Below are 959,186 nucleotides of genomic sequence, written 5' to 3'. Positions count from 1 at the left end.
TGGACTTTCTGTAATGTTCAAGGCATTTTGTTACTTTTCCAAGTGGCTTTTTCAGTTCCAATAGTTGTCCAGAACCTATCCCAGCATTTTTAGCCACATTAGTAACTCATGGAATGTGTAAAGGCAGATGCTGACATTCCAAGAACATAACAGAAGGTGTGATGGTTTGTAAAATGATAGTGTTCTAACTGCATAATCTAATCATCATGGGGCCATGAAGTCTGAGCTTGTAATTGTTTGTTACATGACTGAAGGTGTACATGGTCATTGATATAGCCAATGATTAAAGATGTTAAAACAGTAATATACTTTGTGTGTGACAGATGACAAATGCTCACAAACCCTATTTAGTATTTGACTTAGATGGCCTCTTTTACACTTCTTATGAACCAGCTGCCCTCTCTGTCCAAAATGTACACCCCACTGGCTTTAAAAGAATGTCCCTTTTCCTTAAAGTGAAACGTTACTTAACCACTTCTGCCCTGGAAGATTTTACCCCCTTCCTGACCAGAGCACTTTTTACAACTTGGCACTGCGTTTAACTGAGAATTGCGCGGTCGTTCAATGCTGTACCCAAACTAAATTTGCTTCCTTTTTTTCCCACAAATAGAGCTTTCTTTTGGTGGTATTTGATCACCTCTGCGGTTTTTATTTTTTGCACTATAAACAAAAAAAAGGGCAACAATTACGAAAAACAATATTTTTTACTTTTTGCTATAATAAATATCCCAAAAAGTTTTTTTAAAAACAAATTTCTTCATCAGATTAGGCCGATTTATGTTCTACATATTTTTGGTAAAAAAAAATCGCAATAAGCATATAATTGGTTTGTGCAAAAGTTATAGCGTCTGCAAACTATGGGAAAGATTTATGGCATTTTTATTATTTTTTATTTTTTACTAGTAATGGCGGTGATCTGCGATTTTTAGCAGTGCTGCAACATTGCGAAGGACAGATTGGAGACTTTTGACACTTTTTTTTTTGGGACCATTGGCATTTATACAGGGATCAGTGCTATAAAAATGCACTGATTACTGTGTAAATGTCACTGGCAGGGAAAGTGTTAACACTAGGGGGCGATCAAGTGGTTAAATGTGTGTTCCCTCAGCATGTTCTAAAAGTGTGGGGATGTGAGTGGCTAGGAGAGGAGCCATATCGTTTTTCCTACTTCGTAGGAAGAAACGATATGGCTCCACTCGGACAGCACAGGGATTTGTGTGTTTACACACACAAATCCCTGTGCTGCCGCTCATGCATGTGATCCCACGTGGCCAGCGGCGATCATGTCCGAGCGCCCTCTCTGATGGTGAAAATGGGTAGGACGTACCCGTATGGGATTTCGGCCAGGAGAGCCATTGTGCCGCAGTATATCGGCAAGTGGTTAATGAACATTGATTTTTTGTTTTTTGTTTTCTTTAATCCTTAGGCCCCTTTTCACACGGGTGTTCCGTTTTTCCGATTTTCATCCATCTGTTGGTGGATGAAAAACGGACATCAATGCATCTCTATGGAAAAACTGGTATAAACAGATGATCATCCATTTACATTCGCTTCCCTTAACATCCGTTTTTTTGGAACGGATCAAAACCCAGAAAAAATGGATCGGGCAAAAAAAAAACCCAATGTAAACTGACAAATGATTCATTTTTGCATAGAAAAAATGGCTCGGGGAGATGTAAAAAGATGGATGAAAAACTGATGTAAACTTCATCTGTTTTTGCGTTGAAAAAAACGTGACTGAACGGATGAACTGAACAGAGCAGCCATGTGAAAGGACCTTTTATGCTGTTAGCATTAGTAAATAGAAAGCAAAGTATATCATATTTCCTTTTAAACTTTTTTTTGATTGCTTTCTGGTTCCCAAGACTAGGCAAATGTTATACATCCCAGGAGACTTCAGGAGGCAAGGAGGGGTTTTCTCAGCTAGGCACACCCTCCTGCCTGCATTCCTCAGCTAAGGGCAGATGGATTCCAGTTAGTAAATGCTACATGAATCATTTGCCCTTACTCAAGATGGCCATGGCCCGATATGCTAGGGGGATTGTTTTTCAAAGAGACTTCTCTTGCGTTTGCTTTGAATATGAAAAATGAATTAAATTGTGTTTTTGGTTTGTGGTGCTCAGATGCAGTATAGTTCTGCTTTAAGGTGTAGGAAGACTGCCAAGTTATACCCGCAGAATCGTCCTCCTTCATTGGACCATGTATTTTCTGAGAGGCTGTGTTGTTTCCAGAAATTACAGGTGGTCCCTGGGTTACAAACAAGATAGAGTCTGTAGGTTTGTGGTTGTAAACCCTTACAGACCACTTTAACCTACAGGTAAGCCTAGATTAAGACTTACCTGTAGATGCAAGAAATATCTGCTTAACCCACACAGTTAAGGAGATATTTTCCTAAAAACAGGCACCAATTTCTACAGTGCATACGTGCCATAGACAATGGCACAGGCACACTGAGTCACTGACGGCGTATGCGCCGGAGTGACGTCATCACTGCTCTGGCCAGTCACAGCGTCGGAGCAGCGATACCCGGAAGTCACTCCAGGTATCATGGCGGTGACGGAGGAGGTGAACAAGGGTCGCTTGGGGGCTTCGATCTCAGGTAAGTAATTCATAATGAGCTAGTATGCTATGCATACTAGCTCATTATGCCTTTGTCCTGCAGGGTGTTTTTTTTTTTTTTTTTTTTTAGAGAGGGTTTACTTCCTCTTTAAGTTGAATCCATTTGTAAGTTGTAACAGGTACATTTTTAAAGTTTTTAGCTCCATCCAAAAAAGTATTTTTAAGCTTTTTGGCTAACATAGGGAAGGGTTAACACCCCTGTAACGTTTGTTTTGCTGTCTGTGCCTCTGTTCAGAAGATTTCACCTCACTTTCTGTCCCAATGACAATTGGATTTTGAAAATTTTGGGTTGTTGTGGATTAAGCCTTGGTGACAAAGCATCACTGGTACCTTTTTCCCATAATGACTCTTACAGGAGTGAATTTCCCTTCCTAGGGACAGATTTCCTCTCACTTCCTGTTGTCTCCCTCCGTTTGTAAGTCAGATATTTGTAATTAGGGGACTGCCTGTACAGGTATTTGCATTCCTCACTACACCACACTGGGGTATGTTACTAACACTCATTAGAATTGAAGAGGCCACTTGGATGAGGGTCAACTCAAAATTGTTGAACAAGTCCAGATGACCCACTACCATTAGCTATACCCTCTAAGGTGGACAGTAGCCAACTTAATCTAAAACTAAAATATCACTTTCTGGTGACTGATCTTAAAATGGTATATTGCCTTCACCCACTTCTGGACCACCCGGTACATCGCTTTCTGTTTCCGGGGTCTAGGATTGCACACAGAGGGAGTTTGTCAGCAGGTCTTGGCCAATGATTCATGCTAATTGGGTCTGTCCAATCACAGCTCAGAGCCCTGTGTTGACAACACAGGGCTCTGTATAAAGGGAATAAGCTCTGTTACTTCGTGAAAAGCAAGGAGAAGAAACAAAGAGTTCTTTAGTAAAAAGCAGCACCCATTTCACACAAAAACACTTGTTAGGCACACCTTTAACCCCTTGATTACCCAAGATGGTAACCCCTTCCCAGCCAGTGTCCTAAGTACAGTGACGGTGTATAGTATTTTCACTGATGTATTAGTGTCACTGGTGATGTCTGGCAGTAAGTTCCCACTGTGTCAGATTGTCCGCTGCACTATCGCAGTGCCATTATAAGTCGCTGATCACCAATATTATTAGTATAGAAAATTTAAAAAAAAAAATTCCAGTGTATCTATCAGTTTGTAGAAGCTATAACTTTAATGTAAGCCAAACAATATACACTTATTGGGATTTTTTTAATTTATTTTTTTCTTTACCAAAGACATGTAGCAGAATACATTTTGGCCAAAATTTATGAAGAAATGTAGATATTTTTTTTCTTTACTGGATATGTTTTATATTGGAATGTAAAAAATATTGTTTTTTTTTTATTGTTTAAAAAAATGATATAAATTTACTTTGGGTACAGTGTTGCATGACTGTGCAACTCCCAGTTAAAGTAGCACAGTGCTGAGTAGCACAAAATGGCCTGGTTGTGAAGGGGGTAAAATCTTCCGGAGCTGAAGTGGTTAAGCAAGTTTTGCTTTTTTGTAGAACCATGCTGATATTTATATTTTATCTTTCCACTGACGAACCCTAAGAAGAAAACAAAACTCCTTTTGAAAAATGCTGTTTGTGATTATTATTACACAGGATTTATATAGCGCCTCAGTGCTTTACAACATTAGGGCAGACAGTACAATTATAATACAGGAGGAATCAGAGAGCCCTGCTCATTAGAGCTTACAATCTAGGAAGGAGGGTCAAGTTATACAAAACGGTAATAGCTGTGGGGGATTGGCTAATGGAGAAAATAGTGCAGTTGTTATATGGAGGCAGGATAGGCTTCTCTGAAGAGGAAAGTTTTTAGGGATCGCCTAAAAGTGGATACGTTTGGAGACAGTCTGATAGATTGGGGTAGGGAATTCCAGAGGATGGGCGAGGCTCGGGAGAAATCCTGGATGCGGATATGGGAAGAGGTGATGAGGGAGCTAGAGAGCAGGAGGTCTTGGGAGGAACGAAGAGGGCAATTAGGTTGGTATTTTGAGACTAGGCTAGTGATATAGCTGGGGCAGAGTTGTGGATGGCTTTGTAACTTATTGTTAGTATTTTGAATTTAATTCGTTGGGCGAGTGGCAGCTATGAGTAAGCATCATTTGATGTGAAACACGTTAGCCATTTATCTCTGTTCCATCCACTTTTTGATATGACTATGCTGGATTTTTATTATTTATTTTTTCAAAATAAAGATGCCCTTTCTATGGAATGCGGCAGTCCAGGATTTTCTTCCTTTTTTTCTTGGCAGCCAATGGAGTGATTGGCAGATAAGGGTAGCAGACACTGCGGTTTGTAAGGTGGATGAGTCTGGCAGCAGCATTCATGATGGACTGAAGGGGGGATAGTCTATTTAAAGGTAAGCCAATGAGGAGGGAGTTGCAGTAGTCAAGGCGAGAGATAACCAGGGAGTGAATCAAGAGCTTTGTGGTTTCATTGGTTAGAAAGGGACGTAGTTTAGAAATGTGGAGGTTGAGGCGGCAAGCTTTGGAGAGTGATTGGATGTGGGGCCAAAAGGAGAGTTCAGAGTCCAGGATAGCACCTAGCACGCTGACATGTGGGGATGGGTGGATGGTTGTGCCATTGCTCTTGACAGATAAGTCAGGGGAAAAGGCACGTGGCGGAGGAAATATTATAAGCTCGGTTTTGGTCAAGTTGAGTTTGAGGAAGTGGTGACATACAGATATGTCTGTTAGTAAGTTATTGATGCGTGAGGAGACTGATGGAGTGAGTTGAGGGGTGGAGAGATAGATTTGTGTCGTAAGCGTAGAAATGATATTGAAAGCCATGAGAGGCTATCAGCTGACACAGGGAAGAGGTGTAGATTGAAAATAAGAGGTCCAAGAACAGAACAAGGGGGACCCTGACGGAGAAGGGAAGAGGAGTGGAGGAAGTAGAATTGTAAGTGACACTGAAGGTGCGTTGGGATAGGTAGGATGAGAGCCACTGAAGAGCACAGTCACGGAGACCGAGGGAGTAAAGTTTTTTGAGGAGGGGGTGGTCAACCGTGTCAAAGGCAGCTGAAAGGTCCAGAAGTAGGAGTACAGAATAGTGTCCGTTGGTTTTTGCAGTTGTGAGTTTTAAAAGAGCAGTTTCTGTGGAGTATTGAGGGAGAAATCCAGGTTGAAGGGGATCAAGAAGGTTATTCATGATGAGGTGGTCAATCAGTTGGTTGTAAACCAGGCGTTCAAGGAGTTTAGAGGAAAAGGGGAGCAAGGAGATAGGGCGTAGGTTGTTTAGATTGGTAGGGTCCAAGGACGGCTTTTTAAGTATGGGGGTGACCAGTGCATGTTTTAGAGCATTGGGGAAGATGCCAGAGGTGAGGGAGAGATTGAAGATGTGGGTTAGAGAGTGTAGGATAGAGTCAGGGGGTGACCGTAGTATTTGAGAGGGAATAGAGTCCAGGGGACAGGTGGTTAGGTGGGAGATAGAAAGGAGTTTAGCAACTTCGTCTGTAGTAGCAGATTTGAATAAGCGGAGTGTCAGTTGTACCTGTTGACATGGGGTCTTAACTGGGGGAGATACCTGTAGAGTGGAGTGATTAGCAATCTCCTGGGCAGTGAGTGAGGCAGTGGGTGGAGGACGAAGTAGAGAAGAGTTTACGGGGACTGGATGAGAAGGTGTTAATAAGAGTTGTAAAATAGGTCTGCTTGGCAGTGTGTATTTTTGGAGGGCAGATTTGTATTGGTTGAAGTCTTTGAGAGACTTAGTCTTGTGCCACAGACGCTCAAGAGCGCGACTACGTTTTTTGAGAATTTTAGTGTCATCTGTTTGCCAGGGTTGTAGGGGCCTGATTCTGCGTGTAGTGAGGGGAGCAAGCTTGTCCAGGCTGGAGGACAGGGGATTTATTGTAGAGGGACAATGGCTTGGGTGGGGCAGGACAGGGGAGAGATTTTGTCATAGAGGTGGTCAGTAGCAGAATAGAGGAGAGAGAAGTTGTGAAAGTTTCTATGGGTGATGGTTAGGCGATTGGAGGTAAAGGTGGTGGAAGATAGGGGGAGAGATACTAATAAGGTGGTGGTCGGAGAGAGGAAAAGAATTGTTTGAGAAGTTGCATGGAGTGCATAGGTAGGAGAATACAAGGTCAAGGGTGTTGCCATCAGACTAAGTAGAAGTGATAAACTGAATACACTTATTAGTTCTAAAATCAATATTTCTTGGGAAAGGTTGTGACCATCTTCCACAGCCTGGACATTGGCGTCCCTCCATGCTCCATCAGCTAATCCTCTGTATGGTGTTAACCCCTCCACGCCCATGGGAATCATAGTAGTATCCTTGGCTGTTTTACCTTTTTAACCTATTACTATGTCCATTGATGAACTAAACAATGCCTACATACATGGCTTAATAGTTCTCCCACTTGATTTTCTAGTCCATGGAGCGCTGTCAGCGAGTTGTTTTTTCCTTTTATGCCACAGGTTATTGGTCAGCTGCACTGGGTCTGAGTCACAATTCCTTGGATGCTTCATATCATCCCTTGATCCACAGTTCTCAGCGCTTAAGGAACTATGTTTGTTAAGCTTTTAACAAAGTATAACTAAAGGCAAAACTTTTTTTAGTTTTTGATAGAAGGGAGAGAGATTAGATCATATGTCAATTTTTATTGCTGTCTGTGTCCCCATTAAGGAGATTCACCCTATTTGTCCTGTTTACCATTATCGTGTGTGGCACCCTCTAGTGTGCTAGAAATGTAGTACAGTAAAACCTTTGATTGCATGCATAATGCTTGTAATCCAAAGCACTTGTATATCAAATTTCCCCATAAGCAATAATGGAAATGCAGATGCTTAGTTCCTCAACCATTTATTCATAGAGCTTTCAGTTTATAGTTCATATAAAAAGAATTATAGCAATGTGACTAAGTTGTGTAACCATAAAATGTCCATCCACAAATGGCAGCCTCCACAAGGGGATTAGATGCTAAATCCAGCAGGAGCTACAGAGTATAAAAGAGAAGAGAGGCGCCTCTAAGTGTAGAAATATGATTACATTTAATATAGGTATAACATTTTGCAACTCACATGGTTGATGATTAAGAGGCACATCTAAGTATGCAGGCATTTGGGGTAAAGCTGTCCACATAGACGTTCCTCCACACCGCTGGCTCTCACCGCTGTCAGTCTGCAATCGTGACTGGGAAGACTATTCTGCAGTAGATTGATCTGAAATCAAGGCTCGAAACGCTCATGGAGCGCAGTGTGGAAGGGATGACGTTGTGGGTGGTCGAAGGACGGTCTATGTGGACAGCTTTACCCCGGATGCTTGCATAATTAAATGTGCCTGTTTTAATTATTAGTTGCTAAATGTTGTACCTTCGTTAAATGTAACCATATTGCTACACTTAGAGGCGTCTCTCTTCTCTTTTATACCCAGTTTTGATTTGACTTTTACTTGTATATCCAGACATTGCTTGTTTATCAAGTCAAAATTTATTAAAACATTTTGCTTGTCTTGCAAAACCCTCTCAAACCAAGGTTTTACTGTAATGTGTTTTGATAGAGTAGGTAAATTTCCAGGCCTGGCTGGCAGCCAAGTCGGTGTGTTTGATCTAGGTCTGGGAGTGATTCAGGGTAGAGCTGGGTGATTCACAAGCGGCATCACCAGGACCTCCCACTTCTGGTGTTTTCTGGAAGGAGAGGTGGAGCTGCTTGGGGTATTCAAGGAGCCCTGACCAAACCCCAATGTGGATTGGCAGGGGGCAGGCCTCCTTAAATACCTAGGGTCAGCCCAGCTGGGGAGGAGTTTGGGAGGAAGCTGGAGATGGAGTGCTAGGTTGTCCGTGGCCTTTGAGGCAGCTCCCCAGGCTGGTGGGGGGAAAGGTGACCTTGGACCTGGGCTTAGACCTCTGAGAACATGTTGTGGTGTCCTGGACTAGAGGCATGCATAGTTGCCAACATTGTAAAAAAAAAAAAATGTGGGACACTTTTGTGGCTGTAGGCAGAGCCGTACAATAATTAAGGGGCGGGGCATTCGGCAACAAATGGGCGTAGTTTACGTGACATAGTGGGCGTGGCTCAAGAGGTTAGAGTCTGAGATGAATGAGGGATAGAGAGGGGGAGAGGGATTAGAGGGGGAGAGGGAAATGACGGGACAGCAGCCCCAGATCCTACACAATAAAAATATGTGTATTCTAGAAAGTTTAACAATTAGCAGAGAAAGATACTTCAAACACCTGGTGTTAGCACTTCAATCATCCCGGCACCATGGTTGTTATGGTGTCAGGATGATTGAAGTGCATTATTTCTATTATTACATTGTAATATAAAATGAATCAACTCACCATAATGCAGAATCAGTGGGATCCCTGAGCGTGTCACTAGCCACGTCGCCTGCCACCAGCCGTCCATCCTTGCATCAGGTGACCCAGCGGAGCCCCCCTTACAGCAGATATCCCCAGCGGAGCCCCCCCTAGCATCAGGTGTCCCCGGCGGAGCCCCCCCTCGCATCAGGTGTCCCCGGCGGAGCCCCCCCTCGCATCAGGTGTCCCCGGCGGAGCCCCCCCTCGCATCAGGTGTCCCCGGCGGAGCCCCCCCTCGCATCAGGTGTCCCCAGTGCAGCCCCCCTTGCATCAGGTGTGTGTCCCCAAAGGAGCCCCCCCTCACATCAGGAGTCCCACAGCGGTGCGCCCCCCCTACCTCAGAGGTGTCCTAGTAGTGTCCGCAGCATGGCTAGAACCCCCGCCCCTTCCATATCAGACAGAAAGATGGCGGGGGGGCTAGACGGAGCTCCTGCGTCGCCGCCCACCCCCCGCCCCGCTCCGCCTACCCCCCGCTCCGCTGCCAGTCTGATATGGAAAGGGGCGGGGGGTAGGCGGGGTGGAGGGTGGGCGGCGACGCAGGAGCTCCGTCTAGCCCCCCCAGCCGTCTTCCTGAACTTCATCAAAATGGCGGCCGCGGAGACATTGTCTCCGCCGGCCGCGGACCTCTAGCGGCAGCGAATCGTGAAGAACCGGATTTCTCGGGACATTTCCCGGGACTTGGACGCCATTCCCGAATTTCTGGTGTCCCGGGAAATCCGGGACAGTTGGCAACTATGGGCATGGGAGCAAGGAGAGCACAGCGGGAGCACTGCCAAGCAAGTCTCTAGGGAGAAGCAACGGGTCGCAGCCAGGAGGACTGGGGAGGCACAACTGAGAGGAATGGACTTTGGATGTATAGGCAGTAGAAAGAGGCAAACAGGAGGACTGGCAGGGCCTGAAGAGGTGGTACTGGGAGCAGCAGCCACGTGTAGGACAACTAGCACCAAGGACTGTCATATTTTTGCTACACTATAGGGATCCTAGGTCCCTACCCACAAAGGGAACTTGTAAGGCCTAAACCTGTGCTAGTTGGTCCTGGAAGTACAAGCAATTGATGTGCTGGAGGTGTTGAGGAGGAATAGTCTGCAAGCAAGTGTGCTGGAGTGTATATACAAGTAGTGTATATCATTGGTCCCATGTAAATATACTGCAAGCCGGTGGGCATCCCATATTCCTTTATCCCATCCAAGTTAATTCCCCTCAATAAATAACAAAACAAAGTGCATTGACTGTTTTATGTCTAAAGAGTGACTGGAAATTGTGTGCCTGATTGGGCAGGGTGACAAGTGGACTACAACACTCAGCAGCCCTCACGATGGTACCGCTACACATGGAAAGTGATAGTAAAAGAAAATCACATATTTTGGGTTGTTCCCAGAAAAGTAATAGAGGGGAAATCTTCCAATGGGGACACTAGTTCTGGTGACCTGGGGGTCCCCAAGAGATTCCTTTAAATTGCAGAGATTTCCTCTCACTTCCTGTTTTGTCTATGGGACAGGAAGTATAAGTAAATCTCCCCAATGGGAAAAAGATGCCAAAAATAAACCTTACAGCAGGGGTCTTCCAACTGCGGCCCTCCAGTTGTTCAGGAACTTCAATTCCCATCATGCCTAGTCATGTCTGTGAATGTCAGAGTTTTACAATGCCTCATGGGAAGTGTAGTTCTGCAACAGCTGGAGGGCTGTAGTTTGAGCATCCCTGCCTTACAGGGTTTATAACCCTCCCTAAAGCCTAGTACACACGATGAGATTATTGGACGAATTATCATCCGCTTTTTTTATTTTTTTTTTGCATGCTGTCTCCAGATCAAAAATGAAGAGGTTACTAAAGTACGAAAATTCTGATACAACAGAATAAAAAGTTGTAAGTGATATGTGTTGTATTGTATTTTTGGATGATAACTGTACTGATTAAACAAGAATCGGACAAGAAAAAATTTTGTGTTTGTCCCTTTCGGATGAAAGCTGTTTGCTAACGATCATATTATCATACGATCGATTCGAAAGCAGTATTTTTTTGTACGGCCTTTACAGCAGCCAAAATGGAAAAAAAAAAAAAACGTTTTGCCTACAGTTCTACTTTAACCACTTGCCAACCAGCCACCGCAGTTATACTGCGGCAGGGCGGCTCTATCGCGCGAATCGCGCCTACCGGTACAGCGCTTTGTGTAATAGATATAGTGGGGTGCGCACGTGGCGCCGGAGGCCGCAATGTCCGCTGGCCACCAGCAATTGCTCCACAGAGAGGCAGAATGGGGATCTGCCAATGTAAACAAAGCAGATCCCCGTACTGTTAGGGAAGTACAGTGTGATCGTCTGTTCCTAGTAATCAGGAACAGCGATCTCTCTGTACTCCCAGTCAGTCCACTCCCTCCACAGTTAGAAACACCTCCCTAGAGAACACTTAACCCCTTGATCACCCCCAAGTGTTACCCCCTTCCCTGCCCAGTAATTGGTGCATTTTTATTGCTGTATAGATGTCACTAGTCCCAAAAAAGTGTAAAAAAGTGTAGGATCTGTCTGCCGCAATGTCGCAGTCCCGCTGATCACCGTCATTACTAGTAAAAAATAAATAAATAAATAAATAAAAATGCCACAAATCTATTCCCTATTTTGTAGATGCTATAACTTTTGCGCAAACCAATCAATATTCGCTTATTGAGATTTTTTTTACCAAAAATATGTAGAAGAAGCAGATACAAACTGACAGGAAGACTCGATGAACTACTTCAGCAGTCCACAGAGCCGTGGTAGTTCACTGAAAATGAAAATCTGACAGTGGCAAAGGCTGTCGGGGCTTTCCATTCACAGAGGACTGTGAATGTGTGACGCTGCCAAGAGGGTCGAGCTCTGCTTGGTGTTTTTTTTTTAAATTGTGACAGCTAGCGAGGAGGGGGAAGATCCCTGCTAGCTGTCCAAGCAGGGGATTGGGGGGAGCGGGGGCTGGTCTGTTCATAAAATGTTATGTTAAACTCTGAATATGGGTGTAACATGTTAGGAAAAGTGACCTTATCCTTTAAATTTGAATTTAGCATGCATGAAGCATACAAATAATGCCCAGTGCTCTACTGTATATGAATGCACAGTGACATCTAGTGGGAATTTTTCAAACTGCAAGCTTTGAATTTTTGACTAAGAAATTTTAATTAATCTTACCTAAGGGTCCTTTTCCACAGAACAATCTAATTAGCTTGGCCTGTCAGTTTTTTTGGAAACTCAACATTCTAAAGCCTCGTACACACTATTCAATTTTCTGAAGATTTTTGTCTTCAGATTTACCAAAACCATGTAGTGCAAGGGCCTGCCTGGTTGCATACAATTGAAACTCTTAAGGTTTGACCTCATATTATATGGTTTTGGTAAATCTGAAGACGTAAATCTGCAAAAAATCGAATAGTGTGTATGGGGTCTAAGAGTAGGTGGATACAATATGAACGTAACCATTTGGGCATCTGTTCTCAAAAACAATATGGGGGAACTGGAGAGAGAGCAGAGAAGGGCAACCAAACTGATAAGAGGCATGGAGGAGCTCAGCTATGAGGAAAGATTAGAGGAACTGAATTTATTCTCTCTTGAGAAGAGGAGATTAGGGGGGATATGATCAACATGTACAAATACATAAGGGGTCCATATAGTGAACTTGGTGTTGAGTTATTCACTTTAAGCTCATCACAGAGGACAAGTCGGCACTCTTTCATTTCCAAATATGGAAAGCGTTCTTCACAGTAAGAGCTGTGCAAATGTGGAATAGGCTCCCTCCAGAGGTCCCTCTTATCAGTTTGGTTGCCCTTCTCTGCACTTTCTCCAGTTCTTCAATATCCTTTTTGTGAATTGGTGCCCAAAACTGACCTGCTTTGGAAATCGCAGCTTGGCATTGCATGCTAATATTAAGCTTATGATATACCAAAACCCCCAGATCCTTCTCTGCCATTAATCTCCCCCGTTGTACTCCCCCTAGTATGTATGATGCATGCACATTCTTAGCCTCCAAGTGCATAACTTTACAGTTATCAACATTAAACCTCATTTGCCACTTAGTTGCCCAATTAGACAGTGCATTGATGTAAGCTTGTAAATTGGTCACATCCTGCAAGGACATTATTCCACTGCATAGCTTGATGTCGTCTGCAAAAACTGAAATGGTACTTTTAATCCCAGACCCAATATCATTTATAAAGATACTAAAAGGTAAGGGTCCCTACACTGAACTTTGGGGTACACCACTAATAACCTTGGACCATTCAGAGTAAGAATCATTAACCACTACTCTCTGAATTCTGTCTTTTAGTCAGTTTTCTATCCATTTACAAACAGATCTTTCCAAGCCTGTAGATTTTACGTTAGTTGTATGTGGGGAACTTTGTCAAGCTCTTTTGCAAAATCCAAGTATACCACGTCCACAGCCACCCCTCTGTCCAAGGTTTTACTTACCTCCTCATTTGTTTGACAACTTCTGTCTTTCATGAATCCATGCTGTCTGTTGCTTAAAATATTTTTTTTACAGCAAGAACTCATCTATGTGGTCTTTTATTAAACGCTCCAGTTTCTTCCCGACTATAGAAGTTAAATTAACAGGTCTATAGTTACATGGAAAAAACTTTGATCCCTTTTTAAATATAGGCAAAACATTGGCCTTACGCCAATCCAGTCGTACTATTCCAGTCATTTTGCAGCGGCAAACACGGCCGAAGTGGGAGCGGGTACCTGTCAAAACCAGGTACCCGCTCCCAGACCCACAAAAGGTGCCAAATGTGGCAGAGGAGCTTCCCCTTTTGGGTGGAGCGCTTCTTTAAAGAGGGGCACAGGCTATGTACTGTACAGGAGGAACTTCTAGCAGCTCCTCATTTGGGGGAAAAAAAAGTGTTCTCTCCTCCCTCACCTTATTGATCATTGTGGGAGCCTTGCTGCTCGTAGTTCAGTAGCTTGTCTGCAGGCAGGCTTCTCCCCTCATCAGAGCTGTTGCTTCATCCCACTCCTGCACTGACAGGAAGTCCGCAGGACGAACATTTAATGGTAGGGATGAACAGCACACTTTGCCAATTTGCTGAAGAGGCAGTGGGAGGAAGTTTCCATTATCTTTCACATGTGTAATATATGAGGAGATTGGCTTGTGATCAGCTTGTGATCAGGAGGAAGGAGTGATCTTTGTAGCAGCATTTAAGCCATAGCTAACCACTACACGAAAGAGGAACCATAGGAGGATCTTCCAAAGCTGATAATATTATTTATTACAGGCTTTTTTAAAAAGCCCTTAAGGTGAGGGTACACCTGGTGGGGGTGTGTGTGCACACCTGCATGAAGACATCACCATCATGGTTTATTATGTTTGGACTGTTGCAATACTAAGGTTTTTTTTGTGCAATACACGGAGCATGCATACTTTCCTTATATATAGTTTTTGTTTCAATTCTGATTTTATTGAAAATTTTCAAATTTACATAACAAAAAACAAAACAAAACATTATCCACATCCTATAGGTAATAATAAAGAACATATCACATTATATTAATATATAAAACATAAGACATATAAACACAGACCAACATACTGCAGGAGTCCCTACGAAAAAAAAAAGGGGGGGAAGATAGGGGGGGGGGGAAGAGAAGGAGAAAAAAAATGGTGATACTTCAGACCAGTGATGGCGAGCCCCAGCACCCCAGACTCCCCGGCCCCGCACCCCCCACGATTCCCCCACACTCTGCAGTGTAGTTGAGCATCAAGGGAAGTGCAGCCCTGAAGTAACCGCTGCAATATACAATCTAATACATCCTATATAACTATTGCATACATGTATCAATTTGTCTAATCCCTATAATTGCTAGTCTAATCTATCAGAGTCTGGTAAGCACAATGATTTAACAAATACATCTGCTTCGTAAACAATGTTACATTTATTTCCCAAGAAAACAGGAAACTAACATAAAAGTATTAAAAGGTATTACAATGTTACATAGCTTATAATCAGAACACAATATACTAAACAGCAGATATCTACAACATATAACAACAATCAAACATATAATACAAGAATATCAAAGATACTTATCACACATGGTTTCATTGGCTGGTTCTGGATGAAAAAAAGGGGTCTGAGCCACATGGAGTTTAGACCCAAGCCCTCAGTCAGAGCAAAGTCCCAAGATGGCAGAGAGACAGCCTCATGGTAAGGCTTTTCAGTGAAACAGAGAAAGAGCTCTCTCTAACAATCCTTTTTTTTACAATCACACACCATCCAAACCCCCTCCCATTGCCAGCCCAACTCGATTTTGGCAATTCCTGGGGCGTTTCCTCAACAGGTTATATTACTGACTGTCTTGCCATAATTGGCCTCTGGGGGCAGTGTTTGTCCATGAATCGCCATGATCCGACTGGGGTCAAATCTTGGGTCTTCGATCTTCTGTATATCAACTCATCCATTATCTAAGTTCACAAGTAGAGCAGTTAATCAGGAATTCTCATAGACAGCTCAGAGTCATTATTGTCCGGCTCTCTTTGAAGATCGCTTGCAGAGCAGCTAATCAGGAATTCTCATAGACAGATTGGAGCCTCTAGTATCATGTAAATATAGAGGTTTAACTGGCTACATTCCAACTGGGGGGACATCCTGTCCTCCAGGACACTGCAAGCCTCAGTTTGGCTGACTGTTGGGGATAGAAACCGATGTATACACTCCAGAAATGTGATATTAATTCATGTTGAATTCCAACATATCCCGCTTTGTGCCTAAAGGGCGGATACCACCCTTCTTCAGACACAGCTCCTATTGAACAGTCCATCACCGACTTAACGAGTGTCGCTCCCCAACATGTGTTTCCGAACCAGCACCTATGGAACAGCCCTTAACTTTCTTAACGTGTTGCATTTTTCAACATGTGCTTCAGAAACAGCTCCTATGGAACAGTCCATGATGGTCTTACTGTGTTGCGGTTTTCAATATGTGCTTCGGAAACAGCTCCTACGGAACAGTCCATAATGGTCTTACCATGTTTCGCTTCCCCGCACTTGCCACTTTGTTACTGGGTGACACACCAACATCACTCTTCCGTGACAGCTTCCATGTCACCATTCTGTGTCTTCTTCTTTCCGATATCTTCAGGACGTGGTGCAGTACAGGCAAGGGGTGTAAATTCACTCACCATTCACCAGCACACATTCAGAGCAACATATCAACCAGCTTTCAGATATAGAGTCTTGAGGAGGGCCTTTTGCCCATATTACTAGCCTAAACACCTTTATCACACTATACCATAACATGAATCAACCCCTTACCATAACATATACCCATATACATAGGATCCATCAAATTATGCATCCCACGCCCAACCTCCTATAACTCCTCAGTGTAGATACGGGCCAGGATTAGGCAGGTTCGCTCACAATGGCCATCCCTACCGCAATTCTGGCACGTCAGTGGTATTTCAGGGTTCTGAACTGGTAGCAAAGCCTCCACCGTATATGAAGAGACCTTACCGTCAATTCGCCCCTCCACTCGCATAGATAAATGCAAGACCTTCCTATACAAATGTCGAGAACCAATGACAAAACTGCAGCAATAATGAATAATACTACAACGGGATGTATCAAATAATTCAAAATACTGTTGGCCTTACTGGAATGTCCGAGTATTACCTTCCACCAAGACTCTCCCACATCATTTTCTAGTTGATGTACTACCTCCTTTATTTCATTCTCATCATTGTAGATGGCTATAGTAGCATTAGCTCTCTCTTGCTGCAGCATTCTCATAAGGCTCTCATCTCTATCCCAATCTGTTAACCATTCCTGTATCTTCCTTCCCATACCAAGGTTCAGGGCTCTCAGATTAACAGGGCGGTTCTGGTTGATATCCACAGACAGATTGGCAATATGCGGTACCACATAATTCCATTCCTGTGTCTGGATTTCAGAGACACCGCCAAGGGTACACCATGCTCCTCTAGCTATTGTCAGGTTCACAGCACATCCTAGTTCCATGACTAATGTTACTTTAGTATCCTTTAGGACAAAGAAACAAACTCTCCTATGTCTCAAATAATACACCGGCGTTTCGTTCCCGACAATGTTCTCCCCATCCAGAACACAGATGTTGAATTCCAACAAGCCCCAAAACATCCGGGGCGCCAAGGTCCGCCACCACTGCCCAAGACCACCCACATCCTTAAACTCTAATAAGAATATCCCTGCCTTATCTCCCTTCATCCAATTAGATAAAATGAAATATATAATTTCCTACTCCCTATCTTCAACTTTTTTTTTTTTTTTTTTTGACAACAAACATGCAAATTACCTGTTTTAAGGCAACATCCGACCGTGTGTAGGCTCCATCGGACAAACTTTTTCGGTTTTCATCGGACAAATGTTGGCTGTGCAAACAGACAAACTTTCCAGCAACAAAAGTCCTATGGTGCAAAATCTTATCTTGTGTACACAAGTCCATAGGGCCTTAGTCCAAAGTACAAACACGCATGCTCAGAACCAAAGCAAAAGATCAGACAACAATACAGAAGTTGACCAACCGCTCTTGCAGCTGTCAACCAGTGTCTCAAAAGGCCTTTTTTAATGCTTTTATTCGAGCCGGGAAGAATAGATAGCAAAGTAATTTGTGGCGTTTTAGGAATAGTTACCAATGACGAAATTACCATTTACCTCACACGAGTATGAAGCTGGAGTATCATATCCCAAAAATTATGTACAGAAGGACATTCCCACCAAATATGCAATAACGAACCTTTGGCAGAATGACAGCGCCAACACAGGTCTGAGACATTTGGATATATCCGGTGAAGCAACAACGGACATCTATACCACCGAGAGAGAAGCTTAAAATTCATCTTGTGCGCCTTGGTTGCTAATGACATACTATGTGTAAAGATAAACGCTTTTTCCCGTTCCTCTGGTTTAATTTGGACATTCAAGTCCATATTTCACGTATTTGTAAACTCCAGGAGACATGAATAGAGTCTAAAGGCCCATACACACGATCTGACTTTTTGACAACAAACATGCAAATTACCTGTTTTTTAGGCAACATCCGACCGTGTGTACGCTCTATCGGACAAACTTTTTCGGGTTTTCATCGGACAAATATTGGCTGTGCAAACAGACAAGCTTTCCTGCAGCAAAAGTCCTACGTCGGCTAGTCCGATCATGTGTACACAAATCCATGGGACTTTAGTCCAAAGTACAAACACGCATTTTCAGAACCAATGCAAAAGATCAGACAACAATACAGAAGTTGACCAAAGGGTGGCATGAAAGAGCTGAAAAACCACGTGATTTGGTGAAAGTTGGCTGAAAAAGTCCTGCCGTGTGTATGCATACCAAGTTCACGGCCAACGCCCTTTAGACAGAAATCCACAGAAAAGTTTGTTTGAAGTCCGATTGTGTGTATGAGGCTTAAGAATAAGAACCCTATACACTGCATACAAAATATGTTCTGGTACAGTGTCTTGTAGCAGAAGAGACTCAAAGGTTTCTGGCTCTCTATTAAACACCTCTATGAAAGGGAAGGAAGAAAGAAAAGATGTTAATTGCCGATATTCCAGCCAGTGTTTAATTGATTGCTGCTATACAGGGATCAAATTTGATAGCAATGGAAGTTCTCCCTGACAAAGAATTTGAGATATTCAACGATTTGACTCCTTACTCCATACGAAAAAAATGTCTCCGTGCCGTTGCCTGAGGGAACCCTGGGTTACAAAACAGGGATGTAATTAATCCCACTTTAGGGGAAAGTCCTAATTGGGTTTGCAATTTATCCCATGTATGGGTGCTATAAGAAAAGAAAAAGAGGACAGTGGACCCCGGGCAGAGATATCTAGCCAGGGAAGCGCCTGGAGATCAAAAGGGGCAATTGACTGTTCTATGTGTACCCATCGTTTAAGATGAGAATGATGGAACCAGTTTACTAGTCTAGTTAACACCGCTGCAACGTGGTAGTAATATAGGTCGGGTGCCCCTGCACCCCCCTTTGCTTTAGGGAGAGATAAAATTCTCCTTTACAGTCTAGGTCTATTGCATCCCCAGATAAACCTTGTAAAAGCAGATTGTAGAGTAGTAAAAAAGGAACAGGGGGTCACTATAGGTATAGTTTGGAGAAGATGGAGAAAGCTCGGTACTATATCCATTTTTAAAATATTAATCCTCCCAAACCATGAATAATGGGCTCGATCATACTTTTTAAGATCTTGTATTGTATGCTGCATAAGAGGTAATAATTTTCTATATATAGCTTAGTAAGATCTTGTGGAATTTTTATGCCCAAATATTTAAGTCTCGAAGTACAAATCTTAAATGGGAAATTATTCCCAAGAGCCTGAACCTGATGTGGTGACAGACATACATTAAGAATTTCTGATTTGGACAAATTTACTTTAAAATTGCTCAGGGCTCCAAAACGCTGAAATTCATACAGAATAGATGGTATGGATAAATGTAGGTTGGTGACGTAGAGTAACAGATCGTCAGCAAATACTGCCAACTTCACCTCCTGGCCGTCTAATGGTATGCCTGTAATACAAGAATTTTGTCTAAGAGCAGTTACCAGATGTTCCATTACTAGAACAAACAGGAGGGGAGACAGCGGACATCCCTGATGCGTACCATTTTGAATAGGAAAGTTAGGAGATAACGATTGATTGATCCATATTCTTGTTCTTGGATTAGTATAAAGTGCCATAATTTTCCTTAACAGGACTGGTCCTAGTCCTATTTGAATCAGGGTTTGTTCCAAAAACGTCCACCCAACATGATCAAATGCCTTCAAATGATCATTGAGTAAAAGGGATTTAAGTGTGTTATCACGTGCTTCTCTCCCCTACACAAACCCAACTTGATCTGTATGTACCACATTTGGAATATGGGGTTGAAGACGTGAGGTAATCAATTTAGCATAGATCTTGATATCTACCCTGATTAGAGATATAGGACAATAGCTATAACACAAGTTTAAATCCTTATCAGGTTTAAGAAGTAATGTGATGTGCGCCTCTAGTGTCTGGGGTGCAAACCCATTAATAGCAGATATGCTATTAAACACCCGAAGCATAAACGGTGTAATAGAATCCTTATAGATCTTATAGAATTTCGATGTAAAACCATCGGGACCGGGCCTTTTACCCGATGGTGTATTAGTAATCACTTCCAATAATTCCTCAAGTAGAAAAGGGGAATCCAGAGAATTCCCACTTTCTTCTTCTAATATTGGGATAGCAGTTTCAGACACATATTCCTGTATACGACGGCCAAGAGAATCTAAGTCGGAAGATGATGGGGCAGTAAGATTGTACAAAGCTGTGAAATAATCACAAAAGGCTTTTAGAAGAGAGAGTGGATCTGAAGTAACTTCCCCAGATGGTAACGCAATACTAGGTATAAAAGTTGCTGAGGAGTGGGGATGCAAAGATCTTGCAAGTGGTCTCCCAGACTTGTCTCCATATGGGTACTTTACCAGGGCATATCTATATTGACTTTACAGTGAGAAACCTCTAGAAACTGTAGTAAAGATGACCGTACCAAAGATATATCAGCCAACAGCTCCGGGGTTGGAGTATTTTTATGTGAAATCTCCAAAGCCCGAAGCCTTGACAAAACATCCTGTATAGTCGCTGATCTTTCTTTCTTTAAGCGGGCTCCATGTTGAATAAGCAGTCCTCTTAATACCCCTTTCAAGGCTTCCCATTGTATAGGTAATGGGGTCTCGTCGTGCTCATGGGCTCATGGTCAGCGAAAAAATTCTTAATCGCTACCAAAATTGCCTGATGACATAGTGGATCTAACATAAGAGTTTCATTTAAACGCCATGACCAATTGAAACGTGGGGTCTGGGGAGGTTGTATTGTCAAAAAAAGAGGTGAGTGATCGGACCAGATAAAAGACCCAACGTCCATAATTGGATTCCATTCCAATAACTGTGATCCCGTGAAAAAATAATCTAGCCTACTGTAGGATTGGTGAACTGAAGAATAGAATGTATAATAACGCTTTTTAGGATTTAAGGTATGCCATAAATCGGTGTCCAAACAACTCTTTTTTAAGGGCTCTCAACTGACTGTAAGAAATATTTGATCGCTGAGAGGAGGTGTCCAGTTGGGGTTCTAGAGCCATATTAAAATCTCCTCCTACAAGAATTGTGCCCTCTGCAAATTCTGTCAAGAGGTGAAGATATTGTGTAATTGCCGTTATTTGATCATAATTAGGAATATAGAAATTGGCGATTGTAAAAACTCTATTCCACAGCCTAAATTTAAGAAAGAGATACCGGTCATTGGAGTCAGTTACATGCTCCAAGGCCAATATCGGTGAACGTTTATGGATAGCGATGGAGACTCCCCTACTCTTGGATGAGGACAAGGTACTATGAAACCAACTCGAATAGTATCTTGCGAGCATGCTGGAATGCAATTTGCTTTAAAATGGGTCTCTTGAAAAAGAATAATATCTACCCTAGCTTTATGTAGAGCATATAGAATTTGACCTCTTTTTGATTGTTTATTGATACCCTTAACATTATATGAACAGAGTTTCAATGAGGATGGGGAGGATAGTTTGGTTGCCATTTCCTGGCTAGCAAGAAAAAAAAAAAAAAGGAGGGAAAAGGGAAAGACAAGAACAAAGTGATGAGAGAGATAACTCTCTCTTTGGATCTTGTCCTAGCCAGATACCAAATCTAAGTAAAAAATAGTAAGCTTTACAAAAAAAAAAAAAAAAAAAAAAGGGGGACAACTCGAACCAATCTCTACCAGAGGGCTGGTATACCTATGAGGGGGAAGTGGATACACACAAAGAAGGCCCTATAATGGGACCCGAGAGAAGGACCAACTTTTATTACAGTCAGCAATATATATGACAATGTAATCAAACTATTTCTGCACCCAAAAAAAACAAAAAAAAAAAAAAAAAAAACTAGACATGAAACTTGGGTGCTTCCTGGAGGTAGTTAACATTACTAATAACCAAGGTGGAGGAGAGAAAAAAAAAGACAAAAATTAAATAATAAATCTGTTTTCCTATAGGGGAAAGTAAAAAATTTGGTACTCATACATTTTATATGATATGCCTTTCCACCCTTGAATCCCCATATCCATATACATAGGTGTGCACACGCAGTGCGTATCCTACACCTACACGTGCACACCCCACGTATACACATCATGCACCCTCTACAGGAACCCCATTAATTATCACCGCCAGCAGGTTCCGCCAATATTTATTTGATGTATGCTGGTGACACGGTAAGGGCAACAGGCTAATATATACGCAACAAACATCAATTATCTACCTAGTACCTATCCCCCCTCCCCCCACCTAACAAATACTCATACTGCAGCTGTATATTGTACATCTAAAATTTTTCTCTCCCCTGCCTTCCACCCTCCACCAGGTACAGCCACCCCTCAGAAGGAGTGCCCATCCCCATGGGGGGAGGGAGAAAAGAAAAAGGAGAGAGAAGTGAAGAGACGAAAAAAAAAAAAAAAAAAACAACAAAAACAAACAAACAAACAATCAAAAAAAAAATGTTCCTATATGGGAAAGTAAAAGGTTGGTACTAATACATTTTATAAGATATGCCTCTCCCCCCCTTTGATCCCCATATCTATATGCATATGTGTGCCCACGTAATGCGCACCTCAACACGCATAACCATATAATCATGCATCTCTACTGGAATACCAGTAGCTATCACCACTGATAAATTCCACAAATATTTATTCGCCATGCGCAGGTGACACGGTCAGGGAAACATGTAGCTATATGCACCACAAATGCTACTGCTATATATAGTTTTTGGACATTGCATTAAGAGTACATTTTTTGTTCTATGTTTATGTTTGTATAATGGACTTTTTATATTATTGAGGATTTGTGTGCATCACATGAAGCATGCGCACTTTAATTCTACAGAATAGTTTATGTTTTTTTCACATTATAGGATATATGCATGAGTTATTAGCTTTATATTTATTTTTTTTTATTTATGTTTAGCGTGGCACATTTGGTATATCAGTTTATATTGTCACATTTGGGAAGTGTGGGTAGTGTTGGCAGCTGTTTATTTTTAATTTTATTTTTATTTTCATTTATTTAGTCTCTATTTATTTTTAGTTTTTTATTGAGGTTAGTAGTGTGGCAGCTCACAAGGTTATACCTACTTGCATTAGTTTCCTGTTTTCAGGTTATGATCATTTTTTAGCAAGTACAGACAACCTTGCCAAAGATGCAAAGTCCCTGTCATGTACAGTAAGCTGAAAAAGACCACATAGACAATGTTATCTCTCTTTTGTAAACTAATAGTCCCATCAATCCACCACATAATGGTAATTAGCAAAGGCAAACGCATTTGAAGGCCTGTGTCACAACCATGACTCCCCCCATAGACTCCATATGAGTGTAAACACAAGGGACAGGTAGTGTGTAAAGCCGGCCATAGACGGTTCGAATCTTGGCCGGTTCAGCAGGGACTGGCTGAGATTCGAACCATGTATGGCTAGGCTGATTGTACCCAAGTTGATCGATCGATCAATCAACTTGGGTACAATCAGCCTGACTGATTTTTTTATGCGATTATTAACAGCGGCTTTAGCCGCTAGCAATAATCAATGTGCTCTCAAGGCAGGGTTGCAGGGAAGAAAATCTCTCCGTCTATGGCTGGCTTTACTTGCAGCGTTACCTGTTGAAAATAAATGAGAAAAAAAACATGAAAAGAAATGGATTCGCCACATCCACGGAGTGTTAAGCTGTGTAGTGCTCACCCCTGCAAGGGCTGCTGATTTGTTTCCCGGGTTTTCACCCACTAGTGATACGGCAGCCAGGCAAACAGCAACATTCACTCCTCTGGCTCAGTAAACAGTCTAGGGGTTGCCTTTTTTTAAAGTTTATTGCAGATTAACTTGGATGGGGCTGAGAGAAACTGTGGGATACTCCAAAAACTGCTTATTGTCTGTGTATGTGTGTGAAGCCTTCCCTTTGCAGCTACTTCTTAGAACAGTCCTTTCAGCAGTAGGACATAAAGTGGACAGCATTGGGACACCATCAGCAATGTTCCAGGTCAGGCAAGCCTTAATACTAATGTACCAGGAGTTAACCGCAGCAACAGTCACTAGGATCCTTCTCTCAGGTCTGTACTCACAGAGTCCTTGGGACATGGATGTCCCACTTAGACTCAGGCACAGAGCCTTCTCTGTGATCCCCAGTGAAATCCCTCTCTTAGCCTCACAGGAATTCGTAGCAGGATAGCCCCCCCCCCAGCTATGCACTGATGGGACCTCCATGAGACTAGCAGAATCTTTAGCTGGACTGTCAGGAAGGGCAGCAGGCCTTCTGACTGAGAACTTCTCCTCCTTGGGAAGAACTCTGTTCTACCAGGCTCTAAACTATTTATGCCCCTTCCAAGCCACCATTTGAGCAATTTCCCCCCAGGGATTGGTTAGAGCCAGGGCCGGACTTACCACTGGGCTTGACTGGGCTCAAGTCCATGGGTCCCGGCCAATAGGGGGCCCCGCCTGTTTAGAAAGCCGCCGAGATACACAGGACGTCCGGCTCTGTATTTCGGCGGCGCCATTTTTAAACTGAAAGGCTGCAATGACAAGGCTGCAATGACACTGATGCAAGGCTACACTGACAAGTCTGCAAATGACACTGACAAGGCTGCAGATGGACACTGATAAAGCTGCATTGATGGCCATTTAAATGTAAGTTTTTTTCCTTAAACTTCCCTCCTAAAAGTTTTTTTTTCCTTAAAATTCCCTCCTAAGCTTGGGGTGCGTGTTATACGCCGATAAATATGGTAATTATCATTTTATCCATTTTTATTGCTTTTATTAATCGTGGACCCAGGACAAATACCAGTACAGTATCCCCCCACTTATACGCTTATATATTATCTACTTTTGTGAGTAGCCATTTGGCTGTTTTGTCTTGTCCAATTAAACAGAAGTTCTTTAATACTGCACTGAGTCTGGTGCACCTTGTCCTTTTCAATTTCTGTTTTATAGAGCTGTACATATGTATAGAAGGTAGGGCCCCGAAAGTGACTCAAGCCCAGGGGCCCCCCACCACCCTAAGTCCTGCCCTGGTTGGAGCTGCATAGATATTCAGGCTGCTAGTTTGACTCTCCCACCCACTACATTCTGGAAGCTCCCAGAAGACAGGGGGAAGCAATCAAACATGCAGCCTGCAGAGCCCAGAGCAGACCAAAGAAATCACATGCTGCTCTGTTGATTACAGTAATCACATGGTACAGGTAATGTGATCCTCTGTGTCGGGGTGGGGGGGCACATTGATCACCGTGCTCACTAGTGCGCACTCTGTGAGCCTCGCACGAGCTCTGATGCAAGGTGACGTAGAGGTAATCCCTGAATGGGAACATAGCGGAAATCTTTCAGTGAGGACACTGGTTCTAGTGAGAAAAGTTTCCCTCACTTTGGATAGATTTCCTCCCACTTCCTGTTTTGGCAATGAGACAGGAAGTGAAGGGAAATCTCCCCAACTGGACACAGAAGCCAAATAAAAACATCTGACTGGGGTTATAACTCATCCTTACTCTATCCAAAATGAAAACTTTTTTTTTTTTGTTCTATTGTAAAAACTAACGACAGGAGTGTCGGCTCCCATGGTCTGTGATTCACACACAGTGTACAGTCCGCTACCTGTTACTATAAATTAGAGCCACTAGAGGGCGCGTACGCACCCTCTCGGTTCATTATAAGAAGGTGGCGCACCGCAGCAGAGTCGGTAGCGGAGAGCGGCTGTTTGTGTCCCCCGGCTGAGCACAATGAGAGCGATCATCCAAAGGGTGACTCAGGCCAGTGTGACTGGTAAGTGGCCGGACACAGCGCACAGGACAGCGGCTGCTGGTGACAGGCTGGGGGGAAGTGATGACATTCTCCTCCCTGTGCAGTGCACCGGCTCATCCGGGAACTTCCTGTCCACACAGAGAGCTCAGGAGACCCCCTCCTCTATACACCTCAGTATGGATGAGCCCAGAGCAGTGTTCACTCAATGGATCCCTCACAATACATTATTGTGCTGTACACAAAATCCCCCATACATGATACAATCTACACCAACTCTATGAAAGATGAAGACCTACCTAATCTATCAGTATGTATACAATTGGGCAGGCCCTCGCACTACAGACTTGCTGGCCATACATGCTTCGATTTTATCATCCGATTGAGTCGATCGGCCAGAGGGCAGAAAATGATCAACAGTTTTGTATCTAATTGGCAGCCTAATTTGGTCATTATTAGGTATGAGTTCCAACCCGTCTGTGTTATCCCACCAGGAAGATGTCACAGCCAATCATAGGTGGCGGAGGCATGCTGCATTTATGCAAAGGTCCGGCGTGTTCGCACACTCCACGTGCCGAGCCCACCAGGAAGTTGGCACCTGCGCTAATCACAGGCAGTGAGACATTTCCCGATCTCTGGAGCCGCACATCAGGAAAATGTCTCACTGCCTGTGATTAGCGCTGTGCCGTCATGACTTCCTGGCGGGCTCTGCATGTGGAGTGTGCGAATACGCCGGAGCTCATCCTTAGTCATGGATATGTGCAGCTACTGGGCAGGGGAATGCCTGTGATTGGCGGTCGACTGATAGCTTCTCAGACAAGTGTGAAATCAGTGGTGGTGTGTCCATAAAGACACACGGGCACCGCTCCCTCTCTCCAGCCACCCCCTCTAGCACCAATAGATCGATTCATGCAATGCATGAATCTATCTATGGCTGCCACCACCTATACAGGCGCCCGTTCACTTTTTGGTGCCTGAATTACAGCGGCAGGTTTTTTTTTTAAGCACCTGATTAGAGCCATAGGCTCTAATAGGCATCAAAAAAGGTGACCTGCGAGCGCCATGTTCGGCACGCGCAGGTCACTCAGCTGTGTTAGAAAAGCAAATGAATATTCACTTTTCTAACTCTCCGCCAATCAGGTGCTCGGATCTGTTGCCCGTCACCTGATTGGCTGAAATGACAGGCGCTGTGATTGGACACCTATCAGGCCTCCAATCATAGCAGAGGGTGGGAAGAGAGGACAGGAGAAGACATTGAGGAGCTGTCCCACCGCCACCGAGACAGGGTAAGTCCAGACAGCAGGCACACTGGCAGCATTTGATGGGGCACAGTGGCTGCGTTTGATGGGTACAGTAGCGGCAATTGATGGTACAGTGGCTGCAATTGATGGTACAGTGAGGCTGCAATTGATGGGGGTTTTTTTCAGAATTTTTTCTGTTTGTTTGGGCCCCCAAAAAATTTGAGCACCAGCTGCCACTGGTGAAAATGTTGGTATTTAAAGCGGAGTTCCACCCAAAAGTTGACACTTCCGCTCATCTGATTCCTCCCCCCCTCCGGTGCCACAATTGGCACCTTTCAGGGGGGAAGGGGGTGCAGATACCTGTATTAGGTATCTGCATCCACTTCCGGGAATAGACTCCCGCAGGAGTCACGCACACACCCGCTGTCTCCTGGGAAATACACAGGTCCCAGGAGATAGCGGGGACCACTTAGAACGCGCAGTGCGACTTGCACATGCGCAGTAGGGAACCCGGGAAGTGAAGCCGCAATGCTTCACTTCCTGATTCCCTCACAGAGAATGGCAGCCGAGCGATTGATCGGCCTCGGCTGCCAACATCGCTGGACTCCAGGACAGGTAAGTGACCATTTATTAAAAGTCAGCAGCTGCAGTGTTTGTAGCTGCTGGCTTTTAATATTTTTTTTCTAGGTGGACTCCCTCTTTAAGGGAGGAATGGTGCTGCATCATTGGTGTCTGTGGGAGGAACGGTGTCCCGTCGTTGGTGTCTGTGGGAGGAACGGTGTCCCGTCGTTGGTGTCTGTGGGAGGAACGGTGTCCCGTCGTTGGTGTCTGTGGGAGGAACGGTGTCCCGTCGTTGGTGTCTGTGGGAGGAACGGTGTCCCGTCGTTGGTGTCTGTGGGAGGAACGGTGTCCCGTCGTTGGTGTCTGTGGGAGGAACGGTGTCCCGTCGGTGTCTGTGGGCGGAATGGAGCTCTGTTGTTGGTGTCAGTGGATAAGATGGGGCCCCGTCGTTGGTGTCCATGGGAGGAATGGAGCCCTGTCATTGGTGTTAATGGATAACATGGTGCCCCGTCATTGATATCAGTGGATAACACGGTGCCCCAGTGGTCGGATAAAGGCAAGCAAAGTGTCACATCTGACCGTGAACTGCGTAAAACCTAGTGAGCTGCTATGCTTTTTCCAAGAATCCATAGAGTGTCTTTATATGTATGAAAAATAGTGAAGAATAACGTGCCTGTCCACTATATATATTGAAAAAATGATTAAACTAATCAGATGACTATAGATGAAACCAAACTCTTCACACACATCCACTGCTGTGTATATTATCAGATTCCTTGTGCTCCCTTCACCAGTTGTGCCCTCACCTCATATACTTTATAAATATGCCTTTGTAAACGGTTAATCCTCCAGAGCTTTCCTCCTTGTATTCCCCCTCCTTAATGCTGACCGTGAGCGTCAATCACATCGATCACCACTTGGTATTTATCCTCCTTATTGCTGCCCATGAACTCCAATCACAACGTCCACATGCAAAGCAATCAGATCTTGCAATAGTGCTTTATCATTGAATTTTTTTTTTTTTTGAATGTAAAACGTCCTATAAAACAATTATACTAAGAGCTTTTGGAGCCGAGAATCTGCCTGGCACACCTGTCCTAAATCTCTGTTGTTTTTAACTATAACACTATGGAATGTTAACTCATAGAGGTGTCCGTTTATGAAGCAGTGAAATCTATTCACTGCTTCGTTCTCCGGCATTCACAGTGAAGATCTTTCTCCTCTATGTGCCTGTTTATGAAGCTGTGTAGATCGCTTCACCTTCGGAGGAGTGAAGAGATCTACAAATGCTTCAAACAGTGGAGAACGGCCCCTGATACTGGAATCTCGTGAGACTTTACGAGATTACAGCACCAGAAATACAGAGATGTCAGTTTATTAAGCGGTGATAAATTATCACCGCTCAATACACGGACAGACGGCATGAATTACTGTTAATAAAATAATGAGTCCCCCTACATTATATACATATGTATACACACACACACATTATATATACATGTATATACACACACATTATATATATATATATATATATATATATATATATATATATATACATATACACATTATATGTATATATGTATATATATATATATATGTATACACATAAATATGACAGGGGGACATGCTAACAGTGTTGGGGGGTCTGAACGAGGCATAAGGAAGTTAAAAATCTTCCTCCTTCCCCCTCAGATCCCCCCAGATTTCCTCTTCACTCCCCGATTCACCACCTCTGAGCTGGTGAACCTGGGAGTGTGAATTCTCACTCAGATCGCCAGTGAAGCGGTGAGATCACCGCTTCATAAACTGGCCCTTACTGTGTCATTCATGAGAATTCTCCGCGTGTAGAGATAATCGGCGGGAGAACAAGTTCAAACATGTTCTCCCCCGATTATCACTGTTTCATAAACTGTTTATGGACTGTGATCAGCGGTGATCCTCGGGATCACCGCTGATCACTGCTTCATAAACGGACACTAGACTCATCGCAAATACAATAGAAATCTCTCTTGCTAATACTCACCCTGAGGAAGGAGATACGTGTACTCCGAAACACGTTGGGTGCAAGAGTATTGTATACTACTATATGTACATTGGTGACAATGTTGTAAAGGCATTCCTTATGTTACACGTTTAAACCCCTTTATACTACATATTTAATAAAATATTTTTGTATTTAAAATACTCTTTTACCCTTTATGTGCCTTTAAAGTCCACCACTAGTGTTTTTCTCTTTAGCTTTAAATACTGGATGTGGCACTAAAAAATGCATTAAATTGCTGTTCTATATAAATTTATTCACCGCTCCTAAAGCGCCCCTGCCCATTGAAAACAACGGGGCAGCGCCGCCAAAGCTTTGCGGGCGGTTTGAACCCTTTTTCGGCCACTAGCGGAGGTTAAAACCGCCCCGCTGCTAAAACTATGGTAAAGCTGCGCTAAAAATGGCGCCGCTTTACCGCAGGCACCCGCCCGCCCCAATGTGAAAGTAGCCTTAAAATTTCAGTTCAACAAGACATTTTTTTTTAAAATAATAAATTAGTCTTAGGCCAGATTTGTTTTCAATCTTTCTCTACAGGGGTGTTCTAAAATATTTCCAGAAAGGTTTTTGCATGTTTGCTTTAACCGACTATCCAGGCTGTTCAAAGTGCAACCAAAGTTAAATGATAAAAAATTGGTAGCAGGTAGAGGTTTATGGCAGATGAGATTTTGTATGTCTTGTGCCCAGGGCGGATAAAAAAAAATCAGATTTTTTTTTTTTTTATTATTTAAATTTGATTTTTATCATATTTATTTTAATAAAATGATTTGGAGTAAAAATCTATCTAAAGATAGTTTTCTATTTAGGATACATTAATAATATAGTTTATTCAGCATGAAATGGAGCTTAGTTATGTAGAATGAGGCTGTATATTCTGCAATATTTACATTTTTGGTAAATTTATTCAATGAATGCAAGCTGGTATAACATGCACTGCATTGATGCATTCACAGAATATTCCCTTTTCCCATTGTTTTGCAAATCTATGTACACTACAAACTGTATGATTGTTTGAAGAGAAATGCATCTGTACCAGACTCTAAGTGTGAGGAGGAAGGAAAAGCAGTAAAAATGAAAGTGAAACCTTCTACTCAGCTTATAAACCTTGTGATCTTTATGCACATAGCTTGAAGTGCTTTATTCTTATCCTTGCGAAAAATGGCAGCAGGCCGTAAAAGAGACCCAGTTTGGGAATATTTACTAACCTGACAGATTATTCTAAATAGAAAACCTTCATTTTGTTTTGCAAAAATAAAGATTCTAACTACGAGCAAGAAAAAGTCCTTACATTTAAAGAGCGCCTGTCATTTCAGATCCATCATAGCAGCCCCTGTTAGCGGACTCCCACTGCCGCCATGTTCCTCACCTTGTTGTTTTACTTGCCGCATCACCAGCCGTCCCATTAAAGTGAATGGGACTGTCGGTGAGTCAACAGCGGGTCAGAGGAGGAGCCGCTGCAGGACAGAGAAGAGAGTTCCTCTTTAACCTGTTCCCATCCTGCGTATAGTCAAATGATGGCTGCAAGGTGTCTGTTATCCTGGGCGGCTGTCATATGACGTCCTCGGCTTCCTGGCAGCAAGGGGGCGCGCTGGCTACGTCGCTCGGGAGCTGATGCGCATGCCTGGCAGCCGTTTTGTCCGCCAGGCACCCCTGTGGTTGCCGGTCACAGAGCAGGGACGTGGATCACACAGATCCACGTCCTGTCAGGGGAGAGGAAACCGATCGTGTGTTCCCAGTACAGAGGAACACCGATTGGTCACCTCCCCCAGTCAGTCCCCTCCCCCCACAGTTAGTCACTCCCTAGGTAACACATTTAACCCCTTGATTGCCCCCTATTGTTAACCCCTTCCCTGCCAGTGACATTTATACAGCAATCAGTGCATTTGTATAGCACTGTTCGCTGTATAAATGTGAATGGTCCCTAAATAGTGTCAAAACTGTCCAATCTGTCTGCCGCAATATCGCAGTCCTGACAAAAATCGCTGATCACCGTCATTACTAGTAAGAGAAAAATAAAAATGCCATAATTCTATCCCCTTTTTTGTAGGTGCTATAACTTTTGCACAAACCAATCAATATATGCTTATTGCGATATTTTTATTTTTTATTTATTTATTTTTTTAACCAAAAATATATAGAAGAATACATATCAAATATTGTGTTTTTTTTCCAAAATTGTCAGTCTTTTTTTGTTCATAGCACAAAAAATAAAAACCGCAGAGGTGATCGAAGAAAGCTCTATTTCTGGGAAAAAAATTATCAAAATGTCATATGGGTACAGTGTTGTATGACCGCGCAATTGTCATTCAAATCGTGGCAGCGCTAAAAGCTGAAAATTTGGCCTGGGCAGGAAGGGGGTGAAAATGCCCTGTATTGAAGTGGTTAAAAATTGTGATTTAAAACCAGTTGATTTAAATCAAATCCACCCTGCTTCTGCCTTATGACCCTTTTTCCTTCCTGCTATCAATTTTTTAAGATAATTTTACATGTAAGCCACGCATCTTGCAAATGCCGGGAGCAAGAGCCAGGTCGGGGAAATGCAGCTCCTTTGCAAATGCATGCACATACAGAAATGGCCGCCTATTGACTGAAGATTCCAGACATGGAAGAATGGGAGAAAATGGCAGCTGAATACTGGTAAACTGCAATGGATTACCTTTTAGATTGGCTTTATCTGTATGTTGCTTTTTCATATAACTGCAGGCCTAACCCCCCCAGTTTCCTCCTGTTACTCCGGTTTCCTCCCGCACTCCAAAGACATGCTGGAAGGATAATTGTCCCTAATATGTGTATGTATAAATGCAAGTTAGGGACCTTAGATTGTAAGCTCCTTGAGGGCAGGAACTGATGTGAATGTACAATATATATGTAAAGTGCTGCGTAAACTGACTGCGCTATATAAGTACCTGAAATGAACCTCCCCATCAATCTACTAACAGGCTATTTTTACATTTACAGTGGGAGAAGAACAGGTCAGCTCCATCGGACGGGGAATCTGTGTGTTGCTGGGTATTTCAGTAGAAGACACACAGAAGGATATTGATTATATGTAAGTTCTTCACCATTTTTAGTAGCATTTGTATGTTAAATGTTCCCCCCGTTCCTGTGTTTGTTTTCTATTATTTGTATGTGGATGTGCATTTATATTGATACAAAGGCTGGGGGGGTGGCCTTTGTGGATCAGGTCTCATGGAAGCAGCCATTGTGGTTGGCGTCATATTCTAGTTCTCAGTGAATAGGTTGAACTTCACCGCTTCAAAACTAAAGTCCATCACTTAGATTAGGGAATGGCTGCTTCTGGTTGAATGTGAGCACATGCAGAATCTGATCAGATATTTTGCTTCATGACAGGTTCACTTTAAGCTTTAACTCCAGCATAATCAAACTCCTGTCTAACTAGAGACATTGTTATTCTTCCTTGAATCTTGGGGTGCTTTGTGTATTTTTTCCAGATCTAAGCAGTAATCCAGTGTGAAATTTTGCCTTTCTGCTCAGGAGCTTCCTGTAATAAAGACCGGTCACTGCTGCTCTCTCTCCTTATGCTGGGTGACTGGTCTTGTCTCCGCCCCTTCTGCAATTTTCTACAGGCAGCCTGCAGTGGGTACTATAATTCGAGAGGCAAGGAAGGGGGGAATGGGGGACGGGGATACTCGTTATAAAGAATAACGAGGGAAAAAAGTAGTTATTACAGCAATAGTTGGTCAAGAGTGGTGGTATCAAAAAGTATCAGTTTATTGAATAGAAAATCAATGAAACATACTGAGGCTATCAATAGGAACATGCATCTTGTTAATACAGTTTCGTGAATACAAAGACTTAAGACAGGACAACATAAATGTTATGTAATTTATGTTGTCCTGTCTTAAGTCTTTGTATTCACTAAACTGTATTAACAAGATGCATGTTCCTATTGATAGCCTCAGTATGTTTCATTGATTTTCTATTCAATAAACTGATACTTTTTGATACCACCACTCTTGACCAACTATTGCTGTAATAACTACTTTTTTCCCTCGTTATTCTTTATAACGAGTATCCCCGTCCCCCATTCCCCCCTTCCTTGCCTCTCGAATTATAGTACCGCTTTCTCCAGTTAAAGCAATAACACCACACTCGGTAGTTGGTCAGACCACGATCAGCTACTGCACTGATCGTTAACTAATACTGTATTTGCATTGTTTCCCCTCCTTTCCCCCATTCCACATTTCGTATATAGCCTGCAGTGGGTGGAGTCTGCAGGGTCCTTCCCACAGCTCTGTGCTCTGCAAAAGCTATGTACAACACAGTGATGTCACTGCTACTTTTACAAGGTAACATCTGATTTTACAAGGGCATTTGGTGCCCACAAAGTCGATTTTATATAATTTTTGGCTATTGGGAAAAGATTTGAAAAAAAGTTGTTGTGCTTGGAGTTCAGCTTTACTCTTGCACTTCGGTGTTGTTTCATCGTGACAAAATAAGGGAATAAAGCATATAGTTTGCACACATCTTCTTAATTTATTCAGGGAATAAAAATAATGGTACTAATTTTTTGTTTTAAATGTTAAGTAAATATTGTGCTTTTGAGCGTTTTATATTAAGGCATACATTTTAGAAAGCGAATGTGAATAGCCTGTGCTTGTGAACACACGTGCCTGGCAGGATGTCAGTTTACACATTTGCATCCTAAAATAACTTCAAGTGATACTAAAGCTAAAACCGTTTGTTACCTTAATGCATTGCTTGCATTAAAATTAAAAACATTTTCTATTTTTCTGCCCCCAACACCCCCACCCCCCCTTTCTTCCCTGCGTGAAGGGGAAGAGATGGGAGAAGAGATCCAGTGCTGTGCACGGCTGCGTCCCTTCTCCCCTCTCTTCCTCTTCACACAGCACCTGAGCAGCAGCAGAAGTCATTGGTTCCTGCTGCTGACAATCAAATACACTGAGGATGGAAGTGGAGGGCGGAGCTAAGTCCCAATGTGTAAAGTCTGGTACACACGATGAGATTATCTGACGATTGATTGTCCGCTTTTTTTGCATGCTAGTCTCATCGACAATGAAGAGTGTACTAAAGTTACGAAAATGTAACGTATTGTAGTGTATTTGTATTTTCGAACGACAATTGTACTGATTAAACGAAAATCGTACGATCTGGTATCGTGCGAGAACAATTTTTGTGCTTGTCCCATCGGATAATTTCACATAAATTGTTGTGTTCGGCTCTCGAAAGCTGCGTACTAATGATCAGATTATCGTATGATCGCTCTGAAAGTGGTATTGAACTGGGTAGACTTGTGCCTTTTTCAACCAGACTATGATTTTATTTTCTATTTTTTTACCACTTAATATTCAAACTGTTTCTTGTTTTCATATGCCTTGTTTGTTATTTTTTTTCCAGTGTCCCATTTAAAAAAATGTGCAAAATTTCAAAAGGAAAAAACTTTTCATCTGCAAATAACTGCTACGTGTTCTATCAGAAACATCGTTTTAATGTCATTGTAGACAGGGCAAATTCTACAATAACATGTATAGTTTTTATTTATAGTAAAACTACTTTTTAAAGCCAACACTGCTTGAAACACGAAAGTAAAAAAACTATTTATTTATTTTTATGCCTTTTTGTCTACTGAGTGCATAGAGAATAATAATTTTTTGCAAAACAACATTGTCTACAAGCCTGAATTGTCCTACATTCCCAACCAAAAAAAATTATGTATTTCTTTGTTATGGTAAATATTGCTCTGGTTCATAATGGGTATAAATGTAAAGAGCTGGTCATTTTTGAAAATCTAGATTTATTGTATTCATAAAAAAAAATTTTTTACCTGGAGCATCAGGTCTCACCCTTGCTGCTTGTCCTTGCAGGGTGAGAAAGATTCTGAACCTTCGGATATTTGCGGATGACAGTGGCAAACATTGGAGTAAAAGTGTTATGGACAAGCAGTATGAAGTGCTGTGTGTCAGCCAGTTTACTTTGCAGTGCGTCTTAAAAGGAAACAAGCCTGACTATCACATGGCGATGCCTTCCGAGAACGCTGAACCATTCTACAAGGACTTCTTGGAGCAAATGAGAAAGGCCTACAAACCGGAACTAATCAAAGGTACTACTTCATAGTAAAGTGTTGTATGCCTCATCTTAAATACTGTGCTACAACACACTGTATATTTATGTGTAAAACTATAAAGAAAAGTCAACACTATGGGTGTAAGGGAATTTTTTTTCTTTCATAATGGTATCTTTTAAAGTGGTTGTAAACCCTTTATAACCACTTTTGCCAACAGGTAAGCCTATAATAAGGCTTACCTGTAAGTACCGTGAATTTCTCCTAAACTTGCACAGTTTTTAGGAGATATTCACTGTATCTACATGTGCTGACGTCATCGGCACATGCGCACTGAAGAAACGGCTCATTCGTGCCATTTCTTCAGTCCCTGTTCCATGACGTCATCTCTGGCCAATCACAGCGCTGGTACCCGTGAACCCGGAAGTAACATTCCGGAGACATGTCGTCCGCCACAGCTGTGTACTGAGACAGCTTCGTTCTAAGGTAAGTCTTTCAGAATGAGCTAGTATATGATGCACACTAGCTCATTATGCCTTTGTCTTGCAGGTCCGCCCCCCCCCCCCCAAGTTTACAACCACTTTAACCCTTTCACTGCCAGAACTGTTTTTGCAATTTTTTTTGTACACATTTTAAAATGCACATTTTAGGCCTGAAGGTTGCTTAAAACTTCAACGCACCATATATTTCCTGAAAGCAGAGACCTTAGCAAAAAAAATTGTTGGTCGATTTCTTATATCACATGATATTAGCGCAACTGTTTATCAAGTGCTTATATTCAGTTAAAAAAATTAATAAATAACATTTAATTTTAATGCACACAAAATAAATATATTATTCTATATTTCTATACTTGTGTGTGTCAGATCATTGGGTCTTGTTACACCTATTCATGGATACAACACACCATGTGTACAATGTATGTATTTTTTCTCTCCTCCCCTATTCTGTCTTGAGGACACATTTTAAAGTTTTCTTTTTCTCAAATTAAATATATTACCTAACATTTTTAGGGGGAAAAGTTTAGATTGCAAGAGTAAGCAGCTACCCAACATGTCAAGCCTTAGACTTGCGCTAAAACAGATTGGTGATCATACACATCATCACCAAACCAATTATTTTATAACAGGCATGTAGCGGTGATCAGGGACATTGACCAGTGACAGTTCGAAAAAAAAATTAATATTTTTTTTTTCACATTTTTATTATATATATTTTTTTCCTTCTTTTACAATTTTTTTTTTTTTTAACAAACTTTGACCAGAGCAATATAATGTTACCACAGTAAAACTGTACTACTCTGGGGAAGTGATCAGTATTTTATTTTTTTTTTCCCCCATACATTGTCTGCATATAGCAGTGCATTACATTGCTATATGCAAGCATTTTACATAATTAAATAATTAAATAATTACATAAATTAAATAATTTCATTCAGTTTGTTTTGTTGTGATTAACTGAGATTGGTCAGAGCTAATCACATGGTACAGATGGGCTGTGATTGGCCCAGTCTGTACCATGTGATCACACTGACCAATCACAGCTAGCAACACAATTGTATACGACGGAATGGATGGCTTGAAAGGAAGCCATCCATTGTTTACAACTGTCATGTGACCTGCTGTGATTGGTTACAGGGGTCACATGGTACTGGCAGTGGGCCGGTACAGTGATCAGTCATCCGGTGGACGCAGCCAATCACAGATCGCGCCACTGTGCGGACCCGTGTCTGCGCGCAGGGCACGTTCTGACGAGAAGTTCCTGCCTGTGTCATTATACCATATACCATAGGAGGGGGAGAGGGGACAATAAAGTATTGCTAATGGATAATATTGGGTAGTGAAGTTTGTTGACCTTATACAGGGGCACATAAGTCTAAGGCTTGATAAGAAAAATGAGGGGAATAACTGCGCTACGTTGAAATACATAAACAATAACAATTATAGCCAGGATTCATCTATGTAACACAAACGCAGTGAAATTAACCACTAGGCGCCCGCGCTATAGCCGAAAGACGGCTACAGCGCGGACTCCAATTGCCGGGAGGGCGTCCCTGGACGTCCTCCTGTTTACTTCCGCATTGCGCGCTCCCGCAGGCGTGCATCGCAGAAGTTTTGTGCTGGCCGTGTCCCTCGGACACGGCCAGTCACAGATCGCCGTAAACGGCCAATGACAGCGGCCATTTACAGTGCGATCGCTCTACCAATGAGAGAGGATCTCATATATAAACATATGAGATCGTCTCTCATCGCCGGCTCTCCCTCCTCACACAGAGACAGCGTGTGAGGAGGGAGAACGAACCGCTGCTGCAGTAAGTGTAAAAAAAAAAAAAAAAAAAAAAAAAAAAAAGAAAAATAAAAGTGTCTCCACTGTTATCTGTCCTGCCATCTGCCCCTGCCAACTGTCCTGCCATCTGACCCTGCCCTCTGTCCCCAGTGCCATGTATAAATGCCATCTGTCATCAGTGCCACATAGTGCCATTTGTCATCAGTGCCACCTGTCAGTGTCACGTGCCATCTGTCATCAGTGTCACGTGTCATCAGTGCCACGTATCAGTGCCAAGTGTCATCAGTGCCACGTATCAGTGCCATCTGTCATCAGTGCCACGTATTGGTGCCATCTTTCATTAGTGCCACGTATTAGTGCCATCTGTCATCAGTGCCATTTGTCATCAGCGCCACATGTCATCAGTGCCACATATTAGTGCCATCTGTCATCAGTGTCACGTGTCATCAGTGCCACGTATTAGTGCCATCTGTCAGTGCCACGTATTAGTGCCATCTGTCATCAGTGCCATGTATTAGTGCCATCTGTCATCAGTGCCACATCAGTGTCAGTGCCACGTATCAGTGCCATCTGTCATCAGTGCCACATCAGTGCCACGTATCAGTGCCATTTGTCATCAGTGCCACGTCAGTGTCACATGTCATTGTCCTGGTTCTCCAGGGCCTTCAAAAGTGTAATAGGTAGTCAACAAGTCAGATGTGTAATTTATGCTCCTAGAACACGTGATGGCGCTCCCTGCATGTTGGGCCTCTCTATGTGGCCAGGCTGTGAAAAAGTCTCACACATGTGGTATCGTAATACTCAGGAGGAGTAGCAGAATGTATTTTGGGGTGTCATTTGTGGTATACACATGCCATGTGAGAGAAATAACCTATTACAATGACAATTTTGTGGGGAAAAAAAAAAAAATCTTCATTTTGCAAAGAATTGTGGGAAAAAATGACAACATCAAAAACCTCACCATGCATCTTACTAAATACCTTGGAATGTCTACTTTCAAAAAAGGGGTCATTTGGGGGGTATTTGTACTTTCCTGACTTGTTCGGGTGGCAAGAAATGAGATAGGCCACCAGTACTTCAGATGTGATCAATTTTTTATGATTTGTACCATAACTTGTAGACTCTCTAACTTTCACAAAGACCAAATAATATCCACTAATTTAGGTTATTTTTACCAAAGATATGTAGCAGTATAAATTGTGGCCAAAATTTATGAAGAAAAATTACTAATTTGCAAAATTTTATCACAGAAACAAAGAAAAATGCTTTTTTTTTTTCAAAATTTTCGGTCTTTTTTCATTTATAGCGCAAAAAATAAAAAACCCAGAGGTGATCAAATACCACCAAAATAAAGCTCTATTTGTATGAAAAAAAGGACAAAAAATTCATTTGGGTACAGTATTACATGACTGAGTAATTGTCATTCAAAGTGTGAGAGCGCTGAAAGCTGAAAATTGGTCTGGTCACGAGGGGGGTTTAAGTGCCCAGTTGTCAAGTGGTTATATAAGAAAAAAGGGGGGTTGAATCGTGCTAAAACAGATTGGTGATCATACACATCATCACCAAACCAAATATTTAGAACTAAGTGAAGAGTTCCCCTTTAGTGTATACATAATATACAAAACACATGTCAAATTAATAATCAATCCAAAAATAAAATGTTCAAAGTGATAATAAAAAGTCCATGTATAAAAAATAAATCACCCAAGTGATATAAAAGTATCTTAAAAAAGTTCCAAAAAACATAAATTCTTGCTGTGAGAAGAAAAAAGCGTGCTTGCTCCACCACTGTGAAATCAGACTGGCCGCCTACCAGAAACTCATGATCCCCCGTTACAGAGGATCAGAGAAGGCTGTTTGTTAATACTTCTTCGAACCACAACCAATGGATCAGAGACCTTATACCGTGATGGGACATCAAAGACTGCAGGGTCAGGCTAAAGATGTTCACACTGACAGGTACTCAGACATCAGCCCACAGCATTGCAGATATGGTCATAGAAGGAAAAAAAGGCTCCATATAGTGTAAAATCATTCACTTTATTGGATAAGTAAAAGGTTAAACTCACATGTTAGTAGACAATAGTAGGCATGTAGTGTAGTCTGGAACACCGGCCGGAAGCTCACAGACAGCCCATCCTACTGGAAACAACAGCAGCAATGGGAGGTGCTGAGAACACGTCGCTCTGCCCTACGCAGTGTTTCGTGATAGAGTCACATCATCCAGGGGCACGGGCGGCGCATCTCCTCCCCTTATAGTACTAAGAGCCTGACCAAGCCTCGCTTTGAATTCCCTTCCATCGGCAGACTTGCACAAAAAATTGAAAAGTCCCAAGCGCTGATTGGTGCCTCACTAAACCAAGCCTCACTGTGAATGCCGAATTATCAGCGAGCCTACCCAGGTCGGATAATCCCAAACACTGAGTGATGTCAGGTGCACAAGTGTGTCCACAATCACTGGAGAAAGAATTAATCATGAATTGCAATAAACCGCTGGCTGGAAGGGGGTATGAAGTCAGGTATCTGGGAACCATAGAACGCATATGGAGACAGGTACCCCAAAAAAAACAATAAAATGTCAACAAATTACTAAAATTATCAAGTCAACCAGTGTGATCCGTGTCACAGACCGGACATGAATTGACTTGAGCATAAGGGGACATTCTAAAGATAAAATAAACAAAGGCCACCCGGTGGCCATGTTAAATATTGCAAAAAGATATATAAACGAAAATAGAAAATAGAAATAAAATAAACTATAGGTAATAGAGCTGTGTATCCTTACGAACACACAGAAGTCATACCTATATTGTATAAATAAATAAAGGCAAAAAAGCCTCAAAATAATCCTAAACAAATAGGTCCCATCTAGCAGCATGGTCCATGTCACAGACAGGAACCGGCTTAAAAAAGACATAAGGAGACATGTCAATGAAAAGCACGGTGGCCACCTAGTGGCCATATTCAAAATGGCACAGCACTATAGAGCCATGTCAGAAATCTAATCCCAGTGGATATATTAAATCAAATGGAACCAATGAACCTAATCGTGACTGTAATAGGACCATAGCCCCACAAATTCGTCTTGAGGAAAATATTGATAGAAAACATTCCAAGAATAGGTCCGAAAAGAGAAATAAACAATATTTAATAATAGTATTGATATTTATAAATGAATCCTTATTTTTAGTTTATTAAGGAAAAATCGGATGGGCCATAGAAAGATAATAAAGGACGGTATGTTTACCCTGCCACCTCATTAATGGGGCTATGTAGGTGGTCTAGATGGATGGGAAGTCAAAGCATAAGCCTTCAAAAAATTCACCAAGGGCACAGTTTGAACATCGAAATACAATACCATCTCTCAAACGCAGCTCATCCAAGCACCTAGAGATTGGGCTGCATACTTCATGTATATTGGTTAATGGCAAAAAGTTGTATCCCTCCTTACGAATTAATAAAGGCATTTACGTCCAGGTCGAAAATTCATGCCATGTGGTACATAGCTTTTGAGCCTGTGGATCCAGGACATCTCACTCTTAGAGATCTTCTTGACCAACAGGCTACCCCACCAATGTGGTTTGTACTTATCAATACCCACAAACAGGGTATTGGAGGGTTCCTGTTATGTACCTGGTCGTAGTGTCTGGACACAGGGTGCTTGTCATAGCCTCTCTTAATATTCCCTATATGTTCGTTTAGACGAACCCGCAATGCCCTTTTGGTCCTCCCCACATACTGAAGCCCACAGGGGCACTGTAAGAGATAGACCACCCCTACCGAGGTGCATGTAATAAAGGGTTTGATATCATATGATCTTAAAGTGCTAGTAGATGTAAACTGGGTAATTCGCCTAGCCCTATTGGCATTTAAAGCGCAAACTTGGCATCTTCCACATTTATAACAGCCAGTAAGGTTTTGGAGAAAGTTGCGATTCTCACCTGGAGGATCTTGGACAGAGGGAGCTACCTTACTCCCAAGGGAGGCCACCCCCCTAAAGACCACTCTAGGTCTAACTGGTAAGATTGAGCTCAGAACTCTGTCACTACCCAGCAGATGCCAATGTTTCTGTATCAATTGTTTAATATCACGATGCTGTACCGAATAGGTGGTAATAAACGGCACAGCATCTGATATAGTAGCATTATGTCGGGGTACATCAGACAAAAGTGAGAGTCTGTCTCTGTCTCGTGCTGTTTTCACGGCCAGAGACAGAGATGCACGGTCATATCCCTTCTCGATTAACCTATCCATAAGAATGGATGCTTGTTCATCAAAGGTAGTAATGTCTGAGCAATTACGCCTCAGATGTAAAAATTGGCCCTGGGGGATAGCTCTGAGCCAAGGCTCATGGTGACAACTATCCACCGGGATGTAAGAGTTTCTGTCAGTCACCTTGAAGTGAGTTGATGTCACAAAATGGTCCTCCACTATCTGGATCTTCAGATCCAGAGAGTGGATAGTGTCACGACTGGCCTCAAAATTGAACCTAATACCCCTGTTATTATCGTTTAGAGATGTCATGAAGTTCTGTAGCTCTGATTCACAACCATCCCACAGGAGGAGGACGTCGTCAATGTATCTGGCCCACAGGAGCACCTCCGATCTCCTGGGTGCATCAACGACGTCCTCCTCCCACTTGGCCATGAAAAGGTTGGCCAAGCTCGGAGCATATTTTGCCCCCATGACCACACCGCGATCTTGGTGGTAAAACTGGTTCTCAAGCCAAAAATAATTATGGCTAGCGGCATAGTGCAAAAGTTCCATGATGAAATTAATTTGTGCAGGAGGTAAGCCAGAGTCACGGGTGAGAAAAAGCTCCACCGCTTGGAAACCCAGGTGGCGAGGGATAATAGTGTACAATGAAGACACATCGGCTGTCACCATCCAAAGTCCCTCCTTAGGGGAAATGTTGGAAAGCAAATTAATCACATGTTTGGTGTCCTTGATAAATGAAGGTATCCTAGAGACCAAAGGTTGCAAAAATGGTTGATATATTTGCCCACCCGGGACGTGGTAGAATCTATCCCACTCACAATGGGACGTCCCGGGGGGCAAACGGGATCCTTATGGACCTTCGGGAGGTAGTAAATGACCGGAGTGCGAGGTGCACTGGGAACCAGAAATCGGCTTTCCTTGTCATTTAATATACCTCTCCGGAAACCAACCTCTACGATAGATTCAAGCTCCTTTTTATATCTAACCAGAGGGTCTCTTTGTAAAACCGTGTAAGTCTCTGTGTCATCAACCAACCGATGCATTTCCCTCTGATAGTCACAACGATCTAGGATTACAATCCCCCCACCCTTGTCAGCTGGTCTAATGACAAGGGATTTGTTGTGACAAAGGGATTCCAATCCAACTTGTAGATCCTTATGCAAATTTGCCCTCTTGACCCTGATCTGCTCAAGGTCGCGGAGGACAACATCCCTGAATACCCGAATGGCCGGAGCCACGGGGCCAGGAGGATTGAAGAGAGAGGCATTAGAGAGGTTGGAATGTTGGTATTCTCCTCTCATTATATTACCCACCCCATTCATAGGGTTAGATAACATATAACGTTTAATGTGCAACTTTCGAGTGAATTTGTGCACATCCATAAAGGTTTGAAACTTGCTCAAGCTCCTAGGTGGAGCAACTCCTAGCAAATCGCAACTTTCTCCAAAACCTTACTGGCTATTATAAATGTGGAAGATGCCAAGTTTGCTCTTTAAATGCCAATAGGGCTAGGCGAATTACCCAGTTTACATCTACTAGCACTTTAAGATCATATGATATCAAACCCTTTATTACATGCACCTCGGTAGGGGAGGTCTATCTCTTACAGTGCCCCTGTGGGCTTCAGTATGTGGGGAGGACCAAAAGGGCATTGCGGGTTCGTCTAAATGAACATATAGGGAATATTAAGAGAGGCTATGACAAGCACCCTGTGTCCAGACACTACGACCAGGTACATAACATGGACCCCTCCAATACCCTGTTTGTGGGTATTGATAAGTACAAACCACATTGGCGGGGTAGCCTGTTGGTCAGGAAGATCTCTAAGAGTGAGATGTCCTGCATCCACAGGCTCAAAAGCTATGTACCACACGGCATGAATGTCGACGTGGACGTAAATGCCTTTATTAATAATTCCTAAGGAGGGATACAACTTTTTGCCATTAACCAATATACATCAAGTATGCAGCCCAATTTCTAGGTGCTTGGATGAGCTGCGTTTGAGAGATGGTATTGTATTTCGATGTTCAAACTGTGCCCTTGGTGAATTTTTTGAAGGCTTATGCTTTGACTTCCCATCCATCTAGACCACCTACATAGCCCCTTTAATGAGGTGGCGGGGTAAACATACCGTCCTTTATTATCTTTCTATGGCCCATCCGATTTTTCCTTAATAAAAATAAGGATTCATTTATAAATATCAATACTATTATTAAATATTGTTTATTTGTCTATTCTTGGAATGTTTTCTATCAATATTTTCCTCAAGACGAATTTGTGGGGCTATGGTCCTATTACAGTCACGATTAGGTTTATTGGTTCCATTTGATTTAATATATCCATTGGGATTAGTTTTCTGACATGGCTCTATAGTGCTGTGCCATTTTCAATATGGCCACTAGGTGGCCACTGTGCTTTTCATTGACATGTCTCCTTATATCTTTTTTAAGCCGGTTCCTGTCTGTGACATGGACCATGCTGCTAGATGAGACCTATTTGTTTAGGATTATTTTGAGGCTTTTTTGCCTTTATTTATTTATACAATATAGGTATGACTTCTGTGTGTTCGTAAGGATACACAGCTCTATTACCTATAGTTTATTTTATTTCTATTTTCTATTTTCATTTATATAACTTTTTGCAATTTTTAACATGGCCACCGGGTGGCCTTTGTTTATTTTATCTTTAGAATGTCCTTAGAATGTCCTCAAGTCAATTCATGTCTGGTCTGTGACACGGATCGCACTGGTTGACTTGATAATTTTAGTAATTTGTTGACATTTTATTGTTTTTTTTGGGGTACCTATCTCCATATGAGTTCTATGGTTCCCAGATACCTGACCTCACACCCCCTTCCAGCCAGCGGTTTATTGCAATTCATGATTAATTCTTTCTCCAGTGATTGTGCACACACTTGTGCACCTGACATCACTCAGTGTTTGGGATTATCCGACCTGGGTAGGCTCGCTGATGATTCGGCATTCACAGTGAGGCTTGGTTTAGTGAGGCACCAATCAGCGCTTGGGACTTTTCAATTTTTTGTGCAAGTCTGCCGATGGAGTGGAATTCAAAGCGAGGCTTGGTCAGGCTCCTAGTACTATAAGGGGAGGTGACGAGACGCGCCGCCCGTGCCCCTGGATGATGTGACTCTATCACGAAACGCCGCGTAGGGCAGAGCGACGTGTTCTCGTCACCTCCCATTGCCGGCGCTCCAGATTACACTACATGCCTACTATTGTCTACTAACATGTGAGTTTAACCTTTTACTTATCCAATAAAGTTAATGATTTTACACTATATGAAGACTTTTTTTTCCTTCTATGACCGTATCTGCAATGCTGTGAGCTGATGTCTGAGTACCTGTCAGTGTGCACATCTTTAGCCTGACCCTGCAGTCTTTGATGTCCCGTCTTGGTATAAGGTCTCTGATCCATTGGTTGTGGTTCGAAGAAGTATTAACAAACAGCCTTCTCTGATCCTCTGTAACGGGGGATCATGAGTTTCTGGTAAGCGGCCAGTCTGATTTCACGGTGGTGGAGCAAGCACACTTTTTTCTTCTCACAGCAAGAATTTGTTTTTTGGAACTTTTTTAAGATACTTTTATATCACTTGGGTGATTTATTTTTTATACATGGACTTTTTATTATCACTTTGAACATTTTATTTTTGGATTGATTATTCATTTGACATGTGTTTTGTATATTATGTATACACTAAAGGGGAACTCTTCACTTAGTTCTAAATATTTGGTTTGGTGAAGATGTGTATGATCACCAATCTGTTTTAGCGCGATTCAACCCCCCTTTTTTCTTATTTAATTTCACTGCGTTTGTGTTACATAGATGAATCCCGGCTATAATTGTTATTTATGTATTTCACCGTATCGCAGTTATTCCCCTCATTTTTCTTATCAAGCCTTAGACTTGTGTGCCCCTGTATAAGGTCAACAAACTTCACTACCCAATATTATCCATTAGCAAAACTTTATTGCCCACTCTCCCCCTCCTATGGTATATGGTATAATGACGCAGGCAGGAACTTCTCGTCAGAACGTGCCCTGCGCGCAGACACGGGTCCGCACAGTGGCGCGATCTGTGATTGGCTGCGTCCACCAGATGACTGATCACTGTACCGGCCCACTGCCGGTACCATGTGACCCCTGTAACAAATCACAGCAGGTCACATGACAGTTGTAAACAATGGATGGCTTCCTTTCAAGCCATCCATTCCGTCGTATACAATTGTGTTGCTAGCTGTGATTGGTCAGTGTGATCACATGGTACAGACTGGGCCAATCACAGCCCATCTGTACCATGTGATTAGCTCTGACTAATCTCAGTTAATCACAACAAAACAAACTGAATGAAATTATTTAATTCTGTAAAATGCTTGCATATAGCAATGTAATGCACTGCTATATGCAGACATAATGTATGGGGGAAAAAAAATAAAATACTGATCACTTCCCCAGAGTAGTACAGTTTTACTGTGGTAACATTATATTGCTCTGGTCAAAGTTTGTTAAAAAAAAAAATTGTAAAAGAAGGAAAAAAAAAATATAATAAAAATGTGAAAAAAAAAAATACTAATTTTTTTTTCGAACTGTCACTGGTCAATGTCCCTGATCACCGCTACACGCCTGTTATATGATGATGCTGTACTGCACTGGTGACAGTATGTTAACAAAAAAAATAATTAACTTTCTTAATTTTCCAACTTATGACAAAAAACAACAACTTCAAAAAACTTGCCATGCCTTTTACTAAAAACCTTGGACTTGGACCTTGGACTACTTTCCAAAAAAGGGTAATTTGGGGGATATCTCTACTGTCCTGATGTTGAGATAGGCCGCCAGTACATCAGGATTGATCAATTTTCAGATACATACCATAGTTTGTGTACTTTATAACTTTCCTACTGATTAAGGCCTTTAGCACACGATACTCCTGTTTGAGCATCTATTTTTTCAGCCGTTTTTTATTTTTGTATGCATTTGCTGTTAGCTATTCTCGCATTCACAATATGTTAAAGGACATTTGCACACATGAGGCGTAAATTACTGACCAAAAATGCAGATTTTTCTATTGTGAAAAATGCGCGCAAATACATATAAAAATAAAAAACAGTGCTTGTAACTCCCCCCACCGCCGCACCGATCACTCCTGACTGTCCCTGTATCCTCCTCCAGTCCCCCCTCTGTGTCCTCCTCCGTGCTCCTCTGCTCCCCCTCTGTGACCTCCTCCGTGCTCCTCCGGTCCCCTCTCCGTGCTTCTGTCCCCTCTCCGTGCTCCCCCCCCCCCCCCCCTTTGTCCAGGATCTGTCAGGATGGAGAGCAAAGGAAGGAGCCGGTAAATCTGTCATTTACCATCTCCTTCCTTTTGCAAATGAACAGAGTCAATGATCTGAGCATTGTAAACTGTCTTTACAATGCTTCAGTTTATGAATGGACAGGAGCCTCTGTCTCCTGTCCATTCATCTCCAGTGCAGCTGAGGCTGCAGAGAAAGGAACCGGGGAATCTGTGTCCTCAGTCGCTCCCTGTCTCAAAGGGGAGTCAGATTTCTCACCAAAGCCCCCCAACAGGGCTGATTAAAAAAAAAATGAATTGTAATACATATTTAAAAAGTTAAATTGTAAAAATAATAAAAAATACACTTTTAAAAAACACACTGACCGCCACCCCCCCAAAAAAAAAATGTAAAAAAAGAATTAAAAAAAATAAATTGTAAAAAAAATAAAAAAATAAAAAAACTACTGACACAGTCCACGCGTTATTAGTGCTGCATATTAGTGCCATGGTCACATGACATTAAAAAAAAATAGTATCGATAATCAGTATATGGCAAGTACCTAAAAAAAAAAAAAAAGTATCAGTACTTGTACTCTGTCTTAAAAAAGTGGTATCGGGACAACCCTAGTTATAACAGAAACAAAGAAAAACAAACATTGTTTTTCAGAATTTTCAGTCTTTATTTCACTTATTTAGCAAAAAATAAAAAGCCAGTGATGATTAAATACCACCAAAAGAAAGCTCTATCTGTGGAAACAAAATGGAAATTTCATATATTTACAGTGTTGCATGGCCGCGCAAGTATCATTCAAAGAGTGACAGCACTGAAAGCTGAAAATTGGCCTGGGCAGGAAGGGGGTAAAAGTGCTCTTTATTGAAGTGGTTAAAAGCCCTTACAGGTCATCAGTCTAGGATGAACCATTAATAATAGACCTAGAATTATTGTTCTCACTCTACTTTACACACTAATACATAATGTGTAATGCAATTGCTGCTTTTGTACATAGATGCCAAAGCATCTGTTTCCATTCATATTGGCGAGGGGGGGTTGTGCTTCAGTTTAACTCAAATTTTTTTAAATTGTATTTTTCACTAAACTTTACTATCACACAGGGGACCAATAGCCCCTTATATGATCTTTATTAAGACACCAGGGGTCTATTTGACCCCTGATGCTTCCGCTGCACTCCACGGAGGATAATTGAGTGCTCCATTAGCTCTTCTTTACTGGTCACAGCAGCCAAGGAAATTGACAGCAGAAATTGGAATGGGTGGAAAACACATTGCTTCCATGTTCTTACTAGCTCGGGTTTACTGGTCTCCCTCCCCCTACCAAGCAACACCTGCCATGTGGGTCCTGGGTCCACAGGTAAGACAGTGGAGGAATACATGGCAGGGGGGTCAGGCAGCACTTCTGGGGGTCCGTGGATATGATTGGGTGGCTGTGCAGCTGTGCAGTCACTTCCATCTCAAAGCCAACAGTTGGCTTGTCAGATTTATACACAGCTGGGAGTGTGTGTACAACCTCCCGCTGCTAGGGTTAAAGTGGTCTCTGTTATTTAAAAAAAAAAAATGTTATACTTGCCTCCTCTATGCATTTGGTTTTGTGAAGGGCATCCCAGATCCTCCTCTTCTTGGGTCCCTCTTTGCTGCTCCTGGCCCCTCCCTCCTATCGAGTGCCCGCACAGTCAGCAGCTTCCTATGGGGGCACTGGAGCAGGGTCACAGCTTCGTGTGTCCATTCAGACACGGAGCTTCGCCCCCTCTCTCCCCTGATTGGCTGACTGACTTCGATAGCCGCGGGAGCCAGTGGCACCACTGCTGTGTCTCAGCAAATCAGGAGGCGTGTCCTGGACGGCTTAGGCATCCACGGACATCGCTGGACAGAAATGGGGCTCAGGTGGGTAATTAGGGGTGCTGGGGAGGCTGCTACACACAAGGTTTTTTTTATCTTGTTGCATTAAGATAAGATAAAAAAACCTTCTGCCTTCACAACTCCTTTAATTCACCCACCTAACATTCGCAAGAATCTTATAATCCTCTTTCCATGTTCCTGACAAAATCATGCTGTGTGGCCCATGGATAGCCTCCAAGTTGCCCTTGCAAACACTCCCAGGCAGTCCCTTGTTTCTGCCCATTCAAAGGAGAATCCCATTTACCCCTATGGAAAGGTTGTCCGTCGTTGGAATGCATGATGTAGGGAATTTCTAACAAATTAATGGGATTTTCCATACAAGTAGGGGAACAGCCGAGATCCACAGAGCTAAGACTGTATGGCTTCCCATGGACCACACACTTTAGGTTGATTGGAAAAAAAAAAGACTAAATTCCCCCATATGGATGGGGGAATCCTCTCTGCTGAGGTATTGCATTCAGTTACCCACCAGTAGATTACACTGATCAGTGCTGCTGGCTATAATGATCAGTGCCAGCGGCAGTGATCAAGCAGGGAAAATCCGATGCCATGGTTGTACAGAAGTCAATTGGTAGATCATAGATCATCAATCATGTAACGAGGTAAACAATGATCTTCACTTTACCTGTCAGTGGTCTTAATGTTTTGGGTGATTGGTGTATAGTATAATGCATTAGTGCCACTTTCACTTTATCAGTGGGGGATCATTCAGTCTAGTTGTACAGAGCAGTGCTGTCACAGATATTGCTCGTTTCCAAATGAGATCCCACCTCCAGCCCACATATTAGACTTCCCTCAGTGAGATGCCACCCCCACCACACATATTGGTCTTTCCCCCGTTATGTCCTACCTCCATAACACACACAGTGGCTTTTTTTCCAGTGAGATCCCACCTTCAGCACACACAGTGATCTTTTCCCAGTAAGGTCCCACCTCCAGCACACAGACATTGCTCTTTCCTGTGTGTCCTTTGCAGTTCAGCAGTCATCTCTACCTTCTCCTTCTCTACAGTAGTCTCTTCAGGAAGGTTTCTCATTGCTTTTTACTAACTGTTTTTGAAGATAAGAGGAGGCTGGTGTGTGTGTAGGAGTAATGGTTCATGCACACAGGGCTTTTATAGGCATATTGTATGTCTAACCTAATTTCCAGATGCTTTCTGAACCTGCAACATGCACGATTAAATGCCAATACAAAGGAGCATCTCATTTACAAGAGCATGTCAACGTACATCCATTCACTTGTATGGCAGGCAGTACGCTACATGTGTGGCTCTACAGGTGCTGGAAAGCGTTAGGAAGTTATCCTAGGAATATAATATGCATAGAAAACTCCCTTGTGCATGAACCTATAAGAGTCTGTAGTGTAGGAATGTGTGTAGTGCAGGATTGTGCATGTGTGGTATAGTACTTGAAGACGTAGGATGGAGAGCTAGCAGCTTGTTCTGAATATAATGCTTTATTTATACAGGTAGTGTGTACAAATTACAGCTGCCTACGCGTTTCAGCTGTTGGTTTTGGCTATTGATGGTTATGACTAAGGCTAACAGCTGAAATGCGTAGGCTGTTGTAATTTGTACACACTACCTGTATCAGTAAAGCATTATATTCGGAAGAACGAGTTTCCGGGTCTCCATCCTACTTCTCCATGTTGTGCTTGGGTGCAAGGAGGACACCATTGCCTCCACGGAGATTCCATCTGGGCATTGTCTTTTTTGCCACACAAAGTGGTATAGTACTGTGCCCAGAAATCTCAAATCTTACTTGTCTGACTATTTAATTTTTGATGCGATGCTCCCTAAGGTTTATTCATGTTTGTGGGCATGCAGATACTGCAGTTTTTCTTTAATTTTAACACTAGCATACAGTATGCTCCGGTGATCATAATAAAGGCTGACCCCACCATTCAGAAAACAGTCTAGAAAGGGCACAGGACATAGCAATTTTTTTCACTACATAAATCTGCAAAAATGTTTGCTAAAATCCTGTGGTTTGTACAGTTTGCCCAAAGGGCTTTTTATTTTTCTAATTAAAACTGGAGTTAACCTTTAAATCCAGCTAATAAAATGTTCATAACATTTGTGCAGCACATTGGTTTAATGCAGGGGTGTCCAATCTTTTTTCCAAGAGGGCCAGATTTGATGAATAGAACATGCTTGAGGGCCGACCATTTTGCCTGACATTCTTAAACCATTAAAATTTGGTCTAAGTGTGTCCATCCGAGCACTAATACACGGCCCAACAAGAATTCTCTTGCCTTTGTGCTGTGTGTGGTGAATAGATGAGCTTGGGCGTGTTATTTGGATATACCGGATTTAATCTGCTTATAACACGCACCTTCACTTTAAAAATGAAGTTTCAGGAAAAAAAATCTTAAATTTTAAATAAAGAACTGTGAAGCAAAATAAGGGTCAGTGCCCATCAATGCAGCCTAATCAGTGCCCATCTGCGGCCCCCACTCCATTGCCATGAATGTGGCCCCCACTGTATTGACATGAATGCAGCCCCCACCGTATTGACATGAATGCAGCCCCCACCACATTAACATGAATGCAGCCCCCACCACATTAACATGAATGCAGCCCCCACCGTATTGACATGAATGCAGCCCCCACCACATTCACATGAATGCAGCCCCCACCACATTCACATGAATGCAGCCCCCACCGTATTGACATGAATGCAGCCCCCACCGTATTGACATGAATGCAGCCCCCACCGTATTGACATGAATGCAGCCCCCACCGTATTGACATGAATGCAGCCCCCACCACATTGACATGAATGCAGCCCCCACCGTATTGACATGAATGCAGCCCCCACCGTATTGACATGAATGCAGCCCCCACCACATTGACATGAATGCAGCCCTCACCACATTCACATGAATGCAGCCCCCACCACATTGACATAAATACGGCAGCCCCCACCACATTGACATGAATGCAGACTCACCATTGCTGTCAGTGCAGCCTGATTCATGTCCATCTGCAGCCTTGGAGGAGACAGGGAGGGGGCGGGACGAGCGCCAACAGATATACAGGAGAAATTCCTGTTTACACGGCGGCCTCTTTAATTGAAAGTCCCGCCTCCTATGATGGACAAAACAATTGTCCAATGGCAGCGCAGGAGACGGGACTTCCTTTTACACAGGACGCCGTGTAAACAGGAAATTCTCCTGTATCCTGTACGGCGCTTGTCCCGCCCCCTCCAAGGCAGCCAGCATATCTATCTTTTATGGCCCCCGGCGCTCGGGGATTCGTTGGGGGCCACAAAAGATATATATGTCAAAATTACCAGGCGGGCCGTCCGAAACCGGACCGCGGGCCGCGATTGGCCCGCGGGCCGGACTTTGGACATGCCTGGTTTAATGTATAAAAGGCGTGCACATTGACTTTAATCGTACAAATAATAGGATATTGATTTCTAGGTAGAGAACAAAACAACATTCTGTGTTATGTTACAATTTATAGTTGTAACGGCAAGCATATTGACTGCATTAGATCAGACTTGTAGGTAATGCTTTTAAATGATGTTTTGAACGCACAGCTTACAAGACGTAGCCAGTGACCGATACATCTAACTTAGCAGTAGACAAACTTTGGAATTCCTGATTGAGGCATTTAGTCCTGATTTATTGAGTGCTACTCATCCTCAGCAGACAGAACCCATTCCAATTCTGAGGGTACAGCATACTCCGTCAACATGGGGGAATGAATTTTGTCTCATTTGGAAGCATTTTATATCTTGGTGGGCCCAGGAGAAAATGTAAGAAAGTCGTACAATCAAACTATTTGACATTTTTTATTATACTTTGTCTATCAACAGTTATAGAAAATGTATGCATTTAGGGCTTATCCACACAGTATAAAATGCTGTATTCAGAAGCATATAGTTTCGTACGCATCACTAATGAAGCCTATGGGCTCATACACACAGCAGCGTCTTGAGTAAACTTGTGCTGCATTTGGCTGACGCGAGTGCATCCAGAGCCACATATCTGGCAGTAATTAACAATGTACGCATATAAACATGAAACATTTCCACGTGTAATAGCATACAGTATGCAGCTCCCTTATTGGTCTCTGCCACTGCTCAGGGCCAAATGAATAAGTCATTTGTTCTTTGGCCATGGTGGGGGAGTTGCTAGTTGCTATCTGGTTAGTACAAGACCCTGTGACAAGGTGACAACACAGGTGCACAATAGGAAGGCAAGGACAGGACAAATTGCATTTACATGTTAAAGCCCAGCCTCCTGCTCCCCCTATCCCTCAACCCACACACACCTATTTTTTTTTAATTCTTTACATACATACCTTTTGATCCAGCTGTCTGGGTGTTAGCCCAGTGTAATAATCTAAAGGATGGGTAAAGGTTTTAGTGCAACATAAACATCTTTTAGCAGTTGAATATGACGTTTATTAGAGGTGTGCAACTTTACTGGTCTCAAGATTAGATTACGACTATCCTGTCAATGATTCGATTAGATTCCGCGATGCATCACGATTACTGCCCATAGGTTTTCCTCAAAAACCCATCAGTGCCCTTCAGTTCACCCTTAAATGGGGCCATCGGTGCAGCCTTATTAGTGCCTATCAATGCAGCCTATCAGTGCAGCCTCATCAGTGCCTATCAACACAGCCTCATCAGTGCCTATCAACGCAGACTCATCAGTGCCTATCAACGCAGACTCATCAGTGCCTATCAACGCAGACTCATCAGTGCCTATCAACGCAGACTCATCAGTGCCCATCAACACAGCCTCATCAGTGCCCATCAACACAGCCTCATCAGTGCCTGGATCACACAAACTGGGGATCTCCCACTGTGAAACGGAGCTTTGATTTGAATTGCCTGGTGGTCGCTATCAACAAAGTCCCGCCTCCTAGACTGGCTCTTATGATACACATCACACTGATTTAATTTCCCAGCATTGGATCAGTGTTCCATCTGTTATAGAAGCTGGTCTAGGAGGCAGGACTTTGTTACAGCAGCTGCCGGGCGTTTCAGATACAAGCTCTGTGTCACAGCGGGAAAACCCTGCTCTGTATGACATACATATTAAGAAATTAAAAATAGAAGAAATATCTGCGCTATGATGGACAGTAACGTACAGCAGCTGAGCACTATAACCCAGATAGTAGGCACATAAGCAAAAAGTGCAGCGCTATAAATTGATAAGTGTGTGTACCACAAAATATTAAAGTGAAAATATCAATGGTGTGAACCATAAGCATGAAAATCAATAAAACAGTCAAAGTGCACAACAGCAATTGATTAAACAAATAACCAATATATCAATAGTGCAAAAATACAAATGTCCGTATTGAGATTAATGAGTGACTTGAATTCATAAACTAAATCCTGGTGCGCTGTGAAGTGAATCATTCATAGATAGTGGGACATGAGATGGACTTGACCGCGTGAGTCCACCACCACAGATAGACAGGAGACTTACCAGAAAGCCAATGACCGCCCTTATTCAGGGGGGTCATACAAGGCTTGTTGCATCTGAGATCCTACTGGAGATGTATCCTGATAACTGGAGCCTGGAGAGATGTCCCACTGTACTGGGCCGTCACCACTGGATGGTTCCCACAGGCGCTTACAGCTATTCCACAGAATATTTCTATAAAAACTGCGTAGTAGTAGCAGGAACCTGCTTAACGTTCCCGCTCACTCTCCGCATTCCTTGTGGCTTCTGCTGACTGAAAACCCCGCTCCGCCTTCCTCTCTCTGCAAACGGGCAGACAGACACATTTAGGCATGGAGGGAGAGGAGGACTCTGACATGGGGCCGATGACGTCATTGATGCAATGGCGATGTAGCCATTCTTTGCATCGATGCAGAATCGTTTAAGGTTTGTGGAGAGGCAACCCCAGGTCACTGTGTATATTAGCAATTTCAGCTTGTTTTTTTACAAAGGAGGACATGCTGATTGCACACCTGTGGGCTGGGTTTATAATCCTCCCAGGAAGAGAGTTCTGGGCTCAGACTTGGAGACAGCTCCACCCAGCAGACAGGAAGTCTGGCCAAGGAGATCGGGAGGGTCCCAGTAGAAGACGGCTCCAGGATAGGGTTTCTACCACATCCCTTTAAACCCGAACACCTTTGAATTGCACAGGTTCTGAGGCTAATTAAATTCAGATAAGGCACCAAGTGAGTTTAATTACCACCTTAATCAGCCACAGCACCTGTGTAATAAATGTGTTCGGGTTTAAAGGGATGAGGTGGCAACCCTACTCCAGGAGAGAGACAGGAGGTCTTGGAGTCTAAGGCTGCAGATGGCAGCCTGTGTGTGCACGTCGTTAGCAGGCAGACGTGGCCCGCGACCGAACAATATGAAGCTGACAGTGGAGATTGCAGGTGGCAGTTTAAAGCTTGACCCACGCATTCAGGTCTGAGGAACAGACCTATTGCCTAGGTGTGAGGCCTGAAGCAGTGGTTGCATTATGAATAATAATAATGCAATAGTGGAACCCCCTGCGAGGGAAAATTTCTATTTGATTTGAAATTTTTGCTTCCTTTAAATAAGAGTGGTCAGCCATGCCCTTGAAAATGCAGTCTGCACTGACATTTGTTTCTTCAAATTGCATACACCACTTGAGCTGAATCACCCCTCTATTTTACAATTGTTGGAGGAATTGGTGTTGGGCACAGATGGTGCTGGTCCAGATCCTCCCATGCTGGAAACCGTGAGTGTCAAGAGACTGTGTGTAGCAAAGTGATGTGTGCTGTGTCTCAGCCTGAAGAAAACAGTACGCCAGATTTTTTTTTTTTTTTTTTCTAAAAGAAACTGTCCCTATCTGCAGAGATGGGGCAGTCAAGGGGAAAAAGTTCTGCAGAGAGAGTGTGGTCTTCCATATCAACAAGGGACGAAATGTCATCTGGATGGTGGGGCTACTATGAAGAGGTAGCTCACTGTTCCCACAAAGAGGGCTGGGCTGCCTGAAAGTCTGTTGTCCGTGGCAACGAAGGAAGGATTCATGTATTGGATTTCTTACAGCCTATGTTTCCTAATGATCACATTGAGGACTGTTTGGCTATGTTTGAAAACATGGCTGCAGTTAAAGCGTGTGCCAGAAGGCGCTGGGTTAAATAGGTGCAGCCGCTTCTTGCAGAGGAGTACCGAGAAGTGTACAGGTGGATGATTCATAACCGAGATGATTATGACAACTACAAAGCAGCAATCCAGTCTAGAGAACGCTGGAAAAATTCTAAAAGGAGGAGCTACAGTGAAAATGTTTTTGGGAAAATTGTCTGCTGTTACAACTTGCAACATGAAATGACCTACAATGTTGCCCTTCAACCAGGCAGGGCATTGGCCTGTGAGAGCACAACCAAGGAGGGACAATGTCCTAAATTTAACTTTCAGACACCTGTTACCGGGATTGGTAAGACTGATCATGTGTTTGATGCCGGTGAAGTGGTGGCAAGTCCGGTAAGGAGATCCGCTTCTGAGAAGGACATGTTGCTGTGCAGTCTAACAGATGAATTACTGCATGTGATGTTGAGAAGTGTAAAACTGACAAGAGCAGTGTTTCAGATGCTGTTGAGCCTCTTGGTCTGTCTAGGTCTCATTGGGCGGATGTAGTGCGACCTATTGGGATGATTGGGCCAAGAGACTAATAGAAATGCTGGAAGAAAATTCTGTGGCTAAAGGTGTAGTGGACACTATGGCTGCTGTGCCAGGAGAGGCGTCTGCTTAACAGCCTATAGGTCAGGCTGCGCTGGCTGTTACAGAGATTAACCCTCCCATTTCTGAAGGGCCGACTGAGCGTAAATGCACAGCAGAAATCTTGCCCACAACGTATAAAGAGAAAATTGTGTGTTTTGTGACAGACATGCTTAACCACTTCAATACAGGGCACTTTCACCCCCTTCCTGCCCAAGCCATTTTTCAGTTTTCAGCGCTGTCGCACTTTGAATGACAATTGCGCGGTCATGCAACACTGCACCCTAATGAAATTTTTATCATTTTTTCCCCACAAATAGAGCTTTCTTTTGGTGGTATTTGATCAACTCTGCTGTTTTTATTTATTGCACTATAAACAAAAGAAGAGGGACAAGTTTGAAGAAAACACAATATTTTTTACTTTTTGCTATAATAAATATCCAATTTTTTATTTATTTATTTTTTTTTAAACAAATTTTCCACAGTTTAGACCGATATGCATTCTTCTACATATTTTTGGTAAAAAAAAAACGCAATAAGCGCATATTGATTGGTTTGCGCAAAAGTTATAGCGTCTACAAAATAGGGGATAGATTTATGGCATTTTTTTTTTTTTACTAGTAATGGCGGTGATCTGCGATTTTTATTGTGACTGCAATATTGCAGCAGACATATCGGACACTTTTGACACATTTTTTTTGGGACCATTCACATTTATACAGCGATCCGTGCTATAAAAATGCATTGATTACTGTGTAAATGTGACTGGCAGGGAAGGGATTAACACTAGGGGGTGATCGAGGGGTTAATGTGTGTCCTAGGGAGGTGATTCAAACTGTGGGTGGAGGGGACTGACTGGGGGAGGTGACCGATCGGTGTCCCTATGTACAAGGGACACACCATCGGTCTCCTCTCCTCTGACAGGACGTGCATCTGTGTGTTTACATACACACAGATCCACGGTCCTGCTCTGTTACCCGGCGGACATCGCAGCCGCCGGGCACGTGCACCGGGTCCCGAGCGACACGGCGGGCACGCACGCGCGCCCCCGCCCCCTAGTGGCTCAGGAGGGCGATCACGTCATATGACGTCTGCCCAGAACAAGAGCTTCCTTGTCCCGCCGTCATATGACGGTGGGCGGTAGGGTAGTGGTTAAAGAAATACTAGATTTATGGAGTGTACAGCCAGTATATATCTTGCCATCCTCTCCTACGTTTGGAGAACTTGTACCACGGGGTACGACTGATTGGAGCTGGATATTGCAGGCTGTACTGTGCAGAAATCGCAAATGGTGGGATCATTTGATGCAATGTTTTGTGCTAATGTGGAAAGCACAGTGTGCTTGCTTCATACAGAGTTGTGTATTGAAAATTCCAGTAGTAACAGAAATGGTAAAAGAAACTGGTGTGGAAAAAATGTGTTGACAAATGCTTGTTGCAAGAACAGTCGCTGAGGGAGTGTTGGACAACAGGGGGCAATGTGAAACTGTGGGAAGGTCCCATAGGAGGTAACTACTACCTGTAGGGTTACCCTTGGCAACTGATTTCTCAAAAACGCACAATTCAGAATTGTCAATACCACCAGGAACTCCTGTCCCATCGCTTGCTAGGACGGTGTCTGAGGAGGGACCAAACACAGGCCAGCAGTTACTCCCTATGGGACCTTCCCACAGTTTCACATTGCCCCCCTGAAAAAACTAAGTGCTCATCAAATAAGTTTTTAATAGGTGGCCATAGTTTTACCTGAAAGGATAATTTTATGAATGTACAGCTGATCGTTAAACCACCTGGGGCTTTTTTCACCATTACTAGCCATTATGTTAAAGCAAGCCAGTGTAATAATCTGAAGGATGGGTAAAGGTTTTAGTGCAACATAAACATCATATTCAACTGCTTAACCACTTCAGTACCAGGCACTTATACACCTTCCCGCCCAGGCCAATTTTCAGCTTTCAGCGCTGTCGCAATTTGAATGACAATTGCGCGGTCATGCTACACTGTACCCAAACAAATTTTTTATCATTTTGTTCCCACAAATAGAGCTTTCTTTTGGTGGTATTTGATCACCTCTGCAGTTTTTATTTTTTGCGCAACAAATAAAAAAAGACCGAAAATTTTGAAAAAAAACAAGTTTTTCTTTGTTTCTGTTAAAATTTTTTGTAAATAAGTAAGTTTTCTTCTTCAATGACGGGCACTGATACGGTGGCACTGATGGGCACCGATGAGGTGGCACCGATGATGGGCACTGATAGGCGGCACTGATGGGCACTGATAGGTGGCACTGGTAGGTGGCACCGATGGGCACTCAGGCGGCACTGATGGGCACTCGTAGGTGGCATTGATTGGTACATATGGGTAGCACTGATGGGTACTTATGGGTGGCACTGATAGGTGGCACAGATGGGCACTGATATGTGGGCACAGATGGGCATTGACAGGTGGCACCGATGGGCAATGACAGGTGGCACTGATGACACTGATTGGTGGCACTGATAAAACGTATTGGTTGCATTGCTGGGCATAGCTGAAACATGGTGCCAATCAGTGCCCATTTGTGGGCACTGATTGGCACAGATTGGGCACATGTGGATGGCCATGGGGTACATACCTGGCCATCCACATGTTGCCCCTTCCCCGGTGGTCCTAGTGGCGATCCCTGGTGGTCCAGTGTGGTGATCTGAGGGGGGGGTTGCGCTGATGAACAATCAGCACAGACCCCCCCTGTCAGGAGAGCCACCGATCGGCTCTCCTCTACTCGCGTCTGTCAGATGCGAGTGAGGAAAAGCCGATCAATGGCTCTTCCTATTGACATCGTAATCAGCCGTGATTGGACACGGCTGATCACGTGGTAAAGGGCCTCCACCGGAGGCTCTTTACCAAGATCGGTGGAGCGGTGTGTCAGGCTGACACACCACTCCAACGATCGCCGCGATGCGCCCCCCCGCGGCCGCACGCCGGCATGTTATCCTGCTGGACGTCATATGACGCCCAGTCAGGATAACGCAACCACTTCCCGGACGTCAATCCGCTATAGGCCGGGCGGGAAGTGGTTAAAGTTGTTTATTAGAGGTGTGTATCTTCCCTGGTCTCACGATTCGATTCGATTACGATTATCCTGTCAATGATTCAATTGGATTTGATTCTGCGATGCATCATGATTACTGCCCATGGTTTTTTTATCAAAAACCCATCAGTGCAGCCTTATATGTGGCCATCAGTTCAGCCCCATCAGTGCAGCCTATCAGTACCCATTAATGTAGACGTATTAGTGCCCGGATCACACAGAGCGGGGATCATCCGCTGTGAAACGGAGCTTGGTTTGAATTGCCTGGAGGCCGCTATCCTGCCTCCTAGACTGGCTCCTATTATATAGATTACACTGATTCAATTTCCCAGCATTGAATCAATGTGCCGTCTATCATAGGATCTGGTCTAAGAGGCAGGACTTTTACAGCGGCCGTGGGGCGTTCCAGATCCAAGCTCCGTGTCACAGCGGGAGATTCCCACTCTGTGTGAGATACACATTTAGGCATGGAGAGGAGGACCCTGACATGGGGCTGATTACGTCATTGATGCAATTTTGATGTAGCCATTCTCTGCATCGATGCAGAATCGTTTAAGGTTGCATCGTAGTGCACCAATTACAGAATTGTTTTCAACACCCCTAATGTGTACAGCTCTCTTCACCACAGCTAAAAGAGGGTCATTTAAAGAGAAAAGAGGGATAGACCGATTTGGTTCCGAAGGAGTGACAGTTGAAAATTATGTAGATTCATAATAATATTTACATTTACTGTTCTCTTTTACATACAGTACTGCATATATTAAACAAAACATTGAAAAGGTTATGCATTATCATTAATCCTTGATCAAACCTGTACAAGAACTTTTATTTGAGTTGTTAACGAGTGGCGCAATTTAAACATTTCTGGTGGTGGCAGCTGCACTTGTTTTACTTATTTCTCGATTCAGCAATCATTTAGGTGGAAGTTAGAGCAGCTAAGGCCGAGGGAACATCTTGTCTTTTGGATTTATCATGTAACTTGCTGATTGCAATTTTCACAGGATTACTGTATTTCTGATCCCAACGCACTCAAGTTTAATTTTTGTTAGCACAGTTTCCATTCAGGCAACCAATTCAAGATGATTGCTGATGAGATGGTTTTATAATGGCTGGATGTAGGGATTTGATTAGTAAGGAGGGATTTGATTAGGAAAAGACAGGAAACTTTGGAACATAAGCACCAAAAATATTTAAGTGATTGAGTGATATGGACATTTGTTGTTCTTTATTCTTGGTTATTTTTTCACTTCTAGATACAGGAACTATATTATACTTAAGAAAAAGGGGGCCCTATATTTTTACAATCGAATTGCATGATCTCCTTTAATGCATCACCGAAAATGTATGCAACGCTTTAAATACTGTACATTTACATTAGCCCCTGCCCTCAAGGAACTTACAATCTAAGATCCCTATCTCACATTCATACATAGGTAGGTGCCCCAGTGCTGCAAAGCAGAAGTACTAACCACTAAGCAACTGTGCTGCCCACAATACTCTTTTAATGGTAACCTACCAACATCTATGCAACACAAAGGCTGGCCTGATTAAATATAATTTAATAAAATGTTCAGGTAGGCCCTCACAATTAGATTGTAATGGTAATGCCCCGTACACACGGTCGGATTTTCTGGCGGAAAATGTGCGATCAGAGCGTGTTGTCGGAAATTCCGACCGTGTGTGGGCTCCATCGGACATTTTCCTTTGGATTTTCCTTTGGATTTTCCGACACACAAAGTTTGAGAGCAGGCTATAAAATTTTCCGACAACAAAATCCGTTGTCGGAAATTCTGATCGTGTGTACACAAATCCGACGCACAAAGTGCCACGCATGCTCAGAATAAATAAAGAGATGAAAGCTATTGGCTACTGCCCCGTTTATAGTCCCGACGTACGTGTTTTACGTCACCGCGTTCAGAATGATCGGATTTTCCGACAACTTTGTGTGACCGTGTGCATGCAAGACAAGTTTGAGCCAACATCCCTCGGAAAAAATCCATGGATTTTGTTGTCGGAATGTCCGATTAATGTCCGACCATGTGTACAGGGCATAAGAATTACTTAATGCATATCTAAACTCTAGAACAAAATGTAATATACCACATCATAGCAGATGTTTGTTTTCAGGAATGCTGTCTTTGTAACTTACTTTGCACTGAGCTTAAATCTTAAATGATTTTATCAAACTTCCCAGCTGTCATCTGTGAAGTATTAAACACGGTTTTATCACGGATACGTTATAGTTTACATTTTTGGGGTTGTATTCGAGCTGTGCAAAGAGATCACACAAATATATTTAATTACCTAACGATGGATACAGATAACAAATGTAATAATATTGGAAAATATAACAAGAATACTTCACTAAAGATGCCTTTTCGCCATGGAGTCCTGCCTGCTTGCACGGTGTGGCACAAATGATCACACCAGACGCATGCATAATACAGCTCTGGAGATGGGACTGAATACTCAAAGTTTTTAGCTGTGTTATATACAGGACTTGTATGTAAGTAAATAGCCAACATCCCTTGCAAGCAACATGACATTTTAGGGATTTGGTCAGTTTGTAATGACATTCCTTTGGTACAAAGTCAGCTAAGGTGAACAGGCTTTCGAGGCTTCTTAGATATTGTGAGACAACTTTAATAAGCAAATATGACATTTCCCCATCAAACACCTTCCCCCATTGTTATGGTGATGAGTAGAGGAAGGTGGTCTGTAGTCCCACCCTAGGCTGACAACTCTGCGCCTTCTTACAGCACAGTGCTTGAGTGTTGCTACCCTGGGTTATGAAGGGCTTACTGGCAGGATCACCAGGTGAAAATAAAGTAAAAGAAGCCTGAAAAGAAAATGCATACAGCTACTGTGTCTACGAACTGTTGACAGGCTGAAATATATTACAGTATTCATCGGCGTATAGCGTGCACTTTTCCCCCCTGAAAATTGAGGGCAAATCGCGTGTGCATGTTATACGCCGATATATTGTACCTGGCTGCCTCGGAGGGGAGGGGGGGCAGGAAAGTTCTTTATTTAAAATGTAAGTTTTTTTTTTTTTTTTTATCCTGAAACTCGCCTCATAAAATTAAGGTGCGTGTTATACACGAATAAATATGGTACATCTTTGTTTTTTGGTTTAAATGTGCTCAGAAAACAACAACTCAGTTTTGGTTACCTGCTTTGTAATTTTCCTGCAGTAAATGTTGCTGTGCTCTCCTCTAGATGGCAAGTTTGGAGCATACATGCAAGTGAACATACAGAATGATGGCCCAGTCACTATACAATTGGAGCCTCCGGCATCGACAACTGACCCAAAATATGTAAGTATGTCATTTACACATAGGGGGTTTATAGAGAAAAGCTCAGTTATTAAAACTGATGCAGTGGACAAGGAAAAGGGGTTGTCCTGGAAAAAAAAACCTGTTTTAAAAGAAAAACATAAGATGATTTTGCTGAATTCCCTTCTGACATGCTTGATATACAGTTGTGCTCATAAGTTTACATACCCCGGCAGAATTTATGATTTCTTGGCCATTTTTCAGAGAATATGAATGATAACACAAAAACTTTTCTTTCACTCATGGTTAGTGTTTGGCTGAAACCATTTATTATCAATCAACTGTGTTTTACTCTTTTTAAATCATAATCACAACAGAAACTTTTCAAATTACCCTTATCAAAGGTTTACATACCCCAGTTCCATGTATTGCCCCCTTTAACATCAATGACAGCTTGAAGTCTTTTGTGGTATTTGTGAATGATGCTCTTTATCTTCTCGGATGGTAAAGCTGCGCATTCCTTTTGGCAAAAAGCCTGCAGTTTCTGTAAATTCTTGGGTTGTCTTGCATGAACTACACGTTTGAGATTTCCCCAGAGTGGCTCAATGATATTGAGGTCAGGAGACTGAGATGGCCACTCCAAAACCTTCACTTTTATTCTGCTGTAGCCAATGATAGGTAGACTTGGCCTTGTGTTTTGGATCATTGTTATGTTGGAATGTCCAAGTAAGTCCCATGCGCAGCTTCCTGGCTGATGAATGCAAATGTTCCTCCAGTATACTGCATTCATCTTGCCATCAGTTTTGACCAAATTTCCCCAAAAAAATCAGCGGTCCAACTCCGTGTTTCATGGTAGGAATAGTGTACCGTTCGTCATAGGCCTTGTTGACTCCTCTCCAAATGTAGTGTTTTATGGTTGTGGCCAAAAAGCTCAGTTTTGGTCTCATCACTCCAAAGGACTTTGTATCAGAAGGTTTGAGGCTTGTCTTTGTTCTGTTTGGCGTATTTCACCTGAAGTTATTTGTGAGTTTTTTTCTTTGCATCCCAAACAATTTTCCTGGAAGTTGTGGCTGAAATTTTGGTTGGTCTACCTGACCATGGTTTGGTTTCAACAGGACCCCTCATTTTCCACTTCTTGATTAGAGTTTGATGCTGATTGGCATTCTCAATTCCTTGGATATCTTTTTATATCCCTTTCCTGTTTTATACAGTTCAACTACCTTTTCCCACAGATCCTATGACAATTCTTTCCCCATGACTCAGAATCCAGAAACGTCAGTGCAGCACTGGATGAAACATGCAAGGGTCTGTCGGGAGTCCAGAAACTCATTGACCTTTTATACACACACACTAATTACAAGCAAACAGATCACAGGTGAGGATGGTTACCTTTTAACCTCCCTGGCGGTATGATTCTTTCTGATTTTAGGTGCTGAAAGCGGTACAATTATTTTGCATGGAAATTTGGCGTTTTATATTGTAGGCCTGTAATTCTTAACAATAACACACTTAAATCTGTCCAAACAAGAGTCTAGTAGATATCCCGGGTATGATAAAGTTTGAAACACAAAAACATAAATTATAATATAATAAAAAAAAAAAAATAATTAAAAAAAATAAAAATAAATAGTAATAAAATACATTTCCACACGATTCACTATCGCTCAATTCTGCAAGTGTTCTAATTTACTATCGCTGTTTTCTAGCTGGTCTAAAGCCGTTTTTGACATAAAGGGACACTTTTTGGTTGCTATGGATAATCTCCAGTTTCCAGGCAGAAAGAACAGTATATGCAATATAAAACTGCATGCAGGGCATGGGCCAGAGCACTGGGGACAAATGGGATGTGAAATGATTTCATACAGTACTGTAATCTGTAAGATTACAGTACTGTATGTGTTATGCTTTTTACATTTTTTTGAATTTGCCGCCAGGCTCCGCCCCCGTGCGTCGCGACGCTCGCAGGGAACGGAGCCTGGCACGGAGAGGCTTCGGAGGAGGACGGAGCCCACGGACACTGCGGGGGACATCGCAGGATCCCGGGGACAAGGTAAGTAAGGAGGCACCAGGATCCTGCGATGCAATCCCGAGTGTGGCTCGGGGTTACCGCTAATGGTCCTGAATTTTAACCCCGAGCCACACTCGGGAAAACCACCAGGGAGGTTAATAGCCAATTCATACCCCTTTGTGTCAACTTTGTGCATGTTATCAGGCCAAAATCACCAGGGTATGTAAACTTTTGATCAGGGTCATTTGGGTAGTTTCTGTTGACATTATGATTTAAAAAGAGTAAACACAGTTGAATGATAATAAATGGCTTCAGCCAAACACTAACCATGAGTGAAAGAAGAGTTTTTGTGTTATCATTCATATTCTCTGAAAAATGAAAAAGAAATCATAAATTCTGCCAGGGTATGTAAACTTATGAGCTCAACTGTACGTTCAAAAATAACTAAAATCGGATCCTTCAGTCTTAACGTAACATACAAGTAAGCTGTACTTTCTCTCATCTCTCCCCCTATCATGTCTGTGAGTTAAAGGGAACATGTAGTGGGAGCCATATGAACGTACCATTGCTTACCGTTTTTTTGAAAATGCTAAAGGCCTGGCGATCTGGCTTTTAAAGTTTTCCTGATCCAGAACAAGCATGAAGTGAGTAAAATCAAATTTCAGTCAGAACTCCTAATCAGCACACTTGTTCCAGGTCCAAGACTCTGAAAGTATCAAAGACTCTGAATCGCAATGGCAGCTGGGCAACTATCATTTTCTGAAGAATACATCAGCAATGGTATCCCCAATATTACCTCACTACAGGATACCTTCACAAATAACTGCATAACTGTTGGTTAGCCAGAAAAGCACTCTTCTCCTAAGTCCTGTTGTGGTCTGATAACTCAAAGGTTTTTTTTTGCTTTTGCTAGATACTCAGATCACCCATCCTCTCCTATCTTTGCAACATAATAGGTAATCATTCTGTAATCCCAGTATAACATCTAGAAGGGCTAATTCCCCTCTTTGAGATGTGCGCAGGACAGCTCTGAATTTCTGTACTGTTTAGATGGTATTGTTTTGCACTTATCGAATATAACAATGACGAAAAGGGAGCAAACAAGAGAAGTTTGTTGTTGGGGTTTACATACACTTTAACAGTTTTTTTTTTTTTTATTGATGTCTTGTTAAATTTTAGGCACTATTTAATAATTATCAACTTTTCGGTCAGTAAAAGCAACTTACATAACTTTCCACGTTTTCCTGGGTTTACTCAACCCAGCTGTGCTTTTTCCTTCCCATGCCTTCTTGTACTGCTTCCACATTAATATATGTCAAGGATACTGTACATTTTACCTTGTTGGTGATATTCATTATATCAATTCTCAGTGTTAGCCCTGGTTCACACTGGAGCGTTTTGACATGTGATTTGACATGTCAAATAGCATGTCAAATCGGTGGCAATTGTCGTCAATGGCACCGTCCAGAGACCTGCTGAGATGTCTTGGAAATCATGGCTGAAATTGGGACTGACATGCGGGAGTGAAATCGTGCGAGTTCAGCTGAACGTGCACAGCTTCATTCCCGCAGCTCAGTGTGAACCTGGTTTCAAAGAGACATTTACTAAAACTGGAGAGTGCAAAATCTGGTGCAGCTGTGCATGGTAGCCAATCGGCTTCTAACAAAAAGGAAAAAAAAAAGAAAAAAACTTGGAAGCGGATTGGTTTCTATGCAGGGCTGCACCAGGTTTTGCACTATCCAATTTTAGTAAATCAACCCCTGTCACTTTTTCCTGAATGGTCAAAGTGTCCATGCCTCCTGATAACCCCCGCCACCATTTCCTTCTTCCATGTCCTTTTTTCCTAGTATAGGAGATCATGTAACTCCCCCTTGTATGACCGTGCCCGGCCCAAAACCTGTCAAGTGTGGGAGAAGTGACCTCATCCAGCCATGTAAGCTCCGGCACTGAAGCTTACCTGGTGTGGACTCCTGCAGAGGGTAGACGGCAAGGGACCATTGGTGAGTGTGTATACTTTTCTTGTGGGGTCTCTATCTTGTGAACTGCCCTGAATAGGCAATGTCTTTAAAAGTGACTAAATTTGGTATTCTTTCCAAAGTTATCAGTCTGTGGTTACCTGACCTTCTGGAATTTGACCGTACAATTTTTTTTTTTTTGTTTGATAATGCCTCTGAACAAAACTCTATCCCAGCCAATATGTCTATGCACATTGTGGCATTTGGGTTTATACTTTAGGACCACAATCAAGGGCATAAAATAAAAATGCCCCAAACCTGTGTATAGAGAGGAGCCTATTGGCATAAAGGCGCATAAAAATGTGTGTATGCGCATAAATTAATTCCAGTGGCCAGAATAACGAAATATTCTTGCCAATAGAATGAGTTTACGTGCATACACTTCTAAATGCCATATGCATGTAAACACATAAAGGTGCATAATTGCGCATCAAAACAAGCATTTTTTATGCTGTTTTTTTATGCTAGCTTCTGGTAGAAAGATTCATCGTAGATGGGAATATTTTAATTCACTTTGTGTATGAAGTCTTAAATGAATGTAAAGTCTTTTTTTTTTCTTAAACAACAAGCATGTCATATATATCTGCTCTGTGCAGTGGATCCCCCTCTTCTTGGGTCCCTCTTCGGCTCTCCTGGCCCCCCCCTTCCTGACAAGTACCCGCACAACAAGCAGCTTACTATGGGGAGACCTGAGCCCAGACGCAGCTCCGTTTGTCCATTCAGACACTGAGCCCCGGCTAGGACCGCCCCTCTCTCTCCTCATTGGCTCACTGACTTTGATTGACAGCACCAGGAGCCAATGGCGCTCCGCTCCTGTCTCAGCCAATGAGGAGGAGAATCCCGGACAGCAGAGTCTCTCATGCAACATCGCTGGATAGAGATGGGCTCAGGTAAGTATTAGGGGGGCTGAGGGAGGATGCTGCACAGAGAAGGCTTTTTATCTTAATGCATAGAATGCATTAAGGTAAAAAAGAACCTTCTGCCTTTAGAACCACTTTAAATTCACACATGAGGTTGGGGGATGGTAAAACCATGCGGTTGAGCCACATCTTTACCACCCCAACTGCTCTGCCTTTTAGATGCAGATGCAGCAGCCAGGGTCAAACACATGCTGTGGCCGCAGCAGGTAGTATACCCCCAGGTGACTGGTGCTGCACTGCATCCGCTCTGCAACTGCATGCATTATGACCACTTACCATAACATTATGATCATCCACCTACTTTCGAGTAGGTTCCTCTTTTGCCACCAGAACAGCTCTAACCTGTGAAGGCATAGACTCCTCTAGACAAAGCATCAGACTACCTCCTTCCGCTTGCCTTCTTCCTATACTGCATTCTGGTGCCACTTCTTCCTTAGGGAAGCGACAGACACGCACCCAGTCATCCACATAATGTAAAACAAAATGTGATTTATCAGACTAGGCCACCTTCTTCCATTGCCAGGGACTTGTGGCTGTGGACACGGGTCAGCATGGGCACCCTAACCAGTCTGCAGCTGCGCAGCCCTAAATTGCGGTGCACTGTATGTTCTGACACCTTTCTAACCAGAATCAGCATTCCCTTTTTCAGCTATTTGAGCTACAATAGCTCTTCTGTTGAATCAGACAGCATAGGCCAGCCTTTGCTCCCCATGTGCATCAGTGAGCCTTGGCTGCCCATGACCCTGTTTTCCTTCCTTGGACTACTTTTGGTAGGACCTGACCAGCGCAGACTGGGAACATCCTACAAGAGTTGCAGTTTTGGAGGTGCTCTGACCCAGTCGTTTAGCCATTACATCAACTTCAGGGACGACATGTTCACTTGCTGCCTAATTTATCCTACCCACTTTCAGGAGCTATTATAACAAGATAATCCATGTTAGGTTGGTTTCACACTGCTGTGCTTTAAAAAGCATCATGCGTTTTCAATGTGTTGTGTTAAATTAGCGCAACGTATATACAGTGAATAGCTGGTTGTTAAGGACACAGGCAGGTGCTGTCTCCTTAACAACAAGCTATTCACTGGTTGTTAAGGATGCTGGCGGGTGCCGACTGCTATTTACTGGTTAAGTAGCTGGCACCTGACCACTTTTTTTTTTTTTTTTTTTTTTGGGGGTGTGTATGTATAAATGTATATATGTGTGTATGTATGTGTGATTGATATATATATATATATATATATATATATATATATATATATATATATCAATGTATATTTATTCAAAAAATATTATGGGCCACCGTTTAACATTTTCCATTGTTATCATTTTTTACTTTAATATGCTACCAAAGGTTTGGTTGTATTTTTATAACAGTTCCTTCTTCATTCACTTTTATTTAAATTAAGACTCCTTCCATATTTACTTTCTATGCATAAACTGTATATTTAGCCGGATAGCTTCTTGATATATTTGAGTTTCGTTGTAAGTAAAATTTGGTTGTGGTGTTTTAAAGTGAGCAGTGTGCTCTCCTGTGGTTTGAACAGTTTATGTTTGTTTCAAGTAAAACAAATGTTCAGGAAGTGCAGAGAGAATTAACTTTCCTGTTCAGCTTGTTCATTAAGTGGGTAGACAGGATTGTGCAGAGCCGTTTTGGTTCCACCAGGGGGCAGTAATCGTACATAGGAATTTTCAGTTTTTATGGGCTAAATTCTCTGTACTGTATTTGAAATATGCAAGAACTTTTCCTAATTAGTTTTCTTAGTTGCTGTGTCTTTTTCAACAAGATTTTGAAGGTACCATGGCTTTTTAAACTAAATTATTCCTTGGCTTTTTAATCTGTATATTAAAAAAAGAATACCTTGTATCATGTACTGAAGCGCACTTCTATCCAATTCTTATCAAATGTCTTGTGCATGAAAAGGAAAGCCTAATGGCATAAATCAGGATGCTACAAGGAATTACTTTGTGTTTACTGGGTATAGGAGATTTGCTGTGACTATTTAAAAATGGATCAAGTCTTTGCTTTTTTAACTCTGTTCTTGAAAATTAGCCTGTTTGGTGGTTCAAAGTGTTGCAAATTTTATATCGAGCACTTTAACTTGCTGCTGCGTGCTTGTTTTCCACTTTAACCATTTGAACCCCCAAACACTTTTTAAAATGGACAATAACTGTTTGTCCGAAAGCTGTTTTAAAACAACCCTGGGAATCAGTAGATCGGGTGGATCCATGTGTGATATTCACTGATCAGCCATGACTTTATGACCACCCACCTAATATTGGGTAGGTCCCCTTTTGCCACCAAAACAGCCCTGACCTGTTAAGGCATGGACGCCACAAAAGCTCTGAAGGTATGCTGTGGTATCTGGCACCAATATATCAGTTGTGGAGTGGATCCTCCATGTATCGGACTTCTTTTTCCATCATCCCACAGATGTTTTATGAATTAAAATCTGGAGAATTTGGAGGCCAGCTCAACATCCCAAACTCGTCGTTGTGTTTCTCAAAACCATTCTTCAACCATTATTGCAGTGTGGCAGGGTGTTGTTAACTTGCTGAAAGAGGCCACTGTTATACAGGGAAAAGAATCACCCTCTTTAAAATAATCACATTTTGTTGCTTTGCAGCCTGAAATGAAGACAGACACAATGTTTGTTTTATCCAACTGTATTTAGTGCAACTTATAACATCCAAGTGAAAGATATAACACCAAAAAATAAAAATAAAAAACAGAATTACTGAGTTGGAAAAAGGATCACGACCTCCTAAAAATGACTTGTAAACTCAAATCAGGTGTAGCTAATCACCTTCTCAATGGCAATCAAAACCATTCGACTTTCAGCTCTGATCAGCTGTAGTCATTTTGATTAGCTCAAAAGCATGAAAGGAGCGTTCCTGGAGCATTTCAGTCTCTGGTGATGCAACTGAAGCGAACGATAAACTATGGTTGGCAAGGCAGTGTCAGACGGTCTTCCTTGTTAGCGGCCATCTGATATATTTCACAGAAACTCTTAGGCATGGATATATAGTCTAAATATGCCCAGATATTTAAATCAATTACTGGAAAATATTGAACTGGTATATAAATAACATCTATGCAATGCTCATTAAAGCAGAACTAAACTGTATATGAGCACCACAAACACTATTTAATGTATTTTTAGTATTCAAAGCAGTCACCTATCCATCCATGTCTCCATGCTTTATGAACATTTAAGGCCTGATTCACACTTATGCATTTTTTGTGCTTTTTGCATTATGCAGATTTGCACTACAGCCCATTTAACATGGTTTCCTATGGAACACGTGCAAATCTGCAAAATGCAAAAAGCACAAAAAACGCATAGGTGTGAATCCGGCCTTAAAAATGAGTTTGAAAAACACCCCCTAGCACGCTGAATACTTTTTAACCTATTTTCTAATATTCTTCCTGCAGGTTTGTTACAGTCTTCACACAAGGATATAAGAGATTTTTTTTTTAAATTGGATAAATGTATATCTACTGTCTTATGCCATAAAAACAAAAAAGTTACCTAAAAATTGATGACAGTTTGCTGTGTGGTGATGGCTTAAATATAACCTGATTTGGTATGCCATCCACAATTGATACTTTATACAAAGACATGATGGAGTGGATTGCCAGATATGACTATTTGGAGAGTTGGCAATGCATGCTCTGTATATTTTCATGTTCGCAAATATTAGGTAATTTGCAGCTGTTGGCTGATTTCCCAAGGCGAAGGTGTTGCTTTAAGCAATCAGTGCATTTTCTAACCTGAATTAAGAAGGATTGTCAGGACATACCTGGCTGCTGTGTTCAGCCCCCACCCCCTTACCCCCCAAAAAATAAAGTAGAACTAAAGGTAATACTTTTTTATTTCAGTTTTGGATAGATTGCAGATGGATTAGAACACCTGTCAGTTTTTATCACTGTTTTGGTAAAAAAAATATCCCAATAAGCTTATATTGATTGGTTTGTGCAAAAGTTATAGCATCTACATACTATGGGACATTATTATTATTATTATTTTATTTTTTTTACTAGTAATGGCGGCCACCAGCGACTTGTAGCAGATCTGCGATATTGCAGCAGACAAATCGGACACCTAATTGACACTATTTGGGGACCAGTGACACGATTGCAGTGATCAATGCTAAAAAATATGCACTGTTACTGTACTAATGACAGTGGCAGGGAAGGGGTTAACATCATGGGAGATCAAAGGGTTCAGTGTGTTCCTAGGGAGTGCTTACTAAGCACATTCACACTAATGTGTTTTTTGATGCATTTTGAAGAAATGCATGGGAATTTTTTAACATGGGTTCCTATGGAACATGTTCACATCAATGCATTTTTGTGCCTCTGCGTTTTTGGAAAGGGTCGGGGACTTTTTTTCATGCAAAAAGCAGCGTCTTGCATGTAATAGAATTCAATGGACCCGCATCCAAAAACGCAAGTACCACGTTTTTACCGCTTTTAACACTGTATACAGTATAAAAAAACTGAAAAAAAAAAATGCAAAAACGTGGCAAGCCCTGCAAAAAACACTGCAGAAACGCTCAAAAGCAACATGCATAGGTGTGGCTTGATTCACACCTATGCATTTTTAGTGCTTTTTGCATTTTACAGATTTGCACTACAGCCCATTTAACATTGTTTTCTATAGAACACGTTCTGTACAGCAAATCTGCAAAATGCAAAAAGCACTAAAAATGCATAGGTATGAATCAAGCCTAACTGGGGGGGGGGGTAAAGATCTGTGTTCCTGCTTAGCAGAAACACAGGATCAGTACATTCCCCTCTGATAGAATGGTGGTCTGCCTTGTGTACATAGGCAGAACAAAACGTGTAGCGCTAAAGAAAGACAAAAGGAGAATAAAACACCTACACACTAATAAGGTATGGAGCCAGTATCCTACAAACAGCTAAACTGAGACACAGTTGGATTTCTCACAATATGTATGAATCAAAATACAATACGGAGTCCGTGAGTGAGAAATAATGGAATAATGCTTGTAAGTGATATGTGAACCACCTTCACCAGCATGGGATCCTATAGTCTCTGAATAGATGCTAAACACCAGATAAAATTCAAATTCCAGATTAGATGATGTATGGAATGAATCAGCTCTAGAACGTCACACCACAGTGTCTTCACACACGTGCAAATCACTCTAACGGAAAAGTTGGTAAAATTGGAGGCTTACCGGAGGGTTTGAACCCAAAACAGTGTATACTGTGAGGGTCAAACCAGCTTTTCTTGCATAATGGCAATGGTGGGAAGACCTTGGCAGCGTGAAGGGATCACAAGGGGTTCATAAAGATGTATCTTCTCCAATCATGACATAAATAAACTACATGATAAAGTTGTTAAAAAAGCGCTTGTACATAAAAGAAGGCAGCAGTCTTTTATGTACAAGCGCTTTTTTAACAACTTTATCATGTAAGTGTATTTCCTTTTAAATAAACTACGGTTTTTATGGTATCACACTATGTGGCCTCTTTTATATTCTCTATGAGCTGCAAACGGGGAGATCTTATGTCATGATTGGAGAAGATACATCTTTATGAACCCCTTGTGATCCCTTCACGCTGCCAAGGTCTTCCCACCATTGCCATTATGCAATAAAAGCTGGTTTGACCCTCACAGTATACACTGTTTTGGGTTCAAACCCTCCGGTAAGCCTCCAATTTTACCAACTTTACCGTTAGAGTGATTTGCACGTGTGTGAAGACACTGTGGTGTGACGTTCTAGAGCTGATTCATTCCATACATCATCTAATCTGGAATTTGAATTTTATCTGGTGTTTAGCATCTATTCAGAGACTATAGGATCCCATGCTGGTGAAGGTGGTTCACATATCACTTACAAGCATTATTCCATTTTTTCTCACTCACGGACTCCGTATTGTATTTTGATTCATACATATTGTGAGAAATCCAACTGTGTCTCAGTTTAGCTGTTTGTAGGATACTGGCTCCATACCTTATTAGTGTGTAGGTGTTTTATTCTCCTTTTGTCTTTCTTTAGCGCTACACGTTTTGTTTTCCATTTGATATATGTGCAATTTTCTAGTGCTGTGTTAGCGGCTTATTATTATTCGGGAGTAAGCGCATATTTGCCACTTGGGTTGTGTTTGTTTATACATAGGCAGAACGCTGTGCTGCCTGTCTCCCAAACAATTGGCCGGGCCAACTGATTGGCTCCCACTGTGTTCAATCAAAGCTGGAATGGGTCGCTGGCAACGCGCGTATCCGCCTAGACCCTGGAAGTGTCGGCTCACATACTAGGTATGTAATCTGGCACAGAGCGGCCGCCCTGCCGCAGTATAAGTACATGGGGTGGCCCGCAAGTATTTAATTTGCAGGGATTTCTACTCACTTTCTGTTTTGGCTATGGAACAGGAAGTGAAGGTAAATTCCCCCCCCCCCTTTGAGACAAAGATGGCAAAAAAAATTTACAAGGGTTATTATAACCCACCTCTTATGCCCCGTACACACGGTCGGATTTTTCGACGGAAAATGTGTGATAGGACCTTGTTGTCGGAAATTCCGACCGTGTTTAGGCTCCATCAGATTTTCCGACACACAAAGTTTGAGAGCAGGATTTAAAATTTTCCGACAACAAAATCCGTTGTCGGAAATTCCGATCGTGTGTACACAAATCCGACGGACAAAGTGCCACGCATGCTCAGAATAAATAAAGAGATGAAAGCTATTGGCCACTGCCGCGTTTATAGTCCCGACGTACGTGTTTTACGTCACCGCGTTTAGAACGATCGGATTTTCCGACAACTTTGTGTGACCGTGTGTATGCAAGACAAGTTTGAGCCAACATCCCTCGGAAAAAATCCTAGGATTTTGTTGTCGGAATGTCCGAACAAAGTCCAACCGTGTGTACGGGGCATTACTCTATTTAAAATGAAAAAAAAAATTTTGCCTATAGTTCTACTTTAATTTGCTGCAGCAGGTCCAGCCTTTGTGCATTTTCAACATCCCCCCCCATCTACTTGATCATCTTCAATTATATGTATGAAAAACATACATTTAGTACATATATATTTCATTACAATGCTGAAAATACAGAAAATAATTCTGTTGATCCTTCCAGAAATCTAGTGAGCTCCTTTCTTCCTATTTACAATGAAGACTGCCTCTGCTGCACTGAAATCCCTAGCATGGTTATCATCCCCGCCTGCGTTCTACCTGTTGGACTGCAGAACACCTCTATCTAATGTTTGGAAGATTAGGAGGTGTTCTGTAGTACAGCCGACAGATCTGACTACAGTTCGCAAGAGTTGGCGGTTTGGGCTTTAACTTGTTTGTCTTTACTTAAAGAGGCACGTCACCCCTGCTAATCCCCCAAAAATTTAAAATCTTTAACACTTGTCCCTGTTCTCAAATATGAAAAATACTAGACCGTTTTTTTCCCTTGCTTAAAGCAAAATGTTCTCTCTCTCCTGCGTCATCATCTTTAATTGAGATCCTGTTTTACAGGACCTGGCAGAAATTCTCTCCACATGTCTGCGCATACACCAGATCTCCCACGCATGCACAGAAAGAGCAAATGGCTCCTGGGACAGCTATGTCACACCAGAGAACTGGCAAAGACCCATGATGTGTCTGTGCATGCGGAGGGAAGTGATGTCATCCTGACCTAGGCCAGGATTTTGCAAGAAAAAAAAATCCAAAATTTGAATACTTTTTTTTTCCACTAATGTGTAAGAGGGAGGTGGGAGGAGGCAGGAGAGAAGAGCTTGCAAAAATGGGTAAAGGTTCGCTTTAAGCAACTGCACACCCATCTATGGCTATGTTGTCCACAAGATGACAGTGCTGCTATGTGAATTTGCTGCAGAACAGACAGCGTTGTTACCCTATTACAGGAAGTGAAAAAAATAACAAATTTTTTGGCAGGATCAACAGGTCATTTATTTATTCATTACAGGTACTTCAATAGCGCTAACCATTTATGCAGCGCTTTACATATATATTGTAATCCTAATACAGGAGGGGACTCAGAAAAACAAAAATTGCAAGTGAAAGGTTGCATCATGTATGTCTTTTTTGATTATGCCCATGGATGCACTTTAAATGCTTTGTCAAAACAATTTTGTCCAGTAAACAGAAGACAGAGTACGTCACAAAGGAGAAGTATAGTTATAGAGCTAGTCTGTTGCAAAGACTCAATTTAGGCGCCACATCCCTTATTTGCAAAGATAACATAGAAAAGGAGGAAATTGGGACTTTTCAAGCGCAAACATAAACAAAAATTAGAAAATATTTATTTCGATTAAAAATACATAAGTGAAAAAAGTAAAACCACAGTACATTAGTAACAAATATCAACAGAAGTATAATTGTATCTCTACATGTTTCGCCATTCACGGCTTTTCTAAATTGAGGTTTTCTCTGATTTGTATATTTTTCTATTGTAGTGATCATTCTATGCATACAGAGTTTATTGTAACGGAATGTCCTGAAGAAGCCGTGAATGGCGAAACATGTAGAGATACAATTATACTTCTGTTGATATTTGTTACTGATGTACTGTGGTTTTACTTTTTTCACTTATGTATTTTTAATCTAAATAAATATTTTCTATTTTTCAAATTTTTGTTTGTTTGCGCTTGAAAAGTCCCAATTTCCTCCTTTTCTATATTCTAGAACACAGAGTACGTGTTTACTGGCAGTTAGTCATTATTGTCTGTCTTGTCTTGTGTTCAGTTTGTCCTGCTCATTTCAGATGTATAAGGCTGCTTTCACACTGTGGGCGGGCGTTGATGGTAAAATGACGCTAGTTTTAGCGGCACTTTACCGTTGTATACACCGCTCCTTCATCACCCCAAAAATGCTGCTTGCAGGACTTTTTTTAACGTCCTGCAAGCACAGCATCCCAGTGTGAAAGCACTGAGGCTTTCATACTGGGGCTGCATGGGAGGCGTTTTTTTAAGCACTTTACATGCGCTATTTTTAGCCCAAAAGTGCCTGAAAAACACCTCAGTTTGAAAGGGGTCCAAATGATTTATAACTGTTTTCTTTTTTTTTTTTTCAAATAATAATTGGAAAATAAATGACAATTAGAGGCGAAACTCCAGTGTGTTTACTGATGAGTGAATCCTTTTGTATATAATGCTGACAGCTTCATAATTTCTGGATTTGTGTATTATGATATTTTGAGTAGTGGAAAAATTGCGTATGCAAGCCTGAGCTTTGGAGTCAGGAATCAGGAAAGGGATGAAACTACAAATCTGCCTATTCCTCTATTAAATGTTGATCTCCACATAAGATCAATTAGAAGAGAGAGTTGTGGATGTTGCTTGATTTTTAAAGGGAATTTTAAATTATGTAACGTTGTTACAATCATTAAACAAATGCAGAAACTAGCAATTTTTTAATGTCTTTTTTATTAGGCAAATTTATTTGTAAGGAGATATAAGAATATGTACAGAACAGGCCTCCTTTTGCATTGCTGTCAGGTGGTTTCCCTCTGTGCACTTGACTTTTGGTGTCTACTACTAAACGTCAGCACACTATCCTGGAATGCCAGTTAAGTGATGCCGTTCTGCCTAACCTACAGAGCCTTGAAAAAGTATTCATACCCCTTGACATTTTCCACATATTGTCATGTCACAACCAAAAACGTAAATGCATTTTATTGGGATTTTATGTGATACCAACACAAAGTGGCACATAATTGTGAAGTGGAAGGAAAATGATAAATGGTTTTCACCATTTTTTTTACAAAAAAAATATATGAAAAGTGTGGCGTGCATTTGTATTCAGCCCCCTTTACTCTGATATCCCTAACTAAAATCTAGTGGAACCAATTGTCTTCAGAAGTCAACTAATTAGTAAATAGAGTTCACCTGTGTGTAATTTAATCTCAGTATAAATAGAGCTGTCCTGCTTTTAAACTTCTCCACAACTTTAACCCAGACAGGTCAGGGTTAAAGTTGTGGAGAAGTTTAAAGCACGGTTAAATTCTAAAAAAAAAAAATATCCCAATCTTTGAACATCTCACAGAGCACTGTAAAATCCATCATCCAAAAATGGAAAGAGTATGGCACAACTGCAAACCTACCAAGACATGGCCGTCCACCTAAACTGACAGGCCGAGCAAGGAGAGCATTAATCAGAGAAGCAGCCAAGAGGCCCATGGTATCTCTGGAGGAGCTGCAGAGATCCACAGCTCAGGTGGGAGAATCTGTCCACAGGACAACTATTAGTCGTGCACTCCACAAATCTGGTCTTTATGGAAGAGTGGCAAGAAGAAAGCCATTGTTGGAAGAAAGCCATAAGAAGTCCTGTTTGCACTGTGTGCAAACAGGAAAATCCGGACAGCCGCACTCCAGGAGTTTATAATCCAAGTTGCTTTATTATAAAATCAGGAACATGTCATACAGGACATCATTGACAGGGTGTACAGGCAATCAGCTAACGCGTTTCGCACTATGTCACGTGCTTACTCATAGCTAAGTCCTGTTTGCAGTTTGTGAGAAGCCAAGTGGGGGACACCGCAAACATATGGAAGAAGGTGCTCTGGTTAGATGAGACCAAATCCTCTGGGATTTAAAATCTTTTTTAAACGTTATTACGCTATTGCATGCCTCTGTCATTTTTCGCATGTAATGTATATGAGGAGAGTCCCTGAACATACCAGGAGAAAATAGTGGCTTTTGAGCTGGGCTATTACCAGGAGGAGCAGGTGCCTTGTGGTTCATACCAGTATTCCATAAATCTGCATAGGATAAAGGAAACAAAAAAGGATCGTTGCAAGCTATTGCTATCAAATTACAGGCTTATTTTTTAAGCCCTTAAGGTGAGGGTACACCTGGTGAGGGTTGTGTGCACACCGCATGAAGACACAATTATCACACGTCAAATGTTTTTTGGACTTTTTGATTCAATACCTAAATAAGGACTTATTGTGACTCACGGAGCTCGAGCACTTCATATCTATTTTTTAGATAGAATGTCACGCTTTATATAGGTTTTATGTATTTATTTTATTAGCGCTGCACATTGTGTCATACCAATTACACCAGTAATGGGGCCAATGACACCAATTAAGGGCACAATTCCTCCTAATTTTGCCAACGATGGGGCACAATTCCTACCAATGACATCAACGAAGGGGCACAGTTCCTCCCAATGACTCCAGCAACGGGGCCAATGACACTAATGATGGGGCCCAATTCCGCCCAATGACACCAATGATGGGGCCCAATTCCGCCCAATGACACCAATGATGGGGCCCAATTCCGCCCAATGACACCAATGATGGGGCCCAATTCCGCCCAATGACACCAATGATGGGGTCCATTTCTGCCTAGTGACGGGGGACTATTCCTCCCAATGACACCAATGATGGGGCCCAGTTCCACCCAATGACACCAATGATGGGGCACAATTCCGCCCAATGACACCAATGGTGGGGTACAATTCCGCCTAATGACGGGGCACTATTCCTCCCAATGACACCAATGATAGGGCACAATTCCTCCCACAGACACCAATGATGGGGCATTGCTTACTCCCACTGATGTTGGGACATTTTGTACTCCCATTGGCCATAGTCTGGCCCCCCTAAAGTCTGAAGGACAGTAAACCGACCCTTTGTTTGAAAAGTTTGGAGACCCCTGGTGTAGAGCCCGGAGAAGGAGTGGAGGGTTAAAGTTTTTGATGCTGAAGATCTACTTTAAGGTGGTCATTTTGCATTAGATTACATATACACCCCACTGAGATGTATTCTGTATGTGAGACTATGACACCATCTGGGGTTTTCATTGGTGTTCTCCAACGGGGGCACATAGCTCTAAGAACAGGGCGTACACCACTGTTCACATTTTCTTTGTGTCTGTGTCTCCTTTGCAGATTTCACTTCCTTTCTATATGGTGAGAAGGTTGTCACCAGGGCAGGAAGTGAGTAAATCTTCCCAGTTACACGTCAGAAATCAATAAAATCATTGATAGATGTTCTTTTTCCCATTGTATCCAAGAAAACAACAAAAAATGCACTGGTTTTCCTTAATGGCATATGGAGAGGGGTGAATTTGTATATGTCTCCTAGAATCTGCCCTAACAATACCCCATAATAAATGACAGCATCAAGAAACGGTCCGGGAGGAGGAGAATTCACGGATGGCTCTAGCAGTTCACATTAGATGCTGGCTATACAGCTCCATTTTTTGCTTGGCTCACTACACTAAATAGACTTATTCAGTAAGGCAGTGCTGACGTGCAAAGTTAAATAACCCACAGCTAGCATACCCATTTCCATTTTCTATAGTTAGGTCAGTTATGAGATCATTTCTGAGAGGGTGCATCTAATAAGTACAGTATATCTCGATGTGCGCGTTTTATATTAGTGGAGCTGCCCTTCAATGTCTTTGGTAGTTGGTCAAAAGAGCCTTTTGTGAAATACAGCCTTTTCTTTCCAGAGTGAATGCTGAAAAGGATACTGTGGGGTTAAACTAAAATAAAAAATACAGATTTTTATGGCGCAGCGGTTTGTTGTGCTTCGTTTCCAGTGCTGTGATTACCACACATGATTTAAGGGTTTCTTCTGTTGTTTGCATTTGCATAAATCATGATGCCTGCAGCTCCATCATACATTTAAAAGTAGTTATGCCTTCTGTCCAAATGTAAATGTTAAAAAATATGTAAGCATCAAAGTGTTGCGATTGAGGGAAAAGTGATGTATGCTTTTTTTTTTTTTTCTTTTTCTCCTTGTTTATTCTTTATGTACAATATTTTTATACAGTACATGTAGGTCAGGGTTGCTAAAAATGTTGGAGACCTATATGCAGCAATGAGGTGCTGTGTCGTATTCTTTCACATTATGGATGGGGGAGCAGTGTTCCTATGCATATGCAAGTACCAGATTTCAGAAAATCAGTATTTACTTCTGTTATTATGTCACATAGATAATCGCAATGTGAAAAGCAAGGCTTGTCTCTTTTTTGGCTCTGGCGGTTAGCTCATATTAATATTTTCTCTTATACACTTACATTTTAGGCTCCATTCACGTTAGCGCGTCTCCAAAGTTGCATGATTTCCAGTGTGACTTTGGAGCGCAGCTTTGATGTAATTTTTGGTGTGATTTTCAATCCGACTTTATGTTCTATGGATCATAGTCGCACCAAAGTAGTGCAGACACCTTTTCAAAGTCCCACCAGTTTTAACGGGTGCCATTGAAAATAATGGGATGCGACTTTGCCCATAGTCGTATGACAACTCGCATGTGTGAACAGAGCCTAAAAGTGAATCTGTGCTTTGACAATGTGCACATTCTCAGACCCTTCCTTCACTGCTGCACTCATTTACCTTTTATTTGTTCTCTACTGTTCTCTACTGCTCCATTCAGATTCTGGTAGCAAAGTAAATAAAATATATATATATATATATATATATATATATATATATATATATATATATATATATATATATATATATATATATAATTGGAGTTTGCATGTTCTCCCTATAGCAGCCGCTTGCAATAATTGGAAGCGAATCTGGCAAGCTAGTTGTACCCAAGTTCATCGATTTAAACTTGGTACATTTAGCCTGCCCAGTATTGGTTTGAATCTCATCCGGTTCAGCAGGACCGTGTATGGCCGGCCTTAGATTGTAAGCTCCTTGAGGTCAGGAACTGATGTGAATGTATGATAAATATTTAAAGTGCTGTGTAAATAGACGGCGCTATACAAGTACCTGTAATAAATACAGTGCCTTGAAAAAGTATTCACACCCCTTGAAATTTTCCACTTTTTGTCATGTTACAACCAAAAACGTAAACGCATTTTGTTGGGATTTTTTTGTCATAGACCAACACAAAGTTGCACCTAATTGTGAAGTGGAAGGGACACGAGAAATAGTTTTCAAAATGTTTTACAAATAAATGTCTGAAAAGCGTAGCATACATTTGTATTCAGCCCCCTTTACTCTGATACCCCTAGATAAAATCTAGTGGAACCATTTGCCTTCAGAAGTCACCTAATTAGTAAATAGAGTCCACCTGTGTGTCATTTAATATCAGTATAAATACAGCTGTTCTGTGAAGCCCTCAGAGGTTTGTTAGAGAACCTTAGAGAACAAACAGCATCATGAAGGCCAAGGAACACGCCAGGTCAGGGATAAAGTTGTGGAGAAGTGTAAAGCAGGGTTAGGTTATATAAAAAAAAAAAATATATCCCAAGCTTTGAACACCTCACGGAGCACTGTTCAATCCATCATCCGAAAATAGAAAGAGTATGGCACAACTGCAAACCTACCAAGATATGGCCATCCACCTAAACTGACAGACCGGGCAAGGAGAGCATTAATCAGAGAAGCAGCCACAAGGACCATGGTAACTCTGGAGGAGCTGCAGAGATCCACAAATCTGGCCTTTATGGAAGAGTGACAAAAAGAACGCCATTGTTGGAAGAAAGCCATCAGAAGTCCAGTTTGCGAGAAGCCATGTGGGGGACACAGTAAACATATGGAAGAAGGTATTTTAGTCAGAGAAGACCAAAATTGAACTTTTTGGCCTAAAACCAAAACGCTATGTGTGGTAGAAAACTAACACTGCACATTTCCCTGAACACACCATCCCCACCATGAATCATGGTGGTGGCGGCATCATGTTGTGGGGATGCTTTTGTTCAGCAGAAAAAGGGAAGCTGGTCAGAATTGACGGAAAGGTGGATGGAGCCAAATGCAGGGCAATCTTAGAAGAAAACCTGTTAAAGTCTGCAAGAGATTTGAGACTGGGGCGGAGGTTCATCTTCCAGGAGGACAACAACCCTAAACATACAGTCAGAGCTACAATGGAATGGTTTGGATCAAAGCATATTCATGTATTATTAGAATGGTCCAGACCTCAATCCAATTGAGAATCTGTGGCAAGACTTGAAAATTGCTGTTCACAGATGCTTTCCATCTAATCTGACAGAGCTTGAGCTATTTTGCAAAGATGAATGGGCACAAATTTCACTCTCTAGATGTACAAAGCTGGTAGAGACATTCCCAAAAAGACTTGCACATAAGTGCAAAATCAACAAATATGTGCAAAATCAACAAACAAATATGTACAAAAACGATATATCCTCAACATGCATGGTTTGACATATATCAAATAATGAATGAGAAAGTTGGAAATGTACATAGAAGATGATATTCAATAACATTCCATTGAGAGTGAGTCCTTCAATAAAAGGCCGATGGTTCTGTCCACCATATACTCCCACAAGACAACCAAATAAAAATGAAATGCCAGAGGGCCGCTTACCAGATCTGTAGGATCTCTATTATGGAGACCTTATGGGCACATACAGGAGGGATCATTCAGGGAGGGGCAGTAGTCTCACACATCCATCCATGTCCTCTCCTCCACCGATGATTTCAAATGCTGCAATGCACTCCATGGGACCCGTACCAAGGTAAGAACACTCGTGGAATATATTATAAAAGGAAGAGAAGGGGATTCATAGTGCAGTAGGTTTAAAATCAGAAGCTCCTTTATTCCATATGATGGATTATAACTCCGCCTATAGTCCTATAGCTCCACCTGACGCAGCGTTTCTCCGTACTAGGCATCAACAGGGAAAAGAGGCTAGCACCAGCTGGCTGGCTTGAGCTGCGGCTGTGTTTTTTGTTTGAATTTTTTGCTTTTGCTTCTTAAAATGTCAGTTGTCCATCATATGGAATAAAGGAACCTCTGATTTTAAACCTACTGCACTATGAAGCCCCTTCTCTTCCTTTTATAATATATTCCACGAGAGGATCCGGATGGATGTGTGAGACTACTGCCCCTGCCTGAATGATCCCTCCTGTATGTGCCCATAAGATCTCTGTAATAGAGATCCTACAGATCTGGTAAGCAGCCCTCTGGCATTTCATTTTTCTTTGGTTGTCTTGTGGGAGTATATGGTGGACAGAACCATCTGCCTTTTATTGAAGGACTCATTCTCAATGGAATGTTATTGAATATCATCTTCTATGGACGTTTCCAACTTTCTCTATTCATTAATTGATATATGTCAAACCATGCATGTTGAAGATATATCATTTTTGTACATATTTGTTTGTTGATTTTGCACTTCTATGTTAGTATATTTTCGGTCGTGCATTTCAATTTCATCTTACACACGCCACACTTTTCACATATTTATTTGTAAAAAAAATTGAAAACCATTTATCATTTCCTTTCACTTCACAATTATGTGCCACTTCGTGTTGATCTATCACATAAAATCCCAATAAAATACATTCACGTTTTTGGTTATAACATGACAAAATGTGGAAACTTTCAAGGGGTATGAATACTTTTTCAAGGCATTGTAAGTATATAGATAATTGCCCTTTGTAAAGCAGTGGTCCCTGCTGTGAATGCTGTCAGAAACAGCGCTTGCAGCCCCTACTGCACCTGTGTCAAGCAAGGGAAAAGGTGGCAGGAGCGCATATGTCAGGGGTTGCACCAGGAAGACACTGTAGTCAAAGGAGAAACCATGTAGGCAAACGCTCAACAGAGGGAACTAGGTGGGTAATGCTGTAAAGACTGCACAAAACTGTGTACAGGACACAATGGTGACATTGGGTATGAAGCTACATTTGTTCAGGTATTCACAACATTTTTTCAAGATCACACAGGTCTGAGCACTTTCCCCACCACTGTGTGATGGCCCTTGTCTGATTATCATGCACCAGTTTTTACATGAAATGGGTCACATGCTCATCCAAAGCTAGGTTTTTACTAGGTACTAAATATTTACTTTACTCCTGCCAGTCAAAAAGAACATTGGGGTAGGTAGAAAAGAAAAACTGAGTATATGTCTCTCAGGGCAAAGTTTTCAGGGCTTGTGTAGACAGGCAAATAAGACCTCCCTTTCTGACCTGCTTTTCACCTCCTTCTAGGTCAGCCTTTCTCAACATTTTCAATACGGAGGAACCCTTGAAATAACTTTTCTGTGTCAGGATCCCTGCTACAAATTACTATATCTACAACTCATGATACATTAGTGTTATGGTCATTTGGAAGAATGCTGCTTACACTTGTGGCCATTGGGAAGAATGACCTTCTTACATAGAGCTAAAAAGATCAATTATGTCAGTGGGAACTTAACTGAGAGGCAGGCATTGCTCGTTGCTGAGAAACCCTCTTCTAGGTTGTATGAAGCTGCTTTGGCATTTTCATTGACATTACTGTAAAGCCTGTCTTATATAAACAAATGCCCATGTGCACAAACCTTAAGGGAGAAGTTAATTTAAGACTAAAGTCATTTGTGACGTAACTTAAAGTGGAATATAAGGCTAAGTATTACTATTCTTAAAACCATCCCCCCTCACCTTCTTTCACCTATCCTGCTCCTGATCCAGTAACTCTAGTTCCCCTGTGTCAGAGACCGCTCTTACAACTTAAAGTGTTACTGTAAACCCAGTAATATGAAAATAGTTCATCTGCCCCCCCCCCCCCCACAGTGCCCAAAGCTTATAAATCTTCTTTTTACATTAAAATATTGCCACTATATACCTTTTTGGCTGAGCTGTATACCACGCTCAGTGATAAACTGCAGAGTTTCTCCAGTGCTGAGAGTTCAGTAAGGCGGAGATTTCCACTTCAGCCTGTATACACTCCCACATGTGGGATGCCAATATCATGTGACCTGGCTAGCTCTGATCAACAAGTAATTATTCTCTCCTGCATAAAAGACAACAGAGCATGTGCAGGTCAGCTATTCTGCCTGTGTTAGCCGGCTTTCCCCAGATAGACAGTGCAGGAGGGAAGGATCTGTGCACACAGGATAAAACAGCCTTTTTACACAATGCAGAGGATTAAACCCTTAAGTTCCACAGTGAGTATAACAATCATGCTATGCTGCATATAGAAACCGTATTTATTGTTGTGGGTTTAGTAACACTTTAATATATCCTCCATTCCATGTCCTCCTCTAGTTCCATCTCCTCCTCCTCTAGTCCCATCTCCTCCTCCTTCAATTCCATCTCCTCCATCCCACGTCTTCCTCCTGCAGTCCCATCTCCCCCATCCCATGTCCCATTTTTTAATGTGGCTATTGCTGTATGCAGGCAGCCTATGTTACGATATGGGGATGCAGCATCAGTGCGAACACAGCCGCAGGTCGTAATTTGACAGTTGTGTGGATGCAGGTGTACGCCTCCAAGCACAGACAGTATGCATTCGGGCCACTCATCTGCTCCTGCACACCTGGCAAAGGTGTGTTCATATAGCTGCTGCATCCTCATGGAGTAACAGTCAGCTCCAGCAAACTGCTGATTCACACTGTATGGGCCAGAGAACCCGTGTGAATGAGCCCTTACGTTTTTTACAATTTTTAAAAAATGATTATTTTACAGTGTTTAGTATTTTTTTTTTTTTTTTTTTTTTTTTTACAATTTTTTTCACATTTTTTAAATACATACACAGATTTCTTCAATTCTTTTCTCTGTAGCCTTAGCTGCACTGCAGATGAATGAACAGGAGACTGAGGCTCCTGTTCATTCATAAACTGAAGTATAGTAAATATAGTTTACTATGCTCAGCTTTTCGATGGACAGAAGAGCGATCAATACCAATTGGACAGTATGTCCATTTTACTAATGGAAGGGCCTGGTAAATTCCATATTAATCAGCCCCTTCCACTGCTCTGCATTCTGACAGATGCTCCAGTGTACCCTGTGCAGCCGCTGGACAGGGAAGCCAGCAGAGGGGGGGCCCCTTGCGCACAGGGGGTGCACATGGGATGGAATCTGATGTAGACAGGACAGGGAGGGGGATTGATGCGGCAGGCCGAGGGGGGAGCTATTATAGGAACTATGTGTGCCCCCCCCCCCCCATCCAGCAGCTGAAAGCCGGAGGGATTAACCAGCTTTCAGCTTAGCTGCCGCAGAGAGCCAGAGAATCGTTACTGTAATAATTAATCCCCCTCTCTGTTAGGACCCCCTGTGTCCCTGGGCTTCTTACAGGAGGACCAGTGGTACCCTTCTGTCGGTGGCCCTGGTTACAGCTCTGGGATTCATAGCCATTGTTGAGTGCTAAATCAAGTGACTGGACCAGATTAAAAACAGGTAAATACATAACCCTTTTTTACAGGGTGTGCAGGATAGGTTGGAGGAGGGGGGAAGGTAACATTTTTGAAAACGGTTATAATTAGCCTTTACTAACCTTTTAAAATCCACTTATATCCACTTGATATTGCCAATTAAATACAATTCAAATTGTTCATGGGGAGGGGAAAACTGGGCAGAATTGACCATTGGGAGATTATTATGCCCCTTTAACACAATAGGATTTTCCGACAGAAAATGTTCTATGGGAGCTTGTTGTCGGAAATTCCGACCGTGCGTAGGCTCCATCGGACATTTTCCATCTGAATTTTCGTCACACAAAATTTGAGTTCTGGATCTCAAATTGTCCGACAACAAAATCCGTTCTCCTAAATTCTGATCGTGTGTACACAATTCCGACGTACAAAATTCCATGCTTGCTCGGAATCAAGCAGAAGAGCCGCACTGGCTTCATTTTTCGCGGTGACGTACGACGAGCGGAGAAAAATTAAGTTCAATAGCCAGTGCGGCTCTTCTGCTTGATTCCGAGCATGTGTGGAACTTTATAAGTGGCCATAACCCTGCATTGGTCATGATGGCGAGGCGTATAGGGGAGTCGAGGAAGGCACCAGCTGCCAAGGGAGCGGAGAATTAGGCAAGTAAAACTGCTCTTTCTGGCCCCCAAGCCTTGTGGTAAATGAACCCTTGCAGTGCAGGGGCAGACTCATTACAAGGGGGGGGGGTCCTTTTCACGGAGGTGGACTTTAAAGCCACCTCCTAGGAGTTATAGCGAGACAAATGGAAAAGATGAGGACAATAATTGGTATGCATGAAAATGCCATATGTTTATTTTTAGAAATTTAGTTATTTTTTTATTTTATAACTGGTTTATATAGCTTTTGCTTAGGTAAGCTAACCCCTGTATCTGAATTAAAGCTAGGGATTTTTCTTTTGTAGTATATCTATCTTGCTTTTGTTGTTGACATGACATATAATTCTTGAGTATATGTCAGAAGCCTGGGCTCAGTATGTCAAGCATGGACATGTATCACAGACATGTGGTCGAAGATGAGACTAAGTAGATTTGTACCCAGCCTGCTCCAGGGCGTTAATGCCGTTTGCTCAATACATGGTGTTCAGAAACACAAGACGTTTGGTGTGCTATTGCTATTTTAGTCTTCTCTTGTCAGTGCACTACAGGATGGATGAGATAGAAGCCACAATGTAAAACTTTGATGATGTTTGTATTTATGGCACATGGGAGCAGCTGCATTGTACTTCTTATTAAGCCACCTTTTGTCAGTTGCATGAAAAGGCTCTCAGTCATCAAGAGAGGTCATTTCATTAGGGTTTTTTCCCTTCTTACAAATATGTAGTTGAGTATTGCTGGAGAGAACTACAGAAAACTGTGACGGCAATGGTTCACTGATTGACATTTAAAAAAAAAAAAAAAGAGATCTTTTTAAAGGGTAAGGAGAACCTTGTTTGCCTTCCTTTCACTTAGCTGATTTAATCTACCTTCTGCAGCTGCATACTTATGCCCCGTACACACGGTCGGATTTTCCGACGGAAAATGTGCGACCGTAGCGTGTTGTCGGAAATTCCGACCGTGTGTGGGCTCCATCGGACTTTTTCCATCGGATTTTCCGACACACAAAGTTTGAGAGCAGGCTATAAAATTTTCAGACAACAAAATCCGATCGTGTCAATTCCGACCATGTGTGGACAATTCCGACGCACAAAGTGCCACGCATGCTCAGAAGAAATTCCGAGACGGGACAGCTCGGTCTGGTAAAATTAGCGTTCGGAATGGATAGAGCACTTTCGTCACGCTGCAATGTTTAAAATTGTTTAATACAGTGCACTCTCTTCTTCTTTATAATGTGAGAAGAATGAAGTAGTTTTGCTGCTCCTATTCACACAGACTTCTCACAAACTTCTTTCTTTATTATTTATTGTGATTCCCTCAATATATTTTGATTTGTCACATCTGATCCAATTTGTTTTTTGTTTTGTATTTTTTTCAAGGCTGTTTTTTTTTTTTTTGGGGGGGTTTGTATTTGTTTCAAAGCTGATGTTTTTTTTTTTTATTGGTTTGACTCCATAATATTTTTGTGTGTGTTTTGTGTGTCAAGTTACCACAACACCATTGGTATCTTGTATTATTTAATCTCAAGGAGATTGCTTGGTGTCCCTTGTTAATTTCACATTGTATTTTTGAAATTTACCTGCCTACTCACAAACAAACTGTCCTTTTTGAAGGAAAACACATATAGGCGAGTATAATTGTAACAAAAATTCCTTTATTAAGGGCTCAGAACCAAACAAAGAGGGAGGCAACCCTGGAGAAACATCATATATTGGCGAAGCCTTTGACCCCCAGGGCACACATCAATTATTTTACAGTAAAATTGGTGGCCTGAGGAGTCCATATGTAAGGGAGTGCAGTCTGGTCCAGAAGTCCCAGAGATCCGGAAAGCAGCAGATGACATGTATTGTCCCCAGGCTGTGGTACTACAAGAGGCTGTATCTTTGGCCAGACCAGACTGAACCCAGGGTCATCACTCTCTGGTCTTCCTTCCATGCTTCCTTCCCGGCTGTGGCTCTGGTGTTGGAGATGTGGCAGGAGGAAGAGTAGGACCTGGAGGAGGAGGACTATGTGTGAGGTCACAAATGTGGGTAGCAGATGTTATTTGGCCCCTCAACCCCTTATTGAGAGCTTCCAAAATTAAGAACTCACACAGGAGTCGTTGGCCCTCCTCCATCTGCATCATTTTGCATGCAGTTATGCCAGCAAAGTCCTCCTCCACACTGTGGGGTGTTCTGAGGGCCTCAGTAGCCTTCCAAAATAGGCCTATGGCAGCCTCCTCTTCCTGCCACTTTTTCTTTGAAGGTGGAGGGGAGGGACCTGGATATCAGGCAGCCTGCTTGGCCCGGCCACCTCCTGGCTGAGACTTCCCTGTGTATGAAAAAGGGACATGGTTTTAGTTTTTGTTTCATCAATCACAATCATAAATTAGCAATACAAACTAACATCTGTTTAAAATCATTGATTGGACAACCAGAAATAATTAGAAGAATGCTATACCTGGCTCAAGATGGGCTCCTCCACATGTTGCTGCCTGGAAGGACCAGGTTGGGCGTCAGAAGCCTCAGCTGGGGGGGAAGGAAGCGTGGAAGGAAGACTGGAGAGTGCTGGCCTGGGTTCAGTCTGGCCTGCCAGAAAATGCAATCTGTCATAGTACCACAGTCTGGGGACATAAATGTCATCTGCTGCTCCTGATCTCTGGGAATCCTGGACCTTCTTGTGCTCCCTTAGATAAGTGCTCCTCAGGCCACCAATTAGGATCTTCAAATAGGTGATGTCTGCCGTGGGGATCACCACCTTCACAAATTCCTACAAATTATCCAGCGCTACCTTCCTCTTTGTTTGGTTCTTATATTCAGGGTGGTTTATCTGCCACAGACAGGGCAGCTCCCTGAACATATCTATGAAGATTGGCATAAAGGCCTTATCTTTCAAGATATCCATTTTCACGGCAAGACACAACACAAGACACACCCTAATGTCAGCCTAAAGTCTTCTAAACTTGTGCAAATATAGGCCTCAATCTAGAAGCAGTATAGACCCAATGTTAAATCTAATCTTCGCTATCACGAAAGGCGCCTCCGTTACGCCTTCCTCCGCTCACAGATCGTACGTACTATGCACGCGTGTTACGCTTTATAGACACTGCGCATGCGTGAAACTCTGCCCGCCCCTGACGTTCTTTCTAGTCTATTCCCTGCCCCTTCTTGTTCGGCGCAGCGGGGAAGAGCATATGGCGGAGACAGAGCAGGTGTCTGTTAATTACAGCGAGGAGGAGGAAAGCCCAGAGCCTGAAACATCCCGATCCAGAAGGAGACGATTTAAGGCCTCAAATATGTCCTTTGGGGAGATGTTGGAGATGGTGGACATCCTGAAGAGGGCCAACTATGATGGGAACTATGGACCTTACCCCAACCCCAATGTCAGAAAGGCCAAGATCATGGCGAAAGTGGTCAAGAGTCTGCACGGAATTTTGGGGTACGACGATCGAAAGATCAGCTCAGGAAACAGTGGTCAGACCTCAAATTAAGGGAGCATGAGCAGTACAGAATGATCCGGAGAGTGCTGCAAAAAAGTAAGTAGTTGTCCTGTGTTCCTATTCTTTATGTTTATTACGTTCATGCTGCTCCATGTGCTTTTCTTAACTGTTATCCAGTTTAAAATGGCAACATTCATGTTCATGAGCATATTATTCGTTCGTATAAAACATTGTTCGTTCGGAATAGAAAACACCATTGTTTTGGCCATATGCATTTGCCCACATTTTTTATGGCCTACTTGTCTGAAAAAAATGTGGTTGTGTAGATGGGTTTGTAACTAGAATGAAATGCAAACTAGATTCTGTGTAAGGAGCTGTTTACACATCTGGACGCTGTAGCACTAGTGTGGGACACCAGAACACCCATTTTATTAGGGGCCCCACACAAGTGCTCCAGTGTATACTATAGGGGTGTCTCCATCTGTGAAGCTTGTACAAAACAGGTAAAGTATTGAAGCTTGACAAAGGACAATAAAAATTCTACATCTTGTAACTCTGCCAAAATATACAATTGTACCCCACTTCCAAGCAATGTTTCATATTTATAGTTCTGCCATCAAATATCTGTGTGCTAAGTATACCTATTTTTTTTTTACATAGGGGAGAAAAGACTCGGAGGACACCCCTCATCCGAGGAGACCACAAACCCCCCACCTCTGGAAGAAGGGGAAATCCACCCAAGCCAAGCAGAGCAGGAGGAGGAAGACATGGTGGAAATTGGCACCACAACAGGTGAGTGTCTGCGACCACAGGCTCAGGTAAGAGATGGATACCGGCAGATTTATAATACATGGTGTGTTTTTTTTTTTTGTTTGTTTCTATCTTTTTAGGAGATCGTGATGTTGTGGATCCAGGGCATTTCACCTCGGAAAGTGCACAGATCCTGATCGGGGAGATCATGGGGTGTAATAGGGACTTGGAAAACATCCTTAAAAACATCAATGATGTTCAACAAAAAATGAAGAACATCATTGATGTTTTAGGGAGAGTTTAAAACCCCTCCAAATCCCTTGGGTTTTTTGTGTGCTAAAAATTTTTACCATTTTTTGACATATTTGCGAAAAGCCAAATTTTGAAGATGCACACAGTGTGTCAACATGTGCTATCTGCCATCACGAGAGATCAATGGACGCATTTTGGGGGAGTAACCCCTTCCTCAATAAAGAAGCTGTGAGGAAGGGATTGCACCCCAAAAACTCGTCCCTTGATCCCCCATGATGGCAGCTAGCACATGTTGACATTCGGCAATTTGTGTGCATCTCCAGAATTTAGCTTTTCCAGGGGTGACTTCACCCCATCTGAACGCAATATCAAACACAGTTTCTAAATACTCATGTCTGATATTGCTTTCAAGTTCTACCAAATGTGAACTTTGTAAGTTCAAGATTTGTGTCTTTATTGTTGGTTTTAAACATGCCTGTTTTATCTTAAATGGACATTTCTACTTTTTCTAACGTGACCCCAAAAATTGTTTTACAACAAACATGTTGGTTTGTTTTAAAAACCTTTTACAAATGCACATGTGATTGTGCTGGTATTAAAAAGATTGTTAATCAAGAATGTGTGGATTATTGTTTCAACGCTCCAAAACTTTTGTTGTGCTCTAATTGGTGTTTTCAGTGACAATGGGGGTTATTTCCTAAGGGCAAATCCACTTTGCACTACAAGTGCAGTTTCAACTGCACTTGTAGTGCAAAGTGTCTTTGCCTTTAGTAAATAACACCCAACAGTGCTTTGTAAGGTTACACAATCACGCCATTTTCGGGACTCACCACATTTCTGTCAGGGTCAGCTAAAAGAAACACAAGCAGTAAATGTCACCAAAGATTTGAGTAGTTATTTTTTTTTATTATTTAAAAAAGGTTTCAGACATTGGCATATTGATAGCCCCCCTACCCGCAACGCTATCTTAGCTGGACATCCCGGGCACTCAGGGGGGGCAAGCCTGGACGGCCACTTTCAAGCGCTGTCAGGGTTGTTTCATTAGAATTCCGGCCTCAGGCCCAACTGAGCCAGTATAGTTGGCAGAATGTTGCCATAAAAAGTTGTGTAGAACACAGCACGCCAGGATAATATGATTCAGTTTATACTCCGCCATGTGTATGGGTGTAAGAAATAGGCGGAACCGGCTGGCCATGATTCCAAACGTTCTCCACCACTCTTCTGGCTCTGGCCAGCTGGTAATTAAAAACCTTCTGGTCCGAGGTGAGGGTCCTCATCGGGAATGGCCGCATAAGATGGTCCCCCAGCACAAATGCTTCATCCGCAACGAAGACAAATGGGAGTCCTTCCACATTGTCTTCTGGAGGTGGCAAGTCCAAGCTGCCATTCTGGAGACGCCTGTAGAACTCCGTCTGGGCGTTGACTCCACCATCGGACAAATCAGGCCATTCTTCCCCACGTCCACATACAGGAATTCGTAAGTAGCCGACACCACCGCCAACATCACAATACTATTGAACCCCTAATAATTATAATAGTATGACCCCGAGTTGGGTGGTGGGACGATGTGGACGTGTTTCCCATCAATTGCCCCTCCGCAGTTAGGAAAGTCCCATCACTGGGCAAAGTGGGAGGCCACAGTCTGCCATTCCTGTGGCGTGGAAGGAAACTGTGGAGTCAAACGACAACAAAAAATTAGTTATTTTGCACATAAACAGGGAAAGCAGATTAGACACAAACATTCTTGGCCAACATCCAGATAACATTTATTTGAGGGAGTTTTTAAAGACCAAAGTCTAAGGTACACCTATCAGATTCCCACCCCCCCCCCCTCATGGGCCATTTTTAACATTTTGGGGGGGAGCTCTTGGACAGGTAACCCTCTCCACTTCATTGAGAGATGAATGCCTAAATAATGGGTATTACTTTGGCCAGCCCCTCCTTACTTACACTATTGGCAGCCCACTGGACAGGTAAGAAGTGTCATAATACAAAGATATAAATACACATTGTACACATTTGAGCACATTTGGAAATTCTACTATTACCTATCAAGATAAAAACTTTAAACAGTACCATTTGAAAGTATACAGGCAGGCCCTTGCACTACATGCTTTGGGGAATTCATCCATAAATCTGACCACTAAAGAGATGGTTATAGTGTGTATGGGTTTGGCAAAGTCAGCAGATAGATGATTGAGAATAGATAGAGAATTGGTATCAGCTGACTTAGCAGTTGGGGGTAGGGAGGTTTCCAAATGATTTGGGGACCCCCAAAAAAAGCCTCTGGCACTCTGCCTGAATTTAAAGCACAAATCACATTTTAAAACTTTTTAGAGGGTTTTTAGGGTAAAGCACTACTATGGAGCTGATAAAATACATTAAGTGACTACATGAGGTGAATATAGGGCCAGGAGACCATGCTGAGGGGGTAAGTGAAGGCAAATATGTATGAAGGAGAAAAAAAATAATTACATAAAAATCCAGCATGCATGAGGACCAAGGGGACATTCACAGCATATTCCAATCATGGTAATTAAGGAATGAGGAAAGAAATACAATATATTATCAAACATCAAATACAACAGAACGCACTGAAGAACAGCAAGGCCTGTGAAGAGCGACCTGAAAAACAGTTACGAACGAACAAGAACACAATGACAAGAGTCGCACGTAACTCGCTGCACGCACTGAAGACCAAATACAAACCCACAAGCACAAACTGAACAGCAGAAAACGATCTGAAAACCACGAGTCTGAAAAAGCGCGAATCGCCTCTCACCAAACTTTTACTAACACGAGATTAGCAAAAGGAGCCCAAAGGGTGCCGCGCTTGGTTCGGAACTGCCCTTTTCTAGTTTCGCCGTACGTCACCACGTTCTTGGCGATCGGAAATTCCGACAACTTTGTGCGACCGTGTGTTCGCAAAACAAGTTTGAGCCAACATCCGTCGGAAAAAATCCATGGATTTTGTTGTCGGAATGTCCGATCAATGTCCGATCGTGTGTACGGGGCATACCAGTTCATATTATATTACCTACCCAGTCTGCCATAATGTTTACCGATGGCCGGCAGCTTGTACATGCTCAGTAGAACCCCATAGATCTTTGTGGGGCCGGGAGATGGGCAAAAGTATCCAAAGTTTTCTTATCCTATATAAAGCAAGGTTTCTCAGCCAAGATTCTGGGAAACTCTAGGGTTCCTCTAGAGGTTGCTAGGGGTTCCTTGAGCAAAAAGCCTGTCAGATGGACAACCACAGACACCAATGATCTTTTTAGCTCTGTAGTGGGATTATTCCCAATGACCACAAATGTTGGGAGCATTCTTCCCGCTGACCATCACATTAAAGTGTTTCTAAAGGTTTGTTGTTGTTTTCTTTGTTTAAATAACAAACATGTTATACTTACCTGCTCTGTGCAATGGTTTTACACAGAGCAGCCCTGATCCTCTTGTTCTCGGTGTCCCCTGTCTGCAGTCCTGGCTCCTCCCCCTACCAAGTGCCCCAAATAGCAAGCCTCTTGCTATGGGGGCACTCAAGCAGGCTCGCTCCTGAGCCATACTCCTGTGAATGGACATTGTCCATTCACACAGAGTAGTGCTCGGGCCAGCCCCTCGCGATTGAATCACTGACTGATTGACAGCAGCAGGAGCCAATGGCTCCCACTGCTGTGTGAGGCAATGAGGAGAGAGCGACTCGGGAGAGCCGCTGCTCCCATGCACATTGCTGGATCTAGATGGGGCTGGGGGAGGAGCTGCACCCAGAAGTTTTTTTTGTTACCTTAATGCATAGAATGCATTAAAGTAAAAAAACCTTCTGTCTTTAGAACCACTTTAATGTACTGTGAGCTGTAAATATAATTATTTTTAGCAGGGGTTTCCTGGAGCCAAAAAGTAATATCAAGGGTCCCTCCGTGTTAAAAGGGTTGAGATAGGCTGCTTTACAGAAACCTCTAGTCTCGTTATTTGTTTGCTAAATTTGATTTTCATGATGCCGCAAAAGTTTTAAAAACTGTAAGGGCCTGTATTGATGGGCGTTTGTTCCTTTCAAAATTGTTTCTCACTTCTATGGTAGTGCAAAAACAGCTTGAAGAAGGTCAGTGTCCACTGCTGGCTCTCAAACAGACAGACATTTAGAAACATATTCCTAGGAACGTTGCCAAGAGGCATTTATTTACAAATTTTGGTCAGGAAGGAGGGGGGTAATATTTTTACTGGGTTTTGCACATCCTCGTTGCTTGTGTGCATTTTTTTTTTACTGAACAAGCCCAATTAAAGAGTATGTTATTGCAACATTTCATATTCCTGATATGTGTCTGTTGTATCATGTACTTGTGTTAAAAAGTATCCTGTTCTCTTTGTATTGCTTCCTTTTCTGTGAAATGCCTGGTGACCCTGCCAGTCCCCCTGCTTTCCTATTTTAAACTAACCATGCTAGGCTTGACAACGTGGTCAGTTTTCTGGCTGTGCTGGGGAAACAGCCTTCCTGACACGTCCCCCATGCACTGTTATTCACTTTGATCAGTGTACTGCTATTTATCCCCATCTCCCTAAGCCCCTTATGCACCTGTTATCACTTATATTATACTAAGGTATATAGATAGAGAGATAGATAGATAGATATATATATATATATTGAGATAGAGAGATAGATAGAGAGAGAGATAGATAGAGATATAAATATATAACTAAAGTAAAACCATTTTTTTTTTTTTTTTATCTTTGGCTCGAGGAGAGATGGATGGCACCTGACAGTTTTTATTGCTGTGTCTGCGTTAGGGAGATTGACCCTATAAGTTTTTTTCAGTTTACCAGTTCCTTTGAAAGTGAAAGTAAAAGGAAATCCCAATCCCAAATCGTCCGATGGGGTCACTAATCTGGTGACCCCAAGAGATGCCCCTAATTTGCAAGGATTTGCTCTCACTTCCTGCTTAGCTATGGGACAGGAAGTGAAGGTAAATCTCCCCAATGGGAAAAAGATGGCAAAAACAGACTTTACAGGAGTTATAACCCTGCCTTACTCTATCCAAAATAAAAATAAAAAGTTTTGCTTATAGTTCTACTTTAACCACTTAAGATCGGACCATTTGGATGGCCAAAGACCAGAGCACTTTTTGCGATTCGGCACTGCGTCGCTGTAGCCTCCCTGGCGGTATTCCAGAGTGTGGCTCGGGGTTAAATTTCAGTGCCATTAGCGGTAACCCCGAGCCACACTCGGGATTACATCTCAGGATCCTGGTGCGGCGTTATTTACCTTGTCCCCAGGATCCTGCAATGTCCCCCCGCTGTGTCTGCAGGCTCTGTCTCCTCCGAAGCCTCTCCATGCCAGGCTCCGTTCCCTGCAAGCGCTGCGACGCACGGGAGGCGGAGCCTGGCGGCAAATTAAAAAAAAGTACAAATCATAACACAGTACTGTTATCTTACAGATTACAGTACTGTATGAAATTACCGTATTTATCGGCGTATAACACGCACTTTTTTCCCCTTAAAATCAGGGGAAAATCGCGGGTGCGTGTTATACGCCGATGCCCTGCGATCCGGAGCTGCCAGATTTTCAAAATCGCCGACCGCGATTTGAAAATGGCGCCGCCGGCGCCGAAATACACAGTGCCGGTCCTCGGCTCTTCTCGGCCACTTTCATCTTCACTCGAGCGCCGCCCGAACCTAGCCGAGTGTACTCGGCTAGGTTCGGATAGCTCCGCTCGGGACTACGAGTGGAGCCGCAAGTAAATGAGAGCCGCCGAGAAGAGCCGAGGACCAGCTCTGTGTATTTCGGCGCCATTTTCAAATCGCGGTCGGCGATTTTGAAAGATCACGAGATGCGAGGCTGCACTGGGGAAGGCTGCACTGGGGAAGGCTGCACTGGGGAAGGCTGCACTGGGGAAGGCTGCACTGACATGACTGCACGGACATGGCTGCACTGACATGGCTGCACTGGGGCAAGGCTGCACTGATGGGCATTTACATGTAAGTTTTTTCCTTCAACTTCCCTCCTAAAAGTTTTTTTTTCCTTAAAATTCCCTCCTAAATTGGGGTGCGTGTTATACGCCGGTGCGTGTTGTACGCCGATTAAATATGGTATTTCACATCCCTTTTGTCCCCAATGCTTTGGCCCATGCCCTGCATGCAGTTTTATGTTATATATACTGTTCTTTCTGCCTGGAAACTTGAGATTGTCCATAGCAACCAAAAAGTGTCCCTTTATGTCAAAAGTGGCTTTAGACCAGCTAGAAACACTTGCAGAATTGAGCGATAGTGAATCGTGGGGAAATGTATTTTATTATTATTTATATTATTATTTTTTTAAATTATTTATATTTATTTATTATATTATAATTTATGTTTTTGTGTTTCAAACTTCATCATAACCGGGATATCTACTAGACTCTTGTTTGGACAGATTTAAGTGTGTTATCGTTAAGAATTACAGGCCTACAATATAAAACGCCAAATTTCCATGCAAAATAATTATACCGCTTTCAGCACCTAAAATCCGAAATAATCATACCGCCAGGGAGGTTAACTGTCAATTGCGCAGACGTGCGACGTGGCTTCCAAACAAAATTGACGTCCTTTTTTTCCCCACAAATTGAGCTTGCTTTTGGTGGTATTTGATCACCTCTACGTTTTTTTTATTTTTTGTGCTATAAACAAAAATTAGCGTCAATTTTGAAAAAAATTATTTTTTACTTTTTGCTATAATAAATATCCCCAAAAAATATATAAAAAAACATTTTTTTTTTTCCCTCAGTTTAGGCCGAAATGCGTATTCTTCTACATATTTTTGGTAAACAAAAATTGCAATAGGCGTTTATTGATTGGTTTGCGCAAAAGTTATAGCGTCTACAAAATTGAGGATAGTTTTATGGCATTTTTATTAAAATTTTTTTTTTTAACTAGTAATGGCGGCAATCAGCGATTTTTAACGTGAGTGCGACATTATGGCGGACAGATCAGACACTTTTGGCGCTATATTGGGACCATTCACATTTATACAGCGATCAGTGCGATTAAAAATGCATTGATTACTGTGTAAATGTGACTGGCAGTGAAGGGGTTAACCGGTAGGGGGCGCTGTAGGGGTGGGGGTGGGGGGGCGCGCGTGTGACACGACACTGATCACCGCTTCCGATTACAGGGAGCTGTGATCAGTGTCCTGTCACTAGGCAGAACGGGGAAATGCTTGTTTTACATCAGCATTTCCCCAGTCTTCCTCTCCGTGAGATGATCGCGGGTATCCCTGCGGATCCGCGGGACCCGCAATCCCACTCGCGGAGATTTCGGTGGGCTCCTACTTAAAGGGCAACGTACAGGTACGTTAATATGCCTGTACGTGCCCTTCTGCCGACGTATATCAGCGTGAGCCGGTCGGCAAGCGGTTATGACACATCCTGTGCCCTCAGTGGAGTTCAACTGGAGGAATAGCATCCCGAGGAAATAAAGGTAGGAGAGGCAGGAGAGAAGAAAGGTACTGCATACAGGCAGTATAACAAAATCAAAGAAATTCCCAGCTCGACTTACCGACCATCCTGCTAACCAACCGAATTGTCCGGTCTAACAGTATGCGTTAAAAACAGGCAATATGGTGGATGCAGCACATGCCATACCCAGCTCATAGGACACAGCACACATATCCAGCACAGTGGAGACAGCACACATCATAGGGAATCCCGTCACAACACTGGAACGTACAGTAATTACTGGCTCACCCTGCATCATTATAAAAGTCTCAAATAAAATATTGAGTTTTAATCCTTGTTTCTATAGCGTCTCTTACTGAAGATCATTCCATGTATTAACATGCAGAGAAAGATGGAAGCATGGGTACCATAATGCAAACATGAGTCTTCGCTATACTTTTACATCCCGTTTTGATGGATGGCGTAGTCCAGGGATACGCAATTAGCGGACCTCCAGCTGTTGCAAAACTACAAGTCCCATCATGCCTCTGGGTGTCATGCTTGTGGTTGTCGGAGTCTTGCTATGCCTCATGGAACTTGTAGTTCTGCAACAGCTGGAGGTCCGCTGATTGCATATGCCTGGCGTAGTCTCTGTTTGCACATTATTAAAACCTATATGTGTTGCTGTCTAGAAAATCATGTAAATAAATTGCTTGAGGACAAACATCTGCTGCTTTTGTGAAACATAATACATGTTGTCTTCCCTGGTAACAAGTGATAAAGCGTATATTCTAATGCCAAAATCTCACCAATTATTTAGGAAGTTTTGTTATGCGATATAGATGCTGCTAAACTCTAAAAACATTTTTAACACCGAAATAGAAGAAAATACTACTTCATATAACAACTCACACTTATGGCCAATTTACATGGATGATTCTGCTAAGGTGTCAAGAATCCAGCTGCAACTGACACCTTCAGTAAAAGATATCGCCTGTTACTGGTGAGGAAACGGTGTTGGAGTAGACATCTGGCTGTATTGTTCAGTAGGGAATCTACTCCATAGGGGAAGGTAAGAGGTCCTGTTGCTGTAAGCTGTCATCGGGGGTATTATCACTCATGTGACATAGGCCTTTATATTTGAATATCCTCATTCAAATTTAACAGTTCTGGAATTACACACACATTGATGGTTACTATACTTGTATGAATTTGTATTTTTTTTTTTTTTTTTTGCCATTTTTATTGTAGCCCACTATTCGAGGTTGATAAAACAAATATGCAGATAAAGAATTAATTTTGCACTTATTAGTGATTAGACAGACACATGTCCAGGATTAAAGTGTTACTAACCCCACAACAGTAAAATCAGTCTGTATATGCAGTAAAGTATGTTTGTTCTACTCATTGTGAAACCTTATTGGTTAATCCTTTGCATTGTGTAAAAAGGCTGTTTAATTCTGTCTTCTCTGATTCTCCCCTTCTTTTACTGTCCCCAATCCATCTGCTGATAGTAGAGCCCTAGGAGATGCTCTGCACATGCTCAGTGTGGTGTGTATTGCTAGAGAGTTTTTTTTTTTTTTTGAGGGTGCATGTGATCAGCACAGGACCAATAAGCGCTGTCCATACAGAAAGTCAGGGGTCATGCAGCCTCATCGGATAGTCAGAGGAGAATGAAAACCCTCCTTCAAGCTTTAACCAATGCTTACCTGGACATTGATAGAAGTCATAAGACTATAGGCTATATACTGCTGATGAGAAATGGTATTTAGCAGTTTATAATTACTAAAATGATTGCATTTCCATGTTCTGTGTACTGTGGGAGACCAGGTATAGTGAATGCAGGGTCCTCTGTTTAGTAACACTTTAATCTCTCTCTATATGGTTTCACATATGTAAATGGAAGGTTTTGGCTTGGTTCCGCTGCTGGTTGGGATTTATTAGTTCAAGGCTACTGAGTTGGATTACAAACTTTACATAGAGAAAAAGTTTTTGAAACATTGACACACTGATGATGATTTTTTTTTCTTCATGCTGAATTAGAGCTGCACGATTCTGGCTAAAATCAGAATCACAATTTTTTTGCTTAGAATAAAGATCACGGCGTAAAATCATCTTTCGCATTACACAAAAAAATTGGGCTAACTTTACTGTTTTTTTTTTTTTTTTTTAAATTCATTAAAGTGTGTTCTTTTCGCTGCACAAATACAGTGTGACATAAAATATTGCAACGACCAGCGTTTTATTCTCTAGGGTCTCTACTCAAAAAATATATATAATGTTTGGGAGTGCCAAGTAATTTTGTAGCAAAAAATACAGATTTTAACTTGTAAACAAGTGTCAGAAAAAGATTTAGTTTTTAAAGCAGAGTTCCACCCACTTTTGAGAGGTGGTCTTAAATGAAAGACCACCTCTCCACCGCTCGTTTTTGGATAGTTAAAACATTTTTTTTTTCTTCTAACCTTTTTATGAAGTGCAGCCTGTACTTCCGATCCATCCGGTCCATGGCGCAGGACGTCATATCCTCTTCTTTTGCGAGCCCCCCGATGTCTTCTGAGACATAAGTGTGTCCCAGAAGACAGCCGGCCATTCACAAAGCGTCGTGTGACTCGCGCATGTGCAGTAGGAAACGGGCAGTAAAGCCACAAGGCTCCACTGCCTGTTTCATTTAATTAGCATGGCGGCACCTGCACCCGATCCAATGGACGGATTGGCCTGGGGGGGGGCGACATCGCGGGCTCCCTGGACAGGTAAGTGTCCTAATTAAAATTACAAAATTTTGTGGGTGGAACACCGCTTTAAGTGGTTAAACTGCCCTCATCTACAGACCTAAATTCTTCCCTTTTTTTTTTTTTTTTTGTCAGAAGTGAGCAGAGAACTCTGCACTTGTTACGTAGAATCGGGAAATGCCGTTTTAAGATCGGGAGGGGGGTAGAATCACAATTTTGATTCTTTAACGATTAATCGTGCAGCTCTATGCTGAATACACTCTCTTATGGAAGTGATATTGGAGGCTATTTTTTTGGATTTTTTAAAAAATGTTTTGATCAAAATGATGTTATACATACTTTCTCTATGCAACAATATTGCTCAGATCATTCCCTTACTTTCTCCTTCTTGGTTCCCTACTGGCGTTATTTGCTCCTTCTAAATGCCTCCTCAGCAAGCGTGGTGCTCAGGGACACCTGTGCAGGCATGCCCCCGATCCGGGCTGTGTGCGTCCATAGACACATACAGTGGCGGTAAGCCATACCCTGATTCCTCTTCACTGGAGTTTGACTGATCAGTGGCTAATGGCTCCTGCTTCCCTTGGTGTCCTGTGGGACCGAGAAGTGAGAAGAGCGGTGTTGCAGCCAGGACAGCAATGGATCAGTGAGAGGTGTCAGGTAAGTGTATAACAAATAGTAGAAACTTGTGCGCACACCAAACAACATGATAGATGGAAAGAAAACTAAAAAAGGAGGGGTTAATGGATGTAGCTGCCAACATAAAGGTGTTCCCACACCAATCAAGAAAAATTGTGATAATTGAAATATGCGGCGCTTACTAAAATCAGACAATAATAAATAGTAAAATCAAAAAATGATAATGCGCCAACCAAGAGGCAGAGCAGCCAAACACAACAATCAGACAAAATTGTAAAAAAATATATAAAAATAAGTGTGGCGCTAAAAAAGATGTCCTTTATTGGGCAGGGCCAAACAGAATGGTATCTGAAGGGCAGTGTGCACAACAAAGAATATTGCTGAAAATAGGTCCTATGGGACTGTTATTGTCTTCAACAAAAACAAAACAAATGATAAGAACCGCAAGATATACAAATAATAATATATAGGTGAAACGTATATAAACTATTGTAGCCCCTGAAGTGACAAAACAATACCTGTGCATATATTCCAATATACAAGGAACCACCTAACCCAACAATAGGGAAAAGTGGTTATGTGTAAAAGAGCAAAAAAAAAACGTGAAAGTTTAGTACATCACAAATGTGTATTACACACAAATAAAACGTGTAAATGAAAAGTCCATCCGGGACTTCTATAAAATCAATGTGTAAGGAACCACCTAACCCAACAATAGGGAAAAGGGGTTGTGTGCAAAAAAAAAAGGAAAATTTTTTTAGTACATCACAAATGTGTGTTACACACAAACAAGACGTGTAAATGAAAAAAATATCTGGGACTTCTATATAAATAAAATGGGTGACCCGAGATCCAAATAATGTGGTGGGAAAACAATCAACAGCCGCCAAGATCAATGCTGGAGGACCAATGGATCCAAAGATGGCATCCACAAGATCTGGTGATAAACCTCTGTGTGAAAGGTGTAGGCATATGTACCCTTACCGGAGGTGGTGGACTCCCAGTCAGCGACTTGGGAGTCAAACGGACTTGTATTGAAGAAGGGGGGGTAGCTCCTGGATCCCAATAGCTGCTGATGGTGAAGGAATGGTGACACTGACCGACTCTATCGCTTTTAATCTCACCGACTTATCCCATCAAAGTTGTCAGTGCTTGTTGTAGATAGAACTCCATAGGCAGGAAGTCAATCCTCAAAGGGAAAAAAACGAAGGCTTCCCCATAGTGTGAATTGACTAAGAACCAGCTTTATTAAAACGAATAATAAAAACACTATTGCTCTTCAAAAGAGGACAATAAAAAATAGCGCTAGAATTCAAATGGTGGCAAGACAGGCATAACAAACCCTATGCGTTTCGTCCGAAGGGACTTCAACTGGGGTATATACCTGTCAGCCACTTGTGCCTGTATATATGTATAAACAATTAATAATCAAAAAGTAACAGCTGTTCGCGCCATGTATATCGTCATTTCCGGATTACGGGAAAATGACATCCGCATCCAACATGGTCCAATCATAGTGATGTTAAAATCGGCCTGTAACCAAGCCTCAATGTGGGTGGCCCAATCACATTAAAGCTGGATGTCGCATCACCGACCACGTGTCATAGAGAGAGTCACATGGTATCCCTCCTCCAGTAGGGCCTCGGGACAGGCAATGCAACATCCGGTCACACTCGTCAGTACCTCCAACCTATCCCCAACAACTAGGATGGAATATAACATCCAATCCAAGAGAACGGTGAGGGCGTGTGACGTCACTCCGTCATGCGACCGGATGTGACGAAGACAGGAACAGTGGTGGAACGCAAATGCGTGTCACGTCCTGTTCAGAATTAGTGAACGGAAACACTGGAACTTGGAGCGCAATGCGATCCAACTATAGCAAGAAAAAAAACAAAACTATAAGTGTAATTTAAAACGCTGACATGGCACGAACATTGTTAATTTCGACAGCAAAACAACTGTACAATAAAAAATGGACAGTGTACTGTATCCCTACCAACAAAATCAACAGTAAAATTTGCAAATCACTGTCATCATATCTAAAACTTATAAGGTAAAAAAGGGGACTCTAAATGTGAGCATTTAAAATAAGAATACCCAAAAAAAATTTACAGAGATAAGATAAATGATCAAAGAAATATTTAAAATATGTATGAAAAAAATATATATAAAAAAGAGATAAACCATGAACTATAATCAAAATCAAATGGGTTAGACAAGAGACATCTATGGTAATTAGAAACTGGCATTAACTGGGTGGCAGCAAAGCCAAAGAAGCCATGGGGACTATGTATCAAAGTATTCGAATATGTTAAACGTAGAAATTCATCCTTAAGGGATACAGGACTGGTCAAGTACCTTAAAAGGCAATAAGCCGAAGGGGAATTAGGACTGATTGATAAAGGAATTTATGTCCCATTCGATGTTGAGGCCAAATGGTGAATAACACTTTAATTGGTGTATGCAAAAAGTTTCAAGTCTAGAGACACCCCTCTTCATAGACTCACCCCTCCAATGAGGGGTGAATTTATCAATGACTTGGAACTGAGTTCCATTAGGATCTTGGTTATGGCAATGCCGGAAATGTTTGGGTACACTGTGATTTGTAAGGCCTTTTTTGATATTGGCTATATGTTCATTCCCTCTAATTGCAAAAGTACGTATAGTACGCCCCACGTACTGTTTCTTACAGGGACACGTAATTAAATAAACCACGTATCTAGTGTCACATGTCAGAAAATGTTTAATCTGATACTCCTTCCCGGTGATAGTGGAGACAAATGTCTCGGTCTTCCTACGTCCACAACTACTGTGTGTGCAGACGTTACAACGCTTGCAGGGAAAAAAAACCTTCATATTGTGGAAGAAGGAACGAGTCGCCGGGGGATCAATGGTGTTGGGGGCAATTTGGTTCTTTATAGAGGGAGCACCTCTATAGATAACACCACCACCATAATAAATCGTAGAATCCACCAAAGTTGTAAAGATAGCCTTTGAAAAAGTGACGTGACAGTCACGCAACGCGTCAGGGAGGAGAAGTGGGCTTCATTCCACTTCCCGATCACGGCCGGATCAGGTAGCAGTTGTTTGTCTGGCTTTTGTTGAATCGTTCTAAATGTAAGTGCAATACTTAGAATAAAATTGATTGTTAAAACTACTACACTATGGAGTACTTCACCCTTTGTCTTATATTGCTGGGCTGACTGACTGGGCGACCTGAGAGCGGAGTGCGGTCTGTGAAAGGAGATCCCTATAGGAATCACCACTGGGGGGGATCGTGAAATCAATTTAATCATCCATGGTTGATTTTAGGGCTGTGATTGTTCAGCCGCGAGGTGAGAGGCTGGGGAGACCACAATTATCACACACTTGGGATTTATTGTCGGCACAGGGCACTTTTTGATGAACTATTTCTTCACAGACTCTAATCGGGAGTTGCATGATTTGGATTGCATCATATATGACTTGTTTATTGAAGATATCGATTCTTATTCAAGATTCTTGTGAACTTCTTGGTTTTTTATTTAAAATATTTTTATTTTTTTACACATCTATGTGGAATTTTTATATAAACTTTCTCTAATTGCTCATACACAATTTTTGAAATTCTGCATGTCACTTATGGTTTTTGCTGATTTATTCACTTGATGTTGCACAGACTGTTTATTTGCATGTTTTATATTATTTATTAATAATTAGTATTATGTAATTTTTATCCATTATTCTATACACTTATTGATGCTGCACTTATTTATTTACACATTTGTTTAGTACGCCCTGGCTAGGGCTTATTTTTTAGGAATTCTAAATCGTTCTGTCACCTATTAATTTCCCCTCCTGGCTATTTATTTGTTTCTTTTTTGCGAAACTCCTGTTGTAACCCACCGGGGAGTGGGTGAGGCTATATTAATTTCGTTGATGTAACATTGGCTTATTATAACCTTTGGTTGCACAATGTAATGGAAGAGCAATGTTAAACACAATTATTATTGGACTTTCGGTTATGAATTTCCTGAATATTTGGTTGTTTTACAACTTTGGTTGATTCTACTATTTATTATTGTCTGATTTTAGTAAGCGCCGCATATTTCAATTATCACAGGTAAGTGTATAGGGATGGGGGGAAACAAGTACCGTATATACTCGAGTATAAGCCCACCCGAATGTAAGCCGAGGCACCTAATTTTACCACAAAAAACTGGGAAAAATGATTGACTCGAGTATAAGCCTAGGGTTGGAAATGCAGCCGCTACTGTAAGTACGAAAAGAGGGTCAACAATGCCCATTTGCAGCCTCACTGTGCCCATTTGCAGCCTCACTGTGCCATCACCATGCCTCACTGTGCCATCTGCATGCCCCACTGTGTCCATCTGCAGCCTCATGTACCTGATCTCCGGTCTCCAGAACACCGGCGCTGTGACATGCAGTCTAGTCAGCGGCCGTGCAGTGTAACAAAGCTCCGCCTCCTCATCCGTGAAGAAACACTGATTCAGTTTCCCAGCAGTGGGTCAGTGTTCAGCCTATTGAGGACGAGGAGAAGGCGGGGCTTTGTTACACTGGACGGCCACCGACTAGACTGCATGTTACAGTGCCAGGAGATCAGGCGCATGAGGCTGCAGATGGACACAGTGACTCGAGTATAAACTGAGGGGGCTTTTTCAGCACAAAAAAAAATGTGCTGAAAAACTCGGCTTATACTCGAGTATATACGGTAATAGAGAGTTTTTTAACCTCTATGCAGACAATATGTTAAGGTTAAAAACATTTAGACTTTAGAACCACTTTAAATCTGAGGCAGGTCAAAGATACTGGTTTCACTTTAATACTTGCCCTTGCAGCAGTTTACTGTATATTCACTTTCACTTTGCTACCCTACCCATTTAACGCGTCTAGTACTTGCCAGTTGGTATGTTTGTGCACTAGTACTGGTGGTGGGAAAAAAGGTTTTGTCCTGTGTAAACTGTAGTAGGATTAACTCAGAGCTTACATCTTGCTCCTGGTGGCAAACGGAGTGAAGGGGGAGCAAAGGGAAGGCAATCATAAGCTGCTGAGTAGCTGGTTTTAATGCAAATCCATTGCTTTGCCATGAATGGGTGACTTTGCTTTGAATATTAAAAATGAATTAAAGCGGAGTTCCAGTCTGTAAAAAAAAATAAAATAAAAGTCAGCAGCTTCAAATACTGTAGCTGCTTACTTTTAATATAAGGACACTTACCTGTCCAGATATTCCACAATGTTGTCACCCCCAGCTGATTCGTCATTCAGCTTTGGGTGCAGGGCCAGCATTTTCAGGATGGGAAACAGGAAGTGAATCCTTGCGGCTTCACAGCCTGTTTCCTACTGCTCATGTGCGAGTCGCGCTGCACTTTTTGAATGGTCTCCTGTCTATTGGGACCTGTGTGTCTCCCAGAAGGCAGGCGGGGGGGAGGAGGGGCCGGAAATGTCATAGATCGCCGCAATCGTGTGGGAGCGGGTACCTGGATTTGACAGGTATCCGCTCCCCCCAAAAAAAGAGCCACTTGTGGCAGTGGAGGGGGGAGGTTGCAAACAAGCAGAGTTACCCCTTTTGGTTGGAGCTCCACTTTAAATAGCATTTTCAGTTTGTGGTGCTCAGATATAGTTTAGTTCCGCTTTAAAGTGATTGTAAAGTCTTGTCTTTTTTTTTCTATTAAAAAAACAAACATGCTATACTTACCTGCTCTGTGCAGTTGGTTTTGCACAGGGCATCCTCCTCTTCTCGGGTCCCTCCCTCCTGTTGAGTGCCCCTACAGCAAGTAGCTTGCTAAGGGGGCACCCCAGCCGAGCTGCAGCTCAGACATGGAGCTGCCATTTGGCCCTGCCCCCTCTCTCTCCTGATTGGCTGAGTTTGACAGCAGCGGGAGAGAGAGTTCTGGATGGCTGAGGCATCCGTGGACATTACTGGATAGAGAGGGGGCTCAGGTAAGTATTATGAGGGCCGAGGGGGGGCTGCTGCACTCAGAAGGCTTTTTAAAATAAAAACCCTTCCGACTTTACAACCCCCTTATGCTGTTTGTCTGGAGTTCAGCTGGAGCTTTATCTTTAAACATTGCTGTTGGCGTTATCTTTTATTCCCCTACTAATGCCATTTAAAGCTCAAAAAGTTTTTAAAGATCAGAAAGTATACAAAGTCTGTATCAGAGCTTGTAGTTAATAATTGATGTACATGGCTAAACCTCAATTAAAAATCTAATTAGCATTTGAAAGTTTATAAAGATAGTACCTGATATCATTGATGTTTTATGTCTCATGCTTCAAACACTCTAGTATTGCTCATCTAGGAACCTTTGTTCTTGAGTGAAATAAACACAGAAGGCAATATAATGTAGATATTTTATTTTCAGTTCAAATGTTTATTTTAATATTTGTGTGTCTGCCAAGATTGTTATATTAATATCCCACACTTGGCTACCAAAGGAGCAAAACATGGTAGAATTCTGTAGTCTTCACTTCTGACCATTTATTTCTAATAGCAATTCTTATTTTCTGCCGTATCTGTTCAAATGTCCTTTTGGGGATGATTATCAAAAAGTAAAGCACAGAAAAGTCGAGCAAAATTTGACCATGACAACTAGTCACTGCATTAAAGTAAACCTGACTTGGCCTAATTTGCTTCTAAGGTACAAAATATGAAAAAAAGCCACTCAAAAACAATATCTCTTTCAATATCAACTTACTACATTGAGACTCTGGCCTCTAATTACAACTAGCAAAATAAATATTTTCAAAAGGCTTATGTAACCCACCCATACAAAACTATATTAAAAAAAAAAAAAAAAAAACTTTATTCATCAAATGATTATATCACCCATATATAAGGGGACCCCACAATGCACGGCCCAATAAAAACATTTCAAACCTCCTTGCAATGGCCCTCATCTTTTTTCTTGTATCTGAGGTATAATATATCTGCAAGTACTTGCCCTCTGCCCACATTGACTTTAAAGTGGACCTTTATCCAGAAATATGACTTTCTTTGAAACAAATTCATACTAATTCATACAAAAAATTACAGTATTTATCGGCATATAACACGCACAGGTATATAACACGCACCTGAACTTTAACTTAAACTTTCAACAGCCCCCTGCATGGTACACAGAGCCCCCTGCATAACACACAGCACCCTGCATAGTACAGCATTACCAACATACTCTAAAGTATAGAAAACGTCACTGCCAGCTCCTTCTAATACATCGCTCCTCCTGTGTAAATCAAAGCTTCTAAATACCTCCATTAACGCTGTGAACCCAGTCATGTGACTGCTCTCCTCTCTTTCATTGAAGGTCACATGACCGCTCTCCTCCTTCAATCAAAAGCTACACTCGAGGAGGAGGTGGAGCGGGAGGAGGAGAACGGCCAGAACGAGCAGTAATAGAGGGATTTAGAGGCTTAGATTTACATTGTTAGTGACACAGGAGGAACGGTATATGAGAAAGGGCTGGCAGTAATGTTTTCTGAAGTTTAAAGTATGCTGGCAGCGCTGTCCTAGGGCCAGGAGAGGTGGGGCGGACGGCCTGACATCCTCCCAATGGGTGAAACCCAGGGCGGGCCGCCCGATCCCCGCCCCCTGTTAGTAAAAAAAGAGAATGGATATCGGCGTATAACACGCAGGCACAATTTACCCTCTGTTTTCAGGGTAAAAAAGTGCGCGTTATACGCCGATAAATATGGTAATTAAAAATATATACAATTGTGCTTGCATAAAAATGCATGTGAAAAAAACGAGAAATTAATTTTGAATAAAAATGCATGTGTACCTTAATTTCATCACAATTTGACATACAGAAACAGTTGATAAATGTTACAAAAGCTAGTGACCATAAAACCAATCAGTGCAAAAATATATTATTTTAAAGCAGTACGTGATATGCACTCCGCCCTACGCATTTCTCACACTTGCATGTCCTCAGAAGCTCATCAGATGCATTAAATGAACTTACATAGTTACAACTTGAACTAAAACTTGAACTTTTACTCCCACTGACCACCAAGCCTGAGACATTGTCCACTCCTAATGACCCTGGGACATTTTCTACTCTCACTGACCACGGTCCAGTCCCCAAAATCCGAAGGACATTAAACTGGCCCTTTGCATAGAGGACAGGCTCACTTTTTACCACCTGTCAATGGCAATGAGAGATCTTGCAGTCTATCCCCCTCCTTTGTATTTCCCCAATCTCTCTGCTGTCCTTGTTTAATTCCACATTCTCAGCGTATCATTAATTTAGATGCCGTTGATATGGCAAGTGCTATGAACAGATTAAGTGTTCCTCCGAGAAGGTAAATAAATAAAAGCACTGGCTAATCAGGCAGATGGAAAGACAAAGTGTGATTAATGAATTAGTCATCTGTGTTTGTGTTATTCATTAATCGCCTAACAGGCCTGGTCTGACAGCATTAAAAGTTGCCGTGCATTTTTACATGTAATTTTTCATTGCAATATTCCAGGCACAGGGCTGGGTAAAGGGTAAAGCAAGAGGGGCAGTTACCAAAGGTATTGCAATAAACAGGATCCTTGTTTTATGAGTTATGAAGCTCCTGAACTGGGACAAACATGCTGCCAGTAAAGTGTTGGGGTCAGGACACCTGGGGGATAGAAGGATTAGAATGACAGCTTACATCATGGTGGTTGCAAATCTGTTCTGACAGGTTCCTCTCAAAGGCCTCAGTAGTGGTTTGCATAGATATCAATCAGCACTGTGAAAATGTTGGTACTGTTGTGTTCAGGAATACAGTTCCAATCTTTGTCTTTCTGTGGGTTGTTGTTTAGTAAAATGCACCTTTTGGGTATAAAGAGACAGACTAAATTTTAAAAGACATTTCTCATTCATGGACAAATAAAATGGGCAATGACGATTGGGTCAATCCAGATTTTCACCCATCTATAAATCATTGCCGAGCTCTATCCAGTCTAAAGAGATTTTTTAAAAAAGTGGCCTGTTCTGGTAGTTAATCCTGCTGTCTTCGCCTTAAACAAACATCTCCCTGTATCAATTTGAAGACGTTCATTCAAAGACTCTGCATATAGGAAGTCTGAGATGCACTTATAGGCTCTTATTACACTTGCAGGCCCAGCTCTGCAATTAGCTATTGCTGCAATTTCTGTCTGCCAAACTGCAGATGACTGGGCTAGGGCAATGAACAACCAACAAAATCCTGTTTTCCAGGACCCTACTTTAACTGAGCCATTACAGCAATTATCTCCTGCCCTGCTCTTTTGTGTGGACGCCTTGGAACAAGGAAGGACACGAATTTCCAGAATGGCTCTAAACTCCATTCACATGCTCAATATATTGTGGCTCAAAGCCTGTTCAGATGAAGCTGCTTGTAAAATACACCCCATATGTACTTGTATGTCCTATGAAAGAGGATGTCTCTCTGGTGATGCACTTGGAAAACTAATCAAAGATGTTACAGGAGGGAAGTTTCTTCATCCACAGTGGAACATTCCAAAAAAACCCTTCTCATTAGTCTCTACCTCCTTTTTAAAGTGGTTGTAAACCCTTTCACTTACACTTTTACCTACAGGTAAGCCTATAATAAGGCTTAACTGTAGGTACTGGAAATACCTGCACGGTTTACGAGATATTTACCATATACGCTTGCGCCAACGTCATCGGCGCATGCGCACTAAAGAAAGGGCACTACAGTGCCGTTTCTATAGGGCTCGTGCCACTTCCGACTCCAGACAGTCTCCGAGCCGGAGTCTGCGGCTCCGGAAGGAAGAGGGGTGAAGATGGACGTGGCCACCAGCGGGGACATCGCGGGCTTCGTTTTCAGGTAAGTGGCACATAATGGGCTAGTATGCAATGCATACTAGCCCATTATGCTTTTACTTTGCAGGGCAGTAAAGAGGAAGTAAAACCCATCAGGGTTTACTTTCTCTTTAAAACTCAGTGCACCTCAATACTCTACCCAGGCTTCAACTTCAAAACCTAAGTTCAGCCTTTCCGTTCAGTGTAAGGCTTGGCCCACAAAGTCCACCATATCTTCTCCAAAGACCTTTCCCAATGAAGGTTCACTTTCAGTCCTTAGAGTGGAGGGATGTCTGTTACAGTGTGTCTCTTTATGGGTCATAGAGGGAGGTCTTAGACCCATTGGTTCAATCAGTGGTTTCAAAACGTATAAAATAGAATTGAAAACGATACCCCCTCGCCTCTTTCTTCTTTCATTTCAACCAGAATCTGCCCACGAACAGTAAGATTTGCAGAATGTCCTAAATCGTCTTATATTATAAACAAAACAAACGAGGGACCATTGGGAAGCACAATGGATGCTTGTTAACCCTAAATGTACTATTATTATTCAGGATTTATATAGCGCCAACAGTTTACGTAGCGCTTAACTACACTCCCGCATCCCAGAAGATTCTATATGTAAAGCAAAAAATATTTGAACCACAGTTCATGGACTTTATAGGCACAACTACACCAAATAAAATACAAAACTTTATTGATGCACAATAAAAATTCAAGACCATACAAGTTTACACAGTAGCATTCTGCACCATATGTTGCTGAGGGTGGTGGTCCAGATATATTTGTAGTGTATAATGTATTATTAGACTAAAAGTCCAAGTTGATAAAGGGCTCCACCACCCTTTCACCGAAGCAAAAGTTGCTAACGTAGAAATGCTACCTAAAAGGAAATCTGAAAAACCCAATGATGGCGCATATATAGTAACAATGTAATTCATTCCAACAATAGCGTAAATATTATATAACTATACAACTTCAGTGAACTTGCAATAACATTGGTTGGAGACAACATCCTTTTTTTTTTTTTTTTTTTAGTGGGACTTTGAATGAGGCACGTCACTAACACAGACACTGCCTACATCACTGAAATACAAACACATTGACAAATTCAACAACGAAACACATACTGTGGTCACAACATTGCTACAGCAGCTCTGTTGCATATTGTGTACCAATGTTATGACTACAATATGCACTCCACTATCGAATCCACCAATGCATCCGCATCTGCACCTGACCAATAAAACATCCATATACAAATAACCCATGCAACATCTGCATTAGTGACGTTCCCCATTCACAATTTCTTTATTGATTTTTCTGTATCAAAAATATAACACATAGAGTGGATGCAACCTCGCTGTATCATCAGTATACACAATTTCTTAACACAACCCCCCACTCTATCCCTCTCCCTCCCCATCTACCTTTCTTGCTCCAAATCTATCCTATTCTTTTCCACTGATCATCCTCTCCCAATGTGTATCTATCTTATGCTTCCTCTGCTATGGTTTATAACCTATGCTCCCATTATTTCTGCAAATCTTATTGTTTGCTTATAATCAACCCATTCCCGCCGTTTCGCTTCAAATTCCTCTATTTCCTCTCCATCGCTGAACCTTAAATATTCTAAGTTTTGAATGTCGTTAATTTTTTTACTCCAGCTCTTCATGGTGAGTTCCTGCCAATGTCTGGGTATAAGGCTTTTAGCCACGTTTAAAAGCTGCGGGAGCAATGTTCTTATATATTGCTTAGTTGGCATTCTTATCCCATGGAATAGGCACCCCCACGGGTTGTCAGGAACCTCTATGTTGCTTATCTCTCTAATTATTTGCCTGATCTCCCCCCAGTATTTTTTTATTTCAGGACAATGCCACCAAATATGGGCCATGGTCCCTATTTCTTTACACCCTCACCAGCATAATTGTGATTTTTTTTCATTTTGACATTTATGTGCCTTATCAGGGGTGATGTACCATCGGGCCAAGCACTTATAATTTAACTCTATTATGTTGCTAGTGACCGAAGTAGCATGTACCTGCCTCAATAATTGCCTAATCTCAGCCTTATTTACTGGTGCTCCCAATTCCCTCTCCCACGTCTCGATGTATGGCGGTATCTCCGGCCCTGTCCCATCATTCAGCACTCTATAGTTCCTAGAGATCGCCTTCTTCCTCCCTTTATCTACGCAGATTTTCTCCAAAGGAAGCATATTTTCGCCGATCTAATGGGCTGTGGCAGAGTCTCGGTGAAGTGTTTCAATTGGTTATACCGCCATACATCTATTGCCATCAACTCCCTTTTATTTTTTAGTTCTTGATAAGTAAGTATTTTACCTTTTTGCATTATATCTTTTAGTGGTGCGTTCTCCTGTATTATCCAATTACCAAACAGTGTCTCAAATCCTGGTGTGAAATATTCTGTATTATTATTATTATTATTATTATTATTATTACTATTATATTTTTCAGTAGTATTAAAGGTGAATTATATTCCCACTTCTCCCTTTTATGTATATTATCCCATATTTTTAGTGCATTACTCGTGATGGTGAGTGTATCTTTACTAAGATTCCTATATTGTGCCGGGATCCATATTATTTTACCCAGTGTGACCGTACTTATTGTACATTCCATCTTAACCCATCTCTTTTCCTTATTATTTTTTACCCATTCAATTAATCGTGACATTATGATTGCGTTATAATAGTTTCTAATGTCCGGTGCCCCCCACCCCCCTCTCGCCTTATCCTTAATTAACTGTGTCATCTTTATTCATGATTTTTTTTTCCTCTCCATATAAACCTTGAGAACATTGTATTGTTTTTAAAAAAAGCCAAAGGGGAAGGGATCAGGAGCATCTGCATCTTATACATAATTTTAGGCAGAATAACCATTTTAAAGAAATTCATTCCCCCCCCCCGGACAGTTGTCCTGGTGTAATTTTATTTAACTCTGTTTTGATGTCATTCCATAATGGGATGAAGTTTACTTGATATAGTGTCTCACTAGAAGTTGTTATCTTGACGCCTAGGTATTTCAATTCTTTTTTTCCCCAGACAAATGGAAAATCTTTTTGGTAGGTGAGCACTTCTTTTTTTGGTATATTAAAAGTTAAGGTTTCTGACTTGGCCAGGTTCATCTTGAAATTGGAAATCTCCCCATACTCTTTCAAGGTTTTCATTAAGTTTGGGAGAGATATCGTGGAACATGTTATGTAAAATAAAATGTCTTCCGCGTAGGCCGCAATTTTATGGATTTCCTCCCCTACTTTTATCCCCCTGATATCTGTATTCTGCCTTATCCTCGTCAGGACGGGTTCCAGCGCCAACACAAACCACAAACAATAGGGGAGATAATGGACACCCCTGTCTGGTGCCATTATACATTTCAAACCGTCCTGACACTGTCCCGTTTACCTTCACCCTTGCTGTAGGTTTATTGTACAGTGCCTTTATCCATCCGATCATTTTCGTTCCCAATCCTATTTATTCCCACGTACTCTGCGTAAAGCCCCAGTCTACCCTGTCAAAAGCTTTCTCAGCATCAATTGACAGGAGTAGTCCTGGGGCCCTACTGTCTTTGATTTTCTGTAATACCAGTAATGTTCTGTTCCATTGTCCCTCGCCTCCTTTCTGGAATGAAACCTACTTGGTCTGGGTGTATTATATCCTGCATTATTTTTTTTCATCCTACCTGCCAGGATTTTCGCAAAGATCTTATTGTCCGAGTTTAGGAGTGAAAGAGGTCTGTAGCTAGAGCATAACGTGCTGTCTTTCCCCTCTTTCGGGTTGACAGCAATGACCGCTTCCAATGCCTCTTTACACATCTCCCACTTGTGCCTTATCCCATTCATGTAGGAACACATTTTAGGGATTAAGATGTCCCTAAATTTTTTATAATAGAAAGTCGTCAGACCATCAGGTCCAGGACTTTCCCTGACGGGGATTCTTTTAAAGTTTTTATTATCTCCTCCTCTGTTATAGGGGCTTCTAGCAGTCTTAGTTGATCCTCTGAGATTTTCTTAAATCTGGTATCCTTAAAAAAGGCTTTTATTTTCTCCTGTTTCCGTTCTACCTCTTCCGTTCTACCTCTACCTCTTGTTCCAGCAAGTGTTTAAGAGTTCCTCTTCTAGCTAAGGTCTCCGCGGCCAGGTCTGGAAAAATTTGTAGGGTGGTCTTTCCATATTTAACGGGTTGGTTAGATTTCATATATGCCCTGATCTGATCTTTATCCTGAAAATTATGGAATCTTGCAATGACATCTTTTGGGACATCTCCTGTCACTTCGGCGGGCTTCCTAATCTGATGGATTCTTTCAAACTTGATTTTAGTGCTTACTCCAGGTGCGTTTACAATGTGGCCAAAAATTTTGTCCATTTTTTTTCTTGTAGTTCTTCTTTTTCCCCTCGCATCTCCGGTAGACCTCTAATCCAAAGGTTTTTCCTTCTGTTTTCTTGGTCCTCGATTTTATATAGTATATTCCTTTAATCTCTCTGCATCTCGGCCATCTGTACCTTAAGCTTTTTTTTATCTCATCACCCTGTGTGACCAACCTTTCTTCTGTATCCTCAACTCTTTTTAATATGTGATTCATACCTTTGTGTAGGGATGCTATCTCTCCTTTTATTGACGTTTCCAATTTCGCGAACATTTCAGCCATTTCATCCTTTGTTGGTAACTGTTTTTTAGTCTAGTTTGCATTATGACTTCTTCCTCAGTTACCTCCCTTCCTCCTGTGCAGTTATCTGTTTCTTCTAACTGTTTCCTCAGTCCGTTCTTTTGTATGCTCTCTGAGGCTATACTCTTAGTCCCGGTATGTCTCCCTGGGCTTTCTTTTGAACCCTCCTGAGTCATGTATTTTTTAATAGTGCCCGGGCTGGCGCTTATTCTGGGTGGATTTACTGCTGCCCCCCGCACTGATTTACCCCTCATTTCCCCCAATGCTATGCGCGATTATGGTCGCTGAAAATCGCTAGAGTTGCGCATATTATATATATATATATATATATATATATATATATATATATATATATATATATATATATATATATATATATATATATATATACAGTTCAAGTATGTATGTAATAAACATATATGTGTAAATGCGAGCCGACTGATAGCAAGATGGGCATTCAAGAGTTTATCTTCTACGTATTATTTACTCCCACACAATTTTAGCTGCTGTGACTTATCTGCTTCTACTGTCCATACGGTTTGCTTATTGTGGGTCACGGTAAATCACACATTAGATCACAGTTAGGGTTGCTGTTTTTTTTTATAAAAAAAAAAAAAAAAAAGCACATTAATAGGCTATCTTCCTGTACAGATCTGCCGCCACCTTTATTTGTGCTAGTGATGGTTCTTTAATGAAACTTTATGCTGTGGGCTGTTCCGTTGCTGTGATTTTGTGCAGCTTGTTACACTGTGGGCTGTCCAAAGTCACAGTTCAAGATCACGGTTCCCAGGCCTGAGTACGTTATTACAGTGTCAGTGTGCAACTTGTTACACTGTGGGCTGTTCACGCTCACAGTTCCCCATCCTGCATGCGTTATTGCTGTATCAGTGTGCAACTTGTTATGCTGTGAGCTGTTCAGAGACGCGGTTCACAGTCTCAGTTCCCAGTCCTGTATACGTTGATGCTGTGTCAGTGTGCAACTTGTTACGCTATGGACTATTCAGAGTCACAGTTCACGATCACAGTTCCCAGTCATGTATACGTTATTACTGTATCAGTGTGTCCCTTGTCAATTTGGTAGGGTTGCTGTTATGTCCGTTAGCTGTTTTACAAAAATTCACATTAATGAGCTGTCTTCCTGTACATTCCTGCCACCACCTTTGTTTGTGCTAGTGATGATTCTTAGATGAATCTTTGCGTTGTTGGCTGTTCAATTTAACAGTTCAGTCACAGTTCTGAGTCCTGTATATGTTATTACTGTGTCAGAGTGCCAGTATGCAACTTGTTACACTGTGGGCTGTACAGAGTCACCGTTCATGATCACAGTTCCCAGTCCTATTCACGTAAATTGCTGTGACAGTGTGCAGCTTGTTAGTTTGGTATAATATGCACTCCTTGGTTGGAGACAACATCCTAAGCATAGCATGCCACATGATATACCATAAATCGTATAGCAAGAGGTCTTTGTTCATGAGATGTCAGTCATTAATTAACTCTATAGTTGGTCTAGAGGCAGGAGAGGGTAGGGGGATCAAAAAAAGAGAAAAAAATACCAATTACTTCACAGTTCTAAATCCCAACCAATCTGGACACACAATCAACGGCACCATGACCTACCTAAGCGTGAATAAGGATTTAGCCTGTATAATAAATCTGTATAATAAATCTGGTAGTTTTTATTATTCCCAAATAATTGACAACCTGACATATATCAAAATCTATCCACACATATAATTGTACAGCAAATAGAAGAAAAAGAGGAAGTAACTACATCCTCTAAACAAAAAACAAAAATAAATACATCGAGAGACACACAATGGTCAGCACAAAGGAGGATACACAGGCAGTTAGGAAAAACATCCCGAATAGTACAAATGGTTCTCACCAAACAATTTTGCAACTGCTCGTGCCATGAGGGACCTCCAGGGGCATGGTAATGGACAGGCCAAGGGTATATCCCAGTTAGAAGAAATGTATTCTGTACACAAAAAAAAGGATAAAATCAATAGCCACCATTGACTACATATATTCTTCATCCCTATGCTTGCCAATCTATCCCACGTGTTTCTGGAGGTATGACCATTGTTTACTGGGATGGATACCCTGTATTACATCCTGCTTTTCTATCACTGGCTAAAATAATGTGACTGTTAAATCCCAGGTAAGGGACAGAGAGGTCACTGAGTCTGTCATTCCAACTTTACTGAAAGCAAGAAAGATCACTTCACTTCAGTCCAGAGTGATTACACTCTGCCTCACATTCTGGCCTTCCTACTATCAGGACTTGACCAGAACTTGTCCTTAGTCACTCTAAACGGACAGGTTTCAGCCTTGCTCATTATTTTTCAGAAACCGTAGGCTTTGCTCTCCTTTGTCAAACCTCTATTCAAGGTGTTTCTCAGATCAGGCCCACTTACAACACCCCTTGCTTCCATGGGACCTCTCTGTCCTGCAGAAACTACCCTTTGAACCCTTTTAGGAAATTCCCCTTATTTTTAGCATTTTAGCGCTAAAAATAGCGCCTGTAAACCTCCTCCCATGCCACTCCAGTGTGAAAGCCTGAGTGCTTTCACACTGGAGCAGTGCACTTGCAGGACAGGAAAAAAAAGTCCTGCAAGCAGCATCTTTGGGGTGGTTTGGGAGAGATGTATACAGCGCTCCTAAACCGCCCCTGCCCATTGGAATGCATGGGCAGTGCTTTTGAAGCGCCTGAAAAGCGTTTTGGAAGCGCCGTAACACGGGCGGTTTTAACCCTTCAGCTGCTAGTGGGGGTTAAAACTAGTGGCGCTTTATCACTAACGCAGTGCGATCCCAGTGTGAAAGTAGCCTTCGTTATAGACGTGTTCTTATTGTGCTTGATCTGGTTGGTTGGCAGCAGCTTCACAAATAATTTATGTTTAAGATACTTTATAAATGATAAAGTCCACAGAATTCGGCAATGTGGTTTAATGATTAGTTAAACTCATGAGGGAATAGCGATAGTGTATAGGACCTAGTACATAAAAAAACCTTGCCATCTTAAACCATGTGCTAATATTTGCTACTTCCGATCCGATGTGTTTGGGGGTGTACATCATGTCACTAGTTTGCACCTTGAAGAGGGTGTTCAGGAAGTCATGGGGTGTAGAACGGTAGGGTAAAATTGGGAGACTGTTCTGCAGAAAGAGGGACTATTGGAAATGATACTAAGGACAATTTTGACTACTAGCTAGATAGCCTAATAAATTACTTTAGAGGTCTGATTCCTAAAGGTGACGTATAGTGTTTTTGTGCATATTCCTTACTTTATATATTATGCTTGGAGCTAAAACAAACATTTTTTAAATATGAAATCTTGTAAGTTTTTAGGATGTAATCTTTTATTCAGCCAGCACATGAAGCTTTAGGCAAATTTTCAAACATGTACTTTTCTCTACTTAAAGCTTGTTGGGGAAAAAAAGGTTTGTTTACAGGTTTCATAGATTAAGCTGCAATTCACAGACTGAGGTGGCTGACTCCTCCCCTTATGCAGAAATCAGTTGGAAGTTTCAGTCAGACAAAGTAAGTCACAAAGCAGGCAGCTACAAAAAACATTATACTGTAGCTGTTTCTGAAACATCCACTTGAAGCATATCTAGCTTAAAAAAACGTTTTCAAAATGTGTAAAGCTATACTGTACATTACCTAACATGCATGCATTTCATATTAAGCAGCTAAAAATGTTAATACTTGAGGGTGTATTTATAAAAAAAATTCCAGTCCCGCAAAACTGCATTTATATTCGTTCCGTGGAAATAGAGGCAAAATCTGTTATTTGGCTATTTTCCATCAAGGAAAATAAAGGAGTGAATCAGGAAAATACCATATTATGGTCATTAGATGTTGCTGGGAAATTATAGTAAATTTGTATTAATTTCCTATGATTATCCACTCCATCTAATGGCCACCCATGGTGGTAATTTCCTGAGTCACTGTATTCTTTTTGAATGAATAACATTCAGCCTGGAGAGAAAATGGGGGGTGGAAAAAAAAATGCAGCGCTAAGAAGTAATAGAAAGTTAGGGTGTAGTGAAACAATTAAGTAAGAGATGCTGTACTGAACAGTAAAGCATATGTGCAAAAACCATAAGTGAAATGAAATGAACAAACACAGTATAAAGTGTCCACATATGGTAAATGGATGATTCCAAACTCAAATTATTAAGAGGAACTGGTATGGACCAAAAAATGATGTGAAACTAGAAAATAAAGTCAATGGTGCACGGTGTGGATCTGTGACTGTGAGTCAACAACGGGGTACAGAACTTCCGTAGCTGTAAACCAACATCTCGATATGGGGCATCAGAATGAAAACATCAGGAAGTAAGATAAGATGGGTACTCTTACCAGATGACGTGGACTCCACTGTCATATGACATGGAGTCAATGGTGCATGGAGCCAAACCTAGGCTGGAAAACGATATCCGGAACGGTGGAACCTCTGTCTCACTTCTCGACTTCTCTGGTGGGGTGAAGAAACATCAGAAAAGGGCCGCCAACTGGATATCAGCCAATAGACCTCAAGGATGTGTTCCAAGGAGAAGCCGGGGACAGATTTGATCCAGACCCCGTGATGGAAGTAGGGCTACTGGAAGGCAGTTTCTTGCATCGGGATAATATGCAAATAAAAAATAAAAAGCTTCTGCATAGTGCAGGTAAACCAGGGATTTTTATTTCTAAAAATACCATACAAAAAATGGATAAAAGTGATCACAATTAAAATAAAATCTAAGCAGCGTAAGGAAGGGGAGATCGACCGACGCGTTTCGACCAAGGGGGTCTTCAACAGGGGCATGTCGGGCGATCTCCCCTTCCTTACGCTGCTTCGATTTTTATTTTAATTGTGATCACTTTTATCCATTTTTTGTATGGTATTTTTAGAAATAAAAATCCCTGGTTTACCTGCACTATGCAGAAGCTTTTTATTTTTTATTTGCATATTATCCCGATGCAAGAAACTGCCTTCCAGTAGCCCTACTTCCATCACGGGGTCTCGATCAAATCTGTCCCCGGCTTCTCCTTGGAACACATCTTTGAGGTCTATTGACTGATATCCAGTTGGCGGCCCTTTTCTGATGTTTCTTCACCCCACCAGAGAAGTCGAGAAGTGAGACAGAGGTTCCACCGCTCCGGATATCGTTTTCCAGCCTAGGTTTGGCTCCATGCACCATTGACTCCATGTCATATGACAGTGGAGTCCACGTCATCTGGTAAGAGTACCCATCTTATCTTACTTCCTGATGTTTTCATTCTGATGCCCCATATCGAGATGTTGGTTTACAGCTACGGAAGTTCTGTACCCCGTTGTTGACTCACAGTCACAGATCCACACCGTGCACCATTGACTTTATTTTCTAGTTTCACATCATTTTTTGGTCCATACCAGTTCCTCTTAATAATTTGAGTTTGGAATCATCCATTTACCATATGTGGACACTTTATACTGTGTTTGTTCATTTCATTTCACTTATGGTTTTTGCACATATGCTTTACTGTTCAGTACAGCATCTCTTACTTAATTGTTTCACTATACCCTAACTTTCTATTACTTCTTAGCGCTGCATTTTTTTTTCCCATTTACCAGTTATTGTTTGTCACAATGTATGCAGCTGCTGGCTCACATATATTTTATTTTTGCTATTAGAGCGCAGTGTTTTCTTATTCTCCTGGAGAGAAAATGGCCTAGTAACATTCAATTTTGCCCACGTTTGTACAGATTGGATGGACCTGCAGTTTCGCAGGATGAATAGTTATGCATTTTCTTTTTTTACAGATGCACACATTAAAGTGAAAGTAGCATCAGATATATATTATGTTATATCATGTTTTCATGTTTTTTTATGCATGCAAGTAATGTGTAAGTGTAACCCTGGTATTTTTTTTTTTTTTTACCTCTTCTATTACTTCCTATTTACTCTTGCCTTTGTCTCCAAAAGGACAGTGCCTTCCTGGAATCATCCATGAACACACCTAAATTTACCATCCAATATAAAATAAATATCGTTATTGCTGCTTTGCACATTGTGATTCAGTTTTTAGTAGAGACATATGACTTATTATCAAACAAGACAGAAAAAAAAAACAAAAAAAAAACAAAAACCCCAAATACAAAAATTTCCCTATGGCATTATTTAGGTTCTCTCGCCCCCCCCCCCCCCCCCCATAATGACCCATCCTGCTCTCCGAGCGCATAACCGTACTCCCTGGTGCAGACCAGGAGAGACCATGAATTCCATTTTTTATTAAATTTCTCCACCTTACCCTGTGTAATCACAATGCCTTTTTCCATGGTGTATATATCTGCTACTTTTTTTAACCATAGTGAGATCGAGGGGGTGATTCTTGCTTCCAAACGGCCGGGATGCAGGCCTTTGCCGCATTCAAAAGATGGGCCACCAGAGAATTCCGATATGTACACTTTGAGAGGTCCGAAAGATGAAGAAGATATTTTGCTGGGTCGGACCCCGGGTCATACTCTGTTAATTGTCTTACAGTATCTCGTACTTTAGACCAGAAATCTACTAACTTTCGACATGACCAAAAGATGTGGAGCATATTACCCTCTGATTCTCCACATCGCCAGCATTTATTTGTCTGCTCTGGATACATTTTTTGTAGCAATGATGGAACTTTATACCACCTTGTAATAATTTTGTAGCATAACTCTTGGTATTTGCTGGCAGTTGAGGAGTAATGAGCAAAGTGTAAAATATAGCTCCTTTGCTCTTTGGAGAGTGTAATGTCCAGATCTCTTTCCCATTTCGAAAGAAATCTTGGGACAAAGTCTTCAGGGGGATCTATAAATATTTTATATATCACCGATACTCCATTTGCAGAAGGCTCTTCCAAAAGGCATACATTTTGTAATGGTGTATTTAAGCGGTCTGATCTTTCCCCCCTATTAAGGGAGGTTAGGAAATATGTAAGCTGTTGCATCCGCCATGGATCCAGTGGCAGACAGAACAGCGATTGCATTTCCGACCTTGTCTTCAACCTTGATGCTTCAAGAAAATGACCTAATCGAAATCTGCCATGGCGCATAATTTGCTTAAAACGGCTGTCTGTGTAGCCAGAGGGAAATAGTGGATTTCCCAACACAGGATGGAGCCGAGTGATTTCCCCGTCAAATCTTGAGAAAAAGTGGCTCTGTTGGATTACTTTTAAAGTTGCCCCTATCAAGGGGTGTTGTCTTAAAGTTCCAAGAGTTTTAAGTTGTAGCCATGATTGTTCAATCGCTATCCAGGTTTTGTGTCCCTCGTCTCTGCACCAAGCAAGTACCCTAGCAAGGTGTACTGCTTTGTAGTATCTTATCGGGTCGGGAAAAGCCATACCTCCTCTAGCCTTTGGCATAGCCAGTAGATTGAAAGATAGACGCGGATGCTTTTTTGCCCAAATACATTTAATAAAAATACTACGTATTGATTTCAGAAAGGACTCTGGAGCTTTATGTGGCTTTAACGTACTGATTGCGTTCATATATTCGTCAATTGATATTTAGTGCCTCCGAGTCATCGTCGGAGATTGATGGTAAACCTGAGGAGGCAAGGTACACTCGAATTAATTGTTGCTTTTGTGCCGTTTGGTCTGACGGGGTATTCGTCTGTAAGTTATATAATGACTGGTAATATTTTCGAAAAACCTCTGCGATTTTATTAGATTCAAAGAAACGGTTCCCTCCGTCAGAGTCTATATGTGGGACATAGTTTCTACGTGAGTTTTCCCTAAGTGAATGTGCCAGGAGTTTGCCTGATTTGTTCCCTTGTTCGTAGTGTACATTTCTAGCTCTCGCTGTCTGTATGCTGGCCTCCTGTTTCATCAAAGAAGGGAGTTTTTCCCGCTGTATCCTGAGATCTACTGCTACGGTTTGTGAAAGTGATTTTTTATGTTTAGTCTCTAACTCTGCTACCAATTTTAATTGATCCTGAAACACTCTTTGTTTTTTTTTTTACTTATTTCCGTCGCCTTTTTAATCAATATACCTCGCATAACGCATTTATGTGTTTTCCATAGAATGAGTGGGGAGATTTCTTCTGAGTCATTTTCATTAAAGATTCTAATCAGTTCGCTAGAAAGCTCGTTCCGAAGTTGGCCTTCTTGTAGTAGCGATTCATTAAGTTTCCATGTCCATGGTCTGTTAGCCGGCTTAGACAGCTGAAGATCTAAAGACTCCGGAGCATGATCTGATACCGTTAATGTCCCGATGATCGAGTTGACCACCGCTGGTAGTAAAGATTGAGATATTAACACATCGATTCTATAGTAACTATTGTGTGGCTTTTTTTTTTTTTTTTTTAATGATAAAAGGGTACACTTAAAAAAAAAAATGGTTGCTGTATATTGTTTAGTTTAGAATTTATAAAATTGTTGATAGGTCCATTTTAATCAAAAAATATATCATGCTAAGTACATTTTAACTTACCATTGCTTCTCAAGTTAGCTGCTTTATCTCAGTTTGTTATTTTTTTATATTTAATAAAAGCTAAAATGCCTTTTTAAATAAAAATCCAAATGGCATGATTTACAATTTGGATGACAGTAGGTATTATATTTTTGCACTGAATTGTAGCCTACAAACACTCATACATGAAAAATGACTTGCTTTATCGTTTGTCTAAACATGAACCTAAAATAACTAAGGCTGTTTAAAAAAAAAAAAAAAAAAAAAAGTGATGTACTGTGCTGAAATGACCTTAAAATCCACATGCTGTTAAGACATGTAGTATTTGCATAAGTTGACTTACAGTATATATATATCATACATGAATAAAAAGACCAGTGATATAGTTTGTACCACAAAAAAATGTGTATAGTAGCAAATTAAAGAAGTCCAAACAGAGGCACTAACAAAGCGTTTAGGTAGCACACAGATTTCGGGCATGTGTAGGTAGAAAGCCATAGCTGAAGGTGACAATGGCTGGAAATGTAGTATATTAGAAGGTGATCATGGCTCAGAATTAAGCGTAGTGGGAGGTGATCATGCCTACAAATGAGGCATAGTGGGAGGTGATCATAGCTGGGAATAAGTCATAGTTTGAGATAATCATAATTGTTCAAAAGGCATAGTGGGAGGGGATTGTGACTGACAATAAGGCATGGTTGGAGGTGATCAAGGTCGGGAAATAGGCTTATTTGCCACAATTGTAGCTGGGAATAGACAAATTTGGCTGTAATCGTTGCTGAGAATAAAGCATAGTGGGAGGTGATCGTGGCTGGAAATAAGGCATAGTGGCAGGTGATTGTGGCTGGGAATGAGGCATAGTGGAAGGTAATTGTGGCTGGAAATAGTTTATATTTGGCTGTGATCGTGGCTGGGAATGAGGCACAGTGGGAGTTGATCTTGGATAGGAATGATTCATAGTGGGAGGTGATTGTGTTTTAAGAATGAGTCATATTGGACTGTGATCATGGCTGGCAATGAGACACAATGGGAGGTGATCGTGGCTGGAAATGAGGCATGGTGGAAGGTTATTGTGGCTGGGAATGAGGAACAGTGGGAGGTGACCATGGTTGAGGTGGGTGAGGAGGACTGTTTATGGTAGATGAGGAGTGGGGGTAAAATGTGAAATTTTCAAGGTTGGGGAAAGTGGTAGATGTTCATGGTGGGGAAGGGAAAAGGACAGGAGGTGATTGTATCAGTAGGCAAGTAGTTTGCAAGCTGATTGTATTGGATAAGTATGGCAGAGTGGGAGCTGATCGAGTAGTGGGAGGCAGGGAGGCAGAGCAAGATCTGATCACATGAAGGGGGATGAGGTAACGCAGCAGCTGATTGGAACGTTAGGCATTACTCCTTAAAGCCCAACTCCAGGAAACTCTCACTTGCAGTAAGGCGGCACCCACACTACAAATGTTAACTACTTTATACTTTGTAGTGCTTTTACCATCCCCTTGAATAAACAAGCAGTTATCCCTTGCAATCCGAGTGGAATTTTTCAATTTCCCATAGTTGGGCTTTAAAATATCTCTAGCTTCAGCCTTACAATAATGGCAAGACTTCATGAGATATCAGTTGAGGAGAGCAGGAAAAAGAACCACCTTAGGGGGAAATAAAAGTACAATTTTATGAGAAATCTCAGCTTCCATAAGTTAAATAGACATTTCATATATATAAAAAAAATACCAATTACCCAACAATTCTCATGAGGTAAACTTGGCCACTGTAGTGTCCCCCTTCTATCAACACGGTCTGTGAGATCAAACCCACAGTTTTGCTGGCACCAGATTTTAGCTAGATTTGTCCAGGCCATGTATTGAATTGCAGCAAGTGTGGCTCACTTAAGCTCTCAAACACCTAAAAACCTGGATTGTAGTTTTATGATGTCTTTGAACAAACCAGCTGCCTGAAATACAAAGTAGACTTCTAAAGTCTAAAGTGTAAAGGCATGAAATCCAGGATAAGGATGTGTGTTATAAGCAGTAATCTCTTAAATGTCTCAACAGTTGAATATCATTTTTTTTTCACTGAATTTTCCAAACCATTTTATATGCAAATTCAGTATGTAAACAAGCAGATGTCACTAAATTATATATTCAAATTGTATTCCTGAACTGCAAGTAAATATGTGTTACTTTTACATATTTGTATCACATAATTTAATGCAAATTACATAGTTTAGTAGTTAATAAAATTACCAAGACAGGAAAATGTTTTACAATCAGAGTGACAGATATATACGTTGTACTTTCCAGTTGGATATGCAGTAATGAATGCTTTAAAAACATTTGATTGAAAACTTCTGGACAGGGTACAATAGTAAAGAAACATTAGCAATAGTCCAGAGACCTAAACAAATAACAGGTGCGGTTGGTCCATCAGCATCACATCCCTAATCGAATACATTGGGGAAAATAATTATTTGATCACCTGCAGGTTTTGTAAGTTTGCCCACTTACAAAGAAATTAAGGGTGTATAATTTTTATCTTAGGTGTATTTTAAATAGTAGAGACAGAATATCAACCAAGAATCCAGGAAAAGCACATGATACCAAATGTTATAAATTGAGTTGGAGTTCAGTGAGTAAAACAAGTATTTGATCCCCAAGCAAAACATGACTTAGTACTTGGTGGAGAAACCCTTGTTGGCAAGCACAGAGGTAGGGCGTTTCTTGTAGTTGATGACCAGGTTTGCACACATCTCAGGAGGGATTTTGGGCCACTCTTCTTTACAGATCTTCTCGTAATCCTTAAGGTTTCTTGGCTGTAGCTTGGCAACTTGAAGGTTCAGCTCCCTCCATAAATTTTCTATAGGTATAAGGTCTGGAGACTATAATCCTAATGTGCTTCTTCTTGAGCCACTCTTTTGTTGCCTTTGGGGGTATGTTTTGGGTCATTGTCATGCTGGAAGACCCATCCATGACCCATCTTCAGTGTTCTGGCTGAGGGAAGACGGTTCTCATCCAAGATTTTACAATACATGACCCAGTCTATTGGCCCCTCAATGTGGCAAAGTTGGCCTGTACCTTTAGCAGAGAAATAGCCACAAAGCATAATGTTTTTACCTCCGTGCTTGGCTGTAGGGATGGTGTTCTTGGGGTCATAGTCAGCATTTTCTTTCCCTCCAAACACGGCGAGTCAAGTTAATGCCAAAGAGCTCAATTTTGGCCTCATCTGACAACAGCATTTTCTCCCAATTCTTCTCTGAAACATTTAGATGTTCATTGGCAAACTTCAGATGGGCCTGTCTATGTGCCTTCTTGAGGAGGGGACCTTGCGGATGCTGTAGGATTTCAATCCATAGCGGCGTATTGTGTTACCAATAATGTGTTTAGTGACTGTGCTCCCAACTGCCTAAAGATCGTTCAAAAGCTCCTCCCGTGTAGTTTTGGGCTAATCCCTCTCTTTTCTCATGATCATTCTTACCCCATGAGGTGAAATCTTGCATGGAGCGCCAGACCGAAGGCGATTGATGGTTATTTTGTATTTCTTAATTATTGTGAATAATTTCTCCAACAGTTGTCTCCTTCTCACCAAGTTTCTTGCCGATGGGCTTGTAGCCCATTCCAGCCTTGTGCAGATCCACAATCCTGTCCCCGACGTCCTTTGACAGCTCTTTGGTTTAAATGGAAGAAAGATTCTGTGGACAGGTGTCTTTTATACACCTAACGAGTTGCCATTAGGAGCACCTTCCTAAATTGACAGAACTAATCTGTGTACCACAGGAGCACATACTGTATCCAGTCTGTGGGAGCCAGAAGTGTTGGTTGGTGGGGGGGTCAAATACTTATTTTACTCACTGAACTGCAACTCCATTTATAACATTTGTATCATGTGTTTTTTCTGGATTTTTGGTTAATATTCTGTCTCTATCATTTAAAATACACCTATGATAACAATTGTAGACCCTTAATTTCTTTGTAAGTGGATAAACTTACTAAATCTGCAGGAGATCAAATAATTATTCTCCCCACTGTAAAATGCTGTGAAAAAGTAGTTGCCCCCTTTCTGATTTTTAATTTTTTTGCATATTTGTCACACTTAAATGATTCTGATCATCAAACAAATTTTACTATTACACAAAGATAACCCAAGTAAATACAATATGCAGTTTTTAAATGATGGTTTCGTTTATTAAGGCAAAAAAGCTGTCCAAACCTGCCTGGCTTTATGTGAAAAAGTAATTGCCCCCTAAACCTAATAACTGTTTGTGCCACCCTTGGCGGCAACAATTGCAATCAAGCATTTGCAATAACTGGCAATGAGTCTTTCAAATTGCTGTGGAGCAATTATGGCCCACTCTTCTTTGCAGAATTGTTTTAATTAAACCACATCGGAAGGTTTTCCAGCCTGTGTAAGGTCATGATACAGCATCTCAATTGGATTTAAGTCCGGGCTTTGACTAGGTTACTCCAAACTTAAATTTTGCTTTGTTTGAACCATTTGGAGGTGGACTTGCTGTTGTGTTTTCGGATCATTGTCCTGCTGCATAATCCAAGTGCTCTTGAGCTTGAGGTCACAAACTGATGGCCGGACATTCTCCTTTAGGATTTTCTGGTAGAGCTTAGAATTCATGGTTCCATCAATTATGGTAAGTCATCCGGGTCCTGAAACTGCAAAGCAGCCCCAGATCATCCCACTACCACCACCATGTCTGATTGTTGGTATGATGATCTTGTTATGAAATGCTGTATTAGTTTTATGCCAGATGTAACGGAACGCACGCCTTCCAAAAAGTTAAATTTTTGTCTCATCAGTCCACAGAATATTTGCCTAAAAGTCTTGGGGATAATCAAGATGTTTTTGGTAAATGTGAGATGAGCCTTTGTGTTCTTTTTGGTTAGCAGTGGCTTTGGCCTTGGAACTCTCCCATGGATGCCATTTTTGCCCAGTTTCTTTCTTATTGTTGAATCATGAACGCTGATCTTACCTGAGGAAAGTGAGACCTTCAGTTCTTTAGACGTTCTGGGTTCTTTTATGACCTCCTGGATGAGTCGTCATCATGCTCTTGGAGTAATTTTTGTAGGCCGGCCACTCCTGGGAAGGTTCACCACTGTTCCAAGTTAACAACATTTGTGGGTAATGGCTCTCCCCATGGTTCAGTGGTGTTCCAAAACCTTAGAAATGGCTTTGAAACCCTCCCTAGACTGATACATGTATATTACTTTGTTTCTAATCTGTTCTTGAATTTGTTTAGATTGTGGCATGATGTGTGACTTTTTGTGATCTGTTAGCGTGCTTTATTTTGTCAGACTGCTTCTATTTATGTTATTTCTTGATTCAACAGGTCTGGCAGTAATCAGGCCTGGGTGTGGCAAGTGAAATTTAACTCAGCTTTTCAAAAAATTGTGGTTAATCACAGTTCATTCACCATTCAGCATGTGAGAGGGCAATTACTTTTTTACAAAAGCAAGCAAGTTTGAACAGCTTTATTCCCTTAATAAATGAAATAATTTAAAAACTGCATCTTGGATTTACTTGGGTTATCTTTGTGTAATATTAAAATTAGTTTGATCTGAATCATTTTAGTGTGAGAAATATGCAAAAAAAATCAGGAAGGGGGCAAATACTTTTTCACAGCACTGTATATCAAAGAAGAAATTAAAGTATATGGGAATTTTAAGGTGCTCCCTAAAATTACTCATACATCAATTTTATTTTACAAAAATGTAAAACCAGGGAACACACCCATAAAATCAATAAATAGATGAAATATAGAACATTCAGCACTGTGAACCCCAAAACACCTTCCTAAATCTAAGAATTCTGTATAGCATACAATAGTAATAAAGGAGGAAGGTGTCATCTCCCACACCTTCCTCCTCTGTTCCACCTTCAAAGTTCCATATACTTTAATTTCTTTCATATACAACGTGACTGTGCCAAACAGAGAGAGAATGTTTGATTTAGTCAAACATAGATAATGTCTACGTTCTATAAAATTTTGTAATCTGGGAGGCATTTCGTTTATACCCAAGGCTGGCCATTTTAAAAATGTATGTATGTTTTTTGTTTTTTTGTTTTTTTGTTTAGTTGTTTGTTTCATGTGGTGATAAACTGGCAAATATCAAGCAAACTAATTTTTAAACAGGTCAAATGTTAACTAGATATTTTATAAATCCTAATAGTTGCAGAAGTGGGCATCTATTTACATACCAGTTATAGTTTATCTAGAAATTAAACAGATCAGACTTACAGTGAGCGAGAGCTTTGCTGATTGGAGCACTGTAGGTCTAAGGCAGGCCATAGACGGTGCAAATTTCTTTCCTGCAACCATGGTAGTTCCTGCCAGGAGAAGACCGCGATTATCGCTAGCAGCTATAGCAGCCGCTTGCAACAATCGCAAGTGAATCTGGCAGGCAGGTTGTATCCAAGTTGATTGGTCGATTAACTTGGTACATTCAGCCTGCCCACTAATGCTTGAACCGGCCAAGATTCGAACCATGTATGGCCGGCCTTAGTAGAGGGCACTTTGGAATGCCGCTCTCACACAGAGCTGATCAGTTGTTTTCTAGTACATACTGTCAAGCATTTGACTTTTCTGCTGGGGCTTGGGCACCTTTAAAAAAACAACAAACATTAGGACAACTGTGACTTGTTTAGTACAATTTTCGTTTATTAGATTTTAATTTCAGATACAATAAAATAGAAAACAATGAAAATAGTAATCAAAGCCACATATTGGCATACGTTGTAGAGCAGTGATTCTCAAACTGTGTGCCGCGTGAGATTTGCAGGTGTGCCGTGGGAATTTTGAATTTTTTTTTAAATTGCTATCGTTTTGAAACCTTGACCATATCGAAAAATGGAATGGTAAATCAATGTCGCAAAAGTTAAAAATTAACATATATAAAAACGCAATGTCTGTCATTCATTGGATTCTTTCGTAACACGAGACTTGTGTGAGATCTTGGGAGAACAAATCAGTAAGGATTAAAAAAAAAAAAAAAATCTTTAGCTCTAATGGCTATAGAGAGTTTATGTGAAACAAAATGTCACTTGTTATTTAGAACCATCATGACTTTATTCTGTTTTTAGAAATTGAGTTTTAAAATCTGTTATCCTTAACACGTAAGACTACAAAGATTCAATGCAGAATTGCTGAATGTGTGCCCAAAAACCAAAATGTAATATATTGCAGCGTACCAGTCCTACGAGTAACACACATTCTGTCCATACATGTCTACACTTGTATCTTCACTGTATCTATGGGGGGATCCACATGCTGGACAAGCATGTCTGCCTTAAAGTGGTTGTAAACCTCAGACATGAAATTAACAAAGCATATCCATCTATAGTGTGTACTTGTCCCAATTAAGAGCACTAAGTGTCACTTTTGTCTGCTGCTTCGTTCCTCTGATATCAGCATGAATCACTTCTAACCACTTTTCTTGACACCAAGAGAAAAATAGTGACAGGGGAGGGATCTCCAGCTGATTGACAGCCTCAGCTCTGTTCCTGTGTACTGCGTGGAGGGGGTGTGTCCCTTCTCTCCAGTCAGCTTTCAGAGCTCTCCTCACTGAGCTCTGCAAAGTGTAAGACTGGCCATACACGGTTCGAATCTCGGCCGGTTCAGCAAAATTGGGCAGGCTGAATTTACCAAGTTGATCAATTGATCAGCTTGGGTAGAACCAGCCTGCCGGATTCCCTTACGATTATCGCTAGCGTTTGCTATAACCACTAGCAATAGTCACTGTCTTTTTCTGACGGGACTACTTACATCGCCTGCCCCCGCCCCCCCCCGCCGGGAGCAGACTATTGCTCACCAGGAGGGATTCCTCTGTCAGCACTGTCTGTGTTGAGGAAGTCATGGGAATAGGTTGCTGGAAAGAAATTTGCACCGTGTATGGCCTGTCTAACTTCAGCTCTCTGTCCTCTTTTTTCTGAGCTCTCAGACAAGCTTTATAATTCAGCACTTTGAATGGATGTAGAGAAGAAAGGGGCTGCAGATAGAGAGGTAAAACCTTTGTAGGAGGATTTGTTTCATGTGTGTCACCTGAGGCCAGTCACTTTACTGGGTATATGTAAGGATAATTACTTTAATTCTTTTCCAATACATGTTGGATTGATGGGACTAGTAGTTTGCACAAGAAAGGCAAGAATGTTTGTAATTTCTTTCTAGCTCACAGGATATGGCAAGGATTTCTAGCAAATTCAACAGGTGCTTTCTGTGTTTGCTGAAAATGTTCTGGGGGGGGGGGTGAATGCAGCCATCACCTCTAAGGACTGGAAAGCTGCGATGTCTTATATTATGTTTTGGGGTTTAGATACGCTTTAAGGCTCACATAGTGGTAGCTTGCATTTTAACGTTCCATTTGGATGGTTACAATTATGTAGGTCTTTATTCTTATTGTCAAATCGTTGTCATATCAGATGAAGAATTGTCATTGAACAGCCTAAAGCAATTTCCAGAAATACTACCACTTGTTTGATTTAACATGCTTGTAAGGACAAATCTATCATTTCTGAAGGCTTTGATTTGTCAAAGAAATTGATTTAGAATGCAGTAATCCCTATATGTATACACTTGGCGAGAAACAAGAACAGGAACCTCTTGGAGCAGCATTGATCTGACCACATGAAACATAAAACAGGCAGAACACAATATACATTGTGTTTTGTGTCTGCACAAAAACTGGCCGGATTATCTTTTTTTTTTCTGTCCCAGCTGTTGAGCTTTATCCCTAGAAATGATTACACATTCTCGATACCCCCCCCTTTTTTTTTTCTCTCTCTCAAGCCTAGATCTAAATTGCAAGCTTGCAACGACCTACTTTTCTTTAATGTGTTGCATAAAAGCAAGAAAAGAAATGACCTCTTTTACAACCAACTGCCTCAGTATTAATTATCTTGTTAAAGTAATTACGTGCAGCAAGATGTGGAAATTACAAGTTTCGGGAAGAGCTAGCAACTATCAACCCAGCCCTGCAGTTCTGTATCTTCTTTATTACAAATGCCTCTGGTTAAAGCATGCATGGTAATGAAGATAATACAGAACTGCGGATTGTATTGTAGGGATGAGTTCAGAGTTCCTAGCAGTTCTGCTGGCCATACGTGCAGTGATATTGGAAGCTTTCCATCAGCTTAAATGAAAGAAAACAAATTGCATGGCCTTGAACCCTCCACATTGTGTCTGCTAGTCTTGTTTCAACCACTTCCGGACTGCCCACCGTCGTTATACATCGGTACTTTGAAGAGGACTATCGTTGTTACGGCAGCAGCTAGCGGCCATAACCCCAGTATCCTCTTCTTCAGTGAGTGGTCCGGTTTCAGATAAAAGTGGTCCCCGCCACGCTCCGGTGCCCTCCGCCACTTACCGGAGCTGTCGGCAGCGGCGGAGGCGATCGGATCCTTCTTGTGGCCTGACATGGAGACGAGTGAGGGGAAGATGACCCCCACCCGTCTCCATATCATTGCAGGGCGGAAGCAACATCAAAACGACATTTCCGCCTATAGCTCTTAAAGGGCCTTTTTTTTTTTTTTTTTTTTTTAACCACTTGACGACCGCCTCACGCCGATGTACGTCGGCAAAGTGGCACGGACAGGCAAAATCACGTACAGGGTACGTGATTTGCCTTCCGCGGGTGGGGGGTCCGATCGGACCCCCCCCCGGTGCCCGAGGCGGTCGTCTTTTGTCCAGCGGCGATCGGTGATGAGGGGGAGACCATCCGTTCGTGGCCCCCCCCTCGCGATCGCCGCCGGCCAATGAAAACACTCCTTTGCTGCTGTATGCTAAACAGCAGCAAAGGAAGTGATGTCATCTCCCCTCGGGTCGGTATTTTCCGTTCCGGCCCGAGGAGAGAAGACATCTATGTGAGTGCACAACACACACACACACAGTAGAACATGCCAGGCACACAAAACACTCCGATCCCCCCCCCGATCCCCCCCCAATCACCCCCCCCCCCCTGTCACAAACTGACACCAGCAGTTTTTGTTTTTTTTTTTTTTTTTTTTTTCTGATTACTGCATAGTGTCAGTTTGTGACAGTTACAGTGTTGGGACAGTTAGTATTACCCCCCTTTAGGTCTAGGGTACCCCCCTAACCCCCCCTAATAAAGTTTTAACCCCTTGATCACCCCCTGTCACCAGTGTTGCTAAGCGATCATTTTTCTGATCGCTGTATTAGTGTCGCTGGTGACGCTAGTTAGTGAGGTAAATATTTAGGTTCGCCGTCAGCGTTTTATAGAGACAGGGACCCCCATATACTACCGAATAAATGTTTTAACCCCTTGATTGCCCCCTAGTTAACCCTTTCACCACTGATCACCGTATAACCGTTACGGATGACGCTGGTTATTTCGTTTATTTTTTATAGTGTCAGGGCACCCGCCGTTTATTACCAAATAAAGGTTTAGCCCCCTGATCGCCCGGCGGTGATATGCGTCGCCCCAGGCAGCGTCAGATTAGCGCCAGTACCGCTAACACCCACGCATGCAGCATACGCCTCCCTTAGTGGTATAGTATCTGTACGGATCAATATCTGATCCGATCAGATCTATACTAGCGTCCCCAGCAGTTTAGGGTTCCCAAAAACGCAGTGTTAGCGGGATCAGCCCAGATACCTACTAGCACCTGCGTTTTGTGCCTCCGCCCAGCCCACCTAAGTGCAGTATCGATCGATCACTGTCACTTACAAAACACTAAACGCATAACTGCAGCGTTCACAGAGTCAGGCCTGATCCCTGCGATCGCTAACAGTTTTTTTGGTAGCATTTTGGTGAACTGGCAAGCACCAGCCCCAGGCGTCAGGTTAGCGCCAGTACCGCTAACACCCACGCACGCAGCATACGCCTCCCTTAGTGGTATAGTATCTGAACGGATCAATATCTGATCCGATCAGATCTATACTAGCGTCCCCAGCAGTTTAGGGTTCCCAAAAACGCAGTGTTAGCGGAATCAGCCCAGATACCTGCTAGCACCTGCGTTTTGCCCCTCCGCCCGGCCCAGCCCAGCCCACCCAAGTGCAGTATCGATCGATCACTGACACTTACAAAACACTAAACGCATAACTGCAGCGTTCGCAGAGTCAGGCCTGATCCCTGCGATCGCTAACAGTTTTTTTTGTAGCGTTTTGGTGAACTGGCAAGCACCAGCCCCAGGCAGCGTCAGATTAGCGCCAGTACCGCTAACACCCACGCACGCACCGTACACCTCCCTTAGTGGTATAGTATCTGATCGGATCAATATCTGATCCGATCAGATCTATACTAGCGTCACCAGCAGTTTAGGGTTCCCAAAAACGCAGTGTTAGCGGGATCAGCCCAGATACCTGCTAGCACCTGCGTTTTGCCCCTCCGCCCGGCCCGGCCCAGCCCACCCAAGTGCAGTATCGATCGATCACTGACACTTACAAAACACTAAACGCATAACTGCAGCGTTCGCAGAGTCAGGCCTGATCCCTGCGATCGCTAACGTTTTTTGGTAGCGTTTTGGTGAACTGGCAAGCGCCAGCGGCCTAGTACACCCCGGTCGTAGTCAAACCAGCACTGCAGTAACACTTGGTGACGTGGCGAGTCCCATAAGTGCAGTTCAAGCTGGTGAGGTGGCAAGCACAAGTAGTGTCCCACTGCCACCAAGAAGACAAACACAGGCCCATCGTGCCCATAGTGCCCTTCCTGCTGCATTCGCCAATCCTAATTGGGAACCCACCACTTCTGCAGCGCCCGTACTTCCCCCATTCACATCCCCAACCAAATGCAGTCGGCTGCATGAGAGGCATTTTTATGTCCTCCCGAGTACCCCTACCCAACGAACCCCCCCAAAAAAGATGTCGTGTCTGCAGCAAGCGCGGATATAGGCATGACACCCGCTATTATTGTCCCTCCTGTCCTGACAATCCTGGTCTTTGCATTGGTGAATGTTTTGAACGCTACCATTCACTAGTTGAGTATTAGCGTAGGGTACAGCATTGCACAGACTAGGCACACTTTCACAGGGTCTCCCAAGATGCCATCGCATTTTGAGAGACCCGAACCTGGAACCGGTTACAGTTATAAAAGTTAGTTACAAAAAAAGTGTAAAAAAAAAAAAAAATATGAAATAAAAAAAAATAGTTGTTGTTTTATTGTTCTCTCTCTCTCTATTCTCTCTCTCTATTGTTCTGCTCTTTTTTACTGTATTCTATTCTGCAATGTTTTATTGTTATTGTTATTGTTATTGTTATTGTTATTATGTTTTATCATGTTTGTTTTTCAGGTGTGTAATTATTTACACTTTACTGTGCTTTATTGTTAACCATTGTTAACCATTTTTTTGTCTTCAGGTACGCCATTCACGACTTTGAGTGGTTATACCAGAATGATGCCTGCAGGTTTAGGTATCATCTTGGTATCATTCTTTTCAGCCAGCGGTCGGCTTTCATGTAAAAGCAATCCTAGCGGCTAATTAGCCTCTAGACTGCTTTTACAAGCCGTGGGAGGGAATGCCCCCCCCCCCCCACCGTCTTCCGTGTTTTTCTCTGGCTCTCCTGTCTCAACAGGGAACCTGAGAATGCAGCCGGTGATTCAGCCAGCTGACCATAGAGCTGATCAGAGACCAGAGTGGCTCCAAACATCTCTATGGCCTAAGAAACCGGAAGCTACGAGTATTTCATGACTTAGATTTCGCCGGATGTAAATAGCGCCATTGGGAAATTGGGGAAGCATTTTATCACACCGATCTTGGTGTGGTCAGATGCTTTGAGGGCAGAGGAGAGATCTAGGGTCTAATAGACCACAATTTTTTCAAAAAAGAGTACCTGTCACTACCTATTGCTATCATAGGGGATATTTACATTCCCCGAGATAACAATAAAAATGATTAAAAAAAAAAATATGAAAGGAACAGTTTAAAAGTAAGATTAAAAAAGCAAAAAAATAATAAAGAAAAAAAAAAAAAAAAAAAAAAAACCACCCCTGTCGCCCCCTGCTCTCGCGCTAAGGCGAACGCAAGCGGCGGTCTGTCGTCAAACATAAACAGCAATTGCACCATGCATGTGAGGTATCACCGCGAAGGCCAGATCGAGTGCAGTAATTTTTCCAGTAGACCTCCTCTGTAAATCTAAAGTGGTAACCTGTAAAGGCTTTTGAAGGCTTTTAAACATGTATTTATTTTGTTGCCACTGCACGTTTGTGCGCAATTTTAAAGCATGTCATGTTTGGTATCCATGTACTCGGCCTAAGATCATCTTTTTTATTTCATCAAACATTTGGGCAATATAGCGTGTTTTAGTGCATTAAAATTTAAAAAAGTGTGTTTTTTCCCCAAAAAATGCGTTTGAAAAATCGCTGCGCAATTACTGTGTGAAAAAAAAAAATGAAACACCCACCATTTTAATCTGTAGGGCATTTGCTTTAAAAAAATATATAATGTTTGGGGGTTCAAAGTAATTTTTTTGCAAAAAAAAAAAACTTTTTCATGTAAACAATAAGTGTCAGAAAGGGCTTTGTCTTCAAGTGGTTAGAAGAGTGGGTGATGTGTGACATAAGCTTCTAAATGTTGTGCATAAAATGCCAGGACAGTTCAAAACCCCCCCAAATGACCCCATTTTGGAAAGTAGACACCCCAAGCTATTTGCTGAGAGGCATGTCGAGTCCATGGAATATTTTATATTGCGACACAAGTTGCGGGAAAGAGACAAATTTTTTTTTTTTTTTTTTGCACAAAGTTGTCACTAAATGATATATTGCTCAAACATGCCATGGAAATATGTGAAATTACACCCCAAAATACATTCTGCTGCTTCTCCTGAGTACGGGGATACCACATGTGTGAGACTTTTTGGGAGCCTAGCCGCGTACGGGACCCCGAAAACCAACCACCGCCTTCAGGCTTTCTAAGGGCGTGAATTTTTGATTTCACTCTTCACTGCCTATCACAGTTTCGGAGGCCATGGAATGCCCAGGTGGCACAAAACCCCCCCAAATGACCCCATTTTGGAAAGTAGACACCCCAAGCTATTTGCTGAGAGGTATAGTGAGTATTTTGCAGACCTCACTTTTTGTCACAAAGTTTTGAAAATTGAAAAAAGAAAAAAAAAAAATGTTTTTTCTTGTCTTTCTTCATTTTCAAAAACAAATGAGAGCTGCAAAATACTCACCATGCCTTTCAGCAAATAGCTTGGGGTGTCTACTTTCCAAAATGGGGTCATTTGGGGGGGTTTTGTGCCACCTGGGCATTCCATGGCCTCCGAAACTGTGATAGGCAGTAAAGAGTGAAATCAAAAATTTTCACCCTTAGAAATCCTGAAGGCAGTGATTGGTTTTCGGGGCCCCGTACGCGGCTAGGCTCCCAAAAAGTCCCACACATGTGGTATCCCCATACTCAGGAGAAGCAGCTAAATGTATTTTGGGGTGCAATTCCACATATGCCCATGGCCTGTGTGAGCAATATATCATTTAGTGACAACTTTATGAAAAAAAAAAAAAAAAAAAAAAAAAAAGTGTCACTTTCCCGCAACTTGTGTCAAAATATAAAATATTCCATGGACTCAATATGCCTCTCAGCAAATAGCTTGGGGTGTCTACTTTCCAAAATGGGGTCATTTTGGGGGGTTTTGTGCCACCTGGGCATTCCATGGCCTCCGAAACTGTGATGGGCAGTGAAGAGTGAAAGCAAAAATTTACACCCTTAGAAATCCTGAAGGCGGTGATTGGTTTTCGGGGCCCCGTACGCGGCTAGGCTCCCAAAAAGTCCCACACATGTGGTATCCCCATACTCAGGAGAAGCAGCTAAATGTATTTTGGGGTGCAATTCCACATAGGCCCATGGCCTGTGTGAGCAATATATCATTTAGTGACGACTTGTTGTAAATATTTTTTTTTTTTTTTTTTTTTGTCATTTTTCAATCACTTGGGACAAAAAAAATAAATATTCAATGGGTTCAACATGCCTCTCAGCAATTTCCTTGGGGTGTCTACTTTCCAAAATGGGGTCATTTGGGGGGGTTTTGTACTGCCCTGCCATTTTAGCACCTCAAGAAATGACATAGGCAGTCATAAACTAAAAGCTGTGTAAATTCCAGAAAATGTACCCTAGTTTGTAGACGCTATAACTTTTGCGCAAACCAATAAATATACGCTTATTGACATTTTTTTTACCAAAGACATGTGGCCGAATACATTTTGGCCTAAATGTATGACTAAAATTTAGTTTATTGGATTTTTTTTATAACAAAAAAGTAGAAAATATCATTTTTTTTCAAAATTTTCGGTCTTTTTCCGTTTATAGCGCAAAAAATAAAAACCGCAGAGGTGATCAAATACCATCAAAAGAAAGCTCTATTTGTGGGAAGAAAAGGACGCAAATTTCGTTTGGGTACAGCATTGCATGACCGCGCAATTAGCAGTTAAAGCGACGCAGTGCCAAATTGGAAAAAGACCTCTGGTCCTTAGGCAGCATAATGGTCCGGGGCTCAAGTGGTTAATGACAAAATTTTTTTTTATTTATTTATTTCTCATTTTAGTGTAAATATGAGATCTGAGGTCTTTTTGACCCCAGATCTCATATTTTAGAGGTCCTGTCATGCTTTTTTTCTATTACAAGGGATGTTTACATTCCTTGTAATAGGACTAAAAGTGACACCATTTTTTTTCCCTTTTTAAACAGTGTAAAAAAAAAAAATTAAAATAAATAAGAAAAAACATTTTTTAAATTCGCCCTGTCCCGCCAAGCTCGTGTGCAGAAGCAAACGCATACGTGAGTAGCAGCCGCATATGAAAACGGTGTTCAAACCACACATGTGAGGTATCGCTGCGAGCAATAATTCTAGCCCTAGACCTCCTCTGTAACTTAAAACATGTAACCTGTAAAATTTCTTTAAATGTCGCCTATGGAGATTTTTAAGGGTAAAAGTTTGTCGCCATTCCACGAGCGGGCGCAGTTTTGAAGTGTGATATATTGGGTATCAATTTACTCGACGTAACATTATCTTTCACAATATAAAAAAAAATTTGGGCTAACTTTACTGTTGTCTTATTTTTTTTAATTCAAAAAAGTATATTTTTTCCAAAAAAAGTGCGCTTGTAAGACCGCTGCGCAAATACGGTGTGACAGAATGTATTGCAACGACCGCCATTTTATTCTCTAGGGTGTTAGAAAAAAAAGTATAATGTTTGGAGGTTCTAAGTAATTTTCTAGCAAAAAAACAGTTTTTAACTTGTAAACAACAAATCTCAGAAAGAGGCTCAGTCCTTAAGTGGTTAAATCGTTATGCAGTTTTGCACAATCAAAAGATCAATGGTACAATGAAAATTCATCAGGTCGAGTGCAGTGGAACTTAGACAAACGAACCACAATAGTAATAAAAAAGGAATATTCAGTCCATCCCCCCCCCCCCATAATATCCATCTAGAGTTGGTTGCTCAAAGCTGGTAAACCTTTAATTTGGACTAATCAAATCTATATGATTATTTTGTTCAATCAAAACATGTGGTACGTATATATGGGCATCATTAGGTTACCCATAGATGTGAGATGGCAATCCAGAATATCAAACAATTGTGCAAGTTTTCTTTAAAAGAGTTTGTACAACAGTCATGACAGACTTCTGATTATTGCAGCTGAGTCCACATATTTATGCACAGAGCAAAAATTCCTGGTGCCAGCCTTCTCTTGGAGGGAGCAGTAGCAATCAATCGAGAAAATCCATTGCAGGCGATTGATCTCTCCCCTGAGACCTGACAGCCATAAGATTTCTGTCACTGTATTGCCCAAGACCCATCACATGTTGCTCCTGCACCCATTAATGAGTGTATTACGGTGTACTAAGGATGATTTTGGCAATACTGTACATTGGGCTTGCATATTATAGTGTAACGCAAAATCTATTATTAAAGCGGAACTAAACTCTCTCAATCAAAAATAAAGTAAGTTCTGAAGCCAAAATGATTTTTATCGTAAAGGCTGCCTGTCCATGCTACAACCGAAAGACGACTACAGTGCGGCGCACTAGTTCTTAAGGCGTGCTGTGACTGCTGTGTCCCTTGCACACATCTGATCACAGATCGCTGTAAAGGGCCAATCACAGCTGCCCTTTACGATGTGATCAGCTGTGTTCAATCACAGCTGGTCACATGTTAACAGACTTGCTGGTTATCTTCAGTCACACTGACAGCGTGTAAGGAAAGCAGAGCTCTGACAGGGCACAGTGAGTACATTGTTTATACTGGAAAGTATATAATAGTTACTTGTTTCATTCGGTTACTTCCTGGTTTCTTACCCAAGTAAATTATGTCATACATCCCAAGAGTCTTTAGGAAAGGAGGAGGGGTTTTCTCAACTAAGCACACTCTCCTGCATGCATGCTTGAGCTAAGGGCAGATGGATTCCAGGAAGTAAATGCTACATGAATCATTTGCCTTTGCTAAAGATGGCCACAGCCAGAAATGCTAGGGCAGTGATGGCGAACCTTGGCACCCCAGATGTTTTGGAACTACATTTCTCATGATGCTCAACTACACTGGGGTGTCAAGGTTCGCCATCACTGTGCTAGGGGGTTGTTTTTCAAAGCGATTTCTCAAGAAAATATAGCATAGAGCAGGGGTAGGCAACCCTTTGAGCACAGTGTGCCAAAAATTTTTTTCAAAGAAATCGAGCGTGACGATTTTATAACAAAAAAATGTCAACTTCACACTGTCAATCACGAAAAGGATTTTTTATAAAGTAAATGCTGTCAACTACTTTAGTAGTGAGAAATTAACTTTTCTGCACTCACGCCTCAGATCAGCCCCAATTCCTGCAATTCCACACCTCAGATCACTGTACCCCCCTGCTCATCTGCCCCACCACTGTACTACCCTGCACTTCTGCCCCACCACTGTACCCCCTCTACACATCTGCCCCACCACTGTACCCCCCCGCTCATCTGCCCCACCACTGTACCCCCCCGCTCATCTGCCCCACCACCGTAACCCCCTGTACATCTGCCCCACCACTGTACCACCCTGCTCATCTGCCCCACCAATGTACCCTCTTTCTCATCTGCCCCACCAATGTACCCCCTTTCCCATCTGGCCCACCAATGTACCCCCCCCGCTCATCTGCCCCACCACTGTAACCCCCTGCACACCTGCCCCAACTCTGTACCCCCCTGCTCATCTGTCCCACCACTCTACCACCCTACTCTTCTGTCCCACCACTGTAGCCCTCTGCTCATCTGCCCCACCAATGCTCCCTCTTTCTTATCTTCCCCACCACTGTACCTCCATGCACATCTGCTCCACCACTGAACCATCTTCTCATCTGTCCTAACACTGAACTTATCTGCTCTTCTGCCCCACCATTGTACCTCCTGCACATCTGTCCCACCTCTGTTCCCCCGCTCATATGCCCCACCATTGTACCCCCCCGCTCAGCTCATATGCCCCACCACTGTACCCCCCTGCTCATCTGCCCCACCACTGTACCCCCCTGCTCATCTGCCCCACCACTGTACCACCCTGCTCATCTGCCGCACCACTGTACCACCCTGCTCATCTGCCTCACCAATGTACCCCCTTTCTCATCTGCCCCACCAATGTACCCCCTTTCTCATCTGCCCCACCAATGTACCCCCTTTCTCATCTGCCCCACCAATGTACCCCCTTTCTCATCTGCCCCACCACTGTAACCCCCTGCACATCTACCCCACCTCTGTACCCCCCTGCTCATCTGTCCCACCACTGTAACCCCCTGCTCATCTGCCCCACCACTGTACCCCCCCTGCTCATCTGCCCCACCAGTGTTCCCCCTTTCTCCTCTGCCCCACCAGTGTTCCCCCTTTCTCCTCTGCCCCACCACTGTACCTCCATGCACATCTGCTTCACCACTGAACCATCTTCTCATCTCTCCTAACACTGAACTTATCTGCTCATCTTCCCCACCACTGTAAACCCCTTTCTCATCTGCCCCACGACTGTACCTCCTGCACATCTGTCCCACCTCTGTTCCCCCTGCTCTTCTGCCCCACCACTGTAACCCCCTGCTCATGTGTTCCACCGATGTACCTTCTTTCTCTTTTGCACCCCTCTGCACATCTGCCCCACTTCCGTACCCCCCTGCTCCTCTGCCCCACCGCTGTAACCGCCTGCTCATCTGTCCCACCAATGTACCTCCTTTCTCCTCTGCCCCAACACTGAACCCCCCCCCCCCCCCGCTCATCTTTCCCACTGCTGAACCCACTTCTCATCTGCCCCATCACTGTACCCCCCCTGCTTTTCTGTCCCACCGCTGAACCCCCTTCGCACTCCTTCCACCACTGTACCCCCTTGCACTTCTGTCCCACCACTCTACCCCTTGCTTTTCTGTCCCACCACTGTAACCCCTTTTCTCATCTGCCCCACCACTGTTCCTCCCTGCACATCTGCTCAACCGCCGTATCCCCATGCTCTTCTGTCTCACTACTGAATCACCTTCTCATCTGTCCTAACACTGAACCCATCTGCTCATCTGCCCCACCACTGTAACCTCTTTCTCATCTGCCCCACCTATGTACCTTCTGCACATCTGTCTCACCTCTGTACCCCCCTGCTCTCCTGCCTCACCACTGTAACCCCCTTCTCATCTGCCCAACCAATACACCTCCTTTCACATCTGCCCCACTGCTCTACCCTAGTGAAAACAAAAAGATAAGCTGCGCTTGTGATAAAAAAAATATGTACAGCTGCAGCAATCTAGGGAGATATTATCACAATGCAAGATAAATAAAAATGTATGTTGCGCTAAAGAAATAAACCATGAATGAATATAAATAATAGAAGTGAGTCCAAGAGTCACAAACGTGACAAAAAATTAAAAGTTTTGATGATTAAAAACAGTAACACAATAGTTTCCAAAGGTGTATCCTCCAATCCCGATGACAGGAAATGACGCTAGAAAACTATGACGCTTGGAAACTATTGTGTCTGGTACATGCTGTTTTTAATCGTCCTTCATGTTTTACACTATTGTGGCGTTTGTCTCTCATTTTGGGTATATGATCTGATGTCACAGTTGGAGTGAAAGAAACCTGATCTCTTCCCTGATGGTGGCTTGGAGCTTTTGCTGAGTGGACCTCTTTACAGACCTGGAATATCTCAGTTATACAAGTCTAGGTTGACAACCGTAATAGGTGGTCAACTCTCTTTGGTAAGGGCACATCCTGTTTATTGGTGGTGGTCTCACAAGGTGGAGGAAGTTGGTGACACAACAGTCAAAACTTTTCACTTTGCTTGGATTCACTTGTTTTAGTTATATTCATTTATGGTTTATTTATTTAGCGCAACATACATTTTTAATTTATCCACTGCTCTACCCCCCTGCTCATCTGGCCCAACACTGAACCCCCCTGCTCATCTGGCCCAACACTGAACCCCCCTGCTCATCTGGCCCAACACTGAACCCCCCTGCTCATCTGGCCCATCACTGTACCCCCCCTGCTGAACCCCCTTCTCAACTCTTCCACCACTGTACCTTCCTTCATTCTGCCCCACCACTGTACCCTCCTGCTTTTCTGTTCTACCTCTGAACCCCTCCTGCTCATTTTCCCCACCACTGTACCCTCCTGCTCATCTGCTCCACCGATGTACCCTCTTCTCATCTATGATATGCGTTATGTGAAGAGTGGTGAAAGGAAGCAGAGATGAGACACATCTACCTATCCTGGCACACTCATCCTGCTGATCCACCTCTCACATCCAGCCGACGAACTTGTGTGTGATGTATGTGATGTCACATACAAGCACCTTGAATGGATACGCAATGATGAGCTCAGGTCAGGGGCATTTTCTGAAAGCGTTGGGCCTCTGTGCAGGATCATAAGTTGGGCCCTGGCAGCTGAGAAAAATTGTTTGGGTGTGATTTTCATTGCGCTGAATACTGGCTGTGGCTTAAAGGGACACAGAGTGCAGAGGGGTTCAGTAGTAAGTGACGCAAAGCTTCAGGAATCATTTCAGCAAAGTTCCTAGAAGCTCAACAGTAATTCTACAAACTGTCACCTGATTGAGAAATCCACAATAATAGTAAAATCCCTTCTTTCTGAGTAAGGATGGGCTCGGGCGTGTACGCACACTCCACGTGCAGAGCCCGCCAGGAAGTCGGCACGGCGCTGTGCTCATCACAGGCAGTGAGACCTTTCCCGATCTCTGCAGCCGCACATCGGGAAAATGTCTCACTGCCTGTGATTAACGCAGTGCCGTGCCGACTTCCTGGCGGGCTCTGCACGTGGAGTGTGCGAACATGCCCGAGCCCATCCTTATTTTTGAGATTGGTAGTGGCAACCAAGCGAGTCATCTTCTGCCAGATCATGGGCAGGGCTAGCAGGACTGTGATTGGCTTTAGCAGTAGCCAAGACAGTCCCCCCCTCCCCATGGAAACAGGGACCCCCCCCCCCCCCCGCAGAACTGCACCCAATCTCTTCCCCATCAAAAAAGCTGACGATCACAGCTACAGCAAAGTTAGAGAACCAAACAATGTTTTCCATCGTTTACAATGTGTGGGGGCACAGTGCCTCCCCCTCAGTGCAGGTGCGGCGTGGGGAATTCTTAAACTGTAATGCCGCGTACACACGGTCGGACTTTTCAGCTACAAAAGTCCGACAGCCTGTCCGACGGACTTCCGGCGGACTTTCGGCGGACTTGCAGCAGACTTTCTAACGAACGGACTTGCCTACACACGACCACACAAAAGTCCGACGGATTCGTACGTGATGACGTACACCGGACTAAAATAAGGAAGTTCATAGCCAGTAGCCAATAGCTGCCCTGGCATGGGTTTTTGTCCGTCGGACTAGCACACAGACGAGCGGAATTCGGGGTCCGTCGTAGTTCCGACGTAAAGATTTGAAGCATGTTTCAAATCTAAAGTCCGTCGGATTTGAGGCTAAAAAAGTCAGTTGAAAGTCCGGAGAAGCCCACACACGATCGGATTACCAGCCAGCTTTAGTCCGTCAGCGTCCGTTGGACTTTTGTAGACGAAAAGTCCGACCGTGTGTACGCGGCATAATACATTAGTGTCTCACTCACTCTTCCCTGCGCTGCTCTGCTGTTGGGGAGGGAGTCGAGTGCCGGCAAAAGAGGCTTCGCGTGCTGCTTGCGGCACCAGTGCCGGGGGTTGCCTACCCCTGGCATAGAGACATGGATGGATGGGGGCGTTTGCTTTGAATATTAAAAATGAAATAGTGTTTTTGGTTTGTGGTGCTCAGATGCATTGAAGATCCACTTTAGGGGTTGATGGATTCCAGGAAGTAAGTGCCACATGAATCACCTGCCCTTAATCAAGATGGCCGCAGCTAGAAATGCTAGGCAGTGTTTTTCAAAGTGATTTCTCAGCAAAACAAAGAATTTGCTTTGAATAAAAAAAAAAAAGGAATTGTATGGTGTTTTCGGTTTGTGGAGCTCAGATATAATAGTTTTAGTTCTGCTTTATAGTTTGACACCAGCCTTTCACAGTTGTAGAGGCGCTTCTCCTGTACTGGAATTTCTTAACCTAATTTCACTGCACACTGTGATAATTTCACAATGTGCACTAGAAGCTGCAAAAAATCAGATATTTCATGGCCAACATTATCAAGCCATTTCCTCGTCAGCCTTACTGTCTCTGGCCCACCCCTTTTATTTATTAGATTTCATTTTTTTTTAGATCATGAAGGCCAAATAAAGCCCACACCTTCAGACTGACATCTAGGCATTTTGATATTTACATAGAGGATATAGTAGTGACCAAGGAACCAGTGGATGGGGCCTTAGTGAGCAGTTGAGGATACAGGCATCTAACACTCCCAGAAGTGTCAGAGATGATTTTTGTAGCTGTTGAATAAAGTGAAGAACAGAGAAATGGATGGTGGGACGGGTGAGTATAAATTGTGTTTTTTATTTTTTATTTTTTTACCCACTTCCGGACTGCTCACTGTATATATACGGCATTACTTTGACATCATATACCATTGTTATGGCAGCAGCTAGCTGCCATTAACCTGGTATTTTTTTATACAGTGGCCGGTCCTCTTCCACATAAAAGTGGTCTCGGCGGTGGATTTGACACAGGGTCACTTTTCTGGGCAGCGGGAGAGGTGCACCCCCCACCCCTCCTGCCGCTTCCTGGCCGTTTTCGGATTGGATCGTTTCCCCCTTTACCGGAGCCGACGGTAAAGGGGGAAACTATCCGATCCCCTGGAACGATGGACAGGAAGTCGAGTGAGGGCAAGGTGGCCCCCACTCGACTCTATGCCCTTGGAGGACCGGAGCGACGTCTGACCTTTCTTCTGCCTATCGGCCTTAACCGCTTCAGTACCCAGCCATAGTCAAATGACGCCCACAGATAGGATCTCCCATCTTGGGTGGGCGTCATATGACGGCCTCGGCTTTCCGCCGCTACTGCGGGCCCCCGGGGGCCCACAGAGCGGCGATCGGGGTTCCGTCGTGTCCCTCGGGACACACCCGTTCCCCGATGGAGGTATTGGAGCGGCGGGCAGCGGAGCCTGGAAAGCGGTGTGCACGGTGCCCGCGCGTGCCTCTGGTGGCGCGCAGAGCGATGATTGGGGCTGAGGCTTTTCCCTTGGATACAGTTCAACCCCGATTAGTGTAGCCAATGAAATGGCTCTTTACCACGTGACCGGCTGTGTCCCATCACAGCCGGTCACCAAAGTAAACAAAACACTGTGTGCAACTGCTGTTGCTGGGTTCTCCTCTTCACACACTGATCCAGTGTGAGGAGGAGATCAGCTAACAGTGAGTTACACATTGTGCTATACATATATGTACTACTGTGCCCAGATTACCCCCACTGTCATCTGGAGTACCTGTCATCTGGAGTACCTGTCCATCAGGAGTACCCGCCACCTGCCACCAGAGTACCTGCCACCTCACCACCGGCCACCAGAGTACCTGCCACCTCATCACCAGCCACCAGAGTACCTGCCACCTCACCACCTGCTACCAGAGTACCCATCACCTCACCACCTGCCACCAGAGTACCTGCCACCAGAGTACCTGCCACCTCACCAGAGTACCCGCCACCTCACCACTTGCCACCAGAGTACCTGCCACCAGAGTACATACAGCCAGTCAACCACTATGTCCAGAAAGGTGTACACCCCAGAAGAGGCATATCAAATACTCAGTCTGACCAATGAGAGCAACGGGGAGCTCTCACCGCTCAGTTCTGATTCCGATTCTGGTTCGGAATATGAGCCCCCCCGAAGGCAGCACATCAGGATCCGAATCAGGAGGAAGCAGTCCGTCCAAAAAGACGACGGTCTGAACACCAGGCAGCTACCAGTAGTGCCAACGGCGGTAGACCCCAGGAGGAGGGGCCCAGTACAAGCGCTGCTAGACCCCAGGAGGAAAGGCCCAGTACAAGTGCACGCCAAAGAATTAGGGCCCAAACCCAGCTTCCAGATGCCTTGGCAAACCCATTGTGGCTGCCTTCTACCACAGGGTCAGCCACGATCCCCCCCTTTTACAGCACAGCCAGGTGTGCAGGTCAACACTGCAGGTTTTTCCCAAATGGATTTTTTAAATCTTTTTTTCCCTGATGAATTGATTCAAGGCATCGTGGACCAAACCAATCTCTTTGCCCAACAATTCATTGCAACCAACCCCAGCTCCAGCTATGCCCGTCCTTTTGAATGGAGACCCCTAACAGTGGTGGAGCTTAAATTGTTTTTAGGCCTAACGCTCAACATGGGGCTTTCAAAAAAAATGAAATGCATAAGTATTGGTCGACCAAACCCATCCACCATATGCCAATTTTTTCATCGGCCATGTCCAAGTCCCGATACGAAATTATAATGCGCTTCATGCTTTTCAGTGACAACCCACAGTGCCCCCCCCCCGAAATCTCCCAAACTTTGACAAACTATATAAAGTTCACCCCTAATTAATTTTTTTTTCCAAGAAGTTTGCCGAACTTTATGTCCCTGAAAAAAATATATCTGTGGACGAATCCCTGGTGCATTTCACAGGCCGGCTGGGAATCAAGCAATATATCCCCAGTAAGAGGGCGAGGTATCACAGATCTTACTATCACAGATCCCCCCATTACAGACCCCACTCCATCACAGATCCCCCCATTACAGACCCCACTATCACAGATCCCCCCGTTACAGACCCCACTATCACAGATCCCCCCCCATTACAGACCCCACTCCATCACAGATCCCCCCCCATTACAGACCCCACTATCACAGATCCCGCCCATTACAGACCCCACTATCACAGATCCCGCCCATTACAGACCCCACTATCACAGATCCCGCCCATTACAGACCCCACTATTACAGACCCCACTATCACAGATCCCCCCCATTACAGACCCCACTATCACAGACCCCACTATTACAGACCCCACTCCATCACAGACCCCACTATCACAGATTTTACTATCACAGATCCCCCCATTACAGACCCCACTATTACAGATCCCCCCATTACAGACCCCACTATCACAGATCCCCCCCATTACAGACCCCACTCCATTACAGACCCCACTCCATTACAGATCCCCCCCATTACAGACCCCACTATTACAGATCCCACTATCACAGACCCCACTCCATCACAGATTCCCCCATTACAGACCCCACTATTACAGACCCCACTCCATCACAGATCCCCCTCATTACAGACCCCACTCCATCACAGATTCCCCCCCCATTACAGACCCCACTTCATCACAAATCCCCCCATTACAGACCCCACTATCACAGATCCCCCCCATTACAGACCCCACTATCACAGATCCCCACTCCATTACAGACCCCACTATTACAGATCTGGCCTCTGTATGTGGCCAGGCTGTGTAAAAGTCTCCTCACACATGTGGTATCGCCATACTCAGGAGGAGTAGCAGAATGTATTTTGGGGTGTCAGTTTTGCAATGTACATGCTATGTGTTGGAAATAACTTATAAATTGACAACTTTGTATTAAAAAAAAATGCGTTTTCATTTTTTTTCCCACATATTCCAAAAACTACTGGAAAAAAATGAACCGTTCAAAAGACTCATTATGCCTCATAGATTATACGTTGGGGTGTTAGCTTTCCAAAATGGGGTCATTTTGTGGGCATTTCCATTGACTTGGTGCTCCAGGGCCTTCAAAAGTGTGATAGGTTGTCATCAAATGAGATTTGCAATTTATGCTCGTAAAACGCCTGACGGTGCTAGTTGGATGTTAGACCTCTGTATGTGGCCAGGCTGTGTAAAAGTCTCACACGTGGTATCACTATACTCAGGAGGAGTAGCAGAATGTATTTTGGGGTGTCATTGCAAGTATGCATGTGCTGTGTGAGAGAAATAACTTGTTATTATGACAATTTTGTGCAAAAAAAAAAATAATTTACAAGCATTGTGGGAAAAAATTACAACTTCAAAAAACTCACCATGCCTCTTACTAAATACCTTGGAATGTCTGCTTTCAAAAAAGGGGTAATTTGGGGGGTATTTGTACTTTCCTGGCTTGTTAGGGCCTCAAGAAATGAGATAGGCCATCAGGTGTGATCAGATGTGATCATTTTTCAATGATTTGCACCATAGCTTGTAGACTATATAACAGGGGTACGGAATTAAAATTCACGGGGGTCCGGTCAGTAAAATTTTCTTCCAGCGGAGGTCCGAGTGTCATATTGGTGATGACTCGTCGCGTCATGATTATTTTCTATTATAGATCTCTGCACAAGTGTGAAGAAGCCCTTACATCAGTGCCCTCAGTACCCCCTTCACAGCACATCTCTCCCTTTTACATCACAGTCCCCCATCATAGACCGACCCATCAGAGACCCGCCAACCCATTACAGACCGTCCCATCACAGCGTGTCCCTTTTAAAGACACCCTCCATCACAGATCCCTCCCACCCCAATTACAGACCCCTCCACCCCCATCACAGTTCCCCCAATCACAGATTCTCTCCAGCACAGACCCCCCTCCATCACAGATTCCCCTCCATCACAGACCCCACTCCATCACAGATCCCCCCCATTACAGACCCCACTCCATCACAGATCCTCCCCTATTACAGACCCCACTCCATCACAGATCCCCCCCCATTACAGACCCCACTCCATCACAGATCCCCCCCATTACAGACCCCACTTCATCACAGATCCCCCCCCATTACAGACCCTACTGTCACAGACCCCACTATCACAGACCCCCCCCATTACAGACCCCACTCCACAGATCCCCCCCATTACAGACCCCCCCATTACAGACCCCACTCCACAGATCCCCCCATTACAGACCCCACTCCATCACAGATGCCCCCCCCCCATTACAGACCCCACTCCATCACAGATGCCCCCCCCCCATTACAGACCCCACTATCACAGACCCCACTATTACAGATCCCCCCCATTACAGACCCCACTCCATCACAGATCCCCCACTATTACAGACCCCACTCCATCACAGATCCCCCCCCCCATTACAGACCCCACTATTACAGATCCCACTATCAAAGACCCCCCCATTAAGACCCCACTCCATCACAGACCCCACTCCATCACAGACTCCACTATCACAGATGCCCCCATTGCAGACCCCACTATTACAGACCCCACTATTACAGACCCCACTATTACAGATCCCCACTCCATCACAGACCCCACTATCACAGATCCCACTATCACAGATCCACTCCATCACAGATCCCCCTCATTACAGCCCCCCCATTACAGATCCACCCCCCATTACAGACCCCACTATTACAGACTCCATCACAGACCCCCACTCCATCACAGATCCCCCCATTTCAGACCCCACTCCATCACAGATCCCCCCCATTACAGACCCCACTATTACAGACCCCACTATCACAGATCCCCCCCATTACAGACCCACTATTACAGAACCCCCCCATTACAGACCCCACTATCACAGATCCCCCCATTACAGACCCCACTATCACAGATCCCCCCCATTACAGACCCCACTATCACAGATCCCGCCCATTACAGACCCCACTATCACAGATCCCGCCCATTATAGACCCCACTATTACAGACCCCACTATTACAGACCCCACTATTACAGACCCCACTATCACAGATCCCCCCCATTACAGACCCCACTATTACAGACCCCAATCCATCACAGACCCCACTATCACAGATCTTACTATCACAGATCCCCCCCATTACAGACCCCACTATTACAGATCCCCCCATTACAGACCCCACTATCACAGATCCCCCCCATTACAGACTCCACTCCATTACAGATCCCCCCCCATTACAGACCCCACTATCACAGATCCCGCCCATTACAGACCCCACTATCACAGATCCCGCCCATTACAGACCCCACTATTACAGACCCCACTATCACAGACCCCACTATTACAGACCCCACTCCATCACAGACCCCACTATCACAGATCTTACTATCACAGATCCCCCCATTACAGACCCCTCTATTACAGATCCCCCCATTACAGACCCCACTCCATCACAGATCCCCCCATTACAGACCCCACTATCACAGATCCCCCCATTACAGACCCCACTATCACAGATCCCCCCATTACAGACCCCACTCCATTACAGACCCCACTCCATTACAGATCCCCCCCCCATTACAGACCCCACTATTACAGATCCCCCATTAAGACCCCACTCCATCACAGACCCCACTCCATCACAGACTCCACTATCACAGATCCCCCCCATTACAGACCCCACTATCACAGATCCCCCCCATTACAGACCCCACTATCACAGATCCCCCCCATTGCAGACCCCACTATCACAGACCCCACTAGTACAGATCCCCACTATTGCAGACCCCACTATTACAGATCCCCACTCCATCACAGACCCCACTATCACAGATCCCACTATCACAGATCCACTCCATCACAGATCCCCCTCATTACAGCCCCCCCATTACAGACCCCACTCCATCACAGATCCACCCCCCATTACAGACCCCACTATTACAGATTCCACTATCACAGACCCCCACTCCATCACAGACCCCCACTCCATCACAGATCCCCCCATTACAGACCCCACTCCATCACAGATCCCCCCCCATTACAGACCCCACTATTACAGACCCCACTATCACAGATCCCCCCATTACAGACCCACTATTACAGAACCCCCCCATTACAGACCCCACTATCACAGATCCCCCCCCATTACAGACCCCACTATCACAGATCCCCCCCCATTACAGACCCCACTATCACAGATCCCGCCCATTACAGACCCCACTATCACAGATCCCGCCCATTACAGACCCCACTATTACAGACCCCACTATCACAGATCCCCCCCATTACAGACTCCACTATCACAGACCCCACTATTACAGACCCCACTCCATCACAGACCCCACTATCACAGATCTTACTATCACAGATCCCCCCATTACAGACCCCACTCCATCACAGATCCCCCCATTACAGACCCCACTATCACAGATCCCCCCGTTACAGACCCCACTATCACAGATCCCCCCCATTACAGACCCCACTCCATCACAGATCCCCCCCCATTACAGACCCCACTATCACAGATCCCGCCCATTACAGACCCCACTATCACAGATCCCGCCCATTACAGACCCCACTATCACAGATCCCGCCCATTACAGACCCCACTATTACAGACCCCACTATCACAGATCCCCCCCATTACAGACCCCACTATCACAGACCCCACTATTACAGACCCCACTCCATCACAGACCCCACTATCACAGATTTTACTATCACAGATCCCCCCATTACAGACCCCACTATTACAGATCCCCCCATTACAGACCCCACTATCACAGATCCCCCCCATTACAGACCCCACTCCATTACAGACCCCACTCCATTACAGATCCCCCCCATTACAGACCCCACTATTACAGATCCCACTATCACAGACCCCACTCCATCACAGATTCCCCCATTACAGACCCCACTATTACAGACCCCACTCCATCACAGATCCCCCTCATTACAGACCCCACTCCATCACAGATTCCCCCCCCATTACAGACCCCACTTCATCACAAATCCCCCCATTACAGACCCCACTATCACAGATCCCCCCCATTACAGACCCCACTATCACAGATCCCCACTCCATTACAGACCCCACTATTACAGATCCCACTATCACAGACCCCACTCCATCACAGACCCCACTATTACAGATCCCCCCATTACAGATCCCCCCATTACAGACCCCACTATCACAGATCCCCTCCATTACAGACCCCACTATCACAGATCCCCCTCCATTACAGACCCCACTATCACAGACCCCACTATCACAGATCCTACCCATTACAGACCCCACTATTACAGATCCCCCCATTACAGACCCCACTCCATCACAGACCCCCTCCCATTACAGACCCCACTCCATCACAGATCCCCCCCCATTACAGACCCCACTCCATCACAAATCCCCCCATTACAGACCCCACTCCATCACAGATCCCCCCCATTACAGATCCCCCCATTACAGACCCCACTATCACAGATCCCCCCATTACAGACCCCACTATCACAGATCCCGCCCATTACAGACCCCACTATCACAGATCCCGCCCATTACAGACCCCACTATCACAGATCCCACCCATTACAGACCCCACTATTACAGACCCCACTATCACAGATCCCCCCCATTACAGACCCCACTATCACAGACCCCACTATTACAGACCCCACTATCACAGATCTTACTATCACAGATCCCCCCATTACAGACCCCACTATTACAGATCCCCCCATTACAGACCCCACTATTACAGATCCCCCCATTACAGACCCCACTATCACAGATCCCCCCCATTACAGACCCCACTCCATTACAGACCCCACTCCATTACAGATCCCCCCCATTACAGACCCCACTATTACAGATCCCACTATCACAGACCCCACTCCATCACAGATTCCCCCATTACAGACCCCACTCCATCACAGATCCCCCTCATTACAGACCCCACTCCATCACAGATTCCCCCCCCCCATTACAGACCCCACTTCATCACAAATCCCCCCATTACAGACCCCACTATCACAGATCCCCCCCATTACAGACCCCACTATCACAGAACCCCACTATCACAGACCCCACTCCATCACAGACCCCACTCCATCACAGACCCCACTATTGCAGATCCCCCCATTACAGATCCCCACTATCACAGATCCCCCCCATTACAGACCCCACTCCATCACAGATCCCCCCATTACAGACCCCACTATCACAGATCCCCCTCCATTACAGACCCCACTATCACAGACCCCACTATCACAGATCCTACCCATTACAGACCCCACTATTACAGATCCCCCCATTACAGACCCCACTCCATCACAGACCCCCTCCCATTACAGACCCCACTCCATCACAGACCCCACTCCATCACAAATCCCCCCATTACAGACCCCACTCCATCACAGATCCCCCCCCATTACAGACCCCACTATCACAGATCCCCACTATTACAGATCCCCCCATTACAGACCCCACTCCATCACAGATCCCCCCTCATCACAGACCCCACTATTACAGACCCCACTCCATCACAGATCCCCCCCATTACAGACCCCACTATCACAGATCCCCACTATCACAAATCCCCCCATTACAGACCCCACTTCATCACAGATCCCCCCATTACAGACCCCACTCCATCACAGACCGCACTATCACAGACCCCACTATCACAGATCCCCCCATTACAGACCCCACTATCACAGACCCCACTATTACATATCCCCCCCATTACAGACCCCACTCCATCACAGATCCCCCCATTACAGACCCCACTCCATCACAGATCCCCCCCCATTACAGACCCCACTCCATCACAGACCCCCCCCATTACAGACCCCACTCCCTCACATATCCCCCCCATTACAGACCCCACCCATTACAGACCCCACTCATTACAGACCCCACTCCATCACAGATCCCCCCCCATTACAGACCCCACTATCACAGATCCCCCCCCATTACAGACCCCATTCCATATCCCACTATCACAGATCCCACTATTAAAGATCCCCCCATTACAGACCCCACTATCACAGATCCCCCCATTACAGACCCCACTTCATCACAGATCCCCCCCCATTACAGACCCCACTATCACAGATCCCCACTATTACAGACCCAGCTCCATCACAGACCCCACTCCATCACAGACCCCACTATTAAAGATTCCCCATTACAGACCCCACTATCACAGATCCCCCCATTACAGACCCCACTTCATCACAGATCCCCCCATTACAGACCCCACTCCATCACAGACCACACTATCACAGACCCCACTATCACAGATCCCCCATTACAGACCCCACTATCACAGACCCCACTATTACATATCTCCCCCATTACAGACCCCACTCCATCACAGATCCCCCCATTACAGACCCCACTCCATCACAGATCCCCCCCCCCCATTACAGACCCCACTCCCTCACATATCCCCTCCATTACAGACCCCACTATTACAGACCCCACCCATTACAGACCCCACTCCATCACAGATCCCCCCCATTACAGACCCCACTATCACAGATCCCCACTATTACAGACCCAGCTCCATCACAGACCCCACTCCATCACAGACCCCACTATTAAAGATCCCACTATCACAGATCCCCCCCCATTACAGACCCCACTCCATCACAGACCCCACTATCACAGATCCCCCCATTACAGACCCCGCCATTACAGATCCCCCCATTACAGACCCCACTATTACAGATCCCCCCCCCATTACAGACCCCACTCCATCACAGCTCCCCCCCATTACAGACCCCACTATCACAGATCCCCCCATTACAGACCACACTATTACAGATCCCACTATTAAATATCCCCCCCATTACAGACCCCACTTCATCACAGATCCCACTATCACAGACCCCTCCATCACCGGACTCGAATCCATCGGAAAGATTTGAAACATGTTTCAAATCTAAAGTCTGTCTGATTTTCGACCGAAAAGGTCCGTCGGAAGTCCGATGAAGCCCACACACGGATGGATTGTCCGACGGATTCGTTCCGGCGAACGAGTTTGGTCGAAAAGTCCGCCCGTGTGTACACGGCATTAGAGCGAGAGCAATAATTCTAGCACTAGACCTGCTCTGTAACGCTAAACAGGTAACCAGTAAAAATATTTTAAAGCATCACCTATGGAGATTTTTAAGTAGCTTAGTTTTTTTGCCATTCCACAAGCATGCACAATTTTGAAGCATGACATGTTACGTATTAGTTTACTTAGCGTAACATCATCTTTCATATTATACAACAAATTGGGCTAATTTTACTGTTTGTTTTTTTTTTAATCATGAAAGTGTATTTTTTTCCCAAAAAATTGCATTTGAAACGCCGTTGCGCAAATACAGTGTGACATAAAATATTGCAATGACCCCCATTTTATTCTCTAGGGTCTCTGCTAAAAATAGATATATAATGTTTGGGGGTTCTAAGTATTTTTCCAGCAAAAAAATACTAATTTAAACTTGTAAACAACAAGTGTCAGAAAAAAGCCTTTTAAATCCGAAAGCTCAGTGTACTTTTAGGCTCGGTACTCACAGATCACATCAGTAAGTAAAGCTATTTTGAACTGCCTTGTTTGCACTTCAAAACCTAATCTAGATCTCATTAAGTTTGACATCTGCATATTTATCAGATGGGATGTTTTGGCGCAATCACTGCCTGCAACTTCATTGCATCTTATGAAGCTATTAGGGGAGGGTAGGGGTAGGGGTAGGCATCCTAATGATGAATGCTCATTGGTTAACTTTTCTCTTATGACGTGTCTGTACTTTGGCACAGAAATATGTAACTCTGCAAGTTAATTATTTCAGTGTCTGGATCTAACTTTTGTTCTACTGCAATTTAAAGCAATATACATTGGTCAAAGACCACCCAGTCTCTGACTGGATAATGAAGGAGCAGCAATACATCAATGAGGTTAACCTTATGCTCTCCCCTCCTGTTTGCCAGCAACTTGTATACTGTTCAGTGTAGTAAAGCCTGGTTAACTTGCACGTCTCCCCTTTTCTCTCCCACAGGTCAGTTTTACCCCTACACAGGGTGGGTAGTAATCTAAAGATAGACTTTGGGCACACAGTACCACATCCTTTGGTCGTGTAGATCTGTACGATCCTTCTGGAATAAAATCTTTTCCATAATATCAGATATACGCAACCAACGGGTAGATCCGAATCCCGAATTAGTCATATTACACCTAAATATCCACGAATTGCCACCCAATTCACGAGTAGTGGTTATATAACTTTTGTTAGCAGCGAAACTTATGCCGCGTACACACGACCGGACTTTCCAGCAGAAAAGTTCAGACGGAACAAATCCGTCGTACATTCCGATCGTGTGTGGGCTTCATCGGACCTTTTCTGTCGAAAAATCTGACGGACCTTAGAAATAGAACGTTTCAAATCTTTCTGACGGACTCGATTCCTATCAAAAAACGTTCGTCTGTATGCTAGTCTGACGGACCAAAAACAACGCAAGGGCAGCTATTGAACTTCCTTTTCTAGTCCGGTCGTACGTCATCACGTTCGAAACGATCGGACTTTGTTGGGATCGTGTGTAGGCATGTCCGTTTTGTCGGAACTCCGTCAAAGTCCTTCGGAGTTCAGTCCAACAAGAAGTCCGCTTGTGTGTACACGGCATAACAATCACAAGACTATGGAATACACCGGTCTCTCCTACTAATGCCATCCTCACACTCAACCATCAGTGTGAAATGGAGAAATTGCTGGCAATCACCGACCTTAAGCTCATGCCATTTACAATTAAATGGGACATTTGGCTATCCAATTCAAAATGCACAGTCAAAATATTATAACTTGTACAATATGACCTTACCATGACCCAGTCCATACACTTTCATAATGTTTAACATATGGTGACTATCTTGTCTCTGTCCTCGTTCTCCCCCCCCCCCCCTTTTTTTTGTCTCTTCTCTTTTTTTTTCTCTTCTCTTTTTTCTCTCTTCTTTTTTTCTCTTCTCTTTTTTCTCTCTTCTTTTTTTTCTCTTCTCTTTTTTTCTCTTCTCTCTCTTTCCTTCTCTTTCCCCCGCCCCTTCCCTATCCCTTCAAGGGCACCTTATCTACCCTCATAAGTTCCCTGTATGCTTATTTTAGTATGTTATTACCGACAACAAAAGAAGGGCCATATGTTATATTACCTCTATTCCCAACAGGTTTCTCTTGTCACATTCTTAATATACTTTGTTTCTTGTTTCTGTTTTACCATATTTTGTACTTTATAAGAAATATCACACGGACAGAGAGGGGTGTTGTCCCCCCCCCCCCCCTTTTTTGACACAGTTTGCTCACATGTGGGGTATCTGGAGGGGTTGGGTAATACCCTTGCCTGATAAGTGGCAACAATATCTTTCTACCGTTCACTTGTTATTACTATGTTCTGTCACTTGAACTTAATTAAGTGATTCCTTCTATATTGTCAATCTAAGACAGATACTGTTTTCATCTTGTTTTATGCAATATAATTCAATAAAAAACATTGAACATAAAACAATCCTACTCAGTGCCTATAGGCATATTAAACCAGCAGGGGATAGAATGAAAAAAAAAAAAAAATAACATCATTAAAGATAGACTTTGGTACTAATTAAAAATACATTTTAAAATATGTATTCTACATTGCAAAATGTTTTCCACCTCTCTGCCATAAGTCTGAAAGAGTGGTTAAATCATCTCAAGAATCTGGATACTAATTTTATCCAGTTTTATCTCACATTAGCTAATGCAGTATGGAATGCATGGGGATTAAAGCCAGCTGTGAACAGACTTCAACATGTGTAGCAATTAAATTAACCTGATTAAATTTTATACTTGAAAGCACTCCTGAAGAATGTATAGCAAATGTAAAACATGCATATAAATAGTTTCAGAATCATAAACTATGTGAATTACATGATATTAGTTAAGCAATAAATACATGTTTATGACTCAGGCCAAAATTTTTTTTTTTTTTTTTGAACAACCATTTTTCTGTTAAGCAGCTTATAAATGAGACCTTTTTTTGTTTTTGTTTCAAAATGTTTGTAGGCCTTATTCAGAGTAAGGCAATGCAAAAATTGGCGATAGACTATAGTAACTATGGTATCCACTCAGATTTATAGCTGAACTCCAGGAAAACCTCTAAATATAAAGATGAATTACATATAATTAAGCTGCTTTATTTGCAAAAGGATTTCAATTTTTGGCCATTCACTGCTATTTTTGTTGTAGTTTCAATTACAGTTCACCTCCCCATCCTGGGACTGAACAGTGAAATGAGAAGCAGCACACAAATTAGCTCATCTCTGTCACACTCTACTCTTTCCTCCTCATTGTGCTGCTCACCCCCAGTCTAAGCTCTGCTGTACAAGGACTAAGAGAGGCTGCAAGCCCGCAGTGTCAGCACCCCCTAGGAGTAGCAACCCAGGGGTGATCCTAGTATCACTATGGGTTTGGGATCCCACTATGAGAATAAGCAATAGAACACCATACCAAAACTTTTTTTTTCTGCATTATGCCTTATGGGCTAGGCCTTTTGGCTGAGACTGGAACAATTTTTGTTACCTGGCCTCAAGGTATTGCCATTGTCTTGCACATGGACACTTTTAGTTTGTTTCTTCACGTTTGTCACAGCATTTTATTATGTCTTTTTTTCAGGCCTACCCTGAAGGGTCTTCAGGACTACCTTGAAGTCTAGAGGGAGAATGTGTGGCCATTAGGTTTCTCTATTTGGAAGAGGCCTTAACTTAATACTCAGTGGTCGGCTTTCAGCTTGCTACAAAGAGAGGAGTTTGCCTGTCTTTTTGGCTAGGTGGAGCAGAGTGCTTTGCCCTTGTCAGGAGTCTGTATCCTAGGGGGTCAGGGAGGTCCTTCCTCTTCAGAAGGGGACCAGTGAAACACACTTTTTTGTGTGTGTTTTACATGTACTTTTTTGGTTACTTGGTGTTTGTTTTTTTGCGCACCGAACCGCAGGCTTAGGTTAAAAAGAAAAAAAAAGTACTGGAAGAAGCTGTTACCAAGACACATTCAGGTATTTCCGCTGCTTGCATTTAAAAAAAAAAAATATATAAAAAAGAATACAGAGCTGCATTAACATTTTGGCTTTATATCTGCCCTGGAGCCCAGCTTTAATTTTACTGTAACCACATCGGAGAACGATGATTTCTGGTTTGTTGCTGTGGCGTACCCAATGACCACATTATCCAGTCTGAAAAACGAAACTCTAGAAGCTTAAAACGCATCTATATGTGATGGTTACCTTAATAGATAATGATTTCCCACACGTTTTTCTGCCTTAATTTACAGTGTTACTTTTTTCATTGGGCTGTTTTACAGTTGGCCTAAAACAGAGGCTTCAAACTCAATTTCATTACGGGATGCATCAGCATTATGGCCAGTGGTATCTGTAAGACTAGATGTCCAGAGCACCCCACCCCCCTGTTTTATCGGTTCTCTAGAGCTTCTAAAACATCAGAAGTCAAGAGTCCCTCACCCTCCTTCACATCTCAGTGCACCCCCTTATCTTGTGCAGCTGCAGGGAAGTAGATGGGCTGTAGCTGGGAAGCAGAATCTGCAGGGTCTGGAGGAGGGATGGAGTCAGCTGCTGGAGTCTGCTAAATGCCAAGACCAGGGGGTGCTGCGGCTGCACAGAGAGCTGCAGAATCTGTAGGAGGAGTTCTGGCCTGCTCTCTTCTGCCAACAGAGAAGCGCAGGATCTGGCAGAGGAGTCATCCTCTACGCTGCCGACTGCTGAGACAAGGTGGGGCTGAGACGAAGGGAGTTCTGCAGGAGCAGTGTGAGGGCTACATAAAATTGCCTGGTGGGCTCAATACGGCCTGCGGGCCTTGTGTTTGACAAATGGTCTTAAACATTACCCAACCACTAAAGAATGTCGGTTAAACGGGTACTTTGGGTAAAAGAGACATAAAGGGGGTTATTTACGAAAGGCAATCCACTTTGCACTGCAAGTGCACTTGAAAGTGCACTTGGAAGTGCAGTCGCTCTAACTCTAAGGGCTAGATCTGAAATGAGTGGAAGCTCTGCTGATTTTTATCATCCAATCATGTGCAAGCTAAAATGCTGTTTTTTATTTTCCTTGCTTGTCCCCCTCGGATCTACAGCGACTTTACTTCCAAGTGCACTTTCAGTGCAAAGTGGATTTTCCTTTAGTAAATAACCCCCAAAGTGCAGTGTCACTGTGTAATCCTTTGGTAACGTTTCTGTCCATATAAGAGTGGTGGGACACAACTAAAGTTTCACTGACCATTGAGATTATGTAGGTAAGTGCAATAGGCACGCTTTTATTTTCCTCTACTATCCATGTGGTGCTCTCATTGCATTATGTAAGAATTCCTTCCTAAAAAATCATTTCGTTTTTATTAAACCTGTAGTATTTATTTGAAAATAATGTCTACTTCTTGAATGTAATGACTCTAAAGCCTTGGTTTTCTTGTAAATAACAAACATGTTATAATTACCTGCTCTGTGCAGTGGTTTTGCACAGAGCAGCCCGGATTCTCCTCTTCTCAGGTCCATCTCTGGCACTCCTGGCTCCTCCCTCCTGCCAGGTGCACCCACAGCGAGCAGCTTGCTCTGGCGGTACTAAAGTAGGCACACTCCTAGCCCACAGCTCTGTGTGTCCATTCACCCTGCCCCCTCTGTCTCCTGATTGGCTCACTGGCTGTGAATAACAGCAGAGGGAGCAAATGGTGCCCGCTGCTACCAAAAGCCAATCGGGAGTGCGAGTCCCAGAAGAGGCAAGGCTCTCGTGGACATCGCTGGTTCGAGGGGGACTGCTGCACGCAGAAGATTTTTTTACTTTCATGCATAGATTGAATGAAAGTAAAAAACCTTGTGTCTTTGAAACCACTTTACATGTGGTGGCTGCATTAGTTTTCTTTATTTTCAGTTTCCTTCATTTTCACTTGGTTATCTACCCAGTAAAGCTTGGCCATACACTAGTAGATTTTCAAATGTTCGTACAAATATTCATACGGAAAATTCTTTGCACATTTTATTAGACAAATGCCATTCAAAAATACTTCAAAATTTTCTTTGCTTTTTCCATTTGATTTTGAAATGAATGTAATTTCACAAACAAAAATCACATACACTGTTAGAAATTAATTCAAAAAAAGTTTTTATTCCTGCTCTGAATTTTCTCATCACTGTGGTCACATACAAACTACGATTTGATCCCACTACCAATTAGAATGAAGGTTCGCAAATCAAGATATTTAGTTTATGATTTTTACTCCACTTCCTAATTTACAAGACAACTAAGAAAATACTATGATTATGGTTTATCTAGTTGGTCTGTGTTTTTCCTATACAGCCCCTACCTCTACACACAATGTAGGTGTTACCTATGCCCAGCGAAGAGTTGTATCTCTTCTTTATATAAAATAGAAATATGCATAGGTCTCTAAATTAACCATGGTATTTAGTAGGGATGCTCAACCGCTTTTGGGCAATCATCATTAGTACAAAGTCTTATTGTCGTACTTAAACTAATCATTCAAGGGCGGCAGCTCTAAACATGGAATTGCAGTTAGAAAACTAACATTGTATTGGAACATTTGAACAATATACAGAGGTTATATTTATGAGCTGCTAGTAGAGATCAGGCACCTAATCTAGCAAAATGAAAAATATCCAGCTATTTTTATGAACTAGGGTATGGTCTACTTTTAAAAAGAATCGTGCTTATTCTTTGCCATAACAACTGAACCTTGTACATGCATAGCCAATGCAGTTTGTAAGTACCAAACAAATCAGTGCATGCTGGATGCTCTACAACAGTGCTGTCAGATAGAAGGGTGGCGGATATTGGCATTTGTACATTAGGGAAGTATTTATTCAGAAATGCTTTAGGGACCACAAAACTAGGTAACGTGCATATGTGCAATGTGGTTCTGTTTGTTTTTAATGAACCTTGCCAACATATCTGTATTCTTGCACACGACAAGGCAGGGTTGGAAAAAAATGTTTAAAAAAAAAAAAATCAGTTATTTATAGGTGAGCCAGTTCAAGTGATTATGACAGATACTTTAAACTTTAAAGTTTGCATAAGATACTGTCTGAGACAATGGGTCTGTGACAACCATTATTTTTCAGGATTTATATAGCGCCAACAGTTTGCGCAGTGCTTTACACTAAAAAAGTGAGTCAGTACAATTACGATGCATCACCCATGGGACTTTAAAAGAGTTGCAAAGTTCAATTCCTAAGGAAATAGTACAATTGAATGGAATATCTGCAGAGAAACCATGTCATTAATATATTACAATAAGGAGAAAAGTACCGGAGGAGCATATCCACAACAAAGAAAAATCTTTAAAATAAATAAAAAGCTTTTTATAAATGTATGCTTTTTCTTTAATGTGAATATGCTTCTCCGGTACTTTTCTCCTTACTATAGTATATTAATGACATGTTTTCTCTGAAAATATTCCATTCAACTGTACTACCACCTGAGGAAGTGAGCTTTGCAACTCTTTTGGCTGTCTCAGCCAATGAGATGGGAGAGTCTCCGGAGAGCTGATGCTCTTGTGCACATTGCTGGATTGAGAGGGAGCTTAGGTAAGTATTAGGAGGGGCTTCGGGGGCTGCTGCACACAGATGTAAAAAACCTTCAGCCCTTAGAACCACTTAAGCCCTGGTTCACATTGATGTGATTTGGCATGCGATTTGACATGTCAAATCGGCAGCAATTGCCTGCAGTGGCAGCGCCCGATGCCGCACTGATTCCCAAAAGTAGTTTCTGTACTACTTTTGGCGATTTCGGGGTGCGATTTCCATTGACATCTGTGCAGAAACCCATACAGATGTCTCTGAAATCATCCCAGAAATAGGGACTGACATGCGGGAATGAAATTTCATTCCTGCAGTTAGCGTGCACCTAGGCTTAGGGGTAGAAGTCTGTCTGTGTAATTTCCCTAGACACCACTAGATGTCATAGGTCCTTAGGTCATTCTTCTAGGCACCAGTGTAGGACCTTTTCAGGGTTGGTCTCTGTTAAGGAAGTCTTAAAATTCCGTATAAAATTGGATTTCATTTTGTATGTTTTTTCTATGTATTGCACACTGCACTCATTGTGCACACGGCACTAATAATGTTTTCATTACATGTTTATATCCTTTCGAGTTCTGATTAGAATTAGCCTGCCTATATTACGCCCCTTGTTACCATACAAGTACAATTGTAATAATAATAATGTGATACTTACGTAATCATGTGTAAAACCTTCAATTGCGTCAAATAAAACAATTATTTTGGAAAGATGCTGAGTGTATATTTTGTGTCTGTTCCCTACTGCAGTAGCTATTATTAATTTGGAACCACTAATCAATATGAGGATAGGAGTTGCCTATCTATAGAAATTCCAGAACAGTCTCTGAGTTGCTTACCAATATTCCCCAACATTCACTGGTGTTGCTGCTAAGTTGTAAAAGGCCAACTGGTGGAAGCCACTTCCTTGGTCGGACAACAGACAGGATACCATGTCTGCACATAGTGTTTAGGACTTGTGCTCCTCTGGGGGTCGTTTGGACTGCTGTCTTTGGAGAGGGTGAGTGAACTGTACTGTAGCATTTATAAAAAAAAATGCTTTACAGTCCAACTCTGGGAAACGTAACAGCTGCTTGTTCAGTCTAGGGGAGATGTGAAGCAGTTTAGCTTACCTGATCCTCTGCTCTCCCAGCCAATCTCGCTCACTTGTGCTTCGCCGGTGGACTGTCCCTCGACATCATGTCCAGCGCAGGGATATGGATTCTGCGTTGGTCTTGATGACGTCAGGACCTTAGACCCCATGAGGAAGAAGACACTGCAGGAACTGGTCTAGCAACACAGAGGAGCTGAGGACCAAGTAAGTTAATCTACTTCAAAGTGGTTGTAAAGCCACTTGATAATGAACATACAACCCACTGTGTTTAATAAGGATAATGACAATTTCAACCTTCTTTCACAGCACCTCCCAGTGCTCATGTGACTACTCGGCTCTCTCCCGGGCTGACAACTACAGCAGGAGGGGCCGAGAACTCCTACTGACATCAGCCAGGGAGGAGAGAGCTATATGGTCACGTGAGCGCTGGGAGGCGCTGTAAAAGAAGGTAGAAATTTTCATATTTATCATATAGCACAGACACTGGGGCACATATCTTTATTAAACACGGGATTTTATGAAAATATTAGTTATGAAAGCAGCAGGAGGGGAAGGGGCTGGAAGCAGAGCGGCACTGTCACGAGCTGATGGGGGGGGGGGGGGGGACAGAGCAGAGCTGCAAACGACGGAGGCATGTAAACTGACCACGGTGTCAGGGCTCAGTAGCCATAAAAAACCGTGGTCAGTTTAAAGGGGGGGTGGTAGAACCAGGCAGGATCAGCCAGGTATTTCAGGTGATACAGGGGGACAAATTACACAGCACAAGCACTGTGCTGCATCACATGCTTTAAGGGAACAGAATCTTTTTTTTTTTTTTTTTTTTTTTTAGGGTAACAAACGGTTTAACAAGCCTGAGTTCAGTTTGAGTGGATTGGACGCTTGTAACATTTACCTTATATTTGTAATCTTCACCAAACTATGTGCCTTCAGTGATTTCTGTGATGTAACAGATGCCTCTGATGTATTTGATGCTTAAAGTGGTTGTAAAGCCACTGTATCATAATCATACAATCCCCTCTGTTAGTTAACATTGTGTATCCCAGTGTCTGTGCTTTATAAAAAAAGCAGGGAGAGGAGGACAGAGGAGAGCTGCGGACGACGAAGGCACGTAACCTGATCATGGTGTCAGGGCTCAGCAGCCCTGATAAACCATGGTCAGTTTACAGGAGGGAGGGCAGAACCAGACAGGATCAGCCAGGTATTTTAATTGATACAAGGGACCAAATTACACAGCACAAGCACTGTGCTGTTATGCATGCTTTAAGGGAACAGGATCATTTTTTTTTTTTTTTTTTTTTTTTTTTTTTTAAGGGTTATAAACACTTTAAATAAGATTGATTTTCATTAACCAAGCCAGCCTAGATTCTGGATATTTATAAAGAGGGGGAGTTACTCTTGAATATAGATCTGTACATGGGGACAAAGGAACTTGTGTTGGCTAGAGAGGGAGAGCTGAATAGTGGGTCTGTATCCTAATAAGGTCAGGCTGGGCCTTGCCTAGAATTCCCAAGGGGGCTGATGTGTCCGAAGCAAGAACTCTGTAGAGCCCAGGGTAAAAGGATTACATTGGCACCACATTGTCTGCCCTGAGTAAATCCCTATCTGGTCTTGCTATGTTATACTAACTGCTCATAAAGAGAGCGCAAAAAACAATGATTTGTTTAAAAAGCAGGCTGAGCAGCAAGGGAAAGATGCTTTATCGCCATCTCTGAGGAGTGCAGCACACGTTCTGGCCCTGACCCATAAAGAGTGGGAGACTCTAATGGGAAATAAAAAATTTAAAACCTTTGAAAGCATTATAGATAATTATGGGAATTTTAAATTGGACATGCTTATTATTTCTGTAAAAGGATTGAAAGGAAAAGCTTTAATGTTTAATGTACCGTCTATAATAGAGGACTGAATTGATCTCTTTGGTCTCGTTTTATTTCATTACTGTCCAATCAGAAATAAATTATATTCTATTTTAAACCCTCCTTTTGAGCAAAACACAATTGAGTGAGAAATATGGGGATACATTCAGCAGAAGATTTAAACATTTATGTAGTGGTGCAAACTTAAAAAACCTGTGTCTTTACTGTTGTGTGAACTTCATGTTAAAACATGTTGGCTGAGGCAGAGACTTGTTGGAGCTACAAAACCACAAAATTGTAAGTCATTTAGCTTTCCTCTAGCTGATGTTTTAATGAAATGGCAAACATGACTTCTAATTGAAATTTATATAGTATGTATGCATATATAGTGGACAAAACGGTGTTAATACGGGCCCTCTATCACACCACTCAGCGCCAGGACACGATGTAGCCTCAACCGCAAACAACAATTGGAACAAATAGATACATTATAACCGTCCAATTTGTTAAGTACAAAGAGGCACGGGAAAAGACAAAGGATAAAAAAGCAGCTGTTTAAAATTTAAACATCAAACATATAAAAAGTGGCATAGCATAATCAAACATACAGACCATAATATCCCACTAAACAGCGCTAGTGTTGAACAGAAAGACATGCATGCGGCCAACTACACTAGAGATAGATAGATAGCACGGCGCCCGGGAGAGGTCACAGCCGGGCATTGCTGTCAGTCTATCCTGGCGCCCTGAGTCATCTCATCGCCCAAAGTATGGGGAAGTGATTTACAAAAGGATTACGCTATGTACCTTTTTCTTTTGTTGTTGATTTAATTTCGGTCCTTGATCATCTGAGAATCCTTTGAAGTGGTGGTTGCAGCAGTGTATGGCTTGGCTGTTTTTGTCCTTGAAGGCTTAAATACTACCCAGTTTTGGTGAGTTTAACCCCCTGAGGGGAGTGTGTCATCACATGGTGGGATCTGATTGACTGGTGGAAGGTGCACACTGAGAATCAGCATTACAAACACCTGGTGGACACTGTCTGAACCACACTCTGAATCTATCACCGTTTTTTTATAAAAAGGACTTTTTTTCATGTGTTGTTGGCCGCATGCATGTCTTTCTGTTCAGCACTAGCGCTGTTTAGTGGGATATTATGGTCTGTATGTTTGATTATGCTATGCCACTTTTTATATGTATGCATATATAATATACAGTATCTCACAAAAGTGAGTACACCCCTCACATTTTAGTAAATATTTTATTATGTATTTTCATGTGACAACACTGAAGAAATGACACTTTGCTACAATGTAAAGTAGTGAGTGTACAGCTTGTATAACAATGTAAATTTGCTGTCCACTCAATACACAGTCGTTGATGTCTAAACCACTGGCAACAAAGGTAAGTACACCCCTAAGTGAAAATGTCCAAATTGGGCCCAAAGTGTCTTAACCCTCTTGGGCATAGATTTCACTAGGGCTGAAACAACTAATCGATTAATCGACAACTAATCGATTATGAAATTAATCGATTAATCGGCTAGTAACATAATGGGGTTAAAAAAGCTAAAATTAGCCCTATATAGTACAAAAAGAGCAAATAATCTCTACTGTAAATATTACTTTCACTGTTGCACAGTAAAAAAACGAATTTTTTATTTCTTTTTTTTAACTCCAATATGTTACTAAATGTCTTAGGTCTGGTTCCCACCTATGTGTTTTTTGGTGCTTTTTGCAGAAATGCACTACAGTTCATTTAACGTTCACATCTATGCTTTTTTCAGCTGCTGTGTATTTGGAAAGGGTCAAGGACCTTTTTCAATGCAAAACAGTGCTTTTGGTTCATAATACTTCAATGGAGAAGCTGCAGAAAAGCATGTAATATTACAGTTCTGTTTGAAAATCTGCAAAACAGTCTAGAATGCATTTTTCTTTAAATAAAAAAAATTTGATCTGAGTCTGATGATATTTACCAGATTCAACCTCTAATAGTATATAGAGTATATCTCTTCTGTCTGTTATTCTCAGAGAGGATTAAATATTTTTTTACTCCCTAACCATATAGTTATTTATATTTACCCCTGCGTATAAAGATATTTAGGAATAAATTGCCTTTTTTTAAACTTTACATGTTAACTAAATTATACACCACACTTTTTTTTAATGTTATTAACCGATTAATCGAAACAATAATCGGCCAACTAATCGATTATGAAAATAATCGTTAGTTGCAGCCCTAGAGTTCACCAGAGCTTCACAGGTTACTGCTAGAGTCCTTTTCCACTCCTTCATGACGATATCACGGAGCTGATGGATGTTAGAGACCTTGCGCTCCTCCACATTCCGTTTGAGGATGCCCCACAGATGCTCAATAGGGTTTAGGTCTGGAGACATGCTTGACCAGTCCATCACCTTTACCCTCAGCTTCTTTAGCAATGCAGTGGTTGTCTTGGAGGTGTGTTTGGGGTTGTTATCATGATGGAATACTGCCCTGCGGCCCAGTCTCTGAAGGGAGGGGATCATGCTCTGTTTCTGACACACACTTGTCTTTGTCTTCCTCACCTGGTTGCCGCCACACATGCTTGACACCATCTGAATCAAATAAGTTTTTCTTGGTCTTATCAGACCACAGGACATGGTTCCAGTAATCCATGTCCTTCGTCTGCTTGTCTTCAGCAAACTGTTTAGGGGCTTTCTTGTGCATCATCTTTAGAAGAGGCTTCCTTCTGGGACAACAGCCATGCAGACCAATTTGATGCAGCATATGGTCTGAGCACTGACCCCCACCCCTTCAACCTCTGCAGCAATGCTGGCAGCACTCATATGTCTATTTCCCAAATATGACGCTGAGCACATGCAATCAACTTCTTTGGTTAACAATGGCGAGGCCTGGTCTGAGTGAAATCTGTTCTGTTAAACCACTGTATGGTCTTGGCCACTGTGTTGCAGCTCAGTTTCAGGATCTTGGCAATTTTCTTATAGCCTAGGCCATCTTTATTTAGAGCAGCAATTTTTTTTCAGATCCTCAGAGAGTTCTTTGCCCTTAGGTGCCATGTTGAACTTCCAGTGACCAGTATGAGAGAGTGGGAGCAAATAACACCAAATTTAACACACCTGCTCCCCATTCACATCCGAGACCTTGCAACACTAATGAGTCACATGACACCTGGGAGGGAAAATGGCTAATTGGGCCCAATTTGGACATTTTCACTTAGGGAGTACTCACTTTTGTTGCCAGTGGTTTAGACATTAATGGCTGTGTGTTGAGTTATTTTGAGGGGACAGCAAATTTACACTGTTATACAAACTGTACACTCACTACTTTACATGGCAAAAGTGTAATTTCTTCAGTGTTGTCACATGAAAAGATATAATAAAATATTTACAAAAATGTGAGGGATGTACTTACTTTCGTGAGATACTGTGTGTGTATGTGTGTGTACGTATATATATAAATATATAATATACATACTGTGTGTGTGTGTATATGTATATTATATATGTAGGAAATAAAGGGTCTATCATTTGTATCGTAGGTACATGTTAAATGATAGAGACAGAATATCAACCAAAAATTCAGAAAAAACACATGATACAAATGTTATAAATTGAGTTGCAGTTCAGTGAGTAAAATAAGTATTTGATCCCTTACCAACCAACAGTAATTCTGGCTCCCACAGACTGGCTACATATGTGCTCATGTGATACAGCTGAACTCGCACAATTTCATTCCCGCATGTCAGTCCCAACTTCAGGAGTGATTTCAGAGACATCTGTGCAGGTTGCTGCACACATGTCTATGGAAATTGAACCCGAAGTCGCCAAAAGTAGTACAGAAACTACTGTTGGAGCGATCATTCACAAATGGAGGAAATACAAAATAGCTATCAATCGCTCTCGGTCTGGAGCACCATGCAAGAATTCGCCTCATAGGCTAAGAAAGATCTAAGAAAAAATGAGGGATCAGCCCAGAACTACATGGGAGGAGCTTGTGAATGATCTCAAGGCAGTTGGGACCACAGTCACCAAACAAACCATTGGTGACACAATACGTTGCCATGGATTGAAGTCCTGCAGCACTCGCAAGGTCCCCCCCCCAAGAAGGCACATGTACAGGTCCGTCTGAAGTTTGCCAGTGAACATCTAAATGATTAAGAGAAGGATTGGGAGCAAATGCTGTGGTCAGATGAGACCAAAATTTAGCTCTTAGGCATTAACTCGACTCGCCGTGTTTGGAGGAAGAAAAATGCTGATTATGTGTCAGAAACCATGAACTAGACCGAGACAGAAGTACAGTAAAATCACACTTGTTTATTAATAAAAATAAAAAGGTAAATAGAGTAAGCGTAGTCAAAGTATAACCAGAGTCCAGTAACCGGATCGGGTAATCAGCCAAGCCAAAGTTCAGTAATCAGCCAGGCCAGAAGTCAGGGATCAAATAAAGTAGTAAAGTGCAGCGCTGATGAAAATGAAATAAGCAATAAAATGATACCAATATTAAGTGAATAAGATAAATGAATATTCAAAACAAAAATACACAGCAATAAAATATCACAACGATAATGATAAAATAGTGTAAACCAACAGTGTCAGTGCATATAAAGTGCATAACGTCCATATATGACATCAAGTATAGTGACTGTGAATCTATGTGAACTGGTTGTAGATAATCCACCACCGTAAGGAAAGGGGCTTACCAGACAGGTTGAACCCAACTAGGCATATGCCTGATGAGTCAGCCAAGCTTTTGGTGTAACACACCCAAGGAGGTACAGCAACCACGACTTCTAAAATAGACCAAATCAGATAGGGATCCGTGACCGTTTTGACATCAGTAGCTGTCTACCATAGGAATAGTGACCGGAATTCGTGAACGATTCCTCTCAATATGACATGGCAAAAGGAGAAGAAATAGGGCCACATAGTGTAATACCGTAAAATATAAAGCATTTATTGAAAAGTGATAAAATGGTCACTCACATTTGAGAAGACAATAAAAGCATTGGATAAAATCAAAGCAAACGCAGTGGCATCAGCAGAGCCCATCCCGACGTTTTGTCCTAATAAGGCATCCTCTGGGGAGCCACCCCAGAGAATGCCTTATTAAGGCCTGACAACTGAAACGTGTTGGATGGGACCACCGTTTTTGTAATAAAAGATAAAAAAATTATCTGTTATCCCGGAGTTCCGGTGTTCTGCCAAATAATGCAGATCAACGGATAATGCCTCCGATGACCTGCGCATGCGCAGTAGTAACGTCACTCCAACTGATCAGCTGGCGTGACATAAACACTGCGCATGCGCAGATCGTCGGGTGCATTAGCCCGTCGATCAGCAAAGTGCGGAGGCAGAATCTAATCATCAGATTCTGCCTCGCTCTCTCTCTGCAAGTGGTGTGTTTGCTGTTTATAAGGTCCTTCTTATTACTTTTATTGTGTATATATACTCGATGATGGAGCCTGATATATAATTGGACTGGTTGAGTCATGACACATGAGCCATTGCCGCCCAGCGTTGGCCTGGTTCATTATACTTCAGAACTTAACACTCTGCTCTCATTCTCTTGTTATGAGGATTCCCTCCATTCAGAAGTGTATCCATTCTGTTTTTTTCTAAAAGGAGAAATTTGCGCTAGGTGTAAAGTGAAAAATATAAATCAATGAAAAATGATATTGTGCTCAAGTGTGCAAAAATATTGATAATAATAAACCTATGAGGAAGTATCCTGCAGCTATGCGCTATAACCCTGATAGGGGGCACCACTAAGAATATATACAAAGAGCGCAGCGCTGGATTTGAGTATACAGTGAAAAATATTCAAGCAGTAAAATTATTTTGTTCAAATAAAAATGTGCATATTAATCTTCAAAAAATGTCCATAAAATACAAAATTATAAGTGATTAAACGTCCGTGAGGTACATGAAACACCAATCTGGATATCTGACTTCCACCGCTGTGAGCCCCGTCACCAGAAAGATTGAAGGCTTACCGGACCGCCTCTTTAAAAAGGCATGAATCAATCACCAACATGGATGCTGTCCCTCTCCTGGCTGGATCCTGCTGTGAAGCACTAGATGGTTGATCCCAAATCAGTCAACCGTGAAGGAGCGCCAATCCCAGTAGCATAAATATCCAAAGAAAAAAAGGGGGAGAAATGCTCCAATGGTGTAGTAAATTATTGGTTCCTTTATTAAAAAGCCATGAAGGCGTTTAACAATACAAAAATCCTTGCAAGGAGTGATAAAACAATTCCGATAGAAAATGAAAGTCCGCGCATGCGCAGTCCGTGCGTACGTGTCTACCCTACGGCCGTTTCGTCAGAAATGACATCATCAGGGGCACGCCTACACGTCCGCGCATGCGCTTTAAGTACCCGAGCGGCGAAGACACTCAGCCATTGGTTGTCTAATTACTGAAGTTTGGAGACAGCTGAAGCATCACCACTAGTGTTGATACTAATATGCTTCCATGAATCTTATCCGATGCCATCTTGTGGACAATTTGGATAATGCTCCAAGTTTAAATTAGATCTGGTATTTTAAGCCTATTTAAATAGAAAAAATATAGAAAAAATATAAAAAGGAAAGGCTGAAGGACAATTCGCATCCCCCCTCGAGCAAAAAACATTTCTTATTATAATTTCCATCGTTAAAACTAAAAAAGTCCCGGTGTTATCAAGGCTTAATATAACTAAACAAAAATTAAAAATTAAATTTAAAATTAAAATTTAAAACATCAAGGAAACGTAATGTAACAAGCCAGAAATGTAGTCATATCACACAAATTATTTTACTAGAAGCTGAAACATTTTAAATGAGAAAAGTCATCCAAACATAAGATGATAGCCCCTACATAGGAGAAACTTGGTACAAGCTAAATGACCCAATAGCAAAAAAATGTAAGGTCATTTCTTGTATAAAGAAGATAATGTTAGCCAAAGAATGTGGAGGGGACATCTAAACCAAGAGGGGGCGGGGAGGGGGAGGAGTTAAGGGCTTATTAGCTATTGTTAACAAAGCAATTAATGTCCCACTCCACATTCAAGCCTGTAGGGACATGACAACCCAATTTATATATCCAGTTAGTCTCACTTCTGGAAATACTACGTTTACCGTTACTCCCTCGCCAATGAGGTATGTATTTTTCAAGGGCTAGAAACGTGGTCCCCGTAGGGTCCCTTCTGTGTTTAAGGTCATAATGTTTTGAAACATTATGTTTGTCAAAGCCCCTTCGAATATTGGCAACATGCTCCCCTAGTCTCACCTGTAGCTTTCTGGTAGTGCGTCCTACATATTCTAACCCACAAGGGCATCTCAAAAGATATACTACGCACTTTGTAGAACAGGTGATAAAGGATTTTATTGGATATGTAATGCCTGTTCCTGTGGATGTAAATTCCGTTAACCTTCTGCCTTTAAAGGTATTTATGCTGCAAATTTGGCACTTTTTACAGGGATAAAAGCCCTTTAAATCACCAAAAAAGGAGGGTCTTACTGGTGGATCTGGAACATTAGGTGCTATGAAGTGCCTAAGGTTGGAGGCTCCCCTGAAGAGCACACAGGGTTTTTCTGTCAATAGTGGTCCTAAAACCCTATCATTCTTTATGATGGGCCAATGTCTTTTTATTATACGTTTTATAGCCCAATGCTGGCTTAGAGTAGGTAGTTAAGAACGCCAGACCAAAATCATCCCTTTGCTCCACTTGTGGTGGTTTATCAATCAGGAGGGTTTGACGATCCCTATTCCCCACTTCTGCTATTAATGTATCAAGAACTTGGCCATCATAGCCTTTATTCAGGAATCTAGCTCTAAGTACCTGTGCCTCCTCTTTGAAATCTTCCAACTTGGAACAATTTCTCCTGAGCCGTAGAAACTGTCCTTTCGGGACTGCTGACAGCCAGGAACGGTGATGACAGGAGTCCAGAGGGATGTAACCGTTTCTGTCTGTCGTTTTAAAGTATGTGGATGTGGTGATCACCCCATTTTCTATAGTTATTTTCAGATCCAAAAAATGGATTTGAATGGGGTTAACCTCATGAGAGAGGACGATCCCTCTGCCATTATTATTCAAAAAAGACAAGAAGGTTGTAACAGATTCAATGTCACCATCCCATATGAAAAGGACATCGTCGATGAATCTTTTCCAAAAAATTAGTTCATCGTGTCTATTGTGTAATACCACGTCCTCCTCCCACTTGGCCATGAATAAGTTAGCCATGCTGGGAGCAAATTTTGCTCCCATGGCTACTCCCTTTTTTTGTAGATAATAGGTTCCATTGTGCCAGAAGTAGTTATGTTTCATCGAAAAATCCAACAGCTCGACCACGAATTTCTTTTGCGTGATCGAGATGTTGGAGTCACGATGTAAAAAAGATTGGACCGCTTCATGACCTAACTCGTGAGAGATGGCCGTATAGAGCGAAGCTACGTCCGCAGTTACCAGTAGATAAGTTGGTTTCCACTCTATCTCCCCAAGCAAGTTGATGACATGCTTCGTGTCTTTTAAAAAGGAGGGGGTTCCCATCACCAGTGGTTGTAAATACTTGTCAATGTATTTCCCGACTCTGGAGGTGACAGAGTCAATCCCACTGATGATGGGTCTCCCTGGTGGATTGATCAAGGTTTTATGTATCTTCGGTAATATGTATATAACCGGCAACCTCGGCGCCAGGGGTACCAGAAATTCCTTTTCCTTCCTATTAAGGATACCCATGTCAAAACCCTTTTGTACAAGTGTTTTTAATTTCTGTTTGAACCTAGATGTAGGATCTGCCGGCAAGGGGGAGTAAGTGTCAGAGTCAGCAAGAATCCTCGACAATTCATTGGAGTATGCCTCCTTATCGAGGACGACAATGGCACCCCCCTTGTCCGCAGGTCGAACCACTACATCTTTTCTCTTACAAAGTGATTCTATTCCCACATCAATATCCCGCTTAGATTTAGCCTTTCTTATATTTAGACTAGCCAGATCTTTGATGACCAAGTCCCGAAAGATACTGACATTGGGGGCCAAATTCCCCGGCAGGTTAAAAAGCGAAGCATTGGCCAAGTTGGAATGTACAATAGTAGAGGTTTCCCTCATTTCTTGTCTGGCGGGATTGCTCATGATATACCTTTTGATATTTAATTTTCGCGTATACTTATGTATATCTATAAAAGTTTGGAACTTATTAAGGTTCCGTGCGGGAGCATATTTTAATCCCTTACTTAAAGTCAAAAGTTCGTCCTTGGATTGTTCCTTATTGCTAAGGTTAATAATGCCACTAGTGTCTAAATTCTTCTTCTTTTTGGAGTAAAGTTTCCTCCCCCCTCTGCTCCCTCTCTTCCGTCCCCATTTCTTTTTTGGGGCCTGTGTTCTGACGATTACTACAACACACCACTCACAGAGAGAGTGAGGCAGAATCTGACTATCATGTTCTGCCTCCGCACTTTGCTGATCATCGGATAATGCCTCAGATGATCTGCGCATGCAGAGTGTTGATGTCACGCCAGTTGATCAGCTGGAGTGACGTCACTACTGCACATGCGCCGATAGTCGGAGGCTTTATGCGACAATCTGCATTATTCCACAGAACACCGGCTTTCCTCTGCATAATGTCTGAGTACATGTCTGTGGGGCATATACCATCTTGCCTTTCTCAAATGTGCCTGAAATGCTGGTGATATAAATGCCACAGGAAACAACACCTGTGGGATGGAGTAGATCCTTGAGTGACAGCTCCCCTCTGCTATGCATGACCTGGGGAGGAGGGCCTGAAAAAGCTCTGGCTTAGTCCTGACTTGGGCCAAGCTGATGTAGGAATAAGGGATTTCCTCCAGAGAAAGCCATGGCATGGAAAGCCATATACATAGTATATTCAGCAGAAGAAAGAGCTTTCAGGACTGCCAGGGTCAACAGGTAATTCATTTATTTATTAGGAAAGATTTTATAACTAATCAAGGGCCACAGAAACCTTATACTAATTAGGGGGGAGGGGGTGTACGACACTTTAAAGGATGCAAAAAATTTAAGTGGAACTACCGTACACTGCATCTGAGCACCACAAACCAAAAACACTATTTAACCAATTTCCTTAGGGGCACTGTTAGTCCCCCCCCCCCCCTTCCAGGTCAATTTTTAGCTTTCAGTGCTGTCACACTTTGAATGACAATTGTGTGGTCATGCTACACTGCACCCATATGAAATTTTTATAATTTTTTTTTTACACAAATAGATCCTTCTTTTGGCGGTATTTAACCACCACTGTGTTTTTATCTTATGCTACATAAACGAAAAAAGCCTGAAAATTAAACAAAAAAAAAAAAAAAGTTTTTCATAGTTTGTTATAAAATTTGCAAACAGGTAATTTTTCTCTGATCAATCACTGATTGATGAAGCTGCATTGATGGGCACTGATAGGCAGCACTGATAAGTGACACTGAAGAGGAGGCACTGACTGGCAGCACTAATGGGCAGTGATTGGCAGTGTTTGGCAGCGCTGATGAGCATTGATTGGCAGCACTAGTGGCCACTGGTTGGCAGCACTGGTGGCCACTGATAAGCAGCAATGATGGGCACTGTTGGGGCTGCACTGATATCGAGTGCCCTGATTATCAGTGTAGATGTCCCCTTCACACAGGCCGGGTCACCGTCTCCCCCTTCCTCAGCGCAACGAAAGGAATGCAATAACTGTCTTGTGTTTACATCGTGATCAGCTGTGATTGGACACAGCGGATCATGTGGTAAAGGGGCGCTGTGATTGGCCTTTTACCCCAATCTGTGATCAGCTGCGTCCTAAGGTGGGCATCATATGACGGTCTCCCAGAACTGGACACCCGCGCTGTAGCCGTCATTCAGCTATAACGCGGATGGGAAATGGTTAATTCAGTTTCAATATTCAAAGCAAACTCCCCCATCCATCGATGCCTCTGTGCTTTATTTTGCTGAGAAATCACTTTGAAAAACACAGCCCTGGCATTTCTGGCCGTGGTTATCTTGAGTAAGGGCAGATGATTCATGTAGCATTAACTTCCTGGAATCCATCTCCCTTTAACTCAAGCGTGCAAGCAGGAGGGTGTGCCAAGCAGGGATAAACCCTCCTCCCCTCCCGAAGACTCCTGGGATGTATGACATCATTTGCCTAGCCCTGGAAACCAAGAAGTAACTGAACAAAATATATTTAAAACAAGTAAATAAGGTATACTTATTTATAGTACAGTATATATGTACTAGTGCTAGCAGCATAAGAATTAAAAATAGGCAATGCTGATTGAGAGAGTAAAGTTCCGCTTTAAGTAGGAAAGCTACTGTTTGACTGTATGACCCCCCAAACCTAGTTACCGGTTTCTCTGCCTCCATCGCTCCCCATGTTATAGGGCTTAAAATAAGAACGTCGTGTGTTGCCTTGTAGCAAAAAAACTGAACTTCACTGGAAGATTACAGATGGAGAATGGAAGCTTGAAGCTTACAGAAGATAAGATACTTTGCTAATTTATTTGACTGAACCCTTATTTTTCAAACATAGTCATAGATTATTCCAGACATTCTTTGTTTTGTGTAGAGCAGGGGTCTCCAAACTTTCTAAATAAAGGGCCAGTTTACTGTCCTTCAAACTTCGGGGGGGTCGGACTGGATAGCCAGTGGGAGTAGAAAATGACCTGATGTCAGTGGTAGTAAACCATTCCCCATCTTTGGTATTAGTGGGAGGAATAGTGCCCCATCCTTGGTGTTGGTGGGAGAAATAATGCCCATTATTGGTATCAGTTGGAGGAATAATGCCCATTATTGGTTTCAGTTGGAGGGATAATGCCCATTATTGGTATCAGTTGGTGGAATAATACTCATCATTGGTGTCATTGGGAGGAATAATGCCCCATTGTTGGTGTCATTGGGAGGAATAGTGCCCATCATTGGTGTCAGTGGGAGGAATACTGCCCATAATTGGTGTCAGTGGGAGGAATACTGCCCATAATTGGTGTCAGTGGGAGGAATAATGCCCCATTGTTGGTGTCAGTGGGAGGAATAATGCCCCATTGTTGGTGTCAGTGGGAGGAATAGTGCCCTATCATTGGTGATAGTGGAAGGAATACTGCCCTTCATTGGTGTCAGTTGGAGGAATAGTGCCCCATCACTGGTGTCATTGGGAGGAATAGTTACAGAGGGAGTTATTCCAAAGGAACAAACAGGCAGCCTCTTAGCAATCCTGCCACTGGCGATTTTGACAAATTCTTGGCACCAGGATCACTAGTGGCAGAGTCGCCCATCTGACAATTTGTTGGTGTCAGTGGGAGGAATAGTGCCCATCAATGGTGTTAGTGGAAGGAGTAGTGCCCTTCATTGGGGTCAGTTGGAGGAATAGTGCCCTATCACTGGTGTCATTGGGAGGAATTGTGGCCCATTGTTGGTGTCAGTGGGAAGAATACTGCACCATTGTTGGTGTCAGTGGGAAAAAAAAATGCCCTGTCATTGGTGTCAGTGGGAGGAATAGTGTCCCATTGTTAGTGAGAGAACTAGTGCCCCATTATTGGTGTCAGTAGGAGGAATAGAGTGGCAGCAACACTGGAGGGAATAATGCCCCAAGGGCCGAATAAAAGCAAGTAAAGGACCACATCCGGCCCCAGGGCCGCAGTTTGGAGACCACTGGTGTAGAGCAACAAAACAGAATTTAGCTTTTCCACTTACTCTCAAAGAATAGAAAAAATATAAAGATATACTTGGCTTCTATGATAATCAGTTATAGTTATAGATAAGTGCACAAATGAGAGCTACCATGGATTTGCCTGCCACAGGCTGTTGTCAGATGGGCAACTTTGCCACTAGTGATCCTGGGGCTAACAATTTGTCAAAATCGCCAGCAGCAGGATTGCTAAGAGGCTGCCTGTTTGTTCCTTTGGAATAACTCCCTCTGTAACTATGGCAGCCAGCTGTCATCCCCATCGCTAGCGATCGAGCCAGTGTCTGGCTACATGGGACAGACAGACAGTTGCTTTAGTGATCCTGCTGCTGGCGATTTGGCAGTCAGAATCGCCTGACTGCCATCAGCCTTACAGTAAGCATGGACTAAAAAAAAATCTGTTTTCCTTGCATTATGCACACTTTAAATCGGTGTATTATATACACATCTTATCTTCACTGTTGTGATGCTGTATTTTATACTGGATTTTTTTAAGGCACTTCCTTCCTGTAATCACTTTTCTTGTCTATGCAGTCAACCCCTAAAATTCCATCGAGCTACTCCCCCCCCCCCCCCCCCCCAATAACATTTCACTGCTAGATAAAAGCATCAGTATGCAACATAAATCACATTTATCTCACAGCAAGTATTCTTACACTAGCTCCTCTGAAATATGGATTTGGAAATGCAGCACATGTACGGTCACACAAAAGAGATTTATTCTCCTTTTTCCACTAAAAAAGGAAGTATGACCTTTTTTTTTTTTTTTCCAGTGGAGGGGGTACCATTATTATACTATACCACTTATTCAATACCCTAGTGTAACTATTTTTGTCAGTGGTATCATTTTTGGGACAGTTTTCATTGTCATTGGTGTCCTTTTTTTGGGGACAGTTTTGATTGCAAGCACAATATGGTCTCAAAGAATGAATAATTGAAAAGTTTCAGTCAGAGTCAGAATGTAAACCACTAATTCCAGGCCCTTAGTTGCAGAAACAGCAGGAAAGAACAAGTGCTTCTGACATTTCTGGGTAATGTCGGAGCAAACAAGCTCAGGCACAAATTGATAAAAGAAAGGGACCAATTCTAAGAGCTCTTTTTTATTTTTTCAGCACTGAGTTTGTCTATATAGTTTTAGGTAAGTCACAGACCGGATTTAACATTTGCAACTTGCACGCCTTAGTTTCAGAAGCATTCCTGGATTCTTCTCCTGGACTCTTCTCCTCTCTTCTCCAATGTACGAAGGTGTGAGGTCGGTGTTGTAAAATAAAAAAAAGTGCCAACATTGACTTACAGTCAGGTCCATAAATATTGGGACATCAGCACAATTCTAATCTTTTTGGCTCTATACACCACCACAATGGATTTGAAATGAAACAAATAAGATGTGCTTTAACTGCAGACTTTCAGCTTTAAGTTGAGGGTATTTACATCCAAATCAGGTGAAAGGTGTAGGAATTACAACAGTTTGTATATGTACCTCCCACTTTTTAAGGGACCAAAAGTAATGGGACAGATTAACAATCATCCATCAAACTTTCACTTTTTAATACTTGGTTGCAAATTCTTTGCAGTCAATTACAACCTGAAGTCTGGAATGCATAGACATCACCAGACGCTGGATTTCATCCCTGGTGATGCTCTGCCAGGCCTCTACTGCAACTGTCTTCAGTTCCTGCTTGTTCTTGGAGCATTTTCCCTTCAGTTTTGTCTTCAGCAAGTGAAATTCATGCTCAGTCGGATTCAGGTCAGGTGATTGACTTGGCCATTGCATAACATTCCACTTCTCTCCCTTAAAAAACTCTTTGGTGGCTTTTGCAGTATGCTTCGGGTCATTGTCCATCTGCACTGTGAAGCGCCGTCCAATGAGTTCTGAAGCATTTTGCTGAATATGAGCAGATAATATTGCCCGAAACACTTCAGAATTCATCCTGCTGTCAGCGGTCACATCATCAATAAATACAAGAGAACCAGTTCCATTGGCAGCCATACATGCCCACGCCATGACACTACCACCACCATGCTTCACTGATGAGGTGGTATGCTTTGGATCATGAGCAGTTCCTTTCCTTCGTCATACTCTTCTCTTCCCATCACTCTGGTACAATTTGATTTTGGTCTCATCTGTCCATAGGATGTTGTTCCAGAACTGTGAAGGCTTTTTTAGATGTTGTTTGGCAAACTCTAATCTGGCCTTCCTGTTTTTGAGGCTCACCAATGGTTTACATCTTGTGGTGAACCCTCTGTATTCACTCTAGTGAAGTCTTCTTTTGATTGTTGACTTTGACACACATACACCTACCTCCTGGAGAGTGTTCTTGATATGGCCAACTGTTGTGTTTTCTTCCCCAGGGAAAGAATTCTTTGGTCATCCACCACAGTTGTTTTCTGTGGTCTTCCGGGTCGTTTGGTGTTGCTGAGCTCACCGGTGCGTTCTTTATTTTTGAGGATGTTCCAAACAGTTGATTTGACCACACTTAATGTTTTTGCTATCTCTCTGATGGGTTTGTTTTGTTTTTTCAGCCTAATGATGGCTTGCATCACTGATAGTGACAGCTCTTTGGATCTCATATTGAGAGTTGACAGCAACAGATTCCAAATGCAAATAGCACACTTGAAATGAACTCTGGACCTTTTATCTGATCCTTGTAAATGGGATAATGAGGGAATAACACACACCTGGCCATGGAACAGCTCAGCAGCCAATTGTCCCATTACTTTTGGTCCCTTAAAAAGTGGGAAAGCACATATACAAACACTGTTCACCTGATTTGGATGTAAATACCCTCAAATTAAAGCTGAAAGTCTGCAGTTAAAGCACATCTTGTTCGTTTCATTTCAAATCTGTTGTGCTGGTGTATAGAGCTAAAAAAGATTAGAATTGTGTTGATGTCCCAATATTTATGGACGTGACTGTATGAGTGCCAATCTACGCAGCATTCCACTGGGAGCCCAGGCTACATGTTGATGCTGAGCTGGGAGGGGGGGGGGGTGTATCATTGATAGTCTGGGTTCAGACCAAGGGGTCCATTGACACTGGGTGTCATTCAGCCCAAAAGTGGGCTAGCACCCATTGGTAGAAGAAGACATTTAGAGCAGTGTTTCTCAACTTTTATGGCCAATCTCGAGGCACCCTCCAAAATTATGGACAGTCTTGAGGCGCCCCATTCTAAAATGTAAAAACTTTTCTAATAGTTTTATATAATATAGCAACATCAATACATGTAGGATACCCAATGTTAGAGGTGATTTATTCTTCCAAAGCAAATACACTTTTGCAAACTGGTACTGACTAGCATTCCATTGTTTTTCTCCATCACTTCGCCAACGAGACCCCAAAGCTGATGAAAAGAGGCAGGGGAGGGTCAAACAAGAATGATATGCAAGCAACTGACACCCTCCTTAACAACTGATGATGTTGTTTGGAGGTTGGCAGCTAGAAAGTTGTAATGGTGTACAATGAAAACCTGTGCTTTGTGTAACTAAAGGGCAGCCTTCATCCACCCTCTGGCTTGTATACAATTTTTAGGCATTTTACCAAGGCATCCCTGAAGAAACCTCAAGGCACCCTGGTTCAAAAAGTCTGATTTAAAGCAACATTAGAGTATGGGGTAGGTAAATAGGGCATTTAAACGTTTTGGACCAGGAAGCCTAACAAAATATAGTTCTTTAAAAAATATTAAATTTGGGCTTTAACTGATTGACATTGGATGTCACAGTTGGGTACAAAAGATAAAAGCTGGGCCAGCTCAGTAGATTGTTTAAAAAAAAGAGCTGTATGCATTCCTAAAATGTACAAAATATAACTGAATAGTAGGGTTGTCCTGATACCGAGCATTTGTGCAAGTACTTGTACTGTGGGGGAATGCGGGAGAGGTCAGCAGGCGGAAACCGGAAGTCAGCAGGCGGAGCAGAGAGCGAGTTAACAGGCTGGAAGCAATGGAACTAGGGGTAAGCTGGCCAGGGCAGGGTGCAGCCGCATATTCTGTCAAAATCGGTGACTGGAGCCGTCACATTTGGTAAAGGAAGTGACGTTCCATCTCCCCGTCGGAGGTTAAACATCACAACACCCATCTTGGTACACCCTGCACTTGGCCGCAGTAAGCCAGCAACGGTCATCTTGTTACACACAGCCCATATAGTTCGGGCTGGGTGTAACAAGATGTCCGTTGCTGCTTACTGCGGCCGAGTGCAAGGTATACCAAGATGGGCATCGCAGCATATAGTATACCATATAGCATTGCAAAATCCTTCCTTTCCTCTCCTCATTCATGTCATTTATTATGCCAGGCCAGCAATTGCCAATCAGTGCTGCTTTTAATGCCTGCCCATCCGTGCCCATAAGTGCCACCTATCAGTGCCAGCCATCAGTCAGTTCCCCCCCCATCAGTGGCAGCCATTAGTGCCAGCCATCAGTCAATGCCACCTATCAGTGCTGCATAATCAGTGCCGCCCATCAGTGCTACTGTCACATGACATTTAAAAAAAAGTGTCGGTTATCCGTATCGGTGAGTACTTGTACTTAACTTGGTCTTAAAGTGGTATCGGGACAACCCTACTGAATGGTAACATTAATTACCACCAGAGATTGCTGATCCAGGAAAAAACTGGGGGTTTAGCAAGGATTTTATTTCCCCCCACTGCAGCAAAATGGATCATGCTTTATAAAGGTTTGTTTTCACCACCTTTTAGATTAATTGTGAGTATAGGGTTCTGTATATGAAGGTTTTCTGTTTATTTTTTACTATAGACTAAACTAGATTCATGCTAAAAGTGCTTACTCATAAATGCTCTTAGCGTGAAATGCGTCAACTACCCTGTCTGTCCACAGAACATGGAAATTCAATTATTTTAGTAAATATAAACTGCTAAAAAGACTTTTCTCATCAGAAATATATAGCAGTCTTGTGACTTCTATCAGTGTCCGCCCGAGCACTGGTTAGAGTTTGTAGGAGGAGTGTTTATTCTCCTCTGACTGTCTTATGAGGCTGTATGACCCCTGACTTTCTGTCTGGACAATGCTGATTGGACCTTTGCTGACCATATGCACCCTCCTAAAAAAGGAAAACTCTAGCCGTACACACCAAACTGAGCATGTGCAGTGTGTCTCCAGGGCTCCGTACTATCAGGAGATGGTTTGGGAACTGTGGAAGAAGGGGAGGATCAGAGAAGACGGGTTCAAACAGCCTTTTTACACAATGCAGATTGACCCCTTAGGTTCCACAGTGAGTAACAACAAGCATGCGTTGCTGCATACACAGACTGATTTTACTGTTGTGGGTTTAGTAATACTTTAACTGTACAAAAAAGGTAGGGGGTAGGGAAAGGCCGCAGTTGGCTGCTTCTGTCGGCCCATCTCTCGACCCACCATACAGGGGGAAAAAAGGGGGAGGGACTATTGCGGTACTTGATATTGCTAATATTCAATAAGAAAAGATAAAGAGGAAGATGGTAATCTGATAAAATACAATTTTAATAGAAAACAATGTTAAAAATGGTTTTTTAACATTATTTTCTATTAAAATTGTATTTTATCAGATTACCATCTTCCTCTTTATCTTTTCTTATTGAATATTAGCAATATCAAGTACCGCAATAGTCCCTCCCCCTTTTTTCCCCCTGTATGGTGGGTCGAGAGATGGGCCGACAGAAGCAGCCAACTGCGGCCTTTCCCTACCCCCTACCTTTTTTGTATATTTAGACATTTGGGATGATGGTACTTTTATTTGGTGATTAAATTCTTTCAATCTAGGCGTTTTTCCCTTAGAATACTTTAACTGTGTCTGAGCACCACAAACTGAAAGTGCTATTTAATTATTTTTTTAATATTCAAAGCAAACTCACCCATCTATTTATGTCTCCGTGCTTTTTTGGTTGAGAAATCGCTTTGAAAATTGCCCCCCTAGCATTTCTAGCTGTGGGCCACCTTGAGTAAGGGCAGATGATTCAATTACTTCCTGGAATCCATCTGCACTTAGCTCAAGCATGTGGGCAGGAGGGTGTGCTTAAAATTGGTTTGTGCTGTTAAAAACTAAACAAACTAGATTTCAGTAGCTGGTATTCAGGATTGATCTATAAATCTGTCAAACATCAGCAGTACATTTAATTCAGCTTTTCCACAATATTACCATAAACAACATAAAACCAATTTGTGCAAAACGAATAAAAGTCCACGCCACTTTAACTTTGTTAGTGATACCTAAGTATAACACCCACGTATATCAACCCCATGCAGCAGTGAACCTCATGTGCAAGCCCATCTCCGACAATTAGAAGGCTTACAAGCACCAGCAGATATTGGGTAGGATACCCCCAATCCTCTCATCCTTATCAGACATCCCCAATATAATACATATAAGGGGCAAGCAAAAACTCTCATAGTGTAGTAAATCCCAACATTTATTTGTGTAAAACATGTTGGGTGCACTGTTGTGCACTCTATGGGGGGCGGGGGGGGGGTTCAATAAAGCTGCTGTGCCACATTTGTGCCAAACTCATGAAGCAGTTGTGACACTTTTGGTTTTTTGACAGCGACTTGTGCACCAAATTCAGGTAGTGCTAAAATGCAACACTTTTACATTGTGGCACAATGAATGTGCCAAACTAAAAAAAAACATACTGACAGTTTGTATCTTATAAACCAACTCTCTTTTGGAATACAGAGAGAGAAACTGGCGTAGACAAATTTTGCGAAAGTGTCTCGTATGCATTGTAAAAGTGGCGGTACATGAACTACAGCACTCTTATGCCCTGTACACACAATCGGACATTCCGACAACAAAATCCATGGATTTTTTCCATTGGATGTTGGCTCAAACTTGTCTTGCATACACACGGTCACACAAATCTTGTCGGAAATTCCGAACGTCAAGAACGCGGTGATGTACAACAAGCTGAGAACAATGAAATTCAATAGCCAGTGTGACTCTTCTGCTTGATTCCGAGCATGCGTGGAACTTTGTGCGTCGGAATTGTGTACACACGATCGGAATTTAGGACAACGGATTTTGTTGTCGGAAAATTTGAGAAGCAGATCTCAAATTTTGTGTGACGGAAATTCCTATGGAAAATGTCCGATGGAGCCTACACATGGTCGGAATTTCCGACAACAAGCTCCCATCGAACATTTTTCGTTGGAAAATCCCACAGTGTGTATGGGGCATCAGAATGTATGAAAAATACTTTTGCAAAATCTGTCAGCACCAATCTTTTTGTATTCCAAGTTCTTTTTGAGCTTTACTGTACGCTGTGTTTCTGATACCTGAGCGTGGATTGTATTCCTATATATTCCGTAAATTAGAAAAAATCTTGCCATTTATTTGCTAAGGCTAGCAACATAAAAATTAAAAATAGTTGATGTTGACTAAGAGAGTTTAGTTCTGCTTTAACCAGAGAAAGAAAGAAATAAAAAAATTTGTAGATTTTTCACAAGTTGAAAAAGATCTGGAATATTTTGTGCTGTTCCCATTGTTCTCTTTTTATTTAGCCTAACTAAGGCATCCCATACAGTAATCATATGATCCGATTCCCTCATCCACACATTCAAGGTTGATGCAAGAATCCCTTCCCCACTGTGCACAAGAGCAGAACACAACAGCACAGCAGGAGGGATAGGGGAATCCCTCCTGCTGTGCTATTGTGTTCTGACGGTGGGGAGACATCCCCACCGTCAGAATACAATGGTCAGTGCTGCCAGCTATAGCCTGTGGCACTGATAGATCGGGAGAAACGCAATACATGGATCAAAATTAATCTCTGCTGATTTGGCTGAATTTCAGTACATATATGGCCGGCTAAAGCCACACACATGAGTTGTAATAGAGCAATTGTCTGACTGTACAGATCAATATTTGAGGTGTGTCTAAAAGTTTGATGAATGGTATCAGAAAACAAACCAAATAGAAGATGCAAACAAATTACCTTTATTGGCCTTCCTTCACAACACACTTTTGGCAGCATTCATAATAGGGCTGTTGAAAATAATCGTAGCATCGATGCATCGCGTTTCGACCATACACGATGCGGCATCGATGCTACGACTGGAATAATCGATGTTTGGATGACGTCATCCCCGCGCCGCGTTATGCCCCGCCTCCGAGACCGAATGAAGCCAAAAGAGCCGTGGGAGTAAGCCACGCCAGTTTTTCCTGCATACTGCTGCCGTGCGTCGAGGAGCGACACTGTGTGCACGTTGGCGGGGACATGGAGCGCCGGTGGCTGGAGCTGCTGCTGATAAGAGTGGCGGCAGCGGCCGGCTTGTGGAGCACGGAGCTCAGAGGAGGAGAGTGGAGCCGCGGCATGTCCAGCCAGGTGTGATGGATGAGGCAGAGCCAGGTGAGGGGGCCGCAGGGAGGACACCGAGGGAGGTGGACGTGGTAAGAGAGGTGCCAGACTGTCATATCCAAGCTGACCAATACCCCGCCCCCCTCACCACTAACCTATCACCATATAATACTGTTTCATTACCATAGCGCTCCCCTGCCTAGTGTCACCACAGATCAATTCCCATCCTTCTCGACCAGCATCCACACAGTCATCTGCTCCCCCCCCCACCTCTACACAGTAAGTATGCAGATAGGGCAATTTCTGGTGAATTATTTGAACACAGCAGAGCACACTTAGCACTGGAATTACTTTGAATACACAAAAGATTTCTTTTAATCAAATCACAGATTTATATATATATTTCAGGACTATATTTGTTCACTACTTAATAAGACTCTATTGTACATTTATCACCACAAAGCACTGCACACAATTTTTTGTTTTATTGCCCTATCTGCATGCTTACTGTGTAGGGGTGGGGGAGAGCAGAGGACTGTGCGGATGCTGGTCGAGAAGTATGGGAATTGGTCCGTGGTGACACTGGGGGAGCGCTATGGTAATGAAACAGTATTATATGGTGACAGGTTAGTGGTGAGGGGGGTGGGGTATTGGTCAGCTTGGATAGGACAGTCTGGCATCTCTCTTACCACGTCCAGCGGGTCTTCTGTCTCGGACCATCTCCTGTATTATGTCTGCTGTCTCTGACCATCTCCTGTATCATGTCTGCAGTCTCTGACCATCTCCTGTATCATGTCTGCAATCTCTGACCATCTCTTGTATCATGTCTGCAGTCTCTGACCATCTCCTGTATCATGTCTGCAGTCTCTGACCATCTCCTGTATCATGTCTGCAGTCTCTGACCATCTCCTGTATCATGTCTGCAGTCTCTGACCATCTCCTGTATCATGTCTGCAGTCTCTGACCATCTCCTGTATCATGTCTGAAGTCTCTGACTATCTTCTGTAGTCATTTGGGGGCAGTCTGGACCAGATAATCGGAATGAAATCGAATCGTGAGGCCAGTGAAGATGCGCACCCCTAGTTCATAAAGCTTCTGTAAACTGTCAGAAAAGGGCTCTTGGCTGATAGTTTCCAGAACCGCTGTCACACATTGTCAGAAGGTGACCAGCATTGTCTTGACCCTGGACTCTTGCAGGCGACTCTTTTTGGGTTGCGGAGAAGACGGTGAACGCCATTCCATCAAGTGTCGCTTGGATTTTAGATTGAACTGGTAGCACCAGGTCTCATCCCGTGATGATGGTTTGCAGAAAGGATGGATCCTGGTCACACACGGAAATGAAATCTCCATAGATTTCCATCCGTTTTGCTTTCTGGTTGTCTGTCAGCTTGTGCACCACAAACCAGGAACAGATCTTCAGCTGATCCAGATGTCCTTGCTAATACCCAATTCCTGCACCATCAATTGTATAGTCAGTTGCCTATCTCGTGCCAGCATTTGTCGCACTTGCTCGATCATTGTCAACGGCCAGCCCGAACGTGGCTCATAGTCATTTGTTTCCGGCTTCCGTCCGTACACTTGCAACAACATTTCATGCATCTCCGTTTTCCCAAATTTGTAGCAGAACTTGATGTTCACTCTTTGCTCCATTGCACTGTGACCCTACCTCTCACACGGGCTACGTTCAACTGCCCGCAGCAGGTGTTCGCTGATGGTCATGTGTACTAGCTAGGTGGCGCTTCTCGACGTGTCTCTGGATAGCTATGTGCATCCACGTGCACCTGGCCCATGTTGTCATTGAGATATCGGACCATTCACCCAACTTTTTAGACACACCTCGTATATCGGAACAAGATCATCTGAGATGCTGGATGGTTTTCGTATCTATTTCTATAGTCATGTTGAGTTTTTGCTCAGATAAGTTTTCCTCTGTGATGGCTTGTTCAATTTTTGATAGGTTCTTCCATGCTAGACATGGCTCAGAACCCTTCACTAGCTGAACAGGACAAAGTGAAGGCTTTTTACAGCTTTATTTCAGTGACAAGTATTGCAATAGAACTAGTGCACCTAGCAGTTAGACAGAAAGTAGAAGCTGTAATGTTTCATTACAACTACTGACTCACCTTTCTTTCTGGAACACACTGTCCTTGAACTAAATTTAACTAGTGTCGAAGCTACCAGCTACTTAATCTACAATTCTTCTAGAATATATTTCCATCTTTGATCAGCCTTCGGTTCTGTCATACTGTTTACTTAGGTGATTCTTGAAGGATCGCTGAGTGCCTGGAGTAAGGGGCAAGTGCAACAAGACACACATTTTAAAGAGAACCAGTCATCTATATAACTGCATTTATAATAATAATGATCTCCACACTTCAAGTATAAAAGTGCAACTTTTTAGGGAATTTTTGAAATTGTTTATTTTTCCATGATCAAACAGAAGTATCAAGCTGTCGTACACCTTGTCTGAATTTAGTACTGGTAGTAAAATCTGCCTCCTTCCCCTATGAAATATGAAAGCATGTTTTAACATATCTGGAACATTTATTTAGCCTGCAAGCAGAGGAGACAATTACAGACCAGGGGATCAGAGCTGTGAGCCAGCTGCCACCAGGAGACTTTAGGAATGGAAGATGGGGGTGACCTGGCTAGTTCCTCAGCAGTGGACAAGGAGTTTGGTGGCTGATGGGGGTCCTCAAAGATTAGGGGGCCCTAGGCAATTACTCCAAAATGCCAGCCCTGCAGACACAAAAAAAACTTTGACCTGGAAAGAACATGTACATCTTGGTAGTACTAACACCTGATATATACATGCTTCTTTTAAATCAGTGTCTCAAAACTAGTTAAACAAGAGTAAACAAGTCAGCAATGGTAATTCCCATAGGTGCATTAAGATGAGTTTTTTGTTAAGCACAGTGTAGCGTACGAGTTCTGCAGCTACATCACTATAGATACTGGCATGATCTTTCTGATGGCTAAAATGATGTTTCTGACAGAAGTGTATTACTTTTTTCTGTTTGTGCTTGCAAAATGAATCCAGAAATAGGAATCCATTTCCAACAAATGTTATTGAGCTGTAACTATTTTTTTTTATTATTTGATGTTTTTTATACAGCGTAAACCAACCTAATCCACCTTTCAAGAGTGGACTGCCCTGACTCTTACATCCCTGCCAAGAAATATTTGTTGTTTGCTTTAAATAACCTAATTAGGATCTTAAAAATTCTGTTGCTAGAAAAGCATGTATCCAAAATTTCACTATAATAGGTTTGCATTTTATCTGGGTTCTACTGAATGTGTATTTTGATTGGAATGAAAAACTGCAAGTCTTCTGCAGTGTAATGTATTTCTAACCACTTCTGGCCTGGCCTATAGCAGAATGACCGCCAGGAAGTGGTTCGGTTATACTGACTGGATGTCAAATGATGTCCAGCAGGATAACAAGTCAGTGCGCGCCCACGGCGATCGTGGTGTGGTGTGTTGGTTTGACACACCGCATCTCCGATCTTGGTAAAGAGCCTCTGACGCACTCTTTACCATGTAATCAGCTGTGTCCAGTCACAGGTGATCTCAGTGTAAATAGGAAGAGTTGTTTATCGGCTTTTACTCTATGTCCACTGACAGACACGAGTAGAGGAGAGGCGATGGGCTGTTCTGCTGACAGGGGAGTCTGCGCTGATTGATTATCAGTGCAGCCCCCCCCAGGGATGCCAACCCAGGACCACCAGGTATGCCCATCAATGCCCAATAGGGATGGCACTCAGTGCTCATCAGTGATGCCTGCCAGTTCCTCCTGATCAGTGCTGCTTAACAGTGCCATCTATCGGTGCCACCTTATCAGTGCCAATCAGTACTGCCTCATCAGTGCCCATCAGTGAAGGAGAAAACATACTTCTTTACAAAGTTTTGTAACAAAAACACAGAAAAACTTTTTTCAAAATGTTCGGTCTTTTTTTATTTGTAGCGCAAAAGATAAAAACCCCAGTGGTGATCAAATACCACCAAAAGAAAGCTCTATTTATGGGGAAAACAATGATAAAAATTTTGTTTGGGTATTTATCTATCCTGGAGTGCTCAGAATCTGGTTCAGCTGTGCATGGTAGCCAATCACCTTTTAACCTCGGTTTGTTCAGTTAACCACTTCAGCTCCAGAAGGATGACACCCTTAATGCGAAACGGCACTGTCTCGCTTTAACTGACAATTGGAAGGTCATACGACCTTGTACCAAAACAAAATTGCTGTCCCTTTTCCCCCACAAATAGAGCTTTCTTTTGGTGCTATTTGATCACCTCTGCGGTTTTTATTTTTTGCGCTATAAACAAAAAAAGACTGACAATTTTGAAAAAAAAAACAATATTTTTTACTTTCTGCTATAAAACAAAATATATCCCAAAAAAAATAATATAAAAAAACAAATGTATTCATCAGTTTAGGCCAATAAGTATTCTGCTACATATGTTTGGTAAAAAAAATTGCGATAAGTGTATATTGATTGGTTTGCACAAAATTTATAGCGTCTACAAAATAGGGGAAAGATTTAAGGACTTTTTTTTTTTTTTATATATTTATACTAGTAATTTTTAGTGGGACTGCAACATTGTAGCGGACAAATCTGACCCTAAGTGACACTTTTTGGTGACCAATGATACCAATACAGTGATCAGTGCTATAAAAATGCACTGATCACTGTATAAATGGCACTAGCAGGGAAGGGGTTAACATTAGGGGGTGTTCAAGTGGTTAAGGTGTTTCTAACTGTTAGGGGGACGGACTGACTGGGAGTAGAGCAAGATCACTGTTCCTGATCACTAGGAATAGCTGATCTCTCTCTCCTCCCCGTCAGAATGGGGATCCGCCTTTTTTACATAGGAAGATCCCCGTTCTGCCTCTTCACCTTGATCGTGGGTGGCTAGCAGACATAGAGTCCGCAGGGCTCGCGGGCTAGCTCACGCAGTGTGCGCCCATGAGCTTGCAGTACCACATGCACAGAAGGGGTTAATGCTCTGCATTGAATAAAAAGGCTGTTTGATCCTGTCTTCTCTGATCCTCCCCTTCTTCAACTGTCCCCAATCCATCACCTGATAGTACAGAGCCTTGGGGGCACTCTGCAAATGCTCAGTTTTGGTGTGTGTTTTAGAGAGTTTTTTTTTTTTTTTTTTTTTTTCTTGGGAGGGTGCATGTGATCAGCACAGGGCCAGAGGGTAAGGGCGCCTGCAGCCTGCAGAATGAAAACTCCTCCTACAAGCTTTAACCAGACACTGATAGAAGTCACAAGACTGCTATATACTGCTGATAAGAAAAGATATTTAGCAGTTGATATTTACTAAAATAATTGCATTTCCATGTTCTGTGTACTGTGGGAGACCTGATATAGTGAATGCAGGGTCCTTGGTTTCGTAACAGTTTAAGCTTTGACCATAAAACCTTAAGCCCTCATTCACATTGGAGCAACTTGTCATGCAATTTGACAGGTCAAATCGCATGACAAGTTGCACCCTATTGTCAGCAACAGCACTGTTCAGATCGTTGCGACGCTGACTTTGCGGTGCTGCATCAATTTGAACAAGTAGTTCCTGCACTACCTTTGGCGATTTTGGGTGTGACTTGCATAGACATCTGTGCATGAAGCCGCATAAATGTCTTCTAAGTCACACTTTGAAATCATGTGATTTCATATGAAGTTGCACAATTTCAAAGCTGTCTCTTTCATCCACTAGCTGCATTGTAAAAGTTTTTTTCTTTTTTACTGCTTCACCTGGTATAACTTAAAATAAATGTAAAGCCCTATTGAAGCTTACATACAGTTTCTAATACTGTAATGCATTCAGGCTGCATATAAAATATGCTTTTTCAGGAAGCATGGGCACTGCTGGTTGGAGCACTGGGCAAGGGGTATGTCAAAATGCTGAAGGCCCATGCCGCTGTGTTCTTTGTTGACTCTCAAGCATGCTGCTAGCCAAGGGTATTTTAACCCATGCTGCAGTACAAAGTAAGAAAAGAAAAAAAAAAAAAGATGAGTATATCACTGTATATATGCATAATATTCCTAATATTATGTTCACATTGGGAATTGGTTGTTAGTAAATCTTTTCAATTGTTAGTAAATCTTTTTAGTTTCTAAATCTTGTAGTATTACTTGAATATCTATATTTAATAGTGAATATCTCGAAAATGGCTTTTTTCCAGTCATTTTTATGTCAAAGGTCACAATGATACACCAGTGGCAAACCTTGGGGATCGTCTTTGGAAATTATTTACCAGCATAAGCGATAAGGTCTTTGGTTTTGAAAGTATAAAATGCTATCTTTTTTTGCAAAATGCATACATTATTTGGTGTTTGCAGTGATAAAATGTTTTAGACCAGCCTTTTTCAAACTGGATGCCTTGGGGTTTCTTCAGGGGTGCCTTGGCAAAATGCCTAAAAATTGCCCAAAAATTGTATACAAGCCAGCATGTGGATAAAGCCTGCCATAGTTACACAAAGCCACAGGTTTTCATTATGCACCATTAAATTCTTCTAGCTGCCAGCGTCCTAATGACCAATGGCATCATCAAATGATATTGAGGATGTCAGTCACCTGCACAGCATCCTTGTATCCCCCTCTTCACCAGCATTGGGGTCACATTAACTAAGTGATGGAGTAAAACTGCAGGAGAAAAGAAACATTGGAATACTAGTCAGTACCAGTTTGCAAACGTGTATTTGTTTTGGAAGAATGAATCCCTCCTAATGTTGGGGGTGTGGATGTTGCTGCATTATGTAAAACTATTAGAATACTTTTTTACATTAGAATGGGGTGCCTTGAGATTGTCCATAGTTTTTAAAGGATGCCTTGACTGAAAAAAGGTTGAGAAACACTGTATTAGACATATTCAGTATGGGCAACAAGGGGCATTAAGATACTTGACCATATATGTGAAAATGGGGCTATCCTTCCCTTTAATGCTCTCAAACAGAAATTTGAATTACCCAATCATTATTTCTTTAGATATCTTTAGCTCAGACATGCCTTTTCTTTCCAATTTGGGTCTCAAACAGTACTACTCCTACACTCCAATCTAGAATCCCTACTCCAAGATAACAATCTGGAAAAAACCTTATCTACATATATCTACATATATAAGGCACTACTGCCATCAATGCATTTTGGTCTTGAAACTCTACAGACTAAATGGCGGGTAGATTTTCCTGAACTAGATACGGAAGATTGGGAATACCCTTTTCTGCAATTAGTAGCGTTAAAGGACCGCTTAATTCAATTTAGGATTCTACATCGGGTATATTTAACTTCTCAACGGCTAAATAAAATTTATCCTGGGGCCTACCCTAGCTGTTGGAAACGTGGTAATCTTGAGGCAGGATTCTGTTACATGTTGTGGTCTTGTCACAAATTGCACTCTTTCTGGGAGGAGGTAGTGCAGTTTATAACCTCGCTGTTAACAATTCCAATCCCACAGACTGTATCGGTTTGTTTGTTTTGGCCTGGTGGGAACCCTGGTCCACCGCACAGCAACCAAAACCCTTATAGCAGTGGTCATCAACCCTGTCCTCAGGGCCCACTGTCAGGCCAGGTTTGCAAGATAACTGAAATACATCACAGGTGGTATCATTTGCTGCTCAGTGATTGCAGTATTCTAGTCTTCATCTCCCCAAGGTAATGCATAAAACCTGGCCTGTTAGTGGGCCTTTAGGACAGGGTTGATCACCACTGCCTTATAGGACTGTTGCTATTTTATGCCCCTAAGGCAATATTATTAACGTGGAAACAACCAGAGGCTCCCTCCCTGAATTTTTGGAAATCTCTGATTAATTCTGCAATCCCTTTGTATAAAACCACATATCACTCTCGTGGGTGTATTGCTAAATTCGACAAAGTGTGGAAAATATGGCTGGAATCTCTCTGCACTAATGCTGCTTAATAATAGGGGCTGTATCTGATGTTCTCTAATTACTCTCTTTATACTATTACCAGCTAAAACTCTCAAATTATTCCTCTGTTTTAATCCTTCCGTATACTAGGCCTAATATAACTGTTCCCTCCTGGGACATTTCATTCCTATTGACCAATTGTAGCATATTTTAATTTCATTGTTTTATGAAATGGAGAGACTGAGCAGTTGAATTTTAGGTTGGTATATTGTCTTGTTTGGTAGCTAACCTGTTGTTATGTACCTGTTTATAAGTTTGTATTTCTCTGAGCCGGGGAATGTCCAAAGGCTCTGTATTGTAACTTTCTTACTTCTTTGGAAATACCAATAAAGAATGAAAAAAAATAAAATAAAAATAAAAAGAAGACATATACAGTATAATAAACGCATCATGAAAAAAAAAAAAGGCCTTCACATCTGTAGATTACTTCTGGACATGTATAAATGTTTTTGCAACATCCTTTGTAATTCACGCAGGATGTTCCTATGTTTTCTTTGGCAGAGCCTGTAGAGCAGCGCTCTGCATATGTGGGTCTTAGTGTATAACATTAATGACTGATAATATGCTAGTGACAGGGTACTATTGGCTGTGTCAGCTCTTCTAATCAAATGATATCAACACATGACAAATCAGCAATGTATTGGGTCAGACATTACATTAAAACCCCATTCTGTTGCCTGTCTGAGATTGTGAAGAGAGACCAGCTGTAGCCTACAGGTTACATGATTATGCAAAAAGTCCCCTGTGTTTGATGAAGCATTTTGAATCCATTGTGTCATACTAAGGAGAGATGAATATGAAGCACTGGCAGCTGCATGAAATATATAAACGGATCCTGCTGCATAACGTCAGTATTCAATAGATGAATATACTTTTTCTAAAAAAGCTGTGTACGGTGCCCATAGACTGTAAATCTCAGAACGGTAATTACTTAAAGAAGTAGTTGCATGTGCTTTTGGGAAACTAGTGGTGAACTAGCTTGATAAAGCATAGCGACCCCCAAAAGGGTGTGTAGTTACTTTTGGTTTTATGACTGTTTAAGAAACGTTTGCGTCATAACATCATTGCTTTATGTGTTGAGACAAGGAGGACATAGACATTCAAGTCTTCCCTGTTTGAAAAGTATTGCCAGGAGCAGGGGTAGATAAATAATGTCCCCAAGGGGCCATTGAGAAACTGGAACTGTTATGGAGGGCTAAACTTAATTCTTCCCAATAATATTTTTGGACCTAAGAAGCTCTTCAAGTAGGTAAACATATAGAAAACAAACACCTAGCACAGGGAATAATAGATACAGCTGATTCTTCAGGCTGCACACCCGAACTGTAAAGTAACAGCTGGATTGGGTTGTTCACATGCTGTGGCTGTGATGCTTTCCTTTGGAATTTTTAATTCGGGATGCAGAGTTTGACAAGTGGTACCACTTGTCAAACTCCCCCTACAGAGTTCAGTGGGCCTGCGCCACAACCGCATTCAACGCACGGGACCGTAGAGTGGTAGTGCAGCATTGTAGGGTTAAACCAGGTGGTGAGGAGACGATAAAACCTCCTCATCATTTGTCAAATGAAATTTGAAAAGCACTGCGACTAGAAGACTGAGATTGGTATAGCAGGGAATTCTTAAGTGAAGAACAGGTGCATGACTCCTTGGGTTTGCAGCGTTCAGGCACAGGAAGAACAGGCTGGGTAGCTGAGTAGTGGGAGAGCATCAGGACATCTCCTAGGTAATGCTCTCCTACCAAAACCGAGCCGTCCCACTGTACCGATCAGTTCTTCGGGCTCTCTCCTTCCAGTTTTTGCAGCTCTCCGCACAGACATCTATCCTCTTTCTCACTGAGAAAGCGGACAGGCTTAGAGAGGCATGCTGACAGTAGAGGCTCGAAGGCTGGGTAGGGACAACCAAAGGGCCCAGATGTGGCAGAGGCCACAATTAGGTCAGGTCTGGCCAAGAGAAATGTTAGATTGCAAGAGCTATTTTAGCTGTGATGTGCAACTAGATATAACAAAAAGCACAGCGCTGGATATAAATGCAAAAATACAACAAAAATTGATATTACTATTAAAGCACCAACAACTTTCATATGTGATAAAAGAAAAAAATAGAAATGAACAATAACATGAATGCTTCACTATAGTGATATATATGCATGAACAATAACATGAATGCTATAGTGATATATATGCATGAACAATAACATGAATGCTTCACTATAGTGATATATATGCGTGACTATTCCCAGTTTTTTATCCACACATTTAGAAAAAGTCCAAAGATGCAAAAATTATGTCAAAACAAATGTCCAAAAAAGCAATTAAATGTGACTTTGAATAATAAATCCGTGACTGTCACCGTGTTGAAATCCCGTCACCTGGTATAGATTGAAGGCTTACCAGATAGCCTCTGATCAGAGGCATAGAGCTAACAGCTTGGAGTTTGCCCTCCACAGCGGCTGGAACTTTAGCTGGGATGATGGATGTAGATCCACAAACGATCGCCACAGGCTTCCAGACAGCGGTACAATCAGGGAAGAGAGCTCTCACTGATATGGAAGCGTTTAAAAGAAAAGAGAAAACTCCAATGGTGTAGAACGTTTTATCTCTTGTTTATTAAAAAGTCGCCTCACTGGCATCCATAAAAACACTTTTCCTTGCAAGGAACCAATACAGCTTTAAAACAAAAACTCTGCGCATGCGCCGTCGGTGCGAGCGTGTCTATCCTACGGCCGTTTCGTCAGAAATGACATCATCAGGGGCATTTCTGACATTTCCTGATGATGTCATTTCTGACGAAACGGCCGTAGGATAGACACACTCGCACCGACGGCGCATGCGCGGAGTTTTTGTTTTAAAGCTGTATTGGTTCCTTGCAAGGAAAAGTGTTTTTATGGATGCCAGTGAGGCGACTTTTTAATAAACAAAAGATAAAACGTTCTACACCATTGGAGTTTTCTCTTTTCTTTTAAACGCTTCCATATCGGTGAGAGCTCTCTTCCCTGATTGTACCGCTGTCTGGAAGCCTGTGGCGATCGTTTGTGGATCTACATCCATCATCCCAGCTAAAGTTCCAGCCGCTGTGGAGGGCAAACTCCAAGCTGTTAGCCTCTGATCAGAGGCATAGAGCTATCTGGTAAGCCTTCAATCTATACCAGGTGACGGGATTTCAACACGGTGACAGTCACGGATTTATTATTCAAAGTCACATTTAATTGCTTTTTTGGACATTTGTTTTGACATAATTTTTGCATCTTTGGACTTTTTCTAAATGTGTGCATAAAAAACTGGGAATAGTCACGCATATATATCACTATAGTGAAGCATTCATGTTATTGTTCATGCATATATATCACTATAGCATTCATGTTATTGTTCATGCATATATATCACTATAGTGAAGCATTCATGTTATTGTTCATTTCTATTTTTTTCTTTTATCACATATGAAAGTTGTTGGTGCTTTAATAGTAATATCAATTTTTGTTGTATTTTTGCATTTATATCCAGCGCTGTGCTTTTTGTTATATCTATTTAGTAGTGCCCTTATCAAGGTATAGTGCATAGCTGCAGGATTTTCCTTCACGGGTGATATTCACTAAGTTACTGTTTGTACACCTAGCGCAAATTTTTTCTTTAGAAATATTTATTCACTTGTGATGTGCAACTGCAGCTAGAGGAGCATTGTCCTACTATAGGTTGATGTGTCGTATTGCCAAAGAGATGTTTGGTGTTATAAGAGTACCTGATTGTCATACAGCAAATCATCAAGGTGGGCTGTATGCAGGGGATCCAGATCATCTCTGTTACTTCAGTTATCACAAAATATACTTCCTTGCTGCCAGTTAGTATGCCACAAGCACATATCCAGGTGTAGTAATAAGGCAGTATGCAGGGGTTTTGAAATCCATTTAGGGCCCCTTAACACTTCTGTGTTCCCCTCTCCATTCATTTTGAATGGGCTGCCAATGCACAGTTATGGACAAAAACTGGACATGCAGTATTTTTTCTAATACACCACAACACGGAAGTGCAAACACTACAGTATTTGCAGCTGATTCTTTGTGCCATTTCTGCAAGCCAAGTTCAGGTACAGCAAACTTGTGAGTTAAAAAATATCCTGGTGTTCATCCACTGAAATCTGTTGTTGTGAGTTAGGGCTGTTAGGCAGGATGCACAAGAACATCCACACAAGGATTGGTTGTTGGAGTGCGGTGAATGGGAAGTGCATATCCAGTGTATGTCTACTTGCTCAGTTTGAACTTCAGCAATTTGTTTTCAACATGTCTAAGATGCCTAAATGCATTGAATTGCTGCCATGTGATTGGCTGATTAGCAATTCATGTTAACAAGCAATTGAACAGGTGTACCTAATAAAGTGGCCGGTGAGTGTATATACAGGTGCTCCCTATAGCTTTGAATAATTTCTTTGTGTTGCAGCAAACAGTTCCCTTGGAAGTAAAAACATCCAGCCTTTTTATTCTGTGAGGAGTCCTCTGGTCTCCTCATATCCTGTTCATAAGACCGGTGGCTGCTGTTCCCTCTATTCCCCCAGCTAACAGTCTACATTCCCTCCTGTAGTTCTCAGTAAAGCGGGCTCTTGCTACAGAGGGTGGACACCATAGTCTCAGACACCCGGTCTGACCCACCCACTGTACAGAATAGCTCAGGGGTCTGATTCATCCCATAGACATTTATCTCATACACGCCCACACTGCCGCTCATTCACATTGTGGTCAAATCAGATCTGGAGTCTGAGACTATCTGGTCTGCTCACTGCATCAAGAGCTCGCTTTACTGAGAACTAGAGTCTGAATGGACAGCAGTGTGGGCGGGACTGTGGGCGTGTATTTAACCGGTTCAATACAGGGTATTTTCACCCCCTGCCTTCCCAGGCCAGTTTTTAGTTTTCAGCGCTGTCCCATTTTAAACGACAATTGCGCGGTTGTGCGACGTTGTACCCAAAACAAATTGATGTCCTTTTTTTCTCCACAAATAGAGCTTTCTTTTGGTGGTATTTGATCGCCTCTGCGGTTTTTATTTTTTGCGCTATTAACAAAAGAAGAGTGACAATTTTGAAAAAAAACACAATATTTTTTACTTTTTGCTATAATATTTAAAAAAAAAAAAAAAAAATTTTTTTTCCTCCGTTTCGGCCGATATGTATTCTTCTACATATTCTTGGTAAAAAAATCGCAATAAGCGTATATTGATTTGGTTTGCGCAAAAGTTATAGCGTCTACAAAATACGGGATAGATTTATGGCATTTTTTTAAAAAAAAAAAATTTTTTTTTTTTTTTTTTACTAGTAATAGCGGCGATTGCGATTTTTTTTTTTCGTGACTGCGACATTATGGCAGACACATCGGACACTTTTGACACATTTTTGGGACCATTCACATTTATACAGCGATCAATGCTATAAAATTGCATTGATTACTGTGTAAATGTGGCAGGCAGTGAAGGGGTTAACCACTAGGGGGACACGAGGGGTTAAATATGTTTCCTAGGGAGTGATTCTAACTGTAGGGGGCGGGGACCTACAATGGGAGGAGACTGATCAGTGTTCCGCTGTACTGGGAACACAGATCGGTCTCCTCTCACCTGACAGGACGTGGATCTGTGTGTTTACACACACAGATCCACGGTCCGGCCGCCGGGTACACGCACCGAGTCCCGAGCAACGCGGCGGCCCAGGCCGTCATATGACGTCCACCCAGGATGGGAGATCCCATCTGTGGACGTCATTTGACAATGGCCGGGTACTGAAGTGGATAAAGATTAGGTGTATGGGATGAATCTGACTCCTGGATTGTCCAGCTAACTATGCTGTACAGTGAGTCATTGGTTGTACTTTGATTCTCTTTGTTCAGTCTATCTAACCAATAGAAGAGAAGGATGGTTGGAATGTGTACAGACGATTAGGAGCTTTTAGCATATTCTGCCAGAAAACTGCTCTTAAAAATGCAGACAGAAGTTTTTTGTTTTTTTTTTATGCCTGAGCTTAAAATATGCTTCTAAATGTCCTAATGTACATTGACACATCAGATAACATTGAGATGCCTCTATAGGCAAAATGCTAAACTCCTCTAGAACCAGCAATTTTTTTTTTTTTTTTTTTTTTTTAATAAGCCAGGGTGCATGGACCCAAAGTATGGAAAAACTAGATAGCTACAACATTTGCACTGTGAGTACATTCACATGCCATCTTCATCTTAATAGACATGAGGTGGTGCAAGGTCTCTTGTAGACTAAATTAATGCAGAATGGATGCAGAGTAATCCATTTCATTCAGCCCCAGCTGCGTTTGTACAATAAAATTATTTTGATTTCCAGGATAGCCAAAGACTAAGATATGATCCATCCAAAGTTCTATTATGTTAAAGTGGTTGTAAACCCACTAACAAAAAAAAAACTAAAAAAACCTGCAAGACAAAAGCATAATGAGCTAGTATGCATAGCATACTAGCTACTTACCTTGGATCGAAGACCCCGTATCGGTCCTCGTACACTGCTCCGGCCGATGACATCACCCCTGGAGTTACTTCCGGGTATCGCGGGCTCCAGCGCTGTGATTGGCTAGAGCCGCGATGACGTCACTCCCGCACATGTGCGCAGGAGCAGCTGGTAACGGCACACTAACTGAAGCAACAGCACGTACGTGCCGTTGCTTCAGTGCGCATGTGCCAATGATGTCAGGACATGCTGATGCAGAGGATATCTCCTAAACCGTGCAGATTTAGGAGATATCCAGGGTAGCTACAGGTAAACCTTATTATAGGCTTACCTGTAATAAAAAGTGGTTGTAAAGTGTTTACAACCACTTTTAATGTTGGTTATTCTATGGAAAAAAGTTTATGTTGACAATCTTCAATCAAAACTAATATTTCAGTTTTAGGCATGTAATTGTGGATTAAGCTGCCCTCCAGCCTCTAATACATCTCAGAGGTTTTCAATGGGGTTTAAGTCTGAGCTCTGACTAGGCCATGTAAGGACATTCACCTTTTTCTCCTTCAACCGCCGTGTTGTCATTTTTGCTGTGTGCTTTGGGTCATTGTCATGTTGGAAGGTAAACCACCTTCTCATTGACAACTTTCTGACAGAGGGCAGCAAATTCTCCTCAAGAATGCTTTACTGTAGGAATGGTGTTGATTGGATGGTGAGCTGTATTGGATTTCCGCCAGACATATTGTTTGGTGTTGAGGCCAAAATAATTCAATTTAAGTCTCATCTGACTATAAGGGCCGGTTCACACTGCTGCAGTGCGAATTTAGCGTGATTTTGATCCGAGTGCGTTGCAAATTTGCATTGCGAATTCTTTGTGTTCTTGCCATTCTACTGCAAATTTTGCAATCTATGGAGCTGAATTTGCATCGCACTCGGATCAAACTCGAACAGGACCCTTTTTTTTACACAGCTTAGATTCCCAATGCATTGATGTGAACGGCACTCATGGAAAACGATGTTATTAAAATGACTTGCGAATTTAAGCGATCACAATGGCTCAAATTCGCAATAGAATTCGCAGCAGTGTGAACCAGCCCTAACACCTTTTTCCATGTGGCCTCAGAATCTTCAAGGTACGTTTTGGTAAAGCTCAGTCGTGATTGCATGTGGCCTTTCTTGAGGAATGGCTTTTTTCTTGCAACCCTCCCATACATTTGTGGAGAATTTGTGATATCATTGGCACATGCACACAATGATCACTCTTTGTCATAAACTCCTCCAACTGCTGCAGAGTTGCTGTAGACCTCTTGGTAGCCTCTCTGACCAGTTTTCTCCTGGCTTTTTCATCCAATTTGGAGCACTGTCCAGATCCAGGGATGGTCTTTGTTGTACCGAAAAACTTCCATTTCATAATAATAGACTTCACTGTGCTTGATAAAGCCTGTAAAAAATGTTTGTATCCATCTCCTGACTTGTGCCTGTGTGCAACTTTTATCTCGGACATGTTTTGACAGTGCCTTGCCACCCATAGTTGATTGCTTCAATTGCACTACCAGGGACTGAAATGCTCCAGGAAAGCCCTTTTCATGCTGAGCTAATCAAAATGACCACAAGTTGATAACTGTGTGTGCTATTGAGAAGGTGATTAGCTATACCTGATTGAGTATACATGTCACTCTTTGGAGGGGGTGATCATTTTTCCAACTCAGTGATTGTTTTTTATTTTTTTTTTTTTTTTTCTGACATGTTGGTGTTTATATCTTTCACTTGGATGTTATAAGTTGCACTGATTTAAAGTGATTGTAAATGGTCCCCTTGTAAAACAACCCATTCAGTTTAAAACTGAAATGAAAGTCAAAATATTTGTGTAGAGATATAAAAAAATATCAATACTTTTTTTTTTTTTTTTCCTTTTTTTATAAGTGACCAAATTTCCCCTGTTCTCAGCTGCATAAGAGCTGGGGGAGGAGAAGCAACAGTACACTGAACTCTCCAGTGAATCGCTGTGCAGGTGAATGGTGTCAGGACATGTCTGATCATTGGAGGAGAGTGCGCTGAGTTCCCAGCATAGCTAGAGAACTGACCGCAGTGTGCTCTCCTGCTTAGTGTGGTCAGTTTCTAATAGGAAAGCAGGGACACTGGCAGGAACACCAGGGATTTCACACAAAGGAAGCCATACAAAGTGAACAGGATACTTTTCCATACAAGTACATGATACAGCAGCCACATACCAGAAATATGAAATGCCGGGGTAACAAACACTTCAAATACAGCTGGATAAAACAAAAACTGTGTCTGTCTTCATTTCAGGCTTCAAAGCAACAAAATGTGATTATTTTAAAGGGGGGGGGGGGGTCCTTTTCTATACCCACTGTATGTCTGCAGTAGTTTGTATTTGCACCCTTCTCACTATACCATACCTAAAGTATGCCTTTCTCACAGCTAGAGTCCAATTTTTTTCATGCTATTTCTTGCAGAATCCATTTGTGTGTGTGATAGCACCATCATCTAACTTTGAAATAACTCTTGTGTATGGGAAAAACTAGGATTTTTTTGCAATTGGAGTCCACAGGAGATATAATAGTATCCAAGTATCAATTAAAAAATATATATTTATTAATAATTATTATGGGTGAAGTTGACATTTAAAAAAACATTGCAAAGGTGTATGAAAAAATCCCATATTAATATGTATATTTTTACTCAGTATTAACATTTTACAAAATGTGGATGAAAGCCACTTGTCTGATTATAGTGCAGTCGATATTGGTGTGGTTTTGTATGTGAGAAAAGAGTGAGGATGGAATAGAAGATGAAGTAGTGTTACGAGCGGGAGAAGATTCATTTCCCTTGACAAGCAGTTTACACTGCACAAGTACAAAACTGAGTATCTGTTGGGGTTGTGCTATTTAAATCCCCAGTTAGAATTGGTATGTAAGGATAAAAAATCATATACATTCTATTAATATCTAGTGTATATAAATGTAGTCTCCATGCTTGTACTGTATGTACTGTAGAAACAGTACCAAAAATAAAAGCACTGGGACTTTCAGTCTATGTAAACTGCAGACAGTCACTTAGTTGTAGTAAAAAGGCCGAGTGAAGGGTTTCAGAAATTGAGTTACTTTACATTAACATAGAGCTGCATGATTAATGGTGAAAAAAATCGGTATTGCGATCCAACCCCCCCCTCATGATCTTAATACAGCATTTCCCCGATTCATGTTTAACAAGTGCAGAGCCAAACAGAGCTGTCAAAAGGCAAAAAAACAACTCAGCAGGCAAATGTTTATCAACAGTGATAAAGAGAGACAATGTATCTCTTGTCTCTTTTAGATCAAAGGAATGAACTTCCATCTGTAAATGAGGTCAGTTTAACCACTTAAAGACTAAACCTTTTTTGACACTTGTTGCTTACAAGTTAAAATCTGTATTTTTTTGATAGAAAATTACTTCGAACCCCCAAACATTTTACAGTATCTCACAAAAGTGAGTACACCTCTCACATTTTTGTAAATATTATATTATATCTTTTCATGTGACAACACTGAAGAAATGACACTTTGATACAATGTAAAGTAGTGAGTGTACAACTTGTATAACAGTGTAAAAAAAAAAAAGGGTTTACAACCCCTTTAACTATCATTTTCTTGGAATTGTTCCCCCGAACCAATATATATGTTTAGTTTTTATTAGTTTTGTTATTCTTTTTAGTGTTACAATAAAAATGCATTATAAAATAAAGGGACTATCAGCGCAAACCAAATTTAAAACTAATGCAAGCTGAACACTAAGAGGATAACACCAACCTCAGTGACATTCAATAAACAAAATAAGTGCAGCGCAAAAAATAAAAGGATAATGGATAGTCCAGTCATAAATTAGAAATAAAATAGTTCATTAGTAATAGGGAATAACTCTCTTCTGGGGACACTCGTATAGGGCACTTATCCAGGCGATGTAATAAGAAGTAAGATTGTGCTTACCAGATCCAGTTGACAAAATAGTTTTCAGATCACAATAAGGCATACATTGTTTTTTAGGACAAAAAATGCTCTTTTTTGGTGATATTGTCTTACAAAAATGATTTTATTTTTTATGCAATCTTTTTTGAAATCCAAAAAAAAACCATAAACACAAATGACAAAAATGGAACAAAACTAAAAACCAAAAGAAAATGGATTTTTTTCTACCTTGATCAGTTTTAGGCTCCTTTCACATTTGTGGATCTGACCAGTCTCAAGACGTGAAATGCCATGTATCTCTCTGAGAGCCGTTTCGATTGACACAACTGAAGTCACTGCAACTTCAGAAATGGTTCCTGCACTACTTTGATCTGACTTTGACACGACTTCAATGCCAGAGAGTGTAAAAGTCTTACCAAAGTCATTTCAAAGTCGGTCTCCAAAGTTGCACTAACGAGTAACTTTTTTCCTGACTATCCTAATCTACGAATTAATTCCAAGTCAGTGATTAACCACTTCCCGCCTGCCCCATTGTGGATTGACGTCCGCAATGTGGCTCTGTTATCCTGACTGGGCGTCATATGACGTCCAGCAGGATAAGCCGCGATTGTGCACCCGCGGGTGGCACGCAGCACAGCGATTGGTGGTGCTGTGTGTCACATTGACACACCGCATCTCCGATCGTGGTAAAGAACCTATGAAGTAGGCTCTTTATCACGTGATTAGCTGTGACCAATCACAGTGTGTAACCAGGAAGTGCAGGTAAACGGCTTTCCTCGATTCGCGCTGACAGGGAATGCCTGTCAGAGGCTCTCCTGTAGGAGGGGGGGTCTGCGCTGATAATCAGCACATTGATTATCAGCGTAGCCCTCCCATCAGAGGTGCCCACCACAGCTGCCAGTCAGTGCCAATCAGTAACGCCTGTCAGTGCCCTTCACAGATGCCAATCAGTGCCCATAAGTAATGACTGTCAGTCCCTGATCAGTGCTGCCTATCAGTGCCATTTATTAGTGCCCATCAGTTCCACCCATCAGTGCCGCCTATCAGTGCCCATCAATTCTACATACTAGTGCCTCCTCATCAGTACCACCTTATCAGTGCCAACTCATCAGTGCTGCCTCGTCAGTGCCTGTCAGTGAAGGAGAAATCAAAATTTTATAACCGAAATAAAGAAAAAAACTTTTTTTTTTTTCAAAAATCTGTCTTTTTTTTTTAGTTTGTTTAACAAAAAAAAAAAAAAAAAAAAAACCCAGAGGTGATTAAATACCACCAAAGAAAGCTCTATCTGTGGGAAGAAAATTATAAAAATGTAGTTTGAGTACAGTGTAACATGACCGTGCAATTGGCATTCAAATTGTGACCGAGCTGAAAGCTGAAAATTGGCCTGGGCAGGAAGGGGGGAAAGGGCCCTGTACTGAAGTGGTTAAGAAAGTCCTGCTTCTGGTCATTGAAGCAAACATCTAGTCTGTTAAAGCCAAACTCCGGGCACATTTTTTTTTTTTTTCACCATGGAGTGGGGCTGTACCCACACTGAATGGATCACCTGCTCATTATTTCTAGGGGTGAGGAAAAAGCTCATATTCACCTAAACCATCGATCCTCCGGAAAACCACGCTCCTCCACAGTCCAGTGTTGGACTGTTCCTGTCTGTGGAGTGTGCTCTGAGCATGCTGACGTCAGGAACAGTCTGTTTTCAAGGCACCAAAGGGACCGGTCTTGTGTGGGGATAATCGGCGAGTGAGGTAAGTATATCTCTGCTGTCCTCTCCCATAGAACAAAACGAGACATTAACCCGTGCAGTGCGCACACAGCTCCACTGCACAGGCAACGTTTTTTTATGACTGTAGTTCTGCTTTAAGATTTTCAAAAATAGTTCCGCTGTGGCTGACCCTGTAGTTCTTCAACAACGGGGTTATATTAGGTTCTTATGTGACGGCCACAGATGGGATCTCCCATCCTGGGTGGCCATCATATGACGTCCTGGGATTCCCGGCCGTCTAGGGGGCGCGCGCCCGCGGCATTGCTCGGGACCCGGTGCGTGTGCCCGGCGGCCGCGATTGCCGCCGGGCACCCGCGATTGCCCGTTAACCGAGCAGGACCGTGGATCTGTGTCTGTAAACACACAGATCCACGTCCTGTCAGGTGAGAGGAGACCTATCTGTGTTCCCAGTACAGAGGAACACCGATCGGTCTCCCCTTCTACGTCCCCGCCCCCTACAGTTAGAATCACTCCCTTAGGAAACATAATTAACCCCTTGTGTCCCCCTAGTGTTTAACCCCTTCACTGCCTGTCACATTATACAGTAATCAATGCAATTTTATAGCATTGATCGCTGTATAAATGTGAATGGTCCCAAAAATGTGTCAAAAGTGTCAGATGTGTCCGCCATAATGTCGCAGTCACGAAAAAAAAAAATCGCAGATTGCCGCTATTACTAGTAAAAAAAAATAAATACATTTTTTTTTAAAATGCCATAAATCTATCCCGTATTTTGTAGACACTATAACTTTTGCGCAAACCAATCAATATACGCTTATTGTGATTTTTTTTTTTTTTTTTACCAAAAATATGTAGAAGAATACGTATCGGCCTAAACTGAGGAAAAAATTTTTTTTTTTTTTTTTTTCATTGGGATATTTATTATAGCAAAAAGTAAAAAATATTGTGTTTTTTATTCACAATTGTCGCTCTTCTTTTGTTTATAGCGCAAAAAATAAAAACCGCAGAGGTGACCACCAAACGAAAGCTCTATTTGTGGGGAAAAAAGGACGTCAATTTTGTTTGGGTACAACGTCGCACGACCGCGCAATTGTCGTTTAAAGTGCAACAGCGCTGAAAACTAAAAATTGGTCTGGGAAGGAAGGGGGTGAAAATGCCCTGTATTGAAGCGGTTAATATGGAAAGAGCAATGTTCAAAGGCGAAGACCATAATAACCAATCAGATTTAAACTTTCTTTGTGCAGACCTCCATAAACTGAAATATAATTGGTTTCTGTATGTTCCTGTACTTTGCACACCTTTGTCTCGCTCTAATTGTATGCCCATATAGGTTGTTATGGTCAGAAAAGAAAGGTACTACTCTAAATTCATTCGTATGTGAAAAGCTGGCCGTACGTGAGTATGTTTGTATTTTTTGTTTTTTGTTTTTCAACCAAGAGGTTGAACGAAAAAAAAAGATCCATTTTCCCCATCCACAAATTTGAGGTGGAGATGGAAATCTTCCTCGCTGCACTATTGTGTTCTCACACTGAGGAGAATCCTCTGCTGTCAGAATATACAAATCAAAACTGCAGCCTGTTGCCTGCAGCACTGATCGAGTGGCTTTTATCCAAGATGATGGTTGAAGTTGATGGGTTGATCGACTTCTGTTCAACCACAGTGGCCACCCATGGATCGAAATGTAGGCAGTCCTTGTCTAACTAGGCGAATGTTAATCCATGTACTATATGTCTGGCTTTAGCTTAAGGCTATGGGCTATACTATAACCAACAGGGTATTTTATATGGTAAAGTCTGGGAAAATTGAATGTAAATAAAAAAGTATTCATAATAATAAATTAAAATTACAATATTGTTAAATGCCAATCTTTAATTCTGGTAATAAAAAGGCATTTACAAAAATACTATACATTTTATTTATTAGTCAGTCGTATTCTAAATTGAATACGACTGACCATTTCTCTTCAGAAGAATGTTGACATAAGCTGTCATTGGCAATGTATCACAAAGGACCCTAAAATGATTTCACATATCAGATTCATCCCTGGCTATTTTTTTTTTTTTTTTAATAATTTTACAGTTTTGTTGCTTTTGGTGTAGTTATAGGATTTTATTTAGTGACTCCTCAGTATGCTCTTTATACTTATTGCGTGCTTCACCATTTCTTTAGTCCAATATACAGTACTTTTAAAACTAACTGCAAACACTTAAAAGCACTAAGTCTTTATTATTCTGTCAAAATTACTATGATTACAGATCTGCAGTCTTTATGATAACTTAGCAATTACAAATAAGCACATTTCTAGTTGCATTTTAGTAAGTGGGAAAATTAACACTAATTTGTACTTATTTTTATCTTCAATCTAAGTTTATTAAGGTTTTACACAAGGTACAAAGAGAAAAAAATGACCAGTAAGGACAACAACAAAAATCAAAATACAGTAAAAAGAGCACAAGCATGGGGAGGGGGGTAACTAAACACATGAAAAGAAATTTACAATAATGAACAAGTCAAACAAACATTAAAGACTAACCCCGGACTGGAGCCCACGACAGTACAAAAAATTATGTATAAATAAATAGGCCATCGTAGAACACGTGCCTCATAGGTCAGTAAGGACAGTAATGGGGGGGGGGAGGCACACGGGCTGCCTGATCAGGTCCGCCTGGCTGTTTTTCAGGCAGACCTGATCGGATCCTCCAGTCTCCTCTATGGAGCTAACATCTTCAAGCTGAGGTCCGCAGGCGTGAACCACAAGGTTTGTTGTTGGGTTAAAAACTGGTTACAGGGGCGTATCCAAAGGGTAGTAATAAATAATGTGTACCCAGACTGGTCTGGAGTGGTAAGTGGAGTGCCCCGTGAAAGGGGACGTGATGGCGATTTACAAATATCTCCATGGCGATCCCAGCATAGAAAAAAAACTATTCAGTCACAGGGAGTGTAGGAGGACACAGGGAGGAGGAGGGGTTTAACCTTAAACTGCAAAGGGGGTTTTTCACTGTCAGGACAATAGGGATGTGAAACTCTTCCACAACTGGTGGTGGCTGCGAGGAGTATTGATAGTTTTAAGAGACTCTTAGATGTGCATCTTAAGGAACACGACATACATGGATATGGGAAATGTAGATACTGACACACATGCACCTACACAGGTTGAACTGGATGGACTATTGTCTTTCTTCGACCTTACTTACTATGATACTATGACACTCGCCTCCATCTGATCCGCTCCTGCCTGCAAAAAACAAACAGATGGTGGTCCTATTTTCCATCTGTCCAGCGGGTCGGATGGAAATGGACAGGCAGTCTATTTCCATCTGATTTTCCCATAGAGGAGAGAGGAAGCAGAAACACAGTGGACCGCTCTGCACAGCGGAGCGGACATGGACCTGTCATTTGCCTGTTCAGCGGGAATCAGCGGAGAGGTCCCCCCGCTGAGCAAGCAGGATCCGCTACACGGAGTCGCCCGTGTGAAGGGGCCAAACAGAGTGTATCATTTTTTTAACCAGTAGATCATACTCTGGCTCCATTTCAGCACAGTGGTGTACTGGTTAGCACCTTTGCCTAGCAGCAAAAGGGTCGCTGGTTCGAGTCCCAAACACGACACTACCTGGTTGGAGTTGGTATGTTCTCCCTGTCCCTGCGTGGGTTTCCTCCGGGTACTCTGGTTTACTCCCACGCTCCAAAGACTTGCTGGTAGGTTAATTGGATCCTGTCTTAATTGACCCTAGTATGTATGAATGTGAGTTATGGACCTTAGATTGTAAGCTCCTTGAGGGCAGGGACTGATGTGAATGTACAATGTATATGTAAAGTGCTGCGTAAAATTGAAGGCGCTATTTAAGTACCTAAAATAAATAATATGTGGTGTTCTCTTAATGATTGTTAAAAAAGCATGCTGTTTAAAGAGATCAGTAGCTTAAGTTGATGATTTTATATTCAGAAGTGAATGATTGATTAGTTGCAGTGACTCATCCCTCATTGAGTAGCTCAGGGTTTTAATGAGATATTATACAGTTGTGCTCATAAGTTTACATACCCTGACAGAATTTATGATTTTTTTTTTTTGGCCATTTTTCAGAGAATATGAATGATAACACACACATTTCTTTCACTCATGGTTAGTGTTTGCCTGAAGCCATTTATTATCAATCAACTGTGTTTACTCTTTTTATATCATAATGACAACAGAAACTACCCAAATTATGAATTATTTTGGCCTGATAACATGCACACAAGTTGACACAAATGGGTTTGAATGGCTATTATCTGTGATCTGTTTGCTTGTAATTAGTGTATGTGTATAAAAGGTCAATACGTTTCTGGACTCCTGACAGACCCTTGCATCTTTCATCCAGTGCTGCACTGACGTTTTTGGATTCTTAGTCATGGGGAAAGCAAAATACTTGTCAAAGGATCGGTGGGAAAAGTTAGTTGAACTGTATAAAACAGGAAAGGGATATAAAAAGATATCCAAGGAATTGAGCATGCCAATCAGCAGTGTTTAAACTCTAATCAAGGGGGGCGTGGTTTGGCTATGCAGCGGTGAGGACGTGTCTCTCTCGTGCTCCGGCGCCGACACACTATTATCAGCAATTTTACTGATCTGCTCACTCCCAGCCTTCCTATAAAGATGCGGAAGAGGTCCGGAAAACCCTTACCTAAAAAAGGAGCTGCCGTGGGATCGATCAAACGGTTCCTGTCCGCAGAACCAGAAGATCCGGAGGACATGGACGGCCTAGGCCGCTCTCCTGGCGGCGTGGGCTCTGGTGCGGGATCCGCCCCCCGACGCAGGCCTGAACACAGACGCCGCTCTCCGGTATCCTCGGCCGGCTCGGATGGAGAGGAGGACTCCCCCAGACGTTCAGGGGTAGAGGCACTGGTAAGCGATCTCCCAACTAAGGCTGAACTGGCCTCCATGTTATCAGGCCTAGAACGCGCCATTAAGAAGGAGGTGTCCGCAGTCCGCGCCGACCTCTCACATGTCCTAGAGAGAGTAGAAGAGTCGGAACAGCGTCTTGATCGCCACGCGGCGGCCATTAGACATTTGCAAAACTCTACCCGCGCACTTACTATAGCACACAGAATGGCGCTGTATAAAATCGAGGATCAGGAGAACCGCAATAGGCGGAATAATATCCGGATCAGAGGCCTACCGGAGGCTACTGGGGATGAAGATCTTCTCCCTTCCATTCGGGGCATATTCAACAGCTTACTGGGCCAGGCCGCAGACTACCCATTGAAAATAGATCGAGTGCACAGGGCCCTCCGACCCCGGAATCTCTCTTCAGATGTCCCCCGCGATGTCATTTGCAGGATTCACTACTATGAAGAAAAAGAACTCATCATGAAAAAAGCCAGAGATGCTACCTCACTGGATTTTGACGGCGCCATGCTATCTTTTTTCCCAGATCTTGCTAGGGAAACTCTGGAACGCCGCAGAGCCCTGCGCCCCTTGACAGAGAAATTACGTTCCGCCTCGATTAAATACAGATGGGGGTTCCCGGCTGCACTGATCGCTAACAGGGATGGTAAGACTGCAATTCTCCGATTCCCCGAGGAACTGGAAAAATTCTGTATGGATGTTAACATCTCCCCACCGGAGCTCCCTGGATGGCAAGATCACATCCCACCCCTGCCCGCGAACGCCGAATCAAGATGGCAAAAGGTCGACCGTAAAAATCGCTCTTCAGCATCTGGAGGTTCGCCTGAAATGGGCTGACACTATGAAAAAGATGGCACAAGTTCCTGGCCCACTTTACAGTTGACCGACCAGAGTCACATCTGCTTCTTAGTGGGTTTTATGTAGCCTGGCAATAACACAGGCCCTGCTGATTATGGTTCTGACCCACAGCCGTTTGTTTACACGGCGTGGCAACGACAATTTTTTGCCACGTCCTTTATATTTTAAATCTTCTTTTTTTGGGTCCTTTTTTCCTTGCTTTTCCTGTTTGTTTTTTATATACCCATGTTGCCCCGTTATGGGATTTTTCTTAATTTACATGTGTTCTATGTGGAATCCTCCGGGTAGCTGGGCGTCCGGCCTGGCATGACCGGGCTACTCCGGTCATGGCACGCCAGGAGTACTTAGTCGCCTGCACCTATCACCTCGGAATGTTTCTGTGTTGGCGCCGGAGCAATCCGATGACGTTCACGCCAAACTTTGTCTCCGTGTGCATATGCACGGAGACCTTCACCCCCCTGTTTATGGGGTGCAGTGTTGGCTGACATCCCCATTCCCCAGCTCTTATTTGGGCGACGGGTGTGGGGGTGTTCGGCCGTCGGTGTGCCCCACCATGCACCGCAGTTCTATGCGTGCACTTTTTGACCACCCCCCTGAGCGGTCTACATTTCATTTGGTAATGGATGATGTTTGTTCTTTATTCCTTCTCTTTCTCATAACTTTACCTGTCTTTTTCTCCCATCCCCCCCCACCTTGCCCATCCCCCGCTCCAACTCCTCTTACCCAACCAGGTCCGGCCCCTCAGAATACAGTGAACGTGGGCTCTCTCGCTGGTCTCCATGGCTAAGGTAAATCTTATCTCTTTTAATGTACGGGGACTGTATGCACCGGGGAAGAGACACAACTTATACAGGGAGCTGGGGCGCCTGCGGGGAGACATTGTTTTCCTGCAGGAGACCCACCTTACTCACTCCACACGGGTGAAACTCTACTCCCCACAATACCCCATGTGGTATTATAGCCTATCGGATGTACATAAAGCTAAAGGTGTAGCCATTGGGCTCCGCAGAGGCACCCCGTTCACATTTGAAACCATGTTAAGCGACCCACTTGGACGTTTTCTGTTCATTAGAGGCAGCTTGGGTAGTATGACATGTACTCTGGCAACCCTATATGCACCTAATCGCGACCAAGCAGGCTTCATTGCCTCCACTCTCACAAAACTTAGAGATTTCGCACGCGGGTGCATCCTCCTTGCTGGCGATTTTAATATCCCGTTAGAACCTGCCATAGACACATCTAAAGGTAGAACCAATATCTCACATAAACGTTTACTGTTTATTCGCAAACGCCTACACGAATCCCAGTTGGTTGACATTTGGAGAATTATGCACCCGCGAGCGAAAGACTATACCCATTTTTCGCAGGTCCATCACACCTATTCTAGAATAGATTTTTTTCTCATTGATCACCACCATCTCTCGCTCCCTATTAACACTCATATAGACTCATCACCCCTATCAGATCATGCCCCGATCACACTAACCATTAAAATCCCCTCCCTACCTCACAGGTCCCCCAATTGGAAGCTTAACGAGCACCTCATTGAAGAGGAAATAGATCGAAAACAAATAGGCGAGAGTTTATCCCTTTACTTTGCTGAAAATAAACATCCTGACATTTCAGCAGGCACACTATGGGAGGCACACAAGGCCCATATTAGAGGGAGGCTCATAGAAATGGGGTCTAGGAAAAAGAAGGAACAATTATTCCAACAATCTAAGTTGCTAGATGAGATTAGAGACCTCGAACAATTACATAAAGCGAACCAATCTCAAGCGGTATTTCATAGCTTGACTCTGAAAAGGGAAGAATTAAAGTCCCTCTTCCACACGGAACAAAAACAACAAGCCCGCATAGTGGCCCAAAGTTTCTATGAATGGGGTAATAAACCGAGTAGACTACTGGCACGTTCACTGCAACAAAAGAAAACAGCCACCTTCATAGCTAAAATCAAAAACTCTGCAGATGATCTGGTCCATGATACACCTTCAATTGCCAAAGAATTTCGGGAGTTTTACCAACACTTATATCACGTCCAACACTCAGTAACAGATCAAGACACTAAGTCTAAGCTCATTAGGGAATACTTAGCACAAGCTAACCTACCCAGGCTGTCACCTGATATACTTGACACTTTGGATGGGGAGCTCACTATTGCAGAATTACGCATTGCATTAAAAGCCATGGCAAATGGTAGGGCTCCGGGCCCGGACGGCTTTACTGTAGCTTACTACCGTAAATTTGCAGATATTCTACTCCCGCACTTAACCTCTTATGCTAACGCGATTCCCGACGGTGAGTTCCTCAGGCCTGAAACTACCCATGCACACATAACTGTTATTCCTAAAACTGGCAAAGATCCTAGTGCATGTGGCAGTTATCGCCCCATTTCATTGTTGAACATTGATGCCAAAATTTATGCTAAAGCTATAGCGAACAGACTCCTTCCCCTGCTCCCGCAATGGGTCACTTCCGACCAGACGGGATTCATTCCGGGTAGGGAGGCAAGGGACAACTCCCTTCGTACCCTATCGCTAATAACGCACGTCCGCGGGTCGTCCCAGCCCACCCTCTTATTATCAACAGATGCTGAAAAAGCGTTTGATAGGGTGGACTGGGACTTCCTGTTGGGAACACTGACCCACTTGGGCATTAGAGCCCCCTTATTGTCCCAAATAAAGGCTTTGTATACTTCCCCTACGGCCCAATTGAGAGTGAACGGCACCCTTAGCGCCCCATTTACTTTACACAACGGCACTCGACAGGGTTGCCCTCTTTCACCTATTTTATTCGCCCTATCGCTTGAGCCCTTTTTGTCCACGGTGAGACATAACCCCTCTATACACGGGATTACTATAGGACCAACCGAACATAAATATGCCGCATACGCAGACGACATTTTGTTCTACGTACAACAACCTCTCATATCTCTCCCTAATCTCATGTCAGAATTCGCTAAGTATGGAACCATCTCCAATTTTAAAATCAATATGTCCAAATCAGAAATACTAAACATATCTATCCCCGCACAGACTGCTTTCCAATTGAAAAGTTCCTTTCCCTTTAGCTGGCAGGCACATAAAATGAAATATTTAGGTATTTATCTCACCCCGAACCCTGACGCCCTGTTCCGCTCAAACTTTTTACCTCTTTTAAACACGATTAAAACTGACTTACAAAAGTGGTCTCAGATGGCCCATTCCTGGCTAGGGAGGATAGGGGTTATTAAGATGAATATACTACCCAGGTTGCTGTTTCTATTTCAAATGATCCCATTTGGGATACCAATAGGTTTCTTTACAATATTAAGATCGCTGGTTAGCAAATATATATGGAACAGAAAGCGCCCAAGGATTGCCAGACTCCTTCTCAACAGATCTAAACGAGAGGGAGGTCTGGCCTTACCAGACTTTAAAAAGTATTTCCTGGCGATTATTTTATCCAGAATCTCTGATTGGAGATTCCACAAAACATCTAAGCTTTGGGTGGAACTGGAAACTGAGTTAAGTGGCTCTGATCTCTTTACGCAACTATGGGTTCCTTCGAAATGCAGAACCTTATCATCCAAGACCTCCCCGCTCACTCATTCCACCCTTGCGATGTGGGACACTCTCTGCAAAACAAATAATTGGCCTTATAACTCCCCCCTCATGCTTTTGACAGGCCACAACTACTTCCCGCCGGGGAACCCAGACCCCAAAACCCATACATGGTCCCTGGGAACGGCGACTCAGCTACACCAGGTCACTACATCGACGGGAATTACCCCCATGACTACAATTTTACAAGACTCTGTGGCTACTCCTATGGATCACTGGAGATACAGGCAACTTGCGGCCTTTGTTCACTCCCTCCCTAAACCCTTTAGGCCTCTCACTGAACTGACACCCGTTGAAGCTGCTCTGGCAGAACCACAACCAGTAGAGAGACCTATCTCCCATTTCTATCAAATATTGCAAACACAAAACTCTGCAGAAGATCCAGCTTTCCTATATAACTGGGAAAAGGAACTTCAGAAAGAACTGTCTCCAACCCAAAAGTCCACTATCCTCATAATGTCTCATATTTCTTCCTCGGCCACAAACACAGCTGAAGTAAACTATAAACTCCTAACAAGATGGCACTATACGCCAGCACTTCTTCATAAATACTTTCCCCACATCCCCCCCCTATGTTGGAGGGGCTGTGGGGAACATGCGACCCATGCCCACATCTGGTGGTCCTGCCCGCTGATACGACCATTTTGGTTGACCATCCTTCACTGGATCAAAGAGATTCAAGGATATGAGGTTCCTAATGATCCATTCGTTGTATTATTACATTGTACAGGCAAATCAGTAGGGTCGTATAGGAAATCTATAACTCCTCACCTTCTTAATGCTGCTAAAGCACTTATCCCCAGATTCTGGAAACAAAAAAATATACCTACTCTACGCCAATGGCTAATGGAAGTTGATCGCATATATTATATGGAGGATCTCACCCTCTCCCTTAGAAATAAATCTGATTATGTTAGAAAAATATGGTCCTGCTGGTTTGCCTTTAAATACACATCTGCATTTGCGGAAATTATGTCAGACCCTAAGTAAACTGTTTTGGTAGGTTAACAGTGTATAACAGAAGCCCGGACCTGGGATAATCCCCCCCCCTCCCCTCCCTACCCTCTTTTCCCCACCCAACCCTACTATTTTTCCTCTACTCTTTCTACACTATTTTTCTGGTACTCAACTGTTATTATGTTTCAGATTTGTATTGGTACTCTGTCAATTTATAATCATAAGGAGGCCAAGACACGAATATTCATATTATATCTGATGGGACAAATATTCTATTGATAACTTATTAAAAGTCTTGTACACTTTGTGTAACGCTAGTGGTTACAATATCCTTATAACTACTTGCTGTAATAAGACATAACATGCTTCCCCACTTATATACTTTTTCCTTGTACTGTTTGTAATACATTGTACCGTGTACTTCCAATTTTTACTCCTTAATAAAAACAATAATTAAACACATAAACTCTAATCAAGAAGTGTTAAATTAGGGGTTCTGTTGAAACCAAGCCACAGTTAGGTAGACCAACTAAAATTTCAGCCACAACTGCCAGGAAAATTGTTCGGGATGCAAAGAAAAACCCACAAATAACATCAGGTGAAATACAGGACTCTCTGAAAATGTGGTGTGGCTGTTTCAAGATGCACAATAAGGAGGCACTTGAAGAAAGATGGGCTGCATGGTGGAGACCCTAGAAGAAAGCCATTACTACGCAAATGCCACAAAGTATCCGGCTTACAGTACACCAAACAGCACAGAGACAAGCCTCAAACCTTCTGGCACAAAGTCATTTGGAGTGAGGAGACCAAAATTGAGCGTTTTGACCACAACCATAAACACTACATTTGGAGTGGAGTCAACAGGCCTATGATGAAAGATACACCGCTCCTACTGTGAAAAACGGAGGTGGATCGCGGATGTTTTGGGGATGTGAGCTACAAAGGTACAGGAAATTTGGTCAAAATTGATGCAAGATGAATGCAGTATGTTATCAAAAAATACTGGAGGAACATTTGCATTCATCAGCCAGGAAGCTGCGCATGGGACATACTTGTTTATTCCAACATGACAATGATCCGAAACACATAGCCAAGTCGATCTGTCATTGGCTACAGCAGAATAAAGTGAAAGTTCTGGAGTGGCCATCCCAGTCTCCTGACCTTAAAATCATTGAGCCACTCTGGGGAGATTTCAAACGTGCAGTTCATGCAAGACAGCCCAAGAATTTACAGGAACCGGAGGCTTTTTGCCAAGAGAAATGAGCAGCTTTACCATCTGAGAATATAAAAAGCCTCATCCACAAATACCACAAAAGACTTCAAGCTGTCATTGATGTTAAACGGGGCAATACACAGTATTAAGTACTGGGGTATGTAAACTTTTGATCAGGGTCATTTGGGTAGATTTTGTTGTCATTATGATTTAAAAAAGAGTAAACACAGTTGATTGATAATAAATGGCTTTAGCCAAACACTAATCATGAGTGAAAGAAAAGTTTGTGTGTTATCATTCATATTCTCTAAAAAATGGCCAAGAAATCATAAATTCTGCCAGGGTATGTAGAACTTATGAGCACAACTGTATGCTTTGTGGCAGGAAACATTTGCTCTGATACCACAGTTGGAGATCTTATAAACTTAAAAAAAATGATGATATCTAATACATTTTTGACAACACCGTTATAGCTTACCTTTGAGACCATGAACTAATCTGGGCTCCAGACTACCCCACTTTTGGTACCAACAGGTGTATGTTACGTTTATTTTTTTCCAACGTCTTCAGACCAGTCACAAGATGCCACAGGGGCTTCTCCAGCATCAGCTCTTCTCCGTGCTGGGTGGTCCTTATCAATGTAGAGAGCACCAGTGCAGTGGTATTAAAAGGTGTTGTGGTAATGTCCCCTCAGATAGATGCCTCAGTCTTCAGAGTTGAGTGATGCTGGGCATCATTCAACCTGGATTAAGAGGACATCTTTTGGCCTAGAAGAGGTACTGGTTGGACAGCATCTGGAGGACTTTAAAAAGAAAAAAAGTGCAATTCAAAAGCTTTTTTTATATACAGTGCATTATATCTAATTATTTATTTCAACCAGCGTAAAAAATAAAGAAAAAAAAAACATGCTTCAATTCCAAGTACAGTATAAAATTTGGTACATCAGGAGTCAAATAGACTACAGAAATTCCAATATGTACAATTTTATTGACAATGCAAAGATGACACAAAATTGGCAACATAAAATACAGTATACATATTGTAGTCCCATCAAAACCATAAACTACTCTGGGAACCCCAACTTTTCAAGCTTTTGACATGGAGCACCCTTAAAGGGGTGCAGGATAGTCAATGATTTATCATTCCATCACCTATCTAGCAGTACCACAGGATGCCATTAAAATGGAATGTCTGGATATCCCCATGAAATGTTTCTGTTATTTATAAAAGTCCATGTGAAGATGGATAAAGCCAATTTACGCAAAGTTGATCTAAAATTTGATCTTTGCTTTAACTTTTCTTCTAGTAGAAAAAAGGATCATTTTTAAAAAATACATGCAATCAGCTGAACTAATTTTTGTGTTTTTTCTTTTGACACATACCAGCAGAGGCCAGTACAAAAGTGTCAATGTTCAATTGCTTTTTCTTTTTTTTTTTTTATCTTGCCGACAACCAGAATATTAATCAAATGAATGAACGCCAAGACTAGCAGTTTTCTTTCAGTGGTCCTCTAGTTTGCTTAGTGCTCTCAAGTGAAATGGATTCCACCCACACATAGTTCAATGACACAGGTTTTGTGCTACGAATGAAAATGATTTGATGTACTTCCACAGAAACAGGTTAGCCGCTTTTGGAGGACTTCTGCTTTACATTATATCATTAACAGTGGACATGTATAAGCAATAGAAGCCTTTCATATACATTATGGATGAGGTTTATGTTACTAATATGTTTGTCATGCACAAAATGATCACTTTATAAACACTGGAAGAATTGGAACATAAACCAGTGCTGGGAAGCTTTCATTTGAGGCTGCAAACCCGCAGTACAAACTGTTCTGATTGTCTGTAAAACTTGCCAGACTTACACAGTTTAGGCTTCCGAGTTTATAGCTGCCAACAAGTTAAAATCAAGTTTAAATCATGATTAATGATTGGGAGGGTTAAAGACAAAGCTGTGTGCACACCAATGCATAAAGATACCCGTATACCCTTACATGGGCACAGAATGTCATATGAGCTGTACCATTGCCAGAGGATCATATAGCATTTTGACAATGTGCAAAAACAAATGACTGTAGCACAGAAGCACCGACTGATAATGAATGGACAGGCTGGTGAATATAGCGATTCTTATGGTTATCTGCTGATTTATGCAGAGATACCCCAATTCTGTTCAATTTCCCCTATAGAAAGCTTATCCAACATGTCCTCTTCATTGGATATACATGGACTCTCCATTATATGAGTGTCCAAAGAAAATGTCATCATTTGCTGGCCTGATTGTAACTGATGGAATAATCCACCTTAGTGTATGAGGGTGCTTTAGGCTTCCAATAAGTGGGAAGAAGTTGTTTTACGAGGTAGTAATTTTGGATAGTTATATTCAACTCTGTGTATGTGATAGCAATGGTTGTTAAAGAGGAACTGCAGTCTGCTCACATAATTTGTAATAAAAACATCTTTGCCATTCTGAAGCTTCCCTCCAACCACTTTGCATATTATTTTAGATATACTGCGATGCTGTACTTGCCAAATATGCTGCAGAAATCTCCCACCACTGAGTCTGGCTGCAACCATTTTAACTGTGGGCAGCTGAAGCTGCTGCTTGTTCACTTCCTGAATTTACACAGACATGCAGAGACACATCTCCAGCCTTGCAGCTCTCATTGGCCCTCTTATGACTCATCCCCCCCCGGCAAACTCTCACAAGAGTGAGAGCTGTGCATGATGTCATAAGCCTAGGCTAATGACCAGACAAGAAACAGAAAGTGGGCTGTATAAGGTACAGTATTTACTGGCAGAAAAAATATATTTTACTATCCAAAGTTAAAACCACAAGGGCAGAAGATTTAATAGATGCAAAGTTGAAAAAATTACTGAAGGTTTGCTTTAAGTGGCTACATAGGTTTGGCAGATTAAAATTAACGGCCAAGTTTACTTTTCCATAGTTACATGGGTAGTCTGGTTGAAAAAAGACACTAGTCCATCCAGTTCAACTCAGAGGAAACAAATAGACACAAATAGAAAACCTCCATATACACAGTCCTTTGCCTACTGTTGATCCAGAGGAAAGCAAAAAATCCAATAAAGCGTTTTCCAGTTTGCTCCAACAGGGGAAAAAGTTTCTCCTCCAATGATCAGACTAGGGCTGAAACAACTAATCGATTAATTGACAACTAATCGATTATGAAATTAATAGATTTTTATTTTCATAATCGATTAATCGGCCAGTAACATAATGGGGTTAAAACTAAAATGAGCCCTTTATAGTACAAAAAGAGCAAATAATCACTACTGTAAATATTACTTTCACAGTTCTACAGTAAAAACATGAACCCTTTACAGTAGTGATTATTTGCTTTTTTTGTACTTTAACCGCTTCAGCCCTGGAAGAATTTACCCCCTTCCTGACCAGAGCACTTTTTGTGATTCGGCACTGCGTCGCTTTAACTGACAATTGCGCGGTCGTGCGACGTGGCTCCGAAACAAAATTGACGTCCTTTTTTTCCCACAAATAGAGCTTTCTTTTGGTGGTATTTGATCACCTCTGCGATTTTTTATTTTTTGCGCTATAAACAAAATAAGAGCGGCAATTTTGAAAAAAACGCATTATTTTTTACTTTTTTGCTATAATAAATATCCCCAAAAAATATATAAAAAAACATTTTTTTTCCTTAGTTTAGGCCGATACGTATTTTTCTACATATTTTTGGTAAACAAAAATCGCAATAAGCGTTTATTGATTGGTTTGCGCAAAAGTTATAGCGTTTACAAAATAGGGGATAGTTTTATGGCATTTTTATTAATAATTTTTTTTTTTTTACTAGTAATGGCGGCGATCAGCGATTTTTATTGTGACTACGACATTATGGCGGACATGTCGGACATTTTTGACACATTTTTGGGACCATTGTCATTTATACAGCAATCAGTGCTATAAAAATGCACTGATTCCTGTGTAAATGACACTGGCAATGAAGAGGTTAACCACTAGGGGGCGGGGAGGGGTTAAGTATGTCCTAGGGGAGTGATTCTTACTGTCAGGGGGATGGGCTGGTGTGTGACGTCACTGATCTCTGCTCCGATGACAGGGAGCAGAGATCCAGTGACACTGTCACTAGGCAGAACGGGGAGATGCTGTTTACAATGGCATCTCCCCGTTCGTCCTCTCCGTGAGGCGATCGCGGGTACGCCCGCGGCGATCGAGTCTGCGGGACCCGCGACCGGACTCACGGAGATCGGGGCAGGCGGGCATGCGCGCACACGCCGGCAAATTCAAAGTAACGTACAGGGCTAATTTTAGTTTTTTTAACCCCATTATGTTACTAAACGTCTTAGACCTGGTTCACATCTATGTGTTTTTTGGTGCTTTTGCAGAAACGCACTACAGTTCATTTAACATGGTTTCCTATGGGACACGTTCACACCTATGCTTTTTTCAGCCGCTGTGTATTTGGAAAGGGTCAGGGACTTTTTTTTAACGCAAAACGGTGCTTTTTTGGTTCAATATACGTCAATGGAGAAGCTGCAGAAAAGCATGTAATGCATTTTTGCAGAAATTTGTGTTTTTTAATCTGCCCAACAACAAATTGGCCAAAAAAAATGCAAAAACGCAAATCGCAGCAAAATCACGTGCGCAAAAATCAAAACACACAGCAAAAAGCACTGCAGAAATGAATCAAAAGCAAACTGCATAGGTGTGTACCGAGCCTTATGCTGGTCACACGAACCAATTTTCAGATGAGAATATTCAGATGAAAAATCTTTGTACATTCGTGAATGAAAGAATGTTGTTTGAAATTTTAACTTGTTATTAACATTCTGTTTTTAAACTGAATGTAATTTCTGAACAAAAACCAAATACACTGTCTGAAAATTCCTTTGACCAAGAAGTTTTCTATTATTTCCAAATTTTCCCATCACTGTGGTTGAAAATGAATGTCGATTTGACCCCACTAATGATTAGAAAATCGAACGAACATTCTTAAAATGACATTTTTTCTGAAGGAAGACAGTGTTTGTTTTTTGAATAAAAAAATTTGATCTCTGAGTCGGATGATATTTACCAGATGCACCCTTTAAAAGTATATATCCTCTAATAGTATATACAGTATATCTCTTCTGTCTGTTATTCTCGGAGTGGATTAGATTTATTTGCTCCCTAACCATATAGTTGTGGTTATTTATATTCACCACTGCATAGAGATATTTAAGAATAAATTGCCTTTTTTTTTTAAACTTTACATATTAACTAAATTATACGCCACACTTTTTTTTTTAAGGTTATTAACCGATTAATCTAAACAATAATCGGCCAATGAATCGATTATGAAAATAATCGTTAGTTGCAGCCCTACTGCAACCCCCCCTCCCCTGCGCAGCCTTTCACTTTTATGTTACTAGGCTATTTTGTCTTCTATTTATTTTAGTTATTACAGGTATTTATATAGCACCATCAATTTACAGAGCGCTTTACATATCATTTTACATTCACGTCAGTCCCTGCCCTCAAGGGGCCTACAATCCAAGGTCCCTAACTCACATTCATACATATACATACTGGGGCCAATTTAGACAGGAGCCAATTAACCTACCAGCATGTCTATGGAATGTGGGAGTGCCCAGAAAAAACCCACGCAGGCACAGGGAGAACATGCAAACTCCAGGCTGTTAGTGTCAGGGTTAGGATTAGAACCGACGACCCTAGTGCTGCTAGGCGGATGTGCTATCATTCTAGGTGGATGTTCTTCATAAGAATAAACTGGATCAGAAAATTACCACAATATGGCCAAAAGCTAGAACTGATGATCAAGGATATAAATGCTTGTTTACTAACCAACACCATCTGGTGGCCATAATGCATTATTTTGCTGATTCACTCTATTGTTATTATTATTATACAGGATTTATATAGCGCCAATAGATTGTGCAGCGCTTTACAATATAAAGGGAGAAAATACAGCAACAATACAATTCAATACAAGCGAGTTAGGAGGGCCCTGCTCTTGCGAGCTTACAATCTAATAGGGGCTGGTGTAACAAAAGGTAATAACTGTGAGGGATGAACTGATGGGAGAAATAGAAGATTTGGTAATTAGCTGAAGGCAGGATAGGCTTCCCTAAAGAGATGAGTCTTCAAGGATTGCCTAAAAGTGGACAGAGTAGGAGATGGCCGGACAGATTGGGGCAGGGAGTTACAGAGGATAGGAGAGACCCTGGAGGCGAGCATGGGGCGAGGAGACAAGGGAGCTAAAAAGCAGGAAGCCATGGGAGGAGCGAAGAGGACGGTTTGGGTTATATTTGGAGACAAGATTGGTGATGTAGCTCGGGGCAGAGTTGTAAATGGCTCAGTATGTTATTGTTAGTGTTTTGAATTTTATATGTTGGGCAAAGGGAAGCCAGTGGAGGGATTGGCAGAGAGAGGTGGCCGACACTGAATGGATGGTAAGGTAGATGAGTCTGGCAGCAGCATTCATGATGGACTGCAGAGGGGATAGTCTGTGGAGAGATAGGCCAATGAGGAAGGAGTTACAATAATCAAGGCGAGAGAGAACAAGAGAGTGAATAAGTTGCTTAGTGGTTTCAACGGTTAAATATGGGCATATTACGGAGGTGAAGTCTGCAAGATTTGTCTATAGGGTTCAGTTTAGTTTTTTGAGGAGGAGGGGATAGTAAATAGTGTCAAAGGCTACAGAGAGGTCTAGTTGTGCTGTCCCCCCTCTACAATGTAAAGCGCTGCGTAAACTGTTGGCGCTATATAAATCGTCAATAATAATAATAGTAGTAGGAGTATGGAGTAGTGGCCATTGGTTTTAACAGTTAGTAAATCAAGTTGTAAAGCGCTACGTAAACTGTTGGCGCTATATAAATCCTGTATAATAATAATAATAATAATTAGTATTAGTAGGGCAGTTTCAGTGTAGTGGTGCGAGTGAAAGCTGGACTGTAAAGGGTCAAGAAGATTGTTGTCGGTGAGGTAGGAGCTCAGACGGTTGTGGACTAAGTGTTCTAAACGTACGGGAGCAAGGAGATGGGTCTTAAGTTGTTCAGGCTGGTGGGATCCAGTGAGGGCTTTTTAGGTATAGGGGTGATCAGCTCATGTTTTAGAGGGAATGGAAAAGTGCCAATGGAGAGGGAGAGATTGAAGATGTAAGTGAGGGAGCATAGGATAGAAGAAGAGGGTGACCATAGTAGTTGTGAGGGAACAGGCTCCATGGGACAGGGAATAAGGCAGGCTTCTGAGAATGCTTTAGCGACCTCTTCAGTAGTAGCAAGGTCAAATAGGAAAGTGAGGGTGGTTTTGTACATGGTATGTTAAGTGGGATCGATGTCTGTGTAGTGGAGATGCCCCCACGAATATCATCAATCTTGTTTGAAGAACTGCCTGAACAGAAAATTGCATAGATTTCACCGGCATTTGTATAGAACAGGTCAGTCCAGCCCCTTGAAGCCTGAAGTACAGTAAACTGGCCCTTTGCTTAAGCCTAGTGGCCAGTGGGAGAACACAATTCCCCATTGTTGATTTTACTGGAAGAAATCATGCCCCATCGCTGATATCAGGGGAAGGAATAGTGCCCCACCGCTGGTGTCAGTGAGAGGAATAGTGCCCCATCAATGGCTTCAGTGGAAGGGATAGTGCGTTGGTGTCAGTTGGAGGGGTAGTGCCGGAGAGCCAGATAAAGGCAAGCAAATGGCCACATCCGGCTCTCGAGCCACAATTTGGAGACCACTGGTATAGAACATGTACTTTCTCAGGACAAATGGCTCTGCAAAGTTTCTTATCTCTACTACCCTTTATGTTAGAGGTCAGGGACATTTAGAGCATTGTATAATGCATTTGTTGCCAGAAAATGTGCGCCAGGTACTACAGCGGTTACACACTACTGTCCTGCCATTTCAGGGGTGAATAGGTTAATGTATGTCATTATCTCTTCCCATAAAGTAGCTGGGAACAAAATTCCAGATGTTTTTTAGGATTAAAATCCCAGCACATAGAAAGTTGCATTGTACCGCCAGAGGATGTTATTTTCCAGTTTATTATTTATCTCTACTATGCATGCTGTTAAACTATGCTACAGCTGGTGCCCCATGGAAAAGTAGCGATATGTCACAGCAGCAAGTGCATTGTACAACTGCAAGACTAAAATTAGTTTGAATTGGTTCAGAGACAACCAAATGCCATAAACATAAATATTTCACCAGCTACATTGTTGTAATGTGCGTAAATAATTACCAGAAGGAATCAGCACGTGTAATAGTGATGCATTGAAGCAGCCTAACGCCTTTTTGTGCTGTACATGGATTTCCGCTTATAATTGATTGCACTCTTTTACTGTTACATTGTTTCCAGGCTGCCGTTGTTATTTTTATCATTGAGGCCCCTTTTTTTTCACAACGTGATAAAGATTTGTATTGTAATGCCCTAGTTACAGGGAGAAGGTGGGCTTTTTCTTTTTGGCTGGATCGAAGAATGCCACACATACATTGTACTTTAAGTTTCCTGCGGAGTGCATTGTAAATGTATTATTGATGAAGTGTGCTTATTTATAGAAAGTGCTAAGATGTTAGAAGGCATTTCTGGGATGTATTGCTCTACCTACACCAATGTAAGAACTCGGCAGGCTTCCCTTTGTTAGCCGGGACTGAGCTTCTTAGCATTTCATGTAGGTTTTCTGTATAGATCTGGGAGTTTTATGTAGTGTTAAGCTCTAAAGTTGACTGGCAATTATGACAATGGTTTTATCTTTAATACACACATTGGCAGCCATAAAGTAAGTCATATTTGTGGGTAGCTGAAATATTTTTACTTTTCCTCATATACAGAAAATGGCTCTATTATAAGTGTTTACATACAGGTGGCTGATAACATTTAAAATGTATAGTCTCTTTGGGTTTTTGTTTTCTTTTATTTAAGGTAAACCTGTAAAAGAGATAAGCCTGCTGGAAATAATCTTCTTAAAGCGGTATTAAAATGGAAAACGGAAATGTAATATACACTATATTACCAAAAGTATTGGGACTCCTGCCTTTACATGCACATGAACTTTAATGGCATCCCAGTCTTAGTCCGTAGGGTTCTATGGAATTGGCCTACTCTTTGCAGCTATAACAGCTTCAACTCTTCTGGGGAGGCTGTCCACAATGTTTAGAGTGCGTCTATAGGAATTTTTGACCATTCTTCCAGAAGCACATTTGTGAGGTCAGGCGCTGATGTGGACAAGAAGGCCTGGCTCGCAGTCGCCGCTCTAATTCATGTCAAGGGTATTCTTTCGGGTTAAGGGCAGGACTCTGTGTGGGCCATTCAAGTTCTTCCACCCCAAACTCGCTCATCCATGTCTTTATGGCCCATGCTTTGTGCACTGGTCCAAATCATTTGGTGGTTTTTCAGGGGTTGGACTTGGCCTTTTAGTTCCAGTGAATGGAACTCTTAAAGCGTCAGCATACCAAGACATTTTGGACAATTTTATGCTCCCAACTTTGTGGGAACAGTTTTGGGATGGCCCCTTCTTGTTCCAACATGACTGTGCACCAGTGCACAAAGCAAGGTTCATAAAGACTTGAGTCCTGACCTCAACCCAGTAGAACACCTTTGGGATGAATTAGAGCGGAGACTGCAAGCCAGGCCTTCTCATCCACATTACTGTCTGACCTAACAAATGCGCTTCTGGAAGAATGGTCAAACATTCCCATAGACACACTCCTAAACCTTGTGGACAGCCTTCCCAGAAGAGTTGAAGCTGTTTTAACTGCAAAGGGTGGGACAACTCAATATTGAACCCTACGGACTAAGACTGGGATGCCATTAACGTTCATGTGCGTGCAAAGGCAGGCAATCCAATCATTTTGGTAATATAGTGTATTTTAGCTTACCAATACTTAAATGTGGTAGCAACATTAGGTATTTTTGGTTGGCTAAAGATGCCCCAGAGCTTTGAAACACATAACCACACCCATCGGCTTCTGCTTCTAAAGACGGTGACATCACATCCAGTTCAGTGTCCTTGTACATCCCAGCTTGGTTCCTAGGACCTCCTGGTGTAGCACACAGCGAGAGATCCTACTGCTAGCTGCCTACATAGTTTCCACTCTCTTCACTGACAGTGAACAACACTGGAGTGGGTCACTTATACATGAAGATATGCCTTGTATGACACATCAAATGTGAGTGGCCAATTGTCTTTCTCTAGTACAGTTTTCTATGCTACTGCACTTATCTGGTGCCCTCTGCTGTCCTATTTGCTTGTTTCAGAGATCACTTATGCCGTGCACACGCGGGCGGACTTTTCGACGGACTAGGTCCGGCGGTCTTTTCGCCAGACTAGGTCCGGTGGACTTTTCGACGGACTTTCCGACGGACTTTCGAATAAACGGACTTGCCTACACACGATCAACCAAAGTCCGACGGATTTGTACGTGATGACGTACGACCGGACTAAAATAAGGAAATTCATAGCCAGTAGCCAATAGCTGCCCTAGCGTTGGTTTTTGTCCGTCAAACTAGCATACAGACGAGCGGACTTTTCGATTGGACTCGAGTCCGTCGGAAAGATTTGAAACATGTTTTATTTCTAGGACCGACAGACTTTTGGGAAAAAAAAGTCCGCTGGAGCCCACACGCGGTCGAATTGTCTGACGGAGTCCGGTCCGCCGGACCTAGTTCATCGAAAAGTCCGCTCGTGTGTACGCGGCATTAGTCTGGCGCCCTCTGCTGTCCTATTTGCTTGTTTCAGAGATTGCTTCATTTTTTAGAGGTGCAGCCTTGGAAAATTGTGCAATTTATTGACTCACACTGGGACTTTTTTATGGCCACTGAGGATTTTAGATGTTTGGGCTATACTATTTAAGTGACATTCACTGATTTTATTTGTGTGGTAGCAGGGGATCTCTAAAGTGCACCATTTGTTTTTTTGCCCCCTTTTTTTTTTTTTTTGACTTTTCCCCCTTCATTTTCACCTGGTGATCTGGCAGGTAACACACTTTCCTGTCTTAGGGTGTCTCCACTATGGATGGAGGAGCAATGGAGCCATATTGGGCAGCCTATTGTCAATCTAGGGAGTGGGCAGTGTTAGATTCCCATTGTCAGCACCCCTGTCCATGGTAAATGGTTTGTCTCAACTCTCCAACGGCTACCTTTGCTGGGTTTGTTAAAGGATGTTGACTTACTGGCAGGGGAAAATAAAGGGAAAAAAGTGTAAAAAAAAAGAAAACCGATGTAGTCACCTCATCTAAGAATTGGTAGGCTGCAAAAATAATACATATTTGTTTTGGGATTTAATACCTCTTTAACCTCCCTGGCGGTCTGATTATGTCAGTATTTTTGAATATCAAAGCGGTACATTGTTTTGCATGGAAATTTGTTGTTTTATATTTTAGGCCTGTAATTCTTAGGAATAACTCACTTAAATCTGTCCAAACAAGAGTCTAGTAGACATCCCAGGTATGGTATGATAACATTTGAAACCTGAAATCATGAATTATAATATAATAATTATAAATAATAAAATGTAATAATAGGGGGCAGGAGGCGGAGCCTAGCAGAGCAGACATGCATTGTTAGAGCTCCACACCGCTGAGGAGAGAAGAGAAGGACAAAGCGGAGCCTGCAGGCTCAAAAGGTATCCATTTGAACCTTTTGGCCCCAGGGAACAAACTGTGAAAGTTTGGGAAGGAAATATGGTACTAAGAGGAAACCGTGGCAGAAATAAAAATCACCTCACAAAGAGCTCACAGGCACTCACTGCAGCTGAAGCAGCTCCAGTCACCTCACAAGATACAGCATCAGGGCGCTCTCACAGACAGAAAATGTCACAGCAAGACTCTCCATTTGAGTCAGATACAGAACAAATCCTCTCACAAACTTCTCCACAAGCCTCCTCAGTATCCCCAGTAATATTATTACAATTTGAAAAGATGCTTCATAAGGCTTTAAAACAAACCTCAGACCAAATAACAAAAAGCCTAACCAAAGAAATAAGAGAGCTGGGAAACCGCACCGCAGCCTTAGAAATAAAAATGGATGAAATTGAAATTACAACCCAAGAAAATATAACAGAATTGGAAAAATTAAAAAAAGAGAATTTAATACTTCAAACTAAGCTCGAAGATTACGAAAATAGAGCCAGACGTTCAAACTTGCGCATAAGGGGAATACCTGAAACTGTGACAGACCTGCAATCTACTATTACTGCTCTATTACAAGAACTAAAGCCAGATATCCCTATTGAACGTTTAGAACTGGACAGAGTACACAGAGCCCTCACAGCCAAAAAGAAAGATGGACCCCCACATGATATAATCACAAAATTTCATTATTACAGAACGAAAGAACAAATACTAATTGCTGCAAGAGAAAAAAAGGAACTTAATTTTCAAGGACACAATTATCAAATTTTTGCTGACCTATCCCAACTTACTATTACTAAAAGACGATCCATGAAACCCCAACTAATGGAACTGCAACGCCACAACATTATGTATCAATGGGGCTTCCCCTTTTCAGTCAGATTTAACTACCAAGGTACAATTTACAGAAGCAGATCAGCAGATGAACTACAACAAACCCTTTTAAAATTAAATCTGACAGAACCCACAAGCAGCAACACTCCCACACGCAGAAGAATGGCATCATCTTCACCTTCAGGCAGCACTCAGAAAATTTCAGAACAAAATGGGAATCATCATTCTCACAAAAGAGGCCGTTATGCCACATCATCCATGGACCAAGAAGATTCAATGGACTGACATCCTAATTCCTGATATCTCTTCATTTATTATACTAAGAGATGGTTCTCTATAAAAAACCTATATTTATAACTGAATGTAACTGCATTCTGATAGTCACACACTGTGTGGGATCATGTTACATTCCAGTTATATTTCTTATTACTTCTGATTCATATAGCCTTAGAATATATAAGTGAAATAAGAAAATTCTTGTTCAGTTATATATTATCAGGTAATAACAATAGATTTATTACTTTTTAGGACAAATATGTTCAATAATCCAGAAGTAATGGAAGCTTTTTCTTTCTTTTCTTAAAACAAATATATTATTACCTAACTAGTTCCTAGAATTATGTTTTTGTTTATTCTAATCTGAAGCAATACAACCTCAATTTTATGAGTTAACATATCTAAACAGTTTCATATGAATAAAATATGTAATTGTTTGCTCTAAAAGGGTTAAAATCCCAAAATAATTCAAACTATCTTCATCAATACCAAAGTTATTAACAGTACCTTTCTAACTGAATTATTTAGCCTAGGGCAAGACTAACCATATACAACCACCCTGGAATAAATAATTTCAACAAAAACTATATTCTGCACTCCAATTAATGAAACATCATTTTGATGTCTTTTGACATAGCACTTCTCTCCTGTAAGCGGAAGATCCGTGTACCCCCATTAGCCCTCCTCATTCTCCCAACCATATTATGTGGGAGTGTGACGAAGGCACTTATTCCCCTGAGAGAGATATTTATTCTCTTTCACGGGTAAATTGTGATTACTTGCAAAAAATAATTTATACAATGTATCATCTAATCTCATATGTTTTTTGTTTACTCTTTACTCCAGAATTCACTGGTTTCTTTTCTATCTATTCATCTCTTCAGTCCACACAGGTTGATCTGCGCAGTCAGCTCTGCATAACAAAAAGTAAGTCAAAACTATTTGATCTATTGCCATGGCACCACTGAATATACTTTCCCTGAATGTTCAGGGAATAAATGTCCCTCAAAAAAGGACCAAAGCCTTCCGTACTTTCCATAACAAGAAGGCTCACATAGTATGCCTCCAAGAAACACACTTCACCAAAGATTCTACTCCAAAATATATTTCTCCTTTTTATCAACAAATTTACACGGCTTCTGCCTGTACCAAGCAAAGGGGAACTCTAATTGCATTTCACCGATCCACACCATTCACCTTATCATCAGAAATTAAAGACCCAGAAGGTAGATACCTGATACTCATGGGTTATATAATGGATACAGCAATCACGGCGATTTCCTACTACGCTCCTAACAAACAACCTACACCATTCCTCTCACATATATTACAAGTGATTAATACACACAAAATAGGAACAGTGATAATGTGTGGGGATTCGAACCAGGTCCTCCTCCCATTTCTAGATAAATCACCTTTTACACCATCCAAAATAACCTCTAGATTACCTTTTTCTCAACTTCTTTCCAAATACAATCTTGTAAATTCATGGAGAGAAAGTAACCCAATGAAAAAGAAATTCACTTATTTCTCGCACCCTCATCAAACCTTCACCAGAATAGATCATATTTTTCTAACAATAGGAATGATACCAGAAATTATTGCATCAGATATAATTCCGATTCCGTGGTCTGACCATAATGCAGTATACACTACTATAGCCTCAGCCATACCAAAAGCGCATGACCCAACGTGGTACTTACCGGACATAATGCTCAAACACCCACTACATCAGATGGCCATTGAACAAGCTTTAAAGGAATACATATCAATTAATAATACAACAGACATCTCCCCAATAACACTGTGGGAAGCTCATAAGCCTGTCTTGCGTGGTACAATACAAAGACAAATGGCACTATTTAAACGGGAACGCAAAAATCTAGCAAAAAAACTAGAACTCAATTTTAATGCAGCCTACATATCATTTCAAGATAATCCATCTCAGAGTACAAAATCTCATCTGGAAAAATCTAGATTGGAATACGATCTATTTCTCACTGAGTCAGTTGATAAATCCCTCAAACGCTCCAAACACAATTTCTACATGAATACAAACAAACCAGGTACATATTTGGCTCGGGCATTAAATTCAACTAACAAATCTTTCAAACCAATACGTTTGAAATTATCAAAAAATGTTTACACTTGTAATCCAGTTAAAATAGTCCATAAATTTCACTCACATCTCGCAACTTTATACAAGACAAACAATGAATTTAATCCTACAGAAGCTTAATCCTTCTTCTCAAAAATAACCTTACCTGAGTTATCTCAGAATCAAAAAAGCAGTTTGGATGAGCCTATAACTATAGATGAAGTTGCGAACGCCATAAAAGACCTAAAACTTAACAAAAGACCAGGCCCAGACGGCTACTCGGCTTTATACTATAAAACATTCTCAGAAATACTCTCTCCCATTCTCACTGAAACTTTTAACAAACTTCTAGATGGACATTCTTTTCGGCAAGAAACACTAATGGCAATTGTTTGTATGATCCCAAAACCCCTTTCTGATGATACTTCCTGTGTGAATTATCGGCCTATCTCTCTGTTAAACCTCAATATTAAATTATTAGCAAAAATAATAGCAAAACGCCTCAATAGCATTATAGGAAAGTTAATACATAGAGATCAAGTAGGCTTCATGCCAAATAGACAGGCAGGCGATAATATACGCAGGGCAGTGTTATTGGCACATATTGCTAAAAAACGGAAAATCCCTTTATGTTTTCTATCTCTCGATATTAAGAGGGCATTTGACACAGTATCCTGGCAATATATGCAATATTCATTACAAAAATGGGGTTTTGGACCCCACTTTTTAACATGGATCAAAGCATTATATAATAAACCCAAAGCCTATATAAAATATGCTGGATACAAATCTGAAGCCTTTAATATCGAAAGAGGTACCCGACAGGGTTGCCCATTATCTCCCTTATTATTTGCCCTTATACTCGAACCCATGGCCCAATACATCAGAACAAACCAAACTATAACTGGCATTGAAGTAGGAGGTATTACACACAAATTATGTATATTTGCAGACGATATATTACTTTTTCTATCATCACCACAGGTCTCTGGTCCTAACTTAATACCAGCTCTTGATGGATTTGCAGCCCTATCCGGCCTTATGATTAATCCTAAGAAATGCCTAGTGCTTAATATTTCACTCACAAACATGGAATTGATCCCGGCTAGGGCTGCACTCCCATTCACATGGGCAGAAAAATCAATCCCATATCTTGGAATTCATTTAACAGCATCTCATTCTGACTTATCAACCAATTATCCTCCTGTATTAAGACAGATCACAAATCTAATAAAACAATGGTCGCAACTTCCTTTATCCTGGATAGGGAAGATTAATGCAATCAAAATGACTATTCTACCCAAATTGCTTTATCTATTCAGAGTCCTCCCTATTCCAATTCCTTCCTATTTTTTGAGAATAGTACAAAAAAGAGCAACTTCGTTTATATGGGGCTCTTCTAAACCACGTATACCTATACACACACTACATCTTCCCAAAAATAAAGGAGGCCTGGGATACCCTAATTTTACTAACTACTACAGAGCAGCACATTTGGCCAGTCTGTCCAAATACCATGCAAAACAGGAAATCCCATTATGGGTATTTATAGAGGCTTCAGAAAATGACCCTCTATTAATATCAAATTTATTATGGCTTGATCCTAAAGACCGCTTTAAAATTCATAATCCCATAACTAAACACTTCTTATCTCTCTGGGATAAACTAAAAACCAAATATCAGTTACAATCTCCACACAATCCTCTCCTTTCTTTTATCAGAAATCCGGCCTTTTATCCGGCATGGATCTACCCAAATTCTTTTAAAGCTTGGACAACATCAGGCATTCAGACACTAAATGACTTCATAGCATCTAAATCATTCCTTTCATTCCCATCGCTTAGAGAAAAATATGATCTACCAAACTCTGAGATATTTAGATATCTCCAAATCAAAAATTTCTATACACCATTCCTAAAGGGGGATACACCATTATCCCAATTATCCATTTTTGAATCAATCTGTACAAAAGATCCCTTTGCTAAAGGTACAATTTCATCACTTTATAATCAATTATATGGAGTAGCAAATCTTAATAGACCCTCTTACGTTCAGAGGTGGGAGGAGGACCTGGGACGAACTTTAGAAGACACGGACTGGTCTAATATATGGCTCACATCTAAGTCATCTTCACCCAACATCTTGGCACTGGAGACAAATTATAAAGTCCTAACTCGCTGGTACCTTGTACCCGCTAGAGTGGCAAAATATTCACCTAATACCTCAACTCTTTGTTTTCGAGGATGCCCAGAAATAGGCACATATTTACACATATGGTGGACGTGCCCAGTAATCCAAACCTTCTGGAAGGAAGTCTTCGTGATTGCATCTAAAATATTTAAAAAAATAATACAACCAGATCCATATTTAACTTTACTTAATCTAAAACCGGAATAGTTAACACTCTCTCAATTCAAACTTATGATCCAACTAATAACGGCTGCAAAACAAACAGTGGCCAAGGCATGGAAATCTCCTACATTGGTACTAGCAGAAACAATTCACAGAATGAATAATACAATGTCCCATGCTAAGATGGTAGCCATCGATCAAAATCAAATTCCAAAATTTGAAAAACTTTGGCATCCTTGGATAAAACAACAGTTCCTGTCAAATTTCAATGACTCTGTCCTGTTGCCATGATAACAGATTAAATGACTTACAGAGACACCCATTCTAAGGCTTCAAAGAGAACTAAAAAGAATAATAAACTGACGAGCGGGACAACCTTGTGGACCATACCTCTACCTTTCAACCCTTTTTCTTCTTTCTCTTTCCTTTTTCTCCACCTTACGATTAAAGCTCATTATCAGAATTTATTTGACCTATATACACTCTACTTGTAAACAATATGTATAGTAGGTATAAATCATTTAAATACCTACAAAAGTAACTAAGGAAATGATATATATCTTTAATTTAGGTTTACGTGAACCCAATGTTTAATATTTGAAATTTCATGATATTTACCTATATAAACCCTACTGTAAAACAATGAGCTTACTTTATAGATCCTTGTAAACTTACTTTATGTATCTTTATGTATCTTTATAACATTGTATACTCAATAAACTTCTTTTGACAAGGAAAAAAAAAAAATATATAATAATATATTAATACATTTTATTCAATAATGTAATCAAACCAAAAGCACAGAAATTTGTCTAAACAAGGGTGCAATATTACTAGTCACTGTAATAATAGACACTGCATATTGGTTTAGTAAACATCCCAGGTATGAAAAATTTTTAAAAATGGGACAACACAAAGTCCGACGTCATAATCAAGACAATGGAACCTGGTTTCCTTTCTGATTTTCTTTCCACTGTCATCTTGCTTCGAGCAACAAACTACGCACATCCTTGTAGGTGCTGACTTTTTCTTGGTTGGTGGGATGTAGTCTGTGAAGTGACAACCAGTCAGGCATTCCAGGTTGACAACATCAACAGCATGATGTCCAGCTCCATTCACAGCCATTGATGGTTTTGGGTGGTTCACAAAGATATGTTCGGCAACTTTCCAAATAAAGTCAGAATGAATCACAGGCTTGTCACTCTTATGTTTTGAGCAGAATGGAGGCATTCCACAATCATTGCTCAAGAAGATGCCTGAAGATCTTCTTGTAGTACTTCTTTTGCTGTTTCCTCGTTGCTGGGTAGAATGTCATTGCTTGGTCTATCACTACTTGTGGCTTCATGATTTCTTTCCCACCTTTTGTGCGTACCATAACAGTGGAGATATTATGAACTGTACTCATTAGACATACATCTTTCTTGTCACGCCATTGCAGTGCCATCATTTTGCCTTTCTGTCGGGCAAACATTTCTCTAGTCTTCAGCTTCTTATTTCCAAACATTGGCGGCATGTCACGCTGGATAGCCCTAACGGTTCCATAGGCATCTGTTTTGTTTTGCCATTCGATAGTTGCTATATTTTGGATTGAATTTTGTTCCTTTTCCAGTGTATATGACTGAATTCCAAATGTAACCAGTTGATGATTCGCATAGCATGTAGGATAATATGCCAAATCGTGCTCTCTTTGATGCAATGTATTGTAACCAGCTGAGCCTTCCCTTGTAGGCCATTAGACTTTCATCTATACTGATATCTCTTTCTGGCACAAAGCTCAGTTGGAAATTCTTTAGAATCATTTGAGATACTTCCCAAATTTTCTTTCCTTTTGGTGCAGGATGAGTAGTTTCATCAAATTCTTCGTTGTTTTTGAAGTGTAAATATTTCATGATCAGGGAAAATCTGTACTCTGACATGACCATGCCAAAGAATGGAGTGGCAAGTAATTTATTAGTTGTCCAATACCACTTCTGCAGGCCCACCACTCCCTAAAGTATTAGTAGGCCCGGAAATTTCCAAATGTCATCTTTGGTCACTGGTTCCCACTTTCTGCTTCATGGAAACTTCTGATGCATAGTAGCTAATTGTTGCTCTTTGTACTGGTTTGTCTCAGTAACAATTTTTTCAATACCCTCATCGGTCAGAAATAATTGTAAGTATGCTAAGGGATTGTCGTGTTTAACGTCTACTTTCATAGCAGATGCTCCAGTAAATGGGAATCTTGGGGGCGCTGCCTGATGCGTACCACAGTCAATCAAGCACCAAGTTTGCACATCACTGAGCTCAGTCGCAGGATTGTCTCTGTTGTCACTTTCAGTGTCTGATGACGAATTTCCCCATGAATCACGTTCGCTCAATTCTGCAAGTGATTCTAATTCACTATCGCTGTTTTCTAGCTGGTCTAAAACCGCTTTTGACCTAAAGGGACGCTTTTTGGATGCCATGGACGTTCTCAAGTTTCCAGGCAGAAAGAACGGTAAAAGTGCAAGCAGGGCACTGGACAAAGCACTAGGGACAAAACTGAGGTGAAATGGTTGGATACAGTAATGTAATCTACAGATTACAGTGTATTGTGTGTATGTTCTGTTTTGAACTTTTTAAAATTTCCCACCAGCTCCGCCCCCCTGCGTCACGGCGCTCGCAGAGAAAGGAACCCAGAAAGACAGATGCGTCGACTGGAGGACATCGGGGGATGGTAGGGACAAGGTAAGTAAGACTACAGGGTTACTACAGTATGTGGCTCAGGGTTATCGCTTTTAGTACTAAAAATGAACCCCCAGCCACACTTGGGGTCACCACCAGGGAGGTTAATAGGTTTTTCACATCACTAGACATAATGCACTTCCTAAATGTGGGTTTTATTTTATCTCAATTGTAAATAGAGAGTAATTCCACTAAGCCAATGAGCGTTCTCCCTAGTGACCAATCTATAACTCTGTACATTTAATGTGTATGTCTGGGCAAAATAAAAAATATATATGTAGTAAATCTTTGCAGTAGCATTCACAATACCCAGTGTTTTATCTGTATAGAAAAATACATGTTTATCCTGCCAGGATTCTACTGAACTCCTTACTATCTGTTTGAGATGGCAACCTTATCTATACTGTTATACAATCCCAATCTGTGTTGTCAACCGTGCCTAGCTGTCCCTTCTGGACTACAAGATACCACCCCTCAGTGTTATGGAGAGGGGGGTTGGTGATTCAAGGGAGACCTTGGCAGGGTTGACAACACTGCTTGGAATTTCAGTGCTGCTGGGCAGCTTTGTCGGCTCACTACAGGAAGTAGGAATTTCTGACAATCAACAGGTATTTTTCTGTCCTTGTAGCGTTTTTTTAAATGGATTTTAATAGACAAAACGTGGGAAAATGTGCATGAATTACAGAGGTGTACCAAATATGTTTTTAACACTCTTAATACAAAAACACAAAAAAGCAAGGGCAAGCCTGTAAAATGTAAAGGTATAAACTGTACATGCATTGGGAATCTGTTACTGGCCATTCCAGAGATGAGGATGAGTATTATTTATATCTATGGCCAGACCTGGCACACACCCAGTGATTTTAGAGAACGTTGAAACCCTGTTCAGTATATCAGGCAGTAGGAGCTTTGCTTGGTCTGTATCTGAAGCTTGTACTTCTATCAAAGATATTTATGATAAGGGTGAATGTTGTGCCCTGTAGTTTGAGTAGGCAGAGTGGTTACAGTTGAATTCCTTTAGGCATCCATAAAACACATGCATCCTTCTGGGTATATCATAACAGGGACTGGAAATAATTTGTACGTAGTAGATAAAGTATCATAGATGCTATAAAAAACCTGTATAATAATAATAATAATAATAATAATGTAACAGTTGTAAATAGTGGATTACACCGTTTATATAAAAGATCTATCTTTTATTTATACATATAAAAAATATAAACGAATATGCATGGACAAAAAACAGCATTTTGTTTAAAACCATGTATTCACATATGTGCAAAAATCAGCCCACAACGGTTGAGTACATGTAAAGTGTTGTTGCATAATGTCGGGTAAATGAGCACCTGTGCGTCAACGTGTTTTGCTGGTCCTCTTCCTCAGGAAACACAAAGGGGTAGTACAGGAAAAACAGGCCTCACTTGCCTGAATATGGATATGCAAGCATGTAAAGTCTCCGTGGGTGGGCATCTGAGCAACAGGATAAGCCAGACATTCTAACATCCAAGTGATTTAATATGGTCAAATTGTTGATATTAGAAAAACATGTTTGGAGACGCTGTCCCCCTGGGTCATTTTGTTTTTGCTGCACCGATCGGCCCTGCTGGTCTGGGGAGACAGTAATGTCTCATCCCTTTCAACTCCATTCCCATTCCAGCTACCAATCAGCTCTTTTACTGATGTAAAACTATTTTAGCTGGTGATCTTTTTAACCTTTTACTATTGTTATCTGGTGGAGCAAAAATACTATTTTTGGTGCAGCTATGACCCTATCTTCAGTCTCTCTGAAGGGAGCCTCCAAACATATGTTTTTCTAATACCAACAATTTGACCATATAAACCATGTGTGGGCTAGACTGTCTGGCTTTTCCTGTTGCTCCGTGTCTGCCGAGGGAGACTTTGTATGCTTGCGTATCCATATTCAGGCAAGCGAGGCCTGTTTTTTCCTGCATCACCCCTTTGTGTGTCCTGAGGAAGCGGAACAGCGAAACGCGTTGACTCATAGGGGCTCATTTGCCTGACATTATTCAACAATACTTTACAAGTACTCGGCCATTGTGGGCTGATTTTTCTACATATGTGAATACATGGTTTTAACCCAAATGCTGTTTTTTGTCCATGTCTATTCTTTTTATATTTTCAATGTATAAATAAAATATAGATCTTTTAAATAAATAGCGTGGTCCAATTTGCCTTCAAAGTCTGACCCTCTGGTCTTTTCTGCTCTCAAAATCTAAATTTAAGTATGTGGCAAGGGAGTGATTCCAATATTTGTAGTTGTAATTAGTGAAATCTACAGACCAGAGGCATGAACACCACACTGGATTGTGGGATTTCTTAAAGTGGTAGTGAAGTCTCGTAAGACATTTTTACCTACAGGTAAGCTTATAATAAAGCTTACCTGTAAGTAAAATTAATATCTCCTAATAATGCACCATTTAGGACAGTGCTTCTCAAACTGTGTGAATTGCAGGTATGCCGTGGGATCACTCATGATGTTCGCAGGGCTTGACGGTGGCTGTGCCGGCTCCACACCACGAGGCTCTGCCAGTATAGTGCTGACTGTCTGTCACTCACTGAGCAAGTGTGCAGGCCTCACACGGACACAGTCATCTGTGCTGCCTGACCTGTGCGCAAATTGGATTGGTTGATGTTTGCCGCCACCAGACCCCGCCAGTCCTTATCACAAATACGATTAGGCCAGCAGTGTGTCAGGAGTCCAGGTTGGAGTCCAGGCTGAGGTTGCCCCTCTATTCACCTCTCTAGGACATCTTAGATGGGCGACTTCCAGGGGCTACCCCTTTCTTGAATCCAGATGTTCGACATTGTGCATAAAAAGCAATACATTATCAACTATACTTGACATCAAGCTAAGAAATAGAAATGATAAAGCAATAGAAAGATTGATAGTAAAAACCTCTCAAATAAGAAAGCGTAAGCGGAAAAGTGGGGAAACAAATTCTAAAAGGACCCTCACCTTGAAAACCACACACAGAGCCCAAAATGTCACTTAGCCACACGACTGGGAGATGAAGTGGCCCAAACCCTTCTAAAAAATGGTGTTAGGAAGGTTACTTATAGTAACCTTAGTATGCAGTTTGCGTCAATTTTATTATTATTGCCAGGCATTGGGAAGGTAGGAATGAAGAAGAAGAAATCTATACCTCTTAGCCGTAAAAAGTAGGCGCTCCACTTCTAGCACCAACATGTAGGTAACATGACCCACAGTAGCAGTGCATTGCAGGAACTAATTTCAACAGAATCTTCTTTCACTTTCACCAAAGACTCTGATGTCAGCTCCCAAGTAAAGCCCCATCATGACCCAAAACCATAGCACCGCAAGACCTGATATTTACAACAGAGAGTAACTTCAGATTTTACCCCCTTTATCCTGCTCTGTTACATAGGACCTAACTTTACAGTGTAGGTCTGCTATAAGTGCACTTCAGTTGCCTGATTTCACACACTGCACTGTACTTGTCAGTGTAGATAAAATAAAGATTGCATACACATGGGAAAAATATAAAGTACTCTGAAGTAGGAAGTAATAAAGGCAATATGTGGTGAGTTTCTTTCTTTGTCTATTCCACCATATTGGACTAGGGCAGTGTCAATTAGAGGGTGAGTTCAACAAAAAGTGTCATTTTGTCTGATATTTCAGGCTTAGTTCGGCATCTTTCTATTTGGGACTGACTCCATCAGTAGGAACTCCTTACCACATGTTATGGCTCTGTTATCTGCCTTAATAGTTCATACTTATTAATAAAGAATCTGCAAAAAAAAATCAAGGGGAATAGGTATAACAAGTGCTCAGAAAAAGTAACTCATGTGAAGAAACCTAGCACTAGTCCTTAAAGGATGTAAAAAAAAAAACTTTTTTGCTCTGTGGGATCTGACAGAGACTGAACTGGCCATTCTAGGTGGGCTGCCCTTTGAAAACCATAATGCCGCGTATACACGATCGGAAAATTCGGCCAGCAAAAGACCGGTGAGAGCTTTTGGTAGGAAAATGCGACCGTGTGTATGCTCCATCGGACTTTTGCTGGCGGAACTTCCGCCAGCAAAAGATTGAAAGCAGGTTCTCAATTTTTGGGTCGGAAAAAGTTCCTATCCGAAAATGCGATCGTCTGTACAAATTCTGATGCGCAAAATTCCTACGCATGCTTGGAAGCATTGAACTTAATTTTCTCGACTCGTCGTGTTGTACGTCACCGCGTTCTTGACGGTCGAAAGTTCAGAGGACTTTTGTGTGACCGTGTATATGCAAGGAAAGCTTGAGCGGAATTCCCTCGGAAAAAACATCCAAGTTTTTTCAGATGGAAAATCCGCTCATGTGTACGCGGCATAAGTCTCCATAAGACCATAGTTTGATGGGTAATGTTGGATGGATGTCATGCTCAGATTTCCATCTCGCACCATTACTAGGATGCAAAGCACAGGAATCCTACACCTGACATTTACCAATATAATCATCAAAGTGGAAAGACTTTTAATTGAAATGGATTTAGTAGAGAGGTTTATTTGACACTAGTTAAATATTTAGAGTAGTCTTTTTCTGGATTGCCTCTGATGCATCTCTCAGTGGTTCGTAGGTGACTCTGTAATGGAATATTAGTTGGAATGATTATTGTTTATTTGCTCTCTCTCCATAGCACTTGTCACAAATCTATCTTTAGGAAAGAGTCCTAGAGAATAATTCAATTTTTAAAAATGGTTTGTACATTTCTTAAAGAGGAACTTTGGTTTGGTTTTTTTTTCTTTTTTCAATAGTCGGCAGCTACAAAAAACAAAAAAAAAAAGTACTAGTGGCTGCAGTCCAGCGCGGTCCTCCTGCAGTTGGTTCTTCTTACTTCTGTGGGTTCCCTTTACCACCATCTTGGATGTGGGAGCCGGCTGTGGCTTCATGAGGAACCACAGCCAGCATCCCACTGCTCATGCGCAAGCTTGTGTGGAGCGTTCTGAATCGTTCACAGGAGACTGCAGGAGGGAAAGGGGCAAGGGGCATCCTACTCACCCCATAACAAAACCTCTAACTTTTCCGGGCTGGGGGGAACCGGGTGGACTTTACTTTTTGAGTGAAGTTCCGGTTTATTCATGCAACAACCACTGGTAATATCTATAAAAGATTCATTGTGAAAACATTTGCATCGTACATAATAATAATTTCTTCTATTATGGAGCAAAACATTTATACTTACAGTAATTTCAATGTTTGATTACAGTCCAAGCATTCAGTTAAAGCAACCGGCTAGCAACTGGGATGGGATGGGCACATAGCAGGACAAGAAAGCAATAAAAACTACACAGGGGTTCTAACGCTTCCACCGTAGACTAAAATATTTTGTTAGTCTTTGAATTAGACCTCATCTGGAATATTCAGTTCTGTTTTGGGCACCAGTTCTCAAAAAAGATATCGGGGAACTGGAGAAAGTGCAGAGAAGGGCAACCAAACTGATTAGAGGCATGGAGGAGCTCAGCTGTGAGGAAAGATTAGAGGAACTAAATGTATTCACTCTTGAGAAGAGGAGATTAAGGGGGGATATGATCACCGTGTATAAATATATAAGGAGTCCATATAGTGAACTTGGTGTTGAGTTATTCTCTTTACGGTCAACACTGAGGACAAGGGGGCACTCTTTATGTCTAGAGGAAAAGAGATTTCATCTACAAATACGGAAAGGTTTCTTTACAGTAACAGCTGTGAAAATGTGGAATAGATTCTAAATGTACATAATTTAACTGGGTACTAACATTTATAGGTAAAGCTGATCCAGAGAAAATCTGATCGCCTCTCTGGGATCAGGAAGGAATTTTTTCCCCAGCTGTAGCAAATTGGATCCTGCTTTTCTGGGGGGGGGAGATTGTATGATATTTTTTATTTTATTTTTATTTTTTTATGGTTGAACTAGATGGACTTGTGTCTTTTTTCAACCTGACGAACTATGTCTTCAGGGAAGAGATTTGCCAAAATGTCCTTTCTCCATAAACCCTTTGACTGGGACAGAAAGTGAAGAGGACTTTCCCTGATGGAGACACAGATTATAGTACACTGCTGCAAGGGTTCTAACCCTTCCACACACTATACAGACCAAGCAAAAGTTTTGTCTGGAATGATTTAATTTTTACATTTTTTTTCACCTAACATGTATATTTGTTCATGCACCATTTATCCGGGGCTTTTTACATCACGGTGGCCGTGCCACTCCTTCTCCAATAAGATCGCTTCTCCTTGCAGCCAATCTGGAAATGGGTCTCAGGACCCACTTCCTGATTGGCCAGGAGGAGAATCAGTGTGACAATAGCGAATATTCATTCACTTTTGTAACATAACTGGCTGGGCTCAGGGTACAGTGCTCTGCACCCCAAGCCCACCCTTTTTTTGAAGCCTATTAGAGCCTCAAGTTCTAATCACGTGCTTAAAAAAAAAAAAAAAAAAACCCTGTTTGAAATCCATGGATCTGGCGCCCTGCATGTAGATTAGGGGGCCGGACACATGGATGGGGGGCGGCGCCCCTAATGGATGGGCCGACACTGATTAATTTCATGATCTGGGCCTCCCTGCAGACCCCTCCTCAATCTGATTCTCATTTTAAACATTTCAACAGTGCATAGGTAAAGGCTGTATTTGTGAAACAGAAGAATTAAGGATTGCTTAAAATACATGCAGTACATGTAGAAGTCTTCTTTCTAATGGATGACTACAATGGTGTTATTTCTCCATGACAGCTGCATTGCATGTTTTTCTTCTGATTCCTAAGTATTGTTAATCTAGTGTCAGTAATACTTGCAGAGTCTTTAGTTTGGTGGGGACGTTGGCGTTTGATTTGACAGCTGTTTATCCTGTTACTCTGTTGTACAATACAGTCTTGCCAATTACACATTTTCTTCTTTTGTTAGCAATCTGCGATGACTTCATGGTAATCCTTGCAAATATAAATTCCCCTCATAGATCATTTTAAAGCAAGGGGATTTGATTCAAAATGCTCAGTGTAACTCACTTTGATGTTCCAGTTTACAGTTACATTTTTAATATGCTATTGTCTTCTATATCTTTTCTGTGAGAATATGAACATCCAGATTCCAGCCACATTTATTCATTTCTTAATAACTCTTACATGGATAATGTAACACAAGATGGACACATGACCGAATTTCACATGTCAAGTAAAACAGTACATTCTGGGCTCAATTCACTAAAGAATATCTCATGAGATACAGTACCTTGAAAAAGTATTCATACCCCTTGAAATTTTGTCATGTTACAACCAAAAGCGTAAATGTATTTTATTGGGATTTTATGTGATAGACCAACACAAAGTGGCACATAATTGTGAAGTGGAAGGAAAATTATGAATGGTTTTCCAATTTTTTAACAAATATGTGAAAAGTGTGGTGTACATTTGTATTCAGCCCCCTTGAGTCAATACTTTGTAGAACCACCTTTCACTGCAAGTCTTTTTGGGGATGTCTCTACCAGCTTTGCACATCTAGAGAGTGACATTTTTGCCCATTTTTCTTTGCAAAATAGCTCAAGCTCTGTCAGATTGGATGGAGAGGGTCTGTGAACAGCAATTTTCAAGTCTTGCCACAGATTCTCAATTGGATTTAGGTCTGTATTCCCACAGGTTCTCCACCCATCCGGGGATTTGATATCCCCGCTCTTCTTCATGCAGCTCTTCCGGGACAGGCCAGATCGATTCATTGTGACTGCCCTGTCCAATCAGATTTGATCTAGTCTTTCCCGGAAGTGCGGCACAAAGTAGAGGAAGAAGAGCAGGGTTTTTACATTCCTGGACCGTTGGACAGGCTGCAGCAGTGCTGACAACTCAGGACCCCGGAGGTAAATAGAGTGGGGACTGGGAGGGTGTCCAGTGTTAGTTCACCTTTACATTTTTTTCTGTAAAGGTGAACTAACCCTTTAAGCTGGCCATCCCTAGTAGAATTTAATTTGAAAATGATCGTTTTCTAAACATTCTATATTCTAATGGTTAATGGGAACAAATCACCATTTGCTATTGACCGCATGGACAAACCGCTGTATTGTAAGTGGGGTAGCTGAAGGCCCAGACACAACCCGGAGCATCAAAAAGAAGAGGTGAGCACCTGCTATATGGGGAGCAAAGGATAGGGTAAGTTAAAATCATTTTTCCTGGTACCCCGAGCAAAAGCAACCATTTAATCCTTGCAGAGGAAGGAGGGGGAGCCCCACTTTAAGGATAATTGTTCCCAAGTGTTTAACTTTAACGTGACATTAAACCCCTTCATTTTTAAGCACTTTTAACAGCTGAACCATTTACTGAGTATGCAGCTTCCATGTGTTTAATGCTTGCTTATGTTTTTTTTAAAAGCACACATCGCTGTAGCCTAGAATGGCAAGGCATTCCCCTGCCCCTTCCTTCTCCAAGTCAACATACTGTCTTAGATACTGCCATGTCCACTGTTAGCACTTTCCTGTAAAGATTGGAAGTTCAGGGAAGTGGCACTGAGAGAGCAGGAGCCATCAGCATTGAAGGTTGTAAACTGTAAACTCCAAGTTGTGATATTTAGTTTACACGAGGCTCAGTAGTAGTGCTGGGTGGTTGCGTAGGCCAAACCAGTTCGGTCACAAGGTAGAAATCCTATTCTCCTCTATACAGAAGTGCTGGTTATTTATCATTGTTCCCAGTGGCTGGACTGATTGGCAGGGTAACTAAGGAAAGGTGACTATGTAAATAAGGGGATGATGGCAGTGAGTGAACCAGTTTCTTTGCTCTGCATGATTCACTTTTTAACCACTTGCTGACTGCCTACTGCACTTTTACTGCGACAGGTACGTCATTTCATGCAATAGACACTAGGGGGGGCACACGTGCCGCCGGAGGCGTGATCACGTGCTGATTGGACACAGGGGATGCCAATCAATGGGTCCGGTCCGCCTGACATCCGCAATTGTTCCCCAGAGAGGCAGAAACAATGTAAACAAGGTAGATCGCCGTTCTGACAGGGAAGAAGATAGAGATCTTGTTTACCTGCTAAGCAGGAACACTGATCTCTGCCTTCATCCAGTCAGACCATCCCCCACACAGTTAGCAAACACCAGCTAGACACACAGTTAACCCTTTGATTGCCCCTGTTAACCCCTTCCCTGCCAGTGTCAGTACAGTAACTAAACCGCTAAAAATCACTGATCGCTGTTATTATTAGTAAAAAAAAAAAATGAGGAAAAATGCCATAAAAATATCTCATAGTTTGTAGACGCGATAACTTTTGCGCAAACCAATCAATATACGCTTATTGGGATTTTTTTAACTTAAATATGTAGCAGAATACATATTGACCTAAACTGATGAAATAAGATTTTTTGCTTTTTTGTAATGAATGTGTCCTGTAGCAGAAAGTAAACAAAAAAAAAAAAAAATATATATATATATATATATATATATATATATATATATATATATATATATATATATATATATATATATATATATATATATTTTTTTTTTTTTTTTTAAATTGTCGCTCTTATTTTGTTTATTGCGCAAAAAATAAAAAACGTAGAGGTGATCAAATACCACCAAAAGAAAGCTCTATTTATGGGGGAGAAAAAAGCATACATTTTATTAGGGTACAGCATCGAACGACCGCGCAATTGTCAGTTAAAGTAACGCAGTGCAGTATTGCAAAAAATGGCCTAGTCATTAAGGGGGTAAAACCTTCTGGGGCTGAAGTGGTTAAAATATATATCAGGCCAAGAGAAAAAAAATAAAATAAAAACAAATCTGCAATACATGCACATTTTCCAAGACATGCCATGCAGCCATCATTTGCAGATGGAGCTCAGGAATGGCAGCCAACATATTTTACTTTGTATAGGTTTCCTTGAAGTGCCCTAGGGACTGCATTGTACTGCCCAATTCTCTACTTTATTGCTATGTACTTACTTTGAAAAACAGGTTGGTCTCATTGATTCCACTGTTGTGCATTTACAGCTTAAGCACAGAACAGGTTATAGATTTTTTTTTTCATTTGAAGAAGCATATTCACTGGTACTAAATTCCCTTTTTTATACATAAAATTCACTGCGTCTGTACATTTAATTCCAGTTGTTGATTATGTAGGAGTAGAGAAGCAGAAATGCGTGTTAAAATTTGATTAAAGCACAAGAGTATATGATGAAAAAGGAGTGTCGGTGGGCAGTAATGCCACAGAGACTTCCAGTTTGATTCGTAGCATTACTTATCACATATTATTCAAACTTGGCTGCTAAAGTGTTCTGTACACTTCCACTGTTTAAATTACTTTCGGCAGCTTAAAGCGGAGCGCCACCTAAAAGTGGAACTTCGGCTCATCTGATTCCTCCCCCTCTCCGTTTCCACATTTGGCACCTTTCAGGGGGGAGGGGGGTGCAGATACCTGTATTAGACAGGTATCTACACCCACTTCCGGTAATAGACTCCCGTGGGAGTCACCCCCCCCTCCCGCACCCCCCCCCGCTGTGTCCTGGGAAACACACAGGTCCCAGGATATAGCGGGGACCACTTAGAAGGCGCAGTTAGACTCGCGCATGCGCAGTAGGGAACCCGGAAGTGAAGCCGCAACCCTTCACTTCCTGATTCCCTCACAGAGAATGGCGGCGGCAGTAGCCGAGAGCCGAGCGATTGATCGGCCTCGGCTGCCGACATCGCTGGACTCCAGGACAGGTAAGTGACCATTTATTAAAAGTCAGCAGCTGCAGTGTTTGTAGCTGCTGGCTTTTAATATTTTTTTTCTAGGTGGACTCCCTCTTTAATTTAAACACATAAAATGAATTCCCAGACATTATTGTGTGAACCCAATATAGAGAACACAGCACATACACCGATCAGCCACATACTTTTATGACCACTGGCAGGTTAGGTAAATATCTGGTTGCAAGGGCATCTGAAAGACACTGGGATACATTAGGTAACAAGTAAAATTGTTATCCCTGAAGTTGATGTGTTAGCAGAACAAATGGGCATCGCCGTTTGTTGTATATGGGGCAGAGTAGCCGCAGACCAGTCAGAGTACCCCTGCTGACCCATGTCCACAGCCAAAAGCCCCTAAAATGGGCACATGAGCATCAGAACTGGACTACGGGGCAATGAAAGAAGATGGCCTGGTCTGATAAATCACATTTTCTTTTACATCATGTGGATGGCTGGGTGCGTGTGCGCAGGCCCGGATTTACTCCCTTTGCCGCCCCAAGGCCGGGTCCTTCAATGCCGCCCCCCCCCCCCCCCACACACACACACACACACACACACACACACACACCACCATTCTCGTCCTTTATCGATGACTGCTACAATAGATCAATTAAAAACATATCTCCATACACGAGAACACTGAAAACAACTGGCTTTAATTGTACAGACTAAAAATACTTCAGGGTATGCGCGCGAGGGGTAAGGATTTTTCGCTGGCAATTTGGTGTTAGTGCCTCAATCATCCCCGGCACCATGGTTGGTATGGTGTCAGGATGATTGAAACACATTACTTCTATGATTACATTGTAATGTAAAATGAAATAGTTCAACTCACCATAATGCAGAATCATTGGGAGCCCTGAGCGTGTCACTTGACACTATGCCTGCCACCACATGGGGATGTCACTTGCCACACTGCCTGGCTGCCACCAGATGGGGATGTCACTTGCCACGCTGCCACCAGATGGAGATGTCACTTGCCACTCTGCCTGCCACCAGATGGGGATGTCACTTGCCATGCTGCCACTAGATGGAGATGTCACTTGCCACACTGCCTGGCTGCCACCAGATGGAGATGTCACTTGCCACGCTGCCACCAGATGGGGATGTCACTTGCCACACTGCCTGTTTGCCACCAGATGGGGATGTCCCTTGCCACGCTGCCTGCCACCAGATGGAGATGTCACTTGCCACACTGCCTGGCTGCCACCAGATGGGGATGTCACTTGCCACCAGATGGAGATGTCACTTGCCACACTGCCTGGCTGCCACCAGATGGAGATGTCACTTGCCACGCTGCCACCAGATGGAGATGTCACTTGCCACGCTGCCACCAGATGGAGATGTCACTTGCCACGCTGCCACCAGATGGAGATGTCACATGCCACACTGCCTGGCTGCCACCAGATGGGGATGTCACTTGCCACACTGCCTGGCTGCCACCAGATGGAGATGTCACTTGCCACTCTGCCTGCCACCAGATGGGGATGTCACTTGCCACACTGCCTGGCTGCCACCAGATGGGGATGTCACTTGCCACACTGCCTGGCTGCCACCAGATGGGGATGTCACTTGCCATGCTGCCACCAGATGGAGATGTCACTTGCCACACTGCCTGGCTGCCACCAGATGGAGATGTCACTTGCCACATTGCCACCAGATGGAGATGTCACTTGCCACACTGCCTGGCTGCCACCAGATGGGGATGTCACTTGCCATGCTGCCAACAGATGGGGATGTCACTTGCCACGCTGCCACCAGATGGGGATGTCACTTGCCACACTGCCACCAGATGGGGATGTCACTTGCCACACTGCCACCAGATGGGGATGTCACTTGCCACGCTGCCACCAGATGGGGATGTCACTTGCCACGCTGCCACCAGATGGGGATGTCACTTGCCATGCTGCCACCAGATGGAGACGTCACTTGCCACACTGCCACCAGATGGGGAGGTCACTTGCCACGTTGCCACCAGATGGGGATGTCACTTGCCACGCTGCCACCAGATGGAGACGTCACTTGCCACACTGCCACCAGATGGGAATGTCACTTGCCACACTGCCACCAGATGGGGATGTCACTTGCCACGCTGCCACCAGATGGGGATGTCACTTGCCACGCTGCCACCAGATGGGGATGTCACTTGCCACGCTGCCACCAGATGGGGATGTCACTTGCCACGCTGCCACCAGATGGGGATGTCACTTGCCACGCTGCCACCAGATGGGGATGTCACTTGCCACGCTGCCACCAGATGGGGATGTCACTTGCCACGCTGCCACCAGATGGGGATGTCACTTGCTACGCTGCCTGTCTGCCACCAGATGAAGGAGGGCGGAACAGCGGTGCTGGCAATGAGAGATGTCATCTCTCTCCCCCCGCCGCCGCACCGCTGACATTACTTGTTAATCTTTTCAAAAATGGCGCCGGGCGGCGCAATCACGCTACTGCACATGCGCCGCCCGGCCGAGCGCGTATGAGCTTTCCCGAGCCCAGCCGCTTCAGAACTGCGCATGCGCAGTAGTGGGCGGCTCGCGGCCATCTTTTCTAAGGGCACCGGTGCCCTTAATCAAATTTAACGGGCAGCCTGAAAGGGGGGGGCGGCCGCGAAGTCGCCGCAGGAGCGGCGCCGCCCCTGCACCGTTGCCGCCCCGAGGCCTGGCCTCGGTGGCCTTATGGCAAATCCGGCCCTGCGTGTGCGTTCCTTAGCTGGGGAAGAGACAGCAGCAGAATGTAGAATAGGAAGAAGGCAAGCTGGTTGAGGCTGTGTGATGCTTTGGACAATGTTGTTCTGGGAAACTTTGGTGTGACGGGAGTCACTTTGGGCGGGGTGGCCCGTGGAACCCAGAATCCCTTGGGGAGGTTGGGAAACCCTTGTTTTAGCTCCCCATGCACCTCCTATGTCTAAGTCACCCTGTGTCTCTAATAGGGGCACAGGGTGACCGAGAAATCCAGTCTGATCTGTACTAATTGGACTCACTGTACAACCACACTGGAATGTTGTGTGTGTGTATGTATGTGTGTGTGTGTGTGTGTGTGTGTGTGTGTGTATATATATATATATATATATATATATATATATAGTATATTGTCTCATTTTGTTGTGTACTCTTTGCTTGGTTGTTTGGGGTGTGGCTGTATTTGCTGTAAGGAGGGAGGGGGGATTCCTCCAACAGCTCTCCCTGCTGATTGGACAGTCTACCCCACCCGGGAATGCAAAGGGGGGGGGATTGTCCTGAGTATTACCTGTGTTTCAATAAACAATTCATGTTGAGCAACCAAACGAGTACTGCCTACTTTGTGGTTGTCAGCGGTTGGAATATCTGATATCTATATTCAGACTGGGAGGAAGCGGTATATGACGAAAGCACTCAAGCGCAGTGTGGGACGTTTCATTACATTTGGGTCCTGCCATTCATATGAATGTTATTTTGACACATACCACCTACCTTATTGCTGCTGACCGAATACATCTCTTCATGAAAATGGTATTCCTTGATGACAGTGCCTTCTTGCAGCAGGATAATGTGCCCTGCCACATTGAAATGGTTTAAGAATGGTTTGAGGAACATAACGAGTCTGAGGCTTGGCTTCCAAATCCTCCTGATCTCAATCCAATCGAGCATCTGTGGGATGTACTGGAAAAATAAGTCCAATCCATGTACTGTAGGTCCCACCTCATAACGTAAAAAGACTTAAAGGTTCTGCCACTGACAACTTGGTGCCAGATACAACATCATAATTTCAGAGGTCTAGTGGTGTCCATGGCTCAACAGGTCAGTGGTGTTTTGGTGGCAAGAGGGGACTTACTCAATATTAGGTTGGTTGGTCAGAAAGTTATGGCTGGTCAGTGTATAAAGTAAAATATATAGTAGGTATTCCTGCGCTGCGATGAAAAGGAAGCGGTAATAACTGCTGCAGAGCACTGGGAGGTTACTCCATAACCACAAAAGAAAATCAAAAACAAAAATAGTGCTGCGCTGTTAGGTAGTACTAAAATATAAACTAGAGGGCACATGTGTGGTAGAAACACCTAGTAAATCTACATAAACAATAACATGCAAATGAGCAAATATATCAATGTGTACTGTACAGATCACATGGATTTCTTAATGTAATAATCAACAAAAATAAAAAATGAATAAAGTCCTCTGAAAAATGATAAATATTCCTCTGAAGACTGATAGATAAAAAAGTGCAAAAATAAAGGTGACTTTCTTTCTTCTGTGCAAAAAAAAAGAGAAGATAAAGTGCAGTATGATTTTTTTTTGCTGGTGACACCCATTACAGCGGCCGTTCTCGGGTGTGCCGCGGGATCAGGGGAGAGAAGGGCTGTCAGATGAGCCTTATCTCCCGATCCCCTGCCGAACTGTACATCGGCACTGTGAGAAACTCCGTCAACCTCAGCAAAGTGAAAGAAAAGTGCCAGGGGAGTGTGGTGTGCTCTCTGCTTCCCCCTACAGTGCAGTACCTGGCTAAATGAGGAAACTGGAAAGGTACTGTGCTAGAAGCTAGATTTGTTTTAAAAGTGCTTTATACATGTGTCTGTGTGTGTGCATGTGAGTGTCTGTCTGTGTGTGTGTGTGTGTGTGTGTGTGTACATGTGTCTGTATGTGTGCGTGTACACTTGTCTGTATGTGTGTGTGTGTGCATGTGTCTGTATGTGTGTGTACACATGTCTATAAGTGTGTGTGTGCATGCGTCTGTATGTGTGTGTATGTTACTTTTAATCCTGACACCTCCACCCCCCATTCCTGTACCATCAGAACTGCTTTTGTAAGGGCTTGTTTGTGATAGCAGCAAGGACTGCTGCACCTCTGAAAAACAATCCATGCACAGATCGCTTTTCAGAGGCATTTGACAGGTGGTAAAGAGGCATTATGTTGCCTCCTCACCACCTGTTTTAATGCAGCATCACTACACCACAACCGTGCAATGCACAGTTGCGGGGTATTTGTAGTGCAGCCCCATTCACCCTGGGTATACTTCCAGCTGCAGCCACAGCATGTATACACCCCCAGCTGCTGCCTCTGCAGCTAAAGGGGGAAAAGTTGGGGGTGGTAAAAACAGTTCAACCATGTGGTTTTACCGCCCCTCCAACCTGACATGTGAACAAGCCTTTGGTTCAGGCCCTGCGTGTAGGGCAGCCCATTCATTTTAATGGGCTACCCTACCCGCAAAAATGCCGGGAAAGTAGTCCCCGACCTTTTTTTAAAAATTGCACTCCACCAAAAGCACCCCACATTTTCCAATGTGTGGGGTACCATTAACAATTAATGGCACCCCTAAAGAGCAGAGCATTTGTTTGTGTGTCAGGAACAAGCATGACTTTGCATGTGTTCCGCGACACACAGTAATGTGAACCAAGCCTTGGACTGTGGTGCTTCAAGACTGAAAATACTCTTTAAGGGCGCCCCGACTGGAAAAAGGTTGAGAAACACTGCTCTACAGTACACCTCTGTCCATGTGTGTCCAATTTAGATTTGTAGTGCAAGGTGATGGCCTCTTCCGTGCGGTGCACTATGGTAATAGATGGCCTCTTACCTCATGGCTGTAGGGTAACAGCATGTATGTAATAGTCACAGGTAATTTGTGCCGGTGACCAGACTCGTATACATGTGTGTTTTCAATATGGAGATGCAAGTCTGCTCCTTTGCGATCAAATACCGATATCGCTTCCACAATTTCACTTGTGACTCCCGCAGTGAAAGTATATGTAAGATGGCATAGGGAAGAAGAAGGGGATTCCAGAATAGTGTAGTATGTATTATACAACTTGATTTATTGAATAGAACAAAAGATACAAGGTATTCACATTTACAAAATGACATTCAGTTTAAAAACCACGAGCGCCGAGCTCGCCAGCTTCACTTCCGGTGCCTCTGTATACCTACGCGTGTTGTCATGTTTTTTTATTTTGGCGTGGGGTTCCTCCTCAAGATCCATACCAGACTCAAAGTATGATCCCGTTCATTGAAGTCACTGTTTTTTTCTGTTTTAGAAAATTATTTATTTGTTGTAAGACCCCTTTCACACTGGGGCGGGTGGGCGTTAGCTAGTTTTAGTGGCGCTTTACTGCTGTTATAGCGGCACTTTTCGGCCGCTAGTGGGGAGCTTTAAACCCCCCGCTAGCGGCCAAAGAAAGGGTTAATAGCGCCCGTGTTGTGGAGCTGCTGAAGCACTTTACAGGTGCTTCGGCATTCATTTTAATGGGCAGGGCGTTTTGGAAGCAGTGTGTACAGTGCTCCCACACCGCCCCAAAGATGCTGCTTGCAGGACTTTTTTCCCATCCTGCAAGCGCACCTCCCCAGTGTGAAGGCACTCGGGCTTTCACGCTAGGGGTGGCTTAAGATGCGATTTTCAGGCACTTTACAGGCGCTAATTTTAGCGCTAAAACGCCTGAAAAGCACCCCAGTGGGAAAGGGGTCTTAATGTTTGGCAACCATAAGACACAAATTCTGGAAACAAAACATGGAAGTGAATGCGGTCATAGTTAATTTATGAATAACTACTCTAAGAACATGAGTTAAGAAAATAAAGAACTTCTAATATATACAGTGTATATATGTGTGAGTGTGTATATATACTGTGTGTGTATATCTATCTATCTATCTATTATATATCATGACAAGGCCATTTTTTTTTTTTTTGCTTTACCGCACTGAACTGTTCCTCGTCTAAGGCACAACAATAGACAAGCCCAATGTGCTTAAGCTGATAACAAACACAATTCTAATTTCTCATGTCTTTATTGAACACACCCATTAGACATTCACACTGCTGGAGGAAGAAGTAAGTGAACCCATGGACTAAATACTTTAAAGAAAGCTAATTGGGGCCAATTAATTAAATGAGTATGGAGGTGGGGTTTAGAGCAACTTTGATTGATAAAAGACACTCAAACATTTTAGGATTGCTGGTAACAAGAAGCATTAGCTGATGTGAACCACGCCTTGCTAAAAGGAGCTTTATGAACAATCAAAAGTGGTTGATCTGCATAAGACTAGCAGGAGATACAAAGCAATCTCAAAGTGTTTAGGCATCCATTGGTCAACAATTAGACAAATTGTCTATGAATGGAGACCGTTTAGCACTGTGGCTACTCTTCCCAGAAGTGGGTATCCAACCAAGATGACTCCTAAGATATAATGCAGAATCCCCAATGAGGTAAAGAAGAACTCACAAGTAACAGCTAAGGGCTTGAAGACATCACTGAAACTGAAACATTCCTGTTCATGAGTGCCATACGTAAGTCTTTGTACAGGCAGGGTGTCCATGGCAGAACACTACAGAGGAACCCGCTGCTCCAAAAAAAACATTGCTGTGCAACTGAAGTTTGCCAAAGAGCCTTTGCAAACTGCTAAACTACTGGAAAAATGTTTTGTGGACTCTTGAAACAAAAGTTGAATTGTTCTGGAAGAATACTCGGCACTATGTATGGCACAAAAAAGCATAGCTAACCAACTTCACTTCATCATCCCAATGGTGAAGTATAGTGGAGGAAACATCATGGTTTGGGCTTGCTTAACTGCCTCGGGGCCTGGACCACTTGCAGTCATCGAGGATAAAATGAATTCTCAAGTTTACCAAAATATCCTACATAATGTCAGGGTGGCTGTCCGCCAGCTGAAGGTTAGTAGAAGTTGGGTGAGAGAAGCAGGACAATGATCCCAAGCATCAAAGTAAATGCGCCTTTTGGAGTGGCCAAGTCAGAGCATTCCTCCTAAAAGTCATGCAGGTCTGATTCAGAGCTCACTTACCAGCCTGCAACAAACCGAATTGACCCTGTCTAACAGTTCATGTTAAAACCAAGGGGTTTAATTTGCACACCTTTGCAAATACACATGTAAGCTGCAGTCCTAATGCTATAATTTTGAGTCACCTGAGTTGGAGAACATCTATAATAATGGATAGATTAAGCGCAGGTATGCCTGGAGGTAGCCCATCCTTCCTTAACCGGTTCCCGACCGGCGCACGCCGATGTACGTTGGCAGAATGGCACGGCTGGGCAAATGGGCGTACCTGTACGTCCATTTGAATTGCCCGCCGTGCCATTGCGTGCGCGCCGGCCGGGAGCTCCGTGAGTCGGGTCGTGGGTCCCGTGGACTCGATCGCCACGGGGATACCCGCGATCGCCTCACGGAGAGGGACGAACGGGGAGATGCCGCTGTAAACAGCATCTCCCCGTTCTGCCTAGTGACAAGTGTCACTCGATCTCTGCTCCCTGTCATCGGAGCAGAGATCAGTGACGTCACACATACAGCCCATCCCCCTACAGTTAGTAATCACTCCCTAGGACACACTTAACCCCTCCCCGCCCCCTAGTGGTTAACCCCTTCACTGCCAGTGCCATTTACACAGTAATCAGTGCATTTTTAATTGCACTGATCGCTGCATAAATGACAATGGTCCCAAAAATGTGTCAAAAATGTCCGACATGTCCGCCATAACGTCGCAGTCACAATAAAAATCGCTGATCGCCGCCATTACTAGTAAAAAAAAATTATTAATAAAAATGTCATAAAACTATCCCCTATTTAGTAAACGCTATAACGTTTGCGCAAACCAATTATTAAACGCTTATTGCGATTTTTTTTTTTTTTTTTTTTTTTTTACCAAAAATATGTAGAAGAATACGATCGGCCTAAACTGAGGAAAAAAAATGTTTTTTTATATATTTTTGGGGGATATTTATTATAGCAAAATGTAAAAAATAATGCGTTTTTTTCAAAATTGTCGCTCTTATTGTTTATAGCGCAAAAAATAAAAATCGCAGAGGTGATCAAATACCACCAAAAGAAAGCTCTATTTGTGGGAAAAAAAAGACGTCAATTATGTTTGGGAGCCACGTCGCACGACCGCGCAATTGTCAGTTAAAACGACGCAGTGCCGAATCTCACACAGAGTGGTACAGATTTTGCTCAAGATTTTGCTCAAGAATATTCCTGTATTTAGCACCAGCCATCTTTCCCTCAGCTCTGACCAGTTTCCCAGTCCTGACCGCTGAAAAACATCCCCACAGCATGATGCTGCCACCACCATGTTTCACTGTGGGGATGGTTTTCTTTGGGTGATGTGATGCGTTGGGTTTTGCTGAAAGTAATGCCATAAAGCCCAACTCGATGGAGCGTACGGCTTATTGTCGTCCTATGTACAGATACTCCAGTCTCTGCTGTGCAAGTCTGCAGCTTCTTCAGGGTTACCTTAGGTCTCTGTGCTGCCTCTCTGATTAATGCCCTAGTTGCTCGGTCCGTGAGTTTTGGTGTGCGGCCATCTCTTGGCAGGTTTGCTGTTGTGCCATGTTCTTTCCATTTGGTTATGACAGATTTGATGGTGCTCCTAGGGATCAAAGATTTTGATTTTTTTTTTTTTATAACCTAACCCTGACTTGTATTTCTGTACATAATTGAATCCCTTACTTGTTTAGAGAGATCATTGGTCTTCATGGCAGTGTTAGGTTAGTGGTGGCTCTTGCTTAGGTGTTGCAGCCTCTGGGGCCTTTCAAAAAGGTGTGTATATGTAATGACAGATCATGTGACACTTAGATTACACACAGGTGGACATACTTTCATAAAGGGATCCCCTTTATTAGATCAACCGAGCACAGAGATCTCACTGCCCTACGTACCCCCCCAAGAAACCATCATCAATCCAAAGTTGAAATTCCTTTTGTGAATGGAAGGATTCTGTATCATCTTCATTGGCTGAGAAGGTTCATTCACATTGCAATTTGTGCGTTGAGCCAATATGATCCACTAGCTGGTGACACTAGGAATCATCACTTGGAAGCTCCGAACACTACCTAGGTTTTGGGGAAACCGTTAAATCCCTGTGCTGGGCGAGACTACTGTGGCAGTCATCGCCATCTGCTAAGCAGATTATTATATCACCTTGTGTGTGAAAATGATATTGCTGCTTCATCCCCTATTTTCATGGATGGACTCTAAACAGACACCTATGGATTTTCTTATGTGACGGGACTCTGCTTTAGTTTTTCTTTTTTCACTTTTCTTTTTCAACTTGATATTTCTTCATTTTGATCAATCCCCTTTTTATAAGTCCTGTATTTCACCTGAAGTTATTTGTGGGTTTTTCTTTGCATCCTGAATAATTTTCCTGGCAGCTGTGGCTGAAATTTAAATTGGTCTACCTGACTGTGGTTTGGTTTCAACAGAACCTGTCAAGTCTCTAGTGTGAGGCCGGGTTGCTGAGAGGGCATCGCTTTCGGCTGAGTGCAGCGCTCCCCTGGGAGTGATACAGGGAATACGGTGCCCAAAGGTGCACGGGTTGCCAGAAATGCTGCAAGCTGGCTGGTTGGCAATAGGTGGCTGGAGTGCGCTGGGTAGCAATGTGGGCAGCCGTGCGAAGAGAAGTCTTGAGCAAGAAACAGCAGGGTAAACCAGAAACAGGGTCTGCAGCCAGTCCAGGGGTCATATACCAGGAGACAGTCCGAGAGGAGTACAGGAACAAGCCGGGTCATACACAGAGGGCAGAGGATCGAGGAGTAGTCAGCTAAACTGGAGTCAGAGCGAGGAGATAGACAGGATCGCAGGCCAAGCCAAGCAGAGGTCAAGCCAGGGGTATACAAGGCACAGGAACACAGGAAGCTGTTGATAATCCAGCAAACTGCAGGTGGCAGGTTTAAATAGGCCGGGGGGTGCGTCTACAATTGTCATGGTGTGCGCGCGCACAGACTGCCGTGTCCTGGCTGTCGCGCATCTGCAAGCGCATGGAAACTCGTCTCGTGCAACCATGACTGTTACTGGCGGGATTGCCCACAACACTGCCATTTCTCTGATGGTGCCCCTCTCAAGGGGGGAGCCTCTGGATGCCCAGCCAGGCCTATCTTTCGGGGTAATGGACTCGAAATCTCTGAAGAAGTCTAGGAGCATGTATATTGGCTGCAGGTTCCCAGGAACTTTCTTCTGCTCGGTAACCCACTTTATAAGAAATTGAATAGTCCTACCTCTCCTGTGGCAGTCCAGGATGGCTTCAACCTCGAACTCTGTCTCATCTCCCAGAAGCTGGAGACTGAGGATCTTCCTCTCTTCCTGGAAAAGGGCTAGAGATAACAGTTTTAAGTAGGGAAACATGAAACACAGGGTGAACTTTATAAGAACTTGGAAGTGACAGTTCGAAAGCTACTGGGTTAATCTCCCGTCTAATCCTAAATGGGCCGATAAATCTTGGTCCCAATGTCCGGGAGGGGCAAGGAAGCCTAAGATTTGCCGAGGAATGCCAAACCTCATCTCCAACCTTAAAGCTAGGACTTTCACCCCTCTTCTTGTCATATTGTTTTTTGTAGTCCTCTTGAGCCTTTTGCATGGTTAGCTGGAGGGTTTGAAAATTAGCCTGAATGGAACTTATCCTGTCCTGAACTGCTGGGACTGAGGTCTCCGGAATGACGTTGGGTAGAAATGAAGGATGGAAACCGTAGTTGGCCCAAAACGATGATTGATTGGTGGTTGTGTGTACTGAATTATTGTATGCAAATTAGGGTTGTCCCGATACCACTTTTCTAGGACCGAGTACAAGTACCGATACTTTTTTCAAGTACTTGCCGATACCAATTACCGATACTTTTTTTTTAATGTCACGTGACAGTTTTTTTTTGTTGCTATTTTTGGGGGGGGGGGGGGGTTGAACGTTGTATGTGTGTGTGTTTGTTTTTTTGTTTTTTTTTTTACAATTTTTATTTTAATATTTTTTTATTCTTTATTGGTTTTTTTTTTTGCTTTTTTTTTTTTAATCAGCCCTTTTGGGGGGCTTTGGTGAGATATCAGGGGTCTTAACAGACCTCTGATATCTCCCCCTTCAGACAGAGAAAGAGACAGAGGATAGAGATTCCCCAGTCCCTTTCTCTGCAGCCTTAGCTGCACTGAGAATGAATGGAGAGAAGACAGCGGCTCCTCTCCATTCATAAACTGAGACATCGTAATCACAGGAGATTACAATGTTTCAGTTATGTGAATGGACAGAATCAGCTGGCTCTATCCATACACAAAGGAAGGAGGAGGGGGACGGAGGAACTGAGGGGGAGAACGGAGGGGACAGATAAGGAGAGAGGAACGGAGGGGGAGAACGGAGGGGGACAGATAAGGAGAGAGGAACGGAGGGGGAGAACGGAGGGGGACAGATAAGGAGAGAGGAACGGAGGGGGACAGATGAGAGAGGAATGCAGGGGACAGCGGAGAGGCACAGAGGAACGGAGGGGGCACGGAGGAGGATGCAGTGACAGTCAGCTGTGAGCGATCACCGCTGTATGTCACTAAAGCTGATGAAAGCCGCTGGGGGAGAATCTTGTAACTCCCCCACGCGCCGATCACAGCTGACTTCCAGGTATCGGGGGAAGCATCGGGAGCATTTGCCCGAGTACAAGTACTTGGGCAAATGCTCAGTATCGGTGCCGATACTAGTATCGGTATCGGGACAACCCCAATGCAAATTCTGCACAGGGGAGTAGCGAGATCCAGTCATCCTGGGAAAAGGAGAAGGAACAGCGTAGATATTGCTCTAAGGTCTGGTTAGTCCTTTCAGTCTGACCGTTGCTTTGGGGGTGATAGGCTGAGGACAGGCACACTTCAATAGACAGGGCCTTGCAGAGCTCTCTCCAAAATTGGGAAGTAAATTGAACCCCTCTATCAGATACAATGCTGTCAGGAAGGCCGTGAAGTCTGACTATCTCCTTTATGAAAATTTTTGCTGTGTCTGCGGCAGAAGGAGTACCTGTCATGGGCAAGAAGTGTGACATTTTGGACAGACGGTCCACAACTACTAGGATCATTGTGAACCTTTCGGAGGGAGGCAGCTCTACTATGAAGTCCATAGATATATTTTTCCATGGTTGTTCTGGTACAGGCAAAGGACGTAGCAGACCCCAAGACTTAATGTTAGACCTCTTGTTTCGCTGGCAGGTGGTGCAGGAGCTAACATACTCCCTGTAATCAGATTTCAAGGTAGGCCACAAAAAGGATCTCTGAATAAGATCCATGGTTTTCCGCACTCCAAAGTGGCCAGCAAGTTGGTGGTCATGTAATGTTTGTAAGACCTGGATTCGGGCTTGTTGCGGAACTAAGATCTTGTCCCGGTACCAGAGATACTCCCCCTGCTTTCTTAAAGAGGAAGTCTCTGATTCCTGGCATTGGAGGGAAGCCTGTTTGAGAGAAGACCTTAGATTGGGTTGAATCAAAAGAAAATTCTGTGGAGACAAGATTGTGCTAGATGTTGTTTCTTCCGAAGTATCGGGGATTCGGGATAAAGCATCGGCCTTTCCATTTTTGGAGCCAGGGCGGTAGGTGATGTGAAAATTGAATCTTGAAAAGAGCAGAGCCCAGCGAGCCTGACGGGGTCTCAGGCGTTTGGCAGTGCAGAGGTACTCGAGGTTTCTGTGATCGGTGAATATTATTATTGGGTGCGTGGCCCCTTCAAGAAGGTACCTCCACTCCTCTAAGGCTGTCTTAATGGCCAGAAGCTCACGATCACCTACATCATAATTCCTCTCAGGCTGGCTCATCTTCCGAGAGGAGAAGGCCACAGGATGAAGCAGAGACTTGGGTCCCGGGCGCTGTGAAAGTACTGCCCCTTTAGCTACCTCCAAGGCATCGACCTCCAAGATGTAGGGCAGGGCAGGATCAGGATGTTGAAGAATTGGTGCAGAGGTAAACAAAGACTTCAGTTTCTCAAAAGCAGATTGGGCTTCGGAGGACCACAGGAAACGAACATGTAGGCGGGTTACTTGGGCTATGGGCGAAATGATGAAAGAGAAGTTACTTATAAACCTTCTGTAGAAGTTTGCAAAGCCTTCAAACCTTTGTACCCCCTTCTTATCTGACGGAGTTGGCCAATCTAGGATTGCCTGCACTTTCTGTGGATCCATAGCTACACCGCCAGTGGAGATGATCAACCCTAGGAATTGTATTGATTTCTTTTCAAAGTCACACTTCTCCACTTTTGCGCAAAGTCCATGTTTCCTTAGTGTGAGTAATACTGTCTTTACATGAGTCCGGTGGAGCTCCAAGGTGGCTGAGAATATGATGATGTCATCCAGATGATGACGAAGTAGTCAAGGTATTCCCGGAAAATGTTATTTACTAATGTTGCCGGAGCGTTACAGAGCCCAAAAGACATCACCAAATACTCAGTGTCCGAACCTCGTTCTGAATGCTGTTTTCCATTCATCGCCCTCACGGATGCGAACGAGGTTGTAGGCACCCCGGAGGTTGAGCTTGGTGAATACTTGGGCTGTACGAAATCTCTGTAAGAGTTCAGGGACCAGTGGAAGTGGATAACATTTTTTTATGGTGATTTTTTTCAGTTCCCTATAGTCCACACATGGTCTTAAGGTCGTGTCTTTCTTTTCGACAAAGGAAGGACGGATGAAGCCTTTTGCCAAGTTTTCGTCTATGTATTGTCGTGTTCCTAATTCCATTTCAGATAGGAGGAATATACATCCAAATGGAATCTCGGCCCCTGGAAGCAATTTGATAGGACAGTCATATGGCCGATGCGGTGATAGAACATCAGCTTTTCTTTTATCAAAGACATCCAGGAATTCGTGGTACGCCTGGGGTGCATTCTGGTTAGTGGTGCATATAGGCTGGACTGTCAGACAACTGGTGGTATCTCTGGATTCAGGGATGAGGCAATGTTGCTGGCAGTAGGGAGAGGTGAACAGGACTTCCTTCTTGATCCAATCGATCTGGGGGTTATGGGCTTGGAGCCAAGGAATACCCAAGATAACTGGAGACATAAGTGAGCTCAGAGCGTCAAAACGTATGAACTCCCGATGGCTATCGGGAGTTGTAATAAGGAGAGGGGTAGTCTCTTGAGTAACAAGAATTAGGCAATGTGCCATCTGCTAAACGAACTTTCAGACCCTGTTTCTTGTGCAGAAGGGGCAACCTAAGGTTTCTTGCTAGGTTCAAGTCCACAAAGCAACTGCATGCTCCGGAATCAATTATGGCCTGGAGCCGGACTTCCTCTTTTTCCAACTGCAGCGTGATGGGGAGAACAAGGTGTGAGGGAGAAGTTCCAGAAACCTGGAAATACACTGGAGAGTAGGTGGGTGGCTTCTTGGGCCTTCTGGGCAGTCACATAGGAAATGTCAGTTTCCTCCACAATAGAGGCAGAGATTGGCTAGGATATGATAACGTCTTTCATCAGGGGTTAATGCGGAACGTAACAGGCCAGCTTGCGTAGGAACTGATCCAGAGTTCGATGTTCTGGAGGGCCTGGAGGTCTGTGATCGTTCAGACTGTGTCTCTCGCAAACGTCGATCCAGTTGGATGGATAATTGGATGAGACCTTCAAGTGTAGTGTGGACCCCGATCCTGGCCAACTCGTCTTTGAGAGATTCAGAGAGTCCTAGGCAGAACTGGTGTAGTTGAGCCGCCTCATTCCAGCCTGTGTGCAGACCACCGATGGAAGTCCACGGTATAGTCCTCTACTGGTCGCCTACCCTGCTGTAGTGAATGCAGGGCGGCTTCAGCGGTGGCTGTATGCTGGGGGTCCTCATAGAGTTGTGCCATAGCCTCCAGGAATGTGCCCACCATGCTAATGGCTCTTTTGTTCCCATAAACTGTGAAACCAGACCTGAGGTTTATCGGACAACAAAGAAATGAGGAACCCGACCTTGATGCTCTCTAAAGCAAAAATCTGGAGCTGCAGAGCTAGATACAATAGGCAGGCATTCTTGAAGGATCTGAACTTTTTCCGGTCTCTGGAGAATCGCTCAGGAATGGGAACTCTGGGTTCTGGAGGAGGGAACACCATCATAGGAGTCACAGAGGATACTGTGGAGCTGATAGAAGCTAGAACCGGGTCCACAGGAGCAGATGACTCTGACAGGTGTTGCAGCCTATCTTTCAGCTGGAGGTAGCCTTCATGTAACTTCTGAATTGCTTGGGTCAGGGTAGTGGTTTGTTGACACAAAGCCTCTAATGGGGACGCACCTCTGCCGGCCTCAGTCATGGCTGGATTATACTGTCAAGTCTCTGGTATGAGGCCGGGTTGCTGAGAGGGTGTAAATTGCGGCTGAGTGCAGAGCTCCCCTGGGACTGAAACAGGGGATACGGTCCCAAAGGTGCACGGGTTGCCAGAAATGCTGCAGGTTGGCTGGTTAGCAGTAGGTGGCTGGAGTGCGCTGGGTAGCAATGTGGGCAGCCGTGCGAAGAGAAGTCTTGAGTAGGAAACAGCAGGGTAAACCAGGAACAGGGTCCGCAGCCAGGCCAGGGGTCATATACCAGGAGACAGTCTGAGAGGAGTACAGGAACAAGCCAGGTCATACACAGAGGGCAGAGGATCGAGGAGTAGTCCGCTAAGCCGGAGTCAGAGCGAGGAGATAGATGGGATTGCAGGTCAAGCCAAGCAGAGGTCAAGCCAGGGGTTTACAGGGTATACAAGGCACAGGAACACAGGAAGCTGTTGATAATCCAGCAAACTGCAAGTGTCAGTGGCAGGTTTAAATAGGCCGGGGGGGTGCGTCTACAATTATCATGGCGTGCGCGCGCACAGACTGCCGTGTCCTGGCTGTCACGCATCTGCGTGCGCATATGCGCACGGAAACTCATCTGGCGCAACCATGACGGTTATTGGCGGGATCGCCCACAACACGGCCATTTCTCTGACAGAACCCCTCATTTTCAACTTCTTGATTAGAGTTTGCACACTGCTGATTGGCATTCTCAATTCCTTGGATATCTTTTTATATCCAAATCCTTTGACAATTATTTTGCTTTCCCCATAACTCAGAATCCAGAAACGCCAGTGCAGCATTGGATGAAAGATGCAAGGGTCTGTCAGGAGTACAGAACTCATTGACCTTTTATACACACACACTAATTACAAGCAAACAGATCACAGATGAGGATGGTTACCTTTAATAGCCATTCAAACCCCTGTGTGTCAACTTGTGTGCATGTAATCAGGCCAATATCACCAGGGTATGTAAACTTTTGATCAGGGTCATTTGGGTAGTTTCTGTTGTCATTATGATTTAAAAAGAGTAAACACAGTTGATTGATAATAAATAAGCTCAGCCAAACACTAACCATGAGTGAAAGAAATGTTTTTCTGTTATCATTCATATTCTCTGAAAAATGGCCAAGAAATCATAAATTCTGCCAGGGTGTGTAAACTTATGAGCACAACTGTGTATGCGTGTGTGTGTGTATATATAATATATATAGTGTATATTATTATTAGATTCGCTTCAAAGCAAATATTTAAAAAATATAGAGTTAACACCCATTTAAATAAACTTTTTATGATCTGTATTTATTTTCTCATTCTTCCTCACAGCTTTCAAAACTTGAAAAGCAGCAACAAAGGAAAGAAAAGACCAGAACTAAGGTCCCCTCAGAATCTCGAGAGAGGAGCACACCCTCTACCAGGGATGACCCTAGTGCAAGCAGTGGAGCAGATGGAGATGTTTCCTCCGAAAGAGAGCCCTAGTGATTCTGGAAAGAATTAGCAGGTGAAACAAAATTGATTATGAAGATTTACAGCAATAAATAACTGTTTATATATGACAATACATGTCCAAAATAGAGAGAATGCCAGAGACTGCACTATAGAGAGTGACTGCCAGAAAGACTGCAGTATACAGAGAAACTGCCACCATGACTTCACCATACTGCGCCATGCAGACTGCCATAGATTGGGCCATGCTGATTGCTATGGACTAGGTCATGCAGATATGGTTATCACTTTTTACCTAGGCAAAATACTATCCTTATGGTCTTTTCTTTCTTCTCTGTTGAGGAACTCAGGAATTCTTGGGTTATACTGCCACAAGAGAATTGAACACTGGCAACAAAAAATGTTGGCCAGCACAGGATAATCTGCCCACAACCATCATGGCTCAGTTTTTTTTGCTAGTGTTTTCACAAAAGTGGATGTGTCTTCTTCAGGTCTGCTGTTTCTTTGTTTGGAAGATTTAATACTATTAAAATCTGCTGGTAGATTTATGCCGGATTAAATCCTGGGAATCTGTCTAGTCAGCCATCAAGCTCAAGTTTTCCCAGTTCATACTGGTGTTCTCTGCATCTTAATTTCTGGAAACTTCTCCAGTCCTCTACAGCGCAAATTTCCAGTTCATTATTTATGCTGCTGTTCTTTCTGTGACAGTCCTATGGTCAATAATGACTACCTGCCTGTGTTCCAGTTTACACAGAAACTTGCTTTTATAGTCAGGCCAGAATTTTTGGGTTTCCCTGTGAAGTTATCGGTTGAGAGTTGACGCAGTTTTTTTGTCCTGGTCTTTGCAGCTCACAGTTGTAAGTTATTAGGCCTATGCTAGGTCTAAGTTCCTCATGAAGATGGCTCAAATCAAGTCATTATCACATCTACTACTTTACTATTCTTAAACGTATTACAGTAGTGAAGTGGTTAAGTTACTTCTTGAGTATGACAGAATAAACAGTAATTTTTATCTCTTCAATGTGTATACCTAGTTCTCAGTGTGATATTTTCTCTACAAACTCACATGCTGTATGCTGATGCAGACTGCTTATGGTCAGATTGTACTGTATGCATACCCTGTGCTATGAGGGCTCAGTAACAGCCCATGGTCAAATTGTACTGGGAGAGTTTAGTTTTGTCGTTAATTTACAACTGTTGTTATGGATTCTTCTGTGCCGGTTTTTCCATTCAGCTTCACTTACCCTGACGCAGATGTTCACTGTGCATAACCCTCTAATTTCTGAGCGACCATTGAATTCCCTTCTAACTATTTCTGTGTGGCCAGAATGTATTTTTAGAGGACATAGTTCTGCCCAAAGCCCTGTTGCCGGCCTTCTCCTTGCTTTTGGTATTCCAGTACATATGGTCATTTGCATGATTCATTGGGTTTTAGCTTGGTTAGCTTTGGGTTCTTTAGCTTTATTTTGTTTGGCCCTCACTTCTATGTCTGGTGAGAAGAAGCGGGGTCACTTTGCATATGTGAGCAAAGAGCAGGATTTAATGCCACTTGCTCTTTTGTGAGGGGGGCTCCTTATGATCTGTTTCAGCTGTCTACTGGGGACCATCTCTCACCACGGGTCATTAACGTTTGTTTTTCCCCTTCTCTAGTAAATCTGATAGGGACACATTGGACTTCTCTGGTTTAGTCAGGATCCCTCTGTGAATCTGTTTTTAAATGTGGACTCCCTACCTTCTCTGAAGAACGAATTCAGACCGAATTAGACTTTGTTTTTTTCCCAGTTGTGGTGGTCTGCTCTACCCTTGGAACAGTGAAATCAACAGCTTCTTCTTGCATTTGTATCTTGTCAATTCGTGACTAGCTAGTTCAGTTTGCTTTAACCACTTCCCCCCTGGAGTCATTTTGTTTATTTTGTGCACACGTTAAAATCTGCATTTCTACTTATATGATTACTTAAATAATGCATGATACATTTTCTGAACGTAGAAGCCCTGTAATAAAAAGGAGGTTGTTGCAATTTCGCATGATACTTGTGCAAATCAATATTTTCAGGAAAAAATAAACTAAAATGTAGTTTAGTGCAGATAAACACAGTTTAATCTGTAACCAATTTTTTATGTATATAGTGCCACCCCTAAGGAGCCACTTGGTAATTTTTGGGTTCTCTGTTCTGTGCCTCAACTCCAAGAACAACCTTGGGCCCACTGGCACACCTGGTTGAATAAAATCACTGTGAGTACAATGCAAAATACACCAAACGTAATAGTAGAGATTGCAAGATAATATTTTACTAGAGATTATTAAGTGAACAGGAGACAAAACTGTAAACTGTGTGTAATGCCCAAATTCTGGGGTTTAGCATTAAACAGATCCACAAAGATGTGCAATAAAATGACTGTAGGGCCAACAAAACTTAGGTGGACCTATGATCCCAGGAGAAAGAGAAGGAAGGAAAGACTTTGTCAATCAGCTCCCTCTAAGCTCTGATGCCACAGGCAAAAATGACGAAGCGCAATATGTGAATCCTGGGTAGTAGTTCCCCTTTACGATACAGTTGCTACACTAGAAAAAAAGGGGTTAACCAAATTCTGCAGGCTGAATTGAGTGGAGGAGTCCTTGAGGTAAGGGTGTCCTTGGTCTTCTGCAGCTATGAAGGGGTGTATTACTGTGCAGTGGCAACCAGCAAAGTGAATAGAATAGACAAGGTGTTTCATAGCATAGGGCCCTTTAAGTATATAAGGGGGTAAAGGTGTCTGCATGCAGTGTCTGAGTGACGTATTAAAGGGTAAGGTGGGCCTCCACCCGCTCACAGATGCTGGAGATACCAAGGCTCTTAGAAGGAAGCATGTCCCGGAACAGGCTCTTGAAGATCTGCAGCCAGGTGAAAGATGCCTGATATGTAGCCTGATGATCTAGGGGCTCAACGATGTCTGCGCGGGCGTATCTGGAGGTAGCCCCAAGTTGCCACATCGCTAATGAGGTGCCTGTGGCTGTAGATCTGCACCCAGTGATGGAGCTTGCTGGCTGGAGGGCCTTCACTCTGTTCAAGCCACAATGCCCGCACACAGACAGGCAAGGGGGATAGCCTCTTGCTCCTGCAGCTGTGGATCCCGCGTCCCCTCCTCATTGTCCTTTCTTTCTCTCACTCTCTCTCTCTCTCTCTCTCTCTCTCCCCTGTAGCCCTCGGCCGTGCGGTTCTTCTCCTTCCTCTGGGCCTGTTCCTGGGCTCCCAAACTCTCTTCCTTCTGCTTTTGCTGGGGCATGCTTCGGGCTGTAGTCCATGCCTGTTTAAATCCTATGGGCTCCACTGTCTCTGGGATTGCATGTCCCATGATCCTCCTCTGGTCTCTTCTGATTGGTCCCCCTGTGGCCAATGGAGAGCCAGCACACAGTCCTCGGCCGCTAAACGTGGGGAGAAAGGAGAAAGAACAGGCAGGAAGCGGGGATTATGCAGAGCTCGCAGCCACTTTCTCCATATGCAGCACATCCTCTTCACTCTCCCACTGCTGACTGCCAAAGTTGAAGGAGGTGGGGGCACAGTTTCTCCCCCTCAGAGCCATTCCTGTCATTTGCTGGTGGGAAGAGCACGCGGGGGGATCGCTGCAACCCTGCTACACCTAGAAAGTAAAAGATGGGTAAAAAAGCCTCTATTACGCTAGTATTGGGGGGAAAAAAGTATTTGATTCCCCTGCTGATTTTGTATGTGTGCCCACTGACAAAGAAAGGATCATTCTATAATTTTAATGGTAGGTTAATTTAACAGTGAGAGACAGAATAACAACAAAAATATCCAGAAAAACTTATTTCAAAAAAGTTATAACTTGATTTGCATTTTAATAAGTGAAATAGGTATTTGAGCCCTAATCAATCAGCAAGATTTCTGGCTCCCAGGTGTCTTCTATACAGGTAATGAACTGAGATTAAGGCCGGGTTCACACTGGTACGACACAACAGTTGTACCACTTTGGATCCGACTTTGCCCTGCGACTTTAAGTCCGACATCCATCCGACTTCAATGAACGGGGATCCAACTTTGATCCCCGACAATACCAGGCACTGTGTCTGGTATGAATCTTTAGGGGGAACTCCACGCCAAATAAAAAAAAAAGGGGGCATGTGTTCCCCCTCCAAGAGCATACCAGGCCCTTCAGCCTGGTATGGATTTTCGAAAAAATGGCGTGGGCGTTCCCCTGAAAATCCATACCAGGCTGAAGGGCCTGGTATGCTCTTGGTTCCCCCTCCAAGAGCATACCAGGCCCTTTGGTCTGGTATGGATTTTCAGGGGAACCTCCACGCCAAAAAAACGGCATGGGGGTCCCCCCAAGATCCATACCAGACCCTTATCTGAGCACACAGCCCGGCAGGTCAGGAAAGGGGGTGGGGATGAGCGCGCACCCCCCCCCCTCCTGAACCGTACCAGGCTGCATGCCCTCAACATGGGGGGGAGTGAGTGCTTTGGGGCATGGGGGCCCTGCCCCCCCACGGCAGAGCACCTTGTGCCCATGGTGATGAGGACAAGAGCCTCTTCCCGACAACCCTGGCCATTGGTTGTCAGGGGGTATGTGGGCCTTGGCTTCTCGGAATCTGGGAGCCCCCTTTAATAAGGGGGCCCCAGATCCCGGCCCCCCATCCTATGTGAATGAGTATGGGGTACATCGTACCCCTACCCATTCACCTGAAAAAAAGTGACAAAAATAAAACGCAACACAGGTTTTTAAAAAAATCTATTAAGCAGCTCCGGTGTCTCTTCCGATTTCTTCTCACTTCTCTGGCTCTTCTGCCTTCTCCGCTGATGTCTTCTGCCTCTCCGGTTCTTCTCCCCACTCCGGCTCTTCTCCACTCTCTCTCTGGTTCTTCTCCCTCTGTCCGCTGTCTTCTGTCGGGTCTCCTCCTGCTATCTTCTCGCTCTTTTGCTGGCTCTTTTGACGAGTCTTCTCCGCTGTCTTCTGCCTCTGTTCTTCTTCCGATGTTGACTCAACGCTCTCTCCCACTCTAATGCCGGGTGCGTGGTGTGCCACTACTTATATTGGCATGTGACGGTGACCCCGCCCTATGCCAATATAAGTAGTGGCACCCGGCATTAGAGCTGGAGAGAGCATTGAGTCAACATCGGAAGAAGAATAGAGGAAGAAGACATCGGAGAAGAACCGGCAAAAGAGCGAGAATACAGCAGGAGGAGACCCGTCGGAAGACAGAGGGAGAAGAAGCGCAGAGGCAGAAGAAATCAGCAGAAGAGGCAGAAGAGCAGGAGAAGGGAGAAGAAGTCGGAAGAGACGTCGGAGCTGCTTAATAAATTACCTGTGTACTAGGTTTTATTTTTGACGCTTTTTTTTTTAGGTGAATGGGTAAGGGTATGATGTACCCCATACTCATTCACATAGGGTGGGGGGCCGGGATTCCGATAAGCCCACCGCCTGCAGACCCCAACAACCAATGGCCAGGGTTGTCGGGAAAGAGGCCCTTGTCCTCATCAACATGGGGACAAGGTGCTTTGGGGTGGGAGGGCCCTGCCCCAAAGCACCCAACCCCCATGTTGAGGGCATGCGTCCTGGTACGGTTCGGGGGGGGGGGGGGGTTTCGCTTGTCCCCACCACCTTTCCTGACCTGCCGGGCTGCATGCAGGGATAAGGGCCTGGTATGCTCTTGGAGGGGGAACCCATGCCGTTTTTTTTTTTTTTTTAATTTGGTGTGGAGTTCCCATTCAAGATCATCAGAGCACAAGTCGCATGCCAAAGTCGGATCAGTCAAGACGGCGATCTGACTTCAGTGATATTCAATGAGCTGAAGTAGGATCAAAGTCAGACCAAAGTAGTGCAATTAGCATTTTCAAAGTCGGACCGGCTTGTGTCGGACCAGTTAAGACGGCTCCCCTAGGGAAACACCGATTTTCACACATCATGCGACATGAGCTCCCAATGTCGGAGCGTTTGTTGTACCAATGTGAACCCAGCCTAAAGGGAGTTCTCCTAATCTCAGCTTGTTACCTGTATCAAAGACACCCATAAGCAATCAATCTCTCCACCATGGCCAAGACCAAAGAGCTGTACAAGGATGTCAAGGACAAGATTGTAGACCTACACAAGGCTGTAATGGGCTACAAGACCATCGCCAAGCAGCTTGGTGAGAGGGTGACAACAGTTGGTGCAATTATTTTGCAAATGGAAGAAACACAAAATAACTGTCAATCTCCCTTTGTCTGGGGCTTCATGCAAGATCTCACCTCGTGGAGTTTCAATGATCATGAGAACAGTGAGTAATCAGCCCCGAACTACACGGGAGAATCTTGTCAATGATCTCAAGGCAGCTGGGACCATAGTTACCAAGAAAACAATTGGTAACACACTACACCATGAAGGACTGAAATCCTGCAGCTCCCGCAAGGTCCCCTTGCTCAAGAAAGCACATGTACGTGCTCTTCTGAAGTTTGCTAATGAACATCTGAATGATTCAGAGAAGAACTGGGTGAAAGTGTTATGGTCAGATGAGACCGAAATCAAACTCTTTGGCATCAACTGAACTCACCGTGCTTGGAGGAAGAGAAATGCTTCCTATGACCCCAAAAACACCATCCCCATCGTCAAACATGGAGGTGGAAATATGCTTTGGGGGTGTTTTTCTGCCAAGGGGACAGGACAATTTCAGCACATCAAAGGGACAATGGATGGGGCCATGTACTGTCAAATCTTGGGTGAGAACCTCATTCCCTCAGCCAGGGCATTAAAATGGATTGTGGATGGGTATTCCAGCATGGAAATGACCCAAAATCAAACTCTTTGGCATCAACTCAACTCACTGTGCTTGGAGGAAGAGGAATGCTGCCTATGACCCCAAGAACACCATCCCCATCGTCAAACATGGAGGTGGAAATATTATGCTTTGGGGGTGTTTTTCTGCTAAGGGGACAGGACAATTTCACTGCATGAAAGGGACGATGGATAGGGCCATTTATCGTCAAATCTTGGGTGAGAACCTCCTTCCCTCAGCCAGGGCATTAAAAATGGATTGTGGATTGGTATTCCAGCATGACAATGACCCAAAACACACTACCAAGGCAACAAAAGAGTGGCTCAAGAAGAAGCATATAAAGGTCCTGGAGTGGCCTAGCCAGTCTCCAGACCTTAATCCTATAGAAAATATGTGGAGGGAGCTGAAGGTTCGAGTTACCAAACGTCAGCCTCAAAACCCTAATGACTTGGACAGGATCTGCAAAGAGGAGTGGGGCAAAATCCCTCCTGAGATGTGTGCAAACCTGGTGGCTAACTACGAGAAACGTCTGAACTCTGATTGCCAACAAGGGTTTTGCCACCAAGTATTAAGTCATGTTTTGTGAAGGGGTCAAATACTTATTTCACTCGTTAAAATGCAAATCAATTTATTACTTTTTTGAAATGGAACATTTTTCTGGATTTTTTTTTTGTTATACTGTCTCTCACCGTTAAAATAAACCTTCAATTAAAATTAGACTGATCATTTCTTTGTCAGTGGGAAAACGTACAAAATCAGCAGACATCAGGTGTCTGTTATATCCCTAATGTTTCCTTTGCCATTTGTTTCAATGGATCCAGCAATGGGCTTGATCTGCTGAATCCCTGGCTTTTCAAGCTAGGATTATGACAGATGAATTGGAAATGCTCAGTGTTGAGTGCTTCCATGTTCACACCCAGCAGTAAGGATTTCAGGCAGCTGCTATCGTGGTGTTCAGGAACCATGGAGTGGGGGGGTTGGGCCTTGTGGACTGACAGGAGTCACTTTGGGAGGGGGCTTGTGGAACCCAGCTTACCTTAGCGAGCTCTGGAAACCCATTTCCAGCTCCCCCCGGCCCTCTTATGTGTAAGTCACCCTGTGTCTATTTGGGGCACAGAGTGACCTAGAACCCCAGTCGGGTCTGTACTAACCAGACTCCCAGTACAAACACACCAGACTCAACATTTCGTGTTTCCCATGTTATCCAGGTTTCCATATGTGTGGTTTGTGTTGAAGGAATGTTGTGTTGAAGGAGCTCTTTCGCTTGGCACAGTAATATTTCTGAACAATCTCCCTCAAGAAATATATGAAGATAAATAATTCCACCTTTCAGACTGCTAGAATATTGTATGAGCTTGGTCTCATAGACTTTTGCAGACTTTTTATCAGTTCGTTTGAGGTGGTCGAGGTTGCCATGTGTTTTTTGTTAAAGTGGCTGTATTCCATTGTTCTATTGTTTCTGTCTGCCTTGGGAGCGACCTATTATGGAATGTGGATTAGCTGCTAGAGGGGAGGGGGGAATTTCTCCTGCAGCCCTTCCTAATGGCTGTCTGTCTCTTATTACTGAATGTAGTTTACCCCGCCCTGTGTCATTATGCAAAGAAGGGGGATTGTCCCCTGAGTGTATATATCTTTGTACCTGTGTTTGAATAAATAGTCTTATGTTTTCCACCCTACAGTGATGTCTCGACAAGTGACTGGGTGGGCTAAGGGATCTTGGATCGTGCTGGTACTGGACAAGGGAAGCTTATAGGGCGGACATACTCTTCTTGAGTACATGGGTCCGTCATATGGACTATCAGAGACTGGATTATATAGACTGCTAGAGACAGGGCCATGCAGCCCAACAGATACTGGGCCATACAGACCACCAGAGACTGGATGATACAAAAAAGACTAGATTATGCAGACCACCAGAGACTGGGTCATATAGACTGCTAGAGAACGGACCATACAGATCACCAGAGACTGGGCCATATAGACAACGAGAACCTGGTGTATTCATTTGTTAGGGATTGATGAAGCACTGAAGACATGGTAGAGGATATGAAGCTAAATGCTAGGCTGACAACTACATATACAGTTTGAAATTTATTTAAGAGAACGGTCTTACTTGCTGCAATTTTTTAATTCTGTTCAGCCACTCTTTAACAGTGTAGCTTGGTTGGTGATCTTAACTCCCAAAAGCCGTTGTTTTTTATTTGTTTATTTAGGGTTTTTTAGTCTTCTGGCCGATACCCCACCATCATTGTTGCCTAAGCTAGAATAATGTGTCTCTGGTCCTGCTCCCTCCTGAGATACTCATGTCACATCTCCCAGGAGGCTGCAGTACCAGGCACATAGAGCAGCCAGAGTGGAAGCCCAGCATATCAGCTAGTTGTCTGACCGAGGCAGGCAGCTGAAGAGGATCAGGATGGTGGCTAAGCACCCAGGCCATGTCACCCCAACAACAAACTACAGCGGGACAAAGCTGGTGTCGCTGTGGTTGTGACTGAGTATGTGTTTTGAAAATAACCTAGCAATACGGGTAGGAGGGGGAAAATGGTAGAATTTAAGTCCTGCTTTAAATAGCCTGGTTGCAACTTAATACAATGCTTTTGCATCCCCCCATCCTTGTAAACATGTTAAGTAAGGGAAACTGACAGCATTTGGGGATTACTATAATGTTGTTATCGAACCAGATTTGGTTATGTATGGTAATGGTATGAAACATTTATGTAATTTTTTATTTATTTTTTATTAATTCATAAGTAGGTGTTTTAATAATCTGCCTGGAGTTCAGCTTGAAATGTCAGAGTTAATTAAAATATTTAGTGTTTGACAGTAAATTGCCTACCAATTTCTGACATGCTAAAAGCAAAGATTGTTCTTTAAAGTGGTTCTAAAGCTAAAACATTTTTACATTTTTTTTTCTTTTAAATAACAAACGTGCCTCTTCTTACCTAGAATTGATAGAATTAAATAGAATTGCACAGAACGGCCTGAACCCCCTCTTCTTGGGTCACTTTCCGGCACTTCTGGCCCCTCCTCTCTGTCCTGTGCACCCATGGGAAGCCGCTTCCATGGGGCACTCGTGTGTGCTCGCTCCCGAGCCCTGCTGCTGAGTCCATTGACAGACAGCGGGACTCCGCCCCACCCCGCGCTTCCTCATCACTGGTTTTGATTGACAGCACTGAGAGCCAATGGTGCCCAAGCAAAGCCAGCAATACCCAGGAGGGAGGGGAGAGAAAACATGCAGACGTACACAGCACTAGATCGAATGAGAGAGAAAACATGCGGACGTACACAGCACTGGATCGAATGAGGGCTCAGGTAAGTACAAGAGGGGGTGAGGAGGAATGCTGATGTCTAAACATTTTTTACCTTAATGCAAGGAATGCATTAAGGTAAAAAATGCGTAGGCTTTAGAACCACTTTAAGGTAAAAAATTTTTGCCACTTGCTATCCCCCGTCCCCCCAAACACTTACGTACCTAAGTACTTATTGATCCAGCACTGTGCCCAACTGCAGCTCTTCTCCCTTCTCTTTCACTACTCACAGAAGGAGAATCAGTAAAATCCTGTGAGCAGAGAGCTGGGCCGAGCGTTGTGCCTCTATGGACGCACGCAGCCCGGCCCAGGAGCGAGCCCACACGTCTGCCCCATAGCAAAGCAGAGAAGAGGAGGAGCCAATATTGCCAGCAGGGGACCCCAGAAAAGGAGGTTCAGGGCCGCTCTGCACAATGCCATTCCACAGAGCATGTTAGTATAACATGAAATGTTTTAAAGTGAACCAATGTACAGAGACTGTCATTATTAACCTCTACCCAAAAATGGTAGCCTACATGCTTCCCCATTATAGGTTTCCTAGTTTCCTTTTAAAGTCAACCCACTCCCCACTGCCAATGACCCCCACCTCTCAAATCTTGACCACATTTTACAGAGATCTGTGCTGTTCGGCCTCTGATTTTTCATTACAGTACTGTACTTTTTTTCATTCTAATCTAAGTAGTAGACCTGGAAAGTACCACACTCATGTGCATACTTCTAGGACCCGCTTACTACATCCTTATTTAACCACTTCAGCTCTTTTTTTTTTTATACCCCTTATAGAGCTGCATGATTCTGGCTAAAATGAGAATCACAATTTTTTTGCTTGGAATAAAAATCGCGATTCTCTCACGATTCTCGCAGCGTAACATCATCTTTCAAATTATAAAAAATGTTTTTAATTCATTAAAGTGTATTGTTTCCAAAAAAATTGCGTTGGAAAGACCTCTGCGCAAATACAGTGTGACATAAAATATTGCAAGAACTGCCATTTTATTCTCTAGGGTCTCTGCTAAAAAAAGGTTTAGTCTTTAAAGCAGAACTCCGGCAAACATTTTTTTTCCATGTCCTTGTTGCTGATCTCCTACCTTTTTTTTACCAACTCTGCCATCCTTGTTCTTCTGAGCTCTGTAATTTGCTGCTGAACTTGCTGAAAAACCGTTATTGCCTGCTGACACCCTGTTTGTAAGACCGCTGGCTTCTATTTCTCTCCTAAGCTCAGCCAGCGGTCTGACATGCCCAGTTGTAGTCCTCTGAAAACGAGCAGGGAGGAGGCAGACATGTAGTGGGCGGAAGGAGTCTCACAATCCCCGGTCTGTGCCGCTCATGGAGAAGATGTCCTCCTCCTCCTCTCTCCTCCTCCTCTCTCCTCCCTCTCTCCTCCTCCTCCGGATTGCCAGCAATCCGCCCCTCCACTCCGCCCCCCCCCCACCTGCTATTTCTGTGCAGAGTGGCGATTATCATCAGTAATTACTTGTATGACACAGCGGGCATCTCCCGCTGTGTCAGGTATTGTTATATGAGAACACCGATCGCTGATCCCCCCCCCCCTGCCGTTCTAGGAACTGTGCGCTGTCAATCATAATAACGGCAGGGGGGGCGGGACATCAGCGAGCGGTGGTTCCTGACATGCTGCACTGGTGGTCCCTGACAAGCTGCACTGGTGGTCCCTGACATTCAGCACTGGTGGTCCCTGATAAGCTGCACTGGTTTGCATTTATAATAAATGCATTCAGTTTATTAATTGAATTTAAATGTATTTAAGTGTTCTTGCATAGCAAGACCACTTACTGTTATCTCACATATATATTATTCTTATTATTATAGCCAAATTTACCACCCTAACTCCTCCCACAGTTTTTACACTACATAGACAAGTAATATACCGAAACGTGCGGATTGTTCCCGAATGGTGTGCTATTACTTTGTGGAACGTTTCGCCGAATGGTTCACGAAATATCGTCGTTTTTGCGGCGAAATTGGTCCCATAGGAATGAATGGGGAAACTAGAGTGGGAGATGACAAAAGCTGGAAAATCAGAACATGATTTCTAAACTGCCGCCACTCCCTCATTTTCAAGCCCACCTACACAAATCTTATATCAAAACGTTCAGCTATCCCTGCTGCCACTAAACATGTCCACGGCTAAGCCATAGTCCTGATAGTTTTCACAATATGACCATTTGTTTGCAACTCACGCCGTCCATTGACATTCATTGAAACTACACTCTAGCCCCCTCCAAATTTGAAGGGCAATTTCTAAACTGCGACTGTGCCTTCATTTTTAATATTTCAGAGACATACTATACATCAAAATCTAGGTCTGGGTCTTGTGATTCTCACAATATAAAGATCTTTGCTGTAGGATGTATAGTTTTTAAAATACAGCCATTTGTTTAGAGGTCATTTCAGGAAATTTTAGCCATTAATCAGAGTGTACTGTTAGTGTTTGTTTTGTTGCCATGGTTACCAAAGCTTCTGTTATACACAGGGGGGAAGGTGGCTGGAGCATCTCAGCTGATTACAGAGCCCGGGGGAGGGGACAGACACACCATGTACTGATTTATAATAGAGGAATATGATGGGGCAGTTTTGATGGGGTAATTCTGATGGGGCAGTTTTGATGAAGCAGTATTTGGGAAGCATAAACAGGGCATGAGCGTTGCTAGGAAACAGTGGTTGTAAACACAAGATGCTGAGACACTCCAAATGCATGTGACTTCATCTGCTAGACTTGATAATGCTTGTAGACTCCTCCCACAGTTTTCACACTACAGAGACAAATAATATACCGAAACGAGCGGATTGTTCCCGATTGGTGTGTTATTACTTTGTGGAATGTTTTGCCGAATGGTCCACGAAATGACGTTTTTGCGGCGAAATTGGTCCCATAGGAATGAATGGCGAAATGTTCAAAACTAGAGTGGGAAGTGACAAAAGCTGACAACCCCATGATCAGCCAAAACATTATGACCACCCCATGATCAGCCAAAACATTATGACCGCCCCATGTAAAAAAAAAAATATTTTTGAAAAAAAAAAAAATATTTTTGAAAAAAGTAAAAAAAAAATTTTTGAAAAAAGTAAAAAAATAATTTTTGAAAAAAGTAAAAAAATAATTTTTGAAAAAAAAAATCATTTTTGAAAAAAAAAATATATATTTTTGAAAAAAAAAATTATTTTTGAAAAAAAAAATATTTTTGAAAAAAAAATTTCTTTTTAAAAAAAAATTATTTTTGAAAAAAAAATATATTTGAAAAAAAAAAAATATTTTTGAAAAAAAAAAATTATTTTTGAAAAAAAAATTACTTTAAAAAAAATAATAATTTCGAAAAAAAAATTATTTTTGAAATAAAAAAATTCATTTTTGAAAAAAAAAATTACTTTTGAAAAAAAAAATTACTTTTGAAAAAAAAAATCATTTTTGAAGAAAAAAAAATCATTTTTGATTAAAAAAAATTCATTTTTGAAAAAAAAATTTACTTTTGAAAAAAATGTTCAGCTCTTTCAGCGAATGATGGAACTTTTTTACTACTATTTATACTTTTTAAAATATTAAGCTTTTTAACACTTTTCACAGTTACTCAAGCCACTCCACCCCACCCAGTTACTCCGCCCACTCCAGTTGTAGAGGCAAGAACACTTTCACAATTTCCCCAGAAATTGTACCTTTTCTAGTTATTAAATGCAATATTATATTAATATGCATTTATATTAAAATGCTTTGTATTTATAAGTCTGTAACCTATCATACCATGTCTTATATATGGCTTGCTGGCTGCAGAATAAGGGGTGTGATTTATGTTGAAGAGGGCGAGTTCACATTTACATGTACAAGCCTAGTGTGCCTCCCATATTCACTCCCATCCCAAAGATTCATGGGAAATGTAGACTGATTACAGTTAGAGAGAGAGAAGATGATATGATGCAATCCCTGTTCTAAGAGATCCTCCCTGCCAGAAAAGATGATGCATTTTTTGAATCACAGAGCTGACTTCCTGAAAATTAAATCAGACATATCTCTTAAACAGTAAGAAATTTCACAAATGTAATAACTGTTTAGTGTTTTGTGGGGGGTGAACTTATGGGGAATTTTTTGAAAATCCCAGAGTTCTGCTTTAACTAGTTAGGGACCAACCGCCGTAGTTGTACTGTGGCAGGTTAGCTCGCCATCATTGTACGTCGGGCGCGTACACGGCAATTTGTGGGCGCCCGCTCCCCCATTTGCTAGTGGGGGAGCCAAACAGCGGGTTTGGAGTACTTGATGTCCACCGGCCACCCACAGTCGCTCCAGAGACAGGCAGAATAGGGATCTGTCAGTGTAAATAAACAAATCCCCATTCTGTCAGGGGAGTAGAGTGAGATCTGCTGTTCCTAGTGATTAGAAACAGCGCTCTCTCTCCTCCTCCAGTCAGCCCAGCCCCCATACAGATAGAAACATCTCCCTAGGGAACACTTAACCCCTTGATCGCCCGCTAGTGTTAACCCCTTCCCTGCTAGTGAAATTTATTCTGTAATCAGTGGCTATTTTTAGCTCTGATCCCAAAAAAGTGTCCGATCTGTTTGCCGCAATGTCTGCTGCAATGTCGCAATCCCGCTAAAAATCGCAGATCACTGCTATTACTAGTAAAAAAAAAAATGATAATAAAAATGGTATAAATCTATCCCCTATTTTGTAGACGCCATAACATTTGCACAAACCAATCAATATACGTTTATTGCAATTTTTTTTTTTTTTTTTTAAACAAAATCTGTAGTAGAATACATATCAGCCTAAACTGAGATAGAAATTTGTTTTTGTTTTTTTAATATTTATTATAGAAGTAAAAAAATCTATATTATTTTTCTAAATTGTCGCTCTCTATTTGTTTTTAGCACAAAAATAAAAAACGCAGAGGTAATCAAATACCACCAAAAGAAAGCTCTATTTGTGGGAAAAAAGAAGACATACATTTTGTTTGGGTACAGTGTCACACAACCGCGCAATTGTTGGTTAAAAACAAAGCAGTGCCGTATTGCAAAAAATGGCTTGGTCATTAACGGGGCAAATCCTTCCGGTCCTTAAGTGGTTAAAGAGGAATTGCAGTCTGCTTACATAGTTTGTAAAAAAATACATCTTTACCATTCTGAAGCTTCCCTCGGACCACTTTGCATATTATTTTATATTAACTGTTATTCTGTAGTTGCCAAATATGGTGCAGAAATCTCCCTCTACTAAGTCTGGCTGCATCCATTTTAACTGTGGGCAGCTAAAGCTGCTGCCTGTTCACTTCCTGGATTTACACATACACACAGAGGCACACCTCCAGCTCTGCAGCCCTGCAGCTCTCATTGGCCCTCTTATGACTCACCCCCCTCCCTTCCAGGCAAACTCTCACAAGAGTGAAAGAGAGAGAGCTGTGCATCATGTCATAAGCCTAGACTTTTTACCAGACAAGAAACAGGAAGTGGGCTGTAGAAGGTATTTACTGGCAGAAAAAAATGTTTTGCTATCCAAAATTAAAACCACAAGGGCAGAAGATTTAATAGATGTAAAGACGAAAAAAATGACTGAAGGTCCACTTTAAGTGGTTAAACTGACCTAATTTACAGACCGAAGTTCATTCCTTTGATCTAAAAGAACAGAAGATACAATGTTTCTCTTTATCTCTATCTAAGCCATGTTGTGATAAAACTTGGCAGGCTGCATAGATTTTTTTTTTAGCTGTCAGAAGTGAGCCGAGAACTCTCTGCACTTGTCACATAGAATCGGGAAAAGGCTATTTTAAGATCGTGATGAGAGTTGAATCGCAATCTCTATTCTTTAACGATTAATCGTGCAGCTCTAACCCCTTATGGACCAAAGCAGTTTTTACGTTTCCACTCTGGGCCTGTTTATTGGATTATAACTTTGTAATTATTTAAGTTAACAAATTAATATTATTTTGGACAAACTAGGCTTTGTTTTGCCAATATTGTTTTGCATTTTTTTTATTTCTATGTAATTTATACACAAAAAGATGCATAAAAAATGAAAAAAAAAACATGTTTCTTAGTCATACAGTACTGGACAAACAAAGCATCCCCTTTATAACCCCTCACGTTCATTGCTAGCATCAGTTTTTTTTTCTAGTATTAGGACCTCTTCTCTCTATTGAGAAATGCTTACCTTCCTTATTTGGAGGATTTTCTTGCTCTTTCTGACAATCCTTCTATCAAAATGATTCTCCTATCAAGATTCCTATTTTCTCTTTCAGGTGCAGGTCTGCGGGTGGTACTGTGCTGACATGGGGTCTCTGAAGCCATGGCCTTAGGGGCGGATGATAACTACTTCCATGAGGCCTGTTTCAGCCTCCACAGCAGCAGCAGAGGTTGTAAGTACCTCTCTAGGGACACCTTGCAATGCACATACACATAGAAGATCCAAAGTGCAAAAGAAAGAAATGGCCAGATGACCTCACTAGCTCTAGCTTAGCCCATGGCTGAGGGGTGTCGTAGTTCATTTCCACAGTGCGCTAGTACCCCCCGTTTGGACAGTTGCCCCACTCTGATTTCTTGTCTTCACATAGGCACACTTCCTCCTTTTTATCAAGAGAGGAATTTTAAGCCGCAATGTCCAATTTTGTGGTCAGAATTTTGGGCTGTATAGAGGCTATTCTCTCCCCCCCCCCCGGTCAGTCTTTGCCCTTAAGGAAGACATACAACCAGAGGAGTTGATGGACGAGTAAAATCCTCCCTCTTCTTTGGAGAAATTGAATCAGGGTGAGATGCCTTCAGCTGAAATTTCATCCAAACTTCATTCAACGTATACCATAGCTACCTGTACTAATGTTGTATGCTCCTGCTTAGCATCATAGCAGCCTGAAACTGCTTACCCCAAGGTCTCCAGTCAAGCTGGCCTTAACTTGCTAAACCTGCTAAGATTTTCCCAGTCCAATCAATTGTGGAACCTGTCCTAAATGTCCTAAACTGACTTCACCTGGAAAAAAATGTTCACTCCTCCAGAAGGCTTTCCACAGCAATAGCCTAACTTGATGAAAGATTCTTGTGAAAGTGGACAGTTTCATTAGTTGACTCTGCATCTTCTGTGTCAACAAGATCCTCAAAGCCCCTGTAGAGGATAATCCCATGTTCAAGGACTCAGCAAACAAGAGGTTATATGCCTTCTTTAAGCCCCTCTTCTCCTTAGCAGGCTCTGCCATTCCAATTGCAGTTACTTCTATGGCAGTGTTTCAGACCATTGCTGTCTGGATGAATGCTTCAGTCCACAGTCATTTAGATCTTTTACTAGTGCCCTTATGCTCCAGCATGAACAGCTTGCCAGATACACTTTGCCAGATCTCTATGATGAGTCTCTCCATCCACATGCACAGGATCATTTGGCACAAAACTGGTGAGCGGAACTCCCTTGTAAAAAATGCCTTGAACGGCTGCCCTTTGAAGATGAACACCTGTTTGCCCCCGCCTTGTATAAATATATGAAGGAGATCACAGGGGGCAAGCAGAAAAAGAAGACTTGTGCTTCTACAAGTAGGCCTTTTACACCTGAGTTAGGAAATGTTCCTTTCATCCCTCCCAGACCTCCAGCCTCAAATCTAAGCCAGTAACCTTCTTTTGTAGAAAGACATAGCCCTCCAGACCAAGCCAAGTCTGACATCTGATGCCCTTCTGGTCCCAGGAAATTTCAGACATGTAAGTCCAGAGTGTCATTTCCAGAAGCTACAGACAGAAGTTTCGAACTCTCCTTCCTCCCTGCGTCATGCTTTCCAACTTGCCTTTCTGCATGCAAGGATGGATAGCTCTTCTAACTGCCATTCTGCAGCTTCTGTCTCAGAGGGTCATTAATCCTGTACCAAAAGAGAAACACTTTTAAGGCTTCCACTCACTTTTTTACAGTTCCCAAATCAAATATATAAGACCAGCCTGGGTCTAAAGACTCTCAACTTGCTCTTACAGTTTCAGAAGTTTTGCATGGAAACTGCCAAATTGGTTATTTCCTTCCTCCTTCTATGAGACTTTTTGGCTCCTGCAGGCATTCAGATGCCTACTTGCACATTCCCATCTTTCCTAATCATCAACACTATATGCAGTTTGCGGTGGGCAATCAGCATTACTAAATTGTCTCTCCTTCCCCTTGGCCTGTACCTGACCCCGGGGTTTTCAAAGAGGTGCTTGTCTCGATCTTCGCTCTGCTCGTGTTCAAGGGATTGTTGTGGGGTACATAGATGATCTTCTGCTGAAAGGTCAGTCCCCCCTATCCCTGTTAGCCAAAGCCTAGCGAACACTAGACTGTGCAGAGTTCAGTTTCCAATCTCCCAAAGTCATTGCTGGAACCATCTAACAGGTTAGAGTACAAACTGTCCTTATGCTTTCAGGTCCAGGCCTTCGGGGGTTCAAAGGTGACCCACACTTCATGCCTGCATATGTTTCTTTTTGTCTTATGGTTGCCTCCTTTGAGGCTGTACCATACACCCAGTTTCATTCTAGACTTGATCTTGTCTTAGGCAGAACTGCACATTTCAAACCTGTCCACCTTCCACATCCCAGGCATGGAAAACTGGCAGGTGGATTTTCTTAGTCTTCAGCATCTGGATCCAGCAAAAGGGTTCTCCATATGAAGATATTCCTAGACCTTGGCCTTTGCAAACATGGATATTCTCTGGCATCCATATTCAACAACAAACTGGACAGGTTTATCACCAGGTCCAGGGACCCTCAGGCATTTGCAGTAGATGCTGTGGTACCCTGTGAGATCAGTTCATGTTCTAAATTTTCCACCCCCCTCCCACCCAGATCCCCCCTCATCTGCTGCACAGGATCAAGGTGGCGGGCATTCCGGTGAATTTCATCTCACCTTTTTGCCCAGGAGAATGTGGTACTTAAACATACACAAATTCCTGATAGACTCTAAGTGGGCCAAAGCAAGGAGTAAAGGCCAAAGGCCAATATACCCTCCTGCTTTCCAGTCACTGGTTTTGATGGTATGTTTGTTAAAGCCCAGGGGCCTTTGGGATTGGTTATCTATATCCTCTTGAAGGCTAGGAAATTACCTTCCCAAAAAGTCTACCATTGCACCTAAAAGGCATATTTTGCTGGGTACAAGGACATTTCATCCTAGGAAGAGCTCAGTGGGTTGCATTCTGTCCTTCCTCCTCTCTGGTCTGGATCAGTATCTGGCTTTCAGTACTTTCAAAGGGCAAAGTTCAGCCTTGGCCATTCTATTTAAGAGACTGTATTGGTCTCTCAATCTCTAGTTAAAGTGGAGTTCCACCCACTTTTACAACTCTTCAGCATCCCTCACTAAACTGTGCACTGTAAACAAATTGCATATTTTTTTTCTCAGCACCTACTGTATATCTGCTGTATTCATTTTTCACTTCCTCCTCCCTGGCCGTGGCCCATCGCATCATTTCCTGTTTGCAATGCCTTCTGGGAAGGGGCGGCAACTTCCTCTGACACCGCCATTGCTATGGAAACCTGACCTGAAACCTATTACACTGCTTGTGCTGCACTGAGCGTGTGCGAGATCTGCAAGGCTGAGATCCAGGAAGAAATACAGTCTGGCTTCAGATGCCCACACTTAAGATGGCCACGGCTTGCTGTAAGTTTATAAAATAACAAACTACTGCTATAAACTATAGACTAACTTTACTAGAATACATTAAGCTTGTGTATTATAGGGGTATTTTTATTTAAAAAGTATAATTTCGGCTGAAACACCACTTTAAGGCCTTGCTGGGTATCACACAATTTTCTTCTCCTGTACACTCTTCTGTGTTTGTGGAACCTTGCACTGTTTTTTTCAGCTCTTTAGAAGCCATTCTTTGAACCTATTGGGGATATTCCCTTACCTGACCTTTACTCGCAACATGGCCTTTCTCATTTCTATAGTCTTTCCTGTACACTCTTCTGTGTTTTTGTGGGACCTTGCACTGGTTCTTTCAACTCTTTAGAAGCCATCATTTGAATGTATTGGGGATATTACCTCATCTGACCTTACAACTTGGCCTTTCTCGGTTATATCGTCTTTACATGGAGGGTCTATGAGTTGGTGGCCCTAACCTGTAAAAAAAGCATTTTCTAGTGTAACACAAGGACATGTTTGACCTAAAGCTTCCCTTCTCTTAGTCCTCCTCCAAAACATCCAGTAGTAATTTCTCTCCACTGTCATGGCTGTTATATCTCTCAGCCACTCTCTTTTTTTTGTCAACTGGATTCCCTCTTTGTTCCTCCAGAGGGCTTTTGCAGAGCGCTCCCTGCATCTTGCTTCATCATTGCTAGGTAGATAAGATTAGTCATTTTTCAAACCTATAGTTTAAAGTATAGAGTTCCTTCCTTCCTTGCTAAGACGCACTCTGCAGAATCTGTTAGCCCTTCATGAGCTACTGGCTGTCAGAATACAGCATCTGCATCTCATTAGATTCAGCTGCTATTTGGTTGACCATTTACCGCCTAGTTTATTTCATTTTTCAATTAAAGGATGTCTGCTGGTATGGGCAGAAACCAGATGAAATTAGCATTTGAAAAACTTTTTTTTTTTTTTACATATTTTTGGCGATTTTACTGGTGAGCCAATAATTCTATTTTTGTTTTGACCAATGTTAGTTTAAAAAAAAAAAGTATTTTTAGTGTAAATGACAGTATAATTTTTATTCTGTATTTTGACCAGTATAAAATTACACTAAAATTATATTTCTGGTACAAAGTATGGTTATTTGCAAATTTAAAAAAAAAGGTTCAGTTCTATAATTTTTATGAAAAGAGTAACAAACAAAAGAAAACAGATTTAAAGCGGTTGTATCCCCGCAAAAAAAAAACAAAAAAAAAAACTGTAAGGCAAAGGCATAATGAGCTAGAAGTATGCACTGAATATTAGCTCATTATGAAATATTTATAACCTTAGAACGAAGCGCCGGCATCACCTCCCGGTCACCTCCCGGTGACTTCAGCGGCTGCATGCAAGATGAATATCTAAACCGTACAGGTTTAGGAGATATTCATTTTACCTACAGGTAAGCCTTATTATAGGCTTATCTGTAGGTAAAAATGTGAAAGCAGGGTATACAGGTATACAACCGCTTTAAAAAGGTTCATGATAAAAAACCAGCAGAAAAAAAAGCTAAGGAGAGGAAGGAGTTAAATAGGGCTAATTAGGATTAAAAAGGGGTTAAATAGGAATAAAAAAGGAGAAAAGCAGCGCCAACCTAAGTGCAGTATTGAAGCATAAACATTTTGTTACAAGTTGAAATGCACTCACTCAGAGTAAGGTAGATACAGGAACATCAGGTAAAAAATCCGTCCGGTTAGGCTGTGTGGTGGGCAGCAGGGCTCCACAGGGGGCGATCCTATGTGCTGGAGTTTATCACAATTGTCTCTTCTCCCGTCTTGCGGCGCCAGTGGTAACCAGTGTCACAGGCTGGGTTGAGACAGGCACAGTGTGGATCGTCTTGTTCGTTGCTGTATTTCCCGGGTTACAGAGACGCTGGGGGCGTGCACGCGTTCGGAGCATGCGTGCTCCTTCATCAGGCATGTTAAATAGGAATAGATTTTATTTTTTTGATTTACATGTAAATTAACCATCTCAATACAGTGCACTTTCACCCCCTTCCTGTCCAAGCCATTTTTCAGCTTTCAGCGCTGTCACATTTTGAATGACAATTGCGCGGTCATGCAGCACTATACCCAAATGAAATTTTTATTATTTTTTTCCCCACAAATAGAGCTTTCTTTTGGTGGTATTTGATCACCTCTGCGGTTTCTATTTTTTGCGCTATAAACAAAAGAAGAGTGACAAGTTTGAAAAAAACGCAATATTTTTTACTTTTTGCTATAACTATAATATATAGTTATATAATAACTATCCAATTTTTTTTTTTTTTTTTTTAAACAATTTTTTTCCTCAGTTTAGGCCGATATGTATTCTTCTACATATTTTTGGTAAAAAAAAAATTGCAATAAGCGTATATTGATTGGTTTGCGCAAAAGTTATAGCGTCTACAAAATAGGCGATAGATTTATAGCATTTTTATTTATTTTATTTTTTTTTTTACTAGTAATGGCAGCGATCTGCTATTTTTATTGTGGCGGACATATCGGACGCTTTTGACACAGTTTTGGGACCATTCACGTTTATACAGCGATCCGTGCTATAAAAACAGATATACGGTCCTGCCGTGTTACCAGGCAATCGCGGGTGCCCGGCTGACATCGCGGCCCCCGGGCATGCGCATTGGGTGCCCAGTGACACAGCGGGCGTGCGCGATTGGCGCCGGTGGCACGCGTGTGCCCCCTGTTGGCCCGGGAAGGCGAGGGCGTCAGAACGAGAGCCGCGCCACCTGGCCGTCATATGACAGCCGGCGGGCGGCAAACGGTTAAATAAATACGGTAAAATATAATAATACAGTGCCACACTGTAATACTCATTGATACTTGTAGATTGCTTGAAGAGATCATTGTACAAAGGATTGGCTGCATTTTTACTGGCATGTTGATAGCGTGGTGGGGGTAGCGGCAGCAGAGGAAGAGCTGAACGTAAGAGGTATGTCCTAGAAACTTTGTTGGAGGACAATCCTCAAGTCTTTAACATAAAATATCACTTAATATGTGTTTATGGACAAACATATAGTACAATATCAAGTACACCCCTCAGAGGAAGAAGTGTGCATTCTGTGATGATGGCCTCAAACTGGCGTTCGAATGTGCATACTCTACCTAGCTAACACATTCTGGAGAAAAAAAAACGGGTATGGAGGCATGCTCTGGTTTAGTTCTTTGACATAATGTTCCTTAGGCTTTTGTATCAAGACATTTGTTCAGGATCTTGCAGAATGTTCTTATTCTGAAATTGATAACCCTATCAAATAGGCCACATCCTTGTTTTGCCACAGCAAGCACACTGTACTGTATTTATGTTCCATTTTCTTTGTATGTTCTAGAGGTGTCTAGTTTTGGCCATAGCAAAGGATGGCAGCCATATCAGTGAAATGTTATATTTGTAATGCTAACAGGAAACTTTGTTTTGGGCATGTGCCCTAATAGAAGTACAGTTAAAAATGTTATAATTTTTACTAAGAGGGGTTAGTAATTGTGTATTCTTATATTTGTATTTCTCTTCCAGGAGACCACCAACTGGAAAAAATTTCCTTAGGGACCAAAATATTGGTGTTCTTATGGAATAAAGCACAGAATATGCAATATCTGTTTGTGCTTGTTGCCTGTTCAGACTGCACAGTGTCCACAGCAGTCATTCTTTTGTGTGATTTATATTTGATTATTTATGGTATGTTGTACTTAGAACTTAATTGTCAATTGGTCCTCTTTAAGCTGACCACAGGCCCAGAAATCTGTCCATTCACAAATAACAGGACACACCCAAATTCATAATGCTAAACTCCAGGCAGATATAAAAAAAAACTCTCCATGTTACCCAGTGTCAGTGCTTTGCCTAAGGCCTCTTTCACACGGACTGTCCGTTCAGGTCCGCCTGTCAGTTTTTTAGGCGAATCTGAACGGACCCTCCATAGACCTCTATGGAGCGTCGGATGTCAGCGGTGACATGTCCGCTGACATCCGACCCGCTCAGATCCGAAAAAGTGTAACGGAGGAAAAACCTACTTTTCCATCCGTTTTCGGATCGGGTGACGACGGACTCTACGGTCCGTCATCACCCGATCCCCATAGGGGAGAGCGGCGCTCTGACAGGTCCGTCGTTGCACAGTGTGCAGCGACGGACCTGTCATTTTCCCCGCTGAGCAATCGGATGTTCACGGGGCGGATCATCACTGATCCGCCCCATGTGAAAGAGCCTTTAGTGTAACTTCTGCCACTGTGGGGTACAGTGAATATAGTAATTAGCGCTTCTAATTATTTAATCATTTGGTAATAGAGTACAGCCCTACATTTCATTTAGTTTACTGTCTTTAAACAAAGTTCTCTTTAGTTTAGAAAATCTTTGGGGAAACGCTTTGTTTAGAATTTTTTCTAAAATACCAACTGTTGCAGTAAGGAAAGAATTTGTCCTTTAATATAAATTGTCCTTTGGCAAGTACCAGACTGTGGTTCACAATGAAAAGAAACTCATAATGAGGAAAACATATAAGCAACTATTGCTGACCACCTTTTGAAAGTGGTAGTCTCTTACTTTAATACTTTCAGTCACTTGCCCAGAACAAGTCTCCATTAGGTGGGTAAAGGTGAAGTCAAAACTCCCAATCTGCATACTTGTTTTATAGTATCTCAAAAAGTACTAAAGCCATTGCACCAGCCTGACAGCCAGCCAACTAGCTTTTTCAAAAGGAAAGGTCAATCAGAGTGATTTACATATTCAAGAGCAGTAACCCTATAGGCCTCATGCACATGGGTCTTATGAAAATACTCCTAGCTCATTTTGAAGCGTACTTGCGCATACTTATGACCATTTACATGGGTATGACGTTGAGTGTAAATTCATTCTACTGCCCAGAATACAAATTTATTCTGGCCATCGTAATAAATTTACACACATATGTGTGTTTAGTCCTGTTTATGTACGTTTACACGCATACGCAGGTAAATAATGCTCATAAGCTCCCGTCTGAATGGAGCTTTGCAGCATTTTTTTTTTTAATGCTTCTAAACACTGTTCCTAAAATACTGATCTAAATGTCTGATATGCATGGCCACATAAGCTATCATAGAACTGTGTTTTTAAGACCTAAAAAAATATGCTGTACACCTGTAAAAGTGTTGTTTTAATGCCTGTGTGCATGAGGCCTTAAAGCTCAAATCCAGTTGAATTTTTTTTAAATATCGTAAAATTCTACCAACAGGAATTTTAGAATTTCCTTAATGTGTCCAAAAGTAATTTAAAATATTGCAGTAGCTGGGCATGAAAATAATGTTGTGTTTCCTCACTGTTGTACCCCCTGAGTATTGTATCATATCACATAAGCTTTCAATAATAGCAAAATATTTAAAGTTTATATTCTAACTATTTCGATTAACAGGAAATGCAGGCTTTCCAAACACAGGTTTTATAGTTACACTTAACAAAATAATGAAGCTATTTATACAGAATAGAACCAAGAAATACAAAGCAAATAATCTTGATGATTATGAGTGGTATAAGCGTTGCTAAAATGTAGGAAATGCAGACATCACACACATGCATGGGGTGGAGGTGGTTCTTGTCGTATTATAGTCTCACAGAACTATGTGATTGGACAACAGATTACAACCTGATTGACTACGAACAACTATTATTGTCCTCTGGTATTGTATGGTGGACTGATAACATACAAGTCAAAAAGGGACACATGCAACAAATTTTATTTTATAACACACAGATTACCTTCCTAATATCCATTTAATGTTATTGTTTCAGGGAACAAAAGACCATGGAGGACAAGGGATATTGCTCTGTAATTAATTTCATAATGAAGTCCTGTTTCTCTAACACTGTGTGTGTACTTGTATGAAGATCATAGCTTGTATTCAGCCTTCTGTGTAATAAAAAGTGTTATATTTTGAAAAAAAAATCCTTCTTGTCTTTATTTAAATGGACATGAACATTAATAAAGGTCTGCGCTCTCTATTGGAAGTTAATCTTAGAGATGTGTGTTGAAGGAAGAGGTGATTGGGTGAATAATAGTTAAATGAATGTTGTCAGGATAAAAATGCTATTTGTATTGTATATAAAACACACCCTAGGGATTCTTTTTTTCTCATTTAAAGATCAGTCTACCCAAAAGTGATAAAGTATTTTACTTATAGGGAGAGTATGAATGGGTTGAGATACCCTTGCTACTCATATTTCTTGGGAAATCAGTTAGCAATAGCTCTCACTACCCCTTATCCTGACTCTGTTCCCACCAGCCATTTAGTTTAGGGTGTTCTTACTGTTCCCTTTTCCATAATACTTTACACCTTGGCATCTGCCCCTAGTGCTTAAAGGAGGACTTTGGGTTGCAAAAAATTAAGCATATATATTCACCTCTATGCAGCTGTCCCACGTTGGCTCTAACACCGAGAACTGAGAGATCACATGACTACTGATCCTTCAGTTTGTCCAGATTGGAGAGCACTGACTGTCAGTCACCGTTCTCGTCTCTGCCCCTCCAGCACTCACTGGAGTTTCGGGGAGGGAGTGGTTACAGCTGGCTCCAGCCCTCAGCCTTGCATTGAGAGGTGGAGCTAGCTGTTAATTAGACAGTTGAGTGGATCCTGACAAAATTGTCAGCATCTTTCCAGAGCCTGGAGCGTGTTAAAGCCCAATGTCAGTTGACTCTGGGTCACAGGAGAGCAAAAGTAAGTGCACTTCTGTGACCCACAAGAGAAGTGTGGCCAAAAAAAGCTTTGGCTATACTTCTCTTTTAAAGGATAAGTTAAGCTTCAGGAACATGCTACATGTTCCACATGTTTTTTCCCACTCCTGCAGCTGCTCGGCGATTCGAGCCCTGTGTGTGACAGCAGTACAAGGAGAAGTTCCCCATACCAACTGTCACTTTTTGAAAAGAGCGCAGCTGCGTGGGGTTCTGCCCACACGGCCACGTCATTCATTCACAGGGTTCTGTGAATTAATGAATTATAAGAATTGACACCTAGGACTGGCACCTTGTAGTTCTCAATGAACTACCATGGTGCTGTTGAGTGCTGTGGTAGTTAATTGATTCTTCCTGTCAGTGTGAAACTGCCTGGCTGTACAAGATGCTTTCCAGGCTTCAGCAAGTTGAATGGAAAAAAAACAGACAGCTCCAATTGGAGCCGCTGTACTAACAGTCCGACGTTAGTACAGAGATCTCCCCCACTGAGCTGTTGTGCTCTGACAGGGGGATGCCCCTGCCAGAACACTCCAGTCAACGCCCTCAGCTATTGGCTGAGAGCCCTGATCCGGGACCGATCAGCTGCTGGGCGGCTTCTGTCGGACCGGCTGACAACTAGCCGACTTCTGTTGGACTGGCTGACATACATACAGGCCGAATGTCATCAGGTTTTTATTGAACCAGCTGATGTCTCTGACATTCGGCCCGTGTGCACTAGGCATAAAATTTTATCGTTCAATATAGTTGCGCTTAAAAGGTATAACATACAAATGTGAAAATCCTAGAGATATAACATTTGTAAAAAAATATGAAAAAATATAAAAAAAGTTCACAAGTGAATTTATCCAGTAGTCCAAGTGAGTTTTTCACCACCATCCACCACCTTGAAAAGTGGTCCTCTGAATAGGCACCGCCACCTAAGGCTGAAGGACTTGCTTACCAGATTATGTGGACCTCTCATTACAAAAGGTCATATAACGCCTGTGGCTCCATACCCAGCCAGGGCCTTTATTTCAGGATAGAAGTAGGGACATCAATCCTCCCATACAATAATCATTGGAATGCACCAAAATAGAAAAGACTTCACATGGTGTAAAATTCCCAAAGCTTTAATATATTTGAATGATGATGATTACACTTACAAGATCGTAATGTAAAAAACGCCTTAATCTGCATGCGTAGGATGGCACACCTGCATAAAACCCGTCTTTCTGAGACACAAAAAAACTTTGTCAACTTGGTCAACAATTAGAAATTGTCCAACAATGGAAAGGCAGATCATTTAATTTGTTAGTACTAGCTAGTGAAAAAGGATGGTTAATCTTCAAGTTTCCTTTCTGTAGTTGTCCAGATTGCTTCTCAGTATCCTCATCCCAAGACAGCTCAAGATATTACTGGAGGTCTGTATGGGTCGCTGATGTGACAGATAGATAAATGACACTCAGACGTTAAAGCACTGAAACCAGTAACTCTACAAATACATAAAATACTTCTACAAGGTGATAGCAAAGTAATTCCTGGTCACTTGGTTAAATGTCAAAATAAATATTTTCTTAACCACTTCAGCCCCGGACCATTTGGCTGGCAAAAGACCAGAGCACTTTTTGTGATTCGGCACTGCGTCGCTTTAACTAACAATTACGCGGTCGTGCGACATGGCTCCCAAACAACATTGACGTGCTTTTTTCCCCACAAATAGAGCTTTTGGTGGTATTTGATCATCTCTGCGGTTTTTATTTTTTGCGCTATAAACAAAAAAATGGTGACAATTTTGAAAAAAAATGCATTATTTTTTACTTTTTGCTATAATAAATATCCCCAAAAAATCATATAAAAAATGTTTTTTTTCCTCAGTTTAGGCCAATACGTATTCTTCTACATATTTTTTGTAAAAAAAAATCGCAATAAGCGTTTATTTGGTTTGCGCAAAAGTTATAGCGTCTACAAAATAGGAGATAGTTTTATGGCATGTGTATTATTATTTTTTTTTTTTTTACCAATAATGACAGCAATCTGCGACTTTTATCGTGACTACAAAATTATGGCGGACATATTGGACATTTTTGACACTATTTTGGGACTATTGTCATTTATACAGCGATCAATGCTATAAAAATGCATTGATTATTGTGTAAATGACACTGGCAGTGAAGGGGTTGACCAGTAGGGGGCGGGGAAGGGGTTAAGTGTGTCCTAGGGAGTGATTCTAACTGTTAGGGGGCGTGGCTTATTGTGACACGTCACTGATCGCTGCTCCCGATGAGAAGGAGCAGACGATCATTGTTTGTGTCACTAGGCAGAACAGGGAGATGCCTTGTTTACAAAGGCATCCCCACGTTCTGCCGTTCTGAGACCCGATCGCGGGACACCGGCGGACATCGAGTCCGCGGGTTCCGCGGGCAGGGTCACGGAGACCGCAGCGTGTGTGCACGCGCCCACTAGGGGGCAGGTTCAAAGCAACGTATATATATACACGTTGCCTTTTCCTGCCCATGCCATTCTGCCGACGTAAATGTGCGTGAGGCAGTCGGCAAGTGGTTAAAGTAGTAAAATGCTAATCAAGGTGTAGAAGAATATGCACAAAATATGGTTGATTTAGTAAAACTGGAGAGTACAAAATCTAGTGAAGCTCTGCATAGAAATCAATAGACTTCCAGGTTTTTTTTCTGTCAAAGCGCAACTGAAAAAGCTGAAGTTAGAAGCTGATTGGCTACCATGCACAGCTGCACCAGATTATACACTCTCCAGTTTTAGTAAATCAACCCCAAAGTATTAAAGAATGAGTGCAATTTTAAATGTATTTAGGGACTGGGCGACAAGAGAACAAAATTCGGTACCACATCCCATTTGTACAAGAAAAAAGAGAGAAAGGGCAGGCGGGACTTTTAAGGTACCAACGTGTAGAATAAACAATCAATTTGAAAAAATAGAAATTTTATTTAAACAATTCTTTAAAATCGCAATAAACATTTACAAGAATCAAGTATTATTTCTTTGGACATATGCAACCACTTCTTACTCTACATGTTTCACTCAGAGGAGTTTGCAGTTTTAAACCACACAGCCTAAAGTAATTGTAAACGATCAATTTGTTAAGCAACCCATTCAGTTTAAAATAGAAATGAACGGCAAAACATTTGGATGTAGATATAAAAAATCATATTAAATACCTTTTTTTCCCATGTGTTCTCAGCTGCATAAGAGCTAGAGCAAGAGAAGCATCAGCACACTGATCTTCCCAGTGACTGGCTGTGCAGGGGAGGAGGAGGGGGGGGTCTGATCATTGGAGGAGAGCAGGCTGAGTTTTCAGCACCAACTGACCACAGTGTGTTCTGCTGCTTAGTGTAGTCAGTTTTTGATAGGAAAGCAGAGGGAATGGAAAGAACACCAGGGATTTCACACAAATGAAGCAATACAAAGAGAACAGGATGCTTTTTCCTAAAAGTACATGATACAGCAGGAACGTATCAGGAATATGAAGGTGTTGGGTTTACATATCCTTTAAAGTGGTTGTAAAGCTCAAATGTTTTTTTACCACTATGCATTAAGGTGAAAAAAATGCCCACTAACTGTTCCTTACCCTGCTTCTACCCTAAAAACCTACCTGACTTCTCTCACAATCTAGTGCTGTCCCGGCTGCATCACTACTGCTCCTTCTTCCAGTTTTCACAGGACACACTGGGAGCATAGGTTCCTGCTGTTGTCAGTCAAATCCTGTGAGGAGAAGAGCAGGTCTATGGACACACGCAGCCCGGCTCTGGAGCACACCAGCATGAGTGACCCCTCTACAGTCAGTTTGCTACCCCTCTGTGCACAGTATAGCATTTTTTTAAATTTAATAAAAAAATAAAAAAAAGGTTTACTAACACCTTAATATAAATATATATATATATATATATATATATATATAAACACCAAGCAACTGTGCCAATATAATCTTTCCCTGTGCTTTGGAAGCTACAATTACAGTCCCAGGCTAGTGTAAACATTGCTCCTTTTATATTCAATTTGTCTGTCTACATTAAACTGCATACAAGGAGAAAGAACAAGAAAGGCATCTGCTCCACACTCCTGCTTGATTCAACAAAGCTGATATACTACATAAAAATAAAGAAGACCAGAGATAAATTATATGAATGGATCGTGTTTCCACATCTGAGCGAATGTGTGCCAATGTTCACGCTCACAGGCGTGATAGCCATCTATGAACTTACTAACTGATTATGCTCTGACGTTCAAAGTTTATGGTGTGTTCCTAGTTTGGCATACAACATCCAAATAATGTTTCTGTTGATGCCCACTATTTCCTCCAAGGTGCACCTCTGAATACACACAGCAAAAAATGTTTGAAAAAAGATCTGCAAAAAAAAAAAATTGTTACAGACTAACTATATAATAAAATGCACATTATTCAGGCTAAAGCCTCATACACGTGATTGGATTTTCGGCAGGGAATTGTGATGACAGACTGTTTGCCTAAAATCCGACCATTAGTTTGCTCCTTCAGACATCTGTTGTCCAACTTTCCGCCAACAAATGTTGGATGGCAGGCTTGTAAATTTTCGGTGGGCAACGGTCTGTTATCAGATTTTCGTATTGTGTGTACACAAGTCCATCACACAAAAGTCCAAAGTACAAACGCGCATGCTTGGAATCAATGCTCACCAAACACGACATTAGCAGAAGGTGCCCAAAGGGTGGCGCTCAAGAGATGAAATTCCATGTAGTACGTGACTTCGTTCGTGTCTGTTGGCCAATTGTGTACCGTTTATATGCAAGTGTAAGTTCCCGGCACACGCCCTTCTGACAAAAGTCTAACACACTGTTGGCCAACAATTCGATCGTGTGTGTACGAGGCTTAAGGCTCCATGCACGCTGGGCTTAAAAAAATGCCAGTTCCCTTGGAAGAAAGAAAAAAACTCTAATATAGAGCACCTTTGTGCACATGTTTGGGCACGTTTAGAAGTGTTTCGTGTTTTTTTCTGCCAGAAAGGTTTTTTTATTTGCAGCTTAAAATATGCCTCTTAACGTCCTAATGTGCATAGACACATAGGATAACATTAACCACTTGAGATCCACGCTATAGCCGAATGATGGCTACAGCGCGGACCTGCTGTGCTGGGACTACGTCCATTGACGTCGTCCCGTGGATGAACGGCCTGCGCGCCCCCTGCAGGGCACGTGCGGCGCAATCTGTGATCAGCGAGTCTGAGACTCGCCTGATCACAGATCGGAGTAAGGGGTCGATCCCGACCCCTTACCACATGATCAGCTGTCAGCCAATGAGTGCCAGCCATCAGTGCCCACAATCAGTGCCTCAACAGTGCTGCACATCAGTGCCATCTATCAGTTCCCATCAGTGTCACCTACCAGTGCCCATCAGTGGCCATCAGTGCTGCCTTAACAGTGCCCACCAGTGCCGCCTCATCAGCGCATATCAATGAAGGAGAAAAATTACCTGTTTGCAAAATTTTATAACAAACTATGAAACATGATCTTTTTTTTTTTCAAAATTTTCAATTTTTTTTGTTTGTTTAGCAAAAAATCCCAGCTGTGATTAAATACCACCAAAAGAAAGCTCTATTTGTGGGAAAAAAAATGATAAAAATGTCATTTGGGTACAGTGTTGTATGACCGCGCAATTGTCATTCAAAGTGCGTCAGTGCTGAAAGCTGAAAATTGGTCTGGGCAGGAGGGGGGTTTAAGTGCCCAGTAAGCAAATGGTTAAGCTGCTTCTACAGGCAAAACACAAAACTCCTGTGAAAGCAGCGATTTTTTTTTTTTTTTAAGCCAGTGTGCATAGACCCTAAAAGTGCATGGAAAATATGCAGTATGCTATGCTATTAGAAAGTCAGTGTACATGTAAGTATTTACCATTGGAATCTGTATTTCAAGTACCAACATATAGAATGTCATATACTGGTGCTTAAACTTCTGGGCATACAGATAAAAGATTTCCACATGCACAGTAAAACATCCCCACACTGGGCTGTTGATAGGAGGGTACAGGCAACCCACCTGTATTGGCCCCAAACCCCGTAGCGTCAGCATGGGGATCCAGCCTGGCAGAAGGAGGGGATGAGCCTGTCCATCAAACTGGTTTGCTGAGTAGGTGGACCATCCACTGATCAGAGCCTATTGGGTTCCATCAAACTGTTCTGGTGAGTGGGTGGACCAGCCACTGATCGGGCCTACTGGGTTCCCATCCACTCCTCACGGACTTGTCTATACAACCCCTAGGTGGGGGGGGGGGGTTCAGGTTATCAAGGAGCAAAAAAGAATAATATTTTCATCAGCATTTTTTTGGTTCATTAGTATCCAACACAATTCACTGACTAATATTCAATTGTGGTGCCAAATGTATATCCTGTTAAAACAAGGCCTGTGAATAAAAGCAAAACTGACTTTGTGTGGACCCTTCTTGGACACGTCTGCTCTACAACATCTCTTTTTTCTTAGATTCTTGTAAAAATAGTACAGGTTTCCTATAAAAGCTGGCCACTTATTAGATATTGGGATGGTGGGTGGCATGCCAGAGCTCCAAAGAAGTAACAATGTGGAGGTCTGCTTGAAGGATGTGGATAGTGAAGTACAACCTACATAGGTTCATGCATTGAGTGAGCCAAAGTATATTTTGTGTAGTAGGTAGCAAACTTCTCCATGCTACAAATATAATGCCAAAACTGGGTACATATGTAAAAGATTTTTCATCGTTGAAGTGTATTTACATGCATTTTATTTCTATGTTATCATTTATATTCTTACTAGCTAAAGAATGGCCATTGTCTAAATTGCAAAACCGTCTATGTTTTTCATAGGTTTCTGTAGCCCATTAGCCTGACCTTATCCCAATTCCCTGTGGCTTGGTCTGCTAGAGCCAGCAGATCTATTTGTGTAGCTTCCTCCTTTGTTCCAGCCTTCTGAGACCACTGTGCTCTCTCAATTTCTCATTACTATTATCTTTTTTTCTCTTTTGTCCAGACATTCACTGGAATGGCACTACAAAGCTTTGCAGTTTTTCTGTCTCATTAACTGCATGTCATTATTTCAAGGTCTATGTAACCTTTGAACTGACTTTACAGTTTACTACAAATACTGTCTGGTATGAACTGCAATGTTTCTCTGACATATTATATTTACCATTTTGCAATAAATAGTTTACAACACTGCTCATTTCCTGCCATGTCAGCCAAGCTGGCCTGTAACTGAGACCGCTGGTGTATGACACTTTGTTAAGGTGGGCCTATGCCTTGTACATTCAAAACAATCTAACAGGTTCTCTTGGCAGCCTGCCCCCATCTGTTGCTGATGCTCTCCTTCCTTATCCTTACCTGCCTCCCTGTTTGCTGGAACCCTATGAAATATCCAGTACATCCAGATATAAATGAGCATGAGACTCTTTTTTTTTTTCTTCTACAATGTAGCACTGGGTGCCTCAGTGGTCAGTTACCAGGCCTGTGTTCTGTTATCCGAAGTCCAAATACCCTAGGCACCATTCCACCTTGGAAACTGGCAGCATCTAGTGGCGAAGTAGTAGTAGTACGAAGTAGTACTGTGGTGGACAGCTCTGGATTGAAGGTGTGTGGGCACTTAACCCTTGCATAAGCTAGCACCCTCTCCTGGGGCCTGGAGTGGGCAAGAGCCTGATACCTGTTAGCCGCACACACTGGCTGTTTTTTCAGGAGTGATACCATTTTGGAGGGGGAAAGCCTGTCAAAAGACCCTTGCCAGTGTTGAAGAACATGCTAGCTGGTATAAGCATAGCAGGGAGCCACATGCTCTTTTTTCCCCTGCCATGAACATATTTGCCTGCATGTATAGTGGGATGAGCTAGTACCATAGGGACATGCTATTACATAGTTGGTAAGGCTGAATAAAAACACCAGTTTAACCTGTGTATGTGTTTAAGTCGCTATCATTTCCCATATTCCTGTATCATGTGTTTGCTAAGATGCCCATCTAAGAGTTTTTTGAAACTATCAACACTTTCCACTGACAGCACTGATTGTGAAAGGAAGAGCCGCATGCTTACTGCTCTGACAGTAAAGAACCCTCTACGCAGTTTAAGGTTGAACTGCTTCTCCTCCAATTTCATTGAGTGGCCATTTGTCTTCTTAAGCCCCCAGAGACTGAATAGTTCTCTATGCTAGAATCATCATTGAGGCATTTGTATATCGCTATCATATCTCCTCTCCAGGGAGAATATGTTTAATGTGTGTAGTCCCTCATAACTGAGGTCTTCCAGTCCCTTATTTGCTTTTTTGCCCTTCTCTGGACTCCATTTCCAGAACATCATTCCTGAGGACTTATATACTTAAGATTCATTTGGACCAGAGCCTTATAAACTGGTAGAACATTAAACCTCATTTGCCATGCAGTTGCCCACCCATTTATTTTATTGAGGTCTTCCTGTATAGTTTCTCTATCCTGCCATGTGAGCTGTCAAACCAGGTTTTTGATATTCCCACGAAGTTGAAATCCCTCTTGTGTATCAGAAGATTCAGTTCTTCCTTTTTATTAGCTAGACTTCTAGCATTTGTGTACATTCCTTTTAGCTTTGTACAGGTGCAAATTATTTCCTCCTTAGCTGTTGTGAGGCTGCAGTTGGATTCTGCCAACCTACTCCCCTTTTTAAATAAAAAAAACATTTAAAAACTAAAAAATGAAACATTACATTGATATTAAACCTTTATTTATTTTCAGAAGAGGAGGCCTAAACTAACATAGTAGATAATCTGGCTGCTAAGGATACACCTGTGCGTATGAACATCCAGTGAGCGCTATGTGCGACGACAGATGCCCGGGATGTCACACCCCCTACTCCCTTCTTCCCTTTCCTCCCAGCAATGCAACTTATGGCAGCCAGAACCTATCACTCCACTGCCCTCAGTACCTACAACTCAGAAGATTAAAGTAATACTAAGCACACACTGTTTAATTTACATTGTCCCTTCTATTTCTGTATGTGGATGATGGCACTGTAATTATTTGAAATAAAAAAAAAAAAACATGTACCTTTTTCCTAATCAATACAAAGCAGTCACATAACCCAAATCTTGCCAAGCCTGTCTGCAGGGAAACATAGGCAGGAGGAGCTTCTAGTCCTCTACTGCTGGTTACATGTTCCAAAAAAAAAAATACAGAGTAAAAATAAATAAATAAAATCAATTAACTGTTTTAAATGGTCATACAAATATATATTTAAAATCAAATCTTTATTATTTTTTGCCAATAACATGGTGTAGGTGGATTTCTGCCAGTCACAGGCTGTGTCACGCCTCTCCAGCCTGTGTTTTAGAATAAGAGGAAATTCAAGCCTGTTAGTGGGCACTCAGGAGGAGGGAGGGAGTGGGCTGTCATTTACCACTGGGTATACAGTACACCCACAGGTGTGACTCTATAGTTACATGGGCTGCTCAGATGTGATAGGGAGAAAATGCTCAGCATAGAAACTCACTGAAAACTGAGCATGTGCAAAGTTGCCACCACAGCTGCAAAATCCTTAGCTAAATTGGGAACATGGGTGACATGAACAGAAGGTGGAGATAGAGAGCAGCAAGATCAACCAGGTTTTTTGCAGAATACAAAAAACAAATCTTATAGTGACTGAATATGAACAGCATGTAATACAGCATTTATTAATAGTTTTTTATGATGTGGATTTAGTGATACTTTAACCACTTCCCGTCCACCCTATAGCAGTTTTACTGCTATAGGACGGCAGCTGTGCACTGGATCACGTATATATACATGACTCAGCACTTCCAGGTAGGGAGCGCCGGGCGTCCGCTGTGATTACACACAGCGGAAGCCAATCGGTGGTTGCCGGGTACTCGTTCTCCTCCGCTACCCTCTGATCATCAAGCAGAGACACAGAACTGCGATCTGCCTATATAAACAAAGCAGATCATTGTTTTGACGGGGGGGGGGATGACGTTTGTGTCCCTCACGCAGTTCACATAAACACTGGTTAGGCAGTTAACCCTTTGATCGCCCCTGATGTTAACCCCTTTCCAGCCAGTGTCATTAGTAAAGTGACAATGCATATTTTTTTAGCACTGATCATTGTATTAATGTCACTGGTTCCCAAAAAGTATCTGTTAGTGTCAGAATGTCCGCCACAATATTGCAGTCTCGCTATAAGTCACTGATCGCCGCCATTACTAGTAATACATTTGTAGACGCTATAATGCCCCGTACACACGGTCGGACTTTGTTCGGACATTCCAACAACAAAATCCTAGGATTTTTTCAGACGGATGTTGGCTCAAACTTGTCTTGCATACACACGGTCACACAAAGTTGTCGGAAAATCCGATCGTTCTAAACGCGGTGACGTAAAACACGTATGTCGGGACTATAAACGGGGCAGTGGCCAATAGCTTTCATCTCTTTATTTATTCTGAGCATGCGTGGCACTTTGTGTGTTTCGGATTTGTGTACACACGATCGGAATTTCCGACAACGGATTTTGTTGTCGGAAAATTTTATATCCTGCTCTCAAACTTTGTGTGTCGGAAAATCCGATGGAAAATGTGTGATGGAGCCTACACACTGTCGGAATTTCCGACAACAAGGTCCTATCACACATTTTCCGTCGGAAAATCCGACCGTGTGTACGGGGCATTACTTTTGTGCAAACCAATCAATATACGCTAATTGGGTTTTTCTTTCTTTTACTGAAAATTATTGAGATTTTTCAGTAAAAACAAAGGAGGTAAAAGCGGTACATAAACAAAGCGGAAACATGAATTATCAATACATATTTGCTCCCCAAATGCAAAAGTAAGACTGGCCTGATAGTGTGAAATGATATTGGTAAAACAAGACTTATTGAATACCTATTTGTAATTGCAAGTTAAGCATCTGTAACATAAGGTCGTTTGTTCACAAACGTTGCTAAAAAGGACAACATCTAGGCAATCGAATCAATATCAAGCAGCCCAAACCACTGATATCCTAACGCTATTATGACCCAAATGAAAAATATGAAGAAGGAGCCTGGCACAAACAAACAAACAAAGAAAAAAAAGAAAAGAGGGGGAGGAGGGGGGTTTCGAGGAATAATCTGCCACGGCCTGCGCTGTTCATCCAGAGCCTACAGGAGCTCAACAAAGAGGGAAGGAAGCAGGTAAAGACAACAAGAAGATAAAAGAAAGAGAAATAGAGGGAAGAGAAATGGGGAAGGGAGTTAATCAGGCACCAAAGATTGGGATTTTTTTTACCAAATATATTTAGCAGAATACATAATGGCCTAAATTTATGAAGATGTTTGATTTTTTTTCAATGACTTTATTGAATAGGTTTTATAGCAGAAAGTAAAAAATATTGTTTTGTTCAAAATTGACAGACTTTTTTGTTTATAGCGCAAAAAATAAAAGACGCAGAAGTCTTCAAATACCACCAAAAGAAAGCTCTATTTCTGGGGGAAAAAAAGGACATATATTTTATTTGTGTACAGCATCACAGGACCGCGCAATTGTCAGTTAAAGTAACGCAGTGCCGTATCACAAAATATGGCCTTGTCGTGATGGGGGTAAACCTTATGGAGGGCAAAGTTGTTGTCATCTTGGACCACATGTGTTTGGAAACAGGGGGCAGAGAAGGAACTGAGCATTTTTTTTTTGTTACCTTAATGCAGGGAATGCATTAAGATAAAGAGCACACACCACTTAGTACAACTTTAATTAAAATAATTATTAAACAGGATCAGCACTATGCCCAGTGGACATCACTGCACTGTGAACAAGACCCCTGAACCACGAGGGACAACAAATTTCATTAGCATTCAAAGGTTGCCAAAATTACAATCCTAATCTACAACAAAAACAGAGAAATGTGCTTTACAATATGCAATGAAGGTAATCACAATCAAAATTACAATTATAACTTCTTTCATAAACTGACTTTCATCGAAAACATAATTTAGTTGAAAACGAAACCGTTCAACATCAAGCCCCATTGTTAGATTGTACACAGATTTATTGCCATTTACATTCCTATAAATCATTATTCATATAGGCTCTCATGTTGTAAAGCTCAGCGCAAACTGTTGGCACTATGTAAATCCTGAAGAGTAATAATAATTATAGTAAAAAAAAAACTATAGGCGTTCTTAATTTAGTACGTTTAATATACCTTTCTTTTATACTGTACCCAATGGTGGTTTAATCAGTACATCTGTACTAGTGATGGAAAAAAAACAAGACAGTATTTAATATCTGCCTGATCAGCATTTGTCAGCAAAACACATCCTGGCAAGTGCACATTGTGAAGGTCACCTACATGCAGCTTTCCTTTACAGGGCAGCGGAGATGAGTGTCAGACAATATGCAGCTGGGATCAGCAAAATACATATCAATAGTAACAAGATTGATCAGTTTACTTAACTTCTGCTGACCAGGAATGTATATATTAATCCTGTGCAGGAATGCAGTGGTGGGACCGAATGTCATCACATTTAGATTTACTGCCATACAGTGTTCAAAGTCACTGATGTGTTTTATGCCATTGCAAATTGTTTTTGGTTGTTTTGCCTCTATTTTCCTAATCATTTCCTACTGTGTTTTTCTATCTCCTTGTAGTATTCTCCATAACGGTGGGTGGCAAATAATCCACCCACCACCACACCCTCCGGTCGGGTCACCCCGCGTCTCCTCCTCCTGGTGTTTCACGGTGGCTTGCCCTGTGTCTCCTCCCTCCTCCTTCTCAGCGGCCAATAAGATCTCTTCTCTCAGCCAATCGGGTGAGGTTTGGCTGGGAGGAGAATCAGGAAGACAATAGCGAATATTAATTCGCTATTGTCACACAACTGGGTGGGCTCGGGGCACAGAGCCCACCCTTTTTTAAAGCCTACTAGAGCCTCTGGCTCTAATCACGTGCTTCTAAAAAACAAAAACAAAAAAAAAAAACCCATTGGAATCTGCATGTAGATTAGGGGGCCGGACACATGGATTAGGGGGGCGGCGCCCCTGCGCCCCGTATGGCCAGACTGCCACTGCTCCATAAGCTCACAAACCTTTCCTCCCTCACTTCCATACCTTTGGAACAGGCAGTGCACGTTAGTGGCGGTCATGTGTATTGCTCTATGTACACTACAAACCCCACAGTCCATAGTCCATCTCAAGAGTGAGAAAGAAAGGGTGGTTACACTTTTATTTACAGTGTGACCATGGAAAATGATAGTATCCTTCTTCTAACAGGCAGTTGTTTTTGAGTCAACAGTACATACTTGAATAGAATATATATATTTTTAAACCAGAATTTTGTGTCACTTTAAAGTTTGCTAAATCCACAACAGTAAAATCAGTCTGTATATGCAGTAAAGCATGCTTGTTATACTCACTGTTAAAGGGGTTAGACCTCTGCATTGTGTAAAAAGGCTGTTTGATCCTGTCTTCTCTGATCCTCCCCTTTACTGTCTCCAATCCATCTCCTGATAGAAGAGAGCCTTGGAGGCACTCTGTGCATGTTCAGTTTGGCATGTATTGATTGATTTTTTTTTGTTTATTGGGGAGGGTGCATGTGATCAGCACAGGGCCAATCAGCACTGTCCAGACAGAAAGTCAGGGGTCATGCAGCCTCATATCAATCATGGGAGAATGAAATCTCCTCCTACAAGCTTTAACTAGTGCTCAGTCAGACACATACACTGCTGATGAGAAAAGGTATTTATCAGTTTATATTTACTAACATAATTGCATTTCCATGTTCTGTGTACTTTGGAAGACCAGATATAGTGAACGCAGGGTCCTGGGTATAGTAACACTTACATTTCTTGTCCCTCACCTAACCTGTGAATGGACAGTAAAAAGAAAAGCAGCAGACTGATGAGCTCATCTCTTGACACTCTCCTCCTATCAGCATACTTTTTGTGCAGTTTTTCCTTCCCCCTCTCTGAGCTCTGCTGTATGGTAGACCTCTAAAGAGATTCAGAAATATCATGTAGGTATCCTGAAGGTGCCTCCAATACAAAGTGAAAGACATTTGGGTAACTTCTTTCTGACCAAAGGTATATTTTAATGGAGATCTAATGTATCTGTCCTTCTTATTGCTACTGTGGGAGGTAATGCTGTGAAATATGATAAGCAGATATTCCTTGCAACTGTACCCAGTAGATAAAAGGAAGCTATTCATCAATATGGTTTTTATTCAAAACTGGCATTCCTCTGAGAGTACCTACCCATGAATTAAAACTGAATTTTATATTTGCATATCTGATACGTACTGTTACTGTTTGGTACTGTTTTTCTATGACTACATATAAGGTCCCAAAAACATGTAGGTATTCTCAGAGTATATCCGTTAAGGTACAGGTCTCTAAACATTCTAAAAGAAGGGCCAGCTTACTGCCTTCAGATATTAAGGGGGGGCAGTGTCAGGGCTGGGCTCAGCCCTTCCTTCTCTGAGCTGGCCGCTCAGCTGTCGGCTAATTGCCAGCTCCTATCTCTCCACAGGTACCCAGCTGTTGATGATATCCTGCTCGTCAGTCCTGCCTACTTAAGCCATCCAGCCCAGAGGATCTCTGCCTTCGCCTTAGTCAACATCACAGAGACGCTCTCCTGCATTCTTGTTAGTTAAGACTTGCTTGGCTGATGTCCCTTCTGTGTCCAGATCCTGCTTGCTCTTTTACTACGCTCATCTCCGGCTCCCTGACGTTTGGCGTGTCTGAGTATCCGTTCTGGTTCCTGAACTCTAGCTATGTTTTAACTACGTTTGTTCTATTTACTTTTATTATTAAACAAGTGTGATTTAACTATACTTCTGTCTTGAACTGATTTCATGGTTTCCAACAGTAGGCGAAGGCCATGAATTCAGAAGATACAGTCAATCCACTTGGTAATATTTTTTCCAGATTGGATGAGCAAGATCACCGCATGGATCAGTTTGCCATGGTGTTACAAACACTCCTGAGTCACACGGCTCACCTGAAATCTCCCACTGTAGCTGCTCCGGTTCAACCTGAGTTGCAGGCCGTCCCTGCTGCTGCTCCAGTCTCTGTGCAGTTACCCATCTCGAGTATTACCTCTATAAGAGATATGTCTGGTTCCGCTCTGCTTCCCCAGCGATTTGGGGGCGATCCAGTTCAATGCAGAGGGTTTCTCAACCAGGTTGAGGTACACTTTGAGATGCTGCCCCAGGCGTTTTCCACGGACAGTAGCAAAGTAGGTTTCGTGATATCTGTGCTTTCTGATAGAGCCTTGGCCTGGGCAAACCCTCTATGGGAGATGCAAAAACCTGTTGTCTTGAGTTATCCTGAGTTTGCGGCCTCCTTTAAAAGGGTATTTGACATTCCCACATGCTCTGCGTGTGGTCTCCTTTAAAAGGGTATTTGACATTCCCAAACGCTCCCCTTCTGCTGCCAAGTGCCTCATGTCCATCAAACAGAGTACAAGAACTGTTGCCGACTACGTCACTGAATTCCGTACTCTGACAGCAGAGATTGCTTGGAACAATGAGGCCCTCGTGGCTGCTTTTTCTCATGGTCTCTCGGATTCCATCAAGGATGAGATAGCAGCCTGAGATATACCCACTGAGCTGGAGAAGTTGATCACTTTTGCCATCTTTATTGACTCCAGACTCAGAGAAAGACTCTCTTTTAAGGAAAGCTTGCGGAAGCCTCCTGTATGTTTGCCTCCGAACTTTGCAGTCCCACCCATGCCTACCTCACCTGCCATGCCTCCTGGTACTGAGTCGGTCAGTGAAGATGAACCCATGCACTTGGGCTTCACGCGTCTCTCTGCGGATGAGAGAACCTTTAGGAGGAGGGAGAGATTGTACCTTTATTGTGGCCAGGCAGGTCACTTTTTGAAGTCTTGTCTTACCCGTTCAGGGAACGCCCGAACCTTGAGGTCCTGTCACGGACAGACCTTAGGTGGCATTGTTTTGTCCCCAGTTATCCAGAAGGATAAGCCCCTGGTTTTCGGTCACCCTTTCTTGGGCTGAGTCGTCCGTCGAGATACAGGCTCTAATCGACTCTGGGGCTGCAGGCCTGTTCATTGATGCTGCCTTTGTATCGAAGCACTCAATTCCGCTGCAGCTACGTGACACCCCACTTGCCATTGAGGCTCTTGACGGGAGACCCCCACAGCCTGCCCATGTGACTCATGAGACGGTTCCGTTGTCCATGGCCGTAGGGGCTCTTCACCATGAGATAATCCAATTCCAAGTTATTTCCTCACCTAAGTTTCCGTTGGTTATTGGTTATCCTTGGTTACAGAGGCACAACCCCTCTTTTGATTGGCTCCGTGCTGAGGTTTTCTCCTGGTCGCCACAGTGCAGTAGGACATGCTTCCAGAAGGTAGCCTAGGTCCTGTGCACCTCTTCACTCTCCTCCCGGCCGGAGGAGTACCGCTATTTTAGCGATGTCTTTGACAAAGGTCAAGCCGGTAGTTTGCCTCCACACCGGCCGTATGATTGCGCAATTGACCTTCAACCTGGTGCCATACCCCCTCGTGGCCAGGTTTACCCTTTGTCTGTCTTGGAGGATAAGGCCATTGAGGAGTATGTTGCAGACGCACTTTCTCAAGGTTTCATCTGCAAATCTTTGTCCCCTGCTGGTGCTGGTTTCTTCTTCGTGAATAAGAAGTGGTGAACTGAGACCCTGTATTGATTATAGGGGTCTCAATCATTTCACGATTAAGAATGCCTATCCGATTCCGTTGATTATGGAGTTATTTGACCAGCTCAAGGGAGCAATGCTTGATTTGAGAGGGGCATACAATCTCTCGTGAGGATTAAGGAGGGCGATAAGTGGAAAACTGCGTTTAATACCAGAACAAGCCATTATGAGTACCTCGTAATGCCTTTTGGCCTTTGTAATGCCTCAGCAGTTTTCCAGGAATTCATTAACGATGTTCTCTGAGATTTGTTGCAGTTATGTGTGGTGTTTTATCTGGATGATATCCTCATAATTTCCAAGTCCCTGGAGAGCCACCACACAGATGTCTGTCGTGTGCTTCAGAAACTAAGAGAGAACAATCTCTATTTTGAACTGGAGAAGTGCGAATTCCATCGTGAACAGGTTAAATTCCTGGGCTATGTCATTTCCACTGCTGGATTTTCGATGGACCCAGAGAAACTTTCTGCAGTCCTGCAGTGGCCCCGACCCATGGGTTTACATCCTCTGCAGCTTTTCCTGGGCTTTGCCAACTATTATCGGAATGTTATTCATAACTTCTCATCTCTGGTCAAGCCCCTGACTGATATGACCAGAAAGGACGGTAACCCACAGGGTTGGTCTCCGGAGTCTGTTAAGGCCTTTGCGAGTCTCAAGGCTGCCTTTGTTTCTGCTCCTGTGTTGGTACATCCTGATCCTACGTTACCTTTATCTTTGAGGTTGATGCTTCTGAGACTGGAGTAGGCGCCCTTCTGTCTCAACGTCCTACCTCTGAGATCGCTTTGCATCCTTGTGGCTACGTTTCCAAGAAATTGTCACCTGCGGAGTGCAATTACGAGATTGGTGACAGACAGCTGTTGGCGATCATTTTAGCCCTGAAAGAATGGAGACCTCTTCTTGAAGGTACCACTGTGCCGGTTCTCATTCTTACTGACCATAAGAATCTCACATTCTTGTCTGAGGCTAAACGCCTCTCTCCCAGAAGGGCGCGATGGGCTCTTTTCTTGTCAAGTTTCAATTACTTTGTCTCATTCTTACCCGGTACTAAGAATGTAAGGGCTGACGCCTTGTCAGAAGCTTCGTTTTTTTAGATTTTTTTAGATTTATTTGTCTCCATAAATTTTAAATAAAGTAGCAAGACTGTTCTACACTATTGGAGTCCTTTTTTCTTTTGGGGCAACTGTGGTCAAATCTTTGCTGCATCCTGTTTGGAAGCCCCTCTTGGCTTGCCACAAGAATACCTGGAGAATACCTGGATATTATTGGCGAGATCCTCCTGTGTAACCGGTGGAATTTCCACAAAGCCTTCCCGGGAGACATCTTTTGGATCCACACATCCCCACTGAGCCTGTTTTGACCACCCTGAATAAGGGTGGTCGCAGGCTGTCCGGTATGCCTCCAACTTTAATCCTTTGGTGGTGGGCAACAGCTGTGGTGGAATATTGAACCAGAATTTGTGTTGGAGTGTCACTACGTTTTGGGACTTTTGTTCATAACTTTTGGGACTGTCCTAATTTATTTATTTCATTTTTTACTTTTATTTTTTGTTGTGATCACTAAGTATAAGGATCAATCAACGGTACATAGGTCGATAGAGTTTCTTACCATATGTTGATGTAATTCATTTTTTTGGTTCACATAACTCACTTAAGTCAACTATCTTCATATACATTTTCACATCACTTCTCATTTTTAGGTATACACAGGTGCACCTGATTAATTTTTAGTGTCACAAATTATACATATGGACACTGGATTGCTTTAGATTAAGTGGTATATGGTTTTTCTTTTACATTATCCACTTATTTACACATTTATGGGTCCTGGTATACTCGCATATACCAATATATGCGTGTTCCTATTAGTCCAGCGCTACACTGTTTTATATATTGTATTCTGGCTACGGTTTGCACCAGTCTCACTTCTTCTTTGGGTGACAAAATTCTTGCTGCTCAGGTCCATGCTCTTCCTGAGAAACCTTGTGACTGCTGCTTTTTCCCAGAGTCTTCTTACAGCCTTGCTCCAGACTTACCATTCTCCCAAGGCTGCTGGCCACCTTGGGAAGAATCAACTCTTTTAGGCCATTTCCCAACAATTCTGGTGGCCTTGTCTACGTGCTGATGTAACCGCCTTCGTAGCTGCCTGTTCCGTGTGTGCTCAGAGTAAGACTCCACAACATCTTCCAGTGGGCCTCATACAACCCATACCCAATGGAGAGATGCCCTGGACCCACCTGTCTATGGATTTCATTGTGAAGTTACGCAACTCCCAAGGCAACACAGTTATCCTTATGGTGGTTGACCGGTTCTCAAAAATGTCTCATTGTATTTCACTTCCATTTTTGCTCAGGAAATCTTTCGCTTCCATGGGCTACCCAAGGTGATTGTCTCGGACAGGGGTAGTCAGTTTGTGTCCTGGTTCTGGCGAGCCTTTAAGGCACAGTTGGAAATTCAGCTTGCTTTTTTCCTCTGCATATCACCCGCAGTCTAAATGGGCCGCAGAACGAGCCAATCGGTCTTTGGAGCAATTCCTACGTTGCTATATTTCTGACCATCATAACAACTGGTCAGACCTATTACCTTGGGCAGAGTTTGCTCACAAAAGTGCCTTAAATTCTGCTTCCCGATTGTCTCCGTTTATGGCAAACTATGGTTTCCAACCTTCCATGTTGCCTGACTCATTTGTTCTGCAGAGTATTCCTGAGGAGCATCTCTGTGGTCTTCGTTCCACTTGGGCACAAGTCCAGGAGGCTATGCGACATGCTAATGATAGGTACAGACTCCATGCTGACCACAGACGCCTGCCCGCGCCTTCCAGGTTGGGAACAGGGTCTGGCTGTCATCTCGCAACCTCCGACTTCGTGTTCCCTCACTGAAGTTCGCACCTCGGTTTATTGGGCCTTTCCCTATACTTCGCAGGAATAACCCAGTGGCTTACGCATTAGACCTTCCTTCTAACATGCTTATTTCAAATGTATTTCATGTCTCCTTATTAAAAACCTTTGGTCTGCAACCGCTTTACCACCTCGGTGTCACATCCTCACCCTGTACAGGTTGAGAACAATAAGGAGTATGAAGTACAGTCCATTGTTGATTCCCGTAGGTTCCGTGGGTGCATACAGTACCTGGTACATTGGAAGGGGTACGGTCCGGAGGAATGCTCTTGGGTCTCATCCTCGGACGTACATGCCCCTGTCCTCCTCCGTGATTTCCATAGATGTTTTACCCTCAAGCCTGGTGGTCCTCCTCCGAGGAGGGCTCGTTGAGGAGGGGGTACTGTCAAGGCTGGGCTCAGCCCTTCCTTCTCTGAGCTGGCCACTCAACTGTTGTCTAATTTCCAGCTCCTATCTCTCCACAGGTACCCAGCTGTTGATCCTGCTTGTCAGTCCTGCCTACTTAAAGTGGAGGTCCACCCTGTAAAAAAAAAAAAATGCACCAAAAAATACCTAAAAAAATAGAGGAAAAGAAAAAAAAAATGTTTTTACTTACGTGAAATGGCTGTTGCTAGGCAGTCTTCCTAATCTGCCTCTTCCTACACCGTGGTGATCTTCAGTCTTCTCCTCCCCACGTTGTCTTCTGGGGAATGGGGCGCGGTGTGTTATGGGAACTGTGTGTGTGTCCCACAACACATTGCGTCCCATTCACAAAGCGCCGCGCCGCTCGCACATGCGCAGTAAGAAACTGGCAGTGAAGCCGCAAGGCTCCACTGCCTGTTTCCCTTACCTAGGATGGTGGTGCCGGGACCCGAGAGCCGAGGAATGGGTCGGCCTTGGGCGGCCGACATCACGGGCACCCAGGACAGGTATTTGAAGTCAGCAGCTACAGTGTTTGTAGCTGCTGACTTTTAATTTTTTTTTTTTTAATGACGGAATCCCGCTTTAAGCCGTCCATCCCAGAGGATCTCTGCCTTCGCCTTAGTCAACATCACAGAGACGCTCTCCTGAAGTTAAAAGACTTGCTTGGCTTACATCCTTTCTGGCTCCAGGTCCTGCTCGCTGTTTTACTACGTTCATCTCCGACTCCCTGACGTTTGACTTGTTTGACTATTCATTCCGGTTCCTGAACTCTGGCTATGTTTTGACTACGTTTGTTCTATTTAGTTTTATTATTAAACAAGTGTGATTTAACTGTACTTCTGTCTCGGTCTGATTTCACGGTTTCTGACATCCAGATTGTGGCCAGTATGGGTAGCAAATATCCTGGATTCTGCGAGAAAAAAACAATGCCTCGGGCTTTATGGACCATGGGAGTATAGAAATTACATAACACCTGTAGTCATTAAAAGGAAACGGGCCGCATCATTGATATCATGTTGGAGGAATGGTGCCCCATCATTGATATAATGTTGGAGGAATAGGAACCATCATTGATATAATGTTGGAGGAATAGTGCCCCATCATTGATATAATGTTGGAGGAATAGTGCCCCTGTCACGGTCTGGAGTCACACTCGGAGGCCAATAGCTATAGCAGTGGAGCAGCACTTACTGACAAACAGGACAGGTATACAAGCAGGTCACCCTGGCTGATGGCACGGATTCACCTGAGGTGTAGGGTCTAAGTACTAACCAGTATTCACCAGAGCTCCTGATGGTGGAGGTTTTGCTGGTGTTAGTACCAGGTCATGGTCCTCAAGATCATCCCACCAGAAGGTGAGCAAGCCGGGGGCCAGTAGCAGATAAGCAGGTAGGGATCAAGTAGAAGCATAGTCAGCAAACATGGCAAAGGTCAGTAACGAATGGTAGCAGGTTGGGATTAAGCAGAAGCGTAGTCGAAGGAACAAGCCAAGGGTTGGTAAGGAATGGTAGGGAAGATACGGACGCCAGCAGGAGAGAAAAAAGCAAGATGTTGGCTGGAGAGCACAATAATCTGGCAAACAAGAAGTGCAGGGATGTGGCTTAAATTGATAAATTCATGGGAGGAGCAAAGAGTTTAAAGTTCAAGACAAACAAGGTTCATGGCAGGATCATTCAAGGAATTGTCTAGGGAACTGTCCAGCATTCCAGGTGGCTCAGCAGAGAAGAGTCATTGCCAGACACAGCAGAGGTCCCAGGTTCAAGTCCAAGCCCTTACAGCCCCATCATTGATATCTTGTTTAACCACTTCAATACAGGGCATTTTCACCCCCTTCCTGCCCAAGCCAGTTTTCAGTTTTCAGCGCTGTCGCGTTTTGAATGACAATTGCACGGTCATGCGACGCTGTACCCAAATAAATTTTTTATAATTTTTTTCCCCACAAATAGAGCTTTCTTATGGTGGTATTTGATCACCTTTGCGGTTTTTATTTGTTGCGCTAAACAAAAGAAGAGCCATAAGTTTGGAAAAAAACACAATATTTTTTACTTTTTGCTATAATAAATATCACAAATTAAAAAAAAATAAATTGTTCCTCAGTTTAGGCCGATACGTGTACTTCTACATATTTTTGGTAAAAAAAAATCGCAATAACCGTAAATTTATTGGTTTGCGCAACAGTTATAGTGTCTACAAAATAAGGAATAGTTTTATGGCATTTTTATGAATTATTATTTTTTTTACTAGTAATGGCAGTGATCTGCGATTTTTATTGTGACTGCGATATTGCGGCGGACACTTCGGACACTTTTGACACCATTTTGGGACCATTGGCATTTATAAATCGATCCATGCTATAAAAATGCATTGATTACTGTATAAATGTGACAGGCAGGGAAGGGGTTAACACTAGGAGGTAATCAAAGGGTTAACTGTGTGTCCTAAGGAGTGATTATAACTGTAGGGGGAGGGGACTCACAAGGGGAGGAGACCGATCGGTGTTCCACTGTACTGGGATCACATGATCGGTCTCCTCTCCTCTGACAGGACATGGATCTGTGTGTTTACACACACAGATCCATGGTCCTGCTTGGTTAACGGGCAATCGCGGGTGCCCAGGGGACATCACGGCCACCGGGCACGCGCATCGGCTCCCAAGTGACGTGGTGGGGGCGTGCGCGCGCCGCCCCCCCAGACGGCCGGGAAGCTCAGGACGTCATATGACGCCCGCCCAGGATGGGAGATCCCATCTGCGGACGTCATATGTACATGGGCGGGTATTGAAGTGGTTAAGAAATGGTGCCCCATCATTGACAACATGTTGGAGGAATAGTGCCCCATTATTGATCTCATGTTGTAGGAATAGTGCCTCATCACTGATATCATGTTGGAGCAATAGTGCGCCGTTGGTGTCAGTGGTAGAAAATATTCCCCACTTTTGGTGTCAGTGAAAATAATAGTGCCCCAAGGACCAGCTAAAGGCTAACAAAGGGCCACATTTGGCCCATGGGGCACAGTTTGGAAACCACTGCATTAAAGTGGTTCAAAAGCCTAAACATTTTTTACCTTATTGTATTCCTTGCATTAAGGTAAAAAATGCTTAAGCATCAAATTTGGCCCCTCTCCTTACTTGAGCCACCATTCGATCCAGCGCTGTGCATGTCTGCAGCTCTTCTCTCCCCTCACTTCTGGTCCTCGCTGGCTTTGCTGGGGCACTGGGAGCTATTGCTGTTAATCAAAGCCAGTGACGAGGGAGCAGGGGGTGGTGCTGAGTCCCGCTGTCTGTTTCAATGGATGCAGCTGCGGGGCTCGGGAGCGAGCACGAATGAATACCCCCCATGGAAAGCGGCTATCCATGGGGGCACTGGATAGAGGAGCACCGGCGGTGGGAGGGACCCAAAAAGAGGAGGTTCACGGCCGCTCTGTGCAATTCCTTTGCACAGAGCTGGTAAGTATATACATGTGTGTTATATATTTTTCCTTTACAATCATTGTAAGAGGATGGTGCTCCCAGGAAAATATATATAGTCTGGAAAAGGATGCAGATTCCACTATCATTTGTATTTATTGACCAGAACTGACATTACTTTACATGGAGGCTTTCAGTGAAAAAAACAAAACCACTCAGATATTTTTGTTACTATCAATATAGAGTGCATTTACACTTGAGCTGAGTGTCTTTCATCATTTTTACAGACTTTTTGTTCGAGTGTTTGTATGGGAAATTTAGTTTTTTTGCATTGATTTTTGCATCAGCGTCTTTTTTTCATTCTTTTTTTAGCCAATGGAAAGCTAGTTTCTATGGGATTAAAAAAAATGGATTTGCATTTTTGAGTGTTTTTACAAAGCTACCTGAAGTTCGAACCACCTTTTAGCTAAATAGAAACTCAAATATTTTTTGAGCTACAAGTTTCGAGCTCCCTGCTACAAAACTCTCAGGAATGGGGATTCAAAACAAAATTTACTATTCAGTACGTCATTTAGAGTGATGAGAAACCTTGAAGCAAAGTTAGATGTGTTTAAGATAGCAGTCATTACAATTTTTCCCAATAAAGCACAGTGATGATAAAGTGTTCATACATGAAAGGAGCAAATAACTTCATAACAAAGGACACTTCATTATATGGATTAGTCTTTGTAGACCTGTTTAAACGAGTCTTCATTTTAAACTGAACTACTAAAATGTCACATAATTTTCAAGTTTATATACACAGCAAGCCATATAACGAATATTTAGAGATGTAAACTATAGTGTTATTTCTATATAACAGTACTGACAAACATACTTAAACATGTTCGTATATTGACAAAATGCAGAGTATTTCAGTTTGTATAACTCATATAATAAAAAGTGTAGTGCTTCTTAATAAAAAATCATAACATGATAAGTTTACACCTAAGGCCTCTTTCACACGAACGATCCGTTCAGGTCCGCCTGTCAGTTTTTTAGGTGGACCTGAATGGACGCTCCATAGACCTCTATGGGCGTCAGATGTCAGCGGTGACATGTCCGCTGACATCCGACTCGATCCGAAAAAGTGTGACAGAGGAAAAACCTACTTTTCCATCCGTCTGCGGATCGGATCGGGTGACAACGGACTCTACGGTCCGTCTTCATCCGATCCCCCACAGTGTGCAGCGATGGACCTGTCATCTGCCTGCTCATCCATGTGAAAGAGCCCTAAGTGAATATCAAATTATTGGTTATAGTTACACTTAAAAAAACCATTCTTAATCCACATGCGGTGCTTGATACATGGTATGGAGTATAGGTGTAGCCAGAAGAAAAAAGTGTAGCCAGAAGAAAGATCTTCCACCACTCAGAGAAGCACACAAAGCTGGTATTGACCACCTCATTACAAGCGGTCAAAAAACTTGGAATTGGAATCCAAAAGAGGGGGTAGCGGGGACCTGATCCACCAGCACACACCATCAGCTCTGGTCCTCTCCGCATCAAAACAACCAGACAATGGATAACAGCGTGATGACAACTGGACAAATAGATAACAACGTGATGACAACCGGACAAATGGATAACAGTGTTTGAAACACTACTTTTCTTTTCACTGTTATTACACTGGTTTTACATTCAATCTATGTGTGTGTTATTCCTTTACTAAATAAACAAATTCACTACACTATGAGAGGGCCTTGCTTCTTCTATTGATTGATTTATATTCCTTGGAGAGCCATTGTCTGGTTGTTTTAAAGCGGAGATGTCCAGAGTTGATGGTGTGTGCTGGTGGATCGGGTCCCCACTACCCCATCTTTTGGACTAGGAGACATGCAGACAACCCCATGTATAGATCGGGGCTCCTGCATAAATGGTCATAAAATCATGTCATCCCTCAATATTAATAGGTTGGGAAAATCGCATTTCCTCAGTGACAGATTAGGTATCACAACAATATACCCCAACCCAAAATCAAAATACTTTATGGAGGTACCGCGGTAAAGATGAAATCGAAGGTACCCAGTAACTAAGGGGTATTGTGTGGACTCCATACATCAAGACTGGACAAACAAAACTGAAAAAGATTCACCATCCCCCACCCCAAAACAGATCATGTGTGCCCACTGAATAATAATAACAAAAAAAACTCAACATGTTTGGCTCTACAAAAACAGAGCTTCGTCAGGTGTGCATAAAAAATAAAAAGGAGAAGCAACCAAAAAAAACAAGAGTGTGCTGAATAAAGTGCAAGCTAGAGCCACAAGCACATACACAGAAGTTTATATACATGTAGCAATAACTCACGGTGGAGCTGATGGTTTAAAGCGGGCTGTTGCCGTCACCTTTGTTACCTCAATTTCACCAGAACCGGGTCTAGGGTCCCATTGAGTTTAATCCCAGACAGTGTAGACACCAGACACTTGAGTATCTTTTCCAATGCTTTAATAAAGAGTAACTGAAGGAAGTAGCAGGAAAGAGGTAGAAGAAGAGTTGCAGGGAAGTTCAAATACCTTTCCTTGATGTAGTATTATGAATTGGAATCTCGTAGATGAATGTACTCTCCTTTTAGAGTTAAATCTTTGCCCGCCCGGATAGGTTTCTCTCACTAACCTAGCAACCGGCACGCAGCACGAACAAAAGTCTCTGCCACAGACTTGAATGGAATAGAAACCCGTACGATCCTCTGCCACAGGATGTAATGATTTACGATGGACAGCAAACACAGCACTAGAACCTTTAAACCGACCCGGCAGTACTATGCGGTAGGTTAACCTTAGGAAGCGTCCTCCAACTGAGTCACCAGTCCCCTCTCAAAACCAGCACTCTGCATGATCCTTCCATGATGGGTCCTCCCCTGGGATCTTCTCAGTTGTCCAGCTTCCTCCCGCAGGACAGACAGCACAGGACCATTCCCTGGCCGCTGTGGTAGGCCCCAGACGGGCTTCTGGGCCCACCCACATGCTGCAGCAATGTGGTCCTCCCGGTCGGAGGACCACGCGGTAGTACTCCTAACACATACCTGTCGGCCAGGAGGGCCAGCAGATAGAATGAAAAACAGCCCTAAAACATGGCGTCTGTCCCATAAATACCCTCTCCCAGAATGCAACTCAGAGGACAACCTCCACCGAGTTATCTCCGGGACAGAAGAGCACCCATACGCTTCAGCGCGTTGCCTTTCCAACAACGACCCATGGCGACAACGACACCTACAGGCACAGTGTGAAACTACATGCAACACAGCCAAACTGGAACAGAGGCTAAATCTGACTATGTATAAAACAGATAACTCACTAAATTTACCTATAAGCGGTAGATGAAAATCTACCAGCGCTACATACATTTTGTGAAAATCCTGAGAAAAGGTTAAGTTTTATCCAGTGGCTATTGGTGCGTAAGGAGAACGCATCCTCGTCCTGTAGTAATACATACCAAATACATGTAATGTTTTACCGCTCTTTCTAGCTTAAAGAAAGTCTTTGGGTTTGATTGGGATACATTCCCTAGGAACTGATAGATCAGAATAGAATTTGCAGACAGATAACAAGCAACAACATGTGGGCGAGAAACGGGCAATAGATAGGATGAACAGGAAACAAATGGGCAATGGTTATAATATATAGTCAACAAATGAGCAATCAGTATAATCCACAGGCAACATATGGGCAATCAAGATAATATGCAGGCAAAAGGGTAATTATTACAATGTGCAGTTAATAACAATTAGACGTGTATTCATAAATAAATAAAACTTTGCAGAGCTTTTCATCCAGAGAAAATGGAACTACGTTAGTTCTGTGTGAATGGGTGCAAAATCAAATGTTATAAGGCTAGTTTCTCTACAAGCCAAATGTTCTTCAAGGGGTGAATCAGGAAAAAACTGGGTAATGGCCACTAGATGGAGCTAATGATCATAGGAATAGAATACTTATTTACCATGATCAGTAGTTCCATCTACTGGCCATAATGCAATTTTATCTTACTAGCACCACCATCCACACATAATAAATGTACATCCAGTTTATTTGGATGAAGAACTCTGCAGATTTTTTAAAATATGTTTTCTCTATTAACAGTGACAAAACTTTGAACCCAGTCAGTTGGACACAGTTATCTGAAGTACATTTTGTTTGCTAAAGCACTGTAAATTCCAGCTATGGTTGCATAGCATTTCTGAGGGGAGGCTTCCTGATGGTGTTAACAGTGGACCATGCCTGTGTAATGTGTGTTGGAACCTTTACTTGGAGAGTTCATCACACGTCTGTGTGAAAGTCTGACAGTGCATAAGATCATTTGGGAGTGTTGTCAACGTATACCAAAATGTGCCTGAATAAGGACCTTCAAGACAGGATCACCATGTATTGGTGAAATATTAATATTGCAAAATTACTTTTGAAATTACAATAATATGTTAAAGCCTTTTTAAGATGGTAGTGACTGAGCTTACATATACTTAACATCATGTTAATAATTTTCTTATATGGGCCCCATCACAATTAGATAGGGTCCTGCCTTGGACTTACAGTCAAAAATATTGGCATCCCAGATAATGCACCACTTCGCCAAGAAAATTGTTGCAATTGCAAATGTTTAGGCATACTCATGTTTATTTCTTTTGTTTGTATTGGTATGACACAAAAAGGTGAGAAACAAAAAGCCAAATCTGACACATTTCACACAAAACTCCAAAAATGGACTAGACAAAATTATTGGCACCCTCAATTTAATATATGTTAGCACGCCCCTTGGAAAAAATAGCTGAAATTAAACGCTTCCTGTAACCATCATTGAGTTTCTTACACCTTTCTACTGGAATTTTGGACCACTATTCTTTCACCAATTGCTCCAAGTCTCTTGGATTGTAAGGGTTCCTTTTCCAAACTGCTGTTTTGACATCTCTCCACAGGTGCTCTATGGGATTTAGATCTGGAATCATTGATGGCCAGTTTAGTACTCTCCAGCGCTTTGTCTTAAACCATTTCTGGGTGTTTTTTCACATTTGCTTTGGGTCACTGCCCTGCTGTAAGACCCATGACCTCAGACGGTGACCCAACTTTCTGACACTGGGTCCTACATTGCACCCCAGAATTCTTTGGTTGTCTTCAGATTTCTTTGGTTGTCTTCAGATTTAATGCCATGCACAAGGTCAAGACATCCAGTGCCTGAAGAAGCAAAGCAACCACAAAACATCAGCAAACCTCCACCATGTTTGATTGAATGGTCTGTATTCTTTTCTTTAAAGGCCCCATTTCTTTTTTTGAAAACAGTAGAATGATGGGCTTTACCAAAAAGCTGCAATTTTGTTTTGTCCACAGCACATTGTCCCAAAAGGATTTTGGCTTCCTTGGGTAAGTTTAAGCAAACTCTTTGATCAATTTTTCTCTTTCGTCCACAGAGATTATCTACAGTGCCATGGGCTGTAAACTTCTTGACAATGTTGCACACAGTGAACACAGGGACGTTAGGATCTCTGAAGATGGACTTGTAACCTTGAGATTGTCCATGCTTTTCCACAATTTTTGTTTTCAGATCCTCAGACAATTCTTGGCTGCTCTCTCTCTTCTCCATGCTCTGTGTGGCACACAGAGACAAACAACAGAAACGTTGAGTCAATTTTTCACCATTTTAACTGGTTGCTGATGTGTATTCTATATTGTCAGCACCTGGTAATTGATACAGGAGAGCTTAATTACAAATAACAGGATCATCACAAACTTGAAATGCAATTATTTTTTATAATTTTGAGAAGGTGCCAATATTTTTGTCTAGTCCATTTTTAGAGTTTTGCGTGGAATGTGTCAGATTCGGGGTTTTTTTTCTCCACTTTTTTGTGTCATACCAATACAAACAAAATATAAAAAAATGAGAATACCTAGACATTTGTAATTGCAACAGTTTTCTGGGTGAAGTGGTGCATTATCTGACAGAAATGCAGGGGCGCCAATATTTTTGGCCATGACTGTATCTGTAATAATGAAAATGTGTGTTTTGTCTGCAGCACTCCAGTCTGATGAAACTTGTTATCATGACAGTAACTTAGAGAAAATCTCCCCAGGAAGCCCTAGATAACAGTAAAATTCTGTCACACTCTATACAAAACTGGCTGTATATTAAATTGGAGTTCCACCCAAAAGTAGAACTTCCGCTCATTGTACTCCTCCGGTGCCACATTTGGCACCTTTCGGGGGGGAGGGGGGACAGCATACCTGTCTTTCACAGGTATGCTTTCCCCACTTCCAGAAGCCACAGCCACGGGTATTGATGTCATGGCTGGGGCTCCCTCCTTCTACCTCCTCCTTCCCCTGTCACCGGGCCAGTAGGAGAGAGGAGTGGAGCCTCGCGCATGCGCAGTAGGAATCCCGGCGTGAAGCCAAAAAGCTACACTGCCGGGTTCCCTTACTCGCAATGGAGACGGCATGCGCATAACAGCTGATGGAAACATCAGCTGCGGTTCCGACATCGCTGGACTCCAGGACAGGTAAGTGTCTGATTATTAAAAGTCAGCAGCTGCAGTATCTTTGCAGCGGTGGGCGGACCTTCACTTTAAGGATGTATTAAGGTTGTATTAATTAAAAAAATACATAGCTGTTCATCTAGCAAAACTTCATGTACATTTATTCTGTTCTCAGGCTATATTCTCTGCAGATTGAATGTTATTCATTAAAAAAAAAAAGCGAAGGGAGAAAATACCACATTATGGCCACTAGAGGGAGATGAAGAGCATACTTAGTTCATCAGGTGGCCATAAAGTGGTATTTTCCCCATGCACACTTTTTTTTTTTTCAATAATTATTATTCAGTCTGCCAATAATATAACCAGAGAACATTTAATTTCATCCCATTCGTGCAGAGCGAATTTACATGCAGTTTCGAAGAATGAACAGTTATGCAAATCTTTTATAAATATAACCTTAGGTATTCATGAACATTCACAGGGAGGTGAACAGGAGCATGACAAGTAGGAACAGCTACTTGTCAGCGACTGTGTTGAAATGTCCCAGCATGCATTACTAATAATTTTTCCCATGCAGTTTACTGTAATAGTAATAAGTATGTCTACACACCCTAAGGAAAATATAGGCATTAGCAGTGCTAAGCTTGTATCAATGCCAAGTGTCCAATAGTAGAAAAGTTTTAGTTTCAAACAATAATTGAAAAACAACACAATTTCCTCAGCATAATAAAATTGGAAAGTCTGTGTAGAGTAATTGTCAGAAACCGTGAATCAGACTGAGACAGAAGTACAGTTAAATCACACTTGTTTAATAATAATAAAAAAAGGTAAACAGAGTAAACGTAGTCAAAACATAGCCAGAGTTCAGGAACCAGAACGAATAGTCAGACAAGCCAAAACGTCAGGGAGCCAGAGATGAGCGTAGTAGAACAGCAAGCAGGATCTAGAGCCAGTCTTTATTAAAAAATAAAGAAATAAAAATGTCCCACGATGTCCATTCATCTTCTTCTTCACGATGTGACGGAGCGAAAAAGAAAAAAAAATCCGCCACTGATCCTCCTCTATGAAAGGCTCCCGCCGTGTTACGCTTCTTTGCTGATGACAGTTCTTATATAACTGAGGGCGGGGCCACCCGGTGACATACCTGGGTGACCCCGCCCCTTCTAATGCCATGGGGACTTTTCCATGGCTTCCCCGTGTCGTCAGAGGGGCGGGGTCACCCGTTTACTTAACCGGATGGCCCCGCCCCCTCTGACGCCACAGGGAGGCCATGGGAAAGTCCCCTAGCATCAGAGGGGGCGCGGTCACCCAGGTACATCACAGGGCGGCCCCTCCCTCAGTTATATTAGAACTGTCAAAGGCAATGAAGCGTCACACAGCGTGAGGCTCCCATGGAGGCGGATCGGTGGCGGATTATTTTTCTTTTTCGGTCCGTCGGCAGAGCAATACAGGAAGATTAATGGACATCGTTGGACATTTTTATTGTTTTATTTTTTAATAAAGGACTTGTCCCCAAGCTGTGTCTTGTCGTTTTTAACATTTTGACATTTGTACCCCCTTACCATTTCACACAGGGGGGATCTGGGATCTGGGTCCCCTTGTTAAAGGGGGCTTCCAAATTCCGATAAGCCCCCCGCCCGCAGACCCCCACAACCACCGGGCAAGGGCTGTGGGGATGAGGCCCTTGTCCCCATCAACATGGAGACAAGGTGCTTTGGGGGCTACCCCAAAGCACCCTCCCCATGTTGAGGGCATGTGGCCTAATACGGTTCAGGAGGGGGGGGCGCTCTCTCGTCCCCCCCCTCTTTTCCTGCGGCCTGCCAGGTTGCGTGCTCGGCTGAGGGTCTGGTATGGATTTTAAGGGGGACCCCCACACATTTTTTTTTTTTAATTTTGGTTCGGGTTCCCCTTAATATTCATACCAGACCCAAAGGGCCTGGTAATGGACTGGGGGAGATCCCATGCTCTTTTTTTCAATGAGTTTTATCTATATTGCCGAGACCTGACAATTCATTATAGCAGCAATCAGTTTTATATGACAATTTTTCCTTTAGAAATGTCACTTTGCTGTGGTATTGTTCTAAACACGGGAAAAATCTGCCACTTTACAGGCATACTATAGACACCCAAAAGATAGAAGTCTTGCGAGCCACAATAATCCTATGCTCAGTATACAAGCAGTAACGAGTTGTTATATACCGAGAATATATCAAAGATAAATATCTAGCAGCAGACGCAGTCCACGTACTTATAACCGTGCAGAGAATATACCATAAGAAGATTTGCGTTGCGCTTGATTAAATATCATACGGGGAAATATCCAAAATCACTTGTGAAAATAATGTCACTGCTCACATATAATGTGCATAATTGTGCAAAAAATATATATAAAAAAAGGTTTGCGTTGTGCTTGATTATATATCATACGGGTTAATATCAAATTCTATTGTAAAATTTAAATAATTTATATCACTCACATGCAATATGCATACAATATATATATAAACCTGTGAACAGTTAAAATATGAAGTGCACACATGCACCTTGAATGGTGCTAAAATATAATTGTGCGTAAATTATATATCAAATGTAGTGACAAAACTTGAAAAAACATGCAATGCTCTTATAACGTGCAACATGCAAATATCTATTGAAATATTAAACATAAAACGCACACTGCGTTTGTAGAGATGCAATCAACAATTCTCATATTAGTGTCCCAAAATAAAAAGTGCTTCCATATCCATAAGAATCAAAAAACTTCCAAATCCTCCAATGTGCTGAATTCCAGTGCCATAAACAACCGTGATGTGCCTCTGTGCCCCCCCACAGTGGTTGCGCTCACCTTGGAGCGTGTGACACAGTGTTTAAATTGTGTCAAAACACGCTGTGTAGCCACCCCCTGGGCTATGTATGGTTAGCTAGATCGATCTCCACTCTGGGTCAGTTTGGCTCCATAGACATCATTCATAAAAATGAAAAGAGACTATATAGTGTAATCCAATTTAAAGTATTTATTCGAACGACAATTTTCCCACAAAAGGGTTACTCACATTTCCTTGGTGCTATTGTGCACCAAGCAATCCAAAGCTCTGAAGGGTATACCGAATGGTCTGCCGCGGGGTATGCGCTTCTCCCGGGAAAAATCTGCCACTTTACAGGCATACTATAGACACCCCCCAGGCACGATATTTAAAGGAATATTTAATTTTTATTGTTTCACTTTAACCACGTCCCACCCGGCCACTGCACATAAACGGCCGGGTGGGCTATCTCTCCTTCTGAGTGGATGTTCAGGAACGTCCCTCAGAAGGAGCAGGATCGCGCATGCGCGTGCCTGCGCAGCGGTGCGATCCCGATGCGCTCGTGTCGAATCACAGCCGTCATGTGATGTAAACACATAGCCGGTTGCTAGGCAATCGGCTCTCCTCTCCTCACACGGAAGTTGTCAGTGAGGAGAGGAGAGCGGATCGCTGCAGCTGGCTGGTGATCAGTGAGTATGAGCTGTTTTTTACCAGTCTAGTGACCCCACACATGTAAAAACACAAAACAAACACTAAGTAAACACACAATGTCCCCAAAACACATGTCCCCACATAGTAAAAACACATGTCCCCCACATAGTAAAAACATATGTCCCTCACATATGTCCCAGTAAAATCACATGTCCAAATGACACATATGTCACCTGCGCACATCTGTACATGATCATTTGCGCACATGTGTCCGTGATCACACAAGCCAATTATTATACACTTAACGGGATTTTTTTTACCAAAAACATGTAGCAGAATACATTTTGGCTTAAATTTATGACAAAATTTGATTTTATTGGATTTGTTTTAAAATAGAAAGAAGAACATATTGTTTTTTTTTTCCAAATTTCCGCTCTTTTTTCGCTTATATCGCAAAAAATAAAAAACAGAGTCGTGAATAAATACCACCAAAAGAAAGCTCTATTTGTGTGAACAAAATGATAAAAATTTAATTTGGGTACAGCGTAGCATGACCGCACAATTGTCATTGAAAGTGTGAGAGAGCTGAAAATTGGTCTGGGAAGGAAGGGGTCGAAAGTGCCCAGTATTGAGGTGGTTAAGCATTAAAAAAATCATTGCTCCCGAAAAAATGGACGTTTTAAAAAAAAATGTTTTGCAGTGATACATGTCCCCTGGGGCAGGACCCAGGTCCCCAAACACTTTTTATGACAATAACTTGCATTTAAGCCTTTAAAATGATTTTTCATGTGAATGTCCCATAGACTATAACGGTGTTCCGGCGGCTTTCGAATTTGCCCCGAACACCGCATATTGTTCGGAGTTCGCAAAACATCCGAACAACCAAATTTCGGCCCGAACTTATGCTTAGGCCGTACCGTTCTCCCATCCCTACTGCTAATGCCTATATTTTCCTTAGGGTGTGTAGACATAATTACTATTTGATTCACTTAATAGCAGCAGCTGAAGGGTCTGGGACCTTTTTAATTTAACAGGTTTAACAGGTTCATGAGCGCTGAGGGAAAGTGGACATTTGCTATTTGAGTGACTATTTGCTTTTATTGTTTTGGAGTTTAGTGTAATAGTTCTGGTTAAAAAATGACAACATAAAAGGAAAAAAGGATCATTTGTCACAGCTGATATTTTTCATGTATGTGAGTGTTTGTTCATCATACATTGCATTTTTTTTCTGTACCTGGCAGACTTTGACATTTTTCACAATAGGCCATGTTTAAAACTGCCCATGTGCAATATGACTTGAGCTCCTTGCCTCAGTATCAGTTCTTTTTAGTGTCACAGAAAAAGAAACTCATAAAATACATCCTTAATGCTTGCAACTTTTTTTCTAGGAAACCTAAAAATTCAAATCCACAAATCATGTACATGTATCAAATTAAAGCTGAACTCCAGCATAGATTTTATTACTGCCGCTGCAGTGCTTGCTGCTGTCTTCCAGGTCCCGGGGTTACAGTGCTTGCTGCTGTCTTCCAGGTCCTGGGGTTACTCTGCAGCAGGGCAGCTGTTTGCTCAGTATGAGCACCAATTATAAAATGCCTTGCATTTTTCTCAATGAATGCATAACATTCGCTGATTGGATGAGGTTGGAGGTTGGGCAATGACTGTGTGAATTTCCACTTCATCCAATCAGAGGACGCTTTGCATTCACTGAAAAAAATTGATTGATTGGCACCTGTTCTGAGTGAGATGCTGCTCTGCTGCATAGTAAACAGTGTGGGTCGCTTGCTTGGCACGGGAGCCATTTGCATAATGCTGGACATTTTTCCAAAGAATGAATGAATGCAAAGTGTTCTCTGATTGGATGAGATGGGACTAAGAAGGCAGCGGTGATCATTGTAGTAGCAGCCACTACTACAGTGATTGTCCCCTTCACAGCAGTCACACAGGTATGCCATATGCAGGCTTACATTGGTCCATTTTTTGCCGATGTACAGTATCTCACATTTTTGTAAATATTTTATCTTTTCCTTGTCAAAAGAAGTTTATTGAGTATACAATGTTATAAAGATACATAAATATACATAAAGTAAGTTTACAAGGATCTATAAAGTAAGCTCATTGTTTTACAGTAGGGTTTATATAGGTAAATATCATGAAATTTCAAATATTTAACATTGGGTTCACGTAAACCTAAATTAAAGATATATATCATTTCCTTAGTTACTTTTGTAGGTATTTAAATGATTTATACCTACTATACATATTGTTTACAAGTAGAGTGTATATAGGTCAAATAAGTTCTGATAATGAGCTTTAATCGTAAGGTGGAGAAAAGGAAAGAGAAAGAAGAAAAAGGGTTGAAAGGTAGAGGTATGGTCCACAAGGTTGTCCCGCTCGTCAGTTTATTATTCTTTTTAGTTCTCTTTGAAGCCTTAGAATGGGTGTCTCTGTAAGTCATTTAATCTGTTACCATGGCAACAGGACAGAGTCATTGAAATTTGACAGGAACTGTTGTTTTACCCAAGGATGCCAAAGTTTTTCAAATTTTGGAATTTGATTTTGATCGATGGCTACCATCTTAGCATGGGACATTGTATTATTCATTCTGTGAATTGTTTCTGCTAGTACCAATGTAGGAGATTTCCATGCCTTGGCCACTGTTTGTTTTGCAGCCGTTATTAGTTGGATCATAAGTTTGAATTGAGAGAGTGTTAACCATTCCGGTTTTAGATTAAGTAAAGTTAAATATGGATCTGGTTGTATTATTTTTTTAAATATTTTAGATGCAATCACGAAGACTTCCTTCCAGAAGGTTTGGATTACTGGGCACGTCCACCATATGTGTAAATATGTGCCTATTTCTGGGCATCCTCGAAAACAAAGAGTTGAGGTATTAGGTGAATATTTTGCCACTCTAGCGGGTACAAGGTACCAGCGAGTTAGGACTTTATAATTTGTCTCTAGTGCCAAGATGTTGGGTGAAGATGACTTAGATGTGAGCCATATATTAGACCAGTCCGTGTCTTCTAAAGTTCGTCCCAGGTCCTCCTCCCACCTCTGAACGTAAGAGGGTCTATTAAGATTTGCTACTCCATATAATTGATTATAAAGTGATGAAATTGTACCTTTAGTAAATGGATCTTTTGTACAGATTGATTCAAAAATGGATAATTGGGATAATGGTGTATCCCCCTTTAGGAATGGTGTATAGAAATTTTTGATTTGGAGATATCTAAATATCTCAGAGTTTGGTAGATCATATTTTTCTCTAAGCGATGGGAATGAAAGGAATGATTTAGATGCTATGAAGTCATTTAGTGTCTGAATGCCTGATGTTGTCCAAGCTTTAAAAGAATTTGGGTAGATCCATGCCGGATAAAAGGCCGGATTTCTGATAAAAGAAAGGAGAGGATTGTGTGGAGATTGTAACTGATATTTGGTTTTTAGTTTATCCCAGAGAGATAAGAAGTGTTTAGTTATGGGATTATGAATTTTAAAGCGGTCTTTAGGATCAAGCCATAATAAATTTGATATTAATAGAGGGTCATTTTCTGAAGCCTCTATAAATACCCATAATGGGATTTCCTGTTTTGCATGGTATTTGGACAGACTGGCCAAATGTGCTGCTCTGTAGTAGTTAGTAAAATTAGGGTATCCCAGGCCTCCTTTATTTTTGGGAAGATGTAGTGTGTGTATAGGTATACGTGGTTTAGAAGAGCCCCATATAAACGAAGTTGCTCTTTTTTGTACTATTCTCAAAAAATAGGAAGGAATTGGAATAGGGAGGACTCTGAATAGATAAAGCAATTTGGGTAGAATAGTCATTTTGATTGCATTAATCTTCCCTATCCAGGATAAAGGAAGTTGCGACCATTGTTTTATTAGATTTGTGATCTGTCTTAATACAGGAGGATAATTGGTTGAGAATAAGTCAGAATGAGATGCTGTTAAATGAATTCCAAGATATGGGATTGATTTTTCTGCCCATGTGAATGGGAGTGCAGCCCTAGCCGGGATCAATTCCATGTTTGTGAGTGAAATATTAAGCACTAGGCATTTCTTAGGATTAATCATAAGGCCGGATAGGGCTGCAAATCCATCAAGAGCTGGTATTAAGTTAGGACCAGAGACCTGTGGTGATGATAGAAAAAGTAATATATCGTCTGCAAATATACATAATTTGTGTGTAATACCTCCTACTTCAATGCCAGTTATAGTTTGGTTTGTTCTGATGTATTGGGCCATGGGTTCGAGTATAAGGGCAAATAATAAGGGAGATAATGGGCAACCCTGTCGGGTACCTCTTTCGATATTAAAGGCTTCAGATTTGTATCCAGCATATTTTATATAGGCTTTGGGTTTATTATATAATGCTTTGATCCATGTTAAAAAGTGGGGTCCAAAACCCCATTTTTGTAATGAATATTGCATATATTGCCAGGATACTGTGTCAAATGCCCTCTTAATATCGAGAGATAGAAAACATAAAGGGATTTTCCGTTTTTTAGCAATATGTGCCAATAACACTGCCCTGCGTATATTATCGCCTGCCTGTCTATTTGTCATGAAGCCTACTTGATCTCTATGTATTAATTTTCCTATAATGCTATTGAGGCGTTTTGCTATTATTTTTGCTAATAATTTAATATCGAGGTTTAACAGAGAGATAGGCCGATAATTCACACAGGAAGTATCATCAGAAAGGGGTTTTGGGATCATACAAACAATTGCCATTAGTGTTTCTTGCCGAAAAGAATGTCCATCTAGAAGTTTGTTAAAAGTTTCAGTGAGAATGGGAGAGAGTATTTCTGAGAATGTTTTATAGTATAAAGCCGAGTAGCCGTCTGGGCCTGGTCTTTTGTTAAGTTTTAGGTCTTTTATGGCGTTAGCAACTTCATCTATAGTTATAGGCTCATCCAAACTGCTTTTTTGATTCTGAGATAACTCAGGTAAGGTTATTTTTGAGAAGAAGGATTCAGCTTCTGTAGGATTAAATTCATTGTTTGTCTTGTATAAAGTTGCGAGATGTGAGTGAAATTTATGGACTATTTTAACTGGATTACAAGTGTAAACATTTTTTGATAATTTCAAACGTATTGGTTTGAAAGATTTGTTAGTTGAATTTAATGCCCGAGCCAAATATGTACCTGGTTTGTTTGTATTCATGTATAAATTGTGTTTGGAGCGTTTGAGGGATTTATCAACTGACTCAGTGAGAAATAGATCGTATTCCAATCTAGATTTTTCCAGATGAGATTTTGTACTCTGAGATGGATTATCTTGAAATGATATGTAGGCTGCATTAAAATTGAGTTCTAGTTTTTTTGCTAGATTTTTGCGTTCCCGTTTAAATAGTGCCATTTGTCTTTGTATTGTACCACGCAAGACAGGCTTATGAGCTTCCCACAGTGTTATTGGGGAGATGTCTGTTGTATTATTAATTGATATGTATTCCTTTAAAGCTTGTTCAATGGCCATCTGATGTAGTGGGTGTTTGAGCATTATGTCCGGTAAGTACCACGTTGGGTCATGCGCTTTTGGTATGGCTGAGGCTATAGTAGTGTATACTGCATTATGGTCAGACCACGGAATCGGAATTATATCTGATGCAATAATTTCTGGTATCATTCCTATTGTTAGAAAAATATGATCTATTCTGGTGAAGGTTTGATGAGGGTGCGAGAAATAAGTGAATTTCTTTTTCATTGGGTTACTTTCTCTCCATGAATCTACTAGATTGTATTTGGAAAGAAGTTGAGAAAAAGGTAATCTAGAGGTTATTTTGGATGGTGTAAAAGGTGATTTATCTAGAAATGGGAGGAGGACCTGGTTTGAATCCCCACACATTATCACTGTTCCTATTTTGTGTGTATTAATCACTTGTAATATATGTGAGAGGAATGGTGTAGGTTGTTTGTTAGGAGCGTAGTAGGAAATCACCGTGATTGCTGTATCCATTATATAACCCATGAGTATCAGGTATCTACCTTCTGGGTCTTTAATTTCTGATGATAAGGTGAATGGTGTGGATCGGTGAAATGCAATTAGAGTTCCCCTTTGCTTGGTACAGGCAGAAGCCGTGTAAATTTGTTGATAAAAAGGAGAAATATATTTTGGAGTAGAATCTTTGGTGAAGTGTGTTTCTTGGAGGCATACTATGTGAGCCTTCTTGTTATGGAAAGTACGGAAGGCTTTGGTCCTTTTTTGAGGGACATTTATTCCCTGAACATTCAGGGAAAGTATATTCAGTGGTGCCATGGCAACAGATCAAATAGTTTTGACTTACTTTTTGTTATGCAGAGCTGACTGCGCAGATCAACCTGTGTGGACTGAAGAGATGAATAGATAGAAAAGAAACCAGTGAATTCTGGAGTAAAGAGTAAACAAAAAACATATGAGATTAGATGATACATTGTATAAATTATTTTTTGCAAATAATCACAATTTACCCGTGAAAGAGAATAAATATCTCTCTCAGGGGAATAAGTGCCTTCATCACACTCCCACATAATATGGTTGGGAGAATGAGGAGGGCTAATGGGGGTACACGGATCTTCCGCTTACAGGAGAGAAGTGCTATGTCAAAAGACATCAAAATGATGTTTCATTAATTGGAGTGCAGAATATAGTTTTTGTTGAAATTATTTATTCCAGGGTGGTTGTATATGGTTAGTCTTGCCCTAGGCTAAATAATTCAGTTAGAAAGGTACTGTTAATAACTTTGGTATTGATGAAGATAGTTTGAATTATTTTGGGATTTTAACCCTTTTAGAGTAAACAATTACATATTTTATTCATATGTAACTGTTTAGATATGTTAACTCATAAAATTGAGGTTGTATTGCTTCAGATTAGAATAAACAAAAACATAATTCTAGGAACTAGTTAGGTAATAATATATTTGTTTTAAGAAAAGAAAGAAAAAGCTTCCATTACTTCTGGATTATTGAACATATTTGTCCTAAAAAGTAATAAATCTATTGTTATTACCTGATAATATATAACTGAACAAGAATTTCCTTATTTCACTTATATATTCTAAGGCTATATGAATCAGAAGTAATAAGAAATATAACTGGAATGTAACATGATCCCACACAGTGTGTGACTATCAGTTACATTCAGTTATAAATATAGGTTTTTTATAGAGAACCATCTCTTAGTATAATAAATGAAGAGATATCAGGAATTAGGATGTCAGTCCATTGAATCTTCTTGGTCCATGGATGATGTGGCATAACGGCCTCTTTTGTGAGAATGATGATTCCCATTTTGTTCTGAAATTTTCTGGGTGCTGCCTGAAGGTGAAGATGACGCCATTCTTCTGCATGTGGGAGTGTTGCTGCTTGTGGGTTCTGTCAGATTTAATTTTAAAAGGGTTTGTTGTAGTTCATCTGCTGATCTGCTTCTGTAAATTGTACCTTGGTAGTTAAATCTGACTGAAAAGGGGAAGCCCCATTGATACGTAATGTTGTGGCGTTGCAGTTCCATTAGTTGGGGTTTCATGGATCGTCTTTTAGTAATAGTAAGTTGGGATAGGTCAGCAAAAATTTGATAATTGTGTCCTTGAAAATTAAGTTCTTTTTTTTCTCTTGCAGCAATTAGTATTTGTTCTTTCGTTCTGTAATAATGAAATTTTGTGATTATATCACGTGGGGGTCCATCTTTCTTTTTGGCTGTGAGGGCTCTGTGTACTCTGTCCAGTTCTAAACGTTCAATAGGGATATCTGGCTTTAGTTCTTGTAATAGAGCAGTAATAGTAGATTGCAGGTCTGTCACAGTTTCAGGTATTCCCCTTATGCGCAAGTTTGAACGTCTGGCTCTATTTTCGTAATCTTCGAGCTTAGTTTGAAGTATTAAATTCTCTTTTTTTAATTGTTCCAATTCTGTTATATTTTCTTGGGTTGTAATTTCAATTTCATCCATTTTTATTTCTAAGGCTGCGGTGCGGTTTCCCAGCTCTCTTATTTCTTTGGTTAGGCTTTTTGTTATTTGGTCTGAGGTTTGTTTTAAAGCCTTATGAAGCATCTTTTCAAATTGTAATAATATTACTGGGGATACTGAGGAGGCTTGTGGAGAAGTTTGTGAGAGGATTTGTTCTGTATCTGACTCAAATGGAGAGTCTTGCTGTGACATTTTCTGTCTGTGAGAGCGTCCTGATGCTGTATCTTGTGAGGTGACTGGAGCTGCTTCAGCTGCAGTGAGTGCCTGTGAGCTCTTTGTGAGGTGATTTTTATTTCTGCCACGGTTTCCTCCCAGTACCATATTTCCTGCCCAAACTTTCACAGTTTGTTCCCTGGGGCAAAAATGTTCAAATGGATACCTTTTGAGCCTGCAGGCTCCGCTTTGTCCTTCTCTTCTCTCCTCAGCGGTGTGGAGCTCTAACAATGCATGTCTGCTCTGCTAGGCTCCGCCTCCTGCCCCCCTCATATTTTATCTTTTCATGTGACAACACTGAAGAAATGACACTTTGCTACAATGTAAAGTAGTGAGTGTACAGCTTATATAACTGTGTAAATTTGCCGTCCCCTCAAAATAACTCAACACACAGCCATTAATGTCTAAACCGCTGACAACAAAAAGTGAGTACACCCCTAATTGAAAATGTCCAAATTGGGCCCAAAGTGTCAATATTTTGTGTGGCCATAATTATTTTCCAGCACTGCCTTAACCCTCTTGGGCATGGAGTTCAACAGAGCTTCACAGGTTGCCATTGGAGTCCTCTTCAGCTCCTCCATAGTGACATCACGGAGCTGGTGGATGTTAGAGATCTTGCGCTCTTCTACATTCTGTTTGAGGATGCCCCACAGATGCTCAATAGGATTTAGGTCTGGAGACAGGCTTGGCCAGTCCATCACCTTTACCCTAAGTTTCTTTAGCAAGGCAGTGGTCGTCTTGGAGGTGTTTGGGGTCATTATCATGTTGGAATACTGCCCTGCGGCCCAGTCTCCGAAGGGAGGGGATCATGCTCTGCTTCAGTTTGTCACAGTACATGTTGGCATTCATGGTTCCCTCAATGAACTGTAGCTCCCCAGTGCCGGCAGCACTCATGCAGCCCTGGACCATCAAATTTCCCACCACAATGCTTGACTGTAGGCAAGACACACTTGTCTTTGTACTCCTCACCTCGTTGCCACCACACAGGCTTGACACCGTCTGAACCAAATACGTTTATCTTGGTCTCATCAGACCACAGGACATGGTTCCAGTAATCCATGTCCTTAGTCTGCTTGTCTTCAGCAAACTCTTGTGCTTTCTTGTGCATCATCTCCTTCTGGGACAACAGCCATGCAGACCAACAGGCTGACCTCCCTCCCCTTCAACCTCTGCAGCAATGCTGGCAGCACTCATACATCTATTCCCAAAGACAACCTCTGGATATGATGCTGAGCATTTGCACTCAACTTCTTTGGTCGACCATGGCGAGGCCTGTTCTGAGTGGAACCTGTCCTGTTAAATCGCTGTATGGTCTTGGTCACCGTGCTGCAGCTCAGTTTCAGGGTCTTGCCAATCTTCTTATAGCCTAGGCCATCTTTATGTAGAGCAATATTTTTTTTTTCAGATCCTCAGAGAGTTGTTTGCTCTGAGGTGCCATGTTGAACTTCCAGTGACCAGTATGAGAGAGTGAGAGTGATAACACCAAATTGAACACACCTGCTTCCCATTCACACCTGAGACCTTGTAGCACGAGTCACATGACACTGGGAAGGAAAATGGCTAATTGGGCCCAATTTGGATATCTTCACTTAGGGGTGTACTCGCTTTTGTTGCCAACGGTTTAGACATTAATGGCTGTGTATTGATTTATTTTGAGGGGACAGCAAATTTACACTGTTGTACAAGCTGTACACTCAATACTTTGGTTCAGTGAGACTTATTATATTCCAACTTGTTACGCAATTTGTATCCAAAACTACATGTTTTTGCTTTTGATGTATCCAATTGTACATATTGTTTATATTTGATTTGTATATTTTGCCAATTTATTGTCCTTTTTCGATTTTTGTAATAAAAAGTATTTTTGTATTTACATCGTATCATTCATGGTAGTGCCTTAAAATTCCCGCCATAGGGGAATGTCTTGGTCTCTTTTAGTCTCATGGGATGTGGCACACCTCTTTGCAACTACTCTCTGTCACTCTGTACACTCAATACTTTACATTGTAGCAAAGTGAAATTTCTTCAGTGTTGTCACATGAAAAGATATAATAAAATATTCACAAAAATGTGAGGGGTGTACTCACTTTTGGGTGATACTGTAACTAGGCTATAAAATCTATAGCTGGAATACAGCTGTAAAGCAGTATTAAACCCAAAAGCAAACATTTATTATATAGTAGCTTACCAATTCTTAGATGTGATGACTGTATTCGTTTTCTTTTTTAGGTTTTCTTTCTTCTATTTTTATGTGCTGATCCAGCCAGCAAGTCTGGATTTTAAAAGCACAAGCACTTTAGCAGAATGTATCAGTTTATATGGATGAGACAAACCACTTAGCACTGGCAGGGGTGGGAAAAAAAAAAAAGATCAGCTTTTATTTATTCATGCAAAACCTTTATCCTAAAAGGAAAAAACTATTTGCTGCAAATGATTATAAAATGCGAACTGGAGTTTAGCTTCAGTTTGTTAGTGTATCTAAATCTGCTAATACATTTAAAATGTTACTAAACCCAGGACCCTGCATTCACTATATCTGGTCTCCCACAGTACACAGAACATGGAAATGAAATTAATTTAGTAAATATAAACTGCTAAATCCTTTTTCTCATCAGCAGTGTATAGCAGTCTTGTGACTGTCCCATGAGGCTGCATGACCCCCGACCCTCTGTCTGGATAGTGCTGATTGGCCCTGTGCTGATCACATGCACCCCCCCAAAAAGAAAACTCTAGCAGTACACTATTAGGAGATGGATTGGAGACAGTAAAAGAAGGGGAGAATCAGAGAAGAAAGGATCAAACATCCTTTTACACAATGCAGAGGAGTAACCCCTTAGGTTCCACAGTGAGTACAGCAAGCATGCTTTCCTGCAGACTGATTTTACTGTTGTGGGTTAAGTAACACCTCCCCCCCTTCCCATACTGAGAATATTACTGACTGCTGTGCCTCCTGTTCTCGTTCATCCAGAGTGCTGTCTCACTAATACAGGAGGCTAAATCACCGGGTGAAAACAAAGGTAAAAAAAGCCAAAGAAAGAAAACTGATGCAGCCACCACATCTAATGATTGGTAAGCTGCAATATATACATTTTTGGTTTTGGGTTTAATTCTGCTTCAGTTTCATCTATAAAACATAACGTCAATATAAACTTTTATACTTAAGTTATGTTTCCTAACCACCCAGCAAGCAGTACCATCAGACATGCTTGCTCATTACATCATTGCCGGACATGACATCACAAGATTGTTTATGCTGTGATCTCAAAGGCACTGTATCTGCGTATGTGATGTTAAACATAGTCTCGTGTTCTGACCCCTTCTATAAATTGCAGACTGTGTACCTGGTGGTTACCTAGCAACAACAGCATCCTTACGTTGTATTGCTCGATATCAAGAGCTCTGGAAACGTTCATCCTGACGATAACCATGTCCTTTATATAATGTAATAGTCATGCCCAGACAGTTACATGACACTTTTCCAAAACAATATAACCCGGGACGATTCTTCCCCAGGAAAGAACTGGCTTTTGTTCATCTTTGCATACATTTAACACATAAACTGACTGTATTATTATAGGAAATATATATATGAAGGATAAAAAAAATGGATCTTCTTTTTATTATAGAAAAATAACGAGAGAGGCATGTGAACGTATTTTAAACAAATGAAGTTTATGCTATTTCAAAATGTTTAAATAGGACATTTCTTTCACTATTTGCTTGCCAAGTTCACAGGGAGTCAATAATAAAATTGCTGCCTCCTTGCAAGACTGTCTGAAGTAGTTACAAAAAAGAAATCTTGATATAGCAATTAAAAAAAGGAAAAACGCAGAAAGGGGAGAATGATAAATGATTGCAAAGTTATTTCCTATATAATCATTTATCCTATATAATCATTTATCCCATTATTTGGGCAATTTTATTCTTCAATACGATTAACCAATGGCTAATATGCTGTGTTTATGATTATTTATTCATACTTCTGTGGAACAGTGTATGTGTCGTATGGGTGCATGTGTTGGGGAAGGCAAGGGGGGATATCAGTATCCAAATAGTTTTTTTAGGGGAAAGTGAGTGTCATAGGGCAGCTAGCCTAGGGCATGAAAAATGATTCAGCCCTAGGGACAGCTGTAAAAAGACAGTTTCTCCCAAACTAGTAAAGAGGCTGTCTGCCACTGACACAATTCTAATCACACTGGCAAAACAGGTCTTACTCACAGTGTCCCAAGAGCTGTCTGCCACCCAGCTTCCACATGACACTCTTCAGTGAGGGAGACAAAAGATCCTTCTCCAGACTAGGACTTCCCAAACAATGACCTCCAGCAGATTACTTTACCAATTTCCTCCAAGCCCTCATCCACACCAGCTAAGGCCTAAACTGCAACTCTTATTTCAAACTCAGGTCTTTTTTTGTTAACAATCAAGAGTGCTTTATTAAAGGAGAGTATATCACATTACAATAAGCCCCGGTTCACACAGGGGTGGCACGACTTGCAGGTCGCCTCACCGAGGCGTCCTGCACACGACTGTCACGGCGACTTGCAAAAGGACTTCTGTATAGAAGTCTATGCAAGTCGCCCCAAGTCGCCCCCAAAGTAGTACAGGAACCTTTTTCTAAGTCGGAGCGACTTGCGTCACTCCTATTAGAACGGTTCCATTGTACAGAACGGGAGGCGACTTGTCAGGCGGCTAGGTCGCCTGACAAGTCGCCCCTGTTTGAACCTGCACTTAAAGTAAAGAAAAACTGTTTACATGGCATAACATAAGAGCACATTAATGCTTACATATAAAATACAAAAACAAACAGTACAAGTAACAGGTATAATCAAGGTTCACAAGTATAGCCAAAGGACTGATCACTACCAGCAATACTTAGGCAAAACTTTCTACTGGGAAATCCACAGTTGCTAGACCTTATCGAATTTCCAAGGACATCCACGATTGATATACGTGAATTTATATAGGGGTAACACAGCATCAATCATGTGTTCCCAGGATGATACGATGGGGAGAATAGAAGATGACCACTTACTTATTATTTTATGCTAAAACGGAAATTCTAAGTAAGATATCAATAATTTGATATGATGGAATTACTAAGGATTATCAGGGATCCCAAGTAGGGCCAATTCTAGCATTACAGGAACCGCTAGTTGGAGCCTAATATTAAGGGAGTCAAAGACCTCCACCCAAAAAGCATGAATTGCAGGGCACTCCCAAAACATGTGAAAGTAGGTACCCAATTCAGTTTTGTCATCTAAGACAATGAGGGTCTCTATCTGGATACATTTTATGTAGTCTCACTGGGGTATAATAAACTCCATGTAGGAATTTATTCTGGATTAAATTATCTCTGGAAGAGATTACCAGTTTAGGGCAATGCTCAAGAGAGTCCTCCCTGTCTAGTGAGGGAATGTCCTCTTTTGACTGCTCCCACAACCGCTCAATTTTAGGAGAAAGTGGTGACAGCAATTCCTCAACAGGATCTAGCTGGAGGAGAGGCTGAGTTGGGAACTGAGCTTTGGCAGCCTGGCGTAGTTGTAAATAACGGAAATACATTCACCCTGGCAGACGAAACGCCCGAGAAAACCAAGGAAAGGTCAACAGTGTACCCGTAGACATAATATCACAAAGCGTTTAAATTCCAAATCGTACCCACGCTTGGGGATGAGAAAACGATCAAAAGTGGGCCAACTGAGGATTACCCAATAGGGGTTTAACAGGGGACCAGCGCTCCTCATGTAAAAAAAACGACCCCTAGCTGTCATCCAGACTCTTAACATTGCTTTGGTCGGCCCCTGGCACAACAGCGTAAGCCCCAGCCTCTCTACCAAATTTTGCAGGTCAGACAGATTCCAAGCAGGCAGCCTCCACACATACTGCAGCATTAGCCCCTGAACCACCAAACCACCAGTAGGTTGTTACCAACACCACCGCCCAGTAATAGACATGGAAATTAGGTAGGGCCAACCCCCCTAACTGTACAGGAAGGTGAAGAGTCTTCTTAGCCAGACAAAGGAGGGTACTGTTCCAAATGAAGGAGCAAAGGCACCGATCCACTCCTGAAAAACCGGAACTGGGATCCATATTGGACAATTGTGGAATAGGTAATTAAATTTAGGTAAAAGCATAATCTTAGTGATGTTACTTTGACCCAGGAGATTCAATGGGAGCCCAGACCATGATGTACATCTTTCTTTAAGGACAGAGAGCAGGGGAAGTCAATTACGAACATAATACTGAGAGACTTCCTGTCATGGTTATGCAATAGAGTTTCTCTGTCAGCTTACCTGTCTCCATGTGTTCATCTCTAAAGACCAGCTGCCTCTCACCTGACTGGTTTTATAACCTCTCCTCTAAGCATGGCCCCACCCCAGGCCCTATAAGGGAACCCTATATTAACCTGTGCACCGCAAGCCTGCAGTGCTGATCAACCATTGTGTGTTATCCTCCGTGTGTACTTGCTGTGTTTCCTACGTCTGATTCCTGTTACTGACTTTGGCCTGTTCTCGACTCTCCCTATTTGCTTGTTACCCTGACCTTTGGCGTTTTATGTTTATCCTTGTCTGCTAGTCGCCCTGACCTTTGGCTTACCCCTTACTTCCCTGTCGTTCCAGCCTGCTGCCTCCTTCCTCTTCTCCTTTAGTCTACGGTGAGCGTGAGCTGTGAGACCCTGGGGGCGACCTGGAGCCAGACTGCAGCGCAGTCCATCCTCACCACTAGAGGCTCTGGTGAACACCCGCTGGCTCTTAGACTCCGCTCCCTGGGGAATCTATGCTCTAGCTCCCACTGGGATCCATGTTAGTTATCCTGTAGACCTGCTTCCTGAACCTTCCAGGGTTCAATCCGCAGCAGTCAGTCCTAGGGTCCACTACCTTAGCGGTGCACTTCTGACTCCTACAGAGTGCATCTCAGGTGACCTGACACTTCCCTAGTTACCTGGACCCCTAAATAACAAAATTCAGTCACCCATTTCAGGGAAAAGGGCTCAGCGATGGCAAATGCGGGGGCATCAAGGGGAAACAATACATAGTTAGTCCAATTCATGCAGATACCAGAAAAAGTGTCAAGCATATTGAATAGCTCCAGGGTAGCCGAGAGAGAGGGGCCCGCATCATTAAGATACAATAACGTATCATCGGCGTAGAGGGGTATCTATTCCTCCAGATTCCCAATACGTAACCCACAAATTGCCGTTCATTCCCTGACCAAAATCGCCAGAGGTTCCAAGGCTAGGGCAAATAAACTAGGCGATAGAGGGCAGCCTTGTCCGGTACCCCTATGTATGGGACCGGCTCAGAGAGACAATTATTGGTGTGGACCCTCGTTCCCTGTACAGCATTTCCAAGCCAACGTAGTAGATTGGGACCAAATCCAAATTGGCCCAGAACCTCCCAGAGATACACCCATTCCACCAAGTCGAAGACCTTCTCGGCATCAAGAGAGGCCACCACCCGAGAACCAATATTGTTGTGGGTCAGGGATACATTCAGGAAGATTCTTGAATCAGGAAGGCTGGCAACTCAGATGCTCTCAAATAAAAGTACTTTATTTGTTACATGGGTACACAGGTACAGGCTATATGTTGACATGTTTCGGCTATGGAGCCTTCATCAAAGCACACATATAAAACCTGATATTTATAGCAAAACAAGCCCTCAAAAGAGGAGTGGGTATATCCTAATTAGAAACAATCAAATCAATTAAAAACAAATGGAGAAAAAAAGAAAGAAGAGACACAGCAGGATCCATTCGGGAAGAGGCATCTAATATTAAGATCAGTGCCTTTTCCGGGTATGAAAGTCTGATTAATCTGAGTCAGATCTGCAAGAACAGTAGATAATCAAGAAGCTAGGATCTTGGCAAGAACTTTGGCATCTACATTTAATAAAGATATGGGCCTGTAGGAGGCACAGTCCTGCAGAACCTTGCCCGGCTTAGGCACCAACACATTTATCACCTCCTCCATCGACTCAGAAAGAGACTCCAATGGACGCAAACTCAGAAAACAGAGTTGTAAGTCTAGGGGTCAATAGTTCTGTGGGTAACCCATCTGCACCAGGAGTTTTCCCATCCTGTAGACCACCAATAACAATCTGAACCTCTTCCAGAGTAATAGCCTCCTCCAATTTAGACCTCTTAGAGTCCTCAAACATAGGAAAGGAGACACTATCCAGAAACTCCTGTAGGTCAGAGTGGGAAAAACAGGCTCTAGCGGTGTATACCTCCCTAAAAAATTCCAAGAACCTGACGTTTATCCCCTCAGGAGATGTCAACAGTAAACCCCTCTCGTCCTGAACACCCACTATATGTGTGGAGGCTACCCGATCCCTAGCCAGCCTAGCCAGCCAAGCCAGCAGCCGACCATTTTTATCACCATACTCAAATATTCGCTGCGTGGACTGCAACATTGATTTTTTGGTTTGTTCGATTCCTAAAATAGAGAGCTCCCTCCTGCTGCCAGGTCAGGTAGCTACCCCCCCTGGAACGTCACATACACCTCTTCACACCTCTTAGCCTCTTCCTTCAGTGTCACCAAAGAGCTAGCTGCCTCCTTCTGAAGAGTAGACATACGGGAGATGTATTAATCTCTAAGCCAAGCTTTCAATGCATCCCATGTCACCTTAGGGTCCGCCAAATTCCTGTTAAGTACCCAATAATTACAGATAGCTGCCATAAGCGGTTCCTGCAACCTAGTGTCTGTGGCCCAGAACCTGGACAGGCGCCATAATATCAGCCCAGGGGATTTAGAGACTGAGATAGTGAGACATAAAGGACCGTGATCAGAGACCCCCCTAGACAAATGGTGCACCTCCTGTACCCAACAGAGAGCAACAGAAGAGGCAAAAAACAAAATTAATACGGAACAGCGCTCTAAAAGATATAGAATGACACCTATATTCTCTACTGGTGGGATTGAAGTGGCACCATACATCTGTCAATAGAAATGTAGAAGCCCATTGTTGCAGATCAGCAGAAGGGCGAGTAGTGGAGTGAAGCCTATCAATCTCCGGAGCAGGGACCATGTTAAAGTCCCCAAAAAGGAAAACTTCAGGGGTATCATATTTCAATAAGTGTTGCATTACAACACTCAAAACCTGAACAATAGTGGGGGAGGTAAGTATAACTCCACCAAAACCAAACATTTGTCATAAAGAGCATTCAGGATCACATATCTGCCCTCTGGGTCTATACGCACATCTAGTAATTGAAATAAGAGGGGTTTACGAGTCAGAATACTGACACCTCTAGCATAATTGGAATAAGTGGAATGATAATGAGCTCCAACCCATGCCTTACGAAGGCCAAGTATTTTAGACCCAGTGGAAGTGGAAGGAAAATGATAAATGGTTTTCAAAATGTTTTACAAATAAATATCTGAAAAGGGTGGCATGCATTTGTATTGCATTTCTATTCAGCCCCCTTTACTCTGATACCCCTAACTAAAATCTAGTGGAACCAATTGCCTACAGAAGTCATCTAATTAGTAAATAGAGTCTGAAAACGAAAGCCTCGTACACATGATGCGATTGTTGGCAGGGGATTGTCTGTTGACAGACTGTTCTAAAATCTTACTGTTAGTTCCTCCTTTTGACAATTGTTGTCCAACTTTCGACCAACAAATGTTGGATGACAGGCTAGTAAATTTTCGGCGGACAACAGTTTGACGTCAGACTTTCGGCGGACAGCGGTTTGACGTCAGATTTTCATATGGTCACAAATCCGTCACACAAAAGTAAAAGTACAAACACGCATGCTCAGAATCAGTGCTCACCAAACACGAAATTATCAGAAGGGGCCCAAAGGGTAGCGCTCAAGAGCTGAAATTCCTCGTAGTACGTCACAACGTTCGTGTTTGTTGCACGACAATTGTGTATCGTTAGTATGCAAGACAAGATCCTGGCACACACCCTTAAGACAAAAATCAGACTCTCAGTTGGCCAACAATCGCATCATGTGTACGAGGCTTAACACTGCACATCACCCTGAACACACCATGCTTTTCTTCAGCAGGGACAGGGAAGCTGGTCAGAGTTGATGGGAAGATGGATGGAGCCAAATATAGGGCAATTTTAAAAGAAAACCTGTTAGTGTCTGCAAAAAGACTTGAGACTGGGGTGGAGGTTCACCTTCCAGCAGGACAACAACCCTAAACATATAGCCAGAGCTACAATGGACTGGTTTAGATCAAAGCATATTCATGTGTTATGCCCTGTACAGACGGTCGGATTTTCCGACGGAAAATGTGCAATCGGAGCGTGTTGTCGGATATTCTGACCGTGTGTTGGCTCCATCGGACTTTTTCCATCGGATTTTCCGACACACAAAGTTTGAGAGCAGGCTATAAAATTTTCTGACAACAAAATCCGATTGCGTCAATTCCGACCGTGTGTGGCCAATTCCGACGCACAAACAATGGCCCTGACCCCCCCCCAACATTATGCTGTGCCCCACCATGTGCCCCCCCCCCCCCCCAATAAAAAAAAAATAAAAAAAAAATTTTTTTTTTTAATTTTTTTTTACAAAAAATAAATGTCTAAGAGGGAGAGAGTCCCCAGTCAGCTCCTGCGGGTGATTCCTCCCCCCTCCCTCTGCTTGCTGACACTGCATAATGTGAGCGCTCACACAACCACGGCCGCCCAATCTGCTACTTCCCCTGCATCCTCATTGGCAGGGAGAAGAGCGAGTTGCAGGAAGGACTCCACCAGGACTCTGTTACTGAAAAAACAGACTGATTTCTCCCATCCTTAGGACAGGAGAACCAGCCTGTAAATTCCAAGAGATGCCAGACCAGAGCAGTCAATAGCAGGGGCAGGACAGCAAGAGGAGGCTGGGAAACCCCACAGTGGCAGAACACCAGGGCCCGGAGGCAAGACAACCTTTGCAACCCTGATAGTTCTCCCACTGCTTTGGATCCTTATATTTTCTTGGTATGCTGGTGACATATATATCTTGTTTTCTGCCACCCTGGGGGACCCCAATACAGTAGGAAGGGAGCTCACTGCAGAACATGTGAAAGGGCCCGTTGTGGGATCGTAGTAAAGAGCCCCAGTATATATTTATATATATATATATATACATTTTATAGTTGCCCCCCTACTTTTGTCCCCCCATGTGCCCCCCCTAAATATGAAAGCTGGAGACGCCACTGCGCACAAAGTGCCACGCATGCTCAGAATAAATTTTGATACGGAACAGCTCGGTCTGGTAAAATTAGCGTTCGGAATGGATATAGCACTTTCGCCAGGCTGCAATGTTTTAAATAGTTTAATGCAGCGCACTCTCTTCTTCTTTATAATGCTAGAAGAATTAAGTAGTTTTGCTGCTGATATTCACACAGACTTCTCGCAAACTTCTTTCTTTATTATTTATCGTGATTTCATCAATATAATATTTGTATTTGTCACATCTGATTCCAATTATTTTTTGTTTTTTAGTTTTTTGGTTAGTATTTTTTTCAAGCCTGATCTTTTTTTTTTATTTTAAACTCCAGAATATTTTTGGGTGTGTTTTGTGTGTCAAGTTACCACAACACCATTATTATCTTGTATTATTTAATCTCAACGAGATTGTTTGGTGTTGGTGTCTCTTGTTAATTTCACATTGTATTTTTGAAATGTATCTGCCTCCTCACAAACTGTCCTTTTTGAAGGAAAACACACATAGGCGAGTATAATTGAATCAAAAATTCCTTTATTTAGGATCAGAACCAAACAAAAAGGGAGGCAATGCTGGAGAAACAATTATGTAAAAAACCTGCGCTCATGAGAAGAAAAACCAAAAATTGAATATTAAAAATTAGATATTAGATTTTAACCACTTCAGCCCCGGAAGGTTTTACCCCCTTCCTGACCAAAGCACTTTTTACAATTCGGCACTGCGTCGCTTTAACTGCTAATTGCGCGGTCATGCAATGCTGTACCCAAACGAAATTTGCGTCCTTTTCTTCCCACAAATAGAGCTTTCTTTTGATAGTATTTGATCACCTCTGCCGTTTTTATTTTTTGCGCTATACACGGAAAAAGACCGAAAATTTTGAAAAAAAATGATATTTTCTACTTTTTGTTCTAAAAAAAATCCAATAAACTCAATTTTAGTCATACATTTAGGCCAAAATGTATTCGGCCACATGTCTTTGGTAAAAAAAATGTCAATAAGTGTATATTTATTGGTTTGCGCAAAAGTTATAGCGTCTACAAACTAGGGTACATTTTCTGGAATTTACACAGCCTTTAATTTATGACTGCCTATGTCGTTTCTTGAGGTGCTAAAATGGCAGGGCAGTACAAAACCCCCACAAATGACCCCATTTTGGAAAGTAGACACCCCAAGGAATTTGCTGAGAGGCATGTTGAGCCCATTGAATATTCATTTTTTTTGTCCCAAGTGATTGAACAATGACAAAAAAAAAAAAAAAAATTACAAAAAGTTGTCACTAAATGATATATTGCTCACACAGGCCATGGGCATATGTGGAATTGCACCCCAAAATACATTTAGCTGCTTCTCCTGAGTATGGGGATACCACATGTGTGAGACTTTTTGGGAGCCTAGCCGCGTACGGGGCCCCGAAACCAATCACTGCCTTCAGGATTTCTAAGGGCGTACATTTTTGATTTTACTCCTCACTACCTATCACAGTTTTGAAGGCCATAAAATGCCCAGATGACATAAAACCCCCCCAAATGACCCCATTTTGGAAAGTAGACACCCCAAGCTATTTGCTTTGAGGCATGTTGAGTCCATGGAATGTTTTATATTTTGACACAAGTTGCGGGAAAGTGACAAATTTTTTTTTTTTTTTTGCACAAAGTTGTCACTAAATGATATATTGCTCACACAGGCCATGGGCATATGTGGAATTGCACCCCAAAATACATTTAGCTGCTTCTCCTGAGTATGGGGATACCACATGTGTGGGACTTTTTGGGAGCCTAGCCGCGTACGGGACCCCGAAAACCAATCACTGCCTTCAGGATTTCTAAGGGCGTACATTTTTGATTTTACTCCTCACTGCCTATCACAGTTTCGGAGGCCATGGAATGCCCAGGTGGCACAAACCCCCCCCAAATGACCCCATTTTGGAAAGTAGACACCCCAAGCTATTTGCTGAGAGGCATGGTGAGTATTTTGCAGCTCTCATTTGTTTTTGAAAATAAAGAAAGACGAGAAAAAAAATTTTTTTTTTTCTTTTTTCAATTTTCAAAACTTTGTGACAAAAAGTGAGGTCTGCAAAATACTCACTATACCTCTCATCAAATAGCTAGGGGTGTCTACTTTCCAAAATGGGGTCATTTGGGGGGTTTTTTTGCCACCTGGGCATTCCATGGCCTCCGAAACTGTGATAGGCAGTGAAGAGTGAAATCAAAAATTTACGGCCTTAGAAAGCCTGAAGGCGGTGCTTGGTTTTCGGGGTCCCGTACGCGGCTAGGCTCCCAAAAAGTCCCACACATGTGGTATCCCCATACTCAGGAGAAGCAACAGAATGTATTTTGGGGTGTAATTTCACATATTCCCATGGCATGTTTGAGCAATATATCATTTAGTGACAACTTTGCGCAAAAAAAAATAAAAAAAATAAAAAATTGTCTCTTTCCCGCAACTTGTGTCACAATATAAATTATTCCATGGACTCAACATGACTCTCAGCAAATAGCTTGGGGTGTCTACTTTCCAAAATGGGGTCATTTGGGGGGGTTTTGAACTGTCCTGGCATTTTATGCACAACATCTAGAAGCTTATGTCACACATCACCCACACTTCTAACCACTTGAAGACAAAGCCCTTTCTGACACTTATTGTTTACATAAAAAAATAATTTTTTTTTGCAAGAAAATTACTTTGAACCCCCAAACATTATATATTTTTTTTAAAGCAAATGCCCTACAGATTAAAATGGTGGGTGTTTCATTTTTTTTTTTCACACAGTATTTGCGCAGCGATTTTTCAAACGCATTTTTTGGGGAAAAAACACACTTTTTTACATTTTAATGCACTAAAACACACTATATTGCCCAAATGTTTGATGAAATAAAAAAGATGATCTTAGGCCGAGTACATGGATACCAAACATGACATGCTTTAAAATTGCGCACAAACGTGCAGTGGCGACAAACTAAATACATTTTTAAAAGCCTTTAAAAGCCTTTACAGGTTACCACTTTAGATTTACAGAGGAGGTCTACTGCTAAACTTACTGCCCTCGATCTGACCTTCGCGGCGATACCTCACATGCATGGTGCAATTGCTGTTTACATTTGACGCCAGACCGACGCTTGCGTTCGCCTTAGCGCGAGAGCAGGGGGGACAGGGGTGCTTTTTTTTTTTTTTTTTTTTTTTCTTTATTATTATTATTTTTTTATCTTATTTTTAAACTGTTCCTTTCATTTTTTTTTTTTTTTAATCATTTTTATTGTTATCTCAGGGAATGTAAATATCCCCTATCATAGCAATAGGTAGTGACAGGTACTCTTTTTTGCAAAAATTGGGGTCTATTAGACCCTAGATTTCTCCTCTGCCCTCAAAGCATCTGACCACACCAAGATCGGTGTGATAAAATGCTTTCCCAATTTCCCAATGGCGCTGTTTACATCCGGCGAAATCTAAGTCATAAAATGCTCGTAGCTTCCGGTTTCTTAGGCCATAGAGATGTTTGGAGCCACTCTGGTCTCTGATCAGCTCTATGGTCAGCTGGCTGAATCACCGGCTGCATTTTCAGGTTCCCTGTTGAGACAGGAGAGCCAGAGAAAAACACGGAAGACGTTGGGGGGGGGGGGGCATTCCCTCCCACTGCTTGTAAAAGCAGTCTAGAGGCTAATTAGCCACTAGGATTGCTTTTACATGAAAGCCGACCGCTGGCTGAAAAGAATGATACCAAGATGATACCTAAACCTGCAGGCATCATTCTGGTATAACCACTCAAAGTCGTGAATGGCGTACCTGAAGACAAAAAAATGGTTAACAATAAAGCACAGTAAACGGTAAGGTATAAAAAATTGCATACCTGAAAAGCAAACATGATAAAACATAATAACAATAAAACATTGCAGAATAGAATACAGTAAAAAAGAACAGAACAATAGAGAGAGAGAATAGAGAGAGAAAGAACAATAAAACGACAACTATTTTTTTTTTATTTTATATTTTTGTATGTGTTTTTTTTTTTTTTTACACTTTTTTTTGTAACTAACTTTTATAACTGTAACCGGTTCCAGGTTCGGGTCTCTCAAAATGCGATGGCATCTTGGGAGACCCTGTGAATGTGCGCCTAGTCTGTGCAATGCTGTACCCTACGCTAATACTCAACTAGTGCATGGTAGCGTTCAAAATATTCACCAATGCAAAGACCAGGATTGTCAGGACAGGAGGGACAATAATAGCGGGTGTCACGCCTATATCCGCGCTTGCTGCAGACACAACATCTTTTTTGGGGGGGTTCGCTGGGTAGGGGTACTCGGGAGGACATAAAGAAAATGCCTCTCATGCAGCCGACTGCATTTGATTGGGGATGTGAATGGGGGAAGTACGGGCGCTGCAGAAGCGGTGGGTTCCCAATTAGGATTGGCGAATGCAGCAGGAAGGGCACTATGGGCACGACGGGCCTGTGTTCGTCTTCTTGGTGGCAGCGGGACACTACTTGTGCTTGCCACCTCACCAGCTTGAACTGCACTTATGGGACTCGCCACGTCACCAAGTGTTACTGCAGTGCTGGTTTGACTATGACCGGGGTGTACTAGGCCGCTGGTGCTTGCCAGTTCACCAAAACGCTACCAAAAAAACTGTTAGCGATCGCAAGGATCAGGCCTGACTCTGCGAACGCTGCAGTTATGTGTTTAGTGTTTTGTAAGAGACAGTGATCGATCGATACTGCACTTGGGTGGGCTGGGCTGGGCCGGGCGGAGGGGCAAAACGCAGGTGCTAGCAGGTATCTGGGCTGATCCCGCTAACACTGCGTTTTTGGGAACCCTAAACTGCTGGGGACGCTAGTATAGATCTGATCGGATCAGATATTGATCCGATCAGATACTATACCACTAAGGGAGGCGTATGCTGCGTGCGTGGGTGTTAGCGGTACTGGCGCTAACCTGACGCTGCCTGGGGCTGGTGCTTGCCAGTTCACCAAAACGCTACCAGAAAAACTGTTAGCGATCGCAGGAATCAGGCCTGACTCTGCGAACGCTGCAGTTATGCGTTTAGTGTTTTGTAAGTGTCAGTGATCGATCGATACTGCACTTGGGTGGGCTGGGCTGGGCCGGGCGGAGGGGCAAAACGCAGGTGCTAGCAGGTATCTGGGCTGATCCCGCTAACACTGCGTTTGTGGGAACCCTAAACTGCTGGGGACGCTAGTATAGATCTGATCAGATCAGATATTGATCCGATCAGATACTATACCACTAAGGGAGGTGTACGGTGCGTGCGTGGGTGTTAGCGGTACTGGCGCTAATCTGACGCTGCCTGGGGCTGGTGCTTGCCAGTTCACCAAAACGCTACCAAAAAAACTGTTAGCGATCGCAGGGATCAGGCCTGACTATGCGAACGCTGCAGTTATGCGTTTAGTGTTTTGTAAGTGACAGTGATCGATCGATACTGCACTTGGGTGGGCCGGGCAGAGGGGCAAAACGCAGGTGCTAGCGGGTATCTGGGCTGATCCCGCTAACACTGCGTTTTCGGGAACCCTAAACTGCTGGGGACGCTAGTATAGATCTGATTGGATCAGATATTGATCCGTACAGATACTATACCACTAAGGGAGGCGTATGCTGCGTGCGTGGGTGTTAGCGGTACTGGCGCTAATCTGACGCTGCCTGGGGCGACGCATATCACCGCCGGGCGATCAGGGGGCTAAACCTTTATTCGGTAATAAACGGCGGGTGCCCTGACACTATAAAAAATAAACGAACTAACCAGCGTCACTCGTAACAGTTATACGGTGATCAGTGGTGAAAGGGTTAACTGGGGGCAATCAAGGGGTTAAAACCTTTATTAGATAGTATATGGGGGTCCCTGACACTATAAAACGCTGACGGCGAACCTAAATATTTACGTCTCTAACTAGCGTCACCAGCGACACTAATACAGCGATCAGAAAAATGATCGCTTAGTGACACTGGTGACAGGGGGTGATCAAGGGGTTAAAACTTTATTAGGGGGGGTTAGGGGGGTATCCTAGACCTAAAGGGGGTAATACTCACTGTCCCAACACTGTAACTGTCACAAACTGACACTATGCAGTAATCAGAAAAAAAAAAAAAAAAAAATACTGCTAATGTCAGTTTGTGACGGGGGGGGGTGATTGGGGGGGGATCGGGGGGCGATCGGGGGGGGATCGGGGGTGTAAAGTATGCCTGGCATGTTCTACTGTGTGTGTTTGTGTTGTGTGGACTTACATGTCTTCTCTCCTCGGCGCTGGACGGAAACTGCCAGACCGAGGAGAGATGACATCACATCCTCTGCCTGTGTGAAACTACACACAGGCAGAGGAGGATTCCCATTGGCTGGGAGCGATCGCGAGGGGGGGGCCACGATCGGATGGTCTCCCCCTCGCCTCCCGACGCTCCCAGTCAGATGCCGACCGCCGATGGCACCGGGGGGGGGGTCCGATCGGACCCCCCGCCCGCGGGAGGCAGATCACGTACAGGTACGTGATTCTGCCTGCCCGTGCCATTCTGCCGACGTATATATACGTTAGGCGGTCGGCAAGTGGTTAAAGATGCATGGTGCAGCTGCAACAAAATTACTTCAAATATCAATAAAGTGTATAAAACATAAAACCTTAAATTGTGCGCTAGCATAAATAAAGTAGCAATAAAACAAGGCTTCCTAAAAAGCCACCCAAAGCTGTAGTATATACTTCTAAATCAAACCACAGTGTTGCAAAAATGACAAATGACAAATTATAATACATCTCCGTGACAGAAAATATATCAAAAGCCAGAAAAAAGTGAAAAATTTAAAAATCGTGATTGAAAACAAAAAACGCTATGAAAAGCGCCACATTCAGTTCGTGAGGAACGAAGTTTACAGGACAGAACGTGGATGAAGAGGATGAACCGTTCCTTTAGTGTATCACATCAAGGTTAGAAAAGGTGAGAGGTATAAGGACACTTCCAAGCCACCAATAGTTGCAGGAGAGTAGTAATGGATGTACTCTTACCAAACTTGCTGGACCTCCTGTATAGCGAGGTCATACGAGCTGGCAGATATAGCCCTCTGCAGGGACAAGTGGAAGACGATGTCCTGGTCCTGCTCACAAGCGCCACCCGCTACAACATCAGGGGGGAGATTCCTTACACAGATGATCCATGGATAGGAGAAAAAGAAGGGGGAAGGAAAACTCCGATAGTGTAATACTGGTAATCATAGGAGTTTATTGCCTTAATTGACTATAGGTCTTGTGCAAATTACAGCATATAAAAAGTAGAAATTTAAAAAAAAAAGCCGGCATAAAACAAAGGCTGAACGCCCGTGCAAAGGTAGGATGCGTGATGGTAGGCACTGCGAGGCCACGCCCTACATGTTTCGTCATACGTGACGTCTTCTACGGGGCACGGGCGACGCAATGAACCATCACCTTTTATAAATAAAATACAACCAAGCCTCGTTTCCGCATAAACCAGTCACACGGCTGGGCATGCGCAGAGGAATACTAGGCTACGACCTGGCTGTCATTAGAAACCTCCTATAGAGGCGGGTCGTAGCTGAAAACAGGAAATACATAGACGTGTGTCTCCAAATGTAGGAATGAGACTTAATAGACATAGACGTCCGGTATCCTGCATATAAAAGTGTCATGTTAAAAGGCCGTCATAACGCCAAAGAGTATGCACTCTATAACGTGTGTAGTATGTAAAGGGTATATAACAAATATATAATTAAGCCACTAGAATACACTGAAATTTATTGCAGCGAATGAAAGGAAAACAATCAATTCTAATGAGGACCCAAAGGGCTCCCCAAACTTAAAAATAATAATGAAAAAGTTAAAAATATATTTAAAAATATATAAGAATAAGAAAATGAGAAAAAAATGAGAAAAAATGAAAATAGTGAAAATAAAAAAACTTTTTTATATAGAATCTGAGCATATTATGTATTAAATGTTAATATAAAAATAAACGTGACAGCCATGTCCAACCTCAGTATCCCCCTGTACAATCCTTGACATGAGGAATAGACAATAATATATTGGACATAAAAAACCTCAAAAAGCAAAAAACCAAAATACAAAATCTAAATTCAACATCCATATCTGGATTCGATATCCATATACAAAATCTAAATTCGACATCCATATCTGAGGCTCTAAGTCCTCCTTGTTCTTTATACATAGATATAGTCACCCGTATTAAATAGAAAATTTTTTCTCTCTGACATTATACCCTGTCCGTAGACACATTGATTATCATATCAGATATTTCTATCATGCGTTATCAATAAACGCATTGATTTTGATATCGACATTGAGCCCTCGTGGTTTAAGACTTCTGATTTTGTATATCCATTCCATTTCTAGTTTGGATATAGCTCGTCTTTTGGGTCCTCCCCTCCAGGGTACTTTTAGTCTGTCGATACCTATAAATTGGTTGCCCTTGGGATCTTTACCATGCACATTAAGATAATGTTTGGACACCGGGTGGCCTATAAAGCCTCTCCGGATATTCCCAATATGCTCGTTTAACCTAACTTGAAGAGGGCGTACCGTACGTCCCACATATTGGAACCCGCATGGACAGGTTAAGAGGTATACTACATGAGTGGTGGAACATGTAATAAACGATTTAATTGGGAATATCTGTGAAGTGCTAGTGGAATGAAATCGGGTCACCTTCCGATCTTTAATAGCATTAGTAGTGCAAACCGCACATTTTCTACATCTGTAGAATCCTACAAGATTCTGAAAAAACATTGGTTTCTTTATCGGGGGATTGCACACACTAGGGGCCACAGATGTTCTAATAGACGGCACCCCTTTGAACACGATCTGAGGCCTCTCAGGGAGTAAAGGGCCCAGTATGCTGTCGTTTTTCACAACATGCCAATGTTTATGTATCAGCTTTCTAATTAAAGTATGTTGATAAGAATATCGAGTTACAAACGGACAGGTAAAATCTTTATTTGTATTTGTCCTTATTCTGGTTTGATCTATTAATAAGGATTCTCTGTCCAGTTTTTCTACTTCCTCCCGCCGTTCCCTTAGAAAAGAGGCATCATAGCCTTTTTCAATGAAACGGTCAGTAAGGACTTGGGACTGGATTCTAAAGTCACTAATAGAAGAACAATTACGTCTAATCCTGACGTATTGACTTTTAGGGACTGAGTCAAGCCAAGCCTTGTGATGGCAACTATCTCGCGGTATAAAAGCATTTCGGTCCGTGGTTTTAAAATAAGTGGAGGTCAATATTGAATCACCTTCTCCCCATATTTTAAGATCCAGGAAATTCGCAGTACTTAAACTGGCCTCGTAGTTAAAATGAATTCCTCTATCATTTTCATTCAAATGTTCCATGAATCTACATAGAGATTCATGGGTACCATTCCATAGGAGGAGGACGTCATCAATATACCTCACCCACAGAACTAATTCGGGCCTACATTGGGCATAGATGACGTCCTCCTCCCATTTACCCATGAATAAATTAGCCAGGCTGGGGGCAAACTTAGCCCCCATGGCTACCCCCTTCTTCTGAAGTAAGAAGAGATTCTGGTGCCAGAAAAAATTGTGAGTAGTAGCATACTCCAATAGGTCCATAATGAACCTCTTTTGTTTTCTTGGTATTGTCAAGTCTTTATATAAATAGTATTTTACGGAAGATATACCCCAAATATGGGGAATCGCCGTATATAAAGACGTGACGTCAGCGGTGACAAGCCAATATCCATTCTTATACCCACAATCTTTGAGCAGATTGATGGCATGTCTACTATCTTTAATATAGGCAGGTAGCGATTGAACAAGAGGCTGGAGAAAGTTATCAATATACTTGCCGGCCCTCGAGGTGATTGAGTCTATGCCGCTGATTATCGGGCGGCCAGGTGGATGGACGGGGTCCTTATGGACCTTTGGCAAGTAATATATAATCGGTATCCGTGAAGATACCGGTATCAAAAAAAGCTTTTCTTTTTTGTTTGCAACACTGTGGTTTGATTTAGAAGTATATACTACAGCTTTGGGTGGCTTTTTAGGAAGCCTTGTTTTATTGCTACTTTATTTATGCTAGCGCACAATTTAAGTTTTTATGTTTTATACACTTTATTGATATTTGAAGTAATTTTGTTGCAGCTGCACCATGCATCTTTGAAATCTAATATCTAATTTTTAATATTCAATTTTTGGTTTTTCTTCTCATGAGCGCAGGTTTTTTACATAATTGCTTAAGCCTTAACTAATATCAACCTACCTGCAGCTGGAGTGTTTTACTAAGGGTGGTGTTCCGCACTTAGGTCTGTGGTTCACTAATATATTGGTTGTTTTGAGCGAGATAGAGATATTTTCTTTTTCGCCTATATTATAAATAAACTTTTCATTATGGATATATTTGATTACCGTTCCAAGCGCACTATCGTCAAAGACGGTGTGTTTGAGGGTAACAGCGAACCTGAGAGCGATCTCGGTGGCCTTTTTATGAGACTTAAAAATCTCATGGTCTCCGAGATACATACTCAGTGGGATGTATTCTTTTTAGAACATTATGTATCGGTATCAATGGTTCCAAGAAGCCTTAGGTGGGAGGTCAGCCCCCAAAAAGGTGAATCTGACCTTCAAGAGTGGTATAAATATTTCAATGAGGCGGGAGGAAAGTTCCTTGATTTTTTGATTCCCAGAAAGAAAGCCAAGCTGAATAGGTTGGACATGGAGATCAAACTTATAAAGGAAAAATTATCTCCTTTCAGTGGGAGCGAGGAATACAAGGAGCGATCCTCCAGTCTTAGAAAAATATTGGAAAAGGAAGAGATAGAACAGAAAAATAAAAAAAGAAAAAAGTTTAATAGGGACGTAGCAGATTATAAAAATGGATCTGTATTTCAGTGGCAGATAAAAATCGCAGCGGAGGAGGCTGCAGCCAATGATAATATGGAGGTGTCGGTTCCCTCAGATTTGGGTCGGGATGGACAGCCCAGAGAACCAGACAGATCCCTGCTAACTCATAAGCAATATCCCAAACCCCTGAGAAGGGTCTCTTATCGTTCCCCGGGTAGATCTAATTCTACCCCTTACACACAGTCCCCAGTTCGGAATGTGAGAGTTCCTACGAACGGTCCTATAAAGAAATCAAAGAATCAAAATTCAAAGAAGAATATCTACCATAAGAACAATCAATACTCCCAAGTAAGACCAGGAGGACATTTTGACAATCATTATGATGGTCAGTATGACTACCCCGATGCACCGTATAGAGATGTTCGGTCTCCAGGATACTCTATACCGACCTATAATCGATTCCAACCGTTTAGGGAACATCAAGTGAGAGAGGATGACAATTATAGAAACTCCAACCCTAGATACCAAACCCCGAGGAGGGGAAATGGTTATGATAGGGCATCCTGGCACCAACCTCCCCCTCCCCCGCAAAGGAATAGGCGTATGGACGAACATAGTCCTTGTCAACCCCATTGGGATGAATACTCCCAACCCCAACATTGGGGTTTTCCCAGGGGAGAACAAAATTACCAAAGGTCAATAGAAGAAAGAGAGGAACTAGAGGGGGGAGGAGGACAAGGAACAAAAAGAAAACGGGTGTAACCGGGCAGGGTATTTTCAACCTGAGTAGTACCCCTTTGACCCCTAATGAAACTGCCATTCTTGATAAGGGGCTTAAATTTGCACCCCCGAAGCCACTTAACAAATTCCAAACATATATGGACATACACAAGTACACTAGGAGATTGAACATCAAGCGTTACTTGTTGTCCAATCCTATTAGCACTCAAAGCCAAGACCATACGAATATCAAACATTCGGGTTTGGCAAATGCATCATTGTTCAACCCCCCAGGGGGTTTACCAGCTTCCATTAAGGTCTTCAGAGATCTTCTTCTGAGAGACCTTGATGGTATAAAAAGTAAAAACATTAGAATGACAAAAGATCTAGAAACTGGTTTAGACCAACTCTGTAAACGTAGGGATCTAGTTGTAAGACCAGCTGACAAGGGGGGTGGGATAGTGGTTCTAAATAAGAATGATTATCTCCAAGAACTAGATAGAATAGTGGGAGACACCACTACCTATATTCCTCTAAAGTCAGACCCCCGGATTAAATATAAGAGGGAACTAGAAAATATTGTTGAACATGGCTTCCAACTAGGTGTTATAAACAAAAAAGAAAAGCTTTTTTTGATACCGGTATCTTCACGGATACCGATTATATATTACTTGCCAAAGGTCCATAAGGACCCCGCCCATCCACCTGGCCGCCCGATAATCAGCGGCATAGACTCAATCACCTCGAGGGCCGGCAAGTATATTGATAACTTTCTCCAGCCTCTTGTTCGATCGCTACCTGCCTATATTAAAGATAGTAGACATGCCATCAATCTGCTCAAAGATTGTGGGTATAAGAATGGATATTGGCTTGTCACCGCTGACGTCACGTCTTTATATACAGCGATTCCCCATGTTTGGGGTATATCTTCCGTAAAATACTATTTATATAAAGACTTGACAATACCAAGAAAACAAAAGAGGTTCATTATGGACCTATTGGAGTATGCTACCACTCACAATTTTTTCTGGCACCAGAATCTCTTCTTCCTTCAGAAGAAGGGGGTAGCCATGGGGGCTAAGTTTGCCCCCAGCCTGGCTAATTTATTCATGGGTAAATGGGAGGAGGACGTCATCTATGCCCAACGTAGGCCCGAATTAGTTCTGTGGGCGAGGTATATTGATGACGTCCTCCTCCTATGGAATGGTACCCATGAATCTCTATGTAGATTCATGGAACATTTGAATGAAAATGATAGAGGAATTCATTTTAACTACGAGGCCAGTTTAAGTACTGCGAATTTCCTGGATCTTAAAATATGGGGAGAAGGTGATTCAATATTGACCTCCACTTATTTTAAAACCACGGACCGAAATGCTTTTATACCGCGAGATAGTTGCCATCACAAGGCTTGGCTTGACTCAGTCCCTAAAAGTCAATACGTCAGGATTAGACGTAATTGTTCTTCTATTAGTGACTTTAGAATCCAGTCCCAAGTCCTTACTGACCGTTTCATTGAAAAAGGCTATGATGCCTCTTTTCTAAGGGAACGGCGGGAGGAAGTAGAAAAACTGGACAGAGAATCCTTATTAATAGATCAAACCAGAATAAGGACAAATACAAATAAAGATTTTACCTGTCCGTTTGTAACTCGATATTCTTATCAACATACTTTAATTAGAAAGCTGATACATAAACATTGGCATGTTGTGAAAAACGACAGCATACTGGGCCCTTTACTCCCTGAGAGGCCTCAGATCGTGTTCAAAGGGGTGCCGTCTATTAGAACATCTGTGGCCCCTAGTGTGTGCAATCCCCCGATAAAGAAACCAATGTTTTTTCAGAATCTTGTAGGATTCTACAGATGTAGAAAATGTGCGGTTTGCACTACTAATGCTATTAAAGATCGGAAGGTGACCCGATTTCATTCCACTAGCACTTCACAGATATTCCCAATTAAATCGTTTATTACATGTTCCACCACTCATGTAGTGTACCTCTTAACCTGTACATGCGGGTTCCAATATGTGGGACGTACGGTACGCCCTCTTCAAGTTAGGTTAAACGAGCATATTGGGAATATCCGGAGAGGCTTTATAGGCCACCCGGTGTCCAAACATTATCTTAATGTGCATGGTAAAGATCCCAAGGGCACCCAATTTATAGGTATCGACAGACTAAAAGTACCCTGGAGGGGAGGACCCAAAAGACGAGCTATATCCAAACTAGAAATGGAATGAATATACAAAATCAGAAATCTTAAACCACGAGGGCTCAATGTCGATATCGAAATCAATGCGTTTATTGATAACGCATGATAGAAATATCTGATATGATAATCAATGTGTCTACGGATAGGGTATAATGTCAGAGAGAAAAAATTTTCTATTTAATACGGGTGACTATATCTATGTATAAAGAACAGGGAGGACTTAGAGCCTCAGATATGGATGTCGAATTTAGATTTTGTATATGGATATCGAATCCAGATATGGATGTTGAATTTAGATTTTGTATTTTGGTTTTTTGCTTTTTGAGGTTTTTTATGTCCAATATATTATTGTCTATTCCTCATGTCAAAGATTGTAAAGGGGGATACTGAGGTTGGACATGACTGTCACCTTTATTTTTATATTAACATTTAATACATAATATGCTCAGATTCTATATAAAAAAGTTTTTTTATTTTCACTATTTTCACTATTTTCATTTTTTCTCATCTTTTTCTCATCTTTTTCTCATTTTCTTATTCTTATATATTTTAAATATATTTTTAACTTTTTCATTATTATTTTTAAGTTTGGGGAGCCCTTTGGGTCCTCATTAGAATTGATTGTTTTCCTTTCATTCGCTGCAATAAATTTCAGTGTATTCTAGTGGCTTAATTATATATTTGTTATATACCCTTTACATACTACACACGTTATAGAGTGCATACTCTTTGGCGTTATGACGGCCTTTTAACATGACACTTTTATATGCAGGATACCGGACGTCTATGTCTATTAAGTCTCATTCCTACATTTGGAGACACACGTCTATGTATTTCCTGTTTTCAGCTACGACCCGCCTCTATAGGAGGTTTCTAATGACAGCCAGGTCGTAGCCTAGTATTCCTCTGCGCATGCCCAGCCGTGTGACTGGTTTATGCGGAAACGAGGCTTGGTTGTATTTTATTTATAAAAGGTGATGGTTCATTGCGTCGCCCGTGCCCCGTAGAAGACGTCACGTATGAGGAAACATGTAGGGCGTGGCCTCGCAGTGCCTACCATCACGCATCCTACCTTTGCACGGGCGTTCAGCCTTTGTTTTATGCCGGCTTTTTTTTTTTAATTTCTACTTTTTATATGCTGTAATTTGCACAAGACCTATGGTCAATTAAGGCAATAAACTCCTATGATTACCAGTATTACACTATCAGAGTTTTCCTTCCCCCTTCTTTTTATCCTATCCATGGATCATCTGTGTAAGGAATCTCCCCCCTGATGTTGTAGTGGGTGGCGCTTGTGAGCAGGACCAGGACATCGTCTTCCACTTGTCCCTGCAGAGGGCTATATCTGCCAGCTCGTACGACCTCGCTATACAGGAGGTCCAGCAAGTTTGGTAAGAGTACATCCATTACTACTCTCCTGCAACTATTGGTGGCTTGAAAGTGTCCTTATACCTCTCACCTTTTCTAACCTTGATGTGATACACTAAAGGAACGGTTCATCCTCTTCATCCACGTTCTGTCCTGTAAACTTCGTTCCTCACGAACTGAATGTGGCGCTTTTCATAGCGTTTTTTGTTTTCAATCACGATTTTCAAATTTTTCACTTTTTTCTGGCTTTTGATATATTTTCTGTCACGTAGATGTATTATAATTTGTAATTTGTCATTTTTGCAACACTGTGGTTTGATTTAGAAGTATATACTACAGCTTTGGGTGGCTTTTTAGGAAGCCTTGTTTTATTGCTACTTTATTTATGCTAGCGCACAATTTAAGTTTTTATATTTTTAATGCTGGAGAAACAGCAGAAATTGGCGAAGCCTTTGGCCCCCAGGGCACACATCAATTATTTTACTGCAAAATTGGTGGCCTGTGGAGTCCATATCTAAGGGAGTGCAGTCTGGTCCAGAATTCCAAGAGATCGTGAACAGCAGCAGATGACATCTGTGTCACCAGGCTGTGGTCATACAAGAGCCTGCATCTTTTGTCAGATCAGACTGAACCCAGGGCCATCACTCTGTGGTCTTCCTTCCACGCTTCCTTCCACGCTGTGGCTCTGGTGGTGGAGTTGTGGCAGGAGGAGGAGGAGGAGGATGGTCCAACTCACACAGGTGGGTTTTGTCTGTGATTTCGCCCCTCACCCCCTTAGTTAGTGTTTTGTAAAGAAGGTCCTCACACATGAGGCGTTGACCCTCCTGCATGCCCTGCAGTTTGGTGGCAGCCATGCAGGCAAAGGCCTCTTCAGGAGTGGGGGTGGCTCTGAGGGACGCAGAAGCCTCCTAAATCAGCGTGAGTGCTGAATCCTGCACGTTACTCCCCTTCCTGGGTCTTTTGTTTGGAAGGCGGAGGGGAGGAACCTGCGATTCGGTCAGGCTCCTACTGGGCCCAGCTTTCTCCTGGCTGCCACTTAGCCCTGCCTCCTCTTGGCTGCCACTAACCCTGCCTCCTCCTGGCTGCCACATTCCACAGCCTCCTCCTGTGTGCCACATTCCACAGCCCCCTCCTGCCTGAGGTCTTCCTGTGTATGAAAAAGGGACATCGTTTTAGTTTTTTCTTCATCAATCACACACAATTTTCACCTCATGACTGTTGCTAATTGAAAGTTAACAAATATAACAGACTATCATTCTGAGCCCAGCATTTTTCATTGGTGTCCCAATTCTTTTTGCCCACTACTGTCTATTGATAATGTAAAACACTTTATTAAATCAGCAATTAGTGATCAATAATAACATCTAGTAAACATCATTTATTTCTTGACCAGAAATCTGTAGAACAATGCTATACCTGGCTCCAGCTGGGCTCCTCCACTTCTTCCTGGCTGGAAGTCCCAGGTTGGACATCGGAAGCCTCAGCTGGGGTGGAAGATAGGGTGGAAGGAAGAGTTGAGAGGGATTCTCTGACTCCAGTCTGGTCTGACAGAAAACAAAGTCTCTCATAGTACCACAGCCTGGGGACATAAATGTCATCTGCTGCAGCTCCGGATCTCTGGGAATCCGTGACCTTCTTGTGCTCTCTAAGATAAGTGCTCCTCAGGCCACCAATTTTGGCTTTTAAATAGGGGATGGTTGCCGTGGGGACCACCGGCTTTACCAACTCCAGCAGTTTCTCCAGCGCAGCCTGCCTCTTTTGTTTATTGTTGTATTGGGGGTGTTTCACCTGCCACAGACAGGGCAGCTCCCTGTACTTGTCTATGAACAGGGGGAGGAAGTTGTGGTCATTGAAGCCATCCATTTTACCTGCAAGACACAAGACAAACCCTAATGTCAGGCTAAACTCCCCTAGTCTTGTTACAATATAGGCCTCAATCTAGAAGCAGTATAGGCCCAAGTTTAGATCTTACCTTTGTTATCACGATCGGCGCCTCCGATACTCCTTCCTCGGCTCACGGATCGTACGTACTACGCATGCGTGTTACGCTTTATATACACTGCGCATGTGTAAAACTCCACCTGCCCCTGACGTTCTTTCTAGTCTATTCCCCGCCCCTTCTCGTTTGGCGCAGTGCGGGAAGAAACGTCCCGATCCCGGAAGAGACGATTTAAGGCCTCAAATATGTCCTTTGGGGAGATGTTGGAGATGGTCGACATACTGAAGAGGGCCGACTATGACGGGAAGTATGGACCTTACCCCAACCCCAAAGTCAGAAAGGCCAAGATCATGGCGAAAGTGGTCAAAAGTCTACAGAAGAATTTCGGGGTACGACGATCCAAGGATCAGCTCAGGAAGCGGTGGTCGGACCTCAAATTAAGGGAGCATGACCAGTACAGAAGGATCAGGAGAGTGCTGCAAAAAAGTAAGTAGTTGTGCTGTGTTCGTATTCTTTATTTTGATTACGTTCGTGCTGCTCCATGTGTTTTTCTTAACTGTTGTACAGTTTAAAATGGTAACTTTCATGTTCATGGGCACATTGTTCGTTCGTATGAAACATTGTTCGTTCGGCATAGAAAACACTATTGTTTTGGCCATGTGCATTTGAATACATTTTTGCTAGCCTACTTCTCTTAAAATAATTTTGGAGTCTAGATGGGTTTGTAACTAGAATGTAATGCAAACTAGATTCTGTGTAAGGAGAGGACACTAGCAGTTTACACATCTGGACACTGGAGCACTAGTGTGGGACACCAGAACACCCTTTTTATTAGGGGGCCCCACACAGGTGCTCCAGTGTATACTATAGGGGTGACTCCATCTGTGAAGCTTGTACAAAACAGGTAAGTATTCAAGCTTGACAAAGTAAAAAAATATTTCTTCGTCTTGGAACTCTGCCAAAACAGACAATTGTACCCCACTTCCAAGCAATGTTTCATATTCCTATTTCTGTCCTAAAATATCTGTGTGCTAGGTATACCTATTTTTTTTTTACATAGGGGATAAAGACTTGGAGGACACCACTCATCAGAGGAGACAACAGACCCCCCACCTCAGGAAGAAGGTGAAATCCCCCAAAGCCAACAGGAGGAGGAGGAAGGAGACGTGGTGGAAATAGTCACCACATCAGGTGAGTGTCTGTGACCACAGGCTCAGGTAAGAGATGGATACCGGTATATTTATAATACATGGTATGTTTTTGTTTCTATATTTTTAGGTGATCGTGATGTTGTGGATCCAGGTCATTTCACCAGTGAAAATGCACAGATCCTGATTGGGGAGATCATGGGGTGTAATAGGGAATTGGAAAACATCCTATAAAAACATCAATGATGTTAAAAACAAAATGAAGAACATTATTGATGTTTTAGGGAGAGTTTAACCACTTTAGCCCAGACCATTATGCTGCCTAAGGACCAGAGGACTTTTTCCAATTTGGCACTGCGTCCCTTTAACTGCTAATTGCGCGGTCATGCAATGCTGTACCCAAACAAAATGTGCGTCCTTTTCTTCCCACAAATAGAGCTTTCTTTTGATGGTATTTGATCACCTCTGCAGTTTTTATTTTTTGCGCTATAAATGGAAAAAGACCGAAAATTTTGAAAAAAATGATATTTTCTACTTTTTGTTATAAAATAAATCCAATAAACTCAATTTTAGTCATACATTTAGGCCAAAATGTATTCGGCCACATGTCTTTGGTAAAAAAAATGTCAATAAGCGTATATTTATTGGTTTGCGCAAAAGTTATAGCGTCTACAAACTAGGGTACATTTTCTGGAATTTACACAGCTTTTAGTTTATGACTGCCTATGTCATTTCTTGAGGTGCTAAAATGGCAGGGCAGTACAAAACCCCCCCAAATGACCCCATTTTGGAAAGTAGACACCTCAAGGAAATTGCTGAGAGGCATGTTGAACCCATTGAATATTTTTTTTTTGTCCCAAGTGATTGAATAATGACAAAAAAGAAAAAAAATATTTACAAAAAGTTGTCACTAAATGATATATTGCTCACACAGGCCATGGGCCTATGTGGAATTGCACCCCAAAATACATTCAGCTGCTTCTCCTGAGTACGGGGATACCACATGTGTGGGACTTTTTGGGAGCCTAGCCGCGTACGGGGCCCCGAAAACCAATCACCGCCTTCAGGATTTCTAAGGGCGTAAATTTTTTATTTCACTCCTCACTACCTATCACAGTTTTGAAGGCCATAAAATGCCCAGATGGCACACCCCCCCCCCAAATTACCCCATTTCGGAAAGTAGACACCCCAAGCTATTTGCTGAGAGGCATGTTGAGTCCATGAAATATTTTATATTTTGACACAAGTTGCGGGAATGTGACACATTTTTTTTTTTTTGCACAAAGTTGTCACTAAATGATATATTGCTCACACAGGCCATGGGCATATGTGGAATTGCACCCCAAAATACATTTAGCTGCTTCTCCTGAGTATGGGGATACCACATGTGTGGGACTTTTTGGGAGCCTAGCCGCGTACGGGGCCCCGAAAACCAATCACGGCCTTCAGGATTTCTAAGGGTGTAAATTTTGATTTCACTCTTCACTGCCATCACAGTTTCGGAGGCCATGGAATGCCCAGGTGGCACAAAACCCCCCCAAATGACCCCATTTTGGAAAGTAGACACCCCAAGCTATTTGCTGAGAGGCATGGTGAGTATTTTGCAGCTCTCATTTGTTTTTGAAAATGAAGAAAGACAAGAAAAAACTTTTTTTTTTTTCTTTTTTCAATTTTCAAAACTTTGTGACAAAAAGTGAGGTCTGCAAAATACTCACTATACCTCTCAGCAAATAGCTTGGGGTGTCTACTTTCCAAAATGGGGTCATTTGGGGGGGGTTTGTGCCACCTGGGCATTCCATGGGCTCCGAAACTGTGATAGGCAGTGAAGAGTGAAATCAAAAATTTACGCCCTTAGAAAGCCTGAAGGCGGTGCTTGGTTTTCGGGGTCCCGTACGCGGCTAGGCTCCCAAAAAGTCTCACACATGTGGTATCCCCGTACTCAGGAGAAGCAACAGAATGTATTTTGGGGTGTAATTTCACATATTCCCATGGCATGTTTGAGCAATATATCATTTAGTGACAACTTTGTGCAAAAAAAAAAAATTTGTCTCTTTCCCGCAACTTGTGTCACAATATAAAATATTCAATGGACTCGACATGACTCTCAGCAAATAGCTTGGGGTGTCTACTTTCCAAAATGGGGTCATTTGGGGGGGCTTTGAACTGTCCTGGCATTTTATGCACAACATTTAAAAGCTTATGTCACAGATCACCCACTCTTCTAACCACTTGAAGACAAAGCCCTTTCTGACACTTTTTGTTTACATGAAAAAATTATTTTTTTTTTGCAAGAAAATTACTTTGAACCCCCAAACATTATATATTTTTTTAAAGCAAATGCCCTACAGATTAAAATGGTGGGTGTTTCATTTTTTTTTCACACACTATTTGCGCAGCGATTTTTCAAACGCATTTTTTGGGGAAAAACACTCTTTTTTAAATTTTAATGCACTAAAACACACTATATTGCCCAAATGTTTGATGAAATAAAAAAGGTGATCTTAGGCCGAGTACATGGATACCAAACATGACATGCTTTAAAATTGCGCACAAACGTGCAGTGGTGACAAACTAAATACATTTTTAAAAGCCTTTAAAAGCCTTTACAGGTTACCACTTTAGATTTACAGAGGAGGTCTACTGCTAAAATTACTGCCCTCGATCTGACGTTCGCGGTGACACCTCACATGCATGGTGCAATTGCTGTTTACATTTGACACCAGACCGACGCTTTCGTTCACCTTTGCGCGAGAGCAGGGGGGGACGGGGGTGCTTTTTTTTTTTTTTCTTTATTATTTTTTTGCTTTTTTATATTATTTTTAAACTGTTCCTTTCATTTTTTTTTAAATCGTTTTTATTGTTATCTCAGGGAATGTAAATATCCCCTATCATAGCAATAGGTAGTGACAGGTACTCTTTTTTGAAAAAATTGGAGTCTATTAGACCCTAGATCTCTCCTCTGCCCTCAAAGCATCTGACCACACCAAGATCGGTGTGATAAAATGCTTTCCCAATTTCCCAATGGCATTGTTTACATCCGGCGAAATCTAAGTCATGAAATGCTCGTAGCTTCCGGTTTCTTAGGCCATAGAGATGTTTGGAGCCATTCTGGTCTCTGATCAGCTCTATGGTCAGCTGGCTGAATCACCGGCTGCATTCTCAGGTTCCCTGTTGAGACAGGAGAGCCAGAGAAAAACACGGAAGACAGTGGGGGGGGGGGGGCATTCCCTCCCACTGCTTGTAAAAGCAGTCTAGAGGCTAATTAGCTGCTAGGATTGCTTTTACATGAAAGCCGACCGCTGGCTGAAAAGAATGATACCAAGATGATACCTAAACCTGCAGGCATCATTCTGGTATAACCACTCAAAGTCGTGAATGGCGTACCTGAAGACAAAAAAATGGTTAACAATAAAACACAGTAAACGGTAAAGTATAAAAAATTACATATCTGAAAAGCAAACATGATAAAACATAATAACAATAAAACATTGCAGAATAGAATACATTAAAAAAGAGCAGAACAATAGAGAGAGAATAGAGAGAGAGAGAACAATAAAACGACAACTATTTTTTTTTATTCTATATATTTTTTTTTACACTTTTTTTTGTAACTAACTTTTATAACTGTAACCGGTTCCAGGTTCGGGTCTCTCAAAATGCGATGGCATCTTGGGAGACCCTGTGAAAGTGTGCCTAGTCTGTGCAGTGCTGTACCCTACGCTAATACTCAACTAGTGAATGGTAGCGTTCAAAACATTCACCAATGCAAAGACCAGGATTGTCAGGAAAGGAGGGACAATAATAGCGGGTGTCACGCCTATATCCGCGCTTGCTGCAGACACGACATCTTTTTTGGGGGGGGTTCGCTGGGTAGGGGTACTCGGGAGGACATAAAAATACCTCTCATGCAGCCGACTGCATTTGGTTGGGGATGTGAATGGGGGAAGTACGGGTGCTGCAGAAGTGGTGGGTTCCCAATTAGGATTGGCGAATGCAGCAGGAAGGGCACTATGGGCACGATGGGCCTGTGTTTGTCTTCTTCTTGGTGGCAGCGGGACACTACTTGTACTAGCCACCTCACCAGCTTGAACTGCACTTATGGGATTCGCCACGTCACCAAGTGTTACTGCAGTGCTGGTTTGACTATGACCGGGGTGTACTAGGCCGCTGGTGCTTGCCAGTTCACCAAAACGCTACCAAAAAAACTGTTAGCGATCGCAGGGATCAGGCTTGACTCTGCGAACGCTGCAGTCATGCGTTTAGTGTTTTGTAAGTGACAGTGATCGATACTGCACTTGGGTGGGCGATACTGCACTTGGGTGGGCTGGGCTGGGCCGGGTGGAGGCGCAAAACGCAGGTGCTAGCAGGTATCTGGGCTGATCCCGCTAACACTGCGTTTTTGGGAACCCTAAACTGCTGGGGACGCTAGTATAGATCTGATCGGATCAGATATTGATCTGTTCAGATATTATACCACTAAGGGAGGCGTATGCTGCGTGCGTGGGTGTTAGTGTTACTGGCGCTAACCTGACGATGCTTGGGGCTGGTGCTTGCCAGTTCACCAAAACGCTACCAAAAAAACTGTTAGCAATCGCAGGGATCAGGCCTGACTCTGCAAACGCTGCAGTTATGTGTTTAGTGTTTTGTAAGTGACAGTGATCGATCGATACTGCACTTGGGAGGGCTGGGCTGGGCCAGGCGGAGGGGCAAAACGCAGGTGCTAGCAGGTATCTGGGCTGATCCCGCTAACACTGCGTTTTTGGGAACCCTAAACTGCTGGGGACGCTAGTATAGATCTGATCGGATCAGATATTGATCCGTTCAGAAACTATACCACTAAGGGAGGCGTATGCTGCGTGCGTGGGTGTTAGTGGTACTGGCACTAATCTGACGCTGCCTGGGGCGACGCATATCACCGCCGGGCGATCAGGGGGCTAAACCTTTATTCGGTAATAAACGGCGGGTGCCCTGACACTATAAAAAATAAACGAACTAACCAGCGTCACCCGTAATAGTTATATGGTGATCAGTGGTGAAAGGGTTAACTAGGGGGCAATCAAGGGGTTAAAACATTTATTAGGTAGTATATGGGGGTCCCTGTCGGTATAAATGCTGACGGCGAACCTAAATATTTACCTCCCTAACTAGCGTGACCAGTGACACTAATACAGCGATCAGAAAAATGATCGCTTAGTGACACTGGCGACGGGGGGTGATCAAGGGGTTAAAACTTTATTAGGGGGGTTAGGGGGGTACCCTAGACCTAAAGGGGGCTAACAGTAACTGCCCTAACACAGTAACTGCCACAAACTGACACCATGCAGTAATCAGAAAAAAAAACTGCTTGGTGTCAGTGAGACGGGGGGGGGTAATTGGGGGGGGGATCGGGAGGTAAAGAGGGGTGTTTTGTGTGCTTGGCATGTTATACTGTATGTGTGTGTGTTGTGCACTCACATTGAAGTCTTCTCTCCTCGGCGCCGGAACGGAAAATACCGAGCCGAGGAGAGATGACATCATTTCCTTTGCTGCTGTTTAGCATACAGCAGCAAAGGAATGATTTGATTGGCCAGCGGCGATTGCGAGGGGGGGGCCACGAACGGATGGTCTCCCCCTCATCTCTGATCGCCGCTGGTCAGAAGCGGACTGCCTCGGGCACCGGGGGGGGTCCGATCGGACCCCCCACCCGCGGAAGGCAGATCACGTATATGTACGTGATTCTGCCTGTCCGTGCCACTTTGCCGACGTACATCGGCGTGAGGCGGTCCTTAAGTGGTTAAAACACCTCCAAATCCCTTCCTTTTTTTGTGGTATTTTGAAAGTAAAATTTTTAAAGATTTTTTGCCATTTTATAGAAAAGCCAAATTTTGAAGATGCACACAGTGTGTCAACATGTGCTATCTGCCATCACGGGAGATCAATGTAGGCGTTTTGGGGGTGCAACCCCTTCCTCAATAATAAAGTAGCTGAGAGGAAGGGGTTTCACCACCAAAACACATCCCTTGATCCCCCATGATGGCAGCTAGCACATGTTGACATTCAGCAATTTGTGTACATCTTCAAAATTTGGGTTTTCCAGGGGTGACTTCACACCATCTGAACGCAATATCAAACAGAGTTTACAAATACTCATGTCTGATATTGCCTTCAATTTCTACAAAAGTTGAACTTTGTAATTTCCAGATTTGTGTATTTCTTGTTTGTTTGAAACATGCCTGTTTTACCTTAAATGGACATTTCAATTTTTATTAATGTGACCCAAAAAATTGTTATACAACAAACATGTTGGTTTGTTTTAAAAACCTTTTAGAAATGCACATGTGATTGTGCTGGTATTAAAAAGATTGATACTCAAGAATGTGTGGATTATTGTTTCTAAAATTTTGTTGTGTTAAAATTGGTGTTTTCTGTGACAATGGGGGTTATTTCCTAAGGGCAAATCCACTTTGCACTACAAGTGCAGTTTCAGTGCAGTCTCAAGTGCACTTGTAGTGCAAAGTGTCTTTGCCTTTAGTAAATAGCACCCAACAGTGCTTTAGAATGTTACACAATCACGCCATTTTCAAGACTCCCCACATTTCTATCAGGGTCAGCTAAAAGAAACACAAGCAGTAAATGTCACCAAAGATTTTAGTAGTTAAAATGATTTTTTTATTTTCAAAATGTATCAGACATTGTCTGGCATATTGATGGCCCCCCTACCCGCAAAGTAATCAAGGTATCTAAGACGGACCTCGCGGGCACTCAGGGGGGGCAAGCCAGGACCGCCAGCTTCAAGCGCTGTCAGGGTTGGTTCATTTACATGAATTCTGGCCTCAGGCCCCACTGAGGCAGCATAGTTGGCAGAATTTCTCCTTAAAAAGTTGTGGAGAACACAGCACACCAGGATGATATGATTCAGTTTAGCGCTGCGTAAACTGTTGGCGCTAAATAAATCCGGTATAATAATAATAATAATAATAATAATACTCCGCCATGTGTATGGGTGTAAGAAATAGGCAGAACAAGCTGCCCATGATTCCAAATGTGTTCTCCACCACTCTTCTGGCTCTGGCCAGCCGGTAATTAAAAACCCTCTGGTCCGGGGTGAGGGTCCTCATAGGGAATGGCCGCATAAGATGGTCCCCCAGCGCAAACGCTTCATCCGCAACGAAGACGAATGGGAGTCCTTCCACATTGTCTTGTGGAGGTGGCAAGTCCAAGCTGCCATTCTGGAGACGCCTGTAGAACTCCGTCTGGGTGATGACTCCACCATCCGACATCCGGCCATTCTTCCCCACGTCCACATACATGAACTCATAAGTAGCTGACACCACTGCCAACATCACAATACTATTGAACCCCTTGTAGTTGTAATAGTATGACCCCGAGTTCGGCGGTGGGACGATGTGGACGTGTTTCCCATCAATTGCCCCTCCGCAGTTAGGAAAGTCCCACCGCTGGGCAAAGTGGGAGGCCACAGTCTGCCATTCCTGTAGGTTGGAAGGAAACCGTGGAGTCAAACAAGAAAAAGAAATTAATCATTTTGCACATAAACATGGAAAGCAGATTAGACACAAACATTCTTGGCCAACATCAGTATAACATTTATTTTAGGGAGTATTTAAAGACAAAGGTATAAGGTCCACCTATCAGATTCCTCCCCCCCCCCATAGGCCATTTGTAAAAGTTTATGGGGGGGTATATGTTTTGGACAGGTAACTCTCTCCACTTCATTGAGAGATGAATGCCTAAATAATGTGTCTTACTTTGGCCAGCCCCTCCTTACTTACACTATTGGCAGCCCACTGGACAGGTAAGAAGTGTCAGAATACAACGATATAAATACACACTGTACACATTTTAGCACATTTTAACATTCTGCTATTACCTATCAAGATAATAATAGGATACAAAAACTTTAAACAGTACCATTTGAAAGTATTCAGGCAGGCCCTTGCACTACATGCTTTGGGGAATTCATTGATAAATCTGACCACAAAAGAGGTGGGTATAGTGTGTATGGGTTTGGCAAAGTCAGCAGATAGAGGATTGGTGTCAGCTGAGTTAGCAGTTGGGGGGAGGGAGGGTTCCAAGTGATTTTGGAACACCAAAAAAAGCATCTGGCACTCTGCATGAATTTAAAGCACAAATCACATTTTTACACATTTTAGGGGGTATTTAGGGTAAAGCACTACTATGGAGCTGACAAAATACATTGTTAAGTGACTACACAAGGTGAATATAGGGCCAGGAGAGCATGCTGGGGAGGTAAGTGAAGGCAAATATGTATGAAGGACAAAAAAAAAAAATTACATAAAAATCCAGCATGCATGAGGACAAAGGGGACATTCACAGCATATTACAATCATGGTAATTAGGGAATGAGGAAAGAAATACAATATATTATCAAACATTAAATACAATGAAATGTGATGTTAAAGGATAAAAATCTTACCTTAATATACTCCTTCTGCAGGACCTGAATGATGGCAGAACAGGTCTCCGGGATAATGATCCCCAGAGCCTGGGGGGAGATGCCTGTCGAGAACTTGAGGTCCTGCAGGCTTCTCCCCATCGCCAAGTACCGCAGGGTGGCGACTAGCCTCTGCTCCAGAGTGATGGCTTGCCTCATGCAGGTATCCTGCCTGCTAATATAAGGGGTCAGCAAAGCCAACAAACTGTGAAATACGGGGTCCATCATACGGAGAAAGTTCCTGAAATCGTCAGGATTATTCTCACGGATCTCACGGAGCAAAGGCATGTGACAGAACTGGTCACGCTGGAGCAACCAATTCTTGGTCCATGAACTCCTCCCCATCCTGTATATGGACTGGATTTGTGTCATGGTAAGGACCCCAACACCAAGCCCCCGCACAGCACGAACTCATACGCAACATGGCTAGAAAACGGTCGGCTGCTCAGATCGAAGTAACAGAACGCACTGAATAACAGCAAGGCCTGTGAAGAGCGACCTGAAAATCAGTAACACACGAACACAACGACAAGTCAGTTGTACTCGCTGCACGTACTGAAGACCAGATACAAACCCACAAGCACAAACTGAACAGCAGAAAATGATCTGAAAACCACGCGAATCGTCTCTCACCAAACTTTTACTAACACGAGATTAGCAAAAGGAGCCCAAAGGGTGCCACGCTTGGTTCTGAACTGCCCTTTTATAGTCTTGTCGTACGTGGTGTACGTGACCGTGTTCTTGGCGATCGGAAATTCTGACAACTTTGTGCGACCGTGTGTATGCAAAACAAGTTTGAGCCAGCAACCGTCGGAAAAAATCCATGGATTTTGTTGTCGGAATGTCCGATCAATGTCCGATCGTGTGTACGGGGCATTAGATTGGCCCAGTCAAAGTCCAGACCTAAATCCAATTGAAAATCTGTGGCAAGACCTGAAAATTGCTGTTCACAGAAGCTCTCCATCAAATCTGACAGAGCTTGAGCTATTTTGCAAAGAAGAATGGGCAAAAATGTCACTCTTTAGATATGCAAAGCTGGTAGAGACATACCTAAAAAGACTTGCAGCTGTAATTGCAGTGAAAGGTGGTTCTACAAAGTATTGGCTCAGGGGGGCTGAATACAAGTGCACGCCACACTTTTAACATATTTATTTGTAAAACATTTTGAAAACCATTTATCATTTCCCTTACACTTCACAATTATGTGCCACTTTGTGTTGGTCTATCACATAAAATCCCAATAAAACACATTTACGTTTTTGGTTGTAACATGACAAAATGTGTAAAATTTCAAGGGGTATGAATGCTATTTTCAAGGCACTGTAGGGCAACAGGCCCCCAGCAGGGAAAAGCTTCCACCAAAAAATATAGAAAAAGGCCCACAGGCATCCACAATAGTAGATTACCTATCCCCCCCCCCCCCCCCAGCATCCCCCACAAGTGTAAGAAATGCATCAGTCACAAAAAAAAGGACAAAGAACCCCCAACACAAACAAAACTATGGGGGTGGGGGCGTGAGTCACTTGGCAACAAGGAGAAGAAAAACTCCAGCAGGTGTCCATAGAGGTACTGGAACTGTAGAAGAATTCTGTTTCTCCTGGATATCCAGGGGCACTTACTTGGTTACAGCCAAACTTGAATAGAATGCAAAACATAAGCCTGATCCCCAGCGTTGGGGGGTGCCCCCATAACTCTGAGGTAGGACAAGGTGCAGCCAACATAGTATTGTACAGTGCAGCATGGAGTGTCATGTCAAAAACTGTTCACAAGCAGACATGGCCATCCAACAACAGCTATCTCAGACATATGCAAGGGACATGCAAGTGCAGCAGGAAAGGGAGCCCAATCAGGCATCCGTGGAACAACAATATATATTCAAAGCTGCAGAGGATAGCAATGTCAGGGTATAATACAGATGACCCAATACATAGAAATGCCAAGGCACTAGGGTACTCCAGTCCCCCCCAAAGTCACACAGAACCAGAGTCAATAAACAATTGGCAAGAAAAATGCAAAAAGACAAAATCAGTAAAAGAAAAAATAAATGCAAAGGCTTAAATCCCAGCAGATCAGCGATGAGGAGGCAAGGTATCCAGCCAAGAAGCAGCATCCTGGAGGGAGGTAAAAAAATGAACAGTCTACCCATCTTCAACTCTGAGCCTTGCAGGGAAAAGCATGCTGTAACGAATGTCCTGGGCTCTCAGCACTATCTTAACTTGGTCAAAGAACCTGCGTAGTCAGGAAGGAAGAGTAGCCAGGTATTCTGAAACTTCAACTCACCGACCACCTGAGCAGCCCGGAGGGTTTCATCCCTGTCTCTGAAATTCAGCAGCGTGAAGATTAGCGTGCGAGGGTGAGAACCCGGAGGACTAGGTGCAGGCAGAATGCAATGGGCCCTTTCCACGGTAAAGTATGGGGAGAACTGTGCTTCAGGTAGTAGTGATCCTCCAGTTCCTCCACAAAAATGGTTGGATTCTTCCCTTCTGCACCCTCAGGCAGCCCCACGATCATCAAGTTGTTCCTTCTGTTCCTGCTCTCCGCATAATCAACTTTATACGCCAGGACCTGGACTTTAGTCTGTAGTGTAGAGACGTGGTATGCTCCGCTACAGTGTCCTTAAAGCCAGGCTGTAGAGAATCGGCAGACTCAGCATCCTCTGTCTGGGATGCCATGTTAGAGACAGGCACCTGGCACGCCGGGCTGGGGCTTCAGCCTCAGGAATCGGAAGAAAGCCAGCATATTACTTTAGCAATTTTCTCCTGGGCCTTAGACTCGGGGTCTCCAAACTTTATAAACCAAGGGCTATCTTACTGTTCTTCAAACTTCAGGGAGCAGAACTGTGGCCAGTGGGAAAAGAAAATGTCCTGACATCAGTGTAGTTGAACAATGCCCCATCATTGGTATTAGGGGGAGTAATAATGCCCCATCTTTGATATCAGCAGGAGATTAAGTGCCCCATCATTGGTATCAGAGGGAGGGATAATGCCCCATCAATGGTTTCAGTGGGAGGAATAGTGCCCCATCATTGGTATCAGTGGAAGGAATAGTACCCCATCATTGATGTAAGTGGTAGGAATAGTGCCCCATCCTTGGTAACAGTGGGAGGGATAGAGCCCCATTGTTGGTGTCAGTGGGAGGAATAGTATCCCATCAATAGTATCAATGGGAGGAATAGTGCCCCATAAATGGTGTCAGTGGGAAGAATAGTGCCCCATCATTGGTGTCAGTGGCAGGCACTATGTCCCACTGTTGCTGACGGTGGGGGGAATAATGTCCCAAGGGCCAGGTAAAAGCAAGCAAAGGGGCGCATCTGGCCCCCCGGGCCACAGTTTGGAGACCACTTTCTTAGACGAATGCCAGCAGAGGCCTAAACTGCAACTCCTATTACACACTAGCTGCTTCCCAGGGGCAGCAGTGCCAAGAGAAGTGGAACCCTCCTAGCAGAGGAGGAACCGTTTGACCAGGCCTCCCATATATTTATCACCTCCCCAGCCACCTTCTGGACACCCCCTTCCAGGGACTGCCTGAGCATAGCTCCCAACTGTCCCTGATTTCGAGGGACTGTCCCTGATTTTGAACAAAGTCCCTCTGTCCCTCTTTTCTCCTCATTTGTCCCTCATTTTGGTCTGATCTATATAGTTGTATATAAAATGCACTTTTTATTTTTCAAAAAAGTGTTTCCCAATGCTAAACCTTTCATCCAATTTCTTAATTGCTTCATTTGTAAATTTCAAAAGCCTGTATGAAGAAATAGTAGTGGTAAAAAAAAAGCACTTGTCTGTTAACCAATAATTTATTTGTATAATTCTTCTTTAAGGGGATTTGCTGGGGGGGGGGCATGGGGGGTGGTGTGTCCTATGCCTACATACTTTTCGTAATAGGTGTCCCTTATTCTCATCTCAAAAAGTTGGGAGGTATGCCTGAAGTATGATAAATATTTACAACCAGTGGTGGCTGGTGTTTTTTTTGGGGGGGGCAAACAATCAACCCACCTCGATCACGGACGGGAGCCCTCCAATCCCCCCCCATGGTCAGTTGGCCGGCACGTCAGTCGGGGCCCCGCACTTACTTTATTTTGTAGGCAGCATGGCGAGAGGGTGGTGGCGGTTTCTCTCCGAGCTGCGGGCTGCTTGTTTGCTGCTCGGTTCCTCTGCGTGCATCTTCTCCCTCTTATCCTTAATACGCCATGTGTCTTCTGCCAGCCAATCCATTGGGATCTCCTTTTAGCCAATCAGGTGTCGGGTCTCTTGACCCGCTTCCTGATTGGCAGGTAGGAGATTCAGTGTTACAATAGCGAATATTCATTCGCTATTGTAACACAACTGGGTGGGCTCGGAGCGCAGTGCTCTGCACCTTGAGACCACCCTTTTTTGAAGGTCACATCAGCATTATAATTGATCTCAAAGGGCTGGTTGTATTTGTAAGACTAGATGTCCAGAGCACCCCACCCATCTTTACATCAGCTGTCAAGAGCCCTCACACCATCAGAAGTCAAGAGTCCACAACCCTCTCTTACATCACAGTGTACACCCTTTACTTTGTGCTGCTGCCAGGAAGAAGCTGGGGGTAGAGCTGGGTAACAGAAAGTGAAGGGTCTGGAAGAGGACCAGAGGAAGGCTGGAATCATCTGCTGGAGACTGCTAAATTCAGAGACCAGGGGAGGAGGAGACAAGGAGGTGCTGTGTTGCACAGAGAGGTACAGGATCTATAGCAGGAGTTCTGTCCTTCTGTCTGCTGCCGACTGTTGGGACAGGGGAGGCAGAGACAAATCTCTCAGCGGCTGCACAAAGAAGCGCAGGATCTGGAAGAGGAGTGCTCTCCTCCTCTCTGCTTCCAGCTGCTGAGACAAGGTGGAGCAAGAGACAAGGGTGTACGATAGCTGCAGGAGAGGTGTGATGGCCACATGAAATGGCCTGGTGGGCCGCATTTGGCCCATGGGCCTTGTGTTTAACACATGCCATAGAGGATCCGACATCCAGGCACCCAGAATCTGCTGGACTTCCACCCCATCCCAGCATTTTCCTTTCATTGCCTACAGTGCTTTCCTGTCCCTGCCAAATAAGTTCCTCTCTCTAAATACACTTCCCACTCTGTGGCTCCATGATAATGCATCCCAAAATAGCTGCCATGAACACTGTATCAAAACTAGACACAGGCTCTCCCAAGATGGCACCTTGGAGTCTATGGCAGAGGACACATTAGTTCTGTGCTAGGACCAGTAGCATGCAGCAATAACATGGCTGTGTTGTTTACTTCAAGGGTGAAGTCATTTAGCAATCACAGGATCACTAGATCACCTACCTGACCCATCACTCTTTGGGTATAGCAAAGCACCTTGATTCTCCTACTTACACATCATTGTAATACAATTGTGTGTTTGTGCAATGCGGGGGAGAAAGCAAGCCATATGCTCATGGGCGCTTTAGCATATTTCTTCTGTGCCCCCCCCCCCAAAGTAACAATCACATTTGCCCTTGCTACTGTACGTAGACTCTTTATGCAGCTTGTTAGTATTCAAAGGTTTCAGAAAACAACTTTTAAGTAAAGTTGTCCGGGTGCTTTTAGCATTTCCCTGAGCACAGATAATGGTAGTTTTCATCCAGTGTCAAAGCCTCCCTACCATTAGCATCTGCATAAATTTTTATAACTCCAAAGGCATTGCTTTGAACTCTCACTACAAAACTGTGCTGATTACCTCCTGTATGTCTGAAATTATTACATCTATTTTTGCATTTGTAAAAAGTGCCCCTTATCTCCCTGTCTCAGTACAGCAAATATCCTCTCTTGCTGTGACATATTTTGAAGTGTAATTTTTTTGTAATTCTCATTCTCTCTTTGTTTTATACACTCTGCATTGGTATCTTGGAGAAGTGAGAGAAAACATGATATAATGCCTTAAACTACATCATCTTTTTTTACTTTAAACAAAATCCCGAGACCCAAAGCCCAAGCTTGCCCAAATAAGTTTACAGCATCACGATTTCCTATATCTTATTTTTTAGCTTGTGGCTCACAGTAGGAAAGAAAAGATGTGACAAAATAAAAGCATTGGTTTTTGTAATATGCAAACCACCAGCAGAAGCTTCTGTGATAAAATTCTTATTGTGTATATATCCTACAGTGGTAACAAGTCTGATTTATTTTTTTTCCTTGAAACACAATATACATGTATGATATAAATGTCATCCTTTTTTGGGTGTGCATGGCAAAACACAGTAACATCCATGTAAAAATGATCACAAAGTACAACTTTACAGCATTTTAGTGATCTCTGTGTTGTCTTTATGACATAAAGGGTTTGTGATGATGAGAATCTATAGTGTCTATAGCAGCAGGTGCAGGTTGTCCTTTGACAAACCTTTTGATCATTCCGTTGACAGTACACTGAATGGTGCAGCATAAGATTTGGTTTGGAGAGTTGCTCACTCTTCTGTTGGATATAAGAATTGGATTCATATTATGGAGAGCATACAACCTATTATACAATATGTCCCAGCGTCAGTGGGAGTAAACAATGCCTTAAGCTGGCCATAAATGGGTCGAAAATTTGATCCATCTATGGGCCCTCTCGTTTGTGAGAAGTCAATCTAATGATCTACTCCACATGAACAGGAATGTTGGAACATTTTTGGTTGATTAACACTGCAGCCAATCAATGCTGCAGTGCTGATCAGTGTATTCTGAGTAAGGAGGAGTCCTGCTGTCAATATACACCAGCGCATTGTGCATGGGGAAAACCGTTCGTTTTTTTTTTCTTTTTGATCTGTGACCTGACTAGCAGTCGTAGGATTACATAGGATAGCACTAAGGAGCCATATAGAACATTAATAAAACAATAACAAAACACTACAGATGTTTTAACTCTTAAATCTTTATTGGATATTTCATTGGCCATGGTGTTAATCAAAGGGTAACCTTATTAATAAATAACATCCTTTATTAATAAATAACATTTACAGAAAATATCTAGCCATCCAGCTGAAACCAAATTATCAATAATAAATACAATTTTGTTATTCATCCAGATATACTGCACAACCATGTGAGTTGCTAAATGTTGTACCTTCATTAAATGTAACCATATTGTTACACTTAGAGGCACCTCTCTTCTCTTTTATACTCTGTAGCTCCTGCTGGATTTTGCTTCAAATCCCCTTGTGGAGGCTTCCATTTGTGGATGGACATTTTATGGTTACACAACCTATCACATTGCTATAATCTTTTTATATGGACTATAAACTGAAGGAGTTATGAATAAATGGTTATGGAACAAATCATTTGAGTTTCCATTATTTCTTATGGGGGAATTTGCTTTGATATACAAGTGCTTTGGATTACAAGCATGTTTCTAGAAGCAATTATGCTCTCAATCCAAAGTTTTACTGTAAATCATTTCAAACAGTAATATTATATGTGTCTAATCTCTCAAGGTATATATTGCATAATGTGAATAATAATAATAATAATATACTCAAAGTGCCAGTGCTGCAACAATCAAGATGTGCAAAATAACGCAAATAAAATGTATATTCTTATGTCCTATCCCAATCCAACAATAAAATAATGCCCCGACTGGGTATTGTAACCAAAGACACCAGTGCTGCAAATAATGCAAAATTATGAAAAAATGTGCAAATAAGCAAAAATAGGTAAACATTAACCACTTAAGGACTGGAAGGATTTACCCCCTTAATGACCAGGCCATTTTTCTGCGATATGGCACTGCATTAATTTTACTGACAATTGCGTGGTTGTGCGACGTTGTACCCAAACAAAATTGATGTCCTTTTTTTCTCACAAATAGAGCTTTCTTTTGGTGGTATTTGATCACCTCTGAGGTTTTTATTTTTTGCACTATAAACAAAAAAAGACCTACAATTTTGAAAAAAAAACAATATTTTTTACTTTTTGCTATATTAAATATCCCCACCCCCAAAAAAAGTCAGTTTATCAGTTTAGGCCAATATGTATTCTTCTATATATTTTTGGTAAAAAAAAATTGCAATAAGCGTATATTGGTTGGGTTGCACAAAAGTTATAGCATCTACAAAATAGGTAATATATTTATGGCATTTTTATTATAATTTTTTTTTACCAGTAATGGCGGGGATCAGATTTTTAGTGGGGCTGCGACATTGCAGGGGACAGATCGGACACTTTTGACACTTTTTGGGATCAGTGACATTTATACAGCGATCAGAGCTATAAATATGCACTGATTACTGTATAAATGACACTGGCAGGGAAGGGCTTAACACTAGGGGGCGATCAAGGTGTTAAGTGTTCCCTAGGGAGGTGTTTCTAACTGTGGGGGAATGGGACTGACTGGGAATAAAGAGAGATTGCTGGTCCTGTTTACTAGGAACAGACAATCGCAGTGTACTCCCCTGTCAGAACAGGAATCTGTGTGTTTACATTGACAGATCCCCGTTCTGGCTCTCTGTGGAGCGATTGGACAACGCGGCTGCCGACCACACGCATCAGCTCCTCCGCCATGTAGCGCGCGCCTGCTATAGCTGTTAAAGGGACCGATGTACAGCTACACTGATTTGCGGGAATGAGCCAACCTGCCTCAGTATAATGACAGCGGCTGGTTGGCAAGTATTTCATCAATATAGTGTCAAAGTGAGAAAAACAATACAATTTGGTGACTTGATTTTCATATAATAGTGTCTATTCCAGAACAAAATCAGTGTGTCCAGTGATATCCATTGTGCAAATGTCATCAAATTCCTCAGTGATGTGATCACTCTCCTTTGCACCTCAATGCACACTATGTGCGCTAGTAGCTCACCTCATTCCCTAGACAAGAAGGTCTAAAAGCAATTAGGGTGTAAGCAATTCCTCTCAATAGGTGGCTATATCATATCCTTTCTTCCAGTCACCAATGCAATGGTATATGGGTCTGTCCTCACTCTTCCCCACCATCCACTCTCCTCTCCTCCAGTGGGTGATATGGTTATACAAGAAAGCAAATCCTCATTGTGTAGTAAGGTCTCATGCCCACGGACGTTTTTACAGACACTTTTTTGAGCATTTTTTGCAGCTTAAAAACGCTTCTCCATGGTAGGCTATGGCCTCATGCCCACCATGGCACTTTTGAGCTGTAAGTGGCATAGGCATTTTTAAGCTCCAAAAAAAACCCAGGACCAGTGCGTTCTGAGGCTCCAGCGCTAGAGCTGTAAAAACGACAGGCATCGGTAAAAGTTGTTAAACGCAATTTAACAGGGCTTAACAATGCGTTAAGCGTTATGCACCGTCCCGCGTTTCTCTGTCTCTATTCAAAATTAATGGTTCCCTTTGGGAGCCCATTGATTTGAATAGAAGTCTCACCAGAAGTCGGATCAAGATGATCCGACTTGCGGTGCGACTTGTGTGCTGAGAATCTTGAAGGGGAACCCCCCGACAAAATTTTGCATGAGGTTCCCCCCAGGATCCATACCAGACCCTTATCCGAGCACGCAGCCCCGCAGGTCAGGAAAGGTGGGGGGGACAAGCTAGCGCCCCCCCTCCTGGACCATACCAGGCCACATGCCCTCAACATGGGGGGTGGGTGCTTTGGGGCAGAAGGGGCCCCTGCACCCCCCACCCCAAAGCAGCTTGTCCCCATGTTGATGAGGACAAGGGCCTCTTCCCGACAACCCTTTCCCGGTGGTTGTCAGGGTCTGCGGGTGGGGACTTATCGTGATCTGGAAGCCCCCTTTAACAAGGGGCCCCCCAAATCACGGCCCCCCACCCTAGGTGAATGAGTATGGGGTACATCATACGCCTACCCATTCACCTAAATAAAAAAAGTTTCAAAAATAAACACACTACACAAGTTTTTAAAGTATTTTATTAAAGCAGCTCTGGCTCTTCTCCTCTCTCTCTCCGCTATGTTCTGCTCTTTTGCTGAGTCTTCTCCCCTCTCCGGCTCTTCTCCCCTCTCTCTTCTGCTCTTTTGCTGGGTATTCTCCCCTCTCTGGTCCTTCTGCTCTCTCTCCGCTATCTTCTGCTCTTTTGCTGAGTCTTCTCCCCTCTCCGGTTCTTCTCCTCTCTCCCCGCTATTTTCTGCTCTTTTGCTGGATCTTCTCCCCTCTCTGTTTCTTCTCCTCTCTCCCCGCTATCTTCTGCTCTTTTGCTGGGTCTTTTGTAGCCTAATTCTAATTAAAATGTATTATAGTCTAGCACCCTCTACCTTAGGTAGGTAGGTGCTAGGTGTAGGTTTTGTGTAAGCTGCCAGTGCAGGTAAATTTAGCAGGCCTATGCTGTGAGCTAGACCTGTTTGTTTTGATCTGGGGGCAGGGGAGCAGTTTAGTATAGCAGTAGGTGACTGACATGTGCTGCAGCTCTTGGGCGCCTCCTCTGTTTCCAGGGACAAGGTTCTGGAAAGGAGGCAGGGCAGAGAGCTGGAGTGACATGGGGTGCATGTGGGAGCCCGGACCAATCCCCAACTAGGATTGGCAGGGGGCAGGCCTCCTATATATAACCATGGTCAGCCTGCTGGGGGGAGGAGTTGTCAGCTGGGTGAACTGAATGATGGAGTGTTAGACTGTCCTGTCTGAGGGAACCCCCTTTCTGGGGGGGGTGTACCTCAGGTGGGGAGCTCGGGAGCTGGGAGGGAGCCCCTCTTTACACAGTGATGGAGAGGTGTCCTGGAACAGGAGCTGGAAGAGACAGTTGGGAGCATGTCTGGGGAAAGTCATTCAGGAGGGATCCAGGCCAGGTGTCGGTGAGTGAAAGGCACAGTGGAAAACTCTGGAAAAGACATGCCAGGAGTTGGATGTAGAGCCAGAGGGTGTTATGTGTCAAGTCGCTGCAGCCAGGAGGGCGGGCAGGATTTGCAATTGGACTTGCTGGGATCAGTACTCCATCAAGTGCATTTATTCTTCTCAATCAAATCGGTTGCTACCACAAAGGGGTACTGCAGACCCCTGCCTGCAAAGGGCTATCAAGAAAGGACACTAGGACTTATTCACAGTGAGGCCTAGTCATGTGCTAATAGTGTGACAGGAGGCAAAATTTGGACAGTGAAGCAAGTGCTCCAAAGTAGTGTGCTGGAGGAGAGGTGAAGTTAGTTCTTCAAAGGAGTGTGCTGGAGGAAGTGTGCTGAGGAAAAGACTGTCAAGTTTAGAGTCAACCATCTTTAAATTCTATAAAGAACTATTCATCTTATGTCCCTTTTCCACAACCAAGTTAATCCCCTAATAAAAACAACAAAAACAAGCAAGAGACTGTTCATTGACTGAGGAAGTGTGCCTATTGGATGTCTGACCAGCAGGGTGAAATGTGTGGATGCTGTAACATGTAGCAACCCCATGGGGGCACCGCTACAATATAAAAAACATAGTAACTTATTTAATCATTTAAAATAGATTACAACAGCATCAGAAAGGAACAGGCTGCCATCCACACTATACAGCGCAGATGGAGAAATCTCTAGCTGTGGCTATAATATTCTGTTAGCCACACGTAGGCAGGTAGCCTACTGTATGTGTAGTCAGCACCCTACTGCTCAGGTCAGGGGGAACAGGTTAATGTTTTTTCTGCCTTTCCCTGGTGTGTGCACAGGCTTTCCCTGGGGTTCAGCCTCTCTCCCGTGTTCTATAAAAGGGGAGAGGTCCAGATTCTAGGGGGGCTCCGGGGAAAACTTAGGGAAACACATGCGGAACCAATGCTAAAAATTTGCTGGGACCTATGGTCCACTTTGGAACGCCCGTTCTCTGGAAGAAACCTGGAACATGGACTTCTCTGTTAGAATACTGCCAAGTTTGGACTTTCCTCTAAGAGACTTCACCTGTGCAGGTAACCTGGGGCAGCCACAGTTAGGTTCAGTTAGGAACGTAATGTTATTGCATCTTATACATGTTGCCAAATTTACAGTAAATATTGATTCAACTGCTCAGAACCATGTCTGAAGTTATTCAAAGGGGTGCATGTGAGGTCTTGACATATTATTAAAGAACTTGGGTCCTTATCCACAATATGGGGTATGAGTAAAATCAGTATGGCAAGGTCCAGGAGTAACTACAAGGAGAAACAGCAACCAGTTTTTGGCATGGTACCTGGTTAGGGGACAGGTTCTCCGGTAACGAGGGGGTCAGTGCTTGTACTCCCTTCCTAGCTGTTCATCTCCGTCGGTCACCGGGAGAGGACCAGCATTATGGAGATCTATGGAATGGTCACTTGGTACGGACTGAAAAGAGTTAGCATACATGAGGTCCACGCTATGTGCTCGGCGGGACCGCATTCTGTTAATGGGAGTGAGGTAATAGAGGTATGCTGGCTGGTACAGTGGCCAGTGGCTCAGTCTGTCCCTCCGAATGCAGCACATACATCAGTACAAGTGTGTAGGACATGGGACAAAGAACCTTAAGGAGGAACTCCTGGCTCATCTCTAAGTTAGGAGACAAAAATCTCTAAGTTAGAAAAACAATACAAAAACTCTACTGCCTGAGAATGGTTGTTGCACCTATGTCTGTATAAACAGCATCCTAACAATTATATTCTTGCAGACCCAGCATGACAATAATAGCATAACAATGGTTAAAAGTTACGAAAAACTGAATGTATACCATCATTTTAGTTAGGGATTAGTTGATCAATTTATGTTACTCATCAAAATTACTATACAGCAATTAAAGTGAAAAAAAAGATATATGCTTGTAGTTTCAAGTGCAGTATGGCCGTTGGAGTTGATGATTTCTTTCCACTTAACAAAGGAAAGTTTAAGGTTAGAGACTTCTAGTCTGCAATATGGATTTCTATTCCAATACATTTTCCTTTCATAATGTATGCAATCTTGAAATTAGTCTTCTTGGTACTGTAAATAATGTAATTCCAGATAATCCCTCTTGGTCTCTTTGTTACACTTATGTGTTTTTCATGCTTATATATTAGTGGTCATAAAATGGAACAACTTGTAAGTCTATGCATTTTGGAATGAATAATTCCAATTTACCTATACATTTACAGTACATTAAAGCAGACTTATATACAACAATAAAATTGGTCATCAATCTAATTCTCCCCCCTCCCTGTTACACAAACACATGTAATTTTTTTTTCTGGAAAGCAAGTACCTTCGCTCCCATGTCCTCATTTATTGCCTAGACAAGGATTACTGAGCTTGCAGCCACCTGGGATATCACATCACACAATCCAAGAGGCTTCAGGACAATCTCCTCACAGTTTTCCGATCTCACACATGTGCAGCAGCACTTCAGCAGGAAGCCGGCTGTGAGTGACCAGGAAGTGACAGCTGGCATCCAAATCCAATAAGGTGGCATGGTAAACAAAGAAAAAAGCTTTGAAGACTTTTGGTGTGAGGAAGACAGTGCTTGACTTCGTGGGCTGGTAAGCCTGTGTGTTTAAAAGTCAGCAGCTACAGTACGTTTAGCTGCTGTCTTTTTGGGAGCTTCCTCAGTTTGGGATGATGTACCCATACATCTACCAGACCCTGCATTGCATGCCTCTAGGGTGTGCAGTGGTGCACTCTGTGATTGCTGTGTCCTTTAGATCAACGTAGAGCAGGGATCTCAAACTGGCGGCCCTCCAGCTGTTGTGAAACTACAAGTCCCATGAGGCATTGCAAGGCTGACAGTTACAAGCATGACTCCCACAGGCAGAGGCATGATGGCATGATGGGACTTGTAGCTTTGCAACAGCTGGAGGGCAGTTTGAGACCCCTGATGTAGAAGGCCAATTGAAATACAATCACACTTGTAAACAAAGACTGCATGATTGCAGCCTTTGAGCCATTTCCTCTTACAGTGATTGGCTTTGAGAGAGAACAAACTGCTTGCTACAGTCACTGTGGTCATTTTGCAGATGTTTCCTCTGCCCTGCTGCTCCAGAGCCTCCAAAAATGTGATAGGTAGTCTAGAAAATTAAATGTGAAAGGTAATGCCCCTAGAACACCTACAGGTACTCCTTGGATTTTGTGCCACTATGTGGCTAAGCTGTGAAATAGTCTCACACATGTGGTATTGCTATACTCTGGAGGAGTAGCAGAATATGTTTTGCCGTGTAATTATAAGGATGCCTATGCTGTGTGTTAGAAATATCTTATTAATTGACAACTTATGAAAAAAACATTTTTTTTCTTTCAGTAACATCAAAACTTATTATAATATGAGCTCAGGGAGACATATTGTTGACAGCAATTACATAGTGAGGGGAAGTAGGAATGGAAAGTGAGGAGGGGGTATGAAATGGGGGATAATAGGGAGAAGCCAGTATACAACTTCCTGAGAATAAGACCAAGGCAATGCAATAACAGTTGAGTCACCAAGAAGAAATCAGAAATGGGGGATAATAGGGAGAAGCCAGTATACAACTTCCTGAGAATAAGACCAAGGCAATGCAATAACAGTTGAGTCACCAAGAAGAAATCAGAGATGGCGAGAAGGAAAGAAAGAAAGAATTTGTTTTGGGGTGTATTTGTAAGTATGCTCATGCTGTGTGTGGGAAATAACGTGTTAAAATGACAATTTAATTTCTTTATTTTCCAAAAATTGTGACAAAAATTAAAATTTCAAAAACTCACCATGCTTCTTACTAAATACCTTGGACTGTCTACATTCCAAAAAGGGGTCATTTTGGGAGTATTTGTACTGTCCTGGCATTTTAGGGCCTCAAAAAATGAGAGGCAATCAGATCATCAGGATTGATCAATTTTCAAATATACTGTATTTACCACGGTTTGTACATTCTGTGACTTTTGAACAGACTGAATCATTTTTGTGCTACCCCCAGAGGAACTGCTTACTAGCTTGGGTTCCATGTTCTTTTCCTTGATTCTGTGGGCAACCTTGGCCCCTCTGACACACCAGGTTAAGCAGATCCCCCAGATGAAGGCACGCTATCCCTGTGCCGAAGACGCGTAGGGGAGGGGCAGGACGGAGCTACAGACAAGCAGAGGATTACACACCACACCGCACGCCAGACTTTTGTTCCTGTATCCCTGTGTATTACACTATGGATAGGATGGTGCACTGACGCACCCATACCTTGTGAGTACCCTCCTGGAGGGAAGTGGTTTTATAATTTAATAAATCTCTGACGGTATTACACTATGGAGTTTCTTTCTTTCCTACATATGTTACCATTGATGATTATCTGAGAGAGGTGCAGATCATTCCCAACAGATCCTATATGAGCCCAGGAGTGGCTCCACTGCGTGTATAGACACTGTTTAATCACTGTGTCACACGCTCAGAGGTGAGCGCATGAGCTATTGGGGGTCACTGGAGGGCACCAAAGCATGCCGTATTTCGCACACCATATAGGAAGAACATGAGGAATGCCTATATATATTTTTTTGGACACTAATGCCTGCACTTTATATACCATATTTTATTGATTATTTTTATTGAATTTTTGGACACTTCAATAATATTAATTTTTTTTCATCATCACTTGGATTTTTTCACGTTTTGCATGTTGCATGTTGTATTTATATATATTTATTCACTGGTTTTTATAAATGAATAGCACTTAATAACGTGATTTATAGATTATTTATATATATATTCATTTATTGGTTTTCACAAATGAATGGCACTGATTATTATTGTATATTTTTAACGTGATTTATATATTTTACGCTACGATATTAATTTTTGGTGTTATCCATATTTTTATCACAGTATTTATTTTTACCTAGCGCATACACAATTGCTTATTTTGATTTTGACACCAGGTTAAGCAGTCAGAAAGTGCAGTACTGCTGAGAGCACAATTGTTGCAAGAAACAAAGATATCACTGCAATCCCAACTCCAACAACTCATAAGGCATTGCATCAATTTTTGCATAAAATAAATCATTGCAAAGAGTCTGTACACTGTTTCACAGAAAAAGTTAATCCACTATATAATCTAAGATAAATACTCTGCTCTGCACACAACGGTTGTGACAGATCCAACCGAGACAAGGTCTTTTGGAGGTGACTAGGAGCTAGCTTTCTACCCAATGATTATGGCCCATGGAGGAGACTGGGAATTTTGTCTGTTTCTCTTGGACAGAGCATGGAAAAGAGCTCAGTTCAGCCTCTGATCCCATGGAGAGAGCAGATAATTCTCCACTGATGGACAACAACATGATGAATGCTGAGAGAGAGGCTTGGATTCATTCTCTAAATAAAGACAATAAGGCTTGCTTTCTGGAGTGGATGGAAAGTAATATTATTCTTGTACAGGTTCATGGTCAAAGGGAATATGGTGGCCCTCCTGTAGACTGGGTTGGAGAAGCTCCTCTACTTGAGACAGAAATATTGATCAACAATCTCCCTCAAGAAATCTGTGAAGATAAATTAATTCCACTTTTTTAGACTGCTGGAACATTGTATGAGTTTTGTCTTATGATGACATTTCTAGTGGACAGAATACACAAGTGAAAACCAAACACCTGAAAGACGGCATGAATAATGTACTTGTTGCTGGGCTGTCTGGGGTGGGCTCTCTGACTAATGAAAGCTTGTCTGGGTGCCTGGCTGTTGATTAGCTTACTGTTAATTAGGTTACTGTTTAAATAAAGTTACTGTTAGCTGCTAGCTGTTCATTTGATGTACTGTTAGATGTACTGATGATATTATTGTTTAAAGTTCGCATTATTTAGGATAATGTTTAGGATAATTTCTGTGTGAATTAGCAGTAAAGAGTTCCCATTTGCATCTAAGTGTCACCTAGTTCATGGGTGCAATTCTCAGCTATAATACCTTGTTCCTGGTTCCAGAGTGGAGAAAGCTGTAGCTTGGCCGAGGCACCCAGACGGGGTGTCAGGCGGTCCATCACAATTTTAAATCAGTATCAGGAAGTAGACACCAGACTGATTAGTGGAAATCGAACTTAATATATTATTATGTATTGAGGTCAATGGCAGGATGTCATAAACAAGTACTATAGATGGTGAATGCAGTTAATCACAATTCGCTAGACAATATGATTACTAGCAGGTTAATGTGGAGTTCTAGGTAGCAGGAGTAATCTATGCCTGGTAACCTACAAAGCAATGGCGTAAATGACAAAAACTATGATGGTGAACAATGCTGTTGTAACTTTCCTCCAACCAGTATACTATGCCTTTGGTATATCATTGTTTTGAGACAGATATAGATTTATTTTGGTGGTAATTAATCACCACTGAGTTTTTTATTTTTTGCTATATAAAGGAAATGTTCTTAGACTATGGGGTTGATTTACTAAAGGCAAATCCACTTTGCACTACTAGTGCACTTGGAAGTGCAATCACTATAGATCTGAGGAGGGCATGCATGGAAAATAAAAAACAGAATTTTTGCTTGTACATGATTGGATGATAAAATCAGCAGAGCCTGTGGCAGAACTACCAGGGTCGCAACAATCGCACTTGTGAAAGGGCCCTGGCGTTCCGCCACTGTCGGGGGGCCCAGTGGAGCTTGTTAGCTTTGCACTTGACTGCCCACAAAGCACACACAGGAGAGGAGAGGGGAGGGGGGAGAAGGGAGAGCAGATCAGCTGTGTCTCATCTCATCCCATGCGAGAGAGGACGGAGGAGGAGTTAGAACTGTCAATAACGGCTCTGTGCTGTTCCATGAGATAGACGCTGTCAGCTCAGAGCTGTGCTGAGAAGGCAGGCAGAACTGATGAGTACTAATAGAAGGCATTGATGAGCACTGATAGGAGGCACTGATGAGCACTGATAGGAGGCACCGATGGGCACTGATAGAAGGCATTGATGAGCACTGATAGGAGGCATTGATGGGCACTGATAGGAGACACTGATGGGCACAGATAGGAGACACTGATGAGCACCGATAGGCACCACTGATAGGAGGCACTAATGTGCACAGATGGGCTGCACTGATGAGCACTGATAGGTGGCATTGATGGGCACTGATAGGTGGCATTGATAGACATTGATGAGCACTTATAAGCAGAACTCATAGGCTGCACTGATGGGCACTGATGAACACTGATAGGCAGAACTCAGGCAGCATTGATGAGCTCTGATAGGTGGCATTGTTGAGCACTGATAGGCAGAACTCATAGGCAGCATTGGTGAGCACTAATAGGTGGCAATGATAGGCAGCATTGATGAGCACTGATAGGCAGCACTGATAGGTATTGAGCACTGATAGGTGGCACTGATAGATACTGATAGGTGGCATTGATGAGCACTGATAGGTGGCACTGATGAGCACTGATATGCAGCATTGATGAGCACTTATAGACACTGACAGGCAGCATTGATGAGCACTGATAGATGGCACTGATGGGCAGCATTGATGAGTACTGATAGGTGGCACTGATGGACGCTGTTAGGCGGCACGCTGTTGATGAGCACTGATAGGTGGTGCTGATAGGCAGAATTGATGGGCGCTAATAGGCGGTGTTGATGAGCACTGATAGGTGACACTTGTAGGCAGAATTGATGGGCACTGATAGACGGCATTGATGAGCAATGATAGGCAGCATTGATGGGCACTAATAGGTGGCATTGATGAGCACTGATAGGTGGCACTGATGATTGGGGCACTGATTATCAGTGTAAACAATTCACTGACATTCTTGACAGTTACCGGCAGTCCTTTCCTCACACAGACATAGCGTGGGAAGAAAAGGCTGCTGATAACTGGCAAGTCTGTTTACATGTGATCAGCTGATCACATTGTAAAGGGCCACTGTGGTTGCGCTGGATGCACGTCCCAGGGGACACGTGGGGGCAGGGTTCTGGGAGGATATCCATGGACACCCTCCCAAAATTGGAAGCCCGGGGCTCGGATGGAAGGGGGGAAAAGGGGGGGGGGCATCTTGGTTTCTTGCACCTGGCCCTGAAAGTTCTAGTTACGCCTCTGAGTAGAGCTTTCCCTCATTTCAGATCTTCCCCCTCAGATCTAAAGTGACTGTACTTCCAAGTGTGCTTGCAGTGCACTTGTAGTGCAAAGGGGATTTGCCTTTAGTAAATCAACCTCTATGTTATACCAAAAGCAAATAAAGGTAGAAAATAATATCTCTACATAGTTATTGATTCTTATTACGCCTGAAACTAGAGCTCAATAAGTTTATAGTTAAAGTGTACGTAATGCCAAAACATTTTTTTTTAGTTTTGGATAAAGTAGGGAAAAAATTTACATACATTTTTTTTTGCTGCCTGTATCCACCTGGGGAGATATTCCTTTATTTCTTGTGGGGAGATTTCCCTTTACTTCTTGTCCCAGAGACACAACAGAAAATGAAAGGAAATCTCTTCCACACAGACAGCAAAAAAAAAAAAAAAATAAAAATGACAGAGGGTCTAATTCTTAGCTATGCAAAAATGCAGATGACCAGGGAATGGATATGTTAGCTGCACAGCCAGGCACCACAGCATCCCAATAGCCTTGCTCATGTACACGCCCTCTGTTGACCCGTGCTGTGTTTGGACACAGTACAAGTGTGTCAGCAGATTTCAGCCAATGATGTTGGCTAAAACCTGCTGATCAGCTCTGACCAATCACAGCACAGAGTTCTGTGTTGACAGAACTGTTAGTAAAAGCAGCACACGTTACACTTGTTAGGCATACAGTTAACCCCTTGATTTCCCCTTGATGTTAACCCCATCCCAGCCAGTGCCATGTGTACAGTGTACAGTATTCTCACTGATCACTGTTTTAGTGTCACTAGTAACGTCAATGTCAGTTAGTTAGTATCCCAGCCAGTGTCAGTTAGTATCAGATTCCCCACCCAGTTGATACCACCAAAAGAAAGGTCTATTTGTGTGAAAAAAAAAGATACAAATTTAATTTGGGTACAGCGTTGCATGATGGCAATTACCAGTTAAAATAGCACAGTGCATAAAAAGTGTAGGTAAACACAAAAAATATTATTTAGTGTGTTCTTGCATCATGCCTCATTGTATACAAAATTAATTTTTTGTAACTTTCTTGCAATGTTTTTTACCTTGTGGTCCTGCCAGAAACAGCACTTCCTCTTGTAAGCTGACAATGCTTATGTCACTGCCTTGCAATTAGCAGCAGAATTGTCAGTCTGCCCTGTGCACTAATTCAGGTGCAAATGGGGCTATCTGTCTAATAGATATAAGCAACCCAAGCTCTAACTCAAAAAGGTGCACAATGCAGAATGCAATTGGTAGTCCTTATTGTGAGGTAGTGGCATAGCATTGTCAGCTTGCAACTGGAAGAGCGGTAACTGTCAGGCTCTTAAAAGAGAAGTATGGTCTTTTTTTTTGCAGAATCATACTTACCTCAGTGCATCTGTCCTCTGCCAGTTCTAACACTGAGAGATCAAACACTGCCGATCGCTGGGTTCTCAGGGCTCCCCAAGCAGAGAGCTGCTGACTGTCAGTCACCACTGTCTGCTCTGCCCCGCCCCTCAATCACTGGAGTGCTGGGCTGTGGAGGGGCGTGAGCAGCCAACTCACGCTCTCAATGGCTTGCTGAGAATCTGAGCAGGGTCCAGGCATGTGGGCAGATCCGGACTTCATTGTTGCGATCTTGCCTGGGCCTGGACCAGCTTGGTGATGTCAGCCGACAGTGGGCTTCAGCTCGCTGTCTGCTGTAAATGGGTCACAGGACTGCAGAACGGACTGCACTGCTGTGATCCACTGGAGAAATACAGTCAAACGAGCTTCGGCTGTGCTTCCTCCTTTAAAGTAAGAAAAACATTACTTTGTATGGCAAGATATGATGCCAAACAGAAAAATAGATTTAGGGCCTGTGTCGGCAGGCTTTTGTTCCCTTCAAACAAGTTTGGAATTCTTATACAAGTCAATGACAATGCAAAAGAGACTTGAAGCAGGTGAAAAACTGATACCATCAACACAAGCCCAAAGCTTGTTGGCAAAGGCCCTTAAGCCCCATAGAAATGTGAATATAAATGTGACTGTGCTAACTAAAAGTGAAATGAGAAAAAGCAGCTACAAAAAATGTGACAAACTTAAAAAAACGTAAATGGTGAATGTTGTAGCGCTAATACTTGTACACATGAATATTCAACTGAAACCGTGCAAAGGGTCAAATGTACAAGTGACAAATATGTAAGAACAAATGTGAAAAAAAGTCCAATGAATAAAATGAATCTGTGGTAGATAGATCATCTGCAAAGAGAGGGTAGACCAGGGATGTGTTGTGCTGATACCGTACAACCAGAAACACGTCAAGATGGTTCTTCTTCTATGAGAGGAAAAAGTATATATACTCTTACCGGAACTAGTGGACTCAAGTGTCAGCGACAAAGAGTCCTATAGGCATGGGTGCCGGAATCGGCTGTCACACGGAACTCCAAGGGATCCCAAGCCTCAACCAAAGTGTAGGGATGGCCACCAAACGAACCTCTGATGGAAAGAACACCAAGACTGGATCCGAAAGGTCAGAGACTCGACTGGACAGCAGGGCAATCTCTCATCCGGGTGGTATGAAAAAAAGGGAATGCTTCCAATAGTGTAGATCAAAAAAGTATGTTTTTTTATTTATAAAAAACGGCATACAGCATAAAAAACTGTGATCACAAGTTAAAAGTTTTGGGCAATGTAAGGAACAATAAGCCTGGCCCGGCGCGTTTCGACCAAAAAGGCCTTCAACTGGGGCATATGATTGCTTAACCCACATTACTGTTATTTATAGACTACATGGAAAAAGAACTGTAATGAGGAACCAATCATCATTCGGCAATACAGAGACTACTGATTGGAGCGAAAATGGTCATCTGACCACATGAGCTCCAAGCCTCAATGTGGGGACCAATACAAAGGGAGAACGCTGATCACATGGGACTGCAAACCATCTCGGCAATAACCCAGAAGTATATGCAAATCTCACTCGGAAGTCATGTGGCCAGCAGAGGGCAAACCCCTTGTGCAAAAAGCCTGCAAATTTTGGGTGAAAAGCCATGTGATCATGTGACAAAAAAGGGCCAATCAAAAAGTCACCGGTCCCTTTATCACTGGGTACCCAAACTAAATGTTCCGCAATACACTTGTGTTAGGTCAATAATAACCTCCAACTGGGCATATATACAGAACCTGAATGTTCAAAATTGTATTAACAGTAGTGTTTGGTCTCGCAGCCAGAAGTAAAAACGGCCGCCGGGACCAATCAGTACATGTAGGAGAGAACTTTTCCCACCCGAAACCGGAAGTGCTGAACCCGGAAGCAGTTGGTCACCCGGCCGGAAGTAAACACGGCTATCGGGATCAATCAAAGCTGTAGGGAGGGGGTTATCCCCAAACAGGAGACCGGAAGTGATAGAACACGTGGCCAGAAATAACCGCGGCCACCGGAACCAAAACAATCTCAAGTAAGGGAGACCACAAACGCCAAAAGACGTAACCGGAAGTCACCCGTCATGTGGCCGGGAAAAGTCACGGCCACCGAGACTAGACAAATCACATCTCAGGCATAGAAAAAATCCACTGACATCATAATGGACTATAATGACATAGAGAAAAAATCCACTAACATCATAATAAACTATAATGGCATAGAGGAACTATCATATCTTAAACTGAGGGCCAGAAAAGTGAGGGCAGGTCAGCCACACAGCGCCACCCCTTAACGCAGCTAGGCCACCACGCCCTAACCGAATTGCCAGCAGTAATATAACTAAAGAAATAAAAATATATGGTAATTTGTGAAAAAGAAGAATTTCAAATACAGGAAATGGGAAAATCCATATATAGATAATCACCACACAAATATGAACATAATATAAAGAAAACAGAATATGGGTCAAAAAGTCACCAAAATAAACCCGAAAAAATATAAATATAAATGTGAATGTGAAATAAAAATAAGAAAAACTTATTTTTAAGGAAAATTAAGCTTGATTGATAAAAGAGTTAATATCCCACTCGACATTCATGCTGAACGGTGAGCAGGATTTAAGCTCATATATCCAATATGTCTCGAGGTGAGAGACACCGCGTAAGCGAGACTCTCCCCTCCAATGGGATACAAATTTATCTATAATCTGGAAATGTGTACCAGTAGGGTCTTTGTTGTGAAATCTTAAGAAATGACGAGGTACGCTGTGACTGATTTTTTCATTTTTAATGGCAGCCAGATGTTCGTTAACACGTAAGGAAAATGTCCTGATGGTACGACCAAAATACTGCTTTTTACATGGGCAGGTCAAAACATTATACTTCATGGCGCACGTGGTAAAATGTTTCATGGGGTAAGTATGTGCTGTAACGGTGGAGGTAAATGTGTCCATCTTACGTCTCCCCCCAATATTATGCAAGCACACGTTACATTTCCGACATGGATAGTAACCCTTACACTGTTCAAAAAATGAAACTATTTTAGGGGGATCAATCACATTGGGTGGGATTTGTCCCTGTATTGTTTGTGCCCCTCTGAATATCACACCCACCTGTTCTGGAAGGGCTGACCCCAAAAATCTATCATTCCGAAGAACTTTCCAGTGTTTCTTAAAGATCCCTCTAATCTGCCTGGATTGAGTAGAGTAGGTAGTGAAGAAAGACCATCTGAACTTGTTATCAGAAACGTATCAAAAGGGATTTTCTATCAATTTGGGATACTCTACAAATCTCAACATCCAAATCGGCAGAACTATAACCCTTCTCAACAAACTTATCCTTGAGGACTTGTGACTGGGAGAGGAAATCGGTATTTCTTGTGCATTTCCTGCGTAACCTCAGGAACTGGCTCCGTGGGACAGACTTCAGCCACTGTGCCTGATGGCAGCTGTCCACCGGAATGTATCCGTTTCTGTCAGTCGGCTTGAAGTAGGTCTTAAATTCAAGATGTTTATCAACAACCATTATCTCTACATCCAAAAAATGGATTGAGGTAGAGCTGGCTTCATAGCTCAAAACTATACCTCTGTTGTTAAGGTTTAATGAAACCATAAACGCATCCAGAGATTCACGGTCCCCATTCCATAGGAGGAGGATGTCGTCGATGTACCTGGCCCAGAGAACCAATTCGGTACTCTGCGCAGCATAGACGACATCCTCCTCCTACTGAGCCACAAAAAGGTTTGCCAAACTGGGGGCAAACTTGGCCCCCATGGCGACTCCCTTCTTTTGTAAATAAAATTCATTTTGGAACCAGAAATAATTATGCCTAGTGGCAAACCTGAGAAGTTGCATAATGAAATTCCTTTTAACTAACGGAATTGTAGTATTCCTGAAAAGGAAATTTTCAACAGCAAAAAAGCCCAAATCAGCGGGTATGCACGTGCAAAGTGCAGCCACATCAGCTGTCACCATAATCATACCCTCTCTAAAATCCACTGATTCAAAGAGTCGAATGGTGTCTCGAGTATCCTTAAGGTAGGAAGGAATAGACTGAACAATCTGTTGGAGATGAAAATCTACATACCTACCAATTCGGGAGGTGACCGAGTCAATCCCACTGACTATAGGATGGCCAGGGGGATTGACCGGGTCTTTATGGACGTTAGGCAGGTAGTAGATGGCAGGGATACGTGGGACCAAAGGAACAAGAAAACATCGCTCCTTTTTTTCCAAAATCCTCAGTTAAAAAACTTCATTAATCAAATCAATCAGTGCGTTTTTAAATTGGGCAGTTGGGTCCATGGGTATAAGGCTGTATGTACCAGGATCACACAGGATCCTGGTCATTTCCTTAACATAATCATCCGCCTTTGTCAGCAGGGTGGACAATAAGATTTTTTCATTCTCATAGTTGCTTTAACCCTGCTTTAATATTTGGATCAATGTAGACTTTTTTGTGGGATAGTTTTTCCAAGTCCTGTAAAACTAAACTACGAAAAACCTGAATTGATGGAGTTATAGTTCCAGGGGGGTTGAATAAGAAGGGATTTGACAATCCCGAGTGTATGGGGCTATTAGCATTAACTGCTGATGCAATACGGGGAGGTTGGGACAAAAAATGTCTCTGGATGCTCAATTTGAGAGTGAACTTTTGGACATCTATAAAGGTGGAAAACTTATTTAATGTTTTTTGAGGAACATATTTCAGTCCTTTATCTAATACTGATTTCTCAGCATCTGTCAAGAGAACAGAACTCAGATTAAAGATATCAGCACCTTTCAAGTTCTTTTTCTTTTTGCCTTGGATCCTTCGCACCCTCTGGTCCCTCTTTTCGTTCTTGGCTTCCCGGATATTCCTGCATTGGTCTTGGAAAACCCGAACGATAAGAGGAATCAGGATAACTTTGGTTGTAATTATAGGGTGATCTATTGCATAGATCATCTTCCCTATCGTAATAGGAATGGTTTTCCTGATATGTATCCCATGAAGGATTATCTTGGAGTGGCGTAAAATGATTTTGTGTACGTATAGGAGTTCTTTGATTATGGTCGTTATTGTAGTACCCTTAATTGTAATTGTCATAATGGCTACGCCAACCTGGGGAAGGTCCCCTGGGTCCTTCTCGGTAATAGGGGTTAAAAGGATGGCCCCGATGTTGACCTCTACCCTTACTCCTAGAGCCTCTACCGCTAAAATTGGATGGAGGAGGAGGGTTCAAGGGATAGGGATATGGAGGAACATTCCTCGGAGCCTGAGTCTTATGAAATCCACATTTAGCCCTTTGTATATGACTATGATTTCCCTGAGAGTCAGAACTCACTACCTGTGCAGGTTCATACACAAACTTCCTATCAAGATTAGGCACTGTGGAGCCAGAAGCCTCCATCGGAGAGGTCTCTCCTTCCAAGACTGCCGGCAGATTAATATTTTTCTGCCAATTAAAAACTGAATTTGTTTTATAATCTATAAGGTCTTTATTATATTTCTTTTGTTTTTAGGCTCTTTTGTCTTTTTCTTCTTTCTCCAGATGATTCTTGAAACTGGTAGAAAGTGAAATATATTCCATTGTAGTCTTATATGGAACCAATCTGTCCCTGAGATCTTTAATCTCTTTATCAATCAGGGATAGTTTGAGTCATTTTCTATCAACTAAAAATTCTAAAAGTTTAATCCTAACTTCATTAAAATTGCTAAACCATGATTCTACATCTGGGTCACCCTGTGGGAAAACATCCCATCGAAGGCCCCTGGGTACCATCTGTTCCTTGGTGTATTGCTCAACGAAGGCTGTGTCCCATTGTAAATTTAGTTCACTAACCATCAGGTTTTTAAGTCTGAGTAATAATCCGCCAATCTCGGTATCAGGATTAGTAGTGATAAAAACACCTTGAGTGTTAAAGGACCTAGTGGTCCTATATTCAAAAACATCCATATGTGAAAATACAGCCAGAAAGAAAAATAGCAGCAGTAAACAAAAGGTCAAAATAGAAATGTGAATATAAATGTAACTGTGCTAACTAAAAGTGAAATGAGAAAAAGCAGCTACAAAAAATGTGACAAACATATAAAAACGTAAATGGTGAATGTTGTAGCGCTAATACATGTATATATGAATATTCAAATGAAACCGCGCAAAGGGTCAAATGTACAAGTGACAAATATGTAAGAACAAATGTGAAAAAAGTCCAATGAATAAAATGAATCTGTGGTAGATGGCCTATAGATCATCCGCAAAGAGTGGGTAGACCGGGGACGTGTTGTGCTGACACGTCCAACCAGAAAAATGTCAATATGGCACTTCTTCTATGAGAGGAAAAAGTATATATACTCTTACCTGAACTGGTGGACTCAAGCGTCAGTGACAAAGAGTCATATAGGCATGGGTGCCGGAATCGGCGGTCACATGGAACTCCAAGGGATCCCTAGCCTCCACCAACGTGTAGGGATGACCACCAAACGAACCTCCAATGGAAAGAACACCAAGACTGGATCCGAAAGGTTAGAGACCCGACTGTACAGCAGGGCAATCTCTCATCCGGGCAGTATGAAAAAAAGAGAATGCTTCCAATAGTGTAGATCAAAAAAGTATGTTTTTTTATTTATAAAAACCGGCAAACAGCATAAAAAACTATGATCACAAGTTAAAAGTTTTGGGCAATGTGAGGAACAATAAGCCTGGCCCGACATGTTTCGACCAAAAAAGGCCTTCAACTGGGGCATATGATCACTCCCCTACATTGCTGTTATTTATAGACTACATGGAAAAAGAACTGTAATGAGGAACCAATCATCATTCGGCAATACAGAGACTACTGATTGGTAAGGAAAATGGTCATCTGACCACATGAGCTCCAAGCCTCAATGTGGGGACCAATACAAAGGGAGAACGCTGATCACATGGGACTGCAAACTATCTCGGCAATAACCCAGAAGTATATGCAACTCTCACTCAGAAATCATGTGGCCAGCAGAGGGCAAACCCCTCGTGCAAAAAGCCCACGAATTTCGGGTGAAAAGCCATGTGATCATGTGACAAAAATGGGCCAATCAAAAAGTCACCAGTCCCCTTATCACTGGGTACCCAAACTAAATGTTCCGCAATACACTCGTGTTAGGTCAATAATAACCTCCAACTGGGCATATATACAGTTATTATTATGATGTTAGTGGATTTTTTCTATGCCTGAGATGTGATTTGTCTAGTCTCGGTGGCCATGACCTTTCCCGGCCACGTGACAGGTGACTTCTGGTTACATCTTTTGGCGTTTCGGGTCTCCCTTACATGAGATTGTTTTGGTTCCGTCGGCCGCGGTTATTTCTGGCCACATGTTCTATCACTTCTGGTTTACCACTTCCAGTCTCCTGTTTGGGGATAACCCCCTCCCTACAGCTTTGATTGATCACGACGGCGGTGTTTACTCCCAGCCGCATGATCAACCATTGTCTGATTGGTCCCTGCGGCCACGTGACCAACTGCTTCCAGGTTCACAGGTTTACTTTCGGCCGCAAGACCAAAACTGTTGTTAATACAATTTTGAACATTCAGGTTCTGTATATATGCCCAGTTGGAGGTTATTATTGACCTAACACGAGTGTATTGCAGAACATTTAGTTTGGGTTCCCAGTGATAAGGGGACTGGTGACTTTTTGATTGGCCCATTTTTCTCACATGATCACATGGCTTTTCACCCAATATTCACGGGATTTTTGCACAAGGGGCTTGCCCTCTGCTGGCCACATGACTTCTGGGTGAGAGTTGCATATACTTCTGGGTTATTGCCGAGATGGTTTGCAGTCCCATGTGATCAGCGTTCTCCCTTTGTATTGGTCCCCACATTGAGGCTTGGAGTTCATGTGGGCAGATGACCATTTTTGCTCCAATCAGTAGTCTCTGTATTGCTGAATGATGATTGGTAACCAATTACAGTTCTTTTTCCATGTAGTCTATAAATAACAGCAATGTGGGGGAGCGATCATATGCCCCAGTTGAAGGCCTTTTTGGTCGAAACGCGTCAACCCAGGCTTATCGCTCCTTGCATTGCCCAAAACTTTTAACTTGTGATCACAGTTTTTTATGCTGTATGCCAGTTTTTATAACAAAAAAAACATACTTTTTATCTACACTATTGGAAGCATTCCCTTTTTTTCATACCACCTGGATGAGATATTGCCCTGCTGTCCAGTCCGGTCTCTGACCTTTCGGATCCAGTCTTGGTGTTTTTTCCATCGGAGGTTCGTTTGGTGGCCATCCCTACACGTTGGTGGTGGCTCAGGATCCCTTTGAGTTCAGTGTGACCGCCGATTCCGGCACCCATGCCTGTATGACTCTTTGTCGCTGACACTTGAGTCCACCAGTTCCGGTAAGAGTATATATACTTTATCCTCTCATAGAAGAAGTACCATCTTGACATTTTTCTGGTTGGACGGTGTCAGCACAACACATCCCTGGTCTACCCTCTATTTGCGGATGATCTATAGGCCATCTCTCACAGATTCATTTTATTCATTGGACTTTTTTTCACATTTGTTCTTACATATTTGTCACTTGTACATTTGACCCTTTGCACAGTTTAATTTGAATATTCATGTGTACATGTATTAGCGTCACAACATTTACCATTTACCCTTTCATGACTAAGCCTATTTTTGAAATTTGGTGTTTACAAGTCAAAATCCGTATTTTTTGCTAGAAAATTACTCAGAGTTCCCAAACATTATATATATATATTTTTTAGCAGAGAATCTAGAGAATAAAATGGCGATTGTTGCAATATTTTTTATCACACGGTATTTGTGCAGCGGTGTTTTAAACGCAAATTTTTGGAAAAGGGACACTTTCATGAATTTTAAAAAATCCAAACAGAAAAGTTACCCCAATTTTTTTGTACAATGTGAAAGATGATGTTACACCGAGTAAATAGATACCAAACATGTCACCCTTTATAATTGCACGCACTCGTGGAATGGCGACAAACTACGGTACCTATGAATTTCCATAGGCGGCGCTTTAAAATTTTTTTACGGTTACCAGGTTTGAGTTACAGAGGAGATCTAGGGCTAGAATCATTGCTCTCGCTCTGACGATCGCGGCAATACCTCACATGTGTGATTTGAACACCTTTTACATATGCAGGCGTGACTTCCGTATGTGTTTTCTTCGCTGCGCGAGCTCGCGGGGACAGGGGCACTTTAAAAAAATTTTTTTTTTTATTTATTTTATTTATTTTTTTACTTTATAAATTGTGTTTTAAAAAAAAAAAAATTTTTTTACTTTTATTGCTGTCACAAGGAATGTAAACATCCCTTGTGACAGTAATAGGTGGTGACAGGTACTCTTTATGGAGGGATGGGGGGTCTAAAAGACCCCCCATCCCTCCTTTACACTTCAAAGTATTCAGATCGCCGAAAACGGCGATTCTGAATACTGTGTACTTTTTTAAATTCGCCGCCATTGGCAGCCGAGTAAACGGGAAGTGACGTCATGACGTCGCTTCTGCGTTTACAACGAGAAGGCTGGAACGAAGCCGCCCACAGCTTCGTTCCAGCCCGCCCCCAGCCGCCAAAGGCACACGATCAGACACCGGGCCTCCCGATCGCACGGGAGGCCCGGTAACGGCGGCGGGAGGGGGGATGTCCCCTCCCGCTCCTCCGGTATAACAACCGAGCGGCTTTTAGCCGCATCAGTTGTTATACTCGGGTAGCCGATCGCCCGCTGTAAACAATGGTACCAGGATGATGCCTGCAGCTGCGGGAATCATCCCGGTATAACCCTGGAAAGCCGAGTACGCATATCTGCGTACGGTCGGCGGGAAGGGGTTAAGCCCCATACACACTTATTAGATATATTTTCTGCAGATTTTTGCCGTCAGATTTACCAAAACCATATAATATGACGTCAAACCTTAAGAGTTTCAATTTGTATGCAATCAGGCAGTAGGGTGACCACATTCCCAAACTGCCATTCAGGGACAACCCCCCCCCCGCACCCGCCCAAAAAAAGATGGGTTTGATACTTTTTTGCCATTTTTTGGGGGGAAAACGCAAACAGTGGTGACAATCGCGGCCCTCATAGCCGGGAGGAGGCTCAGGTGGAGAGAAGTCGGGCTGCTGGCAAACGGTGGCAATGCGCTGCAGCAGTGGCATAACTTGAACCTTCAGGGCAACAGTGCAAGAAACCATGAAGGGCCCCCCCGACATTCCCCGCCCCCAGCCCGGCGTCCTTCCCTCCTGTTAAGTGTTGCCAACCCCAATTACTTTTTTCATTGATAAAGCAACTGTTGAGACAATGAACACCTTGGTCAGGTCTATGTACAACATAATATAGAACATACATAGTATAGAGTGCAGGGTCAGAAATATGTAACAAACCAAACAACATATGGAGTGCAACAGTCAGGATGAGTGTTACATTCCCATAAGAGTCCTCCCTTACATCAAAGTCCACAGCATTCCCTCTATAATTCAGAGTCCCCCTTACATACCGTCTCCAGGGTCCCACCTTACATCCTCCAGCATGCCCCCCTACATCATTGCCCCTTACATCTGTAACTCCAGAGTGCCCCCTTGCATCTTCCAGAGTGGTACTAAGGGGGCACTCTGGAGGATCTAAGGGGGTGCTCTGGCGGTACTAACTCAGTACTTCCAGAGCGCACCTTTAGATCCTTCAGAGTGCCCCCTTACATTCTCCTCCAGAGTGCCTCCTTAGTATTACTGTACTAAAGGGGCACCCTGGAGTATGTAAAGGGTCACTCTGGAGGTACTAAGGGGTCACTCTGGAGGAGGATGTAAGGGGCACTCTGGTGGATGTAAAGGAGCACTCTGGAGGAGGATGTAAGGGGCACTCTGGAGGTACTAAGGGGTCACTCTGGAGGAGGATGTAAGGGGCACTCTGGAGGTACTAAGGGGTCACTCTGGAGGAGGATGTAAGGGGCACTCTGGAGGTACTAAGGGGTCACTCTGGAGGAGGATGTAAGGGACACTCTGGTGGATGGAAAGGGGTACTCTGGAGGAGGATGTAAGGGGCACTCTGGAGGTACTAAGGGGTCACTCTGGAGGAGGATGTAAAGAGGCTCTCTGGTAGCACTAAGTTGGTACCTCCAGAGTGCCCCCTGCAGAGAGCCCTGAGGAGCAATGGCTGCCATAGATGTATGCCATGCAGACCAGCCTGTTATCATCATGTCAGTGTTAAGAGGAGCAGAAGGTCACGTTGCCTACCTGCCAGCCATCCTAGTTCCGTCCTGCTCACCTTCACCCTACTACGGTCCGACATTCACTCGTTCCAGCTTGTGGTGTATGTTTCTGTGTTAACTGTGGATTACTGTGGCTTCTTGTTGTCGGCATCATCTCCAGCAGCAGGTGTCTTCCGTCTTTCTGGTGGAGTGCAGGGAGGGAGGGGGGGGAGAAGTCCGGTCTACAGATGACACATCAGTCAAAGTGCTGGGACAGGAATCCTGACACCGCGTCCTCCTTCACTCATGTCAGCCAAGAAACCTCTGCAACTGTTTTGCTAGCCGGGGATCATGGATTCTGCACTGCCACTCTGCCAGTACTGATGGACCCAACCCCTGCCGCCCAAGCAGAAAGGAGTAAGCCCCGGGACTGGCACTGGGCACTGGCTGCCGTGGATCCTGGTTTACCAGCACTGCAGAATGCCGCTGGACTGGAGTCAGGACTCAGGAGGAGGAGCTACAGAAGACGCTCTCTGGCAGGCCTGGGCTCTGAGTCTGGCTGCTCTCTGCTGCTGCGGTGCGGCTGGAGGCGGAAAAGGAGAGGAGGTGGGTGGACTCAGAGTGCTGCACAGGACAGCTCTGGGTAAGGCCACGCTCAGCCGACGTCACTGGTTGCTAGACGTGAGTCGGGGCGGCCCTAGCAACCAGTTTGGCAATGTTTATCAGGGTGGATGTGTGTGCTTATTTCATTCCAGGACACTGTATTGTCCCGGAATGAAGGTGCCCGGGACACGGGACACAAACTTGAATTAAGGGACAATCCCCCATTCTTATCTCAGTAGAGGAGGGGAGGAGCCTGATGTGGGCGTCTAGCTGATCCCGGTGCGTGCTCTGGGGTGCCGGGTCTCTCCTCCCTCCTCGTGTCTTGCGGCGGTACAGCGACGTTCGTAGCGGCGCTCGTAGTACAGATGCGGGTCACCTGCTCCTAGCCGCTCGCTCCTGGGACGCCCCGCGGGATTCGGCTCCCCCCACGCTCTCGGCCAGGTACGGCCGTTGTCCCCCCCGCCCGTCCTTTTCCCCCCCTTGCCCTCCTGAGCCCAGAAGGTGGAAACACGGAGCGTTCACCAAAGAGAGCGCTCCTGGGAAACAGCTGATGAGAGGAGGTGAAGTCCCGGAGTCCACGGCTTCTGCCTCCTCCCCACGGAAGCAGCTAGAGAGAGAGTCAATCAGGGAAGGAGCAGAGGACGCTGCTGCTAGCCTCCTTGGGACACAGAGACCCCGGAGAAGCCCAGAATTTAAACTCACAGATAAGTACACTGAGACGAATGCAACTGGAGGGGTAAGTGCTCTACATTAAAGCATAAGGATGGAACACCAAAAAAAAAAAAAAAAAAAATCAACATACAAAGTTAATGTTAAAGTTAATGTAGAGCACAGCTGAATCACCAACGGAGGAAGTAAGTTGTACAATCCACCTAGGTCATTATACAAAAGCCCTTTGTTCCTTGATCTCTCTGGACAATCTCCTGAAGAGACAAGTTAATCAGTGAATAAAGAGACAAAGAGAAAGAGGACAATCTAAGCTATATAAGTGTATATCCAAATGCACAAAACTGGCGATACTGGTATATAATTATATTAAATCTCATAAACATATAGGAGAGGAGGTGCTAAACTACTCATAAGAATATTTTGATCCACTCTCTATTTTTGGCTCTCTGGTCACCTGTTTTTTTTTTTTTTTCTTTGAGAACTGGTTTTCTAAGGTTACGTTCCACAAAGAGTTGGGACCAGATTATTGTTCACGGTGGGGGCATCGTATTTTCGAGCTCCCCCGAGTTCTCTTTGTAGCTTCAGTATAATGTTGGTGTTAATGATCCACTGAAATCACATGGAGGGGAGAGGTAGTAGGGGACCTAATCTTTAGGGTCCTCTATTGTGCTCCCTACAGTGTAGGTATACTCTATGATAGTGGTTTAAAGACATCTAAACAGCAACACACAGGTAGACCAACCTCAACTGGCAAGAGAATAACACCCCGGACCCAGGATACTGGATAACCGAGGGGAAGAACTCCCTAGTATTGCAATTCTGTTAAGCAATCATTTACCTCTCTAGCATCATTTCTGGGAGCTAAACCAGAAAAGGATCAATCAAAAGGTGAAAGAAAATAGAGAATGAGAGGAAAGACGGGGAGGGGGGCTACAGCAAACCCAGCAGGGAATCCCACTAGAACAAGTGCTAGCCCAGGCACAATAAAGAAATATATGGTCCATGAAAATGCCAATGTAAGCCCGGGAAAGGTATCTGGCTCAAAAAGTAAAACCCCTGAATGCCCACCTAAAATTACTACAAGAAGACAGGTGGCGGAAGCAGAATCCCTCATTACTCCAGTAATAACAGAAGAAGCCTTAATGGAGAGCCAACAGGAAAGAGTATTGCCAACAAAGAATGAAATGGCGGAGATGTTTGCAAGACTGGAAACCGCCATTAAGGGAGAAATAGAAGCAATACGGGGAGACATGGGACATATACTACGAAGAGTGGAGGAAGCTGAAACAATAGTAGAAAAACAGGGGACGGAGATAAGGATTCTTAAAAATCAGATGGAGGAGATGCAACGTGAACAAAGGAATTCGAGATATAGACTGGAAGACCAGGAAAACCGAAGCAGAAGGAAAAACTTGAGGATCAGAGGTCTCCCAGAGATGCAGGGGGAGGGAGAAAACCTACAGGAAAAGGTGGATCAAATATTCGGAGGCCTCATTGACCCAACGGAAAATAATAAGAGAATCAAACTGGACAGAGTACACAGAATTAGGAAACCAGCCGAGATTAGTAGGGAGGCTCCACGAGATGTGATTGTGAGGTTCCATAATTATCAAGATAAAGAGAAAATCAGGGCGAGTCTGAAAAATAATCAATCAGTGAAATATGGAGAATCTAATTTACAAGTATTCCCAGACCTAGCCACCGAGACACGGACAAGGAAAAGAGTTCTCAAACCACTGTTGGCGCAGCTTAAAGCTCGAAATGTTCAATATTCCTGGGGTTTCCCAGCATGCCTGATAGGGCGAAAGGACGGACGCTCAGCAACGCTAAGATTCCCAGAGGAGACCCAAAATTTCTGCCAGTGATTGGATATTCCACTCGTAGAAATCCCAGGATGGTGGGAGAAAATGGGAAATCAGGACATTGCTGAGGACTGCCAAAACTGGAAACCAGTATATAATAGGAGAGGAGTGTAACCAAAAGCCAAAATAAATAGAAAGGATATATAGCTAATCTGGTCCAGGGTTCTTTGGAAAATAGGTGGCCGGGGGTGTGGGTGGGGGGGGGGGAGTGGGCCTTGGGTCCAGAGCATGTGAGAGCGGGGGGAGGGGGTGGGTCCTGTTGGGGCGGGCGGGGGGGAGGGGGGAGAAATGGAGGGGGGGAAGGGCCTGGGTAATCCCGGGGTGGGCTGGGGGATCTAAGGATGGCCACAACGAGTTCAACCCTCGGGGGGACGCACGTAGGGTCGGGTGGAGAAAGTGGGGCCACGGTTAATGGGGCCACAGGGAGGCCTGATGCCCCCAAAGAGAGGGAGGGAAGGGGGTGGAGGGGTGGAAGGGAGGGGGGAAAGGGAGAGGGGAGAGGGAGGCGGGGTAAGGGAGGGGCGAGACCGATACAAACCTAATTTTCTCTGGCTGACTGGTATAGAAAGGCAGAACAAATAACCGGATTAAAGTTGGTAACATATAATGTGAGGGGCCTCAATTCGCCCATAAAATGTGCGAACATAATGGGCGAATTGAGATCCATTAAAGCGGAGGTGGTTTTTCTCCAGGAGACGTACCTATTCCTGGGGAAGAATCAGAAAATAATTTCCAAGGACTACCCGCTCTGGATATATAGTGACTCCCCGATAAGGGGTGCAAAAGGGGTGGCGATTGGTTTTGCAAGGGAAGTACGTTTCCATATAGAGGAGAGATTAACTGATCCCGAGGGCCGATTTTTGTTCCTGAGGGGCATACTAAATGGGAAGGAATATACTTTAGTTAATGTGTACTGCCCAAACACTAACCCAGGAAAGTACGCAATAGGAGTCTTATCAAAGTTAGAGGATTTCAGGAGGGGGAGGGTTATTGTGGCAGGAGATTTTAACTTATGCTTTGAACCGGGTAGAGATAATACGTCGCATGTTCGGGGGACGGGAGGTGTATGGATGAATAAACTCAAGAAAAAACTGCACCAATATCAGCTAGTAGATGTGTGGAGGATCCAACATCAAAAGACAAGGGACTACACCTTCTACTCCCCCGTGCATGCGACGTACTCTAGGATTGATTATTTCTTCGTAGATCACAGGTACTTAGATGAGATAGAAAGCACAAATATAGGATCCATAACATTTTCGGACCACGCCCCGGTGACGCTACAAACAAAACAAAATATACGAAAATCTTTGCTAAAAAACTGGAGATTGAATGAAGACCTCCTTCATGATGGGAAAATTGATAGGTTAATTAAAGAAGAATTAGAATTTTACTTTAAAAAAAATACCTCAAAGGAAACATCAGAATCAATAGTATGGGAGGCCCATAAGGCGTACATCAGAGGGATTATAATAAAGGCAGGAGTAGAAAAGGAAAGAAAGCAGGCAAAAAACATTTATGGGCTGCAGGAGAGAAATTAAAAAAAACTAGAACAGCAGCACAAGGATTCGGGTGATAGAGGGATTTTGGGAAAACTATATAGAGCTAGAGAGGCTATGAGACAACTGATAGAATTTGAAAATCGAAAGAAGTATAATTTAGTTAAAAAAGAAAGATATATAGCTAGCAATAGACATGGACGAATTCCTGGCAAGGGCATTAAGTAAAAAGAAAAGTAATAAATAAATCCACAAAATAAGGACCAAAACAGGTGAAATAAGACACAAAGACATAAATATAGCTAAGACCTTTCAAGAATTTTATGGGGAACTCTACTCAATAAATAATAAGGATACGAGTAAAGAGAAGGAACAAAAACAGGAGAAAATTAAAAATTACCTAAAAGAAACCGGAATGCTAAAAATAACCGAAGAGGAGAGAATATCCTTAGAGGTCCCCATTACAGAGTCCGAAGTAAGGAAGGCCATTAAAGAGTCTCAAATAGGTAAAAGTCCAGGGCCAGATTGGCTGTCAACACTATACTACAAAAAATACCAAGATTACTTAGTACCAAAACTGTGCTCTTATATGAATGAGATAGGAGAGAAAGGGAAATGAGCAGAGATGCATTAGCAGCTAATATAGTGATTATACATAAAGAAGGAAAAAGACGATACACTCTGCTCTAGTTTTAGGCCCATATCCTTACTAAATATAGATACAAAATTATTTGCAAGAGTAATAGCAGGTAGAGTAAAGCAAACAATCAAAAGGATCATCCACTCCGGATCAGGTTGGGTTTATATCAGGCAGACAGGGAAGGGATAATAGCATCAAAACCCTATTGATAACCCAGGAAATTAAAAAGAGCGGAGTCCCAGGACTACTTCTGTCAATAGACGCTGAAAAAGCGTTTGACATGGTAGACTGGGACTTCATGATAGAGACACTTAAAGAGGTGGGTTACGGGAGAAGATCTGTAGCTGGATAGGGGCATTGTATTCAAGGCCGTCAGCGAGAGTAAAAGTAAATGGGACCCTGTCTGAACCCTTTAATATGTACAATGGAACAAGACAGGGGTGCCCAATCTCTCCAACACTTTTCCTGCTAGCACTAGAACCTCTTCTTATGAGGATCAGACAGAATCCGGACATTAGAGGTGTAAACATAGGTGGAGCGGAGTACAAGCTAGCTGCCTTTGCGGATGATATACTGCTCTATATTACACATCCAAGAATCTCCCTCCCGAACGCTATGGCCACCCTAAAAGAATACGGGAAGTTATCCAACTTTAAAGTAAATCCATCTAAATCAGAAGTGTTAGATATAAACCCCAATAAGACGAGAGATTACTCATACCAAAAACACTTCCCTTTTGTGTGGGGGAAAGAAGACTTAAATTATCTAGGAGTTAAAATTACAACATCTGTAGAAAAGCTATACCAGGCGAATTTCATGCCGCTTCTGAATGAGGTAAAAACAGAATTAAATAGAATACAGCAGGGACAACTGGCGTGCAAATGCTCCCAATCACATTGCCATCTACATACCTCAAAAGACTACACTCAATGTTACTAAGGTTTATATGGAAAGGGAAAACACCACGTTTAAAATACACTCAATTAATTAACACGAAAAGTAAAGGGGGATGGGGAGCACCAGATATTCGTAAATACTATGAAGCCATTACTCTTGCGAGAGTGGTTGAATGGGCTAAAAATAAGGATAAACACTGGGTAGAAATCGAGAACAAAACTAGTAATATAAAACTGCACGAAATTATATGGACACCACCAAAATTTAGAAAATATATTACTGAACTACACGAAATCACTAGACATGCACTTAAAACATGGGACACTTTGCACAAAAGGGAACATTGGGAATATAATTCACTGTTAATGTCATTAAAAGATGTGGACTACTTTCCACCTGGGAAGGAGGAGTGGTTCGGTAAATGGCTTTTGGAGGAGAATATACAACTGAAAGATGTAATGGACTGGGGTAGAATATGCCCGATACGAGAGCTTATGAATAGGAGAGATAAGATAATTATTAACCCATGGCGTTACAATCAATTAAAACATTTCATTGAATCGTTAGCTCAACCAATCAGAACAATAAAAAATCTACTCCCGCTAGAGAAATTATGCATGGACACAGATGAAAAAGGTGGTTTTTCCCGGATATATAAAATACTGCTTGAACTGAGAAGGCCGGATATTCCGGCCTTTATAGGAAAATGGGAAAAGGAGTTAGGAAATACCCTATCAGAGACAGAAGTAGTGACGATATGGAAGAGACTGTCGGCCACATCGGTTAATAGTAAAATCCTAGAACTAAATTATAAATGTATGACAAGAATGTTTATGACACCGGATAAGATGCATAAAATTAAAGGGGAAAAATCTCGGCTCTGTTGGAGGGGATGTGGTGAAATAGGGACGATGGCCCATGTGTGGTGGTCATGTCCGGAAATGGGACTCTTCTGGGGAGAAATTAAAAAATACACTAAGGAGATCACACACTTTGACCTCCCAAAAGACCCCAAAATATTCCTTTTCCATCTATATGATATACCCACCAAAACCTATCTTAGAACACTTTTACCCCATTTTATAGATGCAGCTAAAAGCCTAATTTCTAAAAACTGGAAAAGGAAAGAAAGACCATCCATGAGGGAATGGTTCAATAAAATAAATGAGATACAGGAACTAGAGTATTTGAGGTTTAGTGAAGGGATAAAAATGGAGGCCTACAAGATAAAGTGGGGAGCCTGGGAAAAATTTAAAAATTCCCCAAGAACAATTGAGATGTGGACAACTTGAGTAAAAGAGGGGTAGATCCTGTCAATGTTCCTGACACAGCTCAAGACAAAAATGGAAGGAGGGGTGGCCAGGAGGGAGTAAATGGGAATGTAGGGAAGCCAGAGGGTGGGGAGAAGAGGTTTGGTCTCGGGATGGGGGGGGGAGGGGAGGGGGGGGAGAAAGTTAGGAAGAAATCAAGGGTAAACAGCTGAATCATATGGTGGGGTGATATTTTCTCTTTTGTGTATTGTAATGATTTATTTAACGAAACAGACTCAGAGCCACAATGATGTGATGATAAAAGGGAAGTATTTTTGAATATTATTTATTTGAAAAATTTTATTCCCATGGTTAATCTTCTCGCTGATGTGGTAAAAAAAAAAAAAAAAAAAAAAAAAAAAGGGACAATCCCGGGCAATCCGGGACACGTGGGCACCCTATCAGGCAGGCCCTTGCACTACATAGGTTTTGGTAAATCTGAAGACAAATATCTGCAGAAAATCTAATAGTGTGTATGGGATCTTAGGATCCACATTTTAAATCGGTAAGCTTTGAGGGAGAGCAAGATTAAAACATGATGATCTCATCAGTGTTCTGCTGCTCCTGCACTGAGGAGAGACCTAGACCTATAAAATAGACCACAAATATCAAAGGGAGTGCATAATCTAGCTGTGGTGTCTGACAGGAGTATCTGGGTCACAAGACTGGCTGATAAAAATGACAAATCCTTTTGCCGGTAAGACAGTTCACACGCAGCCTTTTTTTCCAACTGCATATTTAGCTGTTGGCCTCGAGTTCATCTTGAAATAAAAACAATTTAATGTGTCTAAAGAATTTATTGTAGATTTATAGTTGATAGTAGCATAGTTCAGTTAAGTGCAACACAACCTTTTACTCGGGTTGTAATGCTGTGATGTTTTATTAAATGAAAATATTACTATGTTTTGAGGTCTGCGGTTGTTATGTATTCATCTAAATGCATTATCTTCTCATTTTGTGCCAGTAGCCTGAAAGGAATGATAAAGATCCTACTGCCAGTCCTCATGGGACAGTTGTTCATCGCTGTTTAAAAGTAATCACACTTCCAGTTGTGGTTTTAGGTCTGTGATTCTTTTATCTCTTGGATAACTAGTGAACTGTGAACACCAAGCTATTTCATGCAGGTCTACACACAGCCAGGGAATACAGGCGAATATAAGATATTAAAGAGCAACTTCAACCCCCTATTAACTCCCTTTTACCTTGCCCATTGGGTTAAGCTCAAATACAGCGCCTTGCAAAAGTATTCACCCCCCCCCCCCCCCCTTGGCTTTTTACATATTTTGTTACATTACAGCCTTTGGTTCAATGTTTTTTTTTAATCTGAATTATATGTGATGTATCAGAGCACAATAGTCTAAGTTGGTGAAGTAAAATTAGAAAAATATATACATAAAACTATTTTTCAGAAATAACAAAACTGATAATTGGCATGTGCGTATGTATTCACCCCCTTTGTTATGAAGCCTATAAAAAGCTCTGGTGCAACCAATTACCTTCAGAAGTCACATCATTAGTGAAATTATGTCCACCTGTGTGCAATCTAAGTGTCACATGATCTGTCACATGATCTGTCATTATATATACACACCTTGTTGAAAGGACCCAGAGGCTGCAACACCTAAGCAAGAGGCACCACTAATCAAACACTGCCATGAAGACCAAGGAACTCTCCAAACAAGTAAGGGACAATGTTGTTGAGAAATACAAGTCAGGGATAGATTATAAAAAAATATCCAAATCTTTGATGATCCCTAGAAGCACCATCAAATCTATCATAACCAAATGGAAAGAACATGGCACAACAGCAAACCTGCCAAGAGACTGCCGCGCACCAAAACTCACGGACCGGGCAAGGAGGGCATTAATCAGAGAGGCAGCACAGAGACCTAAAGTAACCCTGGAGGAGCTGCAGAGTTCCACAGCAGAGACTGGAGTATCTGTACATAGGACGACAATAAGCTATACGCTCCATAGAGTTGGGCTTTATGGCAGAGTGGCCAGAAGAAAGCCATTACTTTCAGCAAAAAACAAAATGGCACGTTTTGAGTTTGTGAAAAGGCATGTGGGAGACTCCCAAAATGTATGGAGGAAGGTGCTCTGGTCTGATGAGACTAAAATTGAACTTTTTGGTCCTCAAAGAAAATGCTATGTCAGGCCACAGTGAAACATGGTGGTGGCAGCATCATGGTGTGGGGATGTTTTTCAGCAGTCGAAACTGGGAAACTGGAGTTGAAGGAAAGATGGCTGGTGTTAAATATAGGGATATTCTTGAGCAAAACCTGTACCACTCGGTGTGTGATTTGAGTCTAGGACAGAGGTTCGCCTTCCAGCAGCACAATGACCCCAAACACACTGCTAAAGCAACGCTTGAATGGTTTAAGAGGAAACATGTAAATGTGTTGGAATGGCCTAGTCAAAGCCCAGACCTTGATCCAATCGAAAATCTGTGGTCAGACTTAGATTGCTGTTCACAAGCGCAAACCATCCAACTTGAAGGAGCTGGAGCAGTTTTGCAAGGAGGAATGGGCAAAAATCGCAGTGGTAAGATGTGGCAAGCTCATAGAGACTTATCCAAAGCGACTTGGAGTTGTGATAGCTGCAAAAGGTGGCTCTACAACGTATTGACTTTGGGGGGGGGGGGGGGGGGGTGAATAATTATGCACATTGAATTTTTCTGTTATTTTGTCCTATTTGCTTCACAATAAAAAAAACGTTGTGGGCATGTTCTGCAAATTAAATAATGCAAATCCTCAAACAATCCATGTTAATTCCAAGTTGTGAGGCACTGTACATACAAACAACAGACAAATACACAAATACATAAATAGCATTAAAGGAGCAAATAGTGCTCACTCAGCAATGAGGTACAGTTATATGGTATCAGTGAGTACAGATCAATAGAGGAGTTTCATTGTTACCTTCTAAATTCCGGTATGACGAATAAAAGTCAACAAACATTTTCAGGGAACTCAAGGAGCAGGTGGTATAGTGCAATCTGAACTAACCCATGGATTCCAGATCTTATGAAACTTTTTTGGGCATACTTTGGCCTCATACGTCAATTTGTATAGAGGTATAGCTTGATTGACTGTTGTGAGTCAGAAGGTTATAGTAGGTGAGGATTGGGATTTCCAATGCACAGTTATTGTTTTCTTTGCATAAAACAGGATAATTCTTAGAAAGGTTTGTACATTCTTAGATTTACCTTCATCGTCTATATATCCCAGGAGGCATCTCAGGGGATTACAGATGTTAGGCGACTGAGTGAGGGAGCTGATAAGGGCCGTGACCCCCGACCAAAATTTCCTAATCGGCGAGCACTCCAACATTAAGTAGAAAAATGTACCATCAGCTATGCCACATCGGGAACATGTTGTGGTGGGCAGTCTCTATGGAGTAAACAAGGGGTAAAGTAGGACCTGTATAATAATTTGGTTTGAATGACTTTATCACGGGAAGAGATGACAAACGATACCTGGAGGTGTAGCACTTCCCGCCAAATATCCTCCGTCAGCTACAATATGTCAGAGCGCCATTTATTTTCTGTGGTGCTAATCCTAGTTGTCATAGTATGAAGGAGAGTTTTGTAGTACGTGGATACGAGCTTAGTGTGAGACGGGTCAGTCAATAAGTGCTCGAGTTGGGAGGGTTGGATGTCTATGTTTTGAAGGCCAAACTGTGTCGTGGCGGTATGGCGTATCTGCAGGTGGGAAATCAATCTAACCCCCCGCTTGAACCAGAACCTCCCGTCTGTTCTGGGGAAATGTTCTGGTAGACCTGGGTTACCCCACAAGGGATCATTAGGGGAATACATAATATGCGTACTGGACGGCAGTAGCTTCGAAAGCTTGAATATCCGTAGGGTCATAGATAGAGCTTTTGTACCCTCCCGTCCCCTAGTGGAGAGACAATGTAATTGATTTTGGAGAGATTCATAGGAAGTGAGGATGGCTGCCACCAATGCTGTTGCTGCATTGTTTTCCTCGGGGTAGAACCACCAATGTGCATGGGCCAGCTGTGAGGCCACATATTAAGTTTGAAGGCAAGGGAGCGCCAATCACCCCTCCAAAATAGGTCGTTGTAATGTGTCTTTTGATATTCTAGCCACCCTACCTCCCCAAATAAATTTAATAAGAATCGTGTCAATTTCTTTAAATTTGTTTTTGGGGATGTATATCGTGGAGTTACTCAGAATATATAGAAAGTGTGGTAAAAAGATCATTTTAAAAATATTTATTCTTCCAAGCAGCGTCAGTGGAAGATTGGCCCAGGTCTTAAGCGTATTTCTCATTCTTTTAATGAGTGGATTTAAAATAATTTTGATGTATGAGGGGATAGGCCGTTGTATCTCTGTCAGGGACCTACTGCCCGTTCCAGAAGGCGTGCGCCTATGCGCATGCGCGAGTCACGGACTTTGCGCATGAATGTGCACATGCACGCACGTTAGACGCGCTTTGGCGCCCAATAGTCCATAAAAGATGCTCAATGGTGCTGCCCCTTGCGGTTTGATCTGCTTCTGTTCCCTGTGTTCCTGATTTGTACCAGTACTCTGTTCCTGTGTTGACCCGGCTTCCTGACCCTGCTTATGTCTCCAATCCTGACCTCGGCTCGTTTGACCCTGCTCTGTTACCTGCCTGATTGCCTGTTGCCAAGACCCAGCCTGGACTCTGACTATTCTCTGCCTGCCGTTTCTGCTGTATTCCCTGATGTGTATGACCCGGTTAGTCTGACTCCGCTTCTGCCTGCTGACCTGCATCCGCTACTCTGCAAACCTGCATCTGCTGATCTGCATCCGCTGCTCTGCAAACCTGCATCTGCTGACCTGCATCCGCTGCTCTGCAAACCTGCATCTTCTGATCTGCATCGGCTGCTCTGCAAACCTGCATCTGCTGACCTGCATCCGCTGCTCTGCAAACCTGCATCTTCTGATCTGCATCGGCTGCTCTGCAAACCTGCATCTGCTGACCTGCATCTGCTGCTCTGCAAACCTGCATCCGCTGACCTGCATCCGCTGCTCTGCAACCTGCACCTGCTGACCTGCATCCAAAGCGCTGGATAATATCCAGTAGAGTAGGGAGTGACAAATGGGGGTCCGCCAAATATATCAACATGTCGTCCCCGAATAAGGATACCTTTTCTTCCAGGCCCCCAGTCGTTAGTCCTATGACCTTCCCACTAGACCTGATCAGCGCTGCCAGTGGCTCTATCGCCAGCGCAAATAGTAGTGGCGATAAAGGGCACCCTTGTCTGGTGCCCCTGCATATCATGAAGGGGTCGGAGATAGTTGTATTTACTCTCAATCTAGCTGTAGGTTTGTAATATAGTAAATGAACCCATTTAATAAATGTGTCACCGAATGCAAATTTTGCCAAAACTTCCATTAGATACGGCCATTCAACCGAGTCAAATTCCTTATGAGTATCCAGGGCTAAAACAGCCCTGGAGTCCATTGTGTCATGAGTGGCCTGCATGTTGGTAAAGAGTCGCCGTAAATTAATTGAAGTAGATCTTCCAAGGATAAATCCTGTCTGATCCGCTCCAATGACAGTAGTAATGACCGTATTTAATCTCTGGGCAAGTACTTTGGCTAAAATTTTTATATCCAAGTTAATTAGGGATATCGGTCGGTAAGATTCGAAGAGAAGATGGTTCTTGTGAGGTTTGGGGATAAGGACAATTAGCGCCTCAGACATAGAGAGCAGTAGCTGTCCTGTCTTTAGGGCACAGTTGTAAACCCTGAGGAGAAGTGGAATCAGTAACTCTCTATATTGCGTATACCATTCTATAGGGAATGCGTCCAACCCTGACATCTTTTTTCTAACAAAGGACTGGATGGCTTCTCCTATTTCCTTGGTCCTTAGGGGGCATTTAGCAATGAGATCTGAGAATCTAGTAATTTTGGAAGTTATATATCCTGCAAATAGTCTAATTCCACAATAGTATAATGGGCCCTAGTGGACTATAGAGTGGAGTAGAATGTAAAAAAAGCCTCCACTACCTCCTTCGTCTGTTCCACTATTATGCCCTCCGAGTTCTGAATTCTAGGGATGCTGCATGGCTGATAGTCCGGTCTAGACAGGTAGGCTAGCAGGCGGCTGTTTTTGTCGCCAAATTCAAAGAGTTGCTGATTTTGATATAACAGTTTTTTCTGGGTTCGTTCGAGTAATACCATGTCTAATTCCCCGGCCTTGTGTCGCCAGGCAGCGTGTTTTTCGGGTGTAGGGGATGCGGAGTAAGCCACCTCCTCCACTCGAAGCTCCCCCTCTGCATCCACCTGTCTGGAGTGAGATGCCTTGTGGGCCCTCCTGGGATATCTGACGTGGGTATCCTAGGAGGCTGCTGGAGCAAAGGATACTTTTTTTTCCCTATAGGCAAGAATAGAGGGATGGGTGATGGTTTGGACCCACCCCCTCAGAAAAATAAAAAGTTAAAAGAAAATAAGATTTTATAATGGGGGGGGGGGTCCAAATAATCCAGATTCTTTTGGGCAATAAAGATCAGTTTCATTATAAAACATATGGATATAAGTTGTTTAGAAGTGATAATGAACACAGCAAAAGAAACTGTAAGGCTTTACTCAGACATGCACCAGTCGTTGCCATCCCTTTGAAAAGAAATACACAGTAAATTGCATTTCAGAGGGTGGTTGATGGGCAGTTGGGAGACAAAATGTTTCCTCAGTGTCTTCTAACCCTGAAAATGCCAGACCACCACGCTGCATCAGTGTGCATTGGACACAGTTTCATGGCGGTTGCATTACAGCTCCTTTCACTTCCTTTCATGGATTGTGTTTGGCAGTAACACCGCCTCCCGAACATGACATCAGGTTTAATGTTGGTGCTGATGCAGTGTATTGCATCTGTAGCATATGTACAGCCCTGTGCAGTTGTTAAAATCCCCACCCCTGCTTTTACCACCCCATGCCCATGTGAATGATTCCTAAAAGTGAATAAAACATAAAACAAGCAGCAAACAACAGACTATACTACAAGTGTAAATGAACCGAAACAAAAAAGAGTAAATACTGCAGGAACAACTTATATGTAAAACATTCAAGTGGGATAGGAACAGAAAAAACAGTGTATAGGATCGTAGGCTAAACTCTAACCGTAGGGGTTACACAAGCAATTGGTAATCACCGATACTGAAAATACAGTATTTCTTCATTCAAAAACTGATTTCACTGTACACTGTTAGCTTCTCATAGCAGAGAATGACAGAACAAAGCACACGTGGCCATCTTTTGTGGGGAGATATAGAAAATGGCCCATTCCAAACAGGCTGTGGCACTAAACCTGTAGGCAATTAGGAGAACCAGAACCTTCTGTAACTGGAAGAGTGGGTTTGATAATAACCTTGGCAGTGCCTCCACCCAGGACAGGGCTTTAGTGAGCAGAGGGGGTTCCCTTCCTGGGAAATTAATTTGTAATCTAAGCAAAGTAATTGCAGCTTCTTATAGACAACATCAGTGGTGTGACATAGAAAACCAGCGTCAGCCTATCTACTCTACTTCTCAGTCCCTAACAGTTTCTAATATGCCATGCAGCCAGACCTCTATCTACCAATTGGCTTTTGGATGCCTAACCTGGCTTTACCCTATGCTGTTTACTGAGCCTTGAGCTAAATCTAGCTAGAGAATCCCAGACAAAAATGGACAGAAGATAATTAAATTAGGAAGAGCTGCATTTAAACTATTTTAATAAAGATTCGCCCAATAATACAATGCAAGATGACCACTTTGCACATACAGTAGCACAGACCCAGCAATCTGGTACTGTGCATGTTAAAAAAGGAACTAAAGGACAGACTTCAGACATACACTTAAGCTGCAACAAAGAAACTGTTAGAACAAAGGAACACTTGCCTAATAGTCTCTATTCCTGGTCTGGATGAAAAAACAGCAGCTCATGTATGGAAGGTCATGTGATCCAATTCTCTGTCTACTTCCTGGGAATGACCCTTTATAATGATATAACAGCCCTCCAGCTAGCAGGGATGGGACGTACCTCTCTACTACCAAGCAACAGCTATTTACAAATACTACACTAGTGGAAAAAGAAGCTCCCTTAGACATGCATTTCCTTTTCTTGGCCTGGACACACTGTAAGAACATGTCCACAAGTAACCAGATTAGAATTGTGCAGTTACAGCAGATTGAGAAAGGAACATTGTGCTCCTCTTTACTGCCTTTACTCTTGGTAAGAGAACCAAGAGAACAATGCAGTTTCTCCAGGCCAGTCTTTCTTATTCCAGAGCAGTGTCTCTCCAGGGCAGTGTTTCTAATCACAATGCTTTTTGCTATGGTGCACTTCACATACAACTTAGCCCTCATCTTAATCTGGACTATCTGTGCTAATAAAGGGGCCCATTAAAATTGTGCTTTGGGGCCTCATAATTTGTAAAAAATACCCTGATACATCTTATACATACTGTAAATATCATGCTTTATAAAAAAAAAGTTACTACATCACAATTATATTGTTGATAAGTTTGAAAGGACCATTAAAGGCTTTGTGACATCATTGCGTTGTGACGTCTGCCATCCCACGCATGTGCTTTGCATCCCCGCATTGCATGTGGGCTTGGACTGACTATCCCCCGCGAGTGGACACAGCTGACACTTCAGCTGTGTTCCGCTAGCTGCTATTGGCATGGTGTCATCGGCCACACCTCTTTGGGGAGGGGGGTTTCCACCTCCGATCCATGATGTGAGCCCATTGGCAGGTTTCTCTGCCATGGGGATGCTGGGGGGGGGGTTGTTTTGGAGACCAGGGCTATTTAGCCCAGAGTCTGATTCCAGGTCAGTGTCTCCTCTGCCTGGATACCGTATTGGCTATCTTTCTTTGTCTTCCCCACAAGGGTAAATATAGCTGTTTTGTGTGGCATTTTGAGTTCTGGTTTTGGTTCACATGACCGTCTTGTTTGCCTGGCCAATTATGATCCGTGTTGGCTGGTTTTGGTATGTTTGCACGTGGCCTGGTGGTATCCCAATTCTGGAATTACCGTTCAGTTTTGCATAGGGGTTTTTTTTTCATATCAATGTTTCACTCATCATCACTTACAAACATGTAGCTTCAGTGGCTTTTCCCACTGTGACCAATCATTGATATTAATATCTTATTTTCTTACAAATCAATCACTGTGCTTAATCATCATTCATGATTTTCCTTTTCGATATTTACCTACATTAATTGGTTATGTTTTTCATATATCATGATCACCGAGTATACATGTGATTTACTAGGTGACACATTATACAACATAAAGTCACGATTATATTAAGTATCTATGCACATTTTATTAATCAGCATGGTAATTGATTATTCTAGGTGCAGGGTGATTTCCTTTTCCCTACGGGATTTTACATCTATTTATTAGGTCTCTTGATCGGGATTTTTGCCATCATCTCCCTGCCCCTTCACAGCTCCCGGTGGAAGAATATCGGACCTGCTGGCAATTCTTGGGCCTCTGGATATCATATATAGTGTTATATATTTTATTTGAATTGTAATCAAACCACCACAATGGTGTAAGGTGGTTGGAATTTTGCAATTAACTGTAAGTTGACTATGTTACAAACAAATCCATTGTTTTTTTGTTTTCAGTATATTTATATGTGCTTTTTATCTCCAGATACTCTCCTGTGCCTCTCCTTTTTTCTCGTGAAACGCATTGAGATTTATAGCACAGTTGTTTCAGCTTGATGGTGGTCATCTGTAGGAACTATATAGGTTTGATAGAAAGGTTTCCTTGTTGATTCTATTGGAATATTACATATGTACTGATGCATATTCTATTTTTGCATTATGTGTTGTTTTTAAATGTAAGTCAATACATTTTTCATATTTTTTTATATACTTGTTTGAGGTGTGACTCATTAAAAGTCCCGTGGACTAAATATTTGTTATTGTTTTCATACAAATTGGGACTGATACGTTACCTCTACCCATCTCACACCAGCTCTTTCTTTTTCTGTGTACCATTAAAGGCTTTAAAGTTCTCCCTAGGACCAAGTTTTTAATGTTCCACCCATATTTAGGGTGGGATATGTTCCAGCTCCTGCCTCCTCTCTAACTGATCCCCCCCTTGATGTGACAGGCAGGGATCTTCTCCCCCAATTTAAAAACTTGGTGTCAATCCAGGAGCATATAATTGCATTATGCATCATCTTTTATTCAGTTTATTGCACTGCTAGGCATGCACTTTCCTGGTCTGTTGCTTCTGTTTAGATTGTCCGCAGTGCTTGTTTTGGCAATTCAAGGAATGTCTGCAAAGGCCCTGATATAGTGAAGGCTGCAACACTGGTTGGGAGCTTTTTGGCTGGTCACACTTGAGCACGGGAGTGGGATTAATGGTGATCTGGTTAATAAAAAATATGATTTTTGTGATTGTGATTAACCGCTTACGGACCAGCCGCCTCAGTTATACTGTGGCAGGTTGGCTTCCCCGGGCGAGCCGTCGTAGCTGTACGTCAGCTCTTTAAGATGCTGTAGGAGGCGTGCGCACCTGCAGCATATCCCCAGAGCCGATGCGAGTGCCCGGCGGGCGCGGCGCCCGCCGGGCACCCACGATCGCTCGTGACAGAGCAAGAACCGGGATCTGTGTGTGTAAACACACAAATCCCTGTTCTGCCAGGGGAGAGGAGACTGATCGTGTGTTCATACATATGGGCAAGGTGTTTTGGGGTGGGGGCGCAGCGCTCCCCCTTCCCCAAAGCACCCATTCCCCCTATGTTAAGGGCATGTGGCCTGATGTGGTTCAGGAGGGGGGGCTCGCTCGTTCCCACCCTTTCCTGACCTGCTGGGCTGCATGCTCGGATAAGGGTCTGGTATTGATTTTGGGGGGACCCAACGCCATTTTTTTAAACTTTTGGCGTGGGAGAGGGGGGGTCCCCTCCAAATCTATATTAGACCCAAAGGGTCTAGTATGCTCCTGGAGGGAACCCCGCGCCATTTTTTTTGCAGTTTTTTTTTTCCAGCAATTTTTTTTTTACATTCAGATGACTCATCGGTTGTTAAGGACAGGGCGGCAGGCTTCCCGGTCCCCTCCTTAGCAACCAGCTATATACAGTGTTTGAAGTTCAGTTCAGTCACTTTTTTTTCTTGTAAAAAATGGATGTTAGTGGATATGAAAACAGATGTAAAAATTTACATCCGTATCCAGTTTTGATCAATTTTTTTACAAAAAGAAAACGTGACTGAACTGTACAAAATAACGGAACAACCGTGAGAAACCAGCCTAAAGGTTGAGCACCCTTGATCCAAAGCATGCATATTTAACAAGCAATTCAGCAGTTTATTCAAACAGATATAAGCATGGGTATATTGTATGACCTCGAACTTGGAATGGTTGTTATTGCTGGACCAGGTCACTGCGGCCATGTTAGTTACGGCTGGTCTCCTGGGATTTTGTATGCAGCACAAACTTAAAGCCTTGTACACATGGTCAGATTATTGAACACATTTTTGTCAGTTTTTTGTTTGATCCTAGTCTCAAATCGAAAGTGAAGAGGGTACTCACTATCAGAAAATTATCTGACGACAGAATTCAACGTCAGAAGTGATGTAATATGTTGAATTGTTTTGTATGTGTTCTTTATATTTCTAAGCATGCCTAGTCTTGCTCTTCAGATTTTTTTTTGTCAGAAAGCCATACTAATGAAAAGAAAATCGGACGATGTGGTCACATCAGACAAAAATTTTCAAGTCTGCACATTCAGTTTTTGTCTGCCGAAAATTCGTAATCGGCTGTAAAAGCAGCATACTAACAATCAGAAAATTGGCAGATCGTTCATCGGAAGAAATTTATCTTCAGATTTTCTGACCGTATGTATGGGCCTTTAAGGTTTACAAAGAATGGTTTGACAAACAAACAAATTACATTCAATGAGTGGCAGGCCTGTGGGTCAAAACACCTAGTTGATTAGAGAGGTCTGAAGCAAATGGCTAGAAGTACATGTAAACTTAAACTGGATGACATTTCGTTTACTCTGTGTATCAAAAATAATTGCCTTTTTTTGCATAAAATAGAGTTTTGACCTTTCATTAGGTTTTTTCCCATGTTAGTACTGATGATTTTCTGCAGCCTCTTTTAGTCACATGTACTCACAGCTATACATTAATGCTCTAGACTGCTTTCCTAAAAGTGACAACGGTGCACCATGCCTGTGCCAAATGGTGCAGCAGCTTGTAGTTTCCATCAGGGGAACATCTGACATGGTGGCAACACAGGAGCTCAAATAGAAAAGAGTCTTCACCCTGTAACAGTGCCTAAACAAGGACTCTAATGGCAGAATCATCAGGGGTTATTTTAATGAAAACTGGAGAGTTAAAAAGATTAAAAACAACTTTTAAAATAAATGTACATGTTGAAGCAGAACTACGATGCATCTGAGCACCGAAAAAATTATTTAATTAATTTTAATATTCAAGGCAAACTCACCCATCCATTCATGTCTCAATGCTTTATTTTGCTGAGAAAGCACTTAAAAAAAACCCTAGCATTTCTGGCTGTGGCTATCTTGAGTAAGGGCAAATAATTAATGTAGCATTTCCTTTCTGTAATCCATCTACCCTATGTTCAGGCATGCGGGCAGGAGGGTGTGCTTAGCTGAGGAAACCCCTCCTCCGCTTCTAAAGATTTCTGGGATGAATTACATCATTTGCCTGCAAAGCAGGAAGTAACTGAAGAAATGTAAAAAAATAGGCTTAAAACAAGTAAATATAATTTATGTTTCTATATATTTACGAATGCTAGCAGCATAGGGATTAAAAATAGTCAGTGATGACTATGATGTATAATTCAGTCATGGATGAGAACAGACCTCAACATTCTGTTCCGTTTTTGACCGAGAGCTCACTAATAGAATGATTACAGGGGAAAGGGAATTACCAAGTCAATAGTTCATGAAACCATGACTCAGGATTTGAACATGAGAAAGGACACCATTTTGGTAGTGTGGATATTGTCCAAAGAGCCACTAAACAGGCTCTGAACGCCATCCCACATGAACAATTCCAGGGATGCTATGAAGAATGGTAAAAATCGCTGGGAGCGTTGTGTACTCTCACAAGGTGCATACTTTGAAGGAGACAATGTTGAATCGTAAAATTTTTCAATAAAATACTTTAAAAAAAAATATTATTCTCATTACTTTCCAGACACACCTCGTATCACACTCCACTCAAGGATGTAAAAGAGGCATTTCCCACTTTGCCTCCAAGCTTGTGGTCAGCAAGTATATTTTTTTCATGCATTATGCAAATTATATGATACGGTCATTCTGGGTAGAAGTTAACTCTTTCATTAACACTTTGTCAGGTCTACCTAACCTTCACTGTCTCCCTCTTCTCTAACTGAGTGGGAAAACCTAACTAACTCCGCTCTCTCCCTATATCAAATTTTACTGTAATAAAAGCTCCTTGCAGAATTTTGATAAAATTTGGGGTACATGGATCAGTCACCATGTACAACAAAATCCCCAAATGGTTAGGGGACTGTATTATTATTTATCTGATCTAGTTTTGTTTTGTGCTTTTCATGGTATAATTTACTCCAACCACTGTTGTGTATTTCCAATGAATAACATGGGGCTGTTTTTTTGTCTTTTTTATATATAGTTTATTGTGTGTAGCACCCTCTAGTGTGTGCTAGAAGTCGTGCAGGTTGTGTTAGAGTAGGCAAATTTAGTTTAGTTTAGGGCTAAGTCTGATCTATGAAATTTGGCTTAGGGTTCAGTGACTCAGGGCTGGATGACTCATCTGGCAACTCTCTCTGGCACTTCCCCCTGGTTTGGAAGTTTGTAGAAACTTCCAGAACTGGAGGGTGGGAGTAAGGAGGGGCTGCTATGCATATTTATGAGGCCTCAGCCAATCTCCAGTAGAGGGCTGGCGGGGGACAGAGCTTACCTCATAAATAGACATGAGCCATGCCAGCAAGGACAGTCGGGTGGAAGATGGAGATGCATTGTTAAGGAGACTGTCAGTGGCCCTCAGGGGTGCCCACTTAATTTGGGAGGGTGACCTTGGGCCGGGGCTCGGGTGCTGGAGGATTCCTGCTAAAACATAGAGAAGGAAGTCTTCCTGGAGGCACGGGAGCAAGAGAGGACAGAGTGAGTAGCACTGCGGGGTCTACAAAGAAAACTGCCACATGTAGTCAGTCTCCATTGAAGACAGTGGTGTGCTTAAGTCTTCAGGCCTCTCCCTAGAGATCTCCTGAGAGTCAGCTGTGTGATCTAGTAAAGAGTCAGCCAGGAGTGCAGGTGAAGAGTCTGACGGGTGGACTGGTGTAAAGGAGCAGATGCAGCCAGGTGGGTTGGCATTACCTGAAGAAGTGGTTCAGAGCATAGGGACCACAGAGGAAGTGAAGGAGAAAGTGTGAGCAGTGTCACTCCAATGTGCTACTGTTAAGGGACTGCGAGTTCCTGCCTGTAATGGGTCATTGCTGAGCTGAGTGAAGGAGAAGGAACCGAGTGTGTGCAGGTGGCTGAAGAAGTGAAGACTGTATATAGAAACTGTATATAGGAAGTTGTCCCTGAAGTTGTTGAAGTCAAGTGGGCATCCCATAATCCCTATCCAAGTTGAAACCCCCTAATAAAACATAAAAAAAACAAAGCCACAGAATGTTCTCCGTGGTGCTTGTGAAGATCCAGTTTGACTGGCTGTGCAGGAGTGAATAATCCCTTTTATCTGCAGCTCCTACGTGGGGTGTGCTACATGTGCAATACGTTGATGGTAAAATGTGTTTTCTGTGATGTATACAGTATTTTTCACATAAACAAATTTAACAAAAAGCATCTTTAAAAAAACATGAAGAGGACGAGCTACTGTAGTAGATGAACAGTCCGAGTCCCACCCATGTCAGCTAAAACCAGGAAAAATGAGATTCGAGTAGACATGGGATTACTAAAACCACAAGATTGAAGATTAGGGAATAAAATTTGACAAGCACCAAGACTTGGTATAGCTGGATAACCTACAGTATATAGAGACCATGGAGTATTGGACATTCGTGGGTCAAACTGTGTAAGCACTTGACCAGGAAAGTAACATTTCTTGGATTCTTTAGGCCTGGACCAACTAATGCCGATAGCAATTGGCCTACATTTCTTAATGCTAACATCTTGCCCATCTTTGCTGCTTAACTCCCCCCCCCCACCCCTTTTTTCTTCCTTTTCCCTCTCTTTCTCTCTTTTCTTTGCCTGAGGTTCCTTCCCTGCTACCGAATAATCTCAATTGGAGATGCAGTCACTATTGCTCTAACTTTCATTAGCACTTTGAATTGTACTAGCGAGTCTATTTGTTTTGTCCAATTTACCTTATATAACGGTTCTCTTCTGTTTATTTTGTTTTTATTATTACATACTTGCTGATTTTGGCTGCACGTGTTGGCCTCCCTGATGACGTTGTCTATCTGTGTAGTTGACAAACTCACTTAGGAACTTACCTGGATTTTGAAATATTGTATGTTGTGACTGTAACTCTTCCTTTCTCAAGGTTTAGCTTTCTGAATATCTTTTTTTTTGCAATAAAAACTTTTATGAAAAAAATAAATAAAAATTTGACAAGCACAGCAAAAAATCCTTAAGGAGGAGGTGGGTGTACATAATAAAGTGGCCAATCAGTGTATATTAGTAATTGTGTCTCTATGAGTATTCTCTTTTCTCTTCAATATTAGGCCATTCTGGCCATTCATTTTTATTTTTTAAAAGAGACTGTCCACTATGAAACCTTATTAAAAGAAAAAAAACAGCTTGAGTTGGTGTGATTACCCTTAAGGTTTTTCCTGCATATATTTCAGTTGTGGTACAGTCCTATTGACTGAATTGAATGATCCCAAAACTTTGTCATTATCTCTAATATTCCACAATGCAAAGTTCTTCCTCTGTTAACATGCAGAATAGCAGACATTACTATGTGGTATGTGGAGGACATACCAGAGAGCCAATGTGTGCTCCAGGTCACATTTTATACCTTGTGGAGCATAGCAGCAACTTGCAAGAGAAACAAAAGAAGGTGTAGTCAAAACCTGCAGCAGATACCTCCAATTGCTAAGCCATTGTGAGCAGGAAAAAAATGTGACACTTCCTGGTAGTGTCAAAACTTGTCCGCCACCTCCCACATATTGCCAGTGAGGTATTTCATCAAAGTTATGTGCCAATGACGAAAGGGATTAAGTGTCCAACACTACTAGAAAAGCTGAAACTTTGTCCAATCAGAGTGGAGGCCCTGAAAAATCCTGCAAATATTTACAGTCACCTCTAGGTACCGGCACTTTTAACCTATTAGGTACATTTTTTTCCTTGTAAAATTGACAATAACACTTTAATTACAACAGATTTGGTCAATATTCTCCAGCATGTTTATTACTATATTCTGTGCAATTTGTATTGCAATGTTTTCTAGACATTCTAGTGACATACATAACTATGCTGTCTAGGGTAATCTCTGTGCTACTTTACTTTTCTTTCTGATAACCAATACTGTTTGGATGTGCCATGTGCAAAACAAGCATAAATCAAAAGGTTTGCTAACCAGAAATCATTTGTCATGTAAATCACGAAACTTCTATATATTTCAACTTTATATTTAGTTTTTTTGGCCTTGAGTTTCACTGTAAACTGAGTTGGACATATAGTTAAATCCTTGTTGAATAACACATGATGTGTATGCACATTTTTTTTTATTTAGCAACACAGAATGTACAGGAAAAATAAATAAATCCGTAATTAATAAAAATCTATTTTACAGGAATCCTGTGTAGATAATCGCAAACTTTGATAAACCACAAAGTACTCTTTCCAGTGCTGTTATTGAAAAAAAGATTCTTTAAAGGTCAAGAAAAATATCCCCCCCAAAAATAAGTAAGTGCGTGGAAATATAAATCGGTCTTTTGTAGAGATTTTCTGTTAACATCTTTGCTCAGCCTTAAGAGGCTTATTGCGTAAGCTCTGCAGCTGCAATTGGTCAAAAACTGCTGTTCAAGGCAGTAAGAGTTTGGGGACTTTATAGAATAATCTCTTAAATCTGCATTATCTTAGGGAAAAAAACACATAGTACAATTTATTTTGCTTAAGCATGATCTTTAGAATAAAATGTGCTTTTTGCAATTTTTCCTTATATGTCACCTATTTCATGCATTCTAAATACAATCCCAGTTTCCCACTCACTTTTAGGAAGCACCTATGAAAGGGGGATCTATAATCGTTTTATCATCCTTCTTTACATTAAAGGTCAAATTAATCCAATAAAGGAGTGTTTTGTTTTTTTTTGTAAGTACAAGTACGTCTGTAGGTCTAACCTCCCCATCGTTTTGTCCAATATGTCTTGGACTCCAGCTGAATCTTGTTTTGGCACATAGATTACACTTGTCTTTGGCTTGGGTAGTGGTGTCACTTGCAGAGATAGCTACTTACTTCCAACCCTCAAACCTGAATAGGTTTGCAGTTACTGGGCTCACGCAGGCACAGAGTGAACATGCAAACTCCAGGCAGGTAGTGCCATATATGGGATTCAAACCAATAACCCTAGTGCTGCCAAGTGGAAGTGCCAACCACTTAGCCATTGTGCTGCCCAAATATGTTATATTTTATTTTAACTACAGGTTTGAGCATCTCTGCTATTCTTGTAACTTGGCATTATCCATTCTTCTTAAATTCCAACACAAGTGACATTCAACAGTAAGTGATAACGCTGTACAGGTGCCTCTGGCAAAGGCTGTATGGCAATACCACTACAACTTGAATGAAAATAAAATCCAGCATCCATTGACTCATCCAAATTTTTCTTTATGTTAGATCAGCTTAAAAACATACAGGACAACCAAACCAAGGAAAAGGGAATACAGGGATTATAACGGTGCCAGGGCAAACACAATACATTCAAAAGTTTTTTTAAAAAGAGTAATTTTTATTAATACATACAGATTATAAAAAATAAACAAAGAAATCACAAAAACATGGTGTGCATAGACATTAAAAACATATCTGTAACGAGCTTCACGTTGCTTGGCCTCAGGAATGTAACGGCCAAAGCAGTAGATAGGTATTTTAAATGCCCGACATGTTTCGCCAGTATTGGCTTCTTCAGGGATAGATTGTTAATACCTAAAGCTCTACAATAGTTCTATAGAAAGAAATATGACAATCAGTGTACATACTAAGACAAATGATACATTCATTGCACAAGAGATATCAAAGATCTAAACATACATATGTTTGCGAACTGTCAGTGTAGGCCAGCTCCCACCACCACCCAAAGAGCGCCAAAAGAACCTCCCCACACATAAGGCACCAGATGCCCAAGACACCCAACCAGACATTCTAAAGATGGAAATCAGGTACCTGCAAATCACCAGGGGGGTGTGTTACACACCTCTCCAGGGCCAAGCCTCCAGCATAGATCACACTAGGTAGCTGCAGGGAGCAATAAGAATGACCTGGCCGAGTGTACGTCTAAAAAGTATAATTATTTGTAGATAGATTAATTATTAAAAGGGGTCAAGTATCCTCCATTAGTTAATGAAAATATATAGGACTAACATAGTCTCAAGTTGCTTTACTTACAAAGAAATACTCCTTGAAATTAATAGCAGGACACCGATAGATCCCTAGTGTTGAGGGGAGTTTTTTTCTTCCCTTTCAGCCACAGCAAAAAACGTATCTCTATGGGTTAAATAGAAAGAGGATTCTATGGCACTGTGAGATTTTCTAAAGAATAATATGAGTTGCACGTTAGCTAATAAATTTGAACCAGCAAAGGACAAAGTAAATTTAACACTCACCACTAAATATGTATAGAGTGAAATGATGGAGTAAAAAAGAGCCTGCAGCCAATTACAGCGTCAGATGAGATATGCTAAAGGGCAGAAGATAATGTCAGCAAGGGATAAGTCCATTTCTCCCCTGAAAGTAAATGATTCATAAAGATGCCTACCGGATCAGAAAGTAATAGATACGTGGGTGTCCTGGAACATCCCTGGCGTGTCTGATGGCCTGGGATGCCGGCGTTCTTATGCCCCCCACACACGTGCAGCGTCTGACGTCACCGCACGTGTGTGTGGACACATCCCAGGGATTCAGCCCCCCTCTACTGTTCTTTTCTATTTCTGTCTCAATTTTTCATGCCTTGTGTGCAGGCGACCCTTTGGGGCTTATATATATCCTTGGCTTGTCTTCACCCACCCCTGCCTCTCCCCTTTGATTGCCTTGGTGACATCTCCGCACTTCCAGATGCCCCATCTTTTCCTTCCCCTCCCCCCTTCCCTTTTCGGCTCCTATTCCTTCCTTCCCTTCCTTTTCTCTTTTTCCTTTTTTCTTCTTCATTCCCTCCCCTTCTTCTTTTTCCTTGCCTCGAGCCCCTGCACTTCGCTATGGTGGATGCGCATTCGATCTGGCGCTGTTGGCCCCCTGTTATAGGACACAATCAGCTGTATGGACACCTAAGGGCATTGGATTATCCTCTGCCCGCTTTAGCCACGGCGCATTGGAAATTGATACCAACTTCCAGGTATCACGCTGCCTTCAGCGGCGTTTGACTACCGCGGTTTGTCTGTGATGTGTTTACACATCACCATAGACACCACCGCAATGCCCTCTGGACCTTGTAGGCCTGGATGGATCTGCGGGCGGCGCATGCGCTGTGGCTCTTTTTCGTCCGCTCACCCGTGCGGTGACGTCAGACGCCGCACGTGTGTGGGGGGCATAAGAACGCCGGCATCCCAGGCCATCAGACACGCCAGGGATGTTCCAGGACACCCACGTATCTATTACTTTCTGATCCGGTAGGCATCTTTATGAATCATTTACTTTCAGGGGAGAAATGGACTTATCCCTTGCTGACATTATCTTCTGCCCTTTAGCATATCCCATCTGACGCTGTAATTGGCTGCAGGCTCTTTTTTACTCCATCATTTCACTCTATACATATTTAGTGGTGAGTGTTAAATTTACTTTGTCCTTTGCTGGTTCAAATTTATTAGCTAACGTGCAACTCATATTATTCTTTAGACAATCTCACAGTGCCATAGAATCCTCTTTCTATTTAACCCATAGAGATACGTTTTTTGCTGTGGCTGAAAGGGAAGAAAAAAACTCCCCTCAACACTAGGGATCTATTGGTGTCCTGCTATTAATTTCAAGGAGTATTTCTTTGTAAGTAAAGCAACTTGAGACTATGTTAGTCCTATATATTTTCATTAACTAATGGAGGATACTTGACCCCTTTTAATAATTAATCTATCTACAAATAATTATACTTTTTAGACGTACACTCGGCCAGGTCATTCTTATTGCTCCCTGCAGCTACCTAGTGTGATCTATGCTGGAGGCTTGGCCCTGGAGAGGTGTGTAACACACCCCCCTGGTGATTTGCAGGTACCTGATTTCCATCTTTAGAATGTCTGGTTGGGTGTCTTGGGCATCTGGTGCCTTATGTGTGGGGAGGTTCTTTTGGCGCTCTTTGGGTGGTGGTGGGAGCTGGCCTACACTGACAGTTCGCAAACATATGTATGTTTAGATCTTTGATATCTCTTGTGCAATGAATGTATCATTTGTCTTAGTATGTACACTGATTGTCATATTTCTTTCTATAGAACTATTGTAGAGCTTTAGGTATTAACAATCTATCCCTGAAGAAGCCAATACTGGCGAAACATGTCGGGCATTTAAAATACCTATCTACTGCTTTGGCCGTTACATTCCTGAGGCCAAGCAACGTGAAGCTCGTTACAGATATGTTTTTAATGTCTATGCACACCATGTTTTTGTGATTTCTTTGTCTAGTTTTTATAATCTTTATGTATTAATAAAAATTACTCTTTTTAAAAAAACTTTTGAATGTATTGTGTTTGCCCTGGCACCGTTATAATCCCTGTATTCCCTTTTCCTTGGTTTGATTTTCAATTTTTGGGATGAGGTGCTGTATTACATTGAGGGCTACCCAGCCACCCAGTAATACAGGACAACCAGTTAACACATTTCAACCTGCTATGCTTTTAAAGCTATGGTTAAAGAATGGAACTGCCGCTTTTAGTAATGGAGACCCCCTGACAAGCCACATTTGGCATGTCATTTTTTTTTTTGGGGGGGGGGTACCCAGTTTTGACAGGCAACCAGCTCCAACTTCCTCCCCTGGCACCGCAGCGCTGGAAGGAAGTTCGCCTCTCCCCCCTCCCCCCCTACAATCTTTTGGGACACATCACGTGTCCCAGAAGATTGCCCGACCATTCACAACTCACAGCGCGGTTTGCAGTGCGCGCCTGTCTGTGACTTCACAGCCGGGCGCCCACAGTTACAATGTGGCGCCGCAGAGAGGAGGGGGGAGCAAGGCTTTGTGCGCCCACATCGTTGGACTGTGGGACAGGTGAATGTCTGTTTATTAACCACTTCCCGCCCAGCCTATAGCAGATTGACGGCTGGGCGATTGTTCTGTTATCCTGACTGGGCATCATATTATGTCCAGCAGGATAACAAGGCAGCGCGCAGGGGCATGCAGCGTGGCGACGGAGGTGTTGTGTGTCAGTCTGACACACTGCATCTCAGATCATGGTGTGGAGCCTCTGACAGATCAACTGTGACCAATCACAGTTGATCATCGCATGAACCAGGAAGTGCTGGTAAACGGCATTCCTTGGTTCGCGCTGACAGGGAGAGCTGATCGGCGGCTTTCCCTGTCGGGGGGGGGTCTGTGCTGATTAACAGCACATTAATTATCAGCACAGCCCCCATCAGATGTGCCCATCAGCTTCCAATCAGTGCCCATCACCTGCCAGTCAGTGCCCCATCAATAATGGCTGTCAGTGCCAATGAAAGTGCCATCAGTGCCCACCACAGTGCCAATCAGTGGCCATCACAGTGCCAATCAGTGCCCAGCAGTAACACCTGTCAGTATCTCATCATCAGTGCTGCCCATCAGTGCCATCTATTAGTGTCCATCAGTGCCACCTATCAGTACCCATCAATACCACCTATCAGTGCTGCCTATCAGTGCCCATCAGTGCTGCATATCAGTGCCACCTATCGGTGCCCATTAGTGCTGCCTATCAGTGCCCATCAATGCTGCATATCAGTGCCACCTATCAGTGCCCATCAGTGCCGCCTATCTGTGCCCATCAATTCTACATATCAGTGCCTCCTCATCAGTGCCCATCAGTGCCACCTTATCAGTGCCAAATCATCAGTGCACGTCAGTGCTGCCTCATAAGTGCACATCAGTGCTGCCTCATCAGTGCCCGTCAGTGAAGGAGAAAATAAAATTTTATGACAGAAACTAAGAAAAATGTTTTTTTTTTCTCAAAAATGTCGGCCTTTTTTTGTTTGTTTAGCAAAAAATAAAAACCCCAGAGGTGATCAAATACCACCAAAAGAAAGCTCTATTTGTGTGAAGAAAGTGATTAAAGTTTAGTTTGGGTACAGTGTTGTATAACCGCGCAATTGCCATTCAAAGTGCGACAGCGCTGAAAGCTGGGCAGGAAGGGGCGAAAGTGCCTGGTATTCGATTGTCCTATATGTTTTTTATGCTAATCTGAAATAAAAGACACTGTAGATGATTTGATAGGTGCTGGACATCCGTTTTTTTCACTTTGTGTATTTACGTCTTGGATTTGGGCAATTGCTCCTGTGAGAGGGTGGAAGATGTGCAGTGGAGGCATAGGTTTTCCTTTGTCTTGTGACTATCGATACCAGTACAATGCTCCACACAAAGGGAATCTCTGATTGCATCATGAACTTTTTTTGGTCCTTATTCAGTCTAATGCCCCGTACACACGGTCGGATTTTCCGATGGACAATGTCCGATCGGAGCGTGTTGTCTGAAATTCCGACCGTGTGTGGGCTCCATCGGACATTTTCCATCGGATTTTCCGACACACAAAGTTGGACAGCAGGAGATAAAATTTTCCGACAACAAAATCCGATCGCGTCAATTCCGACCGTGTGTGGCCTGTTCCGACGCACAAAGTGCCACGCATGCTCAGAAGAAATTCCGAGACGGGACAGCTCATTCTGGTAAACTTAGCGTTCGCAATGGATACAGCACTTTCGTCACGTTGCAATGTTCAAAATAGTTTAATACAGCGCACTCTCTTCTTTAAGTATTTTTTAGAATTAAGTAGTTTTGATGCTCATATTCACACACACTTCTCACAAACTTCTTTCGTTACTATTTATCGGGATTCCCTCAATATATTTTGATTTCTCACATCTGACAACATATTTTTTTTTTTTTTTTTTTTACTTTAATGTAGATTCTTTTTTTGTGTTTCTCTTTTTTAATTTTGTTTTTTGGTGATTTTGATTAGTACTCCCGAAAATGTTTGTGTGTTTTTTGTGACAAATTCCCACAACACCATTGATATGTTGTTCTATTTAATCTGTAGGAGATTGTTTGGTGTTGTTGTCCCTTGTTAATTTCACATTGTACTTTAGAAATGTACCTGAATTGTCACCAACAAACTGTCCTTTTTGGATGAAAACACACACAGGAGAGTAGAATTTACCTAAAAAAATTTTATTAAGGGGTCACAACTATAAACAAAGAGGGAGGCAACGCTGGAGAAACTGCAGAAGTGGGCGAAGCCTTGGACCCCCAGGGCAGACATCAATTATTTCAAAGCAAAATTGGTGGCCTGAGGAGTCCTTATCTAAGGGAGGGCAGTCTGGTCCAGAAGTCCCAGAGATCCGGAAAGCAGCAGATGACATCTGTGTCCCCAGGCTGTGGTCATACGAGAGACTGCATCTTCTGTCAGACCAGACTGAACCCAGGGCCATCACTCTTTGGTCTTCCTTCCACGCTTCCTTCCAGCCTTTGGCTGTGGTGGTGGAGTTGTGGCAGCAGGAGGAGGAGGAGGAGGAGGATTGTCGATCTCAATGACATCCGTCTTGTGTGTCAGTTCCCCACTCAACCCCTTACGTAGGACTTTATAAATCAGGTCCTCAGAGATCTTGCGTTGGCCCTCCTGCATGCCCTGCAATTTGGTGGCAGCCATGCAGGCAAAGGCCTCTTCAGGACTGGGGAAGGCTCTGAGGGAAGCAGAAGCCTCCTGGATCAGCCTGTATGCTGAATCCTGCACAGGACTGGGAGTCATCTTCCTGGCTCGTTTATGTGGCAGGCGGAGGGGAGGAACCTGAGACTCAGTCAGGCTGCGACTTGTCCCAGGCTTCTCTTGGCTGCCACTTAGCCCCGCCTCCTCCTGGCTGACACTAATCCCCGCCTCCTCCTGGCTGACACTAATCCCCTCCTCCTCCTGACTGCCACATTCCACAGCCTCCTCCTGGCTGAGGTCTTCCTGTGTATGAAAAAGGGACATAGTTTTAGTATTGTTTTCATCAATCACACACAATTTTCACCTCCTGACTGCTGCAAATTGAATGTTAACAAATATAACTGACTATCATTCTGAGCTCAGCATTTTGCATTCTTGTCCCAATTTTGGGTGCCCACTACTGTCTATTGATATGTAAAACACTTTTTTTAATCAGCAATTAATGATCAATAATAACATCTAGTAAACATCATTTATTTATTGACCAGAAATCTGTAGAAGAATGCTATACCTGACTCCAGCTGGGCTCCTCCACTTCTTCCTGGCTGGAAGGCCCAGGTTGGACATCGGAAGCCTCAGCTGGGGTGGAAGGAAGCGTGGAAGGAAGAGTGGAGAGGGATTCCCTGACTTCAGTGTGGTCTGACAGAAATCGCAGTCTCTCGTAGTACCACAGCCTGGGGACATAAACGTCATCTGCTGCAGCTCCGGACCTCTGGGAATCTGTGACCTTCTTGCGCTCCCTCAAATATGTGCTCCTCAGGCCACCAATTTTTGCTTTTAAATAGGGGATGGTTGCTGTGGGGACCACCGGCTTCACCAACTCCAGCAGTTTCTCCAGCGCTGCCTGCCTCTTCTGTTTATGGTTATAGTGGGGGTGTCTGACCTGCCACAGACAGGGCAGCTCCCTGTACTTGTCAATGAACAGGGGCAGGAAATTGTGGTCGTTGAACCCATCCATTTTCTCTGCAAGACACAACACAAGACAAACCCTAATGTCAGGCCAAACTCCCCTAATCTTGTTACAATATAGGCTTCCATTTCGAAGCAGTATAGGCCCAAGTTTAGATCCTACCTTCGTTAGTACGATCGGCGTCTCCGATGCTCCTTACTCCGCTCACAGATCGTACGTAAGACGCGCGCTTTACGATTTATACACACTGCGCATGCGTATAACTCCGCCCGCCCCTGACGTTCTTTCTATTCTATTCCCCGCCCCTTTTCGTTCGGCGCAGTGTAGGAAGAGCACATGGCGGATAGACAGCAGGATAGTGCTAATTACAGCAACGAGGAGGAGGAGGAGGAAAGGCCGGAGCCTGAAACGTCCCAATCCAGAAGGAGATTAAAGGACTCAAATATGTCCTTTGGGGAGATGTTGGAGATGGTGGACATCCTGAAGAAGGCCGACTATGATGGAAAGTATGGGCCTTACCCCAACCCCAATATACGAAAGGCCAAGCTCATGGCGAAAGTGGTCAGGAGTCTGCACCGGAAATTCGGGGTACGACGATCGAAAGATCAGCTCAGGAAGCGGTGGTCGGACCTGAAATTACGAGAACATGAGCAGTACAGAAAGATCCAGAGACTGCTGCAAAAAAGTAAGTATTTGTGCTGTGTTCCTATTCTTTTTGGGTTTATTACGTTCGTGCTGCTCCATGTGCTTTTAGGAACTGTTGTACAGTTTAAAATGTCAACTTTCATGTTCATGGGCACATTATTCGTTCGGATCACACATTTTTATTTCGGACGATAAAATACCATTGTTTAGGCCATATGCATTTGGCCACCATTTTGACGCCCTATACTTGTCTTCAAAGAATTGGGTTGTGTAGGTGGCTTTGTTAATAGAATGAAATGCAAACTAGATTCTGTGTAAGGAGAGGACACTGAGCAGCTGTTTTCACATCTGGACACTGGAGCACTAGTGTGGGACCCCAGAACACCCTTTTTATTAGGGGGGCCACACAGGTGCTCCAGTGTATACTATAGGGGGGGATACATGTGTGAAGCTTGTACAAAACAGGTAAAGTCTTGCAGCTTGACAAAGGAAACTAAAAAAGCTACATGTTGGAACTCTGCTAAAATAGATCATTGTACCCCACTTCCAAGCAATGTTTCATCTTTATAGTTCTGACATTAAATATCTGTGTGCTAATTATACCATTTTTGTTTTACATAGGGGAGAAAAGACTCGGAGGACACCCCTCATCTGAGGAGACCAGAGCCCCCCCCCCTCTGGAAGAAGGGGAAATCCCCCCAACACAAGATGAGCAGGAGGAAGAAGACGTGGTGGAAGTAGTCACCACAACAGGTGAGTGTCTGCAACCACAGGCTCAGATAAGAGATGGATGGCGGCATTTTTTTTAGACCTAATTTATTTTGGGTTTCCTCTCTTTGTAGGTGATCGTGAGGTTGTGGATGAAGATCCTTTCACATCCGAAAGTGCCCAGATCCTGATCGGGGAGATCATGGGGTGTAATTTACAATTGGAAAACATCAAGCAAAACATCAATGATGTTATTCCAAAATATAAAAACATCATTGATGTTTTGGGGCGAGTTTAAAACCCCTCCAAATCACTTTCTTCTTTTGTGTGCTACAATGTGCAAAATGTTTTTGTGATTTTTCCCAAAGCCAAATTTGGAGGATGCACACAGTGTGTCAACATGTGCTATCTGCCATCACGGGAGATCAATGGACGCGTTTTGGGGGTGCAACCCCTTCTTCAATAATAAAGTAGCGGTGAGGAAGGGCTTTCTCCCCCAAAACACATCCCTTGATCCCCCCTGATGGCAGATAGCACATGTTGACATTGGGAAATTGGTGTGCATCTTCCAAATTTGGCTTTTCCTGGGGTGATTTCACCCCATCTGAACGCAATATCAAACACAGTTCCTAAATACTCATGTCTGATATTGCCTTCCAGTTCTACCAAATGTGAACTTTGTAAGATCAAGATTTGTGTCTTTCTTGTTGGTTTTACACAGGCCTGTTTTCTATAAAATGCACATTTTGATTTTGGATAATGACACCACAAAAATTGTTATACAACAAACATGTTGGTTTGTCAGAAAAACCTTTGGTAAATGCACATGTGATTGTGCAGGTATTAAAAAGATTGTTCATCAAGAATGTATGGATTATTGTCTCAACGCTACAACACTTTTGGGGTGATGTAATTGTTGTTTTATGAGAAAATGGGGGTAATTTCCTAAGGGCAAATCCACTTTGCACTACAAGTGCAGTTTCAGTGCAGTTGCAAGTGCACATTTGTAGTGAAAAGAGTCTTTGCATTTAGTAAATAACAGCCAACAGTGCTTTGTATAAGGTTACACAATCACGACATTTTCTGCACTCCACACATTTCTGTCAGGGTCAGCTCAAACAAACACAAGCAGTAAATGTCCACAAAGAAGAGCCTGGGGGGAGATGCCTGTCGAGAACTTGAGGTCCTGCAGGCTTCTCCCTGTGGCCAAATACCGCAGGGTAGTGACCAACCTCTGCTCCGCAGTGATGGCTTGCCTCATGCAGGTATCCTGCCTGCTGATATAGGGGGTCAGCGAAGCCAACAAACGGTGAAATACGGGGTCCGTCATCCTGAGAAAGTTCCTGAAATCATCAGGATTATTCTCACGGATCTCACAGAGCAAAGGCATATGAGAGAACTGGTCACGCTGAAGCAACCAATTCTTGGTCCATGAACTCCTCCCCACCCTGTTCATGGACTGGACTTGTGTCAAGGTCAGGACCCCAACACCAAGCCCCCGCACAGCACGAACTCTACGAGGAGTACGCATACGAAACATGGCTAGAAAACGGTCGGCTGCTCAGAACGAAGAAACAGAACGCACTGAAGAACAGCAAGGCCTGTGAAGAGCGACCTGAAAACCAGCAACGAGCAGGCAAGATCACACAGAAAACTCCAATACGAACTGACTGCATGCACTGAAGAGCAGATACAAACCCACAAGCACAAACTGAACGGCAGAAAACGATCTGAAAGCCACGAGTCTGAAAAAGCGCGAATCGTCTCTCACCAAACTTTTACTAACACGAGATTAGCAAAAGGAGCCCAAAGGGTGCCGCGCTTGGTTCTGAACCGGCCTTTTCTAGTCTCGTCGTACGTGGTGTACGTGACCGCGTGGTTGTCGATCGGAAATTCCGACAACTTTGTGCGACCGTGTGTAGGCAAAACAAGTTTGAGCCAACATCCGTCGGAAAAAATCCTACGATTTTGTTGTCGGAATGTCCGAACAAAGTCCGACTGTGTGTACGCCCTATAAGAGGAAATTTTTAACATACTGTACGTTCAAATGTGTCTATCAGCTACTCTGTCAACAGTAATACCCCGTACACACAGACGGTTTTTCCGACGGAAAATGTTCGATGGGAGCTTGTTGTCGGAAATTCCGACTGTGTGTAGGCTCCATCGGACATTTTCCATCGGAATTTCCATCACACAAAATTTGAGATCTGGATCTCAAATTTTCCGACAACAAAATCCGTTGTCGTAAATTCCGATCGTGTGTACACAATCCCAACGCAAAAAGTTCCACACATGCTCGGAATCAGGCAGAAGAGCCGCACTGGCTATTGAACTTCATTTTTCTCGGCTCGTCGTACGTGTTGTATGTCCCTGCGTTCTTGACGTTTGGAATTTCCTACAAGATTTGTGTGACCATGTGTATGCAAGACAAGTTTGAGCCAACATCTGTCGGAAAAAAAACATGGATTTTGTTGTCGGAATGTCCGATTGTGTGTACGTGGCATAAGAGCTTTTGGCATAAAGCAGTATCTATTTTGCTTCACATTATGCTTCCTTTTATTAAAACAAAAATTTATACACACAGAAAGAGCTTCTTTTCCAATAATATACTCCTGAAGTATTCGATTGTCACTACGGAGATCTTTGAGGGATTTCTTGCTGACATTTGATATAGCCTGTAGATCCTTCTGGATTATACAACAGCCATGAATGAATTATGTGTCAAAACAACATTCCTGTAAGCCACTGATTTCCAACTGCCTGAGCCTTCCTTGTACATGTCATCCTCTTTAGTAATTCACAGAGATGTATATTTTACTTTGATAAATGATAAATAAAATTTCTTTTTATGTCAAGCAGTTTTTGCTCAGTAGTGCCTCTAGCCGCCGAACGCTGTGTTTTGTATATATCATTCCTCCGAATAAAGTTGCTTTTGTTGACCTTACAAAACTTCACCTGCACTCAGAAATGTTCCAGTCTTGTCACTATGATACTTGAGATGAAAATCTAGCACTTACTATCTTAAAATAAGGCCAAAAGCAAAAACGATTAGTTATTTCATTACCGTCCCTGTAAATTGCCGCTTCCTTAATAGTCATCTCCTGTTTTTTGTCAAGTGAAGTGCGATTTCTGTGAGAAGACGCTGGAAACAACTTTGCCTTGTATGGCTCTTTGCAGACCCGTAGCATTTCTAGCAGAAACGCTCTTACTAAGTAGCTAGCATCTACTAGTAGGATGATTCATTTAATCCCATCTCCAGTGATTTACTTTATTAGAGACTGCTCTTTGCCACAACACTAAAGGCAGACCATATAAAGTCATGCCAGGCTCTAGGTAGACCTGGTTTATCTCTTTCACTAAATGGCAGACCTTACTTGCACATAAACTTATATGTTTCCCTAGATATCTGGGCTCCATTAAATCGTTCTATGCACACATCAAGTGTAACAGATACTGTAAACATTGAAGTATCTCATATCTGGTGAAGATAGCCAGGATAGCAAAAGAAACTAGTTTTTATTATAAACAAGCTCTCGATAATGATCACACAAAAACAGTTTTAGTGGCATTTTGCATGTGATCATCTTATTTTAGATGCATTTGAATTATGGCTTCTCCTTGGGATGCATGAACCATGATATGAAAATTCTTGGGTCATTAAGCACCCATCACCAACTTTATGAAGCATACACCACCACACGCACACTGGCCATCTGTTTGGTACAGCAAGGGGCATATCCTCTAAATATTATAATAATGTATTTTAAAGTGTGTTTTTTTTTTTATTTTACACACCTTTATCTATATTTTGTATTTCTGTGTTTTTACCTGGTGCCCAACAAAAGTGACAGAGCCTGGAACAAACAAACTTTTCCAGGGGTGCTTACAATGGTCAACTTTTAGGCCCCATTCATACCAGGTCTTTAAAATGCAATCCTAAAGCATGGACAAGGCAATTTTTGTCTTATGCCCTATTTATTCAGTTCACGCTACTGGGATGTGGTGGTGTGAGCTTAAAGTGTTACTAAACCCCTAACAGTAAAATCAGTCTGTATATGCAGTAAAGCATGCTTGTTTTACTCACTGTGGAACCTAAGGTGTAAAAACGCTCTAAACCTCCCCTTCTTCCACTGTCCCCAAACCATTTCCTGATAGAACAGAGCCTCGGGGGGAGAGCTGCACATGCTCAGTTTGGTGTGTATTGCTAGAGAGTATTTTTTTTTCTTGGGAGAGTGCATGTGATCAGCACAGGGCCAATCAGCACTGTCCATACAAAGGGTCAGGGGTCCTGCAGCCTTATAGGATATTCAGGGGAAAATTAAAACTCTTCCTAAAAGTTTTAACCAGACACTAATAGAAGTCACAAGACTGCTCTAACTGCTGATGAAAAAAGGTATTTAGCAGTTTATATTTACTAAAATAATTGCATTTCCATGTTCTGTGTACTGTGGGAGACCAGATGTAGTGCATGCAGGGCCCTGGGTTTAGTGACACTTTAAGGGCCCTTTTACACTGAAAGCAGTGGGATGCAGTTGAATGCATTTTGAACTGCATTCCAACTGCATAGACCAGTGTTTCTCAACTCCAGTCCTCAAGGTCGCCCCAACAGGTCAAGTTTTCAGGATTTCCCTCAGATGAAACTGTGGTAGTTACTAAGGCAGTAAAACTGATCAAATCACCTGTGCAAAATAATGGGAAGCCTGAAAACATGACCTGTTGGGGTGCCTTGAGGACTGGAGGTGAAAAACACTGGCATAGACAGCCCAAAACCAAGGTAATCCTATGGGTGTAGTTCACATCATTACAGTGCAATGCAGCACAGTTTAAAAAAGTAGAGCATGCTGTATTTTTCAGCACCGCAAATGCAGGGAACACACTACAAACGCACAGTTCCCTGCATTTTGCGTACCCGCAGCGCACCACACCCCTTTAAACCAAGAAAGCCAAACCCCCAAAAAAATATATTAAAAAAATGCACCACAAACACAGCACAAAACGCCAAACGCACGTCAAATGCAAGTCAAGCGCACTTCAGATGCATGTAAACATTCAATCAAAATTGCGCAGTTATGTGCAGTTTCTGGTGTGAATGGCCCCTAAGAAAAAATAGAACATGCAGTACTTTTTTTTTCTTGGAAGGTATGACAATGCACTAAACCACATTACATTGCATTGTGGCGAGGAAACATAACTGGAATATAATGTTGTGACATTCCAATAAAGTTAAAGAACAAAAGTAAGACTGCAATTCATTGTGTACTTGTGTATACCAATGGCTGCGTTACAACATGGCTGCTGATTTGAACCAGTGATTACCACAGTTTAATAAAATTATTGCTGAAATCGCACAAGTAGCCCTGGCGGTGATAAAGTTTGTGATTGCCACTTTTGTTGGGCACCTTGGGAGGTCAATGTCTAGAAAGTATAGATTTGTTTAAATGACCCTGTCACTTTTCTAAAAAAAACAAACAAACAAAAAACATATGTAGCTGCTTCCTGCAATAGAAGAAGCTCAATACTTACCTATCCGGTGATTAGTGAAATCTATGCTGTTTTCATCAGCTTCAGACATTGCTGCTATGCGCCTTTTGGGTGTGTTGGGTAGTCATTCCCCTCTGGGTGCTATGGTTCTTACATAGTTACATAGTTAGTCAGGTTGAAAAAAGACACAAGTCCATCTAGTTCATCCAATAAAAATAAAAATAAATCATACAATCCGTATACACAATCCCTATACCCACAGTTGATCGAAAAACCCCATCCTCTTCCTCCCAGCCACTACATTTCAATGGGACCCAGTGATGGGGGGAGGAATACCTTTGTTATTTGTAGGCAAGTTTCTTTGACTCTGTATCTCCTATGTGATCATGATGTTTGCAGTTTCCTTACTTAAAATCCAATAAAATACTTGCATAGATGGTGGATGTGTCCACAAATCCAACTATTTTGAAAAGAAGTCCATCGCCTTACCAACCAGATCACGACATTCTCCCTAGACTTCTCCCGGCACAATTCCTGTCACATCACTCCTCCATTTCGCTAAAAACATACGGTCGCTCTCTAACCATGCACATGATAAATGTGGCGAAAATGTGTGTGCCATGCCGTTGGCGTAATCCCAACCCTCCCATGATAGCAGAGTGGCTTTGACGCAGAACAAAAACCGCAGAGATGGAGCAGCTTCTCCACCAAGCAAAAGAGATGCAATCCAAATTCAACAAGGTTTGGTCCTGTTGGCACCACTTTGGAACAACAGACGAATTTGCTGAACTATCAGCCTAAATACTGGAGTGGAACACCCAACAACCCATAGCAGAGGAGAATGGAGTGCCTAATCCCCCTCCCCCTCCCCTTTCATTTCTTTAGCTCTTCTTCCCGGTTATCACCCGAAGTGACGACCAGTACATTACAGGATGTGCAGACTCACATTTGTTGTTTGGTTGATATTGATTCTACAATCCTTTACAGTTTGCAACAAGATACTACACTTTTGAAGAAGGAGAAGAGGGTGGTCTATGTCCTTGACACAGTTTGATCCCAAGAGGGGTGTCCAGAGGGTACCGGACTGCACCCCTAACCTTCTTCATGGTCACCAGTAATGCTTAACATTTGAAATGTTCCTATCTGTTTACACCCTGATATGTCTTATGTACTTCACTTACAAATAATATGCTCATTGTAAGATCTTATTGTATGAAAAAATTGATAACTGGTTCCTACGTGCATTACTCTTTGTTCTTGTAAAACATTTCAATAAAAACGTTTGGTAGAAAAAAAATAAATACATAAATACTTGCATAGAAACATACATGTTTTCATCAAAATCATTCTACAATGGTCTTGAATTTCATGTTTACAGCTGATTTTACAGGTGAGCTTATCCACCCACCGGGAACCAGTGCAATCATATACCCCACAGCTTATTGGTTAAGTAGGAAGAAGGAACATTCAAAACACTATCCATTTATTTCCTTTCATCTGCACACACCCTGGATGGTTCCTTCCAAAGTTGCTGTGGAAAGATGAGTGTTGAGTAGTCTAATGCCCTGTACACACAATAGGATTTTCCGATGGAAAATATGTGATAGGACCTTGTTGTAGGAAATTCCGACCATGTGTAGGCTCCATCACACATTTTCCATAGGAATTTCCGACACACAAAGTTTGAGAGCTTGCTATAAAATTTTCCAACAACAAAATCCGGTGTCGGAAATTCCGACCGCGTGTACACAAATCCGACGCACAAAGTGCCACGCATGCTCAGAATAAATTAAGAAATGAAAGCTATTGGCTACTGCCCCGTTTATAGTCCCGACGTACGTGTTTTACGTCACCGCGTTCAGAACGATCGGATTTTCCAACAACTTTGTGTGACCGTGTGTATGCAAGACAAGTTTGAACCAACATCTGTCGGAAAAAATCCATGGATTTTGTTGTCGGAATGTCCGATCAATGTCCAACCGTGTGTACAGGGCAATAGACTTCTCTCGGTCCTTAGAACAGGGATGTGCACTGCCGAATGAATACCTTCATTTATTCATATTTACCTGTGTTTATGTGGTATTGATGAACAGTAGACATGTGCAGTTTGTTTTGTTCCTAATTGAAATTCGGACAATTTTTTGTTTTTCAGAGATTCAAATGTATCCAAATTTCCGAATTACAATAGTACCCAATTTAAATGAATCAGAAATAAAAAAAAGTGGACCAAATTGGAATCAATTTGAATCGTTTTCGAATTCAAATAATTTTTCGAATTAGAATTTGAATAGTTTTTATATTCAAATTCAAAAAGTTTTTGAACTTGAATAGTTTTCGAATTCGAATGGTTTTCGATTTGTTTTCCAATTTCCAAAGAGAATAAAATAGAATGGAAAATAAAGGAATAGAATAGAAAAAATTATAATAGAATAGGAAAAAAATAACAGAAAATAAAAGAATAGAATATAATAGAGTAAAACAGAACAAAATAGAATAGAAAATAAAATAATAGATTAGGATAGATTAGAAACAAATAGAATATAATAAAAAAAGAATAGAATAAAATACAAAGAATATAATCATCTTCTGAAATTCAGATTCCAAATAGAATAAATTTGAATTGGAATACATAAGAAAAGAATAGAAAGGAATAGAATAGAAAAAAAGAGAATAGACTATAATAGAATAGAAAATAATAGAATAAAAAAAAAAAACAATAGATTAGAATAGTATAGAATAGAATAGAAAGAATATATCCATTTTCCAAAATTAAAATAGAATCAATTTGCATTTGAAAAGAATAGAAACAAATAGATTAGAATAGAATATAAAATAACAGAGTAGTATAGAAAAAAAACAACTGAATAGAATAGAAAGAATATAACCATTTTCTAAAACTTGAATTTTCAAACAGAATAAATTTGAATAGAATAGAATAGATAAAAAATATAGAATGAAATAGAATAAACAAATAAAAAAATAATAGAATAGAATTGAAAGAATATAACCATTTCCCAAAATTCAAACAGAATCAATTCGCATTTAAATAGAAAAGAATAGATTTGAATAGAAAGATGGTTATGTTCTTTCTCTTCTATTCTGTTGTTTTTTCTATGCTATTCTAGTATTTTCTATTCTATTCTAATCTATTCTTTTCTATTCTATTCAAATCTGAATTGATTTGATTTGAATTTTGGGAAATGGTTTTATTCTTTCTATCCTATTCTATTTTTTAATTATATTCTATTCTTTTCTATTCTATTCCTTTCTATTCAAATTTCAGAAGATGGTTATATTCTTTCTATTTAATTCTATTTTTTTATTCTATTCTATGTGTTTCTATTCTATTCTGTTCTTTTATTTGCTATTCTTTTTTAGTTTTGTTTTATATTCTATTCTTTTATTCTGTGTTATATTCTTGTCTATCCTATTCATTTTTTTATTCTATTCCTTTATTTCTTATTCTATTTTACTCTCTCTGGAAATTGAAAAACTAATTTGAAAACTATTTGAAACTGATTCGAAACTATTAGAATAGATTCGAACATGGAATATTTGAATATTCGAATACGAATAAATATAATGAATTCCAAAAACAAATTAAACTGATTAAACACATTTAACTAAATGAATTTATGTAAATAATGAATCGAAACAAAAAAAAACAAAACAAAACACATTTTTTTGTTCTGCACATTTCTAATGAACAGCATGTCAGAACAGTAGCTGGGTAATTCAAGTGGCTGGTCTTTATGTGATTTTGGATGTCACACATTACAGGGTGTGTCAGATAAAGTGCACTTACCTACCCTGCCTACCTTTTATGACCTAAACAAATACACTCACCCCACAACTGCTTACTTACCACACGAGCCATGGACTGCCCTGGAGTCCACATTCTCTCTCTGAAATGTTTTTCGCTGTTTTGGCCGCACTTGCGCAGTAATCCTCACTGACTATTGGGCCATACCCCGGCATCTTCAGTCTCAAGAAACCATTCTATTCAAGTCTATAAGGGGTGAACTGTGCAGGCATGACTGTCTTCATTAGTTTAAGGAGATGCTGCTTTGTGTCACTTTAGGTTTGTGTTGGATAATGGGTCCCCCACTGGCCATTGTGGTGATCAAGAAATGATTAATCACTTCAATACCAGGCACTTAGACACCTTCCCGCCCAGACCAATTTTCAGCTTTCAGCGCTGTCGCATTTTGAATGACAATTGCGCAGTCATGCTACACTGTACTTTTTTATCATTTTGTTCCCACAAATAGAGCTTTCTTTTGGTGGTATTTGATCACCTCTGCGTTTTTTATTTTTTGCGCAACAAATAAAAAAAGACTGAAAATTTTGAAAAAAAAACAAGTTTTTCTTTGTTTCTGTTAAAATTTTTTGTAAATAAGTAAGTTTTCTTCTTCAATGACGGGCACTGATATGGCTGCACTGACTGGCACTGATACAGCGGCACTGATGAGGTGGCACTGAGGGGCACTGATGATGGGCACTGATAGGCGGCACTGATGGGCACTGATAGGTGGCACTGATGGGCACTGATAGGTGGCACTGGTATGCGGCACTGATGGGCACTCATAGGTGGCACCGATGGGCACTCATAGGCGGCACTGATGAGCACTCGTAGGTGGCATTGATGGGTACTTATGGGTGGCACTGATGAGTACCTATGGGTGGCACTGATAGGTGGCACTGATGGGCACTGATAGGTGGGCACGGATGGGCACTGACAGGTGGCACCGATGGACACTGATGGGTGGCACTGATGACACTGATTGGTGGCACTGATGCCCCTAAGGGTGGCATTGCTGGGCATCACTGCAATATACTGGTGCCAATCACTGCAATATACTGGTGCCAATCAGTGCCCATTTGTGGGCACTGATTGGCACAGATTGGGCACAGATTGGGCACTGACTGGGCACATTGGGCACATGTGGATGGCCATGGGGTACATACCTGGCCATCCACATGTTACCCCTCTCCCTGGTGGTCCTAGTGGCGATCCCTGGTGGTCCAGTGTGGTCATCTGAGGGGGGGCTGCGCTGATAAACAATCAGCGCAGACCCCCCTGTCAGGTGAGCCGCCGATCTGCTCTCTTCTACTCGCGTCTATTGACATCGTGATCAGCCGAGATTGGATACGGCTGATCACGTGGTAAAGAGCCTCCGCCGGAGGCTCTTTACCAAGATCGGTGGAGCGGTGTTTCAGACTGACACACCACTCCACGGATCGCCGCGATGCGCGCCCCCGTGGGCGCGCGGCGGCATGTTATCCTGCTGGACGTTATATGACGCCCAGTCAGGATAACGGAACCACCTCCCGGCCGTCATCTGCTATGGGCTGGGCGGGAAGTGGTTAAAACACATCACAGGCTTGGGAAACAAACTAGAGGTATGGACAATAAAAATAGGTTAGGCTTGGAGAAGTGAAAACATGTATATTTTATCACATTCAGTAGTTGGTAAGGTTGAAAAAAGACACCTGTCCACCCAGTTCAGCCTGTGTGGGTGTGGTTGTACTGTACGTGTATGTACAGTATGTATTTGTCTCTACCATTTCCCATATCCGTGTATAATGCATTTGTTTAGATGGCCATTCAAACATTTTGGGAAATTGTCGATACTCCCTGCTGACACCCCCAGTTGTGGAAGGGAATGCTACATCCTTACCGCTCTAACAGTAAAGAACTCCTTACGCAGCTTAAGGTTAAACCGCTTCTCAGCCAACTTCACTGAGTGGCCATGTGTCTTTTTCAGCAACCTGAGACTGAATAGTTTTCCCCCTAGGCTAGAATCCCCCTATCATACCCCCTCTTAAAGTATAACTAAAGGCAAAACTTTTTTTTTTTTTTTTTTTTTTAATTTTGGATAGAGTGGCGAGGGATTAGAATGCCTGACAGTTTTTATTGCTATCTGTGCCCCCATTAGGGATATGCACCCTCTCTATTTGTCTTGTTTACCATTATCATTGATAGTGAAAGTAGAAAATCCCAAATGTTGGGTTGTCCCCAAAAAAGTAATAGAGGGGAAATCTTCCAAATGGGGACACTAGTTCTGGTGACCTGGGGGTCCCCAAGGAAGACCCTTAATTTGGAGGGATTTCCCCACACTTCTTGTTTGGCTATGGGACAGGAAGTGAAGGGAAATCTTCACAATGGGACACAGATGTTGAACAAAAATCTGACAGGGGATATAACCCTCCACTGCTCTATCCAAATTGAAAAAAAAAAGTTTTGCCTATAGTTGTACTCTTTAGCATCTTTTCTCCAGGGAGAATAAGATTGATATCTGTAGTTGTTCCTCATAACTGTCAGGAAAGCACTTGCCATAGTACAGGTGAAGGCTCAAGGTGCATACAGATGCACAGGCGTAGATCTATGGGTGCTCACCTTGCTGTGCATAGATGTGCACATATGTGCATTCAAATGCGTGCTGTACAGGACGCTGTGGCTGGGTCCTGGAAGGACGCTACGTTTCCCCTCTGTTTGGACTGTGGTCCCTTTAAGGGAACAAAAAGGGTTAACTCACCTGTCACAGGAAGTGGGTTTAAAACAAGACAGGAAGTTGTAGATGAGTGTGGAGGAGTGTAGAGGGGAATGTGGATGGTGGATGGTGTTTTTGTGTGCAGCAACAAGTGAACAGCAGTGTCCTGCCTGGAAGCCTCCTGGTAGGGGAAGCTACCTGCAACAGAAACCAAGGACTGGGGCCATACCTGGGCCCACTGCAAGAGGAGCCCATGGAATGCGGGGTTCTTCGGAGGGGGTCTTTTTATGCCCATAAAGCATGTACAACACATCTTGACCTTGGAGAAGAGAAATTTGAGTGTGAAGTCCAAGTGAACCACCTCCCTGACCGGGCTTTGCTGAACTCCGGAAGCATGGTAACCCTGGTTCATCCTAGAGTCATTGGGAAGATCGGTCCGGTAAGCAAAACTTCACGGGTTGTGTGCATTCACGGGGACACTAGAGAGTACCCTCTCATCTCGGTGTCCATCTCCACAGCATGTGGCACTGGTATTCAAGAGGTGGGGGTGGTAAAGAACTTGGTACATGATGGTATCATATGACGAGACTGTCCATTATTTGCAAAACTGTGGGGACAAGGAGAACTACATGAACGATCCAGAGACTGGGGAGAAACTAGTCCCTCTGTTCCTGCTGTTGAGAGGAATAACCCTGAAATACCAAATTTTCTTAATGTGGATCCAGTTGATGAAAATGCTAATGATTTGGTTAATGGTGATGAAAGTAGTGCTGATACTGTTAAGGATGTCGAAATGTGTGAACACTGAAGGGGGAGAACCTTCCCCACTTCAGGTAATACTGGGGGAAGAGGATGAGGAAGTGGCCACTACCCCTGCCCTGCCGGATTTGGGTGTTCCCCAGGGGGCATTTGGTACTGCCCAGATGCAGGACCCCACTTTGGCCCAGGAACAGGTTGTAGTAGTAAATGGGGTTTCCCAAGAGCCAGGTGCGAATGAGCGGTGGCCACACTTTGCAATATGTAATGAATTGCTTTATCGGGTTACCAAAGTGAGAGAAAATGTGGTAGAACAATTATTGGTACCCCAACAGTATCGACGCAAGGTCCTGGACCTGGCCCATGACGAAGTTTTATGGGGACACCTGGGAGTTGAAAAGACGGAGGCACAGATCACCAACCAGTTTTACTGGCCAGGTCTGAAAGCAGAGGTAAGGATATACTGTACCTCTTGTCACACCTGTCAGTTGACCGCTCCGGTAACCCACTTCCGGAGCCCTTTGGTCCCTCTGCCCATAATTGAGGTCCCATTCGAGAGGATAGCCATGGATATAGTGGGTCCTTTGGTAAAGTTGGCTCAAGGTCACTCCTACATACTGCTGATCCTCGACTATGCCACTCGATATCCTGAGGCACTACCCCTGCGTAATACCTCATCTAAGGCTATTGCCCGGGAATCATTCCAGTTGTTTACTTGGACTGGTTTTCCCAAGGAAATACTCACGAACCAGGGCACCCCGTTTATGTCGAGGGTTATGGCCAATGTGTGCAAGCTGTTCCGGATTAAACAGCTGCGCACATCGGTCTGCCATCCCCAAACGGATGGGTTGGTAGAACGCTTTAATAAGACCCTTAACTCTATGCTCAAGAGAGTTGTACAAAGGGATGGGAAAGACTGGGACTGCCTGTTACCAGCTCTCCTGTTTGCTATCCGGGAAGTGCCCCAGGCCTCCACTGGGTTTTCGCCCTCTGAGTTGGTATATGGGCAGAGATCTCGCGGACTACTGGATTTTGTTAAAGAGGAATGGGAAAGTGAACCTATTCAGCATAAGGGTGTTCTTGAATATGTCTCCCAAATGCAGGAGAGGATCCGAACTGTGATGCCACTAGTCAAGGAACATTTGCAAAAAGCCCAGGAGGCTCAACGACGGGTCTATAATAGGGCTGCTAAAATAAGGAACTTCCAAATGGGGGATCGAGTAGCGGTGTTGATTCCCACTGTGGAAAGCAAATTCTTGGCCAGGTGGCAAGGCCCCTTTGAAGTTGTAGAAAAAGTGGGAGAGGTAAATTATAGAGTCCACCAGCCAGGTAAGAGGAAACCCTATCAGATATATCATGTAAACTTGTTAAAGCCCTGGACAGACAGGGAACCGGTGACCTCCCTGGCTAGTGCAAGACTTGAGCCTCGTGTTGGGGTGGAGAGTGTCCGAGTAGCAAATACCCTGTCTAAAATTCAAAGTCAGCAGGCAAAGGAGTTCTTGCAGTGAAATAAAGAGAAATTTTCAGACTTGCCAGGGCTCACTAGTGTCATAGAGCATGATATTATCACGGAACCAGGAGTCAAAGTTTTTGTCCGGCCCTACCGCATTCCAATGGCCCAAAGGAAGGCCATTTCAGAGGAAGTGAAGAAGATGTTAGACCTGGAAATTATTGAAGAATCGCAGAGTGAGTGGTCAAGCCCGATTGTGTTGGTACCGAAGCCCAACGGGACTCTGCGATTCTGCAATGAATTCCGGAAACTTAATGAAGTTTCACGGTTTGATGCCTACCCCATGCCCTGGGTAGATGAGCTTATTGAGAGACTAGGTCCAGCCAGGTATACCACTACATTAGACCTTACCAAGGGGTATTGGCAAATCCCATTGACTAAGGCTGCTAGAGAGAAAACTGCTTTTTCTACCCCAGAGGGGAGTTTTCAGTACAAAAGAATGCCTTTTGGATTGCAAACTGCTCCAGCCACGTTCCAGCGAGCAATGGATAGGATTTTGCGACCTTACCGGGAGTATGCCTCAGTGTACTTGGATGACATAGTCATTTTTAGCAGAGACTGGGAATCACACTTCCCCAAAGTCCAGGCAGTGCTGGACTCTCTTTGGAAGGAGGGGTTTAAAATAAACCCTGAAAAATGTGCTTTGGGAATGGAGGAGGTGAAATACCTGGGCTATATCGTGGGTAGAGGGGTGGTGAAACCTCAGGTCAGCAAGGTAGAGGCTATACAGAGTTGGCCCCGCCCCCTCACAAAAAAAACAGATGCATTCCTGGGCATGGTGGGATACTACAGGAGGTTTGTACCCAACTTTGCCACGTTGGCAGCTCCATTGACCGATCTGACTAAGGGTTGGAAATCAGTCATGTTGGAGTGGAATGCAGACGCTGAGAAGGCTTTTTTTGGAGCTCAAGTCGGCACTGTGCCAACACCCTGTCCTGGTAGCACCCAATTTTTCAAAAGAGTTTGTTGTCCAAACTGATGCTTCCGATGTAGGATTGGGAGCGGTGTTGTCACAGGTTGTTCATGGCGAGGAGCACCCGGTAGTCTTCCTCAGTAGGAAGTTAACACCAGTGGAGAAAAACTACGCTATAATTGAACGAGGGTGTCTGGCCATTAGGTGGGCTCTGGAATCCCTCAGATATTACCTTTTGGGGAGGAAGTTTCGGCTGATTTCTGACCATGCCCCTTTAACATGGCTGAGACAAGGTAAAGGGAATAATGCCAGGGTTACTCGGTGGTTCCTGGCTCTCCAGGAATTTAAATTTGTAGTGGAGCATAGGCCTGGGAGACTGTATCAAAATGCAGATGCCCTCTCCCGAGTCCATTGTTTGAGCTCCACTGTTGCCTCCACCTCTTTGGCATTGGGGCACGGGGGGGGATATGTACAGGACACCGTGGCTGGGTCCTGGAAGGACGCTAAGTTTCCCCTCTGTTTGGACTGTGGTCCCTTTAAGGGAACAAAAAGGGTTAACTCACCCGGCACAGGAAGTGGGTTTAAAACAAGACAGGAAGTTGTGGATGAGTCTGGAGGAGTGTAGAGGAGAATGTGGATGGTGTTTTTGTGTGCAGCAACAAAAGTGAACAGCAGTGTCCTCAATCTGACAACTATGATCTCCCTCTGCTGCTTGCATAGGTTTCAATTGTGCCTGTGAAATGGTGTGTTCCGTCGAGAGATACCTCCTACGGTGTGCGCATGCGCCATGGGGATGTCACTCCAGCTGATCGGGAAATCAGCTGGAGTGCCCTTCCATACTGTGCATGCACGGGCACTTTTCAGTGGCAGGCACTATCGGATAGAACACCGGCTCGTCTTCCTCTGGATCAACTGTGGGTGAAGGATTGTGTATATGGGATTGTATTTTTTTTTTTTTTTTGGTTGAACTAAATGGACTTGTGTCTTTTTTTTAACTTGACCAACTATGTAACTATGTCTTGATCACGCTTCAATGCTACCTGCCCTGACCTTGGCTTGTCTCTGGTTTCTGCTCTGCCTCCTGCTTATCTGCCAGCTTAGTGTTGCTGACCTCTACCTGTATCTTAACCATTTTCTGCCTGCCGTCCATGCCTGTATCTGACTGTCTGTTGCTGGCCTGGCTCATTTGACCACTCATTCAGTTATCCACCTGTTCTGCTCTGCATGCTACCTGGTACCTGTTGGTTCCTCACCTGCTGTGTGCTGTCAAATTCTCCAGCACCTGTTAGCAGTCGCCTGCCAAGCAACTGCCACATGCTGTCTGCCCAGTCTGGGTCTACTGCTCCTGCTGCTATTTGCTGTTCTGGCCATTTGACCCATCTCTGGCGAAGCATCTGTTACTCATGGCTACGGTCAGCTGGACAACCTACAGGCACTCATATCTTGCTATGCGCTTGCAGCCACTTTCTCAACATCAGTGTTCCCTGAGATAGGGCTGTAAGAAAGTCATCCCTCTACACATCAGGCTCTGCTATAAGGTATGTGACAATAACTGAGGCCCTCCAGCCCCGATTATTAGCTTCTCTTGACTCTCTCCAGTTCCAGCACATTCTTCCTAGGGACTGGTGACCAGAACTGGACAGCAAACGCAAGTTGTTGCTGAACCAGAGTTTTACAAAATGGTAGAAATATAGTCTTAGTAAACACCCTTTTAATGTGTGCTAAAAGTCTGCTGGGTTTGCTTGTTGTACCCTGTGGACACACTCCTGTAACCAGTTTTCTTTCCAGGTACATACACTGTCATCAATGCCCACAGTCCTCAATTTGTAAATTTGGTGAAGTACACATACACGGCATCCACAGGCCTTCCTCTGCCCAAATACAGCTTACTTCCTAGAATGTTAAAAAGTTGGTCTGGCAAGAATGATCCTAAATAAATCAAATACTACTAATGATAATATTTTTATATGCAAATTCTTGGATATACTCACTTCTCATCCCCTCCAAAAGTTTACATACTATTGATGTTAGGCTGACTGGTCTGTAGAATTTTGGTACCATGTTAGCTTTTTGCCAGTCAGCTGGTACCATTCCTCTCAGTAAGCCATCCTTAACAATTAGGAATAACGGGTTAGCAATATTCTGGTTAAGTTCTTTGAGGGCTCTCTGGTGTCAACCATCTGGTCTTGGTGATTTATTCGCATTTGTTTTTTTAAATTTTTTTTTAACACTGGCTTCTGTTAGCCAGAAGGGTACATTTCCTGCTGTGTTACTAACAATACTGTCTTGTCTATTATATGCTTCCTTTTCCTTTGTAAAACCAAGGAGAAGAATGTGTTTAACACAGTTACCTTCTCCCTGTTACTTAACTAAATTCTACTGACTATCCCTTGTGGGGTCAATATGCTCTGGCTTTGCCTTTTTACAATTAATACAATTATTATACATATATATAATATATATTCTTTTTACTCTCCTCCACTATGTATCTCTTGTGGTCTACTTCTGCCTCTGCCTCTCTGATAACCACTTTTTTACATTTTCTCATTGCATTCTTTGTAGCACTGGGATGCTGACCCTTTGACCTTGCATTATCCTGCAAGACATTAAAGAAATGGTGTGCATTAGATAACTGAGCAGTTCTGTCTGCCCTATCAATTTCCAGATAATTGAAGTTCCCCTTGATAATAAAATTACCCTGCCTTGCCACCATGCCATTTACTAGCAACTTACTCTTGGCATACATGCACATCCCTCCCCTTCCTCTGCCTATCCTGTCCCTTGGATACAGAGAGTACCCATGGACAGTCACAAGCCAGTCGTGTGAGCTCTCAAACCAGGTTTTTTGATATCCCCATGAAGTCGAAATCCCCCTCATGTGTCAGTAGTTCAATTTTATTCACCTAGCATTTGTGAACATGCCTTTTTATGTTTGTACAGATGCATATTATTTTCTCCTTGTGTGTACCGAGACTGCAATAGTATTCTGCTAGCCTATGTGCATTGATCTTAGGTACTCTAGCTATACTACTAATGCTCACTGCCTGGGATAGCTTCCTCTTACTCCCCCCCCCCAACCACCTAGGTTAAAAGTTCCTTTCTGGCCACCTTCCTCCCCAACAGAGCTGCACCCTTACCATTTAGGTGCAGTCCGACCTTGCTATAGAGTTGGTAATCTAACAAAAACTCAGCTCAGTTCTCCATGAACCCAAAACCCTTCTTCCTGGCCCAGTTCCTCAGCCACATTTTCAGTTCTCTAAGCTCATACTGCCTCTCTAGTGTGACTCGAGGTACAGGCAGTATTTCTGAGAATACTGCCTTGGAGGTCCTTTTCTTTAATATAGCTCCTAAGTCCCTGAAATCATTTTTTAGGATACTCCATCTTGCTCCAACTTTACCATTTGGTGCCAATGTGTACCATGACTGCTGGGTCCTCCCCAGCCCCACTCAACATTCTGTCCATCCAATCCGTTGTGTCCCAAATTTGGCCCCTGCCAGCACCTGGGTATGGTCCAAACTTCCTTTCAGGCTGGCAATGTTTGGCAGTGTTGTCAGTTACATAGTTACTATGGTAGGTAAGGCTGAAAAAAGACTATCCAGTTCAACCTGTGTGGGTACATGTGTAGTGTCTATAATGCTTTCCCATATCCCTGAATGTTGTGTCCTTTAAGATGTACATCCAAAAGTCATTTAAAGATATTCATACTCCCCGCAGCCACCACCAATTGTGGGAGAGAGTTCCATATCCTTATTGCTCTAACAGTGAAGAACCTCCCTACACAGTTTAAGGTTAAAGAACTTCTTCTCCGGTCTCATTGTGTGGCCCTGTGTCCTTTTACACTCCCTCTGACTGAATAGTTTATTTCCTATGCTGGGATCTCTATTGAGATATTCTTAGATTGCTATCATATCTCCTCTCAAGTGTCTTTTGTCCAGCGAGAATACATTTAGTATTTGCAGCCGTTCTTAGTAATTGAGGTCCTCCTGTCCCCTTATTAGTTTTGTTGCGTTTTTTCGGACTCTCCCCAGCTCCAGCACATCCCTTCGAAGGACTGGTGACCAGAACTGGACCGAAAACTCCAGATGAGGCCTAACCAGAGTTTTAGAAAATGGCAGAATTATAGTTTTGTCCCTGGAGTATATCCCCTTTTTTATGCATGCTAATATTCTGCCAGCTTTGGCAGCTGCAGCTTGGCACTGCATGCTGTTGCAAAACCTGTCATCTACTAGTACCCCTAGATGCTTCTCCATCCTTGACTCCCTCAGCTGTATTCCACCTAGTGAATATTTTACATCTTATGTTTTTTGACCCCAAGTGCATTACTTTACATTTCTCCACATTAAACCTCATGTGCCATTTGTCTGCTCACTCCTTTATTTTATTCAGGTCATTCTGCAAATTTTCCATGTCCTGATAAAAGTTTATTACTCTGCTTAACTTTGTGTCATCCGCAAAAACTAAGACTGAACTATTTATCCCATCCCCTATGTCGTTTATGAATATGTTGAATAGAATTGGTCCCAAGACAGAACCTTGGGGTACTCCACTCACCACTCCAGACCAGTCTGAGTACATGTTGTTTATCACTACCCTTTGGACCCGTCCCTGTAACTGTTTTTTTTACCCAAGCACAAACCCTATGGTCTAAGCCTGCAGACCTTAGCTTGTAAATTTAGGCATTTATGGGGGACTGTATCAAATGCTTTTGCAAAGTCCAGATACACCACATCCAAAGCCCTCCCCAAATCTAGATGGCTGCTCACGTCCTCGTAGAATGTTAGCAGATTGGTCTGGCAGGAACATCCCCCTCATAAACCCATGCTGATTACCACTAATGATATTCTTCTCCTCAGTAAAACTTTGGATGTAGTCCCTAATTATTCCCTCCATTAATTTACCCACTACTGATGTTAGGCTGAATGGCCTATAATTCCCAGGAATATGTCTCTGTCCTTTTTTGAATATTGGTACCACATTGGCTTTTCTCTAATCAGCTGGTACCAATCCTGTCATTATGCTGTCCACAAAGATCTGGAACAATGGTCTGGCTTAAACTTGACTGAGCTCTCTGAGGACTCGTGGGTGTAAGCCATCTGGTCCCAGTGATTTATTTGTGTTGAGTTTACTAAGTCTATCTTTGACTCCGGCCTCTGTTAGCCAACGTGGGTATGTCTTGTGTTGTGCCACTAACACTACAGTCGCTGTCGGTAAACCCTTCTTTTTCTTGCGTAAGAACTGTGGAGAAGAAGGCATTTAGTATAGTTGCCTTCTTTGTGTCATCTGTAACCATCCTCATTTTTTAAGTGTGCAATGTGCTCTGTTTTTGTTTCTTTACTGTTAATATATCTTCTAAAAAACTTTTTTGGGTTATTTTTACTTTCTTCCGCTATGTGTCTCACATAATCTTTTTTTAGCCTCCTTGATTGCGATTTTTACATTTATTGTTGCATTCCTTGTAGTGCAGGAATGCTGGTGTTGACCCATTCCCCTTATATTTTTAAAAGGCCATACTTTTCTCCTTGATGAGGCTACTCACATTACGGTTTAACCAACCAGGTTTAATTTTTGCCTTTCTATATTTATTGCCCATTGGAATGCACTGCTTGATACCTTTTATTTATGCTTCTAAAGCATTCCCATTTCTTTTCTGTATTCAGTAACTCCAGAATTTGGTCCCAATTAATGTCATGTAGCAATGACCGTAGTTCAGGAAAATGTGCTCGTTTGAAATTTAGTGTTTTGTACCACCCATATGCCTCCTTTTCCTGTGATTTATGGTAAACGCGATCATCCTATGAAAAATATTAATGATAATATTTTGATCTATATTTTTTAAATATTTATATTTTTGATTTTATAGTTGTATATTTTTTTTTATATGAAAACATATAATATAGGCATATTCATTGTACATGTTTACATTTTGAGTGAACACTCCAAGTGTAAACCTTATCCTAGAAGAAAATTGGCAATCTGCTGGAAAAATCTGTCCTGGGTGTTATTAAATCCATGTCCATGAATACTATCAGAAGATTGCTAGGTCTTTGTACACAAAACACATTCTCCCACAAATAGTTTGTGATGGCGATATAACCATAAACAGAACTTAAAACTGTTTCTAAAATCATTATAAAAAGAGGCCAACACACTGACACAGTGGTTATTGGCTAAGAGCAATTGTTTATTGTTATTGTCCTGCAGTGCTCCAAGCCTGATCAGCTCCTTCCACACAGATTATAAAAGGTCTCGTGTTATATCTGTGTATAAGGTTCAAGCATTGAACCTGGCAACAGTAAAGAAAAGAGGTGAATATAAAAATGAAATGGCGCCTCCTATTTAACTCCCAATTTCTTATCAACCGGGTGCCATAAATTTTGGTAATTATACAAAAAATGCATATCATTTTTTGTGTTGAGGTGCTAGCCTCAGTGAATAAAGTTTGAGTAAAGTTTGACTTCCTGATGACGCCTTCCAGTGAAATGCATTGAGGTCCTTGTAGCGGTGGTATTTCTGCTTTCGTCACATCTAACTCAGGTGGAATGCAGGGCAAGACAGGTCCCCGTTCTGACAGGGAAGTACACTGAGATCTTCTGTTCCTAGTAATCAGGAACAGCGATCTCTGTATTCTTCCTGTCAGTACTCCCCCCCCCCCACACACACACACACACAGTTAGAAAACACTTCCAGGGGGGAACACATTTAACCCTTTGATCACCTCTGATGTTAACCCCTTCCCTGCCAGTGTCATTTATACAGTGATCAGTGCATTTTTTTTAGCACGGATCACTGTATTGGTGTCACTAGTCAACAAAAAGTGTCACTTGGGGTCAGATTTGTCCGCAGCAATGTCACAGTCCCGCTGATTGAATTAAAAAAATGTAAAAGTCCATAAATCTATCATGTAGTTTGTAAACACTATAACTTTTGTGCAAACCAATCAATATATGCTTATTGGGATTTTTTACCAAAAATATGTAAAAAAATACATATTGGCCTAAATTTATGAAGACATTTTTTTTGGGGGGGGGGGGATATGTATTATAGCAGAAAGTAACGTTTTGTTTTTTTTTTTTTCAAAATTGTCGGTCTTTTTTTGTTTATAGCGCAAAAAATAAAAACCGCAGAGGGTATCAAATACCATCAAAAGAAAGCTCTATTTGTGGGAAAAAAGGACATAAATTTTATTTGGGTACAGCGTCGCACGCCCACGCAATTATCAGTTAAAGTAACGCAGTGGCGTATCGCAAAAAATGGTCTGGTGATTAACCTCCCTGACGGTTTTCCCGAGTGTGGCTCAGGGTTAAAATTCAGTCCCATTAGCGGTAACCCCGAGCCACACTCAGGATTACATTGCAGGATGCTGGTGCCGCCTTACTTACCTTGTCCCCAGGATCCTGCAATGTCCCCCACAGTGTCCGTGGGCTCTGTCTCCTCCAAAGCCAGGCTCCGTTCCCTGCGAGCGTTGCGACGAACGGGGGCGGAGCCTGGCGGCAAATTCAAAAAATTGTAAAAATCATAACACATACAGTACTGTAATCTTACAGATTACAGTACTGTATGAAATCATTTCACTTCCCTTTTGTCCCCAGTGCTTTGGCCCATGCCCCGCATGCAGTTTTATGTTATATATACTGTTCTTTCTGCCTGGAAACTGGAGATTGTCCATAGCAACCAAAAAGTGTCCCTTTACCTCAAAAGTGGCTTTAGACCAGCTAGAAAACAGCGATAGTAAATTAGAACACTTGCAGAATTGAGCGATAGTGATTTATAGAGAAATTAATTTTATTAATATTATATTATTATTTTTTTAATTATTTATATTTATTTATTATATTATAATTTTATGTTTTTGTGTTTCAAACTTCATCATACCCGGGATATCTACTAGACTCTTGGTGGACAGAATTAAGTGTGTTATTGTTAAGAATTACAGGCCTACAATATAAAACGCCAAATTTCCATGCAAAATAATTGTACCGCTTTCAGCACCTAAAATCCGAAATAATCATACCGCCAGGGAGGTTAAGGGGGTAAATCCTTTCGGGGCTGAAATGTTTAAACCAATAGCAAACTGTTGCAGAAAAAACAAACTTAAAAGTAATGGCATAATGTGTTAGTATGCATTGCATACTAGCACATTATAAAAGACTTCCCTTAAAACGAAGCCCTCCAGTGGCACGTTGTCACCGATGCCAGGTGTTCCATCTTCATCTGGTCTTCCTTCCAGGTTCCTGAGCTCAAGCTGTTTGAATGACTGAGACGTGATGACAACACTCTGGGACATGCACACAGGACTCACAGCCGCAGCACAGAGCTCTGAAGGGATGCCATGAGTATGCCGTCCCTTCAGAGCACATGCGTGGGTGACGTAACTGGCTGCAGAAACACTGAATATAAGTTTAGGAGATATTCCTTGTATCTACAGGTAAACTTTATTATAGTGTCCAAGTGGTGTTCGCTACTGCTTTAACAAATTTATATTTTTTGGTGAATTAACTTTTAGATCAGTTAATGCAGTATTTACTGTGCATGTCTTATTTTTGCAGTAAATGCCAAATTGAGATTTTAAATATCGCATGTCATATTCCTTAGTTAATTGAGCCCCCAGTCAGCTGTGTTGTCTATAGCTTTGCTTATTGTAGTGGGGCATTTGGTTGTCTGCTTTTGTAGTATACCCTCTTGTGTTTTCCTGCAAGGCAATGGTTGGTCTAGTGGGACCTGGGTATAAATTAGCCTTTTTAACAATTTCATGTGAACTCTGCAAGACCAGAGTTGGGCTTTAAAGTTCACCTTTCATATGGTATTTGCCTTGCTGTCATTTTAATCACAAATGATGATAAATGTAAAGGGGGGCTAAGAATATGATTGCAGCATACATAATAGGGGAGTACAACTGGGGGAATCCATAATGGAGAAGGATCTGGGTATTTTGGTAGATCATAAGCTTAATAATAGCATGCAATGCCAAGCTGCGGCTTCCAAATCGAGCAAAGTCCTTTCTTGTATTAAGAGAGGCATTCACTCCAGAGAGAGAGATATCATTATGCCCCTGTACAAATTATTAGTAAGACCTCATCTGGAATATGCAGTTCAGTTTTGGGCACCAGTTCTCATAAAGAATATCGAGGAACTGGAGAGAGTGCAGAGAACAACCACCAAACTGATAATAGGCATGGAGGAGCTCAGCTAATCTCCTCTTCTCTCTTGAGAAGAGGAGATTAAGGGAGGATATGATCAACATGTATAAATACATAAGTGGTCCATATAGTGAACTCAGTGTTATTCACTTTAAGGTGATCACAGAAGATAAGGGGGCAGTCTTTACGTCTGGAGGAAAAAAGATGTAATCTCCAAATACAGAAAGGTTTCTTCACAGTAAGAGCTGTAAAAAATGTGGAATAGATTCCCTGAAGAGCTGGTTCTGTCCAGCAGAGTAGATTGCTTTAAAAAAAGGCATTGATTCTTTCCTAAATATATATAATATAACTGGCTACAAACATTTATAGGTTAACTTGATCCAGGGAATATCATATTGCCTCTGGAGGGATCAGAAAGGAATCTTTTTCCCCTGCTGGAGCAAATTGGATCATGCTTTGCTGGGGTTTTTTGCCTTCATCTGGATCAACTGTGGGTATAGGATTGTGTATATAGGAGTGAGAATTTTTTTTGTTCCCCTTTGTTAGTTAAACTAGATGGACTTTTTTCAACCATGTAACTGTATAACTATGTAACATGCAGACAGAGCATTTTCATAAATAGAGGCCATGAAAGGCAACCTATATACTTCTTTCAGACCACATTCTTTAAATACCCAATCACATGTGAGAAAAAAGAAAAAAAAAAAAGTATTTTTGATTTTGATTGGATAATGACAGTTAGCAGAGCTTCATCTCATTCACTAAGCTCTAAGGGGGAATTCCCTCGCAAAGTGCAATTCCCCTTGCAAAGTGAACAGTCTATTTGCCTTTAGTAAATCATCCCATAAAAGTCACACACTAAAGTGGGGCTGGCACAATGCCTCTATAAAAGGCAAGCACAGTACATGATAAGGAGCCTTTAGAAGCAGTGCTCAGAGAAGACGCTGCATTGTATGGGAACAGAAGATATTGTGTACTATACATGGAAAATATGTCTCTGTATTCAATAACAAATTTAAAGAACCAAAGGGAATATGAGAATTGGAAATGTATAGGGTACTGACAACATCCTTAATTAAATGGAATGGGAGAAGGTATGCAACTAGTGCATGAAGAGTCGCCCCTTAGGCCCCTTTCACACGATTGGACCATTCAGGTCCGCCTGTCAGTTTTGACGGCAGACCTGAACGGGCGCTCCATGTTAGCCTATATAGCGACGGATGTCAGCGGAGACATGTCCGCTGACATCTGACCTGGTCCGATCCGCAAAAAGCAGACGGATGGCCCTACGTCCAGATCTGTCGCTGGCGGATCGGATCGGGTGAGATCTGATGAAAACGGACATGCTGTCTTTCCATCCGATTCCTCCATAGGCAGCAGCAGCGCCTGACAAGCCCCTCCCTGCTCAGTGAGCAGAGAGGGACCTGTCATCCGCCGGCTCAGCGGAGATCAACGGAGAGATCTCCCGCTGAGCCGGTGTACCGAGGTGGGCTCCGTGGAAACGGAGTCCGTCTCGTGTGAATGAGGCCTTAGGACTTTCAAGGCAGAAAAGTATAGAGAGTAACAATAAAATGAACAGCCTACTTGCCTTTAGTAAATCAACTACTTAGAATCCAGGGTAAGTTCTGCAGTTCATCTGTGTACTGGAAATAGCAGACCTTCTGGCCTTGTATGCAGGCACGGCCTAGCCAATATTTCCTTTAGATTCCAGTGATTAAAGTCCTGCAGCATTCAGCAGTGGCTCTATTTGGTAGTAAATAGATCGACTTTTTGTTATCAGTGTATGCGATGTACTAAAGATTGCCCTACAAATCAGTAAAATGCATGCCTTTAGTGATATCAGGACACGCTATTAACAGCTGCCAAGTAACAGTTTTGACCACCCTTACAAACATGCAATATTTCAGAAGATGAATACCAAATGTGTTGGCACTAAGTTTAGAAACAGGACTTTATAATGTTGAGAACTGTCAGAGTTCATATTGATAAAAAAAATGATGTGTTCATGCATATAAAATATTTCATGTTTCAAGTGTCAAGACCACCCTTACTGTAAAATGCTCATGGTATTATTTAGACGATCAGACATTTGTGTAATGGTGAAAATATGATAAAGATCTTATTTGAGCCAAAGTACAGTATATTATTCTTAGTTTTACTAGATGTAGTTATTACAGTATATCAATATAATTAAAGATAAGATTTACATTATTCCACATGTCTTCATACATGCAACATTTTGTTTACAATAATTAAAGCTGAACGTTAATGTTTTCATTAATACATGTTTAAAAGTAAGAAGTGTAAGTACATGAATTTGGCCTGACATCCACCCCTTGCAATCCGTGTTCAGCAGAGCTCAGCCTGGGGAATAAAGAAGCAGCACAGGTAACCAGTCAATTGTGCTGCAGTGCAAGGGCATGCTGATAGGAAGAGAGAGCAGAGCGATGAGCTCATTAGTCTGTTGCTTCTCCTTCACTGTCTAGTCACAGGCTGGGAGAGAGACAAGAACCGATGGTACTCTGAGATAAGTCAGATCTCCTGTCCTGCCAGATGCTGAGTGGCTTAGCTTCATAAATCTATAGAAATCCAAATCCTTTTGCAGGTAAATGCCATAGTTTTATTTCATCTTGTTATTTAGATGTTTCCATAAAGTTTAGCTTTATTGTAATATAAGATGGTGTTCTGTCAAGCTTTGATCAGTTTTTAATGGCCTTATTTGACCTTATAACAGTGGCTTGAAATGAAAAACTACATTCTGCATATGGCAGGCTGGATGAACTCTTTTACTATTTGGTACCCGTTGTGCGAGACACAGGTTCCATTCTGCTTTTTTAGAAGGTTTCTGAAAGTATCACTTATCTCTTCATGCTTTGCTGCAGTACAAGCAGGGCCGGGACAAGCGGTGGGCAGGAGGGGAAGCTGCCCTGGGCACCATAGCATTGTGTGAGGGGAGGGGCGCCATGAGCTGAGCCAAGTTCCTGACACTGCAAGTTGATAGGAGTAATGACAGAAGCATCTCACTACTCTTATCACCTTAGTGCTGGACGTGACATACCAAATCTGAAGTGGAGACAGCTGAGAGGAGATGTGGGCCATGCTCTGAGACTGTCAGATTCGAACTTTGTAGTATTTGCTTATCCTCCCCATCTCCTCGCCATGTCCCAGCAACAAAGAATGTGGGTATACTCAGGGGTGGCGCCAGGTGGGTGTTTGCTTAAACCCCCCCCCCCAAAAAAAAAATCTTTCAGCACCCTCATAGCACACCCATGTTAACAGCCAATTTTCTGTTTTTGTTAAAAAATTTAAAAAAATTGTAGTTGCCAGGCAGGGATTAATTTCACATCTGTGGAGGGATACAGTAGCTCAGAGCTGCAGAAGCTGATGCTATGCTTATAGTTCCAGCTGCAGGGACACCCTGATTGATATATCCCTGTGCTTAGTGGAGTGGCTGTGTTTGGGCCAGAAGAGGAGGGGGAGAAAAGAAGGTACTGAGAGAAGGAAGAAAGATAGCCAATGGGAGCTGCACTAGAACCCGCCCCCTTTCCCAGCCTGGCTTATTTGACTTGTAAGCTAATAGAAGGAGGTGCTGGCAGCTAGAGCATGTGGGAGAGAGAAGAGAGGACACAACCCGAAATGGGGGACAGCCTTCAAGAGACAAACAGATTCCAGGCTCAGCCCCTGTCTGCAGTGATCCACTTGAGTTGTTTTTTTTCCTCTTGCACTTGGTCTAAAGAGCAGAGAAGCAGCTTCTGCCAGCATGGAGAGAGCAAGCTTTTACAGTGTGAGAAACAGAGGATTAACAGCAGGGCACCAGAAAACAGGATCCCTTTTTCAATCCTTTCATGCTGCATTGCAACACTAGCAAAGCTTTTAGTAAAGATCCACAGACTTCATACATTCCTTTCTGTCAGAAGAAGTCATGTTTCTTACAAAGACTTTTGCTAGGGAGAAAAGAATGCATGATGTCTGTGTTTTATTCGTTCATCCCTCCATCCTTCTATCCCTCCCCCTGTTTGCTTTAGCTTTTTATAAACAATGTTAATGTCACACTACAAGACAAATGGATTGTTCTTCTGTTTCATATACTGTACAAAGGAGGCTGGGATCTTGCACACAGCCTGCCTTAGCCCATTCAGTGTAATTGCAGCAGAATTTCCTCCTTCCGGGTGTCCAGGCAGCCCAGGTGCAGGGGAAATTTGGGAGGGAGAGAGGATTTGTGTTTGGGGGGTGATTTTGGGGGTGTGTCAGGAGGCGTTGTGGGAGAAAGGAGGTATGGGGGAAGAGGATTTCAGCTAAGAGGGGCATTTGTGCTAGTGGGGGGATTTTTTTTTGGGGGGGGGGGATTTTGCTGGGGGAGAGGATTTGTGCTAGGTGGGGGGTTGAGGGGCATCTGTTCTAAGAAGTTAAATTTGGGTTAATTTGTGCTGAGAGAGGGAATTTTGAAGGGGGAGAGGATTTGTGCTCACAGGGGAACATTTAAGGGGTAGAGGATTTGTGCTAGGAGTGATTTGGGGGGAGGGTAATCTTAGTTTGATGGGAATGTTTGTAAGCCTGCAAATTAGTGCTTGATTTTTTACTGAGGTGGGAGAGGATTTTCCTGACGCTTGTCCCGATACTGTGTACAAGACATAAAGATCATGTCTAACTCTCTGTAAAACTTAACTCCAATGGTGATAGATGTAAGTGGTATTATTTGTAGGGTGCCTCTCTTTGCTATAGGAAGACATAAATTGCAATTTTTAATTTATATTCTTGGATAAAGAATTTCCTGACGCCAACATGGCAGAATACTAGTGCTAGAGCTTCGCCTCTTGACCACTCCCTCAGGACCAGTGACTAGCAAAAAAAAGGACTAGTTAGCCGCCCCCCCATTCTTCTTTTTTTCTTCATACTTCCACGCACCAGTGAAGAGTAAGCAGTTCTATGTCCTCACCTCTGCCTCAGTGCAGTAGCTGTCTGGGTTTAGCCTCTTCCAGTGTGAAATCCCAGCGCTCAGGCTGCTAAATGCGCTAATAGCCTGGGAACTCCTTCTGTGGGTCCTGATGGGGCCCTGCAGTGTTTCCTCATTAGGAACGAAATCTGCCATTATGTAAGTGTCTGTGGGCTGAGGCTTGGGGGTGGCCAGCTAGGTCATTCCTTTTCCTTTTTTTTTTTTTGTTTTTGTTTCCTTGCACCATACAGGGCTGCCTATCCCTTTTATTCTTTCTGTCTCCTCTTATGTGTTCTCCCTTACCTTTGTCTGTTTCTCTTTTGAGTTCCTGCCATGTCTCCATTTTTGTTATTGTTCTGTTCCCCTCTTGTTTGCCCATGTGGGGATCTAGACCGCTCTGCCTGGGGCACCCCAGGCCTCCCTTTAGGGAAAGAATGGCTGCCCAGTGCAGTTTTTCTTTGGCCATTGTGCCCTTGATGACATCATCGGGCTGTGCTGGCCATTGGGTGTTCCGACTGCCATTTCGCTTATGGGCAAAAGCTCCCTCTTGCCAGCAAGAGCTCTCTCTGCGCCTCCTACTGCTTTTTAACAGGTAGGACACCAAAAAAAAAAGAGAGCAGTGCATATATATTAATTTATTTCTTTTGGTTTAAAAAAATAAATAAATAATAAAAGAGAAATTTTTTTTTGTTTTATTTTTTCTCCTCTCCTTTTCATGTCAAAAGCCCTTCTCACTCTAATGCTATTTTCCCCATCTGGCTATCCTCAAAGTGAACAGTAAGAGTTGACACAGCTGCACACCCCAAAAGCATTGCAAAATTAGTGGAAAAGTTTCCCCAGGGGGCTTTTAAGCAGCAAAATATTTCTGAAACCATGTTAGTAAAAATATTATTTAATTCAGACATAGAATGCATTACATAGATACAATCAATATCACATGAAATTTCCAGTAGCAACAACAAAGGACCATCTCCCATGGTAATCAATTCATTAAAAAAGTTCTAATTGAACAGTTACATTGTATCAATACTATCCATATGAATCCCAATGAATACCCCAATGCATTTTGACCATTTTTCCTCTTCCGGTCTTCTTCGGGGGGGTTTTAAATTCTAAAGAGATACATCAAAAAGTTCCATTAAGGATTTTCTATAATATACCAAACATGATAGATCATTTCATGATATTTTAAAGGTTTTGAAAGTACATCTCCATACATATGGTGAAGTACTTACCATTTGGGGATGGGAAGGTGGGCCTGTGTCGCATAGTTTGAATTAATAAAAACCGTTGCATGCGGTGGTCCTACAATGTTTGCTCATTCCCTCTGTCCCCTCTGGGTGTGTCTATAGTCCACGGGGCTTGCAAGGAGCCACGCATTTGGACCCAGTGGGGAAGGTGTAGGGCAAGGCACATGTAATTTGATATTTATAAAAATGAGTATGTGATCAGTGGATGTCGGGTGAGTGTTCTGTATTGTCCTATATGGCCAGACTGCTTAATATTCAAAACAATTAATAGGGAGGTCTCAACTAATATTGTCCCTTTGCTCATATTTTGGTAATTTTGGGACCTAAATTGTAATATGTGAATATATGATAGGTTGGACTAAGTGTATAGGGTACTAAATGAGAAAAATCACTTTAAACAAACTTTGTATCCTCATACATTACCTTGCAAAGGTGATGATACCGAGTGGTGAGGTAGTGTGTGGAAAAAAACTAGGTGATGGTATCTATGTAAGAAAATATGGCATAAATAAAATGTTATTGATATGTGCCATACATATGGGATCTATGTGTTGAAATGTAGCATAAATCAAGTGTTATTGATATGTGCCAAAAACAAAACAAAAAACGTGTAAAAAGGTGCCAAACATGTGAATAGGGAAAAACAAAAAAAAAAAACTAAGAAGGCTAGTGAAAGTGCCTAACAAAAGAATGTCTAAGGTTATAAACAAGTGGTGAAAATGATATTATTGTTACTTGTTATTAAACTATGTGTATGAGATGTCAATATGATAAATATATTGAGAAACCTAAATCATGAAGAGTATATGAATATATTCTATCATTTCATGATAATTTTTTTTTAAATATCATGAAATGATCTATCATGTTTGGTATATATATATATATATATATATATATATATATATATATATATATATATTTTTTTTTAACAGAAAGTTTATTTATTTATCCCAAACAAACAGATTACAAAACAAGTTACATTAGCTCAAACAGATATTGTACAATGATCGTCCATATCATATCAAGTCAATAAGTACAGTGAAGATAATATAGTTCAACAGCACAATCAATGGCAAGAGTAGACTTTTAAAACTTCAAATCCAAGTCGCTATAAGAGCCCCCGTGAGGGGGGAGGGGGGGGGGAGGCCCGGGTAGGGAGGCCCGGCAGGGATCCTCCAAGCTTAGCTATATATTAACTGTGTATCGGGGAGGCCTTGTCCGGGGCAAAATTACTTGAAGCAGGGATGATTAGACTGCCAAGAGTGTAAGTTATAGTACTTAGTTTATCTATGGAATGGTCAGGTGTTTGGCCTCCACCCAACCCGCCCAGACTCTATCAAATTTTTTCGGGCAGTTCCTTCCCATATATGTTAGTTTATATAGGGGCAGGGCTGCATTGATGAGAGAGAGCCATAGTTGTTTAGTAGGTGGTTGGGGCTGGTTCCAGTTGAGGAGAATCGCCTTTCTGACATACATCGCAGTGTAAAAAACAAATAATTTTTTCCTTTTGGGGGCCTCAAGAGAGTTGCCCACCGAGTTAATATCATCCAGGACTGTCTTCCAAAAAACCACTATCCGTGGACATGTCCACACAGTATGATAAAAATCTGCATCATCTGAGCCACATCTGGGACAGGTGGCTGTTCTATTTGTATAAATTTTTGCTAGGCACGATGGGGAATAATAAGCCCGGTGTAGAAATTTTAATTGGGTAAAATTATCCCTAGAGGAGATGGTCAGAGTTAGGTATTGCTGCACCCCCTCCTCCCAGTCATCATCAGTCAGGTCAGGGATGTCACGCTGCCAGGTTATCATCAGTTGTGAGACTCTAGACGTGTCTAACAGGGTAAGTTTGTTATAAATAGACGAGAGTAGTCTAGTGCCTTCAGGTGCACAAAGTTCAGTTTCCAAATCTGACATCTGCAGAGTTATCGGGTTGGGAAACTGGGAGTGAAATGCATGTCTTATCTGGAGAAATCTAAAAAACATCCGGTTTGGGAGGCCTTTTCTACTTTTCAGATCATCGAACGTTATCAGTTGTCCCTGCAATACAATATCACCAAGGGCAACTATTCCGTATCTAGCCCATATGACGGGATCTGGTATCGACTGAAAATGACTCAACCGCGGGTTACCCCAAAGTGGTGTCACAGGGGACCACGTATTTTGTTTCTCTAGTTTCACGTTCACCGTATCCCACACCTTAATGGTCGTTTTCATGGGCACAGATATTTTGGGATTAGAGCGGGGCCCTCTATGTATGAGATTTCGTAGCTCCGAGTAGGAACCAAGCAATGCGGCCTCCACATCGGTTGCCGGATTAGAGGGCTCCTCCGCGAGCCACCACTTTAACGTCACCAGGACTGCCGCCCAATAATATTTTAAGAAACATGGGAGTGCCAGGCCTCCCAGCGTAACCGGTAGTTGTAATGTTGTTTTTGTGATTCTAGGGGCCTTTCCATTCCATACAAAGGAGATGACCAAACTGTCCAACTTGGCAAAGAAGGAAAGAGGTATGGGTACAGGAGTTTGTCTGAATAAATAGGTGAATTTGGGCAGGATGGACATCTTAATTAAATTTACGCGGCCCACTGGACTAAGGGGAAGAGATTTCCATGAAGATAATTGGTGGGTCACTGGAGACATCACCGGGGTCAGATTCAGGCCAATGAACTGACGAAGGTCTCTATGTATCTCTACGCCAAGGTATCTGAACTGTGATACCCAGCAAAGCTGTGCGTCCAAATGCAAAGGAGCAACCCCAGAGTGCAGTGGGAACAATACTGATTTTCCCCAGTTAATACTTATTCCTGACTATCGCCCACACCTATCTATAACCTGAAGCGCTTGTGTCAATGATTGTCCGTCTTCTTTAAGATATAACAAGGTGTCATCCGCATACAATGACACCTTTTCCTGTAGTGGGCCTATAGTAATACCCTGTATTTGTGAGGTGGACCAAATAAGGATAGCCATGGGCTCTATTGCCAGCGCAAAGAGCCCCGGGGATAATGGGCAGCCCTGTCTCGTTCCCCTACGAAGGGGAAAAGACGGAGAGAGGACCGCTCCAGTGTGTACCCTGGCCATCGGGGATCTGTACACTGCCTCAACCCAGGAGATGAAGACGGGACCAAATCTGAATCTGCGGAGGACCTCCCACAGATATTTCCATTCCACGGAATCGAAAGCTTTTTCTGCATCTAGGGAGGCCACTACCGCTTGGTCAACGTCTCCAATCCCTGAGGACAAGACCGCATACAGTCTCCAGAGGTTAATGTCTGTGCCCTTGCCCGGCATGAACCCCGATTGATCTTCGTGCACTAATGACAGTATTACCTCATTGAGACGTCTGGCGAGAATTTTAGTAAAAATTTTTGCATCAGAATTCAACAGGGAAATGGGCCTATGGGATGAACAAAGTTGGGGATCTTTCCCTGGTTTGGGCACTACGACTATTATTGCTTGTGCTATAGAAGGGGGGAGGACTCCCTCCTTTAGCGTCTTAACAAACATGTTGTGTATTCTTGGAGCCATTTCCTCAGTATATTGCTGATAAAACTCAGGGGGGAATCTATCCGCTCCAGGAGTTTTACCTGGTTGTAGAGAGCCCAAGGCTATTTGGACCTCTTCTAATGTGATTGCACTATCCAGGGACTGCCTTGCCTCCGGGGTCAGAGTAGGAAATTCCACTTCATCCAAGAACCCAGATAGCTCTTCTTCAGAGTATCCTGCTCTTGATGAGTACAGATTGGAGTAGAATTCCATAAAGCATGTGTTTATATCTGATGGGTCTGTCTTTATTGTTCCGTCAGTCGCCTCAATTCTCGCTATAGTGGGGGTCGTGAATTGTTCTTTAGCAAGCCAGGCTAACAGTCTCCCCATCTTCTCCCCCTGTTCAAATATTTTTTTGTGATTGAACTAACTGTCTTTTATTGACTTTGGCCACCCTAAGAAGCAGAACCTCCCTGTACGCTGCTTTCATGTCCTGTCCTGTGATGGGGTTAGCCGTGAGGGCAAAGTCAGATTCAAGAGTCTGAGCCTTGGCCTCCGCCTCCTCAAGTATAAGCTGGTTATTTTTACGTTCCGTAGCTATAGAAAAAATATAACATCCTCTGATATAGGCCTTAAATGCATCCCAGTCATTACCCGGTGAAGTTGAGTCAGCATTTATTAACCAGTATTGCCTAATCAAGGTGGCCATCTCAAACTCTATAGTCGGGTGGTTTATCCAAAATCTAGACAGACGCCAGATTCTGTCAGCAGGGGGTGTCGCCACTTGCATAACACAGAGCATCGGTGAATGGTCCGATATTCCTCTGGGAAGGATCTTGATCTCTCTAATCTTAGGCAAAAGGCTGTCACTGGCATAGAAGAGATCAATGCGAGATAGCGTATTGTGTGAAAGGGAGCAGCATGTGTATGAGCGTTCATTAGGGTATTTCCATCTCCACACGTCCACCATAAGGAAGAGTCCGTGGCTGGGTCGGGGGTGAGTCTATCGCGGGACGGATCCGGCGCTATATTGAAATCCTCTGCCAGAAGGACATTATCTGTGGGATATTGAGCTAGGAGGGGGATAAGATTATGGATTAGGGAAATGTCAGCCGGGGGTGGTAAGTAGATGCCCACCACTACCATCTCAACCGTATCAATAATTGCATGAATTAGTACGTACCTACCCCCAGGGTCCATCTTAACATCCAGCAACTCAAATTGAAGGGATTTATGAGTCAAAATACTGACTCCACGGGAGTAGCCAGAGTGGGTGGCATGAAAATGCCGCCCCACCCAGGGGCGTTTGAGACTCATTATCTTACTCCCCACTAGATGCGTTTCTTGTAATATGCAGATGTGGGGGTTGTATTTCTTTATATAATCAAACACTAGGGAGCGCTTTATTTTATCGCCCAGTCCCCAGACATTCCAGGAAAAAATTCTCAGGGGGGCCACAGCATAGGATGATATAAATATGCAAGGATTAAGTTACGGTCAGCTGGACCCTGGGAGGCCGGCATCATCATCAATACACTGTACCTATGGGTCCGCCATGGATCTAGGCAGAGCGGTGGCAGGGCCCAAATCCATAGCACCCTTGTATAAAATACATTGTCACTCATCTGTCTTATATAGTAAAAAATAACACTATAAAACAAGAAAAAACAAAAACCCAAGCCCCTCCCACCCCGCACAACCGCTGTGGAACTCGGCGTGCCTAGACCCCAAACAAAACCCATTAAGTTCTAGGAAAGTCTCCTACAAGGCAGAGAGACAACCCCCAGAACGGCACCAAACAACACAGGGGCGGTCAGAGTTCGTTGCAGTCCAGAGATATCCGTCCGTATCCTGAGGATAAAAAAAGCGTAATAGGAATCCATGCAACTTGTAAACTAGAAGAGTAAACGTGATAATAAAAATTAAAAAGAAAAACACCTAGCCACAGCTAGGGGCACACACTTTTGGTCAGACCTGTAACCTAAAACCCCCATAGACCTTCCAATGAGGCCTTGGGGAATAATGCTCTCCTCCATTGGTCTCCATTCCCTTCAGTCAACAAAATATGGTGTGTCTGTGCTGCCATAGCGTCCACTTACATGAAGGTGGTTGAGGATAAAGCCGCCATGTAGAGCACAATGGTGGAGTAAGCGGGAAAAACAGCAAGGGAGCCATCCACCACCCCAGCCCCTCCATCCCCAACAGGCACGTTATAGTGAACCAGAACCAATAAGAAGGAGGGGGAGAGGGGTGGCAATAAAGCTGTGTGCGCAACAGTAGGAACAAAAACCGTCACCTAGGTAAGTGTTGAAGGTGACAGGCATACGTTACCAAGAAAGTTACTTCTAAGGCACTAGGACACAACGCTGGAGATTTACACAAGCATTTCTGTACGGGCTACTCCTGTCCTCTTCGATCTTGGGGTAGGGTGTCCAACGGGAAGCCTCCTCCGGCGAGGTGAAGTACCAAGAGGATTCTCCATCAATCACTCTAAGGCGAGCCGGGAACAACATGTTATACTTTAGCCCTTTCAGGCGGAGCTGTGCCTTGATGTGGTCGAAGGTTCTGCGGAGCCGCTGGGTGTCGACAGAGTAGTCTGGGAACATCATGATCTTGGTGTTTTCAAAGCAAAGCTCCGGAATCTTCCGGGCCTCCCGGAGGGCCAAGTCTCTGTCACGGAAATTCAGCAACCGAAAGATGAAGGTACGCGGTGGTGCCCCAATTGGGCCTCGCACAGGAGGCATCCTGTGCGCTCGTTCCACCACAAAGTGCAGGGAGAATGGGGCTTGTGGGAGTAGGGTGCGGAGCAAGGTCTCCGTGAAAGCTGTAGGATCCCGACCCTCAGCACCCTCCGGGAGGCCCACCAGCCGCAAATTGTTTCTGCGACTACGGTTCTCACTGTCCTCAGCCCGCGATTCGAGGATGTTTACCTTGGCTTGTAGGGTATGGATAGAGGCCCGGTTGTCTCGAACGGCATCCTCTGAGTCACCAATACGTCGCTCCGCTTCATTCATGCGGTCCCGCATCTTGTCCATATCCCTGCGCATGGGCCCGAATTCCATTTGCAGAGTGTCAATTTTGGCTGTTAAGGTGTTCTGGCAGCCAGAAATAGCCAGCATTAGAGCTTGGAAGTCCTCCTCCAAACCCGGATCCGCAGGGATGGTCTGAGACGCCATGTGCGTGTAGCTGGTCAAGCCCGCTGGGGCCTGTGACTTCCGCTGTGAGGAAGCTTTAGGGGTATGCCCACCTGTCTTCGCGGAACCAGACCTGCCTGTTCTCATGCCCAGGTGCCCTCCACTGCTGGATGGGATAAACTATAGTGTTGGGCAGCACACAGCAAGGGTTCAGGCTGTTAAATCTGCAGCTATACAGCACCCCCAAAGTCCAATACCTTATTGTATATGTTGTAGACTGTCCTTTAGGCCGCAAGCAGGATGTAGGCCTCTGCTGCGCAAAAAAAAAGAGGTTCTCTGCGATTCCTCCAATGATCTTTGGGTGTAGTCCCTTCTTAGGCACTGTATAAGTCCCAGGCCGGGCGATGGCTCCCCTTCTGCGGACCACAGCACCTGAGTCCAGGGATTGGTACTTTTGTTAAAGGCCACAAGATGGCGGCCGGCGGCATGAATGTGGAGCCAGCCTAGCGTCTCTATAGGGTATTTTGTGTCCATACTGGTCTCCCCCGGGCCCCGCTGCAGCTCTAGGCCGGATGGTATTACTGTGTGATGTGCGGCGGCCCTCCTCCCGCCGATCGTGGCACCCGAGGCTGGGGATCTCGGAGGCTCCGTAGGCCTCAAGATGGTGGATCCCCTCCGGAGTGTGGAGCCAGCCAAAGGCCGCCGAGGTGCCGTCGATGTCCCTGCCTTTCTACTCCGGGTCGCTGCTCGTCTTACAGCCGGATGGCTTTAATGTGTGGCTTGCTACGGCCCTCCTCCCGCCGATTGCGGCACCCGAGGCCGGGGAGCGCGAGGGCTCCGTAGGCCGCAAGATGGCGGATTGCCTCCGGGATGTGGAGCCAGCCGAGGGCCTATAGCAGCTCCATTAGTCGGTTGGCCTCCTCAATAACCCCCGGCTCTGCTGCTGATGGTGCCTGGCAGCACTTAGGAGTCAGTATATAGAGAAAGCAAGGATTTTTGAGGCAGGATTGCTACGGATATGATAAGGACCCGCGGAGCTCCTCTGGAACATGTCTGCTTCCCACTACATCCGGACACGCCCCCATGTTTGGTATATTATTAGAACTTTTTTAATGAATAGATTGCCATGGGAAATGGTCCTTTGTTGTTGCTTGTGTCGACTACTGGAAATTTCATGTGATTGTATCTATGTAATGCATTCTATGTCTGAATTAAATAATATTTTTTACTAACATGGTTTCAGAAATATTTTGCTGCTTAAAAGCCCCCTTGGGGAAACTTTTCCACTAATTTTGCAATGCTTTTTGGGGTGTGCAGCTGTGTCAACTCTTCATGTGTTACTTTACTTTGTTCTTCTTTTGGGAGGTTAAACACCCGTTCCCCTCCTAAGACATGCGAGTTGCAATAAGAGTAGAGGTATATCCCAATTCTTTGAAAACACAGCAGATAATTTCCCTTCCAGTTAAACTAACAAAAGGAAGGGCGGGACTTTAAATGAGGTCATGACTAAATTAACATCAGGTACCTCCATCCCTAAGCGTAATGGTCAAAGAGGGGGAGTCGGGACTTTGAATGAGGCATTGGCTGACAACCAGATAGAATGGATAACAATAATGTTTAATAAATAGGTATATACAAATATATTCATATAAAACAGATAATGAATATGTACCATACCATAATCATACATAATTGTACATTTAATAATTTCCATTAACACAGTTAATCCTCCCTTATTCCACATGGGCAATATATAAAAAAGGTATAAAATCATTTATGATCCTAAAGAGACCCCAATGGGTATTCAGGTGGTATCAGTATGATGACGTCGCATCTAAGAAGCTCTACGCGTTTCGTGGAACCCTCCACTCATCAGGAGCAATGCGATGTACGTCTAGTTGCATCTGGAAAATACATAACCAGAAAACTAAGCCTTAAGTGGAGGGGAGAGATGGGTTGATTGGAAAGGTAATACAATGTATAGAAAAGGGGCAAAACCACAATAAATGCATCACCACTGTACCTGGCAAAACCACCCTGTATGCCCAACCATGAGCATGGAGCCGAGAGCAAGGCGGAGGCATCCCAACGGGAGCTGAGGTAATGGTCCGGCAGTAGGATCAGCACATACAACAATGGGCAAGCAAAAGTGAAAGGGACCTGAAATGCCAAGAGAAGTAAAGGATAAATAATAAAAATGGGGTGAATCCAAAAATGGAAACATAAGAAGACTGGTGAAAAGTGAAATAGGAGTGTGATAGGACCAAGAGCCCAAAGGGATGTCAGAAATAATAGGCTAAGTACATAAAGTAGGGTGCATAGGAATGGTGACAAATGATTGTTGTCTACCATGTGTGAAATAAAGATATAAGCACCAAGTATAGCCTAGAATAGCCCAAAAAAGGAGAACAAGGATAACTGAAATATTATAACAGGAGACATAAAAACATAAAAACATGTGCAAGTGCTGAAAGGTAGATGGAAAAAGGGGAAAGTAGCTGCTTCCCAAGATGTATGTACCCCGCCGGTATTCCACACCAACATCACGCAAGGTGTGCAGAGGTAGCACTGGGCGCCAAACCAAGCTGGACCGCTCCGGATCAGGCGTCCAAGTCCTCAATGCCAACACGGAATGGAGAAAGCACGTGTCAGTGCGCGGCGCCTAAGTGACGTCACGCGCACGGCACGCATAGCGTGATGTCGATGCGCGTCAGGTGTCCGCCCCCACCACCCAATAGGGGGGAAGGGGAGGGCCCCGAGTACGCATCGCAGCTCCCGACAAGGACGGAACAACCAAGCAATCGGATCCCCAAACCCAGGGGGCAGGGGCAATCTGACCAGCGCACAGCGGATAGGTGCAGAACTGTGCAAGCCTCGGGGGGCATTTCAGGTCCCTTTCACTTTTGCTTGCCCATTGTTGTATGTGCTGATCCTACTGCCGGACCATTACCTCAGCTCCCGTTGGGATGCCTCCGCCTTGCTCTCGGCTCCATGCTCATGGTTGGGCATACAGGGTGGTTTTGCCAGGTACAGTGGTGATGCATTTATTGTGGTTTTGCCCCTTTTCTATACATTGTATTACCTTTCCAATCAACCCATCTCTCCCCTCCACTTAAGGCTTAGTTTTCTGGTTATGTATTTTCCAGATGCAACTAGACGTACATCGCATTGCTCCTGATGAGTGGAGGGTTCCACGAAACGCGTAGAGCTTCTTAGATGCGACGTCATCATACTGATACCACCTGAATACCCATTGGGGTCTCTTTAGGATCATAAATGATTTTATACCTTTTTTATATATTGCCCATGTGGAATAAGGGAGGATTAACTGTGTTAATGGAAATTATTAAATGTACAATTATGTATGATTATGGTATGGTACATATTCATTATCTGTTTTATATGAATATATTTGTATATACCTATTTATTAAACATTATTGTTATCCATTCTATCTGGTTGTCAGCCAATGCCTCATTCAAAGTCCCGACTCCCCCTCTTTGACAATTTCCCTTCCAGTTACCTATTTAGGTTATACACAAAGGGATCTGCAATAGGCAGAATTAGCCTAAATTTAAGGGAACCGTTAATCGGTCAACATAGACAGAGCTAGGTAGCCAAGTCTAGGAGGAATAAACTCCACGGGTGAAATAGACAATATTTCTCCCTCCTTTTTGTTTCATTTAGATTGGTGGGATCTAATATACCTTTAGCTCTTCAGATAATAAAATCGCATCAATATACTCTTCAAATTAGATAACAAAATCGCATCAATATACTACACACACTCCTGAGGATCTTTAGGTGATCTCTAGATTGCTGCCAACACATGCAGGAAGGGTCGGAACCAACAAGTAAGTTCTAGTACTGGATATGTCCTGCCAGCTGCAGCTCATAGCATAGAATATATTCATATACTCTTCATGATTTAGGTTTCTCAATATATTTATCATATTGACATCTCATACACATAGTTTAATAACAAGTAACAATAATATCATTTTCACAACTTGTTTATAATCTTAGACATTCACACTATTTCACCTTGTATAGGATTTTTTCTTTTCCCACCATCACACATCACTAGTCTTCTTAGTTTTTTTTTCCCTCTATACACATGTTTGGCACCTTTTTACACGTTTTTTGTTTTGTTTTTGGCACATATCAGTAACACTTGATTTATGCTACATTTCAACACATAGATCCCATATTTCTGGCACATATCAATAACATTTTATTTATGCCATATTTTCTTACATAGATACCATCACCTAGTTTTTTTCACACACTACCTCACCACTCAGTATCATCACCTTTGCAAGGTGATGTATGAGGATATAGAGTTTGTTTAAAGTGATTTTTCTCATTTAGTACTCTATACACTTAGTCCAACCTATCATATATTCACATATTACAATTTAAATCTGAAAATTACCAAAATATGAGCAAAGGGACAATATTAGTTGAGACCTCCCTATTAATTGTTTTGAATATTAAGCAGTCTGGCCATATAGGACAATACAGAACACTCACCCGACATCCGCTGATCACATACTCATTTTTATAAATATCAAATTACAGGTGCCTCGCCCTACACCTTCCCCACTGGATCCAAATGTGTGGCTCCTTGCAAGCCCCATTGACTATAGACACGCCCAGAGGGGACAGAGGGAATGAGCAAACATTGTGGGACCACCGCACGCAACGGTTTTTATTCAAACTATGCGACACAGGCCCACCTTCCCATCCCCAAATGGTAAGTATTTCACCATATGTATGGAGATGTACTTTCAAAACCTTTAAAATATCATGAAATTATCTATGATGTTTGGTATATTATAGAAAATCCTTAATGGAACTTTTTAATGTATCTCTTTAGAATTTAAAAACCCCCCGAAGAAGACCGGAAGAGGAAAAATGGTCGAAATGCATTGGGGTATTCATGGGGATTCATATGGATAGTATTGATACAATGTAACTGTTCAATTAGAACTTTTTTAATGAATTGATTGCCATGGGAGTTGGTCCTTTGTTGTTGCTTGTGTCGACTACTGGAAATTTCATGTGATATTGATTGTATCTATGTAATGCATTCTATGTCTGAATTAAATAATATTTTTACTAACATGGTTTCAGAAATATTTTGCTGCTTAAAAGCCCCCTGGGGAAACTTTTCCACTAATTTTGCAGTCCTATTTGTCCTCAAGCCATGAGACAGTCACCACTTATGCAAAAAGACCCTGAAATTCAAAGGCACTGGACCACCGTGTTGGTAAGTTTTTTGGAAAAGAGTGCCTCTTATGCGGATTGCTTTGAGTTTTTTCAGCCCCGCATGCTCATGCTCTCAAAGACCAAGAGCCAGGGAAAGGCGCATGGTCTTTGGAAAAGCGTAGATGCCGCACCCACTCAAGGGAAACATTTCCAAAGAAGACGTCTTATTGCCTCTTCCCCAGAGCAACGCTAGCACCCCAGCAAGAGTCCTGCAGGGCCTGTGGTGCAGCGCCTGTACCCAATAGGTTGGTGAATAAAGACTGCCCAGAGGAGTTCGCAGTTAACAGGTAACTCCAAATGTCTTTATTATTTATGGTGCGAGATTCTATTTTGAACTCACTTCAATTATCCTGGCCATGCAGCCCCCTCCTAGAGCAACCTGGTACCTTGGCATGTGGCGCTCAACCACTCAGTTCTGGTGAATGGGCAGACTGCAGATAATAGTAGCTCCTTTTCATCAGATGAAGACCCGGAGTTGCTTGGTTTCAGTTTTTTTCTTCGTGGGAACAGTGTATCCAGGTGGCCATGCAGACCATTACATGGGTAAAGAGACAAACTCATATTTACCCCTTCTTCAAAATGGCAATCCCTTCTCCGTTTATGGTAGAAATGTAATCAGAGGGATGGCAAAGCCTGAAAAGATTTTCTTGTTTGATTGTCTTTACAAGTTTTATCCCTGTCAGAGACTGGATATAGTATCTCTGAAATCCACTGCTCCTCATCCAGACCATTTCTCTCCCACAGAGCTGCCAAATCCACAGCAAAAACAGGTTGGCTGCTACAATACTTACAGACACTTCAGACTCAGGGGGTCATAGTCCCAGTCCAATTCACAGGAAAGATTGCATGTTTTCTACCCAACCCTGTTTGTAGTTCGCAGGGGATGGTGGCTAGCGTCCAGTGGCAGATTGGAAGAGGTTGAACCTTTATGGCCCTCTTAGAGATCTTTAAGATGGAGTCCATTCAAACAGTACAACCAGACGGATGGATGCTACTGCTGGATCGTCAGGATGCCTATCCTCACATCCCAAATTTTTTTCTTTCCTTTTCCTTCTGTTAGGCGCATCTCCACCTTAAGAGCCTACCTTTTGGCTTACATATATCTCTGAGAATTTTTGCAAGGGCCTCAGTGCCCAGTCAGCTCCACTCAGAGAACAGGTTTGCCACTACCTGGACGTCATTCTTCTTCTATCCAGAGGATTGGAACAATTGCTGTCGCACCAAGAGGTCCTCATATATACCCTGCAGAGATATGGCTGGGTTATCAACTTCCGAAAAAAAAAAAAAGGGAAAGCAAAGCCAACTTTCTCCAACCCAACGGTTAGTGTACTTGGGGTTCTCTGCTAGTTCCACTGTTTTGCTTCCATCAGAGAAAGTGGTGACAGTCAAGAACAGAATTCTGAGGACAGATACTTCCGCTTGTGTGATGGCTTCTCAGTGCCTCAGTCATCTGGGCACTACGTCATCATGCATACCGATGATTCCTTGGGCGCATGGGTACCTGCACAAGTTTCAACTAGGATGTTAGGCGCAAGGGAGGAAACAGGATCTAGCACAGTTAATAACAGTGTATGAGTAGTGGTCCACGGTGATGGAAAGACCTTGAGGAAGTCATGTCCTGTTAGAACCATTAGATTGGATAATTTGTTTATGAATCATGTCTGCAAGACAGCCTGGAAGGTGCACTGCGAGGCAAGCAGAGATTCTCAGCCAAGGAGGGTAGTCTCAATTGTGCTGGAAGTTCAAACAGCCCCTTTAGCACTTTGGCCTTGCTACACAGAATCAAGGGAAGACCAGTCTCCTTGCATTTGAGCAACAGGGCAGCAGTTGCCTATATTCAGCTCCAGGGAGGAACTTGCAGCAATATGCTATTAAGAGAGGTGAAACCCATAACGTCTGGGATGGAAGATCACCAGCAAATTCCGGAAGCAGTTTACCTCCCAGCGGATTTTTGAACACACAGGCAGACCGACTATCGTGCAAGCTTCCCGAGCACAATGAGTGGGTCTATGTCCCAGGTCTTCTCTGAGCTGGTCCACAGGTGAGGCCTACCACAGACAGACCTCTTCACTTCCCACAGTAATTACAAACTTTGAGTATGTCTGACCTTGTTTCCACACCCCAAGGTGCAGGAGGCAGATGCTCTGGTCTCTCCTTGGGGCTGCAATCTAGCCTTTATATTTTTCCCCCAACATCTCTCGTAATAAGATTCCTCTTGTGTCTGTCAAGGGAGAACATGGTTGTCATAGCCAGTCCTCCATATTGGCCAGGAAGCCCTCAGTTTTCCCTGGCCATTCATTTCAGGATACAGAAGACATTTCCCCTCCACAACATACGCAGACTGGGGCTGCAAGCAAGGGTACTAAAAGGGGAGGCTGGACAACTCAGGTTGCTCCTGATTCGCTTCAGAGTGATCTTTACCTTGTTATGTGGGAGAAGGCACCCTACTTACAACATGTATACCTAAATCTGGAACAAGTTTGTGTTTTCTCTGTAGAGCGAGACATTGATCCTACTACCCCTCTGGTGACAGCTGTTCCATACTTCCTCTAGGTCATATTGGACATGAGCCTTAGCCTATCCTCATTGAGCTTGCAAGTGTTGGCTATATCGGCAATAACAAATTTAAATGGGCACAGAATCCTTAAGTTTGCACAACTTTTGAAGCCAGTCATGAGGATTCGGTCACCAAGGAAAAGAGATCTATTGGTGTTGCTGGATCTCATGTCAGTTCAACCGTTTGTTCTAGCAGAGCAGTGTTCGGTTCGGACCACTACCTACAAGACAGTATCTTTTGGAAAAACTTTAAGCAGAAGGTTGTCTGAGATTCAAGCTCTTGGAGCTTCAAAAAAAAAAAAAGTATATTTGTTTCTTTCCAGAAGGAGTAGAGTTGGGTCTTGTAGATCATCTTGCATCAAAAGTAGCAACAGCCCTTTATTTAACAGACATCTGGACATTGTCTAACTTTCCAGAACATCACACAGGAAAGTCACACGAACTGGTCATTTTCAGAACTTTAAAGAAGCACCTGTCCACAATTGCTCCTTTCAGGTCATCTAATAAACTTTTTGTCATTCCAGTTGGAAATCATCAAGGAAAAGAGGTTACTGCCTGGACTCTAGCAGGCTTGGTTGTGCATATAGGACAAGGGGTCGCGAACCTCTGTCTGCGGCGGCACACTCTACCAGAGCGGTTGCAACCTCATAGACAGCACATTTGAGAGCATCTATGGTGTCCATCTGTAGAGAGGTATCATGGTCACTTGAGCATACCTACTCCAAACTTTATGGAGTAGACCTGGGTACCTTGTCATCAGGGGACTTTGTAGGAAGGACTATTCAGTCCTCTGTCCCATCCTAATTAAAAGATTGGTTTGGCAAGTAGAACCCACCCTGTCAGCTAGTTCTTTATCACTAGTATGCTGCCATGTTGGCGTCAGGAAAATGGAAAATTGTATCAAGTACTTACGGTAATTTTCCTTTCCTGACGCCAAACCATGGCAGCATACAAACCCACCCTGTACGTTTTGGTATGTAGCTTGTTACACAGAATAGGGGGCCGGCTAACTAGTTCTTTTTTTATGCTATTCACAGGTCCTGTGAGAGTGGTCAAGAGGCGGAGCTCTAGCACTAGTATGCTGCCATGGTTTGGCGTCAGGAAAGGAAAATTACAGTAAGTATTTGATACAATTTTCTGTTTTGTAAGTTGTAATAACCTCTAGTGTTTTTCAATAAAAAAAAAATGTATGTAGTAGAGACAGACAAATTGAGAATAATAGGACATATAAACTTAACCATAGGGGTTTCAGGAGATGTCCCTTGAAAATCTGGCACAGTCCAAAGGTCTTACTAGCTAATACTCATTAGCCTCTGGCATTAAGAATTAATTTTTTGCTGGTATTACTGCTAAATTTGTGTTGTGGTCATGCTGCACAGCCTTATTTTAGTGAGCAAAATTGTTTATTAGTCTTTTAATCGCTGCAAGGCTTCAATCATCCCTCACTCTGAGAAGAATACAGGTGCATCCTTGGAAGCACATACACTAAGTGGAGGACATAATGTTAAGGATAGCATTGCTGGTGAGCGCATGGACTCTCATTCCATACAGCATCCACCACCCTTTTTAGAGGTACCAGGCACTAGTATTTATTTTGTATTGACTATATCTATTTTAAGTTCTTCCCAGTTTTACCAAACCTGTTCTTGGTAAGAAAGTTCCATGACACACAGACTGGCTTGTTAAAGCATAGGAGGGTTTAAATGCATGTCAAGCTGGCCATACGCCACAGGGTAATGTTTAACGAGGACAAAACGTCAGTATCTTTCAACAATGTTAACTAAAATGTGACAAAGGTAACAGTACTGAAAACACATTGTGCCCTCCCCTTGGCTGCTTCTAGTTTTTGCACCACCCCATATATGCAGGTGTATTTTCCTCTCCGATGGTGTCCAGGTCCCATGAGTCTTTGTGCTCCCTGTTGACTCCAAGCTGTAAGTGCTGGTGTACTGAGAATGTCAGGGCCACGAAAGAATAAAATAAAGAAGTGGCCCCATGGGATTGTCATTCCTTACACCCATTTGTTTTATACATTTTTACTCTTAATAGGGGGCTATGATGATTGGTAAGTACATGTCTCTCTATGGCTGCTTTGCTGGTTCTTTCTGTTTTGTGTTTCAGGTGACAATTTGTCTGCTGTTGCTGAGAAGATTTACCACAGCTGCTGAGCTGCAATGGTGACAAATCTTTGGTGGGAAACATCTAGCCAATGAGTGTAACCTTTTACTTATTGTATATCCTCTCCTGTCACTGGGCGGAGTGAGCATTTACCTCAGGTCTTGTCAGCTGGACTCACCTCTGGATTCTCCTCAGCCTTCCTTCTGGATCTCTCGACCTGCTCTCCCCTTCCCCTTTGTTATTTCCCCTTGTCACGGTCCACCTTTATCTGGGTAATGTCACCCACTTTGTGGGTGGACAGTAGTTGTTACGCTGTTATTTGGTTGGTATGAGATATTGCTGCTTGAGTCTTGGTGACTAAGCATGTTGGTCTGTTATTGGTTAACAGTTCTGTTTGATATTGAAGGTCCATCTTTTTGGGTAATATTGCCCACTTTGTGGGTGGATGGTAGTTGTTACGCTGTTATTTGGTTGGAATAAGATATTGCTGCTTGAGTCTTAGTGACTAAGCATGTTGGACTGTTAATGGTTAACAGCGGTTCTGTTTGGTATAAGGTTAAAAGTTCATTTCATAATTAAAATAGTTTTAAACCCAATAAAGTGGCCAGGGCCTACACTTTTCCACAATCCTTGTTGTTTATTTTATTATTTAGGTATGTTCTTATGGTATGATGGGTGTTAATGGGGTGTACTATCCCATAGCTTTGAGTCCCCAGGGAGTATGCATCCTAGGGTGACATTGTTGCTCCTGCTTAGGCTCCAGCTCAGGAAAAACAAGGAAGAGGGGCGCCACTGAATATGTATCAGATTAAATGTATTATTAAAAAACAATATCCACTCACATGTAAAACTGAAGTGTAGATCTCAGGTACATCTCATGACACAAGAAGGAGCGGAGGACTACAAGTGGCAACAAGTCCGAATGCACTAACATCACCTCTCATAGGCTGAAGATGAGCTGTACTGAGCCAATTTTGTAGTCCATAAGCACACCACAAGCAGGAGAGCAGGGGAGCCGTCTAGGATGGTGTGGGTTCCAGGAGTACCGCCGTGCTTTACTTCCATCACGGACGCCGGACGAGACCTTGGGACACACCGCTCTACACTTTGGTACCAGCCTGGATGCCCTCACCCTCTTCTCCTGGAACCCACATCATCCTAGACGGCTCCCCTGCTCTCCTGCTTGTGGTGTGCTTATGGACTACAAAATTAGCTCAGTACAGCTCATCTTCAGCCTATGAGAGGTGATGTTAGTGCATTCGGACTTGCTGCCACTTGTAGTCCTCCGCTCCTTCTTGTGTCATGAGATGTACCTGAGATCTACACTTCAGTTTTACATGTGAGTGGCTATTGTTTTTTTAAAAATAAATTTAATCTGATACATATTCAGTGGCGCCCCTCTTCCTTGTTTTTCTCTAGCATATTGGACCTGGCTTTTTGGTTTCTTCTGGCGGCTGCCTTGAATGACTCTTACTCCACCCATATATTTGTTATATATATGTTTGTATGGATCCTGCCCTTGTGTGTATAGGCAATGGTATATAAGGTATTTTGTATTGCGCCTTCTTTTACTTGTCTTAAGGCTCCAGCTCAGGGAACATTGTCCCCCTAGGACTGAAAGTGTGGCAGGGTCACTAGGGAAAAAAAGAAAATGCATACCATGAAACTACTGGCATGAGTGGACGATAAGCTATTTTTTTTTTTTTTTATTAATTTTTACTTTTAAGTTTAGTTACATCTGAAAGTGTACAACTGTCTACTGAATTTCCAAAATGGGCTGTGTATATATTTGTACAAGATAAGCTAACCCCCTCCTCAGTCACCTCATCTAAAAATGAATACAGTCAGTTGAGTTAATCTTTTCTCATAGTTGAGGTCCTCCATTTTTGTCAGCTAAGTTGCTCTTCTCTGCCCTTTTTTTCAAAATGAGTTCCAGGTATGGTATATTTTTACACTTACATTGGTCAAGCATGGAACAATGTAACTTTGCATATGTAGCACTTATCCCTGCTGGAGACGCTGTTGATGATGGGTCCACTGTTCTGTTACGACTCTTAAAAGCTCTCTGTCCCCACTGACACACTCAACCGAGATAGATGAGGTAGAGGACCACTCACGCCTATATAAGCGTTAGTGAGTCACCACAATATAATAATGCACAGAGATTAGGCCAAGGACTACTAGATGGTAGGTTAAATAAATGTTTCATGTCAAGACAGGTAAACAATACCAGGCTGAGCAAACAAACATAACACTTTAAAGTTGTAGCACTATACAGCACTATGTGAACTGATCCCCATCTAAGTCACAACAATAGACAAACACAATGTGCTTAAGCTGATGACACACAAGCAATTCTATTTTCTCCCTGTCTTTATTGAACACACTCATTAACATTCACAGTGCTAGAGGAAAAAATAAGAAAACCCATTAAAATAATTACCTAAAGGATAGCTAATTGGAGTCAGTAGTTTGCACACCTGCAGTCCAGTTAATGAAATGATTTTGGAGGTGTGGTTTAGAGCTACTTTGATAAAAGATACTCAAACATTTTAAGATTGCTGTTCGTAAAACCCAGGGCTTTTCCCCTCAGAGAATAGGGGCAGGTACTCCCCTCTTCCAAGTCACACCTTGTCTCCGCTCTCTACCCACCTCCGAGCACCGTCTCTTGGTTCTACTCCCAACCCACCTCCCAATACTACCCATTTTAGAGAAAACAGGAACAAGTATACTTTTGTGGTGCTAAGTAATTTGTATGGAGGCAGTAAAATAGATCCCCCGCAGCTAGTACAATAGTCCCCCCCCCCCCCAAGCAAAAATAGGTCCCTCCAGCAACAATAGACCTTCCAACAGCCAATATACCCTTCAGCAGCCAGCAAGAATAGACCCCTCCCTCAACGCTAGATCCCTCCAAGCAACATAAAACCCCCCCATTAACAATTGCCCTCTCCCTCAACAATCCCCCAAACAGTAATAGAGCCTCCATAAACCAGCATCAATGGACCCTCCAGCACACCCCAGCACCCCTTGCCATTATAAATATTCAGTGCTTGAGGTGCCAGAACTGTGTTCTCCTGCATTCCCACTGAAAAAAAGCCCTGGTAAGAACCATCAGCTTATGTGAACCATTCCTCACAAAATGGAGCTTTCTGAAGGCATACAATCAATATCTGCATGAGGCTGGAAAGGGATACAAAGCAATATCAACATTTTTATTCATCCATCAGTCGACAGTTAGACAAATTGTGTTTAAATGGAGACAGTTTAGTACTGTACTCATTCTAGAAGTAGGCACTCGGCCAAGATGACTCCCAAGCAATCTCGAGGATAAGTCAAAAATTCCTCCCTAAACATTGTGCAGGTCTGATCCATAGCTTTGAAAAGCGCTTACAGTCCTTTCCTGCCAAATGAGGTTCTACCAGCTAATAACTCCAATGGTTCACTTACGTTTTTGCTCCAGCACTGTGAATGTTTAATGGGTGTGTTCAGTATAAGCACAAGAAATTATAATTGCTTGTGTGTTATAAGCTTAAAGTGATTGTAAAGTTTTGTTTTAAATAAAAAATATAACAAACATGGTATACTTACCTTCTCTGTGTACTTGGTTTTGCACAAAGCAGCCCAGATCCTCCTCTTCTCGGATCCCTCTTCGCTGCTCCTGGCCCCTCCCTCCTGTCGAGTGCCCCCACAGCAAGCAGCTCCCTGTGTCCATTCAGACATGGAGCTGCCGTTCGGCCCTGCCCCCTCTCCCCCCTGATTGGCTAACTGACTTTGACAGCCGTGGGAGCCAACGGTGCCGCTGCTGTGTCTCAGCCAATCAGGAGGAGAGTCCCGGATGGCCGACTGACTCGTGGACATTGCTGGTGCGAGATGGGGCTCGGGTAAGTATTAAGGGGGTTGCGGCGGAGTCTGCTACACACAGAAGGCTTTTTATCTTAATGCATAGAATGCATTAAGACAAAAAAAACCTTATGTCTTTACAACTCATTTACATACATCATGTTTGTCTTTTGTTGTGACTTAGATGAGGATTAGATCACGATAATTACTGCAGAAAACCTGGTAATTCCCGGGGGCCACATACTTTTTCTTGCCGCTGTATTTAATAACACATTCTGTTATAAAGTCTATGTTCAATCAGGTCACCCAGAAACTTCTTTATTAATTCACTCAGTTTTACTTCCCCTGGATTGTATGATGCATGCAGTGTGTATAACTTTGCATTTAATAATATTAAACCTTATTTTCAATGTAGTTGCCCCATTAACCAGTGCTCCTCTTCACAACTATGTCTCCTGCTAGGTTTTACATGACTGATCATATGAAAAGGAACACATTACTGAATACTGCTAATCTTCATAACAAAGGTGGTCAAGTACTCACTCTACTCTCCTGCCCTGTTAATTCAAACACAGCTCCCTGTGGGTCTGCTTCACACTTCCCAACAGATTACTGGTAGTTCCATCAATTTTATGGCTAATGAATGTTAGAAGGATGAACATGCCATGACCTTTGCTAAGAGGTCAGTGGATAAGAATGTAGGAACAGGGACATTTTTTTTTCTTTAATTAGAGGCTCAGAACAGATTTAGGAAGGTTTCAGGAGAAGGTTGGAGGGAGATTAATGATATATCATGTAAAGTAGCATGTGGAGCTGGTAAGGGTGACAGGAAGAAAGACAAAGCAAAGAGAGAGAGGCTGTAGAATGTAAAAATTAAAACAAAAATGGGGGTCCAGGAGAAGTAAAAATGCAAAAGGCCTGCTGCCAAGTACTTGTTTGGTGATAACCTCCAACTTAACATTTATATCTGACACTCTCAAGTGTGTCAGATATCGTTGTCCTCATCATGCTGTGGTTTTATCCCGCAGCTCCTGCTTCACAACTTTGTTCTATAGTGATGTAGGAACTGGCAGATGGAATCACAGAGCAGAAAGTGGGCCAGAAATCTGACACACTCTGAAATATGAAATTTTTGTAATGTGAATATTTTGCCAGAGACTGTAGCTCGTTAACAGAGCAAAAATCTGGTGAACAGGTGGTGATACAGGTGTAACTTTTTAAACTTTCTTTTAATTTCAAAATAGCAATCAAAGCTGAACTCTAGGTAGATAATGGTATGCAAATAAATGCAGCTCTGTAATCATTAATACCATACAATACATTATTAAATGTATTTTTTAAATACAAGCCTTGAAAGTTCCTGCATTTGACCTGGTATCAGTCTCTTTCAGTTCCTGTACAGCAAATCCCATAAAGTACTGTATAGCAACAGAGGGTCCTCCATTTAAGGCACCTTCAACAGCAACATAAAAGAAACACCAGTTCTTTGAATTACAGGCGTTTTAAGCTGTATGAGGTGTTACAGAACATATTTTTCAGATAGCGACACCATATTCTGGCATTACATATTTTGTATGTTTAATAGATTGTTTAACGTTTAAATTTAGCTTGGCTATAATAGAGCAGCAGCACTCCAATCTGATTCTTTTCAATTTGAAAAAAAAGCTTTTTTAGAAAGCTTTACCTACACTCCCTGTTCTTTTATTCAGCGCTAAAAGGCCTGAATCGAATGCTGGAAACTGAAGCCACAGAAAATCTAAACGCTATTAGAAAGTTTGGTCTTAAAAAAATAAAGCTAAAGTTTTTACTTTTGTAGAGATTGGTCAGTGGCACAACAGTTTAATAGTATATTTTATGGGCGGCACAGTGGTGTAGTGAGCGGCACAGTGGTGTAGTGGATAGCACTTTGGAGTTTGCATGTTCTCCCTGTGCCTGTGTGGGTTTCCTCCGGGTACTCCGGTTTCCTCCCGCACTCCAAAGACATGCTGGTAGGTTAATTGGATCCTGTCTAAATTGTTCCTAGTATGTATGAATGTGAGTTAGGGACATTAGATTGTAAGCTCCTTGAGGGTAGGGATTGATGTGAATATACAATGTATATGTAAAGAGCTGCGTAAATTGACGGCGCTATATAAGTACCTGAAATAAATAAAAAATAAAATGGGCTTCTTTTTGCAATAGCCACAAATATTATACAGTTACTGGACAATATATAAAGAACTTGGCAAGGTCGCAAGGTATTAGGGGGAAGAAGGAGGTTATTTTTATGAAACTAAAAAGGAGAGTGTATTATTTTAGTGATAATAGCTACAAATATTGTACAGTTGCTGGAGAGTATGTAAACAGCGTGGTAAGACCACAATGTAAGTGTGAGGGTCAAAGCAGGTTCTATTATGAATCAAGATAGAATATAATATTTCAGAGACAGTAGCCTTAAATATTGTACACTGGCTGGATAGTATACAGTTGTGCTCAACAATTTGCATACCCTGGCAGAAATCATGAAACTCTGTCATTGATATTGAAAATATGACTGATCATGCCAAAAAATATCTTTCATTTAAAGATAGTGATCATATGAGACTCTTTATTATCACATAGTTGTTTGGCTCCTTTTAAATCACAATGGTAACAGAATTCACCTAAATGGCCCTGATCAAAAGGTTACACACCCTGGAATGTTTAGCCTTGGTACAGACACACAAGGTGACACACAGGTTAAAATGGCAATAAAAGGTTCATTTCTCACATCTGTGGCTTTTTAAATTGCAATTAGTGCCTGTGTTTAAATAGTCAATGAGTTTGTTAGCTCTCACGTGAATGCACTGAGCAGGCTAGATACTGAGCCCCGAGGAGCAGGAAAGAACTGTCAAAAGACCTGCCTAACAAGGTAATGGAACTTTATAAAGATGGTAAACGATATAAAAATATATCCACAGCCTTGAATATGCCAGTCAGTACTGTTCAATCACTTATTAAGAAGTGGAAAACTCAGGGATCTCCTGATACCAAGCCAAGAAAGATTGCAGTCACAACTGCCAGAAGAATTGTTTGGGATACAAAGAAAAACCCACAGGTAATTTCAGGAGAAATACAGGCTGCTCTGGAAAAAGTGTGGTTGTCCAAGTTGTTCAAGGCGCACAATACGACAATACTTGAGTAAAAATTAGCTGCATGGTCAAGTTGCCTGCAAGAAGCCCTTACTGCCCCGATGCCAGAAAAAAGTCCGGTTACAATAAGCCTGACAACATTTTGACACACCTCACAGCTTCTGTCACACTGTAATCTGGAGTGACAAGACCAAAATAGAGGTTTATGGTGTATATATTTAGAGAGGGGTCAACAAGGCCTATAGAGACAAGAATACCATTTCCACTGTGAAGCATTGTAGTGGCTCACTGATGTCTTGGGGTTGGGTGAGCTCTGAAGACACAGGGAATCTTGTAAAAAATTGATTTCAAGATGAGCATTCTTCTGCACAAAAGCTGTGCATGGGATGCTCTTGGATTTTCTAGCATGACAATGACTCTAAGCACTAGGAAAAGTTGACCCTCCAGTGGTTATAGCAGAAAAAAGTTAAAGGTTCTGGAGTGGCCATTACAGTCTCCTGACCTTAATATCATCAAGCCACTCTGGGGTGATCTCAAATGTCGGTTCATGCAAGACGACCTAATACTTTTCATGAGCTGGAGTCATTTTGCCAAGAGGAATAGGCAGCTATACCACCTGAATTTCATTTGTTGACTTGTTGCCATGTTTTGTTTTATGATTGTGCCATTCTGTTATGACCTACAGTTGAATATGAATCTCATAAGGAATACATGCTCACTCATGTTTTCTTTAAAAATGGTACCATACATATATTACCAATTCTCCAAGGGTATGCAAACTTTTGAGAAAAACTGGATATAAGCAGATTTCTATGACCACACTGTAAAAGAGAGTGACAAGTCAAGGTTTATCTTAAAGTAAAAATTAGAGTGTGTTATTTCAGAGACAATAGCCACATATAATATACAGTGGCTGGGGAGTATGTATGCAACATAAACATGAAGCAGTTGCAGGAATCAATAGCAAGAATGGGCAGAACTGCATGGCTACACTTAGGAAACTGAGATCAGACCATATATATTAAAAGTAAAATTTATTTACAGTAAAACCAAAATCCATCCAAACACCAGCAATCAAAAAACACAGCAAACATGAATATACAAGTGAACCATAACCCAAAGACAAAAAACCTAACACACTAATTTTAATACAATATTTATTATTTATTTATTACAGGTACTTATATAGCGCCATCAATTTATGCAGCGCTTTACATATACATTATACATTCACATCAGTCCCTACCCTCGAGGAGCTTACAACCTAAGGTCCCTAACACACAGTTATACATACTAGGGCCAATTTAGACAGAATCAGATTAACCTACCAGCATGTCTTTTAGAGAGTGTGGGAGGAAACCGGAGTACCCGGAGGAAACCCACGCAGGCACAGGGAGAACATGCAAACTCCAGGCAGATGGTGTCATGGTCGGGATAATATATACAAAATGGGGAACACAGATCACAAGGTAAAACTGGAGGTGCTAGGAAAGGGGGGAACCAGGTCTGAGATCAAGAACAAGGGGAAAAGGTACAAGGCAGCAGGGCACAGGATGCAGGACAAGAGTAAGATCAGGAGCAGGACACAGGTGCAAGGCAGGAGCAGAAGCAGGCAAGAATCGGGCAGATTTAACAGCAAGCATGCATCTGACTGTCAGGCAAAACACTGAAGTGAAGTGTGATAGTATAGGAGGGACTAAATTGCCTCTCAGCATCACGCATCAGGTGGAGACCAGAAACAACAACCTTCTGCTCTGGAAGCCACAGTACCAGCAGATGGTGAACCAGGTCCTGACAGGAAGGTTTTATTTTGAAATAAAAATTAGAGTCTATTTTTTCAGATGGCAATTGCCATAGATATTGTACAGTGGCTGGACAGTGTGTAGGCAGCTTGGTTAGTGTAAGTGTAAGTGGAAGAGATGTGGCAGGTTTTATCTTGAAACATTAGAGTGTATTATCTGAGACACAATAAACAAAAATATTTTTGAATGCCGGAGCAGAAGAAGGATTTACCCTGTAGCAAACATTTGAAATTTTGCAGCTGAGATCCAGCTGCAGAAGTCTGTGGTTCCTTTACAGTGCTGGAACACCAGAATAGGCCTCAAACTTGTAGATGCCTAGCAGAATTTATTCTGTAGCAAGCTTTTGAAATTTGACAGCTAATGTCCAACTAAGAAAACATTGTATGGCACATTTACAGCTCCAAAGTACTTGTCAGGACCTGGATCACCTGCTGGTGGCATTGTGATTCCCAGAGCAGAAGGTTGTAGTATCAGTATCCATCACTGGAACACTGTCTTTCAGCAGCTAGTAGATCCCAGTAATCAGTCTCCACCTGAAGCTAGCTGCAGGAAGAGTAGTTAGTCCCTCTTCTACATTTCCCTCTTACTTCATTGTTTTTCTTGATAGCCAGATTATGCTCCTGCCCTATATTTGTACCCTGCGGCCTTGTACCTGATTGCCAATCCTGGTTCCCCTTCCTGAATGTTTCTTGCACCTCCAGTTTACTCGGTTTGTTGGTGCTTCCATTTTTGTCTGTATATATTGTATTATAGTTAGTTTGTTGCTTAGGGTTTGTGTCACTTTGGTTTATGGTTCACGTTTTCATGTTTGCTGTGTATCCTCTTTGCTGGTGTTTGGATGTGCTTAGTTTCACTGTTAATAAACTTACTATTTTATAAACAGTCTGATTTCAGTTTCCTGAGTGCAGCTACACAGATCTGGTCATCCCTGCTGCTGAATGCCTGCTCTTGATACCCCTGACAGTACTGGACTAAGCCACCAACTTGGAGATACAGAATATTATTTACCCTGCACCAAATATTAAAAATTTGGCTAAGGTCTATTTGTGGAAACAATGTGTGGTAATTTATAGGGCTGGAGCATTGGAATAGGCCAGTAACCCTGAAGTGGATTCAATAATATGCATGGCATCTTTACAATGCTGGAGCACTGGAGTAGAATCTTTAAGGCTCCGTGCAAAATTTACCCCGCAGCAAACATTATAAATGTTGCAGTTGTGGAACCATTAGCAGTTTTACAGAGCAAGGACATTGGAATAGGTCAGGAGAGATGGCAGGGGCTGGTAATAGTGGCAGACCAGGAGAGGTGGCAATAGCTAGCTGGTCATGGTGGCAGGAACTTTTCTTTTTTTTCAGACTGGATGACGCTAGCATCAGCAGCAGTTTTTTTTTTAATGATTTCTAATGCCAATCTAGTTTATTTTTATAAAAATGAGACAGCCCACAGAGTTAGTGCCATTGCATAAGCTCTGGGGAGTTTAAGGGGGGACTAGTGGTTCTGAGGAGTCAGCAGATGAGGCTATAGAGGAGGAAGAGTAAAGGACTGCACTGACATCAAAGTACAAGACATGAGCTGGCACCATCAGCTTCTGTGGTGTGCTGCATCCTGCACCCTTTCCAGTTGCCAGCAAATTGACCTATATTGCCATGAAGAATACGTAGGGTCCCTGGCCGTGCTTGCTGGTCGTGTGGACCCTGCTGCTGACAGCGTGGTTCAGCAACACAGACATATTACCTTCCACATGCTGGTGGATGGCAGGGACGGCCTTCTGGGCAAAATAACTGCAGCTGGGAGCGTGCCATTCTAGTGTAGCACAAACCAAAAATTTGCAGAAGGGGGCCAACTCCATGTGCTAGAATGCCAGTCAGCAGTTTTTATAAACTGACATTCAGATATTGGCCATGATGGTGATTTATTCACATTTTCCTTTCTTCTATACCTCAACTTCCTATAATTAAAATAAATTATACTTCCCCAAAAAATAAACACTAAACCCCAACTCTAATCCTGTTTTTTTTTAACCTAGCAAACAGTAAAATAAAAAATAAATAAAAACATACATTTATAGACCAGAGAACGTATGGGACTTTCATGGTGTTTTACATCTTAGGAATGAACAGACGCTTGATAGAATAAAAATCACATTTTATTACATAAAAAAGATTAAAAACAAATCCTGATTATAACATCCATAGCCCATCATAAAAATATATCAGACAACCCCAGCCTAGAGCTCATAATATACATTTATATAGAATAGCCACAAACTATGACGATTGAAACATAATATTGTCAGATATATAGTGAGACTAGAAAGCTGTAAAGCTCAATGCGTTTCTCTACTGTTGCTTCCTCAGGAAATATCTCAAGTCCTGGTAATGACAAGAATAATCATTATTGCATCAAACGTATAAACATGCTGGAATATGTAATCATTATATTAGGAATGTTACTACTGGTATAGAAATACAGGAAGTGCTGCTTGCGATCAAACGAAGGATAAGGAAAGAAGCCACAGGTGGTGATGATCCCCAGTCCACAATAAACCCCAAAGGGGAGGGTACACAAATGGAGAGGCACTCACCAAACAGAAACAGAATCTAAAAATAATATAATAAAGTTGTCTTAAATACTTTATACATGAAAAAAGGAAGAAATAGAACAGAAAAAAAAAAACAGAAGTACAAAACCCACATCCCAAAGGACGCAGCAGGTGGCATCTGGTGTGGAAACTTGTGTGTCATTAAACACCTATATCACCAAAGGTTGAAGCAAAGGAAGCAAAATACATAGAGGGAGACCAAAACTGAACATACCCCTGATTAGGCAGAATAGGGGACTAATGAAGCCAGAGCTCCCATTAATACACATCAGCCATAAAGGAGATACTGCAAACAGAGATAATAAATGAAAAACAGAGCCAAACTGCACATCCTTATCTTAAAGAGTAACTCTCCCTTTGTTGAGAACAAAAAAAAAAAAAACTTAAAGTGGGGTTCAACCCAAAAAAAAAAAAAAAACTGCATGAAAAATCATTAAAAAAAAAAAATACAATAAAAATGTGGATATTTTTTTTTACTTACCTCTAAATGCCTGTTGCTAGGGGGTCCCTCGTAGTCTTCCTCTTCCAGTGCCTGGGCTGGTGACATCACTTCCCCCTCGGCACAGGAAGGGCTCAGCTCTGCTCCCTCCCTCCTGTCAATCATCTGGGAACCATTACAGGTCCCAGGTGACTGAGCGGCCAATCACGGCGCGCGGCGCCACTCGTGCATGCGCAGTGGGTGCCAGGCTGTGAAGTCACAGCCCGGCGCCCACAGTTGCAATGCCGGTGCCGCTGAATGGAGGGGGAGACGAGCGGGGCTTCGATCCCCCGCATCGCTGGACCCTGGGACAGGTAAGTATCCAATTAAAAGTCAGCAGCTGCAGTATTTGTAGCTGCTGACTTTTAATTTTTTTTTTTTTTTGACTGGACCTCGGGTGGAACTCCTCTTTAACCTCTGGGTAATCTATGTACATTGCAAAGATTTTAACAAACTCTGTTGCAGAATCCTACCTTTTGTTATTCTGAAGAAATCCCTGTTTGTTTCTCTGTGCCCATGTGCCGAGTAATTCTAATGGGAGTGGGTTCATATTTATTAACCAGCTGCTGCACCTGCAGGGCTCTAATCAGGAAAAGTGGAAGATCTGCACCTTTTTAGACGTGATTTCCTATTGGGAGTATCTCATCAAAATTGTCATTTTTGTTGCAGGAAATGCCAAAAATCTGACTTGTATCTTTGTGCATATTTCTGGGAAAATCAGTGAGCCAATCACACAAGCAGGAAGTGATGTTTCTGGGGGTGAGTTCTATATACTGTCTGTGTACAGAACACCTCCAGGTAGCCATATTGCATTGCAATTTACAGAAAATTACAGTGCTGTAGATGGAAAAGAAAAAAAATATTTTTAACAACATTCAATCACAATATGACTTGTGTAGCAATTGTATATTCTTCGTATAATATATCATTTTTTTATTTGCTATTTTTGTCCACCCACGAAAGTGGCATTACCCTTTAAACTAAAAAAAAACGTACAGAAGTTCGAACAAGGGAAACTGTGGCATCAAAAGCACATCGCACATCCTTGGGTAACAGTGGTAAAACGATCTCCCCTGCTTATGTCTACTGTAGGTTCACATCTATGTGAGCTGCGCTTGATGCATTTCTCAGGCACATTTTGCTGTGCATTTTGCATTTTTAATTCCTTGTTTTTGATGCGGTTTTGCATGCAGTTTTCATACATTATGCGTTTTTTTTCTCTTTAAACACACTGTATATAGCTGGCTGAAAAGGAGTGGGCCAGGAAGCTGGCCACCACGTCCTTCCCAGCCCGCTCCTTACCTACCAGCTATATACAGTGTTTTTAAAGGGACAAAAAACACACAGCGCATCAAAATTGCATCACAAACGCAACACTTGCATTTCTGGTGTGACTCCATTGAAGTCTATAACACGCAAAACGTGGGAAAAAGTCCCCGACCATTTCCAAGAGCGCACCGGCTGCAAAACGCATAGATATGAATGTGTACCATAGGAATACATGGTAAATGGACTGTAGTGCATTTCTGCAAAATGCTAAACACACCAAAAAATGCATAGGTGTATGCAGGGTAAATAAGGACTCCTGAACTGAGCGCCTCCCCTCAACCACCGCTGCCAACACGCAGCCAGCATGCTGGATGTGCCACTGTGCATGTGTGGCTCTACATCATCCACACATGCCTAGTGTTGGCAGACCAGAGCGGCAACAAAAAATCCGCACACCAGCAAAGCTTCCAATTGCCAAATTCGAGGCAGTGGAAACACAGGAGGTCTGCATGACACACATCCCTACCCTGTTTCCCCGAAAATAAGACCTAGCGTGATTGTCGGTCTTGGCTGCAATTTAAGCCCTACCCCCCAAATAAGACCTACCCTGTTTCCCTGAAAATAAGCCCTACCCTGAAAATAAAACCTACAAGGACTTTAAATAGGGCTTATTTGGGGGGTAGGGCTTATATTGCAGCCATCACCGACAATCACGCTAGGTCTTATTTTCGGGGAAACAGGGTCGTAACCAGGCAACCATGATGCCAGGTAGCAGCTGCAATAAGCTGAAATGGGAAAAACAATAGCAAATTTTAAAAAAATATATAACATATACAATTGTGACACAAGTCATATTGTAACTGAATGTTATTATAAATTACCTTTCCTTTTCAATCTGCAGCTCTGTTGATTTCTGTAAAATGCAATATGGCTACCTGGAGGAGGTCTGTACACAGAATGTGTACAGAACGCCCCTCAGAAACATAATTTCCTGCTTGTGTGATTGGCTCACCAATTTTCCCAGAAGTCTACACTAAGATATGAGTCAGATTTTTGCCCCCCCCCCCCCAACAAAAATTGAATTTTTGGTAAGATACTTTCAATAGGAAATCACGTCTAAAGGGATACAAACACTGCAATGTTCCTCATTAGAGCCCTGCAGGTGCAGCAGCTGGTTGATAATTATGAATCCACTCTGACCATGGACACAGACAAACACACAGGAATTTCTTCAGAATAACAAATTATATGAATCTGCAACAAAGTCTGTTAAAATCCTGGCAATGTACATAGATCACCCAGAGGAGAATGTATTTTTTCTCAACAATCATGGAGTTACTCTTTAATGATGGACTATGGATGTTATAATCAGGGTCTGTTTTTAATCCTTTGTATGTAATAAAATGTGATTTTTATTCTATCAAGTATCTGTCCATTCCTGAGATAAAAAGTGCTGTGAAAGTCCCATACTGTGTTTTTTTTTCTTAGCTTTATAATTTAGGGATGGTATGTGTAGCATACCCATTCATGCTATGCTTACAAAAACATGAAATATAATAATATATAAAAACAAGAACCAAAACACTACAGGGTTTTAGCATCTAAACAGCAACTGCAGTTGTTGCTGGGACACAAAAAAAGGCAGTCCTGGAAAGGGCTCTTGGGTCTCTGCACTGTGAACACAATATTATAGAGCCAACCATAGTAATGTGGCACAATATAGCACTATATAGCACTGAGTAGCACAACTACCTTTCCCTACAAACACAACCTCAACCCGCTCTTTCTACTTAAACACACGGGGGGGGGGGGGGGTGATTTACTAAAACTGGAAAGTGCAAAATTTGGTGCAGCTGTGCATGGTAGCTGATCGGCTTCTAACGTCAGCTTGTTCAATTAAGCTTTGACAGAAAAAAAAAATGGAAGCTGTTTGGTTTCTCTGCAGAACTCCTGGGAAGTCACCCAATTATGGATTGGCACTTAACAAAGTTAAATTCAGAGTTCCTGAACAGTGTTTATAAACAGTGAACAGTGTTTATAAACAATGTTTAATTTTCAGCTGCAGGATATTGAGAAAATTGTTACTTAATATGAACTCTTTTCTTTCATACAAAGATAAATTAGGTGACTTTTGATGTGCACGGGATGTCAGTTAAAGGAATCTTACAAAGAAAAAAGGAAAACATTTTTTTCATTATTATTACACAGGATTTATATAGCGCCAACAGTTAACTCAGTGCTTTACAATATAAAAATGAGACAATACAGTTATAATACAATAAAATACAAGAGGACTTAGAGGGCCCTGTTCAGGAGAGCTTACAATCTAATTTTCATGAAATGTATTCCTATTTAACGCCTTATCTTAATTAACCCTAGTAAGCCCAAATTACCTCTTTCTCCCCCTAGCTATTATTTTTTGACAAAGTTATTGCTGAATAAATCGGCCCATAGTTTACATGTGTACATGTTTATTAGTTACGTAGTTTATTCTTGAAAGTCAACTAGATCTGAACAACTTCTTTTGAGGCATATACAGTAATTATTGTTCAGGAACACATTTTATATATGTCTGAAATGACAAGAGCCTGCATGTAATAATGCACCACACTGTGTTCTAAGAGCCCTCGTCTGCAGTGGATTGATCTAAAGATTGTGGAGTTAGTATTGGCAATATAAATATAAAAAGAAAGATGTGCTGAATGTGTATTGCTTTTATTCTCTCAGTAAATCTATAACTCATCCAAAACTCTTCATAACTTTAGGGCCCCCATTTCAGACATACACTATACTGCCAAAAGTATTGGGACACCTGCCTTTACATGAACTTTAATGGTATCCCAGTGTTAGTCCATAGAATTCAGTATTAAGTTGGCCCAATGGACCTTGCTTTGTGCACTGGTGTGCAGTCATGTTGGACCAGGAAGGGGCCATCCCCAAACTCTTCCCTCAAAGTTTTAAACATGAAATTGTCCAAAATGTCTTAGAGTTCCCTTCACTGGCACTAAGGGGCCAAGCTCAACCACTGAAAAACAACACAATAATCCCCCCTCCACCAAATGTTTTGGACCAATGCACAAAGCAAGCTCCATAAAGACATGGATGAGTGAATTTGGGCTGGAGAAACTTGACTGGCCTGCACAGAGTCCTGACCTTAACCAGATAGAACACCCTTGGGATGAATAAGAGCGGAGACTGTAAGCCAGGCCTTCTCGTCCACATCAATGGCTGGCCTCACAAATGCGCTTCCGGAAGAATTATCAAATATTCCCATAGACACACTCCTAAACCTTGTGGACAGCCTTTCCAGAAGAGTTGAACCTGTTATAGCTGCAAAGGGTGGGCCAACTCAATATTGATCCCTCCCTACGGACTAAGTCTGGGATGCCATCAAAGTTCATGTGTGTGTAAAGGCAGGCGTCCCAAAACTATATATATATATATATATATATATATATATATATATATATATATATATATATATATATATATATATACACAGTGGGGATGGAAAGTATGCAGACCCCCTTACATTTTTCACTCTTTGTTATATTGCAGCCATTTGCAGCCAGATTTATTAAAAATGAAAAAAGAAAAACTGAAATATCACATGGTCCTAAGTATTCAGACCCTTTGCTGTGACACTCATATATTTAACTATTTAACTCAGGTGCTGTCCATTTCTTCTGATCATCCTTGAGATGGTTCTACACCTTTATTTGAGTCCAGCTGTGTTTGAGTATACTGATTGGACTTGATTAGGAAAGCCACACACCTGTCTATATAAGACCTTACAGCTCACAGTGCATGTCAGAGCAAATGAGAATCATGAGGTCAAAGGAACTGCCTGAAAGGCTCAGAGACAGAATTGTGGCAAGGCACAGATCTGGCCAAGGTTACAAAAAAATTTCTGCTGCACTTAAGGTTCCTAAGAGCACAGTGGCCTCCATAATCCTTAAATGGAAGACGTGTGGGACGACCAGAACCCTTCCTAGAGCTGGCCATCCGGCCAAACTGAGCTATCAGGGGAGAAGAGCCTTGGTGAGAGAGGACCCAAAGATCACTGTGACTGAGCTCCAGAGATGCAGTCAGGAGATGGGAGAAAGTTGTAGAAAGTCAACCATCACTGCAGCCCTCCACCAGTCGGGGCTTTATGGCAGAGTGGCCCAAAGGACGCCTCTCCTCAGTGGAAGCCCACATGGAGTTTGCTAAAAAACACCTGAAGGAGTCCAAGATGGTGAGAAATAAGATTCTTTGTTCTGATGAGACCAAGATAGAACTTTTTGGCCTTAATTCTAAGCGGTATGTGTGGAGAAAACCAGGCACTGCTCATCACCTGTCCAATACAGTCCCAACAGTGAAGCATGGTGGTGGCAGCATCATGCTATGGGGTGTTTTTCAGCTGCAGGGACAGGATGACTGTTTGCAATCAAGGGAAAGATGAATGCGGCCAAGTACAGGGATATCCTGGACGAAAACCTTCTCCAGAGTGCTAAGGACCTCAGACTGGGCCGAAGGTTTACCTTCCAACAAGACAATAACCCTAAGAACACAGCTAAAATAACAGAGTGGCTTCACAACAACTCCGTAATTGTTCTTAAATTGGCCCAGCCAGAGCTCTGACTTAAATCCAATTGAGCATCTCTGGAGAGACCTAAAAATGGCTGTCCACCAACGTTTACCATCCAACCTGACAGAACTGGAGAGGATCTGCAAGGAGGAATGGCAGAGGATCCCCAAATCCAGGTGTGAAAAACTTGTTGCATCTTTCCCAAAAAGACTCATGGCTGTATTAGATCAAAAGGGTGCTTCTACTAAATATTGAGCAAAGGGTCTGAATACTTAGGACCATGTGATATTTCAGTTTTTCTTTTTTAATAAAGCTGCAAAAATGTCAACAATTCTGTGTTTTTCTATCAATATGGGGTACTGTGTGTACATTAATGAGGAAAAAAATTAACTTAAGTGATTTTAGCAAATTGCTGCAATATAACAAAGAGTGAAAAATTTAAGGGGGTCTGAATACTTTCTGTCCCGACTGTATGTGTCTAGCGGGTATTGCAACCAAAGACTTACATTACCACAGATGGGCTGCATGTACTTTAACACAGATGACTGCCTGTACACAGGCTTTCCAGCCTGAAAGAGGGGAGAGAACTGGCTGTCATGTCCACATGGGCTTTTTCACCCCCCCTCCTTCTTCCTGTTTTCACTGACAGTAATGTAATGTGAGCTGACACACAAAGAGCTGTGTATTCAGCAGCCGCTCTTGTGCCCATATTGGCCGGAAGAAGAAAATCAATTAAAGGCACAGTTACAACAGACAATGGGAGAGACTGTACTGAACTGCAGGGAGAGCTGCAATGGATTCTAGGACATGCAATTTCCATATAAAACTGCCCCATAGACTGGTATACAGGGAGAAATACAAATCCCAGCAGGCTTTGCTGACAGGAAAGTAAAAGACTCCATTTTGTGTCCTGAGGTAAAAGTCAGTCGATGAGGGAGTGAGAGAGACACAGACATGATCTGAGGGGCTGCTGGAGAGGATCCATCCAGCCACAGCTCCAGAGGTCGGTGTGCTGATCCTGCCACAGTTCCTGGAGTCGGACAGTGACGGACATCCAGCCTGAGAGGGATCCCGGCTATATCTGCAGGTGTTCCTGAGGGCATGTGCCGATTTGTTTACGAGGTGGCCAGCTGGGCCTTTCGGACAACTGGTCGCTTGATCCTTTGGTCGCAGGACGGGTGAGTGGGCGTTTGCCATCTTTAAAGACACATAGTCAGGCAACATTGCCTCACCAGTGCCCACATTTGTAGGAACACTTGCACCCTGCTGAACAGTCATTACATTCCACTTTGCCTATCAGGCTACTCATACCTCCCAACTTTTGAACTTCAGAATGAGGGACACTTGAGGAAGGGAGTAACCTTGCATAGTGCGCTGCGGCAAATGTAGGCGTGGTCAAACTGCTGAAAGTGGGAGGTGCTTAAGTGGCGTCATTAAACACAACTCGGGCTTCCTTGTATCTATAAAATATGCTTTTATTAATGTTCCACAAGCAAGAGTCTCATGGATACATACAAAACCCAGCACATTCAGTAAAAAAAAAAGGATAAAAGCATGCGGTGTTTGGATTACGTGCATTACATTATATATATATATATATATATATATATATATTGACAATATAGTGTACATAGTAAGAAGAAGTGAGCTAGTTTTATTGTACATAGTAGGTGATGTTATATTAGTAGACTTCTCCCCTTTACTTTCTTACTGTATTTTTTTGTAAAGCACACTATGCCATGTGAGGTCAAACCAGAATTATTTTAAGACTTTTCTCCTATTTTCAAATTCACACTCAGCTATGCAAGTTACCAAAAGCATTGGCTGGTCCAACACACAATGTACGTTTGACACAAGGAAAAACAAAAAGCATGAATATTATCCCTCCACGTCTGGAATCCCGTTATCTTTAATATTTATATACTCAGCAGAGTTATCAGACCACCCACTTAGTTATCATCATCTCCACTGCAGTTTTGGAATGAAATACATTTTTAGAAATAAGGCAGTTCCCAATTACCATTATAACTGTTGACATTGTTATATGATAAATTGTAGCTTTGCATAGTCTTGGTCATAATATTTGCCAAAAAAATAGGGCTGCAGATCAGAACAGTTTATATAATTGAACTCATGAGGGGGCAATGTGTGCTTTTCTTTCCAAAATGAAGTCAGCCAGTGTAAATTTGTTTTTAAAGTGTAACCATTTAAAGCTAAAAAATAACAAAACAATTAATGTAGTTAAGTGTTTATTTAAAAATCTTTAAATGTATTTGACATGCAATTAGTATAAATGCTTGAATTTGGCTTTCCTTAGTCTCTTGTAATACTTTATATAGTAGCACATTTACATGATCTGGCAAAGAAGGTGCTGACAGAAGGAGAGAGTAGAAAGATTACCTTTTCTGTTGCTGCCTCTTCACTGTCAGGTGATAGGCTAGGGGTACAAAGGGGAACATAGTTGTGTTACTTAACTTCAGAAGAGAAATACCAGGTTGCCAGACATTTTCAGTTGCTTCCTGGTTTCTGGCCAAGGCCAAAATGATGTCATACATCCCAGGAAAATTTATAGGTTCTTTTTTTTTTCTTTCAACTGGAGGAGGGGCTTTCTCAGGTAAGCACACCCTTCTGTCCGCATACCTGAACTAAGGGCGGATGGATTCCAGGAAGTAAATGCTACATGAATCATCTGTCCTAAAATAAATTGGGTTTTCAGTTTGGGGTGCTCAGGTTCAGTTCTGCTTTAAAGGATAAGTTCATCTTTTGGAACATATTACATGTCCCACCCATTTTTAGGATGAAACATGTAACATGTTCCAGCATCTGCAGCTTCTCCCCCCCCGATCCCTCCTCCCTGTGGCAGCAGGTGGGGGATCTCCTCCCCGCACCCGCTGTCAAAATTTAAAAACAGCTTATCCGTGCGGAACTCCGCCCACATGGCAATTCTTACAACTACTATCAGCAATTACTGCTGACGGCTGGTAGTTCTCAATAAACTATGAGGGCACTGGTGACCATCCTGTTAGTCCATTAAGCTTCCTGCTCTAAGGTAACTGTCTATGAGGTACAAGCAGATAGCAATGCTGAGAATCTGCGGGGGTCTGAGATTGCACCCTCGATCTGCTGAAGGTGAACCTATCCTTTAATGTGAACATCCTCCTTTAGTTACGTAACCACTGATATTTGCAATTTGTGATAGTTTTTAACCACTTGCCGACCCCTGCACACCGATTTACGTCGGCAGAATGGCACGGGCAGGCAAAGGGGTGTACCCATACGTCCATTTGAATTTCCTGCCTAGTGAGCGCGCACGCTCGTCGCGCGCCACGGGAGCTCACAAACCACTGCAACCCATTTGATTGGGGGCACAAGCTCAAGGCAGTGGTATATCTCATTCTACTTTGCACAACATTATCCCTAGAATTCTTCAGCCCAATACAAAAACACTTGTTACTAACTCAGATTTTTTATTTCCAATGACACCGGAACCCACTTGACAGGGCAATCTGGATACGTTTGTTCTAAAAACTCCACTACCCAATCTATCTGCCAACCTCCTACACTAGAGGACACTAATGTTTCACCTTGTTTGAATATTATTAACCTCACTCCCTTTACCTTGACTCCTGAAGAGGAGACGATATTACAACTGGGCCTAGGCTTCTGTCCCTTAAACTCATCAATATCTTTGAAACAATCAAAGACCTTTACCTTTTTGCCTGCAACCTAACATTTAGGTTCATTTTCTACAAAGACTGTCAAAAACATAATTTAGAAAGGGAATTAACTGAGAGAACCAAGCACTTCTCCATGCAGGAGTTTAGAGCTTTACGGGACCTGATGCTTCTATATGAGGAAGGTGCGATCGATGATACACAACCTAGTGTACATGAGCAAGGAACCAATCTAGCCCCTTCGGGGTCATCTATCTCTGTCCCTCCCCAGGTGGGGGTGAAACTGAACCCTAGTCAATTTAAGCTAAAATCACATAAATTTCCGGACCTCATGACCTGCCCAGTAGTATGGGCTTTTTTACATGGAACAATAAAAGCGCTTAAAAGACAACAGTGGCCTGATCTACCTTCCAACCAGACTCCAAGACAAACCCGTGCAGTGACTAAACTCCATAAACGCGCAGAGTTGGTAATTAAGCCATCCGATAATGGTGGCAATATAGTATTAATGATGCTCCCTCAATACTAAACCATGTGTTTGGATGTCCTTAACAATACATCTTGGTATAGACCTATTGAAGGTACGTTAATTCAGCAATTCATTGGCGAGTTTTGTAGCCTTTGCACTGGAGCATTTTGGAATAGTTTGATTGACAGGGATACTTTGATTTACATCAACACCCAGACACCACGTATGCCCAACATTCTATACACTACCCAAAACCCACAAGAATCTCCAGGTACCCTTTGGAAGACTAATAGTTTCGGGGATAGGGTCTCTGACATAGAACGCAAGTAGGTTCGTGGATACTTTCCTCATGCCACATGTTTTGAGCCTGCCTTCCTATATACGGGATACCACAGACCTGCTTCAACACATCAACACATCAAGGGGGTCCCGGTCCCTCCGGACGCCCTCCTCATGGCCGTAGATATCGAGGCTCTGTACTTGAGTATCCCCCACAAGTAGGGCGTCCGGATGGCTGGGACATTTTTGATGGAGCGGGATAGGAACACCTGGCCCCTGAACCACTTTATACTTAGGCTACTGCAGTTCATTTTGACCAAAAACTTCTTTACCTATATGGACCAGGTTTACTTGCAAACCCAGGGAGTTTCCATGTGCACTCTCCTATGCCAACTTGTATTTGGTAGGATGGGAGAGAACGATCTTTGCGGACTAGTCTTTATAGCCCCTCCTAAATCATGTCCTGTGTTGGTATAGATTTATTGACGACCACTTTGCCATATGGACAGGAACAGAATCTGAGCTTAGAGAAATTATTGATCATCTGAACGCGAATCAGTTTAACTTACATTTCACGTTCAGCTCTGATCGCAACCATATCCCCTTCCTTGATCTCAAGATTGTCAAAAACTCCCATGGCCAAATAGGCACAGATCTCTACTGTAAGCCCATAGCGGGCAACACATTACTTCATGCCTCCAGTGCACATCCACTTTTTCTGGTACGCAACATCCCATATGCCCAATACCTTAGGCTACGGCCTAACTGCACAGAGGAATGGGATTTCCATATCCAGGCTGTTACTCTACTCGAGCGCCTTTTGGCACGGGGTTATACCCGGACCAGTCTTAGGAAGGCCTTTAACAAAGCCTCTGCAAGGACTAGATCATCTCTACTCTATGGCCCCCCTCGTGTAAAGCAACCAGCGACTGTCAAACTAGTTACCAAATTCTCTGCTCACCACAGTGTACTAGGCAGCCTCCTTTCAGATCAGTGGCTCCTCTTAACTGACCACCATATCCTAGGGAAGTATATCAGACCCCAACCAGAGCTGGTGTTCCAAAGGGCAGCCTCTCTCCGTGACAGACTTACCAGTAGCCATTATCGGGCGCAACGCCCGATGGCTTTGGGCCCTCGGGGTACTTTCCACTGTGGCCACTGCCCAACGGTTCTCTTGGATTCTAGAAGGCACTATGTTTGTGCTCCCCAATGGAGAACTCTTTTTGTCCCCCAAACATACCAAGAATGGGTGAACACTTGTGTTACTCGTCCAGTGGGAAATTCACCACTGTGGGACGTAATAGATTCCAGCCCGAAGTGGTTAAGTTTATCATCCTAAAGGTGGTTCCAGAGGATCTGCGGGGGGCGATTGGGATCGATCGATCCTTAGACATGAGACTATGTGGATAGGGCGATTAAATGCCCTTACACCACCAGGCCTAAATTAAGCCCTCTCATACAAACCCTTTCTATGAAATGACCAATTGCATACATCCCTATTTCCCATCCCCATAACCCACCCATTTTTCAGCTCCCCCCTCCCCCACACCCCCTCTGTTTTCTTTTTTTTTCTTGTTGTTTTCCTTCCCTTTTGTTTTATCCATCTTTATCTACCTTCATGTACACATCATTGCCGAGTAGTCATTCTTGATTAGATTTTCTTAATTTATTACACAGGATCCGTATGACCACTGTACGAGATCCCTGAGGTGAAATTCTTTGGAACTGCATCGTGTCATGCCCTGCAGTTGCCGATCGACATCCAAACCTCTGTTCTAACACTTAAAAATGTACAGTATGTTTCACCTCCTTTTTGCCTTAGAACAATCCCTGGATGATTGTAATATTATTCCCCCACGGCGGAAATGCGTCTATCCAGGAAGGGGGAGTGCCCATGGTGTGTGCTGTGGGAGGTCTCTACCCCTCCCTACCTTGAGGGACGGCCTACAGCATCTACAAGATCACAATGACGGTAGCACTGTCCAGAACATGACATTGTACCCTAAACAGTTTAGTCTCAGGTTTAGATGCTGCAGATATATTTGAGGGAGGGGATGAAATGTATGTACAGTATCTCACAAAAGTGAGTACAACCCTCACATTTTTGTAAATATTTTATTATATATTTTCATCTGAAAACACTGAAGAAATGACACTTTGCTACAATGTAAAGTAGTGCGTGTACAGCTTGTATAACAGTGAATATTTGCTGTTCCCTCAAAACAACTCAACACACGGCCAATAATGTCTAAACCGCTGGATACAAAAGTCAGTACACCCCTAAGTGAAAATGTCCGAATATGGCCCAATTAGCCACGTTCCCTCCCCGGTGTCATGTGACTTGTTAGTGTTACAAGGCCTCAGGTATGAATAGGGAGCAGGTGTGTTAAATTTGGTGTTATCGCTCTCACTCTCTCATACTGGTCACTGGAAGTTCAACATGGCACCTCATGGCAAAGAAATCTCTGAGGATCTGAAAAAAAGAATTGTTGCTCTACATAAAGATGGCCTAGGCTATAAGAAGATTGCCAAGACCCTAAAACTGAGCTGCAGCATGGTGGCCAAGACCATACAGCAGTTTAACAGGACAGGTTCCACTCAGAACAGGCCTTGAAATGGTCGACCAAATAAGTTGAGTGCACGTGCTCAGCATCATATCCAGAGGTTGCCTTTGGGAAATAGACATATGAGTGCTGCCAGCATTGTTGCAGAGGTTGAAGGGGTGGGGGGTCGGCCTGTCAGTGCTCAGACCATATGCCACACACTGCATCAAATTGGTCTGCATGGATGTCATCCCAGAAGGAAGACTCTTCTAAAGATGATGCACAAGAAAGCCTGCAAACAGTTTTCTGAAGACAAGCAGACTAAGGACATAGATTACTGTAACCATGTCCTGTGGTCTGATTAAACCAAGATAAACTTATTTGGTTCAGATGGTGTCAAGAGTGTGTGGCAGCAACCAGGTGAGGAGTACAAAGATAAGTGTGTCTTGCCTACAGTCAAACATGGTGGTGGGAGTGTCATGGTCGGGGGCTGTATGAGTGCTACTGGAATACAGTTCATTGAGGGAACCATGAGTTCCAACATGTCCTCTGACATATTGAAGCAGAGCATGATCCCCTTCCTTTGGAGACTGGGCCGCAGGGTAGTATTCCAACATTATAACGACCCCAAACACACCTCCAAGTAGACCACTGCTTTGCTAAAGAAGCTGAGTGTAAAGGTGCTTAATAGGGTTTAGGTCTGGAGACGTGCTTGGCCAGTCCATCACCTTTACCCTCAGGTTCTTTAGCAAGGTTGTTTGTAACCATCATACAATCCAAAAACAATAGTGTGCAGTTGGCTTTTTTTTAAATCCTACCTAAAACACGCTGACACTCACACTGTCCAAACAAAATACTGACTTTAACAGTTGACCCTGCCCTTGACCTTTGACCCTGCCCTTGACCCAAACACTAACCCTGGCACTGACCTAGATTAAACCTTGATCTAGGTATTTTTTTATTATTATTATTTATTTATTTTGTTTTTTACACACACTTTTTTTTTTTTTTTACAAAGAGAGAGCGAGAGAAAAGATGTATCTGTCTCCTCCATTCAAAGAGAAAAAACACAGGGCAGGCTTCACAGTGACTGATCACTGTGATAGCCACACGGGGCAGGATATCACAGCGATCAGGTGACCTGGAATCTGGAGTTCCACGTCCTGATCATTAGTACAGGGCTCGGGGCTCCTGCTAAGACCACAATCTCTGTGCTGGAAGCACGCCACAAGGCACGACCCAAATATATGGTGCCATGGAAAAAAGCCCAGTCCAGTGAGGCCGAATATCTGTGTTAGGTCAGCGTGAAGGGGTTAATGTATTTATGTTATTAGTATAATGTCAGGCCCTACAATGTGTTTAACATTTTTAAAAAAGATGTATGGAAATAAATAGTTGTTCTGGTTAATTTTACATACCTTAAAATATAATATTCATATGTCTTGGTATGCGATTAGCATGATTATGGATATAAACACATAAAAGAATTAAAAATAAGCTATTGAGCATTATTGAGAGGGGAGTTGGTTAAATTTAGGCTGTTGTCTGCAAAACTATACAAAAAACTCACACTAAGGTAATCAAATTGTGATAAGTGAAAAAAACTGCAGTAGCTGTGCAAAGGTGCTAGAACCTTATACCAGTGAGAAAAAATATATAAAACAGCGCTAGGAGAAAATACATCAATCTAAACAATACAAACAATTTTAAAATTGTTTTCTAAACAATACAATAACATAATGGCTTGTGCCATAAGAATTAATACGTGAACATGAAATACACACAAAAATATGTAAAGTGCTTGGTGCTCAAATAATAATTGAATAAATTACAACGGTGCTCCAAAATAGCATTGTGTGAGGTGCAATTTAAAAAGCTATTCACTTTTTTGGACCAAACTATTTTTTTCAATTGTGACAAATGTGTGATTTGTAGAACATCCAAACATAGGGAATGGAAAACTACTCATTTTAGTTCCTACTATCAGGGCAGGTCATTTGAAATAAAAAAAAAGTCATCACCTGTGGGACCACACATGTCACCTATCTTTTGTCTTGTCCTTGTGGTCTCCAATATGTGGGGAGGACCACAAGAAAATTGGGGATAAGGTTTAGGGAGCATGTTAACAGATTTAAAAAGGGTTACAAGCATTACAGTTTGTCCAACCACTTTAGATTGTTCCACAACAGAGATCCAAGGGGCCTCACATTCTGTGGGATAGATAGAGAAGAGGCGCATTGGAGAGGATTCAATCTCATGAGGGCCATCTCACAGAATGAGACCCAAATGGATCCATAGCCTTCACACTTTGAGTCCCCATGACCTAAACATATAGCTGGATCTCAATTGTTTTCTGTCTAATTGGTAACAACATTTAGGGCTGGTTTTTCGTTAAAGCTGATTATTATGTATTTCTTTGAATATTTTTATTTTTATTTAAATTTGTATTTTTATTTTTACTTTTATCATTTTTATTTGTATTATTATTTTTCATTTTATTTATTTTATTATTATTTAATTTCATTATTTCATTTAATTTTAATTTATTTTACTTTTATTTTTTATTTTATTTTTATTTCATCTTATTTTCTATTTAATTGATATATTATTTTTGACATTTTATAGTCAATTATTGAAAAACTATCGTGATGTTTACTTCAACATATGATTCGTTGGAATATGTTTGCCAAATGGTATGTTTGCCATTACGGCTTTTATCCATATTTAAGATTTTTTATTTATCTGGCAACAGGAAGTGATGTTATTAAGGAGGAAGTTGGTGTATGTTTACACTGACCGTAATTGGTCTCTTCCTCCCCCCTAGAGGAGGAGTGATCTCTCCCCCTGGATATATAATTGATTGCATGGAACCGGAAGTGATGTCCTTTGATGACGCCCTGGAGGAGGAGTGAAACGCGTTGACGCACTTTCGGTTCACGCTAAACCACTGACGCAATTTCCACCTCTGTGGAATGCACACCAAGCAGCAGTGGACTCGGATGTTTCTGATGCCTGTTTTTTGCCAGTTATCCTGTAAGTAGTGCCAAGTTGCGCTTTTTACTTTTTTTAAGCAGTATTTCACTATGAGTGTCCTCTCTGTCTCCCCATCTATGGAGTGTGGTGAATCCTCTCTGATATAAAGCAGTAGTTCCTCTGGAGAAGCCTCTGAGCAACCATCCTTCATACACCAGATCAATAGATCACAGCCTATTTTGACTCCTAGACTGCAAAGCTGAGGGTCTAATATATCTGGTGAGTGGGGTCACCAAAGGGGGAGTGTGGCACCTCACACAATGCTATTTTTGAGCACCGTTGCACTTTATTCAATCATTATATGAGCACCAAGCACGAGAGTTAATTTTAATCTTAGGACTAAAATGGAATTTTAGTTTTAGTCCCATTTCAGTCTTCTGCAATTGTTTTAGTTTTAGTCGTATTTAGTCGACTAAATCTCCAGTACATTTTTGTTGACTAAAATGTCCTACGTTTTAGTCGACTAAAATCTCCAGTACATTTCAGTAATTCTAATTTAGTTTTAGTCATAGTCTTTTGACTAAAATGGCATTTTAGTTTTAGTCTCATTTTAGTCTTAGGACTAAAATGGCATTTTAGTTTTAGTCTCATTTTAGTCTTTTGACTAAAATGGCTTTTAGTTTCAGTCATATTTTAGTCATCTCAATTGTTTTAGTTTTAGTTGTATTTTAGTCGACTAAAATAGTATTCATTTAATCGACTAAAATGTTTTAGTCATTTTAGTCGACTAAAATGTTTTAGTCGACTAAATTTACACTGCCAAGCACTTTACATATTTTTGTGTGTATTTCATGTTCACATATTGATTCTTATGGCACAAGCCATTATGTTATTGTATTGTATAGATTGATGTATTTTCTGCTAGCGGTGTTTTATATATTTTTTCTTACTGTTGTTGTCTGCAGGCAACACCCCTAGAAGATAAAATATGTTTCAGAAGACAAAAAAATGATTAAAAAAACAAGAACATTTGTGCCATGTCTTGTTTTGTTTCTTTCCTTTCTAAAGTGGAAGAATTTTCTTCTCTTAATAGATTGTCCTTTAAGTTTTCATAATAGAACATTTTTATTGGCAGAATAGATTAAATTTCCACTGTGAGGCTAGTTCCCTGATATATTGCCAAAAATAATATAAATCTGGAGTATGGGGAACTCTTCATTAGCCTTTCACCCATTTCTGGGTAGCTCATACCTTTTTTTAGTAAATTGGATCTCACGAGAGGGTTGTTCCAGCTCAGAATAAACCTCATCATTCATGTCTCTTCTTCCCTGTGGTATTCTATCTTTTGCAACCTTTACCTTCAGGGCAGTTGTACAGTCCTAGGCTTTAGTTCCTTATTTTCATTTCTCTTGTCAAAAATTACATTGGAAAGTGTCTTTTTTCCTGCTGTAACTGTTTTTTTTTTATCTTGCTCTTTGTTGTAGCTGGGTTTTTCTGAATAATTCCATAATATAAATGCCCAAGTAACATTTTATGGCATAATTGAAATGTAAAATATATTAGCAAAACTGTCTGTGTTTTACATGGATTTTTGAGTGATTAAAATATATTTTCAGGATATGTTATCCTTGCAGTTGATTTGTGATAACAATGCAGTCCTTTGATGCAACTTCTTTTTCATGTGGTACCTCAAGGCAGTCATTTTTACAATGTAGTTCTCCAATACAGCCCTTTTTATAATTAATGTCTTTAATTGAGCTTATTTAAAGCCTAAGTTTAGTCATTTTTTTTTTTTAGTCATCATTGGACCATACTTACAATCAATGCAGATTGTCCATTGTGTTGCTGGCTGAGGTTTTTGTTGAAATTTATTTGATCCCATCCTCTGCAGCCATAATCTTCCATTGCTGTGGAAGTTAATATAAGCTATTCTATAGCTTCCATGAATGAAAAAGGACCTATAAATGGAGGAGGTGAACCTTTCATTTATCCTTCCATCCTACATTCATAGAGTGCTTTTCATTCATTGAAGCTATAGTACAGCTTCTATAAATGGATAAGAGGGGTGGAAATGACAGGCATAGTTGGCTCTCTTGACAAGTGCATATGACAGGCCCTTCAGCTTTTATTAACCCCTGCAGTACCAGAAGATTACAGTCGAGTGGATAGGGGGGATTAGAGGGCCAGCAGTACAAGGAACACTTCGCTTTGATTTTAAGTGCAGCTACTTTTGTATTTTTTTTTTTTTTCATTTTTGACTAAACTTAAACTGAACTGAAGGATGGGTTCAATTGCAGGAGATTGTGACTGGCTCTCTATGGAGCTGGTTCATATATCTCTGTAGTGGCTCTGGTGCATCTTTTGGTCCATTTCAGGTACAAATTCAGCCCAAAATTCATGCTGAAATCGGACCTGAAACAGTGAATGAGGACGCACTGGACCCCTGCTGTGAGCCGCTGCATGCTCATATGTGAAAACAGCAGAACTCTTAAAAAATAGCAGTGTGATTTCTGTGCCTATGAACTTGCATAGGCACAGCATTAGGCCACATAGCTGTATATTTGTGGTTTGAGATCATCTAAGACCCTGCTGCCTCAGACTACCAGTCTTGCAAGATTTCGAGTGAGATTTGGTGATATCACTACAATGCAGCGTAATGTTTTCCTTGCTGGAGAGAAAGCTGTACATGAGAGGCTGTAGTGCCTGAATCTTCCTGCTTCTGCTCCACTCATTCTGTGGATCTGTGTTTCCTCCACCTCTCCTGTTGGTTCCTGATTATTACTACACCAGTCATCAAATCACCAGTTCTTAGGAGATGGCCCTGATATGAGAAGAGCAAATGAAGATGATCCTCTACAAAGTATGGTAAGTCATTAATGGGGAAAATATCAGTTGCAGGGAGCCTCCAGCAATCCTGGTAACTAGCTCTCTGCCCTCTGCTTGTCTTTTGGGACAAAGCTTCCACAGTTCAGACCCTCTTTACCATCACAGTTTTCCAAGATATCCAGCCTTTATTATCTTGTCTGACAAAAAAAAACCCTTTTATCATGCTGTACGCCTTTCCAACCACAGTTTCTTATTTTTGATAATAAAGATACACTTTATGTTTTAAATAAAATACATAAAAAAACATAATACTTAATCAGGATACAGTCATCCCTGCACTGCGACATAGCGCATGAATATACTACATTACAATTAAGGGAGGATATGATCAACATGTATAAATATATGAGTGGTCCATATAGTGAACTTAGAGTTGAGTTAATAATTTTAAGGTCATCACAGAGGACAAGGGGGCACTCTTTACATCTGGAGGAAAAGTGATTTAATCTCCAAATACGGAAAGGTTTCTTCACAGTAAGAGCTGTGAAAATGTGGAATAGACTCCCCCCAGAGGTGGTTCTGGCCAGCTCAGTAGATTGCTTTTAAAAATGCCTGTATTCTTTCCTAAATGTACATATTATATTTGGGTACTAACATTTATGGGTAAAGTTGATTCAGGGAATATCCGATTGCCTCTTTGGGGATCAGGAAGGATTATTTTCCCCCCAATGTAGCAAATTGGATCATGCTTTGCTGGGGTTTTTTGCCTTCCTCTGGATCAGCTGTGGGTAAAAGGTTGTGTATATAAGATTGTATGATTTTTTTCCCTTTTATTGGTTGAACTAGATGGATGTGTCTTTTTTCAACCAGACTATCTATGTAACTATGTAACAATACAGTCTCAATTGCACAATAAATACATTCACTCTGTGGTTTGATGCTTAATGTGTTGTGCAGAGCAAAAGTTTTGCGAACCATCATGTCATGCATGACCCTGCTTTACCCCAAAAGCATTATGTGCCCCTTGAAATACCTACTGGTGTCAGATGTGCAGTACCAGAGTGCCCTACATGTCCTACATGGCACCGCAACAAAAGTTAAGTGTTCAAAACATTTTTTAAAATGTTCAAAACATCTCATCAAACAACGGGTGTGATGGGGAATAAGAAAGAAGGATAAGGGGGGAGGAAAAGAGTTCACAGACCCAAAGCTTTTTAGAAAGAAGAAAGACACAAAAGGGAGAGTGGGGGATGGGGAAATCTTCTTCAGTCATCCTCTTCCTCCGTAAAGTCCATAAGGTTATAGTCTCTGAATAGATTGTGTACCAATCTGCGGCAGTCCGCAATAGACATCCTCTCACTCTGGTGGATAAGGAGATTTCTGATGCACCACAAAGCATCCTTTCATATGGTATACCTGACTACAATCCACTTTAATAATGTGTTCTCCCAGGACAGCTTCTTTTCCCAAATGCAGCTCATTTTATCATGTAGTCCACTGGTGTGAACCTGTTTTAACATCCCCCAGCACAATACGACTAAACTTTCTGAATTTGCAAACAAAAAATGTCATCAAGGTTCATTGTGTATAGAAGTATAGTCGACCCCTGAAATTCACGGGAGTTACGTTCCTAGAGCACCTGCAAATTGTGAAAAACTGCAAATGTTGGATGTGGTAAAAAAAATGCCTATAAATGCCTATTTTTAAACTTCTGGTGCTTAGGTTCATTGCCAGAAGCTTTACAAGGTGCAGGGCGTTTGGGCGGCATCTTAAGGCTTTAAGAAGAACAAAATGAAAAATACGAGAACACTCAGGGAAACACTTGAGATAGCTACAAGCAGTAAACTGTTATGATGTGGGAATGCTGGGCTGCATTTGCCAGAGATGAAAAATCTGCGAACGACTGAGGCTGCAAACTCTGAACCGCGACTTCGCGGGGGTCGACTGTAATGCATTTATTTTAATGTTTTATATATTCGAATAAAATAACTATCACAAAACTTTTCCTCTTATTTCTGTAAATGGTGTCCATAACTTTTGTTTTACAAAATATTTAAATTAATATATGGACTAAAAATGGTGTTCATTTAAAGTTATCATTTACATGTTTTAGTTTTATAACCAACACCAAGCTTTGTTTTGATTTCTGAGGTTTAGCCGCTTGCTGAATTTTTCACTAAAGTTAAAGAACTCCCAGATTCACAGACATCTGGTTTGGATTGACTAGATGTGGATATTAAGATGGATTATTAAACATTTACTAAAAATAGCATTGTTCTCTCCCAAATGGCAAAATGGATATTTATCTAATACCCACATCCATTTTTCATTGTGTGAGAAAGTGAATCATATTTTAAAGGCAAATCTTGCATTTTTCAGGGGCTAATCGATCGTCCATGATAATATTTTTTAGTGTATAACAACTTATATAATATGCTGTCTTAAACAGAAAAACAATGTCCAAAATAGAAAACACACATTATAAGGGTCAAAAAACACAAAGATTACAAAATAATAGAAAAGGAAAACATTACCTCTGGAAAGTCTTAAGGACTTTTGCCCAGTATTATTTTTATTTAACATTTTATTTGGGTAACATTTTTTCCATTTTCGGAGCTAGTGACTATTTGCTTTGTATAAACTGCTTTTTTTCAATGCAGTTCATTGTTTCCTTCTCACTCAAAAGAATATTAACATAGGTGGTCTTCTGGGCAGATAAGAATGCCTGCTGCAGATTTGTATCATTCTGACACATTGTGATTGATTTACTAAAGCATATAGGCTGTTCACTTTGCAAGGGAAGTTGGTAAAGCTCTGTTGACTTTCATCATCCAATCATGTGGAATCAAAAACACAGTTTTTTATTTTCCTTTCATGAGATTGTGTATTTTTTGCAAAATTACATTTCACCACATTCAATAGGCTCTGGGATTATTTCCTTGCAAAGTGCAAGTTCCCATACAAAGTGAACAGTCTATTTGTCTATTTAGTAAATCAATCCAATTTTTTATTGAAGGTTCATGAAGTGCCCTGATCATTTTAAGAGGCTCTCAAAGGGCAATGTCAAACAGGCATTAGAAAAAAAATAAAAATTATATATATATATATATATATATATATATATATATATATATATATATACATACATACATACATACATAATAGTGCACTTCTGGTTACTATGCAATAAATGAAATACTGAAAATGTATAAATATACAATCAGTGAACTAGTGAACTGAATAGGAATAGTCCATAAAGTTCATTATGGAAATAAGTCCATGTGCCAATAGCAATAAAAGCATATAGTGGAATGAAGGTGTATCTAATTCTTCCCAAAACAATGAGAAGGAATTTCACTATACACCCCTGCCCTCCACTATAATCAAGCCTCTTACCAGATGTTTGTGATCCCCAATTACAGAGGTCAAACACACATGAAAAATAATAAACTCCTTTGAGTGTCTCTAAATGGGATCAGTATGGTCCACTGGGTTTCAACATATGATATTCCCCAATACCAACGCCACAACTTTGGACCCAACTCAGACAACCGCCATAGAGGAAAAGGAATATAGGCCGCACATAGCGTGAATACTGCTAGTACACGTTTATTGTTAAAAACACCATAAAGGTTCTCACATGATTCCGGACAATAAAAAACATTCAAACTGCATGGAGCTTCGCAGACAGCTGGCATCAGCGAGCGTAAAAGACGTCACACATTAGTGGCCCCGCCCAGCTAGTTTCAGACTTGGAGCTGTGATAGCTGCAAAAGGTGGCTCTATAAAGTATTGACTTTAGGGAGGTGAATAGTTATGCACATTGACTTTTTCTGTTATTTTGTCCTATTTGTTGTTTGCTTCACAATAAAAAAAAAACATCTTCAAAGTTGTGGGCATGTTCTGTAAATTAAATGAGGCAAATCCTCAAACAATCTATGTTAATTCCAGGTTGTGAGGAAAAAAAAAACCCACGAAAAATGCCAAGGGGGGTGAATACTTTTGGAACTGTATTATGTTGAACCAAGTGGTCTGCAATTTAAAGTGATTGTAAAGGCAGAAGGTTTTTTATGCATTAAGATAAAAAGCCTTCAGGTAGCATCCCAGTTTTTACAATTCTATAAAAACCTATATAAATCCCGTACAACGCACACACAAACGGAACTTCAGGCATACCTAAACACTATCCAATTCCCCAGATTAAACCCAGAACAAGTGAAATTACTAGATGCACCCATAACTACACAGGATATTTCCGATGCGATTGCCCAACTGGCCAAGTCTAAAGCTCCTGGATTAGATGGTCTACCCCTGGAGTTCTATGCACCATATTCAGAAACGCTCATACCTAAACTTAAGGATCTTATCAATTCATATTTGACACAAATTCGCTTCCTTTATCCATGCAAGAGGCCCAGATAATTGTACTCCCTAAGCCGGGCAAGGATCCCCATTAGCCTGAGACATATAGGCCTATATCACTCCTACAGGTGGATATAAAGATACTAGCTAAAATACTGGCCAATAGATTGAACACAGCTATACTCACGTTAATACATCCTGACCAAACAGGATTTATGCCAGGGAAAAACACTGCCATGAACATTAGGAGATTATATATGAACATACAGGCTCAGCATGACAATTCCGGAACCAGGGTGGTGGTAGCACTTGACACTGCCAAGGCCTTTGATTCCGTAGAATGGCCATATCTATGGGAGTGTTTACGTAATTATGGCTTTGGTCCACAGTTCATGCAGTGGGTTAAGCTTCTTTACCAGACACCTAAAGCAAGGGTGTTTGTTAATGGCTGGCTTTCGGAGCAATTCCCTCTGGAGAGGGGAACAAGACAGGGATGCCCCCTGCCCCCCCTACTGTATGCCCTGGCGGCGGAGCCACTGGCAATTGCCATTAGAGCAGAATCTAATATAAAGGGACTGAGAAAAGGTCATACAGTAGATAAAATAGGTCTATATGCTGATGACACAATTCTGTATCTAGCGGACCAAGGACCTTCACTGCAGGCTGCACTTGAAATTATTGAAAAAATGGGTAGCTACTCTGGATTGCGTATTAACTGGGACAAATCTCAAATTCTCCCACTGGACATCCCCCCCCCCTTAAAACAATCCCAACTCTTCCATTACCCAGAGTATCTAAAATTAAGTACCTAGGGGTAGAGGTCACTAGGACTTTGACAGACTACACACACTTAAATATTACACCCCTATTTGACCTAATAAAGTCCAAAACCCAGGCATGGTCCAGGCTACCACTGGTGATGGGACGTATAAATATAATAAAAATGATTTTGCTACCCAAAATACTATATATGACTTGGCATGCCCCACTTTATATTCCCTTAAAAGTCTTTAAACAAATGGAAGCCATATTAAACTCATTTGTATGGGGTAATGGCAGACACAGACTGGCTTGGCATATTTTAAAGAACCCCACAGATAGGGGAGGAGTGTCCCTTCCCGATCTACAAGACTATTACTTAGCAGCCTAACTCTCCCATATGTACCACTTTAATAAAGAGGAAATGCAACGTTATAGATCCCTAGTATGCAACAAACCGGGACACCCAGCATTTACCCCAATACAAGCTATTCTTAGGGGGAAACAAATTACTAAAAAACTCCCAAGGTATAATATGGGAATGTTGCTACATCATCAAAGAATATGGGAAATCACGTTGAAAAAGCAAAACATTGGGAAAATTCATGCCCACACCCCACTATGGTTTAACAAACATCTTCCGGAGTTAGAATACCTGTCAGACTCAACAGTATGGGCTACATATGGCATAATATACATTCATCAGATGCTATCTGACTCCAGATTTAAGCAGTTTCAGGTGCTTAAGGAAGAGTATACCCTCCCTAACCAGTTGGCTTTTAAGTACTTGCAACTTTGCCATGCACTAAAAACACAAATACCAAATATGGAGGTGGTGTCGGATTCTCCCCCAGTTCTGGATATAATACTGGGGGGGGAACCATCTAAACTCATCTCAACACTATACCTACGTATTAGTAACAGTAGATCAAATGCCACTGCACAGAAGGCCAAAATGGAATGGGAAAAAGACATAGGTCCCATTGGGGAAGAAGACTGGGATGAAATAATGGAAGGGACCAGATTGACATCCCCTAAGCTATCAGACAGACTGACACAAATATACATTATACACAAAGCATACTTGACTCCCCTTAAAAAAGTCAAAATTTGTCCGTTCATATGACCCGTCATGCCATTTGTGTCACGCAGCACAAGGTACGTTCTTCCATCTCATATGGAGCTGCCCAAACATACAGACATATTGGACACAGATTGTCCGATTCTTACATGACAATATGGGATCCCTGGCGGTATTGGACCCCAAATTATTTCTTTTGGGACTTCTGCCAGATGTAGAAATTGACAAATACCATGCCACATTTCTAAAGAAAACTCTGTTTATGGCACTCTAAAGAAAAGCTAAGGTATGGATGCAGGCTCAGCCTCCCTCCATACGTCAATGGAAAAGGGATGTTAATGATGCACTGCCATTCAAAAAGTTAGTCTATGCCAATAGAAAATGTGCACATAAGTACTCAAGGGTGTGGGATAGATGGTTAGAGGATGGAGAAACATGTGCTTAAAACACTCTAATGCCTCGCAGACAGACCTACTTAGATAAAAATAAAAGATGACTGTTCTAATGAAGGTCAAAAATAGGTAAAGCTCAAGTAAAAATGTAATGGTAGTGAAATGATATGAAGTCTCTTATAGACTGGATGTATTCACCATCATAACCTTGTACCTTAACATGTTTATATGTAGGAAGAATCTCACAGAAAATGCCTGTACAAATGTAATGTTTATTTCGCATAAGTAACTACATTGTAAAATGTTTTTCATTCAAATAAAGTTGTTTTTTTCCAATTAAAAAAAAAATGATAAAAAGCCTCCAGGGTGCAGCAGCTCCCCTCAGCCCATCTAATACTTACTTGAGCCCCATCTAGATCCAGCGATGTTGTAGGATTGTCTCAGCTGCCCAGGACTCCCCTCCTCATTGGCTAAGACAGCAGCGCGCCACCATTGGCTCCCACTGCTGTCAATCAAAGTCAGTCAGCCAATCAGGAGAGAAAGGGGGCAGGGGCCAGGCCACGGCTCCGTGTCTGAATGGACACTGAGAGCTTTGACTCAGCTTGAGTGCCCCCATAGCAAGCTGCTTGCTGTTGGGGGCACTCAATAGGAATGAGGGGCCAGGAGAGCCGGTGAGGGACCAGAGAGGAGGAGGATCCGGGCTGCTCTAGGCAAATCCACTGCACAGAGCATGTAAGTATGACATGTTTGTTATTTTTAATTAAAAAAAAAATGAGACTTTACAATCACTTCAAGTTACAATTTTTTGATACAACTATGAATTAAAGGATAATCGGCCTCTAGATTAAAAAAGAAAAAGAAAAACTAAAAGAAGCTGCTGCAGGTATGAAGGGAAAGCACCTAGGGATGCTCACAAATACCAACAGTAACTTCAAGGCTAGGCAAAGCATAGTAAAATCTTTCTACCTGTTGGGCTTCTTGCACATTTTTTTGACCAGTGAGTAGGGATGAGGTTGGGGTTCACTGCTACCGTGTGTTTATGGTGTATTCCCTGGGATCCTCCAATGATAATTTTGCATGTTCACCAACTGAAAGAAAGAAAAACCTGTAAGGCAGTGCATAGTCTTTGCCATGGTCAGCCAAAACAGGATTGCCAAGACCTTGAAGAATGGGATAACCCAGTCCCCTTACTATAAAAGAGTGAACTCACAACAGCCATATTGTTAGTGTGCGCTAGATATGTTAGGGGCAGCTGACAACTTTGTGTAGGGTGATACAATGGGCGCAATGGAACAAGATTCATCACCAAAAGATTTCCACAGGGTTCACCACAAAGTTTGCAAATTTCAAACTTTGGAGGCGATTTACTAAAACTGGTGAACACAGAATCCGGTGCAGCTGTCCATAGAAACCAATCAGTTTCCATTTACTTGACCTAAAAGCTGATTGGTTACTATGCACAGCTGCACCAGATTCTATGTGCACCAGTTTTAGTAAATCTCCTCCATTGGATTAAACTAGCCAGTAGCAGATTTTCAAATGAAAGTTCATATGAAACCTCTATGAACATTTGCATGAATATTCTCAGTGCATTTGATGACTTTATGAATGTTGTTTGAAAGTACTTCAATGCTTTCTTTGCTTGTAAATTGTAATTTTGAAATGAATGGACTTTCTCAAATGAAAACCAAATACACTGTTAGAAATTCATACATCCAAGTAAAATTGTTCACTCTACTCCTTTAAATTTTCTCATCACTGCATTCAAAAGTGATGCCAGTTTGACTCCATTAATGCTTAGAAAAGTTAATGAATATTCTTGAAATTAAAAGTTTTAAACAAAATTCTACTAGTGGGTGCCCAGTTTAAGATTTGCAAAGCTGTTTGCAACATACTTAGGCATATTTTCTCATTCCTACCAGTGAACAAGTCCATCACAGTGAGGGCAAAATCACAATGTTAAGGGGATGGGGTATTGGCAAGATTAGGCCTGTTAAAGATTTTTTTTTTACAAAGACAGTCTCTTTAAATTGTATTGTATTGTATTACAGGGCTGCCCATCAGAAAAAATAAGATGCTTGTATATGCTATAAAATCGAAATGGTCAGATCGCTTTTCAGCCAAGATAAACAGAAGACAGGTGCAACGCAGATGCTTGCAAGTGGCTGTTAGAATAGATGATAGCTAAGATATTTTTATTTATTTAATTTTTAAAAATTGTAAACCTTTTGTATCTGTATGCACTCAACAAGGCAAAGTATTTAAATTTCTAATTAGTGTATTGGCGTACCATGCCGCTAATTAACTCAGCATGATACACAATAAACATTAACACATCCCAGCCAACCAATAATGCATGTAATTACTTCTCACCGTGTTAATCACTTCCCCACAAGTTTTCCTGCTTGAATTCCTAATGTCTAACTTCCACCAGTGCAAAACACTACATGACTTTATCTCCAAAGTTACATTTTGTTTGATACAACAGAGCATTATTACATTTTTGCATATTGCTGAATGTTATATAGGGTCTATACCAATGATCTCACTAGGTTCTGCCATGTAGGGCACATGTCCTGGGTCTCTCGCTGGCTGCCAAAATTGGCATTATCAAGCAATCTTTACTTTTACTTCAATATACAGATTATTGCATTGGAAATGATGGACTGTTCACTTTGCAAGGAAAGTTGCACTTTGTGAGTGAATTAGCCCCAGAGCTTGGTGAATGAGGTGAAGTTCTTCTGACATTCACCATTCAATCATGTGCAAGCAAAAAAAGCTTTTTTTTTCCCTTGCATGCTATTGGGTAGTTATTTTAAGTGAAACTCTGCTACATTCAGTAAGCTCTAGGGCAAATCCCCTTTGCAAAGTGCAGCATCCCTTGCAAAGCTAACAACCTATTTGCCTTTAGTAAATCAACCCCAATGCACAGGAAGTGTACCAAAAGGGAAATTTCTTTTTTTTCCATAGCAGCTAATCAGGATTCTTCAGCTATGCATCCATAGACTGTCCAAGTCTTCAACTGCTTGTACTACATACTCCTGCATGGTCTTCACTTGTGCTTCCATAGACTGTCCACGTTTTCAAATACTTGTACTACATACCCCTGCATGGTCTTCAGCTGTGCATCCATAGACTATTCAAGTCTTAAACTACTTGTACTACTTACTCCTGCATGGTCTTCAGCTCTGCGTCCATTGACTAGTCACATCCTCAACTACTTGTACTACATACTCATGCATGGTCTTTACCTGTGCATCCATAAAGTGTTCAAGTCTTTAACCTCTCGTGATACATACTTCTGTGTGGTCGTCAGCTGTGCACCTACGGACCTTATTAATCAATTTGACCCTGTACTAGTACTGTACTACACGGAGAAGTGTCCTCCTCCAGCTGTGTTAAGCATTTTGGAGTATCCCACAACCTGCTACCCTTCCCTGTTACAAGTTTTATTCAACAATAAATCACAAAAAGACATCCCCTAGACTTTCTGAGCCAGAGTGAATGGACTGTTGCTGTGTGCTTGGCTTCCTCTGCACTGTGCGGGAAGACTCTGTGCTAAAATCCAGCAGCCCTTTTGGGGGGAAGCGATACAGGTAGTTTTGTTTTACAAACTCCAAAAGCAGGCACAATCATAACCTAATAATTTAAATGTGTTTCATAACATAATTATTGAGATAAAATTGCATGACAACTCCAAATATAGTGCTTGCCGGGTCCCCTCCATAGGAGGGATGATCCGAAGAGCACTAAATATGTTTTGACACAAAAAAAACAAAAAACACATACACAGTGCTACAAAATTAAACAAAAACACAAAAACCCCATCCCTCACATACACACAGACAGTCCGGACATCTACCTAACGCATTAATTCACTGGGAACTTGCTGGCTGTAGAAAGATGCTAAATAGCATATATAGAAATAATGGTTCAAACATAATCATGTAAATTCTACATTGTGCAAGTTACCAATGAATGGCCCCCTGGGGGATATAGTGAAGGAATTTGCATATAAAAATATACAGAGACCTTCCAACTGAAAGGAAAAAATAGAGTGGGATTGGTGGGGATCACATCCTAAGCGTTGCCTAATGCTACAAAGTTATCTGTTTGCTCCCTATATGCACTGAACAGTCCTCATATTTAGCTGGCAGTCAGTTTCAAAGTTTGGTTATTAAACATGTATTATCCTTCCTATGGGCTAGGGGATTCTCCCTTTTTAATCGTGTGATGACCACCAAGGAGGGATAGTAAACCTCAACTTGATCTATAGTATAATATACATGGTACAGGATCAGTTCATGTCAAGGAGAAAGTGCCGCAAATTGCTTTGCTTGGAGATCCATTGAGCGTGGGGCTTAGAAACGCCTGCAAACGGCCAAAATGATTTTGCTGACTCCAAAGAAATATGCAATCCCTGCACAGAAATATATTGGCCAATGTAGTCACTATATGGACATATCAGGTAAATAGTCTGTCACTTAAATAGTCAATTCCAAGTGTAGTGGAAGCACATATACAATATGATGCATCGGCATCTTACCACTCAGTTGATTGGACTGCGAATTGGATCCCCTTCCACATTAGGTATCTCAAAACTCTATCCCATGATCACATTTAATAACACGACCTTCCTTCTTCCAGACTCCATTAGCCGCAGCCGCCGGGCTAGTCAAAGACACGCTGCACATGTTCTCCTATACAGGGCTGCGCTGGTCGCTGGTTGCGTATCCTTACTCAGAAGTTCCCAAAGACGGAGACACAGCATTGGTCGATGTCACATGACCGCTGTGATGTCAACGCGTTTCGCTAGATTGGTAGGCGTAGCTTCATCTGGACTCAATGGGGGTAGGGGCTGACACTTCCTTATATTGAGAACAGTCTTCCTATAACACCGCCCCGTGTTTCTACCAGTGATGCAAATCACTCAAGTTCCGGTTCACTGTGTCACACTATTCGCATTCATTATGGACATCTGCCCTAGTGCACTATTAGCATTACCTCCTATTGTCCATTCCTCAATTAGAGAACTCCCCACATGGTTGAATAATATAAAGGGCATCTATTCCGCTCAGAACTGTGGGGTACTGCAGATGTCTCTAGGGCCAATGTGGTATCAGCTGCCAGTTTTATCCACTCAGGGCTCTAGTTTGTCAATTATAGGATTACATAATCATCCATATTTAATGGCACCATCTCATCCCTAATTTGACAACATACGCAACAGTTCCCATCAAACATTTTATCCATGCATGCAGATGGAGGACAAAAGAAGTTATGGTGACATCACAAAAAATCTCTCAGTTCTCGAGGAATACTTGGAGATTTAACTCTGTGTTGAGTCCACGGGGGGGCAAGAGATCCCAGACGGTATATCCATCTCTTTTCCTTCTGGAGAAGGACCCGGTTGAAATCACCCCTTCTTGGGGACAATTTAAGTAAATAAATACCTTTCACCTTCAAACCATCAGGTTTTCCCTGATGGTATAAGGAAAAATGTTTTGCCAAAGGTTTTTCTCGTGACTTTTCCGGATCCCTCTCTCTCTCTCCTTTAATTTCTCTTAAGTGCTCCCCAATCCTTGTCTTAAGGGATCTCTTAGTTTTCCCTATGTACATTTTTGGGCAAGGACAGGTAAGCATGTAAATCACCCTACTAGTAGAGCAATTGAAGAGATCACGTATCTCGTAATTGTGGCACCCTCTGGCATCACTGAATGTTGATGTTCTGTCTACATAGGGGCAGATTTGGCACCTATTGCAGGGGAACATCCCCTTACTCCTAGGATATTCTGATAACCAAGTAGGGTTCAGTTCTTTGATGAATTCGGAGTGAATGAGGGTGTCCCCCAAGTTTTTTGCTCTTCTGGCAACCAAATTCGGCGATTCACCCACTATCGCTTTTAGGCCTGGGCCATTGGTTAAGATATCCCAGTGTTTCCCCAATGTTTTACGCACAATTTCCCACTGGGCTCCATAGGAAGTGATTATCCTTACCGGACTGGGGTCAAATTGTCCTTTCATTAATGGACTAGAAATTGGGGCAAGTAGACTCTCCCTGTCCCGACATGCCGCCCTAGCTCTTGCCTTCCGAATTTGGCCATGGGAGTATCCACGTTCCCTAAAGCGGTTATAGAGGTCTACATTTTCTCTTCTCAAATCACTTTTTTTGGTATAGTTTCTCTTTATTCTCAAGAACTGACCTACCGGGATTCCATTCTTGAGCCATGGAGGATGATGGCTGCCGGCTCTCAGTAAAGTATTAGCTGCCGTAGCTTTACGGTAGGTACAAGTGCTGAGTTTACCTCCATGGATGGTAATCCTTAGATCAAGGAATGGAATCTGCCTTTCATCAACAATATAAGTCAAGCGGATATTGCGATCATTGGTGTTCAAATACTCAATGAATCTATTTACCTCCTCTCTGGTGCCTCTCCAGACAACCAGGACATCATCAATATACCTCAGCCATGTATGCACATGTTCCGCATACATGGCTGAGGTAAATACGTCCTCCTCCTCCCAGAGTCCGAGGTGGAGGCACGCGTAGGCAGGTGCCCAGGCGGCCCCCATCGAAGTCCCCTTAATCTGCTGGTAGTATTGTGAGGAGAACTGAAAGTAATTATTCATCAGAGCAAATTCTAGTAATTCAACCAAGAACTCGTTCTGAGGGCCAAACTCAGGAAACTTGGACTCAAGGAACCACCTCACTGCCCCAATCCCACATTTATGTGGGATTGAGGTGTACAGGGACTCCACATCCACACCCAGAAGGAGGAGGTCATCACCAATTTCTAAATCTGCTATCCTTGACAGGACATGTCGTGTGTCCTGTACATAGGATTTAAGTCCTACAACCATTTCTTTAAGGAGAGAATCCAGGTATAGTCCAACCCTCTCCAAGGGGCCCTGGATAGCAGACACAATAGGCCTTCCCGGCGGCTTTTCAAGACACTTATGTACCTTGGGAATTATATAAAACGTAGATATGTTAAACTCGCTCACCCATAGATATTCAAATTCCCATTTGGTAAGGACCCCAGACTCCCTGGCCTCAAAAAGCATGTTGTTCCAGTTCTGTATTAGTCTAGGGAACGGATCATAATCCAATTTTCTATAGGTATTAAGGTCACCCAATAGTCTTTTAGCCTCAGCTTCATAGGATTTGTCATCCATAAGGACGACATTTCCGCCCTTATCGCTTTTTTTTAAAACAATATTTTTAGCCTCCTTAAGGTCAGTCAGGGCCATGCGTTCATCCTTGGTTAGATTGTCCTTACATGTTTGGGTCCAGTTGATTTTCTCCAGATCTCTCTGGACTATTTCAAGAAACATGTAAAGCCACCTATTTTTGCTTAATGGGGGCATCTTTTTAGAACGAATTAGCAAATCTGCTATTCGTCTAGTGGGGCTACTGGTTTGCTCATTCTCTTCTAATAAAGCATTTAAGCTGTCAAGAGCCTGTTGGTTTTCCGCATCCAGATGCTCCGTGTCATTGGTGTTACTTTCTCCACTATTTTGATACATTGATCTGAAGAAAACTTTCCTCAAAAAGAGGATTATATCTTTATAGACTGTAAACTCGTCCATATTGTCCACCGGGGAAAATGACATCCCCTTCTGAAGTAAACTAATATGTCTCGGTTCAAGTGGGAAGGCTGAAAGGTTAATGATCTTCCTATCCAGACTAGTCAAGTCCTGTGCAGTCACTAGTTCCTTTGGCTGTGGGTACGTGGTGCTATCTGTTGTTTTTGGGCCTTTCCCTTGTCTTTGTTGTCTATTTTTTGTGTGGTCCTTTGGGAGAGGGGGTGGTGGTCTTCCCGACCCACCACCCCCTCTTCCTCTAAAAAAGTCGCCCTCTGGATTGTGATCTTTGTCCTCTTCTACTTGATCCTGGTAGCAATACTAGGTTTCTTGTGTATGTTGTGCCTAAGTTCTTTGGCTACAGCAACAGCACCTTAGTGGGTGTACAGTATCTTGGATTTTGTGAGATAACCATATTAATGGTTCTTGGTTCCGTAGGATTAGTTTTTTCTTTTTCTTTTTGGTCTTTTGGTGTATATTCATGTGGGATCCCTATGGTCCTTTCTTAAAAACGAAATCCTATCATTGACATTACTCCATATAACAAGAATTTTTCGCATTCATTGGGAACGTGAGCCCTCCACTATGGCGTTTGTCCTAGGGGAGGAGTTTGATGAAGAGATCAGGTTTTCGTTCCAGAAGGACTCACCCCACTTGGCGAATCAGGATGAAGAAATTGAGAAATAAGTTCAAAGAACGTAAGAAATTATTGATAAAACACCTGAATAGAAAGTGGGATATCTCCTTCTTGGAAACCTATATAAAACATAGAATTGTACCGAGAGGCCTGAGGGACCAAACGGTCCCGGCTGAACATCTCCACAATGAAAGATTCCTCCCTAAGTGGAAGGAACTGTGTACAAACCATGGGATTGCAGTAATGGGTCTGATTGTGGAGGAGGAAAAAATCCAAATGGAAGAACTGAAAGAACAGATCAAAATAAGTGCCCAAGGACTTGGCCCTTTAAAAGATCTAGAGGAATTCACTAAACAGAATGATTTACTCAAAAAGGAAATAGAAAAGGTCCAATTAAGCTTAAAAACAACAAAACAATCTAAATATAGGAGAGATCTTAATGACTTTGAAAATGATCAGGCTTTTGATCTAACGGTAAGGAGGGGTAGGAGTAGATCAAGTAGAAGAGGACAAAGATCACAATCCAGAGGGCGATGAGACAAATCAGTGGAGGAACTTGCTAATGACGGGGTCCCAAAGATAGTGACTTTTTTAGAGGAAGAGGGGGTGGCGGGTCGGGAAGACCACCACCCCTCTCCCAAAGGACCACACAAAAAATAGACAACAAAGACAAGGGTAAGGTCCAAAAACAACAGATAGCACCACGTACCCGCAGCCAAAGGAACTAGTGACTGCACAGGACTTGACTAGTCTGGATAGGAAGATCATTAACCTTTCAGCCTTCCCACTTGAACCAAGACATATTAGTTTACTTCAGAAGGGGATGTCATTTTCCCCGGTGGACAATATGGATGAGTTTACAGTCTATAAAGATATAGTCCTATTTTTGAGGAAAGTTTTCTTCGGATCAATGTATCAAAATAGTGGAGAAAGTAACACCAATGACACGGAGCATCTGAATGCGGAAAACCAACAGGCTCTTGACATCTTAGATGCTTTATTAGAAGAGAATGAGCAAACCAGTAGCACCACTAGACAAATAGCAGATTTGCTGATTCGTTCTAAAAAGATGCCCCCGTTAAGCAAAAATAGGTGGCTTTACATGTTTCTTGAAATAGTCCAGAGAGATCTGGAGAAAATCAACTGGACCCAAACATGTAAGGACAATCTAACCAAGGATGAACGCATGGCCCTGACTGACCTTAAGGAAGCTAAAAATATTGTTTTTAAAAAAAGCGATAAGGGCGGAAATGTCGTCCTTATGGATGACAAATTCTATGAAGCTGCGGCTAAAAGACTATTGGGTGACCTTGAGACCTATAGAAAATTGGATTGTGATCCGTTCCCTAGACTAATACAGAACTTGAACAACATGCTTTTTGAGGCCAGGGAGTCTGGGGTCCTTACCAAACGGAAATTTGAATATCTAAGGGTAAGTGAGTTTAACATACCTACGTTTTATATAATTCCCAAGGTACATAAGTGTCTTGAAAAGCCGCCGGGAAGGCCTATTGTGTCTGCTATCCAGGGCCCCTTGGAGAGGGTTGGACTATACCTGGATTCTCTCCTTAAAGAAATGGTTGTAGGACTTAAATCCTATGTACAGGACACACGACATGTCCTGTCAAGGATAGCAGATTTAGAAATTGGTGATGACCTCCTCCTTCTGGGTGTGGATGTGGAGTCCCTGTACACCTCAATCCCACATAAATGTGGGATTGGGGCAGTGAGGTGGTTCCTTGAGTCCAAGTATCCTGAGTTTGGCCCTCAGAACGAGTTCTTGGTTGAATTACTAGAATTTGCTCTGATGAACAATTACTTTCAGTTCTCCTCACAATACTACCAGCAGATTAAGGGGACTTCGATGGGGGCCGCCTGGGCACCTGCCTACGCGTGCCTCCACCTCGAACTCTGGGAGGAGGAGGACGTATTTACCTCAGCCATGTATGCGGAACATGTGCATACATGGCTGAGGTATATTGATGATGTCCTGGTTGTCTGGAGAGGCACCAGAGAGGAGGTAAATAGATTCATTGAGTATTTGAACACCAATGATCGCAAAATCCGCTTGACTTATATTGTTGATGAAAGGCAGATTCCATTCCTTGATCTAAGGATTACCATCCATGGAGGTAAACTCAGCACTTGTACCTACCTTAAAGCTACGGCAGCTAATACTTTACTGAGAGCCGACAGCCATCATCCTCCGTGGCTCAAGAATGGAATCCCGGTAGGTCAGTTCTTGAGAATAAAGAGAAACTGTACCAAAAAAAGTGATTTGAGAAGAGAAAATGTAGACCTCTATAACCGCTTTAGGGAACGTGGATACTCATATGGCCAAATTCGGAAGGCAAGAGCTAGGGCGGCATGTCGGGACAGGGAGAGTCTACTTGCCCCAATTTCTAGTCCATTAATGAAAGGACAATTTGACCCCGGTCCGGTAAGGATAATCACTTCCTATGGAGCCCAGTGGGAAATTGTGCGTAAAACATTGGGGAAACACTGGGATATCTTAACCAATGGCCCAGGCCTAAAAGCGATAGTGGGTGAATCGCCGAATTTGGTTGCCAGAAGAGCAAAAAACTTGGGGGACACCCTCATTCACTCCGAATTCATCAAAGAACCGAACCCTACTTGGTTATCAGAATATCCTAGGAGTAAGGGGATGTTCCCCTGCAATAGGTGCCAAATCTGCCCCTATGTAGACAGAACATCAACATTCAGTGATGCCAGAGGGTGCCACAATTACGAGATACGTGATCTCATCAATTGCTCTACTAGTAGGGTGATTTACATGCTTAAATGTCCTTGCCCAAAAATGTACATAGGGAAAACTAAGAGATCCCTTAAGACAAGGATTGGGGAGCACTTAAGAGAAATTAAAGGAGAGAGAGAGAGGGATCCGGAAAAGTCACGAGAAAAACCTTTGGCAAAACATTTTTCCTTATACCATCAGGGAAACCCTGATAGTTTGAAGGTGAAAGGTATTTATTTACTTAAATTGTCCCCAAGAAGGGGTGACTTCAACCGGGTCCTTCTCCAGAAGGAAAAGAGATAGATATACCGTCTGGGATCTCTTGCTCCCCGAGGACTCAACACGGAGTTAAATCTCCAAGTATTTCTCGAGAATTGAGAGATTTTTTGTGATGTCACCATAACTTCTTTTGTCCTTTGTCTGCATGCATGGATAAAATGTTTGATGGGAACTGTTGTGTATGTTGTCAAATTAGGGATGAGATGTGCCATTAAATATGAATGATTATGTAATCCTATAATTGAAAAACTAGAGCCCTGAGTGGATAAAACTGGCAGCTGATACCACACTGGCCCTAGAGACATCTGCAGTACCCCACAGTTCTGAGCGGAATAGATGCCCTTTATATTATTCAACCATGTGGGGAGTTCTCTAATTGAGGAATGGACAATAGGAGGTAATGCTAATAGTGCACTAGGGCGGATGTCCATAATGAATGCGAATAGTGTGACACAGTGAACCAGAACTTGAGTGATTTGCATCACTGGTAGAAACACGGAGCGGTGTTATAGGAAGACTGTTCTCAATATAAGGAAGTGTCAGCCCCTACCCCCATTGAGTCCAGATGAAGCTACGCCTACCAATCTAGCGAAATGCGTTGATGTCACAGCGGTCATGTGACGTCGACCAACGCTGTGTCTCTGTCTGCGGGAACTTCTGAGTAAGGATACGCAACCAGCGACCAGCGCAGCCCTGTATAGGAGAACACGTGCAGCGTGTCTTTGACTAGCCCGGCGGCTGCAGCTAATGGAGTCTGGAAGAAGGAAGGTCGTGTTATTAAATGTGATCATGGGATAGAGTTTTGAGATACCTAATGTGGAAGGGGATCCAATTCGCAGTCCGATCAACTGAGTGGTAAGATGCCGATGCATCATGTTGTATATGTGCTTCCACTACACTTGGAATTGACTATTTAAGTGACGGACTATTTACCTGATATGTCCATATAGTGACTACACTGGCCAATATATTTCTGTGCAGGGATTGCATATTTCTTTGGAGTCAGCAAAACCATTTTGGCCGTTTGCAGGCGTTTCTAAGCCCCACGCTCAATGGATCTCCTAGCAAAGCAATTCGCGGCACTTTCTCCTTGACATGAACTGATCCTGTACCATGTATATTATACTATAGATCAAGTTGAGGTTTACTATCCCTCCTTGGTGGTCATTACATGATTAAAAAGGGAGAATCCCCTAGCCCATAGGAAGGATAATACATGTTTAATAACCAAACTTTGAAACTGACTGCCAGCTAAATATCAGGACTGTTCAGTGCATATAGGGAGTAAACAGATAAATGTAGCATTAGGCATCGCTTAGGATGTGATCCCCACCAATCCCACTCTATTTTTTCCTTTCAGTTGGAAGGTCTCTGTATATTTTTATATGCAAATTCCTTCACTATATCCCCTGGGGGGCCATTCATTGGTAACTTGCACAATGTAGAATTTACATGATTATGTTTGAACCATTATTTCTATATATGCTATTTAGCATCTTTCTACAGCCGGCAAGTTCCCAGTGAATTAATGCGTTAGGTAGATGTCCGGACTGTCTGTGTGTATGTGAGGGGTGGGGTTTTTGTGTTTTTGTTTAATTTTGTAGCACTGTGTATGTGTTTTTTGTATTCTTTGTGTCAAAACATATTTAGTGTTCTTCGGATCATCCCTCCTATGGAGGGGACCTGGCAAGCACTATATTTGGAGTTGTCATGCAATTTTATCTCAATAATTATGTTATGAAACACATTTAAATTATCAATAAATTTTGTACGTGATTTTTGGAACCAAGCTATCTGGAATTTCTGTTGCAAAAGTAGCTGTTTGGATCCTGGTAGCAATATTAGGTTTCTTGTGTATGTTGTGCCTAAGTTATTTGGCTACAGCAACAGCACCTTAGTGGGTGTACAGTATCTTGGATTTTGTGAGATAACCATATTAATGGTTCTTGGTTCCGTAGGATTTGTTTTTTCTTTTTCTTTTTGGTCTTTTGGTGTACAATCATAACCTGTATCTAAAAACAACATAGGAGTGGTCAAGAGATGGGACTTATGGATCTGTATTTAATACGGTAGTAAACTGCATTAAAAAAAAAAAATGCACTGCATACTAGCACATTAGGATAGTCTTACCTAAAAAAATTGATCCATTCAACAGTGCGCTGACACCACTGACAGGGAATCCATCTTCACCTGGTCTTTCTTCCGTGTTCGTGGACATGTGAGTGGGAGTCATGGCCATGTGCCAGCTACTACACCTGTAAATATTACAGTAATAACAGTGAACTTATTATAGGCTTACCTGTAGGTACAAGATGAAAAGCAAGGAGATAGAGGGATAAAGTGAATTTAAAGTAAATGCGGTTGTGGCATTATTGACATTTACATAACATTTCCATTTGATCTAGCTGAAAACTTTTTTTGTGAGACACAGAAATTGGGTTTAAAAGTTAGGTCTTTATAGACTGGATTTGCAAAACTATAAAAGAAAAAGACCAAGATCAAGGATAAAATCTAAGTTCTTTATAAACTGAATTTGAGTTAAAGTAGATCTAAACCCTATATGGATGACTTTTAGTTTGCTAAAGCACAGCACATATTAAACAGTTGTAAATTTTTCCACTACATGCCTTTTCATCTTCTTATAATAATAATAATAATAATAATAATCTTCTTCCCATCCTTTTTTTAATTGCATGTCTGTGTTATTGATTCTGTATAGCCCTTTTTAGACAATTCTATCTAACTGCACTTGCTCTATCATCGACTGCATGCATTTGCTCTGGACTGGCTCCCTGATAGTGACAGCGGTGGACCATAGCTGTATAACATGTGTTGGTACAATGTAGTGTAGTGGTACCCCTGCAGGAGCCACTGGATAAGACAGGCCTTTTAATTCTTTGCCTCAACCTTCTCAAGAACCTCAGCCCCTGTGACACACTTGGTTGAGTGTATATACCTATAATACCACTGAAACTCACTGAAAGTAATACATAGTGCCCTGTAGTTATGCTGTATCAAGGAAATAGGCACCAGCCTGGGTAGTAAAAGTAAACTTAATGTATTATCACTCAATACAATTGATAACAAAGCAAGCTTAAAGTATAACTAAAGGCAAAATATTTTTTTCTTTTAGTTTTGGTTAGAGTGGAGACAGATTAGAACCCCACTCAGTTTTTATTGCTGTTTGTGCCCCCAGTAAGGAGATTCACTTTCTCTGTTTGTCCTGTTAATCATTATAATTGAAAGTCAAAGAAAATACCACATTTTAGGTTGTCCCCAGAAAAGTAAGAGGGAAAATCTTCCAATACAGACACTAGTTCTGCTGACCTGGGGGGGGGGGGGGGGGGGAATTCCATTTAATTTGCATGAATTTTCTCTCATTTCCTGCTTGGCTGTGGGACAGGAAATGAAGGGAAATTTTCATAATGGGACACAGATAGCTAAAAAAACTGACAAGGGTTATAACCCTCCCTTGCTCTATCCAAGATTTAAAAAGTTACTGCCTATAGTTCTACTTTAAATTATATTGACAATATGGCAGGTCAATGACATTAACTAGCACATGAAATCATCAGGAAAAATGAGGCATTTCTATGGCATCCGGATCAGCATAAACGATAACAAATCCACCTGAAATGCAGCAGCAAGCAGTGATAAGATTTGATCTCCCAAACTGCAGGAATTGTACTGCTTGTGTACACTAATGGCAGGTATGCTAGGCCAAACTGATTGGGTAGGCACTGTCCTTGTTTAAATAACAAAAATATAAAGTGAAGTAAATGAAGGGAAAGTGCTGGGAGATTATTGTGAGGGGCAGTCCGCAATGTTGGTCTTCTGCAGGTTATCGTTCGAGCCCTTTAAAGGAGAAGTCCAGCCAAAGCTCGTTTGGCTGGGCTTCTCCTATGGATCACAGGAGTGAAATTGGTTTTTCACTCCTGTGACTCATTTTCTGCAGAATGCGAGCTGAAGTCTGCTTTTGGCTGGTGTCACAGAAATCAGTCCAGGCACCGCGTCATCCCGACAATGGGAGTCTGGTTCCACCAGGTGCCTGGACTGACACCCGTCTTAGCCTCTCAGCAAGCCGCTGAGAGCCTGAGACGGCCCCTCCCTGCCCCTCCACAGCTCAGTGCTCCAGTAAGAAGCATTGGTGCACTTGATGATAGTCTTTTAAACCTGCATGCAGTGAAGTGTTGGGAGGTGCTGTACAGTGTTGCAGTGGTGATGTACGTAGATGCATTTCGGAGGTGGTGTCATTATGGTATAACCCCAGCTCAGGGTTGGAAAAAGGGGTGCTAAGGAGTTGGTAGTCCTGTGGTATAGGTTTGGTGAAGTGTGGTTCGGATTTGGTAGACGTGCGGTATAAGTTTGGTGAAAGTGCGGTATATGTTTGGTGCACTAAATGTCCTGCTCTTAGTGGCTCAGTTTCTGCTAGCAATATAAAGGTGGGCCATTTGCCCTCTCACAGACTCCTAGGAGGTGACGACAATCTCTTGAGGTGGAAGGGGCCCCTTAAATTCGGTCGTTCAGCTATCTGAAGTGAAGGGTGAGATACACACGCCAGCCTTCCAGCAGCAACCATGCAGGGATAGCAGAAGTGATTTGGCTGTTGAATCTCCAGTGTCTCTGCTACTGACCTTGAACTTGAGTTCTGGCTGGCTTGGCCTTCTGCTGACAGATGTCTTAAAGCTAGGTCTTCATGGATTTCCACAGCGCCAAGAGAGCAGGCTCTCTCAGGAAACTCAATAAAACCCCCTCCTGGCGCCTCCTGCTGCCCAGAGTCTGTTGGAACCTGTAGTTCGGAAAGTCAGTTTTTCCTTTACATGGCTGCCATCCTGAACTACATCTCCCAGGATTCCAGGCGCTCTGCTTTAATGTCTATGGCCTTCCTTGACTTTAGCTCTCCCCTGTTGGCTGGACATCTCCTTTCTCTCTCATTTTGTTGTAATCCAACACTTGGTTAAAGTAGAGTCCATAAGAGTCGACTGTGACAGGGTGAGAACTCAGAAGCACAACTGAGAGACAGTTGTAATCCCATAATAGGAAGTACCTGAACAAGGACCCTCATGGCAGGATCACCAGGCATCACTTTAATGAACTGCAGAATTTAACATTTTAAACCTGATGAGATTTTAATAATCGGCTTAAGGTCTATTTTAAATGTATACAGTCTAGGGTTTGCTTTTGTAAGTGTTCGAGGTTAAATAGGTAGTTCAATAATAATAAAAAAAAAATCCTAACAACTTCATTTCTCAGTGCTTTGTTTTATAGATTCAGCTCAAGAGCATATTGTCAAGGGGAACAAAATGTACAAGTTTTGCATTGTTACATAGCTGGTAGGGTTGAAAAAAGACAACAGTCCATCCTGTTCAACCTGTGTGGGTGTATGTGTTTATATCACTACCAATTCTCATATTCCTGTAAGATGCCATTTTAAATTATCAACAATTCCTGCTGACACCACCAACTGCATAAGGGAGTTTCACATCCTTACCGCTCTGACAGTAAAGAACCCCTTATGCAGTTTAAGGACAAAAAAGCTTTTGTCCAACTTCTTTGAATGGCCACGTGTATTTATAAGCAACCTGAGACTGAATAATTTACTCCCTATGCTAGAATCACCATTGATATATTTGTGCATTATGATCATATCTCATTTTAAATGTCTCTTCTCCAGGGAGAATATGTTTAATGCTTGTAATCATTCTTCATAACTAAGGTCTTCCAGCCCCATGATTAGCTTTGCTGCTCTTCTCCAGACTCTCTATAGTTCCAACACATCCTTCCTGAAAACTGGTGACCAGAACTGGATGGCATACTCAAGATGTTGCCGAACCCAAGTTTTGTAAAGTGGTATAATTATAGTTTGACCTTTGAGTAGATAGCCTTAATAAATCAAGCTAATAGTCTGCTAGTTTTGCTTGCCGCAGCTTGACATTATATGCTATTTCTGAGCTTGTACTCTACTAGGACCCCTAGATCCTTTTCAATCCTTGATTCCCCTAAAGGTTTTCCCCCAGTGGGAAACTTGCAATCAATTTTTACTCCCAAGTACATTACTTTACATTTTTCAATATTAAATCTCATTTGCCATGTAGTTTCCTGTCCTTTTATTTTATCGAGGCCTTCCTGTAAAGTTGCTAAATCCTTTCGTGACATTATTACCCTGGCTAGCTTTTTATCAAACAAAAGCCAAGGAAAAATCCTTGGAAAAATTCCAAGCTCTACTTACCAACCAGCCTGCGACCAACCACATTAACCTGTCTAACAGTATGCGTTTAAAAACAGGGGTTTAGTTGCACAAATTTGCAAATACATACGTAAGCTACAGGCCCCGGCAAGGCACCCTGTGATCTGTAGACCATACCTCTAACTTATAAGAGGCTCCACAGTGGAAGCACATGCATTCTGATGAGATAGATGAAGGCAGATGGACTGGAGGGAGCCCACCCTCCTTAAAGGTATAGTGGCACATTGAACACCCAGCATGTAGCACAATGGCTGCAAAGGTGCCAATGCGTTGCCTGACCTAAAATCAAGCATACAAAAAATGTGCCACTGCCCTCACCTATAACTGGCCTTTGCAGCAAGGAGCATTGGGAGGTCTTCCTGTAAAGTTGCTATATCCTGTCGTGACGTTATTACCCTGGCTAGCTTTTTATCAAACAAAAAGCAAAGGAAAAATCCTTGGAAAAATTCCAGGCTCTACTTACCAACCAGCCTGCAACCAACCAGATTAACCTGTCTAACAGTATGCTTTTAAAAACGCATGCTGGTCGCTGGTCACATACAGAATTGCAAAAAAATGGGGGCTAAAGGGGTATGAGGTGAAGATAAAGATTTACTATTGCACAGTCTGTCCCAAAAGGCTAAGGAATAAGACAAAGTAGGACATCATATAGGAGGACGTAATTGGTTGGGAAGCCACACGAGTGAGCCAATCGCATAAGAACAACAAGAGAGGGCTTCAATAGTAACCCATAAACCTTTAGATCATTTGGCTGTAGTGTAGGAGAGCTGTGTTATCTGGGCAGCCTGAAAGTTTCAAAAACTGAGGAGAAGATTGCATTTAATAATTTTGCCTTCGCCTTGTCACTTTTAAAAAACTTCCCTTGATTATCCTTTATGGGGCCAATATGCCCTGACCTCAACTTTTTAATATATATATATATTTATTAAAAAATGTGGGGGATTTTTCTTACTCTCCTTCTTTGTGTGTCTCTGGTGGTCTATTTTAGCTGCCGATGATGACCCCTCAGCCTTATATTTTTTAAAGAACATTTTTTTTTCTCACTAATATGCATTTTTACACCAGAATTTAGCCACCCAGGTTTAACTTTAGTTCTTTTATACACTATATTAGCAAAAGTATTGGGACATCTGCTTTTACACGTACATGAACTTTAATGGCATCCCAGACTCAGTCAGTAGGGTTCAATATTGAGTTGGCCCACCCTTTGCAGCTATAACAGCTTTAACTCTTCTGGGAAGGCTGTCCACAAGGTTTAGGTATGTTTATGGGAATGCTGACCATTTTTCCAGAAGCAAATTTGTGAGTTCAGGCACTAATGTGGAGGAGAAGGCCTGGCTCGCAGTCTCCGCTCTAGTTCATCCCAAGGTTGTTCTATTGGGTTGAGGTCAGGGCTCTGTGTAGGCCAGTCACATTCCTCCACCCCAAACTTGCTCCTCCATGTCTTTATGGATCTTGTTTTGTGCACCGGTCCAAATCATTTGGAGAGGGGATTATGGTGTGGGGTTGTTTTTCAGGGGTTGGGCTTGGCCCCTTAGTTCCAGTGCAGGGAACTCTTAAGGCATCAGCATACCAAGACATTTTGGACAATTTCATGCTCCCAACATTGTGGGAACAGTTTGGGGATTGCCTCTTCCTGTTCCAACATGGCTGCGCACCAGTGCACAAGCAAGGTCCATAAAGACATGGATGAGCGAGTTTGAGGTGGAGGAACCTGACTGGCCTGCACAAAGCTCTGACCTAAACCTGATAGAACACCTTTAGGATGAATTAGAGTGCAGATTCTGAGCCAGGAGTTCTCGCCCACATCAGTGCCTGACCTCACAAATGCGCTTCTGAAAGAATGGTCAAACATTCTCATAGACACACTCCTAAACCCTGTGGACAACCTTCCCAGAAGAGTTGAAGCTCTTATAGCTGCAAAGGGTGGGCAAACGCAATATTGAACCCAACGGACTAAGACTTTGATGCCATTAATGCTCAGGTGTGTGTAAAGGCAGGCGTCACAATACTTTTGGTAATACAGTGTACGCGTTGCCCTTTTTAATGCACTTGCTAATGGCAATATTTATTATGTTCTTTAAGCACTCCCATTTTCCTCAGTGTTCATTGATTCTAGAATTTGATCCCATTCCATGTCATGTAGTATGGAGCTTGTTTAGTAAGTTGGTAATTTTGAAATTTAATGTTCTTGTACTACCCTCATGTCTCCTTTTCCTATGATTTACTGTGAAGTAATTATCCTGTGATCACTGTTTCCTAAGTTATCCCTTACTTCCACATCTGCAATTAACTTTGTGCTATTTGTAATTAGTTGATCTAGCAGAGAATTATTTCTAGTTGGTACACCTGCCAGTTGATACGTGAAATTGTTCTGCAAGACATTTAAGACATGATGAGCCTTAGATGACTGAACAGTTCAGGCTGCCCAGTCAACATCTGGATAATTAAAGCCCCCCCAAGATAATAACATTTCCCACAACGTTGAAATCTTGAAATGTATCAGCAGTTCCAGTTCTCTCATTTTATTAACAAAATTCTATAATTGGTGAACATGCCTGTTAATTTTTAGAAGCACATATTATTTTCTCCTTGTTTGTTCTGAGGCTGCAGTAGGATTCAGGGGCGGACTGACAACTCATGGGGCCCCCGGACAATAGGAGAAGATTATGGGGCTCCCGGGCAATAGGAGAAGATTATGGGGCCCCCAGGCAATAGATTATGGGGCCACACAGTATACACACAGACACACAATATACACTCACAGTATAAACACACACACACTGAAAAGGTACTGGAGAGGCAGGGCAGCTATAATCTTGGGATTTTAAAAAAAAAAAACACAGATTTTTACATACTCTCCCTGGTTTTATTGAGGCTGGCAACCCTGATGGGGCCCCTTAGTGGCATGGGGCCCTCGGGCAGTGCCCGAGTGCCCAAATGGTCAGTCCACCCTGGTAGGATTCTACCAAACTACACGCCTTGGTTTTAGGTACGCTAGCCACTTGACATCCGGCCATAGCCGAATGACGGCTACAGCGCGGATCTCAATTCCCGGGAGGCCATCATTTGACAGCCTCCCCTTTCCTCGCTCCCCGTGCGTGCTCGAGCGCGCATCAGGGAAATGTTGTGTTGGCCATGTCCCTTGGACATAGCCAATCACAGATCGCTGTAAATGGCCAATCACAGCGGCCATTTACAGCGCGATCGCCATGCATGGGCAATGGGCGATGATCTCAAATGTAAACATATGAGATCATCTCTCATTGCCGGCTCTCTCTCCTCACACAGAGACAGCGTGTGAGGAGAGAGAGAATCTGACAGCGATCTGTGAGTTTTACAAAATGTTTACAGTGCCTACAATGCCACATCAGTACAGTGCCCCATCAGTACAGTGCCCCATCAGTACAGTGCCCACCTGTGCAAATTGGTGCTCACCTGTGCCAATCGGTGCCCACCTGTCTGCCATCGGTGATCAGTGTCCATCTGCACATCTTCACAATCAGTGCACATCTGTGCCACCTCATCAGTGCCCACCTGTGCCACCTCATCAGTGCCCAATTGTGCCAATCAGTGCCCATCTGTGCCGCCTCAGTGCACATCTGTGTAATCAATCAGTGCACATCTGTGCCGCCTCATCAGTACCCATCTGTGCCACCTCATCAGTGCTTCCCTATCTGTGCCACCTCATCAGTGCCCAGCTGTGCCACCTCATCAGTGCACATCTGTGCCACCTCATCAGTGCACATCTGTGCCATCACAGTGCCCACCTGTGCCACCTCATTAGTGCCCACCTGTGCCACCTCATCAGTGCCCACCTGTGCCACCTCATCAGTGCCCACCTGTGCCAATCAGTGCCCATCTGTGCCGCCTCATCAGTGCACATCTGTTCCACCTCATCAGTGCACATCTGTTCCACCTCATCAGTGCCCCTCTGTGCCACCTCAGTGCCCATCTGTGCTCATCAGTGCCGCCTCATCAGTGCCCATCACTGCAGGTTTAGCACACACCTGTGTAGTCACATCACCACCAGCAACCATGTCCAAAAGATGCTTTTCCGCCGAGGAGGCGTACCAATTACTTTCTCAGGCCGAGAGCAACAGGGAGCTCTCTTTTTCGGATTCCCTTTCAGACTCAGATTTTGAGTTGGACATAAATTATGAGCTCAGTAGTGGAACACTGAGTGACTCAGAAGAGGAAGATATTTGGCCCACCAAACGAAGGCGTTCTGGTGAGGAGGCAGGGGCATCCACCAGCACGGCAGTGCCATCCACCAGCACCGCAGTGCCATCCACCAGCACCGCAGTACCTCGGCAAGAAAGGCTAAGGACCCATCCCAGCCTTCCCTATGCCCTGCAGAACGCCTTGTGGCTTCCTCCTAATTCAGGAGAAGCCAACATTCCCCCTTTCACTGCCCAGCCAGGAGTCCAGGTGGACACAGAGAATTTTTCCCCAATAAATGTTTTTGATTTAATTTTTACTGAGGACATGCTATCGAATATTGTGGCCCAGTGCAACCTTTATGCACAGCAATTTATTTTAAATATTCCAATGTCCTACTATGCCATCCCTACGAGTGGAGAGACCTAACGGTGGAGGAGTTGAAGGTTTTTTTAGGCCCCACATTTAATATGGGACTCACCAAATAAAATATTTTGATGTCCTATTGGTCAACCCACCCCATCCACCACATGCCAATCTTCTCCAAGGTAATGCCCAGAAACAGATACCTCATGATAACGAGGTTCCTACATTTCAATAACAATACCCAGTGCCCTCCCCGAAATGACCCAAATTATGACAGGCTTTTCAAAATTCGGCCACTTCTAAATGATTTTTCTGAAGTATTCCCCCAGCTGTTTACCCCGGACCAACACATATGTGTGGATGAGTCCCTTGTTAAATGTAGTGGCAAGCTTAATATCAAACAATTTATTTCCAGTAAAAGGGCCCGCTATGGGGTGAAAGTACACAAATTATGTACAGGGTACATACAGGTGATACTCGAAAAATTAGAATATCATGCAAAAGTTAATTTATTTCACTAATGCAACTTAAAAGGTGAAACTAATATATGAGATAGACTCATTACATGCAAAGCAAGATAGTTCAAGCCGTGATTTGTCATAATTGTGATGATTAGGGCTTACAGCTCATGAAAACCCCAAATCCACAATCTGAGAAAATGAGAATATTGTGAAAAGGTGCAATATTCTAGGCTCAATGTGTCCCACTCTAATCAGCTAACTAAGCCATAACACCTGCAAAGGGTTCCTGAGCCTTTATATGGTCTCTCAGTCTGCTGGTTCAGTAGGAATCACAATCATAAGAAAGACTGCTGACCTGACAGTTGTGCAGAAAACCATCATTGACACTCTCCATAAGGAGGGAAAGACTCAAAAGGTAATTGCAAAAGAAGGTGGATGTTCCCAAAGTGCTGTATCAAAGCACATTAATAGAAAGTTATGTGGAAGGGAAAAGTGTGGAAGAAAAAGGTGCACAAGCAGCAGGGATGACCGCAGCTTGGAGAGGATTGTCAGCAAAAGGCCATTCAAAAGTGTTGGGGACTTTCACAAGGAGTGGACTGAGGCTGGAGTCAGTACATCATGAGCCACCACACACAGACGGATCCTTCAAATGTCATATTCCTCTTGTCAAGCCACTCCTGAACAACAAACTACGTCAGAAATGTCTTACCTGGGCTAAAGAAAAACAGACCTGGTCTGTTGCTCAGTGGTCCAAAGTCCTCTTTTCTGATGAGAGCAAATTTTGCATCTCATTTAGAAACTAAAGACCCAGAGTATGGAGAAAGAATGGAGAGGCACACACAGCAAGATGCTTGAAGTCCAGTGTGAAGTTTCCACAGTCTGTGTTCATTTGGGGAGCCATGTCATCTGCTGGTGTTGGTCCACTGTGCTTCATTAAGTCCAGGGTCAACGCTGCCATCTACCAGGAGATTTTGGAGCACTTCATGCTTCCTTCCGCAGACAAACTCTATGGGGATGCTGACTTCATTTTCCAGCAGCACCTGCCCACACTCCCAAAAGCACCAAAACCTGGTTCAATGACCGTGGGATTACTGTGCTCGATTGGCCAGCAAACTCACCTGACCTGAACCCCATAGACAATCTAAGGGGCATTGCCAAGAGAAAGATAAGAGACATGAGACCGAACAATGCAGAAGAGCTGAAGGCCACTATTGAAGCATCCTTAAGTTTAATTTTTAAAAAATTTTGATACACTGCCAAACATGAGGTATACAGGTAAGTGGATACCCCCTTCACCACATCCCGACAATAATTTTTGGAGAGATAAACAAAAGAGACCTTGGGATTGTACGGGTGAGGGGGGGGGAGTGGAAGTAAATTACCTAAGAAGTAAGGAGGGAAGAGGGGGGGGGGGGGTTTAAAGGGATAATATGATTGGTAATACAGGTACCCAGGAGTAGTAAAAAATATATACTTTATTAGAAATATAAAAAAGAAATATTTAAAACAGTGAACAGTTCATACAAAATATCTAGACCATATACATGAGTGTTTTAATCAAGGAAAACATGCATATACGTGGTACTTGAGAACCCAACATGTTTCGGATAAAAAATGCAATTCCTTCTTCAGGGGTTTCCTGTAAGGATATTGTATGATCTGGGGAGGTACATAGGTAGAATATACCAATCATTAGTACACATATACAGTATACATTATACATATAGCTATAAATGGTAGGTCATAGGAGCTTATAAGGGCAAACAATCATGATAAGAACTTGGGAAAACGAGAAATATATGTATATTTATATATATCATAAGGAAGAGAAAGGACTTACTCGTTCACAGAAATGTGTGCATATCCCAGGCCGGACTGTAACTTGGTAGCTTAACAGATGGTGCTCCAAATCCTAGTCACCACAGCATCAGTTACGCATTGTGTTTAAATATATATAGCCACATATAGGCTTATATAGTGAAAGCCAAGGGCCAAAGGTTGGATGGAATTTCTGTAGTGATAATACTGGGGGATCTTAGAGCCTCCCGGATGCGTCAAACACGGGAATTCACCAGCATCCACAAGGAACAGCAAGGAGAGGAAGGGGGGAATGTACAGCCCTAAATATAAATATAATATGATATAAGTATCAGAAGGTAAACTGATAGACGGAGTACATCAACACATACAATAGTCAATGTGCGAATGAGTATATATGCGTCTACATGCGTCTATGAGTATATGAGCGTCTACCTGGGCCCTCCTATCGTGCCAGAATTAAATTGTGAAGAAGAAATATAACCAACAGATATATATAAAATGGTATAGTAAGTAAGGTATGGGGAGGTAGCAATGGGTTAACCTGTATGGGGTTCGCTCTATGATATGTACACTCCATTTAAATAAGTGTGTTTGCACAGTGGATCAATGGCTTTTACCCCAGTATGTATATGTATATATAACTCTCTATTCGCATGACAGATGGTAAGGATGTCAATAATATCTGAGGAAATCGCCATATTAATATGGTAAAATCTAGTACTTACTTAAAGTTGTCAGACTGTTAAAAAGGACATCAACCTCCTCCTAGATGTGCAGTCTAGGTGTGCAGCTCAAAAGTGTGTCTGCAACTGGAGGTTTAAAATCAGCTGAGTAGAGAGAACCCCACCTATACTGGGCGGGGGATGTGTACTGCTAATCTATTGTATAGTGCACTAGGGGGACAGACACAGTCCAGCATCATCAGCTACCTCAGCTGAACAGTGTCAGCAGAGGGAATGATGAGGGAATGTACAGCCCTAAATATAAATATAATATGATATAAGTATCAGAAGGTAAATTGATAGACGGAGTACATCAACACATACAATAGTCAATGTGCGAATGAGTATATATGCGTCTACATGCGTCTATGAATATATGAGCATCTACCTGGGCCCTCCTATCGTGCCAGAATTAAATCGTGGAGAAGAAATATAACCAACAAATATATATAAAATGGTATAGTAAGTAAGGTATGGGGAGGTAGCAATGGGTTAACCTATATGAGGTTCGCTCTATGATATGTACAATCAATTTAAACAAGTGTGTTTGCACAGTGGATCAATGGCTTTTACCCCAGTATGTATATATATATATATATATATATATATATATATATATATATATATATATATAACTCTCTATTCGCATGACAGATAGTAAGGATGTCAATAATATCTGAGGAAATCGCCATATTAATATGGTAAAGTCTAGTACTTACTTAAAGTTGTCAGACTGTTAGAAAGGACATCAACCTCCTCCTAGATGTGCAGTCTAGGTGTGCAGCTCAAAAGTGTGTCTGCAACTGGAGGTTTAAAAACAGCTGAGTAGAGAAAACCCCGCCTATACTGGGCGGGGGATGTGTACTGCTAATCTATTGTATAGTGCACTAGGGGGACGGACACAGTTCGGCATCATCAGCTACCTCAGCTGAACAGTGTCAGCGGAGGGAATGATGATGCAGTGGGGGGTGGACGAGATTCGGCGTCACTAGCCCTCCAGCTGATCAGTGTCAGCAGAGGAGGTAATGTGCGCCGAAGGCTGTTCCCTCGGCACGGCGGCGTCCAAAGCCAACGCGTCATAGGACGTGATGACGTCAGATGTCGCGGCGCCGCCGACACGGGAAAGAAGGGCTCAGTGAAGGCCGGTCCAAAGAGCAGCCGCATCGCGCATGCGCGAGCGGCGGATCAGATGGTTCACCAAGAGCCCTATGTAAGGCCCCATTATACAGAGATGTGGGGCCTACCCGTGCCGGGGGACATATGCCAGTGAAAAAACATGAATGGACTTCCCCTGGGGCAATAGATCCTGAGTGGAACGACATGTCACAGTAGAATGATTGATTATACATGAAGGCAAACTGATGCTGTGGGCTAAGAAGAGGGGGGGGACAAAAAAAGGGGGGGGAAGGGGGCAACCACATGTCCGCCCATGGATATGTCATGCCAAAATACATAAGACATACATAATTGAAGTACATAACAATACATGTAAATAATACATATACCATACCATAATACAATGTGACATATTCATTAAGGTTGCAGTAGTAACATTAGCGCCTTTATATACAGTGTATATCACATGTGATGCTCACAATAATACTTAAGTATAGTGATGTCAATTTGTACAATAGAGCTTTTTGAAAGAACATTAAATTATAACATCATATATTATGAATTTCATATGGCAAAATATGTCTATAATTGTATCTATAAGGCAATTGGTTGCTATACAATGACGATGGAAACTAGCTAGGTGATTATAGGTCCCTTTTCGTAACCCCCTGACGTAAAGCCTTGTAGAAACGGTTTAAAGCTTAGTATTTCATTTAGGCCTGGGGGTGAGGTGGCATTCAAATTTGAAATCCACCTCATTTCTCGTTGGAGAAGTAGTTTGTTTGCATCTCCACCTCTAGGAGTTTGGTGGAGGCGGTCCAATACTAGGACTGTAATCTTTGGGAAGCGTTCATTATGGACTAACACTATGTGGCGACCCCATGGAAAATCTGGATCTTTTGTTTTCATGGCCGCTAAGTGTCGGTAAAGACGCTTACAAAGTTTCTGGATGGTTTTACCAACATAAAAACAGCCACACTCGCACTGTATTAGATACACCATGAGTGTGGTCTGACAGTTGGCGTAATGTTTTGGGGAAAAAATCCACCCATTTGGAAGGCGTGGATTTTTGTTTGTGTTAATATACTTGCAGTAGCCGCATGAGCCACAAGGAAAGGTGCCAAGGGTGTTGCAGGGGTCACCACGGGTCAGTCCTTTGAATTCGCTCTTGACTAAATGATCCCCAACAGAATTATTGCGTCTAAAGGTGACTAGGGGGTTGGGGGAAACGAAGGGGCCCACTAGTGGGTCATTGGTTTAAGACATGCCAATATTTAGAAAGAATATGCCTTATCTCTGTATGTTCGTTTGAAAATGTGGTAATTATTCTGGTATAAGGGTTAGCATTGCGAGTGGGTCTATGCTGTGATTGTAGCAAATTCTGTCTGTCTCGTTTGTTAGCCTTGTTAAAGGCTCGTTTTAAGCATCTATGGCTATAGCCTCTATCTAGGAGACGATTTTTTAGGGCTTTAGCTTCTCGCAAGAAATCGTCATTATTGGAGCAGTTACGTTTTATCCTGAGGAATTGGCTGAATGGTATGGAGTTGATTAGTGGTCTCGGATGGAAACTATCCGAGTGTAGGATAGTATTCCCTGAGGTGGGTTTACGGTGAAGTTTACAAGCCAAAGAATTGTCCGTATCCTTAAATATCTCAACATCTAGAAAAGTTACAGATTTGTAGTTATAAGTCATTGTGAAGTTTAGATTGAATTCATTACAATTTAGTGCAATTAAAAAGTTATGAAGTAAGTCAACAGTTCCCTCCCACAGGATGAGGATGTCATCGATGTACCTGCGCCACATAGTGATATGGCGCAGGTACATCGAGAGACCCCCATCACTGAATAGAGACCTCTCCCATTCCCCCAGGTACAGATTGGCGTAGCCAGGGGCACAGCAAGTGCCCATGGCCACGCCCTGTACCTGGAGGAAGTATTGTCCATGAAAGCCAAAGATATTATGTTGAAGTATATAGTCCAATGCCTGTAGTATAAATTCATTATATGGTTTTGAAGAGGGGGTAGTTTCTGATAGAATTTTTTGGATGCACGCTAGTCCCTTACTGTGCGGTATAGAACTATACAATGTTTCGACATCGATAGAGACCAGGATAGTATGGTCAGATACTCGAATTCCATTGATAATTTGAAATAAGTGAATCGTGTCTCTTATATACGATGGTAAAGATGACACTAATGGTCTAAAGTGTTCATCTACTACTTTTGACAGGTTTTCAGTGATGGATCCGTTGCCTGACACAATGGGTCTGCCTGGGGGGTCTTTTGAATTCTTGTGAATCTTGGGGAGGGAATAAAATGTGGGAATGACTGGGAATGTGGTGCGGATACATTTCCACATTTGATTGGAAATGATATTGTTATTCAATGCTCGATCGACGAGAATGTAAAATTCTTTGTTGAACCGACTGATTGTTTGAAATTCAATGGGTCTGTACCAATCTGTGTTCTTAAGTATTTTCATGCACATAGATATGTACTTCTCATTATCCATCAAAACAATGTTTCCGCCCTTATCTGAGGGTTTAATAACTAAATTTGGATTTTTAGCTAACTCATTGAGGGCTGTTTGTTCACTGATTGTTAAGTTGTCAGCTATTTTAGAATTTGTGCTCATACTTTTAATCTCTTGGGTGATTAATTTTAAGAAGGTAGCTATGCCATGATTGGAACTCGGTGAGGGATACAGGTCGGATTTTTTCTTTAGCTTGGAAACTGTTTGTTCTAATGTTGTAGGATTAGTAGATTCATTTAGATAGGACTCCAGATCGATGGTATAGATAAGGTCTCGAGTATCACTCTCTTCTAGGAGTGTATTTAAATCTGCTAGTGCTTGGCGTTCTCTGATTGTTTGGAAAGTAGTTGAGTCAGCATCAGCTTTGTCAAACATGCTTTGTAGCTGAAGTTTGCGCGTGAACAGGTGTACGTCTTTTATTATTTCAAATTTGTCAGTTTTTCAGTTGGGACAAAATGTAAGTCCTTTGGATAATACCGAGGTTTCATCCAATATCAAAGGGTGTGATGAAAGGTTAATTATATTGTATGGTTGAGATGTAGTATGTTCTATGTCGGAACGATGGAGGGGGAGCTCAAGTTTTTTGACTGGAACAGACTCGGGATTTTAACAGTAGTAGAGGAAGTTATTTCTTTTATATTCGATCCCACAGAAGTTGGACCGGAAGTATTATCAGGAAAAGTAGGTGTTTTAATAGGAGTTTTACGTGTACGATTCCCTTGATTGCGTTTGGGTCTGCTTTCTGTCTTTTTTGTTTCCTTGTATTTCTATTTGTTTTTGAAAGTGATTGTGATACACTGGAGGCTACAGATGAGGTGTCAGAGGCGTCCGATTGGTAGCCGTGTTGTGTATGGCGACGTTGGTGATTTTTGTTGTTGGTCTGTTGGTGCCATTTATAGACCTGGCCTTCTTGGAAGGCCTGTTTGTCACTTAAGAATTTATTATTTTTTTTGGCAAGAATATCTCTATTAAAATCCTCAACATGTGCCTTTAATTTATCATTAAGCTCTGGGAAAGAAGGGTGGGTATTAAATGTATTGATTTGGGAGTACAATCTGTCGATGTCCCTGTCAATGTCTATTAATCGCTTGTTGTACTCATCAATGAGAAGATTCATCATCTGACTAGAGCATGATGTTAAAACATTTTCCCAAGCCATTTTAAAGGTGGAGTCAATGTTATCAAAAGATGGGAAGATCTGAACCCTGAGCCCCAGAGGGTTCAGGTCCTCCCTAATATATTCCTGAAACGTCCTAGTGTGCCAATAAAGTGAGGATTTCTTTTCTAACCACTTGGTGAGATTGAAGAATAGGAAAGACAGCTCCGATTCTTTGGATTCCTTCTGTTCATAATCTTTCTGGAGATTGTTTGCAAATGCAACCCAAACTTGACGTATGAATTCTGCCATATTTAAATCAATACTAAGTGTAGGGTATAGTAACTATTGGCAGTGCAGCAGAGGAGAGGTTCTCAGCTCAAAAGCGAGATTCTGGTGGGTATCTTCTACCCGAGTTATACTTAAGTTTAATTTTTAAAAAATTTTGATACACTGCCAAACATGAGGTATACAGGTAAGTGGATACCCCCTTCACCACATCCCGACAATAATTTTTGGAGAGATACGTGGAAGAGGCATCCGGGAGGCTCTAAGATCCCCCAGTATTATCACTACAGAAATTCCATCCAACCTTTGGCCCTTGGCTTTCACTATATAAGCTTATATGTGGCTATATATATTTAAACACAATGCGTAACTGATGCTGTGGTGACTAGGATTTGGAGCACCATCTGTTAAGCCGGCCTGGGATATGCACACATTTCTGTGAACGAGTAAGTCTTTTCTCTTCCTTATGATATATACAAATATACATATATTTCTCATTTTCCCAAGTTCTTATCATGATTGTCCTTGCCCTTATAAGCTCCTATGACCTACCATTTATAGCTATATGTATAATGTATACTGTATATGTGTACTAATGATTGGTATATTCTACCTATGTACCCCCCCAGATCATACAATATCCTTACAGGAAACCCCTGAAGAAGGAATTGCATTTTTTATCCGAAACATGTTGGGTTCTCAAGTACCATGTATATGCATGTTTTCCTTGATTAAAACACTAGTATATGGTCTAGATATTTTGTATGAACTGTTAACTGTTTTAAATATTTCTTTTGTATATTTCTTTTCAATCTTAGTTTATTTCAAAAGCAAGAAAATAAAGGATATATAAGAGAGAAATACTGTTCTTTACAATATAACAGCACAAACAGTATACATAGAGTAGCGAAGTGTACCATATCTATATATACAGGGGTGATCATTCTGACATGTATCTTTCGGTGGATTACTGGTCTATCATATTGTACTTATAGATTTTTGATATAGGAGAGGAATAACATGCAAGTGGGAACCAACATATATTAAATCTTGCGGTTTCGTGTGTTGGTGTTGTCCAAGGGCTCCTTTTCATCAAATTAGTATGCTGTAAGGATCATGTATTCACCTATTATATATATATTCAAATCATTTAACTATTCTGGGTATAAGATCTTTAGTTACATGTATGAATTATTAGTTCAGTACCTAATAGGAAAAAACAGAGAAAGTTGGAAATGAGGTAGTGTGTAGAAGAAAGGGATGTTTCTGAGGTGATAGGCACCCCAGCATGGCTAATCGGTGGGTAAGGGTGGGATATCTCTGACCCATAGGGAGAAGTCATCAGAATAGCGAAACATTGACCACGAGGTCCAGGTGGTGGAAAACTGTTCCTCCTTCCCCGCTTCCTGCGCCAACAGACGCTCCAGATCTCTTATCTGATCCACTTCAACAGCCCATTCTCCCAAGGAAGACACATCTGCCGTTTTTCATTGTCGTGGGATCACTGTCCTAACTGCTGCCAGAAAGTGGCGTAGTACATCTTTTTTAATCGACTTGAGGGGGCCCGGGAGTATAGATAATAGGGCTATCTCTGGTGTGGGCTTAATTGACGTCGCCATCAGCCTGCTGTATAGGTCAAATACCTTTTGCCATAGTTTCCGGATTGGAGGGCAAGCCTACCAGATGTGAAGAATTGTCCTGCTAGAGGACAAGCATCTCCAACAAATGTCTGTCAAAGAGGGGTTAAACCGTTTGATATTCACTGGACATCTGTACCACCTCGTTAACAACTTAAACCCTTTTTCTTGGGTCTTAGTTGCCAGGGAAATCCTATGTGTTAGGATAAAACTTTTTTGCCAATCAGTGGGGGAGATGGAGTGCCACAGTTCCGTTTCCCATTTCTGTGTATATGTTGGGAGGTCAGGGGCAGATACGTTCAGTAGTAGGGAGTATAACAATGATACTACATGTGTTGGTGGGTCCGGTTGTAGGAGCAGCTCGTCAAAGTCTGATGGGTCATCTAGGATCTCTGAGATGGAGGGGAAAGTGTGTATGTATGACATTATTTGACTCCTTTGTAGCCACATTGTTGAGGGCCCTAAGTCCGTTCGAGAGGGTATGTCCGTTCTCAAGGATGGGTCAGCGCGTAAGACCTGTGCTAGACGTCTATGGCTGTCCCTACTCCAGGGTCCAAATCTCAACTTATTTGCTGCTGGGGAGAAGGCCGGAGTCCCAAAGAGAGGGGTCATTGGGCCCTGAAGTTTAGACAGTTTACCCGCTGAGATCAGGCGGTCCCAGATCTGGAGAGTTTGACGAGTAAGAGCAGTAGAAAGTAGGCCGTCTCCACGCCGAGCCGCAGGGGTCCACGGCAGGGCACAAAGATCAGCCCCGTTAAGATATTTCTCTAATTGAACCCAAAGTTTGGAGGAAGAGTGATGGAACCAATCCACTATACGTACGAGTACCGCTGCCTTATGATATGTAGAGGCATCTGGGACCCCCGCACCCCCCCTGACCTTCGGGAGAATCATTGTGTCATATTTTATCCTGGGGCGATGTCCCTGCCATATGAATTTAGAAAAGATCTGGCGGAGCCTTTTGAAGAACGAGGTGGGGATATGGATAGGAATGGTCTGGAAAAGGTATAGGAATCAAGGGAGAACATCCATTTTCAAGACATTCACCCTACCCAGCCAGGAGAGCTGTTTAGAGGCATATGTGGCCAAGTCTGCTTGAGTTCTAAGAAGCAAAGGGGCGAAGTTGCTGGAAAATAGTTGAGACGCGACTGTTGGAATATGGATTCCTAGATAGCGAATAGATGTAGAGCTTGTCTTAAAAGGGAAGGAAGACGCGAGCTGTTGGAGAGCTGCTGCTGGGAGTGAGATGTTGAGGATTTCCGACTTATTAAGATTAACTTTAAAGTTACTAACCTCTCCATACCTCTGAAACTCCTGCATGATGGAGGGTAGGGAAGCTTGCGGTTGAGTTACAAATATGAGTAGGTCATCAGCAAATAGGGCAATTTTAGTGTGGAGGGGGCCTATACTAACACCATGAATAGCTGGGTTATTTCTAAGGGCAACGGCTAGATGTTCCATAACAATCACATAAAGAATGGGGGACAAGGGGCACCCCTGCCGCGTCCCATTGTGTATGGTAAATTTTGGAGATAGGGAACCGTTTAGTCTAATCCTAGCGGAGGGAGATGCGTGGAGGGACATTATTCTGGAAATCATGTTTTGGCCTAGACCTAGTTGTTGCAATGATAGGCGGAGAAATTGCCAGTCGACACGGTCGAAGGCCTTTTCCGCATTGACTGTGAGAAGGCACAATGGGATATTGTGGGCCCGAGCATAATCCGCAATGAGAAGTGTTTTCAGGGTGTTATCTCGCACCTCTCTTCCACTCACAAAGCCAACCTGATCTAGGTGTATTAAGCGGGGTAATAATGGTTGCAACCTATTAGCCAGCACCTTCGCATACACCTTTAGATCTACTCCTATTAGCGAGATAGGTCGGTAATTGGCACAAACAGTCAGGTCTTTGTCTGGTTTGGGGATGAGGGTGATATGTGCCTCTAAGGTTTGTGGCGGGAACACTGATCGCTTAGAGATGGAGTTAAATACTTGTGTTAAGAAGGGAGTAAGGAGGGGAGCAAATTGTTTGTAAAATTTTGGGGTAAAGCCATCAGGACCCGGGCTTTTACCAGATGGGGTAGAAGCGATGGCGCGGGCAACCTCATCTTCCGAAATCGGGGCCTCAAGATCCTCTATTGCTTCGTTATATAGAGTGGGTAGTGCAGTTTGCGCGATGTAGGAGGCTTGTGTTTCCGCTGCAGCAAGGGGAGATTCAGTGGGGATTGCTGTAGGTATATTATATAGGGATTGATAGAAGTCTCAGATGGTGATGAGACAGTTTTCCCAGAACTGTCCCGTATGAGGGGTATGAAGGTGTTAGGTTGTTTGGTATGTAGGGTGCGAGCCAGGGATCTGCCACATTTATCTCGAAATTTGTATTGATGAAAGGCTAATTTGTTCGCAAACGTGCGGGCGGATGCCTCATATAACTCTCTAAGCTGAGTGCGAGAGGAAGAAACCTCCGCAAGCACTTCCACCGTCGGGGAGCGCTTATGAGTAGTTTCTAGTGTTCTTAGCTTGTGTATTGCCTTAGCTATCGCAGCTGAGCATTCTTTTTTCATGCGGGCTCCCATTTGAATAAACCTACCCCGCAATACTGCCTTCAATGCCTCACATTTAATGGGTGGTGAGGTGTCATCTGAGGTGTGGTCTGTGAAAAAGTTTGATATCGTCTCCGCTATCTGTGTATCAAACCCTAGTTCAGTCAAGAGAAAGTCATTTAACCTCCATGTCCATTCTTTAATTAGAGTAGAGGGGATTGTAAGCGTCAGGAATATAGGTGAGTGGTCGGACCAAACCATAGGGTCTATTTCGCTATTGGGGGACCAATCTAGGCAGCCGTGATCGACTAGAAAATAATCTAAACGACTGTATGATTGGTGTACGTTGGAGAAGTGTGTGTAGTTTTGTGAGTCCGGGTACAGTATTCGCCATACGTCAATGAGATGCATGTTGTGGATGGCACGTTTTAGGACCCGTATTTTCGGGAAGGATATAGAGGAACGGGATGTCAATGAATCCAAAAGTGGATCCAAGGGGATATTGAAGTCCCCTCCGAGTATGATCTTGCCCTCCGCGAAACCCGCCAAAATCTTTAGGTACTGCAAGGCTGATGGGACTTGGTGTGTATTAGGTAAGTATACGTTAGCTATTGTCAATTTAGTCCCCCATAAGGAAATTTTCGCAAAAACATATCTGCCCTGGGGATCTGCCGCATGATCGAGCAGCTCAATAGGGAGTGTTTTATGAAACGCAATAGATACTCCCTTAGATTTTTGTGTCGGGTTGGTACTGTGAATCCATCTATTAAAGTATCTATTGGAGCAGGAAGGAGTGGAGTCAGAATGGAAGTGGGTCTCCTGTAGCAAAAGTATGCTGACCTGTCTTTTGTGCATAGAATTTGCCCACGTTTCGACGCGACGTTAAGTCCGTTTACATTATACGAACAAAATTTCAGGTGGGGGCGTAAAGTCACCGTGTGAGCCATGCTGGAGTGCCAAAAACTGTAAAGGAGAGAGAGTAATAGAATATGGAGGAAAGGAATAGGGAGAAAAAAAAAAAAAAAAAGAGAAAAAAGAAAGAAAAAAGAAAAAATGAGGGGGAAGAGAAAGAGAAAAACCAAGGAAAGAAAAAAGAAAGGGGAGGGGGGAGAGAGGAGCAGGAAATAAGAAACAAGCATGTGGATAATGAAAGAAGTAAGGTATAAATGAGAAGACACCTAAAAAGATGTGTCTGGGAAACTAATGTGTTCGCTAATGCAAAACACTGCGTGAGAGATCACGCTTTAGGCACAAACCGTGCCTGTCCTATTGCGGGGGAAAGATTGAGATGAATGGACCTGAGCCCCGACAGCAGACCAGGCATGCAAGTAATATGTATGGCACACTCAAAATTTAATACTAAATGAGTGTGGGGCATAAGGCAGCTTAACAGCAACAAGTGGTAACAGTCCACCAAATATGTGCATTGGATTTAAATTATTAACCCTGGGGTAAACATAAAACAATTACATTGGCTCTGGCATATAAAGAAGGTTATGGAGCCAAAACAATATTGTGGGTACATGGAAGGTATAAGGTGCGGGGGGATCCCCCTGAGGGGGCAATCCTCTGCCCCATGCGTAGCGCCCCTTAGACTTGTATAATCTAAAGCAGAGACTGTGTAAAGCCAGTTGCCAGACCCCCCCCAGGGCAGCACCCCCCACCCCCGCCTCACATCCCCCACTGCATATAATATCAGGAGAGGGTGAGAGGAATCAGTCTGAGACAAAACAGAACATCTTTAAAGGATAACAAAAAAAGAGACATAACATTGGTATACATTCGCTTTACCTGACATTCGTCAAAGTGAAAGGCACAAAAGTGACTTCAATCTATGTTCTCACCCGAACCCCAGCCAAATAGTATATTGGCAAAGAGCAGGGAAAGAGCCAGTAGATCCGAACCCTGTATTCACTATATCTCCTACCAGGTTTACTGGAGGTCTTAGCTTTCAAGTAGAAAAAGCACAGTTGAGGGATAAATAAACACATCATGCCGCCTGAAAAATGCAGCAAAACTACCGGGAGCCCTTGGAAATATAATTGGCATGGTAAGACAAGACAAGATCCGAACCCTGTATTCACTATATCTCCTACCAGGTTTACTGGAGGTCTTAGCTTTCAAGTAGAAAAAGCACAGTTGAGGGATCAATAAACACATCATGCTGCCTGAAAAATGCAGCAAAACTACCGGGAGCCCTTGGAAATATAATTGGCATGGTAAGACAAGACAAGCCATCAGCCTCCAAATAGCTACTGAGTTAATCTTCTGGAGAAGTAGGTCTTCTTATCCCTGGGCCGGAAGAAACTGATCTAGACCTAGGACATCTGCGGCGCTGTGGAAGTGGACCAAGTCCCAGCTGTCTTGATCTATCCTCTGGAGGGTCTAACCAGTTTAAGACGTCTACTGGTTCTCGTTCAATAAAGAGAAAAAAGTCGGGCAGTTGATCTGGATCAGAGAGCGTGAACCTGCTGTCGCCCCGTGTCACCTTGATGCTGAAGGGGTGACCCCAGGTATAGGTAGCTCCGGCTTGCCGTATAAGGTCAAGTAGAGGGCGCACCACTCGACGCATGTACAGCGTGTTGCGAGATAAGTCAGGGTACAGGTGGATAGGGGCTCCAAAAAAGTCAACAGAGCCCAGGTTCCATGCCTTTCACATGATCTCTTCTTTTAAGGTGAAATAGTGGACCCAACATAAAACATCGCGGGGGCGACCATCTCGGGCCCCTCCTGGCCCTCCCACCCTGTGAACACGATCCAATTCAATTGGTGATGCTGCCTCTCTTCCCAGAACTTTATTGAGGATAGTTATGACAGTGGGTTTCAATTCTGCTCCAGATGTTGCCTCCGGTATGCCTTGCAGTCTGATGTTATTTCTGCAACTGCGATTTTCGCTGTCTTCTATGCGGAGTTGCTGGTGGCGTAGGCGCCGCATATGCGTCGCGGATGAGGATTCAAGGGCTGTTATACGTGCCTCATGGTCATCTTGAGCATTGGTTAAGACCGATACTGCTTCCTCATTAGCTGTGACTTGTTGCCTCAGAACGTTCAACTCCACATGTAGGGAAGCTTCCATTTTGCTAGCCCATGATTCAAAATCAATTCTGAAAGCAGAGAGAAGGGCAGCAGCTTCCGTTCTAACGGGTTCTCCTGATAAGGGATGCGTAATTGACTGAGATTCCCCGGCGCCTGTGTCAGGTGGTGTGACTGACCTCGCAGAGGAGGCTGATGGCTCTCCCTTGGAATTCTGGAGGTTCTCATTATTGTCCTCTGCCGTGCAGGCTGCTGCCGTAACGGAAGCGGGAGGCTTGGTCTTCCCCGGGTTCCATCTTGTCTTTGGGAGTCCGGGGATCAATCGGCGCTGTTCTAAGAAGATACCTCTGTATGGTGCCTTGTTGGGGGTCAGTAAGCTCCGTGGTGTGTGAACTAGCTGCCGCCATGTAGTATGCAGGTGTGCTGTGCTATGGAAATAGCCTGTAGCTGTCGGGATAGCACGGAACTCAGGGGCGCGGGTCCCCAGCCATCCATATTCGGTCACTCTCCATCAAAACCCAGCCTCTACAGGGGCAAGGGGGACTGGGGAGGAGGGGCAGGCCTGAGGAACAGCGGCGTCACCCTGCCAGCATGGGCGCAAAGCTGACACACTGTGCGTGCGGGGGTTCGCAGGGGGAACCACTGTCCAGGTAGGGTACAGTATCTGTGGGTGCAGGCCCGTCTTGTAGGCTAGGCCGCAAGATGGCGGCCATCCCTGGATGTCTCTGAGAGGACCTTTTCTGAGGTTTCCGGGGTCAGTGAGGGGTCTGTGCAGGCTATCAACTTGCCGGTTATGCCCAGGGGGTGGTCGCTGAATGTGGGGGTGAGTGGAATGTCCCCCTTACCTCCGGTTGCGGCACCAAGGATCAGCGATGCTGTAGGTCTCACAGGCCTCGGGCCTGCCGTAGGCCGCGGGTGTCCGGGCCTGCTTTCCCTATGTCATCTGGGGTCCCCTCGCGGTCCGGTCCGCTCCTGATGCAGCGCTCCTATCCGCAGGCCGATCAGCTTCCGTACCGCCGATCGCGGTACTCGAGGCCGGGGATTCTGTGTGTCCCGTAGGCCGCAAGATGGCGGCCGGCGTTTGTGGAGTGAGGCCGGCCGCGGCCTAAAAACAGCCCAATCCGCTGGCCAATTTATTCAAGAGACCCCGGGGGAGAATCTGCTAGTGTCCAGTGGCCGTCAGGTAGAGATTGGGGCAATCTCAGAAGCTTATATGCTCCGGATGGCTGTAGATTGCAGAGGGCTAAGCGGAGCTCCTCTGCAGTGCATCCATTCACCTCAGCGCTCTTTTGTATATTTCTAATTAAGTATATATTTTTTACTACTCCTGGGTACCTGTATTACCAATTATATTATCCATTTCAAAAAAACCCCCCCTCTTCCCTCCTTACTTCTTAGGTAATTTACTTCCACTCCCCCCCTCACCCGTACAATCCCAAGGTCTCTTTTGTTTACCTATTGAAGCATCCTGGTCTTCCATAACACCTCAACAGTGCCACAGGCTGATAACTTCCATGCCACGCCGCATTGAGGCAGTAATTGCTGCAAAAGGGGCCCAAACCAAGTACTGAGTACATATGCATGCATATACTTTTCAGACTTCAGATATTGTTCTATGTACAATCCTTGTTTTATTGATTGCATGTAATATTCTAATTTTCTGAGATTGTGGATTTGGGGTTTTCATGAGCTGTAAGCCATAATCATCACAATTATAACAGATCACGGCTTGAACTATCTTGCTTTGCATGTAATGAGTCTATCTCATATATTAGTTTCACCTTTTAAGTTGCATTAGTGAAATAAATTAACTTTTGCACGATATTCTAATTTTTCGAGTATCACCTGTATATGCCTTCAAAGTGTACGAAGGGAAGGACACCCAGCTGCAACCCCCTAATTTCCCAGACTACTTGGGATCAAGCGGGAAAATTGTTTGGGACCTCATATACCCCCTACTGGAGAAAGGCTACAATTTATACGTAGACAACTTCTACACATCTCTGTCCCTGTTCCACAACCTTCACTGGAAGAAGAAGCCAGCATGTGGTACCGTAGAAAAGAACTGGAAGGGCTTTCCTCAAAGTCTTGTCAATAAGAAATTGAGAAAAGGAGAAACGGCAAGTCTACGAAACAAGATTTTGGCAGTGAAGTGGAGGGACAAAAGGGATGTCTACATGTTGTCTTCAATCCACAATGATACCTTTGTGGAAATCCCAGAAGGAATGGCCCCATACAAAAACCTAAATGCATCTATGATTATAATTTGTTTATGGGGGGAGTCGACTTCAATGACCAAATGCTGGAACCATACCTTGCCACAAGACAGACATACCGTTGGTATAAAAAAGTTGCAATTTATTTTTTTTAATTGGCCATATACAATTCATATGTAATTTACCGCAACTCCACCCAAAACTCCAAACACTTCCTTGGCTACCAGGAGGAAGTTTTCACTGCCCTTATATTTCGGCCCACCAGAAAATATTCTATCAGATGTTCTTAGTCGACTCTCCGAACACCACTTTCCCGATAAAATCCCTCCCAAACCAACAGGCCTTAGACGAAAAAAAAAAAGTAAGGTGTGTACCAGAGCAGGATTCAGAAGAGACACATCTTTTTATTGTGCACAATGTCCTTTCGAACCGGGCCTCTGTATAGGTGAATGTCTTCGCCGTTACCATACTTCAGTAAATTATTAGTGAAGTATGGTAAACGTAAGCCTCAGTTCCTGCAATTTACCCTCACACCCCTTATGCCACTGCCTGCTCTGTAACTGACCCTGGCTTGTTATTCGACCACGCTTCTGTCTGCCGATTCTGTACATACTTCTGCCTGATCTGGAACTGACCCTGGACTGTTATTCAACCATGCTTCTGCCTTACGATTCTGTATGTAGCGCTGACAACTTCTGTTTCTAGCCATGTGTGTGTTATACAGTACATAAGTTGTTATAGTGCCATCTTGTGGACAATTGAAAAGGTACAATACTTTTACGTTTCATGATTAAGTGAAGTGACATGGAAGTGATTGATTGTTTACTTCGGAACTTTAGCTGTGACCCATCCACAATGCTCCTCGACAAGAGGAGAACTGAACTGCATTGTGAGAGGATATAAAAGGGCTGGGAGCGGCCATCTTAAGTCTCTTGTTCCTGGGACGTGTGGCCTGCCAGCAGGACTCTGTGGGTGTGTGTGTCCCACAGGGTTGCGGCCTACTTTGAGAAGGAGCGGAAAAGCTGCAAGGACCCTGCCGTCGTATCACAGTGTGCTGAAACAGCAGAAGTGATCGTTCCGGAGACCCGTGGGGAGGTAACCGAGGACTCCTGGTCGTTAGTGAACGGAACAGTGTGACGGCGTGGTGGTGCCTCCATACGGACTGAGAACTACTGAAACGGAGACATCCATCTGCCTGGATCCCGTGTGGTGAGAGGGTTAACACCCGGAAGTTTGTTTAATACTACACACACACTTAGAACTGTTACAGAGTGTTGCTGGGACCGATAGTCCCACAGAACAAGTTAAGTTGGAAAACAGTACATGTGCATAGACTTCAGTATTCAAGAGCGGATGCTAGATGTTTGTCTTCTTCATATGAGAACACTTAGTCAGTCTGCCAGATTATAACTGCCTTAGTGTATTACCTTACACTGCGCAACACCCAAGAGGAACCCCTTGTGGATTACAATTACAAGTTCTTAGCTAGTGAAGACTGAAGACGTCAAGACTATTTTTTTTGCAGGGCTCTGCATTTATTTACTAAGTATAGTGATTTACAGTTTAGAGCAGGGGGAGCTCCCTGGTATAGATATATACAAGTAGGTATATTTGTGTATGTTACCAATTGTCATAACTATTTACTATACTATTGCACTACGTTAGTGTGATAGTGTAGTCATTGTAATAACCCTTTATATAAATATACTACTTACTCAAAGAAAAAAGTTATTTCTGGTTATTATTGAAGTTTGTGTGCAGTGTTGTTATTTCTCCTGCAGGTGGAGCTACAGACACCCAGGTAGAGGTAAATATAGATATAAGTGTATATTGTGGGTTAAAGTCAATACTCATATCATTACAACACTGCACTACAGCTGTGCCAAGGGGATTGAACAATTTAAGAGGGGTAAAAGAGATAAGAGGACAGGCCTGCTTTAAACCAGCAGCTCCACCGAGAGTTATTGCTACATGTACATACCTCCACCTGATCTGGAACTGACCCTGGACTGTTATTCGACCATGCTTCTGCCTAATGATTCTGTACATACCTCTGCCTGATCTGGAACTGACCTTGGACTGTTTGACCATGTTTTTTGCCTGCCTCATGGACTGATCTTGTACCCTGCTACTGGACTAGTGGGATGTAACTCAGGGGTCTCACATATGTGAGGGGCTCCAGAATTGTTTTTCTGGATGAAGAAAACTATTTTTTTAGTTTTCTCAATCCTAGATTAGGGTCTGGGGACTCGGAGGTTTCAAAGAGATTTGGGTGGGAGAAGCCTCTACCCCTGTCCCCATTCTGTCCTGAACGAGGCCCTACTTCTGCCTGCTGCCTGTATGACTTACTGCCATCATGCCTCTGCCTGTCGCACTGACCACACCACATGGACCTGCCTACTACCAGGACCAATATTTTTGGCACTGCTGACAATATCTCTGCCTGTACTGACCCTGGACTTTATATGGACAGTAACCCTGCCTGCTGCCTGGACCAATTGTGTTCGCCGTTGCTGACCAAGTCTCTGCCTTCTGCCTGGACCAGTGCTATCCTCCAGTGTACAACTGCACTACTACAACCACAGGTAATCTTTTGTTTACGCTTTGCTCAGCATAATGTATTTTGGGGTGTAATTCTTGGTATGTGCATGCTATGTGTCCCTGGAACACCTGACGGTGTTCCTTGCATGTTGGATCTCTGTATGTGGCCAGGCTGTGTAGAAGTCTCACACATGTGGTATCATAATACTCAGGAGGAGTAGCAGAATGTATTTTGGGGTGTAATTTTTGCTATCTAAATGTTGAGAAATGTGATGTGTAATTTATGCTCCTAGAACATCTGATGGTGCTCCCTCCATGTTGGGCCTCTGTATAGTAAACGGACAACTTTGTGTAAAAAAAAAAGAATTTTCATTTTTTTTCCACATTTTCCAAAAACTTCTGGAAAAAAATTAACCATTCAAAAGACTCATTATGCCTCATAGATTATACATTGGGGTGTTAGCTTTCCAAAATGGGGTCATTTTGTGGGTGTTTCCATTGTCCTGGTGCTCTAGGGCCTTCAAAAGTGTAATTGGTGGTTGAGAAATGCGATGTGTAATTTATGCTCCTAGAACACCTAATGGTGTTCCCTGCATGTTGGGCCTCTGTATGTGGCCAGGCAGTGAAAAAGTCACACACATGTGGTATTGTAATCCTCAGGAGGAGTAGCAGAATGTATTTTGGGGTGTCATTTTTGCTCTCTAAAAGCTATGTGTTGGAAATATCTTATAAACTAACAACTTTGTGTAAAAAAAAATGCGTTTTCATTTTTTTCCCACATTTTCCAAAAACTTCTGGAAAAAAATGAACAGTTGAAAAGACTCATTATGCCTCATAGATTATACGTTGGGTGTTAGCTTTCCAAAATGGGGCCATTTTGTGGGTGTTTCCATTGTGCTGGTGCTCCAGGGCCTTCAAAAGTGTAATAGGTGGTTGAGAAATGTGATGTGTAAAAAAAAGTCCCACACATGTGGTATCGCTATACTCAGGAGGAGTAGCAGAATATATTTTGGGGTGTCATTTGTGGTATACACATGCCATGTGAGAGAAATAAGCTATTACAATGACAATTTTGTGGGAAAAAAAATCTCAATTTTGCAAAGAATTGTGGGAAAAAATTATAACTTCAAATAACTCACCATGCCTCTTACTAAATACCTTGAAATGTCTACTTTCCAAAAAGGGGTTATTTGGGGGGCATTTGTACTTTCCTGGCTTGTTAGGGTCTCAAGAACTGAGGCCACCAGTACATCATATGTGATAATTTTTTTATGATTTGCACCATAGCTTGTAGACTCTAAAACTTTCACACAGACCAAATAATTTCCACAAATTTTTGGTTATTTTTTTATCAAAGATATGTAGCAGTATAAATTGTGGCCAAAATTTATGAAGAATAATTACTAATTTGCAAAATTTTATCACAGAAATGAAGAGAAATTTGTTTTTTTTCGAACTTTTCGCTCTTTTTTCATTTATAGCGCAAAAAATAAAAAACCCAGGAGTGATCAAATACCACCAAAAGAAAGCTCTATTTGTATGAAAATAAGGACAAAAACATCATTTGGGTACAGTGTTGTATGACTGAGTAATTGTCATTCAAAGTGTGAGAAAACTGAAAGCTGAAAATTGGTCTGGATAGGAGGGGGGTTTAAGTGCCCAGTAAGCAAGTGGCTAGTTACACTACCAACGTTGCCCTCAGTAGCACCCTCTGACCTTTGCCCACTGCTAGTGTTCTGCCCTCACAATGTGTCTGAACTACAAGGCTTGGCAGACAGCTAACAACTTCCCAATAAAGACGGAGGCCAAAGGGTTAACTGTTGCAATATTTACTGAGAATTAGATATATTTTAAATTAAAGTTTAAGTTCAAGTTTAAATATTTTAGGTTTTTTTAAATCTTTATCTTTAAGTTGTAAAACTGCAAAACACAATTTATAAAGTATACATTAGCATTGAACATTACATTATAAAATGCAAGTACAGTCAGGCATGCTTCTCTAGTGTAAGGCCCTAGCCAACATACAGTATCTCACAAAAGTGAGTACACCCCTCACATTTTTGTAAATATTTTATTATATCTCTTCATGTAACAACACTGAAGAAATGGCCCTTTGCTACAATGTAAAGTAGTGAGTGTACAGATTGTATAACAGTGTAAATTTGCTGTCCCCTCAAAATAACTCAACACACAGCCATTAATGTTTAAACCTCTGGCAACAAAAGTGAGTACACCCCTAAGTGAACATGTCCAAATTAGGCCCAATTAGCTATTTTCCCTCCCCGATGTCATGTGACTCATTAGTGTTACAAGGTCTCAGGTGTGAATGGGGAGCAGGTGTGTTAAATTTGGTGTTATCGCTCTCACTCTTTCATACTGGTCACTGGAAGTTCAACATGGCGCCTCATGGAAAAGAACTCTCTGAGGATCTGAAAAAAAGAATTGTTGCTCTACATAAAGATGGCCTAGACTATAAGAAGATTGCCAAGACCCTGAAACTGAGCTGCAGCACGGTGGCCAAGACCATACAGCGGTTTAACAGGACAGGTTCCACTCAGAACAGGCCTCGCCATTGGTCGACCAAAGAAGTTGAGTGCACATGCTTAGCGTCATATCCAGAGGTTGTCTTTGGGAAATAGACGAAATAGAGTGCTGCCAGCATTGTTGCAGAAGTTGAAGGGGTGTTGGGACAGCCTGTCAGTGCTCAGACCATACGCCGCACACTGCATCAAATTGGTCTGCATGGCCAATGAGAGAGTGAGAGCGATAACACCAAATTTAAACACACCTGCTCCCCATTCACACCTGAGACCTTGTAACACTAACGAGTCACATGACACCGGGGAGGGAAAACGGATAATTGGGCTTAATTTGGACATTTTCACTTAGGCATGTACTCACTTTTGATTAAAAACCACAAATCATATGTGTACATAAAGATATAATGAAGCGATAGCTATACAAAACCATCTAAATGTATAATTATTCGGACATGAGGATAACCATCCCGAGTAACAGCAGGTCCGAGAAGATGGCTGGATAGCAGATCCGCAGTCGATTAATTCATGTCATGTAAGTGCTCAATGCTCAACATGTTTTGCGTGTCTTCACGCTTCTTCAAGAGCGGAAAGATATATTGTGGCTATCAAGATACATAACATATAATTAGTATATAAAACCCTAAAATCTAGCATCTGGAACAGTGCCAAGTACTACAAAAAACAAACAATTCCATGCTGGTCAAGCCAGTGTGGTAAAGTGTGGGATACCAACCGGGGAGGCAGTGAAGGTTACCATGGGGGCGTACACAACATAGTACTAGATTGTATCTGAGAGATATGTCAAAATGGGAGAGTTCATAGAGCCAGCCGGTGAAGCAGGGGAAAAAAGGGGGGGGGGAGAAGGGAGGGGGAAAAGGGAGAGGGTAGAAAAGGGGACAAAGGGAGGGAGGGAGGGGGAGCAGGAAGGGGGGAAAAAGGGAAGGGTAGGGTAGGGGGGAAAAGGGGAAGGGGAGGGTAGGGGGGGGAAAAGGGGAAGGGGAGGGTGGGGGACACCAGAAGGGGTTAAATAGAGTACTTACAAAGTAGATGTATTTAGGATCATGTGGAATAGAGTAGCCCGCAAGTAAGGGAAAAGGCAGACAATGTAATGAAGCAGCACGCGTCTATTTGGGTGCCGATTGGTAAAATATCCTACGGAAAAATGTAAAGCTAACTTCAAAAAACAATGATCTACAGGTCTTGAGTGTTAATGGAACTAATAAAATCATAGCCAAACTCACTCACCAGCAGCTGGAGATAAAGGATATTCCTCCAAGTCAAATTCATATAGGTATATATGAATATATGTATAAAAAGGGGGCTCAAGGAGTCACAAGCGGTTGTGTAGGTGCCATAGCCAGAGTATCGCAGGAGATAATTTTAGAGTGAGAGCTGCTTATACCTAGAATACAAAGGGGGAGCGGGGAAAGGAACCAGCTATAAAAAAAGTCGCCTCAAAAAAATTACCGATAACCAATCAGCTATTGTGGCCACTACCTCTATCAAGGTGGAAGTACCTGAGTTCCATAGGAGTCAAAAACAGACGCGTGGTCTCATCCCTTCGCTGGAGCGGGTTATGCACAATAACAGGACGCCGTCCTATTTGTGTGCACATCCCGTCCGTGGTCATCCAATCAGCGTAGCCGACGTGACATCATCCGGACTGGCCGAAAGCTCACAGTGGGCATGCACACCACCTGACTCGGAGCGCCGTCAAGGAGACAGACAGCGCATCCAACGTGAGGGGCGACGCACGCAGCACAGAGCAACAACAGCCGGCATTGGGAGAGAGAAAAAGGATCCACCCACGCCAGCTGATGTAAGCGTCACACCAACAGCTGAGTGGTGTGACGCTTGGCGGCCGCATGGCTACCAAGAACCTGCCACCAGGTGGCGCCCACACGTTCCACACTGGACATAACAGCAAGGAAAAAAAAAAAAAGGGAACAAAATCAATCAACAAGAATTATTTTTTACATTATCTAATTATATACACCTAATCCTCAATAGTCTTCCTAGAGAAATGGAGTTTAAAACTGGTTTGCATCTTTTCCAGAAGATGTCTGCAAGACTCTGAACTTGCTTCCATTGCTTGGTGTATAGGTTTTTGAGCCCAAAGTCTCCTGTGGGAGGTGTCACTGTTTCAACCTTATGGGTCAAAAGCATTGCAGGTGTCAGGACTGATGGCATTTCTGGATCTGTTTACACTGGAACTAAAGGTTGAGCGTTCATGATGGCCATGACTTCAGCCATAAGAGTGGTGAGAACTTCATGGTGAACACATCTGATGATGATGATTTTGGCTTGTGTAAGATGATTGCTTTTATAGTGGTCAGTGTTAGTAGCTCTGCAGGATTGGACTAGGTGAATAAGCTTTCTTATTGCTCGTATGAGTGACTTCCAGCTGGAGAATCTTTCAAACCTGTGTTTGCCAAGATTGTTTCTAGTAGTTATGGTACTGAATGCTGTAACTTGTGCCCATACCTCTTTGTCATTGTCTGGTTCTATAATTTTAAAAGTCTCTAACGGAGTGGTCTCTTCAGTTTCTGATCTAGTCAAAAAAGATGGGTATGAGAACCATTTAGTGTGCTTGAGGACAGCCTCTGGTACAGGTCTAGTCCCATGATCCGCTGGATTTTTATCTGTACTGATATAGTGCCTCTGTTCTGGGAGTGTGGACTTTTTGATGCGTGTCACTCTGTTTGACACATACATGTAGAATCTTCTTGAATCGTTTTGAATATATCCTAACACAATCGTGCTGTTTGTGTAAAACTTCACTGCATGGATCTCAATGTCTAGTTCAGCAATGATCAAGTCTGCCATTTCCACTGCTAAGACAGCAGCACAAAGCTCTAAGCGTGGAACAGTGTGACCTGGACATGTGGCTAGTTTGGACTTTATCAAAATAAACCCAAAAAAACTTTGTACTTAAAAGTCCACTACTCTAAGGTAAGCTACAGCTGCTATAGCCATAGTGGATGCATCTGAGTATATGCACAATTCGTTTTGCTTCGTGGTAGACAAAGAAACAGGGACATATGACCTTTGGATGAGGAGTTGTTCAAGCTCTATCAATGAGTCCCTCCACAACTTCCACTGCATTTCTTTCTCTTTAGGTAGAGGTGTGTCCCATTTACTTTGTTCATGTTCAAAGGCAATTTCTCTCATAAGAGCCTTACCTTGCATGGTGATAGGGGCTACGAACCCCATGGGGTCATAGGGGTTGACTGTGGACAAGACACCTCTTCTCGTGAACGCCTTCTCTTCTCTGGATACTCTAAATGTGAAGCTGTCGGTTTTCAGATCCCATTTCTTCTGGCTCCAGAACATGCTTGCTGTTCCACTACACTGATCCCTGGCTCCCCGACTTTCCGGCTTGTCTGACTATCTGTTCCGGTTACCGAACTTTGGCTATGTTTTGACTATGTTTGTTTTATTTACTATTATTATTAAACAAGTGTGATTTAACTGTACTTCTGTCTCGGTCTGATTCATGGTTTCTGACAGTAGGCGAAGGCCATGAATTCAGAAGATGCAGTCAATCCAGTTGTTGGTAATATTTTTTCCAGATTGGATGAGCAGGATCACCGCATGGATCACTTTGCCATGGCGTTACAAACGCTCCTGAGTTGCACGGCTCACCTGGAATCTTCCACTGTGGCTGCTCCAGTACAACCTGTACTGAGGCCCCCCTCTCAAGACGCAGACAACCCCAGAGACATCATATGCAAGTTGCACAAATATGCCCTTAAAGAGCGTATCATGCAGAAAATACGCAATAAACCCTTTTTTGACTTTGATGGCGCACACCTCTTCTTTTACCAGGACATCTCCAGACGCACTCTCATGCAACGCAGGGCCCGCAAACCTGTGTTGACAGCACTACAAGAAGTGGGCCTACCCTATTGTTGGGGTTTCCCATTTTACTTGCAAGCGACTAAAGATGGCTGCTCGGTAACTTTACGCACCAAGGATGACCTCCCACACTTCCTTTCAGCGCTTGGACTGAGCCCAGTAGACTTCTTGGACTGGCGTGGAGACATAGAAATGGTGGGCTTTGCTGCCATTAGACCTCCCCAACCATGGATGCAGATGCCACAAAGACGCAGCAGGAGATGCAGTCACCACCACCAAGAAATGGTTTCATTGCCTGGCCCCTCAGCCCTGAGAGACCGATGGCCCACTCCAGATTTCAACTTTACCTAACCACTTTACCTGACCATTTGGGACCAACTCAAATCCTGTCTATCCCCGGCGGGATAGATGCTGGACACTTGCAGTAGGTCTCCCCAGCAGAACTTGCTTAATGGTGGTAAATAAGACTGCCCAGAAGGACTCTACATGGGCCCCCATCGGGAACACTTTTATTTTTTAAATTTTTTTTTTTTATAATCTTTATTTAACGAAACATTTTTACAATTATTATATAACATTTACAAATCCATATTTTATCTACCAGTGTATTTGGATTACATTCTATTTTCATATAAAATGAGCTCCTAAAGCCCTGATTACCTCTATTTTCTTTTACCATAAGTTTTCTTGTATATTACTGTTTTCATCATGTACCTATTACTTCTCATTCATACCACTCGCCACCCCAAATTGCACCAGTCACACTATTTCACTCACCACTCTCATATATACAAAAAAAACCCTCCCCTCCTCCGTCCTTTATCTCTATTTGGGCCAGAATCTTATACCTCCCTCAATAAAGACGATGAGGCTCTAAACTCTTCCCAAATTTGCCATGTTGTTATTATTTCTTTTTCTTAAACCTTTTTTGATCATCATCCTCTCTTCCAGGGAACGCATCTCGCTCATTTCACAGATCCATTCATCTATGGAAGGCGCTATCCTATTTTTCCACTTTCTAGCTATAATAGTTCGTGCTGCAGATAAAAAGTGTTTCAAAATCCTTTTTTTTATATTTTTCACTGATCCTGAGATCATTAACAATACTGATACTAATATATCTGGTTGTAAATGTATTCCTGTCACAGCCAGATATATTTTGTATATTTTTTTCCAGAATGTTTGGACCCCAGGGCAGAAATAAAAAATGTGACATTGTGCCTTTTGCCCCCCAACATCTCCAGCATATGTCTTCGTTATCTGGATTTATTTTATGCATATCTACTTGGCATCTATACCATCTGGCTAGTATTTTATAATTTCTTTCTTGGTGTCTATTGGAGATCGATAGCTTGTGTGTTAATATTAGGGATGATCCAACCCAGTTCGGTTTGCGGCAGAACATGCGAACAGGCAAAAAATTTGTGGGAACACCGTTAAAGTCTATGGGACTCGAATGTGAAAAATCTAAAGTGCTAATTTTAAAGGCTAATATGCAAGTTATTGTCATAAAAAGTGTTTGGGGACTCGGGTACTGCCCCAGGGGACATGTATCAATGCAAAAAAAGTTTTAAAAATGGACGTTTTTTCGGGAGTGATTTTAATAATGCTTAAAGTGAAACAATAAAAGTGAAATATTCCTTTAAATATCATGCCTGGGGGGTGACTATAGTGTGCCTGTAAAGTGGCACATTTTTCCCTTCCCTATGTTATGGATAACATAGGGAAGAGTTATCATCAACCCTGTGACATTTGTTTTGCTGTCTGTGCCCCTGTTCTTGCTTTCTGTCCCAATGACAATTGGATTTAGAAAATTTTGGGTTATTAGGGAGACAAGGATCAGTGATAAAGCATCAGTGGAGACACCTTTTTCCCATATTAAATCTTACAGAAGAGAATTTCCCTTTCTAGGGGTAGATTTCATCTCACTTCCTGTTCTCTCTCCGTTTCTAAGTAGGAGTCGTTTGTAAGTCGGATGTTTGAAAATAGGGCACCACCTGTATATACTATACGGCCTGCACTATACACTCTGTGGAAAATTGGGCCTTAGGTGTTGGTGGTACCAGAACACTGTAAGCCTTCAGAGTTATTCTTGGTGGGCACTGGAATGGGCCCTGCTGTGAAATATTATATCAGGAATTGTAATTACGTGCCCCTGTTAAACAGGAGCATAAAAATTGGGCCTTAGGTGGTGGTGGTAGTGGGACAACACTGTAAAGTCTCACAGATACTTTTGTTGAGCAAAGGAACAGGCCCTGCTGTGAAATATTAGATCAAAAATTGTAATTACACGCCCCTGTTAAACAGAGGCAGAAATATTGGGCCATAAGCAGTGGTGGTGGTGCCCTGAACCCAAAATATTCCTAGAAGCTATCATCATGAAGATTGAGGAGGAATAGGATAGTCACTCAGCATAATAGGATAGTCACTCAGCATATGCAGTTTTCAAGGGATCCCACATTCATAGAAAAATCAATTGGTTACATCAGCATCAGGTGCTTGGTAGCTGGTGATCCAAGACTGCTTCATTTTTATGAATGTGAGCCGATCAACAGAGTCTGTGGACAGGTGCACTCTGTGATCGGTTACAAAGCCTCCAGCAGCACTGAGTGTGCGTTCAGAAAGAACGCTGGATGCAGGACAGGCCAGTAGCTCAATTGCATATTGAGCAAGCACTGGCCACTTGTCCATCCTCAAGACCCAGTAACCCAGTGGATGTTCTGGTGCAAAGGTCTCCAAGTCTGATCTTGCCCCTAGATATTCCTGCACCATTTAATTCAGACGCTGGCGATGGTTGCTGGAACCGATCAGACCTGGGCGCTAAAGACTGAAGAACTATCTGAAGGCATCGGTCAGCCGGCCACCTTCTCCACCGCTCTTTCTGTGACTGAACGAAGCCTCAGCAACACGTTGTCCAGCACCAGGAAATTGTAACCTCCCAGGCTCTGGAAACGCATTGCACAAACCTTTCTGCAAGGCCTCCTCTGCTCCCTCTGCGAAGGCTGATAAGTTCTGCAACCTTACCCTTGTAACGTGGATCAAGAAGGGTTGCCAGCCAGTAATGATCCCTCTCCTTGATACCACAAATTCTAGGGTCCTTTCGCAGGCTTTGCAGGATCAGGGAGGCCATGCAGCGTAAGTTTGCAGAGGCATTCGATCCCGAGTCCTCTGGGTCACTAAAGATCACATGATCCTCAACCACCTCCTCCCAGCCATGTACAACTCCATGGGTTTCTGGGGACTGCAAACGATCCCTTGAAGACTGCTGCTGATGCTGAGTGTTATCCTCCACCTCCATGGTGACACAATCCTCCTCCTCCTCTTCTTCTTCCTGTGTGATTGGCGGGCCTGCAGGAATACTAGTATCTGGATAAAGGGGACCCTGAGAGGTAAGGAAGTCCTCTTCCTCCCGCTGTTCTGCCTCAAGTGCCCTTTATTATTACCAGAAGCGTGTGCTCCAACAGGAAGACAAGAGGGACAGTATCACTGATGCATGCACTGTCACTGCTCATCATCCTCGTGGCCTCCTCAAATGGTGACAGGAGAGTGCATGCATCCTTGATCAGTAGACACTGGCGTGGCCAAAAAAAGCCAAGCTCCCCTGACCCTGTCCTGGTGCCATACACACAAAGGTACTCATTGATGGCCCTCTGCTGCATGTGCAGCTGCTGCAGCATTGCCATCGTTGAGTTCCACCTGGTGGGCATGTCACAAATGAGGCGGTTCTTGGGCAGGTTGCATTCTCTTTGAATGTCAGCCAGCCGAGCACTGGCATTATATGACCGGCGGAAATTACCACAGACTTTCCTGGCCTGCCTCAGGAGATCCTGTAAGCCAGGGTACCTGCTCAAGAAGCACTGCACCACCAAATTCAGGACCTGAGCTAAACGGGGAACATGGGTCAAGTGTCCCTGTTGGAGGGCGGAGAGGAGGTTGGTGCCATTGTCGCATACAACCATTCCTGGCTGAAACTGGCGTGGCATTAACCACCTCTGAGCCTGCCCCCGCAGAGCTGACAGAATCTCTGCCCCAGTGTGGCTCCTGTCCCCCAAGCAGACCAACTCAAGCACCGCATGGCATCTTTTTGCCTGAGTGCTTGCCTAGCCCCTTGAACGCCTATGGAGCACCGCTGGTTCAGAGGAGAAATCTGCAGAGGAAGAGGCCATAGAGGAAGAAGAAGAGGAGGGGTTGAGGAGAGAGCTGTGGCAGAATCACCAGTAGCATTTTGGAGGCATGGTGGCAGAACAAGCTCCAACAATACTGAACCCTGGCCTGCATCCTTCCCAGCTGCCAACAAAGTTACCCAGTGTGCCGTGAAAGAAAGGTAATATCCCTGTCCATGCCTGCTGAACCATGAGTCAGCAGTAATATGCAATATATGCTGACCGCCCTGTCCAACGAGGCCAACGAGGCCAAGACATTGCCTTCCACATGCTGGTAGAGAGCTGGAATGGCCTTCCATGAAAAGAAATGGTTTTTGGGAACCTGCCACTGAGGTACAGCACATTCCACAAATTCACGAAAGGGGGCAGAGTCTACCAGCTGAAAAGGCAGCAGTTGCAGTGCTAGCAATTTGGCCAAGCTTGCATTTAGATGCTGAGCATGTGGATGGCTGGGACCGAATTTCTTTCGACTGTTTAGCAACTGTGGTAGGGAAATTTGCCTGTTACATCCGATGTTGGTGTACCGCTAGCAGATTGGCCGCAAGTACTTGGCACACCTATTTATATACCTTCCTTCCTCTCAGTGCAGGTTTCTGAGAAGACTGGAGGTATAGTGGGGTTGGAGATCCCAGCTGATGAGAAGCAAGGAGAGGTCCGCCTTGTTCTTTGATGTGGGTCTTTTAAGTGCTGTTGCCAACAGACTGCATGGGAGGTTGTCATATGTCTGGTCAAGCATGTGGTGCCCAAGCGGCTGCTGTTTTGGCCACGCTTGATACGCTTCAGACATATGTTGCAAGCAGCAACAGTGCAATCTGCTGCACACGTGCCAAAAAAGGCCTACACCAAAGAACTTTTCAAAATATGTGGGGAGTCAGCAGCGCCCTGCACCTGCTTAGCTCTGCTGTGTGATGCAATAGGGTGGCTGCCCTTAAGCTGCCCCCTGGAGGGCATCCTGCCTCATTGGAGATATGCCTCTTCCTCCTCCTCCTCCCCCTCCTCCTCCTCTCTTCTATCAGGCACCCAAGTAGAGTCAGTGACCTCACCATCCCCTCCCTCCTCGTCACTGGAGCAAACTTGGCAGTATGCTGCAGCTTGGGGAACATGGCTGTCAGTTTCTTGTCCTTCTTGGGCACCCCCTCTCTCTAGGCTCATCTTACTCCTTCCTCAACCTGGGTACCATCATCGGAGCCTTCAAATCGATGTGCAAAATGTACCCGACACTGTGGTCGAATAGTTCGGGGGACTCCTTCATGCATGATGGTGGGGATAGGGAAGGAGAGACTGTTGACATGGAGCCGATGGAATAGGCCATTTTGGCAGTTGCATTGGCAGGCAAACAACTCTGAGCCTTGATGACAGAGGATGAGGAGGATGAGGAGGGCTTTGTTATCCATTCCAACAACTCTTCTGCATGTTGTGGCTCAATAACACTGCCAACTGCAGAAAAAAAGGACAAGCGTGCCCCACGGCCACGTGCTGAGAATGCACCGTGTCCACGACCAGCACTGTCGACTGTAGACACAGAGCCTGCTTGCCCTCTTTTAGTGGCCTGTGAGCGTCTGCCTCTCCTTGGTGGCCTTCAGGACATGCTGTAAATTTTGTTTAGCAAAACCACACTACACTGTATTGTGTACTGTGTACACCACCAGAAAAGTAGTAGCAACTGCACTAGAGGTGCACGGTACTGTGTACCGTGCACCAACAAAAGTGCAATAACAACTATAGGTGTACTGTATTGTGTACACCACCAGAAAAGTAGTAGCAACTGCACTAGGGGTGCACGGTACTGTGTACACCAACAGAAGTGTAATAACAACTATGGGTGTACTGTATTGTGTACACCACCAGAAAAGTAGTAGCAACTGCACTTTGGGTGCACGGTACTGTGTACACCAACAGAAACGTAATAACAACTATGGGTGTACTGTGTACACCACCAGAAAAGTAGTAGCAACTGCACTATGAGTGTACACCGCCTGAAGTATATTAGAAAAAGTACGCCAGGAACGGCCTGCAGTCCAGTCAGATATAGCTAAACTGGATACTGTGGATATATACACACAAGACTGTCTGTATATATATATATATATATATATATATATATATAAAACTATATATATATATATTAAATACACTGCAGCGAACTGAATAACCTGCCTGCCTGCTCAATCTAAATGACACTCTCTCTCAGTCCACGCCAACAACACACTACATAGGGCCGACGAGCAGGCAGCCTTATATAGTGTGGGGCGTAGACTTAGTCCCCCTGAGCCATGATTGGCCAAAGGCACCCTGCCTTTGGCCAATTATGGCTCTCTTAGCTGAGGGTGCCCGGAATTGGCCAAAGCATGCAGGTCATGGTGAATGCTTTAGCCAATCATCATAAAGCAATGTAGTGCGCTCCCACGGTACATTATGGGCCATTATTCGCCGCTCAAATTTGGCGCGAATGGCCCATAGTGTTCGGTTTTCGACAAACTCATGTTCGACCCAAACAGAAAGCTCATCCCTAGTTAATATAATTGCTTTTTCCCATTTTGCTCTGGGGATATTAATCCCCAACTCTTCCTCCCATCTTTTTATATAAATTATCTCCTGCTCCTTATTTTTTTTAATTAAATATTTGTATACATTAGTGTGTGTATTGGTTTCTGCTCTTGCAAAAATAATTTTTGCAGCTCAGTCAATGATCTATCCAGTACCACCTCCTTCATCAGAGAGAAGATGTACTTTTGGAGCTGCCAGTATTGCATCCATTTCGTTTTATATTCCATACCCAAGTCCTCCAACGGAAGAAGTCTATTCTCCACCATTGTCTGTATCACCCTTGTACCATCACTTCTCTGCCATTTTAGGAAGGTTACAGCCCCTAATGCTAAAGGAAATTTTGGGTTACTGAAGAGGGGTGTCATTGGACCTATATAGGTACATCCTATCCCCCTCTTCAATAATCCGTCCCATACTTTCAGTGTTGATACAACCAGAAAAGACAACTCTCCCTTAGGGGGCCGATTCTCCATCCTTATCCATGGCAATGATTTTAGTTTTATGGCCAAGACCTCTTCCTCAAGTTTCACCCACTGTTTGCATTCTGCATTGTGAAACCAATCCACGATCCTAGTTACAAACACTGATCTAAGATATACCGACAAATCTGGGAGAGCTAGGCCTCCATCCTTTTTTAGCCTATTTAATACTTCTCTGCTAATTCTTGCAGGCTTACCTGCCCAGATAAAGCTCCCTATAGCCTTACGTAATTGATTCAAGATATTTGTTGAGGGAAATATTGGAATAGTCTGAAGTATATATAATATCTTAGGTAGTATATCCATTTTTATGATGTTTATCCTACCCATCCAAGAGAAAATCCCCTTATCATACTGTTGAAGTGTTTTTATTATTTTTTGTGTTATCGGAAGATAGTTATATTCCTGGAGCTTCTCCAGCTCTCTGGGGATGAATATTCCAAGATATTTGATTGCATTTGTCTGCCATTTAAAAGAAAAGTTCTTTTTAAGGAGTTCCACGGTGTTCGTTGGTAATGTAATATTCAAAGCATCGGATTTGTTATAATTCACTTTAAAGTTACTCAATTCAGCAAAGCGTTTAAACTCCTTAATTAAATTTGGTAATGTCACCAATGGCTTTGTGATGTATATTAGCAAGTCATCTGTGTATACCGGCATTTTATATTTATCCTCCCCCACTTTTATTCCTTTTATATCTCTGTTATTTTGAATCGCTGTCGTCAGATGTTCCATAACTAATACATACAACAGTGGGGACAAGGGACATCCTTGTCGGGTTCCATTAGCTATAGTAAATATATCAGATACATCTCCATTTGCTCATATTCTAGCGGTTGGGCTGTGATATAGGACCATTATCTTTTCCCGAAGCAGTGGGCCCACTCCTCATTGACTTAATGTCTCTTCAAAAAAACACCATCCCACCCTATCAAAAGCCTTCTCGGCATCTATTGCCAGAAGGCAGGATGGGATGGTGCGTTTCCGGACATATTCCATAAGTCGGTGTGAGTCTATTAGCAATAATCTTTGAATATAATCAAAAATCAATATTTGTCAAGGAAATTGGTCGGTAATTTCCACAGATTGTATGATCTTTCTCGGGTTTAGGTATAAGTGAGATATATGCCTGCATACCCTGTGGGACAAAGGGTTGAGCGATGGACACCGAATTGAAATTCCGCTTCATGATTGGGATTAGCACCTCTTTAAATGTTTTATAAAACCATGGAGTAAAACCATCTGGGCTGGGACTCTTACCCGGTACTAGTGAATCAATTACGTTTTGTATTTCAGTCTCTGAAAAATCCTTTTCTAACTGTTCCACTTCCACTGTTGTTAAAGTCGGTATAGCAGTATCCTTTATATATTGACGTATGTTCTGCTGAAATATTTCAGAGTTCTTTTCTGCTAGTTGGTTTGGTATATTATATAGTTTGGAATAGAAAGTATGGAATGTTTTCAAAATCGCCTTTGGATCATATGCCGTGTCGCCTGTTTCTGTTTTAACCTTAACAATAGATGTTGTATTTATTCGCTGGTGTAATGCTCTAGCTAAAAGTTTCCCAGCTTTATTTCCTTGTTGATAATATAGAGTGCGATTTGTATCTCTGACCCGTAACGTTTGTTCGTTTAATAAAGTTCGTAATTCTAATCGCTTTTCTGTTAATTCTACTAATTTCTCTCTTACTGGATTTTGTTTGTGTTGTTTTTCCAGTTGAGCTATTTCTTTTAAAAGCTGGGGTGATCTATTCCCTTTTGCTTTTTTTAAACTAGCTCCCTGTTTTATAAACAAGCCCCGCAATATACATTTCAGTGTTTCCCATTGGATAGATAGGGAAGTAGTATCCCTTACATGGTCCTTCGTAAATTTTGATATTGCTAACCCAATCTCTGAGCTACAGACCTCATCATATAGTAGATTATCGTTTAATTTCCACGTGCCTCTTGTGATATTGACGCTGGGCATAGCCATCACCATAAATATCGGAGCATGATCTGACCACACAAAACTATCTATCTCAGAGGAAGAGGTCACGTTCATTCCTATCTGATTTATCAAGAAATAATCTAGTCTATGATATGTACCATGAACTTTTGAGTGGAACGTATAGTCCCTTTCTAATGGGTGAAAAGCCTTCCATATATCAGCAAATTGAAGTTTATCCAACGTATCATTAAATTTCTTTTTATCCGTACTCAACTGGGACATTGAAGGTGCTGTAGTGTCCATGTCCCGGTTAAAAACAAAATTGAAATCTCCCCCTATTAACGTCACCCCCTTGGCTCTTTCCATAAGATCTATTAGCAGTTGCATACCTATTTTAATCTGATCTTGGTTAGGTAGATATATATTAATAAATGTGTATTTTTTACCATATATAGCAAGTTTTAGTAATATTGCCCTTCCATCTCTGTTCCTCCAACTTTCCAATACCTGGTGGGGTATTGTCTTGTGATTTGCTATAGAAAATTTGGTCTGAGCGAAAATGCGTCTCCTGAAAGAAAATGACGCAGACATTTTGTTTGTAGAGTACAGAACTTGTGATCTTTTTGTTACTGAATTTAGCCCTCTAACATTAAAGGAGCATATTTTTACGGTGCCCATCGGGAACACTTTGACTAGGCTTAGCCCCTGCCCCTAGGGCCCTAGTCCCTTTAGCCTGGACCTCATAGGTGGCACCCAGCCCCCTGAACTCCCCGCAGTACTCACTCCCGGACACCCGGTGTCCCAGAACAAATTCCAAAAGGTGGAGGAGGAGCAGACCCCATCTCGTACCTACCTCCATGCTGGCCCATGACCCCCATGTAGGCCACCCACATATGGGTATTGATCCCATTTGGGACAACAGGACCAGACCTGGTGGGTCCCCTGTATCGGGGACACCCCCAGGCCCCGGCCTGCAGTTATTTTCAACAGTTGGTTGTTTTTTTGCAACAGTTTACTTTGACACTGTGATTATTGATGCTAATGTCTGTCTTTTTCCTTCCCATCTTTTCCTTTCTCCCCCTGTCTTCTCTCTCTCTCACCTTCTCCTCAGATGGGATCAGACTGCCGCAGCCTGCACCATGGTGATGCCATGGCAGAAGTCAAGTCCCCTAGTAAGTGCAGCAAACTATGGTGGGAACTGAAGAAGCTGAAGGCACAAGTAGTTTCCTTACAGGAGATGCATTTCACTCATCAATCCATACCCAAACTCCCCACCCACCTGTACAATCAGGGGTACAGCAGCACATCCCCAGTTAGCAAATCCAGAGGTACAGTGATAGCTGTCCACAAAAACTGCCCCTTACAACACGAAAGTAATCTGATCGATCCACAGGGACGATATGTTTTTTTAAAAGGATCCATTGCAGGCATAAAATACACCTTTGCCAACATTTATGCCCCTAACTCAAACCAACTGACCTTCCTAGACACGGTCCTGGACCGCCTGGCGCAATTCAAAGAGGGCTCCCTAGCTTTAGGTTGCAACTTTAATATTATCCCAGACCCCTCACAAAACACATCGCACAGACGACCCACACACTTACGTGCCTTCCTAAAATGCTTCCGTACATCCCTTCAGGCCGCAGGTCTGGTAGACAGCTGGAGGACCCTCCACCCCACAGACGGGGATTATAGCTAATTTTCAAAGGTTCACAATGTATATACCAGAATAGATCTGCTATATGTTGACCGGCCCACTTTGGAACTGCTACAGTGCTCGTCCATCGGCAATATATCGATATCAGACCATGCTCCGATCACCGTTACCCTCGCCTTGCTCTCAGGCACCCATAGGGCCTCGACTTGGCGACTCAATGAAAATCTGTTGGACAATCCGTTAGTAGAGTCAAAGAAACCTTGCAGCACAACTTTCGAGAAAATACTGCTGCAGACCTGAAAGAGGGAACAATCTGGGAATGCCACAAGGCAGTAGTACGAGGTGAGCTTATTGCCCTGGGCACAAAAATTAAAAGAGAACGACGGGCAGACTTCAATAGAGTGCTTGACGCACTCCAGCAGGCAGAACTTAAACACAAAAATGAAGGTAATCCTAAGGCCCTGCGAAAGTTAACTGAGCTTAGAGAATTGTTCTTGCGCTTGCTGGAAAGACAAGCGCGGAAGCATTTAAGGTACCTGTCACACAGGTATTACGAACATGGTAATAAGTGTGGCCGTATGCTGGCAAGAGCACTACGAAAAAAAGGGCCCAGACACAAATACACAAACTGTGCTCCCCCTCGGGAGACTTGATGTTTAAATCCTCCCAAATAGCTGTGGAGTTTCGCGACTACTATGCTACCCTCTATAACCTTGACGCTGATATGACCCCAGAAGACAAGACTGACAAAATGTGTAGAATCCACGAATATCTAACCACGAACGGATTACCACCCCTGACTGAGGACCAAAAACTGATTTAGACTCTCCCATAACAATTGAAGAGATCAAATCCACCATTAAATCACTGCCCAATGGGAAAAGCCCAGGCCCAGACGGATACACTAAGGCTTACTATAAGAAATTCTCCCAGATACTAGTCAGCTAGATGTGCAAATACTTCAACTTCCTGACAAAAGGTAACTGTATTCCCCCAGAGGCCCTATTAGCACACATTTCAGTTATACGGAAAGAAGGGAAAGACCCCACCACTCCACAAAGCTACCGTCCCATATTCCTACTGAACACCAACGTGAAAATATTGGCGAAAATTCTGGTGAACCGACTAAAATATCTTATACCCCAAGTAGTCCACCTAGACCAAACAGGTTTCATCACAGGAAGGGAGGCCAGAGACAACTCCATACAAGCGATTCAACTCATTCACTGGGCCAAGAAACAGGAAGACCCCCTTCCCTTCTTAATACTCTCTACTGATGTAGAGAAAGCATTTGACCACATCGACTGATCCTATCTGTGTTCAGTACTCGTCACACTGGGTTTAGGTTCCAATATGTTAACCTGGATACAGGCCCTATACACAGACCCTAGCACACAAGTCAAAGTAAATGCCACTCTCTCATCCAAGTTCCCGATCAGGAATGGCACAAGACAGGGGTGCCCACTTTCACACCTCCTCTTTGCATTAGCCTTAGAGCCCTTGTTGCGTAGAGTGAGCGCAAACACGGACATAGCGGGCCTGACAGTAGGTACCATAGAGCATAAGCTTTCTGCATATGCAGATGATGTATTGTTCCACCTAACAAACCCCCTGATCTCGCTGCTAGTCCTGCTGAAGGGACTCCTACATTTTGGGACAATTTTGAACTTCAAAATCAACTACACAAAGTCCAAAATCCTGTCCATACAATTATCCCCGAACATGACAGATAGACTGAAACAGCATTCCCCTTTAAGTGGGCTGCGACCTCCCTCTGTTATCTAGGCACTAACTAACAGACAGTTTTGACACACTATACATGACGAACTACCCTAAGTTGATATCTGCGGTCAAACAGGATTTGCAACACTGGACAAAAACCGCCTTCACATGGCTAGGGAGACTGAATATTATAAAAATGAATGTCTTACCTAGGATTTTGTTCTATATGCAAATGCTCCCTATATCCCTACCCAAAACCTTCTTTGCCCACATATCCCACATGTTCACTAAGTTCATATGGAATTCCCAAAAGCCACGCATAGCACTGAGGGTCCTGAAGCGCCGAAGCGCTCCGGAGGCTTGGGCGTTCCAGACCTACAGAGATACTATCAGGCTATAGCCCTCCAGAAACTCCTCAACTGGTGCTTTCATGACCAATCCAAACTGTGGGTCACGATGGAAAAATACATGGCCGGGAGAAACTTGGCATATGCCCCGTGGCTCTCGAGGGAACACAGGGGGCTGTCGGACGACATGTCCCCCTTGACGCACTTGTCGCTCAGGATGTGGGATAAAATCAACCAAGCACTGGGTCTGGCCCCCCCTGTGTCCCCTGTGGCACCGCTGGGAGGGTACCTTTGGTTCCCCCCTGGGGAAAGCGCAGGCTTCTTTGGCACATGGGTTGATGATAGGAATGCTACCTGCGGAAATTGTTAGGAAACGGCAAACTGATACCCTATGACTCTTTAACAAGCAGACCCGGGAGACCACAAATGAACTTTTGGAGGTATAGACAGTTACTTCACTTTTTTGAGACAAATGGTAGCTCAATAAGAGATAGCGTCACTCACACCTTTTGAAGGCCTATTCATAGTGGACGAACCAATCCCACGAATGGTATCAGAGTTATACCAACTGTTGGGATCCTTGGCCTCGGAATCCAAACCCATCTGTATATGGGCATGGGAAAGAGGCATAGGGCAGAAACTTACTGGCCCTCAACTGACACACTTATATCAGATGACCCAAAATGCAAGAGACAAACTACAAACTGATGTTACGCTGGTACAGGGTCTCCGTGGATTTAGCATGCCGGATGTACCCCACTGGCTCTGATTTATGCTGGCGGGATGCAGAGGCCGAGGAACCCTTCTACATTTATGGTGGGAATGCCCAATAATTGTACCTTACTGGGAAAACATTAACCACTTGCCGACCGCCGCACGACGATGTATGTCGGCAGAATGGCACGGGCAGGCATAAGGACTTACCTGTACGTCCTTGCTTGCCAGCGGGCGGGGAGTTCGATCGGACCCCCCCAGGTGCCTGCGGCGGTCGGATTCTCGTCAGGGGTGATCAAAGGTGAGGGGGAGGCCACTCATTCGTGGCCCCCCCTCGCGATTGCTCTTGGCGAATGAAAAGTTTCCTCGGCTTCTGTATAATAAACAGAAGCGGAGGAAGTGATGTCATCTTTCCTCGGCTCGGTATTTTCCGTTCCGGCGCCGAGGAGAGAAGACATTGATGTAAGTGTAAAACACACACATAGTAGAACACGCCAGGCATACTGTACACCCCCCATCACCCCCCGATCACCCCCCGATCACCCCCTAATCATCCCCTTCCCCCGTCACACTGACACCAAGCAGTTTTTTTTTTTCTGATTACTGCATTGGTGTCAGTTTGTGACAGTTAGTGTGGTAGGGCAGTTATTGTTAGCCCCCTTTAGGTCTAGGGTACCCCCTAACCCCCCCTAATAAAGTTTTAACCCCTTGATCACCCCCCGTCGCCAGTGTCACTAAGCGATCATTTTTCTGATCGCTGTATTAGTGCCACTGGTGACGCTAGTTAGGGAGGTAAATATATAGGTTCGCCATCAGCATTTTATAGCGTCTGGGACCCCCTTATACTACCTAATAAAGGTTTTAACCCCTTGATTGCCCCCTAGTTAATCCTTTCACCAGTGATCACTGTATAACTGTTACGGGTGACGCTGGTTAGTTAGCTTATTTTTTAGGTTCAATAAGTTTTTATTGTATATAAAGTAATTTTCCAAACAGAAGATGAATACATTAACAAGACCAGATGCTCGACATCGGGCAATCTGGTTTAATAGAAAATAAACATACATAGGCAGATCAGTACAATATTATGCGTTCTGTCCTCATTATGAAAATAATGTAGTATCTCAACAGCTTTCAGAACTTTTGCTATTAGTCTTATTACCAAAAATTCCCGAGACCCGGACGCCCCAACGGGATCATGCTGCGCCCAGATGTTGAAGAACTCAAAATAAACAGATAGATAATTTGAAAGCCAACAGCATATATACCTTGGTATTTTGTCCAGTCTGTTGGAAGTTGTGAGAAAATTGATACTAAAGAGCAGAATATTGTAGGTTATAAGTCTTGGCTATAGATAGCCCAAAAGGGTAGTATAAGAATAAAGAAAAGTGTTAGAATGACAGGAAGAGGAAAGAAAAGAGGGGGGGGGCAGGAAGGAAGGCTGGTTGAGTAGGTAAGAGGGGGGGGGAGGGGAGAAGGGGGGGGGAAGGGGGACAGCAAGCCTCATCCCAAGTCGGGACCTATATTGCTAGGTTGTTTGTGTAGAGTTGGTAGGTTCTGTTACTTGACTAGGAGTCTTCGTATCTGTGAGTCTGCATTTCAACTTATCTGAAGTGGAGTAATGCCTCCAGATACTCCAAATGAAGGAGAATTTTGCGTATTTGTCTATGGCTCTGGCTTGCAATTCCTCCATAAGCATGGTATTGTTTATTTCACTTACCCACTCTAGAAGAGATGGGGGAGTGGTGGATTTCCAATGTCTAGAGATTAATTGCCTGCCGCTACTGAGAAAAAATGTTAATAGGTTGTGTTTTTGTGACTTAATTTTACCAGGTAGTATAGATAGAACAAAAAAGGGAGCGGTCCAGGTACTGTCTCTTAATATGACACAACTCCATCCCTGTCCTATTCTTCTTTCTCTCTCCTGACTTCTATCCATGCCCACCTTTTCAGAGGTCCTTTCCACATATTAGTATTGTCATATTACTTTTACTCCCAGTTAACACTCTATTTTTTGACATAGATACATATATAATCTGATTACAGCTAATATGACCCAGGTGGCTAGTTGGACATCTCAGGATACATCATACCCCAATCTGTTTCTTTGCCATGTCCGCCCTCTGCTGGGCCCCTGCTCTGGTTGCTGCGGGCTACGCCTCTTCAGCTCCCGTGTGGAGGATTTTCCGCTGCTGCCCTTGTTATCCAGCCCTATGGACCATTTGACCATATATACTTCACATATACACCAACTCCTGAGGAAGCGAGCGGAGCTCGCGAAACGCGTCGAGTACTATGTTGTATATGTATACTATGTAACATACCATCATATTTAACATTTCAATGGTCAAACGATGTCTTATGATGTTTTTATGTTCATGTTTCATCATGTGTTTGGAAATTTATTAAACTCTATTTGTTATGACCTCTATGACCAACTCATTTAAAGTCCCACGGGCAAACTTCTCTTTTTTGTAGTATAGATAGAAGAGCAATGAAAGGAGAGGGAGAGAGTGATTTATCGTAAATTTCGGAATAGGTCTGGAAGATTTGGGTCCAGAACGGACGTATCACGTCGCATTCCCACCAGATGTGACTATACGTACCCTTCGCAGAATTACATCTCCAACAGATGTCGGTGGTTGATGGAAACATGATCCTGAGATTCGTTGGCACTCGATACCATCTGGATAAAACCTTGTAATTTTTTTCCTTGGTGTAGCACGAAATGGCTGATGTGTGGGTAAAGAGAAAGGCCTTACCCCATTCAGCATCAGTTATATCCCTCCCGAGTTCCTCTGACCACGCTTTGGTGTAATTGGGTAAAGTATCATGGGTGTGTTCTATAATCAATTTGTAGATCAATGAAAGGGTGTGACGGGGAGTTTCCGATAGTGTGCATAATTGTTCAAAGCCAGTCAAAGGTCTGTGAATCTGTTTGGAGTCATGTAGTTTTTTGCAGTAGGCTGTCAGATGTAGACGCGTTAACCATGTTACGTTGGATGATGCGATGTTTAATCTTGACATGAAAGTACCATGTGTGCTGTTGACAAATTGTCGTGCTGTGGGCCAAGTGGCTCTGTTATGATCGTCTATTATTTGAATTGAGCTGCCTTCAGGGAGGGCCGGGTTATCAAATATAGTTTATTTTTTATAGTGTCAGGGCACCTGCCGTTTATTACCGAATAAAGGTTTAGCCCCCTGATCGCCCGGCGGTGATATAAGTTAGGTTTTAGGGTCAGATAGGGTCTGCGTTGCCCCAGGCAGCATCAGGTTAGTGGAAGTAGCGCTAACACCCGCGCACGCAGCATAAACCTCCCTTAGTGGTATAGTATCTGCACGGATCAATATCTGATCCAATCAGATCTATACTAGCATCCCCAGCAGTTTTGCCCCTCTGCCCGGCCCGGCCCAGCCCACCCAAGTGCAGTATCGATCGATCACTGTCACTTACAAAACACTAAATGCATAACTGCAGCATTCGCAGAGTCAGGCCTGATCCCTGCGATCGCTAACAGTTTGTTTGGTAGCGTTTTGGTGAACTGGCAAGCACCAGTCCCAGGCAGCGTCAGGTTAGTGCCAGTAGTGCTAACACCCACGCACGCACCGTACACCTCCCTTAGTGGTATAGTATCTGAACGGATCAATATCTGATCCGATCAGATCTATACTAGCATCCCCAGCAGTTTAGTGTTCCCAAAAACGTAGTGTTAGCGGGATCAGCCCAGATACCTGCTAGCACCTGCGTTTTGCCCCTCCGCCCAGCCCACCCAAGTGCAGTATCGATCGATCACTGTCACTTACAAAACACTAAATGCATAACAGCAGCTTTCGCAGAGTCAGGCCTGATCCCTGCAATCACTAACAGTTTTTTTGGTAGCGTTTTGGTGAACTGGAAAGCACCAGTGGCCTAGTACACCCCGATCGTAGTCAATCCAGCACTGCAGTAACACTTGGTGACGTGGCGAGTCCCATAAGTGCAGTTCAAGCTGGTGAGGTGGCAAGCACAAGTAGTGTCCCACTGCCACCAAGAAGAAGACAAACACAGGCCCGTCGTGCCCATAATGCCCTTCCTGCTGCATTCGCCAATCCTAATTGGGAACCCACCACTTCTGCAGCGCCCGTACTTCCCCCATTCACATCCCCAACCAAATGCAGTCGGCTACATGAGAGCCATTTTCTTTATGTCCTTCCGAGTACCCCTACCCAACGAACCCCCCCCAAAAAGATGTCCTGTCTGCAGCAAGCGCGGATATAGGCGTGACACCCGCTATTATTGTCCCTCCTGTCCTGACAATCCTGGTCTTTGCATTGGTGAATGTTTTGAACGCTACCATACTTGAGTATTAGCGTAGCGTACAGCATTGCACAGACTAGGCGCACTTTCACAGGGTCTCCCAAGATGCCATCGCATTTTGAGAGACCCGAACCTGGAACCGGTTACAGTTACAAAAGTTACGGTTACAAAAAAAAGTGTAAAAAAAAAAAAAACACAAAAAAATATACAAAATAAAAAAAAAAATAGTTGTCGTTTTATTGTTCTCTCTCTCTCTATTCTCTCTCTATTGTTCTGCTATTTTTTACTGTATTCTATTCTGCAATGTTTTATTGTTATTATGTTTTATCATGTTTGCTTTTCAGGTATGCAATTTTTTATACTTTACCGTTTACTGTGTTTTATTGTTAACCATTTTTTTGTCTTCAGGTACGCTATTCAGCTGCAGCGCGGATTTATTTATCTTGACAGCAACAGCGTTTGCTCTCATGATTAGGGATGAGCTTCGTGTTCGAGTCGAACCCATGTTCGACTCGAACATCGGCTGTTCGGTCATTCGCCGAATTGCGAACGATATGGGCCGTTCGCGCCAAATTCGTGTGGCGCGTCACGGCCCATAATTCACTGCGGCATCGCAGTGCATTGCTGGCTGATGATTGGCCAAGCATGCACTATGACCCGCATGCTTGGCCAATCACAGCGCCGCCTGAACAGAGAGCCGTAATTGGCCAAAGCCAAGGAGGCTTTGGCCAATTATGGCTCAGGGGATTTAGTACACGCCCCACACTATATAAGGCCGCCTGCACAGCGGCCCTGTGTAGTGTGTGTTCCGGCGTTCATTCAGAGAGAGAGAGAGAGAGAGACAGACAGTGACATTTGATTTGAGTTAGATAGATTAGGCAGAACAGTCAGTCAGTTAGCTGCACTTACAGTGTTTTGTGTATATATATATGCATCCCAGGTGTTGCATATATATATATATACAATGTATTCAGTTTAGCTAGATCCGTTCTTGTTATCTTCCTACTGACAGGCAGGCTTGTCTTGTTACAGTATTTACAGCTACCTGAAGAAAATTGCTGGCGTTCTTTTGATCCTATTAGTACCACAGTCAGGCAGCTAGACTATTTACAGTTAGTGCAGTGCGTCCTGCTCACAGTGTTCAGCTAGATCCGTTCCTGCTATCTTCTTACTGACAGGCAGGCTTGTCTTGTTACAGTACATACAGCTACCTGAAGAAAATTGCTTGTGTTCTTTTGATCCTATTAGTACCACAGTCAGGCAGCTAGACTATTTACAGTTAGTGCAGTGCGTCCTGCTCACAGTGTTCAGCTAGATCCATTCCTGTTATCTTCTTACTGACAGGCAGGCTTGTCTTGTTACAGTATATACAGCTACCTGAAGAAAATTGCTGGTGTTCTTTTGATCCTATTAGTACCACAGTCAGGCAGCTAGACTATTTACAGTTAGTGCAGTGCGTCCTGCTCACAGTGTTCAGCTAAAACTACAAGTTAGTGGGGTGCGTCCTGCTCACAGTGTTCAGCTAAACCTACAAGTTAGTGGGGTGCGTCCTGCTCACAGTGTTCAGCTAAACCTACAAGTTAGTGCGGTGCGTCCTGCTCACAGTGTTCAGCTAAACCTACAAGTTAGTGGGGCGCGTCCTGCTCACAGTGTTCAGCTAAACCTACAAGTTTAGTGCAGTGCGTCCTGCTCACAGTGTTCAGCTAGATCCGTTCCCGTTATCTTCTTACTGACAGGCAGGCTTGTCTTGTTATAGTATATACAGCTACCTGAAGAAAATTACTGGTGTTCTTTTGATCCTATTAGTACCACAGTCAGGCAGCTAGACTATTTACAGTTAGTGCAGTGCATCCTGCTCACAGTGTTCAGCTAGATCCATTCCTGTTATCTTCTTACTGACAGGCAGGCTTGTCTTGTTACAGTATAGACAGCTACCTGAAGAAAATTGCTTGTGTTCTTTTGATCCTATTAGTACCACAGTCAGGCAGCTAGACTATTTACAGTTAGTGCAGTGCATCCTGCTCACAGTGTTCAGCTAAACCTACAAGTTAGTGGGGTGCGTCCTGCTCACAGTGTTCAGCTAAACCTACAAGTTTAGTGCAGTGCGTCCTGCTCACAGTGTTCAGCTAGATCCGTTCCCGTTATCTTCTTACTGACAGGCAGGCTTGTCTTGTTATAGTATATACAGCTACCTGAAGAAAATTACTGGTGTTCTTTTGATCCTATTAGTACCACAGTCAGGCAGCTAGACTATTTACAGTTAGTGCAGTGCGTCCTGCTCACAGTGTTGAGCTAAACCTACAAGTTAGTGGGGTGCGTCCTGCTCACAGTGTTCAGCTAAACCTACAAGTTAGTGGGGTGCGTCCTGTTCACAGTGTTCAGCTAAACCTACAAGTTAGTGGGGTGCGTCCACCTCACAGTGTTCAACTAAACCTACAAGTTAGTGCAGTGCGTCCTGCTCACAGTGTTCAGCTAGATCCGTTCCTGTTATCTTCTTACTGACAGGCAGGCTTGTCTTGTTACAGTATATACAGCTACCTGAAGAAAATTACTGGTGTTCTTTTGATCCTATTAGTACCACAGTCAGGCAGCTAGACTATTTACAGTTAGTGCAGTGCGTCCTGCTCACAGTGTTCAGCTAAACCTACAAGTTAGTGGGGTGTGTCCTGCTCACAGTGTTCAGCTAAACCTACAAGTTAGTGGGGTGCGTCCACCTCACAGTGTTCAGCTAAACCTACAAGTTAGTGGGGTGCGTCCACCTCACAGTGTTCAGCTAAAGCTACCTGTAGAAGGTTGGTGGTGTTCTCATACTACAGGCAGGCAGTTGATTTTGCTAGCTGCAGTATCAGTACATATATATATATATATATATATATATATATATATATATATATATAATATCCCAGCTTAGTACAGCTACAGGCCATTAGTATGTCTGGAAGGCCAAGAAGGAGAGGCAGACAGTCACAAGCCAATAAGAGAGGGCAAGCAGGCTCTGTGTCTAGTGCTGGTCGTGGAGACGGTGCATCCTCATCAGCACGTGGCCGTGGGACACGCTTGGCCTTTTTTTCGGCAGCTGGCCGTGTTGAGCCGCAACATGCGGAAGACTTGGTCGAGTGGATGACCAAGCCGTCCTCATCCTCCTCATCCTCCTCATCCTCTCTCACCCATGCCCAGGGTACTTTGTCTGTCAAAGCAGCGGCCTCTTCCCTCGGCTCAATGTCATCAGTGACTCCTTCCCTAGCCCCACCATGTCCTCCTGAGGAGTCCCTCGAACTGTTTGACCACAGTGTTGGGTACATGCTCCAGGAGGATGCCCAGCGTTTGGAAGGCTCTGATGATGATACTGAGCTAGATGAAGGCAGTAACATGAGCACGGACAGAGGGGGTGCCCAAGAAGGACAGCAATCTGGCAGTCATGCTCCCCCTGCTGCAGCATACTGCCAGGTTTGCTCCAGTGATGAGGAGGGAGGGGATGATGAGGTCACTGACTCAACGTGGGTGCCTGATAGGAGAGAGGAGGAGGAGGAGGAGGAGGAGGCGGCACATCACCAACGAGGCAGGATGCCCTCCAGGGGCCAGCCTAAGGGCAGCACATTGACTGCATCACACCCCAAAGCTCCACATGTGCAGGGCGCTGCAGTCTCTGCGCGTTATTCAAAAAGTTCTTTGGTGTGGGCCTTTTTTGTGACGAATGCATCAGATCGCACCGCTGCTATTTGCAACATATGTCTCAAGCGTATCTCGCGTGGCCAAAACATCTCCTGCTTGGGTACCACATGCTTGACCAGACATATGTTGACCTGTCATGCAGTTTGTTGGCAAGCGTATCTAAAAGACCCACACCAAAGAACAAAGAGGACCTCTCCTTGCTCCTCATCAGCTGAGATGTCCAACCCCACTATACCTTCAGTCCTCTCTGAGACCTGCACTGAGAGGAATGAAGGTGTAGAATTAGGTGTGTCACAGCCAAGTACTTGTGGGCAATCTGCTTTTGGTACACCGACGTCAGATTGTACCAGGCAAATTTCCCTGCCCCAGCTGCTGCACCGCCGAAAGAAGTTTGCTCCCAGCCATCCACATGCCCAGCGGTTGAATGCTAGCTTGGCAAAATTGCTAGCACTTCAACTGCTGCCTTTTCAGTTGGTAGACTCTGCCCCCTTCCGTGAGTTTGTGGAATGTGCGGTTCCTCAGTGGCAGGTACCCAAACGCCACTTTTTCTCATGGAAGGCGATTCCGGCTCTCTACCGGCATGTGGAAGGCAATGTCCATGCCTCGCTGGACAGGGCGGTCAGCGGTAAGGTGCATATTACCGCTGACTCATGGTCCAGCAGGCATGGACAGGGACGTTACCTAAGTTTCACGGCGCATTGGGTGACTCTGCTGGCAGCTGGGAAGGATGCAGGACAAGGTGCAGTAGTGTTGGAGGTTGTTCCGCCACCACGCCTCCAAAATGCTAATGATTGTGACATACCTCTCTCCTCCACCCCCTCCTCTTCTTCTTCCTCCATGGCCTCTTCCTGTGCTTTGTCCTCGGAACCAGCGGTGCTCCGTAGCCGTTCAAGGGGCTACGCAAGTACGCAGGCCAAAAGATGCCATGCGGTGCTTGAGCTGGTGTGCTTGGGGGACAGGAGCCACACTGGGGCAGAGGTTCTGTCAGCTCTGCAGGGGCAGGTTCAGAGGTGGTTGACGCCACGCCAACTTAAGGCAGGAATGGTGGTTTGCGACAATGGCACCAACCTCCTCTCTGCCCTCCGACAGGGACAAATGACCCATGTGCCCTGTTTGGCTCACGTCCTTAACTTGGTGGTGCAGTAGTTCTTGGGCAGGTACCCGGGCTTACAGGATGTCCTGAGGCAGGCCGGGAAAGTCTGTGTGCATTTCCGCCAGTCATATAATGCCAGTGCTCGGCTGACGGACCTCCAAAAGGAGTTTAACCTGCCCAAGAACCGCCTAATCTGTGACATGCCCACCAGGTGGAACTCAACGTTGGCCATGCTGCAGCGGCTGCAATGAGTACCTGTGCGACTATGGCACCAGGACAGGGTCAGGGGAGCTTGTTTTTTTTCCCCACGCCAGTGGGCCATGATCAGGGATGCATGCAGTGTCCTGTCACCATTTGAGGAGGCCACGAGGATGGTGAGCAGTGACAGTGCATGCATCAGTGACACTGTCCCCCTTGTCCACCTGTTGGAGCACACACTGCGTGGAATAATGGACAGGGCACTTGAGGCAGAGCAGAGGCAGGAAGAGGAGGACTTCCTTAGCTCTCAAGGCCCCCTTTATCCAGACAGTGTTCCTGCGTGCCCGCCGATCACACAGGAAGAGGACGAGGAGGAGGAGGAGGAGGAGGAAGATTGTGTCAGTATGGAGGTGGAGCCTGGCACTCAGCATCAGCAGCAGTCTTTAAGGGATCAGTCCCAAGAAACACATGGACTTGTATGTGGCTGGGAGGAGGTGGCTGCGGACCATGTTGTCCTTAGTGACCCAGAGCACTCCGGACCGAATGCCTCAGCAAACCTATGCTGCATGGCCTCCCTGATCCTGCAAAGCCTGCGTAAGGATCCTCGTATTCGTGGTATCAAGGAGAAGGACCAATACTGGCTGGCAACCCTCCTTGATCCACGTTACAAGGGTAAGGTTGCGGACCTTATCTTGCCATCGCAGAGGGAGCAGAGGATGAAACATCTTCGGGAGGCCTTGCAGAAAGGTCTGTGCAACGCGTTCCCAGAGACTGGGAGGTTACAAACTCCTGTTTCTGGACAACGTGTTGTTGAGGCTTCGGTCAGTCAAAGAAGGAGCGGTGGAGAAGGTGGCCGTCTGACCGATGCGTTCAGACAATTTTTTGGTCCGCAGCCCCAAGGTAAGATCGGTTCCAGCAACCATCGCCAGCGTCTGTTTTACATGGTGCAGGAATACCTAGGGGCAAGATCAGACTTGGACACCTTTCCCACCGAAAATCCTCAGGGTTACTGGGTCTTGAGGATGGATCACTGGCCAGAGCTTGCACACTATGCAATTGAGCTACTGGCCTGTCCAGCATCCAGCGTTCTTTCGGAACGCACATTCAGTGCTGCTGGAGGCGTGGTAACCGATCACAGGGTGCGTCTGTCCACCGACTCGGTCGATCGACTGACCTTCATAAAAATGAATCAGTCTTGGATCACCACCAGCTACCAAGCACCTGATGCCGATGTAACCGAATAATTTTTTTGGAAATCTCAGATCCCTTCAAAGACTGCCTATGCTGATGCTGAGTGACTATCCCTGAGTATTTATCCTCTTCCTCCTCAATCATCACGCTGATAGCTTGTAAGAACATTTTTGGTTCTGGGCGCCACCACCAGTGCCTAAGGCACAATTTTTCAGCCCCTGTTTAACAGGGGCGTGTAATTACAATTTTTGATGCAATACTTTGCAGCAGGGCTCGTTCCTGCGTTCCAACTAGAATGTCTGTGAGGGGTTGCAGTGTTGTGGCACCAGCACCAGTGCCTAAGGCCCAATTTTTCTGCCCCTGTTTAACAGGGGCGTGTAATTACAATTTTTGATGCAATACTTTGCAGCAGGGCTCGCTCCTGCGTTCCAACTAGAGTGTCTGTGAGGGGTTGCAGTGTTGTGGCACCAGCACCAGTGCCTAAGGCCCAATTTTTCTGCCCCTGTTTAACAGGGGCGTGTAATTACAATTTTTGATGCAATACTTTGCAGCAGGGCTCGTTCCTGCGTTCCAACTAGAGTGTCTGTGAGGGGTTGCAGTGTTGTGGCACCAGCACCAGTGCCTAAGGCCCAATTTTTCTGCCCCTGTTTAACAGGGGCGTGTAATTACAATTTTTGATGCAATACTTTGCAGCAGGGCTCGTTCCTGCGTTCCAACTAGAGTGTCTGTGAGGGGTTGCAGTGTTGTGGCACCAGCACCACCACCACCACCACCAAAGGCCCAATTTTGCTGCCCCTGTTCAACAGGGGCATGTAATTACAATTCTTGATTTAATATTTCACGGCAGGGCCCATTTCTGCACCCACCAAGAGCGAGTGAGGACTTACAGTGTTGTGGCATTAGCACCACCACCACCACCACCAAAGGCCCAGTTTTTCTGCCCCTGTTCAACAGGGGCATGTAATTACAATTCTTGATCTAATATTTCACAGCAGGGCCCTGTGAGGGCTTACGTTGTTGTGGCCACAACAACACCTAAGGCCCAAATTTCTGCTGAGTATATAGGGCAGGCCCCTACTTTCAAACATCTAACTTACTAACGACTCCTACTTGCAAACAGAAGGAGACAACAGGAAGTGAGATGAAATCTACCCCTAGGAAGGGAAATTCTCTCCTGTAAGAGTTAATATGGGAAAAACATTTCTCCTTTCCACTGATGCTTTCCAGTCCTTGTTCCACAAAAAACCCCAAATTCTCAAAAAACATTTGTCATTGGGACAAAAAGTGAGGTGAAATCTTCTAAAGAGGAGGAAAGACAGCAAAACAAATGTCACAGGGGTGATAACCCTTCCCTATGTTTTCCAAAAAGCTTAAAAAAGATTTTTGGGCTGGAGCTAAACACGTTAAAAATGTACCCATTCAAAATGACAAACAGATTCTACTTAACAACAAACCTACAGTCCCTGTCTTGTTTGCACCGCCTGTATACTGCTGTTCAGAGTATATAGGGCCTGGTGGCCCCACACCTTTCCTTATTTTAATTTGGGTGCGGGGTTCCCCTTAATATCCATACAAGACCCAAAGGGCCTGGCAATGGACTGGGGGGTACCCATGCCGTTTGTCTCACTGATTTTCATCCATATTGCCAGGACCCGACATTACATTAAACCGGCAAGCAGTTTAAAATGAGATTTTTTCCTTTAAAAATGACATTTGGTGCAGGGACTGTTCTAAACACGGGAAACACGCGCCACTTTACAGGCATACTATAGACACCCCCCAGGTACGAAATTTAAAGGAATATTTCACTTTTTTTTTTTTTACTTTAAGCATCATTAAAATCACTGCTCCCGAAAAAACGGACGTTTTTAAAAGTTTTTTTTGCATTGATACATGTCCCCTGGGGTAGGACTCGGGTCCCCAAACCCTTTTTAGGACAATACCATGCAAATTAGCCTTTAAAATGAGCACTTTTGATTTCGAACGTTCGAGTCCCATAGACGTCAATGGGGTTCTAACGTTCGTGCAAACTTTTGGTCCGTTCGCAGGTTCTGGTGCGAACCGAACCGGGGGGTGTTCGGCTCATCTCTACCCATGATATATAAAGCCGTGACTCCAGCGGAGGTGGATGCCGAAGTATGGGGGCAGCAGGGGCAGAGGAGCGATTTGCTCCTACCTTTTGCGGGAGGATGCCCCCATGCTTCGGCATATATAAATGGTGCATGTATGCCCATCATTAGAAGTGGGTGGATGAAGGGAGGTATTCTAATGGTGGGCATACCCACCGATCAATCTCTTTTTTTTGTTCAGCCCACAGGCTGCATGAAAAAAAGATTACAATATATGCCCAACAAGGACCAGCAACGTACTGGTATGTTGCTGGACTTTGAGTGGTTATACCAGAATGATGCCTGCAGGTTCATCTTGGTATCATTCTTTTCAGCCAGCGGTCGGCTTTCATGTAAAAGCAATCCTAGCAGCTAATTAGCCTCTAGACTGCTTTTACAAGCAGTGGGAGGGAATGCCCCCCCCCAACGTCTTCCATGTTTTTCTCTGGCTCTCAAGCCCCAACAGGGAACCTGAGAATGCAGCCGGTGATTCAGCCAGCTGACCATAGAGCTGATCAGAGACCAGAGTGGCTCCAAACATCTCTATGACCTAAGAAACCGGAAGCTATGAGCATTTCATGACTTCGATTTCGCTGGATGTAAACAGCGCTATTGGGAAATTAGGAAAGCATTTTATCACACCGATCTTGGTGTGGTCAGATGCTTTGAGGGCAGAGGAGAGATCTAGGGTCTAATAGACCCCAATTTTTTCAAAAAAGAGTACCTGTCACTACCTATTGCTATCATAGGGGATATTTACATTCCCTGAGATAACAAAAAAATGATTACAAAAAAAATGAAAGGAACAGTTTAAAAATAAGATAAAAAAGCAAAAAAATAATAAAGAAAAAAAAAAAAAGCACCCCTGTCCCCCCTGCTCTCGCGCAAAGGCGAACGCAAGCGTCGGTCTGGCGTCAAATGTAAACAGCAATTGCACTATGCATGTGAGGTATCACCTCAAAGGTCAGATTGAGGGCAGTAATTTTAGCAGTAGACCTCCTCTGTAAATCTAAAGTGGTAACCTGTAAAGGCTTTTAAAGGATTTTAAAAATGTATTTAGTTTGTCGCCACTGCACGTTTGTGCGCAATTTTAAAGCATGTCATGTTTGGTATCCATGTACTCGGCCTAAGATCATCTTTTTTATTTCATCAAACATTTGGGCAATATAGTGTGTTTTAGTGCATTAAAATTTAAAAAAAGTGTGTTTTTTCCCCAAAAAATGTGTTTGAAAAATCGCTGCGCAAATACTGTGTGAAAAAAAAAAAATGAAACACCCACCATTTTAATCTGTAGGGCATTTGCTTTAAAAAATATATATAATGCTTGGGGGTTCAAAGTAATTTTCTTGCAAAAAAAAAAAATTTTTTTGTATGCGGCTAGGCTCCCAAAAAGTCCCACACATGTGGTATCCCCGTACTCAGGAGAAGCAGCTAAATGTATTTTGGGGTGCAATTCCACATATGCCCATGGCCTGTGTGAGCAATATATCATTTAGTGACAACTTTGTGCAAAAAAAAAAAAAAAAAAAATGGTCACTTTCCGCAACTTGTGTCAAAATATAAAATATTCCATGGACTCAACATGCCTCTCAGCAAATAGCTTGGGGTGTCTGCTTTCCAAAATGGGGTCATTTGGGGGGTTTTGTGCCATCTGGGCATTTTATGGCCTTCAAAACTGTGATAGTTAGTGAGGATTGAAATCAAAAATTTAATCCTGAAGGCAGTGATTGGTTTTAGGGGCCCCGTAAGCAGCTAGGCTCCCAAAAAGTCCCACACATGTGGTATCCCCGTACTCAGGAAAAGCAGCTGAATGTATTTTGGGGTGCAGTTCCACATATGCCCATGGCCTGTGTGAGCGATATATTATTTAGTGACAACTTTTTGTAAATTTTTTTTTTTTTTGTCATTATTCAATCACTTGGGACAAAAAAAAATAATATTCAATGGGCTCAACATGCCTCTCAGCAATTTCCTTGGGGTGTCTACTTTCCAAAATGGGGTCATTTAGGGTGGGGGGGGTTGTACTGCCCTGCCATTTTAGCACCTCAAGAAATGACATAGGCAGTCATAAATTAAAGGCGTGGAGTGATCTCAGAGCGGGAGAGGACACACCAATACAGCGTCTTTATATTTGAGTGGCTTGTTACAGAATGGTGCGCTCATAGCACCTATTAAATGTGAGCACCTTAATATAGGGAATATTGTCATTTTGAATAAAACTTTTAAAACGGTAATACACTATCCAGTTTCCTCTGTTTTCCATATGAATATTATTGCAAGCAACCTTCCAAGGATCTGAATGCTGACCACAAACCCAGAGGTGGTTTAAAAGCGTGTTTTGACAGAGCTTAGGTGCAAGGTCACACGCTCTAAGGTGAGCGCATACACCAAAGGGGGAGCACAAGAGTGGACACGAGCACTTTACTGTTTTAACATCTGTTTGATCATCTGCAATGAGTACCAGAAGAATGGAGTAGTTATGAATGGTCTTTATGTTGCGATTTTGTGGACACAGATTAATGCATTAATTAGTTTGGCACAAAAGCACTTTAAACAAGGTTCACTTTATTTCGATATTGATTATTGTATATTGTTGCACTTTTATATAGATTTATATAAATTACAGGTTGTCACTGCAATTATCGCATTTATGGCAATTATCGCACAGGGTTGCGTATTTCTCTGTTGCATATGAATGCAACATGTGTATATAGAGGTGTGTATGCTACACAGGTTGACATTGGGAGTATTGCATAGGATAGCAATTTTAAATTGTTTATGATCGCTATTTTAATTTATTATGTTCACTAGATATTTTACATAGGAATTGAATATCTCACCACCAATATTTAACTGCAGTCAGTAATATTTGGATTGAGTACAATTATCATTTGATTACATTTGGATAGCGCAGCATTATATTGGTATAAATTCTTATTTGGCACAAGCATATGAGATGTGGTCAATTCTAGCAGCTGTCCTGTAATCATCTCTAATTATCATTTGGATTTTCACATGGTAGCTTGCAAGAGCTTCTTTGTTTTCTACGTTACCTTTTATCCTTGAGGTTGATGCTTCTGAGACTGGAGTTGGCGCCTTCTATCTCAACGTCCTACCTCTGAGAGCACTATGGATCCTTGTGGCTACTTTTCCAGAGAGCTGCTAGCGATAATTTTAGCCTTGAAAGAATGGAGACATCTCCTTGAAGGTACCACCGTGCCGGTTCTCATTCTTACTGACCATAAGAATCTCACATTCTTGTCTGAGGCTAAACGCCTCTCTCCCAGAAAGGCGTAATGGGCTCTTTTCTTGTCAAGTTTCAATTACATTGTCTCATTCTTACCCGGTAATAAGAATGTAAGGGCTGACGCTTTGTCACAACAATTTTCCTCCACTTTCAAGATGGAGTCGATTCTGGTTCCTGTGATTCCTCCTGATTGTATTCTGGCTACGGTTTGCACCAGTCTCACTTCTCCTTTGGGTGACAAAATTCTTGCTGCTCAGGTCCATGCTCCTTCTGAGAAATCTTGTGACCGCTGCTTTGTCCCAGAGAGTCTCCGTACTGCCGTGCTCTAGACTTACCATTCTCCCAAGGCTGCTTGCCACCCTGGGAAGAATCAACTCTTTTGGGCCATTTCCCAACAATTCTGGTGGCCTAGTCTATGTGCTGATGTAACCGCCTTACAAAAGCTGCCTGTTCCGTGTGTGCTCAGAGTGAGACTCCACAACATCTTCTAGTGGGCCTCCTACAACCCATACCCAATGGAGAGAGGCCCTGGACCCACCTGTCTATGGCTTGCATTGTGGAGTTACCCAACTCCCAGGGCAACACAGTTATCCTTATGGTGGTTGACGGATTCTCGAAAATGTCTCATTGTATTCCATTAAGAAATTGCCCACTTCTAAGGAACTGGCTTCCATCTTTGCTCGGGAGATCTTTCGCTTACATGGGCTACCCAAGGTGATTGTCTCAGACAGGGGTAGTCAGTTTGTGCCCTGGTTCTGGCGAGCCTTTTGTGCACAGTTGGGAATTCAGCTTACTTTCTCCTCTGCGTGTCACCCACAGTCTAATGGGGCCGCAGACTGAGCCAATCAGTCCTTGGAGCAATTACAACGTTGCTATATTTCTGACCATAATAACAACTGGTCAGACCTCTTACGTGGGCAGAATTTGCTCACAACAGTGCCTTGAATTCTGCTTCCCGATTGTCCCCGTTTATGGCGAACTATGGTTTCCAACCTTCCATGTTGCCTGACTCTTTTTTTCTGCAGAGTATTCCTGCGTTAGAGGAGCATCTCCGTGGTCTTCGTTCCACTTGGGCACAAGTCCAGGAGGCTTTGCAAGATGCTAATGATAGATACAGACTCCACGCTGACTGCAGACGCCTGCCTGCGCCTTCCTACCAGGTTGGGGACAGGCTCTGGTTGTCATCTCACAACCTCCGACTTCGTGTTCCCTCTCTGAAGTTCGCACCTCGGTTTTTTGGGCCTTTCCGTATTCTTTGCAAGATTAACCCAGTGGCTTATGCATTAGACCTTCCTTCTAATATGCGTATCTCAAATGTATTTCATGTCTCCTTATTAAAACCTTTGGTCTGCAACTGGTTTACCACCTTGGTGCCAGGTCTTCACCCTGGACAGGTTGAGAACCATGAGGAGTATGAAATACAGTCCATTGTTGACTACCGTAGGTTTCGTGAGTGCATACAGTACCTGGTGCTTTTTAAAGGATACGGTCCGGAGGAACACTCTTGGGTCTCATCCTCGGACGTACATGCCCCTGTCCTCCTCCGTGATTTCCATATACGTTTTCCCCTTAAGCCTGGTTGTCCTCCGAGGGGGATGGGTCGTTGAGGAGGGGGTACTGTCAGGGCTGGGCTCAGCCCTTCCTTCTCTGAGCTGGCCGCTCAGCTGTTGGCTAATTTCCAGCTCCTATGTCTCCACAGTTACTCACCTGTTGATGATATTTTGCTCGTCAGTCCTGCCTACTTAAGCCGTCCAGCCCAGATGATCTCTGCCTTTGCCTTGGTCAACATCACAGAGACTATCTCCTGCATTCCTGTTAAAGACTTGCTTGGCTGACATTTCTTCTGGCTCCAGATCCTGCTTGCTGTTCCACTACGCTGATCCCTTGCTCACCGACTTTCTGGCTTGTCTGACTATCCTTTCTGGTTACCTAACTTTGGCTATGTTTTGACTACGTTTGTTCTATTTACTTTTATTATTAAACAAGTGTGATTTAACTGTACTTCTGTCTCGGTCTGATTCATGGTTTCTGACAGATGCAAGTCCATCATCCACATAAAAATTTCTCATGTCAAACTGTTGGGCATCTGTGCCATGCTCTTCTTTACCTTCCTGAGCTGCTCATCTGAGATTGTAGATAGCTACAGCTGGACTCCAAGGAGTTAATTATTCAGGTCGGGTCCACTGAGAAGGACTTTGTTTAAGGAGATACCTTCATGCTTTGCACTGGAGTTGAATACTAATCGTATCTGTTCTGGCTTCTGAGGATGATACATTCCAAATATTGGTAAGTACCAACATTCTTGTTTTTCTTCCTATGGTGGTGCTTTTTCAGCTTGACCACTGTCGATGATCTTCTGCATGAACTCATGGAAGTGTTCCTTCATATCTGGCTTTCTGTCCAGAGTGCATCGCAAAGAGATGAGGCGCTTTACTGCTTGTCCTCTGTTGTTAGGAAACCGATGTTGGGGTAAACCGAAAGGTAGTGGAGCTACCCAGCTGTTTGACTCATCCCTGAAGACTTCTCTATCCATGATCTCAAGAAAGAGGCTATCTTCAACAGATGGTGCTGGTTTGTCATCATCTTGCATTCTTTCAAACAACTTGCATCCTAGTTCATCTATATCTTCAGCTGAGGCTATAACCTCCATGCAGCTCTGAACTCTTTGCTGTTGTATTGGGTTGACTAGTCTCTCTTTAATCTATATCCTGTTGGTACAGGGGCTAAGACATGATGTGCGACCATTTTGCAACATATTTGTTTTGTAAGCATTCACTTTTGCTGGCTTGTAAGTTCCATCCAGACATACATCACCAATGATGACCCATCCAAGGTCAAGACGTTGTGCGAATGGTGGATTGTGTGGCCCAATGTACTGTTCTCTAATATTGTGCACTCTCAGTATGTCTCTTCCTAGTACAGGCATACCCCACTTTTTAGTACACAATGGGGTTTATTTACTAAAGCTGGAAAGTGCAAAATCGGGCTCACTTCTGCATAGAAACCAATGGACTTCTAACCCCAGCTTGTTCAATTAAGCTTTGGTAATAAAACCTGGAAACTCATTGGTTTCCATGCAGACGTGTGTCTGATTTTGCATTTTCCAGCTTTAGTAAATAAACCCCATTTTGTACTTAAAAGTGGGGTATGCCTGTAGAAGGATAGTTGCAGCATCTGGGTCGAGTGCTGGAAACATGTCTGTTATTTGCATCAGATGGGGGTAGTGATGTGCAATTTCCGGCGTGGGGATCTCTGATCTATCATCTGGTATCATATCACATTCTATGAGAGTGGGGAGAGTGAGCTGTGTTTTCCCATCTAATGACTCAGTGGTGTAGTTGCTTGCTCTCCTCCCTGCTGTCTCCATAACTCCTGAATAGGGATGAGCCGAACATCCCCCAGTTTGGTTCGCACCAGAACATACCGAACAGGCAAAAAATTTGGAGGAACACACGAACACCGTTAAAGTCTATGGGACGCGAACATGAAAAATGAAAAGTGCTAATTTTAAAGGCTTATATGCAACTTATTGTCATAAAAAGTGTTTGGGGACCCGGGTCCTACCCCAGGGGACATGTATCAATTCTAAAAGAAGTTTTAAAAATGGACTTTTTTTCGGGAGCAGTAATTTTTTTAATGCTTAAAGTGAAACAATAAAAATGAAATATTCCTTTAAATATCGTGCCTGGGGGTGTCTATAGTATGCCTGTAAAGTGTCGCATTTTGCCCGTGTTTAGAACAGTACCACAGCAAAATGACATTTCTAAAGGAAAAATTGTCATTTAAAACTGATCGCGGCTGTAATGAATTGTCGTATCCCGGCAATATAGATAAAACTCATTGAAAAAAAGAGTATGCCCCCCCCAGTCCATTACAAGGCCCTTTGGGTCTGGTATGAATATTAAGGGGAACCCCGAACCAAAATGTAAAAAAAAAAATTGCGTGGAGGTACCCCCAAAATCCATACCAGGTCCTTCAGGTCTGATATGGAAATTAAGGGGAACCCTTCACCAAATTAAAAAAAGGCGTAGGGGCCCCCCAAAATCCATACCAGACCCTTATACGAGCACACAACCTGGCAGGCTGCAGGAAAAGAGGAGGGGACGAGAGCGCGGCCCCCCTCCTGAACCATACCAGGCCACATGCCCTCAACATAAGGAGGGTGCTTTGGAGTAGCCCCCAAAGCACCTTGTCCCCTTGTTGATGGGGACAAGGGCCTCATCCCCACAACCCTTGCCCAGTGGTTTTGGGGGTATGCGGGGGTATGCGGGCGGGGGGCTTATCGGAATCTGGAAGCCCCCTTTAACAAGGGGATCCCCAGATCCTGGCCTCCCCCCTATGTGAATTGGTAATGGGTTACATTGTACCCCTACCATTTCACAAAAAAAGTGTCAAAAATGGTAAAAAAGACAAGAGACAGCTTGGGACAAGTCCTTTATTTAACAATAAAAAAATAAAAATGTCCCGCAATGTAAATTCACGCCGCCCAACGGACCAAAAAAGAAAAAAAAAGCCGCCACCGTTTTGCCTCCTTGGGAGGCTCCCACTTCTGGGTGACAGTTCTTATATAGCTGAGGGCGGGGCCACCCGGTGATGTAATAGTGAACGTTATGGTGACCCCGTAGCATCAGAGGGGGGCGGGGTCACCCATTTACGTCACCAGGTGGCCCCGCCCTCAGCTATATAAGAACTGTTACCCAGAAGAAGTGTCACTCGGCGGGAGCCTCCCATGGAGGCGGAACGGTTGCGGCTTTTTATTCTTTTTCGGTCCGTTGGGCGGCGTGAATTTACATAGCGTTACATAACATTTTTATTTTTTTACTTTTTAATAAAGAACGTGTCTCAAGCTGTCTCTTGTCTTTTTTACCATTTTTGACACTTTTTTGTGAAATGGTAGGGGTACAATGTACCCTGTTACCATTTCACATAGGGGGGAGGCCGGGATCTGGGGGTCCCCTTGTTGAAGGGGGCTTCCAGATTCTGATAAGCTCCCGGCCCGCATACCCCCACAACCACTGGGCAAGGGTTGTGGGGATGAGGCCCTTGTCCCCATCAACATGGGGACAAGGTGCTTTGGGGGGCTACTCCAAAGCACCCTCCCCATGTTGAGGGCACATGGCCTGGTATGGTTCAGGAGGGGAGATGCGCTCTCGACCCCCCTCTTTTCCTGCGGCCTGCCAGGTTGCGTACTCGGATAAGGGTCTGGTATGGATTTTGGGGGGACCTCTATGCCATTTTTTTTTAATTTTGGTGCAGTGTTCCTCTTAAACTCAGGTCTGGTATGGATTTTGGGGGGACTCCTACGCCATTTTTTAAAAAATTTGGTGTAGGGTTCCCCTTAACTTCCATATCAGACCTGAAGGGCCTGTTATGGACTTTAGGGTGACCCCCACGCAATTTTTTTAAAATTTTGTTTCGGGGTTCCCCTTAATATTCATACCAGACCCAAGGGGCCTGGTAATGGACTGGGGGGGACCCATGCTCTTTTTTTTCAATGAGTTTTATCTATATTGCCGAGACCCGACAAAAAATTACAGCCGTGATCAGTTTTAAATGACAATTTTTCCTTTAGAAATGTCATTTTGCTGTGGTAATGTTCTAAACATGAGGAACTTATGCTCGGGCCGAACCGTTCGCTCATCCTTACTTGAGTGCCATTATTCTTAATGGCACCCCAAATCCAGTGTGATTCCGCTACAATTGTCATGCAACAGAATCGTGCAGCTATCGTGGCAAAACACGCAGCAAAAAAAGAGCTTCTTTTGGGCAACAAATGTGCATAGGACAGCCAATTTAAGTCAATAAGTTGCCCTATACGTGTCACACAAAATTGTGTGAAAACAAACAAAAATTATGAGTTGGGATGAGCCGAACACCCTCCGGTTCGGTTTGCAGCAGGACATGCAAACAGGCAAAAAATTTGTTCGAACACGCGAACATCGTTAACCACTTCAGCCCCAGAAGAATTGGCTGCTCAATGACCAGGCAATTTTTTGCGATATGGCACTGTGTCGCTTTAACTGACAGTTGCGCAGTTGTGCGACGCTGTACCCAAACAAAATTGACGTCCTTTTTTTCCCACAATTAGAGCTTTCTTTTGGTGGTATTTGATCATCTCTGTGTTTTTTATTTTTTGCACTATAAACAAAAAAAGTGTGACAATTTTGGAAAAAAACACAATATTTTGTACTTTTTGCTGTAATAAATATGCCAATTTTTTTCTTCAGTTTAGACCGAAATATATTTTTCTACAAATATTCTTGGTAATAACAATTGCAAAAAGCGTATATTGATTGGTTTGTGCAAAAATTATAGCGTCTACAAAATAGGGGATAGATTTATGAAATTTTTATTATTTTTTTTTTTCTAGTAATTGCGGCGATCTGTGATTTTTATCAGGACTGCAACATTATGGTGGACATATTGGACACTTTTGACACATTTTTGGGACCATTGGCATTTATACAGCGATCAGTGCTATAAAAATGCACTGATTACTGTATAAATATCACAGGCAGGGAAGGGGTTAACACTAGGGGGCGATCAAGGGGTTAACTGTGTTCCCTGTGTGTGTGTTCTTACTGTGGGGGATGGAACTGACTATAGGAGATGAGTTATCATGGTTCCCAGCTCGTAGGAACTTACGATCTCTCTCTCCTCTCCTCACAGAACTGGGATGTGTGTGTTTGCACACTCACGTCCCTGTTCTGCCTCTCGTGCCCACGATCGCTCGTGGCCGGCGGTCATAGTGACCGCCGGTCACGAGCATCGGCACCCCCGATGTGCAGCAGGTGTGCGCCTGCTATCCCGCTTAAAGGGACCGACGTACAGCTACAACGGTCTGCGGGATGGTTAAAGTCTATGGGACACAAACGCGAAAAATCAAAAGTGCTAATTTTAAAGGCTTATATGAAAGTTATTTCCATAAAAAGTGTTTGGCGACCCGGGTCCTGCCCCAGGGGCCATGTATCAATGCAAAAAAAAGTTTTAAAAACTGATGTTTTTTCAGGAGCAGTGATTTTATTAATGCTTAAAGTGAAACAATAAAAATGAAATATTCCTTTAAATATCGCGCCTGGGGGGTATCCTTAGTATGCCTGTAAAGTATGCCTGAGCTCATCTTTCCCATGTTTATAACAGTACCACAGCAAAATTACTGTTCTAAAGGAAAAAATGTCATTTAAAACTGCTCTTGGCTGTAATGTATTGTCAGATCCCAGCAATATAGATAAAAATACCCAAAATAATGGCGTGGATGTCACCCACAAAATCCATACCAGGCCCTTCAGGTCTATTATGGATATTAAGGGGAACCCCGCGCCCATCTTTTTAAAAAAATGACGTGGGGGTCCCCCAGGCCCCTAGGCACTATATACACTGAACAGCAGTATATATACTATACGGCCTGCCCTAAATACTCTGCAGAAAATTGGGCCTTAAGTGTTGGTGATACCAGAACACTGTAAGCCCTCACAGTTAATCTTGTTGGGCACAGGAAGGGGCCCTGCTGTGAAATATTATGTCAAGAATGTCAAGAATTGTAATTACATGCCCCTGTTAAACAGGGGCAGAAAAATTGGGCCTTGGGCGGTGGTGGTGGTGGTGCCACAACACTGTAAGCGCTCACAGATACTCTTGTTGGGCACAGGAATGGGCCCTGCTGTGAAATATTATTTCAAGAGTTGTAATTACATGCTCCTGTTAAACAGGGGCAGAAAAATTGGGCCTTGGGTGGTGGTGATGCCACAACACTGTAAGCCCTCACAGATACTCTTGGTGGGCGCAGGAACGGGCCCTGCTCTGAAATATCATATCAAAACTTGTAATTACATGCCCCTGTTAAACAAGGGCAGAAAAATTGGGCCTTGGGTGGTGGTGCCACAACACTGTAAGCCCTCACAGTTACTCTTGTTGGGTGCAGAAATAGGCTCTACATTGAAATATTATATCAAAAATTGTAATTACATGCCCTGTTAAACAGGGGCAGAAAAATTAGGCCTTGGGCGGTGGTGGTGGTGGTGATGCCACAGCACTGTAAAACCTCACAGATATTCTTGTTGGGCACAGGAACGAGCCCTGCTGTGAAATATTATACCAAGAATTGTAATTACATGCCCCTGTTAAACAGGGGCAGAAAAATAAGTCCATGGGTGGTGGTGGTGGTGCCACAACACTGTAACCCCTCACAGATACTCTTGTTGGGCAGAGGAATGTGCCCTGCATTGAGATGTTAAACAGGGGCAGAAAAATTGGGCCTTGGGTGGTGGTGGTGCCACAACACTGTAACCCCTCACAGATACTCTTGTTGGGTGCAGGGACGGGCCCTGCTGTGAAATATTATATCAAATATTATAATAACATGCCCCTGTTAAACGGGGGCAGAAAAATTGGGCCTTTGGTGGTGGTGGTGCCACAACACTGTAACCCCTCAAAGATACTCTTGTTGGGCGCAGGAATGGGCCCTGCTGTGAAATATTAGATCAAAAATTTTAATTACTTGCCTCTGTTAAACAGGGGCAGAAAAATTGGGCCTTGGGTGGTGGTGGTGCCATCATCAAGATTGAGGAGGAATAGGATAGTGAGCATAGGCAGTCTTCAAGGGATCCCACTTCCATAGCAAATTCAATCAGTTACATCAGCATCAGGTGCTTGATAGCTACTGATCCAAGACTGTTTTATTTTTATGAATGTGAGCCTATCAATGGAGTATGTGGACAGGCAAACTCTTTCATTCGCTACAAACCCTCCAGCAGCACTGAATGTGCGTTCAGAAAGCACATTGGATGCAGGACAGGCCAGTAGCTCAATTACATATTGAGCAAGTTCTGGCCAGTGGACCATCCTCAAGACCCAGTAACCCAGTGTATGCTGTGTTGGAAAGGTCTCCAAGTCTGCTCTTGCCCCTAGATATTCCTGCACCATGTAATGCAGGTGCTGGCGATATTTGCCTGAACCGATCAGACCTTGACACTGAGGACTGAAAAATTGTTTAAAGGCATTGTTCAGCCGGCCACCAGCTCCACCGCTCTTCCTCTGACTGAATGAAGCCTAAGCAACACATTGTCCAGAACCAGGAAATTGTAACCTCCCAGGGTCTGGAAATGCATTGCACAAACCTTTCTTCAAGGCCTCCTGAAGATGTTTCCTCTGCAAAGACAGGATGAGTTCTGCAACCTTACCCTTGTAATGTGGATCAAGAAGGTTTGCCAGCCAGTAATGATCCCTCTCCTTAATAACATGAATCCTAAGGTTCTTTCGCAGGCTTTGCATGATCAGGGAGGCAGCGCATGCAGCGTAAGTTTGCAGAGGCATTCGATTCTGAGTCCTCTGGGTCACTAAGGATCACATGATCCGTAAATACCTCCTCCCAACCACGTACAACTCCTTGGGTTTCTGGGGACTGAAAACCATCCCTTGAAGACTGCTACTGAGTGTTATCCTCTACATCCATGCTAACACAACACATTCTTGCTCCAACAGAAAGATTAGAGGGACACTGTCACTGATGCATGCATTGTCATTGCTCACCATCCTTGTGGTCTCCTCAAATGGTGACAGGACAGTGCATGCATTCTTGATAAGTAGCCACTGGCATGGCGAAAAGAAGCCAAGCTCCCCTGACCCTGTCCTGGTGCCATAATCACACAGGTACTCATTAATGACCCTCTGCTGTGTGTGCAGCCGCTGCAGCATTGCCAACATTGCGTTCCACCTGGTGGGCATGTCACAAATGAGGCGGTTGGGGGGCAGGTTGCATTCCCTTTGAATGTCAGCCAGCCGAGCACTGGCATTGTATTACTGGTGGAAATGACCACAGACTTTTCTGGCCTGCCTCAGGAGATCCTGTAAGACTGGGTACCTGCTCAAGAACCGCTGCACCACCAAATTCAGGACGTGTGCCGAACATGGAACATGGTTCATGTGTCCCTGCCGGGAGGGCAGGGAGCTGGTTGGTGGCATTGTCGTATATAACCATTCCTGACTGAAGCTGGCGTGGCGTCAATCACCTCTGAGCCTTCCCCTGCAGAGCTGATAGAATCTATGCCCCAGTGTGGCTCCTGTCCCCTAGGCAGACCAACTCAAGCACCGCATGACATCTTTAAAGCCTGACTGCTGCCGTAGCCCCTTGAACGCTTACGGAGCACTGCTGGTTCAAAGGACAAATCTGCAGAAGAGGCCATAGAGGAAGAAGAAGAGGAGGGGGTGGAGGAGAGAGCTATGGCAGAATCACCGCTAGCATTTTGGAGGCGTGGTGGTGGAACAAGCTCCAACAACACTGAACCCTGTCTTGCATCCTTCCCAGCTGCCAGCAGAGTTACCCAGTGCGCCGTGAGGATAGGTAACATCCCTGCCAATGCCTGCTGGTCCATGAGTCAGCGGTAATATGAACCTTACTGCTGACCGCCCTGTCCAACGAGGCCAAAACATTGCCTTCCACATGCCGGTAGAGAGCCTGAATGGCCTTCCGTGAAAAGAAATTGTGTTTTGGAACCTGCCACTGAGGTACAGCACTTTTCAAAAATTCACGAAAAGGGGCAGAGTCTACCAGCTGAAAAGGCAGCAGTTGCAATGCTAGCAATTTGGCCAAACTAGCATTTAGACGCTGAGCATGTGGATGGCTGGGACCAAATTTTTTTTTACGGTTCAGCAACTGGGGTAGGGAAATTTGCTTGCTAAAATCAGATGGTGGTGTACTGCTAGCAGATTGGCTGCAAGTACTTGGGACACCTATTGTTATACCTTCATTCCTCTCAATGCAGGTTTTTGAGAGGACTGGAGGTTTAGTAGGGTTGGAGATCCCAGATGATGAGCAAGGAGAAGTCCGCCTTTTTCTTTGATGTGGGTCTTTCAAGTGCTGTTGCCAACGGACTGCATGGCAGGTCATCATATGTCTGGTCAAGCATGTGGTGCCAAAACGGCTGCTGTTCTGGCCATGCTTGATCCGCTTCAGACATAGGTTGCAAACAGCAAGGTGCGATCTGCTGCACACGTGTCGAAAAAGGCCCACACCAAGGAACTTCTAAAAGTCAGCGGGGAGTCAGCAGCTCCTCGCACCTGCGGAGTTCTGCGGCATGATGCAATAGGGTGGCTGGTCCTTAAGCTGCCCCCTAGAAGACATGCTGCCTCATTGGAGTTGTGCCTCCTCCTCCTCTCTTTTCTCTTAGGCACCCAGTTACAGTCAGTGACCTCATTATCGCCTCCCTCCTTGTCACTGGAGCAAGTATGGAGCAGTATGCTTCAGCTTGGGGAACACGACTGCCGGTTTCTTGTCCTTCTTGGGCACCCCCTCTCTCTAGGCTCACGTTACTCCCTTCCTCAACCTGGAAACCAACATCGGAGCCTTCAAATCGATGTGCATCCTCTAGAAGCATGTACCCGACACTGTGGTCGAAATTTATATGGGGACTCCTCCGTGTATGATGGTGGGGCTACCGAAGGAGTGACTATGGACAAAGAGTCAGTGGAATAGGCCACTTTGGCAGCTGCGTTGGAAGGCAAACTACTCTGAGCCTGGGTGACAGAGGATGAGGAGGACGGCTTTATTATCCACTCCACCAACTCTTCTGCATGTTCTGGATCAATAACACGGCCAGCAGCAGAAAAAAGGACAAACGTGCTCCACGGCCACCTGCAGAGGATGCACCATGTCCACAACCACCACTGTTAACTGTAGACACAGTGGATGCTTGACCTCTTTTAGTGGCCTGTGAGCACCTGCATCTCCTTGGTGGCCTTCCCGGACATGATATATTTTTTGTTTTGCAACACCACACTACACTGTATTAGATATAGGGGTTTATTTACTAAAGGCAAATCCACTTTGCACTACTTGGAAGTGCAGTCGCTGTAGATCTGAGGGGGACATGCAAGGGAAATAGAACACAGCATTTTTTCTCATACAATTGGATGATAAAATCAGCAGTGTTTCCCCTCATTTCAGATCTTCCACTCAGATCCACAGCGACTGCACTTCCAAGTGCACTTGCAGTGCACTTGTAGTGCAAAGTGGATTTGCCTTTAGTAAATCAACCCCATTGTGTACACAGCCTGAAGTGTGTTAGAAACTGTACACACTGTATTAGATACTGTGTACATCGCCTGCACTGTATTAGAAACTGTACTACGGCTGCACTGTATTGTGTACTGTGTACACCTCCAGAAGTGTAGTAGAAACTGCATACACTGTATTAGATACTGTGTACGCCGCCTGCACTTTATAATACAGTTGCACTGTATTGTGTACACCACCAGAAGTGTAGTAGAAACTGTACACACTGTATTAAATACTGTGTACAACACCAGAAGTGTAGTAGAAACTGTACACACTGTATTAGATACTGTGTACAGCACCAGAAAAGTAATAGAAACTGTACTATGGCTGCACTGTATTGTGTACCGTGTACACCAATAGAAGTGTAGTAGACACTGTATTAGATACTGTGTACACCGCCTGCACTGTATTAGCAACTGTACAATGGCTTCACTGTATACTGTATGTATATTGTATACACCACCAGAAGTGTAGTAGAAACTGTACACAACGTATTAGATACTGTGTGCACCGCCTGCACTTTATTAGAAACTGTACTACTGCTGCACTGTATTGTGTACTGTGTACACCACCAGAAGTGTAGTAGAAACTGTACACACTGTATTAGATACTGTGTACACCACCAGAAAAGTAGTAGAAACTGTACTACTGCTGCACTGTATTGTGTACTGTGTACACCACCAGAAGTGTAGTAGAAACTGTACACACTGTATTAGATACTGTGTACACCGCCTGCACTGTATTAGAAACTGTACTATGGCTGCACTGTATTGTGTACTGTGTACACCACCAGACGTGTAGTAGAAACTGTATACACTGTATTAGATACTGTGTACACCACCAGAAAAGTAGTAGAAACTGTACTACAGCTACACTGTATTGTGTATTGTGTACACCACCAGAAGTGTAGTAGAAACTGTACACACTGTATTAGATACTGTGTACACCGCCTGCACTTTATTAGAAACTGTACTACAGCTGCACTGTATTGCATATTTTGTACACCACCAGACATGTAGTAGAAACTGTATACACTGTATTAGATACTGTGTACACCGCCTGCACTGTATTAGCAACTGTACAGCGGCTGCACTGTATACTGTGTACACCACCAGAAGTGTAGCAGAAACGTGGTAGAAACTGTACTACGGCTACACTGTATTGTGTATTGTGTACACCACCAGAAGTGTAGTAGAAACTGTACACACTGTATTAGATACTGTGTACACCGCCTGCACTGTATTAGCAACTGTACAACGGCTGCACTGTATACTGTGTACACCACCAGCAGTGTAGCAGAAACTGTACACACTGTATTAGATACTGTGTACACCACCAGGAAAGCACCCTGCCTTTTACCAATTATTGCTCTCTTATCAGAGTGCTCTGTGATTGGCCAAAGCATGCAGGTCAGGTGCATACTTTGGCCAATCATCATACAGCACTCGCAGTGCATTATGGGGTGTTCCGTGGCACTCAAATTTTCCACGAACGACCCATAATGTTTGCTGTTCGGCGAACGGATGAACACCCGATGTTCGAGTCAAACTTATGTTCAACCCAAACATCGAGCTCATCTCTAATCATGAGCAGGAACGCTTGTTCCCTCTACATGATATCTGAATAGAACTTTCCTTAATTCAGAGCTATACGTCTGACTCATTAGGCAGGCATGCGAGGCCTCTGCAGACAGACCACAGCTTCCACGTAGGGAGCAAGGGTCCCGTTCTGCAGCTGCAGGAAGAAGGCAGACTTTTATACTCAGGTTGTGACTGCCTTAGAAAGAAAATGAATGGTAGGGCCCTTTTTGCCCTCTGTCAGATGTCAAAAATTTCCATTTGAGGTGTGTTTAAAACGTGACCAAGCTACCTTTGATGATATGGCAAAGGCTGCCGGACAGCCACATATGCATTACTGTGTCTGCAAAGCTGCATTTTGCTGCAAAAAAAAAGCATAGGACAAGTTGCGTTTGGTAGGCAGCCAAGCTGCAACAACTTTGCTGACACGTCCATTGGATGTGGTTGTAGTGAGGTGAAGATGGATTTCAGTATGAAAAAAATCTTTCAAACAGGCATGTGGCAGATGGCATTACAGCTCCTGATGTTCTACTAACTGTAGGCCAGCTGCTGCTGACAACGCTATCCTCCACACATTGCGAGTCAGGCACTAGATCAGTGTTAAAAAAGGCCTATGAACACCATGGTTTTGATGCATCTGGAATGTATTTAGCTCATTTAAACTGAAAGTTCAATTGGGCTTTAGATACTAAGGGCACCACAGTTGTTATACTTTAGAAGTATCACTGTCAGTTCTTGTGATGTTTGTTCTATTGACTCTGCATTATACCCATTTTATATATACTGTATATCACATAGAGAGGAAAAAAAGGTTGAATTCCCCTTTATTGTCTTTCTTTTAAAAATTTCACCTGTGCCTGAATAATAGTATCATGCTGTATTAAAAGCTTTTGAACGTCAGATATTGTCTAGTATCTTTACTGACTATCATACCGGAATAATATCCATAAAAAAGCAGGTTTACCAGGTTTCAAACATATATCATATATCAGTTTACAGCTAGGTAACACTTTTCTGTATTTTCTTCTAATACTGGCACATTGCATTTCGATACTAAGAAGAACAAGAAAAGTGATTTAAATGATAAAAAAGGAAAGAAGGACAAATTAAAAAGGGACACAAAACTAGAATAATATTCCACAGGATCAGACCTTCATATCCAGCCCAGAAAGTGGGTCCTGGTGATTGCACTGCCCTTGCAATCTGCATGCAAGTGAAAATGCATTGGTAATGGAACCCCAAACGTAGATCGCAACTGCAGTGTGTTTAAAGGCACAAAATTGCATTATAGCGTAGTACCATGTAGTTTGGTGTAGTGCATTTTTAAAAGTAGTGCATGCACTACTTTTTCTGCTTTTGAGTGTGATTTGCAGCCCATTCAAATGAATAGTCCCCCCCTCTCTGCTCACCTTTGTACACCAAACCCCTCTATGCTCACCTCTGTAGTCCAAATCCCTTCCCTGCTAACCTCTGTATCCCAAACCCCCCTCTCTGCTCACCTCTGTACCCCAGACCCCCTCCTCTCTGCTCACTAGTGTATACCAAACCCCCCTCTCTGCTCACCATTGTACTCCAAACCCCTGTCTGCTCACCTCTGTACCCCAAACTCTTTCTCACTTTCTCTGCTCACTTGTGTACCCCAAACCCTACTCTCTGCTCAGATCTGTACCTCAAAACCACCTGTTGGCACACCTATGTACCCCACTCTCTTGCAAGCCAACATCCTTCCTCCCTTTTGATTCCCTCTGTGCCCCCCTTTCACCAGAGCCTAAAAGCAGGACCGCTCTCCCATTACAATCCACATGGATGTGGGTGGTTCAGTGGTCAGTTTCAGAGAATTCGTAGAAACTGTATGAACCTTAATGATTATTTTTTACAGGCACAAGTTCTGAGAACTAGATTCTCAGAAGGGGGTTATGCCCCTGATAAGGTTGATGTGGTCGTAGACCAGGTGGCGAACATGAACCGTGGTTCTGTGTTAGGTACTAGACCCAAAAGTGATGAAGGGGAACCTTCAATTGGTCTCTGGTGACTAATTACTCCACACAATATTATGCGGTCAAAAATATTATCAACAAACATTGGTCTGTACTCAAAAATTACCCTAATACCTGCCTTATGCGATAAGTTTGCTCATAATGTTTTGTACCCTCCAGTGATACCCACTTTCTTTGGATCTTTTGTGGGTTTTTACCCTTGTAAAAATGTGCCATGTGCCAGATGAATAGTTTTTCAGGTAGGAAAATCACTTCTTTCCAATCACATACTACTGGTAAACATAATGAGAGTACATCATTAATAACATGTTCCACAAAAAACGTTGTTTACTTTATAAGGTTTCCATGCGGCCTGCAATATGTGGGTCGCATCCAGCGCACTCTGTAACTGCTGTGTCCTTTGGATGATCACAGATCATGGAAAAGGGCCAATCACAGCAGCCCTTTACCATGTGATCAGTTGATCACATGTAAACAGACTTGCCGGTTATCGGCAGCCCTTTCCTCCCATGCTGTGTCTGTGTGAGGAAAGGAAAGCTGTTAACCAACAGAACTGTCATTACACTGTTCACACTGATAATCAGTGCAGCCTATTAGTGCCACCTATCAGTGCTCATCAATGCCGCCTTTTAGTGCCATCAATGCCGCCTATCACTGCTGGCTATCAGTGCCCATTAATGCCGCCTATCAGTGCTGTCTATCAGTGCTCATTAATGCCGCCTATCAGTGTCACCTATCAGTGCTCATCCATATCTCCTATTAGTGCCACCTATCAGTACTGCCTACCGGTGCCCAATGCCCATTAATGCCCATTATTGCAATCTATGAGTGTTGCCTGTCAGTGCTTATCGTTGCCCATCAGTGCTGCCTAGCAGTGCTGCCGACCAGTGCTCAGTGCCCATCACTGCTGCCTATCAGTGCCACCTATCAGTTCTCATCAATGCCACTTATCAGTGCTCATCAGTGCTGCCTGTCTGTGCCCTTCAGTGCAGTCTATGAGTGCTGCCTATCAGTGCAGCCTATCAGTGCTACTTATCATTGTTCATCAATGCCGCCTATTAGTGCAGTATATCCGTGTTACCTGTCAGTGCCCATCCATGCCACCTATCAGTACTCATTGATGCCACCTATCAGTGCTCATCAATGCTGCCTATCAGTGCAGCCTATCAGTGCTGCCTATCAGTGCTGCCTATCAGTGCCCATCAATGCGGTCTATCAGTGGCTATCCATGCCACCTATCAGTGCTCATCAATGCCGCCTACCAGTGCCCATCAGTGCAGCCTCTCAGTGCACATCAATGCTGCCTCTCAGTGCCCATCAGTGCAGTGCCACCTATCATAGATCAACATATCAGTGCTGCCTATCAGTGCCCATCCGTGCCACCATAAGTGCTCATCAATGCCACCTATCAGTGCTCATCAATCCCACCTATCAGTGCATATCAATGCCTCCTATCAGCCCTGCCTATCAGTGCTCATCAATGCCACCTATCAGTGCTCATCCTCAAATTAGGCACATAGTACATGTGCGAGCATTTGAAGATATGCGTTTTAGGATTGAAAGGAAGTGATCATGAATTACCTCCATAACATATTTTTCCCCTGTCTTGCTCCTGGCTCAATTTGTGATGTAGCATCTATTGGACACAATAAAAACTTGTTAGTCTCAAATTTTGGACATATGCATGTGAAGGTAGGAATAATAAAAATACTTACATTGGACCATGGATGCTTTAACCACTTCCCGCCCGCCGGCCGTCAAATGACGGCTGGGCGGCGTGGCTCTCATTCTGGACGTCATATGATGGCCCTCCAGAACGACCGCTCTTGTGCGCCCATGAGGCCGAGCATCGCGGCGATTGGTCTGACACACCGCTACACCAATCTCGGTAAAGAGCCTCTGACGGAGGCTCTTTACCACGTGATCAGCCGTGTCCAATCACGGCTGATCACGATGTAAACAGGAAGAGCCGTTGATCGGCTTTTCCTCATTCGTGTCTGACAGACATGAGTAGAGGAGAGCCGATCGGCTGCTCTCCTGACGGGGGGGTGGTCTGTGCTGATTGTTTATCAGGACCACTGGGTATGCCACACTAGACCACCAGGCAAATGCCAATCAGTGCCTAGGCAGCTGCCAATCAGTGCCCATCCCCAATGCCTGCCAGTGCCAGTGCCATCAGTGATGCCTATCAATGCCATCTATCAGTGCCACATGTCAGTGCCCATCAGTGCCACCTATCAGTTCCCAGCAGTGCCGCCTATCAGGGCCCATCAGTGCCCAGCAGTGCCGCTTATCAGTGCCACCATAAGTACCCATCAGTGCAGCCTTTCAGTGCCCATAAATGTCTTCTATCAGTGCCCACCAGTGCCACCCATGAGTGCCCATCAGTGCTGCCTATCAATGCCCATTAGTGCCGCCTACCAGTGCCCATCAGTGCCCATCAGTGCCATCTCATTGGTGCCGCCTTATCAGTGCCCGTCAGTGCTACCTTATCAGTGCCCATCAGTGAAGGGGAAAAATTAATTATTTACAAAATTTTATAACAGAAACAAAAGAAAAACTTTTTTTTTCAAAATTTTAGGTATTTTTTTATTTGTTTAGCAAAAAATAAAAAATGCAGAGGTGATCAAATACCACCATAAGAAAGCTCTATTTGTGGGAACAAAATGATAAAAATTCTGTTTGGGTACAGTGTAGCATGACCGTGCAATTGTCATTTAAACAGTGACAGAGCTGAAAGCTGAATATTGGCTTGGGCAGGAAGGGGGTGTAAGTGCCTTGTATTGAAGTAGTTAAGGATGCAGCAGGTGACTTGTGCTCCATGTTTTCATACTGTAGACAAAGAAAAAAATACAAGGCTTGGAAGGTACAGAGAAAATAAAGCACATTTAAGAAGAGGGAAATAACTTTTTCTAATGGATGACTTGAATGCAGCAAAGAGAACATAAAAAAACAGCACATTTACAGTATCTCACAAAAGTGAGTACACCCCTCACATTTTTGTAAATATTTTAATATATCTTTTCATGTGACAACACTGAAGAAATTACACTTTGCTTCAATGTAAAGTAGTGAGTGTACAGCTTGTATAACAGTGTAAATTTGCTATCCCCTCAAAATAACTCAATACAGAGCCATTAATGTCTAAACTGCTGGCAACAAAAGTGAGTACACCCCTAAGTGAATATGTCCAAATTGGGTCCAAAGTGTCAATATTTTGTGCGGTCACCATTTTTTTCAGTACTGTCTTAACCCTCTTGGGCATGGAGTTCACCAGAGCTTCACAGCTTGCCACTGGAGTCCTCTTCCACTCCTCCATGACGACATTGCAGAGCTGGTGAGTGTTAGAGACTTTGCGCTCCTCCACCTTCCGTTTGAGGATACCCCACAGATGCTCAATAGGGTTTAGGTCTGGAGACATGCTTGGCCAGTCCATCACCTTTACCCTCAGCTTCTTTAGCAAGGCAGTGGTTATCTTGGAGGTGTGTTTGGGGTCGTTATTATGTTGGAATACTGCCCTGCGGCTCAGTCTCTGAAGGGAGGGGATCATGCTCTGTTTCAGTATGTCACATTACATGTTGGCATTCATGGTTCCCGCAATTAACTGTAGATCCCCAGTAGCTCCCCAGCGCAGGCAGCACTCATGCAGCCCCAGACCATGACTCTCCCACCACCATGCTTGACTGTAGGAAAGACACACGCGTGACACCATCTGAACCAAATAAGTTTATCTTCGTCTCATCAGACCACAGGACATGGTTCCAGTAATCCATTCCCTTAGCCTGCTTTTCTTCAGCAAACTATTTTCAGGCTTTCTTTTGCATCATCTTTAGAAGAGGCTTCCTTCTGGAATGACAGCCATGCAGACCAATTTGATGCAGTGTGCGGCATATGGTCTGGGCACTGGCAGGCTGACCCCCACCCCTTCAACCTCTGCAGCAATGTTGGCAGCACTCATACGTCTATTTCACAAATACAACATCTGGATATGATGCTGAGCATGTGCACGCAACTTCTTTGGTCAACCATGGTGAGGCCTGTTCTGAGTGGAGCCTGTCCTGTTAAACCACTGTATGGCCACCATGCTGCAGCTCAGTTTCAGGGCTTTGGCAATCTTCTTATAGCCTAGGCCATCATTATGTAGAGCAATGATTCTTTTTTTCAGATCCTCAGAGATCCTCATTTCCATGAGGTGCCATGTTGAACTTCCAGTGACCAGTATGAGAGAGTGTTACCACCACATTTAACACACCTGCTCCCCATTCACACCTGAGACCTTGTAACACTAACGAGTCACGTGACACCAGGGAAATTTGGACATTTTCACTTAGGGGTGTACTCACTTTTGTTGCCAGCGGTTTAGACATTAATGGCTGTGTGTTGAGTTATTTTGAGAGCACGGCAAATTTACACTGTAAGGCCTCATTCACATGAGGCAGATCAGTTTAGCGGAGTCCTCCAGCTCAGCAGGAGATCACTCTCTTGATCTCCACTGAGCCGGCGGATGACAGGTCCGTCTCTGCTCATTGAGCGGGGAGGGGCTTGTCAGAGCACCGCTGATTCCTATGGAGAGATCAGACGAAAACAGACAGCAGGTCCATTTTCATCAGATCTCATCCGATCGGCCAAAATGGATGGCGAACGTGTCGCCATAAATCTGATTTTAGCTGATCGGATGGCAGACGGGTGTTAGCGGACACATCTCCGCTAACATCTGTCTCCTGATAGGAGTCAATGAATGGCTCGCTCGGATCCCCCTGAAAAATGGACAGGCAGATCCGAGCAGGCTTGCAGTGTGAAAGGGGCTTTATACAAGCTGTACACTCACTATTTTTAATTGAAGCAAAATGTAATTTCTTCAGTGTTGTCACCAGAAAAGATATAACAAAATACTTACAAAAATGTGAGGGGTGTACTTACTTTTGTGAGATACTGTATGTACTTCTGCTGTTGATAAGTCTGCCTCAAAGTTGGATGTTTGGAGCTGTAAATAAAGAGAAATTCTTGTTAAGATTCCAGGTAGTTTGTGGTTCTCTCCTTTTGCTATTTTAAACCATATCAAACAAATGCAGAGCAAACATATTGGGGAATGCTTTAAAAGTCCAAACAAACAGGGAAGAAAGGCTGAACATTCACACTGGGCATTTTTGGGCAAACAAACAGGAAACATGTGTAGAGCAAGCAGTGAGGGAAGCCACATAAGTATACAGCTAAAAAGGGGTCTAAGCATGCAGAAATGAGGCATTTAATACAGAACAAACATATGAGAAAAATAAAGGATATTCCTGCGCTATCGTAATACTGGGGTCATGGAGATAGGAAATAAAGGATAATGATATTGCTGATATATGGAAAAGCAGCTAACACCGGGTAGGGTACAGCCTGCCCCTCGCTAAGGTAAATCAATAAAAGTGTGGTGTTGCGCTGATCCTAAACTTTAACAAAAAATATTGACTTAAATGTGGTGACACAGTAGTGGTGGGTGTCTCTAAGATGCAAATCTATTGCAGTCATCCATGTGTGGCTCTGCAATCGCGTATAAATTTATACCTCTATCCGAGGGTGCCTAAATCTGTGTATGTATCATAAAAAACCATATATAATAAACTGTTTGTTGAAAGTATGCTGGAGAAAAATCAACTATCCACTTAAACTGATATATACACATAAAGTAAGTGTCATGGGTGCTTCTCGAAGTGATAGTGAATCCATATGCAAAATTAATAATAAAACAAAACTACTGAAAATAAAATCAAAAATATAAACACCAAAAAATATAACAGTCTGCTGACCGAGCAAGTGTGCACCTGGTGTTACTCAACACATCACCAGGTGCGTATAACGTGAATTGTGCACTTATGCCAAATACAGTGATATACAGTCCTCACAAAAAGTGTAAAATAAATAAATAAATAAATAAATAAATAAAAAAAGATGGTATATACTAGAAATATTCTAAACAAAGTCCAGAGCATGTGATCCACTCAGTGCCAAAATAAACGTGACATAGGTGATATATCTCTTCATGCAACACGGCACACACTGGTGGGCAGTGGCCCCTTACCTTAAGGTAATGGGGTACTCGCATTTAGCCAATATATAGAAATGGCAGCCTTTAGTAGTCAATATCATGGAATAAGCAGGCAGTGGGGGCGGTGGTAGTCTACTCCTATCCTGGCTTGTCACCTTTATGGACTTGTGTCTCTCCAAGTAGTGTCCCGGGGTCACCCAGATAAACCAGAAAGGAAAATCCACAATAGTGTAGTATTGTCTAATAGCAGTGCGATTTTTATTAAAATATACAGGTACTCACATTTAAAAACATGGCTAAATGCGAGTACCCCATTACCTTAAGGTAAGGGGCCACTGCCCACCAGTGTGTGCCGTGTTGCATGAAGAGATATATCACCTATGTCACGTTTATTTTGGCACTGAGTGGATCACATGCTCTGGACTTTGTTTAGAATATTTCTAGTGTACACCATCTTTTTTTATTTATTTTTTTTATTTTTTATTTTTTTTTACACTTTTTGTGAGGACTGTATATCACTGTATTTGGCATAAGTGCACAATTCACGTTATACACACCTGGTGATGTGTTGAGTAACACCAGGTGCACACTTGCTCGGTCAGCAGACTGTTATATTTTTTGATGTTTATATTTTTTATGTTATTTTCATTAGTTTTGTTTTATTATTAATTTTGCATATGGATTCACTATCACTTCAAGAAGCACCCACGACACTTACTTTATGTGTATATATCAGTTTAAGTGGATAGTTGATTTTTCTCCAGCATACTTTCAACAAACAGTTTATTATATATGGTTTTTTATGATACATACACAGATTTAGGCACCCTCGGATAGAGGTATAAATTTATATGCGATTGCAGAGCCACACATGGATGACTGCAATAGATTTGCATCTTAGAGACACCCACCACTACTGTGTCACCACATTTAAGTCAATATTTTTTGTTAAAGTTTAGGATCAGTGCAACACCACACTTTTATTGATTTACAGAACAAACATGTTCCACAAGCAAGGTAGGCATCAGAAATAAGGCAGATGAATAGATTCATAGGGGTCTGATAATGTTGATTGATATATATATATATATATATATATATATATATATATATATATATATATATATATATATATATATATATATATATATATATACAGAGAGAGAGAGAGAGAGAGAGAGAGACTATCGCTTTAAGAATTTGTAATGCACTTGGTGACCTTCACTGCCAGATAAGAAGCAGCAGTTTACTCCCCTTTTGTACCAAGAAATGGACTGTCTTATCTAGCTGGTCTGATCCAGTACCATTATGGCGGCACCCATGTTTTCTTTCACTTTCTTTCAGTCACATGATGTATACACCTACCTAACTGTTCCCTTGCTGTTAAGATATGAATGCTGATTGGACTAAACTATATGATCACGCCTGGATTACAGCCTAAAACACGCCTAGATCTTATGCATATTCATAAGTATATATTGTATAGTCTGTAGATGTAACCTCAGAAACACTTTCACTTTACTTGCTTTATTGAGAACTGTGCATTGTGTTTCTCCACTGCAGTGAATAAAAATGCACCTATTCAGATCTACTATCTCATCTGAATGTCTTGTTTGGAGACTCCCTAATCTGATTTACCAGAATGGTGCCTGCAACTCGGATAAAGTCCGGTGGGCTCCCAGCCAGAGAGATACGAAACTCACATTGAGCAGACAAGTGGCCATGGTAAGAAAAGGAATAAGAAGAAGCCCGTAACAGATTGAAGAAAAGGAAGAGAACAAATACAGAAAGCGAAGGAACTGATTAAGAAATTGCAAGAATCTGCACCTGATGATTTGAATAAAATCATGGAAAGGGATGGAGCAAACAAGGATCAAGATGGACTCTTGTGCAAGGAAAATGGAATATGTGTTCCACCTCAAACGGAGAAGATGATCATGCAGCTAGCTCATGCTGCAATGGAAAAAGTTTGGGACTTAGAGTGAGGCATGGGGCTGTGCCTCCATCCCGAGTACAAAAAAAAAAGGGGGGGGGGGCGATTGGGACTTTAAATGAGGCAGTAGACAGATTGGGGTTAGGTAAAAAATGTGTGTTCAAGTTTATTGTATAGAAAAAAATCTATAACACATGTGAAGGGTTACTGTGCGTGCGCACAGGACATAGCCTACATAAATACATGTGTATAAAGACAGTCATCATAAAGTCTGACAATAAATAGCTGTTGCAAATATAATGTGCAAAATATACATATATACTGGGAAGCACAAAACACAAAATATAGAAGGTGAGTATAAAAAATATAATATATAAGATGCATCAAGAAGTTAATCAGGGTAAGATCCTATTAAAAGCCCAGTGGCTGCATCCATGGTGTCCGACGCGTTTCTGTGAATTCACTTCTTCAGGGGAGGATGCTACAGGATTTCTGAAATTACAAGGTATGAAACCATCAAAAAATAGAAATACATACAACCAGAAAGGACAATGTGTCAGTTTCTGGGTACTCACGATGTAACGGAGCTGTGGTATAGGGCAAGGACTGGGAAAGGAAAAATGCCCTCCCCCGGAGCTGAGGTGGCAAGCAATCCAACACAAAACAGACACACACCGGCATCATCCCCACAGCACAACCATCTCCTCCACAGCATAGCCAATGATAGTGGACAGGTATCTAAAATGGATAAATAGATCCATAGAGATTCAACTAGCTCATGGCCCAGGTCATGTAGACCCTAAGGCAATGGAAAGAAACAAAACAAGGCTGGTTGGTTTATTCAATACTCCAGAAATGCAAGTAAAGACTTTGTTGAGGGGTGCATAATTTATGCTAAAAAAAAACCCAGGAAAACCAACCAGAGTAACACAAAGACATTTGGCCAAGTCACTTTTCCCTTTCCAAAGACTTGACAGATTGATTACATCTAATTGCCCAAATCAGGCCAATATCAATATATTTTGGTGTGCGTATACATGTTTTCAAGCTGAATAGAAGCCTGCCCAGTGGCTAAAGTAAATGCCAAGACAGCAGCAAAGAAGCTCCTTTCCGAAATAATATGCCGCTTTAGAGTCCCTGAAACCATTGAGAGTGACAGAGGAACACATTTCACTGGACAGAACATGCAAATTATATGCAAGGACTTGGCAATTGAGCAGGCCGTTGATGCCCCTATCATCCTCAGAGTTCAGAGAAGGTAGAAAAATATAATGGAATCATTAAAGACAGGCTAGCTAAATTAATGCAGGAAAGGGAAGACAGGTCAGTAAAGAAACAATGGCCAGAACTGTTGCCTCTGGTTCTTTACAGCATCAGGATTACCCCTACTTATAGGTCAGAGAATTTGAGCCCTTGTGAGATTTTGTTTGGGGGCCCAACTAAGACAGGGTTGTATTTTCCACATTAGACTGCTGTAATGTATAATGATTTTGTTTTTTTATGTAATTGTCTAATACAAGCAACTAACTGCGATGCACAAGTTTGTTTTTGATTCAATTCCAGTTTCAGATCAAGTAACTGGAACACATGATTTACAACCAGGTGATTGGGTCCTAGGAAAAGAACATGTGAAAGTACCTTTGGTACTAAAGTTTGAAGGACCCTACCAAGTGTTCCTGTCAACGGCTACAGCTGTAAAGTGACATGGATACATGCCAGCTATTCCAAGAAAGTACAGCTAATTTCAAAAAATGAGTAAACTACTGTTATGCCTTTGCTTGATATTAGCAGTCAAGGCTATAGAGGAAAATCACCTGTACAAATTACACATGATAACAGGCATAAGGAGTAATTTGAGTAATTGCTGGATCTGTTCACATAGGCCAGACAGTTAAAAAAAAGGCACACACCTAGTACCCATTTACTTTCATTTTGAGTTTAAGCAATACAAAGCTGCCCAAAAAATAGTATGTCCAGAATACCACAAATGTTCTATTATTGTGAAAATAGATTTTATGCTAAATATAACTTAAGGCCCTTGGGAATATCCCATTGTTTAGTAAGGAAAACAGGTATACAATAAGGCATTATGAAAGGAAATATGACAAACCCGTGAAACGCTTCACCATTATAACATCTTATTGTATCCAACTATATGTGTGCTATTTTGGAAATATGTGAGCGGGTATCATCACTTTGACTGTATCATTTTTATTTTGTTTACTTGTCTAACTTTTAAACTTATAATAAAATATTTTGACAAGGAAATATGACAAACCCAGATTACACTTTGTTTAGAAATTGTAAATTTTTTATGGATTCAACAGATATATTTTTTTTGTCTTCATAGGAATCATCGTTAAAGGATTGCTTGCGTGTTTGTTTTTTCAGGTTTGCTAAATGTGGAATACAAAAGATTACTACAATGATAGTTAGAACTGAAGAAGATGACCCCAAGGAAGAGATAGAGTGTGATCAGATAGTCAGATTAGCAGATTTGTATGATGCCGAGATGAATGATGCGAATGAGTAAAGATATGTATCCACATACACCCTAAGAAGAACTTTATTCCACATAGATGCATACCTTCCAACTTTTTGAGATGGGAATGAGGGACACCTATCAGCAAAAGTATGCAGGCATAGGACACACCCCTTGCCACGCCCCCCTTAAAGGAGAATTGTACAAAAAACAAGATTGGTTAAACCCGCAAGTGCTTCTTTTTAGCACTAATATTCCTTTATAGTGGCTTTTGGAATTTACAAATGCAGCAATTTAGAAATCGGATGAAAGGTTTAGCGCTGGAAACACTTTTTGGTAGATAAAAAGTGCATTTTATATACATCTATACAGATCAGACCAAAATGAGAGTCAAATAAGGGGGAAAGAGGGACAGAAGGACATTGTTCCAAATCAGTGATAGTCCCTCGAAATCAGGGACAGTTGGGAGCTATGTAGATGTGAAGTAGTACTGTGGACCCTCTGGTAGAGAGAGAGACTATCACTTTAAGAATTTGTAATACACTTGTTTGTTTCTTCTTAGACACAAAAGTTTTCAGTCCATGATGACCTTCCCCGGCAGATAAGAAGCAGCAGTTTACTCCCTTTTTGCTCCAAGAAAGAAATGGCCTGTCTGATCTAGCTGGTCTGATCCAGTACCGTTATGGTGGTGCCCATGTTTTCTTTCACTTTCTATCGGTCACATGATGTATACACCTACGTAACTGTTCCCTTGCTGTTAAGAAGATATGAATGCTGATTGGACTAAACAATCAAACCTAGATTACAGCCTAAAACACACCTAAATCTTATGCATATTCATAAGTATATAATGTAGAAGAAAAATTGGGAAATCCCCCAAGGGTTTTTTTAGCTGCAATTATGATGTATTCATCAAAAGAAATGAAGATATAATAAATATATAATAAAATCATTTATTGTGCAAACCAAAAATTTCAACTTATTCATCAAAATTGTTGTAAAAATACAAAACTCTGGTTACGGACATATCTCAGAATATTCCATCTGAGTTTAATACAATTCATTTAAAACACAAAGTCAATTGATTAATAGACATCCACATGAATACCCTGACACGTTTCGACCTGTGCTGTTGCAGTCTTCTTCATGGGTTTGTATTCTGGTGAAATATATCAAAGGTTTCAATATTGCAACACCTTGTATCATATTAAAAGCTATATATGTATATATAATGTTGTTATATTTACCACTCAAAGGATGATTTTAATGTCACATATCCGAGGATTTCCAAAAAGAAAGCACTGATCCAGGGATCCTCATGCTTCAATCCCCACCCCTGCAGGTGGGCACCAGCATCAAAAGGCTTGCAAGAAGTCACACCCCATTGGGACAACATAGGGGGGGCGATGGACGACACCTGAGATATATTATAGTAAATAGTTAAGTATTTTATTATTTAATAGTAATGTCCTTATATCCAACATGCCATTTGATAAACAATACATTTTTCATCTCCCTTAAGGCATCCTCCCCTTGGTTAGGAAACCGCAATAAGACAACTTAGATATAGCATTAGTAATTTAGCATAGTTCAGCCTACTGTAATCTTTTTTTACATATATTGAGTTAAGAATCCAATACCTGTGTATATATAGGTGGGGACACAGCTCATTGGGTGCTAGGACATTACTAATAAATAATAAAATACTTAACTATTTACTATAATATATCTCAGGTGTCATCCATCACCCCCCCATGTTGTCCCAACAGAGTGTGACTTCTTGCAAGCCTTTTGATGCTGGTGCCCACCTGGAGGGGTGGGGATTGACGCATGAGGATCCCTGGATCAGTACTTTCTTTTTGGAAATCTCTGGATATGTGACATTTTGTTTGAAACTCATCCTTTGAGTGGTAAACATAACAACATTATATATACATATATAGCTTTTAATATGATACAAGGTGTTGCAATATTGAATATATTTCACCAGAATACAATCACCAGAATACAATCCCCTGAAGAAGACAGCAATAGCACAGGTCGAAACGCGTCGGAGTATTCATGTGGATGTCTATTAATCAATTGACTTTGTGTTTTAAATGAATTGTATTAAACTCAGATGGAATATTCTGAGATATGTCCGTAGCCAGAGTTTTGTATTTTTACAACAATTTAGATGAATGACTTGCAATTTGTGGTTTGCACAATAAATGATTTTATTATATATTTATTATATCTTCATTTCTTTTGATGAATACATCATAATTGCCGCTTAAAACCCCCTTGGGGGATTTCCCAATTTTTCTTCTACAATACTGTTTGGGGTGTGCGGCTGACTCTAATCCATGTGTTTTTTCCATTGTAAGTATATATTGTATAGCCTGTAGATGTAACCTCAGAAACACTTTCACTTTACTTGCTTTATTGAGAACTGTGTATTGTTTTTCTCCACTGCAGTGAATAAAAATGCACCTTTTCCGATCTACTATTTCATCTGAATGTCTTATCAGGAGACTCCCTAACCTAATTTAACACAGATAAACCAGATAAAAACATATGCCCCAAGCCAAAAATGAAAGTGCATCTGCTAAGACAAATTAAACTTTTGAAAGGCTTACCATGTGCTCCACCAAATCCAGAATGTTTGGCTTCTCTTCTGCTGAGCTCTCCTCTGCCATCACTCACTTATGCCAGGGCCCTGAGAAGTGTGCACTGAAAAAGAGGCAGCGCCCACTGGATATGTTGATAAAAACAGATTTTTAGTATCTTTTAAAAAATTACCCAGAAGTTATCAAACCATTGGAGTCCTCCTGTGCTCTTTGTATGTATCCATCTGAGGGAATTTGTGAAGGGAGAGCAGAGGAAGTGGTGGATAACAGCCTAAGTAACTGACATGACCCTTGTTTGCTTAATATAATCCTAGATAGGCATATAGGTCTGGTAAGTGCAACTCTTGATTGTGGTGGTTGGATTTATAAAATGTAATTCTCAACCAAGGACATTGGGCCCCAAAACCAGCCAACAATAGCTATTTGACCGCTGACCTTGTGGAATAAGGAGGGGCTGTTCCTTTAATAGGTCCCTGTGTATTTCTCATTAGTCAGGGCAATTCCTTAGGCTGGAGACCTAGAGGCCTGAACTCTGCCTTCTGCATCCACATTATTTGAGTATAATTTGCTCATAAATCTATTGTTGCTTTTTTTTTTGGGCTTGTGATCTCTATTGGGACATGCTATTTAAATGGTTATTGTTTATTAATACTACAATTGTTTTACCGTGTTGGATGTTGTAGCCTGAACAAATAACCATTCTTTTAGCCACTAGGTGTGTTGGAGAGTGTGGTGCCATTTAGTGGGGTCATCAGTAGGGATGAGCTTTCTGTAAAGTACATGAAGAACATGAGTTTGACTTGAACATTGGCTGTTTGCCCGTTTGTCGAAAAGCGAACATTATGGGCCGTTCGCACCAAAATCAAGCGGTGCGTAATGGCCCATAATGCACTTTGGCAGTGCAGTGCATTGCTGTATGATGATTGGCCAGAGCATGCACCATGATCTGCATGCTTTGGCCAATCACAGCACCCTCAACTAAGAGAGTCATAATTGGCCAAAGGCAGGGTGCCTTTTGCCAATCATGGCTCAGAGGGACTAAGTCTATTTACCTATACAAGGCCGCCTGCAGGTGGGCCTTGTGTAGTGTGTTGTTGGTGTGGACAGAGAGAGAGTGTCTTTCATATTGAGCAGGCAGCAGGCAGATTATTTAGTTAGCTGCAGTGTATTTAATATATATATAGACAGTCTTGTATATATATATATATATATATATATATATATATATATATATATATATATATATATATATATATATATATACACATACACAAATATATATATATATATATATATATATATATCCACTGTATCCATTTTAGCTAGATCTGACTGCAGTCCGTTCCTGGTGTACTGTTTCTAATATACTTCAGGCAGGCAGGTGATTCAGTTAACTGTAGTGTATTTAATATATATATATATATATATATATATATATATATATATATATATATATATATATATATACACAGATAGTCTTGTATATGTATATATCCACTGCATACAGTTTAGCTATATCTCACTGCAGGTCATTCCTGGTGTACTGTTTCTAATATACTTCTGGCAGGCAGGTGATTCAGCTAGCTGCAGTGTATTTAATACATATATACAGATAGTCTTGTATATATATATATTCACTGCATACAGTTTAGCTATATCTCACTGCAGGCCGTTCCTGGTGTACTGTTTCTAATATACTTCAGGTGGTGCACACAGTACACAGTACCATGCACCCCTAGTGCAGTTGCTGCTACTTTTCTGGCGGTGTACACAGTACACAATACATACAGTGCACCCATAGTTGCTATTAGACTTCTGGTGGTGTACACAATACCGTGCACCCATAGTGCAGTTGCTACTACTTTTCTGGTGGTGTACACAATACAGTACACCCATAGTTGTTATTACACTTCTGTTGGTGTACACAGTACCGTGCACCCATGGTGCAGTTGCTACTACTTTTCTGGTGGTGTACACAGTACACAATACATGCAGTGCACCCACAATTGCTATTAGACTTCTGGTGGTGTACACAATACCGTGCACCCATAGTGCAGTTGCAACTATTTTTCTGGTGGTGTTCACAGTACACAATACAGTGTAGTGAGGTGTTGCAAAACAAAATCCCCGTCATGTCCGGAAGGCCACCAAGGAGAGGCAGATGCTCACAGGCCACTAAAAGAGGGCAAGCATGCTCTGTGTCTACAGTCCACAGTGCTGGCCATGGACATGGTGCATCTTCTGCAGGTGGCCGTGGGGCACGCTTGTCCTTTTTTTCTGCTGCTGGGACAGGGGCAGAAAAATTGGGCCTTTGGTGGTGGTGGTGTCACAACACTGTAACCCCTCACAGATACTCTGGTTGGGCACAGGAACGGGCCCTGCTGTGAAATATTAGATCAGAAATTGTAATTACATGCCGCTGTTAAACAGGGACAGAAAAATTGGGCCTTAGGCAGTGGTGGTGCCCTAAACCAAAAATATTGTTGGAGGCTAGCATCATCAAGATTGAGGAGGAATAGGATAGTCACTCAGCATGGGCAGTCTTCAAGGGATCCCACATCCATAGAAAAATCAATCAGTTACATCAGCATCAGGTGCTTGATAGCTGCTGCTGATCCAAGACTGATTCATTTTTATGAATATGAGCCTATCAAGGGAGTATGAGGACAGGCGCACTCTATGATCCCTTACAAACCCTCCAGCAGCACTGAATGTGCGTTCAGAAAGAACGCTGGATGCAGGACAGGCCAGTAGATCAATTGCATATTGAGCAAGTTCTGGCCAGTGGTCCATCCTCAAGATCCAGTAACCCAGTGGATACTCTGTTGGAAAGGTCTCCAAGTCTGCTCTTGCCCCTAGATATTCCTGCACCATGTAATGCAGACACTGGCGATGGTTGCATGAACCAATCAGACCTTGGCGCTGAGGACTGAAAAATTGTCTAAAGGCATTGGTCAGGCGGCCACCTTCTCCACTGCTCTTCCTCTGACTGAACGAAGCTGTTGTGGTTATGCAGTAATCTTTGTCTGTCAGATTACCTTTCCTCCATGTGTTTAGAGGCCAGCCACTCTCACCTGGCTACTTAAATAATCTCTCCTCAAAGCATGGCTCCACCCCAGCCCCTATCAGGGAACTCTATATTAACCTGTGCACTGCAAGCCTGCCTTGCTGATCAACCTTTGTGTGTTTGGCTTCCGCGTGCATCTTGCTGTGTCTTCTACGTTTGATTCCAGTTACTGATCTTGGCTTGTTCTCGACTATCCCTGCCTGCTTGTGACCCTGACCTTTGGCGTGTTCTATGTTTATCCTTGTCTGCTAGTCTCCCCGACCTTTGGTTTATTCCCTTACTATCTCTGTCCTCCTGTAGACTACTGGGCGTGAGCTGGGAGACCCTAGGGGTTGCGACCTGGAGCCAGTTGCAGCTCAGTCCATCCTCACCACTAGAGGCTCTGGTGAACACCTGCTGGCTCTTAGACTCCGCACCCTGGGGAATCTTATGCTCTAGCCCCTGTGGGATCCATGCTGGTGTTCCAGTGGACCTGCCTTCCTTAACCACCTAGACTCCCATCTACAGCAGTCAGCCATAGGGTCCACTACCTTTGCGGTGCACTTCTGACACCAACGGTGTGCATCTGTCACCTAGCCTCAGGTGACCTGACAGAAGCCTCAGCAACACGTTGTCCAGCACCAGGAAATTGTAACCTCACAGGGTCTGGAAATGCATTGCACACACCTTTCTTCAAGGCCTCCTGAAGATGTTTTATCCCCTGCTCCCTCTGCGAAGGCAGGATGAGTTCTGCAACCTTACCCTTGTAACGTGGATCAAGAAGGGTTGCCAGCCAGTAATGATTTCTTCTCTTTGATACCACAAATCCTAGGGTCCTTACGCTACATGGCCTCCCTGATTCTGCAAAGCCTGCAAAAGTTTGCAGAGGCATTCGATCTGAGTCCTCTAGGTCACTAAGGATCACAGGATCCATAACAACCTCCTCCCAGCCACGTACAACTCCTTTGGTTTCTGGGGACTGAAAACCATCCCTTGAAGACTGCTGCTGAGTGTTATCCTCCACATCCATGCTGACACAATCCTTCTACTCTTCTTCCTGTGTGTTTGGCGGGCCTGCAGGAATAATATCTGGATAAAGGGGGGCCTTGAGAGGTATGGAAGTCCTCCTCTTCCTCACACTGTTCTGTCTCAAGTGCCCTGTCCATTATTCCATGAAATGTGTGCTTCAACAGGAAGACAAGAGGGACAGTATCACTGATGCATGCATTGTTGCTGCTCACCATCCTTGTGGCCTCATCAAATGGTGACAGGACAGTGCATGCATCCTTGATCAGTAGCCACTGGCGTGGCTAAAAGAAGCCAAGCTCCTCTGACCCTGTCCTGGTGCCATACTCACACAGGTACTCACTGATGGCCCTCTGCTGCATGTACATCCGCTGCAGCATTGCCAACTTTGAGTGCCACCTGGTGGACATGTCACAAATGAGGCGGTTGGTGGGCAAGTTGTATTCCCTTTGAATGTCAGCCAGCTGAGCACTGGCATTGAATGACCGTTGGAAATTACCACAGACTTTTCTGGCCTGCCTCAGGAGATCTTGTAAGCCTGGGTACCCGCTCAAGAACCGCTGCACCACCAAATTCAGGTTGTGTGCCATACATGGAACATGGGTCAAGTGTTCCTGTCAGACTTTCACGTACCTGACTGACGAACCCGATATAGCAGGGGGAGGCCTCCCGTACGTATCTGGTTCCTGGCCCCTGATAGAGAAAACAGAAGGCACGGGAGCGCAGAGTGGTATGAGAGCCTGGCAGGTGACTTGTGAGGCTAAGGCCCAAGATCCTGGTGCAAGCAGATGGGGGGTACTTGGCAGGCTGAAGCACAGTTTAACTGGTGCAGAGCAGGAGCAGGGCAGGCAGGTCCGGTCACAAACAGAGTTGGCAGCAGGCGGTCAGCACAGTACAGAGGAGCAGGCAGATTCAAAGTCCAGGTCACAGGCAGGGTTGGCAGCAGGTGGTCAGCACGGTACAAGGGATCAGGCAGGTTCAAAGTCGAAGGCAGGCCGGGGTCAGCTGCAGGCAGATAGCAGGGGAGAATGCAGTAGACAAGCCGGGTCACAGGGAGATCAGACGTTCAGGCAGGTAAACAGCAAGTACAGGAACAGGAAGCTGAAGATCGGACAGCACCGAGCACAATGCACCAGCAGACTAAATAGGGCGATTGGCGCCAAACACCGCGCGCGCCCGCACAACGGCACGCGCCAGCATGGGCCGGCGCGAAGCGGCACACACCAGAGTGCCCGACGACAATCCTGCTCTGGGAAAAAATATATATAAAACACAAAGCGCTGTGATGCTAAATAGTTGATAATTACACATAAAACCAAGTGAGGCTGCTATCAAAAGAGAGTGTTTTCAGAGTCACTTAAAAAGAATAAATAATGATATTTGAAGCGCTTCACAATGTGCATGAAAATGAATATATAAGAATAAATATAAATATAAATAGTCAAATAAATCCAGCAGTGAGTAAAAATTCCTAAAAAATCCAGCAATCAAAATAGTGTAAAATTATAAAAAATTAGTGACACCAAATGTGTAAAAAAATTCACATAAAAAATCCACATAAAAATAAATATATAGGGATGTATTCAGAAGGTTCAATTATACAGGTGTAGAATCCTGATTGGTATAGAGCTTTTGATCACTAGCAAAGCTGTTTAAAAACACTTGCTTAATCAAGGTGCTCATTGACCTTCATAGTAACAATGTGCTTTTTGCTTCTATTCACAACCAATGTGAGAATCATAAACAGGCAGATAAGAGAAAAAACCAATCATTGTGCAATAGTTAGGATACCAAGGTACACAGGCAAACTTCAATCCACTCACGTGTGCCTTATAATGATAAGGCATATGCAGGTTTTACTATAGCAGTCAGCCGCCTTAGACAGGAGCAGATTCAGTGCAGTACACTGTGTGATACTGCTGATCTGCACAGAGCGTCCTTGGCTCCTCCCACGCGTTACATCACAGTCACGTGACTTTTTCAAGGATCCTTGAAAAAGTCACGTGACTGTGATGTACCGTGTAGGAGGAGCCAAGGACGCTCTGTGCAGATCAGCAGTATCACACAGTGTACTGCACTGAATCTGCTCCTGTCTAAGGCGGCTGACTGCTATAGTAAAACCTGCATATGCCTTATCATTATAAGGCACACGTGAGTGGATTGAAGTTTGCCTGTGTACCTTGGTATCCTAACTATTGCACAATGATTGTTTTTTTCTCTTATCTGCCTGTTTATGATTCTCACATTGGTTGTGAATAGAAGTAAAAAGCACATTGTTACTATGAAGGTCAATGAGCACCTTGATTAAGCAAGTGTTTTTAAACAGCTTTGCTAGTGATCAAAAGCTCTATACCAATCAGGATTCTACACCTGTATAATTGAACCTTCTGAATACATCCCTATATATTTATTTTTATGTGGATTTTTTATGTGAATTTTTTTACACATTTGGTGTCACTAATTTTTTATAATTTTACACTATTTTGATTGCTGGATTTTTTAGGAATTTTTACTCACCGCTGGATTTATTTGACTATTTATATTTATATTTATTCTTATATATTCATTTTCATGCACATTGTGAAGCGCTTCAAATATCATTATTTAATCCTGCTCTGGGATCCTCTCTGACAGTGCCCCCTCCTTAAGGGCAGCCTCCGGATGCCCAGCTTGGCCAGTCTATCCGCGTGGGTATTCCGAAAATCTCTTCAGTTCTTCAGCGTGCAGGTTGTTTTCCGGTTCCCAAGAATTATCTTCTGGTCCATACCCCTTCCACTTGATTAGGTACTGGACTTGATTGTGTCTCTTCCTGCAGTCCAGGATTGCTTCCACCTCAAACTCTTCCTCATTGTTGATAATTACGGGTTCAGGCGGGCCAGTATTACGACTCGGGAAGGAATTGGGAGTAACAGGTTTAAGCAAGGACACGTGGAAGACCGGATGGACCTTCAGAGTATTGGGTAAGTCAAGCTCATAGGTCACATCATTGATCTTCCTCTTGACTGAAAAGGCACCCATGAACTTGGAACCCAACTTCCTCGAGGGACAAGTCATCTTTAAGTTAACAGTAGACAGCCAGACCTGGCTGCCAGGTTCTAACATGAGTTCTCCTCGCTTCTTCTTGTCATACATCTTTATATTGTATTCCTGGGTTCTAGCCATGGTTTCTCATAGTAACTTATTGTTGGAGATGAAGAAGTTCATTGTTTTGGAGACTGCGGGAATCGCACATTCGGGTAGGGAGCCGGTCAGAAAGGACGGGTGAAAACCGTAGTTTTCAAAAAATGGTGTTTGTTTAATGGCTGAGTGCACAGAGTTGTTGTAGGCAAACTCAGCAATAGGCAGAAGAGAGACCCAATCATCCTGTGAGAAGGCAGAAAAGCATCGGAGGTATTGTTCTAGCGTCTGATTAGTTCTCTCCATCTGCCCATTCGTCTGGGGATGATAGGCAGACGAGAACGCCAATTCAATCTCGAGGGAACTGCAGAGAGCCTTCCAAAACCTGGAAGTAAACTGAACACCACGATCTGATACTATACTTGAAGGCACTCCATGTAGACACACTATTTCCTTAATGAAAATCTTTGCTGTTTCCAACGCTGAAGGCGTACCCTTCATGGGCAGGAAATGGGCCATTTTAGACAGTCTGTCTACAATGACGAAGATGGTGGAAAAACCTTCTGCCGGGGGGAGCTCTACGATGAAATCAATCGAAATCATTTTCCATGGTCTTTCTGGAACGGGTAAGGGTTTTAATAGGCCCCAGGCCTTTGCTCGGCTATTCTTCCTTCGAGCACAGATGATGCATGATTCCACTAAACTCTTGCAATCGCTTGCCAGCTGAGGCCACCAAAAGGTACGTTGTACCAGCTCTGTAGTCTTCAAAATACCGAAATGTCCAGCCAACTTGTGATCGGGGCAGAGTTCCAGTACAGCCACCCTCAGATCCTCTGGGACCACGATTTTGTCCTTGTATCGGAATAGGCCGTCTTGAAAGCTTACATTGGCTTCCGCAGGAGGAGACCAACTCCTGGAGGCTTGTTTAATTTGAGATATAAGATCCCCTTGAAGAAGCAGAAAATTTCCAGCAGGGAGAATGGTGTCTGGGGGTAAAGATTCCCTGGAATCATGGAACATACGGGATAATGCATCCAGTTTGATGTTCTTGGTACCTGGCCTATACGTAATGTGGAACTGAAATCTAGAGAAGAACAGAGCCCACTTTGCCTGCCGTGGTCTCAATCTCTTGGCTGTTCTCAGATACTCTAGGTTTTTGTGGTCTGTGTAGACCAAGATGGGATGAGCAGCCCCCTCCAATAGGTAGCGCCACTCTTCAAGTGCGGCTTTAATGGCCAAGAGCTCCCAATCTCCCATGTAGTAATTTTTCTCCGCAAAGGAGAGCTTCCGTGAGAAGAAGGCTACTGGATGGAGAAGAGCCTTAGCACCTTGCCGCTGAGACAGTACTGCCCCTACTGCGAACTCAAATGCATCCACTTCAAGAACAAACGGTAAGGCAGGGTCTGGGTGTTTCAGAATAGAAGCGGAGGTGAAAAGTTCCTTGAGCTTTTCGAAGGTGGATTACGCCTAAGGGGACCAACAGAATCGGTTCCCTTGCTTGGTCAGTTCTGTGATGGGGGCAATTATTGCAGAAAAGCCCCTTATGAACTTCCGATAAAAGTTGGCGAAGCCGATGAAGCATTGGACCCCTTTTTTATCGGAGGGAGCGCAGAGTGGTATGAGAGCCTGGCGGGTGACTTGTGAGGCTAAGGCCCAAGATCCTGGAGCAAGCAGATGGGAGGTACTTGGCAGGCTGAAGCACAGTTTAACTGGTGCAGAGCAGGAGCAGGGCAGGCAGGTCCGGTCACAAACAGAGTTGGCAGCCTGCGGTCAGCACAGTACAGAGGAGCAGGCAGATTCAAAGTCCAGGTCACAGGCAGGGTTGGCAGCAGGCGGTCAGCACGGTACAAGGGATCAGGCAGGTTCAAAGTCGAAGGCAGGCCAGGGTCAGATGCAGGCAGATAGCAGGGGAGAATCCAGTAGACAAGCCGGGTCACAGGGAGATCAGACGTTCAGGCAGGTAAAGAGGAAGTACAGGAACAGGAAGCTGAAGATCGGACAGCACCGAGCACAATGCACCAGCAGACTAAATAGGGTGATTGGCGCCAAACACCGTGCACGCGTGGGCAGTGGTCTCAGCGGGGAGCATCGATATACTGAGATATAATCACACACAAAGGTTGGACTTGAGGGACTTGTGTCTTTTTTCAACCTCACCTACTATGTAACTCATGCACCGCATGGCATTTTTTAGCCAGAGTGCTTGCGTATCCCCTTGAACGCTTACGGAGCACCGCTGGTTCAGAGAACAAATCTGCAGAAGAGGCCATAGAGGAAGAAGAAGAGGAGGGGGTGGAGGAGAGAGCTGTGGCAGAATCACCGCTAGCATTTAGGAAGCGTGGTGGCTGAACAAGCTCCAACAATACTGAACCCTGTCCTGCATCCATCCCAGCTGCCAGCAGAGGTACCTAGTACGCCGTGAAGGAAAGGTAACATCTCTGCTCATGCCTGCTAGACCATGAGTCTGTGGTAATATACACCTTACTGATGACCACCCTGTCCAACAAGACAAAAACATTGCCTTCCACATACCAGTAGAGAGCTGGAATGGCCTTCCATATAAAGAAATGGCGTTTTGAAACCTGCAACTGAGGTACAGCACATTCCACAAATTCACGAAAGGGGGCAGAGTCTACCAGCTGAAAATGTAGTAGTTGCAGTGCTAGCAATTTGGCCAAGCTGGCATTCAAGCTAGCATTCAGACTGTGAGCATGTGGATGGCTGGGACCGAATTTCTTTTTATGGTTTAGCAACTGGGGTAGGGAAATTTGCCTGCTAAAATCAGATGGTGGTGTACTGCAAGCAGATTGGCTGCAAGTACTTGGGACACTTCTTGCTATACCTTCATTCCACTCAATGCAGGTTTTCGATAGGACTGGAGTAAGGTTGGCAATCCCAGATGAGGAGCAAGGAGAAGTTCGCCTTTTTCTTTCATGTGGGTCTTTCAAGTGCTGTTGCCAACGGACTTGTTGCCTTATGAGTTTATGTGAAATCTACATTAATAGCTGTAACATATTGGAATTATGAATATATTTAATTTATATTTGATTTATTTATATTTAATGAATATATTTAATTTAGCTTTTATCTATGTAGGGCGGAACATATTATCTTCACAGAAATCTCTGGTAGACCAGACAAGTCGGTGCCTATGCTTGTGTATACAAACAATGGGATCCAAACCTCATTGTTTTCCACATATTCACTTCAAAGGATCCCATGCTGGGATATGCAATGAAGGGAGGCCAACCCGTAATCAATACTTAACTTCCCAGGAAAATTCAAGTTAAGCTCCTGCTTAAGAATAGTCACAAGGATTTGCATTAAAGGGGGCTGACTTATGCAAAGTATAGGGATTGGAGATGTAGCCAGTCCTTAATCAGGAATAGGGAAGCTCACCAACAGAGCCACGCTATGCCAACCAATGAGGTATCAGCATGTAATGATATACAGAGACTAGATGGGAGGTAAACACACACTTTTATGGGAGAGCAACCATCAGAATGGAACCTTGGTGCAAAGGGTAATTATGGGAAAGGTCTGCATTTTACTTGTAACTAAATATGTTTGCAAAATAATGTTTTCAGGAATATACTCTGTATTCCTTCATGTAACTCTCTTATTTTAACCTAATATTTTCTCCCTTGGTGTAGACCAGTGTTTCTCTTCTCCAGTCCTCAAGGCGCCCCAACAGGTCATGTTTTCAGGATTTCCCTCAGATTAAATGGCTGTGGTAATTACTAAGGCAGTGAAACTGATCAAATCACCTGTGCAAAATAATGGAAATCCTGAAAATATGACCTGTTGGGGCGCCTTGAGGACTGGAGTTGAGAAACACTGGTGTAGACTATAGATAGATGGTTGTGTAATAGATAGACTTTCAACTACTCATCAATAAATGTTGTTATTGTGTTAAAGCTTTCACTCATGGTCAAAGAACTCTCATTTAACCCAAATCATATCTGAGAGATATTAAATCTCAAATATAGTATACGGGAAAAAAACTGCATGGGAGGTCGTCATATGTCTGGTCAAGCATGTGGTGCCCAAGCGGCTGCTGTTGTGGCCACGCTTGATCCGCTTCGCTTTGTTATCCACTCCACCAACTCTTCTGCATGTTCTGGCTCAATAACACGGCCAGCAGCAGAAAAAAAGGACAAGTGTGCCCCACGGCCACCGGCAGAGGATGCACCATGTCCATGACCAGCACTGTTGACTGTAGACACAGAGCCTGCTTGCCCTCTTTTAGTGGCCTGTGAGCGTCTGCCTCTCATTGGTGGCCTTCTGGACATGATGTATATTTTGTTTTGCAAAACCGCACTACACTGTATTGTGTACTGTGTACACCACCAGAAAAGTAGTAGCAACTGCACTACGGCTGCACTGTATTGTAATTACAATTTTTGATCTAATATTTCACAGCAGGGCCCATTCCTGTGCTCAACAAGAGTATCTGTGAGGCTTTACAGTGTTGTGCCACCACCACCATCACCAGCACCAGCGCTTAAGGCCCAATTTTTCTGCCCTTGTTCAACAGGGGCGCGTAATTACAATTTTTGATCTAATATTTCACAGCAGGGCCCGTTCCTATGCTCAACAAAAGTATCTGTGAGGCTTTACAGTGTTGTGCCACCACCACCACCACCGCCTAAGGCCCAATTTTTCTGCCTCTGTTTAACAGGGGCATGTAATTACAATTCTTGATATAATATTTCACAGCAGGGCCCATCCCAGCACCCACCAAGAGTAACTGTGAGGGCTTACAGTACCACCAACACCTAAGGCCCAATTTTCCACAGAGTGTATAGGGCAGGCTGTATAGTATATACAGGCGGTCCCCTATTTTCAAACATCCGACTTACAAATGACTTCTACTTACAAACGGAGGGAGACAACAGGAAGTGAAAGGAAATCTACCCCTAGGAAGGGAAATTCTCTCCTGTAAGAGTTAATATGGGAAAAAGATGTCTCCACTGATGCTTTATCGCCAATCCTTGTTTCCCTAATAACCCAAAATTTTCAAAAAATAAAATGCAGAGGAAGCCTATGCTGCCCCTAAGCAGAAAACTGCGAAACATGTCAGCCCTCTGCATATTCAAGCATCTTGTGAAACAATACATCCAAGTATCACTTACCAACTATGTATTGTGTGGATTCTGTGATTTTATACTAATATTATATTTTTGTACCAATAAATTCTTTAATAATCTTTATGATTGTGTGCTCACCTTATTATATAGATACAATTGTCTCCCTCAAAAATCTCATTTCCACAGTGGCAGCATAGTCTTCCTCTGAATTTCATTTTTTCATACACTATTAGGGATTGGAGACACCTATCTGTATGTGCAAAGGATCCAATAATATTCACTTCCTTATATACCAACATTTTCAAAATCCAATTGTCATTGGGACAAAAAGTGAGGTGAAATCTTCTGAACAAGGGCACAGACAGCAAAAAAAAAGTTACAGGGGTGATAACTCTGCCCTATATTATCCAAAAAGCTTAGATTCAACTTAACAACATACCTACAGTCCCTATCTTGTTTGTAACCCGAGGACCGCCTGTATACTGCTATTCAGAGTATATAGGGCCTGGGGGCCCCACGCCTTTTTTTTTATTTGGGTGCGGGGTTCCCCTTAATATCCATATCAGACCCAAAGGGGCAACATTACATTACAGCTGCAAGCAGTTTTAAATGACTTTTTTTCCTTTAGAAATGTCATTTTGTGCAGGGCCTGTTCTAAACACGGGAAAAATGCGCCACTTTACAGGCATACTATAGACACCCCCCAGGCATGATATTTAAAGGAATATTACACTTCTATTGTTTCACTTTAAGCACTATTAAAATCACTGCTCCCAAAAAAAGTCAGTTTTTAAAACTTTTTTTTGCATTGATACATGTCCCCTGGGGCAGGACCCGGATCCCCAAACACTTTTTATGACAATAACTTGCATATTAGCCTTTAAAATTAGCACTTTTGATTTTTCAAGTTCGAGTCCCATAGACTTTAACGGGGTTTGCGTGTTCGCACAAATTTTTGGTCTGTTCGCATGTTCTGCCGCGTACCGAACCGGGGGGGGGGGTGTTCAGCTCATCCCTAGTCATCAACACCAGGAACAGAAGAGCCCAAACATTCAGTGGCTCAGTGGTTCCTTCTGGTGTGGTGATTTATTTTCATTCTCTGGTCTGCAGTGAAAACAATGTCTGATTTAATTGGATTGTTTTTTATTAGTATGACTATGATTATAATGTATCATATTAATGTGAGAGGCCCGATATTGTCTTGTTTGTTGGGCTTTGGTTCAGAAACCCTTTACATAGTTTTGACAGTTTATCAAAAATAAAAGCAGCATCAACAAAAATCATAGTATACTACCTGCATTTTGATTCTGACATGTATTTTTCATCCACAGACTTTCATCCAAAGTCATTTTCAGAAACTGAAAAATGTCCTGCTTTTCTGTTCTTTGCACTGACAGCAGTTGTCAGTTCATCTACCACTACAGCAGAATTATTCATCTATGTCCGTCTTTTTTCCCTTCACTGTATTATCTTAACAGAGGCGCATTTTTATTCTGTTTTAGTGTTTGAGAAGTTTTACTACTGAGATGGAAGAAGCAAAACTACAAATCTTAAAGATGGACTGCTGGCAACTATGTAAAACATTTACTACAGTATATAAACTGTATTACTTGCTGAGGATTTTTTAATTCGACTCAGTCAGTCTTGTGGTTCATACATCACTGGCATAATGCATAGCCATGCCACTGTTTCTTGATTTGACTTTGCAACTTTCCATGTCAGCTGAATGACCAATGGGCAATAAACCTACAGTGTAATGACACTGCTTCATTGTCCAATAAGTAAGCAGGTGTCACAGTAACCATAAGATGGCTGCAATAGAAATACAAATTTTTTGATAAGCAAAACGGTTCACAAAAACTGTCTAAAATTTATATCTAGCTATACCTTCAAAGTTCTGTTTTAAAGTATATCTAATGCCCAAGCTTGAATTTATTTGAATAGAGTAAGGAAGGGTTAAAACCCTGTCAGTTTTTTTTTTTATTTTTCATGTGTGTCCTATATGAGAAACTTCCCTTGAATCCTACTGTGGGTGAGTTTTGAGACTCTCCCTCACTCTCAGTTCCAGTGACCATCGTCAGCAGTGCACATACAGTGGGTGAATCTTCGAAGGAACACAGATGATCCTGCAAGTAACAGCATTTTCTGTTGTAGGCTGAGAACACTGAAGTAACTGCCTACCAAACAGCAACAGCATTATCAGTGCTGCTTCAGTTGTTTGTTGTACTGTCTATCAAATCTATCAGATAGACACCCCAACGGCTAACTGAAGAAGCTAACATCATGGTTGACTATTCTGCTGATATTTAAAGTAGCATTATAATCTAGGCATAACAAGCATTTTCCCTTTTCCTTTTAGCAGAACTTATTATTATTATGAATTATTTCCAGTTTTTTTTTAACCTTACTCTGCACCAAAGACTCGTTTTTCATTCCTATAGATCCCAATGATATAATACAGTACATAAACCATGATGCAGCACTAAAAGGTATCAATACAAAAGTACATGCACAAATAATCACTCAAAATGACATTGAATAATATGTGAGTATATAAAAAAAAGTGAGTGAAAACCAATAAAAAAAATATAAAAATCAAATAGTCCAAAGTGTCAAAAATACAAGTTGAATGGTCATGTGAACCAATCATTATAATGAAAGACTGTATAAAGTGAATCCAAAGAAGGATGATAGGTGAATCTCCACGTGTATAGATAATATATCCAAAGTTCCAACGTTAATCAGTGATCGACCACCAAATGTATAGCTAACAAGCTTACCAGAGCAAGTGGACTTACAGTATATACCATTGGTATTGAGTCAACAAAGCTGTGTATGCCTCCCAAACATTCCAGAACTGGCTAAAACCATTGCTAAAACTTTTATAAAAAATTTACTAAACGCTTACAATAGTCTGGTAGAATACAGCGCAGTATAGAACATTCGTCCCGAGGATGATGGGGTAAAAGTCCTGAATCAGAAAACGCAATGATATGTTTGTATATGTACTGGAATGTATTTGTAGCTTCGGTGTATGTATATATATGTTCTTTAATAAACTTTTTCTTTGGATAAAAAAAAAAAAAAGAAAACGCAATGATGTCACGGACACAAGCTCCATCCAATGCATTTTATCATAATTTTCATTATCTGGGGTATGTTTATTTTTCTTTATAGCTCCTCACAGTGATACCTTAATCTTCCAGGCAGGGAATGTGCACTGCTCATATCATGCAAAATTCAGGCAAATATGCGGCCTCTTGGCACGTGGGCCTTGGCGCTGAGCGGCCGCATATTTGCGTGCATTAGCATAAATACAGCTGTGCCGCTCCTGGCACAGTTACCGGTGGCTAACGGAAATCTCCCGATTGCTACTTGTGATCGGGAGCTTTCCAAACATGTGACCGCCGTGACAGCCAATCAAGGCCAAACCCCGCCCCCCCCCAGCATCCTAAACCCCTCAAAGGGCTGAGAGGTGCCGGCTCCAAGGGGTTTAAGTAAAAAACTTTTAAAACTTTCTGTCCTCCCCCACCCACCTAAATACTTACCTACGTCGTCAATCAATCCAGAGCTGTGCATGGCTGGGTCTCTTCTCTCCTCTCTTCGTCTTCACACATGGACTCAGGCAGCAGTGGGAGCCATTGGCTCTTGCTGCTTTCAATCAAATGCTGTGAGGGGGATGTGGGGGGCAGGGGAAATTCACACTCTGTGTGTATCTTTGGAGTGCTCCATAGAGCTCCATAGACACACACAGCTCAGGAGCTGGCATGCACATGTGCCCCTATAACAAGTGGCTTGCTACAGGGGGACACAGAGAAGAGGAGGAGCCATGATCACTGGCAGGGGACCCCAGCATAGGAGGATCGGGGCTGCTCTGTGCAATACAATTGCACAGAGCTGGTGAGTATAACATGTTTATTATTTTAATTAATTACAATTTTTTAAATAAACCACACTAATCATTTTTATGTTTTTTTAATTATATCACGTGGTGTAAAGTATCATTATTAATCATGTATATCTTCTTTATAATTCACAGAATATATTCATAACTAATAGTTGTACTATTATTATCCCTGCTGTTCTCAACAGCAATCATCCAAACGTACTGACCAAATGTTAGAATAACATCATTCAGAAGCTAAGAAAGGGCTGAGGACAAGAGGAGAATGGTAGTAGAAATTGGGAAAATGCTTTGTAACATTGAAAATTCCCTACTAGACCCAGTCCTGACACACCCTGCTGACATCACCAGAACGTCTTCACAAATACCTTGTTGGCATCAGCAGAATTAAACCAGATACATACTTTGCTGGTACCAATTTACATTTGTTGGTGTTTGAGGGACTCTGTAAAATGGAATGGTGATTTTTTTGCATGTTGGGCATCAGACTGGAGAAGAATCTGGGCTATGGAAGCGGCCTCTTCAAGATGTTCACCATCATATTACCACTTATGCAGCTGATCAACATCTTTTGTGTCATAATGAATTTCTGCTGAACCAGACGCTATCAGAGAAAAAGCCTAGAAAAATGTTTTTTTGTTTTGTTTGGAGAGTCTTGATATCGCAGTGCTCATATGTAAGCGATGACATTATCATATAACATATAACATATAACATATAACATGAGAAAGCAAATAGTATTACTACACTTATGCCTCTACCAAGAAGGATACAAAATCTGAACTGATACCTACTAAAAGTAAACTTTTGCAAAGAGAAATATATTGACTGCTATTGCTGACCTTCTGAAAATGTTTATTGCCTAGTTGTCTTGTCAGAGCACCAGTATTACAGCCAGTCTATTGACATTTTTAGACAACAGCAGCATGGAGGCTTTACCCTCTCAACTGAGGTTTCCTTGAACCAGTGATGTGAAGCAATAATTTTTTTAAACATAATCTTGTATATTATGAAGAATGGCACTGCCTGTAAGACTCTGCATGTAGCTTTAATATGGCATTAAAATGGCTTCAGTAATGTGTATGCACTCAAGCAGCACTAAGTCTGCATGTAGGTGGGCAGTTGGTGGTGGTAAAAACGTGGCTCAGCCGCCTATTTTTACTGCCACCTGGTTGCCTGCGTGAAAGGAGGCCTGCCTAACTTGCTCACAGGAGCGCTGTCAACCAAAGAGAGAAACTGAGAATGAAGGTAAATGGGGGAATTCAAGTCCATAATGGTAATAGTATTGACATAACCCGAAAATAACCACACTGCCTTACAATTGATATGGTCCAGAAACATTTAGACAAAATATGGGTGAATAAATCTCCTCGGGCCAGATGACTTACACCCATGTGTTCTCCAGGGCCAGATGACTTACACCCATGTGTTCTCCAAGACTTGAGCTCTGTTTTTTCAAAGCCATTGCTTCTAATTTTTTAGGAGACTCTTTAATGACTATTATGGTATTACTAGATTGGCACAATGCCAATGTGGTTCCTGCATTTAAAAAGGGAATCAACATTTTTCCAAAATAACTACAGACCTGTAAGTTTAACTTCTATAGCCGGGAAGACACGTGAGAGCGTGATTAAAAAAGAAACACAAAGAGATTTTTTTGAGGAAAACACTATTATAAGCAGTCAGTCAGCATGGATTCACAGAAAACCACATTTTTCAAACACATCTGCTTTCTTTTTATACTGAAGTGAACAAAAATTTAGACAAAGGAGTTGCTGTGGATACAGTATGTTTGGACTTTGTAAAAGCTTTTGACAATTCCCCCCACACACAGCTAATCTGTAGGTTAAAGTCTATAGGCTTAGAAAATTCAGATTGTAAATGGATAGAAAATTGACTAAAAGACCGTATTCAGAGAGTAGTGATTAATGTTTCATATTTTGGATGGTCTATTTTTATTAAGATATAAATGTCATTAGGTTAGGGTTTACATGTATTTATATGCAAGTCACCTTTTACAGTTTTGTAAATCTTTGTTGGTCATTTCTCAAGCATGAAAGATTTCAACATTTTTTATAGGTTTTTCTCTCTATACATATTGGGTTTTGGAGATTTTGTTTGAGTGCACTAATGAATTTATTGTATTTTATTATTTTCACCGAAAATATAGGTTCAAAAAATATTTACTAGAGTTTTATGGGATGTCAACAATCAAATATATTTTAATTATACAGATGTTTTTTGGCTTCAGAATACAGTGCCTTGAAAAAGTATTCATACTCCTTGAAATGTTCAACATTTTATCATGTTACAACCAAAAACGTAAATGTATTTTATTGGGATTTTATGTGATATACCAACACAAAGTGGCACATAATAATAATTGTTTTAATTTTTTTTTTTACGAATAAATACCTGAAAAGTGTGACGTGCATTTGTATTTAGCCCCCCTGAGTCAATATATTGTAGAACCACCTTTCGCTTCAATTACATCTGCAAGTCTTTTTGTACTTGTCTCTACCAGCTTTGCACATCTAGAAAGTGAAATTTTTGCCTATTCTTCTTTGCAAAGTGTCTGTGAACAGCAATTTTCAAGTCTTGCCACAGATTCTCAAGTGGATTTAGGTCTGGACTTTGACTGGGCCATTCTAACACATGAATATGCTTTGATCTAAACCATTTAATTGCAGCTCTGGCTATACTCTATGTTTAGGGTCCTTGTCCTGCAACCTCTGCCCCAGTCTCAAGTCTTTTGCAGACTCTAACAGGTTTTCTTCTAAGATTGCCCTGTATTTGGCTCTATCCATCTTCTCATCAACTCTGACCAGCTTCAGCGTCCCTGCTGAAGAAAAGCATCCCCACAATATGATGTTGCCACACCATGTTTCACAGTGGGGATGGTGTGTTCAGGGTGATGTGCAGTGTTAGTTTTCTGCCACACGTAGCATTTCCCTTGTAGGCTATAAAGTAAAATTTTGGTCTCATCTGACCAGAGCACCTTCTTCCACATGTTTGCTGTGTCCCTCACATGACTTCTCACAAGCCGCAAATGGGACTTCTTATGGCTTTTTTTCAACAATGGCTTTCTTCTTGCCACTCTTCCATAAAGGCCAGATTTGTGGAGTGCATGTGGACAGATTCTCCCACCTGAGCTGTGGATCTCTGCAGCTCCTCCAGAGTTACCATGGGCCTCTTGGCCGCTTCTCTGATTAATGCTCTCCTTGCCAACCTGTCAGTTTAGGTGGACAGCCATGTCTTGGTAGGTTTGCAGTTGCTCCATACTCTTTCATATGATTGAACAGTGCTCCGTGAGATGTTCAAAGCTTGGGATATGGTTTATAACCAAAACCTGCTTTAAACTTCTCCACAACTTTATCCCTGACCTGTCTGATGTGTTCTTTGGCCTTCATGATGCTGTTTGTTCACTAAGGTTCTCTAACAAACCTCTGAGTGCTTCACAGAACAGCTGTATTTATACTGAGATTAAATTACACACAGGTGGACTCTATTTACTAATTAGGTGACATCTGAAGGCAATTGGTTCCACTCGATTTTAGTTAGGGGTATCAAAGTAAAGGGGGCTGAAAACAAATGCACACCACTCTTTTCAAATATTTATTTGTAAAAAAAATTTGAAAAACATTTATAATTGGCTTTCCACTTCACAATTATGTGCCACTTTGTGTTGGTCTATCACATAAAATCCCAATAAAATACATTTACGTTTTCGTTTGTAACACAACAAAATGTTAAAATATCAAGGGGGTATGAATACTTTTTCAAGGCACTGGATATGTGTAATGGGTTATTTATTTCTCTATTTTCAGGTATGTAATATGCATTTCACCTGTGCATGGAAATGGAAGAAAAATTGGTTTGGTCATATAAATTGTAGAATATGATTCAACTCATGGCAACAAAAGACTTCAGGAAATTAAATTAGGTCACATATACACTGAAAGTGATGTGATATGATACATGATTTTGTTGGTCTGCCACCACTGCAGATCAATGGGCTATTTGGGCTATTTTAAGCCTGTATTAAAGCGTGACTAAAATTACACTGCATTATGTATCCTGATTGTACCATTTCCCATCAATAGTGGTTTATAGTGAACCTTAATGAAATCGTACACCTCTTATACTCCTTTAGAGCTGACACTGAAAGCTTCCTGTGAGAACAATATATTGGTAAAAATATATATGGCTCATTTTACTAAGCTGTTAGTTCACTATTTAACATAACTACTGTTACTTATGCAGTTAGACTGAAACTAACAGTCACGTGACTGGACATGCAATAAACCTTTGTGAACTGAACTAATAGTTATTTAGAGGAAACCTGTGAGAACAGAAAGATGAGACTCTCTAACTTGTTTTTAATGTGAACTCATATGCACTTCAAAATTCGTAATCTGACTACGCACATGTATAGACAGCTAAAGGTGCCTGCACATATGCTCACCTAGTGTTTTAAGCTCCCTGGCAGCCCAAAATCCCAGGCAGGCCTATTACAAAAATAGCAACTTCTAATGTGAAAAACACCGTCTTCTAAATCTTGAAAAACAGCATAAATTTTTAAGACCATCCACCATAGAAGCACAATAATAGTAAGGTCAGAGGGGCACAAGGAGATGAGGTCCATAGTGACTTAAGGACTCTTGCTTATTAGAGCCCTCTGAGCTTGGCATCTGCTGGGGAACTTTACAAACAACATGATAATCAGTGTTAGAAACCCTAGATAAATTGCCAAAGTTCCTGATTTTATTAATGTCCTCTTTGGCTGTTCTCACTCCTCCTGTTGCTTTCTCTATCATGTTAAATAAAGTAAAATCCAACAGGGATAGGAGGACCTCTCATTATTGCTTCAGCAGGTGTTCAGATTTGGGAATGTAGGCAGAGAGATACCAAAGCCAAAGCAGAAAGCCTTGATTGGTATTTAGGTATTTAGCAGATACGGAAATATAATTTTTCTGGTTGGACCGACTCTTTAAAGGGATAGAAAAACAGTTGGGTGGATTAGCTATAACAGAACTCTACTCAAAGGATTGGACTTTTAGGCACCCCTGATGGATGAGTTTGTGTCTGTGTGTGCATGCATGTAGGGGGGGGGGGATTAAAGTACTTGGATGTAACATTATTTTTTTACTCTTTTCTTATTTACTTTCACTAAAATGTTATTTATATCACATGGGGACAAAAAATCCCCTAGCTTGGGGAGATTAGCGATTAGATGTTTGCTAGTCTCCCTCCGTTCCAGCCGGTGATGCCCAGGTCTGCAGGTGGGACAGAAGAGCCCAAGAAGTATGGTGTGGGAGACACGCTGAGGGGGGGGAGGCACACTACTGGGGTCATGGAAAACAATCTGGCGGCTGTATAGCTGCTGGATCAATTTATTCAGAAAGCCAGTAGTCGGCTTGTGAAGTATGCATATATGAGAGTGTATGTAAAACCCCCTCTGCCACTACTGTAAGCCTTATGTCGTTGGCAGTAAAAGGGTTAAAGCATGTGTTAAAGGCTTTTTTTTCTCCCTTCCAAAATCTTCCAAAAGGGAAAAATTTTATTGCGATACCTGCTTACGGTAGACATTCCCCTTATTTCGGGGAGATATGCTTTAATTTCCCTTTGAACCTCCAAGACACACAGAGAAGAAAAATTGTCCCAGCAAAACACCGACAGCAAAAGCTAACCCGATATGGGCTTCACCTTCTTTTCTTTAAAATTTTTAAAAATAAAATAGTTTCAGCTATGTATGCAATTGTATTTTTTCCTATTTTTTACTGCTCTCCATGACACGAGTGGGGAGCTGTTCCCCATCTTCAGTCCAGTCTTGACTGAAGAAAAGGATTCTCCATATATTCCCATGTAAAGAATGATACTGTACATGCTTTGGGATTGAAGTCTAAACATTTCCTTGTCAAAAGAAGTTTATTGAGTATACAATGTTATAAAGATACATAAAGTAAGTTTACAAGGATCTATAAAGTAAGCTCATTGTTTTACAGTAGGGTTTATATAGGTAAATATCATGAAATTTCAAATATTAAACATTGGGTTCACGTAAACCTAAATTAAAGATATATATCATTTCCTTAGTTACTTTTGTAGGTATTTAAATGATTTATACCTACTATACATATTGTTTACAAGTAGAGTGTATATAGGTTAAATAAATTCTGATAATGAGCTTTAATCATAAGGTGGAGAAAAGGAAAGAGAAAGAAGAAAAAGGGTTGAAAGGTAGAGGTATGGTCCACAAGGTTGTCCCGCTCGTCAGTTTATTATTCTTTTTAGTTCTCTTTGAAGCCTTAGAATGGGGGTCTCTGTAAGTCATTTAATCTGTTACCATGGCAACAGGACAGAGTCATTGAAGTTTGACAGGAACTGTTGTTTTATCCAAGGATGCCAAAGTTTTTCAAATTTTGGAATTTGATTTTGATCGATGGCTGCCATCTTAGCATGGGACATTGTATTATTCATTCTGTGAATTGTTTCTGCTAGTACCAATGTAGGAGATTTCCATGCCTTGGCCACTGTTTGTTTTGCAGCCGTTATTAGTTGGATCATAAGTTTGAATTGAGAGAGTGTTAACCATTCCGGTTTTAGATTAAGTAAAGTTAAATATGGATCTGGTTGTATTATTTTTTTAAATATTTTAGATGCAATCACGAAGACTTCCTTCCAGAAGGTTTGGATTACTGGGCACGTCCACCATATGTGTAAATATGTGCCTATTTCTGGGCATCCTCGAAAACAAAGAGCTGAGGTATTAGGTGAATATTTTGCCACTCTAGCGGGTACAAGGTACCAGCGAGTTAGGACTTTATAATTTGTCTCCAGTGCTAAGATGTTGGGTGAAGATGACTTAGATGTGAGCCATATGTTAGACCAGTCCGTGTCTTCTAAAGTTCGTCCCAGGTCCTCCTCCCACCTCTGAACGTAAGAGGGTCTATTAAGATTTGCTACTCCATATAATTGATTATAAAGTGATGAAATTGTACCTTTAGCAAATGGATCTTTTGTACAGATTGATTCAAAAATGGATAATTGGGATAATGGTGTATCCCCCTTTAGGAATGGTGTATAGAAATTTTTGATTTGGAGATATCTAAATATCTCAGAGTTTGGTAGATCATATTTTTCTCTAAGTGATGGGAATGAAAGGAATGATTTAGATGCTATGAAGTCATTTAGTGTCTGAATGCCTGATGTTGTCCAAGCTTTAAAAGAATTTGGGTAGATCCATGCTGGATAAAAGGCCGGATTTCTGATAAAAGAAAGGAGAGGATTGCGTGGAGATTGTAACTGATATTTGGTTTTTAGTTTATCCCAGAGAGATAAGAAGTGTTTAGTTATGGGATTATGAATTTTAAAGCGGTCTTTAGGATCAAGCCATAATAAATTTGATATTAATAGAGGGTCATTTTCTGAAGCCTCTATAAATACCCATAATGGCATTTCCTGTTTTGCATGGTATTTGGACAGACTGGCCAAATGTGCTGCTCTGTAGTAGTTAGTAAAATTAGGGTATCCCAGGCCTCCTTTATTTTTGGGAAGATGTAGTGTGTGTATAGGTATACGTGGTTTAGAAGAGCCCCATATAAACGAAGTTGCTCTTTTTTGTACTATTCTCAAAAAATAGGAAGGAATTGGAATAGGGAGGACTCTGAATAGATAAAGCAATTTGGGTAGAATAGTCATTTTGATTGCATTAATCTTCCCTATCCAGGATAAAGAAAGTTGCGACCATTGTTTTATTAGATTTGTGATCTGTCTTAATACAGGAGGATAATTGGTTGAGAATAAGTCAGAATGAGATGCTGTTAAATGAATTCCAAGATATGGGATTGATTTTTCTGCCCATGTAAATGGGAGTGCAGCCCTAGCCGGGATCAATTCCATGTTTGTGAGTGAAATATTAAGCACTAGGCATTTCTTAGGATTAATCATAAGGCCGGATAGGGCTGCAAATCCATCAAGAGCTGGTATTAAGTTAGGACCAGAGACCTGTGGTGATGATAGAAAAAGTAATATGTCGTCTGCAAATATACATAATTTGTGTGTAATACCTCCTACTTCAATGCCAGTTATAGTTTGGTTTGTTCTGATGTATTGGGCCATGGGTTCGAGTATAAGGGCAAATAATAAGGGAGATAATGGGCAACCCTGTCGGGTACCTCTTTCGATATTAAAGGCTTCAGATTTGTATCCAGCATATTTTATATAGGCTTTGGGTTTATTATATAATGCTTTGATCCATGTTAAAAAGTGGGGTCCAAAACCCCATTTTTGTAATGAATATTGCATATATTGCCAGGATACTGTGTCAAATGCCCTCTTAATATCGAGAGATAGAAAACATAAAGGGATTTTCCGTTTTTTAGCAATATGTGCCAATAACACTACCCTGCGTATATTATCGCCTGCCTGTCTATTTGGCATGAAGCCTACTTGATCTCTATGTATTAATTTTCCTATAATGCTATTGAGGCGTTTTGCTATTATTTTTGCTAATAATTTAATATCGAGGTTTAACAGAGAGATAGGCCGATAATTCACACAGGAAGTATCATCAGAAAGGGGTTTTGGGATCATACAAACAATTGCCATTAGTGTTTCTTGCCGAAAAGAATGTCCATCTAGAAGTTTGTTAAAAGTTTCAGTGAGAATGGGAGAGAGTATTTCTGAGAATGTTTTATAGTATAAAGCCGAGTAGCCGTCTGGGCCTGGTCTTTTGTTAAGTTTTAGGTCTTTTATGGCGTTAGCAACTTCATCTATAGTTATAGGCTCATCCAAACTGCTTTTTTGATTCTGAGATAACTCGGGTAAGGTTATTTTTGAGAAGAAGGATTCAGCCTCTGTAGGATTAAATTCATTGTTTGTCTTGTATAAAGTTGCGAGATGTGAGTGAAATTTATGGACTATTTTAACTGGATTACAAGTGTAAACATTTTTTGATAATTTCAAACGTATTGGTTTGAAAGATTTGTTAGTTGAATTTAATGCCCGAGCCAAATATGTACCTGGTTTGTTTGTATTCATGTAGAAATTGTGTTTGGAGCGTTTGAGGGATTTATCAACTGACTCAGTGAGAAATAGATCGTATTCCAATCTAGATTTTTCCAGATGAGATTTTGTACTCTGAGATGGATTATCTTGAAATGATATGTAGGCTGCATTAAAATTGAGTTCTAGTTTTTTTGCTAGATTTTTGCGTTCCCGTTTAAATAGTGCCATTTGTCTTTGTATTGTACCACGCAAGACAGGCTTATGAGCTTCCCACAGTGTTATTGGGGAGATGTCTGTTGTATTATTAATTGATATGTATTCCTTTAAAGCTTGTTCAATGGCCATCTGATGTAGTGGGTGTTTGAGCATTATATCCGGTAAGTACCACGTTGGGTCATGCGCTTTTGGTATGGCTGAGGCTATAGTAGTGTATACTGCATTATGGTCAGACCACGGAATCGGAATTATATCTGATGCAATAATTTCTGGTATCATTCCTATTGTTAGAAAAATATGATCTATTCTGGTGAAAGTTTGATGAGGGTGCGAGAAATAAGTGAATTTCTTTTTCATTGGGTTACTTTCTCTCCATGAATCTACCAGATTGTATTTGGAAAGAAGTTGAGAAAAAGGTAATCTAGAGGTTATTTTGGATGGTGTAAAAGGTGATTTATCTAGAAATGGGAGGAGGACCTGGTTCGAATCCCCACACATTATCACTGTTCCTATTTTGTGTGTATTAATCACTTGTAATATATGTGAGAGGAATGGTGTAGGTTGTTTGTTAGGAGCGTAGTAGGAAATCACTGTGATTGCTGTATCCATTATATAACCCATGAGTATCAGGTATCTACCTTCTGGGTCTTTAATTTCTGATGATAAGGTGAATGGTGTGGATCGGTGAAATGCAATTAGAGTTCCCCTTTGCTTGGTACAGGCAGAAGCCGTGTAAATTTGTTGATAAAAAGGAGAAATATATTTTGGAGTAGAATCTTTGGTGAAGTGTGTTTCTTGGAGGCATACTATGTGAGCCTTCTTGTTATGGAAAGTACGGAAGGCTTTGGTCCTTTTCTGAAGGACATTTATTCCCTAAACATTCAGGGAAAGTATATTCAGTGGTGCCATGGCAATAGATCAAATAGTTTTGACTTACTTTTTGTTATGCAGAGCTGACTGCGCAGATCAACCTGTGTGGACTGAAGAGATGAATAGATAGAAAAGAAACCAGTGAATTCTGGAGTAAAGAGTAAACAAAAAACATATGAGATTAGATGATACATTGTATAAATTATTTTTTGCAAGTAATCACAATTTACCCGTGAAAGAGAATAAATATCTCTCTCAGGGGAATAAGTGCCTTCGTCACACTCCCACATAATATGGTTGGGAGAATGAGGAGGGCTAATGGGGGTACACGGATCTTCCGCTTACAGGAGAGAAGTGCTATGTCAAAAGACATCAAAATGATGTTTCATTAATTGGAGTGCAGAATATAGTTTTTGTTGAAATTATTTATTCCAGGGTGGTTGTATATGGTTAGTCTTGCCCTAGGCTAAATAATTCAGTTAGAAAGGTACTGTTAATAACTTTGGTATTGATGAAGATAATTTGAATTATTTTGGGATTTTAACCCTTTTAGAGTAAACAATTACATATTTTATTCATATGTAACTGTTTAGATATGTTAACTCATAAAATTGAGGTTGTATTGCTTCAGATTAAAATAAACAAAAACATAATTCTAGGAACTATTACAAGGTAATAATATATTTGTTTTAAGAAAAGAAAGAAAAAGCTTCCATTACTTCTGGATTATTGAACATATTTGTCCTAAAAAGTAATAAATCTATTGTTATTACCTGATAATATATAACTGAACATGAATTTCCTTATTTCACTTATATATTCTAAGGCTATATGAATCAGAAGTAATAAGAAATATAACTGGAATGTAATGATCCCACACAGTGTGTTACTATCAGAATGCAGTTACATTCAGTTATAAATATAGGTTTTTTATAGAGAACCATCTCTTAGTATAATAAATGAAGAGATATCAGGAATTAGGATGTCAGTCCATTGAATCTTCTTGGTCCATGGATGATGTGGCATAACGGCCTCTTTTGTGAGAATGATGATTCCCATTTTGTTCTGAAATTTTCTGGGTGCTGCCTGAAGGTGAAGATGATGTAATTCTTCTGCGTGTGGGAGTGTTGCTGCTTGTGGGTTCTGTCAGATTTAATTTTAAAAGGGTTTGTTGTAGTTCATCTGCTGATCTGCTTCTGTAAATTGTACCTTGGTAGTTAAATCTGACTGAAAAGGGGAAGCCCCATTGATACATAATGTTGTGACGTTGCAGTTCCATTAGTTGGGGTTTCATGGATCGTCTTTTAGTAATAGTAAGTTGGGATAGGTCAGCAAAAATTTGATAATTGTGTCCTTGAAAATTAAGTTCCTTTTTTTCTCTTGCAGCAATTAGTATTTGTTCTTTCGTTCTGTAATAATGAAATTTTGTGATTATATCACGTGGGGGTCCATCTTTCTTTTTGGCTGTGAGGGCTCTGTGTACTCTGTCCAGTTCTAAACGTTCAATAGGGATATCTGGCTTTAGTTCTTGTAATAGAGCAGTAATAGTAGATTGCAGGTCTGTCACAGTTTCAGGTATTCCCCTTATGCGTAAGTTTGAACGTCTGGCTCTATTTTCGTAATCTTCGAGCTTAGATTGAAGTATTAAATTCTCTTTTTTTATTTGTTCCAATTCTGTTATATTTTCTTGGGTTGTAATTTCAATTTCATCCATTTTTATTTCTAGGGCTGCGGTGCGGTTTCCCAGCTCTCTTATTTCTTTGGTTAGGCTTTTTGTTATTTGGTCTGAGGTTTGTTTTAAAGCCTTATGAAGCATCTTTTCAAATTGTAATAATATTACTGGGGATACTGAGGAGGCTTGTGGAGAAGTTTGTGAGAGGATTTGTTCTGTATCTGACTCAAATGGAGAGTCTTGCTGTGACATTTTCTGTCTGTGAGAGCGCCCTGATGCTGTATCTTGTGAGGTGACTGGAGCTGCTTCAGCTGCAGTGAGTGCCTGTGAGCTCTTTGTGAGGTGATTTTTATTTCTGCCACGGTTTCCTCCCAGTACCATATTTCCTGCCCAAACTTTCACAGTTTGTTCCCTGGGGCAAAAAGGTTCAAATGGATACCTTTTGAGCCTGCAGGCTCCGCTTTGTCCTTCTCTTCTCTCCTCAGCGGTGTGGAGCTCTAACAATGCATGTCTGCTCTGCTAGGCTCCGCCTCCTGCCCCCCCCGAAGTCTAAACATTTCAATCCAAAACTGAAATCTATTTTAAATGCATTTCTGCTTTAATCCAATGGCTATTCTCTATCCTTTTTAAACTGTAAAATAGTTACACATTGAAATCATAGAATAAAGTTTTACAATATCGACATATCTCAGAAAACAGGAATAATATATATTTGATCTAATAACAGCTTAGATGCATTGTTTGCTATTATAAACAGCAAACCAGCTTTACTTTTGATGCTTGCTATTTTGAGCCTCTACAGACAGGTGGTGCTGGGTTATTGCTGTCTGTAATGATTTCTAACAACATTTATTTTCTCATCATCAAACTGATGACATTGGAAGCTCATCTGATGATTCACTTCAACTACGATCTGATGAGCAGAAAACAAAAGAGTCTGAATGAAGGCGAGGGACATGCTTGGAGAAACACAATCAATGTATCTTTAGAACTGACGCCCTGCTTATTGATTATCATTTAAAATGCCCTCAGGTCGGGTTTTCAATATCCTGCAATTACACTGCTTCTAAAATAGTGTACATTTTATTGTATTATGTATTAACCACATGAGACACACACTAGGATATGTCTGCCTTCTATGTAGAAATGAAATACATTGCAGTCAATAATCAAAAGTCATGTTATTCTGTACATGTCTTTCAAAGGCACTGTTGTTACCATTATTTTATTATGCAAAGGCTGATTCCATGAATAGTTCTTCATCGAAATTCATTTGCAGAGGCTTTCTATACATTTGAAATACATTTTTTATTTAAGTAGCATGTATAAGTACAAAAGAGCCTTTTCAGGGATTACTCCTAAAACCCCTTTATGCCTGCAGTCCCTTTATTAGCATTCCCCAGCTCAGTTCTTCATGCTGAGGATACATTAATACATGTCTCATTACAGAGCCATTGGCTCCCGCTGCTGTCAATCAGAGCCAGTGACAAGGGAGTGGGGGGGCGTTGCCAAACCTCACTCTGTGTGTCTTATGGACACACAGATAAGGGCTCTGGAGAAAGCATGCACGAGTGCTCCAATAGCAAGTGGCTTGCTATGGGTACACTCAGCAGCGGGGAGAAGCCAGGAGTGCCTGTGGGGGGACTTGAGAAGAGGAGGATCAGGGCTGCTCTGTGCAACAGAGCAGGTAAGTACAGTATAACATGTTAGTTATTTTAAAACGAAAAAAAAAATGAAGCTGTAATGTTACTGTAGTACAACCCCTGTAAGGGCCGCTGGAAGTTGCATGCCCACATATACAAAAATACCAATAAAGGCAGTCCCCGAGTTACAAACATCTGACTTACAAACGACTCCTACTTACAAACGGAAGGGAGACAACAGGAAGTGAGAGGAAATCTACCCCTAGGAAGGGAAATTCACTCCTGTAAGAGTTATCATGGGGAAAAAGGTGTCTCCACTGATGCTTTATCACCAAGGCTTGTTTCCACAACAACCCAAAATTTTCAAAATCCAATTGTCATTGGGACAGAAAGTGAGGTGAAATCTTCTGAACAGGGGCACAAACAGCAAAACAAACGTTACAGGGGTGTTAACCCTTCCCTATGCTATCCAAAAAGATTAAAAATGTTTTTTTTGGCTGGAGCTACACTTAAAAAATGTATCTCTAAAAGAATTTTAGTCAGTCGGCTCCCTCTCAAGTCATAGGAAATTTGAAGAAAACACTTTATGTAGGAGTTCTTCTTTAAGAAACAGTTGTATATCTATAAGGAGGTTTTAATTTGCCACAGGTTATACAAGTAGAATTATTTGATGAGAAAAGGTCCTTGTAGTATGGTTATTCGTGTTCTTCCACTAGCTATGGTGGGGCCAAGAGATGTTACTGTGCAGTAGCAGGCCAATAAAGCTGAATAAAATAACTGTTGTATTTCCCCCAACAAAGAACCTCCAACTGGTCAGGTATAAAGGTGTCTGCATGCAGTGTCTTTAAATAAAGTGTCAGAGATGAAATGGGCTTCCTCCCACTCACCAATCCTGCAGATGTATGGGTTCTTGGAGACAGGATGTCCCTGCACAGGCTCTTGAATATCTGCAACCAGGTATGAGGTGCCAGACTGGCAACCTGTAGGTCCAGAAGCCCAGCAATGTGGCTCCTAGGTTAAGAGGTCCCCAGCTCTGCCTAGATCACGGTGCCCGCCAAACAGAACCCAGAGTGACAGCCTCTTGCTCTTGCAGCTCTAAATCCCATGTCCCAAGAGAGCAAGCCTGCCCAGGACAGTTCAATTTATCTGCTCACCCAGAATTCCTTGGTTTCCCGGGCAACTGAAACGTATAGTTTTTAACAGTATGAGGTCTATTATAAATCCAGTCCCACAATCCTCTGCTATCAGGAAATAATGTGAATATTCCCCATGTTGGGTACTAGGGGGAAGGAGCTCCAAGCATAGCCTACGAAGAAGTGTCCCTGAGTGAAGGTGTCAGCATAGAAGGTGTCACAGCCAGCACTTGGCTACATTACTTTAAAGCGTTTGTTATTTCATATTTCTGATATGTGCCTGTTGTACCACGTACTTGTATGAGAAAGTATCATTTTATCTTTTTATTGCTTCCTTTGTGTGAAACCCCTGGTATCCCTACCAGTCCCTCTGCTCTCCTATTAAAAACTGACCACATTAAGCAGGAGAACACTTTGTGGTCAGTTCTCTAGCTATGCTGGGAACTCAGTGTGCTCTCCTCCAATGGGACAAAAATTAGGCCCGGGCATTTTAGACTGAGCAGTCAATTTTTCCAGGGTTAGAGGGGGTTAGACATGCGTGGGGGCAGTTGGTGATGTGATATCCACAGAGTCGGTCCTCCACACTATAATGTAAAGTGGCACTGTGATATAAAGAAGACTGCATTGTAAAGGGGCACTGTAATGATTACAGTGCCCCTTTACAGTTCAGTCCCTTTTATATCACAGTGCCTCTTTACATTACAGTGCTCCTAGCAATCACAGTCCCCATCACAGTGACCCTTGCGATCATGGGAACCCTAATTTAAGGGAGGGTTCTGATGTAGGGGGGAATGCTGTGGATTTTGGTGTAAAGGGGAACGCTAATGTAAGGGACTCTGCTCACCAAAGCCCCCCCTTGCATCAGAGTCCACAAAGCACCCCTAACCACTTTGCACCGGCGCCTCCTGGCCCTTTAAAGGGTTTCTGATGCCAGGAGGTGGGGCGGGGTTTATGATCATGTGACCTCTGTGATTGGCTGTCACGGCGGTCACATGATCGGAAAGCTCCCGATCGCAAGCAGTGATCGGGAGCTTTCCATTAGCCGCAGGTAATTGTGCTGGGAGTGCGCAGAACGCAGCACAGCTGTGTTTGCAGTGTGGTACGTAAATATGTGGCCGCTCAGCGCCAAGGCCCACTCGCCGAGAGGCCGCATATTTGGGTACTGTCGGTGTGAAGGGGTTAAATTAGGCAGGAGAAAGGGTGAGCTTTCTCACCCCAGGATGGATCCTCAGGCATAGGATGTCCGCAGCTTTCCTCTTCTGGCTGGTGGCTGCTGGCTTCAAACTTCCTGCCCACACATCCCCGGGAAGTGTGGGCAGGGCAGACACAGGAGGAGAGGGGCAGGAGGAGGAGCAGATGAGCTCTCTTTTCTCCTGTCCGTGTGGAGGGAGGAGGGGGGAACTGTCAGCACTGGCTCTGAGGCTGAGCTGTGTGTGAGAGTGACACTCAACTTAGCCCTGCAGCAAGCAGGAGGAGACGCAGGCATGGCCGCATAGCAGGAGGTCAGCGGCGGTCACGTTCAATGTTAGCCCTGTCCAGACCTCGGTCACCGATTACATCCCACTGTGCAGCCCAGTCATCAACAGGCCATGGACCAGACGGCTCCAACCCACAAGGCAAATGCCCAGTTTGGCCTATGGCCAGTCTGGGCCACCTCCATTGATCATACTTGTCCTGACACACCCCTCCTGCACAGCCTGTCACTAGGAAGCTCATTGTACTGTTGCTTCTCCTCCCCCAGCTCTTATGCAGCTGAGAACAGAGGACCTATGGATTAAGATTGAAATGCCATTAAAGTTCATGTGCCTGTAAAGGCAGGTGTCCCAATACTTTTGACAATATAGTGTACATGTAAATGGGGCCGTGGGGTATGTGATTACTGTTTTTTTCTAAAACTGATCCTGTAAGTTGTGATTTTGCACTCTGTGTGTCATACACTAGTAAGTACACAGAGCAGATCCATCACTAAGAAAATTTAAACATTTAGATTCCGTTGGGTGTTCAGGGTATCGGTAAAAAGAAACAATTAAAAATAGGCACAATAGGTAAAAGTAGATAAGTCCAGGGATAGGGATTTAAGAAAAGTCCAGGTAGATTTGAGACAATCTGTCTTTAAAGGTGGATGTTTGTAACATCTCAGGGATAAGACCAGCACTGAGGGTACAGCTTTTCCCATGAGCGAAGCCAGCTCTGGTAGACAAGACAAGATAAAAAGGAGAAAAGCTCCTCTGAGTGCAAGGTTTAATGTGTACAATAATATGTTATCCAACACTTACATAGAAGTAAGGGATGACAAGCTCATGGAAGGTGAAATCTCCTAGATCGGTCTCCAATGTCTCTGGTGTGTCCTGTATGAGCGGAGTGTCTAGCTGCGGTAACCGCGATGTCCCTGGAGGAAGCCAACTAATTCTCTCGGTGGCTGGAGGAGATGGAGGTATTCCGCTCTGTGAGCAAGCCCATGAGCGTGTGACGTCACCGGAGTATAGGAGAAATACAATGCGTTTCAGAGCATGTGTGAGACTCACACGGAGCATGCATGCTCTTTTTTCAAGTGTACAGGGAGAGGGGAGGAACAAACTTTAAATGCTCTGAAGTAAGAGGAAATCAATTGGAAAAATGGTCAATCGTAGACAGAGGTCAGTCCATATTGCAGTATACTGCCCTCTGTCCACGATTGACGATTTTGTCATACACTGCAATACAAACGACCTGGGGCTCTCCTTCACATCGGTATGCAATAAGGACAGCCTATCCCTTTTAGATCTAGAACTCAATCACGAACATAACCACATTTTTTCCTGTAACTATACGAAACCCACCGCAGGGAAATCGTATCTTCATTTTGACAGTTGTCATCACCCCCAGTGGGTTAACAATATACCAAAAGGACAGTTTTGCAGATTAAGGCAAAACTGCACTAGAGATTGCGACTACGTCTCAGAGCACACACCTCAAACAAAAATTGTTAGAAAAAGGATACCCCGAAAAACAAGTAGATCAGGCATACACTACCTTCCTCTCAGGCAAAAAAACAAAAAATGATAAACCGTCTGAAAATGTAGCTGCCCAGTTTATTACCAGGTACCATGGCCAATACAAGAAGATGGAGTATATTCTCAACAAACATTGGAATATCCTAAAACAAGATCCCCATTTGGGTACTACTCTTAGTGAAAGACCCAAGGTTACCTACAGAAGGGCCCCTACACTAAAAAACAAAATAGCGCCCAATAAACTAAAAACTATTGAAAAAGATAATCCTTTACGCCTAATTCCCCTTACAGGGATGTATCGATATGATAAGACCTGCGCCTTTGTTAGGCATTGACAAAAAAATTTCCAGCACAAAGATAAGATCTATCATCTAGACAAATTTTACAACTGTTCTACTGATTACGTTGTATATTGTCTCACTTGTCCCCGCAAGCTCTTATATGTTGGCCGTACCATCTGTCCACTGAGACAACATTTCGGAAAACACCATCACTTTGTGGAGGTTGGTTGCGACCAACATAGTGTACCTCGCCACTTTTTAGAGCATCACAATCAGTCCACGACAGCCCTGCAGGTGTGGGTTATAAAATCCATACCTAGGTACTTGTCTGAAGCCGAACATTTCTCCAGATTATGTGAACGTGAAAGGCTCTGGATATATACTCTAGATATTCTTGCACCCAATGAGTTGAATGAAGAACTGGAAGTAACCACTATAATTATAACATCGTTATACACACCTTTTCTTCCCCCACGTACACCTGTTGTGTATATCCTCTTACCATTATATGGACCCCCTGCTAATTATCTATTCATTAACATCAGTATCACCACATCTCATTTCATTTAGCGTAATCATTTTGCTATATACCTCTTTATTATTACGGGGTAATAGCTATTCTTACATAATTCTGATGATGATATATTATAAAATTATTTTCTCATTACAGTTATATTAATTAAATTAATTGTCTACATTATCCTCTATATTAATCATCATCATGTCCTTCACCAAACAACCCATAATTATTAATTAATAATTGATAATTTTTATAAATTTTTATACATTTTTATCAATTTTTACTGATTTTTAAACTAATTTTCACTTACCACCCAAATTCTCTGTGTATACTGACATCACTCTGATCCCCAGTATATATGGGCATATATTACCTGCCATTTTGTACCACAAATATTGAAATAAGCCCACTTTTTTAATCATTAATAATGTGTTCATTAAATAAACTTAATATCTCCCCCCCCCCCCATGTTTTTTTTAAAAAAAAATGTTATTATATTATATAGATCTTATGAAAATATTTATCTCAATTATTAGCTTAAAAATCATATATATTTTATAAATCCTTTCAATCAATGACATTAATTTCATAGTTCAACTTGTGTATTGGCAAGCTAGTGGTTAAAATTACGCTAACTGGCCAATTGATTTCCTCTTACTTCAGAGCATTTAAAGTTTGTTCCTTCCCTCTCCCTGTACATTTGAGAAAGGAGTGTGCATGCTCCCTGTGAGTCTCGCGAATGCTCTGAAATGCATTGTGTTTCCCCCATACTCCGGTGACGTCACACGCTCATGGGCTTGCTCACAGAGCGGAATACCTCCATCTCCTTCAGCCACCGAGAGGATTAGCCGGCTTCCTCCAGGGACATCGCGGTTACCACAGCTGGACACTCCGCTCATACAGGCCAGGCCAGAGACGTTGGAGACCGATCTAGGAGATTACACCTTCCATGAGCTTGTCATCCCTTACTTCTATGTAAGTGTTGGATAACATATTATTGTACACATTAAACCCTGCACTCAGAGGCAGTTTTCTCCTTTTTTCATGGGTTCCTGCTAAATCACCAATCATCACAAACTTTTGCCCCAAAATTTGCAGGTTCACCGTCAGAAATAAGGAACAACCTATAATGTAGTGCAAAGCCTTTTTTCAGGTTTGTTGAGTAGCAAAGCCCAATATTCTGAAATAATGCAAAAAACAGTCCCCTTTCTATAAGCTTCCTGCAAGATTGACAAAACAATTCTTGAACCAAACCCAGGTAGATTCACTCATCTCTAGTAATGAGGTAAGTACAACTCATCACCCGTCACTTTACGATGATGTGAAAAGTGAGGGAAGGATGTAGAAGTGATTTCTATATCACTACCTTATGTGGCTAGAATAAAAAAAAAATACAATAAAATGTTAAGTAATTTATAGAGGTGATTTGAAACCAAGCACTGGTATTGCTTTTTCTTCTTGTGACTACACAAGGATAGCAAGGTGCTTGTGCACCAAACTGAGCTCTATAAAATGATTATCGAACAAAAATAAATGGAACCACACACAAAATGTTAGCCAACTAATGATTTATGTAAAAGATTGGCTTCAGCTAGTCTCCTCCCATAGCCATGCCCCCTGCCACGTTTCACCTTCCCACAGGCTTAAAGCGATACTAAAGTCTAATTTTTTTTAGTTAAAAATAACAAACATGTTATACTTAGCTGCTCTGTGCAGTGGTTTTTCACAGAGCAGCCCAGATCCTACTATTCTAGGTCTCTCCTTGGTGCTGCTGGCCCCTCCCTCCTGTTGAGTGCCCCTGCAGCAAGTAGCTTGCTATGGGGGCACCCGAGCAGAGCCACAACTCCCTGTGTCCATTCAGACATGGAGCCGAGGCCCCACCCCCTTTCTCTCCTCTTTGGCTGACTGGGTTTGATTGACAGCAGCGGGAGCCAATTGCGCCACTCTTCTGTCTCAGCCAATGAGGAGGGGAGTCCTGGGCATCCGAGACACTCCTGCAACATCGCTGGATCTAGATGGACACAGGTAAGTATTAGGGGGGCTGTTGCACACAGAAGGCTTTTTATCTTAATGCATAGAATGCATTAAGATAAAAAGCCTTCTGCCTTTACAACCACTTTAATCATAGTGAATCAGCACTGACATTTAGTGTGCGGCTCTGCTATTTTTTCTTGGATGGCTTTTTTTTCTTGTTAGAATTTTTGAACCCTATTCCTTTCTAGGAACTCTTTTTTTATCTTGATATGTTGCCCTTATTGGAATTTATTCATGTAAATAGAAATACGCTTAACATCAAGATAGGTGTTGTCCTAATAATAATGATTATTATCCTGAGAAAGCTTTTTATTGGTATAATGTGGTTAATTACTGTATATGGGGTTAAATTATAATGAGTATGAAAGCATGTGAAGTATGTTCATAAAAATTGCTGGTGGTTCAGCAAAGTCAAATTTCTCAGTGACAATTACTCAATAAGCATTACTGAAAAAAGGAGAGTTATTTCTTATGGATAGTCAAAGTTTACTCTCTAAAGTCAAACAAGTAGAGGGTTGAATCTGACTGGTTTATATGGGTTGTTTTAGGTAAGGAATATTGAAAGTCAAACTTTTTTTATTTTTCATATTAAATATTAGACTTTTTATTTGAGATATTTTCCATCCTTGTGTAGCACTAACCCCCGAAAGAGCTGCTGATTTATATTGGGCTGTTACCGTCACCTCTTTACCCGTAGTTTCACCAATACTAGAACTTAGAGTCCATGTTGAGCTTTGTATCTGACAATGTAGGCACCAGTCACTTAGTACTTTTTCAATGTTTTAATAGGAAATAACTTGAAGAAGTAGCAGGAAAGAGGTAGAAGAAGAGTTGCAGGGAAGTTCAAATACCTTTTCTTTAGCACACTAAGGAATTAGAAATCTTGGGGATGAATATACCTTCAGTCCAGGATTAAATCTTTGCCCACCCAGATAGGTCTCTCTCACTGACCTAGCAGCTGGAGCGTAGAACGAACAAAAAGTCTCTGCCACAGACTTGAAAAGAACAATTTTACTGTACGATCCTCTGCCACAGGACGTAGTGGTAGTTTTAGATGAACTGCAACACAGTACCAGAACCTTTAAGCCGACCTTTAAGTACTTGTGCGATAGATTAGGTTAAGATGCATCCTTCAATTGAGTCACCAGGCCCCTCTTGAGACACCAGCATTCCGCACGGTCCTCTCCAAAGACGGGTCCTCCCCTAGGTCTTCTCAATTGTCTGGGTTCTTCCCACAGGACAGACAGCACAGGACCATCCCCGCAGCAGTAGGCCCCAGATAGGCTTCTGGGCCTACCTGCACGGCTGCAGCATCGCAGCCCTCTGGCATGGAGGGCCACAAAGTAAAACTCCCCATCACATACCTTTAGGCCAGGAGGGCCAGCAGGTGAAAAACCTAGAAAAATAGCGTCTGCCCCTTAAGTACTCTCTCCCAGCATTCATAGCAGTGGACCACCTCTGCCGAGTTACCTCTGGGAAAGAAGAGCACTCAATATACTTCAGCTTGTTGCTTTCCAACACCGACCTATGGTGACAACGACACCCACAGGCAACAATGTGGAACCGCGCGCAACACAGCCAATGCTGGAACAGAGGCCAATTTAGCCATAGATTAAATTTGAACTATGTACAGAACAGATGACCCACTAAATGTACATATAAGCTGTAGATTAGAAATCTACCAGCGCTACATTTGTTCCATTGGGAGAATTCCCTTTACTTCTTGCCCAGAATACACAACAGAAAGAAAGAGGAAACCTTCTGCAAAGTGTGTGGAAATGCTCTTAGATCCCAAAGAAATGTCCCCATTGGATGATTTATCATTTATCCTTGTTTTGTGACAACTCAGAAGTTTGAATTTTCATTCACTTTCACTCCCAGTGACAGTAGTTACCAGGACAATGAGAGAAGGTGAACCTCCCTAGCAAGGACACAGGAAGCATACCTGGCATGGGCTCTGAGCTTTCCACACTCAATTCAACAGGAAGAAAATGTAAACTTAAGTACACTTTAAGAATTAACACTTGTTATTGAATAAGGTCAAACGTCAAGTGTCAAGTTTTTTGATATGCATTAACACCCCCATATTGTGATGTATACATTATCACTCTAGAACTATCATTGTGTATTTACCATCAATATATATTTACACGCACATAAACTTTAATGGTATCCCAGTCTTAGTCCATAGGGTTCAATATTGAGTTGGCCCACCCTTTGCAGCTATAACAGCATCAGCTCTTCTGGGAAAGCTGTCCACAAGGTTTAGTAGTGTGTCTATGGGAAAATTTGACCATTCTTCCAGAAGCACATTTGCAAGGTCAGGCACTGATGTTGGACGAGAAGGCTTGGCTTGCAATCTCTGCTCTAATTCATCCCAAAGGTGTTCTATCTGGTTGAGGTCAGGACTCTGTGCAGGTCAGTCAAGTTCCTCCACCCCAAACTCATTCAGCCATGTCCTTATGGACCTTGCTTTGTGCACTGGTCCAAATCATTTGGTGGATGGGGGGATTATGGTGTGGGGTTGTTTTTCAAGGGTTGGGCTTGGCCCCTTAGTTCCAGTGAAGGGATCTCTTAAGGCGTCAGCATATCAAGACATTTTGGACAATTTCATGCTCCCAACTTTGTGGGAACAGTTTGGGGATGGCCCCTTCCTGTTCCAACATGACTGTGCACCAGTGCACAAAGCAAGGTCCATAAAGACATGGATGAGTGAGTTTGGGGTGGAAGAACTTAACTGACCTGCACAGAGTCCTGACCTCAACCCGATAGAACACCTTTGTGATGAATTAGAGTGGAGACTGCGAGCCATAGAATGAAATATCCTGCTTCTCTGAGTCCTTTATTTCTCCCATATAGAGGAGTATATTTCTCCCATGGTTCAGAGAAGCAGGATCTTTCATTCTATGAATAGTGTATGACCTACTGATTATGGGGTACTTTGACACAGTAAGTGGGCTTAAGCACCATATAGCCATATGGTGTGACTAAATCCCCATATTTTCTGAAAATGTTCAGGTGTTTTAAATAGCCTTGCAGGAGTTAAATGTCATTTTTGTATGTGTGCGCTGTAATATTTTGTTCTGTTTGTAAGGTCTTATGGCTGCACCATCTTTATTGCATTTTTTTAGGGTGTGCTCCCCAAGTATTTGTTTGTCCATTCCACATCCATGCCACCTGATCTGGCCCATTCTGCCTCCATGCCTTCTGATCTCGCCCAGTCCACCTCCGCGTTCCAGCTCAGTCTACCTCCACGCCTGCTGACCCAGTCCAGTCACTATTGATATGCTTTCTGCTATCCAGGCTTATGCCCCTGATCCTCTGCTTACTGTCCAGTTTGACCCATTGATCCTCAGCTAGACTTTGCTAATCCTCTGTCCACTGAGCAGCCTCATCATTCTGTGCCCACTGCCAAGCCTGATGGTTCTGTGGCTGCTACTCATGCTGGTGGTTCCTCACCTACTGCCCAGCCTGATGGTTCTGTGCCTGCCTCCCAGCCTGGTGGTTCCATGCCCGATGTCCAGCTCACCTCTGAAGGTCTGGTGTCCGATGTTCAGCTTGCCTCGGATGGTCTGGTGTCCGATGTCCAGTCTGCCTCTGATGGTCCAGTGCTCAATGTCCAGCCTGCCTCTGATGGTCCGATGTCCAATGTACAGCCTGCCTCTGATGGTCTGGTGCCACATGTCCAGCATGCCTCTGATTGTCCACTGCCCATTACCCAGCCTGCCTCTGATGGTGCTTGCTGCCCAGATAGTTTTTAATACAATTCCGTCTCCATGTTTGTTGCATGCCTGGCATGGATTACCCATTTGTTCTTTGATGCCTATTGTTGCCTGTCCTGAGTTCCTTTTGCAGCCAGTAGCTTCTGTTGCGCCAAAGCCCAGTAGTCCAAATACCACTTAGGATGTGGGAGCTAAACACGCTATTACAGTACCAGTGGCACAGGTCTTATAGGGAAGGGAAGAGTTCCATTTGAGCCTTGTACTGACCTAGACATTATCTCTGCAACCCCAGGTACATTAGGGGACCTGGGTTGGGTAACCAATGCCTTGGGTAGACCTGCATAGCTGTTAAAATATGGAGCAGTTTCTAGCAACCCATATGTGAAAGATCAAATTGCAATGGGACACCCTGGCATCGGGGTAACTTCATTGGTCAAGGACTCTGGTGCTAAGCCTTCAGGTGTCCTATAGAATCCCAGCATTAGGTCATTTGCTGCATTAGGCAATTTTAAGATCCAAGGGTTGCGTGTAAGTGTAATCATACTTGGCCTAATTCCTTGAAGTGTAGCCCACTGATCTGGTCATCCCTGCTAGATACTTGCATTTGGTATCTTTTACGTTGAGTGTAATGTGTAAACACAACATGTAACCAGTCACCCTGGAACTGCAGCCAGCAAGGAAAATCTGATACTCCCATGTGACAACGACAGAAACTTTGGTGATTGGCTGCAGCTTTAAAGCCTGATTGGTTACAGGTTGTGTTTACATATTACACTCAGAGAGCTGCAGGACTGTAATATTTAGGAACTGCTGCCCCTACCAATACAACCACCTAAGTGGAGTATAGAAATGCAAATTTGTACACATTTTGATCCCACTTGGGGTGTCGGGAAGTGGTGGTTCGCGTCCCTTTTATAGCTTTAGAATTGTTGTCTGGATTCCCCGTTCCTCAACTCATTTATCAACGGCTTATCAGATTATTCAACTGCTATTTGTTTTTAGATATGTACTCCTCCTGTGAATCTCATCGTACAGTGTAAGTCGTTATTAACCAGTGTTTTTTTATTCTCCTCCTTCTGTCTGAATAATCCAATAAAAATCTACTGAAAATAAAAAGAAATGCAAATTTGAAATTTAAAGGGTAGGTGTGGCGCTGTTCAGGTGACACAACCCCTTAACCAGGGTCTTGAGATATGCTAATGCTGCACCTCCTTTTCAGATGCAAAATCTAATAAAAATAAAAAAAAACCTCTTGTGTGATAAATATCTGATGCAATATGTAAACATAAATCTGCTATACAGATATAACATGCAATAGTACAAATATAAACATAAATCTGCTATACAATTGTGCATGCAATTGTGCAAAATTATATACAAAGTGCCAAGTGCTGAGTGATTCTGTAATATAAAAACAGTGTTGGTTGTTATGCAGTACAGTATTGCAAACTTGAAAATGAGTCCATATGCAAAAAATACAAATAAAAATAAATTGAGAATATATAATATAAAAAATTTAGATTTTCAAAAAAGTGACAGGTGCTCTTCAAACGTGTTCCTTTGTGCTTCTTACATTACCCTCATAGGTAATGCACTCACCGGAACTACTCGTAGGGGTATCGCACTTTCACAGTATTTGCCACTGTGCAGCAATATCCAGATCCGTGCTTTTAGAGATCAATCTTTTCTTTAGGCTTTAGATGTTACTCCGCATCACCCACATGTAGGAAAGAGATAATACCTTAGCATAATTCTGTATTTCAATGGGTTTATGTAAATGTAAACGATGAATAACATACTTACATGATCTCAGCAAGTGAAAAGCTTTTAAAACCAGCGTTCCACGGCTTCAAACCGGAAGTGACACAAAGATGCTAGAAGCTCCGCCCTATGTGTTTTGTTATCAAGATGTCATCTGGAGCTGCGCCATCTTGCTACACTTCCTGGCTTATATAGCATGTGGTGACCTTCGAACCTAGTCATGTGAAGGCGGCCATTTTTGGTTAGTCCAGGAAGTTATATGCAACGGGGATTGCTAAATTATGTGCCTGTTTATATTATTTACTGCATGCTGTCCATAAAGATATGGGATCAACCTGGAATACATGTGCATATGTTCCCTCTATAATAGATGAATTGTAATCCCGTGATCTACTTTTTGGTCTTCATGTTCCATTTATGGATGCCGGCCAGATCTACCATGAATGGTCATCTAGTGGACACCCATGCTTTACCAATGCATATGATCATTAAACAACAAAATATGTAAAAAATCTATATATAAAAATACCGCTATACAAAATTAATATAAACAAGCCAATTAATTACAGTAATTCTTCTGTGAAAAGGAGATATCCTTATGCCATAGTTCCAATGTCTCTGGTCCCATACTATAAATGATAGTTTATGCGGTACAATATATGATTCTTAAATGTGGTCTTAAATTTACAGAAGGACTAACATTTTTAGGAGTAAGGGCATTCACACAGATATACAAAAGTGTATTTACAGTGTGACTGCAAAGTACTGAATCTGAAGAAGGAAAACATGTTGCACATACAGAGCAAGCATTACATAGTTACATAGTAGATACTGTATGACTGAAATGGGACACAGGTCTATCCTGTCCAATTTATATGTGCACATGTGTCTTCGAGTGTGTGTAAATTGGTTTTCCTACCTTTGTATGTTGTCTTCATCAAGGAAGACATCTAGAAGGTTTTTGAATTTGCCAATACTCGCAGCTGACACCAGTGGTCTCCACATTCTTGCTGGTCTAACTGTAAAGAACTCTCTCAGCCATAGGTGTGCGCAGCCTATTGCATTAGGGTGTGCACCCCAAAGCTCAAATACATATGCATGTGTATATGTACTGATGGTGTCAGTAGGGCAGTGGACAGTGTCAGTAGTTTTATTTTTATTCTTTTTAAATTATTTTATTTTGTAACATTTTTTTTTGGATGAAATATCAGTGGTCTAAACAGGGGGGAATATGCACCACACAAGGCGATTAGGGTGTGCCCAGGCACACCTGGCACACCCTGTGTGCACGCCTATGCTCTCAGCAATTTATTTTAAACCTCCTTTCCTCCAGTCTTAAAGTCTGACCGAATTACCCCATCAGGGACCAAGGATAAAGAAAGTTGTTGCCAGCTTTGGGGTCACCAGTGATTCATTTGTAGATTGAGATAATGCCTCTTCTTAGGCGTCTCCTCTCTAAGGTAAATAAGTTTATTTCACTTAATCCAGTCCCCTTATTAATTTATTGCCCTTTGCTTCACTCTTTTCAGTTCTAGCTTTTAGCTCGTGTAAAAATGATGGTCTTAGAACTCCTTCTCCTCCTGCCCAATCGCTACACTAGAACTAGCTTTCTAGCTATTAAGCTATTAAGTTTGTAAGCCACCAGGATCCCCAAATCCTTTTTTATCACTGATTTTCCATTATAATCCCTCCAGTGTAATCCCTCCTAATAGTATTTTGCCTAAAAATGTGTAGCTCCCAAATGCATAACTTTTTATTTTTCAACTTTAACATTCATCTAGGTAAGGGAAAATATAATCTTAATTATCACTGAAACTGGTATCCCAATAAAATGATTTTCATTAACTTATTTTCCAGTTTATGTAGCACTTTGGAATTTCCATCACTTTTTGTCTTTCTGTTAATGATTACCAGGACATCCTTACCTTTCCTTCATTCTCCTATCACTCCAGTCTACTGCTGGAACAATAGAAACCACCTGGTACTCCAGAGTGAATAATGGCATATGAGAAATAAATACTGCCACTCATCTTTGGGCTTCTAAATCATCTTTATTAGACACCCGAGGTAAAAGTCACAGATGCAACAGTGCTGACATCTTTCAGCCACAAATGGCTTTACTCCTATGAGTAAGGTCATTTGTGGTTGAAACATGCCAACACTGTTGCATCTATGACTTTTACCTGGGTGTCTAATAAAGAAGATTTACAAGCCCAAGGCCAAGTGCCGGTATTTACTTCCCTGTTGGATACATAGGGAAGCCCTTTCCGCAGCACCACATACTGCGCACAGGTTGAGAATGGTGAGTTCTTTTTATGAGTAGTGGCGTTTGACTCATATGACTTGGTGATTGGCCTAGCATTTCTAAGCCCTGTGTAAGCTCTGACTAGAAGAACTTGCGCTTATGCAGGCCTTCCTCCGTGGTTCAGGTGGATGGTCAGAGTGGTGGAAATGTGAAAGAAAGCTAAATTATGTGCTGCTGGGGAGGGGATACAGCATTGAAGTGAACCTATTGATTTGTTTTGCACAGGCAGAACACAATTCCCCTTAATGCTTCCCCTGAAGCACATAACCTTATGTCTATTGCAAAGTGTATTGGAGCAATACATAAGGGTTGATTTACTAAAGGGAAATCCACTTTGCACTACAAGTGCACTTGGAAGTGCAGTTGCTTTAGATCTGAGGGGAAAATCTGAAATGAGGGGAAGCTCTGCTGATTTCATTATCCAATCATGTACAAGCAAAAATGCTGTTTTTCATTTTCCTTGCATGCCCCCCCCCTCAAATCTACAGTGACTGCACTTCCAAGTGCACTTGTAGTGCAAAGTGGATTTGTCTTTAGTAAATCAACCCCATAGTGTGGTTGATTTACTAAAGGCAAAAAGACTGTGCACTTTGGAAAGGGCAGTTGCACACAGCAAGAGCAGTTGCTCCAGAGTGTAGTAAATGAGCAGAAGCTCTGCTGACTTTCATCAACCAATCATGTGCAAGCAAAAATGCTGTTTTTTTATTTTCCTTGCATGTGATTGGGTATTCTTTGCAAAGTGAAGCTTTACCTCATTTACTAAGCTCTGGAGCAACTGCACTTGCAGAGTGCAGTTGCACATTCCAAGGTGCACAGTCTATTGGCCTTTAGTAAATCAACCCCTGTATGTTGGCAAGATGATTAATACCATTATTGGAATACCAGCGGTAATAGAACTGTCATGTTGATAGTTTGATGTAGTAAAAGTTTTGGTGCCTATTTAGACATGAAGTATAAACAAAGCATATCCCTCTATGGTGTGTACTTGGCTCAATTAAGAGCACTAAGTGTCATTTCTGTCTGTTGCTTCTGTAGCGCTAGCCCTGCAGGAGGCGCTGGTGAATATGGGTTTTCTCCCACCCTGCACAGCCAGGCACACAGAATTCTCCACACAGGTTGGAGTCAGGAATCAGTCTTGCAGCTTATTTTTTTTCTATTTTATTAGGGGAGTTGAACTTGGATATGGGAAAGGGTATTATGGGATGCCCACTTGATCAACACAAAAATAATTCTTTAGGGACATGAACTATATATACACTTCTCCTTCTACCTCCAGCACAATCTTGCTTGTAGAACTACATCTCCCAGGACCAGCTAGCACTGTAAGGATGATCCACCATAGACTCATTCAGATCCATAGAAAGTGCCCTTTTCAGGCAGGGACCGTGGGCCCCTTTAGTAGTGTAGCAGGAAAGAAGTCCCAGTGCTTAGATGTCCTATTCCTGTGGCTACTGATCCCAGTACCACCTCTTCAGGCACTGCCAGCCCACCTAGCTGCAGCTGCCCCTTACACTAGCCCTCCTGGTTACTTCTCCACAGTCCTCCCAGACTGATTCTGCATCCATACCAGACTGCTTGCACCCAGTCCCTTCAGGCATGCCTTTCAGTCCTCTGACTGTGCACTCACCAGCCCACCTGGCAGTCTTCCTTCCTGGAGATTTGCCTGACAGTGTCCTCCTGCTATTCTCTCCTTGCTCCTGTGACTCCTGGTCAGGATCCCCCTGTGTGTCTTGAAGAGGGGTCCCTTTAGCAACTGAGCCCAGGTGATAAGTAATTTGTATAAAGTTTGCTAATAATACCAAAGAAAATCAGTACAGTAGATACCCAGCAGCAATAGACCCTTCCTAGCAACAATTGATTCCCCCATCAACAATAGATCCCCCCAGCAACAACAGACCCCCCAGCAACAATTATTCCCCAACAACAATAGACCCAGTAGCAGCAACAGATTTCCCAGCATCAGCCCAGCATCAATAGACTCTCCAGCAGCCAGCAACAATAGACCACTCCCTCAAAAGTAGATTCCTTCCAGCAACAATCGATCACCCAGCAACATAAGCCCAACCAACAACAATAGTTCCCCCACCAGCAACAATAGATCTCCCCAGCAACAATAGACTGCCATGCAAAAGTAGATGCCCTCCAGCAACAATAGACTCCTCCTCAACTGTAGATCCCTGTCAGCAACAACTGACCCCACCAGCAACATAAGCTCCTCCCCAGCAACAATAATAGACCTCCTCAATGCAAAAATAGATCCCCTCCAGGAACAATAGATCCCCCAGCAACCAGCATCAATAGACTCTCCAGCACACCCCAGCACTCCTTGCCATTACATACATTCAGTGGTGGAGGTGCTGGAAAAGCATTCCCTGCGTTCCCGCTGAAAAAAAGTCCCGCCTTTAATTCAGATAAAGCCAGTGTGCATCACCAATACCTGGTGGGAGGAGTAAATGTGAATATTTGTGCAAACTTCGTTGGCTCAGAAACCGGTGGTGATTAGAGGAAAGGAGTCACCCTCCAGAGAGAAAGAATTCCCTCATGGAACACACACCAGGTGACCTGGGCTCCCTTGCGACCTGGGTCCTGGGTGTTCACTTGTATCCTCGAAGCCCTAATCTGGTCCATAAAAATCACAAGGCCCTGCATGAAAGTTGCAAGGCATATGGGGTGGACATGGACTTGGATCAGGGGGATGAGATGAGCCAGTCTTATGCCAGCATTTGCACACATGTTCTAGACAATTAAGTCTGAGTGGGCATAGGTGGTTACGAAATATAGAGTGTGATACTATTACTGGGATAAGCAGTAGTGCTACAGTTGTCACCAAAGCAAGAGAAAAGTGGAAATCTTTTAGTGAATGTCTGAGTCTGGAAATAAATTCACCCCAACAGGGCACAAACAGCAAAAGTAAAACAAAAAAAAGTTTTAACTATTGCCTACACTATCAAAAAAAAAGTTATATCAGCACATTTGAATCAGAGAGAGTTTCAGAAATCTTTATTTTCAAAAAGCTGTACAATTTTCATTTTGAAAGCGACATTTCAGAGAAGAGATTATTCCTGTAGTATAGTAACTGTATTGTTTGATTGTGTGATACCCACAGAGGAAACTTATGTTCAGCTTCATGGTGTTTATAGGAGACACTCCTGTAAGATCCTCATTTATGTAATAATACAGTACACAGCCAAAGTCATGGGATCTTGTGGTGCTAAGTACGGCAATTTGTAACCTCTGCCGGGTTAGCCCCCCCATATCAAAATTTTTGAAAAAATCTTATGCAGTTTGTTAGCTCTTTGTTAGATCAGGTTAGATCAACCGTTATTTGCTGGGGGGCTAACCTGTCATTAGCCCCCCCTTATCAAAAAATTGACCACACAGTTAGCTATTTTGGAAGCAATTTGTTAGATCCGGTAAAATCAAGTGGTTTTAATGTTAGATCTCACATAATTAGAGACTTATTAAGTGATTAATGAGGGGGGGGCTGGCCCCCCCTTATCAAATTTTCAGGCCAAAAATCATTCAGGCTAATAGATATTCGTTAGATCCGATAAGATCAAGTGGTTTTAACATTAGATCTCACATCATTTCAGAGATATTCCACATCAAAATAGAGATATTAGGTGGTACATATGCACGGGTTAGCCCCCCCTTATCAAATTTTCTGGCCAAAAATCATTCAGGCTAATAGATTTTCGTTAGATCCGGTAAGATCAAGTGGTTTTAACGTTAGATCTCACATCATTTCAGAGATATTCCACATCAAAATAGAGATATTAGGTGGTACATATGGACGGGCTGGCCCCCCCTTATCAAATTTTCTGGCCAAAAATCATTCAGGCTAATAGATATTCGTTATATCCGGTAAGATCAAGTGGTTTTAACGTTAGATCTCACATCATTTCAGAGATATTCCACATCAAAATAGAGATATTAGGTGGTACATATGGACGGCCTGGCCCCCCTTATCAAATTTTCTGGCCAAAAATCATTCAGGCTAATAGATATTCATTAAATTCAGTAAGATCAAGTGATTTTAACGTTAGATCTCACATAATTAGAGATTTATTAAGTGATTAATGAGGGGGGCTGGCCCCCCTTATCAGATTTTCTGGCCAAAAATTGTTCAGGCTAATAGATTTTTGTTAGATCTGGTAAGATCAAGTGGTTTTAACATTAGATCTCACATCATTTCAGAGATATTCCACATCAAAATAGAGATATTAGGTGGTACATATGGACGGGCTGGCCCCCCTTATCAAATTTTCGGGCCAAAAATCATTCAGGCTCATAGATATTCATTAGATCCAGTAAGATCAAGTGGTTTTAATGTTAGATCTCACATAATTTCAGAGATATTCCACATAATAATAGAGATATTAGGTGGTACATAAGGATGGATTGGCCCCCCCACATGCCATTTTCTGACCAAAAATCATTCAGGCTAATAGATATTCATTAGATCCGGTAAGATCAAGTGGTTTTAACTTTAGATCTCACATAATTTCAGAGATATTCCATAAAAAATAGAGATATTAGGTGGTACAGAAGGTACATCCATCTTCAACCGTCTCTGGATGGTCTCTGGAACCTTCTTTGCATGGTTCTTCAGCGGGTGCCTGTAGTCTCTCTTCACACCTCCGTTCACCTCCCTGCCTCATGGTGATCTCTCCTCAGACCAACAAGCTTAAGTCTTTAGCTAGCCCCCCCTTCTTGCAAAGCTGGCTGGGCTTGGTAGTTCCACCCCCTGTAGAATCAATGGGGCTATATTGTGGGCCATTGTCCTCTGCTGCTGCTTGATTGGCACCCTCTCCCTGCCAATAGGGACACAGGAAGAGGAGAGGGAGGGGGAGAAATCCCCCACAGGGACTGACGGCATGCTCTCCCTCAGTGAGTGCCTATGTCAGTGTCTATTCAGTCCCACGGTCGCTGGCAGGAATGGCGGGAGGTGCGGGACCATGGGTGATAAAGTAGCCCCCACTAGACACTCTCCCCACCAAAGAACCTTTGGTCTGCCAAAGGAGGTAAGAGTCTATGACCTATTACATGCTTTTGATATACACACGGAAAAAAAAAACAGGTTAGTGTGCACAGGAAACCATACAATTTACATCTGCATAAAACCCTGGCATAGGAACATCCCACCAATTAGCATAGGAGGGGAGGTTAACTGGAATGGCCCAGCTAGATGTGCCAGGGGCTGAGTGTCAGAAACCAAGAAATCAGGTCGAGACAGAAGCACAGTTAAATCACACTTGTTTAATAATAAAAGTAAAAAGAACAAACGTAGTCAAAACATAGCCAAAGTTCAATAACCAGAACGGATAGTCAGCCAAGCCAGAAGTCAGGGATCAATGTAGTGGAACAGCATGCAGGATCTGGAGCCAGAAGGGATGTCAGCAAAGCAAGTCTTGAACAGGATTGCAGGAGATTGTTTCTGTGATGTTGACCAAGGCGAAGGCAGAGATCCTCTGGACTGGATGGCTTAAGTAGGCAGGACTGACGAGCAGGATATCATCAACAGCTGAGTAACTGTGGAGAGATAGGAGTTGGCAATTATCCGACAGCTAAGTGGCCAGCTCAGAGAAGGAAGGGCTGAGCCCAGCCCTGACAGTGAGTTGGGATTGTCCACCACCAAATCTGCGGTGGAAGGGTCAGTTTCTTCAAGAGTCCTTTTTGCAATGAGAAAGACCTCCTCAGAGCTTTCACCCAAAGTATCATATGTTAGTCTTTTGGGCGGGTGAATAACCCTTTGCTCTCGCTGTTCTTTAGGTTCTGGGGTTACAGGCACACTGGTCTCTTCTTCTTCCTGCATATCAGCTTCAGCTTCCTCAATGAAGGGTGGAAAGTTTTAGGGGTCTCTTGTCAGCAGGGAAGATTAAGGGTCTAACAACTCTTCAAAAGGTGGACTTTGAGGTACAAACTCAGGAGCCTCTGGCCTGAGAGTCACCTCAGTCACCTTGGGAGGAGAAGAAAGGGGGTGGGGGTGGGTGGCAGGCCCTGGCATTTGAGATGGCCACAGACAATCTTTCTCTTCATCCTCGCTGTTTTCATCTTCAGCAAGGGGTACAGAGTGAGATCTAGTCACTGGCCGGGATCTTTCAGAGGCCGTGGGTGTGGACTGTAAATCTGTGGTGGCACATGAACTGCTTCTGACAGAGGCAACAGATGATTGTGATGCTAAGTCTTCAGCAGGCCTGTGCTTCCCTCTGGCTGGATTTGATATACTGGGTGTCTGGGCAGATGCTTGCAAACGACATAGGTTAGCCAACTTGTGCTTTCCAGGGACACCCAGGTTTCTCAGCAGTACCTTGTCATCCGGCTGTAGGTCCTGCACTCATACCCTAAGGTCAAAGTTTATTTTGTTTCTCTGTCCTCAGGCATATGAGGCAGCTTGAGTCTTATCGAAGGTGGTTTTCAGACGTCTCTACAGGCGATCCACATACCCTCTGTGGAAAGTTGCTAAGGTATGGTCGAGGTATGTGCCGAAGGCCAAGTCTACTGGCAGCCGGGCCTACGGTCCGAACATCAAACTATAGGGAGAGCAACCTGTGACATCATTGGCGGTGCTGTTATAAGCATGCACAATAGCCACTATATGCTTGCTCCAGTGCTGCTTTTGTTCTGAACTTAGAGTTCCAAGTATATCCAGGAGGGTTCATTTGAATCTCTCTGGTTGAGGATCCCCTTGAGGATGATAAGGGGTGGTTTTAGACTTCCTGATGCCCAACAGGTCTGAAAGTCTCTTGATGAGACTACTCTTGAAATCTCTCCCTTGATCAGAGTGGATGCGTTGGGACAGACCATAGTGCACAAAGAATTTATCCGCGAAGATCTTGGCCACCATGGATGCTTGTTGGTCCCTCGTGGAAAACGCCTGGGCATACCGAGTGAAATGGTCAGTCACTACCAGGATATTTCCCTGCCCGCTCAGATCAGGCTCCAAGCACAGAATGTCAATGCACATCAGCTCCATGGGTCCTTGACTCTTAAGATGGTCCATTGGGGCAGCTCGTGAGGTAAAGTCTTCCTTACATCTGATGCAGGAGTGGCAATAGTCCTCAACTTCAGCCTGCATGCAGGGACAGTAGAACCGGTCCCTCACCAGGAGAAAAGTCCTTTTGGTCCCTAGGTGGCCATGGTTGTCATGTAGGTGTCAAGGCTGGGCTTAGCCCTTCCTTCTCTGAGCTGGCCGCTCAGCTGTCAGCTAATTGCCAGTTCCCATTTCTCTGCACAGTTACCCAGCAAGTCGTCCAGCTCACTTGATCTCTGCCTTCACCTTTGTCAACATCACAGAGTCTTTCTCCTGTGTTCCTGTTGAAGACTTGCTCGGCTGACGTTCCTTCTGGCTCCTGATCCTGCTTGCTGTACTACTACGTTTATCTCTGGCTCTCTGACATTTGCTTGGCTGACTACCCGATCTGGATACTGAACTCTGGCTTGTTTTGACTATGCTTACTCTGTTTACCTTATTATTATTAAACAAGTGTGATTTAACTATACTTCTGTCTCAGTCTGATTCATAGTTCCTGACAGTAGGGCAGGTAATACCATCACCGTATGTTTTTAAGATAGGAATAGCTGCCATTTTTCTTCAGAATCATCAGAGGGGCCCCTTCGGTAGACCAACCCTCTGTGCACCTGAAACCGATCCCACTCTCGGTGCAGCAGATGGGTTTCCTTCGGGGATTCAGTGAGGAGCAAGTCAGGGCATTGGCTCTCCAAGGCCTTCAATGCCAGGCTACAGGGTGGGTCCTCCAACTGGTCCCTCCACAGGTCTTTGACAGCTTGGGCAGACCTTCATCCCCGACTTGGGCGACATTGCAATAACATCTGCGGACACCAATGGCTGACACTACAACCTCTTCGGTCCTGCACCCTACTCCAGGTTGATGTTCTGCTCCTTGACACAAGGCTCGTACCCTTCAGGTGTCAGTTGGGCCTATTCTTCTGGAGGGTCTCTGGAACAATGGGGCATCAGCGTCTTGTTTCCTGACCCCAGTCGATACTTCAGGCTGAAAATAAACCCTGATAGAGCAGCCAACCATCTGTGACCCGTGGTGTCCAACTTGGTGGAAGTGATGATGTAGGTGAGAGCATTGTTGTCGATCTTGATCATGAACTCCGCTCCATACAGTTAATCCCTCAGCTTATCCACCCACTTCAAGGCCAGGAACTCAAGTTTGTGCATGGGATAGTTCTTCTCGGCGGGGGCCAAGTTCCGACTCACGTAGGCAACAGGCCGTAGATGGCAGTCATGCTCTTGATATAGCACCCCACCTAACCCATCTCGACTGGCATCAAAGTGTAGCTCGTATGGCTTGGTTGGATCTTCATAGGCCACGACTGGAGCGGTTGTTAGGCTTCACTTCAGCTGCCTAAAACCTCTTCACACTTTAGAGTCAATTGTTCCTGAATTAACTCTCTGGGTTTTCTGGGCCCTCCAGCTGGTCTGACAGGCTTCGCCAGATCAGGGTCAGCGTCTTAGCGAATCCCTTGACAAATCTTCTGTAATAAGAGCAGAATCCCAGAAATGACCTAAGCTCAGTCACGTTGGTAGGCCTCGGCCAGGAGGTCAGTGGCTACTTCATCAGCAGACACAATGTGACCAAGGTAGTTGACCGAGGGTTGATAAAACTGGCACTTTTCCAGAGACAGCTTCAACCCCCTCACCATGGAGTCTCTTAAGGACCTTCTGCAGAAACTCTTCGTGCTCTTCCAGGGTCTTGCTAAAAACGATGATGTCGTCTAAGTACACCAACACCTCGATCAGTTTCATGTCACCCATGGTCTTCTCCATTAGCCTTTGGAAGGTGGCTGGGGCACCAGACAGGCCTTGATGCATACAGTCAAATCCAAACATCCCCTGCGGGGTAATGAAAATGGTCTTCTCATCCTCAGGATGCATGGGGATTTGGTAATACCCACTCTTCAAATCCAGCATGCTGAACCACTTCGCTCCTGACAGGCTCTGCAAGTCATCTTATATCCTTGGGGTGGTATATTGGTCGGGAATGGTCCTTCAGTTCAGCGTCCGGTAGTCAATACCCAGCCTCAGTGACCCATTCTTCTTCCGTACCACCACTATTGGGGAAGCATATAGACTCTGGGACTCTCGGATGATACCTGCCCTCTTCAATTCTGCCAGTTGTTCATGCAGATCCTCCAAGTCCCCTAAAGTAATCCATCAAACGCTTTCCCTGAACGGCTTATGCACTCGAAGAGATGGATCTGGTATTGGGCACTTTTTGTACACCCCACATCAAATTCCCTCTTGGAGAATGCAGCCTGCCATCTCAGGAGCTGAGTCTTGGCCCTTTCCTTCCATTCAGGCAAAAGGGGAGTATTTTTCGGATAGAGCTCCTCCACAGAGATCCCATCCTTTGCTCCCCCCACCAAATCAGACGGCGGGACTGGGATGGCCAGATTCACTTGTCCCAGCAACATCTGAGCCGGCATCTTCACTGGCGAGGCTGTTATGTTGCGGACACTAACCAAGATCTTCCCGTGACTTCTTTGCAACCCTTTTTTTGAAACCACCTCGGGAATTATCTCCACTCCCATGTCTTCTCTCTGTCCGTCTGATTGAAGTACAATGAAAGGGCCTGCTTGCTTCCAATTTAGCTTGACAGATGCTCGTAAATAGGCCACTTTACCAGGCTGTAACACCTTCTCACACTTGTCCAAGCGCCAGATCTTTCCCTTCTGTTTTTGTACCAGGTGCTGGTAGGCTTGTCTCAGCATGGGGTGCAAACTTGTAGTTGAAGTGCCCGGCTCCAGAACAAGAGGTGTCAACAGCGTTCTGACAAGATCAGCATTGGTCCCTATGATGAGAGAACTCTTACTGGCCCCTGGTGGGTGAGGACAGACCACTGCCTGAGTTTCAAAAGTCTCGGCTTCCCAGCCATGGAGGGATCGAAGGTCAGCTTGACCGGTAGATAGCCATCATAGGGGAAGTTCTGAGTCACAATGCCCCATATCTGCAACTCTTCCAACTCCTGCAAAGGCAGGTGCTTGAGGTGCCTGTCATAGAAGTCTCTGTAGAGAAGAGTCACTTAAGCTCCAGTATCCAGAAGGGCCTTGGTTTAGACTCCCTTTACTTGGATGGGAACAACAGGAGAAGGTCCCACCAGCTTGTCAGGGAGCATGGAGGAAGTGGTGGTTTGTATCCGCGCTCCTCTCTGCGAGGTTCTGATTGGGCTTAAGTCTGCGCTAAGTTCTGGGAGTCTGGTGTGCATTGACTCTCCGACACCAGGCAGCATTTGTCAAAATAAACAGGACACTGGGTTGCTTGGAGGCAACAACGGGGGCCCTCTGCAAGGGTTTGGACTTTCGCTGCTGTCTCTTCGTGTCATTGGTTTTGAGCCAGCTACCGTAATTGGGCATCCGGTTGGCTACTTCACCAGAGCCCTCCGAAGTTTCCCTCTGGTTTCTGGCACTGTGCTTCAGGCTTCACTGGGCTTGGACACACCTGTTGATTAATGTCCCACATAATTTCAGCATACCTCGGTATGTTCAATGGCACTCCTCACTGGTTCACATGAAAATGCTCATCACTGCCTCCAATATAGACACTAGTATGGATATGCGTGCATCGCTACCAAATATCCATAATATCCCTGTAATTGGCCAGAAAATTTGATAAGAGGGGGCCAGCCCCCCTCATTAATCACTTAATAAATCTCTAATTATGTGAGATCTAACATTAAAACCACTTGATCTTACTGGATCTAATGAATATCTATTAGCCTGAATGATTTTTGGCCAGAAAATTTGATAAGAGGGGGCCAGCCCGTCCATATGTACCACCTAATATCTCTATTTTGATGTGGAATATCTCTGAAATGATGTGAGATCTAATGTTAAAACCACTTGATTTTCCGGATCTAACAAATATCTATTAGCCTGAATGATTTTTGGCCAGAAAATTTGATAAGGGGGGGCCAGACCGTCCATATGTACCACCTAATATCTCTATTTTGATGTGGAATATCTCTGTAATGATGTGAGATCTAACGTTAAAACCACTTGATCTTACCGGATCTAACGAATATCTATTAGTCTGAATGATTTTTGGCCCTAAAATTTGATAAGGGGGGGCCAGCCCCCCCCTTATTAATCAGTTAATAAGTCTCTAATTATGTGAGATCTAATGTTAAAAACACTTGATCTTACTGGATCTAACGAATATCTATTAGCCTGAATGATTTTTGGCCAGAAAATTTGATAAGGGGGGCCAGCCCGTCCATATGTACCACGTAATATCTCTATTTTGATGTGGAATATCTCTGAAATGATGTGAGATCTAACGTTAAAACCACTTGATCTTACCGGATCTAATGAATATCTATTAGCCTGAATGATTTTTGGCCAGAAAATCTGATAAGGGGGGGCCAGCCCGTCCATATGTACCACCTAATATCTCTATTTTGATGTGGAATATCTCTGAAATGATGTGAGATCTAATGTTAAAACCGCTTGGTCTTACCGGATCTAACGAATATCTATTAGCCTGAATGATTTTTGGCCCAAAAATTTGATAAGGGGGGGCCAGACCGTCCATATGTACCACCTAATATCTCTATTTTGATGTGGAATATCTCTGAAATGATGTGAGATCTAACATTAAAAACACTTGATCTTACTGGATCTAACGAATATCTATTAGCCTGAACGATTTTTGGCCAGAAAATTTGATAAGGGGGGGCCAGACCGTCCATATGTACCACCTAATATCTCTATTTTGATGTGGAATATCTCTGAAATGATGTGAGATCTAACATTAAAAACACTTGATCTTACCGGATCTAACGAATATCTATTAGCCTGAATGATTTTTGGCCAGAAAATTTGATAAGGGGGGGCCAGCCCCCCTCATTAATCACTTAATAAGTCTCTAATCATGTGAGATCTAACGTTAAAACCACTTGATCTTACCGGATCTAACAAATTGCTTCCAAAATAGCTAACTGTTTGGTCAATTTTTTGATAAGGAGGGGCTGATGATGGGTTAGCCCCCCCAGCAAATAACTGTTAATATTGCTTCTTCTGTGTGAGATCTAACGCAAACAATGGTTGATCTAACCTGATCTAACAAAGATCTAACAAACTGCATAAGATTTTTTCAAAAATGTTGATATGGGGGGGGCTAACCCGGCAGAGGTCAATTTGTATGGAATTTGTTAATGATAGCAAGAAAATCAGTAAAGTGGATACCCTGCAGCCAGCAACAATACCCCCCAGAATGAATAGATCCCCCCACAGCAATAATATATCTTCTGCAACAAGATACCCTCAAACAACAATAGATTCATCCCAGGAACAATTGACCCAGCCAGCAACAACAGATCTCCCAGCAGCTAGCATCCATGAACAATAGACTCCCTCCATCAACAAAAAACCCCTCCCCCAGCGATAATGAATCCCCCCAGCAGCCAGCATCATTGGGCCCTCCAGCCCACTCCAGCACCCCTTGTCATTACATACATTCAGTGCTGGAGATACCAGAACTGTGTTTCCCTGTATTCCTACTGAAAAAAGCCCAGCTTTTAGCCCTGAGACAAAATCTTTGTCTGCAGCTAAAATGAATAAATGAAATATCTTAAAGTGACTCATGCCATTGCTTTAGCAAACCTATCTAACGGTGGAGAAAGGCTGTGCTAAGCTTGCATTCTCATTAGATAGATCTCTAGCAATCCCAAAAGTTCAGCTGTGAAAACTCACTGTAAAAATCCACTTTATTAGTTACATGAGCATTATAGGTGGTCCCCATGTTAACACTTGAAGTGCTACCCCCACAGGAGTCACTTGATATGATGGGGTCTCTGTTCTGCCAAGACTCTTTAAGCAGCTCGGTCCCCACTGACACCTGTACAGCTTAAACGTTAGTATACTACCACTCTATAATAATACACAAAAAATAGGCTGCCAGCAACTTGGTAGTAGATTAACTACTTGCTGACTAGCCGCCGTTGTTATATGGCGGCAGGTTGGCCCCCCTGCGCTTTAGATGTACGGTGGCCGCTTTAAGGGCTATAGGGGCGCCCACGGCGCGACCCTGGAACCGATTCGCATGGCCAGCGGCCAACGATATCCACGGGCCACTCGCGATCGATCCTCAGAGAGCCAGGACGGGGATCTGTCAATGTAAACAGACAGATCCCCGTTCTGACAGGAGAGTAGAGAGAGATGTGCTGTTCCTAGTGATTAGGAACAGTGATCTCTCTCTCCTCCTTCAGTCACTACACTCCCCCCACAGTTAGAAACACCTCCCTAGGGAACACTTAACCCCTTGATCGCCCCTGGTGTTAACCACTTCCCTGCCAGCGACATTTATACAGTAAACAGAGGCTAGTTTTAGCTCTGATCGCTGTATAAATCGCAGTGGTCCCAAAAAAGTGTCAAAAGTGTCCAATCTGTCCGCCACAATGTTGCAGTCCCGCCTAAAATCGCTGATCAACTCCATTACTAGTAAATAAAAATGTAATAAAAATGCCATAAATATATCCCCTATTTTGTAGACACTATAACTTTTCTGCAAACCAATCAATATACACTTATTACATTTTGTTTTACAATATAATATGTAGAAGAATACATTTTGGCCTAAACTTATGAAGACATTTGTTTTTTAAAATTTTTTTTTGGATATTTATTATAGCAAACAATAAAAAAATATATATTTTTTCAAAATTGTCCCTCTTTTTGTTAATAGCGCAAAAATAAAAAAACGCAGAGGTCATCAAATACCACCAAAAGAAAGCTCTATTTGTGGGAAAAAAAGGACGTCAATTTTGTTTGGGTACAGCGTCGCATGACTGCGCAACTGTCAGTTAAAGTGACGCAGTGCCGTATCGCATAAAATGGCCTGGTCATTAAGGGGGAAAATCTTCCAGTCCTTAAGTGGTTAATTAGATGTATTATGGCAAGGAAAGTTAGACAATACACGAATCAGTAAACAGGCTATTAAACACATTTTAAAATGCTGTACTGGTTAAGGTGAACACTGGTCTATACTATGGCAATTAGCTAACTGCAATAAAGTTAAACCAATTTTCAGCTGGTATAAACAGTGGGCAATATGACATAAACTAACCCAAAGAAATTTCCTTGTGTGCACGTTACACATCAGCCCTAATAGTGAGTGGGTGTATGCTTGCAATTACATGCCCCTGTTAAACAGGGGCAGGAAAAATTGGGCCTTAGGCGGTGGTGGTGGTGCCACAACACTGTAACCCCTCACAGATACACTTGGTGGGCGCAGGAACGGGCCCTGCTGTGAAATATTAGAGAAAAAATTGTAATTACATGCTCCTGTTAAACAGGGGTAGAAAAATTGGGCCTTAGGCAGTGGTGGTGGTGGTGGTGCCACAACACTGTTGCAGCCATAGTGCAGTTGCTACTACTTTTCTGGTGGTGTATACAGTACACAATACAGTGCAGCTGTAGTGCAGTTGCTACTACTTTTCTGGTGGTGTACATAGTACACAATACAGTGCAGCTGTAGTTCAGTTGCTACTACTTTTCTGGTGGTGTACACAGTACACAATACAGTATAGTGCAATGTTGCAAAACAAAATATACATCATGTCCAGAAGGCTACCAAGGAGAGGCAGAGGCTCACAGGCCACTAAAAGAGGGCAAGCAGGCTCTGTGTCTACAGTCAACAGTGCTGGTCATGGACATGGTGCATCCTCTGCCGGTGGTCGTGGGGCACACTTGTCCTTTTCTTTTTGCTGCTAGCCATGTTATTGAGCCAGAACATGCAGAAGAGTTGGTGGAGTGGATAACAAAGCTGTCCTCATCCTCCTCATCCTCTGTCACCCAGGCTCAGAGTAGCTTTCCTTCCTTTGCAGCTGCCAAAGCGGCCTATTCCATCATGCACGGAGGAGTCCCCCGAACTATTCAACCACAGTGTCGGGTACATGCTGCTTGAAGGCTCCGATGTTGGTTCCCAGGTTGAGGAAGGGAGTAACATGAACCTAGAGAGAGGGGGTGCCCAAGAAGGACAAGAAACTGGCAGTCATGTTCCCCCAGCTGCAGCATAGTGCCAAGTTTGCTCCAGTGACGAGAAGGGAGGGGATGATGAGGTCACTACTTGAGTGCCTAATAGAATAGAGGAGGAGGCACAACTCCAATAAGGCAGGGTGTCTTCTAGGGGGCAGCTTAAGGACAGCCACCCTCCTGCATCACACCGCAGAGCTTCGCAGGTGCAGGGCGCTGCTGACTCCCCGCTGATTTTGAAAAGTTCCTTGGTGTGGGCCTTTTTCGACACGTGCAGCAGGTTGCACCGTTGCTGTTTGTAACCAATGTCTTTTTTTTTGTTTTAAATCAAAAAGGTTTTTATTGAATATGGGTATAGCCATCAACAACATCCAATGCACAGGTACATAGATAGATTTTTCGATCATTTACATATATACAGGTTTGTTACTTTATGCATTCTCATCTCATGCTACTCATCACATTACTCCAAACAGCTGTATTTCACCGCTCCCATCCTCCAGTACCACAACCTGCTTCTTGCATATTATATATACTGTATATTTTTCTCTTTCTGAGGACACTGTAGAAATCGGGACATCACAAGTTCTCTAGGACTTAAACATGGTGTATCTAACCATATGCGTTCAAACCTGCCCGTGCATCCCCTATGTTGGTATATGTATTTTTCCATAATAAGGGTTTTCCCATATGTGCTATCCAGGATGTGCTAGTAGGTGGTGAGGTGGACTTCCAGCCCACTAATATAAGTTTCCTGGCCTGAAATAGTGCCCTGGAGAACGCGACCCTGGCCAATTCCTCAGGGATCACATCTTCCAGAACCCCCAATATGCAACATATAGGGTTTGTAGGTACTTTTGTCAGAAAGACCCCATTAAGTGTACCAACTACCTCGCTCCAGTACCGATGCAGCTTCGGGCAGCGCCACAGGAGATGAATAAAGTCCCCGTCGTGCTATTGGCACTGACAACACAATGGGTCTGACACCCTGCCCATCCTATGTAATTTTGTCGGGGTGTAGTGCACTCTTAATAATATATACAATTGGGAGACTTTTTGTGCAACATTCAGGGAGCATGTGGATATGGATTATAGAGCCTCTTCCCATTGATCCCCTGTAATTTGTCCAGGATCCCTCTCCCAGACCGACACCGCCTTACAGGGATAAGCCCACAAGTGCCTTGCAAGTAACATTTGATAGCATTGGGATATAATCCCCTTAGTTACATTGCTAGTTTGCAACACATGGAACACCAGAGTGGGCGACAATGTCCACTCTCCAGAATCCCCCTGCGCAGCAACAGCATGCCGTAACTGAAGATATAAGTAAAACATGGTGTCTGGTAGGTTGAATTTAGCTTGTAGTTCTGTGAAGGTTAGTAATTTACCGTCCCGGAATATGTGGAATAGCAAAGTCACTCCATGAGCGCACCATCTAGGTCCCTGTTCTAGCTTATCCAACTCAACATATGTACGGTTGCCCCATATTGGGCTGAAATCTGTGAATCCTTGTACCCCCCGGAGTTGTCTGCCCTTGTTCCATATTTTCTGTACTAGTGAAAGCGTTGGGGTCTGTTTGTTGGATTTCATGAACAGTTGTGCCTCTAGGCCTATAGGGATGGTCTCAGCTCCAGATGCAGCCAGCATCAGCTGCATAGCTGAGTCCATCGGGTCTTGAGACATAGATCTGACCAGGTGCTGCAGCTGGGCCGCTATATAGTAAAGCCAAGGGTTGGGGACTGCCAGCCCTCCGCCATCCTTAGAGTGCTGCAGCTGCTCTAGCCTAATTCTAGGAGGCTTAGTATTCCATAACAGTTGCCGAAAGAGAGTGTTTACTATTCTGAACATTTTTAGGTGTATTACTGCCGGTGAGTTATGTAAGATTGATTAAGTTGGCCTTACCTGCCAGAGACATCTTAAGGTTGTTCCATGTGTTTATCTTATCTCAAAAGCGGGACAGCAGGGGATATACAGTGGGGACGGAAAGTATTCAGACCCCCTTGAATTTTTCACTCTTTGTTATATTGCAGCCGTTTGCTAAAATCATTTAAGTTCATTTTTTTCCTCATTAATGTACACACAGCACCCCATATTGACAGAAAAACACAGAATTGTTGACATTTTTGCAGATTTATTAAAAAAGAAAAACTGAAATATCACATGGTCCTAAGTATTCAGACCCTTTGCTCAGTATTTAGTAGAAGCACCCTTTTGATCTAATACAGCCACAAGTCTTTTTGGGAAAGATGCAACAAGTTTTTCACACCCGGATTTGGGGATTCTCTGCCATTCCTCCTTGCAGATCCTCTCCTGTTCTGTCAGGTTGAATGGTAAACGTTGGTGGACAGCCATTTTTAGGTGTCTCCGGAGATGCTCAATTGGGTTTAAGTCAGGGCTCTGGCTGGGCCATTCAAGAACAGTCACAGAGTTGTTGTGAAGCCACTCCTTTGTTATTTTAGCTGTGTGCTTAGGGTCATTGTCTTGTTGGAAGGTAAACCTTTGGCCCAGTCTGAGGTCCTGAGCACTCTGGAGAAGGTTTTTGTCCAGGATATCCCTGTACTTGGCCGCATTCATCTTTCCCTCGATTTCAACCAGTCGTCCTGTCCCTGCAGCTGAAAAACACCCCAACAGCATGATGCTGCCACCACCATGCTTCATTGTTGGGACTGTATTGGACTGTTGATGAGTAGTGCCTGGTTTTCTCCACACATGCCGCTTTGAATTAAGGCCAAAAAGTTCTATCCTGGTCTCATCAGACCAGAGAATCTTATTTCTCACCATCTTGGAGTCTCCATGCGGGCTTTCATGTATCTTGCACTGAGAAGAGGCTTCCGTTGGGCCACTCAGCCATAAAGCCCCGACTGGTGGAGGGCTGCAGTGATGGTTGACTTTCTACAACTTTCTCCCATCTCCCGACTGCATCTCTGGAGCTCAGCCACAGTGATCTTTGGGTTCTTATTTACCTCTCTCACCAAGGCTCTTCTCCCCCGATAGCTCAGTTTGGCCAGACGGACAGCTCTAGGAAGGGTTCTGGTCGTCCCAAATGTCATCCATTTAAGGATTATGGAGGCCACTGTGCTCTTAGGGACCTTAAGTGCAGCAGAAATTTTTTTGCAACCTTAGCCAGATCTGTGCCTTGCCACAATTCTGTCTCTGAGCTTCTTCAGGCAGTTCCTTTGACCTCATGATTCTCATTTGCTCTGACATGCACTGTGAGCTGTAAGGTCTTATATAGACAGGTGTGTGGCTTTCCTAATCAAGTCCAATCAGTATAATCAAACACTGCTGGACTCAAATGAAGGTGTAGAACCATCTCAAGGATGATTAGAAGAAATGGACAGCAGGGTTAAATATATGAGTGTCACAGCAAAGGCTCTGAATACTTAGAACCATGTGATATTTCAGTTTTTCTTTTTTAATAAATCTGCAAAAATGTCAACAATTCTGTGTTTTTCTGTCAATATGGGGTGCTGTGTGTACATTAATGAGGAAAAAAAATGAACTTAAATGATTTTAGCAAATGGCTGCAATATAACAAAGAGTGAAAAATGTAAGGGGGTCTGAATACTTTCCGTCCCCACTGTATATTTAGGGAGCAATAGTCTCCAAATCTGGGTGTGATTTGTACACCCAGGTACTTGAAACTGGTAACCACTGGGAGGGGACAAGAGTCAGGAAGCTCAACCCCCCCGGTCTTCGTCCAGAGCTGATTTGGACCAGTTTATGGTCAACCCAAAGTAGTGACCAAACTGTTTTATTATGAACATTATCCCTGGCAGTGGGTGGCTTGGGTCTCCCAGAAAGAGTAACATGTCATCTGCATATAACATATTTTTTTTCGTGCAGGACTCCATACTGGAACCCCCTGATCTGTGTCCTGTCTCTTATTATGGCTGACAGTGGTTCTATTGCAATTGCGAAGTGCAGGGGAGGCAGTGGGCAACCCTGACTTGTTCCCCTGCCCAGCGCAAAAGCATGCGACATTCTATTCTACTCTGATGTTAGCCTGAGGGGATGCATATAGCAGTTTTACGCATGCAACAAACCGGTCCCCAAACCAAATTTATCCAGCACTGCCAAAAGTATCTCCAGCTGATGCTATCAAATGCCTTGTTGGCATCGAGGGACAAAAGAGCCCTTTGACCCCCATTGTCCGCTTGTATTTGCATGTTTAGGAACAGTCTCCTCAGGTTTGTAGCCGTGGATTTTTGTGGCATAAAGCCAGCCTGATCTTGGTGAATAATGGAGGATATTATCCGGTTGACCCGAAGCGCCAGGACCTTGGCAAGGATCTTTACATCACTTTGAAGTAATGAAATAGGCCTGTAGGAGCCTGGGTCAACCGGATCCTTCCCTGGCTTAAGTAGTAAGATTACATTTGCTCTGGCCATAGAGTCAGGGAGCTTACCTTCTTCCAGACAAGCATTAAAAACCTTTAACAATTCTGGAAGTATCAGTTCCCCATATTGAGTAAATACCTCCATAGGGAGGCCATCCTCTCCAGGTGCTTACAAGTAGAGAAAGAGCAGGCCGCCATCTGAAGCTCCTCGAGAGTTATCGGGGCATCTAATTGTTGTTTAGCCTCACCGGACAGTGAAGGCAAATCAATATTGGACACACATCAGGTCAGGTCTGGCATCCGAGTAGGCTTCCCTCGACCTGTATATGTCTACATAGAAGGTCGCCAGCTCGGATATAATGTCCTCTGGAGAATTAACCACTTTTCCATTTGCAGCACGAATAGCACAGATAGCCTGTTGTTGGGATCTTGCAATTTTAGCAAGTAGGTAGTCCGTCTTTTCCCCCTCCTCATAAAACACCAGCTTTGTGAAAAACCTCTTACGCTCTGCAGTGGATGATCTCAGACGGTCCAGGGAATCCTGGGCCAACATCCATGCCTCCCTTGCAGAGTCAGTAGGATTAGTTGCATATGTTAGTTCCAATTGTCTCACCAGGTCCCCCGTCTGTTCCTTGTATGAATACACCCCTTAGATATGCTTTAAAGGTTTAACCTTTAGCCTAACCTTTAAAGGTTTCTCATTTCTGCAGGTTGTCAGTGTGCTGCTGGTGTGACCAGAAAAAGGCCTGAATCTGAGAGGCTATCCTTTTGCAACCTATGTCTGAAGCAGATCAAGCCTGGCCACAACAGCTGCTGCTTGGGCACCACATGCTTGACCAGACATATGACAACCTCCCATGAAGTCTTTTTCCTGTATACTATATTTGAGATTTAATATCTCTCAGATATGATTTGGGTTAAATGAGAGTCCTTTGACCATGAGTGAAAGCTTTAACACAATAACAACATTTATTGGTGAGTAGTTGAAAGTCTATCTAATACACAACCATCTATCTATAGTCTACACCAAGGAAGAAAATATTAGGTTAAAATAAGAGAATTACATCAAGAAATACAGAGTATATTCCTGAAAATATTAATCTACAAACATATTTAGTTACAACTGAAATGCAGACCTTTCCCATAATTACCCTTTGCACCAAGGTTCCATTCTGAGGGTTGCTCTCCCATAAAAGTGTGTGTTTCCCTCCCATCTAGTCTGTGTATATCATTACATGCTGATTCCTCATTGGTTAGTTGAAAGTCTATCTAATACATAACCATCTATCTATAGTCTACACTAAGGAAGAAAATATTAGGTTAAAATAAGAAAATTACATGAAGGAATACAGAGTATATTCCTGAAAATATTAATCTACAAACATATTTAGTTACAACTAAAATGCAGACCTTTCCCATAATTACCCTTTGCACCAAGGTTCCATTCTGATGGTTGTTCTCCCATAAAAGTGTTTCCCTCCCATCTAGCCTGTGTATATCATTACATGCTGATGCCTCACTGGTTGGCAAAGCGTGGCTCTGATTGGTGAGCTTCACGATTCCTGGTTAAGGACTGGCTACATCTCCAATCCCTATACTTTGCATAAGTCAGTCCCCTTTAATGCAAATCCTTGTGGTTATTCTGAGCAGGAGCTTAACTTGAATTTTCCTGGGAAGTTAAGTATTGATTATGGGTTGGCCTCCCTCCATTGTATATGCCAGCATGGGATCCTTTGAAGTGAGTATGTGTAAAACAATGAGGTTTGGATCCCATTATTTGTACACACAAGCGAAAATTATAATATAGCTGCGCTAACCCCTTGGAAAAAATGGAAAAATCAGAGCTGCTACACAGGAATGTGACAAATATTCAATAAGGTAGTGTAAACATGTAGTGCTGTGACAAGGTGGTGTGTTATTAACACATATAATACCAAAACGTAAAAGTCTTCAAAAATAGGTGAATATTAAAGTCCAACCAGTACAATGAAAAAATGTGAAAAAATAATACAAAGGTAATTAGAGTCCCATAGTGAAATTCAATTCTATGAAACAAAAATAAAAAGTCCAACAATGAAGTGAAGATCTTCCAACATGAAATATAATTCCAAGACCGGTGAATCCTTAAAGCGAAAGAGATTAAACACTCTTACCGTAGCAGGTGGATCTGAATGTCAGTGACATCGAATCAGACAAGCTTGGAAATCCAGATAGGTGGCTCTCCCAAATGGAAGTGGGGACCTCGGATCTCGGATGACATCTCCTCTTGACTGGAACAACCTCAGCAGTATCCACCAAACCGGAAGGGCGATAAATCACCACAAAAACTCTCATCCAACCAAAATAAGGGGAAGAAAAGAGAAGGAGTGCTCCAATGGTGCAGATCAAAAAAGTAGGTTTATTGAAACCAACCAATGTAAAACAATTAAAATAGTGATCACACATGGATAAAAGCAATGTGGAGAGCGATAAGTCTGGACCGACGCGTTTCGTCCTAATTGGACATCTACAGGGGCATCTAACTACTCTCCCACATTGCACAAATATATATAGATATCTAAAAAGTTACATAACCAATCAGAATCAAACCGTAAAACATGAAAGTAACGTGACCTGTGATTGGACAAGGAGTGGTCAGCTGTTGCTTTGTACTCCAAGCCTCAATCAGAACATCCAATGGGGAGATAACATTTTATCTATAACCAATGACACAGTATCTCACTGAACATATACCAAGGTGGACCGGCCTCCATGCAGTTAAAACCACGTCAAAAAGCCTGCGAAAATAGGGTGCACCCCCACAAGGCTGCCCATAGGAAGAAACAAGTCCCATCACAGCCAATGAAAGAGAGCGCCCCAACGTAATGCGTCTATGGCGCAATGAAGTGCAATGTCCGACGCAATGCACACACCAAAACAAAGGGCACATGACCATGCCTGAAGCTCCGATCATGTGACCTAAAAAGCAACGGTGACGCAACCCAGCAGGATGACGTGGCACGTGTAATGTGACACACGCATCAACACAAAGGGCACGTGACCACGTCTGAGGCTCAAATCAGGTGACCTGGAAGACGCCAGGGAGGCAACGTGCCTTACCGCTGGCGCCCCTACGTCACCTAAGCTAAGTCATCTATGCCGCTGCACCTCCACAGCAAGGGGGCGCTGCTCTACGTCACATGTCCAATCCGGGCCAAAAAGACATAATGTGCCACGCAATCCGAGCAGCGAAAACACAGTGACAGCGGGCAAAAAATGGGAATATACCCACAACAAAATCATGGTCCCATCAACATATAAATACATAATAATGGCAAAATGGAAAAGTTAAATTGTATATAGTCCCTGTATATCAAAGGTAAAGGCGGGGCGGCGTCAAATCACATGACCCATCATGGCTAATGGGACCTGGTATGCCGTACCGCCCAAGATACAAATAAGACTGATGGACAACAAAAAAGAAAAAATACTTATACCGGAAGTGTGGAGTCACCCAAACTTGGGCAAAAAACAAAATAATAAAAAAAAATAAATAATGATACTAAGTAATTGTTCAGTATCCCCTTGAATCTATATCAGAGTCTAAAATGGCTAAAAAATGAGGTGCATATCTATGTGAAAAAATGAGGTGCATATCTATGTGAAAAAAGGGGGGGACCCCTCTGGCCATGGTACATACCCATCATAAAACAAAGTAAACAGAATGATAACTAAAGGAATTATGCTTGATTGATAAATGAGTTGATGTCCCACTCCTGTAAGGCTCGTAACTCGTGTATCCAATAGGTCTCGAGTCTCGAGACTCCGCAAAGGCGAGATTCCCCTCTCCAATTGGGAACAAACTTATCAATAATTAGGAATTGGGTACCTGTAGGATCTCGATTATGATATTTCAAATAGTGTCGGGGGACACTATTAATTGGTTTTGCCTGCCTTAATATTAGTAAGATGCTCGTTAACTCGAATAGAAAAGGTCCTTTTAGTACGTCCTATGTATTGTTTTTTACACAGACATGTCAAGAGATACACTGTGAACTGAGTGGCACAGGTGGTGAAGTGCTTCATAGGGTATATCCGTTGTGTGACAGAAGATTGAAATGTCTCGGTTTTGCATCTACCGTTGGTATTGTGGAGACATACACTGCATTTTCTGCAAGGATAATAGCCCTTGCAATGCTGGAAAAATGAAATGTTTTTGGGGGATCGATAACATTAGGAGCAATCTGACCCTGAATCTATCGTGCCCCTCTAAAGATGACCCCTGCTTCTTCCGTAATGACCGGTCTCAAGAATCTGTCATTTTGAAGAACCCCCCAATGTTTTCTGAAAATATTAAGGATTTGTCTAGACTGAACAGAATAAGTGGTAAAGAAAGACCACTTAAATTTATTATCCGTGGCTGCCTTGGGATTTATCTCCAATAGAGACTTTCTGTCGATAGATGAGATCAGTTTGATGGATCCATAGCCCTTCTCAATAAATCTGTTCCTCAGAGTCTGAGTCTGGGCAAGGAAATCAGCTGTCTGAGTACAGTTCTGCTGCAGCCTGAGAAATTGGCTACGCGGAACTGACCTCAGCCACTGGACATGATGGCAGCTATCGACCGGAATATAACCATTCCGGTCGGTAGATTTGAAATAGGTCTTAAACGCCAAACGTTGATCTACAATAGTGATGTCTAAATCAAGAAAATGGACAGAAGTACAACTGGCCTCATAGGTTAGACATATGCCACGGTCATTGGAGTTAAGCATAACCATTAACTCCGCCAAGGATACAAGGTCACCCTTCCACAGGAGGAGGATGTCGTCTATGTAGGGAGCCCAGAGGACCAATTCTGATCTCCTAAGAGCATAGACGACATCCTACTCCCATTTAGCCAAGAAAAGGTTGGCCAAACTGGGGTCAAATTTTGCCCCCATGGCCGCACCCTTGGTTTGTAAATAAAAATGATCTTGAAACCAAAAATAATTATGTTTCGTGGCAAACCCGAGAAGGTCCATGATGAAATTATGCTGTATCAGAGGAAGAGTGGCACTCTGAGACAGGTAATATTCTACGGCAGCAAATCCTAGGTCATGGGGGATGCAAGTATACAAGGCCATCACCAGAACCACACCTTCCTGATATTTGACAATTCCAATAATCTAATAGTGTCCCCAGTATCTTTGATATATGAAGGAACTAGATGAACAAGTGGTTGAAGATGGTAATCAATGTATTTACCTATCCTCGATATCACTGAGTCAATCCCGCTGACTATAGGTCTGCCTGGGGGATTGACTGGGTCCTTGTGTACCTTTGGTAGGTAGTAAATGGCTGGGATATGTGGTGCTAAAGGTATAAGAAAGCTACTCTATTTTTTATCTAGAATTCCCAGGGAAGAACCCTCATTGACAAGCTGGGATAAGGCCCTTTTTAAATAGAAGTGGGGTCAGTGTAAATACGACTGTAAGTCTCGGAGTCTTTGAGAATTCTATCCATGTAGTACTCTTTGTCCAATACTACTATAGCCCCCCTTTGTCAGCGGGGCGTATAATCAAATTTTTACTTTCGCAAAGTTGTTTTAAGCCTATTTTAAGGCTGGGATCTGTATAGATTTTCTTGTTTGGTAGAGAATCTAAATCTTGTAACACAAGACTACGGAATATCGAGATGGAAGGAGCTATAGCCCCTGGGGGGTTAAATAGCGAAGGGATGGACAGCCCTGTATGTACATAATTATCAGGAATATGTGAATTATTACTGGAGGATTGGGTAAGAAAATGTCTTTGATTGCTAAGTTTGCGGATGAATTTTTGAACGTCAATGAATGTAGAGAATTTATTAAGAGTTCTTGGAGGGACATATTTCAGTCCCTTATCAAGAACATATTTCTTTTCATCCCTCAAACGAACTGAACTCAGGTTAAATATGCCAGTACCTATCACGTTCTTTTTCTTTTTGCTTTGGACCCTCCTCCCCCCTCTGGTACCGTTCTTGCCTTCCTGGATATTGATCCATGGGTCTGGGAAAATCCAAACGATGAGAAGGTCCAGGATGACTCTCATTATAACTATATGGAGATCTAGTACACAAGTCATCATCTCTATCATTGTATCTATATGAGTTAACATAAGTGGTTCTTGAATCTCTTTTTGTAAGGGGTGGAAATGGTTGTGGGTATGAATGAGTGTTCTAGGGGCATAATCGTTCCCTGAACGGCTCTGCCTATAGTCGTCTGGATGATTGTACCAACCTGGTGGAGGTCCTCTAGAACCCTCATGTCGGTATGGGTGGACTGAATGTCCACGTTGTAGTCCTCTACCACCATCCCTAGACCCCCTCCCTTTTTGATTGGGGGGTAGGGAAAATGAGAATCAGGTGGGTGAGTGGACCTATTCCCACAATCTTGTGGTTTAGGTGGTGAATCTTGTGGTTTTAGCCTCCATGCGGTTAAAACCGCGTCAAAATAGGTTAAAACAGCATTGCCTCGCTGGCGTCTTCCAGGTCACCTGATTTGAGCCTCAGGCGCGGTCATGTGCCCTTTGTGTTAATGTGTGTGTCACATCACATGTGCCACGTCATCCCGCTGGGTTGCGTCACCGTCGCTTTTTAGGTCACATGATCGGAGTTTCAGGCGTGGTCATGTTCCCTTTGTTTTGGTGTGTGTGTCGCGTCGCAAATAGCGTGTCATCGTGCCATAGACGCATTACGTTGGGGCGCTCTCTCTCATTGGCTGTGATGGGACTTGTTTCTTCCTATGGGCAGCCTTGTGAGGGTGCACCCTATTTTCGCTGGCTTTTTGACACGGTTTTAACCGCATGGAGGCCGGTCCACCTTGGTATATGTTCAGTGAGATACTGTGTCATTGGTTATAGATAAAATGTTATCTCCTCATTGGATGTTCCGATTGAGGCTTGGAGTGCAAGGCAACAGCTGACCACTCCTTGTCCAATCACAGGTCATGTTACTTTCATGTTTTACAGTTTGATTCTGATTGGTTATGTAACTTTTTAGATATCTATATATATTTGTGCAATGTGGGAGAGTAGTTAGATGCCCCTGTAGATGTCCAATTAGGACGAAATGCATTGGGACAGGCTTATCACTTTCCACATTGCTTTTATCCATATGTGATCACTATTTTAATTGTTTTACATTGGTTGGTTTCAATAAACCTACTTTTTTGATCTGCACCATTGGAGCACTCCTTTTCTTTTCTTCCCCTTATTTTGGTTGGATGAGAGTTTTTGTGGTGTTCCTATTGGATTTATTAGGTGGATACTGCTGAGGTTGTTCCAGTGAAGAGGAGATATCATCCAAGATCCGAGGTTCCCACTTCCATCTGGGAGAGCCACCTATCTGGATTTTCAAGCTTGTCTGATTTGATGTCACTGACATTCGGATCCACCTGTTTCGGTAAGAGTGTTTAATGTCTTTCACTTTAAGGATCACCGGTCTTGGAATTATATTTCATGTTGGAAGATCTTCACTTCATAGTTGGACTTCTTATTTTCGTTTCATAGAATTGAATTTCACTATGGGACTCTAATTACATTTGTATTATTTTTTCACATTTTTTCATTGTATTGGTTGGACTTTAATATTCACCAATTTTTGAACACTTTTCCGTTTTGGTATTATATGTGTTAATAACACACCACCTTGTCACAGTGCTACATTTTTACACTACCTTATTGTATACACAAGCGTAGGCACCGACTTGTCTGGTCTACCAGAGATTTCTGTGAAGATAATATGTTCCGCCCTACATAGATAAAAGCTAAATTAAATATATTCATAATTCCAATATTTTACAGCTATTATTGTAGATTTCACCTAAACTCATAAGGCAACAAGTCCGTTGGCAACAGCACTTAAAAGACCCACATCAAAGAAAAAGGCGGACTTCTCCTTGCTCCTCATCCGGGATCTCCAACCCTACTATACCTTCTGTCCTCTCGAAAACCTGCACTTAGAGGAATGAAGGTATAGCAATAGGTGTCCGAAGTACTTGCAGCCAATCTGCTAGCAGTACATCACCATCTGATTTTAGCAACAAATTTCCCTACCCCAGTTGCTAAACCTTAAAAAGAAATTTGGTCCCAGCCATCTACATGCTCAGCGTCTGAATGCTAGCTTGGCCAAATTACTAACACTGCAACTACTGCCTTTTCAGCTGGTAGACTCTGCCCCCTTTCATGAATTTGTGGAATGTGCTGTACCTCAGTTGCAGTTTCCAAAACGCCATTTCTTTTCACAGAAGGCCATTCCAGCTCTCTACCGGCATGTGGAAGGCAATGTTTTTGTCTTGTTGGACAGGGCGTTCAGCAGTAAGGTGTAAGTTACCACAGACTCATGGTCTAGCAGGCATGGGCATGGATGTTACCTTTCCTTCACGGTGCACTGGGTAACTCTGCTGGCAGCTGGGAAGGATGCAGGACAGGGTTCAGTATTGTTGGAACTTGTTCCGCCACCACGTCTCCAAAATGCTAGCGGTGATTCTGCCACAGCTCTCTCCTCCACCTCCTCCTCTTTTTCTTTCTCTATGGCCTCTTCTGCAGTTTTGTTCTCTGAACCAGCGGTGCTCTGTAAGAGTTCAAGGGGCTACGCAAGCACTCAGGCAAAAAGATGCCATGCGGTGCATGAGTTACATAGTTACATAGTAGGTGAGGTTGAAAAAAAAACACAAGTCCATCAAGTCCAACCTATGTATGTGATTATATGTCAGTATTACATTGTATATATGTTGCGGTCGTTCAGGTGCTTATCTAATAGTTTCTTGAAACTATCGATGCCTCCCGTTGAGACCACCGCCTGTGGAAGGGAATTCCACATCCTTGCCGCTCTTACAGTAAAGAACCTCTACGTAGTTTAAGGTTAAACTACTGCTTAAGGGACAGGAGCCACACTGGGGCAGAGATTCTGTCAGCTCTGCAGGGGCAGGCTCAGAGGTGGTTGACGCCATGCCAGCTTCAGCCAGGAATGGTTGTATGCGACAATGGCACCAACCTTCTCTCCGCCCTTCGACAGGGACACTTGACCCATGTTCCATGTTTGACACACATCCTAAATTTGGTGGTGCAGCGGTTCTTGAGCGGGTACCCAGGCTTACAAGATCTCCTGAGGCAGGCCAGAAAAGTCTGTGGTCATTTCCAATAGTCGTACGATGCCAGTGCTCGGCTGGCTGGCATTGAAAGGGAATGCAACCTGCCCACCAACCGCCTCATTTCTGACATGTCCACTAGGTGGAACTCAACATTGGCAATTCTGCAGTGGCTGCACACACAGCAGAGGGCCATCAATGAGTACCTGTGTGAGTATGGCACCAGGACAGGGTGTCACGTACCTGGTAGGTTGTGAGCCTGAAGTGCAGGAAAAGACCTCCCTTACAGCTCCCACTCCCGTTCCCCTGGAATGGAGACAGAGGGCCAGGAGTGAAGAGTGGTATGGGTGCCTGGCAGGATCAACAGTTGCTGAAAGTCCAGTAGTGGTGGCACCCTCTGGAGTCAGTAGTCTGAGGTGTAGACTGAGGACAGAGACTGGAATGCAGAACTGGAACCAGGAACAACAGCAGGTAACAGCAGACTGGAAGCTGGACTGGAACCAGGAACAACAGCAGGTAATAGCTTGGAACGCTGGACTGGAACAACAGCAGAAGATAGCCTGGAACGCTGGACTGGAACACAGCAGAAGATAGCCTGGAACGCTGGGCTGGAACACAGCAGAAGGTAGCCTGGAACGTTGGACTGGAACCAGGAACAACAGCAGGTAATAGCAGACTGGAAGCTGGACTGGAACCAGGAACAACAGCAGGTAATAGCAGACTGGAAGCTGGACTGGAACCAGGGACAACAGCAGGTAATAGCCTGGAACGCTGGACTGGAACAACAGCAGAAGATAGCCTGGAACGCTGGACTGGAACACAGCAGAAGATAGCCTGGAACGCTGGACTGGAACACAGCAGAAGATAGCCTGGAACGCTGGACTGGAACCAGGAACAACAGCAGGTAATAGCAGACTGGAAGCTGGACTGGAACCAGGAACAACAGCAGGTAATAGCAGACTGGAAGCTGGACTGGAACCAGGAACAACAGCAGGTAATAGCAGACTGGAAGCTGATGAACACAGCGGAGGGTCAACAAGCCGGTGGTCAGTAACGTTCGGACAGCAGAGGTACCAGGGGTAATGCAGAGGGATGGTCAGGCAAGCCAAGAGGGTCTGGTGCAGGCAGATAGCAGGATCGTCAAACAGGAAGCTGGGTCAGATAACAGGATACACAGATCAGATCAGGTAACACTCACAGAACGCTGTAGAGCAGACAGCGGGGATGGAGTGTGACAGGCAGGTTTAAATAGCCCGCCTGACACCAGCGGGAGTGCGCGCGCTCGTGACCGCACCCGTGAACGCGCGCGCATGCGCAATGGGACCCGTGGCCGGGTTCCCGTGCGCCTGGGACGCCGGTTACTGGCAGGATCTTCATGACACAGGGTCAGGGGAGCTTGGCTTCTTTTTGCCACGTCAGTGGCTACTGATCAAGGATGCATGCACTGTCCTGTCACCATTTGATGAGGCCACGAGGATGGTGAGCAGTGACAATGCATGCATCAGTGATACTGTCCCTCTTGTCTTCCTGTTGGAGCACACGCTTCATGAAATAATGGACAGGGCACTTGAGGCAGAACAGCAGCATGAAGAGGAGGACTTCCTTACCTCTCAAGGCCCCCTTTATCCAGATATTATTCCTGCAGGCCCGCCATATACACAGGAAGAACAGGAGGAGGAGGAGGAGGATTGTGTCAACATGGAAGTGGAGGATAAAACTCAGCAGCAGTCTTCAAGGGATGGTTTTCAGTCCCCAGAAACCCAAGGAGTTGTACGTGGCTGGGAGGCGGTTGTTACGGATCATGTGATCCTTAGTGACCCAGAGGACTCAGAACCGAATGCCTCTGCAAACTTTCGCAGACTTTGTAGAATCAGGGAGGCCATGCAGCGTAAGGACCCTAGAATTCAAGGTATCAAAGAGAGGGATCATTACTGGCTGGCAACCCTTCTTGATCCACGTTACAAGGGTAAGGTTGCAGAACTCATCCTGCCTTTGCAGAGGGAGCAGAGGATGAAACCTCTTCAGGAGGCCTTGAAGAAAGGTTTATGCAATTCATTTCCAGACTCTGTGAGGTTACAATTTCTTGGTGCTGGACAATGTGTTGCTGAGGCTTCGTTCAGTCAGAGGAAGAGCAGTAGAGAAGGTGGCCGGCTGATGATGCCTTTAGACAATTTTTCAGTCCTCAGCGCCAAGGTCTGATCGGTTCAAGCAACCATCGCCAGCGTCTGCATTACATGGTGCAGGAATATCTAGGGGCAAGAGCAGATTTGGAGACCTTTCCAACAATGCATCCACTGGGTTACTGGGTCTTGAGGATGGACCACTGGCCTGAACAAGCTCAATACTCAATTGAGCTGCTGGCCTGTCCTGCACCCAGCGTTCTTTCTGAAGGCATATTCAGTGCTGCTGGAGGGTTTGTAATGGATCATAGAGTGCGCCTGTCCACAGACTCCGTTGATAGGCTCACATTCATAAAAATCAATCAGTCTAGTGCGCATGCGCGAGAGCTCCGAGATGGCCACTTGAGCCAGGAGCTCCGCACCTTACCAGATCAGATGCACCCAGCACACGATTCCGACCCCGCTCGGCCGCTACAGAGATGCCTTAGGCACCCCCCAAGCTCCGCTGCACATCCACATATGCACGAAGCCGGTGTCCGGAGAAGCTTGGTACCCGAATTCACCGCCTCCACCCGCGCCGGGTGTACCAAGATTGCCGCCGCAGCAGCAGCACAACTCCATGCTTCCCTGATGGAAGGGACCCTGGACCACAGGCAAGTTCTGTCCCCTGCCATTCTCAACATCACCCCAGGCCTTCATAACACAGGTCTGCAGACTTTAACTCCCTCTCTGGCCTCCACAGAATCCCTCCTCAGCTGCGCTTTTGGAGATCAGGCCCTCTCTCCAGCAGGCCCAATGGCATCCATCTTTGCTTTGCCCACTCCCCTCGGCTCATCGTCCCAGAACCCACACTTTATGACGGAGGATCTCTTTGCCAAATTCTCCACTCTCCTGGAAAGGGGACTAGAAGCCACGGCAGATAAAATTACCAGAGACATTAAGGTGGACCTACAGAATATAGGCTCCAGAATGGATGCCTTTGAAGATAAGCTTGAACAGACTGTTGCAGCATCCCACCAGAACTTGGACCTGCTTCAATCCCTCCAAGATCAATTAGAAACAGCCAACTCCTGCATAGATGACTTGGAGAACAGATCGCGGAGGCTGAACTTCAGGATTAGAGGTCTCCCTGAATCAGTCTTAGATGTTGAGGTGGCTACGCAGGACCTCCTGAAAGATCTGATCCCAAACATTCCACCAGCTCGCCTGGAATTGGACAGGGTTCACAGGGCTCTGGGACCCCCCAGGAAGGACGGTTCCCCCAGGGACATCATAGCTAAACCACATTACTATGGCGTAAAAGAAGCTGTTATGAAACAGGCCCGAACCCTCTCTCAAATTTTATGCCAAGGCCACACAGTCCAAATCTTTGCAGACATTTCCCCCTCCACCATACAGCGCAGAAGAGCTCTGAGACCCTTACTATCAGAAATGGCGCAGAAGGATATCAAATACAGATGGGCCTTTCCGTTTGCAGTCAAGTTTTCCCTCAAAGGACAGAACCACTCCTCCAATTTCACATCGGGAGAGAAGCTTCTACTCAACCTGAAAATCATCTCACAGGAAATGGACACGGGAGGACCCCCCCCTCCGGCCGGTTCCCCTAACCCGCTCTGGTCCAAGAGCAAATCCAGAAGATTGTCCCACCATGGTCTCCCATGACCACTTGTCAACTACACCCTGGGTGTCTCCGGATATCGGTCTCCCTTGAAATTGACTGTTCTCCTGACATTAGAAACAGTCTCTCTCCCTCTCCTTGGGAGCATCATTACCCTCTGCCACCTCGCTAATTTTTTTTGAGGACGAGTGCAAAATTAGCAATCTCCTAGCTTGAAATATGTATTAATATAATCGATATTAAGCTCAAGCACAGGTCTCCCATTGCTACACCTCCACTCTCTGCCCAATAGAAAATTGGAGAGTAACGCACTCAGGCAGGGGTATGTTTAGGGGTCGGAAACCTCATTTTTTCTCCTTAACTGTTACTGACCTGGGTTTTTTTTTCTATTCCAACTGATTTCAGCATACTAGTTAACATTTACCACAGGTTACAAGGCGCCCTGATTTGGGGCAGATTGCATGTGCCTCCTCCTATCCCTCGGTCTCCTGCGGGTTTCAGAGGGATAGGAAGTCCAACTTCGGTCAGATATTTGACAATGTCGACTCTCACGGGTTACAGTGAGAGTTTGGAGGGAGTCCTCTATCCCCCTGGGGCTTGTTTTTGCCCTGGAAGAGGAGCACTCCCTCGTTCTCTTTCTCTCTTTCTCTTGTCATTTCCTCTCTTCTCCCTTTCTCTCCCTCCCTCTCTCCTCCCTCTTACGGAACATCACTCACAGGTATTTTTTTTGGCAGATCAGTCCTGGATCAGAGGTTCTTGAGGTAAACCAAACACCGCATTCCCTTTTGGAACGGCTCCCGAAGGTCACAGCAACGGTAGATGACGGGGGACTCTGTAGCATTTTCTCTCTCTGGTCTCATGGCTGATCCCACACCCGGGACTTTAAGAATAGCCACTCATAATGTACAGGGCCTAAATTCACCGGTTAAAAGATGCAAAATCTTTAACCTATTCAAAGCTTCCAAACTTGATATTGTCCTATTACAGGAAACGCACTTCCCGGCTAATTACTGTCCCAAATTCCTCCACACCCAATACCCGAAATTTTATTTGGCCAGCGCTGAAAATAAATCCAAGGGGGTGGCCATAGCGTTTGCTAAGTCTTGCAATTTCAGTCTGCTCGCAGAAATTAAAGACCCACAGGGAAGGTTTCTCTTAGTCAAGGGAAAAATAGACGAACAGATCTACTCACTAGTTTCCTACTACGCAGCCAATAAGGGCCAAGTGGCCTTTTTCCAGAACCTACTGGGTTCCCTGACCCCAGCGCTAGAAGGTACGGTTATCTTTGGTGGGGACTCAAACACCGCCTTCGATCAAGGGCTGGATAAATCCAAACCCCCTAAGGATCAGCTTACCCGCCCTACCAAACAAAGCCTTATAATAGCTAGACTCATCCATGCTCATGGTTAGCAGATGTTTGGAGGGAATCTAACCCCACTAAAAGGGACTACACTCACTTCTCCCATCCACACAACTCCTATGCCAGGATTGATCACCTTCTCGTTAACACGCAATCCATCCCCCTGGTCACAAAGTCGCATATCAAAGACACGGTTCTATCTGATCACTCTTTTGTGGTCATGGAGATACGCGCACTCCACCGCAGATCGGGTAGAGGACAATGGAGACTCAACGAATCCATCCTCTCAGACCCACGTCACAATGATAAATAAATCTCTTAAGGAATATTTCCTCCTTAACAAAACCGAAGGCATTTCACCCGAAACAGTATGGGCTGCTCACAAAACTGTAATTAGAGGGGAGCTAATTAAATTAGCTTCCCAGCTGAAGAGGGAAAGAGAAGCGGACATAGCGATCTTAGAAGCTGAATACTCTAAACTTCGGACTCTCCACAAAGCCAACCCCTCCCCTCTCTCGATCTCCCAAATAGATAAGGCTAGGTTGGAGCTTAACTTAGCCCCGACAGCCAAAGCTGAAAAACAAATCCATTGGAATAAGCACAAGTTCTACACCCAAGGGGATAGGGTGGGTTCCATGCTGGCTGCCAAAATAACTCCCCGAATTAAAGCATACACTATGCCTAAAATAAGGCTCCCAGGCCAGGGCTCCACGGCTGACCCCTCCAAAATATTAGAGGCCTTCCAGGGTTTCTATAGCAACCTTTACTCGGCAACATCTCCCTCCCAGGACACTACACTGGAATCCTTTCTGGGCGATCTCTCTCTTCCAGTGCTTTCAACGGAACGTAGAGATAGCCTCGAAGCCCCTTTCCACGGAGGATGAGGTACTTGGAGTAATAAAAGCACTTAAAAATGGTTCGGCCCCTGGTCCTGACGGCCTGCCCAACTCTTATTACAAAACCTTCTACAGTACCTTAGCCATTCATCTAACACACTTTTTCAATTCCAAAACACAGGGAAACCCACTTGATCCTCAACTTAACACTGCATACATTGCAGTGATCCCTAAACCGGATAAGAACCCGGAAGATGTAGGGAATTATCGCCCTATATCTCTCATTAACTGTGATGTCAAAATTCTGACCAAGATCCTTGCAAATCGCATGGCTTCCTTCATCAGAATGTATATAGACAAGGATCAAGTGGGTTTCATCCTGGGCAGACAAGGCCCAGATCAAATCAGACGGGCCATAGATCTGATCTCCATCCTCCAAACTAACTGGGCGGGAGGCCCCAAACAAATGGGCATGATCCTATCATTAGACCTACAAAAGGCCTTTGACTCTATCTCCTGGCCATATATCTTTGACATGTTGGAAAAATGGGGCTTTGGACAAAGGTTTCTCAGACTGATACGGGCGTTATACTCCAACCCCAGTGCCTCTATCCACCTACAAGGATACTTCTCCAAACCCATCATGATTAAAAAAGGAACCAGACTGGGATGCCCCCTCTCGCCCATCATCTTTGCAATGGCCATCGAAACGCTGGCTATTGCAATCCAAAATATCCTTAACATTCAGGGAGTATCCTGCGGCACCCAAACTCACAAATGCAGGCTATACGCGGACAACGTTCTGCTCTTCCTCACCTCCCCTGTCACGTCCCTCCCCAATCTATGTAAAACCGCCAAACTATTGGGGTTGGAAGTTAATTTTTCAAAATCACGAGCCCTCAATATATCACTCCCATCCGACACAGTTAATCTCCTGCAACAAAACTTCCCTTTCAAATGGAGTGACTCCTCCATCAAATACTTAGGTATTAACTTAACAGCCAAAACCAAACTTCTATAGGGGTATAACTATCCTCCTATGTATCGCAAACTAGAAACAGATTTAAACACCTGGTCCCATCATAGTATTTCCTGGGTGGGGAGGGTGAACTCAGTCAAAATGACATTATTACCCAGACTGCTATATCTGTTGCCCATCCCCATCCGGAGGGACCATATTAGATCTTTCCAAAGCAAACTGATAAAGTTCATCTGGGGCAAGGCGGGGTACAGAATTCCCCAAAGAACCCTTTACCTACATAGGAAGAGGGGCGGACTGGGTCTGCCCCACCTCTACAAGTACTACCAAGCTGCCAGACTGGCCCAAATGTCAGCAGTATACTTTAACTCAGAGAAACCTGACTGGGTCGCTATAGAAAAACAAGCAGTTCCTAACTTCACGTTAGACTTTCTCCTATGGCTACCCCCAAGAAGCAGACCTTCTATAATGGCCCCAACACTTTCACACTCCTTTGCTCTATGGGACACCTTACGTACCACAACAGCATTAGTTTCGGCCTATAAACCCCTCACACATATTTATAACAACCCAAACTTCCCTCCAGGAAACAATGTAATGGCCTTCAAGTGGTGGGTGGACAAAGGCCTTTACAGGATAGGACAATTTTTCACGGCTGCAGGCCCATTTACGCTAAAACTCAAAACTTTAGACATGCCCCTGTCTGAAAACTTCTGTTTCGGCCAAATCTCACATTTCTTAAAATCAATTTGCAAAGACAAAGAATGCCCACCAAAATTTTCAGAATATGAGATGTGGTGTAGCCAGGCCGGAGACCAGAGAGGGGGGATCTCGGTGATCTACTCGTCACTTATATCGCCAGACACAAAAATGACATATATGGAGGCCTGGGAATCCGAGTTCTGCTTCAATTGGAAGCTGGAAGATTGGCAAAGATCGTGCTTTAGATCCTTCCAGGGTGTCCTCAATACCAATTTAATTGAGGCCAGCCTGAAAGTGATCTTCAGATGGTACTATACTCCATCTAGACTGGCCACAATGTACCCAAAGGCTGACCCTCTCTGCTTCAGAGGCTGTCAACTTAAGGGCACCATGTCTCACATATGGTGGGAATGCCCCAGAATTCGTTCCTTCTGGAAAAGGATATTTAACCTCCTGGAGGAACTGCTCGAGTCTCGGATCCCCAGGACTCCCCAGATTGCCCTTCTGAATGCCCCGATCCAGGGGATCTCGAAATCCTCTTGCAGACTGGCTCACTTTGTATTACTAGGGGCTAAACTCACTATCGCTAGAGCTTGGAAACAACCCAGCCGCCAAAAGGAAAATATCCTGGATTATGTCCCAGGAAAAACTCACTAGTATAGTCCAGGACACTATGAAGAAATTTGAGGTCACCTGGAATCCATGGGCCCGCTTGGCGGGAATTCCTCTAGGTCCCCCTAGCGGTTACGTATAGAGTAAAACTTTAACGCAAGAGTGATGTTCCACTCCCCCCTCCCCCTCCCTACCCTCCTCCTTCTTTCTTCCTCTTACTGTCCTATCTTTCTAAGGTCTCTTTCAGACCTCGTTTTTTGTTTTACATAGCTTCACGGTTACTTTGTTTTCTTTTATGGTAGTATGGTATAGTGTCTACGTAAATGGTAAAGAAGGGAGTCTCTTGATTTCCTCCCCCTAGCCCCCTACTCTCCACTCACCTCTCGGAATTGCCCCCCTTAGGGGGCTCGAGGATCAGTGGGGAGAGTTTGTCTCCCTGAGATCAGGGGAGAGTTCCTCGACTAGGCACAGTGTGCTCCCATGAGGGGTGTCGGGTCGGGGCTCTTCCCATGAGTGGCTGACGGCGGCTTTCCTTATGGATCCCTATTAAAGCTAGTTTGTGTTCTGAAACAAGAAATGCCAGAACAGAGGTGTTCAGCTACAAAGTCAAATGTATTAATATCTTTTGTATTGACACTGCATTACTCTGCAAAGCCTATTCTTGACAAAGTACAATACTGTTATGTATTTCTGCTTTTTTCTCAAAATAAAAACTTTTTGAAATACAAAAATCAATCAGTCTTGGATCAGCAGCAGCTATCAAGCACCTGATACTGATGTAACTGGTTGATTTTTCTATAGATGTGGGATCCCTTGAAGACTGCCTATGCTGAGTGACTATCCCATTCCTCCTCAATCTTGATGATGCTAGCTTCCAACAATATTTTTGGTTTAGGGCACCACCACCACTGCCTAAGGCCCAATTTTTCTGTCCCTGTTTAACAGGGGCATGTAATTACAATTTTTGATCTAATATTTCACAGCAGGGCCCGTTCCTGCACCCAACAAGAGTATCCGTAAGGGGTTACAGTGTTATGGCACCACCACCACCAAAGGCCCAATTTTTCTGCCTCTGTCCCAGCAACAGAAAAAAAGGACAAGCGGCCACCTGCAGAAGATGCACCATGTCCATGACCAGCACTGTGGACTGTAGACACAGAGCCTGCTTGCCCTCTTTTAGTGGCCTGTGAGCCTGCCTCTCCTTGGTGGCCTTCCAGACATGATGGGGATTTTGTTTTGCAACACGACACTACACTGTATTGTGTACTGTGTACACCACCAGAAAAGTAGTAGCAACTGCACTAGGGATGCACGGTACTGTGTACACCAACAGAAGTCTAATAGCAACTATGGGTGCACTGTTTGTATTGTGTACTGTGTACACCACCAGAAAAGTAGTAGCAGCTGCACTATGGGTGCACGGTACTGTGTACACCAACAGAAGTGTAACAGAACTGTATGCAGTGGATATATATATGAGACTGTCTATATATATATATTAAATACACTGCAGCTAACTGAATAACCTGCCTGCCAGAAGTATATTAGAAAAAGTACACCAGGAACAGCCTGCAGTCAGATAAAGCTAAACTGTATGCAGTGGATATATATACGAGACTGTCTTTATATATATATTAAATACACTGCAGCTAACTGAATAACCTACCAGCCAGAAGTATATTAGAAAAAGTACACCAGGAACGGCCTGCAGTCAGATATAGCTAAACTTTATGCAGTGGATATATATACGAGACTGTCTGTATATATACTGTATATATTAAATACACTGCAGCTAACTGAATAGCCTGCCTGCCAGAAGTATATTAGAAACAGTACACCAGGAACGGCCTGCAGTCAGATATAGCTAAACTGTATGCAGTTGATATATATACGAGACTGTCTGTAAATATATATATTAAATACACTGCAGCTAACTGAATAACCTGCCTGCCAGAAGTAAATTAGAAAAAGTACACCAGGAACGGCCTGCAGTCAGATATAGCTAAACTGTATGCACTGGATATATATATACGAGACTGTCTGTATATATATATATATATATATATATATATATATATATATATATATATATATATATATATATATTAAATAAACTGCAGCTAACTGAATAACCTTTAATAACCGTATGCAGTGGATATATATATATATATATATATATATATATATATATATATATATATATATATATATATATATATATACGGGACTGTCTGTATATATATATATATATTAAATAGACATGTGCAGGATGAAAAAATTTGTTTAGTTTTGTTTCGATTCGTTATTTCCTTGTCAAAAGAAGTTTATTGAGTATACAATGTTATAAAGATACATAAAGTAAGTTTACAAGGATCTATAAAGTAAGCTCACTGTTTTACAGTAGGGTTTATATAGGTAAATATCATGAAATTTCAAATATTAAACATTGGGTTCACGTAAACCTAAATTAAAGATATATATCATTTCCTTAGTTACTTTTGTAGGTATTTAAATGATTTATACCTACTATACATATTGTTTACAAGTAGAGTGTATATAGGTCAAATAAATTCTGATAATGAGCTTTAATCGTAAGGTGGAGAAAAGGAAAGAGAAAGAAGAAAAAGGGTTGAAAGGTAGAGGTATGGTCCACAAGGTTGTGCCGCTCGTCAGTTTATTATTCTTTTTAGTTCTCTTTGAAGCCTTAGAATGGGTGTCTCTGTAAGTCATTTAATCTGTTACCATGGCAACAGGACAGAGTCATTGAAGTTTGACAGGAACTGTTGTTTTATCCAAGGATGCCAACGTTTTTCAAATTTTGGAATTTGATTTTGATCGATGGCTACCATCTTAGCATGGGACATTGTATTATTCATTCTGTGAATTGTTTCTGCTAGTACCAATGTAGGAGATTTCTATGCCTTGGCCACTGTTTGTTTTGCAGCCGTTATTAGTTGGATCATAAGTTTGAATTGAGAGAGTGTTAACCATTCCGGTTTTAGATTAAGTAAAGTTAAATATGGATCTGGTTGTATTATTTTTTTAAATATTTTAGATGCAATCACGAAGACTTCCTTCCAGAAGGTTTGGATTACTGGGCACGTCCACCATATGTGTAAATATGTGCCTATTTCTGGGCATCCTCGAAAACAAAGAGCTGAGGTATTAGGTGAATATTTTGCCACTCTAGCGGGTACAAGGTACCAGTGAGTTAGGACTTTATAATTTGTCTCCAGTGCTAAGATGTTGGGTGAAGATGACTTAGATGTGAGCCATATGTTAGACCAGTCCGTGTCTTCTAAAGTTTGTCCCAGGTCCTCCTCCCACCTCTGAACGAAAGAGGGTCTATTAAGATTTGCTACTCCATATAATTGATTATAAAGTGATGAAATTGTACCTTTAGCAAATGGATCTTTTGTACAGATTGATTCAAAAATGGATAATTGGGATAATGGTGTATCCCCCTTTAGGAATGGTGTATAGAAATTTTTGATTTGGAGATATCTAAATATCTCAGAGTTTGGTAGATCATATTTTTCTCTAAGCGATGGGAATGAAAGGAATGATTTAGATGCTATGAAGTCATTTAGTGTCTGAATGCCTGATGTTGTCCAAGCTTTAAAAGAATTTGGGTAGATCCATGCCGGATAAAAGGCCGGATTTCTGATAAAAGAAAGGAGAGGATTGTGTGGAGATTGTAACTGATATTTGGTTTTTAGTTTATCCCAGAGAGATAAGAAGTGTTTAGTTATGGGATTATGACATTTAAAGCGGTCTTTAGGATCAAGCCATAATAAATTTGATATTAATAGTGGGTCATTTTCTGAAGCCTCTATAAATACCCATAATGGGATTTCCTGTTTTGCATGGTATTTGGACAGACTGGCCAAATGTGCTGCTCTGTAGTAGTTAGTAAAATTAGGGTATCCCAGGCCTCCTTTATTTTTGGGAAGATGTAGTGTGTGTATAGGTATACGTGGTTTAGAAGAGCCCCATATAAACGAAGTTGCTCTTTTTTGTACTATTCTCAAAAAATAGGAAGGAATTGGAATAGGGAGGACTCTGAATAGATAAAGCAATTTGGGTAGAATAGTCATTTTGATTGCATTAATCTTCCCTATCCAGGATAAAGGAAGTTGCGACCATTGTTTTATTAGATTTGTGATCTGTCTTAATACAGGAGGATAATTGGTTGAGAATAAGTCAGAATGAGATGCTGTTAAATGAATTCCAAGATATGGGATTGATTTTTCTGCCCATGTGAATGGGAGTGCAGCCCTAGCCAGGATCAATTCCATGTTTGTGAGTGAAATATTAAGCACTAGGCATTTCTTAGGATTAATCATAAGGCCGGATAGGTCTGCAAATCCATCAAGAGCTGGTATTAAGTTAGGACCAGAGACCTGTGGTGATGATAGAAAAAGTAATATATCGTCTGCAAATATACATAATTTGTGTGTAATACCTCCTACTTCAATGCCAGTTATAGTTTGGTTTGTTCTGATGTATTGGGCCATGGGTTCGAGTATAAGGGCAAATAATAAGGGAGATAATGGGCAACCCTGTCGGGTACCTCTTTCGATATTAAAGGCTTCAGATTTGTATCCAGCATATTTTATATAGGCTTTGGGTTTATTATATAATGCTTTGATCCATGTTAAAAAGTGGGGTCCAAAACCCCATTTTTGTAATGAATATTGCATATATTGCCAGGATACTGTGTCAAATGCCCTCTTAATATCGAGAGATAGAAAACATAAAGGGATTTTCCGTTTTTTAGCAATATGTGCCAATAACACTGCCCTGCGTATATTATCGCCTGCCTGCCTATTTGGCATGAAGCCTACTTGATCTCTATGTATTAATTTTCCTATAATGCTATTGAGGCATTTTGCTATTATTTTTGCTAATAATTTAATATTGAGGTTTAACAGAGAGATAGGCCGATAATTCACACAGGAAGTATCATCAGAAAGGGGTTTTGGGATCATACAAACAATTGCCATTAATGTTTCTTGCCGAAAAGAATGTCCATCTAGAAGTTTGTTAAAAGTTTCAGTGAGAATGGGAGAGAGTATTTCTGAGAAAGTTTTATAGTATAAAGCCGAGTAGCCGTCTGGGCCTGGTCTTTTGTTAAGTTTTAGGTCTTTTATGGCGTTAGCAACTTCATCTATAGTTATAGGCTCATCCAAACTGCTTTTTTGATTCTGAGATAACTCAGGTAAGGTTATTTTTGAGAAGAAGGATTCAGCCTCTGTAGGATTAAATTCATTGTTTGTCTTGTATAAAGTTGCGAGATGTGAGTGAAATTTATGGACTATTTTAACTGGATTACAAGTGTAAACATTTTTTGATAATTTCAAACGTATTGGTTTGAAAGATTTGTTAGTTGAATTTAATGCCCAAGCCAAATATGTACCTGGTTTGTTTGTATTCATGTAGAAATTGTGTTTGGAGCGTTTGAGGGATTTATTAACTGACTCAGTGAGAAATAGATCGTATTCCAATCTAGATTTTTCCAGATGAGATTTTGTACTCTGAGATGGATTATCTTGAAATTATATGTAGGCTGCATTAAAATTGAGTTCTAGTTTTTTTGCTAGATTTTTGCGTTCCCGTTTAAATAGTGCCATTTGTCTTTGTATTGTACCACGCAAGACAGGCTTATGAGCTTCCCACAGTGTTATTGGGGAGATGTCTGTTGTATTATTAATTGATATGTATTCCTTTAAAGCTTGTTCAATGGCCATCTGATGTAGTGGGTGTTTGAGCATTATGTCCGGTAAGTACCACGTTGGGTCATGCGCTTTTGGTATGGCTGAGGCTATAGTAGTGTATACTGCATTATGGTCAGACCACGGAATCGGAATTATATCTGATGCAATAATTTCTGGTATCATTCCTATTGTTAGAAAAATATGATCTATTCTGGTGAAGGTTTGATGAGGGTGCGAGAAATAAGTGAATTTCTTTTTCATTGGGTTATTTTTTTCTCCACGAATCTACCAGATTGTATTTGGAAAGAAGTTGAGAAAAAAGTAACCTAGAGGTTATTTTGGATGGTGTAAAAGGTGATTTATCTAGAAATGGGAGGAGGACCTGGTTCAAATCCCCACACATTATCACTGTTCCTATTTTGTGTGTATTAATCACTTGTAATATATGTGAGAGGAATGGTGTAGGTTGTTTGTTAGGAGCGTAGTAGGAAATCACCGTGATTGCTGTATCCATTATATAACCCATGAGTATCAGGTATCTACCTTCTGGGTCTTTAATTTCTGATGATAAGGTGAATGGTGTGGATCGGTGAAATGCAATTAGAGTTCCCCTTTGCTTGGTACAGGCAGAAGCCGTGTAAATTTGTTGATAAAAAGGAGAAATATATTTTGGAGTAGAATCTTTGGTGAAGTGTGTTTCTTGGAGGCATACTATGTGAGCCTTCTTGTTATGGAAAGTACGGAAGGCTTTGGTCCTTTTTTGAGGGACATTTATTCCCTGAACATTCAGGGAAAGTATATTCAGTGGTGCCATGGCAACAGATCAAATAGTTTTGACTTACTTTTTGTTATGCAGAGCTGACTGCGCAGATCAACCTGTGTGGACTGAAGAGATATATAGATAGAAAAGAAACCAGTGAATTCTGGAGTAAAGAGTAAACAAAAAACATATGAGATTAGATGATACATTGTATAAATTATTTTTTGCAAGTAATCACAATTTACCCGTGAAAGAGAATAAATATCTCTCTCAGGGGAATAAGTGCCTTCGTCACACTCCCACATAATATGGTTGGGAGAATGAGGAGGGCTAATGGGGGTACACGGATCTTCCGCTTACAGGAGAGAAGTGCTATGTCAAAAGACATCAAAATGATGTTTCATGAATTGGAGTGCAGAATATAGTTTTTGTTGAAATTATTTATTCCAGGGTGGTTGTATATGGTTAGTCTTGCCCTAGGCTAAATAATTCAGTTAGAAAGGTACTGTTAATAACTTTGGTATTGATGAAGATAGTTTGAATTATTTGGGGATTTTAACCCTTTTAGAGTAAACAATTACATATTTTATTCATATGTAACTGTTTAGATATGTTAACTAATAAAATTGAGGTTGTATTGCTTCAGATTAGAATAAACAAAAACATAATTCTAGGAACTAGTTAGGTAATAATATATTTGTTTTAAGAAAAGAAAGAAAAAGCTTCCATTACTTCTGGATTATTGAACATATTTGTCCTAAAAAGTAATACATCTATTGTTATTACCTGATAATATATAACTGAACAAGAATTTCCTTATTTCACTTATATATTCTAAGGCTATATGAATCAGAAGTAATAAGAAATATAACTGGAATGTAACATGATCCCACACAGTGTGTGACTATCAGAATGCAGTTACATTCAGTTATAAATACAGGTTTTTTTATAGAGAACCATCTCTTAGTATAATAAATGAAGAGATATCAGGAATTAGGATGTCAGTCCATTGAATCTTCTTGGTCCATGGATGATGTGGCATAACGGCCTCTTTTGTGAGAATGATGATTCCCATTTTGTTCTGAAATTTTCTGAGTGCTGCCTGAAGGTGAAGATGATGCCATTCTTCTGCGTGTGGGAGAGTTGCTGCTTGTGGGTTCTGTCAGATTTAATTTTAAAAGGGTCTGTTGTAGTTCATCTGCTGATCTGCTTCTGTAAATTGTACCTTGGTAGTTAAATCTGACTGAAAAGGGGAAGCCCCATTGATACATAATGTTGTGGCGTTGCAGTTCCATTAGTTGGGGTTTCATGGACCGTCTTTTAGTAATAGTAAGTTGGGATAGGTCAGCAAAAATTTTATAATTGTGTCCATGAAAATTAAGTTCCTTTTTTTCTCTTGCAGCAATTAGTATTTGTTCTTTCGTTCTGTAATAATTAAATTTTGTGATTATATCACGTGGGGGTTCATCTTTCTTTTTGGCTGTGAGGGCTCTGTGTACTCTGTCCAGTTCTAAACGTTCAATAGGGATATCTGGCTTTAGTTCTTGTAATAGAGCAGTAATAGTAGATTGCAGGTCTGTCACAGTTTCAGGTATTCCCCTTATGCGCAAGTTTGAACGTCTGGCTCTATTTTCGTAATCTTCGAGCTTAGTTTGAAGTATTAAATTCTCTTCTTTTAATTGTTCCAGTTCTGTTATATTTACTTGGGTTGTAATTTCAATTTCATCCATTTTTATTTCTAGGGCTGCGGTGCGGTTTCCCAGCTCTCTTATTTCTTTGGTTAGGCTTTTTGTTATTTGGTCTGAGGTTTGTTTTAAAGCCTTATGAAGCATCTTTTCAAATTGTAATAATATTACTGGGGATGCTGAGGAGGCTTGTGGAGAAGTTTGTGAGAGGATTTGTTCTGTATCTGACTCAAATGGAGAGTCTTGCTGTGACATTTTCTGTCTGTGAGAGCGCCCTGATGCTGTATCTTGTGAGGTGACTGGAGCTGCTTTAGTTGCAGTGAGTGCCTGTGAGCTCTTTGTGAGGTGATTTTTATTTCTGCCACGGTTTCCTCCCAGTACCATATTTCCTGCCCAAACTTTCACAGTTTGTTCCCTGGGGCAAAAAGGTTCAAATGGATACCTTTTGAGCCTGCAGGCTCCGCTTTGTCCTTCTCTTCTCTCCTCAGCGGTGCGGAGCTCTAACAATGCATGTCTGCTCCACTAGGCTCCGCCCATCTCCCCCTCGATTCGTTATTTAACTAAATTAGTTTAGTTAAATTCTTTGCATTCATTACATTCGTTTTCGGGATTCATTTCGTTTCGTATTCAAATTCGAAAAATTCACCCGTATTTGAAAAAATTCTACCGCATTCAAAAAAAACTATCAAATTCGAAAAAATTCTACCACATTCGAAAAAAAACTATCAAATTCTAAAAATTCTACAGCATTCGAAAAAAAAAACTATCAAATTTGAAAAAATTCTACCGCATTCAAAAAATTTGTCCGAATTAGAAAAAGTAAACTATATATAACCATTTTGCGAAATTCGTATAGAATGAAAGTGAATTAGAATAGAATAGAAAATAACAGAAAGAATAGCATAGAAAAACAATAGAACAGAATAGAAAAAAAATATAATATATTCTATTCTATTCTTTTCTATTCAAATTCATTCTGTGCCAAATTCCAATTTCAGAAGATGGTTTTATATATATATATATATATATATAATCTATTCTGTTCTATTGTTTTTTCTATTCTAGTCTTTTCTATTAGAAATTGATTTCATTCTATTTCTATATAACCATTTTCCGAAATTCGAATTTCGTATAGAATGAATTCCCATTCAAATAGAAAAGATTAGAATAAAATAGAAAAAATGGAAAAGAATAGCGTAGAAAAACAATAGACAAGCATAGAAAAAATATTATATATACATCTTCCAAAATTCCAATTTCGTATAGTATGAATTTGAATTCAAATAGAAAAGATTAGAATAGAAAATAATAACTATAAACTGTCTATATATATATATATATATATATATATATATATATATATATATATATATATATATATTAAATACACTGCAGCTAACTGAATAACCTGCCTGCCAGAAGTATATTAGAAACAGTACACCAGGAACGGCCTGCAGTCAGATATAGCTAAACTGTATGCAGTGGATACATATATATATATTTCCTGGCCCATCCTCCCATCAGTACATAATGGGTTAACACCTCCTTTGGAGCCCCCAATGACCACATGTTCCAAGCTAAATATAAAAGACAGCCCCTCCCCCAACTAAGATGTTCTTTTTTTGGTCATGCTCCAGGCCACATGCTGATTGCAGTTGGTAAGTAATTTGTTTGCTGTATCCCCCCCTGCCGAACCTACCCCTCCATGTTCAGCCTCTCATGGAGTTGGAAGACCCAGAATGCTGAAAGTAAATCTTTCTAAAAACTGAGGTGCCTTGTGCCAAGGCTGCGGGCGAAATGATGCTTAAACAGCATTGATATATTGTACAGGTGTGGTATTATAAGAGCTCTGCAATGTCATCATTGCCTCTACCTTTGGTTTTTTCCTGTCTTTTTATATGCAGCGCACTGCACTGCTCCCCTGGCTTTATTGTCAGCCTGAGAGCGTCTGTGAATGGTGTCACAGAGTGTGGGGAGATGGGTAGCACAAGATGGAAACCGCCAGACACCATGCAATGGTGTAACTGATTTTGGAGGTCTGCAGTTGGGAGGGCTTCTCTCCCTCTCTCTCTCTCTGCAGTCCTGCCAGGTAAAGGAGTTAACTCGGATTCTGGCTGAGTCTCCTGTCTGTCTTTGGATGTGCTGTCCTGGCTCCCCTGCTATGCTGTGTACTTCCGTGGGTTTGACAGTCTGACTGGTTTTTGCCTCAGACTCTGACTGTGTCTGATGTCTGCCTTTGGAAATGCTGCCTGAAGCTCACCTGCAGAGACTTCTGAGGTGAGTGGATGAAGGCAGATGGCTCTTAAAGAGACAGGGTTCCATGTTTTTTGGTGAGAGGTAATATGCTTTTCTCCATATATTTTGAGCAAATATGAGCTTGCCACACCTGTTGGTGGCACAGAAGATTAGCAAAGGTAGGAGGGGGCAACGTGGGACATGGTTCTTAAAAGAGTGCCCAAGGAAAATATGCAAATTAAGGTTGTTTTGCATTATTTTGGGAGCAGAAACCCTGAACCCAAACGCTCCAAAAAACATAAGACCCGCCAATGATCACAGGATGACGACGCCTAAGAGGTTGTCACATTCATTAAGCATGTGGTCAATACACTCTAAAGGAGTAGTACGTTTATGCCAGCATGATAGAAGATGCCTTGCCAAGTTCAGGGTGCATTTTGGGCCTGCATGCAGTCTGCAGTGGCAGAGCAATGAAATTGCACAAGATGCCTCACAAGGATGGTGGTTGTGCAAAATTCTAAGACCTATTAAAGCGGCTATAGCAGAAAGTATGCTGCAATTATCCACGCCACAAGCAACACCCATAACGATTGAGTGTAAATCGTTCATTCATAAAGGATGGTCTTTTCCCATAATGGCAGAGCGTAAATCACTGGTTCATGAAGGATGGTCTTTTCCCATAATGGCAGAGCGTAAATTGCTCGTTCATGAAGGATGGCCTTTTCCAATAATGGCAGAGCATAAATCGCTGATGGAGGATGGTCTTTTCCCATAATGGCAGAGCGTAAATCGCTCATGATGGAGGATGGCCTTTTCAAATAATGGCAGAGCATAAATCGCTCATGATGGAGGATGGCCTTTTCCCAGAATTGCAGAGCGTAAATCACTCATGATGGAGGATGGCCTTTTCCCAGAATTGCAGAGCTTAAATCGCTCATGATGGAGGATTGTCTTTTCTCATAATGACAAAGCGCAAATCGCTCATTGGAGGATGGTCTTTTTCCAACAATGATAGAGCGTAAATCGCTCGTTGATGGAGGATGACAGAGACCTCATCAGAAGACCAATTTACAGTAACAGGTTCTCTAAGCTTTATCCAGATAAAATGGCTGCTGTATGTTTATGCACTGCACTTCCAGGGGTGGTTGCTGCCCTCTTGTGTCTGGTGCAGCAAGTGTCTTTTCCTTTTTATAATTTGGTTGCCTTCAATGGACTTGTTCACACCAGATGCAGTCCAGTGCGTTTTTTATTTCTGCATCAAGAACGCATGGATAGTGTTTAACTTTGATTCCAATTACTTAATTCACACCAGTACAGCGCATTCTAATGCAGTCAACAAGGTTGCATTGTTTCTTTATAGGAACACATCGGGAAAGTGGCAAAACACATGTAGAATGCATCAAAAACACTCATGCAGAAACACATCTGGAATGCAGAAACTGTGGTGATCTGGCTATCAGGCTTGCACAGATTCTGTACAGTGACAGATTTTGCCTGCCAACCAGCAACTTCGATATATTAACTTCAGAAATGGCATTACATTCAACATTGGAAGCTGCAAGATTTGGCACAGTTTCTGGAAAGAGTGGAACCTGGCAACTGACTTTTGGTTGATGCTTTTAATAGACCTAGTACAAGCGCTGGAGCACTCAGTCACTGCTCGGAGAGCATTGTGGTTATGCCACTGGAGGGCAGGCGGAACTTCTACACAAGCCTTTGACATTTCCTATAATGGGAGGTTATTGTTCGGCCAAACGCTGAACAACGCAATTAAGCAAATGACAGGAGGAAAAGTCTGGATTGTAGCCACAGACTAGTAAGAGAAAGCTGCCATCCTTCACTCAAGCCCTCTGAACTTCAGAGCGTGCAGGAGGCCAAATCTTATAAGACAGGCTGCAGGTTTAATAGATCACAATGGAGGTATCTCAAAGTTACTTTTGACATGAAATAAGTCCAGAGCAAGCTGCTAAGATGGCTGGAAAGTCTCTTTTAAAGGTGTGACCAACCAGTCTCTTCCAGTTGGGGCCAGGGGGCCTAAGTGAAGTAGATGGTTGTAGCTTCCTTCTGGAGGGTTTGGACAACAATCACCAAAGACCAGTGGGTCCAAAAGATAGGTGGGTGGACAATGGAGAACAAATCTCAGAAGAGAAAATGTTTGCAAAATTTTTATACTGCTACAAGGCCATCAAGCCAGTGATGCCAAAAACATAGAATCATCTGGGGGCCTTTTTCCCCAGTTTTTCTAGTACCTAAGGCAGGAGCCTCCTGACCTGTTTCAGTTTGAAGGAATGGAATGTGTTCATATACTTCAAGAGGTTCAAGATGGAGTCCATGCAGAGAGTCACAGGTACAGTTCAGCAGGAGGACCAGATGGACTAATTTGACTGGCGACTCATTCCTCCATGTACCGATCAATGCCGAACACCAGAGGCGTGTAAGATTAGCGGTGGCCAGAGGTCACTTCCAGTTGTCTGCCTTTTACAGAATTGGCACAGCCCCAGGAATCTTTTTGAAGATCTTGTTGGCAGTGGTGGTACTTTGGGCCAGAGGGCACATGAGGGCGTTCCAATTTGCCTTCTTTAGCCTATGAGCTGGGCCATCTATGGATCATAAAATCTTTGTGCCTATACAAATTAAACAAGAACTAAAATTTTGGACATCGGCACTGCGCTTCTTTCGGAGACATGCCTCCCAGCCCAGGCGATAGGATGATTCTGAAGCCTGATACCAGTCTCTGGGGCTAGGGAGTCCACCATCTGAAGTGCAAGTCATTGGAGCGTGGTGAAGCGCAGAGTCCCCAAGTATCTTGAATCGAAAAAAGCCTTTTTCTAGCATTGCAAGCTTTTCAAGATTTTCAAGGGGTTGACAACAAGACAGTAGTAGCCTAAATTGCCTAAAAAAGGGGACAACAAAAGTCTTTTTCTGATATTTGCAACAGGATACCAATGCAAAGACTCCGTCATACAAGAGGTTCACAGTGCTATGGAATTCTCTGATCTTTGTCTCTGGCCAAATTAAATGCTTTATGGCAAGGTCAATAACAGCTCCCCAATACAAAAAGACTACTTTTAACAGCCTGGCTCTGGAATAGGCTTCACTGGAGGTCCAGGGATTCTCATCTGCAGTTGTTCAGACCCTGGTGACCAGAAGATCATCCATGAACGCCACATATGAGAGGATATGAAAGAAACCTGTTTTGTCTGCTCAGCAAAAGCTTTCTCTCTGGTGTTCCCTGCTCTAGCCAAAATCCTTGACATTTTACAGTCAGCGCTAGAGGTTGGTCTGGCATACAAATCCATTTAAGGTACAGATCTCTACTTTATCTTTTCACAGGCTGCAGATGGGTGCAAAAGCCAGTGACCAGATGCTTCTTCCAGATGATGATCCATATGACCTTGAGGGAAATCCTGGTTCCCTCTGTGGGACTTGGGCTTGGATCTGAGAGCACCCTTTTGCTCCAATAGGTTTCATTTCCATTGAAGTCCTCACGGTAAAACTAGTTCTGACAGTAACTACTTCAGACAGATATTGAAGATTGCAACACTTTCCGGCAAGGGCCCTTTGGTGGCTTTTTCTTTTTCCTTTTTACCAGAGATAGGGATACCACATCGATCTCCAAAGTTCAATTTTAAAGTGGTATCCAATTTCAGAGGGACTACTTCCCAGTTTTTCTGGAGTTTTCATATGAGAGTCACTGAGTGCACAACAGGAAGACTTCAGTTTTCTTACACTTGGTCGAGTTATTAACAGTGTACTTGGCCAAAAGAGGAAAGTGTACAATCTTTTCATTTAGCCATCAGGCCCTCAAGAGTCATCCACTCTTGGGTTACCAGGGTGATTAGATTGGCATGCAGGAAGCACACTTTTCTGCTCTGAAACAATTGCAAGCCTATTTGACTAGAGGGGTGGCAGCCTTGGGGGCAGTTATGCCAGGATTGCTTGGAAGATATAGGTAAGGGCTAGCTTGAAGGTCTGATGCAGTCTTCATTCAGCCTTACAAACTAAATATGCGACCAGCAAGTTTGGGACAAGAGAGATCAATTCTTTCTGGCTTTAGCAGCTTTTCTTTTTTTTTTTTTTTTAACATAGAAGTTTATTTAAATTTTCACAACAGAAACAATTCACTTCGTATTAGATTAAAGTACAGATGGCATGCATAAAACCGTTTCATAATCTGGTATATATGAGATTCAATTATCACAGTAGTTATCTATTTCAGAAGGAAATATTAATACACACGTTAAGGGTAACAATACATGGCGTAAGTGCAAGGGGTCCCACCTTCCATTTCAGAATATTCTAGTCAATACATATATAGTTTGGAGAATCCCGTGGGTAGGTCAACTCCGTTCCCAAAGGGCTCGAGCCCAACATTTCATTCAATAGTTAAGTGTTTTGCTTTCACCCATGCTGCCCAAATTTTCTCGAATTTTTTTGGACAATTCCTTCCCATATATGTCATTTTATATAATGGGAGCGCCTTATTTACCAGAGATTGCCAGAGTTGTTTGGTGGGCGGTTGGGACTGATTCCACTGCAGTAAAATTGCTTTTCTAGCGTATAGTGTGGTGTAGAAGATGAATAGTTTCTTCCCCCATGTGACTTCAAGAAAGTCACAGATACCTAGTAGAAGGGGTATTGGGCTATATGGGACTTGCAGTCCCCCTATAGAGTTGATGTCATCAAGTATATTCTTCCAAAATTCCACCACTCCAGGGCAGGACCAGACCACATGGAAGAAATCGGCCTCCCCTGACCCACATCTAGGGCACCTCGCTATTCTATCAGGGTATATCCTTGCCAGGCGTATTGGAGAATAGTAGGCCCTGTGTATGAATTTCAGCTGGATAAATCTGTCCCTTGCTGAGATTGTCAAGGGTAAATACTGTTGAATTCCCTCTTCCCAGTCCCCATCCATCAACTCCGGAACATCCACCCTCCATTGCTCACATAACTGGGAGACTTTACATGTATCTTGAGTCACAAGTAGGTTATAGACGACGGATAGTGTTCTTCCGCCCTCTTGGTTTTTTAATACATTTTCTATCGGTGTCTCCTCCAGAGTCAACGGGCCGGGGAACTGGGACCGGAACGCATGCCTCACTTGGAGGAACCTAAAGAACATATGATTGGGTAGATCCTTTTCACTTTTTAAAGCATCAAAGGTGATTAGTTGTCCCTGGGCAACTATATCTCCCAAGGTTATGACTCCATATCTGGCCCACACAACCGGGTCGGGAATGGAGTGAAAATGGGGCAGGCGGGGGTTGCCCCATAAAGGAGTTGCTGGGGACCAGTTACCAGGTCCCAGAAATAGCTTATTGACAGTATCCCATACCTTAAGGGTTGTCTTCATTGGGCAGGTCACATCCGCATTTGATCTAGGGCCTCTGTGCACCAAATTTCTCAACTCTGCATAGGAGCCGATCAACGCCGCCTTCAAGGAAGCAGCAGGATTAGCCGGCTCTTCCGAGAGCCACCATTTAACTGTTACCAACACCGCTGCCCAATAGTATTTTAGGAAGCATGGCAAGGCCAGACCTCCCAGGGTCCCTGGAAGTTGCAGAGTTGCCCTGGCTATTCTAGGAGCCTTCCCATTCCAAATAAATGAGGTCATAATGCTGTCTAAGTGTCGAAAGAAGGTTATTGATATAGGGATCGGGGTTTGTCGGAATAAGTATATAAATTTGGGTAGAATTGACATTTTAATTAGGTTGACACGGCCAACTGGAGTTAGTGGTAGGGATCTCCACGTGTTACATCTTTGGGATAGGTGGTGAACCACCGGGTTTAAGTTTAGGTTGATGTATTTTTTCAAGTCTTGGTGTATTTCTACCCCTAGGTACCTAAACTGGGAAACCCTACTAAGTTGTCCATCCGTCTGCGAGGGAGTAGACCCCGCCCGCAGAGGAAACAGGATCGATTTCCCCCAGTTAATACATATACCCAAGAATTTCCCAAATCTATTAATTACTGAGAGGGCCTCCTGTAGGGAAGTACCGTCATCCCTAAGATAGAGCAAGGTGTCGTCAGCATATAACGACACCTTTTCCTGTAGAGGACCTCTCGTAATTCCCCTTATTTCGGGTGTGGCCCTGAGAAGGACAGCCATAGGCTCCATCGCCAGGGCAAAAAGACCCGGCGATAGCGGGCACCCTTGTCTAGTTCCCCTACCCAAAAGAAAAGTAGGGGAGAGTACTGTACCTGTACGGACTCTGGCTGTGGGGGCCTTGTATACCATCCTGACCCAGGAGATAAAGACCGATCCAAACCCGAACCTGCGGAGGACCTCCCATAGGTAGCCCCACTCTACAGAGTCGAAGGCCTTTTCCGCGTCTAGAGAGGCCACTATTTCGTCTCGGGCATCCTCCTCCCCAGAGGCCAGGACAGCATACAACCTACGAATGTTTATGTCCGTGCCCTTTCCAGGCATAAAACCTGTTTGATCTTCATGAATTAGATCCAATATTATTTCGTTTAACCGCTGGGCCAAAATTTTGGTTAAAATCTTCGCGTCCGAATTAAGTAAAGATATAGGTCGATATGAGGGGCATAGTTGGGGGTCTTTTCCGGGCTTTGGCAGGACAACTATAATGGCTTGTGACATGGAAAGCGGTATTTCCCCAGTTCGTAGGGTCTCTGTAAGCATTGTGTGTATCCTAGGTGCCACCTCGCCCATATACAATTTATAAAATTCAGGGGGCAAGCCGTCTATTCCCGGTGTCTTCCCCGTTTGTAGGGAGCCTAGAGCCCGTTGGACCTCTTCCAGGGTTATTGGAGCCTCGAGGCTCTCTCGTGCTGCAGCCGTGAGTGTCGGAAGCCTTATTTCGTCCAGGAAGTCTCGTAGTTAATCTTCGCAGGATCTGATACTAGGGTCCCATCATTCATTCGGATACGAGCTATTGTGGATATAGGGGATTGCTCTCTGGACAACCAGGCCAGAAGCCTACCTGTTTTTTCCCCTTGCTCAAATATTCTTTGAGTTTGGGCCAGTTGGCGTTTGTTCGCCTTGGCCACCCTCAGTAGCATTACCTCCCGATAGGCAACCTTCATGACTTGTGCTATAATAGGGTTGGCCGTGAGGGTGTATCGGGTCTCTAAGTCCCGGGCTTTAGTCTCTGCCTCCTCCAACAACATCTGATTATTCCCGCGCTCTCTAGCTATGGATGACATATAGCAGCCTCTAATGTAGGCTTTAAACGTGTCCCATACCATCCCCGGGGTAGAGGAGCCCGCGTTAGCCCGCCAAAATTGTTTTATCTCTTTTACTATCTCAATTTCTATAGTAGGATGTTCAATCCAAAATCTGGAAAGTCGCCAAATTCTGTCCGCCTGTGGAGTGGAAGTTTGCAGTGTGCATAGTAGTGGGGAGTGGTCAGAAATACCCCTCGGTAACGTTTCAATGTTTATAACTTTGGGAAGCATGGGTGAGCTTGCGTATAGAAGGTCAATACGTGACAGAGTGTTATAAGATGATGAGTGGCATGTGTACACGCGTTCTGTTGGATGTTTCCAACGCCATACATCTAGCAGCTTTTCTTTGATTGTCAGTATCTCTTTTCATTTGTTCTCTCAAACACTACATTGGCTTTGGTATAACCCGTTATGTGCTGACACGAGGATGGGACAGGAAAATGGAAAATTGTTATCACTTACCGTAATTTTCCTTTCCTGGCCCATCCTCACGTCAGCACAGGACTTCCTCCCTAGTGGCCTGTTATCGAAGTCATTGAACATCTTAGTTGGGGGAGGGGCTGTCTTTTATATTCAGCTTGGAACATGTGGTCATTGGGGGCTCCAAAGGAGGTGTTAACCCGTTATGTGCTGATGTGAGGATGGGCCAGGAAAGGAAAATTAAGGTAAGTGATAACAATTTTCCATTATACGAGATTGTCTGTGTATGTGTGTATATATATCTATATAGATATATATCTATATATCTATATAGATATATATATTGAATACACTGCAGCTAACTGAATAACCTGCCTGCCAGAAGTATATTAGAAACAGTACACCAGGAACGGGCTGCAGTCAGATATAGCTAAACTGGACACAGTGGATATATATACAGTATATATACACGAGACTGTCTGTATATATATATTAAATACACTGCAGCTAACTGAATAACCTGCCTGCCAGAAGTATATTAGAAACAGTACACCAGGAATGGCCTGTAGTCAGATATAGCTAAACTGGATACAGTGGATATATATATACACAAGACTATCTGTACATATATATTAAATACACTGCAGCTAACTGAATAACCTGCCTGCCAGAAGTATATTAGAAACAGTACACCAGGAACGGACTGCAGTCAGATATAGCTAAACTGGATACAGTGGATATATATATACACAAGACTGTGTGTATGTATATATATATATATATATATATATATATATATATATATTAAATAAACTGCAGCTAACTGAATAACCTGCCTGCCAGATGTATATTAGAAACAGTACACCAGGAACGGACTGCAGTCAGATATAGCTAAACTGTATGCAATGGATGTATATATACGAGACTGTCTGTGTATATATATATATATATATATATATATATATATATATATATATATATATATTAAATAAACTGTAGCTAACTGAATAACCTGCCTGCCAGAAGTATATTTGAAAAAGTACACCAGGAATGACCTGTAGTCAGATATAGCTAAACTGTATGCAGTGGATATATATATATGAAACTGTCTGTATATATATATATATATTAAATACACTGCAGCTAACTGAATAACCTGCCTGCCAGAAGTATATTAGAAAAAGTACACCAGGAACGGCCTAGCAACTGCACTATGGGTGCACGGTACTGTGTACACCAACAGAAGAGTAATAACAACTATGGGTGTACTGTATTGTGTACACCACCAGAAAAGTAGTAGTAACTTCACTAGGGGTGCACAGTACTGTGTACACCAACAGAAGTACAATAGCAATTATGGGTGTACTGTATTGTGTACACCACCAGAAAAGTAGTAGCAACTGCACTAGGGATGCACGGTACTGTGTACACCAACAGAAGTCTAATAGCAACTATGGGTGCACTGTTTGTATTGTGTACACCACCAGAAAAGTAGTAGCAACTGCACTATGGGTGCACGGTACTGTGTACACCAACAGAAGTGTAATAACAACTATGGATGTACTGTATTTTGTACACCACCAGAAAAGTAGTAGCTACTGCACTAGGGGTGCAGGGTACTGTGTACTGTGTACACCGCCTGAAGTATATTAGGAAAAGTACACCAGGAACGGCCTACAATCAGATATAGCTAAACTGTATGCAGTGGATATATATTTATATATATATATATATATATATATATATACAAGACTGTCTGTATATATATATATTAAATACACTGCAGCTAACTGAATAACCTGCCTGCCAAAAGTATATTAGAAACAGTACACCAGGAACGGCTTGCAGACAGATATAGCTAAACTGTATGCAGTGGATATATATATATATATATATATATATATATATATATATACATACAAGACTGTCTGTGTGTATATGTATATGTATATATATATATATATATATATATATATATATATATATATATATATATATTAAATACACTGCAGCTAACTGAATAACCTAACTGCCAGAAGTATATTAGAAAAAGTACTCCAGGAACGGACCTCAGTCAGATATAGCTAATATGGATACAGTGGATATACATAAGACTGTCTGTATATGTATATTAAATACACTGCATCCAACTGAATAACCTGCCTGCCAGAAGTATATTAGAAAAAGTACACCAGGAACGGCCTGCAGTCAGATATAGCTAAACTGTATGCAGTTGATATATATACGAGACTGTCTGTATATATATATATTAAATACACTGCAACTAACTGAATAACCTGCCTGCCAGAAGTATATTAGAAAAAGTACACCAGGAACGGCCTGCAGTCAGATATAGCTAAACTATATGCAGTGGATATATATATATATATATATACACAAGACTGTCTGTATATATATTAAATACACTGCTGCTAACTGAATAACCTGCACGCCTGAAGTATATTAGAAACAGTACACCAGGAACAGGCTGCAGTCAGATATAGCTAAACTGAATATAGTGGATATATATATTTATATACACGAGACTGTCTGTGTATATATATATATATATATATATATATATATATATATATATATATATATATATATTAAATACACTGCAGCTAACTGAATAACCTGCCTGCCTCTAAATGACACTCTCTCTCCGTCTACGCCAACAACACACTACACGGGGCCGCCGTGAAGGCAGCCTTATATAGTGTGGGGCGTGGACTTAGTCCCCCTGAACCACCCTGCCTTTGGCCAATTATGGCTCTCTTAGCTGAGGGCGCTGGGATTGGCCAAAGCATGCAGGTCATGGTGCATGCTTTGGCCAATCATCATACAGCAATGCACGGCGCTCCCGCCGTGCATTAGTGGGCATTATGCGCCGCTCGAGTTTGGCACGAACGGCCCATAATATTCTGTTATCGACGAACAGGCGAACAGCCAATGTTCGAGTCTAACTCATGTTCGACCCAAATAGAAATCTCATCCCTAATTGCTAGGCAGCTGTGGCATGAGAGAGGGAGCTTACCGGAGCCTCCATGCACACGTACCGTTACATGAAATTGGAAGAGGATTGGCTTGGTTTATTTTAAAAATCTCATTATGTTCCCAGATACATTGTGTTACAAAAGTATGGACAAATTTCCAATGCAGATAGCCAAGAAAGAACAATCTGCTTAACTCCTTGAAATGGATAAAGGAGTTGTCGAAAGGATTACGTATTCTTTTTTGCCTGTTAAGTTCATCAGCTACCCTTATTGTACCCAAAGGTGGCAACAATTAGCATGGCAGCTATTAGCCTATTAAATAAAATATCTAATTTCCTGTTTTACTATGAACAACAACACCCAAGGTTAAATCCTTTCTTAATGTCTGGAATAGACAGGAGCGGTCATCTAGAAAGCATATGGCATTGCAAATGTAAGCAGAAAATACCTTTAAATAATTGGACATTAGGTGTGTATTGAACTCCAGAATCTTAGTCACTGGCTCATCTAAAAAGTCCAAACAAAGTGGTAAATTTAATGATTATACCAGTGAATGCAATGCTTAAAAAGGGTTTCCAACTGTAAAAGATGTAGATGTCTTCCCAGCAGCCCATTTATAGGTTGGTAAGGGAAGACTGGCATTTTATAGGAACTATTCACAAGAATGCTGATCATCATTTATTACTGTGTGTCAGTTGAGGTACCCATACATTTAACCTATTCATTTAGGGCTAGAGCAGAATTCTGGAGTGAAGAGATATGTATTCAAATATCACAGGCAGGTTGAAAGATACTATTATCAGGTCAAATGGATGGCATGCGTGTGTGGCTTTAGTACCAAACTGACATCTTGCCTTATCCCTACCAAATGCTTTTTTTTTTTTTTTTTTTTTTTTCTTGTTAAATATATTTATTGAGTTTTCACAGAAGAAGAAATAAAATGATATAATACATGGATACATATCAATCATCAGAAGATCTTTGCAGTATGATAAAAAAAGATAAATAAATAAGTTAATAAAATAAAGTAATTTTAGAGATATCTTACAACCATATTTACTATACACTAGTTGGGATTCTAGATGTAAGACTAGAGAAATAAATCAAGTTATTAGACTAAGTATCCATAGGAATATTTTAGGAAATAATAAAAGAAAAGGAGAGGGAGGAGAGATAAAGATGTAAAGAAGGAAAGAAGAGAAAAAAAAAAAGAGAGTTTCCCGGGATGATGATCCAGCTTTCATTAGTTATACAGATATATATATATTTCAGTAATAATATGATATATATCTTAGTGTGGTAACAACAGAGATTGGTCAAAATCTGTAGGGAGGTAGTTTTTAACCCATGGTTGCCAAATTTTGCGAAATTTATTGATTTTATTTTCTTCAATAGCTGTCATCTTGGCGTATAAAAGTGCTCTGTTCATTCTGTGTTTAGCTTCAGCAAGAATTAGATTTTGGGATTTCCACGCCTTGGCAATTGTTTGTTTAGCTGCAGTGCTAAGTTGGATAAACAATAGGAATTGAGTATGGGTGAGTATTGTGGGTTTAAGGTTTAGGAGTGCCATTGCAGGATCTGAAGGAATCGTGATTTCCAGGGCTTTAGAAGCCATAAGAAATATATTCTTCCAGAATTCTTCAACTACGGGGCATTGCCACCATATGTGAAAATGTGTTCCTGCTGTGTCACATCCTCTAAAGCAATTAGGTGAATATGTGGGGACAAATTTAGCTATTCTAGCTGGTACAAGGTACCAGCGTGCTAGAACCTTGTAATTAGTTTCTACAGCAAAACAATTTGGAGAGGAAGTTTTGGTGGCTGACCATATATTCGACCAATCTTGTTTATTAAACACTCGATTCATATCTTGTGCCCATTTAGTTGTGTATGAGGGTAGATACTCACTAGATATCATATTAAGTTGGAAATATAATATTGAGATAAGTCCTCTAATGTGTGGATCACTTATACAAATTCGCTCAAATTGAGTCATTTGATTAAGAGTTGAGCCTGTACTAAGAAGTGGTTCATAAAAATTTTTAATTTGTAAATATCGAAATATTTCAGTTTTAGGTAACCCAAAGGTTTCACATAGTACAGGAAATGTATAAATAGCTTTAGTCGAGGAAAGATTGTATAAACGAGTCAGGTTCGTAGAGGTCCATGCAGAGAATGATTTTGGGAATTTCAAGGCAGGATAAAAGGCTGGATTATTAAGAAATTAAAGCAAGGGATTATGTGTTGATTGAAGATTATGTGCAAATTTACATTTATCCCATACTGCTAGGGTCTGTTTCATGATAGGATTAGAAAGATGTATTCTATCAGCAGGACAGAGCCAAAACATATTTGCCACTGAGATAGGGTCACTTTCCACTGATTCAATAGCTACCCATAGGGGAGCTTTTACAGAAGTATGATACTTGGGTATAAGTGCTAGCTGTGCAGCGTAGAAATAGGAGGAAAAGTTGGGCAATCCCAAACCACCACTCAATTTATTAAGGTAAAGCGTAGATTTAGGTATACAAGGTTTGGTGGTACCCCAAATGAAGGACATAACTCTACGTTGAGTAAGTCTAAGAAAGTAAGATGGTAAAGAAATAGGGAGTACCCTAAATAAATATAAGAATTTTGGCAGGATTGACATCTTTACCGCATTAATCCTTCCCAACCATGACAATGATAGAAGAGCCCATTGTTTCAGGAAGCCGGAAGTTTGTTTAAGGAGGGGTAAGTAATTTGCCGCAAAAAGGTCTTTAAGAGAGATTGTGAGTTTTATTCCTAGGTATGGAAGCAGCTTTGGAACCCAAGTAAAGGGTAAGGAAGTTTGTGCCTGCTGAAGTTCTAATTGAGATAAGGAAATATTTAATGCATTTGATTTTGTTGGATTAACATGTAGTCCTGATATTTGGGCAAAATTATCTAGTGTTTTTAGTAGATTAGTGGTGGATATATGGGGATGAGACAAAAATATGAGAATGTCATCCGCAAAGAGACATAGTTTATGGTGATAACCACCTAGTTCGATACCTTTAATGTCAGGATTGGTTCTAATAAGGTGTGCCAGGGGTTCTATTATTAGGGCAAAAAGTAGAGGGGAAAGAGGGCATCCTTGTCTAGTGCCTCTTTTGATATCAATCATTGTTGACTTATAGCCTGCATATTTGATATATGCTCTAGGATTATTGTATAAGGATGAGACCCAGGTTAAAAAATTGTTTCCAAATCCCCATTTACCAAGGACATATTCCATATAAGGCCACGTAACCGAATCGAATGCTTTCCTTATGTCTAAGGATACAAGGCAAGCTGGGATTCGTCTAGTTTTAGCCGCATTAATAAGTAAGAGTGCTCTCCTGATATTATCTCCAGCTTGGCGTTTAGGCATAAAGCCTGTTTGGTCTTTATGGATTAGTAGGCCAATAATATTATTCAGTCTAGTGGCCAGAATTTTAGCAATTAATTTTATATTGAGATATAGGAGGGATATAGGACGATAATTAGTCCAGGAGGTGGAGTCAGAATGTGGTTTGGGGATCATTGCTATTATAGAGGTGAGAGACTCTGTTCTAAATGAGTTACCTTTAAGGATCGAATTGAAGGCTTTAGTTAAGACAGGTGTTAAGATTGATGCAAATTGTCTATTATATGTTGCCGAAAATCCATCTGGGCCTGGTCTTTTACGTAATTTTAAAGATTTTATTGCGTTAAGGACTTCAGTATCTGTAATTGGACATTCAAGAAGATCTTTCTGTTGTTGATCAAGGTTAGGAAGCGTGATATTGGAGAACAGTGTGTCTGCTTTAGTTTTATCAAAATTTGAGGCAGAAGAATATAATTTAGATAACTTAGAGCGAAAAATTTCAAGTATTTTCACTGGGTTACTAGTGTAAGATTCCCGGGATACTTTCAATCTGATAGGCGTATGTATATGTTGTGAATTTTTTAAAATTCTGGCCATAGGTGTATCACGTTTATTTGCCCTGCGATATTGAACATGCTGGCGTTTACTTATAAGTTTATCTGCGGTATCAGTAAGAAAAAGATCTAGATCCAGGCGGGCTTTTTCTAGTTTGGTACTGTTGGTAGCATTCGGGGAGGTTTGAAAAGTTTGATGACAGTCATTAAAGGTAGATTCAAGTTTTGCAAACAACAGTTTGCGTTCTCTTTTAAGGTTAGTTGCTTGTTGTATCAGTCTACCCCTAATGACTACCTTGTGCGCCTCCCATAATGTAATAGCAGAGACATTGTCTGTATCATTGGATTTTAGGTAATCAGAAAGTGCTTTTTCAATCTCAACACGATGAGAAGGGTGGGTCAGAATTGAATCGTTTATACACCAAGTGGTATTGTGTGATCTAGGAATTGTGAAAGCAATGGTAATGAATACTGCGCAGTGGTCTGTCCATGGAAAAGGAATGATTTTGGATGATATGATTTCTGGTAGCATACTTGACGGGATTAGAATATGGTCTATTTGTGAAAAAGAGTTATGCGGATAAGAATAATGAGTGAAGCGCCTACTAATAGGGTTCATCTCTCGCCAAGTATCTACCAGGCTATGAGTGGTGAGTAGATGTTGAAAAGTTAGGTTTATTGAGTTTGTGGTAGGTCCAGGGGGAGATTTATCTAAGAACGGGAAAATAGTAGCATTAGAATCCCCACAAATAACAACAGTACCAAACTTATGTACTTCTATAAGTTGAAAAAGATGGGATAAGAAAGCAGTTGGGCGTTTGTTAGGGGCATAATAAGACACAATAGTAATAGGATTATCAGAAATAAATCCTGTTAGGAGAACATATCGTCCTTCAGGGTCTGTTATTTTGGTTACAAGGTTAAACGGAGTGGAACGGTGAAAACCAATGAGAGTTCCGCGCTGTTTAACCGTAGCTGAAGCAGTATAGAATTGTGGATATGATGATGAAAGAAATTTGGGATAAACTTTGTCAGTAAAATGCGTTTCCTGCAAACATATAATATTAGCTTTTTTCATAGCAAAAGAGCGTAAAGCCTTGGTTCGCTTATGTGGAGTATTAAACCCCTGTACATTTAATGACAAGATATTTATAGGAGCCATAAAACAACGAATGCGAATATTATAGCATAACAAGCAGAGTACTCACCGAGAGCCAGGATCACCAACCCAAGAGTCAGGAGGGAATAGCAAAGATTAAAGAAAGAAGCAATAGAATAGAAAAAGAAAAAAGGAGAGGAGAATTGAACAAACCCAATATGAAGACAATTTAGCAGTATATAAAGCCTAATAATAGGGTGTAGGAGCATCTCAGGAGAGTTTTTAGAACTCTTTGAGAGGGTCCGGGACCACCAATAGAGACCCCCATAACAATAGTAGGAGTCCTTAGGTGGAATAAAGGGCAACCAGAAATTCCTAAGGGATGTATAACATCGGAGGACCACAGGAACTATTCCATTACTATCATGGAAAAATTTCTCTTAAATTGTTACAAAAAAAGAAAAAATAAAGTTCAAAAACTTGAGAGGAAAAAAAAACAGAAAAAAGTTAATATAAAAAAAAAATATTAAAAAAAAAAATATTTTTGTAACATAACAGTAGTATGTAGCCATAACTCATTTTAGTCATGAATATGGCCAGTTTATTAACTCTGTCAGCATACTGTGCTGGAAAAAAGTAGCAAGGACAAATAACTAGTCTGGCTTAGATTGTCAGTCCATTGAATCCTCATTGTTTGGTGGTGAATGTTCATATCGACCTCGCTTGTTAAGATTTTGATGGAAAGATGTGGAATAGCTGAGCGCCTATGAGACTGGTCATTTGGTAAGATTGCTTCGGCTAGGCCCATATCAAATAGGGCTGACTTCAAGTCCTCTGAAGAGCGACAAACATATTTTGTTTCCAAATGAGTAAATCTGAGACAAAAAGGAAATCCCCATTGATAGGAAATTTGATTTCTCTGGAGTACCTGGAGTTGAGGTTTAAGTGCACGTCTTTTTGCAACCGTTAGTGGGGACAAATCTGTGAATAGTTGATAGGTATTGCCCTGGAAGCTAAGAGATTCTTTCCCTCTGGCAGCTGTTAGTATCTGTTCTTTGGTTCTGTAAAAGTGCAATTTAGCTATAATATCCCTCGGGGGACCATTTATTTTGCGTGGGGCTAACGCTCTATGCACTCTATCCATTTCGAACCTGTCAATAGGGGTTCCAGGTAATAATTCTTGAAAGAGCACCGTGATATTAGCCTGCAGGTCTAGAACAGATTCAGGGATTCCCCTGATTCGCAGATTCGATCGACGATCTCTGTTCTCTTGGTCCTCTAAACGATTTTGTAATGTAAGGTTTTCCTCTTTTAGTACCTTCATCTCAGTCATGTAGTTCTGTGTAAAATTATCAATTTCATCAACCCTCAGTTCTAAGTCAGCTGTTCTCTGACCTAGTTCTCTAATTTCTTTAGTCATTTTGTCTGTTATATGATCAGAAGTCTGTTGGAGGGCTTTCTGAAGCATACATTCAAATTTTTTGAAGATGTCAGACTGTGTAGCAGCTTGTAATTCACAGTATTCATATTCAGACTCATAACTCACCGTTAGCAGCCTGTGTCTTCTGACTGTGAGGTAAATATTTTCCAGTGTATTCACCGCTGTGCTGACTGTGAGGTAAAGATTTTCCAGTGTATTCACCGCTGTGCTGACTGTGAGGTAAAGATTTTCCAGTGTATTCACCGCTGTGCTGACTGTGAGGTAAAGATTTTCCAGTGTATTCACCGCTGTGCTGACTGTGAGGTAAAGATTTTTTAGTGTATTCACCGCTGTGCTGTGGGGGAGAGGATGCCGCCACCATTCCAGCCGCCAGCCTGTGTGCCGTTTCCTTTGTTTTTCCTGCTTTAATTTTCGTTCTAGGAGCTCTCAAGACCATTGTCAGTGAAGCTGACAGTATTAGGTAGGATTTTCTGCAGTTTTGGGATACTTGCTGGTTCACTGGGACCTGTAGTCCTCCGATGAAAACTCCCGAGGAGCGGAGCTCTGCTTTTTTTTTTTTAATCCCCCACCCAATATCCTACTGGCTGAGTTTGCCACTCCATTTACCTCTCTAGGACACTTCAGATGTGCAACCTCCAAAGGTCATCCCTCTTTTCCCTTGAATCCTACAGGAGCCAGGATGGGCTCCATCCCCTGTCAGCACTCTTACAGCACCTGTGGATGTACTGTCTACATACCCCCTCTTCAATGAGCCTGAGCGGCACACATACACTTTCCAGGTCACTTTGATGATCATAACAGGTGGTCAAATCTGTTGTTAATTGGGACATATGGGATTATGATTTGAAGCTTAGCTCTAGGCAGCTCTAGAATCATGTATACCTCACTAAATGTATTGTTTAAATGTAGGCGCAAGTCTCTAAACATGACATGGTATCAGCTTCTTAAGTCTCTGTACAGCAGGATGGAGTAAGAAAAACTATAAGGAGCCAGCTCATTCATGTGCTGATAAGAAGCATTCTGATAGGAAGACAGATCAGAGTGGCAGAGATGAGCTTATCACTGTGTTGCTTCTCCTTGCATTGTCCAGTCACAGGCTTGGGGGGAAGGTGGCGGTTCCACAGCTACCTGGGCTCAGAGACTGGTTATCAGACTATCTATCAGGACATCTAGTGGCAGAAAAACGTACTGCTGGTAAATTTATCTTGATTGAACGTGATTCATTTTTATCTTGTGTTTTTTTTGGCTGGCTGGGCCTGTTTAGCATGTGTATGGAAAACACAGCTCAGTATCTCAATGCTTGACTGATTGTTTTATGCATGTGGACTTTAGATTGTAGACCATCTCTGTGAATCCATTTATTTACTTAGCTGTGTGTCATATAAATAACATTAATCCATGTTCATATTCTGCCTTATAAATCAAAGCCATGATTCATTATTCTAGGAGATGCTTTGATGTAAATGGCATGTTGAATAGCATTTAATTAATTATATTACACATGTAAGCACTAAGCTGTTATGCTGCTTTTATGTCCACTCAGGATAGAGATATTATGCATTTATGAATTTACTCATCCTCATGTCTTTTAGTGTAATGTATTAATGCACTTTTATTAGTAAGGAAAACATATAAAGTAATTGTAAGCATTGTGCATTGATATTAAGATTTGTATTGCATTCTGTGACACACTAGTCACAAAATAACAGTAATTGTGACCAATCACTAATATAACTGTGCCTGAAATACTAATCCATGCCCTCTCCCCTCTATTACTGCCATCTCTTCTGGTACTAATTAACCATTTCTTGACCAGGAAATGTCATCAATGTCTGGATGCCCAGGCCAACTTTAGCATGGTCAGCATGAGTCAGTGAATTTAACAATAACGCCATGACTAATTTGCATATCTGAATCATTTTCATACAAATTTCAAGGACATATACAGTAAGTTATTTGTTACACTGTTTTTTTTTAACCTTGTTTTGTTTTTTATTACAGGCTGCAAAAATGTTTTGTTAATTATTTCCAATAGTGCAACTGTATTGTTGCACTATTAATAGATGGCACTGGAGCTGAACACTGTAGAATTTGTCAATAAGCCCTCAGCCCCCCTGTGATCAGAGTGGACATACTGATCACATGATCAAAAACCGGTCTGGATCTCGATCAGTGGGGACCCTGGCTGTCAATGACAGTATCCCTGGAATTCATAAATACTGGCACAGACAGATTTTGCGAAAGTGTCTCTCATGTATTCTAAAAGTGGTAAAGAATGTGCCAAATGTATGTACCTGTCTAGAGTAGGGACATCTGGTCCCTCCCTGATGGTTGATGTATTCCACTGCCATGGCATTGTCCTTCTGAATCCTAACTGGATGACCCTGAAGTTAAGAGGTCCAGCATTACAGGGACAGTCAAACCACCCAAAGATCCAGAATGTTGGTTAGGAGATGAGATTCGTCCAACGTCCTTGCACCAACAAGTTGCCCAGATCCCTGGATATCTTTTAGTTTAGGAACTGTAAACATGTTGTAGAATAACACTCTGCTCCAGAATACCTGCTAGGATTGCAGATATGTTAATCTGTGTGATGACAAAAGTAGGCTGGAAGTAATAAATCTGTGAAAACACCTTCTTAACCCAAACATCTGATGAACTGGTTGTCTAAATGTCCACAAAGGCTAACAGATGTCCCCCAACTTTGGAAAGGGGGTGCTCCCTAAAGAAGATTTATCTGAGGGTTTAGAGGACTTGGAAGCCCAGTATTTGTGAGTGGATGGGGAGCCAAGCTTGACCCAGGCTTTGGAGGTTGAGGGAGTAACAAAAAAAGGAACTCGTCTTGACCTCTGAGGATGTGTAAGCTGCCTGAGACTAAGCCCTAGGCTTCTTTTGCTAGGACAGATGGGTACTTTTCCCCCTAGTGCTATCCTTAATGAAGATGTCCAGGGTAGCTCCAAATATGTGTTGTCCCTCAAATGGCAAGGTGCTATTGCATGCTGGTTTTGCAGCTCTTTAGATGACTCTTACAGCATGTAATATTGGAGGCTACTGACAACCTCTCTATACTGTGATTTAAATCTGCAGACATTATCCCCAAATGCTTTAAGAATCAACTGCAATTGTGAGCAGATTACCTCTGATAGCTTTAATCCGGCCAGCTAAAGTTTGGCAGACTAAAGTTACAGCCAGACAGGCTGCATTGCAGGAGAAACAAACTTCAAAAGGGCTTCCAATCACTTGTTGATGGGATCCTTAAAAATAAGTGCTTCCTCCATGGAGATGGCTAGGATGCTTAAAGCTTGCATAAGATGGGATACTGAACAATCCACAGAGGGAAACATGCACCAATGGAAGGAGCACCAGACCTAAAGATATAAGAGTTCAAAGTAATTTATTGGTTTGCACTAAAAACACTCCCCTTCATCAGTTAAAATAAGAAACTTGAATAGATTCACTGAATAGAAGTTAAAGTGACAATAAGACCCAAACCAAATATATAATATATTGCAGTTTACCAATCCTTAGATGTGGTGGCTGCATTGGTTTTCTTTTTTTAGACTTTCTTCCTTCTGTTGCCCCTGTGATCTGGCCAGTAACACGTCTCCTGTATTAGAGTGCCCCCAATCTGGATGGAGGAGCACAGGAGCCCCTTTGGACAGCAGCATTGCCAGTCTGGTGGGAGAGGAGTGTTAGATGTACTAGCAGATATAGATACAGTAACAATTTGAAGCCAAACTTCAGCCAAATTGAAGCCTAAAAAGAAAATAAATTAATGCAACTATCACTTCTATGAATTGGTCAGCTTCAATATAATAAATGTTTGCTTTTGGGTTTAATATAACTTTAATTGCTGAGCTAGGAGGGTTACTAGCCAGCAACCTCTGCCTGGGCAATCAAAATAAGGTACAGAGGAGTGATCCAGAGAGGGGCAGTCCATTTTTTTTTTTTTAAAGTCCTCCCCAGACAAACAAGTTTTTTTTCCTCTTTTGGAAGGAGTAAACAGCTTGTCAGGCTTCTTGCAGTTTTCTTAAAGGATGACTGTGAACCACAGGTCCACTAAAAAGGTCTGGGCAGTCTTGAGGACAATAACAAAGCCTAACTGGGGACAGTACTGGTAGAAGCCACAGGATGTCCCTATAAGGTTGTCTGTTTTACATCAATAGGAGCCAAAGCAGTCTCTTTAGGTCTTGAATAATGGCAGTCTGCAGGGGAAGGTGTGGAAGCATGCTTATGATCTCTGCAGTCAGAGTCAGCAATAAAATATGTTATTTGACCCGTAAAATTCTGCATGACTGTGGTGAAATATTCCTGGGATAGAGCCATGGAAGTACCTTTGCCTCTTTACTGAGGCAGTACAGACTCTGAAGATGGCATGGACACAGGCAGAGGGCAGCATTCCAGCCTGGCAGTGTGAGGCACCTCAGGGGGAACACAGCAGGCAGCACCGGAAACCATTAGTAGAGTGTTAGCTGGAAGCACTTTGGACAGCAAAACTGTTCCCCATTAGTCTATGCATCTAACACATTGCACCAAAAGCCAGGGGCAACATAGCACAAGGCACAGAGTTAGGCTTTGAACACTCTAAAACCTGGCTGCTGGGTAGCAGGAGAGAGGTAGATAGATAAGATAATTACTTTATTATCATTGCAACCCAAATTACAATGAAAATGGGTGAGGTCATTGAAAGTGACCGAGCGACTGTATGCAGGCACCAGAGACAAACCGAGGTGAATTCCATGTGTCACTCGCAGTCAGGAGCAACAATAGTTATTGCTCAAAGCTAAATTGCAGGAAAGAGAGCATGGAAAGAGCATGTAAAGAGAGCAGGAAAGAGAGTGCGCATGGGCAACACTCCGCCTGGTAGATAACATCTGTGCTCAATCCCTCAGTGTTAACCCTTTTGGTTTTGAAAGTATAAATTTTTGAAAAAACTGTACCCAGTTCAAATAACTAGGAAGCTTTCAGTGCTTGACCTGCACATTAATCACAAAGTAAGTCTTCAGGGACAGGGTCACACATGGGCTGTGCCATACAACTTTCACCCAAAAACTCTAAAAATGTTTTCAGTTGTATCTACCTATGTGAAGTCTGGCAGTGTAGAGGCGCCCTATGCTACATTTAAGGTCTGATTTTGTATTCTGATGCCTAAGGGGTGTGGAGTGGGGGCCCATAAGTAATTAATTTACATAAGGGCACAGCTGAACTTTAAAAACCATTTGGGAAACTTTTACATAGTTATTGTATTTTGTTAGGACAGGGCAGCCTTTTACATCCTTTTTACAATGGAGGGGTCCTTGAAATATATTTTAGGTATTAGAAAACCTCTACTAAATATTATTATATCTACAGCCGTGTGTACGCGGCTTTAGGCATACTACTTACACCCCCAAAACAATGAACAAAGTATAAACAACAAACATAGCACACACTGCCACATACTTGCCCGCCCCTCTTTTATTTGCTGCTGCCCCCCTCATCGCTTTTAACAGCCAGGGACTTAGGCGGTAAAAAAAACAGCCAGGGACTTGGAAAAACTAGCTGCTGTTGTCAGAAATGGACTTTCTGATCAGGTTTGCAAACACTTTTCAGTAGTGAGATTCAGAGACACAAACTAACATTATTGTTTCATTCATCTTTAGATCAAAGGGATACGCTTTGATCTGCATTCAATTCCAGTTAAAGCAATTTATATGTTAAAAAACATTTTTTTTTTTAAATAAAATGTGTTCCTATTAAACTTCTTATTAACACATAGTTAACCCTAATAAGTCCCAAATAACTCTTTACCCTCTTTTCCCCCCTAGCTATTTTTGGATGGTGCTAAATACAGGGATATTCTTGAGCAAAACCTGTACCACTCTGTGTGTGTGATTTGAGGCTAGGGCGGATGTTCACCTTCCAGCAGGACAATGACCCCAAATACACTGTTAAAGCAACACTTGAGTGGTTTAAGGGGAAACATGTAAATGTGTTGGAATGGCCTAGTCAAAGCCCAGACCTCAATCCAATAGAAAATCTGTGGTCAGACGTAAAGATTGTTGTTCACAAGTGCAAACCATCCAACTTGAAGGAGCTGGAACAGTTTTGCAAGGAGGAATGGGCAAAAATCCCCGTGGTAAGATGTGGCAAGCTCATAGAGACTTATCCAAAGCAACTTGGAGCTGTGATAGCTGCAAAAGGTGGCTCTACAAAGTATTGACTTTGGGGGGGTGAATAGTTATGCACATTGACTTTTTCTGTTATTTTGTCCTATTTGTTGTTTGCTTCCCAATAAAAAAAAAATAAAAAAAACATCTTCAAAGTTGTGAGCCTGTTCTGTAAATTAAATGATGCAAATCCTCAAACAATCCAGGTTGTGAGGCAACAAAACACGAAAAATGCTAAGGGGGTGAATACTTTTGCAAGGCACTGTAAATTAGTGTACAGCAAGCAGGTTTTAAGAAACCGGACCCCTCACTAAACCTGTGAGAAGAACTGTGAATTCTTGCTGAAGTGGATCACCCAGAGTTTAGTGAACCTTTCACTAATTTTACAAGTTTATATGAATAAACAGACAGGTGGCTTCACACTGCCCTGTTGCACTTTTGCTAAAGCACAGCTAACCTGCAGTTCTCGTGCATGTTCACTGCTCTTTCCCATAGTCTCCTCGGGGATCATGCAGTTTTGGTGCGGTTTCAAAAAGTGCACCAAAACTCTGCATGTTTTGTGCAATTTCTGAAACTGCACCAAAACCATAGGACATCATAGAAATTAATGAGAAAGCGCAGCTAACCCGCATGAAAGCCGCAGGTTAGCTGCACTTTGCCTAAAGTGCAGCAGGACTGCACTGGGGCAACCTGAAGCCTCTCTAACATGTCACATGAACAAAAATGGATCTGAAAAGCAGGGTAAGGCTGGCCATAGATGGTTCAAATCCCTGTTGAACTGGCCAAGATTCGAACCATGTATGGGCAGGCTGAATGTACCCAAGTTGATTGATCAATCAACTTGGGTACAACCAGCCTGTCAGATTTTACATGTGATTATTTCTAGCACCTATTATAGCCACTAGCAGTAATCACTGGGTTCTTCCACTGGGGGTGGCTCACACCACCCTCCCCTCCTTTACCGGGAGAAAACAATGGCTTCATGGGAGGGATTCCCTCATCAACACTGACTGTGTTAAATAGGGAATTGAGCGATTTTTCCTGCGGGTTGCAGGAAAGAAAATTGCTCTATCTCTGGCCAGCTTAAGGCATTGTCAGGGGAAATACTGCAGACATCTCTGTGAGAGATGATAAGGATTTGGAAGTGTAATTCCGCATACACACGGTCAGACTTTCCGACGTAAAACTTGCGATCGGAGCTTGTTGTCGGAAATTCCGACCGTGTGTAGGCTCCATTGGACAGTTTCCATCAGAATTTCCGTCGCACAAAATTTGAGATCTGGTTCTCAAATTTTCCGACAACAAAATCCGTTTGCGTAAATTCCGATCGTGTGTACACAATTCCGATGCACAAAGTGCCACGCATGCTCAGAATACATTATAAGACAGAAGCGCTTGGTCTGGTAAAACTAGCGTTCGTAATGGACATAGCACATTCGTCACGCTGCTAATTTTGAAATCTTTTAATGCAGTGCATTCTCTTCTTCTTTAGAATGCTAGAATAATGAAGTTGTTTTGCTGCTCATATTCACACACAGTTCTCACAAACTTCTTTCTTTATAATTTCTTGTGATCTCATGAATAATATTTTTTTTTTTCTCGTCAGATATCCATAATACTTTTTTTGTTTGTTTTTTTTATTTGTTTTTTTTATCAAGATCTGCATTTTTTTTTTGTTTTCTAGTGCTCTCCATAATATTATTTCTCGTTTTGTGTGTCAAGTTACCACAACACCAATATTATCTTGTATTTTTTTACCTCAAGGAGGTTGATTGGTGTCCCTTGTTAATTTGACCTTGTATTTTAGAAATGTACCTGCTTACTCATAAACAAACTGTCCTTTTTGAAGTAAAACACATAGGCAAGTATTTGTGAAAAATAAATATCCATTTATTCTGGGTCATAACAAAATAAAGAAGAAGGCAACGCTGGAGAAACTGGTGACATTTGAGAAGCCTTTGTACCCCAGGGCACACATCTATTATTTTACAGTCAAAATTGGTGGCCTGAGGAGTCTATATAATAGTGAGCACAATCCGGTCTGGGACTACAAGAGATCAGGAACAGCAGCAGATGACATATCTGTCCCCAGGCTGTGGTCATACCACAGCCTGCATCTTTTGTCAGACCAGACTGAACCCAGGCCATTACTCTCTGTTCTTCATTACACGCTTCCTTCCAGGCTGTGGCTCTGGTGTTGGAGGTGTGGCAGGAGGTGGAGGAGGAGGACCTGGAGGAGGAGGACCATGGTCCAACTCACAAATGTTGCTTTGGCTTGTGAGTTCGCCCCTCAACCCCTTATTTAGGGCTTGCAAGATCACTTCCTCACATAAGAGGCGTTGGCCCTCCTCCATTTCCAGCATTTTGCAGGCTGTCATGTAGGCATAGTCCTCTTGAACACTGAAGGGGTTTCTGAGGGCAGCAGTAGCCTTCAGAAATAGGCCATTTGCTGCCTCCTTCAGGTTCCTCCTTTTCCTGGCACTTTTTTATGGAAGGCCGAGGGGAGTGACCTGGGATTCGGGCAGGCTACTGGGCCCGGCCACCTCCTGGCTGCCACTTACCCCCGCCACCTCCTGGCTGCCACTTTCCATGGCCTCCTCCTGGCTGAAACTTTCCTGTGTGTGAAAAGGGGACATAGTTTTAGTTTTTGGTTCATCAATCACACACAATTTTCAGCTCATGACTGTTGCAAATTGAATTTAATAAATAGAAAAGACTATCCTTCTGACCCCAGCATTTTTCATTCTTGTCACAATCATTTGTGGCCACTACTGTCTATTGATTTGTAAAACACTTGGGAAATCAGAAATTAGTTATCAAAACTAACATATATTTAACATCATTAATTTGACAACCAGAAATATTTTGAAGAATGCTTTACCTGACTCAAGCTGGGCTCCTCCACATGTGGCTGCCTGGAAGGCCCAGGTTGGTCATCAGAAGCCTCAGCTGGGGGGGAAGGAAGCCTTGAAGGAAGACTGGAGAGTGCTGGCCTGCCTGGTTTAGTCTGGCCTGCCAGAAAATGCAGTCTGTTGTAGTACCACAGCCTGGGTACATAAATGTCATCTGCTGAAGCTCCTGATCTCAGGGAATCCTGGACCTTCTTGCACTCCCTAATATAAGTGCTCCTCATGCCACCAATTAGGGCCTTCAAATAGGGGATGTCTGCCGTGGGGATCACTGGCTTCACAAATTCCAGCAATTGATCCAGCGCTGCCTTGCTCTTTAGTTTATTGTTATAAAAGGTGTGGTTTACCTGCCACAGACAGGGCAGCTCCCTGTACATATCAATGAATATGGGGATAAAGTCCTCAATAAATCCATTTTCTCTGCAAGACACAACACAACAACACAAGACAAACCCTAATGTCAGGTGAAACTCAATCTATAAGCAGTATAGGCCACTGATCACCAACTTAAAATTGTACCTTTGTTATAACGATCGTTGCTTCCGTTACTTTGTCCCCTGCTTACAGATCGTACGTAGAACACACGCGTGTTCCACTTTATATACACTGCTCATGCGTGAAACTCCGGCCGCCCCTGACGTTCTTTCTAGTTTATTCCCCGCCCCTTGTCTTTTGGCGCAGTGGGAGAGCACATGGCGGAGAGACAACAAGTGCATGCAGAGGAGAGCAGCAAAGACAAAAGGCCAGAGCCCCGAACCCACGATCCCGGAGGAGATTGAAGGCCTCAATTATGGCCTTTATAGAGATAGTGGAGATGGTGGACATATTCAAGAGGGCCGACTATGATGGGAAGTATGGACCTTACCCAAACCCAAATGTGAGAAAGGCCAAGATCATGCCTAAAGTTGTGAAGAGTCTGCACAGGAATTTTGGGATACGGCGATCCAAGGATCAACTGAGGAAATGATGGTCAGACCCTAAATTGAGGGAGCAGGATCAGTACAGAAGAATCAAGAGAGTGCTGCAAAAAAGTAAGTATTTTGTCGTGTGTTCCTATTCTTCTTCTTAACGTTCGTGCTGCTCTATGTGCTTTTCTTTACTGTTGTACATTTTAAAATGGCAACTTTCATGTTCATGGGCACAGTAATCGGTCATAGGAAACATCATTTGTTCGCCCACTTATATGATGTTTTAGGCAGATACAGGTTAACTACATTTGTTCATGCCTATTTGAATTAAAATAAGTTTGTTGTCTAGATGGGTTTGTACTGTAACTAGAATGAAATGCAAACTTGATTCAGTGTAAGGAGAGGACACTCAGCAGCTGTTTACACATCTGGACTCAGGAGCACTAGTGTGGGACACCAGAATCAAACTTTTTAGGGTGTCCCACACAGGTGCTCCAGTGGGTACTAGGGGTGTCTCCATGTGTGAAACTTGATGAACAAAGGGAAGTACTCCAGCTTTGGAAACAAAAATGTCTTCAGCTTGTTTCATATTCCTATTTCTGCCCTCCAATATCTGTGTGCTAAGTATACCTTTTTTTTAATTCACATAGGGGAGAAAAGGCTCGGGACGTCTGAGGACACCAGGGACCCCCACCTCCGAAAGAAGGGGAAGTCACCAAAACACAAGCAGAGGATGAAGAGGGAGATGTTTTGAAAGTGTGCAAAATTGTCACCACAACAGGTGAGTGTCTGAGACCACAGCTTCAGGTAAGATATCTGTTCCTGCTTATTTATAATACATGGTGTGTTTTTTTGTTTTTTTAGGTGATGTGGATGTTGTGGAAGTAAAGTCTCATTTCACTAGTGAAAGTGCCCAGATCCTCATCGGGGAGAGAATGGGGTGCAATCACGATTTAGAAAATCTAAAGCAAAACATCAATGATGTTCAAAAAAAAATTAAGAACGTCAATGATATTCGACAAAGAATGAAGAACATCATTGATGTTTTAAGGAGAATCTAAAACACACAAAAATTTAACCCTTTTTTCCGTGTATTTTGGGTTTGAAAAAAGTTTTAAAGTATTTTAAAAGCCACAGTGTGTCAACATGTGCTATCTGCCATCAGGGGATATCAATGTACGCGTTTTGTGGGTGCAACCCCTTCCTCGCTACTAAAGTAGCTGAGTGTAAGGGATTGCACCCACAAAACACGTCTATTGATCCCCATGATGGGAACTAGCACATGTTGACACACTGTGTGCATCTTCAAAATTTGGCATTTACAGGGGTGACATCACCCCATCTGATGAAGGCAATATCAACACAGTTTGGACATACTAATGTCACATATTGCCTTCACTTTGTCAAAGTTGAACTTTGCAAGTTCCTGAGTTATGTATGTTATGTTTTGAAACATGCCTGTTTAACCAAAAAAGGCTATTTCTAATTAATGTGACAAAAAATAATGTTATACACCAAAGATGTTGGTTTGTTCAAAAACACTTTTCTAAATGCACATGTGAATGTGCTCTGAGTAAAAAGTTTTTTACTCAACAATGTGTGGCTTCTTCTTTCAATTATCAAAAGCAGTTTTTGGAGTAAAAGTTGGTGTTTACAGTGACAATGGGGGTTATTTACTAAAGGCAAATCCACTTTGCACTACAAGTGCAGTTTCATGTGCACTTTTAAGTGCACTTGGAGTGCAAAGTGGAATTTCCTTTAGTAAATAACACCCACAGTGCTTTCTAATTTGCATCATTCATGCCATTTTCATGACTCCACAAAATTCACTCATGGTGCTGAAAATGATGAATATTTTTGTCAGTAATGCATTACATACATTAACAACAAAAACAAGGTGTGTGTAGCAGACCCACAACATAATAATAGTTCCCTGAAGAAGAGATTGTCACCTCTTGTATCAAATAAATGACATTTGCACTATTGAAGAAAATGTCCAACAAGAAAAGCCCATTGGAGAACCTAGGAGACAGCTAAAAGATACCCAGGCAGTAAAACAAAGGAAATATTCTTTCAGTATAAGTTCAACAATTTAGGATAAAATGTTTCTTAATCAGTGTAGTGCTGGTAGATTTTCCAATCTACCGCTTATATGTAAATTTAGTGGGTCATCTGGGCTGTACATAGTTCAGATTTAATTTACTGTTAGATTAGCCTCTGTTCCAGTTTGGCTGTGTTGCGTGCAGTTCCACATTCTGCCTGTGGGTGTCATTGTCACCATGGGTCGGTGTTGGAAAGCAACAAGCTGAAGTATATGAGTGCTCTTCTGTCCCGTAAACAACTCGGCGGAGGTGGTCCTCCGGGTTGCATTCTGGGAGATAGTATTTATGGGACAGACACCATGTTTCTGAGAGCTTTACCCCGTGGCCCTCCTGGCCTAAAGGTATGTGTTAGTGAGTTCTACCTCGCGGCCCTCCGGCCTGGAGGGTTGCGTTGCGGCAGCCGTGCGGGTAGGCTCAGAAGCCTGTCTGGGGCCTGCTATCGCTGGGATGGTCCTGTGCTGTCTGTCCTGCGGGAAGAAGCCGGACAATCGGGATGATCCAGGGGAGGACCCATCTTGGAAGGGACCATGCAAGGGTGGTCTTAAGAAGGGCCTGGTGACTCGATTGGAGGATGCATCTTAAACTAATCTACTGCACAAGTACTGCCGGGTCGGCTTAAAGGTTCTGGTACTGTGTTTGCTGTTCATTGAAAACTACTACATCCTGTGGCAGAGGATCGTACAGTTTTGTTCCACTCAAGTCTGTGGAGACTTTTTGTTCGTGCTACGTTCTGGCTGCTAGGTTAGTGAGAGAGACCTATCCGGGCGGACAAAGATTTAATCCTGAATGGAGGATATATTCACCCTTGAGATTTCAATTCCTTAGTGCTACGCCAAGAAAAGGTATTTGAACTTTCCTGCAACTCTTCTTCCACCTCTTTCCTGCTACTTCTTCCAGTTATCTCCCATTAAAGCATTGGAAAAGTACTCAAGTGACTGGTGCCTACATTGTCTGATAATAAGGTTAACGTGGACTCTAAGTTCAGTGTTGGTGAAATTACAGGTAAAAAGGTGACGGTAACAGCCCGCTTAAAATCAGCAGCTCCACCGTGAGTTATTGCTTCATCAGTTTCTGGCATATCAATGGCCCCCCCACCCACAAAGTACTGGACATACTTCTGTCTTACTTCATGGGCACCTTGGGGGGACAAGCCAGGACGGCCAGCTTCAAGCGCTGTCAGGGTTTCTTGTTGAAGTCCGGCCTCAGGCCCAACTGAGGCCACATAATTCATTGAATTTCTTCTTAAATAGTTGTGTAGAATGCAGCATGCAAGGATTATATGGTTAAGTTTATATTGCGCCATGTTGATTGGCGTAAGGAATAGGCGGAACCGGCTGGCCATTATCCCAAAAACGTTCTCCACCACTCTTCTGGCTCTGGCCAGACGGTAATTATAAACCCTCTGGTCCGGGGTGAGGGTCCCCATGGCTTCAAAACGGTCGGCTGGTCAGAATTAACTAACAGAAAGCAGTGAAAAACAGAAAGACCAGAGCTGAAAATCAGATACGAGGGAACAAGAATGCACTGAAAATCAAATACGTAATAGAAATACAAACCCACAAGCACAAACTGAAGAGCAGTAACGATCGTAAAAGCAGGAGGCTGAAAAGCACGAATCGTCTGTCACCAAACTTCTACTAACACGAGTTTAGCGGAAGGAGCCCAAAGGGTGGTGCACTTGGTATTGAACTTCCTCTTTCTAGTGGCGTCGTACGTGTTGTACCTCAAAGCGTTCTTGACATTCAGATATTCCGACAACTTTGTGTGACCGTGTGTATGCAAAACAAGTTTGAGCCAACATCCGTCGGAAAAAATCCATGGATTTTGTTGTCGGAATGTCCGATCAATGTCCGATCATGTGTACGGGGCATTACACTTACACATGGCTTACACGTGGCTACATTCACATGGTTGCATACGGTAGCAGTGGCTAGTGGTGGCTGCTGGCAAGAATGTATTAGCACACTGTGTGTGACTAGCAGCAGGAGTCAGTGGTCAGTGGTGGCTATCAGGTCTGTACTCTACAAATCAATGGCTGGTGCTGCTGCTGTTTGCCTGTAACTGCTCATCTGATTGGTTACATGTGAATAGAGCCCCCAGCTGACTCTCAAAGTACTGTTGGCTGCACAGAAATTGCCCATAGCTAATCAGCCAGTTTAGCTACTTCTGAACTCAGCAAACTATCTGAAGATATGTGCCCGTGTGAATGTAGCCTGTACATAACATACAGCATAGGCGTGTGCAGGGGGTGTGCCAGGTGTGCATGGGCACACCCTAATCACTACATGCAGTGCCGATTCCTCCTACTGCCTGGGCTTCCCCCGTGTTGGCCCTCCTACCCCGCACTTCTGCTGGCTTCCCTCCTCTCCCCCCAGCTGCTGGGGAGAATGTTTCAGAATGGAGAAAGGGCAAAGGGGCTAGTATATATGTCATTTACCAGTGCCTTCCTTTTCTAAATGAACACAATAAACACACTCACTCACTGTGTTCATTCATACATGAAACTAGTGGTGTTTTATCTATGTGTGCAGGGTGTTCACTGCACATGGGCCCCCTGAGGGGGGGCCCACGGTAACCCACCCTGCACACATGGATCTGGATGATTGTCCCCTGATAGCCGGGGATGATCGGTGCAGCAGGGGACAACTGTGAGCACCGATCTCCCTGTATAGCTTTTCAGCTGAGCTGACAGCCACTTCTTCTCCTCTCCCTCCCATGGCTGTCAGCTGAAATGTCATACAGGGAGATTGGTGCTCACAGCTGTCCCTCCCGCCGTACCGATCATTACTGTGTCCTCCTCTGCCCCGTTGTCTTCCTCTGTCCTCAATGTCCTCCTCCACCCCTGTGTCTTCCTCTGCCTCGATGTCCTCCTTCAACCCGTGTCTTCCTCTGCCCCGATGTCCTCCTCCCCCCGTGTCTTCCTCTAACCCGATGTCCGCCTCTGCCCCGCTGTGTGGTCCTCCTCCGCCCATGTCCTCCTCTGCCCTGCTGTGTGCTCCTCCTCTGCCCCGTGTCCTCCTCCGCCCCCGTGTCTTCCTCTGCCCCCGATGTCCTCCTCCACCCCCATGTCTTCCTCTGCCCCCTGATGTCCTCCTTCACCCCCATGTTCTCTTCCGCCCCCGTGTTTTCCTCTGCCCCAGTGTCCACCTCTACCCCACTGTGTGCTCCTCCTCCCCCTGTGTCCTCCTCTGCCCTGCTGTGTGCTCCTGTTTCACCCCATGTCTTCCTCTGCCCCAATGTTCTCCTCCATCCCGTGTATTTCTCTGCCCTCGATGTCCTCCTCCGCCCCGTATCTTCCTCTGCCCCGGTGTCCTCCTCTGCCCTGTTGTGTGCTCCTCCTCCGCCCTGTGTCTTCCTCTGCCACCAATGTCCTCCTGCACCCCGTGTCTTCCTTTGCCCCCAATGTCCTCCTTCGCCCCGTGTCCTCCTCCGCCCTGCTGGGTGATTCTCCTCTGCCCCCCCTCGCAGCCCCGCAGCCAGCTTCCCTCCTCTCAGACCAGATGTCAGGATGGAGAGCAGAGGAAGGGGCCTGTAAATATGTAATTTATTGGCCCCTTCTTGTACTGAATTGGACACAGAGCGATCGCTACCGATCATCTTGTGTCCTCTGATAACTGAGCAGAGTAAACTGTGTTACTCTGCTTCAGTTTATGAATGAACAGGAGCCTCTGTGTCTCTGTTCATTCACCTTTCTCTGTCTCAAAGGGGAGATGTCAGGAGTCTGTCAGAAAAAAAAAAATCAAATATTACAAAATTAAATTGTTTTACAATAAAAATGAAAAATAAAATTGTAAAAAAAATAACATAAAATAAAAAACTACTGAACCTATCCCCCCGCCCTACCGACACTGTCCACTGCCCCAACCCCCTCCCCCCCAAAAAAGTATTGTGAAAAAAAAGAAAAACAATTGAAATTGTAAAAAAAATAAATACATAAAAACTATTGACATCATCCACTGCTCTACTGACACGTCCACTGCCCCATACCCCCCCCCCCCCCGCTTCGCCAGAAGCACTGTGAAAGAAATATTTAAAAAATGATTTAAAAAAAAAAAAAATAAAAAACGAACTTAAAAAAAAATAATAGATAATAAAATAATAAAAACAAAAAACTAGCTGACACCATCCACTGCCCTACTGACACTGTCCACTACCCCCCCCCCCCCCCCCCCAAATCATTGTGAAAAAAATACAAAAATAAATAGTAAAAAATAATTAAAAAATAAAATTGTAAAAAATTATAAAAACAGGAAAATTCTGCAACTGTCCATTGCTCTACTGACACCGTCCATTGCCCTACTGGCACCATCCACTGGCCCCCCAAAAGCATTTGGAGAAAAAAAAAATATAAAAAAATGTAATTGTAAAAAAATAAAAATAAAGAACTACTGACACCATCCACTGTCCTACTGACACCATCATGCACAAGCTACCCACCACCATACACTCTGCACTCCTCACCTGCACAATCTACCCACCTCCATACACTCCGCACTCCTCTCCTGCACATACTAGCCACCTTCATACACTCCACACTCCTCTCCTACACATAATACCCATCACCATACACTCAATACTCCTCTCCTGCACATACTACCCACCCCTATACACTACACACTCCTCTCCTGCACATAATTCCCACCACCATACACTCAGCACTCCTTTCCAACACATACTTCCCACCACCAAAAACTCCACACTCCTCTTCTGCACATACTACCCACTTCCATACACTCTGTACTCCTCTCCTGCACATACTACCCACCACCATACACTTCCTACCCCTCTCCTGCACATACTACCCATCTCCGTACACTTCACAACCCTCTCCTGCACATATCACCCACCTCTATACACTCCACACTCCTCTCCTGCACATACTGCCTACCTCCATACACTCCACATCCCTCTCCTGCACATACCACCAACCTCCATACACTCCACACTCCTTTCCTGCACATACTACCCACCTCCATAAACTTCACACCCTTCTTCTGCACATACTACTTACCGCCATACACTCCACACCCCTCTCTTGCACATACTACCCACCTCCATATACTCCACACCCTTCTCCTGCACATACTACCCATCGCCATACACGCCTTTTTTTTAATCGATGCCTAGGGCTCACTTTTTATTTTGCACACGGGCCCACTGATTTCATCATACGCCCCTGCATGAAAAATAGTAAACTATGTTTACTATGCCTAAGTTTAGGAATGAACAGGAAGCCGCTCAGCAAAGAGCACTATCCCATTCTTTCACTGTCCCATGCAGCTGAAGCTGCAAAGAAAGGCATGGGTGTTTACACTTTGGGGTGCACACCCTAATGCAATAGGTTGTGCACACCTATGACATACAGTAAAAAAATATGTCAGATGCTAGATCCACTTTAAGGTCAATTAAGATGATATTTTGATTTTGGCATGGTTTCACTGTTTGCTGCATAGTATTAACAAATAATGGACTAATTTGTTGCCTGCTATAGCTATTTAACCACGAGATGCAAAGCAACAAGTTTGCTATTATCCACATCTGATGAATCAGAATCTAATTCAGTAAGACTTAATCCCGTTATGTACAAATGAGTTTGTGCAACTTTACTGATAACAGTTACTTACAGGATCATAGACATTTTATATATTAATTACATAGCTAGTTAGCAAATATTTGAAAATATACCGTATGTGTTGCTTTTTTATAGGTTTTATTATTTAAAGTCCACATAGAAACATGTCTGTTATGTTTTAGTACGTCTGATATTCTGCAAATAATCATTTAAATATAAATGGAAAGCCACAAAAAATAAACTAAAATTAGTTATAGCTTGAGTCCACTTTTTAATCTGTTCCTGAACACTGTTTAGACACTGGAGCTGTTGTGGTAAGGAGAGGGTCACTGTGCTCAGTAAGGCTCTAAACATTTATGCTTTCCTTTCAAACTCTATCACTTTCATCTCTCTTCACATAGTTTTTCAGCAATGCCTAGTGGCAATGGAAAATGAATTAGCCCAAGTTAATTTGTTTTTCCTTCACATGCAAGTATTTTCCCCTCTTGGGAAAGCGCACTTGAGATTTTAAGTTTTGTCCAAACCTGTTGTAAATTCATTTTATTATTATTGGATGGTGAGGGTAATCAAATGATTTTTTTTCTTGTTTTAGTCCGCTGAATGCAAAATTTGAGTCTTCTATGATAAAAAAAAAAAAAACTATACCACTTATAATAATATTAATTATAATAATCATAATATAAAGGAGACATGGACTTCCTGTTCCTTGTCAGGGGGTGTTGAAGGATTCATGCATGCATTCAGTTTTGTTTTCATCTTACTGCTCTTTTTCTCAGTGTTACATTTTACCTTCTTCGCTACTTGCCTTTGTGAGCTACTGTTTTCCCTCCTGTCAGAGCCACAATTTTCTGTTTCACTCTACTGTGCCCCCCCCCCCAGTTCTTTTCTACTGACTGTCTTCTATCTCACCTACTGTGCTCCCATCTCTTCTGCCCCACCAGAATCCTGTCCACTAACTCCCTGACCCATCTGTGATGTGCTCCCAAGACTGTGAATGATATAGTAACAAATTTAGTTGAAATTCATTTATTTTCATTTTGTATTTTCGTCTTCTAATGAATTCCAAATTTTTGGAAAGATTCGAATTTGGATTGGTCGAAAAAGAATTAACCGATTTGAATTCTGTGTGAAGAATAGCTGGTTGTTAGGAGTGGGCGGGAAGCCGGCCGCCACGTCCTTAACAACCGATGACTCATCAGATGTCAGTGGGCTTCCCTGCTGACAGCTGAAATGTAAACAAAAGAATACCAGCAGTGAAAAATGCAGAAAAAAACAGTGTGGGGTCCCCTAGCCAATATGGGGTCCCCACTGAAGCGTCTGGTATGGATTTAAGGGGAACCCCATGCCAAATTATAAAAAACAATGGCGTGGTGTTCCCCCCAAAATCCATACCAAAACCTTATCAAAACATGCAGCCCGGCAGGCCAGGAAAGGGGGGGGGAAATGAGCGAGCGCCCCTCTCTTGAACCATACCAGGCCACATGCCCTCAACATGGGTGGGTGCTTTGGGGCTGAGGGGGCTCGAAAAAAAAAAGAGCTCTGCAACCAACGAAGGCTCCCGCCATCTGACAGTTCTTAAACAACTAAGGGGTGGGGGCATTCCTTGGTCAATGACATCACAATAGGCAAGACCACCCGATGATATCTGCACCTTATTTATTTAAGAACTGTCAGATGGCAGAGCTGTCAGCCGGGCCGGAGCCTTTGTTGGGTGCGGAACTGTTTTTTTTTTTTCTTTCGTGATTGAAGTTGGATCTGCTTTGGGGGACATTTATTTATTTATTTTGTTTTTTAATAAAGGACTTGTCAAAAACTGTTGTCCTTTTATTTACTTTTTACACATTTTGGTGAATGAGTAGAGGTACTATGTTACCTTGTTAAAGGGGGCATCAAGATTCCAATAATTCACTCCCTGTACCCCCACAACCCGGGCCAGGGGAAGAGGCCCTTGCCCCCATCAACATGGGGACAAGGTGCTGTTGGGGGGCAGAGCCCTTCCTGCCCCAAAGTACCCCCCATGTTGAGGGCATGTTGTATGGTTCAGGAGGGGGGTGCTCGCTCCCCCTTTCCTGGCCTGCCGGGCTTGGTATGGATTGGGGGACCCCACACTGTTCTTTTTCTGCATTTTTCATTGCCAGCATTTTTTTGTTTACATTTCAGCTGTCAGGGGGGAAGCCCACTGACAGTTGATGAGTCATCAGTTGTTAAGGACGCGGCGGCTGGCTTCCCGGCCCGCTCCTTATCAACCAGCTATTCTTCACATCGATCATTTTTCGACCGGTCCGAATTTGAATCGTTCTGAAAATTAATAAAAGAAAGGACACTAAATAAAACTAGACTAAACTAAACATATTCCAAAACTAATCAATGAAACAAAATCTATCCAAAACGAAACTAAACACATTTTTACATTCTGCAGATGTCTACCTGAGGCTTACCTCTTAGAATAAAGTCCTGTGGGTACATCAATTCGTAGTGTGCAACAAAACTTGTTCTCCTCAGTGCTCCTGTGTGCAGGAATTGAGGTCCTAGTGTTCCTATCACTAGCCTACACCTGAAACTGACCTTTCCGAACCAAATCCCATAGATACGCCAACTCATAGCATGCAACAAAACTTGTTCCCATCAGAGCTCCTGTGTGCAGAAAACAAGGTCCTAGTGATCCTATCACAAGACTACACCTAAGGCTTACCTCTCAGAATAAAGTCCTGTGGATACGTTGACTCATAGTGTGCAACTTGTTCTCCTCAGAGCTCCTGTGTGCAGGGACAGAGGTCCAAGTGTTCACAAGTGTACATCTGAGACTGACCTCTCAGAAACAAGATCTGTGAATATATCAACTCATGGCATGCAAAAAAACTTGTTCTCAACGGAGCTCCTGTGTACAGAAATCAAGGGTAAACCATTTTTTAAAAAATATTCTTTATTTAGGAATGGACTGCATCACATACATCATGAAGAAGATATTGAACAAGTCACTTTCATCAGGAAGAACAAGAGGTTATCAAATGGACATGTACATAGTATAATCAATAGACAAAAGGGGAAAAAATGCTTACTGTTATGCACATCACATGGTAATTTACACATACAGAGAAATGTTACTGATGAATATATGTATAAGATCATGATTCAAATGTTGTGATTTCACCCAAATGTTTAAAATTGGAAAGTCGTATATTTGAGGAAGTCCCCCAGAGTAACAGAAAAAAGGGGATTAGGGAGGGGAAAGGAAAAGGTGAGTCTTCACAGAGGACGCAGTCTGCAGATGGGGGGCAGCTCATCCCATGAGAAATAAGAATGGAACACGGAGGAAAAGAAATGGTGAGAAAAAAAAGGGGTAAGGGGGTGGAGAAGGAAAGTGAGATGAAGGTGAGAGGGAATAGAAGGACTAGTATTTTCTACAAACAAGTGGGGTCAAGGTAAGGAATATCTTCCCACTGGACCCCCTGACTCAGATCCGATATAACAACATAGAGGAGCTGGCAGACTCCTGTCCACCCAAGGGAAGGGTAGTTACTCAAAGCCAATGGTTGTAATTAAAGGAGTATTTAAATTCATTAAAAAAAAAAAAATTCTTATTCACTAATGTTTAGTCTCTAATGGCCGCTGTGAGATCCTCCATTTCTTGAATATCATTAACCCTGACAAACCACTGGTTCACAGTGGGAGGTGAAGTAATTTTCCACATACTAGGAACACAGGCCTTGGCCACATTTAACATCTGTAAAAGCATGGATTTCTTGTATTGTCTGTTCGACTTGGGGGTGAGGTGGAGAAAAATGGCTGCCGGGTTATCCTACAGGGAGAAACCTATGGTTTGTTGTAGGATCCCCAGGGCCGAATTCCAGAAGGTATGAAAAACTGAGCAAACCCACAAGACATGCAAGAGAGTGCCAACACATGTGCCAGCAGGTTGCTGATTGTCTAGGAAAAAGTGTGACTAAGATTGCCAGCGCTCTGTACCATCTGGTAACAATCTTATAAGGAGATTCTTGGTGAATGTGAATCCAAAGTCAGTTTCCCATTTTCACAGAAAGTCTGGGTCTCCTTGGGAATGAGCATTTAGCAATTCTCTGTAAAAAAGAGATAAAGTCCTACATATCGGACCATTGGAAGTACCAGCCTGTTCAAAAGGTGTTACATCTCTAAGGAACTGTAGCAGCAAAGGGAGGGAGTATAAGAAGTGGGACTCTCGCATAACTCAGAGGGAAGTGAGGTTGCACCACCCATTACCAACCAGAAAGTCTCTTGCTCTAGTTAAGCTATTAGCTATCCAAGGTTGAAAGATTACCTCTATCCTCCATTGATTTTATGCTACCATTATATTTTACAGATTAAAGTGCCACTCTGGGATTTTGCAGATTAAACGTTAGCTGCATCCCTAGATACTGAGTGACGTCTGCTTGATTCTGGGAGTTTTTCCCATTCATTCATCATGCACCGTGTCCCTGTATATTCAGCCCATGCGCCTATGGTGGCCAGACTAAGAGCCTGGTGAGCTATCTCTCTAACATATATATCTGTTGATGGATAGGATGGTTCTGTGTTTACCTGTGTGGTACCTCTCATTCTTTTTACACCGTGCTCTGGTTTCTTCCCCTGCCTTTCCACACCTTGTTTCCCCTCTTCCCCACTTCGTTTCCCCCCCACTTTCCTTCCCCTCTTCCCCCCTTCTCCTCCCTTTCCCCTTTCCCCCTTCCCCTTTCCCTCCGCCTTGCCCCCCTTCCACTTTTTCCCCTTCTCTTTTCCTCCCCCCTCCTTCTCCCCCCCCTTCCTTTCTGTTCCCCCCCTCCCCCCTCCCCCTTCCTTTCTGTTCCCCCACCCCTTCTCCCTCTTCCCTTCCTTTCCTCCCGTTCCCCTTTCCCCTCCTCCCCTCCTTTTACTTCCCCTCCCCCTTTCTTCTTTCCCCTTTTTTCCATCCTTCCTCCCCCACTCCCCCCCCCCTCTTTTCACCCAGCACATACCTTCCCTCACGCAATGACTGGTCTGATTTACCCATCACTCCACCACACCGTTGTGTGTATTAAAATTCTTTAGCTCTCAAATTCTTAATTCCTTATCATCCTCTAATCAGATTCTGTTACTACAATCCCCCGTGTCCGCCGTGAGGGGAATTGTTTGGGTCCTGTCATTTGCTGGCCCCGTTCGAGTAGGTGCGCTGGTCTTCCCTTTTTAACACTGAATGTAATATGTTGTTAAAACTTCTTTGCTGTGTTTATTACGCTGTTGTAAATGTATTATCTGTTTTATAGACCACTCCTTCTGAAGAAGCGGTCTCTTACCGCTAAACTGGTTGAGGATTTTTATGTATACTCCTCTTCAACAGAAACTCTACGGGGGAACCCGTCAGTAGCTTGTTAACCGTGGTATATACAACTTGCTTTTTAACAAAATACACTGTATATATATGTATTGTATGCATTAAACTTTATTTTTATGATTAATCAATTGTTATACATTATCAAGTGCCGAGATAGTCCATAATTAAACTCTCTAAGCATGGACGTGCGCAGGTCAGCATCAGCAACTGTCCTCTCACCTCCACTCCCCCAATCTTTCAATCTCAATTTGGATGATGGTACTTTTACTTGATGTATACTGGTTTTCAATTTGAGGCCATACTCACCAATTGAGCTATCCAAGGTTGATAAAGTTTGTCATTTGTCCTGGGATAAATCCTGGGTGACTTAATATAGGGGTGAGTGGGCAGAGGAAGCCACGACATCCAACAAGTGTAAACCAGTTTTAACAGCATCACCAGATGGTGATAAACAGGAATTGAATTACTGACATGGTCAGGGTCCATATCAGCACAGGCTGCAAACTTGTTCTGTACCTTACTGTCTTGAATACATGGGACCAAGCCAACTGAATCCATCTTGGACAACTCTCTAGTTCCTATGTACCCAAAAGTCTGATATGATGTGGAAACAATGTGTGGGAAAACTTCCTAATGCTTTAAAGACAAATGGTAAGAACCAAGCCAATAAACATATATATCCTTTACCTTCTGCTCTCATTGCACCCCAGCTTGACCTATTCTAACTATACTATTTCAATCTAAAAGCCTTCTATGTATTACACATCTATACTACTTGATTATTGCAAACTATAGTCAAGTTTGTCATTAGTGAAAATGGCTTAATTTATGAGAATGAACTATGTGTGAGGTCAGCAGACTGCTTTCCTATCAGAGGTGTCAGCGCTACAGTTTCCTACAGTTTCCCTCTTTTATAAAGAATGTCTCACTGATACCGAAGTCTTTCAAAAGGCACAGTCTAACCTAAGGCTTGGCCTTGCTGGTTGCTGTGAGGGAACAAACTTTTTCTTCTACCCCTTTAGGATGTTTTATACATAGCCTCTGAACTGTCTATACATTGGAGGCCAGCTTTAAAAAAAAAACACGATGACCCATTCTTATAATACATTGAATGCACCATCAGCCAGTGTCTTTATTGTGCAAATCATTTTATATGACAATGAAAAATCTGCATAACTATGAATCAAATATGAGGTTACTCAACACCTCTGAGATTTCCCTGACCCTCTTTCTACATTCCAGTGCTGTAGCTCAGCTGTTCTAGTGAATAAAAACTAGTCTGTACATTACTATGAGCTTCGTTGCATTGCCCTGTCAGGGCCAGCTGTCAAACACTTTTAGTATCATCAGTTTTTCTTTATATCACATTTTTTGAGGGACAGAAGAAATGGTGAAGGCTAAGTGTGCAGCTAGAACATTACAATTTGCTCTTTTGTAAAAAAAGATTTATTGTTAAAAAAAATGATAGACCTGTCAACTTGTTAAAATGTCCTTAGTGCATAGCAAATTGCAGTTCCTCTAATCTGTCACTTTCTTTCTCTTTAGACACAGTATATCATTTAAATAAAAGGAGCATAAAAAGAAAAGATACATACAAGTATTTCCAGTTATATTAATTGCTGTGGTGGAATTAAATGGATAACTTTTTAAGCTACACTCCGGGCAAACATCTAAAAATACTATTGAAATACATACATTGGAAATGTTTTACCTGCCAAAGGATTTTTATTTTTGTCCATCTAGTCCTGAGAGTTGTAGAAACTTGCTAGGTTAAACAGTCAGCATTGTGACCTGACTTTTCCTATTGTTCTTATAAGTATAACTAAAGGCAACCTTTTTTGTATGAGAGTGCTCAACCTACTCCACCCTTACCCAGTTATGATGAGACAATGGTGCACGGCCAAGCTACTGCAAGCTAAGCAATGGTCCATGCAACACAAAAATGCTGGCACACGGTAACTGATCCTTGCTAACTTCTTTATTACAATACAACAAGCAATCTGAATATAACATAAATTCTAATGTGCTTCGGCTAATAAGACCTTTTCTAAAGGTAACTAAAGCCTTACTGGCCGAAACATGTTACCGTGTGCCAGCATTTTTCTAATGAATGGCGATATCCCCCAGAGGAAGCCATGTGACCCTGTGGCATAATGTGTAGGGGATGGGGTTGATGACATCACAGAGCTCATAAGGTTAACAGGAGACCGGTAAATATACTAAGGGTCGCCTATGCCTGATGCTGTATAGTGTATTATCGAATGCTGGCAATATCTGGTGTGATATAGCACCTGCAAAAAGTGAGCACATTTCTGTAAATTATAAGTGAGAAATAAAGGCGCTTTAGGAATAAGGCACCATGATTGGTTATTTCTTCCTTCCATTGAGTGGTGGAGAAGTTGGAGGTATCTGTGGGAGTGCTGTGGAAACTGCTTCTTAGGGCAAAAGGCTGGAACCATATAGTCCACATATGAGGGACACAAGCACCTTTTGACTTAGCATGCATGCATACATTGTAAAGTCATGGGCTCCAGGTAAGAGCACATCCGGTGATGGTGGTGGTAGTCATCATTTTTAAGCACTGAAGTGGATGAATAAAAGCACTAGATAAACAGTTAAGGAGCACAAGGTCTCTAACATCCACCAGCTTTGTGAAGTCATCATGGAGGAGTGGAAGAGGACTCCAGTGGCAACCTATGAAAGTCTGGTGAACTCCATGCCCAAGAGGGTTAAGGCAGTGCTGGAAAATAATGGGGGCCACACAAAATATTGACACTTTGGCCCACTTTGGACATTTTCACTTTTTTGTTGCCAGCGGTTTAGACATAAATGGCTGAGTGTTGAGTTATTTTAAGGGGACAGCAAATTTACACTGTTATACAAGCTGTACACTCACTACTTTACATTGTAGCAAAGTGTAATTTCTTCAGTATTGTCACGTGAAAAGATAAAATATTTACAAAAATGTGAGGGGTGTACTCACTTTTGTGAAATACTGTACATAGTTACATGGCTGAAAAAGACACAAGTCCATCTAGTTCAACCTATAAAAGGAAAACAAAATTATACAATCCTATATATACAATCCTATACCCACAGTTGATCCAGAGGAAGGCAAAAAACCCCCCAGAAAAGCATGATCCAATTTGCTCCAGCATGGGAAATAATTACTTCCTGATCCCCCAAGAGGATATCCCCTGGATCAACTTTACCTATCAATGTTAGTATCCAATCAATCTACTGAGCTGGCCAGAACCAGCTCTTGAGGGAGTCTATTCCACATTTTCACAGCTCTTACTGCGAAGAAACCTTTCTGCATTTGAAGATCAAATCTCTTTTCCTCCAGACGTAAAGAGTGTCCCCTTCTTCTCTGTGATGACCTTAATCTTCTCTTCTCAAGAGGGAATAAATTCAGCACCTCTAATCTTTCCTCATAGCTGAGCTCTTCCATGCCTCTTATCCATTTGGTTGCCCTTCTCTGCACTTTCTCCAATTCCCCGATATTGTTTTTGTGAACTGGTGCCCAAAACTGCACTGCATATTCCAGATGGGGTCTTACTAATGACTTGTACAGGGATACAATTATCTCTCTCTCTCTCTCTGCAGTCCATACCTCTCTTAGAAGGAAGGATTTTGCTCGCTATGGAAACCGGAGCTTGGCATGCAATGCCATTATTAAGTTTATAATCTACCAGGACACCCAGATCCTTCTCCACCATTGGTTCCCCCGGTTAGTTATACTCCTCCTATTATATATGATGCATGCATATTCTTAGCCCCCAAGTGCATAACTTTACATTTATCAACATTAAACCTCATTTGCCACATAGTTGTCCAATTAAACAGTGCATTGAAGTCGGCTTGTAAATTGGAAACCTCCAGTAAGGATGACATTGCACTGAATAGCTTAGTGTCATCTGCAAAGACTAAAAATGTATTTTTAAAACATTTTTGTTGGATATTTTTTGTAGTAAAAATTAAAAAATGTTAAGTCCAGCCATCTCTTGTCTGGCTCTTCCATGAGTCCCCCAGCTGTGAATCTTCACACAGGTGTTTCTCAGTCTCATACCCGGAGACCTATCTAAACCGAGCTGCAGACCTACTAAGTGAAGGTCAGGGGTAGCAAGGTTCCTTCACCTTCTCCCTTGTAAGTCCATATACAATTCTCCTGGTTATCCAGCCCTGTGGAGGATTCTCTCCCACTCTAGTGCACAGGCTACAGACCTAAATAGTGTTGGTCAGTGGTAAACTGTTCCCATACTTAAACTCACTGGCCTCAAACACAGCAGCTTGTAGGCAGGTGCCTACTTGGAGAGCACCTACTTTGCCAAAATCTACCTTATGTTCTATTTCTACACTGTTTTTACTGAGTAAGTGTGGTGTGTGTTTTTTTATATCATTCTACCCAGAAGTGAGGGAGGGGATACTGTGCCAGCTCCAGGGTGTTCATAGCTCTGCCCCCTTGTGGCAGGCAATAGTCCTTGAATGGGGAATTGCAAGGAGAAATGCAGTCATATATAGCTCTGCTTTTACATTTGGGGGCTCTCCCTTGGCAGATATACAGTTGGAGTACTGAAGTCAGGTTTGTGGACTTTACTTAAAAGGTTTTGCTCTATTTGAAGGTATGAACTGGGGCACCATGAAGTTAGGATGAACTAGAGTTGTGTATGGAAGAATCTGTGAGAGACTGTTTTATATTGCTCTATACTTGCTCAAGCTTCCAGGAAAAGTTCCATGAAAAAGGGTGCTTGCATGGTATATCAAAAGAACGGGCTTAGAATGGGGATGAAGAGAAGTTGGTGTGAATACATTACAAAAGTCTAGCTTGCAGTGGAGTGGAGTGGAGAGGTGACATTTCTATTGCTAAGAGTAGCCAGAGTGATATTGGGTGCTGAAGTAGCCAGCCAGCAGGTAGTCATGGTTACTTAGCACGGGTGATGGAAGGTCCTCTATCACGTCACCAGTGATGTTGCAGAGGAACTCAGAAGGGTTTCTGATGCAGACAGGTGGTGCCTGTGAGAAGTGTCAAGTCTGTAGTAGCACTGAGATAATGGGAAGTCAGTTCAAGCCAGAGTTCGGAGCCAGGAGGATAACAGGGCAGTCAGGGTCAGGGGAGAAGCCGAAGTCAGACACAGGAGACAGTAGAGCACATCCTTGGACAAGCCGAGGTCAGGAGACAAGCAGGAAAATAGTCAAGGACAAGCCGTGTTGGTAGCAGGGAACAAGGTTTACAGGAACACGATACAAGCTGAAGCTCAATCAGCAACTTCAACCACTAACACACTTCCTTATAAAGACCCATGTGACATGTCGGTAGAGATACTGGATTCTAGAGCCCTTCTCCTGCCATTGGTTCCCTGACAGTGGCCCCCCCCCCGATGTGCAGCCTCTGGAAGCCCATTTGGGCAATTTTCCCTGGGTATTTAGCCCGAAACTCTCGGAGAAGTCTGGGGGTAAGTATACTGGCCTCAGGTTCCAAGGAGCTTTCTTCGGGTGGATACCCCTTCCATTTAATCAAATATTGGATCTGCCTACCTCGCTTCCTGCAGTCCAGAACTGACTCAACTTCATAGTCTGTTTTCTCTCCATCAGTTACTGGGGTGCAGATGGTTCCACTCTTCCTGGCAATGGGTCGGGAATGGCTGGCTTGAGAAGAGAAACGTGAAAGACCGGGGGGATCCTGTAAGAGTCAGGCAGGGACAGCTGAAATGCCACTGGGTTTATCTCATGCTTGATTTGGAAAGGACCGATATATCTTGGCCCCAAGTTCTTTGCTGGGCATGGCAGTTCCAGGTTCACAGTTGACAGCCACACCTTGTCCCCAATTTTAATGGAAGGATTGCCCCTTTGTTTCCTGTCAAAGAATCTCTTGTAATATGTTTGAACCCTTTGTCTGCAGTTTTGAAGGGTTTGGTAGTTGTTAGTTGTTTTGTATGAAGGTAAGCCTATCTTGCATGGCAAGTTCTGTTGATTCAGACATTGTTTGTGGCAGAGCAGAAGGGTGAAATCTGTAATTGGTCCAGAATGGAGATTGGTTGGTTGCTGAATGTAAAGAGTTGTTGTAGGCAAATTCTGCCAGTGGGAGCAGGGGTCCCCAGTCATCTTGAGAGGAAGCAGAGAAACAGCGCAAATATTGCTCCAGGGTCAGATTTGTGTGTTCGGTTTGTCCATTACTTTGAGAATGGTAGGCGGATGAGATGCAAAGTTCCACTAGCAATGCATTACAGAGAGCTCTCCAAAAACTGGAGGTTAACTGTACCCCTCGATCTGAAACAATGTTACTGGGTAAGTCATGGAGTTTAATGATCTCTTTGATAAAGATGTGGGTAGTTTCTGTAGAAGTAGAAGTACCCACCATGGTCAGGACATGAGCCATCCTGGACAGCCGATCTACCACTACCAAAATGGTGGTAAATCCTTCAGAGGGAGGTAGGTCAATGATGAAATCCATGGAGATCATGTCCCAGGGACGGTTAGGGGCAGGGGCCTCAATAACCCCAAGGCCTTAGCTTTGATGCCCTTGCATACTGTGCAAGTATTGACATATGCCCTACAGTCCCGGCTAAGGTTAGGCCACCAGAAGGCCCGTTGGATGAACTTGCAAGTTTTACAAGCTCCAAAGTGTCCGGCTAGCTGGTGGTCGTGAAATGTCTTGAGAACCCTCCAGAGGTATGATGATCTTATCTTAGTGCCACAGCAATCCAACCTGCTTTCTTAGTGAGGTTTGTTCAGATTCGGGACATGATGCAGAAGCCTGCCTGATGACTGATTCCAGACTTGGCTGAATTAGCAAACAATTTTGAGCAGAAACAATGGTGCTTGGGGGAACAGGTTCAGAAGATTTAGGGAACATCCAGGATAGGGCATCCACCTTCCCATTCTTGGATCCTGGTCAGTACGTCAAATGGAAAGTAAACCTGGAGAAAAACAAGGCACATTCAGCCTGCCGAGGTCTTAGGTATTTAGCGGATCTCAAGTACTCCAAGTTCTTGTGATCTGTAAAGATCATGATTGGGTGACTAGCGCCCTCCAGCAGGTACCTCCACTCCTTGAAGGCTACTTTAATTGCCAGGAGCTCCCTATCACTCACATCATAATTCCTTTCAGCCTGGTTTAGTCTCTCTCTTGGAACAAAAAGCTAACTGGTGAAGCAGAGCCTTTGGGCTCTGACGTTGAGAGAGCACTGCTTCAGTTGCTACTTCGGAAGCATCTACCTCGAGAACAAAAGGGAGTGCTGGGTCTCGGTGTTGTAACACAGGGGCAGAGGTAAATAAGGCTTTTAGCTGTTCAAATGCTGCTTGGGATTCTTGTTTCCAAAGAAAGCTTGTATGTGAGCAAGTGAGCTGAGTAATCAGGGCAATGATAGTTGAGGAACCCTTGATAAATTTCAGGTAAATGTTAGCGAAGCCTATGAATCTGAGGACTCCCTTCCTGTCTGAAGGTATGGGCCATTCTGTAATTGTTGAGACCTTCTGAGGATCCATTGAAATTTCCTTGGTAGAGATTATGAGTCTCAGAAACTTAATAGATTGTTTCTCTAACTCGCATTTTTCTGCTTTGGCGTACAAGCCATGAGTTCTTAGGGTATTTAGCACCTTTTTGACATGGTCTCAATGGAGCTTGAGCGAGGCTGAGAAGATCAGTATGTCATTCAGGTAGACAATGAGAAAAAGGTTGAGGTACTCTTGGAAGATGTTGTTCACAAAGTGCTGGACCTTTGCAGAAGCATTACAAAGCCTGAAGGGCATCACGAGGTATTCAAATTGATTGAAGTGCATTCGCAAGGCAGTCTACAATTCGTCCCCTTCCCTTATGCGGACTGGGTTGTAGCCCCCCTTAAGTCCAACTTTGTAAATACCCAGGCTGCTTGGAACCTCCGAAATAATTCTGGAACAAGGAGAAGTTGGTACCTAGTCTTGAGAGTGATGTTGTTAAGCTCCCTGTAGTCAACACATGGTCTGAGGGAGTAATTCTTTTTCTTAATGAAGAAGATACCTGCTCTGGCTGGTGAGGAAGAGGTACGGATCAATCCCTTGGCTTTTCATCAATGTAGTGTCGGAGGGTGTCAATCTCAGTCTCAGACAGTGGAAAGATGCACCCAAAAAGTATTGCTGCTCCAGGAAGTAATTTGGTCGGACAATCATAGAATCGGTGCGGGGGGCAGAGTATCGGCTTTCTTTTTGTTGAATACGTCAAGGAAATTGTGATAAACTGGTGGGAAAGCTAACTGGTATCTGTTGAGGGCTGGATGGACAAACACACAGGATCATAGGGATGCCACAGTGTTGTTGACAGTAGCTAGGTGAGAAAGTGATTTCTCCCTTGGACCAGTCAATTTTTGGGTTGTGGACCCGCAACCAGGGTATTCCTAAGATGGCTGAGAATATGGGAGACCTGGTGACATCGAACCGGAGGAGTTTTTGGTGGCCTGTATCTGTTTCTTGCTAAGATATGGTCTCCTGGGTAACAGGTCTCGAGCTGGGAGTGGTGCCATCCGCTAAGTGTATATTGAGTCTTTGCTCCTTTGGCTTGAGAGTAATATGCAAGTCTTTTGCAAGATTAATGTCTATGAAGCAACTGCAGGCCCCAGAGTCAACGCTTGCCCGCAGGTTGACTCCCTTTTCAGCCACTTGCAATGTAATGGGAAGAACTATGTGAGTGAATTGAGTCCCAGACTACTGGAGATACAAAGGGGATGGTTGACAGGGCTTACTTGGCCGGATAGGACAACTGCACAGGAAATGGCCCATGGACCCACAATACAGACACAGATTGTTCTGTTGTCTGTGCTCCTTTTCTTCAGGAGTCAGAGCAGGTCAGAGTAGACCGATCTGCATAGGTTCCACATTAGATGAACTAGAAGGTTGGACCTGGGACCCTTGGCAACACCCATGTGGGCCAGAAACTCTGGGTACGTTCGGAGCGTCGCTCCCGTAGGTGTCTATCCAACTGGATGGAGACTTGGATGAGATTCTCAAGGGTGGTAGAAGCCTCAATCCAGGCCAATTCATCCTTAAGGGTTTCAGGTAAACCTAAACGGAAATGGTATTTTAAAGCAGTGGCATTCCATCCGGTATCAGCTGTCTACTTACATAACTCCACAATGTAGTCTTCCACAGGTGGTTGTCCCTCTACGAGAGTATTGAGGGCAGACTCAGCAGTAGCAGTCCTCTGTGGGTCATCATAAAGGACAGCCATGGCCTCAAAGAATTTGGAAATAGACTTCAGTGCTGTATTCTTTTGCTCCAATAGGTTATGGGCCCAGGACTGCGGTTCATCAGACAGTAGAGAAAAAATGAACCCTACTCTCACCGTCTCAAGTGTGAAAGTCCTTGGTTGCAGAGTAAAATAAAGTTCACATGCATTCCTGAAGGCCCTGAACTTTTGTTGATCCCTTGAAATGCGCTCAGGAGTGGAAACTCTGGGTTCTGGCGGAGACTGGAACATGGTGGCTGGAGCAGCAGCCGGAAGATTTGAAGGAGCAGCTGAAGGGTTGGGGCTCATAGCCAGGCTAGGTTCTGTGGAAGTCACCATAGTAGTAACGGCGTGCCTGTGTCCTTCAAGCTGGAAGTATCCTTCTTGCAAATCCTTGACGGCTTGTGTAAGTGAGGTTGTCTGCTGACAGAGAGCCTCCATCGACGCAGCACCTCTCTCGGCCTCAGACATGTTGGCTGATTGATACTATAACGTACCAGGTGCTGGAGGCCAATGGAGAGAGGGCTTCCCTTGTGGCTCAGTTCCAGACTCCCCTGAAAGGGAAAACAAGAGGAGTCAGGCTCAAAGTAGCACAGGTCGCCAGGGATGTTGTTTGCAGATGAACTCAGTAGCGGCTGCAGACAGGTGGAGCCTGTGAGACGTGGCTGGTCTGTAGTAGCACTGAGATAGTATCAGTTCAAGCCAGAATTCAGTGCTTGGAGGATAACAGAGCAGGCAGGGTCAGAGGGGAAGCTGAAGGCAGACACAGAAGACAGTAGAGAATATCCGTGGACAAGCCAAGGTCAGGTCAGGAGACAGGCAGGAGAATAGTCAAGGACAAGCTGGGTTGATAGCAGAGAATTTTCAGGAACAAGGATCACAGGAACATGGTACAAGCTGATGCTCAATCAGCAACTTCAACCACTAACAGAAATATGGGTGATGATGTGGATGTGTGACAAGCTCAAAAATGGCACCAAAATCCCTGAAATTCAATAGATACAGAAAAGTTTTTAGGGGGATTTTTAGGGTGCCAGCAATAATAATAAGCTTTTAAATTGACATGTCTGTTGTATTAATAAAATTACCCTTGTTTTTATAAACTAAATCTTGTTTATTATTATTACTGGCACCCTAAAAATCTCCCCAAAAACCTCTCTGTATCCACTAACAGGCTTCCTTAAAAAGACCCATGTGTCGTGCCAGTAGAGATGCTGGGTCCTAGAGCCCTTCTCCTTCCATTGGAGTCTTGACAGATGCTGAGTCCTAGAGTCCTTCTCCTACCATTGGTTCCCTGACACCCTCATAGTGAAGGGGTTTGTGTGCTTAACCCCTCCCTAGTGACCGGTTCCCCACATACAGGGACCGTAGCATAGCATAGGGTATCCTATGTACCTAGCCTGGGGATCACAGACCTACCCAGAGTGAAGAGATGATATTTGTGTGTGTCAGAGAGACGTCTCATAGAGGAGGATTTACTAAAACAGGACCACTCAGAATCTGGTGCAGCTGAGCATGGTAGCCAAATTGATTTTAACTTGTTCAATTAAGCTTAGAAAATAATACCTGGAAGCTGATTGGCTTCTATGCAGACCTGGTCCAGATTTCGTATGCTCCAATTTTAGTAAATCTCCCGAATGTGTCACTGGGAGTGAAGTGACACATCGGAGAAGTGTAACTTACACAAAGCGTTAACTGTGCAAGTAAAGTATGCTTGCTTCTAAGTTGAAGTGCTACCTTAATGCTGATTTCAGGTGTTGGCAGCCTCCACCCGTGAGCACAGGCATTAGTGACACAAGAAAGTCCTCGATCGGGTGTATTAAGCCCCGCCCACAACTTAATAAAAAAGGGGCACCAGGGAAAGAGCGTTACTAAATGAGCACTACACCCTACACTTGCCAACAAAAGAGCATGACTTATTCCAAACAAATGTTAGTGAGGGGGGAAAAAGAGAGATTCAGGATCTTATAGAAGATGTTAAATGGAGGCAGAAAACACAGAAAAAAATAAATTGTGAAAAATAGATTACAGGGCCATTAAGTAGTGGATGTGTATAGATCATGTTTGCAGAATAAGGATATACAGTATTTTAGTGTTACTTTAGGCTAAAACCAACTCATGTGTATTCTCCTCAAAATAGATTACCAGTGCATTAATCCAAAGGAACAAAAATAAAAAATAAATAATAATAAATAAATTAAATAAATAAAAATATATGGATTGTATTTAAAAGTTGTGTATCTATGTGCCCAATGGGATTAATATCCCATACCTCTAGGTGCAGCCAACTATAAACGAGCCTTCAAAGAAAATATATATATATATCAAAATACAGGTAAGCAAACAATTCATCAATGGTGATGACACCAAATTATAAATAATAAGTGTAGCAATAGCACAGCCCCCCTAATAGTGTATAAGGGGTTAACGTAGGCCAAGTACTCCTTCCAACTGTTAAACTAGCTGGGAATAGTTGATATAATCAGTCCACGACCAGTGCCTTATATTGGTTGAATATTCACGCTATATCTCCGCTGTGCACAATATACAGAGCTGGTGAAGCAAACCCAGCACTCTTCTTCACCATGAGAACAGCCAATTGTGAATTATAACAGCATATAAAGACCAAAATGTGCCAAAGGTATGCAAATGTGCCAAAAATTGAAATAAGAAAATATAAAATATAAAATAAAAAGTGAATAGATAAAAGTCAGTGTTTATGAAAGTCCTCAGTTAACATTCAGTTCATTCAGGAGTTCCTGCGTAGGGTGACTTTAGTGATGACAACGGTAAATCTGCAATGACATAGGCACTCACCTTCTAGTGTTCTAAAATTTTCCCTCCTCCAACGGGTGGGAAGTAGGCCTGCCGTCCTGGAAGATTTCCCAGAAAGACAGTTACCGAAAAAATCCAATCGTGAAGGACACCCACATCCGGAGCAGAAGCCGGTTAGGAACAACTCCATTGGATCTCAAAACAACACTGGTTTCTACATACGTATTACCCCTGCAGGGGTGCGGGGAGCTGGTGAGTGGGGACCCTTGAGGGGGAGCACCTAAGTCACTGCAGATTTACCGTTGTCATCACTAAAGTCACCCTACGCAGGAACTCCTGAATGAACTGAATGTTAACTGAGGACTTTCATAAACACTGACTTTTATCTATTCACTTTTTATTTTATATTTTATATTTTCTTATTTCAATTTTTGGCACATTTGCATACCTTTGGCACATTTTGGTCTTTATATGCTGTTATAATTCACAATTGGCTGTTCTCATGGTGAAGAAGAGTGCTGGGTTTGCTTCACCAGCTCTGTATATTGTGCACAGCGGAGATATAGTGCGAATATTCAACCAATATAAGACACTGGTCGTGGACTGATTATATCAACTATTCCCAGCTAGTTTAACAGTTGGAAGGAGTACTTGGCCTACGTTAACCCCTTATACACTATTAGGGGGGCTGTGCTATTGCTACACTTATTATTTATAATTTGGTGTCATCACCATTGATGAATTGTTTGCTTACCTGTATTTTGATATATATATATATATTTTCTTTGAAGGCTCGTTTATAGTTGGCTGCACCTAGAGGTATGGGATATTAATCCCATTGGGCACATAGATACACAACTTTTAAATACAATCCATATATTTTTATTTATTTAATTTATTTATTATTGTTTATTTTTTATTTTTGTTCCTTTGGATTAATGCACTGGTTAATCTATTTTGAGGAGAATACACAGGATACACAAGTTCTCAGCCTACACACAGTATCATTTATCCAATTCAGGTAGCGCCATCTGCCCCTATTCATATACTATTTTCCTTGCTTATCTCATCCCTGTGGGGGGTGAGTAAGGGGAGGCTGCAAGCCTGTGGTCTGTGAACGCGGAAATTCTACTTACTCTCTAAAACCAACTCATCCATTCTAAATAAATGTTTCCTTGTGAAGTAACAGCACAGTTTAGTGAGAGATTCCTAACTCTCACCTATGGATAATATAGTTCTTTAGGGCCAGGTGGCAGTACAGCATTTAAGATCAGTTATGTTACGGTAGAAGTCAAATAGTTTGATCAGGAAGGGTTAAGCATATATTCGCTGTATCTAAAACACATGCTGTTATCTATTACTGTTTTTAATTTTTGAATATGTCTTTGGTGACTACAGGAGTTTTCGTTTTTTAGCTTGTAATTTATTTTCTGAATGCGTCCTGCATACATAAGTATCTTTCCTATTACAGATTCAAGACCACTGTCCTTTTCAATTTCAAACTCATATATAGAGAATATTAGTTATTTCGAACATTGTCCATTCAGCCTAATGTTGTTTCATTTCTTCAATTTCTTTTAATTTCATTTCAGTTCCTTTTTTTTTTTTTTTTTTTTTCAATATTAAAATTAAATACTAATGTTATTCTTGCATTATGATCTTTCAAAAATATTGCACTAAAACATATCTTATTGCAGCATGATTAGGGTTCAAGAATTCTGGGTTCAAGACCAACTCAGGTCACTACCTACATAGAGTTATAGAAACATAGAAAAGTGATGGCAGAAAAAGACTTTTATTTTTTTTATTTTTTATGAACCTTGTCTGTGTGTTCTGATCTTGTTTGCGTGTTTGATCTCTGTATATATCCTATCAGAACCTACCACTGTGAATGGTTCAATGTACTCTTTAAATTCTGTGTTAAATAAATATCTGGAAAGATTGACGTGGCACTACACAATATATTTATTGACCAAAAATCATCTGTACACATCCACTACTTAATGGCCATGTAATCTACTTTTCATGAAATCATTTCTTACTGTGTTTTTCTGCTTCCTTGTAACTTCTTCCATAAGCTCCAGAACCTCTCATCTCTCCCCCCCCCCCTGTTTATTTGGAACAAGCAGTGCACTTTAGTTGTGGTCATGTGCACTGCTCTATGCGCACCGCAAATCTCATAGTCGATCTCAGGAGCAAGTAGGGGACGGTGGCTACGCTCCTACATATAGTGGGGCCATGGAGAATGAACTTTGCCACCCCTAACCAGATCACTTTTGAGTCTAGAATACATACTGTACATAATATGTATATTTTTTAAACCAGAGTTTAGTGTCGCTTTAATATAAATATGTGCTTGTGCTCCTGTCTTTTTGTAAATTGTGTGCCTTTTTTTTGGAGAGCTGCCATATTTAAGCAACAGAATGCATAGAAGATTACTCAAAGATATATTAAGCTTTAAATTACAAATATGAGTTAAAGTGCACCTGTCTTGATGTTAACATCTTTGAACCATCATATTACAACCAAAGCTTAAAAGGTTGAGCACTTCATCCTTCCATAGCCTCCATAGCTTCTGTAGTCTTATGGTTGAGCCCAACCATCAACATGATGGGCCAACAGAGAGGCACAGTTGATGGAAGGGTGTCGAGCAGAACTAGATCATACATACTCTAGTCAAATTAGTTTTTAATTAGTTAACACTGTTATAAGATGTGTGAATTGGGAGTTTGTGAAGTTGAATTACTAAATCTTTTGTACAATTTGGGGATGTTTCTTCACACCCTAGTGAATGCGGTGAAGCTCTAATGACCTTCATCATCCAATCACGTGTAAGCAAAAATGCAGTTTTCTTTTTCCTTGTATGTAATTTGGTATTCTTTGCAAAGTGAAATTTTACCACATTCACTAAGCTCTAGAGAAAAATTCCTTTACAAAGTGAGCAGTTAAAGGGTAACTCCACTTTCATGGGGAAAAAAATATCAAATAAAGAAAAAATGTTTTCAATCTGCAACCACTGTCATTTTCTGAGAATGCATTGCAAGTGCACACTGAAATATTTTGTTTCGGAATTTCGCTTTCATCTGAAAAATAAATTTATTTAGTTACTCCCGAAATTCGTTTTTGTTTATTTCGTTTTTCATTAAAAATTGCATTCGTCCGAAAATCCAAATTAATTAAGGTCAAATCTGTCATTGAAGTCTTATGGTGTCTGTCAAATGTTCAGATCAGATTTGACGGAGCAGCTAAACTGTACGTGTACATTTCCGGTTGAATTTTCCGCCTACAAGCTAGCTGTAGTAGAATAATGTTGTATGACTAGTAATAATTATATTTATTAATTATTTTACTAGTCAACCAACATTAGCCTATACTATAGCCTATGGGCGGATGCATTTGACTGGAAATGTACGATTGCAGCGTCATACAGATTAGCTGCTCCATCGATTCTTCTTAGAACTTTCGACAGACACATAAGCCAAAGATTTGACGTTTGTATTTTTTTCGTTGCTTTGTCGAATCTTCGTCGTTCATGTTGAATGGTCTACTCTATCCCAACAGTCAGCCAACTTTCACATTCGTTTCTCAATCTCCAAGTGCAATGGTGGGGGCGCGGCATCCGAAGTTGTGTCAGATATTGATATGGCATTATAATATAGAATCTATAATAATAAATCCCCCCCCCACAACACGGGCAGCCTCTGAGGCTATCACAACACTAGCAACACCAGTATCACTATCAAGTTCACAACACTAACACAATAGCAGCAGATTATTATGAAAAAGTTAAGTTGAACTGTAGCTTGCTTCACTATTGTTCTGCTGCTGTGCTTATGCTTAATTTCTAAATAATTCAGGTTCTCTGACAAATGGACCAGCTAAGATTGACTGTCTTCTGAAATTATTCAGTGTGTGTGTCTCTCTGCTAGCAAATCGTAAGTGAAAGTAAATTGGCTGTACGTGTGTGCTTAGTTCTAGCTATTTTACTGCCCCTCCTCTTTGGTCACAATCAGCCAATAACATTCATCATCATCATTTTTATTTTACTTCCCCCACCCAATTCCAGCAGCGATCTTTTCTCTCTATGTTGGATCTTTTCTCTCTATGTCGAATCTTTTCTCTCTATGTAGAATAATCTTGGACTAATAGAGTTAAGGTTAGGCACATTCGACCACAGGTTCAATAGACACAGATTGTTATTGTCAGTGTCATGTCGAATCTCCTATCTATATCGAACTGTTGTCGCAACGAAAACAAAAATAAAGCATTTGTTTATGTCGGATCTTTCGGTTTTCGTACTCTGCACTTTCATTATCGTTTGTTAAAACGATAACGAAAATACCTGAAATTCGGATGAAAATGCATTCGGATGAAAACGAATGCACATGTCTATGCAAAATGCCTACTTGGAGTTCTTCTGTACACAGAGTATGTACTAACCATTTCCCAGAAACATCTTTTCCTGCTTGTGTGATTGGCTCACCGATTTCCCCAGAAGTCTGCCTAAGATACAAGTCAGATTTCAGGCATCCCTTGAAACAAAAATGTAATTTTTGGTGAGATACTCCCTGTAGGAACACGTCTAAAGGGATGCAGGCCCAGCAGATTTCCTCATTATTGCTGTGCAGGTGCACACCTGATAGATAATTATGAAACTACTCCCATTAGACCCACTCAGAACAGAGGCACAGAGGAACATACAGGGATTTCTTCAGAATAACAAAAAGTAGGAATCTACAACAAAGGTTATTATAGTCCTTGCAATGTACATAGATCACCCAGATTGGGGATGTTTTTTTTTCAACAAAAGTGGAGTTATGCTTTAAGTTAACCCATTTGTGTCTAAAGAAGCCACATAACAAAATCCTGGTACAATTTCAGGAAATACTGTCTGTTTTGTATAAAAGTTGTTTATAGGGCCCCCATGTCTCAAAAAGATTGCTCCTTCTCTTCAGCATGTCATAGCTGAGCAAGTTTACCCTGGAATATAAAAAAAGGTCAGTAATGGCACAATGTTGGCAGGAAGCACAGATAAGACATGGCTCTCAGAAACTCACTGTTGGTGCTTGGTTTAGAAAATCTCATACACTCCAACTGTCCAAATTTCTCTGTGCACACTGCTATCCAGTTTGAAGGCTGCACGGAGGGTTCATGAACCCCAATCATATGTGGCAAGCTGATCCTGGGGTCTGAATGCTAAAGGGGGGTGGTATCCTGGGTCTAAATATTAAGAAGGGTGATCTGTGGCTTAAATGTTAATGGAAAGGGCTGATCTGAGGCCTGAACGTTAAGGTGGGGCTCATCTGTGGTCTGAATGATAGTGGGGGGTATTTGGGAAATAATTGGTAAAGTGGGACTGATCTGGGCTCTGGAGAGGGGGTGATCTGAGCTCTGAATGTTAAGTGGGGACTAACCTGGAGTCTGATTGTTAATGGATGGCTAATTTCTTTTCTTAACACTGAGCCAGAGGCATTTTTTCCTCCCTCTGACCACTGACACCAGTGCCATTTTTCATCCACTGTTGGGACAGTTTTTCCTCACGCTGTCCAATAATGCAAGGCATTTTTCCCCCACTGACCCATGACAATGGGCATTTTTCTTCCACTGACCCATGACACTGGGCATTTTTCTCCCACTGATGCTGAGAATTTTATTTCCACTGACCACCAACAGTGAGACTTACAGTATTTTACTACTTACTACCAATAGTTGAATATTTCATTTTTCACCTACTGATCAAGGAAGCCAGGTAATTTTTATCCCAATGACCACCAACAATGGGGCATTTTATCTCCCACTTACTACCAGAGCTGGGGCATTTTTTCCTAGAACTAGAAAGGGGCGCAATGTTACATAATCTTAATCACTGCACTCTGTGCTGTGCTGTATGTTACATACTCCTGACCAAAGTATTTATTTTCTCAACAGTTTCTGGTTGCTAAAGAGTTCTCCTTTAATGTTGACTAAGACAGAAAGTATAGTACTGTAAGTGTTTTAAACATGATATTTTGTCCTGAGGTTTATGCATGTCTGTAATTCATTAACCCCTTTCATGCCTAAGCCTATTTCTGACATTTGTTACTTACAAGTTAAAATCTGTATTTTTTGCTAGAAAATTACTTAGAACCCCCAAACATTATATATATTTTTTTAGAAGAGACCCTAGAGAATAAAATGCCGATCATTGCAATATTTTATGTGACACTGTATTTGTGCAGTGATCTTTCAAACACAATTTTTTGGGAAAAAAGACACTTTCATGAATAAAAAAAAAACTAAACAATAAAGTTAACCCAATTTTTTTTGTATAATGTGAAAGATGATGTTACGCTGAGTAAATAGATACCTAACATGTCATGCTTTGAAATTGCGCACAGTCATTGAATGGCGACAAACTACGGTACCTAAAAATCTTCATAGGTGGCATTTTAGAAAAGAAATAACGGTTACCAGGTTAGAGTTACAGAGGAGGTCTAGTGCTAGAATTATTGCTCTCACTCTGATGATCATGGCGATACCTCACTTGTGTGATTTGAACACCACTTACATATGCGAGCACGACTTACGTGTACGTTCTCTTTGCCTTTGTGAGTTTGCGGGGACGGGGGCACTTTAAATTTTATTTTATTTTTTTCTTATTTATCATATAAATTTTTTTTTACATTGCCACTTTAAAGAAAAAATGTGATCACTTTTATTGCTGTCACAAAGCTTTTAGCCGCATCGGTTGTTATCCTTGAAGAGCCGATCGCCCGCTCTAAAAAACAGTACCGGGTTGATGCCTCCAGCTACATGCATCATCCCAGTATAACACCTTAAAGCGGAGGCCGCATATGTGCGTACGGTCGGTGGGAAGGGGTTAACTTGCGAAATACAGTATTTTGTGGATAAATTGACAGTGGCAAACATATACAGTGTAATGTGTATTGTGGGCTTAAAGTCTATTTAACCATGCCACCTTAAACTATTCACAATATTTGGTGGTATGTATGCTTTATCAGTTCTCCTGGCTGTCCCTCTTTATGAAAGTTTAAAGTTGGGAGGCACAAAATTAGCTTTTTTCCAGAAGGACAGCCTTTCTGTCTTTAAAAACTGAGACAGAATTGTAATAAGTTATAATCAGTATGACAGCAGAAACTATAAAAACTGGATTATTTACACTGGAGCTCTCTCTCTTTTTACATCTTTACATGTGTTATTTGTCAAAAGTAATTGTAAAATAGGTTGTTTCTGTGAATGGCGCCCTTGTGATTCTGCGACCAAAGCAGCCACAAAGGATTTTGCTTTATTTAAACTTATTTGTATTGTTTTCAGGATGAAAGACTAAAATGATAATAAATGCATTACAAAACCAACAACGATACTGGCTAGTGTGTGGAAGATTTAAAAGAGAAACTGCACAAATACTGCTATTGCTTCAAAGACATTCAGAATTTCAAACTGCATAATACAGATTTCAATTATTTAGTTTGAATGTGGAGTCCAAAGGTTGTCTAGTTACTGTACAACTACACCTGGGGGTGAAAAGAGAGCCTGATTGAAATTTGGCCCCTATATCAAAAACATTATTTTCCATTCTATGTACACCTCAGTTAGGGCTTCCTATTTTTGTATGTTGTTATAGCTCTAAACAGATCTTCTAGGCCAGTGATCCTTAAACTATGGGTCAGGAGCTAAATCGGATGGTGGATGTGTTTGGGATGGGTTGCTATTTGACTTTGTGCCCAAGCAAAAAATTGGCAGATCACTGAAAAGTGATAGGACGAAGACTCTTGTTTTTTTAGTTATACTGGGATTGGTATTTTGTCTTGATGGTTTTGCTATAATTTTGGTAAAAATGATCCTATCTGGTCCCAGTAACTATTTTTCTTATTTGGGTCTTCAGCTTAAAAAGTCGAACCCCTGTTCTAAGCCCGTTGCTCATATAAAATATACTATGGTAAAGCCTTATGTTTAACCATTTTAACCACTTCAGCTCCAGAAGGTTTTACCCCCTTCCTGACCAGGCCATTTTTTGGGATACGGCACAGAGTTACTTTAACAATTGCACAAGTGCAACACTGTACCCAAATACATTTGATGTCCCTTTTTTTCTTACAAATAGAGCTTTCCTTTGGTGGTATTTGATCACCTCTGCGGTTTTTATTTTTTGCACTATAAACAAAAAAGACTGACAATTTTGAAAAAAAAAAAAACAATATTTTTTACTTTCTGCTAAAAAAAACACGCCCAATAAAAAATTGTAGAAAATCTAATTTCTTCATCAATTTAGGTCAATATGTATTCTGCTACATATTTTTGGTAAAAAAAATCCCAATAAGCGTATATTGATTGGTTTGTGCAAAAGTTATAGCGTCTACAAACTATGGGATATTTTTATGGAATTTTTATTTATTTTTTACTAGGCGGTGATTAGCGATTTTTAGCAGGACTGCGACATTGTGGCAGACAGATCAGACACCTAACTGATACTTTTTGGAGACTAGTGACATTATTACAGTGATCAGTGCTAAAAAAAATGCACTGTTATGCCCCGTACACACGGTCGGATTTTCTGATGGAAAATGTTCGATGGGAGCTTGTTATCGGAAATTCCAACCGTGTGTAGGCTCCATCGGACATTTTCCATCGGAATTTCTGTCACACAAAATTTGAGATCTGGATCTCAAATTTTTCGGCAACAAGATCCGTTGTCGTAAATTCAGATTGTGTGTACACAGTTCCGACACACAAAGTTCCACGCATGCTCGGAATCAAGCAGAAGAACCGCACTGGCTTTTGAACTTCCTTTTATCTCAGCTTGTCGTACGTGTTGTACGTCACCGCGTTCTTGACGTTCGGAATTTCCAACCAGATTTGTGTGACTGTGTGTATGCAAGACAAGTTTGAGCCAACATCCGTCTGAAAAAATCCATGGATTTTGTTGTCGGAATGTCCGATCTTGTGCACGGGGCATAACTGTACTAATGACACCTGCAGGGAAGGGGTTAACATCAGGGGCAATCAAAGGGTTAAGTGTGTTCCCTATGAGTGCTTTCTAACAGTGGGGGATGGGCTTCCACTAAAGGAAAACAGAGAACTGTGTTTCTGCTTATCAGAAACACAAGATCTCCATTTTGCTTTCTGGCAGAACAGCGATCTGCCTTGTTTACATAGGCAGACTGCCATTCTGCCTCTCCTCAGAACGATCGCAGGTGCACGGCAGACATCGTGTATACCGGACTGGCTGATTGGCTCTCGCTGTGTCCAATCACAGCGGGAGCGAGGCTCCATCGGCGTACGTGTGCGCCCTGGAGCCGCAGTAAAAAATTACATACAGCTACATGATTTTGCGCTTAAGGGCCGCCCTGCCGCAGTAAATGTACGTGGGGCGGTCCTTAAGTGGTTAAAGGCTCATTTGTTTTCACATTTGAAATACCAGTAACTAGACCTTATGAAGGGTCTAACCTGTTTCTATTCCAAATGTATGCTTTCCAGTTGAGGCAGTGGGCTGGCACAGATCCTGATATTTCAGTATTTACTATGTTAAAAAGCTAAAAGCATAAATGCATACTGTAGCACTAGTCTGAGCTAATCAGCTCTCTTTGTTCATTACTGATTAAAAAATATCAAAGTCTGCTTGTTGGATGCATCAGTAACTTATTCCCATGCATGTAGCTGTAATTATTTTGAAAAGCAGCCACAATATGCTTTTTGGAAATTAAGGTTTGAAGAATGCAGTCATCAACGTGTAAAATCTTTTCCATTTTTCCCCAGAGACAAGCATTTTTAAAAATACTGCCATAGTGGTTGGTTAACATAAAGTAACTATACGCAACAGGGTAGATAGCCTTCCTAAAATGAAAAGCAGCAAGAGGTCCCTTTATGGTCTTATTCAGCCTTGTAGCCTGCTGCTAGAAAAGAGCAGCTTACGCCTCCATAAAATCTGAATGTCAGACAAACGTGATTTGCTAAATTTAATTACTCTGGTCCTCAGAAGTATTTAAAACATTATCACCTCGAAAACTAATAAAAATGTTATCTCTTTAGAGACTGGAAAATTAGTCAACGCTTTATCTTATATGATGAAGAATAATAGAGGTTTTAAACGCTAACTAGGAGCAAAATGAACCAAACAAATGTGTTTCCAGTCTTGTTGCAAAGGCAAAATTAAAAGTATAAGGTCAAATATCTTTGTTTCTATGTATTTTTGGTGATATGGAACATTAGCTCCTCCATAATGTGCTTTTCTAAAACATCATGTAATCCCTGTGGTGGTTCACCTGGGGAGAAGAGCAGCTGTTATTGGCTTCTTAGAATGTTGAAATAAAAATATTTATCCATATGTCGTGGTGATTTTCAAATCTGTTTAATTTTTATGGTAATGTAGCTGTTGCTGATAAGACAGCTTTAAAAAAAAAACACCCCATAGAAAGGCCTTCGAAATATAGCTGTCTGTAGCATACATAGGCAAGGACAATGGTTTCTATGGGTGTCTCTTGCAAGTAGAAAGTCATTTTGAATGAAAAAAGAAGAATTCCAAACTTGTAACAAAGTTGTGTTTTTTGGGTGAAGAGATTTGTAGATACAAATATGTATTTGCAATAGCAGTATCTGTAAATCTTTTGCTGTCTGTCCCCTGTTAGGGAGATTCACTCTCTAATTGTATTGTTTACTGTTATCATCGAAAGTAAAAGAAAATCCTAAATTTAAACAGTAATAGAGTGAAAATCTTGCAATGAGGACACTAGTTCTGGTGGCCCTGGTGACACCGGAGAATTTCTTCACTTTGGAGGGATTTCCTATCATTTTCTGTTTCGACTATGGGACAGGCGTGAAGGGAAATCTCCTATGGGATGCAGATGGCAAAAAACTGGCATTAATTATAACCCTCCCTTACTCTATCCAAAAAGTTTTGCCTTTGTCCTATATTATTGATAAATTAGGGGTTCTTCGATGGACATCCTTATAAAGCCATACAAAACCTGCCAAGAGAAATGTGGAGAATGCCATTGCTGACCTCTATTGCCAGATTTGGCATTTTGTTTCTCCACTTTTTTGTGTCATACCAATACAAACAAAAGAAATAAACATGTGAATGCCTAAACATTTGTATGGAAGGATTGTGATCGTTGAAAACCCTCTCAAAACAAGGCAGATTTTGTGGGAATATCATGAGGCAGTAATTATAAAAAATATTGCTTTATTACAAAATACATTAAAATAATATATAACAAACAACACCCTATTACTGACAAGGCCAACACATACCCAATAAAACAGACATAGAGGCATGGATCCTTTCATAGGGGTAAACGAAAGTCTGTAATAGATATGAAAATAGTATGTGTATATATCAGAAGGTAAGGTCCATGAACTCCTCCATGCTTGCTTGTCAACGTGTTTCGCAATTTAATAGCTTCCTCAGGATGTACTAGGTAGGTGCTGATAAAAAATTAAAAAATTATACATAAAAGAGAAAAAGAGTATACATAGCCACAATTTTAAACATTTGTATATGCACAAAAATATTGTTAAACAATTGTGTATAAATATATATATAGATATCTATCTATCTATATATATCTATATATATCTATGAAACGACAAAAAGGGATTGCTGCACAAAAATGTTTTAATGAAAAATGTATTCAAAACATCCAAAATATATAGGCCATTGTCGTAACGGTTTCAGGCTTATACAGATCACACCCTTCTTCAAAACATGATGCCTCACCCTTCTATACATCTTGGAACATTACATATAAAAAAGAAAAACACATGACAACACAATACCACATATATGCTTCCATGATAGGCCTTGAAACCAGGTTTGGGTGACACCACACAAAACACAGTATGAGTCAAAATAATCTTGCCAGGGATCAGCTTCCGGATAATGAAGGCATTCAACTTATGTATGTGACCCCTAAACGAAAAGGCAGGGGAAGGGGATCCAACCTCCAATATGACGAAGGTCACTGAGAATTCTATAAATAAAATGGTATTCTATAAAATGTTCCTCAGTCTATGAATCACACAAAATTACACATCTTTTCATATAGTATGTCTTACCTAATGAGAGTAAACTGGTGTAGATCAATTAGAACACAATACAGAGGAAGAGGGGGCCACAAGTTCAGCCACTAGGGATCTGATGTAGATATCTGGATGTATATAATATATACTTCCATGTAATAAATCAATCCATATGAAAAACACATATAGAGAGCTCAACAATATAAAGATGTATAGAGAAGTCTTAGAGCTCCCCATGCATAATACAGGATATACAGTACTATTTCTATTGTTATTGAGACTCTTTGGTGCTTACCGGAAATAGTATATATAGCCCCCAAAAGTGTAACTCTTTTCATATACTCACCAACTAGAATTATCACTCTTCCGAAATAGGTATGCCTATAGAGTAAATCAATACGTGCAAATGAGGTTGTGCTACCTATATAAGAATAAGGAGATAATGGGACTACACCCTTGTAATAAACAGTGATACCCGCCTTGCCACAGTATATTGGGTATCCGCCATTTGTAGGCTTACTGGTAGAGCCAAACTCAAAAACCCTAATGCCGCATATACACGACTGTTTTTTTCCATCAGAATAAACTCTGACGTTTTTTCTGACGGAGTTCCGACGGAGTTCCGCTGAAATGGACTTGCGTACACACGATCACACCAAAGTCTGATTGTTTAGAACGCGGTGACATACAACACGTATGACGGGACTAGAAAAAGGAAGTTAAATAGCCAGTTGCCAATAGCTGCCCTTGTGTAATTTTTGGTCCATCAGAATAGCATACAGACGAACGATTTTCCCGATAGGAATTGATTCAGTCAGAAAGATTTAAAACATGTTCTATTTCTAGGTCCATCAGAGTTTTCAAAAGCAAAAGTCCGATGAAGCCCACACACGGTCGGAATATCCGATGAAATGATTCCGTCTGACCTTTTCTGCCGGAAAGTCCGGTCGTGTGTACGCGGCATTAGTAGGGTAGAGGCACCTAATGACATATAAATGGATAGAGGATGGTATAAATCTATTAGTGTGCTACCTCCAATATCCATAGCATCAGAGGGTAATGTAACAGATCCCCGTCGCACTCAACTTGAGTGCTTCCGTCAGTACACAGCCTCCTCCAGTCTGAACATCAGCTATCAGATATTACAGCCCATATATTGTTCCTAAGAACCAGATGAGACTAGCTCAGTTACACAGCTTGAACATGGAATCTTTATTTTGAACAAACTAACCCAAATATATATACCAGGGGGACACCCCCCCCTTTCTGATCATATTACCTTAGCAATAAAAACTGTAACCAGAAACAGAATTAACATAGCTAATTAACTAGTTCCTTAAAGCAGCCAAGGTGACTCCATGCCCACCTGGCCATCGTTGTGATTAATCAGGATTTCACTACAGGTCAGACTTTTTGTCACCGAGCTTCACACAGTAGATTATACATTATCATAAGTATAAACACAAGACACTTTCACACGATAGCAGGAGCTTCCAGTAGCAGATGGACCATCTCCTACATTGTACAGAGGCCAATGTGATCAGCTCTTTCAATTAACATGTATAGTTCAGAATCAAACAAACCAGGAATAGTCTTTGTATATTTCCTGGGAGATTTTGTGGATAAATATTACTGTTCCATTTTAAGTAATCCAAGCCACATTCTTAGTGTGCATTATTTTCTTGGTCACCCTGTGCCCCTAATAGACACAAGGTAACTTAGACATAAGAGGTGCATGGGGAGCTGAAGCAAGGGTTTCCCAACCTCTCCAAGGGATTCTGGGTTCCACCAGCCCCCCCCGCCCAAAGTTACTCCCATCACAGGTAATATCACCATGACGCCATGATATATAAGGTGTAAAGGAGGGCTTAAAGGAGATTAAAAGACTGTTATCCATATCAAGCTAACCTCACCTACGGAAGGTGGATAATACGGGTGTCCCCGCCGATTACCAAGGGAGAAGCTGTAGCTACCTACCTATATATGTCCGTATAGCGCCAAACAAACGATCGCAGGTGGAGCGGTGCATCACTGACGTCACTGCATCACATCTCCATCATCTTGTGAGCTGAATCATGCATGCCCAGGAATCATGCATCAGGGATACTCTGTCCATGACTCCAATACAGGGGCGCGTGCAGAGAAATGTCCTGTCAGTGACGGCAATCCATCAAGTTCACATGTTCCCCAGCATAGGGGGATACGGCGTATGACCAGAGGTGCCCCATCCAAAGATCGTACGGTACCGCCCCAGCAATCCAGCCACCCTCACAACAATAGGGAGGAGCCCATGCCAGCAGGGCATGCCCAGCAAGGAAGAAATGAAGTCATAGACTGTGTATATCTGGGATTCCAAACTACACGTCCGTTCATCCATATAGAATAATCATTCCAATTTTAACCAGGTTGAACCATCAAACAGACATTTGCAGATAACAAAAGGAAAAGACTAGACCACAATAAACAAGGACTCGATGTGTTCATACATAAGCTATATAAAGCTCTGGAGAGGAAATCTAGCCTATATTGGCATTATAAATTTTTGACACGCTATATTAATGAGGATATCAATCTTAGAGGTCCAAGAATTCAAATTTTTCTGAATTTACATAATATGTCCCCTGCCTTTAAGAATGCATGGGAACTTAATCTACAAAAATGCTCAAAGAAAATGATGAAACTATTAGTGGCTGAATATATGAAAAATATAAAGGAGGTAGACGAGGAGATTAAACAGCTATATACTCAGAATAAATGACTATGCTCACATCCCCTTTACAGTACAAAAGATAAAGAACTGAGTGATCATCTTCAGCATTTCAATGCAGAGTTATTAAGAAAAAAGAACAAAACTTTGCTAGGGATAAAATTGCTTTTGCCAATAATCAGGCTTACAAATGGTCATTACAACATCCTAGACGTCCCTGGGTCTGGAGAAAGGGAGCACAGGAATCTAAAGAAAGTTCAAATGAATAGATGGTTAGGGATTCTAATGCATCTACTAACTCTCATTTTTCACAGGGTGCTGGCAGATCACATTGGCGAAATCGCAATTCTTAAAAGAGATCATCTAATCATGATAATGGATGCACATGAACTGGTGGTGGTAAGTAAAGGCTCCTCGACGACCTGCACCCGGATGGTTCACATTCAAACACACAGGGTAACCCCACTGAGGGGGGCCCTAGTGTGTCTACCAATAGGCCCACCACACAAGCAGACGAGGACTTCGACAGGGATGACACCACTAATCCACAACCTTCTTCCCTTCCCGGTACATCTACACCAGCGTCTTTTTCGGGCACAAAGGAAGAAGGGGGGGCTTCTCCACAAAAGGAACAAAAATTGAGCAACAACATAGATCAATATGTAGTAAAAGCCATACAAGGGATACAACCCTGAATGTGATCAATTTATCTTCACATAATCTAACACAGGCTGAAACATAAGTTTTAGGTTTAGGTCCCACCTTTTGTCTTACCCAAGAAATAGATCAGTTTGAGACAACCAAGGATCTGAATCTTTTTGCTCGGAAGTTAACTTATAAATATTTATTTGACCAAGATAGGAAAAGAAAAAACAAAGATAAAAAACTAATAGATCAATGGAAAAGTTTCTCTGTGAGGAACTTTTGGGCATTAAAAGATTTAATGGATCTATTGGAAGAAAATGAGAGACACAACCACCAACAAGAGACTCAACAATCTAAGGACATAGGTCATAATCCTAATGCTCATAGAGTCAATATGTCCCATATGTCTATGAAAAAGAAATATGATAAATTCCCTTCCCTACAGACCAAAACCAATATTTGGGCCTTTGTCACAAAAGTGACAAAGGAAAATTAAAAACTTGAGATTTACCCCCATAATGTGGATAATTTATCCACATCACAAAAACAAGCTTTGAAGAACCTCTGTTAGGCTGAGGGAATCATTATAAAACCTTCGGACAAAGGGGGGGGGGATATTGTCATAATGGACAAAGCCCAATGTGCTATAAAATCTTGGAAAATAGGGATTGGTATAAGAAAATCTCAAGTGATCGTGTGGAGAAATTCCAGCAGGAATTGAATCTACTTCTTTTGGATGCTTTCCACCAGGTTATTATCACCAAAGATTTGTATGAGGTGATTCTTGTTAAATACCCCAAAACTCCAACTTTCTACTCTCTACTGAAAAAAGACTTAATATGTCCTCCAGGTAGACTGTTTATATCGGGCAATGGTGCTCATCCCGAATTAGCTAGTCAATTAGTTGATAGATTTCTGCGCCCCATGTAACATCTCTCCCCTCCTATGTACAGGATACACCAGACCTTTTACGATGCCTTGACAATATATATGTACCTACCGATACTATTCTGGTAGTAAGTGATATTGAAGCACTATACAGCAGTATCCCACATTCTTCTTGACTTTCGGTCATACAGGAATTTTTAAAGGAAGAGATTAAGACTCATGGTCATTCAGCCAGTTCATCCTCTTCATTCTTGAGCACATCTTAACATGTAATGTATTCACGTTCGATGGTTCCCACTTCCTCCAGGTGCAGAGGGTAGCGATGAGGATATCCTGTGCCCCATCGTATGCCAACCTGTACCTGGGGGGGTGGCAACGAACACTTTTCTCAGATGAAATATATGCCAAATATTGCGACAACATTCTCTTGTGGAATTGCTGCATAGATGATGTTCTGATGTTATGGACAGGTACAACTACTGAACTGGCTGACTTTATGTCTGATCTGGGCAAGAATGCATATCATTTAAAATTTACTATGCATCAGGATAAACATCTAATTTCATTCATGGATATGACTGTTATGATCCAGGAGGATGGGGGTATAAATACCACTTTATATCATAAAGAGACAGCAGGGAATACCCTGCTACATGATACAAGCCTTTACCCTGCCCCTTTAATAAATAGCATCCCCTACGGTCAGTATCTGAGACTGTGCAGCTCAAATAACGACCTGTTTAAACACGAGGAACATCTTCTACGGGAGAGAATGGCTAGTCGTGGATACTCTAAAAGAAAAACGTTGCGGATACAACTAGGGTTCTTCCTTGCTGGGCGTGCCCCACTGGCATGGGCTCTTCCCTATTGTTGTGAGGATGGCTGGATTGCTGGGCAGCACCGTCAGATGTCTGGATGGGACACCTCTGGGCATGTGCCGTATTTATTGCAAGGGTGTAGTCCCATTATCTCCTTATTCTTATATATGTAGCACAACCTCCTTTTCACAACGTATTGATTTACTCTATAGGCTTCTCTATTTCCAAAGAGAGATAATTCTAGTTGGAGAGAATATGGAAAGAGCTATACTTTTGAGGGCTATATATACTATTTCCAGTAAGCACCATAGAGTCTCAATAACAATAGATATAGAGCTGTTTATCCTGTATTGCTAAGGTAGATTCCATGTTTAAGCTGTGTAACTGAGCTAGTCTCATCTGGTTCTTAGGAACAATATGTGGGCTGTAAAATCTGATAGCTGATGTTCAGACTAGAGGAGGCTGTGTACTGACGGAAGCACTCGAGTAGAGTGCGATGGGGATCTGTTACATTACCCTCTGATGCTATGGATATTGGAGGTAGGACACTAATAGATTTAAACCATTCTCTATCCGTTTATAGGTCCTTAGGTGCCTTAGAGCTGTATATCCTGTATTATGTATGGGGAGCTCTAAGACTTCTCTATACATCTTTATATTGTTGAGCTCTCTATATGTGTTTTTCATATGGATTGATTTATTACATGGAAGTATATATTATATACCTCTAGATATCTACATCTGATCCCTAGTGGCTGAACTTGTGGCCCCCTCTCCATCTGTGTTGTGTTCCAATTGATCTACACCAGTGTACTCCCAATAGGTAAGACATACTATATGAAAAGATATGGATTTTGTGTAAGCCATAGACTGAGAAGCATTTTACAGAATACCATTTCATTTATAGAATTCTCATAGACCTTGGTCATATTGGAGGTTGGATCCCCTTCCCCTTCCTTTTCATTAAGGGGTCACATACATAGGTTGAATGCTTTCATTATCCGGAAGCTGATCCCTGGCAGGATTATTTTGACTCGTACTGTGTTTGTGTGGTGTCACCAATACCTGGCATCAAGGCCTATCAGGCAAGCATATAGTGATGTTGTGTTGTCATGTGTTTTTCTCTTTATATGTAATATTCCAAGATGGATATATATATATATATATATATATATATATATATATATATATATATATATATATATATATATATATATAATTATATATATATATATATATATATATATATATATATATATATATATATATAGATATACAGTGGGGACAGAAAGTATTCAGACCCCCTTACATTTTTCACTCTTTGTTATATTGCTGCCATTTGCTAAAATCATTTAAGTTCATTTTTTTCTTCATTAATGTACACGCAGCACCCCATGTTGACAGAAAAACACAGCATTGTTGACATTTTTGCAAATTTATTAAAAAAGAAAAACTGAAATATCACATGGTCCTAAGTATTCAGACCCTTTGCTGTGACACTCATATATTTTCAGGTGCTGTCCATTTCTTCTGCTCATCCTTGAGATGGTTCTACATATTCATTTGAGTCCAGCTGTGTTTGATTATACTGATTGGCCTTGATTAGGAAAGCCACACACCTGTCTATATAAGACCTTACAGCTCACAGTGCATGTCAGCAAATGAGAATCATGAGGTCAAAGGAACTGCCTGAAGAGCTCAGAGACAGAATTGTGGCAAGGCACAGATCTGGGCAAGGTTACAAAAAAAAATTCTGCTGCACTTAAGGTTCCTAAGAGCACAGTGGCCTCCATAATCCTTAAATGGAAGACGTTTGGGATGACCAGAACCCTTCCTAGAGCTGGCTGTCCGGCCAAACTGAGCTATTGGGGGAGAAGAGCCTTGGTGAGAGAGGTAAAGAAGAACCCAAAGATCACTGTGGCTGAGCTCCAAAGATGCAGTCGGGAGATGGGAGAAAGTTGTAGAAAGTCAACCATCACTGCAGCCCTCCACCAGTCGGGGTTTTATGGCAGAGTGGCCCGACGGAAGCCTCTCCTCAGTGCAAGACACATGAAAGCCTGCATGGAGTTTACTAAAAAAACACCTGAAGGACTCCAAGATGGTGAGAAATAAGATTCTTTGGTCTGATGAGACCAAGATAGAACTTTTTTGGTCTTAATTCTAAACCAGGCATTGCTCATCACCTGTCCAATACAGTCCCAACAGTAAAGCATGGTGGTGGCAGCATCATGCTGTGGGGGTGTTTTTCAGCTGCAGGGACAGGACGACTGGTTGCAATCGAGGGAAAGATGAATGCGGCCAAGTACAGGGATATCCTAGACGAAAACCTTCTCCAGAGTGCTCAGGTCCTCAGACTGGGCCGAAGGTTTACCTTCCAATAAGACAATGACCTTAAGCACACAGCTAAAATAACAAAGGAGTGGCTTCACAACAACCCTGTGACTGTTCTTGAATGGCCCAGCCAGAGCCCTGACTTAAACCCAATTGAGCATCTCTGGAGAGGCCTAAAAATGGCTGTCCACCAACGTTTACCATCCAACCTGACAGAACTGGAGAGGATCTGCAAGGAGGAATGGCAGAGGATCCCCAAATTCAGGTGTGAAAAACTTGTTGCATCTTTCCCAAAAAGACTCATGGCTGTATTAGATCAAAAGGGTGCTTCTACTAAATACTGAGCAAAGGGTGTGAATACTTAGGACCATGTGATATTTCAGTTTTTCTTTTTTAATAAATCTACAAAAATGTCAACAATTCTGTGTTTTTTTTGTCAATATGGGGTGCTGTGTGTACATTAATGAGGAAAAAAATGAACTTAAATGATTTTAGCAGTTGGCTGCAATATAACAAAGAGTGAAAAATTTACGGGGGTCTGAATACTTTCCGTCCCCACTGTATATATAGATATCTATATATATATCTATATATCAATAAATATATATATATATATATATATATATATATATCTATATATAGATCTAGATCTATATATAGATATATATATATATATCTCAATCTATATATATAGATCGATATATATACATACAATTGCTTAAAAATATTTTTGTGCATATACAGTACAAATGTTTAAAATTGTGGATACTTATACTCTTTTTCCCATTTTGTATAATCTTGTATCAGCACCTACCCAGTATGCCCTGAGGAAGCTATTAAATTGCGAAACGCGTTGACAAGCAAGCATGGAGGAGTTCATGGCCCTTACCTTCTGATATATACACATACCATTTTCATATCCATTACTGACTTTAATTTACCCCTATGAAAGGATCCATACCTCTATGTCTGTTTTATTGGGTATCTTTTGACCTTGTCAAGTAATGGGGTGTTGTTGTTTGTTATTTTAAATTATTTTGTAATAAAGCGATATTTTCTATAATTACTGCTTCATGATATGCCCACAAAGTCCGCCTTTTTTTGAGAGAGTTTTCAACTCTCACAATTAGGGATGAGCTTCGAGTTCGAATCGAACATCGGCTGTTCGATCATTCGATGAAGATCGAACATTATGGGGCGTTCGCACCAAATTCGAGCGGCGCGTCACACCCCATAATGCACTGCGTAATCGAAGTGCATTGCTGGCTGTTGATTGGCCAAGCATGCACTATGACCCGCATGCTTTGGCCAATCACAGCACCATCAGCAAAGTGAGCCATAATTGGCCAAAGACAGGGTGCCTTTGGCCAATTATGGCTCAGGGAGTTAAGTCCACGCCCCACACTATATAAGGCTGCCTGCATGTTGGCCTTGTGTAGTTGTGTTGCTGGCGGAGAGAGAGATAGAGAGAGAGACAGAGCGTGTCATTTCATTTACTTTGAGCAGGCAGTTTATTCAGTTAACTAGATCTCACTGCAGACCGATCCTGCTGTACTGTTTCTAATATACTTCAGGCAGGCAGTTGATTCAGTTAGCTGCAGTGTATTTAATATATATATATATATATATATACAGTAAGACTGGTATATATAGATAGATAGATAGATAGATAGATAGATAGATAGATAGATAGATAGATAGATAGATAGATAGATAGATAGATCTATATTTATATTTATATATATATATATATATATATATATATATATATATATATATATATATATATATACACAGTATCCAGTTTAGCTAGATCTCACTGCAGACCGTTCCTGGTGTACGTATTCAAATACACTTTCAGGCAGGCATGCCAGGCAGGTTATTCAGTGATCTGCAGTGCATAAAATATATATATACCGTCTCCTACATATATATATCCACTGCATTCTAGTCTAGGCAAGCCTATATCTGACTGCAGGCCATTGCTGGTGTACGTTTTCAAATACACTTTCAGGCAGGCAAGTGATTCAGTGATCTGCAGTGCATTAAATATATATACAGTCTCCAACATATATATATCCACTGCATTCTAGTCTAGCCAAACTTATATTTGAATGCAGGTAGTTCCTGATTAGGGATGAGCCGAACACCCCCCGGTTCGGCTCGCACCAGAACCCGCGAACGGACCGAAAGTTCGCACGAACGTTAGAACCCCATTGACGTCTATGGGACTCGAACGTTCGAAATCAAAAGTGCTCATTTTAAAGGCTAATTTGCATGGTATTGTCCTAAAAAGGGTTTGGGGACCCGGGTCCTACCCCAGGGGACATGTATCAATGCAAAAAAAACTTTTAAAAACGGCCGTTTTTTCGGGAGCAGTGATTTTAATGATGCTTAAAGTAAAAAAAAAAAAGTGAAATATTCCTTTAAATATCGTACCTGGGGGGTGTCTATAGTATGCCTGTAAAGTGACGCGTGTTTCCCATGTTTAGAACAGTCCCTGCACCAAATGTCATTTTTAAAGGAAAAAATCTCATTTAAAACTGCTTGCGGGTTTAATGTCATGTCGGGTCATGGCAATATGGATGAAAATCAGTGAGACAAACGGCATGGGTACCCCCCAGTCCATTACCAGTCCCTTTGGGTCTTGTATGGATATTAAGGGGAACCCCGCACCCAAATTAAAATAAGGAAAGGTGTGGGGCCACCAGGCCCTATATACTCTGAACAGCAGTATACAGGCGGTGCAAACAAGACAGGGACTGTAGGTTTGTTGTTAAGTAGAATCTGTTTGTAATTTTGAACATTTTTAACGTGTTTAGCTCCAGCCAAAAAATCTTTTCTAAGCTTTTTGGAAAACATAGGGAAGGGTTATCACCCCTGTGACATTTGTTTTGCTGTCTTTCCTCCTCTTCAGAAGATTTCACCTCACTTTTTTGTCCCAATGAAAAATGTTTTTTGAAAATTTGGGTTTTTTTGTGGAACAAGGATTGGAAAGCATCAGTGGAAAGGAGAACTTGTTTTCCCATATTAACTCTTACAGGAGAGAATTTCCCTTCCTAGGGGTAGATTTCATCTCACTTCCTGTTGTCTCCTTCCGTTTGCAAGTAGGAGTCGTTTGTAAGTTAGATGTTTGAAAGTAGGGTCCTGCCCTATATACTCAGCAGAAATTTGGGCCTTAGGTGTTGCTGTGGCCACAACACTGTAAGCCCTCACAGGGCCCTGCTGTGAAATATTAGATCAAGAATTGTAATTACATGCCCCTGTTGAACAGGAGCTGAAAAATTAGGCCTTAGGCACTGGTGCTGGTGCCACAACACTGCAACCCCTCACAGACACTCTAGTTGGAACGCAGGAACGAGCCCTGCTGCAAATTATTGCTTCAAAAATTGTAATTACACGCCCCTGTTAGACAGGGGCAGAAAAATTGGGCCTTAGGCACTGGTGCTGGTGCCACAACACTGCAACCCCTCACAGACACTCTAGTTGGAACGCAGGAACGAGCCCTGCTGCAAAGTATTGCATCAAAAATTGTAATTACACGCCCCTGTTAGACAGGGGCAGAAAAATTGGGCCTTAGGCACTGGTGCTGGTGCCACAACACTGCAACCCCTCACAGACACTCTAGTTGGAATGCAGGAACGAGCCCTGCTGCAAAGTATTACATCAAAAATTGTAATTACACGCCCCTGTTAAACAGGGGCTGAAAAATTGTGCCTTAGGCACTGGTGGTGGCGCCCAGAACCAAAAATGTTCTTACAAGCTATCAGCGTGATGATTGAGGAGGAAGAGGATAATTACTCAGGGATAGTCACTCAGCATCAGCATAGGCAGTCTTTGAAGGGATCTGAGATTTCAAAAAAAATTATTCGGTTACATCAGCATCAGGTGCTTGGTAGCTGGTGGTGATCCAAGACTCATTCATTTTTATGAAGGTCAGCCGATCGACCGAGTCGGTGGACAGACGCACCCTGTGATCGGTTACCACGCCTCCAGCAGCACTGAATGTGCGTTCCGAAAGAACGCTGGATGCAGGACAGGCCAGTAGCTCAATTGCATACTGTGCAAGCTCTGGCCAGTGATCCATCCTCAAGACCCAGTAACCCAGAGGATTTTCGGTGGGAAAGGTGTCCAAGTCTGATCTTGCCCCTAGGTATTCCTGCACCATGTAAAACAGACGCTGGCGATGGTTGCTGGAACCGATCATACCTTGGGGCTGCGGACCAAAAAATTGTCTGAACGCATCGGTCAGACGGCCACCTTCTCCACCGCTCCTTCTTTGACTGACCGAAGCCTCAGCAACACGTTGTCCAGAAACAGGAGTTTGTAACCTCCCAGTCTCTGGGAACGCGTTGCACAGACCTTTCTGCAAGGCCTCCCGAAGATGTTTCATCCTCTGCTCCCTCTGCGATGGCAAGATAAGGTCCGCAACCTTACCCTTGTAACGTGGATCAAGGAGGGTTGCCAGCCAGTATTGGTCCTTCTCCTTGATACCACGAATACGAGGATCCTTACGCAGGCTTTGCAGGATCAGGGAGGCCATGCAGCGTAGGTTTGCTGAGGCATTCGGTCCGGAGTCCTCTGGGTCACTAAGAACGACATGGTCCGCAGCCACCTCCTCCCAGCCACGTACAAGTCCATGTGTTTCTTGGGACTGATCCCTTAAAGACTGCTGCTGATGCTGAGTGCCAGGCTCCACCTCCATACTGACACAATCTTCCTCCTCCTCCTCCTCCTCCTCTTCCTCCTCATCCTCTTCCTGTGTGATCGGCGGGCACGCAGGAACACTGTCTGGATAAAGGGGGCCTTGAGAGCTAAGGAAGTCCTCCTCTTCCTGCCTCTGTTCTGCCTCAAGTGCCCTGTCCATTATTCCACGCAGCGTGTGCTCCAACAGGTGGACAAGGGGGACAGTGTCACTGATGCATGCACTGTCACTGCTCACCATCCTCGTGGCCTCCTCGAATGGTGACAGGACAGTGCATGCATCCCTGATCATGGCCCACTGGCGTGGGGAAAAAAAACCAAGCTCCCCTGACCCTGTCCTGGTGCCATAGTCGCACAGGTACTCATTGATGGCCCTCTGCTGCGTGTGCAGCCGCTGCAGCATGGCCAACGTTGAGTTCCACCTGGTGGGCATGTCACAGATTAGGCGGTTCTTGGGCAGGTTAAACTCCTTTTGGAGGTCCGTCAGCCGAGCACTGGCATTATATGACCGGCGGAAATGCACACAGACTTTCCTGGCCTGCCTCAGGACATCCTGTAAGCCCGGGTACCTGCCCAAGAACCGCTGCACCACCAAGTTAAGGACGTGAGCCAAACAGGGCACATGGGTCATTTGTCCCTGTCGGAGGGCAGAGAGGAGGTTGGTGCCATTGTCGCAAACCACCATTCCTGCCTTAAGTTGGCGTGGCGTCAACCACCTCTGAACCTGCCCCTGCAGAGCTGACAGAACCTCTGCCCCAGTGTGGCTCCTGTCCCCCAAGCACACCAGCTCAAGCACCGCATGGCATCTTTTGGCCTGCGTACTTGCGTAGCCCCTTGAACGCCTACGGAGCACCGCTGGTTCCGAGGAAGAGGCCATGGAGGAAGAAGAAGAGGAGGGGGTGGAGGAGAGAGGTGTGTCACAATCAGCATTTTGGAGGCGTGGTGGCGGAACAACCTCCAACACTACTGCACCTTGTCCTGCATCCTTCCCAGCTGCCAGCAGAGTCACCCAATGCGCCGTGAAACTTAGGTAACGTCCCTGTCCATGCCTGCTGGACCATGAGTCAGCGGTAATATGCACCTTACCGCTGACCGCCCTGTCCAGCGAGGCATGGACATTGCCTTCCACATGCCGGTAGAGAGCCGGAATCGCCTTCCGTGAGAAAAAGTGGCGTTTGGGTACCTGCCACTGAGGAACCGCACATTCCACAAACTCACGGAAGGGGGCAGAGTCTACCAACTGAAAAGGCAGCAGTTGAAGTGCTAGCAATTTTGCCAAGCTAGCATTCAACCGCTGGGCATGTGGATGGCTGGGAGCAAACTTCTTTCGGCGGTGCAGCAGCTGGGGCAGGGAAATTTGCCTGGTACAATCTGACGTCGGTGTACCAAAAGCAGATTGCCCACAAGTACTTGGCTGTGACACACCTAATTCTACACCTTCATTCCTCTCACTGCAGGTCTCAGAGAGGACTGAAGGTCTAGTGGGGTTGGAAATCTCAGCTGATGAGGAGCAAGGAGAGATCCTCTTTGTTCTTTGGTGTGGGTCTTTTAGATACGCTTGCCAACGAACTGCATGGCAGGTCAACATATGTCTGGTCAAGCATGTGGTACCCAAGCGGGAGATATTTTGGCCACGCGAGATACGCTTGAGACATATGTTGCAAATAGCAGCGGTGCGATCTGATGCACTCGTCTCAAAAAAGGCCCACACCAAAGAACTTTTTGAATAACGCGCAGAGACTGCAGCGCCCTGCACATGTGGAGCTTTGGGGTGTGATGCAGTCAATGTGCTGCCCTTAGGCTGGCCCCTGGAGGGCATCCTGCCTCGTTGGTGATGTGCTGCCGCCTCCTCCTCCTCCTCCTCCTCCTCCTCCTCCTCCTCCTCCTCCTCTCTCCTATCAGGCACCCACGTTGAGTCAGTGACCTCATCATCCCCTCCCTCCTCATCACTGGAGCAAACCTGGCAGTATGCTGCAGCAGGGGGAGCATGACTGCCAGATTGCTGTCCTTCTTGGGCACCCCCTCTGTCCGCGCTCATGTTACTGCCTTCATCGAGCTCAGTATCGTCATCAGAGCCTTCCAAACGCTGGGCATCCTCCTGGAGCATGTACCCAACACTGTGGTCAAACAGTTCGAGGGAATCCTCATGAGGACATGGTGGAGCTAGGGAAGGAGTCACTGATGACATTGAGCTGAGGGAAGAGGCCGCTGCTTTGCCAGACAAAGCACCCTGGGCATGGGTGAGAGAGGATGAGGAGGATGAGGACGGCTTGGTCATCCACTCGACCAAGTCTTCCGCATGTTGCGGCTCAACATGGCCAGCTGCCGAAAAAAAGGCCAAGCGTGTCCCATGGCCACGTGCTGATGAGGATGCACCGTCTCCACGACCAGCACTAGACACAGAGCCTGCTTGCCCTCTCTTATTGGCTTGTGACTGTCTGCCTCTCCTTCTTGGCCTTCCAGACATACTAATGGCCTGTAGCTGCACTAAGCTGGGATAGAACACCTGTAATTTTCTTCAAGTAGCTTTATATACTGTAACCAGACAAGCCTGCCTGTCAGTAGGAAGATAACAGGAACGGATCTAGCTGAACACTGTGAGCAGGACGCACTGTACTAAATGTAAATAGTCTAGCTGCCTGACCGTGGTACTAATAGGATCAAATAGAACACCTGTAATTTTCTTCAGGTAGCTTTATATACTGTAACCAGACAAGCCTGCCTGTCAGTAGGAAGATAACAGGAACGGATCTAGCTGTACACTGTGAGCAGGACGCACTGTACTAAATGTAAATAGTCTAGCTGCCTGACCGTGGTACTAATAGGATCAAATAGAACACCTGTAATTTTCTTCAGGTAGCTTTATATACTGTAACCAGACAAGCCTGCCTGTCAGTAGGAAGATAACAGGAACGGATCTAGCTGAACACTGTGAGCAGGACGCACTGTACTAAATGTAAATAGTCTAGCTGCCTGACCGTGGTACTAATAGGATCAAATAGAACACCTGTAATTTTCTTCAGGTAGCTTTATATACTGTAACCAGACAAGCCTGCCTGTCAGTAGGAAGATAACAGGAACGGATCTAGCTGTACACTGTGAGCAGGACGCACTGTACTAAATGTAAATAGTCTAGCTGCCTGACCGTGGTACTAATAGGATCAAATAGAACACCTGTAATTTTCTTCAGGTAGCTTTATATACTGTAACCAGACAAGCCTGCCTGTCAGTAGGAAGATAACAGGAACGGATCTAGCTGAACACTGTGAGCAGGACACACTGTACTAAATGTAAATAGTCTAGCTGCCTGACCGTGGTACTAATAGGATCAAATAGAACACCTGTAATTTTCTTCAGGTAGCTTTATATACTGTAACCAGACAAGCCTGCCGGTCAGTAGGAATTTAACAGGAACGGATCTAGCTGAACACTGTGAGCAGGACGCACTGCACTAAATGTAAATAGCAGGAACGGATCTAGCTGAACACTGTGAGCAGGACGCACTGCACTAAATGTAAATAGTCTAGAAGATAACAGGAACGGATCTAGCTGAACACTGTGAGCAGGACGCACTGCATTAAATGTAAATAGTCTAGATAGAAGATAACAGGAACGGATCTAGCTAAACTGAATACAGTGTATATATATATATGCAACACCTGGGATGCATATATATACACAATACACTGTAAGTGCAGCTAACTGACTGACTGTTCTGCCTAATCTATCTAACTCAAATCAAATGACACTGTCTCTCTCTCTCTCTATCTCTCAGCACACCGGAACACACACTACACAGGGCCGCCGTGCAGGCGGCCTTATATAGTGTGGGGTGTGTACTAAATGCCCTGAGCCGTAATTGGCCAAAGCCACCCTGGCTTTGGCCAATTACAGCTCTCTCTACTGACAGCGCTGTGATTGGCCAAGCATGCGGGTCATAGTGCATGCTTGGCCAATCATCAGCCAGCAATGCACTGCGATGCCGCAGTGAATTATGGGCCGTGACGCGCCACACGAATTTAGCGCGAACGGCCCATAACGTTCGCAATTCGGCGAACGATCGAACAGCCGATGTTCGAGTCGAACATGGGTTCGACTCGAACACGAAGCTCATCCCTATTCCTGATGTACGTTTTCAAATACACTTTCAGGCAGGCAGGTGATTCAGTGATCTGCAGTGCATAAAATATATAGACAATCTCCTACATATATATATATTCACTGCATTCCAGTCTAGCCAAGCCTATATCTGACTGCAGACCACTGCTGGTGTACGTTTTCAAACACACTTTCAGGCAGGCAGGCAAGTGATTCAGTGATCTGCAGTGCATTAAATATATATATACAGTCTCCAACATATATATATCCACTGCATTCCAGTCTAGCCAAGCCTATATCTGACTGCAGGTAGTTCCTGGTGTACATTTTCAAATAAACAAAGAAGAAGAAAAGAAAACAAGTTCTGCTGAATCAAAAACTGACAGTGAAAAATAAAATTTAAACACCTTAATACTACTTACCTAAGTATGGTTACTGTTGCTGTAGCCAAACAAACTAGGCATACAAAGAAAAATCCTGGTATTGCTACCAGGATCAAAAAGCGACTACTTCTGCAACAGAAAGTCTTGGTCAGGATTTTGATTCTATAAAAATTCTAAAGTTTATTAATCCCAGTGTGGGCGCAATCTACATAAATTTAAAGTGCAACTGTAAATTTGGAAACAGCTTCATACATGGTGCTTTTCAAGGTTTTTTCCTCGAGGAAAACACCCCAAAAGGATAAACTTTGGTAAAACAGTCAGGGAAATGTGAAAACACATACACACAACAATACACATAAACAATCAAATAACCAAAACACAGAAAGTCTGGACACCAGCATACCATTAACAGGGAAACTGACATGCGATAAAATTGCATCAATGCAACAAATTGCATGTAAAAAAGCAGGAAATGGAGAAAAATTCTCCAATTCAGGTAAAAAAAAGGGGATATAATGCAGTTTCACTGTAAATGGCCCCCGGGGGATCTCAGATGTTATAGAGTAACCCTTGGGTCAGAAACTTGCAAATCAATAGAAAGATACAAAATTGTTATCACTGGATGACATGTGGTCAGAGCCTGTCACTGGATTATTGGGATATTATGTCATTACGTTGAGGATCATGATACTTTTAAGTGATTGCCTTAACATTATTCCTTTAGACATAGTGTGGTTCCATCAGGAATGTTATTAGTTATTTGAAGATACATTTCAATGTGTTAATGGGATTGACCCTGATGTTTACAATGATGTCCCAGCTGGTTGACATGTGTCTAATAAAGGGTATATGAGGCAATGCCTAACAGAGGTACAGCGATCATCCAATTGCAGCTTCAGTAGACTGATTGGCCGACTTTACTCAGAAACGAATGGTTCAAACAGCCTTCTCACTTAGCAATCAGAGAGCTTTTTCAGCACACAGTCTTTTCCATCAAGCACTAGCTGATGATTCAAGTGTTTTTTGTGTTTTGGTTATTTGATTGTTTATGTGTATTGTTGTGTGTGTATGTGTTTTCACGTTTCCCTGAATGTTTTAACAAGATTGCTAAACTGTTGAAAGAAATTCGGCCCCAGCCATCCACATGCTCAGCGGCTGAATGCTAGTTTGGCTAAATTGCTAGCACTCCAACTGCTGCCTTTTCAGCTGGTAGACTCTGCCCCCTTTCGAGAATTTATGGAATGTGCAGTACCTCAGTGGCAGGTTCCCAAACACCATTTTTTTTCTCGGAAGGCCATTCCAGCTCTATACCGGCATGTGGAAGGCAATATCTTGGCCTCGTTGGACAGGGCGGTCAGTAGTAAGGTGCATATTACCACTGACTCATGGTCCAGCAGGTATGGACAGGGATGTTACCTTTCTTTGACAGTGCACTGGGTAACCCTGCAGTAATGTTGGAGCTTGTTCCGCCACCACGCCTCCAAAATGCTGGTAGTGGTGATTCTGCCACACCTCTCTCCTCCACCCCCTCCTCTTCTTCTTCCTCTATGGCCTCTTCCTGTGCAGGTTTGTCCTCGGAACCAGCGGTGCTCCATTGGCGTTCTAGGGACTAGGCAAGCACTCAGGCAAAAAGATGCCATGTGGTGCTTGAGTTGGTCTGCTTAGAGGACAGGAGCCACACTGGGGCAGAGATTCTATTAGCTCTGCAGGGGCAGGCTCAGAGGTGGTTGACGCCATGCCAGCTTCAGCCAGGAATGGTGGTTTGCGACAATGGCACCAACCTCATCTCCGCCCTCTGACAGGGACGCTTGACCCATGTTCCCTGTTTGGCTCATGTCCTGAATTTGGTGGTGCAGTGGTTCTTGTGCAGGTACCCGGGCTTACAGGATCTCCTGAGGCAGGCCAAGAAAGTCTGTGGGCATTTGCCGGTCCTATAATGCCAGTGCTCGTCTGGCTGACCTTCAAAAGGAATGCAACCTGCCCAAGAACTGCCTCATCTGTGACATGCCCACCAGGTGGAACTCAATGCTGGCAATGCTGCAGTGGCTGCACATGCAGCAGAGGGCCATCAATGAGTACCTGTGTGAGTATGGCACCAGGACAGGGTCAGGGGAGCTTGGCTTTTTTTCACCACACCAGTGGTTAATGATCAAGGATGCATGCACTGTCCTGTCACCATTTGAGGAGGCCACGAGGATGGTGAGCAGTGACAGTGTATGCATCAGTGACACTGTCCCTCTTGTCTGCCTTTTGGAGCACACGCTGCGTGGAATAATGGACAGGGCACTTGAGGCAGAGCAGAGGGAGGAAGAGGAGGACTTCCTTACCTCTCAAGGCCCCCATTATCCAGACAGTATTCCTGCAGGCCTGCCTATCACACAGAAAGAGGAGGAGGGGGTGGAGGAGGAGGAGGAGGTTTGTGTCAGCATGGAGGTGGAGTCTGGCACTCAGCATCAGCAGCAGTCTTCAAGGGATCGTTTTCAGTCCTCAGAAACCCATGGACTTGTACGTGGCTGGGAGGAGGTGGCTGGGAGGAGGTGGCTGCGGATCATGTTGTCCTTAGTGACCCAGAGGACTCCGGACCGAATGCCTCAGCAAACCTACGCTGCATGGCCTCCCTGATCCTGCAAAGCCTGCGAAAGGACCCTTGGATTCGTGGTATCAAGGAGAGGGATCAGTACTGGCTGGCAACCCTTCTTGATCCACGGTACAAGGGTAAGGTTGCGGAACTTATCCAGCCTTCGCAGAGGGAGCAGAGGATGAAACGTCTTCGGGAGGCTTTGCAGAAAGGTTTGTGCAATGCGTTTCCAGAGCCTGGGAGGTTGCAATTTCCTGGTCCTCCTGGACAACGTGTTGCTAAGGCATCGGTCAGTCACAGAAGTAGCGGTGGAGAAGGTGGCTGTCTGACCGATGCGTTCAGGCAATTTTTTAGTCCACAGCCCCAAGGTCTGATCGGTTCCAGCAACCATCGCCAGCATCTGATTTACATGGTGCAGGAATACCTTGGGGCAAGATCAGACTTGGAGACCTTTCCAACCAAAAATACACTGGGTTACTGGGTCTTGAGGATGGATCACTGGCCAGAGCTTGCACAGTATGCAATTGAGCTACTGGCCTGTCCTGCATCCAGCGTTCTATCTGATTGCACATTCAGTGCTTCTGTAGGCTTTGTAACCGATCACAGAGTGTGCCTTTCTACAGACTCGGTTGATCGGCTCACCTTCATAAAAATGAATCAGTCTTGGATCACCAGCTACCAAGCACCTGATGCTGATGTAACCGATTAATTTTTTTATAAATGTTAGATCCCTTGAAGACTGCCTTTGCTGATGCTGAGTGACTATCCTGTTATGCTGAGTGACTATCCTATTCCTCCTCAATGTTCATGTTGATAGCTTCTAAGAACATTTTTGGTTCTGGGCACCACCACCAGTGCCTAAAGCCCAATTTTTCTGCCCCTGTTTAACGAGGGCATGTAATTACAATTTTTGCTGTAATATTTTGCAGCAGGGCTCGTTCCTGCACTCAGCTAGAGTATCTGTGAGGGGTTGCAGTGTTGTTGCATCAGCACCAGTGCCTAAAGCCCAATTTTTCTGCCCCTGTTTAACAGGGGCGTGCAAATACAATTTTTGCTGTAATATTCTGCAGCAGGGCCCATTCCTGCGCTCAACTAGAGTATCTGTGAGGGGTTGCAGTGTTGTGGCACCAGCACCAGTGCCTAAAGCCCAATTTTTCTGCCCCTGTTTAACAGGGGTGTGTAATTACAATTTTTGATCTAACATTTCACAGCAGGGCCCGTTCCTGTGCCTACCAAGAGTAACTATGAGGACTTACAGTGTTCTGTTACCACCAACACCTAAGGCCTAAATTTCTTCAAAATATATAGGGCAGGCCATATAGTATATACAGGCGGTCCCCTACTTTCAAACATCCGACTTACAAACAACTCCTACTTACAAACAGAGGGAGACAACAGGAAGTGAGAGGAAATCTACCCCAAGGAAGGGAAATTCTCTCCTGTAAGATAACCCTTCCTTATGTTATCCAAAAAGCTTAAAAATAGATTTTTTGGCTGGAGCTTAAAAAATTTACCTGTTCCAAATTACAAACAGATTCAACTTTAGAACAATCCTACAGTCCCTGTCTTGTTTGGACGGCATGTATACTGCTATTCAGAGTATATAGGGCCTGGGGGCCCCACGCCTTTTCTTTTTTTAATTTGGGTGCGGGGGTTCCCCTTAATATCCATACAAGACCCAAAGGGCCTGGTAATGGGCTGGGGGGGTCACCCATGCCGTTTTTTGCAATAATTTTCATCCATATTGCCGGGACCCAACATTACATTACAGCCGCAAGCAGTTTTAAATGACTTTTATTCCTTTAGAAATGTCATTTTGTGCAGGGACTGTTCTAAACACGGGAAACATGCGCCACTTTACAGGCATACTATAGACATCCCCCAGGTACGATATTTAAAGGAATATTTCACTTTTATTTTTTCACTTTAAGCATCATTAAAATCACTGCTCCCGAAAAAACGGCCGTTTATTAAACTTTTTTTTGCATTAATACATGTCCCCTGGGGCAGGACCCGGGTCCCCAAACCCTTTTAGGACAATAACTTGCATATTAGCCTTTAAAATTTGCACTTTTTATTTCTCACGTTCGAGTCCCATAGACTTTAACGGTGTTCGAATGTTCGCGCAAACTTTTGGTCCGTTCGCATGTTCTGGATGCGAACCGAACCGGGGGGTGTTTGGCTCATCCCTACTCACAATCCTTCTATATAATCATTGGATGTTGGCATAGTGGGGGTCTTCCCTTTCTACCTAAACAGTTTGTTATTACAACAAATTTCTGGGCAAAGTAGTGCATTATCTGACAGAATTGCAGGGGTGCCAATATTTTTGGCCATGACTGTATATCTTTTAAAATTGATCGGTCCTGATGTAGTGACTGCCTGTCTCATTTCATGAGGCCCTAAAATACTCCTCAAATAACCTCTTTTTGGAAAGTAGAGAGTCCAAAGTAGTAGTAAGAGGCATGGTGAGGTTTTTTTTTTTTGTTTGTTTTTTTGAAGTTATATTTCTTTGGGGCACAATTTTTGGAGAATGGAAAAATGAAATACATTTTTTTTACATTTTTGTTTTCACAAAGTTGATATTTTTAAGTTCTTTCTCATACACAGCATGAGGCTTTGGGCTTTCAAGGAGCATAAATTATGCATCTAATTACCTGACTACTAACACATTTTTGGAGGCCCTGGAGCACCAGGACAGTAGAAACAGAGTCTTTTGAAAATGTCATTTTTTGACAAAAGTTTTTGAAAACATTCAGGAAAGAAAATGAAAATGATTTTTTTCTGCTGTCGATTAATAAGACATTACTAACACATAGCATAAGCATACTTAGAATTAAACCCCAAAACACATTCTGATACTCCTCCTGTGTATGAAGATACCACATGTGTGAGACTGTTTCACAACCTAGTCACATAGAGGAGCCTAAAATCCAAGGAGCGGCATCAGGTGTTCTAGGGGGATAAATTATGTATCTAATTTCCTGGCTACTTATCACATTTTTGGAGGCCCTGGAGCACCATGGCAGTAGAAACATCCACAAGATGACAACATTTTGGAAAGCAAACTCTCCAAGATATTTTTTAAGAGGCATGGTGAGTCTTTTGAAGGCCTCATTTTTTGCCACAAGTTTTTGGAAATTGCAGAAATATTTTTTTTTTTTTTACACAAAGTTGTGAATTTAATAAAGATATTTCTCACACACAACATAGGCATACTTATAATTACACCCCAAAACACATTCTACTACACCTCCTAAGTATGGAAATACCAGATATGACACTTTTTGGACTAATCATATACCAGATATTGTATCTTGTGTATCACACAAACCAACCAATTGTATCAAAATCAATATGCCATAATGGTCACCTCTATACTAGTGATCAGGAAATGTAGCCTCACTTATAGCAGTCCCAGTTCCTATAGGCCAAACAAGCCTAGCCTACTGGTACATGGCTACCCCCCGGGAATGTCTTGTTCACTGACCAGGAAGTTCAGGAGGCTGAAGAAAGGAAGAAAAAAAAGCCCCTTTGTTGTTCCAGGAGTGCAGTTGTCCACAGGGGATGGGAATAACTGATGTCTCACAGGAACATAGTCAGTCAGATGTGCATATGGGCCAGTTCAGGCCACAGACAGAAACATGATCAACAAACATGCAAAGCATCAGTCCAGGCAACAGGCAGAAATGTGGCCAATAAAAAGGCCAGGGTCAGTACAGGCGGCAGGCAGAAGCAACACTGCACTGGTGCGGCAGTGATGGGCACTGGGAACTAGTGTGGCAGCAATCGGGATAATGCTGCTAACTTACACTGGTAAGGTGACACTGGGACTGGTGTGGTGACAATCTTGGACATAGTTGTTGGCTTACACTGGCGTGGTTGTGACCAGGGACACTAACTGGTGTAGCGGTGATCAGGGACAATGTAACTAATGTGGTGGTGATTAGGGACAATATGACTAGTGTGGCAGTGATCAGGGAAATTCTAACTGGTGTGTGGCAGTGAATAGGGACAATATAACTGGTGTAGCATGATTAAGGACAAAATGACTGGTGAGGCAGTGAAGATATGAACCCAATACTTTCATGCTGATTTTTATCATCATCTTGTGAGTCTATTTTATACTCTTTTATTCAATAAATCATTTTACTGCTACACTTAGATGGCGCAGCTTCCCTCTTCCTTACCATATTTGAAAGTTTTTTTTTCTTAAGGAGCGTTTACCTAGTTTTGAGAGGTACCAGCTCTCACTTCTGCCTTAGATAGCCTAGGTGTTCTGACCAGAAGTTTGCCCCCCCCCCCCACCGCGGCCTACCTGCAACCTCCTGGGACACACCACAGGTCCCAAAAGGCTGAGTCTATTCTGAAAGTGCAAAGCGAATCGCACATTCACAGTGAGAAGCCTGCTTTGAGCCAGTAGGAAGTCACAGCCAGCTTACTACACTCCAGTGACCAGAACTAACCCAGTTGATGGATCTCTAGGATGGTGAGTACCTGTTTATTACAAGTCAGCAGCTACAGTATTTGTAGCTGCTGACTTTTATTTTTCTTGCAAACAGCTAAAGTTCCTCCTTAATGGGCTATTTTTGGGGCTGGAGTTTTGCTTTATTATTTGCTATTCTTAATTGGATAAGGTCGTATGTACTATTTATAACGTCTTCATGAGTGAGAAAAAAAGGTTTTGTAAAGCTCCTGAGTGGAAAAGGACATAATACTCAGTAATGTTATTTAAATTATTCATTGTATTTTCATAGGCAAATATTGTTTTTATTAAGCTAGCAATCACTCAAAGACTTCCCTGGATTCCTGGGTAACAGAGCACAATGTTTGCTGTTTAAGGCCAGCTTTGTCCTGTCACACTGAGCCACTTTACAGTTTGCCTCGTGCGAAGTCCAGGTGGAGTAGATGAGAGCTGTATTGGTAGGTTGCTAGGAAACTGTTGGACGAAGCACCTGCAGAACAAAAGCCAGTGCATGAGGTTAATGAACCAAGGCACGCTGCAGCTAATCAGCATGCCTCGTGTCTAAAAATACACAGGCCCATATGGTTCCCAAATACATGACCTTTCAGGTGTCAAAGCCTCAAACACGTTTTCTAGTGAATTTTCTACGGTGTCACATCTTTGTCATTTTGCTTTTGGTCAATTCTGCATATTAAAGGTTCAGTGCTTGGTGAAACAAAAATCTATTAATAGCTCAGTAAATATAGCTGGCACAAAAAAGATTGCAAATACATTAATATACTGTTGTGCATTTCGGCTAGCCCCATCTCATGTAGGATTTCTGTTTCATCAGTTGGTTACTCCATTATTTGCTTGATCAAAGACAGTATATATTTTTGGGTAGATATTGGTGGGCCAAATCAATTACTGCATTAGGGACTCCAGTGGCAAAAGTAGGATTTTTCAGATAGTATAATGGGGTTATGGTGTAAAACAATATCCACAGTATTTTGTAGTACATAGGAGGCTAGCCAGTGGCTGACCCAGTTGAGAGAGGTGTGCTAGATTGGTGTTCTGCATGGATCCTTAAACATGCATTGTTGTTGGGGCTTTAGATCTTTAGGCGTGGTGTGGAGAAGACACGTGCATGTAGGGCAGCAGTGTCCCCTAGAAGGAGGATTTAGCTAGTGACACAGCTGAGGAGCACAGACTGGAGTGGCTGCTATGGACTGCAGTACGTGTGTAAATCTTAGATGGGTCTAAAAAAAACAGTGATTCAATATATGTCCTTCGAATCAGGTTCAAACCAGAAATTACCTCATGTCATGTAGCTTTCTAGACAAAAGTGAGTGGTCTAGTGGACCAGAAATGTAATGGCATTTATGGACTACTGTATGAATTTCCTATGCACATTTTTATAAATAGCTTAAAAAATAGTAGCATCAATGTGAAGATGCTCAATATAAAATAGTCACTGGTGTCTATGGTTTTGGCACCTGGGGCATGTGTCCTGGGTCTCTTGGTATCTTGCAGGCAATACATGGTAGAGCAAACATCTGCCCAACAGTCCATGTATAGTTCCAGCACTGATGTCAATATACTGAGGACGAACCAGCAGCTTTGGGGTAGCAGAGACTTTTCTGCTTTAGGCAAGTAGCCACTAACATCAATGATTTGTTAAGCTTCCACTGGCCTCCTACGTAATGGGACAAAACACCACTGGCCATCAGCATAAGGTGGTATTTCCCCATTGACTAACAGTATTAGGTGGCACTACACCATTTACCACCAATGTAAGGGGTCACTTATTTGCTAAACATTAATTTAGGTAGCACTTAATTACTGGCCACAAATGGGCAGTTGTTACAGAATGCAGGCAACAAACAGACAATTGTGACAATAAGCATGCAAGAAATGAGTAATCATGACAATACTTGAGCAACAAACTGACAATCATTACAATTTGCAGGCAACAAACAGGCAATCATAACAGTGCACAGCAGTGACCATAGCAGTAACAATAGTGACAATAACTGCAGCCCAATATGCCTCCCCTCTCACTGCCTGTGATTATCGCAGCGCAGTGCCGACTTCCTGGCGGGCTCTGCACGTGGGGTGTGCGAACACGCCTGAGCTCATCCTTATTTGAGACTGGGGCAGAGGTTCACTTTTCAGCAAGACAACGATACGAAACATACAGACAGAGCTACAATGGGATGGTTTAGATCAAAGCATATCCATGTGTTGCAATGGCCCAGTCAAGTCCAGACCTAAATCCAATTGAGACTTTATGCTGAAAATTGCTGATCACAGACGGTCTCCCTCCAATCTGACAGAGCTTGAGCTATTTTGCAAAGAATGGGCACAAATGTCACTCTCTAGATGTGCAAAGCTAGTAGATGCATACCCAAAAAGACTTGCAGCTATAATTGCAGTGAAAGGTGGTTCTACAAAGTATTGACTCTTTTTTTACAAATATTTATTTGTAAAAAAAAAAAAAAATGAAAACCACTTATCATTTTTCTTCCACTTCACAATTATGTGCCACTTTGTGTTGATCTATCACATAAAATCCCAATAAAATAAATTTACGTTTTTGGTTGTAACATAACAAAATGTAGAAAATTTCAAGGGATATGAATACTTTTTCAAGGAACTGTAACTGCATGTCACTGGATCTGCAGAGCCATGTAAAACCCTACAACCTCCCTGACTCCCACGTTTCTATTTTTTTTTTTTTTTTTTTTTTTTTTTTACATTGACCTACAAATGTTAAAAAGTGCCTAGAAAAGGGGACATATGAATAAAGTAATTACAGCAATTAGTAAGTTTTAGTAAGCAATTACAGTTTGTAAATGTTACTATAGTCCCATGAATGCCCTTTAGGAAATACAGCACTGGGACTGTGCAATAATATACTGTAGGTATGAAACTCAAATATTTGGTAGGATAATTAAAACATCCTTGATAGCATTATGTCATTAGGCCTGTTTACTACAGAAAACTATAAATATTAGCATGACTTTTCATTCCCAAAGACTATAAAAGTAAAAGCTACGCTGTGATCACATATACCGGTACTTTCATTAATCTCCAGACCGTGCTCCTGCATTGTCACCCTGTGACAATTTCTCCCAATAGAGGCTAGAAGAGATTGTGCCAAAGAAGTTGCAGGTCAGCGGTGCTCATACTGTATGCTACAAAGGATGTAACAGATATAAAACAAATACAAATAGTAATTTTATTTGAAAAAAATGACATTTATGCATGATTCACATGTATTTTAGAATGACAAGTCCACTTTAAAAATATGAGTGATGTATTGTCATTGGCAGCTTTACCAGTCCAGGTGTCTAGATTTTAAACTGGATGTCAAACATTTTATTTTTAGTGCTCTGCAGACTTCACTGATCGACTTATTGCCTAACTTGGCAAATCAAATAAACTGCTATTCTCAAGAGTGACCTTAATCCACATACAGGTAGAAATAACATTTTGTTTAGACTTAGGCTGTCAAGCGACCATTCTGTTTTCCCTCAGGCACTCCTGTTTGATAGGGCTCCATGTGAGCATTTGGTGCAAAGAGGATGCTGTGTAGAGGAATTCAGAAATCCTCATATTTCAAACGCAACATGTTCCAGAACAACAGAGAAAATAATGTTTGCTCTGACGAGTTCAAGTTAAAAGCTGTTATGTATGTTTACCAATGAAATACTTTGTACTGGGACCTCAGGCTGATAAATAATACAAACTATCAACAAATCAGAAGGCTTGCTGGTAAAATACACTTTATTTTTCCATAAATGGAAAGCAAAACATATGGTAAGTTTTCAGTGTGCTGGCTTGAGATGTTGCCCTCTCTAGATATTTATAAATGTTATGTTAGTCAACATCATCCTAAGGTGCTACAGAAAAAAAGTCAACTTGCTGCACTAAAAATAACATGGGAGTTGAAGGGGCCTGTGGGTGGAGGACTTATTGAAACCTGGAAGCCTAACTAATACCAACCCCCCCCAAGTGAATCAGTACAGGGTACATGGTACCCCTACTCAGGGCCGAAAATAGAGAGGTTAGCCACATTAAGAGGGGCGCTGCTGACAGGAGTAGTGACAGTGGTATCTCTTCTCCTGTCAGCCCATTGCTGGAAGTGAGGAGAGAGCCAGAGGCCATAAGGACTGTGTTCTCTCTCCCGCTGCTATTCCCCATCAGGGCATCGCTTCTGTACCTGCAGAACAAGGAAATGCAAACAAGCATTGGTGTGCGACTTTTCAACACAGGATGAGGCAGCTCATCTGAGGATTCCTTCCTCCCAGCCAGGGCCAGGATGAAGGGGGAGGGGCGCACTCGGAGCTTCTGGCTTCTCCTGCACCTTACTGACAGGCAGGGGATTTGTACTGATGCCAACCCTGAAGCTATCTGTTTTTGGGTCTGCCAGCCACTCACAACATGTAGCCAGTGGCAGACTTCATGCACTGCCTGGCGGGAGGGTGAGGGGAGCCCAGGATGGGAGTAGATGAGGAGGCAGGGCGAGCAGGGGAGTGCGAGTGATGGGAGCGGAGGAGGTGGTGGCTGCGTGGTCACCCTACCTGATTCTGGAAGTAGCTCACCTGTGAGTGCTACATGCAGCTGCTGATGGAGCTGGCGGAAGTGGGAAGGTGAAAGGAGTGATATTAGATGACATGACAGAACACTGACTCCTTCACCATGGATAATGTAGTGATCAGGGAACCCTGCTGATAGGATCCAGAAACATTACAGGCATCTGAGAGTTGTAGAACATTATACAGCTGTGATTTTGAGTGGGATGGGACTCCCTCTCTCCCTTTCACCCCCCTTCGCCCCCTCTCTCTGAGCCCCTCTCACTCTCTCTCACCCACTTCTCTCTCTCTCACCCCCTCTCTCTCTCTTTCTCTCACACCCACTCTCTCTCCCCCCTCTCTCTAACCCACTTTTCTCTTTCTCTCTTTCACCACTCTCTCACTAACCCCCTCTTGCGTGCTCTCTCTCTCTTACCCTCCCTCTCTTTCTCACCCCCTCTCTCTCTCTCACCACCCACCCCCTCACCTTACCTCCCTCTCTCTCACCCCCCTTTCTCACCTCTCTCTCACCCCCCTCACCCCCCTCTGTCACCCCACTCCCTCTCACCCTCTCTCTCTGACCCCCTCTCTCTTTCTCACCCCTCTTTCTCTGACCCCCTGTCCCCCCTGACCCCCGCTCTCTCTCTTACCCCTCCTCTCTCTCATCCACTCTCCTCCCCTCTCTCCCCCAGCTCTCTGACCTCCCTCTCTCTCTCATCCCCCTTTCTCTCTCTCTCTCTGACCCCCTCTTGCTTTCTCTCACCCCTCTCTCTTTCTCCCTCTCACCCTCTCTTTCTCTTATCCCCCTCTTTCTCACCCCCTCACCTCCCTCTCTTTCTTTCACACCCACTTTCTTTCTCACCCCCTCTCTCTCACCCCCTCACCTCCCTCTCTTTCTCTCACCTCCCTTTCTCTCTGCTCTCCTCACCTCCCTCTTTCTCTTTCACCTCCCACTCTCTCTCACCTCCCCTCTCCTTGCTCTCTCACTGCTTCTTTTTTTCTCTCACCCACCCTCTTCCCCCCTCTCTTTCTCTCTTACCCTCCTCTCTCTCTCTCTCTCTCTCTAACCCCCTCTCTCTTACCCCCACATCTCTCCTCCTCTCTCTTACCCCCCTCTCACTCATCCTTTCTCACCCTCCTCTCTCTCCCTCTAGCTCTCCCCCCCTTTCATCTATCTCTCTCCTACTTTCCCATCTCTCTCTTTTCCTCATATTCCTATCTCTCCTCCTCCTTCTCTCTCTCTCTCTCTCTCTGTCCTCCCACCTCTTTATCTCTCCCTCCACCCCCTTTCCTCTTTGTATTAAGAGTTTCTTTCATGTTTCAGGTTCTCAGTAAAAAAATGCATTCTGTCAGTAGATTTTGTATGTTTTGTAAAAAATAATAAAAAATAAAATAATAAAAATAAAAAGCTACAGGCACTGTCCACTGCCCTACTGACACCAACCTCTGTCCTATGGACACCAACCTTTTCTAAGGGGGGGGTGCCGAACTGAGTCTTTGCTCTGGATGAGAGAATATCTAGCTTCACTATTGCCCCTACCCATTCACAAAACTAGTGGACGCAGAAAAAAATCACAGCCAGCCATGCAGATCCACATCAGTCATGAAGAATGATGCCGCTGACACTCTGAAAGAAAAAAAAGGAAAAAACAAGGGACCGCCAACATGTCCGATCCCATTGTTTCCCTCACATGGAATGATATCTCCTAGTTCTTGGCACTAAAGTAAACAAAGGGGCAGAGTCTCCTGGGTGACATCATTGACCAAATATGGACATATAAAATATACTTGATGTTTACAAAGCAGAAAGTAAGTACCTCATCTGCAGCTTCTCCACCGAACACTGTTTTTAATGATACACAAAGATAAACGAATATTAGCTCATGAGCAAACCTAGTGATGAAGGTGCTTCGTGATGTTCTGCAATTTTTTTAGGCCAGGTGGAGGTGAAGTGATTTAATTTGGGTAGAAAATGTGATATTAGCTATTTAATTAAAAGAAGCAGTTTTTAGACAAAATCTCTAAGGGTGGGTTCACACTGCCAGATGGAGCAGCTCACAGCAGGGGTCCAGTGCATCCCCATTCACAGTTTTAGGTCCAATTTTGGTTCAAATTTTTGGCTGAATTTGGACCTGTAATGGACCAGAAGATGTACAGCACTCCTGTGCAATTCCATTAAAGGCCGGTCACAAATGGATGCGGGGGAAACCCGTGTCCATTTCGCAATAGTGTAAACCCAGCCTAAAGAATTTGCAGTCAGTCAGCAGTGACAATTTCTGGCTTTTTCTTTTAGATATCATGCCCAAAGAGGAGTCAAATTAATTAATTTTGGCTCATTTACCATCTTGCTTTTCTTTGCCATAAATCTTTGATACCTCTAGATTAATGACATCTGTTTCTTACACTACGTTTGATCTAGCTTTTGATAAAATACAGTACAGTGCAAAACAGTTGTGGCCAGTTTGCTTTGTTAGCTAAAGCAGACATAAAAGAAACTTTTACCCACATGTGGTTTAGAATCCTTTTATATAACAGTTGATACCTTGGTAATGCAGTCTCAGTTTCCACTTGGTAAAATCGATAAACTAGTTGTGTTTGTTTTTAAGAAGGAAAAAGTTTTGTTAAAACAGTTGTGTTCATTTTTGGGCCTCCTTGCCTTTGCAACTAAAATAAGGTCTATGGGAAAATGGTATTGTCCTTGGCTATGCCTGGTCTTTAACCCCCCTAGCGGTATTCCCGAGTCTGGCTCGGGGTGGATTTTCAATACCAAAAGCGGTAACCCCGAGCCAGTCGGGATCGCATCGCAGGATCCATGTAGAGGTTACTTACCTTGTCCCCTGGATTCTGCCACGTCTCACCACTGTGATCTGCAAGTCGCCGTGTTTCGCTCAATTCACAGTGCTGAGCTCCGTTCCCTGCGAGCGTTGCGATGCACGGGGACGGAGTTCGGCGCCAAATTCAAAAAGTAAAACACACAGTATAGATACAGTATACTGCAATCTTACAGATTACAGTACTGTATCAAATAATTACACATCTCCTTTGTCCCTAGTGGTTTGTCCAGTGCCCTGCATGCAGTTGTATATTATAAAAACTGTTCTTTCTGCCTGGAAACTGGAGATTGTCCAAAGCAACCAAAACCGTCCCTTTACATCAAAAGTAGTTTTAGACCAGCTAGAAAACAGCGATAATAAATTAAAATCACTCGCAGAATTGAGCGATAGTGATTTGTGGGGAAATCCGTCATCAAACACTGAAAAGTAATGACAGTGACAATTCTGCAACTGAGCAAATTTCAGTGTTTTTGATTTGATTACATTATTGAATAATTTTTATTATTATTATATTATTATTTGGTATAATTATTTATAGTTATTTATTATATTATAATTTATGATTTCGTTTTTCAAACTTTATCATACCCGGGATGTCTACTAGACTCTGGTTTGGACAGATTTAAGTGAATTATTCCTAAGAATTACAGGCCTACAATATAAAACGCCAAATTTCCATGCAAAATAATTGTACCGCTTTCAGAACCTAAAATCTGCAATAATCATACCGCCAGGGAGGTTAATAGCCATTTTCTTATATTGGTCTTACTATGGATATCAAAAAGGATTGGTTAGCCTGGATGGAAGTCGGTAGCTTCTCTGATAGCACATCCTACGGATGATTTTATTTAGAATTTTGCTTCTGATACTTCGCCCCATTTACAAATCGATAAGTTCTCTAAACTAGTTGCAGACACAAATGAAGAAGCAACCAGGTGTCCCAACCACTTATGGAGCTTGTCATAAATTTGCTTTCCAATGGAGTCCAAAGTACTTTTGCTCCAATACAGACTATGGAAAACAGGCACACTGTGTATCAGCACAATGTGCTGTAACCCCTCCCCCACTATTCGAAGGAAGAGATGCATTGTCACATAGCAGAACCCTTTAACCGTGTAAAAAAAGGTAAGAACGATCATTTCTGAAACTAATAAAAAAACAGTTATGGCGGTGCCTGTATAGTTATACCTGAATTAGAAAGTGTCCATAACATTGTATGTTCACAACTACTTTAAAGGGTCAAGATAAGCGAGGTGATTTGCCTTCAACCACCAAAAAAGGTTTTAACCCCTTCATGACCAGAACATTTTTTGGTATTCAGCACTGTGCTAATTTACCTGACAATTGCATGGTCTTATAACACAGTACGCAAATTACATTTATATCAATTTTTTCACAAAAATAGAGATTTCTTTTGGTGGAATTTGATCACCACTGGGTTTTACTTCTTTTTTTTTTTAGATATAAACGAAAAAATCCTGAAAATGTTGAAAAAACCCAAATATTTTCTACTTTCTGTTATAAAACATGTCCAATAAAATCAAGTTTCTTCAAAAATTTAGGCTAAATGTATTCTAGTACATGTCTTTGGTAAAAAGAAAAACTAGTATACAGTGGGGACAATAATTATTTGATCCCCTGCAGATTTTGCAAGTTTGCCTACTTACAAATAAATGAAGGATCTATAATTTTTCATCATAGGTGTATTTTAAAGGATAGAGACAGAATATCAACAAATAATCCAGAAAAAAACACATAAAACACATGCTTTAAATTGAGTTGCAGCTCAGTGAGTAAAATAAGTATTTGATCCCCAAGCAAAACCTGACTTAGTACTTGGTGGAGAAACCCTTGTTGGCAAGCACAGAGGTAAGTCGTTTCTTGTGGTTAGTGACCAGGTTTGCACACTCAACAGGGATTTTGGTCCACTCTTCTTTAGAGATCTTCTTTAAATCCTTAAAGGAGCTGTAAAGGCAGAAGGTTTTTTTATCTTAATGCATTCTATGTATTAAGATAAAATGTCTTCTGTGTGTAGCAGCCCCCCAGCACCCCAGATCCTGATCAAGATACCGATCCTTACAGACACTATACTAGTAATGGCAGGGATCAGCGATTTACAGTTTGACTGTGATAGTGTGATAGGCAATCTAGGGCTAACAAACACTGGCTGGGAGGGTTACCAGCTCACACTGATGTTGCTAGTGACACTAATACGGTTATCTGTGATAACTGTGCACTGTGCTAATGACAATGGCTGGGAAGGGGTTGACATCAAGTGGCAATCAAGGGGTTAACTGTGTGCCTAATAAGTGTAATGTGTGTAATGTGTGCTTCTTATATCAACAGATCTGGCTGCTTTTTCCCCCTGAACTCAGAATTTATTTCAGGGAGAAGAAACAGATTGCTGTCTGTGTACATAGTTCTGTGTGTTTGTCAACACAGAACTCTGTGTTGTGATTGGCCGCAGCCGATCAGCAGGTTTCAGTCAAAACCATTGGCTGAAATCTGCTGACAAACACATGCTGTGTTTAATCACAGCATGGGTCAGCAGGGGGGCATGCTACCAAACTAGAAAGTATACCTTGATGGGCACGTCGCAATGCCTGGCTTTGCCGCCTGCTCGCAGTTTATCAACTGTAAGTGGATGGCAAGCAGTTAGAGTGCCTGTTTCAGGGATTCCCAGCTTCCGAGGCCAAGTGTTTTTTTTAAGCTGGGGGGCAATATTGTTTATGGTATCTTTCTTCTAAAAAGCCAGGCTGAGGTAATGGGTGTACATATTGGTCTCAGTTTGAGGGGCGCCAATTATATTTGCTGGCTCTTTTATCTGGTATGCTGTTCTGATATGTATGATGGAAGATTACCACTTTTGTTGCTTTAGCAAATGTAAAATAGTCTTAAAAAGTCAGACCAAATCCTAAACAGAAAAGTGACTTGACGTTAATGGACATATGGATTGGAATGTAAAGCCAATGCTGCTTATATTCACTGGTCCTCTAACTACAGAAATAAGATGACTATATTCCTTATGTGCCATGCCGTTGACTCTAGGAGGGAATGGTTACATTGTTTACATTTATTTTTAGAAACATATTAAGAATAGATACAATTCACTCAAATACAGGCCAGGTTCAGCACTGGACAGCTCCAAAATGCCTATGTTTATTGTTTCAAGTAGATGTAAACTCTTTCTGAATGATATTTAGCACTGCGTATCATAAAAAAAATTTACTTTTTTGCTCAGTGCTGCTTCAGGGGCTTGTTTGCAACCACCTCCTGTCTAAATGCGTTCACTCTAGCAAAGGCTGCACACCATTTCATAGGACAAGCTTTCTAATGGTGATAACAGTGGACCATGCCTATGTAATGTATGTGACCACTTAAAGTCTCTATCAGAAACCTATGTGACATTTCAGGAACGGAAGTGGGAGACAGGAACAAAATGTTGCCACCCTAAAAAAACCTCATGCACAGGGGAGTAAAAAATGCCACTTTTTTACTGACCTCAATACAAATGCATTGTTGTCTATGGAAGAATACACATGTAGCTGCATAAAGAAAAGTAATACAGCAATGATGTAGTGCCGCAAAATAAAAATAGAAAATGTTACTTTTGAGTATTTATATTGCTCACATGTATATGCACATAAATTGCAACACTGGCAACTAAAAGCGGATGAAAAGAATTTTAAGCAATGTACAGTACTGTATGTGCATACACATCCTTATGGCACAGTTTACTCAGGATCTTAGTGTAAACATCAGTAAATGATTACGTCCGTGTGCAAAAGGCCTAACAGGACAGGGCAACAGGTATTAATGTAATGAAAGTTTCAGCCTCCAAAATAATAAAATTTACTGTTCAAACTACATTACCTTGTTAAAACATTTATGAAATTATAGTAGTTGGGTTTACAGTTCTCAAAGCAGAACTACACTGCATCTGAGCACCAAAGACTAAAAATGCTATTAATACCCTCTATCATTTCTGGATGTGGCCATCTTGAGTAAGGGCAGATGATTCACATATCATTTACTTCCATGAAGTCATCTGCCCTTAGCTTAGACATGCAGGCAGGAGGGTGTATTGAGCTAAGAAAAAACCCTCCTCCCCTCCTGAAGTCTCCTGGGATATATGACATTGGTTGCCTAGGCCTGGAAACCAAGAAGTAACTGAATAAATGTAAAAAAAGGTTAAAACAAGTAAATATGATATACTTTCCTATCTATATAATAATGCTAGCAGCATAAGGTTTAAAATAGTCAACGTTTTACCCTTTGATGAACTTAAACATATCTATAACCTACTTAAAATGATGTTCTTCTATTGTCTACAACTGCAGCCCATGGTTGCTGCTCAATTCCCAACTTTCCATTAAGACTGACTCTTTGGAAAGTATGTTAATATAGGAGGATCTAGCTAAACCTCTGTCCTCTATTTACTCCTTACTAGATTTCCCTTAACCACTCCTATATAATAAATGGCATGTGGACATTCCATCCTTCTCGGAAGACAACTGGGAGGACTGCCTTCTGCAATATGTCCCTATCATGATATCTGCCAGAGATCGCTTTATACAACTGAAATGTATCCATAGAGTGTACTATACCCCTCAGCAACTAGCTGCAATTTATCCTGACAGACCGGTGGTTTGCCCTCATTGTGATATGGCCAAAGGCACATTTGCTCACATTGTTTGATCTAGCCCCATGTGTTTTCTTTCTGGGCAGGGGCATTGGATACTATAACACAGTTGGCAACCTGTCTGTCCTTATGGACCCCTTGGGACTGCAGCTAGGACTCACTGATTTTGTAGAGGCCTTTAAACATCTCAAACTTTTTTTTTCTTTTTGACCTATTATGCTAGAAGGGAAATCCTGCTGGAATGGAAACTGCCTACTCCGTTCACGGTTTCTGGCTGGAAAGCGGCAGTCAATGGGAATCTTCCCCTATATAAACTTACGTATATAAGCCAAAACTGTCCTGCAAAATTCAACAACATTTGGGCTGGCTGTATAGAGGCACAGGGCTGTTTAGGTTTTGATATCCCACAGTATATAGTTGAGGGTTATCTATTGTACCTTGTGTATAGTACCTTACATACCTACACTGCTCCTGTCCCACCATCTTTGCCCTCCCCCTCTTCATCTCCCCTCGCTTTATCCTCCCCTTTCCTCCTCTCTTTCTCCCCCTTCTTTATTTTCCCCTTACTTACCATACCCCCCCCCCCATTCTCCTTGTCCTTCTTCTTTTAACTCTGACCCAATCCATGGTAATGTCGGGTTCTTGGTTGCCACATTTCTCTAGGCTGTTTCTTAGACAAATCACAAGACTGTTTTGGATTAATGATTGCAAGACTCCTATGACCATTTATCTATGGTGTTTATTTTGTTGTTTATTGACTGCTTGATTTGGTTTGTGTGTACCTTTACTTGTTCATGCTGCTGAACATGTTTACTAAATGTAACTGTTAAAGAAAAAATAGTCAATGTTAATTAAGAGAGAGAGTGAAGTATCACTTTAATCTGCAAATTTATAGTCATTTTCCTACTTTTGCTCTGTAGTAATAATCCAGGCAAAATAGCTCACGACAGAAAAAAAGGATGCTCCTTTGACATGTCTTAACTAGTGGATTTATGTGTTAGATTAAAAAGAAAAAAAAATGGTTGGATCAATCACAGCTGAAGCCCATCACACTGAATTAAAAAGGCAAATCCACTGAGATCTCACAATCACAGCATATCCATGAAAAAAAAAAAAAAAAAATTAGTCTTATTGTCTTGAAATAATTTTCTTTGTTATGAACTCAACATAGTTGTTGCCTACCCACATTAGCTATTCTTAGACTGACTCTGACAGCCCTGTTTTATACAACCTTGTACCACCTCCGTATTCTTTTCATAACAAACTTACTAAAAATACAAGGCTGCAGAACAGGCACGACAACCAGGGGCCATATTACTTCTCTCCTTGTGTCGTGTAATACAACATTACTTACTAGTAAGTAATTATTCTTTTTTGCATATAAAAATAATATGGTCTGTTTATTACAACCTGAGCAACTAGATTAATCACAAAAGTCAGCTGTAAAACTTCAAAGCAATAAAGCTTTGTGTACAAATTTTAAAGTAATCTGAAAGCCAGATTTTGAAGATGCACACAGTGTGTCAACATGTGCTATCTGCCATCACGGGATATCAATGTATGCGTTTTGTGAATGCAACCCCTTCCTCTCAACTAAAGTAGATGAGAGGAAGGGGTTGCACCCCCGAAACACGTTCATTGATCTCCCGTGATGGGAGCTAGCACACGTTGACATTAGGCATGGAATCAGGAGGGAAATCCACATTTTGACTCCCAATTTGTGTGCATCTTCAAAATTTGGCTTTTACAGGGGTGACATCACCCCATCTGATGAAGGCAAGATCAACACAGTTTTTGACATACCAATGTAACATATTGCCTTCAATTTATCAACTTTGTAAGTTCCTGAGTTGTGTATGTTTTATGGTTTTAAACATGCCTATTTAACCCAAAAAAAGACTATATACTATCACACATAAATGTTATACACCAAATATGTTGGTTTGTTAAAACACCCTTTTCTAACGCACATTTGAATGCGCACAGAGTAAAATGTTTTATACGCAACAATGTGTGGCTTCTTCTTTCAATGCTCAATACCAGTTTTTGGAGTAAGTTGTTGCAGTTACAGTGACAATGGGGGTATTTACTAAAGGCAACTCTACATTGAACTACAAGTGCAGTTTCAGTGCAGTTTCAGTGCACTGAAAGTGCATTTACAGTGCACTTGTAGTGCAAAGTGGATTTGCCTTTAGTAAATAACCCCCATAGTGCTCTAAAATTTGCCCCAATCAGGCCATTTTAGGGACTCAAAGCAATTAATTAATGGATCTGAAAAGGATGATTATTTTTAATGCATTACATATATTAACAACAAAAACAATGTGTGTGTAGCAGACCCACAACATAATAGTTAGCTGAAGAAGAGATTGTCATGTATCAAATAAATTACGTTTGCACTATTGAAGAAAATGGCCAAAAATAAAAGGCCATTGGAGAACCTAGGATACAGATAAGAAATACAAGCAGTAAATCTAATGAAATATGAGTTCAGTTTATACAAAATAAATTTATTTAAAAAATTTTTTCAGATGGTCACCCAGCCCAAATGCTTCATCAGCCACGAAGACAAATGGGAGTCCTGCCACGTTGTCTTCTGGAGGTGGCAAGCCCAAGCCGCCATTCTGGAGATGTCTGAAGGACTCCGTCTGGGTGATGACTCCACCATCTGACATCCGGCCATTTTTCCCCACGTCCACATACAGGAACTCGACACCACCGCCAACAGCACAATACTATTAAACCCCTTTTAATTGTAATAGTATGACCCGAGTTGGGGGGTGGGACTATGTGGACGTGCTTCCCATCTATTGCCTCTCCACAGTTGGGAAAGTCCCACTGCTGGGCAAACTGGGAAGCCACAGTCTGCCATTCCTGTGGGTTTGAAGGAAACTGAGGAGTCATACAAGAAAAAGAAAAATTACTACTTTTGCACATAACATTGCAAGCAGTTTACACACAAACATTCTTGGCCAACATAAGTATAACATTTATTTTAAGGAGTATTTAAAGACAAAAGCATAAGGTCCACTTATCAGATTCCTCACCCCTTCTGATAGCCCATTGTAAACATTTTAGGGGGGGAGATGTTTTGAACAGGTAACCCTCTCCACTTCATTAAGAGCTGAATGCCTAAATAATGTGTGATACTATGGCCAACCCCCCTCTTACTTACACTATTGGGAGCCCACTGGACAGGTAAGAAGTGTCATAATACAAAAATATGAATACACACTGTACAAATTGAAGCACATTTTTACATTCTGCAATTACCTATTCAGATAATAGGAGAACAAAACTTGAAACAGTACCATCTGAAAGCATTGAGGCAGACCCTTGCACTACATGCTTTGGTGAATTCATCCATAATTGTGACAACAAAAGAAGTAGGTATAGTGTGTATGGGTTTGGCAATGTCAGCAGATAGAGGATTGGTATCGGCTGACTTAGCGGTGGGGGGGGGGGGGAGAGGGTTCCAAACAAAAATAAATCTTGCACTCTGCCTGAATTTAAGGACAACAATAACATTTGTACACATTTTAGGGGGTGTTTAGGGTAAGCACTACAATGGAGCTGACAAAATACATTGTAAAGTGACTGGGCTAGGAGTGTATGGGCCCAGGATAGCATGCTGGGGAGGTTAGTGAAGGCAAATATGCATGAAGGGAAAAAAAAGCAGTAAAAGCTTCCAGCATGCATGAGGACAAAGAGGACATTCACAGCATATTACAATCATTGTAATTATGGAATGATGAAATAAATACAATACAGTAGCAAACATTCAATACATAGAATGTGATGTTAAAGGATAAAACTTACCTTAATATATTCCTTCTGCAGAACCTGAATTTTGGCAGAACAGGTCTCTGGAATAATGATTTCCAGAGCCTGGGGGGAGATCGCAGTTGAGAACTTGATGTCCTGCAGACTTCTCCCCATCACCAAGTACCGCAAGGTGGTGACAAGCCTTTGTTCGGGAGTGATGGCTTGCTGCATGCAGGTGTCCTGCTTCATAATATAAGGGGACAGCAAAGCCAACAGATAATAATCCTGAAATCGTCAGGATTATTCTCCCGGATCTCCCGCAACAAAGGCATATGAGAAAATTGGTCACGCTGGAGCAATCAATTCTTCGTCCATGAACTCCTCCTCACCCTGTTCATGGACTGGACTTGGGTCAAAGCAAGAACTCTAACACCAAGCCCTTGCACAGCATGAACTCTACTATGAGTACATACCCGCAACATGGCTTGTCAGAACGAACTAACAGAACGCACTGAAAATCAGAAAGGACCTGAAAAGAACGATCTGAAAATCAGAAACAAGCGGACAAGAATGCACTGAAAAACAGATACGAACTATTAGATAGAAAGCACTGAAAGACAGGAACGAACTGACAACATGCACTGAAGAACAGATACGAACGCACAAGCACAAATTGTCAAGCTGAAACGAACTGAAAAGCACGAGGCTGAAAAGCGCGAATCGTCTCTCACCAAACTTCTACTAACACGAGATAAACACGAGATTAGCAGAAGGAGCCCAAAGGGTGGTGCACTGGCTAGGGTACTTCCTTTTTATAGTCCCATCGTACGTGTTGTACGACACCACGTTCTGGACGTTCGGAATTTCCGACAACATTTGTGTGACTGTGTGTATGCAAGACAAGTTTGAGCCAACATCCCTCGGAAAAAAATCCACGGTTTTGTTGTCAGAATGTCCGATCGTGTGTACAGGGCATAAGCCTCCCACCACTGCATTGCCACTGTTTTTGGTTATTTTTTTAATAGGGTATTGTAGTTGGTTTTATTGTATCTAATCAACTAGCTTAAACTTTGTTTCCCTGGCATGAATTCTTTACAAGACACACATGATTGTAGTCCACTTGTAATAAGACTGTCATCCTATCCTGCGATTCTCAATCTATGATAAGCTCCTAATGGAGTGAAACATGTAAGAGGGAAGGTGGATCATTCCTGTACTCGAAAACACCAATAAACTTATTTTGGAATTTCAGACATTAAGCAGCTCCACTTTTGCTTTTTGTGCTACTGTTAAAGGAACATGGTATGTCCTATTCTAATATGTAAAAACCATCAAGTCAAAGGCATAATGAAACTTCCTCTTAGTTCCTGATGTACAGAAAAGGTCTTATTCTGAACTTGTCAAATGCAAAAAAAGACTTTTTGTTTTTACATGAATTAGTCATTTTCTTTTAGTTTTGAGTTTATGCAACCTAAGTTTAGACAAAAAACCTTCTATCATTTTAATAGCTGTTTGTTTGTTAACAATGCCTAATAAATTATAACTAAAGGCAACAGTTTTTTTTTTACTTTTGGATAGAGTGGGGAGGGATTAGAAAACCTACTAGTTTTTTTTTATTGCTGTCTGTGTCCTCATTTGTAGGATTTATCCTCTCAGTTTGTCCTATTTAACATTATGATTGAAAGTGAATGTAAATGATAATCACAAATTTTGTTCTGTCCCCAGAATAGTAATAACTTTCAATAGGAAAACTATTACTCTATCCATAATGTAAAACAAAAAAAAAAGTTTTGCCTATAGTTCTATTTTAACAACTGTGTTTGATAAGTTGGTAGGATTGCCAATATGTACATTAGTTGTGTTTTTAGAACCAGTGTTTCAGTGTCATTGTGTACCCTTTCTAGCCCCTTTTTAGGGCTTCTCCTCTGAAGTACTCTTTGGCATGCATGTAAATATGTATTTTTTAATAAATAATTCTTATTTTATATAGAATTTGGTAAAACTTTAAATGGATATTTCAAATCCAGTCTAATGGGCAGAAGTACTCTCTGGGTTTCATGTACTACTGGTTGAGAATCTCTGGGGCTGATGTACTAAACGCAAATAGACGGTTTCCTTTGCAATGGAGGTTGGACTTTGCAAGGAAATCATTCCCAGAGCTTAGTAAATGTGACAAAATTTCACTTAGCAAAGAATACATAAATATGTCCAAGGGGGAAAAAAAACAACACATTTTTGCTGCATTGATTGAATGAGGGAAGTCAGTAGAGCTTCACCTTTCACTAAGCTATGGGGAAAATTGCAAAGTTCAACTTCCCTTGCAACAGGAACAGCCTTTTTGCTTTTAGTAAATCATAATCCATGTTTTAAACCACAGTCCCAGAACTATTTTTAGTTCCCTGCTTTAAAGTATCTCTAGCAAAAAACTTTCTTATTGCTATCCTTTTTTGTTTTTTTGTTTTTTTAAATATTTTTGGAACATTTCCTCCCAATTAGGTGCCATTAAGTGAGTTTAAGTGAGTATATCATAGGCTAGAGGCTGCTCTGTCCCTAAATGCTATATAAAAACATGTATCTCCTATGGGACTTTATGACAACAAAAAACAACAAAAACAACCAAAAACCATTGCAAACAATTTAACCACTTGCCGACCAGCCGCCGTCATTATACGGCGGCAGGTCGGCATGATCCCGCGAAACCATCGTAGCTATATGTCGGTCCCTGCACAGAGGGGGAGCCAATGCCCTGACCGGCGGTCATGATGACTGCCGGCCACGAGCGATCGCGGGCACGAGAGGCAGAACAGGGATGTGTGTGTGTGTAAACACACACATCCCACTTCTATGAAGAGAGGAGAGAGAGATTGTGAGTTCCTACAAGCTGGGAACCACGATCTCTCATCTCCTATAGTCAGTCCCATTCCCCACAGTAAGAACACACACATAGGGAACATAGTTGCCCCTTGATCACCCCCTAGTGTTAACCCCTTCCCTGCCAGTGACATTTATACAGTATAACCAGTGCATTTTTATAGCACTGATCGCTGTATATTGTCAGTCGACCCAAAAATGTGTCAAAAGTGTCCGCTGTGTTCGCCATAATGTCGCAGTCTCAATAAAAATCACAGATTACTAGTAAAAAAAAAAAATAGTAATAAAAATGCCATAAATCTATCCCCTATTTTGTGGATGCTATAACTTTTGCGCAACCCAATCAATATATGCTTTTATTGCCAAAAATATGTAGAAGAATACATATTGGTCTAAACTGAGCAAAAAATTTGTTTTTGTTTTTTTAAAATTGGGGCTATTTATTGCCACTCTTTTTTTGTTTATAGCGCAAAAAATAAAAACCGCCAAGATGATCAAATACCACCAAAAGAAAGCTCTATTTGTGGGAAAAAAAGGACATCAACTGTGTTTGGGTACAGTGTCGCACGACCGCGCAATTGTCAGTTAAAGCGACGTAGTGCGGTATCGCAAAAAATGGCCTGGTCATTGAGCAGCCAATTCTTCCGGGGCTGAAATGGTTAAAAAAAGAAAAAGTTTATTCATACAAAAAGATTAAGAATCCATATAGACGTAAAACATTCAGCACATGATGTTGTCTAACCAATAGACCAGAATGTTTTATGTCAATATGGAATTTTAATCTTTTTGTCTGAATAAACTTTTTCTTTTTTAAAAAGTGTTTGAAATAGTTTTTGGCTGCCAGAAAGTCCCATGAGAGATGCATGTTACGGTGCTATTAACATAACAGGAAATTAAAATATATCAGTTTATAGAACCAATGATGAGGGTTAATCTCCCCTGTGGTAACATAGACAGCAATAAAAAAAAACTATATATACAATAATATATAAAAAGCTTTAGCCGCTCTCCAAAAAACACTAAATAAATTAGAAAAAAGCAAGAATAGTAAATATTTCAAAAAGTACCTTTATTCAAATGTCTGTATCTCAAAGCTAACCCAAAAATTATCACCAAATAAAATACCATTTGCCATGTCTCCTCAAAAGAACCAATGTGTTCTGATGTAAACCTAGTAATGAATACAAGGCTGACATATCCTCAAAATAAACAGTCTAAATAGATGTGTCACATCTAACCTGCATGGCGAGCATTTAGTAGTCTGCTATGCCGAGTGCTTATCATGCAGATCAGATGTGATGTATCTACATATTTATATTTCAGTCTGTTTATTGACATTTTTTGTATAGGACGCCAAGGTTGGGTCTTGGACGGGTGCTATCTAGCACCTGTATTTGGGTTGTGGTCCCTTTAAGGGAAGTGTGTGAGTAGTCAGGGGGTCACCCGAGATGGGTGAGGAATTCCCAGGATAGCCATGTTAAGGAGAGGACTGACTCACAGATCTCTGTGTTAGTAGAGAGGTATTTGGGACCCTGGATTTCAGAGGCCTTGAAGTGATATTCAGGTGGGAAAAGGGCCTCCACTCCTGACTACAGGGACTCCAGTCGTCACAGGGTTAAGAGCCACAGGAAGCAGCACTTAAAACAGGAAGCAGTATTAGGTGGGATGGTGTGCGAGTAGGAGTGGAGAGAGACACCTGTTTGGAGTGCTGCACATTGGCTGGAAGCTGACAGATAGCCAGGTAAAGTCCTATCTATGAACTGAGTCTTTCGTTATATTTTGTTTATGCTGTTTTTGTGCTGAAGACAAGCAGACTTTTGTGTTGCATTTTGTTTTGCTGCTGGAAGCAATTTTCACTTTGCGTTTTGCCTGAAGAAAAATAAACACCTTTTTGTTTAAATTTAAACGGCTTTGCACATGATCCCATGGAGTTATAACCCCCAAACGTTACAATTTATATTATTTGTTGCTTTTTGCTAATTTATTTAGTGGATTTTGGAGGAAAGCTGAAGCTTTTGTATCCATTATTGCCCTGGAGTGAAGGTGACCTCCCTCCTCCTTTTCATTTGTTTTGCTTTATTAATTCATAGCTTAGATTGGATTTTCCCATAGAGCTATTTAATTCTTCATTCATAACAAATAAAAACCTGAGAGAGTTCAGGTAAAGACAAGTAGAAAAAGGCTTTGACTGGAGATACAGTTTAACGTTTTTGGGAATTACCCTCCAAAGCCAGCAACAACACTGGGGACAAGTGGAGTGACCCATCCTAATTCTTCTAATTCTTTTCCATGTGTATAACTAAATAGCTTTTTTCCAAAGGCAGAATTTCCGCTTTCTTAAAATGATGTTGCATTCGGTTATCAGTTTAACTGTTTAGCCAATTCTGTAATTGGGCATTACTGTTTTTAGAGAATGTGTGTACCTTTTTTCTAAATAAATGCTCTTGATAGGATCATGTGTAGACCTTTGTATCTAATTTAGGATTGAATGAATAGAGATTTTGATAAGAATGTGTGTCGTTTTATACAAGATTACTGCACATGTCAGCTACTGTCTAAATAAAGCCGGGATACACTTCTGAGATTTTCAGTTTACAATCATCACAGACACTTCTGACAATGTTATATTTACATATCCAGGGAAACTAGGATGTAGTGTAGTACACAAAGCAGGTTAAATCCCAAGCATAAACCCTGAAAGCATTTACCAGTGTAACATGTCCCAGATGACAGAAGAGCCACATTACTGACATGCACAGTTTAGTTAACTATTCCATTTAAAATAAGGTAACACTTTAAAGTCTGGCAATAGACCTAAATATTATTCGAAATATATTTATTCTGAAAAAAATAAACACATTCATCTAATTATATGGCATAATTATTTCAGCTCAGGTGTAGGTGAAGCTTATGGATTTTACAGAAGAGCTCCACAATAAAATAGATTTTGGAAGTCATGTTCTTCGCAGATGTTCTTCAGGAAAAATTTCCTCTTATCTCCGGAAAGCTGTTCACTAGCCTAAGCTGGCCATGCACAAGCAGAATTTCATTTGGGTGGTTACTAAGAAAATTCTTGTAAGAATGTTTTCTTGCCATCATTGAGTCAAATAATTTCATTTGAAAGCCCCTAAAAGTTCATACAGGCTTGCTGTTCGAATGTAATCCCAGACATATTAAACAGTTTTCAGTACAATATGTACGATTTCCCCCTAAAACAATAAACACATTCACAATTAGAATTTTGTTAAATTTCTTAACAATCCTCAGTTTATTAGGGTCTGCAAAACAATTGAGGTTAATGGACATAAAAGTCTCTCTGGGGGTTGGTAGGCAGTGAATAACCTCACTTTGGTAGTGGGAAGGTTTAGAGAAGTATGTATTTTTTTGGAACATACTGGGGTTGATTTACTGAAGCCTGGTAAGTGCAAAATCTGGTGCAGCTCTGCATAGAAACCAATCCAGGATTTTTTGTCAAAGCTTAATTGAACAAACCGAAGTTAGAAGCTGATTGATTTCTATGCAAAGCTGCACCAAATTTTCCCCTTATAGGCTTTAGTAAATCAAGCCCACTGTTTTGATTGTGTTTCTTTGCTTCTCAAACGTGTATAATGCCTGAAAAAGGAACATAATGAAGGTCCAGAAAGTTAACCTAACCACTTCACTTTCATTGTAGATGTATGACCAGCAGAGTGGTGGACTATCATTTCTCCAGTGCCATTTATAAATAGTATTGGAAACTACTTGGTTGGGCAGCCGTTGCACCCATAAATGGCTGTGAAATAAGCCATCATTAGACTGTTTAGTTCACAGGCACAGTACCATGTGATCAGTATGATGACCAATCACAGCAATCATATGTGTAAATACTACTGTTTAAAATATTGATTTCTCCTCTTCCTCCTACAAGGAAAGAGAAGACATAGTAATCAATGTATAGGGAATGAATAAACATACATCTCCAGCCTGCTTCTGTATGAGACCTGCATATTGACCCTTTAGCTCCCTTATCCTGCACATCTCCACATTAACCTCCATGTTTCCATCCTCCATGTATAAGTGATCTGTACATTAGTCTATACCCAGGGCTTTTTTTTCAGGGGGAACTTGGTGGAACCACCACCTTTGGTGCCTGCTCACCACAATCACTTGTAAACACAGAAGTCTGGTTTCTGTGTTTACAAGTGACAGCTCTGCACTCTGTATGTAATGCAAACCTGGTATTTAATGCCCCTTTAAGACCCGCCTACTGTTTTCGTGAAATTTGAGTGACCACACCCACTATTTGATGTGATTTGGAGGGTGTGTGTAGGGGGAGGGTTTTTGTGGGGCCGTGGTTAAGTTCTAGCACCTATTGTTTGAGGAAAAAAAGCCCTGCCTATACCCCTTTATTTCCTCCTCCCTCTGTGTATGACCTGTACATTAATGATGTTCTCTACTTAGTGCACCCTTACCAACCTCCATGTTTTGACCTCCTCAATACCAGTATGTTTTTTCATTTCCTAAAATTAGAACACCTTAGGATTTCTATTTTTCTGGCATTTTGACATTTTTATTTGATATGTTTTAAAACAGTACATTATTTTTAAATCTGTTCTTTGCTTTTTATCGTTAAAAAAATAAAAATAAAAACGTTGGCCTAAAACCTGTCACACCCTACATAGACTAAATCCAGTATTTACGAATATATACTTGTTAGGATTTTTGCCCACAACTCACATAACTTTCCAAAATAAAATTGAATATTCTTTTATTACTCATTCATAAAAAATATTATTTTTAAATTATAAACAATACATGGAAATAACAATGTGTTAAGCAATATCCCCATTTGCTATCATTGTATCTACAGTATCCATATACATTACTCCATACACAGTTTATTTTGGTGGAAAAAAGACCACCTATAATAAATTACTTTACTCAATACACCCCCAGGGGTTACAAAGCTCAGTGCATTTTTTTTGGATGATCATCCACTTCTTCAGGAGAAGGCAAAAGGGGATAAAAGATTGACTTTTCCTACATATATACTATATATTTATGGTTTGCAGCACACAATAAAATATATTTGAAGAACCACCGCCTCCCACTTTCTAAAAAGCAAGTTTATTATTAGTGGTGCTGTCGGGTAGGCTGAAACTCTGCCCTGTTTTGAGGTTCTCCCCGGGAACAATTGCTGTGGACATTGTCATCTTTCACTTCAAGGGTTCCAAGAATTTCCAACCAGCACATATACACGTATTATTTGATGTGTTTTGTAGTACACAAACTGATTGTTTCTTTGTATAATATTTTATTTTTTTACATTTGAAATAGTCAGTCTTTTATGCCCTTCTGTCTTCTCCTGAAGAAGGGGATTATCATCCAATAAATGTGCTGAGCTTTGCAGCCACATGTGGGTGTAATTAATAGTGTAATTAAGTAATTTAGTAAAGGCTGTCTATTTTCCATTTCCACCAAATAAATTGTATGTGGATACAATGATGGCAAATGGGAATTTTGTTTAAAGTGTTTCTAAAGCCTTAAGGTTTTTCACCTTAATAAATTCTATGCATTAAGGTAAAAAACCTTCTGTGCTGTAAAATTCCACCAGCCTTCCCTTATACTTACCTGAGCCCGATCCATCGATGTGCACGAGAGCAGTGGCTCTCGCCACTGTCTTCCTCCTTCCTGGGCAGATTAATAGCGGTGGGAGCCATTAGCTTCCGCTGCTGTCAATCAAATGCTGTGCTGAGTGAGCGGGGAGGCAGGGCCGATTCGCCTGCTCTGTGTCAATAGACGCAGGCAGGGCGACTTAGGCATGAGCACACATGGGTTGCACTTGTGGGAGAGGAAGAACCTGCAGCTTCAGCGGGGGACCCCAGGAGAGAGGATTGGGGTTGCTCTGTGCAAAACCATTGCACAGAGCAGGTAAGGATGATATGGTTTTTATTTCACAACCGCCCGTCGTAGTTGTACTGCGGCAGGTTGGCTCTCCTGTGTGAACTGCCATCATTGTATGTTGGATCGTGCAGTCGCAGGTGGGTGGGCTCCATGTCCACCGGCAGCCCGCGATTGCCTAATACAGAGGCAGAATGAGGATCTGTCTTTGTAAACAAGGCGGATCCCCATTCTGACAGGGGATATGTCAGATCTTCTGTTCTCAGTGATTGGGAACAGTGATCTCTGTGATGTGCCAGGTAGCCCATCCCCCCTACAGTTAGAACACACTTAACCCCTTGATTGCCCCCTAGTGTTAACTCCTTCCTTGCCTTTGTCATTTTTACATTGATCAGTGCATTTTTATAGCACTGATCAATGTAATAATGTCACTTGTCCCCAAAAAGTGTAATTCGGGGTCAGATTTGTCCGCCACAATGTCACAGATTGCCGCCATAACCTGTAGAAACAATAAAGAAAATAAAATTCCATAAATCTATCCCGAATTTTGTAGACGCGATAACTTTTGCGCAAACCAATCAATATATCCCTATTGCGGGTTTTTTTTACCAAAAATATGTAGAATATATATCGGCCTAAACTGATGAAAAAATTTGTTTTTCTTATATTTTTGGGGGGGATATGTATTATAGCAAAATAAAAAAAAATAGTTGGTGATCAAATACCACTAAAAGAAAGCTCTATTTGTGGGAAAAAAAGGACGTCAATTTTGTTTGGGTACAGCGTCGCATGCCTGTGCAATTGTCAGTTAAACCGACGCAGTGCCGCAGTATCGGAAAAAATGGCCTCATCATTAAGGGGCAAATCCTTCTGGTCCTTAAGTAAAAAAAAAGTTTTAATGTCACTTTAAGACTTTGTTATTTCCATGTGTTGTTTACACATGGAAAGCTATATTTGTGGAAAAAAAATTAGATATATATTTCATTTGGTTACGGTGTTGCACAAATAAGTTGTCAGTCAAAGTATCAGTGCTGAAACTTAAACTGGACTTGAAGGGCTATTATAGGCTGGTACTCAAGTGGTTATGTGAGCCAGTAAGAGATATCATTTAAACTTTCTGAACTAAGAGATGACCGATGTGGCACAAGACTCTACTATAACTTAAAATGTAAAAACAATAGCATAATACAACCACTGTGGGCTTTGTATTGTCATGAGACTGCACAATTATTTAATAAGCTACCGACATACATTTGACAACTGTGATACCCTATGTGTAATTTTGACAGGTTCATATAATGATTGGTTTATCTGTGGAGTACTTTAAACTTTAGCAGATATTCTCAGAAGACCATCGATCAACAGACTGTTGTTCTCCCAGAATTCCAGATATCAACACTTGCTATAAGGTACAATATATACAGTATTTGTTTTTACTGCAAAGGGTATTAACCATCCAAATGGTGGCTATATTCACACTTCATTGACAAAAAATTATACAATGGAACCTCGGATTATCCAAAGTACTTGCATATCAAAGCGAGTTTTCCCATTGAAGTCAATGGATACGAAAATAATTTGTTCCGCATTGACTTCAATGAGATGCAATACCGCATGCGGCCAGAGGCGGGGGGCGCCGGAGAGCCTCGAAAATGGCCGAAAAGGCCTGAGCACACTTCGGCTGACCTCGGCAAACCTCGGAAAGACTTCGTTCACTAGCCTTTCCAAGGTTTGCAGAGGTCAGCCGAACTGTCCTCGGGCCTTTCCGTGCATTTCCGAATGCCGACGATCTGCGCTGCTCTGGCGCCCCCCACCTCAGGCCAAAAGCAGTACTGCACACCGCTTTTGACCTGAATCCTGCTCGTTTTGCGAGTCAAAACTCGCAAACAGAGTTAGGATTTTTAGAAATACAGTGCTCGTTTTGCAAAACGCTTGTTAACCGCGTTACTCACAAACCGAGGTTTCACTGTATATACATGGCATGTTCTCCTGCTCTAGTGCTTTAGTTATATACACATTTAATGTACTGGGACACACAGGTCACATATACACATATGTATATACACAAATGGAAATGGGTGAAAAATGGTATTCAGGAGACTGGGATATGCATCACATGACCTCTGGGAAATTCCCAGAAGGTCAAATGATGCAACTTGAAAATTCTAGAAGTGGGGCTTATTATAAATAGGACCCCGCTCTGAGGTAACTGCCAGTGGGTCTGTCACAGCCAAAGGACCTCCATCTCACAGCTGTCATGTCCACTAAATCCCTTGTGAGGCAAGTGCTGGAGTGAGTAGGTAGCAGTGGGGGAAAAGAATGACTACAGTGGTGCCTTCAATTGGCTGAAGAAGAGACACAGCGGGGACAGAGAGCAGAATAAATAGCACAGAGAAAGGAAGGCTCTCCTGTTTACCACTTGAGGAGAGGGAGACCGCCACTCAGGAGCCCTGAACAGCACAGTCAGAGCCGCAGGGGTCTGCCATCCTGGCCACCCCCACCTCTGAGTATTACAGAACATCAGCAGACACCGCTGGAAGATGCGGCCGCGGAGGCTGGACATATAAGAACAAGTCAGGGGAATAAGAAAAAGCGGGGGTCCTATCAACGTCACCACCCAGAAGAGGCAGAGGTAGTTCCACTCAAATTATTCAGACCGGGGAACAGGAGGAGAGCTCAGTGACAGGAGCGGTTGCTGGGCAACAGGCTAGTCACAGCTCCAGGCAAGTAAACTGTGAAAGCAGCCTAATGTCAGAACATGGGCAGCCAATACCCTCGCTGACCAACGGAGGAAACAGCGAGCAGCATATCTTGACATCTTAGTAAAGCGGAAGTTAGAGGGGGGAGCAGGTTTACCGCATATGGAATTTTATTACATAACCTCAGTATTGACCAGAATATTGGACTGGTTCCATCGTGGGCGAGCAAAACAAAGGGTAGCCATTGAACAGCAAATAAGAACGGTTCCACTGACCTCTCTTCTGTGGATTGTACCTAAATTTCGTCCATCTACTCAAACACTTCCACCCATGACCCAGTCTGTCTTAAAAGTCTGGGACCAGACTGTTCAACGGTGGGGTGTTTCCTCAGTACAAGGCCCATTAACCCCGATTATGGGTAACCTAGAATTTTTGCCGGGATTGTTGTCAGATAGGTTCTTGAAATGGTTGTAGACTCCTTCCCCCGATTTTACAAGCCCTTGCGCCAAAAGGTGTTCAGGCTCTTAATACGATAATGACTACTGAACGCAATCACATGGGTCAGTGGTTTCACAATCTTCAGCTTCAGCATTATTATAAACACCTATCCAAAATGGCCTCACTCCATAGGGACTTAACTCCGTTAGTGGGCATACAGTTTGCTATAGCATTATTTCAGTGTTATATAGTATACTCTTATCCCATGCATTTCCTTTAAGCCTGTATTACATTAGAGACTGGGGGAGAGAATTGGGCCATACGATCCCTGCAGAAGAATGGAAGAAAGCTTTCTTGCTAACTTTCAAATCTAGTTCCTCAACTTACATGCAAGAAAAGAACTATAAAATATGAACTAGATGGTACAGATGCCTGTTGAGGTTACATAGAATTTCTCAGATTTATCCTGAGGAGTGCTGGCATTGTGGGAGAGATATAGGTACAATGCATTTTGGGAGTCTGTATTTCAAATTTGCGCCTCTGTCACTGGCATACCTTACCAGAAATCTCCAGAAATAGCTGTACTATCCATATATCCGTGTTTTGTGCAAGAGGTTAAAGGACTTCTCCCCTACCCTAATCTCCACAGCGTGAGTACTCATACCCAGACATTGGAGTACACGAGCTGCTCCCACTATTAGTGGGTAGCTGAACTGAACCAATTAATAACCTCAATACAGTGCACTTACACCCCCTTCCTACCCAGACCAATTTTCATCTTTCAGCGCTCGCACAGTTTAAATGACAATTACTCAGTTATGCAACACTGTACCCATATGAAACTTGCGTCCTTTTTTTCACACAAATAGAGCTTTCTTTTGGTGGTTTTTAATCACTAGTGGGTTTTTTATATTTTGTGCTATAAATAAAGACTGTAAATTTTGTGGAAAAAAATGCCTTTTTCTTTGTTTCTGTCATAAAATTTTGCTAATCAGTAATTTTTCTTCATAAATTTTGGCCAAAATTTATACTGCTACATATCTTTGGTAAAAATAACCCAAATTAGTGTATATTATTTGGTCTTTGTGAAAGTTATAGAGTCTACAAACTATGGTGCCAATCACTGAAAATTGATCACATCTGATCAGGTCTTCAGTACATCAGGTGAATCTCATTTCTTGAGACACTAACAAGTCAGGAAAGTACAAATACCCCCCAAATGACCCATTTTTAGAAAGTAGACATTCCAAGGTATTAAGTAGCATGGTGAGTTTTTTTAAGTTGTATTTTTTTTCTCACAATTCTTTGCAAAATGAAGATTTTTTTTTTTTTTTTACAAAATTGTCATATTATCAGGTTATTTCTCACACACAGCATATGCATACAACAAATTACACCCCAAAATACATTCTGCTACTCTTCCAGAGTATGGCCATACCACATGTGTGAGACTTTTACACAGCCTGGCCACATACAGCGGACCAACATTGAAGTAGCACCTTCAGGCGTTCTACGAGCATAAACGACACATCTAATTTCTCAACCACCTATTACACTTTTGAAGGCCCTGGAGCACCGGGACAAGGGAATTGCCCACAAAATGTTTGGAAAGCAAACACCCCAACGTATAATCTGAGGCATAATGAGTCTTATGAATGGTTCGAAGTTTTTGGAAAATGTGGGGAAAAAATGAAAACTTTTTTTTTTTTTTTGCTATTTCATTTACATAGCATGTATATAGCAAAAATGACACCCCAAAATACATTCTGCTACTCTTCCAGAGTATGGTGATACCACATGTGTGAGACTTTTACACAGCCTGGCCACATACAGAGGCCCAACATTGAAGTGGTACCTTCAGGAGTTCTAGGAGCATAAATTACACCTCATCTCATTTCATTCCTACCTATCACACTTTTGAAGGTCCTCGAGCATCAGGACAATGGAATTACCCACAAAATGACCTCTCTCTCTTTCTCATTCTCTCTCTCTTTCTCATTCTCTCTCTCTCTCTCTTTCTCATTCTCTCTCTCTCTCTCTTTCTCATTCTCTCTCTCTCTCTTTTTCTCTCTTTCTCTCTCTCTCTCTTTCTCTCTTTCTCTCTTTCTCTCACTCCAATTCAAATAGACCTTATTGGCAGGACCACATACATGTTAGCATTGCCAAAGCAGTTGAGTTTCTATAAGAAAAAATAAGGGGGGTAATATAGAGGGGGATGGGCATAAGTCCATGTAAAGGATTTTTAAGTCCTCAGTCTTTCATGTCCCTCTCAGTCGGTGACACGCTGTCACATATTGGACAGCAATTTTTACCGTTGGCTCCTTTTCTCCCAGTAGAAATTGGAGTTTCCTCTTCTTTTCTATAGAATTGAAGTCCGGGATGAGAGTGGAGAGTCTCTCTCTCTCTCTCTCTCTCTCTCTCTCTCTCCCCTGTAGTTCGATTCCGGGAGCATCGGATGACCGAACCATCAGACGTTGCAATCTGATTCAATAGCCACAGAGGTGTCGGGAGAGTGGAACCGAGCGAGCAGGGGCTCGTTACATTGGTTGGCAGCAGTGGGATTTGCTCCCAAGTTACTGGGACACTCCAGACCACCACAGTGAATGACCAGCTATGCAGCCTGCAGGAGAGCCACGCTGAAAGACTTACTTGAGAGCCATGGAGGGACCGGTGGGATCGTGCTTCCTTGCTGTGAATACATCCAAACCATCACCTTTATCCAAGGTCCGGATAGCAGGAGAGGAGAGGTACAGATACGTCGTCATGGAAGAGGAATTCAGAAGAAGGTTGCGAGAGATGCACGTACAGCACAGAGGACCAGTATCAGAGCAGGTCCTGCTGGAATGGTTTGATTATATCCGCTGCAAACTTTGAAAGGAAACGCTAGCCCGTGAGCAGTGACACCAGGGAAAAGTTCTCCCCTCCATCCATGTAAGGTACTGGTCGCAGTATGAAGTATGAATGCTGTTATTGGTGGAACAACCGAACCAGGAGTGGACAGCTGAGTTAAGCAGGCTGATCCGGGCAGAAATGCAGTTGGACAAGAGCTACAGAGCCCTCCAGTGGTATGTAGCCCAAGTGTGCCTGTGGACAGCGGATGACAACCCCACGGAAGGTTTTGACTACGATGGCCTGGGATTGTTGTATTGGAGGCTGTCCAGGAACCCTGACTTTGGGAGTGATCGAGAGGGGCGTTTGGAGGTAATAATGGAGCACAGAGAGCAAAAACTGAATGTCTCGGAAGTGCACTGGGCACAGGAAGATTTGGAGTTTCTGGTCATTCAGGAATGGGAGCTAGAGATCGCCTACAGACAGCTGCTAGACTCTGCTTAGCAGCAGGATGGGGCTCCCTTTGCCTGGGACTATCAGGAAATACCAGTTGACAACTCTGAAATCCTGGATGAAGAGTCGACAATGTGGCAGAGTAACAGTGTGCTTTGCCAACCTGCCCCCGCAGCTATGGACGTGGAGGTCTTATGGCGGATGGAGCAAGTGCTGACTGACCTTGATGAACCTGTTTCTGCATTGGATGATCTTGGATGGAGGAATGTGCTTGTCCAGCAGAATGCCAGAGAATCGGCAGTGGAAAATCTGGAGATCGCTATCCCCAAAGCTGAAGTGCTGACAACAGGGCAGAGCTCTGCTAACCTCTGCCCAGCACTGATAGCATCTGCTGGGTTCCACGGACAGGAGATGGCAAACCTTTATACCCAGACACCAGTTGCAGAGACAAGGGATTTGATAGACTTTTCTGCTGAGGAAGAACAACCTGGTGAGCCTCCAGCAGAAGAAGAGCTGTTTTTAGGGCCAAACTGCACTGTGCTCTCACCAGCACCAACAGCAGGGTGTTCAAACTGCTGTGTATAAAAGTGTGTTGTGTGCATCCAATAAAAGTGAGATTCCTGTTTGAACTTACATACAGCCTGCCTGGTGTTTGTTCTGAGCTATCACAACTGGATTTGAACAGCACATAGCTGTAGTTCGATTCCCGGAGCATCGGAAGACCAAACCATCAGACGTTGCAATCTGATTCAATAGCCACAGAGGAGTGTCGGGAGAGTGGAACCGAGCGAGCATCTCTCTTTCTCTCTCTTTCTCTCTCTTTCTCTCTCTTTCTCTCTCTTTCTCTCTCTATTTTTCTCTCTCTCTTTTTCTCTCTCTCTCCATGAATTGTTTTATAGGACTGATATAAGCCCTGTTCTAACAATAAGATAAGGATATAGGGAATATGTTTTGCCTGACTATGTGCTGTGTGTGGAACTTTTGAAAAATATTCAATAAAATGTAATTCTTTAGAAAGATGTGGGGCTATGGCTTAATTTAATATTGTCACAAAAATCTACATTTTCTAGACTGCCACCCCCGTCTTTTATCTCGCCATACAAAAAGGTTTCTGCTATGCATTTAATGAAACACAATGCAGATGGGTAATGCCTGTAAATATAGGCACGAATGTTCATAATGTTCAGGTACACACACATTAGTTAAGTGTTTCAAAAGGGGTAATTTTCAAGGACAGAGAGAACATACTGCAAAAAGCACGCACGCCAGTAAGAGTAGTAAAAGAAAAGGGGGAAGAAGGGGGGGGGGATTGGGGGGGGGGCTGGGGCAAGGGGCACAGAGAGGAAGGGGGAGAAGGAATGGTGTGGAATGGGGAAGTGCAGATATACAATTGTTAAAAAGATTATAACCTACCCAATCAGCTAGCTTCAAGTGTATGTTAAAAGGTAATAACCATGCTCCGGGGGGGAAGAAGAAAGAACAAGGGGCAGGCAGGAGGCAGCCAAGGAAACCATCAATGAGGTATCTGGTGTGGTAACTGGAATGAACTGGAATCCTACAGCACTAGTAAATGATTGCAAGCTGGTCACTTCAGATTAAAAGGAAACCACAACCTGGTAAGGGAGTTCCTCTGTGTGTAAGTAGCCAGACCAGACCTTAAGCAGTCGATGGAATCTGCAAAAATATAAACAGTAAGGCATCCATATATGGCAAGCCAAAAGCTTACACAGGCACAGGGACACAGTCTTACCTCACTAAATGTTTCCAATCACGACCCCCCTGGAGAAAAATCCACGCTGCTCACTGAAGGACCAAAGCCCATTATGTGAGCTCCCCAACCCGGAAGATGTACACACACCGCCAGGACAGTGGTGCGTGACGTCATCGGGTCTGACTCCCCGTACTGCGCGTGCGTGTGACCAAATTGTCAGGCAAGCACGCACTGCCCATGTCGAATGGGGGGAGAAGTCCAAAACAAGGCAGTACAAGAGGGGCAGGTCCCTCACAGGAAGGCCGCCACCCACCAGGGGAGTCACGTGTCCGCCGCCGAAAAAAGCAGCCAGGAAGAGATTGGCTGAGCGTGCAGGATAAGCAAAGACCCAGTTAAATTCAAAAAATAGAAGAAAAAGTTTAATGCATACATCAGACTAGATTACAATAGATTACAGCCAGGTACTAGGAGACTAGACAGTCCCAATTGTATAAAACACAACACATTGATGGTTAACAAAATATCTTAAAATTTGACCATTTATGACCTGATTAAGGGACAACAATGAACGAACATGTTCACTGAGGTATAATGGGCCATTGGGAAAATACTGCAATGATGCAATGATGCAATAGGGAGACACAATATAAACCCAAAGGGAAGGGGGAAAGGGGAGGGGAAAGGCGGACAGTAAAAACAGAAGGGAAGAGTTTTAAAGTTGCCCAGCTATATGGGAGGATCCTAGAAAAATGGTTTGTAGGATATCATCTCATTAAGGCCTGGGGGAATAGTAGCATTGAGACGTTCAATCCACATTTTTTCTCATTGTAAAATAATCCTATCCCAGTCACCCCCTCTTGGGCTCTGTTTGAGTACTTTAAGAACAAGAAATTTTACGGCCATAACATCAAAGCGATGGTACAATCCAATATGTTGGCCTACGGTGGTAAGTTTACCATTGCTGGGATAATATAGGTGGCCTCCGATTCTCTGTCGGAGTTCTCGTATTGTTTTGCCTACATAAAAGGCATTGCACTTACACAACATTAGGTAAATCACCCCCATAATGCCACAATTGGGAAAAAATATGTGGTAAAAATGTTTCACCGTTAGGTAGCTGGAACTTGGTCCCCTCAAATATCCAGGGGCAGCGGGGACAATCCCCACATTGAAATTTTCCACTTGGTCCTGTGACCGATCGTTCAGATGTTTGATACTGGCTGTTAGTCAAATGGTCTCTTAGAGAGGACGCTCTTCAAAACACCAGTTCGGGAGTAGACTTTACATGTCTATTCAGGTGGTTTCACTAACCATGAGTCAGACTGAGACAGAAGTACAGTTAAATCACACTTGTTTAATAATAATTAAAAGGTAAACAGAGTAAACGTAGTCAAAACATAGCCAGAGTTCAGGAACCTGAACAGATAGTCAGACAAGCCAAAACGTCAGGGAGCCAGAGATGAGCGTAGTAGAACAGCAAGCAGGATCTGGAGCCAGAAGGAATGTGAGTCAAGCAAGTCTTTAACAGGAAGACAAGAGAGCGTCTCTAGAGATGTGACCAAGGTGAAGGCAGAGATCATCTGGGCTGGACGGCTTAAGTAGGCAGAACTGACGAGCAGGATATCAACAGGTGCATCACTGTGGAGAGAAAGGAGCTGGCAATTAGCTGACAGCTGAGTGGCCAGCTTTGAGAAGGAAGGGCCCGGCCCTGACAGTACCCCCTCCTCATTGACCCCTCCCCCTCAGAGGACCACCAGGCTTGAGGGAAAAACATCCATGGAAATCACAGAGGAGGACAGGGACATGTACGTCTGAGGATGAGACCCAAGAGCATTCCTCCGGGCCGTTTCCAATGCACCAGGTACTGTATGCGCCCACGGAACCTACGGGAGTCAACAATGGGATGTACTTCATACTCCTCATGGTTCTCAATCTGTACAGGGTGAGGACGAGGCACCGAGGGGATAAAGTGGTTGAAAACCAAAGGTTTTAATAAGGAGACATGAAATACATTTGAGACACGCATATTAGAAGGAAGGTCTAATGTGTAAGCCACTGGGTTAATCCTCTGAAGAATACAGAAAGGCCCAAAAAACCGAGGTGCAAACTTCAGAGAGGGAACACGAAGTCGGAGGTTGCGAAATGACAGCCAGACCCTGTCCCCAACCTGGTATGAAAGTGCAGGCAGGCGTCTGCAATCAGCATGGAGTCTGTACCTATCATTAGCATGCCGCAAAGCCTCCTGGACTTGTGCCCAAGAGAACGAACACCACGGAGATGCTCCTCTAATGCAGGAATACTCTGCGGAACTAACGAGTCAGGCAACATGGAAGATTGGAAACCATAGTTCGCCATAAACGGGGACAATCGGGAAGCAGATTTCAAGGCACTATTGTGAGCAAACTCCGCCCACGTTAAGATGTCTGACCAGTTGTTTTGAAATATAGCAATGTAGGAATTGCTCTAAGGACTGATTGGCTCGTTCTGCAGCCCCATTAGACTGCGGGTGATACGCAAAGGAGAGAGCAAGCTGAATTCCCAACTGTGCACAAAAGGCTCGCCAGAACCTGTTTGATCTTCGGGCAAAGCCAGAAAATATGAAATAAGGTACCCTGTTCCACATGGCATCACCAGCAATGGTCTGAAGCCTCTGGAAAAAAACCATGAAGAGCTGACTGAGTACGATAAAATTGCGTTACTAATTTATAATTGGTTTCCTGAATATGTGTACAAATAGATGATTTCAGAGTGTCAATCTCTTTTTATATGCATTCTGGTCTACTCCTGATTACTATTAACCCTTAGAACACCACACAAAAGCACATGTCAAAGAGGCATGTGGCTGTAACATTTGATCTCTATATGTGACACTGAAAATTTTAAAGAATAGCAATAGTCTCATATTTATACAGTAAACACAAAAAAAACAATAAAAAATAAACATTATATACAAAAAATAAAAATAGAAAAAGTATACATAATAAATGGTGAGCAAAAAAGTTTACAATATCAGTGGTCTCAAATCTGTGACCTAGGGGCCAGATGCGGCCCTTTGCTTGCCCTTATCTGGCCCTTGGAGCACTCTTCCTCTTATGGACACCAGTAATGACGCACCATTCTTTCCACTGACACCATCAATGGGGCACTATTGCTCCCGCTGATACCAACAATGGGATACTATTCTTTACAATAAAAACAATGATGGGGCATTGTTTACTGCCACTGGCCACAGTCTGCCCCCCTAAAGTCTGAAGGTCAGTAAACTGACCCTTTGTTTAGAAAGTGTGGAGACACACAATATGTATAAGAAAAAAAATGTGGAAAAATTAACAAATGTATAAATACATATAACAAATATAAATGTTAATCAAATATATATGAGTATATATCCAATTTATTAAAAATGTTATATATCAATATTTTGAAACGCAAACAGCAGTAAAATTAAGGCTAAATAATAAGACTTCCCATAATCTGTATTATTTAAAAAATATATTTATAAATTACACCCCTGAATAGGGATGAGCAAAACACCCCCCCCCCGGTTCGGTTCGCACCAGAACCTGCGAACAGACAGAAAGTTCACGCAAACTTTAGAACCCCATTAAAGTCTATGGGACTTGAACGTTCAAAATCAAAAGTGCTAATTTTGAAGGCTAATATGCAAGTTATTGCCCTAAAAAGGGTTTGTGGACCCGGGTCCTGCCCCAGGGGACATGTATCAATGCAAAAAAAAGTTTTAAAAACGTCTGTTTTTTCGGGAGCAGTGATTTTAATGATGCTTAAAGTGAAAAAAAAATGTTCCTTTAAATATTGTACCTGGGGGGAGTCTATAGTATGCCTGTAAAGTGGTACGTGTTTCCCGTGCTTAGAACAGTCCCTGCACAAAATAACATTTTTAAAGGAATAAAAGTAATTTAAAACTGCTTGCGGCTTTAATGTAAGGTCGGGTCCCAGCAATATGGATGAAAATCAGTGAGACAAAACGGCATGGGTACCCCCCCCCCAATCCATTACCAGGCCCTTTGGGTCTTGTATGGATATTAAGGGGAACTCCGCACCCAAATTAAAAAAAAGGAAAGGCGTGGGGCCCCCAGGCCCTATATACTCTGAACAGAAGTATACAGGCGGTGCAAACAAGACAGGGACTGTAGTTTTGTTGTTAATAGAATCTGTTTGTAATTTTGAACTGGTACATTTTTAAAGTGTAGCTCCAGCCAAAAAAATCAATTTTTAAGCTTTTTGGAAAACATAGGGAAGGGTTATCACCCCTGTAACATTTGTTTTGCTGTCTGTGCACCTCTTCAGAAGATTTCACCTCACTTTCTGTCCCAAAGACAAATGTTTTTTGAAAATTTGGGGTTTTTAGTGAAACAAGGATTGGTGATAAAGCATCAATGAAGAAGAGACACGTTTTTCCCATATTAACTCTAACAGGAGAGAATTTCCCTTCCTAGGGGTAGATTTCATCTCACTTCCTGTTGTCTCCTTCCGTTTACAAGTAGGAGTCGTTTGTAAGTTGGATGTTTGAAAGTAGGGGCCTGCCCTACTCTGCAGAAATTGGGGCCTTAGGTGTTGGTGATGCCACAACACTGTAAGCCCTCACAGTTACTCTTGGGAGCAGGAACGGGCCCTGCTGTGAAATATTAGATCAAGAATTGTAATTGCATGCCATTGTTGAACAGTGGTAGAATAATTGGGCCTTTGGTGGTGGTGCTGGTGCCACAACACTGTAAGTCCTTACAGTTACTCTTGGTGTGCGCTGGAACGGGCCCTGCTGTGAAATATTATATCAAGAATTGTAATTACATGCACCTGTTGAACAGGGGCTGAAAAATTGGGCCTTAGGCACTGGTACCACAACACTGCCACCCCTCACAGATGCTATAGTTGGAGCACAGGAATGAGCCCTGCTGCAAAGTATTGCATCAAAAATTGTAATTACACACCCCTGTTAAACAGGGGCAGAAAAATTGGGCCTTGGCCACTGGTGGCGGTGCCCAGAACCAAAAATGTTCTTACAAGCTATCAGCATGAAAATTGAAGAGGAAGAGGATTGTGACTCAGCATAACAGGATAGTCACTCAGCATCAGCATAGGCAGTCTTGAAGGGATCTCACATTAAAAAAAAAAATCAATCGGTTACATCAGCATCAGCTGCTTGGTAGCTGGTGATCCAAGACTGATTCATTTTTATGAATGTCAGCCGATCGACCGATTTGGTGGACAGGCGCACCCTGTGATCGGTTACAAAGCCTCCAGCAGCAATGAATGTGCGTTCCGAAAGAACACTGGATGCAGGACAGGCCAGGAGCTCAATTGCATACTGTGCAAGCTCTGGCCAGTGATCCATCCTTAAGACCCAGTAACCCAGAGGATTTTCAGTGGGAAAGGTGTCCAAGTCTGATCTTGCCCCTAGGTATTCCTGCACCATGTGAATCAGACGCTGCCAATGGTTGCTGGAACCAATCAGACCTTGGGGCTGCGGACTAAAAAATTGTCTGAACGCATCGGTCAGACAGCCACCTTCTCCACCGCTCCTTCTGTGACTGACCGAAGCTCCAGCAACACGTTGTCCAGGAGGACCAGGAAATTGTAACCTCCCAGGCTCTGGAAATGCGTTGCACAAACCTTTCTGCAAGGCCTCCCAAAGATGTATCATCCTCTGCTCCCTCTGTGATGGCAAGATAAGGTCCACAACCTTACCCTTGTAACGGGGATCAAGGAGGGTTGCCAGCCAGTAATCATCCCTCCCCTTGATACCACGAATACGAGGATCCTTCCACAGGCTTTGCAGGATCAGGGAGGCCATGCAGCGTAGGTTTGCTGAGGCATTCAGTCCAGAGTCCTCTGGGTTACTAAGGACAACATGATCCACAGCCACCTCCTCTCAGCCATGTACAAGTCAATGGGTTACTTCGGACTGTAAATGATCCCTTGAAGTCTGCTGCTGATGCTGAGTGTCAGGCTCCACCTCCATGCTGACACAATCCTCCTCCTCGTCCTCTTCCTGTGTGATCAGCGGGCACGCAAGAACACTGTCTGGATAAAGGGGGCCTTGAGAGGTAAGGAAGTCCTCCTCTTCCTCCCTCTGTTCTGCCTCAAGTGCCCTGTCCATTATTCCACGCAGCGTGTGCTCCAACAGGTGGACATGAGGGACAGTATCACTGATGCATGCACTGTCACTGCTCACCATCCTCGTGGCCTCCTCAAATGGTGACAGGACAGTGCATGCATCCCTGATCATAGCTAACTGGCATGGGGGGAAAAAAAAACTCCCCTGACCCTGACCTGCTGCCATAGTTGCATAGGTACTCATTGATGGCCCTCTGCTCCGTGTGCAGCTGCTGCAGCATGGCCAACATTGAGTTCCATCTGGTGGGCATGTCACAGATTAGGTGGTTCTTGGGCAGGTTTAATTCCCTTTTGGAGGTCAGCCAGCCGAACAATGGCATTATATGACCTGTGGAAATGCACACAGACTTTCCTGGCCTCCCTCAGGACATCCTGTAAGCCCGGGTACCTGCCCAAGAACTGCTGCACCACCAAGTTAAGGACGTGAGCCAGGGCACATGGGTCAGTTGTCCCTGTTGGAGGGTGGAGAGGAGGTTGGTGCCATTGTCGCAAACCACCATACCTGCTTTAAGCTGGCGTGGCGTCAATCACCTCTGAACCAGCCCCTGCAGAGCTGACAGAATCTCTGCCCCAGTGTGGCTCCTGTCCCCCAAGCACACCAGCTCAAGCATCTCATGGCATCTTTTTGCCTGTGTGCTTGCGTAGCCCCTTGAACGCCTATGGAGCACCACTGGTTCCGAGGACAAATCAGCACAGGAAGAGGCCAGAGGCCAGGAAGAAGAAGAGGAGGGGGTGGAGGAGAGAGGTGTGGCAGAATCACCACTAGTAGAATTTTGGAGGCGTGGTGGCCGAACATCCTCCAACACTACTGCACCCTGTCTTGCATCCTTCCCAGCTGCCAGAAGAGTCACCCACTGCGCGGTGAAAGATAGGTAATGTCCCTGTCCATGCCTGCTGGACCATGAGTCAGCGGTAATATACACCTTACCGCTGACCACCCTGTCCAGTAGGCCAAGACATTGCCTTCCACCTGCCAGTAGAGAGCCGGAATCACCTTCCGTGAGAAAGTGGCGTTTGGGAACCTGCCACTGAGGAACCGCACATTCCACAAACTCGGGGGGCAGAGTCTACCAGCTGAAAAGCAGCAGTTGAAGTGCTAGCAATTTAGCCAAGCTAGCATTCAACCGCTGGGCATGTGGATGGCTGGGAGCGAACTTCTTTCGGCGGTGCAGCAGCTGGGGCAGTCTGACGTTGGTGTACCGATAGCAGATTGCCCGCAAGTACTTGGCTGTGACACACCTAATTCTACACCTTCATTTCTCTCAGTGCAGGTTTCAGAGAGGACTGAAGGTATAGGGGGGTTGGAGATCCCAGCTGATGAGGAGCAAGGAGAGGTCCGCTTTGTTCTTTGGTGTGGGTCTTTTAGGTACGCTTGCCAACGAACTGCATGGCAGGTCAACATATGTCTGGTCAAGCATGTGGTGCCCAAGTGGGTGATGTTTTGGCCACGCGAGATACGCTTGAGACATATGTTGCAAATAGCAGCAGTGGGATCTGATGCACTTGTCTCAAAAAAGGCCCACACCAAAGAACTTTTGGAATAACGCCAGCAGCGCCCTGCACATGCGGACCTCTGTGGTGTGATGCAGTCAGTGTGCTGCCCTTAAGCTGGCCCCTAGAGGGCATCCTGCCTCGTTGGAGATGTTCCTCTTCCTCCTCCTCCTCCTCTCTCTTATCAGGCACCCATGTAGAGTCAATAACCTCATCATCCCCTCCCTCCTCATCACTGGAGCAAAGCTGGCAGTATGCTGCAGCTGGGGGAACATGACTGCCAGATTGCTGTCCTTCTTGGGCACCCCCTCTCTCTGGGCTGACGTTACTGCCTTCCTCTAGCTGGGTACCATCACCGGAGCCTTCAAAACGCTGGGCATCCTCCTGCAACATGTACCCAACACTGTGGTCAAACAGTTCAGGGGATGCCTCAGGAGGACATGGTGGGGCTAGGGAAGGAGTGACCGATGCCATTAAGCCCAGGGAAGAGGCCGCTTTGGCAGCTGCTTTGCCAGACAAAGTACCCTGAGCATGGGTAAGAGAGGATGAGGAGGATGAGGATGGCTTGGTCATCCACTTTACACGGCCAACTGCCGAAAAAAAGGACAAGAGTGTCCCACGGCCAGGTGCTGATGAGTATGCACCATCTCCACGACCAGCACTGTTGCCTCTAGACACAGAGCCAGCTTGCCCTCTTTTATTGGCTTGTGACTGTCTGCCTCTCCTTGTTGGCCTTCCAGACATACTAATGGCCTGCAGTGAGATGTAGCTGCACAAAGCTGGGATGTGTATATATACTGATACTGCAGCTAGCAGAATCAACTGGCTGCCTGTAGTATTATTAGTATGAGAACACCAGCAATTGTCTTCAGGTAGCTTTAGGTGCACACTGTGCAGAGGACACAGTACACTAACTGTAAATTCTGTAGCTGCCTGTCTGTGTTATTAATAGGATCAGAACAACAGCAATTGTCTTCAGGTAGCTTTAGGTGCACACTGTGCAGAGGACGCACTACACTAACTGTAAATACTGTAGCTAATAGGACTAATAGGATCAGAAGAACACCAGCAATTTTCTTCAGGTAGCTGTAAATACTGTAAAAACACCTGCCTGTCAGTAGGAAGAGATAACAGGAACAGATCTAGCTAAACTGAATACAGTGTGTATGTATATGTGTGTGTATGTATGTGTGTGTGTGTATATATATATATATATATATACATAAAACCTAGGATGCATATATATACATAATACACTGTAAGTGCAGCTAACTGACTAGCCTGCCTACTCTATCTAACTTAAATCAATTGACACTGTCTCTCTGTCTATCTCTCCGCCGCCGCCGCAACACACTACACAAGGCCGCCATGCAGGCGGCCTTATATAGTGTGGGGCATGTACTAAACCCCCTGAGCCATAATTGGCCAAAGCTACCCTGGCTTTGGCCATTTATGGCTCTCTGTAAAGACAGCGCTGTGATTGGCCAAGCATGTTGGTCATAATGCATGATTGGCCAAGCATCAGCCAACAGTTCGAGTCGATTCGAACATGCGATGTTCAACTCGAACTTGAAGGTCATCCATACCCCTGAATAGATAGTCATATAAAATATGGCAACAAACAATGGAATCAAAGGGATTATAATAAAACAACTGATATCCAGCTCGATATTTAATCCCTTAGGATTAAGAGTATTTGTATTAAAATTCCATTTTTTTTTTTCTGAAAAATACTCCCTACTCTATTAATCACCCTCCAATGTGGTCACATGCATTTGATTCCCCAAAATTGCAAGGAGTTCACATCTGTTATGTGCTTTCCTAAAATGTAATGACACACTATGATTTTTATACCCTATTTTAAATATTATGAATGTGTTTACAAATGCATTTCCATAGGCATCTTTTCGTGTGACAAATATACTGGAGTCCACAGGGGCATTGCAAGGCATAAACTACATGTTTAGTCACATGAGATAAAATCATGAATGTTAAATATTCTTCCCTCTTGCATTGAGGGAAAATCATCCTTTTTTCTCATGTTGCATTTAGCTGTTTTGAACCCCTTGCATCTGCCCTAGATGAAAAAAAAAAAAAACCTTTCCTGTCTAAGATAGTATGGATTCATTTTGTGGGGTCAAGAACATTATGACATCAAATCCAGTGATAAAGCTCCACTGGGATATATTCTCAGTAGAATGTTCTCTAAGTTTGGGTTTCAATAAGTCTTCCCTACATCTTTGAAAAACCTTCTCTATTATTCTATCTATTGGTCTCTTCTGGTTTAATTTTCTGATACATTTATGCATGTCAATTAACACCTTGAATTTATCAATGCATTTTCTAGGGGAACATTTTAGATCAAGGTTTAAAATATTCAACCTCTGTTTATTTAATCTGACTTGACTCAATTTAAAGATTCCACTATTCATTATTCCTGTCTTCTTTTTTTTTTTTTTTTGCTGTTGTACTTTTCTCCTTGTCCTGCATCCCCTGTGTCTTATTTTGGTCTCCACAGGGCTTGATTGATACCGCCATATCTTCCCCATTGTGGTGGCCTTGGTGCTCCCCTGTTCCCCAAAATAGGGATGGTAGTCCATAAGGTCTCCCTATATCCTCCTCATCCAAGCGGTCAAACTTGCTTCTCACAGGTACACCAATTTGGTTGGTATTATTAGTATATTATGTAGTAATAGCACCTCCTATATTAGCATGTGTCCATGCACACATAGACGTTTACAGACGTAATAGAGGAGCATTTAGAAGCAAAAAAAAACACCACCAGTATACATCTAGGAGAGGGGCTTTTGGGCAGCAAAAAAAAGGTGAATGCTAAATGCTTCTAAACACACCTAACGCTAGGCACATTTAGCACTTGTGCGTACATTCATTTTAATGACCAGAATAAATTAATATTCTGGCCAATGGAATTAATAAATGTCCAAATGCCTGACACGCCTAAATGTGTATAAATGCACCTAAAGGCTTGTGCAAAGCTCAGTTATGGGCTGCTTTTTTCTGCCAGGAGCAAAGGTGGTCGGGGAGGAAAAAATATCCTTAGTCCTTAATTGCCATTGCTGCCCCATCTTACCTCCTGCTGCAGAACATGAGCAGGGAGTCTAATTATGACTGTGCAACCCAGAGTTACACCTGCTGCTCTCCTTAATCTGCACTCAGTAACAGACCTCATCAGACATGCCTCTTCTCTTTTTCTGTAACACAAGTCTATGTAAGGACACTTGTGTCTGTTACTTAGCTATGCCAGCACAGGGCAATGGAGCTGGAGGTAGTAAGCAGCATTTTACTAAGAATAAAAAATATATACCAGCCACAAATCATAACATTGGACATACAGATATATATATATATATATATATATATATATATATATATATATATATATATATATATATATATATATATATTACACATTACACACAGTGCCTAGAATAAGGTGTCCGTTTATGAAGCAGTGATCAGCGGTGATCCCGAGGATCACCGCTGATCACAGTCCATAAACAGTTTATGAAACAGTGATAATCGGGGAGAACATGTTTGAACTTGTTCTCCCGCCGATTATCTCTACACATGGAGAATCCTCATTGAATGACACAGTAACGGCCAGTTTATGAAGCGGTGATCTCACTGCTTCACTGGCGATCTGAGTCAGAATTCACACTCCCAGGTTCACCAGCTCAGAGATGGTGAATCGGGGAGTGAAGAGGAAATCTGGGGGGATCTGAGAGGGAAGGAGGAAGATTTTTAACTTCCTTATGCCTCGTTCAGACCCCCCAACACTGTAAGCATGTCCCCCTGTCATATTTATGTGTATACATATTTATACATATATACATATAATGTGTATATGTATATATATATCATGTGTGTGTATATACATGTATATATAGTGTGTGTGTGTGTATACATATGTGTATAATGTAGGGGGACACATTATTTTATTAACATTAATCCACGCCGTTGAGCAGTGATAATTTATCACTGCTTGATAAACTGACATCTGGTGCTGTAATCTCGTAAAGTCTCACGAGATTCCAGTATCAGGGGACGTTCTCCACTATTTGAAGCATTTGTAGATCACTTCACTCCTCCAAAGGTGAAGCGATCTACACCGCTTCATAAACTGGCACACAGAGGAGAAGATTCTTCACTGTGAATGCCGGAGAACGAAGCAGTGAATAGATTTCACTGCTTCATAAACGGACACCTAAGTATTTATACCTCTTGAAATTTTCCACATTTTATCATGTTGCTCTGAAACCCCTCACTAAAATCTAGTGGAACCAATTGGCTTCAGAAGTCACTTAATTGGTAAATAGTCCGCCTGTGTGTAATTTAATCTCAGTATAAATACAGCTATTCTGTGAATCCCTCAGAGGTTTGTTAGAGAACGTTAGTGAACAAACAGCATCATGAAGGCCAAGGAATACACCAGACAGATCAGGGATAAAGTTATGGAGAGGTAGGTTTAAAGCAGGGTTAGGTTATAAATAATATTCCAAGCTTTGAACATCTCATGGAGCACTGTTCAATCTGTCATCCGAAAATGGAAAGAGTATGGCACAACTGCAAATTTACCAAGACATGGCCGTCCACCTAAACTCACAGGCAAGAAGAGCATTAATCAGCCCTCCCGCCGCCTCCCGCCGCTGTTACCGGGCCCCCCGTGCGATCGGGAGGCCCGGTGTCCCTTCCGGTGCCTTCGGCGGCTCGGGGCGGACTGGAACGAAGCTGCGAGCGGCTTCGTTCCAGCCTTCTTCTTGTAAATGCGGAAGCGACGTCATGACGTCACTTCCCGTTTACTCGGCTGCCAATGGCGCCGAATTTAAAAAAGTACACAGTATTCAGAATCGCCGTTTTCGGCGATCTGAATACTTTGAAGTGTAAAGGAGGGATCGGGGGTCTTTTAGACCCCCGATCCCTCCATAAAGAGTACCTGTCACCACATATTACTGTCACAAGGGATGTTTACATTGCTTGTGACAGCAATAAAAGTAAAAAAAAAAAAAAAAAAATTTTAAACACAATTTATATAGTACAAAAATAAATAAATTAAATAAAAAAAAAAAAAAAATTTTTAAAGTGCCCCTGTCCCCGCGAGCTCACGCAGCGAAGAAAACGCATACGGAAGTCGCGCCCGCATATGTAAACGGTGTTCAAACCACACATGTGAGGTATCGCCGCGATCGTCAGAGCGAGAGCAATAATTCTAGCCCTAGACCTCCTCTGTAGCTCAAACCTGGTAACCGTAAAAAATTTTTAAATCGTCGCCTATGGAAATTCAAAGGTACCGTAGTTCGTCGCCATTCCACGAGTGCGTGCAATTATAAAGGGTGACATGTTTGGTATCTATTTACTCGGCGTAACATCATCTTTCACATTATACAAAAAAATTGGGGTAACTTTACTGTTTGGATTTTTTAAAATACATGAAAGTGTCACTTTTCCAAAAATTCGCGTTTAAAACACCGCTGCACAAATACCGTGTGATAAAAAATATTGCAACAATCGCCATTTTATTCTCTAGATTCTCTGCTAAAAAAATATATATAATGTTTGGGGGTTCTAAGTCATTTTCTAGCAAAAAATACGGATTTTAACTTGTAAACACCAAATTTCAAAAATAGGCTTAGTCATGAAAGGGTTAATCCACACATTCTTGATTAACAATCTTTTTAATACCGGCACAATCACATGTGCATTTCAAAAAGGTTTTTAAAACAAACCAACATTTTTGTTGTATAACAATTTTTGGGGTCACATTAGAAAAAGTAGAAATGTCCATTTAAGATAAAACAGGCATGTTTAAAACCAACAAGAAAGACACAAATCTTGAATTTACAAAGTTCACATTTGGTAGAACTTGAAGGCAATATCAGACATGAGTATTTACAAACTGTGTTTGATATTGCGTTCAGATGGGGTGAAGTCACCCCCGGAAAAGCCAAATTTTGAAGATGCACACAAATAGCCAAATGTCAACATGTGCTACCTGCCATCACGGGGGATCAAGGGACGTGTTTTGGGGGTGCAACCCCTTCCTCTCGGCTACTTTATTATTGAGGAAGGGGTTGCACTACCAAAAATGCGTCCATTGATCTCCCGTGATGGCAGATAGCACATGTTGACACACTGTGTGCCTCTTCAAAATTTGGCTTTTCTACAATTTGACAAAAAATGTTAAATTGTAGAACACCAAAAAACAAAGGGATTTGGAGAGGTTTTAAACTCTCCCCAAAACATCAATGATGTTCTTATTTTTTTGAAGAACATCATTGATGTTTTTCTTGATGTTTTCAAGTCCCTATTACACCCCATGATCTTTCCGATCAGGATCTGTGCACTTTCCGAGGTGAAAGGATCTGGATCCACAACATCACGATCACCTAAAAGATAGAAACCAAAAAAACATGTATTATAAATATGCCGGCATCCATCTCTTACCTGAGCCTGTGGTCGCAGACACTCACCTGTTGTGGTGCCAATTTCCACCACGTCTTCCTCCTCCTGCTCTGTTTGTCTTGGGTGGATTTCCCCTTCTTCCAGAGGTGGGGGGTCTCTGGTCTCCTCGGATGAGGGGTGTCCTCTGAGTCTTTTCTCCACTATGTAAAAAAAAAATGGTATACTTAGCACACAGATATTTGATTACAGAACTATAAATATGAAACATTGTTTGGAAATGGGGTACAATTTATTTTGTGGCCAGAGTTCCAAGATGTAGCATTTTTCTTGTCCTTTGTGAAGCTTGAATACTTTATCTGTCTTGTACAAGCTTCACAGATGGGGACACCCTTATAGTATACACTGGAGCACCTGTGTGGGACCCCCTAATAAAAAGGGTGTTCTTGTGTCCCACACTAGTGCTCCAGCGTCCAGATGTGAAAACTGCAGCTGAGTGTCCTCTCCTTACACAGAATCTAGTTTGCATTTCATTCTAGTTACAAAGCCATCTACCCAACCAAATTAGTTTCAGACAAGTAGGCCTTAAGAAATGTGGCCAAATGCATATGGACAAAACCATAGTGTTTTCTAGGCCGAACGAACAATGTTTGATACGAACGAATAATGTGCCCATGAACATGAAAGTTGCCATTTTAAACTGGACAACAGTTAAGAAAAGCACATGGAGCAGCACGAACGTAATAAACATAAAAAGAATATGAACACAGCACAACTACTTACTTTTTTGCAGCACTCTCCGGATCTTTCTGTACTGCTCGTGCTCTCTTAATTTTAGGTCCGACCACCGTTTCCTGAGCTGATCTTTCGATCGTCATACCCCAAAATTCCGGTGCAGACTCTTGACCACTTTCGCCATGATCTTGGCCTTTCAGGCATTGGGGTTGGGGTAAGGTCCATACTTTCCATCATAGTCGGCCCTCTTCATTATGTCGACCATCTCCAACATCTCCCCAAAGGACATATTTGATGCCTTATATCATCTCCTTCTGGATCGCTACATTTCTGCCTCCGGGCTTTCCTCCTCCTCCTCCTCATTGGTGTAATTATCTGACACCTGCTGTGTCTCTGCCATGTGCTCTTCCCCCACTGCGACGAACGAGAAGGGGCGGGGAATAGACTAGAAAGAACGTCAGGGGCGGGCGGAGTTTCACGCATGCGCATTGTCTATAAAGCGTAACACGCGTGTGTAGTACGTACGATCTGTGAGCAGAGGAAGGAGAAACGGAGGCGCCGATCATGATAGCGAAGGTAAGATTTAACATTGGGCCTATACTGCTTCTAGATTGAGGCCTGTATTTGCACAAGTTTAGAAGACTTTAGGCTGACATTAGGGTTTGTCTTGTGTTGTGTCTTGCAGTGAAAATGGATATCTTGAAAGATAAGGACTTTATGCCAATCTTCATTGATATGTTCAGGGAGCTGCCTTGTCTATGGCAGATAAACCACCCTGAATATAAGAACCAAACAAAGAGGAAGGCAGCGCTGGATAATTTGTTGGAATTTGTGAAGACGGTGATCCCCACGGCAGACATGACCTATTTGAAGGTTCTAATTGGTGGCCTGAGGAGCACTTATCTAAGGGAGCACAAGAAGATCCAGGATTCCCAGAGATCAGGAGCAGCAGATGACGTTTATGTCCCCAGGCTGTGGTACTATGACAGACTGCATTTTCTGGCAGGTCAGACTGAACCCAGGCCAGCACTCTCCAATCTTCCTTCCATGCTCCCCCCCCCCCCCCAGCTGAGGCTTCTGACGCCCAACCTGGGCCTTTCAGGCAGCAACATGTGAAGGAGCCCAGCTTGAGCCAGGTATAGCATTCCTCTAAATATTTCTGGTTGTCCAATCAATGATGTTAACTAGATGTTAGTTTGGAGTACTAATTTATGATTGTGATTGATGAAGCAAAAACTAAAAGCATGTCCCTTTTTCATACACAGGGAAGTCTCAGCCAGGAGGTGGCCAGGCCAAGCAGACTGCCCAATACCCAGGTCCCTCCCCTACACCTGCAAAGACAAAGTGGCAGGAAGAGGAGTAACCTGGAGGAGGCTGCCATAGGCTTCTTTTGGAAGACTACAGAGGCCCTGAGAACCCCCCACACTGTGGAGGAGAACTTTGCTGGCATAACTGCCTGCAAAATGATGCAGATGGAGGAGGGCCAACGACTCCTGTGTGAGTTCCTAATTTTGGAAGCTCTCAATAAGGTCTTGAGGGGCCAAATAACATGTGCTACCCACATTTGTGACCTCACCCATGGTCCTCCTCCTCCTCCAGTTCCTACTCCTCCTCCTCCTCCTCCTCCAGGTCCTACTCCTCCTCCTGCCACATCTCCAACACCAGAGCCACAGCATGGAAGGAAGCGTCTAAGGAAGACCAGAGAGTGATGGCCTGGGTTCAGTCTGGTCTGGCAAAATATGCAGCCTCTTGTAGTACTACAGCCTGGGAACATACATGTCATATGCTGCTTTCCGGATCTCTGGGACTTTTGGACCAGACTGCACTCCCTTACATATGGACTCCTCAGGCCACCAATTTTGCAGTAAAATTGGTGTGCCCTGGGGGTCAAAGGCTTCGCCAATTTCTGCTGTTTCCCCAGTGTTCCCTCCCTCTTTGTTTGGTTCTGAGCCCTTAATAAAGGAATTTTTGTTTCAATTATACTCGCCTATGTGTGTTTTCCTTCAAAAAGGACAGTTTGTTTGTGAGGAGGCAGGTACATTTCAAAAATACAATGTGAAATTAACAAGAGACACCAACACCAAACAATCTCCTTGAGATTAAATAATACAAGATATCAATGGTGTTGTGGTAACTTGACACACAAAACCCACACAAAAATATTATGGAGTAAAACACAAAAAAAAAAACAATAAAAACACAGCCTTGAAAAAAATACAAACCCAAAAAAAAGACAAAAACAGCCTTGAAAAAAAAAAAAAATAATTTAAAAACAACCAAAAAGAAATTTGGTCAGATGTGACAAATCAAAATATATTCAGGGAATCCTGAAAAAGAATAAACTTGATAATAAACCGTGTGCGTCGGAACTGGCCACACACGGTCGGAATTGACGTGATCGGATTTTGTTGGAAAATTTTATAGCCTGCTCTCAAACTTTGTGTGTCGGAAAATCCGATGGAAAATGTCCGATGGAGCCCACACACGGTCAGAATGTCCCACAACAGGCTCCGATCGCACATTTTCCGTCACAAAATACGACTGTGTGTACGGGGCATTAGAATGGCCCAGTCAGTTCAGACCTAAATCCAATCGAGAATCTGTGGCAAAACTTGAAAATTTCTGTTTACAGATGCTCTCTATTCAATCTGCAAGAGCTTGAGCTATTTTGCAAAGAAGAATGGGCAAAAATGTAACTCTCTAGATGTGCAAAGTTGGTAGAGACATACCAAAAAAAACTTGCAGCTGCAATTGCAGCAAAAGGTGGTTCTTCAAAGTATTGACTCAGAGGAGCTGAATATAAATGCACGCCACACTTTTCACATATTTACTTGTAAAAAATTTGGAAACCCACTTATTTCCCTTACACTTCAAAATTATGTGCCACTTTGTGTTGGTCTATCACAAAAAATCCCCAAAAATACATTTACTTTTTAGTTGTAACATAACAAAATGTGGAACATTTCAAGGGATATGAATACTTTTTTAAGGCACTGTATATCTGTATAAATATCTGTATAAAAGGTTGTGGTGCACTGGTGTATATCTGTATAAAAGATTGTGGTGGTGGTGGTGGTGATTTGGGTGCTTTAAATTAACCTAAAGCATGCAATTTAATTTCAGATGCAAATTGTATTCATTATTTAAACATATTACATATTGATACTCAACATATAAACTCTTATTTTCTGTTTGAGGGCAACCCCCATCATGTTTTTCATTAGCAATAGAACTGTTCCAATTCTGCAAACATTATACATGTTATGGGCAATATAAATAATATTTAACACCCCAATAAGGGTTATTAGGTACATTCACAATGATAAAGTATTAGGTAGCAGATGTTCAAAAGCAGGTATGAAGTCCCTTACATACTAATTGCAGATTTATTATTTGCTGTTGAAGGCAGACTGAGTATACTTTTTATTTCACTTACAGGAAAAAAATAAAAAACTGTAATTTTACATTGTAAAAGAGAGGAATCATTGCCCCCACAATGTAATTGATCTAATAAGATGCTTATCTAATAAGCAGGAATTGTATTTCCTCCTAAGGACAGTGATGTCACAAGAGGACATCTTCCTTTTCCTGATTGGTGGAATGTGGCTAACTCTGCAATGGAATTAGTGGACAGCAAAGCGGTCCTTTAAGGTTACTAATGCTACTGGGCGAACCTTAATTCCCTTGGTGGAAAGAATAATGTAATCCTCTGTCAAATCACCTGCAGCATGGATTCTTCTATTTTTCTCTTTGCCTTAGGCCGGCCACAGATGGTTTGAATCACACCTGGTTCAGCAGGAACCTGGCTGAGATTTGAACTGTATGTGGGCAGGCTGAATGTACCAAGTTGAGCGATCGCTCAACTTGGATACAACCAGCCTGTCAGACATTTGTGATTATGGCTAGCTGCTGCTGTAGCTGCTAGCAATAATCACTGTTTTCTCCTGGCAGGGACGGCTTCCCCCGCCCCCCCCCCCCCCGACAGGAGCAGACAATTGCTCAGCAGGAGGGATTCCCCTGTCAGCATTGACTGTGTTGATGAGGGAATCGTGCACATTTCTTTCCTGCAACTATTGGAAATTTGCACCAACTATGGCCTGCCTTTGCATGGAAAATAGGTTTTTATGGTTTCCAATGGCATATTTCACATCAGTGCAGTCAGTTCCAGGGTGTTCCAGTCCCAGAAAAAAAGTAGGACCTGCTGCATTTTTCCTGCATTGGACTGGACTGTACTGAGGTAAAACACATAAAAAATGCAATGGAACGCATGAAGAATGCATAAAAATGCACCGCAACGCATCAAAAATGTGTTAAAAATGTGCATGCAGAAATGCATCCGGAACTGATCTGTAGTGTGTTTTTGTGGTGTGAACCAGCCCTTAATGCTGTCTGTGTTGCCTCTAGGGAGATTGCCCCTCACATATTTTCCTGGTGATCACCGTTAAATTCTACCTCTTTCTCCTCTCTATCCAAGCTAACAAAAAAGCTTTGTTAGGGTTTCAGTTTAAATAGATGCACCAGCTATTCACAATAGACAGTCCAGTTTTAAAGTCTACAATATACCTAGATGCCAAAAATAGAAACCAACACGTAATCACATTAAAAACACATGTAGATATATTTGTGCTGCATTTGACAAATATATTGTTGAAAGTGGAACGGCATGCTGGGAGGGAAATTGTATTCTGTCATTTCATACACATGTGACTAATCTACATAAACCAGATTGAAATGCATAGACAATGGTTGCATATGTGTTAAACTAATGAATGCATTTGAATGAATTTGCCTACAAAGCACAAAAAAGGGGTAAACATATTCAATTAGCATTCAAGGGTTGGTGAGTAAAATAGCATGTATTTTTTAAATCTCAAGGAGCATGACAATACAGATGATACAGATAATACTAAAAAAGGTTTCACAAAAATTAGGTGGTAGCTGTACTCTTTTAGTTGTATTAGCTGCCTCGTCCTATGTACGGCATGTGCATGTATTTCATCTGGATTTCTGTCAATCTTAAACAGATCTTAAAGGGACTTCCTAAAGTGACACTAAACAATATCCTTATTCCCCAAACATAATCCATACTCATCCACTACTTAATGGCATTGTAATCTATTTTTTATGAAATAATTACTGTGCTTATCAGCCTCTATGTACTCTATAAGTGTTGAAATACACTGTTCATGTATTTTTGTGCAACAACTACATTAGCCAGTAGATGGCAGTGCTTTGGTAAAACTCTGTCTTTTTTTCTGCATAATAAAGTTCCTGTTTCCTGTATGCTGTTAAAGAGGAACTACAGCCTGCTCACATATATTGTAATAAAAACATCTTTGCCATTCTGAAGCTTCCCTCCAACCACTTTGCATATTATTTTATATATACTGTGATTCTGTACTTGACAAATATGCTGCAGAAATCTCCCTCCACTAAGTCTGGCTGCAACCATTTTAACTGTGGGCAGCTGAACCTGCTGCCTGTTCACTTCCTGGATTTACACAGACACACAGGAGGCACACCTCTAGCTCTCATTGGCCCTCATGACTCAACCCCTCCCTTCCTGGCAAACTCTCACAAGAGTGAGAGAGAGAGAGAGAGAGAGAGAGAGAGAGAGAGAGTGAGAGCTGTGCGTGATGTCATAAGCCTTGGCTAATGACCAGACAAGAAACAGGAAGTGGGCCGTATAAGGTATTTACTGGCAGAAAAAAAAATGTTTTACTATTTAAAGTTAAGACAAAGGCAGAAGATTTAATAGATGGAAAGTTGAAAAAATGACTGAAGCTTCGCTTTAAGCAGCCAAGCCCATGTGGACTGTGCACTGTCTGTTCTATAGGGATATATATATATATATATATATATATATATATATATATATATATATATATATATATATATATATGTAGCACCCTCTACCCTCTAACACAGGTAGGTGTTAGATTAGTATTTTTTAGCTGTTGAGCTCAGATACAGGTAAATTTAGCCAGTCCTGTGTTTCATTTCAGGCCTGGTTGTTTTGATCTGGGAGTGGGAGTGTCAGTGTAGAGGAGGATGTGGCCACCTACACTTTGGCTCAAAGATGCCTCCTCTGCTTCTAGAGGAATTGTTCTGGAAGAGAGGCTGGACTTGAGACCTCAGTGGCAGGTAGCTCATGTGAGGAGTGCTGACCAATCATTAACTTGCATTGGCAGGGGCCAGGCCTCTCATATAGGCTGAGGTCACATGCTTTGGGAGTTCAGGGAAGTTCCAGTGTACAAGAAGGACAGCATGGAGTAAGGGAGGTGCCACCCTGGGCATCCCCATGCGGGGATGCGCCAATGCGCAGAGGAGGGATGGAGGAGCCATCTGGGAGGAAACTAAAGATAAAGATCTTCAGCTCTGAGGAGTGCATCTGGCTGCTGTGACCGGGGAACACAGGGCTTGGATGTGAAGAAGATCAAGTGGCAGAAGTAGAAGTAAAGCAGAGGAAGTAGATCAGCATATCGGATTTCTGTGACCGGGGAACACAGGACTTTGATACAAAGGAGCAGATAAGTGCAACGTTAAGGAAGCAAGAGAACTGGTCAGAGCAGAACAAATTGTCTTTTTTTTAAAGAGCAACTTCCAATAAAATAATTTCTAGACTATACAATTGACTTGACGCTTTCCTGTGTACATACTAAGCTGTTCTGAGTTGCAATTCTGCTTATGGCCCTTGTCCTCCAGAGAGCTGCCTATTATTGCACCTAAAATACTTCCAGGATACCCACCTGGAATATTTTATCAAGCACTCCACGGCCTAACATCCTTTTTACCGCAAATCACACAACAGCCAGCTTGGGACTCCACTTCACTAATAAATGGAAAGCTGGCAGATGGCCATTTATTTATTTTGTGCTCTCACTATGGAGGTGATATACAATGGCCTAGGCGACATAGGAGGTGTTATAACAGCTTCACTCTTCGAACATATTACATTTTTTTTTTTTTTTTTTAAGTTATCATTTACATTCGATTTCAGTTCAAGTCTGTAACATGGCAGGGCAAGCATATTTAACCCTACCAAGACATATGCAGATGACTAAGTACCAAGCTGTTAAATATGTTGTTCTTTTTAGCCATAACAAATATATACAAATAGGAGTTCTAGATCAATACTGTGAATGATTCAGAAAAATTTTCTGTGAAGATTTACTTATATCACTTTTGCACTTCTGTGTCAAGCTCAAAAGAGAATGAAAGACACCTGTTCACAAGTGCTTTTATACCATGTCAATGATTGCTTGCTTTTTAGTACAGAAGAGAAGAACATTGACTGCAGTTGCTAATAAACTGACTTGTTCGACCTCTTAAATTATATTCTTCCAGTCTACATGCTGAGAGTTGCACAACTGGCAAGACTTTAGAGAAAATTGTCTGCGCTCTAATTCTTACCTTACTAATAGAAATTGTAATCATTCTGTATTCACAGACCAAGGACAAGATTGGATTCCTCAATAATTTCCATATACTAAGCATGTTGTCGCATTAAAAATTCAACATCAAATGCAAGAACAATGCACTGCAATTACATTACAATCCCTGCTCTAGAAAAGCCAGTAAATCCTCCAACACAAAGAATATCACTCTGTACATGTCATGTTAGATAATTGCACTTCAACAGCAGTCCAAACTATGGGAGGATCATGGTGATCATTTTAGCAATATGAATTGGTATAATTGTGCAATGTGCTATCTTATTTTGCACTAAACCCCAGAAAATTCTGGTATCTTATAGCATGTGTAGCGCTTGTAGATTTACAATCTACCGCAGATTATGTAAATTTAGTAAATTGTGTGTTAGGAAGGTTAAAATTTCGCCTCTGTTCCAGCTTGGCTGACGTTGTGTGTGCTTCCGTGCTGACCGGTGGGTGTCGCTGTTACCATTAGTCAGTGTTGGAAGCGCAACGTGTAGAAGTGTATAGATGCTCCTCTGTCTTGGAGACAAGCTCAGTGGAGGTGGTCCTCCGAGTTGCATTCTGGGAAGGGGGTATTTATGGGACAGACGCCATGTTCTAAGGTCGTTTTGCAGCCACCTGCTGGCCCTCCTGGCCGACAGGTATGCGTTAAGGAGCTACCTCGTGGTCCTCCGATCGGGAGGCCCATGATGCTACGGCGCAGGGGTGGGTCCCAAGGCTTGTCTGGGGTCTACCACCGCGGCCGAGGAATGGTCCTGAGCTGTCGGTCCTGTGTGACGAAGCTGGACAGCCGAGGAGATCCCAGGGGAGGACCCGTCTTGGAGAGATCACGCAGCGTGCTGGTCTATAGAGGGGCCTGGTGACTCGCTGGAGGACGTATCCAAAAGAAGTAATTATACAGCATAGTGTCGCCAGTTTGGCTTAAAGGTTCAGGCACTGTGACTGACTGTTCACTGCAGAAGATCTGATACATCCTGTGGCAGAGGATCGTGCAGATTTACCCCGCCAAATAAGTCTGTGTCAGAGACTTTAGATTCGTGCTGCGTACTGGCTGCTAGACCGGTGAGAGAGGCCTATCCAGGCGAACAAAGAGTGCGTCCCATGAGGGGAACACATTCCACATAATTATCTGAATTCTACCGGGACATTTGTCGCTAAGATCTTGTAAGAAGATATTTGAGTTTCTCCTGAAGGTTTCCTTTTCCGCCTCTTTCCTGCTACTTCCTAAAGTTTGACTGTTCAATAAAGCATTGAAAACGTACTCCAGTGTTGGTGCGTGTGTCGTCCAGCAGTAAACTCAACGGAACCCCTAGACCCGGTGCCAGTGAAACAGAGGGAAGCAAAGTGAAGGTAACAGACCCGCTTAAACCAGCAGCTCCACCGTGAGTTAGTGCTACACATGCAATTTACTAACTACACTATACTTGTCCATCTATTATAATTGTAGGTCTTAAAGTGGTAGTAAACACTGCTTTTTAACTTGTACCTACAGGTATGGGAATAATAAGGCTTACCTGTAGGTACAGTGAATACCTCCTATTCATGCATTATTTGTGCATGGTTTAGGAGATATTCAGATGTGTAGCAGCCAGTGACGTTGCTATAGCATGCACACTGTGTTCTGAGTGGAGGGCACACTAAAATGTGCTGTCCATTGAGAGTGGTGTGCTGTGACTGTGACTTCCGCACGCACACGCGGTAGTGACATCATTGCAGCCCGGCCATTCAAATGGCCGGAGCCTCCAAACCCGGAATGAAGACCAGGTGAAGATGGAATCCCTGTCGGTGGTGACTGGAAGGATTAGCTTTACAGGTAAATTTTTCATAATGTACTAGTATGCAATGCATACTAGTACATTATGCCTTTAACTTGCAGGGGACCAAGAGGACTATGATGTGCAAAGAGGGACGGGGCTAAGCTAGGAAATTGGCTTTTCCAGGAGTTTCTAGCAAGTTGAAAGCCAAGTGAATAAATAATCATGCATCAAAAGAAAAAAAAAAAAAACACTACATGTAATAATTTAAAATAATTGCTCTTTCTGTGGTATTACTTGGATTTTCTTTTAATTGGTGACAGAGGCTCTAAAAAATTAATTTGTCACCACTTCTCAAAGTCTTTGTGAACAGGAGATATGATGTTCTGATCCCCATGTTTTTGTTTAATACTTCACAGTGTTCTGCATATACGTGAGTGTATTTATGTGGCTCTATGTTCTTCACACATTGCAGGCCAGTATTGTGAGCAGCTTCACTCATTACTCTCTGCAGCCCCCTTTTTCATCTCCAGCCTATGCTTTGATGAAAGCTAGCAAAGTAATGACTGATTCGTTCAGACTGCCAAGTTGAGCAGTGTCTGTGCCAATTATCTTGGAAAGATTTGCACCTCCTTTCCTTTGAGCAAAGTATGGACACACAAATAAAAATAGATGCTACTTTACTGATGAAGGTTTACAAGGAGACACAGGAACAATGTGGAAAACCTCCAAGACAGATCTCTAACACGCACACTTACTACTAAAAAGCTAAATCTCTGCCAGATTTTCTGCTCTACTGCTCATAGTACAACACTCCTCTGCAGGGCAGACACACACTATTGTGACAGATTTATTTTGCTCTGGTATTAAGGGATAGGTTCTGACTGCTCCACTCAAAATATGTAATAAAAGCCATTTTACACTTAGCTCTGTAAACTTATCTATGCCAGATCTATTACTCTTTATGTTGGAGATCGTTCAAGAAAACAGAAGAAATCCAGCTGCCTAAAGTCCATGCCTTACCAGAACACTGTAATGTTGAGAGCCCACTGTCAGCAGCTCAACAGTCAGAAAAACCTACCATTCCACACCTGACACAGGACATCACCAGTCACAAAGCTTCTAATGTGTCAAAGAAGAGCCACCCTCAAGGCTTCCATAATGTGGAATGAAACCCAAATATATCAAGGTGATTCTCTAATCAGGCTAAGCTGAAGCTCCTAAGTTAGGATCTATTGAAAAACTAAAGTGTTTGTAAAGCCAAACTTTTTTCTTAACAGTGAGATATCTGTCTTTTTTTTTTTTTAGTAAGAAGAAATCCTCTATTAGACAATTGTCCCCAGTGAAATATTTTCCATAACCTCCTATTCCTGTGACAGGCCGTAATACTCAATATGACTATACTCACCAACATCTGCCATTCAAAATTAAACTCACATTTCCAACTATCATTTTTCAGAGCAGATTTGAATGATTAGCTGCCATGGGGTAGTACAAACATTTATTGCTTGTGATGTGCTTTTGAAAATACATTTTGTTCTCTCCTGTTGCTCTGGATGCTTCATTATCATGCCAGCCATAAACCAAATGGTATTGAGATGCTGCACACTTCTCAGTGTCCTGGATCCTGTGGAACAGACTGCTGGACACAAACACTACAGGAAAATGTCCTAAATCCCACGACTGTCCCTCAGGATCTGGGACAGCTGTCAAGTATGTACAATACAGCCAGATCATGTTTGCAATATATGATGTTACAATACTGTCTGCTGCATCATCTTCTTCTATCTTCTTCCTATCTTTTAAAAAGAGAGAGCGTGACTATAGCTCTGCTATTACTGTTTCTTCAATACAAGTGGATCGTATTTATGTTATAGTATAAAAATACTGTTATTTTTATTTGGTAAAAAGGGGAATGTGCTTTATTGTCTCACCACTTAGTCATCAGACAGTACCAATGAACCTTTAACTTTAGAAGTTGCATAGTCAGCAAATGTAGTATGCTTTCAGCTGCATATAACTGGCATTTAAGCTGCTTCTTGACCCCTTGTGACATGCTTTTGCCTGACTCTATGCAGTATTGAGCTGCTTTTTTATTTCCATTGCCTTGTGTATATATTAGTGGTGTATCCCAAGGTTCAATGTTGGCGCATTACTTTTTAATATATTTATAAATTATATAGGGTCTGGGACTAAAAGTACCATTTCAGTATTTGTGGATGACACCAAGCTATGCAGTAGAATAACATCCTTACAGGATACTTTAACTTACAAGCCAGCCTCAATGCACTGTTTTATTGGGCAACTATGTGGCAAATGAGGTTTAATGTTGATAAATGTAAAGTTATGCACTTGGGGCAAAGAATATGCACACATCTTACATACTAGGAGGAAAGCAGCTGGGGGAGTCAATGGGGGAGAAGGATCTGAGTGTTCCTTTCTTGTATTAAAGGTATGGAATCCAGAGAGAGAGATATCATTTTGCCCCGGAACAAATCATCAGTAAGACCTCATTTGGAATATGCAGTTCAGTTTTGGGCACCGGTTCACAAAAAGGATATCGGGGAACTGGAGAAAGTGCAGAGAAGAGCAACCAAAGTCATCGAAGCATGATACGAGGCATAGAGGAGCTCAGCTATGAGGAAATATTAGAGGAACTAGATCTATTTCCTCTTGAGAAGAGGAGATTAAAGGAGAAGTATAGGTTTGTTTTATTTTCCCTAATCATACTTACCTAGGTGGATGCAGCATCGCTCCGATGCTGCACCTATCCCCCAGCATCTCTGCACTGAGAACCGAGCCACTGAACACCATGGATGACTCGGTTCTCTCAGCTCCCCGAGAGGAGAGCTGCTGACTGTCAATCAGCAGCTCTCCTGCTCTGCTCCTCCATGCTCACTGGAGTGCTGAGCTGTGGAGGGGCTGGGAGCGGCCGTCTCAGCGGCTCACTGAGAGGCTGAGGCTGCCATCAATCTAGGCACCTGGTGGATCCAGACTTCTGAATTCCGGGTGACGCAGTGCCTGGACTGAACTGGGTGATGTCAGCAGAGAGCAGACTTCAAACCACTCTCTGCTGAAAATGGATCACATGAGTGCAAAATGAATTGCACTCATGTGACCCTTAGGAGAAGCCCAGCCAAATGAATCCAGGCTGGACTTTTCCTTTAAGGGGGATATGATCGACATGTATGAATACATAAGTGGTCCATATAGTGAACTTGGTGTTGAGTTATTCACTTTAAGGTCATGACAGAGGACAAGGGGGCACTCTTTATGTCTGGAGGAAAAGAGATTTCATCTCCAAATAGGGAAAGGCTTCTTCACGGTAAAAGCTGTGAAAATGTGCAATAGACTCCCTTAAGAGGTGGTTCTGGCCAGCTCAGTTCATTCTCTAAAGAAAGGCCTGGATTCTTTGCTAGATACACATGATATAACTGGACACTAATATTTATAGATACATTTGAATCCAGGGAATATCCAATTGCCTCTTGGGGGATCAGGAAGGATTTTTTTCCCTGCTGGAGCAAGTTGGATCATGCTTTTATTGTTTTTTTTTTGCCTTCCACAGGATCACCTGTCAACTAGACTATGTATAGGAAAAATGGTTCTGATGCATCAAATTACCATGTATACAAGCCATTAAGCTGCTGTTGGAGTATGCCAGTAGTTACCATTTTTGTTTTTTGTCATACTTTTGGTAGAAAGACGCTCTAATGTTTCATCTTGTGCTGCAGAGTCATATGTTTCTTGAGAAAAATAAAACATGAAAAATAACTTGCAATAAAAAGACTGACCATCACTACAGATTAAAGGGTACATTTACCTTTTCCTATGCGGTCAAGGGGCCCCAGTGGATATGAAAAAAACGGCACAGCTTTGTATAATGTTCAATAATATTATTGTCATACTTGTAGACCATTTTGAGTTCCCTCAGAAGCCCGGCCCAAAAACTCCCAATTAGCATCCCTAATGAAAACTGTTAGATACATGCTCCCAGCATTGCAGTATTGAAAACCAAAGAGCCTCTCAGAAAATAGGACACTAGGAACCTTGGGGTCATTTGGAATCTTCTTAGGAAGCCAGGGACACTAAGAAGAATTGGAGTTCACTAGGGATCCTTTCAGGAAGCCAGACACACTAGAAAGCACTCTGGGTTTCAAGGAATCTTCCCCACTAGGAAACATTTGGGAACACTAGGAGTCTTCTCAGGAAATACAAAGTGACTGGGAATCATTGGGGAACTTGGCGCTAGAACACTAGCTGTTGCTCAGTCAAAACCTTAGGCAATGAGCCCAGCTTAAAGGCTAAGATTACCTTTTGAAAAAATAAATGTCATATTTTTGCAGGTAAAAAATGTGCATTTATTATTTTTTCCCCCTCAAGAGCCTGCAAAGTATTGGACCCATGATCAGTGGGTGGGGTGCAATTTCAGGCTTCTACAGACAAACCCTGTAGCTTTCAACCCATACCTCTGATATGCCCACACAGCCATGTTATTTTCAAAATGTACAGTGGGTGCGGGTATTAGGGGTGAACTTATCCTTTAAAATTAAAAATAAATGACCTGGCTGGGCTGGGACTGGGAGTGTAGCTAAACTGAATCAACAGCAGGTGGTTAGCCAGACTTGAGCACAAGTCTTGTGTGATACCAGCAGAACTTTGCAGGTTAAAGTCATGAAACAACCTTCATGCAGATCAGGGATACTATTATCAACTTCAGTCCAACCAGGGTGCCCTTAGATGAATTGAAATCCAGCCGGTTCCTGCTGAACTGGCCAGATTTCGATCTATCTATGGCTGGCTTAAAATACCTTAGTTGCTTGGAGACTTTGAGGATAATATATTACCCTGGACATTTTTTTATAAAAAACTCACAGGGATAAAAAAAGAATGCAATTTTAGAGTTTTTCAAATGACTCTAGACAAAACAGGGAACCATGGTTTTGTGTGTTCATTAAAATGTTTTTAAATGTGTGATGTTATTTGGGCTATAAAAACAAAAGGCATTTTGGATAACAGAAGGAAGATGCATATATTTCTATTTTCCTATATTGTATTTTGCGAAGTACTTACCCAACACTTCTTGTTTAGAATATATCATATTAAGAGCAATAAAACCTAACAGGGTGGCTGACCCTTCCCTACTCTTTTTAAAATGGAAAAAAAAAAGTATTGGCTAAAAATAAACATTAAAGTAAACCTGTAACAAATATGGGCAACTCTAACTGAACATATGATTGAAAAATACATTTTCAGAAGTTACCTGCAGTGAAAACTACATGTCAAATAAACAGTGAATCGGGAGATATAAACAGCTGAAGTTCCACTTTGAAATTCACTGCAGAACCTTAAATTAAATAGTTCCAAGCATTACACAGGAACTTTCTAAACACGTTCAGAAACCAATCATGCATTAAAATTGTATCTATTTATAAAATGCTCTGCATATTATGTCTAGTTATCTGTCCTTCAGGCAGTTCTGAATTTGTTACAATCCAAAACAATGATTATGTAAATATCAGCTAATAAAACACTAAAATATATTCATAACTTCATAAAAAATAAGCTAATGCATAATCATGCAAAATATTATTGCAAAGTTATCGACTAGTAAGTAGATTTACTGTATTCCTGTGAAGTCAGTGAATAATATATTTGTTGGGCAGAAACCCACAATGCTCACAGGGAAAATGATTAGAACTGAGTTATTGGTTGTGGGGATTATAAAGAATAAGCACATAATAATGAAAAAATGCACTTATGCTACTTATCATACGTAGCTGATGACCATGGTTAAAAATGTAATTTCAATAACAAATAATAGTAGTTAGTAGCTAATAGAGATGGGCCAAACATCCCCCCCCCCCCCCCCGGTTTGCGCCAGAACTTTCGAACATCGCAAAAGTTTGTGTTGCTAGGTGGGAAAAAGACCAGGGGATTCAGCTGGAAGGTAAATTTGATAACCCCTCCTAAATTTTAAAGTAAGTCTAGCCCAAGCCCGGCATCATGGGGAGGGGGGGGGGTTAGGCTCACTTGCTGGTTGCTGCCTGGCTCACCAGTGCCCATCAATGCAGCCTTATTAGTGCCTATTAATGCAGCCTCACCAGTGCCCATCAATGCAGCCTCACCAGTGCCCATCAATGCAGCCTGATCAGTGTCCATCAGCTCAGCCTTATCTGTGACACTGCCCATCATTGCAGCCTGATCAGTGCCCATTAGTTCAGCCTCACCAGTGCCCATCAATGCAGCCTTGTCAGTGCCCATCAGCGCAGCCTTGTCACTGTTGCCAGTGCCCATCAATTTTTAATTTTTTTTTATTATTATACAGGATTTTTATAGCACAGACAGTTTGTGCAGCGCTTTACAACAGTAGGGCAGACAGTACATTTACGATACAATTCAATACAGAAGGAATCAGAGGGCCCTGCTCATTAGAGCTTGCAATCTAGGAGGGAGGGTCAAGTAATACAAAGGGTAATAACTGCGGGGGGGGGTGAGCTGATGAAGAAAATAAAAGAACAGTTGTTAGGTGGAGGCAGGGTTGGCTTCTCCAAAGAGAAAGGGTTTCAGGGATCGCCTAAAAGTAGATACATTTGGAGATAGTCTGACAGATTGGGGTAGGGTATTCAAGAGGATGGGAGAGGCTCAGGAGAAGTCCTGGAGGCAAATATGGGAGGAAGTGATGAGGGAGCTAGAGAGCAGGAGGTCTTTGAAGGAATGAAGAGAACAATTAGGTTGGTATGTTGAGATTAGGCTAGTTCTGTGGCTGGGGGCAGAGATATGGATGGCTTTGTAACTTATTGTTAGTATTTTGAATTTAATTTGTTGGATGAGTGGCAGCCAATGGAGGGATTGTCAGAGAGGGGTAGCAAATGCTGAGCGGTTTGTAAGGTGGATGATTCTGGCAGCAGTATTCATGATGAACTGAAGAGGGGATAGTCTATTTAAAGGTAAGCCAATAATAAGGGAGTTGCAGTAGTCGAGGGGAGAGATAACCAGGGAGTGAATCGGGAGCTTTGTGGTTTCATTGGTTAGGAAGGGACGTAGTTTGGAGATGTTGAGGAGGTTAAGGCGGCAGGCTTTGGAAAGGGATTGGATGTGAGGCCGAAAGGAGAGTTCAGAGACCAGGATAACACCTCGCACCCTGGCATGTGGGGATGGGTGGATGGTTGTTCCATTGCTCTTGACAGAGAAGTTAGGTGAAGAGGCACATGGGGGAGGAAATATTATGATCTCGGTTTTGGACAAGTTGAGATTGAGAAAGTGGTGTGACATCCAGACAGATATGTCTGTTAGTAAGTTAGTGATGCGTGAGGAGACTGATGGAGTGAGTTGAGGGGTGGTGTCATAAATCAGACGTGACCAGAACTGCGTGACTGTGACAGAGGGAACCAAACGTAAGTAAGTGAAAAAGTAAGTCATTTATTAATATAAAGCATACAAATATAAACGCACCGCCAATACCAAACAGTGTGAACAACCAAACAGTGAAAACAAACTAACCAGCATAAACAGCAAAAGGGATATCAGAATTGTAGTCTTAGCCAGGCCAAGGTCATAAACAGGAGATCAGCAGATGGGGGACAAGTAGGACAGACAGGGACAAGGTGGAAGGGATCAGGCTGCAGGGCAAGGATCCAGGGATACAGGAACAGACAGGAACAGGTACAAATAGGTTCAGGATGCAGGGATCGGGTATCAAGTTCAGAATCAGGTTTCAGGTCAACAGGATGCAGGTCAGGGCTCAAGGACAATACCAAGGCAAGGATGTGTCAGCCTTGCCGGGTATTTATACCATTTCCTGCAATCAGGATCAGGTGATGCCTGACTGCAGGAGGTGATATCATCTCCATACTGCCGGGATCCACCTGCTGGTGAACGCCAGTACTGCGGCCCAAAGATCACATAACACCAGCAGAAGAAAGCTCTTCTGACAGTTCCAAACTGCCAGGAGACACCTGCTGGTGGACCTCAGTACTGCACGCCAAATGTCAAATAGTATTACCAGCGGATGGAACCTTTCCTGACAGGTGGAAAGATAGATGTGGGTGTCGTCAGCGTAGAAATGATTTTGAAAGCCATGTGAGGCAATCAGCTGACCCAGCGCAGAGGTGTAGATTGAAAATAAGAGAGGTCTAAGAACAGAACCTTGGGCGACCCCAACAGAGAAGGGAAGAGGAGAGGAGGATGTAGAATTATAAGTGACACATAAGGTGCGTTGGGATAGGTAGGATGACTGCCACTGAAGAGCGCAATCATGGAGACCGAGGGAGTAAAGTTTTTTGATGAGGAGGGGGTGATTAACCGTATCAAAGGCAGCCGAAAGTATCCGTTGGTTTTTGCGGTTAGTAAGTCATTTGTGAGTTTTAGAAGAGCAGTTTCTGTGGAGTGTTGAGAGCGAAATCCACACCAAAGGGGAGTCATTCAGTTGGTTGTAGACCAAGCATTTAAGGAGTTTAGAGGAAAAGGGGAGCAAGGAGATGGAGCATAGATTGTTAAGATTGGTAGGGTCCAAGGATGGCTTTTTAAGTATGGGGGTGACCAGTGCATGTTTTAGAGTGTTGGGGAAGATGCCAGAAGAGAGGGAGAGATTGAAGATGTGGGTTAGAGAGTGTAGGATAGAGTCAGAGGGTGACCGTAGTATTTGAGAGGGAATAGGGTCCAGGGGACAGGTGGTTAGGTGGCATTAGAAAGGAGTTTAGCAACTACGTCTATAGTAGCAGGTTTTAATAAGGGGAGTGTCAATTGTACCTGTTGATATGGGGTGTTCATTGGGGGGATACCTGTAGAGTGGAAATTTGATCATAAATTGTATCAATCTTATTTTTGAAGTGATTAACAATCTCCTGGGCAATGAGTGAGTTAGTGTGCGGAGGCAGTGGAGAATGAAGTAGAGAGTTGAAGGTAGAGAAGAGTTGACTGGGACTGGATGAGAAGGTGTTAATAAGAGTGGTAAAATAGGTCTGCTTGGCAGTGTGGAGGAAAGAATTGTATTTTTGGATGGCAGATTTGTATTGGTTGAAGTCTTTGAGAGACTTAGTCTTATGCCACAGACACTCAAGAGCATGGCTACGTTTTTTGAGATTTCTGGTGTCATCTGTTTGCCAGGGTTGCAGGGGTCGAGGCCTGATTCTGTGTGTAGTGAGGGTAGGGAGCTCGTCCAGGGTTGAGGACAGGGATTTTTAGTAGAAGTGGCTTGGTTTGGGCATAACAGGGGTGAGATTTTGTCATAGAGGTGGTCAGTAGCAGAATAGAGGAGAGAAGGGTTGAACTGGCGAAGGCTTCTACGGGTGATGGTTAGGCGATTGGAGGGAAAAGTGGTGGAAGACAGGGAGTGAGAGAAACTAATAAGGTGGCGATCAGAGAGAGGAAAATGATTGTTGGAGAGGTTGCATTGAGCGCATAGGTAGGAAAATACAAAGTCAAGGGCGTTGCCATCAAAGTGAGTAGAGGCCTGTACTCATTGCTTCAGGTCAAAGATCACAGCAATTCTTACAGAGAATAGGCGTATACAGTGAACTTCAAATGATGAGAGGGAGGAGAGTGAAGAACCTGGAAGGTGCTCTGTAGGGATAGGAGGAATCCCACTCCACCACCCTTTAGTTCATTAGGTCTAGGGGAGTGAGTCCATATATATATATATATATATATATATATATATATATATTATATAAAATAAAAAAGCCAAAAATAGTTGTTATTTTATGTCTCCCTCTCTATTGTTCTCTCTCTATTGTTCTGCTCTTTTTACTATGTTTACTATGTTTTATCATGTTTGCTTTTCAGGTATGTAATTCTTTTATACTTTACTGTTTACTATGCTTTATTGTTAACCATTATTTTCTTTTCAGGTACGCCATTAAGCTGCAGCACTGATTTATATATATTGACAGCAACAGCGTTTGCTCTCACAATACGTAAATCAGCGACTCCAGTGCTGAAGGAGGTGATTTCACCACCACAGTTAAAAAAAAAAAAAAAAATGGTGCATGTATGTCCATCATTAGAAGTGGGTGTATGCAGGGCGGCATTCTAATGGTAGACATACCCACCGATCAATATCTTTTTTTCATGCAGACCACAGGCTGCATGAAAAAAAGAACATTACAATATATGCCCAACAAGGACCAGCAACGTACTGGTATGTTGCTGGACTTTGAGTGGTTATACCAGAATGATGCCTGCAGGTTTGGATATCATCTTGGTATTGTTCTATTCAGCCAGCGGTCGGCTTTCATGTAAAAGCAATCATAGCGGCTAGCTATGACTGATCTTACAAGCAGTGGGAGGGAATGACCCCCCTCAATCGTCTTCCTTGGTTTTCTCGGGCTCTCCTGTCTCTCTGGGGAACCTTATAATGCAGCTGGTGATCGAAGATCAGAATGGCTCCAATCATCTCTATGGACTAAGAAACCGGAAGCTATGAGCATTTCATGACTTTTCCACGGATATAAACAGCGCCATTTGCAAAGCATCTTATCACACTGATCTTGGTGTAGTCAGATGCTTTGAGGGGAGAGGAGAGGTCTAGAGTCTAATTTACCCATTTTTTTTTTAAAAAAAGTATCTGTCACTACCTATTGCTATCATAGGGGATATTTACATTTTCTGTTATAACAATAAAAATTATAAAAAAATAAAAATTAAAGGAACAGTGTAAAAGTAAAATAAAAAAGCAAAATAAATAATTAAGAAAAAAAAAAGCACCCATGTCAAGTCGTGCTCGCGCACAAATGTGAATGCAAGCGTCGGTCTTGTGTTAAATGTAAACAGCAATTGCACCATGCATGTGAGGTATCACCGCCAAGGTCAGATCGAGGGCAGTAATTTTCGCAGTAGACCTCCTCTGTAAATCTAAAGTGGTAACCTGTAAAGGCTTCTAAAGGCTTTTAAAAATGTATGTAGTTTGTCACAGATGCACGGTTGTACGCAATTTTAAAGCATGTCATGTTTGGTATCTATGTACTCAGCATAGGATCATCTTTTATATTTTATCAAACATTTGGACAATATAGTGTGTTTTAGTGCATTAAAATTAAAAAAAGTGTTTCTTTTCCAAAAAAAATTGCGTTTGAAAAAGCGCTGCACAAATACTGTGTGAAAAGAAAATTTGCAACACCCACCATTTTAAAATGTAGGGCCTTTTCTTTAAAAAAATATATAATGTTTGGGGGTTCAGAATTATTTTCTAGCAAAAAAAAAAAATATTTTTCCATGTAAACAAAAAGTGTTAGAAAAGGGCTTTGTCTTCAAGTGGTTAGAAGAGTGGGTGATGTGTGGCATAAGCATTTATTGTTGTGCATAAAATACCAGGACAGGTCAACCCCTCCAATGACCCCTTTTTGGAAAGTAGACACCCCAAGCTCTTTGCTGATAGGCATGTTGAGTCCATGGAATATTTTATATTTTGCCACAAGTTCAGGGAAAATTACAAACTTTTTTTTGCACAAAGTTGTCACTAAATTATATATTGCTCAAACATGCCATGGGCATATGTTGGATTACACCCCAAAATACATTCTGCTGCTTCTCCTGAGTACGGGGATACCACATGTGAGACTTTTTGGGAGCACAAGTTTCGGATGCCATGAAATGTCAAGATAGCATAAATCCCCACAAATGACCCCATTTTGGAAAGTAGATACTTCAAGCTATTTGCTGAGAGGCATGTTGTGTCCATGGAATATTTTATATTTTGCCACAAGTTTCGTGAAAATGTATTTATTCATTTTTGTTTTACGCAAAGTTGTCACTAAATGATATATTGTTCAAACATGGCATGGTTATATGTGGGATTACACCCCAAAATACATTCTGCTGCTTCTCCTGACTATGGGGATACCACATGTGTGAGACTTTTTGGGAGCCTAGCCGCGTACAAGACCCCAAAACCCAAGCACCGCCTTCAGGCTTTCTAAAGGCGTACCATTGTGATTTTACTGCTCACTACCTATCACAGTTACGGAGGCCCTAAAATGTCCAGATATCATAAAACCCCCCAAAATGACCCCATTTTGTAAAGTAGACATCCCAAAGTATTTGCTAAGAGGCATGGTGAGTATTTTGTATATCTCATTTTTTTTTTTAAAGAAAAGAACGATTTTTTTTTTTCTTTTTTCAATTTTCAAAACTTTGTGACAATAAGCGAAATCTGAAAAATACTCAACATGCCTCTTAGCAAATATCTTGGGGTGTCTACTTTCCACAATGGGGTCATTTGGGGGAGTTTTGTGCTATCTGAGCATTTCATGGCCTCTGAAACTGTTATAGGTAGTGAGGAGTGAATTAAAAAATTTACACCCTTATGCCCCGTACGCACGGTCGGATTTTCTAGTGGAAAATGTGCAATCGGAGCGTGTTGTCGGAAATTCCGACCTTGTGTGGGCTCCATCGGACTTTTTCCATCTGATTTTCCGACACACAAAGTTTGAGAGCAGGCTATAAAATTTTCTGACAACAAAATCCGATTGCGTCAATTCCGACCGTGTGTGGACTATTCCGACGCACAAAGTGCCACGCATGCTCAGAAGAAATTCCGAGACGGAACAGCTCGGTCTGGTAAAATTAGCATTCCGAATGGATAGAGCACTTTCGTCAGGCTGCAATCTTTAAAATTGTTTAATACAGTGCACTCTCTTCTTTATAATGCAGGACGAACAAAGTAGTTTTGCTGCTCATATTCACACAGAGTTCTCACAAACTTCTTTCTTTCTTATTTATCGTGATTTCCTCAATATATTATGATTTGTCACATCTGACCAAAAATCTATATAATTTTTTTTGTGTTTTTTTTTTTTTTTGTTTTTTTCAAGCCTGATGTGATTTTTTTTAATTTTTTTTGTGTGTGTGTTTTTTTCAAGGCTGATCTTGTTTTTTTTTTTTGTTTGTTTTTTTTTAGTTATTTAACATCCAGAATATTTTTGTGTGTGTTTTGTGTGTCAAGTTACCACAACACCATTATTATCTTGTATTATTTAATCTCAAGGAGGTTGCTTGATGTTGGTGTCTCTTGTTAATTTCACATTGTACTTTAGAAATGTACTTGCCTCCTCACAAACAAACTGTCCTTTTTGAAGGAAGACACACATAAGTGAGTCTAATTGAAACCAAAAAACCTTTATTAAGGGCTCACAACCAAACAAAGAGGGAGGCAGAAATTGGTGACGCCTTTGGCCCCCAGGGCACACATCAATTATTTTACTGCAAAATTGGTGTCCTGAGGAGTCCATATATAAGGGAGTGCAGTCTGGTCCAGAAGTCCCAGAGATTCTGAAAGCAGCAGATGACATCTGTGTCCCCAGGCTGTGGTCATACAAGAGGCTGCATCTTTTGCCAGACCAGACTGAACCCAGGGCCATCACTCTCTGGTCTTCCTTCCACGCTTCCTTCCACGCTGTGGCTGTGGTGGTGGAGTTGTGGCAGGAGGAGGAGGAGGATGTTCCAACTCACTCACGTGGGTATTTGGTGTGATTTCGCCCCTCACCCACTTAGTTAAGACTTTATAAAGAAGGTCCTCACACAGCTGGCGTTGGCCCTCCTGCATGCCCTGAAGTTTGGTGGTAACCATGCAGGCAAAGGCCTCTTCAGGAGTGGGGGTGGCTCTGAGGGACGCAGAAGCCTCCTGAATGAGTCTGAGAGCTGAATCCTGCATGTGACTCCCCTTCCTGGGTCTTTTGGTTGGAAGGCGGAGGGGAGGGACCTGTGATTCCGTCAGGCTCCTACTGGTCCCAGGCTTCTCCTGGCTGCCACTTAGCCCCGCCTCCTCCTGGCTGCCACTTAGCCCCGCCTCCTCCTGGCTGCCACTAACCCCCGCCTCCTCCTGGCTGCCACATTCCACAGCCTCCTCCTGTGTGCCACATTCCAGAGCCTCGTCCTGGCTGAGGTCTTCCTGTGTATGAAAAAGGGACATATTTTTAGTTTTTACTTCATCAATCACACACAATTTTCTTCTCATGACTGTTGCAAATTGAATGTTAACAAATATAAAAGACTATCATTCTGAGCCCAGCATTTTTCATTCTTGTCCCAATTATTTTTGCCCACTACTGTCTATTGATATGTAAAACACTTCATTAAATTAGCAATTAGTGATCAATAATAACATCTAGTAAACATCATTTATTTATTGATCAGAAATCTGTAGAAGAATGCTATGCCTGGCTCAAGCTAGGCTCCTCAACTTCTTCCTGGCTGGAAGTCCCAGGTTGGACATCGGAAGCCTCAGCTGGGGTGGAAGGAAGAGTGGAAGGAAGGGTTGAGAGGGATTCCCTGACTCCAGTCTGGTCTGACAGAAATCGCAGTCTATCATAGTACCACAGCCTGGGGACATAAATGTCATCTGCTGCAGCTCCTGATCTCTGGGAATCCGTGACCTTCTTGAGAGCCCTTAGATAAGTGCTCCTCAGGCCACCAATTTTGGCTTTTAAATAGGGGATGGTTGCTGTGGGGACCACCGACTTCACCAACTCCAGCAGTTTCTCCAGCGCTGTCTGCCTCTTTTGTTTATTATTATAATGTGGATGTTTCACCTGCCACAGACAGGGCAGCTCCCTGTACTTGTCTATGAACAGGGGGAGGAAGTTGTGGTCATTGAAGCCATCCATTTTATCTGCAAGACACAACACGAGACAAACCCTAATGTCAGGCAAAACTCTCCTAATCTTGTTACAATATAGGCCTCAATCTAGAAGCAGTATAGGCCCAAGTTTAGATCTTACCTTTGTTATCACGATTGGCGCCTCCGATACTCCTTCCTCCGCTCACAGATCGTACGTACTACGCACGTGTGTTACGCTTTATACACACTGCGCATGCATGAAACTCTGCCCGCCCCTGATGTTCTTTCTATTCTATTCCCCGCCCCTTCTCGTTCGGCGCAGTGGGGGAAGAGCACATGGCAGAGACACAGCAGGTGCGTGCTAATTACAGCAACGAGGAGGAGGAGGAAAGCCCGGAGCCAGAAATGTCAGAAGGAGACGATTTAAGGCCTCAAATATGTCCTTTGGGGAGATGTTGGAGATGGTGGACATCCTGAAGAGGGCCGACTATGATGGGAAGTATGGATCTTACCCCAACCCCAATGTCAGAAAGACCAAGATCACGGCGAAAGTGGTCAAGAGTCTGCACCGGAATTTTGGGGTACGGCGATCGAAAGATCAGCTTAGGAAACGGTGGTCGGACCTAAAATTAAGAGAGCATGAGCAGTACAGAAAGATCCGGAGAGTGCTGCAAAAAAGTAAGTAGTTGTCCTGTGTTCCTATTCTTTATGTTTATTACATTCGTGCTGCTCCATGTGCTTTTCTTAACTGTTATCCAGTTTAAAATTGCAACTTTCATGTTCATGGGCACATTATTCGTTCGTATAAAACATTGTTCGTTCGGCCTAGAAAACACCATTGTTTTGGCCATATGTATTTGCCCACATTTTTTATGGCCTACTTGTCTGAAAATAATTTGGTTGTGTAGATGGGTTTGTAACTAGAATGAAATGAAATGTAAACAAGATTCTGTGTAAGGAGAGGACAGCAGTTTTCACGTCTGGACTCTGGAGCACTAGTGTGGGACACAAGAACACCCTTTTTATTAGGGGGCCAACACAGGTGCTCCAGTGTATACTATATGGGTGTCTCCATCTGTGAAGCTTGTACAAAACAGGTAAAGTATTGAAGCTTGACAAAGGACAATAAAAATTCTACATCTTGGAACTCAAAATAGACAATTGTACCCCACTTCCAAGCAATGTTTCATATTCCTATTTCTGCCATCAATTATCTGTGTGCTAAGTATACCTATATTTTTTACATAGGGGAGAAAAGACTCGGTGGACACCCCTCATCCGAGGAGACCACAGACCCCCCACCTCTGGAAGAAGGGGAAATCCACCCAAGCCAAGCAGAGCAGGAGGAGGAAGACGTGGTGGAAATTGGCACCACAACAGGTGAGTGTCTGCGACCACAGACTCAGGTAAGAGATGGACGCCGTCATATTTATAATACATGGTGTGTTTTTGTTTCTATCTTTTTAGGTGATCGTGATGTTGTGGATCCAGGGCATTTCACCTCGGAAAGTGCACAGATCCTGATCGGGGAGATCATGGGGTGTAATAAGGACTTGGAAAACATCCTGAAAAACATCAATGATCAACAAAAAATTAAGAACATCATTGATGTTTTAGGGAGAGTTTAAAATTTTTTACCATTCTTTGACATATTTGCAAAAAGCCAAATTTTGAAGATGCACACAGCGTGTCAACATATGCTATCTGCCATCACGGGAGATCAATGGACGCGTTTTGGGGGTGCAACCCCTTCCTCAATAATAAAATAGCTGTGAGGAAGGGGTTGCACCCCAAAAACACGTCCCTTAATCCCCCATGATGGCAGCTAGCATATGTTGACATTCGGCAATTTGTGTGCATCTTCAAAATTTGGCTTTTCCTGGGGTGACTTCAACCCATCTGAACGCAATATCAAACACAGTTTGTAAATACTCATGTCTGATATTGCCTTCAAGTTCTACCAAATGTGAACTTTGTAAGTTCAAGATTTGTGTCTTTCTTGTTGGTTTTAAACATGCCTGTTTTATCTTAAATGGACATTTCTACTTTTTCTAATGTGACCCCAAAAATTGTTATACAACAAACATGTTGGTTTGTTTTAAAAACCTTTTCTAAATGCACACGTGATTGTGCTGGTATTAAAAAGATTGTTAATCAAGAATGTGTGGATTATTGTCTCAATGCTCCAACACTTTTGTGGTGCTCTAATTGGTGTTTTCTGTGACAATGGGTGTTATTTCCTAAGGGCAAATCCACTTTGCACTACAAGTGCAGTTTCAAGTGCACTTGTAGTGCAAAGTGTCTTTGCCTTTAGTAAATAACACCCAACAGTGCTTTGTAAGGTTACACAATCACGCCATTTTCAGGACTCACCACATTTCTGTCAGGGTCAGCTAAAAGAAACACAAGCAGTAAATGTCACCAAAGATTTGAGTAGTTATTTTTTTTTTATTTGAAAAAGGTTTCAGACATTGTCTGGCATATTGATAGCCCCCCTACCCGCAAAGTATTCAAGGTATCTTAGCCGGACATCACGGGCACTCAGGGGGGGCAAGCCAGGATGGCCACTTTCAAGCGCCATCAGGGTTGGTTCATTTTGAAGTCCAGCCTCAGGCCCAACTGAGCCAGCATAGTTGGCAGAATGTTGCCTTAAAAAGTTGTGTAGAACACAGCATGCCAGGATAATATGATTCAGTTTATACTCCGCCATGTGTATGGGTGTAAGAAATAGGCGGAACCGGCTGGCCATGATTCCAAACGTGTTCTCCACCACTCTTCTGGCTCTGGCCAGCTGGTAATTAAAAACCCTCTGGTCCGGGGTGAGGGTCCTCATCGGGAATGGCCGCATAAGATGGTCCCCCAGCGCAAACACTTCATCTGCAACGAAGACAAATGGGAGTCCTTCCACCTTGTCTTCTGGAGGTGGCAAGTCCAAGCTGCCATTCTGGAGACGCCTGTAGAACTCCGTCTGGGCGATGACTCCACCATCGGACATCTGGCCATTCTTCCCCACGTCCACATACAGGAACTCGTAAGTAGCCGACACCACCGCCAACATCACAATACTATTGAACACCTTATAATTATAATAGTATGACCCCGAGCTGGGTGGTGGGACGATGTGGACATGTTTCCCATTAATTGCCCCTCTGCAGTTAGGAAAGTCCCACTGCTGGGCAAAGTGGGAGGCCACAGTCTGCCATTCCTGTGGCGTGGAAGGAAACTGTGGAGTCAAACAACAACAAAAAAATTGTCATTTTGCACATAAACAGGGAAAGCAGATTAGACACAAACATTCTTGGCCAACATCAAGATAACATTTATTTGAGGGAGTTTTTAAAGACCAAAGTATAAGGTACACCTATCAGAGAGCTCTTGGACAGGTAACCCTCTCCACTTCATTGAGAGATGAATGCCTAAATAATGGGTATTACTTTGGCCAGCCCCTCCTTAGTTACACTATTGGCAGCCCACTGGACAGGTAAGAAGTGTCATAATACAAAGATATAAATACACATTGTACACATTTGAGCACATTTGGAAATTCTACTATAACCTATCAAGATAATAATAGTATACAAAAACTTTAAACAGTACCATTTGAAAGTATACAGGCAGGCCCTTGCACTACATGCTTTGGGGAATTCATCCATACATCTGACCACAAAAGAGATGGGTATAGTGTGTATGGGTTTGGCAAAGTCAGCAGATAGATGATTGAGGATAGATAGAGAATTGGTATCAGCTGACTTAGCAGTTGGGGGGAGGGAGGGTTCCAAATGATTTGGGGACCCCCCCAAAAAAGCCTCTGGCACTCTGCCTGAATTTTAAGCACAAATCACATTTTAAAACTTTTTAGGGGGTGTTTGGGGTAAAGCACTACTATGGAGCTGATAAAATACATTGTTAAGTGAATACACGAGGTGAATATAGGGCCAGGAGACCATGCTGGGGAGGTAAGTGAAGGCAAATATGTATGAAGGAGAAAAAAAATAATTACATAAAAATCCAGCATGCAAGAGAACAAAGGGGACATTCACAGCATATTCCAATCATGGTAATTAGGGAATGAGGAAAGAAATACAATATATTATCAAACATTAAATACAATAAAATGTGATGTTAAAGGATAAATCTTACCTTAATATACTCCTTCTGCAGGACCTGGATGATGGCAGAACAGGTCTCTGGGATAATGATCCCCAGAGCCTGGGGGGAGATGCCTGTTGAGAACTTCAAGTCCTGCAGGCTTCTCCTCGTCGCCAAGTACCGCAGGGTGGCGAAGAGCCTCTGCTCCGGAGTGATGGCTTGCCTCATGCAGGTATCCTGCCTGCTGATATAGGGGGTCAGCAAAGCCAACAAATGGTGAAATACGGGGTCTGTCATCCGGAGAAAGTTCCTGAAATCATCAGGATTATTCTCACGGATCTCATGGAGCAAAGGCATGTGACAGAACTGGTCACGCTGAAGCAACCAATTCTTGGTCCATGAACTCCTCCCCACCCTGTTCATGGACTGGACTTGTGTCAAGGTCTGGACCCCAACACCAAGCCCCCGCACAGCACGAACTCTACGAGGAGTACGTATACGCAACATGGCTAGAAAACGGTCGGCTGCTCAGAACAAAGTAACAGAATGCACTGAAGAACAGCAAGGCCTATGAAGAGCGACCTGAAAAACAGTAACAAACGAACAAGAACACAATGACAAGAGTCACGCGTAACTCGCTGCACGCACTGAAGAGCAGATACAAACCCACAAGCACAAACTGAACAGCAGAAAACGATCTGAAAACCACGAATCTGAAAAAGCACGAATCATCTCTCACCAAACTTTTACTAACACGAGATTAGCAAAAGGAGCCCAAAGGGTGCCACGCTTGGTTCTGAACTGGCCTTTTCTAGTCTCGTCGTATGTGGTGTACGTCACCGCGTTCTTGGCGATCGGAAATTCCGACAACTTTTTGCGACCATGTGTATGCAAAACAAGTTTGAGTCAACATCCGTCGGAAAAAATCCATGGATTTTGTTGTCGTAATGTCCGATCAATGTCCGATCGTGTGTACGGGGCATTGGAAATCCTGAAGGCGGATTTTAGATTTTCGGGGTCTTGTACGTGGCTAGACTGCCAAAAAGTCCTACAAATGTGGTATCCCTGTACTCGGGAGAAGCAGCAGAATGTATGTTGGGGTGTAATTTCACATATGTCCATAGCATGTTTGAGCAATATATCATTTCAGTGACAACTTTGTTTATTTATTTATTTTTTTTGTCATTTTGCAATCACTTGTGACAAAAAAATAAAATATTCAATGTGCTCAACAAGCCTTTCAGCAAATTCCTTGGGGTGTCTACTTTCCAAAATGGGGTCATTTGGGGGGGGTATTGTACTGCCCTGCCATTTTAGCACCTCAAGAAATGAGATAGGCAGTCATAAACTAAAATCTGCGTAAATTACAGAAAATGTACCCTAGTTTGTAGGCGCTATAACTTTTGCACTAACCAATAAATTTTTTTTTTACTCAAGACATTTTCCTTGCGGGGGGGGGAGGGGGGTGTTCTTAGCTAAGCACACCTTCCTTCCTGCCTGCCGTGCAAGACAAGACAGTCAGCTTTCAGAAGGCCATTTCGGAAATGCAGAGAGAACCAGATTAGATCTCAATCAAAGAGTGAGAGGAAAACAGTCTCTAAAACAAGACAGAAAGGGCTGACCTTTAATATTGCTGAGAGCCAAACATTGCTCCAGACCCAGTCATTTTTTCCACCTGCCATAATATTTTTTTTTTTATGATTTTTTTTTCTCTTTACACTCTTTCTTTCTTTTGCCCTCATAAGTTCTTCCCTGCACTGTCAAACAAACACAGGCAGGGACGGCATAACTAAATCACTTAAGCTGGCCATACACTGACAAGTCCCTGCTAGATCAACTGAATTTTGATCCGTTTGTGACCCCCCACTTTGACCAAAGTCAAATATTTCATCAACTTTTGTTAAAGAGTCTTGTTGGAAAGGTTTTTTCAATCAGCTACTGCAGCCACTCAGCAGGCACCACTGATTATTAGTGTGTTCAAGGTGGGGCACTGGTAAAATGTCTCAGCTGCCTTATTCTGATGCATGGAGTTGTTGCGAAAAAAGGTAACTCTTGAGGAAACTGTTAGCAACAACTGCCTAATACTCTCTTACCCCAAGCTAACAGGAATAGTAAAAAAATAAAAAAAAGGCAAAAAGACCAAAAAGTAGGTGTCTACAATTGAAGAGCTTGCTATTACCTGATTTTCCTTCCCAGGTAACAGTTGAATTGTTTTATTTGATTGATCTTGGCTCTGTAAATATTTAGGCCGGTTTAACTTAATCATCTGCTATAGTTGCATTTACTGTTCATTGAGATTTATTAGAGCCAGGGCCTAGGGTATGGAGTGTGTGTGGCCTGCTGCAATGGCTACATTTTTACTCGCCCTGCCCAACTGGAAAAAATGCTCAATATACACCACTTTGCTTTAGTGCCTCTTGTGGTGCATAGGCTCAACTGTATTGTTTTGAATCAGCTTACACCTGTGTTTCTCAACTCCAGTCCTCAAGGCGCACCAACAGGTCATGTTTTCAGGATTTCCACTATTTTGCACAGATGATTTGATCAGTTTCGCTGCCTTAGTAATTACCACAGCCTTTTAATCTGAGGGAAATCCTCAGACGTCTAAACCGGGATAGACCGCTGAGGAAGTCCCACAGGACGATACGCGCGCGGATTGGTTTTATCCCGGTTTAGACGTCGCTGCAGCCGCCTTATCATTGTCATCTGTAATTAACATGCTCCTTCATGCCTAGCACTGGTCATAGTGCTATATATGTGAGTACCTGTCTTTTTAATAAAATAAATCATTTTTTAGCTATACAGAGAGCACTATGTATTTTCTTTGTTTATTCCATGCAAACTTGGAAGAATATTGTTGAGCCCTATTTAAGAGAGTTCCAGCTTTCCAGTCAAGTTACCACCCTGACCACATATAAGTGGTGAAAGCGTATATGACCTTCCTGTTAGTTCAGGGGTCCCTTCAACAAGGTGAGCGGTTTGACTGGCAAAAGGGGGAGCACAGTTTGAAGATCACTTTGGATTTGCATGAAGCACCCTGCATCACCGTTGTTATTTATTGGTCTTTTCCATCTATGGACATTTCTAATTATTGATTGCGTTATTTAGCGATGCACTACATGATTTCATTTGCATTACTAGAAAGGATTTATATATTTGCCTTTAGTGTTCAGCAGCTCGGTTTGTGTTTTGATGGTTTTTGCGCTGACTGTTTGTCTTTTTGAATATTTAGGAAAACACCTCAATACTGCATGCAATCTGGTTCTGTGAATGGAGCCCATTTCACATTGCCCTCCCAGCCTTTTTAGTAATCTAAATCCTAAGAGTGCTCTCTCCAAACCATCAAAATGGCCATTTATAATAAAATTTGTATCTGCCTGGCCGGCCTCAGGCTTGAACTAGCTCACATAATTTTGTCCTGACCCTAGGGATACTACCTATATTGCCTACCCTTATCCCTCTCTCTGCCCTTTCTTCCCCTTCCCCCTTTCATAGTTCACTTTGGTGGGGGTCATTGGACACCCAAGGAAATACATACTATCCCCTTCTTGATCCCAATTCGGGACTCAAAACCCATTCTTTTTGGGCTCACTTAGATGCACTTGGTACATTGCCTCATTCAGATGCTATTACAGCCTCAGACTGATTATGTGGCTACTGAAATGTTCAGGTTCTCGGTCCTCTATTTCTCTATTTCTTCTTCTACTTTCACTCCGCCTTTCTTATTCCTTGGTCCCCCCCATAGGCATGCACACAGGGTGTGCCAGGTGTGCCTGGGCACACCCTAATCACTTTCCCCTGTTTAGACCCCTGATATTTCACCAAAGCCCCCTAACAGGGATCCTAAAAAAAATAAATGTAAACAATAAAAATGTAAAAAATTATTTAAAAAAATAATAATAAAAACTACTAATGCCATCCAGTGCCCTACTGACACCAATCTCTGCTCTACTGACACTGTCAGTATAACTACACATGCACACACGCATATGTGTATAAGCTTTGAGAGCTTTGATGTGCACATCCTAATGCAACAGGCTGTGCACACCTATGGTCCTCCCTATTCCTTTTTTGCCACGGGGATCATCGTTCATTCTTCTATACATTCCTATATGCCTTTCTATGTTTTGCGACCATGGCCTTTAATTGGCTTACTTTAAAAGTGCAATTCACCACAAAAGAGGCGCATTTGCATGTACATGCATAAAATTCCGACCAGTATTGTTTGTATTTGAAATATTAATGACCTAAATGTGGCACTAGTGTATGGATATTTACACGCCTGTATGGATGGGTCCATTGAAAGCAATAGACTGCAATCAGATTCCTGGAAAACATCTGAATGCCTAAAAACATGCCGTTTTTGATGTCCATGTGCAAGAGTCCTTTGAGTTTATATCTGCAACATGTGGGTCACTACATTGAAAAGAAAAATTTGCGGATGTGTTAAAAAATTAGCTTGCATTAGCTGCGCATTTGCCCCTGATGTAAGAAACGTTTTGCAAGCACTTATATGATGTGAAGTCATATGCGTTCCTCTGCTGCTACCATTTTCTGGCAAACATTTTCCTATGCAAAATGGGCTGTGTGCACATATAGTAACAGATAGTTTTCAGAAGCCATGGTAAGCAGGGGTATCCTGCATTACTTACTAAATAAAGCATTATATAAAACAAAATAAAATGATGAAACATTAATGAGCAAAACAAAGCACATAACATACTGTACATTGAGCTTGAACTACAACAAATTTAAAAGCCTTCAAAAAACATTAAAGTGGAACTGTGACCATCTACAGTGGAGCGCTCCCCTGTTCTGCCATTCCTATGCAGGACATGCCACTATTGCATGGCTTGAGGCAGTCCAAAGCAGTATAGGGAGAGCTAATGGAAAGACTGAAATCTTACCCCACACATAGCTTACCACTAACGAATTAGAAACCCATTTCCAGCAGAATGGAAGAACAGGACTTTAGCTTTGGCTTAAAGTTAGTTACACATATGAACTATTTATCCAAATATATGGGGACACATGTCCATTACATCTATATGAGCTTAAAGGACATTCCATTTCAGAACCATGAGCATTAATCTGGAGCCCCGTGTGGCCATATTGGCTTCCACTGACCTGGTTTGCATTTGGTTTTCCACTTCATTCCAAGGGTGTTTAAAGGGTTAAGGTCAGGGCTGTGTATAAGCCATTGAGTTTCTCCATACCAAACTTGTCAAACTGTGTCTTTATAGAGCTGTGCACATACAGAGGCACAGTCATGCTTGCTACTATTGTCACAAGGTTAGAAGCACACAGTTGCCTAAATGTAAATGTTTACTGTGCCATTAATTGTACCATGAAATACCTGAACTCAGTAATTTAAAGGGGAGTGCACATACTTTCAGGCATATAATCAGTGTGTCTAGAAGGTGTCCACAAACATCTGGCAAATAGGAGTATTTTTAAAGCAGAAGTCTGGAATTTTCTAAAAATCCCCCATTAGTACACCCCCACACAAAACACTAAACAGTTATTACATTGTAAAATTTCTTACCATTTAAGAGATATGTCTGATTTAATTTTCAGGAAGTCAGCTCTGGGATTCAAAAAATGCATCACCTTTTCTGGCAGGGAGGATCTCTTAGAACAGGAATTGCATCATATCATCTTCTCTCTCTCTAACTGTAATCAGCCTACATTTCCCATGAATCTTTAGGATGGGAGTGAATCTGGGAGGTACACTAGGCTTGTACATGTAAATGTGAACTCGCCCTCTTCAACATAAATCACACCCCTCATTCTGCAGCCAGCAAGCCATACATAACACATGGTATGATAGGTTACAGCTTTATAAATACAAAGAATGTTAATATACAGTTGTGCTCATAAATTTACATACCCTGGCAGAATTTATGATTTCTTGGCCATTTTTCACTCATGGTTAGTGTTTGGCTGAAGCAATGTATCATCAATCAACTGTGTTTACTCTTTTTAAATCATAATGAAAACAGAAACTACCAAAATGACCCTGATCAAAAGTTTACATACCCTTGTGATTTTGGCCTGATAACATGCACACAAGTTGACACAAAGGGGTTTGAAGGGCTATTAAAGGTAACCATCCTCACCTGTGAGCTGTTGTAATTAGTGTGCGTGTATAAAAGGTTAATGAGTTTCTGGACTCCTGACAGACCCTTGCATCTTTCATTCAGTGCTGCACTGACGTTTCTGGATTCTGAGTTATGGGGAAAGCAAAAGATTTGTCAAAGGATCTACGGGAAAAGGGAGTTGAACTGTATAAAAACAGGAAAAGGATATACAAAGATATCCAAGGAATCGAGAATGCCAATCAACGGTGTTCAAACTCTAATCAAGAAGTGGAAAATGAGGAGTTCTGTTGAAACCAAACCACAGTCAGGTAGACCAACTAAAATTTCAGCCACAACTGCCAGGAAAATTGTTGGGGATGCAAAGAAAACCCCATAAATAACTTCAGGTGAAATACAGGACTCTCTGAAAACATGTGGTGTGGCTGTTTCAAGATGCACAATACGGAGGCACTTGAAGAAAAATCAGCTGCATGGTTGCCAGTACTACGCAAATGCCACAAAGTTTCCCGCTTACAATATGCCAAACAGCACAGAGACAAGCCTCAAACCTTCTGTCACAAAGTAATTTGGAGTGATGAGACCACAATTGAGCTTTTTGGCCACAGCCATAAATATTACATTTGGAGAGGAGTCAATAACAAGGCCTATGATGAAAGGTACACCATTCCTACTGTAAAACACGGAGGTGGATCGCTGATGTTTTGGGGATGTGTGAGCTACAAAGGCACAGGAAATTTGGTCAAAATTGATGGCAAGATGAATGCAGTATGTTATCAAAAAATACTGGAGGAACATTTGCATTCATCAGCCTGGAAGCTGCGCATGGTACTTGGACATTCCAACATGACAATTATCCAAAACACAAGGCCAAGTCAACCGGTCATTGGCTACAGCAGAATAAAGTGAAGGTTCTGGACATTTGGGTAGTTTCTGTTATCATTATGATTTAAAAAGAGTAAACACAGTTGATTGATAATAAATGGCTTCAGCCAAACACTAACCATGAGTGAAAGGCAAGTTTTTGTGTTATCATTCATATTCTCTGAAAAATGGCAAAGAAATCATAAACTCTGCCAGGGTATGTAAACTTATGAGCACAGCTGTAAATGCAAACCAGTGCAACGTGTCAGTGTCCACCTTTGCCAAATGTCAGGGACCACCAGAGCCAAATGTCTGGGACCACCAGTGCCGAATTTCAGAGACCACCAGAGCCAAATGTCAGGGAACACCAGAGCCAAATGTCAGGGAACACCAGTACCGAATGTCAGGGATCACCAGAGCCAAATGACAGTGACCACCAGTGCCAAATGTCAGGGACCACCAGAGTCGAATGTCAGGGACCACCAGAGCCAAATGTCAGGGAACACCAGAGCCAAATGTCAGGGAACACCAGTGCCGAATGTCAGGGATCACCAGAGCCAAATGACAGTGACCACCAGTGCCAAATGTCAGGGACCACCAGTGCCGAATGTCAGGGACAACCAGAGCCAAATGTCAGTCCCACCAGTGCAGAGCAGGGATTATTATCAGAAATCACTTGTATGACACAGCGGTATCACTGGCTGTGTCAGGTATAGTATATGGGAACACCGATCGCTGATGCCCTGACTATGATTATGATTGACAGTGCACTGTTCCTATAATGGCGGGAGGCGGAAGATCAGCGGTTGGTGTTCTCATATACTATACCTGACACAGCGGGACATCCCTGCTGTGTCATACAAGTGATTACTGATAATAATCCCCGCTCTGCACAGAGATAGCAGGCGGGGGGGGTGGAGTGGAGAGGCGGATTGCTGACAGGAAGCAGAGGAGGAGGAGGGTGGAGAGAGAAGAAGGAGGACACCTCCTCCATGGGCAGCACAGACCGGGGGGCTGTGAGACCACTCCACCTACTATATGAATTAGAACTCCCTGCTCACTTTCAGAGGACTACAACTGGGCGTGTCAGATCTTTGGCTGAGCTTAGAAGGGGGCTAGAAGCCAGCGGTCTTACAAACAGGTTTAGCAGCCTATTACAGAGGAATTACAGAGCTCAGAAGAACATGGAAGGCAAAGTTGGTGAAGATAGGAGATCAGCAACAAGGACATGGAAAAAAAATTTTGGCCGGAGTTCTGCTTTAAATATCAAGGGAAGAAAAGCTCAAAGCAATTACCTTAAAGCAAATGAGCTTTGTCAATGCAAGGCAAGGCATCTGGTGGGTAGTCCCACTACGAGCACATACTCACCTTACCTTCAGTCTCTCCCAATAAGCATGTGACTCGCTCCATTTCTCAACACTTCAGCACAATTGCTTGGAGATTAGCTGCCCAGGCACTCAAAAATTTAATGTGATGATGAAAGAAAATCTTTTTCTCTTTGTAACCTTCAAGTTGTGAAATATAGCTTTTACGCAGGGCTTCAATATTCACTCCTTTTGGCCGATTGTAATGAGAGGCAAGCAAAGGTGCAGCTGGTGGGGTACAACTCTAAAAGTGAATCTGTTTTGTTGGCCTACCTGGGCAAAGGGTAGGTTCAATTAAATGCACATCCACCAAAAAGCAACTTGGATAATTGGGTACTGGTCTTGCACTAAGCATAGAAACACTTTTTCAGTTGTTGTCATGTGACCCGTGGTCAAGCTGTAGGACAGGCATGAAAATTGTCCTGTGCTCAGTGCTGGGCTTGCAACCAAAAATGGAATATCCTCTTCCGAGCAACCCTTTGTTTATGGTTTTTCAAAACTTTATTCAAAACGCCAACCTGCCATCTTGCTCTTTCTACCTGGAGAAAAACAGGAGTGTAGATCTTCTATCAACCCTGTAGGAGAAATGGGTGCATCCTCTCAGATGTTTGGACCCAGGTCCCAATCTTAACGAATGGAAATGAAGATAGTTAATCAATGTGTAATATACAGGACTATATAGTTAAAATAACCAATATACATGAATAAAAGCAAAAGTATGAATTCATAAAATGTCTCAGCTATAATACAGCATCCTGTGCATTTCCAGCTCATTAGATAAAATGTTCCAGTTTTGCAGATTAAGATATAAAAGTGATAATCCATGTGGAAGAACAACTTTATGAATACAGCTCTACCAGCTCATGGCATGTATATGCAGAATGCACAAAAAAAACCCCCAGAACCGTCTAAAAAAATGCTACATACTGAGGGTTATGTATTAAAGGCAAATCCACTTTGCACTACAAGTGCACTGCAAGTGCACTTGAAAGTGTACCGAAAGTGCAGTTGCAAGTGCAGTCGCTGTAGATCTGAGGGGAAGATCTGAAATGAGGGGAAGCACTGCTTATTTTATCATCCAATCATGTGCAAGCTAAAATGCAGTTTATTTATTTTCCTTGCATGTCCCCCTCAGATCTACAGCAACTGTACTTTCAAGTGCACTTGTAGTGCAAAGTGTATTTGCCTTTAGTAAATAACCCCCATTGTCATCTTTATTTTTATTTTTAACTGGCTTCAGTTTCTGTTCATGAGCTAGCTCTTGCCAACCTGCCTGCTGCAGGTCATAGGCATGGGTCTGGTGGAGGGACTCAGGAAAACATGCTTCACCCACTCAGTATCACCACTACATAATCTGTAAATGTGTATTGTGGTGGATGAGAGATAGGGCATACCAGTGGCTGCTCTATTCTAATTTACAAAACCTTCTCTACATACAATGGCCACATACAGTATATTCCCCTGCTACCCTGCATAGGTTGCCAATAGGGGATGCTACAACTGATTTCAAATACAAATCCTTGAAATTCACAGCCATTACATTTCACAATATTTCACCCATATAAGTGTCACACCAGCACGACTGCATGCCTATGCAAGCAGGGTTTGTATTGGCCCAAACACATACAGCCTAATCTGGACCTTACTGATACTTGCAAGATGACAGAAACAAAGGTCACCCTGGGGATAAATACTGTTAAATTCACCATAGTGCATTTGAAGAACTCCTAATGAGGCCTTACTTATGGAATGATAACTTTCTTTCAAGTACGTTTCTGCCACAGAGTTCAGTCAGTAAGGCGTTAGATACAAATCGGATTGCCTACAGACAGTTGCTTGCTAAGTACCACTCTGTGCTGATAGAGTGGAAAGAAAGTATGGTATTATCACTCTGAAGTGTCCCTTCCTTAGCAGCATACAGCTGGAAGGGTTGACAATGTATGGAACAGCTGACAAAGCGAATTTCACAGGTTAGTACCCAGCAGGCTTTCTCTACCAGTATATCTAAACTCTATGTGGACAATATTTATTTTTCTAAAGCACTTTGTATAATTACCATTTTCTATTTTTTCCATAAAATACTTGTCTTTTCAGCATTCAGAGCTGCTGATTTACTCCAACCTCTTTTAACAACTTCTGGTCTACATGCACTCACTCCTTGGTCAGCTGCACATTTATGATATGGACCAGTTTCTTGAATGTGACAATGGTGATCCATGTCTAAGCATCATGTGTCTGCACAAAGACATGTAGTCTCCACCATGGCAAAAGTCACAGGATGACACCACATGAGCACAATTAGGAGGCAGTTGTCACCTCCTAAAAGGGGTGATTGGACAAGGATCTTCATTACGGTATCACCAAGTATCAATGCATTTAAAAAGAATTACCGGTAAATACATTTTTGGAATCACATCAACATGTTAATGATCATATGAGGTTGTATTAAAGTAGTCTGAATTTAATTCAATGAAAGGGACATCTTTCTTGCAGGGCTGGGCTCCTGCTATTTACAAGAAGCTATTTTCTTTCACTGCACAGAGGCTGCTCAGCTGTTGAGTAATTACCGGGCCCCTAGTTTTTTCCAAAGTGACTCACCTGGTTTCCATTATCTGCCTCATTAGTCCAGCCTACAGACAGCCCCGTGTGGCTATTTAAACAGCTTTGCTGATTTCCTCCTTGCCCTTGGGTGGTCTATGATCTCCAGTGTGTTCCTGTATGTGTTCCTGTGTATGACTTTGCCTGGCTGACTTCTCTCCCGATACCTGTTCCTGTTTTTTGCTCCTTACTACACTAATTTCTGGCTTCCTGACCCTGGCTCGTCTGATTACTAAATCCGAAATACAAATCCTGGCTTCAGTTTTTGACTTTGTTTCTGAATTGTGTTATTTTTTGATATTTCATTAAAGGTGTGGTTTTGACTGCATTTTCTGTCTCTGCCTGGTTTATGGTTCCTGACACTTTCAAGGACAGTTAGGAGCACTATTTAGACAGAGAGGGCAACCGGTGTGCGAGAAATGTGAAAGAGGCCATCTATGTCAAACTGGATTAACAATTCCCAAACAAAGGTGGCGATTTTGGATATCCTCTGTCATCCATACATAATGTTTTTTTTTTAACATCCTGTGTGGCTTGGCTATTTTTGGTGATTTGCATAGCTTAGATATGGGAACTGTTAGATTTTAAGACCATGTGTTATTTCAGATTCTAGGGCTCCCCTATTGATATGCTAACAAACCAGTTTTGGCTGGAGTTCTGCTTTAAATATCAAGGGAAGAACAGCTCAAAGCAATTACCTTAAAGCAAATGTGCTTTTTCAATGCAAGGCAAGGCAACTGGTGGGTAATCCCCACTACCAGCACATTCTCATCTTACCTTCAGTCTCTCCCAATATTTCTAGATATGGGGAAGCATGTGACTTACTCCATTTCTCAACACTTCAGCACAATTGTTTGGAGATTAGCTGCCCAGGCACCCACAAATTTCACGTGATGATGAAAGAAAATCTTTTTCTCTTTGTAACCTTCAAGTTGTGAAATATAGGTTTACACAGGGCTTCAATATTCACTCCTTTTGGCCGATTGTAATGAGAGACAAACAAAGGTACAGCTGGTGGGGCGCAACACTAAAAGTGTATCTGTTGTTTTGCCTACCTGGGCAAAGGGCAGGTTTAATTAAATGCAGATCTACCAAAAAGCAATTTGGTAGATCTTGCTTGGCTATTTTTGGTGATTTGCATAGCTTAGATAGGTGCAGCTGGTGGGGCACAACTCTAAAAGTGAATCTGTTTTGTTGGCCTACCTGGGCAAAGGGTAGGTTCAATTAAATGCACATCCACCAAAAAGCAACTTGGATAATTGGGTACTGGTCTTGCACTAAGCATAGAAACACTTTTTCAGTTGTTGTCATGTGACCCGTGGTCAAGCTGTAGGACAGGCATGAAAATTGTCCTGTGCTCAGTGCTGGGCTTGCAACCAAAAATGGAATATCCTCTTCCGAGCAACCCTTTGTTTATGGTTTTTCAAAACTTTATTCAAAACGCCAACCTGCCATCTTGCTCTTTCTACCTGGAGAAAAACAGGAGTGTAGATCTTCTATCAACCCTGTAGGAGAAATGGGTGCATCCTCTCAGATGTTTGGACCCAGGTCCCAATCTTAACGAATGGAAATGAAGATAGTTAATCAATGTGTAATATACAGGACTATATAGTTAAAATAACCAATATACATGAATAAAAGCAAAAGTATGAATTCATAAAATGTCTCAGCTATAATACAGCATCCTGTGCATTTCCAGCTCATTAGATAAAATGTTCCAGTTTTGCAGATTAAGATATAAAAGTGATAATCCATGTGGAAGAACAACTTTATGAATACAGCTCTACCAGCTCATGGCATGTATATGCAGAATGCACAAAAAAAACCCCCAGAACCGTCTAAAAAAAATGCTACTTACTGAGGGTTATGTATTAAAGGCAAATCCACTTTGCACTACAAGTGCACTGCAAGTGCACTTGAAAGTGTACCGAAAGTGCAGTTGCAAGTGCAGTCGCTGTAGATCTGAGGGGAAGATCTGAAATGAGGGGAAGCACTGCTTATTTTATCATCCAATCATGTGCAAGCTAAAATGCAGTTTATTTATTTTCCTTGCATGTCCCCCTCAGATCTACAGCAACTGTACTTTCAAGTGCACTTGTAGTGCAAAGTGTATTTGCCTTTAGTAAATAACCCCCATTGTCATCTTTATTTTTATTTTTAACTGGCTTCAGTTTCTGTTCATGAGCTAGCTCTTGCCAACCTGCCTGCTGCAGGTCATAGGCATGGGTCTGGTGGAGGGACTCAGGAAAACATGCTTCACCCACTCAGTATCACCACTACATAATCTGTAAATGTGTATTGTGGTGGATGAGAGATAGGGCATACCAGTGGCTGCTCTATTCTAATTTACAAAACCTTCTCTACATACAATGGCCACATACAGTATATTCCCCTGCTACCCTGCATAGGTTGCCAATAGGGGATGCTACAACTGATTTCAAATACAAATCCTTGAAATTCACAGCCATTGCATTTCACAACATTTCACCCATATAAGTGTCATACCAGCACGACTGCATGCCTATGCAAGCAGGGTTTGTATTGGCCCAAACACATACAGCCTAATCTGGACCTTACTGATACTTGCAAGATGACAGAAACAAAGGTCACCCTGGGGATAAATACTGTTAAATTCACCATAGTGCATTTGAAGAACTCCTAATTAGGCCTTACTTATGGAATGATAACTTTCTTTCAAGCACGTTTCTGCCACAGAGTTCAGTCAGTAAGGCGTTAGATACAAATCGGATTGCCTACAGACAGTTGCTTGCTAAGTACCACTCTGTGCTGATAGAGTGGAAAGAAAGTATGGTATTATCACTCTGAAGTGTCCCTTCCTTAGCAGCATACAGCTGGAAGGGTTGACAATGTATGGAACGGCTGACAAAGCGAATTTCACAGGTTAGTACCCAGCAGGCTTTCTCTACCAGTATATCTAAACTCTATGTGGACAATATTTATTTTTCTAAAGCACTGTGTATAATTACCATTTTCTATTTTTTCCATAAAATACTTGTCTTTTCAGCATTCAGTGCTGCTTATTTACTCCAACCTCTTTTAACAACTTCTGGTCTACATGCACTCACTCCTTGGTCAGCTGCACATTTATGATATGGACCAGTTTCTTGAATGTGACAATGGTGATCCATGTCTAAGCATCATGTGTCTGCACAAAGACATGTAGTCTCCACCATGGCAAAAGTCACAGGATGACACCACATGAGCACAATTAGGAGGCAGCTGTCACCTCCTAAAAGGGGTGATTGGACAAGGATCTTCATTACGGTATCACCAAGTATCAATGCATTTAAAAAGAATTACCGGTAAATACATTTTTGGAATCACATCAACATGTTAATGATCATATGAGGTTGTATTAAAGTAGTCTGAATTTAATTCAATGAAAGGGACATCTTTCTTGCAGGGCTGGGCTCCTGCTATTTACAAGAAGCTATTTTCTTTCACTGCACAGAGGCTGCTCAGCTGTCGAGTAATTACCGGGCCCCTAGTTTTTTCCAAAGTGACTCACCTGGTTTCCATTATCTGCCTCATTAGTCCAGCCTACAGACAGCCCCGTGTGGCTATTTAAACAGCTTTGCTGATTTCCTCCTTGCCCTTGGGTGGTCTATGATCTCCAGTGTGTTCCTGTATGTGTTCCTGTGTATGACTATGCCTGGCTGACTTCTCTCCCGATACCTGTTCCTGTTTTTTGCTCCTTACTACACTAATTTCTGGCTTCCTGACCCTGGCTCGTCTGATTACTAAATCCGAAATACAAATCCTGGCTTCAGTTTTTGACTTTGTTTCTGAATTGTGTTATTTTTTGATATTTCATTAAAGGTGTGGTTTTGACTGCATTTTCTGTCTCTGCCTGGTTTATGGTTCCTGACACTTTCAAGGACAGTTAGGAGCACTGTTTAGACAGAGAGGGCAACCGGTGTGCGAGAAATGTGAAAGAGGCCATCTATGTCAAACTGGATTAACAATTCCCAAACAAAGATGGTGATTTTGGATATCCTCTGTCATCCATACATAATGTTTTTTTTTTTTAACATCCTGTGTGGCTTGGCTATTTTTGGTGATTTGCATAGCTTAGATATGGGAACTGTTAGATTTTAAGACCATGTGTTATTTCAGATTCTAGGGCTCCCCTGTTGATATGCTAACAAACCAGTTTTGGCTGGAATTCTGCTTTAAATATCAAGGGAAGAACAGCTCAAAGCAATTACCTTAAAGCAAATGTGCTTTTTCAATGCAAGGCAAGGCAACTGGTGGGTAATCCCCACTACCAGCACATTCTCACCTTACCTTCAGTCTCTCCCAATATTTCTAGATATGGGGAAGCATGTGACTTACTCCATTTCTCAACACTTCAGCACAATTGTTTGGAGATTAGCTGCCCAGGCACCCACAAATTTCATGTGATGATGAAAGAAAATCTTTTTCTCTTTGTAACCTTCAAGTTGTGAAATATAGGTTTACACAGGGCTTCAATATTCACTCCTTTTGGCCGATTGTAATGAGAGACAAACAAAGGTACAGCTGGTGGGGCGCAACACTAAAAGTGTATCTTTTTTTTGCCTACCTGGGCAAAGGGCAGGTTTAATTAAATGCAGATCTACCAAAAAGTAACTTGGTAGATCTTGCTTGGCTATTTTTGGTGATTTGCATAGCTTAGATATGGGAACTGTTAGATTTTAAGACCATGTGTTATTTCATGTGTTATTTCAGATGCTAGGGCTCCCCTATTGATATGCTAACAAACCGGTTTGGTTAGTTTGTGAAGCTCCTTACAGGATATGATCTAGCTGGAAATAGGGGGGACTAGGACTTTGAACAGGCCATGTACTGAGACAAAGACAAAGTTGATCGGAGGACTTAGGAGAAGCAGGAAGCAGTCTGGAAGATCCTGGATCCTAGATGATGACTCAATCATAAAGGAAGATCCAGTAGCTGTTTAGTATACTTATTGCATACATATTGTACATGCTTATTTACTAGGACAATAGTTAGCTTGTGCACGTTGTAGGCATATTTTGTTATATTTTGCATGCTATGAATTGTGTTTTCTACAGTTGTATGTGTAGCTTTTCTGTTTAGTAAAAGTATTAATACACTACAGTGGTCTAAGCTTCCTTGGCTTTTACTGCAAGAACCTTTAAAATACGCAAGCAAAACACATCTTAACCCTGGCAATTTACCAACAATTTTTGCAGACGTTTAACTCGAACAATTAGTGTGTTTGAGTTTTCAGGGATCATTATTACAGAACAAGTTCAGCTGAATGTGACTAACTGCTACTAGAGATAATGTGACTTAGATAAATGTATACCTTTACTCCTTCTGAATGGCATCTAGTAATAAACTAAGGCAATTCACACATACAGATTACATACTCCTTCATACTGGTTATTAAATGGTATAAAAGGAGTGTAGGAGAAGACATACACGTTGAAATCTGCCAAGTCTATGTCTACAGATAAACATCATACAAAAAACCTGACAAATGGGCTAAAAAGCACACTGTGCGGGTCAAAATCAAACAGCAAAGAACCCTATACTTTTTCATACTTTTAGCTTTTATATTTTTATAGGGTATAGCAGTATGACTAACTTCACCACTAGAAAACTATGTCGGAGGTGATAATATGGCACATGTTAAGGTGCAGACATTGACTTTAGAATTACACTAAATCCACTTGAGACATTTGTCAGTAAAATACAGAGAGGGTCAACCAATACAAATATAACACTTATTTTCTCTTCACTTGTGAAAGAAAATTACTAGAGTCTATTGCTGAAACCTTGTTATTGTCCATCAGGTAAGAACATGCCAACTGTTAATTAAATCCTACAATTTTTTTTCATTTTTTTGATTTATTCTTATTAAGCTGAAAAAAGGGTAGGTATAAACTGAGTTTCACAGACTCTGCCTTAAAAGACATATGAATGAAACCAAAAGGCATGTAAGTTTATTCAGAAAATATTCTACCTGGTAGTAAAGATCTTATAAGCAGAAATGGGCCAAGGTAACATTAAAGGGGCCCAAATACTCTTTTAACCACATGCTGACCAGCGCCCGACGATATACTTCGGCACAGCTGGGCAAATGGGCGTACAGGTACGTCCCCTTTAAGATGCGGCATTGTGGGCGCGCGTGCCTGCCGTGTGTTCCGTGACCATGGGTCCCGCGGACTCAATGTCCGGCGGGTGCCCACGATCATGTCACGGAGCGGCAGAATGAGGAGATGCCTTTGTAAACAAGGCATTTCCCCGTTCTGCCTAGAGACATGACAGAGATCACTTCTCCCTGTCATCGGGAGCAGTGATCGCTGTCATGTGTATAGTAGCCCATCCCCCCACAGTTAGAATCACTCCCTAGGACACACTTAACCCCTTGATCGCCCCCTAGTGTTTAACCACTTCCCTGCCAGTGTCATTTACATGGTAATCAGTGCATTTTTATAGCACTGACCGCTGTATAAATGACAATGGTCCCAAAATAGTGTCAAAAGTGTCCAATGTGTCCGCCATAATGTCACAGTCATGATAAAAATCGCAGATCGCTGCCATTACTAATAAAAAAAAAAAATAATAATAAAAATGCCATAAAACTATCCCCTATTTTGTAGACACAATAAACTTTTGCGCAGACCAATCAATATACGCTTATTGCAGTTTTTTTTACCAAAAATATGTAGAAGAATACATATCAGCCTAAACTGAGGAAAAAAATTATTTTTTTAAAATATTTTTGGGGGATATTTATTATAGCAAAAAGTAAAAAATATTGCTTTTTTCTCAAAATTGACGCTCTTTTTTTGTTTATAGCGCAAAAATTAAAAACGCAGAGGTGATCAAATACCACCAAAAGAAAGCTCTATTAATGGGGAAAAAAGGACGTCAATCTTGTTTGGATACAACATCCCACACCCGCACAATTGTCAGTTAAAGCGACACAGTGCCGAATGGCAAAAAATGCTCTGGTCAGGAAGGGGGTAAATTCTTCCGGGGCTGAAGTGGTTAAATCAGCATTCAAAAGTATCAAAAGGAGAGTATAGTCCCTGATAGAAAATGACAATGAGATTTTTATCTCTTGATTGACTTCAATAGTGTGGATTATTCTTATAATATTACTGATATTTGTTGTGTGTTCATGTTAGTAGTTTGTATGTAAGTCAAAGATCTCATTGATCATTTATAACCTCATACCCATACCCAACTCCTGTTTTCACAATCAGGATGTGCATTTGTGCAATATTTATGTAGACACACCCAATCAGCAGCGCTGATCAATGTTTTCTGACAGTGGAGTAGTCACCACTGTGAGAATACAATAACACAGTGAGGGCATATTCTCCTACCCACCTCGATGGGTAGATGGGGGGATTTTCTCAGCCTGCTAGCTGATTAAAAATAAACTGACCCATGTATGACCAGCTTTAGATGGAATAACAAGGGGCATGGATTTTTGTTGCAGAAAAGGCATGCTATGTGTAATTTCAGCATGAGTTGGAATCATCCTGGGCCAGCCAATCAAAATAGTTGAAGATACTGAACATGGAAGAAGAATAGGTGAAGAATCAGTGCTGTTGAGGGAGCCCATGGAATTCACATCGCTGGAGGGAGGTGAGTATAGTGGACTTTACTTCTATTTCAAGCCTACAGCCTCACAGACCTATAAAACGCCAATGGAAAATATAGCTTATAACCACAAGTGAAATATCTCGATATGGTGGACTAATCCTTTAAATTGCAAAGGCAAAAAGTTGCAGCACAACAGTTTTAGAGTGCTTGGAAATAAACAAGACAAAATCAACACAGATTGTTTGTAATGAACTAGATAAATGTTTGTAACCTCAATCATGCTGATACATCTGTCATTTATTAACTGGGTGTTTATGGTGCAAACACTGCTATCTGCTGTAACGTTAGGTATTGGTTTCCTCAATAAATACAAATTGTTGTTTATGTGCCTTGTTAACACCATACATGTGCAGTGGTGTGTTGCCAAAAATTGCAGCATTTCTGTATTTTTTATACAGCATAGAGCATGCACTGCAGCTCATAAAGTTAAAGGAAATCTATGGTCATACAATATGCTTTCATATTATTCCATCACCATTGTATTAACAATACAAACAATAGTTATTATTAACAATCCAATATAAGCTTACTTGAAAACTATTTTGATGTTGTGAGTTCTACCTGTCTGCTGGCCATCTCTTTCCACATCTTCCTGGATTATCTGCATGTGGTGCAGCTTCTTCTTTGCTGTTTACTTTCAATTCCTAGGGACTACATATTCCATGGTACATTGCTGCCTGCAAGCACTGATTCCTGTACTGACTCCACTTCCAGAAACTCCTCCTCTCAGCACCTCTGTAGTTCAAAAGGCAGGCTCTGTGAAATGTGTGACACAGCAGGGCCTATCAACAGGGCATAGTGAATGCGTGTTACAGAAATCAAGTAAGTAAATGTGTGGGGATCTTCACAAAATAAGTTTACAAGCTTCAAGAATAGTTCAGAATAATAGCAGGAGTAGATATACTTTAAAAAATAAATCTTTTGTAACAAAGTTTTCAAAAAAGTAAACAGTAATATGCATTCTACAATGCTTCATGCTGCCCCCACACAATGTACACCAGTGCACGCATTATACAGAGCATAACGCATGGCTGCTTCTGTAAACAAGCCCTTAAGAAACAATCATGAATGATGCATTATATTAATATCATGCGTATTGCATCTCAGTATTGTCTTTAGTCTACAATACCCTAAAATGGGACAATCAATAAAGATCATTGTCTTGCTTCTGTACTTACTGTACGCAGTTTTGTGCCTTGGAATTATCACTCTCTTTGCAGCCCTTGGTGAATTTACACTAGGAAAGGATGCCACCTGTGATGAAGGTAAAGTTTTATGAATGAGGGGAGAGTAGCTGCAATTACTAAGCTTCACTATCTAAAAAAAAACTTAGACAAAAAAATACAGTAAATTAAAAAAAACATAGGTGTTTGAGTTATTATTAGGACCTGTTCATCCTACTGCTCTGTGGGGGAAAAAAAATCAGTTCATTTCAAAAAGCATATTGTGGTATAGTATTATAAAAACTATTGAGATGATTTTTATACTAGAGAAAAATAATTCTTATGCTTGTACTATTACCCATTCATACATATGCTTATTTATAATTCCAAAATATCTATATGATTGCAGTATGTTTAGTGGCAGGCATGTGCTGAAATGTTTACTTGCCCTGACATGTGATTGGTTAACTTTATTTATTATCTATGTAATAAGATGTAATTGTGAGTCCACTTTGTACAGATGCCCATAGTATCAGTCCCTGGGTTTTGGTCTAATGCAGCCAGCAATCCTATGCTTTTCCCATATTATAACTGCATGGTGAAGGTCAAATCTGTGACTCAGTCACACTTCTAGATGCTGTAGTGTGACAGCGCTGGCTCATCTTAATTAAACATTTCCGGGAGAAATGTCTGCCTCCCTTGAAGAGAGCAAAGGCACGGTCTGCATTTAATTAAATGTCAATTAATTTTTGAAAACATGGTTTTAAGCTTGAAAATTAACAACTGAACAAGATATGCCATTTGTTTGATTAGATTCCATATCTCCAGTGACTTCTCTAGATTAGTCATAGCTCACAATGTCTTGAATCCATTATTTGTCATCTAATTATAAGTATATGACAGAATCTTATTATTGGTGATAATTCCTCATTGATCAGAATGTTTGTAATTCAGGTTTGGACATTAAAGATGAATTACAGGTATGGAGATTTTATTCATAGTTACATAGTTTTATTCATAGTTACAATGGTCCAGCATGGATCTTTGTAACTATGAATATACCACACATAATTGATGCCCCTGGAAGCTGGAAATCACTGAAGTAGACACCACTACTCCAGTGATCTCTACTTGCTTCTGTGTCCCATGTATTCCGAACACAGGGTGTCGGCCACTCGGCACAGGCGATATTCAGAAAATGCTTTGAATAACTGCAAAGCATTCTCTGATCAGACAGGGTAATGTCAATGTAATGTGCCAAGCGGCCAACCTCCTGTGTTTAGAATGCAGCAGGCCAGCAGCTCAGCAAGTAGAGATCACTGGAGTAGCAGTGTCTGGATTTGGAAAGAGTGATGAGACTATAAGTTATTATTGCTGTCCGTGTCCCTGAGAGATTAACCACTTGCCGACCGGCTCACGCGGATATTTGTCAGCAGAATGACATACCTGTACGTCAGTCCGCAAAAGCAGGATAGCGGGCGCGCACACGCTGCGGGAGTGTGCCCGTGGGTCCCGCAGACTCAATGTCCGCTGGCGGCCTGCGATCACGGTGAGGAGAGGCAGAACAGGGAACTGCCTGTGTAAACAAGGTATTTCCCTGGTCTGCCCAGTAACATGACAGAGATCTACATCGGGAACATTGATCTCAGTCATGTCAGTGGTAGTCCATCCCCCCTACAGTTAAAACACACTGAGGGAACAAACTTAACCCCTTGATCGCCCCCTAGTGTTTAACCCCTTCCTGTCAGTGACATTTATAGAGTAATCAGTGGCTATGTTTAGCACTGATCGCTGTATAAATGTCAATGGTCCCAAAATAGTGTCAAAAGTGTCCAATCTATCCGCCGCAATGTCAAAGTCCTGATAAAAATCACAGATCACCGCCGTTACTAATAAAACAAAAATAATAATACAAATACCATAAATCTATCCCCTATTTTGTAGACGCTATAACTTTTGCGCAAACCAATCAATATACACTTATTGCGATTTTTTTGGGGGGGATATTTATTATAGCACAAAGTAAAAAAAAATGTTTTTTCAAAATTGACGGTCTTTTTTTGTTAATAGCGCAAAAAATAAAAACCTCAGAGGTGATTAGATGCCACCAAAAGAAAGCTCTATTTGCGGGGAAAAAAGGACACAAATTTAGTTTGGGTACAGCGTTGCACAACCACGCACTTGTTAGTTAAAGCGACCCAGTGCTCAATTGTAAAAAGTGCTCTGGTCAGGAAGGGGGTAAAATCTTCCGGGGCTGAAGTGGTTAAAAAACAGGGGCGGAATATCAACCAGTATTGGCCAGTTCAACAAGAACCTGCCAACATTCAGCCTGTGTGTACGACAGCCTGTCCGACAGAAGCCGACCGAATGTCTGGCTTCTGTTATAGGAGCGTGCCAGAAAAACATCTGCCGATTGGCATCCGATCAGTGCCCTCAGCCAATGTCTGTGAGTGCTGACCAGTGTGTTCTGGCAGGGGGGCAGTCCTTCTGTCAGAACATTATAGCTTAACGGAGAGATCCTCCACCAAAGCACCTCCGTTTTTTATTGTTCAGCCTGCTGGATTGAATGAAAAAAACTGATAGTATGCACCAGGTTTTACTCTCTGTAATTGTCCTGATAACTTGGGTGAAATCAAAATCCAAAATTTTGGATTGTCTCCAGAGCAATAACAGAGAGGGAAACTTCCAATGGGGGGTACTTGTTCCCATGAGCAAGTGGGAATGTTGCTCACATTGGAAAGATACTCCCTCACTTTCTGTTATGTTTTTAGGCCAGGAAGTGAAATTCTCCTATTAAGACACAGATGGAAAACCCACCATTATATAAATCAAAAACATATACCGCGCTGTGTTATATAATAAAATGCAGCCAGCACAGCCCAGGACAAACAGCACAGATACCAAAAAAGGCAGCGCTTAAAATTGTTTTGTGTAAATAGTAAATAGTGATATAAAATCCACCAAGTGAATGTTTAAACATCAAATGTCAATGAACTGACAAATTAAAATACATATATATAAAGTCTACCATGTGAATGTTGATTGGCATCAACTTTCCAAAAGTTTCTAGAAAATCTTCATAATAGACATGTTGAAAAGGAGTAGAAGGGAATCTTGTGAGAAAACCGCCACCAATTGCATGAAGGCTTACATTTGATGTTTAAACATTCACTTGGTGAATTTTATATCACTATTTGTCAGTACTGTTGACATTTGACATTAGTATTTACACAAAATAATTTTAAGCACTTCATTTTTTCTATTTTTTACCCACCCTTACTCTATCCAAGATGAAAAATTATATACATTGCAAACAGGCTGCAAAAAGCAGATTAGCAGATAACACACTTCATGCGGTCTTAGAAAACTTGTCTTGCCACAACAAGTTGACCCCTTAGGCTAGGTTTACACTTGCAGTTAAGGAATGGTAAAAAAAAAACACAGTGGAGCTGCATTTTTACCGCCCCACAACAGATTCCCCTTAAGCTACAAAGGCAGTGGACAGGAGTGTACATATGCCGTGGCTGCAGAGCTTTGCATCTTAGAAAAAAATTATTCCCTCCTTATGTTTGGTGGGTAACAGTGGGTAGTACCACCCATTGAAGAAAACCTGTTCAACTGAACAGAGTTGCACTGCAAGCAGTCGTGGTATAATGGTGCAAGTTTTAGGAGTTAAAACAGTCAAAGATAAGGCAACATAACGTCTCCTAGCTGCCTGTAGAACGCCCTCCAGCAAACCTCCACATATCGTTTTTCAGAAGGCAACTCATGTACTGTATAAAGGAGCCCTAAATTTATATTATATTTGGTGTTGGAGGGTGATAACAGTTTGATGGAAGACATCTTAAAGGTAATTATCCAAATATATCTTAAAAAATAACTGTAACATATATCATTTAGTATAGATGTGAATGTATTTCTATTACCAGCAGTTCTATGAGAAAATCTTTTTCCATGACTTAAATTGTTAGAGATAACAGCAGCTTCTGCAGCCAGGAGGGAAAGCATCACTGTACTTATTTATGTATATCACATTAGAGCTCAGCAATACAAAAGTCGCTGAGAATTTTTCTCTTGATCACATCACTAAGAAAACCAGGATTTTACAAACAAGTCACAAAGCTTGATGATTGTTTGGAGAATGCTCCGGTGGTACATTATCACTAGCTAAACACTTTCATAACAAAAATTTCTTAACTTAGCAAATCCCACTTGGTTGGGGTTTTTCCATTGCCTGTGCCAATGTTATATCAAAAAAGGGCTGGGTGCGGGGAAACCCAAATTTATAGTATTGTTTCCTTTACAGAATGTTCTCAAGAAACTGTGTTAAAAGCTAAATGAAAACTTTATACATAATAATGATTATTTTACAAGGCAAAGTTTCTGTATTATATTCCCTTTTATTCCAGCAAATGGCCAATTAGGTTACCATCTGAATGTACAACCTCTGTAAATCTCTTTTTACATTTACTAAAACAATGTACAGTGTGGTCCTTCAGTTCAGTAAATTCAGTTTAATTTGTATCTAATCAGAATATCTGAAGATTGTTGTACAATCCGAAACAAATATTTAAGTATGAGTGCCAGGAAGCTAGCTGTTAGGTAATTTGGACAGGGTATAATCCCCGATCCTCACTAAATTTAATAGGTACGATGCCCGGCGGGTGTGGAGAGGCAACTCTGTACATCTTGCTGCATGTATGCGTGCCTTGATCATCCAATCGAGGGCGAATACTGCTGTGCAAAATGTAAGCACATTGTTTCCCTGTAAGCCCAGGTTTTGAATATGGGGAAGCAACTGTCAGCACTGAGAAGTCCCTCCGTGGTTCTGGCCAGCTCAGTAGATTGCTTTAACCACTTGCCACCCAGGTCAATTGTGACATTTCTCGCCTACATGTAAAAATCATAATTTTTTTTGCTAGAAAATTACATAGAACCCCCAAACATTATATATTTTTTTTTTAGCAAAGACCCTAGAGAATACAATGGCGGTCGTTGCAACTTTTTATTTTGCACGGTATTTGTGTAACAATTTTTCGAAAGCTTTTTTTTGAAAAAAAAAAAACAGTTTTGCGCTTTAAAAAAAACAAAACAGTAAAGTTAGCCCAATTTTTTGCATAATGTGAAAGATGAAGTTACGCAGAGTAAATAGATACCTAACATGACACACTTCAAAATTGCACTCGCTCGTGGAACTTCGGTAATTAAAAGTAATTAAAAATCCCCTTAGGCGACAATTTTTTTACTGGTTACATGTTTTGAGTTACAGAGAAGGTCTAGGGCTATAACTGTTGCTCTTACTCTAATGTTTGCGGCGATACCTCACATGTGTGGTTTGAACACCATTTTCATATGTGGGCAGGACGTACGTATACGTTCGCTTCTGCGTGCGAGCACACAGGGATAGGGGCACTTAAAAAAAAAAAAAATGTATTGTTAATTTTACTTTTTTTTTTTAGTTTGGCACTTAAAAAAAAAAAAAAAATTGATCACTTTTATTCCTATTACAAGGAATGTAAACATAGGAATATGGCATGATCGGTCCTCTTTACAGTGAGATATGGGGTCAGTTAGTCTCCACATCTCACCTCTAGGCTAGGAAGCCTAAAATAAAAAAATTAAAACATAAAAAAAGATCTTGGCTTCCCAGCCGATGCGGCACCGTTTGTTTGAATGCAGAGGCCGGGCGTGACATCATAACATCATGCCCGGCCTCCGAATGATCATAGAGACTCAGGCGACCATCTGGTCCACCAGAAATCTCTATGGTAAACATCCAGGGTTGGCGGATCCTGTCTTCGACTCACCAATGGAAGCGTTGAGTCGGTAGAAGCACCGGAGGGTGGTGGGAAGGGGTAGTCCCCTCTCGCCGCCCGTAAGAATGATCAAGCTGCAGAACAGCCGCTATGATCATTCTTGGTGTAGGGAATTTCCAGCTGAAAAAGCCGATATCTGAATGATGCCTGTAGCTGCAGGCATCATTCAGATATACCAGCACAAAGTCCAGGATGTCATGTGATGGCCGGTGAGTGGGAAGTGGTTAAAAAGGCCTGGATTCTTTCCTAAATGTACATAATATGATTGGGTACTAACCAGGGCAGTTTTTTCCACTGGGCAAGCTGGGCAGTTGCCCGGGGGCCCCACTTGTCTGGAGGGCCCCATCCAGGGCTGATCCTCAGTGCTGCAATCTGCTGCTTAAGTTGACTGACTGCACTGGTTGCTCACTTGATAGAATCGCCGGCCGCCCGGCGTCTAGCTAGCAACCAGTGACGTCAGTCAGAGGCCATGGCTGCCCCAGCATTCATAGCGCGCCGCAGCTGCCTCAGCTGCTAGTGAACAAGCTCCGCCCACCTCTGCCATGTTCTTCAGACAGCGTGGAGAGGGAGCGGAGCGGAAAGATGGCCCTTGATAGCTGCCACTTCCTTGCTGCTTGACACACTGTACTGCACCAGGCCGGCGGCCTCAAGTAAGTCTAACACTGACTACTTAAGTACGTTCAAGTTGTGCATCACACACAGCCACTGTCTGTGCCCCTCAAAAGCTGCCACTGTGCCCATCAAACACAGCCACTGTGCCCATCAAAGCTGCCACTGTGCTCATCAAACGCAGCCACTGTGCCCATCAAAAGCTGCCACTGTGCCCATCAAAAGCTGCCACTGTGCCCATCAAAAGCTGCCACTGTGCCCATCAAACTCGTGTTTTATTGTCCAAACGTTGTGTTAATGTTTAAACACTGATTTTGTTGGAAGTACCAATAAATATAGCCTTTTTGATCATTTGAATTTTTATTCTCATGCGTGATTGTGTAGACAGGGCCCCAGTGCACTGTATTGCCCGGGGGCCTATAATGTTCTTAAGATGGCCCTGGTACTAACATTTATAGGTAAAGGTGATCCAGCGAATATCCAATTGCCTCTTGGGGATCAGAAAGACATTTTTCCCCTGCTGTAGCAAATTGTATCATGATTTACTGGGGTTTTTTGCCTTCCTCTGGACCAACTGTGGGTATAGGATTGTCTACAGTGCTTCTGGAAAGTATACTGGAAAATATGGAAATCCCAGACTCGGCATTGTTAGTTACAATAGACGTCGAGTCATTATATAATTGTATCCTACATGATCTGGGGATAGCTGCCATTCAGCGAATATTACAACAAAGATCAACCACTGAATGGAAATTTAACAAATTCATACTGCAGATGCTGGATTTCATACTAAGACATAATGGGGGTTATTTACGAAAGGAAAATCCACTTTGCACTGCAAGTGCACTTGAAAGTGCACTTGGAAGTAAAGTCGCTGTAGATCCGAGGGGGACATGCAAGGAAAATAAAAAACAGCATTTTAGCTTGCACATGATTGGATGATAAAATCAGCAGAGCTTCCACTCATTTCAGATCTACCCCTTAGATATAGAGCGACTGCACTTCCAAGTGCACTTTCAGTGTACTTTCAAGTGCACTTGCAGTGCAAAGTGGATTTGCCTTTCGTAAATAACCCCCAATGTCTTCTTATTTAAGGGTTCCCACTACCTCCAGGTACAAGGTGTAGCTATGGGGACGTGCTGTGCACCCTCATATACCAACTTGTACCTGGGGGAGTGGGAAAAGTCTTTCTTGTCCAATAACTCTCTGGCTATGTACATGCAACACATCGTGCTGTGGCAACGTTACATAGACGATGTGTTTCTTGTGTGGGATGGCCCTGAAGAGACTCTCAAACAGTGTTTGAAGGAAATGAACGACAATTAATTCAATTTATTCTTTACCATGTCATATGATCATCACAAGATTAATTTCTTTGATGTTTGTATTACTAAAGATCAATCAGGGAAGTTGACCAGTAGATTATTTAGGAAGGAGACTGCTGGCAATACTTTTTTGCATGCGGACAGCTTCCACCCTGAGCTCTTAAAAAAATCCATACCTTATAGTCAATTTCTCCGGATCAAACGCAATTGCATGACCTCAGAAGCCTTCCAATTAGAGGCAGATGAGTTAAGTAAGAGATTATTGACTAGGGGTTATACCAAGTCATGCCTGAAAAAAGCTTTAAATCGCATTAAGGATAAAGACAGACATGACTTGATATTCAAGAAAAAGACAAGAAAAAGTGATGACACAACAAGAATCATATTACGTTATTCTAACGAACATGGCAAAGTGAGAAGAATTCTCACCAAACATTGGTCGATACTTACTGGTGATCCCACCCTATCAGGTTTGGTAAGTACCAAGCCGCAGATCACCTTTCGAAGGGCGGGTTCCATTGGGGGTCTGCTCACCCAAAGTGAATATAAAGGCAGTCAAAGGCAAGATCCGTGCAAAACGTGGGGTACCTACCCATGTGGGTCATGTTCCTTCTGTGAGGTCATAGGCCGGAGAACGTCATTTATGCTACCCAATGGGGAAAAATTTTGGATGAAACACTTTGCCAATTGCAAAACCTAAGGGGTGGTCTACCTCTTTCAATGCCAGTGTGGGGCTTTTTACGTAGGGAAGACCAGACAAGAACTGGGACAACGCATTAGCAAGCATCTATTCAGTATGAGGATATGTAATTTATATCTCCCACTTGGGAGACATGTAGCTAAAAGACATGGATATAGAATGCCGGTTGTCAATTTCACTGTCCTTGATCGTGTACATATACCAATGAGAGGGGGGATTGGAACAAAATACTTCTACAGCGCAAAATGCGCTGGATTAGGCATTTAGATGCCACCCCCCCCCCCGGGCCTGAATGAAGCAGAAAGTTACAGGCCTTTTCTGGAAGGGTTCAGTTCTGGGAAAACTAAGTTAGGATTTTTTCCTGTTATTCATTCTGTCCCCTTTATACCTTTATACCTTGATCGTAGGATTCATGTGTATCAAAAAATCCAACTTCTATATACAGAGACTGTTTTTGAACGAAAACCGGCTAACTCTTGTACAGGGTCTTGTGCAATCCCGGTTTGATTGATCTTTTTTCTTGGATTTCCATTGAAGTGGCAAAGAAAATTGCAAGCAACTCAGAATCAAGCTGCTCGCCTGGTCTCCGGATGTGCCAGAACAGACCACATCTCTCCCGTGCTGGAAAAACTGCACTGGCTTCCTGTCAGGGACACATCAGTGGCCGTCGGGTGAACATGCGTGCGCGCAGGTGCACGAGGGGCCTTCCCAGGGCAGTTCTGCTGAAATCTCCACCAGGGGGCGCCATCGCGCTCCCGCGCGCGCACCCGTTCGCGCTAACGCTGTTTGGCGCCAAAGACCCTTTAAAAGACTGTCAGATGCTTCCATCAGGTGCTGTTCGTCTGCAGCTCTGCACCAGAGTTCCTGTATCCTGCCTGTTGTTGTATTGCTAGTGACCCGGCTCCGTCTGACCATTCTTCTGTCTCCAATCCATCCCGGCCTGCCTGACCTCGCTTATATCTTGTGACCCGTTGCCAAACTCCTGCCTGCCTGACTATTCTTGGATCATCCCTCCTGCCATATACTTGCCTGATCTCCTGCCAAACGGACTGTCTGACTCTGCTTTGCCTGTGTCCTGTGACGCTGCTTCCAGCCTGCTCTGCCAAGCTCCAGGTCCTGCTGCTGCCAAATCATCCACCTGTCTGCCTACTGATCCACTTCAGCCTACCTGCATCCGCAGCTCAGCCATTCCGGAGGGACGTCTTTCCAGTTCCAGTGTTTGCTACCGCAGGAACCTGCATCAGGCCCTCCTACCCACTGTGCTCAAGAGACCACTGTTCCCACGTCCAGTGGCTCCTGAACCAGTGTCTAAGAGAAGTCTCCTTCTACCAGTCGGGCTCAACTACCAGGTACCTAACACTTCCTATCGCTAAGCGAGTACTATTCAAGGCAATGTGCTATATGTATAGGGCACACCGGAAACTGGGCCCAATTTATCTGTCTGAATGGGCCTCTCACCATGTACCATCAAGACCACTCGGCCAACTTCTCACAGAACCGATAATCAGCAGACTAAAATTTACTGGTAACAGAAGCCTGGTTACAAAGGGCAATGAGCTGTGGAACTCCCTTCCCCCCGGTTTTTCTCGGTTTTATTTGACCTCAATCATATTGGGCACCCTAGGCTACTTTTTTAATACTCTATTGGAAATCTCAACTTGATTTTAGGGTCTCTGTGCACCTAAACACACTCCTAATGGAGCGCATTCGGCGCAGTACAAATCAAATATCAAATCAAATTAAAATCCACCAATCACCCTGCTGCCAACCCCCCATTCACCATTTTAAAGACAAAAAACAGTCATTTTGCTCCGTTTTGTTGCTTTTATTGTGGGTAGGGATGAGATTCGAGTTTGAGTTGAACATGAGTGAACATTGGCTGTTCGCCACTTCGCCTAACAGCGAACAATTTGGGGTGTTCGTGGCAAATTTGAAAGCCGTGGAACACCCTTTAAAAGTCTATGGGAGAAATTAAAAGTGGTAATTTTAAAGGCTTATATGCAAGTTATTGTCATAAAAAGTGACATTACAAAGGAAAAAAAGTCATTTAAAACTACTCGTGGCTATTAATGAATTGCCGGTCCGTCAATACACATGAAAGTTCATTGATAAAAACGGCATTGTAATTCCCCACAGGGGAACCCCGAACCAAAATTAAAAAAAAAGATGTGGGGGTCCCCCTAAATTCCATATCAGGCCCTTCAGGTCTGTTATGGATATTAAGGGGAACCCCGTGCCAAAATTTTTAAAAAAATGGCGTGGGGTCCCCCCAAAAATCCATACCAGACCCTTATCCAAACACGCAACCTGGCAGGCAGCAGGAAAAGAGGGGGGACGAGAGAGCAGCCCCCCCCGAACTGTACCAGGCCACATGCCCTCAACATTGGGAGGGTGCTTTGGGGTAGCCCCCAAAACACCTTGTCCCCATGTTGATGGAGACAAGGGCCTCAACCCTTGCCCGGTGGTTGTGGGGGTCTGCGGGTGGGGGGCTTATCGGAATCTGTAAGCCCCCTTTAACAAGGGGACCCCCAGATCCCGGCCCTCCCCCCCTGTGTGAAATGCTAAGGGGGTACAAAAGTACCCCTACCATTTCACAAAAAAAGTGCCAAAAATGTTAAAAATGACAAGAGACAGTTTTTGACAATTCCTTTATTTAAATGCTTCTTCTATCTTCTTTCTTCTATCTTCTTGCTTCTATCATGGGGACAAGGTGTTTTGTGGGGCTACCCCAAAGCACCCTCCCAATGTTAAGGGCATGTGGCCTGGAGGGCTCTTTCATCCCCCCCTCTTTTCCTGCAGCCTGCCAGGTTGCGTGCTCGGATAAGGGCCTGGTATGGATTTTTGGGGGGACCCCACGCCATTTTTAAAAAAAAAAATTGCCGCGGGGTTCCCCTTAAAATCCACACCAGACCTGAAGGGTCTGGTATAGATTTTGAGGGGGACCCCACGCCATTTTTTAAATTTTGGCCGGGGTTCCCCTTAATATCCATGCCAGACCTGAAGGGCCTGGTATGGAATTTAGGGGGACCCCCACGTCATTTTTTTAAAATTTTGGTTCGGGGTTCCCCCGTGGGGAATTCCCATGCCGTTTTTATCAATTAACTTTTATGTGTATTGTCGAACCGGCAATTCATTAATAGCTGCGAGTAGTTTTAAATGACTTTTTTTCCTTTGAAATGTCATTTTGCTGTCAGACTGTTCTAAACACGGGAAACATGTGCCCCTTTACAGGCATACTATAGACACCCCCCAGGTACAAAATTTAAAGGAATATTACACTTTTATTGTTTCGCTTTAAGCATTATTAAAATCATTGCTCCCGAAAAAACGGCCATTTTTGAAACTTTTTTTTGCATTGATCCATGTCCCCTGGGGCAGGACCCAGGTCCCCAAACACTTTTTATAACAATAAATTGCATATAAGCCTTTAAAATTAGCACTTTTGATTATTCATGTTCGAGTCCCATAGACTTTAACGGTGTTCGCTTGTTCAAACAAATTTTTTGTCTGTTCGCATGTTCTGGTGCGAACCGAACAGGGGGGTGTTCGGCTCATCCCTAATTGTGGGGTACAACTTGGATGGGAGGAAAAGGGAATATGAGATGCCCATAATACAACACATTCTTGAAATTACTCGTGGCCTTGGCCTTGTAGCTCTGTATTTCTGTGCATTAACTCCTTTACTGACTGTTGCTTCTTTCCTTTGTGAAAATCCTTTACTGTATAGTTACTGAGTTGCTAGCTTTACTTCCAATGGAACAAGAGGAATCACTCTGAATAATTCCTACTTGTAGGCTAGAATGATGTTGTCTTCATGAATCAAAGAGCCAAAGCCACAGACAGTTGCTCCCCCTAGCCTCCATGAATCGGACAGTCACCCAGTCTTTGGAAGGTATTACCACTGTGCTAACCAGGCCAGAGATGACACGGCATCTCCCCCCGATGACCTGACACATGGCAATAAGTAGACTACTGATTACAGCCAGTCCATCACTAACAATGCTGTGTTCCCCGACCACAGCATTCTGCACTGCTCTGACAAGTTCCTCTTCTTCTGTTACACTAACCTTCTCACAGAATGCTGCTCCCCTCCGCTTGACTGCTACTTTCCCTGCTTGATCTTCTTTACATCCAGGTCCTGTGTTCCCCAGTCACAGCAGCCTGAGGTCTCCTTAGAGATGAAGATCTGTATCTTTAGCTCCTTCCCAGCGGTTCCTCCATCCCTCCTCCGCGCTTGCCGCATCCCCCCATGTGGGGACGCGCGGAACAGAACCTCAAACATCCATTCTGTCTTTCTGCTCCACAGAACTCCTCCATGGAAGCATGTGACCCTAGCTTATATGAGAGGCCTGCCCCCTGCCAATGCAAGTTAATGATTGGTCAGGGCTCTTCACATGAGCTGTCTGCCACTCAGACCTCAAGTCCAACCTCTCTTCCAGAAGTATCCTTCTGAAAGCAGGGGAGGTATCTCTGAGTCAGAGTGCAGGTGGCCACACCCCCACTACACTGATCACTCCCAGTCCCAAATCACAACATCCAGGTCCAGCCTTCAGCACAGGCCTGGCTAAATTTATCTGCATTTGGGTTCTGAGCTAGAAAAATAGAAAAATACTACTGTAGCACCTACCTTTAGGTAAAGGGTGCTACATCTATCTATCTCTCTATCTATCTATCTATCTATCTATCTATCTATCTATCTATCTATCTATCTATCTATCTATCTATCTATCTATCTATCTCTATCTATATATCTATATATCTATATATCTATATATATATATATATATATATATATAGATATATAGATATATATACACTTAAACACATACGTACATACTCACATATACACAGTCATATATATATATATATATATATATATATATACACTCTGCATTCTTTGTAGCCTATATGTTCAGTGCATTCTGTGGTGTACTGTTTCTAATACACTTCAGGCAGTGTACACATAGTATACAATACAGTGCAGCTGTAGTACAGTTTCTAATACAGTGCAAGCAGTATACACAGTATCTAATACAGTGTGTACAGTTTCTACTACTCTTCTGGTGATGTACACAGTATAAAATACAATGCAGCCGTTGTACAGTTTCTAATACAGTGCAGGCGGAGTACACAGTATCTAATAGTGTGCAGTTTCTACTACACTTCTGGTGGTGTACAGAGTATAAATGACCACTGTAGATCAGATGTCCCAACTTTCCTTTTACCTGCCCGACCATAAGTACTCACCCCCACCCCTTCTCATTACCTAGATTAACAAGACCAGACGTGAAATGGCCATAGCAGCCTTTTTATTAACCAAAACACGTATTCAAATAGCATTCTTTACATCAACATCTGAAACCAAAATAAACAGTCCTCAGGCCTGTTTGTCTATGACAGCAACCCCAACATTCCAAAACATGTTCCATTGCTACACTGCGGGACCTTTACCATGATAAGGTTTTGAACTGTGAACACCAGCTCGAAGACAACCCCACTACCCGCAGTGCAACCATTACCCTATTCTAGCTAAACCATTTTAAGTGGAATCCACCAGAGGGGCACATAACACCGATGAGTGCCCCACACTTCCATCTCGTAAGTAATTTCTTACACAGTCACAGACCAATCTACTGCCATCCGATCAGCTGCCATGACTCATACCAAACCTGCAAAGAAAGAAAACAGACAAACAGACAACACACAGGGAGGGTGTGTGGGAAACTGCCTGCTTCTTCACCTGCTGACCCTCCACTAATGCCCGAGAGCCCCGCCTCCCCCTTAAGTAAACTACCATACCCCTTCTTTTCCTGCTTTTCTCAGCCAATCCTCTATCCTTCCTGCTTCTACAACTTTAACTCCCTTAACCCATTCATTGCCTCCCCTTCTCACTCTCTTATGCCAGCCCTTCACTATTTTCATTACATTCTTATCGCTCCGAGCCTAACTATACAGTGCAGCCGTTGTACAGTTTCTAATACAATGCAGGCAGTGTACACAGTAACTAATACAGTGTGTATAGTTTCTACTACTTTTCTGGTGGTGTACACAGTGTCTAATACATTGTGTACAGTTTCTACTACACTTCTGGTGGTGTACACAGTACACAATACAGAGCAGTCGTAGTACAGTTTCTAATACAGTGCAGGCGGTGTACACCGTGTCTAATACAGTGTGTACAGTTTCTACTACACTTCTGGTGGTGTACACAGTATCTAATACAGTGTGTACAGTTTAAAATACACTTAAGGCGGTGTACACAGTATCTAATACTGTGTGTACAGTTTCTACTACACTTCTGGTGGTGTACAAAGCATACAATACAGTGCAGCCATAGTACAGTTTCTAATACAGTGTAGGCGGTGTACACAGTATCTAATACAGTGTGTACAGTTTCTACTACTTTTCTGGTGGTGTACACAGTATCTAATACAGTGTGTACAGTTTCTACTACACTTCTGGTGGTGTAAACAGTATAAAATACAGTGCAGCCATTGTACAGTTTCTAATACAGTACAGGTGGTGTACACAGTATCTAGTACAGTGCATACAGTTTCTACTACTTTTCTGGTGGTGTACACAGTATCTAATACAGTGTGTACAATTTCTACTGCACTTCTGGTGGTGTAAACAGTATAACCACTTACCAACCGGCCCATAGCCGAATGACGGCTGCAGGGTGGTTGGATAACTCTGGGAGGACGTACTATGACGTCCTCCCAGAATTCCCCTCTCGCGCGCCCCCTGGGGCGCGCACCCGAACACCTCCGTGACCGCCGGGTCCAGAGGACCCGGCGCATCACGGATCCCGGTAAATGGCCGCTGATCGCGGCCGTTTACCATGTGATCGCGCCGTCAAATGACAGCATGATCACATGTAAACAGACCGGCGTCATCTGATGACGCCGGTTCCTCTCCTCCCCTCCTGTGTACCGATCGGTACACAGTGAGTGGGGAGGGGGATGGATGGATGTCTGCAGCGCTGTGGGCTGTATGTGTAGTGCCCACAGCGCTGCACAGAGACATCCAGCCATCCATCCATCCATGCTCAGCCATCCCTCACTACTATGCAATGCTGTGCAATACTCTGCAATACCCCCACAATACTCTGCAATGCTGTGCAATACTCTGCAATACCCCCACAATACTCTGCAATGCTGTGCAATACTCTGCAATGCTGTGCAATACTCTGCAATGCCCCCACAATACTCTGCAATGCTGTGCAATACTCTGCAATGCCCCCACAATACTCTGCAATGCTGTGCAATACTCTGCAATGCCCCCACAATACTCTGCAATGCTGTGCAATACTCTGCAATGCCCCCACAATACTCTGCAATGCCCCCACAATACTCTGCAATGCCCCCGCCATACTCTGCAATGCCCCCGCCATACTCTGCCATGCCCCCGCCATACTCTGCCATGCCCCCACCATACTCTGCCATACCCCGCCATACCCCGCCATACTCCGCAATACCCCGCCATACTCCGCCATACTCCGCCATACCCCGCCATACTCCGCCATACCCCGCCATACTCTGCCATACCCCGCCATACTCCGCCATACCCCGCCATACTCCGCCATACCCCGCAATACCCAGCCATACTCCGCAATACCCTGCCATACCCCGCCATACTCCGCAATACCCTGCCATACTCCGCCATACCCCGCAATACCCAGCCATACTCCGCAATACCCTGCCATACCCCGCCATACTCCGCAATACCCTGCCATACCCCGCCATACTCCGCAATACCCCGCCATACCCTGCCATGCTGAGCCATGCTCAGCTGTACTCGCCCTCTGTATGTGGCCAGGCTGTGGAAGTCTCACACATGTGGTATCGCTGTACTCAGGAGGAGTAGGAGAATCTATTTTGGGGTGTCATTTTTGGTATGTACATGTTATGTGGTAGAAATATTGTATAAATGGACAACTTTGTGTTAAAAAAAAAAAAAAAAGCGTTTTAACCACTTCCCGCCCGCCGGGCGTCATACAACGTCCTTGACTTTGTGCGGAGATATCTGAATGATGGTTGCAGCTACAGGCATCATTCAGATATCAGCTTTTTCAGCCGGCGATTCCCTACACCATGAGAATGATCATAGCAGCTGTTCCACTGCTTGATCGTTCTTACGGGAGGCGAGAGGGGATGTCCCCCCCCCCGCGCTTCTACCGACTCACCGCTACGATCGAAGCCAGGATCGTTTTTTTTTTTTTAATTTCAGGCTTCCCAGCCTAGCGGTGAGATGTGGGGTCTTATTGACCCCATATCTCACTGTAAAGAGGACCTGTCATGCCATATTCCTATTACAAGGATGTTTATATTCCTTGTAATAGGAATAAAAGTGGTCAAAATTTTTTTTTTTTGGAAAAAAGCATCAAACTAAAATAAATAAAGTAAAATGAACAATAAAAAAAAAAAAAAATTTTTAAAGCGCCCCTGTCCCTGTGTGCTCGCATGCAGAAGTGAACGCATACGTAAGTCCCGCCCACATATGAAAACGGTATTCAAACCACACATGTGAAGTATCGCTGCGATCAGTAGAGCGAGAGCAATAATTTTGGCCCTAGACCTCCTCTGTAACTCAAAACATGTAACCAGTAAAAAATTTTAAAGCGTCGCCTATGGGGATTTTTGAGTAGCAAAGTTTGGCGCCATTCCACAAGCGCGTGCAATTTTGAAAGGTGACATGTTGGGTATCTATTTACTCGGCGTAACTTCATCTTTCACATTATGCAAAAACATTAGGCTAACTTTACTGTTTTGGTTTTTGTAAAGCACAAAACAGTTTTTTTCCCAAAAAAAACGCGTTAAAAAAATTGCTGCGCAAATACCGTACGAGATAAAAAGTTGCAATGACCGCCATTGTATTCTCTAGGGTCTTTGCTAAAAAAACATATATAATGTTTTGGGGTTCTATGTAATTTTCTAGCTAATAAATGATGATTTTTACATGTAGGAGAGAAATGTCAGAATTGGCCTGGGTGCTCCAGAACGCCTGAAGGTGCTCCCCTGCATGTTGGGCCTCTGTATGTGGCCACGCTGTGTAAAAGTCTCACACATGTGGTATCGCCGTACTCGGGAGTAATAGCAGAATGTGTTTTGGGGTGTAATTTGTGGTATGCATATGCGGTGTGTGAGAAATAACCTGCTAATATGACAATTTTGTGGGAAAAAAAAAAAAGTAAAAAAAAAACCTTGATTTTGCAAAGAATTGTGGGAAAAAATGACAACTTCAAAAAACTCACCATGCATCTTTCTAAATACCTTGGAATGTCTTCTTTCCAAAAAGGGGTCATTTGGGGGGTATTTGTATTTTTCTGGAATGTTAGGGTCTCAAGAAATTAGATAGGCCGTCAGTACTTCAGGTGTGATCAATTTTCAGATATTCGCACCATAGCTTTTGGACTCTATAACTTTCACAAAGACCAAATAATATCCACCGATTTGGGTTAATTTTACCAAAGATATGTAGCGGTATAAATTTTGGCCAAAATATATGAAGAAAAATTACTAATTTGCAAAATATTATAACAGAAATGAAGAAAAATGTATTTTTTTACAGATTTTTCGGTCTTTTTTCTTTTACGGCGCAAAAAATAAAGAACCCAGCGGTGATTAAATACCACCAAAAGAAAGCTCCATTTCTGTGAAAAAAAGGACAAAAATTTCATATAGATACAGTGTTGCATGACTGAGTAATTGTCATTCAAAATGTGAGAGCACCAAAAGCTGAAAATTGGTCTGGTTAGGAAGGGGGTTTAAGTGCCCAGTTGTCAAGTGGATAAAATACAGTGCAGCTATTGTACAGTTTCGAATACAGTGCAGGTGGTGTACGCAGTATCTAATACAGTGTGTACAGTTTCTACTACTTTTCTGGTGGTGTACACAGTATCTAATACAGTGTGTACAGTTTCTACTACACTTCTGGTGGTGTACACAGTACACAATACAGTGCAGCCATAGTACAGTTTCTAATACAGTGCAGGCGGTGTACACAGTATCTAATACAGTGTGTACAGTTTCTACTACTCTTCTGGTGGTGTACACAATATCTAATACAGTGTGTACAGTTTCTACTACTCTTCTGGTGGCGTACACAGTATCTAATACAGTGTGTACAGTTTCTACTACACTTCTGGTGGCGTACACAGTACAGTGCAGCGTAGTACAGTTTCTAAGACAGTGAAGGCAGTGTACACAGTATCTAATACAAGATGTACAGTTCCTACTACACTTCTGGTGGTGTAAACAGTATAAAATACAGTGCAGCCATTGTACAGTTTCTAATACAGTGCAGGCGGTGTACACAGTATCTAATACAGTGTGTACAGTTTCTACTACATTTCTGCTGGTGTACACAATATAAAATACAGTGCAACCATTGTACAGTTTCTAATAGACTTCAGGCGGTGTACACAGTATCCAATACAGTGTGTACAGTTTCTAATACACTTCAGGCGGTGTATTAAAATATATATATATATACACATACTATAGTCTAATATATATATATATATATATATATATATATATATATATATATATATATATATATATATATCACCAACATCATCTCCTGCAATCAGGCGTCACCTGAGACTGATTGCAGGAGGTGTACTTACTTATACAAATGCTTGCACTCATTGCCTTGGTATTGTTTCTTGAGCCCTGACCTATCCTGAAACCTGTATTCCTGTAACCTGTACCTTGTATCCTGTGTTCCTGAACCCTGCATCCATCCCTGGACTCCTGTCTTGCAGAGGGATCACTTCCTCCTGTTGTCCTCTCCCTGTCCCGTTCTGTTCCCTGTTCTATCTGATCTGTATGACCCTGGCTTGGTTATGTTTATGATCATATCTTACACCTGTATTTACGTTTGGTTTGGAGAGCTGTTATTGTATGTTACCGTGGTTGGTTGCTGGTTTATTTTATTGTTTGTCACATCAAAGGTGCGTTTACTTTGGTGTATTACTTATCCTCATAATAAATCATATTATTACTTTACATGCGTTTGGTTTTCCTAATCGCAGTCCACACTTTTCTGGTCGCACTGGTTTATGACACAGCATGGATGTGGAGGATAACACTCAGCAGCAGTCTTTAAGGGATGGTTTTCAGTCCCCAGAAACCCAAGGAGTTGTACCTGGCTGGGAGAAGGTAGTGACGGATAACGTGATCCTTAGTGACCCAGAAGACTCAGAATTGAACGCCTCTGCAAACTTACGCTGCATGGCCTCCCTGATTCTGCAAAGCCTGCAAAAGGGCCTTAGGATTTGTGGTATCAAGGAGAGGGATCACTACTGGCTGGCAACCCTTCTTGATCCACGTTACAAGGGTAAAGTTACAGAACTCATCCTGCCTTTGCAGAGGGAGCAGAGGATGAAACATTTCCCGGAGGCCTTGAAGAAAGGTTTGTGCAACCCATTTTCCAGGACCCTGGGAGGTTACCATTTCCTTGTGCTGGACAAAGTGTTGCTGAGGCTTCGTTCAGTCAGAGGAAGAGCGGTGGAGAAGGTGGCATAAAAAAAGCGTGCTGTCTTATACAAATAATGGTAGCTGCCAGCACATCAGGTAATCTGTGAATAAGTGAACAAATAAAGTAGTATAGTGCAGTGCTGATGAAGATGAAATAAGCAATAAAATTTATACCAATATAAAGTGAATATGATAAATGAATATTCAAAACAAAAATACACAGCAATAAAATATCACAACGATAATGATAAAATAGTATAAACCAACAGTGTCAGTGCATATAAAATGCATAAAGTCCATATATGACATTAAATATAGTGACTGTGAATCTGTGTTAACTGGTTGTCTGTAGATAATCCACCACCGTAAGGAAAGGGGCTTACCAGACAGGTTGAACCCAACTAGGCATATGCCTGATGAACCAAGCTTTTGGTGTAACATACCCTAGGAGGTACAGCAACCACGACTTCCAAAATAGACCAAATTGGATAGGGATCTGTGACCATTTTGAGATCAGTAGCTGTCTACCATAGGAATAGTGACCGGAATTCGTGAGCGATTCCTCTCAATATGACATATGGCAAAAGGAGAAAAAATAAGACCACATAGTGTAATACCGTAAAATATAAAGCATTTATTGAAAAATGATAAAATGGTCACTCACATTTGAGAAGATATTAAAAGCATTGGATAAAATCAAAGCAATGCAGTGGCATCAGCAGAGCCGGTCCCGACGTTTCTTCCTAATAAGGCATCCTCTGGGGTGCTGGTCCACTGCAGCTACTGCATATTTATAGGGTAAATGATCACCTCAAATGAGGGCCAGCTCCATGTCCACCAAAAAGCCATAAACAGACCACTTTCGGTTAGTAAAGATGGTGCCCATGGCTTGCAATTCAAGCCTCACTATGATTTGTGACTCAAGCCTTGATATGGGTGTAATTTGAATTATATGCTCCAGTGAGTAAAGATAGCACCCATGGCTTGCAATTCAAGCCTCACTTTGGTTAGTGACTCAAGCTTCGATGTGGGTGTAATTTAAATCTCACAACTCGAAACATGCCTCAATGCTTTTTTGAATAAAGCCTAGTCCCCATATGTAAGATCATATCACGTCTGGTGGTATTAGGACATTTGAGTACTGGGTGAACCATATGAGTTTCTAGTTTTTATATATCCCAATTATGAGTTTTGACTTCAATAACCAAGTTATTAATTCCTACATTGCAACTTTTTTTTTCTCCTTATCTTTTTATAGTTTTTTATTGATCCTTTGTTCGTTTATTAGGGGGTAGGTCTTTTCATATGCTGATTCCATATTTATGTACGGTTAACACTATGCATATTTTTAAAATTTCTTATGTAATTTTTTGATCCCTATGTGGGGGCCAGCACCATTTTATTTGTGAATATCGAATTACTATTTAACAAATATATCACATTACATTATCTGTGTTTAATCCGGGACACATATTGTTGATCACATTTTTAAGTAATTATTTTTTATATTTTTTTCACTTTTTGTCGGAGGGACTCCGGGTTCCAGACCGATCGGTGACTCTGTTGTAATTTTGACCACTGACTCACTTCCGGGTGATTTTATATTTAATCCGACGATCTGTTCACTTCCGGGTCATTTCTCATTTTTGGTTTTCATTACTGGAGACCAAAATGAGGCTTGGTACACTCTTTTTGGTGTCGTCGCCATATTTGCTGCAGTGTTTTCATACGTTGATTACAACAACATGATTAACATTATTTCACAAAACTCGGTTAATTTAACTTTTGTTTATTTCAATTACGCTTCTGGACATTCTCTGCTTGTTCAGTATAACGGAGTATGGCCCAGAGCCTATAGTTTAAATTACACCCACATCGAGGCTTGAGTCACTAACCAAAGTGAGGCTTGAATTGCAAGCCATGGGCGCCATCTTTACTCACTGGAGCATATAGTTCAAATTACACCCATATCGAGGCTTGAGTCACAAATCATAGTGAGACTTGAATTGCAAGCCATGGGCGCCATCTTTACTAACCGGAAGTGGTTTGTTTATGGCTTTTTGGTGGACATGGAGCTGGCCCTCATTTGAGGTGATCATTTACCCTATAAATACGCAGTGGCTGCAGTGGACCAGCACCCCAGAGGATGCCTTATTAGGACGAAACAACGTTATGTCATATTGAGAGGAATCGCTCACAAATTCCGATCACTATTCCTATGGTAGACAGCTACTGATGTCAAAACGGTCACGGATCCCTATCTGATTTGGTCTATTTTGGAAGTTGTGGTTGCTGTACCTCCTTGGGTGTGTTACACTAAAAGCTTGGTTGACTCATGAGGCATTTGCCTAGTTGGGTTCAACCTGTCTGGTAAGCCCCTTTCCTTACGGTGGTGGATTATCTACAGACAACCAGTTCACACAGATTCACAGTCACTATATTTGATGTCATATATGGCCGGCTGACTGATGCTTTTAAACAATTTTCAGTCCTCAGCGCCAAGGTTTGATCGGCTCAAGCAACCATCGCCAGCCTCTGCATTATGTGGTGCAGGAAAAATCTAGGGGCAAGAGCAGGCTTGGAGACCTTTCCAACAGAGCATCCACTGGGACTTGAGGATGGACCACTGGCCAGTAGGGATGGGCTATCTGTTCGAGTCGAACATGAGTTCGACTCGAACATTGGCTGTTCACCCTTTCGCCGAACAGCAAACAATTTGGGGTGTTCGCGGCAAATTCGAAAAGCAGCGGAACACCCTTTAAAAGTCTATGGGAGAAATCTAAAGTGCTAATTTTAAAGGTTAATATGCAAGTTATTGTCATAAAACGTGTCTGGGGACATGTATCAATGCAAAAAAAAGTTTTAAAAACGGACGTTTCTTTCGGGAGCAGTGATTTTAATCTTGCTTAAAGTGAAACAATAAAAGTGAAATATTCCTTTAAATTTCGTACCTGGGGGGTGTCTATAGTATGCCTGTAAAGTAGCACGTTTCCCATGTTTATAACAGTCCGAGAGCAAAATGACATTTCTAAAGGAAGAAAAAGTCATTTAAAAGGGCTAGCGCTAGTGCCGCTATTAATGAATTGTTGGTCCCGACAATACGCATAAAAGTCATTGAATGTCATTGAAAAATTTTTAAAAAATGCGTGGGGGTCCCTCAAAATTCCATTACCAGGCCCTTCAGGTCTGGTATGGATATTAAGGGGAACTCTGCGCCAAAATTTTTTAAAAAATGGCGTGGGGTTCCCCCCCAAATCCATACCAGACCCTTCAGGTCTGGTGTGGATTTTAAGGGGAACTCCGTGCCAAAATTTAAAAAACAAATGGCGTGGGGGTCCCCCAAAATTCCATTACCAGGCCCTTCAGGTCTGGTATGGATATTAAGGGGAACTCTGCACCAAAATTTTTTAAAAAATGGCGTGGGGTTCCCCCAAAAAATCCATACCAGACCCTTTTAAGGGGAACTCCGGTTCCCCCAAAAATCCACACCAGACCCTTATCCAAGCACGCAACCTGGCAGGCTGCAGGAAAAGAGGGGGGACGAGAGAGCGCCCCCCCTGAATCGTACCAGGTGACATGCTTTCAACATGGGGAGGATGTCCCCATGTTGATGGGGACAAGGGCCTCATCCCCACAACCCTTGCCCGGTGGTTGTGGGGGTCTGCCTGCGGGCAGGGGGCTTATCGGAATCTGGAAGCCCAATTTAACAAAGGGGACACCCAGATCCCACCCCTCCAATGTGAATTGGTAAGGGGTACATTGTACCCCTACCATTCCACAAAAAGAAAGTGTCAAAATGTTAAAAAACCACAGGAAACGGCTTGGGACAAGTCCTTTATTAAAAATAAAAAAATAAAAAACAAAAAATAAAAAAGAGATTCCAGCGATGCAATCCAATAAATCCATGCTCTTACTCCAGCAATGGAATCCAATTCTCGATCTCCAGCGATGGATGATCTCCAGCGATGGATGATATCCAGCGACTCCAGCGAGGAACATGCACAGGATCCTGCCTCAACCGGAGGCACCCAGCCAATCACGTGGCGCCATTTTTAACATTGGTGGAGGAATCACATATTCCCACTGAGTTTTCTGCATGAAGCCACATCACTGATGACCATTAGGATACAGTTTAATATATGGACTTTATTACTTATATTATAGCATTGCACCATCTGTTTTATAATGACACGGCCTTATGTAGCTGAGGGCGGGGCCACCCATCACGTGACCCCATCCCCCTCTGACAAGGGGAAACGCTGGGGTTTCCCAGTGATGTGTACGGGTGACCACGCCCCCCCTCTGATGCAACGCAGGATTCCCGTTGCATCAGAGGCAGGCGGGGTCACCCGTACACATCACTGGGAAACGCCAGCGTTTCCCCTTGTCAGAGGGGAACGAGGTCACGTGATGGGTGGCCCCGCCCTCAGCTACATAAGAGCTATCAAGCTGGCTCAGCGTCATTGAGTTTGAGAATTGGATTACATCGCTGAAGTAGGAGCATGGATTTATTGGATTACATCGCTGGAATCTCTTTTTTATTTTTTATTTTTTTATTTTTAATAAAGGACTTGTACCAAGTCGTCTCCTGTGGTTTTTAAACATTTTGACGCTTTCTTTTTGTGAAATGGTAGGGGTACAGTGTACCCCTTACCAATTAACATGGGGGGGCCGGGATCTGGGTGTCCCCTTTGTTAAAGGGGGCTTCCAGATTCCGATAAGCCCCCCCGCCCACAGACCCCCACAACCACCGGGCAAGGGTTGTGGGGATGAGGCCCTTGTCCCCATCAACATGGGGACATACTCCCCATGTTGAGGGCATGTGGCCTGGTACGGTTCAGGAGGGGGCACTCTCTCGTCCCCCCTCTTTTCCTGCGGCCTGCCAGGTTGCGTGCTCGGATAAGGGTCTGGTGTGGATTTTTGGGGGAACCCCACGCCATATTTTTAAAAAGTTTTGGCGCGGAGTTCCCCTTAATATCCATACCAGACCTAAAGGGCCTGGTAATGGAATTTTAGGGGACCCCCGCGCATTTTTTTTTCAATGACTTTCAATGACTTTCATGTGTATTGTCGGGACCGACTATTCATTAATAGCCGGCACTAGCACTAGCACTTTTAAATAACACCCCCAGGTATGAAATTTAAAGGAATATTTCACTTATATTGTTTCACTTTAAGCATTATTAAAATCACTGCTCCCGAAAAAACGTCCGTTTTTAAAACTTTTTTTTGTATTGATACACGTCCCCTGGGGCAGGACCCAGGTCCCCAAACACTTTTTATGATAATAACTTGCATTTTAACCTTTAAAATTAGCACTTTTGATTTTTCATGTTCGTGTCCCATAGACTTTAACGGTGTTCGCGTGTTCAAATGAATTTTTTGCCTGTTCGCATGTTCTGGATGCTAACCAAACAGGGGGGTGATCAGCTCATCCCTACTGGCCAGAACTTGCTCAATATGTAATTGAGCTACTGGCCTGTCCTGCATCCAGCATGCTTTCTGAACTCACATTCACTGCTGCTGGAGGGTTTCTAATGGGTCACAGAGTGCTCCAGTCCACAGACTCTGTAGATAGGCTCACAATCATAAAAATGAATCGGTCTTGGATCAGCAGCTATCAAGCACCTAATGCTGATGTAACTGATTGAATTTGCTATCGATCTGGGATCCCTTGAAGATTGCCTATGCTGACTATCCTATTCCTCCTCAATCTTGATGATGCTAGCTTCCAACAATATTTTTGGTTTAGGGTACCACCACCACCACCCAAGGCCCAATTTTTCTGCCTCTGTTTAACAGGGGCATGTAATTACAATTTTTGATGTAATATTTCACAGCAGGGCCTGTTCCTTTGCCCAACAAGAGTATCTGTGAGAGGTAACAGTGTTGTGGCATAACCACCACCACCCAAGGCCTATTTTTTCTGCCCCTGTTTAACAGGGGCATGTAATTACAATTTTTGTTTCAAGAGTAACTGTGGGGGTTTACAGTGTTCTGGCACCACCAAAACCAAAGGCCCAATTTTTCTGCCCCTGTTTAATAGGGGCATGTAATTACAATTTTTGCTATAATATTTCATAGTAATTACAATTTTTGATATAATATTTCACAGCAGGGCCCGTTCCTGCGCCTAACAAGAGTAAAGCCGCATACACATGATCGGACATTCCGACAACAAAACCGTGGATTTTTTTCCGAAGGATGTTGGCTCAAACTTTTCAGCCTCGTGCTTTTCAGTGTGTTTCTGCTTTTCAGTTTGTGCTTGTGGGTTCGTATCTGTTCTTCAGTGCGTGTTGTCAGTTCATTCCTGTCTTTCAGTGCGTTCTATTTAATAGTTCGCTTCTGTTTTTCAGTGTTTTCTTGTCTGCTCCTTTCTGATTTTCAGCTCGTTCTTCTCAAGTCCTTTCTGATTTTTAGTGCGTTCTGTCAGTTCGTTCTGACCAGCCAACCATTTTCAAGCCATGTTACGGGTACGTACTCACCGTAGAGTTCGTGCTGTGCTTGGGCTTGGTGTTGGAGTTCTTGCTTTGACCCAAGTCCAGTCCATGAACAGGACGAGGAAGAGTTCATGGACAAAGAATTGGTTGCTCTAGCATGACCAATTCTCGCACATGCCTTTGCTGTGGGAGATCCAGGAGAATAATCCTGATGATTTCAGGAATTATCTCCAGATGACGGACCCCGTTTTTCACCGTCTGTTGGCTTTGCTGTCCCCTTATATTATGAAGCAGGACACCTGCATGCGGCAAGCCATCACTCACGAGCAGAGGCTCATCGCCACCTTGCGGTACTTAGTGATGGGGAGAAGTCTCCAGGATATTAAGTTCACGACTGGAATCTCCCCCAGGCTCTGGGAATCATTATTCCAGACACCTGTTCTGCCATCATACAAGTCCTGCAGAAGGACTATATTAAGGTAAGTTTTATCCTTTAACATTACATTCTATGTATTTAATGTTTGATACTGTATTGTATTTATTTCATCATTCCCTAATTACCATAATTGTAATATGCTGTGAATGTCCTCTTTGTCCTCATGCATGCTGGAAGCTTTTAATGCTCCTTTGTTACCTTCACTAACCTCCCCAGCATGCTATCATGGGCCCATACACACCTAGCCTAGTTACTTAACAATGTATTTTGTCAGCTCCATTGTAGTGCTTACCCTAAACACTCCCTTAACTGTGTACAAATGTTATTGTTGTCCTTAAATTCAGGCAAGTGCAAGAGGCTTTTTTTGTGGGCCCAAACTCATTTGGAACCCTCCCCCCAACTGCTAAGTCAACCAATACCAATACTCTATCTGCTGACTTTGCCAAACCCATACACACTATACCTACCTCTTTTGTGGTCAGATTTATGGATGAATTCACCAAAGCATGTAGTGTAAGGGCCTGCCTGAATACTTTCAAATGGTACTGTTTAAAGTTTTGTACTCCTATTATCTTGATAGGTAATTGCAGAATGTAAAAATGTGCTTCAATTTGGACAGTGTGTATTCATATTTTTGGATTATGAAACTTCTTACCTGTCCAGTGGGCTGCCAATAGTGTAAGTAAGGAGGGGCTGGCCAAAGTAACACACATTATTTATGCATTCAGCTCTCAATGAAGTGGAGAGGGTTACCTGTCAAAAACATCTCCCCCCCACCCTAAAATTTTTACACTGGGCCATCAGAGGTGGGGGAGGAATTTGAAAAGTGGACCTTATACTTTTGTCTTTAAATACTCCTTAAAATAAATTTATACTTATGTTGACCAAGAATGCTTGTGTCTAATCTGCTTGCAAGGTTATGTGCAAAAGTACTATTTTTTTTCTTGTTTGACTCTACAGTTTCCTTCAAACCCACAGGAATTGCAGACTGTGGCTTTCCAGCTTGCCCAGCAGTTGGACTTCCCCAACTGCAGTGGGACAATATATAGGAAACATGTCCACATCGTCCCACCCCCCAACTCGGGGTCATACTATTATAATTATAAGGGGTATAGTAGTATAGTGTTGTTGGCGGTGGTGTCGGCAACGTAAGAGTTTTTGTATGTGGACATGGGGAAAAATGTCCGGATGTCGGATGGTGGAGTCATCGCCCAGACGGAGTTTTACAGATGGCTCCAGAATGGCAGCTTGGGCTTGCCACCATCCAGAAGACAATATGGCGGGACTCCCATTCGTCTTGGTCGCGGATCAAGCTTTTGTGCTGGGGGACCATCTTAAGCGGCCATTCCCGATGAGGACCCTCCTCCCAGACCAGAGGGTTTTTAATTACCGGCTGGCCAGAGCCAGACGAGTGGTGGAAAATGCCTTTGGCATAATGGTCAGGCGGTTCCGCTTATTCCTCACCGCTATTAAAATGGCAAAATCTAAACTCAATCACATAATTCTTTCATGCTACATTTTACATAACTTTTTGCACAAAAATGCATCAAACTATGTGGCCTCAGTTGGGACTGAGGCCAGCTTACCGGATCCAACAACTCTGACGGCTCTTGAAGCTGGCCGTCCTGGCCTGCCCCCCCAAAGCGCCCGCGAAGTACACCAAAAGTATCTAGAGTACTTTTCGGGTAGGGGAGCTATTGATATGCCAGAGAATGTCTAAACATGTTTTGAATAAAAAAAATTGTAATAAACTGAACTCATATTTCATTTGATTTACTGCTTGTGTTTCTTTTAGCTGTCTCTTAGGTTCTTTGATTGGCCTTTGATTTTTGGCCATTTTCTTCAATAGTGCAAACGTAACTTATATGATACATGAGGTGACAATCTCTTCTTCAGCTAACTATTATGTTGTGATGTGGGTCTGCTATGTATGTAATGCATTAATGATAAAAATAATCATCCTTTTCAACTCCATTAATTAATTGCTTTGAGTCCCTAAAATGGCCTTATTGGGGCAAATTTTAGAGCACTGTGGGGGTTATTTAATAAAGGCAAATCCACTTTGCACTACAAGTGCACTGAAACTGCACTGAAAGTACACTTGGAGTGCAAAGTGGATTTGCCTTTAGTAAATAACCCTGATTGTGACTGTAACTACACCAACTTGCTCCAAAAACTGGTATTGAGCATTGAAAGAAGAAGCCACACATTGTTGAGTATAAAACATTTTACTCCAAGCACATTCACATGTGCATTATAAAAGGGTTTTTTAACAAACCAACATCTTTGGTGTATAACATTATTGTGTGACAGTATATAGCCTTTTTGTGGCTAAAAAGGCATGTTCAAAACATGGAGCTGCCATGTCTCTGGCAAGTCAAACACCGAGAATACTCAAACAAGCTAAAGAGGAAGGCAGCACTGGAGCAACTGTTCGAATTAGTGAAGCCGGTGACTCCCACAGCAGACATCACCTATTTGAAGGCCAAAATTGGTAGCCTGAGGAGCACATATAATAGGGAGCGCAAAAAGGTCCAGGATTCCATGAGATCAGGAGCAGCAGCAGATGACGTATATGTACCCAGGCTGTGGTACTACGACAGACTGCAGTTTTTGTCAGACCAGAGTGAACCCAGGCCATCACTATCTACACTGCTTTCCACACGTCCTTCCACATCAGATGAGGCTTCAGAAGTCCAACCTGGGCCTTCCACCCCGGAAGAAGATGTGGAGGAGCCCAGCTTGAGCAAGGTATAGCATTGTTCAACATATTTCTTGTCCAAAATTGAATGATGTTAACTAGATGCTATTATTGATCACTAATTTCTGATTTAACAAAGTGGTTTACATATCAATAGACAATAGTAGTCAAAAATGATTGCGACAAGAATGAAAAATACTGGGGTCAGAATGATAGTCTTTTCTAGTTGTTAAAATTCAATTTGCAACAGTCATGAGCTAAAAATTGTGTGTGACTGATGACCAAAAAAACTAAAACTATGTCCCATTTTCATACACAGGAAAGTCTCAGCCAGGAGGAGGCAGTGGAAAGTGGCAGCCAGGAGGTGGCAGTGGAAAGCAGCCTGACTGAATCCCAGGTTCCTCCCCTCCACCTTCCAACAAAAAGGACCAGGAAGGCGAAGAACCTGAAGGAGTCAGCGACTGTTTTGATTCGGCAGGCTACTGCGGTCCTCACAACAACCCCTGGTGGCCCCGAGTCGTATGGCTGTCTGACAGCCAGTAAACTGGAATAAATGGAGGAGGGCCAACGTTTCATCTTTGAGAAGGTAATACTTCAGGCCCTAAACATGGGGATGAGGGGCCAACTCACAACTAAAAGCTGCATGTGTGAGTTGGACCATATTACTCCTCCACCACCTCCAGCAACACCACCACCACCTCCAGCAACACCACCACCACCTCCAGCAACACCTCCAACAACACAGCCACCCAACCCACGACAGCAGCCTGAAAGGAAGCGTGGAAGGCATAGTTGCCAACAGTTCCCGATTTTCCCGGAACAATCCCGATTTTGGGACCCTTGTCCCGATCGGAGGCTGTCCCAAATCGGGATTTGCCCAGGGAAAATCGGGAATGTTTGCAATTTGCGTTTTTGGGAAGCTGGCTTCAGTAAAATGGCTGCCGGTCCCGCTGCCGCCGCTTGATCGCTCCCCCTTGTGTTCAGTAGAGAGGGGAAGGGGGCTCGATCCGTGCAGCCAATGAATCGGCTTCTCCTCTCGCACAGATCAGCCCCTCCCCTCTCCACTGAACACACGGCGCCGGACGCTACACCGGCGGCCGCTCTATCATATGTGCTCCCTGCTGGGGCCTGGGGGGCGTTATGGGTGGGGAGGGTCTGCTGAGGGCATCTGCACTGATGGAGGGGGTTCTGCTGAGGGGGTCTGCACTGATGGAGGGGGTTCTGCTGAGGGGGTCTGCACTGATGGAGGGGGTTCTGCTGAGGGGGTCGGCACTGATTTAGGGGGTTCTGCTGAGGGGGTCTGCACTGATGGAGGGGGGTCTGCTGAGGGCGTCTGCACTGAGGGGGTCTGCACTGATGGAGGGGGGTCTGCTGAGGGGGTCTGCACTGATGGAGGGGGTCTGCTCTGAGGGGGTCTGCACTGATGGAGGGGGGTCTGCTCTGAGGGGGTCTGCACTGATGGAGGGGGGTCTGCTCTGAGGGGGTCTGCACTGATGGAGGGGGGTCTGCACTGATGGAGAGGGGTCTGCTCTGAGGGGGTCTGCACTGATGGAGGGGGGTCTGCTCTGAGGGGGTCTGCACTGATGGAGGGGGGTCTGCTCTGAGGGGGTCTGCACTGATGGAGGGGGGTCTGCACTGATGGAGAGGGGTCTGCTCTGATGAGGGGGGTCTGCACTGATGGAGGGGGTCTGCACTGATGGAGGGGGTCTGCACTGAGGGGGGTCTGCACTGAGGGGGTCTATACTGACTCTGCTGGGGGCACCTGATGCAAGGACAGACTCTGCTGGGGGCACCTGATGTAAGGATGGACTCTGCTGGTGGCAGGCAACGTGGCAGGTGACACGCTCAGGGATCCCACTGATTCTGCATTATGGTGAGTTGAATGAATTATTTTTATATTACAATGGTGCCAGGATGATTGAAGCGCTAACATCAGGTGTTTGGAGTATCTTTATCTGCTGATTGTTAAACTTTCTAGAATACACATATTTCTATTGTTGTGTAGGATCTGGGGCTGCTGTCCCTTCATTCCTCTCTCCCCCTTTCCCTCTCCATCCCTTATTTAACTCAGACTCTAACCACACCCCCTTTGAGTCATGCCCATTTAAGCCACGCCCACTATTTTGCGTAAAATACACCCATTTTTGCCGCGGCGCGCAAGGTTTTTCTAAGACACAACCACAAACGAATGCCCCGCCCCCTAATTATTATACAGCTCCGCCTACAGCCAAAAAAGTGTTTTTTTTTGCAATGTTGGCAACTATGGGAAGGAAGTGTTGAGCGTAATGGCCTGGGTTTGGTGTGATCTGCCAAAAAATGCAGGTTGTTGTAAGACCACAGCCTGGGGATATATATGTCATCTGCTGCTGCTCTCGGAGTCCTGGACCGTATTGTGCTCCCTATTAAATGGACTCCTCAGGTTACCAATTTTGACAGTCAAATAATTGATGTCTGCCCTGGAGTACAAAGGCTTCAACAATTGGAACTGTTTCTCCAGCGTTGCCTTCCTCTTTATTTTGTTAGGACCCCTAATAAATTTTAAATTTGTGTTTTGCCAAATACTTGCCTATGTGTTTTACTTCAAACATGACAGTTTGTTTGTGAGTAGGCAGGTACATTTCAAAAATACAATGTCAAATTAACAAGGGGCACCAACACCAACCAACCTTTTTGAGGTAAAAAAAAAATACAAGATAATAATGGTGTTGTGGTAACTTGACACACAAAACGACAAAAATATTATGGAGATCACTAGAAAAAAAAAAAAACTTTTATTCTGGAGATCTGGAGAAATTAAAAAAAAAAGAGATCACTATAAAAAATAAAAAAAAGATTATTCTGGAGATCTTGATAAAAAAATCCAACAAAAACAAAGATTTTTCATGAGATCACGAGAAATAATAAAAAATCAGTTTGTCAGAACTCTGTGTGAATATCAGCAGCAAAACAACTTCATTATTCCAGCATTATAAAGAAGAAGAGAATGGGCTGCATTGAAAGATTTAAAAATTTGCTGCGTGATGAATGTGCTGTCTCCATTACGAGCGCTAGTTTTACAAGACTGAGCGCTTCCGTCTCGTACTTGATTCTGAGCATGCGTGGACTTTTGTGCGTCCGACTTGTGTACACATGATCGGACTTTCCTTTGTTGTCGGAAAATTTGAGAACCTGCTCTCAAACATTTGTGTGCGGAAATTCCGACAGCAAATTTTCGAAGGAGCATTCACGGTCGGACTTTCCGACAACAAACTCACATCGAACATTTCCCGTTGGAAATTCCGATCGTGTGTATGGGGCATAACTGTGTTCTGGCACCACCAAAACCAAAGGCCCAATTTTTGTGCCCCTGTTTAACAGGGGCATGCAATTACAATTTTTGATAGTATTTCACAGCAGGGCCCGCTCCTGAGCCCAACAAGAGTAACTGTGAGGGCTTACAGTGTTCTGGCGCCACCAAAACTAAAGGCCCAAGTTTTCTGCCCCTGTTTAATACATAAGGCCCAGTTTTTCTGCAGAGTATATAGGGCAGGCCGTATAGTATATTCAGACCCTTCGCTCAGTATTTAGTAGAAGCACCCTTTTGATCTAATACAGCCATGAGTCTTTTTGGGAAAGATGCAACAAGTTTTTCACACCTGGATTTGGGGATCCTCTGCCATTCCTCCTTGCAGATCCTCTCCGGTTCTGTCAGGTTGGATGGTAAATGTTGGTGGACAGCCATTTTTAGGTCTCTCCAGAGATGCTCAATTGGGTTTAAGTCAGGGCTCTGGCTGGGCCATTCAAGAACAGTCACGGAGTTGTTGTGAAACCACTCCTTCGTTATTTTAGCTGTGTTCTTAGGGTCATTGTCTTGTTGGAAGGTAAACCTTCGGCCCAGTCTGAGGTCCTGAGCACTCTGGAGAAAGTTTTCGTCTAGGATATTCCTGTACTCGGCCGCATTCATCTTTCCCTTGATTGCAACCAGTCATCCTGTCCCTGCAGCTGAAAAACACCATCACAGCATGATGCTGCCACCACCATGCTTCAATGTTGGGACTGTATTTGACAGGTGATGAGCAGTGCCTGGTTTTCGCCACACATACTGCTTAGAATTAAGGCCAAAAAGTTCTATCTTGGTCTCATCAGACCAGAGAATCTTATTTCTCACCATCTTGGAGTCCTTCAGGTGTTTTTTAGCAAACTACATGCGGGCTTTCATGTGTCTTTCACTGAGGAGAGGCTTCCGTCGGGCCACTCTGCCATAAAGCCCCAAATGGTGGAGGGCTGCAGTGATGGTTGACTTTCTACAACTTTCTCCCATCTCCCGACTGCATCTCTGGAGCTCAGCCACAGTGATCTTTGGGTTCTTCTTTACCTCTCTCACCAAGGCTCTTCTCTCCCGATAGCTCAGTTTGGCTGGATGGCCAGCTCTAGGAAGGGTTCTGGTCGTCCCAAACGTCTTCCATTTAAGGATTATGAAGGCCACTGTACTCTTAGGAACCTTAAGTGCAGCAGAATTTTTTGTAACCTTGGCCAGATCTGTACCTTGCCACAATTCTGTCTCTGAGCTCTTCAGGCAGTTCCTTTGACCTCATGATTCTCATTTGCTCTGACATGAACTGTGAGCTGTAAGGTCTTATATAGACAGGTGTGTGGCTTTCCTAATCAAGTCCAATCAGTATAATCAAACACAGCTGAACTCAAATGAAGGTGTAGAACCATCTCAAGGATGATCAGAAGAAATGGACAGCACCTGAGTTAAATATATGAGTGTCACAGCAAAGGGTTTGAATTCTTAGGACCATGTGATATTTCAGTTTTTCTTTTTTAATAAATCTGCAAAAATGTCAACAATTCTGTTTTTCTGTCAATATGGGGTGCTGTGTGTACATTAATGAGGAAAAAAATGAACTTAAATGATTTTAGAAAATGGCTGCAATATAACAAAGAGTGAAAAATGTAAGGGGGTCTGAATACTTTCTATCCCCACTGTATAATGCTGTTCAGAGTATATTATGCCAGAGGCCTGGGGGACCCCCATGCCATTTTTTAAACATTTTGGTGTGGGGTTCCCCTGAATATCCTTACCAGACCTGAAGGGCCTGATATGGATTTTTTTTTTTGGGGGGGGGGGACATCCACGCCATTTTATTTTGGTATTTTTATCTATATTAAAAGGATCCGACAATACTTTACAACCACGAGCAGTTTTAAATTACATTTTTTACTTAAGAATTGTCATTTTGCTGCAATACTGTTATAAACATGGGAAAGATCCGCTACTTTACAGGCATACTAAGGAAACCCCCAGGCACGATATATAAAGGAATATTTCATTTTTATTGTTTTACTTTAAGCACTATTAAAATCACTGCTCATCCAACCTGATGGAGCTTGAGAGGTCCTGCAAAGAAGAATGGGAGAAACTGCCCAAAAATAGGTGTGCCAAGCTTGTAGCATCATACTCAAAAAGACTTGAGGCTGTAATTGGTGCCAAAGGTGCTTCAACAAAGTATTGAGCAAAGGCTGTGAATACTTATGTACATGTGATTTTTTTTGTTTTTTATTTTTAATAATTTTGCCAAGATTTCAATCCAACTTCTTTCACATTGTTATTATGGGGTATTTTTTGTAAAATGTGAGGAAAATAATGAATTTAAAATGCTTTGGAATAAGGCTGTAATGTGGAAAAAGTGAAGCTTTGTGAATACTTTCCGGATGCACTGTATATGGGACTGTATGGTTGTTTGTTGTTTTTATTTTTTATTGTTTGAACTAGATGGACTTGTGTCTTTTTTTTCAACCTGACTAACTATGTAACTATATAATACTACTGTATATATATATATATATATATATATATATATATATATATATATATATATTTCATTCAGCTAGAATTTCATTTTATAAGCTACATGATCCAGATAGATACAATGAAGTTATCTAAGGGGTTGCTAAGATTTCTACATATATCTATATTGAAGGGGTAATAGGACTGGTATTCATGCTTATGGGGTTACTAATGCGTGGATTCTAGTGGATTGTTGTGATTTAATTTAATGAATCTATACGTGATTTTATGTGAAGCAGTCAATATTCCCTTACAGAAGAGTATAAACATGGTTTTGTAACAAATGACTGAGATACAGTGTATTGAACAATATCATTGGGATTCTTTTTGCATGATAATATAAAAAAATTACCATATACCTTTAAGAATTTCTTTCACACAGAGCATGTGTACCAGTTGGAGTGATGCATTTGCTTTCTCTTCAAGTTGATGGCCAAACTGTATGGAGGATGACTTCGGGATCATGAAGCTCAGTAATTGTGCATGTGGGGTACAGGGCATTGGAAAATGGTGAGTGCAGGCCCAGTCATACTTTTCCTTGCTGGGAATATTCCCCTACCATTGCATATGTAGCAATTAGTAAGCATCCCCTAATGATTTCTTGTGATGCCTCTGTTATTTATTATTATTACTATTGTTATTTTAGATGTATTAAAACAATACTTTTATGAAACTACCTTTGTTCCCTTTTTAAGTCTCCAAATATTCTATGGCTTTTGCTTTAGTGCCTTAACACGTCTTTCTTATGAAGTGGCCAATGGAAGCCACAAAATGTGATGATGGTGCTACATGTGCGTCCTGCGATCAATAATGACCAAAATTCACGTGCCAGAGATTTTCGGGCATCTTCTCCTATACGGGCAACTTGACAAACCACCGCATCCTACTTATTGGATTTTGGGGCCTTGCTTGATAATCAAAACATACAGGGAACGCGCAACATTTAGTGTAGGATTCTCTGGAAGTACCCTGACAAGCATAGAATGTGACCTCTCTCTCTGTGACAGTGATATTCTCCATATGCCCTACATACAGGTTGCATGCTCCCTGCTCAAGGCTTCTTACAACCTCCCAGATGACTAAGTTCATTGGCTTGTTTTTGAACAACAGAACAACAAATGAGCACAACAAATAAGGACCACTTCCTTCTCTATGTACACTGCAAAAAAAATGACAAATTCCCAACTGTTTTCCCTTTGGAACAGTAACAGTCTTTCTGGAAATGGCAATGGAAATTACACTTCTAGGAGCTCTGTGTCTAGCAAATTCCCAACTTAAAGGAGCTCTATGTCCCCTCTTTTGAAAATACCAGCCCACCTGGCAGCATGGTAAAATGTCCCAGGACTAGGGACACAGGATTTTAGCTTGCCGGACTCCACTGGAGCCAGGGGACCGTCCAGCTGATGGATCCCCAGCTGATTAGGTGTCACAGCTGATCAGGGGCATCGTCTAACACTTGGACGAGCCCCATGGTCAGCTGACGCCTCCCCTCCCCATGGTTAGGTTATTCTCCCCTCAGGAGGCGTATACCACTGGACCTACCCACCCTTATATACCCTGTCAGTATCACTAGAAGCTGCTACACAGCCAGGATCTCCATATATTCTGATGTGTATTGCACAGTGTTTATGCTGGTCATTCTGTAAGTATTTTTAGATTCATGATTGCCTGTCCCCTTATGTCCCCGATGCTGTATCCCAGATTGTTGCCTGCTATACTTTTCCATTACTATCACAACATGTGTTATACATCTATACATATTTGATTTTTGCTAATATATTTTTACTTTTGCTGCTGCGTTAATGGAGAATACAGCTTGCATTAAATCAACCCTGAAGAAGGAATTTAACTATTTCCGAAACATGTTGGGATCTCTGAATCTTTATATAATTGACCGGCATCCTACCATGAGACCAGCTCTTTGATTCAGAATTCAGCTGTATATTGCTGTAATATGACCATCGTTTTTTGGTTTTAATATTGCTGTAAACTTTATTTTTGTCTACCAATAAATTTTGTACTTTTGTATATACGCTTTATACCTCTGTATCTGATTATATCTCTTGCCCATAAAATCCCTGGGGCACCCCTTTTTTGCTTTTTCGCTCTACAATTGGTATGTGACTTGGGTTTCAGATTTATAGCCTACAGGTAGTCTCCAATCACAATTTTTCTAGAACCAGGGGCCTGACCTGTAGAGCCCTCCAGCCTGACCTACAGTAACACTGACCAAATAACCAGACTCACCCAACTACTGTGAGTCAGAAATAACTCTAGACTGCACACTAGAGGGTGCTTCGCATACACAAAATTATTTTGACTAACTAGCCAGCCTACAACTAGACTACTCACAGTTATACCATGTTCAAAAGTTTTACAGATGAGTAATTTATTCTCTGAGAACAAACATTTTCCATCCTATAGGTAGAGCTACAGTAGAGAAAACTGAAATCAACAGCCTGGTTCTATTATCGGGCAGGGCTGTATAGAATTTAGGACTGGCTGGACTGAAATACAACACCTTTTTTAGGCCCCAATTTTATGTAATACAACTGTGTACAGTGTTTACCTGTTTGACTGGAGTTTAGCTTTAATAATAGGCCTACTTTATGGAACCGTTTACAAGCAAATGTCCTGATATCTATCTAATTACAGAAAGTACTAGTTGTGCTGCATCACAGAGATTAGCTTGCTCAAGTCTGTAAATTGTAATTTATAAAGGACAGCACAGCAAACTAGTTCTCATCTTTTAGGAGGTGCAGACCAAACGCAGCACATGTAAATAAATACTTACTGTCAACAACAGACTACAGACTAAGAACAGTTTAAACTTGGTATTACTGTGATAATTACATATGAAGAAGCAAACACCTTATTACCTACTGTTTTTCCAGGATTTTATTTTAAACTTGCTTGTGTTTTATAGTATGAAGTTGCATTGCCTGAATATTGACTCAACATGTAATACTTTTTAAGCTCGTTTCACCCTTAAAGCCTCTTTGTAGTCACTTACTAACTCCAGTGACAGCTGTATGTCAATGCTAAGAGCACATTTCCTGCTAGTGACTGAGGGTGGGCTAAGGTTTGAGCCCAACCAAGGTGAGCCTAAGTTGGCAAGAAACTGTCACCTGACAGCGGGCCACTAGCACAATCAGTTGTGGCCATTGACCTGGTATAGCTACCACCATCTCCCTCTCTGGGATGATTACCGAAAGCTGCAGATTATAGGATATTGAAAACTACTCTTAAAATTGCAAATTCAAGAGTAATTTTTTTTAAATGTTCTAATTTATATGAGATCCCAGTGATTGGGTTTAGACCTTCCTACAGTTGTCAGACTTAGCACACAGTGAATGCTACTCAAATAAGGCATGTGCTCACTAAAAGTAATCAGACGGCTGTGTCTTGTACTGTTAGTAAGTGCATCGGTGCATTGTGTACCTTGCATATACGCAAGTCACTAATACACTGTTGATGGATATGCAGTCTATGTATTGGGAAGCACCCTTGTCAGCAGATCAACTATCAACTTTGCAGAAATATATATTGACTTTATGATCCATTATTACTTCTATCAGACCACTCTGTGCCTTCCCTATATATCTGGATAACCACGCTCATAGGACGTCCAGTTCTTCATTTGATCCATACACCTGTAGTGATTTCATTTTCGACCCAGTGTTCTCAAGAGTCCTCAAGATAACGATATTACACTTGCCTATTGATTTTACATCTATTGGAGTTTACTCTGGATCTAGTGTCCCAATAAGTCATTAATACAAGGAGATAACCCTCCATTTGGGACGAATCTAAAACCAGTCAGACTGTACCCAAGTAGTATTGGCCAAGTTAATGAGTGACTCCACTTCCCTGGGGGGCCATACACATATCGATTGTCAGTAAAAAAAAATTCTGCTTTCTCCACACTCATCAAGTGATAATTATCGCATGATAATCCCTAAGTGTATGGTATTTAGCATCCAACAGCATTTCTGTTTATGTGTGATGTTTTTTGCGTCCTCTTGTTTTTTGTCTGTCTTCACACCTCACCATTGTAGTGTTTTTAATAATTGTTCAAGAACATGTGAAGTTACAATAATATCGTTTTCAACATTGTGCCTATTTCTAGCTGCAATTTTTGTACTCAATAAGTTTTGTATCTTTATAATCAGTCCCTATTATGACCCTTTGTTGCCATAGTAGCAGTTTTTTTTTCCCTGGTAGCCTTTACCAGGGTCCTTCTATGTTAGTCCATGGACTATGCAGCTGTTTAGAGACCTCAGAGGTGTCGGGGCTGAGTGTCTAGATGCACATTGTTAGAAGCTGACTATAGGACCTCACCATAAGGGCTCAGGTCTGGAGAAGGACTGTCTCACTCACTGAACCATCTCCAGAGGAAGCTGGAAGGTGACAGCTGTCCTGAGGACTTGTGAGTATAGACCCTAAATTGATCCCTGTGACTGTGCAATTTTTTGGAAATCGCATTGGCTACCGGTAGTTGTGAATAGGCGCAAAGTAACCAGATTCCAAAGAAACTTGCCTCATGGTCTTTATCTGTGAGGCCTTAGACTGCGCAGAAACTTGCCTCATGGTCCCCAGCTGTGAGGCATTAGACTGTCTAATACTCACAATTACTGAAGGAGAAGATTCTTCTCTAATTGCTATGTGCTAATCGTTTGGAGTATCCCATGCAGTTACCCCTCTCTGGTTAGAGTTTCTTTAAGCAATAAATCTTAAAAGACATCCTATAGACTGTATTATTGGAACTGGTGTGAATGGACTGGTGCTTGTGGTGGTGAGCAGCCTCTGTACTTTTAGAGAATAGCTAGTTAATACTAGCAGTGGCCCCACTGCTACAGAGCCAAAACTTTGTCTAAGCCTATCTTAAAGACCAACTCCATTTATTGAAAACTACACAGCAACAAGCAGCTTTTGAGAAAATAAACATTTTGGTGAGGAATATGTGGTTCACAACATAATGTATAGAGTACAAGGGCCAAGTCTATGTAAAGTACAACAGAGCACAGAGTGTGCAGGACATTGCAGTGTACAACATAATATACAGAGTGCAGTAGTGAGAAATAAGTAATGTAAGGTCCCTTATACTGTTGCTCTAGGAAGGAAAAAAATGTGACAGTGTCAGCTGGAAAAAAATGGCCTGGGGTCAGAAAGGGGGGTTTGGAGGGGAAAGATAATAATGCAATGGAATTTTTGGTCTCTGGGTAGAAAAAATGATCTGGGCTCACTAGGATATGCCCAGTTTTAGTGATCAGTGGGGGGTAAACTGCCCTTGATTGGTGGTCAGTGAGAGGAAAAACTTCTGCAGTCCGTAGTCAGCAGGTAGTTAGTTGCTGTTTGTAGGAGGACATAAGCCCTTGGTGATCAGCGGAGGGTAAAAAAAGGAAACAAATTATGCACTTGTGACAGCAAGACATTGGTGCTCATTTGAGGGCTGAAATGGCACCTTTGCTGCTCTGGGGTGGGAGGGTGTGGGCAACAATTTTGCGTAACAGGTGGGAAGGGAATAACAGTTCTTAGCAGGGGTGGGGGGGACAACAGTGCCCAGCAGAGGATGAAGGTGCAAGGGAAACAATAGAGCCCAACAAAAGGCAGGGAGACAATAAAGGAGAAAAAAGTCAAAAACAAAAAGGAGGCCAAACATACAGTCAGGTCCATAAAAATTGGGACATCAACACAATTCTAATCTTTTTGGCTCTATACACCACCACAATGGATTTGAAATTAAACAAACAAGATGTGCTTTAACTGCAGACTTTCAGCTTTAATTTGAGGGTATTTACATCCAAATCAGGTGAACGGTGTAGGAATTACGACAGTTTGTACACGTGCCTCCCACTTTTTAAGGGACCAAAAGTAATGGGACAATTGGCTGCTCAGCTGTTCCATGGCCAGGTGTGTGTTATTCCCTCATTATCCCATTTACAAGGAGCAGATAAAAGGTCAAGAGTTCATTTCAAGTGTGCTATTTGCATTTGGAATCTGTTGCTGTCAACTCTCAATATGAGATCCAAAGAGCTGTCAGTGAAGCAAGCCATCATTAGGCTGAAAAAACAAAACAAACCCATCAGAGAGATAGCAAAAACATTAGGTGTGGCCAAATCAACTGTTTGGAACATCCTTAAAAAGAAAGAATGCACCGGTGAGCTCAGCAACACCAAAAGACCCGGAAGACCACGGAAAACAACTGTGGTGGATGACCGAAGAATTCTTTCCCTGGTGAAGAAAACACCCTTCACAACAGTTGGCCAGATCAAGAACACTCTCTAGGAGGTAGGTGTATGTGTGTCAAAGTCAAAAATCAAGAGAAAACTTCACCAGAGTGAATACAGAGGGTTCACCACAAGATGTAAACCATTGGTGAGCCTCAAAAACAAGAAGGCCAGATTAGAGTTTGCCAAACAACATCTAAAAAAGCGTTCACAGTTCTGGAACAACATCCTATGGACACTTGCTGAAGACAAAACTCAAGGGAAAATGCCCCAAGAACAAGCAGGAACTAAAGATAATTGCAGTAGAGGCCTGACAGAGCATCACCAGGGATGAAACCCAGCGTCTGGTGATGTCTATGCGTTTCAGACTTCAGACTGTAATTGACTGCAAAGGATTTGCAACCAAGTATTAAAGTGAAAGTTTGATGGATGATTGTTTTGATTGATGCTTATTTTATGCCGGTACATGCTGGGTATTATTGATGTCTGCATTATGTTTACATACTTCCCTGTCCACATGTATGTACATTTTATCATCTTATTTTGTATGTGTACTTACTGACCCAGCAATTTTCAAGTTTTATTGTTGCTCATTGATGTATAACATTTGTAATAAATCTTTGTATATTTACGTTCATCTGTGTTGTGTACATTGGCTATTATGCCTGGTAACTCACAATCATTGTTGTTACCGCTCAGTTACATAACATTTTGAAATGAATAAATTGATTTTGTCTCAGTGTTCACTGTGGACATTGGCTAAACCTCTCTCACCTCATCTAAAGTCCCAGGGCTATTTTTCTTGTTTTTTTGTGCACTATTAGGGATGGAGGTGTCAGAGGGGTCACACCAGACCTTAATCTTCCTTTTTTTAAAAAAAATATACACAGTATTCAGAATCGCTGTTTTCGGTGATCTGAATACTTTGAAGTGCAAAGGAGGGATCAGGGGTCTTTTAGACCCCCGATTTCTCCATAAAGAGTACCTGTCACCACCTATTACTGTCACAAGGGATGTTTACATTCCTTGTGACATCAATAAAAGTCATCAAATTTTTATTTTTTTTTAAACACAATTTATAAATATATAATTATATAAAATAAATAAGACAAAAAAATTTTTTTTTAAAGCGCCCCTGGTCCCCACGAGCTTGTGCAGCAAAGAAGTCGCGCCGCATATGTAAACGATGTTCAAATCACACATGTGAGGTATCGCCGCGATCATCAGAGCAAGAGCAATAATTCTAGCACTAAACCTCCTCTGTAACTCTAACCTGGTAACCGTAAAAAAAATTTAAAGTGTCGCCTATGGAAATTCTTAGGTACCGTAGTTTGTCGCCATTCCACGAGTGCATGCAATTATAAATTGTGACATGTTTGGTATCTATTTACTCAGCGTAACATCATCTTTCACATTATACAAAAAAATTGGGGTAACTTTACTGTTTGGATTTTTTAAAATTCATGAAAATGTCCCTTTTCCCAAAAATTTGCGTTTAAAACACCGCTGCACAAATACCGTGTGATATAAAATATTGCAACAATCTCCATTTTATTCTCTAGATTCTCTGATAAAAAATATATATAAATGTTTGGGGGTTCTAAGTAATTTTCTAGCAAAAAATACGGATTTTAACTTGTAAACACCAAATTTCAAAAATAGGCTTAGTCATGAAAGGGATAATCACCATACTTTGTGTAATATATTTACCTCCTATGATCGTCTGCTCCATCTAGTGCCCATAATGTGGTATTTTTCTGTAGTTCAATAGCCCATATACAGCCAACAATAACCAATGGTGGGTGTCAGCCCCAATTCGTGTACAACAAAGGAAAGGGGAAATGGTGAGGAGCACCAGGGCTTTATGACACCTAGATATTTTTTAAATAGTCATACACAGTAATGAAAATAAAAAACAAACATTTATTGAAAAGGCTAAAATGTCACCTATATCAGAGTAGAGCGCATCACTGAACATTAAAAATACAAATAACAATAAACATGTAAAAGGTAATACAATACAGTGAATCCCTGAAGAAGACCACACTGGTCGAAACGTGTTGGAGCTGCTTGGCAAAACGTATAATAGAGTATTTATTTGGATTCACTGTATTGTATTATCTTGTACATGTTTATTGCTATTTGTATTTTTAATGTTCAGTGATGCCCTCTAATAGATAGAGGTGACATTTTAGCTTTTTAAATAAATGTTTGTTTTATATTTTCATTACTGTGTATGACTATTTTAAAAATGTCTGGGTGTCACAAAGTCCCAGTGCTCCTCGCCATTTCCCCTTTCCTTTGTGGACCATGTGGTATTTTCCTGGTTGGGGTATTTCAAGAAAATACAGCATTATGGCTACTACATGGAGCAGACGATCAAAGAAAGTAAACATATTACCCAAATTACAGTGATTATTTGAAACATGCTTGAGACATTTGCACAGCATTGTTTTGTTTTGTTTTTGAACAAATAGACCTGTAACCGTTATGCCGCGTACACACGATCGGACATTGATCGGACATTCCGACAACAAAATCCATGTTTTTTTTCTGAAGAATGTTGGTTCAAACTTGTCTTGCATGCACACGGTCACACAAAGTTGGTCGTAAATTGCGAACGTCAAGAACACGGTGACGTACAACACGTACGACGAGCCGAGAAAAATTAAGTTCAATAGCCAGTGCGGCTCTTCTGCTTGATTCCGAGCATGCGTGGAACTTTGTGCGTCGGAATTCTGCACACACGATCAGAATTTACGACAACGGATTTTGTTGTCAGAAAATTTGAGAACCAGCTCTCAAATTTTGTGTGACAGAAATTCCGATGGAATATGTCCAATGAAGCCTGTACACAGTCGGACTTTCCGGAAAAAACCTCCCATCGAACATTTTCAATCGGAAAATCCGACCGTGTGTGCGAGGCATTAGGGATAATTTGTACACTAAAGAGCTACAGACACTGGTTCTTGGTGCTTGGATACCCATCACAAAAGCTCCCAATGTATTGTCTAAAAGGTGTCTATTGAAAAGAAAAATTAGTTATTCAAGGTGGAGATAAAATAATGCTTCATGAAATAAAATAATTATAAAGATTTGCTGTTGCTGTTGCAAGTATTGCAGCCTGAGCTGATTTTTTGGTACCTGCTTTTGGTCTACAAAGTAAAAAAAAACAATTGGAATGGAGTTGAGCTTTAATGGTTGAATTGCAGGATGATATTAAACAAACACCATTAAATGTAGCAATTTATTTCTTTAACCACTTAAGGACCAAGTCTCTTTTTGAGATGTGTTGTTTAAAAGTTAAAAACTTTTTTTTTGCTAAAAAAATTACTTAGAACCCCCAAACATTATTCATTTTTTTTCTAACACCCTAGAGAATAAAATGGCAGTCGTTGCAATACTTTTGTCACACCGTATTTGCGCAGCGATCCTACAAGCACACTTTTTTTGCAAAAAATACACTTTTTTGAATAAAAAAATAAGACAACAGTAAAGTTAGCCCATTTTTTTTATATTGTGAAAGATAATGTTATACCAAGTAAATTGATACCCAACATGTCGTGCTTCAAAATTGCGCCCACTTGTGGAATGGTGACAAAATTTTACCCTTAAAAATCTCCGTAGGCGACGTTTAAAAAATCCTACAGGTTGCATGTTTTGAGTTACAGAGGAGGTCCAGGGCTAGAATTATTGCTCTCACTCTACTGATCACGGCGATACCTCATATGTGTGGTTTGAACACCGTTTTCATATGCGGGCGCTACTCACATATGCAATCGCTTCTGTGCGCGAGCTCGGCGGGACGGGGCATGTTTAAAATTTTTTTTTTTTCTTATTTATTTTACGTTTTAATTTTTATTATTACTCTGTTCTTTAAAAAAAAAGTGTCACTTTTATTCCTATTACAAGGAATGTAAACATCCCTTGTAATAGAAAAAAAGCATGACAGGACCTCTTAAATATGAGATCTGGGGCCAAAAAGACCTCAGATCTCATATTTACACTACAATGCAATAAAAAAAAATGTTGTCATGGCCCTTTAAGAGCTATGGGTGGAAGTGACGTTTTGATGTCACTTCAGCCCTGCAATGGTAGGGAGACGGGTGGGGGCCATCCTCCGCTCACTCATCTCCATGCCACTGACGTGAAAGGATCCAATCGCCTCTGCCGCGGCCGACGGCTCCGTTAAGCGGCATAGGGCACCGGAGCACGTCGGGAAGGGGGGCCCTCTCCCGCCGCCGATAAAAGTGATCTTGTGGCAAATCCACCACCTATTTTATCACTCTGTACATCTTCTTTGATTGGTATGTGAACACCCTTATGTTGGCAGCTACACCTATTAGCTTTTTTAGTTTTACTTAAGGAATTCTTTGTGCCATACTTTTTTGTTTGCGCACTAGTATTCGTTACTATTTGATATCAGTTTCTCTACATGTCACGGGCCCCCTGGATTATGGGGCCTGGCTGCAATGGTGACCTCTGCGATCCCCTGTACATATGCCCCTGACTCTAGGTAAGAAAACAGTGTTATTCACTTGGCTGTGTTTTCTTGCAAAGATGTACACATCTCAAAAGTGGCTGTACAGAATTACAAATCCTTCGTCAGACACGAAAATTTACAAATGGTTATTTCAATTTCAATACACAAATTAGATTTCTTTTTTGAGGTAAACAGCTCACACTCAGGTATTTCAGCAATTTTCTTGTTTGGCTGCAATTTCCTTATAGGTTTATTGTGCCGTGTCTTTCCACACAGTAGTGTCAAGTAAAATAGACAGTGGTGGCCCGTGCATTGTGGGTGCACGGGCGCCCCCCCCCCGACACCTCCACCGCCCTCCCTATTAATGTGCCCGGCCCCTTTCAGGACACCGGTATTCATGAAATACTATGGCGGGGATAGGTGAGGGTGTGTATTTCGAAGCATGTGATTAGAGCCAGAGGCTCTAATAGGCTTCAAAATAGGGTGGGCTCGGAGCGCAGAGCACTGCGTCCCGATCCCCCCCTGTTGTGTGGCATAGTGAATGAATTTTCACTATTTTCACACTAAGGTTCCTCCCTGCCAATCAGCAGGCAGGTCAGTGAGACCTGTCTCCCGATTGGCTAAAGCATTAGGCGATCCTATTGGATGCCTAACGATTTGGTGGAAGAGAAGACACGGCGGAGGAAGCCTGAGGACGAGTCAAGCGGACACAGGAGCCGCGGCTGCTGCTCCCTGCTGGGGAGGGGAGCCGCCGCTTCCCGCCGAGGAGGAGAGCCGCGTCACTGCAGGAGAGGAGCAGAGCCTAGCGGTAAGTGCCGCCAGACTAGCTTTGGGGTGGTTAATGAAGTGACTGGCTGCATTTGATGGGCACAAGTGGCTGCATATACTGGGCACAAGTGGCTGCATTTGATGGGCAAAAGTGGCTGCATATACTGGGCACAAGTGGCTGCATTTGACGGGCACAAACGGCTACATATGATGGGCACAAGTGGAGGCATTTGATTGGCACAAGTGGCTGCATTTGATTGGCACAAGTGGCTGCATATGATGGGCACAAGGGGCTGCATTTGATTGGCACAATGGCTGCATATACTGGGCACAAGTGGCTCATTTGATTGGCACAAGTGGCTGCATATGATGGGCACAAGTGGCTGCATTTAATGGGCACAAGTGGCTGCATTTGATGGGCACAATTGGCTGCATTTGATGGGCACAAGGGGCTGCATTTGATGGGCACAAGTGGCTGCATATAATGGGCACAAGTGGCTGCATATGATGGGCACAAGTGGCTGCATATGATGGGCACAAGTGGCTCATTTGATTGGCACAAGTGGCTGCATATGATGGGCACATGTGGCTGCATATGATGGGCACAAGTGGCTGCATTTGATGGGCACAGTGGCTGCATATGATGGGCACAAGTGGCTGCATATGATGGGCACAGTGGCTGCATTTGATGGGCACATGGCTGCATATGATGGGCACAAGTGGCTGCGTTTGATGGAATCAATGGCTGCAATTGATGGGCACAGTGACTGCATTTGATGGGCACAGTGAGGCTGCAATTGATGGAGGGGGGGTTCAGTATTTTTCAGTTTGTTTGCGCCCCCCCAAAAAATTTTGAGTACCAGCCACCACTGAATATAGGCAACATATTTCTATATGTGATGTGTGTGATTTAGAAAAAATGACGGTAGGATTCAGACTAATCTGTTCAAATAATGAACTATTTTTGCATTTATTATACCTTTGTTCACAGAATTTACACTTTGCAGAAGTGTTACTATAAAGGATGTGTGATTTCCTGTTCCTGAGCTCAGAAGTAATTCAGCAGGTGTGCTGACAGCAGAAATTTAGACTCGAATCAAACATGATGTTCTTACATTAAAATACCCCAGAGATTTCCTCAATAGACAGCTCCAGATTTAATTATAAATAAATGTTATGAACTTTGTCAGATGTGTTGAAGATAAGATTTAATCACACAAATAGCTTCACATGTTTTCTGCAAATCTTCGTCTTATTTAATATGAACACAGATGGAATTATAATATTTTAGCAGAGCCTTTGGAAGGGTAATCAAAATTTGTATCAGTTTCACATCAATTAACTCTGGCCTGTGCTAATGATTATACGTTTAAACCAATGCTCTCATTTTGTTTTCTATTCCATATGTGATATATCTCATCCTGTTCAGAGGCAGCCATTTCTGCACTGAATATCACTGGTTTTAGTGTGTTTTAGCTTAGCACATTGAGTGCAATAAAATAAACATTTTGCAGTGAACTACTGTACATCAAAGATCTTACCCCAGCACTTGCAGGTTACAACATTCAATGCTGCTGGCTTCTCCTCTCTCTGTGCTTCTTCCCCAAACTTCCAATCTTTATATGAAAGAGTAAACAGTGGATAGTGCCGTCTGGAACCAGTCTATTAACTTGGAGAAGAGATAGTAGGAAGGAGGAGCAGGAGAGTGCCCTGCTATGCTAGGCTCCAAGGCTGTGAGTTTCTATTGATGCACACAGTGTTGGGAAACATAACTTTAGTCCCTTCATGCAAGGTTGGCTCCATAGGGTGCTGCAAGAGAAAGGATCTACCCAAAAATGGGAAATCTTGGCAGCAGTCATTACAACAGCTTAAAAAGGAACTTAGGGAAGGATTAAAAGATAAAAAAAAGTCTTACTTGCTAAGTGATTACGCCAGTTGCTGATAAAACTGAAAGTTTAGGGGGTATGGCTTGGCACACGGCTGAGATGGCAGCATACTAGAGGAGCTCCGGAGGAATTGCAGCCTCTAGCCCATCTCTCTGCACATTCTCCACCTGATAATGAGTAGGCAGAACTACCGAACACTGCACACCCGATCCCACCTTTCGGCGGTGGCTTACAAACCTCTGGGGTAATCTAGGATGGAAAAGCACCTGGGGGTCCTAGTAGATGATAGGCTCAGCAATGGCATGCAATGCTAAGCTGCTGCTAATAAAGCGAACAGAATATTGGCATGCATTAAAAGGGGGATCAACTCCAGAGATAAAACGATAATTCTCCCGCTCTACAAGGCTCTGGTCCAGCCGCACCTAGAGTATGCTGTCCAGTTCTGGGCACCAGTCCTCAGGAAGGAGGTACTGGAAATGGAGCGAGTACAAAGAAGGGCAAAAAAAGCTAATAAAGGGTCTGGAGGATCTTAGTTATGAGGAAAGGTTGCAAGCACTGAACTTATTCTCTCTGGAGAAGAGACGCTTGAGAGGGGATATGATTTCAATTTACAAATACTGTACTGATGACCCCACAATAGGGATAAAACTTTTTCGCAGAAGAGAGTTTAATAAGACTCGTGGCCACTCATTACAATTAGAAGAAAAGAGGTTTAACCTTAAACTACATAGAGGGTTCTTTACTGTAAGAGCGGCAAGGATGTAGAATTCCCTTCCACAGGCGGTGGTCTCAGCGGGGAGCATTGATAGCTTCAAGAAACTATTAGATAATCACCTGAATGACCGCAACATACAGGGATATATAATGTAATACTAACACATAATCACACACATAGGTTGGACTTGATGGACTTGTGTCTTTTTTCAACCTCACCTACTATGTAACTATGTAACTATGTAACAAAGGCAGAAACATCTCTGACCTCTTCAAAAGCCAGTCTTCTTCCCCGAGCAGCATGGCTGAAGACAATGAAGACAAGATGGCACTGACCCGCGCGGAGGAGGATTTCATTGAGGACTCCCAGTCAGCTACACAGGATAACGGTAGGGGGCTTTCACACGCCAGTCACCCCCTTACCTATGCTGATATGTCTATCTTTGCTGAGGACATCAAGTGCACATTCTCAGCAGTCATAACAGATCTCAAAACAAATCTGCTAGTGCATACTGAAAGATGGCCTCTACTGAGGCGGCTGGAAAGCACAGAGAAAAGACGATTAGCAGACTTGAAAGGGTGACAACATCACACTCTATTCACTTCATAGAAATGAACAGACACTTAGAGGACCTTGACAATAGAGGCAGACAAAACAATATAAGAGTCAGGGGGATCCCTGAATCAGTGGACAGTGAACAAATCATTCCGGCCTTACAAAGGGTGTTTAATAGTGTGCTGGAAAGGCCTGAAGACACGGAGATTGAGTTTGTGAGAGCCCACAGAGCCCCGAGAGCTTGTGGCCCAGACACCATGCCCCCATGCAACATCATGTGCTGCCTGCAAAACTTTGTGCTAAAGGAAGAGATCATACAGAAAGCATGCTGAAATAATCAGATCGTGTTTAATGGGGAAATCATTATGCTCTTTCATGACTTATCTCAGATAACTCTGAAAAATCGTAGGGCTCTGTGCCCCCTCTTAGACAAACTCTGCGAGAAAGACCTACGTTACACACGGCGCTTCCTATTTGCGTTACTTGTCACCCATAATGGTCGTCAGCACTCCTTATGCTCACCTGAGAATCTACCGGAGTTCTGCAACTCTCTTCCAACTGGGCCAGGTTGATCTCCCCGATTAGTACCAGGAACCCCCCCTGAAAGAAGCCCTCCTCGTTCACCCTTCCTGTCTCCTGAGAAACGCCAGGCAAAGAAGGTGAAACAAAGTCGTCAAGGAGGCTCGATAGCCGGCACTCCAAACAACAGGATCCACTCCTTCAGGGCCCCAGAGGAAGCCTAATAACCAGGCTGCAACTTTCAGTCATAAGTGCTGGTCTGTGTTTTTTTTATTTTTATTTTTTACTCTGTACCGCTCTCTCTCCCTTTGGACAGAAGTGCAGTCCATTTTGTTCCGTTCTGGTCTGCTATCGGCTGGGAAACCCGACATTATCCCTGTGTTTGTGCACCTGGATTTGCCATTTGATTTTACTAGCTCAGCTTAGCTGTTGGTGGTTCACACAGCCATTGTGACCTCTACACAGCATGGCCCTCCCTACACCTAAGGTCTCTTAGCCCCTCCACCAACTACCTAAGGTTGCTGTTCAAACACCTATATGTATCCGGGGCATCTATGAACTCTTACAAGCCATTTTACAGTAACTAAGCTGACTAACCAGGTGATGCGGACCTAGGTCTTTTTGACCTAGAGTTGCTATACACTAGTTATTTGCTGAATTTGTCTTAAGACCAGCCAAGTTTATGAATTTTTTTTTAAAGTCATGTTTCTATTTTGAATATAAACAAAAAAGTCAGTGCTACTACCCATACATCACATAGAAAACAGAGCTCCCGGATGCTCGATCCACAGTCACTGGCTGAGTAGAGAAATGAGGAAAAGAAGATCTGTACTCCACTGATTGCTCTTAAAATATGTTGTATTTATTGTCAAACCACAGTGACCAAATGCAAATGAGAACAGTTGACGCGTTTCAGCCTACAAGGCCTTAACATGAGCCTTCCTCATGTTTCTGTTTTGTCTCTATGCATAGGAATTTTCTCCTGCCCTCTGTTTGTCCGTTTCTGACAAAGTTTAATTTTTATAGTATACTTTTTTCAAATTGCTGTGCCTTGTTCCAGTATAATCTGTGACCCCCCCTTAAGAGGTAGGGATGGGGTTGATTATTCACCCTCCTAACTCTAATGAACTATTTAAGGTAGTTCTTACAACCTCGTGCACCAAAGGGCAGACATATCCCTTTAGCCCCTTTTATTGTTGCTTTTTGAGGCTGCAACCCTCTCATCTCCGCCCACATAGATTGTCACCCTTTACAGAGTGATGGGTGACCCGCTAGGTGCTGTTAATACCAGCCGATTTCTCCCTCAACCCCACAAAGTGCCTCTTGATGTAACATCTGCTCACATCAGAGTGCAGTAATTCAGACCTTACAGATAGTATACCTATCAGGTGTTAGACCTATATCTCATTTTCACCTACTAGATTTCCTACTGTTTCTAATTTTCTCCCTTTCCTATTTGTATTGGTTATCTCTACCCTCAATAAGCAACTGACAACGTCATATTTACTCATTCTCATGTGTTTTTTTTTTTTTATTGTTATAAATGTTGTTTACAGGTCGAGGCTCCCTCGGCTCTCTCTTGTTCTGTTCCATGGCGTACTCCTCCTTGGGACACAGTCCCACAGTGATTTCTCATAATGTAAAGGGACTGAATATTCCTGAGAAACGTTCAGCCCTTCTACGAGAACTCAAGAAAGGTAGGCGGCGCTTTGCCTTTTTGCAGGAAGCACACTTTAAGACTCATAATGTATCCAAGCTCACTGACTCCTTTACTGAAGCTCATCACACTACTAATGATCTTGCCAAATCAAAGGAAGTTTCAATCCTGGTAAGCAGGGAAGCTTCCTTTGAACTGACTGACAAACTAACAGACCCAGACAGGAGATATCTCTTCCTTGCGATGACTAATGTGTACTTCCCAAACACTTCTCATTTAACCTTCTGTCAACACTTAGTGAAGGAACTCAAAAGCTTCAGCTCAGGCTGCCTGATTTTGGGTGGGGATTTCAACCTTCCCTTGACCCCCCTAACAGATCGGGTAAAACATACATAACATACAGGATCCTGAAAAGCCTAAAATCATTGTTAAATTCCCTACACTTAATAGACTCATGGCGCTACCTCCATCCTGAGGGAAGAGATTTCACCTTTTATTCGGTCCCACACTCACGCTAATCCAGGATTGATTACTTATTTGTATCCCGTAGATATCTACACGCAGTCTCTGAAGCAAACATAGGAATACAATCCATGTCTGACCATGCCCCTATCTCTTTATCTTTGAATCTAGCAGTTTCCACATCTAAATGCCCTACTTGGTGATTGAACTCCTCATTGTTAACTGACCTGGTGCTGCTTCCCAGAGTTACGTCACTCTTGAATGAGTTTTTTTTAACACAATGGGGGTTATTTACTAAAGCAAATCCACTTTGCACTACAAGTGCACTGCAAGTACACTTGAAAGTGCACTTGTAAGTGCAGTCGCTGTAGATCGCTGTAGATCTGAGGGGAAGCTCTGAAATGAGGGGAAGCTCTGCTGATTTTATTATCCTATCATGTGCAAGCAAAAGTGCTGTTTTTTATATTCCTTGCATATCCCCCTCAGATCTACAGCGACTGCACTTCCAAATGCACTTTCAGTGCACTTTCAAGTGCGCTTGCAGTGCACTTGTAGTGCAAAGTGGATTTGCTTTTAGTAAATAACCCCCAATGTGTCCTCCAAAATTGACCCTCTGATGGTATGGGAGGCCCATAAGTGCTCCACTAGAGGGGAGTTTATTAAGATGGGAGCTCAACATAAGAGAGAGTGAAAAAGAAATCAATAAATTGACTGACAAAATCCTGAAGCTAGAAGCCCAACACAAACAATCTCTGACAACACAATCCGCAATTGATTTGCTGGAGACTAGGAAAACATTGCAGCAAACATTAGATGCCACTGCTAAACGCTTCCTATTTTTTAGGAGGAAAATTTACTATGAATACAGGGACAAAACGGGCAAATTCCTGGCTAGGGCCCTGAAAGGTCCTTGGAACAAGCACAACATTCTAGGTATAAGGAATAATGATGGGGCACTAGACGTCACTGATGAACAAATTGCACGCCGCTTTCATGACTATTATACCAATCTCCACAACCTCCCGAGACAACACAAATTAGCTGACATCTAGGGCAATAGAACACAAGTAATACAAGACTACTTGAGCTTCTCTAAACTCCCTAAATTACAAATGCAGACACTGAACTCCTAGAAAAACCTCTTGAAACATCAGAA

The 959,186-nt window shown here is 42.5% G+C and overlaps 1 protein-coding gene across 4 annotated transcripts; it reads left to right on the top strand.

The window, feature by feature from the left end:
- The first annotated feature begins 25,601 nt into the window (after positions 1–25,601).
- On the top strand, positions 25,602–883,119 carry DTD1 (D-aminoacyl-tRNA deacylase 1). Of its 4 annotated transcripts, none has more exons than XM_073627970.1 (6): positions 25,602–25,749; positions 32,527–32,617; positions 35,415–35,650; positions 63,271–63,368; positions 882,838–882,969; positions 883,057–883,119. In XM_073627970.1, the coding sequence occupies exons 1-6, from the start codon at positions 25,707–25,709 to the stop codon at positions 883,111–883,113; spliced, it is 657 nt and encodes a 218-aa protein (XP_073484071.1). In that variant the 5' UTR covers positions 25,602–25,706; the 3' UTR covers positions 883,114–883,119. The 4 variants fall into 4 exon arrangements, with proteins under 4 accessions (XP_073484071.1, XP_073484073.1, XP_073484072.1 ...); XM_073627972.1 differs by lacking the exons at positions 882,838–882,969; positions 883,057–883,119 and adding exons at positions 269,929–270,103; positions 295,442–295,589; XM_073627971.1 differs by lacking the exons at positions 882,838–882,969; positions 883,057–883,119 and adding exons at positions 269,929–270,103; positions 293,198–295,580.
- The last annotated feature ends 76,067 nt before the right edge of the window (positions 883,120–959,186 follow it).

This window comes from Aquarana catesbeiana, linkage group LG04 (assembly GCF_042186555.1).
Source record: "Aquarana catesbeiana isolate 2022-GZ linkage group LG04, ASM4218655v1, whole genome shotgun sequence".
Lineage (NCBI taxonomy): Eukaryota > Metazoa > Chordata > Amphibia > Anura > Ranidae > Aquarana > Aquarana catesbeiana.
This window is presented reverse-complemented; position numbering and strand designations above follow the sequence as displayed.

What these genes read in the sequence shown, in the direction of transcription:
- DTD1 (XM_073627970.1), top strand. Translation starts at nt 25,707, where the DNA reads ATGAGAGCGATCATCCAAAGGGTGACTCAGGCCAGTGTGACTG. An exon ending in GACTCAGGCCAGTGTGACTG is followed by an intron (nt 25,750 to 32,526) that starts GTAAGTGGCCGG and finishes TTACATTTACAG; the next exon opens with TGGGAGAAGAACAGGTCAGC. An exon ending in CAGAAGGATATTGATTATAT is followed by an intron (nt 32,618 to 35,414) that starts GTAAGTTCTTCA and finishes TTGTCCTTGCAG; the next exon opens with GGTGAGAAAGATTCTGAACC.